The sequence below is a fragment of the Ips typographus genome, linkage group LG3 (assembly GCF_016097725.1).
Source record: "Ips typographus isolate SLU linkage group LG3, UJ_Ityp_2.0, whole genome shotgun sequence".
NCBI classification, from domain to species: Eukaryota; Metazoa; Arthropoda; class Insecta; order Coleoptera; family Curculionidae; genus Ips; species Ips typographus.
The window spans coordinates 16670354-17792839 of NC_138424.1; the positions used below are offsets into that span (position 1 = coordinate 16670354).

The window sequence follows — 1122486 nt, forward strand, 5'->3', positions numbered from 1 at the left end:
CTGCAATATTGTCGACAAACAGATTAATTTACAGTTTCCTTCTGTAGCGACTGACGTCACACTCCGGCAGCCATTTTGAGTCGGATGAGATTTAGGTTGCGTGTGGTTGTCCCAGAAAACTGTTTTATAATTGATAGGTAACTGTCAGTTTGCTATTATTTATTATTATTTAATGGGTGAACTAAAACTCCTGGCCTAATGAAAAGGACCAAATTTATTAAAAAGTCTCATCACGCCAACCAAACGGAATACTTTTAAATTATTCTTTCTTCTACTTTACTTTTAAGCACAATTGTTACATTTACTTCTATGTTATAAAGAGGGTGTCCCGAAATTACACCGACAACGTTCTAGGGCAGCTTCAACAAGAAATTTTTTCGAAAAGTAGTAGTCCATTTGTGGAGTAGTGAGTGTAAGTGAAAGCAAAACTCAGAGTCGATCTCCACAAATATATACCTATGTTAGCAATCATATGAACTTCACACGGGCTCGTGGTATTTGAGTGCGTCTTTTATCAACCACTCTTGGATGGCGACATACTTATTGGTGTAAAAGGACGTCTTTGGGAATTTGCTAGGCTAAGTTATTTTAAGTGTCCTGAGAATTATTATTGTAACAGATAAGAGATAGGCGTATGTAATAAGATACTTGTGAGACGGGTGCTCTTAGGGTGTTTAGTTAAGGGATTTAAGAAAAGTGGAGGGCATTCTGATATTCACCAGCAGAGAGAGTGGTATATTGGAATAAGAATTATTAAATTGGTTTAGTACGGGGAAATTTGTTTTTATTCTTCCCTCAATTCTTACATACAGGGTGAGTCTGGGAAGCGACACCCCCTTGTTATTTTTTAAACAAGAAAGAATTTAAAAAAAGGCTTTATATAAAAATTGTAATGGTGCATATGTACTATATTTTGCAACCACAATCTATTATACAGGGTGACTCATAATTAAGATACAAAGTAAAACACTAACTAACTAACCAATAAGCCTGCGCAAACCGCATCTTAATATATATTTTTTTTTTCTTCTTTTTTTTTTTTTTTCTTTTTTGTCATTTGTCTATTTTCTAGTCTACAAAAAGTCATATCATTGCATTTAAATTTTTTGAGAAAATCCATTATTTTGGTTATACTATCAAATAACGCCCTCTATCGGCGGCCGTTTAGGTCACAACTGTCATTATCAGAAGAAACCTAAAAGCCCAAGTAATGCTCTTTTCAATGATACCAAATTTATCCAAATTTATTAAAGACGTTTCGAAGTTACAGGCATTTATTTAAAACAACATTCAAATACCCCCCACCACTTTATTTCGAAAGATAGAGAAAAATGTTTTTTTCAAAAAATGTTCGACTTTAAGTTAACATTAAAACGCAAATACTTTTTTGTTACATTCATTGGGGAAAATCACAAAAAACGTAACTTTATGTAATTCAAGATGGCGCAAACGCCCTCTGGTAGAAATCTTGGAAACTTGAAAATAATTTCCAGCATTTTCCCTTGCCTACTTAACCTATAAATTTTTTTACCGTAACTCTCTACGATCATTAGTTTCGGAGGTACAGCCGCTTACCTCGCTTATTTGCCCACCCTGTACTTGTCAACTTACAAAAGTTTCATGGATTGGAGAAGTACTAAGCAGATTAATTCATTTTCTGAGAGAGTTTTATTGGTTTATTTCAATGAACTGTCCACGAAATACAAACCATCTACATTGTGGACCACCTATTCTATGCTAAGGAGTACGCTAGACATCAACCACTCCATAAATATTGAAACTTATGCTAAACTACGAGCCCTACTGAAAAGGAAAAATCACGGATTTCAAGCGAAAAAAGCTGCTATTTTTACTCCAGAAGAGGTCAATAGATTTTTACATAATGCTGAAGACACAAAGTATCTTGCAATAAAGGTAAAAAAAAATATAAAAACCATCTCATTATTATTTATCCTGAAGTGTCTTGATTTAGGTTGCCTTATAATGGGCATAATGGGTGCTTGCAGAGGACATGAACTTTATTCTATGAAACTTGCAGATGTAAACGATCTTGGTTCATCTTTGCTGGTTACCATACCACAAACGAAAACAGGCGTATCGAGAAAATTTATAATAACCGGCAAATTTTATGAAATTTGCAAAAAATATATTGATTTACGCGGAAGAGTTACCAAGTTAGATAGTTTATTTCTGTCGTATCAAACCGGAAAGTGTGCTGCACAGAAAATTGGAAAAAACAAATTTACGGCCATGGGTAGGAATATCGCATCCTTTTTACAATTACCTAATCCAGAAAAGTATTCTGGACATTCGTCTCGCCGTTCCTCTGCTACAATGCTTGTTGACGCAGGGGGGGATATAACTGCCCTGAAGAGACATGGCGGATGGAAAAGCTCGACTGTGGCCGAATCCTACATAGACGAATCAATGACTAATAAGGTTACCACTGCTGGAAAACTCAGTAACTCTATACAAGGCACCCAAAAGTTAGTTGAAAATATTCAAAATATTTCTACTGTTTCTACACATAATTTCGATATTAACCCGATACCTACTATAAACTTCAATAATTGCTCCAATGTTAATGTAACAATCAATAATTCTAAGTAATTTTCTTTCCGTTTATAAATTAAAATGTATCCCGACAAACCTTTTTTAGTATGTCGTTAATGTAGGTACTAGTTAGAAATTGTTAATTATATACCAGGTGTCCAAGAGCACCATGGACATAGGAGAATAACATGGGAAAACGGTTTTGATTTTTTTGCGCCTGTACGGTTGATTTGATTGAAAAATCGTATTAATGAAAGTTGTAGTACCTATCACGGACTAGTTTTCTGTATTTTTTTATGATCTGTAACTTGAGCCCTTTCGTCGTAAAACACGAACAAAAATGCGAAAATTTAAACTTTTTACCTGCACTGTATAAGCGGTTGTCGAGCAACCGTACCAGCAACAATGATCTGTTTACCCGTTGCCCGACAACCGCCTATACAGTGCAGGCCAAAAGTTTAAATTTTCTAATTTTTGTTCGTGTGTTACGACAAAAGGGCTCAAGTTAGAGATCCGAAAAAAATACATAGCTAAAATATAAGCTTACAGAAACTTAACACATTAGTAGTCCCTATAGTTAACTGTAATAGTATATTACGTAACTAGTGCTGTAAGAAGCATTTTACGCACGGTATGGAAAAAGTTATGTGTAATTCCATGAGTGTGTAAGATGCCTTAGAGCATGTGTGACGTACTATACTTTACCTACAAATGGAAAGTTTTATCAAGTTCTATATGCCACTAAAGAAAAAAATAATAATGTAATATAAAAAATTCACAAAACATGTTACTTAAATAATTATTAGTGTTGTTCTTAAAATAATTATTTATGGTGACATTACAGTTATTAAGAAGAAAGGGAAAACTTTCAGTGATATTACTTGATGTGTTTGCTATTGCAGATAATATTCTAGATGAAGTGGTAGTTACTTCAAACTGTATGAACAATGCATTACGCGATGATCTCCATCTAATATACTCTAATAAAGGAAGAAATATAAACAAAATCAATTTTTCCCAGCATTAGAGCCACAGTTTGTGGCCAATCTTAAAACTATGCGATTTTTTTACAACTGTGCGTAAAGAGCTTGTAACGAAGTTACTAAGTTTTTACCGTTTTCTTAATTGAATCGACCAACCGGAATCATCGATTTAATTGCTAAAGTTCCCACAGTCGGATTTTCTCCGTTCTTGTCAGTTTAGGATCGGGACGTCGGTTACTTTTCGTTCGGGTTATAGCGATGTGTCGCGGAAAACCGCTAATTGATAAATGCGTGGTTAATGAGTTTTACGCAGCCGAATGTTCAGCGGCTGTGGTACCGCAGTTAACCTGCAACGGCGTCCTGCCGGCACCCAGTGTGTGGCAGTGCGCGCGTTTCCGGTCCCCCCATACATGGTACGTAGGTGAGTGGGGCATTGCAGGTAATAAAACTGGCCTGCACGTGGCAAACGGCCTCTTCCACCTGCGGTCAGCGTCCGAACCAGTCTACCCGCTCCGACTAGCAGTAAGTACCATCCAACCGCGTGTACCGGTACGGCATCTGTTCTGGGACTATACCGCAATACCTGTCCGTTCCTTTTGGTTGTTCCCTGTATTTAGTATACCGTAACTAGCCGTCGTTGGGCTCGTAATGACCCGACGGATTTTCCCAGTAATTAGTACACCGTAGTTAGCCGTCGTTGGACTCGTATTGACCCGACGGATTTCTCCAGTAATTAGTATACCGTAGCTAGCACCCGAATTTCTCCTGTTCTTAACCGCCAGGACAGCTGCCCGTTAACGCGTACACCTTTTATTTGACCGCTTTTATTGGTACGTTTAACTACTTTGTCACCCGCGTCCCGACTTACACGCTTTAGGTTGAAATTGATCACTTAAATCAAAGTTACACGCTCTCTCTCATTTTTACACTTGCTTTTGTTTTTGTTTAAGACTTAAGATACCGTTAGGGTTCCGACTTTTGTTTTCCGATTGGTTCTGTTCGTTAACCACCGTAGGTCCGTAGTCATAATTTTTGTTTAAGTGTTTCAGAGTGTTAATTTCTGTTTAGTTTATTTGGAAACACGACCCGGTGAGCTTGTAAATTAATTTTTGTCTTTCATTGGGCCTGTCAGCCTTGCGAAACCTTAGCGCCCGCTTTCCTTCTTCGACTGTCTTAAAAGTTACCCCGGTAGACGGAGCGTTTTCCTGGTTTACGCTCCGCGGCTATTTGAAACCAGGTGGTGCCCGAGGCAATTAAATTTAAAATTCAGACTAGTGTCAAAAGGGGTATTTGCATCCCCAACAAAAGAGCGTCACAAGCTTCATTACGTAACGGAAAACTATGCGTAAACAGCTATTTACATTGAGGCCGTAGGTAAATACATGTTTTCTAAAGTTAGTAATAATTTCACTATGCTATATACTTATTATTCTAATTATAGTGGCTAATTCATAGCTACACTGATTCATGCTTTACTGCTTTAGGGTGGTCAAGTGAGAAAAAACATTATACTTAAATTATTATGATGAATTCCATGGAACCAAAAAAATTGTTTGTCAGACTAGATTTCCTAACAGATTAAACTTAATTTACTCAATATTACTAAGAAATTTGTGAGACAAATGGAGACATATACACTGTAATATATCTAATACATATAGTACTAAATTTTATTTATTATTATTTAGAATTAAACTTTAGGTACAAGTTTTAATTATTCAAAAGCTTTATGATTATTTTGAGGGTCACCTATAATCTCTTTAATTTGGGCATATTTTTAATTTTAGGTACATCATTTTGTTTTTTACAGTAGTTATTTAAAAAAAATATTGGTTAATGAATTTAATAAAATATTTAAAATATATTCACAATTATGTGCATTGCAGCTATGCCCCTCAAATATTGAAATATTTTTTAAGTTTGACAAAGTATACAGAGTTAAAATTGATTTTTGGGAATTACAAGTTAAAAAATATTCTTCTGCTTCTTCTACTAAAGTTTTTATAGTTAGATATGTAAACGCTGTACACAGTACCACATCTTTGTTGGGGTGTAATACTTTATATTTAGTCCGCCTCCTCTAGTCAGGACTCCCGAATAGTAAGACAACACTTTACTTCGATAACCTAGTTTATTCTGTCCTAGTCATGTTTTACAATACATTCACCTGGCTCGCGCTTACTGCTGCCTCAGCGAGTTTACAATTATCGCTATGTAACACTAATAACTAATAACCACAATATACAGGGTGTCTGCCACATACTCCATCTTCCCCGGTTAATTGAAAGAATTTGCATTTCCTTAAAATGAAAATTCTTTCAAAGATCCCTTTCATGTGATATAATGTTTTAAAAATACTTAAATATACACCTAATAATCCAATTTAACTACAATTTTTATTAAACTTTGAAAGTATAAACTAAAATAAGTATATATATAAAAAAAACTGTATATATAGAAAAATATAGTTAGAGAGAAAAGAGGCCCCTTATCTAACTTACTCATAATATTATAACGTCCTATTGAATATATAACTTAGTTCTATTTTTGTGAACTACATGTTCCTTATTATCTTTCAAGACCACTACATTTGGAGTGTCTTCCTTAACAACGACTTACGGACCCAGAAAGCAAGGCGTCATTAATTTAGTACCGTCCTCGTTTTTAAGTAAAATCATATCCCCTGGCTTATACTCGATAGGGTTGACTCGTTTATCATATATCTCTTTTCGCTTTAATTTCGAATGTATTAAGTTGTTTTTGGCGTCATCGTGAGCTCTTTGTAATCGATATTTTAGCTCAAGAGGGTAACTTTCAAAATTATAAATAGGCTCTACAATATTAGTCAAATTATTGTGAATTTTACACTCTCTGCCAAAAATTAGTTCGAAAGGTGTGTATTTTGTTTCAGTGTGGACCGTTGTGTTATATGAAAAACACCAATAGGGAATCCATGTACTCCATGTGTCATTTAAATTTTCGGTTTGAATTCTTAAGTACGCACCTAATACTTTGTGCGAATTTTCTAATGCCCCGATACTTTCGTGATGGTAAGCTGTAGAATTAATCTGTTTTATATTTAAAAGTGTGCATATTTCCTTTACGGTGGAAGATATAAATTCCGATCCCCTATCAGCAGCAATCTCCTGTGGAATCCCGTATCGTAAGATAAAGTTTTCCACAAAAGATCTTGCCACAGACACAGAATCCTTGTTTTTTAAAGGATATGCCTCAACAAATTTAGTAAGTTCACATTGGAGTGTGAGGATGTAATTGAACCCGTCTGAATCGGTTGGTAATGGTCCTACAATGTCCAAATACACCTTCCGAAATGAAAAATTGGCAGTAGAAGTAACTACCATAGGTTCTCTGATATAGTGATTAGAATATTTCTGTTTCTGACATTTGTCGCACTTTTTAACAAAGTTATTAACGTCTATGTCTAAACCCGACCAGAAATAATATCTCTTAATGTTGTTTATCATCCTGTTTATACCTGCGTGACCACTAGTGGGAAGTAAATGGAAATCATTTAAAATAATTGTTTTTTCGTCCATATCTATTACTTTCTTAACTCCTTTTATTACTAGTATACGGGGGCCCCTCCAATTTACTGTATTTTTTATTCCATTACCTATTTCTTTAATAAACTCCATACTCGTACTGTCTTTCAAAATAAACACTTCCTTTATTTTTGCTTTATTACTTATTCCAATCAGATCCGTCAACATTTCGTCTCGCGCCAATGTTGATCCGGCTTCCTCATAATAATAAAACAAACTAGACTGTGATTTAACAAAATAAAAATTCCCAAAGTGTTCTGTCACGTATTTTTGTATAGATATTATTTGTGCTTGGGTCGCTATAATTAGTTCAACACCGATTTTTGGCGGTTTGAGAATTTCTACAATGTTCCGTTGATCAGGCCTAACATTTGCAGGATTATTCTTATCCCCTTCAATTTCTTGTTCTTTTAAACCCTTAAACTGATTTCTAGTCATAACAGTCACTATATTATTGCTTAGACTTTTTAATTCCTCTGAAGTTAAATTAATCCTCGATAGAGCATCGGCAGTTACATTTTCACTACCTCTTACGTATTCTATATAAAAATCGTACTCTTCCAGCCCCAAGCGAAATTTTGTTAATCTACTCGAAGGGTCAGCTAAGCTAAATAAATACAAAAGAGGCTTATGGTCCGTTCGTATCTTAAATTTTCGACCATATACGGTTACGACCTCATTTTGTTCAGAAAAATCGGGATAATCCAAAATTGGGTAGTTTGTTAGAGCGTTTTTTAACGTTTGAAAACATTCGTCGCATTCCACTGTCCATTCAAATCTTGCATACTTCTTACAGAGCTTGTTTAGGGGTACCGATACTTTTGCAAATTTTGGTATAAATTTCCGATAGTAGTTAGGAAAAGCTACAAACCGTTTTACCTCGTCAGAATTTTTTGGAGTTGGGTATTCCTTCAATGCGTGAATTTTATCTGGATCAGGCGATATCCCTTTTTCGCTAATGATATGGCCCAGATAAAGTATTTCTTTTTTTAAAAATTCGCATTTTAAAGGATTTAGTTTCAAGTTTACTTTTCGTAGCCGGTTAAAGACGTCTGTTAGATTTTTATTATGTTCGCTCAAATTTCTCCCAAACACAATCAAGTCATCTAGGTAAACAAAGCATTTTTCGTAATTGAGACCTGCCATGGCAACTGTCATTAGCCTAGAAAATGCACTAGGGCTGATTTTTAACCCCATTGGAAGCCTTTTCATTTGCCACTGGCCGCGATCTGTTGTAAAAGCTGTAAATTTCCTACTTTGCTCGTCTAATTCAACCTGATAATAGCCTTGACTTAAATCTAAATGCGAAAAATAGAGAGCGCCTGCCAACGAATCTAAAATATCAACTACATTTGCTATAGGAAATTTAATGTCTACCAAAGTACGGTTTAAAAATCTGTAGTCCAACACAAGCCTAGAACGCTTCTCTCCCGTTGAATCACTCTTTTTTGGCACTAACAAGACCGCAGAAGACCACTCGCTTTGAGCACTTTCGATAATGTCGTTTTCAAGCATTTGCGAAACTTGATTATTTATTTCGTCTTTTTGGGTCTGCGCTAGCCTATAAGGTTTTACGTATACTGGTTGCGTATTTGGTTTAATCTGGATTGACTGTTTATAAATATTTGTAACTGACAATTTATCTCCCGGCATATGAAATATGTCCGCATACTTTGCTGTGAGTCCTTCCATGGAAACTTTTTCCTCTTCATTTAAGTAATTTAATTTTAACAAATCAAACAATTTCTTTACTCTACTGACTGAAGTTTTTTGGTCACTAAATTGACAACAAGTATAGTCGTTCAACCTTTCGGCCCTAGGTAAACAATTTTTTAAATAAACCTCACTTTCGCGAGTGTTCAAAATTTTTATTGGTACTTCTCCGTTTATTGGTTGCGCTATTACACCTGCCACAAATACACCCAGGCATATCTCATTCGGTAAAACCACGCACTCCTCTGTCATTCCTGTTTTAATGTACTGAACAATTTCACATCTAGGCGGAATTACCAAAACATGATTATCTGTAGCCCTTAAGTCAAGAACTACTTTTTTGTCTTCGTTTAAAAGTGTCAATGCATTTTTTTCGTAATCTAGGTTAGCTTTGTATAACCTCAAGAAGTTCTCTCCAATTATTCCATTAGTACGGCATGGTAGAGATTCGAATATATAACATTTAATCCTAAATTTTATCTGTTCTACGTAAAGATTCAAGAAACTATAACCTATCGAAACTAATTTACCGCCTATACCTTTAATTTCTAATTTTTCTCTATACAAAGGTATGGATGGGTCCAAATATCTTAGTTGAAGTGCACATAAGGATGCTCCTGAACCAATCAGAAAATCTACTTTTTTCTTATTTATGTAAAAAAAAACTGAATTGAAGTAATTATCTGAGTAAGTAAAAATGTTTTCGCTATCGTTTCTGTTTTTAGGGACGAAAAAACGTTTCGCCGGTTTGATGAGTATTGTTTTCCTCACTTACATTTAATCCTTGTTCAGCAAAAGCAAAATTAACATTATGTCGGAATCCCCTAGCACCGTCGCTACTGCGCGGGTTGAATGGCCGTCCTCGATTTCCTTGAAATCGCTGACCACGGAAATTCCTACTGCCTCGATTAAAATGTCCATTTCTTACGAATCTCTGGCCGTTATTGTTAAAATTAGCATAATTATTGTTACGAGAATTGTTATTATTAAATTGGCCTGAAGACGATCTAGCTCTATTGAAACCCCTATAAGAATTCCGATTACTGTTTCCTCTACTCCTATGACTCATGTTAAAAACTTGGTTACCATCATTTAGAAAATAATTCTCTTCGTCTTGTGCTTCTTTTATTGCATCTTTTAAATATTCGAAATTTCTTGCTGAAATAATGGTACTAAGCCTTTGGCTCCTAAGACCATTCGCGAACCTTTTAATAGCTGATTTTTCATTAATTGGTCTCAAAATTTCATAAATATCAGGGTCGTCGTTTGCTTGCGAAATCGTTAGACCAACAAAAAGGTCCTCTAGTTCTTTTCCAAATTCCTCAATAGATCTACTGCTTTGCTCTATAGAAAATAACTGTGCTTTAAGAGCGGTTGGTGATTTTCGAGTCAAAAGATAAGTTTTTATATCCGTTACGAGGGTCTCGAGCGAATTATAGGTAGTTTTCAATCTTAGCTTGGCGTTGCTTGAAAGCTTAGTTTTTAAAATAAAATTGATTAATTTTTCTTTATCCTCGTTTTTAAGTGTAGAATTATAAAATTCAGCAGCATCGATTAATTTTTTAGTATTTTCCTCGGAATCATTTAGTACAGGTAACAAGTTAGAAGCTACTTTTATATCAAAAGACGCCATGATTGCCTCCGACTTGTTAGTATTTTGTTGACTTTGCCCAAAAGCCAAAATTTCTTCATACACTCTTTTAATTTTTTCCACAATATCTTTAACTAATAAAATGTCAGCTTGCTCTACTTCTGAGGCGTTTATTTTCCTATTTATAACAGCAACCTCCCCTTTGAGCTCGCCAAAAATAACTTTTGCTTCGTCAACCTTTTTTTGTACGTATGCCGATTGTCGTCTTTCGTAACTTGATTTAAATAAGTTAGTTTTTATATTATTTAAAGAGCCTAGTATTTCATTAAGTTTATCTCCCATAAGAACCCTTACGTAATTTTTTAATAAAGAGTAAAATTGTAGAATAAAATCGTGGCTTATAACGCGTCCTTACTTTCTGATCCCCGAAATAGTGTTATAACTATGCTTTACATTAATAAAATAACCCCCAAATTAATTTTAATATTCTTAACTTACATGCAAACTTATTAACATCTAATCCCTTTTTGTTCATCACTATAGTCCCTTGGTAATTAATTATTATAATATTTCTTTTCCTAGTTCATCAATTCATTATTCCATTGGAGTCTCCATTAATTACATGTCTTTCTTCCCATTTATCCTAAAAAAAAAACCCTAAAACTTAAACTTCTTCCTGGTTTTGATTCAAGGCGTCAGCGGATCGACGCAGCATTTCCCTGTTTACTTGTCCTTAGTCCTTAGTCCCTTACGACAACGCCTGACTACCAAATAAGTAGCGCCTGCTACTACGGCTACCACCAATCCAATTAATAGGGCTTCGGATAGCGTAAGTCCATTTGTTGAAATTTGGCCTCTCGCATCCCCATTTGATGCCTGGTTTATTACAATTTCCTCCTTGGAATTAGCTTTTCCCATTGTTCGTAGCGGTGCCGACGTCATGTAGGAACGCTAGAGGGCTGGCAGGGTCGCCATGTAATACTTTATATTTAGTCCGCCTCCTCTAGTCAGGACTCCCGAATAGTAAGACAACACTTTACTTCGATAACCTAGTTTATTCTGTCCTAGTCATGTTTTACAATACATTCACCTGGCTCGCGCTTACTGCTGCCTCAGCGAGTTTACAATTATCGCTATGTAACACTAATAACTAATAACCGCAATATACAGGGTGTCTGCCACATACTGCAGTATGATGGTGTTGTTTTTTGCCCAAGCATCAGTCGGTTTATTTTGAGGAGTTTATGAGGTGAATTAAGAACCTTTTACTTTAAAACATCACTTAGATTCTAGAATAATAATTTGTATTGTATTTTTTTTATTTTTAGGTAACAACGTCAGTACCAGGTACCTTGAAAGTTAAGAAAAAAAATAAGACTTTCTTTGCACACAGCACAGATATAGTGTCACTGATTGAGTTATTAGCAAAAATTGATACAAATATATAGTTAAGCTTACTAGGTAATTGACAAACTACAACTATGTTGCCTGTGTAACAAAAATTGCGTAAAAAAAACAAAAGCGACAAAATTATTGATTATTATGTTTAAAATTGCAGTGAAAAGCAAGGCAGTAATATAATGATATATAAAAAACGCTTAGTTTTTATACTTATAGTTTCCAAATCGTTCTTCCAACTTATCAGTCTGTATTTTTCCCAGCAGAACAAAAGTATAGTTTTTCTTTTCTAAACAGTACTTTGATAAATTTAGCAGTGCTTCTGTAGAATGGAATAGAGCTAGGTGAGTATCTCTTGTCAGTTTTTGGAATGTATTTAAGGTGTCCCATGTTTTTAGCCAGTTGAGGAAAAATTCCAAAAAGTCAAAAATATGTTTTGAATTTATCGTTACTGGTTCTTGGTATTTGTTTCTTTTTCTTAGTCCTTTTAAGGGTGATTTAACATTTACAATATCCCACCACTTGCAAATGTGTTCAATAAAATCGGCAGTGTCACTGTAATTTTGTAAATTTATTTTTGGGCCTAAATCTCTGAGTGCTGCTACAATGTAGTAGTTAAATATTTGCAAAGTTAACTTCACATTTTGCCGTTCAATTGAAGATGGATACAATGATTTTAAACTTAGAGTGTGTCCATATTTTACTAATAAAGAATGTTCCTTTCTGTGCATTTCCTTTAATGCTTCAAATGAGGCAGTTTTAATAAGTCCTTGCAGGTTATCAGAAGAGTTTAATTGACTAATAGCAGGGTATTGTAGGGTTTGATCTGGTTTTTGATTGAGCCAATTATTCTTTATGTTCTTTATAATATGGACTGTATCAAGAACATAAAACAGTGGTCTGGAAGGTTCCTTTGGGTGTGGGTAAGTATTCAATAGTTTCGAAGGGTGGCAAAAGAAAGTCATTGCTTTTTTATTAATTCTATTGGCATCTGAAACTATCGCCAACACTTCAAAACCCATATCTTCCAACCCATTAATCAATTGTTTTAACACCTCATGCAGTTGTTCTGCTGTGATAGCTTTAACAGGCAAAATGTGAACTACCTCCTTGTAAGGTGATAACAGGCTATTCACCATAAAGGCAAAAGCACTTGTTGCAGCCTCTGAATTATTAAATGCTGTTCCCACTATATTTCCTCCTTTATAATCAATAAAAGGATTGAGATGAATTTCATCAAACATTATCGTCACTGTCTTATCTTCCTTTTTTAATAATTTTAGTTTTGAAGAAACATATTGCAGAATCTGATTCTGTTCTAACCTTGGATTTGTTGTCAAGGAACCACATAATTGCTTGATGGTTTTTGGTGTTGGCAAAATTAATAGGTTTGAACTTCTTAAAAACCTATAAGCATGTGGTGATATTGTGTGACGCCAGGTTTTCTTCAAAATTTTCATGTAAAGGACCTTTTCTCCACACGCCCAATACATCCTTTAAATAGGTTTCAAATTGACTCAAGCTGTTTATTACAACCTCTTCTTTTAAAGGCACTCTATCACCATTATAGTGTATATTAATATTTAAATTTGCGCATACTGAGACGCAAAGTCTTATAACTCCCTCATCTTCTTCAAAGTAGAACAATGATTTATCTACATGTTTAGATGTTATCTATCTATTCAGTTTTAAACGTTTAAGCTTTTCATTAAATTCAGAAAATGAAGTGACTCTATCTGCTAATTGTTTTTGTTCTTCAATAGCTAGACTTTCTTCTATAGCTTGCTCAAGATGTTTATATTCGAGGCGCATTCTCTTAGTTTCTGGGGCTTCCCGATTTACTTCAACTTTTGATAAACTTGAAGTGCAACCAGTGAATTTGGTTGGTAACGCATCTGAAATAATTGGTAACAACGTAAACATATATGTATATAAAAATGTAATATTATAGTTATTGCTTTCCCCTGTATCCTTATGAGTCTAGAGTTTTATATTATTTTATTACCTATATTTTTTATTCATTTTTTTCCCATAGTTTAGTTCATTGCTATTTATATATTATAGCCTAGACACCTAAATAAATATATTGTATAGCTATATTATTTCCATGTAAACATTTTAAGGTGGAAGGAAAGTGGATAATAGGTAAATTCAACACACAAGAAATTCTCAAAACAAATGCTTTATTATGAAAGCTTGAACACAAAAACAAATAAGTTTTATTTTAAAAACATTCACAGAATTGACCAATAATTATAGATGAACCAGCTAACTAGCCAAAAACTTTGAGCAGTAAAAACCTCAGAAGGCAATTATTAGAGATTGCAATATTGTAAATAGCTCTTAATTACATAATTAATAAAGCAGACCAAACGGTTTCTTAACTAATATGAAAAAAGATGCCAAGCCTTAGTCTAATTTTATATTGCTTTTTGTTTTTGTATTTGTAGCTGTGTGGAAAATTCTAAAAAAAGTTCAATAATTTGACACCCTGTACCTCAAAAAGTCTTGAAAATATTGTGTACCTACATTCAATCTTAAATCATCATTATTCATTATTGACAATAGTATAGCATAAAGGATATAGTTTGTAAAATTATGTTAATTAGTTAAAATACATGAGCATTTTTTTCACATTAGTTAAGGGTAGCTCTGCATGTAAGTCTTCAGTGAATACTTGCACTCAACAGTCATATATCTCTTACACTCAAAAACATTCAGCATACAAATGTTAACTATTAGGACCACTCTCAATCCAATTATAGGTTCTAACTTTAGTGTGTAGCAGTTTCTATTAAAAAAATGTTAACATATTATAACAAATTAAATTTAGTGCTTAACTTTAGTCAACCGTGGTCGTGCCAATGGAACTTCTAAAAGCTGTCCTGTTTCTTCAGAGTATACCTTTGTTGCTCTCAAAATGCAGGCGGCCTCAAAATGTAACTCACATACTTATTGCCTCTTACTCTATGTATGTAAGAGGCAATAAGTTTACTGAATGAGAAAGCATATTGTACTTACCACTGAGTATTGTGTTGGAGTAAAATCATTCCAGTTCAAAGCTTTCAACCACTGTTGGGTTCGAGCAGGGTCTTTTGGAAAGGAAAAGACTGACACTTTTGGGCCTTTCACCAAATTGCTTTTATAATTTGGCAAACAACAAGTGGACGGCATATTGTAGAGGCAATAGAATTTAAGTTAAAAAACCAACAACAAATTATAGAACAATGAAGGAACAATAACAATAGTGATAACACAATAAAATGAACACAAACTACACTTTCACTAGAACAACAAACATATAAACAACAATACCAGGTGTCCAAGAGCACCCTGAACATAGGAGATTAACATGGGAAAACGGTTTTGATTTTTTTGCGCCTGTACGGCTGATTTGATTGAAAAATCGTATTAATGAAAGTTGTAGTACCTATCACGGACTAGTTTTCTGTATTTTTTTCGGATCTCTAACTTGAGCCCTTTCGTCGTAAAACACAAACAAAAATGCGAAAATTTAAACTTTTTACCAGCACTGTATAAGCGGTTGTCGAGCAACCGTACCCGCAACAATGACCTGTTTACCCGTTGCCCGACAACCGCCTATACAGTGCAGGCCAAAAGTTTAAATTTTCTCATTTTTGTTCGTGTTTTACGACGAAAGGGCTCAAGTTAGAGATCCGAAAAAAATACAGAAAACTAGTCCGTGATAGGTACTACAACTTTCATTAATACGATTTTTCAATCAAATCAACCGTACAGGCGCAAAAAAATCAAAACCGTTTTCCCATGTTAATCTCCTATGTCCAGGGTGCTCTTGGACACCTGGTATATAATAGCAAACAAAAATTACTTTGGCAAGTAATCCCAAGTCTTGACTTTAAACCTTAAAAATTAATTTTAATCATCGAAAAACTCAATTTCCACAATACAAACAAATGCAAACTGTCAAACCAGTATTTCGGCCATATTGGAATTTTTGGCATGCACCTTCTTGGCTTTCTTGTACAGAGGGCGGTGCGCTGACCCATCACAAGCTAGTACCCCTCCAGTTCGGTGGCTCTAACAAAGCCGCAGAGCCTCCTTGACCGGGTAACGTCAATATCTAAGGGGTTGATCACACTCTTACCCAAAGCTCTTTTCTGATCGTCGCAAGTGCCGGGCACTGTGTGAGAACGTGTATCGGAGTTTCCTCGTCTTCCAGACACAAGCGACATACCGGATCCTGTGACAGATCCAGAATGTGCATGTGTCTTCTCATCTGACAGTGACCCGTGAGAAGTCCTGTCACACAATTGAGGTCCTTTCTGGATAATTCCATCAGGGACTTCGACTTGTTTCTTGGAAAGAAACCCATGAGACATCGCGACTGCCGCATGCCTCCGGCCTCCTCCCAAGCAATATCGGATCTTTGCCAGAAGATACGGTCCACAATAGCGGATCCGACCGCGCCCGCTAATCCTACAATAGGTCGGGCCAATCTGTCGGCCTCCTCGTTTCCTTCTCATAGTTCTCCATGAAGAAATTTCACACCGTCTTTCTGGCGCTAGATGGTACCGCATAGCCTCCAACAATAATTCCCGGCACTCGTGATTGCCCTTTACCAATTTTTCTGTATCCACTCTCGTCATAAGAAACTCCCTGGTTAGTAAAGGCAGCCTCACGTGATTAAACAACTGTAATTAAATTGCATGTTATTGTTATTACAAGACTAAAACAGTATACGAACTTTAGAAATATACTTCTCTCTTTCTATTAAATCGTGTTTGACCCAATTCAAAACTGCAGTAAGTACGACTGCTTCTGAGATTACATTCAACTCGCTGTTTGAAACTAACTCGTTAACCTGTTGATGTAGAATACTTAAAATATCGATTTTGCTTTAAACGAAATACTTTAAAACTAACTTCTTCAAACGGAAGTGACAGAAACTCTTCAGTTGCTATAACTTGTTGAAAGTTTTGTAAGACGTATAGGTGCGATTGATGGTGCAAATCCTTGCAGGAATATGTATCTGAAAATATTAAATATTGTTTTCGTTATTTTCCTGAAAGTTATTCAAATAATTTAAAAAATCAATCGACCTCATGCATTATTGTCCTTATAATGCTATTGGTATCTTAATTACTATTTACCAACTATTCATTAACATACCTGCAAAACTTCTTATTCCGAGGCAGTTTGAGGAATGCAACTGCTTTAAAAAAAATTTACAGCAAGCTTCTCTAACGTCTTCCATTTGAAGCAGGCTACTTGCTGGTAATAGTATCTATAAAAGACTTTACTAATTTAACATTTGAACACCAGAATAACTATTTATGCATCAAAGGCATAAATAGGTGGATGTTTATGACCTGAGGGCGACGATTTTACTGGCCCAAGAGTTTTTAAGTCGCCCGAGGCCATAAACATCTGGTAATGTCCGTGGTGTATACATTTTATGTTAGATCAGTTCTTTACTGTGATTAACACTGTACTGTTACTACTAATTACAAAATCAAGAAGTTGCAATGACAAATTATTATTAAAATAGCCATACTGTAGATAGGTCTATGTTAGGTAACTTTATACCCGCGAGGAAATTAAGTAGGTGCATGTTTATGTATTTGGTAGCTAAGTAATACAAACACAATCATAAATTGTTCAAACATAATAGTATATTATTCAACGAGCTTTTTATGATAGCCATTAATCCCTAAGGGGGATGTTTACGTCACGAGCCGCAGGCGAGGGACGCAAATCTCCCGTGGGAGAATCTGGACAAATACAGCGGCTGTTCAAAAAGTTTGAAGCTTTAAATTTCTTTAACCTGTAATTTTAGATCGTTCTGAGGGGGCACATGTGTTACGACTTATAGACTATTTCCAGAAGGAGAAAGTGGCTGGATATACATTTATTACCGCTAAACGCGGTCTCCAATGTAAGTTTTTTTAATAATTGAAGAAAATAATAGCAAGTAGTAGTAGTAAGTACATGTCCATGTTGTCTCATTCGTTGTATATTACCTAGTGCATTTACACTATGTTTGTCGTTTTTATGACAATAATCCTTATTGGTAAACGGTGGCAAATCTATCCCTTCGGAGGTAGTTTTCGAGGTAGTCTCAGTGCTTTCGGATAAATGCAGTCGGTCTAGAACTACACCAGGTTCTTCTAAGTTGTTATTCATCATTGTCAGTTTTATATAGTCTTCAGATCTGAAATTAAATAAAGTATGTTCAATATTTATACTCCTAATTATTTGGTCTGTTTTGATTTTTTTGCGGTTGATTTGATTGAAAAATCGTATTAATGAAAGTTGTACTACCTATCACGGACTAGTTTTCTGTATTTTTTCCAGATCTCTAACTTGAACCCTTTCGTCGTAAAACACAAACAAAAATGAGAAAATTTAAACTTTTAGCCGGCCCTGTATAAGCGGTTGTCGAGCAACCGTATCAGCAACAATGACCTGTTTATCTGTTGTATGTGGGAACGATAATATGGCAGTACTGCTCAACGTCGTTTCTCTAATTTGTTGCTACATATTACTGAAAAATACCCGTTTAATTAAATGTATTAACACTATTCTCTTTTAATTGATATATTTTTATGAAAAGGCAAAAACAAGCCTATACCATAGACCAAATGATAAGAACAGTCAATCAGCGCAATGTAATTAAAATGGCAGCCAAAAAGGAAGCCGTTTACGCTTCAAGGACTTCCTAATGTATTTCGGCCGCTTCAGTTGTAGGTAAGAGATGGCGCTAATACAGCTCGTCATTGCAGACCTAGTTGCCAACTTTTGCAGTATTTCCTATAATCCGCTTTCTTTGGCTATCCCATCTGAACTGCGTAAGAAAGCTTGATTTTTTTGAAGTTACTCGAATTTTGAAACCAAAACAATATAAGAATTTATGATTTGAGGTACCTATCGATAATAAAGATTCTATTTATTTTAAAAATCACGGGACTCAATTTTAAATTTAAAAAAAACATTTTTTTAAATCGCGTGACTCTTTTTTTTATCGTCAAAACCGATCCTGAAGGTCACGTGACTCTTTTAAGATTAAAAATGGAATTTATAATGTCACATGACAGTTTTAAATGTCAAAATGTCATTTAAAGGATCACTATATCGTTTTTTACTTTAAACTGATATTTTTAAAGACACGTGACCCTTTTTACAGTGCAAATGGCCACGTGACAATTTTCAATTATTTTAACGTCAAAACGAAATCCTAAAGGTCACGTGACTGTCTTAGATGTCAGAATGTTATTTGAAGAGTCACGTAACTCCTTATAATATGCAAATGGTCACGTGACGATTTTCAATAATAAATATCGAAAAGTAGTAGCCCACAGTGGAGTAGTGAGTGTAAGTGAAAACAAAACTCAGAGTCGACAAAATACAAACGATAATAAATATATTTTCAAAGGTCACGTGACTCTTTTTTAAAAAATAGAAATAGAAATCCTGAAGGTCACGTGACTGTAAATAGCAAAATAATGTTTAAAGGGTCACGTGACCGTTTTTCAGTTTGAACTGAGATTTTTTAAATTACATGACTCCTTTTAATGCGCAAATGGCCACGTGACGATTTTCAATAATCAAATTTAATTTTTAGTCCACGTGACTCTTCTTTAACTTCAAAACGGATCCTAAAGGTCACGTGACTTTTCTAAGATGAAAAATGGATTTTATAATGTCACATGACATTTAAAGGATCACGTGCTCGTTTTTCAGTTTAAACTGATATTTTTAAAGACACACGTTACTCTCTTTATAATGCATTTTCAATTCAAAACGTGGTCACGTCAAACCGGAATCCTAAAGGTAACGTGACTGTTTTAGATGTTTAAAATATTATTTGAAGAGTCACGTGACTCTTTTTACAGTTCATAAAGTCGCATGACGCATTTCGATAATCAAACTATTTTTTTAAAGGTCACGTGACTATTTTTTAATGCCAAAATTGAACCCTGAAGATCACGTGACTGTAAATGACAAAATATTATTTGACGGGTCACGTGACTATTTTCAATGATTAAATTTACTTTTAAAGATTACGTGACCGTTTTTTAGTTTTGAACTCTAATTCACGTGACTCATTTCAAGGTACAAATGGTCACGTGACTATTTTAAGATTAAACATGGAATTCATAATGAATTAACTATAAAGTAACCCTTAACGAATATTAACAATAACTAAACTAAAAATACAACAAAGTGAAACACAATAATTAAACAAAACACACACAAAATCTGTTATTTTTTGCCTAGAAACAAAACCAAAAATGGGATTTGTCAACTAGACAACGCTGCATTAAAACTGATGTTTTCCAACAGTCAAAAAATCGGAATTGCTGCATCTGGCTTTAAAATTACGCGAATATGCGTTTAGTGGTGCCATCTCACGCTGCTTACTTAAATTCATTTTCAGTTCTATTGCCACTGTTTGTCTATACTTATTTAGTCTATGTACGCGTATTTTTAAAGTCAACATTAAGTTGTGATGAATGACGTCAGAGAATGGTTTTGTTGAAGTAGTGTTGAGATTGTGTTGGAACTGTTAAGCTGGTTGGCAACATTTTTCTTGTTGACTTAAAAAACGGGATTTTGTGATCGATGACACTACTGACAAAACTGACATTTAAAGAACCTTTGCTGAGTATTTTACACCTTTTCTATTTTCCTTAATCAACAAACACAACAAACAATAACAAATGCCGGAAAGGCTAATACATAACCTTAAAAAAGCTTACATTGTCATTGGTCAAAATTGACTTCCAACATGAAATCAACAAATCCATCAGCTCTGAGGCTTGGTGGATAGTTGAGGCTATGTTGTTTTCATCACAGATTTATGTTGACTTAAAAGACAGTGACAGTTGGACCCACCATTAATTCATCAGCACTTTAAGAACACTTTTTATAAAATTGTGGTGCTTGTGTTGGCAACAATACCTAAACTGCCAAACCGCAGTTTTTTTAAGGATACTATAGTAAAATTCGTGGATGCTTAATCTTTACAAGATCCAATTCTTGGTTAAATATTTTATTTTTTTATGATTGATTTTATGGTGTTATATTATGATTATGATGGTGTTATTTTATTCATTATTATATTATGATCAACTTACCATGAATATAATTTGTGTCTGTTGTGTTTGATCAAATAGCAACAAAGCCAGTGGTGGTACAAATTCTTAGTCAAACAACTTTCTGCCACACCACATCAAGTAAATATAATATGTTATTTCATTGCTTATTTTCCTTTACAGTACAGTAAATGTCATGTATTAGCACTTTTTTACACAGTAACTTATGAATTGAACTGATTACTACTACTACTACGCTTCGGTTCATGCAGAAAATCATGCAAGCGAACAGTGAGGTATTGTGAAACATGCATGAGGTCTCTCTTATGATTGAGATGCTTCTGCAGATCGACGCTTCTGCAAGAGCCTGCCTCTCCTTACTCGCAGAGATCATCTGTTTTCACTCCTATCCGGTGCAAATGTTGTGGTGATGAACAGTGTCCGCTTCGGATTCTAATCATGGTCGTGATTGCTTTCCTGGAGACATCCTTCAGATCCCTAAACCAAGGAGATCGGAACGGCTGTAACTGGGTTTCCCCATAAAATCTTTCCTTCAGTCTTGATAACTCAGTCCATTGTTCAGAGTCCATTCTTGAAATTTTTGAAGAGCAGGGTTCAAACTATCGACCATTTGCTGTATATAGGAACCAGTGATCAAAAGAGCCAGATCATCTGCATATTGTTTCGCAGTTACGCCTACTGGGATGCATTCTTGGAAAGAGTTAACATACACATTAAACAAAATAGGCGATAAAGGGGAGCCCTGAGTTAGGCCTGTAGAACAATTAACTGGACCAATCAACGATTTATCCGTAGGATCTCTAAGAAATAACTTTCTTGACTGAAACAAAATACGGGTCAGTCGACAAATATCATGAGGGACATTGTAATTATTGAGTTTATCATACAGTTTAGAAATATTTACATTGTCATAAGCACCAGTCATGTCCATCAAGACTAGAATTGCTCGATCGCCCCTTGCTCTAGCGGAAGTTATCTTAGAAACCAGGACTGCATCATAGATACTTTTTCCCAGCCGAAACCCCATTTGCCAAGGCGATATGATTCTCTCCCTCTCCAATATATATTCTAGTCTATTCGTAATAATGGATTCAAACAATTTTCCTATGACAGATGAGAGACCAATGGGACGATAAGATGAAATCTATTGTGGATCTTTTCTGGGTTAAAGGATTGGGACAATTATTCCCGTTTTCCATGACATCGGAATGTCTTGTCTACCATCTAAGATTTCATCATAAAGTTCAATCAGGGAGTGCAAAGCCTGCAGGGGGATGTTTTTAATCATGCCGAAAGTGACCAAGTCCCTTCCAGGGGTCGAATCTTTCTTTTTACTGATAACGGACAATAATTCATGGAAACGAATGGGATCTGATTTCTCTGTATTTCTCGGAGCGTCATCTTGTAAACTGGGCCAAAATGGGTGATCTAAGGATGCTAACAACTGTTTTGAAATGGCCGCCCCCAGAGTGGGGACAGGCAAAATTGGACTAAAAGAACTTTTAAATCTTCTGATAGACTTCCACACCCTATCAATACTAGTCAAAGGATTAAGATTTTCACAAAAAGACTGAAAGTTAGTTCCTTTTTCTCTCTTAATATTTTCCTAGTATGAGCCCTTACTTTCCTGAAATTAACATAATTGTCTAACGAGGGCGCATTGAGATATTGTTTTAATGCAGTTTTCTTACTTTTGATTGCTTCCGAGCAATCATTGTCCCACCATGGATTTCCCAATTCTCTTTGCAATCCTCAAATTAGGAATTGCAACCTCCGCTGACTTAAGAATTGAGTTTTCCAAAGTTTCGTAACTGATAATCTTGTTTTTGGCAAAATCCTCAAAAATCAAGTCTGAAAAAACCGGCCAATTTGCTTTTTTGGTAGCAAACTGCACACAAGAGTTTGCTCTTGACTGTGTATGATCAATGACCGTTTGCAAACTGCATCCTATTGGAAAATGATCACTCATGCCACTGTAAGTACACAAGATGTAAAAAAAAAATTGTCAACAAGAGCAGGGGAAATCAATACAATGTCAGGAACACTTTTATGCTGATCCGGCGCCGTTAATCTAGTTGGTTTACTGTTATTAGCACATATTAAATTAGAATCCGAAATGAAATCAAACAATACTGTTCCATTCCTGTTGGAAGAACCAGAGCCCCACAGAGGGTGTTGAGCATTTAAATTTCCCAAAAAAATCAGCTTTTTATGTGAACATATCTGAATCAAATCCTTTAAAATTTGAGAATCAATCACAAGATTAGGGGGGTTGTATATATTGATAACTAGAGTCCGGATTTCTAGGTATTTTGCTTTTTGTAATTAATAAAAGCATCCCACTTTTGACATCTAATGTAAATGATTTATGCAAAAACACGTCATTTGACAGTTTTTTTTTGTGCTTTTTTTACTTTTTTGTTCTTTTTGTGCTTATTTGCTGCTATTTTTGGATGGTTTTATACACACACAATATTACATAACAATAGGTTTCTAAATTCTCACCAAAAATTTAATAAAAATAGTCAATAGCTGAGTTTACAAAAATGTGTATATAAATATCAACACATCGAATTAATAGTTTTTCTCATCTGCTCATCTCTACGGTCTAATATAGAATACGGTATTTCCCCTGTGAGACGTCGACGGTCCACATGTCGAGCATTTACGCCGCGCCGGCGCCGTGGGTTTAGAAACGCCCGTTAGCCTCTGTCTTACAAGTGCCTCTCGAGTCTCGCCTCCTTTTTAAGCCGAAAAAAGATTAATTTTTCTAACTAAAGCAGTTGTTTAACTAAACAGTTTGAGTTTTTGTCGTGTTCTCTCAAAATGCCAAAGCAGAAGCCGTCTGTAGACGAATGGATAGAGAGTTGAAATTTGAAAATGGTAAATTATTTTGCCGAGCTTGTATGAAAATGGTAAGCTTGCGTTTTTCAGTATATAGGTATCCAACTTTTGATATATTTTCGTTATTTTTAATTCTAGATACAGCACGATAAAAAATATAATATTACGCAACATGTAAAAACCACTTTGCATCAACAATCATATATAACGAACTATAACGAACAACAACAATTTAACTTCGACCTATGCAAAGCATTAGTACAATCTGATATTCCATTAAACAAGTTACAAAAGGATGGATTTCGTACATTTTTGGAAAAATATTGCAACCGACGTGTACCAGATGAAAGCACCCTTCGAAAAGGTAGGTAACAATAACATCTGGTTTACTGTAGACGAAACTACAGACGCTTGTGGCAGGTATATTGCTAATGTAATTATTGGTGTGCTTAATGAGGACGTCCCGACCAAAAGTTATTTAATTTGTTCAAGAGAACTGGAAGCAACAAATAACAACACAGTTTCAAGGTTTATACATGAAACATTAACAAACTTTTATCTTCCTGAACCTGTACCATATGAAAAAATATTGTTAATGGTATCCGATACCGCCCCATATATGGTCAAAACTGCATCCAATCTTAAAGTTTTCTATCCAAACTTAATTCATTGTACGTGTTTAGCACACTGACTTAATCGGGTTGCAGAAACCATTCGGCTTCAATTTCCGCTTGTCAATGACTTAATAAAAAATGGCAAGCGTATTTTTATCAAAGCCCCTTTAAGAGTGCAGTTGTTCAGAGTAACCAGTGCTAACTCGTTGGGGAACTTGGTTGGAAGCTGCTTTATACTACGCTGAACATTTTCAAGATTTCAAAAACCTTGTCCTAGACTTTCCAGATACTGCCAGTAGAGCCATAAAGGATTGTCGTTATGGAAAGTAGGGAACTGACAAATAATCTTGCTTTTATTAAAAGTCATTTAAAGTTTGTAAGTGAAACAATAAAATGTTTAGAAAAACAACAAATGCCGTTAGTTGAGTCGGTGCAAAAAATTATTGAGTTTGACCATGCAGTGGGGGGCATCCCCGGACCAATTGGACTAACACTGCAAAACAAATTAAACAATGTTTTGTCAAAAAACGAAGGATTCCAGAAGTTGAAGGATATATCTTCCGTTTTAAATGGAGAAGCTGTTGAAACTCTGAATATGGACCCGGCAGTGGTGTCAAAGTTTAAATTTGCACCAATAACTAGTGTAGACGTGGAAAGAAGTTTTTCTACGTACAAAAATATCCTTAGTGATAGACGGCAAAATTTTACGGTTGAACATTTAAATGAACATTTAGTGATTTCGTGTTTTAAAGAATAAAAGTTTATAATTTTGAATGTTTATATTTTTTAGTTTCTAGGTTATTTAGATTGAACGGTTAGTTTTGACAAAAATGCTTTTCGAATTTTTTAAATAAAGCAGAATAAACCTATTTAAAATATTTTGTTTGTTGTTTAATTTTATAACATTTTATTTTAATATCAAAAGTTTCAAAAAAGTAAGATTTTTTATATATCTGAAATAATTTTGTGCTTTTTTACATATTTTTATACTTTTTTGAAATAAATTATTATGCTTTTTAAGGGCTTTTTTTCACGATTTTAGTGCTTTTTAATCCGGACTCTATTGATAACTATAACTTCTTTAAGCTCTATAATTAAAACCTGAACGTTTTGATTAGTATTCAAATTATGATTAATGATTTTAAATGGAATATTACGTTTAATAATAATGGCAATGCCACCTCGACCGTCTGGTCTGTCTTGTCTAATCACGTGATAACCAGAAAATGAAACGTTATGTTTAGCTTGCAACCAGGTCTCATTTAATGAGACCAAGTCTGGGCTATTATCTCGCATAAGCGTAACCAGAGAGTCCCGGTTGGAAACCAGACTCCGTATATTCCAATGGATGAGTTTGAAACAACTATGAGCCATGAGAAAAGAGTAAGCAGAAGAAACAAAGACCAATCCAAAATTACTAAAGTAATCAGACAAAGAAAAAACCAAGGTCAAGACCCTATAGTTACAAAGCTTGTCTAAAGATTATGCTGAAAGGAAAATTATTAAATTAAAAAGGAGAAAAACAGAGCAAAAATAATTTTGTAAAAAGTAAATTTTATAAAAATATGAATAAATTAAGTTATTTATGAAAATGTAGTAAATTTTTAAGACTAATATAATTGTTATTTTTATTGTTGTTATGATTTTATTTTTTTTAATTAAGGTTAGTGGATGAAATTAAAACTTGCGCAAATTCTATCCTGAGAATTAGTTTGTGAGGCTAAAAATGAGGCGTTCAAGGCTTCCTGGAGTGTGTTGGGAAAATCCTGAAGTAGGATTTGGGAATTTGAGTTGTCTTCGTTGTTCCGTGGGAATAGTTTGTTAGCATCAAATAAAATTATGTTATATTCTGCAATAGACTTGTTGATATTGTGTTGACGAATGTATTCTTTACAATTTCTGCTTGTTGGTTCGTCACAATTAGGACAGTTTTTGGGGGCTGAGTTGTTAACTCTATCACAAGTTTCATTTTCCTGGTGTACTTTTAAGCAGTCTTGACATGCTTCCTTGTTTTTGCATTGATTTTTGTGATGCCCATACTTATAACAGTTAACACACAATATTATAGGTCTGATGTATGGTAAAACTTTAGACTTGGTATTAAATAGTTCAATTTCTACAGGTAGATTCTTACCTGCAAATTGTAACAGAAAAGTGTTGCTGGGAACTATTCTCGTAACGCCATTCTCTGTAATTCGCCTGTTGAATCTAGTTGCATCCACAATTTTGATTGACTTTGAGCCTCTGGTACCAATTCCATAATGTATCAGGTCTTCCTCAGTGATAGTGTCTCCCACATTTCTTATTATACCACTGCAGTACAACATTAACTGGGGAATGTATGCATTATAGTTTTCCTTTGCCATAGGGTTACTTTTTATGAAGCTATTAGCACCAAAAGGTGTGTTGAAGGATATGCCCACTTTATTACGTCCTTTAGGTTGCACCTCTTTCAAATCTGCCACATTATTTTGAAATAGTAATTTAGCCAGATTCATGGGATGGATATTTCTTGTTTGGTCATTATGTTGAGCAATAACCAAAAAAGTAGAAAAGGGCGAGTTTTGTTTTTGTATCTAACTAAATTATTTTATTAGGAAAATGCCAATCAAGTGGCTAATTCAAGAAGTCTGCTGAAAGTCCGTGCAACCCACGACACCAACCATGCGAAACGTTATTTTTCGCGTAGAAAACGATTTTCTTTCCGCAAATTAAAAATTAGTACCAGACAAAATTATTTTTCACCTGTTTTTATTCTACTACGATCCCCGAAAGAGAAGAGAACCTAGCAATCTCTTTGAATCTTTATCTCAAAGAAAAATTTCATTTTTTGGTTTTTTTCTTCAGAATTTTGGATCCATATGGTTCTAATAATACAATTACAATTCCATACAATTAACGGCATCTAGTGGCTGTCCTCAACATATCCAACATAAGGTGCCAGATCGCGATGAAATTATTGATTTTTTTAATACAGCGCAATTCCGCCATCTACATCACGGTCTGCGAAGCTCAAAATCCACGCATCGGAAAACTGTGTTTTTACGAGAATACTACAAAAATGGTACTATGTGAATAGTGCTTTGACCTATATTTCACTTCAGAAATCAAAGTATTAGTTCTGTAGAATAGTGTCAGTTAGGTTATACCTAGAAATACTGTTTTATAATTGATAGGTAACTGTCAGTTTGCTATTATTTATTATTATTTAATGGGTGAACTAAAACTCCTGGCCTAATGAAAAGGACCAAATTTATTAAAAAGTCTCATCACGCCAACCAAACGGAATACTTTTAAATTATTCTTTCTTCTACTTTACTTTTAACCACAATTGTTACATTTACTTCTATGTTATAAAGAGGATGTCCTGAACTTACACCGACAACGTTCTAGGGCAGCTTCAACAAGAAATTTTTTTTTAATAAACGTGGTTCCGGAAACGCTTTCTAACAGAGTTACAGGCCCCTAAAGGTGGGAGCCTGAAGATGGCTTAAAGCTCACCTCGTTTTGTTAGGAATAAAAAGGTTAGTGGATGGGTGAAGTTTGATTGACTTCCCTTGAACGGTTTCGGAGATACTGAGAGATATTGAGCCGCTAATTGTATTTTCATACCGCTAATTGTTATTAACGTTTTCTTGGAAAATCGGCATTTTTTAAACTAGAGCCGATTTTGACTGATTTTTGATTTTCATCAAAAACCACCTGATTTTTTTCCAATTACATAGCTATCATTCTAATCTAAATAACGCTTAGAATAAAATAGTGGCTTAATACTTTGTAAATTTGCTATACAAAAATCATAAAAATTGTTTATATTCAACCAGGTATGTAATAACGTTATTTCTTATGTGTAAACCAGGTGAAAAGATGAAAATTACCTGCTTTTACTTTCCACCCGGGTGGAAAGTACTCACTTTGCTCAAATGCCAAATAAACATGATGTACAGCGTTTGTGGGGTTTGTTAACTTATGTCAGTAAATTTGTTAATAATTTTTCAGTTAAGACAACCATATTACAACAACTGCTGAGAAAAAATATTGTTTTTGAATGGAGCACAGAACATCAGAAAGCCTTTGACGAAATTAAAAATATACTAACTAAACAACCAGTACTTCGGTTTTATGACGTTGAAAAAGAGACTATCGTCTCAGTGGATGCCTCAAAATCAAAAAAAACATTAAAATCAGGTTGTGGAGCAGTGCTCTTACAAGACAACTTACCCTATGCTTATGCTTCTATGGCATTCACTGACACTCAGTGTGGGTATGCACAAATCGAGAAGGAATTACTAGCGATAGTGGTAGGGATGGAAAATTGGATTTTTATCAGTTTGTTTTTGGAAGGAGAGTAACTGTGAAAACAGACCATCAGCCACCATAAATTTAAAACCACAAAACATAAATTTTGACTGTTTTAATAAGACATTAAATAGGAGAAAGCAGGATAGCGAAGATTACTACAACAGAAATGTAAAAAATCTATATCCATTAGATTTAAAATCTTTATTGGGGTGGTTGGATCTTGGACAGTAAAACACGTTTATTTAACTAACTAATAAACTTGTATTAATACTAAAAGGGAGGTGAACATTATTGTAATACAACCGACAGACAGACCCACGTATTCTAGAACATTCGAACGTCAATTATTTTTAGGTGGCGTTGCTTGTCAACCAGTACAATGTTGCCACTGTTACAACAGGTTATTTTATAAACCCAACACTCCCACGTAAAATAAACAGTTGTAACATACTACTTAATTTTTAGTAAATCTAAGAAGCACTTAATACCTAACTGACTTACAAATCTCTTAAATTTGATTACTGACAATGCTTTGGTGAAACCATCTGCTGTTTGATCATTGGTAGAAACATATTGAAAATTAATTAAACCTAAAACATATTGATCCCGAACAAAATGAAATTTTATGTCGATATGTTTTGTGCGTGGATGAAACACTGGATTTTTAATAAGTTTTAGAGCACTTTGATTGTCGACGTACATATTAACGGGCAAAATTATGTTTTCACCGAGGGCTTCTAGTAGATTTTTCAACCATATGGCTTCTCTGGAGGCTGTTGAGGCTGCCACATACTCAGCTTCTGTAGTGGACAAGCTCACACACTTCTGCTTCTGGCTTTTCCATGTTACAGCACTGTTGTTGATTAAGAAAACATAGCCTGTTGTAGAACGTCTTGTGTCTATATCACCTGCAAAATCAGAATCACAGTAGCCACTTAGATTAATGCCACAAGGGTCACTTTTATAGTGAATGCCAATGTTTAAGGTGCCCTTTAAGTACTTGAAAATTCGTTTAACAGCATTCCAATGAGCTGTGGTGGGATTTTGCAGATAACGACTTACTAGTCCAATCGAATACATAATGTCTGGCCGACTTACAATTGCCAAAAACATCAGTGATCCTACTGCTTCTCTATAAGGAATATTTTCTATTGGTTTGCCAAGATCCTTGCTTAAACTGGAATTAGGATCTGCAGGTACCGAGACAGGATTTGAATCTTCTTGTCCAAATTTATGAACAATTTGATGAATGTACTTTGACTGATGGATGAATATTGAGTCATCTTTAAGTCGCTCAATTTGCAAGCCCACAAAGTACTTTGGATCTTCAATTATGGTAATTTGAAACCTCTTCTGTAACTGAACAAGCACTAAGTCCAATTCTTCATCACTGTCAGATAGTAGAGGACCATCATCAACATATAATGCTAGAAAAACTTTTCTGTCAGTCTTAATGTAGACACAATTGTCAGAAGTACATTGATAAAAACCAATGCTTTGACAAAATTCCTTGAAAGTCTCATTCCATACTCGAGGAGCTTGTTTTAGGCCATAAAGGGCTTTATTTAGTTTGCACACTTTTTGTTTATTATTGTTTAATCCCTCAGGTAAGTCTATATACAATTCTTCACTTAGTATGCCGTAAAGGAAAGCAGTTTTGATATCGAACTGCCTCATTTTCATTTTCTGTTGTGCTGAAAGGGCTAAAAGTACTCTTAGTGTGTCATACCTTGTCGTGGGGGAAAAAGTCTCCTGAAAATCTACACCCTTTACTTGACTAAACCCTTTTGCACATAGGCGAGCCTTAAAACGAGGTTTGTGACCATTTTCAGCTTCCTTAACTCGGAAAACCCATTTCGTCCCAATTGTACTTCTGTTTGGTGGCAAATTAACTAACTCCCACGTTTTGTTGACTTCCAAAGCTTGTAGTTCTTCTTGTATGGCTGCCTTCCATTCCTGCTTATTTGGACAACTAATGGCTTCTTGGTAACTGGAAGGAACACTTATTTCTGTAAAATTAATCTCAGAAAAGTCAAGATCAAAGTTTTGACACAAATATTCAGGTGGATGTATATCTTTTCTAACTCTTAAGTTGTAAGGTGATACTTGTTCATTGTCAGTGTCATTTTGTCCTTGTATATCAGGTTCCTCAAAATAGTTTGGGTCAAGGTCATCTTGAGCATCTAAATTGTCAGATCTGTTATTTTCTATTGGAAGTAGAACACAGTTTTGTCTTGGGGTTTTAAATTCACTATCTTCATTAAAAATAACATGACGAGAAACTTTTATTTTATGTGTCACAGGATCATACAACCTGTAATTCGTTGAATCCCCTTCATAACCTACAAAAACATACCTCTCGCTTTTCTTATCCAGTTTGGTTCTTAAAGTGCCTGGTGTTAACAAATAGGCTTCACAACCAAAAACTTTGGTGTGTTGTAAGTTAGGCCTTTTACCAGTCCAGTGTTCATAAGGAGTGGTTTCAGACTGCTTTGTAGGTGTCCGGTTCAGCAAATACACAGAAGTATTTACTGCTTCTGCCCATAAAGTTTTAGGCAAATCCTTGTCAAATAACAGAGCTCTTGCAGACTCCATTATGGTCCTGTTGTCTCTCTCACAGCGACCATTTTGCTCCGGTGTATAAATACCTGTAGTTTCTAAAACTATACCACTTTCAGATAAATACTGTTTTAGTGACTCATTTACATATTCTCGCCCATTGTCTACACGCACTCTTTGAACTTTGTGCCCAAATTTAGTGTTGCACAAGGAAATAAAGTTCTTAAAACATTGGGTTACATCACTTTTATGTCTAATAAAATTTACTGACCTGTAGCCTGTATAATTGTCTTTAAAAAGAACATAGTATTTGGATCCTCCAATACTATCTTCACTCATCGGTCCACAGACATCGCTGGAAATTAACTCACCTGGTTTTGATACATGTTTTTCAGTGTTTTGGAATTTAAGTTTGTGTTGCTTGGCATATACACAGCTTTCACAAAAAAAATTGTCATTTATGTCTGTTATACTTATTCCACTTACAAGATTCTTTGTGAATAGTTCCTTAATGTACTTGATATTTAAATGTCCGAGTCTTTCATGCCATTGTTTTAAAGTCCCTGTAGAAACTACATTTACCTCAGTAATTGCATTTTTGTTCTGTAGGCGAATCAACACTCTATAAAGGTTGTTTTCGTAAGGTACTGCAGTAGCCACCACTTGGCCACTTTCAAAAATTTCGGCCTTCTGGTTGTCCTTAAAAATAGTAAAACCTTTATTTGTTACTGCACCTTCTGAAAACAGATTTCTCCTTAAGCCGGGTACAAGCCATACGTCTGTCATAACGCCTTTACACCAAGTCCCATTTACAAACTTCTCTATCAAAATTTCTCCGATTCCTTGAACTGGAAGTTCTTTATTATCGCCGAGTTTTACGAATAAGTTTTGAACTTTTCGAACTGATGTAAACATACTTTCCGAGTGACACATGTGTCTACTAGCGCCACTGTCTAAAATCCAAATGTCACTACAGTCAATGTCAACTTCAGGCACACTGTCATCACTGTCTTCAATGTTGAAAGCTCTTCCATTTGCAGTGTTGCCAGAGTTACCACTTCCACTTTGATGTCTAGCTCGACCACTTTCATGTCCACTATATCCAGATCCAGGAAAAACTGTCCCGCGCTCTCGTTCATTGTCATTTTGTCCACCGCTGCTGCTTCTATGAGTGTTACCTCCTAATTGTTGCCTTTTCGGACATCGGCAATCCTTTGCAAAATGTCCCCTTTTTCCACAATTATAACACTTCACATTTGTTGACGGTTTTCTTTGTGGAGGCCCTGTGTTTCTAAAATTTCTATTGCCAAACTTGTTCATTTGTGTGGCAGCTAAAGCATAATCTTCATTATGTTCGCTTGTACTTAAATTTCTTTCTTCATCAAGTAATCTCGAGGTCAAGTTTTCAATAGTCTGTCTAGCTTCATCCATAGACAACCAAGCTTGTCGAAATGGACCATATTTTGGTGGAAGAGTGCTCATTATTTTTGTAATAACAGCAGTGTCACTCAACTGGTCTCCTGAATTTTTAATTTGCATTGCTAGATTTTCAACCTTTGAAATATGCTGAGCCATTGAATCTGTGGGTAGCATTTTGTACTGATAAAATTGTTCGTGTACCAACATTTTATTTGTCTCCGTTTTTACGTCATAGATCGAGTTTAACTTGTCTAAAACTTGTTTACTGGTCTCACAGTTTTCTATTAGTGAAATTTGATTTAGCCCCATTGCTGCAGTTATTATACACATTGCCTGAGCATCTTTTTTATTCCACAATTCACCCTCTGCAAATACTTCTGGTTTCGGGGTACTGCCATCTGCAATTCCATACAGGCCTTTAGCTCGTAGGGCGCACTTAACTTGGAATTTCCACTGTTGATAATTTTTGCCTTCAAATTTAGCTATTTGAGCAATATTTCCCAGATCGACGTTACTCATCTTAATGGATTCTTCTTCAGAAAATCAGGTCCAACTAGTTTTAACCTCGACTTCTCTTCTCGATCCGTTCAGTTGATTCACGATCCTTTGCTGCCTCAAGCTTTTATTGACGCCTTTTTTATTTTATCGATCGATACGTCCGACACACGGGTTGCTTCACTTTTTCTTTTACTTCACTGTCCAAACCACTCTGGGCCCATAACCTATTGGGGTGGTTGGATCTTGGACAGTAAAACACGTTTATTTAACTAACTAATAAACTTGTATTAATACTAAAAGGGAGGTGAACATTATTGTAATACAACCGACAGACAGACCCACGTATTCTAGAACATTCGAACGTCAATTATTTTTAGGTGGCGTTGCTTGTCAACCAGTACAATGTTGCCACTGTTACAACAGGTTATTTTATAAACCCAACAATCTTAAAATAATGGTACAACTTAAGCCTAAAGGAATTTGGTCTCCAGGAATAGTAGTCGGTAAGCTTAGAGATAGATGTTACAGGGTAAAAATGGAGAATGGAAACATATTAGTTAGAAACAGAAAGTTTATTAAACCTTGCGGCAACATACATTTTTCGCAGAGTTTGGGTAATTCTTCATTTTTATGTGGTTAGGAAGGAAGGGATAAAGGATGTAACAATGAAAAAGATCAGCCTGTAAAATATTTTTAGAATTAGATGATAGTTCCGACACTGTTATTAGTGTATCAAGTGGAGATGAAAGAGAAAACATTTCGGTTGATAGTGGGTATTCAGATGTCTGTAGTGAGCTCGGTAGTGAGATAACCAATGAAGAAGTTTTTCAGCAATCGGAAACAATAACATCTTCAGGTAGGCTCGTAAGGCCTCCTCAGAGGTTAGATCTTTAAGAAGGGGGATGTTAGGGTAGTATAAGAGAGTGTTCAAATAGTATAAGTCAGTCAACATTGTATGTTGACACTTCGAATAGAGGTTAGAATGGTTCGAGCAGTGTTAGAGGGAACGAAAGGGAAACGTAACTTTAAGTAATATACTAAAGTTAATGAACAAATCTTTAATTACGATAACTACCAACCTACATAAGAATACACTTTACAGGCTTATTTTTTATAGTTAAGAGACTGTGCTGACACCTCTGCAACAGCTCGCAGCTCTAGAAATGCCTGGAGTTTACTGTATTTGCTGATGTCGACGTTTGCTTCAGATATTATCGTGGCTTTGATCATGGAATATTGGCTCCATAGAGAAGATGCCTTGAGCTTCTTAGACTTCTGCAGGAAGTAAGCCAGGAGCACCTTTTCATCCGTAAAATTCTCTGCATTCTGTTCAACGCACCATTTTTGGTAAACAAGAAACTGTTTTTTGTAAGCCTCGCGAGATTTTTCTGGAAGAAGGCTAGCGATGGCCTCTTGGGCGGCCTCTTCAATGTTCATTTTCAAAAAATACGATTTTTCTGGACTCACCGTTTGATAACAACTGATTGACATTTGTTTTGTGCCATAGCAACACTTCCAGGGCACAATAAATTTTAAGTGAATCCACCATGCCAACAACAATCAATAACAACTATCAGTAATACGAGAGTACCGTTGTAACCACTGTTAGTTTTGTAATTTTTTTTATTTTTAATTTCTTGCATTCTAAAGTGAATAAAATAGTACACCTATAAACCTCGTGACTAAAGTGTCTTTTAATCCCTTAGCGAATTGTAGTGTGTGTATTATACTATTTTTTCTTAAATAAAATTATTTTTCGGCATTATTGTAGTTTTTGGCACAATAGCACTATTAAATTTAAAAAAATCATATCTTGGTAAGGAAGCATGTGCGGACCCATGTTCATAGGACATTTTGGACTCGAATTTACCTAAAGAACTCATAGTAAAATTTTGTCCCTTACCTCGCGGGACACCCTGTATTTACTAAGTAGTTTTATACCCACAATTGTTTACAGAATAAAGTATCTACCTTTTTTGCTATGAGAGGGAATCACTTAAGAGCAAAAAAAAACTTTTTGATCATAATTCTTACAACATTTTATTACAAACAACAAACAATAAATAATCATGCATTTTTAATTCAAGTATAAAGTAGACAAATGTATTATATTTATAGACATGCCAATTTATAGTTATTTCGTAATATCATCGATTTTAAAACCTAATATAAATTTTCTTTCTAAACCAAAATAAAATGGTAATAGTAATAAGTTATCAAACTTTTTATGTGGTGTAATAAGGAAGTAATATACAATATCTTACAATATATATAATACATTACAATATTCTCATCAATATCAACCTCTAGAACGCCATATTTTATCCAGTACAAAGACTATAAATTCCATAGCAAGGCCCATAACGTCCATAGAAACCTTAAAATATCCAACTAGCCAACCCCTATCCCTTACACTTCTATGAATGTTATGGGTTAAAGACTTTTGTTTTAAAAAATATACATCCACTTCAAAATACATAAAACCAAACTTATCATCAATGATAATGAATAATAAGATGAATATAAATAATATAATATAATAAAATGAATATAAGGTCATAACGCTCATACAACATATGAACCGTATTGACTTCCTCAAATCTAAACACCCAACCCCTATCCCTCACAGTACAATGAGCGTTATGTACTTATATAAATGGTATATAATTATAAGCATAAAGTATAAGTTCATATATACAATATACATAAAACTAATTTCTCAGTTCTTTACATTTGCAAAGTATTACAGCTACGGAATACTGACAATATTTTTTATATACCACATGTATTTTGCAAAAATAAGACGGTCAAAAATCAAATTTGCTAATGCAATGCTTTGCAAATATTAAGATCAATTTACGTTCCATTATGGTAATCTTAACAATAAAAATATACAAATAAAAATATACAAATTAACATAAAACAATAACATATTACATTAAACTACATTGTGATTTACAAAAAAAAGAGCTAGTGGCCTTAGTGATTTATTTATTACTATCCGACACACTGGACATCGCGCAGCTGCTTCATTAAAAACTCTTGAAGTGCAGCTCCCACAAAACGCGTGCCGACAATGCAACACGTACTGCACGATGTTTATCAAACAGACTTTGCATAACAGGAGAAAACTGGTCTCTTCCTGGTGTTGTGTTGTGGGACGATCAGGTTCCCATGCTTTACAAATATTGTCACGTTTAATTTATGAGCCCTTCTGGGTTCACCAATTAAACTGACTCGCGACGATAAACGTCGCGCCGGGATCTCAGTTTTAGGGATGGAATTAAACACTGAGTTTTCCTTGTATAACACTTAAATCTATTAAATACGGAATACACAAATGGATGCACAATACGGTTGTAAAATATACAAAAAGGTTGACAATTAACAATTGTACTTACATAATCATAGCTAAGGGCTTAGCTTTTCCGGGCAATGGCTTGGTCACTTTGCGTTTAAACAATTTTGGAGAACTGACTAATTAACTTAATCTTTTCCCGAGGAGAGTCGACATTACGACTTCTCGGGTCAGCTGGTCACACTACCGTTGATCGGTTCACACTTATCCAACACTGCTAAAATCGGCGTATTTTATACCCGATTGATCGGCTGACGCAGTTTGTTATTGTCGCTTGTTTTTCATATTTCTGCAAAGCAGGTGGTGGTGATTCATCACCGATACGGTGCACTCGGTGCATGACACATTCGGTTGCATCGTGATGCGACCTTGCCTCGTGCGCTTAACATTTCGCAATCCTCGATGTTTTTTAAGTTAATCAGTCCATCTTTTCAATCAATGGATTTTCCATTCGTGACAATATTATTGTTTACTCTACAATTATAATATATACATTTCAAGTTATACTTACGGTTTTCTTCAATATTAAAAAAAAAGGGTTCATTTTCGCTCCCGTCTTCGTCCAAACCTTGGCCTTGTCCTGGTACCTCTGGAGATGGTGGAGTACGGGGAGGGAGAGGAGGACTTGGGAGGTTCCAAATAGGAAAGTTAAATTCGGGTGACGGCAAGGGGGGTGGAAAGAAAGAAGAATGTGAATGAGGTGGATTGGGAAGATTAAGAGGGAGGGTTGGACGGCCTGGATTGGAAATGTTAAAATCAGGAAGAGGAGAGGGTGAACGCGGTGGACTGGGGAGATTAAGAGGGAGGGTTGGACGAACTGGATTGGAAATATTAAAGTCAGGAAGAGGAGAGGGTGAACGAGATGGAAGTGGTGGTAAAGGAGGGTTTGGGATGTGTTGTTGGGGAACAGAGGAGGATCAAAAATATTTGGGAAGTTTATGGGAAATTCTTCTTCTTCTTCAGGTGGTACGTCTTGGTTCCATTCTTGTAGTTGGACATCGAAGTTCTCCATGAAATGAACAGCTTGCCTACAAGAACAAAAAGGGATTAAAGTTATCGTTGGAAACAGGAACAGGAAGATCAGCACACAACAAACCTGAAGAAGTCTTGTAAATTAAATCTACCATCGGCCAACTTGTCCCATGCCTGTGTCAATCGCCTGTCAAATACCTCGTTTCGCTTAGCTACCCGAAAGACTCTTCCCTGCTGTTCCAGTTGTTGCAGTTCCAGTATCGCAATATTTTGAATGTCGATAAGCGTTTCTAAAATAAAATTAAGATTTGGAAAAAGTGCTAGCAGAGGTTCTAAAGACTAATGATAAATTTACAGAATAATTGTAGTAAGTAAGCACAGACGGTCAAATTTGTTAGGTAAGTGGGTAAATTTAAATTTTCACTTAGCAATTTGACATACCGATGGCTTAACCAGAGGAAACACAAACCCACATCAATATTTATCTCCGCGGTTCTACAATCAGGGCATCTCTATTCCAGAGATACCGTAAAAAACAGCAAAAATTCTACCATGATAATTAATATTAGCTTCAAGTAAATTTTAAGTACATGCCCACCTTTCGTTCAGTTTCAACTTAAAACCAAACCAATAAATATAGCATATTTTTTGGAACCCTGCTTAAAAAAATAATTAAAACCAAAATGCTCTTACCCATCAAATCCCAAATACCCGGATGTCTAACTAGTCTTCCATTCAGTCTTCTGTGGTAGGCTTCCATGACATTATTGGTTCTGTGGCGCTCCCGAAACACGCTGAAATGGTGTGGTGTAACTCGGTCCATCCATTGCCGTCTTATATAATTTCGTAGATCTTGAAAAGCCTCACGCAGTTGTTCATCCTAAAAATAATAGAAATAGAGTCTTCTTGAATAAAAAAGTACAATTTTTTATGCATACCTGTAAAAATTCAAAAGCTTCTTCCATCCTGTCCGCAGGAAAAAGCGCTAAGGCGTAGTATTTTCGAAGTAAAGCCTTTCCGTGGGGATTTTCTTCGACGGCTCTCATTACTCCTAAGGTCCTCGCTTTCCGCATCACAGCCTGTTTAAGAAATAACCTCATCTGATTTTTGATAGTCAAATGATTGCATACAGTGCGTTTTTTTTAACACGCAACATAGGATTTTACGTGTTAAATTTTTAAGCACATGTCAGACCATGTTATTTTAGAACTACAAGTATAAAACTTGACGGGTGGCTGTTTCGTACCCTGAAGCTTTAGCAAGTTTACCAATTGGGCCTAAAAAGTGATTATAAACTTGCAAAAAATCACCTTTTTTCGAAAAGATTTTATCTTTCCATACTCCCTGTATGTATGATAGGTGCTTGTTGTTTTTGATACTGGCACGGCAGGTAGCAGGTAAAATTTGGCGTAGAAAGTAAAACAGGGTGATCATTAACTTTATATCAAGAAAGTTAAGAACAAAAGAAGTATTTTTATAAGTGAATTGTTCAAAGTGACCTCCGTTTGAAGCCAAACAGTATTCCAAACAATCATAAAATGCCCTTTTGACGTTCAAAAGATGTCGGGCCATGATGCAGTCAAAATATGTCACTCTACCTGCTACCTGCCCTGTCGATATCAAAAACAAAAAAGAACAATGCATACAGGGAGTATAAAACGATAAAATCTTTTCGACAAAAAAATGATTTTTTGCCAGTTTTTAATCACTTTTTAGACCAAATTGGTAAACTTACTTAAGCTTCAGGGTACTAAAGACACACCCGTCAAGTTTTAGACCTGCAGTTCCAAAATAACATGGTCTAACATGGGCTTAAAAATTTAACACGTAAAATCCTATGTTGCGCGTTAAAAAAAACGCACTGTATTTAGATTATCTACTTATACAGGGTGATTCACGGTGATGGCATATTAGAAGTATCTAGAGAACAACAGCTCAATATTTTTGCGGCAACACTGCAAAGTCCAAAATATTTTAGATAGAGAGTTTGGACCCAACCTAGGCTAGACTTCAAATTTCAACGAAAATATAGGTATTTAGTCGTTCTCTAGATACTTCTAATATATCTACCATCAGCGTGAATCACCCTGTATATTTCACATGTAGGAAATATTACATTAATGTGTTCTATGAATAGAATTAAAAATTAAATATGGATGATTATTGTTTTAAGGACAAAATAAGCCAAATCATATTTTAAAAAGAAAAAAATGCAAAACCCTTTATAATCCAAAGCAAAATATCATTTTTTTACACCAACTAACCTGACAATAATGGAAGAAGCACCCTCTTAATGACGCTTGTGGATAGTTTTCTCGCAGGGATTCTACAAGCGCAGCTTCATAATCTGTTATGATTGTTCTGTTGAGGAGAGAGGGAAATGCCTGGCGAATATACAAAAAAACTGCGTCGTATAATGCTTTGGTCCTCCTTTCCATGAAAATGTGTATGACAGGAAATGCCTATTTTAAAGAAAATAATAGTATATTATTTTGTATAGCATCTGAGATTCCACACTTTTAAAAAGCACTTCATATTAGCAAAAGTATAAAGGGTGACAGCTGCATAAAATGATTATTGGGGGAGTTAAAAAATTAGGAAATACATTTTTGGAAACACTTACATGGTCCATACATGTTGCAAAAATGGTGAATATTTGAGCAAAAGCAGGTTGTCGTGGTACTGCTTTAAACGTCCCGTCCATGAAGTTGTACATAGAGTCGCCGAAGTTGCGAATGAAATCTTCATTTGCAAAAACGACAGCCCTATGAGCACCAGCCGCAGTTGTCCCTGAAAAGAAAGGGCCATTAGTACAGCTGTCATATCTAGGCCACTCACCTGTCTGCAGTATTTCAGCCAGCTCTGGTAATGTTGTGGGCACATTTGGAGTTGTTGCTTGCTTCCACCGCCACATGGATGACCTTACAGAATTGTAAGGTACATGTAAAGCACCTTCTGGGTGTCTGAAATAATTGAGTTGGGACATGAACAATAATATTGTTGCTATTATTGAGCTCAAATGTTGATCTTTTTGTTGATCCATTTGAAAAAAAACAGAACTGAATTTCGCTTTTCTATAAATATCAAATAATTTATGTATTTTTTGCTTCCAAACCTCAAGGAAAAATTATCCTTTTGTGAGCAGGAGTTTACTTTAGCAGTGTGTCTAGGATAAGGAGGGCTCCTATGGAGATCTTGAAAAAGGTTAGAGATACAGATTTGGTTAAATGGGAGGACAGTTTCCTAATCATGGCCTTAATAAAATGACATTTAGAAAACATTTTTTAAATGACACTCAAGTAACATCAACTATAGCTCAATTAGCTTATCTGTAGATTTTACCTGTTACCTGCATTCTAACTACATACAGTGCCATCATTTCAAAACTTCCCACCCCCACCAAGTTTTTCAGCAAAGAAAATTAGTTTTTACCAAAAAGGCCTCAATTTAGATATCGAGGGGGATAGTTAAAGTCAGTGTGCATTTTATTTTTAGGATTTGTCCCCTTGCCCCCACTTGAAATTTTTAAATGGCACTTCTATAGCTTGTAGCACATTATTTTAAAGGTCTTCATAATCCCGATTCATGACTTTTTAACAAATTTGAAAATCAAAATTAAAAAAACTAACAAAACTTTGTTGATTTTGTGTTTTAGTAAAAATTGTATCGGGTTTTTAAGACCTTTAAAATAATGTGCTACAAGCTAGGGATGCCATTTAAAAATTTTAAGTGAGGGCACCTAAGGGCAAGGGGACGAAATCTAAAATACAAAGCCCACTATAGTTTTAAACTTCCCCCTCGATATCTAAGTTGACATATTGTTTGGTCACAACTAATTTTGTTTGCTGAAAAAAGTAGTGAGGGTGGGAAGTTTTGAAATGATGGCACTGTATATAGGTAAACAAAGTTTGTCACAAGACAAAATAAAAATTTTCTAATAGCCAATATTTCGAAAAACTATTTAAAAACCAAATTTTTTTCTAGAAAATATTAGCAGAATTTTGAGAACATTCCGAAAATGTTTCAATATACCCAGTGATCCATTAGAAAAAAGAAATTATTAGCTGTAGCCCTTTTATTTTGAGGTTAGGAATATTTTTGGATTCAACTTTTTAAATTACCTCAAATGGCTACTTAAGTATTTTCAATTACAAATAGTGAAGCCCAAAAAAGGAGTAGTAGGCAAACTTAAATACTATGTCTAAAAAATAACTCTAGTTTGCTATGTACCTAAACTATATTCCAAAAATAAAGCATTCAATAAGGATTTTAAATTTATAAAAAAAAGATTACTGACGCAATACAGAAAAAAGTTTGAAGAAGTAAAACTTAAAAAAACAAAACTTTAAAGAACACCCTGTATTTCTTTAATGAAGCATTTTTGAAATTTGGTTTATATAGCAAACTATAGTTATTTTTAGACGTAGAATACGCGATTTAAGCTTGCATATTAAAACGTGAATAAACACCCTGAATACAGACTTTGCTATTTTCTTAATAGATATAGAATTATCTTACCTTGTAGCTACACGGTCGTAAATAAATTTGAGAGTGCCTCGCTGGGTGACAGAAGCTTCCCGTAGCTGTGCCCTGAATGCTTCAGCTTCTTGGTACCTTGCCTCCCTCGGATGATTGTGGTGTGCATTCATAACCGTCACCTCACCATTTGACACTTTTCCAGAAGCCCTGCACCCCAACCTTCTGTCCTTCGTGCAAACAAGATACCTATAAATAGACAATAATAAGACTCAATAAGATATAGTGATATGGTCAGCCGTCCAGGAGCTAAGTGTTATGATATGGCGAGTTGTTTTATGCAAATAAATACATTTTTACCTGGTGGTAACTGTTCTGCGACGAGTTTTGTAGGAAAATCCGTCGTGGAATACTACTCCCTCATCCATGATGAGTGTCCTGATGTTCGCTGCTATATACCTATTTAAAAAAATCAAAACACTAAAACAACAACAGGATTAGTAAACAGTAATATCGCTTTGGAAATCTATTTAGGAATATCGCTCGAATGGTAAATGTAGGATCAAATTGCAATCACAAAATGAAAAGTCGCATGTAAAATTTCTGACTCAATCGTTAAACGCTCAAGACCAGAAAGAAAGAATGTATCAAAAACGCCCAATTTATATGAAAATTTTTAACGGTTTTCTAAGAAATGGTTTCATTTTGTAATGTTCTCTTATAGAAGAGTGCATTTTATTTCCATAACAATGTTAAGATAAGAAAAGGATGAACAGAACACTGCACAAAGAAAAACAAAGGTTTTGGGGATGGCGAGTGGTAGATTTGTATTTACCGGTGGATGTGTTGATTGACAGTTGACAAATTAAATTTCATAGGAATATAGAAAGCGGGAGCTTCAAAATGAAATGGAAGAAATTAGAAAATTTTAGTTTTTAAATTACGACACTTACAATTATTGACACAAATGTCCTTTACATGATTTGCAGTAGCTCCATAAACTTGAAAATACCAAAATACTCAAGGTATAAACAAAAAACATTGATCATAGAAGTTTTTGATCATTTTTACTAAGTGCCATGGCAAATAGCAAAACAATTCAAGATTAATTATTGCTATTTATCTATAGGTATTTACTATTTGCCCATACCTGCCATTATTTAAATTATTTAACAATAACTTAATGCATGCCTAGTTTAGATTTAGGTAAGTAAGTATAGATGTTATTTGACAAGGCAAGTCATATTACGACCTGAAATTCAAGAGAGTATCATTTTGTTATTTGCCAAAGCATTTACACTTTGTGTAGCTCTAAATTAAAAATTATAACCCAAAAGGATTAAACTGTATTTAAGAGAGTTCCTGATTTGCTAACTCGTTAGAAATTATGATATAGGTATTCTACATGTTTTGTATAGAAATCAATTGACAATACAAATTTGCAGTATTGTAATTTTTTTGTTTTGTTAAATTATCAATGTAGAGCTGGACAAAATAATATTACGTGAATCTAAACTAGGCATTTATTGTCTTTGGCATATAAAGGCAAGTATAGTAAATGCCTAACATTGAACCCATCAAGAAAACATATCAATTTGATGGGATACCACACCTTAGCATTCTAGTCCAAATTGGCTATTACAAATAAAATTATTACAACTTAAAATTATCTTAAAAAACATTTTTCTTTTATTATTTTTTTTTAGTTTATAAATTTTGTTATTTATTTTTTATTTAAAAATTGCAATACTTACCTATACCCACCCACTATTGGCTATTTGCATCTACTTATCTGGCACTATAGCTCTTATTGGACAGTCAATTTTTTTGGCATTCTCTTAAAAGTACAGTAAAAGTACGTAGCTATAGGTATAATAAGAAGTAAGTAACTACAAATACAGGAGTATACCATTATAATGAGTACTTATAAAGTACCTGAGATTCACTTCACTATACCCTATTAAAATGTCCATTGCCTAATAAGTCTCAATCTGTACATAGATCAAACGGATAATTTCTTTTTGAATTGCTTTCTTTTACCTCCAATATAATATGTTCACTGTGATCTACAGTGGAATGACTTTAGTTTCAGACCATTTTTCAATCAATTTCTGGCCATTAACTAGCGCTACAATTATATTTTTTAAAAATATATGAAAAAACTTTATCTGTAAAAAAAACTAAGGTACATAAATATTTTTTCATCCAAGATCTCATCATTATAGCAGCATAACTATGCTCATTTTAATTGAATTATATAGCTCATAACTCACTAGTGACTTATAATTCATAACTCACTGCCACCATAAGCTGAATTGATTTTGATTCATAACTCACTGCCACTATAAGCTGAACAAAACCGCTAAAAATATCAAAAAAAAATGCGTTTTTAACGAAGTTGTGGAGGTGTCGGATAATAGTTATTTACATTACTAGTGTGGTATGAGCATTTTTATAGTCACGAGTGGGAAGGATTGCCACGACGAGATCGCAGATCGAGTTGTGGTGATCACACGAGTCCATAAATTTGCCATACCACACGAGTAATGTACAATATTTTATCTACGATTAACACAAAAATTAGCAATTTTTTAACTATAACTTGCTTTAGGGTGCTTAACCGCACTAGTGCGATAAAATCAATTATTATCGCACTAGTGTAGTAAAATCGATCATTATGTAACTCAAAGGAAGCTATGTAATGGATCATTACCGTGCTAGTAGTAGATAAAATTATGTATGATCCGGCTTGTGTTATGGCAAATAAGTCACTCCAGAAAAATAAAAAGTCGATTAAATTAGAAAAAAGTTGCGCAATTAGGGGGCCATATAGGATTCGCTATTAAAAGGGCTATCTAATACTGTATGTACTTTTTTTCAGTCCATATGAAATACAAAAATTGATGATGGTTTGAAAGAAACGAAACGTTGTAATAAATTTCCATAGACACCTTCTTGTAGACCTCAAAAAGGTGCCATGAGAAAGATTTTGTTGTTTTTTGATATGATTTGAAATAACTTCGAAAATTGGCAAAATCACTTCTTTCTAAATATCTCAAAAATGAAAAGAAATACTTGATTTTCGAAAGTGCTATGTATATGGCCCCCTGATTGCGCAACTTTTTTCTAATTTAACCGACGGTTTCGGAGATCCCCATGCAATGCATCGATATCTTGGTCACCCTGTATATCATAATGGTTGGATGCAAAATGCTACTTGGTCACCGTCACCCACTTAGATATTTGGTGTGTAAATCTGCAATTCAACATTAATGGCGTTTTCAATTGGCAAGTTTAGTGCAAAATCTCATGTATCTGTATCCTGCTCTATCTAACGTCATTGAAATAGTATGGCAATGCATGAGTTTTGCACTAAACATGCCAATCGAAAACGCCATAAGATGACTAGTGTAATGCCCCAGCAAGAGATGTCATAAAAAATGTGACTTGAAAATTTTTTAACAATACTTGTTTGTTATCTGCTTATATCAAAAATACACATAATGATTATAAAATATACAGGGTGTCCGGAAAATACGTGTACAACGTTTGACGACAGACTCCTGACGTCAAAATATGTCGATCTAAGCCGACTTAGTTATATCCAAAATTGTCTCGTTTAGCCGGTAGAGGGCGTCAAAAATTTGTAAAAATATTGGTTTTTTACTAAATTACGTGAAAACCTGCTAATGGATTTTAATGAATTTTAGTATGTAGACTAATACTATAAAATGACGTTTTCTAGTAGTATAGTCACCGGCTGTAAATAAGTGGAAGTGTTATAAAAGTGATATAATACGTCAACATTTCTCCTCATTTTTTATATGAACGGCGTTATGACAACCCAGATATTTTTGTCGAGTGACCGGAAGTATTTTGAAGCTATTTTACCTCTTTAATATTTCCCGGTGGATGAGCTGTTTCGCCAGAAAAAAAAAATTTACAATTACCTGCATACATCAAAGTAGGTATAATAAAGTTGAAATTATTTATTGTAAGAAACTAAGTAAACCAAAAACATTACTTAAGCAAATGTGTAAAATGACCGCCATCTTGCTGAATACACTTATCAATACTCTTTAAGAAATGAAATTGTACCCAATATTTTTACAAATTTTTGACGCCCTCTACCGGCTAAACGAGACAATTTTGGATAGATCGACATATTTTGACGTCAGGAGTCTGTCGTCAAACGTTGTACACGTATTTTCCGGACACCCTGTATACTTTTATTCATTCAAAAAACGTATTATTACTACACTCATATGTACATATTATGTGTTATATTATTATATTTCTACAAACTACCATAAAATAAATAACAAAACGTAATGAATAGTTTGGGCAAAGTTGGCAGATTTATCCAGCATAAGAACCTTATTTTGTTTGTTTATTTTAAAATCCCTAAGAAAAAGCAGCATTTTATCATAAACAAATATGAATGTTTTACATAGATTTGCGGCTTTGTTTGAAGATAGGCATTAATCTATTGCAAATAAAGTGAAACTAATGACTATTTTCTTGACATAGGTTAAGTTGGTTTTAGGGACTGATTTAATTATTTGAGATTTAAATGTGACACACCAGATGAAAAATTGAAGTCAAAACACAACTTGGCCTAAACTGTCCTTATATAGGCTCCATGTAGCATGTGTTGGAAAAAACAGGCATACTACAAACCTAAAAACCTATTTTACTCTTTAAATTCAACCATCCCACACCCTAAATAATGACATAGCTGCTACCTTCCAGCACCAGGACAGTAATATAACAGAACATAAATTAGCATCTTAGACAGACTTTACTCAACTCCATAGTCCTGATCATAAACTTAATTTTTGTCCATATCAACCCATAGTAAACAAGTAACCTGGACTACTTTAATTACAAGTGTTGTTATTGACAAAAATTAAGTTTATGATTAGGACTGTGAAGTTGGGTAAACCCAGAACCCGGGTATAATTAATATCTGATGTGTAAATATTATTATCAATATTTATACTGTAAACCCTATTTTGCAATAAAGTTCAGAGTAAAAATATCTAAATCATACATATATTAATATGGTAATTACTGAGGTAGTTACTAATTACCTACTGATGTTAATAATGTAACTGTAACTGGCATGACAGTATAAACTACATATAACACATAATAAATTAAATGAAATGATCCAAAATTGCCCAAAAGCTAAAACCACAATACATTACATACCAATAATGAACTACAAATAAATACTAATCTGACCCACAGTGCTATTACAGAAAATAGTTAATATGCAAATCCAGACTCCAGACTGTTTTTTATTACTGAAATTGAGCATCAAATATTTCTCATTCCCTTTTTCCAAGATCAGACCCAGAGTAAAACCAGTCCTCCAGTTCACTCACTACCCTATAATAAAATTAATTATTTACATCATATACACTAACTACATTTTACTTTACCTAGGTATAGGGTTTCAAGATTTAAGGCCACTGAAACATCACAAAAAGTCAGATATGGACACATTTTTTACACAAATAAATTTAAGGATTAAACAAATAACAGTAATAACAAAACAACCAAATAGAGAGTTTGTATTGTTTGTAGGTAAGGCGTGGTGTTGTAGTTCTGTACATAATATATATGCAATTATGCATCATATGTCATATGTCATATGTCATATGTCATATGCATATTGCTGTCATGCTGTCATATGTCTCACCTCCACCCTCCACCTCTCACCATTCTTATGGCGTTTTCGATTGGCAAGTTTAGTGCAAAACTAATGTATCCTGCTCTATTAAAATGAAAAATTAATTGAAACAGTAAACACCAGCTTTGCACTAAACATGCGAATCAAAAACGCCATTATCATTATACTAATAAAATATAAAATAATCCCTATTTGCAACGTCGTACTTAAGCCTAGCTTAAATGAAGTTTGGTTCAGATTGTGACAATACAGGTGATTAATAGTACAGTACCCCTCGGTCCTCAGTAACATTTGAGGACTTACCGCCATTTGCACCGTAGTAAATTAAGCCAAGCTTAAATTAAGCGTGCTTCAGACTGTGACTTTTTTTACCTATTTTGTCATATTCTAAACCACGCTTAACCTGGCTTAAAGTACGACGGTGCAAATGGGGTTCGGCGACGGTTCCACTGTGAGAAAATGTACTATTCTTTAGTCTTTACCTTAAATACATTTGTTGTTACATCATCATATTTTTTATATTTTTCCTACATATACCTATATGCCATTTACCTAACCTAACCTAACCTAACCTAACCTAACCTTTTTTTTTTTTTATAGAGGTTTAGAGAATGCTTATCTATGCAGACCTAGGGCATTGATGTTCGGATGTTCTAGCGCCCTAGGTACTAGGGCGCTAGAACTAGGGGCTACTAGGCCGACCAACTAAACTCCTTCCCTCTCTTCACCCTTTATCCACTCCGGAAACTGCCTCCCAGCATTACTTCAGGTGGAGGGTGGAAACCAACTTCTTTGTTGTTTCTTACGGGTTTATCCGCTTTTCATAGTCTGCCTTTTCCTTCATTATAGATGATATCATTTGAGCAGCTATATTCCATCCTTCTTCTGATTCCATCATTACGTCCCGAATATTAGGCTCCGTTATTGTCTGTCCCCATTTTTCGGCCGCCAGTTTTCGTTTATCCGAAAAGTTTCTGCAGTGGAAAATGGTATAGTCAAAATTTTACCCTTTGAGAATGACGTCAAGCAGGTGAAAAAACACGCATGTCTGGAATTAGATCACAAATTTTAACCTACAAATGCTTTGAAAAATGAGTGATCATGAGAGTTTCAGTTGACATCTGGAAACTGTATCTTTTCGTACTCCAAAAAAAGCAGCACATTTAGAATTAGCATTTGGGCCTTCTCATTGTAGCGCAGCATTTTTATACCTTTGATATTCGTTTAAATCAAAGTGACAGTAAATGTCAACGTTTTTAATTTGACAGGACGACAAAATTAACAACGTGCCTTTTTTGCTAAAATTGTTTATTTCATATGTTTGATATGCGATAAACAAAGATGTAAAAAGATGACGTCATTCTCAAAAGGTAAAAATCCAACTATATGTGACACATCGTCAGGTAACTCGCAAAACCAGCAGGTGGGATTTTCTTTTTTCCTAATTTTATGAAGGTAGGTCCCAAAAGTGCCGTGCCCTGTCATCGCTTGCGTGAGGAAATAGTTTGTCTCTCCCCATTTACGATTTATCCACTTGTCAACATCCTTGACAAAGGTTTTAGCCCATCCTTGGTACGAGTTCCACCTCGTCTGCCACTCCTGCGTCAGCTCCTTTCTGTGTTTTGTTTAACTAAACCTAACCTAAGCTAACCTAACCTAACCTAACCTAACCTAAACTAACCTAACCTAACGTAGATAGAAGTTAAATAAAACAATAAGTTTATTTTTTATTGATATGTATGTTGTATATTATTAGGAGATTAACATGGGAAAACGGTTTTGATTTTTTTGCGCCTGTACGGTTCATTTAATTATAAAACTTCCTTAATAAAAGTTGTAGAGTGCAACTTCGGCTATCAACCTGTAATTTTTTCAGTACTGTGGGTTTAGTCGTTTAGTCGCAAAAAGCCTCTAAAAATCCGAAAATTTGAATGTCCCGCCGCACGGTAACTATGGCCCGTAAACAAATTTCCGCGCTGCCAACATTTTAAAATCATAACAAAGAAATGTCATTTTATCTCTTTGCCAAACTTGTTAATCGAGTTAATTTTTACATACATTTTAACTATTACATACATAAAGCAAAGAAAATGAAACGAAAAGCCGATAAAGATACTTTATTAGAAGCTAGTGGGAATAAATCTACAAAATGTCGTAAGTAAGTTGCACCATAACCTCAAATCAGTATCCCTTCAATAGGTAAATTTGTTTTGCAGCTCATTCCAGGTTGAATGGTTACGTTTTTCAAACAAAGGTGGTTTCTAGTTGTTGATAAAAACCACCAATGAATCATCTTCAGGCCCGCAGGTAAAACTTGAACACATTTGAAGTGTATATAAGTGAAAAATCATGGAACACAGACCATAGTCAAAGTGGATAAAAAATCACCTCCCACATGGATTTTTTTCAGTACAATGAGGAGTCTTAAAAAATGGGTAGATATAAAACATAAACTACTATTAATTCCAGCTGTCTTGCACTCCTTCTATTTTCTCAGGTTTGTAAACAATAATGGACTAGTCAACTAGTGGTCTGTGGTTTGATTAAGAAAGGACAAAATGTGCTTAACTTTTAGTTGTACCCACTTTTCCCCACAACCAATTATTGCAAATAAAAACGATTTTTACACTAAAAGTTTGTATTTATTGATTCACACTTCAACTTGCAGAGTCCCTACATACAGTTTGGTGAAGAGCTTTGAACAGATGGCAAAAAACAAACAGTGGTAAAAAGTTCTAGAAAGCTCAGAGATAAAATCCTAGCTTAGCATAACAGCTAACAGCACCTAGTGACTCATAACACTAAGTGATTAAGCCATCTTCAAGTTTGGCTAAAATCATTCACTAATAAATGTAAGCTGTCTGCTTAGGGTCCCACTCTTACTTAGGACCCCATTTTTATTCCTGTTATAGGAAGATTTCTTGTAATACTTGTTCAAGAGACATCATCACATCATATGTTCAAGACATCTAAGATACCTACCTTAACTTGTAAATCTAGGAAAAAGAATCTGATCAGTGATTCCAAAAAATCCCTTTTATTTACATACAACATAGGTACAACAAACAAAACAGTTATGTTGTGTTGAACCTGTGGTTGAACTTAAACACATGAACAAAAGAAAACACAACACAAAAGTCACTAAACCAGATAACTTTGAAAGTGATGATTCCACGAGATTAACCAACCCAATTTTCAATGTTATGACAGGTTTGGTCCACTACTGTAACTGTGATTCTCCTACAAATCTGTTTGAATAGTTATTATAGTTTACTTATGATACTAAAAGTACCTACCTAATTCACCTGTTTAGAAAGTCTAAATTCTGATGTAGGTTGTGGATGTGGCAAGTCCAACAAAGTTTGAACAGTGATATCTACCCATTTATGAAAACATGTCACTCTACTGAAAAAAAAAGAACAATATAGGAGGTGGTTTTATGTGCTAATTCAACTTAGTTCAACTATGGTCTGTGTTCCATGATTTTTCACTTATCAACACTTCAAATGTGTTCAAGTTTTACTTACAGGCCTGAAGATGATTGATGGTTTGTATCAACAACTAAAAACCACGTTTGCTTGAAAAACTAGCTGGAATGAGCTGCAAAACAAATTTATCTATTGAAGGGATACTGATTTGAGGTTATGGTGCGATTTACTTTCTTACTTAGGACATTTTGTAGATTTATCCCCACTAGCTAAAATGATAAACTGTAAGACTGGTTTTGTAATAGTGATGTTAGTCTGTGTTTAACAAATTACCTATTATTATTATAGGTATATACATATGTATATTCTGCACTAATAATTTATCACCTGCTTGCAAATGTTAAAACTATATTACATTATAATATTATACATAGGATACAAAAAATGTAAGCTGATTTTTAAAACCACTAGAATAAAAATTAATGAATGGTTGAACTTTATAGGATAAGAAATAGGAATATTAAAAAAAGTTTATTTTAAAAATGATTGTTTTGTCAGTAGTTTTATAAATCCATGACCTTATAAATACCTACTTATAATATTGTAACATAGAAATTACACTAGGTACCGTTACCTTAAGTTGCCCCAGTCTCCCCCAGTACAATGTTTGTGTCAGCAAGATTGGCGAATTGGGGTCATGATGTGAGTATAAATACTGTACCAAAAGCACGTACAGATTACTGATCTCTGGGTTAGTCTGAATATGCCTATTGTGTAACGTAACGTGGAGCAGTAGGTGACCAAGTGCCACACCCTAGATCAGCCCTAGCAAAGGAGCAGCTTAAGTTGCCGTTCTTACTTACCTCCCTTTGTTAGGTTCTCCTCGTCTTTACCGGCTCGGTGAATGCCCTCGGACCTAAGTCTAGGGTTCATTCATCACCGCTAAAGCGCTGCCCCCCGTGTACCTTCAGCACAGAAGCCAGTTCACATCATGCTCCCTGCCATCTTGGCCATCTGGGGGTAAGATTACAGACTAGACAATAAGGCACTATAACTTAATAAAAGTGGGTTACCTGTGGAATCCTGTGTATTCTTCCCCCTCAACCAACCCTTAACGTGACAATATATAATTTTGTCTTTGTCAATAATGCATACTAAATAATAAATAACATAATAATTGGAAACCACTTTTTTACAGACATTCTCAAATGAGAGAATCAGATAAAAAATATAATGATTGAAATATGAAAGTGAATAAAAGTGTGAACGTGAATCCGCCTTAAGAGACACGACAATAAAGGACAAATTGATAATACGAATATTACGAATACCATTACGCCAATCTGCTCTAGCTCCACTTCACTTCAGCACCGAGCATAGAGAATAATACTATCACTAGTACAAAGTCAAAGTCGAAGTCCAGAATTCTCAAAATTGTACTGCACTAAATTTTGGCAACGTTGTCTCATACGGGTTATCTACGTCACACGATTCGGCGGGCGTTTCAAACGCATAATTGTTTTATGTCGATTATTGGCATTAAACGGAAATTTAAAAAAAAGGGAATGTTAAAGCTTTGTATTTGACCCCTATAGTGTCGATTAAAGCAAAAAAAAAAATGTTCAAGAACCCTATTATAAAACGCGTCGCGACAGGCGTTTTAAAAATACATTGATTTCAATTGGTGCTTTTATGCAGCGCGTTTATTATCGCTGCCGCCAAATATTTGTAGTGTTTAGCTCAGTCAGTTTGCAGAGTTGTGTTGTGCTTTTTAGCTTTTCACATAGCTCATCAAATGAGCCTGTTGACATACGGTAGTAATTGAAGAATTTCTCGCTGTCCAGTCTTAATTCTTCATGTAGCGTATAATATGCGCCTCTAAGACGTCTTGCACTATTAATTGGATGCACATCCCAACGTCTCTGCCGTCTTTTTTCAATGAAATTTTTGTATATAAAATACGTAATAACACACGGATTCATTTTTAATTACTGCCGTTGTGTGGTCCACTTGCAACTGATCAAATTTGAAAGCGGCACGCGACAAGAAACGCTTGGAACCTTGTGTACCTTGGAACGGCGACGAGTATGGAGAACTATCGATGGCACTATCGATAATCATCGATAGTTTTGATGTCAAGCGAATATCGATAGTTTTCACTAGCTATCGATAGCTGGCGATAGCCGATCATTTGAGATTTTTCGATTTTTATTTCTTAGGAGCTACAGACAATAAAAATTATAAACTCGATAAAATAAAAAACCATAACTAAAACTAGTATATTTGCTTTCCAAATGATGCTGTCAAATAGCCTTGTAGCAGCGCCATCTAAATAAAACAAAACGAACCTGTAAATTACCCTAACCTAAAATTTTTAAAAATTTGAGTTGACAAGTTATGAGTTGAATGTTGAAAAGTGAAAACTGGGAAAAAGCAAAAGCATGGTGAAAGCGGTTAAAGGAAAATTATGTTGTACAGGGTGATTGATTCAATTTTGACCACCCCCTTAACTTCCATAATTTTGATTTTAGCAAAAAACGTTAAATACAAAACTAGTAGATATTTAGGTCTACTTTTTTCTTGGATAAACAGTTATTATACAGGGTGTCCCAAATTTGAGTAACAAAACAAACTTGTTTTTTTAAATACAATGACCAACTTTTTATCCGATATTTGAATTCTACGTCAAATTCTAGACCTAATTGATCTAAAATGTCTGTATCGATATTCAACTGTTTCCGCAGCAGGGTCCTTGATTGATTGAATTTTGACCACCCACTTAACTTCTTTAATTTTGATTTTAGCAAAAAAGGTTAAATACAAAACTAGTAGATATTTAGGTCTAATTTACCCTTAGATTATTAGTTATTATACAGGGTGTCCCAAATTTCCGTAACTAAATTAACCCTTTATCACATAGTCGAGGCAACAGTGTTATAACAGATGCTGAGACGCAGATGACATTTTACATACAGACATACAGACATTTTAAATCAATTAGGTCTAGAATTTGACGTAGAATTCAAATATCGGATAAAAAGTTGGTCATTGTATTTAAAAAAACATAAGTTTGGTTTGCTACTCAAATTTGGGACACCCTGTATAATAACTGTTTAGCTAGGAATAAAGTAGACCTAAATATCTACTAGTTTTGTATTTAACGTTTTTTGCTAAAATCAAAATTATGGAAGTTAAGGGGGTGGTCAAAATTCAATCAATTTGAGAGTGGAATTTGGAAAATCCGGAAATAACTTAAATAAGTGGATCATGGAAAAGTTTTTACGTATCTTGGATAAAAGTGCCTATAAATGCCTATTTTCATACTAATGGTTAAATCTTGGGTATTATACCTAAGTATTGAAACTTTTGTTACAGGTGGAGAGGATAAACACAATCAGAACAGCTCTTGTAGCACTTCCAGCATGGAAGTCATCGAACACTCCACAACAACCTCAACTTTAGATGAGCTTACCAATCTAAGTGGATCACAAGAAATATTGAATACTGATAATAGTATGGAGAATGAGAAAACTGTTGAACAAAAGACGAAAACATTCTAAAGTTTGGAAATATTTCAAGAAATCTGCTGACAAAAAATTTGCAAAGTGTCTTAATTGTAAGAAAGAGTATAAGATTAGTGGAAATACCTCAAACCTAAGTGACCACCTAAAAAGATTTCATGCTGATTTATTTGCAAACCCTGATAATGAACTGGATGGGGAAGTTTCTCTTCCTAGTACCTCAACTTCAACATCAGCTAGGTCTAGCACACGCTCTATAAGCCCATGTTTAAAAGGGAATTACAGTATGACCGGAGTTCTCACAGACAAAAAGAATTAAATCGAGCTTTAGTATTAAAATAGTAAAAATGGCTGAATTAATGAAGAAAAAACATCTCCCATGCTTTGCTCATTCAATGAACTTAGTTGTCCAAGAATGTATAGAGCTTCCACCAATTAAACAAATTTTATCAAAGTGTAAACAAATTGTTACATTTGTAAAAAGCAGCAATAATGCTTTTGAGATATTTAAAAAAAAACAAAATACAAATACACCATATAAACTCGTCCAAGAAGTCACTACAAGATGGAATAGTGTTTTTTATATGGTAAGTAGGATATTAAACACACATGAAGCATTGAACAGAACTCTGTTAAAGATAAAGAAAGCTCCACCACCCCTAACAGCAGATGAAATTATGGTTTTAAAAGAAATAGAAAAGATTCTTATCAGTTTTGAACAAGCAACTCAACAAATTTCAGGCTCAAAGTATGTAACAATTTCTTTAATTATACCTACAACCTTTGGAATTTTAACAATTTAGTAAGTGACATAAAACCAAACATAACTACAGAAGAAGGAATACTATTTTGTAATTCTTTAATTGAGTCCATGCAAGTAAGGTTATTCAGCTACGAAAGGAGAACAGTTGCTCAAATCCCAACTAACATTTGCGGATGTCTTCAGCTTTATTAAATGGTAACCGATATTTATAAAAGTTTTATAATAACCTTTAAGTTTTATAGATATCTATGATGGTTTTTTAAAAGAAATTTAAGTTTTAAATGTTTTATAAAGGCCACAAAAAATACCAACACACTTGAAGTTTTATACTGTAGTAATAAAAAGGTTTCTGGTGCTCTGCTTATAAAACTGATTATTTAGAGTATTCATAAATGTTTTCCGGACTTGATTTATAAATAGCCGATACCTGAAGTTATATAAAAGTATTTATATATATACTGTTATAAAAAAACGGGACTTAAAGTTCCTATACTTGTGTTGCTTTAAAACTTGTAGAATTTAAATATTTAATAAAAACCATAAAAAAACTTTTAATCATCTATATATCAACTGTTTGCATCCATATAAAACTTTTGTGATCTACATTACATGCAAAAGTAATAAGTTAGGTTTTGTTTATATTATTAATAATGGAAAAAAAGTGGAAAGTTGTGAAGTACAGTAGCAGTTTCTACAGAAAATGTAATAGAGCACGTGACAACATTTTGAATTTTGCTGGAAACAAGAAAATAACTAATTTAATACAACATAATAAATTTGAAGAAAAAGAAAGTGATACTGATAAATCTGTGGTTGATCTGAGTTTGAGCGAATTTGGGAGTTGTAACTTCGAAGACCCTAAACCCAAGGAATACCAGCTACAGGAACTTAATGGAAATGAAGAACTTAGTTCTGAAACTTCCGACTGTGATCCTGCCAACGTCGACAGGAAAATAGTGGGCTATAAAGACAAATACACCTCATAGCTGTCTAAAGGATCTTTTTTCAATTGTCAATAAATATTGGCCACATACGCTTCCTAAAGATCCCAGGACTTTGTTACAAACACCTAAAAATGTTGCCATAACTCAGATCGGGGAAGGAGAATTTTACTGGCATCATATTAAAAATTCCTGAACTGGATATGGTTAAAGATTTTCCAATAGGTGATGCTTTACATTTATTACATTTAGGTGTACTTAAGAGATGCCTAACTGGATGGCGTGATGGTTCATTTAATAATTACAACACAAAATGGTCAGGAAAAGATATAAAAGAAATATCAATATTTTTAGCTCAATGCAAATTACCTTCTGAAATTCATAGAACATTAAGAGGACTTGATTGCTTAGCATTTTGGAAAGGAACAGAATTTCGAACATTTTTGCAATATGCTGGAGTTGTTATTTTAAAGAAATATCTACCCTATGATGCCTACAAACATTTTTTGCTGCTGTTTTGTGCAACATCCATTCTAGCTGCATCTGATGTTTATCACCACTTTTTAAATTTATCTGAAATGTTATTAGATACGTACGTGGAAAAATTCAGAGAGATATATGGTGTAGATCATATAACAAGTAATATACATAATCTAATACACTTGACAGATGATGTTCGAAGGTTTGGTCCTTTGTATTCAATCAAATGCTTGTTAAGAAATGGTAGATTTCCACTGGCCCAAGTAGCACGAAGACTTCATGAGCTAACTTCAGTTGAAAACAACGATACTACTAATGGAAAACCAAGAACAGACTATTTTATTAGTCTTAAAAATGCTAACAATGGAGAAAATGTTGAAAACGCCTTACTTCAAAATATTGTAGAACATCATGAATTTTTTTATAAAGCAACATTTAGAAAATATGGTCTAAATACTAAAGAAGACAGGAACCGGTGGTTCTTAACTCACTCAAAACAAATAGTATGTGCAGAAAATATAATAAGTTTTAGTAATAATGCCGTACAAATTTATGGATGTAGTTTGAAAAATATTTTTTTGTTTTTTGAAACCCCTATTAAATCGTCCTATTTAGATATTTATTGTTCTGATGGCATAAAAAATAATCCCAACTTATATAAAGTATCTGAAGTTAAATGCAAATTAGCAAAAATAGATTTTAATGAGGAAATGAGTGTATTTGTACCTTTATTGTACACAATAAATGTATTGTAATTAAATAAACAATTTTCCAGTTCAATACCTCCTTTTATTAATATTAGTTTATAATACCACAGACAAAATTATAGTAACAAAATTCTTTGGTATAAGTAAAGTAAAAGAAACAAAAACTTTTAACAAGAGAATATTAATTAGAAATGTTCTTCACTTTCAACATGACTTTCTTCATCACTAACCTGATGATCCTTAATTTGTAGAATGGTTTTACTACAATCGTCTTCTGAATCAACTTTAATGACTTTTTTGTATTGAAGATTATTTGGCCTATTTTTGAAAGTTGACATTCGCTTATTTTTTGAGACATCTATATTAGCGCGTCTTCTAGCATTTTTTATTACCACCTTAAAAAAAATTTCGCAGTCTGTAACACTAAAATTGGAATCTGCCAAATGAATGATGGAAAAGAATGCATTAATAATATTTTTATAAGATTTAAATGCAATTTTTCTGTCTTCATCTCTACTGCCTCCAGCCCATGAACATTTAATCAAAAAATCCCTATTGAAAAATTGATCCACCAAGGAATAGCAGCAAGTTTGACCATTTTTTTTACCAGTTGTAGACTCGTGATATTTTGGACTTCTCCTCTACCTAGAAAAGCCAAAGAAAATATGCATGTTCCACACCTGTATATTCAATTCTACCAATTTCTGAAGCACATCTGGTTTTGAGAGCTCAAGTTCAAATGTTTCTAGTTTTTCATATGAATCAACAGGTAGATCATATGGCCTCCTTTGACCAACATCCTTACTATGTTCTCTACATCTTCATCTGAAGGAACCTAAACAAACATTAATGCATTAAAAATTAAGTGCAAATATGTAAGATGTAGATTTTTATACCAGCACATCAACATCTAGTTCCTGCACATCAAAAGGTTCTAGTTCTGTTACTTTATATTTTTCTGACAGCTTTCCATTTTGTGTTAATGGAATGGATTGGAGAATCTTAATTGTAGGCTTGACATTTTTGATGCACTCGCTACTAGGTTCGTTATTGGTGCTTACAGATGGAAATACATTTGTCTTCATTATGTTGTTGAGGGTATTTAAATCCTAAAAATTAATCAAGGTTATTACTAAAAGCCTTGCAGGGCAGTTTAAAAAAACTGATCTTACTGTTAAATCATTGTTTGATTCAGTAATGATCTCTTTTATTATTGGATATGGTTCACCTTTGTTCATGGTTGATGATAAGGTATGACATTCATAATACTCCTTCTAAAATCAAAAAAAATAAACATTATAAACCACATATACATATGATAAGTATTTTATTACATACCGAATTAACACATGCCTCATCAGCCACTGAGTTAAAAGAACGTTGAGGCGATCGAGCAATTTCTCTCCTGGGATTTTTTATTTTAGCAGATAATTTCAACTCGCTGCCACTGCATTCATTGGTTTCACTATCACTAACTTCCGTCATAGCCTTCATTTCAGGTTCTGCTGATTGGTACAACAAAAAGTTGTCTCTTTTTTTAATGCAGGACAATTTCTCTCATCCTTCACGGGGTAGAGAGTTTGGATTTTTAATTAGTTTCAATCCCAATGAACTCCTTAACTTTTTTGAAGGCCAAAACAAAGTTCCATTTTTCTCCCATCCACTGGGAACAACCGTAAGGCATTTTCCTCTGTTTGGTTCCGTGGTTTGAACGATTTTAAACGACATTTTTTTTGTATATAGTTCTAAAAAACCACCTAGCACTGACTTTAAATTACTGTAAAAAATACGCACGGTTACAAATTAATCTAACCTCAAAACTATAATTGATGATTCATGACATATGCCATTTGTCACTGCCCAGACTCGTATAAAACTAGGGATGGTTATTGGGCCAATATAAAACTAAGAGTAATTATTGAAACTATTAATTGGCTTTTTGTAACGAAATTTACTTAATTGAGCGTTGTGGATTTATTAGCAGATGCTCAGTTTTGTACTCGACCAACCAATATCTATAAAAGTTTACAAACATTTATAAGGAACTTCGCGGCAATAAAATTACTTTAATATTTATAGACATAAAACATGGCTGTTATATGTGAAAATAAACGTCGGCCATATTTGTTTTTTTTTTACTTAACTTACTCGAAACTTTCGGATAATTTTTTTCTAAAAACTTCTTCTTCAAAATCCATTGCTTCATTTTCATTAAATGTTACATTGCAGCTAACCTCTATTCTTCTTTTAGCTGCATCCCAGAGTCTGTAATTTGAAGAATATCCTTCATATCCAACAAACAGTAATTTTCTGGATTTTGGATCCCACTTTTTGCGAAATTGAGGTGGTATAGCCATGTATGCAGGACTTCCAAAAATTTTGATGTGTTTCAGTTCAGGTTTTCTTCCAAACCACTTTTCATAAGGCGTCATCTTTTGAACTTGACTAGAAGCTGTTCTGTTAAGCAGATAAGCAGCTGTGTTCACTGCTTCTGACCACAGCTCCTGAGGGACATGTTTATTTATCAACATTGATCTAGCACTTTCCACAATAGTTCTCAACTCCCTCTCAGATCTGCCATTTTGTTGTGGAGTATAGGGTGCTGACCATTCATGTGATATGCCCTCTTTCTTCAAATAGTCTTGGAATTCTTTGTTGAGGTATTCACCTTTACCTTGATCACTTCTTAAAATTTTTATTTTGTTGCCAGTCTGTCTTTCAACATAAGCTGGGTATTGCACAAACTTTGTATAAACTTCTGATTTAGCTTTCAGAAAGTAAAGACTAGTTTAGTAGTATTCAAAATGGCCTTGAAGTTAACATGACCTAAACGATCATGCCATAATCTTAGTGAATTTTTACTGGCAAGACTTAAGTTGCATTCAAGTAGAGGTACCACTTTAAATTTCATAATCCACAAATTATTTTTCCTTACTCCAGTGCAAGAAATGTTTCCATCACTGTCACGAAATTCACATCTGTCTTTATAGGAATGGTGAGTAAACCCTTTATCAGTCATTACTCCCACTGAAAACAAGCTTCTACTAATATTTGGTAAGTACAGTACATTATTTATGATTCTATCATGCCATTGACCTTCAACAAAAACTTTAATTTCAATGGAACCTGTTCCAGTCGCTTCTATCAATTTGTCATTTGCAATTCTGACAAACATGGGATTCTCAACAGGTTTCAGGTTTTTAAACCATTCTTTATGACCAGACATATGCATGCTAGCCCCTGAGTCACAAATCCACTCATCCTTTTCCAAATCATGACTTGCACTGTACAAAGATGAAATGTCGCAGATATATGCTGAACTTGAAGCTGGAGAATCATTTCTGTCATGATTATTTTGGTTTTTCTTAGCATCATACATTCTTTTTCTACATTCACGCACCCAATGACCCTTCTTTTTACAATAATTACAAGTAGTGGTTTTCTTTAAGTCTTGAATATTGGTTTTACCTTTCTTGAGGTTGGTATTTTCCAATTGGCTTTGCAGTGCCCTCACCTCTAATGCAAGCCTGGACATTTCAGAGTCATCATTTGTCATTCTGGTTTCTTCTTTCAGGAGTCTGGCTGTCAGATTTTCAAAAGTTTGTTGATCACTAGACACAGAGTCCCATGCAGTGCGAAAAGCATTGAACTTGGATGGTAAACTGTTAATGACCTTGGAGCAAATGGCACTAACACTTATATGTTCTTTCACATCTTTTAACTGTCTCACTAAAAGTTCTATTGAGGAAATATGTTCAGCAACTGACGCGTTTTCTGGCATCCTATATTCGTAGAACCGTTGCCAAAGTAGTTCCTTTGAGATTTCAGTCTTTTGTTCATGAATTGAAATTAATCGTCCCCACATTTGAGCGGCATCCTCACAATTTATTAAAAATTGCATCTGCTGCTGTGTTATTGTCGATAACAACAGCACTTGTGCTTTGGAATTCTTCAAATCCCAAACTTTCCACTCTTCAGAGCTTTGATCGGCGGGCATCTTTTCTGTGCCATTGACTATGGACAGAAGATTTTCTGCTTTCAACAAAATGGTGATACTGAACTTCCATAGCTGAAAGTTTGAGCCATCAAACTTCGGGATACTGGAGTCAAACTTGACTGCTGCTGAAGCCATCACTTTAGTCTTTAGTTTAATGATACGACTTGAACGTAATTACAATTACACCACACGAAAAAAACACGACTTGAACGTGAACACCAATGTGACGACTTTTTACTTTCGTTTTTACCCGAACTTTCCGATCAACAGGCTGCCCTAAAACCGACACGACGTACCTGGGCCCATAACCTGTTAAATAAAACGCCGTTGACCGGAAAATTAATAGAAGTTTATTGAAAAATAATGCAACCGGGAAAAACAGCTAAAACAGTTCTAGATTAACATACATAACCTTACATTACCGATACTAATCTAGTAACCAACCAACTAAAACAAAAGTTACTATATATCAAGACTACCAACCCACTAGACATAAATGCACAGCTGACTGCGTGTTTTGTGGGTTGTCTATTGAAACATAAATATTCAAATATTATCTCAACAAGAAGGTCTCGCTTGAAATCAAAAAATGTAGATGTTGAAGGGTGTCATAGAAGGAGAAGGAAAATAATAATCTTCACCAACTTAACACTCCACTTTATTGAATCCCTTCGAATTCAATGTAGAATCAAATATAACAGATTTTTGTAGGAACTAACTAGAAAATGATTGAGATCGAAAAACGTAAGCATTGAGCAAGAATCGTCCATCTTGTGTTGTCATCCTGAGTTAAAGTGTCTCGTCATCGCCCTGAAGTCAGGTCCTTGCGTCCTATTCTTCTTTTTGCTTCTTGCCGGCTGACACTGCTGACAGTGTCGCCACAGTACCCCCCGTCCAGCGACAAAGTCGCGAAACGAACTGTTTTCCTTGTCTTAGCTGGCAACGTTGCGGGAGATTTTCGAACTTCTTCAAGGCGCGCATACGAATGTTCGGACTGGATCTGGAAATCATCTGGCAGATAGGCGGGCTTTAGGCGGTCTATTGTGATGTTGTCACTACGATTGCCAAGGTCAATCTTGAAGAACTTGTCACTTCTGGAGATAACACGATGGGGTCCAGAGTAAGGCGCTGTCAAAGGTGGTTTTACTGCATTATTTCGCACAAAAACATGGGAACAACTTGAAAGGTCCTTGGAGATAAAAGTTTTAATCTTGCTATGATCAGATGCTGGTCTAGGTTGAAGTTCTAACATTGTTGCTCTGAGTTTGCTGACCAACTCATTTTCGTTGGCTGGTTCAGTGGATGAATTTAGAAATTCTCCTGGTAGTTTAAGAGTGGTTCCATAAACAAGCTCAGCTGGTGAACAATCAATGTCCTCTTTGAAAATGTTTCGAAGACCCAATAAGGTTATTGGTAAAACTTCAGTCCAACGATCCGACTTGGCTGCAATGAGGCTTGCTTTAAGGGTCCTATGAAAACGTTCAATAAAACCATTTGCTTGAGGATGATATGATGTTGTTTTGATGTGCAGAATACCCAAGAATCTGGAAAGTTCTTTGAACAAGCTTGATTCAAATTGTCTCCCTCTATCCGAAGTAATCTTGCTGGGTACACCAAAACGCGATATCCAAGTAGAAATAAAGGTGGATGCAATGGTGGTTGCTGACATGTCTTTAATTGGAACTGCTTCGGGCCATCTAGTGAAACGATCCATCATTGTTAACACATAACGAAAATCACTGGACGATGGCAATGGTCCAACTATGTCGATGTGGACATGGTCAAATCTGTAGTCAGGCATAGAAATTTTCTGGTGAGCTGTCTTAGTATGTCGGTTGATTTTGGAGCGTTGACAGTTGAGGCATTGCCTACTCCAAAGGGCTACTTCTTTCTTGATGTTTCTCCATACGAAACGACTGGTCAGAAGCTTGATGGTTGCCTTAACACCGGGGTGAGAAATTCCATGAAGCTTTCTGAAAATACTAAGTCGATGTTTTTCTGGGATATAAGGACGAAATTTATTTTCAAAAACATCACAGTAAAGTTGAACATCAGTGCCTGGGATTTGAATCTGTTGAAGATTTAAACTGGAGTCAGTAAGCAGCTGGTTTAGTTCTGCGTCGTCAGTCTGATCTGCAGCTATTGCTTGGTAATTAATCTGAATATCTTCAATACTCGAGATTTCAGGTCTGGAAAGGTAGTCTGCTACTATGTTGTCTGAACCTTGAACATGGCGAATGTCAGTGGTAAATTGTGCAATGAAATCTAAATATCGAAACTGTCTAGGAGTGCACTTGTCACTTTTTTGATAGAAAGCAAAAGTGATTGGTTTGTGGTCAGTAAAAACAGTAAATCTGCGGCCTTCTAACATGAATCGAAAGTGTTTAATAGCAGCATAAATGGCGAACAGTTCTCTGTCATAAGCACTATACTTAGCCTGAGCAGTATTTAACTTCTGAGAGAAAAAAGCCAATGGTTGAAGTTGATCATTGTTCTTTTGTTGTAAGGAGGCTCCTACAGCAAAATCCGACGCATCTGTAGACAGAATGAGTTGAGCAGAAGGTAAGGGATGTGACAAAAAGGTGGCTTCAGCGAGGATTTCCTTACAGCTCTCAAATGCCTTCACTGCAACATCAGTCCAAGTTATTGGTTGCTGTTTTTTCTGCTTACCTTTAAGTAAGTCATGTAATGGTGCTTGAAGCTCAGCAGCCTTGGGAATGAATGAACGGTAGAAATTTAACATCCCAAGAAACCGTCGAAGTTGCTGAGTGTTGTTGGGCTTGGTAAAATTCCGTATAGCAGAAAACTTCTCGTCTGTTGGTTTGATGCCCTCTGCCGAAACTTCATGACCTAAGAAAAGAACTTTATTTTGGCCAAAAACACATTTTGACGAATTTATTAAAATTCCATATTGGCATAAACGTTCGAATACCATACGTAAATGTTCTAAATGTTGATCGGCTGACTCAGAGGCAACAAGGATGTCGTCAATGTAGACAAAACAGAAATCCAAGTCACGGAAAATTTCATCCATAAACCTCTGAAATGTTTGAGCAGCGTTTCTGAGCCCGAAGGACATGTACACAAATTCGTACAGACCAAACGGTGTTGTCACTGCAGTCTTATGTATATCATCAGCAGCAATCGGTATTTGATTGTAAGCGCGAACCAAATCCAGGGTGGAAAATAGTTTCTTGTTGGCCAATCCATGAGTAAAGTCCTTGATGTTGGGGATCGGATAAGAATCGTGAACGGTACGAGCATTAAGAGCTCGATAGTCTCCACACGGTCTCCAAGAAGTGTCCTTTTTGGGAACAAGATGCAAAGGTGAGGACCAGCTACTTTTTGATGGGCGGATGATTCCTTGTTCCAACATGGATTGAAACTCCTCTTTGGCGATGACAAGTCTGTCAGGTGCCAAACGTCTAGGGCGAGCTGATGCAGGTGGGCCAGGGGTAGTTATAATGGTATGAACAGTGTTGTGTTTGGCTTTGGAGTGTTGGTTGCGTGGCTGGGTAAGTGATGGAAAATTTTTGAGAAGTTTGTGGTACTCTGTAAGGACAATCATAGTTTGAATGAAAGGACCGTAAGAATTGGCATTATTTCCAATGGTTGATAGGCCAGTTGTCCTGTCAAAGATTGCGAGCTTTCTGCTATCTACAATAATGTTGTAAAAAGATAAAAAGTCGATTCCCAAAATTGGATGTGAAACATCGGCCACAAGAAATGTCCAACGAAAGCTTCTGCGAAGTCCAAAGTCCAAGGTGAAAGTACGCTGTCCGTAGGTCGAAATTTCTGAGTTGTTGGCTGCCAAAAGCTGGTAATTGGAGCGAGGACGCCTTTCTTTAAGCAAAGTGTATGGAAAAATGGAAACCTCGGCGCCGGTGTCCACTAAAAAACGAATTTTTGATGAATTGTCAGTCACAAATAAGCGGCGCGGGTTTGAGGAGGGTAGAAAACCCGCCGCTACTGGTTCTCCCCCCTTGAGTTTTCCGAGATAGTGAAAGAACATGGGCTATTACATTTTTTTGCTTTATCACCGAATCTGGAATGATAATAGCAAAGAGTACTTTGGTTCGAGGCCCTGTTGGTTGTCGTTCTCTCTGATGTCCTAGATCTGGAGCGTGGTTGTCTATGACAACAACTTTTGGTCTCCAATCTGTCCAGACGCTTAACAATTTCAGCCAATTGTTTGTGTATATCAGAATCTACACTAGAAACTGTACAAGCTAAAGATGGTGTACATACCTCATGAATTTTGTCAGCTAATTTGGCTAAGTTGTCTAGTGACATACCTTCCTGAGTGGTTAGAATTGTCTGAATCTGCTGGGGAAGTCTTCCAGTCCATAATGTTCTGAGAAAGTCCTCTGGAAGGGAAGTTGGTGCTAAACTCTGCAGCTTCCTGAGGTACTCGGATGGCTTTCGATCACCCATTTCTTCCTGTTGAAGAAGCTGGTGGATTTTTTGGTGTTGAGAAGCGGATAGTCTCTGTATGAGTTCCTGCTTAATAGTTCCATATTGATTGGCAGTAGGAGGTTGTGCTATTAAGTCACGCACGAGTTGGACTTGGTTAAAGTCTAGGTTAGCCACAACAATATTATATTTGGTGTTGTCATTCACAATACCACTAATAGCAAACTGACTGTCTAACTGAGCAAACCATAGTGCCGGTTCGTTTGGCCAAAAAGGTGGTACTTTTAAGGATACTCTCTCTACCATGTGGGTAGGAGCTGGTGCTGCAACTGAAGGTGATAGAGATGATGAAGTACCTTGTTGTTCCGTAGCCATTGTGGTGCGAGAGTTGTGAGTTTTCGAATGGTTCAGCGTTCTAGAACGTCCAAAAAGTAAGTCTGACTCTGGCTTGTAGATTCTTTTGTGTCGGGGTCACCAATGAAGGGTGTCATAGAAGGAGAAGGAAAATAATAATCTTCACCAACTTAACACTCCACTTTATTGAATCCCTTCGAATTCAATGTAGAATCAAATATAACAGATTTTTGTAGGAACTAACTAGAAAATGATTGAGATCGAAAAACGTAAGCATTGAGCAAGAATCGTCCATCTTGTGTTGTCATCCTGAGTTAAAGTGTCTCGTCATCGCCCTGAAGTCAGGTCCTTGCGTCCTATTCTTCTTTTTGCTTCTTGCCGGCTGACACTGCTGACAGTGTCGCCACAATGTTTTAATATTTCTAAATAGAAACACTTGGCTAATTTAGTATCTTAGTAATTATTGTATCTGTACAAATACTCGTATAATTTTCTATAGACTAAAAAGACTTATTTTTGTTTACAGCTATGTACTATCGATCACAATCGATAACTATCGATAGCGAAGAAGACCACTATCGATAACTATCGTGGTTGAAGGCTATCGATATTTCTCCACCACTAGACGAGCGTAAAACATGCGCGCGCTTCCAGTCCCCCCCCCATACATGGTACGTAGGTCAGTGTGGTACGCAGGTATTAAAACTGGCCTGCGCGTCGGGACAGGCTCTTTTCCTGCAAGCACCTGCAATAGGTCTATCTGCTCCAACTCGAGATCCGACTAGCAGTAAGTACCATCCAACCGCTTATACCGGTACGGCATCTGTTCTGGGCCTATACCGCAATACCTGTCCGTTCCTTTTGGTTGTCCCCGTATTTAGTACCCCGTAGCTAGCCGTCGTGGATTCGTAATGACCCGGCGGATTTTCCCAGTAATTAGTACCCCGTAGCTAGCCGTCGTGGACTCGTAACGACCCGGCGGATTTTCCCCGTATTTAGTACCCCGTAGCTAGCCGTCGTGGACTCGTAACGACCCGGCGGATTTTCCCCGTATTTAGTACCCCGTAGCTAGCCGTCGTGGACTCGTAACGACCCGGCGGATTTTCCCCGTATTTAGTACCCCGTAGCTAGCCGTCGTGGACTCGTAACGACCCGGCGGATTTTCCCCGTATTTAGTACCCCGTAGCTAGCCGTCGTGGACTCGTAACGACCCGGCGGATTTTCCCCGTATTTAGTACCCCGTAGCTAGCCGTCGTGGACTCGTAACGACCCGGCGGATTTTCCCCGTATTTAGTACCCCGTAGCTAGCCGTCGTGGACTCGTAACGACCCGGCGGATTTTCCCCGTATTTAGTACCCCGTAGCTAGCCGTCGTGGACTCGTAAAGACCCGGCGGATTTTCCCCGTATTTAGTACCCCGTAGCTAGCCGTCGTGGACTCGTAACGACCCGGCGGATTTTCCCCGTATTTAGTATCCCGTAGCTAGCCGTCGTGGACTCGTAACGACCCGGCGGATTTCCCCAGTAATTAGTATACCGTAGTTGGCCGTTGTGTGTTCGTAAAGACCCGACGGTTTCTCCCTGTTACCCGTAGCTAGCACCCGGATTTCTCCTGTCCTTAACCACCAGGACAGCTGCCGTAGACACCGTTAACGCGTACGCCTATTATTTTACAACACCATCGACGTGGGGTACTACCCGCCCCATCCCTAGTTGCAATAGCGTCAATGCAATAGAAGTATCAAGGGAATCCTCCTCTTGTATGGTTGAAAGACTAGAGTTCATGTACTTGAATAATGAGATATCATTAAATGAAGCTTAGTGATTGCAGTAGACCCGGTGTTTACAGAAATTCGGTGCAAATCACAAGTAAAATGAACAATAGGGTCGTTTAGTAATCTTTTTTAAATAAGTTTTTTTTACGATTTCAATAAAAAAACATGTTACTTAAAACACCTAAAAAAAATTGGGTCATTCGGACAAGAATTGTCGAAGATATTGTCATCAGAACAACAACACACTTCCTCGCACTGGAATCACAGACGTGACGTCATCGGCCCCGTCGCGAGCAACAGTAGGCAGCAGCACTGCCACTACTGCAGAATACGTTTAAACACGCTCTGACACTAGATGCAGATAATCTTACTTTTCAATATTATACGTTTTTTGTGTTCGTTAAATTCATCAGATTTGTGTTTCCTATTAACAGTTATACATTTCTTCGAATTAATAATGTGTGATAGTGGTTACATTAAAGCTGATTCATCGAATATGCCAGAGGTAAATGTTATTATGATAATGGACTATTTTAATTCAAACCGAGACTTTATTAGTGCCGAAATGAGAGGTGTCAAAATGCGACAGTAAGTAGTAACAGTCATTTACATGGTATATTAGATGAAAAAATATGTAAATTATTGAAGGTCGGCCCGTCAGGATTATGGAGACAATGCCATAGGATATGTTCAGCTGAAGCGAGAAAGTAGTCTTTGCTATTTACAAGCCAAAATAACTCCGGAGCATAAAATTAAGTCAAAATGCTATCGGCTACATTGCGTAATAAATGAAGGAGAAAAAAGGTAGTTGAGGTACAGTGTAACGACTGTCCAGCTTCGGAAGGTGGTTGTAAGCACGCAGTGGCCTTTTTAATGTGGATTCACCGCCGCAGCGAAGAACCTTCTCCTACTGTATGGAACGCCGTTTTGCTCTTTAATGTAACGCAGAAATAATGTATTGTTCAAACAAGAGAAATTTCGGCGATACATTTTAAAACGTTGGTTTGAAAATAAATGTCAATTCCTTCGTTAGTTTAAAAATCATGTACATATTTAATACCACCAAATAAAAACAATGCTTAATTTTAGCGTTTGTTGAATTAAAACGTTACTTTCACTTTCCCCTCAGACAAACGAGTGTAAAAAATCATGGTAATTTGGCGATCCTTTAATTATTACGTTAGTTTAAATATTTCAACCACAGCTTAAAATGAAACAATTGTAAAAATTCAGTCAATTTTTGCGTTCGATGATTTTAAACATTCGTTTAAAAAATACAAATGATGTTCAAAATAAACAATTGCAATAAATCCAGGAATTAAAACGTTGGTTGAATTAATACAATACATTTAACTACGAGTGCCACATTTTTACGTTCGTTCGCGCAATCTATTGTAAAAAATACGTGCTGCTGCATGTTGCATGTGGCCGAGTTTGGAAGTAGAAATAGTAGGAAACTGTACTATATGCGTCTAACGAGAAAGTGAGGTCGTGTTAATAGAGATGTGTCTGGTATCGATATCGACCGGATGATCGATTGTTTGCATGCGTACTGCCGCACTGAGTGCACTACGCTTGTTTATAGATAGGTATCACAAACGTTTAAAAATCAAGGTATAATTTTTCAAAATGTGCTCGAACACGCTGTTTATTATTATTTTTTGTTGCGCATTTTGATGTAGAATCGGTATATACAAGGGGATCGACGTAATAGTAATGATGTCACACTTGATTTTTTTCTGGCCCCGTATATTATAAGTTTTATATATTATATACCTATGGAAACCATATTTGTTTTTATAACGTGTAATCGGCTTTAGAAGGAACACAACTATTAACTACATTACAGACAAAAAAACTGAAAATGCCTATTAAGAAGAGAAAGAGAAGAAATGCAATAAATAGCAAATTGGAAGTTACTGGATATAACCTAACTTCAAACAGTCAAAATCATAACATAACCATACAAAAATCAAAAATCACAAAATATGGTTCATCATCTAATGTGTCTACTGATATATTAGTATATATTAGTACAAGTACTTAGCACTTTTAAAGGATTTAGAAGGTATTTATGCAATTATTGTTGTAGGAAAAGGTCGTCCAGCTGTTGTTATTCCTAGAGAACAATTAGCTTTTTTAGTAAATGAAGGTTTTTCTGCATCAAAAATATCAAAACTATTATGTTGTTCTAAAACAGTTGTTTACCGTAACGGTTACAAAGAAGGTATAAGGTTTAGAGACAAATGTTCAAACTTAAGTGAGGAACAGCTCAGGGAAGTTGGCGCGAAACGAAAACGAAGAAGTTAGGTTATTAAGATTTCTTCTTAATTTCTCTATTATTTTATTGGTCTTTCGGGTTGTTCAGTATAGGTATGCCCAAAGGAATTTTAAAATCGTTATTGATAATGATATGTATTTTCAAAACCGCGTGTGCGTTTTAATGACTTTGAAAACGTTTTGATCAGCTAAAACTTTTTGTTTTTAAAAACAAAAATCACATTGCATAGTTGACGTAAGTTTTCTCTTATTTAAAGAAAAGGACAGACCAACGATTTTGAGAAATCTTAAAAAAACTTCTTCAGGTTACTTGTTTGCGGTGTGTCGTTATAAAATAGTTATTTATGCAACAAGTGCAAAAAGTAAATTTTTTTGAATGCAACGTAAAAAGTGTTAGACGAGACCAAAGGTCGAGTTTAACAACACGTAAGTGCAAAAAAGGACTTTTTGCATGTGTTGCATACAAATTTTTTTATAAAATCGACTTGTTTGATGACAAAAGTACATTAGTTGTTAATTTTAAAATATGAAATGTCTGACTGGAATTTCACCTACCTGCAGGTACCTATTAGACGTGCTATTTTGTAGTTCAAAAAATACTTTGTTGCACTAGTACAAAAAAGAGGAACTTTTTGCACGATTTTATAAAAAAAAATAAATTTATGATTACGACTATACAAGGGTGGTCCAGTTTCCAAGGCGGAAACTTTAGGGCGGGATATTTAGGGCATTATACACTATATTCGAGAAAAGCTTTGTTAAGGAAATACAGGGTGTTTAAGTTTGGCTTAAAAAAAACAAATTTATTAGTTGTTGAGAAACGTATGTGGATATTTAAACAATTTTTTGCAGGCGATAAGTGCTAACGAGGAAGCACATTTTGCAATAAAAACACAATTTTTTATTTAGTCAGTGGCGTCCGTACGAACACGTCAATGGATGTTTTTATAGAAAAAAATAAGACGCCACTGCTTTCATAGAACAAAAAATCACTTTCAACCTTCAACACCCTGTATTTTCTTAACAAAGCTTTTCTCGAATATAGTTGTATTGCAAACTCATATTATTTTCTGATTGTCTATCGCGCCCTGAAGTTTCCGCTATGGAAACTGAACCACCATGTAAATGACTAAGAAGTTGGGTAATATCGGCCTTATTTTCTTTCGTATTATAAAATCAATCTAAAAGAGAGTCAAAAAAAAGTATAGTATTCTACTTACATGTGATGGCTATCAGTCATTCGAAGATTTACAATTACAACACTCGCTTTCGGCTCGGGTCGCAACCTTTATCTTCGTGAGTAATTACTATTATTTCGTGCTCTTTGAATAATATGCTATTACAAACATGTCTAATTAATTTTAAAACTTTTTTAGCTTATTATTGACCTCTACGGTTGACGTAGAAAGATTCCATTTTGTCACTAGTACAAAAATAGATTTTTATTATTGTACTAGTAAATAAATAATGTCAATACAGACGTTTACGAACTTATCAACGGCCCTACATTCATGCTAAAAAGAGGGAATCACAGCCAACTACGACCATAACAATTATTGAACAACCGTTATAAACTATGGTGAATAAGTACCCCCTATCGGAGCTAGCGGGTCCTAAACATGCGCCCCCAAAAAATATCATATGAAATTTGGCATGCTTGTTCACTATTTTGAAGTAATCATTTAGTTTTTTCAATTTTTTAAAACAATCATCGCCTTTCACCTTTTCCAATTTTAAAAAAATCTCAACAGGTTCGATTTTTTTTCATTATGCATTCGCTTATAAAAAATGACGGTATGTCAAAAACTATGCAAAATGAAAAGAAATCCACACAAACTTTTCTTAGGAAAACGTATGGGCTATCACATGTAGCCCATCAGAATGCGTTGAAGTTAGAGTTTTTATAGTTATTTAACCAACGAGTGTATTAATGAATGCGATTAATAATCGAAAGGGTTTAACGCGTAAACGATAGTAAACGCGTTAATAATTGAGATTTTTAATCGCTTATTAATATAAGAGTTGGTTACAACAATTTTCCGCCGACTGTAGTATATAATAAATGTTTGTAATCCTAAAAAGTTATTTAATATTAACCTACTAATTGTCAGTTGTATACACGCCACTGACAATGACAACAAAACCTGTATGATAACTGACATTGACAGTTAGCTTTGTCGGAAATGGCGGATGGAGAACTAACCTAACGGTAATTAAAGTACGCCTCTTTCTGTCTGTTTAATACAGTTAAAAAAAGATAGAACTTCTACGAGCGTATCATTAAAGAAAATACATTAAAGTAAAACAATTGAAAAATCATGCATTAATGGGACTCATTAATGAACAATTTTGCTTCCGTTAATGTCCATTAAAAAAACTGTTAATATACGGTCAACGGAAAAATAATTAAGTAGGGAGTTAGGTACATAGGTACTACTTGTTAGAATTTTGTTTTATATCGTTCCCTCAATTAAAGTTATAAAATCGTATATTATAACGATTTAAATATAAATATAATATAAATTAAATCAGTACTTTTCAAAACATTTGCAATATTCCAGACTGGTTAGAAACCTCATATAATATCGGAGTGTACGCAGTACGCATTAAAAGAATCGATCATCCGGTCGATATCGGGACCACATAACATCTCTATTAAAGCAACCTCAACGCCTATCGTACAGATTCCTACTATTTCTACTTCCAAACTCCGCCACATGCAACATGCAGCAGCACGTATTTTTTACAATAGATTGCGCGAACGAACGTAAAAATGTGGTACTCGTAGTTAAATGTATTGTATTAATTCAACCAACGTTTTAATTCCTGGATTTATTGCAATTGTTTATTTTGAACATCGTTTGTATTTTTTAAACGAATGTTTAAAATCATCGAACGCAAAAATTGACTGAATTTTTACAATTGTTTCATTTTAAGCTGTGGTTGAAATCTTTAAAGTAACGTAATAATTAAAGGATCGTTAAATTACCATGATTTTTTACACTCGTTTGTCTGAGGGGAAAGTGAAAGTAACGTTTTAATTCAACAAACGCTAAAATTAAGCATTGTTTTTATTTGGTGGTATTAAATATGTACATGATTTTTAAACTAACGCAGGAATTGGCATTTATTTTCAAACCAACGTTTTAAATTGTATCGCCAAAATTTCTATTGTCTGAACAATACTTTAATTTTTGCATTACCCTTTAAGAGTAAAACGGCGTAATGTGTGTAACTTAAAAGCAATGTTTTAAATGACTAGAATTATTACAATAGTTATTTCGTAGTTGGTTGATTAAAACGTTTGTTTAAAAGAATGGTTCATCTAGTAGAAAATTTCCATAAGCCGTTGTACTCTTTAATGTCTTTCACGCAATCTAACGCCAAATAATGTATTGAAATAATCATGTAACGTAGAAAATAGTGTGGTTTAAAACTATTGATCATTCGAACGATACTTTACGCTTCGACTCATTAAAGAGTAAAACGGCGTTCCATACTACTGAGAAGATTTGTTATTGGAAAAGATCTGTTTTATCCGGTGCTACGGCTACAAAGAAATATATAACCAGTAAAGACTTTTATGGAACGCCGTTTTACTCTTTAATGAGTCGAAGCGTAAAGTATCGTTCGAATGATCAATAGTTTTAAACCACACTATTTTCTACGTTACATGATTATTTCAATACATTATTTGGCGTTAGATTGCGTGAAAGACATTAAAGAGTACAACGGCTTATGGAAATTTTCTACTAGATGAACCATTCTTTTAAACAATCGTTTTAATCAACCAAGTCCGAAATAACTATTGTAATAATTCTAGTCATTTAAAACATTGCTTTTAAGTTACACACATTACGCCGTTTTACTCTTAAAGGGTAATGCAAAAATTAAAGTATTGTTCAGACAATAGAAATTTTGGCGATACAATTTAAAACGTTGGTTTGAAAATAAATGCCAATTCCTGCGTTAGTTTAAAAATCATGTACATATTTAATACCACCAAATAAAAACAATGCTTAATTTTAGCGTTTGTTGAATTAAAACGTTACTTTCACTTTTCCTTCAGACAAACGAGTGTAAAAAATCATGGTAATTTGGCGATCCTTTAATTATTACGTTAGTTTAAATATTTCAACCACAGCTTAAAATGAAACAATTGTAAAAATTCAGTCAATTTTTGCGTTCGATGATTTTAAACATTCGTTTAAAAAATACAAACGACGTTCAAAATAAACAATTGCAATAAATCCAGGAATTAAAACGTTGGTTGAATTAATACAATATATTTAACTACGAGTACCACATTTTTACGTTCGTTCGCGCAATCTATTGCAAAAAATACGTGCTGCTGCACGTTGCATGTGGCGAAGTTTGAAAGTAGAAATAGTAGGAATCTGTACGATAAGCGTTGAGGTTGCTTTAATAGAGATGTTATGTGGTCCCGATATCGACCATATGATCGATTCTTTTAATGCGTACTGCGTACACTACGATATTATACGATGTTTCTAACCAGTCTGGACTATTGCAAATGTTTTGAAAAGTACTGATTTAATTTATATTATATTTATATTTATATCGTTATAATATACGATTTTATAACTTTAATTGAGGGAACGATATAAAACAAAATTCTAACAAGTAGTACCTATGTACAGGGTGGTTGATTGAATTTTGACCACCCCCTTAACTTTCTTAATTTTGATTTTAGCAAAAAACGTTAAATACAAAACCAGTAGATATTTAGGTCTACTTTATTTTTAGATAAAAAGTTATTATACAGGGTGTCCCAAATTTGAGTAATAAACCAAACTTATGTTTTTTTAAATACGATGACCAACTTTTTATCCGATATTTGAATTCTACGTCAAATTCTAGGCCTAATTGATGTAAAATGTCTGTATCGATATTCAACTGTTTCCGCAGCAGCGTCGTTGATTGGTTGAATTTTGACCACCCCCTTAACTTCTTTAATTTTGATTTTAGCAAAAAACGTTAAATACAAAACTAGTAGATATTTAGGTCTACTTTACTCTTAGATAAAGAGTTATTATACAGGGTGTCCCAAATTTAAGTAGCAAACCAAACATGTTTTTTTTAAATACAATGACCAACTTTTTAATCTATATTTTAATTCTACGTCAAATTCTAGGCCTAATTGATGTAAAATGTCTGTATCGATATTCAAATGTTTTCGCAGCAGAGTCCTTGATTGATTGAATTTTAACCACCCCCTTAACTTCCGTATTTTTGATTTTAGTAAAAAAACTAGTTGTAGCAACAGTATTTGGGCTAGTTGTATAGATATTTGGGTCTACTTTTACTCTTAGCTAAACAGTTATTATACAGGGTGTCCCAAATTTTAGTAACTAAATTAACCCTTAATCACATAGTCGAGGAAACATTGTTAAAGTAACAGATGCTGCGGAAACAGTTGAATATCGATACAAACCTTTTACATCAATTCCTAAAATTTGACGTAGAATGCAAATATCGGATAAAAAGTTGGTCATTGTGTTTAAAAAAACATAAGTTTGGTTCGTTACTAAAATTTGGGACACCCTGTATAATAACTGTTTATCTAAGAATAAAGTAGACCTAAATATCTTCTAGTTTTGTATTTAACGTTTTTTGCTAAAATCAAAATTAAAGAAGTTAAGGGGGTGGTCAAAATTCAACCAATCAACGACACTGCTGCGGAAACAGTTGAATATCGATACAGACATTTTACATCAATTAGGCCTAGAATTTGACGTAGAATTCAAATATCGGATAAAAAGTTGGTCATCGTATTTAAAAAAAACATAAGTTTGGTTTATTACTCAAATTTGGGACACCCTGTATAATAACTGTTTATCTAAAAATAAAGTAGACCTAAATATCTACTGGTTTTGTATTTAACCTTTTTTGCTAAAATCAAAATTAAGAAAGTTAAGGGGGTGGTCAAAATTCAATCAATCACCCTGGACCTAACTCCTTACTTAATTATTTTTCCGTTGACCGTATATTAACAGTTTTTTTAATGGACAAAACGGAAGCAAAATTGTTCATTAATGAGTCCCATTAATGCATGATTTTTCAATTGTTTTACCGTTGCTAAATTATGTTTTGAGAGAAATTCAAAGACTTATAATACAGTGTGACCCATTTAGAATGGAAACACCCCTATAAAATTTTAGGTTATTAATCGATTTCAATGATTTTTTTTTGAAATAATTAGGAATGAAATGTCTATTACGGGAGAATATTTTAAATATTTATTTCAGTTTTCAGGTCATATTACGATACTTTTTCTTGATAGAAAATGGAGAATTTTCATTAGCGATTTTTTTATTGAAAAAATTACTACGCCACTGGATCTATAGTGCTTTCAAATAGCTGTGACTAAATTTTGTGTGTAAATTTTTTTTTTTGATTTTTTTTTATATTTTTTTTTTGATTTTTTTTTTTATTTTTTTTTTTTTTTTTTAGAAATTAATCAATTAATAATTAATAATAAACAAGTAAATAGTAACACCATTTCTATGGCAACAGTTGATGCAGGGTGTTCTTTTGTGACCGTTAGCTTAGAGGATTTTTGAATTTTAATTTGTCATAACTTTGTTATTAATGAATGGATTTTCATGAAATTTTGATCACAGCTATTTGAAAGCACTATAGATCCAGTGGCGTAGTAATTTTTTCAATAAAAAAATCGCTAATAAAAATTCTCCATTTTCTATCAAGAAAAAGTATCGTAATATGACCTGAAAACTGAAATAAATATTTAAAATTTTCTCCCGTAATAGACATTTCATTCCTAATTATTTCAAAAAAAAAAATCATTGAAATCGGTTAATAATCTAAAATTTTATAGGGGTGTTTCCATTCTAAATGGGTCACACTGTATACGGGGCCAGAAATAAATCAAGTGTGACATCATTACTATTACGTTGATCCCCTTGTATATACCGATTCTACATCAAAATGCGCAACAAAAAATAATAATAAACAGCGTGTTCGAGCACATTTTGAAAAATTATACCTTGATTTTTAAACGTTTGTGATACCTATCTATAAACAAGCGTAGTGCACTCAGTGCGGCAGTACGCATGCAAACAATCGATCATCCGGTCGATATCGAGACCAGACACATCTCTATTAACACGACCTCACTTTCTCGTTGGACGCATATAGTACAGTTTCCTACTATTTCTACTTCCAAACTCCGCCACATGCAACATGCAGCAGCACGTATTTTTTACAATAGATTGCGCGAACGAACGTAAAAATGTGGTACTCGTAGTTAAATGTATTGTATTAATTCAACCAACGTTTTAATTCCTGGATTTATTGCAATTGTTTATTTTGAACATCGTTTGTATTTTTTAAACGAATGTTTAAAATCATCGAACGCAAAAATTGACTGAATTTTTACAATTGTTTCATTTTAAGCTGTGGTTGAAATATTTAAACTAACGTAATAATTAAAGGATCGCCAAATTTCCATGATTTTTTACACTCGTTTGTCTGAGGGGAAAGTGAAAGTAACGTTTTAATTCAACAAACGCTAAAATTAAGCATTGTTTTTATTTGGTGGTATTAAATATGTACATGTTTTTTAAACTAACGCAGGAATTGACATTTATTTTCAAACCAACGTTTTAAAATGTATCGCCGAAATTTCTATTGTTTGAACAATACATTATTTCTGCGTTACATTAAAGAGCAAAACGGCGTTCCATAGACTTTGGTGCAACCACGACTGTAATTTGTGACGATAGACTTTTAAAATCCTATATTATTGAAGCAAAAAAACTTAAAGTCGAAAATAGCACTATGAGGTACCACCTAAATGAAAATGATCATTCTATTTCTTTACACACATTAAAACTACATTTTCTATCCGAAAATATTGAACATGGTGCGGATAATTTTATTAAATTTTGCAAACGGCAAATGCAAGAAAAAATTATTAGAAATATAGAAAAAAATACCAGAAATCAATCCACGTGTACTTTATGGTCGGAGATGAGGTACGGCCGTGTTACAGCATCAAAAGCATACGATGCCGCGAAATGCGGTACTTTCGACGGAGTATTGGTGGAAAACATTTTGGGTGCTAAGATTTTTCAAACAGAAGCTATGAAACGAGGCTTGTATTTAGAGGAAGCAGTGTTGAATGAACTGGCAAAAAAAACAAGCAAAAAATTTTACAAAGCTGGTCTATTTCTTTCAAGTGATTATCCAATCTTAGGAGCTAGTCCAGACGCTATTAATGAGGAAATGGTTGTTGAAATTAAATGTCCGTTTTCTGATGAAACTATTTCTAATTTTATTGATAGTAATGGAGACATTAAACTGAAGTACTTGTATCAAATTCAGTTGCAGATGCATTTAACAAAGAGATACAAGAGTGTATTCGTAATCGCAAAACCTGATTTTGAGACAAGCAAGGAAATCATATATAAATATTATGAATATGACACTGATTTCGTCATAAAAATGTTAAACGAAATAACAACGTTTTGGTCTCAAGCAGTATTTAATAAAATTTGATAACCTACAGAAAAATTTAATTTTTAAAAGATTGCCGATTGTAATATATAGTTTGGAGTAAAAAAATACAATATTGTAATTTTATTTTATCAAATAGTTTTGCAAATTAATTAAAGCACAAGCTATTAACACAATATAGTCCAAATACTTAATTAGGCTTCTATGGACTTGAGCATGAGGTTGAAGAATTGCATATTCCCTTATTCTTGAAATTACTCTTTCAATGTGTATTCTTAAACTCGCAATTCTTTTAGCTTCTTTTACTTTTTGCTTAGAACTTTTTACAGTTGATGACACAGACGGAGGCCTAACCAAAACGTTATTTCCAGCTGCTAAAAATTCGTCTATATGTTTAAATCCACGATCAGCCATTATATGGGCGCCATTTTCCAAGTTTTTTAAAAATCCTGACTCTTCTACTATCTTTTTGTCTGTAATTCTTCCTCCAAATCCATCCGATACATAAGAAATTAGCCCATCAGGAGTACAACTTATCAAATATTTCATAGTGTTGCATTTTTTGTATTCTGACCATGAAAAAGATTGCAATACAGGATTTTGTGGTTTTTGGATAGCTATTTCAAAGCAGTCTATTATACACTGAACATTTTTATATCTCATTCGAAATGGTATTGGTAGACATTTTTGAATTTCGGATAATGACCTCCACTGAATAAACGGTTTAAGGTAGGTAACTAATTTTGGCAAAGATTTTTTAATTATTGCACATACAGTTGAAGCAGACAAACAGAAATCATCTGCTAATATTTTATAAGGAAGATTGAGTCTAATTTTTTTCAGAGTAACGTAAAGTTCAATTTTTGTAAGTTGGCACATTGTAGAGATCTGGTCAATTATAAACATTGATTCAATGGGCACTCCAATATATAGTTTTGGATTTTTTTCAATCACATAAATTGTTCGCTGCTTTACATTTTCCTTAAAATTCCAAGTGTCACTGTTTATACGCTCAACATCACTATGACTACTTATACTTATTTTGAACGACGCAGAAGATCTAGAAGAACTTTTAGACGAATTGCTTATGTCTAGTTTGTCTGGCATTTGTAATTTAGGTTATTTTGGCTTCTTCAGTATACTACATTGGATCGCTTTGGAAGTGGTTTTTACTTTTAAGTTAACTTGGGTAAGCTTGTCAGCTTTAGCAACACGGCAAAATTCACTTTCTTCAGAATGTTCTTGAATATCTGTAGCAGTAATTTTTTCAGAGCAAACTCTTTTTGCACTTGTTGAAGGTTCAAGTTCTCGAAGACGTTCCCTTTTTAAAAATGCATTTCTGGGAGCTTGGCTATGCATAGATTTTCTTTGCTTTTGACAGTCAAATATATGTGGGATTACTCCAGGTTTTAGTTTTACTGCAACATTTTTCATTAATTTAAAATACATGTAGTTTTCCATATCTTCTTCTAACTAAAAACAATAAAACATTGATTAGATAGGTACCTACTGAAGTTCTAGAGAGTCCAAAAAACTTACATAATGTCAAAATTTTATTGCTAAAAGCTAAAACGCTCTTATTTAAAATAAACGTGTTTTTTTGCTTGTATTAAACGACACACAAATACCTCTTAAATCATTGAAAAAAAATCTTACGTTAAAATGATCTTCACAACAATATTTTCTTGATTTGCTAGACAAAAAGTCTGTCCTCCTCATAGACTGTTGCCATAGTTTTCGTGCCTTCTCATCTTTGGGTAAAGTTATAAAAACTTTATCCGGTGCAGTAAGGGAAGTGTTTTTACACTCCGGCACAACACAGTACTTATAATTATTATTTCTTTTTTTTTCATCCATTATCAAATTTCAGTAAAAATACAGGAATATACTTTGGTTTGAGAAGTAAAACAAACACGTCAAACAGTACAAACAATCAAACAAATTCCTGTTGAAACTAGAAATGCGCACGGCCAAGGCGACGCGACCTCCGGGTCCGAGCTTGGCTTGGTGGATCGGGGCCGATGACGTCACGTCTGACACGATCGCTTGCAGCACAGCGCGGGCTTTCATGATTTTTTTAACAAGTAAAATAGCATCAGAAATTTCTAAAATTTTGCATACACTCTTAAAACAGTGTGGTCTTTCAGAATCCATAATAAAAAAAAATTGAGAAATGAGCCTATTTGAATTGTTGGTATTGTCCTACAGGTAGAAGCAACACTCACCTCGAAACAGGGCAATGTGATTGTTCGGCGATTGCAGTGCAACCGTTTTCTTACATAAACTCGGTGCGAATCACGAAAACTAAAGTTTTTGGGCACTTTAAAAGTTTACATCCCACTAAAAGTTGTTTTGATTCCGGCTCGAAAGTTGGGCGCCAGTGTGGCGAGGCAGTGGAGAGCTGGGGGTCGCTTAGGGGTGCGGAATCGTTCGTAGAGGGTTACTCACTTAGAAAAGCTCAAAAACTGAGGGCTGAACATAAAGTAACATTTATTGTAGCCATAAGTTAACACAAGATATCTAGTCTGAACTACTTACTTTACTTTTTCGTGTCCGAGTCCATACTACAATTTGTCAGCCCAGTATCGGGCTACGTCCAGAGCATTATCTTTAGCAAGCCATAAATCTTCGAGGGAACAGGAGCTTGGGCAGTTCCTGCAAACCAGGAGATGTTCCATAGTCTGTGTCACCCCACAGTCGCATCTGACATCCTGTTCGTTAATAATTCCCCATTTTGCGTGGTTCGTCTTTACAGGGGCAACTCCGGTTCTGAGACGGTTGAGGGATTTCCAGCTCTTCCAGTCCAGCCTGGAGCCTGCTGAGGGTTCTTGTTTTAAGGGGAAGGCTTCTGGTGGGTCTATCGGTACTGTATTCAGGAAGCCTCTACGTAATTTCAACCGCCTCACCGGCTCGGGTGCTTCATAGAGAGGGTGACGGCTATCAAATGTTTGCCTAAATCTTTCGGTGTGTTCGATGGCTAGTCGTCGGGTTGTTGGTGGTTCGCACCCTGCAGCTTTATAGAGCTCATCCAGCGGGGTGGCCCTCATGCACCCAGTCATAAGCCTGCATGTCTCGTTAACAGCAGCATTGATAGATTTGACATGCACAGACCTATTCCACACCGGGCAAGCATACTCCGCTGTGGAGAAACACAGTGCTTCAGCCGTTGCTCTGATCACAGGGGGGTGAGCTCCCCATTTACTTCCCGTTAATTTCTTGAGGAGCTGGTTCCTAGACGATACCTTTTGTCGGGTCTTATGACAGTGGAACTTATACGTGAGGGATCGGTCCAGAGTTACTCCCAGATATTTCGGTTGGGGTGTGTGTTCTATAGTAAAACCGTCCCATTGGATCTGTAATTTTCTTCCGGCGGCCTTGGTGTTCAGGTGGAAGGCGCATGCTTGGGTTTTCGACGGATTGGGTTTCAGAGAGTTTGCTTTATAGTAGGCTGACATCCGTAATAGGGCATTTTGTAATATCTCTTCAATAACCGGAAAGTTTTTTCCTTGGGCTGCGATGGCCAAGTCATCGGCGTAGAGGAAGTGCTCAGTATCACCAGGTGTGGGTTGGTCATTGGTGTATATGTTAAACAATATTGGGGAAAGAACACTACCCTGGGGAAGACCGTTTTTTTGTGTCCGCCATCTGCTCTTCTTGCCTTCTAGGCTTACATAGTACCTCCTATTTTGTAGTAAAGATTCGATTACTCTAGTTAACTCGTAATCCTTGGTGGTATTGTATATCTTGGAGAAGAGGGCCCTTTGGTTCACGGTGTCATAGGCCGCTGATAGGTCCACAAAAACTACTCCGGTTATATTCCTCTCCTCAAAGCCCCTCTCAATGTGTTCAGTCAAAGCTAGAACCTGCCCCGTGCATGACCTTCCTGGACGGAACCCTCCCTGTTGTGGAATCAGTCTTTGGTCAACACAGTTCTGAATTTTGTTGAGTATTAGCCGTTCATAGAGTTTGTATAAGTGGCACAGGAGAGAGATAGGTCTATAGCTACTGGCGAGGCTTGGGTCTTTGCCAGGTTTTAATAGTGCGATGACTTTTGATTTTCTCCAGGACTTGGGAATTTGTTTCGTTGAATAGCACCTATTAACTAATTGTAGGATCCACCGCTTTGTTTTATCTCCAAAATGTTTAATCTGCTCTACGCACATGTCATCCACCCCTGCCGCCTTCCCATTTTTCAGACTGTGAATGGCCTCATTAAGGTCCTTAATTGTGAAAGGTGCATTAATAGTTAAAGCTTCACCTTCCAGGTTTCTGTGGATTTTACATGCTCTAGGTTTTGTATCGGTTTTTCCATTTATGAGCAGCTGGTGGGCAATCTGATGGGGCGTGACGTTACTGGGTTGTTTCGATTCCATAGGGTCCCCGTTAAGTTTTTTCAACAGGTTCCACGCGATCTTACTACTATGGGTCATATTCAGTTTTTCGATTGTCTCAACCCATTTTTCTTGTCGTGCATGACTAAGCTCTCTGAGAAGCAGGTTACCTGATTCCACTGTTTGATCGCTAAAAGGGTCTTTCTCGTACGAATTTGTGTATTGATCCAGAAGTTTTTTCGATTCGGTGGTTAGACCTGGGATGTATTGTTGTCGACATCCTCTTGGTATTGCCTTTCTGGAAACGTATTTAACTTTTTCGACGAAGCACTCGTAACTTTCGGGGGCAGGTTCCATTCCATCCACTGCCTCATCCAAAATTCCGGCAAAATCAGACCAGTTTGCCTTTCGGAAGTTAAAACGTCTTCTGTAAGGGATCGTTTGCAATCTTATGTCTGCATAGATGTTCAGACCAACCGGTCTATGTTGTGTTTTTGGCAGGGGATTATATACCATCTTGATGCATCTAGCCTCAAGGTTAGTGCTAGTGAAGCAAATATCTGGATTTGTGCCTCGTTTCCAAATTTTACTGTGAAATGATGGTGGCAGTTTTGGGTCATATGGATGAGAGAAAAGCTATTAGCATCTGCCCATTCTTCCACGAGGCTACCGTCGGTGTTGGTCTCTCCGTATCCCCATGCGGTGCTATGGCTATTGAAATCACCCAGAACGAAACAGTTCTCTCGATTCCCAAAATTGGATGGTACGTCAAAGACGAACTCCTGACCGGGCGGCTTGTATACGGACGTTACGGTACATTGTCCAATTTCCACTGAAAGAATCTCTATGTTATTCACGTTTGTTGAGCTCACAGAAGTTATGTTCTGATCAGGTTTCACAAAGATTGCGCTGCCGTAATTTATACCAGGTGTCCAAGAGCACCCTGGACATAGGAGATTAACATGGGAAAACGGTTTTGATTTTTTTGCGCCTGTACGGTTGATTTGATTGAAAAATCGTAATAATGAAAGTTGTAGTACCTATCACGGACTAGTTTTCTGTATTTTTTTCGGCTCTCTAACTTGAGCCCTTTCGACGTAAAACACGAACAAAAATGAGAAAATTTAAACTTTTGGCCTGCACTGTATAGGCGGTTGTCGGGCAACGGGTAAACAAGTCATTGTTGCTGGTCCGGTTGCTCGACAACCGCTTATACAGTGCTGGTAAAAAGTTAAAATTTTCGCATTTTTGTTCGTGTTTTACGACGAAGGGGCTCAAGTAACAGATCTGAAAAAAATACAGAAAACTAGTCCGTGATAGGTACTACAACTTTCATTAATACGATTTTTCAATCAAATCAACCGTACAGGCGCAAAAAAATCAAAACCGTTTTCCCATGTTAATCTCCTATGTCCAGGGTGCTCTTGGACACCTGGTATGTGGCACCTCAATAGCAAGCTGAACTAATCTAAATTCTTCAACCTAACCTAAGTCTTCTCTCTCTCTCTTCTCTTTGTTTTCTTGGCGGTCGGCCTCTTCTACCGGCAACCAAAATAATAGAGATGTGGGAATTATTTTCGTTACAGTAGGCACGTTTTTATTTCCATCTGTTGTTACACCGGTTAACCTGATGGCACCAAAAGCGTTCGTAAATAATTTCCGATAGATATGATGGATTCTTTTTTGCGTTCGTATTTTCATCCGTTGAACTAACGTTCAACCAGTGATGTAAACCGGGCGCAACCGGACTTTGAAGTCGGTGGAACGAAATGACATTTGTTGGTGGATTGAATTTGTAATTTATTGGTTATGTTATGTTTGGTTTTTATTTTGTTAATAAGAAAATTAAACTCGAAAAACATGGAAGGAAAGATTGTTGTATCATTGAAGCATGAAGGAGTCGAAATACAGACTTTTCTTAGTCCAGAAGAAATTGAAGAAATTGCGATTTAAAATCATCTACCTAATGAGTACCTATAAACAACAAAACAACATTCCCTATGTATTCATCTATTTTATGGTGCTTCTCTCTAGATGCAATCAATAACAGCTCATCTAAAGAATAATTTGAATCTGAAATATTTGAATCGTTTCTTAGTGTTGCCATTACTACAGCAACGTGTTCTATTTTTTCTGTTAAAATTTTCGGTTTTTTCTCAAACAAAACAAAACAATGTTTAGGTTTAGGCACGGGTTTAGTTAATTTAGGTTAAAAATACAAATTTTTGAGGTTATGGAAGATGGTGGTTTTCAAGGGCGATTGTTATTTCAACGGTATTTTGATGCCATCACATCTATTGACAATCAATTGACAGATCATCAGAGTAGCACCGGACTTCCATCTGATTCACCACAGCATAAAATTATGTTGAAATTAAAAACGCCCCTAGTATGACCTTAAAAGCTGCACCGGGCCCAAGGACGGTAAACAGTAAAGGATTGCTCGATCGGCCGATTTTGTTTCCCGGCGGCGAATGAATTCTGACGTCACAGTGGGTCTTCGGGCGCACAATACGCTAAATATTCGCCCGAGACGCTATGTACGAGATTGTCAAGGGTGCCTGTGATTTCGGTTTACGGTGTCGCGTATACAACTGACAATTAGTTTTTTTTTTATTTTTGAGGATTATCAATGAACAAAAAAAATGTAAACATAGCAGGAAGGAGCAATAGCAAACAAAGTGGGTGACAGAAACAAGGGGGAGGGGGGAATAATATGGCGGCCGTCAATACTTGTTAATCTTGTCCACTGTACAACTTAATTTAAATTTGCAAAACTCAACTGTTAAAGAACCACAAACAAACAAAACAAACTAACACTATACTACAACAAATACAAACAACAAATTTTAACCCTGTCCGACCGTACCCCAAGTCTCTACTCAACCCCCGGCAATAGTCATTCTCGTTTGGGTTCATGAGGATTTTGAGATCGCACTAGGGTGAGGGTAGTCATGGGCGGGAAGTAATAATTTCGGACAGGAGTGCTCGTATAATTTAGATCAAACTTCCTTACAGGTAAGTCGTTAGATCTTACAATTATACTTCGCACTCCTGTCCCTCAATTATTACACACGTAGATATTTAGAGATTTGCACACTGCGATCTTGAAAATCCGGGTAAAGCAGTCAATAAAGCTTAGTTTACATACAAATTATATTGACAAATGTAAACAGGTAAAAAAGGAAGACTTATTAACCTCTGGTTCAATCCGCAACCGAGGTCTTATTATAAATCAACATAAATATTGTTAACAACAGATAAAACAAAATATTAATTATAACAAATAAAATGAACTACATTTAATAATAATAATAAACCGAAAGCCTTTCCATACCTCAATCTTCAAATCACGTTTGAAGCCTGAAGTATGGCTTTATAAAAACCATCTTTCGGCTCAGCTAGTGGTCTGTTGTAGAACTTTGAAAACGTCTCTGATTTTTCAGTCCAACCTGCCCGTTTCCGTATCTCGTCTACCTGCATCCCCCCTCTGAGAGCAGCGGAAGTTGCTGCATGTCGAGTGCTGTGGCTGGTATAAATACTGGTGTTTATACCACTTCGATAAAGAGTAGATTTAATCCATCTACTAACGGATTGTCGAGTAGCCGCATGAAATGGTTTTTTAAACGTTAATAAAAGTTGGCTTTCTCCTGGTGGTCGAAAACTAGATGTTTTTTCGATGTAGTACTGTAAAGTTCTTGCTAAGCATAAATTGTGGTTTTCATGGAAGAACGGAATTATCAGCAAAGGTTGTGAATTACCCAATTTTGTTGTTTTGATTTTGTCTGGTACTAAAATTTCTAGTCGATCTTCAAATGTTTTGATATTGTGAATTGAAATTTTTGCTAGTGTTTGCACGCGATGAGCAGACACTAGTGCCAGTAATGTAACTGCCTTAGAAGTTAGATCCTTGAGTGACAAAGTTTCTAGTGGATGTAGCGCTTCTAGAAACTTCAGAACTGGGTGAGGATCCCAGGTAAACTCATATTTTGCCTTTGGCGGAGATTTGTTAAATACACCCTTCATGTATCTCTTAAACAAATGTTGTTCTTGAGGTGTTATGTCAAAAACTAAACTGAAGGCTGCTTTGTGGCAGTTTACTGCTGAATATGACTTTCCCTTGCTGGCTTCAATATTTAAGAATTTTATCACTTCGGCTATGTCATAAGTAAAGGGGTCTAAGTGGGACATGGTGCAAAATTCCCACCACTTCTTGTATGTGACACCATATTGCTTAATGGTTTGCAAAGACACAGATTTTAATAAAATGTCTAATGCGTCTGAAGGGTAGCGTCGTAGAAACGCTGTCCTGACAAAAGTCCTGCTACCAGGGAAAGGCTCTGCCACTGTGGGTGCGGGTTTCTGAAAGGAGATATCAACATATTCGCATCAGGAGGAAACGCGTGAGGCTCCTTCAGCAGTAGTTTCCTAAACACTGGATACCAGGGTTGGCTTGGCCAATATGGAACTATCAAAATTCCAGTGCCCTTGTCTGTAATAACTTTGTCCAGTACTTTAGTAACAAGACAAAAAGGTGGGAAAGCGTAAAAGAAAACCTGTGTCCATGATATAGTGAAGGAATCTACTGCTGCTGAGCCTGGGTCTGGTTTCCAAGATATATACAAAATGACAATTCATATTCCGTATCAATGTTTGAATATCTGGATGCCGAATCCGCTTGACTATTCTCAAGAGTGTTTATATAAGATGCGTGTATTAAAATTTTCTTCTTTTCACAAAATTTCCACATTCTTCGAGCTAAATCGTTTAGCAATGGCACCTTTGTTCCCCCCATGTGGTTAATGTATGCAATTGCTGTAGTGTTGTCTATCCTTAATAATATGCTGCAATTTGAAAGGTGTTTTGAAAAAGATCTCAAACCGTAAAAGGCAGCTAAAAGTTCAAGGTAATTTATGTGTGTGGACTGTTGAGTGTGCTTCCAAAAACCATTAATTTTTTGCGAGTTACAATATGCTCCCCAGCCTGATCGGCTGGCGTCCGTATAGATTGTAACTATACAGGGTGGCGCAATAGTGTGACAAAGTGTCATATTGTTGTTGGTTTTGATTTTTCTAAAAAAACCTTTATGTAAAAGTAATCATTCAACATAAAAATACTTTCGACTATACAGGGTGTTGCGAAAATGAGGATCAAAAATGTTTTTTGTTTTTTTTAATAAAACACCCTGTATATTTTTGCATGTTTGGATTCTTTGTAAAATTCTACATCCGAATCAGTTTTCATCATTGCATAAAATGGCGGCGTTGCCAACTTGTTTAAGAAAACAATAAAATTAGGGGCAAAACATTAATCTTTGTTATCGGCAATAATTGTCTAATGACTCGTAATAAAGTAATGAAAATTGGCCTAAAGGAAGTCAAAACTGTAAGTAAAAGCTCAAATAGGCATAGAAAACATTGCGCCATACAAGGTGTTTTAAACAGAGCGTCCAAATTAGGAAATTTGAAAATCGGTTAATTCGATTTTTTTAAATGGAACACCCTGTATTTAAGGGTTGCATATTATTCTCCTGTCAATTCTCTTTAATTTTCATTAAGATGTCTCTATACCTATCTTCACTTGTTTGAGCGCTTTTTTAATTTTACTAAATTATTGCCCAAAAAACGCGTAAAAATAAATTTAAATATTACTTTCGAAGTTGGCCATGATCACGTTACATGATTTATCACGTTACAAAATGTGGCATAAAGACGAGCTAACATACTTACGTATTTATTCATTATGACAAATTATTTGCAAATAATTAATTTAAATTATTGATCTTTAAAAAATATGGTAAATTAAATTGTATTTAAAATTTTTGAATATGACACTATGCATTTAGTTATCCTAAAGTGTTGAGAATTTACTTTTGGTCAATTTAAAAAGTAAAGGGTCATTACTCATTTCTTTTAGATTTGGCTTGTGTGCAATATTGCAAAATAAAATATGCTAGGTCTATTGAAAATTTTTAATTTATTAAAATACTGTGTTGAATTTCACTTAATTAAATGTTCAAAGTGTCTGCCATTTTCACGAATGCAAAGTTCAAGACGTTTCTCAAAAGAACGATTTAAATTACGACACATTTCAACAGTTATACTGCGAAAACAATTTTGTATTCGTATCTTCATATCTTCTCTTGTTGTCGGTGATATTCTGTATACTTGATCTTTAACAAATCCCCATACAGAAAAGTCCATTTTTGTCAAATCTGGCGACCTAGGTGGCCAAGCGATAGGACCTCCTCTTCCAATCCAACAATCGCGGTATGTATTATTTAAGAAATTGATGATCGGCCTCGTATGATGTACTGGTGCTCCATCATGGAGAAACCACATTTCCTGTGGAATCTCAATTGCTCTTTCAGCAAACAGTCCAGGCAGGTAATTCTGCAAAAAATCCAGATACACTTCTCCGGTTACTCTTTGCTCAAAAAAGTAAGGACCGATTACATTATCGCCGATAACTCCACCCCAAACATTTAAAGACCATCGGTTTTGAGTACTATATCTAACAAAATGTGGATTTTCTGTGGCATAATAGTGAAAGTTATGCCTATTAACACTGCCATTTCGGTGAAAAGTAGCTTCATCTCCAAACAATATTAAATGAACAAAATTTCTTAATACTCGAATTTTGTTTTGAGCCCACACACAAAACTCCAGCCTACTCTGGTAGTCGTCAACATGTAACTCTTGTTGTAGTTGTATGTGATAAGGATGCATTTTACTATCTTTCAAAATGCGCTGTACGCTTCTTCGATCAACATCAACCTGCTGCGATAGCTGCCTTTGACCAATATGCGGGTTTTCAATCACTGTTAAGAGAACATTTATTTCATTTTCATCGGTTCTTGATCGTTTCTGTCTCTTAATTTTAGTGTATGACACACTTCCAGTCCTCTCAAAACGTTCCATTAGTTTTTCAAATGCTCTTTTTTCTGGTTGCCTTCTATCGGTATATCGCTCCTGATACAATCTTTTAGCCAATAATGCATTTTTGTCACTAGCACCCAACACGAAAATCAGGTCAACCATCTCTGATTTTGAAAAAATCATATTTAATTTTCATAAATAAAACTTAGTTATTTATTAATTGCAAACAATTAAGTAGGTACCCATCAACAATAAAATTGACAGCGAAATCGATAATAAGTTTGACATTCATTATGTCAGTGAGTTTCATGGCAAACTAGAAAATGGAAGCAATATCGCTACGACGACCATGGCCTACTTCGAAAATAATTGCATTAATTTATTTATTCTTATGCGTTTTTAGACGATAATTCAGAAAAATTAAAATAGCGCCAAAACAAGTAAAGATAGGTATAGAGACATCTTAATGAAACTTAAAGAGAATTAACAGAAGAATAATATGCAACCCTTAAATATAGGGTGTTCCATTTAAAAAAATCGAATTAACCGATTTTCAAATTTCCTAATTTCGACGCTCTGTACAAAACACCTTGTATGGCGCAATGTTTTCTATGCCTATTTGAGCTTTTACTTACAGTTTTGACTTCCTTTAGGCCAATTTTCATTACTTTATTACGAGTCATTAGACAATTATTGCCGATAACAAAGATTAATGTTTTGCCCCTAATTTTATTGTTTTGTTAAACAAGTTGGCAACGCCGCCATTTTGTGCAAATTCTGATGGAGAATTTTACAAGGAATCGAAATATGCAAAAATATACAGGGTGTTTTATTAAAAAAAACAAAAAACATTTTTGATCCTCACTTACGCAACACCCTGTATAGTCGAAAGTATTTTTATGTTGTAGACCAAATGATTCTGATCAACTTTTACATAATGATTTTTTTATAAAAATCAAAACCAACAACAATATGGGACTTTGTCACACTATTGCGCCACCCTGTATAAATATTTGCCTTAATAAAAGCTTTAGCTTCTTGCAAATTTGACTTCCACCAGATGAGGTCTGACTTTGCAGCATTTGAAAGTACTACTTTTCCTTTAAAACTATGAAATTTTCTAAGACCCGCAGTCTTAAGTAGTTCTAAGCGTTTTATGTAAAGCCAGCCGTATTGAACTGCAGGGCATGCTGCCACTAAACACCCGATAAGCTGGGCTAATTGTTCAATTGTGCAGGCTTCTGCTGACTCTATTTCTGCAATTTTGTTTAAAATAAAATATTTTTTAGTCGACGGTAATGATAAATGCATCGTGTTTGTGTTGTATTGAAAACCTAAATAAGTGCGAACTGTATTGGGAATTAATTTACTTTTCTTCATATTAATGAGAAAACCCAGCGACTCTAAGAGATTTAATGTGAGTTATTATTATCTCTATTAGTATCTCTGTGGCAATGAGCAGCAGAATCAGAGATTATTAGAAAATCGTCTATGTATAAAACACACGTGATTCCTTTCGTCCGTAACCAAGTAATTACTGGCTTCATTAGTTTTGTAAATGTAAACGGAGCAATATTTAGCCCAAAAAGGTAAGACGTTAAACTGAAATAGTGTGTTTTCAAATTTAAATTTTAGGTATTTTCTTTGAAAAGGAGCAATCTTTAAAAGAAAATAAGCGTCCTTTAGGTCTAATGTTGTCATGTAACAGTTATTGTACAGCAACTTTAATACCGTCCTGTAATCTTCCATTTTGAAGTGAGGCGCCTCAATGTGGATATTAAGATCTTTTAAATTGAGTATAAACCGGTAAGATTTGTCTGGTTTTAATCTGAGGAAATAAGGAGAAAGAAATTCGCCTTCCTCGTGCTCACTTATAGACACAGCTCCAATATTCATAAGATTATTAATGCAACTTTTATAATGAGAGAATTGTGCAGCTGGAACCTGTACAAGAGGGGGGACATCTTGTTGTGGAATATTCCGGAATGTTACCGGAGACATGTTAGCAACGATTCTCGGCAACGAAATCGGCAGTTCATTTTTTCACCAGTGGTCGCGCGTATTTACTTTACGCTTTCTACCGTTTGTCTGCTCTTGCTATAACTACTGTAGAAATATAAAATCCAGTTAAATAATTAAAAATTTATTATAGTAATTACTAAGTAATTATTGTGCATCATTCTAGGATTAAGTGTTAATGAAATGGGAAATGGTAAGAAAAATAAACCAAGTATTTTGTTTAAACATTTTTTAAGGGTTGAACATCGACCGTTGCTGGGGGTTTTTTTCACTAAATCGACTAGGGGTAGATATAGGAATATTATCCTGTCAAAAACTTAGAAAGGCCGGGTACTTTAAGGAAGTGAGGGTTAATTAAATGCAAGGTGGTGGAAAAAGTAGAAACATTTTACAATTTAAATTGTTTTTAAGGGTTGAAAATGGACCGTTGCTGGGGGTTTTTTTCACTAAATCGACTAAGGGTAGATACAGGAATAATATCCTGTCAAAAACTCAGAAAGGCCGGGTACTTTAAGGGAGTGAGGGTTAATGAAATGGGAAATATTAAGAAAAATAAACCAAGTATTTTATTTAAACATTTTTTAAGGGTTGAAAATGGACCGTTGCTGGGGTTTTTTTTTCACTAAATCGACTAAGGGTAGATATAGGAATATTATCCTGTCAAAAACTCAGAAAGGCCGGGTATTTTAAGGGAGTGAGGGTTAATTAAAACTTTGTTTAAACATTTTTTATGTTCAAGGTTTGTTTAAACATTTTTTACTTTAAGGGAGTGAGGGTTAATTAAATGAGAGGTGGTGGAAAAAGTAGAAACACTTTACAATTTAAATTGTTTTTAAGGGTTGAAAATCGACCGTTGCTGGATGTTTTTTTCGCTAAATCGACTTAGCAGTTCATTCAGACATTTTCAGTAATTGTAGGTTATGGTTGTTGACTCATTTGCCATATCAATCATTATTGTATTTGTAATACCACTTTTAAGGGTATCTAGATCCTTTATTTAATTTTGTTAACTATGACAACACTGCAGACATTTCGTATTTCAAGAAAATTTGACTTCTTTATATCAAAGGAGCGCCGACAATGATTATGGAACGCCGCGTGCCGGTGGGGGACGCACTTCTTTTTATGGAGTGTAGGATTAAGATAATAAATTAGGCCAGTCAGCTTTTGTCTTCGCCTATTTTTATATTTTTTAACGGTCATTTTAACATGTAAATTATTAATAAACATTCGCTTCTTGTACGTTGTTGTGCTAACTGGGAATTGCCTACTCGTTTCCCAAGTGTCCCAAGGGAGTTATTTCCAAATTGTTCATCTAAGAAAACTGTTTCTTATTCGCAATGTAAGTATGTTTGAGTAGAAATAAATTACAGTTTAGCATAAAGAAAGTTGAAAATATCACAAATTTGTAACTTATATCGGGTGTCCAGGAGAACACGGGGACATAACAGGTTAACATTGAAAATCGTTTTTTTCTTGTGTCTGTACAGTTGGGTAATTATCGTAAAACTTTTTAAATTGAAGTCGTAGAGCGTCTATAAAACTATTAAACTGAACTGGTCATGTTGAGGGTTGTGATCATAATTTTGATTTTTTATTAATTTTGGATTTTGTATGTACTTTCTACAAACTAATTGTAGTTTTATCATTCTTGAAAATTTATTAAAATGCTAAATAGACTGAAAACAATCAAGATGCCTGTTTCTTGTCGACGGTAAAATTGCAAGATTGAAATTTAAACTAAAAGTTTTTAGTTTTCCAACTAAATCATCCTTACAGAGGAATAAAAATAACCATATTAGCCTCTCTTGCTTTTTCTGGACACCCGGTATGTGGTTTTACACAAAACTCAAGATAGATCGTTCTTATAGTGCGATGTTATTTTTTTTACAAAGTAACGAATTGTAAGCATTTGAATTTTTTAGGAATAGGATCAAGGAAGTCGAATTTCGACATTTTTGGGTTGCGTTCAATAGAGGAGAAATAAGTCCAGCGGCTGTACTTTCAGAGGTCGAGAGGGATTTATTTTCTTTTCACCCCGAGTATGCTCTGGTACACTGCGTGTCTTCCGACTTAAAAATGTCCAAGGGCATTGCACGAAAAATTAAATAATTTTTGTGTTTGCTATCTCTTATTTTTATAGATACATTATTGCAGTTTTAACAACAGTTTAGTACATTTTCGTGTAATTTACGGATGTGACCAGCAATTTTTATTTTGGTTTTTACTACAGGGTGAAATTGAAAAACTGTACTTATTTATAGACATTTACTTTAATAAAACTTGAAGTATTTTTTTATAATAAAAAAGGTGCGCACTACACACTATACGTTTTCTGTTTATGCTCACTAACAGTAACAGCTTCTTTGTGGTAGTATTGAGCGCTTTTTTTGGTTTGAGTAAAAGGACAAAATGTATCAGAGACAATATGAAAGGTGGGTTTATAAAATCAATAAAATAAAATAATTGTTGAAAGTTGCTGTTTGCTATGTCGATGTCGTTGCGTTGCGTTTATAAAAAAAATAAATAATATATAAATAAGATTTAAGATAAAATAAGATAAGCTTGCGAACTTCCTTTTTTGTTTTTTTTTGTTAACCTTAAACACTAATTTTGATTGGTTCTGTTTTGAATAAATTAAAATTTTAAATCGGGAAGTCCTTTAAAAGCAATTATTTAAAAACAAATTAGGATTAAAGCAATTTATTTGCTGGACTTAATTATAGATAAATTATTATTTTGGAAATCACGCTACAAGACATACAACTACCTGTACTTCTTTTAGGGATGGTATCAGCTGAGGTAATAATAAATATCTGGTAGTTTCTCTATAGTAATTTTTATTTTGTTCTGTAAACCCTTTTCAACCACGGCAGATCATTTATATTATTCAATTATTTTTATTTTATTGGTTTTATAAACCCACCTGAAGTCGAGTTGTTTTCGGCTGAATAAATACCTGTATGTTTTATGTTTTATTTTATATTTTTAGGTCAAAATTTGGTGTTGGTGGTTTTACCCATTGGCCTCAGCAGGGCAAAGTGGGCTATGCACTTCTGCAGTTTTCCAAGGGTTTCAAAATAATTCATTTGATCCCAAAGCCCAAATATTTCCACAAACCTAAATATTTGTACTTATGGAGGGCATTGGTAGATTTACGGCAGTTGTGCATCTCACGAAATTTAAAAAAAATTGTTATGCCAAAAATAGCGTGTGGATTAGATAAAAAAAAATATAAAATCGTGAGATGCATGATTGCTTTCATTTTCTACCAGTGCCCTATGGAAATTATAATTTGTAAATTTTAGTTTTATTTTTACTCTTTTCAAGATTCCCATGCTTTACACATGAACTTGTTTCACACTATAATGTATTATTTATTTTTGTTTTTTGGGCTTCGCGTCAAAATCTATTGTTTTATTTTGACAACCATTCACTGCAACAATAGTCGAAATATTTATGTCAATTTAATTGACAAACAATCTTTCTCAGAATTCAAAATTACTAAGTATCAGGTTGTTTATTTATTATAAGTTATTGTTTGCTGTGTTCTGCTGTTTTTTATTTTTCAGATTTCTTGAAGTTTTTCAGGTTCCAGACCGAACCTAAGTCAGTGGTCTTGTGTTGGGACGACTAGGTTAATGTTATTTTCTACTTAGTTAAAAATAGTGCAAAATTCCATTTTCCCAACAAACCTTTTTGATGCGGTGAGACGCAAAGCCCAAAAATCGAAAATAAATGAATAACTCTCCTCAACCAACTTATAGAACATAGCTCCAACAATTTATTATGTTTATATTTCAATAATATACAGGGTGTCTTAGAAATAAATACCGTAAATTTAGGGATAAACTGAGCTGGCCCAAATATGAAAAAAGTTAAAATATATGTGGATCCGAAAACTCTTCGTTTTCGAAATATAGAGAGTCAAACACTCTAAAAAATACAAAACTATAAACTTCTGCAAAACCGTCTCCTCAATTTAACTTAAACTTTGTGGGTAGTGAAGGTTGTTTATTTTCAATAATTTTATATATTTTTTAAATACATTTATTTGTTTTATTCTATTTATTCTTTATTTATAATTACATGTATTTCTGAGATACCCTGTATTTTTATATTTTATTAGGAAAATAAGTGTGTTTGTGTCATTTCATACAAATTTTTATTGAACAAATAGTTTTATAAAATGATGAGTCAATAGAGCCCGTTTATGTGCCTGATTTTATGTACAATTGTAACTGGATTATATACATTTAAAAATAAAACAAAAACCTACGATGTTTTCAATTTGTCAATGACGTTGAGAATTACTTTATTTTACTAGTACTATTAGGTCTACTGGTTTTTATTAGGTTAGGTTAGGTATTATTGTAACTCGTATTGGGTGTTTCAACCACGGAGTATAGCACTCATAACAAAAATAATTGTAAAGTAGGCGTCGTGACATAAGATGACAATGTAATAGAAAAGTTTAACCCTTACACTTTGACTCTTGCCATATACGCCCCACAAAAAAGACGCCAACAATGACAATTATACCTTCACTAAAACTGATGTTTGAAAATAATAATTAATGTTATAAAGATTTGTGTAAAAGTATAAACCTGTTTTCGTTTTAATTATGTTACTTTATTTGCAAATACCAAAAATTGAAATGCTAGAAAGTCGCTCTTATATTCGCTAACAAAACCAATTCAACCACTTTGTCAGATATATTCAGAGCAACTAAACTAAGCCTAAAAACGTTAAAACAAAAGCATACCCACAAGACGTGAGGAAAAGAAATAAATAATACGATATGACTCTTATTCTTTCTAGACAATTTTTATATAGGCTTTGCCAACTTTTCGGCGGTTTCCAACGACTTCGGCTTCTTATACGTCGGCTTACATCAAAGAACACCGTCCTGGCCGTGTCTGGATCTAATGTAAACAGACATCACGCGTGAAAATAGAAAACGCTGAGCCTTGCAACAAGCTCCTGGTCAAAGAAGGCAATGTTGCCAATACGAACGTACTTAACCACCAACTGAATTATCTTTCAAAAATGTTTTTTTTTACGATACATCCATAAAAAAATAAGAGTCGGGCTTTCCAAGGTCTTCCAAGAATGTGATAGCTACATGTATCCTACTTAGAGAAAAATCCTTACTATTTTCATCAGCGCTCATTTAATTCACCTTACGTCCCTTAAAAGGGTCGGTCGGTCTTAAAAGTCGGCCTTTCAAAGGTCTCTCCAGAATGTAATAGATATATGTACACTAAGTCCTTTTAGTGAAAAAAACCCCCAGCAAGTCGATGTTCAACCCTTAAAAACTTATTAAACAAAATACTTTGTTTATTTTTCTTAATATTTTCCATTTGATTAACCCTCACTCCCTTAAAGTACCCGGCCTTTCTGAGTTTTTGACAGGATATTATTCATATATCTACCCTTAGTCGATTTAGTGAAAAAAACCCCAGCAACGGTCCATTTTCAACCCTTAAAAACAACTTAAATTGTAAAATGTTTCTACTTTTTCCACCACCTCGCATTTAATTAACCCTCACTCCCTTAAAGTACCCGGCCTTTCTGAGTTTTTGACAGGATATTATTCCTATATCTACTCTTAGTCGATTTAGTGAAAAAAACCCCCAGCAACGGTCGATGTTCAACCCTTAAAAACAATATAAATTGTAAAATGTTTCTACTTTTTCCACCACCTCGCATTTAATTAACCCTCACTCCCTTAAAGTACCCGGCCTTTCTGAGTTTTTGACAGGATATTATTCCTGCATCTACCCTTAGTCGATTTAGTGAAAAAAACCCCCAGCAACGGTCGATGTTCAACCCTTAAAAACAACTTAAATTGTAAAATGTTTCTACTTTTTCCACCACCTCGCATTTAATTAACCCTCACTCCCTTAAAGTACCCGGCCTTTCTGAGTTTTTGACAGGATAATATTCCTATATCTACCCTTAGTCGATTTAGTGAAAAAAACCCCCAGCAACGGTCCATATTCAACCCTTAAAAAATGTTTAAACAAAATACTTGGTTTATTTTTCTTACCATTTCCCATTTGATTAACCCTCACTCCCTTAAAGTACCCGGCCTTTCTGAGTTTTTGACAGGATAATATTCCTATATCTACCCTTAGTCAATTTAGTGAAAAAAACCCCCAGCAACGGTCCATTTTCAACCCTTAAAAACAATTTAAATTGTAAAATGTTTCTACTTTTTCCACCACCTCGCATTAAATTAACCCTCACTCCCTTAAAGTACCCGGCCTTTCGGAGTTTTTGACAGGATATTATTCCTATATCTACCCTTAGTCGATTTAGTGAAAAAAACCCCCAGCAACGGTCCATTTTCAACCCTTAAAAACAATTTAAATTGTAAAATGTTTCTACTTTTTCCACCACCTTGCATTTAATTAACCCTCACTTCCTTAAAGTACCCGGCCTTTCTGAGTTTTTGACAGGATATTATTCCTGCATCTACCCTTAGTCGATTTAGTGAAAAAAAACCCCAGCAACGGTCCATTTTCAACCCTTAAAAACAATTTAAATTGTAAAATGTTTCTACTTTTTCCACCACCTTGCATTTAATTAACCCTCACTTCCTTAAAATACCCGGCCTTTCTGAGTTTTTGACAGGATAATATTCCTATATCTACCCTTAGTCGATTTAGTGAAAAAAAACCCCAGCAACGGTCCATTTTCAACCCTTAAAAAATGTTTAAACAAAATACTTGGTTTATTTTTCTTAATATTTCCCATTTGATTAACCCTCACTCCCTTAAAGTACCCGGCCTTTCTGAGTTTTTGACAGAATAATATTCCTATATCTACCCTTAGTCGATTTAGTGAAAAAAACCCCCAGCAACGGTTCATTTTCAACCCTTAAAAACAATTTAAATTGTAAAATGTTTCTACTTTTCCCACCACCTCGCATTTAATTAACCCTCAATCCCTTAAAGTACCCGGCCTTTCGGAGTTTTTGACAGGATAATATTCCTATATCTACCCTTAGTCGATATAGTGAAAAAAACCCCCAGCAACGGTCGATGTTCAACCCTTAAAAAATGTTTAAACAAAATACTTGGTTTATTTTTCTTACCATTTCCCATTTCATTAACACTTAATCCTAGAATGATGCACAATAATTACTTAGTAATTACTATAATACATTTTTAATTATTTAACTGTATTTTATATTTCTACAGTAGTTATAGCAAGAGCAGGCTAGACGGGAGAACAAACGGTAGAAAGCGTAAAGTGAATACGCGCGACCACTGGTGGAAAAACGAACTGCCGATTTCGTTGCCGAGAATCGTTGCTAACATGTCTCCGGTCGGAATGTTATGACAAGACCGTTAACCCAGCCCAAGATGGTTTTGTTACAAGTAATTTTTTGCCAATTTTCCCAAAAACCAGAAAGTCGCCCCGCGTATGGTGAGTTACTCTTTCCTGGATTGATATTTCCTCTGTTTCCACTTCCTTGCTGGTAGTTGGTTCCTCCGGGTTTGTGGAGACCGGGAACGCTCCCTTCGGTAAGCATTTCCGGGCTTCCGATGCCGAGCTTTGGCTTTCGGGCGCGAGAAGTTTAAAGAATTCTTCTTGCTGACTGCTGGGGCTGTTGAAGCACTTGCTTTCATTAAAGCAAGCTAAGCTCCGCTGAAGCCTTTTTTACTTGTTGAGAATCTCTAATAGTCTCCGGAAGAGTTTCCCCGTATAACTTTGAGTTTATGGCAGCACTGTCCAGAATCTTTTTATGATCTGGGTTTAAATGGGGTGTTAACAAAAAACGTCGATGAAGAGACGTAGTGTGATGTAAGTCTGTTAACAGTCTAGCTGCATCTACCAACGGGGGAATTAAAGTGTTGGTAGATTCTGTGGGTGTTCTATATAAAGCATCAAGTGGGCGAAATAAGGCAACTAAGCCGGAACCTAATTGGTCTTGCAGGTTGCAAAGAAAAGCGTCTTGCCTCACAACAGAACTCGGCAGGCAAGCCTGGATTTCAGGATTCAGTGCTGGAGCTGCTAGCCTCGCGCAGTTTTTAACCCCCGGGTAAGATGTGAGGAGGCTAGATCTTTCCTCCTTCTCCAGTCCTGCGGTTAGTAAAACTGACCAATTTTCTGCTATCTGTTGGTGTATCTCTTTCCCCTCCGGCTTTGCATTTTGCTGAGATGGGAAAAGGGACGCTAAGTCATTTTAGACCTTTCCATCTTGAGCTTCGGTAATGGGTTCATCACCGCTGTCGGGCTCACTCGATTCCGAGGAACTAGATGTTGTGTCTGACTCTGTAAATCAAAATATTTGTGGCATGGTGCTCATATAATATTCCGAAAGTTCGTGCTGTATACGCCCACCTCCCCCTTTTTTTTTTTTTTTAAATGAATACTTTAATGCAAGCCTTTGACACTTTAAGAAATAATAACATGGTATATTCCCACAAAAAAGTGTGATAAGCCGATCAACTGGACCGAACATGGCCGGCCAGATACAAGTGATCAGCCTATAGTCAAATTCAACACAGAGCATGTGCTCGTGGATATCGGCCAAGTATACAAGGTTGTCTAACTCTACCCTTAGAAGAAACATGGTTCTCTAAATGTGGGGAGTAATTGGGCCCAATCATCGGCGGGGCAGGTAGGGCGAAATATACCTAATGGATAGAAAAATATGTAGTTAATACTTGCCTGAACTAGAGAAAGCATCCAGTACTCTCTTAAGCTTTTCTAACACCCTCTTTTTGCCTTTCCGTGAACTTTTTCTCACTCGCGGCATTTTGAATTTCGACGTAAATGTAAATCGCGGTGGACAGAACAGGTAACGTTCGGTACACAAACGAGAATGACTATTGCCGGGGGTTGAGTAGAGACTTGGGGTACGGTCGGACAGGGTTGCCGATTCTTTTAATTTCTCTCTGAACAGGTGTACGGTTTTTCGGGAAACAGACGATACTACGTGTGTAATAATTGAAGGACAGGAGTGCGAAGTATAATTTGTATTATTGTTACCTCCTGATACTTGTTCTTTTTACTCATTGAGGATTATAAACATTTATTATAGAGTACAGTCGACGAAAAAATGTTGTAACCAACTCTTATATTAATGAGCGATTAATAATCTTAATTTTATTAAACATTACATTTCGTTATATTATATATTATACATAAACATTTCGATTAAACATAGCTTTCATTAATACACTCGTTGGATAAATTATAAAATGATTTTTAATCAGTATTCACAAAACTTACCAACTCATAATAAACCTAACTCAATTTATAACACTCTCAAATTGTCTTTTTTTGCTCTATTAGTTACAATTTTAAAAACTCACACTCAATATATAATCAATATAACCATGAAATTTAAAATGCATATTCGTGAATGATCGACTGCAATCGCGCGAACGCGAGATCTCCGGCCCCATGGTGACGTAAAAATCGTCACCGGCTCGAGCCGATACCGGCAAGATTGCGCTTATGGGATTAAGCACTCCTTTACTGTTTACCATCCTTGCACCGGGCCGACCTCGGTGGCGTGGTGGGTTAAATGCCCAGTCCGCCGATCGAGTAGGTTCGAGAGGGTTCGAGTCCCACCTCGGGCATGGTTGTTGTGCGTGTTAGGAAAAAATTAAAAAAATTGACTTGGCCTGGAGGAGTGCCCAAGTGGCGAAATCCATTAAAAAAAAAAAAAAAAAAAAAAAGCTGCACCGGAAAAATTCTGCGCCGTATTCATATTAAAGACTTAAAAGCGGCGCATGACGGGGCCGAATTTAATGAAGCCCGCGTGTACACCACGCTGTGAGTTGGGGCGGGTAACAACCGTTAGCAACCGTAGTAAGTAACGTAAGCCGTATTTCTTACCGTACTGACCGTAGCCATTATTCTAGATGACCGAACGAAAGCGCATACCAAACTCCCGTCGGCGCTTACCGGGGGAGCCTCCGTTTTCGGCCCCTGCTGATCCATCGGCCATCTGCATCCGAGACCATTTTGCGAGGCAGAGAAACATTGCGCAGACCCGCATAAACCAAATACGGCGGCAGGCACGGGCGCAAATGGCCCCTTTGCAGAGAGCGGCAGTCAACCAGCAGCCGCCACATCGCTTAGTCAGTCCGGCCACGGAATCCCGACGACCGGGTCAGGTTAACGTCATCTCAGACGTGCTTTTGAAGCCGGCACGAACCGGATACCACAGCAGGACTAACTTTCCCAATTACCTGGCCAAGTTGGAGTGGGCGGCGGATCATGCGGAAGAACTGTTTCCGGAGCCACCGCACCGGGTGTACCGGGAGTTGCCGGCGTTAATTCCGAGTCCCGTGGGGCAACCCCTCCGTCATGCGTCCGTCCCGTATACCGACGTCGAGTCCCCTTTGGCGGTACTGGGACCTACGGAACCAGATGGTGCGCCGGTTGTAGTAGGGGTTATTGACTTTACTCACTCACCGCCGTCCGCCACCACCAAGGCAGGGGATACTTCTCCTGTCAGCCTCCCGAGGTCTTCCGGTGTTGAGGCCGTGAACAAACCGTACGAGCCGGCAGGAAGGGGGCCCGTTCAACGTTATCAGACCATTGCGGAGGAACTGGCCGCAAAACCAAACCCAAATGACTGGCCGCAAGCATTGGTGGCAAAGCTCCGAAGCCTACGCCCTCCAGGACATCCGGCTGGGCGCCGCTGTCGCCGTCATTTTGTTACCCCGGATGGCCGTCGCGTCCACGTGAATCTGCCGTAAATTATCCTCACTCTTTATTATTGTCAAACCCAAAAACTTAAACCTTGTAACACCCGTTCTATTTACAGTTAGGTCTGTCATTTTGACATTAGTTTGAGTTTAAAGTTGTCTAACTTAGGTAATGACTCAGAAAACATTAATACGTCATCAACATGAATAACAAGATAAGTGTCTTTGGCCATATACAAACAAGGATCAGATTTTGAACGTTTGAAACCCAAAGTCTCCAAATGTATATGCAACTTTTCATACCAGCATCGAGGGGCTTGACGCAATCCATATAAAGCTTTATTCAGTTTGCAAACATATTTGCTATCACCCTGTATGCCATCTGGAAGCTGCATGTACACTGGTTCCTTTAATTCGCCATTTAGAAAAGCACATTTTACATCTAATTGACAAATATACATACCCTTTTCTATGCTTAAACTTAACAAGATCCGAACACTTAACATTGGTCTTTTGGTTTTTCCACTATTTCCCAGGTTTTATTTTTTTTTAAAGCACTTAGTTCACTATCAATAGCTTCTTTCCATCCTTGGCCTACCTTGATAGCTTCTTCATATGTAGTTGGCATATCTGAATAGTCTTAATGTCTCTATGCTTTAACACTGAGGGAGGAGACTTTTCACTCGCGATTCACTAATATTCCGCGCACTATTGTCTGTTCGGGGATTCTATCTTCTTTTCGCGGCACTTCACTGCACTAAACACGGCTTCTGGAGACAGTTTGGACGGTGTCTGAAGCCGATGATGGTAGGATGGTACTGGCCGAGAAAATATTTTCTGCCTTCCTGCTTTGCTTTTCGGTCTTTTGGTTAAGATCAAACTGTAGCTCCTTGTTCTGGACCTTTTCGCCAAGATCAAAGTGTAGCTCCTTGTTCTGGACCTTTTCGCCAAGATCAAAGTGTAGCTCCTTGTTCTGGACCTTTTCGCCAAGATCAAAGTGTAGCTCCTTGTTCTGGACCTTTTCGCCAAGATCAAAGTGTAGCTCCTTGTTCTGGACCTTTTTGCCAAGATCAAAGTGTAGCTCCTTGTTCTGGACCTTTTCGCCAAGATCAAAGTGTAGCTCCTTGTTCTGGACCTTTTCGCCAAGATCAAAGTGTAGCTCCTTGTTCTGGACCTTTTCGCCAAGATCAAAGTGTAGCTCCTTGTTCTGGACCTTTTCGCCAAGATCAAAGTGTAGCTCCTTGTTCTGGACCTTTTCGCCAAGATCAAAGTGTAGCTCCTTGTTCTGGACCTTTTCGCCAAGATCAAAGTGTAGCTCCTTGTTCTGGACCTTTTCGCCAAGATCAAAGTGTAGCTCCTTGTTCTGGACCTTTTCGCCAAGATCAAAGTGTAGGCCCTTTTCTATTATATGTATACCACCAATGGACACCTTGGGGTAAAGGTCGGTGAGAACGTACCTCAACCACCCGAATCTTCGGGACTGCGTTTCTCTTGCCCATGATCCATAAATTGTTAGAATTTCAAGAGCCTCCGGTCCGAGATGGAAATTCGTGTCAACCCAATGTTGTGGTGGACAGCCCTATCAAGGGAGTTAGCGTCAGAAATTCCAGTAACGCCTTATTGGTTCTATTGTCATGACCGGGTACAACAACAAAACTTATCGTATTTATGACAAAACTTATCGTATTGTGTCAACATAACTTGACTGGAGCCGATTTGGGATCATCCCCCGCGGCAGGTCACCACGGCTTAGTGTGTCTATTCCTACCGCGGCCACGATCACAAACCGACTCAACTGTGGTCGCGGTCTGCCGTCCCGTGGTTGGTTTTTCATCGTCAGCGTTTCCAGTCTCTTGTGCCCGTTGCTTTTAGCTTTTGCTGATTTCCGTTTCCATTTCCAGTGGCGTGTTAGTTTTTACCGAGTCTGATCCAAAGCCTTGTTCGCTCTTCATTTTGTAGTGGCTTCCTTTTGGCTTCTTCGCGTAGTAACTCCCGTCAGTGTTAAGCGCAATAAAAAAACGTATTACTACCTACTGCTATTTTAATCTTAATGTCTAACATTCCCGTTATAATCATAAAATCCCTCGTAAAATATATAGGCATATTGATAATAGCCTTAGTTAAGTTATGCACTAAAAAAAAAAATATAAATCCCTTTGTTTTTCTTAAATATGATATAAACCTATATTATAAATTGTCCATTTGCCTACCACTGGTTTTATTTTGATACATTGTAAAGCCTTCGAAAACTTGTAATATGCTTATCAAGCGCTGCTTGCCCATATTATATCATGTGAAAACAGTTAACGTCCTCATATTGAAACTTTGTAATCTTTTTCTTACGTGCCCCGTTTGACTTTTATAAAGTCTTCAAGTTACATTTTTCAACCGTTTATTTATTACATTTAGCAACTCATATAATTTTTGAAATTGTAAACCCGTGGAATTTAACGCCCCATATTTTATCTACGGTACTTAATTACCGCATATGCTCGTAGTGTACCTACTTTTTCGCCCCAATATACTTTTCTTTCATTTGCCCCTTATTTATATATATATACCATTATATAATTATTAATCTTCGCGCGCGCTTTTTATTAATTATTCTCGTATGCTGGATTGTGCAAGTTAGAAATGAAATAACGATGATATTTATTCATCAGCGGTTTATATGATCATACCGCGATGACTTAAATAACAAAGTGATTGTCATCCGCTTGTAGCATAAGAAAAGAATTAATTGTAGATACATGTATCATTTTTTCCTTTTTCCCTTACTAAGGAAAATTACTTGCGTACTTTAGTACACTCTATTTGGGCTAATACTGTTTCGCCTTGGGACAGTGAGCGTAATTTTTTATTTTCTTTTAATTCGAGCGTAAAAATTTTTGATTCTGTAGAGCTTTTATTTTCGCCCATCTTAGTCATTTCAATTCTTTCTTTTTCTTTTATAGGCGATTTCGAATTTCCACGGCGTCTGCTTTTCCTGCAGTTTACTACGTATTTTATAAGTTTATGTGCTATAATAATTACGAAAAGAAGGAGGCACGCACAAGTAGTATAAAAGAATACATCATGTAGATATTCAGAGGATGCTTCCCCTTTTTTGTCTGCTCTTGCGGCAGCTACTAAATTTGACGCTACTATTACTCTATTTTGACTTTGTATCAAATATACCACAAGAATTGACAATATGATATTCCACACCAGGAATATTGTGTCACTGTGCAGACCGTATCTGTCACCATAAGTATTCTCTTGGCTTATTTCGTCAATTTGGTCGATTACTGTCTTGACTAGATTCTCGTTGCTAGTCAGATTCAAGTGCGGTATTTGCAGGGACCAATTCGTATTTAAACATTCTTCTATGTTTTTATAAGTGGGTACATTATTTGTTATTTTAGGGTTAAGTATGAAAGACTGTAGGTTGGACCATGTCGCTGGGATAATGTGGATAGCCATTGGTTTGAGAGTTACGACGTCGGGACAGGGAAAACGCTGAGGAATGATAGTTTTGCCTTGCGCTATCAGTTTGCAATTACAGGGCAGTTTTATCTTAATTGAGCCCTGGTGGCTGTAATTTTTTGGTATTGTTGAACTGGTTTCGCCGCATTTGATAATCGTTGTAGGGTCGGGGTGGGTAATAATGTATGTTTCTTCTGCTATTTCGGAAATTATTAGTGAACTTGACGTGTGGCAGTTCATTGGACAGAATTGACTTAACTCTTGTACCGTACATCCCTCGTACAGTTTTCTTGCACATTCAGGACCTTGGGTATTATCTGATGAGAATCGTGGGATGAAACATAATTTATCGTGATAAGGTTTACATTGGTGTAATCCGGAGCCCGAAATTTGACGTAGACTTTGTTTATCTTGGGTGGGTTCGTTGTTTACTGCCAAAAATAATGTTTGATGTGGTATTGTGCAAGTTTGGTTAAACCACGCAAAGGGTGAGGTTACTAATTCGAAAAGGTCCCAATGTTGATTTTTCTGTATCACTGGTATTTTGACTAATACTAGAATTCTGTTTTGGAAAAATGAGCATTCTGAAATTGGGAGTTCATAATACGTGGAGATCTGTTTAAGAGGGATTGCAATGTCTTGCTCGGATTTTTCAATCTCTAATTTTAGTTTTTTCAGATCGTTTCCCAGAACCGATGGGTTAATGATAGAGGGTGGGATTTTATGGTCCTTACATTGGTCAAGGATGGTGTGTCTTCTTAAGGCTCTTGTTATCACGATAATTCGTTTGAGGTTTTGAAATTCATTGTATGCCAGAATTGTGGTAAAATTGGCTTGGTGTCCCAAATTCATTATTTGTCGACGAAGTTCGATTGTGCTGCCTTCTATGTATTTTATTCTATTTTCTGTCTCTTTGAACGATGACCGTATAGCTTTATCGTATTCCTTAAAATGCATAGAGTTTTCGCTAATCTCTCTTAATGTGTTTGAAAGCCCTTTTCCTAGTGTGTTGAGTCGATTTTTCATTCTCTCTTCATTTTCCGTTAGAAGTGTAAGTTTCTTCTCTGTAGCTAAACCACAACACCACGCGAACCCTTCTCCGATAAAATCTAGTGCCCTTTTTCCTCTAAACTGGCTATACTCTGTTTTCTCTTCTTTGGAGTGTTTATCCATTGATTTTATACTCCAACTTTCCTCAAATAAACTGAATTCCTGCGTAAAGGCTTCCGATAGTTGGTCTAGGTGATGCTGGAATATGCATTCTTCGCTGCTTTCCTGGCATTGTGTTTTTAATGGTTTTTGGCTCGTAAAGCTGGCGTCAAAACTTTCATCCCAAGTCGTCTCGTATTTTAGAGGTATCGTTGCTTCGTAGGTTATGGTGTTTGACAGCGGTTTCCAAAATGCCCCTGCGCTCACTTCCACATGATATTCCAGTCCCTCATATTGGTATAACAGGGTTGTTAATCTACACAAGATAATAGGATTAATAAGTGGAAATTACTCTTCCTAACATGCTCAAGCCTATATATAAAAAAAAATATGTATAAAATAAGAAGACATTATGTGTTTAATTGTTATCGTTGTGATCGTCTTTGGGATAAGCCTCGGGAGTCCAAGGATCATTATATGGTAATATTCGGCTTACGTGTATTATATCTTTTTTTGATTTTTTCGATGTCCCCAGTTGTACCTCGTAGTCCACGTCCGATACCTTCCTTGTTATATAGTAGGGCCCAGACCATCTTAAAAGTAATTTTTCGCTTTTCCCGACTTTTCTAAAGGGTGTGAATACCTTTACCTGGTCTCCTTCGGCATATTCTACGTGTCGGTGTTTGTTATCGTATCTTATTTTATCACTCTGTTGTTTCTTTTGTATATTGTTGACTGCCCGATTCCTAGCCGCTAATGCGCCCTCCCGGATGTCGTTACTTGTGCAGGGTCCTTCTGCGGGAATCAGATTTGCTTCTGTAGGTAATATTGGTTCTCGTCCGTATACTAACATGAAAGGTGAGAATTGTGTCGTATCTTGTCGGCTTGTATTATAGGCAAAGGTGACTTGGCCCAAATATTCGTCCCAATCTGTCTGTTGCGTGTTTGTATAGATTGATAACATGTCCGCTAGTGTCTTATTTAATCGCTCCGTGAGACCATTCGTACTTGGGTGGTATGCTGTTGTGAATTGTTTAGTTGTACCCATTTTTTTTAATAATTCGTTGACTAATTCGGACTGAAACACCTTTCCTCTGTCGCTAAGTAAATATTTTGGTGCCCCGTGTCTTGTTACTATATTTTCGAGTATAAATTTTGCTACGGGCCCGGCTTTTCCGTTTGGTAATGCTTTTGTTTCAGCCCATCTGGTTGCGTAATCTGTTGCGACTACAATCATAGTATTTCCGTTCCTACTTTTTCGAAATGGTCCCAATAAGTCGATTCCTACTCTTTCAAAAGGGGTTCCCACAGGGATCGGTTGAAGCAGTCCTATTGGTTTTCTATTTTGCTGTCCTTTTCTTGCTTGACAGTCTGCGCAGCCTTTTACAAACCTTTCGACGTCCTTCTGAAGTCCGTCCCAGTAATAACGGTCCTTGATTTTGTGCAAGGTCTTTGCCATACCGAGGTGTCCGCAAAGGGGTTCCGAGTGGTGGCTGTACATAATTTCTCCTACTAATTCTTTCGGGATTACCAACAATTTACTACGACCTGTATTGTTACTATTTATCTTGTATAGGACCCCATTTTCCAGTCTAAAGTTTTTGGCCCTTTTCGCTAGTCCAATACTTGCGTTTTCCGGGTGTTCTACAGCTTCCACTAGCTCTCTTATAGCATCATCTTTGTTTTGAAATCCTCGAATGTCAATGGCCTCCAACAGAAACGTGTCTACTTCTTCCACTTCTTCTGGCGGCAGGACTGGGTGTCTGCTTACGCAATCGGCGTCTTTGTGAGCAACCCCACTCTTGTGTTCTATGGTGTAGTCGAATTCCGACAATGTGATAGCCCATCTCGCTAGCCTGCCTATTGGGTCCTTTAAAGTTTTTAACCAGCAGAGCGCGTGATGATCGGTTATAATTTTTACTGGTTTTCCATATATTAATGATCTGAGATATTTTAATGCCCATACCGCCGCGAGTCCTTCGATTTCTGTTATGGTGTAATTTTTCTCTGCTTTTGATAGTGTCCTACTAGCATAGGCGATGGGGTGCTTCTTTCTTTCTTCATCTTCCTGTAGCAACACAGCTCCTACGCCTAACAAACTTCCGTCCACTCTTAGCTCCGTCGGCTTTTCGGGATTGTAGTGCGCTAACACTGGTGCAGTGCAAAGTTTTTCCTTTAAAATTTGGAATGCTTCCTCTTGACTTCCGCCCCAGATGAATTTTGTATCCTTATGTGTTACTCCGTATAGTGGCTTGGCCAACTGGCTGAAATTCTTTATGAACTTTCGATAATAATTACACAGCCCTAGAAAGCTTTGCACACTTTTTACATTTTTTGGGGTTGGGAAGTTTCTTATCGCTATTAATTTTGATTCATCTGGCTGAAGGCCTTCCCGCGAGACGCTGTACCCTAGAACATTAATTTTTTCTTTTAGGTATTCGCATTTACTGGGTTTTAGGGTTAGTCCTGCGTCCCTCAAGCGTTGAAATACTTTTCTTAGCTTAAACAGATGTTCTTCTTTTGCTTTTGAAAATATAATTATGTCATCCATGTATATAAGTATTTCTTTCCATTTCATGTCTCTAAACACCCTATCCGCTAGTGCCTGAAATGTCGCCGGCGCGTTACAGAGTCCAAAACTCATATAGTTAAATTCCCATAGTCCGTGCCCTTGTGTTTGAAATGCAGTATATTGTTTAGAATCCTCGCTTATAGGTACTTGCCAAAACCCAGAGTACATGTCCAACGTTGAAAAATACTTTGAATTACCTAGGTATGTTAAGATGTCGTCGATATTTGGTACTGTGTATGCTGATTTTCTTGTTACGTCGTTAAGTTTTCTATAATCCACGCAGAACCTAGATTCGCCCGACTTTTTCTTTACCAAGACGACCGGACTGGCCCATGGTGATTGACTGGGTCTTATGATGTCGTATTTTTCCATTTCGACGATTTGTTGGTCGATTATATTTTTTTCTTTTTGTGACACCCTGTAAGCTCTGCTTTTTATTGGCCTCGCATCCCCGACGTCTATTTTATGCTCAACTAAGTTCGTTTTTCCCATGTACTTCGGTGTTTTAGAGAACACGTCTGGGAATTCTAGTAGTGTTTCCTTGAAGAGGTTTTTTAGTTTTTCGTCTTTGATGTGCCCGATTTTATGGTCTTCCAAGGTGACTACTTCTTCATCGTCTTCTATTTGTAGAACGGCAAGTTCGTTGAGGTTATGTTTGGTCTTCCGTTGTAAATACCCTATCGTGGTTCCTTTGTAAATTTTTTGGCTGTTAGTCTTTTTTGTAGTTGCGTGCACTGTCCCTGTGTTTTTGTTTAAGTCCGGTCCTACATGTAGAAGTATTCCCCTAGGTCGTAAGAATTCATCTTTTTCTATGAATTCGTAATTTGATAAGTCGGTCACTGTTACATCGACCGGTAGGTTCAATGCTACCTGGCTATATGTCTCGGGTTTCAAAACAATGTCGTGCGACGTGCAGACCTTGTATATTTCATTGTGAAAAATATCTAATGGATTTTCTTGAATTAAATTAATTTCCGGTAATCCCTCTTCTTCGTCTTCCCTTTGGGTTTGTGTACTCTGGTTTGAGACTGACTTGACGGGGTTTATTTTCATTGTACTAATACAATTTGTGAATTCTGTTTGTCCGAAGTTTAACGTTACTGTCGCGTCATTTTTTGTTAGTCTTACGGTTTTTGTGCCGTAATTGATCTCAGCGTTATTTTTGTTCAGGAAGTCGTTTCCAAGAATTAGTGGTTTAGACAAGTTTTTTACAACTAAGACTGATTTACGTCCTTTTAATTCGCCTAGTTCTATTAAGATTTCTCCCGTTCCCAACGGTTGTATTTTATTTCCCCCGGCTGCAACCAAATTCAAATTTTCGTCAAGGGGTTTATATTCTTTTATTAAATTACTGTCTATTATGCTTCTGCTGGATCCCGTGTCCAAAATTATGTCACAGTATGTGTTGTCTACTAGTCCTTTTATTTTCAGTATGTTCGGGCCTGATGTTTGGAGGGCGAACTCTGTTGGCCCCCTTATTGGAGTCGCCCACCTTCGTTTGGGTGCGCGTTTCCGCTTCTTCTCTCACTATAACATGTATAGTGTCCCACTCGATTACACGTGTTACATCTCGGTCTCCCGTCGCTGTACCTAGTATTAGGTAGATTTTGCGGTCCTGTTGGGCGTCCTCGATGTGTAAATCCTCTCCCCCTGGGGGTCTGTTCTCTTCTTTCGTCGTATCTTAAGTTTTCATTCCTCCTGGGCTGGGACGTGTAGTTACCATTATTCGCAAAGTTTGATGGTCTGGCGTTTCCTCTGTATCCGCCGTTTCCTCTGTATCCATTGTTTCCTCTGTATCCAGTGTTTCCTCTGTATACATTGTATCCTCTGTTTCCACGGTAGCCTCCATACTGAGCTTGATAATTTGTCCGGTAATTTCTATTTGGACTTGTGTTATTCGCCATTCGACGTTCGTCTTCCTGACGCCTGTTTGCGAAACTAGTTGTCTGAGAAAGCGTAAGCACTTCCGTTTGTGAGATCATTCTGTCCACCAGTACTCTTTCTCTGACGTCGCTCAATCTTAAGACGAGAGTTTTCAGTTTTTCCAAATTTGACGCATCGTTGCCAAAAAGGTAGTAGGTCTCGGCAAACGAAGGATGCAATCCTTGTTCGAATTGGTCTTTGAATGTTTCAAAGTTCATATTCGGGTCGATTTCATTCGCTAAATTCAATAGATCGTAGTAGTAGTGTTTGATATCCTCGCTGTCCCCTGGCTTTCTTTTATTGAACCTAAATTTTATCTTTCGTAGAGGGCTTTCTCCTCCAAATTCTTTAATAAAATCTTCTTTTATGTTTGACCAGGTCTTATTCCGATTTGTGTCGTCCACGGTGTAGCCTTGATACCATCGACCACTTGGACCCTCGAGGAAGCTCCCTAAATATGCTATCTTGAAACCATCGTCCCAACCATTACAATTCGCTATTTTTTCGTAATTATTTAAGAAGGTTATTGCAGAGTCCAAACTTGGGTTGAAGGTTGGGGGCGGGACAAACTTTGGTTTGGCAGGATTTTTTGTTTCGGATAAAGCGTTAGATAAAGTAACATTTGCCATTTCTGCTGTAGTTACTCGATTATTTGGCGGTAAAGACTGTATAGACTGTGTAGGATTTGGTATGACCGTTTGGTCTAGTGGGTTGGGTGGTTGATCGACGTCCGAGTCGGACAAACTACTAGGGCTTGGGGCTATGTCGGCAGGTTTTTGACTGTTTTGCGGTTGGTGAATCTCGAATGTAAAGCGTTGTTTTTTTGGACTACGACAGAGATCTCCTACGGTGGTGCTGCTTAAGGGAGGGTCAAATAGCGAATGCGATGGGGTGGGCGATGTCCCAATTTGCAACCTTAAATCCAATTTATTTTTTGCCGCACTACGTGTCGTTCTTTTATCCCCACTGCTCATTTAGAAATAATATACGCATACAAATATTCACCTTAGGCAATCATTAGTTCCCATAAAAAAAAACACATTTGCACATAGCCGAACTTAGTCTGACAAAAAAAAATATAATGATAATAGAATAAAAAAAAAAAAAAAAAATCACTAGGCGCCTTTTCAATATTCGGGAGTTTCAATTTCACTGAGAAACTCTTCCATCTCTTCTTCAATAATTAACTGGAGTTTCCATTTGTGTACTATCTTTGTAGCCCAGAAACTTATTGCACCCCCTAATTTCCTATATTTGTTTACAGTTTTCCCTATCAGCGTGGTTTCTAACACCTTGACAGTAATTTTTATTTTTGAGAAGTATTTTAAAAGGTCAATTATTTCGTTTGCTTCACTAGTTTTTTCGTCAAATTTTTTAGAACAAACGTCATTGTATAGGGTGTCCAATCTTTTTTTAGTCTCCACGATATCGTTTATAAACCTCGTATATTCATTCATAGTTCAAACTTTTTTCTTTAAAGTTATACATGCTAATTATGAAATGTAGGTAATGAAGACCTACATTTAGATTTACCCGGCGCCTCCACCAAGTTGTCACGATCTAGTTTTGAGCCGTAACGCGGGGACGTGTAGGCTGGGGTCGTAGTAAAGTTAAACTCAAAGATTGGATAACAAAAACAACAACGTTTATTCATAGAGAGAAACTAAGTTGAAGACTGATTTTATACACATTGTCAGACACAAGTTGGCTTATTTATAAATTACAAGTTCGTACTTACATGATAACAAATGCACAAACCATTTTGGACGAGGGTGAGTGTCAGGGTAGAGTTCCCTCAACTTTCGCGATCGAACCGTTTAGTTTTCGCGGATAATTTCTGACTAACCTTTCCTTCCAAATTTCTCGGCTATTTATTGTAAGGTCTTGCGATCCCTTAGTCAGTTCAATTTCTTAATTGCTTGTCTAAGCACTTGGATCATTGTCCGAACAATTGATGACTTATTGCTGACTGGCGATTGCAACACCTTAACTAGCTTCCGTTCTAAAAGGTTCGATTGCTTATTTTGCAACTCAAGTGGTCGACGACTTGTTTCGGTCAGTGGCCGATTATTTGCTGACTAAGTAATTAACGAAAATCTACTTGTGACACTATCACCCTGTATGCCATCTGGAAGCTGCATGTACACTGGTTCCTTTAATTCGCCATTTAGAAAAGCACATTTTACATCTAATTGACAAATATACATACCCTTTTCTATGCTTAAACTTAACAAGATCCGAACACTTAACATTGGTCTTTTGGTTTTTCCACTATTTCCCAGGTTTTATTTTTTTTTAAAGCACTTAGTTCACTATCAATAGCTTCTTTCCATCCTTGGCCTACCTTGATAGCTTCTTCATATGTAGTTGGCATATCTGAATAGATGTTTCCTGCTGATAAAGCCAACATTACATCTTCATCAAAATTCATTTCAAAATCTTCAAATCTTTTGGGTTGTCTAGTTGTTCTTTTATTTCTCATTCCTGTTGTGGTCACTTTTGATGTTATATTGTCATTTAGCCGATCAATATTTTCATTATTATCTTGATCTTGAAGTGTTTCTTCTTTGACTGAATCATTTTCTTGTTCTTGTATATGGTCCTGTTTGTCATTCTCTGGGCTAATATAGTCAAAATTAAGAGTATTTGTTTTTCTGGTTTCATCGAATATTACATTTCTGGCAATTACAATTTTAGATTTTTCAGAATCCCACATTCGATACCCATTATTACTGTAACCCATAAAAATCATCTTTTTACTTCTTGGTTCTAGTTTTCCTTGTCTTTCTTCTTTTGGTATTAAAACATATGCATTACAACCAAAAACTCTTAACTTTTGTAAATCTGGTTTAACTCCATACCAAATCTCTGCAGGAGTTTTGTCTTCTGATACTACTAATGTTTTAGCTCGGTTCAATAAATATATTGAGGTACTTACTGCCTCATCCCAGAATTCTTTATTTAATTGAGCATCAAATATTAAGCACCTGGATTTTTCCATCACAATTCTATTAAGGCGTTCAGCAACTCCATTTTGCTGTGGGGTATATTTGACTGTATATTCTAGAGCAATTCCTTTTTGAGAACAGTAATTTTTAAATTCATGAGATGTATATTCACCTCCATTGTCGCATCTCAAGCGTTTTGGCCTGCACTTGAATTGATTTTCCACCAGATTGATATACATTTTGAATTTTTCAAATACCTCACTCTTATGTTCAAGTAAATAACATATGACAAAGTGTGAATAATGGTCAATAAAAGATACAAGGTAACGCTTACCTTTTAAAGACCTTGGACTAATAGGACCACATACGTCGACATCCATTATAAACTTTGTTTTTCTATCCTCAGGTAGTTTTTGATAAGGAAGTTGAATCTGTTCTCCTTGAAGACCAACTTCACACAGTTTGGTAGATGGAAATTTAGAAGAATGTCCCATTCTCCTGTGCCATAAATCAGGATCATTTTCTGTGACGTTTGTTGAATAGGAAAACTCTACACACAAATCAACAACATACAGACTTCCAAACAAATATCCCTGTAAAATGATTTTATTATTTTTGATTACTGATGCTTCACCATTTTTAAATAAAATTGATAATGTTCTCTTCTTTTAGGACATTCTGTATTTTGGTTAGGGTTTTCTGATCGGTTTCCACTATAACTTGTCTGTTGATGTCCACTTTGATGGTACCCACGATAGTTTCCAGCATTCTTTTGATTTGCCCTGGTTTTCATCCATTGGTTTGATTGGTGTCGACTTAGGAATGTTTGAGGTTCCTCTTCCTTGTCAGAACTCTGTTGAACATGTCTGTAGTTGTGTATGTTCCTGTAGAAGTTTACTTTTTACTAGGTTAAGTGAAACTTCATCACCCTTCTGTGAAAATAACACATCAATTGCTATTACTACTCCATGAAAGGATTTAGGCATAGCTGACAACAGCTGTACGATGACTTCTGATTCTTCTAATGCTCCACCAGCATTCTTAATTTCCAAAATAATCTTTTCAAAATCAATGAGAAACTGACTCAAAGGTGGTTTTCCTTGAAATTTCATATTACGCATTTGGTTCTGCAACAAAACTAAATTTGCAATGCCTCTCTTTGTATATGTTTCTTTCAGTTCATCCATTATTGCTTTTGCATAATTCTTGTTCTTCACAGACTCTAAGATGTTGTCTGACAAACATTGTACAATAATGTTTCTTGCTTTTATGTCCTTCTTCTTAAAATCACCCATTCTATTTGGGTCTCTTGGAGGGTCCATTTCCAACACGAGTTAAGTCACCCTAAAGTGCCGACTATATATTTCTAAGTGCTTAGTATACATTTATAAATGCTTAGCTTGTTGTTTTCTCCTAGATAGTTGCGCTTCCAGTTTGGTTAGAGTTAGTCAGTTGAAGTTAGTTGTAAGATACACTTATTTGTAATTTTTAGTAATTAAATAATTGAAAAAGCAATCTCGGCTTTTGACTAGTTAACTCACGTCCAAAACTTCATTTTGTTCCAAAAGTAACTTCACTCTTCTGAACTCCCAATTTGAATAGCCGGTTCCGTCAAATTGTTTTACTGATCCGCCGAGCGAGACATTAGCCACTGCCATTTTTGTAAACACGTTTCCTTAAAGTTTATTTTCACCTTTTATGTTTTCCACTTGTTCTTACTGCCCTGGTCCCATAACCTGTTGACAGAGCTACACAGTGAAATACCAGATTACCATAAAAAGACTGTTAAACTTTATTGTATTATAACAAAAATGATTAAAAATACAGAGCAACTTGTATTTGCAGTTGGGACAACCACACGCAACCTAAACCTAAATCTCATCCGACTCAAAATGGCTGCCGGAATGTGACGTCAGTCGCTACAGAAGGAAACTGTAAATTGATCTGTTTGTCGACAATATTGCAGCAAAAAAAAACTGTAAACTATTACAGTATTCTTCTATCATTATTCCACTCTAACTTGATAAAGAATGGAAGTTCATTCACACGTTCATTCATAATCTGATTCGAAAATCATGAATGGAGGTGAAGCTCATTGATAGAATGGGGCTTGCAAGTATGCAATAATATTGTACCGTCGTACTCCTTAATGACACACTTCTTGTACAACACTGTATATTGTTTACAAACAATAAACTGACACTGCCCCCCGCTAAAGCGCTGCGCTTTATCGGTGATGAATGAACCCTAGACTTAGGTCCGAGGGCATTCACCGAGCCGGTAAAGACGAGGAGAACCTAACAAAGGGAGGTAAGTAAGAACGGCAACTTAAGCTGCTCGCCCACACTATTTCCTTTGCTATGGCTGATCTAGGGTGTGGCACTTGGTCACCTACTGCTCCACGTTACGTTACACAATAGGCATATCCAGACTAACCCAGAGATCAGTAATCTGTACGTGCTTTTGGTACAGTATTTATACTCACATCATGACCCCAATTCGCCAATCTTGCTGACACAAACATTGTACTGGGGGAGACTGGGGCAACTTAAGGTAACGGTACCTAGTGTAATTTCTATGTTACAATATTATAAGTAGGTATTTATAAGGTCATGGATTTATAAAACTACTGACAAAACAATCATTTTTAAAATAAACTTTTTTTAATATTCCTATTTCTTATCCTATAAAGTTCAACCATTCATTAATTTTTATTCTAGTGGTTTTAAAAATCAGCTTACATTTTTTGTATCCTATGTATAATATTATAATGTAATATAGTTTTAACATTTGCAAGCAGGTGATAAATTATTAGTGCAGAATATACATATGTATATACCTATAATAATAATAGGTAATTTGTTAAACACAGACTAACATCACTATTACAAAACCAGTCTTACAGTTTATCATTTTAGCTAGTGGGGATAAATCTACAAAATGTCCTAAGTAAGAAAGTAAATCGCACCATAACCTCAAATCAGTATCCCTTCAATAGATAAATTTGTTTTGCAGCTCATTCCAGCTAGTTTTTCAAGCAAACGTGGTTTTTAGTTGTTGATACAAACCATCAATCATCTTCAGGCCTGTAAGTAAAACTTGAACACATTTGAAGTGTTGATAAGTGAAAAATCGTGGAACACAGACCATAGTTGAACCAAGGGTAAGGGTAGGGCTCTCGTGGAAAACGCTATATTTTTCGTATTTTTAAAGATATGGATCTGAAACTTTCTGTATGTACAGTGTGTAGTGTTGGCTCGAATCTGACGTTATCAGATGCCGGTTCTGTGACCTTGGGGGCGACCTTGAGCTGTCAAACATGACAAATTTCAATTTTTTTTTGGTTTTATTACCCAGAATCGTGAAGAGCATCATCAATAACCCCTATACCAAATTTGAGCACTTTAACTTCAATAGTTTTCCCTCTACGTCAAGTTAGATCTAGCAATTCCTATATGCAGAGTTCACGTAGAAAACGCGATAATTTCACCATTTTTTGAGACAAAATTTTGAAATTTGGTATATGGGCAGGGTAATTAAAGGGCTTGAATTTACCAAAGTCTGTTTTTCGCTATTTGATCTCCAAGGTGACCTTGAACTGTCAAATATATGTCAAAATAAAGGTTTTATAAATTTTGCTTTAGGAAACGATGAAAAGCACTATAGATAATTCACATACCAAATTTGAACCGTCTACGTAGCCCTGATAGCTTTCTACGTCAATATTTTAGTGCGGCTCCTCCTGTGAACAAAGCATTTTGTAAAAAACGCCTTAACTTTAACAGTTTTTATAATAAAAACTCGAAATTTGGGATACCAACGTTCAGTCTGGATATCTCGAGTGTGCCGTAGGTGGCTTCTCGGAATTCAATATTTGACATGACCTTTGCTTGTCAAATAATCGTGATAATGTTAAAATTTATTTATTTTTTTCTCAAAACTGTAAACGGTGCTCTCCAAAATCCCTATTTTGAATTTAGTGCTTCTAGGTTGTTCCGTTATTATTATAGGTTAAATTATTTTCATCTTAAAAACATTCCGAAAAAAAAATTATTTCAGAGAATGCCCCACGCAAATGGTGGAGCACCGCGGCTTCTTTTGACTCTATTGTTACAGTTCATAGACGCGACGCCACCTCGTAAATTGCGTCGATCGCCGAAATGTTTATTTTCTGGTTTTATTTATTTAATATAAAATATAAGTCATTAATACACTACTAGTTATCATCTGGTTATTTGATCCTATTGTTCCTTACAAAGAAGTGTATACATTAACTATTTACCTGAATTAAAAACTTGCTGATAAAAAAACTGTAGTTACGTATAAGGCTATAAATGCATATTTGAAATATAAAATTTTGTTACTTATTAGATATAAATCTAATCTGGCGTTGATAGAATTTCTATTTTCGACCTTGGACGTCACCTTCACCTGTCAAAAATACCTCAATTTTGACAGAACATCATTTTTTCATTTTTTATCAAAAAGTATCACCTTTGGCGATATCTGTGTCAAATTTCAGATTTTTAAGCTGATTGGTTACCTCTCAAAGTACATTCAAGTCAGGACTGAACTAGCCAGGTAGGGATCTCGTGGAAAACCGGATAATTTCCACAGTTTTCAACTTAAAATTTTTAAATTTGGTGTACGTCTAAACTAACCGAATTCCTCAAATCTGGCGTTGATAGAATTTCTATTTTCGACCTTGGACGTCACCTTCACCTGTCAAAAATACCTCAATTTTGACAGAACATCATTTTTTCATTTTTTATCAAAAAGTATCACCTTTGGCGATATCTGTGTCAAATTTCAGATTTTTAAGCTGATTGGTTACCTCTCAAAGTACATTCAAGTCAGGACTGAACTAGCCAGGTAGGGATCTCGTGGAAAACCGGATAATTTCCACAGTTTTCAACTTAAAATTTTTAAATTTGGTGTACGTCTAAACTAACCGAATTCCTCAAATCTGGCGTTGATAGAATTTCTATTTTCGACCTTGGACGTCACCTTCACCTGTCAAAAATACCTCAATTTTGACAGAACATCATTTTTTCATTTTTTATCAAAAAGTATCACCTTTGGCGATATCTGTGTCAAATTTCAGATTTTTAAGCTGATTGGTTACCTCTCAAAGTACATTCAAGTCAGGACTGAACTAGCCAAGTAGGGATCTCGTGAAAAACCGAATAATTTCCTTCCACAGTTTCTTATAACTCTAATTTAAATCTAATGTAGTTCGTAATTACGAAGTAAGGTAAATTTTATCAACACTATCACCGTTACAGTAGTGGACAAAACCTGTCAGAACATTGAAAATTGGGTTGGTTAATCTCGTGGAATGATCACTTTCAAAGTTATCTGGTTTAGTGACTTTTGTGTTGTGTTTTCTTTTGTTCATGTGTTTAAGTTCAACCACAGGTTCAACACAACATAACTGTTTTGTTTGTTGTACCTATGTTGTATGTAAATAAAAGGGATTTTTTGGAATCACTGATCAGATTTTTTTTCCTAGATTTACAAGTAAAACAAGGTATCTTAGATGTCTTAAACATATGATGTGATGATGTCTCTTGAACAAATATAGACATGGTGGCCGATGGTAGATTTAATTTACAAGACTTCTTCAGGTTTGTTGTGTGTGTTTATGTGTGCTGATCTTCCTGTGAACGATAACTTTAATCCCTTTTTGTTCTTGTAGGCAAGCTGTTCATTTCATGGAGAACTTCGATGTCCAACTACAAGAATGGAACCAAGACGTACCACCTGAAGAAGAAGAAGAATTTCCCATAAACTTCCCAAATCTTTTTGATCATCCTGTTCCCCAACAACACATCCCAAACCCTCCTTTACCACCACTTCCATCTCGTTCACCCTCTCCTCTTCCTGACTTTAATATTTCCAATCCAGTTCGTCCAAACCTCCCTCTTAATCTCCCCAATCCACCTCGTTCACATTCTCCTTTCTTTCCACCCCGTTTGCCGTCACCCGAATTTAACTTTCCTATTTGGAACCTCCCAAGTCCTCCTCTCCCTCCCCGTACTCGACCATCTCCAGAGGTACCAGGACAAGGCCAAGGTTTGGACGAAGACGGGAGCGAAAATGAACCCTTTTTTTTAATATTGAAGAAAACCGTAAGTATAACTTGAAATGTATATATTATAATTGTAGAGTAAACAATAATATTTGTAAAGCATGGGAACCTGATCGTCCCACAACACAACACCAGGAAGAGACCAGTTTTCTCCTGTTATGCAAAGTCTGTTTGATAAACATCGTGCAGTACGTGTTGCATTGTCGGCACGCGTTTTGTGGGAGCTGCACTTCAAGAGTTTTTAATGAAGCAGCTGCGCGATGTCCAGTGTGTCGGATAGTAATAAATAAATCACTAAGGCCACTAGCTCTTTTTTTTGTAAATCACAATGTAGTTTAATGTAATATGTTATTGTTTTATGTTAATTTGTATATTTTTATTTGTATATTTTTATTGTTAAGATTACCATAATGGAACGTAAATTGATCTTAATATTTGCAAAGCATTGCATTAGCAAATTTGATTTTTGACCGTCTTATTTTTGCAAAATACATGTGGTATATAAAAAATATTGTCAGTATTCCGTAGCTGTAATACTTTGCAAATGTAAAGAACTGAGAAATTAGTTTTATGTATATTGTATATATGAACTTATACTTTATGCTTATAATTATATACCATTTATATAAGTACATAACGCTCATTGTACTGTGAGGGATAGGGGTTGGGTGTTTAGATTTGAGGAAGTCAATACGGTTCATGTGTTGTATGAGCGGTATGACCTTATATTATATTATACTTTTTAAACAGAATAATTTGAATTTGTATTTATAGTGATTTTACATTGATGATAAGTTTGGTTTTATGTATTTTGAAGTGGATGTATATTTTTTAAAACAAAAGTCTTTAACCCATAACATCCATAGAAGTGTAAGGGATAGGGGTTGGCTAGTTGGATATTTTAAGGTTTCTATGGACGTTATGGGCCTTGCTATGGAATTTATAGTCTTTGTACTGGATAAAATATGGCGTTCTAGAGGTTGATATTGATGAGAATATTGTAATGTATTATATATATTATAAGATATTGTATAATACTTCCTTATTACACCACATAAAAAGTTTGATAACTTATTACTATTACCGTTTTATTTTGGTTTAGAAAGAAAATTTATATTAGGTTTTAAAATCGATGATATTACGAAATAACTATAAATTGGCATGTCTATAAATATAATACATTTTTCTACTTTATACTTGAATTAAAAATGCATGATTATTTATTGTTTGTTGTTTGTAATAAAATGTTGTAAGAATTATGATCAAAAAGTTTTTTTTTGCTCTTAAGTGATTCCCTCTCATAGCAAAAAAGGTAGGTACTTTATTCTGTAAACAATTGTGGGTATAAAATTTTACTACGAGTTCTTTATGTAAGTTCGAGTCGAAAATGTCCTATGAACATGGGTCCGCAAATGCTTCCTTACCAAGATATGATTTTTTTTAATTTAATAGTGTTATTGTGCCAAAAACTACAATAATGCCGAAAAATAATTTTATTTAAGAAAAAATAGTATAATACACACACTACAATTCGCTAAGGGATTAAAAGACACTTTAGTCACGAGGTTTATATACTATTTTATGCACTTTAGAATGCAAGAAACTAAAAATAAAAAAAAATACAAAACTAACAGTGGTTACAACGGTACTCTCGTATTACTGATAGTTGTTATTGATTGTTGTTGGCATGGTGGATTCACTTAAAATTTATTGTGCCCTGGAAGTGTTTGAAAACAAATGAGTGAGTCCAGAAAAATCGTATTTTTTGAAAATGAACATTGAAGAGGCCGCCCAATAAGAGGCCATCGCTAGCCTTCTTCCAGAAAAATCTCGCGAGGCTTACAAAAAACAGTTTCTTGTTTACCAAAAATGGTGCGATGAACAGAATGCAGAGAATTTTACGGATGAAAAGGTGCTCCTGGCTTACTTCCTGCAGAAGTCTAAGAAGCTCAAGGCATCTTCTCTATGGAGCCAATATTCCATGATCACAGCCACGATAATATCTGAAGCAAACGTCGACATCAGCAAATACAGTAAACTCCAGGCATTTCTAAAGAGACAGAATGACCATTATAAGCCGAAGAAGTCCAAGACATTGGATTTCGACCATATAAGAGATTTTCTTCAAAATGCTCCAGATGAACAATATCTAGCCCAAAAGGTAGGATTATTTTCTTTACTTTGAATATTTTCCTGATAGTACTACTAAAAATAACACCATTGATTATTTTTGTCTACAAAACTACAAAATGTGACAATTTTGTTGCAGGTGGTGTTGATTATGGGAGTCGCTGGAGCATGTCGAGGAAAGGAGCTCTGCCAGCTAGACTGCAACGATGTCTCGGATCATAAAAGCTTTTTTCTGGTAAATCTACAGGGTACAAAATCAGGAAAGGATCGCTTGTTTGTGATAAAAACGTCTGGCGAAATCTCTACGAATGTAGTGGAATTAGTGAGAAAGTATATTGGTCTAAGGCCACCTACAAAGCATACACGATTTTTTGTGTCTTACAAAAATGAGAAATGCATGACTCAGCCCATAGGAAAAAATACATTTGGACAGCTACCAAGGAGAATTGCTGGCTAATTGAGACTACCAAACGCAAACCTATATACTGGGCATTGTTTTCGCACATCATCAGCTTCTTTACTTGCCGACTCTGGATCAACCATAGATGTGTTGAAAAGACATGGTGGCTGGAAAAGCAGTTCTGTTGCTGAAGGTTATGTTGAAAATTCATTGTATCAAAAGAAGAATGTTGCCGATTAAATATTCACCAATGTCTTCTCCGATGTTGATATGGCATCAGCATCAACCATAGAAAGATCAATTTCAGAAAATGAGACAACGGCAACGGCGACTGCTACGTATGTGCAGAATATGTTTACTACTAAAAATGTTGCTTCCAATTGTCCACCCTTCGTTAGCCTTGCAAACTGCACCAAAGTCAATATAAATGTAAATATATATAATAATAAGAACTAGATTTAAGTTATGTTTATGTTAATTATCCTTTTTCGTCCTTACACAATAAAATTTCAATAAAATCATTGTTTAATTTGGAAGAATTTACTTTAAATCTCCCAGGGATTTAAAGTAAATTCCAACAACCGCCAATTTCCACAACCGCCTATACAGTGCAGGCCAAAAGTTTAAATTTTCTCATTTTTGTTCGTGTTTTACGACGAAAGGGCTCAAGTTAGAGATCTGAAAAAAATACAGAAAACTAGTCCGTGATAGGTACTACAACTTTCATTAATACGATTTTTCAATCAAATCAACCGTACAGGCGCTAAAAAATCAAAACCGTTTTCCCATGTTAATCTCCTATGTCCAGGGTGCTCTTGGACACCTGGTATATACAGTGCCATCATTTCAAAACTTCTCACCCTCACTACCTTTTTCAGCAAGCAAAATTACTTGGGACCAAAAAAACACGTCAACTTAGATATCGAGGGGGAAGTTTAAAACTATAGTGGACTTTGTATTTTAGATTTCGCCCCCTTGCCCCTAGAGGTGTCCCCACTTAAAATTTTTAAATGGCATCCCTAGCTTGTAGCACATTATTTTAAAACCCTTAAAAACCCCGATTCATCACCGTTTAAAAAACTGAAATCGGTTAATCCGTTCTCGAAATAGGGTCAAGATGACACAATTTTTACTAAAACACATCAAAAACTCCTTGTCTGGAGCAGAACGTACAAATTCGTTGATTTGTTCTCTTGTAAATACCTTTGATTTTTTTGCTCTATATTCGATGTTTTTCTTCTTGATAAAACGAAGATATTTTGGCCATAAGGACGAAGCAGAATATTCTGCAGCGAGTTTTGCAAAATATGCTAGCAACACCGTTTCTTCTGCACCTCGAACTTGTACTTGGTTTCGCCTCACACAAAACTGTTCATATTCTTTCTCATACTGGACTCGATTTTTCCGGAAGCAAGTTCAACCTTATAGTGTTGGCTGCAGCCAATATATTATCAGGAATATCTAAATTTTGCATGATTTTAATGCGGACAACAAAAATTCAATGACATACAATTTTGTTGATTTTGTGTTGGCATCGCCGTTGCCAATGATATGATAAAGTTTTGAATGTAAGTCGATTATTAGCGATTTAACACCGTCTCGGACATTGCAACAATATCCACGACTATTATAAATCGCATAATAATAGCTATAATGCGCCACTGGAAAATTGAAATAATAATAATAGTCTGCATGGTTTGTTTTATTTTTACTAAAGTAGGAGAAGACAGGAAACTGGAGGGTGTTATTGGGTTGTGACTGATAAACTAAGAGTAAAACAATGCTTGTAATGAAACGACAAGCAATCAATACAATAGGTTTGTATTCAAATAATTGGTAAAAGAAATGTACAAGTAAAATCTATATAAAAACCGAGCTGGTTATAAAAAGGTAAAAAAGAGAGTCCCGCTCACGTCAAAACTACACGGTAATACACGAGTGTTGCGTCAAATTAAAAAACAAAAAAAAAATGGTAAAATCAGTATCAAATCCACGCCTACAATTAAATCGAGTAAGTAGCAATCTATATCACACCAACGTCACGAATCAAAACTAGTAAATTTGATTATTTACATTACAAATCCAAGCAAACGAGGATTATTGGCACTTTTTTTTTCAAGGTTTAGGATCACAAATCTGTCAAAAAAACCTCAAATTTCCTTGTCTACTACTCCCCCCGTTTGATATTACCGAAAGATAAAGCGATTTAGGATTTATTGTCTTTAATGGTTTTCTGCCCGGATTAAAAAATTTTGCAGAGTAGCTCTTGTAGACTTAATAAAACACTTTGGGAATTTTAACTGTTTAATTATATATGGTAAAAGTGCAAAATACAAAGAGTGAATAGACCGGCTACATAATTTTTATTACTTGTTTTTAGACTACTACTTGTTGACATTTAACGTACAGTGTTGCCACATAAACTAATTTTCATTGTTTTCTCTAATAAAAAACTAACGGACTAACCTACATACACTACGGAACCCAGCTGCACGAGGCTTCGCCCGCAGAAATGGGCAAAGTACCCCGCGTGACGGTTTCACACACGAGTCGCGCCAGTCAATCGACCAAGATGCCTTGCGACACATTCTAGTGTATCTTTGAGAGAGCGAAATGAGGGTTGGTTTTCCGGTAGCGGAGACCAACACTTTTTCATTACCTAACCACACAAATACTGTTACTATTATTCAAAAAAAATTGGCTAAACATACATCATAAACCTCCTTGAAACAGGCTTTAGGTTTGTCCAAAATGATTCCTTTTTGAACTCGTTCCACTACTTCAGAGTTTTTCATTCGGCCGTACGGCGTTTTACCGCACGTAAACACCTCCCACATCAGATCGCCGTAGGCCCAAACGTCCGATTTTGAACCTCCCGATGACGTGTATTGACCATCCAAAACGTACCTGAAATATCGTTTTGTTTTTAAAATTCTTGACATTTGGTGTACTGTGATATTACCTAGCCAATCCAAAATCAGCTACTTTAACAATATTGTCAGTGCCAACTAGACAGTTCTTTGCAGCTAAGTCACGATGAATATAGTTGTGCCGTTCCAAGTAGGCCATGCCCTTGCAAACCTGTATGCACATGTCCAATAGCAGGCCCTGATTGGTCGACAAAGATTGTTCGTGTCTGCGCAAGTAGTTCAACAAAGACCCATGACGCATGTACTCAATCACAATGAAAATTGGTCGGTTTTTGCTGCACACCCCGTACAGTTGGACTACGTTAGCATGCTGCAGTTTTCTGGTAAACAGTTCAAAATTAAATAAGAAAAAAAAAACACCACTAAAAAGCTGTTACGTCATGACTTTAGCTTCTTCAATAAAGTCGTCCTCAGACATGGTGCCCTCCTTCATCATTTTAACGGCAACGTCAATTGTCCCGCGCAATTTTCCCCTGCGCACCACCCCGAAATGACCCGAACCGAGCTCCTCCAACAACATCAGCTCGCTACGATCGATTTCCCATTTGTCTAAAAATCTTTAAGGTTATTTTGATCGTTCTAAAGCAGGTTTTACACCGCGCTTTGATGTCAAAGAAATTCATAAAGCTGCTTCAATGACGAATTATATCAAAACAAAATTGAATGTCAAATTTACCTTCAAATAAAAAAAAAACTTGCCGTTTAGCGTAATGCCAACTGCCAACAGACAAAAACGAAAAAGTGAGAGTGAAAGCTGCAAAATTCAATACATAAACACAGTATTCAGGATGATTATGAAATTTCAAAATAAAAATATCAAAAATACCAGAAAAACAAATAATCTGTAACTATTACCGCCTAAACACTAAATTCACTTGGTTGGTTGGGTTGGTCAAACTGTTTTCATTGACAACTTTGACATAACAGTTTGATAAGTGTAAAATCAAATCACTTTATGCTCCAAGAAGTTCGTGATTTATTTGAAGCATAAAATTTGATAAAATAAATGTTTCCAATTTCTTTGAATTAAAACTGTTGGTGTAAAACCTGCTTAAGGGGCACTACTAGGCAACTACCATGACTTAGACCGGCAGTAGCCGGCGCAGGCCTGTAACAAGGGCTGGTTTTTAGCCGGGAACCCAAACCGCCGCTGTTGTGCTTGTGGTAGTTGATCAGCTCCGAGATCGAGTTGTAACAATGTTTTTCCGATGTGGTGAGGAAAAACTCACCCTTTGAGTTCTTTTTGATATGGTAGTGTTTGACGTGTGGTAGAGAACTGTAAAAGTACGCAATCAGAAGATTACTAGAAAACTACTACATTATCTACGTATTCTACCCAATTTCATTTGGTATATCTGAACTAGGCAAATTAATTTGTTTTCACATAAAATAAACACAATATTTATACTACCAATTCTTAAAAACACTGTATTTCAGAACTAAATAATAATACTCTTTAAGGCTTATACAAGGTGAGCTAAGACCAACCAAAAGTATGTTTATAATTCAAAAATTACCGTTTTACAGTTAGGCGGATGTTAGTTTTTAACTAAAACACCCTAGTATACCCAGGTGTGTAAGTTTCGAATCAATTCCTTGCTTATTAATGATATGAACAGAAAAACATAATTCATTTATGTAGTACAGAGTAGCGTACAGAGTTGGACTGTATATTTTGACACCTTGTGGCGATTTTAGATTTGCTATATGGCTATGGCGTCTCTTTTGAATCAAAACAATAGTAACTCTAAAACGGCTAACTAAACGTCAACGGTGTTTCAGTGTTCAATAACATTTTACGGACGTTTGACAATTTAAAAATCAACTTACATTTTGGTGTAGAATGACAAGGTGTACAATCCTTTAGTGGACGAATTCCGTACAACAAAACAACCTTCCTTGTCTTCGTGTTTGAGTAACGATTCGGACCGTTGCCTGGACATGTCATTCACGTACCAACTGAAATTTCAAATATTAATTTTTGACGCTGATTGTACTGTGACTGTGACTGAACTGTAAACGGATAACTCACTCGTATTGCTGCAATCCGAGCAATTCTTTCTCTTTCACATAGTTGCTGGGGATGAAGCCCACATTGCTGAAATGTGCAATTATATTTCAGCGACTACAGTTAGTCTAGCGATTGTAACCGGTCGCATTAATATGATTAAGGTGTTATAACGGTACAACACACAATGATAATTACTAATGCAGCACCGGTGATAATAATTTACAATTTCTATTTGTAAATTCCAAACGAAAAGGTCAGCGTGTGCATACATACATTAATGCAAAATTTTGGAAAAAACTAACTGACACAAGAAGACTTACCCTTTAGCGTCTCGAGCTTTCCACCAGTGTTGTTGACTATCATCCATCACCTCATATTCCATGTTCTTTTCAAGGCTTAAATTTCCACATTCAATGGCTTTGTAATTGTAGAGGGCGACTACCACTTTGGTTCTAACCACCCCCGGTTGACTGTCCTTCTGTTTGACGGAGGGGGTGCCGGGAGTGCAGCCGCACGGCATGATGGGACTGGGTTTGATCGTTTCCCGGCAACAGTACCATCTGCACCCGTTCCAAGGGCCCGGATGATAATAACTTCGGATGTTTCGATTGTAGGCACACACTAAAATCAAATTGTTCCTTCCTCTTTTTAACGTTCACGGTCTCTTACCTCTCCTGATGTCCATAATCCAATAAATCCTATCGACGTTGTTCAAAGCTAACAGAAACAACGTGTAGTCCTCGTCTTGATGGTAGCCGACCAGAAACGGGTGAAAATCCCCTTCGATGCCCACTTCCTCGTTGGTAAAGAACGATTGGGCCGCTTCCACTGTATGCACTCGTTCCAGTTCCACTCGGCCTTTTTCCTTTTGTTTCTGGAAGAAATTTCAATTGGTGACATAATATTAAGTAGAAAAATTGATTTTTTGGCACTGCAAAGAAAAAACTCCTTGGCCCAGATGAAAAATCGAGTCGTGCGCAATAGCGTTCCCTTATCGACACGAGGGTTGAAATTACAAAAGGGGCAGATTGTGACTTTTTCCCTCCCCCATTTTAACCCACACGAATTTAACAATGAAGGGTGGAAAGTGTGTTTGAAATGTTTTGTTTGTTTATTTGTGGTTTTTGTATAGTTTTATCCAGTTCAGTACTTCCAGAACTCAATATTAGGTGACTGTAGACAATCAAACCGATGGATGAAAACCAGGGCAAATCAAAAGAATGCTGGAAACTATTGTGGGTACCATCAAGGTGGACAGCAACAGACAAGTTATAGTGGAAACCGATCAGGAAACCCTAACCAAAAAAAATACAGAATGTCCTAAAAGAAGAGAACAATGTCATGTTACTGAAGAAGACATTGCGTTTATGACCACAAACATGGACAACTCAGATTTAGTGAACTGCAGTATGTTCTTGACTGTAAGTTTGTAGTGGATAGTGGAGCTACAAATCACTTAGTTAATAGTGATCTGGGAAAGTTTATAACTGACAGAAAGCAAGTACATCATAAAATAAGAGTTGCAATACTTGGAGTAGTGGTTGAAGCACATTGGGAAGGAAATCTTAGCCTGAAAACTAAATGTGGACAAAAAGTAACCCTAGAAAAAGTTTTGGTGTGTGAAAATCTATCACACAATCTGCTTTCAGTGAAGAAAATTGAACAAAAAGGATTATCAATTTTATTTAAAAATGGTGAAGTATCAGTAATCAAAAATAATAAAATCATTTTACAGGGAAATTTGTTTGGAAGTCTGTATGTTGTTGATTTGTGTGTAGAGTTTTCCTATTCAGCATACGTCACAGAAAATGATCCTGATTTATGGCACAAGGTAGCTACGAGCCTAAATCTCAAAGCAGCATAGTGTGCGTTGGGCATAAATCTCATCGAACCTACTGTTCGTTTGATGCAACGTTGCCAATTGTAATAATAAAAAGTCTTTGTGATGGTTATTTTTATAATAATGTGTAATTAATCTAGTATTAATCTTATATTTAGACTTATATTGACAATAACTATTAATATTATTAATAACTATATTGACTTAAATAAGCCATTCTTTGAATATTATTGACGTATTCACATGCAGGGACTTAAAACCAATAAGGATCATGGGAGAGGCTAACTTGGTTAGCAACTTTACTATGATTATTTGGTAACATAAGTTATGTTTCAAAGTTCTATTTTCATTTTATTTATTTGATAATATGCAATGTATATATTTACTTTCTGAAATGATCGATTAACAAACATTAATGGGTTATTTATTCTCAAGAATCCGAACGATACTTACCCCCATTTGCATCGCCGTATTGTAAGCCGAGCTTAAGTTAAGTGTGGGTCAGACTGTGACAGTTTAGGTGAAAAAAGTCACACTCTGAACTACACTTAACTTAAGCTTAGCTTAAAGTACGACGGTGCAAATGGCGGTTATTGAAGTATCTGATTAAGTAATTAAATAAAATGATTTTATAAGTTATAGGTTAGGTTAGTTACGAGCAATATAGTAGATATTGGTATTGGGCTGTTCGGGTTAAGTCTAATTTTTTTAAAAATGTTAGTGCATTTTCTTGAGTATATCATTTGCACTCTCAAGTTATAGGTACATAGTTGACAAAGTGGCATCGTCGCAAACATCCAAGCGCGATCGATATACTTAAAAATTTTCGAAGTACACGTTTAGTCGGGAAGATGGCGCTTGGCCAACAGGGGACCTACGCAATGGGGGCGCCATCTTCAACTTAAGTGATAATTTTTGCTGTTTTATAAAACGTGTACGGGCTATTTATTAATATAGTGTGAATTCTGTAAATTTGCTTTGGTCCCTAGTGTATATAGTGCTCTTTTCTACAAACAATGTCAGAGTCTCAGCAAAAGATCCGATCCAGTGGGACAAACTGTATTTACAAAGGATGCATGAATAGAAAAAGCAGTTCTGATTTAAGCATCAAATATTTTAGAATTCCAAAAGATGAAGTAAAGTAAGTATTCAGAATTTTCTTAAAAAATACACAGTTTAATTAACACTGCATTATTGCAGATGCTTTCATTGGCTGAGGCAATGCGGCCGTGAAGACCTCTTGGGCACGAGTGCTGAAAAATGTTACAACAATTATAGAGTTTGCAGTGTTCATTTTGATTTAGACATGTTCAAAGATGGTCGAGATAAATCTTCAGGCCTATTATTCAGTGCCGAGCCACGCAAATATACAATAACTGAAACATGTAAGTGAACCACATTTCATTAGTGCAATATAGAGTTAGCAAACTATGATATTTTTTACATTTTAGATCAGCAGGTCCAACCTGGACTCGACGCTGGTTGTTCAAGCAAGGGACAGAAAATAAATATTCTCCAGAATATTGAAATTCTTCCACCACTTCAACCTCAGTCTACATATTTGTAACTCCACCCTTATGTTCACCTGTAGAAACCCAAACTGAGAATGTTCTAAGTTCTTCAACTCCGCGAAAATCTAAACTGCAGAGTGAAAATGCAATTTTAAAGACAGAAATTGAAAAGTTAAAAGATGACTTAGAAGTATCTCTTAATACTTTATATACCATGTAATTGTTATTAAATAAAATGTCAAACAAAGACTAAGAATATTTTCGGGTTTCATCTCTATCTCAGCAGTCAATTCTGAAAACGCTATTTTCTAATCCAAAACTCTCTGCTGAAACTATGATTTCAGAAATGGCAACACCGCATTGCCACAAATTTTGTAAATACCGGCAACGTCCTTGTACTACCAGTTTAAAGAGCCGAGGTCAACGAAACGTGTCGGCAAACATCAAAGCTTTTAGGCCCAGTGTCTTCTCTTTATGAAATTAGTTACTCTTTGCTTTAGCCTTGATTCAGCTTAGTAAGGCAAAGTGAAAGTAAGACAAACAATGCAAATTTGTGGAGTTATTTTTAATATGCCAGAAATGATTTAAGTTAATCATTTAATACTTGCGTTTGCATACTAATGGCATATTTTTATTTTTACAGAAATCAATGAAGGAAAAGCATTTGATTGAGGACATTACATTCAATTTTTGATAAAACAATCTTCTCCAAAAGGATTTGAAGTTAATTAGAAATGGTTAATGTTTCTGTATTTTTTGAAACAGGCAAATACGTTCTACTTTCCATAAAACGAAAACTAGAGCGTCTTATACTTGTGGAGTTCAAACTTTTTAGTTTCAGGACCGGATTCCTGCTTATTTTTACATGTCAATTAACCTTATAAAGTAATACGTAACACTGCATGCAGAGTATACTTTGGATATAAGTGTGACGCTATTTATTCGGGAGTTCGAATTAAAGTGTGTTCTAGAACAAAAGTTAATGAGAATTGCCTCGGGCGCCACCGGGTTTTAAGAATGTTTTTAGAGTTTTCGAAATGTGAACCAGGAAAAGACAATTCGTATGCCTTGGTAGCTTTTAAACAGCTGTAGACAAGGTTCCCGTCAATCTGTGGTAACAGTGGTTCAGTTGGTGACAACGCTCATAAAAGCCAAAAGTACCAATCAACTAACGTATATTCTCTTTGCCTAATTTAAAATGCCAGCAAACTTAACTAAACCAAATAATTATGCAAATAAGCGTATCTTAAACCCCCCCCCCCCCTTAATTAGACAAGTACGAGAGTGGGAGTGTGCAACTTATTTACGGTACGGGTCGGATGCGATGCAAGACAGGTCAACGGTATAATGCAGAAAGTTAAAAAGCCACGCAATGCAATGAAAGTTACAGGTACAAGCTGATTCAAAGTTAATTACGGGGACAAAGCAGGTCTATGTTTACAACTAAGCAATTAACCAATGAGTAAAAAGAACAAGTATCAGGAGGTAACAATAATACAAATTATAACTCGTTTGTGCATTAACCCTTTCCTTCCCAGTGATGCCATATGGCGTAGGTAACTAAATTTGTTAATATCAGGCAGATTTCTTTTCCCATTATTTGTTTTTTACTAAACCTACACTTTATCGTTACCAATAGATGGCACTAGAGTATCAAAACAAAAACGCAGGCATAACCTCTTTTTTTATTACATGTTCAATTGTCAGTAGTTGTGCGCATAAATAATAGGCGGTTATTTTGTGAGTCTTTTTTGAAGAAACGTAAGTATATAGTTGTAATTTTTGCTTATTTACCTTTAGTTAGATCTAATCAAGAGCTCTATGCAATATTATGGTGATTTCCAAATTGTTACTGTCATTACACGACTTTGAACTTGATGATTCCATATGGAGTCATTGAGCGCCAAGGTTAAAATTTTGGTTAAAATCAATTACTGTTGCAGGTTTTTATTATGTCTGATTACGTTGGATTATCACCTACTGAGGCAAACAATTTGTTGCTTCTGATGGAAGGTGACGTTTCTGATGTAGATATTGAAGACTTGGACAGCGAAAATGAAGAAATCTTAGTTAGCAACAGTCAGGAATCCTATGAAGTGATGCAGAATCCTGTTCCGTCTCACATTAGAAGAATTTCTGTTGAAATTGAATCTCAAACAGAAAACTATGAAGACAAGGGGGAAACTGAAACAGAAGAACCTGAAGATCCAGAAGATCTGTTACCGCTATCGGAAATTAGAAATAAGTTGGTGAGAAAAAGGATTCCAAAATGGATAAAAAAAGATATAGATCCGACAAGTACGCGTTATGAAGAAAGCTTTACACCTATATCTGACGATGAAATAACGCCACTAAGTTATTTCAAAATGTTTATTGATGATGACATCATAAATAACATTGTGGAGCAAACAAATTTATATTCTGTACAGAAAAATTTCAGATCAGTAAATACTAACTATACTGAAATGTGTCAGTTTCTAGGCATTCACATTATGAGTGGAATTATTCAAATGCCTGCTTTTAGAATGTTCTGGGCGAATGCAACTCGTCTTCCTATCATTGCTGATGTTATGCCTAGAAATAGGTTTGAAAAACTCCGCGCTATGCTCCATTTCAACGACAATTCTGAAATGAAAACAAGGAATGAAGAGGGTTATGATAAACTATTCAAAGTTAGACCATTTGTAGATGCCATCCGTAAAAATTTCGGAAAAGTGCCAAATGGGGAGCATCAAGCAATTGATGAAATCATGATTCCTTTCAAAGGGCGTTCAAGTTTAAAGCAATATATAAAGAATAAACCACATAAGTGGGGAATTAAAATTTTTGCAAGAGCGGGAGCATGCGGTTTTGTTCATGATTTCGAGATCTACGTCGGAAAGGGTACTGTGACTAATCCTACAGACTTAGGCATAAGTGGTGACATTGTATTGCGATTATGTCAAAGTTTACCACATAACAAAAACCACAAGCTATTTATGGACAACTGGTTTACATCGTACCAATTGCTTAGTGACCTAAAAAGTCATGGTATTTTGGCATGTGGTACTGTACGTTTAGCGAGAATGAAATGCAACATTTTGAAAAACGAGAAGGAGTTGAAATCGGAAGGAAGAGGATCGTTTGACTACGCAACAGACCAAAATAAAAATTTATAGTTGCAAATTGGTATGACAATAAAACTGTACATATTGCTTCAAACTATACAGGAATTTATCCAATCGGTGTAGTCAAAAGATGGTCGACGACAGAAAAAAAATATATCGATGTAGATCGTCCAGATATAATAAAGGAATATAATTCCTATATGGGTGGCGTCGACTTGAATGACATGTTAGTGTCATTATACCGTATAAAACATGGTGTGAAGCGGTACTACCTTCGCATTATTTTCCATTTAATTGATGTAGCTATCGTAAATGCGTGGTTATTATATAGAAAGGACTGCAACTTGAGAGGCACGAAACATAAAAGTCTGATAGATTTTAGAGCCGATATCGGGAATGCTCTTCTTCAAAAAATGTCTGTACTCTATTTAGAAAAAGGGGGAGGCCTACAAGCACTGAGAGTTCACCTGTGGGATCACCCACTTTGCTTACAGCCATGCAGAACAAGAAAAAAATCACCATGCCAACTCCAGTTGATGATGTTCGATATGACTCTTACGGTCATTTTCCAACTCATTTGGATCCAAAGCAGCGATGCAGGCAGTGCAAAACATCTTATTCCAGGCTTGGATGCGTTAAATGTAAAGTTGCTTTGTGCTTTACTAATACAAAAAACTGCTTTGTTGAATTTCACGTAAAAAAATAAAAATTAAATTAAGAACTGTTATTTGTATTTGTTTTTCCTATCTGCCCAATGACGCCATATGGAGTCATTGTTCAAAATCAATATTTCCGCTCCTTTTATAGAAATACAACATTTTACGGTAAAAATGAACATACCGGAGCACAAAAAGTAATACAAATATTTTTTCTTTCAAATTCTGAAAAATTGGGCATGAAAGGGTTAAGCGAGGGGGACGGAAGTCCACCTACTTTGATTGCGCATTCGCCTACTGCGCAGTTGAATTGACGCAAAGTCATTGAAAGTTTGGAGTTTCAAACCCGCAAAAATTTGTTGTTTGTATTTGTTGTAGTATAGTGTTAGTTTGTGGTTCTTTAACAGTTGAGTTTTGCAAATTTAAATTAAGTTGTACAGTGGACAAGATTAACAAGTATTGACGGCCGCCATATTACCCCCTCCCCCTTGTTTCTGTCACCCACTTTGTTTGCTATTGCTCCTTCCTGCTATGTTTACATTTTTTTTATTCATTGCAATTAACCGTCCTAGTGCAAATAAAGTTACGGTGTCACGGGTCGGTAACAGAGTTGGAAAAGGGTATTACTGAACCACCCGGTCTATACGAGCCTTGTAGTGGTTCTTGTTGGCAACAGGATTTAGAAACTTGCTTCCTACGCCCGGTCTAGCGAACCATGTAGCGTAGTCAACAAAAGACAGGGCCAGGAAGTGCGGCCGGCTACTAAATGACACAAACGCCCGGTCTAGCGAACCACGTAGCGTTTGTGTTGAAGGTGGAACTATCGTGTAGCGCCCGGTCTAGCGAACCTCGACGCTACAGAGTGAACTAGGGCCGGAAATTGGCCTATCGGGGAAAAGTATACAAACACCCGGTCTAGCGAACCATGTAGTGTTTGTATAGAAACCTACAATGCCGGATCTATGGCGTAGCACCCGGTCTAGCGAGCCACGATGCTACTGAAGTAAAAGGGCCGGAAAAATGGCCGGGCTGGGACTAACGGTGCAAACGCCCGGTCTAGCGAACCATGTAGCGTTTGCAATGAAAACTGGTGACGTGAACGTTAAAGCAGCGCCCGGTCTAGCGAACCACGACGCTACAGGGTTGGAGTAAACAAGGAACGAACAACCGGTCTAGCGAGCCTCGGTGTTCAAATAACAGGTACACAGTGCACTAGGAGGGCTAGCCACTAAACAGGTATACTTACTGTGCTGCTGGGAGGTTGAGATGTTGCTCGGGGGGGCTATCGGTCGCAACAGAGAATGAACGAGCGCTGCACGCTAGTTTTATAGACCCGATTCCCCACTTTTGGGTAGTGGGCGGTACTCGCGTTACGCGTACTCGACGAAAAGGGTACGCCTACACAGCTACGTCAACTCGTGAATTATAATTACAAGGAAAGTCGTAAACCACTAATTTCCTATTACGCGCTATCATACTGCAGCGTTGTTGTAAACGCTGTAATTCTAGCAATTGTTTCCAACAAGAACGGTAAAAATCGGACTGGCCAATCCTGAGAAAATATAATAACTTAAAAATACGGCTTATCGTATTTTGGCAAAGTACTAGCACTGGTTACTTTACTAAACGGCTTCTATTAATAGTTCCCTTATCTGCATATCGCCGCAAAACCAACGGCACTAACGGACGGCTTAGTAAACAAAGCAAAAAATTTCCTAACTTCGTTACACTAAGATACCTTAACTTGTAAATCTAGGAAAAAAATCTGATCAGTGATTCCAAAAAATCCCTTTTATTTACATACAACATAGGTACAACAAACAAAACAGTTATGTTGTGTTGAACCTGTGGTTGAACTTAAACACATGAACAAAAGAAAACACAACACAAAAGTAACTAAACCAGATAACTTTGAAAGTGATCATTCCACGAGATTAACCAACCCAATTTTCAATGTTCTGACAGGTTTTGTCCACTACTGTAACTGTGATTCTCCTACAAATCTATTTGAATAGTTATTATAGTTTACTTATGATACTAAAAGTACCTACCTAATTCACCTGTTTAGAAAGTCCAAATTCTGATGTAGGTTGTGGATGTGGCAAGTCCAACAAAGTTTGAACAGTGATATCTACCTGAAAATAGTCATTAGTTTCACTTTATTTGCCTATCTTCAAACAAAGCCGCAAATCTATGTAAAACATTCATATTTGTTTATGATAAAATGCTGCTTTTTTTAGGGATTTTAAAATAAACAAACAAAATAAGGTTCTTATGCTGGATAAATCTGCCAACTTTGCCCAAACTATTCATTACGTTTTGTTATTTATTTTAAGGTAGTTTGTAGAAATATAATAATATAACATATATATGTACATATGAGTGTAGTAATAATACGTTTTTTGAATGAATAAAGTATATATTTTATAATCATTATGTGTATTTTTGATATATGCAGATAACAAACAAGTATTGTTAAAAAATTTTCAAGTCACATTTAAAAAAAAAAAAAAATAAATAATTTTTTTTTTATTTTAAAAATTATTTAATTTAAAATTAAAAAATTATTTTTTAATTATAACCCGTGGTCCATTGGCGGCTTATAAGCCCGGATAACTTTCATATTTCAGTTTTGACCGGCCGTGAAAGCCTTCATAGCCTAATATAATGATTTTATGAAAGATATAGTAATGAAAATAAAGCCATATAAATCAAGGGCAAATGCTTGAATATAAAGAGAAAAATCAAGTTGAAATTATTACATTGATCTGGTGTAGGTTGGTAAGAAAGACTATAATGTCTCTGGAGAATTTTCTACAATATGTTTTCAACTCTCATGGATGAAGAAATGAAATTCTATGAGTTAGAATGAGCCAAACCACAATTGGAAGTATTCTGTTATTATTTAATTAACGCACTTAATCACACCAAATGCACAGCACATGCATATTTCACATTTCCTCATACATTGCCAAAAGTCTGTGACAAAACCAAGGCGAAATAGGCTAAAATATTATTGCATACTTGCAAGCCCCATTCTATCAATGAGCTTCACCTCCATTCATGATTTTCGAATCAGATTATGAATGAACGTGTCATAGAGTATAAAACAAAGTATAGAGGCCTTTATTTACAAGTTTGGTTATTGGCAAGATAAACAAAGCCAAAATGCGGTGTTGTCAGTTGTATACAGCCAGTATCAAAGTTTATGCGTGGGTGTATGTTTCAATTACGTTTAAATCGATATTTAAATAAAAAAAGTATTGTAACAATTATTGTTGCTATTGATTACAGTAAAATTCGCCAAATAAATGTCTTTAAACATTACTAATATGTATAGAAAGCGTTGAGTTGGCAACATCGCGTAATGCTCGTTTTACAACTCCACTATTCCTCCATTCATAACTGTTTCTAGCCATTTTGTTTTGTGATTCTGATGTTTTGTCGTTCGGAGTGTGTTATCTTGTGTTTTTGAAGTGATTTACGGACTTTTGTGACTAAATACAAATCATGGTGCGGCAGTGTTTTATTTGTAAAACTTGTGATTACCAAGAAAAGGGTGCAAATTTATCATTTCACCGGTGAGTATATATCTAACCTAAAAACATGTGGTTGTCCATTGGCGTAGCGTGGGGATAACAGGGGAAGCATAATCAGCAGAACTAAAATGAAATGTTCAGTAAAACTATTGAATTTATGTGATGTTATTTTCTTTGCAATGATTTACACAAAATGTATAGCTGCTGCTGCTGGTGCACCTCATGATTTATGTTCCCGCAAACTTCCAAGTGCACTTTTTTCATTGTTTTTTAGTGCAAAAAGTTCCTCTTTTTGTCACTGTATGTACTATATTTGTTGTGCTTTTGTCATCAAACAAGTCGATTTGATAAAAAAAATGTTGTATGCAACCCATGCAAAAAATCCTTTTGCTCTTATGTGTTCTTGGCATGTTTTTGGTAAACTTTCACATTGCATGTAAAAAAGATGTACTTTTAGTAGTTAGAGTTATGGATGGCAAAATCTTTTGCAAAACATTTTTTCCACTACTAACATGATAAACATACTATTATTGACCCATTAGTAACTTGAGAAATTAGTTTTCTCTACCTTAATGGTCATTGTTGACTAGGTCAATAATAGAGTCTAATCTCTAGTTCTAGTCTGGCACAAACACAACAAAAAATAAAATTTGATTGGCCATCAAAAATATGGTTAATAGTGGAAAAAACGCAACAATTTATATTGTAACCATTATTTTTTAGATTTCCAAAGGATGCAAATATATGTAGTATCTGGATGTCTTTATTGGGATTAAATTCTGATAACCCAGTTCCAAACCGTGCTGAGATATGTTCAAAACATTTTGAATCAAATGATTTTGTGGTTGGCTCAGATGGACGGAAAATTTTAAAAACTGGTGCTGTTCCATTACCAATTCACTCTGCATTTGAATCAGCAAGTGGTGAATTTAGTAGTTCAAGGTAATAGTATATCATTTTAAAATGTATAAATACTTTATGGCTGGAGTGCATGTCAAATAGGATTTCCTAGCAATGAACACAGCAATGAAATACCTATTGTTAATGTTTTGAATGTGAAATTTGCTTTTTTATTTGTCATAATGGGCACATTCTAAACATTTACAGCAGGTATTTCATTGTTATCTCATCCTAAATTTGTTTGTTTTTCCTGATAGGTAATTTATCATCTGTTGTTTTTTAAAAAAATGTAATTGTTTAGCTCAACTTCATCGATTATTAGTGAGGCTACTACCTCTGTTGCTTTGGGTCAACAACCCAAAATGAACATTATAAACTCAGAAGAAGCTTATTTGCAGGGGGATAATGTTTTCTTACAATCTGTGTCAGTAGAAGGAAGCCCTGTTAGAAAGCGGTAAGTTAATTACTTATTATAGTTGTTTAGAAGTTAATTTTTTTTAATACTTTTAGAATAAAACTGGGAGATGAAGTTATAGATATTCCCCAAGCTAAAAGCCATGATTTTGATGAAATTCCTGGGCCATCAAGAAGGTAAAGTTTTTTCATGATTTTTTTTTGGCTGTTTTAACGATTTTAATTTTAACTACGTGATGGTAGAGATGTCAATGAGCAACATAAATTGGTACCAATTCCACCAAGCTCATCGCCTGAGACATTGACAGCATCAGAAGTTGGTGAACAGTTAGATGAGCCCCAGATGCCAGTTAAAAGTTTGAGAAAAATCAAGATCGTAAATAATTCAATGCTAACAAATTAATTCAGAACTAACTTCTTAATACTGGCGTTTGCAAAGTTGCGGCTAAAACCAGAATTAAATCGGAGTTAGTCAAATAACGGTAACCGAAAAGTTCTAAAGTAAATTCGAAACTAATTGGAAAGTTCCAAAAAGTAATCGTAGAAATTTTTTTTGTCCCAAGATTCCGAATAATTATCCTAACAAGAAATTAAACGATTTTCGGGGAGCTTTTGTTATTAGGCCCAAAAATCGATACTAACCAAAAGCAGAAAAAATCAGTTAACTTCAGTTCTTTTGTTTAATTGTCAACTTAAATCCGGAGCGATATTGCTGCCCCTCATGGAACTTTCTTTTCGCAAATTCGCATTAGAATAATTGTCCCGAAAACAAGCCGGACAAAAAGAAACGAACACTTTTATAACTCCGGATTTCTTTTAATTACTTTGGGAATTGGTCTGAAAGTTTTTTTTATGGCGCCATATTGGAATAATTAGTTTTTAATTTGCGCCCTCGACGAAAAACGACCGATCTGACGTTGATGGATTTCAGAAGAGATCAAGAGAAGATCTTCAAAAAAAGAGGTTTGTGGTTGAGTTGAGTTGAGTGGAAAATTTGTTTAGTTTATTATGTTTTTTTTTTAGAAAAAAACGATATGCTGGTGATCTTTCGAGTGAAGATTTTGGAACTCCCCGAAAAGCAAAAAAAAACTTCTATATCATAAAGAAAGCACTTGGTAGCCAACGAAGAAAAATTAAAAGTCTTCAGTCAACTGTGTGCTATTTAAGGAATAGAATTCGATCGTCCAACAGCTTATTAAAATATCTAAAAGAGAAGAACTTTAAAAGAATCCAGCGAAAATATGTTACAAGTATGTTGTCTTAAGTTTTTTATGATCTATTTTTACCATAGACTTATAATACAAGTACTTTTTTTATACTCTATGATTTTTACACAATAATTTATTTTAGGCTTCATTGTCTGGATCAGCCTCCCATCTCTTAGAAAGAATTTTAAATGGATCTACCACTCAGAAATATGATGCAACTTTAAGATCATTCGCCCTAACATTGGCGTTCTATTCTCCCCGAGGATATAACTTTGTTAGGGATACATTTAATAGGAAATTGCCTCATCTAAATACCTTAAGTAAATGGTACTCTGCAGTGGATGGATCCCCAGGTTTCACTAAGGAGGCTTTAGAGGCTTTAAAAATAAAGCAAAAAGAAGCTTCCAAGAAGAATAAAACTTTGGTATGTAATTTGGTCCTTGACGAAATGTCAATACGACAACAAGTGGAATGGGATGGACAAAAATTCTGTGGCTATGTGGACTTAAATACGGGAATTGACTCAGATCAGATTCCTGAGGCCAAAGAAGTTCTGGTTTTTATGCTTGTGGCACTAAATGACTGCTGGAAAATTCCAGTGGGATATTTCCTTCTGGATGGATTAAGTGCACCTGAAAAAGCTCGGTTGGTTAACAAATGCTTGGAATTTGTGCATGAAGCAGAGATCAAGGTCACATCTTTAACTTTTGACGGCGCACCAGTTAATTTTTCAATGGCCACAAATTTAGGGGGTAACTTCAAAGATGTCAAAAATTTAAAACCATATTTTCCGCATCCAATTACAAATGAAAACATTTATATTTTTCCAGACCCAAGTCACATGATAAAATTGGTTCGGAATGCATTAGGATCTTTGTTATCTATACAAGATCCTAATGGAGATCTGATCGAATGGAACTTTTTAATTAAGCTCGTGAATAAGCAACAGCTTGAAGGCCTGCATTTGGGAAATAAACTTAGGCTTAGACACTTAAACTGGGATAAGGAAAAGATGAAGGTAAAGTTAGCCACACAAACCTTCAGTAAAAGTGTAGCTGATGCACTATATATTTAGAATGTGACCTGAAAGATGAGAACTTCCAAAATGCAGGCCCAACGGCAACGTTTGTACAGAAATTTAACGATTTATTTGATATCTTTAACTCTAGAAACAGATTTGCCAAATATAACTTTAAAAAACCATTTTCTCCGGCGACTGCTGAAAACATTTTAACTTTTATTGAGGAAATGATCGAATATATATTAGGTTTAAAAGTTACAAACGCGAACATGCTTATTATTAAGTCATCACGAAAAACTGGATTTATAGGTTTTTTAATTGCCCTCAATAGCTTAAAACACTTTTACCGTGATTACATATTAGAAAAAAAAATTTTAAAATATTTATTGACAAACAAACTTTCCCAAGACCATCTTGAACTTTTTTTTGGAAGTATTAGAGCGAAGGGGGGATTTAATAATTCCACTGCCAGACAGTTTCAGGTTGCGTATAAACGTTTGTTAGTTTATACGCAAATCACTGGACCTGAAACAGGTAACGTCGGAATCAGGGACAATCTTACCATTTTATCATGTGGCAGTGGTCAAAGACTGACCCAAAATGAAAATGGCCTCAATTTGTTACAAGATCCGTCCAGCATAGTTTTTGAAAAAACTCTCATCAATTCTATTGATAAAAATCAACTGTCGGCTGGAGCATGGAATTTAACTTTATACACAGCTGATGTAGTTGCTTATATTGCCGGCTTTGTAGTAAAAATTGCGCAACTGTGTAACTTGCTCAAAATGTCTGACATTTCTTGAAGGTGAAACAGTTAATTCCATGCTTCAACAAAGGAAACAGTACGGTAAGTTAGTAAGGGCCTCTGAGCAAGTAATTGAAATTTGCAGAGTGGCAGAAAAATATTTCAGGTTTTATTGCAAAACAAAGGTATTTTTAAAAAGACAAATAATCTAATTGTCGTATTAATTAAAAATGCATTTGAGTTATTGCCTTCAACAATTTTGGACAAATTTAACGATCATTTGTTTGACGATGATCCTGTAGAAGCCATGCATTTTGGCTTATCAATTAGTGCTAAGGAAATATTTTACCATAAGATCCATCACGAAACTGCTAAAAAATGGATGTTATTAAAAAATCGAGTTAGAAGTATCTTGACGAAGACCATTTTATTTAAACACCAGTAGCTTCAACTGATCATATCTCAACACTTACTCTTAGCTTATTCCCTAGGTTAAACCCATTTAAACTACTATTGTACAACCAGGCCTAAGCAGCTCGTTAGATTGTAAGGTTCAATAATAATAAGTTAATTTTGTCTTTAGTTTATATTTACATTATATTGCTCATTTTCATTACAACTTTTATAGTTGTATTACAATATGTGGATAATTCTTGAAATGTAAAGGATTTTCAAGTGAACTGTTAATACAATGTGTGACTGAACTAGTGGACAATGACAAACTTCTTTCACATTATGATTCCGAATGTCACCAGTCATTGTCAACCTGATCTATCACATCCTATCAATACTTTATTCAGAAACTTGTTCCCTGCTTTCAAGAATTATAGCCCAGGTGGCATGGGTACTCAAGTCTATAAAAGAATTTATTTAAATCTTATTTTATAATTAATAAACATAGAAAAACTTCGAAAACCTAGTATTAAGAGCCCTATAATTATAAGTTGCTATTATTTTAAATGTATATAGTTTATAAGCACTAGATTTGGCAATAGATAACAGAGAGTAAATAATTTAAAAGTATGTTTTACATGTTTCATTTTTTTTGGAGTAGATACCTATCCTGTGTAAAAGAAAGTATTTAGCCGTTTTCAGTTAACCCAGTATAAAAAGTCCAAAATAATAGTATAGAATGCAGAATCAAAATTTTGAATAGGAAAACTATGATATTTAAATTTTTAATTGATATGGTTAATTATATAAATTAATCCATTTAAACCAAAAAAACGGTACGCCACTGGTAGACTAAAACGCGTTCCGCGTAAACATTGCCCCCCCTGAACAACCAACAAACACGTGTACTGTCTCTGGTGGCCATATTTTTACGTCTCTCACGCCGCGCGCCCGCTTCTTTCTAAGTAGATGTTGTCCATAAACAATAAGACGATTTATGAATGACTCGCGGGTCTATACTTGTATTATAAGTCTATGGAACGTGTGAATGAACTTCCATTCTTTCAAGTTAGAGTGGAATAATGATAGAAGAAAACTGTAATAGTTTACAGTTTTTTTTTGCTGCAATATTGTCGACAAACAGATCAATTTACAGTTTCCTTCTGTAGCGACTGACGTCACACTCCGGGACTCCGGCAGGCATTTTGAGTCGGATGAGATTTAGGTTGCGTGTGGCAGTGTTGCCAACCGTAGCGGAATTCCGCTACTGTAGCGGCGTAGCGGCGGAATTAACATATTGTAGCTTAAGTAGCGGAAATTTAAATATATTCAGACAGTAAAAATAAAGCAGTGGTATGTATACTGTATGTATACAGTTAAACGTAAATCTGCAGTTTTACCAAAAAATTTTACTATTTAAACTACGAATTGAAGTTAAACTGAACAAATAAAACTAATTCTCAAATAAAATACCATTTAATCGCGCTTAGGCTACTTTTTTTTTGTTGTATCGGAGTTTTGGCAAATGTAGCGGAATATTGAATAGCCGGTAGCGGCGAAGAACGTGAAACGGTTGGCAACACTGGCGTGTGGTTGTCCCCCAAGCGCGATCGATATTGTCAGGAAGGATAATAAATCAAATTTATTACTTGAGCCAGGTATGGGAGTTTTGATTGGTGGAACCAGTGTCTGGAATGCTATAAAAAGGAAGTTGTACCCTAGAGAGGGGTTCAGTTCAGTTCATTCCAATCAATCCAGTTTTGCTGTGCACCACGTCGGAGAAGGCAGTACCTAGCCAGAAGACTCCGCTCACGCCACAGAATGTAGTCGTCCTGAATTCTGCAACCCGCACCGGGTTTACAAATTAATTAAATAGTAAACCATATCTTGAACTATAATAAATCGCGAGTGCCAAACCCTCCAGAAAGCTGCCCTCATAATTGTTTAACAAATGTAAGTACAGATTTGTTATTGTAATATTTTGTGCATGTAAAAGGTATTGTTTAAAGTGCTACTTTTGACTTTTGGGAATTAAGTTGAAGGTTTTATTCGGATTCACTAAGTTGATAAACCAACCATTTTGTCAATTAGTTTTAACTGTCATTTAGTTATTAATAGTATATTATAAACCTAGGGACTAAAGTGGTTCTCTAAGGGATTAAAAGACACTTTAGTCACGAGGTTTATATACTATTTTATGCACTTTAGAATGCAAGAAATTAAAAATAAAAAAATTACAAAACTAACAGTGGTTACAACGGTACTCTCGTATTACTGATAGTTGTTATTGATTGTTGTTGGCATGGTGGATTCACTTAAAATTTATTGTGCCCTGGAAGTGTTGCTATGGCACAAAACAAATGAGTGAGTCCAGAAAAATCGTATTTTTTGAAAATGAACATTGAAGAGGCCGCCCAATAAGAGGCCATCGCTAGCCTTCTTCCAGAAAAATCTCGCGAGGCTTACAAAAAACAGTTTCTTGTTTACCAAAAATGGTGCGATGAACAGAATGCAGAGAATTTTACGGATGAAAAGGTAGGTGCTCCTGGCTTACTTCCTGCAGAAGTCTAAGAAGCTCAAGGCATCTTCTTTATGGAGCCAATATTCCATGATCACAGCCACGATAATATCTGAAGCAAACGTCGACATCAGCAAATACAGTAAACTCCAGGCATTTCTAAAGAGACAGAATGACCATTATAAGCCGAAGAAGTCCAAGACATTGGATTTCGACCATATAAGGGATTTTCTTCAAAATGCTCCAGATGAACAATATCTAGCCCAAAAGGTAAGATTATTTTCTTTACTTTGAATATTTTCCTGATAGTACTACTAAAAATAACACCATTGATTATTTTTGTCTACAAAACTACAAAATGTACTGACAGGAGACAATTTTGTTGCAGGTGGTGCTGATTATGGGAGTCGCTGGAGCATGTCGAGGAAAGGAGCTCTGCCAGCTAGACTGCAACGATGTCTCGGATCATAAAAGCTTTTTTCTGGTAAATCTACAGGGTACAAAATCAGGAAAGGATCGCTTGTTTGTGATAAAAACGTCTGGCGAAAACTCTACGAATGTAGTGGAATTAGTGAGAAAGTATATTGGTCTAAGGCCACCTACAAAGCATACACAATTTTTTGTGTCTTACAAAAATGGGAAATGCATGACTCAGCCCATAGAAAAAATACATTTGGACAGCTACCAAGGAGAATTGCTGGCTAATTGAGACTACCAAACGCAAACCTATATACTGGGCATTGTTTTCGCACATCATCAGCTTCTTTACTTGCCGACTCTGGATCAACCATAGATGTGTTGAAAAGACATGGTGGCTGGAAAAGCAGTTCTGTTGCTGAAGGTTATGTTGAAAATTCATTGTATCAAAAGAAGAATGTTGCCGATTAAATATTCACCAATGTCTTCTCCGATGTTGATATGGCATCAGCATCAACCATAGGAAGATCAATTTCAGAAAATGAGACAACGGCAACGGCGACTGCTACGTATGTGCAGAATATGTTTACTACTAAAAATGTTGCTTCCAATTGTCCACCCTTCGTTAGCCTTGCAAACTGCACCAAAGTCAATATAAATGTAAATATATAATAATAAGAACTAGATTTAAGTTATGTTTATGTTAATTATCCTTTTTCGTCCTTACACAATAAAATTTCAATAAAATCATTGTTTAATTTGGAAGAATTTACTTTAAATCTCCCAGGGATTTAAAGTAAATTCCAACAACCGCCAATTTCCACAACCGCCTATACAGTGCAGGCCAAAAGTTTAAATTTTCTCATTTTTGTTCGTGTTTTACGACGAAAGGGCTCAAGTTAGAGATCTGAAAAAATACAGAAAACTAGTCCGTGATAGGTACTACAACTTTCATTAATACGATTTTTCAATCAAATCAACCGTACAGGCGCTAAAAAATCAAAACCGTTTTCCCATGTTAATCTCCTATGTCCAGGGTGCTCTTGGACACCTGGTATATACAGTGCCATCATTTCAAAACTTCTCACCCTCACTACCTTTTTCAGCAAGCAAAATTACTTGGGACCAAAAAAACACGTCAACTTAGATATCGAGGGGGAAGTTTAAAACTATAGTGGACTTTGTATTTTAGATTTCGCCCCCTTGCCCCTAGAGGTGTCCCCACTTAAAATTTTTAAATGGCATCCCTAGCTTGTAGCACATTATTTTAAAACCCTTAAAAACCCCGATTCATCACCGTTTAAAAAACTGAAATCGGTTAATCCGTTCTCGAAATAGGGTCAAGATGACACAATTTTTACTAAAACACATCAAAAACTCCTTGTCTGGAGCAGAACGTACAAATTCGTTGATTTGTTCTCTTGTAAATACCTTTGATTTTTTTGCTCTATATTCGATGTTTTTCTTCTTGATAAAACGAAGATATTTTGGCCATAAGGACGAAGCAGAATATTCTGCAGCGAGTTTTGCAAAATATGCTAGCAACACCGTTTCTTCTGCACCTCGAACTTGTACTTGGTTTCGCCTCACACAAAACTGTTCATATTCTTTCTCATACTGGACTCGATTTTTCCGGAAGCAAGTTCAACCTTATAGTGTTGGCTGCAGCCAATATATTATCAGGAATATCTAAATTTTGCATGATTTTAATGCGGACAACAAAAATTCAATGACATACAATTTTGTTGATTTTGTGTTGGCATCGCCGTTGCCAATGATATGATAAAGTTTTGAATGTAAGTCGATTATTAGCGATTTAACACCGTCTCGGACATTGCAACAATATCCACGACTATTATAAATCGCATAATAATAGCTATAATGCGCCACTGGAAAATTGAAATAATAATAATAGTCTGCATGGTTTGTTTTATTTTTACTAAAGTAGGAGAAGACAGGAAACTGGAGGGTGTTATTGGGTTGTGACTGATAAACTAAGAGTAAAACAATGCTTGTAATGAAACGACAAGCAATCAATACAATAGGTTTGTATTCAAATAATTGGTAAAAGAAATGTACAAGTAAAATCTATATAAAAACCGAGCTGGTTATAAAAAGTAAAAGAGAGTCCCGCTCACGTCAAAACTACACGGTAATACACGAGTGTTGCGTCAAATTAAAAAACAAAAAAAAAATGGTAAAATCAGTATCAAATCCACGCCTACAATTAAATCGAGTAAGTAGCAATCTATATCACACCAACGTCACGAATCAAAACTAGTAAATTTGATTATTTACATTACAAATCCAAGCAAACGAGGATTATTGGCACTTTTTTTTTCAAGGTTTAGGATCACAAATCTGTCAAAAAAACCTCAAATTTCCTTGTCTACTACTCCCCCCGTTTGATATTACCGAAAGATAAAGCGATTTAGGATTTATTGTCTTTAATGGTTTTCTGCCCGGATTAAAAAATTTTGCAGAGTAGCTCTTGTAGACTTAATAAAACACTTTGGGAATTTTAACTGTTTAATTATATATGGTAAAAGTGCAAAATACAAAGAGTGAAAAGACCGGCTACATAATTTTTATTACTTGTTTTTAGACTACTACTTGTTGACATTTAACGTACAGTGTTGCCACATAAACTAATTTTCATTGTTTTCTCTAATAAAAAACTAACGGACTAACCTACATACACTACGGAACCCAGCTGCACGAGGCTTCGCCCGCAGAAATGGGCAAAGTACCCCGCGTGACGGTTTCACACACGAGTCGCGCCAGTCAATCGACCAAGATGCCTTGCGACACATTCTAGTGTATCTTTGAGAGAGCGAAATGAGGGTTGGTTTTCCGTAGCGGAGACCAACACTTTTTCATTACCTAACCACACAAATACTGTTACTATTATTCAAAAAAAATTGGCTAAACATACATCATAAACCTCCTTGAAACAGGCTTTAGGTTTGTCCAAAATGATTCCTTTTTGAACTCGTTCCACTACTTTCAAGAGTTTTTCATTCGGCCGTACGGCGTTTTACCGCACGTAAACACCTCCCACATCAGATCGCCGTAGGCCCAAACGTCCGATTTTGAACCTCCCGATGACGTGTATGACCATCCAAAACGTACCTGAAATATCGTTTTGTTTTTAAAATTCTGACATTTGGTGTACTGTGATATTACCTAGCCAATCCCAAATCATACTTTAACAATATTGTCAGTGCCACTAGACAGTTCTTTGCAGCTAATCACGATGAATATAGTTGTTCCGTTCCAAGTAGGCCATGCCCTTGCAAACCTGTAGCACATGTCATAGCAGCCCTGATTGGTCGACAAAGATTGTTCGTGTCTGCGCAAGTAGTTCAACAAGACCCATGACGCATGTACTCATCACAATGAAATTGGTCGTTTTTGCTGCACACCCCGTACAGTTGGACTACGTTAGCATGCTGCAGTTTTCTGGTAAACAGTTCAAAATTAAATAAGAAAAAAAAAACACCACTAAAAAGCTGTTACGTCATGACTTTAGCTTCTTCAATAAGTCGTCCTCAGACATGGTGCCCTCCTTCATCATTTTAACGGCAACGTCAATTGTCCCGCGCAATTTTCCCCTGCGCACCACCCCGAAATGACCCGAACCGAGCTCCTCCAACAACATCAGCTCGCTACGATCGATTTCCCATTTGTCTAAAAATCTTTAAGGTTATTTTGATCGTTCTAAAGCGGTTTTACACCGCGCTTTGATGTCAAAGAAATTCATAAAGCTGCTTCAATGACGAATATATCAAAACAAAATTGAATGTCAATTTACCTTCAAATAAAAAAAAACTTGCCGTTTAGCGTAATGCCAACTGCCACAGACAAAAACGAAAAAGTGAGAGTGAAAGCTGCAAAATTCAATACATAAACACAGTATTCAGATGATTATGAAATTTCAAAATAAAAATATCAAAAATACCAGAAAAACAAATAATCTGTAACTATTACCGCCTAAACACTAAATTCACTTGGTTGGTTGGGTTTGGTCAAACTGTTTTCATTGACAACTTTGACATAACAGTTTGATAATGTAAAATCAAATCACTTTATGCTCCAAGAAGTTCGTGATTTATTTGAAGCATAAAATTTGATAAAATAAATGTTTCCAATTTCTTTGAATTAAAACGTTGGTGTAAAACCTGCTTAGGGGCACTACTAGGCAACTACCATGACTTAGACCGGCAGTAGCCGGCGCAGGCCTGTAACAAGGCTGGTTTTTAGCCGGGAACCCAAACCGCCGCTGTTGTGCTTGTGTAGTTTGATCAGCTCCGAGATCGATTGTAACAATGTTTTTCCGATGTGGTGAGGAAAAACTCACCCTTTGAGTTCTTTTTGATATGGTAGTGTTTTGACGTGTGGTAGAGAACTGTAAAAGTACGCAATCAAAGATTACTAGAAAACTACTACATTATCTACGTATTCTACCCAATTCATTTGGTATATCTGAACTAGGCAAATTAATTTGTTTTCACATAAATAAACACAATATTATACTACCAATTCTTAAAAACACTGTATTTCAGAACTAAATAATAATACTCTTTAAGGCTTATACAAGGTGAGCTAAGACCAACCAAAAGTATGTTTATAATTCAAAAATTACCGTTTTACAGTTAGGCGGATGTTAGTTTTTAACTAAAACACCTAGTATACCCAGGTGTAAGTTTCGAATCAATTCCTTGCTTATTAATGATATGAACAGAAAAACATAATTCATTTATGTAGTACAGAGTAGCGTACAGAGTTGGACTGTATATTTGACACCTTGTGGCGATTTTAGATTTGCTATAGTGCTATGGCGTCTCTTTTGAATCAAAACAATAGTAACTCTAAAACGGCTAACTAAACGTCAACGGTGTTTCAGTGTTCAATAACATTTTACGGACGTTTGACAATTTAAAAATCAACTTACATTTTGGTGTAGAATGACAAGGTGTACAATCCTTTAGTGGACGAATTCCGTACAACAAAACAACCTTCCTTGTCTTCGTGTTTGAGTAACGATTCGGACCGTTGCCTGGACATGTCATTCACGTACCAACTGAAATTTCAAATATTAATTTTTGACGCTGATTGTACTGTGACTGTGACTGAACTGTAAACGGATAACTCACTCGTATTGCTGCAATCCGAGCAATTCTTTCTCTTTCACATAGTTGCTGGGGATGAAGCCCACATTGCTGAAATGTGCAATTATATATTTCAGCGACTACAGTTAGTCTAGCGATTGTAACCGGTCGCATTAATATGATTAAGGTGTTATAACGGTACAACACACAATGATAATTACTAATGCAGCACCGGTGATAATAATTTACAATTTCTATTTGTAAATTCCAAACGAAAAGGTCAGCGTGTGCATACATACATTAATGCAAAATTTTGGAAAAAACTAACTGACACAAGAAGACTTACCCTTTAGCGTCTCGAGCTTTCCACCAGTGTTGTTGACTATCATCCATCACCTCATATTCCATGTTCTTTTCAAGGCTTAAATTTCCACATTCAATGGCTTTGTAATTGTAGAGGGCGACTACCACTTTGGTTCTAACCACCCCCGGTTGACTGTCCTTCTGTTTGACGGAGGGGGTGCCGGGAGTGCAGCCGCACGGCATGATGGGACTGGGTTTGATCGTTTCCCCGGCAACAGTACCATCTGCACCCGTTCCAAGGGCCCGGATGATAATAACTTCGGATGTTTCGATTGTAGGCACACACTAAAATCAAATTGTTCCTTCCTCTTTTTAACGTTCACGGTCTCTTACCTCTCCTGATGTCCATAATCCAATAAATCCTATCGACGTTGTTCAAGCTAACAGAAACAACGTGTAGTCCTCGTCTTGATGGTAGCCGACCAGAAACGGGTGAAAATCCCCTTCGATGCCCACTTCCTCGTTGGTAAAGAACGATTGGGCCGCTTCCACTGTATGCACTCGTTCCAGTTCCACTCGGCCTTTTTCCTTTTGTTTCTGGAAGAAATTTCAATTGGTGACATAATATTAAGTAGAAAAATTGATTTTTTGGCACTGCAAAGAAAAAACTCCTTGGCCCAGATGAAAAATCGAGTCGTGCGCAATAGCGTTCCCTTATCGACACGAGGGTTGAAATTACAAAAGGGGGCAGATTGTGACTTTTTCCCTCCCCCATTTTAACCCACACGAATTTAACAATGAAGGGTGGAAAGTGTGTTTGAAATGTTTTGTTTGTTTATTTGTGGTTTTTTGTATAGTTTTATCCAGTTCAGTACTTCCAGAACTCAATATTAGGTGACTGTAGACAATCAAACCGATGGATGAAAACCAGGGCAAATCAAAAGAATGCTGGAAACTATTGTGGGTACCATCAAGGTGGACAGCAACAGACAAGTTATAGTGGAAACCGATCAGGAAACCCTAACCAAAAAAATACAGAATGTCCTAAAAGAAGAGAACAATGTCATGTTACTGAAGAAGACATTGCGTTTATGACCACAAACATGGACACTCAGATTTAGTGAACTGCAGTATGTTCTTGACTGTAAGTTTGTAGTGGATAGTGGAGCTACAAATCACTTAGTTAATAGTGATCTGGGAAAGTTTATAACTGACAGAAAGCAAGTACATCATAAAATAAGAGTTGCAATACTTGGAGTAGTGGTTGAAGCACATTGGGAAGGAAATCTTAGCCTGAAAACTAAATGTGGACAAAAAGTAACCCTAGAAAAAGTTTTGGTGTGTGAAAATCTATCACACAATCTGCTTTCAGTGAAGAAAATTGAACAAAAAGGATTATCAATTTTATTTAAAAATGGTGAAGTATCAGTAATCAAAAATAATAAAATCATTTTACAGGGAAATTTGTTTGGAAGTCTGTATGTTGTTGATTTGTGTGTAGAGTTTTCCTATTCAGCATACGTCACAGAAAATGATCCTGATTTATGGCACAAGGTAGCTACGAGCCTAAATCTCAAAGCAGCATAGTGTGCGTTGGGCATAAATCTCATCGAACCTACTGTTCGTTTGATGCAACGTTGCCAATTGTAATAATAAAAAGTCTTTGTGATGGTTATTTTTATAATAATGTGTAATTAATCTAGTATTAATCTTATATTTAGACTTATATTGACAATAACTATTAATATTATTAATAACTATATTGACTTAAATAAGCCATTCTTTGAATATTATTGACGTATTCACATGCAGGGACTTAAAACCAATAAGGATCATGGGAGAGGCTAACTTGGTTAGCAACTTACTATGATTATTTGGTAACATAAGTTATGTTTCAAAGTTCTATTTTCATTTTATTTATTTGATAATATGCAATGTATATATTTACTTTCTGAAATGATCGATTAACAAACATTAATGGGTTATTTATTCTCAAGAATCCGAACGATACTTACCCCCATTTGCATCGCCGTATTGTAAGCCGAGCTTAAGTTAAGTGTGGGTCAGACTGTGACAGTTTAGGTGAAAAAAGTCACACTCTGAACTACACTTAACTTAAGCTTAGCTTAAAGTACGACGGTGCAAATGGCGGTTATTGAAGTATCTGATTAAGTAATTAAATAAAATGATTTTATAAGTTATAGGTTAGGTTAGTTACGAGCAATATAGTAGATATTGGTATTGGGCTGTTCGGGTTAAGTCTAATTTTTTTAAAAATGTTAGTGCATTTTCTTGAGTATATCATTTGCACTCTCAAGTTATAGGTACATAGTTGACAAAGTGGCATCGTCGCAAACATCCAAGCGCGATCGATATACTTAAAAATTTTCGAAGTACACGTTTAGTCGGGAAGATGGCGCTTGGCCAACAGGGGACCTACGCAATGGGGGCGCCATCTTCAACTTAAGTGATAATTTTTGCTGTTTTATAAAACGTGTACGGGCTATTTATTAATATAGTGTGAATTCTGTAAATTTGCTTTGGTCCCTAGTGTATATAGTGCTCTTTTCTACAAACAATGTCAGAGTCTCAGCAAAAGATCCGATCCAGTGGGACAAACTGTATTTACAAAGGATGCATGAATAGAAAAAGCAGTTCTGATTTAAGCATCAAATATTTTAGAATTCCAAAAGATGAAGTAAAGTAAGTATTCAGAATTTTCTTAAAAAATACACAGTTTAATTAACACTGCATTATTGCAGATGCTTTCATTGGCTGAGGCAATGCGGCCGTGAAGACCTCTTGGGCACGAGTGCTGAAAAATGTTACAACAATTATAGAGTTTGCAGTGTTCATTTTGATTTAGACATGTTCAAAGATGGTCGAGATAAATCTTCAGGCCTATTATTCAGTGCCGAGCCACGCAAATATACAATAACTGAAACATGTAAGTGAACCACATTTCATTAGTGCAATATAGAGTTAGCAAACTATGATATTTTTTACATTTTAGATCAGCAGGTCCAACCTGGACTCGACGCTGGTTGTTCAAGCAAGGGACAGAAAATAAATATTCTCCAGAATATTGAAATTCTTCCACCACTTCAACCTCAGTCTACATATTTGTAACTCCACCCTTATGTTCACCTGTAGAAACCCAAACTGAGAATGTTCTAAGTTCTTCAACTCCGCGAAAATCTAAACTGCAGAGTGAAAATGCAATTTTAAAGACAGAAATTGAAAAGTTAAAAGATGACTTAGAAGTATCTCTTAATACTTTATATACCATGTAATTGTTATTAAATAAAATGTCAAACAAAGACTAAGAATATTTTCGGGTTTCATCTCTATCTCAGCAGTCAATTCTGAAAACGCTATTTCTAATCCAAAACTCTCTGCTGAAACTATGATTTCAGAAATGGCAACACCGCATTGCCACAAATTTTGTAAATACCGGCAACGTCCTTGTACTACCAGTTTAAAGAGCCGAGGTCAACGAAACGTGTCGGCAAACATCAAAGCTTTTAGGCCCAGTGTCTTCTCTTTATGAAATTAGTTACTCTTTGCTTTAGCCTTGATTCAGCTTAGTAAGGCAAAGTGAAAGTAAGACAAACAATGCAAATTTGTGGAGTTATTTTTAATATGCCAGAAATGATTTAAGTTAATCATTTAATACTTGCGTTTGCATACTAATGGCATATTTTTATTTTTACAGAAATCAATGAAGGAAAAGCATTTGATTGAGGACATTACATCAATTTTTGATAAAACAATCTTCTCCAAAAGGATTTGAAGTTAATTAGAAATGGTTAATGTTTCTGTATTTTTTGAAACAGGCAAATACGTTCTACTTTCCATAAAACGAAAACTAGAGCGTCTTATACTTGTGGAGTTCAAACTTTTTAGTTTCAGGACCGGATTCCTGCTTATTTTTACATGTCAATTAACCTTATAAAGTAATACGTAACACTGCATGCAGAGTATACTTTGGATATAAGTGTGACGCTATTTATTCGGGAGTTCGAATTAAAGTGTGTTCTAGAACAAAAGTTAATGAGAATTGCCTCGGGCGCCACCGGGTTTTAAGAATGTTTTTAGAGTTTTCGAAATGTGAACCAGGAAAAGACAATTCGTATGCCTTGGTAGCTTTTAAACAGCTGTAGACAAGGTTCCCGTCAATCTGTGGTAACAGTGGTTCAGTTGGTGACAACGCTCATAAAAGCCAAAAGTACCAATCAACTAACGTATATTCTCTTTGCCTAATTTAAAATGCCAGCAAACTTAACTAAACCAAATAATTATGCAAATAAGCGTATCTTAAACCCCCCCCCCCCCTTAATTAGACAAGTACGAGAGTGGGAGTGTGCAACTTATTTACGGTACGGGTCGGATGCGATGCAAGACAGGTCAACGGTATAATGCAGAAAGTTAAAAAGCCACGCAATGCAATGAAGTTACAGGTACAAGCTGATTCAAAGTTAATTACGGGGACAAAGCAGGTCTATGTTTACAACTAAGCAATTAACCAATGAGTAAAAAGAACAAGTATCAGGAGGTAACAATAATACAAATTATAACTCGTTTGTGCATTAACCCTTTCCTTCCCAGTGATGCCATATGGCGTAGGTAACTAAATTTGTTAATATCAGGCAGATTTCTTTTCCCATTATTTGTTTTTTACTAAACCTACACTTTATCGTTACCAATAGATGGCACTAGAGTATCAAAACAAAAACGCAGGCATAACCTCTTTTTTTATTACATGTTCAATTGTCAGTAGTTGTGCGCATAAATAATAGGCGGTTATTTTGTGAGTCTTTTTTGAAGAAACGTAAGTATATAGTTGTAATTTTTGCTTATTTACCTTTAGTTAGATCTAATCAAGAGCTCTATGCAATATTATGGTGATTTCCAAATTGTTACTGTCATTACACGACTTTGAACTTGATGATTCCATATGGAGTCATTGAGCGCCAAGGTTAAAATTTTGGTTAAAATCAATTACTGTTGCAGGTTTTTATTATGTCTGATTACGTTGGATTATCACCTACTGAGGCAAACAATTTGTTGCTTCTGATGGAAGGTGACGTTTCTGATGTAGATATTGAAGACTTGGACAGCGAAAATGAAGAAATCTTAGTTAGCAACAGTCAGGAATCCTATGAAGTGATGCAGAATCCTGTTCCGTCTCACATTAGAAGAATTTCTGTTGAAATTGAATCTCAAACAGAAAACTATGAAGACAAGGGGGAAACTGAAACAGAAGAACCTGAAGATCCAGAAGATCTGTTACCGCTATCGGAAATTAGAAATAAGTTGGTGAGAAAAAGGATTCCAAAATGGATAAAAAAAGATATAGATCCGACAAGTACGCGTTATGAAGAAAGCTTTACACCTATATCTGACGATGAAATAACGCCACTAAGTTATTTCAAAATGTTTATTGATGATGACATCATAAATAACATTGTGGAGCAAACAAATTTATATTCTGTACAGAAAAATTTCAGATCAGTAAATACTAACTATACTGAAATGTGTCAGTTTCTAGGCATTCACATTATGAGTGGAATTATTCAAATGCCTGCTTTTAGAATGTTCTGGGCGAATGCAACTCGTCTTCCTATCATTGCTGATGTTATGCCTAGAAATAGGTTTGAAAAACTCCGCGCTATGCTCCATTTCAACGACAATTCTGAAATGAAAACAAGGAATGAAGAGGGTTATGATAAACTATTCAAAGTTAGACCATTTGTAGATGCCATCCGTAAAAATTTCGGAAAAGTGCCAAATGGGGAGCATCAAGCAATTGATGAAATCATGATTCCTTTCAAAGGGCGTTCAAGTTTAAAGCAATATATAAAGAATAAACCACATAAGTGGGGAATTAAAATTTTTGCAAGAGCGGGAGCATGCGGTTTTGTTCATGATTTCGAGATCTACGTCGGAAAGGGTACTGTGACTAATCCTACAGACTTAGGCATAAGTGGTGACATTGTATTGCGATTATGTCAAAGTTTACCACATAACAAAAACCACAAGCTATTTATGGACAACTGGTTTACATCGTACCAATTGCTTAGTGACCTAAAAAGTCATGGTATTTTGGCATGTGGTACTGTACGTTTAGCGAGAATGAAATGCAACATTTTGAAAAACGAGAAGGAGTTGAAATCGGAAGGAAGAGGATCGTTTGACTACGCAACAGACCAAAATAAAAATATTATAGTTGCAAATTGGTATGACAATAAAACTGTACATATTGCTTCAAACTATACAGGAATTTATCCAATCGGTGTAGTCAAAAGATGGTCGACGACAGAAAAAAAATATATCGATGTAGATCGTCCAGATATAATAAAGGAATATAATTCCTATATGGGTGGCGTCGACTTGAATGACATGTTAGTGTCATTATACCGTATAAAACATGGTGTGAAGCGGTACTACCTTCGCATTATTTTCCATTTAATTGATGTAGCTATCGTAAATGCGTGGTTATTATATAGAAAGGACTGCAACTTGAGAGGCACGAAACATAAAAGTCTGATAGATTTTAGAGCCGATATCGGGAATGCTCTTCTTCAAAAAAATGTCTGTACTCTATTTAGAAAAAGGGGGAGGCCTACAAGCACTGAGAGTTCACCTGTGGGATCACCCACTTTGCTTACAGCCATGCAGAACAAGAAAAAAATCACCATGCCAACTCCAGTTGATGATGTTCGATATGACTCTTACGGTCATTTTCCAACTCATTTGGATCCAAAGCAGCGATGCAGGCAGTGCAAAACATCTTATTCCAGGCTTGGATGCGTTAAATGTAAAGTTGCTTTGTGCTTTACTAATACAAAAAACTGCTTTGTTGAATTTCACGTAAAAAAATAAAAATTAAATTAAGAACTGTTATTTGTATTTGTTTTTCCTATCTGCCCAATGACGCCATATGGAGTCATTGTTCAAAATCAATATTTCCGCTCCTTTTATAGAAATACAACATTTTACGGTAAAAATGAACATACCGGAGCACAAAAAGTAATACAAATATTTTTTTCTTTCAAATTCTGAAAAATTGGGCATGAAAGGGTTAAGCGAGGGGGACGGAAGTCCACCTACTTTGATTGCGCATTCGCCTACTGCGCAGTTGAATTGACGCAAAGTCATTGAAAGTTTGGAGTTTCAAACCCGCAAAAATTTGTTGTTTGTATTTGTTGTAGTATAGTGTTAGTTTGTGGTTCTTTAACAGTTGAGTTTTGCAAATTTAAATTAAGTTGTACAGTGGACAAGATTAACAAGTATTGACGGCCGCCATATTACCCCCTCCCCCTTGTTTCTGTCACCCACTTTGTTTGCTATTGCTCCTTCCTGCTATGTTTACATTTTTTTATTCATTGCAATTAACCGTCCTAGTGCAAATAAAGTTACGGTGTCACGGGTCGGTAACAGAGTTGGAAAAGGGTATTACTGAACCACCCGGTCTATACGAGCCTTGTAGTGGTTCTTGTTGGCAACAGGATTTAGAAACTTGCTTCCTACGCCCGGTCTAGCGAACCATGTAGCGTAGTCAACAAAAGACAGGGCCAGGAAGTGCGGCCGGCTACTAAATGACACAAACGCCCGGTCTAGCGAACCACGTAGCGTTTGTGTTGAAGGTGGAACTATCGTGTAGCGCCCGGTCTAGCGAACCTCGACGCTACAGAGTGAACTAGGGCCGGAAATTGGCCTATCGGGGAAAAGTATACAAACACCCGGTCTAGCGAACCATGTAGTGTTTGTATAGAAACCTACAATGCCGGATCTATGGCGTAGCACCCGGTCTAGCGAGCCACGATGCTACTGAAGTAAAAGGGCCGGAAAAATGGCCGGGCTGGGACTAACGGTGCAAACGCCCGGTCTAGCGAACCATGTAGCGTTTGCAATGAAAACTGGTGACGTGAACGTTAAAGCAGCGCCCGGTCTAGCGAACCACGACGCTACAGGGTTGGAGTAAACAAGGAACGAACAACCGGTCTAGCGAGCCTCGGTGTTCAAATAACAGGTACACAGTGCACTAGGAGGGCTAGCCACTAAACAGGTATACTTACTGTGCTGCTGGGAGGTTGAGATGTTGCTCGGGGGGGCTATCGGTCGCAACAGAGAATGAACGAGCGCTGCACGCTAGTTTTATAGACCCGATTCCCCACTTTTGGGTAGTGGGCGGTACTCGCGTTACGCGTACTCGACGAAAAGGGTACGCCTACACAGCTACGTCAACTCGTGAATTATAATTACAAGGAAAGTCGTAAACCACTAATTTCCTATTACGCGCTATCATACTGCAGCGTTGTTGTAAACGCTGTAATTCTAGCAATTGTTTCCAACAAGAACGGTAAAAATCGGACTGGCCAATCCTGAGAAAATATAATAACTTAAAAATACGGCTTATCGTATTTTGGCAAAGTACTAGCACTGGTTACTTTACTAAACGGCTTCTATTAATAGTTCCCTTATCTGCATATCGCCGCAAAACCAACGGCACTAACGGACGGCTTAGTAAACAAAGCAAAAAATATTCCTAACTTCGTTACACTAAGATACCTTAACTTGTAAATCTAGGAAAAAAATCTGATCAGTGATTCCAAAAAATCCCTTTTATTTACATACAACATAGGTACAACAAACAAAACAGTTATGTTGTGTTGAACCTGTGGTTGAACTTAAACACATGAACAAAAGAAAACACAACACAAAAGTAACTAAACCAGATAACTTTGAAAGTGATCATTCCACGAGATTAACCAACCCAATTTTCAATGTTCTGACAGGTTTTGTCCACTACTGTAACTGTGATTCTCCTACAAATCTATTTGAATAGTTATTATAGTTTACTTATGATACTAAAAGTACCTACCTAATTCACCTGTTTAGAAAGTCCAAATTCTGATGTAGGTTGTGGATGTGGCAAGTCCAACAAAGTTTGAACAGTGATATCTACCTGAAAATAGTCATTAGTTTCACTTTATTTGCCTATCTTCAAACAAAGCCGCAAATCTATGTAAAACATTCATATTTGTTTATGATAAAATGCTGCTTTTTCTTAGGGATTTTAAAATAAACAAACAAAATAAGGTTCTTATGCTGGATAAATCTGCCAACTTTGCCCAAACTATTCATTACGTTTTGTTATTTATTTTAAGGTAGTTTGTAGAAATATAATAATATAACATATAATATGTACATATGAGTGTAGTAATAATACGTTTTTTGAATGAATAAAAGTATATATTTTATAATCATTATGTGTATTTTTGATATATGCAGATAACAAACAAGTATTGTTAAAAAATTTTCAAGTCACATTTAAAAAAAAAAAAAAAATAAATAATTTTTTTTTTATTTTAAAAATTATTTAATTTAAAATTAAAAAATTATTTTTAATTATAACCCGTGGTCCATTGGCGGCTTATAAGCCCGGATAACTTTCATATTTCAGTTTTGACCGGCCGTGAAAGCCTTCATAGCCTAATATAATGATTTTATGAAAGATATATGAGTAATGAAAATAAAGCCATATAAATCAAGGGCAAATGCTTGAATATAAAGAGAAAAATCAAGTTGAAATTATTACATTGATCTGGTGTAGGTTGGTAAGAAAGACTATAATGTCTCTGGAGAATTTTCTACAATATGTTTTCAACTCTCATGGATGAAGAAATGAAATTCTATGAGTTAGAATGAGCCAAACCACAATTGGAAGTATTCTGTTATTATTTAATTAACGCACTTAATCACACCAAATGCACAGCACATGCATATTTCACATTTCCTCATACATTGCCAAAAGTCTGTGACAAAACCAAGGCGAAATAGGCTAAAATATTATTGCATACTTGCAAGCCCCATTCTATCAATGAGCTTCACCTCCATTCATGATTTTCGAATCAGATTATGAATGAACGTGTCATAGAGTATAAAACAAAGTATAGAGGCCTTTATTTACAAGTTTGGTTATTGGCAAGATAAACAAAGCCAAAATGCGGTGTTGTCAGTTGTATACAGCCAGTATCAAAGTTTATGCGTGGGTGTATGTTTCAATTACGTTTAAATCGATATTTAAATAAAAAAAGTATTGTAACAATTATTGTTGCTATTGATTACAGTAAAATTCGCCAAATAAATGTCTTTAAACATTACTAATATGTATAGAAAGCGTTGAGTTGGCAACATCGCGTAATGCTCGTTTTACAACTCCACTATTCCTCCATTCATAACTGTTTCTAGCCATTTTGTTTTGTGATTCTGATGTTTTGTCGTTCGGAGTGTGTTATCTTGTGTTTTTGAAGTGATTTACGGACTTTTGTGACTAAATACAAATCATGGTGCGGCAGTGTTTTATTTGTAAAACTTGTGATTACCAAGAAAAGGGTGCAAATTTATCATTTCACCGGTGAGTATATATCTAACCTAAAAACATGTGGTTGTCCATTGGCGTAGCGTGGGGATAACAGGGGAAGCATAATCAGCAGAACTAAAATGAAATGTTCAGTAAAACTATTGAATTTATGTGATGTTATTTTCTTTGCAATGATTTACACAAAATGTATAGCTGCTGCTGCTGGTGCACCTCATGATTTATGTTCCCGCAAACTTCCAAGTGCACTTTTTTCATTGTTTTTTAGTGCAAAAAGTTCCTCTTTTTGTCACTGTATGTACTATATTTGTTGTGCTTTTGTCATCAAACAAGTCGATTTGATAAAAAAAATGTTGTATGCAACCCATGCAAAAAATCCTTTTGCTCTTATGTGTTCTTGGCATGTTTTTGGTAAACTTTCACATTGCATGTAAAAAAGATGTACTTTTAGTAGTTAGAGTTATGGATGGCAAAATCTTTTGCAAAACATTTTTTCCACTACTAACATGATAAACATACTATTATTGACCCATTAGTAACTTGAGAAATTAGTTTTCTCTACCTTAATGGTCATTGTTGACTAGGTCAATAATAGAGTCTAATCTCTAGTTCTAGTCTGGCACAAACACAACAAAAAATAAAATTTGATTGGCCATCAAAAATATGGTTAATAGTGGAAAAAACGCAACAATTTATATTGTAACCATTATTTTTTAGATTTCCAAAGGATGCAAATATATGTAGTATCTGGATGTCTTTATTGGGATTAAATTCTGATAACCCAGTTCCAAACCGTGCTGAGATATGTTCAAAACATTTTGAATCAAATGATTTTGTGGTTGGCTCAGATGGACTGGAAAATTTTAAAAACTGGTGCTGTTCCATTACCAATTCACTCTGCATTTGAATCAGCAAGTGGTGAATTTAGTAGTTCAAGGTAATAGTATATCATTTTAAAATGTATAAATACTTTATGGCTGGAGTGCATGTCAAATAGGATTTCCTAGCAATGAACACAGCAATGAAATACCTATTGTTAATGTTTTGAATGTGAAATTTGCTTTTTTATTTGTCATAATGGGCACATTCTAAACATTTACAGCAGGTATTTCATTGTTATCTCATCCTAAATTTGTTTGTTTTTCCTGATAGGTAATTTATCATCTGTTGTTTTTTAAAAAAATGTAATTGTTTAGCTCAACTTCATCGATTATTAGTGAGGCTACTACCTCTGTTGCTTTGGGTCAACAACCCAAAATGAACATTATAAACTCAGAAGAAGCTTATTTGCAGGGGGATAATGTTTTCTTACAATCTGTGTCAGTAGAAGGAAGCCCTGTTAGAAAGCGGTAAGTTAATTACTTATTATAGTTGTTTAGAAGTTAATTTTTTTTAATACTTTTAGAATAAAACTGGGAGATGAAGTTATAGATATTCCCCAAGCTAAAAGCCATGATTTTGATGAAATTCCTGGGCCATCAAGAAGGTAAAGTTTTTTCATGATTTTTTTAATTGGCTGTTTTAACGATTTTAATTTTAACTACGTGATGGTAGAGATGTCAATGAGCAACATAAATTGGTACCAATTCCACCAAGCTCATCGCCTGAGACATTGACAGCATCAGAAGTTGGTGAACAGTTAGATGAGCCCCAGATGCCAGTTAAAAGTTTGAGAAAAATCAAGATCGTAAATAATTCAATGCTAACAAATTAATTCAGAACTAACTTCTTAATACTGGCGTTTGCAAAGTTGCGGCTAAAACCAGAATTAAATCGGAGTTAGTCAAATAACGGTAACCGAAAAGTTCTAAAGTAAATTCGAAACTAATTGGAAAGTTCCAAAAAGTAATCGTAGAAATTTTTTTTGTCCCAAGATTCCGAATAATTATCCTAACAAGAAATTAAACGATTTTCGGGGAGCTTTTGTTATTAGGCCCAAAAATCGATACTAACCAAAAGCAGAAAAAATCAGTTAACTTCAGTTCTTTTGTTTAATTGTCAACTTAAATCCGGAGCGATATTGCTGCCCCTCATGGAACTTTCTTTTCGCAAATTCGCATTAGAATAATTGTCCCGAAAACAAGCCGGACAAAAAGAAACGAACACTTTTATAACTCCGGATTTCTTTTAATTACTTTGGGAATTGGTCTGAAAGTTTTTTTTATGGCGCCATATTGGAATAATTAGTTTTTAATTTGCGCCCTCGACGAAAAACGACCGATCTGACGTTGATGGATTTCAGAAGAGATCAAGAGAAGATCTTCAAAAAAAGAGGTTTGTGGTTGAGTTGAGTTGAGTGGAAAATTTGTTTAGTTTATTATGTTTTTTTTTTAGAAAAAAACGATATGCTGGTGATCTTTCGAGTGAAGATTTTGGAACTCCCCGAAAAGCAAAAAAAAACTTCTATATCATAAAGAAAGCACTTGGTAGCCAACGAAGAAAAATTAAAAGTCTTCAGTCAACTGTGTGCTATTTAAGGAATAGAATTCGATCGTCCAACAGCTTATTAAAATATCTAAAAGAGAAGAACTTTATAAAAGAATCCAGCGAAAATATGTTACAAGTATGTTGTCTTAAGTTTTTTATGATCTATTTTTACCATAGACTTATAATACAAGTACTTTGTTTTATACTCTATGATTTTTACACAATAATTTATTTTAGGCTTCATTGTCTGGATCAGCCTCCCATCTCTTAGAAAGAATTTTAAATGGATCTACCACTCAGAAATATGATGCAACTTTAAGATCATTCGCCCTAACATTGGCGTTCTATTCTCCCCGAGGATATAACTTTGTTAGGGATACATTTAATAGGAAATTGCCTCATCTAAATACCTTAAGTAAATGGTACTCTGCAGTGGATGGATCCCCAGGTTTCACTAAGGAGGCTTTAGAGGCTTTAAAAATAAAGCAAAAAGAAGCTTCCAAGAAGAATAAAACTTTGGTATGTAATTTGGTCCTTGACGAAATGTCAATACGACAACAAGTGGAATGGGATGGACAAAAATTCTGTGGCTATGTGGACTTAAATACGGGAATTGACTCAGATCAGATTCCTGAGGCCAAAGAAGTTCTGGTTTTTATGCTTGTGGCACTAAATGACTGCTGGAAAATTCCAGTGGGATATTTCCTTCTGGATGGATTAAGTGCACCTGAAAAAGCTCGGTTGGTTAACAAATGCTTGGAATTTGTGCATGAAGCAGAGATCAAGGTCACATCTTTAACTTTTGACGGCGCACCAGTTAATTTTTCAATGGCCACAAATTTAGGGGGTAACTTCAAAGATGTCAAAAATTTAAAACCATATTTTCCGCATCCAATTACAAATGAAAACATTTATATTTTTCCAGACCCAAGTCACATGATAAAATTGGTTCGGAATGCATTAGGATCTTTGTTATCTATACAAGATCCTAATGGAGATCTGATCGAATGGAACTTTTTAATTAAGCTCGTGAATAAGCAACAGCTTGAAGGCCTGCATTTGGGAAATAAACTTAGGCTTAGACACTTAAACTGGGATAAGGAAAAGATGAAGGTAAAGTTAGCCACACAAACCTTCAGTAAAAGTGTAGCTGATGCACTAATATATTTAGAATGTGACCTGAAAGATGAGAACTTCCAAAATGCAGGCCCAACGGCAACGTTTGTACAGAAATTTAACGATTTATTTGATATCTTTAACTCTAGAAACAGATTTGCCAAATATAACTTTAAAAAACCATTTTCTCCGGCGACTGCTGAAAACATTTTAACTTTTATTGAGGAAATGATCGAATATATATTAGGTTTAAAAGTTACAAACGCGAACATGCTTATTATTAAGTCATCACGAAAAACTGGATTTATAGGTTTTTTAATTGCCCTCAATAGCTTAAAACACTTTTACCGTGATTACATATTAGAAAAAAAAATTTTAAAATATTTATTGACAAACAAACTTTCCCAAGACCATCTTGAACTTTTTTTTGGAAGTATTAGAGCGAAGGGGGGATTTAATAATAATCCCACTGCCAGACAGTTTCAGGTTGCGTATAAACGTTTGTTAGTTTATACGCAAATCACTGGACCTGAAACAGGTAACGTCGGAATCAGGGACAATCTTACCATTTTATCATGTGGCAGTGGTCAAAGACTGACCCAAAATGAAAATGGCCTCAATTTGTTACAAGATCCGTCCAGCATAGTTTTTGAAAAAACTCTCATCAATTCTATTGATAAAAATCAACTGTCGGCTGGAGCATGGAATTTAACTTTATACACAGCTGATGTAGTTGCTTATATTGCCGGCTTTGTAGTAAAAATATTGCGCAACTGTGTAACTTGCTCAAAATGTCTGACATTTCTTGAAGGTGAAACAGTTAATTCCATGCTTCAACAAAGGAAACAGTACGGTAAGTTAGTAAGGGCCTCTGAGCAAGTAATTGAAATTTGCAGAGTGGCAGAAAAATATTTCAGGTTTTATTGCAAAACAGAAGGTATTTTTAAAAAGACAAATAATCTAATTGTCGTATTAATTAAAAATGCATTTGAGTTATTGCCTTCAACAATTTTGGACAAATTTAACGATCATTTGTTTGACGATGATCCTGTAGAAAGCCATGCATTTTGGCTTATCAAATTAGTGCTAAGGAAATATTTTACCATAAGAATCCATCACGAAACTGCTAAAAAAATGGATGTTATTAAAAAAAATCGAGTTAGAAGTATCTTGACGAAGACCATTTTATTTAAACACCAGTAGCTTCAACTGATCATATCTCAACACTTATACTCTTAGCTTATTCCCTAGGTTAAACCCATTTAAACTACTATTGTACAACCAGGCCTAAGCAGCTCGTTAGATTGTAAGGTTCAATAATAATAAGTTAATTTTGTCTTTAGTTTATATTTACATTATATTGCTCATTTTCATTACAACTTTTATAGTTGTATTACAATATGTGGATAATTCTTGAAATGTAAAGGATTTTCAAGTGAACTGTTAATACAATGTGTGACTGAACTAGTGGACAATGACAAACTTCTTTCACATTATGATTCCGAATGTCACCAGTCATTGTCAACCTGATCTATCACATCCTATCAATACTTTATTCAGAAACTTGTTCCCTGCTTTCAAGAATTATAGCCCAGGTGGCATGGGTACTCAAGTCTATAAAAGAATTTATTTAAATCTTATTTTATAAATTAATAAACATAGAAAAACTTCGAAAACCTAGTATTAAGAGCCCTATAATTATAAGTTGCTATTATTTTAAATGTATATAGTTTATAAGCACTAGATTTGGCAATAGATAACAGAGAGTAAAATAATTTAAAAGTATGTTTTACATGTTTCATTTTTTTTGGAGTAGATACCTATCCTGTGTAAAAGAAAGTATTTAGCCGTTTTCAGTTAACCCAGTATAAAAAGTCCAAAATAACATAGTATAGAATGCAGAATCAAAATTTTGAATAGGAAAACTATGATATTTAAATTTTTAATTGATATGGTTAATTATATAAATTAATCCATTTAAACCAAAAAAACGGTACGCCACTGGTAGACTAAAACGCGTTCCGCGTAAACATTGCCCCCACCTGAACAACCAACAAACACGTGTACTGTCTCTGGTGGCCATATTTTTACGTCTCTCACGCCGCGCGCCCGCTTCTTTCTAAGTAGATGTTGTCCATAAACAATAAGACGATTTATGAATGACTCGCGGGGTCTATACTTGTATTATAAGTCTATGGAACGTGTGAATGAACTTCCATTCTTTATCAAGTTAGAGTGGAATAATGATAGAAGAAAACTGTAATAGTTTACAGTTTTTTTTTGCTGCAATATTGTCGACAAACAGATCAATTTACAGTTTCCTTCTGTAGCGACTGACGTCACACTCCGGGACTCCGGCAGGCATTTTGAGTCGGATGAGATTTAGGTTGCGTGTGGCAGTGTTGCCAACCGTAGCGGAATTCCGCTACTGTAGCGGCGTAGCGGCGGAATTAACATATTGTAGCTTAAGTAGCGGAAATTTAAATATATTCAGACAGTAAAAATAAAGCAGTGGTATGTATACTGTATGTATACAGTTAAACGTAAATCTGCAGTTTTACCAAAAAATTTTACTATTTAAACTACGAATTGAAGTTAAACTGAACAAATAAAACTAATTCTCAAATAAAATACCATTTAATCGCGCTTAGGCTACTTTTTTTTTTGTTGTATCGGAGTTTTGGCAAATGTAGCGGAATATTGAATAGCCGGTAGCGGCGAAGAACGTGAAACGGTTGGCAACACTGGCGTGTGGTTGTCCCCCAAGCGCGATCGATATTGTCAGGAAGGATAATAAATCAAATTTATTACTTGAGCCAGGTATGGGAGTTTTGATTGGTGGAACCAGTGTCTGGAATGCTATAAAAAGGAAGTTGTACCCTAGAGAGGGGTTCAGTTCAGTTCATTCCAATCAATCCAGTTTTGCTGTGCACCACGTCGGAGAAGGCAGTACCTAGCCAGAAGACTCCGCTCACGCCACAGAATGTAGTCGTCCTGAATTCTGCAACCCGCACCGGGTTTACAAATTAATTAAATAGTAAACCATATCTTGAACTATAATAAATCGCGAGTGCCAAACCCTCCAGAAAGCTGCCCTCATAATTGTTTAACAAATGTAAGTACAGATTTGTTATTGTAATATTTTGTGCATGTAAAAGGTATTGTTTAAAGTGCTACTTTTGACTTTTGGGAATTAAGTTGAAGGTTTTATTCGGATTCACTAAGTTGATAAACCAACCATTTTGTCAATTAGTTTTAACTGTCATTTAGTTATTAATAGTATATTATAAACCTAGGGACTAAAGTGGTTCTCTAAGGGATTAAAAGACACTTTAGTCACGAGGTTTATATACTATTTTATGCACTTTAGAATGCAAGAAATTAAAAATAAAAAAAATTACAAAACTAACAGTGGTTACAACGGTACTCTCGTATTACTGATAGTTGTTATTGATTGTTGTTGGCATGGTGGATTCACTTAAAATTTATTGTGCCCTGGAAGTGTTGCTATGGCACAAAACAAATGAGTGAGTCCAGAAAAATCGTATTTTTTGAAAATGAACATTGAAGAGGCCGCCCAATAAGAGGCCATCGCTAGCCTTCTTCCAGAAAAATCTCGCGAGGCTTACAAAAAACAGTTTCTTGTTTACCAAAAATGGTGCGATGAACAGAATGCAGAGAATTTTACGGATGAAAAGGTAGGTGCTCCTGGCTTACTTCCTGCAGAAGTCTAAGAAGCTCAAGGCATCTTCTTTATGGAGCCAATATTCCATGATCACAGCCACGATAATATCTGAAGCAAACGTCGACATCAGCAAATACAGTAAACTCCAGGCATTTCTAAAGAGACAGAATGACCATTATAAGCCGAAGAAGTCCAAGACATTGGATTTCGACCATATAAGGGATTTTCTTCAAAATGCTCCAGATGAACAATATCTAGCCCAAAAGGTAAGATTATTTTCTTTACTTTGAATATTTTCCTGATAGTACTACTAAAAATAACACCATTGATTATTTTTGTCTACAAAACTACAAAATGTACTGACAGGAGACAATTTTGTTGCAGGTGGTGCTGATTATGGGAGTCGCTGGAGCATGTCGAGGAAAGGAGCTCTGCCAGCTAGACTGCAACGATGTCTCGGATCATAAAAGCTTTTTTCTGGTAAATCTACAGGGTACAAAATCAGGAAAGGATCGCTTGTTTGTGATAAAAACGTCTGGCGAAAACTCTACGAATGTAGTGGAATTAGTGAGAAAGTATATTGGTCTAAGGCCACCTACAAAGCATACACAATTTTTTGTGTCTTACAAAAATGGGAAATGCATGACTCAGCCCATAGAAAAAAATACATTTGGACAGCTACCAAGGAGAATTGCTGGCTAATTGAGACTACCAAACGCAAACCTATATACTGGGCATTGTTTTCGCACATCATCAGCTTCTTTACTTGCCGACTCTGGATCAACCATAGATGTGTTGAAAAGACATGGTGGCTGGAAAAGCAGTTCTGTTGCTGAAGGTTATGTTGAAAATTCATTGTATCAAAAGAAGAATGTTGCCGATTAAATATTCACCAATGTCTTCTCCGATGTTGATATGGCATCAGCATCAACCATAGGAAGATCAATTTCAGAAAATGAGACAACGGCAACGGCGACTGCTACGTATGTGCAGAATATGTTTACTACTAAAAATGTTGCTTCCAATTGTCCACCCTTCGTTAGCCTTGCAAACTGCACCAAAGTCAATATAAATGTAAATATATATAATAATAAGAACTAGATTTAAGTTATGTTTATGTTAATTATCCTTTTTCGTCCTTACACAATAAAATTTCAATAAAATCATTGTTTAATTTGGAAGAATTTACTTTAAATCTCCCAGGGATTTAAAGTAAATTCCAACAACCGCCAATTTCCACAACCGCCTATACAGTGCAGGCCAAAAGTTTAAATTTTCTCATTTTTGTTCGTGTTTTACGACGAAAGGGCTCAAGTTAGAGATCTGAAAAAAATACAGAAAACTAGTCCGTGATAGGTACTACAACTTTCATTAATACGATTTTTCAATCAAATCAACCGTACAGGCGCTAAAAAATCAAAACCGTTTTCCCATGTTAATCTCCTATGTCCAGGGTGCTCTTGGACACCTGGTATATACAGTGCCATCATTTCAAAACTTCTCACCCTCACTACCTTTTTCAGCAAGCAAAATTACTTGGGACCAAAAAAACACGTCAACTTAGATATCGAGGGGGAAGTTTAAAACTATAGTGGACTTTGTATTTTAGATTTCGCCCCCTTGCCCCTAGAGGTGTCCCCACTTAAAATTTTTAAATGGCATCCCTAGCTTGTAGCACATTATTTTAAAACCCTTAAAAACCCCGATTCATCACCGTTTAAAAAACTGAAATCGGTTAATCCGTTCTCGAAATAGGGTCAAGATGACACAATTTTTACTAAAACACATCAAAAACTCCTTGTCTGGAGCAGAACGTACAAATTCGTTGATTTGTTCTCTTGTAAATACCTTTGATTTTTTTGCTCTATATTCGATGTTTTTCTTCTTGATAAAACGAAGATATTTTGGCCATAAGGACGAAGCAGAATATTCTGCAGCGAGTTTTGCAAAATATGCTAGCAACACCGTTTCTTCTGCACCTCGAACTTGTACTTGGTTTCGCCTCACACAAAACTGTTCATATTCTTTCTCATACTGGACTCGATTTTTCCGGAAGCAAGTTCAACCTTATAGTGTTGGCTGCAGCCAATATATTATCAGGAATATCTAAATTTTGCATGATTTTAATGCGGACAACAAAAATTCAATGACATACAATTTTGTTGATTTTGTGTTGGCATCGCCGTTGCCAATGATATGATAAAGTTTTGAATGTAAGTCGATTATTAGCGATTTAACACCGTCTCGGACATTGCAACAATATCCACGACTATTATAAATCGCATAATAATAGCTATAATGCGCCACTGGAAAATTGAAATAATAATAATAGTCTGCATGGTTTGTTTTATTTTTACTAAAGTAGGAGAAGACAGGAAACTGGAGGGTGTTATTGGGTTGTGACTGATAAACTAAGAGTAAAACAATGCTTGTAATGAAACGACAAGCAATCAATACAATAGGTTTGTATTCAAATAATTGGTAAAAGAAATGTACAAGTAAAATCTATATAAAAACCGAGCTGGTTATAAAAAGGTAAAAAAGAGAGTCCCGCTCACGTCAAAACTACACGGTAATACACGAGTGTTGCGTCAAATTAAAAAACAAAAAAAAAATGGTAAAATCAGTATCAAATCCACGCCTACAATTAAATCGAGTAAGTAGCAATCTATATCACACCAACGTCACGAATCAAAACTAGTAAATTTGATTATTTACATTACAAATCCAAGCAAACGAGGATTATTGGCACTTTTTTTTTCAAGGTTTAGGATCACAAATCTGTCAAAAAAACCTCAAATTTCCTTGTCTACTACTCCCCCCGTTTGATATTACCGAAAGATAAAGCGATTTAGGATTTATTGTCTTTAATGGTTTTCTGCCCGGATTAAAAAATTTTGCAGAGTAGCTCTTGTAGACTTAATAAAACACTTTGGGAATTTTAACTGTTTAATTATATATGGTAAAAGTGCAAAATACAAAGAGTGAAAAGACCGGCTACATAATTTTTATTACTTGTTTTTAGACTACTACTTGTTGACATTTAACGTACAGTGTTGCCACATAAACTAATTTTCATTGTTTTCTCTAATAAAAAACTAACGGACTAACCTACATACACTACGGAACCCAGCTGCACGAGGCTTCGCCCGCAGAAATGGGCAAAGTACCCCGCGTGACGGTTTCACACACGAGTCGCGCCAGTCAATCGACCAAGATGCCTTGCGACACATTCTAGTGTATCTTTGAGAGAGCGAAATGAGGGTTGGTTTTCCGGTAGCGGAGACCAACACTTTTTCATTACCTAACCACACAAATACTGTTACTATTATTCAAAAAAAATTGGCTAAACATACATCATAAACCTCCTTGAAACAGGCTTTAGGTTTGTCCAAAATGATTCCTTTTTGAACTCGTTCCACTACTTCAGAGTTTTTCATTCGGCCGTACGGCGTTTTACCGCACGTAAACACCTCCCACATCAGAACGCCGTAGGCCCAAACGTCCGATTTTGAACCTCCCGATGACGTGTATTGACCATCCAAAACGTACCTGAAATATCGTTTTGTTTTTAAAATTCTTGACATTTGGTGTACTGTGATATTACCTAGCCAATCCAAAATCAGCTACTTTAACAATATTGTCAGTGCCAACTAGACAGTTCTTTGCAGCTAAGTCACGATGAATATAGTTGTGCCGTTCCAAGTAGGCCATGCCCTTGCAAACCTGTATGCACATGTCCAATAGCAGGCCCTGATTGGTCGACAAAGATTGTTCGTGTCTGCGCAAGTAGTTCAACAAAGACCCATGACGCATGTACTCAATCACAATGAAAATTGGTCGGTTTTTGCTGCACACCCCGTACAGTTGGACTACGTTAGCATGCTGCAGTTTTCTGGTAAACAGTTCAAAATTAAATAAGAAAAAAAAAACACCACTAAAAAGCTGTTACGTCATGACTTTAGCTTCTTCAATAAAGTCGTCCTCAGACATGGTGCCCTCCTTCATCATTTTAACGGCAACGTCAATTGTCCCGCGCAATTTTCCCCTGCGCACCACCCCGAAATGACCCGAACCGAGCTCCTCCAACAACATCAGCTCGCTACGATCGATTTCCCATTTGTCTAAAAATCTTTAAGGTTATTTTGATCGTTCTAAAGCAGGTTTTACACCGCGCTTTGATGTCAAAGAAATTCATAAAGCTGCTTCAATGACGAATTATATCAAAACAAAATTGAATGTCAAATTTACCTTCAAATAAAAAAAAAACTTGCCGTTTAGCGTAATGCCAACTGCCAACAGACAAAAACGAAAAAGTGAGAGTGAAAGCTGCAAAATTCAATACATAAACACAGTATTCAGGATGATTATGAAATTTCAAAATAAAAATATCAAAAATACCAGAAAAACAAATAATCTGTAACTATTACCGCCTAAACACTAAATTCACTTGGTTGGTTGGGTTGGTCAAACTGTTTTCATTGACAACTTTGACATAACAGTTTGATAAGTGTAAAATCAAATCACTTTATGCTCCAAGAAGTTCGTGATTTATTTGAAGCATAAAATTTGATAAAATAAATGTTTCCAATTTCTTTGAATTAAAACTGTTGGTGTAAAACCTGCTTAAGGGGCACTACTAGGCAACTACCATGACTTAGACCGGCAGTAGCCGGCGCAGGCCTGTAACAAGGGCTGGTTTTTAGCCGGGAACCCAAACCGCCGCTGTTGTGCTTGTGGTAGTTGATCAGCTCCGAGATCGAGTTGTAACAATGTTTTTCCGATGTGGTGAGGAAAAACTCACCCTTTGAGTTCTTTTTGATATGGTAGTGTTTGACGTGTGGTAGAGAACTGTAAAAGTACGCAATCAGAAGATTACTAGAAAACTACTACATTATCTACGTATTCTACCCAATTTCATTTGGTATATCTGAACTAGGCAAATTAATTTGTTTTCACATAAAATAAACACAATATTTATACTACCAATTCTTAAAAACACTGTATTTCAGAACTAAATAATAATACTCTTTAAGGCTTATACAAGGTGAGCTAAGACCAACCAAAAGTATGTTTATAATTCAAAAATTACCGTTTTACAGTTAGGCGGATGTTAGTTTTTAACTAAAACACCCTAGTATACCCAGGTGTGTAAGTTTCGAATCAATTCCTTGCTTATTAATGATATGAACAGAAAAACATAATTCATTTATGTAGTACAGAGTAGCGTACAGAGTTGGACTGTATATTTTGACACCTTGTGGCGATTTTAGATTTGCTATATGGCTATGGCGTCTCTTTTGAATCAAAACAATAGTAACTCTAAAACGGCTAACTAAACGTCAACGGTGTTTCAGTGTTCAATAACATTTTACGGACGTTTGACAATTTAAAAATCAACTTACATTTTGGTGTAGAATGACAAGGTGTACAATCCTTTAGTGGACGAATTCCGTACAACAAAACAACCTTCCTTGTCTTCGTGTTTGAGTAACGATTCGGACCGTTGCCTGGACATGTCATTCACGTACCAACTGAAATTTCAAATATTAATTTTTGACGCTGATTGTACTGTGACTGTGACTGAACTGTAAACGGATAACTCACTCGTATTGCTGCAATCCGAGCAATTCTTTCTCTTTCACATAGTTGCTGGGGATGAAGCCCACATTGCTGAAATGTGCAATTATTATAATATTTCAGCGACTACAGTTAGTCTAGCGATTGTAACCGGTCGCATTAATATGATTAAGGTGTTATAACGGTACAACACACAATGATAATTACTAATGCAGCACCGGTGATAATAATTTACAATTTCTATTTGTAAATTCCAAACGAAAAGGTCAGCGTGTGCATACATACATTAATGCAAAATTTTGGAAAAAACTAACTGACACAAGAAGACTTACCCTTTAGCGTCTCGAGCTTTCCACCAGTGTTGTTGACTATCATCCATCACCTCATATTCCATGTTCTTTTCAAGGCTTAAATTTCCACATTCAATGGCTTTGTAATTGTAGAGGGCGACTACCACTTTGGTTCTAACCACCCCCGGTTGACTGTCCTTCTGTTTGACGGAGGGGGTGCCGGGAGTGCAGCCGCACGGCATGATGGGACTGGGTTTGATCGTTTCCCGGCAACAGTACCATCTGCACCCGTTCCAAGGGCCCGGATGATAATAACTTCGGATGTTTCGATTGTAGGCACACACTAAAATCAAATTGTTCCTTCCTCTTTTTAACGTTCACGGTCTCTTACCTCTCCTGATGTCCATAATCCAATAAATCCTATCGACGTTGTTCAAAGCTAACAGAAACAACGTGTAGTCCTCGTCTTGATGGTAGCCGACCAGAAACGGGTGAAAATCCCCTTCGATGCCCACTTCCTCGTTGGTAAAGAACGATTGGGCCGCTTCCACTGTATGCACTCGTTCCAGTTCCACTCGGCCTTTTTCCTTTCGTTTCTGGAAGAAATTTCAATTGGTGACATAATATTAAGTAGAAAAATAGATTTTTTGGCACTGCAAAGAAAAAACTCCTTGGCCCAGATGAAAAATCGAGTCGTGCGCAATAGCGTTCCCTTATCGACACGACGGTTGAAATTACAAAAGGGGGAGATTGTGACTTTTTCCCTCCCCCATTTTAACCCACACGAATTTAACAATGAAGGGTGGAAAGTGTGTTTGAAATGTTTTGTTTGTTTATTTGTTTTTTTTTGTATAGTTTTATCCAGTTCAGTACTTCCAGAACTCAATATTAGGTGACTGTAGACAATCAAACCGATGGATGAAAACCAGGGCAAATCAAAAGAATGCTGGAAACTATTGTGGGTACCATCAAGGTGGACATCAACAGACAAGTTATAGTGGAAACCGATCAGGAAACCCTAACCAAAATACAGAATGTCCTAAAAGAAGAGAACAATGTCATGTTACTGAAGAAGACATTGCCTTTATGACCACAAACATGGACAACTCAGATTTAGTGAACTGCAGTATGTTCTTGACTGTAAGTTTGTAGTGGATAGTGGAGCTACAAATCACTTAGTTAATAGTGATCTGGGAAAGTTTATAACTGACAGAAAGCAAGTACATCATAAAATAAGAGTTGCAATACTTGGAGTAGTGGTTGAAGCACATTGGGAAGGAAATCTTAGCCTGAAAACTAAATGTGGACAAAAAGTAACCCTAGAAAAAGTTTTGGTGTGTGAAAATCTATCACACAATCTGCTTTCAGTGAAGAAAATTGAACAAAAAGGATTATCAATTTTATTTAAAAATGGTGAAGTATCAGTAATCAAAAATAATAAAATCATTTTACAGGGAAATTTGTTTGGAAGTCTGTATGTTGTTGATTTGTGTGTAGAGTTTTCCTATTCAGCATACGTCACAGAAAATGATCCTGATTTATGGCACAAGGTAGCTACGAGCCTAAATCTCAAAGCAGCATAGTGTGCGTTGGGCATAAATCTCATCGAACCTACTGTTCGTTTGATGCAACGTTGCCAATTGTAATAATAAAAAGTCTTTGTGATGGTTATTTTTATAATAATGTGTAATTAATCTAGTATTAATCTTATATTTAGACTTATATTGACAATAACTATTAATATTATTAATAACTATATTGACTTAAATAAGCCATTCTTTGAATATTATTGACGTATTCACATGCAGGGACTTAAAACCAATAAGGATCATGGGAGAGGCTAACTTGGTTAGCAACTTTACTATGATTATTTGGTAACATAAGTTATGTTTCAAAGTTCTATTTTCATTTTATTTATTTGATAATATTGTCACGTTTTGGGGGTGGCGCAGGAACAGAAACAACAAACGTAGTACAAGCATGACTTCTTTATTCGGCGCTGCATAACTCTTAGTATTGAACACTGTCCAAGAGGGGGTGTGTAGATGCGTGGGTGTGGGGGTATGGGCGTAAGGCCTTCTGAAGTGCCGCCAAGCGGTACCCGCTCGATACGAGCAGGGTGCCCCTATGTCCGACACGCCCAAAGGACTTACTTTAGGTACTGCAACAGGGTAACGAGCCGTCCGGGCACTAGGAAGTTCGGACTGTCGCTCGTGACCTCCCTCTGGGGATGACCCCAGAGTTCGGTCCTCTTCGATGGCTTGAGACGCTGATTAAATACCCACATCGTGACCCCAATTTGCCGGTCTTGCTGATTCAGACAGTGCACTAGGGGAGACCGGGGCCCGACTAGGTAACGGAACTTAGTGCAATTTATGTTATTCGTGACATCTCCCCCTTCCAACAAGTGTTCGCCCCGAACACTAAAAGTCCATGTTTACAAAATCAACTCACTTATTTTCTATTCTTATTTTCTAATGCAGGTGGGAGAGTACTTTATTTAAACCAACCTATCATCAAATATTACTTCTTAAACTAACACATGTTACTTATCTTCTAGAAAAGGGGTGGAAAAACTTTATTGAACAAATATCTTAACTACTTCTCGATTTTTAAACGTTGCCATGTTTGCATACTCAAAAAACAATTATTCCTTTCATTGGGTCACCTTTCAACCTTGTTGTTGCGTCCATCTTCTTGCCTTCTCATTTAAGCGTAAATTGTTCCCTGCATCGGGCACCATCTTCTAGTACCTTCTCTCGGCACTACATTGTCTAAGCGGAAATCCATCGCTTAGCTTCGACATCTTTGGTCCATTGCGTGCTCTCTTTTTAGCACACGTTGCTTTGGACTACTATACATCGTCATTTCTAAGCCCATCTGGAGAACCTTCTTCAGCCCGTCATTTAAGGGACTCTGGGTGCACGCGGCTGTAGAACCGACGATGCGGAACCCATCCGAAGATGCTGGTTTCTCCTAGGCTTGCTCCTCTTCTTCTCGCTTCTTTAATCAGGTCAATTTGTCGATGGACGCAACGAGGTAATTAGGTGGCCCCTAAAGTCAACAATTAATTAGCAAACAAGCCCGACTCCAATAACATAAACAGACATAAAATGTATTTATAAACAAAACACCTGATACTTGCGCGATTTTGCTACCTCAGCAAAGTACCTAGGTCGGGAATGGCGTCACTGGTCTAGAAAAAATTGTTATTTCATTAACTATACATACACTTATTTTACGAAACCTAGTCATCAAAAAATTTAGTTTTATCTTACCCAATACTATACAAACTAATATGTGATCCTATACACTAAAATGTTTAGGGCAACCTACAGGCCGCTCTTGATATTGCCCTACTCAGTTCAAGCAACTGCGGACCTGCAGGCTGGTCCTTCAAAACTCGCTTGATTCTTCTGGGGTGGGCATTGTTGTGTCGTCTTCCTGATCTCTCTTTCTTTCTCTCTCTTTGTCTCTCTTCTGGTCTTTGCCTCTCTTCTTTCTTCTCTGTTATTCCTTCATCTTTTTCCCGTGACTTAATTGGCTTCAATTGGCGAGGGTGTGTCTATCAATATGAAGATTAATAGACGGGGATTGAACGGGGCACCTCCACCATGTCACGTTTAGGGGGTAGCGTAGGAAGAGAAACAAGATCGTAGCTTAAGTATGTCTTCTTTATTAGGCAGTGAACACTGACCAAGAGGGGGTGTGTGGGTGTGTACGTATAGTGGTAGGTGCGTAAGCCCTTCTGTCCAAGAGGGGGTGTGTAGATGCGTGGGTGTGGGGGTATGGGCGTAAGGCCTTCTGAAGTGCCGCCAAGCGGTACCCGCTCGATACGAGCAGGGTGCCCCTATGTCCGACACGCCCAAAGGACTTACTTTAGGTACTGCAACAGGGTAACGAGCCGTCCGGGCACTAGGAAGTTCGGACTGTCGCTCGTGACCTCCCTCTGGGGATGACCCCAGAGTTCGGTCCTCTTCGATGGCTTGAGACGCTGATTAAATACCCACATCGTGACCCCAATTTGCCGGTCTTGCTGATTCAGACAGTGCACTAGGGGAGACCGGGGCCCGACTAGGTAACGGAACTTAGTGCAATTTATGTTATTCGTGACAATATGCAATGTATATATTTACTTTCTGAAATGATCGATTAACAAACATTAATGGGTTATTTATTCTCAAGAATCCGAACGATACTTACCCCCATTTGCATCGCCGTATTGTAAGCCGAGCTTAAGTTAAGTGTGGGTCAGACTGTGACAGTTTAGGTGAAAAAAGTCACACTCTGAACTACACTTAACTTAAGCTTAGCTTAAAGTACGACGGTGCAAATGGCGGTTATTGAAGTATCTGATTAAGTAATTAAATAAAATGATTTTATAAGTTATAGGTTAGGTTAGTTACGAGCAATATAGTAGATATTGGTATTGGGCTGTTCGGGTTAAGTCTAATTTTTTTAAAAATGTTAGTGCATTTTCTTGAGTATATCATTTGCACTCTCAAGTTATAGGTACATAGTTGACAAAGTGGCATCGTCGCAAACATCCAAGCGCGATCGATATACTTAAAAATTTTCGAAGTACACGTTTAGTCGGGAAGATGGCGCTTGGCCAACAGGGGACCTACGCAATGGGGGCGCCATCTTCAACTTAAGTGATAATTTTTGCTGTTTTATAAAACGTGTACGGGCTATTTATTAATATAGTGTGAATTCTGTAAATTTGCTTTGGTCCCTAGTGTATATAGTGCTCTTTTCTACAAACAATGGAGTCTCAGCAAAAGATCCGATCCAGTGGGACAAACTGTATTTACAAAGGATGCATGAATAGAAAAAGCAGTTCTGATTTAAGCATCAAATATTTTAGAATTCCAAAAGATGAAGTAAAGTAAGTATTCAGAATTTTCTTAAAAAATACACAGTTTAATTAACACTGCATTATTGCAGATGCTTTCATTGGCTGAGGCAATGCGGCCGTGAAGACCTCTTGGGCACGAGTGCTGAAAAATGTTACAACAATTATAGAGTTTGCAGTGTTCATTTTGATTTAGACATGTTCAAAGATGGTCGAGATAAATCTTCAGGCCTATTATTCAGTGCCGAGCCACGCAAATATATGTTAGCAATCACATCAAGATGGCAAGCCCACCGTGAGAACTTCACACGGACTCGTGGTACTTGAGGGCGTCTTTTATCAACCACTCTTGGATGGCGACATATTTATTGGTGTAAAAGGACGTCTTTGGGAATTTGCTAGGCTAAGTTATTTTAAGTGTCCTTAGAATTATTATTGTAACAGATAAGAGATAGGGGTATGTAATATGATACTTGTGAGACGGGTGCTCTTAGGGTGTTTAGTTAAGGGATTGCAGAAAAGTGGAGGGCATTCGGATATTCACCAGCAGAGAGAGTGGTATATTGGAAGAAGAATCATTAAATTGGTTTAGTACGGGAAAATTTGTTTTTATTCTTCCCTCAATTCTTACATCAGAAGTGGGATAGAACAACTACACCCTCCAGCTAACTACATTAAGTGATACTGTGCTTTAAACCATGGAGGAATTTGTGCAATTGTTTGCAAATTCGGTGAAATCTCTTCAAGAGCAAAACAATAAAAGTGTCGTGTCCACGCCTGTGTCAATTCCTAATTTTGATCCCCATTCGGATGATTGTGATGTGAATACGTGGTGCATCGAAATGGATAAACTCGGGAATATGTTCGGTTGGTCAGAATACGAATTAGTGGTGAGAAGTGCTTCCGGATTGAAAGGTGACGCAGCTGATTGGTTTGCGAGTTGGCAGCCCCCCAACAAGTCCTGGACCGTTTTCAAAGAGGAGTTATGCAGCATATATCCAGCAAAACGGAACCTGAATGACAAATTGCGAAAAGCTAGCCTCTACAACAGCGACCAAGCGGACTCTTACTGTGAGTATGCCAGAAAAAAAATGTCATTAATTAAAGCTTTACCGTTTGACATGTCTGATGAGCACATTCGTGAAATTGTTATCGGGGATATTACTGACGTCCAAGTAAAAACTGCCGCTTTTAATAGTAAATTTGACAGTATTGGGGAACTCATATCTCTTTTGGGAAATTACAAAAAACCAAAGCTAAACGATGTCAGTAAACTCAAACGAAGCAACCCATTTAATTCTAAAATTGAATCTAAATTCAGGCAGAACCTTTGCTATAAGTGTAACGAACCTGGGCATATTAGTCGCCATTGTACGAAACGACAAAAGATCGGTCATTCTAATGATTTGAGTAATCGTAATTTTGATAAAAGTCAAAACAGGCCTTCTTGTACTTACTGCCGTAAACTCGGACATCAAATTAATGACTGTTACCAATTAAAGCGAGACCGCCCTTCCACTTCGCGACAGGTAAATTGTTTTTCAATTGAACTAGACAGTGATTTTTGTACTACGTTCAAAATTCAAGATGTCTCAGTAAATTGCTTAATTGACACGGGAGCCGAATGTAGTTTGATTACCGAAACCATTGTCAAACAACTAGACTGTCATTTAGAAGCCGCCTTTCTAACTTTAAATGGTATTGGAGAGACCACGGTATTCGCAAACAATAAAACGACTTTAAATGTCGAGAAAGACGGTACCGCTTTTGAAATTGAATTTTTTGTTGTGGACAAATCGGTTATAAAACCGGATTGTATCTTGGGACGCGATTTACTAAAACACAACGGGATTCAAATCCATGCTGACAATAGTGGAACGCGTGTGTTCCTAGAAAATGACCTGTTGCCAATGTCTAAAGCAGTAAATCTCATTTCTGTATCACCGGACACTGTAAACACACCCTTAAAAGGTCAAGAGCTAAGTGATTTATTGCGTCTCCTTAAAGGGTACGAACAAAACATAACGACTGGTACCTTCGTTTCACCAATAACAACTGCAGAACTGGAAATAAAATTGAAAGAAGATAAAATAATTAATCACCGACCCTATCGAATGGCTCATTCGGAACGCGAAAAAGTCAAGTTGATTATCAAGGACCTATTGGAAAACAAAATTATTCGTGAAAGTACTTCTCCTTATGCTAGTCCTATAGTTCTGGTCCATAAGAAGGATGGTAGCACGCGAATGTGTTGCGATTTTCGCGCACTTAATAAAATTACTATTAAAGACCGTTTTCCGTTGCCTAGGATTGATGATCAGCTGGACCGCTTAGGGAAGCATAAATATTTTACTACTCTAGACATGGCGTCGGGGTTTCATCAGATTCCGATAGCTCACTCCTCCATAGAAAAAACTGCGTTTGTTACACCCGATGGGCATTACGAATATCTGCGAATGCCTTTTGGTCTTTCAAATGCACCGGCCGTTTTCCAGCGGGCAATTTGCAAAGCTTTAGGGGATTTAAAAGATAGGGATGCTATGGTCTATTTAGACGACATTTTAATTCCATCTTTGTCAATAACAGAAGGTTTAGATAAATTAAATAGAGTATTAAGTTGTCTCACAACCGCGGGATTTTCTCTAAATATTGCCAAATGTCACTTTTTTGAAAAACAAATAGAATATTTAGGTCAGGAAATTTCCGAACGCGGTGTTAGACCGGGGAAAAACAAGGTAGAGGCATTACTAAAATCACCAAATCCTTGTAACGTGAAACAAGTAAGGCAGTTTATGGGCTTGGCAAATTACTTTCGGAAATTTATACCTGAGATGGCTGCCCGTACAGCTTGCATTACAAAGCTTACAAAAAATAACGAACAGTTTGTGTGGGGAAACGATCAAAAAATTGCAAAAGCGTACGTATGCGCGTTTCTTAGTAAAAGACCATTTCTGACAATTTTTGACCCTGTCTTAGAGACCGAACTTCACACAGATGCTAGTTCAATTGGGTTTGGCGCTATTCTTTTTCAAAGACAAGCCAACAATGAACTGGGCGTGATTGCTTATTTTTCTAAACGCACCACCAACGATGAATCAAAATATCATTCTTATGAATTAGAAACATTAGCTGTTTATTATGCTGTCAAACATTTCCGAGTATATTTGCTTGGTGTAAAATTCAAGCTTGTTACGGACTGTAACTCACTTAAATTATCTCAGAGCAAAAAAGAATTAATACCGCGGGTGGCAAGATGGTGGTTATTTCTACAGTCATTTGATTTTGAAATTGAATACCGCAGGGGAAAATATATTCAACATGTCGATTATCTTAGCAGAAACCCGTTGGATCCAGCTGTTGAATCCGAAGTAGCACAAATTAAAACTTTAACAACTAATAACTGGTTGAAAGTAGTCCAAAAGAAAGATAACGAGACACAAGATATCATAAATAGGCTTAACGAGGGTAAACTTACTACCGATTACTTTTGTCAGAATGATATCCTTTTTCGTAAAATAAATCCGGGTCAGGATCCGCCTGTCTATCGTGCTGTTGTACCAAAAGGTAGTCGTTTAGGGTTGCTGCGTTTGTTTCACGACGAGCAATGCCATATGGGACCGGATAAAACTTTTGCTAAAATTAATCATTACTTTTGGTTTCCAGGGATGGCAAAATTTGTCAAAAAATATTGTAATCACTGTTTAAAATGTATTGCCAATAAATGTCACACCGGTCCCAGACAGGCTCAGCTTCACCCTATTGATAAGAAACCGATACCTTTTCACACGGTACACGCGGACTGCGTAGGGCCATTTCCGCAATCAACGGAGGGTTTTAAATATTTATTGCTTCTGGTTGATGCGTTTACGAAGTTTTTATTTTTGGTGCCACTAAAAGGGTTGTCTGGACCTGAGACCTGTGAAGCATTGAAATCACATCTCAGCATGTTCGGCATTACCAAAACATTAATTTGTGATCGAGGTACTAATTTTACAGATAAAATGGTAAAGGGGGTACTCTTAGAATTGGGTATCCAACAACACTTAATTGCTAAAAGCGCCCCTCGAGGGAACGGTCAGGTAGAACGGTATGTCGGGACAGTCATTAATTTACTGAGGACAGAAATCGAAAATAAGTCAGAATGGCCGAACAAAATTCATAAACTGCAAACCGCACTCAACACAAGCGTTCAAAAATCAACTGGGTTTTCGCCCGTTTATTTGTTGACTGGGGTCGAAGGTAATAGTCCCGATATCAAGTCGTTAACAGAGTCGCTTCCGTTAAAACCACTTCCGACAAATTTATTAAATGACAGAAATCTGGCATATGATCGTATGAAGCGACAGGCAGAGTTGGCCAAAAATCTTTTTGATAAAAAAAGGAGGTCCAATAAGCAATTTGCGATAGGTGACTGTGTCTATCATCCATCGGGCAATAGCCACTTGTCGAAATTGGACGGCAAGTACGAAGGGCCTTTTGAAATCATACAGATCCTTCCAAATGAAAGATTCGAATTGAAAAATTTAGCATCAAATCGAAAGCGAGTAGTAGCTAAAGACATGCTTAGAGTGTGGCCTGGCGAACTGTCAGAGTAATCTTAACTAGGGGGAAACTTACCCAACGATGGTAATTGCGCTAACTTTTTGAGCTTTTGTTGCCTGTGTGGGTGATTGTGACAAAACGGTTGTTGAACAACGTATTCAATGTATAGAAAGCACTTTAGCATGCGGCTGTACAGTTTTATTGTGTTGAAAGCATAACGCTTTGCACTTGGTACCGATTTAATGTGTTGAAAGCATAACGCTTTGCACTTGGTACAGTTTTATTGTGTTGAAAGCAGAACGCTTTGCACTTGGTACCGTTTTAATGTGTTGAAAGCATAACGCTTTGCACTTGGTACAGTTTTAATGTGTTGAAAGCATAACGCTTTGCACTTGGTACCGTTTTTTGTGTTGAAAGCATAACGCTTTGCACTTGGTACAGTTTTTTTGTGTTGAAAGCATAACGCTTTGCACTTGGTACAGTTTTATTGTGTTGAAAGCATAACGCTTTGCACTTGGTACCGTTTTAATGTGTTGAAAGCATAACGCTTTGCACTTGGTACCGTTTTAATGTGTTGAAAGCATAACGCTTTGCACTTGGTACCGTTTTTTGTGTTGAAAGCATAACGCTTTGCACTTGGTACAGTTTTATTGTGTTGAAAGCATAACGCTTTGCACTTGGTACCGTTTTAATGTGTTGAAAGCATAACGCTTTGCACTTGGTACGTTTTCATTGTCTTGTAAGCAGAACGCTTTACATTTATTCGAATTAATTGTCGTTTTTTTTTAATTTGTTATTCTTTGGTGAATTAACTTGTTCTGTCACATCCATTGCACCAGGCATCCCTTGTATCGATTAAATAATTGTCGTACGATCCTGCTGGTTTTTCTGTTGTTACAGGACTTGGTAATTCGAGAGCGAATTACGTGTCAGGTTGGCCGTGTTAGCAATCACATCAAGATGGCAAGCCCACCGTGAGAACTTCACACGGACTCGTGGTACTTGAGGGCGTCTTTTATCAACCACTCTTGGATGGCGACATATTTATTGGTGTAAAAGGACGTCTTTGGGAATTTGCTAGGCTAAGTTATTTTAAGTGTCCTTAGAATTATTATTGTAACAGATAAGAGATAGGGGTATGTAATATGATACTTGTGAGACGGGTGCTCTTAGGGTGTTTAGTTAAGGGATTGCAGAAAAGTGGAGGGCATTCGGATATTCACCAGCAGAGAGAGTGGTATATTGGAAGAAGAATCATTAAATTGGTTTAGTACGGGAAAATTTGTTTTTATTCTTCCCTCAATTCTTACATATACAATAACTGAAACATGTAAGTGAACCACATTTCATTAGTGCAATATAGAGTTAGCAAACTATGATATTTTTTACATTTTAGATCAGCAGGTCCAACCTGGACTCGACGCTGGTTGTTCAAGCAAGGGACAGAAAATAAATATTCTCCAGAATATTGAAATTCTTCCACCACTTCAACCTCAGTCTACATATTTGTAACTCCACCCTTATGTTCACCTGTAGAAACCCAAACTGAGAATGTTCTAAGTTCTTCAACTCCGCGAAAATCTAAACTGCAGAGTGAAAATGCAATTTTAAAGACAGAAATTGAAAAGTTAAAAGATGACTTAGAAGTATCTCTTAATACTTTATATACCATGTAATTGTTATTAAATAAAATGTCAAACAAAGACTAAGAATATTTTCGGGTTTCATCTCTATCTCAGCAGTCAATTCTGAAAACGCTATTTTCTAATCCAAAACTCTCTGCTGAAACTATGATTTCAGAAATGGCAACACCGCATTGCCACAAATTTTGTAAATACCGGCAACGTCCTTGTACTACCAGTTTAAAGAGCCGAGGTCAACGAAACGTGTCGGCAAACATCAAAGCTTTTAGGCCCAGTGTCTTCTCTTTATGAAATTAGTTACTCTTTGCTTTAGCCTTGATTCAGCTTAGTAAGGCAAAGTGAAAGTAAGACAAACAATGCAAATTTGTGGAGTTATTTTTAATATGCCAGAAATGATTTAAGTTAATCATTTAATACTTGCGTTTGCATACTAATGGCATATTTTTATTTTTACAGAAATCAATGAAGGAAAAGCATTTGATTGAGGACATTACATCCAATTTTTGATAAAACAATCTTCTCCAAAAGGATTTGAAGTTAATTAGAAATGGTTAATGTTTCTGTATTTTTTGAAACAGGCAAATACGTTCTACTTTCCATAAAACGAAAACTAGAGCGTCTTATACTTGTGGAGTTCAAACTTTTTAGTTTCAGGACCGGATTCCTGCTTATTTTTACATGTCAATTAACCTTATAAAGTAATACGTAACACTGCATGCAGAGTATACTTTGGATATAAGTGTGACGCTATTTATTCGGGAGTTCGAATTAAAGTGTGTTCTAGAACAAAAGTTAATGAGAATTGCCTCGGGCGCCACCGGGTTTTAAGAATGTTTTTAGAGTTTTCGAAATGTGAACCAGGAAAAGACAATTCGTATGCCTTGGTAGCTTTTAAACAGCTGTAGACAAGGTTCCCGTCAATCTGTGGTAACAGTGGTTCAGTTGGTGACAACGCTCATAAAAGCCAAAAGTACCAATCAACTAACGTATATTCTCTTTGCCTAATTTAAAATGCCAGCAAACTTAACTAAACCAAATAATTATGCAAATAAGCGTATCTTAAACCCCCCCCCCCCCTTAATTAGACAAGTACGAGAGTGGGAGTGTGCAACTTATTTACGGTACGGGTCGGATGCGATGCAAGACAGGTCAACGGTATAATGCAGAAAGTTAAAAAGCCACGCAATGCAATGAATGTTACAGGTACAAGCTGATTCAAAGTTAATTACGGGGACAAAGCAGGTCTATGTTTACAACTAAGCAATTAACCAATGAGTAAAAAGAACAAGTATCAGGAGGTAACAATAATACAAATTATAACTCGTTTGTGCATTAACCCTTTCCTTCCCAGTGATGCCATATGGCGTAGGTAACTAAATTTGTTAATATCAGGCAGATTTCTTTTCCCATTATTTGTTTTTTACTAAACCTACACTTTATCGTTACCAATAGATGGCACTAGAGTATCAAAACAAAAACGCAGGCATAACCTCTTTTTTTTATTACATGTTCAATTGTCAGTAGTTGTGCGCATAAATAATAGGCGGTTATTTTGTGAGTCTTTTTTGAAGAAACGTAAGTATATAGTTGTAATTTTTGCTTATTTACCTTTAGTTAGATCTAATCAAGAGCTCTATGCAATATTATGGTGATTTCCAAATTGTTACTGTCATTACACGACTTTGAACTTGATGATTCCATATGGAGTCATTGAGCGCCAAGGTTAAAATTTTGGTTAAAATCAATTACTGTTGCAGGTTTTTATTATGTCTGATTACGTTGGATTATCACCTACTGAGGCAAACAATTTGTTGCTTCTGATGGAAGGTGACGTTTCTGATGTAGATATTGAAGACTTGGACAGCGAAAATGAAGAAATCTTAGTTAGCAACAGTCAGGAATCCTATGAAGTGATGCAGAATCCTGTTCCGTCTCACATTAGAAGAATTTCTGTTGAAATTGAATCTCAAACAGAAAACTATGAAGACAAGGGGGAAACTGAAACAGAAGAACCTGAAGATCCAGAAGATCTGTTACCGCTATCGGAAATTAGAAATAAGTTGGTGAGAAAAAGGATTCCAAAATGGATAAAAAAAGATATAGATCCGACAAGTACGCGTTATGAAGAAAGCTTTACACCTATATCTGACGATGAAATAACGCCACTAAGTTATTTCAAAATGTTTATTGATGATGACATCATAAATAACATTGTGGAGCAAACAAATTTATATTCTGTACAGAAAAATTTCAGATCAGTAAATACTAACTATACTTAAATGTGTCAGTTTCTAGGCATTCACATTATGAGTGGAATTATTCAAATGCCTGCTTTTAGAATGTTCTGGGCGAATGCAACTCGTCTTCCTATCATTGCTGATGTTATGCCTAGAAATAGGTTTGAAAAACTCCGCGCTATGCTCCATTTCAACGACAATTCTGAAATGAAAACAAGGAATGAAGAGGGTTATGATAAACTATTCAAAGTTAGACCATTTGTAGATGCCATCCGTAAAAATTTCGGAAAAGTGCCAAATGGGGAGCATCAAGCAATTGATGAAATCATGATTCCTTTCAAAGGGCGTTCAAGTTTAAAGCAATATATAAAGAATAAACCACATAAGTGGGGAATTAAAATTTTTGCAAGAGCGGGAGCATGCGGTTTTGTTCATGATTTCGAGATCTACGTCGGAAAGGGTACTGTGACTAATCCTACAGACTTAGGCATAAGTGGTGACATTGTATTGCGATTATGTCAAAGTTTACCACATAACAAAAACCACAAGCTATTTATGGACAACTGGTTTACATCGTACCAATTGCTTAGTGACCTAAAAAGTCATGGAATTTTGGCATGTGGTACTGTACGTTTAGCGAGAATGAAATGCAACATTTTGAAAAACGAGAAGGAGTTGAAATCGGAAGGAAGAGGATCGTTTGACTACGCAACAGACCAAAATAAAAATATTATAGTTGCAAATTGGTATGACAATAAAACTGTACATATTGCTTCAAACTATACAGGAATTTATCCAATCGGTGTAGTCAAAAGATGGTCGACGACAGAAAAAAAATATATCGATGTAGATCGTCCAGATATAATAAAGGAATATAATTCCTATATGGGTGGCGTCGACTTGAATGACATGTTAGTGTCATTATACCGTATAAAACATGGTGTGAAGCGGTACTACCTTCGCATTATTTTCCATTTAATTGATGTAGCTATCGTAAATGCGTGGTTATTATATAGAAAGGACTGCAACTTGAGAGGCACGAAACATAAAAGTCTGATAGATTTTAGAGCCGATATCGGGAATGCTCTTCTTCAAAAAAATGTCTGTACTCTATTTAGAAAAAGGGGGAGGCCTACAAGCACTGAGAGTTCACCTGTGGGATCACCCACTTTGCTTACAGCCATGCAGAACAAGAAAAAAATCACCATGCCAACTCCAGTTGATGATGTTCGATATGACTCTTACGGTCATTTTCCAACTCATTTGGATCCAAAGCAGCGATGCAGGCAGTGCAAAACATCTTATTCCAGGCTTGGATGCGTTAAATGTAAAGTTGCTTTGTGCTTTACTAATACAAAAAACTGCTTTGTTGAATTTCACGTAAAAAAATAAAAATTAAATTAAGAACTGTTATTTGTATTTGTTTTTCCTATCTGCCCAATGACGCCATATGGAGTCATTGTTCAAAATCAATATTTCCGCTCCTTTTATAGAAATACAACATTTTACGGTAAAAATGAACATACCGGAGCACAAAAAGTAATACAAATATTTTTTTCTTTCAAATTCTGAAAAATTGGGCATGAAAGGGTTAAGCGAGGGGGACGGAAGTCCACCTACTTTGATTGCGCATTCGCCTACTGCGCAGTTGAATTGACGCAAAGTCATTGAAAGTTTGGAGTTTCAAACCCGCAAAAATTTGTTGTTTGTATTTGTTGTAGTATAGTGTTAGTTTGTGGTTCTTTAACAGTTGAGTTTTGCAAATTTAAATTAAGTTGTACAGTGGACAAGATTAACAAGTATTGACGGCCGCCATATTACCCCCTCCCCCTTGTTTCTGTCACCCACTTTGTTTGCTATTGCTCCTTCCTGCTATGTTTACATTTTTTTTATTCATTGCAATTAACCGTCCTAGTGCAAATAAAGTTACGGTGTCACGGGTCGGTAACAGAGTTGGAAAAGGGTATTACTGAACCACCCGGTCTATACGAGCCTTGTAGTGGTTCTTGTTGGCAACAGGATTTAGAAACTTGCTTCCTACGCCCGGTCTAGCGAACCATGTAGCGTAGTCAACAAAAGACAGGGCCAGGAAGTGCGGCCGGCTACTAAATGACACAAACGCCCGGTCTAGCGAACCACGTAGCGTTTGTGTTGAAGGTGGAACTATCGTGTAGCGCCCGGTCTAGCGAACCTCGACGCTACAGAGTGAACTAGGGCCGGAAATTGGCCTATCGGGGAAAAGTATACAAACACCCGGTCTAGCGAACCATGTAGTGTTTGTATAGAAACCTACAATGCCGGATCTATGGCGTAGCACCCGGTCTAGCGAGCCACGATGCTACTGAAGTAAAAGGGCCGGAAAAATGGCCGGGCTGGGACTAACGGTGCAAACGCCCGGTCTAGCGAACCATGTAGCGTTTGCAATGAAAACTGGTGACGTGAACGTTAAAGCAGCGCCCGGTCTAGCGAACCACGACGCTACAGGGTTGGAGTAAACAAGGAACGAACAACCGGTCTAGCGAGCCTCGGTGTTCAAATAACAGGTACACAGTGCACTAGGAGGGCTAGCCACTAAACAGGTATACTTACTGTGCTGCTGGGAGGTTGAGATGTTGCTCGGGGGGGCTATCGGTCGCAACAGAGAATGAACGAGCGCTGCACGCTAGTTTTATAGACCCGATTCCCCACTTTTGGGTAGTGGGCGGTACTCGCGTTACGCGTACTCGACGAAAAGGGTACGCCTACACAGCTACGTCAACTCGTGAATTATAATTACAAGGAAAGTCGTAAACCACTAATTTCCTATTACGCGCTATCATACTGCAGCGTTGTTGTAAACGCTGTAATTCTAGCAATTGTTTCCAACAAGAACGGTAAAAATCGGACTGGCCAATCCTGAGAAAATATAATAACTTAAAAATACGGCTTATCGTATTTTGGCAAAGTACTAGCACTGGTTACTTTACTAAACGGCTTCTATTAATAGTTCCCTTATCTGCATATCGCCGCAAAACCAACGGCACTAACGGACGGCTTAGTAAACAAAGCAAAAAATATTCCTAACTTCGTTACACTAAGATACCTTAACTTGTAAATCTAGGAAAAAAATCTGATCAGTGATTCCAAAAAATCCCTTTTATTTACATACAACATAGGTACAACAAACAAAACAGTTATGTTGTGTTGAACCTGTGGTTGAACTTAAACACATGAACAAAAGAAAACACAACACAAAAGTAACTAAACCAGATAACTTTGAAAGTGATCATTCCACGAGATTAACCAACCCAATTTTCAATGTTCTGACAGGTTTTGTCCACTACTGTAACTGTGATTCTCCTACAAATCTATTTGAATAGTTATTATAGTTTACTTATGATACTAAAAGTACCTACCTAATTCACCTGTTTAGAAAGTCCAAATTCTGATGTAGGTTGTGGATGTGGCAAGTCCAACAAAGTTTGAACAGTGATATCTACCTGAAAATAGTCATTAGTTTCACTTTATTTGCCTATCTTCAAACAAAGCCGCAAATCTATGTAAAACATTCATATTTGTTTATGATAAAATGCTGCTTTTTCTTAGGGATTTTAAAATAAACAAACAAAATAAGGTTCTTATGCTGGATAAATCTGCCAACTTTGCCCAAACTATTCATTACGTTTTGTTATTTATTTTAAGGTAGTTTGTAGAAATATAATAATATAACATATAATATGTACATATGAGTGTAGTAATAATACGTTTTTTGAATGAATAAAAGTATATATTTTATAATCATTATGTGTATTTTTGATATATGCAGATAACAAACAAGTATTGTTAAAAAATTTTCAAGTCACATTTAAAAAAAAAAAAAAATAAATAATTTTTTTTTTATTTTAAAAATTATTTAATTTAAAATTAAAAAATTATTTTTTAATTATAACCCGTGGTCCATTGGCGGCTTATAAGCCCGGATAACTTTCATATTTCAGTTTTGACCGGCCGTGAAAGCCTTCATAGCCTAATATAATGATTTTATGAAAGATATATGAGTAATGAAAATAAAGCCATATAAATCAAGGGCAAATGCTTGAATATAAAGAGAAAAATCAAGTTGAAATTATTACATTGATCTGGTGTAGGTTGGTAAGAAAGACTATAATGTCTCTGGAGAATTTTCTACAATATGTTTTCAACTCTCATGGATGAAGAAATGAAATTCTATGAGTTAGAATGAGCCAAACCACAATTGGAAGTATTCTGTTATTATTTAATTAACGCACTTAATCACACCAAATGCACAGCACATGCATATTTCACATTTCCTCATACATTGCCAAAAGTCTGTGACAAAACCAAGGCGAAATAGGCTAAAATATTATTGCATACTTGCAAGCCCCATTCTATCAATGAGCTTCACCTCCATTCATGATTTTCGAATCAGATTATGAATGAACGTGTCATAGAGTATAAAACAAAGTATAGAGGCCTTTATTTACAAGTTTGGTTATTGGCAAGATAAACAAAGCCAAAATGCGGTGTTGTCAGTTGTATACAGCCAGTATCAAAGTTTATGCGTGGGTGTATGTTTCAATTACGTTTAAATCGATATTTAAATAAAAAAAGTATTGTAACAATTATTGTTGCTATTGATTACAGTAAAATTCGCCAAATAAATGTCTTTAAACATTACTAATATGTATAGAAAGCGTTGAGTTGGCAACATCGCGTAATGCTCGTTTTACAACTCCACTATTCCTCCATTCATAACTGTTTCTAGCCATTTTGTTTTGTGATTCTGATGTTTTGTCGTTCGGAGTGTGTTATCTTGTGTTTTTGAAGTGATTTACGGACTTTTGTGACTAAATACAAATCATGGTGCGGCAGTGTTTTATTTGTAAAACTTGTGATTACCAAGAAAAGGGTGCAAATTTATCATTTCACCGGTGAGTATATATCTAACCTAAAAACATGTGGTTGTCCATTGGCGTAGCGTGGGGATAACAGGGGAAGCATAATCAGCAGAACTAAAATGAAATGTTCAGTAAAACTATTGAATTTATGTGATGTTATTTTCTTTGCAATGATTTACACAAAATGTATAGCTGCTGCTGCTGGTGCACCTCATGATTTATGTTCCCGCAAACTTCCAAGTGCACTTTTTTCATTGTTTTTTAGTGCAAAAAGTTCCTCTTTTTGTCACTGTATGTACTATATTTGTTGTGCTTTTGTCATCAAACAAGTCGATTTGATAAAAAAAATGTTGTATGCAACCCATGCAAAAAATCCTTTTGCTCTTATGTGTTCTTGGCATGTTTTTGGTAAACTTTCACATTGCATGTAAAAAAGATGTACTTTTAGTAGTTAGAGTTATGGATGGCAAAATCTTTTGCAAAACATTTTTTCCACTACTAACATGATAAACATACTATTATTGACCCATTAGTAACTTGAGAAATTAGTTTTCTCTACCTTAATGGTCATTGTTGACTAGGTCAATAATAGAGTCTAATCTCTAGTTCTAGTCTGGCACAAACACAACAAAAAATAAAATTTGATTGGCCATCAAAAATATGGTTAATAGTGGAAAAAACGCAACAATTTATATTGTAACCATTATTTTTTAGATTTCCAAAGGATGCAAATATATGTAGTATCTGGATGTCTTTATTGGGATTAAATTCTGATAACCCAGTTCCAAACCGTGCTGAGATATGTTCAAAACATTTTGAATCAAATGATTTTGTGGTTGGCTCAGATGGATGGAAAATTTTAAAAACTGGTGCTGTTCCATTACCAATTCACTCTGCATTTGAATCAGCAAGTGGTGAATTTAGTAGTTCAAGGTAATAGTATATCATTTTAAAATGTATAAATACTTTATGGCTGGAGTGCATGTCAAATAGGATTTCCTAGCAATGAACACAGCAATGAAATACCTATTGTTAATGTTTTGAATGTGAAATTTGCTTTTTTATTTGTCATAATGGGCACATTCTAAACATTTACAGCAGGTATTTCATTGTTATCTCATCCTAAATTTGTTTGTTTTTCCTGATAGGTAATTTATCATCTGTTGTTTTTTAAAAAAATGTAATTGTTTAGCTCAACTTCATCGATTATTAGTGAGGCTACTACCTCTGTTGCTTTGGGTCAACAACCCAAAATGAACATTATAAACTCAGAAGAAGCTTATTTGCAGGGGGATAATGTTTTCTTACAATCTGTGTCAGTAGAAGGAAGCCCTGTTAGAAAGCGGTAAGTTAATTACTTATTATAGTTGTTTAGAAGTTAATTTTTTTTAATACTTTTAGAATAAAACTGGGAGATGAAGTTATAGATATTCCCCAAGCTAAAAGCCATGATTTTGATGAAATTCCTGGGCCATCAAGAAGGTAAAGTTTTTTCATGATTTTTTTAATTGGCTGTTTTAACGATTTTAATTTTAACTACGTGATGGTAGAGATGTCAATGAGCAACATAAATTGGTACCAATTCCACCAAGCTCATCGCCTGAGACATTGACAGCATCAGAAGTTGGTGAACAGTTAGATGAGCCCCAGATGCCAGTTAAAAGTTTGAGAAAAATCAAGATCGTAAATAATTCAATGCTAACAAATTAATTCAGAACTAACTTCTTAATACTGGCGTTTGCAAAGTTGCGGCTAAAACCAGAATTAAATCGGAGTTAGTCAAATAACGGTAACCGAAAAGTTCTAAAGTAAATTCGAAACTAATTGGAAAGTTCCAAAAAGTAATCGTAGAAATTTTTTTTGTCCCAAGATTCCGAATAATTATCCTAACAAGAAATTAAACGATTTTCGGGGAGCTTTTGTTATTAGGCCCAAAAATCGATACTAACCAAAAGCAGAAAAAATCAGTTAACTTCAGTTCTTTTGTTTAATTGTCAACTTAAATCCGGAGCGATATTGCTGCCCCTCATGGAACTTTCTTTTCGCAAATTCGCATTAGAATAATTGTCCCGAAAACAAGCCGGACAAAAAGAAACGAACACTTTTATAACTCCGGATTTCTTTTAATTACTTTGGGAATTGGTCTGAAAGTTTTTTTTATGGCGCCATATTGGAATAATTAGTTTTTAATTTGCGCCCTCGACGAAAAACGACCGATCTGACGTTGATGGATTTCAGAAGAGATCAAGAGAAGATCTTCAAAAAAAGAGGTTTGTGGTTGAGTTGAGTTGAGTGGAAAATTTGTTTAGTTTATTATGTTTTTTTTTTAGAAAAAAACGATATGCTGGTGATCTTTCGAGTGAAGATTTTGGAACTCCCCGAAAAGCAAAAAAAAACTTCTATATCATAAAGAAAGCACTTGGTAGCCAACGAAGAAAAATTAAAAGTCTTCAGTCAACTGTGTGCTATTTAAGGAATAGAATTCGATCGTCCAACAGCTTATTAAAATATCTAAAAGAGAAGAACTTTATAAAAGAATCCAGCGAAAATATGTTACAAGTATGTTGTCTTAAGTTTTTTATGATCTATTTTTACCATAGACTTATAATACAAGTACTTTGTTTTATACTCTATGATTTTTACACAATAATTTATTTTAGGCTTCATTGTCTGGATCAGCCTCCCATCTCTTAGAAAGAATTTTAAATGGATCTACCACTCAGAAATATGATGCAACTTTAAGATCATTCGCCCTAACATTGGCGTTCTATTCTCCCCGAGGATATAACTTTGTTAGGGATACATTTAATAGGAAATTGCCTCATCTAAATACCTTAAGTAAATGGTACTCTGCAGTGGATGGATCCCCAGGTTTCACTAAGGAGGCTTTAGAGGCTTTAAAAATAAAGCAAAAAGAAGCTTCCAAGAAGAATAAAACTTTGGTATGTAATTTGGTCCTTGACGAAATGTCAATACGACAACAAGTGGAATGGGATGGACAAAAATTCTGTGGCTATGTGGACTTAAATACGGGAATTGACTCAGATCAGATTCCTGAGGCCAAAGAAGTTCTGGTTTTTATGCTTGTGGCACTAAATGACTGCTGGAAAATTCCAGTGGGATATTTCCTTCTGGATGGATTAAGTGCACCTGAAAAAGCTCGGTTGGTTAACAAATGCTTGGAATTTGTGCATGAAGCAGAGATCAAGGTCACATCTTTAACTTTTGACGGCGCACCAGTTAATTTTTCAATGGCCACAAATTTAGGGGGTAACTTCAAAGATGTCAAAAATTTAAAACCATATTTTCCGCATCCAATTACAAATGAAAACATTTATATTTTTCCAGACCCAAGTCACATGATAAAATTGGTTCGGAATGCATTAGGATCTTTGTTATCTATACAAGATCCTAATGGAGATCTGATCGAATGGAACTTTTTAATTAAGCTCGTGAATAAGCAACAGCTTGAAGGCCTGCATTTGGGAAATAAACTTAGGCTTAGACACTTAAACTGGGATAAGGAAAAGATGAAGGTAAAGTTAGCCACACAAACCTTCAGTAAAAGTGTAGCTGATGCACTAATATATTTAGAATGTGACCTGAAAGATGAGAACTTCCAAAATGCAGGCCCAACGGCAACGTTTGTACAGAAATTTAACGATTTATTTGATATCTTTAACTCTAGAAACAGATTTGCCAAATATAACTTTAAAAAACCATTTTCTCCGGCGACTGCTGAAAACATTTTAACTTTTATTGAGGAAATGATCGAATATATATTAGGTTTAAAAGTTACAAACGCGAACATGCTTATTATTAAGTCATCACGAAAAACTGGATTTATAGGTTTTTTAATTGCCCTCAATAGCTTAAAACACTTTTACCGTGATTACATATTAGAAAAAAAAATTTTAAAATATTTATTGACAAACAAACTTTCCCAAGACCATCTTGAACTTTTTTTTGGAAGTATTAGAGCGAAGGGGGGATTTAATAATAATCCCACTGCCAGACAGTTTCAGGTTGCGTATAAACGTTTGTTAGTTTATACGCAAATCACTGGACCTGAAACAGGTAACGTCGGAATCAGGGACAATCTTACCATTTTATCATGTGGCAGTGGTCAAAGACTGACCCAAAATGAAAATGGCCTCAATTTGTTACAAGATCCGTCCAGCATAGTTTTTGAAAAAACTCTCATCAATTCTATTGATAAAAATCAACTGTCGGCTGGAGCATGGAATTTAACTTTATACACAGCTGATGTAGTTGCTTATATTGCCGGCTTTGTAGTAAAAATATTGCGCAACTGTGTAACTTGCTCAAAATGTCTGACATTTCTTGAAGGTGAAACAGTTAATTCCATGCTTCAACAAAGGAACAGTACGGTAAGTTAGTAAGGGCCTCTGAGCAAGTAATTGAAATTTGCAGAGTGGCAGAAAAATATTTCAGGTTTTATTGCAAAACAGAAGGTATTTTTAAAAGACAAATAATCTAATTGTCGTATTAATTAAAAATGCATTTGAGTTATTGCCTTCAACAATTTTGGACAAATTTAACGATCATTTGTTTGACGATGATCCTGTAGAAAGCCATGCATTTTGGCTTATCAAATTAGTGCTAAGGAAATATTTTACCATAAGAATCCATCACGAAACTGCTAAAAAAAATGGATGTTATTAAAAAAAATCGAGTTAGAAGTATCTTGACGAAGACCATTTTATTTAAACACCAGTAGCTTCAACTGATCATATCTCAACACTTATACTCTTAGCTTATTCCCTAGGTTAAACCCATTTAAACTACTATTGTACAACCAGGCCTAAGCAGCTCGTTAGATTGTAAGGTTCAATAATAATAAGTAATTTTGTCTTTAGTTTATATTTACATTATATTGCTCATTTTCATTACAACTTTTATAGTTGTATTACAATATGTGGATAATTCTTGAAATGTAAAGGATTTTCAAGTGAACTGTTAATACAATGTGTGACTGAACTAGTGGACAATGACAAACTTCTTTCACATTATGATTCCGAATGTCACCAGTCATTGTCAACCTGATCTATCACATCCTATCAATACTTTATTCAGAAACTTGTTCCCTGCTTTCAAGAATTATAGCCCAGGTGGCATGGGTACTCAAGTCTATAAAAGAATTTATTTAAATCTTATTTTATAAATTAATAAACATAGAAAAACTTCGAAAACCTAGTATTAAGAGCCCTATAATTATAAGTTGCTATTATTTTAAATGTATATAGTTTATAAGCACTAGATTTGGCAATAGATAACAGAGAGTAAAATAATTTAAAAGTATGTTTTACATGTTTCATTTTTTTGGAGTAGATACCTATCCTGTGTAAAAGAAAGTATTTAGCCGTTTTCAGTTAACCCAGTATAAAAAGTCCAAAATAACATAGTATAGAATGCAGAATCAAAATTTTGAATAGGAAAACTATGATATTTAAATTTTTAATTGATATGGTTAATTATATAAATTAATCCATTTAAACCAAAAAAACGGTACGCCACTGGTAGACTAAAACGCGTTCCGCGTAAACATTGCCCCCACCTGAACAACCAACAAACACGTGTACTGTCTCTGGTGGCCATATTTTTACGTCTCTCACGCCGCGCGCCCGCTTCTTTCTAAGTAGATGTTGTCCATAAACAATAAGACGATTTATGAATGACTCGCGGGGTCTATACTTGTATTATAAGTCTATGGAACGTGTGAATGAACTTCCATTCTTTATCAAGTTAGAGTGGAATAATGATAGAAGAAAACTGTAATAGTTTACAGTTTTTTTTTGCTGCAATATTGTCGACAAACAGATCAATTTACAGTTTCCTTCTGTAGCGACTGACGTCACACTCCGGGACTCCGGCAGGCATTTTGAGTCGGATGAGATTTAGGTTGCGTGTGGCAGTGTTGCCAACCGTAGCGGAATTCCGCTACTGTAGCGGCGTAGCGGCGGAATTAACATATTGTAGCTTAAGTAGCGGAAATTTAAATATATTCAGACAGTAAAAATAAAGCAGTGGTATGTATACTGTATGTATACAGTTAAACGTAAATCTGCAGTTTTACCAAAAAATTTTACTATTTAAACTACGAATTGAAGTTAAACTGAACAAATAAAACTAATTCTCAAATAAAATACCATTTAATCGCGCTTAGGCTACTTTTTTTTTGTTGTATCGGAGTTTTGGCAAATGTAGCGGAATATTGAATAGCCGGTAGCGGCGAAGAACGTGAAACGGTTGGCAACACTGGCGTGTGGTTGTCCCCCAAGCGCGATCGATATTGTCAGGAAGGATAATAAATCAAATTTATTACTTGAGCCAGGTATGGGAGTTTTGATTGGTGGAACCAGTGTCTGGAATGCTATAAAAAGGAAGTTGTACCCTAGAGAGGGGTTCAGTTCAGTTCATTCCAATCAATCCAGTTTTGCTGTGCACCACGTCGGAGAAGGCAGTACCTAGCCAGAAGACTCCGCTCACGCCACAGAATGTAGTCGTCCTGAATTCTGCAACCCGCACCGGGTTTACAAATTAATTAAATAGTAAACCATATCTTGAACTATAATAAATCGCGAGTGCCAAACCCTCCAGAAAGCTGCCCTCATAATTGTTTAACAAATGTAAGTACAGATTTGTTATTGTAATATTTTGTGCATGTAAAAGGTATTGTTTAAAGTGCTACTTTTGACTTTTGGGAATTAAGTTGAAGGTTTTATTCGGATTCACTAAGTTGATAAACCAACCATTTTGTCAATTAGTTTTAACTGTCATTTAGTTATTAATAGTATATTATAAACCTAGGGACTAAAGTGGTTCTCTAAGGGATTAAAAGACACTTTAGTCACGAGGTTTATATACTATTTTATGCACTTTAGAATGCAAGAAATTAAAAATAAAAAAAATTACAAAACTAACAGTGGTTACAACGGTACTCTCGTATTACTGATAGTTGTTATTGATTGTTGTTGGCATGGTGGATTCACTTAAAATTTATTGTGCCCTGGAAGTGTTGCTATGGCACAAAACAAATGAGTGAGTCCAGAAAAATCGTATTTTTTTGAAAATGAACATTGAAGAGGCCGCCCAATAAGAGGCCATCGCTAGCCTTCTTCCAGAAAAATCTCGCGAGGCTTACAAAAAACAGTTTCTTGTTTACCAAAAATGGTGCGATGAACAGAATGCAGAGAATTTTACGGATGAAAGGTAGGTGCTCCTGGCTTACTTCCTGCAGAAGTCTAAGAAGCTCAAGGCATCTTCTTTATGGAGCCAATATTCCATGATCACAGCCACGATAATATCTGAAGCAAACGTCGACATCAGCAAATACAGTAAACTCCAGGCATTTCTAAAGAGACAGAATGACCATTATAAGCCGAAGAAGTCCAAGACATTGGATTTCGGACCATATAAGGGATTTTCTTCAAAATGCTCCAGATGAACAATATCTAGCCCAAAAGGTAAGATTATTTTCTTTACTTTGAATATTTTCCTGATAGTACTACTAAAAATAACACCATTGATTATTTTTGTCTACAAAACTACAAAATGTACTGACAGGAGACAATTTTGTTGCAGGTGGTGCTGATTATGGGAGTCGCTGGAGCATGTCGAGGAAAGGAGCTCTGCCAGCTAGACTGCAACGATGTCTCGGATCATAAAAGCTTTTTTTCTGGTAATCTACAGGGTACAAAATCAGGAAAGGATCGCTTGTTTGTGATAAAACGTCTGGCGAAAACTCTACGAATGTAGTGGAATTAGTGAGAAAGTATATTGGTCTAAGGCCACCTACAAAGCATACACAATTTTTTGTGTCTTACAAAATGGGAAATGCATGACTCAGCCCATAGAAAAAAATACATTTGGACAGCTACCAAGGAGAATTGCTGGCTAATTGAGACTACCAACGCAACCTATATACTGGGCATTGTTTTCGCACATCATCAGCTTCTTTACTTGCCGACTCTGGATCAACCATAGATGTGTGAAAAGACATGGTGGCTGGAAAAGCAGTTCTGTTGCTGAAGGTTATGTTGAAAATTCATTGTATCAAAAGAAGAATGTTGCCGATTAATATTCACCAATGTCTTCTCCGATGTTGATATGGCATCAGCATCAACCATAGGAAGATCAATTCAGAAAATGAGACAACGGCAACGGCGACTGCTACGTATGTGCAGAATATGTTTACTACTAAAAATGTTGCTTCCAATTGTCCACCCTTCGTTAGCCTTGCAAACTGCACCAAAGTCAATAGAAATGTAAATATATATAATAATAAGAACTAGATTTAGTTATGTTTATGTTAATTATCCTTTTTCGTCCTTACACAATAAAATTTCAATAAAATCATTGTTTAATTTGGAAGAATTTACTTTAAATCTCCCAGGGATTTAAAGTAAATTCCAACAACCGCCAATTTCCACAACCGCCTATACAGTGCAGGCCAAAAGTTTAAATTTTCTCATTTTGTTCGTGTTTTACGACGAAAGGGCTCAAGTTAGAGATCTGAAAAAAATACAGAAAACTAGTCCGTGATAGGTACTACAACTTTCATTAATACGATTTTTCAATCAAATCAACCGTACAGGCGCTAAAAAATCAAAACCGTTTTCCCCATGTTAATCTCCTATTCCAGGGTGCTCTTGGACACCTGGTATATACAGTGCCATCATTCAAAACTTCTCACCCTCACTACCTTTTTCAGCAAGCAAAATTACTTGGGACCAAAAAAACACGTCAACTTAGATATCGAGGGGGAAGTTTAAAACTATAGTGGACGTTGTATTTTAGATTTCGCCCCCTTGCCCCTAGAGGTGTCCCCACTTAAAATTTTAAATGGCATCCCTAGCTTGTAGCACATTATTTTAAAACCCTTAAAAACCCCGATTCATCACCGTTTAAAAAACTGAAATCGGTTAATCCGTTCTCGAAATAGGGTCAAGATGACACAATTTTTACTAAAACACATCAAAAACTCCTTGTCTGGAGCAGAACGTACAAATTCGTTGATTTGTTCTCTTGTAAATACCTTGATTTTTTTGCTCTATATTCGATGTTTTTCTTCTTGATAAAACGAAGATATTTTGGCCATAAGGACGAAGCAGAATATTCTGCAGCGAGTTTTGCAAAATATGCTAGCAACACCGTTTCTTCTGCACCTCGAACTTGTACTTGGTTTCGCCTCACACAAAACTGTTCATATTCTTTCTCATACTGGACTCGATTTTCCGGAAGCAAGTTCAACCTTATAGTGTTGGCTGCAGCCAATATATTATCAGGAATATCTAAATTTTGCATGATTTAATGCGGACAACAAAAATTCAATGACATACAATTTTGTTGATTTTGTGTTGGCATCGCCGTTGCCAATGATATGATAAAGTTTTGAATGTAAGTCGATTATTAGCGATTTAACACCGTCTCGGACATTGCAACAATATCCACGACTATTATAAATCGCATAATAATAGCTATAATGCGCCACTGGAAAATTGAAATAATAATAATAGTCTGCATGGTTTGTTTTATTTTTACTAAAGTAGGAGAAGACAGGAAACTGGAGGGTGTTATTGGGTTGTGACTGATAAACTAAGAGTAAAACAATGCTTGTAATGAAACGACAAGCAATCAATACAATAGGTTTGTATTCAAATAATTGGTAAAAGAAATGTACAAGTAAAATCTATATAAAAACCGAGCTGGTTATAAAAAGGTAAAAAAGAGAGTCCCGCTCACGTCAAAACTACACGGTAATACACGAGTGTTGCGTCAAATTAAAAAACAAAAAAAAAATGGTAAAATCAGTATCAAATCCACGCCTACAATTAAATCGAGTAAGTAGCAATCTATATCACACCAACGTCACGAATCAAAACTAGTAAATTTGATTATTTACATTACAAATCCAAGCAAACGAGGATTATTGGCACTTTTTTTTCAAGGTTTAGGATCACAAATCTGTCAAAAAAACCTCAAATTTCCTTGTCTACTACTCCCCCCGTTTGATATTACCGAAAGATAAAGCGATTTAGGATTTATTGTCTTTAATGGTTTTCTGCCCGGATTAAAAAATTTTGCAGAGTAGCTCTTGTAGACTTAATAAAACACTTTGGGAATTTTAACTGTTTAATTATATATGGTAAAAGTGCAAAATACAAAGAGTGAAAAGACCGGCTACATAATTTTTATTACTTGTTTTTAGACTACTACTTGTTGACATTTAACGTACAGTGTTGCCACATAAACTAATTTTCATTGTTTTCTCTAATAAAAAACTAACGGACTAACCTACATACACTACGGAACCCAGCTGCACGAGGCTTCGCCCGCAGAAATGGGCAAAGTACCCCGCGTGACGGTTTCACACACGAGTCGCGCCAGTCAATCGACCAAGATGCCTTGCGACACATTCTAGTGTATCTTTGAGAGAGCGAAATGAGGGTTGGTTTTCCGGTAGCGGAGACCAACACTTTTTCATTACCTAACCACACAAATACTGTTACTATTATTCAAAAAAAATTGGCTAAACATACATCATAAACCTCCTTGAAACAGGCTTTAGGTTTGTCCAAATGATTCCTTTTGAACTCGTTCCACTACTTCAGAGTTTTTCATTCGGCCGTACGGCGTTTTACCGCACGTAAACACCTCCCACATCAGAACGCCGTAGGCCCAAACGTCCGATTTTGAACCTCCCGATGACGTGTATTGACCATCCAAAACGTACCTGAAATATCGTTTTGTTTTTAAAATTCTTGACATTTGGTGTACTGTGATATTACCTAGCCAATCCAAAATCAGCTACTTTAACAATATTGTCAGTGCCAACTAGACAGTTCTTTGCAGCTAAGTCACGATGAATATAGTTGTGCCGTTCCAAGTAGGCCATGCCCTTGCAAACCTGTATGCACATGTCCAATAGCAGGCCCTGATTGGTCGACAAAGATTGTTCGTGTCTGCGCAAGTAGTTCAACAAAGACCCATGACGCATGTACTCAATCACAATGAAAATTGGTCGGTTTTTGCTGCACACCCCGTACAGTTGGACTACGTTAGCATGCTGCAGTTTTCTGGTAAACAGTTCAAAATTAAATAAGAAAAAAAAAACACCACTAAAAAGCTGTTACGTCATGACTTTAGCTTCTTCAATAAAGTCGTCCTCAGACATGGTGCCCTCCTTCATCATTTTAACGGCAACGTCAATTGTCCCGCGCAATTTTCCCCTGCGCACCACCCCGAAATGACCCGAACCGAGCTCCTCCAACAACATCAGCTCGCTACGATCGATTTCCCATTTGTCTAAAAATCTTTAAGGTTATTTTGATCGTTCTAAAGCAGGTTTACACCGCGCTTTGATGTCAAAGAAATTCATAAAGCTGCTTCAATGACGAATTATATCAAAACAAATTGAATGTCAAATTTACCTTCAAATAAAAAAAAAAACTTGCCGTTTAGCGTAATGCCAACTGCCAACAGACAAAAACGAAAAAGTGAGAGTGAAAGCTGCAAATTCAATACATAAACACAGTATTCAGGATGATTATGAAATTTCAAAATAAAAATATCAAAAATACCAGAAAAACAAATAATCTGTAACTATTACCGCCTAAACACTAAATTCACTTGGTTGGTTGGGTTGGTCAAACTGTTTTCATTGACAACTTTGACATAACAGTTTGATAAGTGTAAAATCAAATCACTTTATGCTCCAAGAAGTTCGTGATTTATTTGAAGCATAAAATTTGATAAAATAAATGTTTCCAATTTCTTTGAATTAAAACTGTTGGTGTAAAACCTGCTTAAGGGGCACTACTAGGCAACTACCATGACTTAGACCGGCAGTAGCCGGCGCAGGCCTGTAACAAGGGCTGGTTTTAGCCGGGAACCCAAAACCGCCGCTGTTGTGCTTGTGGTAGTTGATCAGCTCCGAGATCGAGTTGTAACAATGTTTTTCCGATGTGGTGAGGAAAAACTCACCCTTTGAGTTCTTTTTGATATGGTAGTGTTTGACGTGTGGTAGAGAACTGTAAAAGTACGCAATCAGAAGATTACTAGAAAACTACTACATTATCTACGTATTCTACCCAATTTCATTTGGTATATCTGAACTAGGCAAATTAATTTGTTTTCACATAAAATAAACACAATATTTATACTACCAATTCTTAAAAACACTGTATTTCAGAACTAAATAATAATACTCTTTAAGGCTTATACAAGGTGAGCTAAGACCAACCAAAAGTATGTTTATAATTCAAAAATTACCGTTTTACAGTTAGGCGGATGTTAGTTTTTAACTAAAACACCCTAGTATACCCAGGTGTGTAAGTTTCGAATCAATTCCTTGCTTATTAATGATATGAACAGAAAAACATAATTCATTTATGTAGTACAGAGTAGCGTACAGAGTTGGACTGTATATTTTGACACCTTGTGGCGATTTTAGATTTGCTATATGGCTATGGCGTCTCTTTTGAATCAAAACAATAGTAACTCTAAAACGGCTAACTAAACGTCAACGGTGTTTCAGTGTTCAATAACATTTTACGGACGTTTGACAATTTAAAAATCAACTTACATTTTGGTGTAGAATGACAAGGTGTACAATCCTTTAGTGGACGAATTCCGTACAACAAAACAACCTTCCTTGTCTTCGTGTTTGAGTAACGATTCGGACCGTTGCCTGGACATGTCATTCACGTACCAACTGAAATTTCAAATATTAATTTTTGACGCTGATTGTACTGTGACTGTGACTGAACTGTAAACGGATAACTCACTCGTATTGCTGCAATCCGAGCAATTCTTTCTCTTTCACATAGTTGCTGGGGATGAAGCCCACATTGCTGAAATGTGCAATTATTATAATATTTCAGCGACTACAGTTAGTCTAGCGATTGTAACCGGTCGCATTAATATGATTAAGGTGTTATAACGGTACAACACACAATGATAATTACTATGCAGCACCGGTGATAATAATTTACAATTTCTATTTGTAAATTCCAAACGAAAAGGTCAGCGTGTGCATACATACATTAATGCAAAATTTTGGAAAAAACTAACTGACACAAGAAGACTTACCCTTTAGCGTCTCGAGCTTTCCACCAGTGTTGTTGACTATCATCCATCACCTCATATTCCATGTTCTTTTCAAGGCTTAAATTTCCACATTCAATGGCTTGTAATTGTAGAGGGCGACTACCACTTGGTTCTAACCACCCCCGGTTGACTGTCCTTCTGTTTGACGGAGGGGGTGCCGGGAGTGCAGCCGCACGGCATGATGGGACTGGGTTTGATCGTTTCCCGGCAACAGTACCATCTGCACCCGTTCCAAGGGCCCGGATGATAATAACTTCGGATGTTTCGATTGTAGGCACACACTAAAATCAAATTGTTCCTTCCTCTTTTTAACGTTCACGGTCTCTTACCTCTCCTGATGTCCATAATCCAATAAATCCTATCGACGTTGTTCAAAGCTAACAGAAACAACGTGTAGTCCTCGTCTTGATGGTAGCCGACCAGAAACGGGTGAAAATCCCCTTCGATGCCCACTTCCTCGTTGGTAAAGAACGATTGGGCCGCTTCCACTGTATGCACTCGTTCCAGTTCCACTCGGCCTTTTTCCTTTCGTTTCTGGAAGAAATTTCAATTGGTGACATAATATTAAGTAGAAAAATAGATTTTTTGGCACTGCAAAGAAAAAACTCCTTGGCCCAGATGAAAAATCGAGTCGTGCGCAATAGCGTTCCCTTATCGACACGACGGTTGAAATTACAAAAGGGGGAGATTGTGACTTTTTCCCTCCCCCATTTTAACCCACACGAATTTAACAATGAAGGGTGGAAAGTGTGTTTGAAATGTTTTGTTTGTTTATTTGTTTTTTTTTGTATAGTTTTATCCAGTTCAGTACTTCCAGAACTCAATATTAGGTGACTGTAGACAATCAAACCGATGGATGAAAACCAGGGCAAATCAAAAGAATGCTGGAAACTATTGTGGGTACCATCAAGGTGGACATCAACAGACAAGTTATAGTGGAAACCGATCAGGAAACCCTAACCAAAATACAGAATGTCCTAAAAGAAGAGAACAATGTCATGTTACTGAAGAAGACATTGCCTTTATGACCACAAACATGGACAACTCAGATTTAGTGAACTGCAGTATGTTCTTGACTGTAAGTTTGTAGTGGATAGTGGAGCTACAAATCACTTAGTTAATAGTGATCTGGGAAAGTTTATAACTGACAGAAAGCAAGTACATCATAAAATAAGAGTTGCAATACTTGGAGTAGTGGTTGAAGCACATTGGGAAGGAAATCTTAGCCTGAAAACTAAATGTGGACAAAAAGTAACCCTAGAAAAGTTTTGGTGTGTGAAAATCTATCACACAATCTGCTTTCAGTGAAGAAAATTGAACAAAAAGGATTATCAATTTTATTTAAAAATGGTGAAGTATCAGTAATCAAAAATAATAAAATCATTTTACAGGGAAATTTGTTTGGAAGTCTGTATGTTGTTGATTTGTGTGTAGAGTTTTCCTATTCAGCATACGTCACAGAAAATGATCCTGATTTATGGCACAAGGTAGCTACGAGCCTAAATCTCAAAGCAGCATAGTGTGCGTTGGGCATAAATCTCATCGAACCTACTGTTCGTTTGATGCAACGTTGCCAATTGTAATAATAAAAAGTCTTTGTGATGGTTATTTTTATAATAATGTGTAATTAATCTAGTATTAATCTTATATTTAGACTTATATTGACAATAACTATTAATATTATTAATAACTATATTGACTTAAATAAGCCATTCTTTGAATATTATTGACGTATTCACATGCAGGGACTTAAAACCAATAAGGATCATGGGAGAGGCTAACTTGGTTAGCAACTTTACTATGATTATTTGGTAACATAAGTTATGTTTCAAAGTTCTATTTTCATTTTATTTATTTGATAATATTGTCACGTTTTGGGGGTGGCGCAGGAACAGAAACAACAAACGTAGTACAAGCATGACTTCTTTATTCGGCGCTGCATAACTCTTAGTATTGAACACTGTCCAAGAGGGGGTGTGTAGATGCGTGGGTGTGGGGGTATGGGCGTAAGGCCTTCTGAAGTGCCGCCAAGCGGTACCCGCTCGATACGAGCAGGGTGCCCCTATGTCCGACACGCCCAAAGGACTTACTTTAGGTACTGCAACAGGGTAACGAGCCGTCCGGGCACTAGGAAGTTCGGACTGTCGCTCGTGACCTCCCTCTGGGGATGACCCCAGAGTTCGGTCCTCTTCGATGGCTTGAGACGCTGATTAAATACCCACATCGTGACCCCAATTTGCCGGTCTTGCTGATTCAGACAGTGCACTAGGGGAGACCGGGGCCCGACTAGGTAACGGAACTTAGTGCAATTTATGTTATTCGTGACATCTCCCCCTTCCAACAAGTGTTCGCCCCGAACACTAAAAGTCCATGTTTACAAAATCAACTCACTTATTTTCTATTCTTATTTTCTAATGCAGGTGGGAGAGTACTTTATTTAAACCAACCTATCATCAAATATTACTTCTTAAACTAACACATGTTACTTATCTTCTAGAAAAGGGGTGGAAAAACTTTATTGAACAAATATCTTAACTACTTCTCGATTTTTAAACGTTGCCATGTTTGCATACTCAAAAAACAATTATTCCTTTCATTGGGTCACCTTTCAACCTTGTTGTTGCGTCCATCTTCTTGCCTTCTCATTTAAGCGTAAATTGTTCCCTGCATCGGGCACCATCTTCTAGTACCTTCTCTCGGCACTACATTGTCTAAGCGGAAATCCATCGCTTAGCTTCGACATCTTTGGTCCATTGCGTGCTCTCTTTTTAGCACACGTTGCTTTGGACTACTATACATCGTCATTTCTAAGCCCATCTGGAGAACCTTCTTCAGCCCGTCATTTAAGGGACTCTGGGTGCACGCGGCTGTAGAACCGACGATGCGGAACCCATCCGAAGATGCTGGTTTCTCCTAGGCTTGCTCCTCTTCTTCTCGCTTCTTTAATCAGGTCAATTTGTCGATGGACGCAACGAGGTAATTAGGTGGCCCCTAAAGTCAACAATTAATTAGCAAACAAGCCCGACTCCAATAACATAAACAGACATAAAATGTATTTATAAACAAAACACCTGATACTTGCGCGATTTTGCTACCTCAGCAAAGTACCTAGGTCGGGAATGGCGTCACTGGTCTAGAAAAAATTGTTATTTCATTAACTATACATACACTTATTTTACGAAACCTAGTCATCAAAAAATTTAGTTTTATCTTACCCAATACTATACAAACTAATATGTGATCCTATACACTAAAATGTTTAGGGCAACCTACAGGCCGCTCTTGATATTGCCCTACTCAGTTCAAGCAACTGCGGACCTGCAGGCTGGTCCTTCAAAACTCGCTTGATTCTTCTGGGGTGGGCATTGTTGTGTCGTCTTCCTGATCTCTCTTTCTTTCTCTCTCTTTGTCTCTCTTCTGGTCTTTGCCTCTCTTCTTTCTTCTCTGTTATTCCTTCATCTTTTTCCCGTGACTTAATTGGCTTCAATTGGCGAGGGTGTGTCTATCAATATGAAGATTAATAGACGGGGATTGAACGGGGCACCTCCACCATGTCACGTTTAGGGGGTAGCGTAGGAAGAGAAACAAGATCGTAGCTTAAGTATGTCTTCTTTATTAGGCAGTGAACACTGACCAAGAGGGGGTGTGTGGGTGTGTACGTATAGTGGTAGGTGCGTAAGCCCTTCTGTCCAAGAGGGGGTGTGTAGATGCGTGGGTGTGGGGGTATGGGCGTAAGGCCTTCTGAAGTGCCGCCAAGCGGTACCCGCTCGATACGAGCAGGGTGCCCCTATGTCCGACACGCCCAAAGGACTTACTTTAGGTACTGCAACAGGGTAACGAGCCGTCCGGGCACTAGGAAGTTCGGACTGTCGCTCGTGACCTCCCTCTGGGGATGACCCCAGAGTTCGGTCCTCTTCGATGGCTTGAGACGCTGATTAAATACCCACATCGTGACCCCAATTTGCCGGTCTTGCTGATTCAGACAGTGCACTAGGGGAGACCGGGGCCCGACTAGGTAACGGAACTTAGTGCAATTTATGTTATTCGTGACAATATGCAATGTATATATTTACTTTCTGAAATGATCGATTAACAAACATTAATGGGTTATTTATTCTCAAGAATCCGAACGATACTTACCCCCATTTGCATCGCCGTATTGTAAGCCGAGCTTAAGTTAAGTGTGGGTCAGACTGTGACAGTTTAGGTGAAAAAAGTCACACTCTGAACTACACTTAACTTAAGCTTAGCTTAAAGTACGACGGTGCAAATGGCGGTTATTGAAGTATCTGATTAAGTAATTAAATAAAATGATTTTATAAGTTATAGGTTAGGTTAGTTACGAGCAATATAGTAGATATTGGTATTGGGCTGTTCGGGTTAAGTCTAATTTTTTTAAAAATGTTAGTGCATTTTCTTGAGTATATCATTTGCACTCTCAAGTTATAGGTACATAGTTGACAAAGTGGCATCGTCGCAAACATCCAAGCGCGATCGATATACTTAAAAATTTTCGAAGTACACGTTTAGTCGGGAAGATGGCGCTTGGCCAACAGGGGACCTACGCAATGGGGGCGCCATCTTCAACTTAAGTGATAATTTTTGCTGTTTTATAAAACGTGTACGGGCTATTTATTAATATAGTGTGAATTCTGTAAATTTGCTTTGGTCCCTAGTGTATATAGTGCTCTTTTCTACAAACAATGGAGTCTCAGCAAAAGATCCGATCCAGTGGGACAAACTGTATTTACAAAGGATGCATGAATAGAAAAAGCAGTTCTGATTTAAGCATCAAATATTTTAGAATTCCAAAAGATGAAGTAAAGTAAGTATTCAGAATTTTCTTAAAAAATACACAGTTTAATTAACACTGCATTATTGCAGATGCTTTCATTGGCTGAGGCAATGCGGCCGTGAAGACCTCTTGGGCACGAGTGCTGAAAAATGTTACAACAATTATAGAGTTTGCAGTGTTCATTTTGATTTAGACATGTTCAAAGATGGTCGAGATAAATCTTCAGGCCTATTATTCAGTGCCGAGCCACGCAAATATATGTTAGCAATCACATCAAGATGGCAAGCCCACCGTGAGAACTTCACACGGACTCGTGGTACTTGAGGGCGTCTTTTATCAACCACTCTTGGATGGCGACATATTTATTGGTGTAAAAGGACGTCTTTGGGAATTTGCTAGGCTAAGTTATTTTAAGTGTCCTTAGAATTATTATTGTAACAGATAAGAGATAGGGGTATGTAATATGATACTTGTGAGACGGGTGCTCTTAGGGTGTTTAGTTAAGGGATTGCAGAAAAGTGGAGGGCATTCGGATATTCACCAGCAGAGAGAGTGGTATATTGGAAGAAGAATCATTAAATTGGTTTAGTACGGGAAAATTTGTTTTTATTCTTCCCTCAATTCTTACATCAGAAGTGGGATAGAACAACTACACCCTCCAGCTAACTACATTAAGTGATACTGTGCTTTAAACCATGGAGGAATTTGTGCAATTGTTTGCAAATTCGGTGAAATCTCTTCAAGAGCAAAACAATAAAAGTGTCGTGTCCACGCCTGTGTCAATTCCTAATTTTGATCCCCATTCGGATGATTGTGATGTGAATACGTGGTGCATCGAAATGGATAAACTCGGGAATATGTTCGGTTGGTCAGAATACGAATTAGTGGTGAGAAGTGCTTCCGGATTGAAAGGTGACGCAGCTGATTGGTTTGCGAGTTGGCAGCCCCCCAACAAGTCCTGGACCGTTTTCAAAGAGGAGTTATGCAGCATATATCCAGCAAAACGGAACCTGAATGACAAATTGCGAAAAGCTAGCCTCTACAACAGCGACCAAGCGGACTCTTACTGTGAGTATGCCAGAAAAAAAATGTCATTAATTAAAGCTTTACCGTTTGACATGTCTGATGAGCACATTCGTGAAATTGTTATCGGGGATATTACTGACGTCCAAGTAAAAACTGCCGCTTTTAATAGTAAATTTGACAGTATTGGGGAACTCATATCTCTTTTGGGAAATTACAAAAAACCAAAGCTAAACGATGTCAGTAAACTCAAACGAAGCAACCCATTTAATTCTAAAATTGAATCTAAATTCAGGCAGAACCTTTGCTATAAGTGTAACGAACCTGGGCATATTAGTCGCCATTGTACGAAACGACAAAAGATCGGTCATTCTAATGATTTGAGTAATCGTAATTTTGATAAAAGTCAAAACAGGCCTTCTTGTACTTACTGCCGTAAACTCGGACATCAAATTAATGACTGTTACCAATTAAAGCGAGACCGCCCTTCCACTTCGCGACAGGTAAATTGTTTTTCAATTGAACTAGACAGTGATTTTGTACTACGTTCAAAATTCAAGATGTCTCAGTAAATTGCTTAATTGACACGGGAGCCGAATGTAGTTTGATTACCGAAACCATTGTCAAACAACTAGACTGTCATTTAGAAGCCGCCTTTCTAACTTTAAATGGTATTGGAGAGACCACGGTATTCGCAAACAATAAAACGACTTTAAATGTCGAGAAAGACGGTACCGCTTTTGAAATTGAATTTTTTGTTGTGGACAAATCGGTTATAAAACCGGATTGTATCTTGGGACGCGATTTACTAAAACACAACGGGATTCAAATCCATGCTGACAATAGTGGAACGCGTGTGTTCCTAGAAAATGACCTGTTGCCAATGTCTAAAGCAGTAAATCTCATTTCTGTATCACCGGACACTGTAAACACACCCTTAAAAGGTCAAGAGCTAAGTGATTTATTGCGTCTCCTTAAAGGGTACGAACAAAACATAACGACTGGTACCTTCGTTTCACCAATAACAACTGCAGAACTGGAAATAAAATTGAAAGAAGATAAAATAATTAATCACCGACCCTATCGAATGGCTCATTCGGAACGCGAAAAAGTCAAGTTGATTATCAAGGACCTATTGGAAAACAAAATTATTCGTGAAAGTACTTCTCCTTATGCTAGTCCTATAGTTCTGGTCCATAAGAAGGATGGTAGCACGCGAATGTGTTGCGATTTTCGCGCACTTAATAAAATTACTATTAAAGACCGTTTTCCGTTGCCTAGGATTGATGATCAGCTGGACCGCTTAGGGAAGCATAAATATTTTACTACTCTAGACATGGCGTCGGGGTTTCATCAGATTCCGATAGCTCACTCCTCCATAGAAAAAACTGCGTTTGTTACACCCGATGGGCATTACGAATATCTGCGAATGCCTTTTGGTCTTTCAAATGCACCGGCCGTTTTCCAGCGGGCAATTTGCAAAGCTTTAGGGGATTTAAAAGATAGGGATGCTATGGTCTATTTAGACGACATTTTAATTCCATCTTTGTCAATAACAGAAGGTTTAGATAAATTAAATAGAGTATTAAGTTGTCTCACAACCGCGGGATTTTCTCTAAATATTGCCAAATGTCACTTTTTTGAAAAACAAATAGAATATTTAGGTCAGGAAATTTCCGAACGCGGTGTTAGACCGGGGAAAAACAAGGTAGAGGCATTACTAAAATCACCAAATCCTTGTAACGTGAAACAAGTAAGGCAGTTTATGGGCTTGGCAAATTACTTTCGGAAATTTATACCTGAGATGGCTGCCCGTACAGCTTGCATTACAAAGCTTACAAAAAATAACGAACAGTTTGTGTGGGGAAACGATCAAAAAATTGCAAAAGCGTACGTATGCGCGTTTCTTAGTAAAAGACCATTTCTGACAATTTTTGACCCTGTCTTAGAGACCGAACTTCACACAGATGCTAGTTCAATTGGGTTTGGCGCTATTCTTTTTCAAAGACAAGCCAACAATGAACTGGGCGTGATTGCTTATTTTTCTAAACGCACCACCAACGATGAATCAAAATATCATTCTTATGAATTAGAAACATTAGCTGTTTATTATGCTGTCAAACATTTCCGAGTATATTTGCTTGGTGTAAAATTCAAGCTTGTTACGGACTGTAACTCACTTAAATTATCTCAGAGCAAAAAAGAATTAATACCGCGGGTGGCAAGATGGTGGTTATTTCTACAGTCATTTGATTTTGAAATTGAATACCGCAGGGGAAAATATATTCAACATGTCGATTATCTTAGCAGAAACCCGTTGGATCCAGCTGTTGAATCCGAAGTAGCACAAATTAAAACTTTAACAACTAATAACTGGTTGAAAGTAGTCCAAAAGAAAGATAACGAGACACAAGATATCATAAATAGGCTTAACGAGGGTAAACTTACTACCGATTACTTTTGTCAGAATGATATCCTTTTTCGTAAAATAAATCCGGGTCAGGATCCGCCTGTCTATCGTGCTGTTGTACCAAAAGGTAGTCGTTTAGGGTTGCTGCGTTTGTTTCACGACGAGCAATGCCATATGGGACCGGATAAAACTTTTGCTAAAATTAATCATTACTTTTGGTTTCCAGGGATGGCAAAATTTGTCAAAAAATATTGTAATCACTGTTTAAAATGTATTGCCAATAAATGTCACACCGGTCCCAGACAGGCTCAGCTTCACCCTATTGATAAGAAACCGATACCTTTTCACACGGTACACGCGGACTGCGTAGGGCCATTTCCGCAATCAACGGAGGGTTTTAAATATTTATTGCTTCTGGTTGATGCGTTTACGAAGTTTTTATTTTTGGTGCCACTAAAAGGGTTGTCTGGACCTGAGACCTGTGAAGCATTGAAATCACATCTCAGCATGTTCGGCATTACCAAAACATTAATTTGTGATCGAGGTACTAATTTTACAGATAAAATGGTAAAGGGGGTACTCTTAGAATTGGGTATCCAACAACACTTAATTGCTAAAAGCGCCCCTCGAGGGAACGGTCAGGTAGAACGGTATGTCGGGACAGTCATTAATTTACTGAGGACAGAAATCGAAAATAAGTCAGAATGGCCGAACAAAATTCATAAACTGCAAACCGCACTCAACACAAGCGTTCAAAAATCAACTGGGTTTTCGCCCGTTTATTTGTTGACTGGGGTCGAAGGTAATAGTCCCGATATCAAGTCGTTAACAGAGTCGCTTCCGTTAAAACCACTTCCGACAAATTTATTAAATGACAGAAATCTGGCATATGATCGTATGAAGCGACAGGCAGAGTTGGCCAAAAATCTTTTTGATAAAAAAAGGAGGTCCAATAAGCAATTTGCGATAGGTGACTGTGTCTATCATCCATCGGGCAATAGCCACTTGTCGAAATTGGACGGCAAGTACGAAGGGCCTTTTGAAATCATACAGATCCTTCCAAATGAAAGATTCGAATTGAAAAATTTAGCATCAAATCGAAAGCGAGTAGTAGCTAAAGACATGCTTAGAGTGTGGCCTGGCGAACTGTCAGAGTAATCTTAACTAGGGGGAAACTTACCCAACGATGGTAATTGCGCTAACTTTTTGAGCTTTTGTTGCCTGTGTGGGTGATTGTGACAAAACGGTTGTTGAACAACGTATTCAATGTATAGAAAGCACTTTAGCATGCGGCTGTACAGTTTTATTGTGTTGAAAGCATAACGCTTTGCACTTGGTACCGATTTAATGTGTTGAAAGCATAACGCTTTGCACTTGGTACAGTTTTATTGTGTTGAAAGCAGAACGCTTTGCACTTGGTACCGTTTTAATGTGTTGAAAGCATAACGCTTTGCACTTGGTACAGTTTTAATGTGTTGAAAGCATAACGCTTTGCACTTGGTACCGTTTTTTGTGTTGAAAGCATAACGCTTTGCACTTGGTACAGTTTTTTTGTGTTGAAAGCATAACGCTTTGCACTTGGTACAGTTTTATTGTGTTGAAAGCATAACGCTTTGCACTTGGTACCGTTTTAATGTGTTGAAAGCATAACGCTTTGCACTTGGTACCGTTTTAATGTGTTGAAAGCATAACGCTTTGCACTTGGTACCGTTTTTTGTGTTGAAAGCATAACGCTTTGCACTTGGTACAGTTTTATTGTGTTGAAAGCATAACGCTTTGCACTTGGTACCGTTTTAATGTGTTGAAAGCATAACGCTTTGCACTTGGTACGTTTTCATTGTCTTGTAAGCAGAACGCTTTACATTTATTCGAATTAATTGTCGTTTTTTTTTAATTTGTTATTCTTTGGTGAATTAACTTGTTCTGTCACATCCATTGCACCAGGCATCCCTTGTATCGATTAAATAATTGTCGTACGATCCTGCTGGTTTTTCTGTTGTTACAGGACTTGGTAATTCGAGAGCGAATTACGTGTCAGGTTGGCCGTGTTAGCAATCACATCAAGATGGCAAGCCCACCGTGAGAACTTCACACGGACTCGTGGTACTTGAGGGCGTCTTTTATCAACCACTCTTGGATGGCGACATATTTATTGGTGTAAAAGGACGTCTTTGGGAATTTGCTAGGCTAAGTTATTTTAAGTGTCCTTAGAATTATTATTGTAACAGATAAGAGATAGGGGTATGTAATATGATACTTGTGAGACGGGTGCTCTTAGGGTGTTTAGTTAAGGGATTGCAGAAAAGTGGAGGGCATTCGGATATTCACCAGCAGAGAGAGTGGTATATTGGAAGAAGAATCATTAAATTGGTTTAGTACGGGAAAATTTGTTTTTATTCTTCCCTCAATTCTTACATATACAATAACTGAAACATGTAAGTGAACCACATTTCATTAGTGCAATATAGAGTTAGCAAACTATGATATTTTTTACATTTTAGATCAGCAGGTCCAACCTGGACTCGACGCTGGTTGTTCAAGCAAGGGACAGAAAATAAATATTCTCCAGAATATTGAAATTCTTCCACCACTTCAACCTCAGTCTACATATTTGTAACTCCACCCTTATGTTCACCTGTAGAAACCCAAACTGAGAATGTTCTAAGTTCTTCAACTCCGCGAAAATCTAAACTGCAGAGTGAAAATGCAATTTTAAAGACAGAAATTGAAAAGTTAAAAGATGACTTAGAAGTATCTCTTAATACTTTATATACCATGTAATTGTTATTAAATAAAATGTCAAACAAAGACTAAGAATATTTTCGGGTTTCATCTCTATCTCAGCAGTCAATTCTGAAAACGCTATTTTCTAATCCAAAACTCTCTGCTGAAACTATGATTTCAGAAATGGCAACACCGCATTGCCACAAATTTTGTAAATACCGGCAACGTCCTTGTACTACCAGTTTAAAGAGCCGAGGTCAACGAAACGTGTCGGCAAACATCAAAGCTTTTAGGCCCAGTGTCTTCTCTTTATGAAATTAGTTACTCTTTGCTTTAGCCTTGATTCAGCTTAGTAAGGCAAAGTGAAAGTAAGACAAACAATGCAAATTTGTGGAGTTATTTTTAATATGCCAGAAATGATTTAAGTTAATCATTTAATACTTGCGTTTGCATACTAATGGCATATTTTTATTTTTACAGAAATCAATGAAGGAAAAGCATTTGATTGAGGACATTACATCCAATTTTTGATAAAACAATCTTCTCCAAAAGGATTTGAAGTTAATTAGAAATGGTTAATGTTTCTGTATTTTTTGAAACAGGCAAATACGTTCTACTTTCCATAAAACGAAAACTAGAGCGTCTTATACTTGTGGAGTTCAAACTTTTTAGTTTCAGGACCGGATTCCTGCTTATTTTTACATGTCAATTAACCTTATAAAGTAATACGTAACACTGCATGCAGAGTATACTTTGGATATAAGTGTGACGCTATTTATTCGGGAGTTCGAATTAAAGTGTGTTCTAGAACAAAAGTTAATGAGAATTGCCTCGGGCGCCACCGGGTTTTAAGAATGTTTTTAGAGTTTTCGAAATGTGAACCAGGAAAAGACAATTCGTATGCCTTGGTAGCTTTTAAACAGCTGTAGACAAGGTTCCCGTCAATCTGTGGTAACAGTGGTTCAGTTGGTGACAACGCTCATAAAAGCCAAAAGTACCAATCAACTAACGTATATTCTCTTTGCCTAATTTAAAATGCCAGCAAACTTAACTAAACCAAATAATTATGCAAATAAGCGTATCTTAAACCCCCCCCCCCCCTTAATTAGACAAGTACGAGAGTGGGAGTGTGCAACTTATTTACGGTACGGGTCGGATGCGATGCAAGACAGGTCAACGGTATAATGCAGAAAGTTAAAAAGCCACGCAATGCAATGAATGTTACAGGTACAAGCTGATTCAAAGTTAATTACGGGGACAAAGCAGGTCTATGTTTACAACTAAGCAATTAACCAATGAGTAAAAAGAACAAGTATCAGGAGGTAACAATAATACAAATTATAACTCGTTTGTGCATTAACCCTTTCCTTCCCAGTGATGCCATATGGCGTAGGTAACTAAATTTGTTAATATCAGGCAGATTTCTTTTCCCATTATTTGTTTTTTACTAAACCTACACTTTATCGTTACCAATAGATGGCACTAGAGTATCAAAACAAAAACGCAGGCATAACCTCTTTTTTTTATTACATGTTCAATTGTCAGTAGTTGTGCGCATAAATAATAGGCGGTTATTTTGTGAGTCTTTTTTGAAGAAACGTAAGTATATAGTTGTAATTTTTGCTTATTTACCTTTAGTTAGATCTAATCAAGAGCTCTATGCAATATTATGGTGATTTCCAAATTGTTACTGTCATTACACGACTTTGAACTTGATGATTCCATATGGAGTCATTGAGCGCCAAGGTTAAAATTTTGGTTAAAATCAATTACTGTTGCAGGTTTTTATTATGTCTGATTACGTTGGATTATCACCTACTGAGGCAAACAATTTGTTGCTTCTGATGGAAGGTGACGTTTCTGATGTAGATATTGAAGACTTGGACAGCGAAAATGAAGAAATCTTAGTTAGCAACAGTCAGGAATCCTATGAAGTGATGCAGAATCCTGTTCCGTCTCACATTAGAAGAATTTCTGTTGAAATTGAATCTCAAACAGAAAACTATGAAGACAAGGGGGAAACTGAAACAGAAGAACCTGAAGATCCAGAAGATCTGTTACCGCTATCGGAAATTAGAAATAAGTTGGTGAGAAAAAGGATTCCAAAATGGATAAAAAAAGATATAGATCCGACAAGTACGCGTTATGAAGAAAGCTTTACACCTATATCTGACGATGAAATAACGCCACTAAGTTATTTCAAAATGTTTATTGATGATGACATCATAAATAACATTGTGGAGCAAACAAATTTATATTCTGTACAGAAAAATTTCAGATCAGTAAATACTAACTATACTTAAATGTGTCAGTTTCTAGGCATTCACATTATGAGTGGAATTATTCAAATGCCTGCTTTTAGAATGTTCTGGGCGAATGCAACTCGTCTTCCTATCATTGCTGATGTTATGCCTAGAAATAGGTTTGAAAAACTCCGCGCTATGCTCCATTTCAACGACAATTCTGAAATGAAAACAAGGAATGAAGAGGGTTATGATAAACTATTCAAAGTTAGACCATTTGTAGATGCCATCCGTAAAAATTTCGGAAAAGTGCCAAATGGGGAGCATCAAGCAATTGATGAAATCATGATTCCTTTCAAAGGGCGTTCAAGTTTAAAGCAATATATAAAGAATAAACCACATAAGTGGGGAATTAAAATTTTTGCAAGAGCGGGAGCATGCGGTTTTGTTCATGATTTCGAGATCTACGTCGGAAAGGGTACTGTGACTAATCCTACAGACTTAGGCATAAGTGGTGACATTGTATTGCGATTATGTCAAAGTTTACCACATAACAAAAACCACAAGCTATTTATGGACAACTGGTTTACATCGTACCAATTGCTTAGTGACCTAAAAAGTCATGGAATTTTGGCATGTGGTACTGTACGTTTAGCGAGAATGAAATGCAACATTTTGAAAAACGAGAAGGAGTTGAAATCGGAAGGAAGAGGATCGTTTGACTACGCAACAGACCAAAATAAAAATATTATAGTTGCAAATTGGTATGACAATAAAACTGTACATATTGCTTCAAACTATACAGGAATTTATCCAATCGGTGTAGTCAAAAGATGGTCGACGACAGAAAAAAAATATATCGATGTAGATCGTCCAGATATAATAAAGGAATATAATTCCTATATGGGTGGCGTCGACTTGAATGACATGTTAGTGTCATTATACCGTATAAAACATGGTGTGAAGCGGTACTACCTTCGCATTATTTTCCATTTAATTGATGTAGCTATCGTAAATGCGTGGTTATTATATAGAAAGGACTGCAACTTGAGAGGCACGAAACATAAAAGTCTGATAGATTTTAGAGCCGATATCGGGAATGCTCTTCTTCAAAAAAATGTCTGTACTCTATTTAGAAAAAGGGGGAGGCCTACAAGCACTGAGAGTTCACCTGTGGGATCACCCACTTTGCTTACAGCCATGCAGAACAAGAAAAAAATCACCATGCCAACTCCAGTTGATGATGTTCGATATGACTCTTACGGTCATTTTCCAACTCATTTGGATCCAAAGCAGCGATGCAGGCAGTGCAAAACATCTTATTCCAGGCTTGGATGCGTTAAATGTAAAGTTGCTTTGTGCTTTACTAATACAAAAAACTGCTTTGTTGAATTTCACGTAAAAAAATAAAAATTAAATTAAGAACTGTTATTTGTATTTGTTTTTCCTATCTGCCCAATGACGCCATATGGAGTCATTGTTCAAAATCAATATTTCCGCTCCTTTTATAGAAATACAACATTTTACGGTAAAAATGAACATACCGGAGCACAAAAAGTAATACAAATATTTTTTTCTTTCAAATTCTGAAAAATTGGGCATGAAAGGGTTAAGCGAGGGGGACGGAAGTCCACCTACTTTGATTGCGCATTCGCCTACTGCGCAGTTGAATTGACGCAAAGTCATTGAAAGTTTGGAGTTTCAAACCCGCAAAAATTTGTTGTTTGTATTTGTTGTAGTATAGTGTTAGTTTGTGGTTCTTTAACAGTTGAGTTTTGCAAATTTAAATTAAGTTGTACAGTGGACAAGATTAACAAGTATTGACGGCCGCCATATTACCCCCTCCCCCTTGTTTCTGTCACCCACTTTGTTTGCTATTGCTCCTTCCTGCTATGTTTACATTTTTTTTATTCATTGCAATTAACCGTCCTAGTGCAAATAAAGTTACGGTGTCACGGGTCGGTAACAGAGTTGGAAAAGGGTATTACTGAACCACCCGGTCTATACGAGCCTTGTAGTGGTTCTTGTTGGCAACAGGATTTAGAAACTTGCTTCCTACGCCCGGTCTAGCGAACCATGTAGCGTAGTCAACAAAAGACAGGGCCAGGAAGTGCGGCCGGCTACTAAATGACACAAACGCCCGGTCTAGCGAACCACGTAGCGTTTGTGTTGAAGGTGGAACTATCGTGTAGCGCCCGGTCTAGCGAACCTCGACGCTACAGAGTGAACTAGGGCCGGAAATTGGCCTATCGGGGAAAAGTATACAAACACCCGGTCTAGCGAACCATGTAGTGTTTGTATAGAAACCTACAATGCCGGATCTATGGCGTAGCACCCGGTCTAGCGAGCCACGATGCTACTGAAGTAAAAGGGCCGGAAAAATGGCCGGGCTGGGACTAACGGTGCAAACGCCCGGTCTAGCGAACCATGTAGCGTTTGCAATGAAAACTGGTGACGTGAACGTTAAAGCAGCGCCCGGTCTAGCGAACCACGACGCTACAGGGTTGGAGTAAACAAGGAACGAACAACCGGTCTAGCGAGCCTCGGTGTTCAAATAACAGGTACACAGTGCACTAGGAGGGCTAGCCACTAAACAGGTATACTTACTGTGCTGCTGGGAGGTTGAGATGTTGCTCGGGGGGGCTATCGGTCGCAACAGAGAATGAACGAGCGCTGCACGCTAGTTTTATAGACCCGATTCCCCACTTTTGGGTAGTGGGCGGTACTCGCGTTACGCGTACTCGACGAAAAGGGTACGCCTACACAGCTACGTCAACTCGTGAATTATAATTACAAGGAAAGTCGTAAACCACTAATTTCCTATTACGCGCTATCATACTGCAGCGTTGTTGTAAACGCTGTAATTCTAGCAATTGTTTCCAACAAGAACGGTAAAAATCGGACTGGCCAATCCTGAGAAAATATAATAACTTAAAAATACGGCTTATCGTATTTTGGCAAAGTACTAGCACTGGTTACTTTACTAAACGGCTTCTATTAATAGTTCCCTTATCTGCATATCGCCGCAAAACCAACGGCACTAACGGACGGCTTAGTAAACAAAGCAAAAAATATTCCTAACTTCGTTACACTAAGATACCTTAACTTGTAAATCTAGGAAAAAAATCTGATCAGTGATTCCAAAAAATCCCTTTTATTTACATACAACATAGGTACAACAAACAAAACAGTTATGTTGTGTTGAACCTGTGGTTGAACTTAAACACATGAACAAAAGAAAACACAACACAAAAGTAACTAAACCAGATAACTTTGAAAGTGATCATTCCACGAGATTAACCAACCCAATTTTCAATGTTCTGACAGGTTTTGTCCACTACTGTAACTGTGATTCTCCTACAAATCTATTTGAATAGTTATTATAGTTTACTTATGATACTAAAAGTACCTACCTAATTCACCTGTTTAGAAAGTCCAAATTCTGATGTAGGTTGTGGATGTGGCAAGTCCAACAAAGTTTGAACAGTGATATCTACCTGAAAATAGTCATTAGTTTCACTTTATTTGCCTATCTTCAAACAAAGCCGCAAATCTATGTAAAACATTCATATTTGTTTATGATAAAATGCTGCTTTTTCTTAGGGATTTTAAAATAAACAAACAAAATAAGGTTCTTATGCTGGATAAATCTGCCAACTTTGCCCAAACTATTCATTACGTTTTGTTATTTATTTTAAGGTAGTTTGTAGAAATATAATAATATAACATATAATATGTACATATGAGTGTAGTAATAATACGTTTTTTGAATGAATAAAAGTATATATTTTATAATCATTATGTGTATTTTTGATATATGCAGATAACAAACAAGTATTGTTAAAAAATTTTCAAGTCACATTTAAAAAAAAAAAAAAATAAATAATTTTTTTTTTTATTTTAAAAATTATTTAATTTAAAATTAAAAAATTATTTTTTAATTATAACCCGTGGTCCATTGGCGGCTTATAAGCCCGGATAACTTTCATATTTCAGTTTTGACCGGCCGTGAAAGCCTTCATAGCCTAATATAATGATTTTATGAAAGATATATGAGTAATGAAAATAAAGCCATATAAATCAAGGGCAAATGCTTGAATATAAAGAGAAAAATCAAGTTGAAATTATTACATTGATCTGGTGTAGGTTGGTAAGAAAGACTATAATGTCTCTGGAGAATTTTCTACAATATGTTTTCAACTCTCATGGATGAAGAAATGAAATTCTATGAGTTAGAATGAGCCAAACCACAATTGGAAGTATTCTGTTATTATTTAATTAACGCACTTAATCACACCAAATGCACAGCACATGCATATTTCACATTTCCTCATACATTGCCAAAAGTCTGTGACAAAACCAAGGCGAAATAGGCTAAAATATTATTGCATACTTGCAAGCCCCATTCTATCAATGAGCTTCACCTCCATTCATGATTTTCGAATCAGATTATGAATGAACGTGTCATAGAGTATAAAACAAAGTATAGAGGCCTTTATTTACAAGTTTGGTTATTGGCAAGATAAACAAAGCCAAAATGCGGTGTTGTCAGTTGTATACAGCCAGTATCAAAGTTTATGCGTGGGTGTATGTTTCAATTACGTTTAAATCGATATTTAAATAAAAAAAGTATTGTAACAATTATTGTTGCTATTGATTACAGTAAAATTCGCCAAATAAATGTCTTTAAACATTACTAATATGTATAGAAAGCGTTGAGTTGGCAACATCGCGTAATGCTCGTTTTACAACTCCACTATTCCTCCATTCATAACTGTTTCTAGCCATTTTGTTTTGTGATTCTGATGTTTTGTCGTTCGGAGTGTGTTATCTTGTGTTTTTGAAGTGATTTACGGACTTTTGTGACTAAATACAAATCATGGTGCGGCAGTGTTTTATTTGTAAAACTTGTGATTACCAAGAAAAGGGTGCAAATTTATCATTTCACCGGTGAGTATATATCTAACCTAAAAACATGTGGTTGTCCATTGGCGTAGCGTGGGGATAACAGGGGAAGCATAATCAGCAGAACTAAAATGAAATGTTCAGTAAAACTATTGAATTTATGTGATGTTATTTTCTTTGCAATGATTTACACAAAATGTATAGCTGCTGCTGCTGGTGCACCTCATGATTTATGTTCCCGCAAACTTCCAAGTGCACTTTTTTCATTGTTTTTTAGTGCAAAAAGTTCCTCTTTTTGTCACTGTATGTACTATATTTGTTGTGCTTTTGTCATCAAACAAGTCGATTTGATAAAAAAAATGTTGTATGCAACCCATGCAAAAAATCCTTTTGCTCTTATGTGTTCTTGGCATGTTTTTGGTAAACTTTCACATTGCATGTAAAAAAGATGTACTTTTAGTAGTTAGAGTTATGGATGGCAAAATCTTTTGCAAAACATTTTTTCCACTACTAACATGATAAACATACTATTATTGACCCATTAGTAACTTGAGAAATTAGTTTTCTCTACCTTAATGGTCATTGTTGACTAGGTCAATAATAGAGTCTAATCTCTAGTTCTAGTCTGGCACAAACACAACAAAAAATAAAATTTGATTGGCCATCAAAAATATGGTTAATAGTGGAAAAAACGCAACAATTTATATTGTAACCATTATTTTTTAGATTTCCAAAGGATGCAAATATATGTAGTATCTGGATGTCTTTATTGGGATTAAATTCTGATAACCCAGTTCCAAACCGTGCTGAGATATGTTCAAAACATTTTGAATCAAATGATTTTGTGGTTGGCTCAGATGGATGGAAAATTTTAAAAACTGGTGCTGTTCCATTACCAATTCACTCTGCATTTGAATCAGCAAGTGGTGAATTTAGTAGTTCAAGGTAATAGTATATCATTTTAAAATGTATAAATACTTTATGGCTGGAGTGCATGTCAAATAGGATTTCCTAGCAATGAACACAGCAATGAAATACCTATTGTTAATGTTTTGAATGTGAAATTTGCTTTTTTATTTGTCATAATGGGCACATTCTAAACATTTACAGCAGGTATTTCATTGTTATCTCATCCTAAATTTGTTTGTTTTTCCTGATAGGTAATTTATCATCTGTTGTTTTTTAAAAAAATGTAATTGTTTAGCTCAACTTCATCGATTATTAGTGAGGCTACTACCTCTGTTGCTTTGGGTCAACAACCCAAAATGAACATTATAAACTCAGAAGAAGCTTATTTGCAGGGGGATAATGTTTTCTTACAATCTGTGTCAGTAGAAGGAAGCCCTGTTAGAAAGCGGTAAGTTAATTACTTATTATAGTTGTTTAGAAGTTAATTTTTTTTAATACTTTTAGAATAAAACTGGGAGATGAAGTTATAGATATTCCCCAAGCTAAAAGCCATGATTTTGATGAAATTCCTGGGCCATCAAGAAGGTAAAGTTTTTTCATGATTTTTTTAATTGGCTGTTTTAACGATTTTAATTTTAACTACGTGATGGTAGAGATGTCAATGAGCAACATAAATTGGTACCAATTCCACCAAGCTCATCGCCTGAGACATTGACAGCATCAGAAGTTGGTGAACAGTTAGATGAGCCCCAGATGCCAGTTAAAAGTTTGAGAAAAATCAAGATCGTAAATAATTCAATGCTAACAAATTAATTCAGAACTAACTTCTTAATACTGGCGTTTGCAAAGTTGCGGCTAAAACCAGAATTAAATCGGAGTTAGTCAAATAACGGTAACCGAAAAGTTCTAAAGTAAATTCGAAACTAATTGGAAAGTTCCAAAAAGTAATCGTAGAAATTTTTTTTGTCCCAAGATTCCGAATAATTATCCTAACAAGAAATTAAACGATTTTCGGGGAGCTTTTGTTATTAGGCCCAAAAATCGATACTAACCAAAAGCAGAAAAAATCAGTTAACTTCAGTTCTTTTGTTTAATTGTCAACTTAAATCCGGAGCGATATTGCTGCCCCTCATGGAACTTTCTTTTCGCAAATTCGCATTAGAATAATTGTCCCGAAAACAAGCCGGACAAAAAGAAACGAACACTTTTATAACTCCGGATTTCTTTTAATTACTTTGGGAATTGGTCTGAAAGTTTTTTTTATGGCGCCATATTGGAATAATTAGTTTTTAATTTGCGCCCTCGACGAAAAACGACCGATCTGACGTTGATGGATTTCAGAAGAGATCAAGAGAAGATCTTCAAAAAAAGAGGTTTGTGGTTGAGTTGAGTTGAGTGGAAAATTTGTTTAGTTTATTATGTTTTTTTTTTAGAAAAAAACGATATGCTGGTGATCTTTCGAGTGAAGATTTTGGAACTCCCCGAAAAGCAAAAAAAAACTTCTATATCATAAAGAAAGCACTTGGTAGCCAACGAAGAAAAATTAAAAGTCTTCAGTCAACTGTGTGCTATTTAAGGAATAGAATTCGATCGTCCAACAGCTTATTAAAATATCTAAAAGAGAAGAACTTTATAAAAGAATCCAGCGAAAATATGTTACAAGTATGTTGTCTTAAGTTTTTTATGATCTATTTTTACCATAGACTTATAATACAAGTACTTTGTTTTATACTCTATGATTTTTACACAATAATTTATTTTAGGCTTCATTGTCTGGATCAGCCTCCCATCTCTTAGAAAGAATTTTAAATGGATCTACCACTCAGAAATATGATGCAACTTTAAGATCATTCGCCCTAACATTGGCGTTCTATTCTCCCCGAGGATATAACTTTGTTAGGGATACATTTAATAGGAAATTGCCTCATCTAAATACCTTAAGTAAATGGTACTCTGCAGTGGATGGATCCCCAGGTTTCACTAAGGAGGCTTTAGAGGCTTTAAAAATAAAGCAAAAAGAAGCTTCCAAGAAGAATAAAACTTTGGTATGTAATTTGGTCCTTGACGAAATGTCAATACGACAACAAGTGGAATGGGATGGACAAAAATTCTGTGGCTATGTGGACTTAAATACGGGAATTGACTCAGATCAGATTCCTGAGGCCAAAGAAGTTCTGGTTTTTATGCTTGTGGCACTAAATGACTGCTGGAAAATTCCAGTGGGATATTTCCTTCTGGATGGATTAAGTGCACCTGAAAAAGCTCGGTTGGTTAACAAATGCTTGGAATTTGTGCATGAAGCAGAGATCAAGGTCACATCTTTAACTTTTGACGGCGCACCAGTTAATTTTTCAATGGCCACAAATTTAGGGGGTAACTTCAAAGATGTCAAAAATTTAAAACCATATTTTCCGCATCCAATTACAAATGAAAACATTTATATTTTTCCAGACCCAAGTCACATGATAAAATTGGTTCGGAATGCATTAGGATCTTTGTTATCTATACAAGATCCTAATGGAGATCTGATCGAATGGAACTTTTTAATTAAGCTCGTGAATAAGCAACAGCTTGAAGGCCTGCATTTGGGAAATAAACTTAGGCTTAGACACTTAAACTGGGATAAGGAAAAGATGAAGGTAAAGTTAGCCACACAAACCTTCAGTAAAAGTGTAGCTGATGCACTAATATATTTAGAATGTGACCTGAAAGATGAGAACTTCCAAAATGCAGGCCCAACGGCAACGTTTGTACAGAAATTTAACGATTTATTTGATATCTTTAACTCTAGAAACAGATTTGCCAAATATAACTTTAAAAAACCATTTTCTCCGGCGACTGCTGAAAACATTTTAACTTTTATTGAGGAAATGATCGAATATATATTAGGTTTAAAAGTTACAAACGCGAACATGCTTATTATTAAGTCATCACGAAAAACTGGATTTATAGGTTTTTTAATTGCCCTCAATAGCTTAAAACACTTTTACCGTGATTACATATTAGAAAAAAAAATTTTAAAATATTTATTGACAAACAAACTTTCCCAAGACCATCTTGAACTTTTTTTTGGAAGTATTAGAGCGAAGGGGGGATTTAATAATAATCCCACTGCCAGACAGTTTCAGGTTGCGTATAAACGTTTGTTAGTTTATACGCAAATCACTGGACCTGAAACAGGTAACGTCGGAATCAGGGACAATCTTACCATTTTATCATGTGGCAGTGGTCAAAGACTGACCCAAAATGAAAATGGCCTCAATTTGTTACAAGATCCGTCCAGCATAGTTTTTGAAAAAACTCTCATCAATTCTATTGATAAAAATCAACTGTCGGCTGGAGCATGGAATTTAACTTTATACACAGCTGATGTAGTTGCTTATATTGCCGGCTTTGTAGTAAAAATATTGCGCAACTGTGTAACTTGCTCAAAATGTCTGACATTTCTTGAAGGTGAAACAGTTAATTCCATGCTTCAACAAAGGAAACAGTACGGTAAGTTAGTAAGGGCCTCTGAGCAAGTAATTGAAATTTGCAGAGTGGCAGAAAAATATTTCAGGTTTTATTGCAAAACAGAAGGTATTTTTAAAAAGACAAATAATCTAATTGTCGTATTAATTAAAAATGCATTTGAGTTATTGCCTTCAACAATTTTGGACAAATTTAACGATCATTTGTTTGACGATGATCCTGTAGAAAGCCATGCATTTTGGCTTATCAAATTAGTGCTAAGGAAATATTTTACCATAAGAATCCATCACGAAACTGCTAAAAAAATGGATGTTATTAAAAAAAATCGAGTTAGAAGTATCTTGACGAAGACCATTTTATTTAAACACCAGTAGCTTCAACTGATCATATCTCAACACTTATACTCTTAGCTTATTCCCTAGGTTAAACCCATTTAAACTACTATTGTACAACCAGGCCTAAGCAGCTCGTTAGATTGTAAGGTTCAATAATAATAAGTTAATTTTGTCTTTAGTTTATATTTACATTATATTGCTCATTTTCATTACAACTTTTATAGTTGTATTACAATATGTGGATAATTCTTGAAATGTAAAGGATTTTCAAGTGAACTGTTAATACAATGTGTGACTGAACTAGTGGACAATGACAAACTTCTTTCACATTATGATTCCGAATGTCACCAGTCATTGTCAACCTGATCTATCACATCCTATCAATACTTTATTCAGAAACTTGTTCCCTGCTTTCAAGAATTATAGCCCAGGTGGCATGGGTACTCAAGTCTATAAAAGAATTTATTTAAATCTTATTTTATAAATTAATAAACATAGAAAAACTTCGAAAACCTAGTATTAAGAGCCCTATAATTATAAGTTGCTATTATTTTAAATGTATATAGTTTATAAGCACTAGATTTGGCAATAGATAACAGAGAGTAAAATAATTTAAAAGTATGTTTTACATGTTTCATTTTTTTTGGAGTAGATACCTATCCTGTGTAAAAGAAAGTATTTAGCCGTTTTCAGTTAACCCAGTATAAAAAGTCCAAAATAACATAGTATAGAATGCAGAATCAAAATTTTGAATAGGAAAACTATGATATTTAAATTTTTAATTGATATGGTTAATTATATAAATTAATCCATTTAAACCAAAAAAACGGTACGCCACTGGTAGACTAAAACGCGTTCCGCGTAAACATTGCCCCCACCTGAACAACCAACAAACACGTGTACTGTCTCTGGTGGCCATATTTTTACGTCTCTCACGCCGCGCGCCCGCTTCTTTCTAAGTAGATGTTGTCCATAAACAATAAGACGATTTATGAATGACTCGCGGGGTCTATACTTGTATTATAAGTCTATGGAACGTGTGAATGAACTTCCATTCTTTATCAAGTTAGAGTGGAATAATGATAGAAGAAAACTGTAATAGTTTACAGTTTTTTTTTGCTGCAATATTGTCGACAAACAGATCAATTTACAGTTTCCTTCTGTAGCGACTGACGTCACACTCCGGGACTCCGGCAGGCATTTTGAGTCGGATGAGATTTAGGTTGCGTGTGGCAGTGTTGCCAACCGTAGCGGAATTCCGCTACTGTAGCGGCGTAGCGGCGGAATTAACATATTGTAGCTTAAGTAGCGGAAATTTAAATATATTCAGACAGTAAAAATAAAGCAGTGGTATGTATACTGTATGTATACAGTTAAACGTAAATCTGCAGTTTTACCAAAAAATTTTACTATTTAAACTACGAATTGAAGTTAAACTGAACAAATAAAACTAATTCTCAAATAAAATACCATTTAATCGCGCTTAGGCTACTTTTTTTTTTGTTGTATCGGAGTTTTGGCAAATGTAGCGGAATATTGAATAGCCGGTAGCGGCGAAGAACGTGAAACGGTTGGCAACACTGGCGTGTGGTTGTCCCCCAAGCGCGATCGATATTGTCAGGAAGGATAATAAATCAAATTTATTACTTGAGCCAGGTATGGGAGTTTTGATTGGTGGAACCAGTGTCTGGAATGCTATAAAAAGGAAGTTGTACCCTAGAGAGGGGTTCAGTTCAGTTCATTCCAATCAATCCAGTTTTGCTGTGCACCACGTCGGAGAAGGCAGTACCTAGCCAGAAGACTCCGCTCACGCCACAGAATGTAGTCGTCCTGAATTCTGCAACCCGCACCGGGTTTACAAATTAATTAAATAGTAAACCATATCTTGAACTATAATAAATCGCGAGTGCCAAACCCTCCAGAAAGCTGCCCTCATAATTGTTTAACAAATGTAAGTACAGATTTGTTATTGTAATATTTTGTGCATGTAAAAGGTATTGTTTAAAGTGCTACTTTTGACTTTTGGGAATTAAGTTGAAGGTTTTATTCGGATTCACTAAGTTGATAAACCAACCATTTTGTCAATTAGTTTTAACTGTCATTTAGTTATTAATAGTATATTATAAACCTAGGGACTAAAGTGGTTCTCTAAGGGATTAAAAGACACTTTAGTCACGAGGTTTATATACTATTTTATGCACTTTAGAATGCAAGAAATTAAAAATAAAAAAAATTACAAAACTAACAGTGGTTACAACGGTACTCTCGTATTACTGATAGTTGTTATTGATTGTTGTTGGCATGGTGGATTCACTTAAAATTTATTGTGCCCTGGAAGTGTTGCTATGGCACAAAACAAATGAGTGAGTCCAGAAAAATCGTATTTTTTGAAAATGAACATTGAAGAGGCCGCCCAATAAGAGGCCATCGCTAGCCTTCTTCCAGAAAAATCTCGCGAGGCTTACAAAAAACAGTTTCTTGTTTACCAAAAATGGTGCGATGAACAGAATGCAGAGAATTTTACGGATGAAAAGGTAGGTGCTCCTGGCTTACTTCCTGCAGAAGTCTAAGAAGCTCAAGGCATCTTCTTTATGGAGCCAATATTCCATGATCACAGCCACGATAATATCTGAAGCAAACGTCGACATCAGCAAATACAGTAAACTCCAGGCATTTCTAAAGAGACAGAATGACCATTATAAGCCGAAGAAGTCCAAGACATTGGATTTCGACCATATAAGGGATTTTCTTCAAAATGCTCCAGATGAACAATATCTAGCCCAAAAGGTAAGATTATTTTCTTTACTTTGAATATTTTCCTGATAGTACTACTAAAAATAACACCATTGATTATTTTTGTCTACAAAACTACAAAATGTACTGACAGGAGACAATTTTGTTGCAGGTGGTGCTGATTATGGGAGTCGCTGGAGCATGTCGAGGAAAGGAGCTCTGCCAGCTAGACTGCAACGATGTCTCGGATCATAAAAGCTTTTTTCTGGTAAATCTACAGGGTACAAAATCAGGAAAGGATCGCTTGTTTGTGATAAAAACGTCTGGCGAAAACTCTACGAATGTAGTGGAATTAGTGAGAAAGTATATTGGTCTAAGGCCACCTACAAAGCATACACAATTTTTTGTGTCTTACAAAAATGGGAAATGCATGACTCAGCCCATAGAAAAAAATACATTTGGACAGCTACCAAGGAGAATTGCTGGCTAATTGAGACTACCAAACGCAAACCTATATACTGGGCATTGTTTTCGCACATCATCAGCTTCTTTACTTGCCGACTCTGGATCAACCATAGATGTGTTGAAAAGACATGGTGGCTGGAAAAGCAGTTCTGTTGCTGAAGGTTATGTTGAAAATTCATTGTATCAAAAGAAGAATGTTGCCGATTAAATATTCACCAATGTCTTCTCCGATGTTGATATGGCATCAGCATCAACCATAGGAAGATCAATTTCAGAAAATGAGACAACGGCAACGGCGACTGCTACGTATGTGCAGAATATGTTTACTACTAAAAATGTTGCTTCCAATTGTCCACCCTTCGTTAGCCTTGCAAACTGCACCAAAGTCAATATAAATGTAAATATATATAATAATAAGAACTAGATTTAAGTTATGTTTATGTTAATTATCCTTTTTCGTCCTTACACAATAAAATTTCAATAAAATCATTGTTTAATTTGGAAGAATTTACTTTAAATCTCCCAGGGATTTAAAGTAAATTCCAACAACCGCCAATTTCCACAACCGCCTATACAGTGCAGGCCAAAAGTTTAAATTTTCTCATTTTTGTTCGTGTTTTACGACGAAAGGGCTCAAGTTAGAGATCTGAAAAAAATACAGAAAACTAGTCCGTGATAGGTACTACAACTTTCATTAATACGATTTTTCAATCAAATCAACCGTACAGGCGCTAAAAAATCAAAACCGTTTTCCCATGTTAATCTCCTATGTCCAGGGTGCTCTTGGACACCTGGTATATACAGTGCCATCATTTCAAAACTTCTCACCCTCACTACCTTTTTCAGCAAGCAAAATTACTTGGGACCAAAAAAACACGTCAACTTAGATATCGAGGGGGAAGTTTAAAACTATAGTGGACTTTGTATTTTAGATTTCGCCCCCTTGCCCCTAGAGGTGTCCCCACTTAAAATTTTTAAATGGCATCCCTAGCTTGTAGCACATTATTTTAAAACCCTTAAAAACCCCGATTCATCACCGTTTAAAAAACTGAAATCGGTTAATCCGTTCTCGAAATAGGGTCAAGATGACACAATTTTTACTAAAACACATCAAAAACTCCTTGTCTGGAGCAGAACGTACAAATTCGTTGATTTGTTCTCTTGTAAATACCTTTGATTTTTTTGCTCTATATTCGATGTTTTTCTTCTTGATAAAACGAAGATATTTTGGCCATAAGGACGAAGCAGAATATTCTGCAGCGAGTTTTGCAAAATATGCTAGCAACACCGTTTCTTCTGCACCTTGAACTTGTACTTGGTTTCGCCTCACACAAAACTGTTCATATTCTTTCTCATACTGGACTCGATTTTTCCGGAAGCAAGTTCAACCTTATAGTGTTGGCTGCAGCCAATATATTATCAGGAATATCTAAATTTTGCATGATTTTAATGCGGACAACAAAAATTCAATGACATACAATTTTGTTGATTTTGTGTTGGCATCGCCGTTGCCAATGATATGATAAAGTTTTGAATGTAAGTCGATTATTAGCGATTTAACACCGTCTCGGACATTGCAACAATATCCACGACTATTATAAATCGCATAATAATAGCTATAATGCGCCACTGGAAAATTGAAATAATAATAATAGTCTGCATGGTTTGTTTTATTTTTACTAAAGTAGGAGAAGACAGGAAACTGGAGGGTGTTATTGGGTTGTGACTGATAAACTAAGAGTAAAACAATGCTTGTAATGAAACGACAAGCAATCAATACAATAGGTTTGTATTCAAATAATTGGTAAAAGAAATGTACAAGTAAAATCTATATAAAAACCGAGCTGGTTATAAAAAGGTAAAAAAGAGAGTCCCGCTCACGTCAAAACTACACGGTAATACACGAGTGTTGCGTCAAATTAAAAAACAAAAAAAAAATGGTAAAATCAGTATCAAATCCACGCCTACAATTAAATCGAGTAAGTAGCAATCTATATCACACCAACGTCACGAATCAAAACTAGTAAATTTGATTATTTACATTACAAATCCAAGCAAACGAGGATTATTGGCACTTTTTTTTTCAAGGTTTAGGATCACAAATCTGTCAAAAAAACCTCAAATTTCCTTGTCTACTACTCCCCCCGTTTGATATTACCGAAAGATAAAGCGATTTAGGATTTATTGTCTTTAATGGTTTTCTGCCCGGATTAAAAAATTTTGCAGAGTAGCTCTTGTAGACTTAATAAAACACTTTGGGAATTTTAACTGTTTAATTATATATGGTAAAAGTGCAAAATACAAAGAGTGAAAAGACCGGCTACATAATTTTTATTACTTGTTTTTAGACTACTACTTGTTGACATTTAACGTACAGTGTTGCCACATAAACTAATTTTCATTGTTTTCTCTAATAAAAAACTAACGGACTAACCTACATACACTACGGAACCCAGCTGCACGAGGCTTCGCCCGCAGAAATGGGCAAAGTACCCCGCGTGACGGTTTCACACACGAGTCGCGCCAGTCAATCGACCAAGATGCCTTGCGACACATTCTAGTGTATCTTTGAGAGAGCGAAATGAGGGTTGGTTTTCCGGTAGCGGAGACCAACACTTTTTCATTACCTAACCACACAAATACTGTTACTATTATTCAAAAAAAATTGGCTAAACATACATCATAAACCTCCTTGAAACAGGCTTTAGGTTTGTCCAAAATGATTCCTTTTTGAACTCGTTCCACTACTTCAGAGTTTTTCATTCGGCCGTACGGCGTTTTACCGCACGTAAACACCTCCCACATCAGAACGCCGTAGGCCCAAACGTCCGATTTTGAACCTCCCGATGACGTGTATTGACCATCCAAAACGTACCTGAAATATCGTTTTGTTTTTAAAATTCTTGACATTTGGTGTACTGTGATATTACCTAGCCAATCCAAAATCAGCTACTTTAACAATATTGTCAGTGCCAACTAGACAGTTCTTTGCAGCTAAGTCACGATGAATATAGTTGTGCCGTTCCAAGTAGGCCATGCCCTTGCAAACCTGTATGCACATGTCCAATAGCAGGCCCTGATTGGTCGACAAAGATTGTTCGTGTCTGCGCAAGTAGTTCAACAAAGACCCATGACGCATGTACTCAATCACAATGAAAATTGGTCGGTTTTTGCTGCACACCCCGTACAGTTGGACTACGTTAGCATGCTGCAGTTTTCTGGTAAACAGTTCAAAATTAAATAAGAAAAAAAAAACACCACTAAAAAGCTGTTACGTCATGACTTTAGCTTCTTCAATAAAGTCGTCCTCAGACATGGTGCCCTCCTTCATCATTTTAACGGCAACGTCAATTGTCCCGCGCAATTTTCCCCTGCGCACCACCCCGAAATGACCCGAACCGAGCTCCTCCAACAACATCAGCTCGCTACGATCGATTTCCCATTTGTCTAAAAATCTTTAAGGTTATTTTGATCGTTCTAAAGCAGGTTTTACACCGCGCTTTGATGTCAAAGAAATTCATAAAGCTGCTTCAATGACGAATTATATCAAAACAAAATTGAATGTCAAATTTACCTTCAAATAAAAAAAAAACTTGCCGTTTAGCGTAATGCCAACTGCCAACAGACAAAAACGAAAAAGTGAGAGTGAAAGCTGCAAAATTCAATACATAAACACAGTATTCAGGATGATTATGAAATTTCAAAATAAAAATATCAAAAATACCAGAAAAACAAATAATCTGTAACTATTACCGCCTAAACACTAAATTCACTTGGTTGGTTGGGTTGGTCAAACTGTTTTCATTGACAACTTTGACATAACAGTTTGATAAGTGTAAAATCAAATCACTTTATGCTCCAAGAAGTTCGTGATTTATTTGAAGCATAAAATTTGATAAAATAAATGTTTCCAATTTCTTTGAATTAAAACTGTTGGTGTAAAACCTGCTTAAGGGGCACTACTAGGCAACTACCATGACTTAGACCGGCAGTAGCCGGCGCAGGCCTGTAACAAGGGCTGGTTTTTAGCCGGGAACCCAAACCGCCGCTGTTGTGCTTGTGGTAGTTGATCAGCTCCGAGATCGAGTTGTAACAATGTTTTTCCGATGTGGTGAGGAAAAACTCACCCTTTGAGTTCTTTTTGATATGGTAGTGTTTGACGTGTGGTAGAGAACTGTAAAAGTACGCAATCAGAAGATTACTAGAAAACTACTACATTATCTACGTATTCTACCCAATTTCATTTGGTATATCTGAACTAGGCAAATTAATTTGTTTTCACATAAAATAAACACAATATTTATACTACCAATTCTTAAAAACACTGTATTTCAGAACTAAATAATAATACTCTTTAAGGCTTATACAAGGTGAGCTAAGACCAACCAAAAGTATGTTTATAATTCAAAAATTACCGTTTTACAGTTAGGCGGATGTTAGTTTTTAACTAAAACACCCTAGTATACCCAGGTGTGTAAGTTTCGAATCAATTCCTTGCTTATTAATGATATGAACAGAAAAACATAATTCATTTATGTAGTACAGAGTAGCGTACAGAGTTGGACTGTATATTTTGACACCTTGTGGCGATTTTAGATTTGCTATATGGCTATGGCGTCTCTTTTGAATCAAAACAATAGTAACTCTAAAACGGCTAACTAAACGTCAACGGTGTTTCAGTGTTCAATAACATTTTACGGACGTTTGACAATTTAAAAATCAACTTACATTTTGGTGTAGAATGACAAGGTGTACAATCCTTTAGTGGACGAATTCCGTACAACAAAACAACCTTCCTTGTCTTCGTGTTTGAGTAACGATTCGGACCGTTGCCTGGACATGTCATTCACGTACCAACTAAAATTTCAAATATTAATTTTTGACGCTGATTGTACTGTGACTGTGACTGAACTGTAAACGGATAACTCACTCGTATTGCTGCAATCCGAGCAATTCTTTCTCTTTCACATAGTTGCTGGGGATGAAGCCCACATTGCTGAAATGTGCAATTATTATAATATTTCAGCGACTACAGTTAGTCTAGCGATTGTAACCGGTCGCATTAATATGATTAAGGTGTTATAACGGTACAACACACAATGATAATTACTAATGCAGCACCGGTGATAATAATTTACAATTTCTATTTGTAAATTCCAAACGAAAAGGTCAGCGTGTGCATACATACATTAATGCAAAATTTTGGAAAAAACTAACTGACACAAGAAGACTTACCCTTTAGCGTCTCGAGCTTTCCACCAGTGTTGTTGACTATCATCCATCACCTCATATTCCATGTTCTTTTCAAGGCTTAAATTTCCACATTCAATGGCTTTGTAATTGTAGAGGGCGACTACCACTTTGGTTCTAACCACCCCCGGTTGACTGTCCTTCTGTTTGACGGAGGGGGTGCCGGGAGTGCAGCCGCACGGCATGATGGGACTGGGTTTGATCGTTTCCCGGCAACAGTACCATCTGCACCCGTTCCAAGGGCCCGGATGATAATAACTTCGGATGTTTCGATTGTAGGCACACACTAAAATCAAATTGTTCCTTCCTCTTTTTAACGTTCACGGTCTCTTACCTCTCCTGATGTCCATAATCCAATAAATCCTATCGACGTTGTTCAAAGCTAACAGAAACAACGTGTAGTCCTCGTCTTGATGGTAGCCGACCAGAAACGGGTGAAAATCCCCTTCGATGCCCACTTCCTCGTTGGTAAAGAACGATTGGGCCGCTTCCACTGTATGCACTCGTTCCAGTTCCACTCGGCCTTTTTCCTTTCGTTTCTGGAAGAAATTTCAATTGGTGACATAATATTAAGTAGAAAAATAGATTTTTTGGCACTGCAAAGAAAAAACTCCTTGGCCCAGATGAAAAATCGAGTCGTGCGCAATAGCGTTCCCTTATCGACACGACGGTTGAAATTACAAAAGGGGGAGATTGTGACTTTTTCCCTCCCCCATTTTAACCCACACGAATTTAACAATGAAGGGTGGAAAGTGTGTTTGAAATGTTTTGTTTGTTTATTTGTTTTTTTTTGTATAGTTTTATCCAGTTCAGTACTTCCAGAACTCAATATTAGGTGACTGTAGACAATCAAACCGATGGATGAAAACCAGGGCAAATCAAAAGAATGCTGGAAACTATTGTGGGTACCATCAAGGTGGACATCAACAGACAAGTTATAGTGGAAACCGATCAGGAAACCCTAACCAAAATACAGAATGTCCTAAAAGAAGAGAACAATGTCATGTTACTGAAGAAGACATTGCGTTTATGACCACAAACATGGACAACTCAGATTTAGTGAACTGCAGTATGTTCTTGACTGTAAGTTTGTAGTGGATAGTGGAGCTACAAATCACTTAGTTAATAGTGATCTGGGAAAGTTTATAACTGACAGAAAGCAAGTACATCATAAAATAAGAGTTGCAATACTTGGAGTAGTGGTTGAAGCACATTGGGAAGGAAATCTTAGCCTGAAAACTAAATGTGGACAAAAAGTAACCCTAGAAAAAGTTTTGGTGTGTGAAAATCTATCACACAATCTGCTTTCAGTGAAGAAAATTGAACAAAAAGGATTATCAATTTTATTTAAAAATGGTGAAGTATCAGTAATCAAAAATAATAAAATCATTTTACAGGGAAATTTGTTTGGAAGTCTGTATGTTGTTGATTTGTGTGTAGAGTTTTCCTATTCAGCATACGTCACAGAAAATGATCCTGATTTATGGCACAAGGTAGCTACGAGCCTAAATCTCAAAGCAGCATTGGTGTGGGTCTCAAAGGTGCGTTGGGCATAAATCTCATCGAACCTACTGTTCGTTTGATGCAACGTTGCCAATTGTAATAATAAAAAGTCTTTGTGATGGTTATTTTTATAATAATGTGTAATTAATCTAGTATTAATCTTATATTTAGACTTATATTGACAATAACTATTAATATTATTAATAACTATATTGACTTAAATAAGCCATTCTTTGAATATTATTGACGTATTCACATGCAGGGACTTAAAACCAATAAGGATCATGGGAGAGGCTAACTTGGTTAGCAACTTTACTATGATTATTTGGTAACATAAGTTATGTTTCAAAGTTCTATTTTCATTTTATTTATTTGATAATATGCAATGTATATATTTACTTTCTGAAATGATCGATTAACAAACATTAATGGGTTATTTATTCTCAAGAATCCGAACGATACTTACCCCCATTTGCATCGCCGTATTGTAAGCCGAGCTTAAGTTAAGTGTGGGTCAGACTGTGACAGTTTAGGTGAAAAAAGTCACACTCTGAACTACACTTAACTTAAGCTTAGCTTAAAGTACGACGGTGCAAATGGCGGTTATTGAAGTATCTGATTAAGTAATTAAATAAAATGATTTTATAAGTTATAGGTTAGGTTAGTTACGAGCAATATAGTAGATATTGGTATTGGGCTGTTCGGGTTAAGTCTAATTTTTTTAAAAATGTTAGTGCATTTTCTTGAGTATATCATTTGCACTCTCAAGTTATAGGTACATAGTTGACAAAGTGGCATCGTCGCAAACATCCAAGCGCGATCGATATACTTAAAAATTTTCGAAGTACACGTTTAGTCGGGAAGATGGCGCTTGGCCAACAGGGGACCTACGCAATGGGGGCGCCATCTTCAACTTAAGTGATAATTTTTGCTGTTTTATAAAACGTGTACGGGCTATTTATTAATATAGTGTGAATTCTGTAAATTTGCTTTGGTCCCTAGTGTATATAGTGCTCTTTTCTACAAACAATGGAGTCTCAGCAAAAGATCCGATCCAGTGGGACAAACTGTATTTACAAAGGATGCATGAATAGAAAAAGCAGTTCTGATTTAAGCATCAAATATTTTAGAATTCCAAAAGATGAAGTAAAGTAAGTATTCAGAATTTTCTTAAAAAATACACAGTTTAATTAACACTGCATTATTGCAGATGCTTTCATTGGCTGAGGCAATGCGGCCGTGAAGACCTCTTGGGCACGAGTGCTGAAAAATGTTACAACAATTATAGAGTTTGCAGTGTTCATTTTGATTTAGACATGTTCAAAGATGGTCGAGATAAATCTTCAGGCCTATTATTCAGTGCCGAGCCACGCAAATATACAATAACTGAAACATGTAAGTGAACCACATTTCATTAGTGCAATATAGAGTTAGCAAACTATGATATTTTTTACATTTTAGATCAGCAGGTCCAACCTGGACTCGACGCTGGTTGTTCAAGCAAGGGACAGAAAATAAATATTCTCCAGAATATTGAAATTCTTCCACCACTTCAACCTCAGTCTACATATTTGTAACTCCACCCTTATGTTCACCTGTAGAAACCCAAACTGAGAATGTTCTAAGTTCTTCAACTCCGCGAAAATCTAAACTGCAGAGTGAAAATGCAATTTTAAAGACAGAAATTGAAAAGTTAAAAGATGACTTAGAAGTATCTCTTAATACTTTATATACCATGTAATTGTTATTAAATAAAATGTCAAACAAAGACTAAGAATATTTTCGGGTTTCATCTCTATCTCAGCAGTCAATTCTGAAAACGCTATTTTCTAATCCAAAACTCTCTGCTGAAACTATGATTTCAGAAATGGCAACACCGCATTGCCACAAATTTTGTAAATACCGGCAACGTCCTTGTACTACCAGTTTAAAGAGCCGAGGTCAACGAAACGTGTCGGCAAACATCAAAGCTTTTAGGCCCAGTGTCTTCTCTTTATGAAATTAGTTACTCTTTGCTTTAGCCTTGATTCAGCTTAGTAAGGCAAAGTGAAAGTAAGACAAACAATGCAAATTTGTGGAGTTATTTTTAATATGCCAGAAATGATTTAAGTTAATCATTTAATACTTGCGTTTGCATACTAATGGCATATTTTTATTTTTACAGAAATCAATGAAGGAAAAGCATTTGATTGAGGACATTACATCCAATTTTTGATAAAACAATCTTCTCCAAAAGGATTTGAAGTTAATTAGAAATGGTTAATGTTTCTGTATTTTTTGAAACAGGCAAATACGTTCTACTTTCCATAAAACGAAAACTAGAGCGTCTTATACTTGTGGAGTTCAAACTTTTTAGTTTCAGGACCGGATTCCTGCTTATTTTTACATGTCAATTAACCTTATAAAGTAATACGTAACACTGCATGCAGAGTATACTTTGGATATAAGTGTGACGCTATTTATTCGGGAGTTCGAATTAAAGTGTGTTCTAGAACAAAAGTTAATGAGAATTGCCTCGGGCGCCACCGGGTTTTAAGAATGTTTTTAGAGTTTTCGAAATGTGAACCAGGAAAAGACAATTCGTATGCCTTGGTAGCTTTTAAACAGCTGTAGACAAGGTTCCCGTCAATCTGTGGTAACAGTGGTTCAGTTGGTGACAACGCTCATAAAAGCCAAAAGTACCAATCAACTAACGTATATTCTCTTTGCCTAATTTAAAATGCCAGCAAACTTAACTAAACCAAATAATTATGCAAATAAGCGTATCTTAAACCCCCCCCCCCCCCTTAATTAGACAAGTACGAGAGTGGGAGTGTGCAACTTATTTACGGTACGGGTCGGATGCGATGCAAGACAGGTCAACGGTATAATGCAGAAAGTTAAAAAGCCACGCAATGCAATGAATGTTACAGGTACAAGCTGATTCAAAGTTAATTACGGGGACAAAGCAGGTCTATGTTTACAACTAAGCAATTAACCAATGAGTAAAAAGAACAAGTATCAGGAGGTAACAATAATACAAATTATAACTCGTTTGTGCATTAACCCTTTCCTTCCCAGTGATGCCATATGGCGTAGGTAACTAAATTTGTTAATATCAGGCAGATTTCTTTTCCCATTATTTGTTTTTTACTAAACCTACACTTTATCGTTACCAATAGATGGCACTAGAGTATCAAAACAAAAACGCAGGCATAACCTCTTTTTTTTATTACATGTTCAATTGTCAGTAGTTGTGCGCATAAATAATAGGCGGTTATTTTGTGAGTCTTTTTTGAAGAAACGTAAGTATATAGTTGTAATTTTTGCTTATTTACCTTTAGTTAGATCTAATCAAGAGCTCTATGCAATATTATGGTGATTTCCAAATTGTTACTGTCATTACACGACTTTGAACTTGATGATTCCATATGGAGTCATTGAGCGCCAAGGTTAAAATTTTGGTTAAAATCAATTACTGTTGCAGGTTTTTATTATGTCTGATTACGTTGGATTATCACCTACTGAGGCAAACAATTTGTTGCTTCTGATGGAAGGTGACGTTTCTGATGTAGATATTGAAGACTTGGACAGCGAAAATGAAGAAATCTTAGTTAGCAACAGTCAGGAATCCTATGAAGTGATGCAGAATCCTGTTCCGTCTCACATTAGAAGAATTTCTGTTGAAATTGAATCTCAAACAGAAAACTATGAAGACAAGGGGGAAACTGAAACAGAAGAACCTGAAGATCCAGAAGATCTGTTACCGCTATCGGAAATTAGAAATAAGTTGGTGAGAAAAAGGATTCCAAAATGGATAAAAAAAGATATAGATCCGACAAGTACGCGTTATGAAGAAAGCTTTACACCTATATCTGACGATGAAATAACGCCACTAAGTTATTTCAAAATGTTTATTGATGATGACATCATAAATAACATTGTGGAGCAAACAAATTTATATTCTGTACAGAAAAATTTCAGATCAGTAAATACTAACTATACTGAAATGTGTCAGTTTCTAGGCATTCACATTATGAGTGGAATTATTCAAATGCCTGCTTTTAGAATGTTCTGGGCGAATGCAACTCGTCTTCCTATCATTGCTGATGTTATGCCTAGAAATAGGTTTGAAAAACTCCGCGCTATGCTCCATTTCAACGACAATTCTGAAATGAAAACAAGGAATGAAGAGGGTTATGATAAACTATTCAAAGTTAGACCATTTGTAGATGCCATCCGTAAAAATTTCGGAAAAGTGCCAAATGGGGAGCATCAAGCAATTGATGAAATCATGATTCCTTTCAAAGGGCGTTCAAGTTTAAAGCAATATATAAAGAATAAACCACATAAGTGGGGAATTAAAATTTTTGCAAGAGCGGGAGCATGCGGTTTTGTTCATGATTTCGAGATCTACGTCGGAAAGGGTACTGTGACTAATCCTACAGACTTAGGCATAAGTGGTGACATTGTATTGCGATTATGTCAAAGTTTACCACATAACAAAAACCACAAGCTATTTATGGACAACTGGTTTACATCGTACCAATTGCTTAGTGACCTAAAAAGTCATGGTATTTTGGCATGTGGTACTGTACGTTTAGCGAGAATGAAATGCAACATTTTGAAAAACGAGAAGGAGTTGAAATCGGAAGGAAGAGGATCGTTTGACTACGCAACAGACCAAAATAAAAATATTATAGTTGCAAATTGGTATGACAATAAAACTGTACATATTGCTTCAAACTATACAGGAATTTATCCAATCGGTGTAGTCAAAAGATGGTCGACGACAGAAAAAAAATATATCGATGTAGATCGTCCAGATATAATAAAGGAATATAATTCCTATATGGGTGGCGTCGACTTGAATGACATGTTAGTGTCATTATACCGTATAAAACATGGTGTGAAGCGGTACTACCTTCGCATTATTTTCCATTTAATTGATGTAGCTATCGTAAATGCGTGGTTATTATATAGAAAGGACTGCAACTTGAGAGGCACGAAACATAAAAGTCTGATAGATTTTAGAGCCGATATCGGGAATGCTCTTCTTCAAAAAAATGTCTGTACTCTATTTAGAAAAAGGGGGAGGCCTACAAGCACTGAGAGTTCACCTGTGGGATCACCCACTTTGCTTACAGCCATGCAGAACAAGAAAAAAATCACCATGCCAACTCCAGTTGATGATGTTCGATATGACTCTTACGGTCATTTTCCAACTCATTTGGATCCAAAGCAGCGATGCAGGCAGTGCAAAACATCTTATTCCAGGCTTGGATGCGTTAAATGTAAAGTTGCTTTGTGCTTTACTAATACAAAAAACTGCTTTGTTGAATTTCACGTAAAAAAATAAAAATTAAATTAAGAACTGTTATTTGTATTTGTTTTTCCTATCTGCCCAATGACGCCATATGGAGTCATTGTTCAAAATCAATATTTCCGCTCCTTTTATAGAAATACAACATTTTACGGTAAAAATGAACATACCGGAGCACAAAAAGTAATACAAATATTTTTTTCTTTCAAATTCTGAAAAATTGGGCATGAAAGGGTTAAGCGAGGGGGACGGAAGTCCACCTACTTTGATTGCGCATTCGCCTACTGCGCAGTTGAATTGACGCAAAGTCATTGAAAGTTTGGAGTTTCAAACCCGCAAAAATTTGTTGTTTGTATTTGTTGTAGTATAGTGTTAGTTTGTGGTTCTTTAACAGTTGAGTTTTGCAAATTTAAATTAAGTTGTACAGTGGACAAGATTAACAAGTATTGACGGCCGCCATATTACCCCCTCCCCCTTGTTTCTGTCACCCACTTTGTTTGCTATTGCTCCTTCCTGCTATGTTTACATTTTTTTTATTCATTGCAATTAACCGTCCTAGTGCAAATAAAGTTACGGTGTCACGGGTCGGTAACAGAGTTGGAAAAGGGTATTACTGAACCACCCGGTCTATACGAGCCTTGTAGTGGTTCTTGTTGGCAACAGGATTTAGAAACTTGCTTCCTACGCCCGGTCTAGCGAACCATGTAGCGTAGTCAACAAAAGACAGGGCCAGGAAGTGCGGCCGGCTACTAAATGACACAAACGCCCGGTCTAGCGAACCACGTAGCGTTTGTGTTGAAGGTGGAACTATCGTGTAGCGCCCGGTCTAGCGAACCTCGACGCTACAGAGTGAACTAGGGCCGGAAATTGGCCTATCGGGGAAAAGTATACAAACACCCGGTCTAGCGAACCATGTAGTGTTTGTATAGAAACCTACAATGCCGGATCTATGGCGTAGCACCCGGTCTAGCGAGCCACGATGCTACTGAAGTAAAAGGGCCGGAAAAATGGCCGGGCTGGGACTAACGGTGCAAACGCCCGGTCTAGCGAACCATGTAGCGTTTGCAATGAAAACTGGTGACGTGAACGTTAAAGCAGCGCCCGGTCTAGCGAACCACGACGCTACAGGGTTGGAGTAAACAAGGAACGAACAACCGGTCTAGCGAGCCTCGGTGTTCAAATAACAGGTACACAGTGCACTAGGAGGGCTAGCCACTAAACAGGTATACTTACTGTGCTGCTGGGAGGTTGAGATGTTGCTCGGGGGGGCTATCGGTCGCAACAGAGAATGAACGAGCGCTGCACGCTAGTTTTATAGACCCGATTCCCCACTTTTGGGTAGTGGGCGGTACTCGCGTTACGCGTACTCGACGAAAAGGGTACGCCTACACAGCTACGTCAACTCGTGAATTATAATTACAAGGAAAGTCGTAAACCACTAATTTCCTATTACGCGCTATCATACTGCAGCGTTGTTGTAAACGCTGTAATTCTAGCAATTGTTTCCAACAAGAACGGTAAAAATCGGACTGGCCAATCCTGAGAAAATATAATAACTTAAAAATACGGCTTATCGTATTTTGGCAAAGTACTAGCACTGGTTACTTTACTAAACGGCTTCTATTAATAGTTCCCTTATCTGCATATCGCCGCAAAACCAACGGCACTAACGGACGGCTTAGTAAACAAAGCAAAAAATATTCCTAACTTCGTTACACTAAGATACCTTAACTTGTAAATCTAGGAAAAAAATCTGATCAGTGATTCCAAAAAATCCCTTTTATTTACATACAACATAGGTACAACAAACAAAACAGTTATGTTGTGTTGAACCTGTGGTTGAACTTAAACACATGAACAAAAGAAAACACAACACAAAAGTAACTAAACCAGATAACTTTGAAAGTGATCATTCCACGAGATTAACCAACCCAATTTTCAATGTTCTGACAGGTTTTGTCCACTACTGTAACTGTGATTCTCCTACAAATCTATTTGAATAGTTATTATAGTTTACTTATGATACTAAAAGTACCTACCTAATTCACCTGTTTAGAAAGTCCAAATTCTGATGTAGGTTGTGGATGTGGCAAGTCCAACAAAGTTTGAACAGTGATATCTACCTGAAAATAGTCATTAGTTTCACTTTATTTGCCTATCTTCAAACAAAGCCGCAAATCTATGTAAAACATTCATATTTGTTTATGATAAAATGCTGCTTTTTCTTAGGGATTTTAAAATAAACAAACAAAATAAGGTTCTTATGCTGGATAAATCTGCCAACTTTGCCCAAACTATTCATTACGTTTTGTTATTTATTTTAAGGTAGTTTGTAGAAATATAATAATATAACATATAATATGTACATATGAGTGTAGTAATAATACGTTTTTTGAATGAATAAAAGTATATATTTTATAATCATTATGTGTATTTTTGATATATGCAGATAACAAACAAGTATTGTTAAAAAATTTTCAAGTCACATTTAAAAAAAAAAAAAAAATAAATAATTTTTTTTTTTATTTTAAAAATTATTTAATTTAAAATTAAAAAATTATTTTTTAATTATAACCCGTGGTCCATTGGCGGCTTATAAGCCCGGATAACTTTCATATTTCAGTTTTGACCGGCCGTGAAAGCCTTCATAGCCTAATATAATGATTTTATGAAAGATATATGAGTAATGAAAATAAAGCCATATAAATCAAGGGCAAATGCTTGAATATAAAGAGAAAAATCAAGTTGAAATTATTACATTGATCTGGTGTAGGTTGGTAAGAAAGACTATAATGTCTCTGGAGAATTTTCTACAATATGTTTTCAACTCTCATGGATGAAGAAATGAAATTCTATGAGTTAGAATGAGCCAAACCACAATTGGAAGTATTCTGTTATTATTTAATTAACGCACTTAATCACACCAAATGCACAGCACATGCATATTTCACATTTCCTCATACATTGCCAAAAGTCTGTGACAAAACCAAGGCGAAATAGGCTAAAATATTATTGCATACTTGCAAGCCCCATTCTATCAATGAGCTTCACCTCCATTCATGATTTTCGAATCAGATTATGAATGAACGTGTCATAGAGTATAAAACAAAGTATAGAGGCCTTTATTTACAAGTTTGGTTATTGGCAAGATAAACAAAGCCAAAATGCGGTGTTGTCAGTTGTATACAGCCAGTATCAAAGTTTATGCGTGGGTGTATGTTTCAATTACGTTTAAATCGATATTTAAATAAAAAAAGTATTGTAACAATTATTGTTGCTATTGATTACAGTAAAATTCGCCAAATAAATGTCTTTAAACATTACTAATATGTATAGAAAGCGTTGAGTTGGCAACATCGCGTAATGCTCGTTTTACAACTCCACTATTCCTCCATTCATAACTGTTTCTAGCCATTTTGTTTTGTGATTCTGATGTTTTGTCGTTCGGAGTGTGTTATCTTGTGTTTTTGAAGTGATTTACGGACTTTTGTGACTAAATACAAATCATGGTGCGGCAGTGTTTTATTTGTAAAACTTGTGATTACCAAGAAAAGGGTGCAAATTTATCATTTCACCGGTGAGTATATATCTAACCTAAAAACATGTGGTTGTCCATTGGCGTAGCGTGGGGATAACAGGGGAAGCATAATCAGCAGAACTAAAATGAAATGTTCAGTAAAACTATTGAATTTATGTGATGTTATTTTCTTTGCAATGATTTACACAAAATGTATAGCTGCTGCTGCTGGTGCACCTCATGATTTATGTTCCCGCAAACTTCCAAGTGCACTTTTTTCATTGTTTTTTAGTGCAAAAAGTTCCTCTTTTTGTCACTGTATGTACTATATTTGTTGTGCTTTTGTCATCAAACAAGTCGATTTGATAAAAAAAATGTTGTATGCAACCCATGCAAAAAATCCTTTTGCTCTTATGTGTTCTTGGCATGTTTTTGGTAAACTTTCACATTGCATGTAAAAAAGATGTACTTTTAGTAGTTAGAGTTATGGATGGCAAAATCTTTTGCAAAACATTTTTTCCACTACTAACATGATAAACATACTATTATTGACCCATTAGTAACTTGAGAAATTAGTTTTCTCTACCTTAATGGTCATTGTTGACTAGGTCAATAATAGAGTCTAATCTCTAGTTCTAGTCTGGCACAAACACAACAAAAAATAAAATTTGATTGGCCATCAAAAATATGGTTAATAGTGGAAAAAACGCAACAATTTATATTGTAACCATTATTTTTTAGATTTCCAAAGGATGCAAATATATGTAGTATCTGGATGTCTTTATTGGGATTAAATTCTGATAACCCAGTTCCAAACCGTGCTGAGATATGTTCAAAACATTTTGAATCAAATGATTTTGTGGTTGGCTCAGATGGACTGGAAAATTTTAAAAACTGGTGCTGTTCCATTACCAATTCACTCTGCATTTGAATCAGCAAGTGGTGAATTTAGTAGTTCAAGGTAATAGTATATCATTTTAAAATGTATAAATACTTTATGGCTGGAGTGCATGTCAAATAGGATTTCCTAGCAATGAACACAGCAATGAAATACCTATTGTTAATGTTTTGAATGTGAAATTTGCTTTTTTATTTGTCATAATGGGCACATTCTAAACATTTACAGCAGGTATTTCATTGTTATCTCATCCTAAATTTGTTTGTTTTTCCTGATAGGTAATTTATCATCTGTTGTTTTTTAAAAAAATGTAATTGTTTAGCTCAACTTCATCGATTATTAGTGAGGCTACTACCTCTGTTGCTTTGGGTCAACAACCCAAAATGAACATTATAAACTCAGAAGAAGCTTATTTGCAGGGGGATAATGTTTTCTTACAATCTGTGTCAGTAGAAGGAAGCCCTGTTAGAAAGCGGTAAGTTAATTACTTATTATAGTTGTTTAGAAGTTAATTTTTTTTAATACTTTTAGAATAAAACTGGGAGATGAAGTTATAGATATTCCCCAAGCTAAAAGCCATGATTTTGATGAAATTCCTGGGCCATCAAGAAGGTAAAGTTTTTTCATGATTTTTTTAATTGGCTGTTTTAACGATTTTAATTTTAACTACGTGATGGTAGAGATGTCAATGAGCAACATAAATTGGTACCAATTCCACCAAGCTCATCGCCTGAGACATTGACAGCATCAGAAGTTGGTGAACAGTTAGATGAGCCCCAGATGCCAGTTAAAAGTTTGAGAAAAATCAAGATCGTAAATAATTCAATGCTAACAAATTAATTCAGAACTAACTTCTTAATACTGGCGTTTGCAAAGTTGCGGCTAAAACCAGAATTAAATCGGAGTTAGTCAAATAACGGTAACCGAAAAGTTCTAAAGTAAATTCGAAACTAATTGGAAAGTTCCAAAAAGTAATCGTAGAAATTTTTTTTGTCCCAAGATTCCGAATAATTATCCTAACAAGAAATTAAACGATTTTCGGGGAGCTTTTGTTATTAGGCCCAAAAATCGATACTAACCAAAAGCAGAAAAAATCAGTTAACTTCAGTTCTTTTGTTTAATTGTCAACTTAAATCCGGAGCGATATTGCTGCCCCTCATGGAACTTTCTTTTCGCAAATTCGCATTAGAATAATTGTCCCGAAAACAAGCCGGACAAAAAGAAACGAACACTTTTATAACTCCGGATTTCTTTTAATTACTTTGGGAATTGGTCTGAAAGTTTTTTTTATGGCGCCATATTGGAATAATTAGTTTTTAATTTGCGCCCTCGACGAAAAACGACCGATCTGACGTTGATGGATTTCAGAAGAGATCAAGAGAAGATCTTCAAAAAAAGAGGTTTGTGGTTGAGTTGAGTTGAGTGGAAAATTTGTTTAGTTTATTATGTTTTTTTTTTAGAAAAAAACGATATGCTGGTGATCTTTCGAGTGAAGATTTTGGAACTCCCCGAAAAGCAAAAAAAAACTTCTATATCATAAAGAAAGCACTTGGTAGCCAACGAAGAAAAATTAAAAGTCTTCAGTCAACTGTGTGCTATTTAAGGAATAGAATTCGATCGTCCAACAGCTTATTAAAATATCTAAAAGAGAAGAACTTTATAAAAGAATCCAGCGAAAATATGTTACAAGTATGTTGTCTTAAGTTTTTTATGATCTATTTTTACCATAGACTTATAATACAAGTACTTTGTTTTATACTCTATGATTTTTACACAATAATTTATTTTAGGCTTCATTGTCTGGATCAGCCTCCCATCTCTTAGAAAGAATTTTAAATGGATCTACCACTCAGAAATATGATGCAACTTTAAGATCATTCGCCCTAACATTGGCGTTCTATTCTCCCCGAGGATATAACTTTGTTAGGGATACATTTAATAGGAAATTGCCTCATCTAAATACCTTAAGTAAATGGTACTCTGCAGTGGATGGATCCCCAGGTTTCACTAAGGAGGCTTTAGAGGCTTTAAAAATAAAGCAAAAAGAAGCTTCCAAGAAGAATAAAACTTTGGTATGTAATTTGGTCCTTGACGAAATGTCAATACGACAACAAGTGGAATGGGATGGACAAAAATTCTGTGGCTATGTGGACTTAAATACGGGAATTGACTCAGATCAGATTCCTGAGGCCAAAGAAGTTCTGGTTTTTATGCTTGTGGCACTAAATGACTGCTGGAAAATTCCAGTGGGATATTTCCTTCTGGATGGATTAAGTGCACCTGAAAAAGCTCGGTTGGTTAACAAATGCTTGGAATTTGTGCATGAAGCAGAGATCAAGGTCACATCTTTAACTTTTGACGGCGCACCAGTTAATTTTTCAATGGCCACAAATTTAGGGGGTAACTTCAAAGATGTCAAAAATTTAAAACCATATTTTCCGCATCCAATTACAAATGAAAACATTTATATTTTTCCAGACCCAAGTCACATGATAAAATTGGTTCGGAATGCATTAGGATCTTTGTTATCTATACAAGATCCTAATGGAGATCTGATCGAATGGAACTTTTTAATTAAGCTCGTGAATAAGCAACAGCTTGAAGGCCTGCATTTGGGAAATAAACTTAGGCTTAGACACTTAAACTGGGATAAGGAAAAGATGAAGGTAAAGTTAGCCACACAAACCTTCAGTAAAAGTGTAGCTGATGCACTAATATATTTAGAATGTGACCTGAAAGATGAGAACTTCCAAAATGCAGGCCCAACGGCAACGTTTGTACAGAAATTTAACGATTTATTTGATATCTTTAACTCTAGAAACAGATTTGCCAAATATAACTTTAAAAAACCATTTTCTCCGGCGACTGCTGAAAACATTTTAACTTTTATTGAGGAAATGATCGAATATATATTAGGTTTAAAAGTTACAAACGCGAACATGCTTATTATTAAGTCATCACGAAAAACTGGATTTATAGGTTTTTTAATTGCCCTCAATAGCTTAAAACACTTTTACCGTGATTACATATTAGAAAAAAAAATTTTAAAATATTTATTGACAAACAAACTTTCCCAAGACCATCTTGAACTTTTTTTTGGAAGTATTAGAGCGAAGGGGGGATTTAATAATAATCCCACTGCCAGACAGTTTCAGGTTGCGTATAAACGTTTGTTAGTTTATACGCAAATCACTGGACCTGAAACAGGTAACGTCGGAATCAGGGACAATCTTACCATTTTATCATGTGGCAGTGGTCAAAGACTGACCCAAAATGAAAATGGCCTCAATTTGTTACAAGATCCGTCCAGCATAGTTTTTGAAAAAACTCTCATCAATTCTATTGATAAAAATCAACTGTCGGCTGGAGCATGGAATTTAACTTTATACACAGCTGATGTAGTTGCTTATATTGCCGGCTTTGTAGTAAAAATATTGCGCAACTGTGTAACTTGCTCAAAATGTCTGACATTTCTTGAAGGTGAAACAGTTAATTCCATGCTTCAACAAAGGAAACAGTACGGTAAGTTAGTAAGGGCCTCTGAGCAAGTAATTGAAATTTGCAGAGTGGCAGAAAAATATTTCAGGTTTTATTGCAAAACAGAAGGTATTTTTAAAAAGACAAATAATCTAATTGTCGTATTAATTAAAAATGCATTTGAGTTATTGCCTTCAACAATTTTGGACAAATTTAACGATCATTTGTTTGACGATGATCCTGTAGAAAGCCATGCATTTTGGCTTATCAAATTAGTGCTAAGGAAATATTTTACCATAAGAATCCATCACGAAACTGCTAAAAAAATGGATGTTATTAAAAAAAATCGAGTTAGAAGTATCTTGACGAAGACCATTTTATTTAAACACCAGTAGCTTCAACTGATCATATCTCAACACTTATACTCTTAGCTTATTCCCTAGGTTAAACCCATTTAAACTACTATTGTACAACCAGGCCTAAGCAGCTCGTTAGATTGTAAGGTTCAATAATAATAAGTTAATTTTGTCTTTAGTTTATATTTACATTATATTGCTCATTTTCATTACAACTTTTATAGTTGTATTACAATATGTGGATAATTCTTGAAATGTAAAGGATTTTCAAGTGAACTGTTAATACAATGTGTGACTGAACTAGTGGACAATGACAAACTTCTTTCACATTATGATTCCGAATGTCACCAGTCATTGTCAACCTGATCTATCACATCCTATCAATACTTTATTCAGAAACTTGTTCCCTGCTTTCAAGAATTATAGCCCAGGTGGCATGGGTACTCAAGTCTATAAAAGAATTTATTTAAATCTTATTTTATAAATTAATAAACATAGAAAAACTTCGAAAACCTAGTATTAAGAGCCCTATAATTATAAGTTGCTATTATTTTAAATGTATATAGTTTATAAGCACTAGATTTGGCAATAGATAACAGAGAGTAAAATAATTTAAAAGTATGTTTTACATGTTTCATTTTTTTTGGAGTAGATACCTATCCTGTGTAAAAGAAAGTATTTAGCCGTTTTCAGTTAACCCAGTATAAAAAGTCCAAAATAACATAGTATAGAATGCAGAATCAAAATTTTGAATAGGAAAACTATGATATTTAAATTTTTAATTGATATGGTTAATTATATAAATTAATCCATTTAAACCAAAAAAACGGTACGCCACTGGTAGACTAAAACGCGTTCCGCGTAAACATTGCCCCCACCTGAACAACCAACAAACACGTGTACTGTCTCTGGTGGCCATATTTTTACGTCTCTCACGCCGCGCGCCCGCTTCTTTCTAAGTAGATGTTGTCCATAAACAATAAGACGATTTATGAATGACTCGCGGGGTCTATACTTGTATTATAAGTCTATGGAACGTGTGAATGAACTTCCATTCTTTATCAAGTTAGAGTGGAATAATGATAGAAGAAAACTGTAATAGTTTACAGTTTTTTTTTGCTGCAATATTGTCGACAAACAGATCAATTTACAGTTTCCTTCTGTAGCGACTGACGTCACACTCCGGGACTCCGGCAGGCATTTTGAGTCGGATGAGATTTAGGTTGCGTGTGGCAGTGTTGCCAACCGTAGCGGAATTCCGCTACTGTAGCGGCGTAGCGGCGGAATTAACATATTGTAGCTTAAGTAGCGGAAATTTAAATATATTCAGACAGTAAAAATAAAGCAGTGGTATGTATACTGTATGTATACAGTTAAACGTAAATCTGCAGTTTTACCAAAAAATTTTACTATTTAAACTACGAATTGAAGTTAAACTGAACAAATAAAACTAATTCTCAAATAAAATACCATTTAATCGCGCTTAGGCTACTTTTTTTTTTGTTGTATCGGAGTTTTGGCAAATGTAGCGGAATATTGAATAGCCGGTAGCGGCGAAGAACGTGAAACGGTTGGCAACACTGGCGTGTGGTTGTCCCCCAAGCGCGATCGATATTGTCAGGAAGGATAATAAATCAAATTTATTACTTGAGCCAGGTATGGGAGTTTTGATTGGTGGAACCAGTGTCTGGAATGCTATAAAAAGGAAGTTGTACCCTAGAGAGGGGTTCAGTTCAGTTCATTCCAATCAATCCAGTTTTGCTGTGCACCACGTCGGAGAAGGCAGTACCTAGCCAGAAGACTCCGCTCACGCCACAGAATGTAGTCGTCCTGAATTCTGCAACCCGCACCGGGTTTACAAATTAATTAAATAGTAAACCATATCTTGAACTATAATAAATCGCGAGTGCCAAACCCTCCAGAAAGCTGCCCTCATAATTGTTTAACAAATGTAAGTACAGATTTGTTATTGTAATATTTTGTGCATGTAAAAGGTATTGTTTAAAGTGCTACTTTTGACTTTTGGGAATTAAGTTGAAGGTTTTATTCGGATTCACTAAGTTGATAAACCAACCATTTTGTCAATTAGTTTTAACTGTCATTTAGTTATTAATAGTATATTATAAACCTAGGGACTAAAGTGGTTCTCTAAGGGATTAAAAGACACTTTAGTCACGAGGTTTATATACTATTTTATGCACTTTAGAATGCAAGAAATTAAAAATAAAAAAAATTACAAAACTAACAGTGGTTACAACGGTACTCTCGTATTACTGATAGTTGTTATTGATTGTTGTTGGCATGGTGGATTCACTTAAAATTTATTGTGCCCTGGAAGTGTTGCTATGGCACAAAACAAATGAGTGAGTCCAGAAAAATCGTATTTTTTGAAAATGAACATTGAAGAGGCCGCCCAATAAGAGGCCATCGCTAGCCTTCTTCCAGAAAAATCTCGCGAGGCTTACAAAAAACAGTTTCTTGTTTACCAAAAATGGTGCGATGAACAGAATGCAGAGAATTTTACGGATGAAAAGGTAGGTGCTCCTGGCTTACTTCCTGCAGAAGTCTAAGAAGCTCAAGGCATCTTCTTTATGGAGCCAATATTCCATGATCACAGCCACGATAATATCTGAAGCAAACGTCGACATCAGCAAATACAGTAAACTCCAGGCATTTCTAAAGAGACAGAATGACCATTATAAGCCGAAGAAGTCCAAGACATTGGATTTCGACCATATAAGGGATTTTCTTCAAAATGCTCCAGATGAACAATATCTAGCCCAAAAGGTAAGATTATTTTCTTTACTTTGAATATTTTCCTGATAGTACTACTAAAAATAACACCATTGATTATTTTTGTCTACAAAACTACAAAATGTACTGACAGGAGACAATTTTGTTGCAGGTGGTGCTGATTATGGGAGTCGCTGGAGCATGTCGAGGAAAGGAGCTCTGCCAGCTAGACTGCAACGATGTCTCGGATCATAAAAGCTTTTTTCTGGTAAATCTACAGGGTACAAAATCAGGAAAGGATCGCTTGTTTGTGATAAAAACGTCTGGCGAAAACTCTACGAATGTAGTGGAATTAGTGAGAAAGTATATTGGTCTAAGGCCACCTACAAAGCATACACAATTTTTTGTGTCTTACAAAAATGGGAAATGCATGACTCAGCCCATAGAAAAAAATACATTTGGACAGCTACCAAGGAGAATTGCTGGCTAATTGAGACTACCAAACGCAAACCTATATACTGGGCATTGTTTTCGCACATCATCAGCTTCTTTACTTGCCGACTCTGGATCAACCATAGATGTGTTGAAAAGACATGGTGGCTGGAAAAGCAGTTCTGTTGCTGAAGGTTATGTTGAAAATTCATTGTATCAAAAGAAGAATGTTGCCGATTAAATATTCACCAATGTCTTCTCCGATGTTGATATGGCATCAGCATCAACCATAGGAAGATCAATTTCAGAAAATGAGACAACGGCAACGGCGACTGCTACGTATGTGCAGAATATGTTTACTACTAAAAATGTTGCTTCCAATTGTCCACCCTTCGTTAGCCTTGCAAACTGCACCAAAGTCAATATAAATGTAAATATATATAATAATAAGAACTAGATTTAAGTTATGTTTATGTTAATTATCCTTTTTCGTCCTTACACAATAAAATTTCAATAAAATCATTGTTTAATTTGGAAGAATTTACTTTAAATCTCCCAGGGATTTAAAGTAAATTCCAACAACCGCCAATTTCCACAACCGCCTATACAGTGCAGGCCAAAAGTTTAAATTTTCTCATTTTTGTTCGTGTTTTACGACGAAAGGGCTCAAGTTAGAGATCTGAAAAAAATACAGAAAACTAGTCCGTGATAGGTACTACAACTTTCATTAATACGATTTTTCAATCAAATCAACCGTACAGGCGCTAAAAAATCAAAACCGTTTTCCCATGTTAATCTCCTATGTCCAGGGTGCTCTTGGACACCTGGTATATACAGTGCCATCATTTCAAAACTTCTCACCCTCACTACCTTTTTCAGCAAGCAAAATTACTTGGGACCAAAAAAACACGTCAACTTAGATATCGAGGGGGAAGTTTAAAACTATAGTGGACTTTGTATTTTAGATTTCGCCCCCTTGCCCCTAGAGGTGTCCCCACTTAAAATTTTTAAATGGCATCCCTAGCTTGTAGCACATTATTTTAAAACCCTTAAAAACCCCGATTCATCACCGTTTAAAAAACTGAAATCGGTTAATCCGTTCTCGAAATAGGGTCAAGATGACACAATTTTTACTAAAACACATCAAAAACTCCTTGTCTGGAGCAGAACGTACAAATTCGTTGATTTGTTCTCTTGTAAATACCTTTGATTTTTTTGCTCTATATTCGATGTTTTTCTTCTTGATAAAACGAAGATATTTTGGCCATAAGGACGAAGCAGAATATTCTGCAGCGAGTTTTGCAAAATATGCTAGCAACACCGTTTCTTCTGCACCTCGAACTTGTACTTGGTTTCGCCTCACACAAAACTGTTCATATTCTTTCTCATACTGGACTCGATTTTTCCGGAAGCAAGTTCAACCTTATAGTGTTGGCTGCAGCCAATATATTATCAGGAATATCTAAATTTTGCATGATTTTAATGCGGACAACAAAAATTCAATGACATACAATTTTGTTGATTTTGTGTTGGCATCGCCGTTGCCAATGATATGATAAAGTTTTGAATGTAAGTCGATTATTAGCGATTTAACACCGTCTCGGACATTGCAACAATATCCACGACTATTATAAATCGCATAATAATAGCTATAATGCGCCACTGGAAAATTGAAATAATAATAATAGTCTGCATGGTTTGTTTTATTTTTACTAAAGTAGGAGAAGACAGGAAACTGGAGGGTGTTATTGGGTTGTGACTGATAAACTAAGAGTAAAACAATGCTTGTAATGAAACGACAAGCAATCAATACAATAGGTTTGTATTCAAATAATTGGTAAAAGAAATGTACAAGTAAAATCTATATAAAAACCGAGCTGGTTATAAAAAGGTAAAAAAGAGAGTCCCGCTCACGTCAAAACTACACGGTAATACACGAGTGTTGCGTCAAATTAAAAAACAAAAAAAAAATGGTAAAATCAGTATCAAATCCACGCCTACAATTAAATCGAGTAAGTAGCAATCTATATCACACCAACGTCACGAATCAAAACTAGTAAATTTGATTATTTACATTACAAATCCAAGCAAACGAGGATTATTGGCACTTTTTTTTTCAAGGTTTAGGATCACAAATCTGTCAAAAAAACCTCAAATTTCCTTGTCTACTACTCCCCCCGTTTGATATTACCGAAAGATAAAGCGATTTAGGATTTATTGTCTTTAATGGTTTTCTGCCCGGATTAAAAAATTTTGCAGAGTAGCTCTTGTAGACTTAATAAAACACTTTGGGAATTTTAACTGTTTAATTATATATGGTAAAAGTGCAAAATACAAAGAGTGAAAAGACCGGCTACATAATTTTTATTACTTGTTTTTAGACTACTACTTGTTGACATTTAACGTACAGTGTTGCCACATAAACTAATTTTCATTGTTTTCTCTAATAAAAAACTAACGGACTAACCTACATACACTACGGAACCCAGCTGCACGAGGCTTCGCCCGCAGAAATGGGCAAAGTACCCCGCGTGACGGTTTCACACACGAGTCGCGCCAGTCAATCGACCAAGATGCCTTGCGACACATTCTAGTGTATCTTTGAGAGAGCGAAATGAGGGTTGGTTTTCCGGTAGCGGAGACCAACACTTTTTCATTACCTAACCACACAAATACTGTTACTATTATTCAAAAAAAATTGGCTAAACATACATCATAAACCTCCTTGAAACAGGCTTTAGGTTTGTCCAAAATGATTCCTTTTTGAACTCGTTCCACTACTTCAGAGTTTTTCATTCGGCCGTACGGCGTTTTACCGCACGTAAACACCTCCCACATCAGAACGCCGTAGGCCCAAACGTCCGATTTTGAACCTCCCGATGACGTGTATTGACCATCCAAAACGTACCTGAAATATCGTTTTGTTTTTAAAATTCTTGACATTTGGTGTACTGTGATATTACCTAGCCAATCCAAAATCAGCTACTTTAACAATATTGTCAGTGCCAACTAGACAGTTCTTTGCAGCTAAGTCACGATGAATATAGTTGTGCCGTTCCAAGTAGGCCATGCCCTTGCAAACCTGTATGCACATGTCCAATAGCAGGCCCTGATTGGTCGACAAAGATTGTTCGTGTCTGCGCAAGTAGTTCAACAAAGACCCATGACGCATGTACTCAATCACAATGAAAATTGGTCGGTTTTTGCTGCACACCCCGTACAGTTGGACTACGTTAGCATGCTGCAGTTTTCTGGTAAACAGTTCAAAATTAAATAAGAAAAAAAAAACACCACTAAAAAGCTGTTACGTCATGACTTTAGCTTCTTCAATAAAGTCGTCCTCAGACATGGTGCCCTCCTTCATCATTTTAACGGCAACGTCAATTGTCCCGCGCAATTTTCCCCTGCGCACCACCCCGAAATGACCCGAACCGAGCTCCTCCAACAACATCAGCTCGCTACGATCGATTTCCCATTTGTCTAAAAATCTTTAAGGTTATTTTGATCGTTCTAAAGCAGGTTTTACACCGCGCTTTGATGTCAAAGAAATTCATAAAGCTGCTTCAATGACGAATTATATCAAAACAAAATTGAATGTCAAATTTACCTTCAAATAAAAAAAAAACTTGCCGTTTAGCGTAATGCCAACTGCCAACAGACAAAAACGAAAAAGTGAGAGTGAAAGCTGCAAAATTCAATACATAAACACAGTATTCAGGATGATTATGAAATTTCAAAATAAAAATATCAAAAATACCAGAAAAACAAATAATCTGTAACTATTACCGCCTAAACACTAAATTCACTTGGTTGGTTGGGTTGGTCAAACTGTTTTCATTGACAACTTTGACATAACAGTTTGATAAGTGTAAAATCAAATCACTTTATGCTCCAAGAAGTTCGTGATTTATTTGAAGCATAAAATTTGATAAAATAAATGTTTCCAATTTCTTTGAATTAAAACTGTTGGTGTAAAACCTGCTTAAGGGGCACTACTAGGCAACTACCATGACTTAGACCGGCAGTAGCCGGCGCAGGCCTGTAACAAGGGCTGGTTTTTAGCCGGGAACCCAAACCGCCGCTGTTGTGCTTGTGGTAGTTGATCAGCTCCGAGATCGAGTTGTAACAATGTTTTTCCGATGTGGTGAGGAAAAACTCACCCTTTGAGTTCTTTTTGATATGGTAGTGTTTGACGTGTGGTAGAGAACTGTAAAAGTACGCAATCAGAAGATTACTAGAAAACTACTACATTATCTACGTATTCTACCCAATTTCATTTGGTATATCTGAACTAGGCAAATTAATTTGTTTTCACATAAAATAAACACAATATTTATACTACCAATTCTTAAAAACACTGTATTTCAGAACTAAATAATAATACTCTTTAAGGCTTATACAAGGTGAGCTAAGACCAACCAAAAGTATGTTTATAATTCAAAAATTACCGTTTTACAGTTAGGCGGATGTTAGTTTTTAACTAAAACACCCTAGTATACCCAGGTGTGTAAGTTTCGAATCAATTCCTTGCTTATTAATGATATGAACAGAAAAACATAATTCATTTATGTAGTACAGAGTAGCGTACAGAGTTGGACTGTATATTTTGACACCTTGTGGCGATTTTAGATTTGCTATATGGCTATGGCGTCTCTTTTGAATCAAAACAATAGTAACTCTAAAACGGCTAACTAAACGTCAACGGTGTTTCAGTGTTCAATAACATTTTACGGACGTTTGACAATTTAAAAATCAACTTACATTTTGGTGTAGAATGACAAGGTGTACAATCCTTTAGTGGACGAATTCCGTACAACAAAACAACCTTCCTTGTCTTCGTGTTTGAGTAACGATTCGGACCGTTGCCTGGACATGTCATTCACGTACCAACTGAAATTTCAAATATTAATTTTTGACGCTGATTGTACTGTGACTGTGACTGAACTGTAAACGGATAACTCACTCGTATTGCTGCAATCCGAGCAATTCTTTCTCTTTCACATAGTTGCTGGGGATGAAGCCCACATTGCTGAAATGTGCAATTATTATAATATTTCAGCGACTACAGTTAGTCTAGCGATTGTAACCGGTCGCATTAATATGATTAAGGTGTTATAACGGTACAACACACAATGATAATTACTAATGCAGCACCGGTGATAATAATTTACAATTTCTATTTGTAAATTCCAAACGAAAAGGTCAGCGTGTGCATACATACATTAATGCAAAATTTTGGAAAAAACTAACTGACACAAGAAGACTTACCCTTTAGCGTCTCGAGCTTTCCACCAGTGTTGTTGACTATCATCCATCACCTCATATTCCATGTTCTTTTCAAGGCTTAAATTTCCACATTCAATGGCTTTGTAATTGTAGAGGGCGACTACCACTTTGGTTCTAACCACCCCCGGTTGACTGTCCTTCTGTTTGACGGAGGGGGTGCCGGGAGTGCAGCCGCACGGCATGATGGGACTGGGTTTGATCGTTTCCCGGCAACAGTACCATCTGCACCCGTTCCAAGGGCCCGGATGATAATAACTTCGGATGTTTCGATTGTAGGCACACACTAAAATCAAATTGTTCCTTCCTCTTTTTAACGTTCACGGTCTCTTACCTCTCCTGATGTCCATAATCCAATAAATCCTATCGACGTTGTTCAAAGCTAACAGAAACAACGTGTAGTCCTCGTCTTGATGGTAGCCGACCAGAAACGGGTGAAAATCCCCTTCGATGCCCACTTCCTCGTTGGTAAAGAACGATTGGGCCGCTTCCACTGTATGCACTCGTTCCAGTTCCACTCGGCCTTTTTCCTTTCGTTTCTGGAAGAAATTTCAATTGGTGACATAATATTAAGTAGAAAAATAGATTTTTTGGCACTGCAAAGAAAAAACTCCTTGGCCCAGATGAAAAATCGAGTCGTGCGCAATAGCGTTCCCTTATCGACACGACGGTTGAAATTACAAAAGGGGGAGATTGTGACTTTTTCCCTCCCCCATTTTAACCCACACGAATTTAACAATGAAGGGTGGAAAGTGTGTTTGAAATGTTTTGTTTGTTTATTTGTTTTTTTTTGTATAGTTTTATCCAGTTCAGTACTTCCAGAACTCAATATTAGGTGACTGTAGACAATCAAACCGATGGATGAAAACCAGGGCAAATCAAAAGAATGCTGGAAACTATTGTGGGTACCATCAAGGTGGACATCAACAGACAAGTTATAGTGGAAACCGATCAGGAAACCCTAACCAAAATACAGAATGTCCTAAAAGAAGAGAACAATGTCATGTTACTGAAGAAGACATTGCGTTTATGACCACAAACATGGACAACTCAGATTTAGTGAACTGCAGTATGTTCTTGACTGTAAGTTTGTAGTGGATAGTGGAGCTACAAATCACTTAGTTAATAGTGATCTGGGAAAGTTTATAACTGACAGAAAGCAAGTACATCATAAAATAAGAGTTGCAATACTTGGAGTAGTGGTTGAAGCACATTGGGAAGGAAATCTTAGCCTGAAAACTAAATGTGGACAAAAAGTAACCCTAGAAAAAGTTTTGGTGTGTGAAAATCTATCACACAATCTGCTTTCAGTGAAGAAAATTGAACAAAAAGGATTATCAATTTTATTTAAAAATGGTGAAGTATCAGTAATCAAAAATAATAAAATCATTTTACAGGGAAATTTGTTTGGAAGTCTGTATGTTGTTGATTTGTGTGTAGAGTTTTCCTATTCAGCATACGTCACAGAAAATGATCCTGATTTATGGCACAAGGTAGCTACGAGCCTAAATCTCAAAGCAGCATTGGTGTGGGTCTCAAAGGTGCGTTGGGCATAAATCTCATCGAACCTACTGTTCGTTTGATGCAACGTTGCCAATTGTAATAATAAAAAGTCTTTGTGATGGTTATTTTTATAATAATGTGTAATTAATCTAGTATTAATCTTATATTTAGACTTATATTGACAATAACTATTAATATTATTAATAACTATATTGACTTAAATAAGCCATTCTTTGAATATTATTGACGTATTCACATGCAGGGACTTAAAACCAATAAGGATCATGGGAGAGGCTAACTTGGTTAGCAACTTTACTATGATTATTTGGTAACATAAGTTATGTTTCAAAGTTCTATTTTCATTTTATTTATTTGATAATATGCAATGTATATATTTACTTTCTGAAATGATCGATTAACAAACATTAATGGGTTATTTATTCTCAAGAATCCGAACGATACTTACCCCCATTTGCATCGCCGTATTGTAAGCCGAGCTTAAGTTAAGTGTGGGTCAGACTGTGACAGTTTAGGTGAAAAAAGTCACACTCTGAACTACACTTAACTTAAGCTTAGCTTAAAGTACGACGGTGCAAATGGCGGTTATTGAAGTATCTGATTAAGTAATTAAATAAAATGATTTTATAAGTTATAGGTTAGGTTAGTTACGAGCAATATAGTAGATATTGGTATTGGGCTGTTCGGGTTAAGTCTAATTTTTTTAAAAATGTTAGTGCATTTTCTTGAGTATATCATTTGCACTCTCAAGTTATAGGTACATAGTTGACAAAGTGGCATCGTCGCAAACATCCAAGCGCGATCGATATACTTAAAAATTTTCGAAGTACACGTTTAGTCGGGAAGATGGCGCTTGGCCAACAGGGGACCTACGCAATGGGGGCGCCATCTTCAACTTAAGTGATAATTTTTGCTGTTTTATAAAACGTGTACGGGCTATTTATTAATATAGTGTGAATTCTGTAAATTTGCTTTGGTCCCTAGTGTATATAGTGCTCTTTTCTACAAACAATGGAGTCTCAGCAAAAGATCCGATCCAGTGGGACAAACTGTATTTACAAAGGATGCATGAATAGAAAAAGCAGTTCTGATTTAAGCATCAAATATTTTAGAATTCCAAAAGATGAAGTAAAGTAAGTATTCAGAATTTTCTTAAAAAATACACAGTTTAATTAACACTGCATTATTGCAGATGCTTTCATTGGCTGAGGCAATGCGGCCGTGAAGACCTCTTGGGCACGAGTGCTGAAAAATGTTACAACAATTATAGAGTTTGCAGTGTTCATTTTGATTTAGACATGTTCAAAGATGGTCGAGATAAATCTTCAGGCCTATTATTCAGTGCCGAGCCACGCAAATATACAATAACTGAAACATGTAAGTGAACCACATTTCATTAGTGCAATATAGAGTTAGCAAACTATGATATTTTTTACATTTTAGATCAGCAGGTCCAACCTGGACTCGACGCTGGTTGTTCAAGCAAGGGACAGAAAATAAATATTCTCCAGAATATTGAAATTCTTCCACCACTTCAACCTCAGTCTACATATTTGTAACTCCACCCTTATGTTCACCTGTAGAAACCCAAACTGAGAATGTTCTAAGTTCTTCAACTCCGCGAAAATCTAAACTGCAGAGTGAAAATGCAATTTTAAAGACAGAAATTGAAAAGTTAAAAGATGACTTAGAAGTATCTCTTAATACTTTATATACCATGTAATTGTTATTAAATAAAATGTCAAACAAAGACTAAGAATATTTTCGGGTTTCATCTCTATCTCAGCAGTCAATTCTGAAAACGCTATTTTCTAATCCAAAACTCTCTGCTGAAACTATGATTTCAGAAATGGCAACACCGCATTGCCACAAATTTTGTAAATACCGGCAACGTCCTTGTACTACCAGTTTAAAGAGCCGAGGTCAACGAAACGTGTCGGCAAACATCAAAGCTTTTAGGCCCAGTGTCTTCTCTTTATGAAATTAGTTACTCTTTGCTTTAGCCTTGATTCAGCTTAGTAAGGCAAAGTGAAAGTAAGACAAACAATGCAAATTTGTGGAGTTATTTTTAATATGCCAGAAATGATTTAAGTTAATCATTTAATACTTGCGTTTGCATACTAATGGCATATTTTTATTTTTACAGAAATCAATGAAGGAAAAGCATTTGATTGAGGACATTACATCCAATTTTTGATAAAACAATCTTCTCCAAAAGGATTTGAAGTTAATTAGAAATGGTTAATGTTTCTGTATTTTTTGAAACAGGCAAATACGTTCTACTTTCCATAAAACGAAAACTAGAGCGTCTTATACTTGTGGAGTTCAAACTTTTTAGTTTCAGGACCGGATTCCTGCTTATTTTTACATGTCAATTAACCTTATAAAGTAATACGTAACACTGCATGCAGAGTATACTTTGGATATAAGTGTGACGCTATTTATTCGGGAGTTCGAATTAAAGTGTGTTCTAGAACAAAAGTTAATGAGAATTGCCTCGGGCGCCACCGGGTTTTAAGAATGTTTTTAGAGTTTTCGAAATGTGAACCAGGAAAAGACAATTCGTATGCCTTGGTAGCTTTTAAACAGCTGTAGACAAGGTTCCCGTCAATCTGTGGTAACAGTGGTTCAGTTGGTGACAACGCTCATAAAAGCCAAAAGTACCAATCAACTAACGTATATTCTCTTTGCCTAATTTAAAATGCCAGCAAACTTAACTAAACCAAATAATTATGCAAATAAGCGTATCTTAAACCCCCCCCCCCCCCTTAATTAGACAAGTACGAGAGTGGGAGTGTGCAACTTATTTACGGTACGGGTCGGATGCGATGCAAGACAGGTCAACGGTATAATGCAGAAAGTTAAAAAGCCACGCAATGCAATGAATGTTACAGGTACAAGCTGATTCAAAGTTAATTACGGGGACAAAGCAGGTCTATGTTTACAACTAAGCAATTAACCAATGAGTAAAAAGAACAAGTATCAGGAGGTAACAATAATACAAATTATAACTCGTTTGTGCATTAACCCTTTCCTTCCCAGTGATGCCATATGGCGTAGGTAACTAAATTTGTTAATATCAGGCAGATTTCTTTTCCCATTATTTGTTTTTTACTAAACCTACACTTTATCGTTACCAATAGATGGCACTAGAGTATCAAAACAAAAACGCAGGCATAACCTCTTTTTTTTATTACATGTTCAATTGTCAGTAGTTGTGCGCATAAATAATAGGCGGTTATTTTGTGAGTCTTTTTTGAAGAAACGTAAGTATATAGTTGTAATTTTTGCTTATTTACCTTTAGTTAGATCTAATCAAGAGCTCTATGCAATATTATGGTGATTTCCAAATTGTTACTGTCATTACACGACTTTGAACTTGATGATTCCATATGGAGTCATTGAGCGCCAAGGTTAAAATTTTGGTTAAAATCAATTACTGTTGCAGGTTTTTATTATGTCTGATTACGTTGGATTATCACCTACTGAGGCAAACAATTTGTTGCTTCTGATGGAAGGTGACGTTTCTGATGTAGATATTGAAGACTTGGACAGCGAAAATGAAGAAATCTTAGTTAGCAACAGTCAGGAATCCTATGAAGTGATGCAGAATCCTGTTCCGTCTCACATTAGAAGAATTTCTGTTGAAATTGAATCTCAAACAGAAAACTATGAAGACAAGGGGGAAACTGAAACAGAAGAACCTGAAGATCCAGAAGATCTGTTACCGCTATCGGAAATTAGAAATAAGTTGGTGAGAAAAAGGATTCCAAAATGGATAAAAAAAGATATAGATCCGACAAGTACGCGTTATGAAGAAAGCTTTACACCTATATCTGACGATGAAATAACGCCACTAAGTTATTTCAAAATGTTTATTGATGATGACATCATAAATAACATTGTGGAGCAAACAAATTTATATTCTGTACAGAAAAATTTCAGATCAGTAAATACTAACTATACTGAAATGTGTCAGTTTCTAGGCATTCACATTATGAGTGGAATTATTCAAATGCCTGCTTTTAGAATGTTCTGGGCGAATGCAACTCGTCTTCCTATCATTGCTGATGTTATGCCTAGAAATAGGTTTGAAAAACTCCGCGCTATGCTCCATTTCAACGACAATTCTGAAATGAAAACAAGGAATGAAGAGGGTTATGATAAACTATTCAAAGTTAGACCATTTGTAGATGCCATCCGTAAAAATTTCGGAAAAGTGCCAAATGGGGAGCATCAAGCAATTGATGAAATCATGATTCCTTTCAAAGGGCGTTCAAGTTTAAAGCAATATATAAAGAATAAACCACATAAGTGGGGAATTAAAATTTTTGCAAGAGCGGGAGCATGCGGTTTTGTTCATGATTTCGAGATCTACGTCGGAAAGGGTACTGTGACTAATCCTACAGACTTAGGCATAAGTGGTGACATTGTATTGCGATTATGTCAAAGTTTACCACATAACAAAAACCACAAGCTATTTATGGACAACTGGTTTACATCGTACCAATTGCTTAGTGACCTAAAAAGTCATGGTATTTTGGCATGTGGTACTGTACGTTTAGCGAGAATGAAATGCAACATTTTGAAAAACGAGAAGGAGTTGAAATCGGAAGGAAGAGGATCGTTTGACTACGCAACAGACCAAAATAAAAATATTATAGTTGCAAATTGGTATGACAATAAAACTGTACATATTGCTTCAAACTATACAGGAATTTATCCAATCGGTGTAGTCAAAAGATGGTCGACGACAGAAAAAAAATATATCGATGTAGATCGTCCAGATATAATAAAGGAATATAATTCCTATATGGGTGGCGTCGACTTGAATGACATGTTAGTGTCATTATACCGTATAAAACATGGTGTGAAGCGGTACTACCTTCGCATTATTTTCCATTTAATTGATGTAGCTATCGTAAATGCGTGGTTATTATATAGAAAGGACTGCAACTTGAGAGGCACGAAACATAAAAGTCTGATAGATTTTAGAGCCGATATCGGGAATGCTCTTCTTCAAAAAAATGTCTGTACTCTATTTAGAAAAAGGGGGAGGCCTACAAGCACTGAGAGTTCACCTGTGGGATCACCCACTTTGCTTACAGCCATGCAGAACAAGAAAAAAATCACCATGCCAACTCCAGTTGATGATGTTCGATATGACTCTTACGGTCATTTTCCAACTCATTTGGATCCAAAGCAGCGATGCAGGCAGTGCAAAACATCTTATTCCAGGCTTGGATGCGTTAAATGTAAAGTTGCTTTGTGCTTTACTAATACAAAAAACTGCTTTGTTGAATTTCACGTAAAAAAATAAAAATTAAATTAAGAACTGTTATTTGTATTTGTTTTTCCTATCTGCCCAATGACGCCATATGGAGTCATTGTTCAAAATCAATATTTCCGCTCCTTTTATAGAAATACAACATTTTACGGTAAAAATGAACATACCGGAGCACAAAAAGTAATACAAATATTTTTTTCTTTCAAATTCTGAAAAATTGGGCATGAAAGGGTTAAGCGAGGGGGACGGAAGTCCACCTACTTTGATTGCGCATTCGCCTACTGCGCAGTTGAATTGACGCAAAGTCATTGAAAGTTTGGAGTTTCAAACCCGCAAAAATTTGTTGTTTGTATTTGTTGTAGTATAGTGTTAGTTTGTGGTTCTTTAACAGTTGAGTTTTGCAAATTTAAATTAAGTTGTACAGTGGACAAGATTAACAAGTATTGACGGCCGCCATATTACCCCCTCCCCCTTGTTTCTGTCACCCACTTTGTTTGCTATTGCTCCTTCCTGCTATGTTTACATTTTTTTATTCATTGCAATTAACCGTCCTAGTGCAAATAAAGTTACGGTGTCACGGGTCGGTAACAGAGTTGGAAAAGGGTATTACTGAACCACCCGGTCTATACGAGCCTTGTAGTGGTTCTTGTTGGCAACAGGATTTAGAAACTTGCTTCCTACGCCCGGTCTAGCGAACCATGTAGCGTAGTCAACAAAAGACAGGGCCAGGAAGTGCGGCCGGCTACTAAATGACACAAACGCCCGGTCTAGCGAACCACGTAGCGTTTGTGTTGAAGGTGGAACTATCGTGTAGCGCCCGGTCTAGCGAACCTCGACGCTACAGAGTGAACTAGGGCCGGAAATTGGCCTATCGGGGAAAAGTATACAAACACCCGGTCTAGCGAACCATGTAGTGTTTGTATAGAAACCTACAATGCCGGATCTATGGCGTAGCACCCGGTCTAGCGAGCCACGATGCTACTGAAGTAAAAGGGCCGGAAAAATGGCCGGGCTGGGACTAACGGTGCAAACGCCCGGTCTAGCGAACCATGTAGCGTTTGCAATGAAAACTGGTGACGTGAACGTTAAAGCAGCGCCCGGTCTAGCGAACCACGACGCTACAGGGTTGGAGTAAACAAGGAACGAACAACCGGTCTAGCGAGCCTCGGTGTTCAAATAACAGGTACACAGTGCACTAGGAGGGCTAGCCACTAAACAGGTATACTTACTGTGCTGCTGGGAGGTTGAGATGTTGCTCGGGGGGGCTATCGGTCGCAACAGAGAATGAACGAGCGCTGCACGCTAGTTTTATAGACCCGATTCCCCACTTTTGGGTAGTGGGCGGTACTCGCGTTACGCGTACTCGACGAAAAGGGTACGCCTACACAGCTACGTCAACTCGTGAATTATAATTACAAGGAAAGTCGTAAACCACTAATTTCCTATTACGCGCTATCATACTGCAGCGTTGTTGTAAACGCTGTAATTCTAGCAATTGTTTCCAACAAGAACGGTAAAAATCGGACTGGCCAATCCTGAGAAAATATAATAACTTAAAAATACGGCTTATCGTATTTTGGCAAAGTACTAGCACTGGTTACTTTACTAAACGGCTTCTATTAATAGTTCCCTTATCTGCATATCGCCGCAAAACCAACGGCACTAACGGACGGCTTAGTAAACAAAGCAAAAAATATTCCTAACTTCGTTACACTAAGATACCTTAACTTGTAAATCTAGGAAAAAAATCTGATCAGTGATTCCAAAAAATCCCTTTTATTTACATACAACATAGGTACAACAAACAAAACAGTTATGTTGTGTTGAACCTGTGGTTGAACTTAAACACATGAACAAAAGAAAACACAACACAAAAGTAACTAAACCAGATAACTTTGAAAGTGATCATTCCACGAGATTAACCAACCCAATTTTCAATGTTCTGACAGGTTTTGTCCACTACTGTAACTGTGATTCTCCTACAAATCTATTTGAATAGTTATTATAGTTTACTTATGATACTAAAAGTACCTACCTAATTCACCTGTTTAGAAAGTCCAAATTCTGATGTAGGTTGTGGATGTGGCAAGTCCAACAAAGTTTGAACAGTGATATCTACCTGAAAATAGTCATTAGTTTCACTTTATTTGCCTATCTTCAAACAAAGCCGCAAATCTATGTAAAACATTCATATTTGTTTATGATAAAATGCTGCTTTTTCTTAGGGATTTTAAAATAAACAAACAAAATAAGGTTCTTATGCTGGATAAATCTGCCAACTTTGCCCAAACTATTCATTACGTTTTGTTATTTATTTTAAGGTAGTTTGTAGAAATATAATAATATAACATATAATATGTACATATGAGTGTAGTAATAATACGTTTTTTGAATGAATAAAAGTATATATTTTATAATCATTATGTGTATTTTTGATATATGCAGATAACAAACAAGTATTGTTAAAAAATTTTCAAGTCACATTTAAAAAAAAAAAAAAAATAAATAATTTTTTTTTTATTTTAAAAATTATTTAATTTAAAATTAAAAAATTATTTTTTAATTATAACCCGTGGTCCATTGGCGGCTTATAAGCCCGGATAACTTTCATATTTCAGTTTTGACCGGCCGTGAAAGCCTTCATAGCCTAATATAATGATTTTATGAAAGATATATGAGTAATGAAAATAAAGCCATATAAATCAAGGGCAAATGCTTGAATATAAAGAGAAAAATCAAGTTGAAATTATTACATTGATCTGGTGTAGGTTGGTAAGAAAGACTATAATGTCTCTGGAGAATTTTCTACAATATGTTTTCAACTCTCATGGATGAAGAAATGAAATTCTATGAGTTAGAATGAGCCAAACCACAATTGGAAGTATTCTGTTATTATTTAATTAACGCACTTAATCACACCAAATGCACAGCACATGCATATTTCACATTTCCTCATACATTGCCAAAAGTCTGTGACAAAACCAAGGCGAAATAGGCTAAAATATTATTGCATACTTGCAAGCCCCATTCTATCAATGAGCTTCACCTCCATTCATGATTTTCGAATCAGATTATGAATGAACGTGTCATAGAGTATAAAACAAAGTATAGAGGCCTTTATTTACAAGTTTGGTTATTGGCAAGATAAACAAAGCCAAAATGCGGTGTTGTCAGTTGTATACAGCCAGTATCAAAGTTTATGCGTGGGTGTATGTTTCAATTACGTTTAAATCGATATTTAAATAAAAAAAGTATTGTAACAATTATTGTTGCTATTGATTACAGTAAAATTCGCCAAATAAATGTCTTTAAACATTACTAATATGTATAGAAAGCGTTGAGTTGGCAACATCGCGTAATGCTCGTTTTACAACTCCACTATTCCTCCATTCATAACTGTTTCTAGCCATTTTGTTTTGTGATTCTGATGTTTTGTCGTTCGGAGTGTGTTATCTTGTGTTTTTGAAGTGATTTACGGACTTTTGTGACTAAATACAAATCATGGTGCGGCAGTGTTTTATTTGTAAAACTTGTGATTACCAAGAAAAGGGTGCAAATTTATCATTTCACCGGTGAGTATATATCTAACCTAAAAACATGTGGTTGTCCATTGGCGTAGCGTGGGGATAACAGGGGAAGCATAATCAGCAGAACTAAAATGAAATGTTCAGTAAAACTATTGAATTTATGTGATGTTATTTTCTTTGCAATGATTTACACAAAATGTATAGCTGCTGCTGCTGGTGCACCTCATGATTTATGTTCCCGCAAACTTCCAAGTGCACTTTTTTCATTGTTTTTTAGTGCAAAAAGTTCCTCTTTTTGTCACTGTATGTACTATATTTGTTGTGCTTTTGTCATCAAACAAGTCGATTTGATAAAAAAAATGTTGTATGCAACCCATGCAAAAAATCCTTTTGCTCTTATGTGTTCTTGGCATGTTTTTGGTAAACTTTCACATTGCATGTAAAAAAGATGTACTTTTAGTAGTTAGAGTTATGGATGGCAAAATCTTTTGCAAAACATTTTTTCCACTACTAACATGATAAACATACTATTATTGACCCATTAGTAACTTGAGAAATTAGTTTTCTCTACCTTAATGGTCATTGTTGACTAGGTCAATAATAGAGTCTAATCTCTAGTTCTAGTCTGGCACAAACACAACAAAAAATAAAATTTGATTGGCCATCAAAAATATGGTTAATAGTGGAAAAAAACGCAACAATTTATATTGTAACCATTATTTTTTAGATTTCCAAAGGATGCAAATATATGTAGTATCTGGATGTCTTTATTGGGATTAAATTCTGATAACCCAGTTCCAAACCGTGCTGAGATATGTTCAAAACATTTTGAATCAAATGATTTTGTGGTTGGCTCAGATGGACGGAAAATTTTAAAAACTGGTGCTGTTCCATTACCAATTCACTCTGCATTTGAATCAGCAAGTGGTGAATTTAGTAGTTCAAGGTAATAGTATATCATTTTAAAATGTATAAATACTTTATGGCTGGAGTGCATGTCAAATAGGATTTCCTAGCAATGAACACAGCAATGAAATACCTATTGTTAATGTTTTGAATGTGAAATTTGCTTTTTTATTTGTCATAATGGGCACATTCTAAACATTTACAGCAGGTATTTCATTGTTATCTCATCCTAAATTTGTTTGTTTTTCCTGATAGGTAATTTATCATCTGTTGTTTTTTAAAAAAATGTAATTGTTTAGCTCAACTTCATCGATTATTAGTGAGGCTACTACCTCTGTTGCTTTGGGTCAACAACCCAAAATGAACATTATAAACTCAGAAGAAGCTTATTTGCAGGGGGATAATGTTTTCTTACAATCTGTGTCAGTAGAAGGAAGCCCTGTTAGAAAGCGGTAAGTTAATTACTTATTATAGTTGTTTAGAAGTTAATTTTTTTTAATACTTTTAGAATAAAACTGGGAGATGAAGTTATAGATATTCCCCAAGCTAAAAGCCATGATTTTGATGAAATTCCTGGGCCATCAAGAAGGTAAAGTTTTTTCATGATTTTTTTAATTGGCTGTTTTAACGATTTTAATTTTAACAGTGATGGTAGAGATGTCAATGAGCAACATAAATTGGTACCAATTCCACCAAGCTCATCGCCTGAGACATTGACAGCATCAGAAGTTGGTGAACAGTTAGATGAGCCCCAGATGCCAGTTAAAAGTTTGAGAAAAATCAAGATCGTAAATAATTCAATGCTAACAAATTAATTCAGAACTAACTTCTTAATACTGGCGTTTGCAAAGTTGCGGCTAAAACCAGAATTAAATCGGAGTTAGTCAAATAACGGTAACCGAAAAGTTCTAAAGTAAATTCGAAACTAATTGGAAAGTGGAAAGTTCCAAAAAGTAATCGTAGAAATTTTTTTTGTCCCAAGATTCCGAATAATTATCCTAACAAGAAATTAAACGATTTTCGGGGAGCTTTTGTTATTAGGCCCAAAAATCGATACTAACCAAAAGCAGAAAAAATCAGTTAACTTCAGTTCTTTTGTTTAATTGTCAACTTAAATCCGGAGCGATATTGCTGCCCCTCATGGAACTTTCTTTTCGCAAATTCGCATTAGAATAATTGTCCCGAAAACAAGCCGGACAAAAAGAAACGAACACTTTTATAACTCCGGATTTCTTTTAATTACTTTGGGAATTGGTCTGAAAGTTTTTTTTATGGCGCCATATTGGAATAATTAGTTTTTAATTTGCGCCCTCGACGAAAAACGACCGATCTGACGTTGATGGATTTCAGAAGAGATCAAGAGAAGATCTTCAAAAAAAGAGGTTTGTGGTTGAGTTGAGTTGAGTGGAAAATTTGTTTAGTTTATTATGTTTTTTTTTTAGAAAAAAACGATATGCTGGTGATCTTTCGAGTGAAGATTTTGGAACTCCCCGAAAAGCAAAAAAAAACTTCTATATCATAAAGAAAGCACTTGGTAGCCAACGAAGAAAAATTAAAAGTCTTCAGTCAACTGTGTGCTATTTAAGGAATAGAATTCGATCGTCCAACAGCTTATTAAAATATCTAAAAGAGAAGAACTTTATAAAAGAATCCAGCGAAAATATGTTACAAGTATGTTGTCTTAAGTTTTTTATGATCTATTTTTACCATAGACTTATAATACAAGTACTTTGTTTTATACTCTATGATTTTTACACAATAATTTATTTTAGGCTTCATTGTCTGGATCAGCCTCCCATCTCTTAGAAAGAATTTTAAATGGATCTACCACTCAGAAATATGATGCAACTTTAAGATCATTCGCCCTAACATTGGCGTTCTATTCTCCCCGAGGATATAACTTTGTTAGGGATACATTTAATAGGAAATTGCCTCATCTAAATACCTTAAGTAAATGGTACTCTGCAGTGGATGGATCCCCAGGTTTCACTAAGGAGGCTTTAGAGGCTTTAAAAATAAAGCAAAAAGAAGCTTCCAAGAAGAATAAAACTTTGGTATGTAATTTGGTCCTTGACGAAATGTCAATACGACAACAAGTGGAATGGGATGGACAAAAATTCTGTGGCTATGTGGACTTAAATACGGGAATTGACTCAGATCAGATTCCTGAGGCCAAAGAAGTTCTGGTTTTTATGCTTGTGGCACTAAATGACTGCTGGAAAATTCCAGTGGGATATTTCCTTCTGGATGGATTAAGTGCACCTGAAAAAGCTCGGTTGGTTAACAAATGCTTGGAATTTGTGCATGAAGCAGAGATCAAGGTCACATCTTTAACTTTTGACGGCGCACCAGTTAATTTTTCAATGGCCACAAATTTAGGGGGTAACTTCAAAGATGTCAAAAATTTAAAACCATATTTTCCGCATCCAATTACAAATGAAAACATTTATATTTTTCCAGACCCAAGTCACATGATAAAATTGGTTCGGAATGCATTAGGATCTTTGTTATCTATACAAGATCCTAATGGAGATCTGATCGAATGGAACTTTTTAATTAAGCTCGTGAATAAGCAACAGCTTGAAGGCCTGCATTTGGGAAATAAACTTAGGCTTAGACACTTAAACTGGGATAAGGAAAAGATGAAGGTAAAGTTAGCCACACAAACCTTCAGTAAAAGTGTAGCTGATGCACTAATATATTTAGAATGTGACCTGAAAGATGAGAACTTCCAAAATGCAGGCCCAACGGCAACGTTTGTACAGAAATTTAACGATTTATTTGATATCTTTAACTCTAGAAACAGATTTGCCAAATATAACTTTAAAAAACCATTTTCTCCGGCGACTGCTGAAAACATTTTAACTTTTATTGAGGAAATGATCGAATATATATTAGGTTTAAAAGTTACAAACGCGAACATGCTTATTATTAAGTCATCACGAAAAACTGGATTTATAGGTTTTTTAATTGCCCTCAATAGCTTAAAACACTTTTACCGTGATTACATATTAGAAAAAAAAATTTTAAAATATTTATTGACAAACAAACTTTCCCAAGACCATCTTGAACTTTTTTTTGGAAGTATTAGAGCGAAGGGGGGATTTAATAATAATCCCACTGCCAGACAGTTTCAGGCTGCGTATAAACGTTTGTTAGTTTATACGCAAATCACTGGACCTGAAACAGGTAACGTCGGAATCAGGGACAATCTTACCATTTTATCATGTGGCAGTGGTCAAAGACTGACCCAAAATGAAAATGGCCTCAATTTGTTACAAGATCCGTCCAGCATAGTTTTTGAAAAAACTCTCATCAATTCTATTGATAAAAATCAACTGTCGGCTGGAGCATGGAATTTAACTTTATACACAGCTGATGTAGTTGCTTATATTGCCGGCTTTGTAGTAAAAATATTGCGCAACTGTGTAACTTGCTCAAAATGTCTGACATTTCTTGAAGGTGAAACAGTTAATTCCATGCTTCAACAAAGGAAACAGTACGGTAAGTTAGTAAGGGCCTCTGAGCAAGTAATTGAAATTTGCAGAGTGGCAGAAAAATATTTCAGGTTTTATTGCAAAACAGAAGGTATTTTTAAAAAGACAAATAATCTAATTGTCGTATTAATTAAAAATGCATTTGAGTTATTGCCTTCAACAATTTTGGACAAATTTAACGATCATTTGTTTGACGATGATCCTGTAGAAAGCCATGCATTTTGGCTTATCAAATTAGTGCTAAGGAAATATTTTACCATAAGAATCCATCACGAAACTGCTAAAAAAATGGATGTTATTAAAAAAAATCGAGTTAGAAGTATCTTGACGAAGACCATTTTATTTAAACACCAGTAGCTTCAACTGATCATATCTCAACACTTATACTCTTAGCTTATTCCCTAGGTTAAACCCATTTAAACTACTATTGTACAACCAGGCCTAAGCAGCTCGTTAGATTGTAAGGTTCAATAATAATAAGTTAATTTTGTCTTTAGTTTATATTTACATTATATTGCTCATTTTCATTACAACTTTTATAGTTGTATTACAATATGTGGATAATTCTTGAAATGTAAAGGATTTTCAAGTGAACTGTTAATACAATGTGTGACTGAACTAGTGGACAATGACAAACTTCTTTCACATTATGATTCCGAATGTCACCAGTCATTGTCAACCTGATCTATCACATCCTATCAATACTTTATTCAGAAACTTGTTCCCTGCTTTCAAGAATTATAGCCCAGGTGGCATGGGTACTCAAGTCTATAAAAGAATTTATTTAAATCTTATTTTATAAATTAATAAACATAGAAAAACTTCGAAAACCTAGTATTAAGAGCCCTATAATTATAAGTTGCTATTATTTTAAATGTATATAGTTTATAAGCACTAGATTTGGCAATAGATAACAGAGAGTAAAATAATTTAAAAGTATGTTTTACATGTTTCATTTTTTTTGGAGTAGATACCTATCCTGTGTAAAAGAAAGTATTTAGCCGTTTTCAGTTAACCCAGTATAAAAAGTCCAAAATAACATAGTATAGAATGCAGAATCAAAATTTTGAATAGGAAAACTATGATATTTAAATTTTTAATTGATATGGTTAATTATATAAATTAATCCATTTAAACCAAAAAAACGGTACGCCACTGGTAGACTAAAACGCGTTCCGCGTAAACATTGCCCCCACCTGAACAACCAACAAACACGTGTACTGTCTCTGGTGGCCATATTTTTACGTCTCTCACGCCGCGCGCCCGCTTCTTTCTAAGTAGATGTTGTCCATAAACAATAAGACGATTTATGAATGACTCGCGGGGTCTATACTTGTATTATAAGTCTATGGAACGTGTGAATGAACTTCCATTCTTTATCAAGTTAGAGTGGAATAATGATAGAAGAAAACTGTAATAGTTTACAGTTTTTTTTTGCTGCAATATTGTCGACAAACAGATCAATTTACAGTTTCCTTCTGTAGCGACTGACGTCACACTCCGGGACTCCGGCAGGCATTTTGAGTCGGATGAGATTTAGGTTGCGTGTGGCAGTGTTGCCAACCGTAGCGGAATTCCGCTACTGTAGCGGCGTAGCGGCGGAATTAACATATTGTAGCTTAAGTAGCGGAAATTTAAATATATTCAGACAGTAAAAATAAAGCAGTGGTATGTATACTGTATGTATACAGTTAAACGTAAATCTGCAGTTTTACCAAAAAATTTTACTATTTAAACTACGAATTGAAGTTAAACTGAACAAATAAAACTAATTCTCAAATAAAATACCATTTAATCGCGCTTAGGCTACTTTTTTTTTTGTTGTATCGGAGTTTTGGCAAATGTAGCGGAATATTGAATAGCCGGTAGCGGCGAAGAACGTGAAACGGTTGGCAACACTGGCGTGTGGTTGTCCCCCAAGCGCGATCGATATTGTCAGGAAGGATAATAAATCAAATTTATTACTTGAGCCAGGTATGGGAGTTTTGATTGGTGGAACCAGTGTCTGGAATGCTATAAAAAGGAAGTTGTACCCTAGAGAGGGGTTCAGTTCAGTTCATTCCAATCAATCCAGTTTTGCTGTGCACCACGTCGGAGAAGGCAGTACCTAGCCAGAAGACTCCGCTCACGCCACAGAATGTAGTCGTCCTGAATTCTGCAACCCGCACCGGGTTTACAAATTAATTAAATAGTAAACCATATCTTGAACTATAATAAATCGCGAGTGCCAAACCCTCCAGAAAGCTGCCCTCATAATTGTTTAACAAATGTAAGTACAGATTTGTTATTGTAATATTTTGTGCATGTAAAAGGTATTGTTTAAAGTGCTACTTTTGACTTTTGGGAATTAAGTTGAAGGTTTTATTCGGATTCACTAAGTTGATAAACCAACCATTTTGTCAATTAGTTTTAACTGTCATTTAGTTATTAATAGTATATTATAAACCTAGGGACTAAAGTGGTTCTCTAAGGGATTAAAAGACACTTTAGTCACGAGGTTTATATACTATTTTATGCACTTTAGAATGCAAGAAATTAAAAATAAAAAAAATTACAAAACTAACAGTGGTTACAACGGTACTCTCGTATTACTGATAGTTGTTATTGATTGTTGTTGGCATGGTGGATTCACTTAAAATTTATTGTGCCCTGGAAGTGTTGCTATGGCACAAAACAAATGAGTGAGTCCAGAAAAATCGTATTTTTTGAAAATGAACATTGAAGAGGCCGCCCAATAAGAGGCCATCGCTAGCCTTCTTCCAGAAAAATCTCGCGAGGCTTACAAAAAACAGTTTCTTGTTTACCAAAAATGGTGCGATGAACAGAATGCAGAGAATTTTACGGATGAAAAGGTAGGTGCTCCTGGCTTACTTCCTGCAGAAGTCTAAGAAGCTCAAGGCATCTTCTTTATGGAGCCAATATTCCATGATCACAGCCACGATAATATCTGAAGCAAACGTCGACATCAGCAAATACAGTAAACTCCAGGCATTTCTAAAGAGACAGAATGACCATTATAAGCCGAAGAAGTCCAAGACATTGGATTTCGACCATATAAGGGATTTTCTTCAAAATGCTCCAGATGAACAATATCTAGCCCAAAAGGTAAGATTATTTTCTTTACTTTGAATATTTTCCTGATAGTACTACTAAAAATAACACCATTGATTATTTTTGTCTACAAAACTACAAAATGTACTGACAGGAGACAATTTTGTTGCAGGTGGTGCTGATTATGGGAGTCGCTGGAGCATGTCGAGGAAAGGAGCTCTGCCAGCTAGACTGCAACGATGTCTCGGATCATAAAAGCTTTTTTCTGGTAAATCTACAGGGTACAAAATCAGGAAAGGATCGCTTGTTTGTGATAAAAACGTCTGGCGAAAACTCTACGAATGTAGTGGAATTAGTGAGAAAGTATATTGGTCTAAGGCCACCTACAAAGCATACACAATTTTTTGTGTCTTACAAAAATGGGAAATGCATGACTCAGCCCATAGGAAAAAAATACATTTGGACAGCTACCAAGGAGAATTGCTGGCTAATTGAGACTACCAAACGCAAACCTATATACTGGGCATTGTTTTCGCACATCATCAGCTTCTTTACTTGCCGACTCTGGATCAACCATAGATGTGTTGAAAAGACATGGTGGCTGGAAAAGCAGTTCTGTTGCTGAAGGTTATGTTGAAAATTCATTGTATCAAAAGAAGAATGTTGCCGATTAAATATTCACCAATGTCTTCTCCGATGTTGATATGGCATCAGCATCAACCATAGGAAGATCAATTTCAGAAAATGAGACAACGGCAACGGCGACTGCTACGTATGTGCAGAATATGTTTACTACTAAAAATGTTGCTTCCAATTGTCCACCCTTCGTTAGCCTTGCAAACTGCACCAAAGTCAATATAAATGTAAATATATATAATAATAAGAACTAGATTTAAGTTATGTTTATGTTAATTATCCTTTTTCGTCCTTACACAATAAAATTTCAATAAAATCATTGTTTAATTTGGAAGAATTTACTTTAAATCTCCCAGGGATTTAAAGTAAATTCCAACAACCGCCAATTTCCACAACCGCCTATACAGTGCAGGCCAAAAGTTTAAATTTTCTCATTTTTGTTCGTGTTTTACGACGAAAGGGCTCAAGTTAGAGATCTGAAAAAAATACAGAAAACTAGTCCGTGATAGGTACTACAACTTTCATTAATACGATTTTTCAATCAAATCAACCGTACAGGCGCTAAAAAATCAAAACCGTTTTCCCATGTTAATCTCCTATGTCCAGGGTGCTCTTGGACACCTGGTATATACAGTGCCATCATTTCAAAACTTCTCACCCTCACTACCTTTTTCAGCAAGCAAAATTACTTGGGACCAAAAAAACACGTCAACTTAGATATCGAGGGGGAAGTTTAAAACTATAGTGGACTTTGTATTTTAGATTTCGCCCCCTTGCCCCTAGAGGTGTCCCCACTTAAAATTTTTAAATGGCATCCCTAGCTTGTAGCACATTATTTTAAAACCCTTAAAAACCCCGATTCATCACCGTTTAAAAAACTGAAATCGGTTAATCCGTTCTCGAAATAGGGTCAAGATGACACAATTTTTACTAAAACACATCAAAAACTCCTTGTCTGGAGCAGAACGTACAAATTCGTTGATTTGTTCTCTTGTAAATACCTTTGATTTTTTTGCTCTATATTCGATGTTTTTCTTCTTGATAAAACGAAGATATTTTGGCCATAAGGACGAAGCAGAATATTCTGCAGCGAGTTTTGCAAAATATGCTAGCAACACCGTTTCTTCTGCACCTTGAACTTGTACTTGGTTTCGCCTCACACAAAACTGTTCATATTCTTTCTCATACTGGACTCGATTTTTCCGGAAGCAAGTTCAACCTTATAGTGTTGGCTGCAGCCAATATATTATCAGGAATATCTAAATTTTGCATGATTTTAATGCGGACAACAAAAATTCAATGACATACAATTTTGTTGATTTTGTGTTGGCATCGCCGTTGCCAATGATATGATAAAGTTTTGAATGTAAGTCGATTATTAGCGATTTAACACCGTCTCGGACATTGCAACAATATCCACGACTATTATAAATCGCATAATAATAGCTATAATGCGCCACTGGAAAATTGAAATAATAATAATAGTCTGCATGGTTTGTTTTATTTTTACTAAAGTAGGAGAAGACAGGAAACTGGAGGGTGTTATTGGGTTGTGACTGATAAACTAAGAGTAAAACAATGCTTGTAATGAAACGACAAGCAATCAATACAATAGGTTTGTATTCAAATAATTGGTAAAAGAAATGTACAAGTAAAATCTATATAAAAACCGAGCTGGTTATAAAAAGGTAAAAAAGAGAGTCCCGCTCACGTCAAAACTACACGGTAATACACGAGTGTTGCGTCAAATTAAAAAACAAAAAAAAAATGGTAAAATCAGTATCAAATCCACGCCTACAATTAAATCGAGTAAGTAGCAATCTATATCACACCAACGTCACGAATCAAAACTAGTAAATTTGATTATTTACATTACAAATCCAAGCAAACGAGGATTATTGGCACTTTTTTTTTCAAGGTTTAGGATCACAAATCTGTCAAAAAAACCTCAAATTTCCTTGTCTACTACTCCCCCCGTTTGATATTACCGAAAGATAAAGCGATTTAGGATTTATTGTCTTTAATGGTTTTCTGCCCGGATTAAAAAATTTTGCAGAGTAGCTCTTGTAGACTTAATAAAACACTTTGGGAATTTTAACTGTTTAATTATATATGGTAAAAGTGCAAAATACAAAGAGTGAATAGACCGGCTACATAATTTTTATTACTTGTTTTTAGACTACTACTTGTTGACATTTAACGTACAGTGTTGCCACATAAACTAATTTTCATTGTTTTCTCTAATAAAAAACTAACGGACTAACCTACATACACTACGGAACCCAGCTGCACGAGGCTTCGCCCGCAGAAATGGGCAAAGTACCCCGCGTGACGGTTTCACACACGAGTCGCGCCAGTCAATCGACCAAGATGCCTTGCGACACATTCTAGTGTATCTTTGAGAGAGCGAAATGAGGGTTGGTTTTCCGGTAGCGGAGACCAACACTTTTTCATTACCTAACCACACAAATACTGTTACTATTATTCAAAAAAAATTGGCTAAACATACATCATAAACCTCCTTGAAACAGGCTTTAGGTTTGTCCAAAATGATTCCTTTTTGAACTCGTTCCACTACTTCAGAGTTTTTCATTCGGCCGTACGGCGTTTTACCGCACGTAAACACCTCCCACATCAGATCGCCGTAGGCCCAAACGTCCGATTTTGAACCTCCCGATGACGTGTATTGACCATCCAAAACGTACCTGAAATATCGTTTTGTTTTTAAAATTCTTGACATTTGGTGTACTGTGATATTACCTAGCCAATCCAAAATCAGCTACTTTAACAATATTGTCAGTGCCAACTAGACAGTTCTTTGCAGCTAAGTCACGATGAATATAGTTGTGCCGTTCCAAGTAGGCCATGCCCTTGCAAACCTGTATGCACATGTCCAATAGCAGGCCCTGATTGGTCGACAAAGATTGTTCGTGTCTGCGCAAGTAGTTCAACAAAGACCCATGACGCATGTACTCAATCACAATGAAAATTGGTCGGTTTTTGCTGCACACCCCGTACAGTTGGACTACGTTAGCATGCTGCAGTTTTCTGGTAAACAGTTCAAAATTAAATAAGAAAAAAAAAACACCACTAAAAAGCTGTTACGTCATGACTTTAGCTTCTTCAATAAAGTCGTCCTCAGACATGGTGCCCTCCTTCATCATTTTAACGGCAACGTCAATTGTCCCGCGCAATTTTCCCCTGCGCACCACCCCGAAATGACCCGAACCGAGCTCCTCCAACAACATCAGCTCGCTACGATCGATTTCCCATTTGTCTAAAAATCTTTAAGGTTATTTTGATCGTTCTAAAGCAGGTTTTACACCGCGCTTTGATGTCAAAGAAATTCATAAAGCTGCTTCAATGACGAATTATATCAAAACAAAATTGAATGTCAAATTTACCTTCAAATAAAAAAAAAACTTGCCGTTTAGCGTAATGCCAACTGCCAACAGACAAAAACGAAAAAGTGAGAGTGAAAGCTGCAAAATTCAATACATAAACACAGTATTCAGGATGATTATGAAATTTCAAAATAAAAATATCAAAAATACCAGAAAAACAAATAATCTGTAACTATTACCGCCTAAACACTAAATTCACTTGGTTGGTTGGGTTGGTCAAACTGTTTTCATTGACAACTTTGACATAACAGTTTGATAAGTGTAAAATCAAATCACTTTATGCTCCAAGAAGTTCGTGATTTATTTGAAGCATAAAATTTGATAAAATAAATGTTTCCAATTTCTTTGAATTAAAACTGTTGGTGTAAAACCTGCTTAAGGGGCACTACTAGGCAACTACCATGACTTAGACCGGCAGTAGCCGGCGCAGGCCTGTAACAAGGGCTGGTTTTTAGCCGGGAACCCAAACCGCCGCTGTTGTGCTTGTGGTAGTTGATCAGCTCCGAGATCGAGTTGTAACAATGTTTTTCCGATGTGGTGAGGAAAAACTCACCCTTTGAGTTCTTTTTGATATGGTAGTGTTTGACGTGTGGTAGAGAACTGTAAAAGTACGCAATCAGAAGATTACTAGAAAACTACTACATTATCTACGTATTCTACCCAATTTCATTTGGTATATCTGAACTAGGCAAATTAATTTGTTTTCACATAAAATAAACACAATATTTATACTACCAATTCTTAAAAACACTGTATTTCAGAACTAAATAATAATACTCTTTAAGGCTTATACAAGGTGAGCTAAGACCAACCAAAAGTATGTTTATAATTCAAAAATTACCGTTTTACAGTTAGGCGGATGTTAGTTTTTAACTAAAACACCCTAGTATACCCAGGTGTGTAAGTTTCGAATCAATTCCTTGCTTATTAATGATATGAACAGAAAAACATAATTCATTTATGTAGTACAGAGTAGCGTACAGAGTTGGACTGTATATTTTGACACCTTGTGGCGATTTTAGATTTGCTATATGGCTATGGCGTCTCTTTTGAATCAAAACAATAGTAACTCTAAAACGGCTAACTAAACGTCAACGGTGTTTCAGTGTTCAATAACATTTTACGGACGTTTGACAATTTAAAAATCAACTTACATTTTGGTGTAGAATGACAAGGTGTACAATCCTTTAGTGGACGAATTCCGTACAACAAAACAACCTTCCTTGTCTTCGTGTTTGAGTAACGATTCGGACCGTTGCCTGGACATGTCATTCACGTACCAACTGAAATTTCAAATATTAATTTTTGACGCTGATTGTACTGTGACTGTGACTGAACTGTAAACGGATAACTCACTCGTATTGCTGCAATCCGAGCAATTCTTTCTCTTTCACATAGTTGCTGGGGATGAAGCCCACATTGCTGAAATGTGCAATTATTATAATATTTCAGCGACTACAGTTAGTCTAGCGATTGTAACCGGTCGCATTAATATGATTAAGGTGTTATAACGGTACAACACACAATGATAATTACTAATGCAGCACCGGTGATAATAATTTACAATTTCTATTTGTAAATTCCAAACGAAAAGGTCAGCGTGTGCATACATACATTAATGCAAAATTTTGGAAAAAACTAACTGACACAAGAAGACTTACCCTTTAGCGTCTCGAGCTTTCCACCAGTGTTGTTGACTATCATCCATCACCTCATATTCCATGTTCTTTTCAAGGCTTAAATTTCCACATTCAATGGCTTTGTAATTGTAGAGGGCGACTACCACTTTGGTTCTAACCACCCCCGGTTGACTGTCCTTCTGTTTGACGGAGGGGGTGCCGGGAGTGCAGCCGCACGGCATGATGGGACTGGGTTTGATCGTTTCCCGGCAACAGTACCATCTGCACCCGTTCCAAGGGCCCGGATGATAATAACTTCGGATGTTTCGATTGTAGGCACACACTAAAATCAAATTGTTCCTTCCTCTTTTTAACGTTCACGGTCTCTTACCTCTCCTGATGTCCATAATCCAATAAATCCTATCGACGTTGTTCAAAGCTAACAGAAACAACGTGTAGTCCTCGTCTTGATGGTAGCCGACCAGAAACGGGTGAAAATCCCCTTCGATGCCCACTTCCTCGTTGGTAAAGAACGATTGGGCCGCTTCCACTGTATGCACTCGTTCCAGTTCCACTCGGCCTTTTTCCTTTCGTTTCTGGAAGAAATTTCAATTGGTGACATAATATTAAGTAGAAAAATAGATTTTTTGGCACTGCAAAGAAAAAACTCCTTGGCCCAGATGAAAAATCGAGTCGTGCGCAATAGCGTTCCCTTATCGACACGACGGTTGAAATTACAAAAGGGGGAGATTGTGACTTTTTCCCTCCCCCATTTTAACCCACACGAATTTAACAATGAAGGGTGGAAAGTGTGTTTGAAATGTTTTGTTTGTTTATTTGTTTTTTTTTGTATAGTTTTATCCAGTTCAGTACTTCCAGAACTCAATATTAGGTGACTGTAGACAATCAAACCGATGGATGAAAACCAGGGCAAATCAAAAGAATGCTGGAAACTATTGTGGGTACCATCAAGGTGGACATCAACAGACAAGTTATAGTGGAAACCGATCAGGAAACCCTAACCAAAATACAGAATGTCCTAAAAGAAGAGAACAATGTCATGTTACTGAAGAAGACATTGCGTTTATTACCACAAACATGGACAACTCAGATTTAGTGAACTGCAGTAATGTTCTTGACTGTAAGTTTGTAGTGGATAGTGGAGCTACAAATCACTTAGTTAATAGTGATCTGGGAAAGTTTATAACTGACAGAAAGCAAGTACATCATAAAATAAGAGTTGCAATACTTGGAGTAGTGGTTGAAGCACATTGGGAAGGAAATCTTAGCCTGAAAACTAAATGTGGACAAAAAGTAACCCTAGAAAAAGTTTTGGTGTGTGAAAATTTATCACACAATCTGCTTTCAGTGAAGAAAATTGAACAAAAAGGATTATCAATTTTATTTAAAAATGGTGAAGTATCAGTAATCAAAAATAATAAAATCATTTTACAGGGAAATTTGTTTGGAAGTCTGTATGTTGTTGATTTGTGTGTAGAGTTTTCCTATTCAGCAAACGTCACAGAAAATGATCCTGATTTATGGCACAGGAGAATGGGAGGAGATGGTAGCTACGAGCCTAAATCTCAAAGCAGCATAGTGTGCGTTGGGCATAAATCTCATCGAACCTACTGTTCGTTTGATGCAACGTTGCCAATTGTAATAATAAAAAGTCTTTGTGATGGTTATTTTTATAATAATGTGTAATTAATCTAGTATTAATCTTATATTTAGACTTATATTGACAATAACTATTAATATTGTCACGTTTAATTTATGAGCCCTTCTGGGTTCATCAATTAAACTGACTCACGACGATAAACGTCGTGCCGGGATCTCAGTTTTAAGGATGGAATCAAACACTGAGGTTTCTGTTAAACACTTAAATCTATTAACCAAACATTTATAAATGGATCGGTACAATACAGTCATAAACACACTAAAAGTTGACAATTTAACAATTGTACTTACATAGATTCATAAGCTAAGGACCTCGGCATTTTCTGGCGGCTGGCTTGGTCACTTTCGTGTTGGAACAACTTTGGAGAATGGACTACTTAACTTGATCTTCTTGACCGAGGAGAGTCGACATCTCGACTTCCTGGTTCAGCTGGTCGCACTACTGTCGATTGGTTCACACTCATCTATACTGCTGAAATCGGCGTGTTTTATACCCGATTGATCGGCTGACGTAGTTTGTTATTGTTCGTCGCCTATTTTTCATATTCCTGCAAAGCAGGTGGTGGTGACTCATCACCGATATGATGCACTCGGTGCATCATGGTGCGACCTTGCCTCGTGCGCTTAATATTTCGCAATCCTCGAATATTCTTATGTTTTAAGTCAATAAGTCCATCTTTTGAATTAATGGATTTTCCATTCGTGACAATATTATTCAATGAGTAAAAAGAACAAGTATCAGGAGGTAACAATAATACAAATTATAACTCGTTTGTGCATTAAGCGAGGGGGACGGAAGTTGATTGCGCAGATTGCAGAAGTTCATTGAAAGTTTGGAGTTTCAAACCCGCAAAAATTTGTTGTTTGTATTTGTTGTAGTATAGTGTTAGTTTGTTTTGTTTGTTTTGTTTGTTTTGTTTGTTTTGTTTGTTTGTGGTTCTTTAACAGTTGAGTTTTGCAAATTTAAATTAAGTTGTACAGTGGACAAGATTAACAAATATTGACGGCCGCCATATTACTCCCCCCGCCTCCCCCTTGTTTCTGTCACCCACTTGGTTTGCTATTGCTCCTTCCTGCTATGTTTACATTTTTTTTATTCATTGATATTATTAATAACTATATTGACTTAAATAAGCCATTCTTTGAATATTATTGACGTATTCACATGCAAGGACTTAAAACCAATAAGGATCATGGGAGAGGCTAACTTGGTTAGCAACTTTACTATGATTATTTGGTAACATAAGTTATGTTTCAAAGTTCTATTTTCATTTTATTTATTTGATAATATGCAATGTATATATTTACTTTCTGAAATGATCGATTAACAAACATTAATGAGTTATTTATTCTCAAGAATCCGAACGATACTTACCCCCATTTGCATCGCCGTATTGTAAGCCGAGCTTAAGTTAAGTGTGGGTCAGACTGTGACAGTTTAGGTGAAAAAAGTCACACTCTGAACTACACTTAACTTAAGCTTAGCTTAAAGTACGACGGTGCAAAAGTATCTAATTAAGTAATTAAATAAAATGATTTTATAAGTTATAGGTTAGGTTAGTTACGAGCAATATAGTAGATATTGGTATTGGGCTGTTCGGGTTAAGTCTAATTTTTTTAAAAATGTTAGTGTATTTTCTTGAGTATATCATTTGCACTCTCAAGTTATAGGTACATAGTTGACAAAGTGGCATCGTCGCAAACATCCAAGCGCGATCGATATACTTAAAAATTTTCGAAGTACACGTTTAGTCGCGAAGATGGCGCTTGGCCAACAGGGGACCTACGCAATGGGGGCGCCATCTTCAACTTAAGTGATAATTTTTGCTGTTTTATAAAACGTGTACGGGCTATTTATTAATATAGTGTGAATACTGTAAATTTGCTTTGGTCCCTAGTGTACATAGTGCTCTTTTCTACAAACAATGGAGTCTCAGCAAAAGATCCGATCCAGTGGGACAAACTGTATTTACAAAGGATGCATGAATAGAAAAAGCAGTTCTGATTTAAGCATCAAATATTTTAGAATTCCAAAAGATGAAGTAAAGTAAGTATTCAGAATTTTCTTAAAAAATACACAGTTTAATTAACACTGCATTATGGCAGATGTTTTCATTGGCTGAGGCAATGCGGCCGTGAAGACCTCTTGGGCACGAGTGCTGAAAAATGTTACAACAATTATAGAGTTTGCAGTGTTCATTTTGATTTAGACATGTTCAAAGATGGTCGAGATAAATCTTCAGGCCTATTATTCAGTGCCGAGCCACGCAAATATACTATAACTGAAACATGTAAGTGAACCACATTTCATTAGTGCAATATAGAGTTAGCAAACTGATATTTTTTACATTTTAGATCAGCAGGTCCAACCTGGACTCGACGCTGGTTGTTCAAGCAAGGGACAGAAAATAATATTCTCCAGAATATTGAAATTCTTCCACCACTTCAACCTCAGTCTACATTTGTAACTCCACCCTTATGTTCACCTGTAGAAACCCAAACTGAGAATGTTCTAAGTTCTTCAACTCCGCGAAAATCTAAACTGCAGAGTGAAAATGCAATTTTAAAGACAGAAATTGAAAAGTTAAAAGATGACTTAGAAGTATCTCTTAATACTTTATATACCATGTAATTGTTATTAAATAAAATGTCAAACAAAGACTAAGGATATTTTCGGGTTTCATCTCTATCTCAGCAGTCAATTCTGAAAACGCTATTTTCTAATCCAAAACTCTCTGCTGAAACTATGATTTCAGAAATGGCAACACCGCATTGCCACAAATTTTGTAAATACCGGCAACGTCCTTGTACTACCAGTTTAAAGAGCCGAGGTCAACGAAACGGGTCGGCAAACATCAAAGCTTTTAGGCCCAGTGTCTTCTCTTTATGAAATTAGTTACTCTTTGCTTTAGCCTTGATTCAGCTTAGTGAGGCAAAGTGAAACTAAGACAAACAATGCAAATTTGTGGAGTTATTTTTAATATGCCAGAAATGATTTAAGTTAATCATTTAATACTTGCGTTTGCATACTAATAACATATTTTTATTTTCACAGAAATCAATGAAGGAAAAGCATTAGATTGAGGACATTACATCCAATTTTTGATAAAACAATCTTCTCCAAAAGGATTTGAAGTTAATTAGAAATGGTTAATGTTTCTGTATTTTTGAAACAGGCAAATACGTTCTACTTTCCATAAAATGAAAACTAGAGCGTCTTATACTTGTGGAGTTCAAACTTTTTAGTTTCAGTACCGGATTCCTGCTTATTTTTACATGTCAATTAACCTTATAAAGTAATACCCCAGCTAGCATGGAACATAACGGGATATTTTGGGATGTTCGTTTTAAATCGGCAATGTAACATTTCATTACAACTTCGCTTAGAAGTCACATAGACATTTGAGCAAAATTTTGAAATATTGTCACGAATAACATAAATTGCACTATGTTCCGTTACCTAGTCGGGCCCCGGTCTCCCCCAGTACAATGTTTGTGTCAGCAAGGTTAGCGTAATGAGGTCGCTGACTAGTATAAAGGATGCACCGTAGCTCGGCTAAAGCACCGAACTCTGGGGTCACGAGCGACAGTCCGAACTTTCTAGTGCCCGGACGGCTCGTTACCCTGTTGCAGTGCCTTAAGTAAGTCCTTTGGGCGTGCCGGACATAGGGGCACCCAGCTCGTATCGAGCGGGTACCGCTTGGCGGCACTTCAGGAGGGCTTACGCACATACACCCACACCCACACACCCCCTCTTGGACGCTAAGAGTAAGACAGTGCCTAATAAGAAGACTTACTTGAGCTACATCTTGTTTCTCTTCCTGCGCTACCACCCCCAAAACGTGACAATATCCCTACAAAAGAATTCCGTAACATTGTAATAAATATTGCATAAGCGCAACAATTTCGTTACAATGTGCCTTTGATTAGTTTGTATTTAAATGCTGCATACTAAGTACTATAGAAGTTCCGCGAGAGTTACAAAGAAAAAAAGAAGGAAGGGTCTGTGGTAATAATAACCTCGCTTTCTGTCCGTTCCCTGGTTCCCGCTCAATTATTGTATTATTGACGGTTATCGACCGACGCCGTGTTTCTTGCCCACGTTTTGAAAACAAAAGTTGGTATTGTCTTCTTTGTGTTTGTGTGCAGTTGTGAAATAGTGTTCAGAGTGTTCAGAGAGAGGTTCAGAGTGTACCTATAGTTATTTGATAAGGTAAGAGCAACATGACCTCCCGCCGTAAATCTTTAAGCTGTCTGTCCGATCACCAAAAGCGAAGATTGAGACAACAAATTGTCAAAGGACTCTCTTATGCCTCTCATACTCAAGAGTCTCTAAGTGAACCACAAGAAATGCAGTCTTCAAATCTTACAAATCTCGTTACAAATAATCTTAGTAAACCAGCTGAAATTCCATTTACTACTGGGGATTCATCAACGAATTTATCAGGGACCAACAAAATTTCCGATTTTGAAAATGTTGTTTTATGTCGTGATCCATCTTCTGATTCACATAGTAACAATCAAGACTTTGATAGTGATGTGGACAATTGTACTTGTAATGAATGTGTTAATCTTAAAGTTTTAAACAAAGAAAATTTATGGTTTGACTTAAAAATCTGGGCAACTGAATGTAATATTCCTCTATCTCATATTTCCAAATTATTGAAAATTTTAAACAAACATAAACTCGATTTACCACTTGATGCAAGAACCTTGCTTGGTACTCCAAAGGAAATCAAAACCAGTGTTGTAGAGCCTGGGGAGTATTGCCATCTTGGTATTCAAAATGAGATTTTAAAGCGTCTCAATGTACTTCCTGAATCCATTGCTATTCCCTTTGAATTAAAATTCAATGTTAATGTAGATGGATTATCATTAAGCAAAAGTTCAGGAAGTTTATTTTGGCCCATATTGTGTTGGTTTGACAGCTACCATGAAAACAAACTATGTTTTAAACCTTTTCCTATTGGAATTTACCATGGGTACCATAAACCCAAGTCAGCAAATGATTTTCTCAAATCATTTGTTGAGGAATATCTTGACCTTCAAGAATCTGGTATTATGTGGAGGAATAAAAATATAAAAATTAAAATAAATGCATTTATATGTGACGCGCCGGCTAGAGCCTTTGTTACATATGTTAAGGGTCACTCAGGCTACCATTCATGTAGTAAATGTACTGTAGAAGGTACTTTTGATGGTGCAATGACTTTTCCTGACCTTGACTGTAATTTGAGAACAGATGAATCATTTAAATTGAAATTAGATGAATATCACCATCATAATGACATTTCTATTTTAGAGAATTTGGAAATTGGTATGGTTTCTCAATTTCCTCTTGACTACATGCATCTTGTATGTATAGGTGTAATGAAAAAACTAATTCAGTTATGGTATAAGGGCAGACAGGACATTCGTCTTCCAGTCACAGATTTTGAAAAGTTGTCAAGTTTATTAATGTCTTTTAAAACATGCATCACTACAGAGTTTGTTCGCAAACCAAGAAATTTATTCGATATTGACAGGTTTAAAGCAGTAGAGCTTCGCCAATTTCTTTTATATACAGGTGTGGTTGCATTGAAAGGCATTTTACCACCTGACAAATATAATCATTTTTTAAACCTGTTTTGTGCTATCCGAATATTAACATCACCAAAATTATGTATTAAGATGAATGATAAGGCTGAAGCTATGCTTAAAAGATTTGTCCAACAATATGGTGCACTTTATGATTATAAGTATGTGAACTATAATGTTCACAATTTAATTCATTTGTCAGAAGATGTAATAAAATTTGGAAGTTTGGATAATATTAGTGCTTTTCATCCAGAGTCATATATGTTTCATTTGAAACAAAAAATTTGTCTTCATTCTGGTAAACCATTACAACAAGCTGTAAAACGTATTATGGAAGAACAAATCGAATATAATAGCCAGCCTGATAATAGTGAACTTACAACAAAGAAATCACATGTTGAGATAAATGTAAACGGTTTTTGTTATTCAAATGTTCATCCTAATAATTATTGTCTGTTAAGTTCTGGTATATATGTACAAATTTCAAATATATTAATGGAAAACGGCAAACCCCTTATGGTTGCAAAACGGTTAAAACCATTAGAAAGTTTCTTTAAAGAACCAATAAATTCTATGCTTCTTGGAATATCTGTATGTGTTTGTGAAGATTCTACATTTAAATTTGAGGTAAAAGAATTAGTTGGAAAAGGTGTATGTTTGCCTTTTGATGATAAATTAGTTTTTTTGCCTCTTTTACATATTGATAATGAATGACTTCTGCAATTAATTTGTAGTAGGGATGATTTGTTGTAAGATTAGTAGCCTTTGTTTATGAAGTTGTTTTTTTATCCTTTAATGATTTAATATTCAATAAAACAGTCACTAACAACTATGTACCTATGTATATGCCTACTGTTATACCTACTGTCTTTTTATTTAGTGATTTATGATCCTCGATTTAATAATTGATGTTTTCGATTTTGGGAGTTGGATCTGTATGTGAAATGAAACTTCACAGTTTATCTGACGTTTTGCAGATTTATTTTTGCATCTTCAGGGACAGTTGATTTTTTTTCTGATTCCAATCTGTGCTATTTCAACTAAACACATTTTGTGACACACACGGTTTTTTTAACACATAACACTTCAATAATATATCATTAAAAAAAGCTCTTTTTTTCTTTCACACAAAATTATATACAATTAGTCGGAAGGCGTCCGATTTGTAGCAAATCATAGTAGTTCACTTTGATCTACTTGAGAATGCCAAAATAAATTTTCGAAACGTCGGTTAAACCTCGGGTTAAACTGCATTCTTTGATTTTCACTACTGATCCGAGACCCATAATCGAAAACAAAGTCACTTGTTCTTATTAATGATTTGTTCATGTCGTTGAATTTCCTGTAAATGGGATATGGTCTGTTCGAAATGAATGGCGATTTATGTATCTATTTATAATGTCAAAATGTTGGAATTATTTTAGATGAGTTACGCAGTAGTTAAATTTATAAAAGAAATGGGTGAAAGATGAACATATGGTTTCGGAAATTCCAGCTTCATGGCTCACCAAAGATAATACCTTTTGTAAATGGCCTCCCAAACATGTGGGAATTTATATCAATAAAAACGTTCCGCCTCAAGACGATTGGGAAGAACATCCGGTAATAGTGGAGTGTTTCTGTGGTAATATATACATATAAAAGAATAATGTTTCATAAAAATACTCTGAATCAAACATATTACAGCTAACCTAAGTGAAGCAAAAAAGAAGTCAATTTCACTTTCCTCTGACTCTGAAACTGGTAGGGGATGCAGGAAAGTCAAACCAGTGGATTATTTTAGCCCTGCTGAGGAAGCCGAAAGAGGAAACAAAGCTAGAAAAAATGCATCAAAGAATAGTGAGTGAAACTAATGCAAAACATATAAAATGTCTACATAAATTATTTATTTGTTGCAGAAACTTCGGCCGAAACATCTGAACAGAATCTAAAAATACTCAATCAACAATTTATGGATAACATGTTGAAAAAAAAAAGGTGAACTATTTATATTAATATTCTATTCATTAAACATACGTTTTTGAATACGCTTGATAATGACAATATAATTATATGTATAAATAATATTGTCTTTATTTTATTTAACTTAATTTCAGAACCCTGCTTAGAGGAAACAAAAACTATGGTGAGTACTACATTTGTTAAAAACGTTTAGTATTTACTTTTATACCTAAATGATTTTTAGGTGGAATTTCCAAGGAAACTTCCAAAAGACCTACAAACTGTGCAATTACCAAGTGATGAATATGATGACGAATTACCATCTTTCAATTTGAAAATGTTTTTGACTTGTCAGATCAAACAAGTGAAGATCTGGAAAGTAATGAAGCAAATAAGGTATTTATAACATGTCTGTTATTTTACTATTTCCTACTGAATTAGTTAAAAAAAAGTGAATTTACGCTAATAAAAAGGAAACATGCCCAAAATTCTTCCATGTTGGAGCAACCATCCGCTAGATATCATAAAATTACTGTGTGTATTTAAAAATAACACAAAACTTTAGATATATAGATTTTTTTAAAATATGGTCTTAAACAAAAATTATAATCTGAAACTTGTATTAATTTTTTTCCCCTCTGAACAAATTGCATGCATCAAAGTAAAATAGGGTTATGGGAAATTTTCGTAGAGTAATATAACGGGTGTTCAATAATTGTTATGGTCAGGGTCGCCTATGACTAGCAATTGTCACAAAAAACGTATGTCTTAGATACGTTGCAAACAATTATTATATGACACCTGTCATCCCCCGGTTTCTAACCTCTTGCATACTTTTGAGTTTCTTTTTGACAGTTGATTTCAAACCATATACGAACTTATCAATAGCCCTACGTTCATGCTAGAACGAGAGAACCACAGCCAACTACGACCATAACAATTATTGAACACCCGTTACTTATACATACGAGTACATATAAGCATTAGTCCGAGAGATCAATATATTTTTTTAAACGGCTGCAGTTATAAAGAAAGTAAAGTGACAACTTATGCTATTTGATGTTACATTTTTTAATTTTTTTATTAATATTTCCAGACTGACCTCGAGTTTGATTTGAATACTGATAGAAATGGTGAGCAAGGCGATATACAGGGTGTTTCAGAGTTGTTGTGACAAAAGCCTAGGAGAGATTCTCCTGGCAAAATCAAGCAAAAAGTTCAAGAGAACATGAGTCCGCAAGAGCTTTGTTCTCGAGATACAGGGTGTTCAAATTTCAAAAAAAATACAAATTTTTAGGTTGTAAAATATGTATTACTGTTAAGTGTCAACACCACAAAAATTTCGTTAAAATTCTTGTTACATGAAGGATTATGGATAAACAAAATAAATCTTCTAATGATTTTATTTTTTATAACTGACTGACTTTTTATTTTTAAATTGAATGACAAGTTTTATCCTATTATTTTTTTAAAGAACACATCGACCCTCTATTGTTTTAAGAACAACATTACAACACAATTCATATTGTCAACCTCTAAATTAGCGGAATTGAAGATTACAACAAAAATATCTTGAGCGGATTGCGTTATATTAAAAAATTTGTATTTTATTTTTGAAATTTGAACACCCTGTATCTCGAGAACAAAGCACTTGCGGACACATGTTCTCTTGAATTTCTTGCTTGATTTTGCTAGGAGAATCTCCCCTAGGCTTTTGTCACAACAACTCTGAAACACCCTGTATTGCAAATAACTGTAGGTTTGCAGAGGTAGTAATAAAGCTATAAAATATGATCTGTCAATATACGCGATATTAATTATAACCATCAAGGCTCAAATTCAAATTCTATTTTATGGCGTTAATAAGTAGTTTCAGTTATGTTGAAATACATATTCAGCAAATAGTTAAATGCTAAATTATGTTGCTTTATCGTAGTTTTGTGTTCATGTGCTTTATTTTGTAGTTAATATGGTTTGCAGCTTCCTAGAATGTAACTATAATTTATTTCAGTTAATACATACAATCTTCATTATAGTAGTTAACGTCGTCGCTACAGCCAGTGTAGTTCCAGGTTAGTATATGTAAAAAAACCCCTATTAAATCATAAAAGTACTACAATAAGGTACACATGTGATATAAATTCATTTTCAGATAATGATATAAAAAATTTATCAGATAAGCTTAATACGTTGCTTTCCTTGATGACTGAACTCAAGCTGGATGTACAGGAAATTAAGGAAAAGTTGAGTGAGCAAGAGAAGTATGATGCTCCCCTGATAAGTTAGACATTACTTTTCCTATGAAAACTATCGATGAACTCGAAAAGCTCGAAAGCATAATTCAAACTGAAGACGGAAAGAAACAGTTTGTAAGTGGTGAGTTTTATTATCTTCTCTTCGTCATAACATAAAGACAATGTGGTAAATTTTAGATAAAGCATTTGTACGGTATCGGCGGCAGTGATGCTAAGGATTATATTACGCGGATTCTAAAGTTTCTTTTGTCAAATTCTCTGGGTGAAATGTGTTCCTGGACAGGGCGGAAAAACAACTACCCAATACAATCACATAAATGGGTAGAAATAACTTATGGTGAGTATCAGTTATTTATGGTTTTGTTCATTAATACTATTCAGATTCTTGTAACTTTGCAAAAATATTTTTGTGTTTGGAATATAGACCGTACATGTGGGGTTTCTAATTTTTTAGGAGGTGGTGCACAGCAAATGCCGTGCCACTTCAAAAGACTTTGAGGTGGTGGTAAAGGAGTGGCTCCGCCACTCTAAACAACGAAGATTAAGAGAAAATATTGTGTTGTGTGTATAGTGTTGTGTTTACGTTAAATTTTTGTGTTATGTACAGTACATTCTTAGTTGGCCACCCTGTACAGTGCGTTTCATTAACTTTGGTAACATTTTGATCAGCTGTATCTTTTTGTTATTAAAGATATTGGAATGAAGTAAAAACTTCATTGCATAGTTAACTAACAAGCTTTCTTCTTATTTAAATAAAAAAAACGATAAACTAACGATTTTGGAAGATCGCTTAACCTCACCTACTTAGCGTTTTTCTTATATGGAACACCCTGAATATTATTGGATATTTGAATTCTACTCAAAAACCCAAGCATATTTTACAAAGCATATCCTATATCTATCTTCAACGGTTTTTAGAAAAAGGTGTCTGTATAAGTTGGTCATATGTATTAGTAGGTAGGTATGAACATAAAATAATAAATGAAAAACAAAGTAAACTTGCCTGGTAGTATTAAATAATTCGTTCTAAAAAACATGTCAAATTATCTTAAAAATTGTTCTACTACCTAAATTTACAATCGTTTATAATTTATTATTTTATGCTCATAGGTATGGATGACCAACTATATATAGACGCCATTTTTTCAGAAACAGTTAAAGATAAAATATGCTTTATAAAGTATGCGAGGGTTTTTGAGCAGAATCTAAATATACAAAAATATACAGCGTCTTCAATTAAAAAAAAAGATAAGTTAGGTTAAGATCTCTCACAATTGTCATTTTTTTCTTTGAATAAGAACCAAATTACTAGCCAACTATACAAAGTGGTTTTTGTTTCATTCTGATATCTTTTAAAACAAAAAAGTTACAAGTGATTAAATGTTATCAAAGTTAATGAAACGTACTGTACTAACAACTAATAGTTTAAGATAGTTTAAGATAATAGTTTAAGAGTACTTTACATCCAATGTTTTTTTAATTTATTATTTCTATTTAAGAATTTTGTACGAATTATTGTATTTCAATGTACTACAGTGTATAGTGTATGTTCTATTGTGTTAAATTTTTGTATTACTAACACTAGTAGTTTAAGGGTCAAACTTTACAATCCAATGATTTTTTAATATATTTATTACTGAATAGAGATCGATTGGTTTATTTAAAATATTACCTGTATGTAAATTCGCAACGTCCTAGAAAACGTCCCTCGAAATCACAATTAAATGTTTTATATTAACATCACATAGAAGTTCTATTGTGAGCTACATGATATGTTGCATAAAGTACCCAAAGTTATGTCTCATGATGTCACAAATATAACATCGCAGGGATTTTCTATTAAAGTCCCGTTTTGCGGACATTCGGCGGTAACATAGAGGTTAATAAGATTTACACAGAACATTGCGAGAACTTTTGAAAGTACCTCACATACCTCTTGGCAACGTATTTAGGCTGTTAAATGCTAGCTGGGACGTAACACTGCATGCAGAGTATACTTTGGATATAAGTGTGACGCTATTTATTCGGGAGTTCGAATTAAAGTGTGTTCTAGAACAAAAGTTAATGAGAATTGCCTCGGGCGCCACCTGGTTTTAAGAAAGTTTTTAGAGTTTTCGAAATGTGATCCAGGAAACACAATTTGTATGCCTTGGTAGCTTTTAAAACAGCTGGAGACAAGGTTCCCGTCAATCTGTGGTAACAGGGGTTCAGTTGGTGACAACGCTAATAAAAGCCAAAAGTACCAATCAACTAACGTAAAAAAAAAAACGTTCTCTTTGCCTAATTAAAATGCCAGCAAACTTAACTAAACCAAATAATTATGCATAAATGCAAATAAGCGTATCTTAACCCCCCCCCCCCCTCAAAGTTATTACGGGGACAAAGCAGGTCTATGTTTACAACTAAGCAATTAACCGTCCTAGTGCAAATAAGTAGCCAGAGTGGGCCTAGAGGCCTAGAGCCTTGTAGTGGTTCTTGTTGGCAACAGATTTAGAAACTGCTTCCTACGCCCGTCTAGCGAACCATGTAGCGTAGTCAACAAAAGACAGGGCCAGAAAGTGCGGCCGGACTACTAAATGACACAAACGCCCGGTCTAGCCGAACCATGTAGCGTTTGTGTTGAAGGTGGAACTAGCGTGTAGCGCCCGGTCTAGCGAACCTCGACGCTACAGAGTGAACTAGGGCCGGAAATTGGCCTATCGGGGAAAAAGTATACAAACACCCGGTCTAGCGAACCATGTAGTGTTTGTAATAGAAACCTACAATGCCGGATCTGGGTAGCACCCGGTCTAGCGAGCCACGATGCTACGGAAGTAAAAGGGCCGGAAAAAATGGCCGTTCTTGGGACTAACGGTGCAAACGCCCGTCTAGCGAACCATGTAGCGTTTGTGTTGAAGGTGGAACTATCGTGTAGCGCCCGTCTAGCGAACCTCGACGCTACAGAGGTAACTAGGGCCGGAAATTGGCCTATCGGGGAAAAGTATACAACACCCGGTCTAGCGAACCATGTAGTGTTTGTATAGAACCTACAATGCCGGATCTATGGCGTAGCACCCGGTCTATCGAGCCACGATGCTAATGAAGTAAAAGGGCCGGAAAAATGGCCGGTCTGGGACTAACGGTGCAAACGCCCGGTCTAGCGAACCATGTAGCGGTTTGTTTGAAGGTGGAACTATCGTGTAGCGCCCGGTCTAGCGAACCTCGACGCTACAGAGTGAACTAGGGCCGGAAATTGGCCTATCGGGGAAAAGTATACAAACACCCGGTCTAGCGAACCATGTAGTGTTTGTATAGAAACCTACAATGCCGGATCTATGGCGTAGCACCCGGTCTAGCGAGCCACGATGCTACTGAAGTAAAAGGGCCGGAAAAATGGCCGGTCTGGGACTAACGGTGCAAACGCCCGGTCTAGCGAACCATGTAGCGTTTGTGTTGAAGGTGGAACTATCGTGTAGCGCCCGGTCTAGCGAACCTCGACGCTACAGAGTGAACTAGGGCCGGAAATTGGCCTATCGGGAAAAGTATACAAACACCCGGTCTAGCGAACCATGTAGTGTTTGTATAGAAACCTACAATGCCGGATCTATGGCGTAGCACCCGGTCTAGCGAGCCACGATGCTACTGAAGTAAAAGGGCCGGAAAAATGGCCGGTCTGGGACTAACGGTGCAAACGCCCGGTCTAGCGAACCATGTAGCGTTTGCAATGAAAACTGGTGACGTGAACGTTAAAAGCAGCGCCCGTTCTAGCGAACCACGACGCTACAACAACGGCGGTACAGGGTTGGAGTAAACAAGGAACGAACACCCGGTCTAGCGAGCCTCGGTGTTCAAATAACAGGTACAACAGTGCACTAGGAGAGCTAACCACTAAACAGGTATACTTACTGTGATGCGGCGGTGCTGCTGGGAGGTTGAGATGTTGCTCGGAGGAGCTAGTGATCTCAACAGCACACGAACTGACGGCGCACGCCAGTTTTATAGACAGTTCCGATTCCCCACTTGTCGGGTAGTGGGGGGCGTTACTCGAGTGACGCGTACTGCACGAAAACGGTACGCTTCGGCCAACTACGTCAACTCGCGAATTATAATTACAAGGAAAGTCGTAAACCACTAATTTCCTATTACGCGCTATCATACTGCAGCGTTGTTGTAAACCCTGTAATTTTACCAATTGTTTCCAATAAGAACGGTAAAAATCGACTGGCCAATCCTGAGAAAATATAATAACTTAAAAAATACGGCTTATCGTATTTTGGGCAAAGTACTAGCACTGGTTACTTTACTAAACGGCTTCTATTAATAGTTCCCTTATCTGCATGGGACAACCACACGCGACCTAAATCTCATCCGACTCAAAATGGCTACCGGAGTGTGACGTCAGTCGCTACAGAAGGAACTGTAAATTGATCTGTTTGTCGACAATATTGCAGCAAAAAAAAACTGTAAACTATTACAGTTTTCTTCTATCATTATTCCACTCTAACTGTTAATGAATGGAAGTTCATTCACTCGTTCATTCATAATCTGATTCGAAAATAATGAATGGAGGTGAAGCTCATTGATAGAATGGGGCTTGCAAGTATGCAATAAATATTTTAAACTTATTTCGCCTTGGTTTTGTCACAGTCACAGACTTTTGGCAATGTATGAGGAAATGTGAAATATGCATGTGCTGTGCATTTGGTGTGATTAGTGCGTTAATTAAATAATACAGAATACTTCCAATTGTGATTTGGCTCATTCTAACTCATAGAATTTCATTTCTTCATCCATGAGAGTTGAAAACATATTGTAGAAAATTCTCCAGAGACATTATAGTCTTTCTTACCAACCTACACCAGATCAATGTAATAATTTCAACTTGATTTTTCTCTTTATATTCAAGCATTTGCCCTTGATTTATATGGCTTTATTTTCATTACTCATATATCTTTCATAAATCATTATATTAGACTATGAAGGCTTTCACGGCCGGTCAAAACTGAAATATGAAAGTTATCCGGGCTTATAAGCCGCCAATGGACCACGGGTTATAAGCCCGGATAACTTTCATATTTCAATCATTATATTTTTTATCTGATTCTCTCATTTGAGAATGTCTGTAAAAACTGGTTTCCAATTATTATGTTATTTATTATTTAGTATGCATAATTGACAAAGACAAAATTATATATTAAGTAGGTATTTATAAGGTCATGGATTTATAAAACTACTGATAAAACAATAATTTTTAAAATAAACTTTTTTTATTATTCCTATTTCTTATCCTATAAAGTAAACAGGAAAGTTCAACCATTCATTAATTTTTATTCTAGTGGTTTTAAAAATCAGCTTAAATTTTTTGTATCCTATGTATAATAGGTATTATAATGTAATATAGTTTTAACATTTGCAAGCAGGTGATAAATTATTAGTGCAGAATATACATATGTATACAGGGTAATTCAAATTCGACCCTCACCATTGGGATCTCAGAAACTATAAGAGATACGAGAAACTTTAAATTGGGGCAAAGTTGCGCAATATAAAGCTCAACCAAATGCCGTTTTAAAAATTTCGATTTTCCGAGTACTTCCGAAGATATCCGAAAAAAACTGAAAAATTGATTTTTTGTTTTTATTTGTTTCTAACCTTATTTGAAAGATATCCCAAAACTAAAAGCACCTTTTCATTGCCACTTTTTCCCAGCTATTCGATGATGGATTCAAATTTGCCACACGACGTTTCGTTTTCTGGCAGCCATCATCAACTTTCTTTTTTCTTATGGGCGCCATATTGGATTTTTAGCCCACCGCTTTTAGTGATGTATAATAACTTATGGTTTGCTTCATAAATAACAAAATAATTCAATAAAAACTAATTTTACCTTAGTTAGCTTTGAGTTAATGACACGTTTTATGAAGAGTACTTGGTAATACTGGTCACACGCAATTGGCCTGAACGTACTTAGTCACAAAGGTGTACACGTGACTTAAACCAGTTTATTCACTCAAAGAGCTTAGGCCACTCTCTACGCTGGTGGACCTAGTTGTTCTTTTCGTGAATAAAAAATGGTTTAAGTCACTTGCTGTATAAATAACTATTAAATCACTCTGAATGACACTCGCCTAGTTACAGATGTAAACAAACATCAATGTCACATCTACGGGGCGGGGTGTAAATTTAATAAAACTGTAATTTTAGTTTTTTTTTTAATATAAGGAGTCGAAATTTAATAAAATACTGTATAAAACACGTGACTTAAACCGGTTTATTCACTCGAATAAATATGAATGAATACAAAATGGTTTAAGTCACTTGCTGTATAAATAACTATAAACTTGCACATAACATTATAAAAATTGAAATTTGGCAAAAAATGAAGTTCCTAAAATGATGATTTTCTCTTGGAAACATAAATGAGCTGTTTAAGTTAGGTTAGGTTAGGTTAGTTGACTTGCTCTAATGATCGTCCGAATTAACGTGTTTGACAAGTACTGTCAAAAATAATGACATTTTATAAAACGGCCCATTAACTCAAAGCCATAACTAAAGTAAAAATAGTTTTTATTGAATTATTTTGTCATTTATCAAGCAAATCATAAGTTATTATACATCACTAAAATCATAATAAAAGGTACTATTTGGTGGGCTAAAAATCCAATATGGCGCCCATAAGAAAAAGTAAAGTTGATGATGACTGACAAAAAACGAAACGTCGTGTGGCAAACTTGAATCCATCATCGAATAGCTAAGAAAAAGTGGCAATGAAAGATGCTTTTAGTTTTGGGATATCTCTTCAAATAAGGTTATAAATAAATAAAAACAAAAAATCAAATTTTCAGTTTTTTTTGGAAAAAACAGCATTTGGTTTTGGAGCTTTAAATTGCGCAATTTTGCCCCAACTTAAACTTTCTCGTATCTCTTATGGTTTCTGAGATCCCAATGGTGAGGGTCGAATTTGAATTACCCTGTATACCTATAATAATAATAGGTAATTTGTTAAACCACAGACTAACATCACTATTACAAAACCAGTCTTACAGTTTATCATTTTAGCTATGGGATAAATCTACAAAATGTCCTAAGTAAGAAAGTAAGGTCGCACCATAACCTCAAATCAGTATCCCTTCAATAGATAAATTTGTTTTGCAGCTCATTCCAGCTAGTTTTTCAAGCAAACGTGGTTTCTAGTTGTTGATTACAAACCATCAATCATCTTCAGGCCTGTAAGTAAAACTTGAACACATTTGAAGTGGTGATAAGTGAAAAATCATGGAACACAGACCATAGTTGAACTAAGTTGAATTAGCACATAAAACCACCCTCCTATATTGTTCTTTTTTTTTCAGTAGAGTGACATGTTTTCATATATGGGTAGATATCACTGTTCAAACACTTTGTTGGACTTGCCACAATCCACAACCTACATCAGAAGTTTGACTTCTAACAGGTGAATTAGGTAGGTACGTTTAGTATCATAAGTAAACTATAAATAACTATTCAAAACAGATTTGTAGGAGAATCACAGTTACAGTAGTGGACCAAACCTGTCATAACAGTGAAAATTGGGTTGGTTAATCTCGTGGAATCATTCCACTTTCAAAGTTATCTGGTTTAGTGACTTTTGTGTTGTGTTTTCTTTTGTTCATGTGTTTAAGTTCAACCACAGGTTCAACACAACATAACTGGTTTGTTTGTTGTACCTATGTTGTATGTAAATAAAAGGGATTTTTTGGAATCACTGATCAGATTCTTTTCCTAGATTACAATTAAGGTAGTTCTTTAGATGTCTTGAACAGATGATGTGATATGTCTCTTGAACAAGTATTACAAGAAATCTCCTATAACAGGAATAAAAATGGGGTCCTAAGTAGAGTGGGACCCTAAGCAGACAGCTTACATTTATTAGTGATGATTTTAGCCAAACTTGAAGATGGCTTAATCACTTAGTGTTATGAGTCACTAGGTGCTGTGAGCTGTTATGCTAAGCTAGGATTTATCTCTGAGCTTTCGAGAATTTTTACCACTGTTTGTTTTTTGCCATTCTGTTCAAAGCTCTTCACCAAACTGTATGTAGGGACTCTGCAAGTTGAAGTGTGAATCAATAAATACAAACTTTTAGTGTAAAAAATCGTTTTTACATTTGCAATATTGGTTGTGGGGAAAAGAGTGGGTACAACTAAAAGTTAAGCACATTTTGTCCTTTCTTAATCAAACCACAGACCACTAGTTGACTAGTCCATTATTGTTTACAAACCTGAGAAAATAGAAGGAGTGCAAGACAGCTGGAATTAATAGTAGTTTATGTTGTATATCTACCCATTGTTTAAGACTCCTCATTGTACTGAAAAAAATAATCCATGTGGGAGGGTGATTTTTAATCCAACTTTGACTATGTCTGTGTTCCATGATTTTTCACTTATATACACTTCAAATGTGTTCAAGTTTACCTGCGGGCCTGAAGATGATTCATTGGTGGTTTTATCAACAACTAGAAACCACGTTTGTTTGAAAAACGTAACCATTCAACCTGGAATGAGCTGCAAAAACAAATTTACCTATTGAAGGGATACTGATTTGAGGTTATGGTGCAACTTACTTACGACATTTTGTAGATTTATTCCCACTAGCTTCTAATAAAGTATCTTTATCGGCTTTTCGTTTCATTTTCTTTGCGTTATGTATGTAATAGTTAAAATGTATGTAAAAATTAACTCGATTAACAAGTTTGGCAAAGAGATAAAATGACATTTCTTTGTTATGATTTTAAAATGTTGGCAGCGCGGAAATTTGTTTACGGGCCATAGTTACCGTGCGGCGGGACATTCAAATTTTCGGATTTTTAGAGGCTTTTTGCGACCTAAACGACTAAACCCACAGTACTGAAAAAATTACAGGTTGATAGCCGAAGTTGCACTCTACAACTTTTATTAAGGAAGTTTTATAATTAAATGAACCGTACAGACGCAAAAAAAATCAAAAACCGTTTTCCCATGTTAATCTCCTAATAATATACAACATACATATCAATAAAAAATAAACTTATTGTTTTATTTAACTTCTATCTACGTTAGGTTAGGTTAGTTTAGGTTAGGTTAGGTTAGGTTAGCTTAGGTTAGGTTAGGTTAGGTTTAGTTAAACAAAACACAGAAAGGAGCTGACGCAGGAGTGGCAGACGAGGTGGAACTCGTACCAAGGATGGGCTAAAACCTTTGTCAAGGATGTTGACAAGTGGATAAATCGTAAATGGGGAGAGACAAACTATTTCCTCACGCAAGCGATGACAGGGCACGGCACTTTTGGGACCTACCTTCATAAAATTAGGAAAAAAGAAAATCCCACCTGCTGGTTTTGCGAGTTACCTGACGATGTGTCACATATAGTTGGATTTTTACCTTTTGAGAATGACGTCATCTTTTTACATCTTTGTTTATCGCATATCAAACATATGAAATAAACAATTTTAGCAAAAAAGGCACGTTGTTAATTTTGTCGTCCTGTCAAATTAAAAACGTTGACATTTACTGTCACTTTGATTTAAACGAATATCAAAGGTATAAAAATGCTGCGCTACAATGAGAAGGCCCAAATGCTAATTCTAAATGTGCTGCTTTTTTGGAGTACGAAAAGATACAGTTTCCAGATGTCAACTGAAACTCTCATGATCACTCATTTTTCAAAGCATTTGTAGGTTAAAATTTGTGATCTAATTCCAGACATGCGTGTTTTTTCACCTGCTTGACGTCATTCTCAAAGGGTAAAATTTTGACTATACCATTTTCCACTGCAGAAACTTTTCGGATAAACGAAAACTGGCGGCCGAAAAATGGGGACAGACAATAACGGAGCCTAATATTCGGGACGTAATGATGGAATCAGAAGAAGGATGGAATATAGCTGCTCAAATGATATCATCTATAATGAAGGAAAAGGCAGACTATGAAAAGCGGATAAACCCGTAAGAAACAACAAAGAAGTTGGTTTCCACCCTCCACCTGAAGTAATGCTGGGAGGCAGTTTCCGGAGTGGATAAAGGGTGAAGAGAGGGAAGGAGTTTAGTTGGTCGGCCTAGTAGCCCCTAGTTCTAGCGCCCTAGTACCTAGGGCGCTAGAACATCCGAACATCAATGCCCTAGGTCTGCATAGATAAGCATTCTCTAAACCTCTATAAAAAAAAAAAAAGGTTAGGTTAGGTTAGGTTAGGTTAGGTTAGGTAAATGGCATATAGGTATATGTAGGAAAAATATAAAAAATATGATGATGTAACAACAAATGTATTTAAGGTAAAGACTAAAGAATAGTACATTTTCTCACAGTGGAACCGTCGCCGAACCCCATTTGCACCGTCGTACTTTAAGCCAGGTTAAGCGTGGTTTAGAATATGACAAAATAGGTAAAAAAAGTCACAGTCTGAAGCACGCTTAATTTAAGCTTGGCTTAATTTACTACGGTGCAAATGGCGGTAAGTCCTCAAATGTTACTGAGGACCGAGGGGTACTGTACTATTAATCACCTGTATTGTCACAATCTGAACCAAACTTCATTTAAGCTAGGCTTAAGTACGACGTTGCAAATAGGGATTATTTTATATTTTATTAGTATAATGATAATGGCGTTTTTGATTCGCATGTTTAGTGCAAAGCTGGTGTTTACTGTTTCAATTAATTTTTCATTTTAATAGAGCAGGATACATTAGTTTTGCACTAAACTTGCCAATCGAAAACGCCATAAGAATGGTGAGAGGTGGAGGGTGGAGGTGAGACATATGACAGCATGACAGCAATATGCATATGACATATGACATATGACATATGACATATGATGCATAATTGCATATATTATGTACAGAACTACAACACCACGCCTTACCTACAAACAATACAACTCTCTATTTGGTTGTTTTGTTATTACTGTTATTTGTTTAATCCTTAAATTTATTTGTGTAAAAAATGTGTCCATATCTGACTTTTGTGATGTTCAGTGGCCTTAAATCTTGAAACCCTATACCTAGGTAAAGTAAAATGTAGTTAGTGTATATGATGTAAATAATTAATTTTATTATAGGGTAGTGAGTGAACTGGAGGACTGGTTTTACTCTGGGTCTGATCTTGGAAAAAGGGAATGAGAAATATTTGATGCTCAATTTCAGTAATAAAAAACAGTCTGGAGTCTGGATTTGCATATTAACTATTTTCTGTAATAGCACTGTGGGTCAGATTAGTATTTATTTGTAGTTCATTATTGGTATGTAATGTATTGTGGTTTTAGCTTTTGGGCAATTTTGGATCATTTCATTTAATTTATTATGTGTTATATGTAGTTTATACTGTCATGCCAGTTACAGTTACATTATTAACATCAGTAGGTAATTAGTAACTACCTCAGTAATTACCATATTAATATATGTATGATTTAGATATTTTTACTCTGAACTTTATTGCAAAATAGGGTTTACAGTATAAATATTGATAATAATATTTACACATCAGATATTAATTATACCCGGGTTCTGGGTTTACCCAACTTCACAGTCCTAATCATAAACTTAATTTTTGTCAATAACAACACTTGTAATTAAAGTAGTCCAGGTTACTTGTTTACTATGGGTTGATATGGACAAAAATTAAGTTTATGATCAGGACTATGGAGTTGAGTAAAGTCTGTCTAAGATGCTAATTTATGTTCTGTTATATTACTGTCCTGGTGCTGGAAGGTAGCAGCTATGTCATTATTTAGGGTGTGGGATGGTTGAATTTAAAGAGTAAAATAGGTTTTTAGGTTTGTAGTATGCCTGTTTTTTCCAACACATGCTACATGGAGCCTATATAAGGACAGTTTAGGCCAAGTTGTGTTTTGACTTCAATTTTTCATCTGGTGTGTCACATTTAAATCTCAAATAATTAAATCAGTCCCTAAAACCAACTTAACCTATGTCAAGAAAATAGTCATTAGTTTCACTTTATTTGCAATAGATTAATGCCTATCTTCAAACAAAGCCGCAAATCTATGTAAAACATTCATATTTGTTTATGATAAAATGCTGCTTTTTCTTAGGGATTTTAAAATAAACAAACAAAATAAGGTTCTTATGCTGGATAAATCTGCCAACTTTGCCCAAACTATTCATTACGTTTTGTTATTTATTTTATGGTAGTTTGTAGAAATATAATAATATAACACATAATATGTACATATGAGTGTAGTAATAATACGTTTTTGAATGAATAAAAGTATACAGGGTGTCCGGAAAATACGTGTACAACGTTTGACGACAGACTCCTGACGTCAAAATATGTCGATCTATCCAAAATTGTCTCGTTTAGCCGGTAGAGGGCGTCAAAAATTTGTAAAAATATTGGGTACAATTTCATTTCTTAAAGAGTATTGATAAGTGTATTCAGCAAGATGGCGGTCATTTTACACATTTGCTTAAGTAATGTTTTTGGTTTACTTAGTTTCTTACAATAAATAATTTCAACTTTATTATACCTACTTTGATGTATGCAGGTAATTGTAAATTTTTTTTTTCTGGCGAAACAGCTCATCCACCGGGAAATATTAAAGAGGTAAAATAGCTTCAAAATACTTCCGGTCACTCGACAAAAATATCTGGGTTGTCATAACGCCGTTCATATAAAAAATGAGGAGAAATGTTGACGTATTATATCACTTTTATAACACTTCCACTTATTTACAGCCGGTGACTATACTACTAGAAAACGTCATTTTATAGTATTAGTCTACATACTAAAATTCATTAAAATCCATTAGCAGGTTTTCACGTAATTTAGTAAAAACCAATATTTTTACAAATTTTTGACGCCCTCTACCGGCTAAACGAGACAATTTTGGATATAACTAAGTCGGCTTAGATCGACATATTTTGACGTCAGGAGTCTGTCGTCAAACGTTGTACACGTATTTTCCGGACACCCTGTATATTTTATAATCATTATGTGTATTTTTGATATAAGCAGATAACAAACAAGTATTGTTAAAAAATTTTCAAGTCACATTTTTTATGACATCTCTTGCTGGGGCATTACACTAGTCATCTTATGGCGTTTTCGATTGGCATGTTTAGTGCAAAACTCATGCATTGCCATACTATTTCAATGACGTTAGATAGAGCAGGATACAGATACATGAGATTTTGCACTAAACTTGCCAATTGAAAACGCCATTAATGTTGAATTGCAGATTTACACACCAAATATCTAAGTGGGTGACGGTGACCAAGTAGCATTTTGCATCCAACCATTATGATATACAGGGTGACCAAGATATCGATGCATTGCATGGGGATCTCCGAAACCGTCGGTTAAATTAGAAAAAAGTTGCGCAATCAGGGGGCCATATACATAGCACTTTCGAAAATCAAGTATTTCTTTTCATTTTTGAGATATTTAGAAAGAAGTGATTTTGCCAATTTTCGAAGTTATTTCAAATCATATCAAAAAACAACAAAATCTTTCTCATGGCACCTTTTTGAGGTCTACAAGAAGGTGTCTATGGAAATTTATTACAACGTTTCGTTTCTTTCAAACCATCATCAATTTTTGTATTTCATATGGACTGAAAAAAAGTACATACAGTATTAGATAGCCCTTTTAATAGCGAATCCTATATGGCCCCCTAATTGCGCAACTTTTTTCTAATTTAATCGACTTTTTATTTTTCTGGAGTGACTTATTTGCCATAACACAAGCCGGATCATACATAATTTTATCTACTACTAGCACGGTAATGATCCATTACATAGCTTCCTTTGAGTTACATAATGATCGATTTTACTACACTAGTGCGATAATAATTGATTTTATCGCACTAGTGCGGTTAAGCACCCTAAAGCAAGTTATAGTTAAAAAATTGCTAATTTTTGTGTTAATCGTAGATAAAATATTGTACATTACTCGTGTGGTATGGCAAATTTATGGACTCGTGTGATCACCACAACTCGATCTGCGATCTCGTCGTGGCAATCCTTCCCACTCGTGACTATAAAAATGCTCATACCACACTAGTAATGTAAATAACTATTATCCGACACCTCCACAACTTCGTTAAAAACGCATTTTTTTTTGATATTTTTAGCGTTTTTGTTCAGCTTATAGTGGCAGTGAGTTATGAATCAAAATCAATTCAGCTTATGGTGGCAGTGAGTTATGAATTATAAGTCACTAGTGAGTTATGAGCTATATAATTCAATTAAAATGAGCATAGTTATGCTGCTATAATGATGAGATCTTGGATGAAAAAATATTTATGTACCTTAGTTTTTTTACAGATAAAGTTTTTTCATATATTTTTAAAAAATATAATTGTAGCGCTAGTTAATGGCCAGAAATTGATTGAAAAATGGTCTGAAACTAAAGTCATTCCACTGTAGATCACAGTGAACATATTATATTGGAGGTAAAAGAAAGCAATTCAAAAAGAAATTATCCGTTTGATCTATGTACAGATTGAGACTTATTAGGCAATGGACATTTTAATAGGGTATAGTGAAGTGAATCTCAGGTACTTTATAAGTACTCATTATAATGGTATACTCCTGTATTTGTAGTTACTTACTTCTTATTATACCTATAGCTACGTACTTTTACTGTACTTTTAAGAGAATGCCAAAAAAATTGACTGTCCAATAAGAGCTATAGTGCCAGATAAGTAGATGCAAATAGCCAATAGTGGGTGGGTATATGTAAGTATTGCAATTTTTAAATAAAAAATAAATAACAAAATTTATAAACTAAAAAAAAATAATAAAAGAAAAATGTTTTTTAAGATAATTTTAAGTTGTAATAATTTTATTTGTAATAGCCAATTTGGACTAGAATGCTAAGGTGTGGTATCCCATCAAATTGATATGTTTTCTTGATGGGTTCAATGTTAGGCATTTACTATACTTGCCTTTATATGCCAAAGACAATAAATGCCTAGTTTAGATTCACGTAATATTATTTTGTCCAGCTCTACATTGATAATTTAACAAAACAAAAAAATTACAATACTGCAAATTTGTATTGTCAATTGATTTCTATACAAAACATGTAGAATACCTATATCATAATTTCTAACGAGTTAGCAAATCAGGAACTCTCTTAAATACAGTTTAATCCTTTTGGGTTATAATTTTTAATTTAGAGCTACACAAAGTGTAAATGCTTTGGCAAATAACAAAATGATACTCTCTTGAATTTCAGGTCGTAATATGACTTGCCTTGTCAAATAACATCTATACTTACTTACCTAAATCTAAACTAGGCATGCATTAAGTTATTGTTAAATAATTTAAATAATGGCAGGTATGGGCAAATAGTAAATACCTATAGATAAATAGCAATAATTAATCTTGAATTGTTTTGCTATTTGCCATGGCACTTAGTAAAAATGATCAAAAACTTCTATGATCAATGTTTTTTGTTTATACCTTGAGTATTTTGGTATTTTCAAGTTTATGGAGCTACTGCAAATCATGTAAAGGACATTTGTGTCAATAATTGTAAGTGTCGTAATTTAAAAACTAAAATTTTCTAATTTCTTCCATTTCATTTTGAAGCTCCCGCTTTCTATATTCCTATGAAATTTAATTTGTCAACTGTCAATCAACACATCCACCGGTAAATACAAATCTACCACTCGCCATCCCCAAAACCTTTGTTTTTCTTTGTGCAGTGTTCTGTTCATCCTTTTCTTATCTTAACATTGTTATGGAAATAAAATGCACTCTTCTATAAGAGAACATTACAAAATGAAACCATTTCTTAGAAAACCGTTAAAAATTTTCATATAAATTGGGCGTTTTTGATACATTCTTTCTTTCTGGTCTTGAGCGTTTAACGATTGAGTCAGAAATTTTACATGCGACTTTTCATTTTGTGATTGCAATTTGATCCTACATTTACCATTCGAGCGATATTCCTAAATAGATTTCCAAAGCGATATTACTGTTTACTAATCCTGTTGTTGTTTTAGTGTTTTGATTTTTTTAAATAGGTATATAGCAGCGAACATCAGGACACTCATCATGGATGAGGGAGTAGTATTCCACGACGGATTTTCCTACAAAACTCGTCGCAGAACAGTTACCACCAGGTAAAAATGTATTTATTTGCATAAAACAACTCGCCATATCATAACACTTAGCTCCTGGACGGCTGACCATATCACTATATCTTATTGAGTCTTATTATTGTCTATTTATAGGTATCTTGTTTGCACGAAGGACAGAAGGTTGGGGTGCAGGGCTTCTGGAAAAGTGTCAAATGGTGAGGTGACGGTTATGAATGCACACCACAATCATCCGAGGGAGGCAAGGTACCAAGAAGCTGAAGCATTCAGGGCACAGCTACGGGAAGCTTCTGTCACCCAGCGAGGCACTCTCAAATTTATTTACGACCGTGTAGCTACAAGGTAAGATAATTCTATATCTATTAAGAAAATAGCAAAGTCTGTATTCAGGGTGTTTATTCACGTTTTAATATGCAAGCTTAAATCGCGTATTCTACGTCTAAAAATAACTATAGTTTGCTATATAAACCAAATTTCAAAAATGCTTCATTAAAGAAATACAGGGTGTTCTTTAAAGTTTTGTTTTTTTAAGTTTTACTTCTTCAAACTTTTTTCTGTATTGCGTCAGTAATCTTTTTTTATAAATTTAAAATCCTTATTGAATGCTTTATTTTTGGAATATAGTTTAGGTACATAGCAAACTAGAGTTATTTTTTAGACATAGTATTTAAGTTTGCCTACTACTCCTTTTTTGGGCTTCACTATTTGTAATTGAAAATACTTAAGTAGCCATTTGAGGTAATTTAAAAAGTTGAATCCAAAAATATTCCTAACCTCAAAATAAAAGGGCTACAGCTAATAATTTCTTTTTTCTAATGGATCACTGGGTATATTGAAACATTTTCGGAATGTTCTCAAAATTCTGCTAATATTTTCTAGAAAAAAATTTGGTTTTTAAATAGTTTTTCGAAATATTGGCTATTAGAAAATTTTTATTTTGTCTTGTGACAAACTTTGTTTACCTATATACAGTGCCATCATTTCAAAACTTCCCACCCTCACTACTTTTTTCAGCAAACAAAATTAGTTGTGACCAAACAATATGTCAACTTAGATATCGAGGGGGAAGTTTAAAACTATAGTGGGCTTTGTATTTTAGATTTCGTCCCCTTGCCCTTAGGTGCCCTCACTTAAAATTTTTAAATGGCATCCCTAGCTTGTAGCACATTATTTTAAAGGTCTTAAAAACCCGATACAATTTTTACTAAAACACAAAATCAACAAAGTTTTGTTAGTTTTTTTAATTTTGATTTTCAAATTTGTTAAAAAGTCATGAATCGGGATTATGAAGACCTTTAAAATAATGTGCTACAAGCTATAGAAGTGCCATTTAAAAATTTCAAGTGGGGGCAAGGGGACAAATCCTAAAAATAAAATGCACACTGACTTTAACTATCCCCCTCGATATCTAAATTGAGGCCTTTTTGGTAAAAACTAATTTTCTTTGCTGAAAAACTTGGTGGGGGTGGGAAGTTTTGAAATGATGGCACTGTATGTAGTTAGAATGCAGGTAACAGGTAAAATCTACAGATAAGCTAATTGAGCTATAGTTGATGTTACTTGAGTGTCATTTAAAAAATGTTTTCTAAATGTCATTTTATTAAGGCCATGATTAGGAAACTGTCCTCCCATTTAACCAAATCTGTATCTCTAACCTTTTTCAAGATCTCCATAGGAGCCCTCCTTATCCTAGACACACTGCTAAAGTAAACTCCTGCTCACAAAAGGATAATTTTTCCTTGAGGTTTGGAAGCAAAAAATACATAAATTATTTGATATTTATAGAAAAGCGAAATTCAGTTCTGTTTTTTTTCAAATGGATCAACAAAAAGATCAACATTTGAGCTCAATAATAGCAACAATATTATTGTTCATGTCCCAACTCAATTATTTCAGACACCCAGAAGGTGCTTTACATGTACCTTACAATTCTGTAAGGTCATCCATGTGGCGGTGGAAGCAAGCAACAACTCCAAATGTGCCCACAACATTACCAGAGCTGGCTGAAATACTGCAGACAGGTGAGTGGCCTAGATATGACAGCTGTACTAATGGCCCTTTCTTTTCAGGGACAACTGCGGCTGGTGCTCATAGGGCTGTCGTTTTTGCAAATGAAGATTTCATTCGCAACTTCGGCGACTCTATGTACAACTTCATGGACGGGACGTTTAAAGCAGTACCACGACAACCTGCTTTTGCTCAAATATTCACCATTTTTGCAACATGTATGGACCATGTAAGTGTTTCCAAAAATGTATTTCCTAATTTTTTAACTCCCCCAATAATCATTTTATGCAGCTGTCACCCTTTATACTTTTGCTAATATGAAGTGCTTTTTAAAAGTGTGGAATCTCAGATGCTATACAAAATAATATACTATTATTTTCTTTAAAATAGGCATTTCCTGTCATACACATTTTCATGGAAAGGAGGACCAAAGCATTATACGACGCAGTTTTTTTGTATATTCGCCAGGCATTTCCCTCTCTCCTCAACAGAACAATCATAACAGATTATGAAGCTGCGCTTGTAGAATCCCTGCGAGAAAACTATCCACAAGCGTCATTAAGAGGGTGCTTCTTCCATTATTGTCAGGTTAGTTGGTGTAAAAAAATGATATTTTGCTTTGGATTATAAAGGGTTTTGCATTTTTTTTCTTTTTAAAATATGATTTGGCTTATTTTGTCCTTAAAACAATAATCATCCATATTTAATTTTTAATTCTATTCATAGAACACATTAATGTAATATTTCCTACATGTGAAATATACAGGGTGATTCACGCTGATGGTAGATATATTAGAAGTATCTAGAGAACGACTAAATACCTATATTTTCGTTGAAATTTGAAGTCTAGCCTAGGTTGGGTCCAAACTCTCTATCTAAAATATTTTGGACTTTGCAGTGTTGCCGCAAAAATATTGAGCTGTTGTTCTCTAGATACTTCTAATATGCCATCACCGTGAATCACCCTGTATAAGTAGATAATCTAAATACAGTGCGTTTTTTTTAACGCGCAACATAGGATTTTACGTGTTAAATTTTTAAGCCCATGTTAGACCATGTTATTTTGGAACTGCAGGTCTAAAACTTGACGGGTGTGTCTTTAGTACCCTGAAGCTTAAGTAAGTTTACCAATTTGGTCTAAAAAGTGATTAAAAACTGGCAAAAAAATCATTTTTTTGTCGAAAAGATTTTATCGTTTTATACTCCCTGTATGCATTGTTCTTTTTTGTTTTTGATATCGACAGGGCAGGTAGCAGGTAGAGTGACATATTTTGACTGCATCATGGCCCGACATCTTTTGAACGTCAAAAGGGCATTTTATGATTGTTTGGAATACTGTTTGGCTTCAAACGGAGGTCACTTTGAACAATTCACTTATAAAAATACTTCTTTTGTTCTTAACTTTCTTGATATAAAGTTAATGATCACCCTGTTTTACTTTCTACGCCAAATTTTACCTGCTACCTGCCGTGCCAGTATCAAAAACAACAAGCACCTATCATACATACAGGGAGTATGGAAAGATAAAATCTTTTCGAAAAAAGGTGATTTTTTGCAAGTTTATAATCACTTTTTAGGCCCAATTGGTAAACTTGCTAAAGCTTCAGGGTACGAAACAGCCACCCGTCAAGTTTTATACTTGTAGTTCTAAAATAACATGGTCTGACATGTGCTTAAAAATTTAACACGTAAAATCCTATGTTGCGCGTTAAAAAAAACGCACTGTATGCAATCATTTGACTATCAAAAATCAGATGAGGTTATTTCTTAAACAGGCTGTGATGCGGAAAGCGAGGACCTTAGGAGTAATGAGAGCCGTCGAAGAAAATCCCCACGGAAAGGCTTTACTTCGAAAATACTACGCCTTAGCGCTTTTTCCTGCGGACAGGATGGAAGAAGCTTTTGAATTTTTACAGGTATGCATAAAAAATTGTACTTTTTTATTCAAGAAGACTCTATTTCTATTATTTTTAGGATGAACAACTGCGTGAGGCTTTTCAAGATCTACGAAATTATATAAGACGGCAATGGATGGACCGAGTTACACCACACCATTTCAGCGTGTTTCGGGAGCGCCACAGAACCAATAATGTCATGGAAGCCTACCACAGAAGACTGAATGGAAGACTAGTTAGACATCCGGGTATTTGGGATTTGATGGGTAAGAGCATTTTGGTTTTAATTATTTTTTTAAGCAGGGTTCCAAAAAATATGCTATATTTATTGGTTTGGTTTTAAGTTGAAACTGAACGAAAGGTGGGCATGTACTTAAAATTTACTTGAAGCTAATATTAATTATCATGGTAGAATTTTTGCTGTTTTTTACGGTATCTCTGGAATAGAGATGCCCTGATTGTAGAACCGCGGAGATAAATATTGATGTGGGTTTGTGTTTCCTCTGGTTAAGCCATCGGTATGTCAAATTGCTAAGTGAAAATTTAAATTTACCCACTTACCTAACAAATTTGACCGTCTGTGCTTACTTACTACAATTATTCTGTAAATTTATCATTAGTCTTTAGAACCTCTGCTAGCACTTTTTCCAAATCTTAATTTTATTTTAGAAACGCTTATCGACATTCAAAATATTGCGATACTGGAACTGCAACAACTGGAACAGCAGGGAAGAGTCTTTCGGGTAGCTAAGCGAAACGAGGTATTTGACAGGCGATTGACACAGGCATGGGACAAGTTGGCCGATGGTAGATTTAATTTACAAGACTTCTTCAGGTTTGTTGTGTGCTGATCTTCCTGTTCCTGTTTCCAACGATAACTTTAATCCCTTTTTGTTCTTGTAGGCAAGCTGTTCATTTCATGGAGAACTTCGATGTCCAACTACAAGAATGGAACCAAGACGTACCACCTGAAGAAGAAGAAGAATTTCCCATAAACTTCCCAAATATTTTTGATCCTCCTCTGTTCCCCAACAACACATCCCAAACCCTCCTTTACCACCACTTCCATCTCGTTCACCCTCTCCTCTTCCTGACTTTAATATTTCCAATCCAGTTCGTCCAACCCTCCCTCTTAATCTCCCCAGTCCACCGCGTTCACCCTCTCCTCTTCCTGATTTTAACATTTCCAATCCAGGCCGTCCAACCCTCCCTCTTAATCTTCCCAATCCACCTCATTCACATTCTTCTTTCTTTCCACCCCCCTTGCCGTCACCCGAATTTAACTTTCCTATTTGGAACCTCCCAAGTCCTCCTCTCCCTCCCCGTACTCCACCATCTCCAGAGGTACCAGGACAAGGCCAAGGTTTGGACGAAGACGGGAGCGAAAATGAACCCTTTTTTTTTAATATTGAAGAAAACCGTAAGTATAACTTGAAATGTATATATTATAATTGTAGAGTAAACAATAATATTGTCACGAATGGAAAATCCATTGATTGAAAAGATGGACTGATTAACTTAAAAAACATCGAGGATTGCGAAATGTTAAGCGCACGAGGCAAGGTCGCATCACGATGCAACCGAATGTGTCATGCACCGAGTGCACCGTATCGGTGATGAATCACCACCACCTGCTTTGCAGAAATATGAAAAACAAGCGACAATAACAAACTGCGTCAGCCGATCAATCGGGTATAAAATACGCCGATTTTAGCAGTGTTGGATAAGTGTGAACCGATCAACGGTAGTGTGACCAGCTGACCCGAGAAGTCGTAATGTCGACTCTCCTCGGGAAAAGATTAAGTTAATTAGTCAGTTCTCCAAAATTGTTTAAACGCAAAGTGAGTTTTTTTTTTTTTGGAATGTATGATGTCATATTATCCCCAAAAAGCGAGTATAATCTAGTCACATTGTCATGAAATTAATCCAATTATTTTTTAGCGCCATGAACTAATAGGTGTGATAAAAAATGTTTCGCTGAAGAGGCGAGTATTCCTGAGACGACGCTCCGACAATCTTGTTGGTTGATAACAAGCACACTAACATAAAAGTTCGACGTTGTTTACATGACTAATTGTGATTACGCGGTGCATACACGGGATTCCTTGCTTTACAGCATTTGGAAATGAATTTCACACGTTCCATTTTTTATTTTTTAATGGAAAATGGATCGTACCTACTAACAAATAAATAAAGGTTACAAATGATGCTCAAATTAATTTTGTTATCAGACATAATATTGTATATTAAGCCTTAAGTAACACATACTAACCTTTTGTCTTATATTTCATGTAACACTGAGGGCTATGTAAGAAAGAGGCGAACTATGATGAGCCATTATTGTTGTTGGAACTCCCGATGGGCCTGTGCATTAATACGAAGGTCCAAGCTAGCCGAATCATCGATTCATTGATCGACCCACACCACAAATATTTATGGAACAGTGATCACAATGGTGTTCAGTGATGTGAAATGCGAAGTGTGGCTCATAGGACTAAGCCTCTATTGAACTTTTCTCAGTGTTGCGATATTTTTTTGTTCTGCCATTGCCGGAACCGAATATTAGGTTTCTTGTTAGAGTAAGTACTAACTTATTATTAAGACATGATTGTAAGCTTAACTGAGTACCATGAAAATACTCACATATGTAAACCTACTAACCATTTATCATAATACCTTGGTATGTACGCATGTACATTTTTGAATTTATGTTAACGATATGTTTTTTTCTATTGTTTAAAGTTTTTATTATTATTCATATAAAACTGGGGACCAGTTTTTCTGGGGCGGAGGCATATGTCACGAATGGAAAATCCATTGATTGAAAAGATGGACTGATTAACTTAAAAAACATCGAGGATTGCGAAATGTTAAGCGCACGAGGCAAGGTCGCATCACGATGCAACCGAATGTGTCATGCACCGAGTGCACCGTATCGGTGATGAATCACCACCACCTGCTTTGCAGAAATATGAAAAACAAGCGACAATAACAAACTGCGTCAGCCGATCAATCGGGTATAAAATACGCCGATTTTAGCAGTGTTGGATAAGTGTGAACCGATCAACGGTAGTGTGACCAGCTGACCCGAGAAGTCGTAATGTCGACTCTCCTCGGGAAAAGATTAAGTTAATTAGTCAGTTCTCCAAAATTGTTTAAACGCAAAGTGACCAAGCCATTGCCCGGAAAAGCTAAGCCCTTAGCTATGATTATGTAAGTACAATTGTTAATTGTCAACCTTTTTGTATATTTTACAACCGTATTGTGCATCCATTTGTGTATTCCGTATTTAATAGATTTAAGTGTTATACAAGGAAAACTCAGTGTTTAATTCCATCCCTAAAACTGAGATCCCGGCGCGACGTTTATCGTCGCGAGTCAGTTTAATTGGTGAACCCAGAAGGGCTCATAAATTAAACGTGACAATATTTGTAAAGCATGGGAACCTGATCGTCCCACAACACAACACCAGGAAGAGACCAGTTTTCTCCTGTTATGCAAAGTCTGTTTGATAAACATCGTGCAGTACGTGTTGCATTGTCGGCACGCGTTTTGTGGGAGCTGCACTTCAAGAGTTTTTAATGAAGCAGCTGCGCGATGTCCAGTGTGTCGGATAGTAATAAATAAATCACTAAGGCCACTAGCTCTTTTTTTTGTAAATCACAATGTAGTTTAATGTAATATGTTATTGTTTTATGTTAATTTGTATATTTTTATTTGTATATTTTTATTGTTAAGATTACCATAATGGAACGTAAATTGATCTTAATATTTGCAAAGCATTGCATTAGCAAATTTGATTTTTGACCGTCTTATTTTTGCAAAATACATGTGGTATATAAAAAATATTGTCAGTATTCCGTAGCTGTAATACTTTGCAAATGTAAAGAACTGAGAAATTAGTTTTATGTATATTGTATATATGAACTTATACTTTATGCTTATAATTATATACCATTTATATAAGTACATAACGCTCATTGTACTGTGAGGGATAGGGGTTGGGTGTTTAGATTTGAGGAAGTCAATACGGTTCATGTGTTGTATGAGCGGTATGACCTTACATTATATTATACTTTTTAAACAGAATAATTTGAATTTGTATTTATAGTGATTTTACATTGATGATAAGTTTGGTTTTATGTATTTTGAAGTGGATGTATATTTTTTAAAACAAAAGTCTTTAACCCATAACATCCATAGAAGTGTAAGGGATAGGGGTTGGCTAGTTGGATATTTTAAGGTTTCTATGGACGTTATGGGCCTTGCTATGGAATTTATAGTCTTTGTACTGGATAAAATATGGCGTTCTAGAGGTTGATATTGATGAGAATATTGTAATGTATTATATATATTATAAGATATTGTATAATACTTCCTTATTACACCACATAAAAAGTTTGATAACTTATTACTATTACCGTTTTATTTTGGTTTAGAAAGAAAATTTATATTAGGTTTTAAAATCGATGATATTACGAAATAACTATAAATTGGCATGTCTATAAATATAATACATTTGTCTACTTTATACTTGAATTAAAAATGCATGATTGTTTATTGTTTGTTGTTTGTAATAAAATTTTGTAAGAATTATGATCAAAAAGTTTTTTTTTGCTCTTAAGTGATTCCCTCTCATAGCAAAAAAGGTAGGTACTTTATTCTGTAAACAATTGTGGGTATAAAACTACTTAGTAAATACAGGGTGTCCCGCGAGGTAAGGGACAAAATTTTACTATGAGTTCTTTAGGTAAAGTCGAGTCGAAAATGTCCTATGAACATGGGTCCGCAAATGCTTCCTTACCAAGATATGATTTTTTTAATTTAATAGTGTTATTGTGCCAAAAACTACAATGATGCAGGAAAATAATTTTATTTAAGAAAAAAAAATTTATATTGCTGTGAAAATAATTGTTTACAATAATTGCTCAAAGTGTCCACCTTTACATTGTAAGCATAGTCTAGCTCTTTTAATGATGTAGCTGATAGCTGTCCCAATAACACAGGATAATACTATTAAATTTAAAAAAATCATATCTTGGTAAGGAAGCATTGGCGGACCCATGTTCATAGGACATTTTCGACTAGAATTTACCTAAAGAACTCGTAGTAAAATTTTGTCCCTTACCTCGCGGAAGACCCTCTGTATATATCACATGAACACCCTCACTATCTTTTTCAGCAAGCAAAATTACTTGTGACCAAAAAAACACATCAACTTAGATATCGAGGGGGAAGTTTAAAACTATAGTGGATAAAATTTTTAAATGGCATCCCTAGCTTGTAGCACATTATTTTAAAACCCTTAAAAACCCCGATTCATCACCGTTTAAAAAACTGAAATCGGGTAATCCGTTCTCGAAATAGGGTCAAGATGACACAATTTTTACTAAAACACAAAATCAACAAACTTTGTTAGTTTTTTCAATTTTGATTTTCAAATTTGTTAAATAGTAATGAATCGGGGTTTTTAAGACCTTTAAAATAATGTGCTACAAGCTAGAAGTGCCATTTAAAAATTTCAAGTGGGGGCAACCGGGGGCAAAACCTAAAATACCATGGCCACTGATTTTAAATATCCCCTTCGATAACTAAATTGACGTGTGTTTTTTGGTAAAAACTAATTTTCTTTGCTGAAAAAATTATTTTCAGGGCGTTACACCATTCTGATCTGTGTCGGTTCAAGAATTTCTGTGGAAGCCTTTATAAAATATTGATTTTACCCGAGAGTCCGCCATTACTAGGTCATGGCAAAACGTAATATAATAGTAAATGGTAGTAAATTAATAGTAAAACGTGTCTCTGAGATCGCGTATAGTAAATTTAGTTTATCACTTAAGTTGAAGATGGCGCCCCCATTGCGTAGGTCCCCTGTTGGCCAAGCGCCATCTCCCCGACTAAACGTGTACTTCGAAAATTTTTAAGTATATCCATCGCGCTTGGATGTTTGCGACGATGCCACTTTGTCAACTATGTACCTATAACTTGAGAGTGCAAATGATATTGTAACATAAAGATTACACTAGGTGCCGTTACCCTAAGTCGCCCCGGTCTCCCCCAGTACAATGTTTGTGTCAGCAATATTGGCGAATTGGGGTCATGATGTGAGTATAAATACTGCACCAAATGCACGTACAGATTACCGAACTCTGGGGTCTTCCCCAGAGGGAAGTCACTGACTGATCTCTGGGTTAGTCTGGGTATGCCTATTGTGGAACTTAACGTGGAGCAGTAGGTGACCAAGTGCCACACCCTAGATCAGCCCTAGCAAAGGAAATAGTGTGGGCGCGCAGCTTAAGTTGCCGTTCCAGCTTACCTCCCTTTGTTAGGTTCTTCACGTCTTTGCCGGCTCGGTGAATGCCCTGGGACCTAAGTCTAGGGTTCATTCACCACCGCTAAAGCGCTGCCCTCCGTGTATCTTCAGCCTAGCCAGTTCACATCATGCTCCCAGCCATCTTGACCATCTGGGGGTAAAATAACTATCTAGACAATAAGGCACAACTTACTTAAATAAAGTGGGTTACCTGTGGAATCCTGCGTATTCTTCCCCCTCAACCAACCCTTAACGTGACAATATACTCAAGAAAATGCACTAACATTTTTAAAAAATTTAGACTTAACCCGAACAGCCCAATACCAATATCTACTATATTGCTCGTAACTAACCTAACCTATAACTTATAAAATCATTTTATTTAATTACTTAATTAGATACTTCAACAACCGCCATTTGTACCGTACTTTAAGCTAAGCTTAAGTTAAGTGTGGTTCAGAGTGTGACTTTTTTCACCTAAACTGTCACAGTCTGACCCACACTTAACTACGGCACTAACGGACGGCTTAGTAAACAGAGCAAAAAATATTCCTAACTTCGTTACACTAAGATACCTAATCAGTGATTCCAAAAAATCCCTTTTATTTACATACAACATAGGTACAACAAACAAAACAGTTATGTTGTGTTGAACCTGTGGTTGAACTTAAACACATGAACAAAAGAAAACACAACACAAAAGTCACTAAACCAGATAACTTTGATAGTGATCATACCACGAGATTAACCAACCCAATTTTCAATGTTCTGACAGGTTTTGTCCACTACTGTAACTGTGATTCTCCTACAAATCTATTTGAATAGTTATTATAGTTTACTTATGATACTAAAAGTACCTACCTAATTCACCTGTTTAGAAAGTCGAAATTCTGATGTAGGTTGTGGATGTGGCAAGTCCAACAAAGTTTGAACAGTGATATCTACCCATTTATGAAAACATGTCACTCTACTAAAAAAAAAAGAACAATATAGGAGGTGGTTTTATGTGCTAATTCAACTTGGTTCAACTTTGGTCTGTGTTCCATGATTTTTCACTTATCAACACTTCAAATGTGTTCAAGTTTTACTTACAGGCCTGAAGATGATTGATGGTTTGTATCAACAACTAAAAACCACGTTTGCTTGAAAAACTAGCTGGAATGAGCTGCAAAACAAATTTATCTATTGAAGGGATACTGATTTGAGGTTATGGTGCGATTTACTTTCTTACTTAGGACATCTTGTAGATTTATCCCCACTAGCTAAAATGATAAACTGTAAGACTGGTTTTGTAATAGTGATGTTAGTCTGTGTTTAACAAATTACCTATTATTATTATACGTATATACATATGTATATTCTGCACTAATAATTTATCACCTGCTTGCAAATGTTAAAACTATATATTACATTATAATATTATACATAGGATACAAAAAATGTAAGCTGATTTTTAAAACCACTAGAATAAAAATTAATGAATGGTTGAACTTTATAGGATAAGAAATAGGAATAATAAAAAAGTTTATTTTAAAAATGATTGTTTTGTCAGTAGTTTTATAAATCCATGACCTTATAAATACCTACTTATATATATAATTCTGTCTTTGTCAATAATGCATACTAAATAATAAATAACATAATAATTGGAAACCACTTTTTTACAGACATTCTCAAATGAGAGAATCAGATAAAAAATATAATGATTGAAATATGAAAGTTATCCGGGCTTATAACCCGTGGTCCATTGGCGGCTTATAAGCCCGGATAACTTTCATATTTCAGTTTTGACCGGCCGTGAAAGCCTTCATAGTCTAATATAATGATTTTATGAAAGATATATGAGTAATGAAAATAAAGCCATATAAATCAAGGGCAAATGCTTGAATATAAAGAGAAAAATCAAGTTGAAATTATTACATTGATCTGGTGTAGGTTGGTAAGAAAGACTATAATGTCTCTGGAGAATTTTCTACAATATGTTTTCAACTCTCATGGATCAAGAAATGAAATTCTATGAGTTAGAATGAGCCAAACCACAATTGGAAGTATTCTGTTATTATTTAATTAACGCACTAATCACACCAAATGCACAGCACATGCATATTTCATATTTCCTCATACATTGCCAAAAGTCTGTGACAAAACCAAGGCGAAATAGGCTAAAATATTATTGCATACTTGCAAGCCCCATTCTATCAATGAGCTTCACCTCCATTCATGATTTTCGAATCAGATTATGAATGAACGTGTGAATGAACTTCCATTCTTTATCAAGTTAGAGTGGAATAATGATAGAAGAAAACTGTAATAGTTTACAGTTTTTTTTTGCTGCAATATTGTCGACAAACAGATCAATTTACAGTTTCCTTCTGTAGCGACTGACGTCACACTCCGGCAGCCATTTTGAGTCGGATGAGATTTAGGTTGCGTGTGGTTGTCCCAGAAAACTGTTTTATAATTGATAGGTAACTGTCAGTTTGCTATTATTTATTATTATTTAATGGGTGAACTAAAACTCCTGGCCTAATGAAAAGGACCAAATTTATTAAAAAGTCTCATCACGCCAACCAAACGGAATACTTTTAAATTATTCTTTCTTCTACTTTACTTTTAAGCACAATTGTTACATTTACTTCTATGTTATAAAGAGGGTGTCCCGAAATTACACCGACAACGTTCTAGGGCAGCTTCAACAAGAAATTTTTTCGAAAAGTAGTAGTCCATTTGTGGAGTAGTGAGTGTAAGTGAAAGCAAAACTCAGAGTCGATCTCCACAAATATATACCTATGTTAGCAATCATATGAACTTCACACGGGCTCGTGGTATTTGAGTGCGTCTTTTATCAACCACTCTTGGATGGCGACATACTTATTGGTGTAAAAGGACGTCTTTGGGAATTTGCTAGGCTAAGTTATTTTAAGTGTCCTGAGAATTTATTATTGTAACAGATAAGAGATAGGCGTATGTAATAAGATACTTGTGAGACGGGTGCTCTTAGGGTGTTTATTTTAAGGGATTTAAGAAAAGTGGAGGGCATTCTGATATTCACCAGCAGAGAGAGTGGTATATTGGAATAAGAATTATTAAATTGGTTTAGTACGGGGAAATTTGTTTTTATTCTTCCCTCAATTCTTACATACAGGGTGAGTCTGGGAAGCGACGCCCCCTTGTTATTTTTTAAACAAGAAAGAATTTTAAAAAAGGCTTTATATAAAAATTGTAAGGGTGCATATGTACTATATTTTGCAACCACAATCTATTATACAGGGTGACTCATAATTAAGATACAAAGTAAAACAATATTTTTTTAAATGGAACCCTGTATATTTTATTATATATTTAAAAAGAACACAAAATTTTGTTTAACATTGAATTGTCAGATATTAATAATTGATCGGAAACTTACACTATAAAAAAATAAAAAATATTAATTATGAAGCAGTAAAAATGACAGTTAATTATGACAGCAGTACTGACAGCAATGAATTAGCATTACAAATACCAGTCAACAAGTACCAGCTAATAAAAACTATATTATTTTTATAATATTTTTTATTTTTTTATTTGCCTAAGTTAAAGTTTCCGATCAATTATTAATATCTGACAATTCAATGTTAAACAAAACATATTGTACATTTTGTGTTCATTTTAAATATGTAATAAAATATACAGGGTTCTATTTAAAAAAATATTGTGTAGTGTACCGGGGTGGAGTAATACGCTCGTAATTAACTTAACTACAACACTTTTAATTCAACCAAGAAAATAGACAGAATGTGAAACAGACAGTAATTAGATCTAGGATTTTATGAGTTTAGCTGACCACTGTTACTAGGTTTGATTTAGGAATCGGACTGTACTTCTTGTGATAATGGATTATTACTTATACTAGTTGCCGAACAGAGGCGTACAATGATTACACAAGGTTTATCTATACCAAACGAATTGGGGTAGTTACCTAATTAAACATTATTCGGACTTTTGATCTTACTTAATTAGTTCTAAATGATTTAAGTGATTTCTAATGATACTTATTAAATAAGGCGCTGCGTGCAAATAACATTAGTTCTTGAAAAATAAGATAATAATACAATGTTATTCTATTCCTGAAGGGAATGTAAATATAAGTCTTAAAATACATAGGCGTAGCATGAGGGTACATTACAATTGTTTGTCCACGACCAACCAATAATGTACTAATATTCAGCGTGTTGACAGAAGCTAAATGAAGGTCATATAGCGTCAGAGTGATTAATGATCATTATTCCCTCTCGACCTAAAGGTGGTTGCACACCAAGCATAAAACATGGGATATGCGGTATTTCTTGCATGTAGACATCCACTTATGTCTTTGCAATTACTGCTAATTCAGAATACCATTTTCTTAACAAATACACCGCAAAAACACAGTACAGGAGTTTGCCAAATCATTAGGTAAATTCCATAATTTATATTTGAAATATTTTTGGTGTATGACCGTCCTTAGTTCTGTGGTTTTTTAAGTTGACATTGACAACGTCAGTGCCCTTGTGGTCGTAGGCGGCAACGCTGAGGGTGCGTTCAGAAATAGGGCTGGTGTGCGCACCGTGGCCTTTGTCACATGCCACCATATAGTTATGTAAATAAATTGTTCACGTGATCCATTTTTTTCCAAATTCTGTCACGACTTGTACACCGACGGCCATTCTAAACGCGATCCTAATCGTATCGAGTTTGACATTTCAGTTGTTATGGCGGATTTCAATTTTAATTTGGTAATTTTATAAGAAATATTTGCTTTTTTCGCAGTAATTCTTGTTAAAAATGAGTTCGGATAGTGATACGAAACCAGGTTGCACTCCACCAGAAATTATACAGGCTGCCAAAACGACAAGTACAAATTTGCTACCAGAAAAATCGAAATCATTGTACTTGTCAACTTACAAAAGTTTCATGGATTGGAGAAGTACTAAGCAGATTAATTCATTTTCTGAGAGAGTTTTATTGGTTTATTTCAATGAACTGTCCACGAAATACAAACCATCTACATTGTGGACCACCTATTCTATGCTAAGGAGTACGCTAGACATCAACCACTCCATAAATATTGAAACTTATGCTAAACTACGAGCCTTACTGAAAAGGAAAAATCACGGATTTCAAGCGAAAAAGCTGCTATTTTTACTCCAGAAGAAGTCAATAGATTTTTACATAATGCTGAAGACACAAAGTATCTTGCAATAAAGGTAAAAAAAAATATAAAAACCATCTCATTATTATTTATCCTGAAGTGTCTTGATTTAGGTTGCCCTTATAATGGGCATAATGGGTGCTTGCAGAGGACATGAACTTTATTCTATGAAACTTGCAGATGTAAACGATCTTGGTTCATCTTTGCTGGTTACCATACCACAAACGAAAACTGGCGTATCGAGAAAATTTATAATAACCGGCAAATTTTATGAAATTTGCAAAAATTATATTGATTTACGCGGAAGAGTTACCAAGTTAGATAGTTTATTTCTGTCGTATCAAAACGGAAAGTGTGCTGCACAGAAAATTGGAAAAAACAAATTTACGGCCATGGGTAGGAATATCGCATCCTTTTTACAATTACCTAATCCAGAAAAGTATTTTGGACATTCGTTTCGCCGTTCCTCTGCTACAATGCTTGTTGACGCAGGGGGGATGTAACTGCCCTGAAGAGACATAGCGGATGGAAAAGCTCGACTGTGGCCGAATCCTACATAGACGAATCAATGACTAATAAGGTTACTGTTATGATGGGGTTTTCCTCAGCAATATCGGAAATAAACACCGCGATTTTTACTCAACAAACTTTGAATTATATTTGGATAAAATTGACCGAGGTCCGAAACATGGATTTCTTTCACGTGTTTCTTACGCTAAACCGCTAACGAGGAAGGCCAAGTTATCAACCACGCACACAAAACATATCGCTCGGTCTCTCTCGCACCGTCTCGTCCCCACTCTCGCAGGAAACGGAAACGTTCTAACAGCGAAGCTCTCGCGCTTAATTTTAAAATTTAAAAACTGAACATAGTCTCCCCTCTTGAAAGGCTAGGGTGAGACTCTAAATATTAACAACATATCAACCGTTATAATGACAACATATGAATTTGCCGTATTTGGCATTACAAAGATGAAATTGAAGGTCACTAATTCACATGTTAGTTCACGGGCAACAAGGCAATTTTTGTAACAGCACGTTTGAACACACCCCCTTTTGTTTTCACACTCACTACACGGACGATTCCGTCTTTGCCAGGGTGAACCTCGACGACTCGCCCCAAAGGCCAGAACATGGGAGGTACATTGTCTTCTTGCATCAGGACCATGTCGCCAACTTGCGGACTTGAGTCACAAGAAGCTTGCCATTTAGACCTCTGCTGAAGGTGGTGAAGATATTCCTTTCTCCAACGCGCCCAAAAATGTTGACCCATAAGCTGAAGGTGTCGATATCGCTTGACGTAGTTGATTTTGTCATTTGTAATGTCTCGTTCAGGAATCGCGGTCAGTTCATGTCCAATCAAAAAGTGAGCGGGAGTGAGCGCACTTAGGTCATTAGGATCGGATGATATTGGGACAAGAGGCCTGGAGTTCAATATTGCCTCAATTTGAGTTGTTAAAGTATAAAATTCCTCGTAATTTAAGTTAATACCTTCCAAAACTCGTTTTAAGTGATGCTTACAAGACTTCACCGCTGCTTCATGAAGACCGCCGAAATGCGGAGATTTTGCAGGCATGAAATGCCATTTTATGTTTGAATGTATCACGTAGTCATTGATATTACTAGAACTGATCAATTTTTGTATCGAAATAAGTTCATTATTACATCACACAAAATTTGTTGCATTATCGGTATATATATCTGAACATGTACCTCATCTAGATACAAATCGCTTTAAAAGGCTCAAAAAACCGTTGCTGGTCAGATCAGTGATAACTTCTATGTGAACAGCCTTGGTTGACTGGCATACAAAAATACAGACGTAACCCTTTATTAATTTATTTGATCTTGTCTTACCTTCTTTCAAGTTAAAGGGCCCAGCGTAATCAGCGTTTACGAACAAAAATGGACGTGAAGGCGTAATGCGAGATTGAGGTAATTCACCCATCTTTGGATAAGGTATACCTGGTGGCCTTGCCTTGAAACAAGGAATACATCTCCTGATGCATGCCTTTACAAGTTGCTTACCATTAAGCGGCCAATACCTTTGTCTAACATGGGACAAAGTACCATGTACCCCAGAATGAAGAGTACGCTTGTGTTCGCGTTCAATTATGAGTCTAGTAAAGATATGCTTTGAAGGCAAAATTATTGGATGCTTTACTTCAAAGGGAATAGTAGATTTGCCCAACCTACCGCCTACCCTAATGACGTGATTTTCATCAATAAATGGGGATAAAGACTTTAGTTTGCTCTTTGAAGAAACGCAATTTTTAGTTTTAATATCATAGTATTCCATAGAAAAGGCTTGCGATTGTACAATTTTTATTAAAATTAATTCACTTTGTTGAATTTCTGCAAAACTCAAGTTACCAGAAACCCTTGTTTCTATGGAAGACTTGATATTTTTTATGAATCTTAGGCAATAAGCCACTATGCGAATTAATTTATTAACGCAAGAGAATCTTTCAAAAAGGTCAATGGTTAAGTTTTGCAAGATTAATGTCAATTTCGGGATTGTTTTCAATTCGGGAATGTTTGACGATGATCGTGTAAAGCAACTAATATTTGAATTTTTGGGCCATTTAGATGGTTCAGTTAAGAAATCAGGACCGTGCAGCCATAAATTAGAATGAATTAAGGTTTTTAAACTCGCGCCACGGAAAATTATGTCTGCCGGATTCTTTTCCGATTGAATATGATTCCAACATTCAATTTTAGTAAGTCGCTGTATTTCAGCTACTCTGTTTGCAATAAACGTTTTCCAAGTCTTTGGCTCATTGGCTATCCACGACAGAACAATTGTAGAATCAGTCCACAAACAAATTTTATTGATGTCGAGATTCAACGTACCTTCGCATTTCGATATCAATCTGGCCAATAAAACTGCACCCAAGAGCTCGAGACGTGGTAAAGTAACAGACTTCAAAGGACTGACCCGGGACTTGGCACATATAAGACGACTCTCAATGATATTGTCTGAATTTATTGAACGCATGTATATGCAGCACGCATACGCTTTCTCACTTGCATCCGAAAAACCGTGGATTTCTATTATTTTGGGACATGGAACAAGAACATGACGGGGAATTTGCATTAGGCCTACTTGTGAAATTACACCTCTGAGTATTTGCCATTCAGAATAGAGATGATTAGGAATACTTTCGTCCCAATCGACCTTTAATTGCCATAGTTTTTGAATTAACAATTTTGTTCTTATTGTTAACGGGCTTAATAATCCGAGCGGGTCAAAAATTTTTGATATAAATGAAAGTATAGTTCTTTTTGTGACACTATCATGTTCAAAATCTGACATGTTTAGAGAGTTATATTCAAAGATATCGAGGTTAGGTACCCAAGAAATTCCAAGAGTTTTTATACTCGTATTATCCGTGATAGTATATTTATTGTCAAGGGAGCTATTAAGGTTTATAGAATTAAGTAAGACTTGACTGTTTGATTGGAATTTTCTGAGTTCAAACCCATAACTCGAAAGAATTTTGCAGATGCTTAGTTGTATTTGTATCAAAGATTCTACATCAGGGGCTCCAGTGAGCAAATCATCTACATAAAAGTCATTCGCTATTATCTGACTTTCAACCGGCAAAGTCTCAGCGACATCTGATGATATTTGCAATAAGCAACGTGTAGCTAAAAATGACGCTGAAGCTGTGCCGTATGTTACCGTGTTTAACTGAAAATGTTTAACTTCACCCTGAGGAGAATCTCGCCATATTATCCGCTGCAAATTTCTTTCATCTTGATCTATTAAGACCTGACGATACATTTTTGCTAAATCTCCAACTAACACAACATTATGTTGTCTAAAACGCAGCAAAATTGAAAATAAATCTTGTTGTACGGTAGGCCCAACCTTGAGGACATTATTTAATGACAATTTATTGGTTGTCTTACAAGCAGCGTCAAAGACTACTCTTAACTTAGTCGTGGTGCTGTCGGGTTTTTCAACGCAATGGTGAGGAATATAATAAACTGGTGTCTTTGAAGGTAAGTTACGAGAAATTTCAGTCATATGACCAAGTATTTGATATTCGCGCATGAATGACTTATATAATTCATCAAGTTTAGGATTTTTACTTAATCGTCTTTCGATAGAATTCAGTCGATATAACGCGGTTTGCTCTGAATCGCCTAATTCAGTAAAGTTACTTTTTAATGGCAACTTTACAATAAATCTACCATTTTCATCGCGAGTTGTAGTCTGTCGAAAGTAATTTTCGCAGTATATCTCTTCTTGAGACATCTTCGAATGAGGATTTATATCGATCTCTTCTAATAACCAAAACCTTTCCAAATCTTTATTTAATGTGTCCTGAGAGAACAAGCAATTTACGAGAGAAAAATCTGATTTGCCAATTTTACCTCCACCACATGGAATGTGACCGGTTATCACCCAGCCCAGTAAAGTTTTCTGCACAATTGGAAGGTTTTTGCCCAATTTTATTTGTCCAATACAGAGAAGTTCAAAAAAGATTTCACAACCCAACAACATATCCACTTCAGTGGGAATATTAAAATCAGAATCAGCCAAAGGAAGTTCTTTGGGAATTTGTAACCGTTCTGCATCAAAATGAATCTGTGGGGCAAGGTCTGTAATAGTAGGCAAGACGAAAAAATTTAATTTTGTTTTGAATCCAGTGTGTTGAGAGGCAATCGATATGGTGGTGCGATTGAAAATATTTGTTTTCGTTTGATTTATTCCGACCACTGGCAAATCAACCTTTGTCGACTGTAAATTTAATTTCTTAAACATTGCAGAAGTAACGAAATTTGACTGGGAGGCAGAATCTAATAATACTCGACAAGGTATAATATTTTTATGACTGTCATAGGCATTTACGATGGCCGTGGACAATAAAATGTAAGAACTCGAATTTTCGCAGGTGTTAGACATACTCATAGTTAAGTTATTGCAGTCACTTTTGACAGTTTCAGAAGGATTTTCAGTATTTACCATAAAGGTTCGATTTGACGGTGAATCATTTTCGGAATGAGATTTATCGTTGCCGTTTGGCATTGTAGATTTTACTGGAATTTCCGAAGATTCGTTTCCACGATTCGAACTGGTTTCTTGAGACCTGTGCAATAAAGTGGAATGTTTTTGCTGGCAAATTTTACAGCCTGAGGTTCGACATGCCGCCGTTTTGTGTCCATATCTCAAGCAGTTCGAGCAAAGATTCATTTGCTTTACTTTATCAAAGCGATTAGAAACTGATAACTGTTTAAATTTTTCACAATAGTAAATAAAATGTTGTTCTTTACAATATGGACACTTAGGACGGTTTTCTACACCTGATGCGGATGCAAGACAGGTTTTTTGTTCAAAAGGCCTTTTAAAACTTGCCTTTGAATCTACCGATTCTAAAAGCTGACATCTTTTGGTCAAAAAATTATTAAAATCATCGATTTTTGGGGAGCTAATATCCTGGGAAAATGTTTCCCATTCACGCTTGGAATTATTATCTAATTTAGAAACGAGAATATAAATTAATATTGTGTTCCATTCATGAACATTTTCACCCATAGCTTCTAAAGATCTGTAGTTTTTAAGAAATGTGTTTGAAAATTGTCTTAAGGATACGTGAGATTCTTTAGACAAAGCGGGTAAGTCCATGATATCTCTTAAATGAGCATTTATAATGATTTTTTTATTTTCATAGCGTTTTTTGAGAAGTTCCCAAGCTGTACTGTAATTGGCGTCCGTGGGTGCTAATGAAGCAATTATATTTTTTGGTTCACCTTTAAGAGAAGCTTCTAAATAATAAAAACGTTGAACATCAGTTAATGAACTGTTATTATGAACCAAAGCCAAAAACATGTCGTGAAACCTCTGCCAATCTCCGTAAGAGCCAGTAAACTGGGGTAACGTTAGTAATGGGAGCTTTGCGGATATATTTGGCAACACTGCATAGCCCGACGGTTGTCCGCCGGCCGGCACCGATGTCGATGCACTATGTGACGACATGCTCGGACCCGCCATTGCTAACCCGGCACCATAACCACTGGACAGGGGTTCCTGAGACCCATTACAGAAGTAACCATTTAATATTTTATGTGAAGTAGCTATAGCTTGAAAATATTGATTTTCAAACTCATTTCGCTCTTCAGCAAGCTCCTTTTCAGACACGTGGTTTTCTGGATACTGCTTGTAGTTTCGACCTGGACATATCCGACTCGAATGGACCAATGTTATGATGGGGTTTTCCTCAGCAATATCGGAAATAAACACCGCGATTTTTACTCAACAAACTTTGAATTATATTTGGATAAAATTGACCGAGGTCCGAAACATGGATTTCTTTCACGTGTTTCTTACGCTAAACCGCTAACGAGGAAGGCCAAGTTATCAACCACGCACACAAAACATATCGCTCGGTCTCTCTCGCACCGTCTCGTCCCCACTCTCGCAGGAAACGGAAAGGTTCTAACAGCGAAGCTCTCTAAAATTTAAAAACTGAACAGTTACCACTGCTGAAAAACTCAGTAACTCTATACAAGGCACCCAAAAGTTAGTTGAAAATATTCAAAATATATATATATAATATTTATTTCACAGTACCAGAGGTACAGTAAAAAGGGCTATCGGCCGCGTGGCCTTTCTGCCCATATTCAAAATATTTCTACTGTTTCTACACATAATTTCGATATTAACCCGATACCTACTATAAACTTCAATAATTGCTCCAATGTTAATGTAACAATCAATAATTCTAAGTAATTTTCTGTTTATAAATTAAAATGTATCCCGACAAACCTTTTTTAGTATGTCCTTAATGTAGGTACTAGTTAGAAATTGTTAATTATATATTAGTTTAACTTAATTTAGGTTAGTACACTAAATCATATTTATTAGGTCAAAATTACATAATTAATATGATTTAGTGACTTTGCTGTTCCACTGTTGTTAATAAAAAATATTTGTATCAACAAGAAAATTTATTTTATTATGTTAAATCAACTAGCATGAGAAAGAAACAGTATCTACATAAAAGACTATCAACTTCTAATTTGCCTGCACTTGGCATTAGTGGTAATGGACAGTGGTCGTGGACAAAGTATAGTATTATCCTCGTTTTTTATGGCCATTAATCCCACGGAACATCCCCCTTAGGGATTAATGGCTATCATAAAAAGCTCGTTGAATAATATACTGTCACGTTTAGGGGGTAGCGCAGGAAGAGAAACAACAATCGTAGCTCAAGTATGTCTTCTTTATTTGGCACTCTATTACTCTTAGCATCGAACACCGTCCAAGAGGGGGTTGTGTGAGGGTGTGGGTGTGTGTGTGTGCGTAAGGCCTTCTGATGTGCCGCCACGCGGAACCCGCTCGATACGAGCAGGGACCCCTATGTCCGACAAGCCCGAAGGATTTACTTTAGGCACTGCAAGCCCTCTTGAAGTGTCGCCAAGCGAAACCCGCTCGATACGAGCAGGGAGCCCCTATGACCGACACGCCCAAAGGACTTAGTTCAGGTACTGATAGGGTCAAGAGTTCGGACGGTCACCACTGGGTTGCGTAAGAACTCTAGTCTTTTCAGCCTGGACTTCCAAGAAGGTATCGAGCCGTCCGGGCACTAGAAAGTTCGGACTGATGCTCGATAGACCGACCCAGAGACCAGTGATTTTCGATGGCTTGAGACGCTGATTAAATACCCACATCGTGACCCCAATTTGCCGGTCTTGCTGATTCAGACAGTGCACTAGGGGAGACCGGGGCCCGACTAGGTAACGGAACATAGTGCAATTTATGCTATTCGTGACAATACTATTCTCTTTGCCTCCTTGAAAACCTCTTATAGTAATCCTCTTACTACCTTAACATTGTAACGACTAAAAATAAACTTTACTTGAGATCTTACCTGCTATAAATTATTATTAACTATAAGAAGTAAAATAAATTGTCCTAAAAATTGTTTCCACAGTGAAAAGTTAACACTGTCTTTTTCCGGGTTAGGAAAACGAAATCGTCGGGAATGTTTTGAAGGGCTGCACCCCTTTATGGCACATCCCGTCTTGCCCATAGTGACAAAATTCTTTGTAAAACCCAGCCAAAAGCTAAAGAAGGAAACTAAAAAAACCTATTGTGCAAAAATTGCACAAACGAGAGAAAACACTATAAAAACACCGCGCACGAATTAGCTAAGAGTATAAATCACAGCTATAAATTAAAAACTTCAACCGTAATATCAATATTTGAATAAATAGACTTGTCTAAAAAAATTTGAATTTGTCAAAAGTTGTTTATATCCTTTTCATTTTGTTTTGCTTTATTAGGAGCTTTGACACCCAATTTTTCCAAAACCTAAAAATATTATTTTTCAAACGTCAATATCTTGAAAACCGTTGCAGACAGATATAGGTTATGATAAATAAAAAATTAAGCGCGCAAACCATGACTTTTATGCTCTGAGAATGACGTTTGCTGCGCGACACAAAGTGGAGCGCAGCAATCATTCGATAAGTAAACTCCTCAGTAAAGGGTAACTTTTCGTTGAGATTTGGAACCGAAAAATGCATCATTATTGAATGTTTGTAGAAAAAATACATTTTTGTTCAAACGGACGCGAAGTACTCACTTCACGTACTGTTTAGCGGCCGTTAATGCACTTTTACGGTTACAAGTTTATTATTTAACGTCACATCAACAATGCATAACCAGCAAACATAACAATAAACGTCACCGTGATTGCTAGACCCTTCTCATTTTATTTATCAAAAATTAGGAATTTCTAACTAAATATCGTTTGAACAAAAAATGTTGTGTACACCGCGGCCGTGAAATAATTTTTTCGTGATCAAGATTGTTGTCCTCGGCCGTAAAACGGCCTCGGACGCCAAACTTTCTTTCGGCCGAAAAAATACCATTTCACGGCCTAGGTATACAAATAACTATTTGACGGCCTAGGTATACAAACAACTATTTTTCAGGTCTCAAACTAGCTGTGGTGTAAGCCTGTTGGTGTGAATTTCTGGTTCTAGACGGGAAAAAAAACGCAGACATAATTTAAAACTTTGAAAATGTTTGTTTAATGACTTCAACAATTAATTACAAGTATACTATTTGTTATTACTTTTAGCTGGTATGGACTTTTAATGGCTTAATTTAGGAAGCCGTCAAGTAATGATGTGTTTTATTTTATTGTTGAATAATAATATTAAATCATTTCAAAATAAATAGGTATTACCTTAACTTTTGTTGAACTGATTATGTTTACAGGATAAAGAAGAAAGAGGACTTTTTTTTTTCGCGTTTTCTAACCGGGGTAAAGAAATTGTATAAATTTATTTAGGTCACAATTGTAAGTACATGTACAGGGTGCTGCATTTTCGATGGTTTTACGGGGTACAGAGAAAGCGGTAATAGATAGAAAAAAAGTAGCATACGTGTTCTGATCTCTTTTTCTGAGCTGAGATGACTGGAGAAAAGTGGGCGGCGCAAACTTCTTTTGTTTCAAAGATACGGGGGGTTTTCGAAAATTGGTAATTTTTTAACCTCTTCGGTATTTCAGTTGCTCTTAAAGTTATCAAAAAAGAAGAACGGTTCCCGGTAGAAGTTTTCATGTAGAATCCAATGGCGTAGTCAGTTGTTTTCTATTCCGTTTTGTTTCTGAAATATGACAGTAAGTTACATTTTTTTAAATGGAACATCCTATATATTTTTACGTCATTTAATTCTGTTGATTTTTACCTTTTCAACGGTGTATTACAACATATAAGTTTGTAGAGGTTAATCCTGTTATTTTAAAGAAAGACCTTTGCTAAGTTAAAAAAAGGCTAATATCTAAAATACCATACAAAATCGGAAATCATATAAACTAACACATCAGAAAATTAAATATTTTTAATAAATCTTATTAAAAATCTAAGTTACAAACAGTTCTACCGTCACTTTAATAAGAAAAGTGGCCATCTCTATTTTCTACTATTTTTAAGGTGGAAGTTGAAAAAACTGTTTATAAACGACATGTAACATGTTAATATGAACATAGCCGAATTTTGTTTCGACTGTGGGTATTTTTATACATATTATTTAGCACTTTTTTGTTAAGGAAACGCTTTTTTTCTAATTACCAAGATTAACGTTTACAAACTTATATGTTTTAATACACCTTTGAAAAAGTAAAAATCAACAGAATTAAATGAACTAAAAATATATAGGGTGTTCCATTTAAAAAAATATAACTTACTGTCATATGTCAGAAACTAAACGTAATAGGAAAAAACTGACTACGCCATTGGATTCTACTTCAAAACTTCTACCGGAAACCGTTTTTCCTTTTTTGATAACTTTAATAGCAAATGAAATACAGAGGAGGTTCCAAAATGACCATTTTTCAAAAGCCCCCCGTATCTTTGAAACAAAAGAAGTTTGCGCAGCCCCCTCTTCGCCAGTCATCTCAGCTCAGAAAAAGAGATCAGAACACGTATGCTACTTTTTTTCTATCTATTAACGTTTTCTCTGTACCCCCTAAAACCATCGAAAATGCAGCACCCTGTACATATTTTGAGAGCATAATTTGTATATTTGAATTTTTATTATAACAGGTAAGTTGAATCTCTGAATTCTTTCCATTGCCACGTCACTATTGTAAATCATGCCTTAACTTTCTATTTAGTAAACTCAACATTGTGTTATTTCCTTAACTTTGTGATTTTTCTAACGGCTTATCTAGCTTCATCCACTTAAAATTTAGTATTTTTTATACAATGATGTACACACTTCAGTCACTAAAATATACTTTTCTACTCGCGTTTTTCGTAAATATTTCGAGGTATTTTCTCTAAATGTATATTGTGAATAGCAGAATTATATCAAACCTATTTTATTATTAAATTTTGTTTGTCATTCTTGTTTTAATTTTGCGTAGATCGGTTTTTTTTTTACGAAAAATAAAGGAAAGTTACTTATACAGGGTTTCGGGAGGAAAGGGAAATATTTTAGGAATGCGTTCAGGAGGTTAAAATAAGATAAATGAACCCATATTAACCGTTGCTGAAATAATCGGTCCTTAGGTTTTTTCTTTTTTGTGACTGTTTTTCATTTTAAAATCAATACAAACAAATAATTGTGGTCTAAACAACAAAACTAAACTAATTTGGAATATTTTCGAAAATACCTCCACCAACTTCAATACAAGCAGCAGCACGCTTGTTAATCTGTCCAGTGGTACGCTGAATTTCTTGGGGATTGTTTTTAATAATATTTGCGGAATTGAAAATTCGATTGCGGAGTCCTTCCACGGTATCTACTCTTGTTTCGTATACTAGTGATTTCATCAACCCCCAAAGGCAATAATCCAGTGGATTTAAGTCTGGTGATCTCGGTGGCCAAGCATGAGGTTCTCCTCGGCCAATCCAACGATCACGAAAACGATTATCCAAGAAATTACGCATCCTGCGACGAAAATGAGGCGGGGCTCCATCATGTTGAAAGTAGGTACATTCGGTGTCGAACAATTAGCGGAACATCATCCAACATGTTCGTTAAATGGTCTTCCAAAAAACCCTAAATCTCCATATCCAGTAAGACGTCCATCCAATACAAAAGGACCAAACAATTGGTCGTTGAGCATTCCACACCACACGTTAATACTGAATCGATGTTGAAAGTTTTGTTCAAACGTGGCATGAGGATTTTCATCGAACCACCGATGTTCATTGTGATAGTTGTTAATTCCATCGTGGGTAAACTGAGCTTCATCGGTAAATAAAATGTATCTGTGGAGGTCTCGATTTTGTTGGATCCATTCACAAAATTAAACCCTTACGTCATAATCACCTTCTTGAAGACTTTAAACTGGTTGATCGTGGAAAGGCTTTAAACCTTTTTTTCTAAGCGTCTTCCAAACGGCCACATGTACATTGGTAACTGAGAACTCAAATTAAACATTGGTATTTGAAGTTCAACACTAATCCGCCTCGTACTAACTCCAGGATTCTCTTCAGGTATATCCAGAACATTTTCTTCAATTTCAGCATCTAAACCCTCCTCTCGTCCAGAATCAATCCTTACGCTTGGAAACATTCCAGTTTCCTGGACCCTTGCAAACAATTTTTGAAAAACTTTGATTAGGAATTCTTTGATTTGGAAAACGACGTCGATATTAATCAACAGCCCGCATTGCGCTGCCATTGCAGAAACTATACACGAATATCATGTCCGCATACTCTCTATGAGTGAATGTGTGAGGCATCACTTTTGAAACCTTTTTTGTTCAAACTGAACAACAACCATGCTTGTCAAAACTACCAGTCAATTAAATTAGGTAAGGACAAACCAAAGATTAGATATTTAATATGAAGGGACAGCCGGCTCCTTTGATGTTGGGGTGATGTTTTTGGCTGACCTCGGTTTGCTTTGGGTAGGGAACATGTTGCCGGTTGTCTCTTATCTTATTTCATTTTGAAATAAAATTTGTAATATTGTTAGATGGGCTCCCTTCGGAGAAGACACTTAGGCCGCTAGCCGGGCCCATTATGACCCATCACAAGCTAGTACCCCTCCAATTCGGTGGCCTTAACAAAGCCGCAGAGCCTCCTTGGCCGGGTAACTTGAATATCTAAGGGGTTGATCACACTCTTACCCCAAAGCACTTTTCTGATCGTCGCAAGTGCCGGTCACTGTGTGAGAACGTGTATCGGAGTTTCCTCGTCTTCCAGACACAAGCGACATTCCGGATCCTGTGACAGACCCATAATGTGCATGTGTCTTCTCATCTGACAGTGACCCGTGAGAAGTCCTGTCACACATTTGAGGTCCTTTCTGGATAATTCCATCAGGGACTTCGACTTGTTTCTTGGAAAGAAACCCATGAGACATCGCGACTGCCGCATGCCTCCGGCCTCCTCCCAAGCAATATCGGATCTTTGCCAGAAGATACGGTCCACAATGGCGGATCCGACCGCAGCGGCTAGTCCTACAATAGGTTCGGGCCCTGCGGGTCTCTCTTTGGAACCACGAAGGGTCAACCTGTCCGCCTCCTCGTTTCCCCTAACACCGGAGTGCCTTGGAACCCAAGTTAGACGTACCTTGGCCATCCGCGTGAATGACAAAAGTGTTTTCTTACACTCCAGCACCAGCGCAGACGTCGTTGAATCAGCTTTTAAGGCAGCCATTGCTGCCTTGCTGTCCGTACAAATAAATATATTCTTCCGGCGTAGCGGTGAGTTTAAAATGAACTCTCCGCATCGGATGATCGCGAAGATCTCGGCTTGGAAGATGGTACAGTGGCAGCCTAGAGGGAAGCTAAGCCTCGTCCCCGAAGTCGCAACATACACACCTGCTCCTGCCCCCGTCACGGTTTTGGATCCATCTGTAAACCAGACGTCTCCATGCGACGGGATGATAGAATTTTGAGAGAATTCCCAGTCCTCCTTCTCGGATACTACAAACTTTAGAGGTCCGCTTGACAGAAGCGTCGGAGGCACCCGATCCTGCTTCATCAACAGTTCCGGGCACCACGTTACATGTATTATGCAATTTAAACTTTTACCACTGTCCAAATTTCATTTAACAAATTTTCGCAACTTAAATTACCTTTTTTATGGTCACGTGACTGTTTTTGACCAGTGACACTTTGCCTTTACAATGTTTCCAGCTTAAAAGTTGCATTTTTATTTACGTGACGTATACAAAGTGTCCAGGATAAGGAGGGCCACTATGGGGATCTTGGAAACGGTTAAATATACAAATTTGGTTAAATGGGAGAAAAGTTGCATAATCGTGGCCTTAATATGTAAAATGTTTTTCCGTTTTTGAGATATTTTGAAAAAAGTGAATTTTTCGATTTAACATTTAATTTTGTTTGACGTTAATATTGGACCAAAACTAATGACACTTGTCCACAGAAATTTTAAAAAACTCGTTAAAGTGGCACTATAAGTTATTTTTTGTAACGTTTCGTCTTTGCGGTACCATCATCAACCTCATTTTTTTTAAATGCGGTCATTGTTTTCTAATATTAGATTCTGAAAGGCCTTTTTATTCCGAATTCAATTAGGTATGTATGACACTTTATGGTTTAAATGCGTTTTACTCTGTTTTTTGATTTTAATAAAGTCCTATATTACGGCTTTGAACATTATTTTTTATTTTATTTTTAATTAAAAATTGTCTATGCCAATAAATTGTTCAGGTAATTTAGATGGTTATTATTAATTTGAACTTAAAAATAAGACGAGAAAAAACAGTTTTATCCGATCCCAAAATTAAGAAAAATTTAAATTAAAAATAATAAGTTTCATACGTTATTGAATTCGGAATAAAAAGGAATTTCCAAATCTAACATAAAAACATCAGGACCGTATTTAATAAAAATTGAGGATGGTTCCGCAAAGAGGAAACGTCGGAATGAAAAACTGATAATGCCACTTAAAAGAGCTTTAAAACAGGCTACTGCTTTCCGTTTTCTCTATAATTGACCTAACTTACGTATTTTAAATGGAACTCATAATTGAATATAACTTTTAAAAAATGTCTGTTTTTAAACATTTACTACGTTATAAGTATGTCTATAGTTATTCCTACAAATAACCGAAATATGAACTTGCAATGAGTAACAGATATACACCGAATAACAAATAACTTTTTCAGTAGTTTCACACACATTTAAGTAACTAAGGAAAAAAAGAACTAATTTATAAATTAACGGTAAAAAATAATTAAAAATAAAATTAAGGAAAAAAATACATACAAAAAAACATTGTGTCATAGAAACAAGAAATAAATAAACGTCACTTTTGACAGCTGATTTCAAAACTTGAGTCAAAGCCAAACGCCTTGGACAGCAGGATGTCCGCTATTGATGTCTTTTCGTGGATTTTTCTCGTGCTTTTGATGTGATAAATCATCGTATTTTGCTTGCCAAATTGTATAGATACGGTTTTCGAGGTACAATTCGGTTCAATTTGATTCAGTCTTACCTCCAAGATAGAAAACAACACGTTTCAGTGAATGACCAGAAAAGCAAATATTCAATTTTAACTAAAAGTGTGCCAAACAGGGATCAGTAATTGATAATTTAGTAAATTAATAATTTAGTTTTATTAATGGGGTCGCTGCGGATGTTTTTGTTACGGCATATGCTGACGACACAAATATCCTTATTTTAGGTTTTATCCTTTATTATTGGTTTATAATAGGATTTTGTTGTGGTCCGATAAGAATCAATTAAATCTTAATACAAGCAAGACCCACTTTCTTCATTTCTGCAATAACAGAGCCTTGTCGGAGAGAGCGACTATGTTTGAGGATTCTGATCGTGCTATAACTTCTTCTATGACATGGAAGATGCTGGGATATTGCTTTTGACTCCTGTTTACTCTGGTACGATCATAATGGGGTTGTTTGTAATAAATTATGCAAAATTTGTTACGCAGTAAAATTTATGTCAAATCATTTCAGTCTTGATGTGCTTCTGAATCTATATTACGCCAACTTTTATTGTCATCTGTGTCACAATCATGACACTAGATATAAGGATCGGCTGGTACCTGGATTGCACCGCACCGCAATTTATCAAAAGAATATGGTTTTTAATGCCTGCAGGTTTTATAATAACCTCGAAAGTACCATTAAAAGTTCTCCAACAGTTGATGTTTTTTAATTTAAATTAAAAAATTTTCTACTATAAAAGTGTTGCTTCCCCGGAGGAATTTTTTTAGAACGCGGGTTTTTAGTTTTTGGGGATTGACAGACATAATTTTAATTTTTGAAATAATTTTTTTTATCTTTTGACGTTTTCGACAGTTACATTTTTTTACAGTATTTCAAGGTATAACCTAACTGACACTAGTCTAAAGAACTAATAAGTAAATTATTGAGAAACAGATGTGCGATAGTGCATTATAATTATCAGTCGATATTATAGCTATTTATGTACTATAGGACATTAGAGAGAACATAGTGACAAGTTTCGGCCTTAAATATAAAAGAAAATGCAGCAAAAGCTAATTAAAAAAGGTTTTGAAGCGTTATAAGCGAGCGTTATTATAATGCCCACAGGTTGTTATAATCTACATCATATCCAAGGTATTATTTGTTCATAATGTATAGGTGAAACATAAATATCATTATAATTATGTGATTGATGATTTTACAGATGGTTTGTAAAAAATAAAGCTACTATATGACAATAGGTACTCGATTTAGAACTGAGAATAGCTTAGAATCTACAGTCCAGAGATTGTATTGTTTCCACTAGAGGACTCTATTAACCTACCGAAATATGATATTACGGGAACACACTGCTTCGTTTTTCTTTTGCAAAATTAAAGCTTTGGTTTTGTAATATAGCAACTAGCCTAATAATCTGTTAAAATAATTAACGCCGTGTACCTAACACATTGTTCGCATTAACTAGGTACTAGTTTGTCTCAAGACGTGCTCTAAATTAACGCAATCCAACACTGCTCCTCCTAAACCACCCTTTTCGGAAAGCATACATCTTTTGTTTAATGTCCATTTATTGGTTTCAACATCAAACTCTTCCACCGAATTTAAGCTGTTATGGCGGTTATTAAGACCTCCAACAGCCAATAACCGACCATTCAATGATACTAATTCATGCCCGTACCTTATAGAAAGAAATATAATTAGGTTAAGTTAAAATAAGTGTGCAATTTAGTTGTGCATGTAGTAAGTACCTTGCGGTGTGCATTGGCGTAACAGGTTCCCAACTCATCATCCGTAGGTTCAATCGTTCCCCATTACTTAGAACATCATCTATGTCCCATCCTGAGTCCGTTAAATATTATGCTATGCTATAGTAAAGGTAATCTTAATGCATACTGAAAATTACCTCCTATACAGTACAAATTGCCATCTAAAGCCGCTACTCCACACGTAAGCCTTGAAGTTGACATTGAAGGCACTGAATCCCATTTACCTTCTCGAGGGTCATATCTACATTAAACACATTTTAATTAACAATACTAAATATTTAGAAAAATAAACAAACCTTTCAACCGTTGTTTTGTCAGATTCACCAATAGCATAGAGAGAACTATCTGTAAGGATTCTGTTATAAAATATCTAATAAAATTGAAATGTTAGGAAAACGAGTTTACCGAGAACTGCAATTTTGCAATCATCCTTTTGAGAGTTCATATCAGGACAACTGTTCCAAATCCCAGTCAATGGATCAAAACTTTCCATTGAACTGAGTATGGAAACACCATCGTGCCCTCCGCAAGCGTAAATTAAGCCGTCAAAGGAACAAGTACCCAAACCGTAGCGTTTGGTTCCTAGAAGTAATTTTAATGGATTTGGTGTTCATTTTGATCACTTAAGCAGATATTTGGATCATTTTTTGGTAAAATAATAAAATAGATGCCTAAATACCTATTTATGTACCAAGGTCGTTAGAGAGAACATAATGTCCTGAAGGTTTCGGCCATTTTTCGGACATTATACTCTCCCTAACGCCTGCAGTGCATACAATGTTTTATGTTTCACCTTATTCAGCAATTATTTACTTTTTCTGGCATTGGAAACTAAGGAATACCGTTACCGGTAAGTTGTTTAGTGTTTATTTTACCTGAATGATGTAACTTTGATAGTTCTGTCAGTTAGTGAAAATTGCAAAATCTGGACGAAATTTTAGAAAATATATAAGAAAATGCAGCAAAACTAACGAAGGTTTATTACCTAAAAAGTCAAGAGCATCCTAGGATAGGAAATACGAAGTTTTTATAGCATGGAGGAATAAAAATGCCATTACTAGTATTAAAAAAGGTTTCAGGGCGTTATGATAACGCCCGCTTATAATGCCCTCAGGCTGTTATCAACACTATATCTTACACCGTTTTGAAGGTATTATTTATTCATAATGTATAGGCAAAACATAAGATATATAATTGTAGTTTTAAGTAAAGTTTATTTTTCTTCACTCGTTTGAGAGTGGGAATAAGTGCTTTTCCACACAGAATGACCTGACTCGGCTAAAGCCACTACGCTCGTCTTGAGCGTGCGGGCAAGTCTCATGCACTTTCTACACTTGTTAGAATAATAACTATATCCACCAGAGCCTGCAATCACACACTGAATCTAATCAATGAACACGGTATACAATATCTTTGGTTTAAAAATGATACAAAGTTAGAAAGAATGAGTTGAGTGAGTAGAGAGAGTGAGCTTGGAGTTCGGTCTACAACTGAACCGTCAGAAAACGAAACTTATGTTAATAGATCGCACGCACAGCATGGAGAAAACGCCTAATATTAAAGATGTCGAGAACGTGGAGGAAATAACTTATCTAGGTGCCCACATCAGCAGAAATGGCGGATTAAGTCAAGAAATCAAAAGGATAGCTCTTACCAAAACGGCCATGACCAAACTCAACAAAATTTGGAAAGATCGGCATATAACAACCACAACAAAATGCAAACTAAACACCCTAGTTTTTCCAATTGCGCTATACATAGCAGAATCCTGGACCTTAAAAGCCGCAGACATCGCCAAGTTGGATACGTTTGAGATGTGGGTCTGGGGAAGACTACTGAGGATTCCCTGGACAGACCGCAGAACTAACGTATCCATACTCGAAGAACTTAGCATCCAAGTCAGATTGTCAACTAAAATCAAGCAACTGATTCTCAAGTATTTTGGACATGTCAGCAGGAGGAAAGATGGCAATCTCGAAAAACTTATGGTCTAGGGGAAGGTAGAGGGAACACGACCTAGAGGACATTCTCAAAAACGATGGCTGGACCAGGTGAAGCAGTTTACAGGAAAATCTTTCCAAGACAGCATTAGAAGCACGTCAGATAGAGAGGAATGGAGGGAAACTGCTAAAAACACATGAGACTAACATAGGATCACGACGCTTCAGAGATACTTATTATTTTATCACAATTTGGAGACCTCCTTTTTCTATCAAAAACAATTAGCACTCTGATGAGGTTAGTCAAGTGACGTAAGCTTGGTGTCTTAGAAGTTTTTTCTTTATCCGCCGCAGGGCAGAAAACCCGGCAATTTAATACTTGGTTCTTCAAGAGAATGAAATTTTCTAATTTCATTGATTGCGTCTACAGTATGTCCAAGATTCGATTCTCTATACAGGGATCTCGCTTCCCGTAAGAGCTACTGCAAAGGTTAAATGGTGAAAGTTTTAGAGAATTTAATAGGCAATCCAACACCGTTTTAAAAATATTAAATTTTTGCTTCGTTTTTGAATTATTTTCGAAAAACCAAAAACGACAGTTATTTTCAAAAAAGTGCTGTATTTTCGCTAATTTTAAAACATTTAAAATTTGTACACAAAGGGGGGGTTTAGTTTTAATTTTCTCTAAGAAAATCCATAACGGGCGCTGTGTTATGCGTAGGACAGCCATCCTGTTGCAACCATAATTTTCTAATGTCAGCTTCATTTGGCACAATTTTTCGACGAGCTGGTAAGATTTCAACTCTCATTAAATCCAAATACCTCCTTCCATTAAGATTATAATCAAATGTAAATGGCCCTTTAAATTAAACGATTTCCTAAAATAATAAACATTGCTCAGTTACTGAGTCGCAACTTTATTATAAAAGTAATATTTTATTTGCATATCAATGATTTCACACCAAATATTTAAGCTAAATCTTGTCTGCATCCGTCTTTGAGCAATCTCATGGGGATTCTCTACAGCCCAAAAATGTCTGTTGGGCTTATTAAAATCACCACAATTAGTAATCCTGCTTTCATCAGTCCATACAACAAATTTAGAAAATTCTGGATCCTGGTCTCCTGGAGTTAGTTCAAATTTTTATATTAACTTTGACGCCCTCTAGCGGCCAAACGGTTCAACCTATCAACCAATGGTGTCATATCGTTGGAAAGCCCGTTTCATTGGCTTTCCATTGAAATATAAAAGTTTCTACAAAGTGTCCCAAATAAGGGAGCTATTAAGGATTGAATGCAAAAGTGTATCAAAAAAGTTCAAATTTTTTTAAGTCAACTTGGACGCCGTCTAGCGGCCAAACTAGGGAACCAATCAACCAATGGTGCCATATCGTTAGAAAGCCCATTTCATTGGCTATCCATTGACAAATAAAAGTTTCTAAAAAGTGTCCCAAATAAGGGAGTTAGTTCAAATTTTGATAAGTCAACTTTGACGCCGTCTAGCGGCCAAACGCTTCAACTGATCAACCAATGTTGCCATATCGTTGGAAAGTCCGTTTCATTTGGCAACTGTTTTTTAGCTTTTTTAACATAAAAGTACATTTTTTTGTAACATGTAATACATCATTTTAATGTAAAAAACGTGCTCTTTTTAACTAGATAAAAAAACAAAATGGCGTCCATAAAAAAAAAAGAGGTTGATAATGGTATCTCGAAACCGAAACGTCGGAACTGAAAAGGAAATACACAGAAAGATAGTCCTTAAAAAGTTGCTCTAACAATGTTCAAGCCAAATTTTAAAAATTTTTAAATTATCGAAAATACAGCACTTTTTTGAAAATGGTCGTTTTTGGTTTTTCGAAAATAATTAAAAAACGAAGCAAAAATTAAATTTTTTTAAAACGGTGTTGAATTGCCTATTAAATTCTCTAAAACTTTCCCCATTTAACCTTTGCAGTAAGTAGCTCTTACGGGAAGCGAGATCTCTGTATAGAGAATCGAATCTTGAACATACTATACAGGGTGTCCCACGACGAAAGACCTCGATTGATATTGGAAAAAGTATAACTAGGAGAGTTTTGAAAATTTGGTAGGATACTGATGTGGGCATGCCCAATCCAACTAAAATATTTTCAAGATGGTTGCACTTCCGCTTATACCGGAAGTCGATCACAACTTTCTTATTTTAAATAGAACACCCTATATATTATTACATATTTGGATTCCTCACAAAATTCTGACCAACTTTTGTATAGAATGCCCTATGTCTATCTCTAGCCGTTTTCGAAATATTTGATGTTTTTCCAAAAAAGTGACAGTTGCAACGCTCAACATATTTTTGTACTATGTTAAAACCGTATTTCATTTTGCAATGAAACTTTGGGTTATTGTAAATAAAGGATCGTTTTATTAAACTGAGGGTGCGTAACGACTCATTTGTATACAGGGTCGTCAAAAAAAAATCATAAACTTGCCACTAAAAAAAATGAAAAATCTCAAGTTTTTTAAATGGAAACCCCCATTTTTTATGACGGAATCATTTTGAGCATTAAAAATTACTATAAGTTTCAATTTACTTGCCTATACCTAAATCCAACCCATTTCGTTTTATTTGAGAATAAACATTTTTTTATTAGGCTGCATGCTCGGCTGCATGGTTGGGATTAGCTGGTACTCTAGTTGGCCATGCTTTTGACACACGGTGATATTGGAGACCTGCAGGGCATGTTAATAACACTAGTTTTGAGTGTTTTGACAACTGCAAATATGCCGTAGCGGTTACGTTATTCAAACCAAGATTACTTAAATCTGTTTATTATTTACGGAGAATGTGATAAAGTTGTGAGTAGAACATGTGAAGTATTTGCCGCTCGTTATCCAGAAAAACCAAAGCCATCACGAAAAGCTGTCAAGCAAATAATTGAAAATTTTAAGAATACGGGATATGTGAAGATAAAAGCTATTAAAACAAAACCAATTCTTAATAATACAAATGTAGAAACTGCAATTTCTAACCAACTTTTGTGTACAATTCCTATCTCTAGCCGTTTTCGAAATATTTGATGTTTTTCCAAAAAAGTTATAGTTGCATTGCTCAACATATTTTTGTACTTATATTAATAATTAATTTAACAAATGTTCGAAATTTCGACCTTCAGCTTCGTGACACTTTGCGCACCTTAGGATCAGCTGCTCATGGGTTGCTGCTCTTATTGCGTTTGGGCTTAAACCACGAAACGCGTTTCTCACTCTTTCAATACAATTTTCCTTTGTTGTTAAAGGAAGATTGTAAACTTCATCTTTCCCCACAGCCCCCCATACAAAATAATCTAAAACTGACATGTCTGGCGAGCGGGGTGGCCATTGAAACGGTCCGTTGTTAGCAATCCACCGGTCGTCAAACGTAGCTTGTAGAAAATTATTGACAATATGACCATTATGAGGAGGTGCGCCATCATGCTGATAAATTACCCGTCTTCTGTCGGCTAGACAGAAGTAGGTAAATTATCCAAGTATTCCCTTTCTAAATCTTGAATTATAGCTAGATATCGATCACCTACAATAAAAACATAGCATTAAATTAAGTTTCAGTACTTCACAATTTGTCGTTTAACATCGTCGATATACCGTTTAAATTTTCTTCATAAAAACGTATCATAACAATTTGGTCATTCCTCACAGCACAATAAACATTAAAACAGATTTCTTGAAAATTTCTCTCTCTAATTACGTGTGGATTTATGTCACACCAGTAGTGTGAATTATGTCTATTGAACATTCCATTTTTAGTGAATTTGGCCTAGTCGCTCCAACTAACTAATATTATTCAAAAACAATTCATCTTCATAGTGACTAGTCAGCAAAAACTCACTAAAAACCACTCTCTTCGGAAAGGCAACCTCTTTTAAGGGTTGCATGTTGCACTAATTTAAATGAAAAAGGGTGTTATTGACAAAGTTGGATTTGCAACAAAATAGCCCAAAATTGCAATTTCTACATTGGTATTATTAAGGATTGGTTTTGTTTTAATAGCTTTTATCTTCACAGATCCCGTATTCTTAAAATTTTCAATTATTTGCTTGACAGCTTTTCGTGATGGCTTTGGTTTTTCTGGATAACGAGCGGCAAATACCTCACATGTTCTACTCACAACTTTATCACATTCTCCGTAAATAATAAACAGATTTAAGTAATCTTGGTTTGAATAACGTAACCGCGACGGTATATTTGCAGTTGTCAAAACACTCAAAACTAGTGTTATTAACATGCACTGCAGGTCTCCCATATCACCGTGTGTCAAAAGCATGACCAACTAGAAAACCACATAATCCCAACCGTGCAGCATAATAAAAAAATGTTTATTCTCAAATAAAACGAAATGGGTTGGATTTAGGTATAAGCAAGTAAATTGAAACGTATAGTAATTTTTAATGCTCAAAATGATTCCGTCATACAAAATGTGGGTTTCTATTTAAAAAACTTGAGATTTTTCATTTTTTTTAGTGGCAAGTTTATGATTTTTTTTGACGACCCTGTATACAAATGAGTCATTACGCACCCTCAGTTTAATAAAACGATCCTTCATTTACAATAACCCAAAGTTTCATTGCAAAATGAAATACGGTTTTAACATAGTACAAAAATATGTTGAGCGTTGCAACTGTCACTTTTTTGGAAAAACATCAAATATTTCGAAAACGGCTAGAGATAGACATAGGGCATTCTATACAAAAGTTGGTTAGAATTTTGTGAGGAATCCAAATATGTAATAATATATAGGGTGTTCTATTTAAAATAAGAAAGTTGTGATCGACTTCCGGTATAAGCGGAAGTGCAACCATCTTGAAAATATTTTAGTTGGATTGGGCATGCCCACATCAGTATCCTACCAAATTTTCAAAACTCTCCTATTTATACTTTTTCCAATATCAATCGAGGTCTTTCGTCGTGGGACACCCTGTATACGATGCACTGTTTTTTAGCTTACGGGTACAAAAGACGCTGAAAACAAACAAACTTTATTGCACTACATAGCGGAAACTGTCGAAACTAAATGGCCGGATCTGATCAATTTTTACGACGAGATGCCCCATATTGACCGGTAATTTTCAACGCCGAGATTTTATTGGTAGAGCTCGAATCAGCTAAGAAAAGGCCACAGGCGTCATCAAACGATGATGTCACGATCTCTGTACGTCTCGCTTTAAATATTGCTGCTCTCGTTACTTTCCAAGTTGTTGCAGCCAGTCAGTGGCGTGCTATTATTTTATCAGTAAAATGAAACATTTTCGTCGTTTTTAATAAAGAAAATAAAAGACAACAAGTTTTTCAAAGGAATGGAAACTCCTTCTGCTTCTTTCTTCATAAATTGTAAGACGTTACTGACGATTTCACGGCCTTGGCTGTATATGATAACACCTTTCTTTCCAACCTTTTTGAAAGACATTTTGACAAAATAACGTTTTTTATTCATAACACTATGTGAACTTCAACTGCGACCATCAACAATACAACCAAAACACCAGACTAAAACGGAACCTAACCTAACCCCCTAAGTCTCCCTGTCCGCCACTACATTTTTTTAAACTTGGCAACACCGTTTAGAGTGCCGGCTAGTAAAAGCATATAAAAAGGTCCAAATGTCCCTGGCCGCTGCCGCATCTGTTTTAATTGTGTCCAAGTAAAAACCGTACTACGTTGCCAAGTGGCTTTTTGACCGCTTAACAATATATTTTCGGGAATATTTTAATAGGACGCCTCTGATTATATCTAATGCGACGGCAACTGTAGAAGGAGAAAGAAATAGTTTTAAAAACTGCGTCATTGATGATGCGGTGGCCTTTTCTCATCTGATTCGAGCTCTAACTAACGAAATAAACAACGAACATTTGCAGAGCGAGTCGTGTGTCATTGGACACTATACAAAAAACACTGAAACAAATGGACAATAACTTGAAAAACTTGAAAACCGACTTGGAGAATAATCGCATACCTCAGAGTGATGACGATACATTTGTTGAGGTTATGGATGTATCCTTTTTTGCTGACTAGTAATCTTATCGGCAGTTTTTATTAATTAATTAATTTATTTATTTAGGCCCAACAACAAGGAATTAACTGATTCACAATAACATTAACATAAGTTTCATACACTTAAATGGAATGTGATCACCGTGAAAACGATTAGACAGTCGTCGCGTCGGCCCTAATGAAACCGTTTTACGTCATTGGCGTTTAACGCGCCGCGTTGCCAGATGTTTTTTTTTCATCGTCAAAACCCCGATTTTACATCAATTTTGTAATTATTTATTTCTTATACATACAAGGTGTCCGGTTAAGGGTACAGAGCGGCTATATCTCAACAACGATAAGGTCTTGTTGGAAAAATCTTACAATTAAAGTTAGCCCAGGAAATGGCTGGAAATTAGTTTGAACCATAAGTTAAGTAAGAAACCCTAAACTTATTGTATCTCGGAAAATCATGCGATGAGCTATAAATCTAAAAACGTCATTTAATAACTTGGGTAACATCGCATCGTTTTGTTCTATGACATTTTTTCGTAAATGTCATAATAAGAGAGAGACAGGTCAATGCAATTTCTTATATTTAACTTTTAATATCTTCTGAACTATTTAACCGATTCGAATACTTTTGGTCTAGTTTGAAAGGGCATTTTAATGTTTTTCAAAAGACATACTTTTTTGTACCGTTTAGTTTTACAGAAAATACACTAGAGGGCGTTTTCTGCAGAGGATACACATTTTTTTGTTTTTTTTTAAATTAAATGGAACAATCCGTTTTATTTTGCGGAAACAAAAAGAACTTGAAGTTATGTCAATTTTTTGTGGAAACCGTATTACGATATCTCCACCCGATTTCAAATAAAAGAGGAAAAACTCAAAAAATCTGATACCTTTAACTCGACCTTTAATTGCCCAAACAAAGTTAGCCAAAAAATACTCACAAATGTTCAAAATGTTTACCATTTTTGTCGATACACTTAATTAGACGTACTGTAGAATAAACTACTGCTCCAATTTCAGTCCTGGACAGGGTTCGAACGGCAGTTCGTATTCTGTAGTATCATATTTTCTTTAGTTGTCGGTTTCCTTTGAAAAATAATGTCTTTTAATCTACCCCAAAGATAAAAATCTAAACATGTAAGATCTGGCTAACGCGCGCGACCAAACAAACTTCCTCTTCCAATAACACGATTTGAATATTGCTCGCCTAAATGCTGACGAACGTTTCGGTCACAATTCGCCGGACATCCATCAAGTTGGAACCACATATTTCTTCTTGTTTCCAAAGGCACGTTATCCAAAAGTGGTGGAAGGGAAACGTTTAAAAATTCCAAAAACCTCTCTCCATTATCAGTTTTCTTCAATTCAATTTTTCCTTCCACGATTCCACACCATACGTTTAATCTTCAACGATTTTAATGTTCGACTTGCCGCATTCAATGTGGGTTATTCTCGGACCAGTAATGCATGTTTTACACCCCTTGCGCTACTGAAAGTGGATTCGTCCGTCCATAATACACGTGATAGAACATTTGGATTTTCCCGAATCATATTTAAAAGCCAATGATAATAGTTTAGTCTACAGTCATAATCAGTGTCAGTTAATGCCTGATGTAGAACAATGTGGTAGGGGTGCATTTTTTTATTTTGCAGAATGTCGTGAACAATTGTTTTTGGAACTCCCAAGTCTTCGGAATTTTTTCTGGTACTTAAGGTGGGATCATATTGAACATAGGCCAACACGTTAGTAATATTTTCTACGGTGTAGGTACCTGTACGGTAACTCGTACAGGTCTTTGAACGGTCTGCACATTACCAGTTTCCAGTAGTCTCCTAGCTAACCTGGAAAACACTTCACGAGAAAAACGTCTTTTCTGTGGAACTTGCAATGCGTATTGTCGCGATGCAATTGCAGCATTTTTGAAACATTTTATACTTTCAGGTGATTGTTGAGTGAGTTTTGACAGTTATGACAGCTGTTCCGTGACGCAAGCAAATTATTAAAGTGTTTCTTAACGTTCCAACTGTCAAATTTGGCTCCATAAAGCTGTAAAGACTACTTACGGTGTGGTTCCTCCAAGATACACATCTACTTCGCATTTTATACTTTCCAAAAGTCAATTGCTTGAATTGTTGCGTTTGATGGGCACTTATTAGCCTTTTCTTTATCATTTCTTTGAATTCTCCTAAAGTTCCTTAGCTATCCTCCCCTCCTAAGTGCCGTCTCGTTTGAGGTTAGCAACCAATATGACAAATTGGTCTTTGTTTTGGGCTTAGTGCTGATTATCTCATGTTTCTTAACAATGATTTCTTCTTTCTTCCCATACTTCGCTTTCCCTCAAACTTGCCTTCTGTAATTAGTTGGATCTGGCTATATTCCCGATGGCGCATTATGTGTCTGAGGTAGGCTGTTTTTCGTATTTTAATCATGTTGACTAGGTTGGAGCGAGTATTCATTCTCGTAAGTACTTTTTGATTGGTTGTTCTACCTCTCCACCTAATCTCTTGCTATATGGATAGGATGAAGTCGAGTGTTTCCTCATAACTGAACACTTTACTCTCTTACAAAGTGCTTTGAACGTCAGGCCTTTACTAGAGATTTCTTGTCATATTGGACTGGGCTCGCTTTGTTCCTTTCTCAACAACAATGGGCCTATGTCGCTGTCTTCTAGTTGATTTTTCCTAATTTCATCGGGACATTTATTATCGGTTTTCAGCTGAACCATTATGACGGACACATCTCCTTCACGTTGTTCCGCTTTCTGGCAATGTTTGCATTCTTCGGCGCAAAGTCTTCTTGATAGAGAATCTGCGTTATTATGCAGCTTTCCGGGTCGATGCTTGATGTTGAAATTATACTGCTGGAGTTTTTCCTGGTCCCTTCTGGATTATTGTACGTCACTCGTTGGAGAGCGTGACGGTGTCCTTACTCGACAATCTCGTTTAATGTGTCCCGTACGTCCGCATCTATAACACTCCACTGTCGTGATCGGGCGTGATCGTTCTAACTGTGTGAACTGATCATTTCCTGATGTTGCCATTTGTTGCACTAATTGGCCGACCATTGATTTAATTTCATTTATTGATGTAGCAACATGATCGGCTGGCGGTACTCTCTCCTCTTGAATAGTCACGGCCCTGGTCTTTGGCTTTAAGTCATTGCACGCAGCTTCAAATTCCAGCGCTCAAACCAGTAATTTCAGCATTTTCTTTATCTCCGGATCTCGAATCCCTTCTACAAAATTTTGTGCCACAATTTTTTCTTGGATTTCCTCCGGGACGGCTGGGTAAGCCAGATGCACAAGGCGACGAATTTCGGCTTCAAACTCTTGTAAATTTTGAGAGAGCTCTTCTGCTGGCAGTTTTCTCGTTCTAAATGGCGTAGCTTTATCTGGACATCATTCTGAATTTTATTAATGTCCTCCCGTACATCATTTAAATTTACCTGATCATCATACTCCATCTTTTTGAGACGGGCTATATACTCTTGGATCTCTGTCTTGTTCCCCTCTAGAACGTCCAATATTTCTACGTTACGCTTTCCTTGCCGCTCTCTGTCTTCTTGACGCATTTCTATATCTTGTTGTTCCTTGTCTTGTGGTCGAATCCTTTCTTGTTCTTCTTTGTCTTGTTGTCGAATCCCTTCTTATTTTTCAAGCTTTGCAATAATAGCTGCAAGTTGCTTGTTATTGGCATAAAATAAATAATACACTTTTTCAATACTTTTTTCCTTGACTGAACCACATTTAGAAATTCTCCAAAGAAGCTCGAGAACAGTGCGACGTGATGCAAGAGATGTTTAAAAAAATGGAGTTACTGTACACGGAACTGGCCGAGTATTACGCTTTCGACAAACAAAAGTACACTCTGGAAGAATTTTTTACGGATTTGAAAACGTTTAAGGATAGTTTTATTGTGAGTAGATCCGATTTTTGTTGATGTAGCGTGACTTAAATTGGATTATTTACAGCAAGCTAAAGCTGACAATCAGAAAGAGCGGGATATGGAAGAAAAGAGGGAAAAGATGCGTTTGGCAAAACAGAAGCAGGAACAAGAAAGGGCGGAAAAGAGCAAGCGGAAGCTAATCGATATGAATCCCACACAAAACCAAGAAGGTGTAATGGATAGGTTCGTTTTATATTATTTTTATTTGAATTGGGGAATGTTTAATTGCCGGTTATTTCAGCTTATTGGAAGCGCTATCCAGTGGAAATGCTTTTGCTAGAAATGAGAAGCGAAAACGAGGAAATCGTCCGTTAGGAGGTGAGTTAGTTCTCTAAGTTATCAAATTTTATAATTCTTAAAATAACTATTGTCTAACAACAAGAATACGAGGAAGTGGAAATTATATTCGAAGGTATGAAAAGTGTCTCAGACTACTAAATTGAAACATTTTATTTATACACCAGTGACCAAATATTTTAACGGTTTTTTCTTTAATTAATTTAAAGCCGAAAGAAGAGCACAACTCCAACGTTCCAGATCAAGAACGGGTCTGATTGCCGGAAGAGAACTTAGTAGGTAAGTGGTGAGCTCTCTAAATATAAGAATCTCAGTGTACACACTACAGGGTGTTTCATAATATATGCGCGCAGGGCTTGAGGATATGGTAACTCGTGGTCAACTCGGTTGGCATGTTGTTCTGCTCCTCTACCTCTTCTCTCCATGTTTAGGGATAGCTTTTGGATTTTTTTTTCCTTTTAATCCAAGTATAACTTGCCCCTTATACCCTTTGTTTCCGCTAGGATAGTTTTAACAACCCCACACCTGACACCAAATGTAATGGCCCAAAAATGCCTTATTCCAATTTTTGGGTCTTACAAGCCTATTTTTGGGGTTCGAGGGGCAAGCGCTATACCCTAAATGACACAACCACCAACCGCGGATCAAACATTTATTCAGGTTCCAAAATCATAGACAATTTCTCAGCTAGGTACGGTTCGGTTCCACAGACTTAGGTCTAGTTAGCAATTCTGGCTTTAACGTACCTTTTGGACATGTTGAGTTAAGTTGAAGTGACATGCTTTAGGTCAAGCGGTTACGTGGTTTCTTTACGAGAATTTTTATGGGTTTTCCAAACACCTTAGTTTCACAGATCTTGCACACTTAAGAATTTTGGTAGAACTTATTTTGCACACATGACTAGAACTAGACCCATTTGGGTCTTTTTTAGACTTTAACTTTATCTACCGTTTTTGACCGATTATTCTACCGCCATTAATTATTTTGACTTGGCAACACTGCCTCTGGACCATTTTGAATCTTTCATAGACCTCTAAATGCTACTGAGAATACATGGTATATAAAGATTGATTCGTTGGTCATATACTATACAGGGTGGACCATAAGTAATATGGCGAATAGCTGCAACATATTCCTGACATCAAAATAATACGATTTAGCTTGTCCTTGTACCTAATGTATATAATATACCTATTGTCCTATACCGAATGTTAATATTAAGAAAGATTCAGGGTGTGAAAGTTGAAATTTTGTTCTTGATTTTTAATCATATCATCTAGGTCTTTTGATATAAGTTAAGGGGGTTTTGACAGCCGGTAAATACGATGCTTTCATCTATTTTGCAGTAGCTAATAGGGGGCGTTACCTATAACCTTTTCAGCTCTGAATCGGACAAATTAATTAAGAATTAAGTTAATTTCAAAATATGATTGCAATATTACATACATTAAATATCTCGAAAACGGTCAACTTTTAAGATCTAAAACTAGTATACCTTTTTTACATAGAAAACATATTAGAATCATATTTTGAAGTCGTATGTTCGTTTCAGTTGGGTAAAAAAAAGTTTAAGTCTTTTTAAGCAGCTGAAATGGTTACAGGTAGCGCCCCCTATTAGCTACTGCAAAATAGATTAAATCGTATTTACCGGCGGTCAAAACCACATTAAACAAATTTTCAGTTATTTATATGAAAAGACCTTGATGATCGATAAAAAATGAAGAATAAAATTTCAACTTTCACACCCTGTATCTAATTTAGCTAAACCGTATTATTTTGATGTCAGGAATATGCTGTAGCTCTATGTCCCATTACTTATGGTTCACCCTGTATAATGTATCCTCTTAGCCTCTGCCTTTTATGCGCGTATAGTTCTCCATCGTTTGATTGCGATATCTTTTTTGATAGAATGGAAATTTTTTTAAACAAATTACCATTAAATTCTAGTGTAATATTGTGCGGAGATTGGAATATAGATTATACTGATGCCAGTTTGTGGTCGGTGCAGCACATTAAGGTTCTGCTGCTGTCTAATGGCTTTGCAATGCATGTCAGGAGTTATACAGGGGACTGACTAAGCTGACGTCGACTATTATTGATTATGTGTGTTCTAACTTCTGCGATAGTTCGGTTGTTTGTATTGTTAAAGATACGGGTCTCTCGGACCATGAGACCGTGCTTTCTAATTTCAATCTTGCAAAGCCCAAGAGGAAAACTATTAAGAAATTGCAATGTTTGTTCACAAAAACGAATTTTACCAATTCAGCGTGGAATGGACTGCCATTCATGGCAATAGCTTGTTCCTTAACTTCCATACAACGCTTCAATCTATTTTTAACAGATCCTTTCCCCTGAGGGCTGTAAAATACAAAAGCAGCCTTGGACTACCAAAGAACTAACGACGTCCTCTAATAATATGAGATGTCTACACAAACTTAAAAAATACTTTATAACTAACCATTTTTTTGTATACAGCAATAGATTGATAGGGCTAGCAATAAGCAAATGGAAATATGGTCTATTATTAATCAGTTTAGGGGAGAACATGAGGGAGTATGCTCGAGGGTCGATTTGACTGCTGAGACACTCAATACCTTTTACTGCTCCATTGCTCCGAGCAATGCCAACTCAGTGAATGTTATAATTATTGTCGCGATCCTTCGGCGGACTTATTCCAAACCACTTGTGCTGAAATAAAAAATAAGAGTGCAGTGGGCTGGGACCGACTATCTGTCAAAACCTACGAGGATCTTCCTAACGAATCGATTGTTTGCGGTTACTTTTCTTCTTTTTTGAAGTCTGCAAAGTACTACCATTATTTAAGGGTGGTGATAGAGACTTGGCTTCTAGTTATAGGCCGATTTCTTTGCTGCCCACGATGGGCAAGATTATTGAGAAAATTATGAAGAAAAAGATCAACGGTTTCTTGGAGAAGCATGGAGTCCTTTCTCCGACACAATTTGGTTGTCAGTCGGGCTTGGGCACGGGGGATGCTATGTTTGGGGTCCTGTATGTGGGTATAAATGAGGGTGAGGTGGCGTCAGCTGTCCTTGTTGACTTCACTAAAGCCTTCAACTGTGTTTCCCATTTGGCCTTACTTGTGAAGCTCGAGAGGTGCGGTTTCAGGGGTTTTATTTTGGACTGGTTCAGATCAAATTTGTCTGGACGATCACAGGGTGTCAGATTTCAGGATGAGGAGTCTGGTAGAGGAGAGCTTGTTGCTGGGATCGATTTTGGGTCCAATCTTGTTTTTGGTGTCGGGTAAATCATTGACATACAAAAGGAAGTGAAGAAGGAAGATGTATATCTTTTGCAGATGACACTGCGATTGTGTGGCGCCACAGAAATCCTCTAGTGTTGGAAGAAATGGTGCTAAGAGACCTGGCTGCAGTCAAGTTGTTGTGTTCGACTAATTCCCTTACTTTAAATCTGGGGAAAACTAACATAATAAACTTTAAATGCCTTATTTGATAACACAACAATTGCGAGCTTGGAATCGGCGAAGTTATTTGGGACTGGGGTTGGATGAGGGACTTAAATCTGACCAGCATGTTTTGCAATTAAAAGGTGAACTGGCTGCTTCTTGCTATGCTGTTAGAAGCACAAGAAAAATGTTAAAATCTCGGGTTGATAAGAGTGTATACTTTTCACTTGTGGAATCTCACTTGAGGTACGGCATTGCTTTTTGGGGAAATTGCTCGGCCAACCTGTTTCTGGCTGTTCTCCGTTTGCAAAAGCGCGCAATTGGTTTGGACCCTCGAGGTTCGTGCAGGGACCATTTTGGACGGTGCTCCATCTTGTGCTCCAAAACGAATTTTTTTACCAATTGTAACACGCTGTAGCTCTAAAAGGCACCATTTTTAGAGGGTAAACTAATAGAAACTCATTTTTATATTTTTGGACGAGCTGCCATATCCTGAATATTATGAAACATCCTGTATATTTATTCTGAAACTATCTCAGACGTTCCCAGTCGTTAAAAATCGAGGATCTCCCTAACTTTGCTTTGCCCGAGGGTAGAGAAAAGCTTCTGGAAGATTCTGAGGAGTACGGTTATTCGACCACGTCGTTGTTTTTCTGATTGAACTATTCAAGTAAATCAAGCGTGTTTTGTTATGTTTGACGCGTTTAACCCTGGCTTTTTATTAATTTTTTTGAATGATTAACCAGATTGATTTTAACCACTAGGATTGTGTGAAGTTATTAGCATAATACACTGGGTGTTAGGCTAGAAAAAGTGACGCGCGAAAAGTAATTTAAGACAACGTATTCCATTTCATATTATAAATGATTGGATTACGTTTCTGAAACACAGTGATTGAATTTGTTTATTAAAACTAATTGGTACAAACAAAAAAAAACCTGTACAGGGTGTCTCACGACGAAAGACATCGATCGATATAAGATAAACTACCGATAGGTAAGTTTTGAAAATTTGGTAACATATAGTAAAGTCAGCATGCTCAATTTTTGCGCCTCCGGTTTTACTGGCAGTAGGTGTCAACTTCTGGCTGTCAACCAAATGATAGTACTCAAAAAGTTAAGATAGGGACATGCAAGCTATTTTGCTCTATCTCATTTAGATTAGGAGCATAGATTAACACAACTAGATAGATGTTAATCTCCGTGTTAACACGGTGAAGCAGTGTACTGTTCTCGCGGAGTGAGTTTACCCGTGCGTCACGAGGGCTACGTCATTTATAATCATATGAATCAAATCAAGTTTTCGTCAACAAACCTGTTGTGTTCATATTATAGAAAAGGGAGTGTCTAAAGCTTCGTCGCGTTTAAAATTTTGCGTGTATTGTCAGTCACAAAGTAGAGATCTTTGGCTGCAAATTTGCACTAAAACAACCTTATACCAAAGCAAATCAAAAATATCTTGACCGTAATTTATTTACCAAAATTCGCAGAGATGTATCACCAATATGTAGTATTTCTTTAACTTTAAGCTCTTGATTTAGGTTCTGGATAGTTACATACTAAAATAAATACAACAAATTAAAAATTCAGTAAGACATTCTGAGTGATGCTGTAGTATCTCATATCTCATTTTCAGGTTGCAATCCACTTATTTTATTTTAAACCCGCTGGAAAACATTTTAGACGCTTATTTTATTTTTTCTGACTTTATTATTAATGTTTCAAGAAATTTTTATGAAAAATCTATAATGCAACCCAAAAATCTCAGTCTCTGGAAACAATGAAATGTTAATAGATGTTTCTTACAAAAGTAGATATATTTTACTATTATTAACATACTATCGTTGTACATATCATATAATGTATTTCGAACATTCATTTTAATGCTTTCAGATAAATCAGTGGTCTTGGCCCGTCGATAACATCTCGATTTACGTTTTCTAGGTGAGGAAATCATAAGATTACTTGCTTGCTTTTTCCGAATCGAATAAACAGTTTTGCGGGAAATTTTCAAAGCAGCTGCAACCTTCTAGTATCAAAAAAAAAATACATCAGTAAGAATATGTAAGGTCTTAAAATTTCTTATTTTCTTCCTGAACAGATGATAAAGCTTCTAAAGGTCATCCATTGGTTTTTTCCAATTCAAAATATTCACAAAGGTCTACAATTCTTAACTGCTGGGCTTGTCTGTGGAGAATTTTTCCAGGCATTTTCTAAAAAAATACTGTAATAGTAAGTAATTCCGAATTTAGGAAAAACTAAATGGCTAAATAAAAACCATAATAACCACTCCCACTTTTTTTTCAAAACAGGTTAGTTAGAAATTGTGACAATTTTGGTTAGATCGTGACAGCCACATAAAAAAATAAAAATATTAATAATAATATTATGAAAGTACTTACAGTTAAGTTAAGTCAATAATGCATGTCTACTTCTAAATCATAGGGAGATGACGCACGGGTAAACTCAGTCCGCGAGAACAGTATGTATGAATTCTTTCGAGTCACAGGGGTCGCCACATGTTCACATTTGATGGTCGTCAGATGTCATTTTCACGTCTTTATTGTCCTGACAGATTTTTAAAAGCGCCATCTGTTGGTATACTTCGACAAACTGGTATTGGCGGGCTTTTTGAATTAAATTAAGTCCTTATTTCATGATTTTGGTTCAAGAAACAGGTAAATAAAACAAAGTCCAGTGCATACAATAGCTATTTATGTAACCAGTTACGAAAAGATCGATTTTGTGTAACGAATGAATGTTTCTAGGGCGAGCGCAACGAGGTCCTACAATTTGAATGAGTTACACAATAAGACATTTTCGAAACGTGTTGCATACATAATTTTTTCTAATTTTGACCAAAAAGCGGTAAAAACCATCTTTTAAAGTGATTTATCACAAATATTCACTTTCATAGCACCTTGTAACAAGTTACGAAAAGTAAAACGTTTTGTCACTCTAATCAGTTTTGAAAAGTGTCACTTTATATGCCAAAATTAGAAAAAATATATTATATATATTTTAAGGAAATGAACATACAAAACACATACTCTACAAAAATAATAAGCTTTTGGTTAGTAAGTTTTTGCACCAACTTACTAAACCCAAGACTATACAGGGTAATTCAAATTCGACCCTCACCATTGGGATCTCAGAAACCATAAGAGATACGAGAAAGTTTAAATTGGGGCAAAGTTGCGCAATTTAAAGCTCAACCAAATGCTGTTTTAAAAATTTTTATTTTCCGAGTAGTTCCGAAGATATTCGAAAAAAACTGAAAATTTGATTTTTGGTTTTTATTTATTTCTAACCTTATTTGAAGAGATATCCGAAAACTAAAAACATCTTTTCATTGCCACTTTTTCCTAGCTATTCGATGATGGATTCAAATTTGCCACACGACGTTTCGTTTTTTGTCAGTCATCATCAACTTTCTTTTTTCTTATGGGCGTCATATTGGATTTTTAGCCCACCAAATAGTACGTTTTATTCTGATTTTAGTGATGTATAATAACTTATGATTTGCTTCATAAATAACAAAATAAATCAATAAAAACTAATTTTACCTTAGTTAGCTTTGAGTTAATGAGACGTTTTATGAAGATTACTTGGTAGTACTTGTCACACGCAATTGGCCTGAACATACTTAGTCACAAAGGTGTACACGTGACTTAAACCGGTTTATACACTCGAAGAGCTTAATTGTTCTTTTCGTGAATAAAAAATGGTTTAAGTCACTTGCTGTATAAATAACTATTAAATCACTCTGAATGACATTCGCCTATTTCCAGATGTAAACAAACAAACATAAATGTCACATCTACGGGGCGCGGTGCAAATTTAATAGAACTGTCATTTTATTTTTCGAAGATGTTGAAATTTAATAAAAAACTGTATAAAACACCTGACTTAAACCGGTTTATTCAGTCGAATAAATATGAATAATTAAAAAATGGTTTAAGTCACTTGCTATTTAAATAACTATAAACTTGCACTCAACATTATAAAAAATTAAAATTTGGCAAAAAATTTAGTTCCTAAAATGATGATCTTTCTCTTGGAAACATAAATGTGCTGTTTAAGTTAGAGATAATGATAACAAATCTCTTTTTCCGATTAACCTAAATAGTTCAGCAATGCTTGTATAATAATAACATTTCCTGCGGGGGTTTCTTTTCTAGATACATTTTTAACTATGACTGACTTGCTCTAATGATCGTCCGAATTATCGTGTTTGACAAGTACTGTCAAATAATGACATTTTATAAAACGGCCCATTAACTCAAAAGCAATAACTAAAGTAAAAATAGTTTTTATTGAATTATTTTGTCATTTATCAAGCAAATCATAAGTTATTGTTACGATTTTCCCGTGAGCTTACACAAAGTCAATTTAACTCAACAATTAATAACTTTATTTACACTTTAAAACACTCCGTACAATAATTAACACAGCTACTAAAAACACTATTACAATTCCACAATTACTCCGCTATTTAAACTTTACCGCGTTCCCAAATTCACTACTACACTACTCCTACTCTCTCGCCGCCGTCGACGCCGCTTCTTTTATATTCGCAAACCACGTTCTAGAATGACCGCGAAACGCTTCGCGATTTGCCTCGATTCTTCCAGGTATGGCGCTTCCTTCTGTGGCCTACTTTAATACGCGCCCGGCCAGATATTGCGGCGCATCGGTTTCATGGAGTATCGAGCATAGTAGGCCCAGACCGTAACATTATTATACATCGCTAAAATCAGAATAAAACGTACTATTTGATGGGCTAAAAATCCAATATGGCGCCCATAAGAAAAAAGAAAGTTGATGATGACTGACAAAAAACGAAACGTCGTGTGGCAAATTTGAATCCATCATCGAATAGCTAGGAAAAAGTTGCAATGAAAAGATGCTTTTAGTTTTGGGATATCTCTTCAAATAAGGTTAGAAATAAATAAAAACATAAAATCAAATTTTCAGTTTTTTTCGGATATCTTCGAAAGTACTCGAAAAATCGAAATTTTTAAAACAGCATCTGGTTGAGCTTTAAATTGCTCAACTTTGCCCCAATTTAAACTTACTCGTATCTCTTATGGTTTCTGAGATCTTAATGGTGAGGGTCGAATTTGAATTATCCTGTATAGTTAAGAATAGATCATAAAGCTATACTTTATACATAAAACATACATACACATACTTTTTACATTATTTCTATTAAGTACTACTATTAGTAGTACCTAGGTATAGTGCAAAACTAGGGTTATAAAACAGATACATAATACATTTATTAACTTTGAAGTCATAGTGCTGTTTAAACGCACTTAAACACTTACACTATACAAAAGAATACATTAGTTTTCCACTAAACTTACCAAAATAATCGTCATAAACTAAGAAGCTATATTGAGTTCTACAAATCATTAAACCTATTTTCTCTTTGTCTCCTTGAAAACCTCTTATAGTAATCCTCTTACTACCTTAACATTGTAACGACTAAAAATAAACTTTACTTGAGATCTTACCTGCTATAAATTATTATTAACTATAAGAAGTAAAATAAATCGTCCTAAAAATTGTTTCCACAGTGAAAAGGTAACACTGTCTTTTTCCGGGTTAGGAAAACGAAATCGTCGGGAATGTTTTGAAGGGCTGCACCCCTTTATGGCACATCCCGTCTTGCCCATAGTGACAAAATTCTTTGTAAAACCCAGCCAAAAGCTAAAGAAGGAAACTAAAAAAACCTATTGTGCAAAAATTGCACAAACGAGAGAAAACACTATAAAAACACCGCGCACGAATTAGCTAAGAGTATAAATCACAGCTATAAATTAAAAACTTCAACCGTAATATCAATATTTGAATAAATAGACTTGTCTAAAAAAATTTGAATTTGTCAAAAGTTGTTTATATCCTTTTCATTTTGTTTTGCTTTATTAGGAGCTTTGACACCCAATTTTTCCAAAACCTAAAAATATTAATTTTCAAACGTCAATATCTTGAAAACCGTTGCAGACAGATATAGGTTATGATAAATAAAAAATGAAGTCGAAAACCATAATGGATTTTAAGATTTTATAGTTATTTATGTATTAAGCGCGCAAACCATGACTTTTTTGCTCTGAGAATGACGTTTGCTGCGCGACACAAAGTGGAGCGCAGCAATCATTCGATAAAGTAAACTCCTCAGTAAAGGGTAACTTTTCATTGAGATTTGGAACCGAAAAATGCATCATTATTGAATGTTTGTAGAAAATAGTTATTTGTTTTACAAGGCGAAAAAGTAGCACATTTACTGCCGCAGCGCTATTCATTGCCGAGTCGAAGACGAGGCCATGAAGAAAGATGAGGCAGTAAATGTGCATTTTCGCCGAGTCAAACACATAATTTTTTCGCCGATTATTGTCAATCAGACTAACTTTTTATATTTAAGTAGGAATACACCTCTCCTATTTCTAATAATGAAAATTGTCCACCTATGATGTACCTACAACAATAATTATACCTGTTTGGTTGCTATGATTACGATCTTAAATAGACATCTTAAATAAGCCAAAATTGACATCTAAAAGTTTAAAAGTGTGATTAGCGGCAGTAAAAAATTTTTACTGCCTAGGCAGTAAAAGTGGTAATTTACAGCCTGTCGTTAGGCACTAAAATGACAGGTTTACTGACAATCGGCGAAAAAATACATTTTTGTTCAAACGGACGCGAAGCACTCACTTCACGTACTGTTTAGCGGCCGTTAAACAGTACGTTGTCAATAGCAACGGCCGAAAAAAAAAATACAGGGAAAAAGTAAATTCACAATCACCATGTCGCCGTCTACGCTTATAGTTGCTGGTTATGACTTCTCTATGTGACCACTGTGTGCACCAATTACAGCAGTACACCCATCCAGTACAGCAATCTTCGTCTACCAATTTCATTTTCGCGTTTTTTAAAAAAATTGAAAATATTTCTGAGAAGAGTCAGTTTATTATTTAACGTCACATCAACAATGCATAACCAGCAAACATAACAATAAACTTCACCGTGATTGCTAGACCCTTCTCATTTTATTTATCAAAAATTAGGAATTTCTAACTAAATATCGTTTGAACAAAAAATGTTGTGTACACCTCGGCCGTGAAATAATTTTTTCGTCCTCAAGATTGTTGTCCTCGGCAGTAAGACGGCCTCGGACGCCAAACTTTCTTTCGGCCGAAAAAATACCATTTCACGGCCTAGGTATACAAATAACTATTTTTCAGGTCTCAAACTAGTTGTGGTGTAAGCCTGTTGGTGTGACTTTCTGGTTCTAGACGGGAAAAAGACGCAGACATAATTTAAAACTTTGAAAATGTTTGTTTAATGACTTCAACAATTAATTACAAGTATACTATTTGTTATTACTTTTAGCTGGTATGGGCTTTTAATGGTTTAATTTAGGAAGCCGTCAAGTAGTGATGTGTTTTATTTTATTGTTGAATAATAATATTAAATCATTTCAAAATAAATAGGTATTACCTTAACTTTTGTTGAACTGATTATGTTTACAGGATAAAGAAACACTAAAAACGAGTGATGAAGGAATATGTTGGCATCAATTCAAACACCGGAAATAAGAAATGAAGGTTTAATTAGTATTAAGTTTTAAATAACGTTTTGATATATTTAGAAATGCATTTGTTCAAAGAAACCCCCAGTATATTATGCGATAATATTAAAAACGTATTTGTAATCTGAATGTTTATATATTTTTTCTTTTGCAGTCAAATAGCCACGTGACCAGACATTAAATGGACTCAAAAAACAACGAAAGGTTTCATCGCTCATACAGTCCAGTAATCTGTAGTGATATATGCAATTTGTGACTTATTATTATTTATTTTCAACGTAAGTTTAGGGCCTAGTTTTTCAATGTCCCTGTTAAGTTACTAAAAAGGTATAGATTTGATTTGATAAATTTTGTGGTACCTTTGTGAAACACTTAATCTGCCTTAATGAGGACTTTTTTTTTTCGCGTTTTCTAACCGGGGTAAAGAAATTGTATAAATTTATTTAGGTCACAATTGTAAGTACATGTACATATTTTGTGAGCATAATTTGTATATTTGAATTTTTATTATAACAGGTAAGTTGAATCTCTGAATTCTTTCCATTGCCACGTCACTATTGTAAATCATGCCTTAACTTTCTATTTAGTAAACTCAACATTGTGTTATTTCCTTAACTTTGTGATTTTTCTAACGGCTTATCTAGCTTCGTCCACTTAACATTTAGTAATTTTTATACAATGATGTACACACTTCAGTCACTAAAATATACTTTTCTACTCGCATTTTTCGTAAATATTTCGAGGTATTTTCTCTAAATGTATATTGTGAATAGCAGAATTATATCAAACCTATTTTATTATTAAATTTTGTTTGTCATTCTTGTTTTAATTTTGCGTAGATCGTTTTTTTTACGAAAAATAAAGGAAAGTTAGAGAAGAGAAAGAGGAAAGGGAAATATTTTAGGAATGCGTTCAGGAGGTTAAAATAAGATAAATGAACCCATATTAACCGTTGCTGAAATAATTGGTCCTTAGGTTTTTTCTTTTTTGTGACTGTTTTTCATTTTAAAATCAATACAAACAAATAATTGTGGTCTAAACAACAAAACTAAACTAATTTGGAATATTTTCGAAAATACCTCCACCAACTTCAATACAAGCTGCAGCTCGCTTGTTAATCTGTCGAGTGGTACGCTGAATTTCTTGGGGATTGTTTCTAATAATATTTGCGGAATTGAAAATTCGATTGCGGAGTCCTTCCACGGTCTCTACTCTTGTTTCGTATACTAGTGATTTCATCCACCCCCAAAGGCAATAATCCAGTATATTTAAGTCTGGTGATCTCGGTGGCCAAGCATGGCGAGGAGGTCCTCCTCGGCCAATCCAACGATCACGAAAACGATTATCCAAGAAATAACGCATCCTGCGACTAAAATGAAGTAAGACGTCCATCCAATACAAAAGGATCAAACAATTGGTCGTTGAGTATTCCACACCACACGTTAATACTGAATCGATGTTGAAAGTTTCGTTCAAACGTGGCATGAGAATTTTTATCGAAACACCGATGTTTATTGTGATGTTCATGTTTACCATCGCGGGTAAACTGACCTTCATCCGTAAATAAAATGTATCTGTGGAGGTCTCGATTTTGTTGGATCCATTCACAAAATTGAACCCTTAAGTCATAATCACCTTCTTGAAGACTTTGAACTGGTTGAACGTGGAAAGGCTTTAAACCGTTTTTTCTAAGCGTCTTCCAAATGGCCACATGTGATGTTATTTGAAGTTCAACACTAATCCGCCTCGTACTAACTCCAGGATTCTCTTCAGCTATTTCCAGAACATTTTCTTCAATTTCAGCATCTAAACCCTCCTTTCGTCCAGAATCAATCCTTACGCTTGGAAACATTCCAGTTTCCTGGACCCTTGCAAACAATTTTTGAAAAACTTTTTGATTAGAAAATCGTCGTTTTCGAACTCTTCGATTTGGAAAACGACGTCGATATTAATCAACAGCTCGCATTGCGCTACTATTGCAGAAACCATACACGAATATCATATCGGCATACTCTCTATGGGTGAATGTGTGGGACATCACTTTTGGAACTTTTTTTGTCCAAACTGAACAACAACCATGCTTGTCAAAACTACCAGTCAATTAAATTAGGTAATGACAAACTAAAAAAGAGATATTTAACAAGAAGGGACAGCCGGCATAATTCCTTTGATGTTGGGGTGATGTTTTTAGCTGACCTCGGTTTGCGTTGGGTAGGGAACATGTTGCCGGTAGTCTCTTATCTTATTTCATTCTGAAATAAAAATTGTAATATTGTTAGATGGGCTCCCTTCGGAGAAGACACTTAGGCCGCTGACCCATCACAAGCTAGTACCCCTCCAGTTCGGTGGCTCTAACAAAGCCCCAGAGCCTCCTTGGCCGGGTACCTTGAATATCGAAGGGGTTGATCACACTTTTACCCCAAAGCGTTTTTCTGATCGTCGCAAGTGCCGGGTACTGTGTGAGAACGTGTATCGGAGTTTCCTCGTCTTCCAGACACAAGCGACATACCGGATCCTGTGACAGATCCAGAATGTGCATGTGTCTTCTCATCTGACAGTGACCCGTGAGAAGTCCTGTCACACAATTGAGGTCCTTTCTGGATAATTCCATCAGGGACTTCGACTTGTTTCTTGGAAAGAAACCCATGAGACATCGCGACTGCCGCATGCCTCCGGCCTCATCCCCAGCAATATCGGATCTTTGCCAGAAGATACGGTCCACAATGGCGGATCCGACCGCGCCGGCTAGTCCTACAATAGGTTCGGGCCCTGCGGGTCTCTCTTTGGAGCCACGAAGGGCCAAACTGTTCGCCTCCTCGTTTCCCCGAACACCGGAGTGCCCTGAAACCCAAGTTAGACGTACCTTGGCCATCCGCGTGAGTGACAAGAGTGTTTTCTTACACTCCAGCACTAGCGCAGACGTCGTTGAATCAGCTTTTAAGGCAGCCATTGCTGCCTTGCTGTCCGTACAAATAAATATATTCTTCCGGCGCAGCGGTGAGTTTAAAATGAACTCTCCGCATCGGATGATCGCGAAGATCTCGGCTTGGAAGATGGTACAGTGGCAGCCTAGAGGAAAGCTAAGCCTCGTTCCCGAAGTCGCAACATACACACCTGCTCCTGCCCCCGTCACGGTTTTGGATCCATCTGTAAACCAGACGTCTCCATGCGACGGGAGGATAGAATTTTGAGAGAATTCCCAGTCCTCCCTCTCGGGTACTACAAACTTTAGAGGTCCGCTTGACAGAAGCGTCGGAGGCACCCCGATCCTGCTTCATCAACAGTTCCGGGCACCACGTTACATGTATTATGCAATTTAAACTTTTACCACTGTCCAAATTTCATTTAACAAATTTTCACAACTTAAATTACCTTTTTTATGGTCACGTGACTGTTTTTGACCAGTGCCACTTTGCCTTTACAATGTTGCCCGCTTAAAAATTGAATTTTTATTCACGTGACGTATACAAAGTGTCCAGGATAAGGAGGGCCACTATGGGGATCTTGGAAACGGTTAAATATACAAATTTGGTTAAATGGGAGAAAAGTTGCATAATCGTGGCCTTAATATATAAAATGTTTTTCCGTTTTTGAGATATTTTGAAAAAAGTGAATTTTTCGATTTAACATTTAATTTTGTTTGACGTTAATATTGGACCAAAACTAATGACACTTGTCCACAGAAATTTTAAAAAACTCGTTAAAGTGGCACTATAAGTTATTTTTTCTAATTTTGGCATATAAAGTGACACTTTTCAAAACTGATTAGAGTGACAAAACGTTTTACTTTATGTAACTAGTTACATAAAGTATCGCTTTATGTAACTAGTTATGAAAAGTTCATTTCATCACTCCCTGTTTTTATGCATTTCCGTAGAAACATATGGGCGACATCCATCATAACATGTCGTTGTCACTGTTTATACAAGGTGCTATGAAAGTGAATATTTGTGTTAAATCACTTTAAAAGATGGTTTTCACAGCTTTTGGTAAAAAATTAGAAAAAATTATGTATGCAACACGTTTCGAAAATGTCTTATTGTGTAACTCATTCAAATTGTAGGACCTCGCTGCGCTCGCCCTACAAACATTCATTCGTTACACAAAATCGATCTTTTCGTAACTGGTTACATAAATAGCTATTTTGTAACGTTTCGTCTTTGCGGTACCATCATCAACCTCATTTTTTTTAAATGCGGTCATTGTTTTCTAATATTAGATTCTGAAAGGCCTTTTTATTCCGAATTCAATTATGTATGACACTTTATGGTTTAAATGCGTTTTACTCTGTTTTTTGATTTTAATAAAGTCCTATATTACGGCTTTGAACATTATTTTTTATTTTATTTTTAATTAAAAATTGTCTATGCCAATAAATTGTTCAGGTTATTTAGATGGTTATTATTAATTTGAACTTAAAAATAAGACGAGAAAAAACAGTTTTATCCGATCCCAAAATTAAGAAAAATTGAAATAAAAAATAATAAGTTTCATACGTTATTGAATTCGGAATAAAAAGGGATTTCAAAATCTAACATAAAAACATCAGGACCGTATTTAATAAAAATTGAGGATGGTTCCGCAAAGAGGAAACGTCGGAATGAAAAACTGATAATGCCACTTAAAAGAGGTTTAAAACAGGCTACTGCTTTCCGTTTTCTCTATAATTGACCTAACTTACGTATTTTAAATGGAACATAATTGAATATAACTTTTAAAAAATGTCTGTTTTTAAACCTTTACTACGTTATAAGTATGTCTATAGTTATTCCTACAAATAACTGAAATATGAACTTGCAATGAGTAACAGATATAGACCGAATAACAAATAACTTTTTCAGTATTTTCACACACATACATTTAAGTAACTAACGAATAAAGAACTAATTTATAAATTAACGGTAAAAAATAATTAAAAATAAAATTAAGGAAAAAAATACATACAAAAAAACATTGTGTCATAGAAACAAGAAATAAATAAACGTCACTTTTGACAGCTGATTTCAAAACTTGAGTCAAAGCCAAACGCCTTGGACAGCAGGATGCCCGCTATTGATGTCTTTTCGTGGATTTCCTGTGGATTTTTGTGGATTTTCTCGTGCTTTTGATGTGGTATATCAGAGTATTTTGCTTGCCAAATTGTATAGACACGGTTTTCGAGGTACTTGCTTCAATTTGATTCAGTCTTACCTCCAAGATAGAAAACAACACGTTTCAGTGAATGACCAGAAAAGCAAATATTCAATTTTAACTAAAGGTGTGCCACAGGGATCCGTAATTGGGCCTTTTCTGTTCTTGGTTTTTGATAGCAATTTATTTATTAGACATTAATGGGGTCGCTGGGAATGTTTTTGTTACGGCATATGCTGACGACACAAATATCCTTATTCTAGATGCGAGCTCTAAAGGCGCTATTGCAAAAACCGAATTGGTTTATAATAGGATTTTGTTGTGGTCCGATAAGAATCAATTAAATCTTAATATAAGCAAAACCCACTTTCTTCATTTCTGCAATAACAGAGCCTTGTCGGAGAGAGTGACTATGTTTGAGCATTCTGATCGTGCTATAACTTCTTCTAGGACATCGAAGATGCTGGGATTAATTTTTGACTCCTGTTTACTCTGGTACGATAATAATGGGGCGGTTTGTAATAAATTATGCAAAAATTGTTACGCACTAAAATTTATGTCAAATCATTTCCGTCTTGATGTGCTTCTGACTCTATATTACACCAACTTTTATTGTCATCTGTGTCACAATCATGACACTAGACATAAGGGTTGGCTGGTACCTGGATTGCACCGCACTTTATCAATAGAATATGGTTTTTAATGCCTGCATGTTTTATAATAACCTCGAAAGTACCATTAAAAGCTCTCCAACAGTTCATGTTTTTTAATTTAGATTAAAAAAGTTTCTACTACAAAAGTGTTGCTTCCTCGGAGGAATTTTTTTAGAACGCGGGTTTTTAGTTTTTGGGGATTGACAGACATAATTTTAATTTTTGAAATAATTTTTTTTATCTTTTGACGTTTTCGACAGTTACATTTTTTTACAGTATTTCAAGGTATAACCTAACTGACACTAGTCTAAAGAACTAATAAGTAAATTATTGAGAAACAGATGTGCGATAGTGCATTATAATTATCAGTCGATATTATAGCTATTTATGTACTAAAGGACATTAGAGAGAACATAGTGACAAGTTTCGGCCTTAAATATAAAAGAAAATGCAGCAAAAGCTAATTAAAAAAGGTTTTGAAGCGTTATAACCGGGCGTTATTATAATCCCCGCAGGTTGTTATAATCTACATCGTATCCAAGGTATTATTTGTTCATAATGTATAGGTGAAACATAAATATCATTATAATTATGTGATTGATGATTTTACAGATGGTTTGTAATAAATAAAGCTACAATATGGCAATAGGTACTCGATTTAGAACTGAGAATAGCTTAGAATCTACAGTCCAGAGATTGTATTGTTTCCAATAGAGGACTCTATTAACCTACCGAAGTACGATATCACGAAACACACTGCTTCGTTTTTCTTTTGCAAAATTAAAGCTTTGGTTTTGTAATATAGCAACTAGCCTAATAATCTGCTAAAATAATTAACGCCGTGTACATATCACATTGTTCTCATTTACTAGGTACTAGTTTGTCTCAACACGTGCTCTAAATTAACGCAATTCAAGACTGCTCCTCCAAATGCACCTTTTTCGGAAAGCATACATGTGGCTGATGTCCATTCGTTGGTTTTAATATCAAACTCTTCCACCGAATTTAAGCCCTCATGAGGGTTATTAAAACCTCCAACAGCCAATAACCGACCATTCAATGATACTAATTCATGCCAGTACCTTATAGAAAGAAATATAATTAGGTTAAGTTAAAATAAGTGTGCAATTTAGTTGTGCATGTAGTAAGTACCTTGCGGTGTGCATTGGCGTAACAGGTTCCCAACTCATCATCCGTAGGTTCAATCGTTCCCCATTACTTAGAACATCACTGTCTAGTCCTAAGTCCGTTAAATATTATGCTATGCTATAGTAAAGGTCATCTTAATGCATACTGAAAATTACCTCCTGTACAGTACAAATTGCCATCTAAAGCCGCTACTCCACACCTATTCCTGAAAGTTGACATTGAAGGCACTGAATCCCATTTACCTTCTCGAGGGTCATATCTACATTAAACACATTTTAATTAACAATACGAAATATTCAGAAAAATAAACAAACCTTTCAACCGTCGCTTGGTAATCTTTACTCACACCAATGGCATAGAGAGAACTGTCTGTAAGGATTCTGTTATAAAATATCTAATAAAATTGAAATGTTAGGAAAACGAGTTTACCGAGAACTGCAATTTTGCAATATCTCCTTTGAGTGTTCATAGCAGGACAACTGTACCAAATCCCAGTCAATGGATCAAAACTTTCCATTGAACTAAAACTGGAAACACCATCGTGCCCTCCGCAAGCGTAAATTAAGCCGTCAAAGGAACAAGCACCCAAACCGGAGCGATTGGTTCCTAGAAGTAATTTTAATGGATTTGATGTTAATTTTGATCACTTAAGCAGATATTTGGATTATTTTTTGGTAGAATAATAAAATAGATGCCTAAATAGCTATTTATATACCAAGGTCGTTAGAGAGAACATAATGTCCTGAAGGTTTCGGTCATTTTTCGGACATTATACTCTCCCTAACGCCTGTAGTGCATACAATGTTTTATGTTTCACCTAATTCAACAATTATTTACTATTTCTGGCATTGGAAACTAAGGCATACCGTTACCGGTAAGTTGTTTAGTGTTTATTTTACCTGAATGATGTGACTTTGATAGTTCTGTCAGTTAGTGAAAATGGCAAATACTGGACGAAATTTTAGAAAATATATAAGAAAATGCAGCAAAACTGATTTTATTACCTAAAAAATCAAGACCATCCTAGCATAGCGAATACGAAGTTTTATTGCATGGAGGAATAAAAATGCCATTGCTAGTATTAAAAAAGGTTTCAGGGCGTTATGATAACGCCCGCTTATAATGCCCTCAGGCGGTTTCAACACTATATCCCACACCGTTTCGAAGGTATTATTTATTCATAATGTATAGGCAAAACATAAAAAATATAATTGTAGTTTTAGGTAAAGTTTATTTTTCTTCACTCGTTTGAGAGTGGAAATAAGTGCTTTTCCACACAGAATGCGGCTCTTTCCCGCACTTGACTCGACTAAAGCCACTACGCTCGTCCTGAGCGTGCGGGCAAGTCTCATGCACTTTCTACACTTGTTAGAATAATAACTATATCCACCAGAGCCTACAATCACACACTGAATCTAATCAATGAACACGGTATACAATATGTTTGGTTTAAAGATGATACAAAGTTAGAAAGAGTGAGTTGAGTTGCAAAAAAAGACGTCAGCTATATCTGGAATAGTTATTTACCTAACAATTGCGGAAAGTGGTACTATTCCCGCACGAGACTGGCAGCAGTTAAAGGGGGGAAAAAATACCTTTACCGCACTAGTGTGGAAAGATACTCCTAGTGCACTTTTCGGCACTCATTTAAGTGCGGAAAAGTGGACTTTATCGCACCCGAGTAGGAAAAACCATTTAACGAACGGTCTTCAGAAATAGAAAGTCAACCTTCGTAAAAGACGACCTCTAGAGGGCCTAATAAAGATGTCAAACTAAAAAAATATTCCTGGTTTTGCTTTTTTCGACTTATTCTTTTTTTCTACAGATCATATTCAATACATAATAATATGGCATTTTAAAACCGTCTTCGAAAATGTTGCATGTTTTGAATTATACCTGACATGAATATTTCCCATTAAAACTAAACTTACTCATTGAAGTTATCGAAGTCCAAGTGTTTGTCCATGGATTATAACATTCAGCTGTATCTGTAGGCGACGCTCCATCATCCCTGAATATTGCATTTTAATAAAATACAGGGTGTTCCAATAAGCAGTACAAGCAGCTGTTTTGTCGGAAACTATAACATATGTAGGTACATACATAGTAGCACTTTGGGAACAAAATGTTTAATAAATGAGGCCACGAGAAAATGCTGGAAAAAACAAAGATACGATGAACGTTGCCTGTCGTCAATGAACAATCTTGCAAAGTAGTAGAAGTGATCCAAAATTTTCTTTGAAGGAAATGAAATATCTCGAAAACGGCTGATCATAGAGGCTTTACCATCACTTTTACACATACACCTCCACTTTGAGAAAAATGGACTACTACTTCACGTTAACATATAATTAGTTATTTTATGTTCAACCAGGTATGTAATAACGTTAGTTCTTATGTGTAAACTAGGTGGAAAGATAAAAATTACCTGCTTTTACTTTCCACCCGGGTGAATGTCAATATGCGTTTTGTCATATCTGGGCTTACTTTTTATAGTTAAGAGACTGTGCCGCCACCTCTGCAACAGCTCGCAGCTCAGGTGATGATGAGTAACATCTGCGTCTTCAGAAATCTCCATGTTAAAAGCACTTTAAGAAACGTTTCAGCTCAAAATATTCAAGACAGAATAGCACAATAATGACGTTGTCAAAATTGTAAATAAATCACCAGTCGTTTATTATGGTTGAAGTCATAACTACTCGTACCTATACTACCTTATTGTTAGAGACTATTAGCAATCAATATTTCAACTGAATGATTTATTAAAAGTTCGATGAGATTTTGATAAATGGTTGAAAATAAAATAGTATACAAACCACGGTGGATAGTTTAATTTCTGTCTGGATATAAATTTCAACTTATCTTTATATTCAACTATCTGATCTCTCGACAGAAATCAAACACTTTCCACCTGAGTATGTAATATACTATTACCTAACTAGTACGAAAAAATGTACTTTTCCGCACGAAACTGCTGTTGCCCGAACGACGCAGAGCGGATTAAATTGAACGAAAATGTACAGTAAGATTACTAAAATGAAAGCCTCTGTTTGCAAAGATGATTAAAAGTGTATTCTTAATTGAGAAATCAAATATACAGTTGTTGTTTTTTGATTCGTTATAGAAAATCGGACGGAAAAATGATTATGACAGTATCTCGCCACTGAACAATTTTGAAAAACGCCATTTACATAACATAATGAGTAATAATTTCATAAGTACTTGTTCCAAGAAAGTAATCGGAGCTCTGAATGGAATCCTATGGAGCAAAGAAATAACCAAGAAGCGGAAATTTAATATCTATGAGGCAATGGTAAAAAGCACCCTCCTATATGGATCAGAAACCTGGAGAATTTCAGATAGACACAAGAAAAGAGTTGAGGCAGTTGAAATGGATGCAATTAGGAGATCGATGCGCATTTCACGAAGAGAAAGAATAAGAAACGACATCATAAAACAACGGATGGGAATAGAAGACGCAATAACACAGGATATCGAAAACAAGCAACTTACGTGGTACGGACACGTGGAAAGAATGTCAAATACCCGATGGCCTAAAAGAGTACTTCATTGGCAACCAACAGGCAGAAGAAAACGAGGAAGGCCAAAACAGGAGTGGCAGAAAACCATGCATAAATGCATGAGTGAGAGAAATCTAACACCTGAAGATTGTGAAGACCGAAGAGGCTGGAAATTAGGTGTCGGACAACGTCGAAAGACGTTCTAAACCGGCCTATATATATACAGGGTAATTCAAATTCGACCCTCACCATTGGGATCTCGGAAACTATAAGAGATACGAGAAAGTTTAAATTGGGGCAAAGTTGCGCAATGTAAAGCTCAACCAAATGCCGTTTTAAAAATTTCGATTTTCCGAGTACTTCCGAAGATATCGGGAAAAAATTGAAAAATTTATTTTTTGTTTTTATTTATTTCTAACCTTATTTGAAAAGATATCCCAAAACTAAAAGCATCTTTTTATTGCCACTTTTTCCCAGCTATTCGATGATAGATTCAAATTTGCCACACGACGTTTCGTTTTTTGGCAGCCATCATCAACTTTCTTTTTTCTTATGGGCGCCATATTGGATTTTTAGCCCACCAAATAGTACGTTTTATTCTGATTTTAGTGATGTATAACAACTTATGATTTGCTTCATAAATGACAAAATAATTCAATAAAAACTAATTTTACCTTAGTTAGCTTTGAGTTAATGAGACGTTTTATGAAGATTCCTTGGTAGTACTTATCACACGCAATTGGCCTGAACATACTTAGTCACAAAGGTGTACACGTGACTTAAACCGGTTTATTCACTTGAAGAGCTTAGGCCACGCTACGCTCTGGACCTAGTTGTTCTTTTCGTGAATAAAAAATGGTTTAAGTCACTTGCTGTATAAATGACTATTAAATCACTCTGAATGACATTCGCCTATTTACAGATGTAAACAAACAAACATCAATGTCACATCTACGGGGCGCGGTGCAAATTTAATAGAACTGTCATTTTAGATTTTTTGTAATATAACAAGTCGAAATTTAATAAAATATTGTATAAAACACGTGACTTAAACCGGTTTATTCACTCGAATAAATATGAATGAATAAAAAATGGTTTAAGTCACTTACTGTATAAATAACTAAACTTGCATTTAACATTATAAAAAATTTAAATTTGGCAAAAAATAAAGTTCCTAAAATGATGATCTTTCTCTTGGAAACATAAATGAACTGTTTCAGTTAGAGATAATGCTAACAAATCTCTTCTTCCGATTAACCTAAATAATGCTTGAATGATAATAAAATTTTGTGCGGGGGTTTCTTATCTAGATACATTTTTAACTATGATTGACTTTAAGTGAAATCAAAACTCAGAGTCGATCTCCACAAATATTTATTAAAAAGGTTGTTAATTGCCTAACATGTTTCGGGTGTATTCAGACACCCATCTTCAGAGGCTGTAAGTTATACAGTGTGTTAATTAAAAACTTATAGAACTAAGGATATGGAAGCCTACCTTAACTAGATCACTAGTCTGCTGACTGTCATTCTAAAAGGGGGGACAGCTGAACCCAAATGTACCAAGGTGGTTTTTTATTCTGCACGGGGGAAAAAACCTTGATCAAAAACCCAGTTCTGGTACAGAGGTGACAGGTTGCTCCGTTTTTTATTCTCAAAGGGGAAAAAAACTTAATCAAAACCCAGTGTTGATGTCAGAAAGTGAAGTTATTAGCTCGGTTTTTTATTCTTTAAGGGGGAAAAAACTTAATCAAAACCCGAAGAAGTTGAATGATGTAAAAACTGCATGTCTATCTGTAATAAAAAACATGAGTAGAAATAGGATGTCCTGAAGGGATGTATGTGTAATGGGGGGATAAATTAAAGTCAAAAGATAAAATGAAGGCAAGTCAAAAGGGGGGGCTAAACTGTATATCTTACCTGAGGAGACCAAATGGACACGAAAGGGACGTCACACAACAAAAACCGCGGTGGACACTCACAAGTTCAACATCAAACAGATTAAAATAAGGGTTACTTTCCCTTTGTCACTGTGGAGGTGTGACCGTGCAGGCCAACATGGCTTGGGTGCAGCAGGACATGGAGTGGCCAAAATGGCTTCCAACCCACGCCAAGGGCAGGTTGCAGGAAGCGGAAGTCTAGGGGGCAGCAACATATTGCCAAATTCGAAAAACCCAAAAAACCAAATCCCCTAGAGAACCGAAAAGGTCAAAAACCCCCAGAGTCGGACATGACAGACAGCTGACAGCAGACAAAACATGTGTGATCGGTCGACTCATCAAAACAATACAGTGTAAACAAATAAAGTTAGGTTAAACCAGCACTTAACACTAATCATCCGACTGCCTAATTATAGGTTTTACAAATAATACAATGGTTAATCAACAAATGAAAGCAAAGAAAGAAAAACAAAATTTAAAATAAGATTAACATTAAGTAATGAGCAACCTACAACCTGGGGACACAAAAGCACAGATTAAACACCGTTCTTGGGCACAGGTGAAGCAAACGTAAGTATCAAACAGTGGGAATTGATTAAGGGTAAATGGGGGTTGAAATCTAATGTAGGGGGGCGGGAAAAGTCTGGGAAACTAGAAATTGAGGGATCTGAAGAAAGGAGTGGAGCTATGTCTAAGCTGGTCATTAAGGCAGACCACCTTATCGTTGGATGAAGCCTTGTGGATTTCAAGAACCTCCAGAAGGTCCAGCAGATTGCCTTTTCCACAGAAATGGAGGGGCTTAAAGCCCTCATCAACGTTGAAAGTATGGTTATTAAGGCGAAGGTGGCGTGAAAATAGTGATTTCATGTAGCTAGTGTTCAAATTTGGGTTGTTAATAAATTTTTCAAACTCTCTCTTGTGTTCATGTATTCGAGTTGCAAATTTTCTACCTGTTTGACCAACGTAGACAGCTTCACAGTTGGCCGTGCAGCAAGAGAGCTGGTAAACACCAGACTTATTAAGGAGCGGAGTTGGATCTTTGGAGTTGACAAGGAAATGGGATGCAGAGTGTGACACTTTAAAGCAGATGGAGATGCCATAGGACTTGAACAGGGACTTGAAACCAAGAGAAAAAGGCCCCAAGTAAGGTATTGAGAAGTATCTAGTCTCAGTGTCATGCTCTCCAATTGTGAGCCTTTTGTTGACAAATTTCTTGAAGTGGTTGTAGTAGATTTTGTTAACTAAACTAGGAGGGAAACCATTGTTGGTAGCCACCGTTCTGATCCATGAAAGTTCCTTGTTAAAGCTGGGCTCCAGCAGGGGTATGCTAAACAATCTGTGGAAAAAGCAGTATTTAGTTCTATAAGTTTTTAATTAACACACTGTATAACTTACAGCCTCTGAAGATGGGTGTCTGAATACACCCGAAACATGTTAGGCAATTAACAACCTTTTTAATAAATATTTGTGGAGATCGACTCTGAGTTTTGATTTCACTTACACTCACTACTCCACTGTGTGCATATGGACTACTACTTCTCGATATGATTGACTTGCTCTAATGTTCGTCCGAGTTATCGTGTTTGACAACTACGGTCAAATAATGACATTTTAGAAAACGGCCCATTAACTCAAAGCTAATAACTAAAGGTAAAATAGTTTTTATTGAATTATTTTGTCATTTATCAATCAAATCATAAGTTATTATACATCACTAAAATCAGAATAAAACGTACTATTTGGTGGGCTAAAAATCCAATATGGCGCCCATAAGAAAAAAGAAAGTTGATGATGACTGACCAAAAACGAAACGTCGTGTGGCAAATTTGAATCCATCATCGAATAGCTAGGAAAAAGTGGCAATGAAAAGATGCTTTTAGTTTTGAGATATCTCTTCAAATAATGTTAGAAATAAATAAAAACAAAAAGTCAAATTTTCAGTTTTTTTCGGATATCTTCGGAAGTACTCGGAAAATCAAAAATTTTAAAACAGCATTTGGTTGAGCTTTAAATTGCGCAACTTTGCCCCAATTTAAACTTTCTCGTATCTCTTATGGTTTCTGAGATCCCAATGGTGAGGGTCGAATTTGAATTACCCTGTATATACTTGTTCCAAGTTTGATCAGAATTGCTCCAACGCAACGGTCTGACAGTTATACCAAAAAACCGAATTTTTTAACTAAGCTTTGAAGGGCTGTATCTTCCTTAAGAAGCATTTTTCAAGGAAATGACACAATGCATGACAACTTATTGTTTGATGAGCTATCGAATGGTGATTTATTGACACTTAAAAATGGACCACCATGTATAATAATCTTATTTAGGCCCAGTACTTTCAGTTCAGAATAACTTTATTCTAAGGATAATATCTATGGAAACCGTGAAATCAGACGCTGCTATTGGTCAATTCCGTCATTTCTATAGAAATTATCCTAAGAATAAATTTATTCGGAGGTGAAAGTACCGGCCCTTAGTCAATAATGTAATGTTTACACCTGTACAAAAAGTCATTTTTTTACTGATATAATTGACACATGTTTAAATTAAAAATATTATCAAATGATAGATCTCAAAAAGTTAAGATAACAACATGCAAGCCATTTTGCTCTATCTCATTCTGGTTAGAAGTTAAGACACTTGAAAACGTAAAAGTGTCATTTTTCAAACGTCAATACATCGAAAACCATTGTAGATAGATATAGGTTATGATACATAAAAAATATTTGAAATCGATAGGACTATTCAGAAAAACAATAATATACAGAGTGTTCCAATTGAAATAATCATTTTGCATCAACTTCCGGTCAAACCGAAAGTGACAGAAAAATAAAAATATTTTTAAAACATAGCACTCATCAAATTTCATTTAATTCCATAATTTCAAATTTCTATTAATATTGGATCCTAATATACTTTTTTCTACAAACAATAATGATGCATTTTTCGCTTCCAAATCTCAACGAAAAGTTACCCTTTACTGAGGAGTTTACTTTATCGCGCGTTGCAAAGGGTAGCGAGCAATACAATTTTTTTCGCTTGCTGTCCAGAGCAACGGCCACAATGCATGCCATTGTTGAAAATGTCAGTGTCACCAGTTTGATGTCAGTATTCAATTGTGTATAGTTTTTATCCTGTTTTTGAGTACCTACGCAGTAAGTTTAGTTGTATTAGATATTTAGCGATGTTTGTAGAAAAAATATTGTATGTATTACGCGCACAATGTGACTTTTATGCTCTCGAATGATTGCTGCGCTCAACAACACTTTGTGTCGCGCAGCAAACTTCATTTTCAGAGCATGAAAGTCATGGTTTGCGCGCTTAATACATAAATAACTATTAATGAATGGTTTGGGTGGTTAACCCTGTATTTGCTGTGCTTTTGTCATCAAACAAGTTGATTTAATAAATCATTTTGTATGCGAGTTTTTTTTTTACCAAATTATTTAGCAATAAAGTACTGCCTCCATTTAACTAAAGCTTTATCAACTATAGTTTCTGAGATAGCAATGGTAATGCATCGAATTTGTAACATTTTGTATATAGGAAAACGCCTGACCCTGAGTTGACTCGAGCGATTCCCCCTGCTGGTGGAAAAATGCCCTAAAAAAGAAGTCTTTATGATCAGGAAACTTTGGACCCCTTTATAAGAAGATATCGAAAAAAAAGTTAAATAGCAAAATTTTTCGTAAAGGACAGGCAATTACGTTGGTATTTTTACTATACCAGTCCATTTAAATTTTCAGAGTTTTTGAATTCATTTTAGTGAAATCATGAGTCTTAGCGCTTGAAACTTAACATCAGATTTTATTCTTCTATGTATAGTTGCCGAGAAACAGACGCGTGCACGGTTTTTTGGATCACCCTGTAAAGTTTGCTTGGAAAATGCAACTGTATACTTAATTGGTAGGTACTTACCCTCCAATCACATATAAACGTTGTTTTAAACTAGTCACTCCTGGACAAGATCTTCTCGATTGCATTGGTGCTATACGATTCCAACAATTAGTTTTGGGATTATAAACTTTACACTCGGAAAGGATTCGTGATCGCAAGCCCGATTTGGACAGACCACCTTGAAAAAACAGTTGAACTTTTTCGACTCTTAATAAATGTGTTTTATAAATTACAAATAAAAAATTCGGCACAAGGATTTGTTCAATTACATTTCACTTTTATTTCAACAGGAAATTGGCGATCATTTTATTGAATATTTTCCTCTTGTGTTAAATGTCCCATATGAGCAGTGCATTTTCACCAGAATGACAGCGACAATTCCACTCATGTACAAAAAATGCCATATATACGTCATCAAAACACGGTTTGCTATCGGCTAATAAGGAAGGAAGAGAGTTTGCTAGCGGATAAAAAAATCGGATAAATTTTGCTGTTGATTTCATCGTTTCCACGGATTTTCACTACACTTCTATTGTTGCAATGTCTCACCTTGAGATTTTTGCTGGCACTGTCAGTTTTGATGTTTGTTCGTTTTGTTTTGGTTATGGCTCGCTTCGGACACAGTTCTAAGGCAGAAATTCAATAAGAAGTTGAAAAATTGATTCCTGCCAATACAAGGAAGTCCCAGTCTTCAATATGGAAACAATTTAGTCAGTTTTGTGAAGAAAGGCAGTTCGAACTGGAGACACAGCAATCAGTAGACGATATTGCACTTATACTCATGGATTGGGGATTTAATATGAAAAAAAAAACGGCGATGATTATAAGGAGTACGTAGTAAAAACCATATGGAATACAACCGCAAAACTTCTGCAAATGAGATATCTAGAAAGGTACCGTGTTACTTTTAATCCTTTTACTGATCCTGGTTTCAAAAAGTCTCGCGACGCACGTGATTCTAAACGAAAGAAGCTGCAAAGTGACTACACTAAACGTAAAGAAAGTTCTGTCGCATTAACTAAGAGTGAAATCGACAAAATGGCGTTAATATGGAATGAAGACACACCAATAGGCCTATTAAAAATATTTTACCATGTTGTCGCATACGAGCTAGCATGGCGCGGAGGCGAAGCTGCTAATTGTAAAGTGTTTTATTTCAAGGAGAAAAGGTTTAATAATGGAGACTTGACTGGCCGCATCGAGTACAATTCAGTGTTTTCAAAAACTTGTCAAGGTGGCTCAAAACAATGTTGCGACAGTAAATGGTTAGTAAAGAACAAAGAAAATCCTTCTATTTGTCCAGTAAGATTATTTTACAAAATTTTATCACACAGAGAAAATCATATTTTAAGTGACAGATTCTTCTTAACTCCAAATCCGTTCTGGCAAAGTAACACGTCAAAAGGTTGGTACAAGAATGTTCCTATAGGAGTTAACGAAATACTCATGTGGACAAAAACCTCCGCCGAAAAAATTGGTTTGGACATTAAAAGAAGAAAGATAACTAATCATTCTCACCGCTCGAGTGCAGTGTCAAATTTAGCAAAGGCCGGTGTTAGTGAACAAAATTTAATCAAAATTACTGGGCACTCCTCAGCAAGTTCCATAAAACCTTATTTACAACTTCACACTGATCATCATTTAAACCTTGTATCCAGTCTCCGAGAGCATTCTGAAAACTTTGATGCACCTATACAACCATCATCGAAGAATCTATTTCAGTTACATCAACAATCAAGTGCTACAGTTACAAAAGAATCTACATCGATCCTAGAAAATAGCCTTCAAGGTGAAAGTGCAAGAAAGAATTGTGTTTTTAATAACTGCGTTTTTAATAATAATTGTTCTTTTTAATGTGTAGTGTTTTTATTTGTTTAAATACTCGTTTCTAATAAAATTGTTGTATTACCTTATATTTCAAAATTATATTCATGGAATTGTCGTATCAAATACCATTCGAGCTCAGATTTTGAGCAGGATAATTTTTCCGCTTGTCTTCTCATACTTTCTTTATGGTACAAAACTCGACCTGCTTGGCAAAATCACTCGAGCTACGCTCTCGTGATTTAGTTACAACAGGTCTCGTGCAGTTACACCAAAAAGAAAGTGTTCTAAGACAAGCACAAAAATTATCCGGCTAAATCTGAGCTCTTGTGGTATTGCCCCCGACAATTCCACTCATGTACAAAAAATGCCATATATACGTCATCAAAACAGGGTTTGCTATCGGCTAATAAGGAAGGAAGAGAGTTTGCTAGCGGATAAAAAAATCGCATAAATTTTGCTGTTGATTTCATCGTTTCCACGGATTTTCACTACACTTCTATTGTTGCAATGTCTCACCTTGAGATTTTTGCTGGCACTGTCAATTTTGATTTTTGTTCGTATTGTTTTGGTTATGGCTCGCTTCCGATAGAGTTCTACTGCAGAAAATCAAAAGAACCAGAAAAATTTATATTTCTGCCAGTACAAGGAAGTCGCAGTCTTATTACATTATTGATTATATTTCTGGAATTGTCTTATCAAATACCATTCGAGCACAGATTTTGAACAGGATAATTTTTCCGCTTGTCTTCTCATACTTTCTTTATGGTACAAAAACAGCCCTCCACCTTCGGTGTCGGGCTCTTTCGCCAAAAAAATATGAAAATAAACTCATGCAGTTAAGAGATAACAAGTAGTTTTCACGCAAAATTATCGGTAATTTTTATGCACTTGTGCAATTACCCCCGATAACACAAATCGATAACACCACGCTACATGTTAAATCTCCCATATGAGAAGGGGTGTTATCGAAAATTACAGCGATAATTGCATTCTAAAGTGATAATTGCATTTCGATAATTGCACTGTACGTATCTATAACGACTGCATTGTTGTAGAGCCTATTGCTAGTACACTAATTGTTGTTCTTGCGCAGTTTTTTGACTTTTTATAACCAAACAATGTCAACCAAAATTAATGAACAGTTTGGAACTTGCTCATTGAGCCTCCATTGAGCAATCTATAGTTGCAGAGAAAACCAAAACATTTTCGTTATTCGGGAAATAGGTATTCTCCAAAATTACATTCGTGCTTAAAAATGACCTGATAATTCTGCGTTCAAACTTGTATCTTTGCAAACCGCATTCGGTCATTTTCTTATTTTTTTGGCGAAAGAGCACGACACCGAAGGTGGAGAGGGTTATCTCGATACTCAGAAAACTGAACCCAAACAAATGCTTATTCTCCCAAGAAAAAGTTTACTTCCTCGGATATATCGTTTCTTCAAATGGGGTGGTGGAAGCTGACCCGACGAAAGTTGAATCTATAAAGAAATGGCCTATACCCAAGACTAAAGGGGATGTCTGAAGTTTTCCTAGATTGTGTAGTTATTACCGCCGATTTGTGAAGGATTTTGGACACATTGCTAGACCTACATCGACTACATCGACGGACACATCATCGACTAACGAACAAAAATAGCCAATTTTCTTAGTCACCAGATTGTTAACAAGCTTTCACAGAATTAAATAAGTACTTTTATTTTGGCTTATTATCAATCTCAAAACGGAACTTTTTCACTGATGCTTCCCAGTATAGTATAGAAACCATTCAGCTTTTCCTAGTTTTTTCCAAAACGGTCAAGAAGTGGTCATTAGCTATTACAGCAAGTCATTGGGGGAGATTTTTCAATTGTAAGAGATTTAAAAAATCAATAATAATCAGATAGAACTATGCGGCACTACAATGGCTGTTAAATTTTAATAACCCGGAAGAACAATTAGCACGCTATTAGAGAAACATCAAGCTGATGATTTTGACTGAGACACTGAAAATGACGATCTCATGTCAACGCTGATAGTTTGACGAGAAGGCCGTGCTGTGAAAAGCATTGCAAGTTTTTCGAAAGGCATGAGAGCCAGAATAAAAATGAGAGCATTAATCAGATACGCAAACTGACAGATGAAGAGGCTAGAGAAACACCAGTAATGGATAAATAGTGTATCCAGAGAAACCATAATAGAAGAACAGTGTTTAGATACTGATTTGAAAGTAATCAGAGAATGGTTGGAGAAATATTTGAAACCGGAATTTTGAGCCATGGGATTGACATAGTGACGAGTTGCTGGCGAGAATGGATTTCACTTCAACTGCGAGATAACCTAATTACTCGCAGATGGGAAAGTCCAGACAAAAAATCCTTTGTATACAAAACAATAGTTCCCAGTTCCTGCAAAGAGAATTTGTTCCGAGAACTACATGAGAGCCGTGAAACAGGACACATTAGAGTAAACCGGACTTTAACCAGAGAAGGATCAAATGGTGTAAACGGTGTGACTAGTATTTAAGAAAGTTAATTAAAGAAGTCGTAGCAGTCACCGTAGCAGAGGCGCTGATAACCAACGTTATTGCAAACCACGGAGTTCTTTTAAAGATTCACACAGACGAAAGTAGAAACTTTGAATCAGATATTTAGAACCAGTTAATATATATGTTAGCAATCATATCAAGGTGGCGAGCCCATCGTGAGAACTTCACACGGGCTCGTGGTACTTGAGGGCGTCTTTTATCAACCACTCTTGGATGGCGACATACTTATTGGTGTAAAAGGACGTCTTATTATTGTAACAGATAAGAGATAGGCGTATGTAATAAGATACTTGTGAGACGGGTGTTCTTAGGGTATTTAGTTAAGGGATTTAAGAAAAGTGGAGGGCATTCTGATATTTACCAGCAGAGAGAGTGGTATATTGGAATAAGAATCATTAAATTGGTTTAGTACGGGGAAATTTGTTTTTATTCTTCCCTCAATTCTTACATATATGTTATGGATGGAATAAGAACCACTCGAACAATGCCACTGCATCTGCCGTCCAATGAAATGGTCGAAAGACATAACAGGACTATCAATCAGTACCTTTCCTTTTATTTGTGAACGAAAATAAAAAAGTAGGTCAAAATATGGAGTAACACAAACAATGAATAGATATTTTGGATGATGTCAAGGGAAATTTTGGCAAAACGTTCGAAAAGCGGTAATTTTCAGGTACTAGCTACAGAATAAATATTGTTACGAAATGGACTTTTAGTTACTTTGTGTTACCTCGTATAGTCTTAGTTCATTCATCTTATTTCTTATTTCTTCTTATTTTCGTCTATATTGTATTGTTTAGGATCTAGAAAGTCGTAGTTCAGCTGTTTGTAAGAGAGAGGGAGACTTGTCATAGTTTGAAGTTTAAGAGAGAATGCCAATTTCATGAATAATCTCAAATTCCCTCGATTCCATTGAAGCCTATACATACAGGTGTGGTAAATCCAAATCCACCCCGTCGACAAAATTAATTTTATCGACGGGGTGGATTTTAACAACAATATGGCCTACTTGATATTTTTTTCGTTTTCTGTCTTTGTCCCGCGCATGCAATTATCTACGTTTCTCTGTCAGTTACACGGTTTTTCTATGGTCGGTTTTGGATTTACCACACCTGTATGTATATAAACAGCTGGACTAGAACCGGTGGAGAGTCAGTTAGTTGTTGTGATGGTTAAGAGATGTCAGTGCGAGATTAGACAGCAGTTTTCAGTATTGTTTGTAAACAAACGAAATATACAGTGCGAATTAAAAGTAACAAGTGGTGTTTTGTGTGAGAAACGGTACATTTGGTGTCAGAAGTGGGATTAGAAGATCCAGGAAGAAGAACGAAGAGCCCGAGACCAGGAGAAACAGACGAATCAGCGAGAAGTACCCTGTTGAATGCCTGTAAGTACCCGACTACAAAGTGCGAAGTTGGAAGATACAGTAAAACAGCTTTTGGACCTGATGAAGGAGATGCAAGCAAGCCAAGATCGCAAGTTTGCCGAAATGAAAGCAAGTCATGACAGCAAGTTGGAGGAAATTAAAGCAAGCCAGATAAATTAATATCAGTTTGAAGCAAAATTCGATGACATAAAAACTCAAATCAAGGACCAGTTAGATTGTGTTTTAATGAAATGAGGAGCGAAATAGAAAACTTCGAAAGAAAAGTAACCCATACCATTGAGGAATTTACTGGAAGAATAGGGGAGTGGAAGAGACTGTCCAGGATTTACGAAGGAACGTTGACAAACTGCAAGAAAAGTCCTTAGTCGCCAGTACTAATGCTTGTTCCAACATCAAACCCCCAATTTACGATGGTAAGACCTCGTGGCAGATTTAGAAGAAGCAGTTCGAGGCTGCCGCAGAGACAAACAACAGGACATCGAGTGACAAAGCCACCGCCTTAGTTTTATCGCTCAGAGATGAAGCCCTAAAAGTTTTGCAAATCTTGGATGAAAGCCGTTATAGGAATTACGAATACTTGAGCCAGCACTTAGAAATGAGGTTTTGAAACAAGCACCTGGAGCAAGTTTACGAGGCACAGTTGTCAAGCAGAAGCCAGAGAAGCCAAGAAACCTTGCAGCAGTACGAAGCTGACATTGCCCGTTTAGTTTACCTGGCTTACCCAACTGCATCCCAGGACATAAGAGAGCGTTTAGCAGTAGGAGCGTTTGTAAGAGACGTAAAATATCGTGATACTGAGCAAGCTCTAAGACTGGCCAGGTGCAAAACATTACATGATGCCCTTGCCTACGCTTTGGAGTTTAAGGCAGTAAAGCAAGTGTCACAAGGACATGCACAAGTGCGCCACGTAAGAAGCCGAACACCAGAGCACAGGACTAGATATTCAGGCCCAGGTTGTTCAAGAACCCAATCAGGCTGGAATCGTCGATTAGAAACCCGACTAGAGACCTTACGAACGGAGCTAATGAAAATGTGGAGTAAAGTAAAGGGGCAAAACAATCGTAGTGAGCAAACGCATCCATATTCTCGCTCTTTTGAATGCTGGAACTGTGGAGAAAAAGGGCACATTCGACCTCAATGCCCTAAACCGAGAAGAATAGAGAGCCAGGAAAGATGGGGAATGAGAAGGCAAAACTATCAAAATTACCAAAGGAAGCCGTCTGCACGATTCTTCCGATGCTGGAATTGCGCTGAAGGACATAAGCAACATCAGTGCCCCAAACCAAAAGGAATGGTGAATTATGGAAGAGAAAGCCTAACCAATGTTCATCCGAAGCAAAAGCTGATTGAAAATAATCATTCTTCTTCAGTTATTAAGGTAGCTCGTCTTCACCAGAACAATAGCAGCTTAGTAGGGAATGGCAAGGTTTGCGAAAGAAATTATCAAATGGTTGTCGACACTGGAACTTTTTTCACCATAGTAAAGCCAGGCATAGTGAAGCATTGCAGAATGAGTGATACCGGAGCAAAGTTTATATTGGAAACAGCTGGGGGTGATACAAGGTCTGTATTGGGAATCCATGAAGCTAAAATCCAGTTTGGACAGCATGAATTCAATCATTTGGTTCTCATAGCCAACCTAACCGATGATGTACTGATGAGACTGGATCTTATGCGGCAACATATATTTCATTTGGATTTGGAGAATAGCGTCATCAAGACTAAGCGAAACGAATTTAGTGTGAAGATGGTCGAGCAGACAACAAGAAAGGTTACATTGGAAGGAAATTACTTGCCTAGAGTCATGGAGGCAAGACCTTGCCAGGAAGGAAAAACTGAATCACCGTGCAGAAGAGTGGTTTTAAAAAGTGAAGCAGTCCGGACACAGAAAATATTGAATACACATCATCGTCGAAACATCGACTTAAGAGTACCTGTTGAAAAGGCCCCTGAACAGGTTGTAGAAAAGAACAAGTTTGGGAGAAGTCGTCGACAAGGCAGATCTTATAGAATCAGAAAGTGAAAGTCTTAGTTCATTTCATCTTACCCCGAATATTGTATTGTTTAGGATATAGAACGTCGTAGTTCAGCTGTTTGTGCGAGAGAGAGAGATTTATTTCATAGTTTGAAGTTTAAGAGAGAATGCCAATTTCATGAATATTCCCGAATTTCCTCGAATCCATGGAAACCTATATAAGCAGCTGGGCTAGGACCGGTGGAGAGTCAGTCAGGAGTCAGTTAGTTGTTCTGATTGTTAACAGATGTCAGTTCGAGGTTAGACAACAGTTGTCAGTACTGTTTGTAAAGTGGTGTTTTGTGTGAAAAACGGTACAATATAACCCACACCAATAAAGGTACAGAAAACATTGTCAACTTTCAAAACAAGAAACCTTGGTCGTATAGTGAATATTGTTACTTTTATGATGAAAACTATTCAACTCAACAGGAATCAATACACACACAAACAGAAGGGCTGCATGTTTATGTAAATGATATGATGCCCAAAAAATCTACAATGTAATGTTGGTTACATTATTATTGGTCACAAATGCAAAATTGACTCAGACTGCTGGGCACCTTGTCCAAAGTATAAAAGCAACCGCATATAACAAAGTGCAAGTAATGATGAAAAGTACACCAAAAAAATAAAAGTATTACCTATAGCAAATACATAAGGATCAGCTCCTAGTAGTTTCCTTTCCATAGTTCTCCATGAAGAAATTTCACACCGTCTTTCTGGCGCTAGATGGTACCGCATAGCCTCCATCAGTAATTCCCGACACTCGTGATTGTCCCTTATCAATTTTTCTGTATCCACTCTCGTCATAAGAAACTCCTTGGTTAGTAAAGGCAGCCTCACGTGAATAAACAACTGTAATTAAATTGCATGTTATTGTTATTACAAGACTAAAACAGTATACGAACTTTAGAAATATACTTCTCTCTTTCTATTAAATCGTGTTTGACCCACTTGAAAACTGCAGTAAACACGACTTCTTCTGAGATTACATTCAACTCGCTGTTTGAAACTAACTCGTTAACCTGTTGATGAAGAATACTTAAAATATCGATTTTGCTTTAGACGAAATACTTTAAAACTAACTTCTTCAAACGGAAGTGACAGAAACTCTTCAGTTGGTATAATTTGTTGAAAGTTTTGTAAGACGTATACGTGCGATTGATGGTGCAAATCCTTGCAGGAATGTGTATCTAAAAATATTAATTTTTGTTTCCTTTTCGTTATTTTTCTGAAAGTTATTCAAATAATTTAAAAAATCAATCGACCTCATGCATTATTGTCCTTATAATGCTAATGGTATCTTAATTACTATTTACCAACTATTCATTAACATACCTGCAAAACTTCTTATTCCGAGGCAGTTTGAGGGATGCAACTGCCTTAAAAAAAATGTACAGCAAGCTTCTCTAACGTCTTCCATTTGAAGCAGGCTACTTGCTGGTAATAGTATCTATAAAAGACTTTACTAATTAAACATTTGATCCCCAGAATAACTATTTATACACCAAAGGCATAAATAGGTAGATATTTATGACCTGAGGACGACGATTTTACTGGCCCAATGGTCAAGTCGCCCGAGGGCATAAACATCTGGTAATGTCCATGGTGAATACAAAATCTTATCTCAACAATCTTAGACCACTTCTTTACTGTGATTAACACTGTACTGTTACTACTAATTACAAAATCAAGAAATTGCAATGACAAATTATTATTAATATAGCCATACTGTAAATAGGTCTATGTTAGGTAACTTTATACCCGCGAGGAAATAAAGTAGGTGCATGTTTATGTATTTGCTAGCTAAGTAATAGAAACACAATCATAAATTGTTCAAACATAAAATTTCTTAATTACCTGGGCATTATCGACAGTTATAGTAATCTGGCCAGTGTATGCGTAATCTAAGAGTAAATCCACAGCTGTAGCGTCCATATCAACCATGGTTATTTCACTTTGGGATTGTTCTTTCATCTCTCCTATAATTATGAAACAACTTAAACAAGGCACCTATTGAATGGTTTAAAAAAGTGCTTACCGTTGAACATGGCGAAAAAATAAGGGCTAACTGAAGCCAACACTACTTTGTGTGCGCTGAACTTTTCTGTTCCTATTTTTAATATTACATCACATAACTAAAACAAAAACTGTGTGTATTGCGTGTCTATATTATGTTATTTTAGATAAAAAAAAATAAGTGCAACTTTAATAACATAACCACATGTCTATTTGTTACCATTTTGGCTAAACTTGTAATTTTATAGAAATATTGCATGTATTAAGAAAATTCACAGAGGTGAAGTCTGAGTAAATGGGTCTATAAGCGGTGCAAATGGCTGTTCCTTGTGAAACTATACATAGTAGAACCTTGGAGATCTCACTCAAAACGCTACTGACCTCGGTCCTTAAGCTATTTACTAAAATTATCTCGCTAATAGGATAATGGGGAAGGTGCCAATATCAGAAGAACAGCAAGAATTCAGATTCAATAGATCAGCGGTGGACGCAATATTCATATTACGCCAAATGATACAAAAATCGATAAAATTTAACGATCCTCTTTTTGTCTGTGATGTGGATTTAACTAAGGCATTCGACAGGGTGCGACTAGATGGCGTAATTAAGATAAAGATTATAGACCAGGAAAACATCGATTACCGGTAACAAAGAATTATACAAGAACTGAACAGCAAAAGTAGAACAAGAATAAAAACGAACGATGGACTGTCTGAGGAAGTGCAAATCAATACGAACCAACAACAAACAAAGGGATAACCTTAGTCCTACCCTGTTCAACATCATTAAAAATATTAAAAAAGTGAACGCTAAATATGGCATAGGCAATTGCACCATTTAAGTGTTATGCTATGCAGATGATGCAATCCTCATAGCGATAAAGTCAACGGATACCTGAAAGATATCATATGACAAAATAAAATTATGAGTACAAAAAGCTGAGGATTTACAAAACAGGCGTAAGACCTATTTTAACGTACGCCATAAAAACCAGACCTAAGACATCAACAACAAAAAGTGTCACTATCACAAGTAGAATAAGAAGCGAGGATATCAGAAAAGAACTAGAAAATAATACAGGATGTGGTAAGATGGACTAGAACACGCAAAAGGTACTGGAGTGGCCATGTGGAAAGGCTGCCAGATGAAAGATGGGCAAAGTGGACCGTGTCGCAAAAACCAAACCACAGTGTAAGAATATAATACCAATAAGATCACTGCTTTGAAGTGTCGACAAATGCCGCCGTTTTTTGTTCCTCTTCTTCTTTCTTTCTAATATGGGTGTTCAAATGGGTAAGCTAATCTTATTATGCCTCTTCGGACGTTGATGTCCAGCACTCTTACCAGCGTTTTGGAGGTCTGCCTTGGGTTCGTTTTCCGAAAGGATTATTAGTTTTTACGATTTTTACAAGACTGTTGTCTTCCATTCTGTTTACGTTGTTACCTACGAAATACAGTTTTCGTCCGCAACTCGTTTAGTTTGCACTTTTAATGTCCATGGGCCTAGTTACACTGGCAAGCCGATTCCGATCACTTAATCTCCGTTTGCACTTTGTGCACATTTTATTGTTAATGTGGTTGAGCGACCTGATAAGTTATCAGGTACCATAGTCACGTGATTGGTTTGCGATTTTTGTCAGGGAAGCGTCGGTTTGTGGTCGTGTTTCTTTGTGTCGGGTGTCATGTGGCCTATTTAATCACCTCCACTTCAGAATTCGCAATGAGCACCGCATCATCTGCGTAGCAGACAACATTGAAGTAAGTTGTTCCCTATTTTGTATCCGGCTCTTTTAGGTAAATCTCCGACAATTTTGTCCATAATCATGTTGAATATAAATAGTATATTAGTTTTATTAATATCTGGTTCACTTCCTTTTTTCGCATTATTTCAAATGATGTCTGCCAATCGCACCCGGTCGAAAGCTTTAGTCATGTCGACAAAGCACTGGTTTACGCTGGTTTATTGAACTCTAAAGATTTTTCTGTTATTTGCTTCACAATGAAGACAGCATCAATGGTAGATCTGTTTTTTCGAAAACCTTGCAGTTTTTCGCGAATTGGTATAGTTTTTTTTATTTTTTCTAACAAAGTCCTAGTGAGGGCTTTGAGGATGATGTTGAGAAGCGTTATTCCACGATAATTGTCTGGGATTGTTTTCTGGCCCTTTTTAAATATACAGGGTGGTTCAAATTGATTGTAGGATAGTTTGAGAGTGGAAAGTACATTAAAAATAAACTCCAAAGTGTCATATAAACTGTAAAAAAGTGTAAAAAAGTGACCCTAGCGGAGTTAGAGCACCTTAAAGGTGAGCCACTAAAACCATTTTCTTATTTTTAATTCCTAGACGAAAAAAGTTATTCAAATGAAAAGTGGTCATTTAGAATTTTGTTCACTTTTCTAACATAATCTGGACAAATACAGCGGCTGTTCAAAAAGTTTGAAGCTTTAAATTTCTTTAACCTGTAATTTTAGATCGTTCTGAGGGGGCACATGTGTTACGACTTATAGACTATTTCCAGAAGGAGAAAGTGGCTGGAAATACATTTATTACCGCTAAACGCGGTCTCCAATGTAAGTTTTGTTAATAATTGAAGAAAATAATAGCAAGTAGTAGTAGTAAGTACCTGTCCATGTTGTCTCATTCGTTGTATATTACCTAGTGCATTTACACTATGTTTGTCGTTTTTATGACAATAATCCTTATTGGTAAACGGTGGCAAATCTATCCCTTCGGAGGTAGTTTTCGAGGTAGTCTCAGTGCTTTCGGATAAATGCAGTCGGTCTAGAACTACACCAGGTTCTTCTAAGTTGTTATTCATCATTGTCAGTTTTATATAGTCTTCAGATCTGAAATTAAATAAAGTATGTTCAATATTTATACTCCTAATTAATTCGCCAGTTTCACTTTATGGTTTCAGGTTAATTTTGCAAAATATAGAGTTTTTTTATTTTATACACCATTTGGTAGCCCAACTTTCTAATGGTTTAAAAATGACAAAATTAAAAATACTGACATAGTCATATCTTAAAGTAGGTACTTTCGTTACTACTCATTCAAAAACTTATCTGCAATATTAACTTTGTGGTGTGTACGATTTGTCGATGTAGTGGCGCATCCCTAGTTGTGACGGGCGACGTTCGACAAGACAACGACATTTGATTTTCGGCAGTTTTTTTTGTTTTTGACGGATGATAGAATTAAGTTTTAGCGGTAGTAAAATTATGGTTAGAAATTTTGTTGGATTTGCATGTAAATGTGCCCGAGTGCACCCTATTTTTTGATACAAATAAACAAGTCCACAGAAGCTAAGAAATCGTGCCTTCATTACTTTTCATGGTCCTTCGAGCGAAATCAACAAGCAAATCCCGGTATATGAATCAACAACAAGTTCTAACCTAAAAAAAAATAAGGTGGGAATAAGCACCGTTTCCTGATCGTGCAATCTCAATTTTCCAAAAAGAAAGCCTTCAGTTCAGAAGCCCGAGACAGCAAGTGCTCCGTGAGTACGTGTATGCAGAGTCAAGCAGAATAAGGTGGGTCGTATCCTTTTACCTTGGTTGTTCAAAATAAGCTATTTTTAACCTTATTGAAGTTATTCCTTGTCCCCATGTTTAATGCCCATATTGATTAAGCAAAGATTTGGGTTTTTGATCGTTATTAAGCTTCTTTAAAAAATAGTAAACAATGCCTAATGAAACGGAGGTATACCCAGACCCCACAGAGGTGGAGGAATTAAAAAAGTTAATATGTCGAAGAGGCCAGTTAAAGGCCACTCTAACGAGATTTTCCACTTATTTAAATGGGGAAGAAGTGGACCCGATAAGTTTAAAGTTAAGGCTATCCAAACTCGAGTCTACTTGGACTGAGTTTGAGGTTGTCCAATCCAAAATAGAGTTACTGAAACCAGAACAGGCCCTTGAGAGAGATTCTTTTGAGGATGATTATTTTTATGTAGTAACCAAAGCATCTAAGATAGTGTCTTCTTATGAGCAAAGCATGAACAGCCCTGGAGCTGGTGTAACAAATTCCAGTGGTAGTGCAAATGCAATTCCTAATTTACAAAATCTAGCAGTTAGCAATACGGTTACGAGTTCAGCCAGATTACAGGCAATATCATTACCAAAATTTAGTGGTACATATGAAGGTTGGTTAAATTTTTTTGAAATTTTCCAGGCTCTTGTACATAATAATACTGAAATAAGTACGATTCAAAAGTTTTATTATTTGCAATCTTGCCTTACTGGTGAAGCAGTGCAAGTGTTGCAGTCTTTGGAGATATGTGAGGCAAACTACCAACAAGCTTTAGATTTGTTAAAAGAAAGGTATCAGAACAAAAGATTACTTATCCATAATCATGTTAGGAATTTGTTTGACATTGAACCAATCATTAAAGAGTCAGCCCAAGGTTTTCGCAAACTGATTGACAATCTTATGCGGAATATCAGGGCTCTTGCAAGTTTAAACCAGCCAGTTGAACACTGGGATACTATCTTAGTGTATATGATCTCACAAAAGATAGACCTTAACACAAGAAGAGAATGGGAACTTTTTAATAAAAAAGATGCGCCCACATTCCAAGAATTTTTAGAATTTTTAAAAAACAAATGTCAGGTATTAGAAACAATAGGCAATAAAGAAAAGATTCAGAAAGAAAATGTTTCAAACCGATATTCTCAGTCCAAGCATTCTGTCAACTTTAGTTTATCCAAGCCTGATGAAGTGACTTTAGTCAACCAGGTTAATAACAAAGCAAACACTTTAAATTACAATAATTTAAAATGCTATTTTTGCAATCAAGTTGGACACTTTACCTATAAATGTTTTAAGTTAGTTTCTCTTTCTTGTAAAGATAGGTTGGTCGAGTTAAGGAAAATAGGTTTGTGCACAAATTGTTTAAAACCTGGACATACAGCTGAAACTTGCACTGGAAAAAGGTGCAGGATTTGCAATAAAAAGCATAACTCAATGCTTCATGATTTTACTTACAATATCAATGAAAATAAACCAAATTTAAACAATTCAACTAGTAGCTGTAATTTAGTTGTTCAAAATGACACACATCAGCAATGTGTGACCCCAATAAATAAGTCAAATAACTCTAATCCCTTGCACACTGACAACACGGTTGCAGGAGAGTCCTTCGCTACTTTTAATACTTGTACTTTGAGTAATCAAGAGCCAATTAATACTTCATATTCTAAAACTCAGGTTTTGCTACCCACAGCAGTCATCAATGTTTTGGGCAACAATAATAAATGGTTTAAATGTCGAGCACTGTTGGATTCCGCTAGTCAATCTAATTTTTGCTCATCCCGAATATTACAACAGCTTAATTTAACAACAAAGTCGGTAGAAATTCCTGTGGCAGGGCTAAACAATATCACATCCAGCATTTTATCAAAATTCAGCACAACTATAAAATCAGTGAGTGAGTCGTTTGCATCTAACATAAATATTTTAGTGGTGGAAAATATAACGAGTAGACTTCCACAAATGGCGTTTGATATTTCACAGCTAAAGTTGCCTAGCAACATCAGATTAGCTGATCCATCTTTTGGAGACTCAGCAGAAATAGATTTTTTGTTAGGTGCAGAGATTTTCTTTTCATGTTTAGAGGGAGACCAAATTAAGCTAGGCAGTAGATTACCTATTTTACAAAATACGAAGTTTGGTTGGGTATTAGCTGGGCCCCTAGATTTTGAAATGGCAAGAAATAAATCTGCTTGTTTTCTGACTTTAGATTGTTTAGCCGACAATCTGTTGCAAAATACTGTGCAAAAATTTTGGCAGATTGAAAACATACCAAGTGATCGAAGTAAATTTAGTAAAGAAGAGTTAGATTGCGAGATGCATTTTCGGGAAAACGTAGAAAATGATAGTTCAGGTAGATTTATTGTCAAACTACCTTTGAGGGACAATTTTACAAGTCTAGGTGAATCATACTCTATTGCGGCAAGATGTTTCAATTCTTTAGATAAGAAATTAAGTTTGAATCCTAATTTGAAGAACAGTTATAAGGAGTTTTTGAACGAATATGAACAATTGGAACATATGTCTAAAGTAGATCCTAGCCTTGATAAACCTGAAGATTTACATGTTTATTTTAGTCATCATGCAGTCTTAAGAGAGTCGAGCAGTACTACAAAACTGCGAGTTGTATTTAATGCTAGTCTCAAAACTTCGACCGGTTTGAGCCTGAATGATGTCCTAAAAGTCGGTCCAAAAGTTCAACCAGATATTTTTAACACTGTCTTACGTATGCGTACATATTTGATTTTATTAATTGCAGACATTGAGAAGATGTATCGGATGATATTGGTACATCCATCCCAAAGAAAACTACAAAGAATATTATTTCGTGACCCGGTGTCTCAAAAATTAAATCATTATGAGCTAAATACCATAACTTATGGTACAGCTAGTGCTTCCTTTCTTGCCACACGTGTTTTACATGAAATTGGTTTGCGATGCAAGGAGTCCAATCCTGAAATCAGTGAAATAATAATTAATAATTTTTACATGGACGATTTAATTTTTGGACACCATGATGTAGAACATTTAAACAGCTTAAAGCAGCAAATTGATTCCACATTACTTTCATATGGATTTAAATTAAGAAAATGGCTTTCAAATTGTAATCTTCTCATTGAAGGTCATGAGGGTTCAGGTCAAGACGAATTTTACATTCGAGCTGATTCTGACACTAAAACATTAGGAACCGTTTGGAAACCTGCGGACGATACGATTAGTTACGATTTTGATGTGAAATCTCCATCAAGTTCAATAACGAAGCGTACTATTTTAGCCAGTATTGGTCGGTTATTTGACGTCCTAGGTTTGGTTAGTCCAGTAATTGTCAAAGCCAAGCTTATCTTACAAAGCGTATGGCGGATTCATTTAGACTGGGATGAGGAGGTACCCAACCATTTGGCTCAAACATGGCTTAATTTCAGTTCAAAGTTGTCATATCTGAATAATGTACAAATTCCCAGGTGCGTATTAAATGCCACAAACCCGCCTGAGTTTACAGCCCTATACGGTTTTTCTGATGCCTCTGAATTGGCTTATGGTGCGTGTGTATATATTGTTTCAAGAGATACCAAAGGCGGCGGTAGCCAGTCGCATTTATTATGTGCAAAGTCTCGTTTGGCTCCGATGAGTTCCTTGAGTCTACCTCGATTAGAACTCTGTGGCGCTCTTTTGTTAGCTCAGCTTTTTAACAAGGTAGCGTCAACCTTAAAATTTTCTTTTGAAGACGTAACTCTATTTACTGACTCGAGCATTGTGTTAAGCTGGTTAAACTCCGAGCCAAACAAATGGAAAGTATTTGTCGCCAATCGCGTGGCTGAAATCCAGCGGTTGACCGAGCATTGCGAGTGGAGGCATATTGACTCCAAAAATAATCCAGCTGACATTGTGTCCAGAGGAGTTGATCCTGAAACTTTGTTAGATTTAGACCTTTGGTGGCATGGACCAGAATTCATGACTAAACCAAAAGATGAATGGCCCTTTAATAAAATTTCTCCTGTTGAGGTTCCAGACGTACGCAAAGTAAAGTTGCAACTGTCTTTCCCGGTTGTCCGAAAAAACGTTTCTACTGACGGTCTTTTTAAATGGTCTTGTTTTTCTAAAACTGTTAGGGTTTATAGCTACATTCGTAGGTTTATAAATAATACTAGGAAAACTATTAAAATTCAAGGTCCCTTGACAAGTATTGAGTTGGATGAAACTTTGTTTCTTCTCTGTAATTTGGTTCAATCGGACCATTTTTCTGCTGAACTGGTAGAAATTAAAAAAGGCAATTCCGTACCTCGCAGTAGTAAATTGTTGAGTTTAACACCATTTCTAGATCCTAAAGGTTTATTGCGGGTAGGCGGTCGACTTAGCAATTCTCAGCTAGAATACGAAAATAAACACCCAATTATTTTACCGGCCAAGCATATATTTACTGAAATGCTTATAAAATATTATCATTATAAATTCTTACACGCGGGACCACAATTTCTTTTGACTCAAATTAGAAATAAGTTTTGGATCATAAATGGACGGCAAGTGGTTCGTAAGGTTCTGCATCGTTGCTTGACTTGTTTCCGTGTCAAGCCGTTGTCCATCAAACAAATAATGGGAGATTTACCCGAATCGCGAGTTGTTCCTTCTCGACCATTCGCTTCATGTGGCGTAGACTATGCAGGTCCTTACCTGCTGAAAGATGGCAAAACTCGTAACCGCGTTTTAATTAAATGCTATGTATGCATATACATTTGTTTTACCACCAGAGCGGTTCATGCTGAGTTAGTTTCTGATTTAACTTCTATTGCATTTATGAATTCCTTTAAAAGATTTGTCTCTCGGCGGGGATTACCTAGCGATATTTTTAGCGACAACGCTACTAATTTTGTAGGAGCCAATAATGATCTCACTAAATTATGCAAGCTTATCGAAAACACCACTAGCTGCGATAAATATAACAGGTATTTTTCGGAGCATAAAATCAATTGGCATTTCATTCCTGCCAGATCGCCACACTTTGGCGGGCTCTGGGAATCTGCCGTGCGTTCAGTAAAGTATCATTTGAAAAGAGTATTGGGAGATTGTCACTTAAACTTTGAAGAATTTTATACTTTGCTTAATCAAGTTGAAGCTATACTCAATTCCCGACCTATCCTTCCCTTGAGTGACGACCCTACCGACATGGAAGTGCTTACGCCAGCACACTTTCTGATTGGTGGCAGTCTGGTAGCTGTTCCTCAGTCACGAGTTCCTGATGTAAACATTAATCGCCTGCAGCGCTTTAAACAAATTCAGCAAATGCTACAGCGATTTTGGGCTATTTGGAGTAGAGACTATCTTAACACTCTTCAGCAGAGATCCAAGTGGAAAGTAGTCCAAAACAACCTTAAAGAAGGTGTTTTAGTTCTAATCAAGGAAGATCACGAACCCCCGATGCACTGGCCATTAGGACGAGTAGAGGCAGTTCATCCAGGCAAAGACGGCTATGTACGAGTGGCGTCCGTGCGGACAAAAGGAGGAGTCTGTCGTCGAGCTGTTACTCGATTGTGTCCTTTACCCCTACTGGATTAGCCAAGTGCCGCGTTTAGTGCAGCGTGCTTGTGTATGTGACCAGTTCTGAGCGAGTGTTTTTTTTGTTAATCTTGAAATAACGGGATATTTCAAGGTGGCCGGCATGTACGATTTGTCGATGTAGTGGCGCATCCCTAGTTGTGACGGGCGACGTTCGACAAGACAACGACATTTGATTTTCGGCAGTTTTTTTTGTTTTTGACGGATGATAGAATTAAGTTTTAGCGGTAGTAAAATTATGGTTAGAAATTTTGTTGGATTTGCATGTAAATGTGCCCGAGTGCACCCTATTTTTTGATACAAATAAACAAGTCCACAGAAGCTAAGAAATCGTGCCTTCATTACTTTTCATGGTGTGTTCTGTAAGTTTTTAGGTAAATATTCCAGGGAAAGTCCACGATTATTAGAACCGGACAAACAGGACCGAAAATCACTCCATTTTTTGTAAATCACAACCAAATCGTAATTCCTTTACCTCAAATATGAAATAATACGTTTAGAACTAGTATGTATAAACATTGCAGAATTAAATTTGTGTGCTTTATTTTTATTTGTTTATGTTTTTTTTTTAGTTTTATTTATTCCCGAATTCCCTCGATTCTATAGAAGCTTATATAAACAGCTGAGCTATGACCGGTAGTTAATTGTTGTGATTGTTAAGAGTAGTTGTCAGTTGGAGATTAGACAGTAGTTGTCACTGTTGTTTGTAAACCAAGTCGAATATACAATGTATGATAAAAGTATTCGTCGTGTTTTTAGAGGAAAAACGGTACATTTGGTGTCAGAAGTAGGATTGGAGATCCAGGAAGACTTCAAGAAAGAAGAATCCAACCAACCTTCAAGAAGTGGACTCTGATTTAATGCCTGTAAGTACACGACTACAAAAATCGAAAATGGAGGAGGCAGTGAAACAGCTATGTAATGGAAATGAAGAAGGAATTAAAAGTAAGTCAAGCTGAAATGAAAACCAGCCAAAGTAAGTAAGTCAGGACAGCAAACTAGAGGAAATGAAATCAAACCAGGACAGCAAGTTGGAAGAAATAAAAGCAACCCAAGTGAGTCAAGATCAGTTTGAGGTGAAGTTGGAAGAAATGCAAGCCATCTAAGATCGTAAGCTAGACGATATAAAAGGACAAATAAAGGACCAGTTAAATTGTGCGATTGGTGAACTGAAAAGCGAAATGGAATACCGGATGAGAAATTTGGAAGAAAAAGTCGAAAAGAGAATAAGCAGAGTCAGTCGAGGAAACTGTGCAGAACTTCCAGAGGGAAGTTGATAAACTACAAGAAATGTCACTGAAGTGAAGCCAACTCTAGTTGCCAGTTCAAATGCTTGTTCCAACATTAAACCTCCAGTTTACGATGATAAGACCTAATGGCAGATTTACAAGAAGCAGTTCGAGGCTGCTGCTGATGAGGGCGAATAACTGGACATCAAGTGACAAAGCCACCGCCTTTATCACTTACAAAAGAAGCTCTGAAGGTTTTCCAGAATCTAGATGAAGGCCACTACAAAAACTACGACGACTTGATCCATCGCCAGATGTCATGGTGCCTTTGCCTACATCTGGGAGTTTGAAGCGGTAAAACAAGTGTCACGAGAATATGCACGAGTGCGCCAAATAAGAATCTGTACACCCAAGTACGGGAACCGTTATGATAATCCAGATCACTCAATAACCTAGTCAGAGTTGAATCGTCAACTGGAGACCTTGCGAAAGGAGGAAAAGTGGAGTAAAGTAAACAGCCAAAACAATAATCGTAGTGCGCAAACGAAGCCGTTTTCTCATTCTTTTGAATCGTTTGATAATCCAAAAATGTACAATGATTTGTTGGAGGAACCACAATTACCTTACTAGGATGTTGTCAAATATAGACTTAAATAGCTGTTAGATAATGAGTTGTACAATTAACATTGCAGTACAATTAGTTACAATTGGTAAGAACAAGCTTTGCCACCAATACTAATCGGATATTTAGGCTATCAAATATATTTTGATGAATAAAAACAATAAAATTCAGTTGGAGTATTAAATATAAATACCTAAAAAAAAAGCGTCTGGTAACGTCGCATAACAGAGGATAACTGATATTTGACAATTACTACGTTTCCATGCAAATTAAAAACTTTGCCTTGTAAACCCGTTTTCAATTCGGTTTCAATCTTATTTCACTTCAAGGTCGATTCGCCGATTTTTCGGGATTGAAATAGCAGAATTTTGAAATCGAGAAAATACATCACAATTGTGTATTGTCAACGTGTAAATGTCATTTTTCACTTCTATAAGTTAGAGAGCATAACCAAAAATTTTTCGTTTTATCATTTGAATTGTTTCTAATCTCATTAATTGTTGTTATTAATAAAGTAAGCAATAATTACATTTTACCTTATCATGACTACCAGAAATGTTTGGCTGGACAAAGAAGTAAAACTTCTACTGGAAATTTTCCAACACAAAACATCAATCGGTATTTTGATACCAGGAAGTATAAAAATGGAGAAAATTACCAATTGGTTTATGAGGAATTAGTAAAGAAAGGTGTAATTACTAAGAACGTTTTGCATATTGCTACACGTGAAATTGGTTTGAGCATGAGACAAAAGGTAGCAAAGGCAATTAAAGTAAATTGAAAGCGAAATTTTAGTTACTTAGGGAAAAATTTCAATTTAATAGTCAAACCTTGGTTCAGTGGAGTGGGATGTTTTTAATCATGCCGAAAGTGACCAAGTCCCTTCCAGGGGTCGAATATTTCTTTTTACTGATAACGGACCATAATTCATGGAAACGAATGGGATCTGATTTCTCTGTATTTCTCGGAGCGTCATCTTGTAAACTGGGCCAAAATGGGTGATCTAAGGATGCTAACAACTGTTCTGGAATGGCCGCCCCCAGAGTGGGGACAGGCAAAATTGGACTAAAAGAACTTTTAAATCTTCTGATACACTTCCACACCCTATCAATACTAGTCAAAGGATTAAGATTCTCACAAAAAGACTGAAAGTTAGTTCGTTTTTTCTCTCTTAATATTTTCCTAGTATGAGCCCTTACTTTCCTGAAATTAACATAATTGTCTAACGAGGGCGCATTGAGATATTGTTTTAATGCAGTTTTCTTACTTTTGATTGCTTCCGAGCAATCATTGTCCCACCATGGATTTCTCAATTCTCTTTGCATTCCTAAATTTAGGAATTGGAACCTCCGCTGACTTAAGAATTGAGTTTTCCAAAGTTTCGTAACTGATAATCTTGTTTTTGGCAAAATCCTCAAGAATCAAGTCTGAAAAAACCGGCCAATTTGCTTTTTTGGTAGCAAACTGCACACAAGAGTTTGCTCTTGACTGTGTATGATCAATGACCGTTTGCAAACTGCATCCTATTGGAAAATGATCACTCATGCCACTGTAAGTACACAAGATGTAAAAAAAAAATTGTCAACAAGAGCAGGGGAAATCAATACAATGTCAGGAATACTTTTATGCTGATCCGGCGCCGTTAATCTAGTTGGTTTACCGTTATTCGCACATATTAAATTAGAATCCGAAATGAAATCAAACAATACTATTCCATTCCTGTTGGAAGAACCAGAGCACAGAGGGTGTTGAGCATTTAAATCTCCCAAAAAAATCAGCTTTTTATGTGAACATATCTGAATTAAACTATAACTTCTTTAAGCTCTATAATTAAAACCTGTACGTTTTGATTAGTATTCAAATTATGATTAATGATCTTAAATGGAATAATAATGGCAATGCCACCTGGACCGTTTGGATTGTCTTGTCTAATCACGTGTTAACCAGAAAATGAAACGTTATGTTTAGCTTGCAACCAGGTCTCATTTAATGAGACCAAGTCAGGGCTATTATTTCGCATTAGCGTAACCAGAGAGTCCCGGTTGGGAACCAGACTCCGTATATTCCAATGGATGAGTTTCAAACAACTATGAGCCATGAGAAAAGAGTAAGCAGAAGAAACCAAGACCAATCCAAACTTACTAAAGTAGTCAGACAAAGAAAAAACCAAAGTCAAGACCCTATAGTTACAAAGCTTGTCTAAAGATTATGCTGAAAGGAAAATTATATATATATATATATATAAACAATCTTTATTTTTCAAAAGAAAAAACGGCTATCGACCGTTACGGTCTTTCTGCCTATGTATACATGGTTTTTTTTTATATTTAAAATTATTAAATTAAAAAGGAGAAAAACAGAGCAAAAATAATTTTGTAAAAAGTAAATTTTATAAAATTATGAATAAATTAAGTTATTTATGAAAATGTAGTAAATTTTGAAAACTAATATAATTGTTATTTTTATTGTTGTTATGATTTTATTTTTTTTAATTAAGGTTAGTGGATGAAATTAAAACTTGCGCAAATTCTATCCTGAGAATTAGTTTGTGAGGCTAAAAATGAGGCATTCAAGGCTGCCTGGAGTGTGTTGGGAAAATCCTGAAGTAGGATTTGGGAATTTGAGTTGCCTTGTTGTTCCGTGGGAATAGTTTGTTAGCATCAAATAAAATTATGTTATATTCTGCAATAGCCTTGTTGATATTGTGTTGACGAATGTATTCTTTACAATTTCTGCTTGTTGGTTCGTCACAATTAGGACAGTTTTTGGGGGTTTTGGAGTTGTTAACTCTATCACAAGTCTCATTTTCCTGGTGTACTTTTAAGCAGTCTTGACATGCTTCCTTGTTTTTGCATTGATTTTTGTGATGCCCATACTTATAACATTTAACACACAATATTATAGGTCTGATGTATGGTAAAACTTTAGACTTGGTATTAAATAGTTCAATTTCTACAGGTACATTCTTACCTGCAAATTGTAACAGAAAAGTGTTGCTGGGAACTATTCTCGTAACACCATTCTCTGCAATTCGCCTGTTGAATCTAGTTGCATCCACAATTTTGATTGACTTTGAGCCTCTGGTACCAATTCCATAATGTATCAGGTCTTTCTCAGTGATAGTGTCTCCCACATTTCTTATTATACCGCTGCAGTACAACATTAACTGGGGAATGTATGCATTATAGTTTTCCTTTGCCATAGGGTTACTTTTTATGAAGTTATTAGCACCAAAAGGTGTGTTGAAGAATATGCCCACTTTATTACGTCCTTTAGGTTGCACCTCTTTCAAATCTTCCACATTATTTTGAAATAGTAATATTCTTTCTAAATTCTTTAAAGTAAAATTCTTTGTGTGTATTTAGTTTTGTAAATATGTTTTTTTCTTCATTTGGGAGAAGATCTTCTAAATTAGGAATCTCCATGGGAGAGGCAGGTATTTGTTGAGACGGATGATTAAAGCTGTTAGGGGGGGGGGGGCCCGAGGGCCCCCCTGTGCGAAATGCATGCAAAAACTCTAAGCTAGAGTGTGTAGGCTACAGTTGGGTTGGGAAAGCAAATAAATTAACAAATTGGACTCACCAGGTTAATAATAGGAAACACACCAGCCTCTCGAAAAGGGGCGAATAAACAGGGAAGCAAAAATTTCACAGCCACCACGTTCCGCACACCGATCGAAAAAAAAACTATTTGTTAATTGAACTGATTCACTTTGACTAGTACCATTTATTGACTCTGTTGACAGGGGACACGTGACAGTACGGTACTGACGGTAGTGACGGCCAGTACTTACTAGTGCTGTTTGGTTTTTGTTTTTGTATCTAACTAAATTATTTTATTAGGAAAATGCAACCCACGACACCAACCATGCGAAACGGCTATTTTTTGGCGTAGAAAACGATTTTCTTTACGCGAATAAAAATTAGTACCAGACAAAATTATTTTTCACGTGTCTTTATTCTACGCGATCCCGAAGAGAAGAGATCCTATCAATCTCTTTGAATCTTTATCTCAAAGAAAAATTTCATTTTTTGGTTTTTTCTTCAGAATTTTGGATCCATATGGTTCTAATAATACAATTACAATTCCATACAATTAACGGCATCTAGTGGCTGTCCTCAACATATCCAACATAAGGTGCCAGATCGCGATGAAATTATTGATTTTTTTAATACAGCGCAATTCCGCCATCTACATCACGGTCTGCGAAGCTCAAAATCCACGCATCGGAAAACTGTGTTTTCACGACAATACTACAAAAATGGTACTATGTGAATGGTGCTTTGACCTATATTTCACTTCAGAAATCAAAGTATTAGTTCTGTAGAATAGTGTCAGTTAAGTTATACCTAGAAATACTGTTTTATAATTGATAGGTAACTGTCAGTTTGCTATTATTTATTATTATTTATTGGGTGAACTAAATCTCCTGGCCTAATGAAAAGGACCAAATTTATTAAAAAGTCTCATCACGCCAACCAAACGGAATACTTTTAAATTATTCTTTCTTCTACTTTACTTTTAAGCACAATTGTTACATTTACTTCTATGTTATAAAGAGGGTGTCCCGAAATTACACCGACCACGTTCTAGGGCAGCTTCAACAAGAAATTTTTTCGAAAAGTAGTAGTCCATTTGTGGAGTAGTGAGTGTAAGTGAAAGCAAAACTCAGAGTCGATCTCCACAAATATGGTATACCTATGTTAGTAATCATATGAACTTCACACGGGCTCGTAGTATTTGAGTGCGTCTTTTATCAACCACTCTTGGATGGCGACATACTTATTGGTGTAAAAGGACGTCTTTGGGAATTTGCTAGGCTAAGTTATTTTAAGTGTCCTGAGAATTATTATTGTAACAGATAAGAGATAGGCGTATGTAATAAGATACTTGTGAGACGGGTGCTCTTAGGGTGTTTAGTTAAGGGATTTAAGAAAAGTGGAGGGCATTCTGATATTCACCAGCAGAGAGAGTGGTATATTGGAATAAGAATTATTAAATTGGTTTAGTACGGGGAAATTTGTTTTTATTCTTCCCTCAATTCTTACATATAGGTGAGTCTGGGAAGCGACACCCCCTTGTTATTTTTTAAACAAGAAAGAATTTTAAAAAAGGCTTTATATAAAAATTGTAAGGATGCATATGTACTATATTTTGCAACCACAATCTATTATACAGGGTGACTCATAATTAAGATACAAAGTAAAACAATATTTTTTTAAATGGAACCCTGTATATTTTATTATATATTTAAAAAGAACACACAATTTTGTTTAACATTGAATTGTCAGATATTAATAAATGATCGGAAACTTATACTATAAAAAAAATTAATTATGAAGCAGTAAAAATGACAGTAAATTATGACAGCAGTACTGACAGCAATGAATTAGCATTACAAATACCAGACAACAAGTACCAGCTAATAGAAACTATATTATTTTTATAATATTTTTTATTTTTTTATTTGCCTAAGTTAAAGTTTCCGATTAATTATTAATATCTGACAATTCAATGTTAAACAAAACATATTGTACATTTTGGGTTCATTTTAAATATGTAATACAATACCTATATAAAAAAAGGGGCAAATAAAAGAAAAGTATATTGGGGCGAAAAAAGTAGGTACACTACGAGCATATGCGGTAATTAATACCGTAGTCAAAATATGGGGCGTTAAATTCCACGGGTTTACAATTTCAAAAATTATATGAGTTGCTAAACGTAATAAATAAACGGTTGCAAAATGTAACTTGAAGACTTTATAAAAGTCAAACGGGGCACGTAAGAGAAAAATTAGAAAGTTTCAATATTAGGACGTTAACTGTTTTCACATGAAATAATATGGGCAAGCAGCGCTGGATAAGCATATTGCAGGTTTTCGAAGAATCGCAGTAAGCCTTTACAATGTATTAAAACAAAACCAGTGACAGGCAAATGGACAATTTATAATATAGGTTTATATTGTTACGGTCTGGGCCTACTATGCTCGATACTTCTTAACGAGCGCTCGCTTCGGGATGAAACCGATGCGCCGCAATATCTGGCCGGGCGCGTATTAAAGTAGGCTACAGTTAGGAAACGCTACCTCGAAGATTCTTGAATGGTCAAGGCAACCCGCGAAGCGTTTCGCGGTCATTCTAGAACGTGGTTTGCGAATATAAAAGACGCGGCGTCGACGACAGTGTAGAGTAGAGTGTAGTGTTGTAGTGAATTTGGGAACGCGGTAAAGTTTAAATAGCGGAGTAATTGTGGAATTGTAGTAGTGTTTTTAGTAGCTGTATTAATTATTGTACGGAGTGTTTTGAAGTGTAAATAAATGTATTAATTGTTGAGCTAAATTGACTTTGTGTGAACCCACGGGAAAATCGTAACAATACAAAGGGATTTTTTTTTTTAGTGTATAACTTAACTAAGGCTATTATCAATATGCCTATATATTTTACAAGGGATTTTATTATTATAACGGGAATGTTAGACATTAAGATTAAAATAGCAGTAGGTAGTAATACGTTTTTTATTGCATTTAACACTGACGGGAGTAGCTACGCGAAGAAGCCACTACCAAATCAAGAGCGAACAAGGCTTTGGATCAGACTCGGTAAAAACTAATACACGCCACTGGAAATAGAAACTAGAATCAGCAAAAGTTAAAGGCCCGGTCATTTCTCTAAGGAGACTGGAAACGCTGACGATGAAAAACCAGCCACGGGACGTCAGACCGCGACCACAGTTGAGTCGGTTTGTGATCGTGGCCGCGGTAGGAATAGACACACTAAGCCGTGGTAACCTGCTTACCACGGTCACTCATCTTTCAAAAAACCTTCAGAGGTCAGAGAGATGTCGTTGCCAGCTTTGATTAGAAAGGATACGGCCTTAGAGGCACTCAGGCATAAACCAACGGAGCATAGCATAGTTTCGCACCATAGCCCGCTCGAGCTAGTGCGTGAATCAAATGTCCGCTGGATGCTCGTCTTCTACCAGGGTTACCAAAAGATCGATAGGCCATGCTTTCGCAGCCCCCATGCGTACTGAACTAGGCAGAAATTATGTTGCTCTAGTGATATCTTTGTCCTCGGCCAGTCATACCATCATCGGTTCCAGGTCCCATACCCTCTTCTTCCTTATATAAATTATAATTCTTGAGGTGTATCCATGCGGTCACCTCAGCCTCATATAACTAACAAATAGATACCTGCGGTGTACCCTTGTGGTCACTCCGATATAATTCAGTCCCGTTCCGGTTCGTCACTAATTAGATCACGAACCACACACCATGGCAATCGTGAAAATACAGTTCTGGGAATTGTTCCACTTGCACATCCAGAGCAGTAAACAGATATGTAGTTCCAGGATCCAGACACCGTCCAAATTGTCTTCAGAAGCCGTGTTTAGTGCAGTGAAGTGCCGCGAAAAGAAGATAGAATCCCCAAACAAACAATAGTGCGCGGAATATTAGTGAATCGCGAGTGAAAAGTCTCCCCCCTCAGTGTTAAAGCATAGAGACATTAAGTTTTTTTTTTACAAACTCTAGAGGTAAGAAAATAACAAAAACATTTATTTTTATTCTAATTGTTATATGTTTTCTTTTATAATTTTTCTTTTGGGGTATGAACGGGATACTAGCGAAAATAACAGACATTTTTTTTTATCAACCTATCGGAACTTGTGTCCATAGATACTAAATTTTATGATTTATTTTTAATTTTAATTCTGTGAAAAACTAGGGGCTATACTTTGTTGGTTAGTGTTTCAATGTAACTATGATAAGTTTTGTTTGTGTTGTTGTAATAAGGGGGAAAATCCATTAAGGATATTTTTACATTATCTCTTTTTTCTATATTATCATTATCTTTTTTTTTTTTTCTCTTTTTTTTTTTCGTTTGCTATAAGATTAAAATTTGTGGTGTCAAATTTCTGTTACATTGCCACCATGATTAAAAACTTAAAAGTATCATTAATTTAATGTTATTTTGTTTAGAAGATTTGCCTAGTGAACTTTCTGTCAATATAATTAATATTGTGAAAAGCTAGGGACTACCTTTTGTCGGCCGGGGGAATGTGGGAACTTTAAATTCAGTAGCGCCTTAACATTTACAGGACAGGAAAATGTTTAACGTCAATTGAGTAATAAAAAGTAACATTTTGTGCTAAAGTTGGTGTTTTTTTTTTAGAAAAAAGCTCTGGACACATGATATAAATTTGGAAAGAAAAGAAAAAGGCGAATTTCATACACTCATGCCACAACTGCGACTAGATAAAAAGCCTTTTTATAAATATTTCAGAATGGACATTGCTTGTTTTGATGAAATATTAAATCTAATTAAAGATGACATCGAAAAACGATATACCAATTTACGAGAAGACTTAAATCGTATAAAATCGGATATTTCTTTACAAACTCTATTATCATTTCAGTTGAAGCCATCTTTGATTCGCAACGAAAACGACAGAAAACGCGGCTTGTCGCGAAAGAAATAAAATCCGCTGGAGTTTCGTTGTCGCCAGGCGAAATTTTCGCGCCAGTTTGTTGCTCCTCGTTATACGCCAAAGACTTTGAGTCGACGAATATTTCGCGAGGCGAAAATTTCGCCGTCGCACCAAATTATTCGCGGCAGTGTGTGCATTCCTAACATCTTCAGTGTACGATTTGTCGATGTAGTGGCGCATCCCTAGTTGTGACGGGCGACGTTCGACAAGACAAGGACATTTGATTTTCGGCAGTTTTTTTTGTTTTTGACGGATGATAGAATTAAGTTTTAGCGGTAGTAAAATTATGGTTAGAAATTTTGTTGGATTTGCATGTAAATGTGCCCGAGTGCACCCTATTTTTTGATACAAATAAACAAGTCCACAGAAGCTAAGAAATCGTGCCTTCATTACTTTTCATGGTCCTTCGAGCGAAATCAACAAGCAAATCCCGGTATATGAATCAACAACAAGTTCTAACCTAAAAAAAAAATAAGGTGGGAATAAGCACCGTTTCCTGATCGTGCAATCTCAATTTTCCAAAAAGAAAGCCTTCAGTTCAGAAGCCCGAGACAGCAAGTGCTCCGTGAGTACGTGTATGCAGAGTCAAGCAGAATAAGGTGGGTCGTATCCTTTTACCTTGGTTGTTCAAAATAAGCTATTTTTAACCTTATTGAAGTTATTCCTTGTCCCCATGTTTAATGCCCATATTGATTAAGCAAAGATTTGGGTTTTTGATCGTTATTAAGCTTCTTTAAAAAATAGTAAACAATGCCTAATGAAACGGAGGTATACCCAGACCCCACAGAGGTGGAGGAATTAAAAAAGTTAATATGTCGAAGAGGCCAGTTAAAGGCCACTCTAACGAGATTTTCCACTTATTTAAATGGGGAAGAAGTGGACCCGATAAGTTTAAAGTTAAGGCTATCCAAACTCGAGTCTACTTGGACTGAGTTTGAGGTTGTCCAATCCAAAATAGAGTTACTGAAACCAGAACAGGCCCTTGAGAGAGATTCTTTTGAGGATGATTATTTTTATGTAGTAACCAAAGCATCTAAGATAGTGTCTTCTTATGAGCAAAGCATGAACAGCCCTGGAGCTGGTGTAACAAATTCCAGTGGTAGTGCAAATGCAATTCCTAATTTACAAAATCTAGCAGTTAGCAATACGGTTACGAGTTCAGCCAGATTACAGGCAATATCATTACCAAAATTTAGTGGTACATATGAAGGTTGGTTAAATTTTTTTGAAATTTTCCAGGCTCTTGTACATAATAATACTGAAATAAGTACGATTCAAAAGTTTTATTATTTGCAATCTTGCCTTACTGGTGAAGCAGTGCAAGTGTTGCAGTCTTTGGAGATATGTGAGGCAAACTACCAACAAGCTTTAGATTTGTTAAAAGAAAGGTATCAGAACAAAAGATTACTTATCCATAATCATGTTAGGAATTTGTTTGACATTGAACCAATCATTAAAGAGTCAGCCCAAGGTTTTCGCAAACTGATTGACAATCTTATGCGGAATATCAGGGCTCTTGCAAGTTTAAACCAGCCAGTTGAACACTGGGATACTATCTTAGTGTATATGATCTCACAAAAGATAGACCTTAACACAAGAAGAGAATGGGAACTTTTTAATAAAAAAGATGCGCCCACATTCCAAGAATTTTTAGAATTTTTAAAAAACAAATGTCAGGTATTAGAAACAATAGGCAATAAAGAAAAGATTCAGAAAGAAAATGTTTCAAACCGATATTCTCAGTCCAAGCATTCTGTCAACTTTAGTTTATCCAAGCCTGATGAAGTGACTTTAGTCAACCAGGTTAATAACAAAGCAAACACTTTAAATTACAATAATTTAAAATGCTATTTTTGCAATCAAGTTGGACACTTTACCTATAAATGTTTTAAGTTAGTTTCTCTTTCTTGTAAAGATAGGTTGGTCGAGTTAAGGAAAATAGGTTTGTGCACAAATTGTTTAAAACCTGGACATACAGCTGAAACTTGCACTGGAAAAAGGTGCAGGATTTGCAATAAAAAGCATAACTCAATGCTTCATGATTTTACTTACAATATCAATGAAAATAAACCAAATTTAAACAATTCAACTAGTAGCTGTAATTTAGTTGTTCAAAATGACACACATCAGCAATGTGTGACCCCAATAAATAAGTCAAATAACTCTAATCCCTTGCACACTGACAACACGGTTGCAGGAGAGTCCTTCGCTACTTTTAATACTTGTACTTTGAGTAATCAAGAGCCAATTAATACTTCATATTCTAAAACTCAGGTTTTGCTACCCACAGCAGTCATCAATGTTTTGGGCAACAATAATAAATGGTTTAAATGTCGAGCACTGTTGGATTCCGCTAGTCAATCTAATTTTTGCTCATCCCGAATATTACAACAGCTTAATTTAACAACAAAGTCGGTAGAAATTCCTGTGGCAGGGCTAAACAATATCACATCCAGCATTTTATCAAAATTCAGCACAACTATAAAATCAGTGAGTGAGTCGTTTGCATCTAACATAAATATTTTAGTGGTGGAAAATATAACGAGTAGACTTCCACAAATGGCGTTTGATATTTCACAGCTAAAGTTGCCTAGCAACATCAGATTAGCTGATCCATCTTTTGGAGACTCAGCAGAAATAGATTTTTTGTTAGGTGCAGAGATTTTCTTTTCATGTTTAGAGGGAGACCAAATTAAGCTAGGCAGTAGATTACCTATTTTACAAAATACGAAGTTTGGTTGGGTATTAGCTGGGCCCCTAGATTTTGAAATGGCAAGAAATAAATCTGCTTGTTTTCTGACTTTAGATTGTTTAGCCGACAATCTGTTGCAAAATACTGTGCAAAAATTTTGGCAGATTGAAAACATACCAAGTGATCGAAGTAAATTTAGTAAAGAAGAGTTAGATTGCGAGATGCATTTTCGGGAAAACGTAGAAAATGATAGTTCAGGTAGATTTATTGTCAAACTACCTTTGAGGGACAATTTTACAAGTCTAGGTGAATCATACTCTATTGCGGCAAGATGTTTCAATTCTTTAGATAAGAAATTAAGTTTGAATCCTAATTTGAAGAACAGTTATAAGGAGTTTTTGAACGAATATGAACAATTGGAACATATGTCTAAAGTAGATCCTAGCCTTGATAAACCTGAAGATTTACATGTTTATTTTAGTCATCATGCAGTCTTAAGAGAGTCGAGCAGTACTACAAAACTGCGAGTTGTATTTAATGCTAGTCTCAAAACTTCGACCGGTTTGAGCCTGAATGATGTCCTAAAAGTCGGTCCAAAAGTTCAACCAGATATTTTTAACACTGTCTTACGTATGCGTACATATTTGATTTTATTAATTGCAGACATTGAGAAGATGTATCGGATGATATTGGTACATCCATCCCAAAGAAAACTACAAAGAATATTATTTCGTGACCCGGTGTCTCAAAAATTAAATCATTATGAGCTAAATACCATAACTTATGGTACAGCTAGTGCTTCCTTTCTTGCCACACGTGTTTTACATGAAATTGGTTTGCGATGCAAGGAGTCCAATCCTGAAATCAGTGAAATAATAATTAATAATTTTTACATGGACGATTTAATTTTTGGACACCATGATGTAGAACATTTAAACAGCTTAAAGCAGCAAATTGATTCCACATTACTTTCATATGGATTTAAATTAAGAAAATGGCTTTCAAATTGTAATCTTCTCATTGAAGGTCATGAGGGTTCAGGTCAAGACGAATTTTACATTCGAGCTGATTCTGACACTAAAACATTAGGAACCGTTTGGAAACCTGCGGACGATACGATTAGTTACGATTTTGATGTGAAATCTCCATCAAGTTCAATAACGAAGCGTACTATTTTAGCCAGTATTGGTCGGTTATTTGACGTCCTAGGTTTGGTTAGTCCAGTAATTGTCAAAGCCAAGCTTATCTTACAAAGCGTATGGCGGATTCATTTAGACTGGGATGAGGAGGTACCCAACCATTTGGCTCAAACATGGCTTAATTTCAGTTCAAAGTTGTCATATCTGAATAATGTACAAATTCCCAGGTGCGTATTAAATGCCACAAACCCGCCTGAGTTTACAGCCCTATACGGTTTTTCTGATGCCTCTGAATTGGCTTATGGTGCGTGTGTATATATTGTTTCAAGAGATACCAAAGGCGGCGGTAGCCAGTCGCATTTATTATGTGCAAAGTCTCGTTTGGCTCCGATGAGTTCCTTGAGTCTACCTCGATTAGAACTCTGTGGCGCTCTTTTGTTAGCTCAGCTTTTTAACAAGGTAGCGTCAACCTTAAAATTTTCTTTTGAAGACGTAACTCTATTTACTGACTCGAGCATTGTGTTAAGCTGGTTAAACTCCGAGCCAAACAGATGGAAAGTATTTGTCGCCAATCGCGTGGCTGAAATCCAGCGGTTGACCGAGCATTGCGAGTGGAGGCATATTGACTCCAAAAATAATCCAGCTGACATTGTGTCCAGAGGAGTTGATCCTGAAACTTTGTTAGATTTAGACCTTTGGTGGCATGGACCAGAATTCATGACTAAACCAAAAGATGAATGGCCCTTTAATAAAATTTCTCCTGTTGAGGTTCCAGAAGTACGCAAAGTAAAGTTGCAACTGTCTTTCCCGGTTGTCCGAAAAAACGTTTCTACTGACGGTCTTTTTAAATGGTCTTGTTTTTCTAAAACTGTTAGGGTTTATAGCTACATTCGTAGGTTTATAAATAATACTAGGAAAACTATTAAAATTCAAGGTCCCTTGACAAGTATTGAGTTGGATGAAACTTTGTTTCTTCTCTGTAATTTGGTTCAATCGGACCATTTTTCTGCTGAACTGGTAGAAATTAAAAAAGGCAATTCCGTACCTCGCAGTAGTAAATTGTTGAGTTTAACACCATTTCTAGATCCTAAAGGTTTATTGCGGGTAGGCGGTCGACTTAGCAATTCTCAGCTAGAATACGAAAATAAACACCCAATTATTTTACCGGCCAAGCATATATTTACTGAAATGCTTATAAAATATTATCATTATAAATTCTTACACGCGGGACCACAATTTCTTTTGACTCAAATTAGAAATAAGTTTTGGATCATAAATGGACGGCAAGTGGTTCGTAAGGTTCTGCATCGTTGCTTGACTTGTTTCCGTGTCAAGCCGTTGTCCATCAAACAAATAATGGGAGATTTACCCGAATCGCGAGTTGTTCCTTCTCGACCATTCGCTTCATGTGGCGTAGACTATGCAGGTCCTTACCTGCTGAAAGATGGCAAAACTCGTAACCGCGTTTTAATTAAATGCTATGTATGCATATACATTTGTTTTACCACCAGAGCGGTTCATGCTGAGTTAGTTTCTGATTTAACTTCTATTGCATTTATGAATTCCTTTAAAAGATTTGTCTCTCGGCGGGGATTACCTAGCGATATTTTTAGCGACAACGCTACTAATTTTGTAGGAGCCAATAATGATCTCACTAAATTATGCAAGCTTATCGAAAACACCACTAGCTGCGATAAATATAACAGGTATTTTTCGGAGCATAAAATCAATTGGCATTTCATTCCTGCCAGATCGCCACACTTTGGCGGGCTCTGGGAATCTGCCGTGCGTTCAGTAAAGTATCATTTGAAAAGAGTATTGGGAGATTGTCACTTAAACTTTGAAGAATTTTATACTTTGCTTAATCAAGTTGAAGCTATACTCAATTCCCGACCTATCCTTCCCTTGAGTGACGACCCTACCGACATGGAAGTGCTTACGCCAGCACACTTTCTGATTGGTGGCAGTCTGGTAGCTGTTCCTCAGTCACGAGTTCCTGATGTAAACATTAATCGCCTGCAGCGCTTTAAACAAATTCAGCAAATGCTACAGCGATTTTGGGCTATTTGGAGTAGAGACTATCTTAACACTCTTCAGCAGAGATCCAAGTGGAAAGTAGTCCAAAACAACCTTAAAGAAGGTGTTTTAGTTCTAATCAAGGAAGATCACGAACCCCCGATGCACTGGCCATTAGGACGAGTAGAGGCAGTTCATCCAGGCAAAGACGGCTATGTACGAGTGGCGTCCGTGCGGACAAAAGGAGGAGTCTGTCGTCGAGCTGTTACTCGATTGTGTCCTTTACCCCTACTGGATTAGCCAAGTGCCGCGTTTAGTGCAGCGTGCTTGTGTATGTGACCAGTTCTGAGCGAGTGTTTTTTTTGTTAATCTTGAAATAACGGGATATTTCAAGGTGGCCGGCATGTACGATTTGTCGATGTAGTGGCGCATCCCTAGTTGTGACGGGCGACGTTCGACAAGACAAGGACATTTGATTTTCGGCAGTTTTTTTTGTTTTTGACGGATGATAGAATTAAGTTTTAGCGGTAGTAAAATTATGGTTAGAAATTTTGTTGGATTTGCATGTAAATGTGCCCGAGTGCACCCTATTTTTTGATACAAATAAACAAGTCCACAGAAGCTAAGAAATCGTGCCTTCATTACTTTTCATTCAGGTAGCCTTGTAAGGCCTCCTCAGAGGTTAGATCTTTAAGAAGGGGGATGTTAGAGTAGTATAAGAGAGTGTTCAAATAGTATAAGTCAGTCAACATTGTATGTTGACACTTCGAATAGAGGTTAGAATGGGTCGAGCAGTGTTAGAGGGAACGAAAGGAAAACGCAACGTGGTTCAAGTCGTTTAATGTATTTTTAAGTAATATACTAAAGTTAATGAACAAATCTTTAATTACGATAACTACCAACCTACATAAGAATACACTTTACAGGCTTATTTTTTATAGTTAAGAGACTGTGCTGCCACCTCTGCAACAGCTCGCAGTTCAGGTGATGATGAGTAACATCTGCGTCTTCAGAAATCTCCATGTTAAAAGCACTTTAAGAAACGTTTCAGCTCAAAATATTAAAGACAGAATAGCACAATAATGACGTTGTCAAGATTGTAAACAAATCACCAGTCGTTTATTCAACTTCAACAAACAACAATCAAACACTTTCCACCTGAGTATGTAATATACTATTAAAATAGCGACAATCTGACTACAAATATAAACATACCTATTCCTATTCTGTTTCTAAATCCTGCAACAACATTATTAAGCATCTATGTTAGTTTCCCTGGCTAAGTTGAGTTTAAGGACAACTTAGATAAGTTTAGTTTAGGCTGTGTCATTTTGCACCTGATCTGTCACATTCAAACCTCAACTTCGCTTAAAGTTGTAGTTAAAATCGACTTGGAAGTGCCGGGAAAAGCAGTATTAAGAAATATGCTCCTAAAAATCTAATTTGCTATTAAAGCTGTAATTTAAAACAGTTTGGATATGTGGTAATTTCTCAACGGCAGTAGTATATGATATACAGGGTGATTCACGGTGATGGTATATTAAAAGTCTCTACAGAACAACTCAATATTCTTCATTAAAATTTGGAGTGTAGCCTAAATTGGGTCTTTCCAAAATATTTAGGACTTTTGTTACCAGATGAGTCGGAAAGAACACCAACTTTTGATTTTCAAATGAAACACCCTGTTTCTAATCTCATTTTTGAATTCCTCGCAAGAAGGCTAGTAATTAATGTTAATACTGAAGGGTGTCATAGAAGGAGAAGGAAAATAATAATCTTCACCAACTTAACACTCCACTTTATTGAATCCCTTCGAATTCAATGTAGAATCAAATATAACAGATTTTTGTAGGAACTAACTAGAAAATGATTGAGATCGAAAAACGTAAGCATTGAGCAAGAATCGTCCATCTTGTGTTGTAATCCTGAGTTAAAGTGTCTCGTCATCGCCCTGAAGTCAGGTCCTTGCGTCCTATTCTTCTTTTTGCTTCTTGCCGGCTGACACTGCTGACAGTGTCGCCACAGTACCCCCCGTCCAGCGACAAAGTCGCGAAACGAACTGTTTTCCTTGTCTTAGCTGGCAACGTTGCGGGAGATTTTCGAACTTCTTCAAGGCGCGCATACGAATGTTCGGACTGGATCTGGAAATCATCTGGCAGATAGGCGGGCTTTAGGCGGTCTATTGTGATGTTGTCACTACGATTGCCAAGGTCAATCTTGAAGAACTTGTCACTTCTGGAGATAACACGATGGGGTCCAGAGTAAGGCGCTGTCAAAGGTGGTTTTACTGCATTATTTCGCACAAAAACATGGGAACAACTTGAAAGGTCCTTGGAGATAAAAGTTTTAATCTTGCTATGATCAGATGCTGGTCTAGGTTGAAGTTCTAACATTGTTGCTCTGAGTTTGCTGACCAACTCATTTTCGTTGGCTGGTTCAGTGGATGAATTTAGAAATTCTCCTGGTAGTTTAAGAGTGGTTCCATAAACAAGCTCAGCTGGTGAACAATCAATGTCCTCTTTGAAAATGTTTCGAAGACCCAATAAGGTTATTGGTAAAACTTCAGTCCAACGATCCGACTTGGCTGCAATGAGGCTTGCTTTAAGGGTCCTATGAAAACGTTCAATAAAACCATTTGCTTGAGGATGATATGATGTTGTTTTGATGTGCAGAATACCCAAGAATCTGGAAAGTTCTTTGAACAAGCTTGATTCAAATTGTCTCCCTCTATCCGAAGTAATCTTGCTGGGTACACCAAAACGCGATATCCAAGTAGAAATAAAGGTGGATGCAATGGTGGTTGCTGACATGTCTTTAATTGGAACTGCTTCGGGCCATCTAGTGAAACGATCCATCATTGTTAACACATAACGAAAATCACTGGACGATGGCAATGGTCCAACTATGTCGATGTGGACATGGTCAAATCTGTAGTCAGGCATAGAAATTTTCTGGTGAGCTGTCTTAGTATGTCGGTTGATTTTGGAGCGTTGACAGTTGAGGCATTGCCTACTCCAAAGGGCTACTTCTTTCTTGATGTTTCTCCATACGAAACGACTGGTCAGAAGCTTGATGGTTGCCTTAACACCGGGGTGAGAAATTCCATGAAGCTTTCTGAAAATACTAAGTCGATGTTTTTCTGGGATATAAGGACGAAATTTATTTTCAAAAACATCACAGTAAAGTTGAACATCAGTGCCTGGGATTTGAATCTGTTGAAGATTTAAACTGGAGTCAGTAAGCAGCTGGTTTAGTTCTGCGTCGTCAGTCTGATCTGCAGCTATTGCTTGGTAATTAATCTGAATATCTTCAATACTCGAGATTTCAGGTCTGGAAAGGTAGTCTGCTACTATGTTGTCTGAACCTTGAACATGGCGAATGTCAGTGGTAAATTGTGCAATGAAATCTAAATATCGAAACTGTCTAGGAGTGCACTTGTCACTTTTTTGATAGAAAGCAAAAGTGATTGGTTTGTGGTCAGTAAAAACAGTAAATCTGCGGCCTTCTAACATGAATCGAAAGTGTTTAATAGCAGCATAAATGGCGAACAGTTCTCTGTCATAAGCACTATACTTAGCCTGAGCAGTATTTAACTTCTGAGAGAAAAAAGCCAATGGTTGAAGTTGATCATTGTTCTTTTGTTGTAAGGAGGCTCCTACAGCAAAATCCGACGCATCTGTAGACAGAATGAGTTGAGCAGAAGGTAAGGGATGTGACAAAAAGGTGGCTTCAGCGAGGATTTCCTTACAGCTCTCAAATGCCTTCACTGCAACATCAGTCCAAGTTATTGGTTGCTGTTTTTTCTGCTTACCTTTAAGTAAGTCATGTAATGGTGCTTGAAGCTCAGCAGCCTTGGGAATGAATGAACGGTAGAAATTTAACATCCCAAGAAACCGTCGAAGTTGCTGAGTGTTGTTGGGCTTGGTAAAATTCCGTATAGCAGAAAACTTCTCGTCTGTTGGTTTGATGCCCTCTGCCGAAACTTCATGACCTAAGAAAAGAACTTTATTTTGGCCAAAAACACATTTTGACGAATTTATTAAAATTCCATATTGGCATAAACGTTCGAATACCATACGTAAATGTTCTAAATGTTGATCGGCTGACTCAGAGGCAACAAGGATGTCGTCAATGTAGACAAAACAGAAATCCAAGTCACGGAAAATTTCATCCATAAACCTCTGAAATGTTTGAGCAGCGTTTCTGAGCCCGAAGGACATGTACACAAATTCGTACAGACCAAACGGTGTTGTCACTGCAGTCTTATGTATATCATCAGCAGCAATCGGTATTTGATTGTAAGCGCGAACCAAATCCAGGGTGGAAAATAGTTTCTTGTTGGCCAATCCATGAGTAAAGTCCTTGATGTTGGGGATCGGATAAGAATCGTGAACGGTACGAGCATTAAGAGCTCGATAGTCTCCACACGGTCTCCAAGAAGTGTCCTTTTTGGGAACAAGATGCAAAGGTGAGGACCAGCTACTTTTTGATGGGCGGATGATTCCTTGTTCCAACATGGATTGAAACTCCTCTTTGGCGATGACAAGTCTGTCAGGTGCCAAACGTCTAGGGCGAGCTGATGCAGGTGGGCCAGGGGTAGTTATAATGGTATGAACAGTGTTGTGTTTGGCTTTGGAGTGTTGGTTGCGTGGCTGGGTAAGTGATGGAAAATTTTTGAGAAGTTTGTGGTACTCTGTAAGGACAATCATAGTTTGAATGAAAGGACCGTAAGAATTGGCATTATTTCCAATGGTTGATAGGCCAGTTGTCCTGTCAAAGATTGCGAGCTTTCTGCTATCTACAATAATGTTGTAAAAAGATAAAAAGTCGATTCCCAAAATTGGATGTGAAACATCGGCCACAAGAAATGTCCAACGAAAGCTTCTGCGAAGTCCAAAGTCCAAGGTGAAAGTACGCTGTCCGTAGGTCGAAATTTCTGAGTTGTTGGCTGCCAAAAGCTGGTAATTGGAGCGAGGACGCCTTTCTTTAAGCAAAGTGTATGGAAAAATGGAAACCTCGGCGCCGGTGTCCACTAAAAAACGAATTTTTGATGAATTGTCAGTCACAAATAAGCGGCGCGGGTTTGAGGAGGGTAGAAAACCCGCCGCTACTGGTTCTCCCCCCTTGAGTTTTCCGAGATAGTGAAAGAACATGGGCTATTACATTTTTTTGCTTTATCACCGAATCTGGAATGATAATAGCAAAGAGTACTTTGGTTCGAGGCCCTGTTGGTTGTCGTTCTCTCTGATGTCCTAGATCTGGAGCGTGGTTGTCTATGACAACAACTTTTGGTCTCCAATCTGTCCAGACGCTTAACAATTTCAGCCAATTGTTTGTGTATATCAGAATCTACACTAGAAACTGTACAAGCTAAAGATGGTGTACATACCTCATGAATTTTGTCAGCTAATTTGGCTAAGTTGTCTAGTGACATACCTTCCTGAGTGGTTAGAATTGTCTGAATCTGCTGGGGAAGTCTTCCAGTCCATAATGTTCTGAGAAAGTCCTCTGGAAGGGAAGTTGGTGCTAAACTCTGCAGCTTCCTGAGGTACTCGGATGGCTTTCGATCACCCATTTCTTCCTGTTGAAGAAGCTGGTGGATTTTTTGGTGTTGAGAAGCGGATAGTCTCTGTATGAGTTCCTGCTTAATAGTTCCATATTGATTGGCAGTAGGAGGTTGTGCTATTAAGTCACGCACGAGTTGGACTTGGTTAAAGTCTAGGTTAGCCACAACAATATTATATTTGGTGTTGTCATTCACAATACCACTAATAGCAAACTGACTGTCTAACTGAGCAAACCATAGTGCCGGTTCGTTTGGCCAAAAAGGTGGTACTTTTAAGGATACTCTCTCTACCATGTGGGTAGGAGCTGGTGCTGCAACTGAAGGTGATAGAGATGATGAAGTACCTTGTTGTTCCGTAGCCATTGTGGTGCGAGAGTTGTGAGTTTTCGAATGGTTCAGCGTTCTAGAACGTCCAAAAAGTAAGTCTGACTCTGGCTTGTAGATTCTTTTGTGTCGGGGTCACCAATGAAGGGTGTCATAGAAGGAGAAGGAAAATAATAATCTTCACCAACTTAACACTCCACTTTATTGAATCCCTTCGAATTCAATGTAGAATCAAATATAACAGATTTTTGTAGGAACTAACTAGAAAATGATTGAGATCGAAAAACGTAAGCATTGAGCAAGAATCGTCCATCTTGTGTTGTAATCCTGAGTTAAAGTGTCTCGTCATCGCCCTGAAGTCAGGTCCTTGCGTCCTATTCTTCTTTTTGCTTCTTGCCGGCTGACACTGCTGACAGTGTCGCCACAATACTTTCCTAAATTAAATAGATATAAATATAAAACGGTAGTCTAAATTTTAATTAAATTCTCAAATCCTGAAAGGTTTGCTTATGTTATAATAGTATATTAAGTATCAAGAACAGTAAGTAAGCTTTACTGATCAATGACAAAGTTTGGATTCTAATTTGTCTGAGATCAGTAAAGCTATTACTGTTCGTGATGCTTATACTATTTTTTGTACGACTTGAACAAAATCATCTTAATTATTAAATAAAATGAAAATATTCTAATAAATTCCTTTTAATCCTGTATGTTACTTCCTGTTCAGCTGAACGGTAAGTACAGCAGGTATTTACTTCCCGGTTTCTATTCTATTCTAAAATTTCTATTATTATACAGGGTGATTCACAACCTTATGGACATAGAGCAGGGGCGTGTAGAGGATCTCAAAACAAGTCGTGTTGCCGTTTAACTTTTTTTTCTCAGGCTCCATGGTTAACGAGATACAAGGTGTTAAAGTTTCAAAAAAATATTGATGTTTTCTTTTTAACTCCTACAGTTTGAGATACATATAGAATGAGATATTTTGTGCAAGTTTTAAACTACTAGGCTACTGTTTAGACCCTTTACCCGTAGGTAATCCAACTGGTTGCGAAGATCTATCTATACGGCGTCTTTTTTAGTAAGGACATATCTCTTTTTACCCCACCGAACTGCGAATTATTTGGGAAAACATGACACATTTGCAGTCTATGTGGGGTTTCTGAGTGATTAACTATAAACTTTTATTTTTATTTTTTACCACAAAAAATAGAGACTAGAAAGATATTTTTTTTTACTTATAATTTCTTTTACAGTCATTTTTTATAATGGTACATTTATTACTAATACGACTCCATAAATCTTTTCTAGATTCAACGGGAGTTGAATATACAAAGCCCCCAGAAAAAACAATCACACTTATTCAAATCTGGCGATCGCGGTGGCCAGAGTTGCAGGAAATTATTTCCGCGACTTATCCATCGATTTCAAAACTGTTGGTTCAAAAATTCACAAACTTTCATAGAAAAATGCGTAGGCGCACCATCGTGCATTTACCACATATCAAGCCGCAATTGACTAGGCAAATCTTCAAGATGCTCTGGAAGAGTGTTTTATAGGAAAAGCAAATAACTTTCACCATTCAAGCAATTAGGTAAAATAACTGGCCCAACCAAATATCGTCCAAGGATTCCAGCCCACACATTTATTTAGAATTCCTTTTGGTAATAATGGGGGTTATTGTAATATGTGGATTTTGATTCGAATATTCATGGCTGTTGTGAAGATTTATGATTCCTCTCCGCGTAAAGCAGGCTTCATCAGTGAAAAGGATACTTCTGTAAAAAAAAACGTTCTGATTTAAGATAAAATTGCAAAAAATCATCCTTGACTCTAAGTCTTGCGGTAACAGTTCTTGAACTGTTTGATAATGATATGGATCCAGCATATTACGTCGTATAACTAGATGGACTGTGGTATGTTAAACTGCCGGGATATTCTTCGGGTACTGGTTGTTGTTGGGTTCATTTTCAATGTGGCTTAAAACTTCTCATTTCGTGCGTTCACTGCGTAAATGCGACCTCCGTTAATGCGTTGGCAAAGAGAGCCCGTCTCCCGAGCTTTTCGTTCAACATTATTATTTCATTCAATAGGTTTTAGTGCGTCGCAGTAGATACGAGTGCGACATTTTTTACACGCTCCCGATTTTAACCTTTTCTTGTAGTAAAAAGTGACTTATAAAATTGTTTTAAACGGAAAATGGGTGATACAAGTGATGGTGCCTTTCCTTCAGTAAAGAAAAAACAACACCTCAAAAAACAAGACGATAGGGCAAGAAGTTCTTCATTAGGGTCTGTAAGCAGTTTATCTACTATAGAGATACAAAAAATTATTGGCGTAAATACATCCGATAAGGAACACGATATCACAAACGATCTTACTTTGATAAATAAACTACACCATTCAGAAACCGAAACGTCCGAGACGTTAACCGAATCGACATCGACATCGAGTAAACATACGGAACATAAACAAACTGATAAGAATTCAGATATACAGGGGAACGTCGATTTGTTTAAGCCAAGTTTTCAAATTGAAAGAAGCCCACCTCAAAATGAAGACACCCGCACCCCCTTAAATAAGAGATCCAGATTGGAAATGTCACCTGAAGCGTCGTCAAACAGCCAACAGAGCAAAAGACAATGTGAAGGCACTCAACGCACAACGCAAACAGAAGATTGTGAATCAAAACAACAAGATAATGACAACAATGAAGAAAATATTTTATATAGAAAAACCGAAGAGCTCCAACATAGTACACCGACAACAGAAGATTTTATTACAGCAATCTTTCAAGCCTTAGACAATATACAACTGGCAGCAAGTCACGAAAGCAACAAGAAACCGCATCTTCAATCCGTAACAGATGACATCATTGTCATACATAAATGCTTAACTATGTTAACTTGCAAGATAGGACACCTGGAACGTGAAAAATTAGAGCTGGAACATAAATTTAACACCCAACAGGTTAATAATACATATACACACCTAGATAATATTACCACTGAAGAGACACTGAAAAATACGCAACACCCAACATATAAAACTCAAAAAACATATGCTCAAATAGCCCACACGGATACAACAAACCTGCCAACAAATAAGACGCCTACAACATGGTCGACACCAAAAACTGTTAAGAAGATCGAAACAATTATCCAAATAAAAAATGTGTCGAATCCAAAGGAAACCCTACACTGCTTGAAAAATGAACTGTCACTGAAAGATTTAGATGGAGGCTTCAGAAATATCAGATATTTAAAAAGTGGAGCGCTGGTGCTTGAAAGCTGCAACAAGGCACAACAAGACAAGCTAAAAGCTGCGCTCAAAGACAAAAACAACATAACGGTAAAAGAATCTAAAAACGTATACCCTATGTTTACAATAACAGGGGTGCTCAAAGGCTCATCCAATGAAGAGCTTGTGGAAGAACTCTTAAGACTAAATGAAGATATTAAGAACGATCTGTCTACACCAATAACGGCGGACAAAATAACAGTAGTGAGTAGAAGACAGTGTAGAAACCAATTGAAAGAGAACATAATTCTGCAGGCCGAACCAGAGATTGTAAAATGGTTTTTGAAGAAGGAAAAAATAAACTTTGATCTGACAAAACTGCATGTGGAAGAACATTTTAACCTTGCGATCTGTTACAACTGTTCAGGGCTGGGACACGTGGCAAAATATTGTAAGGAGAAAAAATGCTGCTATAAATGCACTGGCGAACATGACGCAAAAGATTGTCAAGCAACAGAGTGGCAATGTCCAAATTGCATAAAAATGAAACTTCCACACGAAATGAGCAAACACTCAGCAATAGACACAAAGTGCCCCGTGTATCAAAGAAGACTAGTGCAATACAAAAATCAAATTGACTATGGCAATAATTTTTTATAGAACCTACATCAACAAATGACCAATCATTACAAGCAAACCAAAACCTGTATGAAGTCATAAAACCAAATAGTCAGAGATTCCAAATAAGCATTATACACCAGAATGTTCAATCGTTAACTAACTACTCAATACTTTGCATAAATCAAATGATTGAAGAAAATCCAGATTGCAGAATCTTATGTATATCTGAACATTGGAAATCTGAGAGTCAACTAAAACAATTAGGAATCACGAACTTCAAGCTGATTTCGATGTTCTGTCGGGATGAAGGTAAACATGGTGGGACTGCGGTCTTTGTAGAGAAAAGTGCGAGTGCCAAAACCCGAAAAAAACTTGATAACTTATCAGTATCTGGAGTATTTGAGTGCGCGGCGGCGGAAGTTCGAATAAGTCGAACAAAAATTATAATAGTAGTGGCAATATACCAGGTGTCCAAGAGCACCCTGGACATAGGAGATTAACATGGGAAAACGGTTTTGATTTTTTTGCGCCTGTACGGTTCATTTGATGGAAAAACGTTTTAGATAAAAGTTGTAGTGCACATTTTCGGCTATCAACTTGTAATTTTTTCAATACCGTAGATTTGACCATTAAGACGAAAAACTGGTCTAAAATTCGGAAATTTTAAATCTCCCGCCAAGCGGTCGTTAAGGAAAGTTTATATCCGGTCGTGTTACCAACCTTTCAAAATCATAACAAATCGTTGTCAGTCATTCTGTAATCAAAACATTCAAAACAAGTTTATTTAGTAATAATTTTCAGTTACTACCCACATAATGCGAAGAAAATACAATCAAATCGTGATAAAAACACTTTATCAGTAGCCACAGTTCAAAAATCTGGTAAGTTGCATTCATAACCTCATTCAATGTCTCTACTAAACTTATTTACTTTGTAGCAAAATTCTTAAAGAAAACACTGGTTTTGCTTGCAAATATTTAATGAGGATGACCGAATCACCTATCTCAAGCCTCTTCATAACACTACCAAACAATTTAAAGTGATGAAAACAGTGGACAATGAAGATCTTTGAAGATAAGTTTCCTACTGTACAGGGACAACAACAAAGGGGCCAAATACTTCCTTCAAAAGTGATGTGATTTAGTTTCAATGTGCTTAACTTCATGGACTATCATCAGCGAGGGTCTTCACCAGTGTTGCAAGTAAAACTTAAAATGATTCAGTTGGTATCTGACTTAAATCTCAAAATTTGATGTGCATGTGAAATGTGAATAATCTTAAACTGGCTATAAAACCTCTGAGAAACCCCTTCTAAGAAGAGAATATGGACTTACACAGTCAAATTATCAGTCAGGTGACAAAACTTTTTGTATATGGGTAGGTATTGTCGAAAAACCAACTTTTCAATTGAGCTATCTACATGAGCTGTTCTATTCTAGGTTTAAGTATTAACATTATAATTGTGTTCTTTTTTCCACACACTCAATTGTTCCAAATAAAACTTTGTACACTGAACGTTTGTATTAATTATTTATTCACAGTTCAAGGTACAGTATACATTTTCTTCAAGTGAAAAGCTTAGGTACAAGGCATAGGCAAAGAAAACTGGTCTTACCACATAAACAGTGATTGTTCCACAGATTGAGTGTGAGTGGGTGAACCTGTCACCATACAAGCTATGCTAAAAACAACTTTGTCTTACTAACCTAATAGTGGAGTTCCAAATTAGCAAAGGTAGGTGAAATGTAGTGATTGAAAGTCTCTAAAGAGTAACAATTTGCTTCTAATTCAATACACCATTTCACAGGACATACCTTTACTAATCAAATGTGAACTCGAGTTACACATTACTTGCAAATAACCTATTACTAACTAAATACTAAATACTTACTAACTTAAATGTTTACTAACCAAAGTTAGTAAACATTTTACAAGTATCCTTGTAGGTGAATGATGTTCAAGTTAACTAATGGAGCTAATTAAATATCAGTACTTACCTTACCCTGTAGAGATGGGAAAAAACATTGACAATCAGTTATAAAAAATGCCTTTTTATTAACATCATACAATGTAAAACCACTTAAACACTATGGTGTGTTGATAAAACTACAAAACAGAAGGATACAATAAAACTATCAGTCACATAGGTTACTAAATTGCACCACTTTTGAGGGAAGTATTTACCCTCTTTTGTGGTCCCTGTATAGTAAAGCAACTTATCTTCAAACATCTGCAGGCTTTCCTAGTCCATTGTTTTTATCACTTTAAATCGTTTGGTAGTGTTATGAAGAGGCTTGAGATAGGTGATTCGGTCATCCTCATTAAATATTTGCAAGCAAAACCAGTGTTTTCTTAAAGAATTTTGCTACAAAGTAAATAAGTTTAGTAGAGACATTGAATGAGGTTATGAACGCAACTTACCAGATTTTGGGACTGTGGCTCCTGATAAAGTCTTTTTATCATGATTTATTTGTATTTTCTTCGCAGTATGTGGGTAGTAACTCAAAATTATTACTAAATAAACTTGTTTTGAATGTTTTGATTACAGAATGATTGACAACGATTTGTTATGATTTTGAAAGGTTGGTAGCACCACCGGATATAAACTTTCCTTAACGACCGCTTGGCGGGAGATTTAAAATTTCCGAATTTTAGATCCGTTTTTCGTCTTAATGGTCAAATCTACGGTATTGAAAAAATTACAAGTTGATAGCCGAAAATGTGCTCTACAACTTTTATCTAAAGCGTTTTTCCATTAAATGAACCGTACAGGCGCAAAAAAATCAAAACCATTTTCCCATGTTAATCTCCTATGTCCAGGGTGCTCTTGGACACCTGGTATAGACCACCAAGCGGTAATGTTAAGGTATTTTTTGATAAATTAGAACTTTTACTTCAAACAATATTTAATGAAGGAAAGTCAATCTTTCTCGCCGGGGACTTTAATATAGAAATGGTACAAGAAAACCAGATGAGGTCGGAATTTGTTGCAATATTAAACACTTTTAATTTATATCTCTGTGTACTCGAAAATACAAGAATTACAGCCACTTCAAAGAGCTGCATAGACAATATTATAACAAATTCAGACTTAATAGAAGCTAGTGTAATGGAGAATTGGGCATCTGACCACATGGCACAGAGAGTTCTTTTTGAAATTCCAAACGAGGTTATAGATATGGATACGCAATACAAGCGGTTTTTCACGGAAAATGCCAAAAATAAGTTTCTGTGTGAGCTGGGTAGGCAAAACTGGGCAGACGTATACCAATCAGATAGTAATAACATAGATCAACAGTGGAGTAGTTTTATGAACACTTTCACTCCGATTTTCAATCAGAACTTCCCTCTAAAATTGATTCAGACTAAAAAACAAACGAAAATAAAATTAACCAACCCCGAATTAAGTGCTTGCAAACATAAATTAGATATTTTATTAAGTCTTAGCAGATTAAGTGATAAATATAAAACTGAATATAGGCAGACAAAGAAAGAATATGATAATATACTAAAATTAAGTAACATAAACAAATATGAAAATAAAATTAGAAATTCAGATAACAAAATGAAATGTATGTGGTCAATCACCAAAGAAATAACAGGGAAAGCAAAGGGTAAAAGTGGGATTCAAATAGAGGGAAGAGCTGATTGCATAGCCAGTTCGTATAATAAATTTATACATTCAATTGTACCTAATATGCAAAAACATCTGAAGAAAATACCGTTTTCACACAGCATAACTAAAAATTGTCAATCCATGTTCCTAAACCCAGTTACACCAGATGAAATAAGCGAACTGGCAAGTCAAGTAAAAAATAAGCTTAGTAGCGGGCTAGACGAGATACCATCTAGCATCGTAAAATGTTCCGCTCTGATTCTAAAAGACATACTCAGTTACCTAATCAACAGCTCGTTTGTGAATGGTAAATTTCCCACTGAGTTGAAAACCGCGCTAATAAAACCACTTTATAAGAGAGGCGATCCTCAAAGCTTTGACAGCTACAGACCTATCAGTTTACTGCCAAGTTTTTCAAAGCTCTTTGAACTCGCCATGGCTAAAAGAATTGTCGATTTTATGATCACTAATGAAATATTTAGCACTAGCCAACATGGATTTCTAAAAGGCAAATCAACTCAAACAGCCATATTTGACTTCAGCAAAAGGGTTTTGAATTTCATGGAGAATGGTATGCCAGCAATGGGGATATTCCTCGACTTATCAAAAGCATACGACTCTCTTGATATAGATTTGTTGATGTTAAAGCTTGAAGCGTATGGAGTGCGGGGATGCGCTTTGGGGTGGCTGTCATCTTTTCTAGAAGATAGAAAACAGGTTGTCGCTATAGAAAAACACTCGGTTTATGCCAAATCTAATTCACTGGTTAATAACATGGGAATCCCACAAGGCAGTATCTTAGGACCCACTTTGTTTTTGATTTTTATTAATGACTTACATTTCACTGCAATGAAGCCTGATCAGTACGTTATAAGTTTCGCGGATGATACAAACTTAATTTTAGGCAACACAACTGCAGCTAAATTAATAATGGATACGAAATATTTAACTGAAGACATCCTCAATTGGTTTACTAAGAACAAATTAATAATAAATACAGATAAAACTAATGTAGTATATTTTAAAACAAAGCAATCAAGGCGAGACAGTATCAGTGAAGTGGGGATCTTAAATAGTACAATCAAAACAGTGGACAATGCAAAATTTTTGGGTATTTATATCAATAAAAATATGGATTGGTCAACTCATATTGAACACTTGCTGGGAAAGCTTAGCTCGATAACTTATGGTATTAGAGTAGTAGGAAAATATCTAAACGAAAAATCATTGAAAATCCTTTATTTTGCAAATCTGGAGTCTGTAATGAGATATGGAATAGTTTTCTGGGGAAGGGACAGCCATGTTAGGAGCGTCTTTGTCGCACAAAAACGATGTTTACGGATAGTAAAAAGAATGGACTTTAGACAATCGTGTAGATCAGTTTTCAGAAGCAGCGGTATCATGACAGTCTATGCCTTATACATATTTGAGTGTTTGATGTTTGTCAGTAAGAATAAAAGCTTATTTGAGAAACAACATGAAACTGGATATTTTACCAGGGCGGAACATCTTACTTATGCTCAGCACAGACTCCAGCTATCAGAAAAAAACCCGGAATATATGTGCGTAAAATTGTATAATAAGTTGCCTTTAAGTATAAAAAAAATCAATGGATGTAAACGTTTTAAAAATGAAGTAAAGAAACTTTTGCTTGAATTAGAGCCATATTGTGTTGAGGATTATTTAAGATAGTAGAATTTTGATATTGTATACTGTAATTTTTCTACATTATTTATTTTTCTTGACGTTATTTCTATTTGTTATTGTAATAACCAATTGGAAATAAAGATTATTATTATTATTATTATTAATATAGCAAAGGTTTGTGGATTTGGAAATCTTCTTCGGTACTCCACCACACTTCTTTGGCAGTTACCCTCACAAAAATACCTAATACTAATATGAATTGGTCATTAAATGATAATTTTCCAGCCATTTTTATTAAAAACAGCTTGGTTTAACGAAAACTGATGCTTGTAATTTGTCAGATTTGACAAGAAAATCTAGTAGCACAGCTATGCTACTTCAAAAAATCAAAGGTATTTAAAAACTGACGTTCTCAATGAATAAAAAAATATAGCAGGAAGGAGCAATAGCAACCAAAGTGGAAGACAAAAATCGTTCAGAAAATCAGTGACGATAATCAATCTGCTGTTGCCCACTATTCACAAATCCACTCGTCTATAATAATTCAACTAATTTAAGTTTGCAAAAATTATATTATATAGTTATTATTTAACGGACCAAAAAGCAAAACAAACAAAAACAACAAATTTTTACGGTTTTTAGCTAACTTCACATACCACCAAATATAAACAATACTGTTTACAACTAACTTGGAAGTTTCAACTTCAATTGCGCAGTAGGCGAATGTCGGCGACAAAGATGGCGACTTCCGTCTTGGTCGCTTAATGCACAAACGGGGTATATTGTTACCTCCTGATACTTACTGTTATAAAAATAATTTATTAAAAGTTGAGAAAAAAGTTCATAAGGAAATTTTACTTATACTGATACCATTTTGCATCAGGTGGGTACGATACCTATTACCTGCTTATTGCTCTGCAAATTACCCTTAAAATAATTTTTTCGACGACTGACTTTGAAAGTACCTCATGTACGCTTCCATTTCAAAGCAGAAAGTGGTCATTCGCCGCACGTGCGCAGAAAGTGAATCATTTTCTGCTCTAGAGCGTTTTCGCTTTCTACTAACAATCTAGTCACCAACTTTTTTCGGCGTTTCCATAACAACGCTTGACATACCTGTTTGAAATAACCACATTCCGTCAAAGTGATTTATCGGTGACAATGAGTTCGAGCGACGAAAATGATGTGAGTTGTCCTTCTAATCCACCCCACAGCAGTCGACGAAAAAATATCGTCTATATTTCGAGCCAAAAGTACTTTTGCCGCTTTTACATGATTGCAGCGTTCGGCTTCGCCTCAAGCTGCAAATTTCATGTGCAAGCGGCAAATATATACTTTCCGCTCTTAATATAGAATATACTATTACACTGACTTACTATTTTCGCAAATAATTTGAAAATGAGGGCAGCTTCGACAAAACTCCAAAAGATAAAACATTGCTTAAATTGAACAACAAATTTAAAAATTTGTTCGGTCGAAGTCAGTGGCGCACCATAAAAAAGTTCGGGTAAAATAGGTATATCCTTAAGAAAAAAGACGCTCTGTAGATTTTCGCAACCAATTGGATTACCTACGGGTAAAGGGTCTAAACAGTAGCTTAAGTTTAAAGTTTGAGCAAAATATCTCATAAACTGTAGGCGTTAAAGAGAAAAGACCAATATCTTTTGAAATTTTAACACCCTGTATCTCGTAAAAAAAAGTTATATGACAACTCGACGTATTTTGAAGTCCTCTACACGCCCCTACTCTGTCCATAAGGTTGTGAATCACCCTGTATTATGAAACACCTTGTATATTTATTCTGAAACGGGATTATCTCAGACCCAGTCGTTAAAAATCGAGAATATTCCTAACTTTGCTTTGTCCGAGGGCAGAGAAAACCTTCTGGAAGATTCTGACGAGTACCTTCTGTACGAGTATCGAGTAGTATACAGGGTGACTCTCGCTGATGAATTTGGAGTGTAGCCTAGGTTGGGTCTAAACTCTTTAAAATGCATGTGTTCGTCCGTATTCAGATTTTTTGTATGGATTACGATACAATGGCATACTTTAAGCTGCGCCCTTTAAGAAAAAACTGTTAATAAGTCAGAAACGGTTAAAGGTAGGTATAGGAAATGTGTACATGGATTTCTTCTAAATTCAATGTTCTTTTTTCTACAAACGGATTAAAAATTCAACTTTTAACACGGTACTGAACTATTTAAGAAATAGCTTTTTAAGGCACTAGTGTTTTAAAAAAAGTGTTTTAAAGCACTTATATGCTATTTCGTAATATTGTCGGGACCTCTTTAGTAGTAGACCCAACGTGGCCTTTCTTGCAGCCTCATCAATCTGTTTCATGGCAATTTCTTTATTCATTTATGCGACGAAGTTAATATTAACACGTATTCAAAACTATATATTCACAAAATGTTTTTAAATTGGAGGACAGCTTTCAAACAAATTAGGAGGTTATGGAATTATTGACAAATGGAACTGGTTTCGGTGGTCGCTTTGCTCGTCCTGCAAATGTTCACATATGTGCATTAAAAACGCACTTTTAACACTCATAAATAGCTATTATTACAAACCATAAAACACCGTATTACTACATCATACATGTATCCATTAAAAAAAACGCACTTTTGACAGTTTTTCTATCTGTCCGACTACCCTGTAGGTTTTTTTATTTTCTGTCTCTGGGCTTTTCAACCATCTAGTATTGCCTAACAAGGTCACATCAGCAAACATTTCAGGACCTGCGAAATTGATTAATGTTTAGACTACCGTTTTGCTGACAAATCCATCATTTACATGAAATATCTAAGAAACGGTGTAAGACTTTGGGGTAAGATAATAAGTAAGGTATAGGAAAGTATTAACATTAATTACTAGCCTTCTTGCGAGGAATTCAAAAATGAGATTAGAAACAGGGTGTTTCATTTGAAAATCAAAAGTTGGTGTCCTTTCCGACTAATCTGGCAACAAAAGTTCAAAATATTTGGGAAAGACAGTTTGAACCCAACTTAGGCTGCACTCTAAATTTCAGTGAAACATATTGAGTCGTTCTCTAGATGCTTTTAATATACCATCATCGTGAATCACCTTGTATAATATATACCTACTACTACCCTTGAGAAATTACCACATATCCAAACTGTTTTTAGAACTTTAGGAGTATATTTCTTAATGCCTCTTTTCCCGACACTTCCAAGTCGATTTTAAGTACAACTTTAAGCGAAGTTGAGGTTTGAGTGTGACAGATCAGGTGCAAAATGACACAGCCTAAACTAAACTTATCTAAGTTGTCTTTAAACTCTTAAACTTTAAGCCAATGTTGGGAAAACGGATATCGATGCTTAATAATGTTGTTGCAGGATTTAGAAACAGAATAGGCATGTTTGTATTTGTAGACGGATTGTCGTCATTTTAAACATTTTTTATGATTTTTGTTTAGCAAATTTGCAAAGTATTAAAACACTATTTTATTCTAGGCTTTATTTAGATTAGAAGGACAGCTATGTAATTGGAAAAAAAATCAGGTGAATGAAAATCAAAAATCAGTCAATATCGGCTCTAGTTTCAGAAATGTCGATTTTCCTAGAAAACGTTAATAACAATTAGCGGTATGAAAGCTTAATATCTCTCAGTATCTCCGAAACCGTTCAAAGGAAAATCAATCAAACTTCACTCATCCACTAATCTTTTTACGCCTAACAAAATGTAGTGAGACATTGAAGCCATCTTCAGGCTCTATTAAAAAGCGTTTCCGGACCCATGTTCATAATAGTATATTATGTTACTAGGAGTAGAAAGAGGCGATTATTGTGCTGAGCTCAAAAGATTCAGCTCAGACAACTACCGCACCAACAATTACCGCATTCTACTCCCGTGTAACATATACAATATTTGTTTCAAGCTTTTTTTAGTTAAAATTGCAAAATATCGACAGATTTATTATGACAACCACAACATCAACAACCACAACCAATGTTTCTCACTCAAACCCAATTATCATGTACAATATTGACATTTTTTAATTACTAGTACAATAATGAAAATATATTATTGTTCTAGTAACATAATATAGTCTTTGTCCACGACCAACCAATAATGTACCAATATTCAGCGTGTTGACAGAAGCTAAATGAAGGTCATATAGCGTCAGAGGGATTAATGAAGAGGAATAATGATCATTATTCCCTCTCGACCTAAAGGTGGTTGCACACCAAGCATAAAACATGGGATATGCGGTATTTCTTGCATGTATAGTCGGATTTTTACCTTTTGAGAATGACGTCATCTTTTTACATCTTTGTTTCTCGCATATCAAACATGTGAAATAAACAATTTTAACAAAAAAGGCACGTTATTAATTTTGTCATCCTGTCAAATTAAAAACGTTGACATTTACTGTCACTTTGATATAAACAAATATCAAAGGTATAAAAATGATGCGCTACAATGAGCAAGCCCAAATGCTAGTTCTAAATGTGCTGCTTTTTTTGGAAAGAAACAGTTTCCAGATGTCATCCCAATTGATCATCAGTCACTTCTGAACACACTAATTTTTCAAAGCATTTGTAGGTTAAAACTTGTGATCTAATTCCAGACATGCGTGTTTTTTCACCTGCATGACGTCATTCTCAAAGGGTAAAAATTTGACTATAAACATCCACTTATGTCTTTGCAATTACTGCTAATTCAGAATACCATTTTCTTAACAAATACACCGCAATAACACAGTACAGGAGTTTGCCAAATCATTAGGTAAATTCCATAATTTATATTTGAAATATTTTTGGTGTATGACCGTCCTTAGTTCTGTGGTTTTTTAAGTTGACATTGACAACGTCAGTGCCCTTGTGGTCGTAGGCGGCAACGCTGGGGGTGCGTTCAGAAATAGGGCTGGTGTGCGCATCGTGGCCTTTGTCATATGCCACCATATAGTTATGTAAATAAATTGTTCACGTGATCCATTTTTTCCCAAATTCTGTCACGACTTGTACACCGACGGCCATTCTAAACGCGATCCTAATCGTATCGAGTCTGACATTTCAGTTGTTATGGCGGATTTGAGAGATTACCTATATTATTTATTATCTACATAAAAGAGTATCAACTTCTAATTTGCCTGCACTTGGCATTAGTGGTAATGGACAGTGGTCGTGGACAAAGTATAGTATTATCCTCGTTTTTTATGGCCATTAATCCCACGAGAGATTTGCGTCCCTCGCCTGCGACTCGTGACGTAAACATCCCCCTTAGGGATTAATGGCTATCATAAAAAGCTCGTTGAATAATATACTATTGTACGCCGACAGTACACGTCAATAATAAGCATATTTGAGACCGGTTAAAAAAATAAACTTTTTTTCTTGTTTTGATGAGAGGAAGCTGCCCTAGAACGGTGTCCGTGTAATTTTGGGACACCCTTTATAACATAGGAGTAAATGTAACAATTGTGCTTAAAAGTAAAGTAGAAAAAAGAATGATTTAAAAGTATTCCGGTTGGCGTGATGAAACTTTTTAATAAATTTGTAAGTCTTTTTCATTAGGCCAGGAGTTTAGTTCACTTATTAAACAGAAAAAAATAATAGCAAACTGACAGTTACCTATCAATTGAGAGAGCAATGAGCTGCTGAGCACGTCACAGCTGCCTTTATGCCAACAAGTACCTGTGTGACTGCCCTGTGTGAGTTTCAAGTGAGGGTGGTCGACGCCTTGGACAGCAGGATGTCCGCTATTGGTCTTTTCGTGGATTTTTCTCGTGCTTTTGATCATCCTATTTTGCTTGCCAAATTGTATAGATACGGTTTTCGAGGTACAATTCGGTTCAATTTGATTCAGTCTTACCTCCAAGATAGAAAACAACACGTTTCAGTTAATGACCAGAAAAGCAAATATTCTATTTTAACTAAAGGTGTGCCACAGGAATCAGTAATTGGGCCTTTTCTGTTCTTGGTTTTTGATAACAATTTATTATTATTTATTTATTTATTATTTATCAATTTATTATAGACATTAATGGGGTCGCTGGGGATGTTTTTGTTACGGCATATGCTGACGACACAAATATCCTTATTTTAGATGCGAGCTCTAAAGGCACTATTGCAAAAACCGAATTGGTTTATAATAAGATTTTGTTGTGGTCCGATAAGAATCAATCAAATCTCAATATAAGCAAAGACCCACTTTCTTCCTTTCTCCAATAACAGAGCTTTGTCGGAGAGAGCGACTATGTTTGAGGATTCTGATCGTGCTATAACTTCTTCTAGCACATCGAAGATGCCGGGATTAACTTTTGACTCCTGTTTACTCTGGTACGATCATAATGGGGCGGTTTGTAATAAATTATGCAAAAATTGTTACGCACTAAAATTTGTCAAATCATTTCAGTCTCGATGTGCTTCTGACTCTATATTACGCCAACTTTTATTGTCATCTGTGTCACAATCATGACACTAGACCTAAGGATCGGCTGGTACCTGGACTGCACCGCACCGCAATTTATCAAAAGAATATGGTTTTTAATGCCTGCAGGTTTTATAATAACCTCGAAAGTACCATTAAAAGTTCTCCAACAGTTCATGTTTTTTAATTTGGATTAAAAAAGTTTCTACTACAAAAGTGTTGCTTCTTCGAACGAATTTTTTTAGAACGCGGGTTTTCACTTTTTGGGGATTGACAGATATAATTTTAATTTTTGAAATTATATTTTTTATCTTTTGACGTTTTCGACAGTTACATTTTTTTATGTTAAATTGCGGAAATAAATGGATTATTATTATTATTATTATTAATTATAAAACAGTATTTCAAGGTATAACCTAACTGACTCTAGTCTAAAGAACTAATAAGTAAAATATTGAGAGACAGATGTGCGATAGTGCATTATAATTATCAGTCGATATTATAGCTATTTATGTACTAAAGGACATTAGAGAGAACATAGTGACAAGTTTCGGCCTTAAAAATAAAAGAAAATGCAGCAAAAGCTAATTAAAAAAGGTTTTGAAGCGTTATAACCGGGCGTTATTATAATGCCCGCAGGTTGTTATAATCTACATCGTATCCAAGGTATTATTTGTTCATAATGTATAGGTGAAACATAAATATCATTATAATTATGTGATTGATGATTTTACAGATGGTTTGTAATAAATAAAGCTACTATATGACAATAGGTACTCGACTTAGAACTGAGAATAGCTTAGAATCTACAGTCTACAGTATTCAGAATGTAAATCCAGAGATTGTATTGTTTCCACTAGAGGACTCAATTAACCTTCCGAAATACGATATTACGGGAACACACTGCTTCGTTTTACTTTTGCAAAATTAAAACTTCGGTTTTGTAATATAGCAACTAGCCTAATAATCTGTTAAAATAATTAACGCCGTGTACATATCACATTGTTCTCATTTACTAGGTACTAGTTTGTCTCAACACGTGCTCTAAATCGACGAAATCCAACACTGCTCCTCCTAAACCACCTTTTTTGGAAAGCATAGATGTGACTAATGTCCATTTGTTATTTTTAATATCAAACTCTTCCACCGAATTTAAGCTCTCATTACGGTTATTAAAACCTCCAACAGCCAATAACCGACCATTCAATGATACTAATTCATGCCCGTACCTTATAGAAAGAAATATAATTAGGTTAAGTTAAAATAAGTGTGCAATTTAGTTGTGCATGTAGTAAGTACCTTGCGGTGTGCATTGGCGTAACAGGTTCCCAACTCATCATCCGCAGGTTCAATCGTTCCCCATCATCTCTTTTTAGTCCTAAGTCCGTTAAATATTATGCTATGCTATAGTAAAGGTAATCTTAATGCATACTGAAAATTACCTCCTATACAGTACAAATTGCCATCTAAAGCCGCTACTCCACAAATATACCTTGAAGTTGACATTGAAGGCACTGAATCCCATTTACCTTCTCGAGGGTCATATCTACATTAAACACATTTTAATTAACAATACTAAATATTCAGAAAAATAAACAAACCTTTCAACCGTTGCTTGGTCGTAACACACACCAATGGCATAGAGAGAACTATCTGTAAGGATTCTGTTATAAAATATCTAATAAAATTGAAATGTTAGGAAAACGAGTTTACCGAGAACTGCAATTTTGCAATCAACCTTTTGAAACTTCATATCAGGACAACTGTTCCAAATCCCCGTCAATGGATCAAAACTTTCCATTGAACTGAGACTGGAAACACCATCGTCCCCTCCGCAAGCGTAAATTAAGCCGTCAAAGGAACAAGTACCCAAACGGGTGCGTTTGGTTCCTAGAAGTAATTTTAATGGATTTGGTGTTAATTTTGATCACTTAAGCAGATATTTGGATTATTTTTTGGTAGAATAATAAAATAGATGTCTAAATACCTATTTATGTACCAAGGTCGTTAGAGAGAACATAATGTCCTGAAGGTTTCGGTCATTTTTCGGACATAATACTCTCCCCAACGCCTGTAGTGCATACAATGTTTTATGTTTCACCTAATTCAGCAATTATTTACTATTTCTGGCATTGGAAACTAAGGAATACCGTTACCGGTAAGTTGTTTAGTGTTTATTTTACCTGAATGATGTAACTTTGATAGTTCTGTCAGTTAGTGAAAATGGCAAATACTGGACGAAATTTTAGAAAATATATAAGAAAATGCAGCAAAACTGACGAAGGTTTATTACCTAAAAAGTCAAGACCATCCTAGCATAGGGAATACGAAGTTTTATGGCATGGAGGAATAAAAATGCCATTGCTAGTATTAAAAAAGGTTTCAGGGCGTTATGATAACGCCCGCTTATAATGCCCTCAGGCTGTTATATACACTATATCCTACACCGTTTCGAAGGTATTATTTCTTCATAATGTACCTATAGGCAAAACATAAGATATATAATTGTAGTTTTAGGTAAAGTTTATTTTTCTTCAGACGTTTGAGAGTGGAAATAAGTGCTTTTCCACACAGAATGCGGCTCCTTCCCGCACTTGACTCGACTAATGCCACTACGCTCGTCTTGAGCGTGCGGGAAAGTCTCATGCACTTTCTACACTTGTTAGAATAATAACTATATCCACTAGAGCCTGCAATCACACACTGAATCTAATCAATGAACACGGTATACAATATGTTTGGTTAAAAAATGATACAAAGTTAGAAAGAGTGAGTTGAGTTGCAAAAAAAGACGTCAGCTATATCTGGAATAGTTATTTACCTAACAAGTGTGGAAAGTGGTACTATTCCCGCACGGGACTGTCAGCAGTTAAAGGGGGGGAAAAAGTACCTTTACCGCACTAGTATGGAAAAGTACTCCTTCCCGCACTCAAATGAGTGCGGAAAAGTGCACTTAACCACACCCGAGTATGAAAAACCGTTAACGAACGGTCTTCAGAAATAGAAAGTCAACCTTCGTAAAAGACTACCTCTAGAGGACCTAATAAAGATGTCAAACTAAAAAAATATTCCTGGTTTTGCTTTTTTCTTATTTTTTTATAAAGATCATATTGAATACATAATAATATGGCATTTTAAAACCGTCTTCGAAAATGTTGCATGTATTGAATTATATCTGACATGAATATTTCCCACTTTTTGTTCTTATCAATGTAAATAATAATTAAAACTAAACTTACCCATTGAAGTTATCGAAGTCCAAGTGTTTGTCAATGGATTATAACATTCAGCTGTAGCTAAACGCGACGCTCCATCAAACCTGAATATTGCATTTTAATAAAATACAGGGTGTTCCAATAAGCAGTAGAAGCAGCTGTTTTGTCGGAAACTATAATATATGTAGGTACATACATAGTAGCACTTTGGGAAAAAATGTTTAATTAAATGAGGCCACGAGAAAATGCTGGAACAAACAAAGATACGATGAACGTTGCCTGTCGTCGATGAACAATCTTGCAAAGTAGTAGAATTGATCCAAAATTTTCTTTGAAGGAAATGAAATATCTCGAAAACGGCTGATCATAGAGCCTTTCCCATCACTTTTACACATACGCCTTCACTTTGAGAAAAATGGACTACTACTTCACGTTGACATATAATTAGTTATTTTATTTTCCACCAGGTATGTAATAACGTTATTTCTTATGTGTAAACCAGATGGAAAGATGAAAATTACCTACTTTTACATTCCATCGGGGTGAATGTCAATATGCGTTTTGTCATATCTGAGCTTACTTTTTATAGTTAAGAGACTCTGCCGCCACCTCTGCAACAGCTCGCAGCTCAGGTGATGATGAGTAACATATGCGTCTTCAGAAATCTCCATGTTAAAAGCACTTTAAGAAACGTTTCAGCTCAAAATATGAAAGACAGAATAGCACAATAATGACGTTGTCAAGATTGTAAATAAATCACCAGTCGTTTATTATGGTTGAAGCCATAACTACTCGTACACGTATACTACCTTATTGTTAGAGACTATTAGCAATCAATATTTCAACGAATGAATTGAATGATTTATTAAGTTCGATGAGATTTTGATAAATGGTTGAAAATAAAATAGTATACAAACTACGGTAGAAAGTTTAATTTCTGTCTCGAGATAAAGTTCACCTCGACTTCGTCTCGGCAAACTACCTAATTTCTCGACAGAAATCAAACACTTTCCACCTGAGTATGTACTATTACCTAACAAGTGCGGAAAAATGTACTTTTCCGCACGAGACTGCTGTTGCCCGAACGACGCAAAGCGGATTAATAAATTGAACGAAAATGTACAGTAAAATTACTAAAATAAAAGCCTCTCTTTGCAAAGATGATTAAAAGTGTATTCTTAATTGAGAAATCAAATATACAGTTGTTGTTTTTTGATTTAAATATATTCGTTATAGAAAATCCGATGGAAAAATGATTATGACAGTATCTCGCCACTGAACAATTTTGGCAAACGCCATTAACATAATATAATTGCTATTAATTTCATAAGTACTTGTTCCTTTGTCTGACAGTTACCAATCCTGATGAAGTTTTATACCAAAAAAACCGAATTTTTTAGCTTTGAAGGGATGTATCTTCCTTAAGAAGCATTTTTCAAGGAAATGACACAATGCATGACAACTTATTGTTTGATGAGCTATCGAACGGTGAATTATTGACACTTAAAAATGGACCACCCTGTATAATAATCTTATTTAGACCCAGTACTTTCAGTTCAGAATAACTTTATTCTAAGGATAATATCTATGGAAACCGTGAAATCAGAAGCTGCTATTGGCCAATTCCGTCATTTCTATTCAATCAATTTTCTTACTGATATAATTGGCACATGTTAAAATTTAAAATATTACCAAATGATAGATCTCAAAAAGTTAAGATAACAACATGCAAGCCATTTTGCTCTATCTCATTCTGGTTAGAAGTTAAGACACTTGAAAACGTAAAAGTGTCATTTTTCAAACGTCAATATATCGAAAACCATTGTAGATAGATATAGGTTATGATACATAAAAAATATTTGAAATCGATAGGACTATTCAGAAAAACAATAATATACTGAGTGTTCCAATTGAAATAAGCATTTTGCATCAACTTCCGGTCAAACCGAAAGTGACAGAAAAATAAAAATATTTTTAAAACATAGCACTCATCAAATTTCATTTAATTCCAAAATTTCAAATTTCTATTAATATTGGATCCTACTATACTTTTTTCTACAAACATTCAATAATGATGCATTTTTCGCTTCCCTTTACTTTAAAAGTTACCCTTTACTGAGGAGTTTACTTTATCGCGCGTTGCCAAGGTTAGCGAGCGATAAAATTTTTTTCGCTTGCTGCCCAGAGCAATGGCCACAATGCATGCCATTATTGGAAATGTCAGTGTCACCAGTTTGATGTCAGTATTCAATTGTGTATAGTTTTGATCCTGTTTTTGAGTACCTACGCAGTAAGTTTAGTTGTATTAGATATTTAGTGATGTTTGTGGAAAAAATATTGTATGTATTACGCGCACAATGGTTTGCGCGCTTAGTACATAAACAACTATTAATGAATGGTTTGGGTGGTTAACCCTGTATTTGCTGTGCTTTTGTCATCAAACAAGTTGATTTAATAAATAATGTTGTATGCAACCTATGCGAAATTTTTTTTTTACCAAATTATTTAGCAATAAAGTACTGCCTCCATTTAACTAAAGCTTTATCAACTATAGTTTCTGAGATAGCAATGGTAATGCATCGAATTTGTAACATCCTGTATAAAGGAAAACGCCTGACCCTGAGTTAACTCGAATTTTCTAGCGCGTCCCCTGCTGGTGGCAAAATGCCCCAAAAAAGAAGTCTTTATGATCAGCAAACTTTCGACCCCTTTATAAGAAGATATCGAAAAAAAAGTTAAGTAGCAAAATTTTTCGTCGAGGACAGGCAATTACGTTGGTATTTTTACTATACCAGTCCATTTAAATTTTCAGGGTTTTCTGATTCATTTTAGTGAAATCATGAGTCTTAGCGCTTGGAACTAAACAGATTTTATTCTTCTATGTATAGTTGCCGAGAAACAGTCGCGTGCACGGCGTTTTGGATCACCCTGTAAAGTTTGCTTGGAAAATACAACTGTGTACTTAATTAGTACTTACCCTCCAATCACATATAAACGTTGTTTTAAACTAGTCACTCCTGAAGAATATCTTCTCGATTGCATTGGTGCTATACGGTTCCAACAATCAGTTTTGGGATTATAAACTTCACACTCGGATTTGGACCCAATACCACCTTTAAAATTGAAAAAACAGTTGAACTTTTTCGACTCTTAATAAATGTGCCTTGCATTGAAATGTGTTTTATAAATTACAAATAAAAAATTCGGCACAAGGATTTGTTCAATTACATTTTACTTTTATTTCAACAGGAAATTGGCGATCATTTTATTTAATATTTCCCTCTTGTGTTAAATGTCCCATAGGAGCAGTGCATTTTCACCAGAATGACAGCGACAATTCCACTCATGTACAAAAAATGCCATATATACGTCATCAAAACACGGTTTGCTATCGGCTAATAAGGAAGGAAGAGAGTTTGCTAGCGGATAAAAAAATCGGATAAATTTTGCTGTTGATTTCATCGTTTCCACGGATTTTCACTACACTTCTATTGTTGCAATGTCTCACCTTGAGATTTTTGCTGGCACTGTCAATTTTGATGTTTGTTCGTTTTCTTTTGGTTATGGCTCGCTTCGGATAGAATTCTACTGCATAAAATCAAAAGAACCAGAAAAATGTATTTCTGCACATGGCAGTCGCAGTCTTATTATATTATTAATTATATTCATGGAATTGTCTTATCAAATACCATTCGAGCTCAGATTTTGAACAGGATAATTTTTCCGCTTGTCTTCTCATACTTTCTTTATGGTACAAAACTCGACCTATTTGGCAAAATCACTCGAGCTACGCTCTCGTGATTTAGTTACAACAGATCTCGTGCTGTTACACCAAAAAGAAAGTGTTCTAAGACAGGCACAAAAATTATCCGGCTAAATCTGAGCTCTTGTGGTATTGCCCCGACAATTCCACTCATGTACAAAAAATGCCATATATACGTCATCAAAACACGGTTTGCTATCGGCTAATAAGGAAGGAAGAGAGTTTGCTAGCGGATAAAAAAATCGGATAAATTTTGCTGTTGATTTCATCGTTTCCACGGATTTTCACTACACTTCTATTGTTGCAATGTCTCACCTTGAGGTTTTTGCTGGCACTGTCAATTTTGATGTTTGTTCGTTTTGTTTTGGTTATGGCTCGCTTCGGCTAGAGTTCTACTGCAGAAAATCAAAAGAACCAGAAAAATGTATTTCTGCCAGTACAAGGAAGTCGCAGTCTTATTATATTATTGATTATATTCATGGAATTGTCTTATCAAATACCATTCGAGCTCAGATTTTGAACAGGATAATTTTTCCGCTTGTCTTCTCATACTTTCTTTATGGTACAAAACTCGATCTGTTTGTAACAAGTCTCGTGCTATGAACTACTGTTCAAAATGGACAAAACTAGTACTTCTGTCAAATCAGGATCAAGCAGTCACCGTAGCAGAGGCGCTGATAACCAACATTATTGCAAACCACGGAGTTCCTTTAAAGATTCATACAGACGAAAGTAGAAACTTTGAATCAGATATTTGGAACCAGTTAATATGTATGTTATGGATGGAATAAGAACCACTCGAACAATGCCACTGTATCTGCCGTCCAATGAAATGGTCGAAAGACATAACAGGACTATCAATCAGTACTATTCCTTTTATTTGTGAACGATAATAAAAAAGTAGGTCAAAATATGGAGTAACACAAACAATGAAAAGATATTTTGGATGTCAAGGGAAATTTTGGCAAAACGTTCGAAAAGCGGTAATTTTCAGGAACTAGCTACAGAATAAATATTGTTACGAAATGGACTTTTAGTTATTTTGTGTTACCTCGTATATTGTATTGTTTAGGATCTAGAAAGTCGTAAACTAATTGTATAATGTATGGGCCGTTTAAGAGAGAGGGAGAATGTCATAGCTTGAAGTTTAAGAGAGAATGCCAATTTCATGAATATTCCCGAATTTCCTCGAATCCATGGAAGCCTATACATACTGTTCTCGCGGAGTGAGTTTACCCGTGCGTCACGAAGGCTACGTCATTTATAATCATATGAATCAAATCAAGTTTTCGTCAACAAACCTGTTGTGTTCATATTATAGAAAAGGGTGTGTCTAAAGCTTCGTCACGTTTAAAATTTTGCGTGTATTGTCAGTCAGAAAGTAGAGATCTTTGGCTGCAAATTTGCACTAAAACAACCTTATACCAAAGCAAATCAAAAATATCTTGACCGAAATAACATTTTTTATTTATGAGAAGTCTCCGTTTGGATCATAGAATTCCGTCTAAATTTGAAACCTAATTTATTTACCAAAATTCGCAGAGATGTATCACCAATATGTAGTATTTCTTTAACTTTAAGCTCTTGATTTAGGTTCTGGATGGTTACATGTTTCTCTAAAATAAATACAACAAATTAAAAATTCAATAAGACATTCTGAGTGATGCTGTAGTATCTCATATCTCATTTTCAGGTTGCAATCCACTTATTTTATTTTAAACCCGCTGGAAAACATTTTAGACGCTTATTTTATTTTTTCTGACTTTATTATTAATATGTTTCAAGAAATTTTTATGAAAAATCTATAATGCAACCCAAAAATCTCAGTCTCTCGAAACAATGAAATGTTAATAGATGTTTCTCACAAAAGTAGATATATTTTACTGTTATTAACATACTATCGTTGTACATATCATATAATATATTTCGAACATCCATTTTAACGCTTTCAGATAAATCAGTGGTCTTGGCCCGTCGATAACATCTCGATTTACGTTTTCTAGGTGATGAAATCATAAGATTACTTGCTTGCTTTTTCCGAATCGAATAAACAGTTTTGCGGGAAATTTTCAAAGCAGCTGCAACCTTCTAGTATCAAAAAAAATACATCAGTAAGAATATGTAAGGTCTTAAAATTTCTTATTTTCTTCCTGAAAAAGAATTTTTCAAGGCATTTTCTAAAAAAATACTGTAATAGTAAGTAATTCCGAATTTACGAAAAACCAAATGGCTAAATAAAAACCATAATAGACAGTCCCACTTTTTTTCAAAACAGCTTAGTAATTGTGCCAATTTTGGTTAGATCGTGACAGCCAACATAAAAAAAATAAAAATATTAATAATAATATTATGAAAGTACTTACAGAATGTTAAAAGCGTAGAAACAATAGCTCTTAAAAGAACTGTGGTGGTGTGGTAAATATAAAACTTTATAAATGATTAACAACACAAAGAAACGGAAAAGAATTAATAGTAAACAAATCAAATAAATTTCGATGGTTGTCAAACTGACAATGACTGAAATAGAAGCGCTAATCAGTAAATGTTTTTTTTGGAAGACATTCACTTAGATATTTACCCTTTCTGAAAGTGAACAATAGACAAGGATGAAGTCAATAATGCATGTCTACTTCTAAATCACAGGGGGATGACGCACGGGTAAACCAATGAATAAAAAAAATGTAAACATAGCAGGAAGGAGCAATAGCAAACCAAGTGGGTGACAGAAACAAGGGGGAGGCGGGGGGAGTAATATGGCGGCCGTCAATACTTGTTAATCTTGTCCACTGTACAACTTAATTTAAATTTGCAAAACTCAACTGTTAAAGAACCACAAACAAACAAAACAAACAAAACAAACTAACACTATACTATAACAAATACAAACAACAAATTTTTGCGGGTTTGAAACTCCAAACTTTCAATGACTTTGCGTCAATTCAACTGCGCAGTAGGCGAATGCGCAATCAACTTCCGTCCCCCTCGCTTAATGCACAAACGAGTTATAATTTGTATTATTGTTACCTCCTGATACTTGTTCTTTTTACTCATTGGGGTAAACTCAGTCTGCGAGAACAGTATGTATAAACAGCTGGACTAGAACCGGTGGAGAGTCAGCTAGTTGTTGTGATGGTTAAGAGATGTCAGTTCGAGATTAGACAGCAGTTGTCAGTATTGTTTGTAAACAAACGAAATATACAGTGCGAGTTAAAAGTAACAAGTAGTGTTTTGTGTGAGAAACGGTACATTTGGTGTCAGAAGTGGGATTAGAATATCCAGGAAGAAAAACGAAGAGCTCGAGACCAGGAAAAACAGACGAATCAGCGAGAAGTACCCTGTTGAATGCCTGTAAGTACCCGACTACAAAGTGCGAAGATGGATGATGCACTGAAACAGCTTTTGGACCTGATGAAGGAGATGCAAGCAAGCCAAGATCGCAAGTTTGCCGAAATGAAAGCAAGTCATGACAGCAAGTTGGAGGAAATTAAAGCAAGCCAGATAAATTAATATCAGTTTGAAGCGAAATTCGATGACATAAAAACTCAAATCAAGGACGAGTTAGATTGTGTTTTAATGAAATGAGGAGCGAAATGGAAAACTTCAAAAGAAAGTAACCCATACCATTGAAGAATTTACTGGAAGAATAGGGGAGTGGAAGAGACTGTCCAGGATTTACGAAGGAACGTTGACAAACTGCAAGTCCTTAGTCGCCAGTACTAATGCTTGTTCCAACATCAAACCCCTAATTTACGATGGTAAGACCTCATGGCAGATTTACAAGAAGCAGTTCGAGGCTGCCGCAGAGGCAAACAACTGGACATCGAGTGACAAAGCCATCGCCTTAGTTTTATCGCTCAGAGATGAAGCCCTGAAGGTTTTGCAAATCTTGGATGAAAGCCGTTATAGGAATTACGAAGACTTGAGCCAGCACTTAGAAATGAGGTTTGGAAACAAGCACTTGGAGCAAGTTTACGAGGCACAGTTGTCGAGCAGAAGCCAGAGAAGCCAAGAAACCTTGCAGCAGTACGAAGCTGACATTGCCCGTTTAGTTTACCTGGCTTACCCAACTGCATCCCAGGACATAAGAGAGCTTTTAGCAGTAGGAGCGTTTGTAAGAGGCGTAGAAGTTCGTGATACTGAGCAAGCTTTTAGACTAGCCAGGTGCAAAACATTACATGATGCCCTTGCCTACGCTTTGGAGTTTAAGGCACTAAAGCAAGTGTCACAAGGACATGCACAAGTGCGCCACGTAAGAAGCCGAACACCAGAGCACAGGACTAGATATTCAAGCCCAGGTCATTCAAGAACCCAATCAGACTGGAATCGTCGATTAGAAACCCGACTAGAGACCTTACGAAAGGAGCTAATGAAAATGTGAAGTAAAGTAAAGAGGCAAAACAATCGTAGTGAGCAAACGCATCCATATTCTCGCGCAAACGCATCCATAAACCGAGAAGAATAGAGACCCAGGAAAGATGAGGAATGAGAAGGCAAAACTATCAAAATTACCAAAGGAAGCCGTCTGCACGATTCTTCCGATGCTGGAATTTCGGTGAAGAAGGACATAAGCAACATCAGTGCCCCAAACCAAAAGGAATGGTGAAATATGGAAGAAAAAGCCTAGCCAATGTTCATCCCAAGAAAAAGCTGACTTAAAATAGTCATTCTTTTTCAGTTATTAAGGTAGCTCGTCTTCAGCAGAACAATAGCAGCTTAGTAGTAAATGGCAAGGTTTGCGAAAGAAATTATCAAATGGTTGTCGACACTGGAACTTTTTTCACCATAGTAAGACCAGACATAGTGAAGCATTGCAGAATTAGTGATACCGGAGCAAAGTTTATATTGGAAACAGCCGGGGGTGATACAAGGTCTGTATTGGGAATCTATGAAGCTAAAATCCAGTTTGGACAGCATGAATTCAATCATTTGCTTCTCATAGCCAACCTAACCGATGATGTACTGATGAGGCTGGATCTTATGCGGCAACATACATTTCATTTGGATTTGGAGAATAGCGTCATCAAGACTAAGCGAAACGAGTTTAGTGTGAAAATGGTCGAGCAGACAACAAGAAAGGTTACATTGCAAGGAAATTACTTGCCCAGAGTCATGGATGCAAGACCTTGCCAGGAAGGGAAAACTGAATCACCGTGCAGAAGAGTGGTTTTAAAAAGTGAAGCAGGCCGGAGACAGAAAATATTGGATACACATCATCGTCGAGACATCGACTTAAGAGTACCTGTTGAAAAGGCCCCTGAACAGGTTGTAGAAAAGAACAAGTTTGGGAGAAGTCGTCGACAAGGCAGATCTCATAGAATCAGAAAGCGGAAGTCTTAGTTCATTTCGTCTTACCTCGTATATTGTATTGTTTAGGATATTCAATGAATAAAAAAAATGTAAACATAGCAGATAGATACTTGTTCTTTTTACTCATTGAGGATATTGAACGTCGTAGTTCAGCTGTTTGTGAGAGAGAGAGAGATTTATTTCATAGTTTGAAGTTTAAGAGAGAATGCCAATTTCTTGAATATTCCCGAATTTCCTCGAATCCATGAAAACCTATATAAACAGCTGGGCAAGGACCGGTGGAGAGTCAGTCAGTAGTCAGTTAGTTGTTGTGATTGTTAACAGATGTCAGTTCGAGGTTAGACAACAGTTGCCAGTATTGTTTGTAAACAAACGAAATATACAGTGCCAGTTAAAAGTAACAAGCGGTGTTTTGTGTGAAAAACGGTACAATATAACCCACACCAATAAAGGTACAGAAAACATTGTCAACTTTCAAAACAAGAAACCTTGTTCGTATAGTGAATATTGTTACCTTTATGATGAAAACTATTCAACTCAACAGGAATCAATACACACACAAACAGAAGGGCTGCATGTTTATGTATACAGTGCGTTTTTTTTAACGCGCAACATAGGATTTTACGTGTTAAATTTTTAAGCCCATGTTAGACCATTTTATTTTGGAACTGCAAGTCTATAACTTGACGGGTGTGTCTTTAGTACCCTGAAGCTTAAGTAAGTTTACCAATTTAGTCTAAAAAGTGATTAAAAACTGAAAAAAAATCATTTTTTTTTTCGAAAAGATTTTATTGTTCCATACTCCCTGTATGCATTGTTGTTCCTTGTTGTTTTTATACTGGCAGGGCAGGTAGCAGGTAAAGTGACATATTTTGACTGCATCACGATCCGACATCTTTTGAACGTCAAATCGGCATTTTATGATTGTTTGGAATACTGTTTGGCTTCAAACGGAGGTCACTTTGAACAATTCACTTATAAAAATACTTCTTTTGTTCTTAACTTTCTTGATATAAAGTTAATGATCACCCTGTTTACTTTCTACGCCAAATTTTACCTGCTACCTGCCGTGCCAGTATCAAAAACAACAATGCATACAGGGAGTATGAAACGTTAAAACCTTTTCGAAAAAAGATGATTTTTTGCAAGCTTTTTAACACTTTTTAGGCCGAATTGGTAAACTTACTTAAGCTTCAGGGTACGAAACAACCACCCGTCTAAGTTTTATACTTGTAGTTCCAAAATAACATGGTCTAACATGGACTTAAAAATTTAACACGTGAAATCCTATGTTGCGCGTTAAAAAAAACGCACTGTATGATATGATGCCCAAAAAATCTACAATGTAATGTTGGTTCCATTATTATTGGTCACAAATGCAAAGTTGACTGAGACTGCTGGGCACCTTGTCCAAAGTATAAAAGCAACTGCATATAACAAAGTGCAAGTAATGATGAAAGGTACACCAGAAAAAAAATAAAAGTATTACCTCCTATAGCAAATACATAAGGATCAGCTCTTAATATTTTCCTTTCCATAGTTCTCCATGAAGAAATTTCACACCGTCTTTCTGGCGCTAGATGGTACCGCATAGCCTCCAACAGTAATTTACAGCACTCGTGATTGCCCTTTATCAATTTTTCTGTATCCACTCTCGTCAGAAGAAACTCCCTGGTTAGTAAAGGCAGCCTCACGTGATTAAACAACTGTAATTAAATTGCATGTTATTGTTATTACAAGACTAAAACAGTATACGAACTTTAGAAATATACTTCTCTCTTTCTATTAAATCGTGTTTGACCCAATTCAAAACTGCAGTAAATACGTCTTCTTCTGAGAATATATTCAACCTCGCTGTTTGAAACTAACTCGTTAACCTGTTGATGTAGAATACTTAAAATATCGATTTTGCTTTATACCAAATACTTTAAAACTAACTTCTTCAAACGGAAGTGACAAAAACTCTTCAGTTGCTATAACTTGTTGAAAGTTTTGTAAGACGTATACGTGCGATTGATGGTGCAAATCCTTGCAGGAATATGTATCTGAAAATATTAAATATTGTTTTCGTTATTTTCCTGAAAGTTATTCAAATAATTTAAAAAATCAATCGACCTCATGCATGATTGTCCTTATAATGCTATTGGTATCTTAATTACTATTTACCAACTATTCATTAACATACCTGCAAAACTTCTTATTCCGAGGCAGTTTGAGGGATGCAACTGCTTTAAAAAAAATATACAGCAAGCTTCTCTAATGTCTTCCATTTGAAGCAAGCTACTTGCTGGTAATAGTATCTATAAAGACTTTACTAATTTAAAATTGGATCCCCAGAATAACTATTTATACACCAAAGGCATAAATAGGTGGATATTTATGACCTGAGGACGACGATTTTACTGGCCCAATGGTCAAGTCGCCCGAGGGCATAAACATCTGGTAATGTCCATGATGAATACAAAATTTTATGTTAGACCACTTCTTTACTGTGATTAACACTGTACTGTTACTACTAATTACAAAATCAAGAAATTGCAATGACAAATTATTATTAAAAAAGCCATACTGTAGATAGGTCTATGTTAGGTAACTTTATACCCGCGAGGAAATAAAGTAGGTGCATGTTTATGTATTTGCTAGCTAAGTAATAGAAACACAATCATAAATTGTTCAAACATAAAATTTCTTAATTACCTGGGCATTATCGACAGTTATAGTAATCTGGCCAGTGTATGCGTAATCTAAGAGTAAATCCACAGCTGTAGCGTCCATATCAACCATGGTTATTTCACTTTGGGATTGTTCTTTCATCTCTCCTATAATTATGAAACAACTTAAACAAGGCACCTATTGAATGGTTTAAAAAAGTGCTTACCGTTGAACATGGCGAAAAAATAAGGGCTAACTGAAGCCAGCACTACTTTGTGTGCGCTGAACTTTTCTGTTCCTATTTTTAATATTACATCACATAACTAAAACAAAAACTGTGTGTATTGCGTGTCTATATTATGTTATTTTAGATAAAAAAAATAAGTGCAACTTTAATAACATAACCACATGTCTATTTGTTACCATTTTGGCTAAACTTGTAATTTTATAGAAATATTGCATGTATTAAGAAAATTCACAGAGGTGAAGTCTGAATAAATGGATCTATAAGCGGTGCAAATGGCTGTTCCTTGTGAAACTATACATAGTAGAACCTTGGAGATCTCACTCAAAACGCTACTGACCTCGGTTCTTAAGCTATTTACTAAAATTATCTCGCTAATAGGATAATGGGGAAGGTGCCAATATCAGAAGAACAGCAAGAATTCAGATTCAATAGATCAGCGGTGGACGCAATATTCATATTACGCCAAATGATACAAAAATCGATAAAATTTAACGATCCTCTTTTGTCTGTGATGTGGATTTAACTAAGGCATTCGACACGGTCCGACTAGATGGCGTAATTAAGATAAGATTATAGACCAGGAAAACATCGATTACCGGTAACAAAGAATTATACAAGAACTGAACAGCAAAAGTAGAACAAGAATAAAAACGAACGATGGACTGTCTGAGGAAGTGCAAATCAATACGAACCAACAACAAACAAAGGGATAACCTTAGTCCTACCCTGTTCAACATCATTAAAAATATTAAAAAAGTGAAAGCTAAATATGGCATAGGCAATTGCACCATTTAGTGTTATGCTATGCAGATGATGCAATCCTCATAGCGATAAAGTCAACGGATACCTGAAAGATATCATATGACAAAATAAAATTATGAGTACAAAAAGCTGAGGATTTGCAAAACAGGCGTAAGACCTATTTTAACGTACGCCATAAAAACCAGACCTAAGACATCAACAACAAAAGTGTCACTATCACAAGTAGAATAAGAAGCGAGGATATCAGAAAAGAACTAGAAAATAATACAGGATGTGGTAAGATGGGCTAGAACACGCAAAAGGTACTGGAGTGGCCATGTGGAAAGGCTGCCAGATGAAAGATGGGCAAAGTGGACCGTGTCGCAAAAACCAAACCACACTGTAAGAATATAATACCAGTAAGATCACTGGTTTGAAGTGTCGACAAATGCCGCCGTTTTTTGTTCCTCTTCTTCTTTCTTTCTAATATGGGTGTTCAATTGGGTAAGCTAATCCTATTATGCCTCTTCGGACGTTGATGTCCAGCACTCTTACCAGCGTTTTGGAGGTCTGCCTTGGGTTCGTTTTCCGAAAGGATTATTAGTTTTTACGATTTTTACAAGACTGTTGTCTTCCATTCTGTTTACGTTGTTACCTACGAAATACAGTTTTCGTCCGCAACTCGTTTAGTTTGCACTTTTAATGTCCATGGGCCTAGTTACACTGGCAAGCCAATTCCGATAACTTAATCTCCGTTTGCACTTTGTGCACATTTATTGTTAATGTGGGTGAGCGACCTGATAAGTTATCAGGTACCATAGTCACGTGATTGGTTTGCGATTTTTTGTCAGGGAAGCGTCGGTTTGTGGTCGTGTTTCTTTGTGTCGGGTGTCATGTGGCCTATTTAATCACCCCCACTTCACCCCCACAGAATTCGCAATGAGCACCGCATCATCTGCGTAGCAGACAACATTGAAGTAAGTTGTTCCCTATTTTGTATCCGGCTCTTTAGGTAAATCTCCGACAATTTTGTCCATAATCATGTTGAATATAAATAGTATATTAGTTTTATTAATATCTGGTTCACTTCCTTTTTTCGCATTATTTCAAATGATGTCTGCCAATCGCACCCGGTCGAAAGCTTTAGTCATGTCGACAAAGCACATATACGCTGGTTTATTGAACTCTAAAGATTTTTTCGGTTATTTGCTTCACAATGAAGACAGCATCAATGGTAGATCTGTTTTTTCGAAAACCTTGCAGTTTTTCGCGAATTGGTATAGTTTTGTTTATTTTTCTAACAAAGTCCTAGTGAGGGCTTTGAGGATGATGTTGAGAAGCGTTATTCCACGATAATTGTCTGGGATTGTTTTCTGGCCCTTTTTAAATATACAGGGTGGTTCAAATTGATTGTAGGATAGTTTGAGAGTGGAAAGTACATTAAAAATAAATCCAAAGTGTCATAAAACTGTAGTAAAAAAGTGACCCTAGCGGAGTTAGAGCACCTTAAAGGTGAGCCACTAAAACCATTTTCTTATTTTTAATTCCTAGAAGAAAAAGTTATTCAAATGAAAAGTGGTCATTTCGAATTTTGTTCACTTTTCTAACATAATCTGGACAAATACAGCGGCTGTTCAAAAAGTTTGAAGCTTTAAATTTCTTTAACCTGTAATTTTAGATCGTTCGAGGGGGCACATGTGTTACGACTTATAGACTATTTCCAGAAGGAGAAAGTGGCTGGAAATACATTTATTACCGCTAAACGCGGTCTCAAATGTAAGTTTTTTTTAATAATTGAAGAAAATAATAGCAAGTAGTAGTAGTAAGTACCTGTCCATGTTGTCTCATTCGTTGTATATTACCTAGTGCATTTACACTATGTTTGTCGTTTTTATGACAATAATCCTTATTGGTAAACAGTGGCAAAATCTATCCCTTCGGAGGTAGTTTTCGAGGTAGTCTCAGTGCTTTCGGATAAATGCAGTCGGTCTAGAACTACACCAGGTTCTTCTAAGTTGTTATTCATCATTGTCAGTTTTATATAGTCTTCAGATCTGAAATTAAATAAAGTATGTTCAATATTTATACTCCTAATTAATTCGCCAGTTTCACTTTATGGTTTCAGGTTAATTTTGCAAAAATATAGAGTTTTTTTATTTTATACACCATTTGGTAGCCCAACTTTCTAATGGTTTAAAAATGACAAAATTAAAAATACTGACATAGTCATATTCTTAAAGTAGGTACTTTCGTTACTACTCATTCAAAAACTTATCTGCAATATTAACTTTGTGTGTGTTCTGTAAGTTTTTAGGTAATATTCCAGGGAAAGTCCACGATTATTAGAACCGGACAAACAGGACCGAAAATCACTCCATTTTTTGTAAATCACAACCAAATCGTAATTCCTTTACCTCAAATATGAAATAATACGTTTAGAACTAGTATGTATAAACATTGCAGAATTAAATTTGTGTGCTTTATTTTTATTTGTTTATGTTTTTTTTTTAGTTTTATTTATTCCCGAATTCCCTCGATTCTATAGAAGCTTATATAAACAGCTGAGCTATGACCGGTAGTTAATTGTTGTGATTGTTAAGAGTAGTTGTCAGTTGGAGATTAGACAGTAGTTGTCACTGTTGTTTGTAAACCAAGTCGAATATACAATGTATGATAAAAGTATTCGTCGTGTTTTTAGAGGAAAAACGGTACATTTGGTGTCAGAAGTAGGATTGGAGATCCAGGAAGACTTCAAGAAAGAAGAATCCAACCACCTTCAAGAAGTGGACTCTGATTAATGCTGTAAGTACACGACTACAAAAATCGGAAAATGGAGGAGGCAGTGAAACAGCTATGTATGGAAATGAAGAAGGAATTAAAAGTAAGTCAAGCTGAAATGAAAACCAGCCAAAGTAAGTAAGTCAGGACAGCAAACTAGAGGAAATGAAATCAAACCAGGACAGCAAGTTGGAAGAAATAAAAGCAACCCAAGTGAGTTAAGATCAGTTTGAGGTGAAGTTGGAAGAAATGCAAGCCATCTAAGATCGTAAGCTAGACGATATAAAAGGACAAATAAAGGACCAGTTAAATTGTGTGATTGGTGAACTGAAAAGCGAATGGAATACCGGATGAGAAATTTGGAAGAAAAAGTCGAAAAGAGAATAAGCAGAGTCAGTCGAGGAAACTGTGCAGAACTTCCAGAGGGAAGTTGATAAACTACAAGAAATGTCACTGAAGTGAAGCCAACTCTAGTTGCCAGTTTAAATGCTTGTTCCAACATTAAACCTCCAGTTTACGATGATAAGACCTAATGGCAGATTTACAAGAAGCAGTTCGAGGCTGCTGCTGATGAGGGCGAATAACTGGACATCAAGTGACAAGCCACCGCCTTTATCACTTACAAAAGAAGCTCTGAAGGTTTTCCAGAATCTAGATGAAGGCCACTACAAAAACTACGACGACTTGATCCATCGCCAGATGTCATGGTGCCTTTGCCTACATCTGGGAGTTTGAAGCGGTAAAACAAGTGTCACGAGAATATGCACGAGTGCGCCAAATAAGAATCTGTACAACCCAAGTACGGGAACCGTTATGATAATCCAGACCACTCAATAACCTAGTCAGAGTTGAATCGTCAACTGGAGACCTTGCGAAAGGAGGAAAAGTGGAGTAAAGTAAACAGCCAAAACAATAATCGTAGTGCGCAAACGAAGCCGTTTTCTCATTCTTTTGAATCGTTCGAAAATCCAAAAATGTACAATGATTTGTTGGAGGAACCACAATTACCTTACTAGGATGTTGTCAAATATAGACTTAAATAGCTGTTAGATAATGAGTTGTACAATTAACATTGCAGTACAATTAGTTACAATTGGTAAGAACAAGCTTTGCCACCAATACTAATCGGATATTTAGGCTATCAAATATATTTTGATGAATAAAAACAATAAAATTCAGTTGGAGTATTAAATATAAATACCTAAAAAAAAAAGCGTCTGGTAACGTCGCATAACAGAGGATAACTGATATTTGACAATTACTACGTTTCCATGCAAATTAAAAACTTTGCCTTGTAAACCCGTTTTCAATTCGGTTTCAATCTTATTTCACTTCAAGGTCGATTCGCCCGATTTTTCGGGATTGAAATAGCAGAATTTTGAAATCGAGAAAATACATCACAATTGTGTATTGTCAACGTGTAAATGTCATTTTTTCACTTCTATAAGTTAGAGAGCATAACCAAAAATTTTTCGTTTTATCATTTGAATTGTTTCTAATCTCATTAATTGTTGTTACTAATAAAGTAAGCATAATTACATTTTACCTTATCATGACTACCAGAAATGTTTGGCTGGACAAAGAAGTAAAACTTCTACTGGAAATTTTCCAACACAAAACATCAATCGGTATTTTGATACCAGGAAGTATAAAAAATGGAGAAAATTACCAATTGGTTTATGAGGATTAGTAAAGAAGGTGTAATTACTAAGAACGTTTTGCATATTGCTACACGTGAAATTGGTTTGAGCATGAGACAAAAGGTAGCAAAGGCAATTAAGGTAAATTGAAAGCGAAATTTTAGTTACTTAGGGAAAAATTTCAATTTAATAGTCAAACCTTGGTTTAGTGGAGTGGGATGATTTTAATCATGCCGAAAGTGACCAAGTCCCTTCCAGGGGTCGAATATTTCTTTTTACTGATAACGGACCATAATTCATGGAAACGAATGGGATCTGATTTCTCTGTATTTCTCGGAGCGTCATCTTGTAAACTGGGCCAAAATGGGTGATCTAAGGATGCTAACAACTGTTCTGGAATGGCCGCCCCCAGAGTGGGGACAGGCAAAATTGGACTAAAAGAACTTTTAAATCTTCTGATACACTTCCACACCCTATCAATACTAGTCAAAGGATTAAGATTCTCACAAAAAGACTGAAAGTTAGTTCGTTTTTTCTCTCTTAATATTTTTCCTAGTATGAGCCCTACTTTCCTGAAATTACATAATTGTCTAACGAGGGCGCATTGAGATATTGTTTTAATGCAGTTTTCTTACTTTTGATTCGCTTCCGAGCAATCATTGTCCACCATGGATTTCTCAATTCTCTTTGCATTCCCAAATTTAGGAATTGGAACCTCCGCTGACTTAAGAATTGAGTTTCCAAAGTTTCGTAACTGATACTCTTGTTTTTGGCAAAATCCTCAAGAATCAAGTCTGAAAAACCGGCCAATCTGCTTTTTTGGTAGCAAACCTGCACACAAGAGTTTGCTCTTGACTGTGTATGATCAATGACCGTTTGCAAACTGCATCCTATTGGAAAATTATCACTCATATCCACTGTAAGTACACAATATGTAAACAGAAAAATTGTCAACAAGAGAAGGGGAAATCAATACAATGTCAGGAACACTTTTATGCTGCTCCGGCGCCGTTAATCTAGTTGGTTTACCGGTATTCGCACATATTAAATTAGAATCCGAAATGAAATCAAACAATACTGTTCCATTCCTGTTGGAAGAACCAGAGCCCCACAGAGGGTGTTGAGCATTTAAATCTCCCAAAAAAATCAGCTTTTTATGTGAACATATCTGAATTAAACTATAACTTCTTTAAGCTCTATAATTAAAACCTGTACGTTTTGATTAGTATTCAAATTATGATTAATGATCTTAAATGGAATAATAATGGCATGCCACCTCGACCCTTTGGAGTGTCTTGTCTAATCACGTGTAACGAGGAAATGAAACGTTATGTTTAGCTTGCAACCAGGTCTCATTAATAAGACCAAGTCGGGCTATTATCTCGCATCAGCGTAACCAGAGAGTCCCGGTTGGAAACCAGACCCCGTATATTCCAATGGGATGAGTGTTCAAACAACTATAAGCCATGAGAAAAGAGTAAGCAGAGAAACAAAGACCAATCCAAACTTACTAAAGTAATCAGACAAAGAAAAAACCCAAAGTCAAGACCCTATATATAGTTACAAAGCTTGTCTAAGATTATGCTGAAAGGAAAATTATTAAATTAAAAAAGAGAAAACAGAGCAAAAATAATTTTGTAAAAAGTAAATTTTATAAAATTTCCAATTATGAATATATTAAGTTATTTATGAAAATGTAGTAAATTTTGAAGACTAATATAATTGTTATTTTATTGTTGTTAGGATTTATTTTTTTTAATTAAGGTTAGTGGATGAAATTAAAACTTGCGCAAATTCTATCCTGAGAATTAGTTTGTGAGGCTAAAAATGAGGCGTGTCAAGGCTGCCTGGAGTGGTGTTGGGAAAATCCTGAAGTAGGATTTGGGAATTTGAGTTGTCTTTGTTGTTCCGTGGAATAGTTTGTTAGCATCAAATAAACTTATGTTATATTCTGCAATAGCCTTGTTGATATTGTGTTGACGAATGTATTCTTTACAGTTTTCTGCTTGTTGGTTCGTCACAATTAGGACAGTTTTTGGGGGCTGAGTTGTTAACTCTCTATCACAAGTACTCATTTTCCTGGTGTACTTTCGAGTGTACTTTTATAGCAGTCTTGACATGCTTCCTTGTTTTTTGCATTGATTTTTTGTGATGCCCTACTTATAACATTTAACACACAATATTATAGAAATAAAAATTTAGACTTGGTATTAAATAGTTCAATTTCTCTACAGGTAGATTCTTACCTGCAAAATTGTAACAGAAAAGTGTTGCTGGGAACTATTCTCGTAACACCATTCTCTGCAATTCGCCTGTTGAATCTAGTTGCATCCACAATTTTGATTGACTTTGAGCCTCTGGTACCAATTCCAATACTGTATCAGGTCTTTCTCAGTGATAGTGTCTCCCACATTTCTTATATACCTCTACATTAAACTGGGGGGGGGAATGTATGCATTATAGTTTCCTTTGCCATAGGGTTACTTTTTATGAAGTTATTAGCACCAAAGGTGTCTTGAAGGATATGCCCACTTTATTACGTCCTTTAGGTTGCACCTCTTTCAAATCTTCCACATTATTTTGAAATAGTAATTTAGCCAGATTCATGGGATGGATATTTCTTGTTTGGTCATTATGTTGAGTAATAACCAAAAAGTAGGAAATGCGTCTTCTTCATATGCTGAGATTTTGTAAATTATTGATCTAAGTTTATGGATTAAAGATATGTTTTGTCTGAGAACAGGATTAGAGTTTCTGATCCAGTTTGCAGTCTTGAGAAGTAATTCTGCCTCAGGAATGTCCAAGTCTTTGTGGTGTTTTTTTCTTCATTTGGAGAAGAATCTTCTAAATTAGGAATCTCCATGGGAGAGGCAGGTATTTGTTGAGACGGATGATTAAAGCTGCTAGGGAGGGGGGCCCGAGGGCCCCCCTATGCGGAATGTATGCAAAAGCTCTAAGCTAGAGTGTGTAGGCTACAGTTGGGTATAGTAGCGGAATAAGCGTGTTGCTGATAGATAGCAAATAAATTAACAAATTGGACTCACCAGGTTAATAATAGGAAACACACCAGCTCGGACTTAATAAGATTCTCGAAAACGGGCGAATAAACAGGAAAGCAAAAATTTCACAGCCACCACGTTCCGCACACCGATCGAAAAAAAAACTATTTGTTATTGTTAATTGAACTGATTCACTTTGACTAGCACATTTATTGACTCTGTTGACAGGGGACACGTGACAGCGTGACAGTACGGTACTGACGGTAGTGACGGCCAGTATTTACTAGTGCTGTTTGGTTTTGTATCTAACTAAATTATTTTATTAGGAAAATGCCAATCAATACTACGATCCCCGAAAGAGAATAGAACCTAGCAATCTCTTTGATCTTTATCTCAAAGAAAAATTTCATTTTTGTTTTTTTTCTTCAGAATTTTGGATCCATATGGTTCTAATAATACAATTACAATTCCATACAATTAACGGCATCTAGTGGCTGTCCTCAACATATCCAACATAAGGTGCCAGATCGCGATGAAATTATTGATTTTTTTAAGTATTAGTTCTGTAGAATAGTGTCAGTTAAGTTATACCTAGAAATACTGTTTTATAATTGATAGGTAACTGTCAGTTTGCTATTATTTATTATTATTTAATGGGTGAACTAAAACTCCTGGCCTAATGAAAAAGACCAAATTTATTAAAAAGTCTCATCACGCCAACCAAACGGAATACTTTTAAATTATTCTTTCTTCTACTTTACTTTTAAGCACAATTGTTACATTTACTTCTATGTTATAAAGAGGGTGTCCCGAAATTACACCGACAACGTTCTAGGGCAGCTTCAACAAGAAATTTTTTCAAAAAGTAGTAGTCCATTTGTGGAGTAGTGAGTGTAAGTGAAAGCAAAACTCAGAGTCGATCTCCACAAATATATACCTATGTTAGCAATCATATGAACTTCACACGGGCTCGTGGTATTTGAGTGCGTCTTTTATCAACCACACTTGGATGGCGACATACTTATTGGTGTAAAAGGACGTCCTTTGGGAATTTGCTAGGCTAAGTTATTTTAAGTGCCCTGAGAATTATTATTGTAACAGATAAGAAATAGGCCTATGTAATAAGATACTTGTGAGACGGGTGCTCTTAGGGTGTTTAGTTAAGGGATTTAAGAAAAGTGGAGGGCATTCTGATATTCACCAGCAGAGAGAGTGGTATATTGGAATAAGAATTATTAAATTGGTTTAGTACGGGGAAATTTGTTTTTATTCTTCCCTCAATTCTTACATACAGGGTGAGTCTGGGAAGCGACACCCCCTTGTTATTTTTTAAACAAGAAAGAATTTTAAAAAAGGCTTTATATAAAAATTGTAAGGATGCATATGTACTATATTTTGCAACCACAATCTATTATACAGGGTGACTCATAATTAAGATACAAAGTAAAACAATATTTTTTAAATGGAACCCTGTATATTTTATTATATATTTAAAAAGAACACACAATTTTGTTTAACATTGAATTGTCAGATATTAATAAATGATCGGAAACTTATACTATAAAAAAAATAAAAAATATTAATTATGAAGCAGTAAAAATGACAGTAAATTATGACAGCATTACTGACAGCAATGAATTAGCATTACAAATACCAGACAACAAGTACCAGCTAATAGAAACTATATTATTTTTATAATATTTTTTATTTTTTTATTTGCCTAAGTTAAAGTTCCGATTAATTATTAATATCTGACAATTCAATGTTAAACAAAACATATTGTACATTTTGTGTTCATTTTAAATATGTAATAAAATACCTATATAAAAAAAGGGGCAAATAAAAGAAAAGCATATTGGGGCGAAAAAAGTAGGTACACTACGAGCATATGCGGTAATTAAGTACCGTATTCAAAATATGGGGCGTTAAATTCCACGGGTTTACAATTTCAAAAATTATATGAGTTCCTAAACGTAATAAATAAACGGTTGCAAAATGTAACTTGAAGACTTTATAAAAGTCAAACGGGGCACGTAAGAGAAAAATTACAAAGTTTCAATATTAGGACGTTAACTGTTTTCACATGAAATAATATGGGCAAGCAGCGCTGGATAAGCATATTGCAAGTTTTCGAAGAATCGCAGTAAGCCTTTACAATGTATTAAAACAAAACCAGTGACAGGCAAATGGACAATTTATAATATAGGTTTATATTGTTACGGTCTGGGCCTACTATGCTCGATACTTCTTAACGAGCGCTCGCTTCGGGATGAAACCGATGCGCCGCAATATCTAGCCGGGCGCGTATTAAAGTAGGCCACAGTTAGGAAGCGCTACCTGGAAGATTCTTGAATGGTCAAGGCAACCCGCGAAGCGTTTCGCGGTCATTCTAGAACGTGGTTTGCGAATATAAAAGAAGCGGCGTTGACGACAGTGTAGAGTAGAGTGTAGTGTTGTAGTGAATTTGGGAACGCGGTAAAGTTTAAATAGAGGAGTAATTGTGGAATTGTAGTAGTGTTTTTAGTAGCTGTGTTAATTATTGTACGGAGTGTTTTGAAGTGTAAATAAATGTATTAATTGTTGAGCTAAATTGACTTTGTGTGAACCCACAGGAAAATCGTAACAATACAAAGGGATTTTTTTTTTTTAGTGTATAACTTAACTAAGGCTATTATCCATATGCCTATATATTTTACAAGGGATTTTATTATTATAACGGGAATGTTAGACATTAAGATTAAAATAGCAGTAGGTAGTAATACGTTTTTTATTGCATTTAACACTGACGGGAGTAGCTACGCGAAGAAGCCACTACCAAATCAAGAGCGAACAAGGCTTTGGATCAGACTCGGTAAAAACTAATACACGCCACTGGAAATAGAAACTAGAATCAGCAAAAGTTAAAGGCCCGGGCATTTCTCTAAGGAGACTGGAAACGCTGACGATGAAAAACCAGCCACGGGACGTCAGACCGCGACCACAGTTGAGTCGGTTTGTGATCGTGGCCGCGGTAGGAATAGACACACTAAGCCGTGGTAACCTGCTTACCACGGTCACTCATCTTTCAAAAAACCTTCAGAGGTCAGAGAGATGTCGTTGCCAGCTTTGATTAGAAAGGATACGGCCTTAGAGGCACTCAGGCATAAACCAACGGAGCATAGCATAGTTTCGCACCATAGCCCGCTCGAGCTAGTGCGTGAATCAAATGTCCGCTGGATGCTCGTCTTCTACCAGGGTCACCAAAAGATCGATAGGCCATGCTTTCGCAGTCCCCATGCGTACTGAACTAGGCAGAAATTATGTTGCTCTAGTGATATCTTTGTCCTCGGCCAGTCATACCATCATCGGTTCCAGGTCCCATACCCTCTTCTTCCTTATATAAATTATAATTCCTGAGGTGTATCCATGCGGTCACCTCAGCCCCATATAACTAACAATAGATACCTGCGGTGTACCCTTGTGGTCACCCCGATATAATTCAGTCCCGTTCCGGCTCGTCACTAATTAGATCACGAACCACACACCATGGCAATCGTGAAAATACAGTTCTGGGAATTGTTCCACTTGCACATCCAGAGCAGTAAACAGATATGTAGTTCCAGGATCCAGACACCGTCCAAATTGTCTTCAGAAGCCGTGTTTAGTGCAGTGAAGTGCCGCGAAAAGAAGATAGAATCCCCAAACAAACAATAGTGCGCGGAATATTAGTGAATCGCGAGTGAAAAGTCTCCCCCCTCAGTGTTAAAGCATAGAGACATTAAGTTTTTTTTTTACAAACTCTAGAGGTAAGAAAATAACAAAAACATTTATTTTTATTCTAATTGTTATATGTTTTCTTTTATAATTTTTCTTTTGGGGTATGAACGGGATACTAGCGAAAATAACAGACATTTTTTTTTTATCAACCTATCGGAACTTGTGTCCATAGATACTAAATTTTATGATTTATTTTTAATTTTAATTCTGTGAAAAACTAGGGGCTATACTTTGTTGGTTAGTGTTTCAATGTAACTATGATAAGTTTTGTTTGTGTTGTTGTAATAAGGGGGAAAATCCATTAAGGATATTTTTACATTATCTCTTTTTTCTATATTATCATTATCTTTTTTTCGTTTGCTATAAGATTAAAATTTGTGGTGTCAAATTTCTGTTACATTGCCACCATGATTAAAAACTTAAAAGTATCATTAATTTAATGTTATTTTGTTTAGAAGATTTGCCTAGTGAACTTTCTGTCAATATAATTAATATTGTGAAAAGCTAGGGACTACCTTTTGTCGGCCGGGGGAATGTGGGAACTTAAATTCAGTAGCGCCTTAACATTTACAGGACAGGAAAATGTTTAACGTCAATTGAGTAATAAAAAGTAACATTTTGTGCTAAAGTTGGTGTTTTTTTTTTAGAAAAAAGCTCTGGACACATGATATAAATTTGGCCACAACTGCGACTAGATAAAAAGCCTTTTTATAAATATTTCAGAATGGACATTGCTTGCTTTGATGAAATATTAAATCTAATTAAAGATGACATCGAAAAACGATATACCAATTTACGAGAAGACTTAAATCGTATAAAATCGGATATTTCTTTACAAACTCTATTATCATTTCAGTTGAAGCCATCTTTGATTCGCAACGAAAACGACAGAAAACGCGGCTTGTCGCGAAAGAAATAAAATCCGCTGGAGTTTCGTTGTCGCCAGGCGAAATTTTCGCGCCAGTTTGTTGCTCCTCGTTATACGCCAAAGACTTTGAGTCGACGAATATTTCGCGAGGCGAAAATTTCGCCGTCGCACCAAATTATTCGCGCCAGTGTGTGCATTCCTAACATCTTCAGGTAGCCTTGTAAGGCCTCCTCAGAGGTTAGATCTTTAAGAAGGGGGATGTTAGAGTAGTATAAGAGAGTGTTCAAATAGTATAAGTCAGTCAACATTGTATGTTGACACTTCGAATAGAGGTTAGAATGGGTCGAGCAGTGTTAGAGGGAACGAAAGGAAAACGCAACGTGGTTCAAGTCGTTTAATGTATTTTTAAGTAATATACTAAAGTTAATGAACAAATCTTTAATTACGATAACTACCAACCTACATAAGAATACACTTTACAGGCTAATTTTTTATAGTTAAGAGACTGTGCTGCCACCTCTGCAACAGCTCGCAGCTCAGGTGATGATGAGTAGTAACATCTGCGTCTTCAGAAATCTCCATGTTAAAAGCACTTTAAGAAACGTTTCAGCTCAAAATATTAAAGACAGAATAGCACAATAATGACGTTGTCAAGATTGTAAACAAATCACCAGTCGTTTATTCAACTTCAACAAACAACAATCAAACACTTTCCACCTGAGTATGTAATATACTATTAAAATAGCGACAATCTGACTACAAAATAAATATAAACAAACCTATTCCTATTCTGTTTCTAAATCCTGCAACAACATTATTAAGCATCTATGTTCGTTTCCCTGGCTAAGTTGAGTTTAAGGACACTTAGATAAGTTTAGTTTAGGCTGTGTCATTTTGCACCTGATCTGTCACATTCAAACCTCAACTTCGCTTAAAGTTGTAGTTAAAATCGACTTGGAAGTGCCGGGAAAAACAGTATTAAGAAATATACTCCTAAAAATCTAATTTGCTATTAAAGCTGTAATTTAAAACAGTTTGGATATGTGGTAATTTCTCAACGGCAGTAGTATATGCTATACAGGGTGATTCACGGTGATGGTATATTAAAAATCTCTAGAGAACAACTCAATATTTTTCATTAAAATTTGGAGTGTATCCTTAATTTTGGCCTTTCCAAAATATTTAGGACTTTTGTTACCAGATGAGTCGGAAAGAACACCAACTTTTGATTTTCAAATAAAACACCCTGTTTCTAATCTCATTTTTGAATTTCTCGCAAGAAGGCTAGTAATTAATGTTAATACTTTCCTCAATTAAATAGATATGATATAAATATAAAACGGTAGTCTAAATTTTAATTAAATTCTCAAATCCTGAAAGGTTTGCTTATGTTATAATAGTATACAGGGTGTCCCACGACGAAAGACATCGATTGATATTGGAAAAAGTATAAATAGGAGAGTTTTGAAAATTTGGCAGGATACTGATGTGGGCATGCCCAATCTAACTAAAATATTTTCAAGATGGTTGTACTGAAATCGATAACAACTTTCTTATTTTAAATAGAACACCCTATATATTATTACATATTTGGATTCCTCAGAAAATTCTGACCAACTTTTGTGTACAATGCCCTATGCCTATCTCTAGCCGTTTTCGAAATATTTAATGTTTTTCCAAAAAAGTGACAGTTGCAACGCTCAACATATTTTTGTACTCTGTCAAAACCGTATTTTATTTTGCAAAGAAACTTTGGGTTATTGTAAATAAAGGATCGTTTTATTAAACTGAGGGTGCGTAATGACTCATTTGTATACAGGGTCGTCAAAAAAAAATCATAAACTTGCCAAAAAAATTAAAAATTTCAAGTTTTTTAAATAGAAACCCACATTTTTTATGACGGAATCGTTTTGAGCATTAAAAATTACTATACGTTTCAATTTACTTGCCTATACCTAAATCCAATCCATTTCGTTTTATTTGACAATTGAAAAGGTAAAAATCAACAGAATTAAATGAACTAAAAATATATAGGGTGTTCCATTTAAAAAAATATAACTTAGTGTCATATGTCAGAAACTAAACGTAATAAAAAAAAATGACTACGCCATTGGATTCTACGTCAAAACTTCTACCGGAAACCGTTTTTTCCTTTTTGATAACTTTAATAGCAAATGAAATACAGAGGAGGTTCCAAAATTACCAATTTTCAAAAGCCCCCCGTATCTTTGAAACAAAAGAAGTTTGCGCAGCCCACTCTTCGCCAGTCATCTCAGCTCGGAAAAAGAGATCGGAACACGTATGCTACTTTTTTTCTATCTATTACCGTTTTCTCTGTACCCCGTAAAACCATCGAAAATGCAGCACCCTGTACATCCTCCCGAGTTGTCCGAGGTTTTAAGCCCGATAAACTTCTTTTCCTGGTGAAAAGGACCATCTCAGTTTTGTCGGGGTTGATCAACAGTAAGTGTTCCTTACACCATGTTTCTATTATTTTGATCCGATCTTGCGTTCTATCGCACAGTGTGTTCACAAATTTGCCGGTCAGCAAGATAACTATGTCATCTGCGTATGCAATTGTGTAAAATCTATTATTGTTGAGGTGATTAATTAGGGTATCCAGAACTATGTTCCAAAGAAGGGGTGATAAGACCCCTCCTTGTGGACATCCCTTCATAACCAGTCCTCTCACTGTGATGTCTTCTACATTGATACTTATTGCTCTACTGGAGAGCATCTTAATCTCCAGTGTCCATTCTCCTACTACCAGGGGTACATTCCTGGAGTTAAGTTGCTGGGTAATTGTCGGAAAGGTAGTTTTATCAAACGCTCCCTCGATATCTATGAATATACCCAGGGTGGATTCTTTATTATCCAATGGACTTGGCTGATTTGGGTGAAGTGGATGGTGAACCAGCACCTCATCTCTTATATACCGCTCGCAAAGCCTCTCCATTGTTTTTAAGAAGAACGATGTAAGACTAATTGGTCGGAATGCTTTTGGTAAGATGTAATCCATCCTACCTGGTTTGGGTATAAATACCACTCGTACTTCTCTCCACTTACTGGGAATATACTTCAGAGCTAAAGAGGCTCAGAATACTCCAACCAGGTGCGGCATAACAATGTCCCCATTGAAGTAGGACTGGTCTTATACCGTCAGGTCCTGGTGACTTGAAGGGGGAAAAGCCGGATATGGCCCACCTTATTTGGTCCTCATCAATTACTGCACTAGCACATTACCAGTCGTATTGTGAAGGGGTTGTTGGTACTTCCGTCCAGTTCGTCGTTTCAGGAAAGACAGAACTTGGGAAGTGAGTTTCCATAAGAATCTCAGCGCTCTCTTGGAGGTTGGCGGCCTTGTCGCCATTTTCCCTCGCCAGAATGCCGATACTCTTGTGGTGGTTATTTAGGAATGCTTTCTGTAGCCTAGAGACTTGTGGGAAGTCTTCGACTGCCTCACAATCATACGATAACTGTTTAACTATTAAACTAAACTAACTTATGACTAAAAGTCGAATATCTCAGAAACAGTTAGAGTTACACGGTTACAACTGGCAGAGCATTGGTTTCAAGTTTAACTGATTTGTTACCCTGTATGTTTTCAATCGTGTTGCGGTTAGCAAGAAGTGAAATAGCAGTTTAAAGCGAACATTTTGAGCTTTTCACAGTCTCTGAAGTTCTAAAAATGGCGGAATTACGAAATTTCAATTCTCGAAAACGATTAGAGTTTTGCAAGAAAAAATCAAAAATGTGCAGAATGACACACACTCATTATTTTTCTTGTATAAATAACTTTTTGATATATTTAGAAATGCATTTGTTCAAAGAAACCCCCAGTATATTATGCGATAATATTAAAAACGTATTTGTAATCTGAATGTTTATATTTTTTTTCTTTTGCAGTCAAATAGCCACGTGACCAGACAATAAATGGACTCAAAAAACAACGAAAGGTTTCATCGCTCAAACAGTCCAGTAATCTGTAGTGATATATGCAATTTGTGACTTACTATTATTTATTTTCAACGTAAGTTTAGGGCCTAGTTTTTCAATGTCCCTGTTAAGTTACTAAAAAGGTATAGATCTGATTTGATAAATTTTGTGGTACCTTTGTGAAACACTTATAAGGACATTTTATGCCTTAATAAGGACTTTTTTTTTTCGCGTTTTCTAACCGGGGTAAAGAAATTGTATAAATTTATTTAGGTCACAATTGTAAGTACATGTACATATTTTGTGAGCATAATTTGTATATTTTAATTTTTATTATAACAGGTAAGTTGAATCTCTGAATTCTTTCCATTGCCACGTCACTATTGTAAATCATGCCTTAACTTTCTATTTAGTAAACTCAACATTGTGTTATTTCCTTAACTTTGTGTTTTTTCTAACGGCTTATCTAGCGTCGTCCACTTAACATTTAGTAATTTTTATACAATGATGTACACACTTCAGTCATTAAAATATACTTTTCTACGCAATTTTCGTAAATTTTTCGAGGTATTTTCTCTAGATGTATATTGTGAATAGCAGAATTATATCAAACCTATTTTATTATAAATTTTTTTTTGTCATTCTTTTTTTAATTTTGCGTAGTTCGATTTTTTGTTTTACGAAATATAAAGGACAGTTACTTATACAAGGTTTCGGGAGGAAAGGGAAATATATTAGGAATGCGTTCAGGAGGTTAAAATAAGATAAATGAACCCATATTGTTTAATTCGATTCTTAACCGTTGCTGAAATAATCGGTCCTTAGGTTTTTTGTGACTGTTTGTCATTTTAAAATCAATACAAACAAATAATTGTGGTCTAAACAACAAAACTAAACTAATTTAGAATATTTTCGAAAACACCTCTACCAACTTCAATACAAGCTGCAGCACGCTTATTAATCTGTCGAGTGGTACGCTGAATTTCTTGGGGATTGTTTCTAATAATATTTGCGGAATTGAAAATTCTATTTCGTAGTTCTTCCACGGTCTCTACTCTTGTTTCGTATACTAGTAATTTCATCCACCCCCAAAGGCAATAATCCAGTGGTTTTAAGTCTGGTGATCTCGGTGGCCAAGCATGAGGTCCTCTTCTGCCAATAAAACGATCACGAAAACGATTATCCAAGAAATTACGCATCCTGCGACTAAAATGAGGCGGGCTCCATCATGCTGAAAGTACATTCGGTGTCGAACAATTAGCGGAACATCATCCAACATGTTCGTCTTCCAAAAACCGTAAATCTCCATATCCAGTAAGACGTCCATCCAATACAAAAGGCACCAATCAATTGGTCTTTGAGCATTATACACCACACGTTAATACTGAATCGATGTTGAAAGTTTCGTTCAAACGTGGCATGAGGATTTTCATCGAACCAAAGATGTTCATTGTGATAGTTGTTAATTCCATCGCGGGTAAACTGAGCTTCACCGGTAAATAAAATGTATCTGTGGAGGTCTCGATTTTGTTGGATCCATTCACAACATTGAACCTTTAAGTCATAATCACCTTATGAAGACTTTGATCTAGTTGAACGTGGAAAGGCTTTAAACCGTTTTTTCTAAGCGTCTTCCAAACAGCCACATGTAATGGTATTTGAAGTTCAACACTAATCCGCCTCGTACTAACTCCAGGATTCTCTTCAGCTATATCCAGAACATTTTCTTCAATTTCAGCATCTAAACCCTCCTCTCCTCCACAATCAATCCTTACGCTGTTTCCAAGCCAGTTTCCTGGACCCTTGCAAACAATTTTTGAAAAACTGTGATTAGGAATTCGTCGATTTGGAAAACGACGTCGATATTAATCAACAGCTCGAATTGCGCTACCATTGCAGAAACCATACACGAATATCATATCGGCATACTCTCTATGGGTGAATGTGTGAGGCATCACTTTTGGAACCTTTTTTGTCCAAACTGAACAACAACCATACTTGTCAAAACTACCAGTCAATTAAATTAGGTAATGACAAACCAAAGAATAGATATTTAATAGGAAGGGACAGCCGGCATAATTCCTTTGATGTCGGGGTGATGTTTTTGTCTGACCTCGTTTGGCCTTGGGTAGGGAACATGTTGCCGGTTGTCTCTTATCGTATTTCATTTTGAAATAAAAATTGTAATATTGTTAGATGGGCTCCCTTCGGAGAAGACACTTAGGCCGCTAGCAGGGCCCATTATGACCCATCACAAGCTAGTACCCCTCCAATTTGGTGGCCCTAACAAAGCCGCAGAGCTTCCTTGGCCGGGTAACTTGAATATCTAAGGGGTTGATCACCTTCTTACCCTAAAGCTCTTTTCTAATCGTCGCAAGTGCCGGGTACTCTGTGAGAACGTGTATCGGAGTTTCCTCGTCTTCCAGACACAAGTGACATTCCGGATCCTGTGACAGACCCAGAATGTGCATGTGTCTTCACATCTGACAGTGACCCGTGAGAAGTCCTGTCAGACATTTGAGGTCCTTTCTGGATAATTTCATCAGGGACTTCGACTTGATTCTTGGAAAGAAGCCCATATGACATCGCGACTGCCGCATGCCTCCGGCCTCCTCCCAAGTAATATCGGATCTTTGCCAGAAGATACGGTCCACAATGGCGGATCCGACCGCGCCGGCTAGTCCTACAATAGGTTCGGGCCCTGCGGGTCTCTCTTTGGAGTCACGAAGGGCCAACCTGTCCGCCTCCTCGTTTCTCCTAACACCGGAGTGCCCTGGAACCCAAGTTAGACGTACCTTGGCCATCCGCGTGAGCGACAAGAGTGTTTTCTTACACTCCAGCACCAGCGCAGACGTCGTTGAAAGCTTTTAAGGCAGCCATTGCTGCCTTGCTGTCCGTACAAATAAATATATTCTTCCGGCGTAGCGGTGAGTTTAAAATGAACTCTCCGCATCGGATGATCGCGAAGATCTCGGCTTAGAAGATGGTACAGTGGCAGCCTAGAGGGAAGCTAAGCCTCGTCCCCGAAGTCGCAACATACACACCTGCTCCTGCCCCCGTAACGGTTTTGGATCCATCTGTAAACCAGACGTCTCCATGCGACGGGATGATAGAATTTTGAGAGAATTCCCAGTCCTCCTTCTCGGGTACTACAAACTTTAGAGGTCCGCTTGACAGAAGCGTCGGAGGCACCCCGATCCTGCTTCATCAATAGTTCCGGGCACCACGATACATGTATTTTACAATTTAAACTTTTACCACTGTCTAAATTTCATTTAACAAATTTTCACATCCCAAATTACCTTTTGGGGATCTTGGAAACGTTTAAATATACAGATTTGGTTAAATGGGAGAAAAGTTACGCAATCATGGCCTTAATAGAACGACATTTAGAAAACGTCAAAATGTTTTTCCGTTTTTGAGATATTATGAAAAAAGTTAATTTTTCGATTTAACATTTTTTTTTTTACGTTTATATTGGACCAAAACTAATGACACTTGTCCACAGAAACTTTAAAAAACTCGTTAAAGTGGCACTATAAGTTATTTTTTCTAATTTTGGCATATAAAGTGACACTTTTCAAAACTGATTAGAGTGACAAAACGTTTTACTTTATGTAACTAGTTATATAAAGTATCACTTTATGTAACTAGTTATGAAAAGTTCATTTCATCACTCCCTGTTTTTATGCATTTCCGTAGAAACATATGGGCGACATCCATCATAACACGTCGTTGTCACTGTATATACAAGGTGCTATGAAAGTGAATATTTGTGTTAAATCACTTTAAAAGATGGTTTTTACCGCTTTTTGGTCAAAATTAGAAAAAATTATGTATGCAACAAGTTTCGAAAATGTCTTATTGTGTAACTCATTCAAAATGTAGGACCAATTGTAATGACCACAAAATCGATCTTTTCGTAACTGGTTACATAAATAGCTATTTTGTAACGTTTCGTCTTTGCGGTACCATTATCAACCTCATTTTTTTTAAATGCGGTCATTGTTTTCTAATATCAGATTCTAAAAGGCCTTTTTATTCCGAATTCAATTATGTATGACACTTTATGGTTTAAATGCGTTTTACTCTGTTTTTTGATTTTAATAAAGTCCTATATTACGGCTTTGAACATTATTTTTTATTTTATTTTTAATTAAAAATTGTCTATGCCAATAAATTGTTCAGGTTATTTAGATGGTTATTATTAATTTGAACTTAAAAATAAGACGAGAAAAAACAGTTTTATCCGATCCCAAAATTAAGAAAAATTTAAATAAAAAAAAATAAGTTTCATACGTTATTGAATTCGGAATAAAAAGGGCTTTCAAAATCTAACATAAAAACATTAGGACCGTACTTAATAAAATAAAGTTGAGGATGGTTCCGCAAAGAGGAAACGTCGGAATGGAAAACTGATAATGCCACTTTAAAAAGCTTTAAAAGTTCCTGCGGAGAAGTGTCATAAGTTTTGGTCTAGGTCCAATATTAACGTCACAAAAAATAAAACGTAAAATTACAAAATTCAGTTTTTGCAAAATATCTCAAAAACCGAAAAAAAGCCGATGTTTTCTACATGTCATTTTATTAAGGACTATTTGCACCATCGTATTTTTAAGCTGACTTAGTTAAGTCTTGTTTTGATTGTGACAATTTGCAATCTGAACTGTCACATGCAAATGGCAACTGAAATGAAATTCGTTGGTGCAATCGGCCATAAGACCATGATTACGCAACTTTTCTCCCATTTAACCAAATCTGTAATTCTAACCGTTTTCCAGATCCCCATAGTGGCGCTGCTTATCGTGGACACACTATACAGATTGCCCGGATTTAGTGTTTTTTGAGAGGAAAACCCCATTTCTTGGCTAGATAGGAAAAAAAACTAGTATGCATGTATAGAGCTCGATTTTTGAAAAAAGAATAAAGGCAAAAACCGTATTTCGATATCTTGGCAGTTTGCGGAGCTAGAGGGCGTTTTTCGAATTTCGTCTTTTTTGAAAACTCTTTTGTTTATTGGTTTATTGAAATATCGAAGTGTAACAAACACATTTTTAAGCCACTTTTTATATGTGATTCCAGTGGCGTGCTTATTTTTTTGCTACTGCCTTCCGTTTTCACAATAATTGACATAACTTACGTATTTTAAATGGAACTCATAATTGAATATAACTTTTAAAAAATGTCTCTTTTTAAACATTTACTACGTTATAAGTATGTCTATAGTTATTCCTACAAATAAACCAAATATGAACTTGCAATGAGTAACAGATATAGACCGAATAACAAATTAGTTTTTCAGTATTTTCACATACATTTAAATAACTAACGACTAAAGAACTAATTTATAAATTAACGGTAAAAAATAATTAAAAATAAAATAAAGAAAAAAAAAAAACATTCAAGTGTTGTCATAGAAACAAGAAATAAATAAACGTCACTTTTGACAGCTGATTTCAAAACTTGAGTCAAAGCCAAACGCCTTGGACAGCAGGATGTCCGCTATTGATGTCTTTTCGTGGATTTTTCTCGTGTTTTTGATCATCGTATTTTGCTTGCCAAATTGTATAGATACGGTTTTCGAGGTACAATTCGGTTCAATGTGATTCAGTCTTACCTTCAAGATAGAAAACAACACGTTTCAGTGAATGACAGAAAAGCAAATATTCAATTTTAAGTAAAAGTGTGCCACAGGGATCATTAATTGATAATTTAGTAAATTAATAATTTAGTTTTATTAATGGGGTCGCTGCGGGTGTTTTTGTTACGGCATATGCTGACGACACAAATATCCCTATTTTAGGTGCGAGCTCTAAAGGCGCTATTGCAAAAACCGAATTGGTTTCTAATAGGATTTTGTTGTGGTCCGATAAGAATCAATTAAATCTCAATATAAACAAAGACCAACTTTCTTCATTTCTCCAATAACAGAGCTTTGTCGGAGAGAGCGACTATGTTTGAGGATTCTGATAACTTGCTATAACTTCTTCTAGGACATCGAAGATGCTGGGATTAACTTTTGACTCCTGTTTACTCTGGTACGATCATAATGGGGCTGTTTGTAATAAATTACGCAAAAATTGTTACGCACTAAAATTTATGTTAAATCATTTCCGTCTTGATGTGCTTCTGACTCTATATTACGCCAACTTTTATTGTCACAATCATGACACTAGATATAAGTATCGGCTGGTACCTGGTTTGCACCGCACCGCAATTTATCGGGGGTAATATCCCTAGTGCATTTAATTTTTCCGGAAAAATTCGGAAAAACGAGTTTCTAAGTAATTTGTTTTAACAAATAGCACGAGCTCGTCTTCGACTCGGATGATTTTTAAAACCACTCATCGCTCATGCTATTTGTTAAAACAAACTACTTAGAAATGAGTATTCCAATTTTTCCCCAGGAAAAATTAGATGCAGGAGGGATATTTGGTAAGATTATTTCCTGAGTTAAATAAACATTTTATTTTAATTAAAACAATAAGAACAATAATTAATAAGAACAATAACTTTCAAGCTAGAAAGGGTAACACTATTCTTTATGTTGCTGTGAGGAGTGTGAAATTTTTTCGTTTTTTTTTTCCGGTAAAACTGCTGACAGCTAAGTTGACAGTTGCCAAGTGATTTTTCCACTTAAAATTTACATTTGTTATACTAATTCTTGATAGCGATTGGTCAAAATTGATAGGAAGGAAATAATCAATATAATATGGTTTTTAATGCCTGCAGGTTTTATAATAGCCTCGAAAGTACCATTAAAAGTTCTCCAACAGTTCATGTTTTTTAATTTAAATTAAAAAAGTTTTTACTACAAAAGTGTTGCTTCCTCGGAGGAATTTTTTTAGAAGTTTTTAGTTTTTGGGGATTGACAGACATAATTTGAATTTTTTAAATTATATTTTTCATCTTTTGACGTTTTCGACAGTTTTTTATGTTAAATTGTGGAAATAAAGGGATTATTATTATTATTATTAATTATAAAACAGTATTTCAAGGTAAAATCTAACTGACACTAGTCTAAAGAACTAATAAGTAAAATATTGAGAGACAGATGTGCGGTAGTGCATTATAATTATCAGTCGATATTATAGCTATTTATGTACTAAAGGGCGTTAGAGAGAACATAGTGACAAGTTTCGGCCTTAAATATAAAAGAAAATGCAGCAAAAGCTAACGAAAGTTTATTACCTAAAAAGTCAAGAGCATCCTAAGGTAGGAAATTCGTAGTTTTTATGGAATGAAAGAATAAAAATGCCATTGCTAATATTAAAAAAGGTTTTAAAGCGTTATAAGCGGGCGTTATTATAATGCCCGCAGGTTCTTATAATCTACATCGTTTTCAAGGTATTATTTGTTCATAATGTATAGGTGAAACATAAATATCATTATAATTATGTGATTGATGATTTTACAGATGGTTTGTAAAAAATAAAGCTACTATATGACAATAGGTACTCGATTTAGAACTGAGAATAGCTTAGAATCTACAGTCCAGAGATTGTATTGTTTCCACTAGAGGACTCTATTAACCTACCGAAATACGATATTACGGGAACACACTGGTTCGTTTTTCTTTTGCAAAATTAAAGCTTTGGTTTTGTAATATAGCAACTAGCCTAATAATCTGCTAAAATAATTAACGTCCTGTACATATCACATTGTCCTCATTTACTAGGTACTAGTTTGTCCCAAGACGAACTCTAAATTAACGCAATTCAAGACTGCTCCTCCCAATCTACCTTTTTCGGAAAGCATAGATGCATAGATCCATTCGTTGGTTTTAATATCAAACTCTTCCACCGAATTTAAGCTCTCATTACGGTAATTAAAACCTCCAACAGCCAATAACCGACCATTCAATGATACTAATTCATGACCGTACCTTATAGAAAGAAATATAATTAGGTTAAGTTAAAATAAGTGTGCAATTTAGTTGTGCATGCAGTAAGTACCTTGCGGTGTGCATTGGCGTAACAGGTTCCCAACTCATCATCCGTAGGTTCAATCGTTCCCCATCACCTCCGTTTAGTCCTAAGTCCGTTAAATATTATGTTATAGTAAAGGTAATCTTAATGCATACTGAAAATTACCTCCTATACAGTACAAATTGCCATCTAAAGCCGCTACTCCACACATATTCCTGAAAGTTGACATTAAAGGCACTGAATCCCATTTACCTTCTCGAGGGTCATATCTACATTAAACACATTTTAATTCACAATACTAAATATTTAGAAAAATAAACAAACCTTTCAACCATTGCTTTGTTAGATTCACCAATAGCATAGAGAGAACTATCTGTAAGGATTCTGTTATAAAATATCTAATTAAATTGAAATGTTAGGAAAGCGAGTTTACCGAGAACTGCAATTTTGCAATGACCCTTTTGAAAGTTCATATCAGGACAACTGTTCCAAATCCCAGTCAGGGGATCAAAACATTCCATTGAACTGAGTGTGGAATCACCATCGTACCCTCCGCAAGCGTAAATTAAGCCGTCAAAGGAACAAGTACCCAAACGGGAGCGTTTGGTTCCTAGAAGTAATTTTTATGGATTTGGTGTTAATTTTGATCACTTAAGAAGATATTTGGATTATTTTTTGGTAGAATAATAAAATAGATGCCTAAATACTTATTTATGTACCAAGGTCGTTAGAGAGAACATAATGTCCTGAAGGTTTCGGTCATTTTTCGGACATTATACTCTCCCTAACGCCTGTAGTGCATACAATGTTTTATGTTTCACCTAATTCAACAATTATTTACTATTTCTGACATTCGAAACTAAGGTATACCGTTACCGGTAAGTTGTTTAGTGTTTATTTTACCTGAATGATGTAACTTTGATAGTTCTGTCAGTTAGTGAAAATGGCAAAATCTGGACGAAATTTTAGAAAATATATAAGGAAATGCAGCAAAACTAACGAAGGTTTATTACCTAAAAAGTCAAGAGCATCCTAGGATAGGGAATACGAAGTTTTTATAGCATGGAGGGATAAAAATGCCATTGCTAGTATTAAAAAAGGTTTCAGGGCGTTATGATAACGCCCGCTTATAATGCCCTCAGGCGGTTTCAACACTATATCCTACACCGTTTCGAAGGTATTATTTATTCATAATGTATAGGCAAAACATAAAAAATATAATTGTAGTTTTAGGTAAAGTTTATTTTTCTTCACTCGTTTGAGAGTGGAAATAAGTGCTTTTCCACACAGAATGCGGCTCTTTCCCGCACTTGACTCGACTAAAGCCACTACGCTCGTCTTGAGCGTGCGGGCAAATCTCATGCACTTTCTACACTTGTTAGAATAATAACTATATCCACCAGAGCCTACAATCACACACTGAATCTAATCAATAAACACGGTATACAATATGTTTGGTTTAAAAATGATACAAAGTTAGAAAGAGTGAGTTGAGTTGCAAAAAAAGACGTCAGCTATATCTGGAATAGTTATTTACCTAACAATTGCGAAAAGTGGTACTATTCCCGCACGAGACTGGCAGCAGCTAAAGGGGGGAAAAAATACCTATACCGCACTAGTGTGGAAAGATACTCCTAGTGAACTTTTCGGCACTCATTTAAGTGCGGAAAAGTGGACTTTATCGCACCCGAGTAGGAAAAACCGTTTAAAGAATGGTCTTCAGAAATAGAAAGTCAACCTTCGTAAGAGACGACCTCTAGAGGGCCTAATAAAGATGTCAAACTAAAAAAATATTCCTGGTTTTGCTTTTTTCGACTTATTCTTTTTTTGTACAGATCATATTCAATACATAATAAAATGGCATTTTAAAACCGTCTTCGAAAATGTTGCATGTTTTGAATGGGCCTATCCCACATATCATAAATTTTTGTTTTAATGACTAGAATCGAAAGAATAGGATCAAAAAACTAATTTTTCATATTCTTGAAGAAAAAATTATGGTCGTAAATGTTCCTACATTAGTTTGAATTTGTCCATTAAATTTAAAAGATCTGTTTGGCGCGCATGTGACGTACGTAATTCTGGGCGATTTTATTGGCTGTTGCACGCCAACTGTTTCACTTCTCGTCGCTGATTGGTTGATAGTGTAGTACGTCACCGGCGGCGGGCGTTTAAAACATGAGATTAATGTAGTTTTTATCATCATTTTTTTTCTATTTAGACTTAATATTTTTGAAAACAAAAAAATACGGGTATAATATTTTCAATCCGTCTTTGTAGTTATGAAATAAAAAAAAATTGTGGGACAGGCCCATTATACCTGACATGAATATTTCCCATAAATTCCCATAAAACTAAACTTACTCATTGAAGTTATCGAAGTCCAAGTGTTTGTCCATGGATTATAACATTCAGCTGTATCTGTAGGCGACGCTCCATCATCCCTGAATATTGCATTTTAATAAAATACAGGGTGTTCCAATAAGCAGTAGAAGCAGCTGTTTTGTCGGAAACTATAATATATGTAGGTACATACATAGTAGCACTTTGGGAAAAAATGTTTAATAAATGAGGCCACGAGAAAATGCTGGAAAAAACAAAGATACGATGAACGTTGCCTGTCGTCGATGAACGACAATCGAATCATCGATCGAACAATCTTGCAAAGTAGTAGAAGTGATCCAAAATTTTCTTTGAAGGAAATGAAATATCTCGAAAACGGCTGATCATAGAGGCTTTGCCATCACTTTTACACATACACCTCCACTTTGAGAAAAATGGACTACTACTTCACGTTGACATATAATTAGTTATTTTATTTTCCACCAGGTATGTAATAGCGTTAGTTCTTATGTGTAAACCAGGTGGAAAGATAAAAATTACCTGCTTTTACTTTCCACCCGGGTGAATGTCAATATGCGTTTTGTCATATCTGGGCTTACTTTTTATAGTTAAGAGACTGTGCCGCCACCTCTGCAACAGCTCGCAGCTCAGGTGATGATGAGTAACATCTGCGTCTTCAGAAATCTCCATGTTAAAAGCACTTTAAGAAACGTTTCAGCTCAAAATATGAAAGACAGAATAGCACAATAATGACGTTGTCAAGATTGTAAATAAATCACCAGTCGTTTATTATGGTTGGAGTCATAACTACTCGTACACCTATACTACCTTATTGTTAGAGACTATTAGCAATCAATATTTCAACTGAATGATTTATTAAAAGTTCGATGGGATTTTGATAAATGGTTGAAAATAAAATAGTATACAAACCACGGTGGAAAGTTTAATTTCTGTCTCGAGATACGAGATACGAACTATCTGATCTCTCGACAGAAATCAAACACTTTCCACCTGAGTTTGTAATATACTATTACCTAACAAGTACGGAAAAATGTACTTTTCCGCACGAAACTGCTGTTGCCCGAACGACGCAGAGCGGATTAAATTGAACGAAAATGTACAGTAAAATTACTAAAATGAAAGCCTCTGTTTGCAAAGATGATTAAAAGTGTATTCTTAATTGAGAAATCAAATATACAGTTGTTGTTTTTTGATTTAAATATATTCGTTATAGAAAATCCGATGGAAAAATGATTATGACAGTATCTCGCCACAGAACAATTTTGACAAACGCCATTAACATAACATAATGAGTATCAATTTCATAAGTACTTGTTCCAAGTTTGATCAGAATTGCTCCAACGCAACGGTCTGACAGTTATACCAAAAAAGCAAATTTTTTAACTCAGCTTTGAAGGGGAGTATCTTCCTTAAAAAGCATTTTTCAAGGAAATGACACAATGCATGACAACTTATTGCTTGATGAGCTATCGAATGGTAAATTATTGACAGTTAAAAATGGACCACCCTGTATAATAATCTTATTTAGGCCCAGTACTTTCAGTTCAAAATAACTTTATTCTAAGGATAATATCTATGGATGGAAACTGTGAAATCAGACGCTGCTATTGGTCAATTCCGTCATTTCTATAGAAATTATCCTGAGAATAAATTTATTCGGAGGTGAAAGTACCGGCCCTTAGTCAATAATGTAATGTTTACACCTGTAAAAAAAGTCATTTTTTTACTGATATTGTCACGATTGGAAAATCCATTAATTCAAAAGATGGACTTACTGACTTAATAATTGACTAATTGAATTTTTTTTTTCACCAAATTATTTAGCAATAAAGTACTACCTCCATTTAACTAAAGCTTTATCAACTATAGTTTCTGAGATAGCAATGGTAATGCATCGAATTTGTAACATTTTGTATATAGGAAAACGCCTGACCCTGAGTTGACTCGAATTTTCGAGCGCGTCCCCCTGCTGGTGGCAAAATGCCCTAAAAAAGAAGTCTTTATGATCAGCAAACTTTGGACCCCTTTTATAAGAAGATATCGAAAAAAAAGTTAAATAGCTAAATTTTTCGTCGAGGACAGGCAATTACGTTGGTATTTTTACTATACCAGTCCATTTAAATTTTCAGAGTTTTCGGATTCATTTTAGTAAAATCATGAGTCTTAGCGCTTGGAACTAAATAGATTTTATTCTTCTATGTACAGTTAACGAGAAATAGTAGCGTGCACGGCTTTTTGGATCACCCTGTAAAGTTTGCTTGGAAAATACAACTGTGTACTTAATTGGTACTTACCCTCCAACCACATATAAACGTTGTTTTAAACTAGTCACTCCTGGAGAATATCTTCCCCATTGCATTGGTGCTATACGGTTCCAACAATCAGTTTTGGGATTATAAACTTCACAGTCGGAAAGGATTCGTGTTTTGGAGCCCGATTCGGACCAAAGACCACCTTTAAAATTGAAAAAACAGTTGAACTTTTTCGACTTTTAATAAATGTGCCTTGCATTGAAATGTGTTTTATAAATTACGAATAACAAATCCGGCACAAGGACTCAATTACATTTCACTTTTATTTCAACAGGAAATTGGCGATCATTTTATTGAATATTTCCCTCTTGTGTTAAATGTCCCATATGAGCAGTACATTTTCTTTTCATGTACAAAAAATGCCATATATACGTCATCAAAACACGGTTTGCTATCGGCTAATAAGGAAGGAAGAGATTTTGCTTGCAGATAAAAAAATCGCATAAATTTTGCTGTTGATTTCATCGTTTCCACGGATTTTCACTACACTTTTATTGTTACAATGTCTCACCTTGAGATTTTTGCTGGCACTGTCAATTTTGATTTTTGTTCGTATTGTTCTGGTTATGGCTCGCTTCGGATAGAGTTCTACTGCAGAAAATCAAAAGAACCAGAAAAATTTATATTTCTGCCAGTACAAGGAAGTCGCAGTCTTATTACATTATTGATTATATTCATGGAATTGTCTTATCAAATACCATTCGAGCTCAGATTTTGAACAGGATAATTTTTCCGCTTGTCTTCTCATACTTTCTTTATGGTACAAAAACAGCCCTCCACCTTCGGTGTCGGGCTCTTTCGCCAAAAAAAATATGAAAATAAACTCATGCAGTTAAGAAATAACAAGTTTTCACGCAAAATTATCGGTAATTTTTATGCACTCGTGCAATAACCCCCGAATATTTCCCTCATGTGTTAAATGTCCCATATGAGCAGTGCATTTTCACCAGAATGACAGCGATAATTGCATTCTAAAGTGATAATTGCATTTCGATAATTGCACTGTACGTATCTATAACGACTGCATGTTGTTGTAGAGCCTATTGCTGGTATACTAATTGTTGTTCATGCGCAATTTTTTTACTTTTTATAACCAAACAATGTCAAACGCGATGTCAACAAAAATTAATAAACGGTTTGGAACTTGCTCATTGAGCCTCCATTGAGCAATCTATAGTTTCAGTAAAACCAAAACATTTTCGTTATTCGGGAAATAGGTATTCCTCAAAATTACATTCGTGCTTAAAAATGACCTGATAATTCTGCGTTCAAACTTGTATCTTTGCAAACCGCATTCGGTCATTTTCTTATTTTTTTGGCGAAAGAGCACGACACCGAAGGTGGAGGGGGTTATCTCGATACTCAGAAAAGCTCATTACAACTGAACCCAAACAAATGCTTATTCTCCCAAGAAAAAGTTTACTTCCTCGGATATATCGTTTCTTCAAATGAGGTGGTGGAAGCTGACCCGACGAAAGTTGAATCTACCATATACAGAAATGGCCTATACCCAAGACTAAAGGAGATGTCTGAAGTTTTCCTAGATTGTGTAGTTATTACCGCCGATTTGTGAAGGATTTCGGACACATTGCTAGACCTACATCGACTACATCGACGGACACATCATCGACTAACGAACAAAAATAGCCAATTTTCTTAGTCACCAGATTGTTAACAAGCTTTCACAGAATTAAATAAGTACTTTTATTTTGGCTTATTATCAATCTCAAAACGGAACTTTTTCACTGATGCTTCCCAGTATAGTATAGAAACCATTCAGCTTTTCCTAGTTTCAAAACGGTCAAGAAGTGGTCATTAGCTATTACAGCAAGTCATTGGGAGAGATTTTTCAATTGTAAGAGATGTAAAAAATCAATAATAATCAGATAGAACTATGCGGCACTACAATGGCTGTTAAATTTTAATAACCCGGAAGAACAATTAGCACGCTATTAGAGAAACATCAAGCTGATGATTTTGACTGAGGCACTGAAAATGACGATCTCATGTCAACGCTGATAGTTTGACGAGAAGGCCGTGCTGTGAAAAGAATTGCAAGTTTATCGAAAGGCATGAGAGCAAGAATAAAAATTAAAGCATTAATCAGATACGCAAACTGACAGATGAAGAGGCTAAGACTGAAGAGAGAAACCATAATAGAAGAACAGTGTTTAGACACTGATTTGAAACTAATCAGAGAATGGTTGGAGAAATATTTGAAACCGGAATTTTGAGCCATGGGATTGACATAGTGACGAGTTGCTGGCGACAATGGATTTCGCTTCAACTGCGAGATAACCTAATTACTCGCAGATGGGAAAGTCCAGACGAAAAATGCTTTGTATACAAAACAATAGTTCCCAGTTCCTACAAAGAGAATGTGTTCCGAGAACTACATGAGAGTTGTGAAGGAGGACTCTTTAGAGTAAACCAGACCTTAACCAGAGAAGGATCAAATGGTGTAAACGGTGTGACTAGTGTTTATTAAAGAAAGGCCCAAGAACGCGATTAAAAGGAGGAAAAATGCAAAATATCTCCGGTAGTTCATGGAAAAGAATAGCAGCTGACATACCAAGCACATTTCCCCAAACTGATTCTGGCAACAAATATCTGATGCCATGAACTACTGTTCAACATGGACAGAACTAGTACTTCTGTCAAATCAGGATCAAGCAGTCACCGTAGCAGAGGCGCTGATAACCAACGTTATTGCAAACCACGGAGTTCCTTTAAAGATTCACACGGACGAGAGTAGAAACTTTGAATCAGATATTTAGAACCAGTTAATATATATGTTATGGATGGAATAAGAACCACTCGAACAATGCCACTGCATCTGCCGTCCAATGAAATGGTCGAAAGACATAACAGGACTATCAATCAGTACCTTTCCTTTTATTTGTGAACGATAATAAAAAAGTAGGTCAAAATATGGAGTAACACAAACAATGAATAGATATTTTAGATGATGTCAAGGAAAATTTTGGCAAACCGTTCGAAAAGCGGTAATTTTCAGGAACTAGCTACAGAATAAATATTGTTACGAAATTGGTATTTAGTTATTTTGTGTTACCTCGTATATTGCATTGTTTAGGATCTAGAAAGTCGTAAACTAATTGTATAATGTATGGGCCGTTTAAGAGAGAGAGAGAATGTCATAGCTTGAAGTTTAAGAGAGAATGCCAATTTCATGAATATTCCCGAATTTCATCGATTCCATTGAAGCCTATACATATGTATAAACCGCTGGACTAGAACCGGTGGAGAGTCAGTTAGTTGTTGTGATTGTTAAGAGATGTCAGTTCGAGATTGGACAGCAGTTGTCAGTATTGTTTGTAAACCAACGAAATATACAGTGCGAGTTAAATGTAACAAGTGGTGTTTTGTGTGAGAAACGGTACATTTGGTGTCAGAAGTGGGATTAGAAAATCCAGGAAAAAGAACGAAGAGTCCGAGACCAGGAGAAACAGACGAATCAGCGAGAAGTACCCTGTTGAATGCCTGTATGTACCCGACTACAAAATGCGAAGTTGGAAGATACAGTAAAACAGCTTTTGGACCTGATGAAGGAGATGCAAGCAAGCCAAGATCGCAAGTTTGCCGAAATGAAAGCAAGTCATGACAGCAAATTGGAGGAAATTAAAGCAAGCCAGATAAAGTAATATCAGTTTGAAGCGATATTCGATGACATAAAAACTCAAATCAAGGACCAGTTAGATTGTGTTTTAATGAAATGAGGAGCGAAATGGAAAACTTTGAAAGAAAAGTAACCTATTCCATTGAGGAATTTACTGGAAGAATAGGGGAGTGGAAGAGACTGTCCAGGATTTACGAAGGAACGTTGACAAACTGCAAGAAAAGTCCTTAGTCGCCAGTACTAATGCTTGTTCCAACATCAAACCCCCAATTAACAATGGTAAGAACTCGTGGCAGATGTACAAGCAGTTTGAGGCTGCCGCAGAGACAAACAACAGGACATCGAGTGACAAAGCCACCGCCTTAGTTTTATCGCTCAGAGATGGAGCCCTGAAGGTTTTGCAAATCTTGGATGAAAGCCGTTATAGGAATTACGAAGACTTGATCCAGCACTTAGAAATGAGGTTTGGAAACAAGCACCTGGAGCAAGTTTACTAGGCACAGTTGTCGAGCAGAAGCCAAGAAACCTTGCAGCAGTACGAAGCTGACATTGCCCGTTTAGTTTACCTGGCTTACCCGAATGCATCCCAGGACATAAGAGAGCGTTTAGCAGTAGGAGCGTTTGTAAGAAGCGTAAAATATCGTGATACGGAGCAAGCTTTAAGACTAGTCAGGTGCAAAACATTAAATGATGCCCTTGCCTACGCTTTGGAGTTTAAGGCAGTAAAGCAAGTGTCACAAGGACATGCACAAGTGCGCCACGTAAGAAGCCGAACACCAGAGCACAGGACTAGATATTCAAGCCCAGGTCATTCAAGAATCCAATCAGACTGGAATCGTCGATAGAAACCCGACTAGAGACCTTACGAAAGGAGCTAATGAAAATGTGGGGTAAAGTAAAGAGGCAAAACAATCGTAGTGAGCAAACGCATCCATATTCTCGCTCTTTTGAATGCTGGAACTGTGGAGAAAAAGGGCACATTCGACCTCAATGCCCTAAACCGAGAAGAATAGAGAGCCAGGAAAGATGGGGAATGAGAAGGCAAAACTATCAAAATTACCAAAGGAAGCTGTCTGCACGATTCCTCCGATGCTGGAGTAGCGGTGAAGAAGGACATAAGCAACATCAGTTCCCCAAACCAAAAGGAATGGTGAATTATGGAAGAAAAACCTAGCCAATATTCATCCGAAGCAAAAGCTGACTGAAAATAATCATTCTTCTTCAGTTATTAAGGTAGCTCGTCTTCACCAGAACAATAGCAGCTTAGTAGTGAATGGCAAGGTTTGCGAAAGAAATTATCAAATGTTTGTCGACACTTTTTTCACCATAGTAAGACCAGACATAGTGAAGCATTGCAGAATTAGTGATACCGGAGCAAAGTTTATATTGGAACAGCCGGGGTTGATACAAGGTCTGTATTGGGAATCCATGAAGCTAAAATCCAGTTTGGACAGCATGAATTCAATCATTTGGTTCTCATAGCCAACCTAACCGATGATGTACTGATGAGGCTGGATCTTATGCGGCAACATACATTTCATTTGGATTTGGAGAATAGCGTCATCAAGACTAAGCGAAACGAGTTTAGTGTGAAAATGGTCGAGCAGACAACAAGAAAGGTTACATTGGAAGGAAATTACTTGCCCAGAGTCATGGAAGCAAGACCTTTCCAGGAAGGAATCACCGTGCAGAAGAGTGGTTTTAAAAAGTGAAGCAGTCCGGAGACAGAAAATATTGGAGACACATCATCGGCGAGACAATGACTTAAGAGTACCTGTTGAAAAGGCCCCTGAACAGGTTGTAGAAAAGAACAAGTTTGGGAGAAGTCGTCGAGAAGGCAGATCTTATAGAATCAGAAAGCGGAAGTCTTAGTTCATTTCGCCTTACCCCGAATATTGTATTGTTTAGGATATAGAACGTCGTAGTTCAGCTGTTTGTGAGAGAGACAGAGATTTATAGAGATTTATTTCATAGTTTGAAGTTTAAGAGAGAATGCCAATTTCATGAATATTCCCGAATTTCCTCGAATCCATGGAAACCTATATAAACAGCTGGGCTAGGACCGGTGGAGAGTCAGTCAGTAGTCAGTTAGTTGTTGTGATTGTTAACAGTTGTCAGTATTGTTTGTAAAAAAACGAAATATACAATGCGAGTTAAAAGTAACAAGTAAGGTGTTTCGTGTGAAAAACGGTACAATATAACCCACACCAATAAAGGTACAGAAAACGTTGTCAACTTTCAAAACAAGAAACCTTGGTCGTATAGTGAATATTGTTACCTTTATGATATTTGACTCAACAGGAATCAATACACACACAAACAGAAGGGCTGCATGTTTATGTATATGATATGATGCCCAAAAAATCTACAATGAAATGTTGGTTACATTATTATTGGTCACAAATGCAAAGTTGACTGAGACTGCTGGGCACCTTGTTCAAAGTATAAAAGCAACCGCGTATAACAAAGTGCAAGTAATGATGAAAGGTACACCAAAAAAAAAAAAGTATTACCTATAGCAAATACATAAGGGTCAGCTCTTAATGGTTTCCTTTCCTTAGTTCTCCATGAAGAAATTTCACACCGTCTTTCTGGCGCTAGATGGTACCGCATAGCCTCCAACAGTAATTCCCGACACTCGTGATTGTCCTGTATCAATTTTTCATTATCCACTCTCGTCATAAGAAACTCCCTGGTTAGTAAAGGCAGCCTCACGTGATTAAACAACTGTAATTAAATTGCATATTATTGTTATTACAAGACTAAAACAGTATACGAACTTTAGAAATATACTTCTCTCTTTCTATTAAATTGTGTTTGACCCAATTCAAAACTGCAGTAAATACGACTTCTTCTGAGACTACATGCAACTCGCTGTTTGAAACTAACTCGTTAACCTGTTGATGTAGAATATTTAAAATATCCATTTTGCTTTAAACGAAATACTTTAAAACTAACTTCTTCAAACGAAAGTGACAGAAACTCTTCAGTTGCTATAACGTGTTGAAAGTTTTGTAAGACGTATACGTGCGATTGATGGTGCAAATCCTTGCAGGAATATGTATCTGAAAATATTAAATATTGTTTTCGTTATTTTCCTGAAGTTATTCAAATAATTTAAAAAGCAATCGACCTCATGCATTATTGTCCTTATAATGCTATTGGTATCTTAATTACTATTTACCAACTATTCATTAACATACCTGCAAAACTTCTTATTCCGAGGCAGTTTGAGGGATGCAACTGCTTTAAAAAAAATATACAGCAAGCTTCTCTAACGTCTTCCATTTGAAGCAGGCTACTTGCTGGTAATAGTATCTATAAAAGACTTTACTAATTTAAAATTGGATCCCCAGAATAACTATTTATGCACCAAAGGCATAAATAGGTGGGTATTTATGACCTGAGGACGACGATTTTACTGGCCCAATGGTCAAGTCGCCCGAGGGAATAAACATCTGGTAATGTCCATGGTGAATACAAAATTTTATGTTAGACCACTTCTTTACTGTGATTAACACTGTAGTGTTACTACTAATTACAAAATCAAGAAATTGCAATGACAAATTATTATTAAAATAGCCATACTGTAGATGATTAGATTATGTATTAGATTACTATGTTAGGTAACTTTATACCCGCGAGAAAATAAACTAGGTGCATGTTTATGTATTTGGTAGCTAAGTAGTAAGACAAACACAATCATAAATTGTTCAAACATAAAATTACTTAAATACCTGGGCATTATCGACAGTTATAGTAATCTGGCCAGTGTATGCGTAATTTAAGAGTAAATCCACAGCTGTAGCGTCCATATCAAACATGGTTATTTCACTTTGGGATTGTTCTTTCATCTCTCCTATAATTATGAAACAACTTAAACAAGGCACCTATTGAATGTTTTTAAAAAGTGCTTACCGTTGAACATGGCGAAAAAATATGGGCTAACTGAAGCCAACACTACTTTGTGTGCGCTAAACTTTTCTGTTCCTATTTTTAATATTACATCACATAACTAAAACAAAAACTTTATGTATTGCGTGTTTATATTGCGAAAAATGAGTGCAACTTTATTAACATAACCATGTGTCTATTGGTTACCATTTTGGCTAAACTTGTAATTTTATAGAAATATTGCATGTCTTAAGAAAATTCACAGAGGAGAAGTCTGAATAAATCGGTCTATAAGCGGTGCAACTGGCTGTTCCTTGTGAAACTATACAGAGTAGAACCTTGGAGATCTCACTCAGAACGCTACTGAGCTCGGTTCTTAAACTATTTACTAATATCTCGCTAATAGGCTAATGGGGAAGCTGCCAATATCCGAAGAACAGCAAGAATTTAGGTTTAATAGATCAACGGTGGACGCAATATTCATATTACGCCAAATGATAGAAAAATCGATAGAATTTAACAAGCCTCTCTCTGTTTGTTTTGTGGATTTAACTAAGACATTTACAGAGTCCGACTAGATGGCGTAATTAAGATTCTAGACAAGAACAACATCGATTACCGGTACCAAAGAATTATACCAAGACCTGAACAGCAAAAGTAGAACAAGAACAAAAACGAACGATGGACTGTCTGAGTAAGTGCAAATCAATACGAACCTACAACAAACAAAGGGATAACCTTAGTCCTACCCTGTTCAACATCATTATGAACCAAATCATTGAAAATATTAAAAAAGTGAACGCTAAATATGGGATAGGCAATTGCACCATTAAAATATTATGCTATGCAGATGATGCAATCCTCATAGCAGAGAATAAATACTACCTACAACGCCTGCAATATAAGACGAAAGTAGCAGCACACACATTTACACAAAAACCAGAGCTGAAACATCAACAACAAAAAGTGTTACCATCACAAGTGGAATAAGAAGCGAGGATATCAAAGAAGAACTAGAACATAATACAGGATGTGGTAAGATGGGCTAGAACACGCAAAAGGTGCTGGACCCAAACAATACAAAATAATCTAGTAGATGTCTTCTGAATAAATTAAGTACTTATTGTAAAATCCACTGGATAGTTATTTAATGTTGATAGATGTCTATTGGAACTGGATCATATCGGTGCACAAATGTATATGTCTAACAGAAAGCTACAAAAGCTATTTACGTGATATCTCGCACGGATATTTATTAGATATATGGTATCTATATCTAATAGTAATAATTGATTGATATCTACAGGATTTGTCAAAAGTTGTCTGAAAGAAATAAAAATCTGACATTTATAAATGGTAAAACAAATAATCATCCTATACATTATGAATCAATAATAGTCCCTACCCTAGTAATCCCTACCTTAAAAACGGTGTATGTTATAGTGTTCATAACAACCTGTGGGCATTATAGGCGGGCGTTATCATAACGCCCTCTTTCGAGTGGGGCACTATTTTAGGGAAATAACCATAAAATACATGAATGCTGTTTCTTTAGAGCAATCAGTCTAAATGGAAAATTTTCTAAAATTTTTTTAGAGAGACTTACTCTCAAAATTATTCTTGTTGACGCTTTATAACTCGTAATTGTTACTTTTTTCTGTAAGTGATATTAAATTTAAAAAATGGACTAATAACCACACAGAAACATAATAAAATTCTGAAATTGAAATAACTTTTTATGTTTTTTTATAGTTATTGCCACTTCTGCTTAAGAAAATATAAACGTAATTAAAATGTTATCTTTAGAATGTAAGTATTGCTTTTAAAAAAAAAGAAAAAATTATGAAAAAGCTTAGTTTTGTTCTTGCCAGTTCACCTAATCAAGAACAAAATATAGTTCGATAGATATAAGATTGTTCTGAAAGTTCTTATAAAGAGCATGCATTATGTATGGACATTTCGATAAGTGTCGACATCACGACATCAGAAAAACATCACGTTTAAAGTCTATAACTTTTCAAACAAACTGAACTTCTGTGATAATAATGTGCATTTACATGACTTTTTTACTGCCAAAAAATACCCCAAGTAAAAATCCCAAAGTCTGTATCGTTTGCGGTGTTTGTTAATATTGAAGAAAATAATAGCAAGTAGTAATTACCTGTCCATGTTGCCTCATTCGTTGTATATTAGCTAGTGCATTTACACTATGTTTGTCGTTTTTAAGACAATAATCCTTATTGGTAAACGGTGGCAAATCTATCCCTTCGGAGGTTATTTCCGAGGTAGTCTCAGGTAAGTTGTTATTCATCATTGTCGGTTTTATATAGTCTTCAGATCTGAAATTAAATAAAGTATGTTCAATATTTATACTCCTAATTAATTCGTCAGTTTCACTTTATGGGTTAACAGGTTAATTTTGCAAATTATAGAGTTTTTTTTTGTTTTATACACCATTTGGTAGCCCAACTTTCTAATGGTTTAAAAATGACAAAATTAAAAATACTGACAGTCATATCTTAAAGTAGGTACTTTCGTTACTACTCATTAAAAAACTTATCGGGGGTAATTGCACAAGTGCATAAAAATTACCGATAATTTTGCATGAAAACTTGTTATCTCTTAACTGCATGAGTTTATTTTCATATTTTTTTGGCGAAAGAGCCCGACACCGAAGGTGGAGGGCTTTTTTAGAAGAAAATATGAAAATGACCGAATGCAGTTTGCAAAGATAACAAGTTTGAACGCAGAATTATCAGGTCATTTTTAAGGCACGAATGTAATTTTGGGGAATATTTCCCGAATAAAGAAAATGTTTTGGTTTTGCTGCAACTATAGATTGCTCAATGGAGCTCAATGAGCAAGTTCCAAACCGTTTATTAATTTTTGTTGACATTGAGTTTGACATTTTTTGGTTATAAAAAGTCAAAAAAATGCGCGTGGACAACAATTAGTGTACTAGCAATAGGCTCTACAACAATGCAGTCGTTATAGATACGTACAGTGCAATTATCGAAATGCAATTATCACTTTAGAATGCAATTATCGCTGTCATTCTGGTGAAAATGCACTGCTCATATGGGACATTTAACACATGAGGGAAATATTCTGCAATATTAACTTTGTGGTGTGTTCTGTAAGTTTTTAGGTAAATATTCCAGGGAAAGTCCACGATTATTAGAACCGGACAAACATGATCGAAAATCACTCCATTTTTTGTAAATCGTAACAACCAAATCGTAATTCCTTTACCTCAAATATGAAATAATACGTTTAGAACTAGTTGTGATGCCCCAGGAAAATATTAGCAATTTTCCTTTTGTTGATTTTTCAAAGTCAAAATTGTAATCAAAATTAAATTAGAACTTACGGAATTAGTTTGAGGCACATCTGAACACTACTAGACACAACACTTAAATGAAAGACTAGTTTGAAAGAAAAATCTGACTTCAAATCCTAAGCCAAACCTCTAAGAGATTTAATTGGCCAGCGTCGTTAATCCAGAAGCGGGGATATATTTCTATTAGTAGGTGTTTACAAGGAAAGGAATTTTTCCAAGTCATACTGTCGCCACAAATTCTCACCTTTTTGACCCCAAGCAAAAATGATTTATTGCCTGCAGCTGCAGGAAAAAAGTTATTATTATTTATTGCACCCGGGCGACATGTTTTTGAAATTCCACCTTTTGACCTGTCGCATTCCTGCTCACAGAATGATGTAAATTTTGTGGTATAAATATTGCCACTATTTTGGCCAACAGTCAGTCAGAAACGGGCAGTCAAAACTGAAACGTCGTCAAGTCGAAGACAAGTGTGAAAAGACGGTTAAAGTCCAAAAAAGACCTAATGGGGTCCAGTTCTAGTCATGTTCAGTAGTGCAAAATAAGTTCTTCCGAAATTCTTCAGTGTGCAAGATTTGTGAAACTAAGGTGTTTGGAAAACCCTTCAAAACTCTCGAAAAGAAACCACGTAGCCGCTTGACCTAAAGCCTGTCACTTCAACTCAACTCAACATGTCCAGATGGTACGTTTAAGCCAGAATTGCTAACTAGACCTAAGTCTTTGGTACCGAACCGTACCTAGCTGAGTAATTATCTATGTTTTTGGAATCTGAATAAATGTTTGAACCAAGATTGGTGGTTGTGTCATTTAGGGAATAGCGCTTGCCCCTCGAACCCCAAAAATAAGCTTGTAAGACCCAAAATTGGAAGAAGGCATTTTTGGGCCATTACACTAGTATTTATAAACATTGCAGAATGAAATTTATGTGGTTTATATTGTTACGAAATATACTTTTAGTCATTGCGTCTTACCCCGTATATTACATTGTTTAGGTTCTAGAACCGAAACAACAAAAAACAAATACCTCAACATAGACAGTAAAATAAGAGTATATAAATCCACAATCAGACCTGTCATAACGTATGGAGCCGAAACAAGACCATACACATTGAAAACATTACAAATGATGCGAACGGTTGAAATGAAAATAATAAGAAGTATACACGGAAAAACGCTACACGACAGAATCAGAAGCGAAGACCTTAGACAACAGAGCGAGATACAGGACATAGGAAGGTGGGTAAGATAGAGAAGAAAATACTGGAATAAACACGTAAACAGAATGGAATAAGACAACAGACTTGTAAAAATCGCAAAAACAAACAATCCTGTCGGAAAACGAACCCAAGGCAGACCTCCACAACATTGGAAAAAGTGTTGAACACTAACTTCCGAAGAGGCATAATAGGACAAAACAGGCATTAGCCTACCTATATGGACACCCATATTAGAAAGAAAGAAGAAGAAGAATGTTCTAGAACGTCGTAGTTCAGCTGTTTTATGATAATCCAGACTACTCAATCACCCAGTCAGAGTTGAATCGGCAACTGGAGACCTTGGGAAAGGACTCGATTGAAATGTGAACTAAAGTAAATAGCCAAAACAATCGTAGTGCGCAAACGAGTCTGTTTTCTCCTTCTTTTGAATGCCGGAACTGTGGAGAGAAAGGACACATTCGACCTCAATACCTTAAACCGAGAAGAATAGAGAACCAGGAAAGATGGGAAAAGAGAAGGCAAAATTACAAATGAAAGCCGCCTGCACGATTCTTGCGATGATGGAACTACGGCGAAGAAAGACATAAGAAACATTAGTGCCCCAAACCAAAAGGAATGGTGAATTATGGAAGAGAAAACCTAGCCAATGTTTATCAGAATCAAAAGCTGACTGAAAATCTTCATTCAGCTTCAGTTATTAAAGAAGCTCGTCTTCAGTAGAACAATACCAGCTTAGTAGTGAATGGCAAGGTTTGTGGAAGAAATAATGCTTGTCGACACTGGAACTGGTTTTACCATAAGACCAGACATAATAAAGCATTCCAGAATTAGTGAAACCGGAGCAAAGTTTATATAGGAAACAGCTGGGGGTGATACAATGCCTTTATTGGAAATCGATGAAGCTAAAGTCAAGTTTGGACAGCATGAATTCAATCATTTGGTTCTCGTAGCCAACATAACCGATGATGTTGGATGACTGGATCTTATGTAACAACATAAATTCAATTTCGATTGGGAGAATAGCGTCATCAAGACTAATCGACACGAGCTTAGTGTGATGAAGATGGTTGAACAGGTAACAAGAAAGTTTACATTGCAAGGAAATGACTTGCCCACAGCCATGGAGGCAAGACCTTGTCAGCAAGACTGCAAGTGGCTTAAAATGGCTGAACCTGAAGCGCCGTGCAGAAGAGTAGTTTTAAAAAGTGAAGCATTCCGGAAACAGAAATTATTGGATACACATCATCATCGAGACAATGACTTAAGAGTACCTGTTGAAAAGGCCCCTGAACAAGTTGTAGAAAAGAACAAGTTTGGAAGAAGTCGTCGACAAGGCAGATCTTATAGAACCAGTAGCAGTGCAATCCAAACTGGTAATCTGGTCTGGTTACATACCCCAGTTTGGAAGGAAGAAAAATTGGCCAAGTTACAGAAGACGGGACCATACAACGTAGAGAAGAACGGCTGCCACAAAATACAGCAAAGTCCACCACGAGTAAGAATAAAAGTTGTTTAGTTGAATAGTCTTACATCTTTCCGACCACCCGAAGCTGGTCCATTCTTCAGCTACATTCAATTTATGCAGCACGAAATTAACAGCTTAAGAAAATAAATACGCATGCGCCTCACGGAGTTATTTTGTTCAATTATTGTTAAAATAAATTTGCTTCATATATTTGTTCATAAGAAATCCTATCAAAGTTGTCTTTACCGTCGTGTTCTAAGATCTAGAAAATGGTTTTCCAGACATTGTGTTTAGCTAAATTGTTTTTATAATTTCGGTCATTTTTTGATTATAAAAGTGAACGTATTTTATTATTTTTCAAAATACTAAGTAAAACAGCGTCAATACAAAATAGTGCGCTAAAATATATATTTAAAAATGCTATCAAAATCTTTTATACCAGTCTTGTTCAAGCATACACTATTATTCAAAATACAACTCACCGAAATGTTTGCCTTGTCACTTTTAAAACTTCAGTTTAAACAAATTGATACGGTTTTGAACAAACGGTTTGTTCAATAGACACCAGTCTTATCGATTAGATAAGATAGCATTTGTCGGTCCCTAATCTCCATTTATTGTCTAATAAATTTTACTTAATTGCCATTTACAAATACAAACATAAATCATAAACAAAAAAATTAGGTAAATTACAAAGCAAAACAAAATACAATACTACTACTACCACTTAAAATAGAAAAGGGTGTTTTTTTTACAAAAATTTTGACAGTAGCCGCCCAAGATTATGTACTAAACGATAATAAATTTCCCTTACGATAGTGGTGCCATCTGGTGGCGAGGCTAAGTGCTTATCGGACTTAGCGGTACTTAACGTCACGATCGTATATGACGTGAATACAGAATTTGTTGGCGTTTTCTTTATACTATTAAGGGTAATACCCAAAATTTCAGTCAGTGTAAGCATCTTCGTAGTAAAATAGCGTCAATATAAAATAGTGCGTTAAAATGTCTTTTTAAATATTGTTACGGTTTGGGCCTACTATGCTCGATACTTCTGAACGAGCACTCGAGTCAGGATGAAACCGATGCGCCGCAATATCTGGCCGGGCGCGTGTTAAAGTAGGCCACAGTTAGGAAGCCCCAACTGAAAGAATCTTGGACGTTCGATGCAAATCGCGAAGCGTTGTGCGGTCTTCTAGAACGTGGTTTGCGAATATAAAAGAAGCGGTTTCAGACGGCAGGAGTAGTGAATTTGGGAACGCGGTTAGTTTAAATAGCGGAATAATTGTGGAATTGTAGTAGTGTTTTAGTAGCTGAATTAATTATTGTACGGAGTGTTTTGAAGTGTAAATAAATTTATTAATCGTTGAGTTAAATTGACTTTGTGTAAACCCACGGGAAAGTCGTAACAATATTAAAATCTTTTATATCAGTCTTGTTCAAGCATCCACTATTATTCAAAAAACAACTCACCGAAATGTCGCGCTGCCAGCTTTTTGCACTTTTAAAAGTCCAGTTTGAACAAATTGATACTGTTTTCAAAAGTTCACTTATAAATCGTTTTTTTCGCAAATGTTTGTTCAATAGACACAGTCTTATCGATTGCTAAAGGCACTATGACATTCTGACAAGTTCTAAAAGCTTGTGCAAAGGTCTTTTGAAGGTTTAGGACTGTTGCTAAGTGCTCTGGAACGTTCTGGCTAGTTTAGAAGCTTTATAAAAGATTTTGTAATGTTTTAGAAGGCTTTATAACATTCTGACTAAGTCTAGATAGAAGTCAAAGGCTCTAGAAAGTTCTGACTAGTGAAATGTTGCAGAAAGCCGTATAACATTGTGACAAGTCGTAGAAACTGGTGTAAAAGTCTGTAAAGCTTGGGAATGTTGCCAAGTGCTATGGAACGTTCTGGCTAGTTTTAAAAGCTTTCATAAAAGATTTTGTAATGTTTTAGAAGGGTCTATAACATTCTGACAAATTCTAGAAACTTCTGCAAAGGTTTGGAAGGTTTGGAAACGTTGCCAAAGGCTCTAGAGCGTTCTGACTAGTTTTAGAAGCTTCTTCAAAGATCTGGAAGGTTTTGAAATACTGCAGAAGGCTCTATATAACATTCTGACAAGTTTTAGAAGCTTGTGCAAACGCTTGGAAATGTTGCCAAGTGCTCTAGCGCGTTCTGGCTAGTTCTAGAAGCTTCATAAAAGATTTTGTAATGTTTTAGAAGGCTTTATAACATTCTGACAAATTTTAGAAGCTTCTGCAAAGGTTCGGAAGGTTTGGAAACGTTGCCAAAGGCTCTAGAGCATTCTGACTAGTTTTAGAAGCTTTTTCAGAGATCTGGAAGGTTTTGAAATGTTGCAGAAGGCTCTATAACATTGTGACAAGTCCTAGAAAATTGTGCAAAGGTCTGAAAAGCTTGGGAATGTTGCCAAGTGCTCTGGAGCGTTCTGGCTAGTTCTAGAAGCTTCATAAAAGATATTGTAGGGTGATCCATGGTTTGTCATTGGAAACAATGGATTTGAGACATTTCAATACAAATAAGTCACAGGGAGACAAATCGGGTCAGCGCGCAGGCTACGGTACGTCACGCGTTAAAATGTCTTTTTATATATCAAAATCTTTTATACCAGTCTTGTTCAAGCATCCACTATTATTCAAAAAACAACTCACCGAAATGTCGCGCTGTCAGCTTTTTGCACTTTTAAAAGACCAGTTTGAACAAATTGATACTGTTTTCAAAAGTTCACTTATAAATCGTTTTTATCGCAAATGTTTGTTCAATAGACACAGTTTTATCGATTAGATAAGATAGCATTCGTCGGTCCTTAATCTCCATTTATTGCCTAATAAATTTTATCTAATTGCCATTTACAAATACAAACATAAATCATCTACAAAAAGCAAAACAAAAACAAAAAATTTAGGTAAATTACAAAGGAAAACGAAATACAATACTATTACTACTACTTAGAATATTAAAGAGTTAATAACAAAAAGTAATAATAATATACAATATAAAATACAAAAGTAATTTTGTATAACATAACCCAAGATTATGTACTACACGATAATAAATTTCCCTTACGATGTTGGTGCCATCTGGTGGCAAGGCTAAGTATCATTCTGACAATTTTTAGAAGTTTTTAATTACTGCACAAGGCTCTAGAACATTCTGGCAAGTTTTAGAAGCTTCTACAAAGATTTCGAAATCTTTGGGACGTTGCAAAACACTGTAGAACGTTCGGGCAAGCTACAGAAGTTTGTTCAAAGATCTGGAAGGTTTTAGAACGTTGCTAAAGGCTCTATGACATTCTGACAAGTTCTAAAAGCTTGTGCAAAGGTCTTTTGCAGGTTTGAGACTGTTGCTAAGGGCTCTAGAACCTTCTGGTTAGTTCTAGAAAATTTATAAAAGATTTTCTCTTCTATTTTCTTCTTTGGAAGGTTTGGAAACGTTACCAAAGGCTCTAGAACGTTATGACTAGTTTTACAAGCTTCTTTAAAGATCTGGAAGGTTTTGAAAAATGTGGCCATCTAGTTAAATAGTGTTCTAGAACCGCGTGACAATTGTCACTAACATCAAAACTGTCAAACTGTACCCAAAAGTTGTAAAAATCAGAATTGTTTTATTTAGAAAAAGAATTAGAAAAAGTTTTATTGCAGTATTCGATATAAAACGTGTTTTTGAGATTTATAACAGTTATTTTGGTAGTGGCTACGCGACTGTCTAGCTAAATTATCCTCTGCAACCACGTGATATCTGTCACTAATGTCAAAACTGACAAATTTTGTATAGAATCTGCAAGAATTACAGTTTAATACGGTTTTTTTTACAGTTATTGAAACAAGACGTGTGTCTGAGATTTATGATAGTTATATTGACAATTGTCACGTGACAATCTAGTTAAATAGTGTTCTATAACCACGTGACATTTATCACTATCATCAAAACTGTCAAACTGTACTCAAAAGTTGTAAAAATCAGAGTTAAAAAAAGTTTTCTTGCAGTAATCGATATAAAACGCGTTTTTGAGATTTATAACAGGTATTTTGATAGTGGCCACGTGATATCTGTCACTAATGTCAAAACTATCAAACTATTCAATAGTTTCAAAAATCAGAGTTAAGAAAGATTTCTTGCAGTATTCGATATAAAACGTGTTTCTGAGATTTATAACAGTTATTTTGATAGTGGTCACGTGACTGTCTAGCTAAATTATCTGCTAAAACCATGTGATATCTGTGAGTAATGTCAAAACTGTCAAAATTTGTTACGTGACCGTGTAGTTCAATAGTGTTTTAGAACCACGTGACAACTGTCACTAACGTGAAAGCTGTCAAACTGTACTCAAAAGTTACAAAAATCAGGGTGAGAAAAAGATTTCTTGCATTATTCGATATGAAACTTGTTTCTGATATTTATAACAGTTATTTTGATAGTGCCACGTGACTGCCTAACTAAATTATCCTTTGAAACCTCGTGATATCCGTCACTAATGTTAAAACTGTCAAATTTTGTCTAGAATACGCAAGAATTACAGTTTAGTACGGTTTTTTATAGTTATCGAAACAAGACGTGTGTCTGAGATTTGACCATCAAGATAAATAGTGTTCTAGAACCACGTGACAATTGTCACTAACATCAAAACTGTCAAACTGTACTCAATAGTTGTAAAAATCAGAGTTAAAAAAAGTTTTTTTACAGTATTCGATATAAAACGTGTTTTTGAGATTTATAACAGTTATTTTGATAGTGGCCGTGTGACTGCTTAGGTAAATTATTCTCTAAAACCACGTGATATCTGTCAGTAATCTAATGTCAAAACTTAGAAAACAGGAAAAAATTAAAATCTGTATTTTTGAAATATGGTTTATAGAGCGAATTGGTATTATTTTTCGATGTAGAATCGATGATTAAAATGTTTCACAGTCATTAATAAACACCCTGTATACTAATGTAAAATGAAATTTGTTTGTTTTTTGATCTACCGTTATCTACCGTTTTTGACCGATTATTCTACCGCCATTAATTATTTTGACTTGGCAACACTGCCTCTAGGACCCTTTTGCAACTTTCATAGACCTCTAAATGCTACTGAGAATACATGGTATATAAACATTGATTGGTTGGTCATATACTATACAGGGTGAACCATAAGTAATGGGACATATAGCTGCAGCATATTCCTGACATCAAAATAATACGATTTAGCTAAATTGTCCTATACCGAATGTTAATATTAAGAAAGATACAGGGTGTGAAAGTTGAAATTTTGTTCTTGGTTTTTAATCATATCATCTAGGTCTTTTGATATAAGTTAAGGGGGTTTTGACAGCCGGTAAATACGATGCTTTCATCTATTTTGAAGTAGCTAATAGGGGGCGCTACCTATAACCTTTTCAGATGCTGAATCGGACATAATTTCAAAATATGATTGCAATATTACATACATTAAATATCTCGAAAACGGTCAACTTTTAAGATCTAAAACTAGTTCACCTTTTTTACATAGAAAACATATTAGAACATAATTTTGAAGTCGTATGTTCGTTTCAGTTGCGTAAAAAAAAGTTTAAGTTTTTTTAAGCAGCTGAAATGGTTACAGGTAGCGCCTCCTATTAGCTACTGCAAAATAAATGAAATCGTATTTACCGGAGGTCAAAACCACATTAGAATGGCTCAAAAGTAACAATTATGCAGACTAGAACAACACTGGAATCGATCTTTGTCGGTTTTGAGACGAAAGAATACAATTTGCCACAGATTGACAATAAACTAGTCAAATTCAGAGACCAATGTAGTCCCAACAGACGTAGAATGGCTCAAAAGTAACAAATATGCATACTAGAACAACAGGGGAATCGATCTTTGCCGGTTTTGAGACACAAATTTTCAGTTATTTATATGAAAAGACCTTGATGATCGATAAAAAATCAAGAACAAAATTTCAACTTTCACACCCTGTATCTTTCTTAATATTAACATTCGGTATAGGACAATTTAGCTAAATCGTATTATTCTGATGTCAGGAATATGCTGTAGCTCCCATTACTTATGTCCCATAACTTATGGTTCACCCTGTATAATGTATCCTCTAACGCCGCATTCGTTTTCGCGCTCCATGGAGTGAGCAGAGCGTTTTTGACGTCACAATGTCGTAATTTGGCAAAACCAATGAATAAAAAAAATGTAAACATAGCAGGAAGGAGCAATAGCAATCAAAGAGGGGGACAGAAACAAGGGGGAGACGGGGGGAGTAATATGGCGGCCGTCAACTTCCGGTTGGCACTATAAAACACTATTATTATTGTCCACTGTACAACTTAATTTAAATTTGCAAAACTCAACTGTTAAAGAACCACAAACAAACAAAACAAACAAAACAAACTAACACTATACTACAACAAATACAAACAACAAATTTTTGCGGGTTTGAAACTCCAAACTTTCAATGACTTTGCGTCAATTCAACTGCGCAGTAGGCGAATGCGCAATCAACTTCCGTCCCCGTCGCTTAATGCACAAACGGGTTTTAATTTGTATTATTGTTACCTCCTGATACTTGTTCTTTTTACTCATTGAGCAAAACCATAATTTGACCAGTTGTCAAATTACGTCATTATGACGTCAAAAACTCTTTGCTCGCTCCATGGAGTTTGAAAACGAATGCGGCCTTAGCCTCTGCCTTAAGTTATAACCTAAAACTATAATCATGTTCACAATTTGTTTCATGTTGTTTTAAACTTGTATGTTTTATGCGTTCTCCGTCGTTTGCTTGCGATATCTTTTTTGATAGAGTGGAAAATTTTTTAAACAAATTACCATTAAATTCTAGTGTAATATTGTGCGGAGATTGGAATATAGATTATACTGATGCCAGTTTGTGGTCGGTGCAGGACCTTGATTACGTGTGTTCTAACCTCTGCGATAGTTCGGTTGTTTGTATTGTTAAAGATGCGGATCTCTCGGACCATGAGGCCGTGCTTTCTAATTTCATTCTTGCAAAGCCCAAGAGGAAAACTATTAAGAAATTGCAACGTTTGTTCACAAAAACGAATTTTATCAATTCAGCGTGGAATGGACTGCCATTCATGGCAATAGCTTGCTGCTTAACTTCCATACAAGGCTTCAATCTATTTTTAACAGATCCTTTCCCCTGAGGGCTGTAAAATACAAAAGCAGCCTTGGACTACCAAAGGACTAAAGACGTCCTCTAATAATATGAGATATCTACACAAACTTGAAAAATACTTTATAACTAACAATTTATTTGTATACAGCAATAGGATTGATAGGGCTAGCAATAAGCAAATGGATATATTGTCTATTGTTAATCAGTTTAGGGGAGCAAAACATGATGGAGTATGCTCGAGGGTCGATTTGCCTGCTGAGACACTCAATACCTTTTACTACTCCATTGCTCCGAGCAATGCCAACTCAGTTAATGTTATATTGTCGCGATCCTTCGGTGGACGTATTTCCATTTCAGGTTTCGTACCAGTGGATGTCGCAGAATTAAGAACCACCTTTGCTGAAATAAAAAATAAGAGTGCAGTGAGCTGGGACGGAGTATCTGTCAAAATCTACGAGCATCTTCCTGACGAATCGTTAACTTCCAGTTAACGAATCGATTCTTTGCGGTTACTTTCCTTCTTTTTTGAAGTCTGCAACAGTACTACCATTGTTCAAGGGTGGTGATAGAGACTTGGCTTCTAGTTATAGGCCTATTTCTTTGCTGCCCACGATGGGCAAGATTATTGAGAAAATTATGAAGAATTTGGGTAAAAGGATCAACGGTTTCTTGGAGAAGCATGGGGTCCTTCCTCCGACACAATTTGGTTTTCAGTCGGGTTTGGGCACGGGGAATGCTATGTTTGGGGTCCTGTATGTGGGTATAAATGAGGGTAAGGTGGCGTCAGCTGTCCTTGTTGACTTCACTAAAGCCTTCGACTGTGTTTCCCATTTGGCCTTACTTGTGAAGCTCGAGAGGTGCGGTTTTAGGGGTTTTATTTTGAACTGGTTCAGATCAAATTTGCCTGGACGATCACAGGTTGTCAGATTTCAGGATGATGAGTCTGGTAGAGGAGAGCTTGTTGTTGGGATCGATTTTGGGTCCAATCTTGTTTTTGGTGTCGGGTAAATCATTGACATACAAAAGGAAGTAAAGAAGTAAGATGTATATCTTTTGCAGATGACACTGCGATTGTGTGGCGCCACAGAAATCCTCTAGTGTTGGAAGAAATGGTGCTCAGAGACCTGGTTGCAGTCAAATTGTTGTGTTCGACTCATTTCCTTACTTTAAATCTGGGGAAAACTAACATAATAAACTTTAAATGCTCTATTCATGCCTCATTTGATAACACAACAATTGCGAGCTTGGAATCGGCGAAGTATTTGGGACTGCGGTTGGATGAGGGACTTAAATCTGACCAGCATGTTTTGCAATTAAAAGGTGAATTGGCTGCTTCTTGCTATGCTGTTAGAAGCACAAGGAAAATGCTAAAATCTTGGGTTGCTAAGAGTGTATACTTTTCACTTGTGGAATCTCACTTGAGGTACGGCATTGCTTTTTCGGGAAATTGCTCGGCCAGTCTTTTTCTGGCTGTTCTCCGTTTGCAAAAGCACGCAATTGGTTTGGACCCTCGAGGTTCGTGCAGGGACCATTTTGGACGCTGCTCCATCTTGTGCTCCAAAACGAGTTTTTTTTATCAATTGTAACACGCTGTAGCTCTAAAAGGCACCATTTTTAGAGGGTAAATTAATAGAAACTCATTTTTATATTTTTGGACGAGCTGCCATATCCTGAATATTATGAAACATCCTGTATGTTTATTCTGAAACTATCTCAGACGTTCCCAGTCGTTAAAAATCGAGGATCTCCCTAACTTTGCTTTGCCCGGGGGTAGAGAAAAGCTTCTGGAAGATTCTGAGGAGTACGGTTATTCGACCACGTCGTTGTTTTTCTGATTGAACGATTCAAGTAAATCAAGCGTGTTTTGTTATGTTTGCGTTTAACCCTGGCTTTAATTTTTTTGCATGATTAACCAAATTGATTTTAACCACTAGGATTGTGTGAAGTTATTAGCATAATACACTGGGTGTTAGGCTAGAAAAAGTGACCCGCGAAAAGTAATTTAAGACAACGTATTCCATTTCATATTATAAATGATACGTTTCTGAAACACAGTAGGTGATTGAATTTGTTTGTTTAAACTAATTGGAACAAAAAAAAAAAAAAACAACTGATATGCATGCAACAATATCATTAAGAATAACATGTACAGGGTGTCTTACGACGAAAGACATCGATCGATATAAGATAAACTACCGATAGGTAAGTTTTGAAAATTTGGTAACATATAGTAAAGTCAGCATGCTCAATTTTTGCACCTCCGGTTTTACTGGCAGTAGGTGTCAACTTCTGGCTGTCAACCAAATGATAGTTCTCAAAAAGTTAAGATAGGGACATGAAAGCTATTTTGCTCTATCTCATTTAGATTAGGAGCATAGATTAACACAACTAGATAGATGTTAATCTCCGTGTTAACACGGTGAAGCAGTGTACTGTTCTCGCGGAGTGAGTTTACCCGTACGTCACGAGGGCTACGTCATTTATAATCATATGAATCAAATCAAGTTTTCGTCAACAAACCTGTTGTGTTCATATTATAGAAAAGGGCGTGTCTAAAGCTTCGTCGCGTTTAAAATTTTGCGTGTATTGTCAGTAACAAAGTAGAGATCTTTGGCTGCAAATTTGCACTAAAACAACCTTATACCAAAGCAAATCAAAAATATCTGGACCGAAATAACCTTTTTTTGTTTATGAGAAGTCTCCGTTTGGATCATAGAATTCCGTCTAAATTTGAAACCTAATTTATTTACCAAAATTCGCAGAGATGTATCACCAATATGTAGTATTTCTTTAACTTTAAGCTCTTGATTTAGGTTCTGGATGGTTACATGTTTCTCTAAAATAAATACAACAAATTAAAAATTCAATAAGACAAGCTGAGTGATGCTGTAGTATCTCATATCTCATTTTCAGGTTGCAATCCACTTATTTTATTTTAAACCCGCTGGAAAACATTTTAGACGCTTATTTTATTTTTTCTGACTTTATTATTAATGTTTCAAGAAATTTTTATGAAAAATCTATAATGCAACCCAAAAATCTCAGTCTCTGGAAACAATGAAATTTAATAGATGTTTCTTACAAAAGTAGATATATTTTACTATTATTAACATACTATCGTTGTACATATCATATAATGTATTTCGAACATCCATTTTAATGCTTTCAGATAAATCAGTGGTCTTGGCCCGTCGATAACATCTCGATTTACGTTTTCTAGGTGAGGAAATCATAAGATTACTTGCTTGCATTTTCCGAATCGAATAAACAGTTTTGGGGGAAATTTTCAAAGCAGCTGCAACCTTCTAGTATCAAAAAAAATACATCAGTAAGAATATGTAAGGTCTTAAAATTTCTTATTTTTTTCCTGAACAGATGATAAAGCTTCTAAAGGTCCTCCATTGGTTTTTTCCAATTCAAAATATTCACAAAGGTTAGGAATTAACTGGAGCGCGCCATGCTGGGAATCAGCATCAGAGATCGAATAAGAAACGAAGAGATCCGAAAAAGAACAAGGGTAACCGATGTTATGAGAAGAGCAGCCGAACTAAAGTGGCGATGGGCGGGTCATGTTGCAAGGCAGGATCCATCTAGATGGACTAATAAAATAATGCAGTGGCGCCCAAGAGCCACAAAAAGAAATGCAGGGAGACCCCCAAAGCGATGGCGGGATGACATCCAGAAAATAGCAGGAAGAAACTGGTTTCAAACTGCCCTGGATAGACGGACATGGAAATCATTGGAAGAGGCCTACATTCAGAAGTGGATGGACATAGGCTAAAGAAGAAGAAGAAGAAGAATTAACTGCTGGGCTTGTCTGTGGAGAATTTTTCCAGGCATTTTCTAAAAAAATACTGTAATAGTAAGTAATTCCGAATTTAGGAAAAACTAAATGGCTAAATAAAAACCATAATAACCACTCCCAGTTTTTTTTCAAAACAGGTTAGTAATTGTTCCAATTTTGGTTAGATCGTGACAGCCACATAAAAAAATAAAAATATTAATAATAATATTATGAAAGTTAAGCTTACTTACAGTTAAGTCAATAATGCATGTCTACTTCTAAATCATATGGAGATGACGCACGGGTAAACTCAGTCCGCGAGAACAGTATGTATGAATTCTTTCGAGTCACAGGGGTCGCCACATGTTCACATTTGATGGTCGTCAGATGTCATTTTCACGTCTGTCCTGACAGATTTTTAAAAGCGCCATCTGTTGGTATACTTCCATAAACTGGTATTGGCGGGCTTTTTGAATTAAATTAAATCCTTATTTCATGGTTTTGGTTCAAGAAACAGGTAAATAAAACAAAGTCCAGTGCATACAATAGCTATTTATGTAACCAGTTACGAAAAGATCGATTTTGTGTAACGAATGAATGTTTGTAGGGCGAGCGCAGCGAGGTCCTACAATTTGAATGAGTTACACAATAAGACATTTTCGAAACTTGTTGCATACATAATGTTTTCTAATTTTGACCAAAAAGCGGTAAAAACCATCTTTTAAAGTGATTTAACACAAATATTCACTTTCATAGCACCTTGTATCAACTGTGACAACGACATGTTATGATGGATGTCGCCCATATGTTTCTACGGAAATGCATAAAAACAGGGAGTGATGAAATTAACTTTTCATAACTAGTTACATAAAGTGATACTTTTCGTAACTATTTACGAAAAGTAAAACGTTTTGTCACTCTAATCAGTTTTGAAAAGTGTCACTTTATATGCCAAAATTAGAAAAAATATATTATATATATTTTAAGAAAATGAACATACAAAACACATACTCTACAAAAATAATAAGCTTTTGGTTAGTAAGTTTTTGCACCAACTTACTAAACCCAAGACTTTAAGACTATATAGTTAAGAATAGATCATAAAGCTATACTTTATACATAAAACATACATACACATACTTTTTACATTATTTCTATTAAGTACTACTATTAGTAGTATCTAGGTATAGTGCAAAACTAGGGTATTAAAACAGATACATTTATTAACTTTGAAGTCATAGTACTGTTTAAACGCACTTAAACACTTGCACTATACAAAAGAATACATTAGTTTTCCACTAAACTTACCAAAATAATCGTCATAAACTAAGAAGCTATATTGAGTTCCACAATTCATTAAACCTATTTTCTCTTTGCCTCCTTGAAAACCTCTTATAGTAATCCTCTTACTACCTTAACATTGTAACGACTAAAAATAAACTTTACTTGAGATCTTACCTGCTATAAATTATTATTAACTATAAGAAGTAAAATAAATCGTCCTAAAAATTGTTTCCACAGTGAAAAGGTAACACTGTCTTTTTCCGGGTTAGGAAAACGAAATCTTCGGGAATGTTTTGAAGGGCTGCACCCCTTTATGGCACATCCCGTCTTGCCCATAGTGACAAAATTCTTTGTAAAACCCGGCCAAAAGCTAAAGAAGGAAACTAAAAAAACCTATTGTGCAAAAATTGCACAAACGAGAGAAAACACTATAAAAACACCGCGCACGAATTAGCTAAGAGTATAAATCACAGCTATAAATTAAAAACTTCAACCGTAATATCAATATTTGAATAAATAGACTTGTCTAAAAAAATTTGAATTTGTCAAAAGTTGTTTATATCCTTTTCATTTTGTTTTGCTTTATTAGGAGCTTTGACACCCAATTTTTCCAAAACCTAAAAATATTATTTTTCACACGTCAATATCTTGAAAACCGTTGCAGACAGATATAGGTTATGATAAATAAAAAATTAAGTCGTAAACCATAATGGATTTTAAGATTTTATAGTTATTTATGTATTAAGCGCGCAAACCATGACTTTTATGCTCTGAGAATGACGTTTGCTGCGCGACACAAAGTGGAGTAGTAGTAGTAGTAGTGGAGGATAAAGTAAACTCCTCAGTAAAGGGTAACTTTTCGTTGAGATTTGGAACCGAAAAATGCATCATTATTGAATGTTTGTAGAAAAATACATTTTTGTTCAAACGGACGCGAAGTACTCACTTCACGTACGGTTTAGAGGCCGTTAAATACACTTTTACGGTTACAAGTTTATTATTTAACGTCACATCAACAATGCATAACCAGCAAACATAACAATAAATGTCACCGTGATTGCTAGACCCTTCTCATTTTATTTATCAAAAATTAGGAGTTTTTAACTAAATATCGTTTGAACAAAAAATGTTGTGTACACCTCGGCCGTGAAATAATTTTTTCGTCCTCAAGATTGTTGTCCTCGGCAGTAAGACGGCCTCGGACGCCAAACTTTCTTTCGGCCGAAAAAATACCATTTCACGGCCTAGGTATACAAACAACTATTTTTCAGGTCTCAAACCAGCTGTGGTGTAAGCCTGTTGGTGTTACTTTCTGGTTCTAGACGGGAAAAAGACGCAGACATAATTTAAAACTTTGAAAATGTTTGTTTAATGACTTCAACAATTAATTACAAGTATACTATTTGTTATTACTTTTAGCTGGTATGGGCTTTTAATGGCTTAATTTAGGAAGCCGTCAAGTAGTGATGTGTTTTATTTTATTGTTGAATAATAATATTAAATCATTTCAAAATAAATAGGTATTACCTTAACTTTTGTTGAACTGATTATGTTTACAGGATAAAGAAACACTAAAACGAGTGATGAAGGAATATGTTGACATCAATTCAAACACCGGAAATAAGAAATGAAGGTTTAATTAGTATTAAGTTTTAAATAACGTTTTGATATATTTAGAAATGCATTTGTTCAAAGAAACCCCCAGTATATTATGCGATAATATTAAAAACGTATTTGTAATTTGAATGTTTATATTTTTTTTCTTTTGCAGTCAAATAGCCACGTGACCAGACATTAAATGGACTCAAAAAACAACGAAAGGTTTCATCGCTCATACAGTCCAGTAATCTGTAGTGATATATGCAATTTGTGACTTATTATTATTTATTTTCAACGTAAGTTTAGGGCCTAGTTTTTCAATGTCCCTGTTAAGTTACTAAAAAGGTATAGATTTGATTTGATACATTTTGTGGTACCTTTGTGAAACACTTAATCTGCCTTAATGAGGACTTTTTTTTTCGCGTTTTCTAACCGGGGTAAAGAAATTGTATAAATTTATTTAGGTCACAATTGTAAGTACATGTACATATTTTGTGAGCATAATTTGTATATTTGAATTTTTATTATAACAGGTAAGTTGAATCTCTGAATTCTTTCCATTGCCACGTCACTATTGTAAATCATGCCTTAACTTTCTATTTAGTAAACTCAACATTGTGTTATTTCCTTAACTTTGTGATTTTTCTAACGGCTTATCTAGCTTCGTCCACTTAACATTTAGTAATTTTTATACAATGATGTACACACTTCAGTCACTAAAATATACTTTTCTACTCGCATTTTTCGTAAATATTTCGAGGTATTTTCTCTAAATGTATATTGTGAATAGCAGAATTATATCAAACCTATTTTATTATTAAATTTTGTTTGTCATTCTTGTTTTAATTTTGCGTAGATCGTTTTTTTTACGAAAAATAAAGGAAAGTTACTTATACAGGGTTTCGGGAGGAAAGGGAAATATTTTAGGAATGCGTTCAGGAGGTTAAAATAAGATAAATGAACCCATATTAACCGTTGCTGAAATAATCGGTCCTTAGGTTTTTTCTTTTTTGTGACTGTTTTTCATTTTAAAATCAATACAAACAAATAATTGTGGTCTAAACAACAAAACTAAACTAATTTGGAATATTTTCGAAAATACCTCCACCAACTTCAATACAAGCTGCAGCACGCTTGTTAATCTGTCGAGTGGTACGCTGAATTTCTTGGGGATTGTTTCTAATAATATTTGCGGAATTGAAAATTCGATTGCGGAGTCCTTCCACGGTCTCTACTCTTGTTTCGTATACTAGTGATTTCATCCACCCCCAAAGGCAATAATCCAGTGGATTTAAGTCTGGTGATCTCGGTGGCCAAGCATGAGGTTCTCCTCGGCCAATCCAACGATCACGAAAACGATTATCCAAGAAATTACGCATCCTGCGACTAAAATGAGGCGATGCTCCATCATGCTGAAAGTACATTCGGTGTCGAACAATTAGCGGAACATCATCCAACATGTTCGTTAAATGGTCTTCCAAAAACCGTAAATCTCCATATCCAGTAAGACGTCCATCCAATACAAAAGGACCAAACAATTGGTCTTTGAGCATTATACACCACACGTTAATACTGAAACGATGTTGAAAGTTTCGTTCAAACGTGGCTTGAGGATTTTCATCGAACCAAAGATGTTCATTGTGATAATTGTTAATTCCATCGCGGGTAAACTGAGCTTCATCGCTAAATAAAATGTATCTGTGGAGGTCTCGATTTTGTTGGATCCATTAACAAAATTGAACCATTAAGTCATAATCACCTTCTTGAAGACTTTAAACTGGTTGAACGTGGAAAGGCTTTAAACCGTTTTTTCTAAGCGTCTTACAAACGGCCACATGTGATGGTATTTGAAGTTCAACACCAATCCGCCTCGCACTAACTCCAGGATTCTCTTCAGCTATATCCAGAACATTTTCTTCAATTTCAGCATCTAAACCCTCCTCTCGTCCAGAATCAATCCTTACGCTTGGAAACATTGCAGTTATTATAATATATTCTTCCGGCGTAGCGGTGAGTTTAAAATGAACTCTCCGCATCGGATGATCGCGAAGACCTCGGCTTGGAAGATCCTCCCCAAAGTGGCACCATACACACCTACCCCTGTCACGGTTTTGTATCCATCTGTAAACGAGACGTCTCCATGCGACTGGAGGATAGAATTTTGAGAGAATTCCCAGTCCTCCCTCTCGGGTACTACAAACTTTAGAGGTCCGGTTGACAGAAGCGTCGGAGGCACCCCGATCCTGCTTCATCAACAGTTCCGGGCACCACGTTACATGTATTTTACAATTGAAACTTTTACCACTGTCTAAATTTCATTTAACAAATTTTCACAACTTAAATTACCTTTTGGGGATCTTGGAAACGGTTAAATATACAGATTTGGTTAAATGGGAGAAAAGTTACGCAATCATGGCCTTAATAGAACGACACTTAGAAAACGTCAAAATGTTTTTCCGTTTTTGAGATATTTTGAAAAAAGTTAATTTTTCGATTTAACATTTTTTTTTTGACGTTTATATTGGACCAAAACTAATGACACTTGTCCACAAAAACTTTAAAAAACTCGTTAAAGTGGCACTATAAGTTATTTTTTGTAACGTTTCGTCTTTGCGGTACCATCATCAACCTCATTTTTTTTAAATGCGGTCATTGTTTTCTAATATCAGATTCTGAAAGGCCTTTTTATTCCGAATTCAATTATGTATGACACTTTATGGTTTAAATGCGTTTTACTCTGTTTTTTGATTTTAATAAAGTCCTATATTACGGCTTTGAACATTATTTTTTATTTTATTTTTAATTAAAAATTGTCTATGCCAATGAATTGTTCAGGTTATTTAGATGGTTATTATTAATTTGAACTTAAAAATAAGACGAGAAAAAACAGTTTGATCCGATCCCAAAATTAAGAAAAATTTAAATAAAAAAAAATAAGTTTCATACGTTATTGAATTCGGAATAAAAAGGGATTTCAAAATCTAACATAAAAACGTCAGGACTGTATTTAATAAAATAAAGTTGAGGATGGTTCCGCAAAGAGGAAACGTCGGAATGGAAAACTGATAATGCCACTTTGAAAAGCTTTAAAAGATGCTGCGAAGAAGTGTCATAAGTTTTGGTCTAGGTCCAATATTAAGGTCACAAAAAATAAAACTTAAAATTACAAAATTCAGTTTTTGCAAAATATCTCAAAAACCGAAAAAAAGCCGATGTTTTCTACATGTCATTTTATTAAGGACTATTTGCACCATCGTATTTTTAAGCTGACTTAGTTAAGTCTTGTTTTGACTGTGACATTTTGCAATCTGAACTGTCACATGCAAATGGCAACTGAAATGATATTCGTTGGTGCAATCGGCCATAAGACCATGATTACGCAACTTTTCTTCCATTTAACCAAATCTGTAATTCTAACCGTTTTCCAGATCCCCATAGTGGCGCTGCTTATCCTGCACACACTGTACAGGGTGTCCGGATTTAGTGTGTTTCGACAGGAAAACCCCATTTCTTGGCTAGATAAGAAAAAAAACTAGTATGCATGTATAGAGCTTGATTTTTGAAAAAAGATTAAAGGCAAAAACCGTATTTCGATATCTTGGCAGTTTGCGGAGCTAGAGGGCGTTTTTCGAATTTCGTCTTTTTTTAAAACTCTTTTGTTTATTAAAATATCGAAGTGCAACAAACACATTCTTAAATCACTTTTTATATGTGATTCCAGTGGCGTGCTTATTTTTTTGCTACTGCCTTCCGTTTTCTCTATAATTGACATAACTTACGTATTTTAAATGAAACTCATAATTGAATATAACTTTTAAAAAATGTCTGTTTTTAAACATTTACTACGTTATAAGTATGTCTATAGTTATTCCTACAAATAACCGAAATATGAACTTGCAATGAGTAACATATATAGATCGAATAACAAATTAGTTTTTCAGTATTTTCACACGCATTTAAGTATAAGCAAAGACCCACTTTCTTCATTTCTCCAATAACAGAGCTTTGTCGGATAGAGCGACTATGTTTGAGGATTCTGATCGTGCTATAACTTCTTCTAGGACATCGAAGATGCTGGGATTAACTTTTGACTCCTGTTTACTCTGGTACGATCATAATGGGGCTGTTTGTAATAAATTACGCAAAAATTGTTACGCACTAAAATTTATGTCAAATCATTTTAGTCTTGATGTGCTTCTGACTCTATATTATGCGAACTTTTATTGTCATTTGCGTTGTGGTATTTTAAATTGGGGATTGAGTTCCCAGGTGTCAATGGTATTTCTATTACAGAAATATGCGAGCCGTATAATGACTGGATCGAGTCATTCGAGAGTTTCGAACGCGGGTTTTCAGTTTTTGGGGATTGACAGACATCATTTTAATTTTTGAAATTATATGTTTTGATCTTTTGAAGTTTTCGACAGTTAAATTTTTTTATGTTAAATTGCGGAAATAAATGGATTATTATTATTAATACTAATTATAAAACAGTATTTCAAGGTATAACCTAACTGACACTAGTCTAAAGAACTAATAAGTAAATTATTGAGAGACAGATAGTGCATTATAATTATCAGTCGATATTATAGCTATTTATGTACTAAAGGACGTTAGAGAGAACATAGTGACAAGTTTCGGCCTTAAATATAAAAGAAAATGCAGCAAAAGCTAACGAAAGTTTATTACCTAAAAAGTCAAGAGCATCCTAAGGTAGGGAATTCATAGTTTTTATGGAATGAAAGAATAAAAATGCCATTGCTAATATTAAAAAAGGTTTTAAAGCGTTATAAGCGGGCGTTATTATAATGCCCGCAGATTGTTATAATCTACATCGTTTTCAAGGTATTATTTGTTCATAATGTATAGGTGAAACATAAATATCATTATAATTATGTGATTGATGATTTTACAGATGGTTTGTAAAAAATAAAGCTACTATATGACAATAGGTACTCGATTTAGAACTGAGAATAGCTTAGAATCTACAGTCCAGAGATTGTATTGTTTCCACTAGAGGACTCTATTAACCTACCGAAATACGATATTACGGGAACGCACTGGTTCGTTTTTCTTTTGCAAAATTAAAGCTTTGGTTTTGTAATATAGCAACTAGCCTAATAATCTGCTAAAATAATTAACGTCCTGTACATATCACATTGCCCTCATTTACTAGGTACTAGTTTGTCCCAAGACGTGCTCTAAATTAACGCAATTCAAGACTGCTCCTCCTAAACCACCTTTTTCGGAAAGCATAGATGTGACTAATGTCCATTTGTTGGTTTTAATATCATACTCTTCCACCGAATTTAAGTTCTCACCGGTATTAAAACCTCCAACAGCCAATAACCGACCATTCAATGATACTAATTCATGCCCGTACCTTATAGAAAGAAATATAATTAGGTTAAGTTAAAATAAGTGTGCAATTTAGTTGTGCATGTAGTAAGTACCTTGCGGTGTGCATTGGCGTAACAGGTTCCCAACTCATCATCCGTAGGTTCAATCGTTCCCCATTACTTAGAACACCTCTGCCTAGTCCTAAGTCCGTTAAATATTTTGCTATGCTATAGTAAAGGTAATCTTAATGCATACTGAAAATTACCTCCTATACAGTACAAATTGCCATCTAAAGCCGCTACTCCACACCTATACCTTGAAGTTGACATTGAAGGCACTGAATCCCATTTACCTTCTCGAGGGTCATATCTACATTAAACACGTTTTAATTAACAATACTAAATATTCAGAAAAATAAACAAACCTTTCAACCGTCGCTTGGTAATCTTTACTCACACCAATGGCATAGAGAGAACTGTCTGTAAGGATTCTGTTATAAAATATCTAATAAAATTGAAATGTTAGGAAAACGAGTTTACCGAGAACTGCAATTTTGCAATAACCCTTTTGAAAGTTCATATCAGGACAACTGTTCCAAATCCAAGTCAATGGATCAAAACTTTCCATTGAACTGAGTCTGGAAACACCATCGTGCCCTCCGCAAGCGTAAATTAAGCCGTCATAGGAACAAGTACCCAAACCGTAGCGTTTGGTTCCTAGAAGTAATTTTAATGGATTTGGTGTTAATTTTGATCACTTAAGCAGATATTTGGATTATTTTTTGGTAGAATAATAAAATAGATGCCTAAATACCTATTTATGTACCAAAGTCGTTAGAGAGAACATAATGTCCTGAAGCTTTCGGTCATTTTTCGGACATTATACTCTCCCTAACGCCTGTAGTGCATACAATGTTTTATGTTTCACCTAATTTAGCAATTATTTACTATTTCCGGCATTGGAAACTAAGGTATACCGTTACAGGTAAGTTGTTTAGTGTTTATTTTACCTGAATGATGTAACTTTGATAGTTCTGTCAGTTAATGAAAATGGCAAAATCTGGACGAAATTTTAGAAAATATATAAGAAAATGCAGCAAAACTAACGAAGGTTTATTACCTAAAAAGTCAAGAGCATCCTAGGATAGGGAATACGAAGTTTTTATGGCATGGAGGAATAAAAATGCCATTGCTAGTATTAAAAAAGGTTTCAGGGCGTTATGACAACGCCCGCTTATAATGCCCTCAGGCTGTTATCAACACTATATCCTACACCGTTTCGAAGGTATTATTTATTCATAATGTATAGGCAAAACATAAGATATATAATTGTCGTTTTAGGTAAAGTTTATATGTCTTCACACGTTTGAGAGTGGAAATAAGTGCTTTTCCACACAGAATGCGGCTCTTTCCCGCACTTGACTCGATTAAAGCCACTACGCTCGTCTTGAGCGTGCGGGCAAGTCTCATGCACTTTCTACACTTGTTAGAATAATAACTATATCCACCAGAGCCTACAATCACACACTGAATCTAATCAATGAACACGGTATACAATATGTTTGGTTTAAAAATGATACAAAGTTAGAAAGAGTGAGTTGAGTTGCAAAAAAAGACGTCAGCTATATCTGGAATAGTTATTTACCTAAGAAGTGCGGAAAGTGGTACTATTCCCGCACGAGACTGTCAGGAGTTAAAGGGGGGAAAAAGTACCTTTACCGCACTAGTGTGAAAAAGTGCACTTTATCGCACCCGAGTAGGAAAAACCGTTTAACGAACGGTCTTCAGAAATAGAAAGTCAACCTTCGTAAAAGACTACCTCTAGAGGGCCTAATAAAGATGTGTCAAACTAAAAAAATATTCCTGGTTTTGCTTTTCTCGACTTATTTTTTTTATACAGATCATATTCAATACATAATAATATGGTATTTTAAAACCGTCTTCGAAAATGTTGCATGTATTGAATTATACCTGACATGAATATTTCCCATTAAAACTAAACTTACCCATTGAAGTTATCGAAGTCCAAGTGTTTGTCCATGGATTATAACATTCAGCTGTAGCTAAATGTGACGCTTCATCGTACCTGAATATTGCATTTTAATAAAATACAGGGTGTTCCAATAAGCAGTACAAGCAGCTGTTTTGTCGGAAACTATAACATATGTAGGTACATACTTTGAAAAGGTACACTTTGGGAAAAAAATGTTTAATAAATGAAGCCACGAGAAAATGCTGGAAAAAACAAAAATACGATGAACGTTGCCTGTCGTCGATGAACAATCTTGCAAAGTAGTAAAAGTGATCCAAAATTTTCTTTGAAGGAAATGAAATATCTCGAAACGGCTGATCATAGAGCCTTTCCCATCACTTTTACACATACACCTCCACTTTGAGAAAAATGGACTACTACTTCACGTTGACATATAATTAGTTATTTTATTTTCAACCAGGTATGTGATAACGTTATTTCTTATGTGTAAACCAGGTGAAAAGATAAAAATTACCTGCTTTTACTTTCCACCCGGGTGGAAAGTGAGTACTTTACGCTAAAAGCAGGATAAATGTCACTTTCCACCAGGGTGAATGTCAATATGCGTTTTGTCATATCTGGGCTTACTTTTTATAGTTAAGAGACTGCCGCCACCACTTTCTGATGTTACTTATCATCACAACAGTTCGCAGCTCATGTGATGATAAGTAACATCTGCGTCTTCAGAAATCTCCATGTTAAAAGCACTTTAAGAAACGTTTCAGCTCAAAATATTAAAGACGGAATAGCACAATAATGACGTTGTCAAGATTGTAAACAAATCACTAGTCGTTTATTATGGTTGAAGTCATAACTACTTGTACACCTATACTACCTTATTGTTATAGACTATTAGCAATCAATATTTCAACTGAATGATTTATTAAAAGTTCGATGAGATTTTGATAAATGATTGAAAATAAAATAGTATACAAACCACGGTGGAAAGTTTAATTTCTGTCTCAAAATAAAGTTAAATTACCTAATTTCTCGACAGAAATCAAACACTTTCTACCTGAGTATGTAATATACTATTCTTACGATCGTGCGGAAAAGTGTACTTTGCCGCTGTATCTTCCTTAAAACGCATTTTTCAAGGAAATGACACAATGCATGACAACTTATTGTTTGATGAGCTATCGAATGGTGAATTATTGGCACTTAAAAATGGACCATCATGTATAATAATCTTATTTAGGCCCAGTACTTTCAGTTCAGAATAACTTTATTCTAAGGATAATATCTATGGAAACCGTGAAATCAGACGCTGCTATTGGTCAATTCCGTCATTTCTATAGAAATTATCCTAAGAATAAATTTATTCGGAGTTGAAATTATCGGCCCTTAGTCAATAATGTAATGTTTACACCTGTAAAAAAATCATTTTCTTACTGATATAATTGACACATGTTAAAATTAAAAATATTACCAAATGATAGATCTCAAAAAGTTAAGATAACAACATGCAAGCTATTTTGCTCTATCTCGTTCTGGTTAGAAGTTAAGACACTTGAAAACGCGTAGAAGTTTTTTTTTTTTTCAAACGTCAATATCTCGAAAACCATTGTAGATAGATAATAGGTTATGATACATAAAAAATATTTGAAATCGATAGGACTATTCAGAAATACAATAATATACAAAGTGTTCCAATTGAAATAAGCATTTTGCATCAACTTCCGGTCAAACCGAAAGTGACAGAAAAATGAAAATGTTTTTAAAACTCATCAAATTTCATTTAATTCCAACATTTCAAATTTCTATTAATATTGGATCCTAATATACTTTTAATGAATGGTTTGGGTGGTTAACCCTGTATTTGCTGTGCTTTTGTCATCAAACAAGTTGATTTAATAAATAGTGTTGTATGCAACCTATGCGAAATTTTTTTTTTACCAAATTATTTAGCATTAAAGTACTGCCTCCATTTAACTAAAGCTTTATCAACTATAGTTTCTGAGATAGCAATGGTAATGAATCGAATTTGTAACATCCTGTATATAGGAAAACGCCTGACCCTGAGTTAACTCGAATTTTCAAGCACGTCCTCTGCTCTTCGTGACATCATTCGCTGTTGTTTTTAAAATGACCCAAAAAAGAAGTCTTTATGATCAGCAAATTTTGGACCCCTTTATAAGAAGATATCGAAAAAAAGTTAAATAGCAAAATTTTTCGTCGAGGACAGGCAATTACGTTGGTATTTTTACTATACCAGTCGATTTAAATTTTCAGAGTTTTCTGATTCATTTTAGTGAAATCATGAGTCTTAGCGCTTGGAACCAAACAGATTTTATTCTTCTATGTATAGTTGCCGAAAAACAGCCGCGTGCACGGCTTTTTGGATCACCCTGTAAAGTTTGCTTGGAAAATACAACTGTGTACTTAATTGGTACTTACCCTCCAATCACATATAAACGTTGTCTTAAACTAGTCACTCCTGGACAAGATCTTCTCGATTGCATTGGTGCTATACGATTCCAACAATCAGTTTTGGGATTATAAACTTCACACTCGGAAAGGATTCGTGTTCGGGAGCCCGATTTCGCCCAACGACCACCTTTAAAATTGGAAAAACAGTTGAACTTTTTCGACTCTTAATAAATGTGCTTTGCATTGAAATGTGTTTTATAAATTAAAAATAACAAATCCGGTACAAGGATTCAATTACATTTCACTTTTATTTCAACAGGAAATTGGCGATCATTTTATTGAATAGTTTCCTCTTGTGTTAAATGTCCCATAGGAGCAGTGCATTTTCACCAGAATGACAGCGACAATTCCACTCATGTACAAAAAATGCCATATATACGTCATCAAAACACGGTTTGCTATCGGCTAATAAGGAAGGAAGAGAGTTTGCTAGCGGATAAAAAAATCGGATAAATTTTGCTGTTGATTTCATCGTTTCTATGGATTTTTACTACACTTCTATTGTTGCAATGTCTCACCTTGAGATTTTTGCTGGCACTGTCAATTTTGATTTTTGTTCGTATTGTTTTGGTTATGGCTCGCTTCGGATCGGAGAAAATCAAAAGAACCAGAAAAATGTATTTCTGCCAGTACAAGGTAATCGCAGTCTTAATATATTATTGATTGTATTCATGGAATTGTCTTATCAAATACCATTCGAGCTCAGATTTTGAGCAGGATAATTTTTCCGCTTGTCTTCTCATACTTTCTTTATGGTACAAAACTCGACCTGTTTGGCAAAATCACTCGAGCTACGCTCTCGTGATTTAGTTACAACAGGTCTCGTGCAGTTACACCACAAAGAAAGTGTTCTAAGACAAGCACAAAAATTATCCGGCTAAATCTGAGCTCTTGTGGTATTGCCCCCGACAATTCCACTCATGTACAAAAAATGCCATATATACGTCATCAAAACACGGTTTGCTATCGGCTAATAAGGAAGGAAGAGAGTTTGCTAGCGGATAAAAAAATCGGATAAATTTTGCTGTTGATTTCATCGTTTCCACGGATTTTCACTACACTTCTATTGTTGTCTCACCTTGGGATTTTTGCTGGCACTGTCAATTTTGATGTTTGTTCGTTTTGTTTTGGTTATGGCTCGCTTCGGATAGAGTTCTACTGCAGAAAATCAAAAGAACCAGAAAAATGTATTTCTGCCAGTACAAGGCAGTCGCAGTCTTGTTATATTATTGATTATATTCATGGAATTGTCTTATCAAATACCATTCGAGCTCAGATTTTGAACAGGATAATTTTTCCGCTTGTCTTCTCATACTTTCTTTATGATACAAAACTCGACCTGTTTGGCAAAATCACTCGAGCTGCGCTCTCGTGATTTAGTTACAACAGGTCTCGTGCTGTTACACCAAAAAGAAAGTGTTCTAAGACAAGCACAAAAATTATCCGGCTAAATCTGAGCTCTTGTGGTATTGCCCCCGAATATTTCCCTCATGTGTTAAATGTCCCATATGAGCAGTGCATTTTCACCAAAATGACAGCGACAATTCCACTCATGTACAAAAAATGCCATATATACGTCATCAAAACACGGTTTGCTATCGGCTAATAAGGAAGGAAGAGAGTTTGCTAGCGGATAAAAAAATCGGATAAATTTTGCTGTTGATTTCATCGTTTCCACGGATTTTCACTACACTTCTATTGTTGCAATGTCTCACCTTGAGGTTTTTGCTGGCACTGTCAATTTTGATGTTTGTTCTTATTGTTTTGGTTATGGCTCGCTTCGGATAGAGTTCTACTGCAGAAAATCAAAAGAACCAGAAAAATGTATTTCTGCCAGTACGAGGAAGTCGCAGTCTTATTATATTATTGATTATATTCATGGAATTGTCTTATCAAATACCATTCGAGCTCAGATTTTGAACAGGATAATTTTTCCGCTTGTCTTCTCATACTTTCTTTATGGTACAAAACTCGACCTGTTTGGCAAAATCACTCGAGCTGCGCTCTCGTGATTTAGTTACAACAGGTCTCGTGCTGTTACACCAAAAAGAAAGTGTTCTAAGACAAGCACAAAAATTATCCGGCTAAATCTGAGCTCTTGTGGTATTGCCCCCGATAATTGCATTCTAAAGTGTTAATTGCATTTCGATAATTGCACTGTACGTATCTATAACGACTGCATTGTTGTAGAGCCTATTGCTAGTACACTAATTGTTGTCCTTGCGCAGTTTTTTGACTTTTTGTAACCAAAAAATGTCAAACGCGATGTCAAGAAAAATTAATAAACGGTTTGGAACTTGTTCATTGAGCTCCATTGAGCAATCTATAGTTGCAGCAAAACCAAAACATTTTATTTATTCGGGAAATATTCCCCAAAATTACATTCGTGCCTTAAAAATTACCTGATAATTCTGCGTTCAAACTTGTTATCTTTGCAAACTGCATTCGGTCATTTTCATATTTTTTTCTAAAAAAGCCCTCCACCTTCGGTGTCGGGCTCTTTCGCCAAAAAAATATGAAAATAAACTCATGCAGTTAAGAGATAACAAGTTTTCATGCAAAATTATCGGTAATTTTTATGCACTTGTGCAATTACCCCCGATAATTGCTTTCTAAAGTGATAATTGCATTTCGATAATTGCACTGTACGTATCTATAACGACTGTATTGTTGTAGAGTCTATTGCTCTGTGGTATTGCTAGTACACTAATTGTTGTCCTTGCGCAGTTTTTTGACTTTTTATAACCAAACGATGTCAAACGTGATGTCAACAACACAACAAAATTAATGGTTAATAATAGTTTTAATGGTTAACGGTTTGGATCTTGTTCATTGAGCTCAATTGAGCAATCTATAGTTGCAGCAAAACCAAACCATTTTCTTTATTCGGGAAATATTCGGGGGTAATTGCACGAGTGCATCAAAATTACCGATAATTTTGCATGAAAACTTGTTATCTCTTAACTGCATGAGTTTATTTTCATATTTTTTTGGCGAAAGAGCCTGACACCGAAGGTGGAGGGTTGTTATATTTGCAAACCGCATTCGGTCATTTTCTTATTTTTTTGGCGGAAGAGCACGACACCGAAGGTGGGGGGGGTTATCTCGATACTCAGAAAAGCTCATTACAACTGAACCCAAACAAATGCTTATTCTCCCAAGAAAAAGTTTACTTCCTCGGATATATCGTTTCTTCAAATGGGGTGGTGGAAGCTGACCCGACGAAAGTTGAATCTATAAAGAAATGGCCTATACCCAAGACTAAAGGGTTTTCCTAGATTGTGTAGTTATTACCCCCGATTTGTGAAGGATTTCGGACACATTGCTAGACCTACATCGACTACATCGACGGACACATCATCGACTAACGAACAAAAATAGCCAATTTTCTTAGTCACCAGATTGTTAACAAGCTTTCACAGAATTAAATAAGTACTTTTATTTTGGCTTATTATCAATCTCAAAACGGAACTTTTTCACTGATGCTTCCCAGTATAGTATAGAAACCATTCAGCTTTTCCTAGTTTTTTCCAAAACGGTCAAGAAGTGGTCATTAGCTATTACAGCAAGTCATTGGGAGAGATTTTTCAATTGTAAGAGATGTAAAAAATCAATAATAATCAGATAGAACTATGCGGCAATACAATGGCTGTTAAATTTTAATAACCCGGAAGAACAATTAGCACGCTATTAGAGAAACATCAAGCTGATGATTTTGACTGAGACACTGAAAATGACGATCTCATGTCAACGCTGATAGTTTGACGAGAAGGCCGTGCTGCGAAAAGCATTGCAAGTTTTTCGAAAGGCATGAGAGCAAGAATAAAAATGAGAGCATCAGATACGCAAACTGACAGATGAAGAGGCTAGAGATACTCCAGTTATGGAAAAATAGTGTATCCAGAGAAACCATAATAGAAGAACAGTGTTTAGACACTGATTTGAAAGTAATCAGAGAATGGTTGGAGAAATATTTGAAACCGGAATTTTGAGCCATGGGATTGACATAGTGACGAGTTGCTGGCGACAATGGATTTCGCTTCAACTTCGAGATAACCTAATTACTCGCAGATGGGAAAGTCCAGACGAAAAATCCTTTGTATACAAAACTATAGTTGCCAATTCCTGCAAAGAGAATGTGTTCCGAGAACTACATGAGAGCCGTGAAACAGGACACATTAGAGTAAACCGGACTTTAACCAGAGAAGGATCAAATGGTGTAAACGGTGTGACTAGTGTTTAAGAAACTTAATTAAAGAAGTCGTAGCAGTCACCGTAGCAGAGGCGCTGATAACCAACGTTATTGCAAACCACGGAGTTCTTTTAAAGATTCACACAGACGAAAGTAGAAACTTTGAATCAGATATTTGGAACCAGTTAATATATATGTTATGGATGGAATAAGAACCACTCGAACAATGCCACTGCATCTGCCGTCCAATGAAATGGTCGAAAGACATAACAGGACTATCAATTAGTACCTTTCCTTTTATTTGTGAACAAAAATAAAAAAGTAGGTCAAAATATGGAGTAACACAAACAATGAATAGATATTTTGGATGATGTCAAGGGAAATTTTGGCAAAACGTTCGAAAAGCGGTAATTTTCAGGTACTAGCTACAGAATAAATATTGTTACGAAATGGACTTTTAGTTATTTTGTGTTACCTCGTATATTGTATTATTTAGGATCTAGAAAGTCGTAAACTAATTGTATAATGTATGGGCCGTTTAAGAGAGAGGAAGAATGTCATAGCTTGAAGTTTAAGAGAGAATGCCAATTTCATGAATATTCCCGAATTTCCTCGAATCCATTGAAGCCTATACATACTGTTCTCGCGGAGTGAGTTTACCCGTGCGTCACGAAGGCTACGTCATTTATAATCATATTGTTATGGTCTGGGCCTACTATGCTCGATACTTCTTAACGAGCGCTCGCCTCGGGATGAAACCGATGCGCCGCAATATCTGGCCGGGCGCGTATTAAAGTAGGCCACAGTTAGGAAACGCTACCTGGAAGATTCTTGAATGATCAAGGCAACCCGCGAAGCGTTTCGCGGTCATTCTAGAACGTGGTTTGCGAATATAAAAGACGCGGTCTCGACCGCAGTAGTAGTGAATTTGGGAACGCGGTAAACTTTAAATAGTGGAATAGTTGTGGAATCGTAGTAGTGTTTTTAGTAGCTGTGTTAATTATTGTACGGAGTGTTTTGAAGTGTAAATAAATTTATTAATTGTTGAGTTAAATTGACTTTGTGTGAACCCACGGGAAAATCGGAACAATTGGTGTCAGAAGTGCGATCAGACTTTAGTGCGACGTGAATTGGAACTAAACTTCGGGTTAGAGACTTGTGTTCAGAACCGGACTAGAGATTTTCGGAACAGTGGTGTGTTAAATTTATTTTATGCCAATAACAACACGTCAAAGTGCAAACATGGAGGCCCAACTTGCAGCTATTATGGCAATGCTTGAAAAACAAGAAGAGAAACAAGAACAAACAGAAAGGATTCGACAACAAGACAAGGAAGAACAAGAAAGGATTCGACAACAACAAGAAAGAATGCTACAACAAGATATAGAAATGCGTCAAGAAGATAGAGAGCGGCAAGAAAAACGTAACGTAGAAATATTGAACGTTCTAGCACGGAACAAGACAGAAATCCAAGAGTATGTATCCGAGAGTCTCAAAAAGATGGAGTATGACGTTCAGGTAAAATTAAATGATGCTCGGGAGGACATTAACAAAATTCAGAACGATGTTCGGGAGGACATAAATAAAATTCAGAACGATGTTCGGGAGGACATAAATAAAATTCAGAACGATGTTCGGGAGGACATTAATAAAATTCAGAATAATGTCGAGATAAAACTACGCGACTTAGAGCAGAAAATTGACAGCAGAGGAGCCAGCTCTACAGTGATCACCGGAAACGGGCTCAACAAGATCCTCCCACATACGACGGTCAAACTTCATGGGCAACGTACCAACTCCAATTTGAGGCCGCTGCAAATGCAAATAGATGGAGTAACGAGGAAAAAGCTGTAGCACTGGTGGTGGCATTACGAGGACCTGCATTGGAGCTGTTACAGACTCTGCCTATCGCCCAACAAAGCAACTATGACGCATTAGTAGCTGCATTAGAACGACGTTATGGGGATCAGCATAGGAAAGGAGTGTACCAAACACAATTAAAGGCAAGACTGCAGAAAACTGGTGAAAATTTACAAGAGTTTGAGGCCGAAATTCGTCGCCTTGTGCATCTGGCTTACCCAGCCGTCCCGGATGAAAGCCAAGAAGAACTTGTGGCTCAGTATTTTGTAGATGGGATTCGAGATCCGGAGGTAAATAAAATGCTGAAGATGTTCAAAGGGAGCAACAGCAGCGAATTACTGATTCGAGCGCTGGAAGTTGAAGCTGCGTGCAACGACTTAAAGCCAGAGCCTATTCAAGAGGAAAGAGTACCGCCAGCCGATCATGTTGCTACATCAATAGATAAAATTGAGTCAATGGTCGGCCAAATAGTGCAATAAGTGGCAGCATTAGGAAATGGTCTTTCCACACAGTTAGAACGATCACGCCCGATCACGAGAGTGGAGTGTTATCGATGCGGACGTACGGGACACATGAAACGAGATTGTCGAGTAAGGATACCGTCCCGCTCTCCAACGAGGGACGTACAACCATCCAGAAGGGACCAGGAAAACTCCCACTAGTCAACATTACGGGGCGAATGTTGACTAGCGAAAACAAAGCCCCCAGAATTATCTCCATCAGAAGCCTGGGTAGATCAATGGGAAGCCTGAACGTAGATGGAAAGGTGGATGCGATGAACGTTACTTTTACTTTGGATACCGGTGCGGCAGTATCTTTGATCCGGTCAAACCTTGTGGATAAAAGTCAAGTTAAGCCTTTACGAAGAAGTATTCTCCTGCGCACTGTGACTGGAGAATCGGCTAAAGTTTTAGGAGAAATAACAGTCAAGATTTGCCTTGGAAGGATTACGTTTTACCACACTGTGTTAGTAGCGGATATTGAAGATGAATTTATTCTGGGAATGGACCTGATTCGTCAACATGGATTTTCTTTTGATCCCGAGCAAAATATCCTAAGGTTTGGAAGTGAAGAGTTCATCCTGTCAACCAGTCACCGCTGTGAGTCACCCATTAATGTTTTGGCATCTCAGACAGTAAAAATAAGCGGCAATTCCGAGCAAATAATTATTGGACAATTGGAGCAGAATTCTGGGAGCTGTGTTGGACTTGTACGAAACCCGGACCGACCAGGAAGATGCCTCATTGGGAAATCACTTGTAAATGGAGGAAGTGAAGTCCCAATAATGGTTGCAAACATTTTTTCAGACGACGTCAAAATCAACAAAGGCGAAATTATTGCGGTATTCGAGCCTGTAGTCAAAATAACCAATTGCGATGGGTTACCAGAACAGGAGGAGCAGTTGGGGGAAAACAAGCTCTTAAATGAACTTGAAAAGACCTGGAAACATCTGTCAACACCACAACTGAAGAAGGCTCGGAAACTGATTTTGGACCATGGTAGCATATTTGGAACACCGAACAATATGGGAAAAACTACCATTGTAAAACACCGAATTAACACCGGCAATGCACAACCGATTCGACAACCACCTAGGAGACTACCAATAGCCAAACAACAGGAAGTGCAGGAATTAGTGGACAGGATGCTTGACGACGGAGTTATAGAAGAATCCTGCAGCCCTTGGTCATCACCTGTTGTTCTGGTCACTAAGAAAGATGGATCAAGCAGATTTTGTGTAGATTACCGAAAACTGAATGACGTGACCAAAAAGGACAGCTATCCACTTCCCCGTATCGACGACGCACTGACGACTTTGGCAGGATCCTGTTGGTTTTCTACTTTAGATTTGAAGAGTGGGTACTGGCAAGTTGGCATTGAGGAGCAAGATAAGGAGAAGACTGCTTTTTCTGCTGGAAATGGGCTGTACCAATTCAATGTGATGCCCTTCGGACTTTGTAATGCTCCTGCTACGTTTGAAAGACTAATGGAAATTGTGCTTCGTGGCCTTAACTGGAAAACTTGCTTGGTTTATCTGGACGATATCATGGTGATGGGAAAAACTTTTGAAGAACATCTGGACAACTTGCAAGAAGTATTTGATAGAATAGGTGGTGCCCATCTTCGATTGAACGCCAAAAAGTGTTGGTTCTTCCAAAAGCAAGTCGAATTCCTTGGGCATGTGGTGTCGGTCGACGGAATCCAGACGGACGACAAGAAGATCCAAGCAATTAGAGAATGGCCAGTACCAAAGGATAAACACGAACTCAGAAGCTTTCTAGGACTTGCCACCTACTACAGACGGTTTGTGGAAGGATTTGCCAACATCGCAGCTCCGCTACATCAACTTACTGAGGACAAAACACCCTACTGTTGGAATACCCAATGTGATCAGGCGTTCAGAAGGTTAAAGGCATCACTTTGCTCCAGTCCCATCCTCAGTTATCCACAACCAAAAGGAAAGTTCATTTTAGACACAGATGCCAGTAATTCTGGTATTGGAGCTGTATTGTCTCAAATCCAAAACGGAGAGGAACATGTCATAGAATACTTCAGTAGGAAACTTACCAAAGCAGAACGGAACTACTGTGTAACGAGAAAAGAGCTACTGGCAATAGTAAAATCAGTCGATCACTTTCACAAGTACTTGTACGGACAGGAATTTTTGATAAGGACTGACCATGCGGCACTCAAGTGGCTCCTCGGAATGAAACAACCGGAAGGACAAGTAGCAAGATGACTTGAAAAACTCCAGCAGTATAATTTCAACATCAAGCATCGACCCGGAAAGCTGCATAATAACGCAGATGCTCTATCAAGAAGACCTTGCGCCGAAGAATGCAAACATTGCCAGAAAGCGGAACAACGTGAAGGAGTTGTGTCCATCAGAATGGTTCAGCTGAAGACTGATGATGAATGGAGTCCCGATGAGATTAGGAAAGATCAACTAGAAGACAGCGACATAGGCCCATTGTTGTTGAGAAAGGAACAAAGCGAGCCAAGACCAACATGGCAAGAAATCTCTAGCAAAGGCCTGACGTTCAAAGCACTTTGGGCTCAGTGGGACTCGCTTGTGGTTGAAGGCGGCTTGCTAAAAAGAGCTTGGGAGAGTGCCGATGGAAAAGAGATAAGGAAGCAGCTGGTAGTTCCCAGAGGAAGGGTCGACCACGTACTGGAGGAAATGCACAATGGAAAGACTGGTGCTCATTTGGGAGTAAATAAGACTTTGGACAAAATCCGGCAACGTTTTTACTGGGTGAACTACTGCCAAGACGTGAAATCATGGTGTCGACAATGTTCCATTTGTGCAGCTAGCCACGAACCACAGACGAGATCCCGGGGACCTATGAAGCAGTACAACGTAGGATTGCCGTTCGAACGTTTAGCCATAGACGTCGCTGGGCCTTTTCCGGAGACCAACAGAGGCAACAAGTACATTCTTGTTGCCATGGATTACTTTAGCAAATGGCCTGAGGTGTTTGCGATTCCAAATCAAGAAGCCAGCACAGTCGCTGATATTCTCGTCGAAAATGTCTTCAGTAGATTTGGTGTGCCGTTGGAGTTACATTCTGATCAGGGACGAAACTTTGAGTCCAAGCTCTTTCAGAGGCTCTGTGATCTGCTAGGCATTAGGAAGACCCGAACAACGCCGCTTCATCCTCAGTCGGATGGAATGGTCGAGAGATTTAATAAGACCATAGAGCAACATCTCTCAAAGGTTGTTGATCAGCATCAGAAAGATTGGGACCAGCATATTCCGCTCTTCTTGATGGCTTATAGAGCAGCAGTCCACAACTCAACGGGACAGTCACCATCTAAAGTTCTGTTTGGTCGAGAACTTCGACTTCCATGTGATGTGGTGTTCGGATCTCCAACAGGCCAAAGCACGAACATTGAGAACTACGTTGACGAGTTGCAAGACAGATTACTGAACATCCATGATCTGGTCAGGGAAAGTTTGAATCTAGCTAGCGATAAGATGAAAGCTCGTTATGATCTGAGGGCCAATTCGGGAGGGTTCCAGAAGGATGATAAAGTTTGGTTGTTTAACCCTCAGAGGAAGAAAGGCAAATCACCGAAATTAACACCTGTTTGGGAGGGACCTTACAATGTGGTAAAAAGGTTAAACGACGTCGTGTACAGAGTCCAACGCAGCCCCAAAGGCAAGATGAAAATTTTCCATCTGGACAGACTCAAGAAATACCAGGGATTAGATGAAGCGGATCGGGGCGATCAGCTTTAAGAGGGGGGCAGTGTTACGGTCTGGGCCTACTATGCTCGATACTTCTTAACGAGCGCTCGCCTCGGGATGAAACCGATGCGCCGCAATATCTGGCCGGGCGCGTATTAAAGTAGGCCACAGTTAGGAAACGCTACCTGGAAGATTCTTGAATGATCAAGGCAACCCGCGAAGCGTTTCGCGGTTATTCTAGAACGTGGTTTGCGAATATAAAAGACGCGGTCTCGACCGCAGTAGTAGTGATTTTGGGAACGCGGTAAACTTTAAATAGTGGAATAGTTGTGGAATCGTAGTAGTGTTTTTAGTAGCTGTGTTAATTATTGTACGGAGTGTTTTGAAGTGTAAATAAATTTATTAATTGTTGAGTTAAACTGACTTTGTGTGAACCCACGGGAAAATCGTAACAATATGAATCAAATCAAGTTTTCGTCAACAAACCTGTTGTGTTCATATTGTAGAAAAAGACGTGTCTAAAGCTTCGTCACGTTTAAAATTTTGCGTGTATTGTCAGTCAGAAAGTAGAGATCTTTGGCTGCAAATTTGCACTAAAACAACCTTATACCAAAGCAAATCAAAAATATCTTGACCGAAATAACATTTTTTATTTATGAGAAGTCTCCGTTTGGATCATAGAATTCCGTCTAAATTTGAAACCTAATTTATTTACCAAAATTCGCAGAGATGTATCACCAATATGTAGTATTTCTTTAACTTTAAGCTCTTGATTTAGGTTCTGGATGGTTACATGTTTCTCTAAAATAAATACAACAAATTAAAAATTCAATAAGACATTCTGAGTGATGCTGTAGTATCTCATATCTCATTTTCAGGTTGCAATCCACTTATTTTATTTTAAACCCGCTGGAAAACATTTTAGACGCTTATTTTATTTTTTCTGACTTTATTATTAATATGTTTCAAGAAATTTTTATGAAAAATCTATAATGCAACCCAAAATGTTAATAGATGTTTCTCACAAAAGTAGATATATTTTACTATTATTAACATACTATCGTTGTACATATCATATAATATATTTCGAACATCCATTTTCTAGGTGATGAAATCATAAGATTACTTGCTTGCTTTTTCCGAATCGAATAAACAGTTTTGCGGGAAATTTTCAAAGCAGCTGCAACCTTCTAGTATCAAAAAAAATACATCAGTAAGAATATGTAAGGTCTTAAAATGTCTTATTTTCTTCCTGAAGAAGAATTTTTCAAGGCATTTTCTAAAAAAATTCTGTAATAGTAAGTAATTCCGAATTTACGAAAAACCAAATGGCTAAATAAAAACCATAATAGACAGTCCCACTTTTTTTCAAAACAGCTTAGTAATTGTGCCAATTTTGGTTAGATCGTGACAGCCAACATAAAAAAAATAAAAATATTAATAATAATATTATGAAAGTACTTACAGAATGTTAAAAGCGTAGAAACAATAGCTCTTAAAAGAACTGTGGTGGTGTGGTAAATATAAAACTTTATAAATGATTAACAACACAAAGAAACGGAAAAGAATTAATAGTAAACAAATCAAATAAATTTCGATGGTTGTCAAACTGACAATGACTGAAATAGAAGCGCTAATCAGTAAATGTTTTTTTTGGAAGACATTCACTTAGATATTTACCCTTTCTGAAAGTGAACAATAGACAAGGATGAAGTCAATAATGCATGTCTACTTCTAAATCACAGGGGGATGACGCACGGGTAAACTCAGACCGCGAGAACAGTATGTATAAACAGCTGGACTAGAACCAGTGGATAGTTAGTTAGTTGTTGTGATTGTTAAGAGATGTCAGTTCGAGATTAGACAGCAGTTGTCAGTATTGTTTGTAAACAAACGAAATATACAGTGCGAGTTAAAAATAACAAGTGGTGTTTTGTGTGAGAAACGGTACATTTGGTGTCAGAAGTGGGATTAGAATATCCAGGAAGAAAAACGAAGAGCTCGAGACCAGAAAAAACAGACGAATCAGCGAGAAGTACCCTGTTGAATGCCTGTAAGTACCCGACTACAAAGTGCGAAGATGGATGATGCACTGAAACAGCTTTTGGACCTGATGAAGGAGATGCAAGCAAGCCAAGATCGCAAGTTTGCCGAAATGAAAGCAAGTCATGACAGCAAGTTGGAGGAAATTAAAGCAAGCCAGATGAATTAATATCAGTTTGAAGCGAAATTCGATGACATAAAAACTCAAATCAAGGACGAGTTAGATTGTGTTTTAATGAAATGAGGAGCGAAATGGAAAACTTCAAAAGAAAGTAACCCATACCATTGAAGAATTTAATGGAAGAATAGGGGAGTGGAAGAGACTGTCCAGGATTTACGAAGGAACGTTGACAAACTGCAAGAAAAGTCCTTAGTCGCCAGTACTAATGCTTGTTCAAACCCCCAATTTACGATGGTAAGACCTCGTGGCAGATTTACAAGCAGTTTGAGGCTGCCGCAGAGACAAACAACAGGACATCGAGTGACAAAGCCATCGCCTTAGTTTTATCGCTCAGAGATGAAGCCCTGAAGGTTTTGCAAATCTTGGATGAAAGCCGTTATAGGAATTACGAAGACTTGAGCCAGCACTTAGAAATGAGGCAACGCACCTGGAGCAAGTTTACGAGGCACAGTTGTCGAGCAGAAGCCAGAGAAGCCAAGAAACCTTGCAGCAGTACGAAGCTGACATTGCCCGTTTAATTTACCTGGCTTACCCAACTGCATCCCAGGACATAAGAGAGCGTTTAGCAGTAGGAGCGTTTGTAAGAGGCGTAGAAGTTCGTGATACTGAGCAAGCTTTTAGACTAGCCAGGTGCAAAACATTACATGATGCCCTTGCCTACGCTTTGGAGTTTAAGGCACTAAAGCAAGTGTCACAAGGACATGCACAAGTGCGCCACGTAAGAAGCCGAACACCAGAGCACAGGACTAGATATTCAAGCCCAGGTCATTCAAGAACCCAATCAGACTGGAATCGTCGATTAGAAACCCGACTAGAGACCTTACGAAAGGAGCTAATGAAAATGTGGAGTAAAGTAAAGAGGCAAAACAATCGTAGTGAGCAAACGCATCCATATTCTCGCGCAAACGCATCCATAAACCGAGAAGAATAGAGACCCAGGAAAGATGAGGAATGAGAAGGCAAAACTATCAAAATTACCAAAAGAAGCCGTCAGCACGATTCTTCCGATGCTGGAATTTCAGTGAAGAAGGACATAAGCAACATCAGTGCCCCAAACCAAAAGGAATGGTGAAATATGGAAGAAAAAGCCTAGCCAATGTTCATCCTAAGAAAAAGCTGACTGAAAATAGTCATTCTTTTTCAGTTATTAAGGTAGCTCGTCTTCAGCAGAACAATAGCAGCTTAGTAGTAAATGGCAAGGTTTGCGAAAGAAATTATCAAATGGTTGTCGACACTGGAACTTTTTTCACCATAGTAAGACCAGACATAGTGAAGCATTGCAGAATTAGTGATACCGGAGCAAAGTTTATATTGCAAACAGCCGGGGGTGATACAAGGTCTGTATTGGTAATCCATGAAGCTAAAATCCAGTTTGGTTTGGACAGCATGAATTCAATCATTTGGTTCTCATAGCCAACCTAACCGATGATGTACTGATGAGGCTGGATCTTATGCGGCAACATACATTTCATTTGAATTTGGAGAATAGCGTCATCAAGACTAAGCGAAACGAGTTTAGTGTGAAAATGGTCGAGCAGACAACAAGAAAGGTTACATTGCAAGGAAATTACTTGCCCAGAGTCATGGAGACAAGACCTTGCCAGGAAGGGAAAACTGAATCACCGTGCAGAAGAGTGGTTTTAAAAAGTGAAGCAGTCCGGAGACAGAAAATATTGGATACACATCATCGTCGAGACATCGACTTAAGAGTACCTGTTGAAAAGGCCCCTGAACAGGTTGTAGAAAAGAACAAGTTTGGGAGAAGTCGTCGACAAGGCAGATCTTATAGAATCAGAAAGTGGAAGTCTTAGTTCATTTCGTCTTACCCCCTATATTGTATTGTTTAGGATATAGAACGTCGTAGTTCAGGTGTTTGTGAGAGAGAGAGAGATTTATTTCATAGTTTGAAGTTTAAGAGAGAATGCCAATTTCATGAATATTCCCGAATTTCCTCGAATCCATGGAAACCTATACATAACATAATTACATTGTATAAACAGCTGGGCTAGGACCGGTGGAGAGTCAGTCAGTAGTCAGTTAGTTGTTGTGATTGTTAACAGGTGTCAGTTCGACGTTAGACAACAGTTGTCAGTATTGTTTGAAAACAAACGAAATATACAGTGCGAGTTAAAAGTAACAAGTGGTTTGGGTGAAAAACGGTACAATATAACCCACACCAATAAAGGTACAGAAAACATTGTAAACTTTCAAAACAAGAAACCTTGTTCGTATAATGAATATTGTTACCTTTATGATGAAAACTATTCAAGTCAACAGGAATCAATACACACACAAACAGAAGGGCTGCATGTTTATGTATATGATATGATGCCCAAAAAATCTACAATGTAATGTTGGTTCCATTATTATTGGTCACAAATGCAAAGTTGACTGAGACTGCTGGGCACCTTGTCCAAAGTATAAAAGCAACCGCATATAACAAAGTGCAAGTAATGATGAAAGGTACACCAGAAAAAAAATAAAAGTATTACCTATAGCAAATACATAAGGATCAGCTCTTAATATTTTCCTTTCCATAGTTCTCCATGAAGGAATTTCACACCGTCTTTCTGGCGCTAGATGGTACCGCATAGTCTCGAACAGTAATTCCCGACACTCGTGATTGTCCTTTATCAATTTTTCATTATCCACTCTCGTCATAAGAAACTCTTTGGTTAGTAAAGGCAGCCTCACGTGATTAAACAACTGTAATTAAATTGCATGTTATTGTTATTACAAGACTAAAACAGTATACGAACTTTAGAAATATACTTCTCTCTTTCTATTAAATCGTGTTTGACCCAATTCAAAACTACAGTAAATACGACTTCTTCTGAGATTACATTCAACTCGCTGTTTGAAACTAACTCGTTAACCTGTTGATGTAGAATACTTAAAATATCGATTTTGACGAAATACTTTAAAACTAACTTCTTCAAACGGAAGTGACAGAAACTCTTCAGTTGCTATAACTTGTGGAAAGTTTTGTAAGACGTATACGTGCGATTGATGGTGCAAATCTTTGCAGGAATGTGTATCTGAAAATATTAAATATTGTTTCCTTTTCGTTCTTTTTCTGAAAGTTATTCAAATAATTTAAAAAATCAATCGACCTCATGCATTATTGTCCTTATAATGCTATTGGTATCTTAATTATTATTTACCAACTATTCATTTACATACCTGCAAAACTTCTTATTCCGAGGCAGTTTGAGGGATGCAACTGCTTTAAAAAAAATGTACAGCAAGCTTCTCTAACGTCTTCCATTTGAAGCAGGCTACTTGCTGGTAATAGTTTCTATAAAAGACTTTACTAATTTAACATTTGAACCCCAGAATAACTATTTATACACCAAAGGCATAAATAGGTGGATATTTATGACCTGAGGACGACGATTTTACTGGCCCAATGGTCAAGTCGCCCGAGGGCATAAACATCTGGTAATGTCCATGGTGAATACAAAATTTTGTTAGACCACTTCTTTACTGTGATTAACACTGTACTGTTACTACTAATTACAAAATCAAGAAATTGCAATGACAAATTATTATTAAAATAGCCATACTGTAGATAGGTCTATGTTAGGTAACTTTATACCCGCGAGGAAATAAAGTAGGTGCATGTTTATGTATTTGGTAGCTAAGTAATACAAACATAATCATAAATTGATCAAACATAAAATTACTTAAATACCTGGGCATTATCGACAGTTATAGTAATCTGGCCAGTGTATGCGTAATCTAAGAGTAAATCCACAGCTGTAGCGTCCATATCAACCATGGTTATTTCACTTTGGGATTGTTCTTTCATCTCTCCTATAATTATGAAACAACTTAAACAAGGCACCTATTGAATGGTTTAAAAAAGTGCTTACCGTTGAACATGGCGAAAAAATAAGGGCTAACTGAAGCCAACACTACTTTGTGTGCGCTAAACTTTTCTGTTCCTATTTTTAATATTACATCACATAACTAAAACAAAAACTGTATGTATTGCGTGTCTATATTATGTTATTTTAGATAAAAAAAAAATGAATGCAACTTTAAAAACCTAACCACATGTCTTTTATTTGTTACCATTTTGGCTAAACGTAATTTTATAGAAATATTGCATGTCTTAAGAAAACTCACAGAGGTGAAGTCTAAGAATAAATGGGTCTATAAGCGGTGCAAATGGCTGTTCCTTGTGAAACTATACATAGTAGAACCTTGGAGATCTCACTCAGAACGCTACTGAGCTCGGTCCTTAAGCTATTTAAGGGGAAGGTGCCAATATCCGAAGAACAGCAAGAACTTAGGTTTAATAGATCAACAGTGGACGCAATATTTAACAAACCTCTCTTTGTTTGTTTTGTGGATTTAACTAAGACATTTACAGAGTCCGACTAGATGGCGTAATTAAGATTCTAGACCAGAACAATATCGATTACCGGTACCAAAGAATTATACCAAGACCTGAACAGCAAAAGTAGAACAAGAACAAAAACGAACGATGGACTGTCTGAGGAAGTGCATATCAATACGAACCTACGACAAGGGGATAACCATAGTCCTACCCTGTTCAACATCATTATGAACCAAATCATTGAAAATATTAAAAAAGTGAACGCTAAATATAGGATAGGCAATTGCACCATTAAAATATTATGCTATGCAGATGATGCAATCCTCATAGCAGAGAACAAATACTACCTACAACGCCTGTAATATAAGACGAAAGTAGCAGCACACAAATTTACACAAAAACCAGAGCTGAAACATCAACAACAAAAAGTGTTACCATCACATGTGGAATAAGAAGCGAGGATATCAGAGAAGAACTAGAAAATAATACAGGATGTGGTAAGATGGGCTAGAACACGCAAAAGGTGCTGGACTCAAACAATACAAAATGATCCAGTAGAGGTCTTGTGGATAAATTAAGTACTTATTGTAAAATCCACTGGATAGTTATTTAATGGTGGAAGATAGCTAATAGATGTCTATTGGAACTGGATCATATCGGTGCACAAATGTATATGTCTTACAGAAAGCTACAAAAGCTATTTACGTAATATCTCGCACGGATAATTATTAGATATATGGTATCTATATCTAATAGTAATAATTGATTGATATCTACAGGATTTGTCAAAAGTTGTCTGAAAGAAACAAAAATCTGACATTTATAAATGGTAAAACAAATATTCATCCTATACATTATGAACCAATAATAGTCCCTACCCTAGTGTCCCTATAATGAGGGCATTATAGGCGGGCGTTATTATAACGCCCTCCTTCGAGTGGGGCACTTTTTTAGGGAAATAACCATAAAATACATGAAAGCTGTTTCTTTAGGGCAATCAGTCAAAATAGAAAATTTTCTAAAACTTTACATGCACGAAACGTATTTTGTAAACTATTTCCCGATTAAAAAAATATACTGTCAATTCTACAATAAAACCTTTTTTAGTTTTAATTATCAGATTTGATTTGACGTGCGGCCAATTTGTTATCCAGTGGCTATGATTTGAACAATATTATCACCAGAAGGATGCAATTTTACTGTACTGGTTATTGTACAGGATGTCCGGATTTTGTGTGTTTTGACAGTGACAGTTTGATGTGATGGATTTTAGAAATATCACTTGTATTTCAGAAACGGTACATTCAATTCTAGAATAATCACTTTGATTTTAGAAATTGCAAATTGTATTTCAGAAAAGATTAGTTTTTTATATACGTTTTTCAACTTTTTTGCCATTTTTTGCCACTGAAACCACGTTTCTTGAAACGGTGTTCAGGGAAATTTGTGGAAAACCTCTAAGTGGAAACGTCGATTCCTAAAAATCTACGGTGAATTGTCTTGTGCGGTGCACTTCCAAAAGGCGGAAAGGGTGAAAACCTAGGAGAAGACCACGTGGATGTGACAGTGACGGTTATAGTTTCCACGAGGATTGACTATATCTTTTACTCGGATCGTGCCTTTAAGCGACTTTTTAGACTTTTTTGTGTATGTAAAGTAACTTTTGTGAAAAATTCTAGAGGTTCAGGGGCACAGGCCTGAATTTCTGAGCCTCTTACGTATTGAGCTGGCAAATTGCCCTGTAGCAGCTCCAAAAAACAAGACAAGACAAAAGATTAGTTGGATTTTTGACACGGTTATTTGTCATTTGCAAAATTAAAGTTGTATATCAGAAATCTTCATACTAACATTTGTAGTGAAAGGTAGTTGTGCTGTCATTGTTGCAAAGTTATTAAAAGTTTTAGCAAATGAAGATATGCCAGTTCGGATGTAAATTTTAAATTCATTGATGACTTACTCTCAAAGTCATTTTTGTTGACGCTTTGTAACACGTAATTATTATTATAGAACAATTCGCTCTTTATACCTATACCTATTTTATACAAATTAAGACTCCGGATGGCCGGTTTTTTTTTTCTGTAAGTGATATTAAATTTAAAAATTGGACTAATAACCACACAAAAAACATAATAAAATTCTGAAATTGAAATAACTTTTTAAATTTTTTTAATAGTTATTGCAACTTCTGCTTAAGAAAACATAAACGTAATTAAAATGTTATCTTTAGAATGCTAGTATTGCTTTTATAAAAATAAAGAAAAAATTATGGAAAAGCTTAGTTTTGTTCTTGCCAGTTCAAGTAATCAAGAAGAAAATATAGTTCCATAGATATCGTCTCTATCGTTTGCGGTGTTTGTTAATATTGAAGAAAATAATAGCAAGAAGTAAGTACCTGTCCATGTTGCCTCATTCGTTGTATATTACCTAGTGCATTTACACTATGTTTGTCGTTTTTAAGACAATAATCCTTATTGGTAAACAGTGACAGATCTATCCCTTTGGAGGTAGTTTTCGAGGTAGTCTCAGGGCTTTCGGATAAATGCAGTCGGTCTAGAACTACACTAGGATCCACCCAGGTTACTACCTTGTTATTCATCATTGTCGGTTTTATATAGTCTTCAGATCTGAAATTAAATAAAGTATGTTCAATATTTATACTCCTAATTAATTCGCCAGTTTTACTTTATGGGTTAACAGGTTAATGTTGCAAAATATAGAGCTTTTTTATTTTATACACCATTTGGTAGCCCAACTTTCTAATGGTTTGAAAATGACAAAATTAAAAAAACTGACATAGTCATATCTTAAGGTAGGTACTTTCGTAACTACTCATTCAAAAACTTATCTGCAATAATAACTTTGTGGTGTGTTCTGTAAGTTTTTAGGTAAATATTCCAGGGAAAGTCCACGATTATTAGAACCGGACAAACAGGACCGAAAAATCACTCAATTTTTTGTAAATCACAACCAAATCGTAATTCCTTTACCTCAAATAGTTTTTTTTATTTTGTTCTGAAAAATCTCACAAAGGAAGAATACGGCTCATCCCACATATTTTTTTTATTTCATATTTGATTAGGACGCAAAAAAATATGAAATGCGTATTTTATTATTTTTCAAAATACTAAGTAAAATAGCGTCAATACAAAATAGTGCGCTAAAATATATATTTAAAAATGCTATCAAAATCTTTTATACCATTTTATTCTTGTTGCATACACTATGCTATTATTCAAAAAACAACTCACCGAAATGTTTGCCTTGTCACTTTTAAAACTGAAACCCAGCATATTGATGTATGTTTGATTTCCGAAACACATTTTACAAATCAAATGTATATTAAATTTAACGGATACCATATCTATCATGCACTGCACCCGCAAAATACTGCAAGAGGCGGAGCAGCCGTTATAATAAAACAAAACATAATTCACTATGAAAGACAGAGCTATGAGACAGAGGAAATACAGGCTGCGAGTGTGAGCATCAGAACAAAAAAATTTGAAATTACGGTAGCATCGATGTATTCACCACCAAGGCATATTATTGACAGGAATGCGTATTCCTTCTTTTTTAATACGTTAGGAGAAAAATTCATTGTCGGCGGAGACTTCAACGCCAAACACACCCATTGGGGTTCGCGGTTGACAACAAAAAAGGGAAAGGAACTGTACCAAGCTATCATCAAATTAGATGCCAAATGGCACTCAACTGGAAAACCTACTTATTGGCCAACGGATATCAATAAGGTTCCAGATCTCCTAGATTTTTTCGTCTCAAGAAAACTTGCAGTAAGTCATGTACACATTGAGGAAGAACACGGACTATCCTCTGATCATTCACCGATCCTACTAACGCTCAGTGAATACGTCATAACTAAAGGATCAAATCCGACCCTAACAAATAAAAAAACTGACTGGGAAAGTTTTAAAATGGAAATTCACGAAAGAATTAAGTTGAACGTACCTATCAAATCAATACAGCAATTAGAATTAGAATCAAAAAAATTCATTATTGATGTTCAGCAAGCAGCATGGAATAACACCCCAGAAATAAGAAGAAGAACCGCTGGAATAAACTATCCCAAGGAAATACGCGATCTTATAAAAGAGAAGAGGAGAGCTAGAAAAGAGTGGCAAAAGTCCAGAACGAGAGAAAATAAAACTGTACTAAACAACCTAACGCAACAATTAAAGAGGGAAATTCAAGAAATTAAAAATGAGTCAATAAACAAGTACCTTAGGGAACTAACTGATGATCAGAACTCAGATTATTCACTCTGGAAAGCCGCTAAAAGATTAAATCGACCAATAAAATCAATACCTCCAATTCGAGAAGAGAGTGGCATCTGGGCTAGAACCAACAAACAAAAAGCTGCTCTATTTGCCACTTACCTGCAAAATATTTTCCAACCAAACGAGAAACAAGCAGAATGTCCTCAAACAGAAACAACACAAAAAAGTTTAGAAATAAAATTAGTAACACCAAAGGAGGTAATCAAAGAAATAAAAGAAAACATAAACTCCAAAAAAGCTCCAGGTTATGATTTAATTACGGGAGAAATACTTAAACAACTCCCAAAAAAAGGGGTTATTAAAATTACCCATTTAATTAATGCTTCGTTTCGCTTGAAATACGTTCCTATGTTGTGGAAAACGGCAGACGTAATTATGATACCAAAACCCGGCAAAACCGTAAACGAAGCTAAATCTTACAGACCCATTTCTCTCCTACCTGTGCTATCAAAATTATTTGAGAAACTTTTTCATACAAGGCTGAAGAAAATCATTGATGAAAGACAGATGGTTCCTGACCATCAGTTTGGGTTTCGCAACAAACATTCTACAGTGGATCAAGTACATAGAATAACAGAAATAATTGAAGACTGCCTAGAAAAGAAGGAGATATGCTCCGCCGTCTTTCTAGACGTCGCCCAGGCATTTGATAAAGTTTGGCATGATGGCCTCATCAAGAAATTAAAGGTGCTCTTTCCATTGCAGTATACACAGCTATTAGAATCATATTTAAGTCAAAGAACCTTCAGAATCAAACAAGAGAACGAGTACTCGGAATTAAAAATCATAAACGCTGGAGTCCCCCAAGGCAGTGTCCTTGGACCAGTGCTATACTTGTTATATACTTGCGACATACCTGTAACAGATAGCATAAAGCTAGCAACATTTGCTGACGATACTGCAGTTCTAGCAGTGGGAAATTCCATAGAAGAGACAACTGCCAATCTTCAATATGCAGTAAATGCCATAAACGCGTGGACTGCACAGTGGCGGATTAAATTAAATGAAAATAAATCTGTTCATATGAATTTTACAAATAGAAAAGTAAACCATCTTTCAGTGCAATTAAACAACAATATAATTCCTCGCAAACAAACTACTAAATATTTAGGTCTTAACCTTGATGTCAAGCTTCACAAGTTCACGTTAAAATGAAAACTGAACAATTAAAACTCAAATATAAAAGCATGTATTGGCTACTGGGAAGAGATTCGCAGCTTTCCATCAAAAACAAACTACTGGTTTACCAGCAGGTCCTTAAACCAGTGTGGACATATGGCCTTCCGTTGTGGGGTTGTACCAAACCAAGCAATTACAATTGCCTACAAGTGTTTCAGAATCGGGTACTAAGGAACATTGTAAATGCACCCTGGTATGTTCGGAATGAGGATCTGCATCGGGAGCTACAGGTGCGGACAGTCAAAGAAGAAATAGCGATAGCAGCCAGGAGACATGAAGAAAGACTCCACAACCATCCGAATGTTGAAGCGCTTCAACTGCTAGACAACCAGAACACAGTGAGGAGGCTCAAAAGAACTAAACCGTTTGAGCTTGTGAACCTGTGAAGTGAACTGTGAAAAAGCAGAGTACAGTGCGGGTTAGGCACAACAGTTGACCAGGTGCGAAACACGCGAAAACCTGTGATGGACCGCTGGGAATGTCACAGTTAAATCACTGTAGTAAATTAGGTTATATTTAGGATGCTTGTTAATCTTAAGATTAGGTGCATCACAAAATTAAAAAAAAAAAAAAAAAAAAAACTTTTAAAACTTCAGTTTAAACAAATTGATACGGTTTTGAACAAAATGTTTGTTCAATATACACCAGTCTTATCGATTAGATAAGATAGCATTTGTCGGTCCTTAATCTCCAAATTGCCTAATAAATTTTATCTAATTGCCATTTACAAATACAAACATAAATCATAACCAAAAAATTTAGGTAAATTACAAAGCAAAACGAAATACAATACTACTACTACTACTTAAAATAGAATAGGGTGTTTTTTTTACAAACATTTTGACAGTAGCCGCCCAAGATTATGTACTACACGATAATAAATTTCCCTTACGATAGTGGTGCCATGCCCTCGTATATCATTCTGAAAATTTTTAGAAGTTTTTAAATATTGCAGAAGGCTCTAGAACAATCTGGCAAGTTTTAGAAGCTTCTACAAAGATTTCGAAAACTTTGGGACGTTGCAAAACACTGTAGCACGTTCTGGCAAGCTACAGAAGTTTGTTCAAAGATCTGGAAGGTTTTCGAACGTTGCGAAAGGCTCTATGACATTCTGACAAGTTCTAATAGCTTATGAAAAGGTCCTTTGAAGGTTTGGGACTGTTGCTAAGGGGTCTAGAACGTTCTGGGTAGTTTTAGAAGATTTATAAAAGGTTTTCTAATGTTTTAGAAGGCTTTATAACATTCTAACAAATTCTAGAAGCTTCTGCAAAGGTTTGGAAACGTCGCCAAAGGCTCTAGAACGTTCTGACTAGTTTTAGAAGCTTTTTCAGAGATCTGGAAGGTTTTGAAATGTCGCAGAAGACTCTATAACATTGTGACAAGTCCTAGAAACTTGTGCAAAGGTCTGAAAAACTTGGGAATGTTGCCAAGTGCTCTGGAACGTTCTGGCTAGTTCTAGAAACTTCATAAAAGATTTTGTAGGGTGATCCGTGGTTTGTCATTGGAAACAATGGATTTGAGACATTCCAATACAAATAAGTCACAGGGAGACAAATCGGGTCAGCGCGCAGGCTACGGTACGTCACGATCGTATATGACGTGAATACAGAATTTGTTGGCGTTTTCTTTATACGATTAAGGGTAATACCCAAAATTTCAGTAAGTGTAAGCATCTTCGTAGTAAAATAGCGTCAATATAAAATACTGCGTTAAAATGTCTTTTTAAATATCAAAATCTTTTATACCAGTATTGTTCAAGCATCCACTATTATTCAAAAAACAACTCACCAAAATGTCGCGCTGTCCGCTTTTTGCACTTTTAAAAGTCCAGTTTGAACAAATTGATACTGTTTTCAAAAGTTCACTTATAAATCGTTTTTATCGCAAATGTTTGTTCAATAGACACAGTCTTATCAATTAGATAAGATAGCATTTCTCGGTCCTTCAACAGAGAAAAAAATTGCCAATTACAAATCTAATACAAACATAAATCATCTACAAAAAGCAAAACAAAAACAAGAAATTTAGGTAAATTACAAAGCAAAACGAAATACAATACTACTACTACTACTTATAATAGAAAAGGGTGTTTCTTTTACAAAAATTTTGACAGTAGCCGCCCAAGATTATGTACTACACGATAATAAATTTCTCTTACGATAGTGGTGCCATCTGGTGGCGAGGCTAAGTACTTATTGGACCACCCTCGTAAATCATTCTGACAATTTTTAGAAGTTGTTAAATATTGCACAAGGCTCTAGAACAATCTGGCAAGTTTTAGAAGCTTCTACAAAGATTTCGAAAACTTTGGGACGTTGCAAAACACTGTAGAACGTTCGGTCAAGCTACAGAAGTTTGTTCAAAGATCTGGAAGGTTTTAGAACGTTGCTAAAGGCTCTATGGCATTCTGACAAGTTCTAAAAGCTTGTGCAAAGGTCTTTTGAAGGTTTGGGACTGTTGCTAAGTGCTCTGGAACGTTCTGGCTAGTTTAGAAGCTTCATAAAAGATTTTGTAATGTTTTAGAAGGCTTTATAACATTCTGACAAAGTCTAAAAGCTTCTGCGAAGGTTTGGAAACGTTGTCAAAGGCTCTAGAACGTTCTGACTAGTTTTAGAAGCTTTTTCAAAGACCTGGAAGGTTTTGAAATGATGCAGAAGGCTCTATAACATTGTGACAAGTCTTAGAAACTTGTGTAAAAGTCTGTAAAGCTTGGGAATGTTGCCAAGTGCTATGGAACGTTCTGGCTAGTTCTAGAAGCTTTCATAAAAGATTTTGTAATGTTTTAGACGGGTCTATAATATTCTGACAAATTCTAGAAACTTCTGCGAAGGTTTTGGAAGGTTTGGAAACGTTGCCAAAGGCTCTAGAGCATTCTGACTAGTTTTAGAAGCTACTTTAAAGATCTGGAAGGTTTTGAAATGTTGCAGAAGGCTCTATAACATTGTGACAAGTTCTAGAAGGGTAAAGGGCAAAGGGCTAGAAGGCTTGGGAGTGTTGCCATCAAGTGCTCTAGAACGTTCTGGCTAGTTCTAAAAACTTCATAAAAGATTTGGTAAAGTTTCGGAAGGCTCTAGAACGTTCTGGCTGATGATGCTTCTACGAAGATTTTAAAAACATTGGGACGTTTCAAAAAGCTGTATAACGATCTGGCAAGCTTATTTAAAGGCTTTAGAACGTTCTGGGTAGTTCTAGAAGCTTTATTATGGCAAAATTCGGGAAAATGTTAAGGGATAAAAAATTGTAGAAAATTAAATTTTCTACCAAAATCTAAAATGAACACTTTGCCCTCAATGGCGTAAGCAGGGAGTTATTTTCCCAAGACTAAGACAAGTGTGTGTGAGTTCCTAAAATACAATTTCAATCTTCTGACAGTACTGAGCAAATTTTAATGCATGCTGTTATGTGACATGTTTTAAGTCACTTGCTTTATAAGTAACTATTTGTGATTATACGATGAGTAGGAGGCAGTGCACCGCCCTCTGTACAAGAAAGCCAAGAAGGTGCATGCCAAAAATTCCAATATGGCCGAAATACTGGTTTGACAGTTTGCATTTGTTTGTATTGTGGAAATTGAGTTTTTCGATGATTAAATTAATTTTTAAGGTTTAAAGTCAAGACTTGGGATTACTTGCCAAAGTATTTTTTGTTTGCTATTATATATTGTCGTTTATATGTTTGTTGTTCTAGTGAAAGTGTAGTGTTCATTTTATTGTGTTATCACTATGGTTATTGTTCCTTCATTGTTCTATAATTTGTTGTTGGTTTTTTAACTTAAATTCTATTGCCTCTACAATATGCCGTCCACTTGTTGTTTGCCAAATTGTAAAAGCAATTTGGTGAAAGGCCCAGGAGTGTCCAAAAGACCCTGCTCGAACCCAACAGTGGTTGAAAGCTTTGAACTGGAATGATTTTACTACAATACTCAGTGGTAAGTACAATATGCTTTCTCATTCAGTAAACTTTGTTTTTGCCTCTTACATACATAGGTATGTGAGTTACATTTTGAGGCCGCCTGCATTTTGAGAGCAACAAAGGTTTACTCTGAAAAAACAGGACAGCTTTTAGAAGTTCCATTGGCACATTTACATTTTAAAAGAAAGGTCTTGGTAATAATATAAAACCCATTTACCAGTTTTGCTTACCTAGCTTCGAGGATTTCCAAATTTTCTTTGAGCAGTTTTCACATTAGTTTGTTGTACTTTCCAGGACAAAAGGTTCTAACCAAACTTGCTTTGGCTGGACTTTATTGGGTATAAAATACCATATCTATACATATCTGGATCAGGAATAAAGCGTTCTTTGATTTTTCACTCACAACTTCTAATCAACTACACGAAAAAATAAAAAAAAACGTATTTTCTACTGCATCTGCATAGGTTTGTGTGCAAAACGAAAACCGCTAAATGACCGCTAACGCCGCCATTAAAAATGACATTCTAGGCTTTCTTGTACAGAGGGCGGTGGGCAGTGGCATTTAAAGGTATTGGCTTTCACAAGTACAATATTTGTTTACTTGTGACAGCGCCACCCGTCGTACTTAGTTTGAATTAAAAACATGGAAAATAACAACAGGTGGCGGATGCACTTTTTGACATTTGACAGCCTGCAGAAAAACAACCTGACACCGAAACATAACCAAATTTCCAGAATGTTCGTTCTTCGTAGCAGGCCAACCTTCCTGTCACGAGTGTCACGCCTTTTCTCCACTGTATCCAAGAATATGGAAAAGCACCAAGTGGTTCCAGACGTTATTTGCGTAGCACCACAAGAAGTAGCCGAGGTATTCAAATACTCGGAATTTTATTGTCCTTATTACATGTCAAGTTGTATTATTTGCCTGATTTGTAATCAGCCGGCGACAACCTATCTTTAACCTTGAATTTCAGAAAAATAACAAATTGTTGTTTACTTTAATTATTTAAATTTACAATAAAAACGTTGCAGTTATTGCACTGTTAAGCGGCTTTCAGTGTTTCAAAGATAATTTTAGATCCACTTTTAAATGAATTATTGTGATGTGTTGGTCAAAGACAGGAAAGTTGCTTCTTTTTTAGAAATAATGTTTTAGTGCCCCTGTTTCTTTCTTCTATAATTTTCCCGCCAGCCACAGAACTGCCCAATAGTAATATCCCTATTAATTAGGTATCATTTAAATAAATTTATTAGGAAGTATAAATACCAGCCCTTAGAGTGTTGTAACTTAAAATAATTGCATGCAAAATCTGTTGCATTGCAAGATAATTTATGTTTGAAACCATACAAATATTATGTTGTATTTAGGTGTGCTACCCAAGTGGTGTCAAAGTCGACCAAGGCAATGAACTGACACCAACTCAAGTTAAAGATCAGCCCACAGTAAAATGGCAGGCTGACGGCAATGCATTGTACACTGTGTGCATGACAGGTTTGTATTAATTACTTTACACTATAACAAAATTTGGGTCCTGTTTGGTCCCATTAAAAACAAATGTTGTCCCAGGTTCCTTGAGGTCCCAAATGTCCATTATTTGGGTCAAAAGATTGCCTCCCCCAGAAAATGTCCTCAAATCTCCTTAGATTTACTCAGATTTCTCCAGATATCTTCAGATCTCTTATAATTATTCAGATATCCTCCCCGTTTTTCCCAGACCTTTTCAAATATCCTTAGATCTCTTTAATCACCAAAAAATCTCCCCAGAAATTTTTTCTAGTTTTTTAAGGTTCATTGTTGTATGTCAAATTACTAGTCACATGAATATTATAAATCTCAGATCAAAAAATAGTTTGATTTAAGTATAACTTGTAACAAAGTATCTGTGATTTGTTAGAAAATGTCAAGAAAAATGGTTTGCAATATCTACAATGTGTAGGTATTCAGGCAAGAAGTAGGAACAACAGTTTGGGAAATGTTTTTTTTTTTTTATAAATTACAGACATACCCACGCCACTGGTAACAATAGTAAAATCGAGGGTGTTTCAAATACGATTGTTTTTAGTGGCCAAACTGTAATGCTGTAGGTATAGTACCTACTTACAAAAAATAATGAAGTTTGAGATATTTGTAATGAAAGTTTTGTGTAAATTTCCTCTACAGAGCGCTTTTATTAAAGTAAAAATGTGACTTGTGCTTTTACTCAACCAGTGCCGTGCGAAAAATTGGCATTGCAAGAATTACAGTCCGATTCACGAAAGTTGGCGACCACGTGACAAATGCATTGTTTTCGTATTTTACCGGGTGGGAACTTTCAAGATGACCCATCATTTGGGTCTTGGACCTAAATACATTTTTTCTAATTATCTCCGTTATGTCAAACAATGGGCTGAAAGATACCATACATTTTTGCTATTTGACATTTTGTTCTAATCTCAACAGTTAGTGACATATTTACAAAAAAAGGAAATGAAAAGTTTTAGTAATTTTATAATAATAATTCGATAACCACTGCAGATATCTTGGATTTTAAGACACATTTTGAATGGGCACTAAATGGCGCAACTTTTTCTCTATTTAACGAACCCTGTAACTGTTGCCATTTCCAAGATCTCAATGATGGGACACCTTGAAAGTTCCCACTCTGTATACCTACTCTATTCAAAAACTAGGAGGAGTGATTGTGAATTAGGTTGGCAATAGTGGTCAAATGTGATTGATTGGCTATGTGGCGGTATGATTTACACAGCAGAAATCACTGTCAATCTGTTTATATATATTATAATTTAGCATCCCATATAAATAGGAAAATACCAATATATTCAAGTCAAAAAGTTAAGTAAAACAAATGTACATGGCAACACCGCAATTATTAATGTCATAATATCCTCAGAATCTGCCAATTCCCTTAAAATATCCTCAAATTTCTTCGGATTTCCCCGAATCTTCCCAAATGTCTTCAGATTTCACCGAATTTCCCCAGATCTCCTCCCCTTGGAACGCAAAATCTCCTCAGTGACTAACCCCTTGATTGGGAGCTCTCGGAAAATTGGCATAAACTCAGGAAAATCGAAAAATCTCGTTTTTTGAGTTTTTGCCAAAATTCAAAATTTCCCGTGTTTTTGTTGAGGACCTTAGAAGTCGTCAAAGGCAGACCGTTCTGACTAGTTTTAGAAGCTTTTCAAAGATCTGAAAGGTTTTGAAATGTTGCAGAAGGCTCTATAACATTGTGACAAGTCCTAGAAACTTGTGCAAAGGTCTGAGAAGCTTGAGAATGTTGCCAAGTGCTTTGGAACGTTCTGGCTAGTTCTAGAAGCTTTTTTTAAAAGAAAAATAAACAAAAAAAAGAGACAGAAATAACTTTAAAGAATCATGACGGAGCTCTGTTTTTTGAGTCGAGTTGGGTGGCTGAAACATTTAGTTGCCAATTTAAATTACCATCCCAAACGGCGATACCCTCATCCTATACTCAAAGTAAACTATTTCCAATCCTCTTTTTGGGGCCAGCTGATAGCAAAGAAATATTTCAAATTCTTACAAGTTTACCTAATAATTACTATTATTATTAACATACTCAAAGTAGTTGCCGAATACATTTCCGATCCCTTAGCAGATTTAGTGAACGAATGTCTGTCTACTGGACAATTTCCAACAAAACTGAAGGTAGCTAAACTTGTGCCAATTTTCTAAAATGGCGACCAACAGTCCGCCTCCAATTATCGACCAATTTATTTGCTCTCAGCGTTCTCAAAGGTATTTGAGAAAGCCATCTAAGACAAATTGTGCATTTTTTGGATGCGCATTCTATACTTTCTGAAACCCACTTTGGTTTCCGAACTTCAGAGATCCACTGAGAATATAACACATTGTCGTACCTACACAACCGCCTAGATTCCGGCGAGAATGCGGTTGGCTTATATTTTGATCTATCAAAAGCATTTGACACAATTAATCATGATATACTCTTAAATAAACTACGTTCCTATGGTATAAGGGGACAAAGCGCTTCTCTGATTAGTTCATACTTGACAAATAGAAAACAGAATGTTTGACTGTCACAATAAATTAGGGCGTACCTCAAGGTTCAATTTTATTTTATTTTGTATGTGAATGATTTCAATGTAGAAAGAGGCAAAATATGTCAATATGCTGATGATACTTCAGTTATTGTCTGTAGACAAATCAATTGTTTACTGATTCTTGCCGAATAGTCAGAGAGATGCTAGAATGGTGTAATAAAAATTCTTTAAACTTGAATTCCGACAAGACCGGACTTCTACACTTTGGTAAAAGTATTGATAAAACGGCTTCTATATTATATGTCCATATAAACCATAAATCACTTCCATGTACCGATAGCGTAAAATTTCTGGCGTTATATCATCAAATCGATAGATTGTGTGCGAAGTTGAGCAGTCTTTGTGCACTTCTTCGACGGATAAGAAACATTATTTCTACTCAAAGTATAACACTTTTTTACTTTGGGTGCGTACAGTCCGTCTTAATGTATCGGCCTGATCTTTTGGGGTTCATCGTCAAATGTACAGAAAACTTTTGTGGCACAAAAAACAATAATCAGATGTATACTCAAATTATCTTCACAAACATCATGTAAGCCATACTTTAAGGAACTAGGAATACTTACAGTGCCATCTCTATATTATTTGTCTCTAGTAATGTTTGTTAAAAAACACCCGCATCTTTTTGTGCGCTACATGGACATGTATGACAACAATCTTACTTTAGTCCCAAGAACAAGGGGAGATTTGAGAATTCCCCAACATCAATCAACCTTTTTTCGAAAGGGACCACAATACATAGCAATCAAAGCATATCAACTGCGTCCTAGTTACCTTGAAAATATAAAAAAATTAGAAAATCTGTGATAAGCTTCCTGTTGGAAAAGTGTCTGTACACATTTGAGTTCAATGCAGCTTTTGCTGAATAGATTTACTGTCAATTATTAACCAGTGGGTACTCTTTTGTTGTACCCGGAATTGTATTTTGTAACGTTGCTTATGTTACTTTGTAATTGCGCTAGCAATAAAGAGTTTATTATTTTTACCGATTTTGCAATAACAAAAATGGATGTTGCCTATTTTCAATAAATATTAGTTTATTTCTAGAAAAGGAGAAGGAAAAAAGGAAACTGCAAATTTGCGATTTAAGTAAGAAAAAAAGAATTTTGGAAATAGGTTTAACTGGGGCAACTTAATACTTAATACATTGCCTGTAACTGTCATATTAGTGGTTTTGTGGGACAATTTCTTTTGACGATACAAACCGACATATAAACTAATAGTTATTCGAAAATATGCAACATCAAATTTTGTTATTGCAAAAATCGCAAAATTGGTAAAAATCGAAAAAGTGCATGTTTTACGATAGTAAACATAAAAATGTACGATAGTTTTTGATATTCTAGCAGCCAAGCTCATTGATAGCGTACATTTTTTTTTGTTTAATATAGATTCGAAAAAACGCTTAAAATTAATAAAAGTTTGTCCAAATTGGCTTAATTTAAGTAGGTTATGGGTTAGATAACCCAATCAAAATCCTCGTTTGGCTTCTTTTGTGGTTCCTGACCATCCTAACGGCTCACAGTAGTAGATTTTTAAAAAATCTTGGCAATAATTAAAAGAGTTTTAAATACAGTTAAAGAATTTTTAATAAATGACACAATGGAATTTTTTAAGCAGGTTTTTAAAAAAGTTATTAATCAGACAATATAATATACAGAGTATTTCATAAGATAGATTTAGATTTATTTATTTAACCACAATATACATGAAATGTATGCGCGGCAAGTCATCTTAACTCAAGTAAATAATTCCTACAATCTACAATATAACAAAACACACAGATAAAACTTATACATGTATATACAAATATAAAATAACATACAAAACTGACGCTCACTTTTAAAAAACATAATTAAAATATTCCTCCTCGGTATAAAAAGAAGCGTCAATAAAAACCTGCTTGACCGCCCTCTCAAAAGCACAACCAGTGTCCTGATGCAATCAGGAAGCTTATTATAAAACCGTAAATTACACCCCAAACTGCTATACCATACTGAATTTTCGAGTGAAACAATGCAAAATATGCCGTTCTTAGGACTTTTAGTTCTAATGTGTCTCTCAAATATGACATTGACAAGTTTATTGGAAAGGCAGTCAATGTGTGCATTCCAACTCAGACGATCATCAATAGTCACTCCCAACAAAGTGACGTTATTACCCTTAGTATCGTTATCCGAACTAGAGAGAATCAACTCTTGAGTTTTAAGACTAATTTATTATTAGAAAACCAAGACTCGACTCTCGTTTGCACCTCCCCAGAACGAAACAACAGCTCCGAGAGTGTAGCCCCGCTAGACATAACGGTTGTGTCGTCAGCGAACAGATAATAATTGGCTGGCTTTACATACTCATTAATGTAGATTATAAAAAAAAAGAGGACCCAAAACTGATCCCTGCAGAACACCTCGCTTTAGTGGCAAGACAGAGGACAGCTTTCAATTTGCCTCGACACACTGAGAGCGGTCCAGCATATAAGACTCGAAAAACCTTAGACAAGCAGGGCCAAAACCGATCTTTGTCAGTTTCTCCAACAGCAGGGTGTGGTCAACGCAATTAAATTCCTTTGAAACGTCATAAAGAGATAACTGCACTTGATCACCCCTTTCAAGCCCCTCAACAACGCCAGATATAACAGCGCGCAACGCTTGCACAGTTGACCTGCCAGACAGAAACCCGAACTGCTCTGCGCAAAAGAACGACACTTCAAGCAAATAATCAAGAATTAAGTCTTTTAAGATATTTTCAAATAATTTGCCAAATATAGGAATAATTGAAATCGGACGGTAATTATTTATGTCAGACTTTGAACCTTTTTTAAATATAGGAATTACTTTGGCACGCTTAAACATAGTGTTGTATGTTGATAAGTAGTTGTTAGTTAAAGTAAAGTGCTGAATGGTAATATTCGGTTCAATGTGTCTTATGATTTCATTTTAAGCTCTTGTATATTAAAATATCAAAAACATCTTTCTAATTTAATTAAAAAAAATAATACCTAATGATATTTTTATTCTTCATCAGAACTACTTAACTCTAAAAATTTAGTATCCGTAGAATTATTTACTTTTGGAGTATCTAATAACTCAAAAGTTTAATTTTTAAATAGGTAGTTTACGTAAACTCGAAATGCAAGGATCTGACGAAACCAGAAGGCGATTTATTATATCTGATCTATTATATGTTTTTCTGGAAAAATCCGCTCTATACTTCTTGATATCCTCGTTGCGTGCCTCTTGTACTTCCTCGGATAATTGTCCAATTGGCAAGCAAAATGATTTAATAATTTCAAAGCCATGTATTAAAATATGTTTGCGACATGTGAAACTATAGTTGACAGAGCTTTATAATCTGATAAAAAAATACTTCTAGAGATCTACGAAATGGTAACAATTTAAAACATTTCGAAGTTCCATTACAAGCAAGAAAAAAGCTAGTTGAACGACCTTGTTTGTTGTTGCTTGAAATTTTGTCCTTAGCAAATTTGTTTTTTATCCTGTAACAAGCATAATTTGTTTTCAGATCCTGATGCACCCTCTCGTAAAGAACCTACCTACAGGGAATGGCACCACTGGCTGGTGGGCAATGTACCCGGCAATGACATTTCCAAAGGTGAAGTCTTGTCGGCCTATATTGGTTCCGGACCCCCACCAAATACCGGCTTACATCGTTACGTGTTTTTAATTTACAAACAGCCTGGAAAGCTCACTTTTGATGAGCCACGTTTACCCAACACGTAAGTGGTTTAAGTCTCTTTCGTTTAACTAAGAGTGAGTTTTTTTTGTTGTTTTTGCTGTAATTAAAGCTTCTTGGGAAAAATGAAATATTCTTGGAAATATTTAAAACTTGAAAAAATTCCATAAAATGTTTAATTTGCAACAAAATTCAAATTTATAGGCAAAGAACAATTAACAACTATTTTGACTATAATATACTCAGTCGGTTTCGAAGTGGCCTCCTTGCGCGTCTCGACAGAGTACCAAACGCTTCCGAAAATTTTCTGCCGCGCCACGCACCTCATCCGTCTACAATCGGTCCCATTCCCGACGCAGCGACCGCTTCAGCGACTCCAAAGTTTTGTGACATGTAGCACAGGTCCTGGTCTCCAAAATAGACCACACACTGTAATCCATCGGATTTAGATCTGGCAAGGGTGGACTCCTTCGACGAAATGAAATCCGGAAAATAAATCCGGCACCAGTCCTGAGTCGCTTTTGATTTGTGGGCCGGAGCGGAGTCCTGTTGGAACGTCCTATCTGCATCGCCAAAGTGCTGCTGAGCCCCCGGAAGTACGACGGCATCAAGGATGTCACGGCGGTAGACGTCCTTGTTGATTTTGATCCCCTGTTCCACGAAAACGAGGGGGGCCTTGCCGCTGGTGCAAATTCCGGCCAAAACCATAACAGCCGCGGGATTTTGGCGATGTTCGACGATGGCCGAAGTGCCCGGGGCCTCCACACACCAGCTCTTGTCGTTCTGGTGATTGTAGGCTTGTTCAACGGTGAACAGATTTTGTCCCACTGAAAGGGAGCGTGGCGACGAAGGAGTCGTTTGCATCTTTCAAGCCGTACGCGCTTGTTATCGTCGGTAAGGAGAAAATATAGAAAATAATAAGGGAAAAATCTCTACGACAACAGTTGCAGGAAGGTGAAAGTGAACAACGCGTTGTCTAAGTATTTCAGTCCAAAGTCACGAAAGACATCGATTGATATTGGAAAAAGTATAAATAGGAGAGTTTTGAAAATTTGGCAGGATACTGATGTGGGCATGCCCAATCCAACTAAAATATTTTCAAGATGGTTGCACTTCCGTTTATACCGGAAGTCTATCACAACTTTCTTATTTTAAATAGAACACCCTATATATTATTACATATTTGGATTCCTCACAAACTTTTGTATAGAATGCCCTATGCCTATCTCTAGCCGTTTTCGAAATATTTGATGTTTTTCCAAAAAAGTGACAGTTGCAACGCTCAACATATTTTTGTACTATGTTAAAACCGTATTTCATTTTGCAATGAAACTTTGGGTTATTGTAAATAAAGGATCGTTTTATTAAACTGAGGGTGCGTAATGACTCATTTGTATACAGGGTCGTCAAAAAAAAATCATAAACTTGCCACTAAAAAAAATGAAAAATCTCAAGTTTTTTAAATAGAAACCCACATTTTTTATGACGGAATCATTTTGAGCATTAAAAATTACTATAAGTTTCAATTTACTTGCCTATACCTAAAACCAACCCATTTCGTTTTATTTGAGAATAAACATTTTTTTATTATGCTGCACGGTTGGGATTATGTGGTGTTCTAGTTGGTCATGCTTTTGACACACGGTGATATTGGAGACCTGCAGGGCATGTTAATAACACTAGTTTTGAGTGTTTTGACAACTGCAAATATGCCGTCGCGGTTACGTTATTCAAACCAAGATTACTTAAATCTGTTTATTATTTACGGAGAATGTGATAAAGTTGTGAGTAGAACATGTGAGGTATTTGCCGCTCGTTATCCAGAAAAACCAAAGCCATCACTAAAAGCTGTCAAGCAAATAATTGAAAATTTTAAGAATACGGGATATGTGAAGATAAAAGCTATTAAAACAAAACCAATCCTTAATAATACAAATGTAGAAATTGCAATTTTGGGCTATTTTGTTGCACATCCAACTTTGTCAATAAGACAAGTTTCCGTAGAATCAGGCATATCCAAAAGCTCAATTCAGAGGATCCTGAAGAAACATAAATTTCACCCTTTTTCATTTAAATTAGTGCAACACTTAAAAGAGGTTGACTTTCCGAAGAGAGTTGTTTTTAGTGAGTTTTTGCTGACTAGTCACTATGGAGATGAATTGTTTTTGAATAATATTATTTGGAGCGACGAGGCCAAATTCACTAAAAATGGAATGTTCAATAGACATAATTCACACTACTGGTGTGACATAAATCCACACGTAATTAGAGAGAGAAATTTTCAAGAAATCTGGAATTTTTATAATAAAAAATGTTTATTCTCAAATAAAACGAAATGAAAAGGCAAGTAAATTGAAACTTATAGTAATTTTTAATGCTCAAAATGATTCCGTCATAAAAAATGTGGGTTTCTATTTAAAAAACTTGAGATTTTTCATTTTTTTTAGTGGCAAGTTAATGATTTTTTTTTGACGACCCTGTATACAAATGAGTCATTACGCACCCTCAGTTTAATAAAACGATCCTTTATTTACAACAACCCAAAGTTTCATTGCAAAATGAAATACGGTTTTAACATAGTACAAAAATATGTTGAACGTTGCAACTGTCACTTTTTTGGAAAAACATCAAATATTTCGAAAACGGCTAGAGATAGGAATAGGGCATTCTATACAAAAGTTGGTCAGAATTTTGTGAGGAATCCAAATATGTAATAATATATAGGGTGTTCTATTTAAAATAAGAAAGTTGTGATCGACTTCCGGTATAAACGGAAGTGCAACCATCTTGAAAATATTTTAGTTGGATTGGGCATGCCCACATCAGTATCCTGCCAAATTTTCAAAACTCTCCTATTTATACTTTTTCCAATATCAATCGATGTCTTTCGTCGTGTGACACCCTGTATACAGAGAGTACATAATGAGGAAAGTACTGCATGGCTGGCGAGGAGGTGTAACCATAGGATAAAGAATTACTAACCTTAGATATGCAGATGACCTTAATACTAGCTCGCTCGGAAGAACTCACGGAAATCATGAGAAAGTTGGATAGGATCAGTAAAGAACATGGCCTTACGTTAAACAAAAAGAAGACAAAAATTATGATATTAGACCGCAATCCACAAACAAGGGCGGCTGTGACGAAGAAATCAAACGAAGACTAGTCATGGCACGTAATTCAACTATAAAACTAACTAGAATATGGAAAGACTCTGGAATATCTCAACGCAACAAACTGAAATTATTAAACTCCTTAATCTTTCCTATTGCCACATTGAGACCTGGACTTTAAAAATGGCCAATCGAAGAATATATATGCTTTTGAAATGTGGGCCTACAGAAGAATGCTCCGAATATCATACACAGAACATCGTATTAACGTGTCAATCCTTAAGAAACTAAAAGTCACCACAAGGCTATCAACCAGCATAAACCAATCATACCTACGATATTTTGGACACATCTCAAGGAGAACGGATGGGCTGGAAAAACTTATTGTGCAGGGATAGATTAATGTTAAACGACCACGAGGAAGGTCTCCGACGCGCTGGGTGGATCAAACCAAAGAAATCATTGGTCACGGTCTGCAAGAAGCTTCTCTTGCAGCTCAGGACAGAGCAGGATGGAGAAATACGATCCGAGCAATAGAAACATGATTGCACCATGCTCTCCCGGGAGCAAAAAGGACAAGAAAGATATTAGTATTACTTAATTTAGGTACACTAAATCATATTTGTGTCAAAATTAATTTTGACAAAGTTGTTACACTCGTTTTTTATGGCCATTAATCCCACAGGAGATTTGCCTGAGGCTCGTGACGTAAACATCCCCCCTAATGGGCTTTCACACCAAAGTAACCTGCGACGTGCTGCCTGGAAGCAGGAAGCACGTCGCAAATTGCATCTTCCTGATTTACTTTCATACCAAAGTCGCATAGCGCCAAAGCCGGTCTTCATTTATGACCATCTGTTGGGAAATAATTCTAAATATAATATTTTACCATGTCCTAGAAAGAACACATGTTTCCTGTATCTCAACAACTACAAGTGTTTCCTCAAACATTTAAAAAAATTTACCGGATAGGAAAAGCAGTATTTTCTGGGATACTCGTTCATCTTAATAAACCGCCAAAGCAGTTATAAAATATTGTAACATAGAAGTTACACTATGTTCCGTTACCAAATATTGCCTCGGTCTCCCCCAGTACAATGTCTGTGTAAGCAAGATTGGCGAATTGAGGTGATGATGTGGGTATAAATACAGCACCAAAAGTACCTACAAATTACCGAACTCTGGGGTCTTCCCCAGAGGGAGGTCACTGACTGAGCTCTGGGTACGCCTATTGAGCAACGCAACGTAGAGCAGTAGGTGATCAAGTGCCCGAGTATCAGCCCTAGCAAAGGAAATAGTGTGGGCATGCAGCAAGAGTTGCCGCACCTACTTCCTCCCTTTGCTAGTACCGTAACGACTTTACCGGCCCGGTGAATGCCCTCGGACAAGAGTCTATGGTTCATTCATCCCTGATAGCGTTTGCCCTCCGTGAACCTTCCGTCTACTCGATCCTGCACCCCACATCATGCTCTTCGCCATCCTGGCAATCTGGGCGTAAGATTATTGTACCTATTGATTTAACTTGTCAACCAACGTGGGTTACCTGTGGAAACCTGAGTTTTCTTCCCTCTGGGCTACCTCCTTAACATGCCAATATAAAATAATTGAAGAGTTGTTACTGTAGAAGAAAGGATATTTCGATCTCACAGAAGTCAAATAATGCCTGCGCTAGGAAGCACGTGGCAAAGCCGCAAATTAGAGAACTTGCTTTATATTTGAGTTAGGTTTAGTCTATAGGTTTTAAAATAAGTAGCATGCTTCCTGCTTTCAGGCAGCACGTCGCATGCAACTTTGGTGTGAAAAGCCCACTTAGGGATTAATGGCTATCATAAAAATCTCGTTGAATAATATACTATTTTGTCTGTGCCTGATAATAACCGATTATTATTAATTAAAAGCTTATGCATAAACTTAATTTGTTGTTTTTAGATCTGGGGACAAACGAGGCTGTTTCTCTATCCAGAAATTTGCCGAAAAATACAAGCTGGGTGATCCAGTGGCCGGTAACTTGTACCAAGCTCAATACGACGACTATGTGCCCATATTATACAAACAGCTCGGTGAATAGACACAGACTGTGCAGTAGCCTTGTAGAATATAGGGTGGAACCAAGAATCATCTTGTAAAAATGAACTGGTTCGCTGAACTAGTGAGAGTTTAAATTTTTAATGGTTTTTGTAAAATAAATTTTATTACTTTGCATTTTTAATTGATCGAATCTGCTTCGAGAAACTTTTTACAATGATTTACTTTTCAGACAACCACAATTTCGGTAGTTTTCAATAACAACTGTGATGGCATTGATTGATTTAGTAAAAAATGTGACCATTCTTACAAAAAAAAATATGGGCGACCCACATAACAAAAGATTGGGTATAGTCACTAAACATCATGTTACTTAAACCAAAGAGTATTTAAAAGCAAATTGCATGGATCTTTTTTTCTCCATTATGCGTTCTCTCTCGGTTCAAGTGAAAGCAGCAAAAAAGACATACGAGGGTGGTCCGATAAATACTTAGCCTACACAATAGAATAAAAAAAATTACAATCTTTTTTCAGCTCGATACACTTGACCCAACAATTCTAAAACTTCTTTAACCCGTCTGAAAAATACGTTTTCGGGAGTTCTGCAATGTAGTCTGCCGGGGCGGCGATAACCTTCTCATTCGATTCAAATTTCTGCCCGGCGAGTGACTTTTTCCAGTTTGGAAACAAAAAGTAGTCGCACGGGCAGCAGTTCGTAAGCCTAATTCCAACAATTTGTCCGCGACGACGGCGGATGTGTGTCGGCGGTGCGTTGTCATGGTGGAAAAGCACATTTTTCTTCGCGAAATGTGGCCGTTTTTTTTTTTATCAATTCGGCCTCGAATTAGTGTAATAAATCGGCATAGTAGAGTCCTGTGATCGTTTTGCCCTTCTCCAAATAGTCTACGTGCATCACACCTTTTGAATCGCAGAAAACGGTGACCATCACCTTTCTAGCTGATGGGACAGTCTTCGCCTTCTTTGGAGTACGTTCGCTGGGGGAAGTCCACTGTTTCGACTGCTCTTGGTCTTTGGTGTGTACCAAGATCCTTCGGCTTGCTGTTGCCCGCAGTGGCGCTTGTTGTCCGCAGTGAGCCATCGCGCTGACAGCTTTCTCATGCCCAATATTTCGTGCATGATATATGACCCACACGGTCTTTTGAGATGCCTACTGTCTCAGCTATCTCACGCACCTTCAATCGCCGATCTACCAATACTAGATTGTGGACTTTAGTCACGTCTGTCACGTTATCATCCGTGGTAGCCGTTTTCGGAGCACCTGGACGTGGATCATCCAAAACCGACGTCCGACCTCTTTGAAACTCATTAAACCAATTTTTGACGGTAGCCATTGAAGGAGAAGAATCACCGTACACAGCGTTTCTTTGCTTTCGCTATGCGATTTTTCTTCCAAAAGAATCCAATCACCGATCGATATTGTTATTTTTCCAGAATCCGCGGAAACACCCACTTTCACATGCAATCAAAACCAAAATAAGAGTCCGATTTGGCTAAAATTTTGACAGTAGCCGCCTACGATTATGTATAGGGTGAAGCGCGGTAATTTGCTTTATTGCAAGGCAGGCTGTGGCGACACTGTTGATCGAAGAGGGCGGGGAGTGGGCGTGGCTGACGGGAGATTTGTATTAGTCTACCCGTCAGTTGTCATCATGCATTGGACACTTGAGGAGGGGTCATTTTGTGTTGAAGCGTATTTTTTAAATGCGCACTCGATAATTGCAGTGCAGCGTGCTTTTCGTTTACGTTTTGCTGTTCCCCAACGCGGACGTGTTCCTGGACGACAATCTCAACTGACAACTTCATTCAGAACAGCAGGGAATGTGTTATGTGTACGAAGGGAACCTGAGAGAAGGATTTCAACACCACAAAACATCGAGAGAGTTAGAGCAGCAGTACTGCAATCTCCGAAACGCTCTGCTCGGAAGCAATCACTTGCTCTTGGCATTTCCATACGTTCTCTCCACCGGATTCTTCATGATGAACTGAATTTTCACCCGTAGAAAATGTGCGTATTTGACACGGCGAACCTCTTGTGAAAACATTCTTGAAACTATATTCCGTGACGCAATTGTGTTCTTTTCTGATGAAGCACATTTTCACCTCAGTGGGTGTGTAAACAAACAAAATATGCGGTACTCGAGTGAAACAAACCCCAGAGACCTCTGTATTCGGACCGCGTCACTGTGTGGTGCGCCATATCACGAGCAGGCATGATTGGCCCTCACTTTTTCCAGGATAACCGTCTTGCCGTAACTGTGAACTCCAAACGGTACTTGAGTATGATACAAGATTTTGAATGAAATTGGATTGGATGGGAAACAGGAAATGCTTCCTGAACGGCTTATCTCTTTGAGTGGTGAAGTGAACTGGCCAGCACGCTTACCAGACTTAGCCCCATGCAATTATTTCCTTTGTGGTTACCTAAAGTCGAAGGTGTATATCAACCGCCGCAATACCTTGGAAGATCTTATGAACAATATTGAGGCTGAAATTGGCAGAATACCAGTCGACATGCTTGTTAGAAACTTCAGAAAACGTATGCAGCAGTGTGAGGATAGCGAAGGTCGACATTTGCCAGATACACTATTTAAAACCATGTAATTTAAAAATTCCCTTACTGTTCAATATAATTAAAATATAAAATAATTTTTTCTAAGGCTCCTAATTTTTTTATTTTATTTCCAAATAAGCAAATTACCGCGCTCCACCCTGTACTACACGATATTAAATTTATCTTACGATAGTAGTGTCATCTGGCGGTGAGGCTTATCGGACTGCCATCGTAAATATTTATTGGAGACAGCCAGTTTGGCAAACTGGATTCTCTTTAACTGAATATAACCGACGATTTAAAGCCGGAATTGACTAGAAAGTACATTAGCATTTGCCTTTGAAGAGTGTGCTGCAATATTCCTCATAAGGATTGTTTGTCTTACCTTTCAGTCTTCGCTTAATATTAAAGAAAACTACAATGTTAAATAGTAAATGCTGAGATTCTTTAATTAGAGCTAAATAACGGTAAATTAAAATCCTGCTCCCATATCTTAAAAAAAAATAGAAAAAAAAACAAAACCTTACATAACCTATAAAAATAAACCCTAATACTTTATTCCTGAGAAAAATTATTGTAAAATGTTTTTTGACTGAGAATGTGCCTCCAAGGAAAATATGTTTGACATTTATTTAAAACAAATTTTAGGAACTGTAATGTAGGTTTACAACTTAATTACTATTTCGTGATAAGTACTAATATTTGAACTGTTGAGAAACATAATAATTATTGATTCGAAATTGTTACCAATCAAGCCCTTCAGGAACGCCGCCGGGGTAATCCCCGGTAAGACAAGCGATACAATGACCTGCCGTTCGCCCTTCAATTTTGATGTCCTTTTGAACGGCTCTTACCAGCCCTTCTACACTCAGGTAGTGTAAACTGTCAGCCCCTAAAATAATAATAGATACTTATTTTTAATTATGGGCGTAAATTTACCGTGGACCGGTTACTTACCGGTACGATATAGTAAGTAAAATTATTGGAAATGTTAAGTTCAATGTGACAGGATAATTTGCCAATTTGACTTTCCTGTCATGGCTAATATTGTCTAAGTAAAATCTTGAAAAAATAAAGACCGAAAATTCTAGGCAAATTTTGACAGTTTTGACATTAGTGACATATCACGTGTTTTTTGTGTGTGTAATTTAAGCCGTTTTTTAGCGTGTAAGCGTCTTAACGGATATCTTACCGCGTCTTACAGCATTATGTCATCGATTTTGAGGACGCTGAAATGCTGCGCTAACAGCAAACCTATAACCTCAAATTAGATTCAACATTTCAACTTCAACGACGCTCCCGGCTTAATACACATAACATTAATTAACATCCACATAACCGGCATTAGCTAAACCGTGCGTCTATAACCTCCAAATTAGCTTCAACGCCCATTCCATAAGTTTTCGTCTTACCGCAGTTTTTAGCGTTCTTCAGAAGACGCTTACAACCGCTGTAAGCAGCTGTTAGTAATGACGTCATAGTTTAGACGCGAAAACGCAGCGCGGTAAGACGCTAAAAAACGGCTTTAGCTAGGCAGTCACGTGACCACTGTCAAAATAACTGACTTTAAGCCCAGAAACCTTTATATCGAATACTGGAAGAAAACTTTTCTAAATTCTGATTTTTGTTTACTTTAACACGGTTTGACAGTTGGACTGCCAGGGACAAAATAGCTTGTATAAAACCCACTTGGAGTGAGAAAAAGACTGTTTTAAGCAAATTTTTGGAATCCTCATTAAATTTCCTATCCAATAATCTAAAAAAACACTACAAAATTTGTAGACTGTCAAGGAGAAAAGCGGTGTAACAGTTTGAATGCCAGAAACACAGTTTGAAAGGACAGTCAGGGATAAAATAGCTTGTCAAACCCACTTGGAGTGAGAAAATCACTGTTTCAAGCAAATTTTTGGAATCCTCATTAAATTTCCTATCCAATAACCGGAAAAAACCTCTACAAAACAGTACAGTCAACGAGAAAAGCGGTATAAAAATTTGAAATGCTAGGAAACCCAGTTTGAAAGGACAGTCAGGGATAAAATCGCCTGTAAAGCCCACTTGGAGTGAGAAGATGGCTGTTTTAAGCACATTTTTGGAATCCTTATTGGATTTCCTATTCAATAACCGAAATTTAGTACAGTCAGGGAGAAAAGCGCTTTAACAATTTGAATGCCAGAAACACAGTTTTAAAGGTCAGTCAGGGACAAAATCGCCTGTAAAACTCACTTGGAGTGAGAAAATCACTGTTTCAAGCTAATTTTTGGAATCGTCATTAAATTTCCTATCCAATAACCTGAAAAACCTCTACAAAACTTTATACAGTCAGGGAGAAAGCGGTGTAAAAATTTGATTTGCCAGGAAACACAGTTTAAAGGACAGTCAGGGATAAAATCGCCTGTAAAGCCCACTTGGACTGAGAAGATGGCTGTTTTAAGCACATTTTTGGAATCCTCATTAGATTTCCTATTCAATAACCTGAAAAAACACTACAAAAGTTGGTAAAGTCAAGGAGAAAAGCGGTGTAACAATTTGAATGCCAGAAACACAGTTTTAAAGGTCAGTCAGGGACAAAATCGCCTGTAAAAGTCACTTGGAGTGAGAAAATCCCTGTTTCAAGCAAATTTTTGGAATCCTCATTAAATTTCCTATCCAATAACCGGAAAAACCTCTACAAAACAGTACAGTCAACGAGAAAAGCGGTATAAAAATTTGAAATGCTAGGAAACCCAGTTTGAAAGGACAGTCAGGGATAAAATCGCCTGTAAAGCCCACTTGGAGTGAGAAGATGGCTGTTTTAAGCACATTTTTGGAATCCTTATTGGATTTCCTATTCAATAACCGAAATTTAGTACAGTCAGGGAGAAAAGCGCTTTAACAATTTGAATGCCAGAAACACAGTTTTAAAGGTCAGTCAGGGACAAAATCGCCTGTAAAACTCACTTGGAGTGAGAAAATCACTGTTTCAAGCTAATTTTTGGAATCGTCATTAAATTTCCTATCCAATAACCTGAAAAACCTCTACAAAACTTTATACAGTCAGGGAGAAAGCGGTGTAAAAATTTGATTTGCCAGGAAACACAGTTTAAAGGACAGTCAGGGATAAAATCGCCTGTAAAGCCCACTTGGACTGAGAAGATGGCTGTTTTAAGCACATTTTTGGAATCCTCATTAGATTTCCTATTCAATAACCTGAAAAAACACTACAAAAGTTGGTAAAGTCAAGGAGAAAAGCGGTGTAACAATTTGAATGCCAGAAACACAGATTTAAAGGTCAGTCAGGGACAAAATCGCCTGTAAAAGTCACTTGGAGTGAGAAAATCCCTGTTTCAAGCAAATTTTTGGAATCCTCATTAAATTTCCTATCCAATAACCTGAAAAACCTCTACAAAACAGTACAGTCAACGAGAAAAGCGGTATAAAAATTTGATATGCTAGGAAACCCAGTTTGAAAGGACAGTCAGGGATAGAATCGCCTGTAAAGCCCACTTAGAGTGAGAAGATGGCTGTTTTAAGCACATTTTTGGAATCCTCATTAGATTTCCTATTCAATAACCTGAAAAAACAAAACGAAATTTGGTACAGTCAGGGAAAAAAGCGTTGTAACAATTTGTATGCCAGAAACACAGTTTGAAGGATCAGTCAGGGACAAAATCGTCTGTAAAACTCACTTGGAGTGAGAAAATGACTGTTTTAAGCACATTTTTGGAATCCTTGTTATTCCTATCCAATAATCTGAAAAATCACTACAAAATTTGTATACAGTCAAAGAGAAAAGCGGTGTAAAAACTTGATCTGCCAGGAAACATAGTTTGAAAGGACTGTCAGGGATAAATTCGCCTGTAAAGCCCACTTGGAGTGAGAAGATGGCTGTTTTAAGCACATTTTTGGAATCCTCATTAGATTTCCTATTCAATAACCTGAAAAAACACTACAAAAGTTGGTAAAGTCAAGGAGAAAAGCGGTGTAACAATTTGAATGCCAGAAACACAGTTTGAAAGGTCAGTCAGGGACAAAATTGCCTGAAAAACTCACTTGGTGTGAGAAAATCACTGTTTTAAGCAAATTTTTGGAATCCTCTTTAAATTTCCTATCCAATAATCAGAAAAAACACCACAAAATTTGGTACAGTTGGGAGAAAAGCGGTGTCAAAATTAATTTACCCATCACTACTTATTTCATGAGGAAAAAAAATGAGTATTTCGGCGGAGGTGTTGAGTTTTAAGCTGCAGTAACATCGGTCATCTTGTTTTGTCAGAATGAGTAAAAATGAGATATAGACACTGCAAACACTCGAGTAAACACTGACGCCAAAATATGTCTTAGATGATACCTACTTTATATGACGCAGTACGAAAGTTAAAAATTCATACGAGTCATCCTAGACTAACGAAATACATCCTAGACTAACGAAATACAATATTGAATTTTCAAACAGTTTTTGCGTGTATTTTTCTAAGAAAACTTTACTTAAGGTTAACAACACCTCCCTAATTTTGCTTTGTATTTAGATTAAATGACCTAAAACCCGCCAAAACATTGACCTTAAATTAATATTTCGTATAGTTTTTGATTGAGCGCCGTATAATATTATTCGCCAGCGGCAGAAAATATTAGTTATACTTCACAAAAGCCTGTCACTAAAGTTGAATTTATAAGATGTTTAAAAACAATAGTGCATTATTAACCAAGGTTTAGACAGAAGCTTTAAGACATAAGGTCAATAAAAGCTATCTAAGCCGTGGATAATATAGCGTTTTTTCCACTATTAACCATATTTTTGATGGTCATTTTATTGAAAATTTAAAAAATTAGGATAACAACAACGTGAAGAGTTATACCACAGACAAACTAATATATACAGACGGTCAGAGCAAATGGAAGCCATATAATTTTGGTGAAGGCGCCAGACCAGTCAGACTAATAAATTGTTTTAAAATATTGTGATGACTCATGCGTAATCGGCTGTGATCGTCTGAACGAGCGAAATTTGTTTTCCGCAGTGTTGCCATATTTCTGCAGAGACGCGTTCGGCGCACGGCATTTATGATTATACAACTGCATCAAATCACCGGCGCGACGCGACGGGTCGGTACGGAATAGAAATAAGAAAAAAAGCCGAGCGCATTTTGTAGGTATGCTTGCAAATAATTAAATTTAATCTAAAATAGTACGTGTTAAAAATTCTACCTAATTTTAAGGAATAGTACATTAGACAAAGATTATTACATTGATATTAAATTAAATTAAATACTCTAAGTGAAATTACTGATTGTTTCGGTCATTATAGTAGTTGAAAAATTACTTTCTAATGACAATTATTAAAATATACTCTGAGAATAATGCAATTTTCCGTTGTGTTTATATCAATTGTTTCGTTTTTATTGAAACTCATCAGCGTTGTGTAGAAATCGCAGAAAATAATAAGTGTAATACGGAATGCAACATTTTGGGATTTATGTGTGAATTTTTTTTATTGATTGATACATAAAATCAATCAAATTGAAAAGTACTGAATAATAAGAGAAATTCAAATTTACGTTGAACATTTTTTAAATTATGTTGTTTTTTGAATACACATGTGATATGACACTTCTTCATTGTCTTCTAGACTATACATTAAACCACAGCGTAAGCAGACAATAATAATAATTATTAATAAATAATAATCTACCTAAAATAGAAAAATAAAAATTACCTAACAAAGTGGTCTTTTCAAATAAAAAAGCAATGATTCACATTGTTACGAGAAGTAACGGTGTAAAAGTTAAAGCAAATTCTAAACGAGATTTGAAGTTCTTTTAAAATATTTCTACTTAATGAATTCTGTATGTGTAATGACAAAGAAAAAATCCATTCTTTAGCAAAAGTGTTCACGATATAGCGAGCCACTATGGAGATCTTGAAAACGATTACAGATACAGATTTGGTTGAACATGGGAGATAAGTTCGGTAAGCATGGCCGTATAAAATGACATTAAAACATCTTTTTGTTCGGTTTTTGAAAGAAATGAATTTTTTAAATTTAGATTGTATGTTTTTGTGAAGCTAATATTGAACCTGATCAAAACTAATGACACTTCTCTACCGCCACTTTTAATGCTCTTTAAACTGGCGTGGTTAGTTTTTTGGTCCCACGCTTCGTCTTTGTGGAACCATCAACTAATTTTTTAAAATAGGTCTTTTTTTCCGAATATACAGGGTGTCCCACGACGAAAGACCTCGATTGATATTGGAAAAACTATAAATAGGGGAGTTTTGAAAATTTGGTAGGATACTGATGTGGGCATGCCCAATCCAACTAAAATATTTTCAAGATGGTTGCACTTCCGCTTATACCGGAAGTCGATCACAACTTTCTTATTTTAAATAGAACACCCTATATATTATTACATATTTGGATTCCTCACAAAATTCTGACCAACTTTTGTATAGAATGCCCTATGCCTATCTCTAGCCGTTTTCGAAATATTTGATGTTTTTCCAAAAAAGTGACAGTTGCAACGCTCAACATATTTTTGTACTATGTTAAAACCGTATTTCATTTTGCAATGAAACTTTGGGTTATTGTAAATAAAGGATCGTTTTATTAAACTGAGGGTGCGTAACGACTCATTTGTATACAGGGTCGTCAAAAAAAAATCATAAACTTGCCACTAAAAAAAATTAAAAATCTCAAGTTTTTTAAATGGAAACCCCCATTTTTTATGACGGAATCATTTTGAGCATTAAAAATTACTATAAGTTTCAATTTACTTGCCTATACCTAAATCCAACCCATTTCGTTTTATTTGAGAATAAACATTTTTTTATTATGCTGCACGGTTGGGATTATGTGGTGTTCTAGTTGGTCATGTTTTTGACACACGGTGATATTGGAGACCTGCAGAGCATGTTAATAACACTAGTTTTGAGTGTTTTGACAACTGCAAATATGCCGTCGCGGTTACGTTATTCAAACCAAGATTACTTAAATCTGTTTATTATTTACGGAGAATGTGATAAAGTTGTGAGTAGAACATGTGAGGTATTTGCCGCTCGTTATCCAGAAAAACCAAAGCCATCACGAAAAGCTGTCAAGCAAATAATTGAAAATTTTAAGAATACGGGATCTGTGAAGATAAAAGCTATTAAAACAAAACCAATCCTTAATAATACAAATGTAGAAATTGCAATTTCTAACCAACTTTTGTGTACAATGCCCTATTCCTATCTCTAGCCGTTTTCGAAATATTTGATGTTTTTCCAAAAAAGTGACAGTTGCAACGCTCAACATAACATGCTTTGCAGTTCTCCAATATCACCGTGTGTCAAAAGCATGGCTAACTAGAGTACCAGCTAATTCCAACCATGCAGCCTAATAAAAAAATGTTTATTCTCAAATAAAACGAAATGGGTTGGATTTAGGTATAGGCAAGTAAATTGAAACTTATAGTAATTTTTAATGCTCAAAATGATTCCGTCATAAAAAATGTGGGTTTCTATTTAAAAAACTTGAGATTTTTCATTTTTTTTAGTGGCAACTTTATGATTTTTTTTTGACGACCCTGTATACAAATGAGTCATTACGCACCCTCAGTTTAATAAAACGATCCTTTATTTACAATAACCCAAAGTTTCAATGCAAAATGAAATACGGTTTTAACATAGTAGTAATAATATATAGGGTGTTCTATTTAAAATAAGAAAGGTGTGATCGACTTCCGGTATAAGCGGAAGTGCAACCATCTTGAAAATATTTTAGTTGGATTGGGCATGCCCACATCAGTATCCTACCAAATTTTCAAAACTCTCCTATTTATACTTTTTCCAATATCAATCGAGGTCTTTCGTCGTGGGACACCCTGTATTGATGTATTAAACTTTACTTTTTTTTAATTTAAACTTTTATTTTTGGAATTGGAAAACATTTTTTTCTTTCACTTTTAAGTTTAAGTTAATAATTCCACAGACCTCTAACCGTTTATAAGATCCCCATTAATGGTTCTTCTTATCCTGGATGCATGTACTTTGTATTACAATATTTTTTCTTGATTTCAACAACGAACAAGATTCACTCATTTATGGTAATCAATTGCCAAAGCGTCTAGTTTTGAAAATAAATAAGACGCTTTTACTCAATTTAAAGTTAAAGAACAAACCAGTAGCGATTTAAATTTCTAGGGTAACATGATTTATTTTAACATTTAAACTAGAAATCAACAACTGATAAATAAATGTAGATTTTTAGTGATTTAAAGAAATGTATTCCAGCTTATTTAACACAAAAAAGCTTTGCCTCAAGTTTTTATCGGACTAAGCAAATTGATGAGGATATACCTACATCCACATTACCTATATTGTTTCCTATAATTGAGGAAATGCTATGGGATGGTTCTCGAATCAGAAAGTATATGCTGTCAAAAATAATAGTTTAGGTAATTATTTCTTCTCAAATGGTTGTAACTCTCTAAAATCGAAAAAATGTGGTGCCTATTCGACATAACACCTTTTGTTTGAAAAAATGAAATGTTATAATCTACTAATAAATTTCTGTTTACTGATGTTGATTATAAACAAAACTTAATTTTTTTTATTTTATACTCGAGCTTATAATACTGTTACCTATCCAAAGAAACAAAGTTTATCAGTTACAAATAGTATTTATAATAATAATAATTATAATAGAACAACCTCAAATAATATTTCTCGAATATTTATAAAAAAGCAGCTCCTTGTTTATTTTATTAACTAAGAACTTATGCAATAACGCATAATTTTTTTCAATAAATCCTATTTAATGCAAAATCTTTACGAACGCCACTGGTTAAAATTACCAAATTGTTTGCACATTAAAACATGTGCAAGTCTAGTCTATGATATGAATATAGTACTAATTAGTAGAATATTATCATGTTATTAAGCATCACCCTGTATTATAAAAGTGTACCTACCTACCTATTCGTAGGATAGTCAATATAGTCAATAATATTGATCGACAATAATATTAAAGAAGGCATGACCCTGAACAAATTGAATACCTATTGCAAAGTGCGACAATGGGTTTTTAAATAGTCTTTTAACTTTTAAGTAAGGTAATAGGTTAATACAGAAAAGCATCATGCGGCACTACATTAAAGCAAGCTAAATAAGAACATTTTTAGTTAAAAATAGCCCATACCGCAGTAAATCACCCACTTTCGACAAAGTTCAGGGTTCTTATGGGGAAATCTAAATAATCGGACACCGTCACGACCACTTTTTCCACAGTTTAAGTACTTGCACACATTTCCCGACATATTTGTAAATATCAGATATCTATGTGAGCAGAAAAAAAATAATAAATAACACAAAAGTTAAACTTCCACTACCGATGTCTGCACGTACGGTTAACAAATAGCAACAGTTTTGATGAATTTGGCGGGAAAACATTATCCGTAAATACAGTGCCAATTATAAACTTAAATACGTTCTAAATAAAGTTTTATCTGTTCTAACTCCAATAACACGATTCCTAGTTACCCTCAATATCTTAATATTTCTTAATAAAACAATATAAGCAAATTGCAATGATCATTTAAAAAAATTTCTGATGGTACAAAGAATTCTAGCAATACCAGGCAACGTTGCGTAATTATGCCTTCAAACAAGAGCCAAACTGCAGAAAAATTTACTGGCTGCACTGCCATCTGTTATGAGACGCTCGAAATAGATACCGTCGATTCGCCGATGGAGACTGTTGAACAGCAAAGGGTCTCCATTTAGCGTTTCGTTTTTTAACCATTTGGCTGACCGTCTGTATATATTAGTTTGTCTGTGGTTATACTCTATTTTAGACCTAAGTCACCAATAAGGTAGAGAAAACTAATTTCTCAAGTTACTAATCGGTCAATAATGATACGTTTTTCATGTTACTAATGGAAAAACCAATTTTACAGCTTTTAAAAAATAGCAAAATACTTACCAACTTTCAAAGCTATATCTTCAAAGTCTTTCGTATTGGCTATCAGTTCTTCTCTAGTAGGAATGTTGATGCCCATGTAGCAGGGGTATTTAAGTGGTGGGCTCGCAATTCTACAATTATTATTTTAAAATGCTAATAATCAAGGTTTTTTCATTTCGATGGAAATAGATAATTAACCTGATGTGAACTTCCTTAGCTCCAGATTTTCTTAGTAACTTAATGATTGGTCCCACTGTATTGCCTCTAACGATAGAATCGTCAATTAAAATGATGCGTTTTCCTTTGACGTTAGTGAGTATAGGACCTAAAAAGGAAACGGATACAAATGCCATAATGATGAGCTCAGAAGTTCAAATACAAGAAGTAAGATGATTTTTTTCCGCCCCTAGTCGGATTTGAACTCTACCAACTGAGCTACCATTAATTTCCACAACGCCATTTCCGCCAACTTGGCCCCAAGATTGACAAAGCAGAAACTATCCTGGGAACATTTGGCTACGGAGAGAGAAATCATAGGGGAGAGATGTTTCTGGGTTTTCTCCTTCAACCGAGACTGCACGCCTTGAATTCCTTTTTGAAGAAGCGCTCACTTCGAAAATGGACCTGGTCAAGCCCAAATGGTACGATGTCATGTTGTCACGGATAACAAACATGTCGTCCAGGACGTCACTGTATTGAACAAATTTGCGGCAGGTAGCGACCATTCACACACATAAAATAAGCGTTTGAAGTGAAAGAGCAAAGATGGTGTCTAGGATCCAGGGCAAAAAATGGACATCGATAGAGAATAAGGCGACATATCAAGAAGAAATGGCAATAAAGCTCAGAAACTTAGAACACGAGAGACGACGCAATAATTGTGGACGGTTTAAGTATGAAAATTAACAATATTATAAAGGAAGCTCAGAGAAATCACTGCATAAGAGCGAGAAATAAAGTAGATAAATTGAGCCAGAGCACGAAGAATCTTATGAAGGTGAGAAGAGATACGAAGGATAGATACGTGACAAATAGCGATACATTTAGACACTTAAATAGGAGTAGTTCAAGATGATAGAGAAATCAAAGTAAAAGATGATAGACAAAATCTATACTGGAACCAAACGGCACAGATAGAAATAGACAATAAAACAGACCATATTAGAGTGCCGCGTGGAGTAAGACTTAGTGTTGCATATTGTCACCCTTGCACTTCAACTTGTACTCTGATCGACTATTTAAGAAAGCTTTGGAAGGGATATCACACCTCGGCATCAAAATAAATGGAGCGTCAATAACAACAATCAGATATGCTGATGATACAGTGATTTTAGCAAACACAATCGAAGGACTACAGTACAGAAAAGACCAAATTTATGATATTCAGCAGGCAACCCTATAATGGCACCACTATAGAAATTAATGAAATACAAATTTAACGGGTCTCTCAGTTCAAATACCTTGGTAGTATTATTACAGAGGATCTATACCCGGACTGAGAGTTAATGTGCCGAAGAGAGATTGCTCGGGCCACTTTTAATAATATGAGATCCTTTATTTGCAATGTCAAACCAACTGGAGGCATTCGAAATGTGGCTTCACAAAAGAATGCCTCATATTCCGTGGACACATGTTACAAACGAGTATGTACTACGAAGAGCAAACATTGAAAGGTAAGCACATACTAAAGGGAAAGATTCAGGGGCGCCGTGGAGTTGAAAGAAAGCAACAGTCATGGCTCAGAAATATCCGGAATTGGACCGGCATAAGAGGCGCTGGTGAACTTTTCCGCTTAGCGGAGGACCGTACAGCCTTTGCCATGGTGATCGCCAACGTCAGGGAGACAAGGCACATGAAAGAAGAAGAATTTTGAAGTCTGTCAGACAAGACGTCCGCAACTACAATTAACAACAAATAGCTGAAGTAATTGAGGGGAATAAGACTTTAAGAGTCGAACGAAAAAACTTTACGAAAGGCAGGAAAAAACATTTGTAGGCTTGCTGATAGAAGCGGCAGTACTAAGACCGGTAGAGCGGAGGTTCTTAAAATTACTGAAGAATTTTACACGGAGCTTTATAGAGGTTCATGGGAATGTTAAATCGGGGGATTTCCCAGAAAGAACTATCGACAAAATAACAGCTTCACTTTTGGAAATAAAAAATAATAGATCCAGGAGACGACGATATAGTTATCGAGTCCATCAAAGAAGGAGGCGAAGCTCTAAAATACACTATCCATAAACTCTTTAATTTATTCTCTTCTTAAAGGTACAACACCTTCCCAGTGGGCAGAATGCTGTTATTATCATGCACAAAAAGGGCGACATCACAGATCTAAAAAATTATCGGCCCATCAGCCTACTTTCTCACATTTAGACTCACAAACAGGCTCGACAATTACCAACCACGAGAACAAGCTGGTTTCCGCCGCCGTTACGAACGATCACCCACAAGTAATGAAAACCTTCATTGAGAGTTGAATAAACCGCTTATCCTCATTTTTGTAGACTACGAGAAGGCATTTGATACTATTGACCAACGCAAAAAGCTCTTTCTGATTGCCGAATAGATCACCGACACACCGATATAATTAAAAATATCTATGAAAACGCAACATCATGTGTTAGGCTCCATGAAAATACAGGCAAGTTCAAAATCGAACAAAATGACACCTTATCACCAAACCTTTTTACAAATTTACTCGAGTACACGCTAAAGGAGACAAATTGGAATAACTTGGAACTTAATATAAATGGAGAAGACTTGAACCACCTTAGGTTTGCCGATGATATTGTCCTGATTTCGGATAAGATTGACAAAGCCACACAGATGCTATACGATTTATAAAGAGCGCCAAAAACACACACACATTTCCTTGAGTGGGCAAGAAGTGCAACAAATATCGTCCTACAAATATCTTGGTCATGAAATTCATGTTGGTCGAGACAGCCAAACTGTGGAGTTTCAAAGAAGAATAGGATTCACCTGGGCAGCTTTTGGGAACCTAAAAGCAAGTATTCAGGTCCTACATCCCGGTATGTTTAAAGAGAAAAATGTCCAATCCGTGTGTTCTGCCTGTTATGACATACGGAGCGGAAACACTACTCTGACAAGACAATCCATCAATAAATTACCAGTGACACAACGTTCTCTAAGAGATAGAATCCAAAACAACAAAATAAGAAGGTTTGGATGTCAGGAGAATAACAACATTAAAATGGAATTGGGTGGGACACATTGCAAAAATAACTGACGACAGATGGACCAAGAAAATCCTCGACTGGAGGCATACCGAAGTAGAGGACGACCAACAGCGAGATGGACTGATGATATAAAGCTCATCAAGCACAACTAGATGCAAGCGGCGCAGTGCAGGGAGGAGTGGCACAGATTACGGGAGGCCTATGTTTAGCAGTGGACGCGACAAGGCTTCATGATGAATGATGATGCATTTCCACAATGCCATAAAATTTCTATTTTCTTCACAATTATTACGTCACTGTCACTAACCCTGGCATGGACTTTACATTAATGCGGTAAGCGGAAAGCGAAAATGTAAGTTGCATAATAAGTTGCGCGAATTTTTGGTTGAAATTTGACAAATATTATATTTTTACACCCAAACTTTTTCATCTAACTATTAAAAATCAACTTTTCAATTTGTGAGACAGACCCATTATTACTAAACAAATTAATAACGACTATATTGAAAAATAAAAATAGAGGTACTTACTGAATTTTAGAGCCACATTCATTTGCCGCAATCGGTTACTGGGTTGAATGAAAGTACGACCCACATAAGTGTTCTTAGCCAAGAGTTCACCCTGAGGAATCTTCGACTAAAAATTAATCGATCCTTAGTGAATACTGAAATTCATTGAATTCAATTAAATATCATACTTCTAAAGAATAACCGTGAGCGGCAGCATTGCCGGATTCAGGCACAGATCCCACAATGTCGGCTTCAACAGGATGTTCCAACGCTAATTGTCTGCCGCAGTGAACCCTGGCGTTATACACCTAACACACCAAGACATACAATACTTTTGTTATGTTAATTTGTTATAAACCAACATACTTCTTGACCTTCGAAAATGCTAGTAGGTCTAGCAAAATACACGTACTCGAAAATGCAAAAAGCCATTTGTCTGCCCTCCGGCGTGGGAATAATATCAATAGTTTTAGGACCCTTTCTAGTCAGCTCGACTATTTCTCCAGGCATAATCTCGCGAATGTACCGGGTGATTTTCATAAAGGCGCACGATTCGGAAGCGACCACCCAACCATCCGCGGGCTTTTCACTGTCTATGATTCGATTCACTACGTCACTGGTGTAACCATTGACCACTAAAAAAAGTGCCCAGTCTAACAAACTGTTGTTAGGTGCGAAGACGAATTTTACTTTCTTGAGTCGCCAAAATTTTTCCGAGACACAACGGTCGATTACCGTAAGGATCTCTGTAAAAGTTGACGTTTGTTGAAATATTATGGTTACGCCAAAGAATACCTATTTAACAAGAAGATATAGCGAATGAGAGAGGGATGGACTCTTCCTACCAAAGTTAAGAGACAATCGGCTTTGATCGTTGAATATCGGTAGTTTCATTTGTTATACATATCTCAGACCACAGTTTAAAAGTTAATAAGGATTGATATTTTCCAATGATTAAGAGGCGAACTTAAAACACTTTGACTCAAAAGAAGTAAACAATGATTATAAGAAATTAGTTTATATTTGACCCGGAAAATTGGATGCAATGTTCAAAATGAAATAAGATAAGAGACAACCGGCAACATATTTCCTACCAAAGGCAAACCAAAGTCAACCAAAAACATCACCCCAACATCAAAGAAGCTTTCTTGTTAAATAACTATTCTTTGGTTACGCTTCAAGTTACTCCACCAACCTAACAGCGTAAATACGGTCCTTCAGCATGATTACCAGAGAATAACTGAGCGGTGCCAGTTGCATTAAATGCCGAATTCGAGCTGGCCAATCAGGACCGTTTACTTCACCATCAGGAGGTATTAAACATAAGGCTTGAGTTATAAGCTCACTATCTGAATGTGTTGATAGACCAACACCTCTGGCTAACACCTATATAATTATACATTTACTAGAGTAATTGTCTGTTAAAGCGAAAAGTTAGTATTAAGTGTGTAGTGTTCGGAAAGATATGAATACATTATATAGATTTAATTTGTTTGCAGGGAGTAGAAAAAATACATAATTTTGTTTCCAAAAAAAAATAATCCAGGGGAGTTAAAAAGATAGTGCGCATAGTAGTTAGACGTCATTGACGTTAATCGCGCCGGGTTGCCAGATGTTTACTTTATCATCAAAACCCGAGCTTTACATATATGTTATGTACCGTGAGTGGGAATATTCTGCCCTCCGCCGCGACCGCAGGTCTATTGTGGCTCACACATAAGTTAGAGCTCATCCAGAATACTCGACTCCTTGAGGAACCGAATAACTGCTCTGGATGAGAAGTTGTCCATGTTTCCTGGGCGTACATCCGCCCGTCCAAATATGGAGGACCTGAAGTTGGCCAGAGCCGGACAGCGGCACAGTAGGTGCGCGGCCGACTCGTCATCTTCCATACACCAGCGGCATTTGGCGTCTTCCGCCAGGCCGGTGCATGAGAGCCCTTAGCTGACAGTGACCGGTGTACAGCGCCGTCACTGCCCTCAGGTGTGGTCTGCTGAGTATCAGGAGATGGTTTGTCCTGTTCTTAGAGGGCTCCCTAATAAACTCCTTCGAGTGAGCCAACTCTGTCGTTCTCAGCCATAAGTCAGAGTGTTCCTAATAACACCACTCCGGGATGCTTTTCTTTGCTTCACCGTACGTCATACCGAGTGCCGGTTCTGGCCCGATGTAGGCCGCCTTCGAACCCAGCTTAGCCAATTCGTCGCCTTTGGCACTCCCTGTGAAGTCGGAGTGACCCGGAATCCACATCAGGGTAACGCTGTTGGATTTTCCAAGAGTGTTAAGAACTTCATGACAGCCCAGGACCGCCTTTGACACAGTCAAAATGTCATCTCCCTAGAGCAGATCTCGATAGAGTAGAGTTCAGCCTACAGGACTGTCGGTGTTTCCCCCAGTCCTTTAGTCAGACAAACCTCCGCCTTGGCACAGAAAGCTCCGGCTCCAGTCTCTTTTGAAGACTTGGAGTCGTCCGTAAACCATCAGATATCTGCTCGGAGTAGGTCATCAGCCCGTTCTGCCCAGTCCACTCTCGATGGTACGAGGGTCCTGTAGCAGAAATCGGTGGCAGCCGTGCCCGGCAGAACATCGGAGGGCATAGCAAGGTACTCGCGATTTAGAATATCCGCAAGTAGCTCTCGGACACGGGAAATATGGACACGGCTAATATGGAAGAGCCGGAAGGAGGCCATCTTTGCCTCTCTTCAGCTCTTGCTGAAGAGGAAGCTAAGGAAGGCAGCACTCTAACGCGGACGTGCGCATTGTCTTGAACGCCCCCGTGATAAAAAGGCATGCCTGTCTTTGGATTGAAGACAGTTTCTTCGCTACGGTGCTCTGGAGGCCCTTGCCATACCAGACTATGGCCCCGTAGGTCAACACAGGTATAATTGTGCTGGTGTAAGCCAGTATAGCTGCGGGGCCCTAAACCCTAGGATTTCCCGCAGTTGCTTTTGCATCTCCAAAGCAGGATTTTAGGTCTACTGACTAGTCTGTCCACATGCGAGTATACGCTTTGTACTTCTTATACAGAAGTTGACACAAGATATGTGACAAGACTTTAATGTGACGTGGAAAAGGTGGAATTTGGTATCACTAAAATCCCAATGGATGGAATCGACGATATTTAATGGGCACGTGGACAACAACTCCCGTCTAAAACTAAATCCCACATTGAGTATTCTCTAATCTTTGAAGGCTGCTAAAACTTTGTTGTTTAAAAGCTGTTTCCCATCACAACAAAAACAACAAATTGGCAACCACGCGCACAATCATTAAAACTCGAGATCGAGAAGGTCACGTTTGTAATCCCACACTCAAATGAGTGCCGAAAAGTGCCCTTTACCGCACCCGAGTAGGAGGATGAGTGTTCTTCAACCCCTTTTTGTATTCATTCACCTCCACTTTGAGAGCATGGACTACAAGTTTAAACTGATTAAATTTGTCAGTTTGGCAACGTTGCAAACGCATTTCGAACAGACTTGGTGGAGATTGTCAATTTGGCAACATTACAAACGCATTTCGAACCGACTTGAAAATGTTTTTAGTTTTTCCGGAGTTTATTGGAAAACAGTTTCGTTAGTTTGGCGGTTTATTAATTGTAATAGCGCTAACTGTTAATGGTGAAGCCCTTTAAGTTAAAAAGAGAGACAATATCGAATCGTTTAGAAAAAGTTGGGACTGGTGGTCGCCGGCCATAAATTTCACGGAAATCGCTTATAATTTTGTATACCAGTACATTATTAAAGTAACTGTTGGCATATTCAGTTAATTTGTCGAAATTAACAAAAAATTATCAGTTTGTAACAAAAATCATATAAAAATAGACCACTTTTTGTTTCAGTTATCTGAGTTATCACATAATTGTTATGCTTGGTGTTATCGTATCTTCCCCAACACTACAATAGTAATAAAGCGTAACATTGAGATAGTAAATAGTTTGAACTTGAACTTATAGCCATCAAACCCTCCACGTGTAGCAATTTTATCGCGTGAACCCATTTTGAAACTTTATAATATTAACGAAACTTTATTAGATTTACCTGTTTGCGTAATGCCGAAGCATTGACAAGCTCACCGTTATGCGCGACAGCTAAAGAGCCATGCATAGAGTGAACTACAAAAGGTTGGGCGTTGACAGCGGTTGATTTCGCACTGGTTGAATACCTAAAATCCTCTTTAGGTTCGAAAATAATGTTCCAGTACTTTTAAGCATTAAGGGGAATCACCTAGTGTGTCCTATTCCCATAATACCAGTCAGCTGAGATATAATTTCGTTTGTAAAAACATTTTTAACGAGACCCATTCCTTTCTGCACGTTGAATTCGTTATTGCCTTCACTTGTTGCCATACCAGTAGACTCTTGTCCTCTGGAAACATACAAATCTGTGTTTAATCAAACAAAAAAGAAAAAAAACTTTGGTTTTTTCTAGAATCAAAGACTGAAGTAATTTTAGACCATTCCTACATAGATCACAGACGAACTTGGACGATCTGATGACTGATCTTTGGAAAAATCTCCGATTTTGCATTAAATTTAATTTTTAGAGATAATAGAAAACGTACTTACAGATTTTTTTTTAATAAAAAAAAGAATATGTGCCTGTGCTCCCTCTGCCACGACCCAACACTGTATAAAATTAATTACCCTGATTTCTGTTCAACCAAATAACTAGAAGTACCTACCAACTTTTGATTTTTAGGAGAATTTTTAAATGGAACTGTTGATATAAACCTTGACTATTACGTTTGTGCTAGGAGTGAAACAGGAGTAATTTTTGGTGTTTTTTTGGTAAGAAATGATGAATGAATTAGAAAAATTACCAAAAATATATAACATATTACAAAAATTACAGAAATTTCTTCTGAAATTACCAAAAACATTGCATAACCTAAAGTAACCAAAAAAAAAATTGACCTTAACCTCTTGTAGGAATTGCTTGAAAAGTGTTGTCATTGAGTTCAAAATGCAAATAGTCAGGAAACTCAAATGGGACACCCTGTATATTTTTCGATCAGTGGATTGCTCACACTGTGAACTACACAGTGACCCAAAATGTGTTATAGAAAAACTGCCCCCCTTCTGAAATATTTGAGGGTTAAAGTTAGGCTTAGCTGTGTGAAAGAGTTTCCACAAAATAAGTGACTTCACCAAGTTCAAAGTGATAAAATTCGAATGGGACACCCTATATATTGTTATATTACTGTTAGATTGCGTACACGCTAAATGTGCCATAGAAAAACCGAGATATTTGAGGTCAAAGGCTTGGTTCAGTGAAAGAATTTCTACAAAATAAGAAGCTTCTCTGGGTTCAGAGTGCCAAATATCACAAAACTCAAATAGGACACCCTGTATATTTTTAGATCAGTAAATTGCGCGCATTTAGAGCTACAGAGTGACCCAAAAAGTGCTATAGAAAAAGGTTCTATTTTCTGAGATATTTAAGATCAAAGTTGGCCTTAGCCCTGTGAAGAAATCACCTATTACTAAAATGTCAATGGATAGAAAATATTATGGGCTTTTCAAAGATATGGCCCTTTATGTTGATAGTTTGATAGGGTGCTTCGTTTGGCCGCCAGAGGGCTCCAAAGCTAATTAAACGTTTTTCTTGACTGTAACCACTCTAATTTCTTTGAGAAATTTTTTTAAATCAGCCAGGTACGGCCCTGATATTCGGCACACAAGGAGCACAGTGAGTGTGCAAAACTGTAGAAATAAAATCATTAAGGTCGATTTTCGCTTGCACTAAGTGGCCAACATAACGCAAAACCCATTGGGATAGTGGTGGTGTTTCAGGCAAATTTGACCCTTACGAAAATGTCATTTCCAAAATCGGTTTTTCAAGAAATTTCTATGCATTACATCGTAGTAGACCTGGTAGCTCATGGAACCATGTTTTCCTAATTTTCTAGGGTCAAATTAGCCCGAACCAGTCAAAAAGTGTTTCTGGGACACCCTGTCTGTAAACCGTAAATAACACGCGTATTTGTAACACTTTGTATATACTTTTATATGTCGATGGTCAGCCAATGAAATGAGCTTTCCATTGACGTACAAAAGTCGGTTGGTTAGTGGTACCGTTTGGCCACTAGAGGGCGTCAACTTTGACCAATTTTTTTGGTATATTCTTTTGTTTAATATTCAAAAACCCGCTTAATTGCACTATTTTTGCTAGAGTTTTATACGTCAATGGAGTGAGCTTTCTAAAAATTTCCCAACTTGGGTTGATAGGTGGGCCACTAGAGAGCATCAAAGTTGACTATCTTTTTGTGCATCCTTTTGTTCAATCTTGAATAACTCGTTTATTTGCACCATTTTTTGTAGTGTTTTATATGTCAATGGATATCCAATGAAGTAAGCTTTCTAACAGCAGCCCAATTTGAATCGATAGGTTAGATGGTTTGGCAGCTAGAGGGCGTCAAATTTAACTAATTTTTTCATGACTTTTTTGGTGTTCTTTGATTCAATCGTCAATAACTAGCTTATTTGCAACACTTTCTATAAACTATTATATGCCAATGGATAGCCAATGAAATAAGCTTTCTATTGACCTATAAAAGTTGATGGGTTAGAGGTACGATTTTGCTGCTAGAGAGCTTCAAAATTTTTAAAATAAAATTACAAAATTTGAAATTTTTTATTGTTTTCCAACAGAATTCATTAAAATTACCAAACCTTATTTATGTTTAAATTTGAATGGTAGATGTAGAGAAAAAAATATTTTATGACTTTTTTTATAATATAATTTAGATGTTTCCAATTTTATTAATAGTTTTCAAAATACTAATGTCCTCCAGTAATGCCCATTAATTCCTAAAGTTTGTACACCATAATGTCCCAGTGGTTTACCCCTCGGTTTTCTATAATAGTAAAGAAATTTCCTTGCTATTAGTTAACAGTTTGCCTTCAGGTATTTAATTCACTCACTGTTTGGCCTAACAAAGTTGACAATTGAAACTTTGCTGAAGCACTCTTTTAAAATTTCCTTCTTCCAAGCAAATAATCCTGAAGTGGACCCCAAGAAGATAGGACAATAAACCATTTTTTTGAACTATTATTTTGAGAAGAATTGAATATTCTTATAAGATATAATACCTACAGGATGTTTCATTTTGAAGGTACACAGGCAGGTTTTGAAGTAAGTTTGTAGGTAGGTACTTTCTTTTGGTTGATGTTAATTAATATGCCAACCTGACAAAGTTAAAAATATTTAAAAAAAAATAGTTTAAATGCAATTTGATTGAACTGAGTAGTTGGTAAGTGGAAAATAAAGATTTTTACAATCATTTCTATATTTACTTCAATAATAACTGAATTCTTGGACTTAACAAGTTTTTGTATTTGTTTACCTGTGCTGTAAAGCTTGCAATCCAATCAAAATAATTTGGGCAATTTCGGTATTGCTCTCCCAATTGTCATTCCCAATAGCGGCGAATACGCCACACTCATGGGTCAATCCTGTCTCCATTTTATTGGAATGCTTTCCAGACCCACATACAGATCCACACTCCATTATTGAAAACTAAACTTTTCACACTAGACGCAATTGAACACACTAAACTTACACAAAAACCTGAAATTTACAAGATAACGTTTAATTGTTGTAGGGAATGTGAGCGCAACAAGTAGTGGAATGTTTAAAAGCACTGAAAAGAAAGTTTGGGTCCACGTTTCCTGCTTTTTTGTTTATACTTTCGTAACCTCACTTTTTTGTTTCAACCCAGTTCACAGATAACTAGACACGTGTTTCCCATCACATGACCACTCTACCACGCAATTTATGAGGTGCACGTGATCAAATCGAAAAGATGGTAGTTTTATTTCTTTTTCACACATGAACTCTTTCATCAAGGAAAGAGAACGCAAATGTTCTTTAACCTACAAGTGGTTGTTGGTTGTGGTTTTTTTTTTTCACGTAACTTTAAAAGTACAAACTAAAATATGCTAACTAAACAAACTTTTTGCTTGGAATATAATTAACTGATTTGTCTCATCCAAAATTTAATTTTATTTAAAAATTTAAAGGTAATTATTGACAATTTTTATTTCAAATTTTAAGGTTAAGGTCACATTGCCGGTAATTTATCATTACCGTTTCATTAGTCACAACCGAAAATGTTCAGCAATAGACACCAAAACATTAGTGTATTATTTAAATATTTTCATGTTAAATTCAAGTTATTTTCCACTGTTAGTGTTCCTAAACCGGTGAAACTTGCTTATGCCGTTTACGAAAGTGACAGTACCAGTAATGATACAGCACCGTTTGTAATAGCGCACGGATTATTCGGTTCAAAGCAGAACTGGACCAGCTTATGTAAAGCCTACAGCCAAAAAATCAAGCCTCCAAGAAAAGTTATAGGTAAAAACTTGTAAATAGTTCTGTTATGTGTATAAGCAAGTACCATATAAACACTCACTTAAATTTGGAGATACTTGCTTATTTATTACTTTTGAATTCCTTGACTCTATTGGTTTTTATGATCCATGGTTTGAGCAGAGGGAATGTGACGTCACACTGATGTAATTTGACAGTTGGTCAAATTATGGTTTTGTCAAATTATGTCATCATGACCTCACATCTGCTTGTCCCATGGGGCCTGAAAAGGAATAAGGTCCGTGGATTGCCGAGGTAATTTGGTGTACACACTCAAGATTATGAAGCATTGTGAGGTAGGTATTACAAGGCATTACAAAGCATTTTGAGATATTTATAAGGTATTTTAGAGTATTTTGAGGCATTGTCTGTATATTTCAAAATGTAGTGTATTAATATAACAAAATTGACTGAAAATTGAACAGAAAAGCATAGGCACATGTAATTATTATGGTAAAATCTTTGTTACATGATATTGAGTTGAAACAATATTGATTACAAATTATTATAATAATTTACCAATTTTTCAACATTTAAACTACATTTTTAAGGTCACGTGACTGTTTTTGACAGGTGTCAAGCTTTTACAATGTTGCAAGCTCAAAATTAACGGCACGTAACGTGTATTTTACGATGCCAGCTTTTACAACTGTCTAAATTAAATTTAACAAATAATCAACATTTAAATTGCATTTTAAAGTCACGTGACTGTTTTTGACAAGTGTCAGTTGGCTTTGCCAGTGTTGCAAGCTCTAAAATGGCATAATCAAAGTCACGTGATGTGTCTCTTGCAATTTCAGCTTTTACAACTGTCTAAAATAGTTGAAATTTAATTTACCAAATTTTTTAATTTTAAAGCACATTTTAAAGGTCGCGTGACTAATTTTGACATATGTCAACTGGCCTTTACAGTGATGCAAGAACATGCAGAAAAGCAGAAATTTGGAAAAACAGTCATGTAACCTGAGGAAGTCATTTTTATTGAATCATTAATCCTTATGACGTTTTGACAATAGTCAAAAGTCAAGTACAAATTGTCAAAGCAGGCATGCTACTTAATACAACCTAAAAACATGTGACCAAAAAAAATTAATTTCAAGGGTGTATTTCATCAAGATTTACCATTATCTCAATATCAGGGGACTTACAACTAAATTTAAGAATGCCACAAATGTGTAAACATTTGAAGGTATCCTAAGGCAGTTTAAATAATTTAAAGGCATTTTGATGTATTTTAAGGCAGTTTGAGGCATTTAAGGCAGTTTTAAGGCATTTCAAGGTATTTTGAATGCTAAAAGGCATTTTGGTGTACAAAAAATTATCGGCGATCTACCCCTCGGGTTCAGGTCAAGGTCAATGAATGTTCTGTAACAATACACTGAAAACAATGTCTGGAAAACTATACCTTCTTCAGGTAAATGAAGCACCAGAATAGAAAATAATGGGACAACTCAATTTCATTGTTTCAAAATATTTTTAATATATTTTAATATATTCTTAAATTGTTAATAAATTATAAGCAAATTTAAAATTAATCTCTTGTGTCTGAACATATTTTTGTGTTTCCTTTACCTGGGAAAAAATATGTTTCTAGCTTTTATGGCCTCACTGTATAAACAACACATATCTTAGGCTACATATACAGGGAGTTCAAATAAGAGAGGCTCTCAGCTTTTTTGACTAAATGGTTATAAAGCATTGTAAATTAAAAAATTGTTATAAAATATTCAACAAATAGTTAGAAAATATTTTCAGTTTTGGGAAATGTCTACAAGAAGTTGTACTAACTAACTACTAACTAGTTCATTAAAAAAAATGCATTTCTTCAAAATTTCAAATACAATGGCACTTTGAAAATACTTGCTGGAGGAAGCTACATTTACTACTTAAAACCTGTTTTCTTCATCTGTTGAAATAAAGTGATAGAGATAAGTCAAACGTTACTGGGAAAACTTTGAAACTTTTTGTTCTAGAGCATTAATTTATTTATTTAGACCCAACAATATAATTAACAGGGTCGAACTGCACGGCAAGTGCAGTATTCCTTTAACTGACTCAAGTAAGAAAATATAGTTTCTACCAACTATACAAAAAGTATGAATTCACTGAATTCAGAAAATAGCAAAAACCGCTCTAAACTAAGATGCAACAGTAGAGACAATACATTTCGTAACTAGCGCTTTAAAATACGTGAGTGACGTACAGAAATCTTGGCTTGCAGGCTCGATTAACTAAGTTATATAATAGACACATTCTGTAGCAGGGGGACTGCAACATCAAGTTCGTTCTAGCGGTGGACAGATAAAAAAAGTCTTGCTGTCTAATGCCATGTCTGGGAATCGAGAAGCTCAGACGACTCAGCAGAGAAGAGCAATCAACAAACATACAATGTAAATTACGTCGACACTCCAAACTGTCCATTTGAAACCTTTCAAGCAGAATAGCATTGTCTACAACATTGTCACAAAAACTAATTTTCGAGTCGACTATAATCCCGAGATCTTTCATAGTACTTACTCTTTGAAGTGGGTCCTGCCCCATGGTGTGCTCATGTTTAATTGGCAATCGATTTGTTGTAATAGTCATAACGGAACTTTATTTTATTTACTTACTTGCGAGCATTGAGGCTCTTGTGTCGTGTTGGATACAGGGCCTCATGTAGACCCTTTTCATTGAACATGGTATCCTCACCTTGTGCTGCATTTTCATCTTAGAGACGATTTGTCTTGTCCGTGGCAAGTTTGGGGGTCAGTTGTCCGAGGGCTCCGGCTCGGTGACTCGCAGTAGAATCGTTTTGAGGCTTCCCATTCCTCACACGGAGAAGATTAAGTCGTCGCTTATTTACGGTGGCAAGAGACTTTTCAATAACCTTCCTCTCCACGTGAGAGGCCAGCCATCTGCGCATGGATTTAGGCGTGAGGCTGAGAGGTTTTTGCTTGACGGGGCGTACTATTCTCTGGACGAATTCTACTCCAGTTCTTAAGGCGTCTCGTTCTGCCATAAATTGACCAAGCAGCACTGTTTGTGTTTTTGATCCTCTTTCTCCTCTCTTATACAGGGTAACTGCCTTTTTGTTTTGTTTTTATTTTAATAATTGTAAGGTGTAATTACGTGTAATTCATATTGTATTTGTAGTGTAATAATTATGTATGTTCTTTTTTTGCTGTTTTTGTATGTGTTTTCAGGGCTTTGTCAATGACCTTAAGTTTCCGACAATAAAGCTACTTTTTTGATTGATTTATTGATTTGATTGTTCAAGCACCATTGGTATACAGCGTCCACAGAATGCTGCAGCCCCAGACAATCTTCGGGCGTCTCGACAGACACATAGAGCTTTAAGTCATCGGCATAAATCTGATACTCCACATTAATTACCCTTAAAATATTGTTGATGAAGATTGAGAACAGCAGGGGTCCCAAGTTAGACCTCTGAGGCACACCCGAGCCAGCCCCAAACTTTGCCGATCTGTAACCATTGTACTGCACGTACTGAGTACAAGAAAAAATAAGACCAGTCGCTCAGTAAGACCAAACTCGGAATGTTGTCTGTATTCGTATCTCCTATTTTGGAATTAAAGTCGCCCATTATTATAGCAAAGTGCGTCTTTTCAGATTTTCTTGCTGTGGTTATATCCTCATAAAGTTGATCTGTTTGCTGTACTTGTGGGGGCATACACTTGGATTATCTGCAGCTTATATCTTTCTGATAATTTGACGATTATATAGATGACCCTTTCAGAAATTGATTTCATCTTGATTACTTGATTTTTAAGCCTTTTATTGATGAGTAGTGCTACTCCTTCAATGTGGTGGTTTGTTTCATGGTTTCTAGACTATATAGACTATCTAGGTGTGTATTTTTCTTCTGGCAGTCGCGTCTCGCACAGGCCAATTATATCCCAATTGATATGACCTAGCTCTTCTTCCAGCTCAAGTGCCAATAGGTTTATGGTCTTTAAAGGTGTTTTACGTGCTAGCGAATTTTTGCCTCCTCAAGAGTCCATGAGGCTGATCTTATCAGAGGTGTGGGATTTTTGTTTACCCACCTGGGTACCAGTTGCGTTTGTTTTGAAATTCGCCATAGGGGGATAATTTATCCTTAAGTCTTCCGCGCTGGCCAGACGAGATGGAAAACTGACATTTTCCGTCGCTCCTAACCTGGAGATCAGACGCTGTGGAGTACCGCTCCTGACCTGGAGATTCGACGTGTCCTGTGCCAGTTTTGGTCCACCGTTACGCAGTTTACTGCACCGGAATAATAAGAGGTACTGGCTAAATTCAACTTGAATTGGCAGCATTGTATAGCAGATGAAAAGTGCAGCCAATTTGCGAGTCTATTTTGTTCCGATTATCACCATGGATCGAAGAAAGTTTTCAAAAGATTTTCCAGTAAAAGTAATTAGTGCAAATGTTATTAGATTGAAATTATGTAACAAATGTTATGTCAAGATAAAGATTATAGACACAGTTCATACATTTTTATATCTATAATATAAGAAGTCCTGAAGTTTGACCGGATAAATTTCATCTGCAAGTATACGAATTCACCGTTGCTTTGCGCCAAAATTGTAATGTATTTTTTACCTTGAGAAGGCCGGAGATGGTCCATTCTAAGGAATTTATGAAGAGTCCGTCCAAGACTAGGACTGATAATCTTCTACAACTCAGCAGACAACACTTAAAGGCTATGACAACACTGTATACCGGTCATTGCCGCTTATGGGCCTACGTGCACCGAATTGACTTGGCAGATGATGCTGAATTGTGCATATGCCCAAGCCAATGCTCCATATTTCTTGGTTTTGGATAGAAGGCACTCCGGCCAGAGGATATGGACAACATTTCGCTCAGAAAAGTCATTCGGTTCTTGGAAGAGCTGGATATTCTGAGTGAACTTTTATCGCAGAGATTATGTGTGAGCCACAATAGACGCAGTGGAGGACAGCAATTGTCTACTTCTTACTGAATTAACTAAGGTGTGTTTTATTAAAATAGCAACGGCATTTCTGTTTTGTGTGGTGCTATCGCTAGAATAATAGACTCTTACTCTGCTTCTCTATTACAGTTGTTTCTGTATTGGGCCATTTGCCTTCGCTGCATCCCAATATGTCTATCTTTAGCACTTTTATTTCTCTTCATCAAATTTTCTACCTTTTCAGCCTCATAAAAGCTCCTTACGTTCCAGGTGAAAAATGAACACACCTTTAAGGACATTTTTCATAAGTTGATACTTTACTAAGTATTTCCTGATTTATCAAAAAAATTCAAAACTCACTTCTTCTTCTTAATCCGCCGTCTCTCGCCGGAGGTTGGCCATCCAATTGGCAATCATTATTCTGGATGTAGCAGCTCTGAAGATGTCAATTGAGGTACATCCAAACCATTCAGCCAGGAGTTTTGTCTTCTTCCTACTGATCTTTTTCCTTGTATTTTTCCTTCAATGATCAGTCTCAAGAGTTCATACCTTTCGCCTCTCATTATGTGGCCTATGTATCCCGTTTTTTTTTCCTTAACGAAAAACTCACTTAAGGAGGTTTATTACAAATGAGGTTGAGAGTTGTTCTCAAAGATCACTAGCTTTTACTAAGAGAATAACGCATAACTCGGTAAGGAGTGGAGTAAACGAACTAACACTGTGTTGTAAAGGTACGGTACGAGTCTACTTGGATACATTTGTATCGCAACAATGTTGTACAAGATGCTAGAAACTCAAGAGAGAAGTTTCAAAAAATGTCACGGTTGAAGTGATGAGCAGTTTACAAACTTGATTTAGTAAAAATGAAAAACAGTAACGAAATTTCAGATTGACTGACATTAGATAAATTTTGCAGAGAATTCTTGGTGGATCATAAAGAACAGACCGAAGGCTACAAAATATAAGTTTTACCATGTTTCAATAAAGAATAAGCTTTGATAAGTTTAATATTGAACATTTCTCTTCCTGTTTCAGCGGTCGACTTAAGAAATCATGGAGACAGCACCCATACGGATGTACATACTTACGCCCATTTGGCCGAAGACCTAAGACATTTTATATTAGAGAATGACCTTCGAAAAGTGGCCCTTATGGGTCATTCCATGGGTGGGAGGTGCGCTATGCTCTTTGCTTTGACTTACGTTAGTATTTTATGTGCAAACAAGCTGTCGCATTAAACCATTTATATTTGTTTCAGCCAGAACTTGTAGAAAAACTTATAGTTGTTGATATATCACCTATCAATTTAAGTCCAAATATCAATGAGATGCCAATCATTTTAGATGTTATGAGCAAGTAAGTTTTTTTAGATTTGTTTTATAATAAACTAAACTAAATACATACAGCAGGATATAGGAATTACATATTTTTGTAATATTGTCACGTTTTGGGGGTAGCGCAGGAAGAGAAACAAGATCGTAGCTTAAGTATGTCGTCTTTATTTGGCACTGTATAACTCTTAGCATCGAACACCATCCAAGAGGGGGTTGTGTGTGGGTGTGTGGGTGTGGGGGTATGTGCGTAAGGGTTTCTGATGTGCCGCCAAGCGGAACCCGCTCGATACGAGCAGGGTGCCCTATGTCCGACACGCCCAAAGGATTTACTTAAGGCACTGCAAGGTAACGAGCCGTCCGGGCACTAGAAAGTTCGGACTGTCGCTCGTGACCTCCCTCTGGGGATGACCCCAGAGTTCGGTGCCTTAGCCGAGCTACGGTGCATCTTTTATACTCGTCAGCGACCTCATTACGCTAACCTTGCTGACTATGGTGGTTACTGGGTGTGCACCGTAACTACTAACACGGGTGTGACAATATGTTACATTATTTTTGAATGAAGAAGTGGTTTTTTTAATATCATATCAATAAAGGCTAGAAGATAAGTTTTTGATTTGCTTAATGCCTTAAAGATTTGATACTATTCATTACTCACTAGGATTTTTGAGAAAGTATTAAAATGTACAAATTTTACTGCTTTTTCTGCTCACAAATACTGCGGCAGGATACTGATGTCATGTCTAAAGATCTCAGAAATGTATTTTTGTAGAATATGCCAACAGAATGTAAAGTATATAGAAAATTCAAGAAAATGTAGAAGAAAAGGTTGACAATAGTATATTCTATATTAAGAGCGGAAAGTATATATTTGCCGCTTGCACATGAAATTTGCAGCTTGAGGCGAAGCCGAACGCTGCAATCATGTAAAAGCGGCAAAAGTACTTTTGGCTCGAAATATAGACGATATTTTTTCGACGACTGCTGTGGGGTGGATTAGAAGGACAACTCACATCATTTTCGTCGCTCGAACTCATTGTCACCGATAAATCACTTTGACGGAATGTGGTTATTTCAAACAGGTATGTCAAGCGTTGTTATGGAAACGCCGAAAAAAGTTGGTGACTAGATTGTTAGTAGAAAGCGAAAACGCTCTAGAGCAGAAAATCTCTCTTTCTGCTCGCGCGCGGCAAATAACCCCTTTCTGCTTTGAAATGGAAGCGTACATGAGGTACTTTCAAAGTAAGTCGTCGAAAAAAGTAGTTTTTACAGCTCCACGGAGCCAAATTTGACAGTTTTGACGTTAAGGAACACTTTTATATTTATCTTACGTCACGTGACAACTGTCATAACTATAAAATCGGAAATAGTTGCTAATTTGAAGAGTTACAGTGGAATTTGTGTTTAAAGCTCTATGGAGCCAAATTTGACAGTTCCTACGTCAACGAACACTTTTTTACTTATGTTTGGGAATGGGATCGTGAAAACACTTGGGAGTTGCATTTTCTTTACACCGGGTGCATTCATACGTCAACTGTCAAATGAGAAGGTATTTAAATATCATTTGATAACAGCTTCAATAAGTGTGTGTGTCAGTGACTACTATTTTACATTTGAACTTTGATAGTTGCAAACTCAATTGATTTAGAGTTATGTGACTGTTTTATTTAATTTGAACTTTGACAGCTTCAATTTGCCGTCCCAGACAATTTTCAAGTTCAAAACTGTATGTATTAGGGTGACGACTATTTTTTAAACATCGATTTTTTTATCCTTTTTACATTTGAATTTTGACAGTTTAAAATTGTATTTTTCAGGGTCACATGATTGTTTTAATCATTTTTAAACTCAATTTCTATATCAATTTGAACTTTGACAAAATTGAGCCCTGTCAGGTGTCAAATGTCAATAAGCGGTTACTAATATGGGCATGTTTGATTCCAAAGCCAGTATATCTTTAAAGATTACTTAATCTGACATTATAAACGCCTTAAAATTCTGTTTAAAGATGTAAAACATCAAAAATATAAATAAGAAAAACGTAATGAAGAATTTCAGTTAATAATTTTTTTTTGTTTGACACATTAGTGTCATCTGTCAAATATGCTGTTGGCGCTGACGTAACGACGTAAAGTTTTGAATGCGCCGGGTGCATATTCATGGTAATTCGGTGCAAACAAATGCACCCGGTGTTTTCACATTCCTACTTATCTTACGTCACGTGACAGCTGTCATAACTGTCAAAATCCGTTCACCAGTGACCTGAAACTAGAAACTAAAAAATAGTTTGCTAATTCGAGGAATTACACTGAAGTTGTGTTTAAAGCTCCATGGAGCCAAATTTGGCAGTTCTGACGTTAAGGAACACTTTACTACTTATCTTACGTCACGCGACAGCTGATATAACTGTCAAAATCCGTTCACCAGTGACCTAAAACTATAAAATTAGAAATAGTTGCAAATTTGAAGAATTACACTGGAACTTGTATTTAAAGCTCTATGTAGCAAAATTTGACAGTTCCGACGTTAAGGAACACTTTAAGCCTGTGCGTGCGTCACGTGACGTGACGTGAAAGTATAAAATGCCAAATAGATGTGTTTCTTTGAGGAATTGCACTGCAAGTTGTGTTTACAGCTCCATGGAGCCAAGGCCTACGCTGATGATCTAGTCATCTTCTGCTGTGGTACCAGGGCCGGTCTGCGTGGTCCTATGACTAGTGTTTTACGCATGACGGATAACTGGTGCCAAGCAGTGGGTTTAAAAATAAATCCAACAAAAGCCAAGCTTATGCTATTCAGTCATAAGCGAAATAAAGAAACACGACCGGAGATTAAACTCTCTGATACTGTGCTCAACTACTCCCAGACAGGGAAATACCTGGGTATTTACCTAGATACGAAGCTGTCATGGAGAGAACACATACTCTGCAGAGCCAGAAAAGCAGTGTGTGCAGGAGGGCCGTCGGTGGTACCTGAGGTTTAAACCCGAAGGTCCTCAAGTGGCTCTACTGTGCTGTAGTTAGACCCATTTTGACATATGGAGCCATTGTTTGGTGGCCTAGTGTAGAAATGACGCGATTACAACTGGACAAGGTCCAAAGACTCGCGTGCTTAACCATTACTGGTGCTATGAGAAGGGCCCCCACCAGATCCCTGGAGGTGTTGCTGAATTTCATGCCATTAGACATTTTTATTAAGATGGAAGCCGTACGTGCAGCATACAGGCTTGCATACGATGAACCATCTACAAGCGGGTTAGTATGGACACTCGCGCGTGTGGAACTGGGCTACTGAGCGGTGTCCGATTCTTCTCATGCGCAGTGACTCCGATACTAAAACCCTCGAGCTTCCTCAGGGTCGTCATCTCTGGTCGCGAAGACTGGGGGGGCGATAGGGCACCACCATTTATGAAAGAGGGATCCTATTGCTTTACTGAGGACATTCTGATGTTCCTGGCAATGAGGAGGCCGACCGGTTGGCTAGATTGGGCGCACAAGTGACGCCCAAGAAATGTTCAAAATTCTTAGAACATTTTGTAAAAGATAAGAGGATAATTTACCGTTTTCCGTAAATTCTTCGTGGAGAAAATTACTTTGGACCACCTCTAGTCATATCTAACTATATTAATCTTTATATTGATGATTAAGGTCCGATTGTACATTAATAGTTCAAAGACTGCTTCAGTGGAAGTTCAATTGCTCCTGGTTAAACTTTGCAATATAAAACGCATGCAATATTGAACCACTATTGTACATACAACTGGATCTTAGTAATTGTATTTTTTCGGTTGACAGAGTTGAAATGCCCAAAAATGTACCATTAAGTCAAGCCAGGGTTCTTGTTGATAAGCAGCTAGCTGAAGCAATACCAGATGCTAATATTAGGGCTTTTATTTTGACTAATTTAGTGGCTTCTCCCAGTAGTAGGTAACTGATTTAAAAACTTATTAAGTGGGAAGTTGCAGAACGTTATAAAATTACAGTTACAAGTGGAGAGTCAATATACCAACCCTTATGAAGCAATTTAGTGAAATTGCTAAGTTTTCACCTGCTGACGGAGCGCAGTATGATGGAGATACTCTTTTTCTTGGTGGAGAAAATTCTAGTTATATTCCGTAAGTATTTTGCATACATTTAGAGATGTGCATTAGTGTTCAAGATTGTCCCCTTTCCTTCATTTTAAATGAGAAATACTTTACATACATCAAAGTAAAATGGGATAAGGTAACAATTTAATAGAAAGGTAAATGTAAATTTGAACTTAATTTTTCCTTTAGCGAGAAAGGTTATGTTTTCTATTATATCGTCTGCATACTCTAGTGTATGTACATATTCCACTTTGACTCAGCCCCGTAAAAACTCCGTCTACAACCAGGTTTTGCAGTAGAGGCAAAATTACGTCTCTCTGTGGACTTTTCTTGATTGTTTCAACCCTTTTATACACTGTCCCTATGTTGGCTTGTGTGCAGGTCTGAAATGCTACAAAATCTTTGAGAAAATAATCTACGCAAGACTAATAGAGAGCGTAAAAGACAATATACCTCCAGAGCAAGCAGGTTTTATGTCAGGAAGAAACAGCTGCGATCAAGCGTTAGCTCTTAAAACATTTAACGAAAATGGCTTCGAAAAGATACTTAAAACAGCAGTTGCCATCATATATCTTACGTGTGCCTACGATACGGTCTGGTAAGAGGGGCTACTTCTAAAACTATACAAATTGGTACCGTGCAGCACGTTTAGTAGAATCATAAACGAAATGATGAGCGATCGCCTTTTCCAGGTACACTTAAACGGAAAAACAAGTAGTTTTAAAACCCTGCAAAATGGCTTACCCTAGGGCTCGACACTATCACTGATGTTTAACATTTATACCTCAGACGTCCCACCTACAACACCAAGAAAGTTGATATACGCGAACGATAAGGTTTTGGGGGTACCCCCCCCCCCCCCAAACACAAGAAGAATGGCGACACTAAAAACTCAAGTTGCAAAATGTCAAAGCAACCCAACATTGCCAATAAATGCCGACATTGAAGAACTAACTAGAATCAGACAACAGAGATTAAAATCCAGACAACCGCCAGTAAGAACGGCAGGCACGAGTGGGAGAGCAAAGAGATCAGAAATTCCTACCTCATCCAGGATCCTACAGGCAAACCAAATGGATTCAATCTACCCCGCAGACAATCTTCTTCTTCTTAATCCGCCGTCTTCCGCCGGAGGTTGGCGATGTCAATTGAGGTACATCTAAACCATCTTCTTAAGTCTTTCAGCCAGGACAACACCACAAACTGATGCAGCTCCTCAATAGGCTTGATATAGACCAAAAGGACATTAGATGCATTGAAAACCTATATTGGAACCAAACAGCGCAAATCAAACTAGGCAATAATATGTCCAACGCCATAAAGATTAGAAGGGGGGTACGACAGGGATGTGTGCTGTCTCCACTCCTATTCAACTTATATTCGGAAGCAATATTCCAACAGGCCCTAGAAGACGTGGAAATGGGAATCAAAGTCAATGGAGTGTGGATCAACAACATCCGCTATGCTGACGACACGGCCTTAATTGCTGATAACATACACGACCTACAACAACTGGTCAACAAGGTAGGAGAGCAAATGAATGGGCTTAAATATCAACACCAAAAAAACAAAGTCTATGATTATCTCTAGAAACCTAAATATGTTTGGAAACTCCACCATAACATTTAACGCAAGGTCCATAGAAAGAGTAGATAAATTTAAATACTTGGGCATCTGGCTTTTCGAAGACTGGACATCAGACAAGGAAATAAAATGTCGCATTGAACAAGCTCGACAGGCATTCCTAAGTCTTCGAAGAGTGCTTACCTGTTCCGATTTTGACCTTAACATAAGGCTCAGATTCACTTAATGCTACGTTTGGTCGGTGCTTCTCTACGGTATGGAAGGTTGAACATTGAAGGCGGCTGCAATCAACAAATTGGAGGCTTTCGAGATGTGGCTGTATCGCAGAATCCTGAAGATACCCTGGACGGCTAGACTAACAAACGAAGAAGTTCTAAGACGAGTCAACAGACAGCGTGAACCATTTGAATCGATTAAGAGAAGAAAAACGGCATACCTGGGGCATATAATGCAAAACACGAAATATCAATTCTTACATCTATTGATTGGATGAGTGATCGGAAGGAAAAAAATGTCTTGGCTGCGAAATATCAGACAGTGGACAGGGCTGAACGATGTACAGTCGCTGATACACACCGCAAGAAATGGAAAATGTTATCGCAAATATCTATTAGTGGATACGCATTGGAAGAAGAAGAAGATCGTTATGCTGCTTTTCCATTAATTTCATACTTTTGTTCTACTAGGTTTGGGGTTCCCGTGCATTTTTATGACTTAATATTGTTCTTGTGCATAAAGGTGTTGAGAACTATGGTTATGTTGGGTGTTATATTGGCCAACACGTGTCTGAATCTGAATGGGGCCAACAACCCCCCCGCTATTAAAGATTGGTACAGATCATGGCTTGGATCTCTGTTTATTGAGCATTCCGGGAAGATATGCTCCAGGTCCTCTATATGGTCGCACTCACAGCTTGGATCGTCCGCTTTTCCCAATCTGACCAAGTGCTGCTTTGTCAAGCAGTGTCCCGTTCTCATTCTTATGACTGTTGTAATGTTTCTTTTATACGAATACGCTATTTCATTAAACCACGGAACCTCCGGAAAACTCTGTCCTGCCGCGAACCTGGAAAGAGTCCCTCTAAAACTCGTCGTGACTTCTTCTTATTTCTGGTAGCAGGTGATAGCTACATATTTCCTTTTTCTTGGGATGTTTAACATCCCTCCCAACTCCGCAAGTCTGTTCGCCACCTCGTTCCCGTGTATGCCCCTGTGGCCAAGCTGACACGGCCGATAAAATCAAGACATCCCGTATATAGGACATCGAATGTTGTCAGTGTCTCTCAAGAAGGTTGACGCATTTCATTAAAAACTGACAAGATGTTAGTAACTCAAAATTTCAGTAAATTGATACACCGACTTCAAATAACTAAACCCAGCGCCGTAATAGTACGCTTCAAAACGGATTTAGCCCAAACAGACCGTTACAATAACATCGTAGATTTGTCTTACGCGTCTTACCAAAGTACGGACGCAATTTTCGGAAAAGTACGACCAGAAAATGTGCCGACTCCCTTGATAGTGATTCATGGATTATTCGGTTCCAAATCGAGTTTTAACACAATTTGCAAAAGGTTTAGTTGTTATTGTAAGGTCGTTGATTTAGCATTTATAGTATTTAACTGACTCATCGAAGGTACCACGATAGTTCCAAACCCAAGCGACTGGTTTATGCAGTGGATTTGAGAAATCATGGTGACTCCTCTCATTCCAACAGCAACACATACGATGACTTAGTAATGGATGTGTTAAAGTTTATAAAAACAATGAATTTAAGTAAAGTGACTGTTTTGGGACATGATATAGGGGGCCGAGTAGGAATGTTGATTGCTCTTAAAGATGTAAGAAGCGTATTACCAGTACTACTGACAAAAAGTAGCAATTAAGAAAAGTGCCTACTTTACAGCCTGACGTAATTGAAAAACTGATCGTAGCCGAAGTTTCTCCAATTTCAACCAGCCACAGTTTTCAAATTTTTCCCGAAGTTTTGCGTATTTTGAACCACCTGATATTTCCTCCTAATTTGCCTTTACAATTAGCTAAAGCCCATGTTGTTAATTGTTTATCCAGAGTAGTACGGAACAAGAGTCTTATGACAGTAATTCTAATGAATTTGGTGCAAACATCTGAAGGAAGGTATACCCTACACATTTTTTTGTTTTAAAAATAGCATCGGTCTGTATAAACAATATTTTTAGTTATATCTGGAGATTCAATAACAGATCACTACTGGACAATTTTAGTGAATTGTCAATGTTCCCTAATGTACACAATGTTGAGTTTAAAGGGCCTGTTTTATTTGTGGGAGGGGGCAAATCTGACTATATCCAGTAAGAGTGGGTTTTTTGGTCAAACTGAAACTGGCGACAGGAATATCCATGTAACGGGCAGAGAAACATTATGGCTGTTGCGAGACAAAGATGAAAAATTTGTCAGAAATTTTTCCTTGTGGTGGATTATATGTATATTTCTACCTAATTAATTATGTTAATGGCACTTTCCTAAATTTCCATTTATTTAATATTTAATTAAGTGGCCAGTTTGTAATAAGCGCTCTATGTGTCCTCCATGAAACCATTCCCCCCCATACCCTATCATCGAAATAAGTAGGAAAGCTCCGATAGTCCGAACTAATAGGTTTGTTAGTAGAGGCAATTTCAAACTGGTTTCCAACTGAAAATCAAAAATTGTTGGCTTTTATTGGTTGAATGCTCACGTGACATTGACATTTTGTTGGAGATTCGTTCTGCGAACAGACTTATTCCAGTCTGATGTGTCTGACAACACTGCCAAGTTTCTGCCTACTAGACTATTTATTCTGTTTTCTTTGTCTCGCACATCTAATAGTCTATGTTCCTCTGTCAGTTACGCGGTTTTTCTGTGAGTAGTTTTTTTTTACCCCTGTATATTGACTGTGTTTGAAGTACTATGTTATATTCTACACATTTTCAGGAGGAGCGATTTTCCGAAAATACTAAAACTGTTCCCGAAAGCGGAATTGAAATACATTGAAGGTGCCGGTCATTGGGTGCACGCTGAAAAGCCCAACGAATTCTTAAAAATTACTATGGATTTTCTGAATAAAGCCTCCACCACCTGAATATGATATGTATACTATTCGTACCATATTAAGTACTACTTGATAAGTACCTACTGTTTTAATAGACATTTCTGTTGACTCTGACGTTTCTTTGCTCCTTTTTCGTAAAGGTAAATTAACAGTGCAACGGACAGAGAAACATTAATGCATACATGCACGAGACAAAGACGGAAACCCTAAGAAAAGTCAAATAGGCGAAATTTTCTGCTGCGATGTTGTCAAACGTCTCTCTGAATTCGCCGACTAGAATACTGTCTGTGTCTGTGTATCTGTTTGCGATAAGTGTCTTGTGTTAACTTGAGAATGAAATTATTTGTTTTTCACTTTACGTTGCGACAATTCTCTAATTATAGCAATTTTGATCTAACAAATAGAAAAGCCCAATAACTAATGCCAAAATAAAGCTTGCTGCTGATTGGTCACAAATTTGAACGAAAAAAAAAAATACTACGTTCCCAGTTTAATATGTTATTAACGTTTCCAAAATGTTGACAAGTGGGTACGTTCAAAATTACAATAATAACAAAAAATGATTGAGGCTCTAGTGTCTATATATCTAGTGTTATAACCTAACCTAACTAATGTTTTAACAGGTATAATTAAAATTTGACAGGTTCAAACCAATATTTTGACAGGTCTATTTTCAGAATTATCTTGTTTGCATTTTTCGTATTGGTTGAGCGTCACAGTGACATTTTAATGCTTTTTGTGAATGCAACAAATAAACGTCAAAGTTAAGTCATTTACTGTCTAATGTCAAAACTACAGTTATATAGACATATAACTTAAGAGTTGAATCTTGTTTAACTGGTAGCAAAATATTCAAACAATTGACACTTTATGGCGCCCTATGACCTGGATTTTGACTGATGCGCTTTATGTGACAACCACTGTCTTGAATAGGATAATACTTCACAACTGTCAAATCTTCACCCATAAACCTCTAAACTGTATTTCTGTGGTGAAAAAAGTGGTAACAAAATATTCATACAAATGACACTTTATAGCTCTATGAGCTGAAATTTGACTGATGCGATTTATGTGACAGCTGTCAAACCACTGGCTTGAATAGGACAATACTTCACAACTGTCAAATCTTCAACCATAAACCTCTAAAGTGTATTTTTGTGGCGCAAAAAAAGGTAACAAAATATTCATACAAATGACACTTTATAGCTCTATGAGCTGGATTTTGACTGATATTTTTTATGTGACAGTTGTCAAACCTCTGTCTTTAATAGGACAATACTTCACAACTGTCAAATCTTCAACCATAAACCTCTAAACTGCATTTTTGTGGCGCAAAAAAGTGGTAACAAAATATTCATACAAATGACACTTTATAGCTCTATGAGCTGAATTTTGACTGATGCGATTTATGTGACAGCTGTCAAATCTCTATCTTGAATAGGATACTATTTCACAACTGTCAAATCTCCAACCGTAAACTTCTAAAGTGTATTTTTGTTGCGCAAAAAGTGGTAACAAAATATTCATACAAATAACACTTTATAGCTCTATGACCTGGATTTTGACTGATGCGATTTATGTGACAGCTGTCAAACCACTGGCTTGAATAGGACAATACTTCACAACTGTCAAATCTTCAACCATAAACCTCTAAACTGCATTTCTGTGGTGAAAAAAGTGGTAACAAAATATTCACACAAATGACACTTTATAGCTCTATGAGCTGGATTTTGCCTAATATGTTTTATGTAACATCTTCAACCATCAACCTCTAAAGTGTATTTCTGTGATGAAAAAAAAGTGGTAACAAAATATTCGAAGGAATTACACTTTATAGCTTTATAGGCGGAGTTGTTTGAGGGAACAGATGCAGTATACCTGACAGCTGTTAAATTACATCACAGACCCGAAAGAAGGATGGAAGGTAGGAAAAGTTAGCAAGGTTGTCAAAGTGTAGATTTTTAAAAAAACTTTTCCTGTAAATCCTCTAATGCTGAAAAATACTATACAGGGTCTTCCATCGGAATATGCATTAAGCAATAGAGAAAAATTAAATAATAATATAGGAAGATTTTAACTTTAAATGAAACATACACAAGTAACACCAACATAAAGAAGTTCTTCTGTAATCAATTTAATAAATAAAAACAACCAAATATAGTAATCAATCGACATTTATTCACAATAATAATCCTTAAATTGTATAAGAAACGAACCGTTTAATGACAGTTTGATTTTTAATTAATCACGTTCAAAACTGATTTAAAACGTTACCAAATCCAATATGACACTGAAACTAGAAACACCTTATCAAGTATAAAAAATAATAATTAAATTAGCTACAAAATCAGTAGTAATTATCACTTTTTTTTCAATAAAACTTTAAACGGAAATAATTACAACAACGAATTTTCGACTATCGAAAATACGAAACTTATGCAACCGAACCGCAACAACGATCCATGATTCAAAATGGCCGAACCTTCCCAACCGCGTTTCAAGTCTTCGAAATTCGTTGAGCAACAACACTCAGCTCTATAAATACAACGAGAATTTTAGTCAAATAATGATGGTTAATAAAAGAGCAACATTCATTAATGTCAATTACCTGTCAACCCATTCAGCGGCCATTTTTGCGTCTTTTTTGCCAACCGTAACGTTACTTCCAATAGCATCGGGGCGTCCTAGTTTTCTTTTCCTGTTTATTACCTCTCGCACTTGAGCTTCCACATTGGCGGCCTATTTAAAAAACCCCCCGATAAAGTAACTGTCATATTCAATAATAAATTATAAAGTCGGTCATCTTACTAAAATATTGTATACAGTATGTCCAAGATTCGTTTTTCTGCTTCCCGTAAGAGCTGCTGCAAAGGTTCAGGGGGGAAAGTTTTAGAGAATTTAATAGGCAATCCAACCATTTTAAAATTATTTTATCGTATCATTGAATATTAAAGGAATATGATGATGATTTTATATGAAATCTTTATTAATAATTATCAACATCATAATTGTACTAATTCCAACAGAATAATATTACAACGACTTTTCATGAATATTCAAAACAATATTTTGACAGTTTTCAAACTTAACGGATACTCCACTGCCTTTGGAGTCCACGATCATATTGATGTCTTCTGAAGGCTGATTAATGGCCGAGTATGCATTCCTCTCCATTTCATCCGGTTCCCTAGGGCTTAATCCACTACCGGAGACATCGCCGATTTGAATTTTACGAGCAATGTAAACTTTCTTCTAGATACCCTCTACCAACCTTCGTTGATTCCCATCCACCAAGCTCTTGTAAATCCAATATATCCCTTCCAGCATTAACAAGAAAATTTGCCGAAGATCTTCTAACGCAGTGACCAGTATACATATTAGGATTTTCAAGTGAAACATACTTTTGAGGTAGTTCAGCGAAGGAATGAATGCCGCAGGGCTGTACTGTACATTTTCCTTTCCTATATGATTGAGAAACAATCTTCGGTGAGTAACATGAGCTGGCCTTAACATTGCATACTTTTTAAATAAAAGCTCAGGATTCATTCATCCCACAGGTCCGTTTCTTGTCGGTTTTGGAGTCGGGAATAGTAACAATCAGCTTGTCCTCTAAAACGTCAACATCTTCCGTGGTTATCTTGGTTAGTTCATTGGTTCGGCAGGCTCCTCCAATTCTAATTAGAAAGGGCACTTTTAACATCAAAAACTCCTTGTCTGGAGCAGAATTTATATCGTCAATCTTTTTTATATTGATTCTTACTGGCATTTTGTACGCTGGCTCGTTAGGCAATGTCGGGTTCACGTGAGGTTTCACCAGTTTAAAAGTATCTGTAACAAGTGCTCCAATATGACGACTAGTTGAAAGATAACTAACGGATTTACATGTTTTTTTTATAATATTGTGGCCACCAGTTTTTAAAGTCAGTGATATCGTTGTAATTCATTGTTGATACATACTGTTACGGTTTGGGCCTACTATGCTCGATACTTCTGAACGAGCGCTCGCTTCGGGATGAAACCGATGCGCCGCAATATCTGGCCGGGCGCGTGTTAAAGTAGATGTGCAAAGAGAATGTGCTGCGAGAACTACATGACAGTCGCGGAGGAGGACACTTTGGAGTAAACCAGACTTTGGCTAGAATAAGAGATCGATTTTACTGGATTAACTTCAGAAAGGACGTTGAGGAATGGTGTAAACGGTGTGACCAGTGTTCGTTACAGAAGGGATCCAGCACAATTCGGGAACTTGAGAGAGAGAAGATGAAACCAAACAACGACCGTATGAAGATGACACTGGACCACAGACCAACTGGTGGCAATTATAAGGAAGGTGATGCCGTGTGGATGTTTCAACCCAGGAGGAGCAAAGGATTAAGTCAAAGATGGCAACGACACTGGGAGGGACCTTACAATGTGGTAAAAAGGTTAAACGACGTCGCATACAGAGTCCAACGCAGCCCCAAAGGCAAGATGAAAATTGTCCATCTGGACAGACTCAAGAAATACCAGGGATTAGTTGAAGCGGATCGGGACGATCAGCTTTAAGAGGGGGGCAGTGTTACGGTTTGGGCCTACTATGCTCGATACTCGATGAAACCGATGCGCCGCAATATCTGGCCGGGCGCGTATTAAAGTAGGCCACAGTTAGGAAGCGCCACACCTGGAAGATTCGAAGCAAATCGCGAAGCGTTTCGCGGTCATTCTAGAACGTGGTTTGCGAATATAAAAGAAGCGGTGTCGACCGCGGGAGTAGTGAATTTGGGAACGCGGTAAAGTTTAAATAGTGGAATAATTGTGGAATTGTAGTAGTGTTTTTTTAGTAGTTGAGTTAATTATTGTACGGAGTGTTTTGAAGTGTAAATAAATGTATTAATTGTTGAGTTAAACTGACTTTGTGTGAACCCACGGGAAAATCGTAACAATACCTTGCGGTAGTTACCTTATCCTATATAGGACTTGAGCTTGTCTCGTACCGTTACTACTTAGCATCCACGGCACTGCCCCTGCGAGTCCGTTCCCAGTGGGAGAGCACCGAGGCACAAGTCTCAGTGGGGCCTCTCCCCCCGCAGTACTCGTTTTGGATGCAGCGTATGTCCACCTCAGACGAGTCACAGGCGCGGAGACCGGAGTTTCCTACTATCCGCTTCCTTGCGGTCTGTCTCCGAACGAAGTCAGGGTCCGCAAGGTTTTAAGAGTAGAGCTGATAGTATTTCTCTACCCTGGCGCCCCTCTTAGTTCACACTCAACTACTTACGGTCTTGCCACGAGAAGGCTCGGGTACGCCCATGCTTACTCATCAAGTCCTCGCGGACGACGAGTTTATGGCGCTTGGATGTCGGGATGTTCTATGACTCCCCAGTTTAAGAGAGTCATAGTTACTTCCGTTTACCCGCGCTTGATTGAATTTCTTCACTTTGACATTCAGAGCACTGTCTTAACATCACGTTAAGACAACAAATAATAAAAAATACAGTAAACGGTTTTAACTTCCGACAATTCAGAATCATGCTTACATAATATTCAGGTAGATAAATGCGATCATGTTTTCTGAATACCCGCTTCACAATTCCGAAATCTCGAACGCATGGCAAAAATGAGTGTCCGCGAATCGGAAAATACTATTCGCGGACGGAATATGAAATTCTTGTATTTCTGGAGGCATTTTTTGTATGTAGTCATAAAGAAAACTGTAAACTTCATTCGGACCTTTCTGAGACTGTTCTTCATGATAAGTGTCCCGTATTATTTTTCAAGTCATAAATTTCGAATCCATAAAGCCAAAGTAGTAGAACATTTCTTGAATGGGTATAACGGGAAGAGGCATATTCTGAATATAATCAAAAACTATTCCTTGAATATCGTCACATATTTGGCATAAAGTTGTTACTTCTTTCAGTTTAGAGTAAAACTTATTAGCTCTTCTTTTATGGAAAACCAGTTCAGCAGACGCAATTTGTTTGCATTATACCTGCCAAATCTTACTGCAAAATTTTCCTTGAATCTTCTTCTTTCGGTGCCGTGCCTGTCTTTAAGCGTGGACCTCCATGACAATTTGGTTGAATTGGTTTCTATCTGTTGCTACTCGGAATAGTTCCACTCAATGTCAGGATCGATAGCCTCGTATACGCCCAAAAGACGTGGTAATTATACTGATCATCATTTCATCGCAAAAAACTTTGCTCAAATACAACTTTGGCTATTTCAGTTTAAAATTCAACATTTTGGAGTTATACTGTTATTCCACTCACCGATTCAATTAATATTTGTATTAAAATGCCATAAAATAAGTATTCAAATTAAAAAAAATTTAACATGCTGGCACTGTATCTTCATTCCAACAGAAACGCAGACGTGACTTCAATTAGGTATTTGGAGACGTATCCAGAATGACACCAACCTTACAAGACCCACTTTAGAAATCTAGTTGTTAATTGTTAAAAAACGACGGGATCATAATGAAATCCGGAATCGGAATATTTTCCAAGCCGTCAATGAAAACCCAACCGTTAGAATGGTAGGACAAGATGTAAACGTACCAAAATCAACCAAGTTCTTAACACTTCTGGATATCATCCTTATAAGCCAACAGTTGTTTTAGACCGATTATCCCAGAAGACTGCGTTTCTCGAGCTGGTACATAAATAAATGTAATGAGGACCCAGAATTTTCTAATTTGGTTGTATGGACTGACGAAAGCAGGATTACTAATTGTGGTGTTGTTAATATGCACAACAGACATTTTTGGGCTGTGGAGAATCCCCATGAGGTTGCTCAAAGACGCAGACAAGATTTTGCTTAAATATTTGGTGTGGAATCATTGGTATGCAAATAAAATATTACTTTTATAATAAAGTTGCGACTCAGTAACTGAGTGTGTGTTTCTCTTTTAGGAAATCGTTTAATAGGGCCATTTACATTTGATTATAATCTTAATGGAAGGAAGTATTTGGATTTACTGAGAGCTGAGATCTTACCAACCCTTCGAGAAATTGTGCCAAATGAAGCTGATTTTAGAAAATTATGGTTTCAACAGGATGGCTGTCCTGCGCACAAAGCGCCCGTTATGGATTTTCTTAGAGAAAATTTTGGAAACAATCTCATTGTATTAAACGGTTCAATCCCATGGTCAGCTAGATTCACAGACATATCTACTTTAGATTTTTATTTAAAGGATAATTCTTTTTCTTCTTTTTTTCTTCTATAAGAAAAAAAGGTTATGAGTATCTCGAGACCGAAACGTCGGAACTGAAAACGAAATACACAGAAAGATAGTCCTTAAAAATTTGCTCTAACGATGTTAAAGCCAAATTTTAAAATTTTAAAAATTAGCGAAAATACAGCACTTTTTTGAAAATGGTCGATTTTGGTTTTTCGGAAATAATTCAAAAACGAAGCAATATTAAATATTTTTAAAACGGTATTGGATTGCCTATTATATTCTCTAAAACTTTCCCCATTGAACCTTTGCAGTAGCTCTTGCGGATAGCAAAATCCCTGTATAGAGAATCGAATCTTGGACATATTGTATTTGAATGCAAAAGACAAAAGTGGTTGAAAAACATATTATTTGTATTTATATTATATTTAATACTTTTTTTTTATATTTATGTTACTGTGATTATGCTATTTTCAATTTAATGTATGTACATACAGGGTGGCCTAACTTGCTTGTTTTTATATGGAAACTGCCAGAACCATTAAGAAATTTAATAATCAAAAACGCGTTGCCGGGGTATTTTTTCAAGGTGAGTTCGATGCCGCAAGCAGAATTTTGCTATCGTCTTTTGTTTTCTTATAATTGTCAAATTTTGAATTTTTGACATTTTCGACAAGTCCCTGTAATGCCGTGCACGCGGTTCCCCGTGTTTCTCGAAAACTATACATAGTATGGCTACGAAAACATTTTTTTATTAGTAAATGTGGCCACGGAAAAATGCTGGAAATAATTTTCAGCTTTCTAAATTCACCGCTAGGGGGCGTTTCGATAGCACTAAAACGAAAAATGTCCAAAAATTTAAATGGAAAGGTATAGTAAAAATCCATAAAAGTAATCTCTTCAAATAAAGCGGTGGGAGTAGTCCAAAGTTTGCTTTGAAAAAAATTAAATATCTCGAAAACGGCTAATCGTAGAAACTTCGTTTTTACGGCTTTTTAAAAAGCATTTTCTGTCCTGTAGACTGTCCGAAAACACTGTTCCATTTAGTTTTCGGTCTATTTCGATAGAGGGCGTTTTTACAAAAATTGCACTTTCATCTTAGATATCGCGAAAAAATCAAATGCAATGGTATAGCTTCCTATTACTAATTCCATAAGCAATCAGATTACCTATGTTGTATGAAAAAAAAATAATTTTTTTTCAAAATCATCTACCCCATTCCGGTCCGGTTCTTTTTCTATTACTGACTACATTTGTTCCAATAAAATTTGGGACATGTAAGTTTAATATTACATACCTTTTCTTCAGGAGTTAAATTCGAACCTTTCTCGCCATGGCCATCGGGCGAACTGCGTTCTTGTTCAGATCCTCGTTTGATGCAAATATTGTTTGAGTACAACACGTTGTTCACGTATGTACCTGAGGGACCGTAGTTGATCAGCTCGTAACTGTTCGTATACTACAAAAAAGAAAATACCATCGTTACACCCAAAGTAATAAAATCCAAGTAAATAAACGGTAATAGTATTCCTACAAAGTCAAATTTAGTTAGTAAAAAGTAAATATTCCAGTCCTCCTCAAAGAAAATTAGTGGTAAAAGATCAATCACCTATAACTTATTACATTAATCGTATTAAGAGTAAAAAGTAACGGTTTTTGCACGTGGACTAACATTCAAGGTCTACAAAGAGGAAATCAATACTCTAGAGTAGTCTAAAGAGTATGTCTAACAACTCTATTACGTTTATGTTACGTTATTGTCATCGTTTATTAATATTTAAAAATTTTGAATACAATAAAGCACATTCTTTCATATTTTTTTAAATACAAAATCTGGACGCTGATCACAAATTTAATACTTACATCATCAAAAAATATTATAGCGTGCTTAGGGGCGATGTAGTTGCAGTAGCCGAATTTTTCCAAATCCACGTCATTTGATGAACCTTTGCCTACGTTCAAAATTCGGAAACGCATAGCCACAGCTTCGGGAAACCTCGTCGACACCGTCGGTCTGAATCCCATAAAACTGCAAATTTTATAAAATTACACCCACAATATTGATACACAGAGAAGGAACGTGCTAGAGAAAAATGCAGTTTTTGCGATTTCGCTGTTGGTGGAAATTACTTTTACTATCATTCATTGAGTTATTGCAAAAAGACTTTTAGGTATTTCAAAAAATCGACTTTACTTTTTTCAATTTAATGCCCACTAACTTCGTTATTATGAACTTATCGATTAAGGTAAATAAGGCTAATGCAGGATTGCACCGATGTTTTCAAGGGAAAAATTTCACTTGATTGGTTGTCATATTAATTTGGCATAATGCAATTCTTTTTTTTACTTTTCACACCATTAATGCCCCTTTGCACAGAAATATCATTAGGTAATACTTTAATAGGGTTTCCCTAATTTTTAGGTTAGGTTAGGTTAGTTAGTTAATAAAAGGTACATAGTAACCGATGTTTCAACATTAAATAGATCCAATACAGGCAGTGACCATAGACTGGTAAGGGAAAAAATCAAAATTAACCGTGGAACGGAAAGGAAGAAACTAATCCATCAAAAAAGATTTCCAACAATTCTGGAGCTTCAACAAAATGTCGACACCTATCAAAGGAACATTAAAAGCAAACTTCCTTCTATTACCCAGATGACCGAAATGAACCTGGATGAATTGGAACGAAAAATAAGAAACAGCATGCCGAAAGCGACAAAACAGATTGGAAAACCAAAATGCTGTAAGATTAAAAAAGAAGTAAGAGACCTCATGAATATAAGAAGAAACACACATAGAAGTGACCGTATAGAGAACTTAACATAAAAGTTAAAAGGAGTGTAAGGAGAGACGTAAGGAATCACAACAGCAGCATGATAGAGTCCGTAATAGAAAACAATAAAAATATGAGAGTGCTGAAATCACTTGATAAAAATGGACAAGCACGTATTTATCAAATGAAGAACAAAGACGGCGAAGTATAATACGAAAGTGACGAGATAGTAAATATAATCGAAGAATATTATAAAGACCTATATTCATCAATTGCACCAGAACTAGAGAACGCTAATACTCAATGTAAGATCATGAACGTCGGCTCAGAAGAAATCCCTGACATAAACTCAACCGAAATTGAGGAAGCCAACTAAAAAATGGTCGAGCTCCTGGTGAAGATAAAATCACTAGTAAAATGATAAAACTCGGAGGCACACCACAATGGAATCCATGAAAATCTTAATGAACAAATGTCTTCACATCGGTAATATTCCAAGAACATGGCAAAATACCCAAGTCATCTTGTTACACAAAGAGGGAGACAAATTAAATCTCAGCAACTTTCGCCCAATAAGCTTATTGCCCCATCCTTATAAGCTCCTTACCAAGATCTTTACAAACAGGCTTCCGCGCAAACTAGATGAATATCAGTCGAGTGATCAGGCTGGTTTTCGCAAGGGACATAACACCGTAGTGCATCTTCAAACGCTACGGACTCTTATAGAAAAGTGTAACATCTCGCTTTTATAGATTTTAACAAGGCTTTTGATTCTGTTGAGCTTTGGGCAATAATCCGAGGGCTGAATAATGCTCGAATAGATTCAAGGTACACTAATCTACTGAAAGACATATCAAAAGAGGCGACCATCACAGTTAAAGTGCAAGAAGATGTAACAACCAATCGAATACTAATTAACAGAGGTGTCCGACAGGAAGACACAATATCCCCTAAGTTATTTACCCTTGCATTGGAGGACGTATTCAGAAGACTAGATTGGGACAAAAAGGGCCTGCGCGTGGATGGTGGATATCTGAGCAATTTACGCTTCGCCGACGACATAGTTTTAATCAGCAGTACGAAGGAAGAACTTGGCAGACTTAAAGAGAGAGTCGGAAAAAATCGGTTTAAACATGAACATCGATAAAACCAAACTGTTGACTCCAGATCCCGGCGACGTACACTTAGGACAACAAATAGAGAAAGTCAACGAATACTGGGTGGAAGGGATTTAGGATACTGGGTAAAGAAAATCAAAAAAGCCGAAATAACAAGGCGTATTCGAATAACATGGGCTGCTGTAGGAAATTTGTGAAAATTAAGAAATCCAACACCTATCAATCTAAAAAAGAAGGTTTTCAACACATGTGTTTTGCCAGTCTTGACTTATGGTACGGAAACAATGACTCTCACAGTTAAAAGCGCGAATAGACTAAGAACACAACGAGCAATCGAATGAACTATGTTGGGTGTAAGCCTAAGGGATCATATACAGAACGAGGAAATTAGAAAAAGAACAAAAGTCGACGATGACAGATGGACAAGACAAGTATAGTACAGTAGCGTCCAAGGTAACATAAAAGAAGTGCCGTTCGTCCACAGAAACGATGGATCGACGATATAAAAGAAATAGCGGGAAAAAAATGTCACCAGATGGCAATGAACCGATCCGAATGGAAGCAGCAAGGGTAGACCTATGTCCAGGAATGGATGCAAAAGGGCTGCTGAAAGAAGAAGAAAGAAGCCGCAAACTTGCTAAAACTTCGGAAATTTTCTTAGCTATTCGAGAAGCTGTTACAATATCCATTGCCCATAAAATCTGCGATTGTACTGAGTTATCTTCCCGTTGCATAAAACCGATGGCGCGTTAGCAGTTGATTTATAGAACTAACGCTGTTATTACTATAGAAAAATACTAAAAGTATGGGAACACAATTTGAAAAATACCGGCAAAAGAAGGAGATAAAAAACGCATAGATCAATTGAATATTATGTGTACTACAACTTACCGATCATCTGGGTATTCTAATTGTTCTTCAATTGGATCTAATATTTTAAAAACTGTCGGTTTAGTGAGTCCAAAACGACGAAAAATCGTCAAATTGTCCAATTCGTCGAAATAGTTGGACCTTTCATGCACTTTCTTTGGAATACCGTTTTCAAAGAAATCGAATATTTCTAAATCATCGCATCCATTATACATCAAAAATAGTGAAATACCAATTTTACTGTTAATTTGATAAATAATTTCCTAACAAACTAAAATTTCTGTCATTCTGTGCTGACAGTTATTTTTTGGAGTGAGTCGTTAGGGGCTCGGAAACGACCACCTAAAATAGGTAACACCATAGGTTAGTTAGGGATCAAAATTTAGATGGCGCAACAGGAACTGAGCCTAACCTAGCCTAACTTTATTCTGAACCTAAGGCGTAGGGATCCCTAAAACCAGCTTGTGCAAACGGGCATTAGGGCCGATTTGCCTATTGAACATTTTGCACATGATTTGTCACAGTCAAATCACAACTTAGTCTAGGTGAACCCTAGGGTGTCCTTAACTTCTTCTTTACCCAGCTATCGTAGTCCACTGCTGGACATAAGCCTCCCCTTTACATTTCCACCGTTTACGATCCCGAGCCACACTCATCCACTGACATTTTTTTTTATGTCATCTCGCCATCTTGTGGGAGGTCATCCTGCACTTCGTTTGTCATTTCGCTGTCGCCACTCTAATAATCTCGTCGTCCACTTATCATCATTGCGTCTCGCTACATGTCCTGCATACTGCCACTTCAGTTTCGGAATTCTTGTTATTATGTCTTCCACTTTCGCTGTTTTGCGGATATCTATGTTCCTAACACGATTTGATAGTTTTATTCCCAGCATAGAGCGCTCAGGGAGATGTCATATCGCCAAAATTATTCACAACCCTCCTGGAATATATGTTCAAACAGGCCAACTTTGATGACATGGGCATAAACATAGATGGCGAAAAAATAAACCATCTGAGATTCGCTGACGATATCTTAATTATCGCAGATAGTATGCACGAAGCAAAGCAAATGCTACAGAGGCTCGGGGAGGCATCGAACGCTGTTGGACTTAAAATCAACACTAACAAAACTCAATACATGACAAATCTTGTTATGAGTGAGGCAATCAAGATAGACGGAATAAGCATAAAACAAGTAGGCTCTTATAAATACCTTGGTCACGAAATCTCTATTGGTAGAGACAACCAAACTCGTGAAATATCGAGAAGAATAGGCCTAACATGGGCGGCCTTTGGAAGGCTGCGAAATATCTTCAAATCAGACATTCCAATGTGCCTAAAGAGAAAAGTGTTCGACCAGTGCGTGTTGCCGGTACTTACATACGGGGCTGAAACACTCACCCTCACAAAGAACACCACAAATAGAATAAGTATCGCGCAGAAGAAAATGGAGAGGTCGATGTTGGGTATATCGCGTATAAGAGACAGGATCCCAAATACAACATTACGGGAGAGGTCCGGAGTGAAGGACGCGGTTGCCTGTATAGCAACTTTAAAATGGAACTGGGCTGGTCATGTGGCGCGACTTTCGGACAATCGCTGGACGAAAAGAATACTTGAGTGGAGACCGCGCCAAGACGCATACAGAAGTAGACCAACCGCCGTCCACCAACCAGATGGACAGACGACATCAAGAGGATAAGGTCCAACTGGATGGAGGCAGCACAGGATCGGCAAGGATGGATGAAGCTACGGGAGACCTATGTCCAGCAGTGGACGCGATTGGTCGATTGATGATGATGATGATGATGATTGAGCGCTCCATTTTACGTTGAGCTATTCTAAGTTTTTCTGCACTCGCTGTTGTTAGCGTGAGTATCTCTACTCCGTAAGACATGACAGGGAGCACACATTGATTAAACACTTTACGCTTTAAACAGATCGGGTTATCGCTCTTCAATATTCCGTTCAGTTTACCATAGACTGCCCATCCAAGCCCCACGCGTCTTTGTAGCTCCTGCGTTTGGTTGTCTCTGTGTATTTTTATGTCATGGCCTAGATATCTATATTCTCTTACTTCGTCGATGTTGTGACTTCTTAATGTTAGAGTTTCTCCGAGAACTAGGTTGGTCGTTATCGTTGTCTTTTGTGTGTTTATTCGTAGTTCTACTTTTGAGGTGGCATTTGCTAGTTCTGTCAGCATTTCTTGGGCTTCTTGTATATCGTCAGCGATCAGCACGATGTCGTTGGCAAAACGCAAGTTGTTTAATCTCTTACCGTCGATGTGGTTCTATAGTATCAAATGCTTTCAGAAAGTCCACGAAGATGAGAACCAACTGTCTATTATACTCCACTGTTCTTCCGATAAGGGTTTTTAAGGCCAATAGATGATCCTGCGCGAAATCCTGCCTGCTCCACTGATTGGTATAAATCAAGCTTTTTTTCTAGTCTGTTGGTTATTATTTTCATGAAAAGTTTGTGAGAGAGTAAGCTGATGGGACGATAGTTGGCTATGTAGGATCTCCTTTTTTATGAAGCAGTATCATCAAAACGTTTTTCCAATCCCCCCAAATGGTATGGAGGTTTTTGTTAGGCAAAGGTTAAAAAGTTCTTTGATTTTATTGATAAGAATGATACAACCCATTTTAATTGCTTCTATTGTTATAGAATCTGTGCCTGTTGATGTATTGTTCTTCATTTGTGTTAGTGCTTTTTGAATCTCCTCACCATCAAGTTCGAGAATTTCTTCGAAACCTTGATTTTGGACCCCATATTTTTGGGTTGTTTCCTTAGGATCGGAATGAATGTCTGCCGTGCCCTTATACAGTTCTCTGTAAAATTCCTCTACTATTTGTAGTAACTCGGATCTGTTAGATGTTATGTTTCAATCACTATTTTTATGTTTTGTTATTTCTTTTAACTAATTGCTAATTTTCTCCTAAGAACCTTCAGGCTTTTGTTTTCTTGTATGGTCTTTAACTATTGCATCTTCTAATAATTTGATTGTTGCAGCTCCTTGAATAATAACTACTCCGGTGAAGATTTTTGGGGAAAGGATCATGAAATAACAAAAGTAGTTATTTAAACTTATTAATGTTTTGCTTATTTATATAGGCTTCATCAGGACACTCCAATACAAATAGGGGACAATAATACAGTCCGTAATACCAATTTGTACTACAGTTATGGTGCACAATTATGGTTTTCCCTAATTTTTAGGTTAAACTAACTAAAATTTCTATTGCACGCTGTTTATTTCAATTCTACCTGGTAAGGAAACAAATCTTGCTGGAAACGTTGTTTCTTAGATGTCAATCTTCTAGTAATGTTACTAGATTGTTCCGAACATTAATGCTAAGCTACATGTGCAGCATTTGCGTAAATTGCAGTACTTTTCATAGTTTGTAATTGTTCAAAATGTTGCTTATAACCCGTTGCTTTAGCTTAATCAATCACAAACTACTAAACAGATTTCGTTGTTTTGTTTGGCTTGTGGAGCATTATAATAATGGTATGTCTTGTCTGTTGTCTGTCATTATAAATGGCAATTATGGACCAGGGTTGTCAGATAGTATTTTTAAAGTTTGCTAAATTTTTGGTCAAACTTTTCCTAGATTTCCCTGGACATAGGCGACGTTTGCAATCAACTAATTTAACACTGAAAATTAAACTGGTTACACAAAAATTAAGAAATGTAAAATGTCAAAATATATTTTTTTGTTGAAATTGTAGCAATCGGAAAAAATACCCAAATTTAAAGATGTAAAAATTCATTATGACCCCCATAAGAAAAATCAAAGTTGATGATAGTAACTAAAAACTGAAACGTCGATTCTGACATTTGATATTGCCACGTTGTAGAGGAGGAAAAGTGGCAATGGTAAAGTGTCATTTATGTTCAGTTACATTACCAAATAAATTATAAAAAAAATAAAAACTAATTTACAGTTTTTTTGCGGATATCTCTGGAAGCACTAAGAATTTTTTAATTTTTAAAGCGGCATTTTATTTTACTCCAAGCACTCGAGATTCCCATGGTAAGGCTTGAAAAACAGGCGGCACCCTGTATATACCTTTCATATACTGAGCTTTGTTTTAATTAATTTTCTTTGAACATAAATCATTCTGTTATATTATGCATGACAGCAGGAACATGACATATGACGACCACAATATGTCCTGGGGCGACCCCTGGTGACTCGTTTCTTCGAGTCACACTGCTTCACTTTATTAACACTAAGATTAAGCTCTATCTGGTTGTGTTGATCTGTGCATTTACCATTATATTACTTCATCATCAGATTTTGTTTGATTTTCAGCATTATTCCAAAAATGTCAATTAATATGAAACTTAAAAACTGACCTTGCGTCATGCCTTACATCCGTAGGATCCACTTCGCGGGTCCTCACGTTGTAAAAATGCTTCGAAACCACCGGACAAAGCATCGCTCTAGCTCTAACCGTTGACCTGGGTCGTGGTTTTTTTTTCGGAATCGCAAAAACCCTAAAATTACACATTAAATTCTGAGGTAATCACCCGGAGACACATTCCTACCTGGAAATACGATCAATATCTGCAGGAGTCAGCAATTCGCTCGGCAAGGGCATTTGAAAGTTGTTGGTTTGGTTCTGGATATGGTTGAGGTTTCCGAACAGTTGCTGCAGCCTCTGATATGCTAAGATCTTTAACAGGCGCTCGTCGAGGTGTTTCAACTCTTGTTCCGCTAGAAATTCAAGAATGCCCAAATCCTCTAAATGAATTTAACGTATCAAAAAGCTAGATAATTGATGAAAACGTTCACCGTTAAGCGAATTTAATCGGGCTGAAACACTTTGACTGGTACAACAATCAAAACTTACGTCTTTGTCAAACTGTTTGTCAAAACGTGCATGGTTGCTGACATTAAGCCCTAATTACACCAGCAGACTAGCCTCGTCTGTTTATTTGATGGCGAGAAGATATTACCAGTAAGTCATATAAAAAATGAATTATTAAGCTAAAAAACAAATTGAAACTTAAGTAGGTACTACACAAATATCAAAGATTTCAGTTAACCAGTCTTAAAAATGCTAAAGGTGAAAAGGTAGGGAGTAAGTGGAGATGGAAAATTCTTAAAAATGTATGTAGAAGTATTTTGGATTGGTATTTCGCGTGACAGCTGCACGATTTTTGACAATTGTCAAGTAATGTAAAAACATATCAAAGTGTCTGTTAATGTCACAACTGTTAAATTTAAGTCTATGGAGCTATAAATACAACTTGCAAAGCTACTTATGAAAGAAATACAACAAATCTGCGTATTTGGGCCTCCATTTGAGATGTAAATACATGGTACAACTGTTTTGCATTTAATAGTTTCATATCACTGCTGAATGAGTTTTAATAGTTATAATAAGGGTCACCTGACTATAAGCCACGCTGTAAAGTGTCATAACTGTCAAATTTACCGTCTTAAACTGTCATTTAACGCCACAATTGACCAATTTAACTGTACAGAGTTACGAATAACAATTTGAGGCGTGGTTTTTCAAAGAGACGCCACTGTTTCACGGTACTGTCTAATGAGTTGTGACAGCTGTCAGGTGCTTATAAGCCTGTCATTAAACCTCATAGCTAGTTCAGTTTGTCAAAGTGTTTCCAGCCAGACGAATTAAAAGCTTATGAAGTTTATGAAAATGACTGCATCAAGAGTTTTGGCTTTGGCAACGTTTTTTGAACCCCCTGTCCTGGGGGTCGTCCGGGATGGAGGGGGGCTGACGGGGGCAGGTGTCTGTGCTGAGACAGGTTAAACAGTGAAGCACCTTGCATTGGGTACACACGCTACTGTATTTCAGACTGAGGTGCTTGCGATCCTGTATTGTGGACTAGAACTACTTTCGGGCCCGCGACAGGAAGATACAATTAACATTCGTTCTGACAGCCGAGCTGCCATTATGGTAATCAGTGCTGAGGTAGTGCACTGCAAATTGGTTTTGGAGTGCAAAACAACCCTGGAAAAGGTGGCCCAAAAGAACGACATACGTCTTGTGTGTGTTCCGGGACATGCCGCTATTCCGGGAAATGAAGAGGCGGATTGACTGGCAAAACTGGGCACTCAGAAAGTGCCTGTTGATCCAGAGCCCACTGTGGGGAAAGCCAATAGCAGGGTGATCCAGTCGCTAAAATCTTTAGCCCAGCAGCTGTTTCAAGAACGCTGGGACTTCGCCATAGGTATGAGGCAGGCCAAAGAACTCATCAGTGGCCCCTCAGTCAAAAATACGAAATACCTGCTGGAACTAAGCAGAGAGAACTTAAGGACGGTGACCAGCCTACTGACTGGCCACTGCCAGCTGAGACGTCATCAGTACTTGATGAGTATAACCGAGGATCCTACTTGTCGAGGATGCTTGGAAGAGTTGGCAGGACACATCTTAATGTGGTGTCCAGCCTTCACTCGTTTGCGGACAACATTCCTGGGACAGTCAATAATGACGCCCAGGGCAATCAAGGAGCTAAGATCTAGCAGACTGGTTGGCCTTATATGGACTAGGCTTTGTGTATAAGGTCTTGGGATAGGATGTTGGACCCCGCAAATACCAATGAGAAAGTTGGTTGATGCATAACCGGGGTACGCGGAATACTAAACGAGACCCGCTCTAACAAGTATGAGCATTCAAGTTTATAGAGAAACGAGAGTGACTGCAATTCCCGACGTACAGCCAGAGGCGGTTCTGAAAACCTAAGAAGAATACGGATATGCTCCAAACCCCTTTCTGGATATACATTATCCTCTCTAAACATCAGGTACTTTAGGAATCTTCTTTGCACGGACTCAAGAGTTTGAATGTGGGACTTGTATAAAGGGGACCACACTATTGAACCGTAATCCAATTTTGATCTTAAATTGGAGTTATACAGTACTTTGATAGTAGACTGGTTAGCAAAATGTTTGCAGTTTCTTAAAGCAAAGCCCAGAGTCTTAGAGAGGCGCTGGCAAAAAGAGAATTTTGCATCGAAGACCACTCCCAGGTCCTTTATAGTGTCTGTCAAGGGTTGATTCGCACAATGTATAATTAAATTGTACGATGGTTTTTATCCAACTGAGAAGGGATATGCTGTCCTGCAAGAAAGCGCAATCGGCCGAAGTATCGATGCGATTAAATATTTTTATGTCGTCAGCATAGGGCAGTGTACTGCCCAAATTAGAACCCTGAAGTACGCCAGAAATAGGAACAAACATGTCCGATCTAAAGCCATCACACTCAACGAACTGCCTACGCCCCAAGAGGTAAAATTTAAACAACGAAACCAAATTGCTCAAAAACTGCTGGAGTAATAGGGTGTGGTCAATCTGGTCAAACGCCTTGCTAAAGTCGGTGTAAATAACATCAACGCAGACAGTCGCAGACGTAAGTGGAGAACAAGCACAAACAAGTCAAACATTTCTGAATAGAAACCATGTTGATGACTTGAAAGCCTGTTGCAAACCCTGTAAAAGAGACGCTTATAGGGAATGGTCTCAAACACTTTTGAAAAGCTACACAAGATTGAAATACCTCGGTAGTTCTCGACCTGATGTTTGAATGATTTAAACTCATGAAACTTTATAACATAAAAATAAAAAAAGCAAACGTTCATAAATAATTAAAGATTATATTCTTAAAAAGTAAACGAAAAAATATCAACATCCAGGGTTTCTTCAGGGAACGTGGTCATTTAGCCAAGCAATCAGGCTTGGTATGAGTACGAAAAATACCACAAGTGCCCGTTACATTGTCTTGCATGCTGGAAACAAGAATGATAACAATAAATTAAATGTAATAAAGAAACAAAACTGTTGCAGGAGGGAGTTTGATCATTACTTTATATAAGCGAATAAATCCTTGCTAAAAGTCTACGGGCTTGAAATTTCTATTTCAGTAGGATAGTCACAAAATACATCCTAATACTCAGTGAGATGGTATTACCAGAAGATCCCTGAACAAATCATGTATAGGCAAATTGCCTTTCTATGGTCAGCGGCACTAATGGGAGCGATGCAGGTCATCAGTGAGTTTGACGTTTTGAAAATGCATTCGTATTGCTTAGCGATTAGTTGCAACCTGTAGCGCTCCCTTTTAAACTGCTTACAGGATGACCAGCTGACGAAGAAAGAAGAATTCAAGATAAGAAGAGCGCAGAAGAGCCCCGTTGTCACCCAGGACAGGGGACGACGTTGCAGCACTGGTAATTCCCGAAAGGGAAACGCCAGTGTCTGTTAACGGAGTCCTTCTTCCGGACATTTCCATTTGGTCTACAGCGCTGGGAGGGTAAAAAGCAGTAGTCTTGCTTGACCCGCTTATCTGAGACCATTCTTCCTGTCATTTATAATGGCGCGGTGATTTTAAAAACTTGAGAATTTTTTGGATATATCGCATATTATTCAAGTGTTTTTACGGTTAATTGGTCTTATTTATTGTCTGTGTACATACTGCAATAACTATCGGGGCATCTCGGTTACAAGCACATTGAGCAGACTATATGGTAGAATTTTACGTGATCTCATTGAAGAGGATTATAAAGGAAAAGAAGAGGAAGAACAATGCGGTTTCAGAGCAGGAAGATCATGTACAGACAACGTGTTTACTCTAAAACAAGTTATAGAGAAGAGAAGTGCTAGAAACTTGGAAACGCACCTAGCATTTGTTGACCTACAAAAAGCCTACGATACAGTCCCAGTATCAAAACTATGGAGGGTCTTAGAGCAATCCAACATTAATTACACCTACGTAACAGCCCTTAAAGAACTATATAGGGAATCAAAATCAAGAATTAGGGTAGGCAAATGTGTCACTGAAGAGCTTATGGTGAATAAAGGATTGCGTCAAGGATGCTGTGTCTCTCCCACTCTTTTTAAAATATACATAGCGATGGCACTAAAAAACTGGAAAAGAAAGGTCCAGGGAATGGGAATAGAAATTGATGATGGTTGCTGTTTACCCTACAGTTCGCAGACGACCAAGTCATAGCAGCCAATGATAAAGAGGATGTGCAGTACATGATGCGAAAGCTAATAGAGGAATACAGAGAATGGGGCTTAACAGTCAACATAGCCAAGACAAAGTATCTATGTGTGGGAACTCAGGACGGAAATTTGGAACTGGGCAATGGCCAAGAAATCCTTCAGTGTCAGGAATATGAATATCTGGGCATTACATTCGACAACACAGGAACAGATGTAAAAGAAATCGGAAAGCGAATAGTCAAAGCCAAAAAAGTAATCGGAGCTCTGAATGGAATCCTATGGAGCAAAGAAATAACCAAGAAGCGGAAATTTAATATCTATGTGGCAATGGTAAAAAGCACCCTCCTATATGGATCAGAAACCTGGAGAATTTCAGATAGACACAAGAAAAGAGTTGAGGCAGTTGAAATGGATGCAATTAGGAGATCGATGCGCATTTCACGAAGAGAAAGAATAAGAAACGACATCATAAAACAACGGATGGGAATAGAAAACGCAATAACACAGGATATCGAAAACAAGCAACTTACGTGGTACGGACACGTGGAAAGAATGTCAAATACCATGAGTGAGAGAAATCTGGAAATTAGGTGTCGGACAACGTCGAAAGACATTCTAAACCGGCCTATATATATATATATATATATACAGGGTGTCCGGAAAATACGTGTACAACGTTTGACGACAGACTCCTGACGTCAAAATATGTCGATCTAAGCCGACTTAGTTATATCCAAAATTGTCTCGTTTAGCCGGTAGAGGGCGTCAAAAATTTGTAAAAATATTGGTTTTTTACTAAATTACGTGAAAACCTGCTAATGGATTTTAATGAATTTTAGTATGTAGACTAATACTATAAAATGACGTTTTCTAGTAGTATAGTCACCGGCTGTAAATAAGTGGAAGTGTTATAAAAGTGATATAATACGTCAACATTTCTCCTCATTTTTTATATGAACGGCGTTATGACAACCCAGATATTTTTGTCGAGTGACCGGAAGTATTTTGAAGCTATTTTACCTCTTTAATATTTCCCGGTGGATGAGCTGTTTCGCCAGAAAAAAAAAATTTACAATTACCTGCATACATCAAAGTAGGTATAATAAAGTTGAAATTATTTATTGTAAGAAACTAAGTAAACCAAAAACATTACTTAAGCAAATGTGTAAAATGACCGCCATCTTGCTGAATACACTTATCAATACTCTTTAAGAAATGAAATTGTACCCAATATTTTTACAAATTTTTGACGCCCTCTACCGGCTAAACGAGACAATTTTGGATATAACTAAGTCGGCTTAGATCGACATATTTTGACGTCAGGAGTCTGTCGTCAAACGTTGTACACGTATTTTCCGGACACCCTTATACATATTATTTTGTTGTTTAAGAGTGAGTGTTGTGATTATTTTAGTAAACATGGCTTTAAGTAAACAAATCCAGCAGCTTGTCGCTGCTTTAATATCGTTTTTTGAACCTGAACGAGATTACCGAGGTCCTTTTCTCCTATTGGCTGCTGTGAGAGAAGTAAAACTAAAATTATTGCAATAGAGTTTTTTGGTTTACCAACAGTATTTTTACCGTGTAGCTGAAGCACTTGGGCTTGGTGTTTCTACAGTACAGTCACAGAAAGTAAAGCAAGGCATTCCGTTAAGTTCACCAAAGAACAGTCCAGGTCGGCCAAAGTCTATTACGGACATTGCCAATATTGATGTCCCAGCTATTTGCAACTCCATATATGAGATGTATGAACAAAGTAAGTTGTTTTCTTTATTTTATGTCCTGTTCATTAATGTTTTGGTAACACTTTTTCGTAGAAGAACACAAAACCATGGGAAAAGTTAAGTAGTAAAGACATTTTTCGTCGTGGGATGAGGAGGGTAACAGAAACACCCAATTAGGTAACTGTGGTGCGACATTTCGTGATGAAGGGACAATTAGATCACGAAACGTCGCACCACAGTTAATTGGGTGTTTCTGTTACCCTCCTAAATCCCACGACTACCCAAGCCGTTGATCAGGTCCAATAACCGAACCTGAACCGAATTAAGACCATTAAGAAAATTATCGTTTATATTATACAGCACGTGACAGCTATCATAACTGACAAAATCCACTGACCAGTGACCTGAAACTATGAAATGCCTGTCAAACTGTCAAATTTCGTTCCATAGAACTATAAATACAATGTACAGTGTGATTTATCCCAAGGGGATAGAACTATCTTGGATTGGTAATATATCAAAGTGTCTGTTAATGTCACAACTGTTAAATTTACCTCTCTGGAGCTATGACAGTTTGCAGAATGAGTTTTGACACCTTGTCAGGTGAAGTAAGAAACATATCGAAATCTCACTTAGCTTCAAAAATGTAAAATTTGGGGCTTTATTGAGGTGTGAATACAAAGTACAACTGTTTTGGTAACATTGATTTGAATGTAATTTTGGAGCTTTTCAGGGTGGACATAATCCAACGCATGGTCGGGATGAAATGGAGATGGGCAGGGCATGTGGCAAGACAAACCGATGACAGATGTACCAGAACTTAGAGAGGAAGATCACAAAGACGTTGGGTGGATCACATAAGAAAAGTTGCCGGCAAGATTGGAAGAGACTCGGAAGTTCAGAAGTGGGAAAGACAAAAGAGAAGATGATGATTTTAGTTCTTAATTGTGAGTTGAAGTGTTATAAACTCGCCTTCACATCCTAGAAGACAGCAAAAACTCTGAGAACGAAGACAGAAATGAGAAAAAAAATGAATGCAACTCACAGAAATAATCCAACTAAAATTAGATTAAGTCAAGATCAAGTTCAAAAGCAAGCATAGACGTGAAATTATATGATGACTACCAAACTGCAGATGCTAAATAATGTCAAGTCAAGTTTACACGTGTAACATATACCAAATTAATGAAAGCTTTAGAACACTTACCGTCATTATTAAAACACCCGTCCATGATGTCCTTAACGACTGTTTCTTCCTTCTTTAACAGCTCGTTTTCAAAATACCCACAACTCAAATCCGTCTGACCGTTACACTTATCGGACGAGCCGCACTTGACGTTCACATTCACTATATTGTTCGTAAAAAACGTGTTATTTGTTATATTAATACATGTCGGTGACGACGTTGGTGTTTCCAAGTTATTGCTGTTTTCTACTTTTACTCCGCAACTCTTGTTTGAGTGATTGGAGCTCGGAGAAGTTTTAACGTCCCTGTGAAATAAAAAAACAGTGAAAATCAAGTTGTTGATAGGTAAATCTGCCAAACGCACCCTATATCACTAATATCACAAGTTTGAATCTCATCACTTTGAGTGGTTTCTGTTTCACTTTGTTGACAATCAAGATCTATGTTTCCTTCACTGTTATCCAACTGTTCTTTTAGTCTTTTTTTCCGGTATACCGTTTCTATTCTCAATACATCCTTTAAACTGGGCAGTAATTGTACTGGCTTTTTATAGTGATACTTAACCATATCAGGAACTACGATCTGAAGAAGTTGAAATAAAGTATTCAGTTCAGTTTCAGTGAGTAGATTACTCACTCTGGGTAGTTGTGGCACTTTTCGTTTTATCCTAAACGGTGGATTCTTTCGATGAATTTTCCTGAAAAACTCTAATTTTACAGTCTCCTCGTCTACGGGACCCGCGTATTTATCCCAAAGTTGTACTCTTTCGCAAAGCGAGTCGGACGTTAAAAGGACTGAATCCTGCAAGTGTTAAATATAATTACTTGAGTCCGGTTTTTTTATAATAAAACTAATAAAATAAACATACAGACTGGCTTGTTTTAGCGTTTGGTGTTAGAAACTTCATTCTTTGACCAAAAATATAAAACGTCCTTACTTACAAAGACAAGTTAATTTACCAAAAAAGTTTGCATTATTGTCATAGTGTAGGAAAGAACCTAATGTTTTTTGTTGTTTATACAGTGTGTTTAAATACGCAAACTAGTTTGCTTTATAAACTATATTCCAAAAATGCTTCGTTAAAGAAATACAGGATGTTAAAATTTTAATATTTTTTTAGTTTTTTCCTTATAGTTTATAGGGGTTTTGAGATATTTAGCTCAAATTTCGACTATACGTATCTTATCATGCCCTACACCAATGAATAAGTCAACTTTCCGCAAAAAAACACTACAGGGTGTTAATTTTTGGGGTTTGCTCTCTGTTTCTTCATTCACAATTTTTTTTCTGGTGCGCTAACGATTTTTGTCTGAAATTTCTTGGTGAAAGAAACTTTTTTGCCTCTTTAATTCCGTACCTGTCGTAGTTTTCGAGAAAATTGCAAATTTATCAGAAAAAACACCCCAATTTCTCTACCAATGTGCATTATAAAATTGAGATGTTTTTTCTGAAAATAAAAACGCAATTTGCTCGAAAGCGGAGGAAACAAATGATACAAAAAGGGTTTCTAAACTGAATAAGGATTTTGAATTTCAAAGAAAAAAACATTATTGGCGCACAAGAAAAAAAATTGAGGGAGTCCTAAACCTTAGAAAAATTGTTTAAAATGAACAGAAGCATTTAAATACTATCAGAAACCTCCCAAAAAGTGTCAGAGCACACTACAAATGTCCTAAACTTTAGAAAAATTGTTTAAAATGGGCAGAAACTTCTAAATACTAATCGAAACCTCCCAAAAAGCGTCAGAGAACTCTACAAGTGTCCTAAACCTTGGAAAAAATGTTTAAAATGAACAGAAGCTTTTAAATACCATCAGAACCGTCCCAAAAAGTGTCAGAGCACTCTACAAGTGTTCTAAATCTTAGAAAAATTGTTTAAAACAAACAGGAGCATCTAAATACTATTGAAAACATCACAAAAATTGTTAGAGAACTCTACAAGTGTCCTAAACCTTGGAAAAATTGTTTAAAGTGGACGAAAGCCTCTAAATTCTATTAAAAACGTCCTGAAAATTGTTAGAGAACTGTACAAGTGTCCTAAACCTTAAAAAAAATGTTTAAAATGAACAGAAGCTTTTAAATACTATCAGAAACCTGCGAAAAACTGTCAGAGCACTCTACAAGTGTCCTAAACCTTAGAAAAATTGTTTCAAATGGACAGAAGCCTCTAACTACTATTGAAAACATCACAAAAATTGTTAGAGAACTCTACAAGTGTCCTAAACCTTAAAAAAATTGTTGAAAGTGGGCAAAAGCCTCTAAATTCTATTAAAAACGTCCTGAAAATTGTTAGAGGATTGTACAAGTGTCTTAAACCTTAGAAAAAATGTTTAAAATGGGCAGAAGCTTCTAAATACTAACCGAAACCTCCCAAAAAGTGTCAGAGCACTCTACAAGTGTCCTAAACCTTAGAAAAAATGTTTAAAATGGGCAGAAGCTTCTAAATACTAACCGAAACCTCCCAAAAAGTGTCAGAGCACTCTACAAATGTCCTAAACTTTAGAAAAATTGTTTCAAATGGACAGAAGCCTCTAAATACTATTGAAAACACCACAAAAATTGTTAGAGAACTCTACAAGTGTCCTAAACCTTAGAAAAATTGTTGAAAGTGGACAAAAGCCTCTAAATTCTATTAAAAACGTCCTGAAAATTGTTAGAGGACTGTACAAGTGTCTTAAACCTTAGAAAAATTGTTTAAAATGGTCAGAAGCCTCTAAATACTATTGAAAACGTCCTAAAAATTGTCAGAGGACTGTACAAATGTCTTAAACTTTCGAAAAATTGTTTAAAATAACTAGAAGTTTCTAAATACTATCAGAAACCTCTCAAAAAGTGTCAGAGCGCTCTACAAGTGTTCTAAACCTAAGAAAAATTGTTTAAAATGAACAGGAGCCTCTAACTACTATTGAAAACATCACAAACATTGTTAGAGAACTCTACAAGTGTCCTAAACCTTAGAAAAATTGTTTAAGAGGTCAAGAGACTGACTAAATTCTATTAAAAACGTCCTGAAAATTGTTAGAGGACTGTACAAGTGTCTTAGACCTTAGAAAAATTTCTTAAAATGGGCAGAAGCTTCTAAATACTAACCGAAATCTCCCAAAAAGCGTCAGAGCACTCTACAAGTGTCCTAAACCATAGAAAAATTGCTTAAAATGGGCAGAAGCTTCTAAATACTAACCGAAACCTCCCAAAAAGCGTCAGAGCACTCTACAAGTGTACTAAACCTAAGAAAAAATGTTTAAAATGAACAGAAGCTTTAAAATGCTATCAGAAACCTCCCAAAAAGTATCAGAGCACTCTACAAGTGTCCTAAACCTTAGAAAAATTGCTTAAAATGAACAGAAGCTTTTAAATACCATCAGAACCCTCCCAAAAAGTGTCAGAGCACTCTACAAGTGTCCTAAACCATAGAAAAATTGCTTAAAATGGGCAGAAGCTTCTAAATACTAACCGAAACCTCCCAAAAAGCGTCAGAGCACTCTACAAGTGTACTAAACCTGAGAAAAAATGTTTAAAATGAACAGAAGCTTTAAAATACTATCAGAAACCTCCCAAAAAGTATCAGAGCACTCTACAAGTGTCCTAAACCTTAGAAAAATTGCTTAAAATGAACAGAAGCTTTTAAATACCATCAGAACCCTCCCAAAAAGTGTCAGAGCACTCTACAAGTGTCCTAAACCATAGAAAAATTGCTTAAAATGGGCAGAAGCTTCTAAATACTAACCGAAACCTCCCAAAAAGCGTCAGAGCACTCTACAAGTGTACTAAACCTAAGAAAAAATGTTTAAAATGAACAGAAGCTTTAAAATGCTATCAGAAACCTCCCAAAAAGTATCAGAGCACTCTACAAGTGTCCTAAACCTTAGAAAAATTGCTTAAAATGAACAGAAGCTTTTAAATACCATCAGAACCCTCCCAAAAAGTGTCAGAGCACTCTACAAGTGTCCTAAACCATAGAAAAATTGCTTAAAATGGGCAGAAGCTTCTAAATACTAACCGAAACCTCCCAAAAAGCGTCAGAGCACTCTACAAGTGTACTAAACCTTAGAAAAATTGCTTAAAATGAACAGAAGCTTTTAAATACCATCAGAACCCTCCCAAAAAGTGTCAGAGCACTCTACAAGTGTCCTAAACCTAAGAAAAATTGTTTAAAATGAACAGGAGCCTCTAACTACTATTGAAAACGTCACAAAAATTGTTAGAGAATTATATGTGTCCTAAACCTTAGAAAATTTGTTTAAAGTGGACAAAAGCCTCTAAATTCTATTAAAAACGTCCTGAAAATTGTTAGAGGACTGTACAAGTGTCCTAAACCTTAGACAAAATTTTTAAAATGAACAGAAGCTTTTAAATACTATCAGAAACCTCCGAAAAAGTGTCAGAGTACTCTACCAGTGTCCTAAATCTTAGAAAAATTGTATAAAATGGACAAAAGCCTTAAACTCTATTAAAAACGTCCTGAAAATTGTTAGAGGCCTGTATGTGTCCTAAACCTTAGAAAAAATGTTTAAAATGAACAGAAGCTTTTAAATACTATCTGGAACCTCTTAAAAAGTGTCAGAGCACTCTACAAGTATCCTAAATCGTAGAAAAATTGTTTAAAATGGGCAGAAGCCTCTAAATACTATTGAAAACGTCCTAAAAATTGTCAGAGCACTATACAAGTGTCCTAAACCTTAGACAAAATTTTTAAAATGAACAGAAGCTTTTAAATACTATCAGAAACTTCCGAAAAAGTGTCAGAGTACTCTACCAGTGTCCTAAATCTTACAAAAATTGTATAAAATGGTCAAAAGCCTCTAAATTCTATTAAAAACGTCCTGAAAATTGTTAGAGGACTGTATGTGTCCTAAACCTTAGAAAAAATGTTTAAAATGGACAGAAGCTTCTAAATACTATCAGGAACCTCCCAAAAAGTGGTAGACCACTCTACAAGTGTTCTAAACCGGAGAAAAATTGTATAAAATGACCATCAGTTTCTAAATACTCAGAAACCTCTCAAAAAATGTCAAAGCACTCTACAAGTGTACTAAATCTTAGAAAAACTGTTTAAAATGGGCAGAAGCCTCTAAATACTATTGAAAACGTCCTGAAAAATGTCAGAGGACTGTACAAGTGTCCTAAACCTTAGAAAAATGTTTAAAATGACCAGAAGTTTCTAAATACTAACCGAAACCTCCCAAAAAGTGTCAGAGCACTCTACCAGTGTCCCAAATCTTAGAAAAATTGTTTAATATGGGCAGAAGCCTCTAAATACTATCGAAACCTGCTACACCCATGAAGATCCGAAAAAGATGGGTCCTCCCTAGTTTAAAAATTTGAGCAACTTACTATTCTATCTGAAAAACTTGTCTTTGCATTTTAATGAATGTTCCCTGGTGCAGACTTAGTAGAACTTGTGTTGTGCACTCTGACACCGTTTAGTATTGCCAAACCATTTATTTTCTCTTCAATAATAATTGAGAAACAAGCAAAGAAAGAATTCACACTAAAACAGACAATGAAACGTGCCTCGTGACGTCACACGACACTTTTACCGAAACTCGTAGTTTTGGTTTGGTGGTGGTTCGTGCTTGGTTTGCCTTTAAACTACAATTGCTGATAAATTGGAAAAAAACTTTGCAGAACCGTTTTTCAAATGTAATTAATCAATTTAACGAAATTAAAAAGTGTGCAACATACCAAAACATGTTCAACATGTAACGGACACATCCAAACGCCCGTGGGAGGGGCACTCAAAGGAGGATTCAAACAGTCTAGATGGTAATACGTAGGACAGTAGTCACACTCCAGTAGGGGTGCCACTCTGCACGACTTGCCGCATTCGGCACATTTCTTCGAAGGCAGCGGTACTAAACCGTTTGAAAGCTTTTCTGCGCCGCGCGTCTTTGTTTTCCGGGCTAGTTTCGAATTTTCCACTAAAACCCAAATCCATTAAATCCACAACTTATTTAGAACAGTCTAGTAACCTTTATCATCGCCAGGGAACACCATTCTTGGCAAGTCCATTTCCTTGGGCAGCTCAAACTGTTTGGGGTTCATGGCGTTGGCGGCTTCAATTAAGCACTCTAAAGCGCTAAGTTTTAATTTGCTGGCTGTTTTAGAACCTGAAAGATATTGTCGTTTTCTCAAAGCATACTTTTAAAATAAAGGAGTAAGATGCTTAAACCTGTTGAACTGTTAGAAGAAGTGCTACCAGACCTTCTTCTTGATTCTAGTTGTGGTTTGTTTTTCTGGTATTTGCAGCTGTGACACAACCATTCGCCTTGCGGAATATCTTCGAAATTTAAAGGTGGATTACTGCAAGATAGAAAAAATGTCCTATGTTAGTCTATTAGATGTTAAAGGGTATATTGCTTAAAGCCAACAGTGTAAAAAATGCAATTGTTTGATAAAACTTTACGTAAAAGCCTTGAAACAATATTAAATTGAGAGCTAAAAATTAAGAGCAAAATCATCATGACATATTAGAGTAAATGCTCACACAAACGTAATTGGGGTTTATTAATTCCAATATTGACCAAGCATGATGAGCAGTGACATCAAAGCAATTCTAAATTTGCCAATTATTGATTGAACTAAATGGAAGACATTAAGGTAATTTAATTTTGAATAAAGGGTACAACTATTTATGACTAATGAATTTCATTGACTATTTGACGGCTTTTTTTAATGTTATTGTTTTGCGACTTGTCGAAGGCGTTCGACTGCGTAGACCACCAGATCTTGCTTTGGAAGCTTGAAGCTTATGGCTTCCGATCCGCTTCTTTGTTGTGGTTTCGCTTATTCTTGTCCGGCCGGAGCCAGGAGGTCTTCATCGGGGGCCATGGTTCTGGATAGTTTATGTTAACTTCGGGTGTCCCTCAGGGCTCTGTTCTTGGACCTTTGCTGTTCTTGATATACATCAATGATATTGTTTCGCTCCCTATTAACGGACAATTCACTGTTTTCGCTGATGACGCGACTATTCTTTGGAGCGGCAAGAGCGCCGATTCATTGACTGCCACTATTGATGGGGACCTCTCCATAATCAAACATTGGTGCAATTCCAACTTACTGTCATTAAATATCAGTAAGACCAAGATTCTACATTTTGGATGCTCATTGCAGGAGATTTTTGTTGAGGGTGAGCCATTGTGCGCCCCTGGAATGAATAAGTTTCTTGGTCTTATTATTGACGACTTGCTTCGATTCGCTGAGCATGTGGAAGGTCTGTGCTCTAGACTGGCGTCGGGTTGCCATGCATTGAGGATAATCTCTGGCAATCTGGATTACCATGTAGCTAGGAGTGCATACTATGCACTGATTGACTGTCATCTCCGCTACGGCATAGCTTTCTGGGGAGTTTGTTCTCGAAGCCGCTTCAATTTTGTGTTTCTCCTGCAGAAGCGAGCATTGAGGTGCTTGTGTCGTGTTGGATACAGGGCCTCATGTACACCCCTCTTCATTGAATATGGTATCCTCACCTTGTGCTGCATTTTCATCTTAGAGACGATCTGTCTTGTCCGTAGCAAGTTTGGGGGTCAGCTGTCCGAGGGCTCCGGCTTGGTGACTCGCAGGAGATTCGTTTTGAGGCTTCCCATTCCTCACACGGAGAAGATTAAGTCGTCGCTTATTTACGGTGGCAAGAGACTTTTCAATAACCTTCCTCTCCACGTGAGCGGCCAGCCATCTGCGCATGGATTTAGGCGTGAGGCTGAGAGGTTTTTGCTTGACGGGGCGTACTATTCTCTGGACGATTTCTACTCCAGTTCTTAAGGCGCCTTGTTCTGCCATAAATTGACCAAGCAGCACTGTTTGTGTTTTTGATCCTCTTTCTCTTCTCTTATACAGGGTAACTGCCTTTTTGTTTTGTTTTTATTTTAATAATTGTAATTATGTGTGATTCATAATGTATGTGTAGTGTAATAATTATGTATGTCCTTTTTTTTCTGTTTTTGTATGTGTTTTTTTAAGTTTCCGACAATAAAGCTACTTTTTTTATTGATTGATTGATTGATATTTTTATGGTTTAAAATGGCGCGTTTTTGTTTTTTGGTGTTTAGCTGTCATTTGTTCTTCTTTTTTGTTGTTTTCCTATTTTAAAGTAAACATATACAAGGTGATTCACAGTGATGGTATATTAGAAGCATATTTTTTGCTGAGAATTGTAGTGTATGCCAGATCAGTTGGAAAGAACACCAACTTTTGATTTTCAAATGGAACACCCTGTTTCTAATCTAATTTTTTGAATTCCTTAATGACTAGTTGTCGTTTCTATAACTAAAACATATTCTGACAGATAATTGTCAAATTCAACACTGGTTCCATCTTAGCACAGCAATTCAGGTTAGTATGAATTACGATTTTATATGCATTTTAAGGAAAAACTGTTAATAAGTCAGAAACGGTTGAAGTTAGGTATAGAAAAAGTATACATGGATTTGTTCTAAATTTAATGTTCGTTTATTACAAACCATAAAACACCCATGAATCCATTTAAAAAAAAAAGACCTTTTAACAGTTTTTATATCTGTCCGACTAAAAGGTTGAAGGTTGATTGACCACCCTGTAGGTTTTTTAATTTTCTGTCTCTGGGCTTTTCAACCATGTGATATTGTCTAACTGAGGACAAAAGATCACATCAGCAAACCTTTCAGGACTTGAGAATTTAATTCATGTTTAGGCTACTGTTTTGCTGAGAAATCCACCATTTTTATGAAATATCTAAGAAACGGTGTAAGACTATGAAGTCGTTATCTCAATCGTGGATCTAATCATCACCCTAGCCAAAAAAGAGGAGTGATCAAAACCCTATCGGAGCGGGCAAAAAGGATTTTCGAACCATCAGAATTAGAAAAGGAGCTTAAACATCTGGAAATGGTTTTCGGATGGAACGGATAAGAAACATCGAACTACGTAGACAACAAACGAGGGATGCTGAAGAGAAAGTTGGTTGGACTTGCTTACCATACATACACAAGGTCACGGATAGGATTGTAAGGATTTTAGAGAGGCACAAGGTCAAGACGGTCTTTAAACCAACCCGCACGATACAACAGAGTCTCAGATCGGCCAAGGACAAACGAGAAAGGCTTTTATCGGCTTCTGGAGTTTACAGGATCACTTGCAGCTGTGGATCCGCATACATTGGAACGACTAAACGGAGTGTCAACATAAGAATAGCAGAGCACAAGAGAAGTTGCAGCCTAGGACAGACCGAAAAATCAGCGGTGGCAGAACATGCACTTTCTAGAGGACATGATATTCGTTTTGAAGAGGTGGAGGTTTTGGATCGCAACTTTAAAGCATAGTTTGACAGTTTTGACGTTAGTGACATTTGTCACGTGATTGTAGAACACTATTTAGCTAAACGGCCACGTGACAATTGGCAAAATAACTGTCAAAAATCTCAGAAACACGTTTTATATCAAATACTGCAAGAAAACGTTTCTAAACCCTGATTTTTGCAAGTTTAGAGCCGGGGTTGACAGTTTTGAAGTTAGTGACAGTTGTCACGTGATTGTAGAACACTATTTGACTAGAGGGTCACGTGATAATTTTCAAAATAACTATCATAATTTTCAGAAACACGTTTTATATCAAATACTGCAAGAAAAGGTTTCTAAACCCTGATTTTTGCAACTTTTGAGGTAGATTATATACAAAAAACAGGAGAACGGTAGAAGAACTACAAAAACGGTAGATAGACCTGGCAACATTGGTTATTGGTCGAAGTCGGAGTGTGCTTCATCATATTATACGAAAAGGCAATATTATCTGTTTTTTTTGGGTGGCTTTGGCAACGCTGCTTGAAAATGACATCTCAAAAATCCATCGATCGGTGAAATGACACTACCCACGTGATATTACTGCCATTTGCAAAACAATGATCAAACTGTCAAATAACGACACAAAACGCACTGTAATCGAATAAATTATTGACTGATATTATGTACTCTTTGTGAAGACAATTTGTGATATTTTAACTAAACTGTAACAAAATACATTTAAATAAGTAAAATTCTATCTAATAAGGCATTTCCAAAACAAAAATATAAAAACGAAAAATGGTTGTCAAAAACTGAGACTTTTTATTTCATTAATGATAATGCCTTGTTATAAAAAAAAAAACAAAAATAACACAATAAAATTTCTTTTATTTTTAGATACCCCAGGGTAGATTGCTGAGGTAATTTGGTTTACACACTCGAGGTAGAGCTCGAATCAGCTAAGAAAAGGCCACAGGCGTCATCAAACGATGATGTCACGATCTCTGTACGTCTCGCTTTAAATATTGCTGCTCTCGTTACTTTCCAAGTTGTTGCAGCCAGTCAGTGGCGTGCTATTATTTTATCAGTAAAATGAAACATTTTCGTCGTTTTTAATAAAGAAAATAAAAGACAACAAGTTTTTCAAAGGAATGGAAACTCCTTCTGCTTCTTTCTTCATAAATTGTAAGACGTTACTGACGATTTCACGGCCTTGGCTGTATATGATAACACCTTTCTTTCCAACCTTTTTGAAAGACATTTTGACAAAATAACGTTTTTTATTCATAACACTATGTGAACTTCAACTGCGACCATCAACAATACAACCAAAACACCAGACTAAAACGGAACCTAACCTAACCCCCTAAGTCTCCCTGTCCGCCACTACATTTTTTTAAACTTGGCAACACCGTTTAGAGTGCCGGCTAGTAAAAACATATAAAAAGGTCCAAATGTCCCTGGCCGCTGCCGCATCTGTTTTAATTGTGTCCAAGTAAAAACCGTACTACGTTGCCAAGTGGCTTTTTGACCGCTTAACAATATATTTTCGGGAATATTTTAATAGGACGCCTCTGATTATATCTAATGCGACGGCAACTGTAGAAGGAGAAAGAAATAGTTTTAAAAACTGCGTCATTGATGATGCGGTGGCCTTTTCTCATCTGATTCGAGCTCTAATTCGAGGCACTTTCCCATTATTATGAAGAATTGTGAGGTATTACAAGGCATTTTCAGATATTTATAAGGCATTTGAGACTATTTTAAGGCATTTTCTGTATATTTCAAAATGTAGTGTATTAATATAACAAAATTGATTAAAAATTAAACAGAACAGCATAGGCACATGTAATTATTGTGGTAAAATCTTTGTTACATGATATTGAGTTAAAACAATATTCATTATAAATTACTATAATAATTTACCAATTTTTCAACATTTAAACTACATTTTTAAGGTCACGTGACCAATTTTGACAGATGTCAACTGGCCTTTACAGTGTTGCAAGAACATGCAGAATTGCATTATCAACGTCACGTAACGTGTATTTTGCAGGTTAAGTTTTTACAACTGTCTAAATTTAATTTATCATTTTCCAAAGTTAAACTGCGTTTTGATGTTTACGTGGCTGTTTTTGACAATGTCAACTGGCTTTTACAGTGTTGCAAGCTCAAAAATTGAATTATCAACTCACGTGACCTAGTTCTGACAACTTTAGTAGTGTCTAAATTTAAATTACCAATTTTTCAACTGTTTCTTTTAAATGATAAGTGTCTTTATTTGACACGTGCTAACTTGGTTACTATGACAGTTAGAAGATTCGTGCAAACGTCAAAATATAACCCGTAATTTGAGGCAACCATACAAAAATATTTTTTGTTGGTCAGAATTTGGAACAACACCTGACCTTAGAAATGTTCAATTTTAAGCTTTCAGCATAAGGTCAAATTAAGTGTCAAAAATTTGAAATAACCTTCACATTGTCATTTTTAACTTAACCTAAAAACTGTCATGTGATTTAAAAAATCGATTTTAATCTTTTGGGTCTTCAAAATTTGGAAAAGCAATCACATAATCTGAGGTAGTCATTTTTATTGAATATAAATAAATTTGAGGCATTTTAGACAGGTTTAAGGCAATATGAGGCATTTTGAGCAACAATTGTGAGATATTTTAAAGGCATTTCAAGGTATTTTGTATGCAAAAAGGCATTTTTGTGTACAAAAAATTATCTGTGGTCTACTCCTTGTAGATACCTTATCAAATTAATCAGGAAAGACCCAAAAGAGTGGGATAAAATAACACCAATCAACAATTGATTAAAAAGTCAGAGGGGAATCTATGACATCATTTAACAGTGTCACATGCTCATCAGTTTGAAAATCAATGATGTCACATGAAAAAGTGTCAAGTGACTAACAAGGGAATTATTTGTTATATTTTCAGGAGACCCTTAATTAAAACATAATTTTCCTTATTTTCAATAAACTGCCAATTTGAACCATATCATATGACACATCCGAGTAATCAAAAAAACTAGCCAATTTAAAAAATGTAAAAACCCATTGTGGCGCACATAAAAAAAATCAAAATTGATGATGGTAATAAAATTTGATATTATCATGTTGTAGAGGAGGAAAAGTGGCAATGGTGAAGTGTCGTTTGTTTTCAGTTATCTGATGAAATAAATTAGTAAAAAAATAAAAATCAATTTTGTTTTTTTCCAGATTACTGCAGAAGTACTAAGCATTTTAAAATTTTTAAAGCAGCAGTCCTAATTTTAAAAAAAACTAAAAGATCATCCACCAAAACCAGCAAAATTTATAAAGTGGTCTATGAGAAAAAAATAGTTTGGGAATCTCTATGGTAGACCTAAGCACCTAATACAAAGACTTAAGACCAAAATAAAACCATTACTTTCTTTGACAGAGTACCATATTTTAAGTTTTACAGGTTAAAGCAATATGACTTTCTGATTTTTTGAAAACTTAAGCTTCCAATAATTTGTGTTTGTTAACTTACCTCTCCTGTAAAATTATGCCTCTTTTTTGTGCCAACTTTGAAATGTAGACACTTGCAAAACAATACTTTGATACATGTAAATGTACCTTAATAGCAATTACAAAAACCAACATTGAATGTCACTCAGGTTATGTTTTTTATCAAAAAGCATACAACTCTGAATTAGTGACAACAAACACTGCTTTTATAACTAGAAAAGCTTCTATTTTAATAGAAGTGAATACTTACTGGCATCCTAAATGAAAACTGCTAGGACATTTGTCGCAACAAATGAGATCGCCCCCTTCACTGCAAGAATCGCAAAAGTCATGATTGTGCCCCTTACCAGGCCTCTTAAAATATGGATGTTCTTGCTTTTTTTCTTTCTCCTTTTTCTGTCCACCTGGAGGGGCTATTAGCATTTGGATTTCCTAAAATAAGACAATTTAGTAATAGAACTAAAACTACCCATGATAATCACTAATCAGGTAAATATTTGAGTGATTGATATTATCACTACCTCATTATGAACAGCTTGAGCATCTTTTCCAAGTTGAAATAGTAAACTTACCTCCATAAGACCCCCAGATGTATCCAAATCATATAGGCAAGAAGACATGATGTTTGCCTAATAAACTAGGCTTTTACCTGGATAATAAGTAAGCTAACAGGGCGCAGTTCCACTTATAATACCAGGAAGAGTAGCAAACTGGCATCCAGCTACTGCTTTGTGAATTGTATTATAACTTTAAAAGTAATAACCACAAACGTTAAAACAAATACGGGGATTCCATTTAAATATATAGTTGCACTGCTTAAAATTAGAACAAAAACTACACAATTTTTTCAATTTAAAACTGGCTTTAATTTCTTTTCTATTTTCTAGTTTGTAGGTACAAAATTCGCCTTTTCTCCAAGCACTGCAAATAAAACGAATTCGGTAATTCTAATCTACCACTCTGACAATGCTCTATCCTGTTCTAACTTGTGAGAAAATTTGAAATAACAAACTGTGTCATGTCAAATGTCAATATGACGTAAATGCGAAACTAGCCTTTTCGCGACATTTCACTAGTAGAGTAGATTAAAAACAGTTGACACCAATTATTAACAATATAAATATACAAGTTTTTAGTTTTATGTGCTAATCAATTGTACAAAATTACAAAAAAATAAGTTACTACTAGAACGCACTCCCAAAAAAAAATTAAATGACATTTGACAGTATTGGGGGTACAGTTTGGGAATGTGTTCCGTTTCCCACTTTAATTTCGGTTACACGTTCCGGATTTATCCTAAAAAACCGATTAAGAATGTAAATAGTTATAGAGTCCGGATTTCTAGGAATTTTGCTTTTCGTAAATAATAAAAGCAGCCAACTTTTCACATCTAATGTGAACGATTTACGCAAAAACACGTCATTTGGCAGGATTTTTTGCTTTTTTCTTCTTTTTGTGCTTAATTTAGTTTTCTATGCTTATTTGCTGCTATTTTTTGTATTGATTAATTTACAATTGAAGCTTTTCAAGCTATATTGAGATATTGAATAAGGCTTCTGAGAGACAAAAACATACCAATTATCTGTTGGAAAATGGATAAGTAGTAATTTACAAATTTAAACTGACCAAATAATTTCCAAATGCTTCAAATTAGTCTAAAAATATGTAAAAACATTCCAAAACACTATATAAGCTCCAAAATGTTTTTCAAAAGCTTACAAAACAGTCTTGAAGCTTCCAAAAGCTTTCAAATGGTTTTCAACTTACCTATTGAAGCTCTCAAACGATTTGAAAACAGTCTAGAAGCTTCCGTATGCTTCTAGAGCAGTTTAGTATCTTCCAAAAGTTTCTAGAACCGTTTACAAGGTTTCAAATGCCTTAAAAGGAGTCTAGAACCTTCAGTTCTCTTTAAACTGTTAACACTTTTCAAATGCTCAACAGAACACAAATCTGGTGTCTGTTTTGCTGTAACTGTCGCCATTTTGTCACTGACTTTGAAATTAGGACATTTTTACAGTTTTCAAGAGAGATTATATTTTGACAAATGACACTTTACGTCACATTTCTGCCATAACTAACTAAGGCAGAGAAAATTTTAAAAATTCAGAAATTTTCCAAAAAAATGTTTAGGGTTACCTCCTTTAAAAATGTCAAAAATCTAGTTTTTTAAAAACATTGTAAAACGCTCTATAAAAGCTTCAAGGTAGTCTAAAAGCTTCCGTATGATTCTAAAGTAGTTTAGAAGCTTCCATAAGTTTCTAGAACGGTCCATAAGTTTTCAAATGCTTTACAAGCAGTCCAAAAACCTTCAATGCTTTTTAAACTCTCTAGAAACCTTCCAAATGGTCCTAAAGTAGTCTAAAAAAAATTCAAAATACTACAGAAATAACTCCAAAATGCTTCTAAAGCAGTCGAAAGCCTTCCAAAAGCTTTTAGAGCAGTCTAAAAGCTTCCAAATGCTCTTCATCTAGTCTAGAAGCTCTCAAATTATTTCAAGACAGTCTAAAAGTTTCCGTATGCTTTTAAAGCAGTTTAAAAGGTTCCAAAAGTTTCTAGAACCTTCTACAAGGTTTCAAAAGCCTTAAAAGCAGTCCAGAACCTTCAATGCTCCTAAAGTAATCTAAAAAGATTTCAAAACACTACAGAAACTCCAAAATGCTTCTAAAGCCGTCGAAAACTTTTCAAAACGGTCTAAAAGATTCCAAATGCTCTTCAGCTATAGCCTAGAAGCTTCCAAAAAATTTCAAACTTGTTTAAATTTTCCAAAAAATTGTAGAACCATCTAAGAGTTTTGAGAAATGCCTCTAAATCATTCCAGAACCTTCAATATGCTCTTTAAACTGTCCTTCCAAATGCTCCTCAAGTAGTTAAAACAAATTTTGAGAAGAGAAATGGCGAAAACAGTCTAAAATCTTCTGTATGCTTCTAAAGCAGTATATTTTTTTCACCTTTCACAGACTGAACTACCGTTAAGTTTGCTTAAAATATGACGATGATAATGCGAGTAATTTCAGATAAAGGACACTATTGACAAAACTGCAAGTCCTGAGGATGACCAAAAGTACATAGCATGAAGACTGAACAGGAAAGAAGAGACAGAGAGCGGTCGTGCTAAATGTCTCCAAGGCCTTCGACAGGATTCAGATCTTCAGATCAAGATCATTTGTTTTTCAGATCCACTTAGAACTCAGAGAACCAACTTAGCCCTCTACGCAGACACTGCAATTTTGGTTCAGAGCAGAAGCGGCCGACTCCTGATACCTTCAAGAGGAAGGAACATCGATCTTTGTTTTTAATATATATCAATGACCTTCCTTATAATGACCAAACGGTTAAATACACCCTTTTTGCCGATGACACCACTGTTTCTCTTTCTGCTGATGCGTTGGATGAGGGTTTGAGCTGCCAGGTTGGTACGGGAAAGGGGTAGTATTCTCCCTTAAAGAACTACTGGACACACCAAATGTCCCGGCAGTGACATTTCTGGGTGTGACCTCGGATCCCAAACTACATGTTGATGCCCTTGCAAGGAAACTTACCAAGAGCGTCTATCTTCACCGGTCTTTTTCATAACCATGTTTTTGATCACCTTATTTACTTTTGTTTCATCTTTAGGATAGAATACTTTAGGGAAAGCACTGCTGGCGGGCTAATATGGTTCAGTTTTCTCAGATCATTATTTTGAAATTATTCGGTGCATAATTCTCGTATTCATAGATGTCTGTCTAATAACCGAACATACTCTTTTCATACCTAACCGTCCGGTTTTACAAACTCAATTACAGTTTCCTGTATTATCCATATTTCAGCAGCGCCTCTGTGCATGTTTATCATAGCAGTCGTAATGGCGGACGCTTGTTCTTTTTGAAAATTTGGAATTGTTGTCGGCTTTATTGATTTCCAAAAGAACAAAATTCCCAATCAACCTTGACCTTTGCCAACTTAAAACACAAAGTGGTCCATCTTGGTGATTCTAATTTATGTTGTTTTAAGTGCCATATAAAAGCGGTGGCGTTTTACTTTAGAAAACGCAACCTAACATTTGTTTGGAGACACAACACACAACAGGATTTGAAGGTAATCAATCAATAACATAAACAAAGAAGTAGTTAGGCCCCGAAAAAATGAGTAAGCGAAGTAGTCCTGTACCGACCACGGCTGGGCCTGATCCTCCAGGACCTGAAGAGTATGTTGTAGAAAAAGTCATTGATAGTCGAATAAATGAGCAGGGAGTCAAAGAGTATTTTCTCAAGTGGATCGGTTATGATGACAAGGATAACACTTGGGAACCTGAAGAAAACTTAGGTAATTACATAATAATACTAATAAACCCCGTTATTTCAAAATTATGTTATAACAACACAAAGTGAAATAGTGTCAAGGAGACAAAGCATGCACTTCTTATCTTCTATAAGTTGCTGTAAAAGTCTACTAAACTATATGGCTAAATCAATCAAGTAAGGACTTAGTTGTTTTTTTCAATGCTTTGGACCCCTTATTATAATAATTAGTTCATTTACATTGTTAAATAATCATCCAGAGTATATGGCTCTAGGCTAATTAGCAACTAGTTTATTTTTTAAAAGCAACTACACTTTTAATTTGTCTGAGTTTTAAAGGAAATTTATTGAACAGTTTTAGGCACATATACTCTGGGGACTCTTCCTACTCAAGTGCAGTCAGTGCCTAGAGTAAGAAAACAAGACTGATCTTGTATTATAATTCTCAAAACTCAATGCTTGAAACAAGTGTTTATTTCTACACAGAAACATGAGACAATCAAATATACAGGGTGTCCCATAACTATATGACAATCTTTTGATGATTTGTTCTTATAAAATTTTTCTCTAAAGTTACTCCTAAGGGAGATATCGAGCCCCAAAGAACTGCCTTCCAATTTTGGCCATAACTTTTGAACCACTTTGTATATTGTAATGATTTTTGGGTTTAATGTTTTATTGAAAGAGACCTTCTATTTGACAGGAGTGGTAGATTGGCGAGGTAATTTGGTGTACAGACTTCAGGTATTATGAAGCACTTTCCGATTATTACAAAGCATTCTGAGGCATTTTGAGATATTTATAAGGCATTTGAGAGTATTTTGAGGCATTGTCTGTATATTTCAAAATGTAGTGTATCAATATAACAAACTTGACTGAAAATTGAACAGATTAGCATAGACACATGTAATTATTATGGTAAAATCTTTGTTACATGATATTGAGTTGAAACAATATTCATTATAAATTATTATAATAATTTACCAATTTTTCAACATTTAAAATACATTTTTAAGGTCACGTGAGTGTTTTTGACAGGTGTCAGTTTTTTTTTGTGGCTTTGCCAGTGTTGCAAGCTCTAAAATGACATAATCAAAGTTATGTGATTTACATTTGCAAAAGACATTCCTTCTAAATGTAATTTACCAAATTTTTAAATTTTAAACCACATTTTAAAGGTCACGTGACTAATTTTGACAGATGTCCACTGGCTTTTACAGTGTTGCAAGCTCAAAATTGTATTATTAACGTCACGTAACTTGTATTTTACAATTTCAGCTTTTACAGCTGTCTAAATTTAATTTACCAATTGATCAACATTTAAATTACATTTTAAAGTCACGTGACTGTTTTTGACAGGTGTCAGTTGGCTTGGACAGTGTTGCAACCTCTAAAATGGCATAATCAAAGTCACGTGATGTGTCTCTTGCAATTTCCATTTTTTACAACTGTCTAAAATAGTCTAAATTTAATTCAGCAAATTTTTGAATTTTAAAAGTCACGTGATTAATTTTGACAGATGTCAACTGGCCTTTACAGTGTTGCAAGAACCTGCAGAATTGCATTTTCAACGTCACATAACGTGAATTTTGCAATTTAAGTTTTTACAACTGTCTAAATTTAATTTACCATTTTTCAAAGTTTAAACTACGTTTTGAAGTTCACGTGACTGTTTTTGACAATGTCAACTGGCTTTTGCAGTGTTGCAAGCTGAAAATTGTATTATTAACGTCACATAACGCGTATTTTACAATTTCAGCTTTTACAGCTGTCTAAATTTAATTTACCAATTGATCAACATTTAAATTACATTTTAATGTCACGTGACTGTTTTTGACAGGTGTCAGTTGGCTTTGCCAGTGTTGCAAGCTCTAAAATGGCATAATCAAAGTCACGTGATGTGTCTCTTGTAATTTAAGTTGTTACAACTGTCTAAATTTAATTTACCATTTTTCAAAGTTTAAACTGCGTTTTGAAGTTCACGTGACTGTTTTTGACAATGTCAACTGGCTTTTACAATGTTGCAAGCTCAAAAATTGAATTATCAACTCACGTGACCTAGTTGTTACAATTTTACTACTCTCTTAACTTAAATTACCAATTTTTCAACTGTTTCTTTTAAATGATAAGTGTCTTTATTTGACACGTGCTAATTTGGTTACTATGACAGTTAGAAGATTCGTGCAAACGTCAAAATATAACCCATAATCAGAATTTGGAAAAACAGTCACCTGACCTTAGAAAATCAATTTTAAGCTTTGGGGTCTTTAAAATTATGGAAAAACAGTCACATAACCTGAGAAAGTCATTTTTATTGAATCATTAATCCTTAAGACGTTTTGACAATAGTCAAAAGTCAAGTACAAATTGTAAAAGCAGGTATGCTAATCCAACCAAAAATCTGTCACGTGACCATAAAAAGTGTAATTTCAGGGGTGTATTTCATCAATATCTATCATTATCTCAATACCAGGGGATTTATAACTAAATTTCCTGGTATCCTGAGGCAGTTTATATAATTTAAAGGCATTTTGATGTATTTTAAGGCAGTTTGAGGCATTTTAGGCAGTTTTAAGGCATTCTGAGCAATAATAGAAACATTGTGAGGTATTTTAATGGTATTTCAAGGTATTTTGTATGCAAAAAGGCATTTTGGTGTACAAAAAATTATCAGCGGTTTACCCCTCGATTTGACATCAAAACCAGGTATCTCATCTTAGCAGAAAGACAGGAACTAACTGGTACCTAAGACACAATTTGCTTAAACTTTGACAGCTGTCATTATTTTCAGCTGCAAACGCCATTAATTGATACTCTTGACACTTATTTTCGAGATAAATCGTTTTTTCATTGAACTGCTTAAAACACAATGTTATTAAAAATATTTCTTGATTCGTTTTTTGTTTAAAATACACATGGAAAGCGAAATGAATGCAGAACGAAAACGAATTGAACATTTACCAAAATGAGTAGCTTTTAGTTTCCTGTCCTAAACTTGTTTTTGTGTTTCTCTTAAGCTGCGAATGCTTGCACTGGAAACTTTTCAGTATAAATTCTTCTACCCTTCTTTGAGTTACAAAACGCTTCACCATAAATCAAATGCTTATTCAATTAACGAGTATTCTTCCATATCTTTCGTTATTTTACACATAAACTTTGAATACTAATTTACATAAAAAAACTAGTTTAAGGAATATTTTTAATAACATTGTGGTTTGAGCAGTTCAATGAAAACCCGATTTATCTCGAAAATAAGAGTGTCAAGAGTATCAATTAATGGCGTTTGCAGCTGAAAATAATGACAGCTGTCAAAGTTTAAGCAAATTGTGTCTTAGGTACCAGTTAGTTCCTGTCTTTCTGCTAAGACAAGATACCTGGTTTTGATGTCAAATCGAGGGGTAGACAGCCGATAATTTTTTGTACACTAAAATGTCTTTTTGCATACAAAATACCTTGAAAATACCTCACAATGCGTTTATTATTGCTCAGAATGCCTTAAAACTGCCTAAAATGCCTCAAACTGCCTTAAAATACATCAAAATGCCTTTAAATTATTTAAACTCCCTCAAGATACCAGGAAATTTAGTTATAAATCCCCTGGTATTGAGATAATGATAGATCTTGATGAAATACACCCTTGAAATTAATTTTTTTATGGTCATGTGACAGTTTTTAGGTTGGATTAACATGCCTGCTTTTACAATTTGTACTTGACTTTTGACTATTGTCAAAACGTCTTAAGGACTAATGATTCAATAATAATCTTTCTCAGGTTACGTGTTTTCCATAATTTTAAAAACCCAAAAGCTTAAAATTGATTTTTTTAAAGGTCCCGTGACAGTTGAATTGATTTTCTCAGGTCAGGTGACTGTTTTTCCAAATTCTGATTATGGGTTATATTTTGACCTTTGCACGTATCTTCTAACTGTCATAGTAAGTTAGCACATGTCAAATAAAGACACTTATCATTTAAAAGAAACAGTTGAAAAATTGGTAATTTAAATTTAGACACTACTAAAGTTGTCAGAACTAGGTCACGTGAGTTGATAATTCAATTTTTTAGCTTGCAACACTGTAAAAGCCAGTTGACATTGTCAAAAACAGTCACGTAAACTTCAAAACGCAGTTTAAACTTTGAAAAATGGTAAATTAATTAAATTTAGACAGTTGTAAAAACTTAAATTGCAAAATTCACGTTATGTGACGTTGAAAATGCAATTCTGCAGGTTCTTGCAACACTGCAAAGGCCAGTTCACATCTGTCAAAATTAGCCATGTGACCTTTGAAATTCAAAAATTTCGCATCACGTGACTTTGGTTATGCCATTTTAGAGCTTGCAACACTGGCAAAGCCAACTGACACCTGTCAAAAACAGTCACGTGACATTAAAATGTAATTTAAATGTTGATCATTGGATAAATTAAATTTAGACAGTTGTAAAAGCTGAAATTGTAAAATACCCGTTATGTGACGTTAATAATACAATTTTGAGCCTGCAACACTGTAAAAGCCAGTTGACATTGTCAAAAACAGTCACGTAAACTTCAAAACGCAGTTTAAACTTTGAAAAATGGTAAATTAATTTTAGACAGTTGTAAAAACTTAAATTGCAAAATACACGTTATGTGACGTTGAAAATGCAATTCTGCAGGTTCTTGCAACACTGTAAAGGCCAGTTGATATCTGTCAAAATTAGTCACGTGACCTTTAAAATTCAAAAATTTGCTGAATTAAATTTAGACAGTTGTAAAAGCTGAAATTGCAAGAGACACATCACGTGACTTTGATTATGCTATTTTAGAGGTTGCAACACTGTCCAAGCCAACTGACACCTGTCAAAAACAGTCACGTGACTTTAAAATGTAATTTAAATGTTGATCATTTGGTAAATTAAATTTAGACAGTTGCAAAAGCTGAAATTGTAAAATACCCGTTATGTGACATTAATAATACAATTTTGAGCTTGCAACACTGTAAAAGCCAGTTGACATTGTCAAAAACAGTCACGTAAACTTCAAAACGCAGTTTAAACTTAGAAAAATGGTAATTTAAATTTAGACAGTTGTAAAAACTTAAATTGCAAAATTCTCGTTATGTGACGTTGAAAATGCAATTCTGCAGGTTTTTGCAACACTGTAAAGGCCAGTTGACATCTGTCAAAATTAGTCACGTGACCTTTAAAATTCAAAAATTTGTTGAATTAAATTTAGACAGTTGCAAAAGCTGAAATTGTAAAATACCCGTTATGTGACATTAATAATACAATTTTGAGCTTGCAACACTGTAAAAGCCAGTTGACATTGTCAAAAACAGTCACGTAAACTTCAAAACGCAGTTTAAACTTTGAAAAATGGTAATTTAAATTTAGACAGTTGTAAAAACTTAAATTGCAAAATTCTCGTTATGTGACGTTGAAAATGCAATTCTGCAGGTTTTTGCAACACTGTAAAGGCCAGTTGACATCTGTCAAAATTAGTCACGTGACCTTTAAAATTCAAAAATTTGGTAAATTATATTTAGACAGTTTTAAAAGCTGAAATTACAAGAGACGCATCACGTGACTTTGATTATGCCATTTTAGAGCTTGCAACACTTTGCTACTCTTCCATATCTTTCATTATTTTACACATAAACTTTGAATACTAATTTACATAAAAAAAACTAGTTTAAGGAATATTTTTAATAACATTGTGGTTTAAGCAGTTCAATGAAAAATCGATTTATCTCGAAAACCCGTTAATTTCATTGAAATAAAAGAAGAGTACAATTTTTCGATAAAAATGAGAGCTGTCAAAGTTTAAACAAATTGTGTCTTAGGCACCAGTTAGTTCCTGTCTTTCTGCTAAGAGGAGATCCCTGGTTTTGATGTCAAATAGAAGGTCTCTTGCGATAAAACATTAAACCCAAAAATCATTACAATATATACAAAGTGGTTCAAAAGTTACAGCCAAAAATGTTAATTGGAAGGCAGTTTTTTGGGGCACAATATCTCCCTTAGGAAATTTATAAAATTGTATGAACAAATCATATTATTTTGACCTGTCCTGTATGCTCCCGAGAGATTGTCATATAATTATGGGACACCCTGTATGTAGTTGCAATTGTTTCAGCGTTTCCCTCCAGACCTTTTGTAGAGTAGATTTTTCCTGTTATTTGCTGATGGTCCACATACTTCTTATTGTCCGAGTTAATAAGTCTATTTTCATATTTCCGTGCGTCTTTTAGTAGTTTGTCATATTCTTTTTTTGTCGTTTTGTATACACTTTAAGCCTTTTTGTTTTCCTTTTATGACAACTTAATTCTGACTATTTGTTAGATTGTCCCAGTTTAATATCAGCATTCGAGGCTGAAAGAACAAAGAAAAAAGAAGCAGAAGCAAAGAAACGCAAGCTGAGCATTAATGGGCAGGAAAAAGAGAACAAAACGAGTAAATTAAAGAAACCTGATGAGAAAAAATTGTTGGGATTCGACAGGGGTCTGGAACCTGATACCATAATTGGAGCAACAGACAGTCCAGGTAAAGAGTTTTGGTGCAACCATTTTTTTTTCTAGATAACTAAAAAGCAATTTCAGGGCAACTGATGTTTTTAATGAAATGGCACGGTACGGATGAGGCTGATTTAGTGCCGGCCAAACAAGCCAACATTAGATGTCCCCAGGTGGTAATTAAATTTTACGAAGGACGTTTAAGATGGCATCCACCTACCCAAATTACTGGGGAAAATAAAGAAAATTAAGTGCATTTCAGATTCAGTGTGTAAGTTTTTTTGTTGTTCAATTTTTTCCATAACTGTGTTTCTGTTTTGAACATTTTACGTTTAACTATCGCTGAAAATTTAGATTTAATATTAAATTTTTTTTTAGTATTAGACTCGTTCGGTCACATTATTTACTATACATTTTTTGGATAAAGATTAATTAGCCTGTTTACACCATTTAAGCCAAGCTGAAGTTTTAGAGTGTTGTGACCGGGAAACTGCATTTCTTGGCTAGATAGGAAAAAACTAGTATACAGGGTGTTTCACAATAATGCGTCATATTTTAAGGTTTGATTAAACGTCAAAAAAATAACTCGTTTGATATTGAAAATAGTAGTTTTCCTATTCAGTGTGCAAAGTTATGTTTTCCCACACGCGAAAGCAGTTAGACGAACGACGCGAAGCGGAGTTCGGATAAGCTTCAAGTGCGGGAAAACTACTTTGCACACGTGTTAGGAACAATATTTTTTCTACGAATGAAATATCTATACATTTTGTTTTTAATTTTTATTGATATTAAAAACAACAACTTATAACTATTTATTGTTATTAACAACATTAATGTTAAATGTACAGTTGGTCGCGTTTTTTAAATTGATCGCAGATTGAGCAACTGAAGGTAAAATACTGGTACTTGGAACTGCTTCACTTTCTTTAGGATTGAAGGTCAGAATTTTGTTACTTAATCCTTTTTTATAACTTGTGGATTCATCAATGTATTCTTCAGCTACCGTAGTCGATTTCCAACCCCCCAAGCGTTTTATGTCAGTGATTCCTTCTCCAGAATCGGCCAGGAACGTTGCCGATGATCGACGATAACTGTGCCCTGTGTAGAGTTCTGGATTTGGCAACTTCAAAAAAATAGCTATTTCAGAAGGCATTTTTCCAAAACTGTTTACTCCAACACTTTGCGAAAAACATTTACCCTTTCTGTAAACTAGGAAAAAACGATTGTTTGACTTTTTTGGACGTAGGCCGGTGTATCTTCTGTACAGTTGCAGGTAGGTTCCGTTATGAACTTCTTCTGATATTATAAAGTTTCTTGCTGTATGATTTTTGGAATCCCTAATTTTAACAATTATGAGGTTTCCTTTGTCTTCAATATCTGTAGTGGTTAAATTGGCTAGCTCTTCCCTTCGACATGCACCAGCAAGTCCGAATATAGTGGCAACTTTAATTAACAGGTAAATTTCATCTGGTGCGGAGTTCATAAAACTGAATATTTCTTCTTTTGTAAAAATTTTCGCCTTTTTAGGTTTAAAACCAACATTCTGCTTTTTCAGAAATGCAGTGAGCTTATAAAATTCACCGATATCGATGTCTCTTTTTATTTTTATTACATTTTTGAGCATTGAATACTTTGACCACATTGTGTTAGGTTTGAATTCTTTGCTTAAAGTAACAAAATGCGCTAAAAGTACCTCTTCTTTAAGGTTTTTATCCCCTTTTGTTCGCACCATTGGGTAAACAACTCGTACTGTTTCTCGTATTTTTCTCGCGATTTGAGAGGCAGCAATTGCAAACTAGCCATGTTGGCGGCTTTTAGAACATCTTCCGGAAGTTCATCTTCAGTGATATCCATTATTAAAATAGTTTTTTTAACTTAAATAAGTAAGAATAAACACTGTTGTAGACTTTAAATTGCCTATAAATGCGTTGTTTGACAATGAGCTTTGGTTTCTAAGGAAACAAGCCTCATTTTCAAAGACAGAGACAAGGTGGTTTATTTACCTAAACTGTACGGAAGAATAATGTGAAAAAAGTCGTGTTTTTTATATGAAACCCCTGAATATTATTACATTTTTGAATTCTACGCAAAATTCTAAGCAGATTTTATGTATAATAGTCTATATAAAACCACTGTTGCAAGGTATAATCAGCATTTTAAAAAGTGTGCGGAAAAAAAATTTTCCCGCATATTGTGCGGGAAAGTGCCACTTTGCACACACTTTTACGTATGCAAAGTAGCTTATTTGCAAACATTTGTAGAAAAAAGTATAAATCGGAGAGTTTTGAAAATTTGGCAGGATACTCATGTGGGCCCAATGTAACTAAAATATTTTCAAGATGGTTGCACTTCCGTTTATACCGGAAGTCAATCACAACTTTCTTATTTTAAATAGAACACCCTATATATTATTACATATTTGGATTCCTCACAAAATTCTGACCAGTTTTTGTGTACAATGCCTATCTCTAGCCGTTTTCGAAATTTTTGAAAAGTTTTGTACTCTCAAAGTCAAAACCGTATTTCATTTTGCAATGAAACTTTGGGTTATTGTAAATAAAGGATCGTTTTATTAAACTGAGGGTGCGTAATGACTCATTTGTATACAGGGTCGTCAAAAAAAAATCATAAACCTGTTACTAAAAAAAAATTAAAAATTTCAAGTTTTTTAAATAGAAACCCACATTTTTTATGACGGAATCATTTTGAGCATTAAAAATTATTATACGTTTCAATTTACTTGCCTATACCTAAATCCAACCCATTTCGTTTTATTTGAGAATAAACATTTTTATTATTAAAACTTCAGATTTCTTGAAAATTTCTCTCTCTAATTACGTGTGGATTTATGTCACACCAATAGTGTGAATTATGTTTATTAAACATTCCATTTTTAGTGAATTTGGCCTTGTCGCTCTAAATAATATTATTTAAAAACAATTCTTCTCCATAGTGACTAGTCAGCAAAAACTCACAAAAAACCACTCTCTACGGAAATTCAACCTCTTTTTAAGTGTTGCACTAATTTAAATGAAAAAGGGTGAAATTTATGTTTCTTCAGGATCCTCTGAATTGAGCTTTTAGATATGCCTGATTCTACGGAAACTTGTCTTATTGGATTTGAAACAAAATAGCCCAAAATTGCAATTTCTAAATTTGTATTATTAAGGAATATTAAGGATTGGTTTTGTTTTAATAGCTTTTTTCTTCACAGATCCCGTATTCTTAAAATTTTCAATTATTTGCTTGACAGCTTTTGGTGATGGCTTTGGTTTTTCTGGATAACGAGCGACAAATACCTCACATGTTCTACTCACAACTTACTTACATTCTCCGTAAATAATAAACAGATTTAAGTAATCTTGGTTTGAAAAACTCACAAAAAAACTCAAAACTCAAAACTAGTGTTATTAACATGCTTTGTAGATCTCCAATATCACCGTGTGTCAAAAGCATAGCGCCAATCAGAGCTGTCGCAATTACTCAAAAAAAGTAATTAAATTACAATTACCAACTACTCTCAAATTCGTGAAAGTAGTAGTTTTTAAAATGTAGTTGAACTACCAATTACTTCAGTAAAGTAGTTGAATTAATAGACAATTACAGTAGTGCAACTACTGGCATTAATTCAATTACTGATAAAATGTAGTTGAACTACTCAAATGTAATTGAACTACTAGTAAATAGTAATTTATTTATTGGCAGTAGTAAATGTACAGGGTGTCCAAATAAGAGTGGCACTCGGCTTTTTTGACTTAACGGTTAATCGTAAAGCTTTGAAAAAAAAAAATTTTTGTTATAAAAAGGGGCCAAAAGAATCGCTACAAAATATTTTCAGTTTCAGGAAATGTCCTCAAGAGGGCGTACTAACAACTTTAACTTAAAAAAAGTGCATATCTCCAAAATTTAAAATACAATGGCACTTTGAAAATACTTGCAAACGGAAGCTACGTTTACTAGCAACAACTTTGATTAAAACGTTTTTTCTCCATTTCTTGACTTAAAGTGGTGGGGGTAAGTCAAAAGTTGCTTTAAAAAAACTGCGATAACTTCGAAACCCTTTGTCGTAGAACATTAAGTTTGGCACCATTGAAAAGAGCAGGTTTTTTTCTATTAGATGCTCCATAAATAATTATTTAAAGTTGTTTTCTTTCGTCCACAGGTGGCGCTTTTTACAAAGAAATATTATTTTACCGCCTAACTCTAAAAAATTTAATGCAACCTATAGCGTTGTTTAATGTTAAAATGAAGAGAACAAAATACTACACCAGGCAGCAAAAATTGCAACTTTCTAACTTTTTTCTATTTTTTCATTTAATTTGCATTTAATTTTTTTGAGTTAGGCGGTAAAATAGTAGATGTTTGCAAAACGCGCCATCTGTGGACGAAAGAAAACAACTTTAAGTAATTATTTATGGGGCATCTAATAGAAAAAAACCTGCTCTTTTCAAGTACTCTGAAAGTAGTTCAATTACTCTGAGAGTAATTCAATTACTCTGAAAGTAATTACAAAGTGGTTCAATTACAGAACAAATTGTAAAATCAATTACAACTACTTTTGCTGAGTAATTGAAAAATCAATTACAATTATTGTTTTTGAAAAGTAATCTAATTACAGTAGTTCAATTACTTAAAATTAATTGAACTACATTTTCCAATTAAAGTAATTCAACTACCGACAGCTCTGGCGCCAATTAGAGTACCAACTAATCCCAACCATGCAGCCTAATAAAAAAATGTTTATTCTCAAATAAAACAAAATGGGTTGGATTTAGGTATAGGCAAGTAAATTGAAACGTATAGTAATTTTTAATTCTCAAAATGATTCCGTAATAAAAAATGTGGGTTTCTATTTAAAAAACTTGAAATTTTTCATTTTTTTTAGTGGCAGGTTTATGATTTTTTTTTGACAACCCTGTATGCAAATGGGTCATTACGCACCCTCAGTTTAATAAAACAATCCTTTATTTACAATAACCCAAAGTTTCATTGCAAAATAAAATACGCTTTTGACAGAATACAAAAATATGTTGAGCGTTGCAATTGCCACTTTTTTGAAAAAACATGAAATATTTCGAAAACGGCTAGAGATAGGCATAGGCCATTTTGTACACAAAAGTTGGTCAGAATTTTGTGAGGAATCCAAATATGTAATAATATATAGGGTGTTCTATTTAAAATAAGAAAGTTGTGATCGACTTCCGGTATAAACGGAAGTGCAACCATCTTGAAAATATTTTAGTTAGATTGGGCATGCCCACATCAGTATCCTGCCAAATTTTCAAAACTCTCCTATTTATACTTTTTCCAATGTCAATCGATGTCTTTCGTCGTGGGACACCCTGTATAAATCGTAATTATTTAATTCTTCAAAACAATTAGAGATATTTTCTTGAAACTTTGTAGGTGTCAACTATCAATGATACAGAAAGTACGTTTTGCAATAAAAAATATATTTTCTGACTCACATCAATAGAGTCCGGATTAAAAAGCACTAAAATCGTAGAAAAAAGCGCTTAATAAGCAAAATTATTTTCCTCAAAAAAGCACAAAACTCTTTCAGAAATGCAAATAATTTTACTTTTTTTGAGTTTTAGAGATTTTTGAACGCTTTTAAACTGCTTTAGAAGCCTACCAAAGATTTTAGACATTTGGACAGTTTAAAGAGCATATTGAAGGTACTGGAATGCTTTAGAGGCATTTTAGTCCAGTACTTGGGGGTTTTTTGAATGCAAAAGGTGGGGTAGTAGCAATTTTTTAGTATGTTGTTAGATTTCCCTAATGAAAAATCCAAGTTTTCGACGTCGACGCGCCGTCTGGAATTTTAGGTACAAGAATTTGGTTTTTTGATAATAACTCTAAAACGGTGGCTTTCACGACAAAAAATGTCCTATACAAACTTAAAGAGGACAAAATTTCCTACATTTTTTGTAGGAAGGCACTTGAATATTATTATTTAACAGAGTATTTTATTTTTCTTTTCGTAAACAAAGTTAAAGGCAAAAAGTAATTTCAAAAAATTAATTTCTTCTACAGTTTAGTTCTTTTCGATTGTCCGAGTTGGTTATTGTTGGTGTCCTGGTTTGTGTCTTGGTGCATAGTTTTAAAAATTTCGTCATCCTCGTCGTTTCAATGCGGATTTCCGGCATATTTCCACAAGATTCTCCGTTGCAGAAGCCACATATAACCGAACATTTAAGTTCAGTCTTTCGGTCTTTCGGCAGCTGCATGCCCCACCACACCCCTTTTTGCGGTTACAAGATATCGATTTTTTCGCCATTGTTATGGGAGTGCCCGTGCCTCTCCATTTCTGTACTTGGTGGTACTGTTCACACAATCACTCTCGGGACTGGTTCGTTCCAAGGATTTCCTTTCTTGAACCGTTGGAGGACACAATTCTAGTGATTTATCTAATTGCAATATTATGTCATCGAAACTCTCTCGAGAATGATTATCTTGATTAATATCCATTCTTTCACATAAAAACTACACAAAAATAGATCCCAGGGATGTCAAGTTATTTTATAAATGGAGAAATAACAAAACCCAAAACAAAACTAACCTAACTACTTTACTACAGTAACTCTTCTATTCAGACACTAACAGGATAATTGTTTGGCGCTCAATGTTTACATACATGACTACCACTACTACTAAATGAATAGAACCAGAAACGATTGCAGATATATGAACTACTGTCTATATTAGCCTAATTACTTACCGTCTCTGACACGTTTACGGAATTAGTCCGAGAAACAAAACGTCTACAGAGCACGTGGTGTGTTGCGCTATGACTCCTACTTGAGGTTTTCTGGAATTCGCTCACAACATCATCGGGGTATCAGTATCGCTTTTGAACAGCAGCAATCAGCTCAGTCTCTAGCTCTTCAAAGATGAAATCTCTTTGCAGCGTTCCCAACTAGTTTGCTTAAGCAGCAACAAATGGTTCCAATTGGTAGCTTTAGTTTACGAACATCAAACGACGAGGCGAAAACTATCGTATTTCCGGCCAGCCCTTTACGCAACGTGTATTAACTGTTTGGAGCTTTCTACAAGCTATTCTTCCATCAGTCCGCAGCTTTAGCTTCGCAAGAAAATTAGATATATATGTCGGACAATTCTAAAAAATTCTTATCAAAAAATTGACATCTCTACCTCTACCTGAATATCCCTGGTATTCCTTATAAATTTAAATTTGCGCAAAAAGAGAAAATAAATAAATCAATCTTAAAAAGAATAAATATTTTTAATACAATAGTGCTACATATTGCTGAAATTTTCCAGTACTTATTTTTCATAAGATAGCAATACTGTAAAATGTAAAAAATGGTCAATAAATGTTACAAAATACTTCATGCCGTTATAACTTACAGGAGTTAAAGGTCCACAAACATCTGACGAAATAACCTCTAACAATTTCCTTGCTTTTAAGTCTTCATTTAAAGATTTATAAGGCTTCTGTGTCTGTTTTTCTTTTAAACATGTTTCACAATAGAGTTTTACTAGGGTATTTAACACTTTCAACAAGTCACATTCAATAAGTCCCGGGATCAACTAAGAAAAACAATTATTTTTCATGAAATCCGTCTTTGTTCATCAATATAGTTCCCTTCTAGAGTGATACAATCATTCCAACTTTTCTATACCATGTTTATAGAACGATTTTTCCTTGGCCTCAAAATACGCTTCAGTTTCAGCGATGACTTCCTCATTTGATTGATATTTCTTTCCCTGGAGCATTTTTTTGAGGTCTGAAAACAGCCAGTAGTCGCTGGGGGCCAGGTCTGGACTATACGGAGGATGGGGAAGCAATTCGAAACCCAATTCGTTGAATTTGACCTTCGTTTTTATGGACTTGTGACACGGTGCATTGTCTTGATGAAAGAGAATCTTTTTCTTCTTCATATGGGGCCGTTTTAGTGCGATTTCATCCTTCAATCGGTCCAATAATGCACAATAATAGTCGCTGTTGATTGTTTTTCCTTTTTCCAAATAGTCAATGAACAATATACCGTGTGTATCCCAGAATACAGTGGTCATAACCTTGCCAGCCGATTGTTGCGTTTTTGGTCGCTTTGGACGGCTTTCGCCGGGTCCAGTCCACTCAGATGACTGCCGTTTTGATTCTGGTGTGTAGTGGTGGATCCAGGTTTCGTCCATGGTCACATATCGACGCAAAAAATCCTTTTTATTACGGTTAAACAGCTCCAAACAGCGCTCTGAATCATCAATTCGTTGTTGTTTTTGGTCAATAGTGAGCACTCGCGGCACCCATTTCGAAAACAGCTTTCGCATACCCAAATGTTCATGCAAAATTGTTAACACACTACCTTCTGATATCTTTGAGGCCTCAGCTATCTCACTCACTTTCAGTTTACGATCAGACAATATCATTTTGTGGATTTTTTTTATGTTTTTTGGAACAACAGCCGAATTTGGGCGTCCAGACCGTTCAGCGTCATTTGTGTCTGTACGACCGCGTTCAAAATCAGCAAACCATCTACAAATCGTTGTTTTCGATGGAGAAGAGTCCCCGTAACATTTTTCAAGCCATTGTTCTGTTTGGACGGTGTTTTTTCCCATCAGGAAACAGTGTTTAATCAGCACACAAAAATCACTTTTTTCCATGTTTTAAAAAAAACTCAAAAGTTGTTCACTTTAAAAAATTCTCACAAACAAAATATTGGAGGGAATGAGCTCAGGATTTGACAGCTGTCGTTTGAAAGATGGTACTTCAAGGGAAAAATATAAAAATGCGATTTGTAGTGTCACCTGTGGGTTAGTCCCGGGACTTATTGAATGATGTGTTAGTAGAGTGTCCCCTTTTTTTGTACCATAAATCATTAAGTTCAGATTCAGTTATATGCGCTTCTACATTATCAATATTCATGCATACTAGATATAAATTATTCTTTATGTTACCTTCTATTATTGTTTGGCCTTTCTTCTTAATCGCAACTTGTCCATGTTCAAAAACAACTTTTAGTCCTTTCTGCTCCAGATTTTTCACAGACAGAAGATTATAATTCAAACCTTCACACTCAAAAACATTTTTCATGGTTATTTTTCTACCATCACTTGTTTTCAGTTTTAAAATACCTTGTCTCTTTGCTGTTACAGTTTCTCCCTTCTTGGCTACATTAATTTTAATGTCAATATTTTTCATTTGGGTTAAATACTGTCCTTGATTTGATCCAATTAAATGATGAGTTGCTCCACTGTCCACAATAAATTGTATCTCATTACTAGTTCCACTTGCCATTGCTTCACTATTTTCATTAAAACTGCAAAAAGCTACTTCTTCTTCCTCTTGCAATATTACATTTCAGTTTCCTGCATTCTGATTTTTTGTGTTCCCTTATACCACAATAATGACACTTGTATGGAAAATTTTCTAAAATGTTTTCTTTCTTCATCTCCTCTACCATAAAAAGCATGTGGCTGTGATGTTTCTTCATTCTCCTCTTTTACCTTTTCTTGTCTTGATTCCTCCATAAGTAATTTGTTCTTTACAAAGTCAAGAGAGATGTTACTTTCACCTTGACAAAAAATAATATCAATTGCAGTGGTAACTACTTGATAGTTCTCTGGCATTGCAGACAATAACTGTGTAACTACCTCTGTGTCATTTATGTTTCCACCACAGTTTTTTAACTCTGAAACTGTTTTCTCAAATTCAAAAAGAAATTCACTGAGTTTTCCTTTTCCAAAGTATTTCATGTTTCTTAATTTCTTGTGCAAATGTACCTGGTTTGCTATTCCTTGCTTTTGAAAAGTACCTTTCAACTCATTCAAGATTTCTTTAGCTGTAGTTTTGGTTTTCACCATTTCAAGAACATTATCAGCCAATAACTGAACAATTAAATTCCGAGCTTTTATATCGGTTTTATTAAAAACTGCAAGTTTATTTGTGGCTGTTGATTCTGGAGGATCTTTCTCCAACATTTCCAAAACCTTCCTTGTTGCTCAAGACACAATCTCACTCGAAACTCCCAATTTGAGAAGCCGTTTCCATCAAATGGCTTTATAATTAAATTACTTGGGATTGTCGCCATAATTTCTGTTATCCTTCAGGTTTTCAAAATACGTTTCACAACAGAATAATTACTGCATACTTTTCCGGTTTTCCTGGACTGGGCCCATAACCTGTTAATTTCTACAGCTTCCTTTATCCCTTTATAAACTGTTCAAAGAGATTGAAGATACTTTAATAGACTGTCTTGACATCTTTTGGGAGCATCTGGACTAGTTGAAGAGCATTTGGAATCTGTTAGACTGTTCTAAAAGCTTTTGGAAGATTCTAGATTGTTTTGAAAGGTTTACGACTGTTTTAGAAGCATTTTGGTGTTTCTGCAGTGTTTTGGAATCTTTTTAGACTACTTTAGGAACTTTGAAGTTTCTAGACTGTTTTGAATGCATTTGAAACCTTGTAGACGGTTCTAGAAACTTTTAAACTGTTTTAAAAGCATACGGAAGCTTTTAGACTGCCTTGAATTTTTTTAAAAGCTTCTAGACTAGTTGAAGATCATTTGAAAGCGTTCTAAAAGCTTTTGGAAGACTTTCGACCGCTTGAGAAACATTTTGGAGGTTCTGTAGTGTTTTTTTTTAACTACTTTGATGCACTTTTTAACGAAAAATGAAAATACTTTAACACCCTGTAGCTTGGTTATTTTTGGAATTTCAGGGTGGTTCAACCACTCAAACAAATCGTCTTGAACTGCTCTTTTCAGTGGTGTAGAGCAAAAAATTGTGTACAGGGTGAGCAAAAATAATGATCCACTAACAATTTTGTGCACGCCCTGTAGCACTGTAGTTTGGTTTAGTGGTTCATTAGGAACAATTTTGCACTCTTGCAGTTTTTATGTAAATCTAACCGTTTTCCAAATATTTACTAAAAACTACTTTAATTCAAGCGGCGGTCAGTATAGTAGGCCAGCAAAAAACTTCATTTTGACAAAATTTTTCCAAAAAATCGCGAATAACTTGATTATTTGAAACGTACCGTATAGACACATTAAATGACCGTAAGTGGCTAATGATTAGAGCTATCACGTGACGTTGAGCGGGCACCGCTAACTTGCCCTGTTTGGCCGCTAGAGGGCGTCAGACTTGATTACTTTTTCCTCGGATTTTTACCGCGTATGCTCCCTCAAAGCCCCCTATATAACAATATATTTCGGGCAACCCGTTCCTAACCTAACATTATAAATAATATGACACTGTCATTTCATATTTATGAAATCTGTGCCAAATTCCTAACCAAAATATGCCAAAATCAATGTAAACAAAGGGAGAAATGACAGCTGGAATGTCCGAAACTGTTTTCATAACTGATCACCAGAGGGAGTATCTCTTATCTTGAAACGCCAATAAATCAAAATACGGTTTTTGCTCAAAACTCGACATGTAAACTACCTAGCCGGGAAATCGGGTTTTCCTGTTAAAACACTCTAAATCCGGACACCATGTACAGGTGAAAGAGTCAGAATACACTGTAAACTTGGCTTAAAGTGTGATGGTGTAAATGATGGTTAGTGATTCTTAATAAAGTGATTGTCAAATGGGATAATTATTAAAATTAAAGCTGTCAAATTTCTTAATTAAGTATTTTATATAAATAAAACTAGAACATTGTCTGTGACAATATTAATTTGTCTTAATTACCTGAAATGTCCTGATAGGGAAAGAAACACAAACTCAGACTATACTTTGTGAGTTTCTCAACCTTTTTTGATGTTTCTGTCAATCCTTTGTAGTTATCCACTGTTGAGGAGGCCACTTATTCTTAAAACATCTTAAATAAAAGTGTAAAACTGGTTGAATCTGTGTATTTTGTGTGGAACACACCCCAACAACTTACCTCAAGTTTCTAATAAAGGTTACATTCGTTTTCACCTTCCGTGGAGCCAGCAGATCGAATGTGACGTCAGAATGACGTAATTTGATACAATACAAAAATTCTTTATTTACAATTGTGTTAGAATAATTATACATTGAAACACAAAACAAATAGCGTCAAAAGGAAATAAACTAAAATGCCGTTACATTTCGGTTTGCAATCAACTATTGAGATAATCGCTCAATGAATAAGGCTCTAATTCTAATAACATTTTTTTAATCTTAGTTTTGAACGTTTTCTTATTAGAAATACATTGCACACTTTTAGGCAAACAATTATACAAACAAAAACACATATAAAACGAACTTTTTTCTGTAAAAGTGTTAGTCTATGAGGATATTCTACATCTAGATTTCGTGTATTATATCTGTCTTAAACTTTTAGTTCAAATTCATCTTTGTGCTGCAAAAAGAACATTAATGACTCCAATATGTACAGACCATAGACAGTTAAGATACTCTCTTTTTTAAAAACTCCCCTACAACTTTCTCTATATTGCATTTTTTTAAGCACCTTAACGTTCTTTTCTGAACAACAAACAAATCTTAAACTTTACTGCCACTTCCCCAGAATAATATGCCATATCTTAAAATTGACTCAAAATTTGCGAAATATATAGAAGATCAGGAACAATGGAACGACAGTAGTATAGCAATGCCAACAAAAATGGTACTGGACCATTTTTATGAAATGGTGAAGGCGCCAGGCGCTCGGTTCGTGTGCGGTGTGGGACGGTGGTGACGTCATGTTGGGGCCCTGGTCACCTGTCAAATGTCACTTGTCCAATGTCGTCGTCCCCACCGTCACGTGTTCCCGTTGACCCCCCACCCCCTTCCAACCCCTACACCTCCCCTAGTGGAAAATAAAAAAAATACTAAGTACTTATTGTTTTTTATTGCGGAAGTGTATTCGACACCCAATTATGTATTTCAATACAATTGCGAAAACTACAAACATATGGTTTACCTATCTGCTAAATGCTCCATGCATTTTGGGTAATTTCTATTTAAACCACCACCTACGTGATTGTTTAAATTTTTAAAAAGTATCTTAAGTCTTTTGAAATGCCACCGCCCTCTATACTAGAAAGCCTAAAATGTCACTTTTAAAGGCGGCGTTAGCGGTTTTCGTTTTATACACGACCGTATGCAGATGCAGTAAAAAATATGTTTTTTTTAATTGTTTCGTGTAGTTGTTTGCAAGTTGTGAGTGAAAAATCAAAAAAAGGTTCATTCCTGATCCAGATATGTATAGATAGAGCTTTTTTATACACAATAAAGTCCAGCCTAAACAAATTGGTTAGAACATTTGTCCTGGAAAGTACAACAAACAGCAAACTAGTTTAAACACTGTTCAATACAAGAAAATCTGTAAATCCTTGAAACTAGGTAAGCAAAACTGGTAAATGGTTCTTATGTTATTACCAAGAACATTCATCATTCAAAATTATTTTTGTTGCTCTCACATTGAAGGATGCTTTAAAATGTAACTCACATACCTGTGCATGTAACAAGTACCTAATAAGTTTACTGTACTAGAAAGCACTTGTACCTACCATTGAGTATAGTGTTGGAGTATAAAATCATCCCACTTCTAAGTCTTCAACCACTGTTGAGTTAAACCCGGTTCTTTGTAAAGTAAAAAAACTGACACGGTTGGGCTTTTTCCTGAATTGCTGTTACAATGTGGCTTGAAAAACTTATGAACGGCAGCAAAACAAAATAACTTAAGCAAATAACATCAAGTTTTGATTTTAAACCGTAAAAATTCATCTAATCCTCAAAAAACTCAATTTCCACAATACAAACAAACGCAAACTGTCACCACTATTTCCGCCATATTGAAATTTTTGACAAGCACCTTCTAGGCTTTCTAGTATAGTAGGCGGTGACCATGCTGCTATAGTCAAATTTTTACCCTTTGAGAATGACGTCATGCAGATGAAAAAACACGAATGTCTGGAATTAGATCACAAGTTTTAACCTACAAATGCTTTGAAAAATGAGTGTGTTCAGAAGTGACTGATGATCAAGTGCCTTGAAAATCACATGATCATGAGAGTTTCAGTTTAATCATAATTTATTCAGTGAATAGGTGTGCTTGCACTCACTTAAAGATCTCTTCTACTCCTAATAACATAATATATTATTAATGTCTATTAATTTTGTGTTGTGCACAATAAAGCGAAAATAGTAATTTGGCATACCAACATTACTAACTTCTTTGTTTTTCATAAAAGCGGTTATTTTGGTTTTACTGACCGACATTTTCTTAAGAAGGGCGATGATTCGGGACGGCGTCGTTGGGCACATTCGTCAGCTGTTCTGGCCGGTCGCTGCCTTGCGCGTTTTGCGGCGCGGAAATGTGGTAGACCCCCCTCCCCCAAATGCATATAAAACCAGTCAACAAGAGTTGAAAACATTAGCCTACATACAAAACTATCTATCTACCTTAAACAAAAAAATCATGAACCTAACCAAAATTAACGAATCCGGCAGTTTGGTTGAAAAACCTCGCCTAAAGTTTCAACAACTTGAATTAAACCAATTTTATCCCTTGCACAACCTAAAAGTGGTCAGTTTAAAATTTTGTGAGGTGGTTCGGGCCGAGTTGTCTGACAGCGTGGTGTTTTTGCCTAGTCGGATGACGGCACCCATTAAAGACAGTTTGGCGGAGTTTATACCGCTGAAATATGGCCTAAAATTTTTAGGTATGAAAGTGGTTAGTGGTTTATCACCCACACCAATTGTGGAAATAACGGAAATTTGTAAGTATAATTAAAATATATTTACGTGTAATACTAATCATGCTTTAATCATTTCAGAAAGATCGAAGATGTCAGATTGTACTGGAGCTGCAGCAGAAATCAGCGTACACACCCTTGAGTTATTCCGAAAAGCCTACGCCATATTGGTATTTCAGCCAGTACCTGAAGAAGTAGCAGCATGGTTGAAACAAATTTCAACTTCAATTAGACAAGTGCAAAAAACTTTCAACTATTTTAGGACATTTCAAAAGACTTAAGATACTTTTTAAAAATTTAAACAATCACGTAGAGATCGAATCACCTAAGAAAAGGCCACAGGCGTCATCAAATGATGATGTCACATTATCTGTACCTCTCGCTTTAAACATTGCTGCTCTCGTTACTTTCCAAGTTGATGCAGCGAGTCAGTGGCGTGCTATTCTCTGCTCAGTGAAATGAAATTTAATTAACGTAAAGCTCGAATCAGCTAAGAAAAGGCCACAGGCGTCATCAAACGATGATGTCACGATCTCTGTACGTCTCGCTTTAAATATTGCTGCTCTCGTTACTTTCCAAGTTGTTGCAGCCAGTCAGTGGCGTGCTATTATTTTATCAGTAAAATGAAACATTTTCGTCGTTTTTAATAAAGAAAATAAAAGACAAAAAGTTTTTCAAAGGAATGGAAACTCCTTCTGCTTCTTTCTTCATAAATTGTAAGACGTTACTGACGATTTCACGGCCTTGGCTGTATATGATAACACCTTTCTTTCCAACCTTTTTGAAAGACATTTTGACAAAATAACGTTTTTTATTCATAACACTATGTGAACTTCAACTGCGACCATCAACAATACAACCACAACACCAGACTAAAACGGAACCTAACCTAACCCCCTAAGTCTCCCTGTCCGCCACTACATTTTTTTAAACTTGGCAACACCGTTTAGAGTGCCGGCTAGTAAAAGCATATAAAAAGGTCCAAATGTCCCTGGCCGCTGCCGCATCTGTTTTAATTGTGTCCAAGTAAAAACCGTACTACGTTGCCAAGTGGCTTTTTGACCGCTTAACAATATATTTTCGGGAATATTTTAATAGGACGCCTCTGATTATATCTAATGCGACGGCAACTGTAGAAGGAGAAAGAAATAGTTTTAAAAACTGCGTCATTGATGATGCGGTGGCCTTTTCTCATCTGATTCGAGCTCTAAATAGGTGTAGTTTTTGCTTTTTCATTTCATAAATTGTATTAAAACAGGATAGGTAAGTAGGTTTTATAAAACAAACCAAATACATATACATACATAATATTGACGCTTTGAGAACAAAATTGGCCTAGGTCTCTGGTCCCATTTCTTTAAATATTAATTTAAAAAATAAACAAGAAAACAAGCAAAGGGTAAATTAAAATACAGTGTTTCGGTTAAAAAGATGTGTGCAAATTATTTTTCTGCTGTAGCTGCAGGGTGATGATTGATGAAGAATATTAAATACCAATTAGTTTAAATCCAAATTATATAACTTAACTTAGGGCAATGTTAACCACAAAAAAACATTGTCTTGGGGCAATTAATAAATTATTGGAAGATAAAAATAGGCAGCTGGTTTCTTTTTTCAATTATTCTTAATTTGAAGGTCCTACAGTGCAGCTAGACCTTGAAAATGAAGTCTCAAAGTAACTTTCAGCTTGCCTTTGCATCGTTTTTGATATACAGGGTTTCATGAAGAAGAGGTAATATTTAAAATTTGTTATCTTTGTTAAATTTAATAATCATATATTTTTATAAATTTGATAATTTTGTTTATTTATAAATACATATACATATACAAATTACGAATTCATAACATAAAACAAAAATCCAAAACTTAGTCTAGGAGTGAGCATCCTAATTCTTCTTCGGATAAACTGGCATCACATTTATCATCATCACCAAAATCTTCATCGCTATCGTCAGATGAACCAGTGTTAACAGTAAAAATAAGCTGGTCCACTGTATCATCAAAAATATGCTCTTTTTTTATGAGCTCCTCTTCATACTTTTTTACATGCTGGCAAATGTCAAACCACTCTTTTTCAGACACCTCTTGAAATTTTTGTTTTGTTAAAGCTTCGGTATCAGACAATTTAAAAGTGGTATTATGAGCTGCTACCCAATTTTTAACCAAAGCCCAAATTTTTTCTATTGGGTTTAATTCTGGATGGTAGGGTGGTAAACGCAACACAAGATGCCCATGTTGTTGTAACAGCCTATCTAAGTTATATTGTGGAGGAAATCTAAATTTATTTTCTTGTATGATTTGATACAGCTCTGGCTTTGTTAAATGAGGATCTGCTGGGATTCCTTTTTCCACTAGCCAACTTAACATATCTCCTTTTTTAGTAGCCGTTGTAATATTTTTGTTAACAGTAACATTGTGGTAGGCTGCATTGTCTATAATAAGGACTGAGCGGTCAGGTAAATTAGGAAGCAATTGCTTTTTTACCCAAGTCATGAAATTCTCATGGTTCATATCATCATGATAATCTCCTGTTTTTAAACCTAAAAAAAAAAAAATCATAGTACAAACATTATGTGTCTTATATGATGTGTAAAATGTGGTTAAACTTATTAATTACTTGTTATATAAACTTATTTTATTTAAGCAGGAGGAAGTACTTAAGTAGGTTTTAGGTGTACATAAATATTACCTGACTTAAATATAAGCAATCCATTTTCAATAAATCCTTTTTCTCCACCTGCGTGCACTATTATAAGGCGTTGTCCTTTAGAAATTGGTTTTTGTAAGCCTTTAAAATGAATGTATGTCTCATATGTATATACAATATTGCGACCTTCTGAGCGGTATTGCACCAATTTTTTTAAAAAATTTATTCGTTTTAAGCGAATGTCATATGATTCACACAAGAATTTTCTTTTGTCTGGTGTCTTCTGCCACCTACAAAAGATAAAGTTATTTTGATGTACATGATTGCCAAGATGTAAAACATACTTAAATCCAATGTTCTTAAGCAATCGCCCTAAGCTGCTTACACTAATGGATTCAGTCAAGATTTGCTGGTCAATAATTTTTTGCAAAATACCTGTAAAGATAAAAAATAATCCCATTTTAGTCTAAATTTTGTTGTTTTAAATTTTCAATTAACACATTATCAAGGTTTATACATATAGAAAACTAGACTTACATTTAATTGTAAAAAACATGGTAAGTTCTGCTAGAAAAACTCTGAAGACTCTGTAGGTATACCTAATGTATTATAAACTTACCTTTTAATGTTGGAAGTTTTTTCTCAAGAATATAGAAATCATAAATAATTTCTCTGATTCTTTTGATTTCATCAGGTTTGATGTTATCCAATTTTAATTTTTTAATCTGTCCCTTCTTTGTAGGAGTCTGAAATGATGAGCTTGGCCCTCCCCATTCAACATGTAGTGCTTCTCTAGATATCTTCTGCACAGTAGATCTAGACACCCCTGTAGCTGCTATAGTTCTCTCTCTAAAATGATATTTATTATATTATTCAACGTTTTCGTCGTTTTTAATCAAAGACAATACCTGTAGTTTTTCAAAGGAATGGAAACTCCTTCTGCTTCTTTCTTCATAAATTCTAAGACGTTACTTACAATTTCACGCCCTTGGCTGTGTATCACAACACCTTTCTTCCCAATCTTTTTTGGAGACATTATGACAAATTAACGATTTTTACTTATAACACGTGAACTCAAACTGCGACCATCAACAATACAACCAAAACACCAGACTAAAACGGAAACTAACCTAACCTAATTTTTAAACTCAACCTGTCCGCCACTACATTTTTTTAAACTTGGCAACACCGTTTAGAGTGCCTGCTAGTAAAAGCATGTAAAAGGGTCCATCTGTCCCTGGCCGCACCCGCATTTGTTTTAATTGTGCCCAAGTAAAAAACCGTACTACGTTGCCAAGTGGCTTTTTGACCGCTTAAGAATTGGACAACGACGACATTGGACAAGTGACATTTGACAGGTGGGGGGGGCTCGGGGCAAGGACGGTAAACAGTACAGGAGTGCTTAATCCCATAAGCGCAATCTTGCCGGTATCGGCTCGGGCCGGTGACGATTTTTACGTCACCATGGGTCTCTCGCGTTTGCGCGATTGTTTTGCGCGATGCGCGATTGCAGTCGATCATTCACGAACATGATCTCGTACATAGCATCTCGGGCGAATATTTAGCGTATTGTGCACCCGAAGGCCCACTGTGACGTCAGAATTCATTCGCCGCCGGGAAACAAAATCGGCCGATCGAGCAATCCTGTACTGTTTAATATCCTTGGGCTCGGGGCCCCACCTGACGTCACCACCAATATCACCAATTTGACAGATGACGACGAGGGCCTTTGGGGCTTCGGGGCTCCTCGTGTTCGGGTGGGGCTCCGGGGCCCCAGTCACCACCACACCAATTTTGACAGATGACGACGACGAGGGCCTTTGGGGCTCCACTGGGTTGGGGCTCCTCGTGTTCGGGGCTCCGGGGCCCCAACATGACGTCACCACCGTCCTACGCCGCACACGAATCGAGCGCCTCGCGCCTTCACCATTTTACAAAAATGGTCCAGTACCGGCATTGCTATACTACTAACGACTAATCATAGAAGGGAAAGTAGAAGGTAAACGCTTAAGAGGCAGATCTCCAACTAGATGGGTCATCATCATCATCAAACAGGTAGGCCTCCCGCATGTCCATCCAAACGGTCCTGTCTTGCGCCATCTGTATCCAGTTTGTTACTATTCTCTTGATGTCATCGGTCCATCTTGTTGAAGGCCGTCCCCGGTTTCTGTGTGCTTGTATTCGGGGTCTCCACTCCAAAATTCTCCTCGTCCATCGGTCATCGCTTGTTCTCGCCCAGTTCCACTTTAGGGTGGTTATCCTTACATCAACGTCTGTTACTCCCTGATCGCCTGCGGATGGTGGCATTAGGAATCCTATCGCGCAGCAATATTCTCTCCATCGCTCTTAGGGTAACTTGCAGTTTGGATATCGTTATTTTTGTTAACGTTAGAGTCTCTGCACCATAGGTCATTACAGACACTTCCAACCTCATTGGAATACTTGATCTTAAAAGGTCTCTCAGCTTTCCAAATGCAGCCCAGGTTAGGCTTATTCGTCTCACTAACTAGCATGTTTGGTTATCCCTTCCTATTCTTATCTCGTGACCCAAATATTTGTAGGAAGTTACTGACTCGATGTCTTTGCCGTCCACGGAAATATTTTTGGTGTGAACCAGGTTGGTCATGAATTGAGTTTTAGAAAAGTTAATCTCGAGGCCCACCCCCTTTGAAGGCCTCTGCAGCATTGCCTGTGCCTGGTCAAAGCTGTCAGCGATAAGTACGATATCATCCGCAAACTTGAGGTTATTTAAAAACTTTCCGTCTACATTGATACCCAATTCATTCCAGTCGACAAATGCATACTCCCAACAGGGCTGTGAATAGCTTTGGAGAAATTGTGTCTCCCTGACGAACTCCTCTTTCAATACGAAAGGTCTCCGTGTCCTCATATGAAGTCTTACACAAGCTGCAGCATGCTCATAGGTATGTTCAATGAGGGAGGTGTACCTATGGTCTATTCTACATTCAGCCAGAGCACGAACCATTGCTTTCTGGTTGACAGTTTGATTCTGAGCTATCTCAAAGTCAACGAAGACCAGGATCAAAGGTTTATTGTATTCAATAGTTTTTTCAATCAGCGTTTTGATGGTTTGTAGGTGGTCGTTTGTTCCATATTTAGCTCTAAATTCGACTTGTTCAGGAGGCTGACAGAAGTCTAATTTTGATCTAAACTGACCAAACAAAACCCTTAATAAACATGAGACTGCATGATGCCGAAAGGATTGCACAGGATAGGCAAGCATGGAGCCAACTGCTGAATCAAATATAAATGGTCTCAGTACATCCTTTGGTCAGTTCTACTAGTCAGTAGCGCTAAAATCCTGCTTTGGAGATGCAAAAGCATCTGCGGGAAATCCTGGGGTCTAGACCCCCAGCAGCTATACTGGGTTTCAATTATACCTGTGCTGACCTACGGAGCCATAGTCTGGCACGGAAAAAGCCGCCAGAGCACCGTAGCGAAGCAACTGTCTTCCATCTAAAGACAGGAATGTCATTTTATAACGGGGGCGTTCAAGACAACGCCCACATCCGCGCTAAAGTGCCTTCTAACTTACCCCCCTTCAGCTCCTGCTGAAAAGAGAGGCAAAGATGGCCTCCTACCGGCTCTTCCATATTACCTGTGTCCTGGCCACATACATGGAGCCTCGAGGGCCACTTGCGGAAATTCTAAATAGCAAGTCCCTTGCTATGCCCTCCGATGTTCTGCCGGGGACGGCTGCCACCGATTTCTGCTACAGGACCCTCGTACCATCGAGAGTGGACTGGGCAGAACGGGCTGAAGACCTACTCCGAGCATATATCTGCTGGTTAACGGACGATTCAAAGTCCTCAAAAGGGACTGGAGCCGGGGCTTTCTGTACCAAGGCGGGGGTCTGTCTGACTGAGGGACTGGGACAAGCACCGACGGTCCTGCAGGCTGATCTCTACGCCATCGAGATCTGCTCTAGGGAGATGATGAATAAAAACACCCCTAGGCGGAAATCGATAAAAATCTTCACAGACAGTGAGGCCGCTGTTCGAGCCCTCTCCTCAGGTTGCGGCGGTCCTGAAGTCCTTAACACTCTTGGAAAATCCAACAGCGTCACCCTGATGTGGATTCCGAGTCACTCCGACTTCACAGGGAATGCCAAAACCGACGAACTGGCTAAGCTGGGTTCGGAGGCGGCCTACATCGACTCAGAACCGACACTCGGTGTATCAAAGAAAATCATCACGGAGTGGTATTATCAGGAACACTCCGACTTATGGCTGAGAACTACAGGGTTGGCTCATTCTAAGGAGTTTATTAGGGGGCCCTCTAAGAACAGGACCAACAATCTCCTGCAACTCAGCAGACCACACCTGAGGGCAGTGACGGCGCTGTACAATGTCAGCAAAGGGCTCACATGCACCGGATAGGCCTGGCGGAAGACGCCGAATGCCGCTGGTGTATGGACAACGAGAAGTCGGTCGCGCACCTACTGTGCCGCTGTCCGGCTCTGGCCAACTCCAGGTCTTCCATATTTTAACGGGCGGAGTACGCCCAGGGTGCGTATTCTTGAAACGAGGGAAGGGAATTATCAAGAGAAAGACATGTAGAATGTGACAGGAACCCGCTATTGTCAGCTTCTTCTGTCACATTCTATCAACCCCTTACTTGGCAATTCTACTCCCTGCGTTCAAGAATAGGCCCCCTGGAGACCTGTACAACCTCTGCTGTCGCGGTGGAGGGCAGAATATGGTACATAACTAAGTAACTAACATCCTTTGGAGGATAATGGAAAGAGGAACAGGAGTAAAAAAAGGACGAATCATTAAACTAAGCTGAGTCTAGGTATTTAATACAGAGAAAGTTATTTTTTTTACTTTTTAGATGAATATATTTTCTCTATCATGAGAAATAATATACAATATAATAATAATAATAATAATCATAATAATAATTAAACCGTGTGTAAATTGTTAACTTCTCGAATATACAGAAACGAAATTTTTTGCCTCAATCTAGAGACGGAAATTATTTAACATTATTTACAAATCATATTAGATTATAAAGCTATTTTCGAGAAATGTAGAATTTAAAATAAGCTTTCTTCTCTACGAGTCAAATATATAATAATAACACTTAATAATTACCTAATTGTAAAAAGAAATAAAATATACAACAGCACGAGCTTTAAGTATGGCGTTGTACGTGGTTGATCGAAAAGTAAAAATGAGATTACTCGACATTGTAGTAAATCAATTAGAGTGCGAAAATTACTTACGAATACATAATTTTCGGTTTCTTTCAAGTTAACAAACTTGTTTTAGGCACTCAACTGAAGATTCTTGCGTTTAGGCATAGACTAAATGATAAGTATAGACAAACAGTGGCAATGGAACTGAATTTAAGTAAGCAGCGTGAGATGGCACTACTAAACGCTATAGGGTACTTGCATTGAAAATTGATACCAAAAACAGTATATCCACGTGAAAGATGATGATTTTAGAAACAACTTACCAAAATTTCTGATAAATTTATCAAAAAGTTTGCAAAATATTAGAAAAAGAACATCCGAAAAAATCAGCTGATTCAAGTGCTTTCTGATTGGTGTGACGTCAGAGGTTGCCAGACTGTTTTAGTACAAAATAGTAGCTTTCTGTCCATCGGTCTTTATTAGTACAATAAACGATTTTTCTAACAGACTCATTGACGTTGACACAAACCAACGGTCTACGATGACGACCACCGCCCTCTATACTAGAAAACCTAAAATGTCACTTTTAATGGCGGCGTTAGCGGTTTTCGTTTTATACACAAACCTATACAGATGCAGTAAAAAATATGTTTTTTTTTAATTGTTTCGTGTAGATGATTGCAAGTTGTGAATGAAAAATCAAAAAAAGGTTCATTCCTGCAAACACACAACAAATTGGTTAGAACATTTGTCCTGGAAAGTATAACAAACAGCAAACCAGTTTAAACACTGTTCAATGTAAGAAAATCTGTAAATCCTTGAAACTAGGTAAGCAAAACTGGTAAATGGTTCTTATGTTATTACCAAGAACATTCATTCAAAATTATTTTTGTTGCTCTCACATTGAAGGATGCTTTAAAATGTAACTCACATACCTGTGCATGTAACAAGTAACTATTAAGTTTACTGTACTAGGAAGCACTTGTACTTGCACATTGAGTATATTGTTGGAGTTAAATCATCCCACTTCAAAGTGTTTAACCACTGTTGAGTTAGAACTGGTTTTTTGTAAAGTAAAAAACTGTCACGGTTGGGCTTTTTCCTGAATTGCTGTTACAATGTGGCTTGAAAAACTTATGAACGGCAGCAAACAAAAATAACTTACGCTAATAACCCCAAGTTTTGATTTTAAATCGTAAAAACTCATCTACTCCTCAAAAAACTCAATTTACACAATACAAACTGTCACCACTATTTCCGCCATATTGGAATTTTTGACAAACACCTTCTAGGCTTTCTAGTATAGTAGGCGGTGTGACGACACAAGCTTCCAAAAAAAGATGGCTATTGGCTAATCAGTTGACAGCTGATAGTTGTCATTTTTTTTTGTCAACGTGAAAAAAACACTCTAAACAATGAACTAAGCTTTGCAGTAATGTACAATTTTCTGTACAACTATGCTCACGCTTATGAAGAGTTTCAGTGGCAACGTTGCACAATACTGTTCTGTGACGTCTCATTAACACGTTAACTGCCACCTGCGTAGCCCGCTGACTATTAACATAGTACCTGATGTGCCGAACGAAATATGCGGCGCAATCCCAGAAAGTACTTTCTAGTTATTGGGGTGCATTTAATCCCAAAGTCATAAAACCGGCGGATAAGCATTATTTCTCCCACTTTGCGTAAGGCACATGTTTCTAGGCGCCTAAAAAGCGGTAACGGTTAACGGGTGCGATTGCGCGTTATCGTGTGTTAGTTCGTTCCGGAACGAGTAAAGCGCCTGCGTTATAGAAGTTTTCGAATTATTTTTATAGACGTTTGCGTTTTTTTTACTCCAAACTAATACGAGTCAGTAAACGACTTTAACTTGATTTCATCTCTCGTAAGACGACACTTTTGATTTTAGTGATTTTCAAGAATATGGATTGTAATAAGAAACCATTCAGTAGTCAAGAGTTATTGCAAGAAGCAGAGGCAATCTCTTCCGAGTCAGAAAACGAATTCAAGGAATATTTTGACAGTGATGATAGCCTCGGGAATCCCGACTGTCACACTCATTCATCTGGTTCTTCACAGACTTATGAAGAAGATCTTTACGTGGATGAAGTTTTTGATAATATCGATAGCAAAACGACAGTAATTCCTGAATGGAAGAAAGTTACTGAAAACAGCCAAAAAACTTTCAAATTTGAAGGAAATGAAGGCTTGAACACAAATTTGCCTACAACATCTAGCTTCTCAGAGATAGATACTTTGTGTTCTTGACTGAAGATCTGTTGGAAACTATGGTTGTGGAAACAAATCGGAATGCCCAACAGGTTATGACAAAGTCAGGCACACCTAAGACTGTCACTTTGGAAACCTGAACTTACCTCCTTACTGGGGTCCACAAAGTCCATATATAAAAATAATTTAGTTCCAAAAACAGATTTCAGTCACTTTTACGGTTTTAGCATTTTTCGAATAAACACTCCGCAGCTGGCAATAATCGTCTTCATAAAATCGACCCATTTCTCACTTCAATTTAAGATGCAAACTAGTAATGCAACCAGGAAGAATTATTGCTATTGATGAACGCATGGTTCAGATTCAATTCAAACCGTACATTCCTGGGAAACGCCATAAATATGAAGTCATACTTATTTTCTATTTACCAAGACAAAATCAGGAAGGATCTGTACTGACAAGTACGGTGATAAATCTGTGCCTAGATTTTTTTTGGAAGAAGGAAGAGTTGTTGTGAACGACAATTTCTATACGAGTAATCCTCTTGGAAAACAGCTTTTAAGTCGAAGAACCCACACGGTTGGGTGTCTCAGAAAAAAACAGAAAAGGTCTACCAAGAGAAGTAAGGTATCAGCAAAGCTGAAAAAGGAGAAATAACAGGAAAAGAAAATGAAGATGAGGTCGTGGTTTCTAAGTGGAAAGACAAACTAGATGTTTTAATGCTCTCTACTTATCACACATTGGACGTTGTTAATACTGACAAGTTGAACAGAAAGCGCGAAGAGATCCAAAAGCCTCAATGCATTATAGATTATAATGCCGGAATTGATTAGTCCGACTAATTGGCCGCGTATTCTTCGCCTGTCAGAAAGTCAGTAAGATGGTATCACAAAACGAATTTTTGATGGGAAGATCTGTAGTTAACGCTTTAGTTGTATATAACATGGCGCACCCTACAATGAACATTTCTGCCTCATGCAAGTACCCCATTCCGATCTTTTGACTTGTTGGAAAACATCAGTTTCAATGCGGCGTTGTCTAGTTGACAAATCCCATTTTTTGTTTTGTTTCTAGGCAAAAAATAACAGATTTTGTGTGTGTTTTATTTAATTATTGTGTTTCACTTTGTTATATTTTTAGTTTAGTTATTTGTTATTAGTTTATTTTTTGTATTCATCAAGGGGGATTATTTTATACTTAATACATTATGAATTACATGTTTAATCTTAAAATTGTCACGTGACCATTTGCATATTATAAGGAGCCACGTGACTCTTCAAATAATATTTTGACATCTAAGACAGTCACGTGACCTTTAGGATGTCGTTTTGAAGTTGAAAAAGAGTCACGTGGACTAAAAAAAAAATTAAATTTGACTATTGAAAATCGTCACGTGACCATTTGCATATTATAAGGAGTCACGTGACTCTTCAAATAATATTCTGACATCTAAGACAGACACGTGACCGTTAGGATTTGGTTTTGACGTTGAAATAATTGAAAATTGTCACGTGACCATTTGCACTGTAAAGAGGGTCACGTGTCTTTTAAAAATATCAGTTTAAACTGAAAAACGATTACGTGATCCTTCAAATGACATTTAAAACTGTCATGTGACATTATAAATTCCATTTTTAACCTTACAAGATTCACGTAGCCTTCAGGATCTGTTTTGACGTTAAAAAGAGAGTCACACGATTTAAAAAAAAAAAATAGTTTAACCATAAAAACTGTCACGTGACGTTAAAAATTACATTTTAATTTTACAAATTACAAAAATTTACAAATACGTGATTTAGTGTGTTAGTTTAAAAACTAAAAAAACGGTCACGTGACCTTCAGGATTCTGTTTTCTGTTAAAAAGAGTCCCGTGACTTTTAAAATAAATAGAATCTTTATTATTATGTATACCTCAAACCAAAAATTCTTATCTTGTTTAGTTTTCAAAATACGAGTACTTTAACTCAAATTTATTTGAAAAAATCAAGCTTTCTTACGCAGTTCAGATGGGATAGCAAAAGAAAGCGGATTATAGGAAATACTGCAAAAGTTGGCAACTATGTCTGCAATGACGAGCTGTATTAGCGCCATCTCTTATAGTTTACCTACAACTGAAGTACATTAGGAAGCCCTTGAAGCGTAAACGGCTTCCTTTTTGAGTGCCACTTTAATTACATTGCGCTGGTTGTCTGTACTTATCATTTAGTCTACGGTTTAGGGTAATTATATGTTGACTTATTTCATATTCTACATTTATATGGCAAAAATCTTAGTAGTAAGTAAAATGGGATGACATAACAATCTAAAATAGAAAGGTTGGCTTTTCATATTGTCTACGATTACATTGTTACGTCATTTCATATTATTTTGATTTTCGCCATATTAAATTAATATTAATTACTTTACAGTTTCCGTTGGCATGATTCGCCTTGCTATTTTATATGTTTGTGTCTTTAACGTATTAACTTAGCGACCTCTATCATTAAATCACAGTACTAACTGCAGATGACTCTCTGTAAAAAAGACAGCTGCTACTAGAAAATGTTTGTGTAAATGTAATGATATTTAAAATGTAACAGCTTCCCTACAATTTTGCTTCAAAATCTGACAAAAGTTAATCAAATAACGTTATTAACACCCTGAAACCCAACGATTTTACCTGACAATATCACTCGACTACGTTCTCATTTCCGATATCGTTTTGGCCATCACCTTGTTCACGTTTCATGTTTTGAATCTGACTTTCCGGACTTCTGTCCACCGGCGATGTGTTTGCTGTTATTTAAAAAACAATTTTATATGAGCAATAATGAAAAACATTCGGACACTACCTTGATCAAATGGATCCGACACTGAATTACTCAATTTATCATTCGATTGAGACCTGTAAATACGATAAGATTAGCAATTACATCATTATACAGGGTGTCTCTAAATTGGTGCCAGAAACTGTAAGGAAAGAATGATATAGCATAATAGAAATAGTTCCTTTTAAATAATGTCCCTTCCTGGAGATACAGGATGTCAAACTTGTGAAGGATAATATAGTTTTTTTTTGTAAATAAACTGCTCGTCAAAAAGAATGGGACAGCAAAATTGTTGGCCTCTTTTGAGAGGCTGTTTCTTCAAATTGACTTACTCGATTTAACTATTTTTTTTTGAGGATCAAAAGGTATTTTCTTTGTCTTTCTGATGACCTAAATAATATTTTTGAAAGTTGTCACAGTCCGAGTATACAGGGTGTGACTGAGGTTTAGACATCTCAGTTCAAAATTCATTTCTTGAGCATCTAGAAAAGCGGTGTCTAAATGTGAACTGCCAGAAACACAGTTTGAAAGGACAGTCAAGGACATAATTGCCTGTAAAACCCACTTGGAGTGAGAAAATTACTGTTTTAAGCACATTTTTGGAATCCTCATTACATTTCCTATCCAATAATCTGAAAAAACAGTACAAAATTCGGTACAGTCAGGCAGAAAAGCGGTGTCTAAATGTGAACTGCCAGAAACATAGTTTGAAAGGACAGTTAGGGACCAAATTCCCTGTAAAACCCACTGAGGTAAAAAAATGATTGTTTTAAGCACATTTTTGGAATCCTCATTAAACTTCCTATCCAATAACCTGAAAAAACACTACAAAATTCGATACAGTCAGAAAGAAAAGCGGTGTCTAAATATGAACTGCCAGAAACACAGTTTGAAAGGACAGTCAAGGACATAATTGCCTGTAAAACCCACTTGGAGTGAGAAAATTACTGTTTTAAGCACATTTTTGGAATCCTCATTACATTTCCTATCCAATAATCTGAAAAAAACAGTACAAAATTCGGTACAGTCAGGAAGAAAAGCGGTGTCTAAATGTGAACTGCCAGAAACATAGTTTGAAAGGACAGTTAGGGACCAAATTCCCTGTAAAACCCACTGGGGTAAAAAAATGATTGTTTTAAGCACATTTTTGGAATCCTCATTAAACTTCCTACCCAATAACCTGAAAAAACACTACAAAATTCGGTACAGTCAGAAAGAAAAGCGGTGTCAAAGTTTGAACTGCCAGAAACATAGTTTGAAAGGACAGTCAAGAACAAAATTGCATGTAAAACCCACTTGGAGTGAGAAAATGAATGTTTTAAGCACATTTTTGGAATCCTCATCAAATTTCCTATCCAATAACCTGAAAAAACACTACAAAATTTGGTAAAGGCAGGAATAAAAGCGGTGTCAAAGTTTGAACTGTCAGAAACCCAGTTTAAAAGGACAATCAGAGAAAAATTGCCTGTAAAACTCCCCTGGAGTGAGAAAATGACTGTTTTAAACACATTTTTAGAATCCTCGTTAATTTCCCTATCCCAATATCCTGAAAAAAACACTACTAGATTTGGTACAGTCAGGAAGAAAAGCGGTGTCAAAGTTTGAACTGTCAGAAACACAGTTTGAATGGACAGTCAAGGACATAATTGCCTGTAAAACCCACTTGGAGTGAGAAAATTACTGTTTTTGGCACATTTTTGGAATCCTCATTACATTTCCTATCCAATAATCTGAAAAAACAGTACAAAATTCGGTACAGTCAGGAAGAAAAGCGGTGTCAAAGTTTGAACTGCCAGAAACATAGTTTGAAAGGACAGTCAAGAACAAAATTGCATGTAAAACCCACTTGGAGTGAGAAAATGAATGTTTTAAGCACATTTTTGGAATCCTCATCAAATTTCCTATCCAATAACCTGAAAAAACACTACAAAATTTGATAAAGGCAGGAATAAAAGCGGTGTCAAAGTTTGAACTGTCAGAAACCCAGTTTAAAAGGACAATCAGAGAAAAATTGCCTGTAAAACTCCCCTGGAGTGAGAAAATGACTGTTTTAAACACATTTTTAGAATCCTCGTTAATTTCCCTATCCCAATATCCTGAAAAAAACACTACTAGATTTGGTACAGTCAGGAAGAAAAGCGGTGTCAAAGTTTGAACTGTCAGAAACACAGTTTGAATGGACAGTCAAGGACATAATTGCCTGTAAAACCCACTTGGAGTGAGAAAATTACTGTTTTTGGCACATTTTTGGAATCCTCATTACATTTCCTATCCAATAATCTGAAAAAACAGTACAAAATTCGGTACAGTCAGGAAGAAAAGCGGTGTCTAAATGTGAACTGCCAGAAACATAGTTTGAAAGGACAGTTAGGGACCAAATTCCCTGTAAAACCCACTTGGAGTGAGAAAATGACTGTTTTGAGCACATTTTTGGAATCCTTGTTAAATTTCCTATCCAGTAATCTGGAAAACCACTACAAAATTCGGTACAGTCAGAAAGAAAAGCGGTGTCAAAGTTTGAACTGTCAGAAACACAGTTTGAATGGACAGTCAGGGACAAAATTGCCTGTAAAACCCATTTGGAGTGAGAAAATAACTGTTTTAAGCACATTTTTGGAATCCTCATCAAATTTCCTATCCAATAATCTGAAAAAACACTCCAAATTTCGTTACAGTCAGGAAGAAAAGCGGTGTCTAAATGTGAACTGCCAGAAACATAGTTTGAAAGGACAGTTAAGGACCAAATTCCCTGTAAAACCCACTGGGGTAAAAAAATGATTGTTTTAAGCAAATTTTTGGAATCCTCATTAAACTTCCTATCCAATAACCTGAAAAAATACTACCAAATTCAGTAGTCAGGAAGAAAAGCGGTGTTAAAGTTTGAACACAGTCAGAAACACAGTTTGAAAAGACAATCAAGGACAAAATTGCCTGTAAAACCCACTTGGAGTGAGAAACAAGGACACTCAAGGAAAAAATGGGGTTATTTATACTTTTCTTGTTTTTAATTTAACCACTTTTTTAAATCTTTTATGAAAATATGAATGGCATAAGCAAGGTTACACTTAAAGCTACCCAATTTAAGTAAAAAACTTAATCTGCGTTATACAGGGTGACCCAAAAAAAAAACTTTTAAAACAAAATCATATTTTTACCATAAATCTTGGCATATTCAGTGATTTTTATGGAAAATAATGATATTGGACAAAGAAGTACACTATTTGTTTAATGATCTAAGGGCCGTTTATAAAATTTATTGGTAAATTTCAAAAATTGGTTTATTTTTACATTCATTTATTCAAACTCAACAATTTCCTTAGATTTTTTGCTTAAGAAATATGGGATAAGCAAAATTACACTTAAAACTACCCAATATAATTGAAAAGAAGTAGTCCATATTCCCACAGTGGAAAAGTGAGTGAAAGTAAAAACAAAAAGTCAATCTCCACAAAATTTAATAAATAGCTGTTATCTGCTATCAGACACTCATCTTCAGGGGCTTAACAATGGTCACAGTCTGCTGGCTGTCATTCCGCAAGGTGGGACAGCATAACCCAGATTAAACAGTTGTTTGCAGCAAAAAAAAATCAAAATTTAAAAGAAGGTGGTTGGTTTTTTTTAAATTCTGGACAGGGGAAAAAACCTTGATCAAAAAACCCTACTTTGTCTAATTGGTTTTTAATTTTAGAAGGGACAAAACCTTAATCGAAACCCAATCGTAAAGTGGAGCCGGACGGACATTTCAAGAACCGCGGTGGACAATACAGAAAGCACGAATATTAAACATTTTTTAGTCACAAATTTAAAAAGATTTTAAAAAAATTAAGAAAACTCCCATAATGGCGGCGTAGTCAGAAGGACAGGTCAAGGCAACATATTCAGACTGCAGCAGGACGTGAAATGTCTTTTCACGTCCGTTCACTTCACGTTCTTGATTGACACGTCGTTTTGATATCTGAATACTACACCGGGTTTTGATTAAAGTTATTCTGTCTTAAAAATATCTATTCTTTTTAAGATTGATTTATTTTCTCTTTTTGCGCAAATTAAAATTTATAAGGGATATCAGGGATATTCAGGTAGAGGTGGGGATGTCAATTTTTTGATAATAATTTGTTTAGAATTGTCAGACATATATATCTAATTTTCTTGCGAAGCTAAAGCTGCGGACTGATGGAAGAATAGCTTGTAGAAAGCTCCAAACAGTTAATACACGTTGCGTAAAAGGCTGGCCGGAAATACGATAGTTTTCGCCCCGTCGTTTGATGTTCGAGAATTAAAGCTACCAATTGGAAGCATTTGTTGCTGCTTAAGCAAACTAGTTGGGAACGCTGCAAAGCTGTCTAAGAGATTTTATCTTTGAAGAGCTAGAGACTGAGCTGATTGCTGCTGTTCAAAAGCGATACTGATACCCCGATGATGTTGTAAGAGAATTCCAGAAAACCTGAAGTAGGAGTCATAGTGCAACACACCACGTGCTCTGTAGACGTTTTGTTTCTCGGACTAATTCCGTAAACGTGTCAGAGACAGTAAGTAAATAGGCTAATATAGACAGTAGTTCATATATCTGCAATCGTTTCTGGTTCTGGATCTATTCATTTAGTAGTAGTGGTAGTCATGTATGTAGGCAAACATTGAGTGCCAAAGAATTACCCTGTTAGTGTCTGAATAGAAAAGTTACTGTAGTAAAGTAGTTAGGTTAGTTTTGTTTTAAGTTTAGTTATTTCTCCATTTATAAAATAACTTGGCATCCCTGGGATCTATTTTTTTTTGTAGTTTTTTATTTGAAAGAATGGATATTAATCAAGATAATCACTCTCGAGAGAGTTTCGATAACATAATATTGCAATTAGACAAATCACTAGAATTGTGACGTCCAACGGTTCAAGAAAGGAAATCCTTGGAACGACCCAGTCCCGAGAGATTGTCTTAACAATTCCCCCTTCTAAAATTAATTTAGGAGTTGAAGAGCCACAAATGAGACAAAAATGGAGGAAGATTCTTCAGCAGGCTAGGGTTGTGATGGCAGAGATAAATTCTTCAGCAAAAAACTCTAAAGAAATTGTTGAATTTGAATAGAGATGTAAAAGTAAACCCATTTTTGAAATTTACCAATAAATTTTATAAACGGCCCTTAATTGCCAAACTGATGAAAACGTCTAGATATATGAATTGGACCATTAAACAAATACAGGTTATTGGATAGGAAGTTTGATGAGAATTTCGAAAATGTGCTTAAAACCGTCATTTTCTCAATCTAAGTGGCTTTTATAGGCAATTTTGTCCTTAGCTGTCCTTTCAAACTGTGTTTCTTACAGTTCAAACTTTGACACCGCTTTTCTTCCTGCCTTTACCAAATTTTGTAGCGTTTTTCCAGATTACTGGATAGGAAATTTAACAAAGACTTTTTGTCACTCCAAGTGGATTTGACAAGCAATTTTGTCTTTGACTGTCAAACTGTGCTCAAAAGTTGCAAAAATCAGGGTTTAGAAAAGTTTTCTTGCAGTATTCGATAGAAAACGTGAGATTTATGGCAGTTATTTTGACAACGGTCACGTGGCTTCCTAGCTAAATTATCCTCCAAAAACTATCACGTGGTTTACACACAATCAACATACAACAATCAACAGCACAACAATCTAGATGTTCAAGAAATGAATTTTTAACACTGAGGTGTCTAAACTCCAATCACACCCTGTATACTCGGATCTGTGACAACTTTCAAGAAGATTATTTAGGTCATCAGAAAGACAAAGAAAATACCTTTAAAACCCCAAAAAAATTAGTAAAATCGAGTAAATCGATTTGAAGAAACAGCCGCTCAAAAAATACCAAAAATTTTGCTGTCCCATTCTATTTGGTAATTTGGGTGGCTATTTTTTAACGACCACTGTTTGTCACACTGAGGTCAACTTTTGCAGGAATATTCTCCTAGAAAACGTTTGGTTTTGAATAAAGCACGGAGATTTAAGGTTGGCAATGTTTTTCTGTCCCTAACTTTCACGTTACTGAAAAATGGGTAATTTAAAAACGTTACATCAAAAAATGTCGTTTTATGACCAAAAAACATGTAACTTTAATGAATTGAAACTATTTGCGCCATCAAAAAAGTGAATTCTATTAGTTATAGAATCAAATTTAATAATAAACTATTTATTAACAGACTGAATAATTAACAATTTCAAAATTTTCAACATTGTTTAATGTTTAGCTTACTTTTAAACTTTTTAAAAAATGTTAAAAAAAAATTGTAAAATCAGTCGTTTTTGTTGATAAAGTAATTTTCTTCAAAAACGGTCGTGTTTTTTTGAAAAATTACCATTTACCACAAGTAATTTTTGATGTAAATACTCCAAGGCTTCAGGGAATGTTTCTGAAGCACAGTCACAGTTGGTTTATGTAAAATCAAACAATTCACAATAAAACAACTGCGCTTCCTAGAAAACTAATCCTACAAAAGTTTCTCTCAGTACGACAAACGGTTCCAGAGATATTTACAATTCTTTTTTTATTTTCTCAACTTTGACATCTTTTATATTGAAAAAGAGGCTTTTAAAAGGGTATGTTTATAACTTTTTCTCATATTTTTTGAATGTTTTATCTTTCCTTACAGTTTGTGACACCAATTCAGTGACATCCTGTAGAGAGGCTGATACAATGGGGATCGTCTACCAGAGTGGAATTTAAGGTCCAAAATATAAATTTAATACAGTTTATGCCTTACTTGCTTATCAATATTAAATCGCCAGTATTTGGCTTGCATGATCCCCTGTGACGTAATTAGAGACACTTCAATTCCGTAACGTACGTGACAGGCTAGAGTCGCTAGGAAAATTCTTGTAAACCAGTGCATTGTTGCCAAAGTTATTAAAACTTGCCTAATAATGTCTTGTATCAATTAAATAATTTTTGGTTATTTAAGTAAGTAACTATAAGTTTACTGGTTTTAATTTAAATCGGTGAAACGCTGAAACAGAAAAAAACTAACATTCTGTATTTTAGTAAATATGGCAAACTGTGAATTAGTGAATGACAGTTGACACTTTGCCATTTGGTAAAAATTCATATAAGACATGCGTTCATACATATTTTGTTCGCTATAAGCAGAAGAACGGGGCAACTGGCCTGTTCTACGTCACATGGGACTTTTTTGTACCGGGTGACCCAATAAGACTGTTCCTCGGCCATATCTCAGAAACCGTACGTCGTATGACTTTGGGGTTACAAAAATGACTGGGTAAATTGGCCATGAACAATCGCTGGAAAATATTTTCAAGTTCTTAAAATGACCACCAGAGGTGCCAACTGCCATCTTAAATTTAAAAATTGAATTTTCTATAAATTTTGCATAACAAACTACTAAGTTTTTGTTCACATTTTTAAAGAGAACCAGTTTATCTAGCATTTCAGTTACTTCAAAAAGAAAGATGGTTGACCGATTTTAACAAATTTGGTATCGTTGAAAATAGCCTTCCTTGGGCAATAAGAATCAAACAAAATATAGTTCATTTAGTTGAATCCTTTGGCGCCAGTGCGTTAGTTTTGACACCATGACACAAATTCCAAAAAAATCAAATGAAATGATATGACTTTTTCTGTATAAAAAAAGTAGACAAATAACTTCCAAATAAGCCAGTGAAAACCGTTTTTCAAAATCTTGTTTCTAAACTAAAATATTGGGAAAATCAAATGAATGAAATGAAATGAAAGATGAATAAGATGTTAAACCACTAGTGAGTCTAAATAGAATTCATTTAGGCATTATAAAAAATATTTATTAACTAAACTAGACATTTTGCTTTTTGTAAATAATAAAAGCAACCAACCTTTGACATCTAATGTGAACGATTTATGCAAAAACGCGTCATTTGACAGATTTTGTTGATGCTTTTTTTGATTTGTTCTTCGTTTTGTGCTTATTTTAGTGCTTATTTACTGCCATTTTTGTATGGTTTAACTAGTTTTTTACAAAACAAGCTTTAAAATAAAGTAAACTAATAACTGTTTTGACAAAAAATTGCTATATTGAGATATTGAAGGCTTCTGAACGACAAAAACATGTTGCAAAATGTATAAGTATCAATTTACAAATTTAAACTGACCAAAAAATTTCCAAATACTCCTTAAGTAGTCTAAAAAAAAGTAAAAACATTCCAAAATACTATAAAACCTCTAAAATGCCTTACAAAGCAGCCTAGAAGCTTCTAAAAGCTTCCAAATGCTTTTCAATTTATCTAGAAACTCTCAAAAGCTTCCTTATGTTTCTAAAGCAGTTTAACAGCTCCCAAAAGTTTCTAAAACCGTCTACAAGGTTTCAAATGTCTTAAAGGCCTTCAAGGTTCTCTAAACTGCCCAAACCCCTTCCAAATGCTCCTAAAGTAGTCTAAAAAGGTTTTAAAACACTACAGAAACAGTCTAGAAGCTTCCAAAAGCTTTTAGAACACTCTAAAGGCTTCCAAATAATCTTTATCTAGTCTAAAAGCTCTTAAAAAAATTCAAGGCAGTCTAAAAGCTTCCTTATGCTTGTAGAGCAGTTTAAAAGCTTCCAAAAGTTCAAATTCACATGTCTTAAAAGCAGTCCAGAACCATCAATGCTCCTAAATTAGTCTAAAAAATTTCAAAACACTACAGAAACTTCAAAATGCTTCTAAAGCAGTCGGAAGTCTTTCAAAACAGTCTAGAAGCTTTCAAAATCATTTAGAACAGACTAAAAGATTCCAAACGCTTTTCAACTAGTCTAGAAGCTTCCAGAAGATATTAAAGCAGTTTAGAAGCTTCCAAAAAATTTTGTGAACCGTGTAAGAGATTCCAAATGCCTCTAAAGCATTCCACAGTCTAAAATTCTTCCAAATGCTGTCAAGTAGTTCAAAAGACTTTTGAAAGTTTTCAAAACAGTCTAAAATCTTCCGTATGCTTCTAAAGCAATTTGAAATCTTCAAAAAATGCCTAGAAGTTGAACTCAAACAAATTTTGCATTTCTGAAAGAGTTTTGTGCTTTTTTGAAGAAAATAATTTTGCTTTTTAAGCGCTTTTTCACGACCTTTTAAAAATGTGAACAAAAACTTTGTAGTTTGTTATGGAAAATTTATAGAAAATGCAATTTTAAAGCCTCTCGGGGTCGTTTTTAGAACTTGAAAATATTTTCCAGCAATTCTTCATCAGGGCCAATTTACCCAGTATTTTTTGTACCCCAAAGTCATACGACAAACGGTTCCCGAGATATGGCCGAGGAACAGTCTTGTAGGATCACCGGGTACATGGTGTACCAAATAAGTGTGGCTTTACTAACATTATTTTACAGTTGAATATTAATTAGCACAAAAAAAATTTTTTTGGGTAGACGACCCCATTATTGTTACAATACCGACCTGAGAAAGTCTTCCTTCACTGGTGGCGCTCCTTTATTAGTACTTGCGTCATTATTTTGATCGGATTCGCCCTGTTCTTCGTTATTTGCCTGGCCATAGGCCGCTGTAGTGTTTTCTAACGTTTGTGTACCGGCAAGAATCGCTGGGGATTGAATATTCGACTTTCGCACTTTGTCGCCTAAAAGTACAAATTCACTTCATTCTACGGGAATCTGAATTTTAAGTGCTAAAGCGTAACATATCTTGTTGAGAAATCCCAAAAGTCGAATTATTATTAATAAGAAGTAACTTAGAATGACAACAAAAAATTAACAACTCACTCACTAATAAAAAAGTGCATTAATTGGCAACCGTGCAAAATACATTTGAACTACTTTCTACACAACAACTTGAGATTTCTTCCTTGAAGTAGTTGCATATTAAAGCTAAATTAAAAAAAAATAATCCATCATTCCCTGGCTCTTCATATAACACAACCAGCTTCACTGAATAGTCTTCAGCAATGGATTATTACTGAAATGTGCATCAATTACGAGAGAAATGTTTCAAAATATACGATATAAGCTAAACAAAAAAATTATTTAGTCCAAACTGGACTGCATTTTGAGCATCTGATTAAATAAAATAGAATTTAATAAGTATGGTTAATTAGTATAGTACTTTTTGTTCGACCCTGTATTCAATTCAAGCAAAATTCTTGTACAGGGTGTCCCAATAAGCCGTGCACGCGGCTGTTCCTCTGAAACTATACGTAGTATGGCTACAAGACATTTTTTTTATTAGTAAATGTGGCCAAGAGAAAATACTGAAAATAATTTTTTCGACGACTTACTTTGAAAGTACCTCATGTACGCTTCCATTTAGAAGCAGAAAGGGGTTATTTGCCGCGCGCGAGCAGAAAGAGAGATTTTCTGCTCTAGAGCGTTTTCGCTTTCTACTAACAATCTAGTCACCAACTTTTTTCGGCGTTTCCATAACAACGCTTGACATACCTGTTTGAAATAACCACATTCCGTCAAAGTGATTTATCGGTGACAATGAGTTCGAGCGACGAAAATGATGTGAGTTGTCCTTCTAATCCACCCCACAGCAGTCGTCGAAAAAATATCGTCTATATTTCGAGCCAAAAGTACTTTTGCCGCTTTTACATGATTGCAGCGTTCGGCTTCGCCTCAAGCTGCAAATTTCATGTGCAAGCGGCAAATATATACTTTCCGCTCTTAATATAGAATATACTATTTAGCTTTCTAAATCCACTGCTAGGGGGCGTTTCAATAACACTAAAATGAAAAATATCCAAAAATTCTGAAAATTTAACTGGAAATCTCTTCAAATAAAGTGGTGGGAGTAGTCCAAAGTTTGCTTTGCAAGAAATGAAATATCTCGAAAACGGCTAATCGTAGAAACTTCGTTTTTGCGGCATTTTAAAGAGCATTTTCTGTCCTATAGAGTGTCCCAAAACAATGTTCCATTTAGTTTTTGGTCTTTTCGATAGAGGGCGCTTTTACAAAAATTGCACTTTCATCTTAGATATCTCGAAAAAATTAAATGCAATGGTATAGCTTCCTATTACCTATTCCATAAGCATTTCCCCTTGACCACATTTACTAATAAAACATTTTTTCGTAGCCATACTATGTATAGTTTTTGAGAAACAGCCGCGTGCACGGCTTATTGGATGTGTACAGTTGAATACTACTCAAAAACCTTATAATTTAAGATATCACAAATATGTTAGTGAAAGAGTAGCACAGCTAAAATGTAGATGGGCTGGCCATATTGCAAGTCAGAGCACAGAGAGATTGACATACAAATTATTAACAGCTTCTAGAAGAAGCTAAATCTAGAAGATTGTCGAGAAAAACTGGATGAGGACTGCTATGGACAGGCGGAAATGGAAGAAGAAGAAAGAGGGTGCTAGTTAAAATTTTGGCGTTTCTTGGTATGAGGCTTAGGGGAGGTAATTAGTTTAAATTCGGAAAAACTTCCACTGTAAAAAACCACTTTGCAAATAGCTTTCCTGAAAAATTCTAAATATCCAGATACGTCTTATTTTTAACCGTTGAAACGCTTTTCCACATCCGACCTACAAAATTCCACATTCATGGAAATAAGAAAAAAAAGTTACGTTTACAAACGTTTCATTCAATCTATTACTAATTAATTCGTCAACCAACTTAATAGGTTCCAAAGAGTAATTACAGCTTTGTCGTTTTAGATAGTAATTACAATTCACACGTAACGTGTACTTGTTTACAGCTAAAATTTTCCACGCAAACCATGAATAATAAAACAAAAAGCACATACCTCGCCTCCATAAAGTGATTTCCTGTTGTTTGAAGTATCTCCTATCCTCAGTGTCCATTAAAACTAAATTTAAAAAGTATCTCACCGAGAACTTTTTGTTCACGTCCCTCATGGTGGGCGTTAAATCGTAACCGGCCAAAAACACCCTTATTGGAATGCTCTCGCCCCTAACAGGGGCCCCATCCATTATTTCGTATTTCGCAATAGTGACGTTGTCCGTAAATGTATTAGGCCCGGAACCGGTCGTTTCTCGTTTAATAATTGCGATTTCCATGTGTTTTATTTTTATTCTCACTAACAGAAAGTAGATTTTTCCGACTATCACATCTTTTAAATGGTACCTGAAACATATGGGTCATTTTGTAATGAATAGAACTGTCGTTACAAGGAGTGTTTTGACAGGAAAAACCCCATTTACCGGCCAGAGAGGAAAAATCTAGTATACATGTCTAGAGGTCCGATTTTTGAGAAAATATTAATGGCAAAGCCCGTATTTTGCCCATTTTGAAAACTCCTCACAACTTTTTTGTTTATTAATGTCTTTTCTTTATTATTTATTATTTTAAAAAAACTTTAAAAAAATGTTCATTTTATGCAATTTACTACAATGGAAGTATGTCTACAGTTAATCTTAAAAATCATTATTGAGATATAGCCTTCCTCGATTATAACAAAGCTTTCGACAAAGTCCGCCATAATCACCTCATAAAACTCATGAGAGATAAAAACATTGACAGGAATGATATCAGGATAATAACATATCTCTATTTTAACCAGACTGCCAAAGTTTCGGTGCAAAATGAACTTTCAGAAGAGATAAAAATAAAACGTGGAGTAAGACAAGGATGCGTGCTCTCACCATTACTCTTCAATCTGTATTCAGAAGACATAGTACAAGAAGCACTGGAAAATCAAAAAACAACGGGAGTGAAAGTTAATGGAAAGGTTATAAACAACATCAGATACGCGGATGACACAGTACTAATAGCAGAAACCCTGGAAGAACTGCAAAGGCTGATAGATCTAGTAGTACAGATCAGCGAAGAAAGGGGGCTCACACTTAACACCAAAAAGACTAAATTCATGACAATCACAAAACACCAGCAACAGCGAGAAACATTATGGATCAAAGGGGAGCCAGTGGAGAAAGTCCGCAAATACGAGTACTTGGGCACGATTGTAAATGACAATAATGATTATTCACAGGAAATAAGATCAAGAATCGGAAAGGCTAGATCAGTGTTTAATAAAATGAGGAATGCATTAACCAGAACAGATCTTAGTCTACATCTTAAAATCAGAATGCTTAAATGCTACATATTTCCAGTACTATTATATGGAATGGAAGCCTGGACGCTTAAGAAGTGCGACACTGACCGGCTGGAAGCGTTCGAGATGTGGGCATATCGAAGAATCCTCAGAATAAGCTGGGTGAGCAGAACAACGAACAAGGAGGTGTTGAGAAGAATGGGAAAGGAGAAGGAAATAATCAACACAATCAAAATCAGAAAATTGCAATATCTGGGCCACGTGATGAGAGGGGAGAGGTACACACTGTTGCAAACTATTATACAAGGAAAAATACAGGGTAAAAGAAGTATAGGAAGAAGACGCATCTCCTGGTTGAACAACCTAAGGCAGTGGTACAACAGTAGCTCTGTTGATTTGTTCAGATCCGCAGCTTCAAAGATAAAAATCGCCATGATGATAGCCAACCTTCTTAAAGGAGACGGCACGTAAAGAAGAAGATTGAGATATTACCCTTTTTTGATTTTATTCAAGTTGGCTTTGACTTTGAGGTTTTGAAATCAGCTGTCAAAAGTGACGTTTATTTATTTCTTCTTGTCTCTATGACAATATTGGAATGCTTAAAATTACTGCCTTGTTTAACTTTGTGTCCAGTGCCCTGATGCAGTCTTGTAGAGAATATAATTCCCTACAACTCTCCCTTATTAGACATTTTTTTTTCAAATAACCAAGTTATGAACTTGTTTCATTTTTTAAAACAGTTTTAGGGGATTTTCTCCCTTAAATTACCTTTTAGAGCAAAAGTGCCCTGATGCAGTCTTGTAGAGAATATAATTCCCTACAACTCTCCCTTATTAGACATTTTTTTTTCAAATAACCAAGTTATGAACTTGTTTCATTTTTTAAAACAGTTTTAGGGGATTTTCTCCCTTAAATTACCTTTTAGAGCAAAAGTGCCCTGATGCAGTCTTGTAGAGAATATAATTCCCTACAACTCTCCCTTATTACACTTTTTTGATTTCTTTTTTCAAATAACCGAGTTATGAACTCGTTTCATTTTTTAAAACAGTTTTAGGGGATTTTCTCCCTTAAATGACCTTTTAGGGTAAAAGTGCCCTGATGCAGTCTTGTAGAGAATATAATTCCGTACAACTCTCCCTTATTACACTTTTTTGATTTCTTTTTTCAAATAACCGAGTTATAAACTCGTTTAATTTTTTAAAACAGTTTTAGGGGATTTTCTCCCTTAAATGACCTTTTAGGGTAAAAGTTCTCTGATGCAGTCTTGTAGAGAATATAATTCCCTACAACTCTCCTTGAATACACTTTTTTGATTTTTTTCAAATAACCAAGTTATAAACTCGTTTCATTTTTTAAAACAGTTTTAGGGGATTTTCTCCCTTAAATTACCTTTTAGAGCAAAAGTGCCCTGATGCAGTCTTGTAGAGAATATAATTCCCTACAACTCTCCCTTATTACACTTTTTTGATTTCTTTTTTCAAATAACCGAGTTATGAACTCGTTTCATTTTTTAAAACAGTTTTAGGGGATTTTCTCCCTTAAATGACCTTTTAGGGTAAAAGTGCCCTGATGCAGTCTTGTAGAGAATATAATTCCGTACAACTCTCCCTTATTACACTTTTTTGATTTCTTTTTTCAAATAACCGAGTTATGAACTCGTTTAATTTTTTAAAACAGTTTTAGGGGATTTTCTCCCTTAAATGACCTTTTAGGGTAAAAGTTCTCTGATGCAGTCTTGTAGAGAATATAATTCCCTACAACTCTCCTTGACTACACTTTTTTGATTTTTTTCAAATAACCAAGTTATAAACTTGTTTCATTTTTTAAAACAGTTTTAGGGGATTTTCTCCCTTAAATGACCTTTTAGGGCAAAAGTGCCCTGACGCAGTCTTGTAGAGAATATAATTCCCTACAACTCTCCCTTATTACACTTTTTTGATATTTTTTCAAATAACCGAGTTATGAACTAGTTTCATTTTTTAAAACAGTTTTAGGGGATTTTCTCCCTTAAATGACCTTTTAGGGTAAAAGTTCTCTGATGCAGTCTTGTAGAGAATATAATTCCCTACAACTCTCCTTGATTACACTTTTTTGATTTTTTTCAAATAACCAAGTTATAAACTCGTTTCATTTTTTAAAACAGTTTTAGGGGATTTTCTCCCTTAAATGACCTTTTAGGGCAAAAGTTCTCTGATGCAATCTTGTAGAGAATATAATTCCTACAACTCTCCCTTATTACACTTTTTTGATATTTTTTCAGCTATGACTACACTTTTGAGTCAGTTTCAATTTTTTTTCTTTATTTTATTTTTAATTATTTTCTAGCGTTACTTTAAAAATTGATTATTTAGTTGTTAGTTACTTAAATGTGTGTGAAAATATTGAAAAAGTTATCAGTTATTGGCTCTACAGGATGCCACAAATTCGTGTCTAAGTGAGGATCTCGAAAACGGTAAGAGATACAGAGTTGGTTAAACGGAGGCAAAGTTGCGGAATTTGGTGTTAAATCTTACGCTATTTTATAACATTTAAAAAAATCCTTCTGGAAATATCCGAAAAAATACGAAATTTCGGAAAAACGTTTTTATATTATTGTAAGCTTATTTGATAAAATAATTTAAATTTATTGACACTTTGTCAATGCAACTTTTTTCCATTAAAACCTAACATCGTCACATTTCAAATCCAACGTTTCGGTTTTTGCCAGTCATCATCAACTTTATTTTTTTAAACACGATCCTTTTTTTTCTGATTTAAATGACGTGCAACACTTGATTAATCTTTTGAATTTTAGGTTAGAATTTGCTGAATTATTAATTAGTGATAATGATTGCTCTTACACAAAAGTAAAATAAAAAAAATAGGTGATACCTACCTACTTTTTAACTTTATGTCCAATAAAAGGGTTTCTTAAATCAAAAAGTGCCAAAAAGGTATTTCCGAAGATTGAAGCAGAAAAACCAAATTTTCCAATTTATTTTTTCAACTAGAACTTTGAATAACAATCAGTTTTTTCACTCTTCAGATGTTACATAATGGATTACATTAAATTTGGAATTAACACAGAATTTCTATTTAAAACATCTCTATATCTCTATATGCTGTACTACTTACTACTAATTTTGTATTAATAGCCGGAAAAAAAAACATTTTTATCAAATCACAAAGTTTTATAACCTAAAATTTAAACGATTAATCAAGTGTTGCACGTCATTTGAATCAGAAAACAAAGCACTTTTTGATGGCTGACAAAAACCGAAACGTCGGATTTCAAATGTGGCGATGTCAGGTTTTCGAGGAAAAAAAGTTGCAATGATGCAAAGTGCCAACAAATTTAAATTATCTCATCAAATAAGCTTACAATAAAACAAAAACGTTTTTCCGAAATTTCATATTTTTCGGATATTTCCAGGATTTTTTTAAATGTTAAAACGGCATAAGATTGAACTCCAAATTGGGCAATTTTGCTTTCATTTAACCAACTCTGTATCTCTTAGCGTTTTCAAGATCCCCGTATACTTAGACACGAATTTGTGGCATCCTGTAGATCTGTTACTCATTGCAAGTTAACTTCATATTTCAGTTATTCGTAGGAATAACTAAAGACATACTTACATCATACTAAATGTTTAAAAACAGACATTTTTTCAAAGTTATATTCAATTATGAGTTCCATTTAAAATAAGAAAGTTATGTAAATTATTGAGAAAACGGAAGGCAGTAGTAAAAAACGAAAAAGTGGTAGTAAAGTTGTGTGAAGAGTTTTAAAAATAGGCGAAAGTCGAAAAACGCCCTCTAGCGCCGCAAACTGGCAAGATATCGAATTACAGTTTTTGCCATTAATATTTTTTCACAAATCGAGCCGGAAAATGAGGTTCCTGTCAAAACACATACACAATGAAGAAGGCTTACTTTGATTTATTATATTCGAATTCAATGTGTAAGCAGTCTTCTATTCCAACTTCCATTTTTATTGAGTTGTTTGTTTCTGGGTAGCTGCACAGCGTGTGCACTGCAATGTCCAGCTCTTTAACGATATCGGCTAGCCGACGGATTATTGTGACACGAAGGAAATACCTCAACCTTACGTTACCACCTACAGAAAGTACTCAAATTAGTATTGAAGTCAAAGTTAAGTATTTGGTAAAAATTACAACCACATTGTGCCTAAAGAAGCTCATTTACTAGACGATTTTGTTGCAATAAAGTTGAGTCATGAAATTGCTTGTCAAACAAAATTTGTTTCTGCGACCATAAATTTGATAGAAATTGGAAATGGAATGTCCATAAAAACACAACACCAATTGAAACAGTCTGTCAAGTAAGGTTTTCAGCCGTCCCACAGTATTTTTTTAATGTTTCCATTAATACGCAGAAGCAAAGTCATGCAATTGCAATGCATCATCAATGTCTTTAAGAAGTTGTAAAATTAAAGTTATATTATTTTCATTTAATGCCTTTGTTCATGGAATCATACATGGGCATTAACCCGGCTTGAGGAGCACCAGAGACCTCTTCTCTGGACTCACTCAAATAATGCTTAAAAGGCGCGTCCACGTCGCGGGGGTGGGCCCAGCTTCTAGCTGGCGGATAAGTTCTGCTAGGGACCCAGTATTGCGGGGTATAACGCAGTCCCCTGTCCGGGGTTACGGACGAAGTCCACAACGGCAGCAATGGCGTAATCCGGCGGAAGTGGCAACCTGGTCTTAAGGGAGTAGTATAAGACAAATTGGTAAGAGGCAGCAGTCTTATCAAGTGCAGTCCTCGATGTGGGAAGAATGACTTCGAAGCAGTGAGGCACTGAAGAGCAGAGGGCGCAGCTAAGGAGTAGCAGAAAGGCCTCTGTACTGCGGTACAGAAAAGAAACGGAACTCTTACTGTACTAATCTTTCCAAAAACTCCAAATGGCAGAGACACAAAACAGATGGCCCTCAGTCCGGGGCACCCCTTAAATGGGAAGAGGGTGCTAAGAATCCTCCCGTTGAAAGTTTACAGAAATAATCTACGCATTGCGACATGGAACGTGAGAAGTCTTTTTAGTCCAGGAAAATTGTCAAACGTCGTACAAGAAATGCACAGACTAAACTTGGCTTGGATCAGGCACACAAAAAACAAACAATGGACGCATTTATTTGGTCCTGGAACGGACAGAAAGCACCAATATAGTCAGTGTCACAATCAGTCAAGGACTTTGTACCTATGAATGACAGAATTATGATGATGAAACTAGAAACAACTCACAGAATGATGAACATCATTCAAACTTATGCCCCCACTTATGACCGACAGACCCGACGATGAAATTGAGCAGTTTTACAGCAATCTAGAGGTGATCATGCGCACTACCAAAAAGGGCGAAATAACAATAGTACGGATGGCAATCACGTGCGAGCTTATGGCCTTGGCGTGAGAAACGAAAAGGGTGACAGATTGATTCAGTTCTGCAATGAACAGAATCTCATAATAACTAATACTTTTTTCAAGCTACACCCTAGGCGACTGTATACATGGACCTCCCCTGGACACACAAAAGAAAATATAATCAGAAACCAGATAGATTACATTATGATCTCACCAAATTTTAAAAAATATATTAAGTCTGTAAAAACGTATCCCAGTGCGGACATCGGCAGCGACCACAATCCGGTGGGAATGAGACTCAAAATGCAGCGCTCAAGAGTCAGCGCCAGCAGAGGTGGAAAAGGTTTGGGGCAACATAAAAACTGCTATAATAGAAACTCAAGAACAAGAAATTCGTCATGTGGCATACAGTAGGAGGCAGGAATGGATGACTTCTGAAATATTAGATCTAATGTCAGAAAGGAGGACACAAAAACAAACTCCAGTGAACTACAAAAAACTTGATAGGAGAGTTAAGAACAAGTGCAAAGGAGCAAAAGAAAAGTTGCTATCAGAGAGCTCTGAAATCGAAAAACTCCAAAGTAAACATGACTCTTTCAACTTACACAAGAAAGTCAAAGAATTGACCAATCGAAATAAAAAAAAGCCAGTTTCAATACTAAGGGACAATAACAACGAAATAATAACAGAAACTGAAGTGAAACTTAAGAGATGGAGAGAATATATCGAAGACCTGTTTAGTGATAATAGATCAGATGTGCAACCAATAACGAATGATCAAATAAATGAAAAAGGACCCGATATAACAAAAGAAGAAGTCATACATGCTACAAAAACCCAAAAAAACAGAAAAGCAACTGGTTCAAATTGGACTCATACAGAAGTATTAAAACTTATAGCAGACGAAGAAGGAGCCGGACTGAACATATTAACTTATAAAACAGGCATCATACCCACTGATTGGCTCAAGTTAACGTTTATAACAATCCCAAAGAAAAACAACGCATCAAAGTGTGACGACTATCGATTGATTAGCTTGATGTCTCATGTTCTGAAGGTATTTCTGAGAATTATTCATACGCGCATCTACAAAAAATGCGAAAGCCAAGTGAATGGTTGTCAGTTTGGATTTCGGAATGGTGTGGGTGCATGGGAGGCTTTGAACGTCTTAACTCAAAGATGCAGAGATATGAACGTGAATGTATATGCATGTTTCCTTGACTACAAAAAAGCGTTTGACTGCATTAAGCACGACAAACTAATAGAAATTCTTCAAGCTACGGGAATAGACAAAGAAGAAATCATAATCATTTCGCAGTTATACAGGCATCAAACAGCAGAAGTTAAAGTTGAGCAATCAACATCAGAGGCAATTATAATAAAAAGGGGAGTGAGGCAGGGCTGTATCCTATTACCACTTCTGTTTAATTTATATTCAGAAACTATTTTTAGAGAAGCGCTGCAATCAAAATCAATAGAGTCATTGTTAACAATCTGAGATACGCCGACGACTGTGTTGTGCTGGCAGATAACCTGGCCGATTTACAAGACTTAATGAACCGTATAGTAAGCCACAGTGAACGGCATGGACTACTCACAAATGCGTCCAAAACTAAGCTTCTTGTTTTTTCAAAGACGAACATATTTGCCAATTTGTCCATTAACAATATACAGATAGAACAAGTAAATTCATTCAGATTCACCTAGGGACGGACTATCATTAACAATCAGTGCGACCCCAAGATCGAAATTAAAGCACGAATTGAGCAGGCCAGAAAAACATTTATTGATATGAAGCAATTTTTGACGAGATCCGAACTGAGCCTAGAACTTAGAATGCGCATGATCAGATGTTATAAATTTTCAACCTTGTTATATAGTAGTGAAGGATGGACTTTCGATGCGACTACAGAGAAAAAGCTGGACGCTTTTGAGATGTATTTATACCGCCGTGTGTTAAGAATATCGTGGGTGCAGAGAATCACCAACTTGGAAGTCCTTGCGCGGATGGGAAAATCAAAAGAACTGTTGCTGATCGTTAAGGAAAAAAAAACGGGATACATAGGCCACATAATGAGAGGCGAAAGGTATGAACTCTTGAGACTGATCATTGAAGGAAAAATGCAAGGAAAAAGGTCAGTAGGAAGAAGACAAAACTCCTGGCTGAAAGACTTAAGAAGATGGTTTGGATGTACCTCAATTGACATCTTCAGAGCTGCTACATCCAGAATAATGATTGCCAATTGGATCGCCAACCTCCGGTGGGAGACGGCGGATTAAGAAGAGATTTCATTTAAGTGTTTGGAGATATTTAGAAAGCAATCGTAAATTTGAACTTCACTGCATAGTAAATAGTCTTGAAAATGCAGCAAATATGAAATCTCTACGTTTTAACTGTCAGGAGGCCTGATTTATTGGCTTTTGTATACACTGACATAATTGGACACTACAGGTTGGGAAAAAAGGTTTAATTTTCAAGAGTAGCCCCCAATTAACAATGTTTTTTGGTTTTACTCGTGTTTTAGCATTAGGGAAGTGTTCCGGACGTTTTTGACTGTTTCCCAATTAACGTCCTGTGTCTGAAGAAATATTGATTTATCCAAAAAATTTCATACAGCAGTTAATATAAAATTAAGGCAATTTATCAGTCATTCTGTCAGGTGTATTATGTGTTATATAATTTTAAGTCATCTTGACTAATAACATAATACAGGATGTCAAGAGCCAGTTAAAGTTGGGGAAAAATTTGTGCAAACAATTTCAATTTTTGCTCACAGTCTGTGAACAGCTTGTAATGTTTTATTAAACATAAGGCTTGTCCTCAAAAGTACTCAGAATATGTATAACAGATAATGTTGAACATACAACCTGTGATTGACCTAAACAGCAAGTTACTATGTAAAAATTAAATTATTATTGGTAAAGTGACTGTAACTTAAAACTTCTCCTTTGTTGCAAGTTTATCTTCCACTTTTACTGACTCTGGACAAACTGTAGGCTCTTATCTGTCATGGAGGATGTTTTCAAATTATATAAGAGATAATATTGGACCAACACCCCACTGAGAAATACAGATAACAAGCTGCTGGCATAGCTTAATTTGAGATACTAGACTACACAAATTACTATTTCTCGGTGACACAGCAAGAAAAGTATCATCTTTAACTTTCATTCAAATATCTCAAAAACTATTGCTCAAATCAACTCTTATTAGGTATATTATCTGTTTTAGGAAAAACAGGAAATAGGTTAAGTAGTAAATAAAAATGTTTAATTTAGATTTGAATACAAATTGTCTCAAAAATGTTAGAGCATTTTAAACATGTAATAAAGCCCTCTTAATCTTACATTAAAAATTAAATCAGATTTTAATTATTCATCTTACAAAATCTCCTCTAGCCAAAGATTGAAGCAATATGCTATTTATTAAAAAAAATATTTACAAAAAAACTAAATTGTACTTTTGACACTCTGTATCTCAGACATCATCCATTTTTGGACTAAGTTAGTTGGGTCATATTTAAGATGTGAGAATTATGCACTCTGTAGATATGTAATATACACAGTGGTTCAGTTTTAAATGTCAATAAACCACAATTTGAGGGCCCATCAAAAAATAAGTCGACATACATCTTCCTTAGGAAGCGAATTGACAACTGTAGTATGTCAACTTATTTTTTGATGGGCTATCAAATGATGAATTAATGACACTTAAAACTGGACCACCCTGTACAATAGAAACAAATTGGGAAGGCAATTGGCGTTTCAAGTTAAGATCCCACTTATCACAACACATTCCTAACCTAACATTATAAATAATATGACACTGTCACTGTCAAAATAAACAGAGAAATGACAGCTGGAATGTCCAAAACTGATCACCAGAGGGAGTATCTCTTATCTTGAAAGGCCAATTGGCTTAGTAATGGATACATTAGAGTAAACTTCAATAAACAAAATAATTAACAGCAGTTAGGTATACTAGTCAAATCAATGTTGTTTGTGTTCTAATGAATGTTACTTACCAGTATAAACTTCAAAAGGCTTCTCTACATTACTAAATTCAAAAGCATAACTTGTGTGAGCAATCATCTCTCCCGGTCGGGCTAGTTCCTTGACCAATGAAAAAAATTCATGGTGGTTACCTCTGTCGTAAAACATTTCAATTTGGCCTATGAATTCCACTTTTATGCCTTGATGTTCCAGTTTGCTGCCTGGTTTTTTGAGACTAACATTTACCTTAAAATTTAAAAGCACATTGCAGTAAGTCCTATGACTGTACTGTTTAATCAGTACTTTTCCTGAAACTGTCTCTCCATCATAATATAACAACAGTCTTTCTTTTTTGCCATCCTCAGTTTTAACTTCTGCAGTTTTGCGAGTTTCTTGACTGTCCAGATAAATGTCTATCTCAGCAGACTGCCCAAAGCCAAAGAAACTCTAAAAAAAATAACAAAACTGTGTTAATATGTAATATCTACTGTGTAGTGTACACTACACCTACCAACTCAGATAACAAACTTACCATGATTAATAAATAACTTTCAAAGGGCTGTGACTCTCTTCAGATTGGAATTGGTCCAATCACAAACAAAAAACTATTATCAATTTGTTCTCAATACGGTTCGATCACCAATTATAAAGCAATTTTTTCCGTTTAAACATTAATAAAAGTTTTTGGGTTTTAAGGAAATGTTATGATTGCTAAAGAGAAAGATAAAGTTAAAATGCTACAGTTTACTACGGCTGCCCCCTTGAAACGAGTTAAAAAAAAGGGTTATCGCTTTGTTTTACTCGAATTGTGTGTAACAGCGACGAATACGTCAAAACCTTTATTACCAATTAATTATTATTATTAATTGAATTGTAACTATTGAAAGTAAAAACATGGAACCACTTTTTTAATCCATTATTTCCACCTTCCCCTGTCAACTGATGACTGACAAATGACGTTGAAAATTACTCGACATTTGACAGATGAGAATTACCTTGTTCTTTTATTTTTTTGTTTTTTTCGAGCGATTTGCCTGCTCATTTATCAGGTATTCCAAAAAAACAGTTTTTTTTCAATACGCTTCGGAGGATTTGTAAATTGAAGACCCTTTCTACTGAATAGTGAAAACTATGAACCCCCAAATTTCGGAACAAAGTTCCACCAAACTCTCAGAAAGAATTGAGTGAAGAAAGAAGAGAAGATGGTTATTACACACCCTAACCCGTTAAAACGGTATATCTACCGTTTTTGTAGTTCTTCTACCGTTCTCCTGTTTTTGTGTATTTAATCTACCGTTTTTAATTACGTTATTGCCATTATGTTGGTTGTGAAACTTTTCATATACTTTTTTAGTTTATTGAATAGAAAAATTAATAAGAATTCTAAAAATGAGCTTAAAAGTCATTTTCTTTGTTTTTTTTCAATTGTCACTTCATAGTCTAGCTAAATAGTCTTTTGAAATCTGTCAACTGTCAAACCATGCTCTAAAGTTGGAAAAATGAGGGTTTAGGAACGTTTTCTTGCAGTATTTGATTTAAAACGTGTTTCTGGGATTTATGACAGTTATTTCGACAATTATCACGTGACGTCTTGCTAAATAGTGTTCTACAATCACGTGACAACTGCCACTAACGTTAAAACTGTCAAACTGTGCTCAAAAGTTGCAAAAATCAGGATTTAGGAACGTTTTCTTGCAGTATTTGATATAAAACGTATTTCTGAGATTTCTGACAGTTATTTCGACAATTATCACGTGACGTCTTGCTAAATAGTGTTCTACAATCACGTGACAACTGCCACTAACGTTAAAACTGTCAAACTGTGCTCAAAAGTTGCAAAAATCAGGATTTAGAAACGTTTTCTTGCAGTATTTGATATAAAACGTGTTTCTGAGATTTATGACAGTTATTTCGACAATTATCACGTGACGTCTTGCTAAATAGTGTTCTACAATCACGTGACAACTGTCACTAACGTCAAAACTGTCAAACCATGCTCAAAAGTTACAAAAATCAGGATTAAAAACGTTTTCATGCAGTATTTGATATAAAACGTGTTTCTGAGATTTATGACAGTTAGTTTGCCAATTCTCACTTCATAGTTTAGCTGAAGAGTATTCTGAAATCACGTGACAACTGCCACTAACGTCAAAACTGTCAAACTGTGCTCAAAAGTTGCAAAAACCAGGATTAAAAACGTTTTCTTGCAGTATTTGATATAAAACGGGTTTCTGCGAAGTATGACAGTTATTTCGACAATTATCACGTGACGTCTAGCTAAATAGTGTGGTACAATCACGTGACAACTGTCACTAACGTCAAAACTGTCAAACCATGCTCTAAAGTTTAAAGTTGCAAAAGTCAGGGTTTAGAAACGTTTTCTTGCAGTATTTGATATAAAACGTGTTTCTGAGATTTATGACAGTTATTTTGCCAATTGCCACGTGACCGTCCAGCTAAATAGTGCTCTACAATCACGTGACAACTGTCACTAACGTCAGAACTGTCAAACTATGCTCAAAAGTTGCAAAAATCAGTATTAAAAACGTTTTCTTGCAGTATTTCATATAAAACGTGTTTCTGCGAATTATGACAGTTATTTCGACAATTATCACGTGACGTCTAGCTAAATAGTGTCCTATAATCACGTGACAACTGTCACTAACGTCAAAACTGTCAAACCATGTTCTAAAGTCTAAAGTTGCAAAAGTCAGGGTTTAGAAACGTTTTCTTGCAGATTATAATGCGGGTTTTTTTGAAATTTTTTACGACAATGGTCACGTGATTGCCTAACTAAATTATCCCTTAAAACCACGTGATATCTGTCACTAATGTCAAAACTTTAAAAAAAAACAATTGTTATGGAAAAAATCTGTATTTTTGAAGTATGGTTTTATAGCAAGAATCTATTGATTAAAATTTTTGAGAACTATTAACAGACACCCTGTATAATAATGTAAAATGAATGAATTTGTTTTAATCTACCGTATTTGACTGATTATTCTACCGCCATTAAATATTTTGACTTGGCAACACTGCCATAACCTAACCTAATTCGAAAACAGTTAACCTCAAAAAAGACAAAACACAAGGATACACAGAAATTCTGTTTATTTCCTTATAAATGTTAAGCAAACCATTATTACTAAAATTGCGATTACAGTTTCATTAAGTTTCTAAAGAATCCGGCATTACAAATGGCTAAGTTACTATCTTATTACCGTTTGTGCCCTTTAATCGACACTAAAAACTTGCTGGGAATTTCCGAAGGTGCTGAATCAGGCCTGATTATAGTCACTCTGGGCCGAAACATAGCTATCAAATACAGAGTATCCGATCAGAAGCAGCTGTCTAGCTGGAGAACAAAGGACAAGTTTAGTTCCCCAGTATATTATGATTGTAAACTCAACAAATATGTGGCGGCATTTAACTATGCATATGTGCGCACTTGGAGTGATGAAGATGAAAGCCTGGATAAAATCAAGAAATACAAGTTCAATCAGCCGATACACACAATTATTGTGCACAACATGGAAACTTATGTGGTGTTCAAAACTGGATCTGTATATCCATTAAGTGAGATACTGGAAACTCGAAAGACTTTTACTCCAGCTGTGGTTGCTGAGATTGGACAGTTGGAAGATATCACTTACCTGTCATCTGGAGAGGATTTATATTTTGGTTTTCTGGTAAAAAGTGACTCTGGACTAGTATTTTATTGGACTGTATACACATATTACTCCAAGAATGTGTTTTCAAGTGTGGTGCTGTCAAACACAACTGAAACTTTACGTGGCCTGGAACTGTTTGTAGCACATAAAATTGTGCATGTTCTAACAATTTGGGGAGATGGAAAAGTTTACTTAAATGAATTGAGCCAACAAAAGAAAAGTCCTGCAAGTGAATTGTTTATTGTTCTTGAAAACATATCAGCCCAGCATTCTATAAAGATTATTTCTTTGGATGACAGTCATATTGCTGTTTATGGAGCTGACCCAAATGAAGAAGGAGCAATTCTCATTATCTACAACACTCAGTTTAAACTGACCCAATCCAAGCAAATCCATAAGTTGTACTCTGAAGATGCCAGAATATGGAAGATGTTCAACTATATTTTACTACCAGTAGGACAGAATTTGGTAGTGGTGCCATTCTGCTTAGAATCTGAGCAGTTAGTTGCCTTAATAGGAAGTCACAAATCAGTGCAAACTAAAGATGATGACATTGTTTTTGCTACTGAATATGAACTTGCTAACTGGACTGCTAAACAACACAAAGTAAAGAAGAAGAAAAGTGACAAAGGAAAAGTGCAAGGTTTGCAAGTGCTTGACAATAGACTGGAGGATTTACTAAAAGATGGACATTCTGAGGCAGATATTATTGAGTTGGTTGTAGCTAAGATCATTGAAGAGAACAATATAAAACTACTGGAAAAGAGCTTGTCATTTTTCACTGACATCCCAGAAGCTTTGCTGGTTAAACTTCTTAAATTCACTCTAACTTGTGAGGAAAAGTACCTGAAAAAATCAAAAGGTAGTCCCTACAACAACTATCCAAATGAATTACTACCTAATACTAGAGCCAGTGTATTAGATAAAATCTTGGTCAGAAAATTCAGTAATGTCATGTTACTACCACATTTACGAGCCACTCTAACCATCGATGAAGCAATTCTACTATTGCAGTATCTAATTTATCAACTCTCAGAAGATGGTCATGATCTACCTTCTCTGGTAGGAGAAGAATGCGAGCAGCATCTTGTAAACTGGATTTCCTTGGTTATAGATTCAAACTATCAAAAGTTCATTCTGTCTAAAGATGAGAAAATTCAGAATTTGTTAGTGGAGTGTAAAAGTGTGATTGTGGAACATTTAGCAGCACTTGAAGACTTGAAACAGTTAATTCCAGTTCTAGCTGGATTTAAACTGCAAGCAGAAGGCAAAAGTTTGGTGGATGGAAAACTGGCCAATAGTTTGTATAGTATAGAGATAGTCAGTTATTGATTTAGTTGTATGTAAATTGAATGAAAACTAAGTAAAAGTGTGTTGTTTTATTTCAAACTGAGAAGCTTAAATTTTATCTTAGCTGAAAGAAATAAACCCAAATTTTTGAAATTAGTTTTTATTTTTTTGTTGATTTATTTGATGAAATAACTGAAAATAAATAACACTTTACATTGCCATTTTTCCTTCATTCCAAAGTGGCAATATCATATTTGAGATCCGACGTTTCAGTTTTGGTTAGCATCATCAACTTTCATCTTTCTTTATAGGTGCCATATTTTCACTTTACCCGGGGAAATTTGACCCATAAATTAGCAGTAAATTACAAATACTGTGTTTCTGGCAGTTACAATTTTGACACCACTTTTCTGCCCGACTGTACCAAATTTTGTATTGTTTTTTCAGGTTATTTCATAGGATATTTAATGAGGATTCCAAAAATGTGCTTAAAATAGTCATTTTCTTACTCCAAGTGGGTTTTACAAGCAATTTTGTCCCTGACTGTTCTTTCAAACAGGTGTTTCTTAGGTCCGGTTGTACAATCACAGTACAAAGACTAGTTCAGTTAAACTACGACTGGTACTTAAACTTTGCATTGCTGTCAAAGTGACGTTTCTGACTTGAACCAGGTTCTGTATCTGTAGAGTGGGGAGGGTGAGTGTAGACCCACAGCACTTAGGCCACATGTGACCCATTGTACATCCTCCCGAGTTGTCCTCCTAGTTCACCGTCCATTCTGCCTTTCCCAGGAAGGTAGACAGGTCACTAGGGGACATCACTTTTATGTCGGCAGGTGTAGGCCAAGACTCACCGAACACAAACTCTCTTATTGACGATAACTCCGGACACTCGCATAAGACATACCCGACAGTTTCATCTTCCTGTTTACACATCCTGCATAGAGGTGTGTCCACTAGCCCCATAGTATGGAGGTGTTTCCTTAGTTGACAGTGACCTACTGTTAAACGTAGGTTTTTCCTGGTCATCGCCTAATATTTCTTCGGCGCCAGCTTCCCAGGGTGATCCTGGCAAGGCTGCATTCTTTGATTCCATCCCATCTCTTTAGTGTAGCGTTGGGCTAGTTCCGCAATTGCCGAAGTCATTAGGCCGTAGGTGTCACTGGCTCTTAAAATGTTAGGCCAGCCGCTTTAACCCATCTCAGGATAATATTGCTATCTACCGAGGCGTTAGCTAAATCTTGGTGGCACTCTAGTACTAGCCCTGAGGTAACACGTTGTCTGTTGGCTAATAGGGCTTGTCTACTGTCAGTGCAGATTATTATGTTTTTACCAGAAATACCTTTTCTGGTTATTAGTTCTTTCGTGGCGATTGAGATACCATCAGCCAGTTCCGTTTGAACCACGCTAGTATTTTTTTTTCCCATTCCCCACTTAATCCTTATAATAGGCTTAGTGACCTAGATGAGTAAACTCCACATCCTGAACCTTCTTTGGTTTTTGAGCCGTCTATGTAAATACGTATTGCATTTGCAGCATCTGAGTCTGTGTTCTGTTTTATTTGTATTTTGTAGGGTTTGTTAAACACAAATCCGGGTTCAATTGCATCACTGGCTGCCTGCAGCAGAGGCAGCGCAGTGAGTGCTTCTCGCCATAGGTTTAGCCTCAATTGACCTGCTCCTACTGCGGAGTTTACACCAGCCGTGCGCAATCGTAACATGGCTATTAACGCACAGGTCCAGACCGGTAATTAATTCCATTGCCGCGGTTGGTGTTGTTCTCATGGCTCCTGTGATGTTTAAACAAAGCCATTTGCTGTATTTCATATAATTTTCCGATGGTCGTTCCTTGTAGAACCTTCGGTCCCCATGCAATGGCTCCGTACGTTAAGATAGGTCTTATTATTGCAGTGTAGATCCAGGTGACCACACGGGGTGAAAGACCCCATGTACGTCCCATTGTCCTTCGACACTGCTCATAAGCCACATATGCTCTGCTTTGTAAGTGAGAGTTCCAGGTTAACTTCCTGTCGAGGGTAATAGCAAGGTATTTCAACTCTTATTCAGAGAAGTTTAGTTTGCCTTTGAAGATTTCGGGAGGTTTTAAGCCCGATAAACTTCTTTTCCTGGTGAAAAGGACCATTTCAGTCTTGTCGGGATTGACCGACAGTGAGTTTTCCTTACACCATGTTTCTATATTAATTTGAGCCCATCCTGCGCTCTATCGCACAGTGTGTTCACAAATTTGCCGGTCTGCAAGATAACTATGTCATCTGCGGATGCAATTGTGTAGAATCCATTATTGTTGAGGTGATTAATTAGGGTATCCAGAACTATGTTCCAAAGAAGGGGTGATAAGACCCCTCCTTGTGGACATCCCTTCATGACCAGTCCTCTCACTGTGATGTCTTCTACATTGATACTTATTGCTCTAGTGGAGAGCATCTTAAGTGTCCATTCTCCTACTACCAGGGGTACATTCCTGGAGTTAAGTTGCTGGGTAATTGTCGGAAAGGTTGGATTCTTTGTTGTCCAATGATCTTTCGATTCTGCCAACCACTTGGTGAAGGGCCGAATCAGTGGACCTACCCGGAGTATATTCATGCTGATTTGGGTGAAGTGGGTTGTGAACTAGCACCTCATCTCTTATATACCGCTCGCAAAGCGTCTACATTGTTTTTAAGAAGAACGATGTGAGACTAATTGGTGGGAATGCTTTTGGTAAGGTATAATCCATCCTACCTGGTTTGGGTATAAATACCACTTGTACTTCTCTCCAATTGCTGGGAATATGCCTTATTCAACGAGGTTCTAAGGTTGAACCACTGTTGTACAACTGATGGACCTTACAGTTGAAACGTTGACACCGTTTTACTCCCTGACTGTCCAAGAGACCAAAAATGTTCCTAATCAACTCCTTAACCCAACACCGTAAGTTTGCCGGACCGTTTTTGCTTCCAGTATGCAGGGTGTGCAAGAAAATTATGGTGGTTCACTATTTTTGTCACCCTGTACGCAATTTTTAAGATACAATTTTTTACTCTACACCACTGGAGAGAGAAGCTCGAAGCGGTTCTTTTAAGTGGTTGAACCGCCCTGAAGTCCCAAAAAAAACCGAGTTACAGGGTGTTTCCAAATTCAACTGATTTGAAAATTTGTTGCATCAAACCAGTTTTTGCTAAATAACTCAGAAACGATGAAAGTTACGTTGAAGTTTCACATCAGTCCGTCAGACCCGCTACTATACAGGAGTGCCGGAAAAGGGTAGTAATTCAGATTTATGACAGCCATGATAGAAAAATGATTTCTGTCAAGTAGACTCATAAATTTACTGGTAAAATTGGTAAATTTCCCTGTCACACAAAATTTTATTTTTGCGCATTGTCTTATCTTACCGGTAAATAATTTACGCCCCATAATGTTTATTTTTTGGTTCTCAAGAAGTAATCTTTGTAACTTTGTATCTCATACCGGTTTTGAGATGCTGGAAATTCGACACCCTGTCGACAAAAAAAATACTTTTTGACATCTAAATTCTTAATTATTTTAAATGAAAGACTCTGCTGAAAGTTGCAGCAGTTGTTGCACCATAATTTAGTCAAAGCCAAGAAATACATGTAAAATTGAATTAAATAGAGTATTTTTTAAAAATGAACGAAATCAAAAAAACTGTGTAAATAATAGAAGCAATTAAAAAATTAGGGTAAAAACTGAAACAAAAGCAAAAGTAAATAATTTAAATTTATTTTATTTCGACATAATCATCATCATCGACATGACTAAGTATAAAAACTTGATCACCAGAAAATCGGCAAAGGATTACATATTGCGAAAAAGTAACAATGGAAAGACTTAAAAATACAAACTATTTTTCATACAAATAAAATTTATAACTTAACTCAATTACTTAAAACTACTCATACTGGCTAAAGGTTACAAGAAGTAATCGGCTTGTGGTTTTTTCGAAGGAATACCTCTCGATTCCTGCGGAGCTGCCTCAAATATCGTAAAATTTCTTTGCAGGTGCTCGTTCAATTCAAGAATTGCCGCTACGTTACCGCATCTGGAATTATTTGTTATATACATTGTAATAGTATATTAAGCTCGTGCTACATCAAGTAAATGCTTAATGTTAAATCCAGTAGGTATTACAGAGAAGTGCTACAAAGAAAACGTTCAACCAGAATAATACTGTTACGAAATGGATTTTTAGTTAATTCGTGTTACCCCGTATTGACTTAATTCATTTCGTCTAAAACCCTGTAGGCGAACTCTGTAAGGAGTAGCAAAGAAATAGTATATTAATAAAATAATAAATAAATAGTACAAAAATAAAGGTTTTTCCGTGCGCGTATTACCAATTCAGTGGAAGTCATGCAAGCACGGAAAACCTATTTTTGGACGAATTATGAATGATATTTTTCATTATACTTCTTTGAAAACAAAGGCATTAAAACCAGACTTGAAAACCCTTTTCTATTTGGTACTCTCTACGTTTCGATTGGCGAAGATTAGCACTCAATGAAACTATTCGGGTTGTAGAAAATAGAAAGACCAAATGAGGTCTTGCTATGATTTTATCTCTCTTGGGGGCTATGAAATTTCGTACATAGACAACCTAAAAATAGACAGTAAACTGAGATAGAGTAGCCTGAAGCCAGGCAAATGAAGGTTCTTTGAGGAAAAAATGACCGCAAGAGGGCCAGTCAGATTTTACTTGCGTCAATACTGTCATGTCATACATGAGTGTTTCCTTAATCAGTTATTTTAAAAACATGGGAAAAGCTGGTTCTGTGATTCCTGGTTGCAAACCAGACATTGGTGGTAGCCGCTTTACGTTTCCCAACCTTTCTAAAAACCCTCTCCGCTTTGCTCAGTGGAAAGGGTTTGGAGCTTTTTGTTGATCTGGACAATGCGAACAGATATAGAAGTGTATCACACATAAGTTTAGTCGTTATTAGATGTGCGCAAATTAAGGTATTTTCTCAATGTTTATACAACATACCTAATTTAGGTGTCACTAAGATTTTTTTTATTAAAACAAGAATTTTTATCAAGATGTCAATATTATGTTGCAGTATCCTCTGCTATCTTACCATAAATTTAACGTCATAAATTATAACGAGAACCGTTTAAATTTCCCGCCACATTATAATTTCCTTACCAGCCAGTAGATGGCCTTTCAATCAATATGTGTGGTGCCGGCGCCATCTAGAGGCGATAAATTCTTCAAAGAACTGGCAAAACACTGCCTCTCTGCTTAGTATTGCAGATTTAGTTCTATTTATTTGTTAGGTTTTCTATTATTTCGTAATTGTCAATCTTTCTTTTCCGTCGTCCTCTAAAATTCAAATGTTTGTTGTTTTTTAACCTTTATGCCCCTCAGTGTCAACCTTGTGTCAATAAGGTTGGGTTGGGGACCAATTGATTGTGTTTGCACCCTCCTTTCTTTGTTTTTGAGTTTTTAATTAAAGTTAATAACGACTTTATTAGTTGTTGTTTTTGAGGTGCAAGCTGTTTATGATAAAATGGTTGTGTTATGGCTAAACTCCCGGAAACTCATATCACAGACAAACTAATATATACAGACGGTCAGAGCAAATGGAAGCCATATAATTTTGGTGAAGGCGCCAGACCAATCAGACTAACAAATTGTTTTAAAATATTTTGATGACTCATGCGTAATCGGCTGCGATCGTCTGAACGAGCGAAATTTGTTTTCCGCAGTGTTGCCATATTTCTGCCGAGACGCGTTCGGCGCACGGCATTTATGATTATACAACTGCATCAAATCACCGGCGCGACGCGACGGGTCGGTACGGAATAGAAATAAGAAAAAAAGCCGAGCGCATTTTGTACGTATGCTTGCAAATAATTAAATTTAATCTAAAATAGTACGTGTTTTAGCCACAGAACTTAAAATTGATAAAAATGGTAAAATGTTAAAAATCGCCAGTTTGGAACGTTTTATATAGGCCTTTGCTCTATTTAATCTAGCTCTATAATTTCTGTTTTGCTTTGTTTGAAATCTAATTTTTTTATAGAATTTTTCTTTGCGGGGAGTCAACTTAGTATAATCAGGCAAACTTGATATGTCACTTATAAAATTAATATCTGTGTTCAAATTGGGCTCAATAAAATTTAATTTTCTCTTGGGCCTGTCCATGTTGCTCCAGGTTTTCGAGTAAGTTTTCTGAGGTGTAAGGACTTTCAACTCTTCGAAGTTGAGAGTACCGTAGTGTCTTGGCACAGCGTCATTTTTTAAATAATTTTTTTTTTACCTCGGTAATTTTCATCGGAAAAATGGTTTTCGCAGATGAATTTTTGCCTTATAATGTCTGGTGGTAAATCGGCTAAAGTTGCGTTTCCTGTAAAATTATTAAAAATCGAAACTTTTTCTTATAGTAAATAATAATATTTCGTCTTAATTATTTTAATTATTGACTGATCATATGATTCATATGTTACTTTAAATCATAAAGCTCTGTGTTTACCTACAAATCAAAATAAAAAAGGATCGAAATGATTTTTGTTGTACACAGTGCATCCAGGTTTTATGAACAATACTTCAGGAATGCCCACAGAAGCACATTCTATAATGTATGTATTTTTTGATTAAATTTTTAAGTTTCTCATTTTTTAATAATCATCTTAGGTTACTTTAAGCATATTTGTCTTCACGCTTCATATGGAGAGAGTAAAGCGAATGTGACGTCAGAATGACGTAATTTTTTTCAGAATGACATAATGACGTCACCTTGGCCCTGCTCGCTCCATGGAGCGCGAAAACGAATGCGGCCTTTACCTCAAAAAAAAGGAGCTTTGTAATTCAACCGATTTGTTTAATTCAATTCAAATGCCATTGCAGGTAGTCCTGATAAGTCTTGATTACAAAAAATGATACACTTTATATACAGGGTGGTCAGCCGCGAACATCGATCAAATACGGAAAAAGTAGAAATAATAGTATATTAAGTATCGAGAACGGTAAGTAAGCAGGATCGATGACAAAGTTTGGAGGCTGAGCAAAGCAAAGCCTCTAATTTGTCTGAGATCAGTAAAGCTGTTACTGTTCGTGATGCTTACACTATTTTTTGTACGACTTCATAGTCCTTCCCTCCTTCAAAACAGGTACTGTAATCACTCAAAATTAGACAAGTCGTACAAAAAAGAATAGTTTTAATATGTTTTTAATCCATGGTGTTCCATTTAAAATACGGAAGTTGGTAGCTACTTTTGCTATAACCGGAAGTACCACCAACTTGGAAATATTTTAGATCAACGACCCCCCATCGATTTTGGTTGGTAGCCAAATTTTCGATTTTTTTAAGTGTACTTTATCAACAATCGATGGAGTTCCCGGAGGACCATCCTGTTTGTATACAAAAAAAGCATTTTGTAATTGCAAAAAGCAGGGTAACCAAATTGCGGAAAAATGCTGTCAAAAATAATAGTTTAGGTAATTATTTCTTCTCAAATGGTTGTAACTCTCTAAAATCGAAAAAATGTGGTGCCTATTCGACATAACACCTTTTGTTTGAAAAAATGAAATGTTATAATCTACTAATAAATTTCTGTTTACTGATGTTGATTATAAACAAAACTTAATTTTTTTTATTTTATACTCGAGCTTATAATACTGTTACCTATCCAAAGAAACAAAGTTTATCAGTTACAAATAGTATTTATAATAATAATAATTATAATAGAACAACCTCAAATAATATTTCTCGAATATTTATAAAAAAGCAGCTCCTTGTTTATTTTATTAACAATTTATGTTACATGTCCAATTAGGACTTTCAAAATAATTTTGATAATATGAAAAAACCACGAAGAATTATGCAATAACGCATAATTTTTTTCAATAAATACATTCAAAATCTATACGAACGCCACTGGTTAAAATTACCAAATTGTTTGCACATTAAAACATGTGCAAGTCTAGTCTATGATATGAATATAGTACTAATTAGTAGAATATTATCATATTATTAAGCATCACCCTGTATTATAAAAGTGTACCTACCTACCTGTTCGTAATAAACGAGATAGTCAATAATATTGATCGACAATAATATTAAAGAAGTCCTAACCCTGAACAAATTGAATACCTATTGCAAAGTGCGACAATGGGTTTTTAAATAGTCTTTTAACTTTTAAGTAAGGTAATAGGTTAATACAGAAAAGCATCATGCGGCACTACATTAAAGCAAGCTAAATAAGAACATTTTTAGTTAAAAATAGCCCATACCGCAGTAAATCACCCACTTTCGACAAAGTTCAGGGTTCTTATGAGGAAATCTAAATAATCGGACACCGTCACGACCACTTTTTCCACAGTTTAAGTACTTGCACACATTTCCCGACATATTTGTAAATATCAGATATCTATGTGAGCAGAAAAAAAATAATAAATAACACAAAAGTTAAACTTCCACTACCGATGTCTGCACGTACGGTTAACAAATAGCAACAGTTTTGATAAATTTGGCGGGAAAACATTATCCGTAAATACAGTGCCAATTATAAACTTAAATACGTTCTAAATAAAGTTTTATCTGTTCTAACTCCAATAACACGATTCCTAGTTACCCTCAATATCTTAATATTTCTTAATAAAACAATATAAGCAAATTGCAATGATCATTTAAAAAAATTTCTGATGGTACAAAGAATTCTAGCAATACCAGGCAACGTTGCGTAATTATGCCTTCAAACAAGAGCCAAACTGCAGAAAAATTTACTGGCTGCACTGCCATCTGTTATGAGACGCTCGAAATAGATACCGTCGATTCGCCGATGGAGACTGTTGAACAGCAAAGGGTCTCCATTTAGCGTTTCGTTTTTTAACCATTTGGCTGACCGTCTGTATATATTAGTTTGTCTGTGCTCATATGCACTCACGAAATTCAACTTTTTCTGTTCCTTCTCTTCAGGACTTGTGGGAAGTTTCAATTGCTTGAGAAACTTCATCAAGTACCCTACTTATAATTGGTTAGGCCAATGCAAGCTACTATAAGCTTTGTTACCATATTACTTATTCGATAAGACCCTTGAGCAAAAGCGGCCAATATTCTGCCATAAGATTTCGATGTAAATCTCTGTTCGAATTGTCATTTGTCAAGTATCCGATCTTTTCTGGTTTTCACTTTAAGGGTTTAATTAGAACCCATATTTTGCAATAATCTGTTTCTTAGTTTAGTGATTTTTAATTATTTTAATTTTATGCGAGGGGTAAACCGCTGAGGCATTATGGTGTACAAACTTTAGGAATTAATTGGCATTACTGGACATACATTGGTATTTTGAAAACTATTAATAGAATTGGGAACGTCTAAATTATATTATAAAAAAACCATAAAATAATTTTTTCTATACATCTACCATTCAAATTTAAATAAAGTTTGGTAATTTCAATGAATTCCGTTAGAATACAATGAAAAGTTATGAATTTTGTAATTTTACTTTTAAAAATTTTCACGTTTTCTAGCGACAAAACCGTACCCCTAACCCATCAACTTTTATACGTCAATAGAAAGCTTATTTCATTGGCTATCCATTGGCATATGTTTATACAAAGCGTGGCAAATATGCTAGTTATTGACGATTGAACGAAAGAATGCAGCAACAAAGTCATGAAAAAATTAGTCAATTTTGACACCCTCTAGCGGCCAAACCGTCTAATGGATAGCCATTCAAAGTGGGAGACTGTTAGAAAGCTCATTTCATTGGCTATCCATTGACGTATAAAACACTACTAAAAATGGTGCAAATAAACGAGTTATTGAAAATTGAACAAAAAGATGCACGAAAAAAGTCATAAAAAATAGTCAGCTTTGACGCTCTCTGGCGGCCAAACCGTCTAACCTATCAATCCATGTTGGGAACTTTTTAGAAAGGTCATTCGATTGACGTATAAAACTCAGCGGAATCGATCTATGCCGGTTTTGAGACGAAATAATACAATTTGGCACAGATTGACCACGAACAAGCCAAATTCAGCGTCCAATGTGGTCCCAACAGACGTAGAATGGCTCAAAAGTAACAAATATGCATACTAGAACATCAGCGGAATCGATCTATGCCGGTTTTGAGACGAAATAATACAATTTGGCACAGACTAACCACGAACGAGCCAAATTCAGCGTACAATGTGGTCCCAACAGACGTAGAATGGCTCAAAAGTAACAAATATGCAGACTAGAACAACAGCGGAATCGATCCTTGCCGGTTTTGAGACGAAATAATACAATTTGGCACAGATTGACCACGAACGAGTGAAATCCAGCTACCAATGTAGTCCCAACAGACGTATAATAGCTCAAAAGTAACAAATATGCAAAAATAATGCAACAAAGCAAATTAATTTAATTCAGTTCAGTTTACGCTCGTCCATACTTTGAAAAATTGCATCTGGTTTCGCAGAGAACAGCGTATTATTGTTCTTCTGGCCGGCAGACATCATGCATAATTGTAACAGCTTGGAACTTTTATCTCTGCACCAACCAATGCAAAGTTTGGATCATCCGAATTGTAATCATCCGCTGCCAGCATAGGCGGTTTAGTTGTCATGTAAATTGGTTTTTTTCGCCAGCGCCTGTTTTTCGGCCTCCAGCAAACGCCTTTTCTGCTCCTGCCGTTTTCTTTCTTGTTCTTGAACATACCTTTTATGATTTTCTTCGCGTACCAGTTCTCGTTGCTTCAATTTCTCCTGTTTTGATTTCTGAACCTCCAAGAGTTTGGCTTTATCATCAAAAGCCTTGCGTTGCTGTAGCCCCTTTAGTTTCCTTTCCTCATTGAGTTTGCGACGCTCTGTTTGGTCTCGTTCCTGTTGTTTTCGGGAGTATTCACGTGGATCTCTCTGGCAGCTCTTAGTTTGGGAGCTGACTGTAGATTGCTGAGGGAAAAACTTGTTGGTTTTCGACGTGCTGATGCTGTTCAGTGTTGTTATTTTCGACGCCACCGGAGTGACCAGTTTTGTTTTTTCCTTTACGCCAGAGTTAATCAATTAAGGCAGTTTACTTCCGCCTGTTTTTACCGAGTTGTCGATACCAGACTACAGTTTTTCCAACGCTTCTACCTTCTTCGTCAGTGTGGTTTTCTGATACTTCCTTGGTCGACTGGTGCTTTGATAAAGCTCCTTGTGACGGCGACGTTTTTACCTCGTTGGTAGTCATCATTGGTGAACAAATCGCATTGGACATTATTGTCCAACGGATGCCGTTGCTCTTCTTCTACGTTGTTCTCCGTTTCCGGCTTACTATTTTTCGGTAAGACAAATGTAGAGTTTGCCGGTACCGTTTCTTGCTGACAAACGACTGGGACGCCATCCATTGGCCTGCTTGGTGGAATTGGCTACGTTCTGTGGAGAACTAGACTTGCTCTTCTTTGTCTTTTTCCGCATCGTCATAGCTAGTTGATCGGTTTCTTTTTGATTTATTTTCCACAACTTTATTTTATAGTTTTCCTTCATCTTTTTGTGGAACAACTGTTACTGTTACTTACTGATCTTTTATTTTCTTTACGGCCTTTGAACGAGTAGTTCGAACAACTTCTTCAACGTTTGCTACCGCCATCCACATGTTCCGTATTCTTGGCTTGTCATTTAGTTTTTGTTCTTGTTGTGCGTACTTCAGCCTCAGGTACTTCCTCAACTGGCTTGTCTTATCTGATTGTTTTAGTTCGTGTGCTGCGCGTCTCAGCTACTTCAGCCGTGCTCTCTTCAGACTCTTCAATGACGCTTCTTGTAGCTGCTCGTGTTTTGGTTCGCGTTTTTCTTGAGGCGTCTACGTCCTTGGCCGCCTCTGAGTCTTTTTTTCGCTTTTGTTCTTGTAGTTCTAGCTTCTAGACTCGTCTTCATTCTCCTCAGTCAAGTTGACAACAGGAACAGGCACACTTTGGAATATTACATCACTGTCTCTCACAGTCGACTGTTTTTTGCACTTTGTCCTTGTAGTTCTAGTAGTAGACACTCGTTCAGTTTTGATTGCCTAAGCGGCTTTTTGAATATTAAACAAAAGGATACACCAAAAAAATTGGTCAAAGTTAGACGCCCTCTAGTGGCTAAACGGTACCACTAACCAACCGACATTTCTACGTCAATATGAAGCTCATTTCATTGGCTGTCCATCGACATATAAAAGTATATACAAATACGCGTGTTATTTACGGTTTACAGGCAGGGTGTCCCAGAAACACTTTTTGACTGGTTAGGGCTAATTTGACCCAGAAAAATTAAGAAAACACGGTTACATGAGCTACTAGGTCTACTATACGATGTAATGTATAGAAATTTCTTGAAAAACCGATTTTGCAAATGACAATTTTCGTAAGGGTCAAATTTGCCTGAAACACCTCCGCTATTCCAATGGGTTTGGTAACTTAATGCAAGCGAAAATCGACTTTATTTTGACATTCACTGTGCTAGGTTTGTGCCAAATATCAGGGCCGTACCTGACCGATTTAAAAAAAATTCCTCAAAGAAGTTAGAGTGGTTACAGTCAAGGAAAACGTTTAGTTAGCTTTGGAACCCTCTGGCGGCAAAACGAAGCACCCTAACAACACAAACGGCCAGATTTTTGGAAAGCCCATTCTATTTTCTATCCATTGACATATAAAAGTCTGTACCAAGTGTTGCAAATCAACGAGTTGTTTTGACTGAATTTGACAGCTACTACTTTAACCTTCAATAACTCGATTACTTTGACAGTTACAGGGTGGTTCAATGTATCAATTTAAAGAATAAATTATTCAAATCAGTGACATAATACAAACTTACCTTAATTTTGAACGGAGAATCACACAAAGTTATGAGAATAAGGAGTGTTTGATTTGGAAAACGTATTTTTTAGAACTGACGTCTTGAGCTCTTTTTTTGGCCATCCTGTATAATATATTTTATCGTTTTTCTTCACCCACTCTTAGAACAAACCTGGTATAACACGACAAAACACCAAAACCAAGAAAAAAACGTTCCCTGATATGCATAAATTAAAATTATTGTTTTGGAGACTGAAAATATTAAATTTCACATAGAACGGTAAATATCTCAGACACGGATACAGAACAGTGTATGACACTAATGAATTTGACGTAGAAACCAAAAATGCAGTAATATACAAGGTGTCCCATTTCAACTAAGCAGCAGTTGATATCTACTTCCGGTTAAATCGTTGCACGGATATTTTCTTATTTATTTTTACTTTTTTTTAGTTTCTCAATTTCTCACTTTTTTCAGTTTCTCCAGTCGTGGTAATTCAGACAATTAGTGGGTATTATTAGGTTAGGTTAGTTATTAGGAATTACAAGGAATTAATGTACAACATTGTACTCAGCAGTTTACCCCTCGATTTTATGTGCCTACTTCCGTTTTTCTATAAAGCTTTCATGTTAAATAATAAATAATTATTACCAAGTTTGTATATATTATCACTCTCTCACACAAATTAAAAAAAATCTCCTTCACTTACCTGTAACAATAGTTAGGAGCCGACCATACGGTCAGCACAGTCTCATTGAAATGCCACTTAAAACCCTCCATAACAAGCTGATGGGCTCGACAAATCATGTCAATATCATTGGCTGAGTTAAATTGCGCCACTACATCAGATCCAAACAGGTAACCGGCTCCTCTAGGAGATACACCCCAACCTTGAGTATCTAAAAGAACTGATTTTACAGAGAACATATCAGAAAGACCCAACTTCAAATACCTTCCGGATCACTCCAGAGTAAATCGCACATGGGACCATCGTGCGGAACTTCTTGTTTTCTGTCTATTACTCTAATTTGGTCTAGCGTTTGAATTGAAGGTGATAATCCACCGTGAACACAGAAAATTTTACCTGTTTGAATAATTATTATTTAGGTTAATCTCGCTGAGTAATGGGCAACGTACCATCTATAATTGCTGACAAAGATAGATAATCAAATATTTCAGTACAGTATCTCCAAACAGTAATCGAGCCGTATTTCCTAAGACATTCATCGTAAAATCCATATACTTGTGTGATTTGTCGGGACTCGTGATTGCCCCTAATGAGTGTAATACGATCTGGGTATCTGACCTGTATGTTTAATGCTCAATATGGTTTTGAATCATTGAAAAACTAAATGTAAACTACCTTAAGAGCTAATAATAGTAAAAACGTTTCCACACTATAAAATCCTCTATCCACAAAATCTCCCATAAACAGGTAGTTCGTCTCGGGTACATCACCGCCAACTTTGAACAATTCCTTCAGATCATAAAACTGACCGTGAATGTCCCCGCAAACCTGCAAGTCATTTGAGATCAAACTAATTCAATTAACCGAATCGATAGGGCTTTACAGTGACTGGTGAGTCCACTCTCTGGACGTTGCTCTCCTCGACCAGAATCTCCCTTGCTTTGGCGCACAAAGCTTTTACTTCCGATTCTTTTATTATTTCACAACGTTTCAGTTGCTCGATTTGTCGGTCCAAGTCGCTTATATCAGTCATTTTTGTTAGCCTGCAACTGTAAACAGTTTAATTAGAACAATAATTAATATTGAAACTTGGCTAGACAGTAGACAGATTGGTGTTTCTAAGAATAATAAACAAAAAAGGTTTTGAAACCCCGTTTCTTCTAGAATCAGGACCCTTCATTCATTTTGCTTCAAAACTGATGTCTTCACAGATATACAGGGTAAAGAAAAATAAGCTGCAAATTTCTTGAATTCAGCTATCAACCCCCATTTAATAGCTGAGATAATTTTAAACCTTCTTTTTTATTTTGTAGATGGTTTTTTGGGAGCTGGATCTGTTGTACTCTGAATCAAACTTCACAGTATAGCCAACGTTCCGCAAAGTTTTACAACAATTAAAAATCTATCTTAAAGAGTTGTACAGACATAGTACGTATGTGTTTTTTAATTAGTTACTTATTTGTGGACATCAGTACATACAATTTGGTGACCCCGACGTGTTCGTGGAGGCATTAGAATCAACTGAGGAGCGACATACTGTGAAGACACCAGGAAGTCTAGGCCCAGGATTCAAAAAAAATGAACGGAGACGACCGAACCAACGAAGGCGCTGCGCCCGTAACATTAAAATCCCCCCATTTTGGAGAGACGAACGGTTTCTTCAGATGTTCTCAATCGCAAAGATTACCAAGGATGAAATTAAGTACCATTTTTTAATTGCTAACCTCGATACCAGTGTTCTTCCTTTCATAGCGGACATTTTGCGAAATTCACCTAACACTCACAAGTACGAGACCGTTAAAAATAGAATTTTAGCTTCGTTTGGACAATCTAACGGAGTCAAGATCCAACGGCTGCTCAAAGGTCAACTTTTGGGGAATCAGAAACCATCGCACTTTTCGCAGCATTTGAAGAACTTGGCTAGTAACGTCTGTACTAATGATATACTTAAATGCCTATTCCTAGATCAGATGCCTGTTCGGATTAAGGAGATTTTGATCGCTAGTCCGGAAGCTATTCCAATTAAGGACATCACTGTTATCACTGCTTTTTACCCTCATTGGATTTCACGTTTTCACCATCACCACCGACCGAGAATCGCAAATTTTTACAGCTTTCACCAATTTAATAGGTTCCAAGAGGATTCGAACAACAGCTTACCACCCGGCTGCCAATGGAACGTTGGCATCGTTTTCTGAAAGCCTCTATTATGTGCCATGGTAACAATTAATGGGTTGATGTTTTGCCCACCGTTCTTTTGGGACTCAACTTTTTCAAAGAGGACCTAAAAGGCACAGCTGCGGAGATGGTTTATGGGACTACGTTACGACTACCTGGAGAGTTCTTCACAGATGTCGATATGCTCCCTGGTCCTAATGCCTCCACGATTACGACGGGGTCACCAAATCGTCGTTTTGCTCATGTTCATCTTGATTTAGTTGGACCTTTACCAGTATCCAGAGGATTTCGTTACTGTTTAACTGTTATTGATTGTTTCACACGTTGACCAGAAGCTATTCCAATTAAGAACATCACTGCGGACACTGTTATCACTGCTTTTTACACTCATTGGATTTCACGTTTTGGAGCTCCTGTCACCATCACCACCGACCGAGGATCGCAATTTGAATCGCAAATTTTTATAGCTTTAACCAATTTAATAGGTTCCAAGAAGACTCGAACAACAGCTTACCACCCGGCTGCTAATGGAATGGTGGAACGTTGGCATCGTTCTCTGAAAGCTCATGTGCCATGGTAACAATGAATGGGTTGACGTTTTGCCCACCGTTCTTTTGGGACTCAAGGAGGACCTAAAAGGCACAGCTGCGGAGATGGTGTATGGGACTACGTTACGACCTCCTGGAGAGTTCTTCACAGATGTCGATATGCTCCCTGATCCTAATGCCTCCACGATCACGTCGGGGTCATCAAATTGTGGGTACTGATGTCCACAAATAAAAGGAGGCAGAAATGCAACAATACTTTTAATAAATAAACGTATAAACGCATACGAAGGTGTGAACTAGAGTTCTGCGACTATCTACTGAACGCTCAAGTCTCTAACTGACAGTCAACAATAACAATAACGAAACGGTTGCTGAACACGTCACTGAATCAAAGTCCGTCGTGCCGTGGAACTTCAGGTAAGGCCCCAGGTGATCAAGGAAAGGCATAGTGACCGCCACAAGTTAAAAACTAAAGCAGAGAATACTTGAAGCAAATATTTGTTTGTCCCTGTAATAATGAAACATTTGCTTTGATTATTTGTTGAAAAATATTTGTTGTCCAGTTTGCCAAACAAAAAAGAAACTTTGCTACCCGTTTAGCAAACAGGTTTTGAGGAGATATGTGCTAACGTGTAATGGCATAGCAAATATGCTGAAAACAAAAATTTACGCAAATAAATTCCGTAACAAATATTTGCTTCGCGTAATGCCTGCTTTAGCATCTAAGCGATAAGGTGTGACAGGAAAATTTACCAATTTTTCAAGTCTAATTCAAATTTCCTTGAAAAAATCAGTTTCCGCCAATATTGTTAAAATAAAATCCTAAAAAATAAAGACTGAAAGACTGAATAAAAGGCTGTTTTGATTTGTTATTTATTGTTTTAGAGATTTTGGTTTGTCAATAATATAATAAATAAAATAAATCTTTTCTGACAAAGTGATTCTTGTACCAAATGAGTATCAATACTGTGAAAAAGTAGCTTTTTTAAAAGAAATCAGATTTACAAACAATCTGTAATTTACTGACAATTTTCAAAATAACGACCATAAACCTCAGAAACGTCTTGTTTCGAAAACTGTAGTTCTAGCTAATTCTAGGCAAATTTTGACATATATCACGTGGTTTTTGAAGGATAACTCAGCTAGACAGTCACGTGACCACTGTCATAAATCTCAAAAACAAGTTTTGTATACCGCAAGAAAACTTTTTTAAATCCTGATTTTTGCTACTTTTGAGCACAGTTTATCAGTGTGACAGTCAGGGACAAAATTGCTTGTCAAACCCACTTGGAGTAAGAAAATGACTGTTTTAAACACATTTTTGGAATCCTCATTAAATTTCCTATCCAACAACCTGCTAAAACACTACAAACTTTGGTGGATTGAAGGAGAAAAGCAAAGTCAAAGTTTGAACTGCCAGAAACACAGTTTGAAAAAACAGTCAGGGACAAAATCGTTTGTAAAACCCACTTGGAGTAAGAAAATTACTGTTTTAAACACATTTTTGGAATCCTCATTAAATTTCCTATTCAATAACCTGCTAAAACACTACAAAATTTGGTGGACTGAAGGAGAAAAGCAATGCCAAAGTTTGAACTGCCAGAAACACAGTTTGAAAAAACACTCAGGGAAAAAATTGTCTGTAAAACCCATTTGGAGTAAGAAAATAACTGTTCTAAACACATTTTTGGAATCATCATCAAATTTCTTATCCAATAACCTGCTAAAACACTACAAAATTTGGTGCAGGTAGGGAGGAGAGCGGTGTCAAAATTTGAACTGCAAGAAGCACAGTATTTGTAATTTACCACTTTACCAGTAATGTACTGGTAATCTACCAGTCAAATCCTGCTAAAGTAAAATATGCACTTTACCAGTAATTTACCCATCACTACTAAATTATTTATAGTGCTTCTAATTATGAATTAATTCCCCAAGAACTGATACTCTGTAAACAGAGTAAGGCAAAGTGAAGTGGTTACATCTAAATCATGAATTCTATGTAAAACAGCTCATAGAGCTATTTCAAAATAGTTAACAGATCTAGTTTGAGACAGATCTAGCAGAGTTTGAGCAAGCCGCTGAACAGAGAGGTCCTCAATTGGCAGAGGATTATAAGTACATTATTCATTAAAATCAAATATACAAATTTAGTTTTTTTCTTCAAATGTATATTTTTGAACAATAAAATGAGTGCAGAAAAATACTTCCTATCACTTCAATAAATAATATGGGAAAGTACACACAAAGAGTAAATAAAAATTATTAATATAATTTATAAGTAGGTATGTTTTAAATTCTAAATTGGAACTTTTTACTCAAAAATATTGCTTTGTAATTGGTACTTATATTCTGTTTATGCTTTTGGTAGAGTAACACAACCACTAAAAATAAACATAAATATTATACTAATGTGTTTTATTTTTCAAACAGTATAATAGACTCTACAATTGGCTACAGAAAAAGGCAGTTGAAAAAGTCCATGACCACACAAATGTCTTTGAGAGAGGATTTGGCTAAATATTGCAATATTTGCTAAACAAGATTGACATAATCTACATTTTTCTGGAACAGAATAACTTAAGGGCAAAACTAGATTAAGAGAGAGGAAAGAACACAGCCTTCTCCACAAAATATTTATTGGCTGTGTGTTCTTTCCTCTCTCTTAACACTTTCACCTCCACTTTGAGAACATTGACTTCCACTTCACTTTGAAAACTAGATTACTCGGCCAAAACTTAAGTAATGCTTAAATCATCAAAATGACTAATGATAACCCATATAATTGTATCCTACTTACTCTGTTATTATATTTTTTATAGTAATTATTGCATTCAGCATTATAAGCATAAAGTATATTTAAATTTGTAACAATGTATTTTACAAAAGATTTTAAAAAACTACACACCAGATCCAGAATATTTCAGCAATATTAGTTTAATAGAATGGAAAATGGAATAATCTAACTTAAATTGATAAAATATCAGTCAGATCTTCAACATCAGGTTTTATAGAACTGCAAAATATAACCTAATTTTCCTACTTTGTGGTTAGCTTGGCTCTTATTACTGTGTTGTACATTATACCTATAGCTTTTATAATGGCCAAACATTCTTAAGAATAAGAATGAATTATAGTTTATGTTATACCACCACTCATTACTACTTCCTATAATTACATGCATTACAATGATCAATTTGTATTTTTTGTTCACTTTAATAATGCTTCAATTGTAATTGAAATGAAACAATAAGCACTTAATTTATACTTTTTTATCGCCAGCTTTACATTTTGTTTAGTACCACTTAATTTTTGTCCATAACAAAATCATCCTGGTTACTTGTTTACTATGAGTTGCAATGGACAAAAATTAAGTTTATGATTATGACTATGACTAAAAAGTTGGGTAAACCGGGCCTTAGTGGTGGGGTTCCTAACCCTAACCATGAGGCACTCAAATAAAGATTGTACATAGCTGCAGAACTAATAACAGTTTGGCAAGGTTCACATAACTTCTCGCTGGTCATAAGTTAGTCTTAAATAGTGATAATATACCAGAAAACGAATAATGAAAGACCTTTAGGGGGTGGTTTTGTATGTTGCAATAAGCATATTGGTAACTTGAAATGCTATGTTGTATGTAGACACAGGAAAGTTTGAGCTATAAATTCCATTATTCTACAACGTTATTTAGCAAATAAAATTAATAACAATAAACAAAAGTAAATTAGTTTACCCTTCAAATTTGGAGGTTAGAATTGTCATCTACATTTCATTTGTTATGAGATAAGCATAGAGATGAAATTCTCGCCTTCAAATTATCGCTAATAGTAAGAGAATTACCTGATCGCACGGCTAAAAGATAAAAGCACCACAACTAAGGAGTTTTTCCCTTAAAATTCAAAAATAGGATTACAAAATTACAAATACTAGGAAATTTAAGCAATCAGCCGTCACCAGCAACAATACCGAAGGCTGGCCGCAACGTACAAGCTACGACCAACCGTCTTTATTTTGTCTCGCTCTGACCTAAAGCTTGGGAATGCAAGGACGCCGTAACGTATTGCGGAGCTAGATTGGCGACGCCGGCTGTCATTTTCTATGACACAAAACGGGATTATGAAAGAAGAGATACCAATTCCATTTAATCTGAGAGTAGCTATATAAAAATCGATTTTTTACTCACCGACGAGCGTACGTGTTTACTTTCGCTGTGTTTAGTGTGATTAATTTTTATTTAAGCCGTCGATAAGCTAATTTACCTTAAAATAAAACCAAAATTAACAAAATCTGGGCGGTTTTGCGACTTTTAAAGTGCGAAGTGCAAGTGTGGCTGCCTAACTTGGACATTTGTTTATGTTTTCTGGTGTTGTTGTTTAAGCAGTGTTTAGTGCTTTTTAAAAAGTTTTGCGGTACTTTTAAGTGTTTTCCAGTTTTGTAGTGCAACAGACTAGTGCTAAATGGGAAATATTCACACCGTGGGCCCCAACGAAGCCCTAATAGTCTCAGGTAAGTTCATTATTTATCTTACTGCTTATATCAAAACTGGGCTGATTTAAAGTGTTAACACTGTTAACAGCATTCGCATTTTATGATAGATAGCATTAGGAACATTTTGGCGCCCCACTTGTTAGTCAAAAATCAATAAAATTCCCTAAACATAATAATTTTTAGGTTATGTCTCTATTCTGTGTTTATTAGTAGTGTCAAAGGTCAATTGCTTATTTATTATTTATTTAAAATTGCACCACTGTGAGTCATATTACAATTTCCTAACTACTAGCTACTAGTACAGATTAAATAACAGTTTTTCAATTTGCTCATAAATGTTACTGTTTATGACAATCTATATTGTTATTGCGAAGTTGGTATTTCTATGGTTAACTACTTTATAAATAATTAGTGTGGTTTGATAAAAATGTTAAATAAACTGGTTGATAAATAAATTCAAGGAACAGTGGTATTAATACACGTTTTGCTGTTGTTCTGATATAGTCAGGTTGGCCGAGCGGTCTAAGGCGCCAGATTTAAGCTCTGGTTCTCGAAAGGGAGCGTGGGTTCGAACCCCACACCTGACAGACTTTTTTATTTTTTTTTTGTTTTCGAATCATTTTGTATGATCTAAGTTTATTATAGTATGCTATTTATTTTTGTGTTTATACTTTATCTGATCGTGCCTGCCGTCTTTTTTAATGTTGCAAAGTAGAAAAATTGATATGTTCTCATTGTTTAAGTTGGTAAAACTAAAAACTAGTTAAAGTCCGTTAATTTGCATCTGACAACAGACTGGTGTCTTCACAGTATGTCGCTCCTCAGTTGATCCTAATGCCTCCACGATCACATCGGGGTCACCAATTTGGAGGTTCGTTTTCGGTGTGTTTCGTCCCAGGAGCAGCCTCTGGAATCGTCAGTAAGGCTGGCAGCCCCTTGCCTTATACACACGACACGCGCCATTGTAAATGACAGGAAGAATGGCCTCAGATAAGCGGGTCAAGCAAGACTACTGCTTTTTACCCTCCCATCGCTGTAGACCAAAAGGAAAGGTCCGGAAGAAGGACTCTTGGAAGGACTCCATTAACAGACACTGGCGTTTCCCTTTCGGGAATTACCAGTGTTGCAACGGCGTCCCCTGTCCTGGGTGAGAGTGCCCCGGCTGACAACGGGGCTCTTCTGCGCTTCTTCTTGTCTTGAATTCTTCTTTCTTCGTCATCTGGTCATTCTGGTGGAGGTCTGGCATATTTTTGGATGATCAAGAGAGTTAGTGGGCTAATCAATTAATCATCCAAGAATATTTGTGGGGAGTATGGATCGGAGGTTAGGAGCTTGATTTTTACCCTATAGCCTAGGCGGGGGGAAATCTGGGAGGTGTAGCCAGAGCCCGGTTAGCACCGAGTTAGCTACTGCTGGGTTTTACCCAGGTTTTGAGAATAAATTCTCTCCACCCGGTGGGAAAGTTGTTGGTGGGGGGAGGGTGGTCTTCATCAACTTGGCTGGATTAGTCCTGGCTGTTACCTGAAACATAAAACAGAAAACATTAATAATAACTTGCTCCAAAAATGAAGTTGAAGTCATGATCGGGTGTTGTCAAATCCGGATGAGGTCATAATCGGGTGTTCAGTGCTGTCCTATCGTCCAGCAACTAATGTCTTGGCCGTTTATGGGGGGCTTCCATTTCTGAGTCATAGTCGATGGCGCTCCTTATGAGTGGATTTGGGTGTTCTGGTTTGGTGTGTTTTGTGGTCTCATGTCGCTGACAAAGTTTCTTCCATCTGTTGACAAAGTTTCTTTATCATTGATTTTTTGGGTAGTGCACATAATAATACTTTCATATTGCGTTTAAAACGTCAACATTTTTATTTTACCACAACAATAATCACTTAAAACATTTAAATACATATTATTGATTAATTTTGTGCTGTAAATCTGGTAAGGTGGTAAAAGTGTAAAAATAATCAATTTTACAGAACATACTACATAAACATTATGTCATCTAATGACAATTTAAGATACTCAGGTTAAGGAAGATAAACGGTAATTATTATTCGAGTGTGCTTATGTTTTTCCAGTTGTTTTATGTCAGTAAAAATAAAGTTGTATAAAATCTAATAAAAGTATCTTCAATCTCTTTGACCAGTTCATAAAGGGTTAAAGGAAGCTGTAGAAATTAACAGGTTATGGGCCCAGTCCAAGAAAACCGGAAAAGTAAGCAGTAATTATCCTGTTGTGAAACGTATTTTGAAAACCTGAAGGATACGACAAATTATGGCGACAATCCCTAGTAATTTAATTGTAAAGCCATTTGATGGAAACGGCTTCTCAAATTGGGAGTTTCGAGTAAGATTGTGTCTTGAGCAACAAGTTGTTTTGGAAATGTTGGAGAAAGATCCTCCGGAATCAACAGCCACAAATGAACTTGCAGTTTTTAATAAAAACGATATAAAAGCTCGGAATTTAATTGTTCAGTTATTGGCTGATAATGTTCTTGAAATGGTGAAAACCAAAACTACAGCTAAAGAAATCATGAATGAGTTAAAAGGTACTTTTCAAAAGCAAGGAATAGCAAACCAGGTACATTTGCAGAAGAAATTAAGAAACATGAAATACTTTGGAAAAGGAAAACTAAGTGAATTTCTGTTTGAATTTGAGAAAACAGTCTCAGAGTTAAAAAACTGTGGTGGAAACATAAATGACACAGAGGTAGTTACACAGTTATTGTCTGCAATGCCAGAGAACTATCAAGTAGTTTACCACTGCAATTGATATTATTTTTTGTCAAGGTGAAAGTAACATCTCTCTTGACTTTGTAAAAAACAAATTACTTATGGAGGAATCAAGACAAGAAAAGGTAAAAGAGGAGAATGAAGACACATCACAGCCACATGCTTTTTATGGTAGAGGAGATGAAGAAAGAAAACATTTTGGAAAAGGATATAGACATCCAGGAAGTCAGCCAATAAACAAACGACCATCAACTACAAATCGTTATGCATTTCCTGATTATAGAAGCGGAAATAGTGAAGCAATGACAATTGGAACTAGTAATGAGATACAATTTATTGTGGACAGTAACTCATCATTTAATTGGATCAAATCAAGGACAGTATTTAACCCAAGTTAAAAATATTGACATTAAAATTAATGTGGCCAAGAAGGGAGAAACTGTAACAGCAAAGAGACAAGGAATTTTAAAACTGAAAACAAGTGATGGTAGAAAAATAACCATGGAAAATATTCTTGAGTGTGAAGGTTTGAATTATAATCTTCTGTCTGTGAAAAATCTGGAGCAGAAAGGACTAAAAGTTGTTTTTGAACATGGACAAGTTGTGATTAAGAAGAAAGGCCAAACAATAATAGAAGGTAACATAAAGAATAATTTAAGCATATAACTGAATCTGAACTTAAAGATTTATGATACAAAAGAATGGGACACTTTACTAAATACGCTAGTAAAATTCTATGTGAAACATGTTTAAAAGGAAAACAGACACAGAAGCCTTATAAATCTTTAAGTAAAAACTTAAAAGCAAGGAGATTGTTAGAGGTTATTTCGTCAGATGTTTGTGGACCTTTAACTCCTGTAACTTACAACGGCATGAAGTATTTTGTAACATTTATTGACCATTTTTCACATTTTACAGTATGCTATCTTATGAAAAATAAAAGTGAAGTTCTGGAAAAATTTCAGCAATATGTAGCAATGGTAGAAGCTAAGTTCCAAAGCAAAATAGATAGATTACGATGTGACAATGGGGGTGAATACATGTCAAGGGATTTTAAATACTTTTGCAGAGCAAAAGGTATAACAGTTCAATCGATTTGAAATGAGAGATTTGACTTGTACTCCATTAAAATTTCTGGGTTTGAATATTACTAAAACTGAACATTACTTGTGCATTGATCAAAGAGAACTAATTCAAAAAGTTATTAACATGTTTGGAATGAGACACAGTAAAACAAGTAATATTCCAGTACAACCAAATTTAAAGTTAGAAATTAATGTAGATGTATGCCAAGAGAATATTCCCTACCGCTAGCTAGTTGGATGCCTTATGTATATTATGTTAGGTACACGTCCAGATATATGTTATGCTGTAACATATTTCAGTCAATTTCAGAATTGTTTTAATGAAGAACACTTTAAATACTTGAAAAATGTTTTGAGATACTTAAAGAAAACTGAAAATTTTGGACTGAAATATGTTAAATCAAACAAGTCAAATAACAATATCATTATATCTAGTTATGTCGATGCTGATTTTGCTGATAATGTTTTTGATCGAAAAAGTATTTCAGGATTTTTAATTAATGTCTATGATAATGTGTCTTCATTATGGAAATGTAAAAAACAATCAGTTGTTGCCTTATCGAGTACAGAGGCTGAATATGTATCTTTATCGTCATGTGTTACTGAATGTATTTTTATTTTCGCTCTTCTGTGTGATATTTTGAACAAGAATGTTTATCCTGTTGAGATTTTTGAGGAGAATCAATCTTGTGTCAAGATGGCAAGTACTTTAGAGACCAAACCTCGGACCAAACGGTCCAAACACATTGATGTTCGTCATCATTTTTTAAGAGATTGTGTTGAAAAAGGACAAATAATTTTAAAGTATGTTTGTACAGCAGAGCAAGTAGCTGATGTATTCACAAAAGCTCTACCGCTACCAAAATTTAAATATTTTATTGAAAAACTAAATGTTGTAGATATTTTGAACTTATAAGTTATTCAAGAAATTGTTATAGAAGTAAGTTCTTGTATTGATATTCATTTTACTATTATACTGATGTGTATGTATTGTAAAATTGGAAGGGAATGTTAAAATAATCAATTTTACAGAACATACTACATAAACATTATGTCATCTAATGACAATTTAAGACACTCAGGTTAAAAGGAAGATAGACGGTAATTATTATTCGAGTGTGCTTATGTTTTTCCAGTTGTTTTATGTCAGTAAAAATAAAGTTGTATAAAATCTAATAAAAGTATCTTCAATCTCTTTGACCAGTTCATAAAGGGATAAAGGAAGCTGTAGAAATTAACAAAAAGTAAGTAAAAAGTTACATACTATAAATATAATTTTCACTCAATACATATATGAAGTACGAAAATATAAATACGTATAGCTAAATGAGCAAATTATGGCATCAACGTTAAAAAAATTGGTATTTTTTCCGGTCAATTAGCAGAAATTATAAAACTCATGCGCTCCAATCTTCCTTGACTAGGTCAGCACATTTCTCTCCAATCACCATTTTGAGTGCGGTCATATGTCCAGAAATACTCAATGGCACAACACTGTCATCAGCCACTCGCAACTTTTCGACACCGTGAACTCTCAAATGCCCATCGACTACGGAATCACCAAATTCACCTTCGTGTTCGACAATACCCATAGGCGCTGTTCCAGAAATTTCTCCCCAGCTTACTGAACGATGTTTAATGGCGCATCGCCAGTAATCGTCTGAATCTTCATGATAGTCCGTACAGTGGGGGACGGTATTGTCGTAGAATTTCAGTGCCAGGCCTTCTACAGGAAGATGTTTTAACAGTTTTTGGGTTGATCTTACGGCGGCTAAAAGGGTGTTAACGTCGTCCTCGTGAGGGTCTGAGTAATCTCCTAAATCTATTTGTGGTTCATTTTTGTGTAGAGTCAAAGATCCTCTCGATTTTGGGTGCAAAAGCACCAAATTTATTGTTAACTTTTGGTTTTGTTGTCCGTGATAAATTTTGTCAAGATTATTGGGCGTGTTACTAATAAGCAACTCTACGTCCGGGTATGGTAGTCTTAATTTGGAGTGTTCTGTTTTAATGAATCCAATTAGATCTACTCCGTTTGAGACTAAGGGACCTCCACCGTTCCTCAAATAGTCAATTTCTTTGCTGTAGTACTGTGGTGTTTCATCGTAACGATGATCGTTGAATGTGAAGGTGAATGCGGGAAAAACTGGATGATGAATGAGGTTACGGCCGACTTGCAAATTTGCCACAGGGTGAATATCTCTATGGGGACCTATACCACTAAGTAGCAGTAATTTGGCGGAATTCACAGCTCCTGCTGCTAAAATTATCTCTTTAAGTGCTGTGGCTTTGAAGACCATTCCATCGTGCACGAATTGAACTGCTCGAGCTTCTTTAGTGTGTTCGCTTATGATGATATTTGTTACTTTTGCAAAAGGTTTAACCAGAAGATTTTTTCGAATCATTGCTGGCTCTAAATAAGCTTCACTAACGCCATATCTTTGACCTTTTTTTGTCATAAGTTGTGGAGTTCCTGCAGAAAAGCTGATTAGCCGTTTCCTAGCGTTTTATTTCTAAACTTACCGAAACCTATGCCTTGTTTGCCGTTTAAATCGATTTCGTTAAAATTGAGTTCTTTGGCTGCATCCAGGAAACGTTGAGCCACAATTGAAGGAAAACGTGGGGTTTCAAGGTGCACTGGTCCTCCATAATGACGCTCTGGGGCATCCATTTTGCACTCCAAATGAGCATCTTCGATTTTCTTAAAGTATGGCCTTAGAGATTCGTCACACCATCCTGTAGGTTTTGCGATTAATTCCTGTAGGTTTTGTCATGTTTTAGTGATTTACCTTTTAGTCCAGTATCTGCCCAAAGATTATAGTCCCTAGCATTTCCCCTGGTGTAAACCATGTTGTTTATGGTACTAGTACCACCTAAAGCTTTGGCAGTTGGAATGTAGCACCTATGATCTTCCATGTCTGTTTTGATAATTTTTGTTTTAGTTTTTGTTTCTCAAATCTGTCATAGTCAGGGCTTACCCAAGCAGGAATAGTTTTGTGGCGTGCTGAAGTAAGACCATGTAAATGGACTAATAGGGCTTTTGAGGCAAGCGTGCATTGCTGGGACTCTCATAGCCTCTGTTTCAGGGCCACCGGCCTCCAGGAGAAGAATTTTCCATTCCGGGTTTTCTGACAACCGATTAGCGATCACTGAACCGGATGTGCCTCCTCCCACTATGATGAAGTCAAACTTTCCAATATCTAAAATCAGACGATGTTAAAATTATGTCCCTTCCAGTGTTAATAGAGATATACGAGATATTTACCGATCTATGTGAAATTTAATCAGAAAACGCTTTTTTTTTGGGGTTTTTGTGTTTTGTCCTGTTACACAAGGTTTGTTCTAAGAGTGGGTGAAGAAAAACGGTAAAATATATTATACAGGATGGTCAAAAAAAGAGCTCAACGCGTCAGTTCTAAAAAAGGTTGTTTTTCAAATTAAACACTCCTTTTGTTTGATTCTCTGTTCAAAATTAAGGTAAGTTTGTGTTAGATCACTTATTTGAATAATTTATTCTTTAAATTGATACATTGAACCACCCTGTAACTGTCAAAATAATCGAGTTATTGAAGGTTAAAGTAGTAGCTGTCAAATTCAGTCTAAACTGTCAAACAACTCGTTGATTTGCAACACTTTGTACAGACTTTTATATGTCAATGGATAGAAAATATAATGGGCTTTCCAAAAATATGGCCGTGTGTGTTGATAAGGTACTTCGTTTGGCCGCCAGAGGGCTCCAAAGCTAACTAAACGTTTTTCTTGATTGTAACCACTCTAACTTCTTGGAGGGATTTTTTTTAAATCGGTTAAGTACGGCCCTGATATTTGGCAGAAACCTAGCACAGTGAGTGTCAAATTTAGAGCCGTAGCAAAACTGTAGTATTAAAATCATTAAAGTCGATTTTCGCTTGCACTAAGTGGCCAACATAACGCAAAACCCATTGGAATAGTGGTGGTGTTTCAGGCAAATTTGACCCTTACGAAAATTGTCATTTGCAAAATCGGTTTTTCAAGAAATTTCTATGCATTACATCTTAGTAGACCTAGTAGTTCATGTAACCGTGTTTTCTTATTGTTCCAGGGTCAAAGTAGCCCTAACCAGTTAAAAAGTGTTTCTGGGACACCCTGTCTGTAGACCGTAAATAACACGCGTATTTTTAACACTTTGTATGTACTTTTATATGTCGATGGAGAGCCAATGAAATGAGCTTTATATTGACGTAGAAAAGTCGGTTGGTCAGTGGTACCGTTTAGCCACTAGAGGGCGTCAATTTTTTTGGTGAATCCTTTTGTTTAATATTCAAAAACCCGCTTAATTGCACTATTTTTGCTAGAGTTTTATACGTCAATGGATAGCCAATAGAATGAGCTTTCTAAAAATGTTCCAACTTTGGTTGATAGGTTAGACGGTTTGGCCGCTAGAGAGCGTCAAAGTTGACTATCTTTTTATATGACTTTTTTCGTGCATCCTTTTGTTCAATCTTCAATAACTCGTTTATTTGCACCATTTTTAGTAGTGTTTTATACCTCAATGGATAGCCAATGCAATGAGCTTTCTAATAGTCTCCCAATTTGAATGGATAGGTTAGACGGTTTGGCCGCTAGAGGGTGTCAAAATTGACAAATTTTTTCGAGAAATTTTTGGTGCATTCTTTTGTTCAATCGTTCATAACTAGCTTATTTGCCACTCTTTGTATAAACTTTTTTATGTCAATGGATAGTCAATGAAATAAGCTTTCTATTGACGTATAAAAGTTGATTGGGTTAGGGGTACGGTTTTGTCGCTAGAGAACAAATGTTTTAAAGTAAAATTACAAAATTCATAATTTTTCATTGTATTCCATTGAAATTACCAAACTTTATTTACGTTTAAATTTGAATGGTAGATGTACAAAAAAAATTGTTAATATAATTTAGATGTTCCCAATTTTGTTAATAGTTTTCAAAATACCATGTCCTCCAGTAATGCCCATTAATTCCTAAAATGTATTGTTTACCCCTCGGTTTAACTAATCTTTTTAAATGGGACACCCTGTATCTAAGCAATGCATTTTAATCTCCTGTCAATCTTCAATCACTTAAAGGGAAGGAAAACCTGAGATAGTCTTATTGGGCGACAAATGAGTGAAAACAATAAAACATAACACAACCCAACACCTGTATGTTTGTATGTTTCCCCTAACGGTTTCCTATCAATAATTATTTAAATTATTTGTTATCGTATTATCTGAGTCATTAGTTTAATGTTTCTGTCAGTTAGTTGACAATTTTAGCAAAGAAATGAAAGAAATGTTGCAAAAGAAAATAGAAAACAAAGCTGAAAGCCACAGGAAAATCCTGGTTGTTGCTGTATGTGGTGTAAAGATGATAAACTGGATCGTACGGGAATAAATATTAAATAAAGAGTAAAATGGTGGGATAATAACGATTGTTACGACTTATTTCGTTTTTAGATAAAGGTATTAATTATTAAAATGTACTACATAAGAAATACTGCAGTTTGAAGTCCCACATGACACTATAATGTTACCTTTAAGTTCTTCATGTCTTCCCTCTGGATGATCACTTTCTGCAGGTGTAAACTTGAAGATCCCGTAATTCAAATACTCATTCAAATGGGCCATTTCTTTCTGGAAGTTATCGATATAGTTGTCCAGAAGGTCGAAGGGTGAACCTTCGGCTCCTCCATTATGGTAGTTCAACAACCCCAACAGCACTAAGAACACAATCTTGAACATGATGGCCGGTCTTCCAGCACCACTTAGAATCTTGTACTTGATTCAGGTTGCTTATATACCCCAACCAGGGACGGGTTTTCTTGCTTCGTATTTGGTCTTCAGGGGATTTTGATGAGTCGTGTATGGTTTTTCTGCATACGTTATTAGTTAATTCGTTTAGCAAACCCGCTCTTCTGCCGGTCAACTGGTTCTTAGACCAACGAGTAAATATCGATTGGATTCGTTCAATCGTAAGGTCAAGTGCATTGTTACTGTTTAATGCGAACCTTTCACTGGCTATTGTAATAGCGCAAATGAAGGCTTGGTGGGAAATGTTTTTTCTGCATGGGATTCTGAAGAAAAAAAAATTGCTAGTAGGATTACTTGCAAAATACTACTAACCCATGACATAGAAACATACATTTACCAAGTTCCGGTATCTACACAGTTGTATTTTTAGATCTGTATAGAGCTCCAAATTTCCGCTTTATTACTTTTACTTGTAAATAATAAAACTGTAATTTGCATAACCATTATTTAACCATGTTGTTGGTTTTTCTTTCATTGAATATTCATTGAAATCGAGATAACTTTTGTGTGGTCAGCTTACAAGCATATGACTTCATCGAAGAAGTTTCTCACGCAGGTTTTTTTCAGCTGTCAGTTCTGTGAATAATATGTAGCATAATTATTAATCATTATCTGAGTGCAATGAGTGCATAGATGATTTAATTGTATTTTTATTTATCAGTATGTATGTATTTATCATCAGTGTTTCATGAGGGAGATTTGGGAGGGAGAATTTTTGTAAGACGTCATCTCAGAAGCTTTTACAAAAACGTGATGATTTAACCTAAATACTTCTCTAATTTAACGTTTTGACAGTTTTTTGAAATATAGTGAATCAAACGAGGGGTACCCCGCCGATACTGTTTTGTACATTAAAAGGACAAAAACTAAACTCAAACTCTCTCATTCCCAACATTACAAGCTTGAAAATTGACTTTGAAGCTTTGATTTTGACTTTTAAGCGTTAAAATTGTCTTGCAACTCTAAATTGACTTGTAAAGTAAATTTTTATGTTTTTTACTTTGATTTTTAATGGTTTTAACTTTGAAAATTGATCCGAAAACTGAACTTTTCTCATTTCCAACATTAGAAGCTTGAAAATTGACTTTGAGGCTTTGAGTTTGACTTTTAAGTGTTAAAATTGTCTTGCAAACTCTAAATTGACTTGTAAAGTACATTTTTATGTTTTTACTTTGATTTTTAATGGTTTTATCTTTGAAAATTGATCTGAAAACTGAAATTTTCTCATTTCCAACATTAGAAGCTTGAAAATTGACTTTGAAGCTTTGAGTTTGACTTTTAAGTGTTAAAATTGTCTTGCAAACTCTAAGTTGACTTGTAAAGTAAATTTTTATGTTTTTTACTTTGATTTTTAATGGTTTTAACTTTGAAAATTGATCTGAAAACTGAACTTTTCTCATTTCCAACATTAGAAGCTTGAAAATTGACTCTGAAGCCTTGATTTTGACTTTTAAGTGTTAAAATTGTCTTGCAAACTCTAAATTGACTTGTAATGGAAATTTTTATGTTTTTTACTTTGATTTTTAATGGTTTTAATTTTGAAAGTTGATCTGAAAACTGAACTTTCTCATTTCCAACGTTAGAAGCTTGAAAATTGACTTTGAGGCTTTGAGTTTGACTTTTAAGTGTTAAAATTGTCTTGCAAACTCTAAATTGACTTGCAAAGTAAATTTTTATGTTTTTTACTTTGATTTTTAATGGTTTTAACTTTGAAAATTGATCTGAAAACTGAACTTTTCTCATTTCCAACATTAGAAGCTTGAAAATTGACTTTGAAGCTTTGAGTTTGACTTTTAAGTGTTAAAATTGTCTTGCAAACTCTAAATTGACTTGTAAAGTAAATTTTTATGTTTTTTACTTTGATTTTTAATGGTTTTAACTTTGAAAATTGATCTGAAAACTGAACTTTTCTCATTTCCAACATTAGAAGCTTGAAAATTGACTTTGAAGCTTTGAGTTTGACTTTTAAGTGTTAAAATTGTCTTGCAAACTCTAAATTGACTTATAAAGTAAATTTTTATGTTTTTTACTTTGATTTTTAATGGTTTTAACTTTGAAAATTGATCTGAAAACTGAACTTTTCTCATTTCCAACATTAGAAGCTTGAAAATTGACTCTGAAGCCTTGATTTTGACTTTTAAGTGTTAAAATTGTCTTGCAAACTCTAAATTGACTTGTAAAGTAAATTTTTATGTTTTTTACTTTGATTTTTAATGGTTTTAACTTTGAAAATTGATCTGAAAACTGAACTTTTCTCATTTCCAACATTAGAAGCTTGAAAATTGACTTTGTTGCTTTGAGTTTGACTTTTAAGTGTTAAAATTGTCTTGCAAACTCTAAATTGACTTGTAAAGTAAATTTTTATGTTTTTTACTTTGATTTTTAATGGTTTTAACTTTGAAAATTGATCTGAAAACTGAACTTTTCTCATTTCCAACATTAGAAGCTTGAAAATTGACTCTGAAGCCTTGATTTTGACTTTTAAGTGTTAAAATTGTCTTGCAAACTCTAAATTGACTTGTAATGGAAATTTTTATGTTTTTTTCTTTGATTTTTAATGGTTTTAATTTTGAAAGTTGATCTGAAAACTGAACTTTCTCATTTCCAACGTTAGAAGCTTGAAAATTGACTTTGAGGCTTTGAGTTTGACTTTTAAGTGTTAAAATTGTCTTGCAAACTCTCAATTGACTTGCAAAGTAAATTTTTATGTTTTTTACTTTGATTTTTAATGGTTTTAACTTTGAAAATTGATCTGAAAACTGAACTTTTCTCATTTCCAACATTAGAAGCTTAAAAATTGACTTTGAAGCTTTGAGTTTGACTTTTAAGTGTTAAAATTGTCTTGCAAACTCTAAATTGACTTGTAAAGTAAATTTTTATGTTTTTGCTTTGATTTTTAATGGTTTTAACTTTGAAAATTGATCTGAAAACTGAACTTTTCTCATTTCCAACATTAGAAGCTTGAAAATTGACTTTGAGGCTTTGAGTTTGACTTTTAAGTGTTAAAATTGTCTTGCAAACTCTAAATTGACTTGTAAAGTAAATTAGTATGTTTTTTACTTTGATTTTTAATGGTTTTAACTTTGAAAATTGATCTGAAAACTGAACTTTTCTCATTTCCAACATTAGAAGCTTGAAAATTGACTTTGACTTTTAAGTGTTAAAATTGTCTTGCAAACTCTAAATTGACTTGTAAAGTAAATTTTTATTTTTTTTACTTTGATTTTTAATAAAATCATTAAAAATGATTTGAAAATTTGAAAATTGTCCTTAAATTAATTGCCTTTTTGCATACAAAATACCTTGAATTGCCTTTAAAATACCTCACAATGTTTCTATTATTGCCCAAAATGCTTTATAGCGATAATGCCTTACAACTACCTAAAATGCTTCAAATTCAGACTATTTTTTCTTTTTACACAGTTTTTGAGATATTTTTAGGAAACTAAAAATTGTTTTTCACTTTTTTTTCGGTCATATTAAATTTTAACCTGTCAAAGTGACTTTTTCTACTAAGATTGACTTGGGAACACGAATTTAATGTCGGTTTTTCTCTAATTGGCACAGTTTTCGCAGTGACCTAGAATTTGAAGCGTTTTTGACAGTTTTTAGAGCATAACTGCCAAAAAAAATGACGTATTGACAAATGACATGTGTATATCGATATTCAACTGTTTTTGCTCTAACAGCTCTAATTTGAGCAAAATTTTCGTGCACTTTTTCTAATTGTCCATAACTCGCTTATTTGACAGTTGACGACTAAAGGTGATTGAGGTGAAAAGATAGCTCAGATTGTAAGCTTTCCAAAAATGTGCCCTTTAAGTTAATCGGTTGCACCGTTTGGTCGCTAGAAGGCGTCAAAGTCAAGCTTAACAAACCTTCAAAGTGATTAAACCACTTTTGCTTTTAAACCTAAATAACTCAGTTATTTTAACAGTTACGACGAAAGGTCACTGAAGGTAAAATATAGTCCAGACCAAACGCTTTCCAACGGTATTGTCAAAAAAAGTCATTGGTGTGATAGTTTGACCGCTAGAGAGCGTTAAAATCAAGCTTTTTGACAATTTTGACTATTTTTCTTTTTACACAGTTTTTGAGATATTTCCAGGAAACTAAAAATTGTTTTTCACTTTCTTTTGTCACGGATTTGGGGATGACAATGAAATTATGTCAATTTTGATGGTTTCCAGTGCATGGCACCCTTAAAAAATGACATTTTTATAGATGACACTTTACGTCATTTTTGTATGATTAACCTGAAGGAATATACACAGTGGAAGTTAATTTTAAAAATTCAACATTTTTTCTTCTTCAAATATACAAAATGTTCGAAAAACGTTTTTATTTTATTGCAAGCTTATTTGATGAAATAATTTAAATTGTGAATTTTGAAGAGATAATGAACTTGTTACTACAACTGTCAGAAGACAGCCCTGAACGCAACCCTGTTGAACAGATGGTTTCTGTCTGAAATGTGGACTAAAGTTTAATACAGACCAAATTTAATTTACTCAATTTAGTCCTCAAAAAAGTCATTTTTGGATCTCTTTTGCTGTAAGGGGCAGTCAAAAGATCATAATACGAGGTATGCAAACTGGTTTGGGAAAAATAGTGGCAGTTAACCGAATTAGTTTTTAATTTGTTTGTTGTAAAAACCCACCATCACTTAGTGGTATTCAACGTCACTGTGTAAAGTATCTATTGTTTTTAATTGATTTCCTTTGAATAATAATTTGAAATGCTACTTAGGACCGCTACTTTCACCTCCGAATATATTTATCCATAAGATAATTTCTATAGAAACCGTGAAATCAGTCAATTCCGTCATTTCTATAGAAATTATCCTACGAATAAATTTATCCGGAGGTAAAACTACCAGTATAGTCAGGATGCATAACCTCAGATTTAAAAATTCCTTATTATTATTATGCTTTTATTGCAGATTGCATAGCTATTTGTGATGTAATTTTTACATAAGAAAACACCACTTTTTATAATTGAACACCCTGTACAAATTTAAATATTTTTTATATTCAATCCTATGCATGGTTAGCACAAAGAATGAATTACAGCAATTTTAATAATTGAATTTTTAGACAGGGTGTCCTGAAATGAAATCACAAAAAAGTGAAACAGCAAATTTCAGCTTGCATGATAATAAATCCACCCTGTAGGTATATTTACTTAATGAGTATACTACCAGTCTGGGGCAATTACCACTTAATTACTTGGATTATTGTATCTTTTACTTTAAAATGGTTCAAAAGGATTCAAATCTGGTCATCTGGGAGGATTATGAGTTTTGACAAAAAAAAACAGGATTTTTGGACTCATTTTTACTGGCGTTCAATTTTTTATACTATAGATAGTGTAAAAATTGACTGTTAAGGCTAGAAATGACTTTACTAAGACTAAAGAGAGTTCAAAAGTCTATTTTCAGGACTTTAATTGGTGCACAACTAAATTTTCTGGACTGAAACAAGTCTAGAATTCAATTAAACACTAGAAACAGTTCAAATTGAATTTTCGGACTAATTCATTTCTAAAAATTTGTTTTCAAGACTAATATCTTAGCCTTTAGTGCCAACATTTTTTACTTTTATTACTGGAGTCTGAAACTTGACTTTTACTATTATAAACAGTCTTAAACTCGATTTTTCAGTCTTAAAGCAGTAAAATCAGTCCGAATTTCTTAGAAATGCTCCAATTTTTTGCACGAATGGGTGTAGAAGTCAATTTAATAGTGAAGTAACTTGAAATGACATTTTAAGACTATGAACTTGTGTACAAACTGGCTTTCAGGCCTGATAAGTCCACAACTTTGTGAATAGTTTCAAAACTCAATTTTTTGTGCTGAAAGCAGCATTAAAGCACTAAAAACAGTCTAGATTTTTAAGAAATGCTCGAATTTGTAGTACTGAGCTGTCTAGAAATCAATTTAGTAGTGACAAAGCTTGACATTTTTAAGGCTACGGAGAATGTAAAAATTTATGTCAAAAACTTGATGAAGATAGTCTTGAAACTTGATTTTCCAAGCTGAAAGCAATTTTAAAGCACTAAAAATAGTCCAGAGTTCTAAAAAAATAAAAGGTCAAGTAAAAAAAAACTTGAAAAGTTAGTCTTCAAGTTAATTTTCATTAACCTAATGTCAATATCCGATATTTAAGACTATTTTCAAAACAAAAATGTTGAAATTCGTCTTCAAATTATGAAACCTTACTTCAAATGAAAATTTTAAGCTTCTGATTTTACTTTTTATTGGTTCAGAGCCACTTTTTGGTGTCCCAAGTCAAGTTTTAAATGTGTGAATATGTAGTCATAAGTTTTAGAAAAAGTAGTTTATCTTAAAACTATTACGACTGACTACGAAGACAGTTTTTAAGCCTCCCAAGTCAATTTTCAAGACTAAAGTCGTTCAATTTGTCTGAAAACTATGAAAACTGGTTAGAAAGACAATTTTTAAGCCTCTCAAGTCAATTTTCACCGTTTCGAAGTCAATTTTCAATACTAAAGTCTTTCATTTTATCCGAAAACTATTACGACTGACTATAGACAGTTTTTAAGCCTTCCAAGTCAATTTTCAAGACTAAAGTCGTTCAATTGGTCTGAAAACTGGTTAGAAAGACAATTTTTAAGCCTCTCAAGTAAATTTTCACCGTTTCGAAGTCAATTTTCAATACTAAAGTCGTTCAGTTTATCCGAAAACTATTACAACCGATTACAAAGACAGTTTTTAAGCCTCCCAAATCAATTTTCAAGACTAAAGTCTTTCAGTTTATCCGAAAACTATTACGACTTACTTACGACAAAGACAGTTTTTAAGCCTCCCAAGTCAATTTTCAAGACTAAAGTCGTTCAATTGGTCTGAAAACTATGATAACTGGTTAGAAAGACAATTTTTAAGCCTCTCAAGTCAATTTTCACCCTTTCAAAGTCAATTTTCAATACTAAAGTTATTCAGTTTATCCAAAAACTATTACGACACTACAGAGACAGTTTTTAAGCCTCCCAAGTTAATTTTCAAGACTAAACTCGTTCAATTTGTCTGAAAACTATGAAAACTGGTTAGAAAGACAATTTTTAAGCCTCTCAAGTCAATTTTCACCGTTTCAAAGTCAATTTTCAATACTAAAGTTATTCAGTTTATCAAAAAACTATTACGACACTACAGAGACAGTTTTTAAGCCTCCCAAGTTAATTTTCAAGACTAAAGTCGTTCAATTTGTCTGAAAACTATGAAACCGGGTTAGAAAGACAATTTTTAAACCTCTCGTCAATTTTCACCGTTTCAAAGTCAATTTTCAATACTAAAGTTATTCAGTTTATCCAAAAACTGTTATGACACTACAGAGACAGTTTTTAAGCCTCCCAAGTCAATTTTCAAGACTAAAGTCGTTCAATTTGTCTGAAAACTGGTTAGAAAGACAATTTTTAAGCCTCTCAAGTAAATTTTCACCGTTTCGAAGTCAATTTTCAATACTAAAGTCGTTCAGTTTATCCGAAAACTATTACAACTGATTACAAAGACAGTTTTTAAGCCTCCCAAATCAATTTTCAAGACTAAAGTCTTTCAATTTATCCGAAAACTATTACGACTTACTACAAAGACAGTTTTTAAGCCTACCAAGTCAATTTTCAAGACTAAAGTCGTTCAATTGGTCTGAAAACTATGATAACTGGTTAGAAAGACAATTTTTAAGCTTCTCAAGTCAATTTTCACCGTTTCAAAGTCAATTTTCAATACTAAAGTTATTCAGTTTATCAAAAAACTATTACGACACTACAGAGACAGTTTTTAAGCCTCCCAAGTTAATTTTCAAGACTAAAGTCGTTCAATTTGTCTGAAAACTATGAAACCGGGTTAGAAAGACAATTTTTAAACCTCTCGTCAATTTTCACCGTTTCAAAGTCAATTTTCAATACTAAAGTTATTCAGTTTATCCAAAAACTATTATGACACTACAGAGACAGTTTTTAAGCCTCCCAAGTCAATTTTCAAGACTAAAGTCGTTCAATTTGTCTGAAAACTGGTTAGAAAGACAATTTTTAAGCCTCTCAAGTAAATTTTCACCGTTTCGAAGTCAATTTTCAATACTAAAGTCGTTCAGTTTATCCGAAAACTATTACAACTGATTACAAAGACAGTTTTTAAGCCTCCCAAATCAATTTTCAAGACTAAAGTCGTTCAATTTGTGTGAAAACTATGAAAACTGGTTAGAAAGACAATTTTTAAGCCTCTCAAGTCAATTTTCACCGTTTCAAAGTCAATTTTCAATACTAAAGTCTTTCAGTTTATCCGAAAACTGTTATGACTGACTACAAAGACAGTTTTTAAGCCTCCCAAGTCAATTTTCAAGACTAAAGTCGTTCAATTTGTGTGAAAACTATGAAAACTGGTTAGAAAGACAATTTTTAAGCCTCTCAAGTCAATTTTCACCGTTTCAAAGTCAATTTTCAATACTAAAGTCGTTCAGTTTATCCGAAAACTATTACAACTGATTACAAAGACAGTTTTTAAGCCTCCCAAGTCAATTTTCAAGGCTAAAGTCGTTCAATTTGTCTGAAAACTATGAAAACTGGTTAGAAAGACAGTTTTTAAGCCTCTCAAGTCAATTTTCACCGTTTCACAGTCAATTTTCAATACTAACGTCTTTCAGTTTATCCGAAAACTATTATGACTGACTATAAAGACAGTTTTTAAGCCTCCCAAGTCAATTTTCAAGACTAAAGTCGTTCAATTTGTGTGAAAACTATGAAAACTGGTTAGAAAGACAATTTTTAAGCCTCCCAAGTCAATTTTCACCGTTTCAAAGTCAATTTTCAATACTAAAGTCTTTCAGTTTATCCGAAAACTAATACAACTGACTACAAAGACAATTTTTAAGCCTCCCAAGTCAATTTTCAAGACTAAAGTCGTTCAATTTGTCTGAAAACTTTGATAACTGGTTAGAAAGACAATTTTTAAGCCTCCCAAGTCAATTTTCACCGTTTCAAAGTCAATTTTCAATACTAAAGTCTTTCTGTTTATCCGAAAACTATTACAACTGATTACAAAGACAGTTTTTAAGCCTCCCAAGTCAATTTTCAAGACTAAAGTCGTTCAATTTGTCTGAAAACTTTGATAACTGGTTAGAAAGACAATTTTTAAGCCTCCCAAGTCAATTTTCACCGTTTCAAAGTCAATTTTCAATACTAAAGTCTTTCAGTTTATCCGAAAACTAATACAACTGACTACAAAGACAATTTTTAAGCCTCTCAAGTCAATTTTCAAGACTAAAGTCGTTCAATTTGTGTGAAAACTATGAAAACTGGTTAGAAAGACAATTTTTAAGCCTCTCAAGTCAATTTTCACCGTTTCAAAGTCAATTTTCAATACTAAAGTCTTTCAGTTTATCCGAAAACTATTATGATTGACTACAAAGACAGTTTTTAAGCTTCCCAAGTCAATTTTCAATACTAAAGTCTTTCAGTTTATCCGAAAACTATTACAACTGACTAAAAAAGTCAGTTTTAAGCCTCCCAAGTCAATTTTCAAGGCTAAAGTCGTTCAATTTGTCTGAAAACTATGAAAACTGGTTAGAAAGACAGTTTTTAAGCCTCCCAAGTCAATTTTCAAGACTAAAGTCTTTCAGTTTATCCGAAAACTATAACGGCTGACTACAGACAGTTTTTAAGCCTCCCAAGTCAATTTTCAAGACTAAAGTCGTTCAATTTGTGTGAAAACTATGAAAACTGGTTCGAATGACAATTTTTAAGCCTCTCAAGTCAATCTTCACCGTTTCAAAGTCAATTTTCAATACTAAAGCCTTTCAGATTATCCGAAAACTATTACGACTGACTACAAAGACAGTTTTTAAGCCTCCCAACTCAATTTTCAAGACTAAAGTCGTTCAATTTGTCTGAAAATTATGAAAACTGGTTAGAAAGACAATTTTTAAGCCTCTCAAGTCAATTTTCACCGTTTCAAAGTCAATTTTCAATACTAAAGTCTTTCAGTCTATCCGAAAACTAGTATGATTGACTACAAAGACAGTTTTTAAGCCTCCCAAGTCAATTTTCAATACTAAAGTCTTTCAGTTTATCCGAAAACTATTACAACTGACTACAAAGTCAGTTTTAAGCCTCCCAAGTCAATTTTCAAGGCTAAAGTCGTTCAATTTGTCTGAAAACTATGAAAACTGGTTAGAAAGACAGTTTTTAAGCCTCCCAAGTCAATTTTCAAGACTAAAGTCTTTCAGTTTATCGGAAAACTATAACGGCTGACTACAGACAGTTTTTAAGCCTCCCAAGTCAATTTTCAAGACTAAAGCCTTTCAGATTATCCGAAAACTATTACGACTGACTACAAAGACAGTTTTTAAGCCTCCCAAGTCAATTTTCAAGACTAAAGTCGTTCAATTTATCTGAAAATTATGAAAACTGGTTAGAAAGACAATTTTTAAGCCTCTCAAGTCAATTTTCACCGTTTCAAAGTCAATTTTCAATACTAAAGTCTTTCAGTCTATCCGAAAACTAGTATGATTGACTACAAAGACAGTTTTTAAGCCTCCCAAGTCAATTTTCAATACTAAAGTCTTTCAGTTTATCCGAAAACTATTACAACTGACTACAAAGTCAGTTTTAAGCCTCCCAAGTCAATTTTCAAGGCTAAAGTCGTTCAATTTGACTGAAAACTATGAAAACTGGTTAGAAAGACAGTTTTTAAGCCTCCCAAGTCAATTTTCAAGACTAAAGTCGTTCAATTTGTGTGAAAACTATGAAAACTGGTTCGAACGACAATTTTTAAGCCTCTCAAGTCAATCTTCACCGTTTCAAAGTCAATTTTCAATACTAAAGTCTTTCAGATTATCCGAAAACTATTATGACTGACTACGAAGACAGTTTTTAAGCCTCCCAAGTCAATTTTCAAGGCTAAAGTCGTTCAATTTGTCTGAAAACCATGAAAACTGGTTAGAAAGACGGTTTTTAAGCCTCCCAAGTCAATTTTCAAGACTAAAGTCTTTCAGTTCATCCGAAAACTATGACAACTGACTACAAAGATAGTTTTTAAGCCTCCCAAGTCAATTTTTTAGACTAAAGTCGTTCAATTTGTCTGAAAACTATGAAAACTGGTTAGAAAGACAATTTTTAAGCCTCTCAAGTCAGTTTTCACCGTTTCACAGTCAATTTTCAATACTAACGTCTTTCAGTTTATCCGAAAACTATTATGACTGACTACAAAGACAGTTTTTAAGCCTCCCAAGTCAATTTTCAAGACTAAAGTCGTTCACTTTGTCTGCAAACTATGAAAACTGGTTAGAAACACAATTTTTAAGCCTCTCAAGTCAATTTTCACCCTTTCAAAGTCAATTTTCAATACTAAAGTGTTTCAGTTTATCCGAAAACTATTACGACTGACTACAAAGACAGTTTTTGAGCCTCCGAAGTCAATTTTCAAGACTAGTCTTTCAGTTTGCCCGAAAACTGTGAAAACTGGAAACAGATACATTTTTTAAGCTTCTTAAGTCAATTTTCACCGATTAATATTAACTCAAATATGTCGTAAACGAAGTTTCAAATCAGAATTTTATAAGAGATGCTATCTTGTTCAACTTGAACAAGGAAATTAAAGAAACCTATCACTTTTGAAAAATATCCAGTGACGTAGAAGATAATAAAGCGGAAAAATGAAAACCATCTTTTTTGCAAATAATTAATTTACTAATTGTTGTACTAACTAAATCAGTGAATCAGAGCATCACTAAAATAGTCATCAAAAATATCAAGAAACATTGCTCCAAAACATGTTCCGTTCATCCTTTTCTGTAACTGCTATAGTTTCTGAGATCACAATGTAGAGAATGGAATTTGGGAAAAAATTACATAATTAAGGTTTAAAGGAAGGAAGGGTATAAAATATAAAAATTACTAACCACTAGGTGGGTGGATCGAACATATTTCTATTTCAAATGACTTACACGTTTTATTAACGATAACTTTGAAACTGAACGATAGCAATGAAACAGGTGATAAGATTCCAGAATATCTCAAAAACAGTACTGCGATTCAACTCATAAAAATGATCGGCAGTAATCCTAAAGTTAGTATTAATGATTTTGTTAATAAGTAGCTCCAATTCCTTGTATTCCAAAGAGTAAGTATTCATCTTTTGCTGGATTGTATAACAAGTTAGCAAAATACGTTCGTTGGTCCTTTTTAGAAGATCGCAAAAGTAAGTTAGTATGAAGTTACTTATCTGAAAAGAATATTTATTACATTATTTAGTCATGTATGGTTGATGGTATTTTTACCAATGTCACTGCAATTATGAGTACTAATATACCAACATTCATTTCTTCTAATTGGTAAGCATTATTGGTGCTAATATATTGATAATAGCACAAAATCAAGCATTCAACTGACGAAATGGTTATGAGAAAGAAGAAGTGTTTTCCAAAAAGAATGTTAAACAAATATACAGCCTTTATCAGCTTCAAGTAAATATCTAGACAATTTTTAATTGTTTTGGCAGTTGTAGTGTTGTCCAGTGTCCTATTCATATCAAGTAAGAAAGTTCTAAGATGGCATAGTATGCTGCTACCCAAAAAATTAGTATAAATTTGTTGATGAAAGTATATCCATGATGGAAGAAAAACGATGTAACTTGTCTTATTGTCCAGCTGTCGGTACATTACATAGTCCATTACAATTAAACCAAGTATTAGCAACTGCACCGTGGTTAACATAAAAACTTTGTTAAATACAAAAAACACTTTTTTTGGTACGGTGTTCATCACATTTAGCAACTCTATAGTGAATATTACCTCAAAAAAGTCTTCCCACATTTGGTTATTATGCCAAGAGTAAACTGCAGTAAATATATAAAAGAGCATTTCGGCCATCAATATCACTGCTAGAACCTCTTTGAGATTCGAGGTTTGAACTTCGTTAACGATTACACCATATTGTTGAACTACCAAATAACAGTTTGCAGTGAAAACCAAAATACCCAATATCAAAAAGATGTTTCTGTGTAAAACCTTCTTCAGCGCAAAGTCATAGTTAGGTACTATACCCAAAAATCTAAAATACTTGAAAACGGGGGCCAAATGTCTAATGCTATCGTCGTTGTAATCTACGTAGAAAACATCGAGGAGTTGATTCAACATTGTCTATTTTGTTATGGAAAGTTGGATAAACACTATTAAACGAATAGGTTGTTTCTGCTTGTAAGAGATAATCAATTTTGCTGGCCACCAGCACTTATCCTATATGTATTGACTGCGATAAATGACATGTTTGGAAAGGTAAATATGAGTTCTAGCACTTAAATTTTGTCGCATGATGAAGTTGGAATTCCCTGTTGACTTTTAATGTCGATTGGAAAGTAAGGAAAGTGTTATTATTTGTTTCAATTTAAAAACATGAAGTTGAACACAACGTTGCGATAGACATGTCGACTGGCATCACAGAATGCATGAATATTCAGAGCTTGAGAGCAGTAAAGTTTATTAAGGCCTTCAATCGATGCTCCAATGAAACTAGTACCTACTAGTTCTTCAATTTCTTCATCTTTTATTTCTTCTGCCATTGCCCGTTATTTAAGTCTCATAGATACTAGAATTAGTCTTCAACACAGAGGAAACTTTGCATGTGTGTTCAACGACTGAGAGTGTGTGGCCCAAACTGGTGTTAGTGGCTTCATAGTTTCCACTGTAGCAGAAATATTTATTGGAGAAGTCAGGAAATACCATTTACTCAAGACTTCTTCTTCATGTACCATCTCCGTGTAACAGCTTTGAATAGGTTGGAAGACGTGACACCAAACCATTCCTAAGAGTTCCTAAGCCAGGATATTCTTCTCCTTCCAACATTCCTCCTTCCCGCGATCCTTCCCTGGATTGTGAGTTTCAGAATCTCATACCTTTGACTTCTCATAACGTGTCCGAGATATTGCAGTTTTCTCTTTTCAACTTCATGTAGGATCTCCACGCCCTTCTCCGTTTTTCTTAGGACCTCTACCTTTGTAACACGTTCTGACCATGGTATTCTCAACATCCTACGGTATGTCCACATCTCAAAGGCTTCCAATTGTCGCTCCAAGCCTCCACACCATACAGATGAAACGGGAATACATAACATTTGAAGATACGAGTCCTTAGGTCCAGTCTCAGATCGCGACTACAGAGCAGCTTCTTGTTCCTCATGAAGAATGCACGGGCCTTCTCAATGCAAATCTTTGTTTCTGAACAATAGTCCACAGAACAGTTGACAATTGTCAGCTTTTCGCCTTCCACATACAGATCCTTATTTGGGACTTCAGTTTTGGTAACAATCATGTATTTCGTCTTTTTAACGTTGAGTGTTAGACCATATTCTCGACTAGATGTGATGACGTTATTCAACATATTTTGAAGGTCGAACACGTTTTCGACGAGAAGTACTGTATCGTCCGCATTTCGCAAGTTGTTCAGTAGAATTCCGTTAACTCGTTTTCCACCCTCTTCATTTTTGAGGATTTTGGTGAACATTTTCTCTGAATACAGGTTGAAGAGGAGTGGCGAAAGAACACATCTTTGTCTGACTCCTTGTTTGATTTCCCCTGCCTTAGTTAGTTCGAATTGGACTTCACAATTATTTGTATATCTCTTTTGTCGAGGTTATTTCGTTTCAGAGCTTCTATTAGTTGTTTGTGTCTCACTTTATCAAATGCTTTGTTATAGTCAATAAATACCGCTGCATTAAGAAATTGTAGGCAAACAAGGCTTCTCTCGTACCACTTCCGTTTCTAAACCCAAACTGAGTATCGGCGATATTTTCTTCCAGCTTCTTATAAATTCTACGGTGGATGACTTTGAGGAAGATTTTTGTGTGGCTCATTAGGCTGATTGTACGGTGATCTTCGCATTTCTTGGCATTCTGCTTCTTAGGAATTGCGACAAACGTAGACCGACACCACTCTTCTGGTATTATTCCTGTTTCATAGATCTTATTAAACAGGATTGTCACAGGACAAGTAGAAGATAGCTCAAGCACATCTTCTGGTAGATCGTCAGGACCTGATATACCTATCCTAGCTATGTGCTTTGGTATAAGACAATGTCCAGATATCATCCTACAAACCATGCTTACAAATTTCTTCTTTTTGTAGTTAATTTGAGAAAATCATGTCACCTTTGGGTGCACATTCTGAATACGCAAATATGCACTCCCGTTGTGCAGTGCTAAGCTTCTGTATGTCCTAATCCATGGAGCACATATACGACGTTTAATATCACTCATTGTTTTCCTTTCCACTCTTGGCATCAACCTTTTCATTTCCACAAATGCTTCGTATCCACAAAAATTCAACTGTCTTCTCGCATCCCATCAGTTGTTTTTCTTTGGAACCCCTGCTGTTCTGCATCCAACTGCTCATTTGGAATCCCAGTATCCGTCACAATCATACGGACCTTTCCTCACTGGACCATAAATGGCCTGACATCATCACCAAAATGTATATTTTGTTTTTACTTATGTTGAGTAGAAGCAAGTTCGAATCGCACCATCGTCTGGTCAACATCAAGTTTCGGCCATTGGAGACATCCAACCAATATCCCCTTCGTTGACCGCTCCAAAGGATAGAAGTATCGTCCGCAAACATGGTAAACTTGGTCGTAATAGGAAGACAAACTATAACCTATACGAAAGTGGATGATGTTAAGTAGGATTTTCAGTGCATGACTCTTATAATTCGATAGCATTTGCTTTCTTAGGAAGAGGAAAAAACGTAGGCAATTCTCCTGTTTCATATATTTTATTGAGTAGTTTAAGTTGGATGTCTCCAAAAGTTTCAGAATTTCCTCCTGAACATTGTCGGATCCGGTTGTTTTGATATTTTTTAGTCGTGTTACTTCTTCGAGCGTTAATTCTGGACCTGAATCAGCATGAATAATGATTTCGCCTGTTACTCTTCTTCGAACTCTCCCATGTATTCTCTCCTTCAGTATTCTTTCATTGTCAGTTATATAAATTACCTTGTTTGTCCAACACCAAGTTACTGCTACGTGAGCTAGTGTCTCCTGTCATAGTCTTCCATACTTTCGTTCCAAGGATTCATTCTCTTTACATTCGTTCTGTAACCATTTTCGATAATTTTGTTGTTTATTTCCTTGCACGTCCTTTCGTTCTTATTCCTGTGTTTTCGTCGTTCGTCCATAAGATCCAATATTTTTCTGTCATCCGTAGTTTATTTTCTGCTACCAGGATGCAGACATTTTTTGTTTTGCTCCAGATATCTTCTACATGTTTTCATGATTTAGATCCAGATTTATGTCGTTAATATGGTTATTTAGTTCCTCTTTAACTTCCGTTATTGTGGTGTTTGTTCTGGATGTCTAGGGGTTTTTGAGGTTTTCTTTTTCGAATCTTCTTCATACGTATCTTGATCTTGCTAGAAAGGGATTTCTGGATACGTTGTGTTTTGTTTACGACAATGAAATCAATCTGGTTTATAACGACTTTTTGGGGCAAATCAGCTGGAGATTTCCGTGTGTAATTAAAAGATGTGCGTTATCACACTGTCTGTTTCTTGACAAAACTGGATTCGGCGGTCTCCTCTATCATTTTGCACTCCCAGTCCAAAACTTCCCACAATATTGCCATCAGAACTTTTAGCGTTGAAATCTCCTAGTAGGATATTGACTTTTGGTGTTTTTGTGTCTTTTAGGGCTGTCCGTAGTTGTTCGTGGAATATTTCGATTTCTTGATCAGAGCTTGTGCCACTCTATCTGATATACTACTACTACTCCGTAGCACTACAACCCAGGGTGGGTCATTTCCCTCCATTCTTGCTGGTGTACACCAAGGATAACCATTTCCTTAATGATGTTATCTCTCCCTCTGAGCCTGGGTATTCCCAGTGGTCTTTTTCCTGCCTCCTCTCATACCCGTTTTATTAGGCGATCGTTTTGGCTTCTCTACCCATCTTAGTCTGTCGGACTTTCTCTCCTGAATGATGTCGGGGCTTTGATATATTTGGGCAAGTTGAGCATTGCTTCTCATCTTATAATGGCCGGTTTCAGGGTCTCGAACGGAACCATATATCATGCTTCATCTTCATCATCTTTCTCGCAAACCTTCTTAGGAGCTCTGTGTCGCGAACTGTCAGTGTCTGTTTGTTTCACTGGCGTATGTTGCTACTGGTCGTATCATTGTTTGATAGATTCCGGTTTTGGCTTTTCTTGTGATAAATTTCGATTTTAGCAGGGTTTGTACTGCAAATGTACATTTGTTTACCTGTGTGATTCGCTGTGTAATCTCTTCCTGCATATTATTGTCTGCATGTCTGCCGTTATCACTGCGCCCAGGTACTTGAAGGACCCAAAAAGTTAATTACACATTTGTTCACTTCTTTGCTGACAATTATAGCTAACTACTAAACGTGATACTCAACTTCTAAGCCGGCGACGTTAATTCAAACGAAATAAAAAAACATAAAATCTATATTTCCACTTTGCTTATACATTACATTAAGGAGAACCGTCAAACTGAGCAATAGCAATGAAACAGGTGATAATATTCCAGAATAACTCAAAAACGGTACTGCGATTCAATTCATAAAAATTGTCGGCGGTAATCCTAAAGTTGGTATTACTGATTTTGTTGACAAACAGCTCCAGTTCCTTGTACTCCAAAGAGCAAGTATTCAGCTTGTTCTGAATTGCGTAACAAGTTAGCAAAAGGCGTTCGTTGGCCCTTTTTAGAAGATCGCAGAAGTAAGTTAATATAAAATTACTTATCTGAAAAAAATATTTATTACATTATTTAGTCATTTGTCGTCAATGCGATTTTTACCAATGTCAATGCTACTACGAAGACTATTAGGCCAGCATTAATTTCGTCTGATTCGTAGACATTATGGGTATTAATCTTTGAATACCAGTAATACCACATAGTCAAGCATTCAATAAAAGAAATAATCATAAAAAATAAGAAATGTTTTCCAAAAAGCATGTTAAACAAATGTACAGCTTTCAACAGTTTTAAGTAAATATTTAAACAGTTTTTAGTTGTTTTAATAGTATTAGCGTTGTCTATTGTTCGATCTATATCAAGTAAAATATTTTTAAGGTAGCACAGTATGTTGCTACACAAGAAATTAGTGAGAATTAGTTGATGAAAGTACGTCCATGATGGTACAAAAATGATGTAGCTTTCCTTATTGGCCAGATTTTGGTACATTACATAGTCCATTACAATTAAACCAAGCATTAGCAACTGCACCAGGACTAGCATAAACACTTTATTAAATACAAAAAACACATTTTTTGGTACGTTGTTCATAACATTTAGCAACTCTATAGTAAATATTACTTCAAAAAAATCTTCCCACATTTGGTTATTATGCCAAGAGGAAACTACACCAAATATATAAAGGAGAATTTCGGCCAACAGTGTTATTGCCAGTAACTTTTGAAGAATAGTGGTTTTACCTTTGTTTATGAGTACATCATATTGTTGAAATATCAGGTAACAGTTTGCAGTGAAAACCAAAACACCCATCATCAAAAAAACATTTCTGTGTACAATCTTCTTGAGCGCAAAGTTATAGTTTGGTACTATACCAAAAAATCTGAAATATTTGAAGACGGGAGCCAAATTTCTGATACCGTCAACGTTGGAATTTACATAGAAAAGGTTCACGAATTTGTTCAACATCGTGCTATAGAAAGATTGATAAACACTATAATACGGTCAGGCTATTTATGCTTTTATTGTAGTTGATAATTAATTAAATTTTGATCATCAGCGTATTATACGATAAATGATCGGAACAGTAAATAGGAGTTCTAGGAATTAAATTTGTCGCATGATGAAGTTGACTTTCATGTCGATTGGGATAATTATTATTAATGATTGCAATGAAAAGTAAAACTTCATATTCACACAGTAGTTAAATATTTATAACCAAATGACACCCAGGAAAACGCACACCCTCAGGGGGGTTATGAGATTTAGATTTAGATTTAGATTTACTTCAGGAAGTTCCCAGAGTTGCATCGGCGTCCTCTGTCCTGGAGGAAGGATGCCCCGGCTCCTGGGAGGGTGCCCTTGCTGACGGAGGGGCTCTTCTGGCGCTCTTCTTGTCCTCCATTTCTTATTTCTTCGTCAGCTCGTCCATCTCTGGTGGTCCTGGCAAACTATAGTATATGTCCAAACAGCCGGCTTTCGTCCTTCTGTTTTTACATCCTAAAGTTTTGGGGAATGAGTCTGGTGAGTGGGCGAAGTTTTCTCGCTCTAAAGCCTGCTTGTTCTTCCGCCTCCATATCAGCGTATTCCCTTTCTATTCTGCTCTTCAGTGTTTTTCCGTATATTCTACTAATGGAACTTGTAACCGCTATACCCCTATAGTTGTCGCAGTTCTTCTTGTCTCCTTTTTTGTGTATGGTTGACAAGTGTGATATTTTCCATTCCTCGGCACTTCTGATGTGTTAAAGCATCTTTGAAATAAATTTCTCAATGCATGATACAGCTTGTCACTTTTCTCCAGGATATTTCCCGGTCTTGGTGCTCTGCCATTTTTTTATGTACTAGACACTTCCTTAACCTCTGTTACGGTTATTCTTATCTTATCGTTATATATTTTATTTGTGTCATCTTTAATTTGTGGTCTATCTTCAGTGTCCATTCAAAGTACTGATATTGGTGAGATTACTTCCTTTGTGCGGTCTGTTCTCATGTTTCTCCAGGAGTCTCCAGCTTTCCGCGCTTTTCCTACTTCCTATGTATGTATTGAGCCTTGAGCATATCCATTGACCATTCTGCTTTTCGCTTATCCTTCTTCATATTCTCGCTTGTGCTTCTTTGTATCTCAGTTTGTCGTCTATTTTTATGAGCTTAAATATTTGTGGTATTTTTTCCGTTTTTCTTCAATTTCGTATTCGATATAGTTTTCGTTGTTTTCCGCTCTTCTTTTGATGACCTAGCGCCTCCTCTGCGGCAGAATGTTTACATGTCTTAATATATTTGTATTCTTCTTCTATGTTATGATGAATTCTATCTGCTGTATCTTCTGGTCCAGTCGGTTGTTATATAATATTTGTGTACTTTCATTTTCCAAGTTATTTGTGTTATATCTTGGAGGTGTTTCCTCTTTTGTTGTGTCTTCTTCTCGGTGGATATTGCCTAGTTTTCCTTTTGGTTTAGTTGTTGCCGTTATCCTTCCTTTCACTAGGTAGTGATCACTTCTACATGATGCACCTCTTTGTCTTGTTCTTAAGGACGCGGGAAGGACTAGTTCCTGGTTGATAGGGCTAACAAACCGGAAAGTACGATTCAGATGAACGGGAAGTAACATACAGGATTAAAGGAAATTTGTTCGAATATTCAGGACTTTTTTCTTCAAAACTTTCTTGTATTTATTTCAATGTACTAACATTCCAGTCTTGCTTAATAATATCGGCAGCCTTTTCCGCCACCATAACAGCAGGTATATTTGTGTGAGCGCTTAATGGCATCGGTATAACACTAGTGTCCACCACTCGTAAACGCCCGATACCATGCACCCTGAGCTTGTTATTTACTACAGCTTCCGGATCATCCAAGGGCCCCATTTTGCAGGTGCCTACTTGATGGTGAAGCGTGGAACTGATCGTTCTTAGGGCACATTCCCAATATGGGTCTGAATCGAATTGGTGTCTTTCACAGCCTAAAAGATAAATCATGATCAAGTGGGTTAGGATAAGGAAATTTTGTGAAATGTATTTTTGTTAAAATCAAGTTAATGAGGGATGCGGAAGATAATGTAACAATGGACGGTACGACTTTGGAAAACGTATACTTGGGGCATAATATCAAAATCGGCACAAATAATCAAACTGCCGAAATAAAACGTAGGAAAATAGTGGACAGATGAAGTCTGAAGAAGAAGAAGAATACACAAACGTGAATATGATGTGTAAGATGGAAACGCGGATGAAAATTAGTTAAATCAGCATAAATACTGTCATTTGACAAGTAACCTATTATAGCAGAATGTCTTTCCTCTCACAAATGTTGAGAAGTTTGGCTAGATTGCTCATCTACGACGTCATGGTCGTCTAGTGGCGAATCCTATAACATCTACTGATTTAAATAATCGGATCGCGCATAAACCTCACTTAAATATTCTAATTATGACGTTACTTCTCGCTTACAAAGTTTTGTACCATCTTTTTGGAAAGATTTAACCGGTATAGATAATTTTAAACTTTCTATAACCGAATGCGTGTAGATGTTACCTGGAACTGGTTTATCATACAGGGTGGCTTCGTATTTTTGCAAGGCGGGTTGTTTGATAATCCTATTAACTTCTCGAATAGCTGCGATAAAAGTTTTAATATCGTCGTTGTATATGTCCGTGAAGTAACTGGGGTAAAATTTGGGCCAGTGGAATGGGTTTTTAGATTTCAGCTTCATGTATCCCACTGATTTTGGGTGGACCAACATCAGGAACACCTTTGAAGAGACGCAATAAGTACGGTTTTTGATTTTTCAAAGTTATCTTACCTGGAAAAATGGTTGGTCCTGAATAGGTTTCCAGTAAGCATCGTATATTTCCTGGCTCACGCTGAGGGTGTTCTTAAAAGCCACTCCGTGATCAGAGGCTAAGTTGCTTCCAATCAGAATTGCTTCCATATCTGGATACTTTTCTTCATATCTGCTTCATTAACCACTAATTATTCTATCAGTATTCTAAGTGGAGTAAAACTGACCTGGCAGCCTTTGTTTTCATGTACATTAGTGCCTCCACTCCTCCTAGTATGGTTAAAGGGCCTCGTCCATTTTTGACCAGTTCAACTAAATTGGAGATGTTGTAGAACTCCTTCGTTGTGACTATTATACTTTCGTTTACCACATAGTTCAAACCTACAAATTTAATTTGTTTTCATGACTTTTTTGCCGAGAAATTGTTTACCCAAGAAAGTTAGGTGATCGTACAATTTTTCTCCTACGGGTAAAGATTGGATAAGCGGGATTCCCAGTTCGTTTAGGTGGTTTTTAGGGCCGATGCCTGATAACATTAAAAGTTGTGGTGAATTCAAGCCGCCTGCTGATAAAATTACCTCTTTACTAGCCTCTATTTTGTAATATTTGCGATTTCTGCAACCAAATGTCAAGTTATTCTAGTTAATTTTTTTTAAGATTCGGTTACCTGACAAATTCCACTCCGGTGGCTTCCTTTTTCTGTGGATCAATTAGAATTTTTGTTACCCTGGATTTTACTAAGATTTTGAGGTTTTTTCGATGTTTGATAGGTCTTAAGTAAGTTTTTTCAGAGCTGCATCTTAGCCCGTTTTTAATGTTTCCTTGCACAAAGGATACCTGCAAAATTGTTTTTGTTACAATCAGATTATTAAATGTGTTAAAAAGCTTATTAGCCATAACTCTAATTGACTTATTATGCTTATTTTTGAGTATCATAAAAGTTTTTTTTCATTGAATTTGAGTTTCCATGCGATGAAGTAAGTATGTATTTCAGAAAAATTGCTAATATTTTCATCTAAGGTAGGGAGAATCTAACTAGGTATGTACTTTTTGATTACCTGATGCTATCCCAAAATAAAATAAAAAATATGGCTTTACATTTGAAACAGATCTTTGTCTCCTTCTTCTTCTTACGTTAGGACTGAGTCCTATATGTTTTCATCAAGCCGGAGCAGTTGGGATGCTAAAGACCAGCTTTCATACCATCTTATAGGTCGTCGTTCAGGAGGCCGAGATGGATTTGCTTTTTTCTCTTTTGCTATCTTTGCCAGCCGATCATCTGGCATTCTGTCTCTCTTTGCCCATCTCACTACATTTTGGATATCACATATTTCCCTTATTTCTTCATTTCTCTTCCGGTCAAATAGCGTATGGCCTTACGATGCAATCTTAGTGTTCACATTTCTGTTGTTCTTAAAAGTCGTTTAGTTGTTGTGTTCTCCGCTCTAGTTTCTACAGCATATGTCCTGACCGGTCTTACGCAAGTTTTGTATATTCTGACCTTACTATTCTAGTGCTCAAATTTCTTCCTTACGCCTCTACGAGGAGGATCTAGATATATCGCAGCTGGAGTGCCTACGTAAAAAGAAGGCTCAACTTTTGAGCTCACTGGCTTTTCTACTTCGATGCCATGACACCAAGACCACCTCAAAGTTTCTCAGGATTAAAAGGAATTTCCAATCCAACCACGCTAAGAGAATCTACGATCGGACCGAACAAGTTCTTTTACATGAAAGAATACAAGACACTCACCGGGACTTGGCACGCAATCACCATAAACTTCTGAATATCAACTTACACCTGGCAAACGAATTAGGTACATTGGAGCGACTGGGTCCCATAATCTACAGGAAGTTACCACGTGACCACAGGCAACAGCTCGAATTTAGGACCACAAACCAACTTATTAAAGATTCCACGACTGTGGCTGCTGAAGATATCTCAAAGCTCAAGAAGTCAGAGGCCCTTCCACCCAGACTTTATGGTTTACCTAAAATACACAAGCCGAATGTATCTCATCGAGACCCATCGTTAGCGCCATAGGAAGCCTTACGTATGAGATAGCAAAGTACCTTACAACACTCCTTTAACCAAAAAGTTAGGAAAGATGACTTCATAAAAGACTCAGCACATTTTGTGGACAAATTGCATGCCTTAACTTTATCTCCAGGTGACGTCCTTGTGTGTTTTGATGTTGTTTCTTTATTCACTATGGTACCCATCAAAACGGCTATGGAGCAGATAGAACGTGAATTTCTACTGGACATCACCAAATTGTTCAGGCACTGCCACTAACCACCACTTACTTCCAATGGCAGGGTGAATTCTTCGAACAAAATGATGGTGTAGCAATGGGCAGTCCTCTCAGTCCGGTAATAGCAAACTATTTTTTGGAAACATTCGAAGTAAATGCTCTGGCCACCGCTCCAAAGAAACTAAAGTGCTGGTTTCGATACGTTGACGATACCTTTGTAGTTTGGAGCCACGGTGAAAACGAACTGCAGCAATTTTTGGTACATCTAAACTCCATAAATGCAAGAATTCAATTTACTATGGAGACCGAAAAAGAAGGATGTCTACCTTTCCTGGATGTAATGGTGAGAAGGAAACCTAATGGAACACTGGCTCACACGGTGTATCGAAAACCAACAAACACCGATCGTTATCTCAATAGTGGATCTAATCATCACTCTAGCCAAAAAAGAGTAGTGATCAAAACCCTATCGGAGCGGGCAAGAAGGATTTGCGAACCAACAGATTTAGAGAAGGAGCTTAAACATCTGGAAAGGGTTTTCGGATGGAACGGATACAGTAGACAACAAAGTTCAACAGAGCCCAGGAAACATCAAACTACGTAGAGAACAAACGGGGGATGTAGAAGAGAAAGTTGGTTGGACTTGCTTAAAATACATACACAAGGTCACGGATAGGATTGGAAGGATTTTACAGAAGCACAAGGTCCAGACGGTCTTTATACCAACCCGCACGATACAACAGAGTCTCAGATCGGCCAAGGACAAACGGGATCCTTTATCGGCTTCTGGAGTTTACAGGATCCCGTGCAGCTGTGGATCCGTATATATTGGAACGACTAAACATAGTGTCAACACGAGAATAGCAGAGCACAAGAGAAGTTGCAGACTAGGACAGATCGAGAAATCAGCGGTGGCAGAACATGCACTTTCCAGAGGGCACGATATTCGTTTTGAAGAAGAGCAGGTTTTGGATCGATCACAACGTTACTATCCTAGATTAACTAGAGAAGCCATTGAGATCTTTAAGCACAAGAACTTCATCAACAGAAAGGAAGATATCACCTTTGCGCTTAACCGTTATGTCAGTAGAGCCAGGAAGAAATTCCATTGGACTACGGCTTATAAGCCCGGATAACTTTCATATTTCAGATGCCTTTGTTGTTTGGGCTCTGACTTCATTCTTTAGGTTCCTATTACTTGTTAACACCTAGATATTTGAAATACATTAAATGTTCTACACTCTGATCGTAAATCGCCAGTTTACATCTTCTTGGTTTTCTAGATACTGTGAGTGATTTTGTTTTCTTTATGGATATTTGCATTTTGAACGTTTCTGCTATATACAGGAGTCTCTGAAGTTAATATTCGTCTTCCGAGATGATAACTTCATCCTCTCATCAGCATAGCGTAATATTTGAATTTCTTTTTCTCCCATTCTCCCATATTCTCTTCCAGCTTGTTTTACTTCATTAATGATTTCATCTATTATGATGTTAACTAAGATTCGACTTAGGCTGTCTCCCTGTCTGATCCCAGTTACCACAGGTATTTTATTGCCTAATTTATTTGTCGTTCTGACCTATGTACAATTCTGGGTATTCAGCTTTTTGATAACTTTTATTATATTGGGGTGAATGTTCCTTTTTTTAGTAGAGTTAAAACATCAGTTAGGCGTACCCTATTGGATGGCTGTAGGGTCAATGAAGCACATATAGGCTGTCTTGTTGAACTGCACACCTGTTATTTCTGAATCCTTGCTGTATTTCACAGATCCCATTTGATTGATTGATTACTTCTTCTGTCAATGTTTTAGTTATTTATTTAGTTTTTAATTTAGTTATTTCGTCATTGCCTGGAGCTTTTCTGTTCTTTATTTTGACTACCATTAGTTTTATTTTGTCCAAGGAAAATATCCTATTTCGGAGTTGATTAACGTTTTCATCCTCATGGTGTGATTCCTGTTCCGATGCTTTGATTTCTGTTGAGCTATAAAGTTTTTCAAAATGTCATTTTTCTACCGCAATCTTTGTACTTTGTAAGTATTCATTTACTGGTTTTTTCTATTTTCCAGTAGTTTCCATATTTTCTTTTCTCCTTTATATAGGTCATGTTCCATATCATTCCAGAATTTTTTTCAATGTTCTCTTTTGATTTTTAGAATATTTTAATTTATTATATTTCTTACAACTTTATAGTCACTATATGTTATTGCATTGGATCTGTATTGCAGGTACGATTTCCTTTTCTCTTCGGCTTGGTGTTTGGGTCTTCCCCCTTTTTTATAGACCTTTGCTTTGAGTAAATGATTTAAATTGAACTCTAGATGACAATTAGAATAAACTCACCCCTAGCTGTTCTTTACCGTTGTAGTCCACGTAAGGATAACCAGCTTCGCGGGCTGCTTTAACGAAAGCTTTAACAGACTCTGTTCTGTATGGTATATCTGTTACAGGCATTGGACCACCTTGATGCCTGTAGGCGTCATCTTGAAACTAGACAAAAGCACAGGTCAATATCAAGTAACTTAAAAACGCGCAATCTATTGAAAGACTCTTACCTCAACTGAAGAATCTTCCAGTTTCATGAAATAGGGCAGGACGTCTTTGTAGCCCCAACCGGGATTTCCTGCCGCTTCCCACTTATCATAGTCTAGACGATGACCTCTTATGCTTATCATAAAATTGATTAGAGTACTTCCTCCTAGCCCGCGACCTTTAGGCCAAGACATTCTTTGGTTTGGACAACCTAGAGATGGACAATTATCAGAAATTTATTTTTTGGGGAGATTTGATCGAGTGAGGCTAAATGACATCACAACCATATTGAGACGGGGCAGCATTCTGGAAGAAATAGTTAGAACTATTGAAAACTTGAACACCAATTCAACGACCAGAATACTTGGGAACAACAGCCTGATCCAAGAAGTGACGATCCAAGAAAGACTCTCTAAGCCCGGTACTCTTTAACCTAATCATGAACGAAATAATGAAAGACGTTAGAAACGCATGGTTACACAACTAACGAAGAAGAAATAACAAAACTGCGCTACGCGGATGACGCAGTAATTATATCAGAAAACGAGCTGCAGAGACTACTTCATCAATTCTACCTGACAGTGAAACGCTACAATATGTCGATTGCGATAAACCAGACAAAATCACTAGTTGTAGCAAAAGATCCTAGAAGATGATAGTAGAACAGGTGATGTCCTTCAGATACTTAGGGATAGTAATAACCGCCCATCAAGACGGAGTTTTTATTATATGGAAAAACCAGTTCCTAAAAATAGAAGTAAAGACCAGAATATATAAATCATGCCTAAGGCCAATATGCCCCAGAAACAACGGCAGACACCAGCAGAACCAAGAGCATAACCCGAACTGTAGAACCGAACGTATCACGACAATTCTGCGACATACAGGACATTGTAAGATTGACGAGACAGACACGGCGAGAGTGGAATCAACACCTCAACAGAATGGAAGACAATAGAATTGCTAAAATTGCGAGAGACGGAAACCACACTCTAGAAGACCGCCAGGCAGACCACCAAAGAGGTGGAGGGATAGCTGGATGTCGACGTCGCAAGAGACTCCTTAAAGCTGGAAAAACAGGCTGAAAGCCTATTTCAAGAAGAAGAAGAATAAAATGGTTTATAGTGCGTTATAAAGGCAGTTTGGAAAAATGCATGTATTCGGAAAAGAGATCTGAATTTTTAGAGATAATATGCTGAATTTCCAATGCGAACTTATTTTATTACAATAGAATCCGTTGGTGTATCAAAATTTTGATAATTACCCCAACAACTGCCGTTTTCCTTCTCAGTCGTATAACCCCAATCCAGAGCGGTTTTCTGGAACAACGGTGCCATGGCTGGTATATCACTAATCGGTGTTGCCACATCGCCCACCTCCAACAGGAGAACCTTCCATTGGGGATTTTCTGATAATCGGTTGGCTAGGGTCGCCCCCGATGATCCCGAACCTACTATGATGAAGTCAAAAACTTCTTGATTGGTCGGTGGTAGGTCTAGGCAGGAAAACAATGTTAGTACACTATTCTTAGATTGTAAAACACCGTAGTACCATTGTAGAGTGGGTATTTGCTCGTTGTGGTGCTTGAAGGGAACCATAACTCGTTCCTAGTTTTGTAGGCTTGTGGAGGGTACCAAAACAGTCGGGCAGTTCTTGACCGCTTTAGAGGACTAATTTGTGTTTGTGATTGGGTTAGAATGTTACTGGTAATAGTTAATACAAACGCCCAATGTATACTTTTTTGCATATTGTAGGTTGAGCTTTAAATTAAAAAAAAAATACATTAAATGATGGTAATTAACAGGGTTATTCCAGTTTTTCGATACGGAAGTTTGTTTCTGAACTACTCACTTTCCAAAAAGGTTTAATTTCGGTATGGATATAGGCCTACTAAGTACTTTTTTAAATTATTTTCAAAAGGTGTACAAGTTGTCTCAAAATCAGTAGAGGTATTAACAGAATTTGTACGAGTAGTAGGTATACAGGGTGCCAGTTTTACGAGTTTTCTAGTTTAAATTTGAGCAATTAGAAATGTTGCTTTAAAAATTACTTATTATTAGTACTTCCGGAGATATCCGAAAAAAAAAACGAAATTTTCGAAATTAGTTTTAATTTTTTTAATAATTTATTTGATAACTGAAAGCAAAAGACATTTCACCATTGCCACTTTTCCTCCTCTATAACGTGATAATATCAAATTTCAGTTCGTTTCGGATTTTAGTTACCAGCATCAACTTTGATTTTTCCGAGGAGTAAAATTTTGTACACTAATTACTAATATGCCAGTAATGCCCACTAATTTCTTGTAATGCCCAGTAATTCCTAATAATTAACCTAACCTAACCTAGCCTAACAATACCCATTAACTTCCTGAATGATTACAACTGCAGAGTCTAAAAAAACCTTTTTTAATTAAAAAAAAGTAAAAATAAGAAAATATGCGTGCAACTGATTAACCGGAATGGGATTATACCTGTATATTTTTTCATTTTTGTATTCTACGTCAAATTCTAGATATATTTGGTGTATTAATGTCATGTACCTATCTGTATCCGTTTCTGAGATATTTACCATTTTATGTGAAATTTGATTTTTGGTCTCCAAAACATTTTTAATTTATACATATCAGGAAAGGTTTTTTTCTTGTTTTTTTTTTGTTTTGTTATGTTAGACAAGGTTTGTTCTAGGAATAGGTGCAGAAAGACGTCAGAATATATAATACAGTGTGGTCAAAAAATCAGTTCTAAAAAAGGACAGAAAGTTTAGTTTTTCAAACAGAACACATTCTTATAATTCAGTAAAAAAGTTTGTATTACGACACTTATTTGAAAAAATCACTTTTTAAATTGATACATTGAACCACCCTGTAACTGTCAAAATAACCGAATTAATAAAGGTTCAAGTAGTAGTTGTCAAATTTAGTCAAAACTGTCTTTATTGTCACACACAACACTTTGTATAGACTTTTATATGTCAATGGATAGAAAATAAAATGGGCTTTCAAAAAAATATGACCGCCTGTGTTGATAGGTTGCTTCGTTTGGCCGCCAGAGGGCTCCAAAGCTAACTAAATGTTTTTTTTTTAAATCGGACAGTTACGGCCCTGATATTTGGCACAAACCTAGCACAATGATTGCCAAATCTTGAGTAGTAGCAAAACTGTAGAAATACAATCATTAAGGTCGATTTTCGCTTGCACTAACTGGCCAACCTAACCCGCAAAACCCATTAGGATAGTGGCGGTGTTTCAAGCAAATTTGACCCTTACGAAAATTGTCATTTGCAAAAACAGTCAAAATATTTCCAAGCATTACGTCGTGGTAGATCTAGTACGTCACGTGTTTTCCTAATTTTCTATAGTCAAATTAGCGTTTAACCAGTCAAAAAATGTTTGTGGTGCATCCTGTCACTAAACCGTAAATAACACACTTGTATTTGTAGCACTTTGTATATACTTTTATATGTCGATGGACAGCCAATGAAATGAGCTTTCCATTGACGTATAAAAATCGATTGGTTAGCCGTTTGCCCGCTAGAAGGCGTCATCGTTGACCAAATTTTTTGGGGTATCTTTTTGTTTAATCCTTAAAAATACGCTTAATTGCACTACTTTTAGTAGAGTTTTATACGTCAATGGATAGCCAATGAAATGAGCTTTCTAAAAATATTCCTATTTGGGTTGACAGGTTAGACGGTTTGGCCGCTAGAGGGCGTCAAGTTTGACCAATTTTTTTTATCACTTTCTTGGTGCATCCTTTTGTGTAATCTTCAAAAACTCGCTTAATTTGCACTATTTTTGGTAAAGTTTTATACGTCAATGAATAGCCAATGAAATGAGCTTTCTAAAAATACTCAACTGGGGTTAATTAAGGTTGGACGGTTTGGCCACTAGAGGGCGGCAAAGTTGACTCATTTTTTTGGTGCATTTTTTCGTTCAATCGTCAATAACTAGCTTATTTGCTACACTTTGTATAAGCTTTTATATGTCAATGGATAGCTAATGAAATGAGCTTTTTATTGACGTATAAAGTGTTGTAATGCCATACACCAATTATTTTTTAAAAAATATGACGAAAAAAGTAAAATCAAATTGAACTTTTGACACTCTGTATCTCCGAAATTATCAACTTTTGGGTTGAGGTAAATTGGGTCATATCGTCATACTTATTTAAGCCTCAAGAATATGCGGTAGCATTTTTTCCGCACCTTTCAGGGACACCCTGTATAGACACATAATATGACCTAAAATAGATAATGAATGGAGCTATCACGTGACGTTGAAATGACTCCACTAAGTTGTACGGGATGGCCGCTAGAGGGTATCATTGTTAACTCTTTTTTTTCGTATATTTTCCGTACAAAACCAGTACAAAGTTTTATCATTTAAGAACTCAATCTAAAACCTAACTTTTGAAAAATTACCATTTACTCTCAAAAAATGTATTAATTATTTCGGAAATATTTTGAGACATCCTATATGAGCTATACAAATATTGAAGCAAAATTTGAGTGTTTAATTGTGATTATTTCCCTGATTGTACTAGCAGCCAATAAAATTCAATGAACCTTTCTAGTTCGACCAATGAGAGCCGTTATGTACTGAATAAATCCGTAGTTGCTAAAATTTTACACTGAATAAACACCTCCTACCTTTTTCGAATACGTTTTTTTGAAGAACATTTGATATTAAACGAAACGGGATTTAGACACATATAAAATTTAAGCTATTTTCTTCAATATTAACAATTAATAAATCACTATAACGTAGTTTCCATTAAAAAATTACATAAATTATAGTAGTTTTCCTATTCAGTGTGCAAAGTTATGTTTTCCCACACGCGAAAGCAGTTAGACGAACGACGCGAAGCGGAGTTCGGATAAGCTTCAAGTGCGGGAAAACTACTTTGCACACGTGTTAGGAACAATATTTTTTCTACGAATGAAATATCTATACATTTTGTTTTTAATTTTTATTGATATTAAAAACAACAACTTATAACTATTTATTGTTATTAACAACATTAATGTTAAATGTACAGTTGGTCGCGTTTTTTAAATTGATCGCAGATAGAGCAACTGAAGGTAAAATAGTGGTACTTGGAACTGCTTCACTTTCTTTAGGATTGAAGGTCAGAATTTTGTTACTTAATCCTTTTTTATAACTTGTGGATTCATCAATGTATTCTTCAGCTACCGTAGTCGATTTCCAGCCCCCCAAGCGTCATTTTATGTCAGTGATTCCTTCTCCAGAATCGGCCAGGAACGTTGCCGATGATCGACGATAACTGTGCCCTGTGTAGAGTTCTGGATTTGGCAACTTCAAAAAAATAGCTATTTTAGAAGGCATTTTTCCAAAACTGTTTACTCACTTTGCGAAAAACATTTACCCTTTCTGTAAACTAGGAAAAAACGATTGTTTGACTTTTTTGGACGTAGGCCGGTGTATCTTCTGTACAGTTGCAGGTAGGTTCCGTTATGAACTTCTTCTGATATTATAAAGTTTCTTGCTGTATGATTTTTGGAATCCCTAATTTTAACAATTATGAGGTTTCCTTTGTCTTCAATATCTGTAGTGGTTAAATTGGCTAGCTCTTCCCTTCGACATGCACCAGCAAGTCCGAATATAGTGGCAACTTTAATTAACAGGTAAATTTCATCTGGTGCGGAGTTCATAAAACTGAATATTTCTTCTTTTGTAAAAATTTTCGCCTTTTTAGGTTTAAAACCAACATTCTGCTTTTTCAGAAATGCAGTGAGCTTATAAAATTCACCGATATCGATGTCTCTTTTTATTTTTATTACATTTTTGAGCATTGAATACTTTGACCACATTGTGTTAGGTTTGAATTCTTTGCTTAAAGTAACAAAATACGCTAAAAGTACCTCTTCCTTTAAGGTTTTTATCCCCTTTTGTTCGCACCATTGGGTAAACAACTCGTACTGTTTCTCGTATTTTTCTCGCGATTTGAGAGGCAGCAATTGCAAACTAGCCATGTTGGCGGCTTTTAGAACATCTTCTGGAAGTTCATCTTCAGTGATATCAATTTTTAAAATAGTTTTTTTAACTTAAATAAGTAAGAATAAACACTGTTGTAGACTTTAAATTGCATATAAATGCGTTGTTTGACAATGAGCTTTGGTTTCTAAGGAAACAAGCCTCATTTTCAAAGACAGAGACAAGGTGGTTTATTTACCTAAACTGTACGGAAGAATAATGTGAAAAAAGTCGTGTTTTTTATATGAAACCCCTGAATATTATTACATTTTTGAATTCTACGCAAAATTCTAAGCAGATTTTATGATTGTATAATAGTCTATATAAAACCACTGTTGCAAGGTATAATCAGCATTTTAAAAAGTGTGCGGGAAAAAATTTTTCCCGCATAGTGACCGGGAAAGTGCCACTTTGCACACACTTTTACGTATGCAAAGTAGCTTATTTGCAAACATTCGTAGAAAAAAATATTATTACGTCTGATTGTCAATCTGAAATGTAAACAAAAATATACATGGCTGAACGAAAATCTGTCCTCTGCTGGGGTGAGTTCAATATTATCATTAATTTCATCACGTTTAGTTTAGTATTTGTGTTCTAACTAAGGTGTTTTCTTGTTAATAAACTAAAATGTGAGTTTTCAGGAAATAATCTTGACATATACCCCTCGGCGTTCACGTTTTATCACGAAAAATGTGCATTGGTAGGTTTTTTGCAAAATTTTGCAAAAAATCACCTATGCACAGTTTACCCGATAAAACTTGAACGTCTCGGGATATAACCTATGAAAATAACGAATATCTGCAAAACTGCAATTATTTAGACATATCAATTTTTTTCTATTGAAAACATTTCATTTTGATACTTTTTTTTTGCTTTTGTGACAGCCCCAAAATCAAACTTTCTTTGAAAATAGTTTTTTTCACAAAATCTTTCCTGTATTTGAATAACCCTGTATATCAGTATAAGGTTCACTTACCTTTCAGACAATCAACACCACAACACAACGACAAATATTCGCAAAGTAGCGGTTTCTCGAGTTTTATACCACTTAATACAGTTTTACCGGTTTTCTTAAGGTTGGTATACGCTGCACTTAAGACATATCTTCATTTGCGGGATGTTGATGTTGATCACAGAGGCGTACTCGACTTTGGCATGCAACACTCAATACTGTATTCATATTAATAGTACGATTACAACACAATGCGGACCATGCAGGGTGCATTTAAATGCGTTCAAACCAAATTTGCTGACGCCTTTGGTTTTGTATTCTACCAGCGTTCCTGACCTTCAATATTTTAGCGCCCATAAGGTTATTACGTGCAAATTGCGTCAGTTTTGCAAAGTGTATTCAATAGTGATTATATTAAACGTTGGTTTGATATAGGACGTATTTTTCTGTGAGGAGGATAAGCATCCATATGTTGTGTATGTGGACAATAATAATTATTGCAAGTATGCAGAAAGTAAATGTTTTGGGTGTGATTTTATTTGTTAAGGCCGTTTTAGAGTATTCAATTTTTTATACAAGATTTTGAACAATTTTCTGTCCAAGATAGATTGGATAGTGTCATACAGTAAATTGGCCCGAAAATTGATTGAAAGGATTGAAAAATGTAAAATCTTTTGGTCACAAAATTTTAAAAGATTACCACCATATCATTGCCAATACAATCTATACAGGGTGGTCCAGTTTTAAATGTCAATAATTCACCAATCGATAGCCCATCAAAAAATAAGTTGACATGTATTATGCCATTCTCCTGAAGAACGCTTCCTAAGGAAGACACAGACCTCCAAAGTTGCTACAACTGTCAGACCGTTTGACCAATTTTGATCAAATTTGGAACAAGTAATTATGAAATGAGTACTCGTTATGTGATTGTTTAAAATTGTTTAGACGCGTTGATACAGGGGGATAGTCTTTATTTTCTACGCTCACTGGATATTATTCAAAATTGACAAAAATGTCTACTTGGGTTATTGTATTTTTTACTTTAAACTGGTTCAAAAGGATTCAAATCTGGTCATCTGTGAGGTTTTCGAGTTAATTTGTGACACTGAAAATAGTCAAAAAACCGGATTGTTGGACTAATGTTTACTGGCGTTCAATTTTTATACTATAGGTAGTGTAAAACTGATCATTCAATTCAAACTTTTTTTTATTCAATTAAACACTGGTTACACTCCAAATCTTTGAACTAATTTAATTCTAATAATTAGTGTTCAAGACTAATATTGTAGCATTTAATTCGAAAATTTTTTAAATTTATCAATGAAGAGTATCTGAAACTTAATTTTTACTATAAAAAAATACTTAAAATTCGATTTTTCAGTCTTAAAGCACAGTGAAGCGCCTAGAAGTCAATTTAACACTAACAAAGCGTAAAATGGCATGTTTAAGCCTATGGAAAATGTAAAAATAGTTTTTTACTGCTATGTCAAAAACTTGGTGTAGATAACCCTAAAACTCGATTTTCCAAGTTGAAAGCAGTTTAAGCCCTAAAAATAGTCCAGAGTTCTAAGAAAATGAAAACTTAAAAGTTAGTCTTCAAGTCAATTTTCATGAATCTAATGTCAATATCCTGTATTTAAGACTAAAATATTGAAATGTAATTTCAAATTATGAAAACTTACTTCAAACGCAAATTTTAAGCTTTTGATGTCACTTTTCATTGGTTCAGAGTCACTTTTTGGTGTCCAAGTCAATTTTCAAGGTTGAAATGTGTGAATTTGTAGTCAAAAATTCTAGATAAATTAGTTTTTCATGGCTACAATTCCATTTTCACTACTAAAGTTTTTCAACTTATCTGAATACTATAACGACTGACTACAAAGACAGTTTTAAGCCTTTCAAGTCAATTTTCACAGTTTCCAAGTCAATTGTCAAGGCTAAAGTCTTTCAATTTGTCTGAAAACTGTGAAAACTGGTTACAAAGACAATTTTTAAGCCTCTCAAGTCAATTTTTACCGTTTCAAAGTAAATTTACTGGTTAATAAGTCAATTTTCAAAATTAAAGTCTTTCAATTTGTCTGGAAACTATGAAAACTAGCTACAAAGACATTTTTTAAGCTTCTTAGGTCAATTTTCACCGTTTTCAAGACAATTCTTAAGTTGGGTTGGGTTGGTTTTGGGTCTTTGAACGTAATAACTCAATTATCTCGTAAACAAAGTTTCAAATCAGAATTTTATAAAAGATACTTATTTTGTTAAATTGAACAAGTAAAGTAAAAAAAAATTGAAATTTTTGAAAAATATCCAGTGACGTAGAGAATAAGGTAGAAAAATTAACAGACAGAGACAGTTTCGACAAATGTCATTAAATCACCTAATGAGTATTAATTTCATATGTATTTGTTCCAAATTTGATTAAAATTGCTTCAGTGGTCTGACAGTTATGACAAGAAACCGATTTCTTAAACTTTTATGGACTGTATTTTCCTTGAGAAGCATTTTTCATGAAAATGACATAATGTATGTTAACTTATTTTTTGATGGGCTAACGAATGGTGAATTATTGACATTTAAAACTGGACCACCCTGTATTAGTTAGTCTGGTCCGAATGCAAGAGAAAATGTGATGAACATAAGTTTACAAGGGACAGCAGCAGAAGTAGTGACAACTTGGGAAAGGGTTTTTTAAAAAAAAAAGCAGAACATTGAAAGAACTACATTCAACATGTCAACAAGCTATTAAACCATTCTTGGAACACCATATGGGATGTTTCAAACATTGAATTTTCACTCATTATCACTGAAGCCAATAATGATAAAGCTCGAATAAGCTCGAAATTAAGTTTTAATTTTTAATTTTTGTAACAATAATTTGCCGTATTTTGATGGACCAAATATTTCCGATTACTAGTCTTTTTCTATTTAAAACCAGTGTTTGTACTCGTAATTTCCAATTGTAGTGTTTAACACGAAACAACAGTTCCCGGAGTTGAGTCGATGTTGGACTTTTCTCCACTCGTTCACTGTCCATGTCTTTTTAGGTTTTAGATTCCGATTGATAAACCGTTAAAACCGACCGTATTTTCGCGATTTTTGTCGAATCCGTTCAACCAGAATCCTACCGACTGCGCCAGTTAAATTTACAAACCGAAAATAATGATTTTTAAAAAACACAAATTTATTTCGGACGAGTTACAAAGTGAGCTTAGTAATATGAAACTGAACTCACTGAACACTACGTTTCTAGTAATTTTATATAAAAAAATAAAAATAGTTGCTGACTACACATTACATAATTTAAGTATAAACATTAGTTATTCCTAATAAAAGGGTTAAGTATGAAACATATAACTCCTCCCGTCCTAGGAATGAGACTACGTCGAATTTGCAAAACTACACTATGATATCTGAGGCTCCTGGATCATGTGAGGTTTTGGACATTGAGGCTGGAGGCATCCTTCTTAGAAGAGAGTAGATCTTCTTCTAACTTAAATAGATGCAAGATAGTACTACAATAATATATAATGGAATGGTCCATATATTAAAATCTTGATTTGGTTTGGCGTTTTGTAGAATGTACTTTGTTTCTTCACTTTCACTAGCACTTCACTTGCAGTTTATTAAAATTTAGAGCACTTAACGTTGTTTCACTGAACTTCAGAGGTTTGTACTTGTAATTTCCAATTGTAGTGTTTAACACAGGAAGTTCAATTCTCTTGAAATCGATTTTAGAGTTCTTATAAGTTTTCAGATGAAAGTTGTTAACAATGACTTTACAATCGTTGCTTACTTCTACAAGGATCCTTTCAGAGGAACGTTTTCCTTTGTTGATCCACACTACTTGATTTGGGATAATGAGCATCCGCTTCTGTTGCTCCATCTTGATGTATTCCACTTCAACATGCGTCTGTTGACATCTTGAAGAGTTTTCGTTGAATTTCAGCATCTGTACTTCACAAGGGCTCATCATTTGGTACGGAATTGATTTCATGACAGAGGTATTCTTGTTCCTTCACGTTCTTGTAAGAGTTGTCGAAAGCAGCATGCTTTTCTTCATTAAGGATAAGGTATTTTGAACACGGAAAAATTACTTTATAGGAGTTGTTAGGTGTTGATAAAGGATACAGCCGATAAATGATGTAATTATCCTTTTCAACAATTGGAGCTTCAATTATAAAGACAATTTGATCTTGAACGAACATTTTCTTTATTTGGTAGAAATGGCAATTTTCCACTAATTTCCTCTGATCTTCGGGATGTAAGATCGAATTATGAAATGTATTTAATTTTGAGAAGGTTATTGAAACTTGGAGTTTTTTCAAATATATTTCTTGATGAAGTGATTATTTGCGTTAACAACATTTGAATTAGAAAGTAGGTTCTATCTTCCAAACCTTTTGCATCTAAACGTTTTGCACAGCACTTTCAACTTGAAGAAGCCGTGATTCTAAAATTAGATGAGTTAAATTTCTTTTATTAAGTTATTTGAGCTTTGCATAATAGTTATCTGTTCTTGTATAATTGTTTTTAGCTTGTTTTCATTCTCTAATACTTCACTTATTTGCTTATCATACCTTTCAGCCTCTCGTTGGTCAAGATTACCTGTAAGAGCTTTAACAATTGAGCCTAGTCCTCGTTTTTGTCTTTTTCTTTTCTAATACAGAAGCTAAATTGTCTGAATTGAAAAATTCAATTTTCTAAATTGATGATTTGTTTAATGTTTTTAATATGTTTGCTAGGTTGTCTTGCAAAGAATAAAATTCATTAATGATTGGAGTGATATCATTAATTTGATGAATCTATTATATTTTGTGCATTTCCAAGTTATTGAGGAAAAATTCCAGGGTTGGAGTTAAGGTTATGGTAAATTACTTCTGTCCTAGTCTGGACGGTGATCAATAAGATTTCGGCGATGATGAGCTTAATCATTCTCGAATGGATGCTGGATACTTAATCTTCTATATGTAGTTGCTTACTGCTATCCTATAGGAACTTTGTTGGAAGAATCCCGGGTGCTTAATTCTACAGTTCCCGGAGTCGATGTTGGACTTTTCTCCACTCACTCGTTCACTGTCCATTACTTTTTAGGTTTTAGTTTCCGATTGATAAACCATTAAAACCGACCGGATTTTCGCGATTTTTGTCGAATCAGTTCAATCAGAATCCTACCGACTGCGCCAGTTAAATTTACAAACCGAAAATAATGGTTTTTAAATCGAATTCCGACATTTTAGACTAACCTTCCCGATTTATATGCATTGAAACGCAGTTTTACGTTATGTGGGATGAGCCCATTATATGATGAGCCCTTTATAAACTAAAGTAGATTATCAATTTAGAAAATCTGGTAAGTCACAAAATTCTCTCTTTACATTCAGGACTTATTTGAACCATTCTTATGGAACCGCATGGATTTAACAAATTTGGTTTGGTTTGACTGGTTGTCTAAAAAAGAAGTAATTTTAATTTGCTTGGACATACAGGGTGTTTCATAATATATGCGCATTTCTGTTAGCTTACCCTCTAAAATGGTGCATTTTAGTGACACAAAGACTACTGTTACCCAACGTATAAATAAAATATCAAAAAATTGACCATGTTTATCAACAGAAAAGTCATTTATTTTATTATTTCTTTCACAGTATCATCATCAGTAACATCCTCCACATTCGTATAAACCACCTTTTGTTCAGGATTCCAGATATCGTCTTTAGTGATTTGATAATTGACAGTGTTGCCGGCCACATATGAGCTCACCTTGGCATGCCCTTCCGGATTGATTTGTGGCCCTTGAAGGGGCACAACCTCCTCTCTGCAATCATACAACATATCAGTGTTGTTACTCTACTTTTTGTAACTTTTACTCACTTGACAACCCTGTAGCCTTTATCGTCCGCCTCGTAATGTACTGTTCTTCTGTAGTATCCGTCGCTGTAGCTGTACTTGCCCTTAACAGCCAAACCGTTACGAACTTCCTCTCTTTGATGGGAATTTCCACTAAGTTGATCCTGTATATCGCTTGAAAACTCGTATTTGGCGTTTTCTGCCTGTCGTTTGAAATCCTCTTGGTTGATTTGTGATTCCAAGTTTGGTTGAGGAGTTGAAGTCAATTGTGAAGGGATTTTTGGGCGAAGACCATTAAAGGGTGTTGTTGATGTTGTAGTAGTAGAAGGATGCGTTACTGCTACAATAGGAATGTTGCTTTTTCTTTTCAAAGATAACGCATTTCTTAGTTGTTTAGGTGTTTTTGGCGTGGTAGAAGCGCTTAACACTTTGGCGAATCTTAGGGATGGTCTAGTTATTGGAACTAAGATTTTCAAAGGTGCATCTGTAGTGGTTGTAGATGAAACTGTGGAAGTTTGGACCTTCACAACCTAAAACTTTTCTGTTGATTTAACAGTGCAATCTAGTGTATAGGTTTACCTCTGAAGTCGGTTTAAGCTTTTGCTGCCTCAAAAATTGCCTGAATAACTCTGTCAACGCATCTTCTTGAGTAACTGTAGATTCTTCTTCTTCCTAAAATTGTGTGGTTTTACTTGTACTTTGTAATTTTTTTATGTTAAAAACTCACTTGAGGGACATGTTGAGATGATGTATACTGCACTAATACAATGAAAAAAACACTGAATAAGGCAAATGCTCTGAACACTGAAGCCATTTTAACACAACTAACTAGAAAGGTCAGTAAGTTGGTTAAATTTTGGTTTACACTTCTTGAATTGTTAATGGAATTTAAATTATACAGCTTTAACAACTATTTTCCGTTCATTTGTATTTAGAAATCTACCTTTTACTGCATACTTCACGAGCTTCGGACCAATGAAAGTAAATTTGGTAAATTTTTGTCTGCTAACTGTGATAATTAAAGGTACGTTTAATTAAAACATAGTTTTGTTTTGTTATTACTGAATAGAATGTTTGCTTCAAGCTAGAATAATTGTCAGGCTGGTTTTCACCAGAAACAAAGAAAATGTAGTAAATATACTCTCTTAAATTATTTTATTGATTTTGATGTCAAATGAAATGTTATTTTATTCCTGATCCAACTGTATAAGTTTGTCTTATCAAAAAGTTTGTTATAACCATGGTTGCCTACATTTGAGAAGATAAACTTTCTGTGGGACTATTGAGAGTGGTCACGACATGACGTTTGGTCACGTCACATTCAAAACGATGTATAATTGAGTTATTACATTCAAAGATCTAAAACCAACCCAACTCAACTTAAAAATTGTCTCGGAAACGCTGAAAATTTACTTAAAAACTAAAAAAATGTCTTTGTAGTCAGTTTTTGTAGTTTCCGGAAAAATGTAAAGACTTTAGTCTTGAAAATTGACATAGAAACCAGTAAGTTGACTTTAAAACGGTGAAAATTAACCTGAGAAGCTTAAAAATTGTCTTTGTGACCAGTTTTCATAGTTTCCAGACAAATTAAAAGTTGACTTGGAAACTGTGAAAATTTACTTGAGAGGCTGACTACAAACACAGTTTTTAGTTTTTGTCGTCACAGTTTTCATATAAATTGAAAGACTTTAGTATTGAAAATTGTCTTGGACACCAAGTTACTCTGAACCAAGTTACATCAGAAGCTTAAAATTTGCATTTGAACTTAATTTAAATCTAATCTAATTTCAATATTTTAGTATTGAAAATAAATTTGCTTTTCATTTTCTTAAAACTCTTGGCTATTTTTAGTGCTTTAAAACTGCTCTCAGCTGGGAAAATCGAGTTTCAAGACTATCTTCACCAAATTTTTGATTTAGTAGACTTAAATAAACAATTTTTAAATTTTCTATAGGCTTAAAATTGTCATTTCAACCTTTGTCACTATTAAATTGACTTCTAGATACGTTAGTGATGAAAATTCGAGCATTTCTTAAAAATCTAAACTGTTTTTAGTGCTTTAAAACTGTGTTCAGCCTGAAAAACCTAGTTTCAAGACTCTTCACAAAGTTTTGGACTTATCAGGCCTGAAAGCCAGTTTGTACACTGTCCATAGTCTTGAAAATGTCATTTCAAGCTTCTTCGATTAAAAAAATTAGTCAAAACATTTCAAGAAAATCGAACTGTTTTCATTGCTTTAAGACTGAAAAATCGAGTTTAAAACGAGTATCAGATTCTTCAGTCTTTCACTTTCAGTCTAATTTTGGAACAATATTCGACTTAAAACTAATTTTAAGAAATGAATTAGTCCAAAAAAATTAATTTGGACTGTTTTCAGTGTTTATTTGAATTCTAGACTTGTTTCAGCCCAGAAAGTCCTGAAAAAATCTTTTAGACTCTCTTTAGTCTTAGTAAAGTCATTTCTAGCATTAAAAGTCAACAGACTATTTTTAGTATGTAATAAAAAAATAGTTTTATGCGCACCAATCTTCGTCTTGATTTCCGAAACTTTTTATTGGATTGCAGTCTGAAAAAACGGATTATAAGATTATTTTTAGTAGTAAATAACAGGTTTTTAGACTATTCAGTACAAATTTGGACTCTCACAAGTTTTGAATGATCAGTTTGGCACTTCTTAGTGTCTAAAAAACTGAACGCCAGTAAAAATTAGTCTACAAATCCTGTTTCTTTGACTATTTTCAGTGTCAAAAATGAACTTGTAAACCTCCCAGATGATCAAATTTGAATCCTCTCTTTTTTTTTTAGTTTTAAAACGTAATAACCCGAATATCTCGCAAACAGAATTTTAAATCAAAATTTTACAAGACATACTTCTTTCTCCAAATTGAACAAGGAAATTAAAAAAACTGTCAAACTTCGGAGCAATGTTGCCAGAAGCTTATGTGAATTCATCCATTGGATTAGTTACATAATTTTCTTATTGAGTATTTACTGTTTGGTCTGATTTCTGCATTTATTTTTGTATACAATGACGTTTAGCTGTTTACCATTCGATTTGCGTTGCGATAACTCTCTAATGTCTTAATTGTCATCTGTCAAAAGTAAATAAATTCTAACCTCAAACCCTAAAACCGAATAAAACAGGAAATGAAATACAAAAGTTATCCGGGCTTATAAGCCTGTTTATAAGCTCTGAGCTTTTGGATATTAGGTTCCCATCTGCGTCCAATAAACCTGAATGTAGACCGCTTGGTTTCTTTTTAGTTGTCAATTCTCTAACTTTCTTATGCATATTATGGTAGTCGTATTTTCTTTCAAATTGTTCGATATCGTTGCTTTTCATCGGCAGCCAGTTTTCCTTCGCCCCTCTTATTTTTCTTCTTATGTTATTATGAATGTCTCGGTATTTTGTTGGATCTTTGTTCTTGTAATTCCTTCTTTCTTCCATCATGTCGAGCTTTTCATCTGTCATCCATTCCTTCTTCTTTATACGGTCTGTTTCTGCAATGGCGTCTTAATTTTGTCCCAATTGCAGATTTCTTGCACTGTAGAGCTGTTTATGTCTTTTATACTTAAGGATAACTATACTTGTTGTTTTATATCAGGATTTTCCATAGATAATTAAATTTTGGATCTACTGTAACCATAAAGTAGGGGGGTGTTTTCTTTGATTTTGTCGAGTTATTACGGTTTAAAGGTTGCATTATTGACTAAAAAATGTGAGACATCCTGTATGAGCTAGACAATTTATCACCTCTGAATCATAAAACTTGATTTTTAAGCAGTACCCAAGCCAATTTTCGTTAATGAAAATCATACAGACGTTAGGTGATTAAACTTTAAAATTTGTTCTACGTTTTTACGAAATAACGAATATCTGAGAAACTGTAGAATTTAGACATAAACTCATCTTTTATTTTCAACGAATAATCCTGTATATTCAATTATTAAAACAACGACTAAGGTAATAATGTTTTTATTAAAAAGAATCAAGTTGGAAGCCTCATGATAGAAAAACGGTATCGCTATTTTCTGCCACCACTTTAGACACTGGCCCTTCTACTGGAACGCTTTGAACTTTGTAGGCTACGTGAGTACCGTGGGCGGCAGCTTCTACTGAGGCGGTACCGGTTAAATCCACGTGAGGCCCGTCTAAAGGTACCGCTTCCATTCTAGATATGAAAAGAAATTAGTTTCGTAAATCGTTTTTATTGAAGAAGAGACATACCCAGTTACTCGGTAACCATTCTCATCAGCTTCATAATGTACTGTCCTTTTGTAGTACCCGTCGCTGTAGGAGTACATTCCTTTAACGGCCAAACCCTCTCGTTGTTCGGATCTTTGATGCGTCAAATCGCTAATGTGGTCGTCGATGTCGGATGAAAATTTGTATCTAAGTAAACATTGTTGTTAGTCAATTCATTTTCTGAATGTGATGATGTAGAGTGAAATTTCATCAGGATTGTCGTTTGTTCTGAAATTACTACTGTAATTAACAGGATAGCAGCATTATTGTATTTATATTTTGTAGTAAGCGGCGGCAATCAACAACATTAGATATGCCGACGACACAGTGCTTATAGCAAATAAGAGCTACAAAATATTATGCAAAACATATACATAGCAAGTGAAGAATATGGACTTTCCCTGAATATATCAAAAATATAACATTATTAGCAAAAGTCAGCATCCTCCAGTGCGTCTAACGATAAACGATCAGAACATAGATGAGGTGGAAACGTACACATATCTCGCAACCAAAGTGAACGCGAAATGGCACCAGCCATCAGAAATAAGATGAAGAAACTATTTACCAGCAAAGATATTTCTCTACAACTAAAATTAAGGCTAGTCAGGTGCTACATATTTTCTGTTTTGTTCTATGGTGTAGAAGCTTGGACCACAACTGAGGCCACTTTAAAAAGACTGGAATCCTTCGAAATGTGGACATATCGGCGTATTTTGAAAATATCCTGGACGGAACACATCACCAGCATGGAAGTCATGCAGAGATTAGGGAAAGAGAAGGAAGTCGTCTTTACAGTAGAAAAGTGGAAGATAGAGTATTTTGGCCAGGTGGATAGCAAGAGAGGACCAGGGAGGAGATGATATTCTTGGTTGCACAACCTACGCCAGTGGTTTGGATTGTCATCTGTTGACCTGTTTAGAAGCGCAGTAAACAAGATAAGAATAGTCATGTTAATAGCCAACGTCCGCAACGGATAAGACAATGAGAGAAGAAGAAGTAAATTTGGCAAGTTTTGGTCAAAAAATTTAATATTACAAGAACAATGATAATTTCACAGCATATAAAATTGCTAATAATAATAATTATTATTATTATTAAATAGCGGCACTCTGTGAATAAAGTAACTTACCTAGCTGCAATGTTTTGTTGTTTCTCATATTCATTGGGGGCATAGTTAGGGGGTGCTGATTTTTTCACTGAAGAGGTTTGAGGTCGAGCAATCACGCAAGTACCCATGGCGACCACAACCTTGACCAATCATTAAAAAACAACCTTTTACACTAAATTTTAAAACTTACCAAGATAAGTTTCATTTTGGTGCTGTCCGAATTCAAACGAAAACTAAAATGATACTAACATCGGGCGTTAAGGCAATTTTATACAGCCCTAATCTCTCGAAAAGTGGTAAACGGACGGGTCCATTAAATGGGTCTTCTCGAAGAATTTGGTTGGCTTAATGAGTTTGGCGACCTGTTTTTGGTGGCCCGTTTCTTTACGAAAACGGCGACAAAAGTAAAAGTTGGATTCCTTTCGATGCACGTTTCTACTTATGATTAGCCTAATTAGCATATTTTCATAGGTGATAGAATAAGTGCAAAGGAAATTATCGATAATTTTTGGAAAGTGTGCACGAAAGCAAATTTAGTTGCATGAGTACAAGGTTGTCAAAAATTATAGATTAACCATCGCATCCCCCATTACTGCTCCAAGATTAGACGAAACTATTGACAACTTCACAGTGTCCAAGAGTACGACTTTTAGGGCAGTTGTTATGTTTTCTATCAATGATCATAATTTTGGTTTTATTATAATTTATGTTTAGACCGTATGAAGAACACTGACATCTTCGTTTAAGCCTCTTCAGGAGTTCTCTCTAGGATGCAGCTGTCAAGGACGTATCATCGGCAAACCTTAAGTTAGACAATTTTGTGCCGCCAATATTTACTCTACCATGGCAGTTCTATAGAAGCTGCCTAATAGTAAATTCGTTATAGATATTAAAAGGAAATGGTGAGAGAAGACACCCTTGTCTCACACCCTTGCATGTGGCACCTTTATCATACAAGCATTTAACAACCCTGACTCGTGCAGAATTGTTATCACATAACTATTGTATGAGATACACAAACATTGCCAACAGAATACACTAGAGCTTTTCTCATTTTACGCCATTAAAAGCTTTGCTAGAATCGACAAAACACAGATACGTAGGAGCATAGAACTCTCTCGACTTCTCAATGATCGAATTTGCTCTCTAGTGTCTCTTTCCTTTGTGAATCCAGCTTGTTCAAGGGAAATCTGGCACAGAAAATAGTGTTCCAAGCGGGATCGAAGAATTTACAGGAAAACTTTGTTGCTATGAGATGTCGAGGCAAGTAAACAGTAGTTATCATCGTCACTGGCGTCACACCTTTATTATGAAGTGGAACAAAGACTGATGTATTATTTTCAAGCCTTCCTGTCCCATAAACCTTGATGATGCTCTTTTCACGATTCTTAAGATAGTCATTGTCACCATAAAGATCAATACAATCCCGCTGGGAGACCACAATCACTCCATCCAGATCAGCAGCCCAGTTTCAACTATCTCTACAACCAATTCTTTGGTTTATACTTTTGGTTAAGAAGTTTGCTTTTCTGAAACAAGTCTCTGGAAGTAATACAGTTGAAATGATACGGGTTTTCCCCATATATTTCTTGCATGAAATGGTTCTGGTCCCTTTGGCACAGCCTTTGAATGCTTTGTATTATATTTAGTTACTTTGATTTCTGCATATTGATTAGAAGATTCTAATGATTTTCGTTGTTCTATCACCTCAAATGTGGGTGCATCCATGGTTATTCTGGAATAGAGCTTTGTCCACTTGCATCTGTAATACATTTTCTAAATGATGGCTACCCCATATCCGGGTTATGGAAGCTGGATTCAGTAGTTTCGTAAGTGTCATATTTTTGCCACAAGAAGCCACGTTTCTTGAAACGGTGCTCAGGGAAAATTGAAGTTGATGACGGAACTCCGCATCCGGTCGAGTGGGGATGGTGGGACCTCCAAGTGGAAAAGTCGATCCCTAAAAGTTTACGGGGACCAAGAGGCGGAAGGGGTGAGAAGACCACGTGGATGTGACAGTGAGGGTTATATTTTCCACGAGGAATGACTATATCTTTACTCGGATCGTGCCCTTAAGCGATTTTTTAGACCTTTTTGTAGCTATCTGAGCCTCTTACGTGTCGAGCTGGCAAAATACCCTAGTTGGTGGAGCTAACACCAGTGAAGACGGCTTATTTGATCCTAGCATCACTTTTGAATTTCTCAACCACTTCTATTTGTTTTTCATAAATACTATAATATCTATTGGTGGTTCTGAAATTTTTGATACTATAGGATTTTTTTAGTTTTAGTAGTATACATTTTAAGGCCAAAGATAACGATCTCCGATAGATGGTGGTTTTAGCAATCGTTGCAAGCCTTCTGGACTATCAGCTATTACCGCGGTGTCATCAGCATAACTATAAGGTTATTTCGCGTTCTACCGTTGATCTGAATCCCTTCACTTGTGTCTTTTATCGCCGCCTCAAAAATTAATACCTTTATTACCTTATTTGTGATGGTTACAGTGATGGTAATAAAAGCCAAACATATAAATTTTAATATCAATTTTAATGACTTTCGTCTATCACCTTTAAAAAATATATATTTTATCTATACTGAGATATAAAATACCTAATTAAATTAGCGACTTCATTAATTGTCACTTATTATTTACTTATTAACTTTACTTTTAGATTTTAAGGTACCTACTATCAAAATATCACAGAATACGAAAGATCATCAACTAAACCAGGTTAGTAGTGATGTAACCCCAATCTTCTTTGATCATATCCGCTCCTTTTTCCGCTATCATAAATGTGGGTGCATTGGTATGGGCCGCTGGTATTTCCGGTATAATGGATGCATCAATAACCTGAAATAAAATATTACTCAGAAATGAAAGACCTTTATAAGCAAAATAAATATTAATAATATAGGATGCACGTAAAAAATAATCGAAAAGATGAAACCAGCATGAATGATCATCATCATTGTACAACATTATAATATCAGAAAGAGAAGATCTAATTCATGTATATTTTCATGTAACACTTGGATTTCGCTTGGATTCACGTAGTTTCAATTTGTTTAATTACTAGAAAAAATAATGGTAATGGTAGGTGTGGATGGTGACAGATGTACTGATTGGATCTATTGTACCCCATCTTCTTCTGCTATCTTAAGGTTTCCTTGTTCATAGCAGGAATTTTAGGATCTTAAGTGGGTCTGTTCGAGATATTTATTCCACAGCCAGCTGGTATCCCCGTGTGTTTAATCATCTGTGGCGTACAGCATAAAACTCCAGCAAGATGTGGTGGGGTGTTTCTGGTTCTTTTCCGCAGAACCTGCAGGTACTGTCCTCTTCTAGGCTTATCTTCCTTAGGTGTTCTCTGAGTCGACAATGACCCGTTAGAAACCCCGTTAATGCCTTGAGACTAATGTTGCTGAGGTTAATCAGTGTCTTCGATCTTGCTCGGTTAAAATTGCCGAGAAGATCTTTGGCCTGCCTCAGTCCTGGAAGTCTTTGCCAGTGCTTTGCTCTCAGTTATTCTTCAGTTTTAGTAAGTTCTTCCTGGACATATGCTTTTCCAATGCCGCAGAATGATTCTGGCCCGATTAGTGGCGCTGATGCTCCTTTTCATGCCAGAGTATCTGCTGGTTCGTTACCCTGTACTCCGAAGTGCCCCGGAACCCAGAGGAGGGTAACCTTGTTGTTCCTTCCTAGATCATTGAGCTGTCCTAGGCACTCCAGAACCATCATCGAGTTGATGTTAGATGATCTCAACGCTTTGATGGCTGCTTGGCTATCGGAAAGGATCGCCATTTCCTTGTTCCGGTATTTCCTGTCGAGGTTGAACTGAATACACCTTTCTATGGCGTGAATTTCCGCATGAAAAATGCTAGGGAACTGGCCCATGGGTTCGGAGTATTTGGTGCGAGGCCCTTAGACTCCTGCTTCAGTCCCCTCGGGAGTTTTAGATCCGTCGGTATACTATATTATGGTATTTTTTCCAATGTTTGAATGGATTCTCTGCTCCAATCTCTCTTGGTGCTCAGTTCCGTTCGAAATGGTTTTTCGAAACTAAACTTCCTCTCCTTTTCGGCCTTATCCAATCTGAGATGTGCTCCCCAAGCAGTTCTTCTCACCATGATGTGGAGCAGTGTGAGGTCGAGAATTACCTCTAGTGCTGCCGTAGGGGTCGATCTCATTGCTCCCGTTATGCAAAGACACGCAAGTCTCTGCACCTTCTCTAATGTTTTCCTTCTTGTGGCAAGTTCGGTTTTTCTGTGCCACACTACTGCGCCGTATGTGATCAACGGTCTCACTATCATGGTATACATCCATCGCAGTATTGATGGGTTACAACCCCACGTCTTTCCCGCAGTGTCCCTGCACACCATCAGTGATGACCTTGCCTTGCTGGCAATCCTTTCTACGTGGCGGTTCCAGATAAGTTTTGAGTCTAGGGTAAGTCTAGATACTTAACCTCTTGCCGCCATTCTAAGTTTTCGTCGTTGAGGCGGATATTTCTCAAGTGCTGAAGTCTTGTTTTCCTGGTGAAATGTGCCATTGTGGTTTTTGATGAGTTGATTCTCAATCCCACTGATAAACACCATCTCCTGGTGGTCTCTAGCTCCCTTTCTACGAGATCACAGAGGGTTCCTTCGAATTTGCCTTTGGCCATAATGACTATGTCGTCAGCATAGCCAAGACAAGTTACTCCGTTCCCGGTAAGAATTCCGAGAATTTCGTCTGCTACCAGACTCTACATTAAGGATGACAAGACCCCTCTTTGTGGACATCCTCGATTTGTGCTGATCTGAAAGTTGTTCCCGCCCACGTTTGTTTCAGCGGTTCTTGTAGCCAGCATTTGGCACATCAACCTGGATGCTTTGCCTGCCAGGGTCCTTTTGATTGCATCGTGAGAGGTGTTGTCGAATGCTCCCTCTATGTCTAAGAAGGCGCGTATAGCCATTTCTTTGTGCTCGAGTGATTCTTGGTTTGGGTGAACACGAAAAGAGCGGTTTCTGTTGATCTCCCCGCTCTGTAAGCGTGTTGTCCGGGGTGCAGAGGCACCCTCTCCAGTATCTATAGTTAGCTATCATCTTCTCCAGTGTTTTCAGGAGGAGGGATGAGAGACAGATTGGTCTGAATGACTTTGGGAGGGTGGGGTCCCTCTTCCCCACTTTGGGGATGAAGGTGACCCGTGCTCTTCTTCAGTTGCTTCTTCTCCAGCTGCTTTGATAGTGAACGGCAATGGTTCCGTTTGCCCTTTTTGTAGAAGGACCGGAAATATGCCGTCAATTCCGTCCAACTGGGCGATTGCCCACTTCAGCCTATGAGAAAAGAAAAAATAACTCAGGACTGTAATTGAACTTACTCTCAAGCCTTTTACACCATAAACCTTCAATCTGGGATCAACTACTGCTTTTCTGTCTGTGCTGGGACCCATTTTGCAAGTGCCACTTTGATGGTAAATAGTGAATGTAAAATGTCTGGCCATACATTCAAAATAGGCGTCAGTGCCAAAGGTACTGTTGGCGCATTGTGGAATAGGAATAGTATGCAGGGTTGTTCCTGAAACAGACACCAGAATTAAAAACTGGTTTGTATAAGCCACTTTTACTTACCTAAAGATTGTAGAGCAGGCTGAGCAGCAATATCTAAAATTAATTTGACACCCTTTAAAATAGTTTCCATGTCTTGTCTGTCCGCAAAGTAGTTTGGGAATATGTATGGTTTGGTTTTGTAACTGTTGCTGCTTAACATAAGCCTACCCCTGCTTTTAGGTCTAAGCAACATAGGAAATACCTAAAAATAGCCAAAATATTGACAGTTCTACACTTTTAGATTGCTAAAAATTGCTACCATAAATGAGTCAATATGTTCAATAGGTTTGAAGACGTAATCATAAATCTTGTCTGTAATACCAAAATCCTTTCTGAGAACCATGTCTGAGACTATAGAACCGCCTTGATACAACAATTCGATGTCGGGATAACCGTTGGGGTCTCCGGGATGTTCAAAATCATGAAACACCAAGACCTACAGACAATTTTCATATACACAGTGATTTAAATCTGTAGGATAGTGAGAGGCACCTCACAACCTCCTGGAATTGACAAAGGCCCCAAGTGACTGTTGAGGTAATCGCGGAGGTTCTCGTTGTTGATAATACGTTCCGTTTTTAGGGATACGGTCTCGTTGATCAGGAAGGTTATTCCGCCCACGGCTATGTGATCCATTAAGTTGTAACCAACTTTCAGATTACTTATGACAGGAATACCTATAAAGAAATACATCTGTTTCTATGGTTGAACAGGTATGAATGTTGATCAACCAAAGCTAGCGACCAAGATGGAATAAAACTTTATAATAAGTGACGTCAGTTCACGTGACTGATTTATTGAAAACCTGATCGATTTCTTGTGACCACTGACACGTCAGGTCACTTATCAAGCTTGAAGCTTCATTGATTTGTACATTGCTCTTTTTCTATACTTGTATAGCTATACTATAGTCTATCCGGCGAACCTACGGAGTAATAAAAGCAAAAATTAGGAGGGGTTGACCCGCCCCGTCCATTAGTATTGGTCTATATCCGGTCCGTTTTACAATATAATATCTTCTTCTCTCTCTAATATAAGGACTTTTCGGGTCTCATGTCTCGATTCCCTTTTACGTACCTGTGTTACAGTGTAATGCGGGTCGACCAAAGTTGCAGCCCATCGAATTTTATTACTCCGTAGGTTCGCCGGATAGACTATAGTAAGTTGTATTATATTTTGTGTTGCTTTATTAATGTTTTTTTCTATTTCGTGTAATGTTTTCTAACATCAAAATATAAAAGCAAAATTTAAGATTTAGTGTGTAACACATTAAAAACACTATTAAGTAAAATTAAATTAATTTAAATTGCATTCATGTAATTTGATATCATTTTTTTCTTTTCAGGTAAAACTTCTATCCTTACCAAGTTGTTGAAGATGTTTCTTCGGTCCTACACCACTGAGCATTAACAGTTGAGGTGAATTAATAGCTCCAGCCGCAGAAATCACCTCTTTTCTAGACTTGATGAAGTAAGTGCGTCCATTTTTTACCATTTCAATTCCTTTAACTTCATTGCTGTTTTCGTCTACAAAATTTGAAATAATTTTAAAGACAAAACAACACAGTTTTTTGTAAACTAAACTACTTCAGGTTTGTAGGAAAATAAAATACTTATTTATCTGTGCTTTAAGTACTATTTAGCAGTGTCAAAAAATTACTACATTCTACACTCGTTAGGAAAGTAACTGCAATAAGAATCATACCAATAACAATTTTCTTGACCATACTGTATTTGGTGACGTGTAAATTAGGTCGGCGCCCTACAGGGTGCAAGTACGCCCTGCTAGAACTTTCGCGTACGCCTTCTTTAAGGGTCAATTGAAGATACGACACTCCGACCTAAGAAAACGAAGATTAAAAGCGTGTCATAAGGAATTGTAAGTGATGCGCAGCTAACTTGTGTTGGTCCATTATAGTCCACGTAAGGAAAACCGTACTGTAAGCTGGAGTTAACTATGGCGTCCGCTATTTTGGTTTTATAGGGGGCGTAGCTGACGTCCAGGTAACCGTCTTTGCCATGGTAACCTTCTTGGTGCTGGCCAGGTATTGTAAAATTTTCAATTTTTCTGCAAAATTGAGAAAATCGTGTTTTTTTAATTAACAACACAAATAAATAAATCTTAATGAACTTTACTGTGTTCTGTGCAAAATATTTATGGAAGATATTCAATACGCGAACCCTGAACCGCAATACACTTTCTGAAGTTGTCCAAACACTTTTGCTGAACTCGGAATAGCATTTGTTGGTCGTTTCTTATGACTTCACAGTCCATTTGAATCCAATTTAACAATTTCTCTCTGGTATATACACTAACTGTTTTAGATGACCCCAAAGAAAAAAAAATTAGGGGAGTTAAGTCAGGAGATCTAGCCGGCCATAGTAAAAGACCGCCTCTGCTTATCCAACGATCAGGAAATGCATGATTTAAGTAATCCCTTACAACTTGACTGAAATGGGGTGGTGCCCCCTTCATGCATTAACCACATGTTGTTCCTAATATTCAGTGGGACTCCAGCAACGGGTTTTATCCATTTCCGTGGATATGATAAGGTCCTATTAACGTCGTTCTAATTAGACCCATCCATACGTTTACGATAAACTTACGTTGGTGTTTACCTTGAATGATTGCGTGTGGGGTCTCTTCATTCCACATATGCGAATTAATTATGCCATCTCGGATAAATCCAGACTCATCAGTAAAGAGAACTTTCCTAATCATTTGGGGATCAAGTCTTTCTTTTTCCAAAAATGTTCTACAGAACTGAAGTCGCGTAGGATAATCGTCTTCAGTCATTGCATGAACTCTTTGGATATGAAAAAGGTGAAGCAATTGCTCCTGAAGAATAGCATGTACCGTCGATTTGGAAATATTTTTCACTTTCACACCATTAATAATAAGATATTCTAGTAGTGATATTTTGTATAGTTACCAGTTTCTCTCAATCGTCTGTCAACTCGCACAAATGTTTGCCAATGTGGAAGCCTCCTGTTAGCATACCCATCTGCATAAAGGCGACGTGCTTCAGCAGCCTTCTTTTAGCAAACACTTGAAGGAATCATACTGTCGATTCTGAGGGGCCGCTGATGAGTTATTTGGCCTGCCTCATACCTATGGCGGAGTCCCTGTGTTCTTGAAACAGCTGCTGGGCTAAAGATTTTAGCGACTGGATCACCCTGCTATTGGTTTTTCCCACAGTGGGCTCTGGACCAACAGGCACTTTCCGAGTGCCCAGTTTTGCCAGTCGATCCGCCTTTTCATTTCCCGGAATAGCAGCATGTCCCGGAACCCACACGTCGTTCTTTTGGGCCAGTTTTTCCAGGGTTGTTTTGCACTCCAGAACCAATTTGAAGTGTACTACCTCAGCACTGATTGCCATGATGGCAGCTCCAGAGTAGTTTACAAGTTTTTAATGAGACCAACCAGATACTGGATCGGTAAGTTTGAAAAAATTTTTTCTCCGGTTTGTGATGTACGTTGTTAGGGGTTTTCAGCTTGGATACCCTGTACAGGGTCGGATAAAGCCCCTAACGTTTCCTTGACAACTTCTGATTTCGACCTCAACAAGTTCTGAGATATTGTTGGACAATGACAATTTTCAAATTTCTATCTATCTATAAGCGGGGGTCCTACAGCTTCTGCCGCATCCCGCATTTTGATCGCCAAACTCTCTTATCTTTCCATAAATCCTCCTGGATTGCTCTATCTCTTCTTGTTTGCCTAACTCCGCTTATCCATGTAGTTGCTGGTCTTCCACATTTTCTTTTGCTTTCTGGAATATATTTTAGAGCTACCTATTAACCCCCATACCAACTGTCGAGTTTCTATTTTTTCTGAGGTTCTATGAATTCTATTTGTTCTCCGCCTAATTTCATTATTCTGAATGTGCTCTCTCTTTTATATGCGACCAGCTCTTCTTAGGTAGTCCATCTCCACACAGTCTATTCTTCTTCTTGTCTTTTCTGTCAATTGCCAACATTCTGTCCCATACTTACTAGGATAGGCTCTACAACTGCTGTGTAGATTGTCTTCTTAGTCCTTAAACTAATTTGGTTGGACCAAAGTAATGAGTTGAGAATATGTATCGTTCTCTGACCCTGTTGTGCTTTGTGTTTTTTTTATGTCACGTTCTGTAGATCGTTTGCTCGAGATTACTACTCGAGATACAACTCTAGATCCTGATCTTCGTCCCCCTCTCCTACTCGCATATATTCTGTTTTTGTCATGTTCATGCTCATGCCCCATTTTTCGTATTCCTCCTGTAGTTTCCTAAGCATGTAGTCTGCATCTTCTTCGCAACTAGCCATTATTACCTCTGCCAAAAACAGCGTCGTTCGTTTCCACTCCCGATCTAACAAGGTGATCTCTTCCTTTCTGTTGATGATGTTCTCATGCTTAAAGATCTCAATGGCTTCTCTAGTTAATCTAGGATAGTAACGTTGTGATCGATCCAAAACCTCCACCTCTCCCAAACGAATATCATGTCGGTTTTCGGTCTGTCCTAGTCTGCAACTTCTCTTGTGTTCTGCTATTCTTGTGTTGAAACTACGTTTAATCGTTCCAATGTATACGGATCCACAGCTGCACGGGATCCTGTAAACTCCAGAAGCCGATAAAGGATCCCGTTTGTCCTTGGCCGATTTGAGACTCTGTTAAATCGTGCAGGTTGGTTTAAAGACCGTCTTGACCTTGTGCTTCTCTAAAATCATTCATTCATCATCCGATTTCGTCGGTTGGGAGATCGGCGAGGTGTGAACTGCCAGTGGGTAGTGAGTCCCTTGCACTGTGTGCTCTCCTTTTAAATTCGGCCTTATCCAACCTGAGATGTGCTTCCCAAGCAGTTCTCTCACCATGATGTCGAGCGGTGTGAGGTCGAGAATTACCTCTAGTGCTGCCGTGGGGGTCGATCTCATTGCTCCCGTTATGCAAAGACATGCAAGTCTCTGCACCTTCTGTAATGTTTTCCTGGTCGTGGGAAGTTAGTATGTGATCATATAGAACTCTTAATCGATCTTGATTTCTTCAGATATTTCTCCTATTTTGCGCTCTAACTTTTCTCGTGTTTGACATTCAGTTGCCTAATGTTTGACTTTTTTAGTATTCTAATTGTATACGAATGATTTTTTTTAAATTTGGTTCAATACACGTTTTTCTGACCTTCTCTTAAGAGACTAGAATAACTTTTTTAACACTTTTTTCCAACAATAAATTATTTACCAAATTAGTGTTACCTGAAATAAGGCAGTACGTCATCGAACGACCACCCAGTGTTTCCCAGTTCCGCCCAATAGTCGTAATCCCTCCAGTTTCCTCGAGTGTAAATCATGTAATTCAAAACACTCGAACCTCCTTTTATTTTACAAAAAAGCTAAATTTAGTCAAATATTTCATGTAATAGATGATCGTGAACTTACCTACAACTTTTCCTCTGGGCCAGTTGCATCTTTGACCATCAAAACCCAAACAAGACTTTCCACTGGGTTCAGTCTGATACCTCCAATTCGACTCGGTAAACTGCAAGTAATTAGCTAATATTGGCATGTCCATTAGGAAGTTTTCAGGCCGCCCTGTAAATTAACTGAAATACTGTCGAAATTCGAAATGAGTAAAATATAACTTCGAATATAACCAATTAATCATTCTACTTCAAAAGAAACAACTTCATGCATTTTATGGTTATTTCCGTAAAAAAGTGTGTGTGTTTTGTCAAATTCAATTCATTCAAGCTGTTTCTGTTAACCTTCATGCATGATTTTTTTTAAATTTTTACAACCCAGCAATGTATTGGACAATTTTACATGCGCTTAATATATTACTAAGAAAATGAGTAAGAGGGGCTCAGCGCCTATTAAAGACTCATGTCTCACATCATATAGCCCACAAGGGCAGACTGGGACTATCAGAACAATTGAAATGGGCCATAAACACCTTTCAACCGTACGAATCGTCTGGAATGGATGGATTTTTTCTTGCCCTTTGGGGATATACCTCCTAACTCTGGTAAACGGCAAAGGTAACTTTTATAGCAAGAATAGGGAAGAAGGATGGGACTGATCACAAATCGTTCCGACCTTTTACATCAGGAAACGTTGATCCACTCACACTGCACTGTATCAATTGACAGAAATGATCCAGAACTCTCTCGAAAGCGGACATATGACGGTATGTGTTTTCCTGGACATCTGGGATGCTTTTGCTAACACGTCTCATGCGGCAATCAGAAGTGCCCTACATAAAAGGTGTGTCGAGAAAGTAATAACGGATTGGATGAGCGAAATGCTTGCGACTACAGTAGGTAGAAGTACTATTGAAGTTAGAACTACTCGTGGAACTCGTCAAAAAATATTGTAAGCAGGGGACGGAATTTGCAAGTAAAATGTTGATAGAATGTGACAAAAGAAGCTGACTTTCTTCTTACATTCTTGACACATTCTACAGACCTTCATCTTGATAACTCCCTTCCTTTATTTCAAGAATACGCATCCTGATGTGGAGCTTAACAGTAGATGAAACACTTCTCAAGATAACAAGAACTGGCCTATACTGCTAACTGCTACTAAGTAAATTTCTTGAAATCACACTAATCACAAACTTCTTTAGAACAGCCACATTCAACAAACTGTCAGTGACGTCACAAGAGACTTAATGGGGTGTAGAAGCCTGACAGGCAAAGCGCCATGAGAACATGCCATGAGGCAAAGGAGGTCATGCTTGACCTCACACCCTTGCACTTCATGATGCAGGATATCTGAGGCAGCTTTGTTTAGAATGGTTAAGAACGGAATTGGAGTTGAGGATGCTGGTAAGTAGGAGAGCTTGGACATCTCTATCGAAAAGCATTCTACATTTTACATATCCGAAAGGTTAAAGTATCAGGAAATATAACTTGACTTACCATCTTGGTGAACACGCGATGAGTTTAAGACACACGAGGAAACAGGAGCAGGAGTGTTTAGGCCAAGAACCAAATACTCGGAGCCAGTGGGAATTTACCTCAGTATTCTTCAGTCGGATATTCACGCAATAGAAGCATTGACAACGGCTATCGCAAGCAGGATATTGCAATTCTGACTGATAGCCAAGCAACCATGACAACGCTGAGCTCAACCATAGTGAGTCACAAGTCATCTTGCTCTGGGTTTCAGGACAGAGAGAAATTGAGGAAAATGTGAAAGTCATTATCAAAAAGGTCCTTTTACAGGATCAGAACCTTTCTGTGACTTGGAAGATTGGAAGGGTTACTCAACTGCAGATCACTTGCCTACCGTGAAACTCTTGATTCAGCAGGGCAATGAATACCATTTCCTTTTGAATCTGGTCTTTATAGACTATGAAAAGACTTTCGACATGGTTGAACATAGGGCCATTCAGAGAACACTGCGAAATTACAGAATCGATAATAGACTTCCAAAGAAGCAACAGCAACATACTACTTAGATACGAAGCTCCCACTGAAAAGAGATCATCCAAAGTGTTGACATTGACTTGGGAAGACGTCTTTAGGAAACTGGATTGGTCAGAACGCGGCATTAATGTGAATGGTCTATACTTGAGCCACCTATGTTATGCAGATGATACAATCATTATGGCAAAAGATCCTACAGAACTTAAAAGAACATAAGAAACATAGGTATGGCACCTGAATTTTCAGGTGCTAAACATGACTTTATAGGTCGAAACCGGTCCACCAAAAGGATTCATAAAAGACTGGCACGAAGAATACACCCTCTTTTTGTGAACAACCTATTCTTTACCATGCACACAGCGTAGCAACCCCTTTTTGAACATAATAAATGATTAAATAAAGAGTCTGTAGAAATTGGAGTAAGAATGAATATCAGTAAAACGTAATGGTTCTGGGGGAAGGCATAATCCAGGTGGGAAGCCAGAAATTGGATAGAGTGGAAGAATACATATAACTGGGTCAAAAAATTGTACTTGGTCGAGGAAATCAACTGGAGATACAAAGAAAATACAATGGCAAACCGAGTTAAAAACTGAAAAACGTTACTTTAAAGAACAAAAGAAAAGTATATGATATGATACTAGATAATGTGCTACAAATGATCTGAATAAGCTCAGAGTAACGCAGCATGCAATGGAACGAGCAATGTTGGGACTAATTCTAAACGACTGAAAGACAAATGAATGGAGTCAAACAACAAAAGTGGCAGATGTAGTCGAAATGGCGGCGAAGTTAAAGTGGTCCTATGCTGGACATGTGGTAAGAGATAGTGCGAATAAATGGCATAAAATAATTTTATCCTGGCGACCTATATGTCTTCAAGAGACCTAGAGGAGGACCACCAATGCGGTGGTATAGTCTATACGAAGTCAATTGGGACAGGTCAAAATACGGGGTTCGATCAACACACCACATAAAGCATAGGAAAAAACGAACAAATTTGTATGTGATTGTCCCCCGTAGAAATTTGCAGCGAGTCAACGTGGACTTGATGTGTGAGTGTCACCAATAATTCTGAGTATAACCACCGTAAGTAAAGCTGTTTGATTGGTTGCACCACAGTTTCTATTGGCCAGCATTTTAAAAACTATTTTTAGTTTTTTCAGATGCTTGTTAGACCCTCGATTAGCTTCCTTCCGTACTTGTGAAAAAGGCAGTGCAGTCCGGTATTTAGAGTTTTCATTCGTATCATATTAAAATATAAATAATATTGTTCAGTGTGTGTTTACATATTTAATACAGTTCTTAGGGGTTTAAGTAACATTGTTTATTAACAATGATACCTTTTTCTTACTTGTTTTATTGATCAGTTCATGCAAAAAGCGCCTTAATAAATTTTTATAACGCCGCCCATGTTTAACAAAGCTGCCGACGATTATTCCACCAGAATTGTTTTTTGAGTAGTTTCAACTGACTTCGTATATACTATACGATGATATCAAACTAACAACAGGACTACATTGGATGCGGGAAGCCGCAAGCAGAATATAGTAGAAATCAGAATTGGAAGAAGCGCATGTCTGTAAGTGGACTAAAGAAGAAGAAGAAAAAGGAAGAGACTTGTTTACTCCTGTTTTGTGAATGTGACGCAGTCTCAAATACCCAACTGGATCATCAATGATCGGGAGATTTCTTCTATAAAACCGACTCAGCTGCTGGCCTTTATTAAGACCTTGAAGCTGGAGGAGTTGATGCTGAGTTGATGGATGAACTGTGATGAGACTCAGCCCTGATGTTAGAAACGGGGGTGCATTGTCACCCCCGCCAGCCACAGTCTGCAAACTGCAATCCTTCCTCCAGCAAATAGAGCTTCAAAAATGTTTATGTTTGGAACGAGGTTTGTAAATTTTTTAAAGTTTCTATTTCCCGAAAATACATATCAAGTAATCCTTCTTAGTAGCTATCGTATAACATAAACATATCTTTCATAGCAGTTATCGTTCAACTTTAGTTTTTTAAATAGAATTCTGCCACCCTGTATTTCAAACCGAAAATACGTACCAGCTTCCACAAGTAAAACGGACCAATCAGGATTTTCGGAGAGTCGATTGGCCAGTACACATCCGGCTGTACCTGCCCCCACCACAATAAAGTCGTATTCTTTCAAAAGTTGATTGGGCGGTATATCGGGCGGTTCTGACGAAATCTGATCTTCACCTTCTTGAATTATCTTGATTACTCCATCGAGAAGTGATTGTTGCAGGGTGCTTGTGACGTAGATCAACACAACCAGGCATGCTTTATACATTTTTTCCTATTGAAACATAATTTCCAATTTATTCAATCAATCGCTGATTATTTAAATTAAATTCAATGAAAATTCGTAGTTTTTCTATTGGCAATTTGTGTGCAACTCGGACATGCATTGAAGGTTTTTTTTTATCGTTAAAACACGTAATATTACTCAATTTGTATCGTATAAAATTAATCGCCGTTAACGCTTACAAACTCATAAATAATCAACATTACTCTTTCTGTCGAAACGTATTTGGTACGAGTAGGTCACATGATACGGCTAGTCTGTTCACATTTCACGTTTCTGCTATTTTGGAAAAATTTTAATCTTATTAAGGCAATATTTTCAGTGAAATCGGTAGGGCATAGCCTGAGGCCATTATGGCTCGACTTTGATTCAGCTGCTTCTTATATAATCTACAGGTTTTGTAAACGTGAACTTCTTGCAGAATGGTCAAGTGTAAAGCTATGTTTCAAGGTGAGATAATGAACTTGAATGGTAAATTTAAATATTCTGAGGTAATTGATTGTTTAAAAATTAGTGAGAAGCTGTTAAATGTCGCAAGTTTGTATGGTTGTTCTCTGAAACTCCCTGCTTTTATGAATCTTTTTAGAAAACCTTTGAAATGTTGTCAAAATAGCATTTGGAAATTCGATGAGAGAAGCTCATATAAAATATTTTCAAGAGAAAGTAGGTACCCACTTTTTTTGATAAAGTACATATAACATATACAGGGTGGTCCATTATTGCTATCTTTTAAACCGCTCAAAGCTTAAAGTACTCTGACAGTCAAATGGTGCCATCTACACTTTTAAGTAGGAACATCAGTGTTTTGACTATTTATCTCAATGCCCTTTGTCCGTGATTTTTCAACTAACCAAGATATTACGTATTAACGTGATTAGTGTCCCAAAGTGTTTACAATACAGAGTGATTCACGCTGATGGTATAATAAGAAGTATCTAGAGAACGACTCAATATTTTTTGTTGAAATTTGGATTGTAGCAGGTTGGGTCCAAACTCTACATCTAAAATATTTTGGACTTTGCGGTGTAGCTAGCAGTTCTCTGGAGACTTCTAATATACCATCACCTTGTATAGTCAGGCGTTGCCAAACTGCCAGATTTTCTAAAAATTAGGAGTGACTTTGCACTAAATCTGAATTGATTTTTTCTATTTTGAAGCTTGTGGGACATTTTCTTGATGTGAAAATTTTGAGACATTCTGTACGAGTCAGACAGTTCATCACCCATGAATCTTACAACTTGAACTTTTAGCAATTCACAAGCCAATTTTGGTTGAAAGAATCAAACAGAAGAAGAAAAAATTAAAAAATGTTCATTACATCCGGAGATATCCGACAAAAACAGAAAATATCAAATTTCTTTTTTATTTTTTTACCACTTTATTATTGATTATTTTGAAAATCGAAACCCATGTACCACAGCGAAAGATAGATTACGAAAGACTTAAAGATGAAGAAACAAAAAAACCAAGTTACCAAAAATCTTAATGAGAAAATACTGACAACCATAGATCCACAGACGTTAGAGGAAGCTAACATGGGTGACGTATGGGAAGAAATGGAGGACATAAATGAAAAGCACAAAAACACGATTGGATGACAGATGAGATACAGGCGCTGTTTGAGGAACGAAAAGGATACAAGAACAAAGGGAATGGTGATAACTACAAAAAAATCCAGAAAGTCATTAGAACGAAGATAAGAACCACTAAGAATGAGTGGCTGAAACAACAGTGTGAAGAACTAGAACAACCACAAAGAATTTCAACCTACACAGAAAGATAACAGAGGCCTCAGGAGTATATAGAAAGAGTCCATTCTCTAATGTAGAAAACGATCAGGGAGAATTAGCGCAGGATGATCAACAGCGTAAAATCATATGGGAACACTATATTAGCAACCTTCTTGCCGATGAAAGACCTGCTGTTGAAAATGTAGACGACAAAGATCTCTCGGGACCTCCCATCACAAAAGAGGAAATTATAAGAGCGATCAATACATCCAAAGATAGAAAGGCAATTGGGCCAGACCGCATATCTGTAGAGTTGCTCAAACTATAAGATGAGAAAAGTATCACAGTTCTTCAGACGATATTTAATCGAATATATAACACAGGCGAATATCCCGCCAAATGGTTAACTTCGAATTTTGTCCTCTTGCCGAAAAAGAACAATGCAACAAAATGTGAGGACCACAGACTAATCAGCCTCATGAGCCACACACTGAAGATATTCCTTAATATTATCCACTACAGAATATCAGTAAAGTGCAAAAGAAACATCGAATCCACACAATTTGGATTCAGACGAGGAATAGGCACGAGAGAAGCATTAGTTGCGACTCAAGTACTGATTCAGAACTGCAACGATCAGAGAAAGGACATGATGCTGTGTTATGATTATGTTATCGATTATGAAAAGGGTGTTCGAAGGAGTCCAACATCATAAACTGATCCAAATCCTAAATAGACCAAAGAGACATGCGCTGCATTCAAAGCCTATACTGGACCCAATTGGCTGAAGTCAGAGTTGGTAACGATCTCACAGAAGCAAGACCAATTTGTAGAAGGATCAGACAAGGATGTGTTCTCTCCACACTTCTCTTCAATTTATATTCTGAAGCCATCTTTCAGGAAGCCCTAGAAGAACGCAACGTGGGCATTAAGGTAAATCAATAATATTCGTTATGCGGACGACACAGTTCTAATTGCAGATAACCTCGATTTGCTGGATATGCTTGGGACTGAGGGGAATGCAGTGAGAACATGAGCCTCAATATCAACACCAAGAAGACTAAATTCATGATAATTACTGGAAAGCCCCAAGAATTTTAAAACTCAAGCCTAACATATGAGAATCAACCAATAGAGCTAGTAAATTAATTTAAATAACTAGGAACGTGGGTGTGTGTAAACTGGGAATCAGACACAGAAATCAGTTGCCGGATTCAAAATGCCAGAAAAATTCAGAAAAGTGCTCACCAATACTGATTTCGATCTTGGCTTGAGAATTAGATTTGTCAAATGCTATGTCTGGACAGTGTTGCTTTATGGCATGGAGGGATGGACACTGAACGTGAGCATTATGAACAAGCTGGAAGCATTCGAGATGTGGGTCTATAGGCGTGTACTGAGGATTCCATGGACTGCAAGAAAAACCAACGATGAGGTCTTGAGAATAATCAATAAAGACCGCGAACTGTTAGACACCATTAAACGTCGAAAAACAGCATACCTGGGCCACGTAATACGCAACGAGAGGTACCAATTCCTGCAATTGATAATTGAAGGAAAGAGAGGATTCGGCAGGAAAAATCAGGAAACGTTAAGCAGTGGACAGGACTGAGGACAATGCGTACCACACGTAATAAGGAAGAGTGGACAAATGTGATCGCAAACATCTATTAATGGACACGCAGCAGAAGAAGAAGAAGAAGAAACACCTTGTATGGTTCTATCGGTCAAGATAGTTGACTTAAAATTATTCAACACATGATGATATGGGACCTACACGTAACTTAAAATGACATTTCAAAGCTACTGTCTTAATTCGAGATTGAGCACTGCTATGTCGGATTTTTTGGATAAATCAATATTTCTTGAGTCACAGGATGTTAATTGGGAAACGGGCAAAAACGTCCCGAGATATTGACCTAAGCAACATGTTTAAACAAACCCAAAGAAATAATTGATCAATTGGGGAATTTTCTCAATCATTTGGGGAATTTTCTTTTCCACCCTGTATAGTACAGTGGCGGTGCATTTAAGTTCCATCAGTCTAGAGCCAATAAATTAAGCTCAATGATAGTCCAAACAGCATCAAAATTTGTTTTGGCAATGTATTAAAAATGACCCAAAAAAATCACTGTGCCGGTTAAGGTGGCACGCAGTTTATATGCCGTTTGATACAAAAAATATCTAAACCTCCACCGTACATTTTTGACATTTTCAAGATTGAACAAATTTTATTTCGTCGTCAAAATAGTATTTCACGGTTTAGGGATACAAATAACTGTCTTTCAAGCCTTAAATACTCTTTACCTTTAATTCGAGCGTTTAATCCTGAACTGTTATTCACTTTCAAGAACGAACTATTCAAGCACACACTTCAATTTTTAAAGTTCTGATTGATTGAAAAAGTCTTTCAGAAATCAGATTTCACAATTTGAACCAAATTTAGCATTTTTACGTACTCGGTCGTACCGGAATAGTTTTCTTTAATAATAGCCAATGTTTTGAGCCTTCGAGTAATAATCAATAAGTTAAGTTATAAACTAAACGCCCCACCACTTTTGGCGGGTAAATTACTTCGGTGGACTGGTCGATTGATTCCAATACAAACTGTAATAACGCGTGCCGGTAAAGTTTGACCTTAACAACCAGTTAAAAGTGTGTTTTTAAAAAATTAGTAGGCTTTATATAACTTTGACAACGATGTTTTTATCTGGCATTCTTGGTAGTGACCCTTGATCTTGAGTTTTAATTAGTACTTAAGCATCTACCATTTTTATGCTAATACTAATGAAAACGAATCTCATCTTGAGCTTACAGTTATGCGAATTTACCGTATTATCTGAAATTAATGCAAATTCTATGACGTCTGAATAACATCGCCTAAGGTGCATTTACGACAATAGTCACGATCATTTTAAGGATGTCACAGATGTCAAGGTTGCAAAATGGTGTTTTCTCGCATCCTTGATTAAAGAGCATTTTCATTCTTCACGTACGCCAGATCCACCTGATCGAATTGCAACCGTACGTGCAATACACGACGATGATAAGTGGGTCAGCGTTAAAAGGTACTCAACCCGTGTCAATATCATGATAAGATGTTTGTCAGACATTACATAAAAGGCGGCTACCTTGGCAATCTCGCGTTAATTACTAATTTGGTTTATCATTCCTTTAATGACACCAATCATTAAAGATACAGGGTAATTCACGGTGATAGTATGTTAGTAGTATCTAAAGTATGGCTCAATATTTTGTTTGTAACTTGGAGTGCACTTTAAATCAGGTCAAACACCATTGCTAAAATTTTGCTACCCTGCACGGATCAACCGAAAATAAGTACTACCTTTTTGGTTTTTAATGGAACTCCCTGTATCTGATACAATTCTTCTTACAAGCTTGCGTAAATTAACCACCCCTTCTTCTTCTTCTTCAAGTGCCTTAACTAAACTACTATTTCCTAACAAGTGTGCAAAGTAAGTCTTGTACGCACGATGGCTGGACATCTGTATCTGTAGTATCTGTAGAGTGGGGAGGGTGAGTGTAGACCCACAGCACTTAGGCCAAATGTAACCCATTGTACATCCTCCCGAGTTGTCCTCCTAGGTCACCGTCCATCCAGTCTTTCCCAGGAAGGTGGACAGGTTACTAGGGGACATCTCAGACTCACCGAACCCACACTCTCTTATTGACGATAACTCCGACACTCGCATAAGATATACCCGACAGTTTCATCTTCCTGTTCACACATCCTGCATAGAGGTATGTGTACACGACCCCATAGTATGGAGGTGTTTCCTTAGTTGACAGTGGCCAGTCAGAAATCCTATTGTTCGCCAAATATTTCTTCGGTGCCAGCTTCCCAGGGTCACCCAGAGTGATCCTGGTGACTGCATCCTTTGATTCCAACCCATCTCTTTAGTGTAGCGTAATAGGGCTTGTCTACTGTCCTTGCAGATTATTATGTTTTTGCCAGAAATTCCTTTTCTGGTTCGTTCTTTCCTGGCGATTGAGATACCATCCAGTTGCGTTTGAACCACGCTGGTATTTCTTCCCATTCCCCACTTAATCCTTAGGCTTAGTGACCTAGAGTAAACTCCACATCCTGAGCCTTCTTTGGTTTTTGAGCCGTCTGTGCGTATGCAACGTATTGCATTTGCAGCATCTGACTCTGAGTTCTGTTTTATTTGTATTTTATAGGGTTTGTTTAACACAAATCTGGGTTCAATTGCATCACTGGCTGCTTGCAGCAGAGGCCGCGCAGTGAGTGCTTCTCACTATAGGCTTAGCCTCAATTGACCTGCTCCTACTGCGGGGTTTACACCAGCCGTGCGCAATCGTAACATGGCCATTAACGCAACCTCCTTAACGTACAGGTCCAGAGGGGTCAGACCAGTAATTAATTCCATTGCCGCGGATGGTGTTGTTCTCATGACTCCTGTGATGTTTAAACAAGCTATTCGCTGTATTTGATATAATTTTCCGATGGTCGTTGCTTGTAGAACCTTCAGTGCCCATGCAATACGTTAACATAGTTCTTATTATTGCAGTGTAGTATCCAGGTGACCACGCGGGGTGAAAGACCCCATGTCCACTGTCCTCCGACATTGCTCATAAGCCACATATGCTCTGCTTTGTAGGTGAGAGTTCCAGGTAAACTTCCTGTCGAGGGAAATACCAAGGTATTTCACCTCTTCAGAGAAGTTTAGTTTGCCTTTGAAGATTTCAAGAGGTTTTAAGCCCGATAAACTTCTTTTCCTGGTGAAAAGGACCATCTCAGTCTTGTCGGGATTGATCGACAGTGAGTGTTCCTTACACCATGTTTCTATTAATTTGAGCTCATCCTGCGCTCTCTCGCACAGTGTGTTCACAAATTTGTCGGTATGCAAGATAACTATGTCATCTGCGTATACAATGCACGCGCACCAGACAAGTGAGGACATTATATTTTAAATACATGTTTGTTACTCGCCATCCAGGATATATTAAGAAATGTGGGACTAACATTGCACGGATCATCAATTGAGCGAGTGAACGAATTTAAATACCTTGGAGCATGGCTCACTGAAGAATGGACATCTGACCTGGAAATAAGATGTCGTATAGAGAGCGTATGAGCTTCACAGATACGGAAATGAGATACATAAAGTGTTATATTTCATCGGTGTTACTATATGGCGTAGAGAGCTGGACATTGAAGATGATCACAATGAATAAAATAGAGGCCTTCGAGATGTGGGTATATCGCAGAGTGCTGAAAATCCCATGGACGGCCCGAGTAACCAACGAAAATGTCCTACGAAGATTAAACAAAGAACGTGAACTATTGCTAATGATCAAAAAAACCATCAAATACCAGCTCTTGCAACTGATCATCGAGGGGAAGATAGAGAGAAGGATGGGAAAGAAGATGTCGTGGCTGCGTAACATAAGACAGTAGACTGGCTTACGAACAGTGGAAAGCCTAATACATACTGCCAGAGACTGAACACAAAAATGTGGTCGAAAACATTCATTAGTGAATATGCACAAGAAAAATAAGATATGAAATAGACATAGAACATAAACCAAATAATTCTTTTGATTGTCATCCTCACTGATCATCATCAAAACATTGCATTTTGGCTTATGTTTTGGGGTAATGAAAAAGTCCTCCAAGTTTCAATTAGTATTCAATTAAAATATGAAAATAGTAGAAAAAGTAACCTGCAAATCTTCCTTCCTTCCTTCGTGAACCCCAGGAGGTTGGCTTCTGCTCCCTTTATGGGGCAATTTGCCAACACCTGCAAATCTCGGGCTAACAATTTGAAGATCTTAGCGACGACGCCAAGCTCAGGAGCCATATTGTCCTAATCACCTGAAACTGGTTTTCACGTTCAATCTCGTAGATTGGGCAATATGAAATCAATTGCAATACAAGTGCATTCCGCATTTTGATAGAAAATATACGCAACATACCACAGACCGGATCTAAACAACATGTATATGATAGTAACCATGATTTTGTTATTTAGGCCACTGTTTGACTTTTAAAGCGATATATTATTTTTTTTTTTACTTACATGTTTCATAGTCGTTTGGAAAGGACAGTAAGTGGAAATCAAGAATTTATTTTTGCGACTCGTTTTGTAGCTAAAAGTTTGAATATCGCTTGCAACATTTTGGCTTAATTATATGTATATCCTAGTGTGTCGACTACTTTTGGTTTTCAGCGTTTCTTTAGGAAGTTTACATTTGCTATTTTGTTATGTTATATAGAAAGCTTCGATTGTTTTAATTACGGGTTAAGCACTAATTAAGTGAGAAATCATCGTTGGTCGACACAAGGACGTCTAATTGATTATTATTGTAAATGTGGAAGTGTTTGTTTTGCTGTTTAAATGACGGAATGTTAAACGGATACCTTTTACCTAATGTTTACGTAAATTTCGAGGTATCAATATTTTACGGTTAATAGTCGAGCCGAGAAAATGGAAGAACGTCACCTGTCACCAGCTACTGGATGTGTATTCTTGAAACGAGGGAAGGGAGTTATCAAGAAACAAATTTGTAGAATGTGACAGGAACTCGCCAATGTTAGCTTCTTCTGTCACATTCTATCGACACTTCTCCTAAGAATTCCGTTCCCTGGTTTCAACAATTAGGTCTCTGATCTATACAATTCCCATGATAGCCCATCAAAAAATAAGTTGACATGAATTATGCCATTTTTGTAAAAAAGATTCTTCCTAAGAAAGATACATTCTGAGACCGATGAAGCAATTTAGATCAATTGAGTCCGAATACCAGGCGATTGTATTGGAAAAGTCCTCGATGAGTTGCAATGGTGGTCAATTTCTTACTTTCATCGTCTAACACAAGCTGGTGATAAGCATATTTTAAAGTCCAGTTGACTAAACACACCATTTCCACTGAATTTGGCCATTAACGATTCCATGTTAGGAATTGGATATACATCATCTTCTAAGGCCTCGTTTAATCCAGTTGAAAAATCGACACATAACCTAATTTTTCCATTTGCCCGCCTAGCAACAACAATGGGCGCTACCCATTCAGAGTGCTCAATTAAACGATCCAATTCTACATCCAGCACTTCACGAACCGCCATCGCATCTGGGCGAGGAGGACGGTATTTTGGCGTCGCATTGCGTTTTAGATACAGAGGAACTTCATTTTATTGCAAGCCCCTATAACTGAACTGAAAAGGTCCAGAAAATCGCTTAACAACGTCTCGACTTGAACTTTATTCACCTGAAGTGACGTTGCCAGTGGTAGTGATGTCCACGAAATCAGGCCTAGATCAACCAAAACTTTTGTGTTTGCCAAGTTTGTAATATTATTGACTACAATTACAGGTTCAGTGGTAATTCGTCCGTTAGCTTTAAATATGACTTGGCAAGTTCCAAAATTCTTCATCTTTGAGCCGTTGGCCACACTCACTTGAATCGGCTCATATGTAGATATGTCAGCTCTCGTGTCATCTTGTATACGTACTGTGGTCCCGTTCAACATGATGTCGAAGTATCGCCGATATGAACAGTTTTCAACATGAACGTCATTTATCTGTATAAGATGAACATTGTTTCTTTTTGACCTACACACAGATGCAACATGACCAATCTTGTTGCAGTAGAAGCATTCGCTGTCTTTAAATGGGCACTCATCATCTTTATGTTCAGTTGCTCCACAACGATAACATTCCCTGATAGGTTCCCTCTTCCTTAAATTTTGTTGTCGAACTGCATTGACTTCAAGAGGCAGCTGAGGTACGGTAGTTTCAATCCGAGTGTGCTGTTCTGCATGGGCACAACATAAATCTCTGACTTTCATTATGTTGGCATTGTCAACTTCGCTTTCCTTTAAAATGATCGCACGGTATGGTTGTGAAGCTGGTTGATTTGTATATAGAATTGCCAGAAGAAGTTTGAACTTATCAATGGTTAGTTTGTTGAATTCAAATAGATCACCATTGAGGTTTGCAAGATCCATAACATTAGCTATGCTTATATCCGTAGGGCGCGTCATGAGTATATCATAAGGTCGTTGAAATATTGGCCTAGTATCAGCAAATAGAACATTGAGCGTGTTGGTAAGGTCATTGAAAGTACACTCGTGTGGATACTTAGGTGAAATACGTGCTTTTAAGCGATTGAACTCACTTTCGTCAAAGGCTTGTAGTAATAGGTCTACGCATTCAGTATTTGAGAGGACGTAGTCTTATGTCTGGCAAACCATTCTGGAAACGTGCAACCAGCTCTAGGGTCTTAAATTTTCTTAAACGCTTTTGCAAACGAATTGACGTCTAAAGTCGCAGGTGTGTTTCTTCCCTTCTCTTGAAGACATGTAATGAGTTCCCTTATCTGACTTTGGTATGTCTGTGCCTGTTGTTGCATTTCTAGCTGTTGGGCGTCCAATAATTTAACGAAACGGTCCATCATAGTTCGCTCAAAGGTATAATTAATTATAATGAAGGTTTTTTTGTAGGTTACTTTAATACCCGGTAATGAGCATCAGTTTCAAGTCCTTGTAACAAATTTGATCCGTTTTCAACAGTCTGAGTTTATGACAAAAAACAACGATTTTTCTGAACTTTAGAAGGTTGTATTTCTGTTAGGATGAGGTCTTTTTACTAATGACAACGCGCGACAATATTCTTTGGCTGGGAATGCGGCCTCAGATAGATGGGTCAAGCAAGACTACTGCTTTTTACCCTCCCATCGTTGTAGACTAAAAGGATACGTCTGGAAGAGGAAGTCGCTACAAGTACAGGAATTTTCCCGTTCGGGAAGTTCACAGAGTTGCAACGGCATCCTCTGTCTGAGGGGCTCTTCTGGCGCTCTTCTTTCTTCGTCAGCTCGTCCATCTCTGGTAGTCCTGGCAAAGTATAGGATGTCCAAACAGCCGGCTTTCGTCCGTCTGTTTTTACATCCTAAACTTTTGGGGAGTTAGGGTCTGGTTTTCCAGACTGGTTGGTGAGTGGGGGATGGTTTTCCCCCTTTTGCGTAGGCAAAGCAGAGGAAAGGACCAGGAGTGCAGTCAGAGCCCAGTTAGCACCGAGATAACTGCGGAAAGGTCGCCACCCGGGGGGAAGGTCTGGGGGAAATTGTGGTCCTCTTCTTCTTCGCTGGTTGATCCTGAATTGTCGTCTATCTGAAACAGAAAGAAAAACTTATTAATAATAACCCGTTATCCAATAACTGGTATCAGGGGCGTTTGTGGGGTGCTTCTAGCTCCGGGTCCTAGTTCACTGCTTCTCGCAGTAACTGATTTTTGCTGCTTTCAGCTTTTTGGAATATCTTCACTGCACTCTGCTCGTCCCTTTCCGTTGCGGTGGTGAACTTCAAATCTCGCTGGATGTCCACGTTTCTGACGTACCATGGGGCGTCCACCGCTGTTTTCCACAGCTTGGAGTTTCTTCTTCAGGTGCGATTGAAGGCCGAGGCGTAGATCAGGTGCGGTTGAAGGACCGACTTGATGAGCATCACTTTGTTCCGAAGTGCCAGCTTCGATGTCCTGCTTGTCATGGGGTACAGTTTTGATCTGGTCGCTCTGGCTTTCTGTCTGGCGTATTCTATGTGGCTTCCCCACGTTAGTTTTTTTGTCCATCTTGACTCCAAGGTACGTCGCCTCGTTGAACCTGACTTTGCCTTCTATTCTCATCTTTGTTCTTGGATCTCTGCCCAGATATCCTTCTTTTTTTGGATTTTAATAACTCGATTGTCTCGTAAAAGAAATTTTGAATCAAAATTTTACAGGAGACTCATCTTTCTTTAAATTGAACAAGGAAATTAAAAAACTGTAATTTTTGGGAAATATCCAGTCAGCATAGAACATAGAGTGGAAAAATGAACACCGTTCCCCTGTATCTACGTCACTTAACAAGTTTGACAAACGTCATCCACACATAGTAAGCATTCATTTCATAAGTGCTTATTAAAAATTTGATCAATTGACGACGGTAAAATAATCGCTTAATATTTCCAATTTATTACATTATATTTAATAATCTATTAATTAATGCACCCAACTTGCTTGACGTCATTTTATTTTACTAAATTTACCTTAATTATGATTATTTTGGTTTTTCATCATTATACCATTTTTTAGAAGTGTCTTTAATATCTTTTAATCTAATTTATAAGAAATGAATGATAACGACAGAGAAACATACGAAATCAATGCTCCCGACAAAGATGGAAACAACTTTGAATGCGACATGTCTCATCATGACCACTTGATCAGAAATTGGGATCCAACCCTTCTACCATTTGGATAAAAAAAGATTTTTTTTGACAATTTTAGTAAAATGAACAGTTTCTAGGTTCAGGCCAGACCAAAACACATTGAAAACTGATAACGAAACGTCCCAACTGTCAAAACTCCACTCAAGAAGCTATAAAATAGATTTGATACTTTTCATACTAGACTGGCTAGATTTTAAAAGTTCTTTACAGATTTTTAGCTTTATTGAGAGGATTTCCACATACTAGCGCAAAACTAAATCAAAAACATTACAGCTATCAAAATTACTCATGGAGCTATAAAATGCATTTTACCCAATTCACACTGTCTTTATATTACTTTTTACTTGTTTTTTTTTTTGTATTTTATGGAAGTGAATTTGATAGTTTTCAGGTTCAAAACAGACCTAAACGGTTCTGAAATTCACAGCCAAATTTAATAACTGCCAAAATTGCAATAGCTGAGTTAACTCATGGAGCTATAAAATTAACTTAATCTAAGTCAAACTGACTTTGTTTTTTATGTATGTTTTGTAATTTTAGAGCTTTATGGAGAGAGTCTGTACAGCTGTCACACTCATACTGGATCAAATGAAGAACAAAAACGTGTCAGCTATCAAAAGTTTACTTAGAAACACATACAATGTATTTAACCCAATTCAAATTGATCTTATTACTTTTCAAGTATGTTTCGTTATTTTATACTTTTATGAAAGTGAATTTGACAGTTTTCAGGTTCAAAACAGACCTAAAGAGTTTTGAAATCGACAAATTTAAAAACTGCCAAAATTGCACTGGCTGTTAACTCATAGAGCTATAAAATGCACTTAAGCTAATGTATGCTTTCTAGTTTCATAGGAGAGCATTTTTATAGCTGTCACATCAAAAATTCACTTATGGAGATATAAAATGCATTGCAACCTTGTTTAAACTGTATCATGTTTCATTTAGTTTTGTAGCTTTATGAAGAGGATTTTAACAGTTGTCACATTCAGAAAAGACTAAATTTAAGTTAGAAATAGACAGTCAATGGTCACAACTGTCAAAAATACACTGATGGATGTGTAAAATGCTAGTTCAAGTTCAAACCATACTCTGTTTAATGTATTTGTTGTACTGTTAAAATCAGTTTAACATTGATCTGATTCTTTAGGAACAGAATTTTTTTGTGAGCCACTTATAGTCACTAGTGACTTATGATCTACCTAACTTAATTAAAATGACCGTAATCGCTGACATGCTGAGGTGTTGGATAAAAGTACGTTACATCATGCACGTCAACCATTCTTCTTCTTCTTCAGTCCTCCTTTGTCCACTCCTGAACGCCTCTTTCATCCACTTCCATTCATTTCTGTCTTGTGCTGTTTGAAACCATCTTTTCCCCGCAATCGGTTTGATATCGTCTAGTCACCTTTTCTGGGGTCTGTATTGGTCGCCAATGTGTTACTCGCGCTGTCCAACTGAGATACGCTTCATGATGTCCACGACTTTAGTTCTTCGTCGGATTTCCTCATTTCTGATTTTGTCTCTTAGACTGATTCCAAGCATGGTGCGCTCCATTGCTCTTTGCATTACTCTCAACTGTTCAGCACTTCTTTTGGTCATTGTCACTGTTTCTAAACCGTAAGTTGCTACCGGCAACTATCGATGACTTTCCGCTTTAAGCTGGCCAAAAGCTGCCCATGCAAGTCTTTTCCTACGTGTTATTTCGGCAGTGGTTCTTTTGGCCAGTTTTGATAGTATGCCCCAAGTAGACGTTTTCTAAAGTCGTGCCGTCGATTGTTACAATACCTTCCGTATCGCTTATTATCTTGGTTTTAGAAAGGTCATTCTTAGGCCTACTTTTCTCGACGCTTCATTCAGTTGACTTAACATATCTTTGAGTTTGTGGATATCGGGATGGATATGTTTGGGAGATATAGTGTCTTCCTGGCGCACTCCTTCTCTAATTCTTATTTTATCTGTGGTCAGGTTTTCATTTATTTTGACATGAAAGGTGGCATTTTCATACAGGAAAGCCCATATCTCAATGGAGTCCAATGCCTTACGAAAATCTACGAATGCTAAGTGCAGAGGTATATTGTATTCAGTTCTTTCTTCTATTAATGTTTTTACTGCCTGAAGGTGGTCGACGGTGCTATACCCCTTTCGAAACCCCACCTGTTCTACTGGTTGGTAGGCGTTTAGCTTGTTGGTGAGTCTGTTGAAGTGATAATCTTGTGTGATAAAAGACTGATTGGTCGGTAGTTCTCTATGTTGGTGTTATCGCCCTTTTTGAAAAGTAGAACTACTTCTGCATTATTCCACGCGTCTGGTATTCTTACCCATTTTCAGCATTTCACAGGTGACTCCATCTTCCCCTGGGCTCTTCCTGCCATTAGTAATTTTTAAATTAATGAAGTATAAGTATTTTAAACGTTTTTCTATGGAAACATAAATGACGTCCACTTTCCTTTATTTATTGTTTGCATGTAGGAAATATTTCTCCTAGAGGAGGTCGAGATCTTTGAACTTTCAATTAGCGATCATTATTGTGTTGATTGATTATCAATTTCAGGTAGTAATTGACCCAATTTTTCAGGCAAAATAATTGATTCTTGGACTATTATTAATATAAAGTGTTATTTTGGGTTTTTATACACATTTCTTAGAAAACTAACCTTGGTGGAGCTTTTTCATTTATATAACTGTTTCTTTTGAAATAAAATGCACTTATTTTTTTTCTGTTAGCATGTTAGTCGTTGAAGGTAGTTTTCTGTTTAATCAATTTTGCATTGACCACTCGTTAATTAAATTATTTTCAGTATTTTTTCTCATACTGAATTGTTTAAATTATACGTTATGTAAGTAACAGTTTTCCCACTGAATAATTTATAGAGACTTCTTTGTACGTGTTCTTTAATGCGGAGTTTTTCTTTACTAAGTTAGCTAGCATAACTAGTGTATCACCGCACTGTTGTCAATGACACTTGATGGAAGAGGATGCAAATACATCACCAGTTTTACACTAAAATTGTCAATTAAAAACGTCATTAATCTCGATGGTTTTGCTATGAAAATAGTAAACGAAAAAACAGGTAAAAAGTTAAAATATTTTTACGATTTTCCCGTGGGTTTACACAAAGTCAATTTAACTCAACAATTAATAAATTTATTTACACTTCAAAACACTCCGTACAATAATTAATTCAGCTACTAAAAACACTACTACAATTCCACAATTATTCGGCCTCAAATTGGAGTTGGTACGTTGCCCATGAAGTTTGATCGTTTTATGTGGGAGGCTTGATCTTGTTGAGCCCGTTTCCGGTGAATCCTTTCTTCTTCTTCCTTCTCTTGTTGTCAAATCCTTTCTTGTTCTTCCTTGTTTTGTTTAAGCATTTCCATAATAGCTGCAAGTTTGGCCTCCATAATTGCACTTTGACGTCTTGTTATTGGCATAAAATAAATTTAACACACCACTGTTCTGAAAATCTCGGTCTCTTCGGTAAACCACGTTCTAGAACAACTCTGAAACGTTTCGCGATTTGCGTCGAACATCGAAGATGCTTCTTGGTATCGCTATCTAACGGTGACCTACTTTAACACGCGCCCGGCCAGATATTGCGGCGCATCGATTCCATCCCGAATCGAGTGCTCGTGCAGAAGTATCGAGCATAGTAGGCCCAAACCGTAACAATATTTTCTTCCTCTTTTAGGTTAGGTTACGTTAGGTAAAAAATTCAAGATACAAGTTCAATTTCCTTTCACTTTTTCTGGGAAATGATTTGTATGTTTAAATAAACAAATATATTTTATCACGATAATATATTTACATAAATACACAATTAAGTAATTCACATTACAACATTAACGCCTAAATTACTTAAATTACTGTAATATGGCCCAAGTAGGATCTGGCTAGTCGTATTGCTCATTCACAACTAACACATAACATGAATGTATTTTTCTCATGGTTTACTGTTGTTTTCCATGCAAGAAGTTCCTTTCAATCAGTACCTGTTTATTGCAAAGTTTTATAACGAATCTCGGTATTTTTCTTATTGCAGTTAAATTTCACCATTAAAAACATCATCAAACATTGGGCTTCATTCTTCAAAAGAAGTATTATAGATAATAAAACTCATTTTTAGTATAATGATGCTTTTCTTCATAACGGGAATTTAGTCATTTCCACTTGGTTCTAAATTTAATTTAGACCCAGAGAATATACAGGAAACTCCACATAAAGTTGATGTTTGTATGAGTAAATTTTAAAAAGCTCTTTATATAGGAATGTGTGGTTATCGTTTTAAAATGAAACGTTTATAAATTGAATAGCAGATACAATCTAAAACATGTTCAAGTCTATGCCCCAACCTCCACTCACTCAGCAGAAGAAATGGAATGCTTCTATGACGATGTAGGGACCGCACTGGAGCAGACACCAACGCACTTTTAATTGGTGATTTGAATGCCAAACTAGGTCGTAAATTGGACGACGCAGAAATGTCCCTTGGTACACATGGGTATGGATATAGAATACCGTATATCGTATGGAACCTGGTTGAGTCCTGATGGACACACCAAGAACGAAATAGACCTAATAATATCAGACAGAAAGGAGATTGTGTATGACGTATGCTTCGAGCACGCATAGTGTTTAATTTAAAGAAAGAGAGGTCCAAGTTGATGGGAACGAGTAATAAATGGAAACCCCTAGAAAGTCTGACAGACTTCCAGCAGGAAATAAATGTACAAATAGAAACCTTTAATACTGGAGAGGAACAGAATGTAGAGTCGCTAAACACCCACCTTGCGGAAGCCGTTCTACAAGCAAAAAACAAAAATCAAAAGAAAAAGGACAAAGGCTGTCAGGAAAGACATCAGAACGTTTAACAAGAGAAGTGACAAGAGTAATAGAAGGTTCTGAAGTCAATTAGAAGAACGTTCACGGAGGACAAAAAGAACATAACTAAGTTAAGACAACAAGACGGACATATAACATCAAACAAGGAAGAGATTCTGAATGTGGTTAGGTCTTTTTATCAAGAACTCTACAGCAACGCGGATGTGAACGTCAATATACCAACTAAAACTTGACGAACTGAGAGCATCCCTGCACGAAATGAAAAACAACAAGGCAGCTGGCGACGATCAGATTGAAATAGAAGCTAGAAAGCTGGGCGGAACTTTGTTGCATCAAATGCTCTGCAAGCTCTATAATGCGTGCCTGACCAGTGGAAGAACACCTTCCCAGTGGGATCGAGCAGTAATAACAATCATGCACAAGAAAGGTGATATAACAAACCTAAAAAATTATCGTCCCATTAGTCTGCTCTCCCATCTGTACAAATTGTTCATGCGAATAATTACCAAGCGAATCACAAATAAATGTTTCTTCTACCAGCCACGCGAACGGAGCTATGGAGCGAGCAATGCTGAGCATATCATTGAGGGACAGAGTCTATAACATCAGACTTCGCCGAATGTCTGGAGTTACCGATGCAATTGACCTCATAACAACGTTAAAGTGGAACTGGGCCGGACATGTGGCGAGAATGACGGTCCGACGATGGAGTCCTTTCGGAACAGAGGAGGAAAGATCGGATTCGGAAAGATCCCATAACATGTAAGCTGGTAGTTCAATACAAAATCATCTAGCAAGTCTCACAATTCAAATATCTGGGTATGGATCTCTCGGGTTATCAGGACCCAGTGAAGGACCTAAGAAGCCAGATCAACAAAGCGACTGCCATGTCGGGCTGCTTAAGGCAGATAATATGGGCGAACGAATACATGCGAAAGGATAGCAAGGTCAGGATCTATAAGACTTTTGTAACAGGCCAATCATGACATACGGAATAGAAACCAGAGAAGAAACCAACAAAACGAAAAGAATGTAGCCGAAATGAAAACGTTCAGGACCGAATTAGGAACACTGACATTAGGGAGTGAAACAATGTGGAGTGCAAGATATCGTAAGATGGGGGAGACAAAGAAAAAGATATTGGTACGCTCACGTGAGAAGAATGGAAAATGGAAGACTGCCACGCATCGCACTTAAAGGGAAACCAATAGGGAAAAGAGCACCCGGAAGACCACCTAAGAGATGGAAGGACAGCTGGCAGTCCACCTCCCAGGAGCTGATCCAGAGGAACCTGCAAAACTAACACATCCCAAGATCTTAAATATGAGTAAGAAGAAGAAGATTACTTTATCTAGCCTTCTTGATGAGAAGTAGATTTGGTACATCTTTTATGTTCACCATCAACTATAGTAACTACTAAATCATGCAAGTTTAATCAACTGTGTTGAAACTTTTGATATTTTCTTCACCATCCTGATTTTGTCTTATCAGCAACTTGTCTTTCTTAATTTGTTATTTCTCTTGCTTTACTATAATATCTGGATTGTCTTGATTTAGACTTCTTCTGACTGAGTCTATTACAAGTAATTTTCATTTTTCAAAGATTTGGATAATTAACCAACCAGTCCTCTTTAACCAAATCAGCTCCCTTCTCCCCCACCATAATAGCGGGCGCGTTGGTATTTCCACTAGGTATGGTAGGCATAATACTAGCGTCAATAACCCTCAACCCGGCTACTCCATACACCCTTAATCTCGGATCAACCACAGCCTCTTCGTCCCATTCCGGCCCCATTTTGCACGTCCCAACCGGATGGTAAATGGTCATTGAAATTGTCCGGATATGACACTCCCAATACTTGTCCGAGCCAAACTCCAAATGCTTGCAATTAGGAAACGGTATGAGATGAACGCGACTACCAAATTTCTTAAAGGCCTTGGCCTCACTGATCTTAATGGCGATTTTGGCTCCCTCCACTAACGTTTTGATGTCGATGGAATGGTGGAAGTAGTTGGCGTTGATCTTGGGGGAGTCGAAAGGGTTTTTGCTGCGTAGCCGGACCCAGCCTCGGCTGCGCGGCCTTAGCAACAGCGGCATCAGAGTGTAGACGTCCTGGTTTGCGATTGGCTTGTAGACGGCCTCGTACAGTTCGTCGGTGAGGCCGAGGACCTTGCGCACTCTAGCACCTGCGTCAGAATTAACACTGGCTGGCGCCATATGGAATTGGATGTCTGGCCAAGAACGGTTGCCATATCTTTAAGGAAAAAAGATGTTAGTGTATTAGCAAATTAACTAATATGAACGTAAGTGCTAAAAATAGCACTAAACAGACTTTGTCCACTATTAACTATTTATACCAATCATATGTCACCTCAGTGATTAATGAGATAAATTAGAGTGAATTATTATTAAACGACTGACAGTGTTGGTTGGTAGCAGTGTGAGAATAACAGATAATTATTGGTGGTCAACAAGTATAGTATTATATTAATTTAATGAAGAACATAGGCCAAAATGCTATTATAGCTTTTTAAGGCTAAATTACTGTTGAAACCTGTTTTTGATGTGATCAAGCCTATGGAACTGTATTAGTTGAAACCTGGAATTTCCAAAGTAAGATTATAGTTAGCTGGAAACGTATCGACTATAACTTGTATTTAATTTTTATCCGTTTTTAAGTATTTAGTTTTCAACCTCAGAAATTTATGAAGAACTTCTATGGAAACTATCCCCTTTTTCTTTGAAAATTTTAGGCATTTAGCCAGCTCAATTATTTCAATACATTCTTCTACTGCTCTCTTGGAAATTATGGGAAATTAACCAGCTCAATCACTTCAACAGATTCTTCCACTCTTCTTTTGAAAATTTTAGGCAAATATCCAGCTCGGTCATTCTAACAGATTCTTCCGTTCTTCTCTTTAAAATTGTAGACAAAAGTCTTCTGGCTGTCATTCTACAAAGGGGGACAGCAGCGCCCCATCAATGGAATTTGGAAAGTATTCATTACTGGGTTTGTTAAATTGACAGGTAAGACACATTCTAAACAAGACTGCCAAAACAACATCTCACGGGTCCTGTGGTGTGTTCTTTTCCAAAATACCAATAGTGTGAAGGGTAATCTTGAAATGTCTCACTCTATATATTGTCATTACTAACTTATTCTAAAACTGTAATAAATCATCTTATTTTTTGTCATACACATGTCAAGATTTCAAATTGACATTAGTTCTGGTCTGGGTTCTGGTATGCATAATTCCAATATAATAATCCTTACAAATACTTACTTTGTATTGACAAAGGCTAGTCCTTCGACCCCACCTAATGTTGTCATTGGTCCTTTCTCATTCAAAACGTACTGCATAGTCATGGGAAAAGCTTGAAACCGGTCCTGGACTATGGACACTGGCTTATCAATTCTACGTAAAAATATTCTTATAAATTGAATTTTTAAACAACAAATGCTGAATTGTCTACCTGAATGTTAGTCCTCCCATCCCGACATGGTCTTGCAAATTCTCCCCTACTGGTAGATCTTTCAAAACTGGGATGTTGTGTTTTTGCAGCTCCCTTCTAGGCCCTATACCGGACAACATCATAATTTGAGGAGTATTGATGGCTCCAGCTGATAGTATAACCTCTCGTCGTGCCAGGACTATTTGTCGATGACCTTTATCAATGATTCAATCTTACAGTTGTACCATATTACCGTTGTTTCTAAATAATACAAACCATTTCTAAAGAACTCTACCCCATACGCTCGCATAGTTGTAGGGTTAATTAGGACCTTAGTTACATGGGCATTTAAGGCTATATGGATATTTTTCCGCAGTTTGACTGGTCGCAAAAAGGCTTTGGCCGTTGAGCACCTTTGACCTCTTCTAATCGTACCTTGTGCTATCATAAATCCAGCTTGCTCGGCTCCATTAATATCCCTATTTAACATACACGTGTGGAAGTTTCAAATTGCTTATTAAGAGATACATTTTAATTTAACATTCTCAGCCAACATCATAACAGAAGAATTTTAAGCTACTTCTGTTAAATAATAAAACGAGAAAGTCAAATCTTCTAAAGCAGTTGCCTCAACAACCTCGAAAACAAATTGTGGCATACTCGCGGCCAGAAGAAGTGATATTGAAAATGTTACTTGCAGCCGAATAGGCAAATCCCAAGCTCAAACCAAGAATACCGTACAGAATCCTGTAGAAAGTTATCGTTAACAAATCTTGGAGGAATTAACAATTTTGGATAATCGCCTTACCAGAGATGGATTACAGAGGTGGTAGTACCGTCTTAATCAAAAAGTCCTTTAAACACGAAGAAGAAGACAAATATCAAACAAAAGAATTTCAAGCCACTTTTGTAAAGGTGAAAACTAAAACGCATGAAATTCCTGTATGTGCAGTCTACTGAGCACCCAGACATGAGAACAGTATTTAGATTTTCTGCAAAACAGTGGATGTAGCTTTATTATCCTCTGTTTCCTCTGTTAATCCTTATGTTTTACGGAATCAGGAAAGGAAGGAGACAATATTCTTGACTGGAAACATTGCGTAGGACCTGAAGGCTATATCAAGCATACTAGCCCAAAGGAAGTAACACAAGAAATTAAGGAAAATATTGACCTAAATACCGCTGAAATATTGAAACAACTCTTGCGTGGAGCAATTCTAAAATTATCCCATCGTATCATTAGAGTTACGTACGTAGAATATGGAAGCTGAAGTAATTATGATTCCTAATCATGGGAAACCTCCAAAAGAAGTATCATCATACAGGTTCATTTTCTTTCTACCAGTAATCTCAAAACTATTCGAGAAAATGTTGTCAAAACGAATGAAACCTATAATTGAAGAGAATAACTTAATGCCTTCACTCAACCAGAGGGTAGAGTAGTAGAAGAAAAAAGTTTGCTTTACCGTTTTCCTTGATGTGGCGCAAGCTTTCGGTAAAGTATGGCCTGAAGGACTAATTACAAATTAACCAAGTTCCTGTCAAAACTATTTGCACCATTCCTGAACTCATACATCTCAAAACCAAAACAAGAAGATTTCGACTCTGACGTAATGGAGGGGTGCCACAGGGGAGTGTGTTGGGAAGGTACCTGCTGTACACTTGTGATATTCCAAAATTGGACACCATAGCAACCTTTGCTGATGATACCGCTTTTACAGCTGTGAACGAGAAAAACGAAGATGCGGAAACACAACAAGCTTGCAAACTACAGTGAATTGAATTACCAAATCTGTTTATATTAATTTTACAAACAAAATACATAACGACGCACCTTGGTATCTACTTTAGAAATAGTATCCTCCACAGAAACTTGGGTCTGGACACTCTCAGCGAGACCAGCAGTAAAGCTGGGAGAAGACATGAACAACGACTTCTGTAGCGCCTCAACGTGGAAGCTATCCAACTCTTGGACAACACTCACCTGACCAGATGAGTGAAACGGATCAAACCTTTCGAGCTAGTTTAGAGGATATAGCGGTGAATACAAAGTGAATCCGCACGCATTTTTCTTGTGTTAGATCTTAAGGACTACTAGTGAGTAACCCTTAAAAGTGACATTATTAGTAAGAACAATATTAATAATATTTTCCTTACAATGCTTCTGTAAAAGAAGGTGAGGTGAGACTATTAAGTTAAAATGTTCCTCAGTCTTTGTCTTTAGCAACGGATAATTTTAAACTTCCACACCTGTATAGCATCTGTTACTTTTTAACGTATTTCAACCATACCTGTTGGGATATCCCATTTCCATACCAGCTTCTACAAATGCAACGACTAAGGGAGTCCTCCAAGGTGATTCTTGGACTGTCAGTAAGCCGCCCTGACCGTGATAAGGTGTTTTTGCCAGATAGGGGTTTCTGTTATCTTCAGATTTAATGAAGTACTTTAAGACCTCCTGATAGTTCCAACCGGGGTTACCTACTCAATGGTCTCATAGTGGATTTGAGTGCAACAAGTAAAAATCACCTATTTACCCAATTGTTCCCAGTGGTCATAGTCATTGCGATGTCCTCGGACATAAAGCATGTAATTCAGCACGCTGGAGCCCCCTAACACTTTGCCTCTGGGCCAATTACATTGTCCGTTTTTCATTCCTGTAATTATTTTGTCATTTTATGCTATCCGGTTTTTGTATATGTGTCAAATGTACCTAAACAAGCTCTTCCGGTACTTTCCACTTTGTATGCCCAGTCTAATTTAGACAGTTGCAGGTAAGCGGCTAGTGACGGTACATCAGAGATCTCGTTTTCGTCTGGACCTGCTTCCAGGAGTAGTACTTTCCAGTCTGGAATTTCCGACAGTCTGGATGCCACCTCGAGAAATCATACAGAATAAAGTTAATTTGCTAAGAAGTGTTAGACTTTTTTACTAAAGAGTTTGAAAGTTATAGTTGTTGTGCAACATCTGGTGACATCTGTACTCAACTCTATGAGTTAGAAAGTACAGATGGCGTTCCATTGTTTTTTACTGGGAACGCCATCTGTACTTTCTAACTCATAGAGTTGAGTACAGATGTCACCAGATGTTGCACAACAACTATAATTTCTGGCATCCAATTGACTATACTGGAATGAAGGTTTTCTTCTTTGGTTATCAAGCCCTATAGCCTCTCTGATGAGCCGTAATACGGCGAAACCGGTCAGAGGATTGGGATTGATAAACAAAAAACAAAACTTCACCATTTTCAGTTTGAAAGTTGTTTCAAAATCAATGGTTATTAGCAAATACTCATATAGTGGTGAAACTTGATTCTGTGTGTTGACTTGGAACATGTGAAAGATTTCAGAGGACAAATGTGTAAACACTATAAACGTTATAATATTAATTATATACTTACCACGGCACCAGCTGATCCACCACCAACAACAACAAAATCATATTCCTTATATATAGTTTTCTGGTTAATAATAGGTGCTTCAGGATCAAGTTTGTTATACTGAACGAAGGTTAAACTGGCCAAGATCAGCGGAATAATCCACAAGCTGGAACCTATGATTCCTATAGTTTTCAAGGCGGTAGCTGCAAGAATGTGCCCTACTGCCATTTTGTGTATGAAGACTTAACTAGTTGAGCTTATACAGAAAGTTATCACAGTGACCTGAAATAAAATCACTTTTTATTCATTAATTTCTCAAAAAGTTTTTCATTGTTGTGATGTTTCCGGATCTACTATAGGTGTGTTAAGATGATCTCTCTGTTGGCGTAAATCACATAAACAGCGTTGGTCGTAGTTTGTGATATTGATCAGAAAAGCACTTTGAGCAATCACAAGCTGTCCACTGTGCTGAGACTTTAGCATGACATCAGAAAATTACAGTCTTAGTAATCACTAGTAATCATTCAACCAATGAGTGCTGACATTGCTCTGATTTTCCGCAAACAGGCTTTTTAATTATATTCATGGAATTTTGGCACTTTTATCGACATTCACATAGAGCTCAGCAAATAGTTCATAACATTTAAAAGAGAAATGGTATACTGCATCAAACTTTAAAAAATATATTTTTCTTCCTCTATATCTTTTGCGATTCCAAGACCATTTGATTGAGGATAATTTGGACTGTCAGTAATTATATTAAAATTTCAGCTTAATGGAAATTCTGTCAGAACAGAACTGCTTAGGAACATTATTGCAGACCAAATCATTGGCCGCATTCATAAGATAATTTTCTTATGAATGCACTGGAATAAATCGATTACTGATCGAAAAAGCATTACTGAAAGGTCATTTTGCTCATCGAACTCAAAAACACATTTTCGATTGCTAATCGATATGTTCTTATGAATGTAGCCATTGAGACATCCAAATCTTGAGAATACCACTTTTAATCTTAAAACAACCTTTTGTGCTGACTTGCTCTTTTAAGACTCAAAATTGCTGTTGAGTTGTCAGATTTTGTTTTCTTTATCATCCAAACAAAAATTTCCCATACATTTTCTCAAGATTTGCATATTCTGGAAAATGCTTTGCTGATGCAAATCATCATTTTTAAGCCACCCACTTTGAATACATGTAATGATATCTTTGAAGTCAGCATCAAATTCTGTCTTTTTGATAAATTCACATTTACGAGAAATAAACATTGACAGAGGGCAATGAATGCTACGAATAACAAATTCTAGTCCTGCACTAAATTAGGATTGTTTTAATTTAAAATTGCTTTAGAAAATATATCTGAATCTAGAAAAGCTATTTACCAGGCAAATCAATCAATCAATATTCCCATCATTCCATGGCGGAACATAGCAAAGTTTTTCCTCTAGGATTTATTTGCATTTGGATCTATTTCTGGCAAACATTTTGACTTCTTGGCACGATTTATTAATTTTACGTGTTTTACTTAATATCGTTCTTCTCCAGGTTGTTAGAGACAAAATCGCCTGTAAATCCTACTTGGAGTAAGAAAATGATTGTTTTAAAGACATTTTTAGAAATCCTCATTAAATTTTCTATCCAATAACATGAAAAACACTACAAAATTAGGTACAGTCACGAAGAAAAGCGGTGTAAAAGTTTGAAATGACAGAAACACAGTTTGAAAGGACAGTCAGAGAGATAATCGCCTGTAAAACCCATTTGGAGTAAGTAAATGATTGTTTGAAGCACATTTTTAGAATCTTTATTAAATTTCCTATGTAATGACATGAAAAACACTGCAAAATTAGGTACAGTCAGGGAGAAAAGAGGTGAGAAAGTTTGTACTGACAGAAATACAGTTTGAAAGGACAGTTAGAGACAATATTGCCTGTAAATCCTACTTGGAGTAAGTAAATGATTGTTTTAAGCACATTTTTGGAATCCTTATTAAATTTTCTATCCAATAACATGAAAAACACTTCAAAATTTGGTACAGTTAGAGAGAAAAGCGGTGTCAAAATTTGAACTGACAGAAACACAGTTTGAAAGGACAGTTAGAGACAAAATCGTCTGTAAATCCTACTTGGAGTAAGAAAATGATTGTTTTGAAGACATTTTTGGAATCCTCATTAAATTTTCTATCCAATAACAGGAAAAACACTACAAAATTGGGTACAGTCAGGGAGAAAAGCGGTGTAAAATTTCGAAATGACAGAAACACAGTTTGAAAGGACTGTCAGAGACAAAATTGCCTGTAATTCCTACTTGGGGTAAGAAAATGATTGTTTTAAAGACATTTTTGTAATCCTCAATAAACTTTCTATCCAATAACATAAAAAAACATTTCAAAATTTGGTACAGTTAGAGAGAAAAGCGGTGTCAAAATTTTAACTGACAGAAACACAGTTTGAAAGGACAGTCAGAGACATAATAGCCTGTAAAACCCATTTGGAGTAAGTAAATGACTGATATAAACACATTTTTGGAATCCTTATTAAATTTCCTATGTAATGACATGAAAAACACTACAAAATTAGGTACAGTCAGGGAGAAAAGAGGTGTCAAAGTTTGAACTGACAGAAACACAGTTTGAAAGGACAGAGACAAAATCGCCTCTATATCCTACTTGAAGTAAGAAAATGATTGTTTTGAAGACATTTTTGGATTCCTCATTAAATTTTCTATCCAATAACAGGAAAAACACTACAAAATTGGGTACAGTCAGGGAGAAAAGCGGTGTAAAATTTCGAAATGACTGAAACACAGTTTGAAAGGACTGTCAGAGACAAAATTGCCTGTAAATCCTACTTGGAGTAAGAAAGTGATTGTTTTGAAGACATTTTTGGAATCCTCATTAAATTTTCTATCCAATAATAGGAAAAACACTACAAAATTGAGTACAGTCAGGGAGAAAAGCGGTGTAAATATTTGAACTGACAGAAACACAGTTTGAAAGGACAGTTTGAGAGAAAATCGCCTGTAAATCCTACTTGGAGTAAGAAAATGATTGTTTTAAAGACATTTTTGGAATCCTCATTAAATTTTCTATCCAATAACATGAAAAACACTACAAAATTAGATACAGTCAAGGAGAAAAGAGGTGTCAAAGTTTGAACTGACAGAAACACAGTTTGAAAGGAGAGTCAGGGAGAAAATCGCCTGTAAATCCTACCTGGGTGCGTATTCTTGAAACGAGGGAAGGGAATTATCAAGAGAAAGACATGTAGAATGTGACAGGAACCCGCTATTGTCAGCTTCTTCTGTCACATTCTATCAACCCCTTACTTGGCAATTCTACTCCCTGCGTTCAAGAATAGGCCCCCTGGAGTAAGAAAATGATTGTTTTAAAGAACTTTTTCGAATCCTCATTAAGTTTTCTATCCAATAACACGAAAAAACACTTCAAAATTTGGTAAGTTATTTTCTTGAATACTGTGAATCAATTGTAAAGTGAGGAATTTGGCTTTTTCTGTTTTTGTCGGATATCTCCGGATGTAATAGAAATTTAACAATTTTCCACATAACAACGCAACATCAACATTACGCGAGAACTCCTGCACAAAATTTGCAGACAGCAAAAAGTCCCATGGATAAAGTAGATCCAGAAACATCGTGAATAAAACTATACCACTTACCTGTATAAAAAAGTAGTTTATGGACTAGAATAGGATTGAAATGGTACGCTAAGAATCTAAAACTCGACGTTCTTAATCCGGCGGTCGAATTTTCATTTGTAGCAAACGAAATTTGAGTTTCTTTTTCCTATTAGTGATGCGGGTAATAAAGACCATTTCTGTCACCGTTGTGGCAACGGAATTTTCATCCTAGACGGTGTCTGAAATAAGAAGAGAAAAGTCTGTATAAGCCTACTGAACTGGTTCTCATCGAGTTTTCCTGATCGGAACCGACAAAGCGAGATATTGTGTAATCGGTACATTTTCCACTTCCCGTTGTCCCAGAATTGGCACTAATTTCTCCGAAGTCGACACCGTTTCCGATCTTGGACGTGTGGGTACTTATTTTTAATTGGATGTTTGATTACTTAACGCAATGTCTGTTCCAATCGGTACAATCAAATTCTTCAACCTTGTGCGTAGCATACCAAAAGTAGAAAATTATCAAGTTACCCAAAGCGTGAATATGTCCTGTTTTGTCAAATTTAATAATAATCTCAATTGTTTTAAAAACCTTGTTGTCAGTAATTCAAGTTTATTTTTTCGTAAACTTCCTTTAATGACAAACAAATTGTGGTAAACAAAATTTTGTGTTTATTTTTGTTTGCGGTCCATTGCTCGTCACGAACATTGGACAGAAGTCGACTTATGCAATGGAAAAAGCGCCAGTTTACCGGTACTTTCTTCGGACTACTATAGTACCTCGATATGCGGTAATCGGTGCGACCTTTCGATTTCGATATGCAGCCTTGCTATTGAGAAAGCGGTCAACCAAAGCAATAGTTTACTGCCAAATAAATCTTTTCAAACATGTTGAGATAATGTGTCATGATAATAGTAATCTGAGCGAAAAGGTTCTTCTTTGGTATAATTGAATCGTTAATATTATATTGTTTTCTTAATAATATGTGAAAGTGGTAAATTCCTAATGGGATGTTTAAAGAATATTGCGTAAGCAAACATGTTGTGATTGGATGAGTCACGCAAGAGTTAACTTAGCGACTTCTATGTAAGGTTTGATTACTCCATCAGTTCTCACGTTAGAAGAAAGTAGTAGCAAGCAAAATGTAATAAGGAACGTGGATATTCCATATTCATTTCCAAAGTCAAACAGAAATATTTAATTTTGTCTATGACCCAACCAATAATGCACTAATAGGGCAAATTTCAAAAGTAACCGATAACTTTACCGGTCTTCTTCTTTTTCTTCTCAGCCCGTATTTATCCACTCCTGGATGTAGGCCTCTTCCAAATCCCTCCACGCCTTTCTATTTCTAGCATTTCGGGTCCAATTTCTTCCTGCAACATTCTGGATATCGTCTTGCCATACCAATGCTCCGTTTGGTCTCTCTTGGGCGCCCAACTAGTATCCTATGTGCCCATCTGTGGTCGTCCTGCCTTGCCACATGACCAGTCCATCTCCATTTCAGTTGTGCCACAAGCCTTAGAACATCTGTTACTTTAGTACTTCTACGAATTTCCTCGTTGCCCATTCTATCCCTTAAAGTGATTCCTATCATAGCCCTCTCCATTGCTCGTTGGGTGGTTGGCAAATTTGCTGGTAATTGCCATTGTCTCTAGTCCATATGTGAGAACCGACATCACGCAGGCATCAAACACTCTCCTTTTCAAATTTATAGGAAATTCACTAGATTTAAGGATAAATCCTAGTCTTCTTCTTGGGTTTTCAGAAGATTGATTTTATTTGCCAAGTTGAATTTTGTGGCCCAAGTAAACATATTCCGAGACAACCTCCAGGGGTTGGTCGTTAACGGTCACCTGGATGTCTTCTGTACTCATGATCTTTGTTTTGTTCAAGTCCCATTTGCAGCGATGCTCGATGAAGCTCCCGAAGCATGTTTTTAGGCTCTTCACCTGTACTGGCAACGACCGAAATGGTTTAGACGCTCTAAATCGATATTACTCCCGTTCTCTTGCCAGTCAACTTTTTTCCATCCTCCAGGTCAAGGGTAAAAAGTTTTGGTGAGATGGTGTCTCCTTGCCTTACTCCTCTTTTGATTGGAATATTGTCGTTTTTTAACTCATCATCTATTTTTACATGAATGTTGATGTTTGATGAGGTTTGAGTACCTAGAGTTGATTCTTGCATTGTCTAAGGATTCTAGAATTGCCCAGGTTTCGACAGAGTCAAAAGCATTTTGATAGTCGACGAAGGCCAAATGGAGTGCATATTATATGGAGTGGCTTTTCCAATAAGAGTGCGAAGTGTCTGCAGGTGGTCGATAGTACTAAACCCCTTACGGAATCCCGCTTGCTCGACCGGTTGGTATGAGTCCATCTTATTCTTCAACAGGTTGGTTATTATTTTCGTAAATAGTTTGTATAAGTGCGATAATAAGCTGATAGGTCGATAATTATCTATGTTGTTTTTGTCTCCTTTCTTGTATAATAGGATGACTTCTGCATTTTGCCACTTAGTTGGGATTTTACCTTCTGCCAAACACAATTTTACATGCTTCATCAGCGTCTCACCTCCTATTTTAATCATTTCGCTCGTGATTTGATCTTCAGCTGGACTCTTTCTGTGTTTCCTGACCTTCCATTTGATAATTTGAATCTTCGAACTTTCATGCTTCTATTGTGTTCTTAATTAGCTCATTATCATGGTTTCTTAAATCTTTTCGGATGTTCCTATTTATTTCTTTGCTAAGAGACTTATATCTTCTCGATCCATTTTAGATTAGATTTTTGGTGTGTGGGCTGATTTCCCTTTTGTTTAGAGCATATATTTCTTGGTGCAACTTGAATACTATTTGAGATGTTACTGCAGAGCTCGTCTATACCTGGTGTGGGTGTTGGAGGTGCACCTAGTTTAGAATTTAAAATGCGTTGAAAAGCAGCTTTGTTCCGATTCAAAGCTTCAACAGTTGGGTATTTTTGGTGCTGCATTAATTTATTCCTTTCGAATCTTGTTCTTGTCTTGTTGACTATACGGTGATCACTGCCAGCATTGAATCGGTTTAAAACTGTAACATCCCTGAATATAACCTTTCTATTCGTCAGGATGTAATCGATTTCATTTTTGACTTTACCCCATGGGCTTTTCCAAGTCCATCTTCTCTGTAGAGGCTTTCGAAAAAATAAATTCATGCAGTATACAACCTTACCCCAGTAGACGAATAGAAATTCCAATTTAACTCTAACTTACGGTAGCTTCCTTTAACTGTCATAGATATATCATCTGTCAATATTAGCCTGATTCCTCTGATTCAAAATTCCAAAATTTAAAATATATTCTGACTCCGTGAATATTTTTTGTTTTCTCATAATTTTAGTGTTTGGGCAAAGAATAACTATTTAACAAGAAGAGGTATAATTCCTTTTGATGTTGGGGTGATGTTTTTGGCTGACCTCGGTTTGCCTTTGGTAGGAAACATGTTGCAGGTTGTCTCTTATCTTATTTCATTTTGAAATAAATCTCTTTGATCATCTTTTTTATGAATTGTAGCTTGATCTTTTATGAATACATCTGTCTTATTACGATTTTTAAATGGTTTGTTTTTATGTCATATACAGGGACGAAAAGAAAGTAAGCAATTTTCTGTGCTTTTCGAGACCCTGTGGAGAGAACGACTGAGAATTGAAAATAGTTTATAACATCAAATTGTAGCCCCTTATTTTCTGAACATTTCCCTGTTTTATTCCCTCTGATATCTCAATTATTAAAGAAAATACAGGGTTTCGAAGAAAATGTGGATATTGTTCTTATTTTTGCACATCTGTTTTAGAGGTAATCTATTGCCATGGTTTCCTAATCAAATTTGCTATACGTCATTGGTTCTTGTCAAGAACATTCATCATTTTGATTCCTAAAAATCCAAGATGGGTGCTATGGCTTCTACTGATGTGGCGAAGGCTGTAGCGTTGATTTAAATTGGTACGTTACAGCGATGTTGCTGATATATTAGGAAAATCAGAATCTATCGTAATGAAAGAGGTTGGAGACAAACGGGAGAGTATGTGAGGAGACGAGGTCAAGGAAGAAAACAGTCAACCACGGCTAGAGATGACAGCGTAAAAACAGTACCGTAACTAAGAAGCGAACTGGAAGAAGTTCGTGGAAGAAGAAGAACAAATGCTCGGACCATTAGCAGAAGGCTTAAGGAAGTTGGTTTGAAGGCCTATAGAACAAAGAAAGCTCTATTACTCCAGCGACGTCATCGTGTGGCCAGACTAGGCTTTGCTAGGGAAATTGGGAAAATGATCAATGTTTTGTTCACAGATAAGAGTCGATTTTGTGTTAATTCCATCGACGGCAGGGAAAGGTTATATCGCCGCCGAGGAGAACAAGATGAACAATTTAATTTTACTCCCACTGTCTCTATGGTGGAGGCTCAGTGATGGTCTGGGGTGGAATATGCTTAGGGGCACGAACAGAGTTGGTGGTTGTTAATGGAGCTTTAAATGCAGATGGATACATTCGCGATGTTCTGCAAGAGCATGTCGTATCATTCGCCGACGATTCAACGACGTTGGTGAAATTAAGATAAATTTCCACCTTTTCTTCGAAACCCTGTATTTTTTCTAATAATTGAGATATCAGAAGAAAATGTCTAGAGATTAACAGGCCACAATTTGATGTTATAAATCATAGTTGTTGTGCAACATCTAGTGACATCTGTACTCAACTTTATGAGTTAGAAAGTACATATGGCGTTCCCAAATCTAGGAACAGCCCCATTATTGCCGGATTCTACATGAAAACTTCTACGGGGAACCGTTCTTCCTTTTTTGATAACTTTATGAGCAACTGAAATACAGAAGAGGTTCAAAAATTACCAATTTTCGAAATCCCCCCGTATCTTTGAAACAAAAGAAGTTTGCGCCGCCCACTTTTCGCCAGTCATCTCAGCTCAGAAAAAGAGATCAGAACACGTATGCTACTTTTTTTCTATCTATTACCGTTTTCTCGGTACTCCGTAAATCCATCGAAAATGCAGCACCCTGTACATTGTTTCCCTAATTTTGTCGATGTGTGTATAATATTACAAGTTTTTGTTTTGTATTATTTTCCTTTATAAAACGTTATCTAAAAACAGACAAATAGTAGTAGTTTAATAACCTCAAAAATTGAACTTGAGCTATTGTAAAAAAAGAACAAATTACGAAATATAATTAACGGTATGAGACAAAAAAGAGCAATCTTACCAAGAACTTGTTTGTTCCGTTGATTTCTTCATTGTATATGGAAAGGAAAGAGTAAAAAACAAGATTTCTTGCACTTTTAATTACTTTTGTCATTTTTTTGTTGTTCAAACTGTTTGGTGATCCAGCTTACACTCAGTTTAAAGTTAAACAGCATAATTTGGTTGATAATAGCGTGATTAAATCGATGGTAGCCTTCCAACACAAGGTCCAGTGCATAGTAAACGTTTTGATAAGTAGTACTTTTACATCGAATCGAACACTGGTTCTAGGTAGAAAATTAGTTTTGAAACTAAAATTACATTTAGAACATACAAAAATTGGTACTAACTAACATTTTGAATGAATTTATTTTGTTTCAGGTAAGCATTTTGGCTCTATGAATTAGTCTTTACTGTGGTAAGTACTCTGCGCCTCAGAATAAATACTGGATATTCCAAATGTTACGAAACGGTCTACTTTAATCCACTAATATGGAATTTTGGAATATCACCTAAGGTTATAAAATCTATCTCTTGATGGTCATTTCGAATTTTTAGGACCCAGATCTTCGGACCAGCGCTATTTTTTTAAATGGAATGGTAATGATTTGAATCAATTTTTACTTTCTACCAAAATTCCTATAATCAGCGGTTAAGGTTTAACAAAATTTTATCCAGCCAGATTTGATAAATCTCAGTTTAAATTCTGCAAAGATGATTAAAAGTGTATTTTTAATTGAAAAATCTAATATACAGTTATTGTTTCTTGATTTAAATGTATTTATTTGAAAAATAAAATAACTTTATTTACTACTAGCACGGTAAAAATCCATTACATACAGTTTCGTAATTGGGGATTTTACTAATAAAGAATAATTGATTTTATCTACAACAGTTACATAATATCGTAATTTCGCACTATTTTTAGTGTTATAATGACCTTTATTACCGCACTGAGTTCGAGCACGAGTTCTGTTGCCTCCACTATCTTGCTTCTTGTTAATATTAATATTAAAAGTAACTTTTAGTTAGTTTTTTTTTAATTAAAAAACATGACATACAATTGCATGAAAACTCAATTATTATTAGGATAAATATTAATGGTAAACTCTTTGCAATTGGATAAATTAATGCCAGATGTTGACATGCCTAACAAGTTGCTGAAAATATTTTTATTTTTTTTTTAATTTTTATTTTTTTTATTTATTTTTTCAATTAATTATTAAAATAATAATCGTTGTAGATAAAATGTTGTACGTAACACGTAGGATATGTTATTAACGCACTGTGTGATTACACGACTTGGCCTGCGGCCTCGTCGTGCAAATTTTCACATGCGTGCGTTAATAACATTCATATCCTACTTGTTACGTAAATAACTATTATCACACTAGTGTGTTAAAGCACCCTAAGGTACTGTTACGGTTACGGGCCTACTATGCTCGATACTTACTGAACGAGCACTCGACTCGGGATGGATCCGATGCTAATTCCTACACAACATTGACAAAAATTGTACATTACTTGTGTGGTATGGCAAATTAATGGACTTGTGTGACTCAAACACAGTGTGGAAAAGTGCACTTTACCTCAGCCGAGTAAGAAATAGTTTAACAGTCGAGTGCGGGAAAGGCACTTTTCGCACGTGATAGGAACATCATTTTTTTTACAAGCGTTTTCCAATAATTGAAAATAAATATAAATTAAAGTTGAAAAATTAATTTTTAATAATAGTGAATTTAACCATATTGTTCTTTTATATATATTTATATGTATGTAACTAAAATATAACAGCACAATATTAAGTAGAAAATTATATGTAGATTGTATTGATGTGATACTATTGATGAATTACTAATCTACTTACTTGTTACTAATATTAATAATAAATGAAAATTATATGAAATAATAATTTTGAATATGATACATAAATTAACATAATTAAATTTTATATAATTGTTTAAAAAAGTACACTTTTTAAAATGATTTTTAGTGCGAAAAGTTCTTCTTTTTATTCTTCAAAATAGTAGTGCAAAATAGTAGTTTTCCGCACAGCGGAGCTCTGATAAACTTCAAGTGCGAGAAAACTACTTTGCGCACGTGTTAGGAACAACATTTTTTCCACGAATGAAATAAGTATACATTTGGTTTTTAATTTTAAATTTTTATTGCGCAAAATAGATACTTTACACACACGAGTAGAAAATAGTATATTACGTAACTAGTGCTGTAAGAAGCATTTTACACACGATATGGATAAAGTTACGAACAAAGCCGCGTAGCGGCGAGTGTGTAATTCTATGGGTGCGTAAAATGCTTTAGAGCACGTGTAACGTACTATACTTTACCTACGACCAAATGGAAAATCCTGTTTTGGCAATTCATATAATTCAGAGCAACTTTTCAATAAAAAAGTATATTTTCAACGTATTGACATCATATTTGTACTAATCATAGGTATTATGCCATTAAAAAAAAATAACTTAAATAATTATTAGTGTTGTTCTTAAAATAATTATTTATGGCGAAAGGGAAAAAGGAAAAACTGGTTAAAGGGAAAACTTTCAGTAATATTACTTGATGTGTTTGTTATTGCAGATAATATTCTAAACGAAGTGGTAGTTACTTTAAACTGTATGAACAATGCATTACGCGATGACTTCCATCTAATATACTCTGATAAAGGAAGAAATGTAAACACAATTAATTTTTCCCAACATTAGAGCGATAGTTTGTGGCCGATCTTAAAACTGTGCGTTTTTTTTTACAACTGAGCGTAAAGAGGTTCATTACGTAACGGAAAACTATGCGTAAATAGCTATTTACACTGAGGTCGTAGGTACAAGTATTTTTTGCACTATTTTTTAATTTTTTAATGATTTCTACTTTTCCAACACTATATTTTGGTCAACACATGTAAAAAGTCCTTTTTTGCACGTGTTGTTAAACTCGACCTTCGGTCTCGTATAACGCCTTTCACTTGCGTTCAAAAAGATGTACTTTTTGCACTCGTTGCATAAATGACTATTTTCCACCCATTTTTTTTCGCACTAGTGCGGAAAAGTCTATATTTCGAGAACAAAAATAGTGCGGAAATCTTGTCATTTGCGTACGCTCGTAGAAACAAATAATATCTTCTTGTTTGGTATACAAAAATAGTTCTTATATACACCACTACTTTGAAAACACAGACTACACTTTTAAAAATAGTTTTATAATTGTCTTGATTCATGGTAAGTTACTTAATAAAATGGGAAATAATTTTTAAAATCGTTTCAGTTAATGATGAGAATTTGTCGTAAATCGCGGTGTTAATGCCGATTTAGTTTACCTTTCTTTCGGACACGATTCTCTCTCATCATCATCATTACGATCATCAGGAACCGGTTTTAAGCGAAAACAAAAGCTTTACCCACTAAATTACTAACCCACATACATGAAAGTTACACGAAAATAATTATATAATAAGTTGTTTAAAACCACAGGCAGATCGCACTGTGTTACGTAACTTTGTATGGTAATTATTGTTTTTCTGTTAAGTGTGAATGTTATAAACATCATTACTGACTTATTTTAAGTAAAAATTAAAATACCTTTTTAGCCGCTTCACCAGAAAAGTTCCTCGAATAAAAAAAATCAAACTGAAGAAACAAACAGGTTGGAGGCAACTGTTTTTCACTAGAGGGGGGAAAACACTTCACCTACGTCCCTGTATAAAAAAAAAATAAAATAAACAACCAAAAATCGCGATTTTCTAATTGAAACTCACTGTAAAAAAGTCGGATAGACCCGGTATATTGTGTGCTTCGATGAAAGTAAGTGGCGTCGCAACGACTGATTTCGGGTAGTTCATTTCTTCGCGACGGTACTTCTTTCGGGTACCGATCTGGTGGGGTTTTACGCAGATTTTTAGGGGAACGGTTCAGGAAATGGACGGTTTTTTCGTTTGCTCACTAAATCTGAAGGCCCCTTGCGGTTGCTGGAGTGGTACTTGTGGTCGTACCGAACATGACAATGTAAATATTGCGCGACGCACTCTGAACAAGGCAGTCTGAAGTAAGCAAAAAGATTCGCTGCGTTTTTCGTAATTTTAGAAATTTTTTGTTCTGGTGATTATGTTTTTTTTTTCAAGGTATTACAGGAATGTTAATGGATTGCCAAGAATAATTGTTATAGTAAGTAATTATCATGTATGAAACCAATTTCTAGGTTAATTTTAGCAGAAAGTTAGTAGATGAATCTAAACTACATTAGGGGAGATGCAAATCTGGTTAAATGGGAATTGATGACATTTAGTAGATGTCGATTTTTTTTAGATACTTTGACAGGTACACAGGTACAAAAAGACAGGTAGATATCAACAGAACAAGTAGTAAAACATCATAGTTTATACTGGAAATAAAGGAACTATCAGAACACAAGAAAAAAGCACACATAAAGTATTTACGCAGCAGAAACCAAGAAAACTACATGGAATCTATATAAAACAGAATAAATGCTAGAATCAGAGAGATGAAAGAAGATTACTGGGAAAGAACCCACAAGAGATGGAGAGAGATATGTACGGAAGCCAGAGAAAGATATGAGGAATGCTAAGAAGGAACAAATTAGAAATCAAAGATACTATGCAGACCAATAAAGTCAATGCGGAAGAATGGAAGTTATATTTCGAAAACCTGTAGAAAATGAGGAAATTGAACAATTACTAATAGAAAAAGACAATGAAATAGAATTGACAGGCAGTAGGATAGAACACATCTTGAAAATCGAAAAAGCCCAGGACCCGACGAGATAACAAATGAAATGTTAAAGTACAGGGGAGACAACCTACAAAAAGAAATATTAACTCTCTTCAGAAACATCATAATAGAACAAGAAGTACCAAATGAATGGAAAAGCAGCATAACGATACCGATATTAACTGAAGAACTGTAAATACCCACAGGGAATAAGACAAGGTGACTCACTTAGTCATTTATATTCAACATGATTATGGACAAAATCGTCGGAGATCTACCTAAAAGAGCAGGATAAAAATGGGGAACACTTACATCAATGTTGTCTGCAGATGATGCGGTGCTCATTGCGGATTCTGAAGAGGACCTTCAGAGATTACTTCACTCCTTTAATCAATCAGCAAAACAATTAAATATGGTCATTAACACTGACAAAACCAAATGTCTCGTATCATCAAAAGAGCCAACAAGATGCAAACTGTAGATTGACCAGAAAATTGTTGAATCAGTTCAAATACTTCGGAGCTGAGATAACAAGTTATGGAAATCTACAGAATGAAGTCAGATAACAAACTATGAAGGCGTCTCGAATATCAGGATGCCTAAGAGACATTGTGTGGAAAAACAAATATCTCAACATAAACAGTAAAATAAGAGTATATAAATGGACAATCAGAAATGTCGTAACGTATGCAGCCAGACACATCGAAAACATTACAAATGATGCGAACGGTTGAAATGAAAGTAATAAGAAGTATACACGGAAAAACACTACATGACAGAATCAAAAGCGAAGACCTTAGACAACGGAGCGAGATACAATACATAGGAAGGGAATGCTGGAAAGTGTGCTGGACATCAACGTCCGAAGAGGCATAATAGGACAAAACAGGCATTAGCCTACTTATATGGACACCATATTAAGCCAAGGTAATTCTGCTATACAAAAAGGGTGATAAGTTAAGAATCGATAACTATTGGCCTACTAGTTTGCTTCTCCACCCGTACACACTTCTGACTGAGATTGTAACAAATAGACTTACAACCACATTAGATGACTATCAGCCCCCGGAACAGGTGGCTTCCGTAAAGGTTATAGCACAATAGAACACATACAATCAAAAGTGCTACGAGTACAATGAACCACTACAAAGCTTTTGACTCCGTAGAATTGTGGGCTATTTTTAAGGCAATACACAATGTCAGAATTGACTCACGCTACAAGCAGCTCCTCAAACACATACACGATAATCGACAATTTCCGTTAAAATCTGTGATCAAATAGAAACAAACCAAGTCCAAATAAAAAGAGGAGTAAGACAAAAGGACACTATTTTCCCAAAGCTGTTTACACTTGCACTAGAAGAGGTCTTTGAAGCCTTAAACTGGAATGAGAAGGGCAAACATCTGAGTCATCTACGTTATGCGGATGATATAGTGCTCTTTAGTCAGAATATAATGGAATTACAAGAGATGTTTGAAGAACTTCAGAGAGTATCCGCAAAAATAGGATTGACTCACTGTTAAATCAGCTAACAAGCTTATAACAAAAAGCTATAGAACAGATGAAATAAGCCTCAGAGACCATATCACAAACGAGAGTATTAGATGAGATTACTTGGCAAAATTTACAAGCGATATGGATCACCACCTATATGGAGCACAGAAGAAAGTCTGGAAGATGCTCAAGAATAGGAAAGGAGTCACCAAAGATGTATGGGAAAAATACTTCGGGAAACTCTATAACACCAAAGGAGCCATAAGCATCGAAAACTACGAGACAAACCATCAAATAACACTGAACGAAGAAGAGGTAATGGCAAAAATCAAAAAATTAAACAAAACAGAAAAGCTCCCGGGACAGACCTCATCCCAAACGAATTTCTGAAATATGCCGGACCAGAACTAGGAAAACATCTAAAAATCCTCTACAATAAAATGTTAGAAACATCGATACCTACGGAATGGCACAAAAGTATAACTGTCCCTATATTCAAGAAAGGACAGAAGACGCATCCAGGCAACTACAGGGGCATAACGCTGCTGAACACAAGCATGAAACTCTTTACCGGCATTTTGAAGGAAAGACTTGAAACACAAATAACAAACAGGGAAGGACAACAAGGCTTCAGACGAAACAGATCCACGACCGACGCCATATTCATTATCAAACAACTAAAAGAAAAATCAATCGAATTTAATACACCAGCATATGTCTGCTTCCTCGATTTGACCAAGGCATTTGATAGGGTTTGCCTCTCCGACATCATAAATATACTGATAGCGAAAGAAACGCCAGACACTATCGTAAGAGCAGTTCGCAGTCTTAATATGAATAACATGACTAAAGTACAGGCAGAAGACACTTATACGGAAGAGATACCGACACCAGGAGGCATCAGACAAGGTGACAGCCTTAGCCCATTTCTGTTCAATCTCTTAATGGACAGAATTATAGAGAAAGTTTCAGCACTAAATATGGGACAGAATAAAAGAATCAGCATGGTATGTTACGCCGATGATGCAGCTATTTTCGCGGAAACGGAGGACGATCTCCAGAGACAACTACACAAATTCTGCCAGGTCAGCCAAGCGATGAGCATGACCATATCCATAGAAAAAACGAAAAGCATAACGTTTGCTAAAGATCCCGTAAGATGTAAGCTGGTAGTTCAGGACAAAATCATCGAGCAAGTCTCACAATTCAAATATCTGGGTATGGATCTGTCAAGTTATCACGACCCAGTGAAGGACCTAAGAAGCCAGATCAACAAAGCGTCTGCCATGTCGGGCTGCTTATGGGCGAACGAATACATGCTAAAGGATAGCAAGATCAGGATCTATAAGACTTGTATCATTGGATATACGGAATAGAAACCAGAAAAGAAAAAAAAAAGAATGCTTCGAGTAGCTGAAAGGAAAACGCTCAGGACTATAATGGGAAAAACACGAATAGACCGAATTAGGAATACTGACATTACGGAACAATGTGGGGTGCAAGACATCGTAAGATGGGGGAAACAAAGAAAAAGATATTGGTACGCTCACGTGAGAAGAATGGAAAAGGGAAGACTGCCATGCATCGCACTTGCATGGCACCCGGAAGACCGCCTAAGAGATGGAAAGACAGTTGGCAGTCGACCTCCCAGGATCTGGTTCAGAAGAACCTGCAAAACTAACAGATCGCGAGATCTTAAATATGAATAAGAAGAAGAGTATTAGACAAAGAACTATAGTTGAGGACGTCATAACAAGCATAGCTCACCTGAAATGGAGCTGGGTAGGACACGTTGCCGACAAGACGACCTGAGATGGAGAAGATGCATCATTCAATGGAGGCCTAGCATGCATAAATGCAACGTTGGCTCGCTGATATTAGAAGCAAAATGGACAACAAATGACATCAACTTGCACAAGACAAGGAAGCATGGAAAAATATAGGAGAGGCCTATGTCCAGGAGTGGACTGTAAAGGGTTGCTGAAAGAAAAATAAGAAGAATTCAAAAAGTTTGTGTGATAAAGACCTAATAGCCACCCCTGTTGTACAATATACTACTGACTTATTTCAATATATTCAAAATTATTGTGTACAAAGACACCTGTTGGCAAATTCCACGTTGTTCATGTCTATATTTAAAAAAAAAATCGAAAACAATACATGGTTCGACCATTGTTCTTGATATTACGCGAACTGTATTAAATGTCTTACGTAAGACTTTCTCTTTATTTCGTTTAATTCTCTATTCTTCATCGTAGGCTTCGGTGTAGGGTGTACGTGAGGAAGTCGAGCGATTTTATGTGACTTTACTCACGTACTGAGTACTGAAAAAAATCTGGCTATGTGTCGAGCATTTCCTTCTGAAACTTTCTTTAGTTGACCTCCGTTGAACTAAATTTGCTAGGCTAAAAACTAAAGCAATACCTACTTTGACGACCTTTTACTGCATTTGATGTAGGTCATCTTACTATTTAGCATTTACTGGCTAATTATTATCAAATCGTCCTGACACGTATAACTACATATTTGTGCTGTAACAGCTTACGTAATCGCCAGCCGTAATACTTACACACTTTCCCGACTCGCCGTTATTGGTCGGTAAAAGGAGAAATTGTTGTTTGATACGATGAATACCGATACATTGAACGGTGGCTTTAAATATTAATTCTATACCAGGACCGTTGTCTCGGGAAAGTAATGGTATTGAAACTGCAAGTTTTTATTATAAGCAACACCTCGTACAACAATTGCGTCTGCTCTGCCAAGAGCTACAGATATAGACGGTTCACGATCTTTTGGGATTTTTCGCTATTCATCGACAGAAAAACGTATGCTACTTGCAAATTTTTATTATATTCTGTGTGAACCGGTTTCGGTCCGTTAGGGCATCTTCTTCTTCTTCCAATGCGTATCCACTAATGGATATGTCCACTGTCCACTGTCTAATATTTCGCAGCCAACACATTTTTTTCCTTCCGATCCCTCTCCGGCCTTCGATCTTGCCTTCAATCAATAGATGTAAGAATTGATATTTCGTGTTTCGCATTATATGCCCCAGGTATGCCGTTTTTCTTCTCTTAATCGATTCAAACAGTTCACGCTGTCTGTTGACTCGTCTTAGAACTTCTTCGTTTGTTAGTCTAGCCGTCCAGGGTATCTTCAGGATTCTGCGATACAGCCACATCTCGAAAGCCTCCAATTTGTTGATTGCAGCCGCCTTCAATGTCCAACCTTCCATACCGTAGAGAAGCACCGACCAAACGTAGCATTTAGTGAATCTGAGCCTTAGGTTAAGGTCAAAATCGGAACAGGTAAGCACTCTTCGAAGACTTAGGAATGCTTGTCGAGCTTGTTCAATGCGACATTTTATTTCCTTGTCTGATGTCCATTCTTCGAAAAGCCAGATGCTCAAGTATTTAAATTTATCTACTCTTTCTAAGGGCCTTGCGTTAAATGTTATGGTGGGGTTTCCAAACATATTTAGGTTTCTAGAGATAATCATTTTTTGGTGTTGATATTTAAGCCCATTGATTTGCTCTGTTCTCCTACGTTGTTGACCAGTTGTTGTAGGTCGTGTATGTTATCAGCAATTAAGACCGTGTCGTCAGCATAGCGGATGTTGTTGATCCACACTCCATTGACTTTGATTCCCATTTCCACGTCTTCCATGGCCTCTTGGAATATTGCTTCCGAATATAAGTTGAATAGGAGTGGAGACAGCACACATCTCTGTCGTACCCCCCTTCTAATCTGTATGGCATTGGACATATTATTGCCTAGTTAGGGCATCATCAGGACTTAAATCTACCAAAAGAAAAATAATCAGTTCGGAAGAATTCTTCATGATAGGTGGAAAGAGGACCATGCTACTCACCGACCAAGACATCCACTAGATTAGTTACATAATTTCGTTATTATAATCTATTAGACTATTCCTTTTTATCGTTCCAGTAATTGTTTACTGTTTGATCTGGTTTCTGCATTTATTTTTGTTACGTCTTTTGGCAAAAGTGAATAAATTCTAACCTCAAAATAAAACAAAAAATGATTAACACCGACTAGACTTTTAAGTTTTCCGGAGGCCTGCAATTGTGCAACATTTTGGCAAACTAGCAAAAATGTGCGTTATTTTCGCAGAAAGAAAACTGATAAGAGTGACTGTAAGAAATGGTATCTTTAGGTTGGTGGTCTATTTAAATCATTGATTGATTGACATTATTACTATATGGGGTGTTCAAAAGCTACAGATTGGTATATTGAATCACTCCGTAACTGTTAAAGTAATCCAAGTTATGGGCTGTTGTCAAATAGAAACTGTCAAATACTGAGCAATCATTTCAATTAACAGCTAATCTGCATTGACATTATTTACTTCATAGTTTTATGGTCCATTGTGACGCAATTTTTTAATACAAAATGTCATTTTCTTGCTGTCAGTGTGAAAATTCACACCAATGAAGATATTATAGACTGCAATATAATACTTTTTAATATAATAAACACAACTCCTGTTTCTTTTATAAGTCAGACAGTTATGACATTTCGTTTCTGTAGTATGACAGTTGACGTATATGCGTGCAAGTGTCAAAAGTCATTTCATGGAAATGCAAAGTGCAGTTTGTACTAGCACTTCAACATGTTACAACGCAAACTATTTTATTCGTCTATAGTTGACGTTTTGACAGTTATGACACGTTGTCAATTTAGAATGGGATTTGCGCATCTGTCAAAAGTCAAAACACGGCTCATACGGCTATGAAGTACTGCTTGGAGTAATACATTGCTACCAGTTGGACGGAATTAAACTTAAGCCACTTTATACCTCTATAATCGAATTTTTGACAGGTATTGTATTCAGAATGTAGTTTGACAGCTGTCACGTATTATACTGTATCTGTTAAAAAAAGTGTAGTTTGTACGAATAATTTGTTACGACTTCTTTGCCCCACAGAAATACACTTTAGAGGTTTATGGTTGTCGTTTTACAGTTGTGAAGTATTGTCCTATTTAAGACAGTGGTTTCAGCACATCAGTCAAAATCCAGCTCATAGAGCTATAAAGTGTCATTTGGATGAATAGTTTGCTACCAGTTATGCAAGATTTAACTCTTACTTTATAAGTCTAAAATTGTAGTTTTGACATTTTACAGTGTGACTTAATTTTGACATTTATTTGTCAAATTTGTTGAAGAAGAAGCGGAAATGACAGATTGCTGGCAACGTAGTCATTTTTTTTTTGTCCAAATTTGTGACCAAACAAAGTTTACAAACGACACAATCAAGGCAACGTTGCCAAGTTAATCTTAAGTAAGTAATATGTGTAAAAATAAATGGAAATAATTAGGAATGTTCTAAATACAAAATGAATTTTGGTTCTAGTCGACGAATTCAGAGAGACGTTTGACATATACAGGGTTTAGAATGTCAAAATTATATAGATAGACTAGATCCAAAAATATCGTGAACAGACTATACCATGTAACTGCTTTCTCTCAAAGCCTGTCGGCCTAAAGGCTTGCATGCATCCTGTGTTAGTTTTTTTTTTTTTAACTCCAAGTTAGAACTGACCCATATTTCAATCCGATTGAAAGTGATAGTTTCCGCTGTCGGTTATTCAAATTACCGCAGTAGAATTTACATTTACCAGTCCTAGACTTTGTTCGAGCAAGTTCACTGCGGTGAATGTAAAGAAGATTAATAAATTAGATTGTTTTGCTATTTTTAGCTTTAATGTTTATTAGAGTTTTAATGAAATTGATGGTTAGAAAAAGTATTAAATCACAAAGCATGAAATTGCTCTAGAATGAACATTTTGTGAAGAATTATTTAAATTTTTATTATGGAAATAGTTTCTAAACTATGTATATGTATTACTTTTTATCTAGATTTATCAATGGAACGTGCATACATGGTGGAGTATTATTAGATTTTTGTTTAAGAAACTTAGATTTTTATAGAATGATTAGCTTTATGGTATGCACATTAAAATTGAAAAAATAAATTACATTATGTTGATTGATATTAACATCTATTTAATAGATTTTTTGACGTTGAATTCTTAATCCTTGTTGAGTACTTTTCGTCCTAGTTATAGGTTATGGCCAAATTCTAAGCAAATACGATGTAAAACTTATTATTATTAATTTGCCGATTTGTATGCACATTTAGCAAAAAAATGTTATTGAATTACAGTTACCAACTACTATAAAATTGGTGATTGTAATTATCAATTGAAAATCATTTTAAAAAGTTAGTTAAAAGAAGTTAGTAGAGTCCGGATTAAAAAGCACAAAAATTGTGAAAAAAGCGCTTAAAAAGCAAAATAATTATAATTTTCTTTAAAAAAGCATAAAAAGCTGTACAAAATTCTTTCAGAGATGCAAAATTTTTTTTTCAAAATGCTTTAGAAGAAGAAGATTTTAGACTGTTTTGAAAACTTTAAAAAAATTTTTGAACTACTTGAGAGCATTTGGAAGGTTTTTGGACTGTTTTGAACAGCATATTGAAGGTTCTGGAATGCTTTAGAGGCATTTGGAATCTTTTACACGGTTCACAAAATTTTTTGGAAGCTTCTAAACTGCTTTAATATCTTCTGGGAGCTTCTAGACTAGTTGAAAATCATTTGGAATCTTTTAGACTGTTCAAAATGATTTTGGAAGCTATTTTGAAAGACTTCCGATTGCTTTAGAAGCATTTTGGAGTTCCTGTGGTGTTTTGAAACCTTTTTAGACTACTTTAGGAGCATTTGGAAGGTGTTTGGACAATTTAAAGAGCCTTGAAGGTTCTGGACTGCCTTTAAGGCATTTGAAACCTTGTAGACGGTTTTAGAAACTTTTTGAAGCTGTTAAACTAGTTTAGAAGCATACGGAAGCTGTTGAGAGCTTCTACATAAATGGAAAAGCATTTGGAAGCTTCTAGGCTATTTTGAAAGGCTATAGACTGCTTAAGAAGCATTTTGGAGTTTCTGTAGTGTTTCAAAACCTTTTTAGACTACTTTAGGAGCATTTGGAAAGTGTTTTGACAGTTTAAAGAGCCTTGAAGGTTCTGGACTGCCTTTAAGGCATTTGAAACCTTGTAGACGGTTTTAGAAACTTTTGGAAGGAGCAAAACTGTTTTAGAAGCATACGGATGCGTTTGAGAGCTTCTAAATACATTGAAAAGCATTTGGAAGCTTCTAGACTGTTTTGGGACTGCTTAAGAAGTATTTTGGAGTTTCTGAAGTGCTTTAAAACCTTTTTAGACTACTTTAGGAGCATTTGGAAGGTGTTTGGACAGTTTAAAGAGCCTTGAAGGTTCTGGACTGTCTTTAAGGCATTGGAAACCTTGTAGACTGTTTTAGAAACTTTTGAAAGGAGCTTAACTGCTTTAGAAGCATACGGAAGCTTTTGAGAGCTTCTAGGTAAATTGAAATGCATTTCGAAGTTTCTAGACTGTTTTGGAAGGCTTTAGACTGCTTGAGAAGCATTTTGGAGTTTCTGTAGTGTTTTAAATCCTTTTTAGACTACTTTAGGAGCATTTGGAAGGTGTTTCGACAGCCTTGAAGGTTCTGGACTGCCTTTAAAGCATTTTAAACCTTGTAGACGGTTTTAGAAACTTTTTGAAGCTGTTAAACTAGTTTAGAAGCATACGGAAGCTGTTGAGAGCTTCTAGATAAATGGAAAAGCATTTGGAAGCTTCTAGGCTGTTTTGGAAGGCTTTAGACTGCTTGACAAGCATTTTGGAGTTTCTGTAGTGTTTTAAATCCTTTTTAGACTACTTTAGGAGCATTTGGAAGGTGTTTGGACAGTTTAAAGAGCCTTGAAGGTTCTGGACTGCCTTTAAGGCATTTTAAACCTTGTAGACGGTTTTAGAAACTTTTGGAAGGAGCTAAACTGCTTTAGAAGCATACGGAAGCTTTTGAGAGCTTCAAAATAAATTGAAAAGCATTTGCAAGCTTCTAGACTGTTTTGGAAGGCTTTAGACTGCTTGAGAAGCATTTTGGAGTTTCTGTAGTGTTTCAAAACCTTTTTAGACTGCTTTAGGAGCATTTGGAAGGTTTTTGGACAGTTTAAAGAGCCTTGAAAGTTCTGAACTGCCTTTAAGGCATTTGAAACCTTGTAGACGGTTTTAGAAACTTTCGGAAGGAGCTAAACTGCTTTAGAAGTATACGGAATCTTTTGAGAGCTTCTAAATAAATTGAAAAGCATTTGGAAGCTTTTAGAAGCTTCTAGGCTGCTTTGTAAGCTTTGCTAGACATTTTAGAAATTCTATAGTGTTTTAGAATCTTATTACATTTTTTTAGACTACTTCAGGAGCATTTGGAAATTTTGTCAGGTTAAATTTGTAAATTGATACTTGTACATTTTGCAACATGTTTTTGTCGTTCAGAAGCTTTCAATATCTCAATATAGCAATTTTTTGTCAAAGCAGTTATTAGTTTAGTTTATTTTTAAAAACTTGAAAAGCTTGTTTTGTAAAAAACCAGTTAAACCATACAAAAAACTAAAATAAGCACGAAAAGAAGAAAAAAGCTAAAAAAACATCAACCAAAGCTGGTCATACACTAAATTATTGTATCAATTAATAAAGTTAAGCAAGTTTTTCCTATCAATTGAACGTCATTACGGTCCAGTTTTGCTTGCTATCCCTTTTGAAGCTTATGGTCAATCCCATTGGGCAAACGGTTTGTTTTAAGCCAATATGAACCATAATGATTTTTGAATTTTTGTAGTACACAAAACAACATGGAGTTCTGCTTCTGATGCCATCTCATCGAAATTCGTCTCTATAATTTCTACTTCTGATTTCGCTACTTATGTATCACGAAGCTCAGCTCTTGATGAACCGATTATAACGAAAATTGAGACACCAGTACAACACACATTTGTCTACAAATCTAGAAATAGAAAGTGTAGAAATCTAGTAAGAAATATTTGTCAATGTGAGGTTCCTAACCCATAATCTACTTAAATTAGGACATTTTAAGTCAATTTTTACCCATTTCAAGGATTCTTTCAATTTTTTTTTTAAGATATTTTAAATTTTTTATTTTTTGATCGTGCCTGGATAAAAGGACTCAGAAAGATCCATATTAAATAGAAAAGAATTGCCCGACATCAATGGGTTTCGCTAAAATATCAAAAACTAACGTTAATTTAGCTAAAAACATGGACTTTTACAATTTTTACCGATTTTGGAATTTTTGTTACAATTAGAAAATTCGATCTTGCCTATTTTCAATAACTATTAGTTTACATCAACAAAGGGAGAAATAAGAAATAAAAAATAAAAAAAATATATTTTGTTCAGACTTAAATCAAAAATTTGCAATATACTTGTAGATTTTATGTCAAATGCCCAGTCAAAAATTAAAATTATTAAGTTATCTGAAAAAAATCTCGAAAAAAACGCTTACAATGGGTAAAAAGTGGCCTAAAATTTGCTAATTTAAGTTGGTTAAGGGTTAGGCAACCCTAACAAAATCTTGGGTTAACCTCTTAAGTCTACTGACCCGCCTAGAACCTCAATTGACCAGAACACCATAAATTTCTTCTCCTCGCTAAAATATAGGGAAATTTTGGCAAAAACTTAAAAAGTGCTATTCCGATTATTCCAATTTTCCGAAAGCTCCCAATGACCGCTTCCCTCTATTTGAGACCCAAGGAATACAAGAAAACACTTTAGATTAGAGTGTAATCTAACGATTTTAATAATAATACTTGACTGAGATTTTGACTTAATTAAATTTTTCAATTATTTAATTTATAAAATATCTACACTTTTTATTATACATTGTAAATATATTTACATACAGGCTCACTTAGCTATGACTAGTTTGGAGTAGCAATAATGAAAGTTTTTGATTACGTGACCACCTTCACACCCCAATCTTCCTTGATCATATCGCTGACTTTCTCTCCAATCATGATGGTAGGCGCGTTGGTATTCCCGCTTACTATGGTGGGCATTATAGAAGCGTCCGCCACCCTCAACTTTCCTACTCCGTACACTCTCAGTCTGTGATCAACTACCGAATCGGGATCAGTGGCGGGTCCCATTTTGCACGTGGATGTCGGATGGTAAATGGTAAAAGTGAAATGTCTCATGCCGCACTCCCAATACTCGTCGGAGTCAAATTCGTAGTCCCTACAACCTGGAAATGGGATTTTATGCGGTCTGGACCCGAATCTCTGGAAAGCTTTCGTTGCCGAAACGTTTAAGGCGATTCTAATCCCTTCAGTTAGAACCTGGATGTCTTCTTTGTGCGTGAAGTAGTTGGGAATGATGTCCGGATAAACTTTAGGGTCTTTCGATTTCAGTTTGATCCAACCAGTGCTTCTGGGACGCAACAATAATGGAAGGATCGTCCAGGTTTCGGCGTTCTTCAATGGCTTATACACGGTATTGTAGATGCTGTCTCTAAGACCGGTGATTTTACGCACCTGAGAGTACTTTTGAGGTTAGAAAATGGAATCTTAAAGGGGATAACAGCTGTACCTGGTCAGGATCGCTGTTGATGCTACTAGGAGCAAAGTGGAATTGAATGTCCGGCCAGGTTCCACTTTCAGGGGCGTATTTGGTGTTGACAAAAGCGAGACCTTCCACTCCTCCCAATGAAGTCATGGGACCTTTCTCTCTAACAATGTACTCTAAGGCCACTTGCATTGTTTGATATCTAAAAATAGAGATTTATGATAATATTTTCAGTCTGATGTCTAACCCAAAAGACAAATGAAAATTTTGGTCATTTTCAACATCCTGTATCTCTGAAATGCCTTGGCCCAATTTAATAAGCAAAACAGGGTTTGAAAGGTTGTTATTTTTTATAGATATACAGGGTAAGGAAAAATGCAGTGCAAATTTGTTGCATTTCAATCCAACATTTGATTTTAGAACTGTCCTTATTGTGTCCAGTATGCTCGTGTTCAAAAGGGTATTGGGCCATTCTTTAGATCGAAAGATGACGATTTGACCTAATTGTTATTAGGAATAAGTGTCTGGTTCCACTGCTTCTTCTTCTTCTTCATGTGGCTTCTCCATTATCGGAAACTGCTGCTCTGAATAGATCTGCAGAAGACATATTGAATTTCCGCAGCCAAGATTTTCTTCTTCTTCCAATAGACCTTTTGCCCACAATTTTCCCCTGGCTTATCGAGTAGAGTGTTTCATATTTTAACCCAATGTGACCAAATAGGTGATCTTTCTTCTCTCCACCTCCTTTAACACCTCCAACTCTTAATTTTTTCTGGTAAGCACTTCTGCGTTGGTCGGGTGCTCCACCCACGATATTCTCAGCATTTGTTTGTAGTTCCACATCTCAAATGGTTCCACTGCTATTGATGGTCAAAGTTTTTGAAAATCAAATGTATTGTCGGAAATATTTGGATGGATTTTAAGGAAACTTGCTTTGGGCTTGTTTCTAAGTAATGTTTTGAAGAAAGAACAACGTTCATCTGCTTTTGGTGGCCAAGATTTTCTTCTTCTTCCAATAGACCTTTTGCCCACAATTTTCCCCTGACTTATCGAGTGGAGTGTTTCATATTTTAACCCAATGTGACGAAATAGGTGATCTTTCCTCTCTTCACCTCCTTTAACACCTCCAACTCTTTATTTTTTCTGGTAAGCACTTCTGCGTTGGTCGGGTGCTTCACCCACGATATTCACAGCATTTGTCTGTAGGCCCACATCTCAAATGATTCCACTGCTGTTGATGGTCAAAGTTTTTGAAAAACAAATGTATTTTCGGAAATATTTGGATGGATTTTAAGGAAACTTGCTTTGGGCTTGTTTCTAAGTAATGTTTTGAAGAAAGAACAACGTTCATCTGCTTTTGGTGGCCAAGATTTTCTTCTTCTTCCAATAGACCTTTTGCCCACAATTTTCCCCTGGCTTTTCTTGTGGAGTGATTCATATTTTAACCCAATGTGACCAAATAGGTGATCTTTCTTCTCTTCACTTCCTTTAACACCTCCAACTCTTTATTTTTTCTAGTAAGCACTTCTGCGTTGGTCGGGTTCTCCACCCACGATATTCACAGCATTTGTCTGTAGGTCCACATCTCAAATGATTCCACTGCTGTTGATGGTCAAAGTTTTTGAAAATCAAATGTATTTTCGGAAATATTTGGATGGATTTTAAGGAAACTTGCCTTGGGCGTGTTTCTAAGTAATGTTTTGAAGAAAGAACAACGTTCATCTGCTTGTGGTAGTAAGTTCTTCAGTGTCTTGGTTAAAAAATTACCAGATTTTGATTGATTTTTTTTAATGCTTTTAAATTCAATTTTGATTGACATTTCATTTGACATCAGACCCTGACGACACAGGAAAAAATTAGCAAATGCAGTGGGTTAAACACTCTGAGGCATTTTACTGTATTCTAAGTTGATAATTTACCTAGATTTGGTGAAAGTAACAGGATCATCCACAATAAAGGTCAAACCTCCTAATCCAATGTGATCTTGTAGATTGTGTCCCACTTTAATGTTACTTATCACGGGAATCTTGAATTTTTCCAAATCTTCTCCAGGACCCACCTAAACACCACAATATTTAAAATAGTGTTGAACAGCACAATAATTAATAACAACTTACACCACTAAGCATTAAAATATGAGGACTTCCAATAGCGCCAGCACTGAGAATGACTTCCTTCTTAGCTTTGACGAAATGAGGACGGTCGTTCCTCAAAAATGACACTCCGGTAGCCATTTTGGTTTTCGGGTCAATTACCACCTTAGTCACTTGCGCATTCAAGGCTATGTGTAAATTCGGCCTATTGCGAACTGGCCTTAGGAAGGCTTTTGCTGTCGAACACCTGGATCCTCTACGTATAGTGCCTGAAATAGTTTTGTTCCCTACTAGTTTTTGGTTGAAAACTAAACAGTACCTTGAGATAACATAAATCCAGTCTGCAACTCTCCATTGCAGTCTCTGACCTGATATCCGAGCTCTTTGCCTGCTTGTAGGAAAGCAATGCTCAGTGGCGTCCTCCAGGGAGATTCTTGTACGGTTAGGTAGCCGCCAGTGGAATGGTAGGCGGTTCTCGCCAAGTAGGGATTACGGTTATCCTCCGATTTAAGGAAATAGGGTAAAACGTCCTCGTAAGACCAACCAGGATTGCCCTGTTCCGCCCAGTAATCATAATCGTGACGATTACCACGTGCGTATATCATGGCGTTTAGGACACTTGAACCGCCTAGAACCTGGTGAACAATTTGGTTTTATGTATATGACTAGTGGTTCCAGTCAGGAATATTCTCTAAAGTTAAGAATTGCCTTTGAAAACAGTAATAATAATACATGAGCAGATTTTACTCCTGTGAATCCTCTTTACTCCTGAGTTATAGCTATTTGTGCTCAACTATCTAATAAGTCCGCTAGTCTAGTATAAATAAAGAAACTATCATCAAGGTGATTGTAATTTTGATTTTTACAATACCTCTTATTAAATTTGTTGTATTTTATGATTGCGTTACTGGGTGAAACCAAAAAAAGAGAGAGAAAGTCGCCGATGGCTTGGCATATGTTGCGACGACGTAATAATTGGACTAAACAATGAAAAGCCACAAATATTGCTTTTAATTAGACATTTCAGAACAATCACCCAACAGAAATTTTAAACTTACTTTTCCTCTAGGCCAGTTGCATCGGTCCCCAATCATTGCCAAACAATAAGGTGAATCCGTTGGAGGCGTTGTTTGGTACATCCAATCAAATTGCGACATTTGCATATAACTGTCATGTTGATTAAAAAAAACTCTTTGAAATAACTTAAAAAACACCGTACCCACTCAATGTTGGTATATCAGAGACTTCATTTTCATCCCCTCCAGCTTCTAACAACAATACTGACCAGTTCTCCATTTCGGAGAGTCGTGAAGCCACCACCGCCCCCGCGGAACCACCCCCTACAACGATAAAGTCGTACGTGGGTCGTACCTGTAACAAGTCAGTTTATGCTTACTGGATTTGAAATTTTGCTGCCCGTACCTTGATAACGTTAATTGGATGCGATTCTGGATCAACCGACAAGTACTGCATGAACATCAACCCTGCAGCAAATACTGGCACTAGCCCGATTATAGCCAGGGGGTTGAAAGACACACCTACTGCGTAGCTGGCCACTTGACCGGCAACACCCAGTAGCGACATTGTATATCAAGAAGAGTTTTCTTTAATTGTTCAACGATTATGGCACTTATTAAACCCACATTCCCATGTTTACTTCCTGAGACAGGATTTTGGGGGTGTAATTCCTAATTGTGGTTTTCTTCACCTGGTATCCTAACAACTAAACATATGCAACATTTAAAGGTAAGTTGAAAGTTGTACTATACAGTACACGTACATTACTGGAACCTTCAACTGCACTTTTAAGGTAGAGGTTATGATTCAGGTAGAACCGTTCTACTGAAAAATCGTGAGTTTTTCTGACCTCTTGGTAGTTATTCGTCGGATATCTTGGAGAGAAGGTACCTCCTGGGGTCGTACTATACCTTGAAAAAAATACAAAATAATAATAGCGTTATTTTTTATTTTATTTATTAATTTAGGATGAGAAACTTTGCTTCACATGTAGCGGGCAAAATTAAATTTTAACACCCTGTAGCTCGATATGGACATTTTATCTTAAAAATTTAAAGGCTTTAGTATTCAAAATTTACTTTTAGACATGAAAAACTACTTTTTTTTAATTTTTGATAAATATACACATTTTAACATTAAAAATGGACTTTTACACCAAAAAGTGACTCAGAACCAATGAAAAGTTACATCAGAAGCTTCAAATTTGCATTTGAAGTAAGTTTTCATAATTTGAAGACAAACTTCAATATTTTAGTCTTGAAAATAGTCTTCAAAATTCTTGAAAATCATGAAAATTGACTTGAAGACTAATTATTCAAGTTTTTTACTTTGCTTTTCATTTTCAGTGCTTTAAAACTGCTTTCAGCTTGGAAAATCGCGTTTCAAGACTATCTTCACCAAGTGTGTGACATTGCACTTAAAAAACATATTTTACATTTTCCATAAGCTTAAAAATGTCATTTCAAACTTTGTCAGTATTAAATTAACTCAGTGCTAGAAATGTCTTAAAAATCTAGACTTAGTTTTTAGTGCTTTAAGGCTGTTTTCAAGACTATCTTCACAAAGTTTTGGACTTATCAAGCCTGAAAGCCAGTTTGTAAACTGTCCAAAGTTTTAAAAATGTCATCTCAACCTTCTTCACTATTAAATTGACTTCTACACTAAGCGGTGCAAAAAATTGGAGCATTTCTAAGAAATTCGGACTGTTTTAGTGCTTTAAGACTGAAAAATAGACTTTAAGACTATTTATAATAGTAAAAGTGAACTTTCAGACTCTTCAGTCATGAAAGTAAAAAACTTTAACACTAAATGCTACGATATTAGTCTTAGAAACTAATTTTTAGAAATGAATTAGTCCGAAAATTTGATTTGGACTGTTTCCACTATTTAAATGAATTGTGGACTTGTTTTAGTCCATAAAATTGAGTTGCACACCAATTAAAGTCCTGAAATTGTAGTTTTCCTAGCAAGTCTTGCACGCACGATCGCTGGATATGGGGGGGGGGACACCAGACAAGTGCGGACAAGACACTTTGCACAAGAGTTAGAAACAATATTTTTTCTACGAGGACCGCAGAAAGTAATAAATTTCGCTTTGACACACGCTTGTCACATGCACAGTTTTTCTGTCATATGCATATTATACTATATTCATTCATAACCTTAACGTCATTGTAACAAGTTTAACGACTGGTTCATAAATACAAAATTTCATGGTGCGTGTGCGCAAAATAGATACTTTGCACACCCGAGTAAAAAAATAGAATTTTGGACTTTTTAGTCTTAGTAAAGTCATTTATAGCCTTAAAAGTCAACTTTTAGACTATTTTTAGTAGTAAAAAATGACTTTTAGGGGCAACCATCTTTATTTTGATTTCCGGACTTTTTTAGTGCTTGAAAACCAGTTTCAGACACTCGACAATGGATTGCAGTCTGAATAAAAGAATTATAAAGAATTATAAGACAAGTTTTTAGACTATTCAGTACAAATCTGGAGTCTCACAAGCCTGGAGTGTTCAGTTTTACACCACCTGGGTGCGTATTCTTCAAACGAGGGAAGGGAATTCTCAAGCGAAAGACCTGTAGAATGTGACAAGAACCTGCAATTGTCAGCTTCTTCTGTCAAATTCTATCAAAATTCCGTTCCCTGCTTTCAAGAATAAGCCCCCCTGTAGTCTAAAAAACTGAACGCTAGTAAAAATTTGTCTAAAATTCAATTCAAATTCAAGATCTTGGATTTGAAGACACATTCTGAACGAATGACGCAACTCTTTCTTCATTTAACGAAACCTGTAACTATTGCCAGTTCCAAGATCCCAATGATGGGTCACCTTGAAAGTTACCACCCTGTACATTAAACAGAGATTCAGAGTGAGTTTATTATCATGCAAGCTGAAATTTTCAATTTAACCGACTATGTAGCTCATACGGTTACCGAGATGTAGAAGCAATTTGGGGCACACTGTATAAGAAACAAAAAAATAACACACTTAATGAAATATGAATGGTACCTGGTTGTCGTCTCCGTTCTTTTGTAATAGACCTCAGGTTTCTGGTGGGACTGGGGAATTTTCAGGCAAAATCGACTTTCTGTTTTGGTGCTGGACTCTTTGAATTTCTGCGGTCCCGGATCAGTTCTGCCCATTTCATTTGGTCACCAAATTATTCGAGATATCTGCAATTAATACACTGTTGTAAAACGACACTGAAAATCACTAGACTAACTTTACAGATGGTACTGAAGAGAAATTCTTGTCATGTTCACCTTTAAGCAATTAATCGCACGAGCATTAAGTTTTTATTGCTTTACACTCTGGGATACGGACTTAACTCAAGTAAACCACAAGAATTTTTAGTTTTAGTCTATAGACAGGTAATTTATGTTGCGTTCGAGTAGTAATTCTTGAATATTGAATTAATTAAAACAATCTGCAATTTTAAAGAGGATCACTTTTTCCTCTGGGAACTGGCTTTGCTCGAACAATGGGTTAATTAGCGTTACACAAAAGTATGACTTTCCTTCTGAAAATCGTGCCACTAGTTTTGCTGTTATTTATATTGTTGTACAAGAATTCAACTTTGAAATAAATTACTCGAGTTGTCAAAGCTTTCCTCAGTTAAATTCAAATACAATTTGAAGAGCCAGTGGGAATAGGGCGGTCCAACAATTTGGATTTGGCTTTTTCAACCGCGATATTCTCCTTCTGCCCACTCCTTAACTCCATATACTTTGCCTTGGAGGATCTTCTGTAAAAGGACATATCGGCTTTCATCGCGCATTATATGTCCCAGATATTGTAGCTTTCGAGTCTTAACTGTATTCAGGACTTATTTTTCCTTTCCCATCCTTCTCAGCACTTCCGTATTGGTTATTCTCTCTGTCCAAGGTATTTGTTGTGGATTCCTCGGTACAAGTTTTTTGGAGGAGGGTAAAGACTTTTTTCATCCTGATAACGTACGCGTTCTGATCTCCACAGAATGGTCCCAGTTATCATTTACTTTCGTGCCCAAGTATGTGTATTTGTTGACTTTTTCTAAAGGAGTTTTGTCTACCAATAAAATACCGCGGGAGTTTTGGTTTTTACTTATTATCATGAACTTTGTTTTGTTGGTGTTTATTTTCAAATCATATTGTCGACTGTACGATGTGACCCTGTCCATTAGGAGTTGCAAGGAAGCTAGGTCGTCTGCATCGTTCTCCATTTAGCAGGATTCCAGCTTCAATATCTTGCAGGGCTTCCCTGAAAATATATTCCGAGACAGATTGAAAATTACAGGAGACAGCACGCATCTCTGCCTTACACCACGAGATATTTGTATCTCTTCCGTTGTCTACCCTCTGATTCCAGTAGAGATTTCTGATGATTTTGAGGTTCTTCCCATCCAGGTCAGTTTTGTGCAGAACTTCCTGTAATCTACAAAACATGCGTATACATCGCAGTTTACATCCCTGCATCGCTGAAACAACACCCGGATCGAAAATAGAGCCTCTCTAGTCTCTAAAGCCGAATTGAGTCTCAAACGTCTGTTCATCACATAGTCATAGTATCTTCAGGAACGTCTTCAGTAGGTGGCTCATCAAGCTTATTGTACGAAACTCGATACATTTCCTAGCATTAGGCTTTTTGGGGAGGGTAACAAATTCAGATTTCCGTGGGTAGGACGCCCGTATCATAGATCACTTTGAACACCCTTGTGAGCCACCCTAGATTCAATTCAATGGTTCTTGTGAATCATGGGAAACCATTCACACACTTTCTTCTATTAAAAATAATACAATGCAGATATGGTTTACTGTGTTTTTTTCTATTTACATGATAAAAAAAATTGGAGGCGCCGGGTATCGATCCCGGTACCTCTCGCATGCTAAGCGAGCGCTCTACCATCTGAGCTACGCCCCCTGTAAATTATACAAAATTTAGCAACAATTTCGGTTTAATATGCCCCACTTTGCTCAGCCAGTTAAGTAATCAACAGATAGCATGTTTTGACATGGGAAGAGGCGTGGTCTTTTTTTATTATTCTTACACAGGAAGGTCAGCTAACAGCTGCAAATGACCACACCTGTTTTGATGTCAACATAGACCCTGCTCGAGTTGATTACTTATTTTGATGGTCACGACTTTGTCGGGTTTCAAAGTGGGACGAATTTATCGAAAATTGATATAGAATTTTATAAGATTTATGGGGGGCGTAGCTCAGATGGTAGAGCGCTCGCTTAGCATGCGAGAGGTACCGGGATCGATACCCGGCGCCTCCAATTTTTTTCAAGAAAATTTCACTTTTTTTTTAAATAGATTCATTTTTAGGTGAGATTTTTATAGTCATTTTAATACCGTATTATATAGCAGGATGGCCGTACTAGTGATGTAATAAAATAAAACTTTTTTTGAACACAACACATATGTACAGGATCTGTCACTGACCAACCTCCTGTTTTTGGGGCTCTGACAATTAGTTTTCCACTTTTATTAAACATTTTTAAAATCCACAGTTTTTCTTCTAAAGAATATTCTATTTTTCTACGAGCGTTCTATTTTTGTTCTGGAAATATAGACTTTACAGCACTAGGATGGGAAATAGTAGTTTTCCTATTCAGTGTGCAAAGTTATGTTTTCCCACACGCGAAAGCAGTTAGACGAACGACGCGAAGCGGAGTTCGGATAAGCTTCAAGTGCGGGAAAACTACTTTGCACACGTGTTAGGAACAATATTTTTTTTACGAATGAAATATCTATACATTTTGTTTTTAATTTTTATTGATATTAAAAACAACAACTTATAACTATTTATTGTTATTAACAACATTAATGTTAAATGTACAGTTGGTCGCGTTTTTTAAATTGATCGCAGATTGAGCAACTGAAGGTAAAATACTGGTACTTGGAACTGCTTCACTTTCTTTAGGATTGAAGGTCAGAATTTTGTTACTTAATCCTTTTTTATAACTTGTGGATTCATCAATGTATTCTTCAGCTACCGTAGTCGATTTCCAACCCCCCAAGCGTTTTATGTCAGTGATTCCTTCTCCAGAATCGGCCAGGAACGTTGCCGATGATCGACGATAACTGTGCCCTGTGTAGAGTTCTGGATTTGGCAACTTCAAAAAAATAGCTATTTCAGAAGGCATTTTTCCAAAACTGTTTACTCCAACACTTTGCGAAAAACATTTACCCTTTCTGTAAACTAGGAAAAAACGATTGTTTGACTTTTCTGGACGTAGGCCGGTGTATCTTCTGTACAGTTTGCAGGTAGGTTCCGTTATGAACTTCTTCTGATATTATAAAGTTTCTTGCTGTATGATTTTTGGAATCCCTAATTTTAACAATTATGAGGTTTCCTTTGTCTTCAATATCTGTAGTGGTTAAATTGGCTAGCTCTTCCCTTCGACATGCACCAGCAAGTCCGAATATAGTGGCAACTTTAATTAACAGGTAAATTTCATCTGGTGCGGAGTTCATAAAACTGAATATTTCTTCTTTTGTAAAAATTTTCGCCTTTTTAGGTTTAAAACCAACATTCTGCTTTTTCAGAAATGCAGTGAGCTTATAAAATTCACCGATATCGATGTCTCTTTTTATTTTTATTACATTTTTGAGCATTGAATATTTTGACCACATTGTGTTCGGTTTGAATTCTTTGCTTAAAGTAACAAAATACGCTAAAAGTACCTCTTCCTTTAAGGTTTTTATCCCCTTTTGTTCGCACCATTGGGTAAACAACTCGTACTGTTTCTCGTATTTTTCTCGCGATTTGAGAGGCAGCAATTGCAAACTAGCCATGTTGGCGGCTTTTAGAACATCTTCCGGAAGTTCATCTTCAGTGATATCCATTATTAAAATAGTTTTTTTAACTTAAATAAGTAAGAATAAACACTGTTGTAGACTTTAAATTGCATATAAATGCGTTGTTTGACAATGAGCTTTGGTTTCTAAGGAAACAAGCCTCATTTTCAAGACAGAGACAAGGTGGTTTATTTACCTAAACTGTACGGAGGAATAATGTGAAAAAAGTCGTGTTTTTTATATGAAACCCCTGAATATTATTACATTTTTGAATTCTACGCAAAATTCTAAGCAGATTTTATGTATAATAGTCTATATAAAACCACTGTTGAAAGGTATAATCAGCATTTTAAAAAGTGTGCGGGAAAAAATTTTTCCCGCATAGTGTGCGGGAAAGTGCCACTTTGCACACACTTTTACGTATGCAAAGTAGCTTATTTGCAAACATTCGTAGAAAAAATAAGTCACTCATACCTCTAGCCGATTTGTGTGTAATTTCAAAGATTTACCCTGCCACTCTATAGTAAATCAGTGGTTTCCAAGTTAATATGGTGTACGTGGGTCAGACAAGCAGGAAGTTTTCCACTAGAATACATTAACGAATGTAGAGAGTATGAAAAGTTTTACAACCACTTTAATCTTGACACCAAATTTCCAAAACCTTCGGTTCAATGGCCACACCTTCAGTGTTCAACAGCATTTTAGGATTTTGCATGTTTGTAATAAGGGCAATCTCCTGAACCTCCTATAGAGGTTGGAGATCAACAGAGTCTCAGAACATGGAGAGTACGCCTTCTTCTTCTTCTCCAAGTGTCTATATTCGTTCGGAATATTGGCGATCATCGGTACTAGTGTTTGAGAATAATGTTCTTTAGTTTTTAAGCCATGATATTCTCCTTTTTTCTGGTGGTTTTCTGCCATAAACCTTCCTATGGAGATTATGCTTGAAAAGGTGATATTTGCTTTCGTTTCTCCTAAAATATGTTCCAGGTATTCGAGCTTCTATCACTGTTCCCTGGGTCACTCTGTCCACCCATGATATTCGCAGCATCCTCTTGTAAAAGGATTCAGGTTTTCTTGCTGTTGTTGCCTCGGTTATTGTCCATAATTCCATTCCATAGAAAAGCACCAAGAAAATTTGGGGGAGTCTTATTTTGATATGCATGTTGAGGTTGTGACTTTCAAACTGTTTCAAATTTGGTTAAAAGCGGCCTTTGCTTTCTCTCTTGAACCTAGATTCTTGAAACGAATGAAGAGAGTTATCAAGAGAAAGGAATACATAATTTGACAGAAACCTGCCATTGTCAACCAGTTCTGCCACATTCTATCGGCAATTCTATTCTCTGCGTTCAAGGATTAGGGCCCTGATTTCCTGTGATGGGTCCCATTAATTTCAATACAACCGTATTCAGACAATTTCAATCCGATTTAAATGATTTTTGCGCTGGATTGTAGCTGGTTGACAGTAGTTTAATCCCTTAAAAATTTCAGAATTCTATCTTCACTATTAACGGATATACAGGTATAAGTGTGTTTTGCCACAGATGAACCGACTTGAAAAATAGGCGATTTTAGTGTCCCACGGCATCGCAAGGGGGCGCTCCGTTGGAACGTTTTAAAGATCACGTCTGTTGCTTTTTGGTCTTGCCAATCAAACTACTAAAAAATATCTGCGAAGGGTTTCACCGTTTTCGAGATATTTCAGTCCCCGTTTTGATGTCCACAAAAATTTCAATACGACCGTATTCACTCAATTTCAATCTGATTTAAATGATTTTTGCGCTGGATTGTAGCTGGTTGACAGTAGTTTAATCCCCTACAAATTTCAGAATTATATCTTCACTATTAACGGAGATACAGGTATAAGTGTGTTTTGCCACACATGAACCGACTTGAAAAATGGGTGATTTAAGTGTCCCACGGCCTCGCAAGGTGGCGCTCCGTTGGAACGTTTTAAAGATCACGTCTGTTGCCTTTTGATCTTGCCAATCAAACTACTAAAAAAATATCTGCAAACGGTTTCACCGTTTTTGAGATATTTCAGTCCCGGTTTTGATGTCCACAAAAATTTCAATACGACCGTATTCAGTCAATTTCAATCCGATTTAAATGATTTTTGCGCTGGATTGTAGCTGGTTGAGAGTAATTTAATCCCTTAAAAATTTCAGAATTCTATCTTTACTATTAACGGAGATACAGGTATAAGTGTGTTTTGCCACACATAAACCGACTTGAAAAATTGGTGATTTTAGTGTCCCACGGCCTCGCAAGGGGGTGCTCCGTTGGAACGTTTTAAAGATCACGTCTGTTGCTTTTTAGTCTTAATAATCAAACTGCTGAAAAAGATCTGCGAAGGGTTTCACCGTTTTCAAGATAATTCAGGCCCCGTTTTGATGTTCACACAAATTTCAATTATGACCGTATTCAGTCAATTTCAATCCGATTTAAATTATTTTTTCGCTGGATTGTAGTTGGTTGACAGTAGTTTCATCCCCTAAAAATTTCAGAATTCTATCTTCACTTTTTAATAGAGGTACAGGTATAAGTGTGTTTTGCCACAGATGAACCGACTTGAAAAATGGATGATTTTAGTGTCCCACGGCTTTACAAGGGGGCGCTCCGTTGGAACGTTTTAAAGATCACGTCTGTTGCTTTTGGGTCTTAACAATCAAACTGCTGAAAAAGATCTGCGAAGGGTTTCACCGTTTTCGAGATATTTTAGTCCCCGTTTTGATGTCCACAAAAATTTCAATACGACCGTATTCACTCAATTTCAATCTGATTTAAATGATTTTTGCGCTGGATTGTAGCTGGTTGACAGTAGTTTAATCCTCTACATTTTCAGAATTGTATCTTCACTATTATCGGAGATACAGGTATAAGTGTGTTTTGCCACAGATGAACCGACTTGAAAAATGGGCGATTTTAGTGTCCCACGGCCTCGCAAGGGGGCGCTCCGTTGAAACGTTTTAAAGATCACGTCTGTTGCTTTTTGGTCTTGCCAATCAAACTACTAAAAAATATCTGCGAAGGGTTTCACCGTTTTCGAGATATTTCAGGTCCCGTTTTGATGTCCACAAAAATTTCAATACGACCGTATTAAGTCAATTTCAATCCGATTTAAATTATTTTTGTGCTGGATTGTAGCTGGTTGACAGTAGTTTAATCGACTAAAAATGTCAGAATTATATATTCACTATTAACGGAGATACAGGTATAAGTGTGTTTTGCCACGGTTGAACCGACTTGAAAAATGGGTGATTTTAGTGTTCCACGGCCTCGCAAAGGAGCGCTCCGTTGAAACATTTCAAATGTTACATCTGTTGCCTTTTAGTCTTAACTATCAAACTGCTGAAATAGATCTGCGAAGGGTTTCACCGTTTTCGAGATATTTCAGTCCCCGTTTTGATGTCCACAAAAATTTCTATACGGCCGTATTCACTCAATTTCAATCCGATTTAAATGATTTTTGCGCTGGATTGTAGCTGGTTGACAGTAGTTTAATCCCTTAAAAATTTCAGAATTCTATCTTCACTATTAACGGATATACAGGTATAAGTGTGTTTTGCCACAGATGAACCGACTTGAAAAATAGGCGATTTTAGAGTCCCACGGCCTCGCAAGGGGGCGCTCCGTTGAAATGTTTTAAAGATCACGTCTGTTGCTTTTTGGTCTTGCCAATCAAACTACTAAAAAATATCTGCGAAGGGTTTCACCGTTTTCGAGATATTTCAGGCCCCGTTTTGATGTTCACAAAAATTTCAATACGACTGTATTAAGTCAATTTCAATCCGATTTAAATTATTTTTGCGCTGGATTGTAGCCGGTTGACAGTAGTTTAATCCACTAAAAATGTCAGAATTATATTTTCACTATTAACGGAGATACAGGTATAAGTGTGTTTTGCCACATATAAACCGACTTGAAAAATGGGTGATTTTAGTGTCCCACGGCTTAACAAGGGGGCGCTCCGTTGGAACGTTTTAAAGATCACGTCTGTTGCTTTTGGGTCTTAACAATCAAACTGCTGAAAAAAATCTGCGAAGGGTTTCACCGTTTTCGAGATATTTCAGGCCCCGTTTTGATGTCCACAAAAATTTCAATACGGCCGTATTCAGTAAATTTCAATCCGATTTAAATGATTTTTGTGCTGGATTGTAGCTGGTTGACAGTAGTTTAATCGACTAAAAATGTCAGAATTATATCTTCACTATTAACGGAGATACAGGTATAAGTGTGTTTTGCCACGGTTGAACCGACTTGAAAAATGGGTGATTTTAGTGTCCCACGGCCTCTCAAGGGGGCGCTCCGTTAAAACGTTTTAAATGTTACGTCTGTTGCCTTTCGGTTTTGCCAATCAAACTACTAAAAAAGATCTGCAAAGGGTTTCACCGTTTTCGAGATATTTCAGTCCCCGTTTTGATGTCCACAAAAATTTCAATACGACCGTTATTCAGTTAATTTCAATCCGATTTAAATGATTTTGCGCTGGATTGTAGCCGGTTGACAGTAGTTTAATCCACTAAAAATGTCAGAATTCTATATTCACTATTAACTGAGATACAGGTATAAGTGTGTTTTAGCCACAGATGAACCGACTTGAAAAATGGGTGATTTTAGTGTCCTACGGCATCGCAAGGGGGCGCTCCGTTGGAACGTTTTAAAGATCATGTCTGTTGCTTTTTGGTCTTAACAATCAAACTGCTGAAAAAGATCTGCGAAGGGTTTCACCGTTTTCGAGATATTTTAGTCCCCGTTTTGATGTCCACGAAAATTTCAATACGACCGTATTCAGTCAAGTTCAATCCGATTTAAATTATTTTTGCGCTCGATTGTAGCTGGTTGACAGTAGTTTAATTCCCTACAAATTTCAGAATTATATCTTCACTATTAACGGAGATACATGTATAAGTGTATTTTGCCACAGATGAACCGACTTGAAAAATGGGTAATTTTAGTGTCCCACGGCTTCGCAAGGGGGCGCTCCGTTAAAACGTTTTAAATGTTACGTCTGTTGCCTTTCGGTTTTGCCAATCAAACTACTAAAAAAGATCTGCAAAGGGTTTCACCGTTTTCGAGATATTTCAGTCCCCGTTTTGATGTCCACAAAAATTTCAATACGACCGTTATTCAGTTAATTTCAATCCGATTTAAATGATTTTGCGCTGGATTGTAGCCGGTTGACAGTAGTTTAATCCACTAAAAATGTCAGAATTCTATATTCACTATTAACTGAGATACAGGTATAAGTGTGTTTTAGCCACAGATGAACCGACTTGAAAAATGGGTGATTTTAGTGTCCTACGGCATCGCAAGGGGGCGCTCCGTTGGAACGTTTTAAAGATCATGTCTGTTGCTTTTTGGTCTTAACAATCAAACTGCTGAAAAAGATCTGCGAAGGGTTTCACCGTTTTCGAGATATTTTAGTCCCCGTTTTGATGTCCACGAAAATTTCAATACGACCGTATTCAGTCAAGTTCAATCCGATTTAAATTATTTTTGCGCTCGATTGTAGCTGGTTGACAGTAGTTTAATCCCCTACAAAATTCAGAATTATATCTTCACTATTAACGGAGATCAGGTATAAGTGTGTTTTTCCACGGATGAACCGACTTGAAAAATGGGCGATTTTAGTGTCCCACGGCCTCGCAAGGGGGCGCTCCGTTGGAACGTTTTAAAGATCACGTCTGTTGCTTTTTGGTCTTGCCAATCAAACTACTAAAAAATATCTGCGAAGGGTTTCACTGTTTTCGAGATATTTCAGTCCCCGTTTTGATGTCCACAAAAATTTCAATACGACCGTATTCACTCAATTTCAATCCGATTTAAATAATTTTTGCGCTGGATTGTAGCTGCTTGATAGTAGTTTCATCCCCTAAAAATTTCAGAATACTATCTTCACTATTAACGGAGATACAGGTATAAGTGTGTTTTGCCACAGATGAACCGACTTGAAAAATGGGTGATTTTAGTGTCCCACGGCCTCGCAAGGGGGCGCTCGGTTGGAACGTTTTAAAGATCACGTCTGTTGCTTTTTGGTCTTGCCAATCAAACTACTAAAAAATATCTGCGAAGGGTTTCACCGTTTTCGAGATATTTCAGGTCCCGTTTTGATGTCCACAAAAATTTCAATACGACCGTATTCACTCAATTTCAAACCGATTTAAATGATTTTTGCGCTGGATTGTAGCTGGTTGACAGTAGTTTAATCCCCTAAATTTTCAGAATTTTTGCCCTCTTGGTTGAGCGTATAGCCTTAATCGGAGCTTTCGTGACATATCAATAGGTAGATTTGGGTTACCTGGTCTTTCTCTCCCATTGATTTCTTTTCTATCTCTGGGGTTTTCTAAAGTCAAAAGTTTACAGTAATATTCCAATCTAGAATATGCAAGAGCTGCGATATCAACAACATATCAAAGAAAATGGGAATGTTTAATAAATAAAAATATTATTTGTTTTACAAATATTATTTATTAAACTTGGAATGAAGTAATGCTATGTTTTCTTCCTAAAAGTCAGTAATCCAAACGTAAGAAGTTTATTAATCTCCAGCTACTTTGAAAAGAAATGGCCATAAGATGTTAGGAAAACACTGTGTTACCTATCTAAAGTGTGTTTCTAGACTAGAAAATAAACATAGGGAAATTGACGTAGTTTCTATATGTTCACAAAAACTTCACTGTATATTTTTATATATTACTCTAAAGTGAAAAGATTGAAAGTCATGTAAAAGTAGCTTCAGGCTATTCTTTCTACTGATACCATATATTCGAAACTGACTCTTATCAAACCAAAACCATTATGTAATTTGATTACATGTAATTTTTCAGATATGACTACTTACCCCTCGATAAACGGACAAATCCCAACTGAATGCCTCGTCGGCCATTCTAAACTATGCACAAAACAATCACTAGAGTAAATAAAAATAAATAAATGTTTTCGACAAATTCCGGAACTCGTGTGCTGTGCACCGCGAAGAAAGGAAGAAAACAGCGCAACGGTTCGGTTTCTTTCGCCAGTGAAATTGTCCTCTCTTAACGTTTCTTCGATAATCGTGCTTTGATTCACGCGGTTAGGAAGAAGGAACGGACTTTTTGATGAGTCGAGGCACGCATGTCTAGCTTTGTAAACTTATTAGGCAATCGGTTGTCGCAATTTTCGGTACTTTTATGTAGTCATTGATTTCTTCTATAGTCTATAGGGATTTCTTCAGTCGGTCAATTTCTAGGTCGAACGACCTTTGATTAACGTCGCTTCGTAAAGAATGCGTCTTTTCGCTTGTTCTCACTTTCGGAAGGCGAGCCTTCACTTTCACTGTTTCACGCCGAGTTCCTTAAGTGATTATATCTGTTTGACCGCAGGCAAAGTGATAAGACTAATTCAGGTTCACTTTGCTTTTCAGATTTTCAATCAGCATCTAAACTATTATTTTCATAAAAAAGTTTCTTTGATTTTATTAGAAAGTGAAGCACTTGACTGTTTAACTGCTATAGGTAGGTATACGATAACGATGCTCCATAACATATTCTGTAATAGAGAAAGTACCATTTAGCCTTTTATTGGTTTTTCGTTTTCATAATTTCGCACGCATTACGTTACTTTATTCTCGTTTTGTCTGTCTCATATTGGTCACCTCTAATCGAATTAGTGTGTTGATAAAGCAAGAACGTGGTAACGAATTGGTATGATTTGTGTTGGCATTTCTTTCAGCTATTACCTAATACGACAGGTAATACTTAAGCTATTACGTATTTGCTAAAAAGTTTGTAAAATTAAACCCCATTTATACTACCGTAAAGCCTATTGTACCAGATCAATAAGGTACATCATATGGGGCCCTTGTGTGGAAAGAAGTAACGTGCGCACACAGTTAGATAGGTTACAAAGGCTCGCAAGCACTGCGATACGGAGGGAACTGCCCCCACGAGATCACTTGAAGTGCCCTTGGACCTTCACATAAAAATGGAAGCCATAGGGACAGCATATATGCTGCGCACTATGGATCAATTACAAGTTTGCACGTATGGACACTCTTGTATATGGGATTGGGCCACTGAACGGTGCCCAATACTTCTTATGAGTAAAGATCATATGCCTAGAAGGCTACAGCCTTCAAACTTCTTCAATGTTGTAATTACCGAGAGGGAAGAGTGGGAGAATGGAGCTGCCCCGGGGGTCGTTCGTGATGGATCCAACTGGTTCACGGATGGATCCAGTCCATCCTGACGGGGGCAAGTATCTGCGATAAGACAGGCCAAACAGCGAAGCAGTTTGCATTGGGTACACACGCTACTGTATTCCAGGCTGAGATGCTTGCGATCCTGTATTGTGGGCTAGAAGTACTTTCGAGCCCGCGACAGGAAGACACAATTAACATTTGTTCTGGCAGCCGAGCTGCCATCATGGCAATCAGTGCTGAGGTAGTGCACTTCAAATTGGTTCTGGAGTGCCAAACAACCCTGGAAAAGCTGGCCCAAAAGAACGACATACGTCTTGTGTGGGTTCCGGGAAATGAAGAGGCGGATCGACTGGCAAAACTGGGCACTCAGAAAGAGTTGATCCAGAGCCGACTGTGGGGAAGCCAATAGCAGGGTGATGCAGTCGCTAAAATCTTTAGTCCAGCAGCTGTTTCAAGAATGCTGGGACTCCGCCATAGATATGAGGCAAGCCAAAGAACTCATCAGTGGCCCCTCAGTCAAACATACGAAATACCTGCTGGAACTAAGAAGAGAGAACTTAAGGACGGTGACCGGCCCACTGCCTGGCCACTGCCAGCTGAGACGGCATCAGTACTTGATGGGTATAACCGAGGATCCTACTTGTCGAGGATGGTTGGAAGAGGAAGAGTCGGCAGGACACATCTTAATGTGGTGTCCAGCCTTCACTCGTTCGCAGACAACATTCCTGGGACAGTCAATAATGACGCCCAGAGCAATCAAGGAGCCAACACCTAGTAGACTGGTTGGCTTTATAAAGTCAACTGGACCAACAACCGGGACGTGACGGCCCCATACAGGAGGCCTATATGTTTCTGGGGCGCAGCCCCCCCGGTTTGCCAAACAACAAACAATGTACATCGTACTTCTTGTCACAGGGTGGTCTAGATTGCTGATTTTCATATGGGAACTCTCAAAAACATTAAGAAATTTAAAAACTCAGAAAGCTCAGAGTTTGATGCCGCCATTCATTCAATTTTCGACATTTTGTCCCTGTAACTTCGTTATTATGGGAATTTGGTGAAAGAACATTTTACGTTGTTACGAAAGCATACGGCTGCCATGGCAGCACTGAAAAATATTTTCGGGAAAAATTAGTCTTTTTCTGTAAATTTACACTTTTTCTATGAATTTACACCTTATTTGTACTACACACTAAAATTCCAAAAACAGAATTCATAAAACTCCTAATGTTTGTGTTCGACAACAAGTATTGCCAGTATGAGAATCAATTTTTCAAACAAATATACGGCCTGGGACTGGATAATTATCATCCATTTGTTCTGACATCGTAATGCAAGATCTCCAAAACACTTGCATTGTTAAATTGACAGATTTGAACATCAAATATTTTGTCCACATTTCCCAAAATATGATAATAGGACCTCTTCTGGTATTGCTCCTTCTGCTATGCCACTTTTTTTTCTCCAGACTTATTTTACTATTATTTGTGGAAATCATCAATATTTTGAAAATTCCGTGTGTCCGCAATCTCAAAATGTTCGTCTTGAAGTACAGGGTGTTAAAAAAACAGTTAATTTTGAAATTAACGCTGTTCTAGTTGTGAACGCGTTTAACCGATTCTAAGTTGGTGTGTAAACTTGGTCCATTCGGTGCAGAAAGTCATTCTGAACAGTCTTGTGCAAAATTTCCGTAACTCTAACCGTTTCCGAGATATTCGACTTTTTTTTGAAACAAAAAAATCTTGGATTTTAGAGACTGTAAATGACTCAAAATGTTCGTCTTAAACTGCTCTTTCACCTCCCCTAAGCCGCAACACGACCATGGAATATGGCAGACCTCTTGTCCTTGCTTTTGCGGACTTCCATAAAGCCTTCGACACTGTGGAGCTGGACGTAGTGTTGCAGTCCCTAGAAGCATGCTATATTGACTATCGCTACAACAAACTAACTAACTTATGGTAAAACTAGATGAAAAGACGAATCCTATCGAAATTGGGAGAGGAGTACGCCAGGGAGATACGATTTCTCCTAAACTGTTTATTACCGTCCTAGAATATGTATTCAAAAAGCTAGATTGGGACCAAAAAAGTCTAAAAATAGACGGCCAAAGTGTGTCAAACTTACGGTTTGCAGACGACATTCTCTTACTAGCTGACAACTTGGAAGATATTAGAATAATGCTACAGGAACTTCAGGGTGCGTATTCTTGAAACGAGGGAAGGAAATTATCAAGATAAATACCTGTAGAGTGTGACAGGAACCCGTCATTGCCAGCTCCTTCTGTCACATTTTGATAAGACTTCTCTTGAAAATTCCGTTCCCTGCTTTCAAGAATTAGGCCCTAGGAGGTATGTGCAACAGTAGGTCTAAAAATGAACCTCGGAAAACATCCATCATTGAAAACTCTGAGGTAGAATAGGTAGATATATTTCTTCTCTCTTCTTATTGATCTTTAGGCCACGAGATAAGCATATCCAAAGCCAACCAAACATGCGAGATAAACAGAAGAGTTATACTCTCCTGGGCAGCTTACGGCAAGCTTAGAGACTGGTTCAAAATGGTGAGGTTTTGTTTTTTGTTTATCAATCCCAATCATCTGACCGGTTTTGCCGTATTACGGCTCATCAGATCGGTGTTTACCGAATGATGCGGCATTAATGGGGCTGTTCCTAGATTTAGGAACACTCTCTGTACTTTCTAACGCATAGAGTTGAGTACAAATGTCACTAGATGTTGTACAACTGTGAGCGACATACCTTGCAACTACTGTCTCTCACAAATATGCAACCAGCAATACAGTCCTAATTCTCTAATATCACGCCGTCATTCCAAGACAGTAGATCAGTACTTATATAAGTTCCACGTCGCATACTGACGTGTGTATAAGGCAAGGGGCTGCCAAGCCTTACCGATGAGTCCAAAGCTTGAGAAACATTAGCAATTATGAATACCCACTTGAATGAACGACGAAGGTTGAGGTCCAGCGTCAAAAGCTTTTCTCCAAAAGTGTCAATGATTGTATTGTTAGCAGCATACAATTTGAATTTTGAGGTTAAAGGAAACTTCTGTCATTGACTTTGGCAGAACAGAAACAGCTGATCCAGTATCAATCAAAAATGACAGTCCTGATGTCCTGTCAGGAACAAGCAGACGACGGTTAATTTGAACTGCATCACCACCACCAACCGTCTTAACATGAGGCGAAGCAATTAGTTTTCCTGCTGCTTGTTGGACACGCGAGGTTTCCAGGAACAGGGCTTCTCGCATCTTCTTGCTCTTGTGCCAAACTGATGATAATAAAAACAAATATTAAAATTTCTGCTACCTGAACCTGGCTTTCTAAGCTGGGATTCAACCTGAGTTGTGGCAAACACTGCTGAACTTGGCTGGTCGATATCTATAAGCCTGTCGGCAAGAACTGCTAGCTTATCTAGTTCATCTTCCGGACTAGCGATCAAAATCTCCTTAATCCGAACAGGCATCTGATCTAGGAATAGGCATTTAAGTATATCATTAGTACAGATGTTACCAGCCAATTTCTTCAAATGGTGCAAAAAGTGCGATGGTTTCTGATCCCCCAAAAGTTGACCTTTGAGCAGCCGTCGGATCTTGACTTCGTTAGATTGTTCAAATGAAGCTAGATTTTAACGGCCTCGTACTTGTGAGTGTTAGGTGGATTTCGCAAAATGTCCGCTATGGAAGGAAGAACACTGGTATCGAGGTTAGCAATTAAAAAATGGTACTTAATTTCATCCTTGGTAATCTTTGCGATTGAGAACGAAGCCTCTATCTGAAGAAATCAGATATCTGGTTTGTCTCTCCAAAATGGCGGGATTTTAATGTTACTGGTGGCGAATACGGGCGCAGCGCCTTCGTTGGTTGGGTCGTCTCCGTTCATTTTTTTGAATCTTGGGAGTAGACTTCCTGGGGGCCTATTCTTGAAAGCAGGGAACGGAATTCTCAAAAGAAGGATTGATAGAATGTGACAGAAGAAGCTGACAATTGCGGGATCCTGTCACATTCTACAGGTTTTTCTCTTGATAATTCCCTTCCGTCGTTTCAAGAATATACACCCTGGTGTCTTCACAGTATGTCGTTCCTCAGTTAATCCTAATGCCTCCACGATCACGTCGGGGTCACCAAATTGTGAGGTTACATACCGTGAAGAGGGGAATGACGTAGTGGAGGACGTAAATGGAGAGATCGATGCTCCATTTTGCTGATGATGATCGGTGTTTCTTTACGTGACCACATTAGAAATGAAGAATTACACCGAAGAACTGGCGTGACTGATGTGATCGTACATGCAGCAATACTCAAATGGAACTGGACAGGACATGTGGCTCGCATGCAAGATAGCAGGTGGACAAAACGATTACTTGAATGGTGACCCAGATCCGATAAAAGAAATAGAGGAAGACCATCAACTCGCTGGACAGACGACATTACAAAAAACTGGATTCGTAGCGCGCAAGACAGAAAAGAATGGACTCAACTATGGGAGGCCTAAGTCCAGCAGTGGACGCAGAGGGCTGATTGATGATGATGATGATGAAGCCGCAACACGATTAATGGTCGCAGTCAGGCAATATTCCAAATACTACATAAACAAATAAATATGTTATACCTTTTTCTAGGACGACCGGATTCATATTTTGGTAGAATTAATCAATACCATATATAGAACAGGAATAATACCAAATGACTGGTTGCTATCAACTTTTAAAAATGCCAAGCAGTGCTCTGACTACCGTACCATTAGCTTCTTGGCTCACATATTGAAAATCCTGCTGAAGGTAGTCCATGGTAGAGTATTCAGGAAAATAGACATAGACATCGCCGATACACAATTTGGATTCCGTAAAGGCCTACGAACAAGGGAAGCGCTAGTTTCACTCAATGTCCTGTCACAAAGATGCCTAGATATAAATCAAGACATATATACATGCTTTATGGACTACAATAAAGCTTTCGATAAAGTGAGGCATGACTTGCTCATAGAAACATTAATAAAGAGAAGAATAGACCTCAGAGACATAAGAATAATATCAAACTTATACTATGGTCAAAAAGCAGTAGTACGAATAGAAGACATGACATCAAAAGAAATAGAAATACAGAGAGGTGTTCGTCAAAGGGTGTATACTATCACCAATCCTCTTTAATCTGTACTCGGAGGACATAATAAATAGGGCACTTGATGATCAGAACATAAGTATTAAGATCAACGGCATGACAATAAATAATCTGAGGTATGCTGACGATACAGTTATTCTGGCTGGAACATACGAAGATCTGCAGACGCTAATTAATAGAATGGTCACGGTAAGCGAAGAATATGGACTATCACTAATAGACTATCACATCACTATCATATCTAACATAAACAAAACCAAATATATGTTGATGACAAAAACAACTCAGGACATTCGTAGGATATACGTAAACAATCAACCTATTGAGAGAGTGAGGGAATACAAATACCTAGGCACGACCATTAATGAAAACAACGACAGCTCACAAGAAATACGAATCAGAATCGAACAGGCCAGAAGCAGATTTATAAAAATGAAAAGGCTTTTCTGCTGTCGGGATCTAAACCTAGAACTGAAAATACGACTAATGAAATGCTATGTGCTGTCCGTACTGTATTATGGGATGGAAGCCTGGACGCTGAAGGTAACCGAAATGAGGAGACTGGAAGCGTTTGAGATGTGGATATACCGAAGAATACTGAGGATTTCATGGGTAGACAGAATAACCAACGTGGAAGTGATGAGACGTATGAATAAGGAGAGAGAAGTTATTACGACAATTAAGGCCAGAAAATTGCAATATATGGGACATGTCATGAGGGGGGAAAAGTATCGAATATTGCAACTTATTATGCAAGGAAAAATCGAAGGAAAGAGATCTATGGGGAGAAGACGTAATTCATGGCTGAAGAACCTTAGAGAATGGTTTGGTTGCAATAACAACGAACTATTTAGAGCTGCGGTCTCAAAAATAAGAATCGCCCTGATGATTGCCAACCTTCGAAACGGAGACGGCACCTGAAGAAGAAGATACCTTTTTCTCACACTTAAAGCGTTCAATAGCAATTTGGTCGACCCTTTTAGTCACCATTGCTAAAATCGCGTATATTAAGTTATTCTGTTAATGTTTTGTAGTTGGTTACATAATTTTTATCAGTTTGACAAGTCTAGTTTAGTAGGATTTGTATACAAAAAGAAACTACTCTACAGCTACTTTGTTTTTATTTCTTATTATCCTAAATTTGGCCTTAAAGTAAGTTGAGCAACCTTTCTACTATTTGAAGTTTGTCTGGCAAGCTTAAATCGTCCACTTTGCTGTACACTCCCTATTTCACTAATCACTAGAAAAGTCATTAAACTACTATACAACCACTCGAGTCATGTTCCCATCATTCCACAGTCTAGCGTTAAATCTCAACACCGGCTCAGTTTGGACATCTCTTTTTCTTCTTCCTACCGCAGTTAGCCAGTAGCTCTTTACAAGATCCGCAGCTTTCTCTCCTACCATAATAGTAGGGGCGTTAATATTTCCATTGGGCACGGTGGGCATAACACTAGCGTCTACCACCCTTAACCCTGACACTCCGTATACCCTTAGGTGAGGATCGACTACAGCGTAGGGGTCTTGTTGAGGCCCCATTTTGGCCGTACAAGAGTAATGATAAATTGAAAGAGTGTACTGGCGAATGAAACAGTTCCAGTACTCGTCCGTGTAAGGGGGTAAATGTTTGCACTTGGGCACTTGAGTCTGTTTTTCGTAAAAACGCGAACCGAAACGCTTCAGCGCTTGAGTACTACCGTAAGCAATTGCTGCTTTAACTCCCTCTCTTAGCACGTTCACGTCATGAGGGTGAGTCAAATAATTGTGGTAGAGCAAGGGGTAGTCCAGGGGGTTTTTTGATCTGAGCTTGACTTCTCCCCGGGACTTGGGGCGCAACATCATCGGGAAAATGCCGAAAGTGTCCTTGTAGTTGATGTCCGAGTAGACTTCGTTGTAGAAATCGTCAGTGACACCGTGGGCTTTTTTCACTTGGGTTCCTATAAAACAAACTCAGTTTTAGTGAAGGTACTGAAAGTGATACAAGTTCAGTAAAAGAGAAGTCACACAGTGAAGGTGTAATAGTACAAGAATGGGTAAACTACTCACAATCTGGTCAAAGATTGTCAAAGGTATGCTCGACATGCTTCAGAGCACCTCATCAAGAGGTTAAATTACGTTATTACAACTGATTTAACACAAAGTTATCTAATCTATCGTTGTTGGGTATCGATGTTAGGTAATTTGGGTAGATAAAATACATACATCTATACAGGAGATTTCAAAGTTGTAGATCCCATGATAAGAAAAGAGAGCTATTACAAAACAATGCTCTTCTAGACGTAGATAGACACATTGTTACCAGGAATACCCTTAAAATGGTATTTTTACCGTTTTTGTGGTTCATCTACCATCCTCCGATTTTTTTAAATAATCTACTGTTTCTAATAACATTGCCATTATGTTTTATTTTGACTGTACCAAATTTTGTAGTGTTTTTTAAGGTTGTTGGATAGGAAATTTTATGAGGATTCCAAAAGTGTGCTTAAAACTGTCATTTTCTTACTCCAAGTGAGTTTGACATGCGATTTTATTCTTGACTCTCCTTTCAAACTGTGTTTCTGGCAGTTCAAAGTTTTGACACCGCTTTGCTCCCTGACTGTACAAGATTTTGTAGTGTTTTTTAAGGTTGTTGGATAGGAAATTTAATGAGGATTTCAAAAATGTGCTTAAAACAGTATTTACTTACTCCAAATGGGTTTTACAGGCGATTATGTCTCTGACTGTCTGTTCAAGCTGTGTTTCTGTCCGTTCAAACTTTTACACCGCTTTTCTTCATGACTGTATGTATTGGATAGGAAATTTAATGAAGATTCCAAAAATGTGCTTAAAACAGTCATTTACTTACTCCAAATGGGTTTGACATGCGACTTTGTCCTGACTGTTCATTCAAACTGTGTTTCTATGAGTTCAAATTTTGACACTTCTTTTCTCCGTGACTGTACCAAATTTTGTAGTGTTTTTACATGTTGTTGGATAGGAAATTTAATGAGGATATCAAAAATGTGCTTAAAACTGTCATTTTCTTACTCCAAGTGAGTTTGACATGCGATTTTATTCTTGACTCTCCTTTCAAACTGTGTTTCTGGCAGTTCAAAGTTTGACACCGCTTTGTTCCCTGACTGTACAAGATTTTGTAGCTTTTTTTAAGGTTGTTGGATAGGAAATTTAATGAGGATTTCAAAAATGTGCTTAAAACAGTAATTTACTTACTCCAAATGGGTTTTCCAGGCGATTATGTGTCTGACTATCCTTTCAAACTGTGTTTCTGGCAGTTCAAACTTTGACACCGCTTTTCTCTCTGACTGTACCTAATTTTGTAGTGTTGTTTCAGGTTGTTAAATGAGAATTTTAATGAGGATTCCAAAAATGTGCTTAAAACTGTCATTTTCTTACTCCAACTGAGTTTGACATGCGATTTTATTCTTGACTCTCTTTTCAAACTGTGTTTCTGGCAGTTCAAAGTTTGACACCGCTTTGCTCCCTGACTGTACAAGATTTTGTAGTGTTTTTTAAGGTTGTTCGATAGTAAATTTAATGAAGATTCCAAAAATGTGCTTAAAACAGTCATTTACTTACTCCAAATGGGTTTTACAGGCGATTATGTGTCTGACTATCCTGTCAAACTGTGTTTCTGGCAGTTCAAATTTTGACACCGCTTTTCTCTCTGACTGTACCAAATTTTGTAGTGTTGTTTCAGGCTGTTAAATGAGAATTTTAATGAGGGTTCCAAAAATGTGCTTAAACCTGCCATTTTCTTACTCCAAGTGAGTTTAACATGCGACTTTGTCCTTGACTGTTCATTCAAACTGTGTTTCTGTGAGTTCAAATTTTGACACCTCTTTTCTCCCTGACTGTACCAAATTTTGTAGTGTTTTTACAGGTTGTTGGATAGGAAATTTAATGAGAATTCCAAAAATGTGCTTAAAACTGTCATTAACTTACTCCAAACGGGTTTTACAGGCGATTATGTGTCTGACTATCCTGTCAAACTGTGTTTCTGGCAGTTCAAATTTTGACACCGCTTTTCTCTCTGACTGTACCAAATTTTGTAGTGTTGTTTCAGGTTGTTAAATGAGAATTTTAATAAGGATTCCAAAAATGTGCTTAAAATTGTCATTTTCTTACTCCAAGTGAGTTTGACATTTGATTTTATTCTTGACTCTCCTTTCAAACCGTGTTTCTGGCAGTTCAAAGTTTGACACCGCTTTGCTCCCTGACTGTACAAGATTTTGTAGTGTTTTTTAAGGTTGTTGGATAGGAAATTTAATGAGGATTCCAAAAATATGCTTAAAACAGTCATTTACTTACTTCAAATGGGTTTTACAGGCGATTATGTGTCTGACTATCCTGTCAAACTGTGTTTCTGGCAGTTCAAACTTTGACACCGCTTTTCTCTCTGACTGTACCAAATTTTGTAGTGTTGTTTCAGGTTGTTAAATGAGAATTTTAATGAGGATTCCAAAAATGTGCTTAAAACTGTCATTTTCTTACTCCAAGTGAGTTTGACATTTGATTTTATTCTTGACTCTCCTTTCAAACTGTGTTTCTGGCAGTTCAAAGTTTTGACACCGCTTTGCTCCCTGACTGTACAAGATTTTGTAGTGTTTTTTAAGGTTGTTGGATAGTAAATTTAATGAGGATTCCAGAAATGTGCTTAAAACAGTCATTTACTTACTTCAAATGGGTTTTACAGGCGACTATGTCTCTGACTCTCTGTTCAAACTGTGTTTCTGTCCGTTCAATCTTTTACACCGCTTTTCTTCGTGACTGTACCTAGTTTTGTAGTGTTTTTTATGTTATTGGATAGGAAATTTAATGAAGATTCCAAAAATGTGCTTTAAACAGTCAGTTACTTTCTCCAAATGGGTTTTACAGGCGATTATGTGTCTGACTATCCTGTCAAACTGTGTTTTTGGCAGTTCAAACTTTGACACCGCTTTTCTCTCTGACTGTACAAGATTTTGTAGTGTTTTTTCAGGTTTTTGGATAGGAAACTTAATGAAAATTCAAAATGTGCTTTAAACTGTCATTTTCTGACTCCAAATGAGTTCGACATGCGATTTTGTCCTTAACTCTCTTTTCAAACTGTGTTTCTGGGAGTTCAAACTTTGACACCGCTTTTCTTCCTGACTGTACCAAATTATATTTTGACAACGTCTAAAAATCTAAACTGACAACCCACCTTGAAGAAATTAACGTTACTGGTTTTCTATTGTAACCCCTTCATCTACATACATATAGAATGACATAAAAAGTATTAAATGCATGTTTAGATGTAGTATTTTGCAGGATCGTAGGGAAAATATTGTACCTAATACGTGCGGAAAGTGTCTTTTCCGCACTCGATAGCGTGTTGAACTTCGCGGTTAACTGAAATCAGTGTGTGGAAAAGTGTCACTTCCCGCATTTATTAGGTACAATATTTTTTATAAGAAAATAACAAACTAATAATAACTAAAAGAAAATGACAAGTCCTCTAACAACTTTGGAAACTTTTTTAAAAGAATTTTTTTAAAAATGCTACAGGCATTCATGAACGTTTTAATAAAAGCCAAATGCTCTAAAATCATTTTAAAAATATTAGAATCTTGGACTTGGAGTCCCTTGGAAATGCCAAATAAGGCTTTTAAAAACTTCCTGAAAGCTCTCCTAATAATGTTTTCAAACTCTCAGAGGCCTCCAAAATCAATTTGCGAGATGTCTGTAGAATTATTGTAATATTACCAAATTCCTCTAACACACCTAACACCTTAGTAAAGGATAACTTTTCTTTGAGATTTGGAAGCAAAAGAGCATCATTCTAGAATGTTAACTAGAAAAACAGTAGTAAAACTAAGTATAACCGAATATATGGTAATATCAAAAACTACAATTGAGAACATACAACTTACGCTGGAAGATTGAAATAGCCCGGAATAAATTTGTAAAATACAGTTCAATGTTCAAAAATGGGAAATTAAGTTTAGCCATTGGGTTAAGGTTTCCAGAATGTTATGAATGGTAAACTTGGATGTTAAGAGCGCAATCCATAAAAGGACTGGATTTGAAATGTGGCTCTTTCATTAAGGAAGACGGCATATGAAGAAGAAAAATGTTTTCATTAATTATGTTATCGTTTTTTCTCTTCAAAAAAGTGTGAACATTACTAACCAAATATTAAAATCGACTACTACTAGATAAACGTGATGTGAAAATTTACGAGTAAATATCTCACAAACCGCATAAGGTATTTACAATTATTGTTAAGAATAATGGAATTTTGCTATTGAAATGAAAAGTGGTAGTATTGTATTGAAAAGTGGCAAGTTTTTTTATAAAACATGTTTTGCCGGCATTATTTTGTATTGCTTTATGATTCCATTTGGAATTTAACTGCCGATGGTTTGTTCGTATATGAGTACAAATCTAGAAAATATGGGTACTATACCTCCATCTGCAGCAATTGTTGTACTCAGTATCATAAATTCCATGTCTGGCCAGTCATCTGTTTGGTTCGCGTACTTGGTGGAAATAAATCCAACTGCTTCCAAACCGACTGATGAAGTTAAAGGACCATCTTCTTTTATTGCATACCTTAAGGCTGTATTTAGGTTTACCAGCCGGTTTAAAACCTAAGAAAATAAAGAATTACAGTTTTTATGACACATTCGTCACCGTTCTATCTTAATTTTTGCAACATGTGAGTTATTTTCGATGTTTTAGATCAACAATTTGTTAAATGACTAAATGAAAGAGATTTTGTGGTTCTGTATCTGTAGAGTGGGGAGGGTGAGTGTAGACCCACAGCACATGTGACCCATTGTACATCATCCCGAGTTGTCCACCTAGGTCACCGTCCATTCTGCCTTTCCCAGGAAGGTCACTAGGGAACATCTCTTTTATGTCGGCAGGTGTAGGCCAAGACTCACCGAACATACACTCTCTTATTGACGATAACTCCGGACACTCGCATAAGACATGCCCGACAGTTTCATCTTCCTGTTCACACATCCTGCATAGAGGTGTCTCCACTAGCCCCATAGTATGGAGGTGTTTATTAATTTGAGCCCATCCTGCGCTCCATCGCACAGTGTGTTCACAAATTTGCCGGTCTGCAAGATAACTATGTCATCCGCGTATGCAATTGTGTAGAATCTATTATTGTTGAGGTGATAAATTAGGGTATCCAGACCTATGTTCCAAAGAAGGGGTGATAAGTAGACATCCCATCATGACCAGTCCTCTCACTGTGATGTCTTCTACATTGATATTGCTCTAGTGGAGAGCATCTTAAGTGTCCATTCTCCTACTACCAGGGTTACATTCCTGCTGGGTAATTGTCGGAAAGGTTGTTTTATCACACGCTCCCTCGATATCTATGAATATACCCAGGGTGGATTCTTTATTATCCAATGATCTTTCGATTCTGCCAACCACTTGGTGAAGGGCCGAATCAGTGGACCTACCTGGTGTATATGCATGCTGATTTGGGGAAGTGGGTTGTGAACCAGCACCTCATCTCTTAAGTACCGCTCGCAAAATCCATCCTACCTGGTTTGGGTATAAATACCACTCGTACATCTCTCCACTTACTGGGAATATACCTCAGAGCTAAATAGGCTCGGAATACTCCAACCAGGTGCGGCATAAGAATGTCCATTGCCCATTGAAGTAGGGCTGGTCTTATACCGTCAGGTCCTGGTGACTTGAAGGGGGAAAAGCCGGATATGGCCCACCTTATTTTGTCCTCATCAATTACTGCACTAGCACATTGCCAGTCGTATTGTGAAGGTGTTTTTGGAACTTTCATTCAGTTTGTCGTTCCAGGAAAGACAGAACCTGGAATGTGAGTTTCCATAAGAATCTCAGCGCTCTCTTGGAGGTTGGCAGCCTTGTCGCCATTTTCCCTCGCCAGGATGCCGATACTCTTTCTAAAGTGCTTTCTGTAGCCTAGAGACTTGTCGGAAGTCTTCGACTGCCTCACAATAGTCTCTCCAGGCTACTCTTTGCTTTTATCTGCAGACTTTTTTGAAACTCTCTGAGGTTGCTTGATTTATCTCCCAGTCTTCTTTGAGTTTTGTTGGTTTTGCCTTGTGAAAGGTCGTTCTCGCTGTCTTTCTGAGGTGTTCCAGTTCAGGGCTCCACCATGTATTAGTTGCTCCATCTGTTTAAACAATCCTCATCGGACAGAATTCCTTTTATTCAATGACAATTTTGTTTTGGATAGATACCGTATACCTTTCCAGTTCTTCGTTACTGCGAGGAGTCAGGACCTCTGTTTAATGTCAAATAACTGAGTTATTTGTTGTAAAAGACAGTTTAGTCAGAAATTGACAGTTTTCACTTAAAACATCTTGTAACTCGGTTATTACAGTGGTTCACAGAGTGGTTCAAAATTGTACAAAAGTTCTTATTTTGTTAGAATAATTAAATATTTTTCATGAAGTTCTTCGATTGTATTATTCATTTCTATCGAATTCAATGAATTTTTCAAAGATTATTTATATTTTACGTGTAACACAAAAAACAACAAAGAAACCCTACAAATTAACTTCGTTTTTTATTATTACACATTAACTTGATAACTGCAAGAAAATAATATTTTTCTTTAATTACTGGTTTTAGGCCCAAAGATACAAAAAAGTTGGTAAAGTAAGTAAATTAATGAAAAAAATTATTTTTATTAAATTTTCAGTGGTCTGAGCAAAAAAGTTCAGATTGCATATTTCCACCCTGTATAAAGACATAGTGAACCGATTTCATTTAGTGTACCAAAATTGAAGATAGTTTATTATAACAGATTTCATTTAGATTAAAAACATCAATAAAACCCAACATACCAAAGATATGGGATGATCAATCAAAAATGTGATGGGTACAGCAATGTGATCCTGGAGATTTTTTCCTACACCTGGAGAATCGTGGATCACCTGGATTCCGTGTTGTTGAAGTTGTTCGGCAGGTCCGACGCCGCTCAACATCAGCAATTGAGGAGTGTTGATCGCTCCAGCTGAGAGGATGACTTCTTTTTTAGCCAAAACAGTCTAGAAAAGGAATAAAATAGATTTTAGTTAAATTAAAAAGATTTCCTGTGATCCATTCAGATTTCCAATAGTAACTTTTCCTCTTTATTAAATAATAAATTATTTAAAATGATCATTAAATGACATATGGGATTACGTATAGGATTGTACTTTTGTTTTGTCTATAAAATCACTGGCCAGTGTTGCCGGGTCTAAAAGCAATATAATTATATTATAATGCATTTTATAGTTTCATGATTTGTTTTTTGGTGGTTCTGACGTGTAACTGTCTATTGTGGATATATTTCCATCTGTCACAATTGTCAAACATCACTCCATAAAGCTATAAAACTACAAAACTGGCTTCAAAACAGTGTTATAGTTAATACATGGTTAATACAGTTGTAAATCATATTAAATACTTATTTATAGGTCCATGAGTAGAAAGTGGACAGTCGTGACGTGTATCTGTTCATTTTGAGCTGTAATAAACTTATAAACTATGAAAATCGTCTCCATTAAACTGTACAATAACAGAGAACTTAGTACAATACAAAGTACAATCTGTTAAAGTTTACACAAAATATTTTTTACAGCTCCATGAGCAGTATTTATGACAGGTGACGTGAAGCTCATATGTCAAAAAAATGCAAACCATCAAATAACATTCTATTCTATTTTAAAATTATTAAAGCAAAACTTCAAAGAACCTAAAAAATCTGGGGAATTCTAGAGAAATCTGGTAACTTTTTAAAGCATTTGGGGAAATTATCCTGCTCCATGAGCAGTATTTTTGACAGATGACGTGAAGCTGTTTTCTTTGAAGCTACTTTCACATGTCAAAATCATGCAAACTGTCAAATAACATTCCATTCTATTTTAAAATTATTAAAGCAAAACTTCAAAGTACCTAAAAAATCTGGGGAATTTTAGAGAAATCTGGTAACTTTTTAAAGCATTTGGGGAAATTATCCTGCTCCATGAGCAGTATTTTTGACAGATGACGTAAAGCTGTTTTCTTTGAAGCTACTTCCACATGTCAAAATCATGCAAACTGTCAAATATTATTCTATTCTATTTTAAAATTATTAAAGCAAAACTTCAAAGCACCTAAAAAATCTGGGGAATTTTAGAGAAATCTGGTAACTTTTTAAAGCATTTGGGGAAATTATCTTGCTCGATGAGCTGTATTTTTGACAGATGACGTGAAGCTGTTTTCTTTGAATCTACTTCCGCATGTCAAAATCATGAAAACTGTCAAATACCATTCTATTATATTTTAAAATTATTAAAGCAAAACTTCAAAGAACCTAAAAAAATGGGGAATTTTAGAGAAATCTGGTAACTTTTTAAAGCATTTGGGGAAATTATCCTGCTCCATGAACTGTATTTTTGACAGATGACGTGAAGCTGTTTTCTTTGAATCTACTTCCGCATGTCAAAATCATGAAAACTGTCAAATACCATTCTATTCTATTTTAAAATTATTAAAGCAAAACTTCAAAAATCCTAAAAAATCTGAGGAATTTTACTGAAATCTGCTAACTTTTTAAAGCATTTGGGGAAATTATCCTGTTCCATGAGCAGTATTTTTGACAGATGACGTGAAGCTGGTTTCTGTGAAGCTACTTCCACATGTCAAAATGATGCAAACTGTCACATACCATTCTATTCTATTTTAAAATTATTAAAGCAAAACTTCAAAGAACCTAAAAAAATGGGGAATTTTAGAGAAATCTGGTAACTTTTTAAAGCATTTGGGGAAATTATCCTGCTCCATGAGCAGTATTTTTGACAGATGACGTAAAGCTATTTTCTTTGAAGCTACTTCCACATGTCAAAATCATGCAAACTGTCAAATATTATTCTATTCTATTTTAAAATTATTAAAGCAAAACTTCAAAGCACCTAAAAAATCTGGGGAATTTTAGAGAAATCTGGTAACTTTTTAAACCATTTTGGGATATTATCCTGCTCCATGAGCAGTATTTTTGACAGATGACGTGAAGCTGTTTTCTTTGAAGCTACTTCCGTATGTCAAAATCATGCAAACTGTCAAATAACATTCCATTCTATTTTAAAATTATTAAAGCAAAACTTCAAAGAACCTAAAAAAATTTACTGAAATCTGGTAACTTTTTAAAGCATTTAGGGAAATTATCCTGCTCCATGAGCTGTCTTTTTGACAGATGACGTAAAGCTGTTTTCTTTCAAGCTACTTCTACATGTCAAAATCATGCAAACTGTCAAATACCATTCTATTCTATTTTAAAATTATTAAAGCAAAACTTCAAAAATCCTAAAAAATCTGAGGAATTTTACTGAAATCTGCTAACTTTTTAAAGTATTTGGGGAAATTATCCTGCTCCATGAGCAGTATTTTTGACAGATGACGTAAAACTGGTTTCTTTGAAGCTACTTCCACATGTCAAAATCATGCCAACTGTCAAATAACATTCTATTCTATTTTAAAATTATTAAAGCAAAACGTCAAAGAACCTAAAAAATCTGGTAAATTTTAGAGAAATCTGGTAACTTTTTAAAGCATTTGGGGAAATTATCCTGCTCCATGAGCTGTATTTTTGACAAGTGACGTGAAGCTGTTTTCTTTGAAGCTACTTCCGTATGTCAAAATCATGCAAACTGTCAAATACCATTCTATTCTATTTTAAAATTATTAAAGCAAGACTTCAAAGAACCTAAAAAAATGGGGAATTTTAGAGAAATCTGGTAACTTTTTAACGCATTTGGGGAAATTGTATCATCTAAGGGTTGGCAACACTGTTACTGGACAAAGTAAAACTTATTTGGGGCACTGTGGACACTTATTTGGAGCACACAAGTTAAACTTAGACATTTTTGTTATACCACATATGGTTTATTGTAAATTACTTACTAAAAATTGCAAAACGCAGCCATTGTTGCTATATTTTATGTTGACCATAAGGGTCATAATATTAGTGGGTCAAGAGGAAAAGTGTATTGATTGGACGACTTTGTGTTCCAACCGACCTTGACAAAAACCAATTACTTGCCTACAACTACTAATACAATTAAATTGCATTATTACTTATGAAACTGTTCAATGAAGTTCAATTTTGAATAAACTAATTAAAATACTTACATGTTTTTGTCCATTTTTAATAAACTCAACCCCGTAAGCTCTTCTGGTAGTAGGGTCAATTAAAATCTTAGTCACATGACTCCACAGCGACAAATGAAAGTTTTTCCTCAGTCTGATTGGCCTCAAAAATGCTTTGGCTGTACTGCACCTAAATTTGTTTTGACATTTCTGAATTTTCGTTGGAATTTTTTTATTTCGTTAAATTAATTAATTTACATTTATGAAAAACGGTTTTGCAATGAAAAGAAAGAATATATTTAAAACATTACAAAAATTATTCAAATATAAAACATAAGTTACAATGCATGCAAGACATTAAAGAATTGATAGTATTAAAATCGGACTGGTCGCGAATTTTCTGAGGCGACGGGACGTGCCTAGTGACGTCATTTTTACGTATACGATGACTTTGCGTCTTTTTTTAATACTAAATATTTTTTTTTGTATAAATTGTACAAAAATAAATTTAGTGCAAAATCCAGTAAGTGATAAAACTACCTGGTTCCACGTCGCATGGTCATCTGCCACAGTGCAAACCCGGTTTGTTTTTCTCCATTGACATCTCGTACGTCATAACCCATTTCCTGTCCAGCTTCCAGGAAAGCGATTCCTAAGGGTGTGTTATAGGGACAATCCTGCACAGTCTGGTAACCTCCTGCAAATAATACTTTCGTGAGAACGGTGCGTTTAAATTCAGATGGTTCAGTTGGTACCAGTGGCGTGAAACTTGGTGTTTTTGGCTAGGTAAGGGTTTCTTTGGTCTTCGCTTTTGAGGAAATACGGCAACACTTCTTCGTAGGACCAGCCCTCGTTGCCAAATTGTGCCCACCTATAAAAAGACACATTAGGATAGTTAATAAATGATATTTACTATCGTATTATGCGGTAGTAGTAACCACATCCACACAATGCGTATTATTATCTTTCCTACAACGACGAAGAAATTTTGGTTTGTATTTAAAAAATAAACAGAACTGTTTTTTTTACCTTGCAAATATTAAAAACCAACTAAAAATCATGAAAATTTATTTAGTAAGTAAGTAACAACAATTTTTAGTAAGTAAGTGTATACTAAAAATTGTAGTAAATTTTCATGGTTTAATAATGGTATTTTTAGCTCATTAATCAATTTGTAATCTAAAAATATCGAAAAACAAACAAATATCATGAAAGTATTAATTTTTACTTAATAACCAACTTTACATTTAACATGGAACCAAATTTAGTAATGGAACTAGTTAAATAAGCTACTTTTGGTGTTCCATTAGTTTTTGTGGTACATAATGTGACTTTTTCCATATTTTCCTTTACATACCTGTCATAGTCCCTACGATTTCCTCTAATATACAACATAGTGTTTAAAACACTGGAACCACCTAGAACCTTGCCTCTGGTCCAGCTGCACCTGTTCTCGATCATGGCTTGACAAGCAGATTCTTGAGGTTCGGTTCTATTAAAACACATTTTTGTATCAAATTTATATTTTTATTTTTAACATTTTTTTTGTGTTTCAGGTACGTGACCTATACTCACTTGTAACCCCAGTCCAGTTTGCTCTTGTGTAAGTACAAACTTAAAATTGGCACGTCGGAGATGTCGGTTTCGTGACCTCCAGCCTCCAGAAGTAGTACCTTCCAGTTGGGTACTTCGGACAGCCGGTTTGCCATCACGGAACCCGCTGATCCGGATCCAATTACTATAAAATCGTATTTGGCATCTGGATTTCTGTCAGCCTATTTTCGCAAAATTAAAGTAATTCATAAGTCAATATCATAAAATGATGATTGATATTAGTAAAATTCCTTTTAAGTTTGTTTGTTTTTCAATAATTTTTTATAATTTGTTAAACTAGGAGGTTACCATAAACATAAACATAAACATAAACTTTACGCAACTGTGCGATATGAAATAGACCAATCAGAGGTAATCTTCAGCGTGCGCTATGAGAGAGACCAATTACAGCTAATCCGAACGTCATCCTCACTGACTGTCGACCGTTTTAAACTCCCAATGGTCCTGACAGTTTTCACCCTGTATACGTAAAAATATAAAGACATTACTCACCGGTCTATTTTCTGGATCAAACTGGTCATAGTGGAAATAGGTGAAGGCAGCAATCAGGAATGGCAACACTGCTATTTTGCCCGCACCAATCAAAGCTATTCCAGCTTTTACTGCTGTCGCAATAGTTGGTACTGCTATCACTGCCATTTTCTGACTTTCTGACTAGTTTTCGAACACTTTCCTACACTTGTAACACTCTAATATGGCATTTTTTGGCTCTCCGATTGGTTGGCAGTTAAAAGCGCACTATATCCTTGTATCTATCTACAGTGCAGTAGACTAGGGAGGAATTCAGCGCCGATTGTATCTTGCTCAAAAAGTTTCGTGCATTTTTAATCATTTTTGTCGTCGAAGAGATCAGTCATTTATATCTGTAACAAATTAGTTGCATTTGTAGTGGTGTATAAGGGAAAAAAGTAGACATAACCGCAAAAATGCGATCGTTTATATTGTTATACGCACAGTTTTTTTAATGGAAAAACTCGCGGTATAAAGTCTAAGACCTGCAATGTGAAAGGCTTTCGTTGTTACGAAACTGGGTTTTGTTTGTTTCAAATTAGGTTTCTCCGAACTTGAATGAACCTGACATTTCTTATAGTCGCGATTATAATAGCTTACCTAATAATTTCAATTACTTAATTCTTCCTTTTAATTTGTTTCATTTATGTGGACTGGATTCCTGTTATTATAGAAAATTGGTAGGATAGATCAAAAACAAAATGGATCCCAGGATGGAACCTGGTGGCACACCCCTTTCCATCCCCTGCTCAACAGACCGGACTCCACCAAAAAGAAGTTTTTCTATGATGATGACTGACACAGTCAAATGCCTTTGTCAAGTCACAGAAAGCAGCAATCGCACACAGAAGGCGAACTCTCTAACGAATAGCAAGGAAATTTCTTTGCTATCATAGAAAACCCTTCTCTATCGTAATATATGGTACTCTCTACGTTTCAATTGGTGAAGATCGGCACTCAACGTAGCTATTCGGGTTGTGTAAAATAGAAAGACCAAATGAGGTCTTGCTATGATTTTATCTCTCTTGCGGCTATGAAATTTTGTATTTACCAATCTTTCTTTTCCGTCGTCTTCTAAAATTCAAATGTTTTGTTTTTTAACCTTTATGCCCGTCAGTGTCAACATTGTGTCAATAAGGTTGGGTTGGGGACCATTTGGTTGTTTGCACCCCCCTTGCACCTATTAGTTATTGTTTTTGAGGTGTAAGCTGTTCATGATGGAATGGTTGTGTTATGGCTATGGGTTCCATCAACACATCCTAAAGTCCCATCCTACTTTCTTCACAAAATGCATAAAAATTGTTTACAAGCAACTGAAAAATATTAATGGTCCAACAAGAAAATAAGAAGCTAAGGAGACAGAACTACAATAAATAAAACCAAGAACAAAAATGGCAACAAAACGAATTATTTTAGAATGTAAACTTAAAAATATGATTAATTACTGAAAAAAAGTAGTAAAAACGTAGAATTATTCAAATTATTGTCATTGATACTTGTCATTAACCCTGAATACGACGAAACAAGTAAAAGCCCTAGATTTATTACTAGAAATTAGTCAATGTTTTTAGGACCGATAAGTTTCCGTTTTCTGTTGACGGTGTCAGCCGAATGTGATAGAAAATAGCTTAGAGAGTACCAACAGTTAATAGAAAGAAATTTTCTTTCTTGTCTATTTCTATGCGTTTTCTATTTCCTACATCGTTACGGAGTTCGCCTCCTGGTCATTTAATTTCAAGTACAGATTTTCCAGAAATGAAAACATTGCATCGTTAGTGCCCTTATATGCTTACTTTTCAAACGTCTTATAACTTGGGTGAGAGAAGAAGTGGGATAAGTGAGTGAGGAATTGTACTCTACGTGAATGGTGAATACTAGAACGATCAATGACGACGCAATGGCTGAAATTAAGGAATGGGTTGAATTGTTTCGAGCTCAAAAATTGGAAGAACAACGACGCCTGGATTAAGGGGAGCGACAGAGGGAAAAACTAGCGAAAGAGGAACGAGGACGAGAAAAACAAGAGGAAGAGGAACACGGACAGAAAGAAGCTATTTTTCAAGCTTTGGATAGAAGGAAGAGAAATTCCATGGGAGTTGTATAGGAAGCAGTTTGAGGCTGCCGTCTTAATGGGTGGACCGGACATCAAAAAGCCACTAAGTCGGTTCTGGCACTACATGGTAAAGCTCTCGAAATTAGATTAGATCACTCTCTCTCTCCAATGACGCTACAGTCCAAATTGAGCCTTGGCCTCCTCTATCTTCCGCCTCCAACACTGTCGATCCAACGCCGCCCTCCTCCAGGTTCTGACACCTATCAAGTTCTGCGCGTCTTCTGTCACTCCATCCTCCCATCTTTTCCGTGGTCTTCTGCCCTGCATCCTACTATTGAGGGCCCTTTTTGGTAGCTTGTTATCCGGCATTCTTACTACGTGGCCTGCCCATCGTAGCCTCTGTAGTCTTGTCTCTCTGTAGTCTGAAAAGTTGGTAGATTTCATGATTATATCTTCTTCTCCATATCTCATTTTCATTTAATGCCCCGAAGATCCGTCTTAGTATTCTTCTTTCAAACACCTCCAGTTTATTCTGTGAGTTCTTTATGATGACCCATGCCTCGCATCCATAGCATAGTATCGGCCTGATGATGGTCTTGTACATCCTGATTTTTGATTTTCTGTGTATGATTTTGGAGCGGAATATATGGGACAGAGCGAAGTAGGCTTTGTTTGCCGATATTATTCGATGTTCTATCTCCGATTCCTCTGATCCTCTCGTGTTGAGTTCAACAAATAGATATGTAAAGCAGAGGATAGATCACTATTCCCTTGCCAACGCGCTTGACAGTGTTCCAGAGCCAATTGAGTAGAGCCCAAGAACTATCAGAGCTGAATTGAGAAGCTACTTCGACTGGCATATCCACAGGCACCGGAAGAGTTTTTGAACCAGATTTCTATCCAAAACTTCACTAATGGTATCGTAGCCGTCGATATACCGCAGGCGGTTCGCCTTGGCCGTTTTAGCAACTTGACTGATACCGTAGTTTACAGTGTAGAATTTGAAGCTGCAAAGAACATCACCTACAAAAAGGAAAGAGTGCGGAAAGTAAAATTTTCGGATAACCAAGACCAAGAAGATTCTACATTGAATTTAATTGTTAAAAAGCTGGATGAAATTCTAGTCACTCTCCATCTAGAGAAGATATAAAATGTTACAACTATGGACCCAAAGGACACTACAGCAGGAATTGCAGACAGTGGTCTCGTTTTCCAAACCCTAAGTACCGACGGAATCAGGTCATCATAACAAATCACCGGTACTCCTCTGCTAAAGAAAACGTGTTATAATTGTGGACGTAAAGGACATTACCGCTGGAATTGCGGACAATAGTTTCGTTTACCGACCCCTCAGAACTGGCGTAACCAGGAAGAACCCGAAAGGACAATTACCACGATATGTAGAGAAACGTCAAGCTTTTGATTGTGATTTAAGACACCGGAAAGGACAAATTCACGATGGTTGCAGGATTAGTCAAATTAGGAAAGGGACGAACAAAGAAGCTGCAAAAACAATGAAGAGCAGCGTTTCTAAAGAGGACACAACGTAATTAGAAAATAGTTGGAGAAGGATTTGAAACCGGATTGGCAAGAGATTTCCAGCCATGGACCAACAGTAAAGGGTTACTGGTTGCAGTGGAATTCGCTTCGACTGGGAGATGACTTAATTACTCGCAAATGGAAAACGCTTTGTTAGCCAAACAATAATTCCTGCAAAGACAATGTGCTGCGAGAACTACAACGCAGTCGCTGAGGAGGACACTTTGGAGTAAACCGGACTTACTGGATCAACTGCAGAAAAGACGTCAAGGAATGGTGTAAGCGGTGCGAACTGTGTTCATCAAAGAATGGTCCAAGAACACTATCGAAATGAGGATATAGGAGGTCCATTTCCCCGAACTGAATCCGGCAACAAATATCTGATGATAGGTATGGACTATTTTTCAAAATGGCCAGAAGTAGTACCTTTGCCAAATGAGGAAGCAGTCAGCGTAGCAGAAGCGTTGATAACTAACCTAATTCCAAACCATGGGTACCTTTGAAGATTCGCACGGATCAAGGCAGGAATTTATGGTATTTGGAAACAATTAATGACCGTTTTAGGAATAAAAAAAACCAGTCCGATGGAATGGTCGAGAAACATAACAGGATCATCACTCCTATGAACGATAATCAAAGAAATTGGGACAAGCTGATACCGCTATTCCTCTTGGCTTGCCGGAGTTCACACCATGAGTCTTAGAGTCTTCACGAGAGACGACCCGTAGATCTCATGTTTGGCAAACCAGAAGATGATCCAGACCAGCCAATGGTTCAACTTCCTGAATATGTGACCAACTTGCAGAGGAAAGATTTCGAATCGTTCATGAACTTGTCAGAAATAGCTAAAACTGAACAACCACCGTATGAAGATGGGACTGGACCCCAGACCAGCTGTTGGCAATTACCAGGTATCAACCCAGAAGAAAGAAAGGACTTTAATAACTATAACGTTAAATAAGTTTCGTGCCGTATGTGACGTTGTTCGGTCCCATACACCTGAAGCTTATCATCGAAAGCCGTATTTAGTACAGCAACAATTTTCAGTTATATAACCGTACATACAAATCATAATCGAAGAAAATAAGTGGAGCGCAATTTTCTTCGCGAGCTTGAAGAATTTGAAGGTTTCTAGGTGGACAATTTGTTGCGTCGATTTAGCGTCCACTCAAACGGGGCAATTAGCTTCCTCCTACATAAAATTCACTAAATTAAACTTATTACCCGAAAGCAGTAATTTACCGTACAGTATCAAATAGTTGTTGTTTCGACATTAGCCACTATTAAGTGACCTGGGTGTTATATAACGCGATGTAAATACCGGGGCTCGTGTGTATGTATGTGCAATCGAAAAACCGTCCGTCTGATTAGCAAATGTTCAAGAATTAGTCGGATTTGAGTGAGAGAACGTTGTTGAATTAATTATTTGGGTCAATCACATAGATGTGGAATTGGAATTTCGGTCAAAAGTTACAAAAAATCTACACACCGTCAATTAAGTCTGGTTTATAAAAGTAGTATATTATTCAACGAGCATGCATAATAATAGCTGTTACTCACAAAGATGAATCAGAAGTGCCCTACAGGAAAATGGGTGTCGACAAAGCAATTATGAAATTGATGAGTGATACGCTTGCGACAGGGTCTGCTGAAATTGCAGTGGGAAGTAGCACCATTGAAGTTGGCACGACTCGTGACACTCCTCAAAGAGGAGTATGTTCACCTCTGCTGTGGAGCCTAGTGGTAGATGAACTACTCAACAAGCGAACAAGCACTGGCGTGCACTGCATAGGGTACGCGTCATAGGGCAAATATGAACACACTTTATGTGAACTAGTAGAAGCAGGAATTAAAGTCACTGAAAGATGGTGCTCTGCTATGGGACTGACTATAAATCCAGCCAAATTCACTGTAAGAACTCCTTTGGAACAAGCACATTCGGGAAACTGCCAGAAGCTTGGCAGGAAAGACCTGGGGTCGTAGCTTTGTTTAGAATGGCTAAGAACGGAGTTGGAAGAGGATTGTTGGTAAGTAGGAAAGCTTTGATATCTCTATCAAAAAGCATTCCACATCTGATGTATCCGAAAGATAAAACAAATATCAGGAAATTTAACTTTGGATGTACGTTTTTTACCAAGTTAAGCAACCAGAGAGAGTGGACCAATGAATCTGTTACTTACAGTCTGGGGGAACACACCATTAAATGGTGTGCAGATGGGTCCAAGACACACAAGAGAACAGGAGCAGGAGTGTGTCTCTTTTAGGCGGAAATTCACACAATACAAAGATGCATTCAATTCAGCATTAACAACGGCTATCGCAAGCAGGATATTGCAATTCTGATCGGTAACCAAACAGCCATAACAGCGCTGAGCTCAACCATTGTCAGCTCTAAAACGGTATGGGAATATCTAGGCAAACTCAATAAACTAGGCAGAAATAATAATTTCCTTGCTCATAGAGGCATTGAGAGAAATGAGAAAGCCAATGTTCTGGCTAAACCCTTCTATGGCTTGAGGGATAGAAGGGTGAACCTGTAAACACGAACTCAAATTGAAGGAGGAACACTAAAGAGCCAAGCTCTGGGAACAACTCACTGGACTGGCGCACTCTAAGAAACTTCTTGGAGGTTACAACCGGGAAAGGAGTAATGAATTGGTAAAACTGAGCAAGAGAAATTGAGAGTCCACAAGAAGCGAATAGACCTAGGAAATCACGGAGATTGCAGATACTGTGGGGATGAGGAAGAAATTTCTGAACACCGACTTTGTGAATGTGATGCAGTCTCAAACATAAGGACCAACTTGTTTGGTAACACCATTATCAATGATAGGGAAATGTCTTCTTTAAAACCGACTCAGCTGCTGGCCTTTATTAAGGAAGCTGGATGAGGAACTGTGATGAGACTAGCCTCAGTCCAACCTTTAGTAACCACTGCAGTGAATTCTTACCCCGACAGCTATAAATCTACAAATCTACCATCTACAGCTGACAGAATACCTAATAAAATATGTAGTAGACGAAAACTTTAGGCTAATGTTGCCAGAAGCTTATCTGAATACATCCATTCGATTGGTTACATAATTTTATTATTAGCTTATTGGTACTAAGTTTTTAAACAAATATACAGGGTAGTCGAGTTTTAAATTCCAATAATTAACCATTCGATAGCCCATCACAAAATAAGTGGACATTATGGCATTTTCCTGAAAAATTCTTCCTAAGGAAGATACATGCTTCTTAAGGACAGGACATAAGGTGTCCAAAATTTGAGTAACAAACCATTTCTTAAATGGGTTGACCTATTTTTTATTTGATTTTTGGAATCTACATCAAATTCTAGGCCTACTTGATGTAAAATGTCTGTATCCTCAATTGTTTTTGCTCTAGTAGTATATAGTTGATTGAATCTGACAGAAATTCCTCATTTGAACAAAATTTTCGTGCACTTTTCCAGAAAATCGTCCGTAACTCGCTTATTTCAACCATCCTGTATAAAGGAGTCATATAACAAAAGAAATCTAATAAACGGTGCTCTCACGTGACGTTGAGCGAACACGTCTAAGTTGCCCTGTTCGGCCGCTAGAGGGCCTCAAAGTTGGCCTTGGTTTTTTTGTAGTTTTTGCTAAATATCTCAGGAACGCCTCAAGTTAGAGGTCTAAAGTTTTTATCAATCACTCACAACTTTTACCTTCAATGCGCTTTTTTGATGCCAGGTACCGTTTGTTCTTAAAAAATTAAAAACCAAAATTGTCAAAAAATTTAAAGGTGTAGGAGAAACATTTTGGAATTTTTAAATAAACTTTTGATACAAAAATGACGTAAACTATCATTTGTAAAAATGTCATTTTTTAAGGGTGTCACGCACTGACAATTGTCAAATTTGATATAATTTCCAGGTCATCCCCAAAACGGTGACAATTAGGGCAAAATGGATGTCAGGGTGTCTCAGATTAGCGGCTGAATACAGGGTGTCCCCCAAAAGTAAAAAACCTTCAATTTCTGTTTTTCTCTGAATTTTAATCGAATTTATTCCATACTCCATGCACACACTCTATAGAATTGATATCTAACGATTTAGCTTCATTTTTGCAGTATTATACGGTTGCGTTAACACTAAAACCAGGAATTACCAGTTAAAATTACTTGTTGAATTATATTTAAATTAAGATTAACTTAACTTTATAAAAGCGATTTTCAATATTTTTGGGGAATTTTACTTACATCATGGCGTTCTTCTATAATGTGTATAATTACTTATTATTTGGTATACATACTAAAATTACAAAATATATGGTATTTTTCAACTTTTCAAGTTTTGTTTACATAATATTTATTAAACATCAAATAGTTTTATGAGCAACATTGAACAGTTTAATAGATGTTTACTGCACAAATATTTAAGTCATTTTAGTTTTCCTTTCTTTCCCAACCGAACAGGTTTTGCCTCATTAACATATTTAGTCATATTAGCAACTTAATTATTTAGTTTCTTAATACAATTATTCTTTGACACACAATAGTGTTATATTATGCTGCATTTTCTTAGCGTAATTGAGCTTTCTGCTAAAATACCACGGGAAAAACATTTGCAGAATCATAGTGGCGTTTTAATTGATTATAAACAAATTATTGGTCACTCAGTGGCAACATCTAAGCCTAATAAGTTGTTTAGAATGAAAATGTGCAGCTTTCGTAATACTGCCACAATAAAGTACCACCCTTTCATTTTGATCCTTGAAAGTGCAACAATTCGATTTTTCCAATGGGACTTGGGTCGTTAAATCGCTTTGACCTCCGGTAGTTGTACTAGAAACTTATTGAATATTACCCGGTCAAATCCAAATTATTATATTTTTTTGCAATCAACTAACCGATCCATAAAATAGCGTTAACAACCTTCTCGGTCTTTTACATCAAGTGTAAACACATGGAAAAATAGGTGAAATTGACTTTCATGCGAACTTGAATCTGCAGACGGGTTTGTTGTATAACGAATCTCCCACATTCTACGACATTGGCACACTTGAACTGCTCTTAATGATTAAATAATACTGTCGTATGTTTTACTATTATAGCAAGTTAAGTAGATATTGCTGTTAGGCCTCAAGTTTTAAACTAAACTGTAAACTAACCTTACATTTTATTGCATTTTCTCTGCAATCATTCAGTACTAGTAGAAGTGGTAATAATGCGGGGGGACCCTAAAAGGTCCGGCCCTTAAGGCCCTTTTCGCCGTTTTCCCTCAAACTCTCCCCACCTTACCACCCCTGACCAACGCCACCCAGACGTCCCGTCTCTTTGATGAAGGCAATGATCCGTCCCCACTCCAAGGAAGACAGTTCCCTGCAGGAGAGTGTGGAGGCCCCAAGAAAGCGCCTCCTCACAAACGACCAGCGATGGCAGACTCCTAATAATATGATGTTTCCTCCGCCATTCCACATGGTGAACAAACAGTAGTAATGTAGGGCTATCACCAAGAACAGGGCTATCACCAATTACTGCGCTGTTGTTCGCCCGATGATAACATACGGAGTGATGGTTTGGTCCGGGGATATGAATACGGCCAAGTCACGAGCCTTGTTGGACAGGGTTCAAAGACTTTTCTGCGTCTTTACAGGTGCAATGAAAACTGCCCCAACAAGGGCATTGGAGCGGCTATGTAGGCTCGAGCTGCTGCCCCTGTTTATACAAAAAGAAGCCGCCAGGGCAGTCCATAGACTGGCAAGTCTCAATATGCTGGTTACAGACTCAGCTGAATCGTGGGGTCATCTCGGGGGCTGGGGGGAGGCGTTGAGGGAGTGCCCGGAACTGTTGATTGATGAAGCAGGATCGGGTGCCTCCAACACTTCTGTCAAGCGCACCTCTAAATTTGTAGTACCCGAGAGGGAGGACTGGGATTTCTCTCAAAACTCTATCCTCCCGTCGCATGGAGACTCTGGTTTATAGATGGATCCAAAACCGTGACGGGGGCAGGGGCAGGTGTGTATGGTGCGACTTCGGGGACGAGGCTTAGCTTCCCTCTAGGCTACCATCTTCCAAGCCGAGATCTTCGCGATCATCCAATGCGGGGCCGGAAGGATATATTCATCTGTACGGACAGAAAGGCAGCAATGGCTGTCTTAAAAGCTGATTCAACGACGCCTGCGCTGGTGCTTGAGTGTAAGAGAACACTCTTGTCGCTCACGCGGATGGCCACAATCACAAATTGGCCGCAATCAGTGTTTTAAAGGCCCAGCGACTCATTGACATCAATCATTTGGATTTTGCCTTACCGTCGCATGGGATTCCAATCAATTCCTTGGCTTGTCTGCACCCTTCCGCCTTTCTCCACGTCTCTGTTTTACCTTCAAGCGCTCAGTGACTTAGTGCGCTTGCTACCTGTCTGATACTTAATCCTATGTGAAGTTCGCCAGTTATTGGACTCTCAGAAGACCCGAGCCGTGTCAGTGCATCAGCCCGCTTGTTTCCCGCAAACCCCATATGTGCCGGTATCCAGACTAGGTTTACCTGCTTCTTCTCTGCCACTTTGTTCAGGACATCCCAGCATTCCTGAATCAGTCTGTTGCCCATTCTGGCACTACAAAGGGGCACACATCGGGTCATTTGTCAGTTCCAGATTTGTTTGCATGTCATATGCATTAGGTCTATTTGTGTTTCTTACATTGCCTCTGCGGTGATACCGTCAATTCCTGCAGCCTTGTTGTTCTTAAGCCTTGTTATACCTATTTGGTCTTCTATTCTTAGTATGGCAGGTTCCTTGTTTAGATCTTCAAGGTCCACATTCTCTCGGTTAGAGCTATCGTTTTCGCTAAATAGTTCTGAGCAGTATTTCTTCCAGACATCGACAATCCCTGTGGCATCCATTATAGTATCTCCAAGTTTATCTTGACTAATTTGCCTTCGAGGCTGAAACTCTTTTGATAAGTATTTGATTTTGTTAAAAAACCTCTCTAGATACACAATGCATATTGTTCTATCTCATCGCAATTGTCGTTTGTTCTGGTCATGCTTTTTTGTGTTTGGATTCATTTTGCAATGCCTCAACCACCTTCTTTGGTAAGATGAGTTAAATTGTGGTGTCGGTCATCTAAAGTCTATGGGGGTTTGAGTTGTTCAAGACAGTTCAGCAGCATCTTTCATCCAGCCTTTTACGGCCATCCAAGTTTTCTCAAAGTCCTCTGCGTTATCTGTTTTGGTAATAATACCAAACGCTGAGTGGCACCATACGGTATAGATATGCAAATAAGGTAATACATTTTTTTTTTGTTCTCTAATTATTGCGGTTGACTTTTTCTTGCTGATTCATTGTAGGCAACGCTATAGGTCATGGGAATTAGAAAAAAAAACACTAGTCTATACAGGGTGGCCCACCATATAGGAACGGATGATGACATAGCGAATGATAACATTTCAGCGTGCGGAAGTGACACTTTTCCGCACGCTGATTGCAGTTAACCGAACGACGCGAAGCGGAGACATACCTAATATGAATATGTATAAAAAAATAATATTGTTAAATTTATTATTAGAAAAAATTATGTTTTTATTAGGTGCGGAAAGTGTCTTCCTCGCATTCGTCTGCTGCTCTCGCTCGCTTCACTCGTTTGGACAACTTCAGTCAGCGTGCGCGAAATCAAAAATCACTTTCCGCACTTGTTACGAAAATGACTGTGCCCTATTCGGGTGCGGTAAAGTGTATTTTCCGCACTCTTTTGAATGCAGAAAGGAGTACTTTTTTTTATTTAAAAAAAAACATAACTGAGTATTTGATTTCTGAATTAAGAATACACTTTTAATCATCTTTACCCCCTTAACTTCCTTAATTTTGATTTTAGCAAAAAATCGTTAAATAGGTAGATAACTGACATATCGCATATTATTTTGATGTAACTTGTAGTTTTTGTGATTATTAGTTAACTGATTGAACCTTTTTCAAAAGTTTGCGCATTTATATTGGTCCTTCGACCACCTCTGAAGAAATGAGGCATTCGCCTTCTTACATCGTATGTAAATTGTTTATAAATAAGCAAAGCAAAGTGAATTCAAACTGTCAAAGTTTATTGATTAGAATACTACTTAATAAACTTAATTATGTACATTTCCCCAACATTGGCTAAGTTTAGTTTAGACTGTGGTATTTTGCACCTGATCTGTCACATTCAAACTTCAACTTAGCTTAAACTTAAAGGAAAACAGGCATTAATAAATTACTTAACTTGATTTTTAAATTACCACAAAATGTGTATTCTAAAGTTAAAACTTTTGTATTAATAAATTTTAAAAGCAAAATTACGAAGGCGTAGAAGGACCACAGACGTTATTTTTCTTAAATACCGACTTCAAACTCGGAAATTAGTTAAATTCCGACTTCAAACTCGGAAATTAGTTAAATTCCGACTTCAAATGGAAATTAGATAAATTCGGACTTCAAACTCGGAAATTAGATAAATTCCGACTTCAAATACGGAAATTAACTAAATTCCGACTTCAAACTCGGAAATTAGTTAATTCCCGACTTCAAACTCGGAAATTAACTAAATTCCGACTTCAAACTCGGAAATTAGTTAAATTCCGACTTCAAACGGAAATTAGATAAATTCGGACTTCAAACTCTGAAATTAGATAAATTCCGACTTCAAATACGGAAATTAACTAAATTCCGACTTCAAACTCGGAAATTAGTTAATTCCCGACTTCAAACTTGGAAATTAACTAAATGCCGACTTCAAACTCGGAAATTAAGTAAATTCCGACTTCAAACACGGAAATTAGTTAAATGCCGACTTCAAACTCGGAAATTAACTAAATGCCGACTTCAAACTCGGAAATTAACTAAATTCCGACTTCAAACTCGGAAATCAACTAAATTCCGACTTCAAACTCTGAAATTAACTAAATTCCGACTTCAAACTCGGAAATTAACTAAATTCCGACTTCAAACTCGGAAATTAACTAAATTCCGACTTCAAACTCGGAAATTAGTGAAATGCCGACTTCAAACTCGGAAATTAACTAAATTCCGAACTCAAACTCGGAAATTAACTAAATTCCGACTTCAAACTCGGAAATTAGTTAAATTCCGACTTCAAACTCGGAAATTAATGCAATGTTGTCAAACTGACAAATTCTACTAATTAAGATCAAAGAGTGTTTGCAATGTTGCCAAACTGACTAATTTTACTAATTTGGTTTGAAGAGTATATGCAATGTTATCAAACTGACAAATTCTACAATTTTGGTTTAAAGAGTGTTTCCAATCTGTCCAAACTGACAAGTTCAACTAATTTCTTTGAAGTGTGTGTGTGTTTTCTTGCAATGTTGCCAAATTAACAAACTCTCCTAATTTAGATCGAAGACTGTTTGCAATGTTGCCTAACTGACAAAATTTGGTAATTTGGTTCAAAAGTGTCCTTGCAATGTTATCAAACTAACAAATTCTACAATTTTGGTTAGAAGAGTGTTTGTAATGTAGCCAAACTGACAAGTCCGACTAATTTCTTTGAAGTGTGTTTGCAATGTAGCCAAAGTTAACAAATTTTACTAATTTGCTTCGAAGAATGTTTGCAATGTTGCCAAATTGAAAAAATTTGTCTAATTTGGTTTGAAAAGCTTTTGCAATGTGACAATGTAAATTCTGAGTTGGAAGTCGGAATTTAACTAAATTCCGAGTACAAAGTCGAAATTTAACTAAATTCCGAGTTCAAAGTCGGAATTTAACTAAATTTTGAGTTCAAAGTCGGAATTTACCTAAATTCAGGAATTTAAGAAAAAAAATGTTTGTGGCCCTTCTACACCTTCGTACAAAATAGTTAATTCGTGTGTAAGGTACTTACTTCTCAGGCAGACAAAAATTCCTAGAAAAACTTTTCTTTACTTTTCATTCATAAAACTCACTACAAGACGCAAACCGAAAGAACTAGCGCGTATCTAGAGTACCCGCGAGTACCATTCTCTTCTGCAACGAGCGCAACAGTTGACTGAAAACATACGGCGAGAACCCGAAGACACGAGTTTGGTATCGTGTTGCAACAAGTACCGCTTAGGGGGTATTCAAATTGGTTTAAATTATACCAACCCAGTCTATTGTTCTGGTGGGTGTTCATCAATTATGTTTACGTTACGTCAAGTGTCATAAGTATCGTTTAAAAGCTTCCATCAACCTGTCCTGGAAGTCACACCCAGAAGTTTCCGCTAAAAACCGTTTTTTTAACATTAAAACTCTTGTCTTTTGCGTGTACTGTACGAATATCACGTAGTCAATTTATTACATCAAAATACGAAAAAGGCAACTTTCACCGTGTCATCGTAACGAATAATCAAGAATACGTTACAAGTTCACCTTGAATCACTTTAGTCGGTCATTGCACTAATTGGTTCACTATTTCCTGAAAATGTCTGATAACGAAAATGGTACCTAATCAATGTTAATGATTTACATACGCGAAATAAGTACTGAAGAAATTTTGTGCGCATATTTCAAACTTAATTGACTGTCACCTTGTTACGTAAATTTATAAGTCGTCAATATTAATTCAATAAACTTTTGAAATAGACATCATCATCTTTGGGCGTTACATAAATATTACATTACACTACTGTATGGAAATTGACGATATTTAGACTTGGGAAAATGAAGACATTTTGAGAAATTTTACTTTCATTTAGGTCAGTTCGTTTTAGAAACAACATAATTATCAATAAGTAACGTACTAAAACTGGTGAAACATCTATTAGTACCTAATAATGGTTTTAAACGGTGAAATTATTAAGCAATTTGTACAGGGTTGCCTACTAAGAATGAAGTACTTTATCTAGGAAAAAAGAATGACATGGCCATAAAGAATACATCTAAAATATTTTCGTGATTCCAACGTTGCCGCGTCTACGTGAAATCAGTGGCAACAACGGATTCGTTTGACATTCCTAGTGACTTTTGCGTCAATTATCTCATTTCATTAGATGAAGATCGCGCAGAGCGTTTTTGACGTCATGATGACGTAATTTAGCAAAAACCATAATTTGAACAACTGTCAAATTCAGATTTCAATGTGCTGATCTCGGACCAGCTCGACGAGGCAAATGAAGTGGTCTCAGAACTATCCGCAGCTTCCCAAAAAGTAGGCTTACAAAACAACATTGCCAAGACCCAATTTGTGACCAACTTAGTCCCAAACTGTAACCTAATGCTAGAAGGAAAAGAAATTCAATACGTAACATCTTACAAATATCTGGGACACGAGATCCGAATATGAAGAGACAATCAGACCTGCGAACTGAACAGAAGGATTGGGCCGACACGGGCTGCCTTCGGCAGGCTGAGACATGTACTCAAATCGGATATATCGATATGTCTCAAACGAAAGGTGTTTGACCAATGCGTCCTCCCGGTATTGACATATGACTCGGAAATACTTACACTAGCACAACAACTCAACGAGCCATGGAGAGGTCCATGTAGGGAGTGTCACTGCGAAGATAAAATCCGAAATGAAGAACTGCGTAGAAGAACGAAGGTTACGGATGCAATCGAAAGAGTCACACACTTAAAATGGAACTGGTCTGGCCACGTCGCAAAAATGTCAGACAATAGATGGCCGAAGAGAATAATAGTCCCAGAGACGAAGCACACAGAAACAGGGGACGGCCGCTGTCTCGTTGGACGGACGATTTGAAGAGGATATCTTTAAACTGGATCCAAGATGCCCAAGACCGAGCAAAACGGGGAGGTTTATGTTAAGAGAGGCTTATGTCCAGCAGTGGACGAGACAAGTTGCTATATGATGATGATGACCTCAGGCGAAATGTCAACTAAAACAGAAATGAAGAAGAAATGGTATTTTTTAAATAACTTGGAGTTTCTTTGGTAAAATTAGATATTCGGGGATTATTGAAGATAGCAAATTTGATTTTCAAGCCAGTACGTAGAGGTCGCCACCTGCAGAAAATAAAATGAGACAACTTTTTTCTGGTAAAGACAAGTGACAGGTGTAACTCAATATCTGTTTTCCAAAATAAATGGTTCTCTAGTTTTTTGCAATTCAAATATTATAAGGTAAAATTGGTTGGAATAACTGTCCATTATTGTTCCAAAATGCCCCAACAACATTTCAAGTTGAAATTAATAACTTACCTTGGTTACCTATTATTTCTTCATACACAAAATGCTTCAGATAAAAATCTGGAAGACCAAAATTCGAACTTGATGCTGGTGATTCAAAAAATTTTTCTTTAAGTCATTTCTCTTTTGTAATGAGAAATGATCTAAGGCTCTAAGAAGATTGCAATCATGTTTGGCACCGAATACTTCTTCTTCTTCTTTCTTTTTGATGAAAGACAAGAACATAATATAGATACCATACAAGGAGACGAAGGACTAGAAATAACTAAAGAAGAAATACTATAAGCTGTAGAAACAATGAAGAATGGTAAATTACCGGGTCCAGATGAGCTTACATCGGAACTTCTCAAGCTTGTGGAAGGTGATTCAGTGAATACTCTAGTCGACTTTTATAACTGCATCTACAAAATAGGTGACATACCACAGTAATGGCTTCTGTCAACTTTTCTCACCATACCAAACAAGATGTGGATTTGGTGATACTCAATTCGGATTTTGGAACGGACTTGGAACAAGATTTGCACTTAACGTCATGTATCAAAGATGTCTACATATGAACCAATATGTGCTTCATTAACTATAACAAAGCGTTTCTAATGAAACTGCTGGTAGAAACAAGCTTGGATAGGAGGAGGGATTACTTCCAAGATTTACTATAACCAAAAAGCTAATATTCGAGTAGAGCAAGCGACAACGGAGGAAATTCAGATTAAGAAAAGCGTAAGAGGAATGTATACTCTCTCTCTCTATGTATATCAAATAGAGCACTTTCAGAGCAAGATGTACGTTTTAAAGTAAATGTCATCTCAATAATTAACAGAATAGTAGAATACAGCAAAGAATACGCATTATCACTTAACATCATCAAAACAAAAATAATGGTGGTATCTAAATCACCACAAAACTTCCCTGACATAATCAAACCCGCATGTTGACAGACTAGTCAGTAGAGCTAAAATCCTGCTTTGGAGATGCAAAAGCATCTGCGGGAAATCCTAGGGTCTAGGGCCCCAGCAGCTATACTGGCTTCACACCAGCACAATTATACCCTAGGCCATAGTCTGGTACGGCAAAAGCCGCCACAGCACCGAAGAAACTGTCTTCCATCCAAAGACATGCATGTCTTTTAATCACGGGGGTGTTCAAGACAACGCCCACGTCCGCGTTAGAGTGCCTCCTTAACTTACCGCCCCTTCAGCTCCTGGTGAAGAGAGAGGCAAGGATGGCCTCCTATCGGCTCTTCCATATTACCCGTGTTCTGGCCACATACATGAAGCCTCGAGGGCCACTTGCGGAAATGCTAAATCGCGAGTCCCTTGCATTGCCCTCCGATCTTCTGCAACAGGACCTTCGTAACATCGAGAGTGGACTGGGCAGAACTGGCTGAAGACCTACTCCGAGCAGATATCTGCTGGTTTGCGGATTAAAGTCCTCAAAAGGGACTGGAGCCGGGGCTTTCTGTGCCAAGGCGGGGGTATGTCTGACTGAGGGACTGGGATAAACACCGACAGGTCCTGCAGGCTGAACTCTACGCCATTTTGATCTGCTCTAGGGAGATGATGAATAAAAACCCCTCTAGGCGGAAATCGATTAATATCTTCACAGATAGTGAGGCCGCTGTCCGAGCCCTCTCCTCAGGTCGCTTTGTCAAAGGCGGTCCTAAACTGTAATGAAGTCCTTAACACTATTGGAAAATCTAACAGCGTCACCCTGATGTGAATTCCGGGTCACTCCGACTTCACAGGGAATGCCACCTCCGACGAAACTGGCTAAGTTGGAGTTCAGAGGAGGCCTAGAACCGGCACTCGGTAAGGCGCACAGTGAAGCAAAGAAAAGCATCACCGAGTGGTGTTATCCGGAACACTCCGACTTATGGCTGAGAACTACAGGGTTGGCTCACGCACAAGGAGTTCATTAGGGGGCCCTCTAAGAACAGGACCAACAATCTCCTGCAACTCAGCAGACCACTGTACACCGGTCACTGTTAGCTAAGGGCTCACATGCACCGGATAGGCCTGGCGGAAGACGCCGAATGCCGCTGGTGTATGGAAGATGACGAGTCGGCCGCGCAACTACTGGGCCGCTGTCCAGCTCTGGCCAATTCCAGGTCCTCCATATTGGAACGGGCCGATGTACCCCCAAGAGACCTGGACAACCTCTCATCCAGAGTAGTTATTCGGTTCCTCAGGGAGTCGACTATTCTGGATGAGCTCTAACTTATGTGTGAGCCACAATAGACCTGCGGTCGCGGTGGAGAGCAAGTAACTAATTGTACATGGTGAAAAAAATTGTGTTAGAGAATATAATTATCTGGGAACTGTTATCAACGACAATAACGTTAGCTCTGAAGAAATCAGGATCAGAGTGGAAACATCTAGAAGCACATTTACTGAAATGAAGAAGGTGTTCTGTGGACGAGATGTAAGAAAAAAAATCGCCTTGTGAGATGTTACGTGCTGTCGATTCTACGGAATAGAAGCGTGGACACTGAAAAAGATCGATACCAAAAGGATAGAAGCATTTGAAACGTGGATGTACCGTAGAATACTAAGAATATTGTGGACAAGAGAGAGTACAGGGTAGTTCAGAAAAACCGTATGCTACGGGCAAAATATTTATTGATCCAATTGCACCCACTAGTAGAAACAATTTGCACGTATCTTACGCTTGTTTCTGAACTACCCCGTGTTCTTCATCTTTGCACACTTGGCATTACCTGCTAATCGACAAAGTGACAAATGTGGAGGTTGCAGAGCAAAAAGAGAAAGGATTGACACTTACTATTAAGAGACGCAAACTGCAGTACTTGAGACGTCATGAGGGGAGATAAATACTAGTGGCTGCATCTTATTATCCAGGAAAAAATATAAGCAAAAGATCCATAGGAAGAAGAAGGAATTCATGGTTGACGAACTTGAGAGAATGCTACAATTGCAACAACTGCCAACCACTTAGATCTGCAGTATCAAAGATACGCATAGCTTCGATGATAACCAAACTTCGGAACGAAGACATCACCTAAAAAAGAAGAAGAAGAAGAGTACTATGCATTAAAGTCCTGATAACGACCATCGCTTTTAGGTACTTCTTGGGTTCTCTATTAAGTTACATATTATCCCCACGTATTTTCTATTTTTTGGTTCGATGAAGAGGAATAAACATTTGACAACAAGTACTCCAGATACTGGCACTACTATCAATTCTATGACAATAATGTGATTTTTCCAACCAGTTTACTTTGACTTTCCGTATACGTACTGGAGACCTATTCTTGAAAGCAAGGAACGGAATTCTCAAGGGAAGTGTTGATAGAATGTGACAGAAGAAGCTAACAATGGCGGGTTCCTTTCACATTCTACAGGTGTTTCTCTTGATAATTCCCTTTCCTCGTTTCAAGAATGCGCACCCAGTTGTGTTCATAAATCCGTAAGACACGCGTTTTAGACTAGTGTAAATCCGTTTTGGTGACATGTCAGCAATTAGTGGGAAGTCTTAAGCAAAAGTCAGATATTGTCAGTAATCCTTCTAAAGCAGCTCACATAACGAATGTTAACAAAATGTACCACTTTACTTTGAAATTTGCAGCATCATAGGCAAGGTTACAATGTACAAAGGACTGTACCACTTTTTAATGAACACAACTGTACATAACCTTTCAAAAGATTAACAAAACGCACCCGCTAACAAACTGTGACAATGACAATTTGAAATGTCAACTTCTAAATAATTACTTTATTGCGCAATTTCCTAAATTTTAATTTATCTCAAAATCAACGTGTAACAAAAATGCCCTCCGTGGGGGTGATAACATACGATGTGGCCCCTCTTCAGGGCGCTTTGGCAAACGCTTTCTTACTGCTCATCAACGCGTTGTTTTTCAATGTAAAGTTCGTCGGGCACCTGGGTCAACTGCCCGAAGACAGTTCCTCGAAGGTGTTAAGCGTAAGTAGTGACGCACTTGGATATTCAGAAATCTTGAGTCACTCACTTAAAAATCACTAGGAAGATGACAAAGTGTACGACTTTATTATTGTGGGAGCTGGTGCTGCTGGCTGCGCCTTAGCCAATCGCCTCTCTGAGCAGGAACAATGGAGTGTTCTTCTTTTGGAAGCTGGAGGCTTCCCCCAGCCCTCGGCTGCAGTAAGTGTCCATTTTCAGAACTCCTCAAAATATAAAAAAATGTGTGGAAACAGGTTCCTGCCTTTTTTCCCACTTTCTTGGATTCCCCGGTGGACACGTGGCAATATACGTTCCAAAAAGATAAAAAAATATGTCAAAGCTTTAAAGATAAAGTATGCAGAATGTCTAGAGGAAGAGTAGTTGGTGGCACTAGCGTTGTGAACAACTTACATTACATCCGAGGTACTTAATTTGCGCTTAAACTCTTTAGGGATGTATGAAGAAATATGTGTTGCAGGCTTACATGAGGATTTTAACAAAACTGACATGATCTATGAAACCATAGAGTATTATCCTGAAAAACCAGTTAAACCTTATGGTTGTAATGGTGAAATCAACCTACACCAGGCGATTTACCCTCATAGCGTTCGTCAAGCTGTGAAAGACGGCTATTTCAAATTAGGATTTAGTACCAGTAGTGAACAAAGCTCTATAGGTGTTTATGAAAGTTACTTGACTATAAACCAGGGAGAGAGGTTTGTTATTCCTGCATTTATTAGCATTTCATTAAATGTTTTGTATTAAGATTCCACATGGCTAGATCTTTCTTAACACCGTTAAAAAGTCGAACCAACTTCTTCTTGGCTGTCAATTCCTTGGTGCAGGGAGTGGTCTTGAACGATCCTCCAGACAAACGAGTAAAAGGTGTGAATGTCTCTATGAACAATTTGAAAACGTTCCTACAAGCTCGCAAAGAAGTGATTTTAACTGCAGGAGCAATCAACAACGCCAAACTCTTGTTACTGAGCGGTATAGGTCCTAAAGAATATTTGCAAAAAAGAAAAATTCCCTTGGTTTTGCATATGCCTGGAGTAGGCAAAAACCTAAACTTTCACTTGGCAGTACCGTTGTTTTTGGGACTAAACGCATCGTTCATTTACGAAGAATATTCTGAAACCGACTCCATTCGAGACACTTTCCATTATGTTATGTTCCAATCTGGAAATTTATCCCATATTGGCCTCCATGACTTAGTAAACCTAGTTTCAACGGAAGAATACCCAAATCAACCCAACGTAGCAGTGTACCATTTGTTTTTTAAACTAAACGACCCAATGCTGAAAACATGGCTTGAAGGACTGCACTACCTTCCGAAAATCACCGCAAAATTATTAAAAATCAACTCGGAGCAGAATATTCTAGTTCTCTTGGCCACATTGCTTCGCGCCAAGTCTTTAAGCGAAGTTAGGCTGAACGACACTCACTTTCAAGGCAATCCTAACGTGGTGGGGAACTTCTTCAGCGATTCAAACGCAGAAGATCTTCTGGCATTAACTGCAGCGTTCAGCAAAATATCAAATCTCCAAGACACTCCTTCTCTGGTTGCATTGGGGGCGGAGATTCTGGACGTTGGAGTACCAGATTGCAGAAACTTCAAATTCTGCACACTCCAGTATGTGAAATGTTACATCAAAAGTATGGCGTTTCCCACATCGGATGTGTCTGGATCGTTAAAAAGAGGCCCTGAATGCGATCATAATGCTGTTGTGAAAGCAGATTTTGAAGTTCGATACGTCAGGTGTTTAAGGGTGTGTGACGCTAGTATTTTGCCTAATCCTGGACTAGGAAATACAGTGGCGGCCGATGCTATGATGGGAATTCAACTCAGTGAAGTATTAAAGAAGAAATGGATCAAGGATTATGTATCACAGTTTGATTGAAGTATCAACTCACTCAATAAAAAATCAGCCATTTAAAACATTTATTGTACACTACCAGTAGTCCATGTTACGATTTATTTTGGGGGTTTTCTTCATTACTCTAGTAGTTTTGGTTCTACTTGGATCTTCTGATGCTTCTCTAGCGTAGCCAGTTTCTTCATCTTCTGCACTGGTTTCTTCACCCGATTCGTAGTACTGATCGCCAAACACTCCCCAGTCTTCTTTGATCATGTCGCTGGCTTTTTCGGCAATCATGATGACCGGAGCGTTAGTGTTTCCTGACGGTATGTAGGGCATGATACTACAGTCGACTACCCTCAAATTCTTCACTCCTGTTAAGATAATAATCTTGTAAATCAACGGTATGACAAAGTTGGGAAAAACGTGGTGTCATGTGATTTGTGGTCACCTGACCACTCATTTGAAACTCTGTCGTGTTACATCATATTCACTTTAGCAAACTGACACATGTCACAATGGTTTTTTCTATCTTTGTCTATGCCATTGATTTGTAATAGTTCTCTTTTTCTATGTACAGGATAATTTATTATTTTGACTCCCCCTCAACTTCTCTAATTTTCACTTTTTTAAAAAGTTGCAAAATATGATTTGTAGATATTTGTGTCTAGTTTATTTCTAGATAATCCATTTGTATACAGAATGTCACAAATTTGTGGATTAAACTACTAATTTTTTTAATGGGATGACCATTTTTTTATTGAATTTTTGGATTCTACGTCGTTCCTTGTCTACTTGATGTAAAATCCTTAATTTTCGTGCACTTTTCCCAAAAATTGTCCATAACTCGTTTATTTGATAGTTGACGACCAAAGGTGATTGAAGTGAAAAGATAGCTCAAATTGTAAGCTTTCCAAAAATATGCCACTTATGTTAATCGGTTGCACCGTTTGGCCGCTAGAGGGCGTCAAAGTCAAGCTACACAAACCTTCAAAGAGCCTTAAGCACTTTTGCTTTGATCTTAAATAAGTCAATTATTTGAAAAGTAACGGCTTAAGGTCACTGAAGGTAAAATGTAGTCCAGACTTAAGGCTCTCCAACAGTGTAGTAAAAAAGGGTTATTGGTGTGTTAGTTTGATTGCTAGAGAGCGTCAAAGACAAGCTTTTTGACTAGTTTTGTTTTGTACCTAGTTTTTGAAATATTTCCCGGAAGGAAAAGGTTTTTTCACTTTTTTGGGATACTCTGTACTCACCCGCTTATCTGAGACATCCTGTACACAGTATGATCAGTGAAAAAAGTAAATTTGCTTGGAAAAACCTTTTAAAATGATTTAACTGATTTTGACAATTTTTACTTTAACGTTCAATAACTCGGTTATTTTTCCACTTACAGGATGGTCCAAAATACTACAATAATTCACCAATCCATAGCCAATTAAAAAATAAATTGACAGGCATTATGTAATTTTCCTGAAAAATGATTCCTAAGGAAAATACAGTCCTTCAAATTTCTGTTTAAAAAATCAGTTTTTTGTCATAACTGTCAAACCGTTAGAGCAATTTTGATCAAATTTGGAACACTCATTATGAAATTAATACTCATTATGAATGACGTTTGCCAAAATTCTCCAGTAGCCTAGATACAGGAAGATGGTTTTAATGTTTTTGCCTTCTGCGTCTCTAGATATTTTTCAAAAATTACGTGTTTTTTTTTTATTTCATTGTTTACGATGAAAAAGAAATTATCTCTTATAAAATTCTGATTTGAAACTTCCTTTACGATATAATTCAGTTATTACTTTCAAAGATCCAAAACTAACCCAACCCAACTTAAAAATTGTCTTGGAAACAGAAAATTCACTTAAGAAGCTTACAAATTTAATTGTAGCTAGTTTTCATAGTTTCCAGACAAACTGAAAGACTTTAGTTTTGAAAATTGACTGAGAAAAGATAAAAATTGATTTCAGAAGCTTAAAAATTGTGTTTGTAACCAGTTTTCATGCAAATTCAGAGACTTTAATATTGAAAATTGATTTGTACTTGTAGACATAAAAAACTACTTTTTCTAGAATTTTTTACTACAAATTCATACATTTAAACCTTAAAAATTGACTTGAACACCAAAAAGTGACTATGAACTAATGAAAAGTAACATCAAAAACTTAAAATTTGCATTTGAAGTAAGTTATCATAATTTTAAGACAAATTTCAATATTTTAGTTTTGAAAATAGTCTTAGATGCAGGACATTGACATTAGATTCATGAAAATTGTCTTGAAAACAAACTTTTCGTGCTTTTTACTTTGCTTTTCATTTTCTTCGAATTCTGGACTATTTTTAGTGCTTCAAAACTGCTTTCACCTTGGAAAATCGAGTTTCAAGACTATCTTCACCAAGTTATTGACATAGCAAACTTAAAAAACATTTTTTACATTCTTCATAGACTTAAAATGGCATTCCAAGCTTTGTCACTATTAAATCGACTTCTAGACACCTCAGTGCTAAAAATTCGGGTATTTCTTAATAAACTAGAATCGTTTTTAGTGTTTTAAGGCTGTTTTCAGTGCCTCAAATCGAGTTTCAAGACTATCTTTACAAAGTTTTCGACTTATCAGGCCTAAAAGCCAGTGTGTTCACTGACCATAGTCTTGAAAATGTTATTTCAAGCTTCTTCACTATTAAATTGACTTCTACACTCATAGGTGCAATAAATTGTAGCATCTCGAAGAAATTCAGACTGTTTTTAGTGCTTTTTAAGACTGAAAAATGGAGTTTAAGAATATTTCCAAAAGTCAAGTTTCTTCAGTAATAATAGTAAAAAAATTTGGTATCAAATGCTACGATATTAGTCTTGAGAACTAACTTTTAGAAATAAAATAGTTCGAAAATTTAATTTACTTCTAGACTGGTTCCAGTCCAGAAAATTGAGTTGTACACCAATTGAAGTCCTGAAAATAGACTTTTGGACTATCTTTAGTCCTAGTAAAGTCAGTTATAGCTTTAAAAGTCAACTTTTAGATTATCTTTAGAAGTAAAAAATGAGTTTCATGCACCATGCAATATTTGTCTTGATTTCCGGACTGTTTTTAGTTCTTGAAATCCGGTTTCAGACACTCGACCAGGATGGCAGTTTGAGAAAACAAATTATAAGACTATTCCTAGTAGTAAATAGCAAGTTTTTAGACTATTCGGTACAAATTTGGACTCTCACAAGTCTTGAATGTTCAGTTTTACACTATAAAACGATTTTTTAAATTGAAATTTGAAGGACTGTAAGTTCCTTAGGAAACGTTTTTCAGAAAAATGACATAATGCAAGTCAACTTATTTTTGATTGGCTATCGAGTGGTGAATTATTGACACTTAAAACTGGACCACCCTGTATAGTGTCTACATTAAAATTGACAAGTAACAGTGCAACTCGGTTATTTTTAGGTTCTCAGTTATTTAGCAAAATGTGTGAGTTAAGACTGGGATGGGGGATGGTTACTCGTGACGCCCTCTAGCAGCCAAACGGTCTTAACAACTTTGTCAACTTAACGTCACGTGATAACCCCATTCATCCGCTTTCTTTTGTCATATGACGCATCTATACAGAATGTTTCAAATAAGCGAGTTATAGACGATTTTCTGAAAAAGTGCACGAAAATTTAGTCCAAAATAAGGATTTTTGGGCCTGCGGTCATCTTGGATTTTGTTCAATCAGAGTAACCTTTTTAACTAATTTCAACCTGAGGAACACGAATCTGACGTCCATTTTACTCTAACTGACACTGTTTCCGAGAAGACTTTGAAAATATGTCAATTTTGTTAGTTTTTAGGGCGTGCCACCCCTACAAAATGAAATTGTGACAAATGACATTTTACGTAATTTTTATTATTTTTTTATTTATTGTATCATTATCCCGAAGAAATTTAGACAGTGTATGTTAATTTTGAAAATTCAAAATTTTCCTCTTAGAAAATTGAAGAGAAGATACCTTTCATTTTCATCCTGATACTGTTTTGTTAGAAGATAATAGCGTTAGGAAAAAAAATTAAAATCCGAAATTGTCGATTTTGACTACATTCTGACAACATTTATCTTTCAATATATCTACTGAAAATATACAGGGTGGTCCAGTTTTAAATGTCAATAATTCACCAATCCATAGCCAATTAAAAAGTAAGTTGACATTCATTATGTCATTTTCCTGATAAGTGCTTCCTAAGGAAAATAGAATCCTTCAAATTTCTGTTTAAAAAATCGTTTTCTTCTCATAACTGTCAGACCGTTGGAGCAATATTGATCAAATTTGGAACAAGCACTTTATTAGACGTTATTACGGTCAAAGACCCAAAACTAACTTAACCCAACTTAAAAATTGTCTTGGAAACGGAAAATTCACTTAAGAAGTTTAAAAAATATTATTGTAGTCAGTTTTCATAGTTTCCAGACAAACTAAAAGACTTTAGTTTTGAAAATTGAATTAGAAAAGATAAACATTTCAGAAGCTTAAAAATTGTGTTTGTAACCAGTTTTCATGCAACTCGAGAGACTTTAATACTAAAAGTTGACTTGTAGACATAACAACTACTTTTTCAAGAATTTGTTACTACAAATTCATACATTTAAACCTTAAAAATTGACTTAAACCCCAAAATGTGACTGAAATAATGAAAAGTGACATCAGAAGCTTAAAATTTGCATTTGACGTAAGTTTTCATAATTTGAAGACAAATTTCAATATTTTAGTCTTGAAAATAGTCTTAGATGCAGGACATTGACATTAGATTCATGAAAATTGTCTTGAAAACAAACTTTTCGTGCTTTTTACTTTGCTTTTCATTTTCTTCGAATTCTGGACTATTTTTAGTGCTTCAAAACTGCTTTCACCTTGGAAAATCGAGTTTCAAGACTATCTTCACCAAGTTATTGACATAGCAAACTTAAAAAACATTTTTTACATTCTCCATAGACTTAAAATGGCATTCCAAGCTTTGTCACTATTAAATCGACTTCTAGACACCTCAGTGCTAAAAATTCGGGTATCTCTTAATAAACTAGAATCGTTTTTAGTGTTTTAAGGCTGTTTTCAGTGCCTCAAATCGAGTTTCAAGACTATCTTTACAAAGTTTTTGACTTATCAGGCCTAAAAGCCAGTGTGTCCACTGACCATAGTCTTGAAAATGTTATTTCAAGCTTCTTCACTATTAAATTGACTTCTTCACAGAAGTTCTTTGACTTCTTCTGATTTCTTCACAGTACACCAATTAAAGTCCTGAAAACATACTTTTGGACTCTCTTTAGTCCTAGTAAGGTCCGTTCTAGCATTAAAAGTCAACTTTTATACTATTTTTAGTAGTAAAAAATGAGTTTCATGCACAATACAATCTTTGTCTTGATTTCCGGACTTTTTTTAGTTCTTGAATGCCAGTTTCAGACACTCAACCAGGATGGCAGTCTGAGAAAGCGAATCATAAGACCATTCCTAGTAGTAAAAAAGTTTTTAGACTATTCAGTACAAATTTGGACTTTCACAAGTCTTGAATGTTCAGTTTTAAACTATAAAACAACGATTTTTTAAATGAAATTTGGAGGACTGAATCTTCCTTAGGAAACGTTTTTCAGAAAAATGACACAATGCAAGTCAACTTATTTTTTGATTGGCTATCAAATGGTGAATTATTGACACTTAAAACTGGACCACCCTGTATATATTGTCGGTTTAAAAAAAGTGACTGATCTAGTAAATTTTGGATATTGATTCGATTCTCATTATTTTACAGTTTGGCATAAATGCCTTTGCGGCTTTCATCTCAAAACATGTTAAAAATGGGACATTTTTATGGATTTTGATCAAATCATAGCCTGAAATGTAATATTTCCAACAAAACCCTCTTATTACCTTTGACTAGCAATCTGGAATCTACCACAGCCATTGGATCGCTATCAGGGCCCATTTTAGCTGTCCCAACAGGATGGTAAATGGTTAAGGTGTGATGGTACGCTAAACACGTCCAGTACTCATCGGACAAGAATTCCAAGTGATGACAACCGGGCATTCTCAATGGATTATAATGCACGTTATATTTTTGCATTGTTGGCGTTTCTGTTGCTATTTTATAAGCCATTTTAGCTCCCTCCACCTGAAAAACGATTCCTGAGATAAGATACTTTATACAAGTGCAGTTTCTACAAGATTTAAAGTCCTTTTGCTTGAAACTACCCTAAATGAACACAACCTACCAAGATTTTCACATCTTGAGGATCATCAAAATAGTTAGGATAGATCAGCACTTGAGAATCAGGGTTTTTGTCCTTCAACAGGACTCTGCCCCTACTGTTAGGTCGCATCAAAAGAGTCAAAATAGAAAACGACTCTTTATACAGATTTTCTTCATAAACAGCGGTATAAACGTCGTCCTTGAGGCCTGAAGCTTTTTTACTGAAAAGCCCACCATCAGAACTATCCGCATAGGGTCCGAAGAAAAATTGAACGTCCGGCCAGTTCTGATCCTCTGCGTATTTAGTACAGGCGAATCCCATTACTTCGCACACAGGCAACCAGTAAATCGGTCCTGATTTGTTGTGAGCGAATAAGTCTATAGTTTCAGTGGAGAATACTTTCGGTAAATTGAAGGTGCATATTTTTTCCGCATAGTTTTCTCCTGCATCGAAAAGGTATGCTTCACCGCCCATGGCGACGTGGTCTTGCATATTCGTCCCAACTCCTGGGGAATGTACCACAGTGGGAATGCCCACATCCTCGAGATGGTCTTGGGGTCCTATTCCAGCTATATGAAGAAATGTTTTGAATGATAATGCAGTTTTCTTAATGCAGTTGGTGCTACGAGTAGTCAAAACATAATGTAACCAAGCCAAAAGGACAAAAAAAAAGGGATTTACATCGGGAGAACAAGGTGGCCAGTGCATAAGTGTGTTACTTTGATCAATCTAGTTATTAAGGAAGTTTTCGTTTAGATTCACATTTATTTTATTCATTGCAGCAGGAAGGAGCAAAAAGGACCAAAATAGGAGAGAAAAGTGATTAGAGAAGTATGGGGGTCGTAAAGGTGGTGGTGAAAAATTGAGATATCTAGATAGAACAATATCACTATACTGGGTGTCCCAAAACTCGTGTCAACCTCATTACTGACCAGAATATTATAGTATGACAGTCAAAATAGCTATTGAGAATGTTGCCAGGTCTATCGTTAAAACGGTATATCTACCGTTTTTGCAGTTCTTCTACCGTTCTCCTGTTTTTTGTATATAATCTACCGTTTTTAGTTATTGCCATTATCTTGGTTGTGAAACTTTTCATATACTTTTTCACTTTATTGAATAGGACAATAAATAAGGATTCTAAAAATGCGCTTAAAACAATCATTTTCTTGAAACAAGACGATTTTATGAGATTTAACAGTTATTTTGACACTTGTCACTTCATAGACTAGCTAAATAGTCTTCTGAAATCACGTGAGAACTGTCAATAACGTCAAAACTGTCAAACCATGATCTCGTTGCAAAAATCACGGTTTAGAAATGTTTTCTTGCAGTATATGATATAAAACGTGTTTCTGCAAATTTTGACAGTTATTTTAAAAATTATCACGTGATGTCAACAAAATAGTGTTCTAAAATCACGTGTCAAACCATGCTCCAAAGTTTGCAAACATCAGGATTTATAAACGTTTTCTTGCAGTATTTGATGTAAAACGTGTTTCTGACAATTATAACTGTTATTTTGACAATTGTCACGTGACGTCTAGCTAAATAGTGTTCTACAATCACGGGACAACTGTCACTAACGTCAAAACTGTCAAAACATGCTCAAAAGTTGCAAAAATCAGGATTTAAAAACTTTTTCTTGCAGTATTTAATATAAAACGTGTTTCTGAGATTTATGACACTTACTTTGCCAATTGTTACGTGACCGTCTAACTAAATAGTGTTTTACAATCACGTGACAACTGTCACTAACGTCAAAACCGTCAAACCAAGCTCAAAAGTTGCAAAAATCATGGTTTAGAAACGTCTTCTTGCAGTATTTGATATAAAACATGTTTCTGAGAATTATGACAGTTATTTTGACAATTATCACGTGACCGTCTAACTAAATAGTGTTCTACAATCACGTGACAACTGCACTAAAGTCAAAACTATCAAACCATTCTCTAAAGTTGCAAAAATCAGGATTTAGAAACGTTTTCGTACAGTATTTGATATAAAACGTGTTTCTGAGATTTATGACAGTTATTTTGCCAATTGTCACGTGACCGTCTAACTAAATCGTGTTCTACGATCACGTGACAACTGTCACTAACGTCAAAACGGTCAAACCATGCTCCAAAGTTTGCAAACATCAGGATTTATAAACGTTTTCTTGCAGTATTTGATATAAATCGTGTTTCTGAGATTTATGACAGTTATTTTGCCAATTGTCACGTGACCGTCTATCTAAATAGTGCTCTACAATCACGTGATAACAGTCACTCACGTCAAAACTGTCAAACCATGCTCAAAAGTTGCAAAAATCAGGATTTAGAAACGTCTTCTTGCAGTATTTGATATAAATCGTGTTTCTGAGATTTATGACAGTTATTTTGCCAATTGTCACGTGACCGTCTAACTAAATAGTGTTCTACGATCACGTGACAACTGTCACTAACGTCAAAACGGTCAAACCATGCTCCAAAGTTTGCAAACATCAGGATTTATAAACGTTTTCTTGCAGTATTTGATATAAATCGTGTTTCTGAGATTTATGACAGTTATTTTGCCAATTGTCACGTGACCGTCTATCTAAATAGTGCTCTACAATCACGTGATCACAGTTACTCACATCCAAACTGTCAAACCATGCTCTAAAATTGCAAAAATCAGGATTTCAAAACTTTTTCTAGCAGTATTTGATATAAAACGGGTTTCTGAGAATTATGACAGTTATTTTGACAATTGTCACGTGACCGGCTAATTAAATCGTGTTCTACAATCACGTGTCAAAACGTTCACTAACGTCAAAACTGTCAAACCATGTTCAAAAGTTGCCGAAATCAGGATTTAGAAAAGTTTTCTTGCAGTATTTGATATAAAACGTGTTTCTGAGATTTATGACACTTATTTTGCCAATTGTCTCGTGACAGTCTAACTAAATAGTGTTCTAAAATCACGTGACAACTGTCACTGACGTCAAAATTTTCAAACTATGGTCTAAAGTTGCAAAAATCAGGATTTAGAAACGTTTTCTTGCCGTATTTGATAAAAAACGAGTTTCTGAGATTTATGACAGTTATTTTGCTAATTTTCACGTGAACAGCTAACTAAATCGTGTTCTACAATCACGTGACAACTGTCATTAACGTCAAAACTGTCAAACCAAACTCAAAAGTTGCAAAAATCAGGGTTTAGAAACGTCTTCTTGCAGTATTTGATATAAAACGTGTTTTTGAGATTTATGACACTCATTTTGCCAATTGTCACGTGACCGTCTAACCACCTAGGTCACCTGACTACCTAACTAAATTATCCTTTAAAACCACGTGATATCTGTCACTAATGTCAAAACTTAAAAAACAATTATTAATGAAAAAATGAAAAATCTGTATCTTTGAAGTACGGTTTTTATAGCAAGAAGCAATAATTTTTGACAACTATTAAAAGACACCCTGTATAATATGTGAAATGAATTTGTTTTGATCTACCGTTTTTTAACTGGTTATTCTACCGCTATTAAATATTTTGACTTGGCAACACTGGCTATTTATGTACCAAGGGCGTTAGAGGGAACATAATGTCCTGAAGCCTATGGCCCGAGGGACAGGTTTTGGCCCTAACCAAACCTAACCTAACGCCTGTGGTGCATACAAAACAAACATACAACAACAAACAAAACATTTTAACATTGATCAGCTCTGATGATAGTTTACTAATTTACTGTACCAAATTCGTTAATTTTTGCCACTATTGTAACCACATATTGTGTTATTGTTACTTGGAAACATGTTTAATTACTCACATAACATCAACAGCTGAGGAGTACTCAAAGATCCAGCGCTCAATATTACTTCCCTATCACTGTACACGGTTTTCTTGATTCCAAATTTACTAAATTCCACTCCATACGCTTGGTACTGGTCGTTTACCAGTATTTTTGTAGCGTGGGAGTGTAGAGTTACATCCAGATTAGGCCTGTCTCGCACAGATCTGTAAATCGCGTAGTTAAATTAACAAAAGCGCTTACAAAATTGGTGGTATAGTACCTTAAGAAGGCTTTAGCAGTGCTGCATCTCAATCCATCTCGAAGAGTGCCCTGGGGTAGCATAAAACCAGTCTGGTATTCCCCGTTGAGGTCTCTTACCGGATATCCTGCTTCTTGGACAGCATCCAACCACCAATCAGATAAAGGCGATCGGTATCTAAAGAAAAAAAAAAGTAGTATAAGTTAGATTCTCACTTTTATTAAATAATATGGCCATAAATAAAACTAAAATAATTCTAACGTTGCCACATCTACATAAAGTCTAACATATGAGTTTTTGTTTGACAACCCTAATATACTTTGTGTTTTACTTGAATTGAAAGAAATAAAATAAAAATAACGTTATAGCAGCAAATATTTTCATTGTTGTTAAAGTATGAAAAATATTGCCAGAGACACAAAAAACCTGCCAAGAGTTTTTTAAAATTCAATCATTTTGGAAATGCCAGATACCTCTGAAAGTAAGTTAAAAGTTAGTAAAAACCTTCCAAAAACTGCTAAATGCCTCTACAACTGTCATAAACTAACCAGGAATTTTCTAAAGTTATCAAAAGTTTCTGGAACCATTTTGGAAATGCCAGAGACATCCAAATACTACAGAAAACTTTCCAAAAGGTTCTAAGAAGTTCTAGCATGGCTAAGGGTTCCTGTATAGAGGTTTACACTCTCAATAATCAGATGCTTCTAGAATCATGTTAAAATGGTCAGAAAACCATTAGTATACAGAATGTCTCGAAAAGTCTGTACAAAATCCTATGACATATTCCTGACATCAAACGTCGAACACTAAAAACCGGAATAACTCGATAACAGTTTACATTAGCGGTTCTTAGCAGGAGTACCTTTTTTGCTTTAAAATGTTTAAAACATCATTTTCTTAAAAATAAATAAGAAAATTGCACCGAGAAGAAAATTACAGTCACTTAAAACCATCAGAAGTACAATGTAAAGCGCCATCTAAAGGCCGCAGTAAAAATGTGTCCAAATTCGGGTTTCATATCTCAAAAAACCCCTGGGTACCTGATTTGAAAGTAATACCTTACAAAAAAACTATTTTTATTTTTAAACTTTACCACCCTGTATCTTGAAAATGGAGCAATTTCGGACAAAGGCAAGTTGCTTTAAAACGGCTTATTTTGATGTCAGGAATATGTGTCATAGGATTTTGTACAGACCTTTGTATATTGGCATATAACACTTAAATTCATAAAACATGTCAATTGTGAGACATGTCAAAGTGTAAACCAGTCTTTAATCTACTATGTCAGTGCTCTCGTAAGTCCAAATATGAAATTAATTTTTGAGTCCATTTTTGATGATTTGGCTAGTACCACCATTTTGTGAAAATGGAGATTGCTCACTTAATAGAGTCCGGATTAAAAAGCACTAAAAGCATGAAAAAAGCGCTTAAAAAGCAAACTTATTTTCCTCAAAAAAGCATAAAAATCTGTAAAAAAGCACAAAACCTTTTCAGAAATGCAAAACGTTTTGCCTTCAAGTTCTTTACATTTTTTGAAGCTTTTTAGAACCACACAGGTATAAGAAAGATTTTAGACTGTTTTGAAAACTTTCAAAATTTTTTTGAACTACTTTGGAAGGTTTTTGGACAGTTTAAAGAGCATATTAAAGGTTCTGGAATGCTTTAGAGGCATTTGGAAATTCTTAGACGGTTCTAGAATTGATTGGAAGCTTCTAGACTAGTTGAAAAGCATTTGGAATCTTTTAGACTGTTCTAAACGCTTTTTGAAACTTTTAGACCGTTTTGAAAGGATTTCGAATGCTTGGGAAGCATTTTGGAGTTTCCGTAGTGTTTTAAAACCTTTTTAAACTACTTGAGAAGTATTTGGAAGGTTTTTGGACAGTTTAAAGAGCATATTGAAGGTTTTGGAATGCTTTAGACGCATTTGGAAATTTTTAGACGGTTCTAGAATTTATTGGAAGCTTTTAGACCGTTTTGAAAGGCTTTCAAATGCTTGGGAAGCATTTTGGAGTTTTTCATAGTGTTTTAAAACCTTTTTAAACTAGTTGAGGAGTATTTAGACGGTTTTTGAACAGTTTAAAGAGCATATTGAGGGTTTTGGAATGCTTTAGAGGCATTTGGAAATTCTTAGAAGCTTCTAGACTAGTTGAAGAGCATTTGGAACCTTTTAGACCGTTTTGAAAGGCTTTCGAATGCTTGGGAAGCATTTTGGAGTTTTCGTAGTGCTTTGAAACCTTTTTAAACTAGTTGAGGAGTATTTGGAAGGTTTTTGGACAGTTTAAAGAGCATATTGAAGGTTTTGGAATGCTTTAGAGGCATTTGGAAATTCTTAGAAGCTTCTAGACTAGTTGAAGAGCATTTGGAATCTTTTAAACTGTTCTAAAAGCTTTTGGAAGCTTCTATATTATTTTAAAAGGCTTTCCATTGCTTCAGAAGCATTTTGGAGTTTCTGTAGTGTTTTGAAATCTTTTTAGACTACTTTAGGAGGAGGATTGAAGGTTCTGGACTGCTTTTAAGACATTTGAAACCTTGTAGATGGTTCTAGAGAACATTTGGAAGCTTTTAAACTACTTCAAAAGCATACGGAAACATTTAGACTGTTTTGAAATGTTTTGAGAGCTTCTACACTGTTCTAAAAGCTTTTTACACTACTTTAGGAAGATACTGAACTGAATTTAAGGCATTTGAAACCTTGTAGACGGTTCTAGAAACTTTTGGAAGCTGTTAAACTGCTCTAGAAGCATACGGAAGTTTTTAGACTGTTTTGAATTCTTTTGAGAGCTTCTAAATAAGTTGAAAAGCATTTTATCTGAAAATAATTTTTTCATTTTTTTTAACTAAAAGCTGTTTATGCTAATAAATTTTTCAGGTAATTTAGACGGTTATTATTAATTTAAACTTAAAAATAAGGGCAATTTTGCCCTAAAAAGTGATTTAAGGGAAAAAAATTTCCCAAAACTGTTTTAAAAAATGAAATGCCTCCATAACTCGTTTATTTGAAAAAATATGAAAAAGTGTAATAAGGAAGAGTGGTAGAGAATTATATTCTCTAGAAGATTACATTAGGGTACTTTTGTCCTAAAGGGTTAATTTAAGAGAGAATATCCCCGAAAACTGTTTTAAAAGATGAAACAAGCCATAACTCTGTTATTTGAAAAAATATGAGAAAAGGGTAATAAGGAAGAGTTGTAGGGAATTATATTCTCTAGAAGACTGTATTAGGGTACTTTTGTCCTAAAAGGTACTTTAAGGGAGAAATTCCCCAAAAACTGTTTTAAAAAATGGAACGAGTCCATAACTCGGTTATTTGAAAAAATATGAAAATAGGGTAATAATAAAGAGTTGTAGGGAATTATATACAAGACTGCATTAAGGCACTTTTGTCCTAAAGGGTAATTTAAGAAAGAAATTCCCCGAAAACTGTTTTAAAAAATGAAACAAGCCATAACTCTGTTATTTGAAAAAATATGAGAAAAGGGTAATAAAGAAGAGTTGTAGGGAATTATATTCTCTAGAAGACTGTATTAGGGTACTTTTGTCCTAAAAGGTACTTTAAGGGATAAATTCCCCAAAAACTGTTTTAAAAAATGGAACGAGTCCATAACTCGGTTATTTGAAAAAATATGAAAATAGGGTAACAATAAAGAGTTGTAGAGAATTATATTTCCTACAAGACTGCTTTAGGGCACTTTTGCCCTACAAAGTGATTTAAGGGAGAAATTTCCCCAAAACTGTTTTAAAAAATTAAACAAGTCCATAACTCGGTTATTTGAAAAAATTTCAAAAAAGTGTAATAAGGAAGAATTGTAGGGAATATAATTCCCTACAAGACTGCTTTAGGGACTTTTGTCCTAAAAGGTACTTTAAGAGAGAAATTCCCCAAAAACTGTTTTAAAAAATGAAGCAAGTCATAACTCGGTTATTTGATAAAATTTCAAAAAAGTGTAATAAGAAAGAGTTGTAGGGAATTATATTCTCTACAAGACTGCATTCGGGCACTTTTGTCCTAAAAGGTACTTTAAGAGAAAAATTCCCCAAAAACTGTTTTAAAAAATGAAGCAAGCCATAACTCGGTTATTTGATAAAATTTCAAAAAAGTGTAATAAGGAAGAGTTGTAGGGAATTATATTCTCTACAAGACTGCATTAGGGCACTTTTGTTCTAAAAAGTGATTTAAAGGAGAAATTCCCTCAAAACTATTTATACCTTTTATACAAGATTTCAATATTATGTTACAATTAACGATTATGGTAGGTAATGCGGATTTAACAATCTTTTAACAAAAATTATCGTACAATTCGATAATTATGTTACACACTGGCAACGCTGAGGCCTATGTCCAGGAGTGGACTAATACAGACTGATAATGATGATGATAATGATGATGATAGCTCTAAATGTTGAAGCGATTCAAGAAAAATAGTGTAACTTTGCTAACTCAAACTACAACTATCGAGTAAAATTTAAACAATTACCCTGTACATATTGTACTAGATAGTAAATTACACAATTTACTAGTACAATATGATTTTTGCTGGTTCTAGTGTCAAAAAAGCAATTTTTATACAAATAATTATACTAATTATACTCTTTCCAACTGGAAACTGGAGCTAGATTTTTAAAAAGTTTGAGACGTTGCCACATTTTCACATCTCTCACAACTCTACTTAATATATCCCAAAAATTCAAAGAGAGTCTTAATTTTTAAAAACGCCCTGTATATGGCTTACTATTCATATCTTATACCTCCTATGGTTTTGGAGATTCTTCTCTAGGATATTTTTCATTCAAAAAAAAGGAAAGGCCAAAGGCACCCCAAGGCAAACCCTTTGGGAAAGGCTTACCTTCAGAAGACTTCGACCAATCCAAAGTAATGTTAGCAGCTACTCGTATAAGTACCAACTTTACGTGTTGCCTTGACGGCGAGATATTAATTTAAAATTTTTTTGTAAATTAATTTGAAATTTTCAGTACACATTGCTGATTAGATAATCTATTACCTGGTCAGGCATAATTTATAAAATACCTAAGAAATTTTTGTATAAAAGCAAAATTAGTTTCGTAATTTTACCTGGCGCCATCTACACTCTAAACTCTTCAATCTTGCATCGAATGTACGTATAAAAGTTAACTGGGATAATTTCAAAGCTCATAGCACAGCATTTGCACTGGCTGACTAAAAGGTGGTACTAGTAGCTTTAAACTTGTTTCTATCTCTTTCTAACCTATGGAATAATCAGGGGATCATCTCGACTATATCGTACCGTCACTCGACATCAAAAGTTAAGTACAAATAGTGGTTAATTACATGACTTAAGCGGAGGTCCGATGCTCCTGCGGTTAAGCACTGCAAAGTGAGACCGGACCGTACAATCATGATTTCTAACGTGGGAGTGACTTTGGCCTCTTTTTTGCTTTTTTTTTTGTTTCAAACATTCTTAGCCGATGTAAGTTGTTTTAATGATATTTGCTGTAAAATCGGAACTATAGTCTATCCGGCGAACCTACGGAGTAATAAAATTGGGCGGCAACTTTGGTCGGTCCGCATTACACTGTAAAACAGGTACGTAAAAGTGAATCGAGACATGAGACCCGAGAAGTCCTTATATTAGAGAGAGAAGAAGATATTATATTGTAAAACGTACGGGTCGACCCCTCCTAATTTTCGCTTTTATTACTCCGTAGGTTTGCCGGATAGACTATAAACATGCTTACCTAAAGTATTCAACGCTCAAATAGCCATCAGTACCATGATAAGGATCGTCGCGGTACCGCTCAATTCGCATATCTTCTGACTTTCTAAAGTACGGCAGTACTTCTTCATAGCTCCAGCCTGGATTACCTACATCAGCCCATCTAAACAAAAAATTGTTTGATTTGAGAAAATTGAGTTAGTACACAGAAAGAGATTTTTATGTTTAGTGAAGAAATATCGAAATATAACAGAGCCAATCAACTTTTATACGTCAATAGGAAGCTTATTTCATTAGCTATCCATTGACATATAAAGTTTATACAAAAAGTAACAAATAAGCTAGTTATTTACGATTCAACGAAAGAATACACCAAAAAAGTCACGAAAAAATGAGTCAATTTTGACACCCTCTAGCGGCCAAACCGTCTAACCTATCCATTCAAATTTGGAGACTGTTAGAAAGCTCATTTCACTGGCTATCCATTGAGGTATAAAACACTACTAAAAATGGTGCAAATAAACGAGTTATTGAAGATTGAACAGATGCACGAAAAAAGTCATAAAAAATAATCAACTTTGACGCTCTCTAGCGGCCAAACCTATCAACCCATGTTGGGAAATTTTTGAAAAGCTCATTCTATTGGCTATCCATTGACGTATAAAACTCTAGCAAAAATAGTGCAATTAAGCGGGTTTTTGAATATTAAACAAAAGGAAAAAGTCAAAGTTGACGCCCTCTAGTGGCTAAACGGTACCACTGACCAACCGACTTTTTTACGTCAATATAAAGCTCATTTCATTGGCTGTCCATCGACATATAAAAGTATACACAAAGTGTTATAAATACGCGTGTTATTTACGGTTCACAGACAGGGTGTCCCAGAAACACTTTTCGACTGGTTACGGCTAATTTGACCTTAGAAAATTAAGAAAACACGGTCTTGAAATTAGTCTGAAAATCGTAAAACTGATTTGAAAGACACATTTTAAGTCTTTAAGTCAATTTTCACGGGTTTGAAGACAATTTTTAAGTCTGGACACTTGAAATTAGACTGAAAATCATAAAAACTGACTTGAAAGACACATTTTAAGCCTTCAAGTCAATTTTCACGGGTTTGAAGACAATTTTCTAGTCTGGAAACTTTAAACTGGCCGGTAAACCTTGAAAACCGACTTCAATGGCTGATTTTAAGTCTTTAACTCAATTTTCACGGGTTTGAAGACAATCTTCAAGACTGGAGAGTTGAAATTAGTCTGAAAATCATAGAGACTGACTTGAAAGACACATTTTAAGCCTTCAAGTCAATTTTCACGGGTTTGAAGACAATTTTCAAGTCTGGAGACTTGAAATTAGTCTGAAAATCATAAAAACTGACTTGAAAGACACATTTTAAGCCTTCAAGTCAATTTTCACGGGTTTGAAGACAATTTTCTAGTCTGGAAACTTTAAACTGGCCGGTAAACCTTGAAAACAGACTTCAATGGCTGATTTTAAGTCTTTAACTCAATTTTCACGGGTTTGAAGACAATCTTCAAGACTGGAGAGTTGAAATTAGTCTGAAAATCATAGAGACTGACTTGAAAGACACATTTTAAGCCTTCAAGTCAATTTTCACGGGTTTGAAGACAATTTTCAAGTCTGGAGACTTGAAATTAGTCTGAAAATCATAAAAACTGACTTGAAAGACACATTTTAAGCCTTCAAGTCAATTTTCACGGGTTTGAAGACAATTTTCAAGTCTGGACACTTGAAATTAGACTGAAAATCATAAAAACTGACTTGAAAGACACATTTTAAGCCTTCAAGTCAATTTTCACGGGTTTGAAGACAATTTTCAAGTCTGGAAACTTTAAACTGGCCGGTAAACCTTGAAAACAAACTTCAATGGCTGATTTTAAGTCTTTAACTCAATTTTCACGGGTTTGAAGACAATCTTCAAGACTGGAGAGTTGAAATTAGTCTGAAAATCATAGAGACTGACTTGAAAGACACATTTTAAGCCTTCAAGTCAATTTTCACGGGTTTGAAGACAATTTTCAAGTCTGGAGACTTGAAATTAGTCTGAAAATCATAAAAACTGACTTGAAAGACACATTTTAAGCCTTCAAGTCAATTTTCACGGGTTTGAAGACAATTTTCAAGTCTGGAGACTTGAAATTAGTCTGAAAATCATAAAAACTGACTTGAAAGACACATTTTAAGCCTTCAAGTCAATTTTCACGGGTTTGAAGACAATTTTCAAGTCTGGACACTTGAAATTAGACTGAAAATCATAAAAACTGACTTGAAAGACACATTTTAAGCCTTCAAGTCAATTTTCACGGGTTTGAAGACAATTTTCAAGTCTGGAAACTTTAAACTGGCCGGTAAACCTTGAAAACAAACTTCAATGGCTGATTTTAAGTCTTTAACTCAATTTTCACGGGTTTGAAGACAATCTTCAAGACTGGAGAGTTGAAATTAGTCTGAAAATCATAGAGACTGACTTGAAAGACACATTTTAAGCCTTCAAGTCAATTTTCACGGGTTTGAAGACAATTTTCAAGTCTGGAGACTTGAAATTAGTCTGAAAATCATAGAGACTGACTTGAAAGACACATTTTAAGCCTTCAAGTCAAGTTTCACGGGTTTGAAGACAATTTTCAAGTCTGGAGACTTGAAATTAGTCTGAAAATCATAAAAACTGACTTGAAAGACACATTTTAAGCCTTCAAGTCAATTTTCCCGGGTTTGAAGACAATTTTCTAGTCTGGAAACTTTAAACTGGCCGGTAAACCTTGAAAACAGACTTCAATGGCTGATTTTAAGTCTTTAACTCAATTTTCACGGGTTTGAAGACAATCTTCAAGACTCGAGAGTTGAAATTAGTCTGAAAATCATAGAGACTGACTTGAAAGACACATTTTAAGCCTTCAAGTCAATTTTCACGGGTTTGAAGACAATTTTCAAGTCTGGAGACTTGAAATTAGTCTGAAAATCATAAAAACTGACTTGAAAGACACATTTTAAGCCTTCAAGTCAATTTTCACGGGTTTGAAGACAATTTTCAAGTCTGGACACTTGAAATTAGACTGAAAATCATAAAAACTGACTTGAAAGACACATTTTAAGCCTTCAAGTCAATTTTCACGGGTTTGAAGACAATTTTCAAGTCTGGAAACTTTAAACTGGCCGGTAAACCTTGAAAACAAACTTCAATGGCTGATTTTAAGTCTTTAACTCAATTTTCACGGGTTTGAAGACAATCTTCAAGACTCGAGAGTTGAAATTAGTCTGAAAATCATAGAGACTGACTTGAAAGACACATTTTAAGCCTTCAAGTCAATTTTCCCGGGTTTGAAGACAATTTTCTAGTCTGGAAACTTTAAACTGGCCGGTAAACCTTGAAAACAAACTTCAATGGCTGATTTTAAGTCTTTAACTCAATTTTCACGGGTTTGAAGACAATCTTCAAGACTGGAGACTTGAAATTAGTCTGAAAATCATAAAAACTGACTTGAAAGACACATTTTAAGCCTTCAAGTCAATTTTCCCGGGTTTGAAGACAATTTTCTAGTCTGGAAACTTTAAACTGGCCGGTAAACCTTGAAAACAGACTTCAATGGCTGATTTTAAGTCTTTAACTCAATTTTCACGGGTTTGAAGACAATCTTCAAGACTCGAGAGTTGAAATTAGTCTGAAAATCATAGAGACTGACTTGAAAGACACATTTTAAGCCTTCAAGTCAATTTTCACGGGTTTGAAGACAATTTTCAAGTCTGGAGACTTGAAATTAGTCTGAAAATCATAAAAACTGACTTGAAAGACACATTTTAAGCCTTCAAGTCAATTTTCACGGGTTTGAAGACAATTTTCAAGTCTGGACACTTGAAATTAGACTGAAAATCATAAAAACTGACTTGAAAGACACATTTTAAGCCTTCAAGTCAATTTTCACGGGTTTGAAGACAATTTTCAAGTCTGGAAACTTTAAACTGGCCGGTAAACCTTGAAAACAAACTTCAATGGCTGATTTTAAGTCTTTAACTCAATTTTCACGGGTTTGAAGACAATCTTCAAGACTGGAGAGTTGAAATTAGTCTGAAAATCATAGAGACTGACTTGAAAGACACATTTTAAGCCTTCAAGTCAATTTTCACGGGTTTGAAGACAATTTTCAAGTCTGGAGACTTGAAATTAGTCTGAAAATCATAAAAACTGACTCGAAAGACACATTTTAAGCCTTCAAGTCAATTTTCACGGGCTTGAAGACAATTTTCAAGTCTGGAGATTTGAAATTAGTCTGAAAATTATAAAAACCGACTTGAAAGACCATTTTAAGCCTTCAACTCAATTTTCAAGGGTTGGAAGAGAATTTTCAAGACTGAAAACTTGAAACTGGCCTGTATACCTTGAAAACTGACTGCAAAGACAAATTTCAAGCTTTCAAGTCAATTTTCATGGATTTCAATTTTTTTTTTTATATCACAGGAACAGCCTTGTTAATCGCCTTGTTTTACCTTGATCAAAAGCTCATTGTTCGTTAGTCAATATTTGAATTAGCGTTTTAAACTTTACATTGTCGATTTTGACATTCCGCTTAGTTGCAAAATATTGACAATATTTATATCATTTTAAAAAAGTAGAAAGTAGGCTGAATCCAGAATCTATCTTGGGACTTTCTGGTTTGAGCCGTCTTCCTTTACTTTCCGAGTGTTTCTGAGCTAAAAGGCAAGTAGTACAGCAAAATCGGTTTTGCCTCATTGTCTACGTTTATATCGAGAAAATTGAATCCGGTTATTCAATCCAATCATGTAGACCGTCATAAAGTCAATCCTAAAAAATAACAGGATTGAAACGGTGACGTCCATGCCATGGATGTCCGATGTAAACAGGATTGACTTGACATTGGCACATTAATTGACACACAACTCCAGCTGACTATACTTTTGGTAAATATGTCCTATCAGTATAACCATCTCGAAAATCCTATCTGTATTAAGTCTAACCACAAACCCATAACCAAATCTGTTATCTTCACAAGTCCAAGCACGAGAGGTGACTTCACCAGTTCATCAAAATGAGGCAGAAACGGCTTTGCTATACTACTAGGGCACAGTAGCTTTTAGGCTAAATTGTAATATTACCCTACGAAATTTTGATATGGATCCACTTCCAACAAAATTTTAAAGAAAATTGCGTTTTTATTACCTCACCTGTATCCTAGCTGAGGTTGACCCAGTCTGCTGCTAATACTACACTTATCTTAGTAAAATTTGAAACTTGTAACTACTCTTTATAGTTATTTTAATGAAATTCATAATAATTTGAATACTAACCTATCATAATCTCTTCGATTCCCTCTGACATACAACATGGCATTCAGCACAGAACAACCTCCCAACACTTTGCCTCTGGGCCAATTGCATCGTCCATCCACCATAGCCTGACAATACTTTTCTCCAGGCTCAGTCTACCAATAATCAACATTTTATAGTGAATATGTGGTAAAAATGGTGATCAATTTCACAAAAAAAAATTAAGTAAAATAGGATGATCTAATAATGCAATGTTGTTTACTTCTTTATTTGTTACATTCGAAACATTTTCCTTCGTTACATTGTTACGACATCTAATTTTACCCAGATTTGTGCCATATGCCACTTTTTTCTCTTTTAAAAATTGGGTTTTGGTTTCGAAAATGGACATTTATCTCAGTATAACTTTTACTATACATATGTGCTATGCATGTTTTAACAAAATTTATGATATCGGATCAATCCCAGAAAGATGGCTTGCATCCACCTTTATTATATTGCCCAAGAAACCCAATGCAAAATCGTGCGAGGACTTTCGCACCAAAATACACAAAATATTTCTCAAAATTTGAAGAGAACAACAGAGAAATCCAATTCGAGTTCATTGTTTGCAGTCCAGGTCTTGGTTCAGCAATGCAGAGACGTAAACTGCGACGTTTAATGTGTTTCTTGGATTACACCAAGGCTTTTGACAGATTCCAGCATGGAAAAATGATAGAGATGTTAACAGATATTGGACTGGATGGAAAAGACATCAGAATTATCGCTAACCTCTACTGGAACCAAAAAGCTACACTCAGAGTTGTCAGAGCTGTCAGACAGCGTTTTCAAGGAGGCTCTAAAAAACACAAATCGAGGCATCAGAGTTAACGGTGAAATCATCAATAATATCCGCTATGCTGATGACACCGTCTTGTTATCGAACAGTATAGAGGGGCTACAAGAGTTGTTAGACAGGGTCAACCAAACTAGTGAGGAGTACGGACTGAACTTAAATGTCAATAAGACCAAATATATGGTGATTAGTAAAAATCCAGTCCAACCAGGTAGCGAGAGGAAGGCAAAGTTCACTTATCTCGGCTGCACGTTGAACGAGGACAGGGACCACTCACAGGAGAAAAAACATAGAATTGAAATAGCGAGAAGTACGTTTATGCAGATGACACCGCTCCTGTTAGGTCGAGATCTGAATCTGGCTCTAAAGAAGAGAATAGTCACTCTTCTGTACGGTGTGGAGGCTTGGACGCTGTCAGACGGTATGGAAACAGAGCTGCAAGCTTTTGAAATGTGGATTTTCAGAAGAATTCTTAGAATCTCTTGGATAGAAAGAATTACAAACGAAGAAGTACTCCGAAGAATGGGATGTTAGCCTGAAATCATGCTTACTGTGAAATTAGAGTATTTTGGCCATATCATGAGAAATAACAAATACAGAATTCTCCAAAACATAATCCAAGGCAAAGCTGATGGCCGATGGAGGGCCTGGAAGAACTTCATGGCTGGCTAACCTGCGAAAATGGTTTGGAGCAACTGAATTGTGGAATAAAATCCGCATAGCCATGATGATAGCCAACGTCCATAATCGGATAGGGCAATAGAAGAAAAAGATGTGTTATGCAGCTATCTTACACAAGTTCTTTTACATACATTTTAAGGCTGGTTGTTTGTAATACAGATCCAGGTTAAGCCCATTGATAACTTAAACATTTCTGTCAAGATTGCACTTTGAAATTTAAAAACAAATTGTAATATTGATGTCAATCTATAATGTCAATTTGACTTGAAACCTAAAGTAAGCTGAATTGAACTAATACCTTATATTGCCAATCAAAAGGTGTCATCTGCAAAGCAGGAAACATAATGGGCATATCCGAAAGACTGATCTCGTCCGGTCCTGCTTCGATCAACAGTATGTCCCAGTGTGGATTCTCGGACAGTCTGTTGGCCAGAACTGTCCCAGCACTACCTCCACCGACTATAATAAAGTCGTAGTTGTCCTTTATGTCCGAGTATTGTTTGTCTTTGAGACGGTGTTCTCTGCGTAATAATTGTTGTTTTCACTTTACCTGTTTCAAGATTTAAAGCTGCTTATATTACCTGTCTAAAATGTCAGGCCGTTCATTTAGGGTGGACGAATGGAGATACATTAAGAACCCTAAACCTGGACCTAAGGTTAGGGCAATTCTTGACAAGGAGTACAAGTTCATTTGCTGGGTTGCCGACGACATGATTAAGTCCTCTGATGATTAATAGAAGTATGGATGATTTTCACTTTATGTAAACGATGTTATATTCCTGTTTAAAATAAGCGTTAAAAAGACAAAATACAGTAAATCATGGTGCTATGCAGAGTAACTGCATTTTTTGATTGATTTTTCACTTGGAAAATAAGTAAACAAGTAAGCTAATATTGTTTTCAATTACCCTCCTTTACCCTAAATAAGTTACTAGTGTCTCAACCGAAAACCATACTTTTTCCTGACAAAAGAATAGTTGTTTATGTAACTAAACTCCTGGCCAATTAAAACGAGAAACTGGACAATTAAATCTGGAATTTGAAAATCATAAAAACTGACTTGAAAGACACATTTTAATCCTTCAACTCAATTTTCACGGGTTTAAAGACAATTTTCTAGTCTCGAGACTTGAAATTAGTCTGAAAATCATAAAAACTGCCTTGAAAGACACATTTTAATCCTTCAACTCAATTTTCACGGGTTTCAAGACAATTTTCAAGTCTGAAGAGTTGAAATTAGTCTGAAAATCATAAAAACTGCCTTGAAAGACACATTTTAAGCCTTCAAGTCAATTTTCACGGGTTTGAAGGCAATTTTCAAGTCTGAAGAGTTGAAATTAGTCTGAAAATCATAAAAACTGACTTGAAAGACACATTTTAATTCTTCAACTCAATTTTCACGGGTTTCAAGACAGTTTTCAAGTCTGAAGAGTTGAAATTAGTCTGAAAATCATAAAAACTGCCTTGAAAGACACATTTTAATCCTTCAACTCAATTTTCACGGGTTTAAAGACAATTTTCTAGTCTGGAGACTTGAAATTAGTCTGAAAATCATAAAAACTGCCTTGAAAGACACATTTTAATCCTTCAACTCAATTTTCACGGGTTTCAAGACAATTTTCAAGTCTGAAGAGTTGAAATTAGTCTGAAAATCATAAAAACTGCCTTGAAAGACACATTTTAAGCCTTCAAGTCAATTTCACGGGTTTGAAGGCAATTTTCAAGTCTGAAGAGTTGAAATTAGTCTGAAAATCATAAAAACTGACTTGAAAGACACATTTTAATTCTTCAACTCAATTTTCACGGGTTTCAAGACAGTTTTCAAGTCTGAAGAGTTGAAATTAGTCTGAAAATCATAAAAACTGCCTTGAAAGACACATTTTAATCCTTCAACTCAATTTTCACGAGTTTCAAGACAATTTTCAAGTCTGAAGAGTTGAAATTAGTCTGAAAATCATAAAAACTGCCTTGAAAGACACATTTTAAGCCTTTAAGTCAATTTTCACGGGTTTAAAGACAATTTTCTAGTCTGGAGACTTGAAATTAGTCTGAAAATCATAAAACTGCCTTGAAAGACACATTTTAAGCCTTTAAGTCAATTTTCACGGGTTTGAAGGCAATTTTCAAGTCTGAAGAGTTGAAATTAGTCTGAAAATCATAAAAACTGCCTTGAAAGACACATTTTAAGCCTTCAAGTCAATTTTCACAGGTTTGAAGACAATTTTCAAGTCTGAAGAGTTGAAATTAGTCTGAAAAACATAAAAACTGCCTATAAAGACACATTTTAATCCTTCAACTCAATTTTCACGGGTTTCAAGAAAATTTTCAAGTCTAAAGAGTTGAAATTAGTCTGAAAATCATAAAAACTGCCTTGAAAGACACATTTTAAGCCTTCAAGTCAATTTTCACGGGTTTGAAGGCAATTTTCAAGTCTGAAGAGTTGAAATTAGTCTGAAAATCATAAAAACTGACTTGAAAGACACATTTTAATCCTTCAACTCAATTTTCACGGGTTTCAAGACAATTTTCAAGTCTGAAGAGTTGAATTTGTCTGAAAATCATAAAAACTGCCTTGAAAGACACATTTTAAGCCTTCAAGTCAATTTTCACGGGTTTAAAGACAATTTTCTAGTCTGGAGACTTGAAATTAGTCTGAAAATCATAAAAACTGCCTTGAAAGACACATTTTAAGCCTTCAAGTCAATTTTCACGGGTTTGAAGACAATTTTCAAGACTGGAAACTTGAAACTGGCCTGTAAACCTTAAAATCTGACTTCAAAGGCAAATTTCATTCCTTCGGGTCAATTTTCAAGTCTGGAGACATGAAATTAGTCTCAAAATCATAAAAACTGACTTGAAAGACACATTTTAATCCTTCAACTCAATTTTCACGGGTTTCAAAGACAATTTTCAAGTCTGAAGAGTTGAATTTGTCTGAAAATCATAAAACTGACTTGAAAGACACATTTTAATCCTTCAACTCAATTTTCACGGGTTTCAAGACAATTTCAAGTCTGAAGAGTTGAAATTAGTCTGAAAATCATAAAAACTGCCTTGAAAGACACATTTTAAGCCTTCAAGTCAATTTTCACGGGTTTGAAGACAATTTCAAGACTGGAAACTTGAAACTGGCCTGTAAACCTTAAAATCTGACTTCAAAGGCAAATTTCATTCCTTCGGGTCAATTTTCAAGTCTGGAGACATGAAATTAGTCTCAAAATCATAAAAACTGACTTGAAAGACACATTTTAAGCCTTCAAGTCAATTTTCACGGGTTTGCTGAAAAGAATAGTAGTTTATGTAACTAAACTCCTGGCCAATTGAAACGAGAAACTGGACAATTAAATTTTTCGGAAAAAAATGGATTAAAATATTTTAAAAACGAAACAAGATAAAAATGTTTAGTGTGGGGTAGGGGAAGGTATTTCGGTTATTTGTAAAATATCTCTTAAACTGGTGTATACGGGATAATTTAGAAAATGAGAATTTAGGTGCATTTAAAATTTTTTTATAATTTTCTCTGAAAATTTAAGTAAACTTATTTAGAGTGTTGAAAATATATGAACTTACTTTTCTTAAAGTAAAATTATTCTACTATTTGTTTTTTTCTTTTTTTTTTCTACTATTTCAAGACTTTGTAAAGTAACAATAACTGTATATAAACAAAACTCTTTTAAAACGAAATCAAAGTAGTAAATAGGTCTTTTTATTTAGCTATTATTATTAATGTCTAAAAGTAATAATTTAAGAAACAAACTTAAAATAAAAACTGAAACAAATTTCATCTTATAACGCATGTAATACTTACAATTTTCTATTTCACTTACAAAATAATGATGAAAACAAAATATCACCAATTAACACACTGACCTAGACATAATCGAATATGTTTTAAGACTAACATTCCAATATAGGTTAATTGAACAGTTTTTGCTGAGTATTGATTGTTTGGATGTATTGTTGCTACTTGTGGCATTGTTTTTAAATCTATTCAAGTAATACAGTACAAGTGTTTAATGTTGATTGAAAAAGTTTAGCAAATGACACTATAAATAATTACATCCTTCACCATTTTAAGCCTTCAACTCAATTTTCACGGCTTTGAAGACGATTTTCAAGTCTGGAGACTTGAAATTAGTCTGAAAATCATAAAAACTGACTCGAAAGACTCATTTTAAGCCTTCACGTCAGTTTTCATGGGTTTGAAGACAATTTTCAAGTCTGGAGACTTGAAATTAGTCTGAAAATCATAAAAACTGACTTGAAAGACACATTTTAATCCTTCAACTCAATTTTAACGGGTTTTAAGACAATTTTCAAGTCTGAAGAGTTGAAATTAGTCTGAAAATCATAAAAACTGCCTTGAAAGACACATTTTAAGCCTTCAAGTCAATTTTCCACGGGTTGCAAGACAATTTTCTAGTCTGGAAACTTGAAATTAGTCTGAAAATCATAAAAACTGCCTTGAAAGACACATTTTAAGCCTTCAAGTCAATTTTCACGGGTTTAAAGACAATTTCTAGTCTGGAGACTTGAAATTAGTCTGAAAATCACAAAAACTGCCTTGAAAGACACATTTTAAGCCTTCAAGTCAATTTTCAGGGGTTTGAAGACAATTTTCAAATCTGAAGAGTTGAAATTAGTCTGAAAATCATAAAAACTGACTTGAAAGACACATTTTAAGCCTTCAAGTCAATTTTCACGGGTTTGAAGACAACTTTCAAGTTTGGAGAGTTGAAATTAGTCTGAAAATCATAAAAACTGACTCGAAAGACACATTTTAAGCCTTCAAGTCAATTTTCACGGGCTTGAAGACAATTTTCAAGTCTGGAGACTTGAAATTAGTCTGAAAATCATGAAAACTGACTTGAAGACTCATTTTAAGCCTTCAAGTCAGTTTTCATGGGTTTGAAGACAATTTTCAAGTCTGGAGACTTGAAATTAGTCTGAAAATCATAAAAACTGACTCGAAAGACACATTTAAAGCCTTCAAGTCAATTTTCACGGCCTTGAAGACAATTTTCAAGTCTGGAGGCTTGGAATTAATCTTAAAATCTTAAAAACTGATTTGAAAGACACATTTTAAGCCTTCAAGTCAATTTTCACGGGTTTGAAGACAATTTTCAAGTCTGGAGACTTGAAATTAGTTTGAAAATCATAAAAACTGCCTTTAAAGACACATTTTAAGTCTTCAACTCAATTTTCACGGGTTTGAAGACAATCTTCAAGACTGGAGAGTTGAAATTAGTCTGAAAATCATAAAAACTGACTCGAAAGACACATTTTAAGCCTTCAAGTCAATTTTCACGGGCTTGAAGACAATTTTCAACTCTGGAGACTTGAAGTTAGTCTGAAAATCATCAAAACTGACTTGAAGACACATTTTAAGCCTTCAAGTCAGTTTTCATGGGTTTGAAGACAATTTTCAAGTTTGGAGAGTTGAAATTAGTCTGAAAATCATAAAAACTGACTCGAAAGACACATTTTAAGCCTTCAAGTCAATTTTCACGGGCTTGAAGACAATTTTCAAGTCTGGAGACTTGGAATTAGTCTTAAAATCTTAAAAACTGATTGGAAAGACACATTTTAAGCCTTCAAGTCAATTTTCACGGGTTTGAAGACAATTTTCAAGTCTGGAGACTTGAAATTAGTCTGAAAATCATGAAAACTGACTTGAAGACTCATTTTAAGCCTTGAAGTCAGTTTTCATGGGTTTGAAGACAATTTTCAAGTCTGGAGACTTGAAATTAGTCTGAAAATCATAAAAACTGACTCGAAACACACATTTAAAGCCTTCAAGTCAATTTTGACGGCCTTGAAGACAATTTTCAAGTCTGGAGGCTTGGAATTAATCTTAAAATCTTAAAAACTGATTTGAAAGACACATTTTAAGCCTTCAAGTCAATTTTCACGGGTTTGAAGACAATTTTCAAGTCTGGAGACTTGAAATTAGTCTGAAAATCATAAAAACTGACTCGAAAGACACATTTTAAGCCTTCAAGTCAATTTTCAAGGGCTTGAAGACAATCTGCAAGACTGGAGAGTTGAAATTAGTCTGAAAATCGTAAAAACTGACTCGAAAGACACATTTTAAGCCTTCAACTCAATTTTCACGGGCTTGAAGACAATTTTCAAGTCTGAAGAGTTGAATTTGTCTGAAAATCATAAAAACTGACTTGAAAGACACATTTTAATCCTTCAACTCAATTTTCACGGGTTTCAAGACAATTTTCAAGTCTGAAGAGTTGAAATTAGTCTGAAAATCATAAAAACTGACTCGAAAGACACATTTTAAGCCTTCAAGTCAGTTTTCATGGGTTTGAAGACAATTTTCAAGTCTGGAGACTTAAATTAGTCTGAAAATCATAAAAACTGACTTGAAAGACACATTTTAAGCCTTCAAGTCAATTTTCACGGGTTTGAAGACAATTTTCAAGTCTGGAGACTTGAAATTAGTCCAGGATAAGGAGGGCCACTATGGAGATCTTGGAAACGGTTAGAGATACAGATTTGGTTAAATGGAAAGTTGCAATAATCATAACACCTGATGTTTTTATGTTAGATTCTAAAATCCCTTTTTATTCTGAATTCAATGATGTATGTATATAATTGGACAGAAAAGTGTGGTCAAGTTTGAAAACCCTCTAGCGGCCAAACTATTTAACCAATCAATTAATGTTGCATATCTGTAGAAAGCCCATTTCATTGGTTATACATCGACATATAAAAGTCCATACTACGTTGGTTAAATCAGGCAGTATCCCAGGTTTAAACAAGTCCAGTGCTGGAAAATTGCACAGAAAACTTCTGATCAAGCTTGAAGCCCTCTACTGGCCAAGCTGTTTTACCAATCAAACCATATTGTATATCGATGGAAAGTCAATTTGATTACCTAGCTATCCATACCATTTCTAGTCTTTTTGTTTTGTTGCTTGTTATTTCTTTTTTCACAAAAATGGTTCATCCAGTATAATATATCACTTTGATGTCAAAAAACGCACAAGAAAAAGTAACTAGAGACATGTTTGAACATTTTTCGGCCAATAATTATAAAATAATGCTTTTGGATGAAAGTAAAAAAATATATTTACTAATACATTTTTATATACAATAAAAAGCACAAATCACATATCACATGTACTTAACACTCACAAGCCGAAATAGCTAAATTCAGTTTATATTATTGTTTTTTTTTTCTAAAATAATCACTAAATTTAAACATTTCTTAAATCCCACGTAAAGTTCTGTAAATGTTACTAATTCGGGCAGTTTTCAGCCAAAACTCTTTCACTAAATCCGCACCCTTCTCTCCAATCATAATCACTGGAGCGTTAGTGTTCCCACTAACCAAATTGGGCATTATACTAGCGTCGATCACCCTTAGCCCTTTTACACCGTACACTCTTAACTGAGGATCAACCACCGCATCTTTATCCCAATAAGGGCCCATTTTTGCTGTCCCTACAGGGTGGTAAATAGTAGCCGAATACAGTCTGATCATACACTCAAAGTACTTGTCCGAAAATTTAGTAAATCGGGCACACTGGGGAAAGTCCACAAACCGACTTTCGTACTTTTGGAAAGCCGGAGTTTGGCTCAGCGCCACTCCAATCTTAGCGCCTTCAATCAAAGTCTTCATATCGAAGTCATCGAAGAAATAGTTGGGGTAGATTAGGGGGGGATCTGTCGGTTTTTTGCTGCGTAACTTAATGAAGCCTTTGCTTTTAGGTCGTAACAACATGGGAATAACACTCCAAGCATCTTTGCCCTCTATAGGCTTAAAAACGGTATTGTAGAAGGAATCCGAAAGACCGTGGGCTTTTTTGAGTTGGGTACCTTTATCCGAGTGAGGTCCACCACTCACAAAATGAAATTCAATATCAGGAAAATCATCTGAAGCGTTAACGTATTTGGTGTTGACAAAAGCCAACCCTTCTACACCTCCCATTATAGTCAGAGGGCCAGCTCCCCACACAGCGTACTGCATCAGAGACGAGACAGAGTAAATCCTATCCAACAAAATTGAGTCTGGTTTGTTGATCGTGAAAACCAACCCACCTAATGCATATGATCTTGTAGGTTACTTCCAACCTGCAGGTCTTGAATTACTGGTATTTTATGTTTTTTCCAATTCAGCTCGTGGTCCTATTCCACTAAGCATCAAAAGTTGGGGAGAATTCACAGCACCAGCAGACAAAATCACTTCTTTAGTAGCTCGGATCCGGTGCACTTTTCCATCTCTAATGAATTCCACACCAAAAGCAATTCTGGTGGTCGGGTCGATGAGGACGCGTGTCACGTGCGCTTTCATGGCCACGTGCAGATTAGGGCGCAGCCTCACCGGCCTCAGGAAAGCTTTGCTGGTCGAGCATCTGGATCCTTGCCTTACAGTTCCCTGGGCCATCATAAATCCGCTCTGGTATTCACCGTTAATGTCACGGTTTTTGTAGCCTAATTGTTTTCCGGCTTCAATGAAGGTAGCCACCTGAAATTGGATAGGATCTTTGATATGAGTCAAGTTCACAAATGAAAACAGTAATGTAATGTGTTCAAAAATCGAGACGGATGGCTAAGTTAGTAGATCATTCGTTCTAAATGAAGTTCGACAAGTGTTAATGATGAAGACTTAGTGATTGTACAGAAGTATGAAGCAATGGAGATCGCCCCAAAACCAGGCTCCAGAGAATTCTACAGAGCAAACTCTTGGGAGAAGAGAGGATTTAAGCCCAGATCCATACCAACACTGAAGAACAACTAAGGGCACATAATACTCAATGACGAAGAACTAATTGAAGTGGAACTAATTGAACTAATAAGAATGGAAAGGTTATTTTAAAAACCTTCTAAACGTGAAACAAGAAGAACCTCACAAAGAAAAATCATTTCCTACGAGGAAGGAAACCCAAATGCCACTAAAGAACTACAAGGCACCTGGCTGAACTTTTAAAACATGAGGGAGAGGCACTACATCGCCAAATCCACCGAGTAATAACTCTTATATGGCGAGAAGAAAAAATACCAATAAGATGGAAAGAAAGCATCATCCTACCAATCTACAAAAAAAGGGGACAAATCAATGAGAATGCTCCAACTATACAGGAGTCTCACTTAAACATCCTACTAAGTAGACTAACCTCATATGCAGAAAACCTCCTGGGAGGGTACCAAGCCGGATTTAGGACAAACAGATCAACAATAGACCTGCTCTTTACACTGAGGAAGCTCCTAGAAAAAGGATGGGAACAGTACATAACCTCTTCATAGACTTCCGACAGGCATACGATAGCATAGAGAGAAGCCAAATCTGGAACGCGATGGCAGAATTCTCCAAAGAAGCTCATTCAGATGAGTAAAGTTTGTATGGATAAATCTCAACGGGTAAGAGGTAGTAAGACTTGTAAGACTAGTGTGGGAGGAAGTTCCAAGTGGAAGAAGATCACTTGGGCGTCCTAGATTACGTTGGAGAGACAACATTATCAGACCTCCAAAAAATGAATATCCCTTTTGACCATAGTTTGATGGAAAACCGAAGAGAGTGGTGCAGTCAGCCAAGACCCACCCAGGGTTGTAGCGCTAAAGGATGATGATGATGACTTAGTGATTATTCTCAATGGAACCTTTTGGTTAGTTAGTACTCTGTCTCCAGAATATGATAGTGAATTTGAAAAATGGATACCCTGTTCCATAATAAGCAATCCTTAATGTTTCCAAGCTACATTGTGGAGCTAAAACTGTCAAAGCATAACAACCATAAGCCAATTATAACATACACATGATGAAATCAGAATTGTATTGCTGCTTGTCGTTTGTGATATCCATGTTAGTTTTGTCCCTCCCTTTCCAAGTTACATTTGGAACCACCTTTCATGCAAATGAAGTGAAGAAGGAAGCAGAAACACGTGTCGCCAGTGAAACATCCATCCCTGTTCCCTTCTACTTCACTTTTTTTGCAAAATTACCCAATAAACCACCATTGTTATACACTGTTTAAAGAATTATTTAAAAAGTCAAAAACTACTCACTAAAGGGGTTCTGTAGGGCGGTTCCGAAATAGTGAGGTACCCTCCCTTCCCGTGGTACTTTCCATGCAAATAAGGGTTTTGGTTGTCCTCGCTTTTCTTAAAGTAGTACAGGGCATCTTTGTAACCCCAGCCGGGATTACCAAGACTTTCCCAAATGTCGTAGTCTTTTTTGTTGCCTCTGAGGTAAAGCATGTAGTTGAGCACCGACGAACCTCCAATTACTTTGCCTCTAGGCCAGTTACATCGACCGTTAACCATTCCTAGCAGATGACAATGAAGTATTAAAGATAAATGCAAAGAAAAACAAATATATTATAGTGTATTTACCTAGACAGGCCTGCCCTTGAGGCTCGCTTTTATACTGCCAGTCTAATTGAGAGAGCTGTAAGTAACCAGCCATAAGAGGCACATCCGATATTTCTGTTTCATCTCCTCCAGCTTCCAGAAGTAGAACTTTCCAGTTTTCTACTTCACTCAGCCTACTCGCCACCACTGCTCCTACAAAGGAAAAACAACTTAAAATATGTGATTTAAAAGTATCTACAACTAACATACCTGCTGACCCGCCTCCTATCACAATAAAATCGTAACGATCCAACAGGGACTCAGTGGCTACATCTATAGGCCTGGCTTCTGGATCTAAAAGCTCGTACTGGAAATAAGCAATGGCAGCCACCAAAGTGGGAATAAAAAACGCCCAAGTTGGAGACGGTGGCTGTTCCCAGTTCCAAAATTCCAGCCGTCAGCCCACTCATAACTAAAAAAAAATCAAATCCAAATTGTATGTATGTAAATGTGTGTAATGTAAAAAGAATTTGTACGTGTAGAATTAAATTTTGATACTGGGACAGACTCATTTACACAGAAATACGCTTAGTAAGATAAGTTTGATCCAATAGTTATTTTGTGAATTGTGCTTCGGAGCTCAGCACACTGTCACGAATGGAAAATCCATTAATTTAAAAGATGGACTTTTTATTTAAAAAAATGCATAAAGAAGAAGCTAATCAATCGGGCATAAATTAAGCTCGACATGCGTTCGTAAGAGAGACGGTCGGAGACTCCGCCTCATAACACCATGATGTAGTCGTCCCAAATTCTGCAACCCGCACCGTGTTCGTAAATTAATTGTATAGTAAACGGTTCCTAAATTATAATAAAACGCGAGGGCCAAACCCTCCAGAAAGCTGCCCTCATCATTGTTTAACAAATGTAAGTATATACAGGGTGATTCCAAAGTTGGGGCCTTCCATTCACCAGCGAATAAGGCTTCAAAAAATAGGGTTTTTTTTCGTTTGAAGCTTTTTGAAATATGAACAATAACGAAGATACAGGGTGTATACTATCGATATTTTAGAGCATTTTTTAATCATCTTTTCAATGAGAATTCTAGATTGGAGAACAAATTACAGCGTCACAAGGCTTCAAACCTGGCAACATCGCTGCAAACTCACAAAAAGTGACACAATTTTTGAATTAAAATATCTGAAAAACTGTAAAAGTTAAAAAATTCTCTCCAACACCATTTTGAAGCATTTTGCATCTTTTTTCCATTTGAGTGCAAATTACAGCGTCACAAGGGTTTAATCCCGGCAACAACTCTTTCAACTCACAAGAAGTGACACAATTTTTAAATTAAAATATCTCAAAAACTGAAAAAGCTAGACAGTTTGTTCAAACGCCATATTTTGGCATTTTCTATCTTCTTCCCAATGGCATATAGAAAATGTAGATTGGAGTGAAAATTACAGCTTCACAAGGCTTCAAACCTAGCAACAACGCTACAAACTCACAAAAAGTGACACAATTTTCGAATTGAAATTTCTCAAAAACTGAAAAAGTTAGAAATTTCGCTCTACCGTCATTTTGTAACATTTTTCATCCTCTTTCTATTGATATATAAAAATCTAGATTAGAGTGCAAATTACAGCTTCACAAGGCTTCAAACCTAGCAACAACGCTACAAACTCACAAAAAGTGACACAATTTTCGAATTAAAATTTATCAAAAACTGAAAAAGTTAGAAAATTCGCTCAACCGACATTTTGTAAAATTTTCATCCTCTTTCTATTGGTATATAAAAAATCTAGATTGGAGTGCAAATTACAGCTTTACAAGGCTTCAAACTTAGCAACAACGTTGGAACTCAAAAAAGTGACACAATTTTCGAATTAAAATTTCTCAAAAACTGAAAAAGTTAGAAAATTTGCTCAACCGTCATTTTGTAACATTTTCATCCTCTTTCTGTTGATATATAAAAAATCTAGATTGGAGTGCAAATTACAGCTTCACAAGGCTTCAAACCTAGCAACAACGCTACAAACTCACAAAAAGTGACACAATTTTCGAATTAAAATTTATCAAAAACTGAAAAAGTTAGAAAATTCGCTCAACCGATATTTTGTAAAATTTTTCATCCTCTTTCTATTGGTATATAAAAAATCTAGATTGGAGTGCAAATTACAGCTTTACAAGGCTTCAAACTTAGCAACAACGTTGGAAACTCAAAAAAGTGACACAATTTTCGAATTAAAATTTCTCAAAAACTGAAAAAGTTAGAAAATTTGCTCAACCGTCATTTTGTAACATTTTTCATCCTCTTTCTGTTGATATATAAAAAATCTAGATTGGAGTGCAAATTACAGCTTCATAAGGCTTCAAACCTAGCAACAACGCTACAAACTCACAAAAAGTGACACAATTTTCGAATTAAAATTTCTCAAAAACTGAAAAAGTTAGAAAATTCGCTCAACCGACATTTTGTAACATTTTTCATCCTCTTTCTGTTGATATATAAAAATCTAGATTGGAGTGCAAATTACAGCTTCACAAGGCTTCAAACCTAGCAACAACGCTACAAACTCACAAAAAGTGACACAATTTTCGAATTAAAATTTATCAAAAACTGAAAAAGTTAGAAAATTCGCTCAACCGACATTTTGTAAAATTTTTCATCCTCTTTCTATTGGTATATAAAAATCTAGATTGGAGTGCAAATTACAGCTTTACAAGGCTTCAAACTTAGCAACAACGTTGCAAACTCAAAAAAAGTGACACAATTTTCGAATTAAAATTTATCAAAAACTGAAAAAGTTAGAAAATTCGCTCAACCGTCATTTTGTAACATTTTTCATCCTCTTTCTGTTGATATATAAAAAATCTAGATTGGAGTGCAAATTACAGCTTCACAAGGCTTCAAACCTAGCAACAACGCTACAAACTCACAAAAAGTGACACAATTTTCGAATTAAAATTTATCAAAAACTGAAAAAGTTAGAAAATTCGCTCAAACCGATATTTTGTAAAATTTTTCATCCTCTTTCTATTGGTATATAAAAAATCTAGATTGGAGTGCAAATTACAGCTTTACAAGGCTTCAAACTTAGCAACAACGTTGCAAACTCAAAAAAAGTGACACAATTTTCGAATTAAATTTTCTCAAAAACTGAAAAAGTTAGAAAATTCGCTCAAACCGTCATTTTGTAACATTTTTCATCCTCTTTCTGTTGATATATAAAAAATCTAGATTGGAGTGCAAATTACAGCTTCATAAGGCTTCAAACCTAGCAACAACGCTACAAACTCACAAAAAGTGACACAATTTTCGAATTAAAATTTCTCAAAAACTGAAAAAGTTAGAAAATTCGCTCAACCGACATTTTGTAACATTTTTCATCCTCTTTCTGTTGGTATATAAAAAATCTAGATTGGAGTGCAAATTACAGCTTCACAAGGCTTCAAACCTTGCAACAACGCTGCAAACTCGCAAAAAGTGACACAATTTTCGAATTAAAATTTATCAAAAACTGAAAAAGTTAGAAAATTCGCTCAAACCGACATTTTGTAAAATTTTTCATCCTCTTTCTATTGGTATATAAAAAATCTAGATTGGAGTGCAAATTACAGCTTTACAAGGCTTCAAACTTCGTTACAAACTCAAAAAAAGTGACACAATTTTCGAATTAAAATTTCTCAAAAACTGAAAAAGTTAGAAAATTCGCTCAACCGACATTTTGTAACATTTTTCATCCTCTTTCTGTTGATATATAAAAAATCTAGATTGGAGTGCAAATTACAGCTTCACAAGGCTTCAAACCTTGCAACAACGCTGCAAACTCGCAAAAAGTGACACAATTTTCGAATTAAAATTTATCAAAAACTGAAAAAGTTAGAAAATTCGCTCAACCGACATTTTGTAAAATTTTTCATCCTCTTTCTATTGGTATATAAAAAATCTAGATTGGAGTGCAAATTACAGCTTTACAAGGCTTCAAACTTCGTTACAAACTCAAAAAAAGTGACACAATTTTCGAATTAAAATTTCTCAAAAACTGAAAAAGTTAGAAAATTCGCTCAACCGTCATTTTCTAACATTTTTCATCCTCTTTCTATTGATATATAAAAAATCTAGATTGGAGTGCAAATTACAGCTTCACAAGGCTTCAAACCTAGCAACAATGCTGCAAACTCACAAATAGTGACACAATTTTCGAATTAAAATATCTCAAAAATTAAAAAAAGTTAGAAAATTAAAAAAATTTTTGTTAATGTGTGTTGATAGGAAATAACCTGTCAGTTAAAATTAAGTTAAAGTTATTTTCATTTTCGTTTTTTCAGTAAAACTTTGACACCCTGTATCTTCGTTATTGTTCACATTTCGAAAAAATTTTATTTAACCTTGAACCTTATTTTTTGAAGCCCTATTTGCAGGTGAAAGGAAATCCCCAACTTTGGAATCACCCTGTATATTGTTATTTGTCAATCAATCAAAATTAATTAGTTGTTGTAATTGGACCATGAATTCCTTCTACTTCCTATGGATTTTTGTCCATTATTTTTCCCTGGGTAATAAGATGCAACAACTGGTATTTATCTTCCATTCATGACATGTCCCAAGTATTGCAGTTTGCGTTTCTTAATAGAAAGTGTCAATTATTTCTCTTTCTGCATCCTCCAAAAAAAACCTCCACATTTGCCACTCTCTCTGTCCACGATATTCTTAGTATTCTACGGTACATCCACATTTTAAATGCTTCTATCCTCTTGGTATCGATCTTTTTTAGTGTCCAAAAACCGGCAGGACGTAACATTTCAGCTTAAGGCTTAGATCTTGTCCGCAGAACACCTTCTTCATTTTAGTAAATGTTGCTCCAGCTTTTTCCACTCTGATCCTGATTTCTTCAGAGCTATCCTATTTTCTCACACGTTCATTTTGTCCATTTTTGTACATTGACCATGTACGGTTATCTTACGAAAGTTTTGTGATGATTTAGATACCACCATGATTTTTGTTTTGCTGACGTTAAGTGATAATCCGAATTCTTCACTACATTCTACTATTCTGTTAGTATCTCTTCAGATATCTGAATTGCAGAAACTCTATCTTCTAGAGATCCAGTTTCATAGTTTCCAGACAAATTGAAAGACTTTACTTTTGATAACTGACTTAGAAACCAGTAAATTGAATTGTGAGGCTTTTTGTCAGTTTTCAGATAAATTGAAAAACTTTAGTAATGCAAATTGACTTGTAGACATGAAAAACTACTTTCTCTAAAATTTTGTACTGCAAATTCACACATTCAAACCTTGAAAATTGACTTGAAACCAATGACAAGTGACATGGCATGCTTAAAATTTGCATTTGAAGTGCGTTTTCATAATTTGAAGACAAATTTCAGTATTTTAGTCTTGAAATAAGTCTTAAATACAGTATACTGACGTAAGGTTCATAAAAATTGACTTAAAGACTATCTTTTAAATTTTTTTTACTTTGTTTTTCATTTTCTTAAAACTCTGAACTAATATTATATTATATAATAGTGCATAGTGCTTGAAAACTGATTTCAGCTTGGAAAAGGCTATATTCACCAAGTTTTTCACTTTTTTTACATTGGAAAACAATTTTTACATTTTCTATAGGCTTAATAATGCCATATTATGTTAGGTCACTATTAAATTGACTTCTAGACACCACAGTGTTAAAAACTCGATAGTTTCTAAAATTTAGGCTGTTTTTACTGTTTTGAGACTAAAAAATCGAGTTTAAGACTATTTATAATAGTAAAAGTCAAGTTTCAAACTCTTCCCTAATGAAAGTAAAAAATTTTGGCGCTAATTGCTACAATATATTAGTCTTGAACAATTTTTACCTTTGAATTAGTCCAAAAATTAAATTTGGACTGTTACCAGGGTTTAATTAAATTCTAGACTTGTTTTAGTCCAGAAAATTGAGCTGTACACCAATTAAAGTCCAGAAAATAGACTTTTGCACTCTTTTTAGGCTTAGTAAAGTCATTTTTAGCCTTAAGTTAACTTTTAAACTATTTTTAGTAGAAAAAAATGATGTCTTGATTTCCGGACTGTTTTTAGTGCCTGAAATCGATTTTCATTAACTCTAAACCTTCCAGATGACCAGATAGCAATAAAACATTTTTAAACTAAAATTTGTATTACTGTATCTTCCTTAAGAAGCGTTTTTCAGGAAAATGACATAATGCTTGTCAACTTGTTTTTTGATGGGCTATCGAATGGTGAATTATTTGACATTTAAAACTGGACCACCCTGTATATCCAACGAGTTAGTTAAAAAAAAAGTCACAAAAACTGTTGCTCACTCACTCACTTTTGCTAAACCAAATCATCATGACATCACCATGCGATGCACACCCGCGCACACAAATTAACCGAATAAAAAAAATCAATAGGGCCGCTCACATAATATCGATTTTGCGAGATTTTCAGTTTAAGCATTTAGAGCACGTATTTTGATTTTTTTGTTTCGCTTTCTTATTGCAACCATTTCGTCTATAAGGGAAACTGCCATCGGCCATGGAAGTTCATCGCTCATTGGTCGGCGGGGACATTTTGATTACATAAATTTTGGTTACTAACCCTTGATGTGATTTACTCATTGGCGTCGATCTAAAAATTGTTTTCTTTGCTCTGCGGTAGAAAACTAAAATAACGCCACTGAATGCGGTTACAGTTCAGTCCTTGGCAATGTTATGGGACTTAAAAACTGAAAATAAGTCAAACTTCCTGAAACTGGCGTTTCAATTCAATTCTAATTAGAGATTCAGGAGACGTTTCGGTCAATTGACCTCTTTTTAACAGAATAAACAGTCTTTGCTACTTACTGATCTATTGCCTTGAACTTCAAACACACTTAACTACAAAAATCACACAACTTTAACATAATATAACACTCCAACTTCTTCAGTGCGACAGAGAGAGAGACCATTTCGCACGTACACTAAAATTATTACGGCGATTCATTAACATTTAAAACTGTACACTGGCACAGTTAAGACATCGATCAAACTTAAACTACTAAAAAAATTGCGGTACCACCAAAACTAGGAGCGTTCTGGTACTTTCCTTGAACTTGGTTTCACGAAGATCGCGACATTGAAACTGAAGAGAAATCTTCATCTTTCTTTAGGCGACAGCCAACAAGTAGCAGTACTTTATACCGGGTCAAGCATAAAATTTCGTTTTATCTAACAAGAGTAAAAGGATCAAGTCAGACTGCCCTTGCTGGTTACCTTTCTGTTCTTCCTTGAAGAATGTTAATTTATGGTTTTTCAGGGTATGTTGGAATCAAGATTTCTAAGCAGGTACTAATGGAGGTTCCCTGGTTTTAGAGTTTAACTGTAAATGCGTGTAGAAAATGCTTGTGGTACCTACGTGATTAGTCTCAGCTGTTTTACTTGTTGATTTAGCGTGAAAGTGTCTTAAGTGCCACTTTCTTCCAATTAAGGGTCGAAGGTTTTCTTTTAATCAGTTATTAATTTAACTTAGTACAGCAATAAGAAAAGTATTATCACTGACAAATGTAGTAGAGGTCCATCTTCCGTATTTGATATGTAAATGATTTGCGGTAATCAAATAAAGTCAAACATAAGAATTCAATTACTAAAGCCAAAGATAAGGAGAAATAGTTCCTGTACACCAATTGAAAGAAATTGTTGTTTCTCTCAATCAAAACTAGGAACTAAACCTTTTCTAGTCTTGATTAAACCTGAGTGTTTTTTTGGACGATGCACCAAAGCAGAAAAAAAAGAAATTTTATGAGAACCCCTCCTCTGCAATAACAAAAATAGGAAACTCAAAGGAAATTACCCCCCTTGGAGATTTTAACGGCAGGACAGGGAGAAGACACAACATGACTACAAGATATTGAATGGCTTCTTCCAGCACCCATGGATCCACAAATATACATGGACACTAAATAGGAGAGGCCTGAAATCGATCATATATGATACGCCAAAAGACCAACTTAAAGGTGCAAGATAGAGTGACCATTATTGGCTCGGATCTAAAATCTTATTTCCGTGGAGATCAGACAAAGTCGAAAAAAGTCCAGAAATCCAAAGATGAGAAGTAATAACCAGGACTAGATACAATCTGTCAAGTATAAACTATGAGAGCGTTATATCTTCAATCGTGTTGTGGTTTTAAAGGATAATTTAGCTAGACAGTCACGTGACCATTGTCAAAATGATAAATCTCAAAAACACTCTTTATATAGAATACTTCCAGAAAACTTTTCCAAGCCCTGATTTTTGAAACGTTTGAGCACAGTTTGACAGTTTTGACGTTAGTGGCAGTTGTGACGTGATTGTAGAATACTATTCACGTGACAATTGTCAAAATAACTGTCATAAATATCAAAAACACGTTTTATATCAAATACTGCAAGAAAACGTTTCTAAACCCTGATTTTTGCAGCTTTAGAGCATAGTTTGACAGTTTTGACGTTAGTGACAGTTGTCGGGTGATTGTATAACACTATTTAACTAGACGATAAAGTGACAATTGTCAAAATAACTGTCATACATCTCAAAAACACGTTTTATATCAAATACTACAAGAAAACGTTTCTAAACTCAGACTTTTGCAGCTTTAGAGCATAGTTTGACAGTTTTGACGTTAGTGACAGTTGTCAAGTGATTGCAGAACACTATTTAGCTAGACGGTCATGTGACAATTGTCAAAATAACTGTCATAAATCCCAAAAACACGTTTTATATCAAATACTACAAGAAAACGTTTCTAAACCCTGTTTTTTGCAACTTTAGAACATAGTTTGACAATTTTGTCGTTAGTAAATGTTGTCATGTGACTGTAAAACACTATTTAGCTAGACAGTCACGTGACAATTGTCAAAATAACTGTCATAAATCTCAAAAACAGAGTTTATATCAAATTACTACAAGAAAACGTTTCTAAACCCTGATTTTTGCAACTTTAGAGCATAGTTTGACAGTTTTGTTGTTAGTGACAGTTGTCATGTGATTGTAGAACGCTATTTAGCTAGACGGTCACGTGACAATTGTCAAAATAATTGTCGTACATCTCAAAAACACGATTTACATCAAATAATACAAGAAAACTTTTCTAATCCTCTAATTTTTGCAACTTTTGAACACAATTTGACAGTTTTGTCGTTAGTGACAGTTGTGACGTGATTGTAGAACACTATTTAGCTAGAAGGCACGTGACAATTGTCAAAATAATTGTCATACATCTTAAAAACACGTTTTATATCAAATACTACAAGAAAAAGATTCTAAACCCTGATTTTTGCAACTTTAGAGCATAGTTTGACAGTTTTGACGTTAGTGACAGTTGTCGGGTGATTGTATAACACTATTTAGCTAGACAATAAAGTGACAATTGTCAAAATAACTGTCATACATCTCAAAAACATAGTTTATATCAAATACTACAAGAAAACGTTTCTAGGACCTGATTTTTGAAACTTTAGAGCCTAGTTTGACAGTTTTGACGTTAGTGACAGCTGTCACGTGATTGTAGAATACTATTTAGCTCGACGATGAAGTGACAATTGTCAAAAAAACTGTCATAAATCTCAAAAACATAGTTTATATCAAATGCTACAAGGAAACGTTTCTAGGACCTGATTTTTGCAACTTTAGAGCACAGTTTGACAGTTTTAATGTTAGTGACTGTTGTCACGTGACAATTGTTAAAATAATTTTCATACACCTCAAAAACACGTTTTATATCAAATACTGTCTGGTAGTTTATGCAACCAGCATAGCAGATAGTGCGGGCTGGCGGCAAGGGTTTTAAGGTTAGTTTTAGTTAAGCATAAGTTGCATGGTCGTTAAGTTGTAAGTTGTGTTCCTTGTACTCCCGTACATAATAAAGTTATCTTGGAAATTGCTAGTATTATTTCAAGATAAAACAAATACTACAAGAAAAAGATTCTAAACCCTGTTTTTTTCCCCTAATTTTTGCAACTTTTGAACACAATTTGACAGTTTTGTCGTTAGTGATAGTTGTCACGTGATTGTAGAACACTATTTAGCTAGAAGGCACGTGACAATTGTCAAAATAATTTTCATACACCTCAAAAACACGTTTTATATCAAATACTACAAGAAAAAGATTCTAAACCCTGTTTTTTGCAACTTTAGAATATAGTTTGACAGTTGTCACGTGATTGTAGAATACTATTTAGCTAGACGGTCACGTGACAATAGTCAAAATAACTGTCATAAATCTCAAAAAATTGTCTTGTTTCGAAAACTGTGTTAAAATGTAATTCTTGGATATTCTAGTCAAATTTTGACATTAGTCACCATAGTTAGTCACAGACATCACGTGGTTTTAGAGGATAATTTGGAAGAAGAAAATGACTGTTTTAAGCGCATTTTAGAATCCTCATTAAATTTCCTATTCAATAAACTAAAAAAGTATATAAAAACTTTCACATCATCATATAATTAAAAACGGTAGATGTACCGTTTTAAACGGCAGGACAGGGAGAAGACATAACATGACTGAAGATATTGAATGGATTCTTCCAGCACCCATGATTCCACAAATATACATGGACACAAAATAGGAGAGGCCTGAAATCGATCATATATTATGATACGCCAAAAGACCAACTTAAAGGTGCAAGATGCGAGAGTACACAGAGGACCTACCTGCGATAGTGACCATTATTGGGTTGGATCTAAAATTTTACTTCCGTGGAGATCAGACGAAGCCGAAAAAAGAAATCCAAAAATCAGAAGTAATAACCACGACTAAATACAATCTGTCAAGTTTAAACTATGAGAACGTTATATCTTCAATCGTGTTGTGGTAAAAAAAACAGTTTAAGATGAATTTTTATATTCGAAGAAACTTGCAATGCAATTTCCAAAAAAAAGAAGTTAAAAATAGTCTAATATTTAGGAAAGGATTAGAGTTACAGAAATTTTGCAAGGGACCAAAAATGTTCAGAGTGCAACTGCTGAATTAAAGGATTTAAAGAAACTGTTTACATTTTATAGTTGTTTTAACTGTTTACTCCTAACTATTACTGTTAATAATACTATTGCATTTTAATTTGTATACAAATTATTATTAATTAAATTATTTATCATTCTGTTTATCATCGGTTTTTGATTTCAATCATATTGTTGATTACCAAGTGTATGAACATAAACTTTTATTTTTTGATCAAAAATGGTGCGTTTATTAAAAAAAAACAAAAAATAGTTTTTTTCATCTAAATTAAATGGAAAAACCAGTGGCATACCACTTTTTTCTTTAAAATATCTGGTATCATTCAAGATTCAGATTTGTACAACCGAACCAGACAATTACTGATCATCATTTAAATTAACGGTACTCTCCCATATTTCAGGGTTTAGATGAAAATTATGAGGATGTTTTGAACTATAACGAATACCGAACTCTCAGTTATTTTATTTGTAAAAAAAAGAACAATTCGGCACACCCTGTATATTAAAACTACACTTTTGTTTTATTTGCCTATCTATACACAATATTAGTTCACCAACATGTCCGAAACTCTCCATATATAACCAACATCATTGCGTTTTTTAACCAATGATGTGATAATGTTATAAAACCAATGTTGCCAAGTCGAAATATTTAATGGCAGTAGAATAATCAGTCAAAAAACGGTAGATCAAAACAAATTCATTCATTTTACATTATTATACTAATTTTAATCCTTGATTCTTCCTATAAATATAAAAACCGTACTTCAAAAATACAGATTTTTTATTTTTTTTATTAATAATATTGTTTTATAATTTTTGACATTAGTGACAGATATCACGTGGTTTTAAAGAATAATTTAGCTTGACAGTCACGTGACTATTGTCAAAATGATAAATCTCAAAAACACTCTTTATATAGAATACTTCCAGAAAACTTTTCCAAGCCCTGATTTTTGCAACTTTTGAGCACAGTTTTACAGTTTTGACGTTAGTGGCAGTTGTCACGTGATTGTAGAATACTATTCACGTGACAATTGAGAAAATAACTGTCATAAATATCAAAAACACATTTTATATCAAATACTGCAAGAAAACGTTTCTAAACCCTGATTTTTGCAACTTTAGAGCCTAGTTTGACACCTGTCATGTGATTGTAGAATACTATTTAGCTCGATGATGAAGTGACAATTGTCAAAAAAACTGTCATAAATCTCAAAAACACATTTTATATCAAATACTGCAAGAAAACCTTTCTATACCCTGATTTTTGCAACTTTAGAGCATAGTTTGACAATTTTGACGTTAGTGACAGTTGTCACGTGATTTTAGAACACTATTTAGCTAGACGGTCACATGACAATTGTCAAAATAACTGTCAAATCTCAAAAACACGTTTTATATCAAATATTGTAAGAAAACGTTTCTAGAGCCTGATTTTTGCAACTTTTGAACACAGTTTGACAGTTTTAACGTTAGTGACTGTTGTCACGTGATTGTAGAACACTATTTAGCTAGACGGTCACGTGACAATTGTCAAAATAACTGTCATAAATCTCAAAAATACGTTTTATATCATATACTACAAGAAAACGTTTCTAATCCCTAATTTTTGCAACTTTAGAGCACAGTTTGACAGTTTTAACGTTAGTGACTGTTGTCACGTGATTGTAGAACACTATTTAGCTAGACGGTCACGTGACAATTGTCAAAATATCTGTCATAAATCTCAAAAACACGTTTTATAACAAATACTGCAAGAAAACCTTTCTAAACCCTGATTTTTGTAACTTTAGAGCACAGTTTGACAGTTTTAACGTTAGTGACAGTTGTCACGTGATTCTAGAATACTATTTAGCAAGACGGTCATCTGACAATTGTCAAAAAAACTGTCATACATCTCAAAAACACGTTTTATATCAAATACTGCAAAAAAAACGTTTCTAAATCGTGATTTTTGCAACTTTAGAGCATAGTTTGACAGTTTTGTTGTTAGTGACAGTTGTCACGTGATTGTAGAACGCTATTTAGCTAGACGGTCACGTGACAATTGTCAAAATAATTGTCGTACATCTCAAAAACACGATTTACATCAAATACTACAAGAAAACTTTTCTAATCCCCTAATTTTTGCAACTTTTGAACACAATTTGACAGTTTTGTCGTTAGTGACAGTTGTCACGTGATTGTAGAACACTATTTAGCTAGAAGGCACGTGACAATTGTCAAAATAATTGTCATACATCTCAAAAACACGTTTTATATCAAATACTGCAAGACAACGTTTCTAAACCTTGATTTTTGCAACTTTAGAGCATAGTTTGACAGTTTTGTCCTTAGTGACAGTTGTCACGTGATTTTAGAACACTATTTAGCTAGACGGTCACGTGACAATTGTCAAAATAACTGTCATAAATCTGAAAAACACGTTTAATATTAAATACTACAAGAAAACGTTTCTAAACCCTGATTTTTGCAACTTTTGAACACAGTTTGGCAGTTTTAACGTTAGTGACAGTTATCACGTGATTGTAGAATACTATTTAGCTAGACGGTCACGTGATAATTGTCAAAATAACTGTCATAAATCACAAAAACACGTTTTATATCAAATACTACAAGAAGACGTTTCTAAACCCTCATTTTTGCAACTTTAGATCATAGTTTAACAGTTTTAACGTTAGTGACTGTTGTCACGTGATTGTAAAACACTATTTAGCTAGACGGTCACGTGACAATTCTCAAAATAACTGTTATACATCTCAAAAACACGTTTTATATCAAATACTACAAGAAAAAAGATTCTAAACCCCGTTTTTTGCAACTTTAGAATATAGTTTGACAGTTTTGACGTTAGTGACAGCTGTCACGTGATTGTAGAACAGTATTTAGCTAGACGGTCACGTGACAATTGTCAAAATAACTGTCAGGAATCTCAAAAACACGTTTTATATCAAATATTACAGGAAAACGTTTCTAATCCCTGATTTTTGCAACTTTTGAGCATAGTTTGACAGTTTTGTCGTTAGTGATAGTTGTCACGTGATTTTAGAATACTATTTAGCTAGACGGTCACGTGACAATTGTCGTAAAAGTATATAAAAAGTTTCACAACCATCATAATGACAATGTAATTAAAAACGGTAGATAATATACAAAAAAACAGTAGAACGGTAAATGAACCGCAAAAACGGTAGATGTACCGTTTTAACGGTAGACCTGGCAACATTGTCAAAAACAACAAACACGTACCATCGAAAGATTGTTGTTTGGTGCGCAATAGGCTCTGAAATTCAATCATTGGACCTTTCTTTTTTGAAGAAGCCAAGGGCAATGCAGTTACTGTTAATGGACAACGATATCGAACAGTGATACGTGAATTTTTGCAACCACAGTTGGGAGAACTTGGTTTACAAAACTTCTGGTTTTAGATGGCGCTACATGTCATTCAGCTCGTGAAACGGTCGCTCATCTTAGAAACGTTTTTCCTGCCAAGTTGATATAACAAAATGGAGATATTGAGCGGCCGTCTCAATCCCCTGATTTGACGCCACCAGATTTTTTCGTTGAAAAGGAAAGAAGAACATTAATCGCCCACAGACGATAAAAGCATTAAAGGCAAACAGACGTTCATTGTTGTTTTTCTGTCAAGGAAGGTTCTACATTTTTTTGACGTTTCATGGAGCGTGCAGAACAAATATGACAGTTAACAGTATTGTTCTGTTAAGATACGTAATCGTGACGTCAAACTCTATCGAATGCGGCTCAAGATACCTTTTGGTGTGTTAGGACATACAAATATGGAAATTTCAAAATTGAAATGAGGTTGGAAGTACACTCTGTAACTGACATGCGCGATGAAAGTGCCAAAACGGATGTGACGCCTTTACTTTCACACATTCATACAGCAAATTTGATTTTAGTGATTTTTGTTTAATTTTGATTTTGTGACAAGATACACAATTATTGCGTTTAGGTATTCAATGTGGGGAAGTGGCATTTTCTGCATTTTAAACAAAAATCTTGATGTCGACATAAACTTAATTTATTTCTGATTCAAGTATAGTTCTGAAATGAAGAAAGATGATATACGATATTTTAGTTCATTTACACACAAAACTTGAATAACCAAATTCCATTAAATTTCAGGTGGATGTTGCGGTTCCACCAAGAGGGTGACCACAGTGGGGGGATGGTCCTGGGCTTGGTGGTTGGTCACCGACGTGCAACGACTCTCCTTGGAGGTAATGACTCTCAATCCTCAATGCGAAAGCGTGGAAACCTCTCAAGGAGTGCCTCTCAGCGTCACCGGAGTGGCTCAATGCAAGATCATGAAAGCGGACGGATTGTTGCATACGGCCAGCGAGCAGTTTTTGGGCAAAACCGTGAAAGAGATCAAAGCTACTATTTACAAACTTTAGAGGGACATTTGAGGGCGATTCTGGGTAAGTCTTTTGACGTTTAGTTTTCAACTGGATGAATTTTTCCTAAAATTTTCTTAATTTCTCTGTCACTTTTTTCGGCCTGTTTTTCTTCGATTTTTGCCCTACTTCTGTAACGTATCACTGTTTTCCTTAACCGGCAAATTTGGGTAAACAAAACTTACCTGGATAAGGCGGTTAATCCAAGTAGGAGACCGAAACTAAAACACGGCAGCCACACTACGTGCATTTTAGCGAAACTGAGAATTTTACCAGCGCTTTTCGTTTCGTAAGTGATAAGCTTGGATTTCCATGCTGTTTACATGCTCAACTTTGTGAATGAATGAACTATTCAGGAAACCTTACAACAAATTGCTCTAATGACGTTCAAGGTTCTATCTAAGGAGAAGTTACGCGTGTGGGAACACTTCAGGTTTATCATCGCTAAATTGATTGTAACGTGTAGTTTTTTGTTTATCAGTGGCGGATCGTATTAAAATTATTGCGTTTAATTTAGGAAACTCCAACGCCATTTTATTATTGGTATACAGGGTGGGAAATTTTAAGTCCCAGAAAGCACTAGAGTAACAGTAGTTATAAATTTTGAAGAGAATGGTTCCAATTTGAAATTTGAAATTGACGCCAAACGCATGAAAATCGACGTGAATTTACATCAAATTAATGAAAATTGACCAAAAAATTAGATATCGATCAAATTCATGAAAATTTACATAAAAAGTTATAAATGATGATAAAATCATGAAAAACTGATTGAAATATTGGAATTTTGCCAGTCAAGTCAATATTGATAACTGCTCTGGAAATTGACATAAAAATGATACAAATTGACGTTGACAATTGTAAACTTGAAATTTGCACCATATTTTTGATAATTGGCTTACAAACTGAAAATTATGGTCAAATTCATGAAAAAACTAATTTGATAGTTGGATTTTTGCTAGTCAAGTCAATTTTCATAATTTTTAAATAAATTTCAATGCTTGAAACTTGATTATTGACGAAAACTGGAAATTAAGCACCATATAACTCGGTTATTTTTGTGAGTTCAGGGTGGTTGAACCACTCAACTTAACCGTCTTGAGCTCCTCTTTCCAGTGGTGTTGAGCAAAAAATTTTATCTGAAAAATTGCCTACAGGGTGACCAAAAACAGTCAATCATCATACTTTTCATAAACACTCTGTATACTGGAAGCAAAAACAGTCCTGCAAACTTACAGTGTTGTGTTAAGGAGTTGATTAGGAACATTTTTGGTCTTTTGTAAATTGTTCGTAACTTTCACCGGTTCTGCATTATTTAGCAAAAACTGGTTTGATACAACAAATTTTCAAATCAGTTGAAATTTTGGTTTAAAATTTGAATACCCTGTAACTCAGTTATTTTTAGGAGTTCAAGGAGGTTGAACCACTCAAATTAACCGTCTTGAGCTCCTTTTTCCAGTGGTGTTGAGCAAAAAATCCTATCTGAAAAATTGCGTACAGGGTGACAAAAATAGTGAACCACTACACTTTCCTTGCACACCCAGTATACTGGAAGCAAAAACGATCCTGCAAACTTACGATGTTGAGTTAAGAAGTTGATTAGGAAGATTTTTGGTCTTCTGTACATTTTTCGTAACTTTCACCGTTTCTGCATTATTTAGCAAAAACTGGTTTGATGCAACAAATTTTCAAATCAGTTGAAATTGTGGTTTAAAATTTGAGCACCCTGTAACTCGATTATTTTTGGGAGTTCAAAGTGGTTCAATCACTTAAAAGAACCGTCTTGAGCTCCTTTTTCCAGAGGTGTTGAGCAAAAAATCCTATCTGCAAAATTACGTACAGGGTGACCAAAAACAGTCAGTCACCATACTTTTCATGCACACCCCGTATACTGGAAGCAAAAACAGTCCTGCAAACTTACAGTGTTGGGTTAAGGAGTTGATTAGGATCATGTTCGGTCTCTTGCAAATTTTTCGTAACTTTCACCGTTTCTGAGTTATTTAGCAAAAACTAGTTTGCTGCAACAAATTTTCAAATCAGTTCAAATTATGATTTAAAATTTGAGCACCCTGTAACTCGGTTATTTTTGGGAGTTCAAAGTGGTTCAATCACTTAAAAGAACCGTCTTGAGCTCCTTTTTCCAGTGGTGTTGAGCAAAAAATTCTATCTAAAGAATTGCATACAGGGTGGCCAAAAACAGTCAGTATCATAATTTTCATACACACCCTGTATACTACAAGCAAAAACGGTCTTGCAAACTTACAGTGTTGGGTTAAGGAGTTGATTAGGATCATGTTCGGTCTCTTGAAAATTTGTCGTAACTTTCACCGTTTCTGAGTTATTTACCAAAAACTGGTTTGATGCAACAAATTTTCAAATCAGTTGAAATTATGATTTAAAATTTGAGCACCCTGTAACTCGGTTATTTTTGGGAGTTCAAAGAGGTTGAACCACTCAAATTAACCGTCTTGAGCTCCTTTTTCCAGTGGTGTTGAGCAAAAAATCCTATCTGAAAAATTGCGTACAGGGTGACCAAAAACAGTCAGTTACCATGCTTTTCATGCACACCCCGTATACTGGAAGCAAAAACGGTCCTGCAAACTTACGGTGTTGGGTTAAGGAGTTGATTAGGATCATGTTTGATCTCTTGCAAGTTTTTCGTAACTTTCACCGTTTCTGAGTTATTTAGCAAAAACTGGTTTGATGCAATAAATTTTCAAATCAGTTGAAATTATGGTTTAAAATTTGAGCACCCTGTAACTCGGTTATTTTTGGGAGTTCAAAGTGGTTCAATCACTTAAAAGAACCGTCTTGAGCTCCTTTTTCCAGTGGTGTTGAGCAAAAAATTCTATCTAAAGAATTGCATACAGGGTGGCCAAAAACAGTCAGTATCATAATTTTCATACACACCCTGTATACTACAAGCAAAAACGGTCTTGCAAACTTACAGTGTTGGGTTAAGGAGTTGATTAGGATCATGTTCGGTCTCTTGAAAATTTGTCGTAACTTTCACCGTTTCTGAGTTATTTACCAAAAACTGGTTTGATGCAACAAATTTTCAAATCAGTTGAAATTATGATTTAAAATTTGAGCACCCTGTAACTCGGTTATTTTTGGGAGTTCAAAGAGGTTGAACCACTCAAATTAACCGTCTTGAGCTCCTTTTTCCAGTGGTGTTGAGCAAAAAAATCCTATCTGAAAAATTGCGTACAGGGTGACCAAAAACAGTCAGTTACCATGCTTTTCATGCACACCCCGTATACTGGAAGCAAAAACAGTCCTGCAAACTTACGGTGTTGGGTTAAGGAGTTGATTAGGATCATGTTTGATCTCTTGCAAGTTTTTCGTAACTTTCACCGTTTCTGAGTTATTTAGCAAAAACTGGTTTGATGCAATAAATTTTCAAATCAGTTGAAATTATGGTTTAAAATTTGAGCACCCTGTAACTCGGTTATTTTTGGGAGTTCAAAGTGGTTCAATCACTTAAAAGAACCGTCTTGAGCTCCTTTTTCCAGTGGTGTTGAGCAAAAAATTATATCTAAAGAATTGCATACAGGGTGGCCAAAAACAGTCAGTATCATAATTTTCATACACACCCTGTATACTACAAGCAAAAACGGTCTTGCAAACTTACAGTGTTGGGTTAAGGAGTTGATTAGGATCATGTTCGGTCTCTTGAAAATTTGTCGTAACTTTCACCGTTTCTGTGTTATTTACCAAAAACTGGTTTGATGCAACAAATTTTCAAATCAGTTGAAATTATGATTTAAAATTTGAGCACCCTGTAACTCGGTTATTTTTGGGAGTTCAAAGAGGTTGAACCACTCAAATTAACCGTCTTGAGCTCCTTTTCCAAAGGTGTTGAGCAAAAAATCCTATCTCAACAATTGCCTACAGGGTGACCAAAAACAGTCAATCATCATACTTTTCATAAACACCCTGTATACTGGAAGCAAAATCGGTCCTGCAAACTTACGGTGCTGAGTTAAGAAGTTGATGGGAACATTTTTGGTCTCTTGCAAATTTTTCGTAACTTTCACCGTTTTTCAGTTATTTAGGAAAAACTGGTTTGGTGCAATCAATTTGCAAATCATTGAAATTGTGATCTAAAATTTTGGGTGAAAAGACAGTCAGGGACAAAACCGACTGTGAAACCTACTTGGGGTGAGAAAATTACTATTTTAAGCACATTTTTGGAATCCTCATTAAATTTCCTATCCAATGTCCTGAAAAACACAACAAAATTTGAAACAGTCATTGACTGAATCATGTTTTAAGCACATTTTTGGATACCACTCATCAGGTAAAATCAGGGAGAATTATGGTGTCAAAATGTAAACTGTCCAGGACCAAATCGCCTGTAAAACCTACATGGGGTGAGAAAATTACTGTTTTAAGCACATTTTTGGAATCCTCATTAAATTTCCTATCCAATGTCCTGAAAAACACAACAAAATTTGGAACAGTCAGTAAATGAATCATGTTTTAAGCACATTTTTGGATACCACTCATCAGGTAAAACCAGAGAGAATTAGGGTGTCAAAATGTAAACTATCAAGGACAAAATCGCCTGTAAAACCTACTTGGGGTGAGAAAATTACTGTTTTAAGCACATTTTTGGAATCCTCATTAAATTTCCTATCCAATGTCCTGAAAAACACCACAAAATTTGGAACAGTCAGTGACTGAATCATGTTTAAAGCACATTTTTGGATACCACTCATCAGGTAAAATCAGGGAGAATTATGGTGTCAAAATGTAAACTGTCCAGGACAAAATCGCCTGTAAAACCTACTTGGGGTGAGAAAATGACTGTTTTAAGCACATTTTTGGAATCCTCATTAAATTTCCTATCCAATGTCCTGAAAAACACAACAAAACTTGGAACAGTCAGTGACTTAATCATGTTTTAAGCACATTTTTGGACACCACTCATCAGGTAAAATCAGGGAGAATTATGGTGTCAAAATGAAAACTGTCAAGGACAAAATCGCCTGTAAAACCTACTTGGGGTGAGAAAATTACTACTTTAAGCACATTTTTGGAATCCTCATTCAATTTCCTATTCGATGTCCTGAAAAACACAACAAAATTTGAAACAGTCATTGACTGAATCATGTTTTAAGCACATTTTTGGATACCACTCATCAGGTAAAATCAGGGAGAATTATGGTGTCAAAATGTAAACTGTCCAGGACCAAATCGCCTGTAAAACCTACATGGGGTGAGAAAATTACTGTTTTAAGCACATTTTTGGAATCCTCATTAAATTTCCTATCCAATGTCCTGAAAAACACAACAAAATTTGGAACAGTCAGTAAATGAATCATGTTTTAAGCACATTTTTGGATACCACTCATCAGGTAAAACCAGAGAGAATTAGGGTGTCAAAATGTAAACTATCAAGGACAAAATCGCCTGTAAAACCTACTTGGGGTGAGAAAATTACTGTTTTAAGCACATTTTTGGAATCCTCATTAAATTTCCTATCCAATGTCCTGAAAAACACCACAAAATTTGGAACAGTCAGTGACTGAATCATGTTTAAAGCACATTTTTGGATACCACTCATCAGGTAAAATCAGGGAGAATTATGGTGTCAAAATGTAAACTGTCCAGGACAAAATCGCCTGTAAAACCTACTTGGGGTGAGAAAATGACTGTTTTAAGCACATTTTTGGAATCCTCATTAAATTTCCTATCCAATGTCCTGAAAAACACAACAAAACTTGGAACAGTCAGTGACTTAATCATGTTTTAAGCACATTTTTGGACACCACTCATCAGGTAAAATCAGGGAGAATTATGGTGTCAAAATGAAAACTGTCAAGGACAAAATCGCCTGTAAAACCTACTTGGGGTGAGAAAATTACTACTTTAAGCACATTTTTGGAATCCTCATTCAATTTCCTATTCGATGTCCTGAAAAACACAACAAAATTTGGAACAGTCAGTGACTGAATCATGTTTTAAGCACATTTTTGGACACCACTCATCATGTAAAATCAGGGAGAATCATGGTGTCAAAATGAAAACTGTCCAGGACAAAATCGCCTGTAAAACCTACTTGGGGTGAGAAAATTACTATTTTAAGCACATTTTTGGAATCATCATTAAATTTCCTATCCAATGTCCTGAAAAACACAACAAAATTTGGAACAGTCAGTGACTGAATCATGTTTTAAGCACGTTTTTGGACACCACTCATCAGGTAAAATCAGGGAGAATTATGGTGTCAAAATGTAAACTGTCCAGGACCAAATCGCCTGTAAAACCTACATGGGGTGAGAAAATTACTGTTTTAAGCACATTTTGGAATCCTCATTAAATTTCCTATCCAATGTCCTGAAAAACACAACAAAATTTGGAACAGTCAGTAAATGAATCATGTTTTAAGCACATTTTTGGATACCACTCATCAGGTAAAACCAGAGAGAATTAGGGTGTCAAAATGTAAACTATCAAGGACAAAATCGCCTGTAAAACCTACTTGGGGCGAGAAAATATACTGTTTTAAGCACATTTTTGGAATCCTCATTAAATTTCCTATCCAATGTCCTGAAAAACACCACAAAATTTGGAACAGTCAGTGACTGAATCATGTTTAAAGCACATTTTTGGACACCACTCATCAGGTAAAATCAGGGAGAATTATGGTGTCAAAATGTAAACTGTCCAGGACAAAATCGCCTGTAAAACCTACTTGGGGTGAGAAAATGACTGTTTTAAGCACATTTTTGGAATCCTCATTAAATTTCCTATCCAATGTCCTGAAAAACACAACAAAACTTGGAACAGTCAGTGACTTAATCATGTTTTAAGCACATTTTTGGACACCACTCATCAGGTAAAATCAGGGAGAATTATGGTGTCAAAATGAAAACTGTCAAGGACAAAATCGCCTGTAAAACCTACTTGGGGTGAGAAAATTACTACTTTAAGCACATTTTTGGAATCCTCATTAAATTTCCTATCCAATGTCCTGAAAAACACAACAAAATTTGGAACAGTCAGTGACTGAATCATGTTTTAAGTACATTTTTGGACACCACTCATCAGGTAAAATCAGGGAGAATTATGGTGTCAAAATGAAAACTGTCAAGGACAAAATCGCCTGTAAAACCTACTTGGGGTGAGAAAATTACTACTTTAAGCACATTTTTGGAATCCTCATTAAATTTCCTATTCGATGTCCTGAAAAACACAACAAAATTTGGAACAGTCAGTGACTGAATCATGTTTTAAGCACATTTTGGACACCACTCATCATGTAAAATCAGGGAGAATTATGGTGTCAAAATGAAAACTGTCCAGGACAAAATCGCCTGTAAAACCTACTTGGGGTGAGAAAATTACTATTTTAAGCACATTTTTGGAATCATCATTAAATTTCCTATCCAATGTCCTGAAAAACACAACAAAATTTGGAACAGTCAGTGACTGAATCATGTTTAAAGCACATTTTTGGATACCACTCATCAGGTAAAATCAGGGAGAATTATGGTGTCAAAATGTAAACTGTCCAGGACAAAATCGCCTGTAAAACCTACTTGGGGTGAGAAAATGACTGTTTTAAGCACATTTTTGGAATCCTCATTAAATTTCCTATCCAATGTCCTGAAAAACACAACAAAACTTGGAACAGTCAGTGACTTAATCATGTTTTAAGCACATTTTTGGACACCACTCATCAGGTAAAATCAGGGAGAATTATGGTGTCAAAATGAAAACTGTCAAGGACAAAATCGCCTGTAAAACCTACTTGGGGTGAGAAAATTACTACTTTAAGCACATTTTTGGAATCCTCATTCAATTTCCTATTCGATGTCCTGAAAAACACAACAAAATTTGGAACAGTCAGTGACTGAATCATGTTTTAAGCACGTTTTTGGACACCACTCATCAGGTAAAATCAGGGAGAATTATGGTGTCAAAATGTAAACTGTCCAGGACCAAATCGCCTGTAAAACCTACATGGGGTGAGAAAATTACTGTTTTAAGCACATTTTTGGAATCCTCATTAAATTTCCTATCCAATGTCCTGAAAAACACAACAAAATTTGGAACAGTCAGTAAATGAATCATGTTTTAAGCACATTTTTGGATACCACTCATCAGGTAAAACCAGAGAGAATTAGGGTGTCAAAATGTAAACTATCAAGGACAAAATCGCCTGTAAAACCTACTTGGGGTGAGAAAATTACTGTTTTAAGCACATTTTTGGAATCCTCATTAAATTTCCTATCCAATGTCCTGAAAAACACCACAAAATTTGGAACAGTCAGTGACTGAATCATGTTTAAAGCACATTTTTGGACACCACTCATCAGGTAAAATCAGGGAGAATTATGGTGTCAAAATGTAAACTGTCCAGGACAAAATCGCCTGTAAAACCTACTTGGGGTGAGAAAATGACTGTTTTAAGCACATTTTTGGAATCCTCATTAAATTTCCTATCCAATGTCCTGAAAAACACAACAAAACTTGGAACAGTCAGTGACTTAATCATGTTTTAAGCACATTTTTGGACACCACTCATCAGGTAAAATCAGGGAGAATTATGGTGTCAAAATGAAAACTGTCAAGGACAAAATCGCCTGTAAAACCTACTTGGGGTGAGAAAATTACTACTTTAAGCACATTTTTGGAATCCTCATTAAATTTCCTATCCAATGTCCTGAAAAACACAACAAAATTTGGAACAGTCAGTGACTGAATCATGTTTTAAGTACATTTTTGGACACCACTCATCAGGTAAAATCAGGGAGAATTATGGTGTCAAAATGAAAACTGTCAAGGACAAAATCGCCTGTAAAACCTACTTGGGGTGAGAAAATGACTGTTTTAAGCACATTTTTGGAATCCTCATTAAATTTCCTATCCAATGTCCTGAAAAACACAACAAAACTTGGAACAGTCAGTGACTTAATCATGTTTTAAGTAAATTTTTGGATACCACTCATCAGGTAAAATCAGGGAGAATTATGGTATCAAAATGTAAACTATCAAGGACAAAATCGCCTGTAAAACCTACTTGGGGTGAGAAAATTACTGTTTTAAGCACATTTTTGGAATCCTCATTAAATTTCCTATCCAATGTCCTGAAAAACACCACAAAATTTGGAACAGTCAGTGACTGAATCATGTTTAAAGCACATTTTTGGATACCACTCATCAGGTAAAATCAGGGAGAATTATGGTGTCAAAATGTAAACTGTCCAGGACAAAATCGCCTGTAAAACCTACTTGGGGTGAGAAAATGACTGTTTTAAGCACATTTTTGGAATCCTCATTAAATTTCCTATCCAATGTCCTGAAAAACACAACAAAACTTGGAACAGTCAGTGACTTAATCATGTTTTAAGTAAATTTTGGATACCACTCATCAGGTAAAATCAGGGAGAATTATGGTATCAAAATGTAAACTATCAAGGACAAAATCGCCTGTAAAACCTACTTGGGCTGAGAAAATTACTGTTTTAAGCACATTTTTGGAATCCTCATTAAATTTCCTATCCAATGTCCTGAAAAACACCACAAAATTTGGAACAGTCAGTGACTGAATCATGTTTAAAGCACATTTTTGGATACCACTCATCAGGTAAAATCAGGGAGAATTATGGTGTCAAAATGTAAACTGTCCAGGACAAAATTGCCTGTAAAACCTACTTGGGATGAGAAAATGACTGTTTTAAGCACATTTTTGGAATCCTCACTAAATTTCCTATCCCATCTCCTGAAAAACACAAAAAAATTTGGAACAGTCAGGGAGAAAAGCGGTGTCAAAGTTTGAACTGCCAGAAGCGTAGTATTTACAATTTACCAATAATTTACCTATCACTAAAAAAATATGAGGTAAACGGCAAAGATAGCCAGATGAGTCGAGGAAACCAATGGTGACATTCATTTTTGAGTAACTCCTACCAAAGTCTTGTTAAACCTAGCTTTCTCATTCGGAATAGGAAATATTTAGAAAGTGACAACAGAATTGGATTCCCCATCCCCAAGTTAGTCGAAAACCAGTCTTTGTTCAATTTTCTATTACAAATTTCAAATTTGCCGTAAAGGTCACTTTACATCATTATATGGCCAGTTTGCGGCAAATTTCAACTTTTAGCTAGAAGATCGCACGAGAGTGGTTTCAAGTTGGGTTAAATGCAAGTTTCTCAACCTGGGTAAGATATAAGTAAAAACCAACGGCTGGAATGGATTTCCCGTCTCTAAATTGGTCAAAAACGAACCGTCACTCGATTTTGTAGAACAAATTTCGAATTTGCAACTAATTGGCCGCAGGAGGACGACCAAAATTTGCGGCAAATGTCAACTTTTAAGTAAACTATCGAGTTTATCCTAAATCGTGGACGAGGAATTCAATGGTAACATCCATTTTGTAGTAAATCTTACGCAATTTATGTTAAACCCAAGTTTCTCGGCCTGTCTAAGAGGTAACAAAAAACGAACGGCTCGAATAGTTTTCTCGTTCCCAAATTGGTCAAAAACGAACCCATATAACTCGATTTCGTGTGGTAAATTTTAAATTTGCCGCAAATTAGCCGTAAAGTCACCCATACAGTCAATTTCCGACAAACGACAACGCTATTTAGATAGACAATCGAGTGAGGAGTCTTTAGTTCCCTAGCTGGGTGATCCTACGGTCAATTTTAACTTGTAGGTAGATTTAACAAAATTTTTAAAATTATTTAAAATAAGACATGTATAACAAAATAATTAAAGGCTGAATCGAAAGAGTATCCTATATATAATGTGTAAAATCATTCTTTTACCCATGAAAACCTGGACGTAATACTATATTACATACTCAGGTGGAAAGTGTTTGATTTCTGTAGAGATATTAGGTAGAACTTTATCTCGAGACAGAAATTAAACTTTCGACCGTGGTTTGTATACTATTTTATTTTCAACCATTTATCAGAATCTTACATTACTTATTACAGATATGGTTGAAAATAAACAAACATTGCAAGCCATTTGTGCCTAAATAGTAATTTATCTAATTTCCTAGAGTACGCTACTGATTTTCAGCAATAACTTAAAATACAATTTATTTACTTAATCAGGAAATATTTTAAGATGATTTTATTTCTTTTTATCAGCTGTACAGATAAGGCTTTTTAAAAATCAATTGGCATTGAGTGGCATATTATCACTATTGGGAAATACTGATTATTGTATAAGAAGGGATTGACGTATTTTTCAGATGAATTCCAGTCCCATTATTTTTCTACTGGTTTTGTTTTCTGATAAAACTCACAATTTTTATTAAGTAATTTCTCGAGTTTTGCCCAACAAAGACATCAATCAAACTGTTTTTAATAGCTTTTTGATACTTTTCTTAATCAAATTACTTAATAACTATTGCTACTGAATTACTTAATGAAAATTGTGAGTCTTTGACTTTGAATTTTATCATAAAAACCAGCTGTTACAGTAAAGTCAATATTATTTTAATATTTTATTATTTTTTTGTTGTTTTTATTTCTTAAAGTCAATGTTATTTTCAAGCTCACTATTAGCGTTTCACAAAACAGGAAATCTTGATTTGCTTGGCTAGTTCTTGAGTTGTCTGCAAGACAGATTATCTAGGAACTTTTGCGTTGCACTTTCCTTGCAAGATTATCTATATTTCTTGCAGTTGCATTTTCTTGGCTTAAAATACAATAAGTCACTTAGAAAAGTCAAAAGTTGTCTGTTTGTTAAACTATAGTAATATTTGACTTTCCTTTTTAATAACCACTCCAGAAATCCGGAATAAAACTTTTATTTGTAGGTTTTTAGGTTTACTGGTTTACATTGTTTTAAGTGTTTTCAGTTTTGAGGGTTATTTTGAGGTTATATTGTAAACTGCTCGTCAAAAAGAATGGGACAGCAAAATTTTTGGTCATTTTTGAGTGGCTGTTTCTTCAAATTGATTCACTCGATTTTAATAATTTTTTTGAGGATTAAAAGGTATTTTCTTCCTCTTTCTGAGGACCTAAATGATCTTGTTGAAAGTTGCCACGGTTCCCAGTAAACACGGTGTGACTGAGGTGTAGTCAAAAATAAAAATATCATTATTTTCAATTAAAATCACTGAACAAGCCAAGATTTATGAGAAAAATATGATTTTGTTTTCAAAGTTTTTTTTGGGTCACCTTGTAATGTGTTGTTATTTAGCAAAAACTCGTTTGATGCGACAAATTTTTGAAAACATTTGAGCACCCTGTAACTCGGTTATTTTTGGGAGTTCAAAGTGGTTCAATCACTTAAAAGAACCGTCTTGAGCTCCTTTTTCCAGTGGTGTTGAGCAAAAAATCCTATCTGAAAAATTGCGTACAGGGTGACCAAAAACAGTCAGTCACCATACTTTTCATGCACACTCCGTATACTGGAAACAAAAACAGTCCTGCAAATTTACAGTGTTGTGTTAAGGAGTTGATTAGGAACATTTTTGGTCTTTTGTAAATTGTTCGTAACTTTCACCGTTTCTGCATTATTTAGCAAAAACTGGTTTGATGCAACAGATTTTCAAATCAGTTGAAATTGTGGTTTAAAATTTGAACACCCTGTAACTCAGTTATTTTTGGGAGTTCAATGAGGTTGAACCACTCAAATTAACCGTCTTGAGCTCCTTTTTCCAGTGGTATTGAGCAAAAAATCCTGTCTGAAAAATTGCGTACAGGGTGACCAAAAACAGTCAGTCACCATAATTTTCATGCACACCCCGTATACTGGAAGCAAAAACAGTCCTGCAAACTTACGGTGTTGGGTTAAGGAGTTGATTAGGATCATGTTTGATCTCTTGCAAATTTTTCGTAACTTTCACCGTTTCTGAGTTATTTAGCGAAAACTGGTTTGATGCAACAAATTTTCAAATCAGTTGAAATTATGGTTTAAAATTTGAGCACCCTGTAACTCGGTTATTTTTGGGAGTTCAAAGTGGTTCAATCACTTAAAAGAACCGTCTTGAGCTCCTTTTTCCAGTGGTGTTGAGCAAAAAATTCTATCTAAAGAATTGCATACAGGGTGGCCAAAAACAGTCAGTATCATAATTTTCATACACACCCTGTATACTACAAGCAAAAACGGTCTTGCAAACTTACAGTGTTGGGTTAAGGAGTTGATTAGGATCATGTTCGGTCACTTGCAAATTTTTCGTAACTTTCACCGTTTCTGAGTTATTTACCAAAAACTGGTTTGATGCAACAGATTTTCAAATCAGTTGAAATTGTGGTTTAAAATTTGAACACCCTGTAACTCAGTTATTTTTGGGAGTTCAATGAGGTTGAACCACTCAAATTAACCGTCTTGAGCTCCTTTTTCCAGTGGTATTGAGCAAAAAATCCTGTCTGAAAAATTGCGTACAGGGTGACCAAAAACAGTCAGTCACCATAATTTTCATGCACACCCCGTATACTGGAAGCAAAAACAGTCCTGCAAACTTACGGTGTTGGGTTAAGGAGTTGATTAGGATCATGTTTGATCTCTTGCAAATTTTTCGTAACTTTCACCGTTTCTGAGTTATTTAGCAAAAACTGGTTTGATGTAACAAATTTTCAAATCAGTTGAAATTATGATTTAAAATTTGAATACCCTGTAACTCAGTTATTTTTGGGAGTTCAAGGAGGTTGAACCACTCAAATTAACCGTCTTGAGCTCCTTTTACCAGTGGTGTTGAGCAAAAAATTCTATCTAAAGAATTGCATACAGGGTGTCCAAAAACAGTCAGTTACCATAATTTTCATACACACCCTGTATACTACAAGCAAAAACGGTCTTGCAAACTTACAGTGTTGGGTTAAGGAGTTGATTAGGATCATGTTCGGTCTCTTGCAAACTTTTCGTAACTTTCACCGTTTCTGAGTTATTTACCAAAAACTGGTTTGATCCAACAAATTTTCAAATCAGTTGAAATTATGATTTAAAATTTGAGCACCCTGTAACTCGGTTATTTTTGGGAGTTCAAAGAGGTTGAACCACTCAAATTAACCGTCTTGAGCTCCTTTTTCCAGTGATGTTGAGCAAAAAATCCTATCTGAAAAATTGCGTACAGGGTGACCAAAAACAGTCAGTTACCATGCTTTTCATGCACACCCCGTATACTGGAAGCAAAAACAGTCCTGCAAACTTACAGTGTTGGGTTAAGGAGTTGATTAGGATCATGTTCGGTCTCTTGCAAATTTTTCGTAACTTTTACTGATTCTGAGTTATTTAGGAAAAACTGGTTTGATGTAACAAATTTTCAAATCAGTTGAAATTATGATTTAAAATTTGAATACCCTGTAACTCAGTTATTTTTGGGAGTTCAACGAGGTTGAACTACTCAAATTAACCGTCTTGAGCTCCTTTTTCCAGTGGTGTTGAGCAAAAAATTCTATCTAAAGAATTGCATACAGGGTGGCCAAAAACAGTCAGTTACCATAATTTTCATACACACCCTGTATACTGGAAGCCAAAACAGTCCTGCAAACTTACGGTGTTGAGTTAAGAAGTTGATTAAGAACATTTTTGGTCTTTTGTAAATTTTTCGTAACTGTCACCGTTTCTGAGTTATTTAGCAAAAACTGGTTTTGTGCAACACATTTTCAAATCAGTTGAAATTATGGTTTAAAATTTGAGCACCCTGTAACTCGGTTATTTTTGGGAGTTCAAAGTGGTTCAATCACTTAAAAGAACCGTCTTGAGGTCCTTTTTCCAGTGGTGTTGAGCAAAAAATCCTATCTGAAAAATTGCGTACAGGGTGACCAAAAACAGTCAGTTACCATGCTTTTCATGCACACCCTGTATACTGGAAGCAAAAAACAGTCCTGCAAACTTACAGTGTTGGGTTAAGGAGTTGATTAGGATCATGTTCGGTCTCTTCCAAATTTTTCGTAACTTTCACCGTTTCTGAGTTATTTAGCAAAAACTGGTTTGATGCAACAAATTTTCAAATCAGTTGAAATTGTGGTTTAAAAATTGAATACCCTGTAACTCAGTTATTTTTGGGAGTTCAAGAAGGTTGAACCACTCAAATTAACCGTCTTGAGCTCCTTTTTCCAGAGGTGTTGAGCAAAAAATCCTATCTGAAAAATTGCGTACAGAGTAACCGAAAACAGTCAGTGACCATGCTTTTCATGCACACCCCGTATACTGGAAGCAAAAAACAGTCCTGCAAACTTACAGTGTTGGGTTAAGGAGTTGATTAGGATCATGTTCGGTCTCTTGCAAATTTTTCGTAACTTTCACCGTTTCTGCGTTATTTAGCAAAAATGGTTTGATGCGACAAATTTTCAAATCAGTTGAAATTGTGGTTTAAAATTTCAATACTCTGTAACTCACTTATTATTGGGAGTTCAAAGTGGTTCAACCACTTAAAAGAACCGTTTAGAGCTCCTCCTCCTACCTAACAAGTGCGGAAAGTGGTACTTTCCTGCACGAGACTGCAATTGCCAGATTGCTCCGCATTGCGTCGTTTGGGCAAGCAGTTAAAGGGCGGGAAAAACGCTTTCCGCATCTGTTAGGTACACAATTTTTCCTACGAGTATCATTTTTTATTAAATTGAACAAAAATGTATAGTAAAATTACTAAAATGAGGGCCTCTGTTTGCAAAGATGATTAACAGTGTATTCTTAATTGAGAAATCAAATATACAGTTATGGTTTTTTGATTTAAATGTTTTTTTTTTGAAAAATAAAATGAGTGCGGAAAAGTAACTTTTTCACTTTTTTCTAACATCTAGTGAAGAAAATTTTTTTTAAATCCTCGCTAAGTGTTGACTTATTGACTAATAATAAGACAAAATTTAATAAAAAAATTACAAGTAACATAATGTGGACACATTTTTGTAATCTTCTGCGAAGATTTAAGTTTGACGCACAAACTGCTATTATACTAGTATTATCTTGTAATAAACTGTTAATCCAGTTTTACCGTGTCGCATTTACGCATTGCTTTAATGGTTAAATAGCTCGTCAGCGTTTATGGTTGCCCTGGACTTAATTATCATTATGATTAAGCGATAGCGGTTCTAGCGGGTTCCGCCACTGTCGCAACCATTGATTTGGTACCACATTTCACAACATTAAAAATTCCAATTATTTTTATTGCACTAAACCAAAACGCGATGCAAGCAATCGACAGGTCCGATTTCAAAGGCGCAAAGGAAATGAAAATTGATATTAGGAGAGGGATTCCTTATTACCCGCCTGCGTCCGAACCTGGTGCAGTTTGCCGGTATTTGAAAAGTTGCCTTTGTTTGTAACGCGCTCGAAACCCAAATTTTTTACTATCAAAGTACCCACTTTGGTTCCTTTACCAGTTGGTTTCGGGTCGTACCCATCACAGAGAACCAGTAAAGTTTGTGCGGTCGTTTTAAGTGATGGAACTGTTGTGGATGAGTTTAGTCAGTTTGGGGTTGACCGTTGGAACCACTTACGCAGTTGTCAGCAGGTTAAATTTGTTATTAATTTACATTATTAATTATTATCGTAAGTGAGAACAATGTATGTTATACTGGGAGGCGAAAAAGTATTAAAGAGCAAAAGGAATAACTATTAAATGTCCAAAAAGGACCAAATTGTACTATTCTAGAAACTTCACATACATAAAAAATAAGAGGAAATTTTATAAGTTGAACATTTTTGAACAACAAAATATGTGTTTTTTTTAACGATAATTATCTGATTGCTTATGGAGCTAAGCTAAGCTATACCATTGTATTTGATTTTTTCGAGATATCTAAGAAGAAAGTGCAATTTTTGTAAAAACTATCGAAAAGACCGAAAACTAATTCGAACATTGTTTTGGGACACTCTACAGGACAGAAAATGCTCTTTAAAATGCCGCAAAAACGAAGTTTCCACGATTAGCCGTTTTCGAGATATTTCATTTCTTTCAAAGCAAACTTTGGACTACTCCCACCGCTTTATTTGAAGAGATAGAAAAAAAAAATAAATAGGGAAATTCTTCGGAGATAATAGGGGATTACTTTTATGAGATTTTTACTATTCCATTTAAATTTTCAGAGTTTTTGGACATTTTTCATTTTAGTGAAAATTATTTTCAGTATTTTTTCTTGGCCACATTTACTATAATAAAAAAAAAATTCTTGTAGCCATACTAGGTATAGTTTCCGATGAACAGCCACGTGCACGGCTTATTGGGACACCCTGTACAGTTGTTCAAAAAAGAAAAATAATTACTATTACTATTTAGTAGTGGATGTAAACCTAGTCCACTGGGTGCAGAAAGTCATTATGAACATACTTACCCTCATGCAAAATGTTCGTAACTCTAACCGTTTACGAGATATTCGCTTTTTTTCTGGAAAATTGCATCAAAATTTAGAAAATTCCGTATCTTCATCATTTTTGGGATTTCGCCGATTGTAAAAAGCTCAAAATATTTGTCTTGAACTGCTTTTTCACCTCGTGCTAACCGCAACAAGATTAAACATATACAGGCTGCTCAAACAACAAAAAAACGAACAGTTTGAAACTAACGCTCTGCCCGTTGTGACCGCGTTCACCTGGTTCTAAGTTGGTATAAAGCTAACCCACGGAATGCAGAAAGTCATTTTAAACATTTTTGATATCTTGCAAATTTTCCGTAACTCGACCCGTTTCCGAGATATTCAATTTTTTTGTACTTTTTTTTGGAAGTTGCATCAAAGTTTTTAAAATTCCGTATCTCAGCGATTTTACGAAAAATAAAATGTCAAAACAAAGTGTCACTTTGGCTTTACAGTGTTACAAGCTCCGAAATTGCATTTCCATGTCACGTGACAAGTATTTTACAATTTTAGTTTTTTCTATTGTCTAAATTGGATTAAGCGAATTTTCACAGTTCAAACTACCTTTTTCTGATCACGTGACCATTTTGGACTAGTTGCACTTTGCCTTTACAGTGTTGCAAGCTTCAAAATTGCATTTCCATGTCACGTGACAAATATTTTACAATTTTATCTTTTACCACTGTCTTAAATCTATTTAGCGAATTTTGACAGCTCAAATTACCTTTTTTCTGGTCACGTGACCATTTTTGACTAATTGCACTTTGCCTTTACAGTGTTGCAAGCTCCAAAATTGCATTTCCATGTCACGTGACAAGTATTTTACAATTTTAGCTTTCACCACTGTCTTAAATCAATTTAGCGAATTTTGACAGCTCAAATTACCTTTTTTCTGGTCACGTGACTGTTTTTGACTAATGTCACTTTGCCTTTACAGTGTTGCAAGCTCCGAAATTGCATTTCCATGTCACCTGACAAAGTATTTACCAATTTTAGCTTTCACCACTGCCTTAAATCCATTTAGCGAATTTTGACAGTTCAAACCACCTTTTTCTGGTCACGTGACCATTTTCGACTAGTTGCACTTTCCCTTTACAGTGTTGCAAGCTTTGAAATAGTATTTTCCTTGTCACGTAACAAGTATTGTTCAATTTTAGCTTTCACCACTGTCTTAGATTCATTTAGCGAATTTTGACAGCTCAAATTACCTTTTTTCTGGTCACGTGACTGTTTTTGACTAATGTCACTTTGCCTTTACAGGGTTGCAAGCTCCGAAATTGCATTTCCATGTCACCTGACAAAGTATTTACCAATTTTAGCTTTCACCACTGTCTTAAATCCATTTATCGAATTTTGACAGCTTAAATTACCTTTTTTCTGGTCACGTGACTGTTTTTCAACTAGTTCACTTTGCCTTTACAGTGTTGCAAGCTCCAAAATTGCATTTTCTTGTCACGTGACAAGTATTCTACAATTTAAGCTTTCACCACTGTCTTAAATCCATTTATCGAATTTTGACAGCTTAAATTACCCTTTTTCTAGTCATGTGACCATTTTTGACTAGTTGCACTTTGCCTTTACAGTGTTGCAAGCTTCAAAATTGCATTTTCGTGTCACGTGACAAGTATTTTACAATTTTAGCTTTCACCACTGTCTTAAATTCATTTATCGAATTTTGCCAGCTTAAATTACCCTTTTTCTAGTCACGTGACTGTTTTTCAACTAGTTCACTTTGTCTTTACAGTGTTGCAAGGTTCAAAATTGCATTTTCCTTGTCACGTGACAAGTATTTTTCAATTTTAGTTTTCACCACTGTCTAAATGGGACTAAGCGAATTTTCACGATTTAAACTACCTTTTTCTGGTCACGTGACCATTTTTGACATGTTGCACTTTGCCTTTACAGTGTTGCAAGCTCAGACATTGCATTTTCTTGTCACGTGACTAGTATTTTTTAATTTTAGCTTTCACCACTGTCTTAAATTCATTTAGCGAATTTTGACAGTTCAAATTACCTTTTTTCTGGTCACGTGACTGTTTTTCAGCTAGTCCACTTTGCCTTTACAGTGTTGCAAGCTTCAAAATTACCTTTTTCTAGTCACGTGATGGTTTTTTACTAATGTCACTTTGCCTTTACAGTGTTGCAAGCTTCAAAATTGCATTTTCTTGTCACGTGACAAGTATTTTACAATTTTAGCTTTCATCACTGTCTTAAATCTATTTAGCGAATTTTGACAGCTCAAATTACCCTTTTTTTTGGTCACGTGACCATTTTTGACTAGTTGCACTTTGCCTTTACAGTGTTGCAAGCTCCTAAATTGCATTTTTCTTGTCACGTGACTAGTATTTATCAATTTTAGTTTTCATCACTGTCTAAATGGGATTAAGCGAATTTTCACAGTTCAAACTGCCTTTTTCTGGTCACGTGATTGTTTTTGGACTAATGTCACTTTGCGTTTACAGTGTTGCAAGCTCCTAAATTGCAGTTAACAGTTGAGTGGTTCAACCTCTTTGAACTCCTAAAAATAACCGAGTTACAGGGTGTTCAAATTTTAACCACAATTTCAACTGATTTGAAAATTTGTTGCATCAAACCAGTTTTTGCTAAATAACGCAGAAACGGTGAAAGTTACAACAAATTTACAAGAGACCAAAAATGTTCCTAATCAACTCCTTAACTCAACACTGTAAGTTTGCAGGACTGTTTTTGCTTCCAGTATACAGGGTGTGCATGAAAAATGTGGTGACTGACTGTTTTTGGTCACCCTGTACGTAATTTTTCAGATAGGATTTTTTGCTCATCACCACTGGAAAAAGAAGCTCAAGACGGTTAATTTGAGTGGTTCAATCTCTTTAGTGTCACCCCGAGTTACAGGGTTTTCAAATTTTAAACCATAATTTTTGCAAAATAACTAGTTTTTGCTAAATAACTCGAAAACGGTAAAAGTTACGGAAAATTTGAAAGAGAGCAAAAATGTTCGTATAGAACTGCTAAACTCATCCCTGCAAGTTTCACACTACGTCGGTGTCGCTATTACGGTATACAAGGGGGTGTATGAAAAGTGTAGTGATTTATAACTTTTCAATTTAATGACAGCCATGACTCAAAAATGATATCTTTCAAGTAAATGTCAATCATATCCATAAATTTACTAGTCCAATTGGAATTTACTGGTAAAATTGGTAAATTTCCAGTCACATTTTACTTTTTCAATTTTACTTTACCTTACCGGTAAATAACCGGTCATGGTAAACGTACGCCCCTCATTATTATTTATGTAAAATTTGATATGCAGTCTCGTGCGGGAAAGTACCACTTTCCGCACTTGTTGCATAAATAAGACACATTCTACTAGATTAAGATTTACAGAAAAATCATCAAAAATTGCATACTTTTGTGTAATCTTTTGAACAAAAAATGTCATTTACGCTTTTCGCATTCAAATCATGCTCAAGCGGAAAAGTTTTGCTTTACACTTTAAAAACACAAATAACAATTTTGTTTGGTAGCCTAAATCATGGTTTTTATCTTTCTTTATTGTTTTGTTCTTTCAAATTCTTAAATGAAACCACCTTTGTAAGGCATTACCAAAAATTCCTGCGTAAAATCCACTTCTTACAATTAAAATTTATTACATTTACTACTTAAAGTAATACTTAAGTAGATAAAGTAGAAGTCTGGGCATTTAAAAAGGAATCTAAAGCCTAGTTTATAAAAGAAATTTTAACTTTAGCTGTAACTTTAGCATTAGTAATAAATTTAGTATTAACCCTAAACAAGAAGGGTGTTTATAAAACCCCTAATTTAACCATACAGTTTTCTGAAAAGTAACCTAACTTTAATGTTATTTTTTTCGTTTGCTGCCTAATGCCACATTACTGCACTAAATCAATAGCAAAAAGGTATTTTTTGAATTTCTGTTTAGAAATTTCATAAATAAAGCAAAAATTCAATCTTAAGAAGAAGTTTAAACATTGCAGATTTAACTTTAGTATTAGCTGAAGAAAATTTAGAATTTTATGTAAAACCAAAGTCAGCAGAAAAATTTACAGTTAAATTTATATTTTGTTTATGAACATCACAATTTCTATTCTTAATGCTAATACTAAAGTTAATACTAAAGTTAAATTTTGTTTTATAAACCAGGCTTAAGAGTACACTTTGGATAATTTAGATGTGATTTTATACAACGCCATAATATATCACACATTTTGTATTTTTAGTTTCGTATAAAATAAGGTCTTAGAACTGAAAACTGGTTATTGTATACCGATTAGCCATCGATCAAGTTTTAATAATTAACATCAAAACTCGCCATATAAGAACGTCAGAACTTTTCTAGGCTGTGCTATGATCAATTTTTAATACATCAAAACATGCAAGGTTGTTTTCCGATTGTTATATTCGTCTCAATGTAGGTTTCACATTCGTTATTAATGTAACAAAGTCAGGGAAAATGAAAGTAATAGTTGATATGAATATTTCTTGTACAAATTATAAGGCATACAAAAGAGTAATGGTGGAGAACAGGGTGATATCAAAGTTGAAGTTATTCTGTTCCTTTGTCTAACAAAATTAGACTTTTCTTTAATGTTTTTTAATTTATTTTGTTAAATTGTTGTTTATGAAATTGTGATATTGTTATGACAAAACTTGAAGTAGTACAGGGTGGTCATAAATCTTCGAGAGAGTAAAAGATGTGATAGAACACACAAGAATAAACTAGAACAGTTCCTATCAAGGTGGAACTATATTTTATCTCAAACTTTTTTGTAGTAAGCCACTAATCACGTATTCCATAAATTTAATTATTGCTTCAATTTAGAAACTTTTTTTTCTTTTTTGCATTTTTTCCGTATGTGTCACCGTTTTTGAGTTATTTGCAAAAGTGTTTAGAAATGCATGAAATTTCCCATAAGAGATGCATAAGAACAAGAACTTTTACACTGTAATTGTGGAGATCCTAAAGAGTAGTGAATGTAGAAAAATGTAACTTAGTATGTCAAGAATGAATGAAGTTATGTACGAAAACTTTTAAAAAATCTCAAACTTTATCACCCTGTATCTCAGTAACAACGAATTTCGGACACAACTTTCTGCTTAAAATCCAATTCTCTAGACAGTATAGGTTTGCCGGACGTTTTAGGAAAAAACACGCTACAGGGTGGTCAAAAGAGAATTTCAAGGGCTACAAATTGGTATATTGAACCACCCTGTAGTTGTCAAAATAACCGAGATATTGACAATACAATGGAGTAGTTTACAGGGTGATTCATTGAATGTTTAACATCCTCGTAACTCGTTTAATTTTCATTTTATCAAAAAAATACCAAATATGAATCTTGTAGATATTTGAGGTTACTTTATTTCTAGATAATCCATCAGTATACAGGGTGTCCCAAATTTGAGCAACAAACCAAATTTATAATTTTTCAAATGGGATGACCAATTTTTTATTTGATTTTTGGAATCTACATCAAATTCTAGGCCTACTTGATGTAAAACGTTTATATCGTTATTCAATTGTTTTTGTTGTAGCAGCCTTGACCATTCCCGCAGAAATTTCCAATTTGAGCCAAATTTTGGTGCACTTTTCTAGAGAATCGTCCATAACTCGCTTATTTGAAACACCCTGTATATAACCACTGTATCACAAAAGTAAGCTAATGAATGCAGCTATCACGTGACGGTGAGCGGGCACGGCTAAGTTGCCACGTTTAGCCGCTAGAGGGCGTCAAAGTTGACTCACCCTGTATAATAATTCAGAAAAAAGATTTTGGGTAATAACTGTAACATGACAATCTAAATAATTCCAATTTAACAGAAAAACTGACGACTAGGAATTAAATATTGTATCGAGAATATAATTTAATTATCATTTTAGTCTAAGAATACAAAATATTTTACTCAAATACTTGTTATAGTTGAAAAAAAATCTGTTTATGCTCTATTTGCTAAATTATTTTTGAAAATATAATCTTTTCAGTCTTCCAAATGCGGTTTGGTCTGCAAATATTTAATTTAACTTTCAGCCAAACAAATTCAGTGAAAACGTGAGTAATTTTCACATCATTTTCCGGATTATGAGTATCAGCTGTTGAAAATGGTAAAAATAATAAATATGCAGTTTGTATTTATTTAATCAGGTTTTCCTTTAGTGATCTACTTGTAATTGCGGTTTGTCCTTCTATTGTGACATTTACACAGTCTCGAAACAATAAGTCGCATTCACTTTTCGTAAAAGTAATTATAGTGCATGGTGCAAAAACCACAATTACTTAAACACGTTAACCGCCACAATATAAGCAAAAAAATGGGTCTTCCGGGTCAATTTTTCATTTTTGTATTTTCTATCATTTACTGCTAAGTATAATCTAATTACAAATTGTCAATTTCAGAAATGTAATCTTACTGTCATTTTGACATGTTTTTAAATATGGCACCGCATTTGTGCCATGAGGCGTGAGACGTAGAATTATTCTTTAGGATATCATGGCACATATGTTGTGTCATTTGGATAAAACTGTTATTATGTAGTAAAAAAACGGCAACAATGCGTTGTTTGCTATGAAAAAACTGCAGCCGAATTTGGTCCTAAAAAAGCACAATCAAAAACTACAAGAACAAATTATCAGTGCGCTGCATGCAATAAAAGTTTTTGTATAGAGTGCTTTTTTGTACGACATGTATCGACTCCGGTTTGATGTGATTTATGTTCATATTTTACAATAAGAATGCATTAATTAATAATTTTAAGTTATTTTTAAAATTAAGTATAGTTTAGTTTTGATGCGAATATCAATGTTACAAATTTAAAGCCTTTTTGAAAAATTTGACAAAATAAAAATAAAATTACGTGGGTTTTTGTATATGTAGGTCCCCAGCGCCGTGTTGAAGCTAATCGCATTTAAATATACGTCTTTTATGGCACCACGAATGTGCCATTCAACTTAAAGCAACGGCCTCAAACATGGCACATATTTGAGCCATGAAACCTAAGCGTTAAAATTGTCATGGCACAACATATGTGTCATGCGGCGGTTAACGTGTTAACTTTACCGTTAATTCTACATTACAACTAATCAATTAGGATTACATTCAGTACATCCATATTCTAAGCATGCATCTGTAGCATCACATTTCAAATTCTTCCAGACGTTTACATGCAACATCGGTCACAGTCCTAGCTTCCACCCCCATATAGTATTCAGAAATCGTAGCATCTCAGAACTGTGACTCTGATGTGCAAGCTAAATTGCACAGCACTCTTCTCATGCTTTTAAAAGTTGTTCTGCTTTTCTCTATTCGGATCTTAGATTCATATTTCCCATCGTATTCCCATCATAGTTCCCATTTTTTGTTAAGAAATGTGCCAGGTTGTTGTAACTGTATCTGCAATTAGGACTGTGTCGTCAGCGTACTTCAAACTGTTCAGAAAATGTGTTCTCACCCGAACACGAGCCTTTTGTGTAACTTCATCAATCCCCTCCATCTAGAAACACATTCATCTGTTTAAGACCTTCTTTCGTGTCCATATAGAATGTATCTATCTCTTCCTCGGTGGTTTCCGATGTTGGTGCCTAAATCTGGATTATATTTAACTTGCAGGGCTTTGCGTTGATCTTCATTATCGCTACTCAGTCAGAATTGGGTACAAATCCTAGCACACCACTATCCACTCCTCTGTTACTATCATTACGACCTCATTTCGATGTTGAGGGCTGTCTTCTCCAGCATAGTAAATCTAATGGTCTTGTTCGCGTTTCGCTAATTCCAACCAGCAGCTGAGCTGGTTTTAGAGAAGAAATCTCCTCGTCATTGATGATGCTGCTCCCAAACAAGTTGGTCTTTATGTTTGAGACTACATCACATTCACAAAGTAGGTGTTCAGGAGTTTCTTCCTCATCCCCACAGAATCTGCAGTCTCCGCGTTTTTCTAGGCCTATCCGCTTCAGGTGGACTCTCAACTGTCCTGAGAGTAATCCTGTGAGTGAGCGTAGATTTCTTTTGCTCAATTTTACAAATTCTTTACTCCTTTCCCGGTTGTAACCTCCATGAAGTTGTAGGTGTAGGTATTAAGTTTGCCTAGACATTCCCATATCATTTTAGAGATGTCTATGGTTGAACTCGTGATACATGCTTTGCACATTCCATGGGTCTATTCTTCTCTCTGAGGTAGTTTTGGCTGACCGGGAGATTCTTACTCTGAAGGCCGTGGTATTTTCGTTTTCAACCATAGTATCCTGGTGAAAAGTAGTGTACCTAGGTAGTTTGTTGCGTTCTTAGCTTTGGAAATCAGCCTCCCAATCTGGGTCAAACGTTGTTGGTGACATGGAGTTCCATCGTGTCTTGTGATAGTTTTGGTCCGCACGGGTTTTGCTCTTGCAGATGACTTGATTGATATTTACTTAAAACCGTATTGTAAACATAGTTATTGCACTATCTTCCGTTTTGTTGAACCTAACCTAACCGAACTCTGGAGTCCTCTCCAGGGGGAGGTCTCTGATCTCTGGGTTAGTCTGGGTATGCCTTCTGTGTAACGAATCGTGGAGCAGTTGGTGCACACATCACCCTCTACAACCCCCCTCCGTCATGATCCTAGCCATCTTGGTTATGTGGGGGTAAGGATCATTGTAATTATATACTTTTAAATCTGAATAAATTGGGTTACCTGTGGAACTTGTGCATTCATCATCCTTCTGAGCTATCCCTTAAGGGGATTTCTTTGATGTACGTCACTGATTTCGCAACTAATGAACTCTTAAATAATCATTTCTCAAAAACAGAATCAGTTGTTTGAAAATTTTCCGAGCTATCAAATGCCTTGGGTGAACTTTTGATCAAAAAATTTGCTCGGTTAACAAACCATTAGCATTTTATACTAATAAACATATTAACTGAGTACATTAAATATTCAAACGAATAACAGTGACGCGCATAATCTAAATAAATAAATGATTCGAGGACATCTGAATTTCTAGTTAAGTCACAGCGGAAGGTGAAGGTCGGTTTCGTTTAAACACAACAAACACTTATACCGTATCCTTAATACAATAAATAGGTTAGGGCTCGTATCTACAAAACCGTGCGTAATTGATCGGTATTTATAGTAAAGTATTTTTATTTACACATACGTACGTTAAGGTCGTTTTTCTTGTTTAAATTTGGGACACGTGAAAACTACTTTATTAGCCAAACATTCACGTATACCACACTGATACCGTTCGGTCCGGAAGGAACTTTTACTTACAAGACTGAAATTTTAAATTGATTTTGATTAATGTTCCAGGTGTCCAAGGCCGGGTTTACCCTATTTTATAGTTAATTCTTATTTCTTAATCTTTAAGGACTTAAAACCGTGTTATTTAATGGTGCTGTTTACACGAGTTCTAAATCCTATTTTTAGTTGCTAATTAAAAGTTTCCAACTTTAAAGTCTGAATGTCACATCTATAAAATCGCTTGAATTTTAAGTTATTTTTTCTTTTTTGCCCCACCACACACCTTTGTGCCCACCACGCTTATAGCAACTGCGCTAACACCTCCTGACTCTATCACCTGTAGAAACTGATTAATGATCCCCCTTTCATCCGCAACTAAATGGTAACTACTACTATCACTACATCTTGCACATGCTAGTCCATACTGCTCTATCACGATCCGCTCTCTAGCTCTAGGGTACAATCAAACGATCAGCTTCATAATGCTTAAATGCTTCACATAACCTCCTTGCTCCTCCTCCTTGCTCCTCCTCCTTGCTCCTCCTCCTTGCTCCTCCTCCTTGCCCCTCCTCCCTGCTCCTCCTGCTACAGGACATAAGTTATACTGCTCTTTGAGTTACTCCCAACTTAAGCCCGCCTTCCGTGCACTAAAATCTCAAGAGCACTCCTGGCGCCGTATTCTTGAAACAAGAGAAGAGAATCATCAAGAGAAACATACAGAGAATGTGACCAAAAACTTGCCATTGTCAACCAATTCTGTTACATCCTATCAACACTTTCCTTGATATTTCCGTGCCCCGAGAATTGAGATCCTACATGTGAGCCTACTTTCTGGCGTCCCAGAACTACCCTCCTGCTGATCACGAGTTCTCTCTCTTTGGCACTCCTAAACGCCATGCTCCCACAGCTTATTACGACCATTTCTTCCATACCAAGACGCACATCCATGCACCTGACGCACTTATCTGGTCTCACATGGCCTCTCTACACTACTAATTTCTGGTAGTGTCTCAATAGACATACCCTTCTCATGTTACTCATATTTACCATCTAACTACTGTGTATACTTCCAAAACTACTACTTCTCGAAGGTGGTCTGACTGTTGATATCGTATGGAAGATGTTCAATTTTGTATCAGGTTTATTAACCTTCTAGCAATAATCTGGATATTAGTCTCATCAGTTTTAACAAGCAATTTTTGTGTTTTGCAGGAACTCTTACAGTAGAAGAAGTGTACAGAGACCGGGACCAATTCGCGGCATTAGTGAGAGAAGTAGCTGCTCCGGACGTGGGCCGCATGGGCATCGAGATCTTGTCCTTCACCATCAAGGACGTTTATGATGACGTCCAATATTTGACCTCCTTGGGCAAGGCCCAAACTGCCATGGTGAAAAGGGACGCCGACGCTGGCGTCGCCGAAGCCAACAGGGATGCCGGAATCAGGGTAAGGTTTGGTTTCTCATTTAAGATTTGTTTTTAAAAACTAAGTTTGAAGAAAAAAAAAAGCTGGACTCATCAAATCACCAATCATCAAATAAGAAAATATGAATAATGACAGATTCACACATTCACTTGCTATTCAATACTGCTTTGTCAACCTCTATTTCTCATTAGGACACCATTGCTATCCCACATAAGTTAACCAAACTGAAGCTTGTCTTCCGTGCATTAAAGTATAAAATCAATATCATCTGCATCCTCATGTGTGTCCTCGCACATGTGGGCGTACTTTCCGAGGTACCAGATGGATTTTCATCCTCTGAACTTTCCTCAGAGCTACTGTCTTTCTTTTTTGGTACTGTTTTCTTTGCCACACTAGTAGCTACAGGTGGTTTTCCAGCAGCTTGAACAGCCTTCTTTCCCACAGGTGGTTTGTCTTCCTCTGAACTGTCAGAATCTGAACTTTCAGGCTTCTTCACTGCAGGTTTTGCCACAACTTTTGCAAGTTTTGGTGCTTCTTCTTCACTGCTACTGTCATCTGAACTTGCTGGCTTTGCAACAGTTGGTTTGGCAACAATATTAGCTTTTTTAGCTGGTGGAGACTCATCTTCTGAAGAATCATCAGAACTACTCTGCTTTCGTTTTGCTGTAGCTTGTGCTGGCTTTTGAACCACTTTCTTAGGAACAGCTTGTGGTTTTGCAGGTGCTTCATCTTTACTTGAGTCCTCAGAACTGGATTTTTTTTCAAGTTTTGCAACTTTCTTTGCTTGTCCATTCACTGGCTTTGGTGCAGGTGTTTTTGCAACAGTTTCTTCATCTGAACTATCATCAGATGATTCCTCAGCTTTCCTTTTAATGGGTGCCGCTTTTGGAGCAACACTGGCTTTCTGTTGAACAGCCGGTTTGTCTTCTTCTGAGCTACTGTCTGAACTGGACTTTTTAGTAGGTTTCTTTGCAACACCATTACTAGCAGCTTTCAATTTGGGAGATTCATCTTCTGAAGAATCACTTTCACTGTCTTCTGATTCAGATTTTGCTTTTGTTTGTAAATTCTTGTGTTTTGGATTGGTTTTTTGATATTCTGTCACTGTATTTGTAAGAGATTGAAATCCATTTGGCAATTTTTGCACATTATACTTCTTTCTGTAAGTTTCACCAAGGTTTTTGTCTTCGATAACAAATGGCTTAACATCACAGATCGCACGAACTGTACATTTCCTGTATTATAAAGTATCGAAAAAAGCGATACTAAACAAGAACCAAGAACACCACGAGAACCAAGCGGTGCGAAAAAGTCTGCAGGTAGTAGCACGCCTTTCATACCAAGCACTAAGATGTCGTTAAGCGTCTTCATTTTCCGTGGGAGCCATCAAAATATATGGTAGACAATGACTTCTTTCTACTACTATTCTACTAGTAATGCCTCAACAGACATTCTCCTCTTATGTTACTCATGCTATCTACTGTGTATACTACTTATTTCTTCTGCCAATGACAATTGGTCTTCAATCAACACATCAATCGAGTAATAGACCAAAGACCTTCGCGTTAACCAATTACTACCTCGTATGATAAGGAACTATTGATGAACTCTCCCTCAATAGTACCAGAATCCCCGAGTAAAGTAAACCTCTGAGATATCTGTTTACTATCAACTTCTTAAGACCCTGGTCTAAATAAATAGGTCCTTTAAGAAGATGATCGTGGATCTTCTGATTTCATCCGGGCGGAAATCGATAAAAATCTTCACCGACAGCGAGGCGGCCATAGAGTACTTGTCCAAGACCGCTTGGAGCTATTATGAAGACCTGAACACTCTTGGAGGAGACCAAGAGCCGTGTCAGAGGAGGCCTTCACGGACCAAGATCTTGCTCAGAGTTAAGCAAAAAGAATCTTGGAGTGGTGCAATGAAAAGCACTCCGGCTCATGGTTGAGAACGCCGGGGATGGTCCATTCCAAGGAATTTGGACTGACTAGGACTAGGATAATCTCCTGTAACGCAGCAGACAACGCTTAAAGGCTATGACGGCACTGTATACTGGTCATTGCCGTCCACAACTCCACATGCACCGGATTGGAATGGCAGATGATGCCGAATGCCGCTGGCGCATGGAAGACGACGAGTCGGCAGTTCTTCTATGCTGCTGTCTTATCCTCATCAAATCTTAGGTTTTGCGATTTTTGGACATCTCGCACAGAAAGGTCATCCGGTTTCTGGAAGAGCTATGTATTCTAAACGAGCTATGATCATTTTGTGTGAGCCACGATAGACTGACGGTCGCAGTGGGGTCCAGTCATTTAACATAAGACCATAGTTATTCATACCTTGTCTCTTCCAAGTACAAGACAATGAGTTTTTCTGCCTGACATTGGTTTTATTTCGGAATTTGTCTGTTTTACAATCTAGTAAAATAAAACATCTACTACTAACATTTCCTTTTTCTAGGAGGCCGAATGTCAAAAATCAGCCATGGACATCAAATACTCAACGGACACGAAAATTGAAGACAACTCCAGAATGTTTAAGTTACAAAAAGCCAACTTCGACCAGGAAATTAATACTGCCGTACGTAATGTAGTTCAAAAACCATATTTCCAAGATATAACGAATAACCAAAACGGTTAATAAGCCTTTACTCAACTAAGTTTTACTCGAACAGAAAGCTCAAGCCCAGCTGGCTTACGAACTTCAAGCCGCCAAGATTCGTCAAAAGATCCGAAACGAAGAAATCCAGATCGACGTGGTTGAACGAAAAAAACAGATCGAAATCGAGACCCAGGAAGTGATGAGGAAAGAACGTGAACTTCACGCCACTGTCCGACTGCCGGCAGAGGCGGAGAGTTATAAAATGCAAATAATCGCCGAAGGCAAAGGGTGAGTTATTATAAGTACTAGTAGTTTTTGTATCTGATAAATGTGCTTTCTAGGACTCAAACAGTGCAAAAAGCACAAGCCGAGGGCGAAAGGATAAAGAAAATCGGAGCAGCCGAAGCGTCCGCCATCGCCAGCATCGGAAAAGCCGAGGCTGAACGCATGCGCATGAAAGCTCAAGTCTATAAGCAATATGGCGACGCCGCAATTGCTAGTCTCGTATTGGATGCCCTACCAAAGGTAAGATCTAATTCCAATGGAGTTAGGACTCTCTTCCATTAAGTTATCGGGAACTAGTTTTTACCTCATTTTTATATATGAAGGTTGTTAGATAGAAAAGGAGGAATCTTTCACAATCGAGATCCATAATAAGTCCCGTATTATCTAGACACTTAACGAGTCATCCAATATAGTGACATCGTCAATGGTAAAATAGTGAAAACTCTGGCCTACAGTACTCTAGCCAATACTAACTTCAAATGAAGTTATTTCCAATGAACCAATGTGCATTCATAGCACAATGGTCGTTGGTTTGAGTCCAGCTGAATGGAAAGCAAAATTTTTACCTAATTTATAATTAATGTCAATGAAACTGATACATTGCGATTAATGGAGACAATATTTCATTAAATGCCCAGAGAATCACTCTGGAACTCTATTTCTAGATCGTAGAGTATTAATTATCATCTTCAAAATTTATTTTGAACTTGACTCTACCCAACCAACTAAGATGCATCAATGGTCTCCGTTAAGTCAAAAGATTATCATATTGAATTCTCTACATACGTACGAATTAATCACTTTATGCGTCAACACGTTTTGCAAGTCAACAGCAGAAGAAGAGCATTACAAAGAAGATACTCTGGCATGAGAGATGATGAAGGGATATCTTTATCACAATTTTCTGACATATGTCAGTGTGTAGCGAAGTTACTAAATATTGTATTGATTACGCGTCATCTTCTCTGCTGGGTGTTTCATCTGCCGGTTGTAGTCGGGGCCGTCCGATGTCGTTCGGAATAGAGTGGGTACCTTTGTTAACAGCCTCCACCGTTTGGATTTGGATTTAAACGATGGATTCAGCACCAAAGAAGAGGACCACAATTTCTCCCAGACCGGGTGGCGAGAATTTGATTCTCAAAATCTGGGTAGAACCTTTCCGCAGTTATCCCGGTGCTAACTGGGCTCTAACTGCACTCCTGGCACTTTCCCCCGCTTTGCCTACGCAAAAGGGGGAAAACCATTCCCCAGTCACCAGACCCTAACTGCCTAAAACTTTAGAATGTAAAAACAAACGGACGAAAGCATCCTTTTCCCAGGACAGAGGATACCGATGCAACTCTGGGAACTACCCGAAACGGAAAATTCCTGGACTTGTAGCGACTTTCTCTTCCAGACCTATCCTTTTGGTCTACAGCGATGGGAGTGTAAAAAGCAGTAGTCTTGCTTGACCCATCTATCTGATGCCGCATTCCCAGCCAAAGAATATTGGCGCGCGCGTAAACGATGGATTCTGGACCAACCAGCCAAGAAGAGGACCAAAATTTCCCCCAGACCTTCCCCCATGGTGGCGAGAATTTTATTTTCACAATCTGAGTAGAACCTTCCCGCAGTTATCCCGGTCCTAACTGGGCTCTGACTACACTTCTGGCACTTTGCCCAGCTTTGCAAAAGGGGGAAAACCATCCCCCACTCACCAGACCCTAACTCCTCAAAACTTTAGGATGTAAAAACAGACGGACGAAAGCCGACTGTTTGGACATCGTATAGTTTGCCAGGACAACCAGAGATGGACGACCTGACGGAGAAAGAATGGAGGACGAAGAGCCCCTCCGTCAGCGGGGGTATCCTTTTCCCAGGACACAGGACGCCGATGAACTACACTGGAACTTCCCGAAGGGGAAAATTTCTGAACTTGTACTTAAAAATCAAAATTGGCATTTTTACAAACACATTCTAAACATTCTAGTATAGGAAGCGTTAGCTTTTCTCGTTTTAGGCAAACTGACGCATGTGACTTATGAAGTCCCCATTTTTGTCAAGTGATTGGTTTTCTTCTTCTTTCAAATCTCTTTTTTAGTTGCTTACTATTAGGTACTCCACACCCTCTAATCTTTTATTTTTGTCACTTTTTTAGATTGCCGCTGAGGTTGCAGCACCTCTGGCCAAAACCGACGAAATCGTCCTCATAGGTGGGCAGGACAACACCACCGGAGAGATTACACGATTGGTGAGCCAAATACCGCCAGCCGTTCACGCTTTGACAGGCGTCGATCTATCAAAAGTGCTGGGCAAAATACCCGGAGCCACTCAGAGCACCGTCACACCAGTCAAGTAAAATTATCCCACCTTCAATCACATATAAAACGAAACTTTTCTTTTAATTTTAAACTTTGTCCTTTTCCAGCTTTGATTTGACAGCAGTGGTTTTTCACTGATTCTTTCTATATCACTATTCGCGAATCATAACTGGAAAATTAAGACTTTTTGTTGCATTACCACCACTATGTGACTTTCAATGATTAAAAATACCTAAGTTTTGTTTTTTTTTTGCTTTGGTTGTGCAAAGTATTTAAGGATTAGCCATCAATTTAGTACAAAATGTATTGGGTCTGTATTTTTTTGGTTAGATTTCTTCTAGGTTCTGTTTCTGTGTGTGTGTGTGTGTAAAGATTCTTCTTGTGGTAAACCGCTAAGGCTGGGTTTGAGTTGAATTACCATATACACAGTTTTGAACAGTCGGTCAAGCTTTTACAATAATGAAAGTGGACCGTTACATCCAAAAAATTTGTAGTTTTGTTGTTTTCCAGTTATTTCGAATCATCTTGGGACTGGGTAGCAAAAGATGAAAATAATTTAGAGTTTGAGGTTAAATGGGGCAATCGGTTTTGAAATTATTCGGGGGTAATATCCCTAGTGTATTTAATTTTTCCGGAAAAAACGAGTTTCTAAGTAATTTGTTTTAACAAATAGCATGAGCGAGAGTGGTTTTAAAAATCATCCGAGTCGAAGACGAGGATTTCCATTCTTCGGAGGACTGGCTTATTATTTATATACAGGCTACCTGGTTGGACTGGATTTTTACTAATCACCATATATTTGGTCTTATTGACATTTAAGTTCAGCCCGTACCCCTCACTAGTTTGGTTGACCCTGTCTAACAACTCTTGTAGCCCCCCTATACTGTCCGATAACAAGACGGTGTCATCAGCATAGCGGATATTATTGATGATTTCACCGTTAATTCTGATGCCTCTATTTGTGTTTTTTAGAGCCTCCTTGAAAACGCTGTCTGAATAACGATTGAACAGGAGCGGCGACAGTATGCAACCCTGTCGTACACCTCTTTTGATGTTAATGTCTTCTGTGTGCCTATTTTCAACTCTGACTGTTGCTTTTTGGCCCCAGTAGAGGTTAACGGTAATTCTGATGTCATTTTTTCATGCTGGCATCTGTCAAATACCTTGGTGTAATCCAAGAAACACTTATATACGTCGCAGTTTACGTCTCTGCACCGCTGAACCAAGACCTGGACTGCTTCCCGCGTTCCCAGTCCCTCTCTGAACCCGAATTGTGTTTCTCCGTTGTTCTCTTCTTCTGTCCTATCTTGAGAAATATTTCAAGTACATGGGACATCAGACTGATGGTGCGGAAGTCCATCGCACGATTTGGCATTGGGTTTCTTGGGCAATGTAATAAAGATGGATGCAAACCATCTTTCTGGGATTGATCCGGTATCATAAATTTTGTTAAAAAGCGCAGTTAGTGTTTCAATGGTATCTTCTTCCATAATTTAAAACATTTCAGATGGTATTTCATCTGGACCCGTTGCTTTTCCGTTCTTCATGAGTTTAATTGCCTGCTTTACTTCTGATATGGTGATTTGTCGACCTCCGGTCGTTGTTCATCCTCAAAAAGATGTTCAGTATATTTTTCCCATACTCTTAATATATCATTTATTTCAAGCACATTATTACCATTCTCGTCAGATACATTTTCAAAAGCTCCTTGTCTAAACCGGCCCGTGACTTCTTTGATCTTTTTATGTGTATTGAATAGTCATGTTTCTTATTTAGATCTTCTATTTCACTGCACTTATCGGTCATCCACGTTGCTTTGGCTTCTCGGATCTTTTTTCGGATGCTCCTGCGAGTTGTCCAGTATTCTTGAGTATTATTCGATTTAACTCTCCTTCTTTCTTCCATGAGATTCATAATTTCGTCGGTCATCCACCCTTTCCTCTTCTGTCTCGTGGTATCAGGCTTCAAAAAACGGTTGCTAACTTCAATTACTCTTCAACTTGTAGTAGTAGTCCGTGTTCTCAAAGTGGAGGTAAATGAATACAAAAGGGGGTGAAGAACACTCAACCTTCTCCACAACAAACTTTATTAAACCTCTAATCTCATGGAGAAAGAAGGGGGAGAGGAAATTTAAATTTAGGTTTTTCCTACATTTAGTAAATAATAAAGATTATAAATAATATAAGATTGTAAATAAGTATCCAATTTAGATGACATATAGACCATAAATATTTTCTTTTTGACCAACTGCCTTTATGGAAAAAACTCAAACACAGCCTGAACTTACATTCCTTTTTGTATATAAAGGAGAGATTAGCCGATATTAGATTCTGTGGCACAGAAATAAATTAAAAACCACGTGTAAATACAATCTGCAATCAAACTGGACTATTCTCCAAAAGTCACCAGACTTTACTTCAATAATATTCATAGAATCAGTTTTTAAAAACACTTTCAACCAGCATCATATAGTTTTTCTCTTATCAAATCAATCGAGTTTGTCTACTTGCTTATTAATTAAGTTCAGTTAAATTTACTGATACTTCAGTATAAAAGAACCATTACTCATTCAAAATCTTTGTGAAGTAGAATTATTAAAAGTGACATTTTATAAATATATTTTTGTACTCCGTATCTTCAACACTTTGGCATTTTTTGATTATGTGTGTGTAGAAAGTAGGTGTTAATGATGATAATTCATAAGAGTGTCAGATTGCTTTTTTTGCAGCAAAACCACGTCCAATTTATTTATTTTCAACACTTTACGCTAATAGCAAAAGATGTATGCTATTTATTATTTCCCTGACAATACCACTAATCACTTTAAAATAATCCAGTTTTTTGAAATTGTGGTTAAAACATCGTTACCAATATAAGGTTTCTAATACTTTCTTAAGATTGACTTTATTAATGATAATTATTATTATTGCAAACTGTGTGTGTTTTTATTGTATTTGTATTGGATTGTTTTGGTGAATTAAACATTAAAAACCTCTACTTTTGTGATAATTATTTTACGGCCAGATCCGTGTTACCAGTTGGTTATATCCCCAGAGTTCCATTAGACCAAATCCGAAAATGTGCAAAAAGTCGTTACGAGTCCGGATGGGTTTAGATTACCAACACTTCTACTTACTTCCTGAACTGCTCCTCCTGCTACGTCTGTTCTGAAAAAAATTAAATTTTTACCGAAAACCGGGCATATATTATCAGGAGAGCAGAAACGCGAGGAGGTAAATTTTAGTTACTTCTGTGCTTCTGATAGGAAACCCAAATGTTACAGAAAATCGAGCATAAACGCAAGAAGGTGAGCAAAACTAAATTGACCTCGTGTACTTCTGTGCTCCTGATAGAAAATCCAGTTTTTGCATAAAATGATCAAAAGAGCAGAAACGCGAAAAGGTACATTTTAGTTACTCCTAATTCGCCAATGACCAAGAAAACTAAATTAACCTCCTGCTACTTCTATACTCCTGGTAAAAGATCCAATTTTTCCAAATAATTAATGGACTTGATTGGATTGAAAATTGCAGGTTCTAATTCAACTGAATTATAAATACTGGCACTATTTTAACAAAATTTTGAAAAAGTAGTAGTAGTGTACAAATGATTAACTAATTTCCCAGAAATTTCAAAAAATAACGAACTGAAGAGAAGAGCTTAACTGAGCGGAAAAATGTGTTCGAACGATTGAGCTGGGAAAATCGCCTAGAAATTTCAAAAAAGACGAACTTATACAGGGTGTCCCATCATCAACCATTTGGATTTTGCGCCTTTGCGTCAATTGGGATTCCAATCAATTCCTTGGCTTGTTTGCACCCTTGTGAGTGTTCGGCGGTTATTGGACTCTCAGAAGATCCCCTCAGTTTCCCGCAAACCCCATATGTGCCGGAATCCACATGCCATATAGGTTTACCTGCTTCTGCTCTGCCACATTGTTGAGGGCATGTCAGCATTCCTGAATCAGTCTGTTGCCCATCCTGGCACTACAAAGTGCCTTTAGGACAGCCTGACTGTCGGAGTAGATCTCAATCACTCCCTCTCGACCTTCTGTAACTTCCTTGCTTCACGCCTGAAAGAGGTCACTAATGTCTTCAGCAGTCTCGACGGGTTCCTCATCCACTGCTTCCCTATCAACTTTCTTGTTGGCGCATGGCGCCCTGCAATTTCTCTGGTAAATAGCTTCGGTAAGAGTTTGGGGAGTTCTTCTTTCTAAAAGTGGACCGGTAGTTGGTATTCCCACCACCTGACCAGATAACATCCTAAACACTACACTTCCAGTTTTGATGTTTTCGGGAATTACTCCTGAAGTATCTGTAGGAGCTTCTTCCCAATCTAGTACTTTGGTATCCAGTGGGGTTCTGGAGCGGCCCATATAGCTTTGTCACTCTCAGTTATGGTAGAAATCTCCATATCCAACAAAGACGGAGTTTCCGGTCTGGAAGTCTCTGCCCAATCTGGAATGGTTTCTCTAGGTAATACGTCTTCAGGGATGTAGTAGCCAGGAGGTGGAGCTAAGTCCCAGGGTGTTTCTGAATCGGTTCCATTAAACACACCTCCAGTTTCTTCCGCAAATTTCGTAGTGCGCTCTCTAGCATTTCTGCAAGGTGCTGAACATTTGTGGTCAATTCGTTTGCTTTCAAGCATCTCTTCTTTGGACCTCGCAGGACACACTTTCCGCCTGAAAGATGGTCGTCCACCCCACAGAGAAAAATATGCCGCCTTCTTGGTGTCTTGTTGGTACACTCCCGCCCCGTACCATCCCGTATTGGGAGTATTTGAGCCATCGGTGTACCAGCTTTGCACCCTTTCTCGAAAAGTTACAGACCTACTACCCCAACTTTCCCTGGTTGGGATTTCTACCTTAAACTTTCTTTCCGACCTAAGTCTTACGTCAGGTGTTACCACCTTTGCCCCCAGGATTGGAATGAGTAAATTCCACCATGTAGAGCCGCATTCCACCCTCTGCAACGCCGGAGCGGCCTTCCTACGTATCCACAGAGGTAACTCATCAGGAAGGCCCAGAAGAACGTTAATGATTGAGACAGAGATGTAAAAGCGGTGGATATTTGCATATACCTATACTTTATTCCTAGATAATCCATCAGTATACAGTGTACTTGATGTAAAATGTTTCTATCGATATTCAATTGTTTTTGCTCTAGCAGCCCTCCTCGAAAGCAGAGATTCCCAATTTGAGCGAAATTTTGGTGCACTTTTCCAGAAAATCGTCCATAACTCGCTTATTTGAACGCCCTGTAAAAAACCACCGTATAACAAAAGAAAGCTAATGAACCGGGCTATCACGTGACGTTGAGCGGGCACGGCTAAGTTTCCCCGTAAAGCCGCTAGAGAGCGTCAAAATTGATTCTCGCTTTTTGCAGTTTTTGCTCAATATCTCAGGAACGTTTCAGGTTAGAGGTCTGAAGTTTTTACCACAACTGCACCTCGATAGGATGCAACTTTTACCTTCTATACACTTTTTGGGTATCATGCACCGTTTGACTTTGAAAAATTAAAAACTAGAATTGTCAAGAATTTTCACGGGTGATAAATTCTGATTTTTTTCAGAATTTTTTTTATTTTCAAAATTAACCTCAACAGCTTAAATACCTTCAAGTTAATAGTACAAAAATGACGTAAAGTGTTATTTGTCAAAATGTCATTTTGCAAGGGTGCACGCCCTAAAGTGTCAAAATTGACATAATTCAACCAAATCTCCGAAACGGTGCCAGTTAGAGCAAAATGCACGTCAGATTTGTGTTCCCCAGGTTCAAATTAGTTAAAAAAATTACTTTGATTAAGGAAAATCCAAAATGGTCACCGTTAGTATAGTAGGCCCAAAAAATCCCTAATTTAGATTAAAATTCCGTGCACTTTTCCAGAAAATCGTCCATAATTCGATTATTTGAAACGCCATGTAGAAAACCACCGTATAACAAAAGAAAGCTAATGAACGGGGCTATCACGTGACGTTGAGCGGACACGGCTAAGTTGTTCCATTTAGCCGCTAGAGGGCGTCAAATTTGACTCTCGCTTTTTGCAGTTTTTGCTCAATATCTCAGGAACGTTTCAGGTTAGAGGTCTGAAGCTTTTACCACAACTGCACCTCGATAGGATGCAACTTTTACCTTCTATACACTTTTTGGGTACCATGCACCGTTTGACCTTGAAAAATTAAAAACTTGAATTGTCAAGAATTTTCAAGGGATATGAACCTTCTGATTTTTTTCAGAAAATTTTTTATTTTTAAAATTAACCTCAACTGCTTAAATACCTTCAGGTTAATAGTACAAAAATGATGGGCACGGCTAAGTTGTCCCATTTAGCCGCTAGAGGGCGTCAAAGTTGATTCTAGTTTTTTGCTTAATATCTCAGGAACGTTTCAGGTTAGAGGTCTGAAGAATTTTCAAGGGTGATCTTCTGATTTTTTTTATTTTCAAAATTAACCTCAACTGATTAAATACCTTGAAGTTAATAGTACAAAAATGTAAAAAACTAATTATTTTTCAATTTTCATATTTTCCAATTTTTTCGGAAAAACTTAATATTAAAAAAAAGATATATTTTTGAATCGATTTATTTATTAATAATTAAATATATTACACGATATTGAGACAACACCGATTACACTTTTGTAGTGTAAAAAGTGTCCTCCGGCGTCAAATGCAAACTTTCGAGGTAATAATATACACGTTACGTAGATACAATAGAAAAACGGGGGACGAAACTTTGCAACGACGCCACGTTTTCCATGTTTTCAAAACTGTAGAGAACTTTGAAAATTACATTTATTACAATTTTCCTGCTACAAATCATCAGCCACTCACTCTGATCTGGAATACCATTGAAGTTTACTGAACAACTCTTAATGCGGATTTTAAGAAAAAAGTTTATAACAACCAAATACTACTATCCATTTTTAAGTCGTAATAATAAACAACAAATAGTAACGTTATTGCAAACGGCAAAAGTTATTATTCCTCCATTTAAACTAGCTTAATATAAACAATTTTTATACAGCACAGAGTAGGAAGAAAGCATCAAGAAAACACCGTAAATGCCTTTTTTTAAATGTTTTCACACAACGTCATATATTACGAAGCGCACCTTGATTATTTTGTTTACAGCCTTCATTTTGTTAATCACGGAGATAGTTATACAAAAAAAAAAACTCAAAAAACACGCGCAATTATAAATGAAATAAACAAACTCAAAAGCACGTTATACTCGTAAGTTTGTCACTTAAAAAGACGTCATCAATACAAAGCGGAATAAACAAGCGTGCTTACACTAATACGTAAGAAAAACCACTCACACTAGCAAACCGAATCCGGAATAATTTACAAATAACATAAAAATAGGGGTCACATAGTGACAAAACTACTTAAGCAACTAGTGATTTATATAAAAACAAAATAAAAAAATCCAGAAGGTGAATGAAGGGATTGATGCTAGTTTGGGTTTTGGAAGCAGCCAGAATCGCACATTCTGGTAATTTAAGGATTGGTGGTGTTCTTGGGTTAGAGGAAAGGGGGTTGAACTGACAACCTAAGGGGATTTTAGGAGTAGAAACTTCCTTATTTAAGCGAGAATAAACCTTTAATCTACTAAAGAATATTGAAAAATATTTACTCAGTGCAGAAGATTACAAAAAATTACCATAATATAGAAACTGTCCAGCTTTTGAAAGCACCGCGCATGTGGGCCACACATGCCAGGCTCAACTTTCACCAACACTTACAGAGATACAGACATAAACTAAGTTTGAGTTGGGGGAAACTTATCTTCAAATTTCATAGAAATTCTCTCAGAAACACTGGAATTAAGTGAATGGTTAAGTCCAAAAAAAGTTAAGAAATCGGGGGGTCCCTGCGTAGAATCTAATCGAAGAATACTCACCGTCTAACAATAACAATAAAATAAGAGAAAGCAGGAGAGAGAAAAATTGAATGACATTTGAATATTGTCAACGAAGAAGGATTCTTCTTTACCATGCAAAAACTCATTCCTAGGACACAAGTACAGAAGCAAAAGCGCACAACACAAAAGTTGAAACTGGGTAAACTCTTGTGTTACGTTATGCTGTGCTTATGGATGGAACAGGCAACTGATTGACAGTGTCGTCAAAATAAAAACTTGAATTTCTTTCGTTTTTGCGTTCGTTTTGGCTCTACTAATCGTTAGTAGAGTCACCTTCGAGACTAGAGAACCTTCTGGAAGAAGTAGAGGCATTTGGCAGCCCTAGACGGAAGTATCCTTAACAATCCAGATCACCAAAAGGTCGTCAACTGCACTTCTCCGGGTTATGTTAGATTCTCCAAACATCTAGAGCCAACTTGAGAAAAATGAAAGAAGTTTGCAGAGTTTAAGAGTCAATGAATAAATGTTGTCTATTTTGTATTTGGGCTTTGATTCTTCTACCACTCAGAACTACTTCTTTATATTTCTTCATACGTTTCTAGCCTGATTGCTTCTCTCAGTTATCATTGCTATACATTTTGCACTGTCTTACTCTCGTCCTAAACCCGTCAATTGTAAGATTTCTCAAAAACAGTAGTTAGTTGGAACTGAACTACATTGACTACCCTCTTTAAATAAGTTTTCACTGGTGTGAGTTTGCAAATGAATAATCTGGAACATTCCTGGCTTCTGTAAAGGTTCTCTCCAGTTAAATTTCGTAGAAGTTTGTCCAAATTAATTGGATTTGAATCACGTTCTTTACATTTAAATGATTTTTCACTAGAGTGACATTTGAAAGGCTTTTCATCCGTGTGAATCTTAATTACTGTTCGCAATACATTTTGGAGTTGTGTAGCATTTATAATTGCATCCGCACTGTTGGTCGTCTAAGTTAGTTGTCAAATGATTGTTGAAGTTAGAATGTGAATGAAAATCTATATTACAGTACTTGCAATAACATTTTGCTTTCTCAGGAATATTGTCCTCACTAAAGATGTAGATTGGGTGCTTCACTTTTCTGATGCATTGAAGGTAAATTTGAGTCTGATCTATTCAAATCAACTAACGATACAACGGTTTCTCTAAGACAACTCTTTTGGTGCTCCTCATATCCGTCCAAGTTGTAGAATTCCAAAAAAAACATGGATCACAATGGCAAGCTTAGTGCCAAGTTGTCGACTACACCTCTCGCAGAATGACTTGCATGTTTCTTCGTGTTGGTGGAATTTTACTTCGCAAAGTACATCAAAAGTCTCTTTACAAGTTAAACATTTGTGATAAGATTCCTTTCCTTTATGATCAACCACATTTTCAACCAGCAAATTGTTTTTAAAAAAAATCTGGATAAGATTGTAGGTAAGCTAATTTATATTGTATACAAAGTGTATGCTTTTTAACGTATTCATGTTGTTTTTCACCACTGTCAGTTCGCACACATATGGCTTATTCTTGAACATTTTCTGCAATTATTGCATATGGAAGTGTTTTCACCAGTATATCCTCTCAACATTTGATTTGAATGGTTTTTCCCGCCAAGTAATGTAATTAAAATGAAGCTTGCTCCAATACGTTCTTCTTAATGTTATTTGTTATGTATGTAAGTGTTTCCAAACAAGAAACTTTTATTTAGTCTTTGACTTTCCCACTCAGAACTGCCATTAATTTTGCCCATTGGCGTCAACTTCAAATGCCCAAGAAATCGACATGCGATCGATTTTAAGTGGAAAACTGAACTGAATTTTATCGTCCCAAAGTAGTTTAGTATGACCTTTTATTCCTTTGGTATCAGAGGTATTTAATTACTTTCTGTTGGTGCAGATTTACATACAGTATCCCTTGTTGTCCCAGATCATTTTGGTAGTTTTACAAACTTGGTTTTAACAGATTTAGAAATTAGTATTAACTGTACAAACAACTTCTATGACAGTTGTCCCAGTTCATCAAAAGCCAAAAATTTCAGTTCAGCCATGTTGTTGAAAGTTGAAATATGTGATATTTGCAATAAGTAATATAAATTTTTAGTTTCTTCATCTTGGCTTATAAGCTAATATCAACTTTGTAGGACTTTTAGGAAAATCAGAAATTCATTTAAGAAACGATTTTCATCAAACTGGTTCAACAAAAATGACACGGTGTTATAGAATTTCTGATTAGTTTAGAAGAAACTGTGCTACCGCAATCAGCCCACTTTGGTTTCTATGATCAGGCTGGATGTTGATTTTCTCAAGTTAACACTCAACCCATATCATGGAGTCCAAAGTGGACTGATGGCGGAATATCTACAATTGTGACTCACAGTTTGTTCTATGCTACTTCACGACATTTTTCACACTTTTAGAAGTAAGTTTATTAAAAACCCAGAAATCTACTATTTCAGGTCAAGATTGTCATTGAGTAAGGTTTTCTGTCAACTCCAAATTCATGTAATTTGCATAACAAATATGACACGGATGTGTCACACAGCTTTTCCAAGGAGCTTAGAAGAAACTGTGGTGCCGCAATCAGCCCACTGTGGTTTCTATGATCAGGCTCTATGTTGATTTTCTAAAGTCAACACTCAATCCATATCATGGAGTCCAAAGTGGACTGATCGCGAAATATCATAACCCACAGTTTCCTCTATACTTCCTAAAATATCACTGTAACAACTTTTCACACTTTTAGAATACGTTCATCAAAAACCCAGAAATTAACTATTTCAGGTCAAAACTGTCATTGAGTAAAGTCTTCTGTCAACACCAAATTCATGTAATTTCCATAACAAATATGACACGGAAGTGTCACCGAGTTTTTCCAGGAAGTTTAGAAGAAACTGTGCTGCCGCAATCAGCCCACTTTGGTTTCTATGATCAGGCTGGATGTTGATTTTCTCAAGTTAACACTCAACCCATATCATGGAGTCCAAAGTGGACTGATGGCGGAATATCAACAATTGTGACTTACAGTTTGTTCTATACTTCCCAAAATATCACTGTAATAACACTTTAACGACATTTTTCACACTTCTAGAAGTAAGTTTATCAAAACCCCAGAAGTCTACTACTTCAGGGCAGGGTTGTCATTAAGTAAAGTCTTCTGTCAACACCACATTCATGTAATTTGCAGAACAAATATGACACGGAAGTGTAACAGAGCTTTTCCAGGGAGTTTAGAAGAAACTGTGGTGCCGCAATCAGCCCACTTTGGTTTCTATGATCAGGCTGGATGTTGATTTTCTAAAGTCAACACTCAATCCATATCATGGAGTCCAAAGTGGACTGATCGCAAAGTATCGTAACCCACAGTTTCTTCTATACTTCCTAAAATATCACTGAAACACTTTTTCACACTTTTAGTAGATTTACCAAAAACCCAGAAATACCATATTCTATTTCAGGGGAGGGTTGTCATTGAGTAAAGTTTTCTGTTAACACTAAAATCAGGTAACTTGCATAACAAATATGACACAGAAGTGTCCCAGAGCTTTTCCAGGGAGTTTAGAAGAAACTGTGCTGCCGCAATCAGCCCACTGTGGTTTCTATGATCAGGCTGTATGTTGATTTTCAAAAGTTAACACTCAATCCATATCATGGAGTCCAAAGTGGACTGATCGCGGAGCGTCTACATTTCGCAGGCACTCAACAAAACCGACATAACTCAAAGTAAACAAATTCTACCGTAGAACTGTTTAAAAGTGTAGGTTTAGTCTGGTAGCTATCTGGGTCTCAAATAACGCTTGCGATTTATTCTGATGTTTTCTGTATTATTACTTAACAAGTGTAGGATTTAAAATAAAAGTGATATTTTAATACAAAAAACTTTCATGTTTTTTTGAATTATCCCGATTTTCTTGTGTACCGGCGATTTGTGACTCACAATTTATTCTCTACTCCCCAAAATGTCTCTGGAACTTTTTTCTCAACATATTTCGCTCTTTTAATATTACTTCATCAAAAACCTATCAACCTACTACTTCATTTTTCAAAAGTAAATTTTAAATTTACCATCAATAGTGATGAAACCGAAAAGGGTTTTCAGGGAGTTTAGAAGAGACTGTGCTGCCGCAATCAGCCCACTCTGGTTTCTATGATACCTACTGTATGTCGGTTTACTCAAATAAACATTCAATCGATATCATGGAGTCCAAAGTGGACTGATAGCGGATTATCCGCATTTATTAAGCAGCAACACTTTTATGACATTTTCTATATTATTCTACACCTGGGAAACGTGTAGAAGAAACAACCGGACAAAATCCAAAAAAAGTTCTTGATGTAAACGCTAATTAGGTATAGATATCTAAAAAGGCTTGAAACGTATGAAGAAATCGAATTATTTATTAAGGACTTGCACATTCTGTGACAATTGGACCTTGTTAGTTATACAAAAACCAAGGATTCCACAAAAAGTGAGGAAAAAATGTCCAACCCAGTATCAAACTATTCAATAGTTTATTGACCACTTGGTTAATAGTGTTTGGAAGTAAAATTTGTAAAAATTAATCACTCCAACAGTCCAGAGAGTGTTGTTTGAGGTAAAACTGAATTGGTTGGTTTTTGTCTGTATTTCAGTAGTGTAAAACATGCCAAAAATACTGAAATAAACCCGAAAAGCTGTATTACAGTTAATGTAACTTACCTGCTTTTAAAAAAAAAACACTCTTGAAGTGCTTTTCTTCCATATTAACGTCACATTATAATGTAATTATACCTACCAGTGAATTCAACCTATTGACTGACATTATTTCTTGTAAATATCTCAAGAAAAGTCAAAATATTAAAATAAAGGCAAAACATGTAACTTGCATAAAATATTCGTAGGGTAGATCATTATTTACTTGCGTTTCTCAATATGAATAGTCTCAGCGTGCTTGCACTGAGTAGAATATTTTTCAAAATATGTTTTAATTTAATAACTCTCAACTAATCATATAAAATGGACAAAAAATCCAGTAAATCAGAACCAAATATTTCCAGAGAGTATCAGAAAACAATTACCAAAACATTTTGTTGTGTAAACAGTGTTGGATTGAAAATGGTACCAACTACCTTCCGTGAATATGTCAATGGAGTAAAAATAACCATTGAACCAAAACTGACGGGATCTTACCTTACAAGAGTCATCAGCAAACGAAATAAGAATAATTTCTAATCTTCAATGACGTCTACACAAACTCATTTAGATAAAGTCCCTTTGAGTTCACAAATTAGACCCCCCCACCCCCCACACACACACTTAAAAAATCGCCTTGTCACTTTCCAGTCAAAAAGAGTGCCACTTTGAGTGAAAGTTTACTCCACGCGAGGCTCCGCCAGGTTTTCTTCGCGGGGCTTCGCACCTCCAAAAATAGCCGCGTTCCGCTCGGACGCCGCCACACTGTTTACCGGATCCTTGACCGTGCGCGGTAACAGTTTTAGCCTCGGCCGTCCGGATGTGTCTGTAAGATCGCCTGTAGAAAACGAATTTATCACGTTTTTGGTGGAAACTTACCAGGAGTTGCAGGGGGTAAATCTTCAAACTTTCTATCGGGGCCACCGCCAGCGCCACCTCCTCTTCTTGGGGCGCTGGTAAAGTTGCCGCCGGGGCCACCAGGGCCGCCCCTTGGTCCGCCTTTCGGGCCTCCCCATCCACCCTCTTCGGCGGTAAAGTTGCCATAGTTGCCTCGGTTACCACCTCGACCACCATCCTACAACGAAAAGTCCTATTAAAGATTTATCTGAGGTTTGTATCCATGTTTAAATTGTTGTATACAGTGTGGTCCAAATTGGTGATGAAATCTCGAAAACGGTAAGAGCTACAGAGTCGGTGAAATGGGGAAAGTTTTAGAGAATTTTATGTGAAACTTATTTCCGGTTTCCAAATTAAATTATCTTTCTCCGTTTTCCGGAAAATTGGAAAAACGTCAGAGGCTGCATTTTAAACCTTCTTCAACAAAGCTTCAACTGAAACTAAGACATTATTAAAACACTTTTTTACGTAAAACTCGATGACCTAATTAGAAAAAATCTATCGTCATTGGTTTCCGAGATATGGATGATAACTTTGTAAATTATTATAACCGCCTTTAAGATGGTGTCCTCCATATCTCAGAAACCAATGACGATAGATTTTTTCTAATTACGTCATCGTGTTCTACGTAAAAAAGTGCCTTAATAATGTCTGAGTTTCAAAACTCTCGTTGGCTTTGTTAAAGAGTGTTTAAAATGCAGCCTCTGACGTTTTCCCAATTTTCCGGAAAACGGAGAAAGATAATTTAATTTAGAAACCGGAAATAAGTTTCACATAAAATTCTTTCCCCATTTAACCGATTCTGTAGCTCTTACCGTTTTCGAGATCCCAATACATGCATTGCAATCACGAAATTACTTATTACTAGAGTCCGGGTTTCTAGGAATTTTGCTTTTTGTAAATAATAAAAGCAACCAACCTTTGACATCTAATGTGAACGATTTACGCAAAAACACGTAATTTGACTGAGATTTTTTAATGCTTTTTTTGCTTCTTTTTTCTTTTTGTGTTTAATTTAGTTTTTTGTGCTTATTTGCTGCTATTTTTTGTATGGTTTTAAGTTGAATAAGCTAATTTACAATTGCAATAACTGTATTGAGATATAAAAGGCTTCTGAGAAACATCTGTTTCAAAATGGGTAAGTATCAATTTACAAATTTAAACTGACCAAATAATTTCCAAATGCTCCTGAAGTAGTTTAAAAAGTGTAAAAAGATTCCAAAACACTATAGAAGCTTCAAAATGCAAAAGCTTACAAAATAGTCTAAAAGCTTCCAAAAGCTTTTAGAACAGTCGAAAAGCTTCCAAATCTTATCTATAGAAGCTCTCAAACGATTTCTAATACAGTCTAAAAGCTTTTGTATGCTTCTAGACCAGTTTCCTAAAGTTTCTAGACTGGCCGACATGGTTTTAAATGCGTTAAGAACAGTCTAGAACCTTCAGTGCTCTTTAAACTGTAAACACTGTCTAAATGCTCCTAAAGTAGTCTAAAAAGGCAATTTTAACTAATTATGGCATGGAGAACACGAATCTGATGCCCGTTTTGCTGTAACTGCCGCCATTTAGTTCGAAACAGTTCAGTTTTAGTTCTGACTTTTAGTCAGAAACAGTTTTCAAGACATGGCACCCTTAAAAATTATATTTTGACAAATGACACTTCACGTCACATTTCTACCATTAACCAAAACTAACTAAGGCAGTTATAGACAATTTTCAAAAAATTGTATAGGGTAACCCCCTTTAAAAGTGTCAAAAATCTAGTTGTATGGTAAAATGTTATATTTAATGAAATTGTTATATAGGGGGCTTTGATACATGGTAAAAATTTCACACTGCTAACTCAAACTGTTTTCGAGATATTTAGAAAAATGTCCGAAGAAAAGTAATCAAGTCTGACGCCCTCTTGCGGCCAGACGGGGCAAGTTAGCGGTGCCCGCTCAACGTCACGTGATAGCTCTAATCATTAGGCACTTACTATCCTTTAATGTGTCTATACGGTACGTTTCAAATAATCTAGTTATTCACGATTTCTTGGAAAAATGCACCAAAATTTTGTCAAAATTAAGGTTTTTCTTGGCCTACTATACTGACCGCCGCCTGAATTAAAGTGGTTTTTAAAAAATATTTTGAAAACGGTTAGATTTACATAAAAACTACAAGAGTGCAAAATTGTTCGTAATGGACCAAAATTGTTAGTGGATCATTATTTTTGCTCACCCTGTACACAATTTTTTGCTCTACACCAATGAAAAGAGCAGTTCAAGACGATTTGTTTGAGTGATTGAACCACCCTGAACTCCCAAAAATAACCAAGCTACAGGGTGTTAAAGTATTGAACTAATTTTCGGTAAATAGTGCATCAAAGTAGTTTTTGAAAAACATCTCGAAAACGGTTAGAATTACAAAAAAAAACACTACAGAAACTCCCAAAACGTTTCTCAAGCCGTCGAAAGTCTTCCAAAACAGTCTAGAAGTTTCCAAAAGCTGTTAGAACACTTTAAAGGCTTCCAAATGATCTTCAATTAGTCTATAAGCTTTTAAAAAAGTTGAAGGCAGTCTAAAAGCTTCCGTATGCTTTTAAAACAGTTTAAAAGTTTCTAGAACCGTCTACAAGGTTTCAAATGCCTTAAAAGCAGAAACTTCAATGTTCCTAAAGTAGTCTAAAAAGATTTCAAAACACTGCAGAAACACCAAAATGCTTCTAAAACAGTCGGAAGCCTTTCAAAACAATCTAGAAGCTTCCAAAAGCTTTTAGAACAGTCTAAAAGATTCCAAATGCTCTTCAAATAGTCCAGATGCTCCTAAAAGATATCAAAACAGTCAAAAAAATTCTAGAACCGTCAAGTATTTCCATATGCCTCTAAAGCATTCCAGAACCTTCAATATGCTCTTTAAACTGTCCAAAAACCCCAAATGTCTCTATGTCTAAAATGCTTCTAAAGCAGTTTAAAAGCTTTAAAAAATTTCTAGAACTCAAAAAAAGTAAAAATATTTGCATCTCTCAAAGAGTTTTGTGCTTTTTTACTGATTTTTATGTTTTTTTGAGGAACATAATTTTGCTTATTAAGCGTTTTTTTCACGATTTTAGTGCTTTTTAATCCGGACTCTACTTATTACCGTCATTTTTTCGAACTTAGGTACGTAAAAAAGAAGTTCATGTTCACACAGTTTAGGTGTACAGGGTGCTGCATTTTCGATGGTTTTACGGGGTACAGAGAAAACGGTAATAGATAGAAAAAAAGTAGCATACGTGTTCTGATCTCTTTTTCTGAGCTGAGATGAGTGGCGAAAAGTGGGCGGCGCAAACTTCTTTTGTTTCAAAGATACGGGGGGTTTTTGAAAATTGGTCATTTTGGAACCTCCTCTGTATTTCATTTGCTATTAAAGTTATCAAAAAAGGAAAAACGGTTTCTGGTAGAAGTTTTGACGTAGAATCCAATGGCGTAGTCAGTTTTTTTCTATTACATTTAGTTTCTGACATATGACACTAAGTTATATTTTTTTAAATGGAATACCCTATATATTTTTAGTTCATTAAATTCTGTTGATTTTTACTTTTTCACCGGTGTTTTAAAACATATAAGTTTGTAAACGTTAATCTTGGTAATTAGAAAAAAAGCGTTTCCTTAACAAAAAAGTGCTAAATAATATGTATAAAAATACCCACAGTTGAAACAAAATTTGGCTATGTTCATATTAACATGCTACATGTCGTTTATAAACAGTTTTTTCAACTTCCACCTTAAAAATAGTAGAAAATAGGAATAGCCACTTTTCTTATTAAAGTGACGGTAGAACTGTTTGTAACTTAGATTTTTAATAAGATTTATTTAAAATATTTAATTTTCTGATGTGTTAGTTTATATGATTTCCGATTTTGTTTGGTATTTTAGATATTGGCCTTTTTTTAGCTTAGCAAAGGTCTTTTTTTAAAATAACAGGATTAACCTCTACAAACTTATATTTTGTAATACACCGTTGAAAAGGTAAAAATCAACAGAATTAAATGACGTAAAAATATATAGGATGTTCCATTTAAAAAAATGTAAATATCTGTCATATATCAGAAACTAAACGGAATAGAAAAAAAACTGACTACGCCATTGGATTCTACATGAAAACTTCTACCGGGAACCGTTTTTCCTGTTTTGATAACTTTAAGAGCAACTGAAATACTGAAGAGGTTCAAAAATTATCAATTTTCGAAAACCCCCCGTATCTTTGAAACAAAAGAAGTTTGCGCAGCCCACTTTTCGCCAGTCATCTCAGCTCAGAAAAAGAGATCAGAACACTCATGTTACTTTTTTTCTATCTATTACCGTTTTCTCTGTACCCCGTAAAACCACCGAAAATGCAGCACCCTGTACAAGAAGAGAGTAAAAAATACAGTTTTATTCCGGCGTTAACTTATTGGAGGAAGGTGAGGAACACACACAGCCTTCTCCACAATAAACTTTATTAAGCCTCTCATTAAAGAGGGTACACTCTAACTCTACATGTGGCAAGACGCTGGCTGTCTCTATACAGGGGGAGAAAGCAAGACCCATGATAATTAAATTAACAGAAAATGTACAAGGTGAGCCAACTATAGAGTGAAGTTAATTATCTGATTTGTTTCAAAAAAAAAAAAATAAATAAAGTTTTAGAGAATATTGAGATGCATAGTTTGAAACTACATTTGGATATAAAGGGTAGTTCATAAAGGCAGATAAAATAGTCGTTTTCTTAAATGAAACCTAAGGTTTGGGGCTAGTCAACCATCTGAAACATGTGGAAGTGAGGTTGAACCTTATATACACTGTGTGTAAAAAGTCCGGCAACCCTGAATTATTTCGCAAAATATACAACTTATTGAAAAATATCCTATATAAATATTGACGCACTTTAAACGTTTTACCGTTAGGTGACATTCAGGAATATACAGGGTGAGCCACAATATGGCAATGAATTGAGGTTATGTTTTTTCTTATGGAATGACCATGTTTTAATGACGTTTTCTGATTCGCTCTCTCATTCTGATCACATTTCATGTAACATGTTGTATGGTTATCTTGAACAGTTTGGCAGCTATTTAATTATTAAAGAAAACTACACTTTAAATAAGTAAAAAATTTTTATTTGATTAAATGCTGAAAATGTGCCCCTTGAACTGTCTGACAATGAGCTAAATTAAAATAAAATTTAAATTTAATTATTTAAAATTTAAATTAAATTTAATTTAATTTATTTAATTTAAATTTAATTTAAATTTAATTTAGATTTAATTTAAATTAAATTTAATTTAAATTTAATTTAAATTTAATTTATTTAATTTAATTTATTTTAATTTAATATTATTTAATAATTTAATTTAATTTTATTTTTTTTATTTTTTTTATTTAATTAAATAGCTGCCAAACTGTTTAAGATAACCATACAACATGTTACATGAAATGTGATTAGAATAAGAGAGCGAATCAGAAAATGTCATTGAAACATGGTCCTTCCATAAGAAAAAACATAACCTCAATTCATTGCCATATTGTGGCTAACCCTGTATATTCCTGAATGTCACCTAACGGTAAAACGTTTAAAGTGCGTCAATATTTATATAGGATATTTTTCAATAAGTTGTATATTTTGCGAAATAATTCAGGGTTGCCGGACTTTTTACACACAGTGTATATGAGAAAACTAGTAAAACAGTGAGACTTATGAACAAGTGACTGACTAAAATGGGGATATCTATTTGCAATGCCTGTTATGTCCAGTCACTGAAAGAACATTTAAACAGATTTCCCTTCATTACAAGTTCAAACACAGAGACACCAATTGAAAAGATGCATTTTTGTAATGTTAAATGTTGCAAGTTTAAAACTGTTCATAAAGGTAAGTTACAAATGTAGCTATTTAGTATGTGCTTTTGTCTTTATGTATGTCAGAATTTGGCATGTCATTTCTAGTTATTCCTTTGCTGGAACACAAAAAAAAAGTTTGGGGTGAAAAAAATTAATAAACCTCAAAACGTCGATTTCTTGAAATCCCTACACTGTGTGTTTTCAGTAAAACCTTACCTGAAAGCCTCCAGGTCCTCTTGGAGGACCACCTCGCCTATCAAAGTCACCATCGTTAAATCCTCCATGTGGCGGCCGATCTCCACCTCGAAAGCCTCCACTGCGTCCTCTATTTCCGCCTCGGCCACCCCGGTCAAAACCGCCACCTCTATCGTTCTTTTTACCTAAACGCCTTATGTAACACAGCGATACCATCACGATAGAACAACAAACCTTCAGCAACGTCAACTTTCACTATATTTCCCTCCACTTCGATTTCGCCGTTTAGATTGATGGCAGCCTCCAAGTCGGCAAGCGTGTCAAACTCCACATAACAAAAGCCTTTGAACCGATCAGTTTCCTTATCCATAACCAGACGGATGTTTTTGACGTTCATCCCTTCAAAGATGCGATTAACATCACCCTGAACGACTCCAGTGGGTAGGTTACCCACGTATGCGGTGAAAGGGGGTTCGGTAGGGAGAGGTTTTCTGCCTCCTCGGCGACCGCCACCGCCAAAATCTCTGAAACAAAAATGCGATTTTGGTCAATAATATTTATTGTGATACGGTAATAAAATGATCAAAATCAGAACAACATAGAAATGAAATAATAATCAATAACCTTATCTTTACAGTTACTCTATTTTGTCAACAGTCTACCTTCATCAGTCATAATTTCAACCTCTTTCATACAGATGGAGTTACATACCTAATGAAGCAACAATCAAAAAACACCTGTCGCCAGGTTAACATCTTTCTGATTTATTTTTTTTGACATTAATGGGAAAACTATCAGTTACTGAATCTTTTACATACGCGGAAAAAGAAACAAAAATAGTATGGCGCAACCAAACCCAAACATGTCTTGAATTTAACGTTTTCTTCTTTATTTGTCACATTTCTCATTTATCATTCGAAACGTCTACTTGTCTGTTGTCCCAGTGTTGTCATTTTAAAAAATTGAATGAACATTGTTACATTACTGAAAGTAGTGAAAGTACACACACACTGACAAGTATTAGTAACCCACTGGTATTAAATTACCTACATTAGCAATTGTCTATTAATGATATAGACAGAGAAACTCAATGCTTCCAACATCAAAGACACTATGTTTCCAAGCAGTTTTTAACAATATGTGGACGTTAAATGTCATGATAATTTGCAAAATGTCGTTGATTTTATTGATATCAGTTGTGTTCAGTAATATTTATCACTTCATGTAGAACACTGTGTATGCCTTGCTTGCAATTGACTTCCTTGAAAAAGTTATTTCCAGCTTCTTGAAAACACCAACCTATAAAATGAGCTTATTTGATTCTGATGGACATTTTAAAATTCACATATTTGAGAATTCTGAATTATTCTGTAACAAATGGAGACAGCCAGTGCAGCAGAAAACGGCTCGAGACCAGATCAGCAAAACTTTGATATTCTGATGTCTGGTCTGGATTTCATGTTTTATCTATAATATCACTAAATTGATGTCAATTTCACAGATTAGAAGTGGCCACACTGTATGTATGTATTCAATATGAGAGTGCGAATAGAACTGTTCTTCAGATCGCAAATCAGACAAAAACTTTAAGAAAATTCAATATTTTGCTGTTAAGTATCAGAAGCTTTTAAAATTTCACTTGTGCGAGAAGATACTGAAATGTCACTTCAAAGTGATAGACAGCACCTTAAGAGTGCCAGACACTATTTGAAAGTGATAGAAGCCATTTGCCAGTTGCAGAAACCACCAAAAGTCAGAAAATGTCACTTGAACGTGCTAGAAGCCTCTGAAACATTACTTGTCAGCATCAGAAGCTTCTGAAAGTACCAAATGCTTATGGGACCTCCCCTGGAAAGGCCAAACATTTCTGAAACAGCCAGAAGCCTCTGGAAGTACAAGAAGCTTTTAAAATTTTACTTGTGCCAGAAGCTACTGAAATATCACTTGAAAGAATGCCAGAAACAACTTGAAAATAGAAGCCATTTTCAAGTTGTATTTTAGTAATGTAATTTTTGGGACTGGGACCTCATTTGAAAGTGCCAGAAACCTCTGAAGGTACCACAAGCCTTTAAAACTTCACTTATGCCAGAAACCTTTAAAATGTCACTTGAAAGTGGCAGAAGCCACTTGAAAACGCCAAAAGCCAGAATGAATCCTCCGACACGTCACTTGAACGTGCCAGAAGCTTCTGAAACAGTACTTGTCAGTGCCAGAAGCCTTTAAAAGTGCCAGATACTTCTGGAACCTCACTTCAAAGTGTCAGAAATCATTTGAAAGCTCCAAAAGCCAGAAGAAAGCTTCTGAAATTTCAGTTAAAAGTGTCAGAAGCATCTGGAACCTCACTTGACAGTGCAAGAAACCTCTGGAACATTTCTTGTCAGTGCCAGAAGCCTTTGAAAGTACCAGATGCTTCTGAGACCTCACTTAAAAGTGCCAGAAATCTATGAAAGTGTCAGAAGCTTTTAAAACATCACAAAGAAGCCTCTGGTATGTCACTTAATAGTGACAGAAGCCACTTAAAGAAGCTTCTGGGACCTCACTTGAAAGAAAATGCCAGAAGCCTCTGAAAGTATGAGAAGCTTTTCAATGACATTCTAACTCTAAAAGGTCACTCCAAAGTTGTGAGATACTAAAATTCGAATTTAGATTTACCTTACAGAAATTTTGAAAAAAATGTTTTTTAGTTTACCCTTTAGACAATTTCTTGTGAAATATATGGAAAGTACATACATTAATTATCCTTGAAAGAAGACCAAGGAGGAACCTACCTGAATGTGTTAACCTAAATCAAATATTATTCTTACTTTCAAACTTACATAGTACCCCTACAGGTAACATACTAAAATCGATTTTAATTTTTTAAGTCTGTATTGTTTGCTGCAAGTCTCATGAGCAAAAAAATACAATTTCTACAAACATTATAACAATTGTCAACTACAACAAAATCATAGTTGACAAAAATTCTAAAAGCCTTGCGAAAACAGTAGGTATAGTAACTACACCATTTTCAAATGTAGTTCAGAAAAGGCCAAGTGAGATTCAGAATAGATCAAGCGTAATTCAGAATAAGGAAGGAACTGCTATTCAGAAACCATCAAATGAAGTTCAGAACATTCAAAAGCAATTCCATAAAATACATTATTTTTGGATAAAATTACCAAAGCTAAAACTCCAAGGCACTTTAATAAATTGATATACTTTTATAATATAATGAATATTATGAAAAAAATAACACAATTTAGGTTACAAATTAAACTGAATTATACTTGATATACCTACTTGCTGAATTGCAATTGACAATTTCTGAATTACAGTTAGAAATGGTGTAGTAACTAAACTACTACACAAAATAACATGAAATAAGTTTTAAGCAAATTCAGAAGTTTCGGAATTAAATACTTTTAATTTTACATACCAAATTAATTCCTTTTTAAAGTGGCATCTAGCCACCATCTTTAGGGTAAGAAATATAAAATGTATATCAGCAAGCAGTGGCTAAGTTCCCATCATTGCCACAAAAAAGCTTACAGTACAGTAATAGAAACAGAGGAAACCTCAAGACTTCCATTGCTGTGTGCCGTTCTGGTGGTAATGTGATATTTGAAATTACTAATTTTTAAACAGAAATGGTTTATAAAACATCATACAACATGTCTATAATTTTAGCATTTTAAAAGAAACAAAATGAAGTGAAAAAATCTTTAAAACCTGTTATAAAATATGAAATTGCATAGATATTAAGAAGCTCGATATTAACTGTTAGAAAAGGAATTATAATTGCAATTTTTCAATTTAGATAGACTTTGTGAGTTTTCTGAGTGTCTGAGCTCATTGATCTCTTAAATAACACAAAAAAAACCTAATTTTGTGTATTACCCACTAATTTATACTCAAGTTTGTACCTACCTGTGTTATACAGGATACTATGTCATTTCATCTTGTAAATCCAGATTCCAGATTTACCAAAATTCTTAATTTTTTAGTGGCCTACCATTTGCAGTTTACTAAGAATTTTTGTATCAACCAAGTTGGAAGATAAAGTTTCTTAACTGTAAAAAGATTGCCCAGCAACAAGAATGGGTATTGTTGGGAATTTGATTTGGAGCACTAATTTGAATCTTTTTTGGCAATCTGATCAAAAGCAACTAAATATCTCCCTAGTAAGAACTGGCATATTGCGGACAAACTCTAATATGTGTGAACCACAATACCTGCAGCATAACAGCCTTTAAATACTGCCATGCCTCCAAAAATACAACAAAAACTGTGAACAATTTAAAAAAACCATGCAAGCATATTTTGTTGCAACTGATAAGAAAATCCTGCCAAATACTTACTATTGCAACTAAGTATGTAGGTACAAGGCAGGTACTTTACAATGCCAATTTTAAAGTATCTGAGCAAATAATATTGTAATCCCCAACTATATCAAAAAAAGTATCCTAAACTATAAAATCAAATTAATCGAGATATGATCAAGCTTAACTGGCATTTTCTGAAAGTGAACAAATTAAATGACTCCAAGAACATATTCGACACAGATTAAGCAGTTTATTGCATTTACATCACTGTTGGTACCTAAACACTTTGGAAAAATATACTCTTTGGGAGTAAAATAAAGCTGAATGAACTTAGCATTAGAGGTTGGAATACCTTTTCTAGTAAATGGTTTATATAACATGGTTTTATGTGGAAAAATAAATTAAAGATCAACAAACATCATCCTCCCGGCCAAGGGCACCTCAAAAACCTCATTACCGGGTAGGAATGCGCTTGTATTTGTGGTAGTTATTTAGCATGTGCGCCCTTTTGCTTGTGCCCTTATCCGGGCGCGGGTTTTCACACAAAAAGCAGCCGCTTGGGGGTGGGAAAGGGCTCTAAACTCGGCCCACTGATCCGCAAATCATCCCCGATCACGTAGACCGATTTGCCAGTAATTATTAAAGTAAAAAAAACGAATTTTACCTGTTATCCCGGTCATCGTATGCACTTCTACCGGCCATGTTTTTCACTGAACTAGCGCGTGCGTAACTGGATGACAAGCGACGCTGGTGTGATGAAAACTGCACGCAAATTCATTTCATTTTGAACGTTTTGTGATTTTCACTACAAATTTTACGACTTTCTTTAAAGGATGCTTTCGAAAAAAATTAATAAAACGTGGTTTTTTTAGAAAATTCACTTGGAAAAGCAAGGACACAACTGTCAAAAAGGGGGTTGCCACTTTCAATTTTTGACAGATTTGACATATGAGCTGCGTAATTCGATAAATCACTCGGATCGCTCGGAATTAATCGGAACACTCTGAAAACGATTCTTGTCTTCTAAGTTCGAACCACTTATCTTGTAACGTTGTAACGATAAAAAATACGTTGGTAAAGACTAAAAACTGAAACTAAAGGTAATTCACAGACTTTCTACTGTTTAGAGAGCCCTAAATGTATCACTCATGGACGCAGGAATGTATAGAGGTGAAGGAAATGAGTGCAAACACTGGAAACCATCAATCATTTATTTTGAATTGGTTGATTATCTCCGCTAAATAAATAATACATAAAACAAAGGATATATACAGGGTGATTGATGCTCGATAGTTGGTTAAGGGCCATATTAATAATCATTCCTTGAAACTTAAGGTAGCTTCAAGGCTACCTAGGTTGGGTGAGAAAAATGTGACACTTCCGGTTATAGGATAGGGAACCTTAGACCCTAGATTAGATTTTATTTTGACTGTCACATTTTGCTCATGATCTGTCACAGTCAAATCACAACTTAGTCTAGGGGAACCCTAATAGAGCGCCCTTATGGCGAATTGCACCGACGTAATTTAAGGCACCCTAGGGTTCACCTAGGCTAAGTTGTGATTTGACTGTAACAGATCATGTGCAAAATGTCATAGTCAAATTAAAACGTAGTCTAGGGTGTCCTTAAATATGTCGGTGTAATCGGCACTTATGGTGGATTGCACCGAAGTAATTTAAGGCACCCTAGGGTTCACCTAGGCTAAGTTGTGATTTGACTGTGACACACCATGTGCAAAATGTCATAGTCAAATAACACTTTCCGGAACATCAGATCCCCAAAATGGTTGTGTACCTCACCAGCAAATTCCCTGCCAGACGTATTAAAAGCCTTTGACACAAGGAACTGCTCACCAAGTTGCTGAATGCAAGATTTCCAATCAGGCAAGTCAAACTATAGTGAGATTCTTCTTTACTAAGGAGTCTACTTTACGTACAGGGAGATGGAAGCAAAGGATCCTCTCACCATTTGTGTACAACAGCTACACTAGCGACATACCGCGCGCAGCAGGATAGAGCCTCTGGTATTCTACGCAGATGATACCGCGCTACTGGCCGAATTCAGGAATGTTAGGCTATTAACCTGAAGATTTCAAAGCAAAGTGGAGACTGAAGGATGATGGAAAAATGATACTCAAAATGAAAAATTCAGCTGAACGTCGCCAAGACACAGGTTCCTGTCTTGTTCAGCAAAAGGCGCAAATCCAGACCGGAAAACAACCGACTCCAAGAAATGAATATTCCATAACTATACAAGAAACTAAAAAGAAAGTGTCATGTCGAAAAGGCATCAGTAGAGACGACAAAACCAGCGTCAAGACAAAGCTGACTCTAATCAGGACGAAAACGAACGCAAAAAGGTATCAATCAAATGACGACCTTCTGTATGAGTGCGGAGAAACATAAAACATGGAGCATTTAAGAACATGCGGGCTGTGTCCCTCAAAGTGCACTCTCGATGATATATGGTTCGCTAATACTGGAGGAATCGACATAGCCCGATTTTGGGGTAAACTGTAACATTAGGATTCGGACACGAAAAAGTAAATAAGTTTGTTTTGGAATTTGTTGTATTTTGTTTGTTTTAGTCTCTACTTCGACTACTTTATGTAACGGTGGAAAGTATGTTAGTGTAATGTTTTTTTCCACTGTTTCTGTTAGTCCTGTTAAATTTGCTCTCATTCCTCCTGCTAGTCCACAGAGACGCAAGTGTTTGAAGAAGTTTTGTGTTTCTATGCTATACGAAAGCGGTTACCAGCAATATAATATGTTTTTCTACGACCTCTATAGAAAATTAAATTTTCCTCCCTCATTTGAGAGATGAAAATATCACTTTCACTACCTAGAGAGTGAAAGTGCCACCAGAGAGACTGAAAGTGTTTTCCTCCCTAGGGAGGAAAAGTGCCACTCTCTCTCTCTCCAATGGCGCTACAGCCCAAATTGAGCCTTGGCCTCCTTTATCTTCCGCCTCCAACACTGTCGATCCAACTCCTCTCTCCTCCAGGTTCTGACACCTATCAAGTTTTGCGCGTCTTCTGTCACTCCATCCTCCCATCTTTTCCGTGGTCTCCCTTTTGGTCTTCTGCCCTGCATCCTACTATTGAGGGCCCTTTTTGGTAGCCTGTTATCCGGCATTCTTACTACGTGGCCTGCCCATCGTAGCCTCTGTAGTCTGACGAATTCTGAGATAGGTGCCTACTTGAAAAGTTGGTAGATTTCATGATTATATCTTCATCTCCATATCTCATTTTTATTTAGTGGGCCGAAGATCCGTCTTGGTATTTTTCTTTCAAACACCTCCAGTTTATTCTGTGAGTTCTTTGTCATGACCCATGTCTCGCATTCACCGCATAGTATCGGCCTGATGATGGTTTTCTAAATAAGGAAGGAAGGAAGTAAAGCCTTCCAAAACAGTCTCTAGAAGCTTCCAAATGCTTTTCAATTTATTTAGAAGCTCTCAAAAGCTTCCGTATGATTCCAAAGCAGTTTAGCAGCTTCCAAAAGTTTCCAAAATCGTCTACAATGTTTCAAATGCCTTAAAGGCAGTCCAGAACCTTCAAGGCTCTTTAAACTGTCGAAACATCTTCCAAATGCTCCTAAAGTAATCTAAAAAGGTTTTCGAAAGGAAGAAAATGACAAACAGTCTTCTCCACAATACTTACAATATTATGACCTTAGATGGTAAGGTCTGCTCAACAAGTTTCGGTCACATAAATGACCATCTTCAGGAGCTCAAATCAGTCGACCAATGTGACTACTGTCTTTTTACAAGGGGAGAGACAGAGAGACCCATGTTATGACGAAATAGTGAAATTAACAAAGTTAAATAGGTGAACAAAGCTCATTATGGAGAAAAAATAACTATAGCACATTAAATCAAAAAATTAAACATAAAACTTAAACTAGACCCATTTAGGGCTGGGTGAGACCCTAGGGGGGAAAAAAAGAGCTTAACACTTGTGCACCATCCACAGAAGAGGCGATGAAACAGGAAAACAAAATGTTTCAAAAAAATTGGAAAACTTGTTGAGCAGACCTTACCATCTAAGGTCATAATAAAGTATTGTGGAGAAGACTGTTTGTCATTTTCTTCCTTTCGTACTCCTGCGACTCCACTGAAAGAATATGGACTACTACTTCTTTCTAAAAAGGTTTTAAAACACTACAGAAACTCTAAAATGCTTCTCAGGCAGTCTAAAGCCTTCTAAAACAGTCTAGAAGCTTCCAAATGCTTTTCAATTTATTTAGAAGCTCTCAGAAGCTTCCGTATGCTTCTACAGCAGTTTAGCACCTTCCAAAAGTTTCTAAAACCGTCTACAAGGTTTCAAATGCCTTAAAGGCAGTCCAGAACCTTCAAGGCTCTTATTTAAGCTGTCGAAACACCTTCCAAATGCTCCTAAAGTAGTCTAAAAAGCTTTTAAACACTACAGAAACTCTAAAATGCTTCTCAAGCAGTCTAAAGCCTTCCAAAACAGTCTAGAAGCTTCCAAATGCTTTTCAATTTATTTAGAAGCTCTCAAAAGCTTCCGTATGATTGTAAAGCAGTTTAGCAGCTTCCAAAAGATTCTAAAACCGTCTACAAGGTTTCAAATGCCTTAGAGGCAGTCCAGAACCTTCAAGGCTCTTTAAACTGTCGAAACATCTTCCAAATGCTCCTAAAGTAATCTAAAAAGGTTTTAAAACACTACAGAAACTCCAAAATGCTTCTCAAGCAGTTTAAAGCCTTCCAAAACTGTCTACAAGCTTCCAAATGCTTTTTCAATTTATTTAGAAGCTCTCAAAAGCTTCCGTATATGCTTCTAAAGCAGTTTAGCAGCTTCCAAAAGTTTCTAAAACCGTCTACAAGGTTTCAAATGCCTTAGAGGCAGTCCAGAACCTTCAAGGCTCTTTAAACTGTCGAAACATCTTCCAAATGCTCCTAAAGTAATCTAAAAAGGTTTTAAAACACTACAGAAACTCCAAAATGCTTCTCAAGCAGTTTAAAGCCTTCCAAAACTGTCTACAAGCTTCCAAATGCTTTTTCAATTTATTTAGAAGCTCTCAAAAGCTTCCGTATATGCTTCTAAAGCAGTTTAGCAGCTTCCAAAAGTTTCTAAAACCGTCTACAAGGTTTCAAATGCCTTAAAGGCAGTCCAGAACCTTCAAGGCTCTTTAAACTGTCGAAACATCTTCCAAATGCTCCTAAAGTAGTCTAAAAATGTTTTAAAACGCTACAGAAACTCCAAAATGCTTCTCAAGCAGTCTAAAGCCATTCAAAAGAGTATAGAAGCTTCCAGAAGCTTTTAGAACACTCTAAAGGCTTCCAATTAATCTTCTTCTAGTCTAGAAGCTATTCAAAAATTTCAAGGTAGTCTAAAAGCTTCGGTATGCTTCTAAAGCAGTTTCAAAGCTATCAAATTCACATGTCTTAAAAGCAGTCCAGAACTTTCAATGCTCCTAAAGTAGTCTAAAAAGATTTCAAAATAACACAAAAACTCCAAAATGCTTCTAAAACAGTCGGAAGTCTTTCAAAATAGTTCTAGAAGCTTCCAAAATCATTTAGAACAATCTAAAAGATTCCAAATGCTTTTCAATTAGTCTAGAAGCTCCCAGAAGATATTAAAGCGGTTTAGAAGCTCCAAAAAATTTAGTGAACCGTGTAAGAGATTTCAAATGCCTCTAAAGCATTCCAGAACCATCAATATGCTGTTTAAACAGTCAAAAAATCTTCCAAATGCTCTCAAGTAGTTAAAAAAAAATTTTAAAGGTTTCAAAACAGTCTAAAATCTTCCGTGCTTTTGCAATTTGCATCTCTGAAAGAGTTTTGTGCGTTTTTATGCTTTTTTAAAGAAAATGATTTTGCTTTTTAAGCGCTTTTATGGACTCTAATAAGAACACATCGATTAGCAATCGCTAGACAATTTTTAGCTGTATGCATTATTGAAATATATCGATAATTAAACGAAAAAACCTTCAAATTTAAAATCTGATTTGTTTTTATGAATTGCCAAAGCAAATAGTTTACTGACGGCAAGAACGAAATAGTCTTACAAGATAAGATATATACAACGATCATGCAACGATCTGTTTTGAATGGTACCATTAACTGTATTGGCACGTTAACCAGCCTATCTTTACAGAAGAAGACTAGTGTAATGTCAACTGTCAATTCAACTAAACGTCACTTTCACAAGTGACACAAACGTCAAAATACCGAAAAACATATAAAAAAATGTCACTAGTGGGATACGTCACATAAATATTACTGCAAAATTATTTAATTAAATTTTTTAAGTAGTAAATACTTGATAGCACGCCAGAATATGTTGAAAAGTGCAACGCGAGTTAAGTGAATCGCAAGAGCCTTTGGTCGGGGGTCCCAGTTGCGGTAACCTCAATTTCATGCCTTTATCTCGCCCTAGCCCTTTACACCAACATGAAGAAACTATTTTCAAAAATTGAGAAAAACGAAAAAATTGACACCACTTCGAAAGAGGCCGGCACCTCGGTGGGAAAAGTCTTTAAAGTAGGCACGCACAGCGTCCAAGTTGAGGATGTGTTGGCAGAAGGTGAGGGGGCGTTTATTTTAATTAAGGGGTGGGTTATTGTGTTTGCCCTCCTAAAAAATCTGTATTTTTTTTGTAATTCCTGAATTAATTCTGTCAATTTAGGTGGTTTTGCTATTGTATACCTAGTTAGAGTGTATACAGGAGGTGTACCCACCAGAGCAGCTCTGAAAAGAATGTATGTTAATAATGAGCAAGATTTGAATGTTGCAAAGAGAGAATTGCAGATTATTGTAAGTACTTTTTTTGTACTGATGGTTGGTACATCAAAATATTGGCGCTTTTAGAGTAGTTTAAATGGCCACAAAAACATTGTTGGTTACATTGATTCAAGCTTTGTTGCCCTTGGAGGTGGTGTGTTTGAAGTAATGTTGCTCATGACCTACTATCGGCAGAATCTGCTGGATGTTATGAGGGAGCATGGAAAGCCAGACTTTAGTGAAACTGAAGTCTTAACCATTTTCTGTGATATTTGTGAAGCAGTTGCCAGGTTGCATCATTGCAAAACGCCTATTATACATCGAGATTTAAAGGTAAGAATAAATAGTTTGCCCTAAAATCATTAATCCCAAGAAATTGAATGTGGAACACTTAAACAATCCACTCTGTTTAAACAATTTAATTTGCCCAGATTTCTACTGGTTAATTGGTTATTAGCAGTATTCACTTGTTAAAAATTTAACTGTACCAATCTTTATTTGTTCTAAGAATTGCCACTGAACTTAATAAGTTATTAATAATAAAGTGTGTTATACAATGAGGTTGGTTATAAATGTGCTTATCTAAATGGTGTCATAAAACTGGAATGTCAGAATAAAGTACCTTAACATCTTTATTACTTATCTGCTTGCTATAAATATGTAAACATTATTTTTCAATATCCAAGGAAAAATCGTGTTCTAGTTCATCAATTTCTAAGTCATCTCTGGTTTCATGACAGTCACCTTTACCAATTAAACCAACAACAGGATTGAAATAAGAGAAAGGCTTTCTTGTTAAAGTTCTGGCAACAGATTGAAAATAATTAATATCTGAACAGGATAGTGACCAACAGTTCTTTCTAGGATATTGAGTAATGTTGTTGTTCACTGGTAATCCACCAACAAATCTTTGTATGTAATTTTTCATCCAAAACGGCTGACTACAGTAAAACCTGTAATAGAACTCATCATCACTACTTTATTTTCATGTGGAAAACCTGGAGAAGTACCTGCTTATTTCAGGCCATATGTAGGAATATCTTTTAGTGGGTACCAAACTTTTCTTCTTACTATTTTTGCTGCCTAAATCACTTTTGTAAAATGGCACTTCATCCTGCAGTTTATTCACCAAAATTTCTCTTTGACTTTGCAAATTGACTAAGACACTTTCTAATGAAGTGTTAATAGAAAGCATCAAGTTTTTGATTTCTTGATATGCTTCACTGTCACAAACTAGTACTGTTTGTGATGCCGTATTTTTGTAACACTTTGAACATCTTCCTGAAAGTTAAACTCTGCTACAATAAACTTAGGCATTAATAACTTACACACCTTTTTTTTTCCGGTGCACTTTATCCCTACAGTCCCAAGGGTAGTCCATAATAATTTTTATAAATTGTTCGCAGCAGCATGGTTTTTTTCCAGTATGATTGCACTTTTTTCCTTTTTTAATCGGGAATTTTGACTGCATATTATGGGTTGGCCAAAATAATTTTATTGATGATGATTTACAGAAATTTTGATCTTTCACCTGTGACAGACTCAAACTGATTAGGTTAATGTAATGATGGCCACCAGAACTTTTGAAGAGCAAGTTCAGTAGTTAAACTGCTTTAAATTAATGCAGTTTAATATAATGTATAATTATAATAATATATGGTTGCTATGTGTTGTTGCATTAGAATTATCATGCAATATTTTTTGATATACATCTACCATTGAAATATAAACATAAATAAAATAAATAAAGTTTGGTAATTTCAATAAAATCCGTTGGAAAACAAGGAAAAATTATGAATTTTGTAATTTTACTTCCAACAATTTTGACTGTCTCTAGCGGCGAAACTGTATAATTAATCAATCAACTTTATACGTCAATAAAAAGCTCATTTCATTAGCTGTCCGTTGACATATAAAAGCTTATACAAAGTGTAGCAAATTAGCTAGTTATTGACGATTGAACAAAAAAATGCACCAAAAAAAAATCATGAAAAAAATGAGTCAATTTTGACGCCCTCTAGTGGCCAAACCGTCCAACCTATTAACCCCAGTTTGGGTATTTTTAGAAAGCTCATTTCATTGGCTATCCATTGACGTATAAAACTTTACCAAAAATAGTGTAATTAAGCGAGTTTTTGAGGATTAAACAAACGGATGCACGAAGAAAGTGATACAAAAATCGATCAAATTTGACGCTCTCTAGCGGCCAAACCGTCTAACCTGTCAACCCAAATAGGGATATTTTTAGAAATATCATTTCGATGGCTATCCATTGACTGTAACAAATTTTGTAGTGTTTTTCAGATCATTGGAAAGGAAATTTAATGAGGATTTCAAAAATGTGCTTAAAACAGTCATTTTCTCACTCAAAGTGACTTTTACATACATTTTTGTCCCTGACTCTCCTTTCAAACTGTGTTTCGGTTAGTTAAAACTTTGACACACATTTTTCTCCCTGACTGTACCAAATTTTGTAGTGTTTTTCAGGTTGTTGGTTAGGGGATTTATTGAAGATTTGAAAAATGTGCTTAAAACAGTCATTTTCTCACTCCAAGTGAGTTTTACAGGCAATTTTGTCCCTGACTGTCGTTTCAAACTGTGTTTCTGTCAGTTTAAACTTTGACACCACTTGTCTCCCTGACTGTACTAAATCTTGTAGTGTTTTTTCAGGTTATTGAATAGGACATTTAATGAGCATTCCAAAAATGCGCTTAAAACAGTAATTTTCTCACTCCAAGTGAGTTTTACAGGCAATTTTGTCCCTGACTATCGTTTCAAACTGTGTTTCTGTCAGTTTAAACTTTGACACCACTTGTCTCCCTGACTGTAGTAAATCTTGTAGTGTTTTTTTAGGTTATTGAATAGGACATTTAATGAGCATTCCAAAAATGTGCTTAAAACAGTAATTTTCTCACTCCAAGTGAGTTTTACAGGCAATTTTGTCCCTGACTGTCATTTCAAACTGTGTTTCTGTCAGTTTAAACTTTGACACCGCTTTTCTCCCTGACTGTACTAAATCTTGTAGTGTTTTTTCAGGTTATTGAATAGGACATATAATGAGCATTCCAAAAATGTGCTTAAAACAGTAATTTTCTCACTCCAAGTGAGTTTTACAAGCAATTTTGTCCCTGACTGTCTTTTCAAACTGTGTTTCTGTCAGTTTAAACTTTGACACCACTTGTCTCCCTGACTGTACTAAATCTTGTAGTGTTTTTTCAGGTTATTGAATAGGACATTTAATGAGCATTCCAAAAATGTGCTTAAAACAGTAATTTTCTCACTCCAAGTGGGTTTTACAGGCAATTTTGTCCCTGACTGTCATTTCAAACTGTGTTTCTGTCAGTTTAAACTTTGACACCGCTTTTCTCCCTGACTGTACTAAATCTTGTAGTGTTTTTTCAGGTTATTGAATAGGACATCTAATGAGCATTCCAAAAATGTGCTTAAAACAGTAATTTTCTCACTCCAAGTGAGTTTTACAAGCAATTTTGTCCCTGACTGTCTTTTCAAACTGTGTTTCTGTCAGTTTAAACTTTGACACCACTTGTCTCCCTGACTGTACTAAATCTTGTAGTGTTTTTTCAGGTTATTGAATAGGACATTTAATGAGCATTCCAAAAATGTGCTTAAAACAGTAATTTTCTCACTCCAAGTGGGTTTTACAGGCAATTTTGTCCCTGACTGTCATTTCAAACTGTGTTTCTGTCAGTTTAAACTTTGACACCGCTTCTCTCCCTGACTGTACTAAATCTTGTAGGGTTTTTTTAGGTTATTGAATAGGACATTTAATGAGCATTCCAAAAATGTGCTTAAAACAGTAATTTTCTCCCCCAAAGTGGGTTTGACAAGCAATTTTGTCTCTGACTGTCAAACTGTGCTTAAAAGTTTTAAAAACCAGGTTTTAGAATTAGAAAAGTTTTCTTGCAGTATTGGATACAAATCGTGCTTCTGAGATTTATGACAGTTATTTTGATAGTAGTCACGTGGTTGCCTCGCTAAATTATTCTTCAAAAGCCACGTGACTAATGTCAAAACCTAGAATTTGCAAGAATTACAGGCCGCATTCGTTTTCAATTGTGAATAACTTTTGCTTAAATTAATTCAAAAATTGTGAAAGCTAAGAAACAGAATTAAAATAATCACTTCAAAAACTAAATATAAAATACTAATAACTTTTGTGTATACAAGCTGTTTTTAATATCTCATATATTTTTATGATAATTTTGGGTGGTTGTCAGGCGCCATTTTAGTTTTCCTGTCAAGCTTTGTTTAACAATCTGTCCTCTTCTTGTAAATTTAAAATTTTGAGCATTCAGAAGTAATTTTTTGATTCATTTTTACTTTTAGAGTGTATTTAGTGTATTTTTTGGCTCTAAATTTAGTTGTTTAGATGGAATTTTTGATTTTTAAGTTACCCCTAAAATGTTTGTCTCTATTTGAATGGTTTGTAATATTTCTTGGTCAAAAATTGATATACAGTCTAACATAACGATACTGATTGCTAGTACCAAAGAAACCTCCTATGTGCCAATATGACAACTGACATTTATAAATTTCATTCCAGAATGCATAATTTCGTATAGGTATAAAACAGAAAATTTGAATTAGTTTATCTAACCATTACCATAAACCTATAAACGAATTTCTGCTAGTGGGTCATCCGCCTATAAGAACGGTACTTGTTGTATGGTGTAACTACTGACCTCCTTTTCCTTCACTGTTATTCAATATACCAAGTAAGTTTTACGATTTTGGATTCGACACGTAATATCTATACTCATTCCCAAAAAAATATGAAAAGTTTTAGTCAGAACGGTTGGAAGAATATGACAAAAGTTAGGATTTAAAAACAGTAGTTTTAATCGTTTTTGTATAGATTGTACTGGTAGAGTTGTAAAATGTACTCATTACTCTCAAACACAACATGGAAAACACGAATAAAAAAAATACAACTATTAAATGTCTTTCATTTTGATCATAGTTAACAAAATTTAGTGTTATACAGTGTAGGTAATATGTCTCAGAAAACAATCACTTCTGAAAATAATATAATAAAAATACACTTATTATTTAAATAATAAATAAAAGTAGTGAAACTAAGCAAGTTTTTAAGGATTAAACAAAACGATACCCCAAAAAAAATGGTCAGCGTTGATGCCTTCTAACAAAAGGCTAACCAATCGATTTTTATACGTCAATAGAAAATTCATTTCATTGGCTGTCCATCGACATATAAAAGTATATACAAAGTGTGTGTTGTGTGTATTTACGGTTTAGTGACAGGATGCACCACAAACATTTTTTAACTGGTTAAAGGCTAATTTGACTATAGAAAATTAGGGAAACACAGTCACGTGACTTACTAGATCTACCACGACGTAATGCTTGGAAATTTTCTGAAAAACTGTTTTTGCAAATGACAATTTTCGTAAGGGTGAAATTTGCCTGAAACACCGCCACTGTCCTAATGGGTTGGCCAGTTAGTGCAAGCGAGAATCGACCTTAATGATTGTATTTCTACAGTTTTTCTACTACCCTAGATTTGGCAATTATTGTGCTAGGTTTGTGCCAAATATCAGATTTAAAAAAAATCCCTAATGATATTAGAGCAGTAACAGTCAAGGAAAACATTTAGTTAGCTTTGGACCTCTAACGGCCAAACGAAACAACCTATCAACACAGGCGGCCATATTTTTTTGAAAGCCTATTTTATTTTTTATCCATTGACATATAGAAGTCAATACAAAGTGTTGTGTGTGACAATAAAGACAGTTTTGACTATATTTGACACCTATTACTTTAACTTTCATTAATTCGGTTATTTTGACAGTTACAGGGTGGTTCAATGTATCAATTTAAAAAGTGATTTTTTTGAATAAGTGGCGTAATGCAAACTTTCTTAAATTTGAACAGAGAATCAGACAGAATTATAAGAATGTGTTCCGTTTGAAAAACTAGACTTTCTCTCCTATTTTAGAACTGGTTTGTATTTGAAAATTTGAAGTTGTTGATGGTATATAAAAAACAAAACGTCGTAGCTAAATTCCAACATTATTTTGCCTCCAAAAGGTGCCATTGATTTTTCAAAATATTCAATAATAAAGTGGTAAAAAAATAAAATAGAAGATTGACTTTTTCGGTTTTTCTCGGATATCTCCGGATGTGATAAAAAAAATTGTTTTTTTTTTACCAAATTATTTAGCAGTAAAATGCCCAACTTTGTATCCATTTAACCAAAGCTCTATCAACTATAGTTTCTGAGATAGCAATGCGAATGCCTCGAATTTGTAACACCCTGTAGGAAATAAATAAATGTGGTATCGTCTAAACGGGAAACCCCAAACAAGTTTGTGCATATTGCACTGTAACTTTTGTTTAATTGGTCTATTTGTAGAGTTGCAATGATTACAGAGATCTCAACACAGGTATGAGGTAATATTACCAATTTGGGGTAAAACTGTACCAAATATGAGGAATAGAACCAATTTGGAACCATCTTAAGCCATCAATATAATCGGTTTTCAAAAAAAATAAATAATCAGTGACAGTTTAATGAAACTCTGTATGAATCTAGAAAGCTTGGTGGTAGAATGTTTTTTTTTTCCAGGTAGAGAATATTCTAATAGACGGTGACACGTATTTACTATGCGATTTCGGATCGGCGACGTCCAGAGTGCTAAATCCTACTGAAAAAGGAGTGGTTGTGGTAGAAGATGAAATTAAAAAATATACCACCCTTAGTTATAGATCTCCAGAAATGGTGGATATGTATAGTGGAAAACCAATTACTACTAAGGCTGATATATGGGTAAGTGAACATACATACTGCAGTAGCTGAGTTTTGGTGTTTATAGCAGTATTCTACTTTAATTAATAGCTTTTTGTATTTTCCGAAGGTTGAAAAAAACCTTTTAACTATTAAGATAAGAAATAAAGTTTTTGTTTAAATTGGATTTAACTATAGAGTTTATAGCAACAAATAATACTACAAGAAAATGTTAATGTTTTTCCGAGGGGTGGATCGCCGATAATTTTTTGTACACCAAAATGCTTATTTGCATACAAAATACCTTGAAATGCCTTTAAAATATTTCAGAATGCTGTTTTATTGCTCAAAAGGTCTTAAAACTGCCTAAAGTTCCTCATATTACCTCGAAATGCCTTTAAATTAGTTAAACTGCCTCAGAATGCCTTCAAATGGTTACCTACACATTTGTGGAATTCTTAAATATAGTTATAAGGCCCTTGGTATTGAGACATGATAAACCTTGAAAAGATAAACCAAAAAAAATGACTTTCTCAGGTTACCTGATTGATTTTCCAAATTTTGAAGACCCAAAAGCTTAAAATTCATTTTTTTAAAAGTCACGTGAGTTTTTCAGTTAGGTTAGGTGACAACGTAAAGGTTTTTCCAAATTTTTGACACTTGATTTGACTTTGTGCCGAAAGCTTAAAATTGATTTTCTACGGTCAGGTGACTGTTTTTTCAAATTCTAACAAAAATATTTTTTGTACGGTTGCCTGAAATTACAGGTTATATTTTGACGTTTAAACGAATCTTTTAACTGTCACAGTAACCAAGTTAGCACGTGTCAAAGAAAGACACCTGTCATTTAAAAGAAACAGTTGGAAAATTAAATATATAGTATTTTAAACTTAGGCAGTGGTAAAATTGTAAGAACTACGTCACGTGACTTTGATAATTCAATTTTTGAGCTTGCAACACTGTAAAGACTAGTTGACATTGTCAAAAACAGTCACGTGACCTTCAAAACGCAGTTTAAACTTTGGAAAATTGATAAATAAAATTTCGACTGTTGTAAAAACTTGAATTGCAAAATACACGTCACGTGACTTGGATAATTCAATTTTTGAGCTTGCAACACTGTAAAGACGAGTTGACATTGTCAAAAACAGTCACGTGACCTTCAAAACGCAGTTTAAACTTTGGAAAATTGATAAATAAAATTTAGACAGTTGTAAAAACTTAAATTGAAAAATACACGTCACGTGACTTGGATTATTCAATTTTTGAGCTTGCAACACTGTAAAGACCAGTTGACATTGTCAAAAACAGTCACGTGACCTTCAAAACGCAGTTTAAACTTTGGAAAATTGATAAATAAAATTTAGACAGTTGTAAAAACTTAAATTGAAAAATACACGTCACGTGACTTGGATTATTCAATTTTTGAGCTTGCAACACTGTAAAGACCAGTTGACATTGTCAAAAACAGTCACGTGACCTTCAAAACGCAGTTTAAACTTTGGAAAATTGATAAATAAAATTTAGACATTTGTAAAAACTTGAATTGCAAAATACACGTCACGTGAGTTGGATAATTCAATTTTTGAGCTTGCAACACTGTAAAGACTAGTTGACATTGTCAAAAACAGTGACGTAACCTTCAAAAGGCAGTTTGAACTTTGGAAAATTGATAAATAAAATTTGGACAGTTGTGAAAACTTAAATTGCAAAATACACGTCACATGACTTGGATAATTCAATTTTTCAACTTAATATCATCTAACATAGATTTTACCATAATAATTACATGTGGGGTCAATTTTCTTATACAGGGTGTCCCACGACGAAAGACCTCGATTGATATTGGAAAAAGTATAAATAGGAGAGTTTTGAAAATTTGGTAGGATACTGATGTGGGCATGCCCAATCCAACTAAAATATTTTCAAGATGGTTGCACTTCCGCTCATACCGGAAGTCGATCACAACTTTCTTATTTTAAATAGAACACCCTATATATTATTACATATTTGGATTCCTCACAAAATTCTGACCAACTTTTGTATAGAATGCCCTATGCCTATCTCTAGCCGTTTTCGAAATATTTGATGTTTTTCCAAAAAAGTGACAGTTGCAACGCTCAACATATTTTTGTACTATGTTAAAACCGTATTTCATTTTGCAATGAAACTTTGGGTTATTGTAAATAAAGGATCGTTTTATTAAACTGAGGGTGCGTAACGACTCATTTGTATACAGGGTCGTCAAAAAAAAATCATAAAGTTGCCACTAAAAAAAATGAAAAATCTCAAGTTTTTTAAATAGAAACCCACATTTTTTATGACGGAATCATTTTGAGCATTAAAAATTACTATAAGTTTCAATTTACTTGCCTATACCTAACTCCAACCCATTTCGTTTTATTTGAGAATAAACATTTTTTTATTAGGCTGCATGGTTGGGATTAGCTGGTACTCTAGTTAGCCATGCTTTTCACACACGGTGATATTGGAGAACTGCAAAGCATGTTATGTTGAGCGTTGCAACTGTCACTTTTTTGAAAAAACATCAAATATTTCGAAAACGGCTAGAGATAGGAATAGGGCATTGTACACAAAAGTTGGTTAGAAATTGCAATTTCTACATTTGTATTATTAAGGATTGGTTTTGTTTTAATAGCTTTTATCTTCACAGATCCCGTATTCTTAAAATTTTCAATTATTTGCTTGACAGCTTTTCGTGATGGCTTTGGTTTTTCTAGATAACGAGCGGCAAATACCTCACATGTTCTACTCACAACTTTATCACATTCTCCGTAAATAATAAACAGATTTAAGTAATCTTGGTTTGAATAACGTAACCGCGACGGCATATTTGCAGTTGTCAAAACACTCAAAACTAGTGTTATTAACATGCCCTGCAGGTCTCCAATATCACCGTGTGTCAAAAGCATGGCCAACTAGAGTACCAGCTAATTCCAACCATGCAGCCGAGCATGCAGCCTAATAAAAAAATGTTTATTCTCAAATAAAACGAAATGGGTTGGATTTAGGTATAGGCAAGTAAATTGAAACTTATAGTAATTTTTAATGCTCAAAATGATTCCGTCATAAAAAATGGGGGTTTCCATTTAAAAAACTTGAGATTTTTCATTTTTTTTAGTGGCAAGTTTATGATTTTTTTTTGACGACCCTGTATACAAATGAGTCGTTACGCACCCTCAGTTTAATAAAACGATCCTTTATTTACAATAACCCAAAGTTTCATTGCAAAATGAAATACGGTTTTAACATAGTACAAAAATATGTTGAGCGTTGCAACTGTCACTTTTTTGGAAAAACATCAAATATTTCGAAAACGGCTAGAGATAGGCATAGGGCATGCTATACAAAAGTTGGTCAGAATTTTGTGAGGAATCCAAATATGTAATAATATATAGGGTGTTCTATTTAAAATAAGAAAGTTGTGATCGACTTCCGGTATAAGCGGAAGTGCAACCATCTTGAAAATATTTTAGTTGGATTGGGCATGCCCACATCAGTATCCTACCAAATTTTCAAAACTCTCCTATTTATACTTTTTCCAATATCAATCGAGGTCTTTCGTCGTGGGACACCCTGTATTTATACACTATATTGTTTACTGCTTGGTCTACTACAATGTATTCCTTAAAATATCGCAAAATTTCCTTTATTTAGGGTTTATTTCGCTCAAAATTCCAATGAAAATATCGCAAAACACTGTGTAATGAAAACACTGGCAAAGTGCCTCATAATACCTTGAATTACCTCAAGTGTGTACACCAAAATACATCGGCGATCTACCCCTTGTGTTTTTTCCTCACACAACTAAATATAATACACAGACGGTTCATTTAAAATAAGTTACTTTTGGTAGTTTTTGTATCGATCATATTAAAATGTAAACATGGACCATCATGAAATTTTTTCATATCTTCAGTTTATGGGCAGCAAACCTTTCGCCAATTTTCATTATTAAATATCTGACAAACGATGAAAAATAGGTATATGAATGTGATAAGAAGAACTGCAAAGCGTTTTGGTTAATCCTACAATATTGCAAGGTCGAAAATGTGTTTGTAATACTTACATGTTTTTATTGTTAAAGGCGATGGGTTGTTTGCTCTACAAAATATGTTTCTTTACATTGCCTTTTGGCGAAAGCACTTTGGCCATCCAAAGTGGCAACTTTTGCATTCCAGATGGTTCTCAATATTCCAAGGGTGTTCATCAGTTGATCCGTAAGTGTACAAACTGGCCAGAATTTCTTACAATATCATTGGGGATGGTTTTTTATAGGATATATGCTCGAACCTGATCCAGATCTCAGACCTGATATTTTTCAAGTTAGTTGTATAGCTTTTGATTTGCTGGGCAAACCAAACCCAATAAAAAATTTCAAGGTTTGCAAACAAGTTTTGTGCGAGTCAACTGAAATGAACTAGGAATGTGTTACAGAAAGAGCCTATCCCAGTACTGGAAGATCTACCTGTTCCTTTGTTTGATTCGGAGCAGAAACGGGCTATTCAACTCAAAGTTCAGGCTTCCAAAGCGATTCCCACCACTCCAACAGTCGAAGGTACCAGCGTGATGCCTAGACAACGTCCGAAAGGCAACACCACCACGCCGCTGAACCTAAACAGTATCCCGTTGAATATCTGTTCGAGTCCCAGCGCATCTAAAAAGTCCCAGAGTCCCAATTCCCAAGTGAACCCGCCTCAATTTCCCCTACCCCAAGGTAACCAAGCCTTTTCCAATCCGCCTGCGTTTCCTGATTACTTTGCGCAGGGTCAGAAATGCGAAGAAGTTGCCCCGGAACAGTTAGATTCCTTGTTCCAGTCGTCCATCTATCCAGATCCGTTTCGGGATGACCATAACGAGGATGCGGCACCTCTTCCGGATAGTAACGGCGGGAAAAGCGATAGTTTTGCCCCGGTTAGTGTGGTATCTCCTGTAAGCGGCGATGCTCCTTTGTTTGGGTCCGGTTCTTTAGGACGCGGGGTAAGTGAACTGTTTTTTATTTTAATTTGTAAACAAGTTGAATCTCTGTTGTCGTTTATCTTTTGTCAAGACTTAAACTGCAAGAGTCATTATTAATGGCAACCATAGACTTTTAATACAAGCATAGGCGCGGCTCTTTCATAAATTCGCATTTGTTTACTTGGTAACATAAACAAAAGTGGGTGATCGCGATTGGTCTTTTCTCCCACCACAGAAAATATGAATGGAACCGAATGTGAGTAATTAATACAGAAACGCATGTAGCATTCTTGCCACAAATGACCGGAATATTATTTTTTATTTGAGTCTTTTCATTAGTAATAAGAGTAGATGAGTGTTTGTACTTTTTGTCAGCCGAATATTGACTTGAATACTGTAAATTTATATAATATGCAAGTGTTACTTTCCAGTCTCGTAGGTTGGGCAATGCCGCATTGGGTCTGTTTAATGATGCCTGAAGGTAAAATGTAAATAGAGGACTCTATATACAGGGTAATTCAAATTCGACCCTCACCATTGGGATCTCGGAAACTATAAGAGATACGAGAAAGTTTAAATTGGAGCAAAGTTGCGCACGGTAAAGCTCAACCAAATGCCGTTTTAAAAATTTCGATTTTCCTAGTACTTCCGAAGATATCCGGAAAAAACTGAAAAATTGATTTTTTGTTTTTATTTATTTCTAACCTTATTTGAAGAGATATCCCAAAACTAAAAGCATCTTTTCATTGCCACTTTTTCCCAGCTATTCGATAATGGATTGAAATTTGCCACACAACGTTTCGTTTTTTGGCTGCCATCATCAACTTTCTTTTTTCTTATGGGCGCCATATTGGATTTTTAGCCCACCAACTAGTACCTTTTATTCTGATTTTAGTGATGCATAATAACTTATGATTTGCTTCATAAATAACAAAATAATTCAATAAAAACTAATGTTACTTTAGTTAGAATGAGACGTTTTATGAAGATTACTTGGTAGTACTTGTCACACGCAATTGACCTGAACATACTTAGTCACAAAGGTGTACACGTGACTTAAACCGGTTTATTCACTCGAATAAATATGACTGAATAAAAAATTGTTTAAGTCACTTGCTGTATAATAACTATAAACTTGCACTTAACATTATTAAAAATTGAATTTTGGCAAAAAATGATGTTCCTAAATTGATGATCTTTCTCTTGGAAACATAAATGAGCAGGTTAAGTTAGAGAGAGATTAAGTCAGATTTGTTAGCATTACAAATCTCTTTTTCTGATTAACCTAAATAGTTCAGCAATGCTTGTATAATAATAACATTTTTTGCAGGGGTTTCTTTTCTAGATACATTTTTAACTATGCTTGACTTGGTCTAATGATCGTCCGTATTATCGTGTTTGACAAGTACTGTCACATAATGACATTTTATAGAACATCCCATTAACTCAAAGCCAATAACTAAAGTAAAAATAGTTTTTATTGAATTATTTTGTCATTTATCAAGCAAATCATAAGTTATTATACATCACTAAAATCAGAATAAAACGTACTATTTGGTGGGCTAAGAATCCAATATGGCGCCCATAAGAAAAAAGAGTTGATGATGATTGACAAAAAAAATGAATTGTGAATTTGAATCCTTCATCGAATAGCTAGGAAAAAGTGGCAATGAAAAAATGCTTTTAGTTTTGGGATATCTCTTCAAATAAGGTTAGAAATAAATGAAAACAACAAATCAAATTTTCAGTTTTTTCCGGATATCTTCGGAACTACTAGGAAAATCGAAATTTTTAAAACAGGATTTGGTTGAGCTTTAAATTGCGCAACTTTGCCCCAATTTAAACTTTCTCGTATCTCTTATGGTTTCTGAGATCCCAATGGTGAGGGTCGAATTTGAATTACCCTGTATAGTTAAAACTCTATGATGTCAACTAAGAATAATGATTTATTGCTCATTTTGTTTCTTACGTAAAAGTGTTTCGCCGTATTACGGCTCATCAGAGAGGCTATAGGGCTTGCTTTCTGGCATCCAGTTGACTATACTGGAACGAAGGTTTTGTTCTTTGGTTATCAAGCCCTATAGCCTCTCTGATGAGCCGTAATACGGCGAAACCGGTCAGAGGATTGGGATTGATAAACAAAAAACAAAACCTCACCATTTTCAACCATCAGATCGGTGTTTACCGAATGATGCGGCATTAATGGTGCTGTTCCTAGATTTTGGAACGCCATCTGTACTTTCTAACTCATAAGAGTTGAGTACAGATGTCACCAGATGTTGCACACAACTATCATTTCTGGATTATTTGTATTTTCTGATTGACAAATATCTTAAGTGTAAATTATTGTGTTAGTAAGTTTGTGTACAAAATACAAAGTTATGCAGTTTGTTGCGTGGTGCAGCCTAGCGGCGTCCACTGCTGAACATAGGCCTCCCGTAGTCCAATCCAACGTCTTCGATCCTGTGCTGCATTCATCCAATTTGGCTCTATTCTTTTAATATCGTCGGTCCATCTTGTTGGTGGGCGACCTCTGTTCCGAAAGTCCTCTTGTCGCGGTCTCCACTCCAGAATTTGCCTTGTCCATCGTCTGTCCGTCATTCCCGCCACATGTCCGGCCCAGTTCCACTTTAACATTGTTATGCAGTCAATTGCATCGGTAACTCCAGACATTCGGCGAAGTCTGATGTTAGAGACTTTGTCCCTCAATGATATGCCCAGCATTGCTCTCTCGTTTGGTTTTCTTTGTTAGTGTTAAAGTTTCTGCTCCATACGTTAGCACAGAAAGCACACACTGGTTGGCTCTTTAGACAGGTTGGAATGTCCGACTTTAGAATGTTGCTTAGCTTTCCAAAAGCAGCCTATTCTTCGCGCAATCTCTCGGGCTTGGTTGTCTCTGCCTATAAGAATTTCATGTCCCAGATATTTATATGAGACTCATTTCAATATGACTTGAACCCAGGGAAATTCGTTCACTCACTACCAAGTTGGTCATAAACTGGGTCTTACTAAAGTTGATTTTTAAACCTGCCGTTTCCGAAACATCGTTCAATCGTCTGAGCACCTCCCTCGCCTCGTCAATTCTGTCTGTAACCAAGACAATATCGTCCGCAAATCTCAGGTGGTTCAGTCTCTCACCATTGATGTTTAGTCCCATATCCTCAATCGATCGTCGTAAAAAGTTTAGGAGATATAACATCACCCTGTCCCACACTTCTTTCAATGGGAAATGGGAGTTTTATGCAAGCCTTGGCATTTTTATAGACGTTTTTAATGATATTAACGTATCTGTAGTCTATACGGCATTATGCTAGTGCGTACAGCATTTGTTGTTGATTGACAATATCAAATGCTTTTTCATAATCAACAAAGATGAGAACCAGGGGTTTGTTATATTCAATGCATTTCTCGATAAGAGCTTTAACAACTTGGAGATGGTCGTTAGTGCCAAATAGCTGCTTGTTCGCGTGGCTGGTAGAAGTTCAATTTATTTGTGATTCGCTTGGTAATGATTCGCATAAACAACTTGTATATATGGGAGAGCAGACTAATGGGACAATCATTTTTTAGGTTTGTTATATCACCTTTCTTCTGCATGATTGTTATTACTGCTCGATCCCACAGGGAAGGTGTTCTTCCACTGGTCAGGCACGCATTATAGAGCTCTCAGAGCATTTGATGCAATAAAGTTCCGCCCAGCTGTATAGCTTCTATTTCAATCTGATCGTCGCCAGCTGCTTTGTCGTTTTTCATTTTGCGCAGGGCTGCTCTCAGTTTGTCAAGTGTCAGATCTGGGATTTCTTCAGATCCCTGATTCGTTACCGTTGGTATATTGATGTTGCCAACGTTCACATTCGTGTTGCTGTAGAGTTCTTGGTAAAAAGACCTAACCACATTCAGAATCTCTTCCTTGTTTGATGTTATATGTTCGTCTTGTTGTCTTAACTTAGTTATGTTCTTTTTGCCCTCCGAGAACGTTCTTCAAATTGACTTCAGACCCTCGTTTCCTTCTATTACTCTTGTCACTTCTCTTGTGTTACACGTTCTGATATCTTTCCTGACAGCCTTTGTCCTTCTTTGTAAAAAAAGTGTTTTTTGCTTGTAGAACGGCTTCCGTAAGGTGGGTGTTTAGCGACTCTACATTCTGTTCTTCTCCAGTATTAAAGGTTTCTATTTGTACATTTATTTCCTTGTGGAAGTCCGTCAGACTTTCTAGGGGTTTCCATTTATTACTCGTTCCCATCAACTTGGACCTCTCTTTCTTTAAATTAAACACTATGCGTGCTCGAACCATTTTATGGTCGCTACCGATTGCAAACCTGTTCAAAACCGATACACAATCTCCATTCTGTCTGATATTATTAGGTCTATTTTGTTCTTGGTGTTTCCATCAGGACTCAACCAGGTCCACTTTCGTTGGGGTTCGTTGGGGTTTCAACATATTGCACTGCATCAGGAACTCAAGCAACATTTGTCCTCTTTCGTTTCTATCTCCTTACCCATGTGTACCCAGGGACATTTCTGCATCGTCCAACTGCAATATGGTGTCCCATAAGTAATGGTAAATAATTTAATAATAATTTGATTTAGCACAACTTACCTCAGACGAATTGTGATCGGAAATAGAAGGTTTTTTTTAAATTTTCTTTTAAATATCTCACGAACAACTTGAAACTGTTTCGTAAAATTGGACATTAGGGGGTTTTTGAGGATAACAAATTTGATTTTTATCTCAGTTCTAACCCAGGTTGCTTTAAATTGGACATGTTTTTTCTGGTATAGCCAAGTGACAACTGGAATCCAAATATCTGTTTCCCACTATCTTCTATCCAAAAAGGTATACCTAAGTATCCCTAAAATCACCGGTTTTCAAGATATTTGCATTTAAAATATTGGGCTCGAAGCATTTATGAGAAAAATTTAAGAAAATTTTAGTTGAAATAACTGCCTATTATTGTTCCAAACTGACTCAACAGTTTTTTTAGTGTGATTCCATAATTTGCCTTAGTTATCTATCATTTCTTCATACACAAAAGGCTTCAAGTGTACAAATATACAAAAATCTGGAAGATTAAAATTTGAACTTTGTTCTGGTCATGATATTTGGCTTCCCCGACCAATTTAACGATTCGGAATATTTTTGTTCCAGTTAGTTGCAATGAGAAATGGGTTAAAGTTCCATCCTCCAAGAAGATGACAAATTGCAATCATGTATTGCACCGAATATATTAATTGCGAATATCTAGAAAACGGTTGATCTTAGGGATACCAACTAAGTATATCTTTTCTGTTCGGAAAATATTGGATAACAGATACTCGGATGTCAGTTGTCATTTCGCTTAAAAGAGCAGTTTTCAAGCAAATCATTTATTGTAGATGGATCCCGCTATAAGCTGGCTTAAAACTGAGTAGATAATCAAATTTGGCACCCTCAGAAACCTTGGAATATTTAATTTTAGCAAAAAACTTTAAATGGATCGCAAGTTATTCGAAAAAGTGCATTTTACAAGTTCGATCCCCTGTATTTCTGTTTCGGTTAACATTTCATCTAAGGTAAGGCAAATACGTTAGCCTCTACTAATAGTAAATGAAATTCACCAGTTAAATTTTGCTTTGACAACTTTACATTACGGTTATAATACGGTTAGACTAAAACATTAATTGGGGGTGTTTTTATTTAACTTTTCTTAGGGCTAAATAATAGCTATTTATGTAACCAGTTACGAAAAGATCGATTTTGTGTAACGAATGAATGTTTGTAGGGCGAGCGCAGCGAGGTCCTACAATTTGAATGAGTTACACAATAAGACATTTTCGAAACGTGTTGCATACATAATTTTTTCTAATTTTGACCAAAAAGCTGTGAAAACCATCTTTTAAAGTGATTTAACACAAATATTCACTTTCATAGCACCTTGTATAAACAGTGACAACGACATGTTATGATGGATGTCGCCCATATGTTTCTACGGAAATGCATAAAAACAGGGAGTGATGAAATGAACAAGTATCACTTTATGTAACTAGTTACATAAAGTAAAACGTTTTGTCACTCTAATCAGTTTTGAAAAGTGTCACTTTATATGCCAAAATTAGAAAATAGCTATTTATGTAACCAGTTACGAAAAGATCGATTTTGTGTAACGAATGAATGTTTGTAGGGCGAGCGCAGCGAGGTCCTACAATTTGAATGAGTTACACAATAAGACATTTTCGAAACGTGTTGCATACATAATTTTTTCTAATTTTGACCAAAAAAGCGGTAAAAACCATCTTTTAAAGTGATTTAACACAAATATTAACTTTCATAGCACCTTGTATAAACTGTGACAACGACATGTTATGATGGATGTCGCCCATATGTTTCTACGGAAATGCATAAAAACAGGGAGTGATGAAATGAACTTTTCATAACTAGTTATATAAAGTGATACTTTATGTAACTAGTTACATAAAGTAAAACGTTTTGTCACTCTAATCAGTTTTGAAAACTGTCACTTTATATGCCAAAATTAGAAAAATCCTTTTATTAAACTTGGGCCAATCTGTATATTAAAATATTCAATCATGTGAAACTTTGTGTATATTCAGGTTAAATTCCTGAAAATGTTTGTTTACTTTATACAGCAATTTTGTTTTGTCCATATCGACAAACTATTTTCTAAAGGTAGTGCCGAACCAACTAGTCCTTATCTAGAACTGGTTTTAAACATGTTCACTGTAGTGACTTACTGATTATGTGTAGTGATTTTATAATTAAAACTTTGTGCTTATTTTATTAGAAATTTGGTAAGCTCAATTTTCAATTTGTTTAACTTAAAAGTGGTACAGTGTTTTATAAGTAAAAAATGTATGCTCAGTAGGACATATTTTAGGTGAAAACAACTGCGACAAAGAAGTAATTTTAGTTAGAATTAATAGTTCATACAGTTTTCAAGGAAACTGCTGATAAGGAAGTCTTAGCATTAAAAAAGAACAGTTTCTATGAGAATGTACAGGATAATCTAGTAATGACTGAAAAGTTTGTCATTTATGTCTACATATGTCTCTAAACAAAAAAAAAAGTGAAATACAAGTACATTTTTTTATAACATCAATTTAAGTGACAGTACAGTCAAGTATAAGTCAGTTTTATGTCTTCTAGGGGACTGAATACGTGCATAAAAAAACTGGTTAGTCGGTTTTTCAATAATGGTTCTACAATTTTAGCTCTACAGTGCGTCCCAAATTCGATACTCATCAAGTTAGAAAAATGTTTAAAATAGAAAAGTAAAGAATTATATGGCTAACTCAAATCTGTTTTGAGAAATGAGGTAATATTTTTTGTTTTCGAGATATTTGAAAAATACTGAAAATTGATGATATTTTATTTGGCCATTATTTTGCAAACCGTTTATCGGACAGCTGTCCAACTTTGACATTATCAAAGCACTTTGTTCTGAGGTATTACCAGGCATTTTGAGGTATTTTTAACTGTATATTTCAAAATGTTTTGCGATATTTTCATTGGAGTTTTGAGCGAAATAAACCCTAAATAAAGAAAATTTTGCGATATTTTAAGTAATACATTGTAGTAGACCAAGCAGTAGACAATATAGGGTATCAATATAACAAAATTGACAGCACATGTAATTATTACAGTAAAGCCTTTGTTACATGATATTAAGTTGAAACAATATTCATTACAAATTATTATAATAATTTACCAATTTTTCAACATTTAAATTACGTTTTTAAGGTCACGTGACTGTTTTTGACAGGTGTCAACTGGACTTTACAGTGTTGCAAGCTCTAAAATTGCATAATCAAAGTCACGTAATGTGTCTCTTACAATTACAGCTTTTACAACTGTCTAAAATAGTCTAAATTTAACTTACTAAATTTTTAAAGTTTAAACCACATTTTAACGGTCACGTGATTAATTTTGACAGATACCAACTGGTCTTTATAGTGGAGCAAGCTCAGAATTGCATTATCAACGTCAAGTGACGTGTACTTTGCAATTTAAGTTTTTACAACTGTCCAAATTTTAATTATCAATTTTCCAAAGTTTATACTGCGTTTTGAAGGTCACGTGACTGTTTTTGACAATGTCAACTGGTCTTTACAGTGTTGCAAGCTCAAAAATTGAGTTATCCATGTCACGTGACGTGTATTTTGTAATTTAAGTCTTTACAACTGTACAAATTTAATTTATCAATTTTCCAAAGTTTAAACTGCGTTTTGAAGGTCACGTCAGTGTTTTTGACAATGTCAACTAGTCTTTACAGTGTTGCAAGCTCAAAAATTGAGTTATCCAAGTCACGTGACGTGTATTTTGCAATTTAAGTTTTTACAACTGTCCAAATTTTATTTATCAATTTTCCAAAGTTTTAACTGCGTTTTGAAGGTCACGTCACTGTTTTTGACAATGTCAACTGGTCTTTACAGTGTTGCAAGCTCAAAAATTGAGTTATCCAAGTCACGTGACGTGTATTTTGCAATTTAAGTTTTTACAACTGTCCAAATTTCAGTTATCAATTTTCCAAAGTTTAAACTGCGTTTTGAAGGTCACGTCACTGTTTTTGACAATGTCAACTGGTCTTTACAGTGTTGCAAGCTCAAAAATTGAGTTATCCAAGTCACGTGACGTGTATTTTGCAATTTAAGTTTTTACAACTGTCCAAATTTCATTTATCAATTTTCCGAAGTTTAAACTGCGTTTTGAAGGTCACGTGACTGTTTTTGACAATGTCAACTAGTCTTTACAGTGTTGCAAGCTCAAAAATTGAGTTATCCAAGTCACGTGATGTGTATTTTGCAATTTAAGTTTTTACAACTGTCCAAATTTCATTTATCAATTTTCCAAAGTTTAAACTGCGTTTTGAAGGTCACGTGACCGTTTTTGAAAATGTCAACTAGTCTTTACAGTGTTGCAAGCTCAAAAATTGAGTTATCCAAGTCACGTGACGTGTATTTTGCAATTTAAGTTTTTACAACTGTCCAAATTTCATTTATCAATTTTCCAAAGTTTAATCTACGTTTTGAAGGTCACGTGACCGTTTTTGACAATGTCAACTGGTCTTTACAGTGTTGCAAGCTCAAAAATAGAGTTATCCAGGTCACGTGACGTTTCCGCATTGCAAGATTAATTTACAATAAATTAAAAGTTAATATAAACCTGCAATTTTGAAGTTTATATGTGTAGAGCGAAAATACCCATTTGCACTGCACCATCTGCACATTTTTATGAGACGTTCAAGAAAAAAATGAGTTCGGAAAAGTAACTTTACCGCACTAGTGTAGTAAAGTGACTTTTCCCCATTCATTTTATTTTTCAAAGAAAAAAACATTTAAATCAAAAAACCATTACTGCATATTTGATTTCTCAATTAAGAATACACTTTTAATCAACTTTGCAAACAGAGGCTTTCATTTTAGTAATTTTACTATACATTTTCGTTCAATTTAATGAAAATCGATACACATAGGAACAATTTTGAACCTAACACATGCGAAAAAGGTTTTCGCGCCGTTAACCGCCGTCTCGTGCGGAAAAGTACCACTTTCCGCACTGGTTAAGTAAATAACTATTCTAATTTAAACATTTTTGTAACTTCAATAATAACTGAGATCCCAATGGTGAGCACCGAATTTGGAACACACTGTATATTATGTTAGTTTTCGATTGTTACATTTTGGGGGCAAATAATACTGAATCTGAAAAATTGTAGAAGACGTCATAGTTATTCTCAAGTGCATAAAATGTTATGTTAATCACTAAAACGGTCATTAAGCGTTGGGAAATGTTTAAACAAACGCATTCACTACATTATTATTTATTTATCAGTTGTGACCTTACAAATAGGTTACTAAAAATACTCTTAAAGTAAATTTAGCCAAAGTAATAAGTAGAATTTATGTTTATTTTATTTTATTAAATTACATCATCAAGTACGCCTAGAATAAAATTTATACTGAGGATAAAGCATTACTTTCAGGTGAGTCCACTGAAAAGTGGCCTGACGGAATCCACGAGTATAATAGAAGGCTGTTCTCCGCCTCTGTCACCTTCGTTGAACGTTCCTAAAGGGCATAGACGTAACATGAGCGACACTAGTGCTTTCAACAAGTACGTAACATGAATTTGCTGTTTAAGGCTGAATATAATTTGTGTTGCGCGTTCTTAAGGGCATTTGCGACGGAAACAACGCAATTTTTGGCCCCGTTCGAGTCATCTATGAAACCAAAAAGTCGCGACTCGCCCACCCAGGCTTGCCCTGAGAATGCTGTCGCCACACCGATGGGAAATTCCGCATCTACTAATGACGTTAGTCATCCCATTGGTAAGTTAATGACTTATTGTCAACCATTTAGTTCTTACATAAATCCACAGGTACTTTAGTGCTAATTGTGCTAAATAAAACTTACTGGTTGTGATGCAACTTTTGCTTAAAGTTGGATTCAAATTAATATTTAATATCAGGGGTTAGCAAAAATGGACTACTACTTCAATCTAATATTTAATATTACTTACTTACTTAAATTTTACTGAACAATTTACTCACCAATATGCTTGATAAATTGACAAGCACTACGATTTTATCAGGTGTAGATGGTAGATCTTTGTCAGCCGACGTTGCCAGTTGGAATCCTTTCGAAGAAGCTACACCTTTCGCTCAGCTGACAGAAGACCACATTTTTGGGGCGGAATTTGACAAGATTAGACAGGGTAGCGGAAGTCAAAGCAGTAAGTGTTATCTTTTCCTTATTAGTTTCTTTTTGTCTGTGAACGTGCAAAAAGTATCTAGTGTGTGCACTGCTTTTAGTGCAAACGTTACGGTTTAGTGTACCAGTGCGATAAAACTTTGTAAACACGCATATGTTAATAATTGACACTAAATCTATTCAGCAAGCAGCATTAAACTCAAATGTGTACAGACACTTTTCCAACAGGAAGCTTATCACAGATTTTCGAATTTTTTTTACATTTTCAATTGACTTAAGGTAACTAGGAAGCAGTTGATATGCTTTGATGGCTTTGTATTGTGGCGCCTTTCCAAAAAAGGTTGATTGATGTTGGGTAATTTTCAAATCTCCCCTTGTTCTTGTGGCTAAAGTAAGATTGTTGTCATACATGTCCATGTTGAGCACAAAAAGATGCGGGTGTTTTTTAACAAACATTACTAGAGACAAACAATACAGGGTGGTCCAGTTTTAAATGTCAATAATTCACCATTCGATAGCCTATCAAAAAATAAGTTAACATACATTATGTCATTTTCATGAAAAATGCTTCTCAAGGAAAATCAGTCCATAAAAGTTCAGTTTAAAAAATCGGTTTCTTGTCATAACTGTCAGACCACTGGAGCAATTTTAATCAAATTTAGAACAAATACATATGAAATTAATACTCATTAGGTGATTTAATGACGTTTGTCGAAACTGTCTCTGTCTGTTAATTTTTCTACCTTATTCTCTACGTCACTGGATATTTTTCAAAAATTTCAATTTTTTTTACTTTACTTGTTCAATTTAACAAAATAAGTATCTTTTATAAAATTCTGATTTGAAACTTTGTTTACGAGATAATTGAGTTATTACGTTCAAAGACCCAAAACCAACCCAACCCAACTTAAGAATTGTCTTGAAAACAGTGAAAATTGACCTAAGAAGCTTAAAAAATGTCTTTGTAGCCAGTTTTCATAGTTTCCAGACAAATTAAAAGACTTTAGTTTTGAAAATTTACTTATTAACCAGTAAATTTACTTTGAAACGATGAAAATTGACTTGAGAGGCTTAAAAATTGTCTTTGTAACCAGTTATCACAGTTTTCAGACAAATTGAAAGACTTTAGCCTTGACAATTGACTTGGAAACTGTGAAAATTGACTTGAAAGGCTTAAAAACTGTCTTTGTAGTCAGTCGGTATAGTTTTCAGATAAGTTGAAAAACTTTAGTAGTGAAAATTGAATTGTAGCCATGAAAAACTACTTTATCTAGAATTTTTGACTACAAATTCACACATTTCAACCTTGAAAATTGACTTGGACACCAAAAAGTGACTCTGAACCAATGAAAAGTGACATCAAAAGCTTAAAATTTGCATTTGAAGTAAATTTTCATAATTTGAAAATACATTTCAATATTTTAGTCTTAAATACAGGATATTGACATTAGATTCATGAAAATTGACTTGAAGACTAACTTTCAAGTTTTTTTACTTTGCTTTTCATTTTCTTATAACTCTGGACTATTTTTAGGGCTTTAAAACTGCTTTCATCTTGGAAAATCGAGTTTTAGGGTTATCTTCACCAAGTTTTTGACATAACCGACTTAAAAAACTATTTTTACATTTTCCATAGGCTTAAACATGCCATTTTACGCTTTATTAGTGTTAAATTGTCTTCTATGCGCTTCACTGTGCTTTAAGACTGAAAAATCGAATTTTAAACTATTTTTTATAGTAAAAGTTAAGTTTCAGACTTTTCATTGATAAAATTAAACAATTGTGGCATTAAATGTTCCGATATTAGTCTTGAACACTAATTATTAGAATTAAATTAGTTCGAAAATTCGGACAGTTGGCGGGTGTAATTTAATAAAAAAAATTTGAATTGAATGACCAGTTTTACACTACCTATAGTCTAAAAAATTGAACGCCAGTAAACATTAGTCCAACAATCCGGTTTTTTTACTATTTTCAGTGTCAAAAATTAACTCGAAAACCTCAGAGATGACCAGATTTGAATCCTTTTGAACAATTTTAAAGTAAAAAATACAATAACCCAAGTAGACATTTTTGTCAATTTTGAATAATATCCAGTGAGCGTAGAAAATAAAGACTATCCCCCTGTATCAACGCGTCTAAACAATTTTGAAGAATGTCATTCACATCACATAACGAGTACTCATTTCATAATTGCTTGTTCCAAATTTGATCAAAATTGGTCAAACGGTCTGACAGTTGTAGCAACTCTGGAGGTCTGTGTCTTCCTTAGTAAGCGTTCTTCAGGAAATTGGCATAATGCATGTCAATTTATTTTTTGATGAGCTATCAATTGGTGAATTATTGACATTTAAAACTGGACCACCCTGTATGGAGATGGTACTGGAAGTATTCCTAGTTTCTTAAAGTATGTTTTACATGATGTTTGTGGAGATAATTTGAGTATACATCTGATTATTGTGGATGAACCCCAAAAGATCAGGCCGTACATTAAGACGCACCCAAAGTAAAAAGGTGTGATACTTTGAGTGGAAATAATATTTCTTATCCGTCGAAGAAGTGCACAAAGACTGCTCAACTTCGCACATAATCTATCGATTTGATGATTCCAACGCAGTGCTGGGTCGATATAAACGCGTAGAAGGTTTACGCTATCGGTACATGGAAGTGATTTATGGTTTATATGGACATATATAGAAGCCATTTTATCAATACTTTTACCAAAGTGTAGAATTCAAGTTTAAGGAATTTTTATTACACCATTAGCTATCCGGCAGGAATCAGTAGACAATTTATTGATGAATGGTCTACAGACAATAACTGAAGTATCATCGGCATATTGACATATTTTGCCTCTTTCTAAGGCTACATTTAAATCATTCACATACAAAATGAAAAGTAACGGCCCCAAAATTTAATCTTGGGGTACGCCCTGATGTATTGTGACAGTTGTGGAATAACAATATCTACCTTCGTATCTGACACAAACATTCTGTTTTCTATTTGTCAAGTATAAACTAATCAGAGAAGCACTTTGTCCCCTTATACCATAGGAACGTAGTTTATTCAAGAGTATATCATGATTAATTGTGTCAAATGTTTTTGATAGATCAAAATATAAGCCAACCGCATTCTCGCCGGAATCAAGGCGGTTGTGTAGGTACGACAATTATATTGCAAGCTCAGTGACTCTCTGAGTTAGGAAACCAAACTGGGTTTCAGAAAGTAGAGAGTGTGCATCCAAAAAATGCACAATTCGTCTTAGAAGGCTTTCTCAAATACCTTTGAGAACGCTGAGAGAAAAAAAATTGGTCGCTAATTGGAGGTGGATTGTTGTTCGCGATTTTTGAAAATTGGCACAAGTTTAGCTACCTTCAGTTTTGTTGGAAATTGTCCAGTAGACCGACATGCGTTCACTAAATCTGCTAAGGGATCGGAAATGTATTCGGCAACTGCTTTGAGTATGTTAATAGGCACCTCATCAAGTCCTGAGCTGTACTTATTAGAATCGTTAGAACAAAAATATGACTCATTTAATATGCACAATAAAGTCAGAGAAGCAGCCGGAATATACAAGACTAATACATCTGGGACACTACATGATGAAAACGGTAAACTGACCACCGATGTCCAAGAAAAACTGACCTGGAAAAAGTATATAGAGAACCTTTTTACGGATAACAGACCAAAAAGTCCTCCAGATCTTAACAACATAGACAGTCTACCAATAACAGTAGATGAGGTCACAAAGGCTATATCCCAGCTAAAGGACGGCAAGGCGCCCGGTCTGGATGGCACATACTCTGAGTTTGTAAAACTGTACTTGACGCGGATGGCATTAGACAACTGACTCGAGTATTCAATAACATATACAGGGTGTCCCGCGAGGTAAGGGACCAAATTTTACTATGAGTTCTTTAGGTAAATTCGAGTCGAAAATGTCCTATGAACATGGGTCCGCAAATGCTTCCTTACCAAGATATGATTTTTTTAAATTTAATAGTGTTATTGTGCCGAAAACTACAATGCTATAATAATAATTATCCCTGGTATGACATTATATTATCAACATCAAGTAGGGTGAGTGCCATGGATACTTCTTTTGTTTGTTGTTCTGTTACAGTAGTTGCGTCAGTTTGACACACTAATTCTGTGCAAACACAAATTATCGTCATGTTTGTTTTCACAAATGAAGAATATGCAGACATGCTGCTAGTATACGGATATTGTAACGGAAGTGGTAGAGCAGCAGTGGTTGAATACCGTCGTCGGTATCCAAATCGAAGAATACCTGATAGACGAGTATTTGGGAGAGTTTTTAATCAACTGAGAGTAACAGGATCATTTCCAAATGCTTCTCTCATACGTTCATCAGCAGCTGCCCAAGATCTAATACTGGATAGTGTAGAACGGTCACCATCGACTAGTGTTCGCAGAATATCACGTCGCACTGGTCTTACCCGAATGACTGTATGGAGAACAATGCATAACTTTGGTTTGTACCCATTTCATCTGCAACCAGTCCAAGCTCTGCAGTTCACTGATCTGGAACATCGTATGCAGTTCTGCAATTGGCTAATTACACATCGCAATTTGGTTAATGACATTTTGTTCACCGATGAGGCTACATTCACCCGAGATGGTGTCAATAGTTTAAGGAATTCCCATTCTTGGCAGCTTGAAAATCCCCATGCAACAAACGAACGGAATTTCCAACACCGTTTTTCGGTTAATGTTTGGTGTGGTTTGTTAGGAGATCAGTTAGTCGGCCCTTATGTGTTTGACGGTCGTTTGACATCTGCAATTTACCTTCAGTTCTTACGAGAAGAACTACCTGTGTTGTTAGAGGATATTCCGATACAAAGAAGACGACAAATGTGGTTACAGCATGACGGTGCTCCGCCCCACAGTAGTAGAAATGTGACTGAATATTTAAATAACACTTTTCCTGGACGTTGGATTGGACGCAGGGGCGCAGTTTCTTGGCCACCCCGCTCACCGGATTTAAATCCTTTGGACTATTACTTGTGGAGACATATGAAGAGTTTAGTGTATGCATAGAAATCACATACCAGGGCTGAACTGCTTTGTAAAATTAATAATATCGCTAACGACCTAAGTAATAACAACCGTGTTATTGGGAAAGCTATCAGCCACATCATTAAAAGAGCTAGACTAACTATGCTTACAATGTGAAGGTGGACACTTTGAGCAATTATTGTAAACAGTTATTTTCACAGTAGTATTAATTTTTTTTTGTTAAATAAAATTATTTTTTCGACGACTTACTTTGAAAGTACCTCATGTACGCTTCCATTTAGAAGCAGAAAGGGGTTATTTGCCGCGCGCGAGCAGAAAGAGAGATTTTCTGCTCTAGAGCGTTTTCGCTTTCTACTAACAATCTAGTCACCAACTTTTTTCGGCGTTTCCATAACAACGCTTGACATACCTGTTTGAAATAACCACATTCCGTCAAAGTGATTTATCGGTGACAATGAGTTCGAGCGACGAAAATGATGTGAGTTGTCCTTCTAATCCACCCCACAGCAGTCGTCGAAAAAATATCGTCTATATTTCGAGCCAAAAGTACTTTTGCCGCTTTTACATGATTGCAGCGTTCGGCTTCGCCTCAAGCTGCAAATTTCATGTGCAAGCGGCAAATATATACTTTCCGCTCTTAATATAGAATATACTATTTCGACGACTTACTTTGAAAGTACCTCATGTACGCTTCCATTTAGAAGCAGAAAGGGGTTATTTGCCGCGCGCGAGCAGAAAGAGAGATTTTCTGCTCTAGAGCGTTTTCGCTTTCTACTAACAATCTACTCACCAACTTTTTTCGGCGTTTCCATAACAACGCTTGACATACCTGTTTGAAATAACCACATTCCGTCAAAGTGATTTATCGGTGACAATGAGTTCGAGCGACGAAAATGATGCGAGTTGTCCTTCTAATCCACCCCACAGCAGTCGTCGAAAAAATATCGTCTATATTTCGAGCCAAAAGTACTTTTGCCGCTTTTACATGATTGCAGCGTTCGGCTTCGCCTCAAGCTGCAAATTTCATGTGCAAGCGGCAAATATATACTTTCCGCTCTTAATATAGAATATACTATTTTCGGCATTATTTGGCACAATAACACTATTAAATTTAAAAAAATCATATCTTGGTAAGGAAGCATTTGCGGACCGATGTTCATAGGACATTTTCGACTCGAATTTACCTAAAGAACTCGTAGTAAAGCATATTGGGGTGTGCATATACAGTGATATGGGGGTAAACGAAGAATCGTATGGTCATGTTCCTCTGCTATCTGGTCAATAAGGTAATTTTTAAAGGCATCTGGGTTAAAGTTGTCACTCATCCATTTCTGAATACTTGCTTTATTACAACTGCTGTTTGGAATTTTTGTGATTAATTGATTGTGGTAGGGTGCATTATCCAAAACAATAGCGGAAGGCTGGGTTAAACTTGGCATCAATTGTTCTTGAAACCATTTTAGAAAATGTTCCTGGTTCATCTCACCATGATAATCCCCAGACTGGCTATTTGAAGCAAATATGAGCTCAGCACCCGGAATAAATCCATTACCCGCATGAAGAATAATGAATCTAAATGTTCCAGTAGCATTAGTTTCAACATCTAATACATAAATCGTAATTTCCAAATGGGATTCTGACAAAAAGCATCAAGATTAGTATCATGCAAAATTGAAAACAAAAAGATAAGCATTTTTTCAATTTTGACTTAAAGGGTTTTGCTTGTAGCTAACCTTTTGCGATCTACCCTGGTGCCCTTCACACTATGTTTGCTTTCATCCTGCCAGGAATGGCCTAGGGTCCCATTTTGGAACATCCATGTCTCATTTGTAAAAACAAATTGATAGAGATTTTGTTGCTTTATTTCTAATTCTTTTAAAAGCTATATCAGGAAGTTCCATTAATCCTCTTCGGGGGCAATCTCTTAACCACTTAAACCCAATTTTATAAAGCACTTTAGACACACACTAACGCACTAAATAACCAACATTAAATTCACTTGGTTTCGTTGGTCAAACTGTTTTCATTGACAGCTTTGACATAAAAGTTTGATAATTGTAAAATATAATCACTTTATGCTCCAAGAAGTTCATGAAATAATTAAAATTTGATAAAATAAATGTTTCCAATTTCTTTGAATTAAAACTTTTGGTGTAAAACCTGCTTTAGAGATTTATTTTATTTATATTTGTATTTTTCTACACATAAGCCAGACGTCTTGACCGAAAAACGTAAAGTTTGTACCGATTCCCGTAAAACACAAATAACTATGAACTACGTGCAATTTATTAATGTTATTCTACTTAAAAAATGATTTTTTTTTTTAGGTATTCAAGGTGTAAAATCCAACGAGAGTCTCGTGATGCAAGAAGATCCGTTCGGCGCGGCTCCGTTTAGCTTTCCGGTGAAGTCTCGAGACAAATCTCACAAACGGCTGCACTCCGCAGGTAACATGCCTTAAGTTTTACCGTAGAACTTTAATGTCAAACCGTTGTACTGTTTGGACGATGATGTTACACAGGGTGTTTAAATCCTATACATTATCTGCAGTTTGACCATTAGCGGGATTTTTGAATGTCTGGCGATCGAAATCGACATTATTTTGAGAGAGGCTTGTTTGTCGAAATGATTTACGATCCTTATCTAGCTCATCAGTTATTGAGTCTTCTATTTCACTCATTAATGACTTTAACTTCATTATCCTATTTTATTTTACACATAAAATCCTCAATAATAAAATGAAAAGAATTGATATAGAAATAAAAAAATAATAAAAAAAAAATATTTGGAACTTTGACTCAAAAGTTAAAAACGCAGTAATTTTAAACATTCAAGAAATAAATAAATGTCACTTTTGACAGCTGATTTCAAAACCTAACTGGTTGACAAGAAATATAACATTGATGGGCTACACAAACCTAGTATTAGGGGATTTTACCAGAGCTGGTTAAACCAGAAGTTGGATAACGACTATTTGACACTCGGATCTGAGGACCTCTACTCACATATAATGGAATCCGTAAAATCGGCTAAAAATGATGGAAGTTTTGGGTATGGACGGTACCTCTCCCTTTAAAAAACATAATGACATAACATGGAATGAAGAACTACAACATCAAAGAACAACAAAGCAGAAAGCATATCAGAAATGGCTAAACACGAAAGACCTAGATAATAGAGCAACCTACAAGAGAGAAGAAACTAAATTTAAGAACGTGATAAAGAAGAACATAAACGACACATGGGAAAGAAAATGTATTGAAGTGAACAGTTGCCTAGGAGGAACAAGATCATCGGAAGCCTGGAAATTAATCAGGAACTTAAAATCCAACACCGTAAATAAAGTAAACTTCCAACCAATTCAGCTGAGCAAATGGTACCAACATTACTCACAACAACTGAAAGAAGATAGAGTGCCATATCTTACAAACTCTCCAAAAGCGTATCAAGCACAGGACCCACGAGTGGACGTTAGCGAAGCGTCGATACGAAAAGCAATTGAATAGATGAAAAGTAAAAAAAGCTAGCGGACCAGAAGGAATTGCGGACATTTGGGACAGCAAAACTCATAAAGCAGATAAGTGAACTGTTTGTGAGTGAAGTGAATTCCCTCTAAATGGAAAGAAGCATGGATTACCCCAATTCACAAAAAGGGAAACAAACAAAGAAGATTGTTCTAACTATTGGTGTATATCTGTTACCAGTACAATGAGCCGTCTTTATGGGAAAGTTCTCAGAAACTTTATAGAGGAAGAGTACAGTCCTCTGGAAATTGAAGAACAAGCTGGTTTTCGAGCCGGCCGCTCTTGTCTGGACCACATATTGAGCCTCGTCCAACTAAATGAAAAGAAAGTCGCCAGGAACAGAGAGACGTATCTTCTGTTTGTCGATCTTACAAAAGCATACGACACCGTACCCATTCATAGCTGCGGTCAGACAACTATACGACCATTCCACATCTAAGATCAAATTGAAAAACAAAATCTCAGACAGCTTTCCAGATACGAAGGGCTTAAGGTAGGGCTGTTGTCTCTCTCCCACACTATTTAAAATCTATCGCTTTGAGGCGATGGAGAAGATCATGTAGTGGGATGGGCATACAAATAAGTGATGACAGAACCTTATATACCCTGCACTTTGCAGATGATCAGGTTGTTATCGCACTAGACAAAGAGAACTTAGAGTATATGACAAGAAAGCTATTAAAAGAGTACGAAGAATGGGGGCTGTCGGTAAACCGTTTCAAAACCAAATAATTATGTATTGGAGACGACAGAGATGATCTTCACTCACAAGAATACGAAACGATAAGCTGCTGTACTGAATATACATTCCTGGAGACAAAAATTGATAACGGAAGTCGTACAGAGAAAGAAATAGAGGACCGAATTATAAAAGGGAAGAAGGTGATGAACTCGATCTGGTGATCCAAATGTATCTCTCGAGAAAAGAAGCACCTCTTATTCAATATTCAAAAGTATAGTGCTGTACGGATGTGAAACCTGGCAATTAACAACAAATTTAGAGCGACGGCTACTGTTTTTAGAAATGGACTTTTGGCGTACATCAGTAGGAAGGTCGAGATTGAAAAAAATTAGGGAAATTATGAAGGTAGAGACAACTATAGTAGAAGAGATCCAACGTAGACAACTAATATGGTATGGACATGTGGAGAGGATCCAAGATACTAGAATACCTAAGCAGATCCTCAAATGGACGCCGACAGAAAAGAGGAAGACCCACTGCGATATGGACCGGCGGAATAGAGAAAGCTATGTCGGAACGAAACCTGCAACCAGGAGACTGGGGAAGACTGAAGAGGCTGTAGGTTAGGAACCAGAAGGCGCTTGAATAAAAACAAAAAAGTGTAATATCTCTGACTCAAACTGACCACAGCAAGATGAAATTAACGAGCCAACAAAGGAATCACAACGCCATCCATGAACTAACTTCAAAACTAAACAAAATTTAAGATGAAACGGCCTAACCTCAAAACTTCAGTAGTAAACAAAACAATTTAATGAAATTTGAATGTATGAAGATCTATTAGACGAAAATTATGAAAACCACCAGGTATGCGCCTAAGGAAGAAATTGAACCGTAACATTGAACCGGTCATACTGCAAAGTTTGACAGGTGTCAATTTTTTTATTCTTATAAATTTTTGACACCTTTCAAATTTTAAGAAATGTTACCGGGTGATAGATCTCAAAACATGCAAGCCATTTTGCTCTAACTTCTTCTGATTAGGAGCTATAACACTCCAAAATCTGAAAATGTCATTTTTCATTCGTCAATATCTCGAAAACCATTGCAGATAGATATAGGTTATCATACAAGAAACATACTTGAAATCGTTAGCAGAATCTAAAAGTATAATAATATACAGGGTGTTCCATTGAAAATAAGCAAGTTGGTACCTACTTCTATAAGAGTATAGATGAACTGCCCTAAATGTTTTTGTTTTACTCCCATATTTTAAAACAAAAAAGTTGTGAGGAATCTTCAAAATGAGCGAAATTTGAATAACGAAATACGGTTTTGCCATTCATCTTTTCTGAAAATACTAGTTTTTTTTCTATCTAGCCGGGAATGAAATGGGGTTTTCCTGTCAAAACACTCTAAATCCGGCCACCCTGTATATTTATTTATTGTTCATTTGTTTACTACAGAATGAGTGAGCAAAATATGGCCAGCAGAAACAAAATGAGAATTCTGGTATATTATACTAGAATTCGTGTCAAATAATCATGAGTGATGGTATCTGGAAAATTCTTTGGTCCAGAAGAAAAACATAAATTGTGCTATGGACGGAATTGTCAAAAAAAGCTAAATGTTTTGAGAGTGGACGAAAATCCAGAATTGTAAAAGCTATTGAATAGTTTACAGTCTAAACTGCTCAAAGCGTTCACAAAAACAAAATATGTACTAAAATCGTGAAAAATGCAAGAAAACACAATTTCAGCCAGAAATTCTGCAATTTTAAGGTTACGGTCTTGAAATTTGGTGCACAAACACTGAAATTAGCTGTTCAGACACTTAGTTAACCTTAAAATCCAGGGACGTACTGAAAAATTTCACAAACAACCCTAATTTCACTCAGATTGTACTAAAATCGTGAAAATTGCAAGAAAACACAATTTCAGCCAGAAATTCTGCAATTTTAAGGTTACGGTCCTGAAAATTGCTGTACAGACACTTAATTAACCTGTTCAGACACTTAATTAACCTTAAAATCCAGGGACGTACTGAAAAATGTCACAGACAACCCTAATTTCACTCAGATTGTACTAAAATCATGAAAAATGCGAGAAAACACAATTTCAGCCAGAAATTCTGCAATTTTAAGGTTACGGTCCTGAAATTTGTTGCACAAACACTGAAATTAGCTGTTCAGACGCTTAGTTAACCTTAAAATCCAGGGACGTACTGAAAAATGTCACAGACAACCCTAATTTCACTCAGACTGTACTAAAATCGTGAAAATTGCAAGAAAACACAATTTCAGCCAGAAATTCTGCAATTTTAAGGTTACGGCCCTGAAATTTGCTGTACAGACACTTCAAACTCAAACAAACACTATCATTGTAACATTTTTAATTTCTGCCTAATTTTGAATGCGAAATAGGTAAATGTTAGTTAGAAAAGGATTTATGGTTGAAGAGAACATTGTCAAATGGAAATGGCCATTTCGATCGTTTCAAAAATCCCTCTACATAGTTATGCGCTTTTCGAGCGGCTCAATATTAAATTGTGTGTGTGTCTCTTGTGGTAATATCTTTGTTCGGGTGGAGGTTTTTCTTTAATTTGCTGGGCTGAATTTCTTGTAAAACATTTTGTTTGTTCTATTCTAGTCAAATTTAAGTGTGTGTGTGTATATTTAAAAAATCATTCCAAGCACTTTTCCTACTTTATAACAAACAAAAAAGACAATTTATCCTAGTCACTGAATTTATATGCGATACGTATAACCAACTTTGGACTTTTTAACTGACTTCAGGTCAGCATTTGAGGTATATTTCGCTTTTCTAGGTAAGCTTTTTCGTCTTTCTTTTACGATTCATCATATCAGAGTTTTATTATGTCACCGGTTAATTTATACTGTGATAATGTTACTGAACATTTTCATTTTATGAATCAAACATTTATTAGTTATACATATCAGATGATCGGATTTATTATGTACCTAAGTAGATTGCTTGGCTGCTTTGTTCAATATGCAGGACAAAAATCAAAGTAAAATATGATACATAATGCTACACTGTTACGTGATTCTTTTTTGCTTTGATTTTCGACATGCATTGTGACATCAATATACTCCAACTTGGATTTATAATCAAATACTAGAAGATTATATTGATTTCACTGGCTTCATTTTTGGAACAGCATTTTTAGAAATATCGTTTTCTCGAACGTTTTCCTAAGTTCCTAAAAAATAACTCTAATAATTCACCATTATTTTATTTTATTTTACAAAAAGTGATACATCAATATAACACATTACATACGCATAATAAATAGTTTGTTGTATATAAGTCTATATAAACATAGTTATTTTAATAAGAATAGAATTTCTAGTTGCAAAACAACAATAATTACTATTGTGATCAATCTTCTAATTATTATTATTATTATTAATTCAATGTACAGCTGGTATAATGTAATCGAATGCGGCAATAAAATTTGCATTGCATCGTGAACGGAAGCATTTTATTTCGCACCCTTTTATCTCTAAAAATGGCTGTTCCAGAATGCCAAAGGTGGTGGGTTATTGTTATAACTGGTTTGTAAATTAGATGCTTTAATCTCGCTTGTAACGCATTCTCAACTAATCCCACTGTCTTCTATTCTTTGAAACAGCCTTTTTTTCTTTTCCTTTGTGTCCTTTTCTTAGATTGTAGATTTGTAGCTTAGTTGTGTAGATAAAAACAACGAAGTTACGGTCCGTTACAACTATTTTCACTATATTTTGTTTCTTTTAAAAATCATATGAGAAACGAGAGGTACACAGCGGTATTGCCTCTAATTCCCTAATAGCACATTGCATTAGTACACTTATTGTAATTTAGACTGCTTCAGTTTAGTTCTATCTTTGTCTGAATTATTGTGATGCCAAACTGAAAATGAGTAGAGATAGAGAGTGGTAGAGACAATTGAAGAGTCAGAGGAAATAACGATAAACCTGAAACAAGTTAACCAGACAGAAATATTTACTTTTTTATATGTTATCTGAAATGTATACTACAAAAAGCAACAAACACTTCCAGTACCGGATTCAAAATGTAGTATAAATGGAAAAATCGCGTCTAGCCGAAATAGGACAAAATGCTGGAAGTTGACCGTTTAGACTTGCTAGACTAAATCAACAAAGTAATCAAGTTTTTTTTTAACACCCTGTATATGTCCAATCGTATTGCGGTTAGCAGGAGGTGAAAGGACAGTTCAAAACGAACATTTTGAACATTTTTCGGTCGCTGAAACCCCAAAAATGGCGGAGATACGAAATTTTTAAAACTTTGAAGCAATTTCCAAAAAAAAGTAAAAAACAGTGGGATATCTCATAAACGTGTAGAGGTAGAGACATTTTGCAATTGACTAAAGAGGTTCAGAATTACTTTTTACACCCAGTAGACTAGGTTTACATGCGTAAGACCTGGTAAACGTGGTCACAACTTACAAAGTGTTAGTTTCAAATTTACCTGTATTTTTTGGGTTTTTGAACCCCTCTAAACATGTTCAATAGTGTTGCAGTTAGCACGAGGTAAAAGAGCAATTTAAAACGAACATTTTGAACATTTTTCAGTCCCTGAAACCCCAAAAATGGCGGAGATACGGAATTTTCAAAACTTTGAAGCAATTTAGAAAAAAAAGTAAAAAACAGTGAGATATCTCATAAACGTGTAGAGGTAGAGACATTTTGCAATTGACTAAAGAGGTTTAGAATGACTTTTTACACCCAGTGGACTTAGGTTTACATGCGTAAGACCTGGTAAACGTGGTTACAAATTACAAAGTGTTAGTTTCAAATTTAACTGTATTTTTTGGGTTTTTGAACCCCTCTGAACATGTTCAATAGTGTTGCAGTTAGCACGAGGTAAAAGAGCAGTTTAAAACGAACATTTTGATCTTTTTTCAGTCCCTGAAACCCCAAAAATGGCGGAGATACGAAATTTTTAAAACTTTGAAGCAATTTCCAAAAAAAAGTAAAAAACAGTGGGATATCTCATAAACGTGTAGAGGTAGAGACATTTTGCAATTGACTAAAGAGGTTCAGAATTACTTTTTACACCCAGTAGACTAGGTTTACATGCGTAAGACCTGGTAAACGTGGTCACAACTTACAAAGTGTTAGTTTCAAATTTACCTGTATTTTTTGGGTTTTTGAACCCCTCTAAACATGTTCAATAGTGTTGCAGTTAGCACGAGGTAAAAGAGCAATTTAAAACGAACATTTTGAACATTTTTCAGTCCCTGAAACCCCAAAAATGGCGGAGATACGGAATTTTCAAAACTTTGAAGCAATTTAGAAAAAAAAGTAAAAAACAGTGAGATATCTCATAAACGTGTAGAGGTAGAGACATTTTGCAATTGACTAAAGAGGTTTAGAATGACTTTTTACACCCAGTGGACTTAGGTTTACATGCGTAAGACCTGGTAAACGTGGTTACAAATTACAAAGTGTTAGTTTCAAATTTAACTGTATTTTTTGGGTTTTTGAACCCCTCTGAACATGTTCAATAGTGTTGCAGTTAGCACGAGGTAAAAGAGCAGTTTAAAACGAACATTTTGATCTTTTTTCAGTCCCTGAAACCCCAAAAATGGCGGAGATACAAAATTTTAAAAACTTTGAAGCAATTTAGAAAAAAAAGTATTAAACAGTGAGATATCTCATAAACGTGTAGAGGTAGAGAAATTTTGCAATTGAGTAAAGAGGTTCAGAATGACTTTTTACACCGAGTGGACTAGGTTTACATGCGTAAGACCGAGTAAACATGGTAACAACTGGCAAAGTGTTAGTTTCAAATTTAACTGTGTTTTTTTAACCTCTCTGAACATGTTCAATCGTGTTGCAGTTAGCACGAGGTAAAAGAGCAGTTTAAAACGAACATTTTGAACATTTTTCAGTCGCTGAAACCCCAAAAATGGCGGAGATACGAAATTTTTAAAACTTTGAAGCAATTTCCCAAAAAAAGTAAAAAACAGTGGGATATCTCATAAACGTGTAGAGGTAGAGACATTTTGCAATTGACTAAAGAGGTTTAGAATGACTTTTTACACCCAGTGAACTAGGTTTACATGCGTAAGACCGGGTAAACGTGGTCACAACTGGCAAAGTGTTAGTTTCAAATTTAACTGTATTTTTTGGGTTTTTGAACCCCTTTGAACATGTTCAATCTGGTTGCAGTTAGCACGAGGTAAAAGAGCAGTTTAAAACGAACATTTTGAGCTTTTTTCAGTCCCTGAAACCCCAAAAATGGCGGAGATACGAAATTTTCAAAACTTTGAAGCAATTTCGAAAAAAAAGTAAAAAACAGTGAGATATCTCATAAACGTGTAGAGGTAGAGAAATTTTGCAATTGAGTAAAGAGGTTCAGAATTACTTTTTACACCCAGTAAACTAGGTTTACATGCGTAAGACCGGGTAAACATGGTCACAAGTTACAAAGTGTTAGTTTCAAATTTAACTGTATTTTTTGGGTTTTTTGAACCCCTTTGAACATGTTCAATCTGGTTGCAGTTAGCACGAGGTAAAAGAGCAATCCAAAACGAACATTTTGAATATTTTTCAGTCGCTAAAACCCCAAAAATGGCGCAGATACAAAATTTTCAAAACTTTGAAGCAGTTTCCAAAAAAAAGTAAAAAACAGTGAGATATCTCATAAACGTTTAAAAATAGAGAAATTTTGCAATTGAGTAAAGAGGTTTAGAATGACTTTTTACACCTAGTGGACTAGGTTTACAGGCGTAAGACTGGGTAAAAGTGGTCACAACTGGCAAAGTGTTAATTTCAAATTTAACTGTATTTTTTGTGTTTTTTGAACCCCTTTGGACATGTTCAATCGTGTTGCAGTTAGCAGGAGGTAAAAGAGCAGTTCAAAACGAATATTTTGAGCTTTTTCCAATTCCTGAAACCCCAAAAATGGAAGAGATACGAAATTTCCAAAATTTTGATGGTAATTTTCAAAAAAAGAATGTAAACGAAGTCGAATATCTCGGAAACGGTTAGAACTTACCAAAAATGTTTAGAGTGATTTTCTGCACCTAGTAGACTAGGTTTACACATGGAAATCACTTTTTTGGACATTAGTAATCGTTATTCCTCCTGGCTTTTCAATTAATTCTGTTTACATTTTACGTTCTGCTGCAGCCTGCAACATGACGCTATGACCTTTTTTAAATTGTTTAAATTAAACTATAATAAAACCCAAATAAATATATAATAAACACCCCGAGAGTACGCAACCGACATCTCCGACATGGACTTATGCGCCAGAAGCAGTGTAGTGTCGTCTGCATACTGACAGACCAGACCATCACTGCAATCCCGGAAAAGATCATTCACATATTAAATAATAAATAATAGAGGACCCAAAATTGATCCCTGACGGACATCCTGCGTAATTTTTACTGTATCCGTGTGATATGTTTTATTTCCAGAAGATATGCACACTAACTGTGTTAGATCATGCAAATAAGAATGCAATAGTGAGGAACAGGCACCTCTATCACCATATCTCCACAGTTTATCTATAAGAAGCGCATGGTCCAGAGTGTCGAACGCTCTTGATAAATCAACGTACATTCCACCAACCTCATGTTCTGTATTAACTTTTCCATAAATAGAATTATGAAGAATCATCCTCATTGATAAGATTTATATCATCAGACTGGCAATGTTTCCTATTCGTTTCTGAATTTATTATATTCCAAACTGACTTTATTTTATTATACTCTGAGATATACTTTTGATACTTCGATTTTTCAGATTTATAGATTTGCAGATGATAGTCACTGTTTGTCATACGATAGGTTACATAAAGGTCCTTACCTACCATATGCCTTAATTTCAGCATTCATCCATCTATGAGTCCTTCTTGGTCTGCATTTGCTTATTGGAAACGAGTTGTTAAATGATCAAATTGTATTGAAAAAACAGTCATATTTCTAGTTCTACATCTTGAGCATTTTGTAAACACTTCCTGAATTGTTCAATATTAATAGCGAAGAAAAACCTTTCTTCAATGTAAGTGGATTTATTATTTATACAGGGTGGTCCAGTTTTAACTGTCAATAATTCACCAATCCATAGCCAATTAAAAAATAAGATGACATTTATTATGTCATTTTCCTGAAAAGTGCTTCTTAAGGAAAATATAGTCCTTCAAATTTCTGTTTATAAAATCGTTTTTTTTTGTCATAACTGTCAGACCGTTGGAGCAATATTGATTAAATTTGGAACAAGCACTTTATTACACGTTATTACGGTCAAAGACCCAAAACTAACCCAACCCAACTTAAAAATTGTCCTGGAAACGGAAAATTCACTTAAGAAGTTTAAAAAATATTATTGTAGCCAGTTTTCATAGTTTCCAGACAAACTAAAAGAATTTAGTTTTGAAAATTGAATTAGAAAAGATAAAAATTTCAGAAGCTTATAAATTGTATTTGTAACCAGTTTTCATGCAAATCGAGAGACTTTAATACTAAAAATTGACTTGTAGACATAAAAACTACTTTTTCAAGAATTTGTTACTACAAATTCATACATTTAAACCTTAAAAATTGACTTGAACCCGAAAATGTGACTGAACTAATAAAAAGTGACATCAGAAGCTTAAAATTTGCATTTGAAGTAAGTTTTCATAATTTGAAGACAAATTTCAATATTTTAGTCTTGAAAATAGTCTTAGATGCAGGACATTGACATTAGATTCATGATAATTGTCTTGAAAACTAACTTTTCGTGCTTTTAGTGCTTCAAAAGTGCTTTCAGCTTGGAAGTTAGCTTTCACCAAGTTATTGACATAGCAAACTTAAAAAATAATTTTTACATTCTTCATAGACTTAAAATAGCATTTGAAGCTTTGTCACTATTAAATCGACTTCTAGACACCTCAGTGCTAAAAATTCGGGTATTTCTTAATAAACTAGACTGTTTTTAGTGTTTTAAGGCTGTTTTCAGTGCCTCAAATCGAGTTTCAAGACTATCTTTACAAAGTTTTTGACTTATCAGGCCTAAAAGCCAGTGTGTCCATTGACCATAGTCTTGAAAATGTTATTTCAAGCTTCTTCACTATTAAATTAACTTCTACACTCATAGGTGTAATAAATTGTAGCATCTCTAAAAAAATCAGACTGTTTTTAGTGCTTTTTAAGATTGAAAAATCAAGTTTAAGACTATTTACAAAAATCAAGTTTCTTCAGTAATAAAAGTAAAAAAATTTGGTACCAAATGCTACAATAATAGTCTTGAGAACTCATTTTTAGAAATAAAATGTCCGAAAATTTAATTTATTTCTAGACTTGTTGTCCAGTCCAGAAAATTGAGTTGTACACCAATTAAAGTCTTGAAAATATTGTCACGTTTTGGGGGTAGCGCAGGGAGAGAAACAACAAACGTAGCTCAAGTATGTCTCCTTTATTTGTATACTGACGATGATGCCTAACTAAATCTTACTCCCAGATTAAGAGGGCCGCTAGTACCGCTACAGGCGGGACGCCCATGGGACTCTCTCTACGAGGGGGTGCGTGGGGGTGTGTGTGTGTGTGAGTGTGCGTAAGGCCTCCTGATGTGCCGCCAAGCGGAACCCGCTCGATACGAGCAGGGAACCCCTATGTCCGACAAGCCCGAAGGACTTACTTTAGGTACTGAAAGGGTCAAGAGTCCCGACGGTCACCACTGGGTTGCGTAAGGACTCTAGTCTGTTCAGCCTGGATTTCCAAGAAGGTATCGAGCCGTCCGGGCACTAGGAAGTTCGGACTGATGCTCGATAGACCGACCCAGAGACCAGTAATCTTCGATGGCTTGAGACGCTGATTAAATACTCGTCTCATGACCCCAATTTGCCGGTCTCGCTGATTCGGCAGTGCACTGGGGGAGACCGGGGCCAGACTAGGTAACGGAACATGGTGCAACTTATGTTATTCGTGACATCTCCCCCCTCTGAAGAGTGTTCGCCCCGGACACTTAACCCTAACTTAACTAAATAACCTACATGCCCCATGGCTTTATTTACACCGTGTGACCAATCGTAACTTATGTCCTATTACGCTCCCCTTGTTATCTCCCTTGTGGTTCTCCTGGAATCTGTTGCTCCTTCCTGGAGGGCGGCCTTACGCGGCTTCGTCTTGCCTAACTGTGCGCCAGAGCACCCGTTACTCAGTTCGCGGGTGGTGGCGCCCTCTACTGACTTTCCTCGTCCACTTCGAAGTGCGCGGGATGGTCGCTTGTTCCGTGAGTTCCTTTTGGACTCTCTTTAGTCCTAGTAAAGTCAGTTCTAGCATTAAAAGTCAACTTTTATATTATTTTTAGTAGTAAAAAATGAGTTTCATGCACAATACAATCTTTGTCTTGATTTCCGGACTTTTTTTAGTTCTTGAATGCCAGTTTCAGACACTCAACCAGGATGACAGTCTGAGAAAGCGAATCATAAGACCATTCCTAGTAGTAAAAAAGTTTTTAGACTATTCAGTACAAATTTGGACTTTCACAAGTCTTAGATGTTCAGTTTTAAACTATAAAACGATTTTTTAAATTGAAATTTGGAGGACTGTATCTTCCTTAGGAAACGTTTTTCAGAAAAATGACACAATGCAAGTCAACTTATTTTTTTGATTTTGAATGGTGAATTATTGACACTTAAAACTGGACCACCCTGTATAGACCGAAACTGTGAGTTATTGTGCATAATGATCAGAGAGATGGGTGATAGAAACTTCTGATGAAATTCTATGTAGTATATTACTGAAAAAAAGTCTGGGAGCCGGCAAAAACTCTTGTCATACCTGCAATATGTGAATCGAGGCCGTAACTTGTGGTAAGCTGGAGTGTGGGATGTGGTGAGCAAAAATTATATTGGCGCGGTGTTAATCACTAACAATTATGTTGGTTTTGATATAATAAAATTTTCCAGGATGTTATTAAGTAAACACAACCTTACGTAAATTTCGCTTAAATAATTGTGTGTAACTATTACACGTTCATGTAATTATTGTAAGGTTTTGACTAACGGAAAGAATGTTTTAAGACTCTCGATCACTGATCTTTGATAATTCCTTTAGTCTAGAAACATCACATTTAGAAAATTGTTAAGGTGAGTGACTCTCTAGAGCTGTAGAAGAATAATTATTTAAAAAAACAATAACATTTTTCGGCTTTATTAAAATTGTTTTTTAAAAGTGACACTATATTTTACAGCCCACCGACGAGACATTCCCGAAATAGTCGTGGAGGAAAAGCCTGAAAACATTAGCCCTTACACAGATTACACGTCACCCTCAGACCCTCCTTCGCGCCACACTTATTCCGAAGGAGACGTCCCTTTAATTAGCACCACCACCGAAACGGAAAGCGACCGGGACATTCCGTTTTCCAAAAAAATGCAACTGCCTCTCGACCTGCCACCTTTAGAGGACAGACACAAGTATGAGAAACTCGTGCAAGGGGTGGATGCCAGCTCCGATAGCAGTGATCAGGAAGAAGCCAAAGCGAAAACGCAAGAAAAAGTGAGGAAACGACGGAAGATTAGTTTTCAAGAGAAACTGCAAAACGTCTACAAAGGCAAATCGAAGACAAAGTCCGAGAATAAAGATGATGTGAGCGTAGATTCGGACGATTCTATTGGTTCAGCCAGTGATCTTAAAGCTGAGGACGACCAAACAGTGGGGGAGGAGTCTAAGGAGGACATGCAAAGTGAAGATGTTCGAACCTGCGGTTCGTCGGCTTATCACGCGGAATGCGAGAGTATGGCCACTCACGATGAAGACTACACTACCAGGATAGCAAGGGCTAAAAGGAAACAGTTAAAGGCTGCCGAAGAACAGCAGCAGCAAGAAGAAGACATGATTTTTATCGGGCATCAGTATGGTGAAAGACCTCTGTTAGCTGACGACGAGTTGGATAGCGATTGTGAAATTCAACCCAACACTAAATGGGATCCGGACAAAAACGTAGCAAAGAAGGAGTCATTGTGGATTCCACCATCAACCAGTTTTGACGACAGTGACGTTTTCAGTTTAGCACCCTTTAATAGATCGAAAAGTCGGAAAAGTGACTATGTGCCTTATATTGTGTCGTCGGAAAGTTTTTCAGAACCCTCTCCTTTAGAACCACCAAAGTCGTTAAATCCTTTCTTGCACGAACCGGACTTTGCCACTTTAGTCCCTGAAACGGAATCGAGTATGGTGCAACAACCATTTGATATTCCACCACTCGACAGTCCAGGACAAGCCACTGCACTCCTTATTGACTTATCAAGCAGCAGTCCTGAAGATGTCCCTCCAACCAGACCCGTTTTAGAAGAACCCAAACCGGTGAGAACCTCAATTTCCTTGGAGTTGAAACTGAGAAAAGACAAGAAAAAGGACTCGATGAAATCCAAATACCAGCTGTTCAGCGACCATAGCGTTTCAGACGACAGTCCCAGTTCTTTTACGCTCCCATCAAAAAGCTCCAAAGGCTTTAAGAGCGGTTCAGCCAAAAAATCGGGCAAATCAAAGAAAACAAAAACTTTACTGGAGGAAGGTTTCAGCAATATGAGTTTTGAGGACTTTCCGTCGGACGAAAGAGAGGTGATTCCGAGTTCCGAGCTGCCCTTCGAAGTGTTGCGGACTCCCAGTCAGGAAAATCGCAGATCTGGATCGAAAAAGCTGGGAAATCCGTTTTCTTGAAGTGGCTGGTGGGGATTGGAAGGCGATCGCTTTACGAGAATGTTCGACTCGAATATATGGAAGTTGTAACTGATGTAGACTATGTAAGTATGTGTTGTTTCAGTATTTAGTTTAAATTATCCAACTTTATACAGAGTGACCTAAATTGGTTATGTGGGGAATGTTACAAGATTCACAGTCTCGTTTGCCAAAGCCAGTTCATGCCTTCTACATGTGCAGTATTTGCGTAAGTCTCAGCCCACTGGGTAGTTTGTGATTGGTCAAGAAAAAGCAGCACACTGAAAGCTCACCAAGCACAAACTACGAAGTACAGTGCTGTGATTTACGCAAACACTGCACATGTGGACTTCTAACAGTTGACACTTACCATTACTTTTAGATTATTTGGTTAACTTTATTGTATGATGCGCTGCATTTACGTAAATTTCATCACAGTGAGTAGTTTGTGATTGGTCAAACAAAGCAGCTGTCTTTTCTCGGCCAATCATAAACGACAAACAATGCTGCGATATACGCAAATTTTTTGACAGAAAGGTTTTGACAACTCTCTGAAGGTTTGTGCCACAAAAATTCTAATACCATTTACACTGTATTCCTTATTATTTTTCTATATTCTTCCTAACAAACGTACATGCTGTCTTTTTTTAAAGTGCTTAAGCTGCACTTGGACGCTTTTTCCTATTATAACCATAGATCTTTCAAGTGCAGAGACAAATTAATTTTTTTATATAAAATCATGCAAAAAAGTGCACTTTTTTTAATGATTTTTAGTGCAACAAGTTCTTCGTTTTTACACTAGTGCAATAAAGTGTTTTACCGCACTATTGTGGAAAAGTTACTTTTCCGCACTCATTTTATTTTTCAAAAAACAAAACATTTAAATCAAAAAAACATAACTGTTTATTGGATTTCTCAATTAAGAATACACTTTTAATCATCTTTGCAAATAGAGGATGAAGGAAAAATGTTGTATCTAACACATGCGGAAAGCGTCTTTCCTGCCCTTTAACTGCTTGCCCAAGGGCAATTGCAGTCTCGTGCGGAAAAGTACCACTTTCCGCACTTGTTAGGTAAATAACTATTATGACTAGTGCAATTAAGTCTTTTTTGCACTATGCTATATTTGCTGTGCTTTTGTAATCAAACGAGTCGATTTTATAAAAAAATTTGTATGCAACCCATTCAAAAAGTTCTTTTTTGTACTTGTTGCATAAATAACTATTTAATAAGTATAAAATTGCAATTAAGTTTATATCATTTTTTTAAAGTGGTAAAAGCTTTGGTCAAATCTTAAAATGTCCTTAGTTAAGTGAAAATATTATTTGGTTATGTTCGCTTTTTAAATTCATTTTTTTATACTTTATATTAATAATAATTTAGGTCCCCAGACAATTTAGGACACACTGTATAAACCAACTTATTATGAATTAATTACTTTAAGCGGTTGTAATTCGTTTGAATTCCTAATTTGACAAGAAAAACATAAAAAGTCTAGCAAGTATTAAATTCCATAAAATTTGTTAGACATTTTTATGAAAAGTGACTTTGAAACATTATGGCCGCATTCGTTTTGACGCTCCATATGGAGCGAGCAGAGCGAATTTGACGTAATTTGACAGTTGGTTCAATTATGGTTTTGTTAAATTAGGTCATCATGACGTCAAATTCGCTCCATCTTCTTCTTCTATTGCCCCATCCGATTACGGACGTTGGCTATCATCATGGGTATGCGGATCTTATTGGCTGCGCATCGGAACAATTCAGTAGATGTTGCTCCAAACCATTTTCGCAGGTTAGCCAGCCATAAAATTCTTCTTCTTCCAGGCCCTCCACGTCCATCAGCTTTGCCTTGGATTATGTTTTGAAGAATTCTGTATTTGTTATTTCTCATGATATGGCCAAAATACTATTCACAGTAAGCATGATTTCAGGCTCACCTCCCATTCTTCGGAGTACTTCTTCGTTTGTAATTCTTTCTATCCAAGAGATTCTAAGAATTCTTCTGAAAATCCACATTTCAAAAGCTTGCAGCTTTTTTCCATACCGTCTGACAGCGTTCAAGCCAGCCTTTGCCTTCCTCTCAACTGGCTTTTTGTTTATATACGCGCTACCTGGTTGGACTGGATTTTTACTAATCACCATATATTTGGTCTTATTGACTTTTAAGTTCAGCCCGTACTCCTCACTAGTTTGGTTGACCCTGTCTAACAACTCTTGAAGCCCCTCTATACTGTCCGATAACAAGACGGTGTCATCAGCATAGCGGATATGATTGATGATTTCGCCGTTAACTCTGATGGTAATGGTAATGGTAGGTGTGGATGGTCACAGATGTACGGCGACCTGATTAGATCTATTCAGCAGCTCCTCAAGATTTAGTTCTTTTAGGAATTTCAGGATCTTGAGTGGGTCTGTTCGAGGTATTTCTTCCACAGCCAGCTGGGGTAATCCCAGTGTGTTTAATCTTCTGTGGTGTACAGCATAACACACCAGCCAATTGTGGTGGGGTGTTTCTGGTTCTTCTCCGCAAAACCTGCAGGTACTGTCCTCTTCTAGGCCTAGCTTCCTTAGGTGTTCTCTGAGTCGATAATGACCCATTAGAAACCTCGTTAATGCCTTGAGACTAATTTTGCTGAGGTTAATCAGTGTCTTCGATCTTGCTCGGTTAAAATTGCCGAGGAGATCTTTGGCCTGCCTCAGTCCTGGAAGCTTTGCTCTCAGTTCTTCTTCAGATTTATTAAGTACTTCCTGGACATATGCTTTTGCACTGCTTGTTCGTTACCCTCTACTCCGACGTGCCCCGGAACCCAGAGGAGGGTTACCTTGTTGTTCCTTCCTAGATCATTAGGCTTTCCTCCAGAACCATCATCGAGTTGATGTTAGATGAGCTCAACGCTTTAATGGCTGCTTGGCTATCGGAAAGGATCGCAATTTCCTTGTTCCGGTGTTTCTTCTCTTGCCGCCATTCTAAGTTTTCGTCGTTGAAGCGGATATTTCTCAACTTAACTCTGATTAGCAACCCTGGCATGTATTCTGTCTGCCTATTTTCAACTCTGACTGTAGCATTTTGTAGCTCGCTCCATAGAGCGTCAAAACGAATAAGGCCTATAATTCAACTACCATAAACCCTACAAATGTGACGTTGGTTTTGGCAATACCAAAAGTAATGGTTGAGTTTTTTTATCAAATCGGTATTTAAAAAACAAATAATATGTATCTACTTTTAAGAAAAAGAGTGAGACGTTCTTAGGGACAGAAAAAGTACGGCTGTAATCGAATCTAGAATAGTGTTAGGTAGCTATTTTCTTACTGGTTGTTGAAGATTCATATTTTACTGGAAATACATAATATTGCTTCTATGTAGGTATAGTGAAACTCCAGTATTACTCGCCCTTTCTGTATTACTTTTAATTTTTTGTCTTGAAATATCGTTTGTAGAGTTATTTGCAACGAAATATTAGTTTCTTCACCCACTCTTTTATTATAGTTAGTTTTACCCACTTTTTGCTATCTCTCACATGTAATAAGGTCCAATAATAACACTCCATATAGTATTTAAATCGTTGGTAGTGCCTTCAGAAATACAACCGGTCTGATTATTTCGATAATAAATTAGAAATTAGTAGTTTACATGTAATTCGAACATGAACACATTGCACATCCATAATAAGGTCTTTTACAATTAACACAAATATTTATGGTCAATTGCATTAACATGCCATTACCCAGTTATAGCATAACTGTATTGTCTCAAAGCTGGTTATCTACAGGGTGTCTCTGGTGACCAAGTCAATTTACTGAAATAAAAATTTTGACTTTCTAAAATCAAAAGCGACACCCTATATACACGAATTCTTGTTCGTCATTTTGAACTTGATACTTTATTTGAATTAAAACCAAAGCTGTAGAATGTATCTTAAGATGATAAAATAGTATTTTAAGCATTTTAAAGCTGATATAACCTTGTTAGTAAGTACTTTTCCAATAATAATAATAGTTTAAAAAAAAGTCGAATATTTTGATTAAATAGCTAGTTTATTTTAAAAAAAATTGTACTTTGTGACGCAGCGTTTTTGTTCATTCGGTGCATTCCGTATTTATTTTATTTTTATTTTTACAGTATACAAACATTATTTATTGCACTTTTTTTTGTATTACGTAGTTTTACATTTATACTTTATAAAAAAATACATATATATTTTGTTGACATAAAAGCAATTGTTTATTACACCTATAAACTATTAAAACGTATCAAAAAAGTGATATGGCTCAAAAAGGGGAGGTTTGATTGTAAATGGCAAGGTATCCTAATAATAAAATATACAATACAGTGTGTGTAATAACAATAATGTGAACAGTACAAACTTTTATTATTAAATATGGATAGCAAAAGATTTATTTGGTAAACAACAATTATTTTGAAATACGTAATTGGACCATTGGGAAGCTTAACTGCATTCTGAACTACCTTTTCAGGGTTAAATTGAATTCGGTTTTTTTAAAAACCCCAAAAATGCCCGAAACACAAAATTTTTTAGAAGTTTTTGCCATAATTTTAAAAAAAATTTAAAAAAGTCGAATATCTCGGACACGGTTAGAGTTATAGAAATTTTGAATTTTTTTTTCAAATTTTACTATTTTTCTTTTTGTTTTTGTACATCCTGTATATGTTCAACACTGTTGCAACTAGCACGAGGTAAAAGAGCGGTTCAAGATAAACATTTCGAGTTCCAAAATCCAAAAAGTAACCGAGATACAGAATTTCGAAAATTTTGGATACAAGTTTCAAAAAAAAAGTCAAAAGTCGAATATCTCCGAAACGATTAGAGTTACGGAAATTTTGCAAGAGACCAAAATTACTCAGAACGGCTTTCTGCGCTCAGTGGACTGGGTCTACACCCACTTAGAACCCTGTAAACGCAGTGTCAATATGTAGAGCCTTAGTTTCAAATTTGACTGTTTTTATTTTTTTTTTTTTGGACACGCTGTGTTCGCTCAACCGTGTTGCGGTTAGCACGAGGTGAAAGAGCAGTTCATAACAAATATTTTGACCGTTTTTTTGTCTCAAAAACTCCAAAAATACCCGAGATACAAAATTTTTGACAAAATTTTCAAAAAAAATAAAAAAAGTCGAATATCTCGAACAGGGTTAGAGTTACAGAAATTTTGCAAGAGACAAAAAATGTTCAGAATAACATTCTGCATTCAGTGGGGCAAGGATCCACTTAGATCCGGGTAAACGCGGTCACAACTGGCAAGAGCGTTAGTTTCAAAATTTACTATTTTTATTTTTGTACATCCTGTATATGTTCAACAGTGTTGCAACTAGCACGAGGTGAAAGAGCGGTTCAAGACAAACATTTTGAGTTTTCTACGCTCCCTAAAACCCAAAAAGTAACCGAGATACAGAATTTCGAAAATTTTGGATACAAGTTTCAAAAAAAAAGTCAAAAGTCGAATATCTCCGAAACGATTAGAGTTACGGAAATTTTGTAAGAGACCAAAAATACTCAGAATGGCTTTCTGCACCTAGTGGGGCAAGGATCCACTTAAATCCGGGTAAACGCGGTCACAACTGGCAAAAACGTTAGTTTCAAATTTGATTATTTTTCTTTTTGTTTTTTGGATCCTTCTAAGGGTTTAACCGTTTGTCGTGTTAGCACGAGGTGAAAGAGCAGTTTAAGACAAACATTTTGAGTTTTTTACGGTCCCTAAAACCCAAAAACATATTCGAGATAGAGAATTTACAAAATTTTGGAGACAATTTTGAAAAACAGGTAAATGAAGTCGAATATCTCGAAAACGGTTAGAATTACGGAAATTTTGCAAGAGACTAGAAATGTTCAAAATGGCTTTCCCCATCCAGTAGACTTTTTGTTTTTTGATCACCCTGTATATGTTAATCGTGTTGCGGTTAGCACAAGATAAAAGTGCAGTTCAATACGAGCAATTTGAGCTTATTTAAATGGCTGAAACCCCAAAAATGGCGGAGACATACAATTTTCAAAAAAAAAAAAAGTAAAATTTCCAATATCTCAGAAACGGTCAATGTTACGGCAATATTGCAGGATACCGAAAATGTTCAGAATGACTTTCTGCACCCAGTGGACTACGAAAACCATGCTCGGTTTGATATCCTCCATTTCAATTGCAGATAAAACCAAAACAAAACAATCTACACCTGCGACTGCACTTGCAAAGAAAGTCGATGATCGTGAAAGTGGGGAAGAATTTCCTTTTAGATTCACAATGGACGACCAAGATGACAAAGTTGTGCTGGCGAGTGACCCAAATAGTCCAGACCATCAGTGCTTAGACAACTAGCGAAAAGAAACCGCCCAAATACACCTGAAAGTGAACATCGCAGTTTAAACGATTAAGGATATAAGCCGGAAGCTAACAAGGAGGATTGGAATACTTAACAGGAGAGAAACATGGGCCTGGCTTCATGAGGCAAACCAGAGAAATCGCATGCCAAACAAGTATGGATTACGAAGGCTAATCTAAGAAAGGTAGCTCCGTAGGAAATAAAATTAAGAACATCTTGGACGAGAGCTCAGATGACGTGGAAGCACTGCAGCAAATTGTTGACATCGATTGGCCGGACGATTGTTACACCAAAACAACAAAGGAGCAAGGTAGTATATTAGACCAGGACACTCATGATACGGTTATCCTCGACCCGACTTATGGAGGATCTAGCAAACACTATGCCTCAGTTGCGAAAACCGCTAAAAACAGAATCTTTGGTTCCAAACAAAATGTTTACTCTTGTAAAAAACTCAGTACTGCAGTCCGAGAATGACACTCAGTGAATACAATTTAGGAACAGGGTACTCCGAGGTGTACAGCTTCTGTTCTTCTTTGCCTAGCACTGGAACATTCAAACTATAATTCAACTGCATATACTTAACGGAGCAACAAGTACCAAATTATAGGGTAATGCGGCAGGGGATTACAACACGGAGCAATGTAAAAGCGAAAAGTCAGCACCCACTGGAACGGTCAAAAGTAATTCTACTTCGAGCAGTTCATATGTCACTGGAAAGCAACTCAGGATGCAAGCACCAGATTCTACTTTATCGTGGGAACTGACACAGAGAAAGGAAGCCAAGATATGACGAGTGACCTATATCAGGCCATGACAAAGATTTTAGAGGCAGACGGTGAAAGAAAATAGAAATAAACTGGCGATTGCAACCACTTCAAACAAAATGACAATCTCAGCAAGGAAAATATGCGAATAGCGATTCGCAGAAACGAGGACATCTAGGTATTTGGTTTACCAAACAAAATGGCTAGAAAACGAAAAGAAACAGAAGTCTAGTAATGGGTTAAGCTAATTACTCTCAAAAGCGTAAAGAAAACAGCACAGGGGATATGCAACTTAAATTTGCCGGTAACAAAGAAAATCAAGAAACTTTCATAAACTGTTCTGTATGCAAAACTGTATGGAAATAATGGAACGATTGATATCCTAAAGAAAACTAAAATAGTGTTCCTTAAAGATCTGGACGAAAGCCCAGAAACAGAAGATATATCTGGAGCAATTGCTAACGAATATGGGTGGAAAGAGGAACAACATTGTAGTAGAGTTGTCAAAAAAAGCCTAACAAAAGCGGACTAAAAGTTGCGTTCCGATCCAGTATGCGGATAAATCTTTACCCATGCACCGACAAACTAAATACTGGCCATAGGGTTGTAGATCATGAAAATCTTTTCAATAATGTATATTTCTTTACTACTGCATCTATTGTCTCCTTCAAATGTTAAAGCAGTTTCAGTGTTGAGCGTAAAATCTGAAGCTTTAAGTCAACTGTCGACTAATAAAAAAAAAGTTTATTTTTACATTACAACAGTAGGAAGAATTCGGTTATTTTCTTGCTTTCTTGAGGGAGGAAGGACTTTGATCTTAGTCTTCGTTTTCATCTTTTGTTTCGCTATCGTCTTCTCCAACCCCTGTAAAGAAACGGTCACAGGATCCTCCTGATCCTCTTCATCTTCGGAGTCAACTTGATGGTATGCTTGGGAACATTTGCGGCTTGCTTTTTTGCAGCCACACTTCGCGCCGGCACAGTCTTTCGTGCAACGGCAGAAAATCATCTTAAGAATATCGTCCGGTGCAGCTGCTAACTCACTGTGCACGGGGACCAGGCAGTTCTCAACCTTCCACCCATACATCTGAGGAGGCAGCTCTCATTTCCTAGATACAGCTGAACTTGATGGAATGTTCTGAGGGAATGCTGTTTTACTGCTCCTTCGGTAAGAGGAAAACAAGAGATATCAGGTTTGATGGTGGCCACGAATTTCAAGAATGACTTGTTGCATTCACCAGCTTGAGCTCCACACCACTTTGACATACAGGTTTCACCTGCCTTTTGTAAGCAGTTTAAAAAACTGCTGGCGACTTCAGATACAACGTCGCAAATGCGACCTTGCTTTTTCGAAATGCGGAAGATGTTGTATCGCATCCAGTAAATGCATGCAAAAACAGCACGTCCTTGAAACCTTGGTGCTGGAGCTCTTGAGACGAGATTAAGGAATCTCTCATCTTTCCACGTCCAGGCTTGATAAAAATAATGTCCCTTATACGCATCAGCTTTAGCCATCCAAAGGACAGTGAGGTCGACATCTTCTCCCACAATGCAGACAGCTGTCGTTTCCGACATTGCCACAGCCATATCCACAATCAGAACGTCCGCATCACTTTCTGCTTGAAGGGTTCTAATCCCATTGTCCACATTCACCTTAAGCATGTTGGTGAGTCTGCTTTTGTTGAACTGATTCGACAGAAAATCTTCTTGTTTGACGTTTATCTCGGTGTCTTCACTGAAATAGATATCTGCAGACTTCCTGAGTCGATAGCGCCTTTGCTGCTCTGCTACTTTTGTGCTTGAGATGAATGACGAATAACCGTCAAAGACTACAGTACATCTCTTTCCGTGGTAATTCTTCGTGATAAAGTGGATGTAGCTCTTTCAAATTGTCGATATTTTTGCACCTCTTTGCCAAATTACTTTATGAAGGAGAAGCCCTCCGTCAAATACGATTTGTAGCTGTGCGACATGAACATGCTTGGTCGTACTGTTGAATAGTTTGTACAGCGCTAACTTAGTCGCTTTCCTCATCCCACTTTCACTGAATAAGGCTAATGGGAACGGGGCTAATTCGTATTTCACGTATAGCTTTAATCTTCGTTTTTTTTTTTTGCTGATGGATATACGTCGGAATAGCAAGAATGGGTTCACAGGAATCTTTTCGTCGTTGATTTGAACCGATGAGTTCACTGTTGAAAGAGGAAGAGCTTTCTAGTCAATTTGATGTTAGAAAATGTTGAATTGACCATTTTAGCCATTGCTTTCTTACCAACAAACCCTACAGCCAGCATTCAGCTTTTCGGTGCATGGTTAAAAAGTTATCCGGTCAAAAAGAGCGATAATGTGAAGAAAGAAATTTCAGTTTTCAATATTACACACTTTCAAGAGCGGATATCTCTAAAACTTCTCTAAAACAAGAGCTACGGGCGGCGACTTTTGATATGTTGACCTCCTAACTAGTCGAAACAAAGTTACGAAGTCGAAAATTGTGTTCCAAGCATTTCCCTCTATACGCTTTTTTGAGCATTCATTGCCTGGACTAAAAGCCTTCATAGTCTGATAAATCGGAAAATGGTGACTATCTTAACTGCGCGTTTAGTCTTAAGGACCTCGTATCTTGTTTTTGAAAAATTAGGGCTCAAGTAAGCTGCTGATTAACTTAGCCACTTAAAACAGTTCACAATGACAGTTGTTTGTGTCACTTCCTTAGGCATTGAAATCAAAGTATGCAGCAATTAATTAATTACCGAGGTCCTGTAACTGATGATCAAAGTTTGTACTAAAATATACTAAAAACCTGTCTAAATGTAATTGTATAAATATTTTTATAAAAAAAAGTAGTAACTTTACTCGTATAACTCAATTAATAGCAACTGCCTTATAAATACCCCTCTAAACAACGAAATTAAAATATAAAGGCACTTTTTTGTAATTTCCTTAACTAAGGAATAATACTGAACCAAACTTAAAGCATATTTCACTGAGCAGTTTTTCTTACTTTCTAATACCTTAACTAAATCCCAGTATCTGGTAGTGTTTTTAGGTAAAAATGGGTCACACTTGGTAACAAGCTAAATCATCAGAAATTAAGTGTTTTGTGCTTGCCTTTTGGCCATTATAATATTTAAAACACTGGCCAACAACAAGAATAACCAAGCCGAAAAGGAAGCTGTCAAACCGATCAACAAAGACAGACCCGTATTGATTATTCCATTCCTGTAAGCGGTCTCGCTGTCCAAATTCATGTAATCCATGAAATCAAACACTGACTGACAGGCTAATCTGGCGTGTATTACCGGCAAGACAGTACCGTGCATGCCCAACAGTTTTTCTAGTACCCGTCTGTATTGATTGCACGTTGTGTAATAACCGTCGGCGAATACTATAAAATTCGCAAAAGCGTAAATAAAAAAGGTACTACTTAAAACAGAGGCGGTTATCCAGAAGGCTTTGGGTAGGGGACTGGTGTCTTCCTGCGATATTGCTGTGATTTGTACAGTAGAACCATGCCTGAAACAGTCAGCGTAGAACCTTGTTCTAAAGGGTGGTTCAAATTGATTGTAGGATACCTAAAGGGTAGAAAGTGTTAGAATTTGTTATAACTAATCTTAAATAAGACGAGTTAAAATTATGTCTAGTTTGTAAAAAGGTAAAATTACCTTTTTGTAATATGGTATAACAAGTAGTACAGTGTAGTACTTATACAAGTTGGTTTTGTTTGAAGTTGATGTTGTGAAATTTTTCAGGCTGTCTAATTTAATTTTCATATCATAAAATAAAACGTTCAAAGTTATTACTCTGTTGCTGATTACAACCCAACAGGTTATGGGCCCAGAGTTCGTTAAGCTGCGGAAATGATTTTGAAGATAGTGTTACAGAGGTCTTCAGTAAAAATAAAATTTGGACCTGGTGTTTGGTCGTGGTCATAAAGGCATAAAATTAAAAACTAAAATGACGGAGGAAGACGTTTCTCAGATTGAGAGATTAACAAATAGTGAAACATATCAAATTTGGAAATTTCAAGTCACAATCCTGTTTAAGGCACATGGATTATGGGAAATTGTGTCAGGAATAAAGAAAATGGAAGATCTGGCAGATGAAAAAGAAAAAGCAGATTTTGAAAGGAAAGACGCCCGAGCTCAGAAAATAATAATAACATCCATAGATAAGAAGCAACTAATGCATATTTTTAACTGTAAAAGTTCTAAAGAAATGTACGACAAGCGTAAAAACATATATGAGAAACAAACAGAAGACGAAAAATGTTATTTGATGCAACAATTTTTTAATTTCTCGTACAGCAAAGGAACTGACATTTTAATGCACATTAGCAAAATTGAAAACTTGGCATGTAGGCTGAGAGTACTTGGACAAGATATCCCAGACAGTATGTTGGTATCTAAAATACTTGCAACATTACCTGATCAGTTTAGAAATTTTGCTACGTCTTGGGAATCCACTTCACAAGGTGATAAAACCCTTGAAAATCTCTCAAACAGACTGATTGGAGAAGAAGAAAGACAGAAGAAACAATGCGAACCCGAAGGTATGCTTTTTAAAGCTCAGCTACAACAACCAGTAAATAAGAATAAAACAAGATTTGGAGGAAAATGTTTTAAATGTGGCAAGGAGGGACATATTGCTCGTTATTGTGACAAAAGGTCATGTAGAATATGTAAAAAAACAAATCATATAGAAAGCAATTGTTACTTCCGAAACAGACAAAGCCAAGATCAAAGTCGACAGGAAACTCATAGCAAAATAGCTTTTCTATGTGAAGATATGGATTTAGAATCAAATACAGCAACTTTCTTCATTGACTCTGGAGCTTCATCGCATATGACAAGCAATAAAAATCTGTTCACTTCATTACAAGCAGATTGTTCAGATGTTTTAGTAGCCAAGAAGAATTCATCTATAACATCAGAGGGTAAAGGATTCATTGAAACAGATCAATGTGTTCTTGAAAATGTGTTGTATGTTCCGGAGTTAAGCAAAAACTTATTATCGGTCAATAAAATTACTGAAAATGGTGGTGAGGTAATATTTACAAGAACCAAAGTGGTCGTTTCTAAAAATAAACTACCAGTGTTGCAAGGTCGAAAGGACAGTAGTGGACTTTATTGTATTAAGTTGTCAACTGAAGAAAAATGTTTAATGACAGAAAGAAGGGATCAAAATGTTTTGTGGCATAAAAAATTAGGCCATCTTAGTGCTAGCAGTATGAAAAAACTACAAGATTTTTCAAAGGGCATGATTTTAAATACTGTAGAATGTGACCAAAAGATATAGGATTGTGTAGTTTGAGTATCCTCACAAAAAGAAATCAGCAGCTGTAAGGTCAGGGAAACGAGGGGGCTACGGCACATCATCGAAACGAGAGATTAAGTGTCCAGGGTAAATTGTCGCTCGGGCTGTAGACGCTGTGGCACCGTCCTGTTGGAACCAAACATGGCTGGTGTTAATTCTTCTTCGTCGGAATTCGAAGAAGTCAGAAGAGGTTACAGTGGCAGTTGCCCCTCTTGCAGCTTCAAAGAAAAAAAGGTTCAATAACTCCAAGACGGCTCATAGCGCACCAAAGAATCAACTTCTCACTATGAAGTAGACGTTGATGCAATTCGAATGTCGAAATTCGAAAATTCTGAACCCATCTGTGAATTGTGTCACGTTTCGGAACTGAACCATGACGACCACGATAAGCCGGACAAATGGCGGCCCTTCCTAGCTATACACTGATCCATCCGCTTTTTGAAGTTTTGCTCCACTCCTGCGAGCATATCGACGGGAATGTTTTCGCTTGACGAATGTTGTCTAGGTCCGTGGTTTGTGATTGGAAACAATGGATTTGAGACATCCCCAGAAAGAGAAGTCACCCCTCAAGGAAATGAGGCGCTCATGGAAGTGTGGTGGACTTGGCGAATGTTGTCCTTCAGGTGAGGTAGGGTCCGTGGCACACACATCGAGAACTTCAATGGAATTTTCCAGCACAAAAAACTTCCTCCATGAGCGCCTCATCTCCCTGAGATATGACGTACCGTAGCCGGCGCGCTAACGTGATTTGTCTCCCTGTGACTTGGGAATGTCTCAAATCCATTACAATGACAAACCCCGGATCACCTTGCAACACTGACTTTGACCTTTCAAATCAGCAAGTTTTCCTGTCGCACCCTGTATGTGCCCCCCAAAAAAATTGTTTTTCTTTCTTCGTTTAGTGGCTCACTTTTAAGGTTTGCTAACCCCGCTAGGGGCACTTTTCCACTACAATTCATATGACACTTTGGAGTTTATTTTTTATGTACTTTCGACCCTTGAATTATCTTACAATCAATTTGAACCACCTTGTATATATTACAGGGTGTTTGATTATATTATTGGGACCAGTTTGTGAACTTTGTTTTTAACCTCAGATAAAATATTGACATTGCTAACTTTCAAAAATGGGAGCACGGAAAGTAGCAACTTTGCTACCTAGACAGGGAGGTTGCATGAATAGTAATCCACATATAAAGAGAATAGGAAACTTTCCAATAACATTGGTGGTTTAGGCAGCATTTCAATCTTCCTCCTCGCGCTCGCATTCCAACGAAACATGCAATCCGAAAGTGGGTTGCAAGTTTTGAACAGACTGGTTCAGTGAGAAAAAGAAAGTCTTCTGGCAGACTGTAAGCCGTCGATCTATCCAAAGAATCCTCCGTGAATTGAAGTTTCATCCCTATAAACTGCAAGTGGTTCAAGAACTGAGAATGCCGATTTCATTGAAAAGCTATGGATGTCAGACGAAGCTCATTTTCACTTAAATGGCTACTTTAACAAGCAGAATTCACAGGGCACAACAAAATCCTGCTGTTTTCATCAACGTCCTGCATTAGCCCTAAGGTTACTGTATGGTGTGCAGTTTCTGCTCGAGGGGTAAGATGATCAGAGAAACACAGTGACAGTAACTTCTAAGCGTTATGTTACCATGCTTGAGACATTTCTGGGTGCAAAAATTCACAGTGTACCTGGCATTGACATGGAAAACACTTGGTTTCAGCAAGACGGAGCAATCGCACATACCGCAACAGTATCAATGGCAACAGGCGCTTGTTTGGTAAACACGTCTTTTCCAGGATCGGTGATGTTGTTTCCCCGATTTATCAGTATGCGCGTTTTATTTATGGGGTTACTTAAAGAGTGTAGTTTACAATACACGTCCCAAAACCCTATCCGCACTGAAAACAAGGATTACAGAGGAGATCGAAGCAATAACGCCTGACACTTTGCACCAGGTCATGCACAATTTTCAAAATCGACTTGCTGAATACATCCGGCAAAACGAACATCATCTTGGCGATGTAATCTTTAAAAATAGATTTTTTTCTTTAATATCCAATGTTATAGTGTACATTTAGTACCCTAAATACAAGTTCCCATCTTTTTTGCGCCACCCAGTAGAAGAGCGTTTTCAGCGGCTGAAAAGAAAGAATTCTGTTTTGAATTCATTTGTGCAAATTAAATTTGATGACAATGTTTCAAATTTCATATTTTGTTTGTGGTAAAGGCAAGCATTTAATAACAACTGACGAAAGCGTAAGAGAATACTTCCGGTAAATTACTGAGAATTTAAATAAGAAGAAATCTTGTCGCGTTTAAGGGGTAGTTCAGAAGGAAGAATATTCGGTCCATAGGTAACTCGCTTTATTGCTAAGTCGTTTTGGTCGCTACACCATTTCCAAATGTAGTTCAGAAAAGGCCAAGTGAGATTCAGAAAACCGTAATTCAGAATAAGAAACTGCATTTCAGGAACCATCAAATAAAATTCTGAACATTCTAAGGCAATTCCATAACATTCCTTCAACCTTTTCTGACTTATTCACTGTTTTTCCTTAAAGGGCGCATTCAATCGTAATCCATACTAATCTGAATACGGACACCTTCTTGGTCATAATGACTAGTTGTTGATTGAACTACAACATGTTCTGACAGATATTTGTCAAATTCAACACTGGCTCAAACTTAGCACCAGCAGGTGTCCGTATTCAGATTAGTATGGAATACTAACTTATAGGCACTTTAAGGAAAAACTGTTAATAGGTCAGAAACGGTTGAAGTTAGGTATAGGAAATGTATACATGGATTTGTTCTAAATTGAATGTTCTTTTATTACAAATTATAAAAAACGGACTTTTTGCAGTTTTTTATCTGTCCGACTGAAAGGTAAATATTGACCACTCTGTCTGTTTTTTTCATTTTCTGTCTCTGGGCTTTTCTACCATGTAGTATTGCCTAACTGAGGACAAAAGGTCACATCAGCAAACCTTTCAGAACTTGAGAATTGAATTAAAGTTTAGACCACCGTTTTGCTGACAAATTCACCATTTTTATAAAATATCTAAGAAACGGTGCAAGATTGGTATAGAGAAGTATTAACATTAATTACTAGCCTTCTTGCCAGGAGTTCAAAAATGAGATTAAAAACATGTTCCATTTGAAAATCAAAAGTTGGTGTTCTTTCCAACTGATGTCCAAAATGCTTTGGAAAGAGAGTTTGAATCCAACCTAGGCTACACTCCAAATTGCAAGGAAAAATATTGAGTTGTTCTCTAAATACTTCTAAAATACCATCACAGTGAATCACCCTGTAGTTTCCGGGATAACAATACTAATGCATCGAATTTGTAACACCCTGTATTTTGGAAGAAAAATTGGATTTTCAGTAAGTCGAACAGTATCACTAAAAGTAACTAAAATCTTGTTTTTGTTATCAACCCTTTCAATCATAAGCATTCTTAGTACTATTGGCGTTTCAAGTTAAGATGGCAGCACCAGTTTAACTAAAATCGGGCAACACGTTCCTAACCTAACATTATAAATAATATGACACTGTCACTGTCAAAATCAATGTAAACAAAGGGAGAAATGACAGCTGGAATGGGGGAAACTGTTTTAAAAACTGATCACCAGAGGGAGTATCTCTTACCTTGAAAGGCCAATAACTAAAATTAAATTTTGTTTTATAAACTAGGCTTTAGTAATTATGCCCTTTTGTTGCTAGATGTATTTCATTTCACAGTCAAAATTGAATGTCAATTGGTTTTTTAAAACCAGATAAGTCCAAATATAATCAAACACCCTGTAAACAATCTGACATTGACCTACTCAGTTCTAGCTATCACAGATCGAGTGGTTCTCATACTAGGTGACTTGGTGGTAAACAGAACTCTGTAGCCATGGAAGCAAGTAAAACAGAGACAAAAGAACACATAAAGTAATGGCCCAAATGTCACCCAAATGCACGGAGCTTGGTCTCCACCTACACATTTCATACAGTCACAATCGTTTAAACTTGTAGAATAACTTACCAAGAAAGCGGTTCAGTGTGTTCTTGCCATAAATAATACAACTACAATTCCTACCAACACACTGATCCAATGTTCGATACCAATGGCCCCATGCAACACCAGTGGTGATGCTGGCAGTGGCTCCTAAGGCTATGCATATTAAGTAGCTGAGAGAAAGCCGCTTCTCTATACCTAATTGGTCCATCATTTAGGGTGGAGTTCAGCTGTACAATAGTGAAATGTGATTTTTTTCAAAATAAGACACCACGAAACTATTGGAAAAACTTTCAGATATTTTGACAATGTATTAATGTAGGTTACTCACTTTCAATGATATGTCAGTTTATCTATATGATAATGGTTTATCTGATTTCAAGTCTTGTGCATGTTTACAAATAAACAAAAACACAACACAAGCAACAGGTGCTTGGCGCTTTGACATTGACAGCTGATGGAAATGGCGCAATTCGGACATTTGACAATTTCAAGAGTCTAGCAATGTTGCCAAGTCTACCGTTAAAACTGTATAAATACCGTTCTCCTGTTTTGTGTATCGTTTTTAATTACGTTATTGCCATTATGTTGGTTGTGAAACTTTTCATATACTTTTTCAGTTTATTGAATAGGAAATTTAATAAGGATTCTAAAAATGCGCTTAAAACAGACATTTTCTTACTACAAATTATTCCCTAAAACCACGTGATGTCTGTCCCTATGGTCAGAATTGTCAAAATTTTACTAGAATTTGCAAGAATTACATTTTAACACAGTTTTCGAAACAAGACGATTTTCTGAGATTTAACAGTTATTTTGACAATTGTCACTTCATAGTCTAACTAAATAGTCTTCTGAAATCACGTGACAACTGCCACGAACCTCAAAACCGTGAAACCATGATCAAAAGTTGCAAAAATCAGAATTTAGAAAAGTTTTCTTGCAGTATTTGATATAAAACGTGTTTCTGATAATTATGACAGTTATTCTGCCAATTGTCACGTGACCAGCTAACTAAATAGTGTTCTACAATCACGTGAAACTGTCACTAACGTCAAAACTGTCAAACTGTGCTCAAAAGTTGCAAAAATCAGGATTTAGAAACGTTTTCTTATAGTATTTGATACAAAACGCGTTTCTGAGAATTATGACAGTTATTCTGCCAATTGTCACGTGACCAGCTAACTAAATAGTGTTCTACAATCACGTGAAACTGTCACTAACGTCAAAACTGTCAAACAATGCACAAAAGTTGCAAAAATCAGGATTTAGAAACGTTTTCTTGCAGTATTTGATATAAATCGTGTTTCTGAGATTTATGACAGTTATTTTGCCAATTGTCACGTGACCGTCTAGCTAAATGGTGTTCTACAATTACGTGACAACTGCCACTAACGTCAAAACTGTCAAACTGTGCTTAAAAGTTGCAACAATCCGGATTTAGAAACGTTTTCTTGCAGTAGTTACTTGATATAAAACGTGTTTCTGAGATTTATGACAGTTAATTTGACAATTGTCACTCTATAGTCTAGCTAAATAGTCTTCTGAAATCACGTGACAACTGCCACGAACGTCAAAACTGTGAAACCATGATCAAAAGTTGCAAAAATCAGAATTTAAAAACGTGTTTTTGCAATATTTGATATAAAACGTGTTTCTGAGATTTATGACAGTTATTTTGACAATTGTCACTTTATTGTCAAGCTAAATAGTCTTCTGAAATCACGTGACAACTGTCACTATCGTCAAAACTGTCAAACAATACTCAAAAGTGGCAAAAATCCGGATTTAGAAACGTTTTTTTGCAGTACTTGATATAAAACGTGTTTCTGAGAATTATGACAGTTATTTTGCCAATTGTCACGTGACTGGCTAACTAAATAGTGTTCTACAATCACGTGAAACTGTCACTAACGTCAAAACTGTCAAACCATGCTCAAAAGTTGCAAAAATCAGGGTTTAGAAACGTTTTCTTTCAGTATTTGATATAAATGTGTTTCTGATATTTATGACAGTTATTTTGACAATTGTCACTTCATAGTCTAGCTAAATAGTCTTATAAAATCACGTGACAACTGCCACGAACGTCAAAACTGTCAAACTGTGCTTAAAAGTTACAAAAATGAGGGATTTAGAAACGTTTTCTTGCAGTAATCGATATAGTAAAGTGTCATTTGTCAAAATGTCATTTTGCCAGGGTGCCACGCTCTAAAGTGTCAAAATTGACATAGTTTCAAGGTCATGTACAAAACGGTGCCAGTTAGAGCAAAATGGACGTCAGATTTGTGTTCCCCAGGTTCAAATTAATTCAAAAAATTACTTTGACTAAGGAAAATCGAAAATGGTCTGGTTTGACCTTGGAAAATTAAAAACTACAATTGTCAAGAAATTTCAATTGAAAATTTTATATTTTCAAACAAGTTTAGAACTGGCAACATCGAGTAATCATGTTTTCTTCTCTCTGTTTCAGGGGGTTGCCAGATTAGGAGAATTTTCCCAAAAAATAGGGGATATTTTTTCCGGAGAATTTCTGCTGGGGGAATAATATTTACCAGGGGAATAACTCGGGATTTTAGGTCTGACACTTACTACTCGAAACTTGACACAAATCGTAGTTAGTAAATCTGAAAATCAAATAAAATCACAATAATCTAGTTATTCTTAATACAAAAAAGCAATTATGTAAAATTACCTACTAATCTATGTTTGAGTTGCGCCAGCGCCATCTAATTGTTTCCTTAGAGGGGACATACTGACAAGTGAGGTGACAGCCGTCTGACATACCAGAAAAAAAAATTAATTTTAAAACTCTGTTTAAAAATGAAAAATCAAATATTTTTGTTAGGAAAATGTATTAAAATAGAGAAATAACAAATTATAATTTTTGAAACATTTTTTTTGGGGATTTTTTTAAAAAATGCCCATATTTAGGGGATTTTTTTAATTCGAATGGAGAAATCGAGTCGACGGATTTGGCAACCCTGCCGGAAATTCTAACCTAAAAATATTCTACATTTTTTGAATTCTCTGTTTTTTTTTTCAAAGTCATTTTGAATACTTTGAATTATTTAATTTTTTACTTTTATCGATTGCCTAGACCGATGAAGCTTCTAGAAACTGGTAATAAACAAGAGTTTAGAGGCAGAAAGTACTGCAGAAAAATAAGTTGAACAGATCAAGAAGGAAAATGGTGCGTTATGGAAAATGCGACTTTTCATATGAAAAGTTTGAGAAATGTTGTCAACAGATTGCACAGGTATCGAATGATCTTTCTGATAATTGGCAGTTACATACAACACCCAATACCGACTATGGGACATACCTTTCAAAAAAGTATATAGTCCCCTTCAAAAATCAGGAATCTGTAGTAACAATCGAAATCCATGTAGTATACAATACCAGTTACAATTCACCAGTGCTTTGCTTCAATCTGTCCAGACCAAATGGTTCTCTACTAACCATGGAAGATTATTGGATGGAAGTTACCAGTGAATTTCAGGAGGTGGATATGTATAAGGCTGTAACACAAATGGATCACCCAGTATTATGTCTCCCATTTCTCACTTTGCATCCATGCAAATTTCATGATATTCTTGAATGTGTCGCACCGGACAGTAAAAATATCTTGATTTCTTGGCTTTCTGCAATTGGTCGCTTTGTAAAACTTGAGATGGTAGGCTATTTTCATTGCGTTTTTTAGTTATTATAAAATAAAAGATCTGCCTTAAAATATGTTGTTTGTTTGAACTAGTAATGGGCATAGATTTACCTACCAGTAAAGTAAAGCAAAATTCTGTATGTCAGTTGTGATTTGAAATTTGAACACCCTGTAACTCGGTTGTTTTTGGGAGTTCCGGGAGGTTGAACCACTCAAATTAACCGTACTGAGGTCTTCTTTACGGTGGTATAAAGCAAAAAATTCTATCTTAAAAATTTGCCTACATGGTGACAAAAATAGTGAACCACCATACTTTTCATGCACATCCTGTATACTGGAAGGAAAAAGTATTCTGAAAACTTATGGAGTTGGGTTAAGGAGTTGATAAGAAACATTTTTTATCTCTTGCATATGTTTTGTAACCTTCACCGTTTTTGAGTTGTTTAGGAAAAACTGTTTGGTGCAACAAATATGTTAATCAGTTGAAATTGTGATCTGAAATTTGAACACCCTGTAACTCGGTTATTTTTGGGAGTTCAGGGAGGTTGAACCACTCAAATTAACCGTCTTGAGTTCCTCTTTCCGGTGGTGTAAAGCAAAAAATTATATCTTAAAAATTTGCCTACATGGTAACAAAAATAGTGAACCATCATACTTTTCATGCACATCCTGTATACTGGAAGGAAAAACTATTCTGCAAACTTATGGTGTTGGGTTAAGGAGTTGATTAGGAACATTTTTGATCTCTTACATATTTTTGGTAACTTTCACCGTTTTTGAGTTCTTTAGGAAAAACTCTTTGGTGCAACAAATATGTTAATCAGTTGAAATTGTGATCTGAAATTTGAACACCCTGTAACTCGGTTGTTTTTGGGAGTTCAGGGAGGTTGAACCACTCAAATTAACCGTTTTAAGTTCCTCTTTCCAGTGATGCAAAGCAAAGAATTCTATCTTAAGAATTGCCTACATGATGACAAAAATAGTGAAGCACCATACTTTTCATATACATCCTGTATACTGGATGCAAAAACTGTCCTGCAAACTTACGGTGTTGGGTTAAGGAGTTGATAAGAAACATTTTTGATCTCTTGCATACTTTTTGTAACTTTCACCGTTTTTGAGTTATTAAGGTAAAACTGCTTTGGTGCAACAAATTTTCAAATCAGTTGAAGTTGTGATCTGAAATTTGAGCACCCTGTAATTCGCTTGTTCTTGGGACTTCAGGGAGGTTGAACCACTCAAATTAACCGTACTGAGCTCCTCTTTAGGGTGGTGTAAAACAAAAAATTCTATCTTAAAAATTTGCCTACATGGTGACAAAAATAGTGAAGCACCATACTTTTCATACACATCCTGTATACTGGATGCAAAAACTGTCCTGCAAACTGACGGTGTTGGGTTAAGGAGTTGATTAGGAACATTTTTGGTTTCTTGCATATTTTTTGTAACCTTCACCGTTTTCGAGTTATTTAGGGAAAACTGCTTTGGTGCAACAAATATGTTAATCAGTTGAAATTGTGATCTGAAATTTGAACACCCTGTAACTCGGTTGTTTTTGGGAGTTCCGGGAGGTTGAACCACTCAAATTAACCGTACTGAGGTCTTCTTTACGGTGGTATAAAGCAAAAAATTCTATCTTAAAAATTTGCCTACATGGTGACAAAAATAGTGAACCACCATACTTTTCATACACATCCTGTATACTGGAAGGAAAAACTGTCCTGCAAACTAAGGGTGTTGGGTTAATTTGTTGATTAGGAACATTTTTGGTTTCTTGCATATTTTTTGTAACCTTTACCGTTTTCGAGTTATTTAGGAAAAACTGCTTTGGTGCAGCAAATATGTTAATCAGTTGAAATTGTGATCTGAAATTTAAACACCCTGTAACTCGGTTGTCTTTCGGAGCTCAGGGAGGTTGAACCACTCAAATTAACCGTCTTGAGCTCCTCTTTCCGGTGGTGCAAAGCAAAAAATTCTATCTTAAAAATTTGCAACAAATTTACAAATCAGTGAACTTGTAATTTGAAAATTGAATACAGGACATAGGACAGTCAGGGATGAAATCGTTTGTAAAACGCACTTGGAGTGACCAAATCATGTTTTTAAGCACAGTTTTCGAATCCTCATTAAATTTCCCATCTAATGACATAAAAAACACGCTAAAATAATGTAGTCTTGGAGAAAAGGGATGTCAAAGTTTAAACTGTCTGAAAGAACAGTTAGGAACAAAATTGTCTGTAAAACCCACTTAGAGTGACAAAATTACTGTTTTAAGCACATTTTTGGAATCCTCATTAAATTTTCTATCCAATAACCTGACAAACATTACAAAATTTGTTACAGTCAGGGAGAAAAGCGATGTCAAAATTTGAACTGCCAGAAACACAGTATTTGTAATTTACTGGTCAATTTTTCCTGTTAAAGTAAAATATTTATTTTACTGGTAATTTACCCATCACTAGTTTGAACCCTTTTCCACTTTCCAAGTAGCAAACATTCATTCTTTTATTGTCTTAGGAAATGTGAAATAAAAAACCTGGAGTGAAAAATGTGATTTATACATTAAAAACAGATCTCCCAAGTAGAGTATAAACTATTTTAAAATGTAAATATTATAAACAGTTTTAATCATGATTTTCGCATGGTTAGCATAGTATTTATTTCCCACACTATTCGTCTCAAATGGTCAATAACTTCTTTCAATTGCTTATTCTTCAAAATTACTTGTTCCATAACGTCTTTACTCTCTTCAAACGACAGCCTGTAAGTTTCTGAATTCTTTTTGTCTTCATGTTTTGGATCTAGTTCATCCTTGTAAGGTATAAGACTCTCAATGTGTGTATATTCCATTCCCTGAATTTGACAATTTTCATTGCACTTCTCATAAATAAGTCTGAGCCTTTTAAATAATACTCTGATGGTCCTTAACAATTCCTGTACTTTAGCTTTCTTTTCATTGCTTGCATTAGCCGACTGTGCAGTACCTGCTGGAGGCTGAATGGCCTTTAATGTTTGAAACACCTCTTGTGTTCGACTGACTATGTCTTGTACAGTTTCCTGCCCTAGTCGACACAGAGATGCAGTATTGAACTCTTTGGATTGCTGCTGCTGCTGTTGTTGTTGCTGCGGTGTGTGACTTTGAGGTGGTGTTGGAGGTACTCCAGGTGTTGGTGCTCCAGGATGCATTGGATGATTAAGTGCTCCAGCATTAAACTCTGCCATTTGAGTGTTAATTGGACTCATTGCCCCACCTAACGGATTGGCGATTTGACTGAGCATGGGATTTCCTAGAGGCATCTGTCCGCCCATTTGATTAGGCATGCCACCAGCCACCATCCCACCCTGCATTGGTTGGGCACTCATTTGAGAACCGATGGGACTTATGGTGCCGCCCATTTGATTGTTGAGCTGAGACATTTGAGCTCCCATTTGATTCTGCATGCCGCCTTGCATATCCATTGGGTTTTGCATTCCTGTGGGGCCGAATGAGCCCCGTAGGCCACCTTGATTTGGATTGTTCATATTTTGCATGAAGTGGTGCGATGGTGCCGACATAGTACAAATTCCAGGAAACTACTATACGTTTTGAAGTCTGTACCACAAATTAATGTGGAAAATACCCCCCTTTAAACGTTTTAAACAAATATATTTATATTTATATGGTTAGTTTGTAGGTTATGTCCACAACCATTGAAGTTTGACATTGACAGTTTCTCTTCTTCTTTTCATTTCTTCATCTTTTTAGGTTAGCATTCAGTTAGCAGTTGCTAGGTAATGTACCGTTAGAGTCACATACATTAGAGGTTATATACCGTCAGTTTTAGGCAAATAGTATTGATAATAGTTTTGTTCAAAAAAGGTTGCCGATAAAAAATACTGGTTGAAAAGTCGGAGTGCGCATGCGCCGCCATTTTCCTGACATCTAATAGGGACAATCACGTGACACGCCGCCCTCTGTACAAGAAAGCCAAGAAGGTGCATGCCAAAAATTCCAATATGGCCGAAATAGTGGTTGACAGTTTGCATTTGTTTGTATTGTGGAAATTGAGTTTTTCCATGTTTAAATTAATTTTTAAGGTTTAAAGTCAAGACTTGGGATTACTTGCCAAAGTAATTTTTGTTTGCTATTATATATTGTTGTTTATATGTTTATTGTTGTAGTGAAAGTGTAGTTTGTGTTCATTTTATTGTGTTATCACTATTGTTATTGTTCCTTCATTGTTCTATAATTTGTTGTTGGTTTTTTAACTTAAATTCTATTGCCTCTACAATATGCCGTCCACTTGTTGTTTGCCAAATTGTAAAAGCAATTTGGTGAAAGGCCCAAAAGTGTCAGTCTTTTACTTTCCAAAAGACCCTGCTCTAACCTAACCGAACCCAACCTAACCTAACCAAACCCAACAGTTGTTGAAAGCTTTGAACTAGAATGATTTTACTCCAACACAATACTCAGTGGTAAGTACAGGGTGGGCAAATAAGCGAGGTAAGCGGCTGTACCTCCGAAACTAATGATCGTAGAGAGTTACGGTAAAAAAATTTATAGGATAAATAGGCAAGGGAAAATGCTGGAAATTATTTTCAAGTTTCCAAGATGGCTACCAGAGGGCGTTTGCGCCATCTTGAATTACATAAAGTTACGTTTCTTGTGATTTTCCCCAATGAATGTAACAAAAAAGTATTTGCGTTTTAATGTTAACTTAAAGTCGAACATTTTTAAAAAAAAACATTTTTCTCTATCTTTCGAAATAAAGTGGTGGGGGGTATTTGAATGTTGTTTTAAATAAATGCCTGTAACTTCGAAACGTCTTTAATACATTTGGATAAATTTGGTATCATTGAAAAGAGCATTTCTTGGGCTTTTAGGTTTCTTCTGATAATGACAGTTGTGACCTAAACGGCCGCCGATAGAGGGCGTTATTTGATATTATAACCAAAATAATGGATTTTCTCAAAAAATTTAAATGCAATGATATGACTTTTTGTAGACTAGAAAATAGACAAATGACAAAAAAAGAAAAAAAAATATTAAGATGCGGTTTGCGCAGCCTTATTGGTTAGTCATTTGTCTATTTTCTAGTCTACAAAAAGTCATATCATTGCATTTAAATTTTTTGAGAAAATCCATTATTTTGGTTATAATATCAAATAACGCCCTCTATCGGCGGCCGTTTAGGTCACAACTGTCATTATCAGAAGAAACCTAAAAGCCCAAGAAATGCTCTTTTCAATGATACCAAATTTATCCAAATGTATTAAAGACGTTTCGAAGTTACAGGCATTTATTTAAAACAACATTCAAATACCCCCCACCACTTTATTTCGAAAGATAGAGAAAAATGTTTTTTTCAAAAAATGTTCGACTTTAAGTTAACATTAAAACGCAAATACTTTTTTGTTACATTCATTGGGGAAAATCACAAGAAACGTAACTTTATGTAATTCAAGATGGCGCAAACGCCCTCTGGTAGCCATCTTGGAAACTTGAAAATAATTTCCAGCATTTTCCCTTGCCTACTTATCCTATAAATTTTTTCACCGTAACTCTCTACGATCATTAGTTTCGGAGGTATAGCCGCTTACCTCGCTTATTTGCCCACCCTGTACAATATGCTTTCTCATTCAGTAAACTTATTGCCTCTTACATACATAGGTATGTGAGTTACATTTTGAGGCCGCCTGCATTTTGAGGGCAACAAAGGTTTACTCTGAAGAAACAGGACAGCTTTTAGAAGTTCCATTGGCACATTTACATTTTAAAAGAAAGGTCTTGGTAATAATATAAAACCCATTTACCAGTTTTGCTTACCTAGCTTCAAGGATTTCCAAATTTTCTTTGATTGAGCAGTTTTCACATTAGTTTGTTGTACTTTCCAGGACAAAGGGTTCTAACCAAACTTGCTTTGGCTGGACTTTATTGGGTATAAAAAGCCATATCTATACATATCTAGATCAGGAATGAAGCGTTCTTTGATGTTTCACTCACAACTTCTAATCAACTACACGAAAAAATAAAAATAAACATATTTTCTACTGCATCTGTATAGGTTTGCGTACAAAACGAAAACCTCTAACGCCGCCATTAAAAGTGACATTCTAGGCTTTCTTGTACAGAAGGCGGTGCGTGACAGCATTAATAGATTTTATTAATTAATTCTTGTCTGTAATTTTTGAAGTTTTGTAATATAAAGTATGATTTATACTAAAACGTCCGCATGCGCAGTATCGATCGCAAAGCTCTTTTCTGATCGTCGCAAATGCCGGGCACTGTGTGAGAACGTGTATCGGAGATTCCTCGTCTTCCAGACACAAGCGACATTCCGGATCCTGTGACAGACCCAGAATGTGCATGTGTCTTCTCATCTGACAGTGGCCAGTGAGAAGTCCTGTCACACTTCTGAGGTTCTTTCTGGATAATTCCATCAGGGACTTCGACTCGTTTCTTGGAAAGAAGCCCATGAGACATCGCGACTGCCGCATGCCTCCGGCCTCCTCCCAAGCAATATCGGATCTTTGCCAGAAGATACGGTCCACAATGGCGGATCCGACCGCGCCGGCTAGTCCTACAATTGGTTTGGGTCCTACGGGTCTCTTTTTGGAGCCACGAAGGGCCAACCTGTCCGCCTCCTCGTTTTCCCTAACACCGGAATGCCCTGGAACCCAAGCTAGACGTACCTTGGCCATCCGCGTGAGCGACAGGAGTGTCTTCTTACACTCCGGCACCAGCGCAGACGTCGTTGAATCAGCTTTTAAGGCAGCCATTGCTGCCTTGCTGTCCGTACAGATAAATATATCCTTCCGGCGTAGCGGTGAGTTTAAAACGAACTCCCCGCATCGGATGATCGCGAAGATCTCGGCTTGGAAGATGGTACAGTGACAGTCTAGAGGGAAGCTAAGTCTCCTCCCCGAAGTCCCACCATACACACCTGCCCCTGCCCCCGTCACGGTTTTGGATCCATTTTTAAACCAGACGTCTCCATGCGACGGGAGGATAGAGTTTCGAGAGAATTCCCAGTCCACCCTCTCGGGTACTACAAACTTTAGAGGTCCGCTGGACAGAAGCGCCGGAGGCACCCGATCCTGCTTCATCAACAGTTCCGGGCACTCCCTCAACGCCTCCCCCCAGCCCCCGAGATGACCCCATGATTCAGCTGAGTCTGTAATCAGCATATTGAGACCTGCCAGTCTGTGGGCTGCCCTGGCGGCTTCTTTTTGTATAAACAGGTGCAGCGGCTCGAGCCCACATAGCCGCTCCAGTGCCCTTGTTGGGGCAGTTTTCATTGCACCTGTAATACAGATGCAGACAAGTCTTTGAACCCTGTCCAACAAGGCTCGTGACTTGGCCGTATCCATAGCTCCGGACCAAACAATCGCTCCGTATGTTATCATCGAGCGAACAACAGCGCAGTAGATCCATCGAAGGATCCTCGGCTGGAGTCCCCACGTTGTATCAAAGGCCCTCTTGCACCCCGAGAGAGCATTGCGGGCCTTCTCGGTTTTGGCCGCAAGGTGCTCGTTCCAGGTCAGCCTGGAATCTAAAATGACCTCTAGGTATTTGACCTGGGATTTTTACCCCAGAATGTGGCCGAACAGATTTAAGTCCGGCAACGGCCCGAGTTTTCGTCTCCTCGTCGTGAATCGAAGTGGTCACTTCGTCCGCGTAGGCCTGGGCGTAGACATCTGTGATCTGACCAAAGTCCGTCGACTTTGGTCATGGTTAGTCAACATTTTGGTGTTTGGTAGGGTTGGATAGAGGGCTTCAAGACTGACATTTTGGTTTTTTTTCCGGTCGCTGAACTCCCCCAAATAACTAACTTATACGGTTGTAAAGCTTCCCTACCTGACAGTTTGACCAACTTCCTAGGCAAGTCACTTTTTTGCCAATCCCCGGTATATTTTGTAATCAACATTTTGGTGTTTGGTAGGGTTGGATAGAGGGCTTCAAGGCTGACCTTTTGGTATTTTTCCGGTCGCTGAACTCCCCCAAATAACTAACGTAATCAGAAATTAATACAAAAAGCAACGACACATCCTTTTCGATGTCGAGGGGATAAGCACAATCCCCTCTTCCACTTACAGGAACCCCCGGACTACTGACTGGAGCCTCTACAGCGAGGAGCTGGCCAGTAGGATAAGGGTCATGTATAAAAGGACGCGCACGGCAGAGGACGTTGGAACTCAACGCCGCCGTACTAGCGTCATACGAGCACAACTGCCCGGCTAAGGAACGGGTAGTTGGAGGAACGCCATGGTGGAACTCTCTCTTAGAGAGACACCGTAAGAAGGTCCGTAAGCTTTTTAACAAAGCAAAAAGGATCAATACTGTGGAACACTGGGACAACCACAAGTTGGCTCAGAAGCTCTACAAGAAAGCGATACGAGACTCCCGTAGAGATACGTGGAGGAGGTACTGCTCGGACATTGAGGACACCACTGAGGCGTCCAGATTAACGCGGATCCTCAGGAGGGAGTCGTGCTTGCGCCTGGGCTCTGTGGCCCGGCCGGAGGGGGGCTTTACCGAGACACCGGAGGAGACCCTAGGCATCATGCTTGGGACTCACTTCCCGGGGTCGAGTCAGGTGGGGCCAATACTCACGGAAAGCGGGAATTGTGACGTACGGGCAGACCGTGCGTTTGCAGACCGTATCGTTACTTTTGAAAGGGTGAAATGGGCTATATGCTCGTTTGCCCCGTTTAAGTCCCCGGGGACTGACGGTATCTTTCCGGCACTTCTCCAGAGGAGCCCGGAGGAGATGACCCTGGTCCTGCTGGGGATATTTAGGCGATCACTCACTCTGGGGTACATCCCTGAGGCCTGGAGAAGAGTGAGAGTCGTGTTCATTCCTAAGCCGGGAAAGGCGGATTACTCTAATCCGAAATCGTTTCGTCCCATCAGCCTCTCGAGCTTTATGTTGAAGACTCTTGAGCGCATTGTGGACCGTCATATTAAGGAGGAGCTGCTCACTGTGGCCCCTCTACACGAGAAGCAATACGCTTACAGGGCGGGTAGGTCTACGGAGGCCGCCCTTCATCACCTCGTACAGAGGCTGGAGAAGGGCAGAGCTCCCGGATGCGCCACCCTGGCGGCGTTTGTGGATATAGAGGGGGCGTTTGACAACACCTCCTTTGCATCGATATGCCAAGCCCTTGAGCGGCGTGGGGCCCATCCGGTGGTTGCCGGGTGGGTGAAAACCATGTTGTCCAACCGTTTGGTTTTTGCGGAGCTCAACGCAGTCACGTCGGAGGCGTGGGTCGCCAGGGGATGCCCCCAAGGGGGCGTTCTCTCGCCCACTCTTTGGTGCCTAGTTGTTGATACTCTGCTGTGGAGACTCAACTCCGCAGATGTCTACGCCCAGGCCTACGCGGACGATGTGGCCATTCTTTCGAGTGGTCGTGCCGTCGGGGGCCTGGCGAGGAATATCCAGGCTGCCCTTCAATCAACACAGGTTTGGTGTGAGGGGGAGGGGCTTTCTGTGAACCCGGAAAAAGTGGAAGTCGTCATCTTTACGAGACGACGAAAACTCGGGCCGTTGCCGGACTTAAATCTGTTTGGCCGCATTCTGGGGTACAAATCCCAGGTCAAATACCTAGGGGTCATTCTAGATTCCAAGCTGACCTGGAACGAGCACCTTGCAGTCAAAATCGGGAAGGCCCGCAATGCTCTCTGGGCGTGCAAAAGGACCTTTGATACCACGTGGGGACTCCAGCCGAGAATCCTTCGATGGATATACTGCGCTGTTGTTCGCCCAATGATAACATACGGAGCGATTGTTTGGTCCGGAGCTATGGATACCGCCAAGTCACGAGCCTTGTTGGACAGGGTTCAAAGACTTGTCTGTGTCTGTATTACAGGTGCAATGAAAACTGCCCCAACAAGGGCACTGGAGCGGCTATGTGGGCTCGAGCCGCTGCACCTGTTTATACAAAAAGAAGCCGCCAGGGCAGCCCACAGACTGGCAGGTCTCAATATGCTGATTACAGACTCAGCTGAACCGTGGGGTCATCTCGGGGGCTGGGGGGAGGCGTTGAGGGAGTGCCCGGAACTGTTGATGAAGCAGGATCGGGTGCCTCCGACGCTTCTGTCAAGCGGACCTCTAAAGTTTGTAGTACCCGAGAGGGAGGACTGGAATTTCTCTCAAAACTCTATCCTCCCGTCGCATGGAGACGTCTGGTTTACAGATGGATCCAAAACCGTGACGGGGGCAGGGGCAGGTGTGTATGGTGCAACTTCGGGGACGAGGCTTAGCTTCCCTCTAGGCTGCCACTGTACCATCTTCCAGGCCGAGATCTTTGCGATCATCCGATGCGGGGAGTTTATTTTAAACTCACCGCTATACCGGAAGGATATATTTATCTGTACGGACAGCAAGGCAGCAATGGCTGCCTTAAAAGCTGATTCAACGACGTCTGCGCTGGTGGTGGAGTGTAAGAAAACACTCTTGTCGCTCGCGCGGATGGCCAAGGTACGCCTAACTTGGGTCCCGGGGCACTCCGGTGTTAGGGGAAACGAGGAGGCGGACAGGTTGGCCCTATGTGGCTCCAAAGAAAGTCCCGTAGGGCCCGAACCTATTGTAGGACTTGCCGGTGTGGTCGGATCCGCCATTGTGGACCGTATCTTCTGGCAAAGATCCGATATTGCTTGGGAGGAGGCCGGAGGCATGCGGCAGTCGCGATGTCTCATGGGCTTCTTTTCAAAGAACAAGTCGAAGTCACTGATGGAATTATCCAGAAAGGACCTCAGATGTGTGACAGGACTTCTCACGGGTCACTGTCAGATGAGAAGACACATGCACATTCTGGGTCTGTCACAGGATCCGATATGTCGCTTGTGTCAGGAAGACGAGGAAACTCCGACACATGTTCTCACACAGTGCCCGGCACTTGCGACGATCAGAAAAGAGCTTTGGGGTAAGAGTGTGATCAACCCCTTAGATATTCAAGGTACCCGGCCAAGGAGGCTCTGCAGCTTTGTCAGTGCCACCGAATTGGAGGGGTACTAGCTTGTGATGGGTCACAATGGGCCCGGCTAGCGGCCTAAGTGTCTTCTCCGTAGGGAGCCCATCAAACTACATTCATTCATTCATTCATACAAAAAGCAACATTCACAACTAACAAAATTTGTTCCTCTGCTCTTACACACATATTTTTTGCAAGTTATTTAACAATTTAGAGAACGGTTAATACAATGAGGAGAGCATCTTCAAATACGGTTTAAATAAATGCACGTGTGTTAAGTATAAACAATGCTACTTTAATTTCACAAACATTGCACCTAGAACTACCTTACATAAAAAGTTTAGTCACTACTTGCAATTAGCTTGTTAAACTACTAAGAATGGTCTGATCAACTTTTGATACAAATAATAAAAAAGTAATCCTAAGAAAAGTGTCTTGCACACTTTATCTACTACCCACATCCTGAAATGAAAATAACACGTTACATCAAATTGATTTTTGTTTGGTCTTAAATCAACTTACACACGCATATGTCTTCGGGCTGCAGGTAAAGTATCGTCAGTCTCTTTCAGAATATACAATCTGGCCGCATGAGTACATTTAGTAAAATAGTCCACATAATCAATCCCATCGCCATGTACAAGGTAGGATTTCTGTTCTCGAGGATTAAGCAGCTCGTCCCTCAATTTTAGCGATTCCTGATTGTCAAAGTCCCACTGATTGTTCGCATAGTACTCGAACACTTCAAATCCTTTCCAGACCCGTTTCTGGACTCTGCACAACCTAAAAAAAATTATAATTCCCATACAATTGAAATTTTTACTTTGTTTTGTGTGCTATGCTTACACCGGTTTGTAACCCAAAACTATAAGAAGAGCGTCCACCAGGACTGCAGGCACCAAGTGGAACAAGAAGAAACAGATGTAGTGGACAAGTTTTGAGCGTTTCATAGAGCCCCCAGGATACCAAGCCACTCCGTTTAAGGGTATTCTCTCGTTGATTACCTATAGACGAATATCATGAAATGTGTGATCTTTTAATATCCATGAAACCAAACCAAAATTATGAAAGAATGTAGGGATCATCTGCAGATTGTTGTAAGCCAACTATAGAAGGTTTATCATTTTTCAGGTTCCATAAAGGTTTAATTACAGCAAAAGTATACAAATTTCATTATGTTTTTCTACACTTTTTAAGTCTTAATAGGTTTTGCCATAAGAACTGAGAATAGTATGAATGGATGCTTAAGTTCTTGAAAAACCTAAACAAATGACTGAAATACTGTACCTTTCTGCCAATATTAATAATTTCCTCCATGGTAATTTTATATTCGGCAGAACTAGTCAGGTTAAAAATCCATTTGTTGGTTCTAAAAAAAAAGAAAACTCAAAGTTAGTTTAATACTTTCAATGATTTATGTTGATCAACAATCATGGCTCCATACGTTTTCAAGCTCCATGGAGCGTGGATTTGATGACAAAGTTGAAAATTGCATGTGACTTAGATTAAGTGTGTAAAAATACTAGAGACTAAACCAAACTTATCTAAAAATTTGTTCTTAAACCCAACTTAGAGAGTGCCGGAGACCTCTTTATTTGCAGTAAATTGCAAATTTACGAACAAAGAAGCAATAACAGAAGGAAATGATAGGCAGCTGCTAATGAGTTCGTACTTGATAGAAATCTTTTAGATAAAGGACTGGTCACCACCATACCCTATAATAACACTTCTTGTAAAGGCGTGGTGAAAAAAGTAGACTTAGACTTGGAAGAAGACCATCACAAGATTATATTTATTCCCCAATCAATATTACAAACAGAAGAGCTCTTAATAAAGACTACAAAGAGGATGGCCCAAATAGCCCCAAATTTGTTTATCTAAAACCCAGTTCTATTTTAATTACCTTTGATGGGACTTACCTACCAAAGGAAATCAAAGTTTTTAATATTCATAGAGATGTCGTTCCTTACATCCCATCAGAAGTGGAACTATGTAAGGGAATAGAAAAGAAATTTGTAAAAATAGGGGTGTCAAAATTTGAACTGTCAGACACACAGTTTGAAAGGACAGTCAGGGACAAAATCGCCTGTAAAACCCACTTGAAGTAATAAAATAACTGTTTTAAGCACATATTTGGAATTCTCATTAAATTTCCTATCCAATAACCTGGAAAAACCTATAAAATTTGATACAGTCAGGGAGAAAAGCGGTGTTAAAATTTGAACTATCAGACACACAGTTTGAAAGGGCAGTCAGGAACAAAATTGCCTGTAAAACCCACTTGAAGTAAGAAAATTACCGTTTTAAGCACATTTTTGGAATTCTCATTAAATTTCCTATCCAATAACCTGAAAAAAAACTACAAAATTTGATACAGTCAGGTAGAAAAGCATTGTTAAAATTTGAACTGTCAGAAACCCAGTTTGAAAGAGCAGTCAAAGGCAAAACCGTCTGCCAAAACCAACTTGGAGTGAGAAAATTACTGTTTTAAGCACATTTTTGGAATTTTCATTAAATTTCCTATCCAATAACCTGCAAAAAAACTACAAAATTTGATACAGTCAGGTAGAAAAGCGTTGTTAAAATTTGAACTGTCAGAAACCCAGTTTGAAAGAGCAGTCAAAGACAAAACCGTCTGCAAAAACCAACTTGGAGTTAGAAAATTACTGTTTTAAGCACATTTTTGGAATCCTCATTAAATTTCCTATCCAATAACCTGAAAAAAAACTACAAAATTTGATACAGTCAGGTAGAAAAGCGTTGTTAAAATTTGAACTGTCAGAAACCCAGTTTGAAAGAGCAGTCAAAGGCAAAACCGTCTGCCAAAACCAACTTGGAGTGAGAAAATTACTCTTTTAAGCACATTTTTGGAATTTTCATTAAATTTCCTATCCAATAACCTGGAAAAACCTACAAAATTTCATACAGTCAGGGAGAAAAGCGGTGTTAAAATTTGAACTGCCAGAAACCCAGTTTGAAAGAGCAGTCAAGGACAAAACCGTCTGCAAAAACTAACTTGGAGTGAGAAAATTACTGTTTTAAGCACATTTTTGAAATCCTCATTAAATTTCCTATCCAATAACCTGGAAAAACCTACAAAATTTGATACAGTCAGGGAGAAAAGCGGTGTTTAAATTTGAACTGTCAGAAACCCAGTTTGAAAGAGCAGTCAAAGACAAAACCGTCTGCAAAAACCAACTTGGAGTGAGAAAATTACTGTTTTAAGCACATTTTTGGAATCTTCATTAAATTTCCTATCCGATAACCTGAAAAAAACTACAAAATATGATACAGTCAAGGAGAAAAGCGGTGTTAAAATTTGAACTGTCAGAAACCCAGTTTGAAAGAGCAGTCAAGGACAAAACCGTCTGCAAAAACTAACTTGGAGTGAGAAAATTACTGTTTTAAGCACATTTTTGAAATCCTCATTAAATTTCCTATCCAATAACCTGGAAAAACCTACAAAATTTGATACAGTCGGGGAGAAAAGCGGTGTTTAAATTTGAACTGTCAGAAACCCAGTTTGAAAGAGCAGTCAAGGACAAAACCGTCTGCAAAAACCAACTTGGAGTTAGAAAATTACTGTTTTAAGCACATTTTTGGAATCCTCATTAAATTTCCTATCCAATAACCTGGAAAAACCTACAAAATTTGATACAGTCAGGGAGAAAAGCGGTGTTAAAATTTGAACTGTCAGAAACCCAGTTTGAAAGAGCAGTCAAGGACAAAACCGTCTGCAAAAACCAACTTGGAGTGAGAAAATTACTGTTTTAAGCACATTTTTGGAATTCTCATTAAATTTCCTATCCAATAACCTGGAAAAACCTACAAAATTTGATACAGTCAGGGAGAAAAGCGGTGTTAAAGTTTGAACTGCCAGAAACCCAGTTTGAAAGAGCAGTCAAAGACAAAACCGTCTGCAAAAACCAACTTGGAGTGAGAACATTACTGTTTTAAGCACATTTTTGGAATCCTCATTAAATTTCCTATCCAATTACCTAAAAAAAACTACAAAATTTGATACAGCCAGGGAGACAAGCGGTGTTAAAATTTGAACTGCCAGAAACCCAGTTTGAAAGAGCAGTCAAAGACAAAACCGTCTGCAAAAACCAACTTGGAGTGAGAAAATTACTGTTTTAAGCACATTTTTGGAATTTTCATTAAATTTCCTATCCGATAACCTGAAAAAAACTACAAAATTTGATACAGTCAAGGAGAAAAGCGGTGTTAAAATTTGAACTGTCAGAAACCCAGTTTGAAAGAGCAGTCAAGGACAAAACCGTCTGCAAAAACCAACTTGGAGTTAGAAAATTACTGTTTTAAGCACATTTTTGGAATCCTCATTAAATTTCCTATCCAATAACCTAAAAAAACGTACAAGATTTGATACAGTCAGGGAGAAAAGCGGTGTTAAAATTTGAACTGCCAGAAACCCAGTTTGAAAGAGCAGTCAAAGACAAAACCGTCTGCAAAAACCTACTTGGAGTGAGAAAATTACTGTTTTAAGCACATTTTTGGAATCTTCATTAAATTTCCTATCCGATAACCTGAAAAAAACTACAAAATTTGATACAGTCAAGGAGAAAAGCGGTGTTAAAATTTGAACTGTCAGAAACCCAGTTTGAAAGAGCAGTCAAGGACAAAACCGTCTGCAAAAACCAACTTGGAGTGAGAAAATTACTGTTTTAAGCACATTTTGGGAATTCTCATTAAATTTCCTATCCAATAACCTGGAAAAACCTACAAAATTTGATACAGTCAGGGAGAAAAGCGGTGTTAAAATTTGAACTGTTAGAAACCCAGTTTGAAAGAGCAGTCAAAGACAAAACCGTCTGCCAAAACCAACTTGGAGTGAGAAAATTACTGTTTTAAGCACATTTTTGGAATTTTCATTAAATTTCCTATCCAATAACCTGGAAAAACCTACAAAATTTCATACAGTCAGGGAGAAAAGCGGTGTTAAAATTTGAACTGCCAGAAACCCAGTTTGAAAGAGCAGTCAAGGACAAAACCGTCTGCAAAAACCAACTTGGAGTGAGAAAATTACTGTTTTAAGCACATTTTGGGAATTCTCATTAAATTTCCTATCCAATAACCTGGAAAAACCTACAAAATTTCATACAGTCAGGGAGAAAAGCGGTGTTAAAATTTGAACTGCCAGAAACCCAGTTTGAAAGAGCAGTCAAGGACAAAACCGTCTGCAAAAACCAACGGAGTGAGAAAATTACTGTTTTAAGCACATTTTTGGAATTCTCATTAAATTTCCTATCCAATAACCTGGAAAATTTGATACAGTCAGGGAGAAAAGCGGTGTTCAAATTTGAACTGTCAGACACACAGTTTGAAAGGGCAGTCAGGAACACAATTGCCTGTAAAACGCACTTGAAGTAAAAAAATGACTGTTTTAAGCACATTTTTGGAATTGTCATTAAATTTCCTATCCAATAACCTGGAAAAACCTACAAAATTTGATACAGTCAGGGAGAAAAGCGGTGTTAAAGTTTGAACTGCCAGAAACCCAGTTTGAAATAGCAGTCAAAGACAAAACCGTCTGCAAAAACCAACTTGGAGTGAGAAAATTACTGTTTTAAGCACATTTTTGGAATCTTCATTAAATTTCCTATCCAATAACCTGGAAAAACCTACAAAATTTGATACAGTCAGGGAGAAAAGCGGTGTTAAAGTTTGAACTGCCAGAAACCCAGTTTGAAAGAGCAGTCAAAGACAAAACCGTCTGCAAAAACCAACTTGGAGTGAGAAAATTACTGTTTTAAGCACATTTTTGGAATTCCCATTAAATTTCCTATCCAATAACCTGGAAAAACCTACAAAATTTGATACAGTCAGGGAGAAAAGCGGTGTTAAAGTTTGAACTGCCAGAAACCCAGTTTGAAATAGCAGTCAAAGACAAAACCGTCTGCAAAAACCAACTTGGAGTGAGAAAATTACTGTTTTAAGCACATTTTTGGAATCTTCATTAAATTTCCTATCCAATAACCTGGAAAAACCTACAAAATTTGATACAGTCAGGGAGAAAAGCGGTGTTAAAGTTTGAACTGCCAGAAACCCAGTTTGAAAGAGCAGTCAAAGACAAAACCGTCTGCAAAAACCAACTTGGAGTGAGAAAATTACTGTTTTAAGCACATTTTTGGAATTCTCATTAAATTTCCTATCCGACAACCTGAAAAAAACTACAAAATTTGATACAGTCAGGGAGAAAAGCGGTGTTAAAATTTGAACTCAGACACACAGTTTGACAGGGCAGTCAGGGACAAAATTTTACAGGAAATTTTATTTTATTTTTTTTTTAACTGGGTATTATTATATTGAAAAACCTATACTCACTTTCCTTTCATGGCCACAAACACAAATACAGAAAGAAGAGTGGCATTCACTAAAATATCCACTGGAATATAATCGGCATAACTGTCCTGTTTGCAGTACATCGTCCTTATCACCCCTTTACCAGCCCCTATCAACAGCCCCATGGGACCGTTGATGTTATCAGTCCATCCGGGTATCGGTTCTTTCCAAATGGGTATCACTATAGCAAAAATATATAGGTAAGTAACTAAATAAATATAAATAAAAGTGAATCTTACCGACTGATGGTCTTAAAATCATTACTGGCAAGTTATCTTTCTGTTCAGCAACCAGAGCTTCACCCAATGCTTTCGTGAAGGCATAAGTGTTGGGAATGTCACCTAATATCCTGAAAAAAAAACATTAAAAAGTTTAGCATTAAAAAGAGCAGTTTAAGATGAATATTTTCAGCTTTTTCCAGTCGCTGAAATCTCAAAAATAGCGGAGATACGAACTTTTCAAAATTTTTTGTCAATTTCTAAAAAAAGTCGAATATCTCGGTTACGGTTCGAGTTACGGAAATTTTGCAAGATACTCAAAATGTTTAGAACGACTTTCTGCATCCAGTAGTCTAGGTTTACATCCATTTAAAACCGAATAAATGCGGTCACAACTGACAGGGCGTTAGTTTCAAATGTCAGTGTTTTTTTTTTGTTTTTTGAACTCCCTGTATGTTCAATCGTGTTGCGGTTAGCACGAGGTGAAAGAATCGTTCAAGACGAACATATTGAGTTTTTTACTGTCTCTGAAATCCAAAAAAATGGCAAAAAATAATTTTCTACCTCCAGTGGGCAAAGTTTACACCCACTTATTAGAACTAGAATGTTTTCGTTTTTTAAAACACCCGGTATATGTTTAATCAGGTTTTTCTTAGCACGTGATGAAAGAGCAGTTTAAGATGAATATTTTGAGCTTTTTCCAGTCGCTGAAATCTGAAAAATAGCGGAGATACGGACTTTTCAAAATTTTTTGTCAATTTCTAAAAAAAGTCGAATATCTCGGGTACGGTTAGAGTTACGGAAATTTTGCAAGAGACCTAAAATGTTTGGAACGACTTTCTGCATCCAGTATTCTAGGGTTACACCCATTTAGAACCGGATAAATGCGGTCACAACTGACAGGACATTAGTTTTAAATGTCAGTGTTTTTTTGTTTGATTTTTGAACACCCTGTATGTTCAATCGTGTTGCGGTTAGCACGAGGTGAAAGAATCGTTCAAGACAAACATATTGAGTTTTTTACTGTCTCTGAAATCCAAAAAAATGGCAAAAAATAATTTTCTACCTCCAGTGGGCAAAGTTTACACCCACTTATTAGAACTACAATGTTTTCGTTTTTTAAAACACCCGGTATATGTTTAATCAGGTTTTTCTTAGCACGTGATGAAAGAGCAGTTTAAGATGAATATTTTGAGCTTTTTCCAGTCGCTGAAATCTGAAAAATAGCGGAGATACGGACTTTTCAAAATTTTTTGTCAATTTCTAAAAAAAGTCGAATATCTCGGGTACGGTTAGAGTTACGGAAATTTTGCAAGAGACCTAAAATGTTTAGAACGACTTTCTGCATCCAGTAGTCTAGGTTTAAACCCATTTAGAACCGGATAAATGCGGTCACAACTGACAGGGCGTTAGTTTCAAATGTCAGTGATTTTTTGTTGTTTTTTGAACACCCTGTATGTTCAATCGTGTTGCGGTTAACACGGGGTGAAAGAATCGTTCAAGACGAACATATTGAGCTTTTACTGTCGCTGAAACTCAAAAAATGGCGGAGATACGGAATTTTCAAATTTATTACCAGATTTCCAAAAAAATAAAAGTCAAATATCTTGACAACGATTAGATTTACGGAAATTTTGCAGAGAATCAAAAATGTTCAAAATAATTTTCTATTTACAGTTGGCTAGGTTTACATCAACTTAGAGCTGGGTAAAACTGACAAAACGCTAGTTTCATATTTTACTTTTTTTTGTATTTTGAACACCCTACAAATTTTAAAAATGCCGAATATCTCGAAAACATTTAGAGTTTTCGTTTTTTAAAACACCCGGTATATGTTTAATCAAGTTTTTGTTAGCACGAGATGAAAGAGCAGTTTAAGATGAATATTTTGAGCTTTTTCCAGTCGCTGAAAGCGGAGATACGGACTTTTCAAAATTTTTTGTCAATTTCCAAAAAAAGTCGAATATCTCGGATACGGTTAGAGTTACGGAAATTTTGCAAGAGACGTAAAATGTTTGGAACGACTAGACGATCCAGTAGTCTAGGTTTACACCCATTTAGTGAAATAGACCGCAGTTAGTGGATGTTTGCCTTTAAACTATAAAATATTTTTTTAAAAAACGTCAATTAATAATTATTACTCTACTACTACTATTTTTGATGGTTTTGGCAACGTTGTAAAGCACCTATTGCGCACAGCTACGTCAATTTTGGTTCGTTTTATTAGTTTCGAACTAGCGTATCCTCCTCTCTCAAATACTATTGCAACGGTATAGCAATGTTCTAGTTTGGAACCTAACCCTACTAATACAAAAATCAATTTAACCGCCATTGGTACTTCAACGTCATAAACCATGCAGTGTTGCCAGGTCCGGACACAATTCTCCATCTCTGGGGAATTCAAACCACATTTGGATATTTGAGAAACACTTTTTTGAAACGTGGGTAAATAGTAAATACTAATACAATGCTCCATTTAAGAAAATCACAAAACCTGGCAACTTTTTTAAAAAGTTTTTGGGGAAATTATATTATTTAAGGGTTGGCAATACTGAAACCATGTCAAAAGTCATTTGGTAAAAATTATTACATTTAATAGCAACACTTATAGTTACATCAAACCTAATCAGGAAAAAAATGTCGTAAGAACGTCAGAAAGTTTTATTTTTTGTTATAATTTGAAAAATATTATATTTTTACACTCATAATTAATATTCCAAATGATAAAAACTGCTTTTTTAGTTTGGGGAATCATTATGTTTCAGTAAACATATTTTTCCTTTTAATTGTAGTTTATGCATAGGACTGAATACTTACAAATAATTGTTTGTTTTCAGTTTAATATTGAAATATTTTAAAGTAAATTTACCTCTTAAAAATGCTAGTAAATGTAATGATTTAATTGTTTACGAGCTAGTAATTCTAAAAATTGTTTCAAGTCATTTCTTATACTTATAAGTTGCTATTTTTTTAACAAATAACAATTATTAACTCGTTTTGTTTATTGGCCAGTAATGTAGGAAATATTAAGAAAAACATGTGTCATTTTCTGGGACAAACGACAATATTTTGCACATTGAGAGTGATTAAGTTATTTATTAAGTTTGCAGCAATTACACATTCATTTTAACTGTTTTAATTATGATAAATTTACAAAGTATTCAGGTAAATAACACTTACAGTGGAAACTAATGATAGTAACTGGTTTTCGTGCAGTTGATAATTTTTTATCATAAAAATTGCAAATTATGTCACATAATTTTAGACGATATTAAAAATGTATCATTCAACATCATCACAACTATATAGTCTATCCGGCGAACCTACGGAGTAATAAAAGCGAAAATTAGGAGGGGTTGACCGGCCCCGTCCATTAATATTGGTCTATATCCGGTCCGTTTTACAATATAACATCTTCTTCTCTCTCTAATATAAGGACTTCTCGGGTCTCATGTCTCGATTCACTTTTACGTACCTGTTTTACAGTGTAATGCGGGTCGACCAAAGTTGCCGCCCATCAAATTTTATTACTCCGTAGGTTCGCCGCATAGACTATAGTTAAGTTTGGTTTTGTATTTGATTTCGATAGTATCAGTGAAGACAAACACAATCTCTAACTTAAAATACACATACAACATACCATTCATCAAAATATAACAATTTCTTCCTATTAACCACCATAGAGGATACTTTGATGGAATATATGAGATGTGATGAGAGAGAAGAGTAATGAGACTGGTAACACTGTCAACTATCGGGCAACTTTCTGTCCACGAAACTATCCCTTCCATGTAAAAGAATGTAGTAAACATAACAAAAATGTTATACAGGGTATTCCATATGTTTGGAAACGGTCTACCTTTTTCCAAAAGGTGAAAGCTACAAAGAATTTTGGAATATCACGTAAAGTTAAAAAATCTCTTAGCTTAGCCATAGTCATTATGGCCAAAGGCATATTCGAAGGAACCCTCTGTGATCTCGTAGAAAGGGAGTTAGAAACCACCAGAAGATGGTGTTTATCAGTGGGATTGAGAATCAACTCATCAAAAACCACAGGGGTATCCTTCACCAGGAGAACAAGACTTCAGCACTTGAGAAGTATCCGCTTCAACGACGAAAACTTAGAGTGGCGGCAAGAGGTTAAGTATCTAGGACCCTAGACTCAAAACTTCTCTGGAACCGCCACGTAGAAAAGATTGCCAGCAAGGCAAGGTGATCACTGATGGTGTGCACAAACATGATCATATACGGCGCAGTAGTGTGGCACAGAAAAACCGAACTTGCCACAACAAAGAAAACATTAGAGATGGTGCAGAGATTTGCATGTCTTTGCATAACGGGAGCAATGAGATCGACCCTCACGGCAGCACTAGAGGTAATTCTCAATCACACACCGCTCCACATCATGGTGAGAAGAACTGCTTGGGAAGCACATCTCAGGTTGGATAAGGCCGGATTTAAAAGGAGAGCACACAGTGCAAGGGACTCACTACCCACTGGCAGTGCACACCTCGCCGATCTCCCAACCGACGAAATGATCAGGAAGTTTAGTTTCGAAAAACAATTTTGAACGGAACTGAGCACCAAGAGATATTGGAGCAGAGAATCCATTCAAACATTGGGAAAAAATATCATAATATGGTATACTGACGGATCTAAAACTCCCGAGGGGACTGGAGCAGGAGTCTACGGGCCTCGCACCAAATACTCCGAGCCCATGGGCCAGTTCCCTAGCATGTTTCAAGCGGAAATTCACTCCATAGAAAGGTGTATTCAGTTCAACCTCGACAGGAAATACCGGAACAAGGAAATTGATCCTTTCCGATAGCCAAGCCCCCATCAAAGCGTTGAGCTCATCTAACATCAACTCGATGGTTCTGGAGTGCCTAGGAAAGCTCAATGATCTAGGAAGGAACAACAACGTTACCCTCCTCTGGGTTCCGGGGCACGTCGGAGTAGAGGGTAACGAACAAGCAGATACTCTGGCACGAAAAGGAGCATCAGCGCCACTGATCGGGCCAGAACCATTCTGCGGCCTTGGAAAAGCATATGTCCAGGAAGAACTTAATGAAGATGAAGAAGAACTGAAAGCAAAGCTTCCAGGACTGAGGCAGGCCAAAGATCTCCTCGGCAATTTTAACCGAGCAAGATCGAAGACACTGATTAACCTCAGCAAATAGTCTCAAGGCATTAACGAGGTTTCTAACAGGTCATTATCGACTCAGAGAACACCTAAGGAAGCTAGGGCTAGAAGAGGACAGGTTTTGCGGAGAAGAACCAGAAACACCCCACCACATCTTGCTGGACTGTTATGCTGTGCGCCACAGAAGATTAAATACACTGGGATTACCCCAGCTGACTGTGGAAGAATTACCTCGAACAAACCCACTCAAGATCCTGAAATTCCTAAAGGAACTAAATCTTCAAGGGCTGCTATGAACAAGGAAACCTTGAAATAGCAGAAAAAGATGGGGTACAATAGATAATCAGTTCGCAGTACATCTGTCACCATCCACACCTACCATTACTTGTAAAACAAATACGCCTTTAGTAAAATGTCATGATGACGTTCTACCAGCTGTCACTACTATTGTGGTTTTCTAATTTTTGTCTGCAAATGTACAAGTTAACAATATTCTATGTATTTTTTCAAGTGTCCAACGCGCTGTACACCCCAGTATACTTCCAAGAGGAAGAAGTGAGACACGTGAGAGCGATATCCGGTCCAAAACCTCCTTGCGAGGAGGACAAACTGGTGGAATTACTCGCTGAACGACAAATCACCAGTCCCGAAAGTATCGTGGGTATCGCGATTGCGGACTTCGAAGGCACTTGTTCAGCCACCACATCCACTTTAAGGAAAGTGGACGAATTGAGCAAAAATTGTACACTAGTGGAGAGTTTATACACGAATCTACTGAGCGGTTTAAAAACTTTTGACTCCCAACTATGCAAAAATAACGACTTTTACAAAAGATACGACCGTTACGACAAGTGCTACACTGACTTGAACAAGGACTACGAAATGTGCCAGGGCATTCCAGACTGGAACGAGGCAAATCCAGAACGAGTCTGCAAAACGTATAAAAAAATCGTGGATTGTTTTTACATTAAGACGGCTAAAGTGTGCGGGATCAAAGCTGCTTTAACACTGAAAGAATTGATGGTGGACGTGATCGATTGCACGCTAACAGTAAAATGTTCCGTGTCTTCTAACCCTAAAATTAAGGACGCGATGCCAGAAAAGTATATTGAAACTCTAGATAAAGGACCCGAAGCCAACCGAGGTACTGTCAGTTTAATCTCTTTGTTTCCATTATCGTTGATCGCTAATATATTGGTACTGTGAAGTAAAATTTTACTTACTTTGGGGTAATGGTTTCGATGATGTCGTCGCTCAGCCATTCCACTGTCTTGATAACTTTATGTGGGTCTGCAGGCGGTGGATATGGTTTTTCGTACAGGATTCTCTCGTTTAGATGACAGTAGGAAGTAGATACGTGGCAAAAACACTGAAAATTATAATGTTTATTTAATACGTGATAAACAACTTAACTCAAAACATTTGTACTAATTATGGATGTAACATCAAGGGCCTGTAATATGCTCTTTCTTGAGCGTTTCTTCAAATTAGCTTCTTCAAAATCTCTCAATGCAAAGTTCGATGTCATTGTATGATAATTTCACAAAAATATCTTTAACAGAGTTATTAACAAACAAGATTTTTGTAAAATTGGCAACATCGTTGATGAGGTGAAAAAAGTGTGTGTGTTCTTACTTAAAAAGGGATGAAACTTATGTAGGTTAGGATAATTTGAGATTATTGAGGTTAAGAAAGTGCCATATTACAAGCATTCTTAATTTGGTGGTAATTTGAAGAGAGAACAGCTCTTAAAACAATCAAGAAGAGATCCTCGTTTTTCCTGCTGATAAAGGAAACGCAACAGTGATCATATCAACCGCTGATTACGAACGGAAAATCGAAACCCTTCTGGATCCCATAACCTACAGCTCGAAGATTTAGGACCACAAACCAACTTATTTAAAGATTCCACGACAGTCGCTGTTGAAGATATCTCGAAGCTCAAGAAGTCAGAGGCCCATCCATCCCAGACTTTATGGTTTACCCAAAATACGCAAGCTGGATGTACCTCTGAGCCCCATCGTTAGTGCCATAGGAAGCCCTACGTATGAGATAGCAAACCAACAATAGGAAAGACGGACAGCTTCATAAAAGAGCACATTTTGTGTACTTTATCTCCAGGTGACGTCTTTGTGTGTTTTGATGTTGTTTCTTTATTCACTATGTTACCCATCAAAACAGCTATGGAGCAGATAGAAGGAGAATATCCACTGGACTTCACCAAATTGTTCAGACACTGCCTAACCACCACTTTAACCACCATTCTTCGCACAGAATGATGGTGTAGCAATGGGCAGTCCTCTCAGTCCGGTAATAGCAAACTATTTTATGGAAACTTTCGAAGTAAATACTCTGGCTACCGCTCTAAAGAAACCAAAGTGCTGGTTGACGAAACCTTTGTAGTTTGGAGCCACGGTGAAGGCGAACTGAAGCAATTCTTGGTACATCTAAACTCCATAAATCCAAGAATTCAATTTAGTTTGGAGACCGAAAAAGAAGGACGTCTACGTCTACCTTTCCTGGATGTAATGGTGACAAGGAAACCTAATGGAACACTGGCTCACACGGTGTATCGCATACCAACACACACGGATAGTTACCTCAATAGTGAATCTAATCATCACCCTAGAGAAAAAAGAGGAGTGATCAAAACCCTGTCGGAGCAGGCAAGAAGGAATTGTGAACCATCAGAGTTAGAAAAGGAGCTTAAACATCTGGAAAGGGTTTTTGGATGGAACGGATACAGTAGAGAACAATTCAACAGACCCACTCGCCCAAGAAACATCGAACTACGTAGACAACAAACGGGGGATGTTGAAGAGAAAGTTAACGGATAGGATTGGAAGGATTTTAGAGAAGCACAAGGTCAAGACGGTCTTTAAACCAACCGGCACGATGGAACAGAGTCTCAGATCGGCAAAGTACAAACGGGATTCTTTATCGGCTTCTGGAGTTTTCAACACGAGAATAGCATGGCACAAGAGAAGTTGTAGACTGGGACAGACCGAGAAATTTTTTGCCAGCATTGGCAGAACATGCACTTTCCAGAGGGCACGATATTCGTTTTGAAGTCTTGGGGGAGTTGAAGGGAAGTCGAACTATGAATTGATACCACCACTTTTTACTTCTACTGCTTGCTACATTCCGCTTACTTCTTGCGGAATTAGAACTATGAATCCAGCTTAACTGTGGTAGCATTTCGAATTCTGTTCATCTTCAGCATTTTTTGTTAGACCAATGTTTGAATATGTTCCCAAAGAAAGAAATCTAACGGGGTGATCCTGGACTCCTTGGTGGCCAATTAACGGCCCCTTTCCATCCAAACCATTTATCCGGATATTCAACATTCAGTCATGTTTGTGCTGGAAGAGCAAAATGGGCTGCAGCCTCATCCATTGTATCTAGGTACATATCATGTCATATCATTTTGGAAAAAACTCCATAAAATGTTGTCCATTTAAACGGTGTTGTTCATTTAAACAGCGATCCATTTTAAAGGTTTCCCAAAATTTCTGCAAATACGTTGGCATTTGCTGATGACTCCATCTGTGGAAACAATGGCCTCGTCTCTCCACAAAAATGTTGACAAACATATTGTTTTCAGCCATTCTTCCTAGAAACCAATGGCAGAAATCGATACGACGTTGAAAATCTTCGGGGAGCAACGTTTGTATTTTAGTATAGTGATATGGATAATCCCCTTTTCTTCTCTTTTTATTTAAATTGTGAAATATTCACAATTCTCTCAGTTTTGTTCTTCTTATGACTTTCGCGTCATAATGCCTCTGGTAGGGAAGTTTGTTGCTGTATATTCTAGACGCCGTAAGAGAATTACCGTGACATCTTCCTAAAGTTAGGATCATATCCACATATTGGCGATTGGAATGAAAGTTAAGATGAAACTAGTTTCTGTAAAGAATGATGAACAAATCTAATTCTAAAGGTAAAATATCCAAAATAACTTGTTGGTTTTTTGATACACCTTGTAGATATATTGTAGATTTAGCAGTTTGACAAAGTGACAGTCATACCGTTTCAAATTATGAAAAAAAAAAAATCTGAAATTGAAATTTGACCACATTTTGACATTTTTTCTTAAATTCTCATTGTATGTTTAAGATTAATTAAGAATAAAATTTGTGTAGGCAAAATTTTAAAATTTTAGTTTATTGCCTTTTTGCAGAAATTTGTTGTGTGTTTCAAAATAACCTTAAAATCGAGAATTGTGGTCACGTTATGTTAACAAAATTTTTATTTTTTAACTCCAATTTAATTCTCAAATTCTTGTCTATTTTTGACAGTTGTCACGTGACAAGTTAATTGCTACTATCAGTTTTAGTTTAAAAATTCTAGTTTTGTTTTGACAAATACTTATAAGAAACTGGAATCACCACATATTCTTCGAGACAATAATAGATTTTTCTATACCTAGACACGTAGGAAGAAACTACTATGTTTTGCTAAAAACAGATATCAAACTACCTAAAAAGAATACATGTGTGTCATATGTTTTCAAATTATGAAAAACTAAGCATACGCATACGTTTGAAAATCTCAAAATTGCCCATAGGAGATCAACTGTAAGATCAAAGAACTAGATACAAATAGGCAATATACTACGAATTAGTTTGAACACATTTGTATGTTAAATACTCACAACTTGAGTTTTTTTTCTGGAACATCCTAGTAAGTAACTAGATAAAATAGACATTTATTTAGAGGTACTTATCGAAGAGTTATACTTACAGCGAGTTTTTTACATTCCTTAGCCAAATCCAGCATAAACTTTGTACCTCTGGCATTGAGCAGTACGGCACTTTTCAGAGGTTCATCGAACCTAATAGTGGCGGCACAATGGAAAATTATATCCACTTCTTTAGTTATCAATTCCCTATCTTCTTTGCTTATACCCAAATTAGGTAGGCTGACGTCTCCTTCGATTGCCATGACTCTATCGATGACGCCTTCGCCTTTCTGCTGTTTCAGCATATCAAATAGCTGAAAAAAATTTGTATCATTAAAAATGTGCTAAAGTTCAAAATTCTAGTTTTAGATGCTCGAATAGTAATTATTGTTTACTTATATTTCAATGAAAATTTCGGCTTAATTAATGGTTTTGTGGAAGTGTTGATCTGTTCCTATAAAATTAATTTACTTCTTCCTTGTTTACGTTAATAAACTATGAGGAAGTCATAAAATTGTTTGCTTTCGAGGTTAATTACTCAATATTCTTCATATTTATGTGTGTTTTCATAAAATGTAGATTTTCTGGAAAAGTAGTTGAAATAAACTTGTGTTTTTGAACTTGTCGCAGTTCGTTCATTTTCAATTTGCCAGAAGACTCTAGCAGTTATTTAAGTTTGCCAGAGGCCTCTGGAAGACATTTTTAATTTGTCAGAAGCCTCTGAAACGTCATTTAAATCATTTGAAACTGCCAAATGCCTCTAGAGGACATTTTTAATTTGCCAGAGGCATCTAACAGTTATTTAGGGTTGCCAGAGGCCTCTGAAGGACATTTTTAATTGCCAGAAGCCTCTAACATTTATTTACGCTTGCCAGAGGCCTCTGGAAGACATTTTGCAGTGCCAGAAGCCTCTGAAACGTCATTTAAATCATTTGAAACTGCTATATACTTCTAGAGGACATTTTTAATTTGCCAGAAGCCTCTAACAGTCATTTAAGATTGCCAGAGGCCTCTGGAAGACATTGTTAATTGCCAGAAGTCTCTAACAGTCATTTAAGTTTGCCAGAGGCCTCTGAATCGTCATTTAAATCATTTGAAACGGTCAGATTCGTCTAGAGGACATTTTTAATTTTCCAGAAGCCTCTAACAATTATTTAGGCTTGCCAGAGACCTCTCGAAGACATTTTTAATTGCCAGAAGCATCTAACAGTTATTTAGGCCTTCCAGAGGCCTCTAGAAGACATTTTAAATTGTCAGAAACCTCTGAAACGCTATTTAAATCGTTTGAAACTGCCAAATGCCTCTAGAGGACATTTTTAATTAGCCAGAGGCTTCTAACAGTTATTTAGGCTTGCCAGAGACTTCTGGAAGACATTTTGCAGTGCCAGAAGCATCTGAAACGTAATTTAAGTCAATTGAAACTGCCAGATGACTCTAGATGACATATTTAATTTACCAGAGGCCTCTAACAGTTATTCAGGCTTGCCTGAGGCCTCCGAAAGACATTTTGCAGTGCCAGAAGCCTCTGAAACGTCATTAAAATCATTTGTAACTGCCAGATGCCTCTAGAGGACATTTTTAATTGCCAGAAGCCTCTAACAGTTATTTAGGCTTGCCACAGGCCTCTGGAAGACATTAGTAATTGCCTGAAGCCTCTAACAGTTATTTAAATTTTCCAGAGGGCTCTGGAAGACATTTTTCTTTGTCAGTAGCATCAGAAACGTCATTTAAATCATTGGAAACTGCCAGATGCCTCTAGAGGACATTTTGAATGGTCAGAAGCCTCTAATAGTTATTTAGGCTTGCCAGAGGCCTCTGGAAGACATTTTTAATTGCCAGAAGCCTCTAACAATTATTTAGGCTTGCTAGAGGCCTTTGGAAGACATTTTTAATTTGTCAGAAGCCTCTGAAACGCCATTTAAATCATTTGAAACTGCCAGATGCCTCTAGAGGACATTTTTAATTTGTCAGAAGCCTCTAACATTTATTTACGCTTGCCAGAGGCCTCTGAAATCAATTTTGAAGTGCCAGAAGCCTCTGAAACGTCATTTAAGTGAATTGAAACTGCCAGATGCCTCTAGATGAGATATTTAATTTACCAGAGGCCTATAACAGTTATTTAGGCTTGCCAGAGGCCTCTGGAAGACATTTTGCAGTGCCAGAAGCCTCTGAAATGTCATTTTAATCATTTGGAACTGTCAGATGCCGTTAGAAGACATTTTGAATGATCAGAAGCCTCTAACAGTTATTTAGGCTTGCCAGAGGCCTCTGGAAGACATTTTGAAGTGCCAGAAGCCTCTAAAACGTCATTTAAATAATTTGAAACTGCCATATACCTCTAGAGGATATTTTTAATTAGCCAGAGGCTTCTAATAGTTATTTAGGCTTGCCAGATGTCTCTAGAGGACATTTTTAATTTGCCAGAAGCCTCTTACAGTCATTTAAGTTTTCAGAGGCCCCTGGAAGACATTTTTAATTTGCCAGAAGCCTCTAACAATTATTTAGGCTTGCCAGAATAATCTGGAAGACATTTGTAATTGCCTGAAGCTTCTAACAGTCATTTTAATTGTCAGAAGCCTCTGAACCGTTATTTAAATCATTTGAACCTGCCAGATGCCTCTAGAGGACATTTTTAATTTGCCAGAAGCGTCTAACAGTTATTTAGGCTTGCCAGAGGCCTCTTGAAGACATTTTGCAGTACTAGAAGCCTCTGAAACGTCATTTTAGTCATTTGAAACTGCCAGATGCCTTTAGAGGACATTTTTAATGGCCAGAAGCCTCTAACACGTATTTAATCTTACCAGAGGCCTCTTGAAGACATTTTGCAGTGCTAGAAGCCTCTAACAGTCATTTAAGTTTTCTAGAGATCCCTGGAAGACATTTTTAATTTGCCAGAAGCGTCTAACAATTATTTAGGCTTGCCAGAGGCCTCTGGAAGACTTTGTAGTTGCCAGAGCGTCTAACAATTATTTAAGTTGCCAGAGGCCTCTGAAAGACATTTTTAATTGTCAGAAGTCTTTGAAATGTCATTAAAAAAATGTCAAAAATCATTTGAAACTGCCAGATGCCTTTAGAGGACATTTTTAATTAGCCAGAGGCCTCTAACAGTTTAGAAATGTCGTAACTGCGTGCCACGTCAACCATGGACCATGGACAGAGATTTTTTTGGGTCTCTCATTTTTCCTAGATTCTTAGGGGAAATAAATTTAAGAGACTAAGAGATTATTTGAAAAAAAAAAACAACCAGAATAGCTGGTTGATAAATGACTTTAATTGATACCCCAAAAGAACATTATTTATACATATTGTTGTGTTTTTAAAATATTTTAACTCAAATTTCAAGCGTTTTGTTTCAATTTGCCAACAGTTTAGCTATTTACTTGTCAAGGGCTGAGAGAAGAAAACTTTATTCCGAACCACGTTTTTGTTACCAATTTTACGACATTTTGATAAGTTTTCAACATTTCAACTGTTGTCAACTGTTAGTATAATAGTTTTTATTATACCTTTTGATACTACCTACTATAAATGTCATTTTTGATGTTATTTATCAATCTTTTACAAAGTTTGTTTTTAATACAAAATGTGAAGAATCTATTAAAACTTGATAACGTCATGATTATAAAGTGTCTCATTAAAAATAACCCATTCAGAATATTTAATTTCTCTTTTTTATGACTTATAGTATACTATACAGAGTGTCCCAGACACAGAAAAAACCTTTTGTAAATTGAATATGTGCTAGATTCATTAGCTTATTTGATTTGTTTTTTTTTACGTTCTAAGTCCTCTAATACTAATTTTTATTATTGTTGTTTCTGGGGCTCCCTGTAACTGAACTCACACGCGTGAACAAAACGACGTATTTTACACAGAAACTCAACATTTTTAACCGGTTTTTGTTATAAAAAGGTGGATCAAGTGAATGACCTTTAAAATAAACTGTTATTCCATATTAAATTCGTTTTCCAAAAATAGAACCTATTTCTTTCTAGGTATTATCTGCAAAGTAGAAAATAATAAAGTTGAAAACATATTCGAAATTCATGAAGATACTGTAAGCACAGTAAGTATATCATTTATGTAAATAAACAAGACAATCAAAAATACTGTTTTGGTTTATTTGTTAAACATACAACTGGTCTGTGTTACTAAATGACGATGATTAGGGTAATTTGTTAAATGGAACCGGTTTTCATTGAAGACCTTTGACTTTGATATTGAATGGACACCAATAATAATATTTTCGCAATTTACATTTCCATATTGTGGTTTTATGTTGTTATGTAAGATGGAAAGAGCACTTGTCTACTTAAGTACCTAATAAAATCAAATTGAATTGTTGTTCTCCTCTCTTATACAGGGTAACTGCCTTTTTGTTTTTATTTTAATAATTGTAAGGTGTAATTATGTGTGATTCATATTGTATGTGTAGTGTAATAATTATGTATGTTATTTTTTTGCTGTTTTTGTATGTGTTTTCAGGGCTTTGTCAATGACTTTAAGTTTCCGACAATAAAGCTACTTTTTTGATTGATTTCAGATATTTGATCAACTAAATCAACAAAAAAAAACGAATTTCTAAAATGTTTTTATTTTTAATATTAAAATTGTACAATTAAGAAGAGTGATGGTAGTTTAATCGTTCAAGAACTACAGGCAGAGCAACAACGTTTGTTAAATAATGTTTATTGCTTGGTTTATTAAGTTGTTTACTAAATGTCTCATTAATTTCTTGTTTTCTTTCTTTGCTTTTCTCTCAGAAGTGCTGCACAATATTGTGTTAAAAGCTGCAAATTGGAACAAACATAAGTCAGTGGATACGCAAAAAGCAATTGCAATTACATTTTAATTGATCTTTTGATTTCATTTTTGTCACATCCATTACAAAAATATAAGCTTCATTCGGATTCATGATTCTGAACCGTTCAGAAACTGAACTCGACCTGATTTGGGCCATCTGCATAGATGGGATAAGTGTTGCTGTATACTGATTTACAGCACTATAAACAAATTATCGTGCAAATGGTCCAAACCCATATTATTCGAAATAGTTCAGAACTAAAAAGCTAGTGAAGTGAACATTTCAGAGTCAAGTAAGAACTTGAAGGTCCATTAAAATCTACTAAAAACGACATTAATGATTCTCTAAAAAATATTTCAAAATTCAAAAATAAGCTGTAGGCCTCTTTCAGACGGTCATTCCACGAGATTTTGTCGTTACTCTACGGATTTTTCAATAAAATATTTGACTTCTTCATCAAGAACATTCAAAGAATTTAAGAAAATTATGAAGCAACAATGAATTCAAGAATTGGAAATTATAAAATGACAAGTGGGAACTGTTTGTCGGAGAAACCAGACTGCAAGTAGTCTTTACAGCTCCATGGAGCCAAATTTGACAATTCTGACGTTAGAGCAACACTTCGGATTTCGATTCCAAACGCCCTATGATCTGAAAATCACATGACACCACGATTACAAACTTACACGAAAGTCACGTGTCCTTTGGATCATGACGCGTTTGGATTCGAAATCACAAACCGAAAGAAAACGGTTAATATCGTCCTTGCGCCACGTGACATCTGTCATAACTGGTAAAACTCATACACCTGAAAGTATAGAATGCCAAATAGTTTACAGCTCCATGGAGCCAAATTTGTCAGTTCTGTAGTGACAACTGACAAATTTTGCTCCATAGAACTATAAATACAATGTGCAGTATGATTTATCCAAGCGGTAGAACTATTTTGGAATGATAGTTTTGTTGAGAAAATTAGTTGTAGGTAATACTTTGTAGTGAGAGTTAATGTTTATTTCTGACTTTTGACAGCCGTCATTTCTTTTAGTATTCTAACCTGATGTATACACTTCTTTCACACATGTTTCTTTTGTTAATATAATTTTCTATTAAATAAACAGTAGACCTATTTTGTTAATGAATCCCTCAAGATTTTATCAAGTTTTGCGTCACAGATGCATGAATTTTGACAGCTGTCAAGTGACATAAAAAAACATATCAAAGTGTCTCTGTTAATGTCACAACAGTTAAATTTAACTCTATGGAGCTATAAATAAGTTACAAAGCAATTTCTTCAAAGCAGTATAACGATTCTGCGTATGTTGTTGGCGCTGAAAGAGTTTTGACAGTTGACAGCTGTCAAGTGATGCAACAAACATAATAAAATGTCACTAAACCCCAGTTGCACTGTTGTACTTTAAGCCAGGCTTCAGTTAAGTGTCGTTCAGACTGTGTCAATACAGTCGAAAAGAGTCACAGTCTGAACCACGCTTAACATAAGCTTGGCTCAAAGTGGGACGGTGCAAATGGCGGTTAACCTCACAAATGTCAAAGTTGTTGGGATTCTATTGAGGTGTAAATACAAGCTACAACTGTTTTGCATTTGTAGTTAGTTGATAGTATAACATGTGTCCCCTGACTATAAGCCGCACTGTAAAGTGTCACTAAGTGTCATAACTGTCAAATTTAACGTCTTAAACTGTCATTTAAAGTCACAACTGCCAAATTTAACTCCACAAAGTTTGTCAAAGTGGCCCATGTTTGTTTGCCAAAATGATTGAAAATGAATAGTTTTGGCTTTAGAAACGTTGCTTTGAATGTAATTTTCACACAAAATTACTACAACAATACCACTGGAAAGAGGAGCTCAAGACGGTTAATTTGAGTGGTTCAACCTCCCTGAACTCCCAAAAACAACCGAATTACAGGGTGTTCAAATCACAACTTCAACTGATTTCAAAATTTGTTGCATTAAACTAGTTTTCCCTAATAACTCGAAAACGGTGAAAGTTACAAAAAAATTACATGGAACCAAAAATGTTCCTAATCAACTCCTTAACCCAACACCGCAAATTTGCAAGACCGTTTTTGCTTGGAGTATACAGGGTGTGTATGAAAAGTATGATGATTAACTGTTTTTGGTCACCCTGTACGTAATTTTTAAGATATATATTTTTGCTCAATAACTCTGGAAAGAGGAGCTCAAGACAGTTAATTTGAGTGGTTCAACCTCCCTGAACTCCCAAAAACAACCGAATTACAGGGTGTTCAAATCACAACTTCAACTAATTTCAAAATTTGTTGCATTACACTAGTTTTTCCTAATAACTCGAAAACGGTGAAAGTGACAAAAAAACTACATGGAACCAAAAATGTTCCTAATCAACTCCTTAACCCAACACCGCAAACTTGCAGGACCGTTTTTGCTTGGAGTATACAGGGTGTGTATGAAAAGTATGATGATTAACTGTTTTTGGTCACCCTGTACGTAATTTTTAAGATATATATTTTTGCTCAATAACTCTGGAAAGAGGAGCTCAAGACAGTTAATTTGAGTGGTTCAACCTCCCTGAACTCCCAAAAACAACCGAGTTACAGGGTGTTCAAATCACAACTTCAACTAATTTCAAAATTTGTTGCATTACACTAGTTTTTCCTAATAACTCGAAAACGGTGAAAGTGACAAAAAAACTACATGGAACCAAAAATGTTCCTAATCAACTCCTTAACCCAACACCGCAAACTTGCAGGACCGTTTTTGCTTGGAGTATACAGGGTGTGTATGAAAAGTATGGTGATTGACTGTTTTTGATCACCCTGTACGCAATTTTTAAGATAGAATTTTTTGCTCAATAACTCTGGAAAGAGGAGCTTAAGACGGCTAATTTGAGTAGTTCAACCTCCCTGAACTCCCAAAAACAACCGAATTACAGGGTGTCCAAATTACAACTTCAACTGATTTCAAAATTTGTTGCATTACACTAGTTTTTCCTAATAACTCGAAAACGGTGAAAGTTACAAAAAAATCACATGGAAAAAAAAGGTTCCTAATCAATTTCTTAACCCTACACCGCAAATTTGCAGGACCGTTTTTGCTTGGAGTTTACAGGGTGTGTATGAAAATTATGATGATTGTCTGTTTTTGATCACCTTGTACGCAATTTTTAAGATAGAATGTTTTGCTCAATACTTCTGGAAAGAGTAGCTCAAGACGGTTAATTTGAGTGATTCAACCTGCCTGAGCTCCCAAAAACAACCGAGTTACAGGGTGTTCAAATCACAACTTCAACTGATTTCAAAATTTGTTGCATTAAACTAATTTTTCCTAATAACTCGAAAACGGTGAAAGTGACAAAAAATTATATGGAATCAAAAATGTTCCTAATCAACTCCTTAACCCTACACCGCAAATTTGCAGGACCGTTTTTGCTTGGAGTATACAGAGTGTGTATGAAAAGTATGGTGATTGACTGTTTTTGGTCACCCTGTACGCAATTTTTAAGATAGAATTTTTTGAGTAATGACACTGGAAAGAGGAGCTCAAGACGGTTAATTTGAGTAGTTCAACCTCCGGTTACAGGGTGTTCAGATTTGAAATAACAACTTATTTGAAAATTTGTTGCATTAAACCAGTTTTGCTAAATAACTCAGAAACGGTGAAAGTTTTTAAAAATTTGATAAAGAACAGAAATGTTTGAAAAGAACTGCTAAACTCATCCCTGGAAGTTTCACAGTCTGTTAGTGCCGCTACTATACAGGAGGTGCATAAAAAGTGTAGTGATTCAGATTTATTACTTTTTAAATTAATGACAGCCATGACAGAAAAATGACATCCGTCAAGCACAATTTCAATTATACTCATAAATTTACTGAACAAATTGGAATTTACTGGTAAAATTTGTACATTTTCCTGTCACACTAAATTTTACTTTATTTTACTTGGATTTCATTTGTTAATATGTTCCTTCATCTTTTCCTTCAACTTGACTATATTATTATTAAAAAACCAAAAGTAAAATAAACTTACCGGTCCTGCAAAAATTTCCCTGAGTCTCTCTTTCGGTAATTTCCCCTTTTTGCCGCGCACCAACAAAATCATCTTCTTCACGTTGCACACCCTCAACAATTTCTCCACCAGAACTTTCCCCATAAATCCCGTACCACCAGTTATCAACAAAGTTTTTTGGCTAAACATATCGGCAATCCGATCGGGATAATCTTCTAAATTTTCGGTCGACATTCTTTTGTGTTGTGTTTACTAGAGCTCGCTGAGATAATAATAGTCGATTACGACGGTAACCCGATTACAGCAAACGTACAATTTGTAATATTAATAAATTCACTCACAAAACAGCAGCTGCACACCGTACAAACTCGTTACAATTTATTGCACAAACGCGAATGTTAATGGGACACGAACCTGCTGGTTTACACGATTTGGAGCTCGGAAACTAGCAAAGCGCGTCGATGGTACCACACCAGGTTCTTGACGTGTTCTCTGGTTTGGGTGCCGCGAATGTGACGGCCTTCAGTCGAAATGGTGTGTTTACTTTCCTTTTTCTCTAGCGGTGAAAAGTGGGGGATTCCAGCCTTTGACCGTATACGTTTTTATTGTATTTTCCCTTTCATATTCCTCATATTTCGGGGAATTTTTTTATTTTGTATATTTGGAATTCTGGCCATTTAAGCACATGCCAAGTGTTTGACGTCAAAGAGGTTATTAAAAAGTTAATTATCTTTTATATTAGTAGCTCTAGGTAGTAAAATTGTTTGCTGTGTAATTAAATTACTTACATTTAACTACTTTTTCCAAGTTATTGCATTTCTTACAATGTAATTTTATTATTTTAGAGATATTTAATAATTTAAAAGATAATTTTAAAAAGAATTTTACTAGTGATGCAATTGAACCCAGATTTGTGTTTAACAAATCCTACAAAATACAAATAAAACACAAGACAGAGTCAGATGCTGCAAATGCAATACGTATTTACACAGACAGCTCAAAAACCAAAGAAGGCTCAAAATGTGGAGTTTGCTTTAGATCACTAAGCCTAAGGATTAAGTGGGGAATGGGAAACTGGCTGGTATCTCAATCGCCACGAAAGAACTAACCAGAAAAGGTATTTCTGGCAAAAACATAATAATCTGCACGGACAGTAGACAAGCCCTATTAGCCCTGAACAGACAACGTGTTACCTCAGGGCTAGTACTAGAGTGCCACCAAGAGTAAGCTAACGCCTCGGTAGATAACAATATTATCCTGAGATGGGTTAGAGGGCACGATAGGAGCAAAGGTAATCGCATGGCTGGACTAAAAATGTTAGGATCCAGTGACACCTACGGCCTGATGACTTCGACAATTGCAGAACTAGCCAAACGCTACAACCATGCTCAATCCCTAAAGAGATGGGATGGAATCAAAGGATGCAGTCTTGCCAGGATTACCCTGGGTGACTCTGGGAAGCAATGACCAGGAAAAACCTACCTTTAACAGTAGGATTTCTGACTGGCCACTGTCAACTAAGGAAACACCTCTATACTATGGGGCTAGTAGACAGGAGTCCAAAAGGATAGGTCTGGAAGAGGAAGTCGCTACAAGTCCAGAAATGTTCCCTTTCAGGAAGTTCCCAGAGTTGTATCGGCGCCCTCTGTCCTGGGAGAAGGATGTGTCCTTGTGATGTGTGGAAGGTCCTGGCAAACTTTAGGATGTCCAAACAGCGGGCTTTCGTCCGTCTGTTTGTAGATCCTAAAGTTTTGGGGAGTTTGGGTCTGGTGAGTGGGGTATGGTTTTTCCCTTTTGCGTAGGCAAAGCGGAGGAAAGTGCCAGGAATGCAGTCAGAGCCCAGTTAGCACCGGAATAACTGCGGAAAGGTGCTACCCAGATTTTGAGAATAAAATTCGCGCCACCCTAGGGGAAGGTCTGGTGGGAATTGTGGTCCTCTTCTTGACTGGTTGTCGCCACTTTTTGGAATATCTTCACTGGGTTCTACTTGATCCTTTCCGTTGCGGTGGTGAACTTCAAATCTCGCTGGATGTCCACGTTTCTGACGTACCATGGGGCGTCCACCGCTGTCCTGAGCGCAATGTTGTCCACAGCTTAGAGTTTCTTTAGGTGCGATTTGGTGTAGGTCAGGTGCGGTTGAAGAACCGACTTGATCAGCGTCATTTTGTTCCAAAGTGCCAGCTTCGATGTCCTGCTTGTCATGGGGTTCAGTTTTGCTCTGGTCGCTCTGGTTTTCTGTCTGGTTTATTCTATGTGGCTTCCCCACGTGAGTTTTTTTGTCCATCTTGACCCCAAGGTACGTCGCCTCGTTCCGCCACTCGATGTCCATGTCTTTTAACCTGACGTTACCTCTTATCCTCATCTTTGGTCTTCTTTTGAAGACTATGGCCTGCGTTTTCTCATTTGTTGCACCATTTCACCAATGCTGGACTCAGCAGTCGGGTCAGGAGTTGGCCGTTCCTGCTTCGGGCCATGATCGCAGTGTCATCCGCGTATAGTGCTAAGCTGGTATCGCTCAGTTCTAGGCGGATTTGAAACATAAATGTTGCAGACCACTTGCAGAACTCCTGGTTCCATTTCCCTATAACTTGAGTGGACGCCGTCGATTTTGACTCGGAAGCGACGAGCTGAAAGGAAAGATCTAATTAGTTTTACCAGCCGACATCCAGCATCTTGACTAGAAGTCCTCTGTGCCAAACCCTGTCGAAGGCCTTGGAGACTTCTTTCCTGTTGAACCCTTCCGTGATGTACTCGGTCATCCTCAGGACAGGAGTTCCGTTGATAGTGTCCTCCAGAGTCCAAGTTGCTCGTCGGGGATGAAGTGCAGGTCCTCTTCTTGCTCCTTTAGCCTCCTGAGGATGATAACTTCTGCCACTTTTCCCAAGAATGGCAGGAGGCTGATGGGCCGATAATTCTGGGGGAACAGCGGGTCCTTTTGTGGTTTCGGGAACAGGATAACGTCAGCAGGACAGTCAGCAGGAAAGTGCCTCCAGTCGAACTATTGCGTTAACAATATTATAATATAAGTTAATATATAAGTTTTCTGGGCGCAATGTTTCCTATCTCGTCCCATCCTGGTGCCTTTCTGATGTTGAGCTGCCGCAGGATTTCCTGTAGCTCCTCTGGGTGTCTATTCTTGAAACAAGGGAAGGGAGTTATCAAGAGAAAGATATGCAGAATGTGACAGGAACCTGCCATTATCAAGTCTTTTGTCACGTTCTATCAGCACTTCTCTTGAGAACCCTGTTTTCTGCTTTCAAGAATTAGCACCCTGACGTCGCGTGCCGGTTTGGTTGGTCGTCCGGCAGGGTGCTGATTCGCCTGGCACGTCTGTTTACGATGTTTTCCCAGGCGTCGGCGTCATCTTCTGAAATTGTTTCTCTAATGTGTCGGCAAAGGCTTCTGCTTTGTCCCTCTTCTCGTAGACAATCCCGTTGTTGCCTTGAATGGCTGGATCCGGTTTTCGCTTTTGCCACAGCGCTCTGCATGTTTTTCACATGCTTCTGTCGACATTTAGAGGTGTTCCTGCTATTGATTTGCTCTATGGTCGTCCAATGCAACCTTAACTTGCCGGTTAAGCTGGTTGAGCCTGTTCTTGTCTGCAGGAGCTCCTCCTGTTTAACTGTTTGGTTTCCTCCGGGATACCTGAATAAGGGATATAAGGTTTTGTGGTACTCGATACTAGCGCCTGTCTGATGTTCTGAACTAGATTTCGTTTATCGTTTATTATCGTTTACCTCTAATAACAAAAACAACTGCAAGGAATTTGAATTCGTTAACCATTTGGAATTGGTATTTGGAAGAAGCCTACATCCAGGAGTGGATAAATACGGGCTGAGAAGAAGAAGCATTTAATATCTCATTCAAACTTCCCATGGACCTAAAAATCGAAGACCTTAAGTTATTTGCTACCAGAAAGAAGAAAGAAGTGCCGTTTTAGTAAAATTTCTTGCAACAGAACTAAACTGACCTAACACTATTATTGTCACATTTTCTTTTACTTCGATCATCTGGCAACTAACGCATTTTAATTAACTTTTTGTATAGTTTTCACGTAATTATAAAAACTGATAATGACTTCACGTTTATTGATTTTTTTGTCGCTTCTGGTTGATAACCTAAGGTCGAGCTTTCAACATCTTACGCAAAACCTATGGAAAATCCGAGGTCTTCATCGTAATATGATCAAAGGTAATTCAATATACAACGTATTAGTTTTATTATGTCAGAATTAATGCGGACAGGTTAAAAGTAGGTCTTTTCAGGAAAAAAAATATTGGTAACGTTGGTCTGTTTCATATGGTCGACGAGAAGCCAATAATGCTTTCGCCTGACATTGAACCACTTTCTCTGCTATTCGCGTAATCCCCGCAACATGTAATTTGCTTTTTTATGACTTTTCCCTAAGCTCATCACTTTATTATCTGCACTTTACGATATGGGCAGGATCATTGTTGCCAACAATGTTAATCGTCCGTCACCGAACATGTTGTAACAGTTCGTGCAGGTAATATTTTGTAAGACTCGCGTACGTCGTGTTATATAATAGGTTTACGACATTGGACCTCGTTTTCGTTCAGTTTTCCTATTTAAAAATTCGAGTTTTGTGTCGACTTCTTTTATTGCAACACTTCTCGAAATTCTGCTGATCAACACTATTTGATTATCCTCGTTTGAGTAAATTTGTTTAATGACACCGTTTATGTGCGATCCTATTTGTAAGGTCAAGTTTTAATATTGACGTATGGCTGGAACATTTTACACGTGTAGCAAATCTGAAAAATTTACTAACAAATGATTTTAATTAATGCGTGTGTAGTACCTGTTTTCTCCTTGGCACACTTGCTTTATATAATATTTTGCTGACGTTTCGTAAATTAATATCATATTAGGTCATTTTGTACGTAATTAGTTTAGCTTCTAATTGTGGCAATTACTATGCAGCACTAATTTTTGGTAGAACTTCATACAAATTAACTGCACATTATTTGAATTTTATGACTGAACTTTCAAACCATAATTTAGTGATTATATAGTTTCATGTAGAATTTAGTTACTCAAATTTGGGACATCCTGTATAACAACTGTTTGAAGGGATGGTCAAAGGCAAGTGTCATCAAGTGATAATCTAATCTTAAAGTTCCTAGAAGTTTCAAAGTTTTTTATAATTTTCAAAGCATCGATCGTGATACTTTCCTGCGAGACACCCTGTGTAAGTAAAATGATTTTATTTTTAAAAGGTTGTTGGCTTGTTTGTTCATCGTTTGTTCACTAGTGCCATAAATTCTGACCATAAATGCTTGCAAAATTCCAAAACAGTAGTTAATAGGCTTGCTAATAGTCGATTACAGTAACCTGTTTCAAAACAGTTTGTCCCATGGATTTGACTGAAAAGCTGAATTGGTAGATTGACTCAACATAGCATGATGCAACACAAACCTATAGAATGCATGTATTTTTCTTGGATTGGTGTTTGTTTTTTATTTTGATTGGTTAATCGGGACATATCCATTGTCACAATAACACAACACAACCCTTGTGTTTAACCAATCAAAATGAGCGACCCACGTCATCTCAGAAAAATTCAATATTTTTATTGGTCAAAATGAAAAGCGTCAGCAGTATACTTCTTCTTCTTCTTGAAATAGATTTTTAGCTTGTTTTTCCAGCTTTAAGAAGTTCTATCCCTCCACCTCTTTGGTGGTTTGCCTGGGAGTCTTCTAGAGTATGGTCTTCCGTTTCTCGCAATTTTAACAATTCTATTTTCTTCCATTCTGTTGATGTGTTGATTCCACTCTCGCCATCTCTGCCTCGTCAATCTTACAATGTCCTGTATGTCGCAGATTCGTCTTATTTCTTGGTTGGGTATTCTGTCTGTGGAGCGTTCTCATCTCTGCCGTTCCGGTTATGCTCTTGGTTCTGGTGGTGTCTGCCGTAGTTTCTGTAGCATATGTGATTATTGGCCTTACGCATGATTTATATATTCTGGTCTTTACTTCTATTTTTAGGAACTGGTTTTTCCATATAACGTCTCTCAAACCGGCTATTCTAGAGGCCTTATCTATTTGATTCTTTACCTCAGATCTCCTGTCTTGATGGGCGGTTATTTCTATACCCCATCTGAAGGACATCACCTGTTCTACTATTTCGTCGTTAACACCTAGTTTGCATCTTCTAGGTTCTTTTGCTACAACTAGTGATTTTGTCTTGTTTATAGCAATCGACTAAGTAGCGATTCGCTGTCAGTTATCATTGATGAAGTAGTCTCTGCAGCTCATCTTCGTTTTCTGATATAATTACTGCGTCATCCGCGTAGCACAGTATTGTTATTTCTCCTTTGTTAGTTCTGTAACCATGCCCAGCGTTTCTAACGTCTTTTATTATTTCGTTCATGGTTAGGTTAAAGAGTACCAGGCTTAGAGAGTCTCCCTGTCTTATTCCTGTTGATATGGGCACTTCTTGGGTCAGGCTGTTCACAAGTATTCTGGTCGTTCAAGTTTTCAATAATTCTAACTATTTCTTCCGGAATGCTGCCCTGTCTCAATATGGTTGTGATGTCATTTAGCATCACTCGATCAAACACTTTGCTCAGATCTATAAAGCACATACCGGTTGGTCGTATTCCACTGACTTCTCGACTATTTGTCGAATGATGACATCTGTGGTAGACTTGTTTTTCCTCCTGAATCCCTGTTGTTCTTCCATTATGGGTATTTGTTCTGAGATGATAGCGCATATGATTTTCGTGAATAGTTTCATAACGGAGCTTAGGAGAGTGATTCCTCTGCCATTTTTGAAGATAGGGATAGTGATGCTTTTCTTCCAGTCGGTTGGTATAGTTGTTTCATTTAAGACCTTCTGGTAAAGATTGGCTTGTTGTTCGCTTAGTGGTTTACCTCCGTACTTTATCAGTTCGTTGTTCAATTCGTCGATTCCTGGGGCTTTTATGTTTTTTAGTTCCTTGGTAAATTTTTCTTCTAGTTTGTAGGTGATACGGGTAGTTACTTCTGCCATTACTGGCTTTATCTGGTGTTAAGGCTCATCTTCGTCGAACATTTGTTTGAAGCAATTTATCCATGTCTCGCTCGGAATAGTTGTTACTGTTACATATTCGTTGACTTCGCGTTTCCTTCGTCTTATCAATCCCCATATCTTCTTTTGGCTGCCATAGAGGCAGTGTTCCATATCCGCAGTGAAGGTTTTCCAGTATTCGGTCTTTATTCGTCGTATTTCTCCCTGCATTCTGTTCCTTATTTCCTTGGATCCTATCCACTCTTCCGGTGTTCTGTTATTTCAGTATCTCAGGTAGGTTTCACGGTTTTCTCTTGCCATCTGTTTTACTTCCGGCGTGAACCATGGTGTGTTATGTTTATTTGAGTTTTGGTTTATCCTCCTTTTGCCTAATGCTTCATTGGCGGCGACTTTTTTTCAACTAGCTTCCACGTCGTCCTGATCCAGGATTGGCTGTTCTTTGATCTTTTGAGTCAAGTCTTTCACGATGGGATCATTGATGGATTCGATGTTCAGTTTGCCTTATATGTGAGATCACCTTTTCCTCTGCGTTTAGTTTCGGATAATGCACATAATATATCTATTTTGTGTATTTCCAATTCCAGCAGAATCTCTTGTTCTCTCCCGTTCCAAGATCTTATGTTCCAACAGGCGCATCTTATCGTGTTTTTCCTCCACCACTCTTTTCCTTTTCCTGTTCGTATCCGTGTCTGTAGCTGGGGTCCTCATCGTTGTATCCGTCCTCTTACGAGGCTTGTCGCTGGTTCTATGAGCTTGTGGGTTGTTTTACTGCAGGTAGGCTGCTAACCTCACCTGCAATTCCTCCTCCTTTATCCGGGCTTGTGATCGGCAGTGCCACCCGATGAGCTACTCAGCAGTTCAGCAGTGTACAGTGTATCCCAAATTGGTTCTACCTGTATTGGGATCTCAGTAACCGTAAGAGCTACTACGAGTCGGTTAAATGGGAAAAGTTTTACAGGATTTTATGTGAAACTTCTTAACCTAAATAAGAAGGTTTTCAACACATGTGTTTTGCCAGTCTTGACTTATGGTATGGAAACAATGACTCTTACAGTTAAAAGCGCGATTAGACTAAGAACAACACAACGAGCAATCGAAAGAACTATGTTGGGGGAAAGCCTAAGGGATCATACACAGAACGAGGAAATTAGAAACAAAAGTCGACGAGATGTTATAGTGCACATCGCACATCAGAAATGGCGTTGGGTGGGGTATGTGGCAGGACAAGACAATGACAGATGGACAAGACGTATAGTACAGTGGCGTCCAAGGCAACATAAAAGAAGTTTGTCTGGTCGTCCATGGAAACGATGGATCGACGATTTAAAAGAAATAGCGGGAGGAAAATAGCGCTAGATGGCAATGAACCGATTCGAATGAAAGCAGCAAGGGGATGACTATGTCCAAGAGTGGATGCAAAAGGGCTGCTGAAAGAAGAAGAAGAATGTAGAAGATATCCTCGAGCTGAGCTTTTCGCTGTTGAATTGAAAACCAAAGCAGGGCAGTACGTAGCTACTAAGTACCTAGTTAAGCTACTAGCATTTGCAAACTTTACTTTTTCAAATAAGTTGCTGTAGCTGTAGCTTTCTGCATTTTGGCATTGATATTCATAAAGCTACATTGAAATTAAGTTCCTGAAGTAGCTTGAATACAGAAAG

General features: G+C 36.1%; 65 protein-coding genes, 26 long non-coding RNA genes, 3 other non-coding genes and 1 pseudogene across 128 annotated transcripts; 40 read left to right on the forward strand and 55 right to left on the reverse strand.

The window, feature by feature from the left end:
* Positions 1-13967: 13967 nt before the first annotated feature.
* Positions 13968-18645, reverse strand: LOC145726181 (kelch-like protein 17). 2 transcript variants are annotated; one of them, XR_014177527.1, is made up of 6 exons: positions 17804-18645; positions 16953-17067; positions 16706-16812; positions 16528-16644; positions 14823-16474; positions 13968-14768 (listed from the first exon to the last, which is right to left on the reverse strand). XR_014177527.1 is itself a non-coding variant. In XM_081975153.1 (5 exons), the coding sequence occupies exons 2-5, from the start codon at positions 17035-17037 to the stop codon at positions 15836-15838; spliced, it is 948 nt and encodes a 315-aa protein (XP_081831279.1). In that variant the 5' UTR covers positions 17038-17067; positions 17804-18645; the 3' UTR covers positions 13968-15835. The 2 variants fall into 2 exon arrangements, 1 of the variants encoding a protein (XP_081831279.1); XM_081975153.1 differs by having other exon boundaries at positions 13968-16474.
* Positions 18646-27765: 9120 nt separating this feature from the next.
* LOC145726180 (uncharacterized) lies at positions 27766-28500 on the forward strand. Its single transcript, XR_014177526.1, has 2 exons — positions 27766-27881; positions 28357-28500. It is a non-coding gene; the product is annotated as an uncharacterized LOC145726180 (long non-coding RNA).
* A 6659-nt stretch (positions 28501-35159) lies between these two features.
* LOC145726160 (uncharacterized) lies at positions 35160-47576 on the reverse strand. The gene is made up of 10 exons (XM_081975127.1): positions 47389-47576; positions 42302-47335; positions 41984-42190; positions 40089-40428; positions 39730-39927; positions 38404-38544; positions 38159-38345; positions 37590-37755; positions 37005-37521; positions 35160-36312 (listed from the first exon to the last, which is right to left on the reverse strand). The coding sequence occupies exons 2-10, from the start codon at positions 42367-42369 to the stop codon at positions 36238-36240; spliced, it is 1899 nt and encodes a 632-aa protein (XP_081831253.1). The 5' UTR covers positions 42370-47335; positions 47389-47576; the 3' UTR covers positions 35160-36237.
* A 1828-nt stretch (positions 47577-49404) lies between these two features.
* On the forward strand, positions 49405-50273 carry LOC145726174 (uncharacterized). Of its 2 annotated transcripts, none has more exons than XR_014177517.1 (3): positions 49405-49797; positions 49856-50074; positions 50137-50273. It is a non-coding gene; the product is annotated as an uncharacterized LOC145726174 (long non-coding RNA). The 2 variants fall into 2 exon arrangements; XR_014177518.1 differs by having other exon boundaries at positions 49405-49793.
* A 387-nt stretch (positions 50274-50660) lies between these two features.
* Positions 50661-52678, reverse strand: LOC145726175 (uncharacterized). Its single transcript, XR_014177519.1, has 4 exons — positions 52141-52678; positions 51702-52081; positions 50936-51336; positions 50661-50887 (listed from the first exon to the last, which is right to left on the reverse strand). It is a non-coding gene; the product is annotated as an uncharacterized LOC145726175 (long non-coding RNA).
* LOC145726168 (uncharacterized) lies at positions 52196-141251 on the forward strand. The gene is made up of 6 exons (XM_081975139.1): positions 52196-52327; positions 138124-139016; positions 139698-139916; positions 140176-140328; positions 140385-140465; positions 140532-141251. Exons 2-6 carry the CDS (start codon positions 138946-138948, stop codon positions 140689-140691), a joined length of 684 nt encoding a protein of 227 aa, XP_081831265.1. The 5' UTR covers positions 52196-52327; positions 138124-138945; the 3' UTR covers positions 140692-141251.
* Positions 57549-61615, reverse strand: LOC145725899 (uncharacterized). The gene is made up of 5 exons (XM_081974815.1): positions 58818-61615; positions 58652-58753; positions 58376-58588; positions 58178-58314; positions 57549-58124 (listed from the first exon to the last, which is right to left on the reverse strand). Exons 1-4 carry the CDS (start codon positions 58971-58973, stop codon positions 58225-58227), a joined length of 561 nt encoding a protein of 186 aa, XP_081830941.1. The 5' UTR covers positions 58974-61615; the 3' UTR covers positions 57549-58124; positions 58178-58224.
* On the reverse strand, positions 78841-80865 carry LOC145726072 (uncharacterized). Its single transcript, XM_081975014.1, has 2 exons — positions 80723-80865; positions 78841-79795 (listed from the first exon to the last, which is right to left on the reverse strand). The coding sequence occupies exons 1-2, from the start codon at positions 80863-80865 to the stop codon at positions 78919-78921; spliced, it is 1020 nt and encodes a 339-aa protein (XP_081831140.1). The 3' UTR covers positions 78841-78918.
* LOC145726083 (uncharacterized) lies at positions 120294-121922 on the forward strand. Its single transcript, XM_081975024.1, has 3 exons — positions 120294-120386; positions 120458-120890; positions 120951-121922. Exons 1-3 carry the CDS (start codon positions 120346-120348, stop codon positions 121023-121025), a joined length of 549 nt encoding a protein of 182 aa, XP_081831150.1. The 5' UTR covers positions 120294-120345; the 3' UTR covers positions 121026-121922.
* LOC145726276 (uncharacterized) lies at positions 122607-127133 on the forward strand. The gene is made up of 2 exons (XR_014177548.1): positions 122607-123011; positions 123120-127133. It is a non-coding gene; the product is annotated as an uncharacterized LOC145726276 (long non-coding RNA).
* On the reverse strand, positions 125186-129189 carry LOC145726275 (tyrosine-protein kinase Btk-like). Its single transcript, XM_081975299.1, is given in 10 exon segments — positions 125186-125970; positions 125972-126039; positions 126092-126287; positions 126343-126630; positions 126688-126859; positions 127387-127586; positions 128141-128269; positions 128343-128408; positions 128642-128942; positions 128991-129189. Coding segments are annotated over 10 exon segments (1467 nt in total). The 5' UTR covers positions 129007-129189; the 3' UTR covers positions 125186-125939.
* LOC145726150 (52 kDa repressor of the inhibitor of the protein kinase-like) lies at positions 131192-132340 on the forward strand. Its single transcript, XM_081975116.1, has 3 exons — positions 131192-131302; positions 131362-131546; positions 131613-132340. Exons 1-3 carry the CDS (start codon positions 131238-131240, stop codon positions 131726-131728), a joined length of 366 nt encoding a protein of 121 aa, XP_081831242.1. The 5' UTR covers positions 131192-131237; the 3' UTR covers positions 131729-132340.
* On the reverse strand, positions 137212-137571 carry LOC145726878 (uncharacterized). The gene is made up of 2 exons (XR_014177715.1): positions 137487-137571; positions 137212-137438 (listed from the first exon to the last, which is right to left on the reverse strand). It is a non-coding gene; the product is annotated as an uncharacterized LOC145726878 (long non-coding RNA).
* Positions 141252-149101: 7850 nt separating the features above from the next.
* LOC145726515 (tyrosine-protein kinase Btk-like) lies at positions 149102-152428 on the reverse strand (annotated as a pseudogene).
* A 2168-nt stretch (positions 152429-154596) lies between these two features.
* On the forward strand, positions 154597-155325 carry LOC145726287 (52 kDa repressor of the inhibitor of the protein kinase-like). The gene is made up of 3 exons (XM_081975305.1): positions 154597-154707; positions 154767-154951; positions 155018-155325. The coding sequence occupies exons 1-3, from the start codon at positions 154643-154645 to the stop codon at positions 155131-155133; spliced, it is 366 nt and encodes a 121-aa protein (XP_081831431.1). The 5' UTR covers positions 154597-154642; the 3' UTR covers positions 155134-155325.
* A 5291-nt stretch (positions 155326-160616) lies between these two features.
* On the reverse strand, positions 160617-161285 carry LOC145726280 (uncharacterized). The gene is made up of 2 exons (XR_014177552.1): positions 160892-161285; positions 160617-160843 (listed from the first exon to the last, which is right to left on the reverse strand). It is a non-coding gene; the product is annotated as an uncharacterized LOC145726280 (long non-coding RNA).
* Positions 161286-163252: 1967 nt separating this feature from the next.
* Positions 163253-167717, forward strand: LOC145725761 (uncharacterized). Its single transcript, XM_081974602.1, has 6 exons — positions 163253-163328; positions 163588-163740; positions 163797-163877; positions 163946-164665; positions 164726-164954; positions 165056-167717. The coding sequence occupies exons 2-4, from the start codon at positions 163649-163651 to the stop codon at positions 164103-164105; spliced, it is 333 nt and encodes a 110-aa protein (XP_081830728.1). The 5' UTR covers positions 163253-163328; positions 163588-163648; the 3' UTR covers positions 164106-164665; positions 164726-164954; positions 165056-167717.
* A 4833-nt stretch (positions 167718-172550) lies between these two features.
* Positions 172551-176017, reverse strand: LOC145725759 (tyrosine-protein kinase Btk-like). Its single transcript, XM_081974601.1, has 9 exons — positions 175881-176017; positions 175532-175832; positions 175227-175292; positions 175025-175153; positions 174271-174470; positions 173572-173743; positions 173227-173514; positions 172976-173171; positions 172551-172923 (listed from the first exon to the last, which is right to left on the reverse strand). The coding sequence occupies exons 1-9, from the start codon at positions 175894-175896 to the stop codon at positions 172804-172806; spliced, it is 1488 nt and encodes a 495-aa protein (XP_081830727.1). The 5' UTR covers positions 175897-176017; the 3' UTR covers positions 172551-172803.
* Positions 176018-187640: 11623 nt separating this feature from the next.
* On the forward strand, positions 187641-192546 carry LOC145725763 (uncharacterized). The gene is made up of 2 exons (XR_014177392.1): positions 187641-188104; positions 188287-192546. It is a non-coding gene; the product is annotated as an uncharacterized LOC145725763 (long non-coding RNA).
* On the reverse strand, positions 191887-192553 carry LOC145725762 (uncharacterized). The gene is made up of 2 exons (XR_014177391.1): positions 192162-192553; positions 191887-192113 (listed from the first exon to the last, which is right to left on the reverse strand). It is a non-coding gene; the product is annotated as an uncharacterized LOC145725762 (long non-coding RNA).
* An 11248-nt stretch (positions 192554-203801) lies between these two features.
* LOC145726020 (tyrosine-protein kinase Btk-like) lies at positions 203802-222622 on the reverse strand. Its single transcript, XM_081974953.1, is given in 13 exon segments — positions 203802-204174; positions 204227-204266; positions 204268-204420; positions 204476-204763; positions 204821-204992; positions 205518-205717; positions 206272-206400; positions 206474-206539; positions 206778-206874; positions 206877-206904; positions 206907-207076; positions 207125-207329; positions 222598-222622. Coding segments are annotated over 12 exon segments (1479 nt in total). The 5' UTR covers positions 207141-207329; positions 222598-222622; the 3' UTR covers positions 203802-204054.
* Positions 208062-213123, forward strand: LOC145726021 (52 kDa repressor of the inhibitor of the protein kinase-like). Of its 2 annotated transcripts, XM_081974956.1 has the most exons (3): positions 208062-211416; positions 211472-211620; positions 211680-213123. In XM_081974956.1, exons 2-3 carry the CDS (start codon positions 211499-211501, stop codon positions 211912-211914), a joined length of 357 nt encoding a protein of 118 aa, XP_081831082.1. In that variant the 5' UTR covers positions 208062-211416; positions 211472-211498; the 3' UTR covers positions 211915-213123. The 2 variants fall into 2 exon arrangements, with proteins under 2 accessions (XP_081831082.1, XP_081831080.1); XM_081974954.1 differs by having other exon boundaries at positions 208062-211620.
* On the forward strand, positions 218883-223788 carry LOC145726023 (uncharacterized). Its single transcript, XR_014177469.1, has 2 exons — positions 218883-219346; positions 219529-223788. It is a non-coding gene; the product is annotated as an uncharacterized LOC145726023 (long non-coding RNA).
* Positions 223129-223795, reverse strand: LOC145726022 (uncharacterized). The gene is made up of 2 exons (XR_014177468.1): positions 223404-223795; positions 223129-223355 (listed from the first exon to the last, which is right to left on the reverse strand). It is a non-coding gene; the product is annotated as an uncharacterized LOC145726022 (long non-coding RNA).
* Positions 223796-223988: 193 nt separating this feature from the next.
* Positions 223989-230229, forward strand: LOC145725836 (uncharacterized). Its single transcript, XM_081974730.1, has 7 exons — positions 223989-224940; positions 225622-225840; positions 226100-226252; positions 226309-226389; positions 226458-227177; positions 227238-227466; positions 227568-230229. Exons 1-5 carry the CDS (start codon positions 224870-224872, stop codon positions 226615-226617), a joined length of 684 nt encoding a protein of 227 aa, XP_081830856.1. The 5' UTR covers positions 223989-224869; the 3' UTR covers positions 226618-227177; positions 227238-227466; positions 227568-230229.
* A 713-nt stretch (positions 230230-230942) lies between these two features.
* LOC145725837 (52 kDa repressor of the inhibitor of the protein kinase-like) lies at positions 230943-241901 on the forward strand. Of its 6 annotated transcripts, none has more exons than XR_014177414.1 (4): positions 230943-231561; positions 232516-240712; positions 240772-240956; positions 241023-241899. XR_014177414.1 is itself a non-coding variant. In XM_081974732.1 (4 exons), the coding sequence occupies exons 2-4, from the start codon at positions 240591-240593 to the stop codon at positions 241136-241138; spliced, it is 423 nt and encodes a 140-aa protein (XP_081830858.1). In that variant the 5' UTR covers positions 238593-240508; positions 240564-240590; the 3' UTR covers positions 241139-241901. The 6 variants fall into 6 exon arrangements, 2 of the variants coding, with proteins under 2 accessions (XP_081830858.1, XP_081830857.1); XR_014177412.1 differs by having other exon boundaries at positions 230952-231561; positions 238155-240712; positions 241023-241872; XR_014177413.1 differs by lacking the exon at positions 230943-231561 and adding an exon at positions 231575-232397 and having other exon boundaries at positions 241023-241898.
* On the reverse strand, positions 235063-238529 carry LOC145725835 (tyrosine-protein kinase Btk-like). The gene is made up of 9 exons (XM_081974729.1): positions 238393-238529; positions 238044-238344; positions 237739-237804; positions 237537-237665; positions 236783-236982; positions 236084-236255; positions 235739-236026; positions 235488-235683; positions 235063-235435 (listed from the first exon to the last, which is right to left on the reverse strand). The coding sequence occupies exons 1-9, from the start codon at positions 238406-238408 to the stop codon at positions 235316-235318; spliced, it is 1488 nt and encodes a 495-aa protein (XP_081830855.1). The 5' UTR covers positions 238409-238529; the 3' UTR covers positions 235063-235315.
* A 7364-nt stretch (positions 241902-249265) lies between the features above and the next one.
* Positions 249266-253730, forward strand: LOC145725893 (uncharacterized). The gene is made up of 6 exons (XM_081974812.1): positions 249266-249341; positions 249601-249753; positions 249810-249890; positions 249959-250678; positions 250739-250967; positions 251069-253730. The coding sequence occupies exons 2-4, from the start codon at positions 249662-249664 to the stop codon at positions 250116-250118; spliced, it is 333 nt and encodes a 110-aa protein (XP_081830938.1). The 5' UTR covers positions 249266-249341; positions 249601-249661; the 3' UTR covers positions 250119-250678; positions 250739-250967; positions 251069-253730.
* Positions 253731-254443: 713 nt separating this feature from the next.
* Positions 254444-265402, forward strand: LOC145725892 (52 kDa repressor of the inhibitor of the protein kinase-like). 6 transcript variants are annotated; one of them, XR_014177430.1, is made up of 4 exons: positions 254444-255062; positions 256017-264213; positions 264273-264457; positions 264524-265398. XR_014177430.1 is itself a non-coding variant. In XM_081974811.1 (4 exons), exons 2-4 carry the CDS (start codon positions 264092-264094, stop codon positions 264637-264639), a joined length of 423 nt encoding a protein of 140 aa, XP_081830937.1. In that variant the 5' UTR covers positions 262094-264009; positions 264065-264091; the 3' UTR covers positions 264640-265402. The 6 variants fall into 6 exon arrangements, 2 of the variants coding, with proteins under 2 accessions (XP_081830937.1, XP_081830936.1); XR_014177428.1 differs by having other exon boundaries at positions 254453-255062; positions 261656-264213; positions 264524-265373; XR_014177429.1 differs by lacking the exon at positions 254444-255062 and adding an exon at positions 255076-255898.
* LOC145725891 (tyrosine-protein kinase Btk-like) lies at positions 258564-262030 on the reverse strand. The gene is made up of 9 exons (XM_081974809.1): positions 261894-262030; positions 261545-261845; positions 261240-261305; positions 261038-261166; positions 260284-260483; positions 259585-259756; positions 259240-259527; positions 258989-259184; positions 258564-258936 (listed from the first exon to the last, which is right to left on the reverse strand). Exons 1-9 carry the CDS (start codon positions 261907-261909, stop codon positions 258817-258819), a joined length of 1488 nt encoding a protein of 495 aa, XP_081830935.1. The 5' UTR covers positions 261910-262030; the 3' UTR covers positions 258564-258816.
* A 4725-nt stretch (positions 265403-270127) lies between the features above and the next one.
* LOC145725894 (uncharacterized) lies at positions 270128-270781 on the reverse strand. Its single transcript, XR_014177432.1, has 2 exons — positions 270403-270781; positions 270128-270354 (listed from the first exon to the last, which is right to left on the reverse strand). It is a non-coding gene; the product is annotated as an uncharacterized LOC145725894 (long non-coding RNA).
* Positions 270782-270989: 208 nt separating this feature from the next.
* On the forward strand, positions 270990-277234 carry LOC145725780 (uncharacterized). Of its 2 annotated transcripts, none has more exons than XM_081974633.1 (7): positions 270990-271939; positions 272622-272840; positions 273100-273252; positions 273309-273389; positions 273447-274182; positions 274243-274471; positions 274573-277234. In XM_081974633.1, exons 1-5 carry the CDS (start codon positions 271869-271871, stop codon positions 273613-273615), a joined length of 693 nt encoding a protein of 230 aa, XP_081830759.1. In that variant the 5' UTR covers positions 270990-271868; the 3' UTR covers positions 273616-274182; positions 274243-274471; positions 274573-277234. The 2 variants fall into 2 exon arrangements, with proteins under 2 accessions (XP_081830759.1, XP_081830760.1); XM_081974634.1 differs by having other exon boundaries at positions 273456-274182.
* Positions 277235-281587: 4353 nt separating this feature from the next.
* Positions 281588-285535, reverse strand: LOC145725777 (tyrosine-protein kinase Btk-like). Its single transcript, XM_081974626.1, is given in 10 exon segments — positions 281588-282372; positions 282374-282441; positions 282494-282689; positions 282745-283032; positions 283090-283261; positions 283789-283988; positions 284543-284671; positions 284745-284810; positions 285050-285350; positions 285399-285535. Coding segments are annotated over 10 exon segments (1467 nt in total). The 5' UTR covers positions 285415-285535; the 3' UTR covers positions 281588-282341.
* Positions 284608-561488, forward strand: LOC145725779 (phosphatidylethanolamine-binding protein homolog F40A3.3-like). 3 transcript variants are annotated; one of them, XM_081974632.1, is made up of 5 exons: positions 284608-284611; positions 549173-549264; positions 549765-549888; positions 555996-556209; positions 561209-561488. In XM_081974632.1, the coding sequence occupies exons 2-5, from the start codon at positions 549205-549207 to the stop codon at positions 561345-561347; spliced, it is 537 nt and encodes a 178-aa protein (XP_081830758.1). In that variant the 5' UTR covers positions 284608-284611; positions 549173-549204; the 3' UTR covers positions 561348-561488. The 3 variants fall into 3 exon arrangements, with proteins under 3 accessions (XP_081830758.1, XP_081830757.1, XP_081830756.1); XM_081974631.1 differs by lacking the exon at positions 284608-284611 and adding an exon at positions 496342-496348; XM_081974630.1 differs by lacking the exon at positions 284608-284611 and having other exon boundaries at positions 549118-549264.
* On the forward strand, positions 285602-289751 carry LOC145725781 (52 kDa repressor of the inhibitor of the protein kinase-like). Its single transcript, XM_081974635.1, has 4 exons — positions 285602-288530; positions 288586-288734; positions 288794-288978; positions 289043-289751. The coding sequence occupies exons 2-4, from the start codon at positions 288613-288615 to the stop codon at positions 289153-289155; spliced, it is 420 nt and encodes a 139-aa protein (XP_081830761.1). The 5' UTR covers positions 285602-288530; positions 288586-288612; the 3' UTR covers positions 289156-289751.
* Positions 294536-296906, forward strand: LOC145726557 (uncharacterized). Its single transcript, XR_014177618.1, has 4 exons — positions 294536-294601; positions 296245-296277; positions 296358-296574; positions 296638-296906. It is a non-coding gene; the product is annotated as an uncharacterized LOC145726557 (long non-coding RNA).
* Positions 307418-319733, forward strand: LOC145725775 (uncharacterized). Its single transcript, XM_081974624.1, has 9 exons — positions 307418-307452; positions 307506-312536; positions 312648-312854; positions 314409-314748; positions 314910-315107; positions 316295-316435; positions 316494-316680; positions 317084-317249; positions 317318-319733. Exons 2-9 carry the CDS (start codon positions 312469-312471, stop codon positions 317847-317849), a joined length of 1839 nt encoding a protein of 612 aa, XP_081830750.1. The 5' UTR covers positions 307418-307452; positions 307506-312468; the 3' UTR covers positions 317850-319733.
* Positions 320752-324821, reverse strand: LOC145725789 (uncharacterized). 4 transcript variants are annotated; one of them, XR_014177401.1, is made up of 5 exons: positions 323589-324819; positions 322939-323540; positions 322731-322878; positions 322451-322678; positions 320752-322392 (listed from the first exon to the last, which is right to left on the reverse strand). It is a non-coding gene; the product is annotated as an uncharacterized LOC145725789 (long non-coding RNA). The 4 variants fall into 4 exon arrangements; XR_014177399.1 differs by having other exon boundaries at positions 322451-322878; positions 323589-323697; positions 323820-324817; XR_014177400.1 differs by having other exon boundaries at positions 322451-322893; positions 323589-324821.
* Positions 343612-344685, reverse strand: LOC145725782 (influenza virus NS1A-binding protein homolog). Its single transcript, XM_081974636.1, has 2 exons — positions 344566-344685; positions 343612-344495 (listed from the first exon to the last, which is right to left on the reverse strand). The coding sequence occupies exons 1-2, from the start codon at positions 344604-344606 to the stop codon at positions 344279-344281; spliced, it is 258 nt and encodes an 85-aa protein (XP_081830762.1). The 5' UTR covers positions 344607-344685; the 3' UTR covers positions 343612-344278.
* LOC145726074 (uncharacterized) lies at positions 346122-346577 on the forward strand. Its single transcript, XM_081975017.1, has one exon. The coding sequence runs from the start codon at positions 346122-346124 to the stop codon at positions 346575-346577; it is 456 nt and encodes a 151-aa protein (XP_081831143.1).
* Positions 351494-368635, forward strand: LOC145725778 (protein diaphanous-like). 2 transcript variants are annotated; one of them, XM_081974627.1, is made up of 8 exons: positions 351494-351624; positions 352418-352553; positions 356298-356462; positions 356518-356675; positions 356734-356810; positions 356999-357068; positions 360753-360883; positions 367961-368635. In XM_081974627.1, exons 1-7 carry the CDS (start codon positions 351608-351610, stop codon positions 360868-360870), a joined length of 741 nt encoding a protein of 246 aa, XP_081830753.1. In that variant the 5' UTR covers positions 351494-351607; the 3' UTR covers positions 360871-360883; positions 367961-368635. The 2 variants fall into 2 exon arrangements, with proteins under 2 accessions (XP_081830753.1, XP_081830754.1); XM_081974628.1 differs by lacking the exon at positions 360753-360883 and having other exon boundaries at positions 351497-351624.
* Positions 373803-408331, reverse strand: LOC145725786 (kelch-like protein 17). Its single transcript, XM_081974639.1, has 15 exons — positions 407775-408331; positions 396496-396718; positions 393894-393990; positions 393713-393834; positions 393191-393305; positions 392939-393045; positions 392761-392877; positions 392494-392707; positions 384114-384270; positions 376670-376749; positions 375168-375344; positions 375053-375107; positions 374894-374997; positions 374742-374829; positions 373803-374671 (listed from the first exon to the last, which is right to left on the reverse strand). The coding sequence occupies exons 2-15, from the start codon at positions 396691-396693 to the stop codon at positions 374458-374460; spliced, it is 1845 nt and encodes a 614-aa protein (XP_081830765.1). The 5' UTR covers positions 396694-396718; positions 407775-408331; the 3' UTR covers positions 373803-374457.
* LOC145725788 (uncharacterized) lies at positions 379617-381755 on the reverse strand. Of its 2 annotated transcripts, none has more exons than XR_014177397.1 (3): positions 381594-381755; positions 380179-381534; positions 379617-380052 (listed from the first exon to the last, which is right to left on the reverse strand). It is a non-coding gene; the product is annotated as an uncharacterized LOC145725788 (long non-coding RNA). The 2 variants fall into 2 exon arrangements; XR_014177396.1 differs by having other exon boundaries at positions 379617-379697; positions 379757-380052; positions 380179-381755.
* On the forward strand, positions 397557-402953 carry LOC145726077 (uncharacterized). The gene is made up of 5 exons (XM_081975018.1): positions 397557-397979; positions 398046-398277; positions 399556-399804; positions 399847-400059; positions 400525-402953. The coding sequence occupies exons 1-5, from the start codon at positions 397557-397559 to the stop codon at positions 402951-402953; spliced, it is 3546 nt and encodes a 1181-aa protein (XP_081831144.1).
* On the forward strand, positions 414045-419441 carry LOC145726078 (uncharacterized). Its single transcript, XM_081975019.1, has 5 exons — positions 414045-414467; positions 414534-414765; positions 416044-416292; positions 416335-416547; positions 417013-419441. The coding sequence occupies exons 1-5, from the start codon at positions 414045-414047 to the stop codon at positions 419439-419441; spliced, it is 3546 nt and encodes a 1181-aa protein (XP_081831145.1).
* On the reverse strand, positions 440842-441939 carry LOC145725783 (influenza virus NS1A-binding protein homolog A-like). Its single transcript, XM_081974637.1, has 2 exons — positions 441848-441939; positions 440842-441777 (listed from the first exon to the last, which is right to left on the reverse strand). Exons 1-2 carry the CDS (start codon positions 441886-441888, stop codon positions 441564-441566), a joined length of 255 nt encoding a protein of 84 aa, XP_081830763.1. The 5' UTR covers positions 441889-441939; the 3' UTR covers positions 440842-441563.
* LOC145725774 (kelch-like protein 17) lies at positions 441908-547246 on the reverse strand. 3 transcript variants are annotated; one of them, XM_081974622.1, is made up of 15 exons: positions 546273-547242; positions 541403-541634; positions 538541-538637; positions 538360-538481; positions 537849-537963; positions 537597-537703; positions 537425-537541; positions 537158-537371; positions 522165-522324; positions 519742-519821; positions 518276-518452; positions 518161-518215; positions 518002-518105; positions 517850-517937; positions 516776-517779 (listed from the first exon to the last, which is right to left on the reverse strand). In XM_081974622.1, exons 2-15 carry the CDS (start codon positions 541607-541609, stop codon positions 517569-517571), a joined length of 1854 nt encoding a protein of 617 aa, XP_081830748.1. In that variant the 5' UTR covers positions 541610-541634; positions 546273-547242; the 3' UTR covers positions 516776-517568. The 3 variants fall into 3 exon arrangements, 2 of the variants coding, with proteins under 2 accessions (XP_081830749.1, XP_081830748.1); XR_014177395.1 differs by lacking the exons at positions 516776-517779; positions 517850-517937; positions 518002-518105; ... (1 more) ...; positions 518276-518452; positions 519742-519821 and adding exons at positions 441908-441926; positions 441991-442201; positions 442262-442438; positions 443788-443867 and having other exon boundaries at positions 546273-547246; XM_081974623.1 differs by lacking the exons at positions 516776-517779; positions 517850-517937; positions 518002-518105; ... (1 more) ...; positions 518276-518452; positions 519742-519821 and adding exons at positions 441959-442201; positions 442262-442438; positions 443788-443867 and having other exon boundaries at positions 546273-547246.
* On the reverse strand, positions 449030-454460 carry LOC145725790 (uncharacterized). The gene is made up of 2 exons (XR_014177402.1): positions 454323-454460; positions 449030-454260 (listed from the first exon to the last, which is right to left on the reverse strand). It is a non-coding gene; the product is annotated as an uncharacterized LOC145725790 (long non-coding RNA).
* Positions 479621-480543, reverse strand: LOC145725785 (influenza virus NS1A-binding protein homolog A-like). Its single transcript, XM_081974638.1, has 2 exons — positions 480406-480543; positions 479621-480335 (listed from the first exon to the last, which is right to left on the reverse strand). Exons 1-2 carry the CDS (start codon positions 480444-480446, stop codon positions 480125-480127), a joined length of 252 nt encoding a protein of 83 aa, XP_081830764.1. The 5' UTR covers positions 480447-480543; the 3' UTR covers positions 479621-480124.
* On the reverse strand, positions 480564-501211 carry LOC145725787 (kelch-like protein 17). The gene is made up of 12 exons (XM_081974640.1): positions 500081-501211; positions 494747-494924; positions 492610-492706; positions 492429-492550; positions 491895-492009; positions 491650-491756; positions 491472-491588; positions 491205-491418; positions 485037-485196; positions 482743-482822; positions 480812-480988; positions 480564-480751 (listed from the first exon to the last, which is right to left on the reverse strand). The coding sequence occupies exons 2-12, from the start codon at positions 494897-494899 to the stop codon at positions 480669-480671; spliced, it is 1425 nt and encodes a 474-aa protein (XP_081830766.1). The 5' UTR covers positions 494900-494924; positions 500081-501211; the 3' UTR covers positions 480564-480668.
* Positions 507500-513242, forward strand: LOC145725792 (uncharacterized). The gene is made up of 2 exons (XR_014177404.1): positions 507500-507577; positions 512569-513242. It is a non-coding gene; the product is annotated as an uncharacterized LOC145725792 (long non-coding RNA).
* Positions 561489-564299: 2811 nt separating the features above from the next.
* LOC145725776 (amidophosphoribosyltransferase-like) lies at positions 564300-585201 on the reverse strand. Its single transcript, XM_081974625.1, has 11 exons — positions 584845-585201; positions 581724-581864; positions 581538-581661; positions 578699-578889; positions 578194-578249; positions 577870-578138; positions 577692-577811; positions 577525-577630; positions 573991-574117; positions 573814-573923; positions 564300-564768 (listed from the first exon to the last, which is right to left on the reverse strand). The coding sequence occupies exons 1-11, from the start codon at positions 585006-585008 to the stop codon at positions 564620-564622; spliced, it is 1557 nt and encodes a 518-aa protein (XP_081830751.1). The 5' UTR covers positions 585009-585201; the 3' UTR covers positions 564300-564619.
* LOC145725791 (uncharacterized) lies at positions 570886-573801 on the reverse strand. The gene is made up of 2 exons (XR_014177403.1): positions 573221-573801; positions 570886-573067 (listed from the first exon to the last, which is right to left on the reverse strand). It is a non-coding gene; the product is annotated as an uncharacterized LOC145725791 (long non-coding RNA).
* A 279-nt stretch (positions 585202-585480) lies between the features above and the next one.
* LOC145726079 (uncharacterized) lies at positions 585481-600966 on the forward strand. Its single transcript, XM_081975020.1, has 13 exons — positions 585481-585857; positions 591823-591989; positions 592046-592143; positions 595913-596044; positions 596101-596232; positions 597164-597339; positions 597383-597729; positions 598528-598733; positions 599084-599362; positions 599425-599629; positions 599695-599924; positions 599987-600118; positions 600741-600966. Exons 1-13 carry the CDS (start codon positions 585611-585613, stop codon positions 600886-600888), a joined length of 2499 nt encoding a protein of 832 aa, XP_081831146.1. The 5' UTR covers positions 585481-585610; the 3' UTR covers positions 600889-600966.
* A 2050-nt stretch (positions 600967-603016) lies between these two features.
* On the reverse strand, positions 603017-638362 carry LOC145725841 (PHD finger protein 12). Its single transcript, XM_081974733.1, has 14 exons — positions 637999-638362; positions 637677-637858; positions 630844-630974; positions 630644-630781; positions 630357-630592; positions 625309-625473; positions 625037-625254; positions 624694-624977; positions 617334-617502; positions 617142-617282; positions 609878-610043; positions 609312-609473; positions 603467-603597; positions 603017-603393 (listed from the first exon to the last, which is right to left on the reverse strand). Exons 1-14 carry the CDS (start codon positions 638044-638046, stop codon positions 603255-603257), a joined length of 2310 nt encoding a protein of 769 aa, XP_081830859.1. The 5' UTR covers positions 638047-638362; the 3' UTR covers positions 603017-603254.
* Positions 622601-624333, forward strand: LOC145725842 (uncharacterized). Its single transcript, XR_014177417.1, has 3 exons — positions 622601-623289; positions 623351-623518; positions 624220-624333. It is a non-coding gene; the product is annotated as an uncharacterized LOC145725842 (long non-coding RNA).
* A 2880-nt stretch (positions 638363-641242) lies between the features above and the next one.
* Positions 641243-659838, forward strand: LOC145727224 (chromobox protein homolog 3-like). 2 transcript variants are annotated; one of them, XR_014177811.1, is made up of 4 exons: positions 641243-641731; positions 648023-648223; positions 648280-649130; positions 649192-659838. XR_014177811.1 is itself a non-coding variant. In XM_081976721.1 (3 exons), exons 1-3 carry the CDS (start codon positions 641551-641553, stop codon positions 648441-648443), a joined length of 546 nt encoding a protein of 181 aa, XP_081832847.1. In that variant the 5' UTR covers positions 641243-641550; the 3' UTR covers positions 648444-659838. The 2 variants fall into 2 exon arrangements, 1 of the variants encoding a protein (XP_081832847.1); XM_081976721.1 differs by having other exon boundaries at positions 648280-659838.
* A 2294-nt stretch (positions 659839-662132) lies between these two features.
* On the forward strand, positions 662133-664663 carry LOC145727226 (uncharacterized). Its single transcript, XR_014177812.1, has 2 exons — positions 662133-662858; positions 662916-664663. It is a non-coding gene; the product is annotated as an uncharacterized LOC145727226 (long non-coding RNA).
* On the reverse strand, positions 664613-666666 carry LOC145727223 (uncharacterized). 2 transcript variants are annotated; one of them, XM_081976720.1, is made up of 5 exons: positions 666390-666665; positions 666101-666330; positions 665826-665916; positions 665524-665771; positions 664613-665374 (listed from the first exon to the last, which is right to left on the reverse strand). In XM_081976720.1, the coding sequence occupies exons 1-5, from the start codon at positions 666515-666517 to the stop codon at positions 664701-664703; spliced, it is 1371 nt and encodes a 456-aa protein (XP_081832846.1). In that variant the 5' UTR covers positions 666518-666665; the 3' UTR covers positions 664613-664700. The 2 variants fall into 2 exon arrangements, with proteins under 2 accessions (XP_081832846.1, XP_081832845.1); XM_081976719.1 differs by having other exon boundaries at positions 665524-665916; positions 666390-666666.
* A 1321-nt stretch (positions 666667-667987) lies between these two features.
* Positions 667988-668977, reverse strand: LOC145726080 (uncharacterized). Its single transcript, XM_081975021.1, has 2 exons — positions 668883-668977; positions 667988-668648 (listed from the first exon to the last, which is right to left on the reverse strand). Exons 1-2 carry the CDS (start codon positions 668975-668977, stop codon positions 667988-667990), a joined length of 756 nt encoding a protein of 251 aa, XP_081831147.1.
* A 2936-nt stretch (positions 668978-671913) lies between these two features.
* Vps26 (vacuolar protein sorting 26) lies at positions 671914-698924 on the reverse strand. Of its 2 annotated transcripts, XM_081974592.1 has the most exons (9): positions 698509-698924; positions 698280-698423; positions 698009-698222; positions 692535-692718; positions 687354-687694; positions 685047-685224; positions 675703-675755; positions 675531-675646; positions 671914-675384 (listed from the first exon to the last, which is right to left on the reverse strand). In XM_081974592.1, the coding sequence occupies exons 1-8, from the start codon at positions 698509-698511 to the stop codon at positions 675540-675542; spliced, it is 1224 nt and encodes a 407-aa protein (XP_081830718.1). In that variant the 5' UTR covers positions 698512-698924; the 3' UTR covers positions 671914-675384; positions 675531-675539. The 2 variants fall into 2 exon arrangements, with proteins under 2 accessions (XP_081830718.1, XP_081830717.1); XM_081974591.1 differs by having other exon boundaries at positions 671914-675646.
* Positions 698925-701020: 2096 nt separating this feature from the next.
* LOC145726554 (nucleolar protein 11) lies at positions 701021-703090 on the forward strand. The gene has a single exon (XM_081975696.1). The coding sequence runs from the start codon at positions 701174-701176 to the stop codon at positions 702977-702979; it is 1806 nt and encodes a 601-aa protein (XP_081831822.1). The 5' UTR covers positions 701021-701173; the 3' UTR covers positions 702980-703090.
* Positions 703091-706667: 3577 nt separating this feature from the next.
* On the reverse strand, positions 706668-723107 carry Pp4-19C (protein phosphatase 19C). The gene is made up of 7 exons (XM_081975942.1): positions 722956-723107; positions 717270-717435; positions 717062-717214; positions 716836-717004; positions 716651-716782; positions 716408-716597; positions 706668-706998 (listed from the first exon to the last, which is right to left on the reverse strand). Exons 2-7 carry the CDS (start codon positions 717417-717419, stop codon positions 706869-706871), a joined length of 924 nt encoding a protein of 307 aa, XP_081832068.1. The 5' UTR covers positions 717420-717435; positions 722956-723107; the 3' UTR covers positions 706668-706868.
* Positions 723108-723248: 141 nt separating this feature from the next.
* Positions 723249-985646, forward strand: Flo2 (flotillin-2). Its single transcript, XM_081975941.1, is given in 8 exon segments — positions 723249-723621; positions 949275-949529; positions 949532-949570; positions 977249-977481; positions 979924-980043; positions 980138-980352; positions 980406-980589; positions 982487-985646. Coding segments are annotated over 8 exon segments (1296 nt in total). The 5' UTR covers positions 723249-723572; the 3' UTR covers positions 982688-985646.
* On the forward strand, positions 724107-724190 carry TRNAL-UAA (transfer RNA leucine (anticodon UAA)). The gene has a single exon. It is a non-coding gene; the product is annotated as a tRNA-Leu (tRNA).
* LOC145726717 (uncharacterized) lies at positions 728513-730682 on the forward strand. Its single transcript, XR_014177646.1, has 2 exons — positions 728513-728661; positions 730501-730682. It is a non-coding gene; the product is annotated as an uncharacterized LOC145726717 (long non-coding RNA).
* Positions 728674-733343, reverse strand: LOC145726710 (glucose dehydrogenase [FAD, quinone]-like). Its single transcript, XM_081975939.1, has 5 exons — positions 732945-733343; positions 730393-730614; positions 730204-730332; positions 729938-730150; positions 728674-729887 (listed from the first exon to the last, which is right to left on the reverse strand). The coding sequence occupies exons 1-5, from the start codon at positions 733150-733152 to the stop codon at positions 728815-728817; spliced, it is 1845 nt and encodes a 614-aa protein (XP_081832065.1). The 5' UTR covers positions 733153-733343; the 3' UTR covers positions 728674-728814.
* Positions 753575-766642, reverse strand: LOC145726708 (glucose dehydrogenase [FAD, quinone]). Its single transcript, XM_081975935.1, has 11 exons — positions 766471-766642; positions 761048-761256; positions 760761-760991; positions 759520-759707; positions 759308-759454; positions 755375-755544; positions 755138-755322; positions 754935-755088; positions 754729-754879; positions 754461-754677; positions 753575-753889 (listed from the first exon to the last, which is right to left on the reverse strand). The coding sequence occupies exons 2-11, from the start codon at positions 761241-761243 to the stop codon at positions 753600-753602; spliced, it is 1929 nt and encodes a 642-aa protein (XP_081832061.1). The 5' UTR covers positions 761244-761256; positions 766471-766642; the 3' UTR covers positions 753575-753599.
* Positions 766766-879322, forward strand: LOC145726718 (uncharacterized). The gene is made up of 3 exons (XR_014177647.1): positions 766766-766949; positions 784588-784712; positions 879025-879322. It is a non-coding gene; the product is annotated as an uncharacterized LOC145726718 (long non-coding RNA).
* On the reverse strand, positions 772069-772802 carry LOC145725932 (uncharacterized; the record flags this gene model as incomplete). Its single annotated transcript, XM_081974854.1, has 2 exons — positions 772069-772261; positions 772318-772802. Coding segments are annotated over 2 exons (678 nt in total), but the record flags the coding sequence as incomplete, so codon positions are not given.
* On the reverse strand, positions 776254-777980 carry LOC145726714 (uncharacterized). The gene is made up of 4 exons (XM_081975943.1): positions 777841-777980; positions 777672-777790; positions 776522-776686; positions 776254-776465 (listed from the first exon to the last, which is right to left on the reverse strand). Exons 1-4 carry the CDS (start codon positions 777853-777855, stop codon positions 776297-776299), a joined length of 468 nt encoding a protein of 155 aa, XP_081832069.1. The 5' UTR covers positions 777856-777980; the 3' UTR covers positions 776254-776296.
* On the reverse strand, positions 780182-797274 carry LOC145726709 (glucose dehydrogenase [FAD, quinone]-like). Of its 2 annotated transcripts, XM_081975937.1 has the most exons (12): positions 797008-797274; positions 792709-792961; positions 788657-788809; positions 788474-788591; positions 785141-785309; positions 784947-785082; positions 784607-784768; positions 783735-783919; positions 783502-783678; positions 783264-783444; positions 783014-783210; positions 780182-780504 (listed from the first exon to the last, which is right to left on the reverse strand). In XM_081975937.1, exons 2-12 carry the CDS (start codon positions 792953-792955, stop codon positions 780376-780378), a joined length of 1854 nt encoding a protein of 617 aa, XP_081832063.1. In that variant the 5' UTR covers positions 792956-792961; positions 797008-797274; the 3' UTR covers positions 780182-780375. The 2 variants fall into 2 exon arrangements, with proteins under 2 accessions (XP_081832063.1, XP_081832064.1); XM_081975938.1 differs by lacking the exon at positions 792709-792961 and having other exon boundaries at positions 788657-788828; positions 797008-797273.
* LOC145726719 (uncharacterized) lies at positions 788839-792760 on the forward strand. Its single transcript, XR_014177648.1, has 3 exons — positions 788839-791702; positions 791805-792544; positions 792671-792760. It is a non-coding gene; the product is annotated as an uncharacterized LOC145726719 (long non-coding RNA).
* On the reverse strand, positions 808677-829310 carry LOC145726073 (glucose dehydrogenase [FAD, quinone]). The gene is made up of 11 exons (XM_081975016.1): positions 829256-829310; positions 829080-829195; positions 820301-820500; positions 816645-816905; positions 815958-816120; positions 815782-815901; positions 815536-815725; positions 813521-813723; positions 813266-813458; positions 813076-813207; positions 808677-812045 (listed from the first exon to the last, which is right to left on the reverse strand). Exons 4-11 carry the CDS (start codon positions 816849-816851, stop codon positions 811388-811390), a joined length of 1866 nt encoding a protein of 621 aa, XP_081831142.1. The 5' UTR covers positions 816852-816905; positions 820301-820500; positions 829080-829195; positions 829256-829310; the 3' UTR covers positions 808677-811387.
* Positions 841423-845848, reverse strand: LOC145726351 (glucose dehydrogenase [FAD, quinone]). The gene is made up of 8 exons (XM_081975397.1): positions 845687-845848; positions 845484-845635; positions 845323-845431; positions 844584-844899; positions 844289-844533; positions 844091-844230; positions 842196-842373; positions 841423-842140 (listed from the first exon to the last, which is right to left on the reverse strand). Exons 1-8 carry the CDS (start codon positions 845846-845848, stop codon positions 841562-841564), a joined length of 1881 nt encoding a protein of 626 aa, XP_081831523.1. The 3' UTR covers positions 841423-841561.
* On the reverse strand, positions 845849-859161 carry LOC145726352 (uncharacterized). Its single transcript, XM_081975398.1, has 4 exons — positions 858911-859161; positions 848293-848456; positions 846045-846192; positions 845849-845987 (listed from the first exon to the last, which is right to left on the reverse strand). The coding sequence occupies exons 2-4, from the start codon at positions 848424-848426 to the stop codon at positions 845898-845900; spliced, it is 372 nt and encodes a 123-aa protein (XP_081831524.1). The 5' UTR covers positions 848427-848456; positions 858911-859161; the 3' UTR covers positions 845849-845897.
* TRNAA-AGC (transfer RNA alanine (anticodon AGC)) lies at positions 850110-850182 on the reverse strand. The gene has a single exon. It is a non-coding gene; the product is annotated as a tRNA-Ala (tRNA).
* On the forward strand, positions 850469-850541 carry TRNAA-AGC (transfer RNA alanine (anticodon AGC)). The gene has a single exon. It is a non-coding gene; the product is annotated as a tRNA-Ala (tRNA).
* Positions 863002-864586, reverse strand: LOC145726766 (uncharacterized). Its single transcript, XR_014177664.1, has 2 exons — positions 863605-864586; positions 863002-863535 (listed from the first exon to the last, which is right to left on the reverse strand). It is a non-coding gene; the product is annotated as an uncharacterized LOC145726766 (long non-coding RNA).
* On the reverse strand, positions 866489-893172 carry LOC145726707 (glucose dehydrogenase [FAD, quinone]). 2 transcript variants are annotated; one of them, XM_081975933.1, is made up of 10 exons: positions 893021-893172; positions 879575-879945; positions 879044-879243; positions 878826-878960; positions 878224-878339; positions 878009-878165; positions 877511-877658; positions 874204-874407; positions 871812-871995; positions 866489-867321 (listed from the first exon to the last, which is right to left on the reverse strand). In XM_081975933.1, exons 2-10 carry the CDS (start codon positions 879719-879721, stop codon positions 866645-866647), a joined length of 1968 nt encoding a protein of 655 aa, XP_081832059.1. In that variant the 5' UTR covers positions 879722-879945; positions 893021-893172; the 3' UTR covers positions 866489-866644. The 2 variants fall into 2 exon arrangements, with proteins under 2 accessions (XP_081832059.1, XP_081832060.1); XM_081975934.1 differs by lacking the exon at positions 893021-893172 and adding an exon at positions 880193-880331.
* On the forward strand, positions 898999-901185 carry LOC145726711 (glucose dehydrogenase [FAD, quinone]-like). The gene is made up of 5 exons (XM_081975940.1): positions 898999-899247; positions 899308-899445; positions 899499-899667; positions 899723-899960; positions 900011-901185. Exons 1-5 carry the CDS (start codon positions 899092-899094, stop codon positions 901143-901145), a joined length of 1836 nt encoding a protein of 611 aa, XP_081832066.1. The 5' UTR covers positions 898999-899091; the 3' UTR covers positions 901146-901185.
* Positions 901173-927881, reverse strand: LOC145726705 (glucose dehydrogenase [FAD, quinone]-like). Of its 3 annotated transcripts, none has more exons than XM_081975931.1 (10): positions 927645-927881; positions 924418-924559; positions 924135-924357; positions 922342-922475; positions 917042-917182; positions 911348-911503; positions 911104-911291; positions 907332-907879; positions 906991-907231; positions 901173-901477 (listed from the first exon to the last, which is right to left on the reverse strand). In XM_081975931.1, the coding sequence occupies exons 2-10, from the start codon at positions 924546-924548 to the stop codon at positions 901197-901199; spliced, it is 2043 nt and encodes a 680-aa protein (XP_081832057.1). In that variant the 5' UTR covers positions 924549-924559; positions 927645-927881; the 3' UTR covers positions 901173-901196. The 3 variants fall into 3 exon arrangements, with proteins under 3 accessions (XP_081832057.1, XP_081832056.1, XP_081832058.1); XM_081975930.1 differs by having other exon boundaries at positions 924418-924615; XM_081975932.1 differs by lacking the exons at positions 924135-924357; positions 924418-924559; positions 927645-927881 and adding an exon at positions 923968-924093.
* On the reverse strand, positions 930905-940514 carry LOC145726434 (glucose dehydrogenase [FAD, quinone]). The gene is given in 8 exon segments (XM_081975482.1): positions 930905-931900; positions 931903-931960; positions 931962-932321; positions 933859-934118; positions 934186-934356; positions 934414-934549; positions 934551-934615; positions 940481-940514. Coding segments are annotated over 8 exon segments (1911 nt in total). The 5' UTR covers positions 940503-940514; the 3' UTR covers positions 930905-931061.
* On the reverse strand, positions 949155-950181 carry LOC145726716 (uncharacterized). The gene is made up of 2 exons (XR_014177645.1): positions 949732-950181; positions 949155-949677 (listed from the first exon to the last, which is right to left on the reverse strand). It is a non-coding gene; the product is annotated as an uncharacterized LOC145726716 (long non-coding RNA).
* Positions 977648-978831, reverse strand: LOC145725933 (uncharacterized). The gene is made up of 2 exons (XM_081974855.1): positions 978756-978831; positions 977648-978684 (listed from the first exon to the last, which is right to left on the reverse strand). The coding sequence occupies exons 1-2, from the start codon at positions 978829-978831 to the stop codon at positions 977648-977650; spliced, it is 1113 nt and encodes a 370-aa protein (XP_081830981.1).
* Positions 985647-989213: 3567 nt separating the features above from the next.
* LOC145727322 (eukaryotic translation initiation factor 4H-like) lies at positions 989214-1007361 on the reverse strand. 2 transcript variants are annotated; one of them, XM_081976870.1, is made up of 5 exons: positions 1007096-1007361; positions 1002365-1002654; positions 1002152-1002315; positions 996081-996276; positions 989214-996027 (listed from the first exon to the last, which is right to left on the reverse strand). In XM_081976870.1, the coding sequence occupies exons 1-5, from the start codon at positions 1007131-1007133 to the stop codon at positions 995882-995884; spliced, it is 834 nt and encodes a 277-aa protein (XP_081832996.1). In that variant the 5' UTR covers positions 1007134-1007361; the 3' UTR covers positions 989214-995881. The 2 variants fall into 2 exon arrangements, with proteins under 2 accessions (XP_081832996.1, XP_081832997.1); XM_081976871.1 differs by lacking the exon at positions 1007096-1007361 and adding an exon at positions 1006037-1006315.
* A 367-nt stretch (positions 1007362-1007728) lies between these two features.
* On the forward strand, positions 1007729-1008995 carry LOC145726239 (uncharacterized). The gene is made up of 2 exons (XR_014177541.1): positions 1007729-1008319; positions 1008375-1008995. It is a non-coding gene; the product is annotated as an uncharacterized LOC145726239 (long non-coding RNA).
* Positions 1008996-1012627: 3632 nt separating this feature from the next.
* On the forward strand, positions 1012628-1061773 carry Nak (Numb-associated kinase). Its single transcript, XM_081976175.1, has 12 exons — positions 1012628-1012979; positions 1013082-1013209; positions 1013264-1013509; positions 1019784-1019984; positions 1024051-1024183; positions 1024242-1024345; positions 1024401-1024943; positions 1034903-1035033; positions 1035093-1035247; positions 1035511-1035651; positions 1042997-1043116; positions 1056088-1061773. The coding sequence occupies exons 1-12, from the start codon at positions 1012847-1012849 to the stop codon at positions 1057557-1057559; spliced, it is 3507 nt and encodes a 1168-aa protein (XP_081832301.1). The 5' UTR covers positions 1012628-1012846; the 3' UTR covers positions 1057560-1061773.
* Positions 1013785-1014706, reverse strand: LOC145726899 (uncharacterized). Its single transcript, XM_081976183.1, has 3 exons — positions 1014509-1014706; positions 1014187-1014457; positions 1013785-1014129 (listed from the first exon to the last, which is right to left on the reverse strand). The coding sequence occupies exons 1-3, from the start codon at positions 1014645-1014647 to the stop codon at positions 1013844-1013846; spliced, it is 696 nt and encodes a 231-aa protein (XP_081832309.1). The 5' UTR covers positions 1014648-1014706; the 3' UTR covers positions 1013785-1013843.
* On the reverse strand, positions 1061576-1074443 carry LOC145726898 (uncharacterized). Of its 3 annotated transcripts, XR_014177735.1 has the most exons (5): positions 1074302-1074434; positions 1073998-1074248; positions 1073795-1073948; positions 1064178-1068166; positions 1061576-1064133 (listed from the first exon to the last, which is right to left on the reverse strand). XR_014177735.1 is itself a non-coding variant. In XM_081976182.1 (4 exons), exons 2-4 carry the CDS (start codon positions 1074182-1074184, stop codon positions 1067743-1067745), a joined length of 765 nt encoding a protein of 254 aa, XP_081832308.1. In that variant the 5' UTR covers positions 1074185-1074200; positions 1074302-1074443; the 3' UTR covers positions 1061576-1067742. The 3 variants fall into 3 exon arrangements, 2 of the variants coding, with proteins under 2 accessions (XP_081832308.1, XP_081832307.1); XM_081976182.1 differs by having other exon boundaries at positions 1061576-1068166; positions 1073998-1074200; positions 1074302-1074443; XM_081976181.1 differs by having other exon boundaries at positions 1061576-1068166.
* Positions 1074444-1076348: 1905 nt separating this feature from the next.
* LOC145726900 (uncharacterized) lies at positions 1076349-1076746 on the reverse strand. The gene is made up of 2 exons (XR_014177736.1): positions 1076663-1076746; positions 1076349-1076594 (listed from the first exon to the last, which is right to left on the reverse strand). It is a non-coding gene; the product is annotated as an uncharacterized LOC145726900 (long non-coding RNA).
* A 3423-nt stretch (positions 1076747-1080169) lies between these two features.
* MED30 (Mediator complex subunit 30) lies at positions 1080170-1081332 on the reverse strand. The gene has a single exon (XM_081976178.1). It carries the CDS (start codon positions 1081181-1081183, stop codon positions 1080257-1080259), a length of 927 nt encoding a protein of 308 aa, XP_081832304.1. The 5' UTR covers positions 1081184-1081332; the 3' UTR covers positions 1080170-1080256.
* A 2443-nt stretch (positions 1081333-1083775) lies between these two features.
* LOC145726082 (uncharacterized) lies at positions 1083776-1084978 on the reverse strand. The gene has a single exon (XM_081975023.1). The coding sequence runs from the start codon at positions 1084976-1084978 to the stop codon at positions 1083776-1083778; it is 1203 nt and encodes a 400-aa protein (XP_081831149.1).
* A 3877-nt stretch (positions 1084979-1088855) lies between these two features.
* On the reverse strand, positions 1088856-1114323 carry LOC145726894 (fatty acyl-CoA reductase 1). Of its 2 annotated transcripts, XM_081976177.1 has the most exons (10): positions 1114138-1114323; positions 1113818-1114058; positions 1105052-1105303; positions 1101529-1101674; positions 1095184-1095293; positions 1094927-1095125; positions 1089869-1089950; positions 1089428-1089585; positions 1089104-1089364; positions 1088856-1089043 (listed from the first exon to the last, which is right to left on the reverse strand). In XM_081976177.1, the coding sequence occupies exons 2-10, from the start codon at positions 1114028-1114030 to the stop codon at positions 1088947-1088949; spliced, it is 1518 nt and encodes a 505-aa protein (XP_081832303.1). In that variant the 5' UTR covers positions 1114031-1114058; positions 1114138-1114323; the 3' UTR covers positions 1088856-1088946. The 2 variants fall into 2 exon arrangements, with proteins under 2 accessions (XP_081832303.1, XP_081832302.1); XM_081976176.1 differs by having other exon boundaries at positions 1113818-1114322.
* On the forward strand, positions 1100717-1101518 carry LOC145726897 (uncharacterized). The gene has a single exon (XM_081976179.1). The coding sequence runs from the start codon at positions 1100723-1100725 to the stop codon at positions 1101509-1101511; it is 789 nt and encodes a 262-aa protein (XP_081832305.1). The 5' UTR covers positions 1100717-1100722; the 3' UTR covers positions 1101512-1101518.
* Positions 1114324-1122486: the final 8163 nt, after the last annotated feature.

What these genes read in the sequence shown, in the direction of transcription:
- LOC145726181 (XM_081975153.1), bottom strand. Translation starts at nt 17,037, where the DNA reads ATGGAAGACGTTAGAGAAGCTTGCTGTAAATTTTTTTTAAAGCAGTTG. An exon ending in TGTCACTTCCGTTTGAAGAA is followed by an intron (nt 16,645 to 16,705) that starts GTTAGTTTTAAA and finishes CTACATCAACAG; the next exon opens with GTTAACGAGTTAGTTTCAAA. An exon ending in GAGAGAAGTATATTTCTAAA is followed by an intron (nt 16,475 to 16,527) that starts GTTCGTATACTG and finishes ATTTAATTACAG; the next exon opens with TTGTTTAATCACGTGAGGCT.
- LOC145726160 (XM_081975127.1), bottom strand. Translation starts at nt 42,369, where the DNA reads ATGGATGAGGGAGTAGTATTCCACGACGGATTTTCCTACAAAACTCGT. An exon ending in CGCAGAACAGTTACCACCAG is followed by an intron (nt 42,191 to 42,301) that starts GTAAAAATGTAT and finishes GTCTATTTATAG; the next exon opens with GTATCTTGTTTGCACGAAGG. An exon ending in GGGTATTTGGGATTTGATGG is followed by an intron (nt 37,756 to 38,158) that starts GTAAGAGCATTT and finishes ATTTTATTTTAG; the next exon opens with AAACGCTTATCGACATTCAA.
- LOC145725899 (XM_081974815.1), bottom strand. Translation starts at nt 58,973, where the DNA reads ATGAAGGCTATGACGGAAGTTAGTGATAGTGAAACCAATGAATGCAGT. An exon ending in ATGAGGCATGTGTTAATTCG is followed by an intron (nt 58,754 to 58,817) that starts GTATGTAATAAA and finishes TTTTGATTTTAG; the next exon opens with AAGGAGTATTATGAATGTCA. An exon ending in AACTAGATGTTGATGTGCTG is followed by an intron (nt 58,315 to 58,375) that starts GTATAAAAATCT and finishes ATGTTTGTTTAG; the next exon opens with GTTCCTTCAGATGAAGATGT.
- LOC145726072 (XM_081975014.1), bottom strand. Translation starts at nt 80,865, where the DNA reads ATGAAAGCCCGCGCTGTGCTGCAAGCGATCGTGTCAGACGTGACGTCA. An exon ending in AGGAATTTGTTTGATTGTTT is followed by an intron (nt 79,796 to 80,722) that starts GTACTGTTTGAC and finishes GCGTATAAACAG; the next exon opens with TGACACTTGGAATTTTAAGG.
- LOC145726083 (XM_081975024.1), top strand. Translation starts at nt 120,346, where the DNA reads ATGGTGGCCGATGGTAGATTTAATTTACAAGACTTCTTCAG. An exon ending in AATTTACAAGACTTCTTCAG is followed by an intron (nt 120,387 to 120,457) that starts GTTTGTTGTGTG and finishes TTGTTCTTGTAG; the next exon opens with GCAAGCTGTTCATTTCATGG. An exon ending in TTTTAATATTGAAGAAAACC is followed by an intron (nt 120,891 to 120,950) that starts GTAAGTATAACT and finishes ATATTTGTAAAG; the next exon opens with CATGGGAACCTGATCGTCCC.
- LOC145726150 (XM_081975116.1), top strand. Translation starts at nt 131,238, where the DNA reads ATGAATAGAAAAAGCAGTTCTGATTTAAGCATCAAATATTTTAGAATT. An exon ending in ATTCCAAAAGATGAAGTAAA is followed by an intron (nt 131,303 to 131,361) that starts GTAAGTATTCAG and finishes GCATTATTGCAG; the next exon opens with ATGCTTTCATTGGCTGAGGC. An exon ending in ATATACAATAACTGAAACAT is followed by an intron (nt 131,547 to 131,612) that starts GTAAGTGAACCA and finishes TTTACATTTTAG; the next exon opens with ATCAGCAGGTCCAACCTGGA.
- LOC145726168 (XM_081975139.1), top strand. Translation starts at nt 138,946, where the DNA reads ATGGTGCGGCAGTGTTTTATTTGTAAAACTTGTGATTACCAAGAAAAG. An exon ending in GCAAATTTATCATTTCACCG is followed by an intron (nt 139,017 to 139,697) that starts GTGAGTATATAT and finishes ATTATTTTTTAG; the next exon opens with ATTTCCAAAGGATGCAAATA. An exon ending in GGAAGCCCTGTTAGAAAGCG is followed by an intron (nt 140,329 to 140,384) that starts GTAAGTTAATTA and finishes TAATACTTTTAG; the next exon opens with AATAAAACTGGGAGATGAAG.
- LOC145726287 (XM_081975305.1), top strand. Translation starts at nt 154,643, where the DNA reads ATGAATAGAAAAAGCAGTTCTGATTTAAGCATCAAATATTTTAGAATT. An exon ending in ATTCCAAAAGATGAAGTAAA is followed by an intron (nt 154,708 to 154,766) that starts GTAAGTATTCAG and finishes GCATTATTGCAG; the next exon opens with ATGCTTTCATTGGCTGAGGC. An exon ending in ATATACAATAACTGAAACAT is followed by an intron (nt 154,952 to 155,017) that starts GTAAGTGAACCA and finishes TTTACATTTTAG; the next exon opens with ATCAGCAGGTCCAACCTGGA.
- LOC145725761 (XM_081974602.1), top strand. Translation starts at nt 163,649, where the DNA reads ATGAACATTATAAACTCAGAAGAAGCTTATTTGCAGGGGGATAATGTT. An exon ending in GGAAGCCCTGTTAGAAAGCG is followed by an intron (nt 163,741 to 163,796) that starts GTAAGTTAATTA and finishes TAATACTTTTAG; the next exon opens with AATAAAACTGGGAGATGAAG. An exon ending in ATTCCTGGGCCATCAAGAAG is followed by an intron (nt 163,878 to 163,945) that starts GTAAAGTTTTTT and finishes ACGTGATGGTAG; the next exon opens with AGATGTCAATGAGCAACATA.
- LOC145725759 (XM_081974601.1), bottom strand. An exon ending in AAAGCTCGAGACGCTAAAGG is followed by an intron (nt 175,293 to 175,531) that starts GTAAGTCTTCTT and finishes TGCACATTTCAG; the next exon opens with CAATGTGGGCTTCATCCCCA. An exon ending in TTGTCATTCTACACCAAAAT is followed by an intron (nt 174,471 to 175,024) that starts GTAAGTTGATTT and finishes GTACTTTTACAG; the next exon opens with TTCTCTACCACACGTCAAAC.
- LOC145726021 (XM_081974954.1), top strand. Translation starts at nt 211,499, where the DNA reads ATGGAGTCTCAGCAAAAGATCCGATCCAGTGGGACAAACTGTATTTAC. An exon ending in ATTCCAAAAGATGAAGTAAA is followed by an intron (nt 211,621 to 211,679) that starts GTAAGTATTCAG and finishes GCATTATTGCAG; the next exon opens with ATGCTTTCATTGGCTGAGGC.
- LOC145725836 (XM_081974730.1), top strand. Translation starts at nt 224,870, where the DNA reads ATGGTGCGGCAGTGTTTTATTTGTAAAACTTGTGATTACCAAGAAAAG. An exon ending in GGTGAATTTAGTAGTTCAAG is followed by an intron (nt 225,841 to 226,099) that starts GTAATAGTATAT and finishes GTAATTGTTTAG; the next exon opens with CTCAACTTCATCGATTATTA. An exon ending in ATTCCTGGGCCATCAAGAAG is followed by an intron (nt 226,390 to 226,457) that starts GTAAAGTTTTTT and finishes ACGTGATGGTAG; the next exon opens with AGATGTCAATGAGCAACATA.
- LOC145725835 (XM_081974729.1), bottom strand. An exon ending in AAAGCTCGAGACGCTAAAGG is followed by an intron (nt 237,805 to 238,043) that starts GTAAGTCTTCTT and finishes TGCACATTTCAG; the next exon opens with CAATGTGGGCTTCATCCCCA. An exon ending in GTTTCAAGGAGGTTTATGAT is followed by an intron (nt 235,436 to 235,487) that starts GTATGTTTAGCC and finishes TTGTGTGGTTAG; the next exon opens with GTAATGAAAAAGTGTTGGTC.
- LOC145725837 (XM_081974732.1), top strand. Translation starts at nt 240,591, where the DNA reads ATGGAGTCTCAGCAAAAGATCCGATCCAGTGGGACAAACTGTATTTAC. An exon ending in ATTCCAAAAGATGAAGTAAA is followed by an intron (nt 240,713 to 240,771) that starts GTAAGTATTCAG and finishes GCATTATTGCAG; the next exon opens with ATGCTTTCATTGGCTGAGGC. An exon ending in ATATACAATAACTGAAACAT is followed by an intron (nt 240,957 to 241,022) that starts GTAAGTGAACCA and finishes TTTACATTTTAG; the next exon opens with ATCAGCAGGTCCAACCTGGA.
- LOC145725893 (XM_081974812.1), top strand. Translation starts at nt 249,662, where the DNA reads ATGAACATTATAAACTCAGAAGAAGCTTATTTGCAGGGGGATAATGTT. An exon ending in GGAAGCCCTGTTAGAAAGCG is followed by an intron (nt 249,754 to 249,809) that starts GTAAGTTAATTA and finishes TAATACTTTTAG; the next exon opens with AATAAAACTGGGAGATGAAG. An exon ending in ATTCCTGGGCCATCAAGAAG is followed by an intron (nt 249,891 to 249,958) that starts GTAAAGTTTTTT and finishes ACGTGATGGTAG; the next exon opens with AGATGTCAATGAGCAACATA.
- LOC145725891 (XM_081974809.1), bottom strand. An exon ending in GAAGAAGCTAAAGTCATGAC is followed by an intron (nt 259,528 to 259,584) that starts GTAACAGCTTTT and finishes ACTGTTTACCAG; the next exon opens with AAAACTGCAGCATGCTAACG. An exon ending in GTTTCAAGGAGGTTTATGAT is followed by an intron (nt 258,937 to 258,988) that starts GTATGTTTAGCC and finishes TTGTGTGGTTAG; the next exon opens with GTAATGAAAAAGTGTTGGTC.
- LOC145725892 (XM_081974811.1), top strand. Translation starts at nt 264,092, where the DNA reads ATGGAGTCTCAGCAAAAGATCCGATCCAGTGGGACAAACTGTATTTAC. An exon ending in ATTCCAAAAGATGAAGTAAA is followed by an intron (nt 264,214 to 264,272) that starts GTAAGTATTCAG and finishes GCATTATTGCAG; the next exon opens with ATGCTTTCATTGGCTGAGGC. An exon ending in ATATACAATAACTGAAACAT is followed by an intron (nt 264,458 to 264,523) that starts GTAAGTGAACCA and finishes TTTACATTTTAG; the next exon opens with ATCAGCAGGTCCAACCTGGA.
- LOC145725780 (XM_081974633.1), top strand. Translation starts at nt 271,869, where the DNA reads ATGGTGCGGCAGTGTTTTATTTGTAAAACTTGTGATTACCAAGAAAAG. An exon ending in GCAAATTTATCATTTCACCG is followed by an intron (nt 271,940 to 272,621) that starts GTGAGTATATAT and finishes ATTATTTTTTAG; the next exon opens with ATTTCCAAAGGATGCAAATA. An exon ending in ATTCCTGGGCCATCAAGAAG is followed by an intron (nt 273,390 to 273,446) that starts GTAAAGTTTTTT and finishes TAATTTTAACAG; the next exon opens with TGATGGTAGAGATGTCAATG.
- LOC145725781 (XM_081974635.1), top strand. Translation starts at nt 288,613, where the DNA reads ATGGAGTCTCAGCAAAAGATCCGATCCAGTGGGACAAACTGTATTTAC. An exon ending in ATTCCAAAAGATGAAGTAAA is followed by an intron (nt 288,735 to 288,793) that starts GTAAGTATTCAG and finishes GCATTATGGCAG; the next exon opens with ATGTTTTCATTGGCTGAGGC. An exon ending in ATATACTATAACTGAAACAT is followed by an intron (nt 288,979 to 289,042) that starts GTAAGTGAACCA and finishes TTTACATTTTAG; the next exon opens with ATCAGCAGGTCCAACCTGGA.
- LOC145725775 (XM_081974624.1), top strand. Translation starts at nt 312,469, where the DNA reads ATGGATGAGGGAGTAGTATTCCACGACGGATTTTCCTACAAAACTCGT. An exon ending in TTGCAACATGTATGGACCAT is followed by an intron (nt 314,749 to 314,909) that starts GTAAGTGTTTCC and finishes TCTTTAAAATAG; the next exon opens with GCATTTCCTGTCATACACAT. An exon ending in GCTTCTTCCATTATTGTCAG is followed by an intron (nt 315,108 to 316,294) that starts GTTAGTTGGTGT and finishes TTTCTTAAACAG; the next exon opens with GCTGTGATGCGGAAAGCGAG.
- LOC145725782 (XM_081974636.1), bottom strand. Translation starts at nt 344,606, where the DNA reads ATGATGAGTTGGGAACCTGTTACGCCAATGCACACCGCAAG. An exon ending in ACGCCAATGCACACCGCAAG is followed by an intron (nt 344,496 to 344,565) that starts GTACTTACTACA and finishes TCTTTCTATAAG; the next exon opens with GTACGGGCATGAATTAGTAT.
- LOC145726074 (XM_081975017.1), top strand. Translation starts at nt 346,122, where the DNA reads ATGGAGAAAACGCCTAATATTAAAGATGTCGAGAACGTGGAGGAAATA.
- LOC145725778 (XM_081974627.1), top strand. An exon ending in CATTTGTTGAGGTTATGGAT is followed by an intron (nt 352,554 to 356,297) that starts GTATCCTTTTTT and finishes AACCACATTTAG; the next exon opens with AAATTCTCCAAAGAAGCTCG. An exon ending in CAAGAAGGTGTAATGGATAG is followed by an intron (nt 356,676 to 356,733) that starts GTTCGTTTTATA and finishes CGGTTATTTCAG; the next exon opens with CTTATTGGAAGCGCTATCCA.
- LOC145725786 (XM_081974639.1), bottom strand. Translation starts at nt 396,693, where the DNA reads ATGATGAATAACAACTTAGAAGAACCTGGTGTAGTTCTAGACCGACTG. An exon ending in CGGAATAAGAAGTTTTGCAG is followed by an intron (nt 393,046 to 393,190) that starts GTATGTTAATGA and finishes TAATATTTTTAG; the next exon opens with ATACACATTCCTGCAAGGAT. An exon ending in TGTCACTTCCGTTTGAAGAA is followed by an intron (nt 392,878 to 392,938) that starts GTTAGTTTTAAA and finishes CTTCATCAACAG; the next exon opens with GTTAACGAGTTAGTTTCAAA.
- LOC145726077 (XM_081975018.1), top strand. Translation starts at nt 397,557, where the DNA reads ATGCCTAATGAAACGGAGGTATACCCAGACCCCACAGAGGTGGAGGAA. An exon ending in CATTAAAGAGTCAGCCCAAG is followed by an intron (nt 398,278 to 399,555) that starts GTTTTCGCAAAC and finishes GTTGGGTATTAG; the next exon opens with CTGGGCCCCTAGATTTTGAA. An exon ending in TAGTCTCAAAACTTCGACCG is followed by an intron (nt 400,060 to 400,524) that starts GTTTGAGCCTGA and finishes TTCTCATTGAAG; the next exon opens with GTCATGAGGGTTCAGGTCAA.
- LOC145726078 (XM_081975019.1), top strand. Translation starts at nt 414,045, where the DNA reads ATGCCTAATGAAACGGAGGTATACCCAGACCCCACAGAGGTGGAGGAA. An exon ending in CGAGTTCAGCCAGATTACAG is followed by an intron (nt 414,468 to 414,533) that starts GCAATATCATTA and finishes GAAATTTTCCAG; the next exon opens with GCTCTTGTACATAATAATAC. An exon ending in CATTAAAGAGTCAGCCCAAG is followed by an intron (nt 414,766 to 416,043) that starts GTTTTCGCAAAC and finishes GTTGGGTATTAG; the next exon opens with CTGGGCCCCTAGATTTTGAA.
- LOC145725783 (XM_081974637.1), bottom strand. Translation starts at nt 441,888, where the DNA reads ATGATGAGTTGGGAACCTGTTACGCCAATGCACACCGCAAG. An exon ending in ACGCCAATGCACACCGCAAG is followed by an intron (nt 441,778 to 441,847) that starts GTACTTACTACA and finishes TCTTTCTATAAG; the next exon opens with GTACGGGCATGAATTAGTAT.
- LOC145725785 (XM_081974638.1), bottom strand. Translation starts at nt 480,446, where the DNA reads ATGATGAGTTGGGAACCTGTTACGCCAATGCACACCGCAAG. An exon ending in ACGCCAATGCACACCGCAAG is followed by an intron (nt 480,336 to 480,405) that starts GTACTTACTGCA and finishes TCTTTCTATAAG; the next exon opens with GTACGGTCATGAATTAGTAT.
- LOC145725787 (XM_081974640.1), bottom strand. Translation starts at nt 494,899, where the DNA reads ATGATGAATAACAACTTACCTGAGACTACCTCGGAAATAACCTCCGAA. An exon ending in CGGAATAAGAAGTTTTGCAG is followed by an intron (nt 491,757 to 491,894) that starts GTATGTTAATGA and finishes TAATATTTTCAG; the next exon opens with ATACATATTCCTGCAAGGAT. An exon ending in TTGCAAAATTGCAGTTCTCG is followed by an intron (nt 480,752 to 480,811) that starts GTAAACTCGCTT and finishes GAATCCTTACAG; the next exon opens with ATAGTTCTCTCTATGCTATT.
- LOC145725774 (XM_081974622.1), bottom strand. Translation starts at nt 541,609, where the DNA reads ATGATGAATAACAAGGTAGTAACCTGGGTGGATCCTAGTGTAGTTCTA. An exon ending in GAATGAGGCAACATGGACAG is followed by an intron (nt 538,638 to 541,402) that starts GTACTTACTTCT and finishes TTTTTGTTTTAG; the next exon opens with TTATGTGATGTAATATTAAA. An exon ending in CGGAATAAGAAGTTTTGCAG is followed by an intron (nt 537,704 to 537,848) that starts GTATGTAAATGA and finishes TAATATTTTCAG; the next exon opens with ATACACATTCCTGCAAAGAT.
- LOC145725779 (XM_081974630.1), top strand. Translation starts at nt 549,133, where the DNA reads ATGTTCGTTCTTCGTAGCAGGCCAACCTTCCTGTCACGAGTGTCACGC. An exon ending in CACCACAAGAAGTAGCCGAG is followed by an intron (nt 549,265 to 549,764) that starts GTATTCAAATAC and finishes TGTTGTATTTAG; the next exon opens with GTGTGCTACCCAAGTGGTGT. An exon ending in GAGCCACGTTTACCCAACAC is followed by an intron (nt 556,210 to 561,208) that starts GTAAGTGGTTTA and finishes TGTTGTTTTTAG; the next exon opens with ATCTGGGGACAAACGAGGCT.
- LOC145725776 (XM_081974625.1), bottom strand. Translation starts at nt 585,008, where the DNA reads ATGGAGTGTGGATCTGTATGTGGGTCTGGAAAGCATTCCAATAAAATG. An exon ending in ATGGGAATAGGACACACTAG is followed by an intron (nt 581,662 to 581,723) that starts GTGATTCCCCTT and finishes AGAGGATTTTAG; the next exon opens with GTATTCAACCAGTGCGAAAT. An exon ending in GACCGTATTTACGCTGTTAG is followed by an intron (nt 578,250 to 578,698) that starts GTTGGTGGAGTA and finishes CAACTTTTACAG; the next exon opens with AGATCCTTACGGTAATCGAC.
- LOC145726079 (XM_081975020.1), top strand. Translation starts at nt 585,611, where the DNA reads ATGTTCAGCAATAGACACCAAAACATTAGTGTATTATTTAAATATTTT. An exon ending in GAAAATTCTAGTTATATTCC is followed by an intron (nt 596,233 to 597,163) that starts GTAAGTATTTTG and finishes AGAACTAACTAG; the next exon opens with AATCAGACAACAGAGATTAA. An exon ending in TGTTGATTGCTCTTAAAGAT is followed by an intron (nt 599,630 to 599,694) that starts GTAAGAAGCGTA and finishes CCTACTTTACAG; the next exon opens with CCTGACGTAATTGAAAAACT.
- LOC145725841 (XM_081974733.1), bottom strand. Translation starts at nt 638,046, where the DNA reads ATGTCTTCTTGCCTATATGATTTGGATACATCTGGGGGTCTTATGGAG. An exon ending in CGGGTGTTTTAATAATGACG is followed by an intron (nt 617,503 to 624,693) that starts GTAAGTGTTCTA and finishes TTGAATTTCTAG; the next exon opens with CGGAACAAGAGTTGAAACAC. An exon ending in CTATAATATTTTTTGATGAT is followed by an intron (nt 609,474 to 609,877) that starts GTAAGTATTAAA and finishes TCTTTTTTGTAG; the next exon opens with TATACGAACAGTTACGAGCT.
- LOC145727224 (XM_081976721.1), top strand. Translation starts at nt 641,551, where the DNA reads ATGAGTAAGCGAAGTAGTCCTGTACCGACCACGGCTGGGCCTGATCCT. An exon ending in GGAACCTGAAGAAAACTTAG is followed by an intron (nt 641,732 to 648,022) that starts GTAATTACATAA and finishes ACTATTTGTTAG; the next exon opens with ATTGTCCCAGTTTAATATCA. An exon ending in TGGAGCAACAGACAGTCCAG is followed by an intron (nt 648,224 to 648,279) that starts GTAAAGAGTTTT and finishes AAGCAATTTCAG; the next exon opens with GGCAACTGATGTTTTTAATG.
- LOC145727223 (XM_081976719.1), bottom strand. Translation starts at nt 666,517, where the DNA reads ATGTCTCCAAAAAAGATTGGGAAGAAAGGTGTTGTGATACACAGCCAA. An exon ending in AAAACTTCCAACATTAAAAG is followed by an intron (nt 665,917 to 666,100) that starts GTAAGTTTATAA and finishes TTATCTTTACAG; the next exon opens with GTATTTTGCAAAAAATTATT. An exon ending in ATTGCTTATATTTAAGTCAG is followed by an intron (nt 665,375 to 665,523) that starts GTAATATTTATG and finishes TTTTTTTTTTAG; the next exon opens with GTTTAAAAACAGGAGATTAT.
- LOC145726080 (XM_081975021.1), bottom strand. Translation starts at nt 668,977, where the DNA reads ATGACATTCCTGTCTTTAGATGGAAGACAGTTGCTTCGCTACGGTGCT. An exon ending in GGCTCCGTAGGTCAGCACAG is followed by an intron (nt 668,649 to 668,882) that starts GTATAATTGAAA and finishes TGGTCAGTTTAG; the next exon opens with ATCAAAATTAGACTTCTGTC.
- Vps26 (XM_081974592.1), bottom strand. An exon ending in GAGAGACAGTTTCAGGAAAA is followed by an intron (nt 698,223 to 698,279) that starts GTACTGATTAAA and finishes TTAAATTTTAAG; the next exon opens with GTAAATGTTAGTCTCAAAAA. An exon ending in GTGAAGGAAGACTTTCTCAG is followed by an intron (nt 675,756 to 685,046) that starts GTCGGTATTGTA and finishes TCGTATTTACAG; the next exon opens with GTCTCAATCGAATGATAAAT.
- LOC145726554 (XM_081975696.1), top strand. Translation starts at nt 701,174, where the DNA reads ATGGCTAAGTTACTATCTTATTACCGTTTGTGCCCTTTAATCGACACT.
- Pp4-19C (XM_081975942.1), bottom strand. Translation starts at nt 717,419, where the DNA reads ATGACTGATATAAGCGACTTGGACCGACAAATCGAGCAACTGAAACGT. An exon ending in TACTATTATTAGCTCTTAAG is followed by an intron (nt 717,005 to 717,061) that starts GTAGTTTACATT and finishes TTAAACATACAG; the next exon opens with GTCAGATACCCAGATCGTAT. An exon ending in ACTCTGGAGTGATCCGGAAG is followed by an intron (nt 716,598 to 716,650) that starts GTATTTGAAGTT and finishes CAGTTCTTTTAG; the next exon opens with ATACTCAAGGTTGGGGTGTA.
- LOC145726710 (XM_081975939.1), bottom strand. Translation starts at nt 733,152, where the DNA reads ATGTTCAAGATTGTGTTCTTAGTGCTGTTGGGGTTGTTGAACTACCAT. An exon ending in ACAAAACTATTCCTGCTTGG is followed by an intron (nt 730,333 to 730,392) that starts GTAAGCCCTGAC and finishes TTATCAAAACAG; the next exon opens with ACATGGAAGATCATAGGTGC. An exon ending in GGCAGATACTGGACTAAAAG is followed by an intron (nt 730,151 to 730,203) that starts GTAAATCACTAA and finishes CAAAACCTACAG; the next exon opens with GATGGTGTGACGAATCTCTA.
- LOC145726708 (XM_081975935.1), bottom strand. Translation starts at nt 761,243, where the DNA reads ATGCAAAAAAGTATACATTGGGCGTTTGTATTAACTATTACCAGTAAC. An exon ending in CAAATACCCACTCTACAATG is followed by an intron (nt 760,992 to 761,047) that starts GTACTACGGTGT and finishes TTTCCTGCCTAG; the next exon opens with ACCTACCACCGACCAATCAA. An exon ending in CGATCACCTAACTTTCTTGG is followed by an intron (nt 755,089 to 755,137) that starts GTAAACAATTTC and finishes TTAAATTTGTAG; the next exon opens with GTTTGAACTATGTGGTAAAC.
- LOC145726714 (XM_081975943.1), bottom strand. An exon ending in CAACAAAACATTGCAGCTAG is followed by an intron (nt 776,687 to 777,671) that starts GTAAGTTACTTT and finishes ATGTTTACTTAG; the next exon opens with ATACAAATTTTCATCCGACA. An exon ending in AATGGTTACCGAGTAACTGG is followed by an intron (nt 776,466 to 776,521) that starts GTATGTCTCTTC and finishes TTTCATATCTAG; the next exon opens with AATGGAAGCGGTACCTTTAG.
- LOC145726709 (XM_081975937.1), bottom strand. Translation starts at nt 792,955, where the DNA reads ATGTATAAAGCATGCCTGGTTGTGTTGATCTACGTCACAAGCACCCTG. An exon ending in CAATTCCAGGAGGTTGTGAG is followed by an intron (nt 783,679 to 783,734) that starts GTGCCTCTCACT and finishes AATTGTCTGTAG; the next exon opens with GTCTTGGTGTTTCATGATTT. An exon ending in GCCTGCTCTACAATCTTTAG is followed by an intron (nt 783,211 to 783,263) that starts GTAAGTAAAAGT and finishes TGTCTGTTTCAG; the next exon opens with GAACAACCCTGCATACTATT.
- LOC145726073 (XM_081975016.1), bottom strand. Translation starts at nt 816,851, where the DNA reads ATGGCAGTAGGGCACATTCTTGCAGCTACCGCCTTGAAAACTATAGGA. An exon ending in TGACCACTGGGAACAATTGG is followed by an intron (nt 815,726 to 815,781) that starts GTAAATAGGTGA and finishes ACCATTGAGTAG; the next exon opens with GTAACCCCGGTTGGAACTAT. An exon ending in CTAGCCTTTGTCAATACAAA is followed by an intron (nt 812,046 to 813,075) that starts GTAAGTATTTGT and finishes TTTTCCTTAAAG; the next exon opens with ATATGGCAACCGTTCTTGGC.
- LOC145726351 (XM_081975397.1), bottom strand. Translation starts at nt 845,848, where the DNA reads ATGTCGCTACTGGGTGTTGCCGGTCAAGTGGCCAGCTACGCAGTAGGT. An exon ending in GATATACCAACATTGAGTGG is followed by an intron (nt 845,432 to 845,483) that starts GTACGGTGTTTT and finishes TCAACATGACAG; the next exon opens with TTATATGCAAATGTCGCAAT. An exon ending in TCAACAGCGATCCTGACCAG is followed by an intron (nt 842,141 to 842,195) that starts GTACAGCTGTTA and finishes AAGTACTCTCAG; the next exon opens with GTGCGTAAAATCACCGGTCT.
- LOC145726352 (XM_081975398.1), bottom strand. Translation starts at nt 848,426, where the DNA reads ATGGGCAGAACTGATCCGGGACCGCAGAAATTCAAAGAGTCCAGCACC. An exon ending in AGAACGGAGACGACAACCAG is followed by an intron (nt 846,193 to 848,292) that starts GTACCATTCATA and finishes ATTTTTTTCAAG; the next exon opens with GTATAGTACGACCCCAGGAG. An exon ending in CAGTTGAAGGTTCCAGTAAT is followed by an intron (nt 845,988 to 846,044) that starts GTACGTGTACTG and finishes GCATATGTTTAG; the next exon opens with TTGTTAGGATACCAGGTGAA.
- LOC145726707 (XM_081975933.1), bottom strand. Translation starts at nt 879,721, where the DNA reads ATGGCAGTGATAGCAGTACCAACTATTGCGACAGCAGTAAAAGCTGGA. An exon ending in AATCGTAGGGACTATGACAG is followed by an intron (nt 878,340 to 878,825) that starts GTATGTAAAGGA and finishes GTCTTTTTATAG; the next exon opens with GTGGGCACAATTTGGCAACG. An exon ending in ACCATGCGACGTGGAACCAG is followed by an intron (nt 877,659 to 878,008) that starts GTAGTTTTATCA and finishes AAACAAATTTAG; the next exon opens with GTGCAGTACAGCCAAAGCAT.
- LOC145726711 (XM_081975940.1), top strand. Translation starts at nt 899,092, where the DNA reads ATGCCCTCCGTGGGGGTGATAACATACGATGTGGCCCCTCTTCAGGGC. An exon ending in CAACTTACATTACATCCGAG is followed by an intron (nt 899,668 to 899,722) that starts GTACTTAATTTG and finishes TATGTGTTGCAG; the next exon opens with GCTTACATGAGGATTTTAAC. An exon ending in ACTATAAACCAGGGAGAGAG is followed by an intron (nt 899,961 to 900,010) that starts GTTTGTTATTCC and finishes TTTTGTATTAAG; the next exon opens with ATTCCACATGGCTAGATCTT.
- LOC145726705 (XM_081975931.1), bottom strand. Translation starts at nt 924,548, where the DNA reads ATGTCGTCGGCAACCCAGCAAATGAACTTGTACTCCTTGTCAAGAATT. An exon ending in CTTTTGATTGGCAATATAAG is followed by an intron (nt 922,476 to 924,134) that starts GTATTAGTTCAA and finishes GATTATTGGTAG; the next exon opens with ACTGAGCCTGGAGAAAAGTA. An exon ending in AATCGAAGAGATTATGATAG is followed by an intron (nt 917,183 to 922,341) that starts GTTAGTATTCAA and finishes TTTTTTGTTTAG; the next exon opens with ATGGGCTGATGTAGGTAATC.
- LOC145725933 (XM_081974855.1), bottom strand. Translation starts at nt 978,831, where the DNA reads ATGAAGACGCTTAACGACATCTTAGTGCTTGGTATGAAAGGCGTGCTA. An exon ending in AGACTTTTTCGCACCGCTTG is followed by an intron (nt 978,685 to 978,755) that starts GTTCTCGTGGTG and finishes GGAAATGTACAG; the next exon opens with TTCGTGCGATCTGTGATGTT.
- LOC145727322 (XM_081976870.1), bottom strand. Translation starts at nt 1,007,133, where the DNA reads ATGGCCGGTAGAAGTGCATACGATGACCGGGATAACAG. An exon ending in GAAAGTTGACGTTGCTGAAG is followed by an intron (nt 1,002,316 to 1,002,364) that starts GTTTGTTGTTCT and finishes TAAGGCGTTTAG; the next exon opens with GTAAAAAGAACGATAGAGGT. An exon ending in TTTACCCCCTGCAACTCCTG is followed by an intron (nt 996,028 to 996,080) that starts GTAAGTTTCCAC and finishes GCGATCTTACAG; the next exon opens with ACACATCCGGACGGCCGAGG.
- Nak (XM_081976175.1), top strand. Translation starts at nt 1,012,847, where the DNA reads ATGAAGAAACTATTTTCAAAAATTGAGAAAAACGAAAAAATTGACACC. An exon ending in TGAGGATGTGTTGGCAGAAG is followed by an intron (nt 1,012,980 to 1,013,081) that starts GTGAGGGGGCGT and finishes CTGTCAATTTAG; the next exon opens with GTGGTTTTGCTATTGTATAC. An exon ending in CAAACGGCTGCACTCCGCAG is followed by an intron (nt 1,043,117 to 1,056,087) that starts GTAACATGCCTT and finishes TATATTTTACAG; the next exon opens with CCCACCGACGAGACATTCCC.
- LOC145726899 (XM_081976183.1), bottom strand. Translation starts at nt 1,014,647, where the DNA reads ATGCAGTCAAAATTCCCGATTAAAAAAGGAAAAAAGTGCAATCATACT. An exon ending in AGTGCACCGGAAAAAAAAAG is followed by an intron (nt 1,014,458 to 1,014,508) that starts GTGTGTAAGTTA and finishes TTTAACTTTCAG; the next exon opens with GAAGATGTTCAAAGTGTTAC. An exon ending in ATATGGCCTGAAATAAGCAG is followed by an intron (nt 1,014,130 to 1,014,186) that starts GTACTTCTCCAG and finishes GTTCTATTACAG; the next exon opens with GTTTTACTGTAGTCAGCCGT.
- LOC145726898 (XM_081976182.1), bottom strand. Translation starts at nt 1,074,184, where the DNA reads ATGATGGACCAATTAGGTATAGAGAAGCGGCTTTCTCTCAGCTACTTA. An exon ending in CACACTGAACCGCTTTCTTG is followed by an intron (nt 1,073,949 to 1,073,997) that starts GTAAGTTATTCT and finishes TGAAATGTGTAG; the next exon opens with GTGGAGACCAAGCTCCGTGC. An exon ending in TCTGTGATAGCTAGAACTGA is followed by an intron (nt 1,068,167 to 1,073,794) that starts GTAGGTCAATGT and finishes TGACTGTTTCAG; the next exon opens with GCATGGTTCTACTGTACAAA.
- MED30 (XM_081976178.1), bottom strand. Translation starts at nt 1,081,183, where the DNA reads ATGTCGGCACCATCGCACCACTTCATGCAAAATATGAACAATCCAAAT.
- LOC145726082 (XM_081975023.1), bottom strand. Translation starts at nt 1,084,978, where the DNA reads ATGGATACGGCCAAGTCACGAGCCTTGTTGGACAGGGTTCAAAGACTT.
- LOC145726897 (XM_081976179.1), top strand. Translation starts at nt 1,100,723, where the DNA reads ATGATGACGTTCTACCAGCTGTCACTACTATTGTGGTTTTCTAATTTT.
- LOC145726894 (XM_081976177.1), bottom strand. Translation starts at nt 1,114,030, where the DNA reads ATGTCGACCGAAAATTTAGAAGATTATCCCGATCGGATTGCCGATATG. An exon ending in TTTGTGGCCATGAAAGGAAA is followed by an intron (nt 1,089,951 to 1,094,926) that starts GTGAGTATAGGT and finishes CTTTTTTTTTAG; the next exon opens with AACCAACAAATGGATTTTTA. An exon ending in GCCCGAAGACATATGCGTGT is followed by an intron (nt 1,089,044 to 1,089,103) that starts GTAAGTTGATTT and finishes TTTTCATTTCAG; the next exon opens with GATGTGGGTAGTAGATAAAG.